The following is a 1153433-nucleotide window of genomic DNA, read 5'->3' as shown; positions in this document are numbered from 1 at the left end:
GGGGATCATGTTGAATCAAGCAGTTCTGCAGTGGTGGTCTGACCTGTGGCAGAAACTGAACCTCAGTTTCCTCATCTGTAAAATGGGGGAAATACCTGCTTCCTCACTATGGTCTCCTGAAGATTCAATGAGCCCATGAGTATCAAATGTGCAGTGACACACTGCAGCTGGGTGATAGATGTGAAGTGCCTTCTCTTCTTCTCCCGAGTTGACCTGATGCCCCTCTACTCAGGCTGTGGCTGAAATGGCTCCATTTGGCTCCATGACCCCACAACAGCCATATTCACACCTTTGTCTCTTCCTCAGCAACCCCCTACTCCCGTAGAAACCCTGTGGCAGTCCTTTTGGGGCTACCCGGACTCATTAGAGAACAGAATTTTGGTGTAGAATAGGGTTCTTTTCAAGCCTAACAGAGTCTTGCTGGAAGATGGAATTTTCAAGCCCACAAGAGCATTCATAGAAGAACAAACTACCACAGTTAAAGCTCTTTCCCCAACCATTCATCTCCATGTTGGGCAGGAGGCTCTGTGTCTGTATGTGAGGTGGAGCTATTGGACCCTACTCTACAGAGGAGCCTTCACTTGTGGACCCACATCACCTTTAGTAGAGAAGGCTAGCCCTAAGGGTCAGCAAATGGGTAGGTGCTCAGCTAGCCCAGAACAAGCAGAAATATCAAAGCAGTTTCTGCAATAGTATAACAGACCTGGTGCCCTCATCCACCCAGGAAGCCAAAAAACAACAACATGTTTTTGAGAAAAAAGTACATGAAATGTGTTTGAGTTATCTGGCTCCCACTCATTTAAGTGTCATTGCATTTGTCTTCTTGATCACAAAGAAGCTGTTCTTTGTTTGTCACTTTCCCTCATCAATCTCTTCTCTCTTGGACTTCAGAGAAGGAAATGACTACTTCCTATAAAGGGGTGATTTGCCAAGGCTTCATGGAAGTGACATGTGAGCCTATCTTAAAAAATGGGTCGGATTGGAAAATGTGAACATTTGGAAGCACATAGGCAGAACATTCTTTGACATAAATCGTAGCAATGTTTTTGTGGATCTATCTTTTAAGGCATAGGAGACGAAAAATAAACCAATGGGACCTAATTAAACTTAAAAGCTTTTGCACAGCAAAGGAAACCATCATCAAAATGAAAAGACAACCCACTGGTGAAAGAAAATATTTGCAAATGATATGACCAATAAGGAGTTAATACCCAAAATATAAAAACATCTCATACAACTCAATATTTTAAAAAACCAATTAAAAAATGGGCAGAATACGTGAATAGAAATTTTTTCCAAGATACACAGATGGCCAACAGGTACATGAAAAGATGCTGAGCATCACTAATCATCAGGGAAATGCAAATCAAAACCTCAATGAGATACTCCCTCACACCTGTCAGAATGGCTATTATCAAAAAAGCCACAAATAACAAATGTTGGTGAGGATATGGAGAAAAGGAAACCCTAGTACAGCATTGGCAGGAATGTAAATTGGTGCAGCCACTATGGAAAACTGTGTGGAGTTACCTCAAAAAACTAATAATAGAACTACCATATGATCCAGCAATTCCACTCCTGGGTATACATTGAAAGAATATGAAAACACTAATTTGAAAAGATACATGTAGTATTCATAGCAGCATTATTTATGATAGCCATGATATGGAACCAACCTAAGTGTCCATCAACAGATGACTGGATAAAGAAGATATGGTATATGTACAATAGAACACTCTACCCAGCCATAAAAAAGAATGACATTCTGCCACTTGCAACAGAATGGATGGATCTGGAGGGTATTATGCTTAATTAAATGAGTCAGACACAGAAAGACAAATACTCTATATTATCAGTTCCTTGTGGAATCTAAAAAATGAAACAAATGAATTACTATAAAAAAAAAAAGAAAGAGACAGGTACAGAGAACAAGCTAGTGGTTATCAGTGGGAAGAGGGAAGAGGGGAGGAGCGAGATGGGGGAGGGGATTAAGAGGTACAAACTACTACGTACAAAATAAGCTACAATGGTATATTGTACAGCACAGGGCATATAGCCAACATTTTATAATAACTTTAAGTGGAGTATAATCTATACAAATACTGAATCACTATGTTGTATATCTGAAACTAATATAATATCATTAATCAACTATACCTCAATAAAAAAAAGCATTTTTAAAAAATAAATAAATATTTGGAACTGGGCATTCCTGGCAGAAATAACAGTAGCAGTAAAATACAGAATTGGAACCTTGTAGTGGCATTCATGGAGAATAATAAGGGAAATAATAAGATATACAAAAGGGATAATAAAAATAGGTAACATTAATTAAACACTGTGGTAGGCATTCTCTAAAACAGCTCCCAATGACCCCCGCCTCCTTATCCTCAGATGCTGTGGAATCCTTCTCCTTGAATGTGGGCTGGATTTATCAACTCATTTCTGATGCTTGGGATATGTCAGAAGTAACGAGGTATTCCTTCTGAGATTAGGTTATAAAAAGACTGTGGCTCCCTCCTTGGGCTCTCTTGCTCTTATTCTGTCTTGGATTGTGTGCCCTGAGGAAATCCAGCTGCCATGTCATGAGGCACAGCGGGGGCTGAGGTTTGCCAGTGACCATGTGGTGAGCTTGCATGTGGCCCTTCCCACCGCTGGCCAAGCTCTCAGGGGCCTCTTGGCCAACCTCTTGACTGTAATCCCTGGGGAGACCTTGAGGTAGAAGCATCCAGCTAAGCTGTGCGTAGTTCCTGGCCCACAGCAGCTGGGAGATGATAAATGTTGTTTAAGCCACTAAGCCTGGAGGTGATTTGTTACGCAGCAATAAATAATACAAGCACTTTGTGTAATGTGCTGGACACTGCACTTAATCAACAATATTAGGTGGGTATTATTCTCCGAACTTTTTTCAGTTGAGAAAACTAAGGTTTTGACATCCGCCTGTTGCATATGTAGGAAGTGGAGGAGCTGGGCTTCAAGCCCAGGCAGTCTTACTCCCGGGCTTGTACTCTTCCCACGGACACCATGAATTCTACAAGGAGTCCCTGTAGGTTACAGCTTGACCCACTCCTGCTGCCCCACTGCTTGCCTCCACGTCCCCCAAGGCCTGTTGCTTACCCAGTCCTTGCATATCTGCAGGCCCTGGAAGGAGATTTGGAAAGTGTTCTTAAGTTTTTAAACAGAATCTCACTCTCTACACTCAATTTCCTTTACTGGACCGGGCCATCAACTTGAAAGTCCATCCCTGATGATAGCAGTGGCCCCTCCACCCCCAGGAACCCCAGCCTCCTGTTCCTGATCTCCTGGGCTCCCCTTGCTCTGAGCATTACCTGTGGTCTTGGAAGTCAAGGCTATTGGTGTTACTCTTGGGGTGACAAAGCGGGGTGGTGGTGGAGTAACGGCAATATTTCTTTTGCCCTGGGCTAGAGGTTGTTTACTTGGAGGCCACATCCAATTCTTTAGGACCCAACAAATACGATTTTTCCATTTACTCATATCATGGAGCTGGGAGAACCCAGATGGTCCTACACCCACCCCAGGGGATAGAGAAGTCTAACCCTAGGAACCCTTCCCTAGGCTCTGGTAAGAAAAATGGAAACCGCCCAGCCTTACTCTGCTTCCTCTACAGTTTAATTGGATGGTGGTTTGTTGCAGGGTATCCCCGGGGGATTTACACCTGCATCTGCTAGTCTGTCACTCGAGATGGTCCCTCCTTGGGCCTTCGCAGGGAGGCAGGGAGTGCAGATGTGTGGGTTGCCACATACTCGGTCTTGAGTGACCACGGCGTTCTTTCTGACCACAGTGCCTATGGGCAACTCAGTAAGACCTGTGACACATTGGCTGAGTCTCAGGAAGTCTATAGATGAATGAATATCTTTGGCTAATATTAAAAACAAACTAACTAATTAAATCTTTTGAGTTAGAAATGACCTTCCATGATTGATAAGACATTTTTCACTTTTGACCTAATATTACATTTTGCTGTAGTGTGTGTGTGTGTATGTGTGTGTGTAAACTCATAAGCTCAAAGGAAGTGACTGCTCAGAAAGTTAGCTCCAACCAACTGGACTTTGTACCTCAATTCCCTGTTAACCTTTGGTGGGAACGAACAGTGCCCTAAGATTGAGAAAGGATTTACAATAGATGAACCAAGGTCCAAAGGCAACCTCCCCCTGGTGGCAGAAGAACTGGGCTCCTGTGCCAGCTCCCCCTGCTCTCTGAATGAACCTGGGCCCTTGCCCTCAGCTCTGTGAATATGTGTCTTTGTATATTAAACCAGGAGGCTGGAGCAAGTCACTCCTAAGAACCCTCTTAGTCTTGACTGTGGTTTTACGGGACTTTGTAAATGTCTCTGGAGCTGGCCTCTGAGCACCCCCTGCCTTTGCGCTCTTTCCTTCTCCTCTGCTCACACCCGCTCCCTAGGCCCGCTGCCTCCTGCTGAAGCAGTGCTGGTTTATCTGAAAGTGGCTTTCACCTAGAAGCCCTCCGTGTGTCCAAGGCTGAAGCACTCCAGGCCCAGAACCCGCAAGGTTAAGGAAGAGTCTCTGGCCTCCTAGGTCAGTCCTAGCAAGCCCCAAGCTTCCTTTCAGAAGGGCAACGCCCTGGTCTCTAAACACCCACAACAGCCCATCGCACACTCTTTGGAAGATGAGGAAAGCGGGGCAGTGGCTAGCGTCTAGCCAGCTTGCTCCTTCCAGGAACTCGGCACTGGGCTGGAGACCCACACAGCAACCTTATAAATAGGCTTCGTTTCACAGAGACAGAAAATCAGCAAATGCTCGAATTGAAACTCAAACTCAAGTTCATGACAGAAGAGACATGAACGAACTCCATAAATATTTATTAGAGTGAAAGGGACCTCAGTAAATCATCTGCACTGGCTTCAAGGCAGTTTCTCAAGCAGAGAATTACAATGATTTACTCAAAGTTGTCCAGCTGGAGACTGCTTTTGATTTGCATTATACACCAAGACCCTTTTCTCCAGTGGAACTGACTGAGCGCCCCTTAAAAGTAAGCTCAAGGAAAAGTAAGTTGGGGGCAGTTACTCTGCCTTCCTTCTGGTTTCTAACAGGACTTCCTCCACTTTTCCAAAGGATGTTCTTTGGCCTCTACAGCAGTGGACCCGCCCAGTATTGAAGGGCCCTGTGTAAACACCCTTCCTTCTATCTTATCAAAATCCCTCCTGCCTGAGTTTATCAGGGTGACTCACTCCCTGGAGCCCTTTGTGAGGACCCGTCTGGAATTGCAGGGCTGAGCAGGAACAGGCCTCTCCACCCTCTTCAGGGAAGGACATCTGAAACCTCCCCGCTTCTCCCTCCCCGCCACTGCTGGGAGCTTGGCCACCCGCATCCAGGGAAGCTGGACTCCAGAAGGTGTGTCTGCCTTTCCCACAAGCCCCTTCCCTGTCGCTGGCCACAAGGGGCACATGATCCTGAGGAAATCAGACAGCTGGGGGACATGGGAAGGAGGGCCGGTGGGTGTGGGAAAGTGAGCAAATGCTCTGAAATGTAAGCCAGATGGCAGGTCCCCCCACCCCACCCCGCCCCTGCCCGCTGGAGGCAGGGCGCTCAAGGAAAACTTCCTTTCGTGCTAGAAGTATTAGCTGCTCCCACCTTCAAGAAATACAGTTTTGAGAGTAAGACAAATGATCACTTGGTTAAAGAGCCCAAAGCCCTTAATACTCAGAGTATTTTCCGGATGTTCATGCCCTCCGGTCAGATGGGGAACAGCAGGTCAGGAGAAATGTCACATTGCTTTCTGCCTCTCAGCTGGGGCAGGCAAGGAGCAGCGAGCATCAGCTATGTCCCCAGTCAGAACAAATGGATATGTTTCTCCCTCCCTCCCTCCTTCTCTTCCTTCCTATTGAGTGGCGGCCACCTGCCAGACACTGTGTAAGTTACAGGGAATCCAGAGGGGGCAGAGGTCCTCCTGGCCCTCCCAGTCAGTCGGAGGAGGGTCATCTCAGACCCAGACATGGAAGTTGTGAGAGATGCTGCAAAGAAGAGGTTCATGGGGGCCTCAGGATGAAGTGGCTGGTCTGAGAGGCCAAGACAGGCGTTCTGGACGGAGTGCTGTTCAGGCTGGTATCAGAAGGGGCAGAAGCCGGGGCAGGAGTGGGAACATCCCAGGTGGAGGGAAGGGCTTATGCAACAGCTCTGTGAGAACATTGCAGGGAACAGAAAGGTGGCCAGTGTGGCCGGAGCAGAGCATGAAGGGACCCAGGAAGGAGGCTTCCCCATGGAGAGGAAGCCCGGCGCAGAGCACAGGGCCCGGACGACCACTTTCAGACAGTCTTGTCTTTATGTCCGGAGTCCTGAGAGGCCTGCAAAGGGATGGGAGCAGGGAGTGACATTCAGGGAACACTAGATCTATATCCAGGCACCCAACCCAGGGAAAACGATCGGCCCAGAGCCTCCCTGCCCTCCCTATCAAGCACATCCCCAGGTGCAGCTTCCAAACAGGGAAGTGAACCAGGAAATGGTGGAGCTGGAGGCGGGGCGAGGACAGATGGTCGGAGAGTGGGCCCTCAGCATCGCCTTCTCAACCTTGTCCATGTGAAGCTCGGGTTCCCCAGGTCAGCCTTCTCTGCACACTTCACCCCCTCACCCTGCCACTGGAGCCCCGCTGAGCACCCTAGCAGGAGGCTTCTGTGTGCTGCCTCTGCCCTGGTTACACCACAGGTGCCGTGAGTCACCCACCTGCGTAGTGAGTCGGGGGAGAGGTGAGAATGGGAGTGCTGAGGAGGCTGGACAGGAAGGCGGGCGCTTGGCGGGTGCCCAGCTGCTGGAGGGTGGGCAGCAGCCCCTCCCCTGTGGCCCCACCCCCCAGGAGCCTCCTGTGGTCCCATCCCCTGCAGGATGCTTCTTCCCAGTCTCCCTCTCCCGTCTCTCCCCCACCCTCCCTCTCCCTGGCTGGCTGTCAGCAGACTGCCACCATCACCATGGCTACGCCTGCTCCTGCTGCAGCTCAGCTCCATGATCAGCAGGAGTCAGAGCTGGGAGGGGGCGGCTGGTCTCATTAGTCTGCCTATTGAACTGAGTTCTTTTAAAACTGGCTCATGGCTGCACACAGCAGATTCGAGGTCCAGCTACTCACCTAGAGGGCTCACCTCAAACAAACGCAGAATGAGAACAACTGAATAGAACATATATACCAAGAGGGCTTATTTGCACTGTGAACAGATGCACCGCAGTTCCCCTTTTAAGTGCTGATGCATAATTGGGACATGACTGATTATCCGAGATTTAAGGCCCACCACTGTGTGACTTGACGTAGACTTACAAGGTTTTGGTGGTTAGAGGCAATCTGGGGCCAGACAGATCTAAATTCAAATCCTGACCCTGCCACTTATCAGAGGGATGAGCTGGCACAAGTTATTGAAGCTTCCTGGGCCTCAGTTTCCTCATCTATAAAATGAGGCTAGTAATACCCACCTTTCAGGCTGTGGTGAGGATTAAAGATAATTTGTACTAAGTGTTTGGCACACGGTAGGTGCTAAAACGGTTAGCGTGTTGTGGCTGTTATCATTACCGAGTTCTGAGCCCTTTGAGATGGGCCACTTGTATTTGTTGATTTGAAGGTAACACAAAAGACCAACACTAACCTAAAGGCTGCCGGGACCATGAGTTTTAAGACGGCGGGTAGAGCAATTTCCACCCTCTCCTGAAAAGTCTCCTATGCGTTGGAGACCCTGCCCCACAGCGTATGAAGACTGTGGAAAGGTGAACGAATCAGCAGGGAGAAGGGAAGTCCAAACTGAGTGCCTGGGAGCAGGGGTGGCATAGGCCAGGGAGACGGCTATGGCCCGTAGAACCTTGGCAAGCATCAAAACTGGGGTGCCAGGTGCTGTGGAATGGGATGATGGAAGCCTGAAGTCAGAGGGACTATTTAGAAGTATTTATATGAGGCAGATAGACTTTTGCAGGTTCTGACCCCTACTCTGCCTTGTATAGAAGACAGGAGGCTTCTCTTCTAGGAAAACTGAACCAGAGGGACATCAGATACAGAGGGAGGCTGGGGGTGGGGGGGGGCAGTGAAAGTCTGCACGCTAAGTGAGCCCCTCCCCCACCTGGACTCAGAACAGCAGGGCAGGGGACTGAAGGATTCTTTTCTGCAGAAACTGACCCATTCTAGGAAAAAGACCTACACAGACTGACATTTGGAGGCTCCTGGTGAAAAAGCCCATTGTCTACCTGATCCCCCAGAATAAATCCCATCCGTGTCCACAGAACTTCCAGTCAGCTCTTTAGGGCCTCAGCCTTAAACCTGAGTGGCAGTCAAGGATCAAAGGTGAGGGAAGCATCCAACACGACAAAGAATAAAATAATCAAACAGGAAACAAAAGGATCTATGAAGGAAGCAGAAACAAAGAACGAGCAGCAGAAACTGAAAATAAATTAGAGTTGATCTCTTTAGAGGCAGAAGAGAAGACACTGTGTCCATAGGATGTGATGCAAAAGAAACAAGCAGAGCAAAAAAAGAGTTCCTGGACATCAAAACCATGAAGTAAAAATTTCAAAAATTCTGTAGCAGCGTTGGAAGATAGAGTTGAGGGAATTTCCATGAAAGCAAACAGAGCAAAAGACAATAGGAGAAAAAAAAAGATAAAAAAACTAAAGGAGTAATTCAGGAGGTTCAGAGGAAAATAAAGGTAAGGAAATTATCAAAGAAATAATACGAAGATGCCCTAGAACCAAAGGACAGAATTCTGGATGAAAATGCCCAACATAATGGTTGAAAATGGGCCTAGACCAAGAGACATCACTGTGGTCCTGTAGAACTCCAGGGGTAAAAGGAAGATTTTTAGAGTTTTCAGAGAGGAAACTAAAAAGTTTACATACAAAGGATCAACAATCAGGAAGGCGCTGGACTTCTCAATAGTAACATTGGAAGTTAGAAGACATTGCAAAAATGCTTTCACTATCCCAAAAGAAAGTAATTTTCAGCCTAAATTTCTATGCCTAACCACACAATAAAATAAGTGTGAGAGTAAAATAAAGATATTTTCAAACATGCAAAATGCAAAAAAAAAATTTTACTTCTACTGTGTCCTTCCTTGGGAAGCCACTGGAGGATGCTCCACCATGATGAGGGAGCAACCAAGAAAGAGGAAGTCTTGTGATCCCATGAAGGAGGGGCGCAAAGGGAATTTCTAGTGTTGGTGAAGGGAGGCCCCAGGAGGACAGCTACGAGGTGGGCTAGGGACCAACCGGTCTAGGTTACAAAAGAGCTTTGAGGAACTCCAGGAAGAATTTCTCCAGGAAATTCTGTTAATCAACAGGCTTGAGATGTTTAAAAAAAAAAAAAAAAGAGTAAAGAATTGGTCTGCAGAGTTGTTGGAAATATGGAAAGACTTAGATGTTTATAGAAAACAAAGCAAATGCAAAATATAAAGGAATGATCAACTCCAGGAAGAAGAAAATGTTGAGAAAAATAAATGGAATACTCTGCTGGGCTCAGTAGTGAATAAGGTTTAATGCACATAATAATGAAAACACACTGTGATGAACAATTATGTTAGAAGGATACAAAGCACAGGAGGGGGAGGAGTGAGTGATCTAAAATATTCACTTACTATAGTGGAAACTATGTAAAGTAAGTGACTCAATGACAGAAAGCTGTATATGCCTATTGTCTAAAAATATGTATGTAAAGACCAAAAAATAGAAGAAGAAGAAGTAGCAGGTATGACGGTTGCCTCTGGGGAACAAAAGGAAGATGAGGTAGGAAGGAGGTCAAAGGACTCTTACAGATGATATATTTTGATTAAATATAAACAAAATTAATTAAAATCCAATAAAGGAAAGAAGACTGGGTCTGCATTGGTCTAATGATGGTCTCACCTCCTCCAACACACACCGAGGGTGCTTTTCAAATTTCTCAACCGTAAAGCCAGCAGAGTCCAAGTGGCAGACATGGGCAAAGCATTAGGAGAATCTCTAGAACTGGGACTGCCACTCCCACTAACGGAAAACACTGATAGTAACAACTAGCGATGGTTGCCACAGGTTTTCAAGGCACCCTAGCAAGTTAGGTACCATGTTATTCCCTGCTTTCAAGGAAAATGCCGAAATTCACAGAGTCAGATTTAATGGAAGTCTTTGATGTAGTGAGTGGTAGAGACAGGACCTAAAGCCACATCCTCTGTAGTGGATTTTATTTCCTGTGATAGACTAAACCCTCATGCTCTTCTTCCACTTCTCCATCAAAAGATGGAGTCTGTTTCTTCACTCCATTGAATCTGGGCAGCCCTTGGGACAGCTCTGACCAGCACAAAACCATGTCAGTGATGCTGGGCGACTTCTACGGCCAAGTCATAAGAAGCCTTGCAGCTTTTACTTTGGCCTTGTGAGGTGTTCCTTCTGGAAAACCCCCTCTTGGAAAGCAGCTGCCATCTTGAGAGAAGCTTAAATGACATGTTGATGTCATCTAGGCGCTTTTGTCAACACGTCAGCCTAATCAGCGTCAACTGCCAACCGTCTGAGTGAGCCGCCAGCCTGGGCATCTAATCCAGCTGAGCCTTCACTGAACCCAGCCCCACTTACCACCTGACCACGAGCACATGAGAAGCCCCAGGTGGACGCACCCACCTGAGCTGTCAACCCACAGAACGGCGAGAGAGAATAATAGGAGTATTAATGGAAATTATTAAGTTTGAGGGGTGATTTGTTACATGGCAAAAGGAAATTGGAACATCTTCTGACACCAAGGTCCACATTGTTTCCTCAACATCAGCTTTAAGTGTCTCCTAGCAGAGACGTTATTGGAATTTGGATGGGAGGATTTTTTATTTTTCAGAATTTCCCTGCACACTGGGGGACCTTAGCACCCCTGGCTCTTGCCCACGAGTCTGATACCCTTCCCCCGATAGCATGCTGGTAACTAAAAATGCCCTCAAAGCCACCTTGAGATGGTTTAAACCTGAATTCCTCACGCACAAGTGGAAAAGCCGGGAGAGGACAGGAGGAGAAAGCGCACGGGGACTGGTTGCCAGGTCCCGCCGCCCAGCCGCCGCCGCCCTTCCTCCGCCCGTCGGAGGTGCTGGCGGGGAGCCCGTCCCCCCACCCCCCGGCCCCGCGCTCCCTGAGCCGCGCCGAGGCCGCCTGGCGGGGACGCGCCCGCAGCGGGGCCGTGCGGGACCGACAGCGCCGCCGGGCGGCGGCCTGGGAGGGACCCGGGAGAGCGCGTCCGACCCTCTCTCCTTACCCCAGAGACGGGACGTGCGCCAGGACCGCCCGCCGCAAGCCTCACGCTCCTTCTCCCCCCCAGACAAGAAGAGAGTTGCGGTTGGGGTTATTTAGAGCATAAAATGGGCACGTTCAGCGTGGCGCGCAGAATCCAGCCGTCCCGGTCAGCCGAACGTGACTGATGCTCATAGCCGTCGGCCAGGGCGCTTTCAACAAAGGACCGCAAACTAAGTGACTTATTGACAGAAACTGACGGTCTCACTGGAGGAGGCTGGAGGTTCAGGGTCAAGCTGTCGCCGGGCTCGGTTCCTTCTGAGGGCTATGTACTCTTCTGGCTTCTAGGGGCTGGCTGGCTGACATATTTTGCATTCCTCTCCTCCACCTCCACGTGACTTCCTCCCTGTGTACGTCTGTGTCCAAATCTCCCCTTTTTATAAAGATACCAGTCATATGGATTAGGGCCCACCCTAATGGAGTGTAACTCCATTTTAATCTAACTCACTTCTGTAAGGACTGTTTCTAAATATGGTCACATTCTGAGGTACTGGGGGTTCAACATATGAACTTGGAGTGAGGGTTGGGACAAAACCCAACCCATCAAAAAGGTGTTCCACAAATTCACATGCTTTCTGATTCCCATGTGAAGTGTCACATTAGATGTCCAAACTTTGCATATTGCTTTGACTCTTGGTTTAAAACTGTACAATGCCGTGAATTACCTTGACAAATCTTACTAAGCCAGACAAGCCTGGGGATCTGTCTCTTTTCCTGAGACAGCACGTTGCAACCTAAGATCTGCTTTGGCAACTCCCAAAAGTCTTTGATGGGGCTTCTAATCTGCTTCTATGGACACACCTGTGACAGCTGTGACCTAGGTCTGAGTCAGACTTTGCCTTCAGGGTCCCAAAGAATGGCATTAACTGGCTGAAAACACCTGGGAAACGCAGCCACCTGGGGGGTGAGGAGCCTTCCAGCTTTGAAAGCACAAGGTGTTTATGACCGACAATGGGACATGGGAGAATACGGGAGAAGCCTGATGTCATCGGAAGTCCAGGGAGAGGTATATAGTCATTTATTTATTCAGACATCCTTTCAACACGTTCTTAGTAAGCATCCAATGTGAGCCAGAAACTGCAACACTTAAAACCTAGTGGGGAAGAAATATAAACATACGAGCAATTTCTGATTGTGATAAATGGTATAAAGGAAGCTGTGTAATTATCAGGAACAATTAGGGTATCAACTTTTAAAGGCGGTCAAGATGTCCTCCCTGATGAGGTAACAATTAAGGTGAGACCTGAAGGATTCAGACCAGAGTGCTCCAGGGGGCAGGAACAGCTTGTGCAAAGGCCCAGAGTTGGTGATGAACTTGGTGTGTTGAGGGAACAGGGAAGAAGCAGATGTGCAGTGGGGGAGGCAAGAGGTGAGTCTGGGGAGTGGGATATGGGCCAGATCACACATGGTTCTGCGGGCCAGGACGAGGACATCGGGTTTCACACAGACACTCTGCAGAACCACTGAGAAGTTCTAAGCAAGAGAGTGAAGTAATTTGATTTCTGCTGGGGTTTAAAAAAAAAAATCTTTCTCCTTGCTCATCAGATGGGCAAAGAATAAAGTGTGAAAACACACGGTGCTGGCAAAGGTGTAGGAAAAAGACAAACTCATACATGGCTGGTGGAGATATCAATCCATATAAACCCTAAGGGGAGCAATTTGGCAGTACTTCTCAGCATCAGAAATGCACAATTTTGACCTAGTAACTTTATTTCCATGCATTTATTCTACACAGCTTTGCTTCAGAAATCAGCATATACTAGGTTATTCATCTCAGCGTTGTGCTGGTTGTCCACACACTGTACTGCTGGGCAGTGGCAGGGATGCGCGGGCAAGCTCAGTCTCTGGGGTATACGTGTAGCCAGTAACATTGAAAAAGCAAGTTCAGAGCCATGTGTATGGTGTATACAAAAATGATTTGCATAAGAAAGGGGTGCATGTCTGTGTGTGTACACATGTGTGAGTTGGGGTCCTCCAGAAAGCAGACACCAAAATGGTATTAAAAGTGCAAAAACATTTATTATGGGAAACAGTCTTAGAGTATAAAGGAGAGAAAAAGCAGGAGTGAGGTGGGAAGTACTTTCATACCCCAATGCCACACTGACATCTGTGAAAGGAGAGGTGGAGAGAGAAAGTCACTGCCGCAGAACAAAAACCAAGTTGCAGGAGTCTTGGGTCAGGCAGGAGGCCCTGCTTGAGCTCCCCGCCAGCTCCATCACTGACTGGGAGCCAGCCAGCACCTGGCCTGGGTGCTGCAGTGCAGCTCCAAGTGCGGTAGCCCAAAGCTGTGGGCTGCCGACACCCCCTGCAGTGAGTTCTCCTGGAAGACAGGTCTCAGCTGTGCACTTCCATGGCTGCCTTAGACTTATATGTGCGGAATATTCTGGAAGGAGGTAAAGAAACTGTGCAACACTGGTTCCCCCCTGAGGAAAGGGACGTTAGGGCCTTTCCACCATATATTCTTTTGCATCATTTGAATTTTCTCTTTTTCTTTTTTAACTTTTAATTCAGTGGCATGTAGTGTCTTCACAATGTCACACACCACCACCTCTCCCTAGTTCTAAAATGTCACCGCAAAAGGAAACCCTTGACCTGCGAAGCAGTTGCTCCCCATCTCTTCCCCTCTCTCCTCACCACTCCCCTCAGCCACAGACAACCACCCATCTGCTTCCCATCTCTCTGGATCTACCTATTCTGGATATTTCACGTAAATGGAAACATACAGCAGGTGACCTTTGGTGTTTGGCTCCTTTCACGGAGTGTAGTGTTTTCGAGGCTCCTCCACATTGTAGCAGGTGTCAGGACTTCACTCCTTTCTGGGGCTGAATAATATTCCATCATATGTCTGTGCCACAGTTTGTTTATCCATTCACCTGTTGATCGACATTTGGGTGGTTTCTACCTTCTGGCCTTTGTGATTAGTGCTACTATTAAACATGTATATATGCGTATTTCCTTGAATTTTCAGTTCTATGGGGTACATCGCTAGGAGGAGAATTGCTGGGTACTGTGATAACGTTTAACTCCATTTTCCACAGCGGCTGCACCATTTCACATTCCCATCGGCAGTGCACAAGGGCCCCAGTTTTCCCACGTCCTCACCAGCACATGTTACTTTCCAGTTGGGGGCAGTCCCCTCCCACTGGGAGGGAGGCGGTGTCTCACCGTCATTTTGGTTTGAGTTTCCCTAGCATTTGGTGACAATGAGCCTGTGCTCCTGTGCTTATTGATCATTTGTGTATCTTCTTTGGAGACATGTTGATTCAAGTTCTTTGCCCATTTTTCAACTGAGTTGTTTTGGGGGTTTTTTTGTTGTTGTTAGAGGTCTTTATATAATCTGGATACTAGATCTTTATCGCCATTTGAATTTTAATCTGTGTAAATATATTCTCTTCTCAAAAGAGATGTAAAATTAAAACTGTAAAGAGAGAAAGAGATCTTCGGCTGGTGTATGGATGACAACAGGTGAAGGGGGCGAGTGGAAGTAGCAGGAAGAGTTCAGAAGCTGCCTTGGTGCCAGGCTGGCTAGGATGCTGGTGGGCCAGCGGAGATGGGGAGATGTGGGCAAATGTGAGACGGGAAAGCTGAGCCGGGTATCAGGGTGTGAAGAAAGCAACAAGGGATGAAGGACAGCTCACAGGGTGTCTTGCTTGGATTTCTGGATGGGGATGCTACTCACCTGGAGGAGGGGCAGGCTTGGGTTGGGGTGCAGGAGTGAGGCACTGAGGATCTGGCTTTGGACACGTCAAGTCTGAAGTACCCATGAGTCATCTGAGTTGAGATGTTACACAGGAGCCATGATTGTGAGTCTGGAGTTTAGACTACCTGCTCTGTCCCTTCCCCTCAAAATACTCCTAGCATCTGTAAAGCACAACTGGCCATTTCCAGGTGACAAGAAGAGGCAAGAGCATTCCCGGGAGGGGAGACGTGAGTGTCAAGGCATGACAGACAGTCCTTGATTGAGATGCCACCAAGGGTTTCATCCTAAGAATGGCATGGCACGGTTTGCCTCGTAGCAGATCTCTCCAGTGGGGATAAGACAGACAGATCAGAGGGAGACAGCTAGGAAGTTATTGCTGGAGTGAAGCTGCTGAGCACAGGTAGGGCCGATGAGGATGCAGAAGAGGGTACCACTCGGATGTGGATGGGATGGAGGGGGATGAGCCAAGGTTAACTCTTCACTTTCTGGCTTGAGTGACCACATGGATGGAGGCAGGGAGGTTCCCTGAGAACAAAGAAGGGGGCAAATCCTAAATTAAATTCAGCTTGACTCTGTTCCAAGGCTCAGCCTGCCTCCCCCGCACCACACAGCAGCCCTGGGGGAGCTATCTCAGGGGCTCTTATCCTCTCCCCACCAACTTTGACTCTTCTGCTTCTTGGCCTCACATCAGCTCCATCACCAATGCCTCACAACTTTGTCTTCAAACTCTCTTGCTTCTGTCCTCGCCCTTCTGTTCTCACTGGGGCCTCAAATGGCAGGAGACAGCCCTTCTGGGCCTCGGGGGCCTGTTGCTGGCTTTCAGGAGGGATCATGCTGAAATAGAGGCTCCCAGGCCCAGGATGACGTCCTGCAAATGGCATGTCAAATCTACAGCCGTTCCGAGGAGCACGATGACAAGCCCACTGTTTCCTCTCACAGATAAGACTGGCTAAACCTGAGGTCAGGATTCAGGGGAAATTCTTAAGAAGCTTCGAAACTGGGAAAGTCCTTTGATCAGTGGCTGACCACAGTTCCCGCCACTGCCGCCCTGGGAGGGCCTGACCGCTGAGCACCGAGTGTCTGAGGAGGCGACGCGGCCTCAGCTCTGGACCACCTGCCGTGCTCTGTGGGTCACAGAGCCCAACTGGCCTGCAGATCCCTGTTCTGCAGTTAAGGATGCTGGGGGTCTGCACCACACTGGCCACATTCCTCGTGTCCAGAGCCCAGCTAGGAAAAGCAAAGCACGCATGCACGTGTGTGTGTGCAGGTATGTGTGCACGTATGTGTGCAGGTGTGTGCACGCAACCACGTACTCTGTGGTCATTGCTGGGGCGGCGGGAGCACTGGTTTGGGAATTAGGAGTCAGCTGGACCTGGGTCAAGGCCTGGCCAGGCCACATAGGCGTCATTTCATGTCTCCAAGCGCCACATTCATGGCTGTCAAATGAAGGGTTTGACCAGATGCTTCAGATGCTTCGTAGCCAAAAAAAAAGGGCACCAACTTCTAAAGTCTCAGTGATCCAAGGCTGCACTCAGACTGCTGCGTATTGTCTGCCAGGGATTTTCCACATCTCTTTGGCCCAGTTCAGTTGAGTACCCTCACTGTGTCTGGAGTGGAGGTTGTGTTTTGGTGACCCAGGGGTTGAAGGGGAACCTTCTCCCTTCCAGCTCACCCTGTCCGGGTCCACTTACCTCCCTGATCGTAGTTATGAAGTGAAAGGTGTGAGTGGGTGTGTGAGTGTGTGTGAGTCTATGTATGAATGTGTTGTGTGAGTGGGCATGCGTGTTAGGTGTGTGAGTGGGTATGTTGTGTGGGTGTGTTGTGTGTGTATGAGTGAGTGTGTGTGGCTGTGGATCGGGGCAGGATGGCAGAAAAGGTTCAGAAAAGAAGATGTCAGGTGGCCTGGGTTGGGGCAGGTGCCCTTAGGCTTTTCTTACTCAGAGGCCCTGCTCCTCATCTCAACTGGCCACGTTTGGAAGCTGGCCTGGCAGCCGGCAGCATTCTTGGGAGCTTCCCGGAATCCCAGCCAGGTGGTCAGGCAGATGAAGGGGAGAAGGGAATGGCTTTGCCTTCTCATCTGCTTGACTCATGCCTGTAACTTGTCAGCACGCTGACAGGTTTGCTGTTTTTCAGTCAAACGAAGCTTTTGTTGGATGTTTCAGGGAAAATCACGATACAGTCACATAATCAAAACCCTACTGTGGGGGAGAAATCAGTCTTCATTGTGTGAGCAATTGTATATTCCTGAAAACCAGAAAGTACAATTTCAAGCACAACATCTAAATAGACTTCTCTGTTTAAACTGACTGAATGCGTTTTATGCGTGTGTGTGCGTGTGTGTGCATGTGTGTGCATGGCGGGGGTGGTGAGGGGAGCTGCTTTTGCTCCGCCACCATGCTCGTCTCTGGAAGATGGCCGCTGGCTGGGAGGGGCAGTGCAGGCTCAGGATTTCCATGCTCCTCTGGGCCCCTGTCTCCGTCTTCATCCTTGACCCTGAGCGTCCAGAGCTGTGCAGGGCCCCTCCTGGGCCCTCGGGAGGTGCTCGGGAAGGAGTGACTCAGACAAGGCCTGGATGAGTGATGAGTACGTACATGTCTGGGCCCACAGTGAGCTTTGGGGGCAGCCGTGTGACTCTGGCCTGTCACCGCTGAGCTTTCTGATCCCTGGGCTTTATCCACCAGGGTCACCTACAAGACTTGTTGACCTTAGACCCTCAGGGTCAAAGCCCACGTCCTCTGACCACATCTAGGTGCAGTTGGGATCACTCCTCTCATTTTTGCAAGACTGAGCACTGGCCTCTCTGTGACCCTCTCAGCTTCCTCGACAGCTCTTGGGGACTTCAGCATCCACAGAGCTGGACCTTTTAACGTCCTGTCCTCTTGGTCTCCCCTCCCTCACAGGTGCCACACCTTCCCATTATTAAGAACTGCAAAGCCTGCAGAACCTCTTCTTCAGCCACCTCCTAATTTCTCAGCTCTGCTGGCTTCTTCCAGAACCCCAATCCCTGTCACTCCTCAACTGGATTGGGACCTAAAATCACCGATCCTACCACATTTGAAGCTTCCCCTGCTGGCCTCATCTTTTCTGTTTCCTCCTTATCCAACTTAAATTCCATGGCCAACCGTGACGATAACTCCCATGCGTGCATAATAACATAGGTAACTCCCTTACCTGCACGTTGATTCCCCTCCCCTTCTCTTCCTCACAAAATGGTAGCCCTGCTGGAATTCAACCATTTGTCAACACCACACCTGTCCCACTCCCCACCTCAGCTGCCCAGCCTCATGGTTGGACCTGGATGAAGAGACAGGTTATAAGCTGGCAGATGGGCGTTACTCTAAATCTAAGGGAGTCCTCCGTGCTTCCTGAAGCCAGCCGGGCACTGCTTGGTCCATCCTCGCTCCTGCACTCCTGGATGAGGACTTTCACTTCTGGCCTCCAGCCTCCAGCATCTCCAGCTTCACTCTCAGCTGATGAGATTGCTTCTGACTTCACTTAGGAAACAGTAAAATCAGAAGAGAATTTGAAGAGACCCCAGTTATCATATCTGCATTAATTTGCTAGAGCTGCCGTAACGAAAGATCACGGGCTTGGTAGCTTAACAGACACTTCTTTCCTCACAGTTCTGGAGGCTGGAGGTGCAAGATCAAGGCATCAGGGGCTGGGGCAGGGGGGGAGGTGGTCCATTTCTCCTGAGGCCTGTCTCCCTGCCTTGCAGATGGCCACCTCCTCCCTGTGTCCCCGCGCGGCCTTTCCTCTGTGTGTGCCCATTCCTGGCATCCTTTCCCCTTCTTATAAGGACACCGGTCCTGTTGGATCCAGGCCCACTCAGATGAGGCCATCCCCCCTGCTCCCACGGAGCAGCCCTTGCTCCTCCTGGGATGCCTGAGACCCTCAGTGAAGGTTTGAGGGGCAGGACAAACCCCCCTCACCCCCGGCAAAATTGCTTTATTTTACTTTTGAACAGGTTGGTTTTTTCAGTCACTTCCCTAAATGCTGGAAAAACTCAAAGAAACAATGGAAGGTCAAATGGTTTGCGATCAAATGTTTCCTTCACAAGGGAGGGTAGAGCTCAGTGGTAGAGCATGTGCTTAGCTTGCATGAGATCCTGGGTTCAGTCCCCAGCACCTCCACTAAAATAAATAAGTAAATAAGTAAACTTAATTACCTCCCCACAAATCAAAAGCAAACTAAAAAAGCAAGTGCTTCCTTCGTGTTTGGTGGTGGAAGCTTTGTAGTTGCCCCTTCTACTCTTGAGTAGAGGCCTTTCCACTCTGAGGGGGGCTGGGGGGGTGGCTGGTGTATCCTCCCCCTCTCTCCACTCTGCCTCAGCCTTCCTGGCGCGAACACCCTCCACAGCCCTGTCCAGGAAGGCCGGACCCGGCATTCAGGCCCGAAGGGGAGAAGACTGGGCAACCATGAAAGTTTATCGATAACCACATTAGGTCCATAAGTCCAGCTGAGCCCAGTAACCCAGGGCTCTGAAACTGGGGAGGACAGTGAGTTTGGAGGAAGAAAACAATGTCCTTGGACTCTTTAATAATTTCTAAATGTTCCCTAGTTTTCTGCTTCATTCTGGTGTTTGGAGAGAGTGAGGCAGAGAGAGACGATTTTATTTCCCATAATCTTAATGATGGAAGGAGTCTCCAGTGTTGGCGTATTTCTTTCTGAGACCTGTCAGCTTTCCCGGCTCCTGACTCAAACCGCCCTGAGGCCTCAGCCCGGAAGACTAATGATCAATTAAAGCGTGATGAAGCCGCAGCACTGACTGGAGTGTATTCAACTCGAGGGGACAGCAATGGTGACAGATCGTCTTCTCTTGGGCCTGAGGCTGCTTCTTGTCCTTCAGGCAGGCCTCAAAGACTCAATCACTTCTGCTTCCAAAGAGCAAGAGATTCCAGACTTTTCTTACTAACTCATTCCTCATTATGACAAAGGCCTTTCTCTTCACTCAGGAAATCTTTTCAGTGGCTACTTCAGCATCAGTATAAATTTGCTTTATACAGTTTTCTGTCTTCCAGAAAATTACAGCCAAACTGAAATTAATATCCTTGAAGAATTAGAAGACATTGCAACCATGAAATAGAATAAGACAAAAAGATGAAGAATAGGAGAGAAAAGTTAAAAGCAGAGAAATCCATCCAAGAAGTCCAACAACAAACTTACAGGAGTTCCAGAAAGAAAGGAGAGCAAAAAATAGAGAGGAGAAAATTATTCAAGAAATGATACAAAGTCTCTCTGTTACCTGATCAAAATTAATAGTAAAAGGTAATTTCAATATCAGCTATTTACTTGCCTTTTTTTTTTCCTTCATAAAACGAGCAGCTAGGATGGGAAAATGTCATCTCTCTGGGCCTTTTTTGCTCTTTGAACAGAATATACTCCTCCTTCCTCGTCTCAATTATTACAGAACAGAGCAGCAGTTTTAATCATCCCAAATAGCACATAACCCTCAAGCCAATATTTGACTTGGAAATTAATTTTACTGTTATATTTGACTACACTTAGGTCATAAAGTACATTGTGAAAAAGCAGCTCACAAAACGTTTAAAAGCTGGCCACCTTTCGCACTGGCCTCCCCGTCCAGGGTAAAGTTCTGCTTCACTGTTTCTCTGACGGAAGAAGGAATTACAGCCACGTGGTTCCTGCTCCCTAATTCTGCTCTCATTTGTGTTCCCACACCTTGCCTGGAACTGGCTGTCAAATTCAGAGGTCTGAACCCTCCCATGGCCTTTCGGACACCAACTCAGTAATGTTTCTAAAGCATTCCAGGAAGCTCCATGCTGTTTTAACTCTTTGGGGAAGAGAAAATACCAGAACCAGTCCCTGCCTTGAAGGAATTTAAAATCCAGTTGAGAGGGGGGCCGTGGCCAAAAAACCATCGTGAACAAAGCAGAATTAAGAGAGCAACGGTGAGATGCAGGAAGACGTGAGGTTCGCATCCTGAGCTGGGGAGGCAGAGGAAGGTGGGATGGCCAGACCCGGCTCCAGGGAGGAGGCAGAACTTGGCCTGTATGCTCAGAGGTCACGTCCTGCTTTAAAACTATCCTCCCGGACCCCCCTGAATTCACACCTTTCCCCCCACTCAGAGATAATCATGCTCTCCCCCGGGCTAATGCTGCAACCTGGACATGCTCTGGTGCTGTGATCATCACATGGCGTGATGACATGTGACTGTCTGCTCACCCTGCTCACCCGGGAGCTCCACCAGCTCCTGGGCTGTGTCTTGGCAGCCCCGGTGCCCATTGCAGCCCGAGGGCTCAAGAACTCGGACTGAATGAAAGAGTGAGTATTGAAGGAGGGAAATGACGGCTAGCCGTGGGTCTCATGTCCCCCGCCCCACCCTCAGCCCCCGTTTCCAACCCTGACAGGTTGGCCTCCACACGTGGGAAAAGGAAAGGGATGGGAGTTCTCCCTAAAGGTCGTCTAAGGGGAGAGGCCGAGCTCCATCTGTGTCCAGTCCTGGAATATTCACACACCGTCTCTCCAGGCCCGAGGACTTCCTCCTGTCCACCCTGTGAAGGCCCTGGGAGACTGAACTAACCTCTCTTGATTTTTTGAAAACACATAGCAAACCAGCACTCAGATGGCTTTGAAGGGGAGTGGCTCTGTGGGTGGACAGGTCCCTTGACCTCCCCAGATCTGTGGGTCTGGGGCCACCTGAGCAGGCTGCGAGCCTGCGGAGAGCAGGGAGAAGAGGCAAAAGTGAGCGGGGCAGATGGGGCCTGGTGGCTGCCAGCCCCCCCGGAGGTGCCACCAAGCAGAGCCATTCAGGCTGCCCCTGGGATTGGCAAAGCTGGTGCCAGTCTCACCCGCCTGGGCTACATCTGTCACAGTTATTTAACTCCGGCCTCTTCATTTGTCAAAGGGCCCTGATAATACCTCCTTCACAGGGTGACCACAGGCAGGCTGAGATAACGCAGGAACACAGCCCGCAAGGGGCCTGGCACCCTCACCGCCCTCAGCGTTCAAGGGTCTCATCTTGTGGGTGGTTTCCCACCCCCTCACCCACCGCCCTGCCAGTTCTCACACGTGGGAGACGCAGAGCGCAGCAGCGGCCCGAAAAATGACAGGAGTTCTAACCATGACTTGCATTTTTTTATAATTCTGTTTTTCTCTTGACCCAATTAAAAAAAGAAAAAAAAAGAAAGGAGGCTTTTTGCTCCTTTTCCTCTTGGGCCCAGGGGTTGTGCTAGTTAGCATGGCTGCGGGTGGACTGTGTCAGGCAGAGAGTGTGCGGGAGGGACCCTCTGAGCAGGCCTGAGAGGCAGTGCTGCGCCAAGGTCAGGGCGAAAGGCAGACTCCCTGGCCTCTGCTCAGCGGTCCTGGTTGGGGAGAGGGAGGTGTTGGGGAGGAGGAGAAGAGCAGACCCAAGAGAACAGCCTCTCTCCCCCATGCAGCCTCCAGGGCCCCTCCTGGCCAACTCTGGCCATCCTGAAATCACCTGAGATGCTTTCAGAAAACATTCGTGCCCAGGTCCCACCTGCCCCCGGGATTCTGATTCTGTTGGTCTAGGATGTGGCCCCTTCGGCCCTGTTGTTAAAAAGCTCCCCTCCTGACAATAAAGCACAGCCAGGGTTGAGATGCTCTGGTGGCTCGGCTGAGTTAACCCCTTCTTATAAAGTCGTCCTCAGTCGAGTCATTCTGCACGCAGAGGAGCCCGTGCTCAGAAGTCAGGTGACCCTGGTTTGCATCCTGGTTTTGCCAGTCTGGGCTGCATGTGACCTTGGCCAGGCCATCCAGCATCCCTGAACCTCTATGTCTTCATCTCTACAGTGGAGAAGATAACAGCAGTCCTCTCGCACAGTGTGCAGTGAGCATCAAATGAGATCCCGCATGTAAAGTGGCTAGAGCAAGAACTGACGTGTTAATTACTACCGATACTAATTATTATCAGCACTTGGAGAAAATACTTTTATTTCCTACCTAATTTTGCAAGTGCAGAACATCTTTTGATTATTCCAGGCCCTCATCTAATGGATTCTGCAAATTACCACGTGACACTACCTAGGCCATTTCTTTTCTCCCCACTCTACCCATAAGTCCCAGGGAAATCTTCCCAGATCATTTGTCTCCAATGGCAACATAGTTCTGTTTCGCAAGCATTTTTCAGGCGTTCTCTCACGAAACACTAGGCCCTGCCCTTGTGACAGCTCCACGGCTCCTTCCCAACCTGAGTGAAAGACTAAGCCTGGGCACAGCGGGCACGGACAAGCCACAAGAGGGGCAACTTGGGCACTAGCCCTGGCCTTGGGAGACATGAATCTCAGACGCGTGTGCACACACTGCCCAGTCGCTCTTGCCGACACCAAGCAGTGCATCGGTGCAGAAGCTGGACTTTTAAAAAGCAAACTCTCATTTCCTCTTTGGGGAAGGATGCTGTGCCCTGAGCTGCCGCCTGCCCTCCCGCTCCAGCAGGCGGTGACAGGGGACAGTGGCAGGGCACTGAGGACCCAGGTGTCGGCTCACAGGAGCAGAGAAACCATGGAGTCACCCAGCAGGCACGGAAACCCAGACCTGTCCCTTCTTACTGCTCCCCTCTTCCTAGGGGCTGCAACCCAGGATGCTACCTGGTGAGCAGACTGGACAGTTCTTGCTGGGGACTTCTCTTTCTTTCTCTCTCATGCAAAAGTGGGTGTGCACACAGGCACCTTGAGGAACCAGGAGAAGTCAGAGGTCACTTCCGGAAGAAGGAAGAGGTCCCTTGAAGAGCTGAAATGAGGCCATGGGGCTGTCATGAGAGAGCAGTGGGGGCCAGGGAGGTGAGTGGCATGATTGTGGGGACTTTCAGGCTGGGCTGGAGGCCTGTCTTTACTCCCAGACTGTGGGAAGCCACTGAGGGAGCTGGCAATGGGGTGCCACGACTGGGCTGTTGTTTTGTGCTGGCTTCAGTGCTACTTATAATCCCTGTATTTTTGCCAAGAGAAGCTCCACCTAACACAGCAGGCATCATAGGCCAGCATCACTTACTCTGTGTCAGGCCATGTGCTACGTACTCCCCCTGAATTAGCTCCTTCCTTCCCTGGGACCCATGGCAGGTCCAGCAGGATGCCAGGTCCCTGTTTATCCCTGGCGCATTCCAGGTCTCCTCCTGCTCCTTTGCAACAGAGTGAGGGGTTCCTTTTAGCTCCTGAGCTGTTAAAGAGTGTGGCCAGACTCACCTCCTTCTGATGCCACACCTGACATACTCAGCCTTGAGGCTCTCAGCACCAGAAGGACACCTGACATTGACCTGACATGTGTGCTCACGCGCTGCTTGAACTCACACTTCTGGGCATCAGGACGACAACAGAAAACATCCCTCTGGGTTGAGTGCTTAGACGTAGGGCCAGAGAAGCTTCCTAATCCTTCCCACCCCGTGTGAACTACCCCCCAAATGGCAGACCTCTGTCCCCTTGGGGGCGCTGTGGCTGCCTGGATAACCAACCTCAAGGGTTGAGGCCTCCTCAACAGAGGGCCTGGAGGGACCGAGCCAGAGATGTGCAAACTCATTAATTAGCCAAGTCATCACCTCAGACAGCAGTGAGGGGGGGTGAATTCACTCATTCATAAAGTCCAGAAGCACTTACTTCTGTGCCCAGGTAGGAATGAGGAAGGGCTGGTGTCCCAAAGCCACCACCACCAGTTGAGAAACCTGCAAGCACTTGACACGTGATAGACATTGTCCTTATCCTGACGACAATCTGTTTCATTAGATGAGGAAACTGAGGCTCAGAGTGGTTATCCAGTCTCAATCACATGCCTTTTAAGTGGCTAAGCTGGGGTTTGAACCCAGACCTGCACGGCTCTGTGACAATATCATCCCCTCTGTAGGTGCAGAGTGGCCTGAGCCTCTCTGGTGAGCAGGCACCTGAAAAGAGGCATTGCTTCTATTGTTCATACTAGTCTGGTCTCAGTCCAGCAGCTCAGCCCCAACTGGCTAAATACGTTCCAGCAGCTGACTGCTGAGACAGCACTGTGGGGGTGATGTCATGAGCGCTCAGAGCATTCCCTTTTCTGCTTACACCCCAGTACAAATAGCACCAGGAACCCCCAAGTCCTACAAAGGGAGGTAAGACAAGCCTTGCTAGTGCCAAGTTATAGGTTATCCAGGGCCCTAAATTGCATGCAGTCACAAAAATGACTTAACGATTTTTGACTTTCAAAATGTGATCCTGGGGGGGAGTAGAGCTCAGTGGTACAGCACATGCCTAGCATGAATAAGGTCCTGGGTTCAGTCCCCAGCACATCCATTTTTTTAAAAATTGAATAAATAAATAAATTCACCTAGTTACCTCCCCCACAACAACAACCACCACAAAAATATGATCCTGAAGTTGCTCTCGTAAAGTAGCAAGCTGCATGTCATTTGAGAGACTCCAACAGATACTGGATGTTGCCATAGATACTAGCTATGGTAGAGGTGCTTCCTGGACATACTGGACATCCAGGTAGGGCAGCCTAGATGGCATCTATAGTCTGAACAAAATTAATGTAGGAACCGGCCTGTGTGTGCCGGTGTACACTTGTGCATACATGTGTGTGCATGTGTTTTGAACTGGGGGAAGCCCTAACTGCCAATGTGACAGCATTTGGAGATTGGGCCTTTGGGAAGCTGTTAACGTCAGATGAGGCCGTGAGGGTGGGGCCCTGGTCTGGTGAGATTAGTGCCCTCGTAAGAGACAGCAGAGAGCTTGCTGCCTCTGTCCTCCCACTCAGAGGAAAGACCACATGAGGGCTTGGGGAAGAGACGGCCATCTGCACTCCAGGAGGACAGCCCTCACTAGAAACTCAATTACCAGATTTTGACCTTGGTCCTGCAGCCTCCAGAAATTCATTCAGTTTTAAGTGACCCAGTATTTGGTTATGGCAGCCCCAGAAAACTGAGACAAACACACAGGATGGCCCCCTCAACAAAAGTCTGTCTGGCCCGAATGGCAGTAGTGCTGGGGTTGACCAACCCCGATGTGGACTATCCTTTCAAGAAGGCAGGTTGAATGGGGAGGTAGAATGAAAATGTTGTGGTGAAGAAAGGGGGTGATGGTTACCAGGAATTTCACGGTTCTCTTCATTAAGTATCTCACACCCTCCCCCATGCCTGGGTGTTCAGAGCTGAGGACTTCTGTCCTGGTGTGACAGGTGTATAAACGGAATCATCCCAGGACACACAGCAAGCCCGCAGACCTTCCCTCCGTCTCTGGTGTCAGATCGGGGCTGCAGAAGGAATCTTCCCACTGCCCCCTGCCGCCCCCTCTCAGGGCCCAGGCCTCTTTTCATCCTGCGTTGCAGGTTTGCAGGGCGCAATCCTTTGATGAGCACTTGGAACGGAGAGGATGGCTTCATTGCCACCTGCTGCCTAGCTTAATTAGAGCTTAACTAGAGCCAAAGGGAGCCACGGGATGGGGAGAGAGAAGAAAGTGAGAAAAAAGGGGTGGGGAGTGAGAAGCAGCTGGGGACCCAAGTTGGCAGAGTTGGAACCAGACAGACGTGGGAAACGGGGAAAGGTGGGTGTTCCTGGCGCTTCAGCCACCTGGTTTCCAGGTGTGCACTCTTGGTCTCTTGGATTGGATGGAGCCCAGGTGACAGGAAGTGGGAGCCCAGGCCTGGGCAGAGCTGGGAGAAGGCAGGTCTGGGGATACCAGAAATAGGGTCGCCAGAGTGGGAACCTGTTTCAGAAGGAAGACTGGGTCAGCTGTCGCCACTGACTTATTTTGGGGCTGTAATTGGTGTCATAACAACAACGACGGCTCCCACTGGTGGAGCACCTACTCTGTGCCAGAACCATTACCGGCTGTAGTTTACTTCATCGTTAGCTGTGAGGTCGCTCTTAGGATCCCCACCGACAGATGAGGACACTGGGGCTCCCAGAAGCCACAGGCCCTGCCCAGGCCACACAGCAGTACACAGCGCAGCCACATGAAGCCAGCTCAGAGACTTCAGAGCCTGAGTCCCAGCCCCTGAGCCAGCATCGCCCCAGAACCCCCAGCTCACTGCTCCTCCATCCTCGTACACTGGGGTGACTTCTTCTCAGACGTAGGCCTCACCTAGCCATCCCAGTGGCCACAGCACACGACAGGTCACTGCCACTACCCCAGGGACGCTCTAAGGGGCATCCCAGACTAGAACTCGCAGGGGTGCATATTGACAGCAGGTTCACAGGCCCTGAAACTTAACAGAGAAAACATTTTGAACAAGGGGTTTTTGTGTCATTCTCTCCAGAGGCCATTAACTGATTGCTTCGTTAATTCATCCATCCTTCCCTCCATTATTTATTCATCAATTGTCACTACAATACAGTGGTTAAGAACAAGAACTCTGGAGTCAGACTGCCTGGTTCCAATCCTGACTCCCCATTCCTGAGCTTTGTGAATCTCATCTTTCTGTGTGTCAGTTTTTCTACCTGAAAAATGGGAACAGCACATTCTTGGGTGGAGCTGAGGGTTAGTGGGTTAAATCAGAACAGTGCTCAGCCTTAGTGAATGCTAATGTGGGCCAAGAGATACCAAGTCCAGTGGGACACAGTTCCTGCCCTTGAGACGTTCACAGTCCAGGGAGGGCGTCAGGGTTGTTCTGTCCACCCCACCTACTGGCCAGGACAGGGCAGGAGGAGGCCAGATGCCTTTGGCCTCTCCTCAGTGTCTCCAAGGGCCTTTCCCTCAGAGGCAGCTGCTGCAGCCTCACGCTGGGGCCCAGGGGGACAAAAGGCTACTTTTGAGCTGAGTCCGCACAAGGCCGGCTGCGGGAGTTGGCTCCAGTCCCCAGGTGTGCGGGCCTGTTTGACGCCGTGCCCCATGTGTGCGTTCCTCTGCTTACTTTCTTCTTCCCTGAATGCAGAGATGGCTGCCTGGTGGAGGCAGGAGAGGCTTTTAGGATGCCAGGGGCTAGCTCTAACAAGGGCTCGTCTCCCTGGGGCGGCTGGCTGATGAAGAAAAAGTCCCAGCACTCAGAATGCTGACCCCAGGCACCTCACAGCAGAAGGCAGAGACCAATAAGGGAAGTCACAGCCAAAAGTAGGGCACTGGCCTGGGCTTTGTCGCCCACTAAAGACATCCGCTGCCCCCAGCACTTTGTGCCTCAGATCCAGACTGCTGCTCCATCAAGGCGACAGCCTCTGATCTCTTCCTTTTGCTGGAGCTCCGGCAGAACAAGGCTGGCATCTCATTTATCTGTCGGAGATGGAGGCTTTCAGCGCCAGGCAGCTTGGGGAAACGAGATGACAAAAGAAGCCGGTCAGCAATTAGGTAATGCCAGCCTGCCTGCTGGGCAGCCCTGCACAGAGCCTGCCCCAGAGTCCACCGGGACCCCAGGTGAAAACAGACATGTGTATTCTGGGGTTGGAGGCGCACAGCCATGCATCAGAAGAACGGCCAGGATGTTCGAAGGATGGAGGGACACTGGGAAGTGGCCAGTGACCTAGCATCTCTGAGTCTCACCTATGTAATGAGGTGGAGAATTCTTCTCTCACTGGGAGGTTGGAGACCCTGACTTCATCCTATTGTGACCACAGGTGTCATGACAGGTGGTCTCTAGTGTGACCAGCATCTTCACACAGAGGGGCCAGCGCCAAGTGAGTGGTGCCCAGGCACAGGGCTTGGTTGTGACCCTCCTCAGGAGTCCTGAGCTGGGGCTGAGGGGCTGTGCTTGGAGCTGCTCAGAGCCCCAGCCCCAGGCTGCCCGGACCCCTAGAGATGGCAAAGTTTTCTCCCACACAACTGATTCTTCACCTTGGTTCCCTCTCAGCTTCTCCACTGTGGACAAACAAAATCCTTGCTTATTCATTTCTCTGAATTTTCTGCCGGGTTAGTCCTATTTAAAACAAAAACAAAACAAAACAAAACAAAAAAAACAACTTTACCCAAAACCTCGTTCTTCCTTTCTGCAAAATTCACTGCAACACTCTCCCCCTTGGGGGATCCTGGAGGGCCAGAAAAGGCCCAGGGTCTCTTTAAATATTTGAATCTTTCTGTCTCTAACCAGGTACTTATTCTGGTGTTTGTTTCTGTTTTTTAAGTATATGTAGGCCTGCATTCCTATATGGGAGCGGGGGGAGCCCAGAATTTCTTTGGTCTTGGCGTCACTATTTACAAGCTGTGTGACTGTGGGCAAGTCACTTAACCTCTCTGAACCTCAATTCCTTCCTCAAATAATAGTTTCTATAAATGTTTCCCTCAGGTATTGTCTCAGCAGCTCTTCAAAACAGCCTTATAACAAAGGCATTACTCAAAAGTCCTACCTGACCCATGAAGAAACAAAGGCTGTGAGAAGTTAAGCTTTTTTTAACACATTGCTGGTGACAGAATCTTGACTTGACCCGGGACTCCCCATTCTTTCTATGGAATCAGGGAAGAGAAAGACTTCTTTCCTGTTTACGTCTCAACGTTGTTACGAAGGTCAAAGGACATCATCTGTTCATTTATCTAACAGACATTTACTGAAAGCCACGGTGTGCCAGCCTTGGTCTCAGAGAGGAATGGTTTCCATAAGCTATAAGGAGCCAGGCAGAGGCAGGCGAGGGTGGGGCACCACCTCCCTGCCTGCCGAGGGTCTTGTAGAGCCCACCCCTAGCGTGGCACCTGGCCTAAGGGCAGGGGCACCCTTAGACCTCCACAATTGATTCCCTTCCCTCTCTGGGCCTCCCTGCCCAGGCCCTTCACATTGCGGCCTCACAACACCCTGTTTGGAAAATACCAATGAGGTGGGAAGCCCCATAAAAAAGACTACTAGGACCCCCAAGCAGGGCCAATACTCTCCTGCCAGCACCAACCTGTTCCCCGGCCAGCGGCTCTATCTCACTTTTTGCCTCTGAAACGGCTTCTAGGAAACTGGAACTTACCCCTAAAATTCTATTGGTTCCCTGAGCTAACTAATGATTGGTCCATTTATAGTACTTCATTTGCGTGGAGCTCACTCCTGATTGGTTATTTCTCTCACGTCTGATTGGTCCATTTCCCTCACTCCTGATTGGTCCATTTCTACAAAGCTTGTTCCTAATTAGTCAACTTTTGTTATACCTTATTTGCATATGATGTTGCAAAGTGTAAACTGGCAGCCAATAAAAGCCTGTGTAAACCTACAGATGGGGTTCCGAGCTTAGAGTGTTAACTGCTCTGGGCCTGCTGGCATAATAAACCTGAGTTCTCCAACTCTGGGAGTGCTGCTTGGTCTGTCACCGGGATCCAGGTTGCTGTAGCAACTGAGCTGTAACAAACTTTTCTGCAGCACTATGAACCCATTTAACAGATGAAAGTAATGAGAGTGCTGAGGGCGGTGGAGCTCAGGCCTGACTGCATGTTGGAATCACCTGAGAATTTAGAAAAGTGGACGCCTGGGCTCAATCCCAGGCAACAAAAGGAGGAACTCAGAGCTGGGCCTGGGCCTCAGTGTTTTTCCCAGAGCTGCAGGGCCATTCCCAGTGCAGCAGGGAAGAGAGCCGCCATCTTGGTGGACAAGCACCCACAGTCAATGCTGATGGCCTGGGAGCTGATTAGCTTCTGTTTATTCACATTTCCTCCAGAGTAAGCAAAACCCAAATCAGTTCCCCCTCTTCATGACAGTACTGCCCGAAGGCTGGAATGAGCTGGAATGGGCAGGGAGAATCCTGGAGAGGCGACTGCAGTCTGGGATTGGCAGATTCATCTCCATGCTTGGCACAAGTCTGGGCCTAGAGTGTTAAGTGACAGGAAACAGTCTGCTCTGGACCACATGCATCCTCCAAGCTCACTGCGTACAGCTGCTTCCTTCCTTCTCTGTCCTTGGAGGGAGGTTTGAGAAGCAAGGATTAAGGCCTGCCTGGAAGACTGGTTAGTTGGCCAACGGGCAGCCAGAATAACAGCTTCCCCTGGTATCTGTGGGCCAGGGCAGTGCCGCTCGGGGGTGGCGCTCAGCACAGTGCCTGGAGCTGGGTAGGAGCTCAGTCAGTCCCTGCCTTGAAATCATATTCTGTGTGTGTTCCATCCCTTTTCACCACCCCTGGGCCCCAGCTCTCTGTGCAGGACTTCTCCCCAAGTCTCTTACAGTTATTCTTGCTGCCTCAGGAGGTCTAGAGGTTTTATTGGAGAAATGTCCTAATGATCTTGGGCTGTTGTAACCAAATACCAGAGACCACCAGGTGGCTGAAACAACAGGACTTTCCTTCTTGGAGTTCTGGAGGCTTGAAGCTCAAGATCAAGGTGCCAGCAGGGCTGATGTCTGAGGAGAACCTCTTTCTGGCTTGCAGATCACACCTTCCCACACTGTCCTCACATCACGGGGAGAGGGTGAGAGTAAGTGAACAACCTGGTTTCTTCTTATCAGGACACTAACCAGTAATGGTGGGATCCTCATGACCTAATCTAAACCTAGCTGTGTCTCAGAGGCCCCATCTCCAAATACCACCACTTTGGGGGTTAGGGCTTCAGCATACGAATGGGGGGGGCATGATTCAGTCCATAGCATTCCATCCCTGCCCTCCAAAATTTGTGTCCTTCTCACACGCAAAATATATTCATTCCATCCCAATAACCCAACAGTCTCGTCTCCTTCCATCGTCAACTCTAAAGTCTATTAAAGTCCAAAGTCTCATATAAATTCCATCTAAATCAGATATTGGTGAGACTTGAGATACAATTTGTTCTGAGGCAAATTCCTCTCCAGCTATAAACCTGTGAAACCAGACAAATTATATGCTTCCAGAATACAATGGTGGGACAGGCAGAGGACAGGCATTCCTGTTCCAAAAGGGACAAATAGGAAAGCAAAAAGGGATGATAGGTCCCAAGCAAGTCCAAAACCTGGCAAGGCAAATTCCATTGGGTCTTAAGGCTTAAGAGTAATTCTCTCATTCAGTGCTCTGCCCTTCCAGACCCACTGGGACCATGGTCCCACCTCTGCAGCTCTCTCCCTTAAGGCTTTCTGGCCTGTTGAAACCTAAGTGGTGGCCTGATATTCTTGGAATTGCCTTCAGGGTTCTTCTTCCCTTTCCTTGAAGAACGGTGAAAGTTTGTAACCAAATAGCGCTATGGTCTGGTTTTGTAGACCCCAAGAAGTCTGACTGTCTTCTTTCATTCTGTCCTGCTTTCTCTGTCCCCTTTAGTTCAAACCAGCAGCATCTCTGCTAGAATGATTTCATCTCCTGGTTTCCCAAGCAGGACCGACTAGCTGTGGTCACCCCCACGATCTCTCTATGAGGTGGTTGCTCAGCCACCCCCTTAGTGTTCTATTCAGAACAAGTTTTCTCATTTTTTCCAATATGGCATACAGATTTTTCCAAATCTTCAAATTCTGGTTGCTTTTTGCTTAACAATTCTTTCTTCAATTCATCTCTGTCCTTTTGCATTTTACTCTAAGGATTCAGGAGAAACTAAGCTGCTCCCTCAACACTTTGCTTAGATATCTCCTCAGCTAAACATCCAACTTTATGGATCACAAGTTCTACCTTCTGCAAAACACTAAAACACAGTTCAGCCAAGTTCTTTGCCACTTTCTAGAAAGGATCACCTTTCCTCCAGTTACCCCTGAGACTTCACCAGAATTGCCCTTAATGTCCATATTTCCAGCTCAGTGTGACAAGAGGGACCACCCATGCAGGGGCCAGTGCCAGGCAACAGACCAGTCAATGTGTGAGGCTGAGTCTGCAGACCATTCCCTTGCAGGCTGGTGGCACTGCCAGCCCTGGGGTGGAGAGCCACATCGACACCCAGGCCTCACTCTCCATGGGCCTCTGTTGAAGGCTGCCTGCCTGTCACCAGTAGAGCAGATGCTTTCCAAAGCCCTTCTAAGTGTCCCACACATACATACCAATTTTCAAAGCCCCAGAAGAGTCACAATCTCTGACAGAAGGAAGCCTTTGCTCCCAGAGGCAGGGTGCCGATGGGAAGGAAAAATCTCAGTATCACTGCATTGATGAGTCAAGAGAATGGGGAGCCCCCGTCTCTTCTGTTGTACAAACACTGGCAGCACAGTGTAACAGGTTGGTGCCCAGGCCTGGGAGCCAGATGACCATGTTTAAGTTCTGGCTTTGCCCCTTCCTAGCAGTGTGATCCTGGGTTAAGTTGCTCAATATCTCTGTTTCAGTTTCTTCCCCTGAGAGATGTAGATGATACTAATTCTTATCTCATGGGGTGATAGTAAGAATTAAGTGAATTAATTCAAGTGAAGTGTTTACAGTAGGTCATGGCATAGTAACTGCTCAAAGCAGTGTTAGTCATTATGATACACTCATGAGAACACGCCTGGCTAACATCTGACAGCCAGTCAGGAGCCAGGAGACGATGAAGGAGCACCGTCAAGAGCCAGGGCTGGAGAGAACAAGCCTGGGTGGAGATGGGGCCACCTTGGTACCTAGCCTCCCTGAGTCTCAGTTTCCTCATCTGTAAAGTGGGTATTACATAAAATAATATTTGTAAATCTCTTCTTAAAATATCTGGCAGTAGTAAGTATAAAATAAATAACTACAACCACATTTTTCAGATATGGAAACTGAGGCACAAAAAGTTAAGAACTTGTCCAAGGTCACCAGCGAGTAAGTGGGAAAGCTGAGATCTGAGCTAGGGCCATCTGTCTTCAGAGTCATGTGTGCATACTTCAAATAAATTGTTGAAAATAGAGTTTATTCACTCATTTTTTTTTTTCATTAGGAGCAGTTAACAGGATAAGATGATATTTGCCAAGTAAAGGGATAGATTTGTTCTTAAACCTAATTTCCAGTGAATTCTTTCTCGATCCTCTTTGGATAGACTAGCAGCCTTTAGAGATTATATAAAATTCCATTTCAGTTGACATCTCGACATAATAGACTCTTCTGGAGGTTCAGGCCCATTAGTGGTGGATAGACTTAAGCCACAGTGCATATACCCAAATCTACATGCCACGCTGGACCGCCATCCTGAGAAAATCAACAGGTATGAAAGGGCCAGCTGATGCTGCTTATTTTGGGATATACTCAGTACCACCAAAGCAGAAAGGAAGAGTTTAGATGCTCCATCAGGATGGCGGCAGTGCAGGTTTGGCCTGTGCTCATAAATTAAACACAGGCATGGGGGCCTGGTGACCCTGGCTGGACCCCCACTTCTGGCGGCTGCCGGTTGTGCCTCCTTGCAAACTAAACTTACAATCATTCAGTGGCATCCACTTGTGGTTAACACATCTATGTTCAGGGGAACTTCCTCAAAATCAGTGATTCTCAAAGTGAAGTCTACCAAGCACCTGCTTAAAAAATACCAGGGCCCTTGTTAAAATGCAGATTCCACAGGTTTAGCCTTTTCTATTGACTCTCACATTCTATGAACAAGGCCAGGGTGTGTGCATTTCCGACAAGTCCTCCAGGTGACCCCAGGCCCACCCTCTAAGCCTGTACCTCATACCTCAGGCAGGTACGGGGACATAAGGAATCTTACTGGACCATGTCTCTACAGGTCTGTCAGGGATCTTTGTCTCAAGCTTCAGAATCGTGATCCCCTAGGAAGTGGCATCCTCGGGGATGGTGACTCTGCTCAGTGAGTGCTGTGGTGACCTTCGTGATGGGCCACGAGAAAAGAGCTTTGAAGAACAGAAGCCACCTCTCCCTGGCTTTTGTCCTCATGAGACAAGTCAGCTTCAGGAAAGGGATACATTATTCCGGGTGGGGGCCATGTGGCCACGCACCCAGCAGTGGGCCGTGACTCAGCTTCGGCAGCTCGCGCCCGGGCCTGGAACTCGGCCCGACGAGCAACAAAGAAGCGCTCGAATGCGCCCTCCCGGGGCCGCGCCGCACCTGCCGGGCCGCCGGGCCGCCGGGCCGCCGGGCCCCGCCCCTCCCGGAGGCGGCCCCGGGGGCGGCTGTTGCCGGGCAGGCCGGCGCGGGGCGGAGGCTGCGCTCTCGGGCCGCCCCCGCCCTCTGAGTCACCCCGCCCCCGCCGAGCGGAGCCCGCCGAGCGGAGCCCGCCGCCGCCCCGCCCCGCGTCTGCGCCTGCGCCTGCGCGCTGCGCCACTCGCCCCGCGGGGCGTCCCGGGCGGGCGGGATGCGAGGGCTCACCCGCCAGGCCTTCCTGGTACCCAGACAGAAGGGCCTGCGCAGAAGGCGCCCCCTCCCCCATGTCTCCCCGCAGCCGGTGTCTGTCTATCCTTCCGCGTGCACCGGCGGGCAGGAAACTCGGACTGTCACTGTCCTGTCACTGGGTCTGCCTCCCTGATGTCGTTCACACCGCCCTGCGTGGCTCTGCCTGGGGAGGCCTGGCAAGTCCCTAGTGGAATCCATTCCCCACAGCCGTCTGCTTTCCCGTTTCTCCTGCCGGTGGTTCTCAAAGGTTGCTGCCAGTGGAATTACCTGGGGAGCTTTAAAAAAAACAATGACCAATTAAATCAGAACCATGGATGTGGGACCCAGACATCAGCATTTTGCGAAGTTCCCCAGGTTATTCCATTGTGCAGCCTGGGCTGCCAACCACGGACCCAGACGCGGGCTTCCCAAACTCTAATAGACGTTGAAATCACCCGGAATCTTGTTAAAATGCAGGTTCCCTTTCAGGAGATCTGGGGAGGAGCCTGAGAGCCTGCATTTCTAGCAAACTCCCAGGTGATGCGGAAGCTGCTGATTTGAGGGCTACATCTGGAGCTGCAAGGCATGACCTGCTTCTTCTCCCTTTATCATTTCTCTTGCGCTGTGATAGAGAAGACATGGGCTTTGGAGCAGATGGACAGGGGTTTGAATCCTACCTCTGCCACTTCCTAGCTTGGTGAAATTGGACCTCGGTTCTTTGTGTGTAAAATGGGGGCTTGATACCCGTTTCACAAGTTTCTGGTGAGGATGATGTGAAATGATGTATGGAAGGCACCTGGAACTCAGTGAGTGCTCCTCAGAGGTCAGCTGTATTAGGCTGGCTTAGCTCTCCAGTTGCTGAATTTGAATTGTTCTTGATTTGGTTGTAATTCACTTTATTTTTCCTTCCCAGGTACACAGTCTGACACTTGACCTTGATTTTATGTTTCTCCTTACTCGGGTGGGTGGATGGGCTTTATACAATGGGTTTTATAAATGCCCTATTAGCTAAGGCCTGAAATTCCTTTCTCTTCTAACTTCCTTTTGCCCAGGCCATCTATCTGGTTTTTGTTAGAGGCACATTGGGCTGGTCATTTTAAGTTGATGGAGCTAGTTTTCTCCTCCCTACTCACCTTGGCAACTTTGGCCTATCCCCTCTGGGTTCAGTGGAACCAACACCCCCTGCCCCCTTTCCTTTGCCGGGGCTTTACTCGGCAGAGAGAAAGTGCTGACTGCCCAGATCAAGGGAGGTGCTGTCCGCTTTCCCCTAGTGTGTGATTCTGGCACTAGACCCAACCAGTCACACAGTACCCAAAGAACGTCACCACCCATGGGAATAGATGCATGACACCAGCCCCTATCACCTCTAAAATGCCTTTCACATTTACCTGTTGGGGCTGAGAGAGTCCAAATAGAATATAATTTCTAAGGGGGAGTCTTCTTCAGTAAAGCTGCCACAGTATGATTTTCTGTAATATTGGCCTCATGTTTAAATATCTGCCACTAACAAATCACTACGTGTGGTGCTGTCTGGCTGTGCCCAGGCCACCCCTGTTTGCACATGCTGCTCCTCTCATCAAAAGGTGGAATCAGTTTCCCTCACCTTGAATAAGGGGGACTGGCTTGGACCAGCAGAAGGAGCTAGAATGAGCACTGTTCCAGTCCTGGGATGAGGCCAGCCCAGAGCCACCTTGAGCCATCACATAAAGTCCAGGCTCTCCTGCTGGCAGAGAGCCAGCAGCCAATCTCGAGACCCCCCCAGATGTGTGAGAGAGGCCCTGTAGTCCAACCTGACCCACACCACCTGGAACAGTCCTGAGACAGCACTGCTGAGCTCTGCCCAAAGTCCTGGAGTGCAGAATCCGGAGCAAGAAAATGCTTTCATGGGTGAAGACATTAAGTTTTAGGCTGGTTTGTTACACAGCAATCGGTAACTGAAACACTACACTCTCTGGATCTTAATTTCTTCATGTGCAAAATGGTGGGTCTATCTTCCATCTCTGAGGGCAGGCCAATGCTTCTATCACTGGAGTCAGACATTCTCATCATAAATAAGACTTTTGACATCTGATCCCCATTCAAGGATTTGAAATCAGGAAAAATGCCCCTGAGTCCTAGAGACTACAACACTAAGGCAGCTGAAATTCATCAAAGAAAGGGAAAAGCCATACCATCTCAAAGCACTGGCTTTGGAAGGGGGCTCCCTGACTTTGAATCCCAGTTCTGCCGCTTCCTGGCCATCTGATCTTGGACAGGTTTCTTTCCCCAAGTCCCAGTCTCCTCATCTGTAAAATAGGGATAATGATAGTATCTACTTACAGGATTAGTTTGGGGATTAAATAAAATAATGTCCATATATTGCTGAGCATGGTGCCTGGATGTTGAAGGTATTCAGTAAATACTCTCTTTGTTGGCTCCAATATTTTTGGCTTTTAGATCTGTCTATAGAGGGAGTACAAATTAACCAAAACACGATAACCTTGCCCCAGCCAATAAGAAAATGAAGTTATACGTTACTGGGGCACTCATAGCACCAGCGGATATTGTCTTTGTAGGTTCAGAGAAAATTTAAAAGATTTTTTCTGTGTAAAGAAATACAGACTGCATGGGAGGGGCAGAGAGAAGAAGATGGGTAACGGTTTTTGTTTCAAAAATGATATTGCTCATTGAGTTTCTGACAAGAGAGGAAGGTCGGATGAAAACGACTTAAATTAATTTGTGGCTTTGTCGAAATAAAGCACAAGAAAGCGGCATGTTGGTTAGCACATTTTTAGAGAAAAACAACAGGAGAACAAGAGAAATTAAAACCTAACCTTCCACCATCTGCCACAGCTGATTTTGTAGCTCTCTACAAGAACCTCATTAGCATCTTCTGAGAGGCTGATTATGCCACCAGCAAAACAGTGATGGAAAAAGGGACAGTCACACCCACGCAGCGCACACTCACACAGCCTGAGCCTGCACGGCAGGGAGGTGGTCAGGCGGGAACTTGATCCTCTCCCCCAACTCCCTCCTTCCTACACAGGAATTCCACAGGCCCGCAGATGCTCTGGTTCAGCAAGGAGAGAGTTACCATTTAAAAAAGATCTGCTCCAGGCAGCACGCTCCGTGCAGCGAGGAGGAGTGACTGGCCTAGCGAAGACAAGAATAACACCGAGAACCCACACTGGCTTTTTGTTCTGGGCCTCCTGGGTCTCCAATCTCCTGGCTGCATTTTTGAGTGCTATGTTTTCTGGAGCTCTTTCCACCAGGGCCTGCCAGGTTTGTGGCGCAGGGAAAATGCCCTCCCCTCCCCAACTCCTGAAATCACTTGCCCACCTTCCTTCCCCAAGGAAAGGAAGATGACAGAAGACTGTTCTGGAAGGGCTCTCACCTACTTAGCAGCTGGGAAAAGAATTTAGAGCTTTGAGATGAAAAATGTCACAGAAGGAAAGGAGGCCAAGTCCAGGAGACGGTTCACAAGGAAGTTTTAAGGAAGCCGGAGGGTCTTGCGCATCTTTCTAATTCTTCCTTTCTGGGTGTGTATGTGCGTGTGTGAGCATATACATGCATATATACGCATGCACACACGTACGCACACACATATGAATGAAGCAAATATCACCTAGTGATTGACTCTCTCTAGGAAGATTGGAATCCATGAGATTCCAGAAATCCACTAAACCTTTTCGGGACTCCTGATACAACTGGACCATTTTACTGGGGCCAAAACTATAGAAACTCAAATCCAAAGGGTCACTTTGATACAGTCCAATGTGATTTCTATCCAGAGTCACCTGACTCCTTTGCCCCAGTCTCCTTATCCAGAGACGTCCTAGTTCCCCAAGCAAATATTGCCCAATTTAGTGTCCCCTTGTCTCCACTCTGAGCACATCAGCTGGGGGATCTTTTCTTTTGGGGGGTCCCCGAGGATTTCAGAGGCCACGTGGACAGTTTGGTCAGTCTATGGAGCGTGAAAAGTGAAAACAGACTGTATAAATGCTGGTGGTCAGTTCATTAAAATGCCGTGAGACTGGGGGCTGGAGCTCTTAACCTGCGAGGCCCATCATTCATGAAACTGAGTGACAACACTGTATTCCTCTCAGGAGAATCTCAGCTCAGGCTGTGAAAATTAGCACTAGTCAAACTTACTGTGAATCAGTAAGTCCTTTAAAGTTGTGAGGGACCCCAGCCCCAAATAGCCTGATCAAACAGAGCGGGTATGTTGACTCCTGTCACTGAGAAGGGCAGGAGAGGTGGGCTCAGGCAGAACAAAGCCACAAGAGCTCTTGTTTCTTCTTTGCCTCTCTCTGTTGGCTTTGTTCTCCCCATGGCTGATGCGCAAAGCAGGGGATGGATGCAGACAGTTCCTTTCTTATGGCATCACAACCTAGCAACCCCTGTGGAAAGAAAGGGTGTTCTCCCAGTGAATGTAAAATCGAAGGAAGCTTTCTGATTGGTGCAGCTCGGATCATGCATCCACTCTTTGGGCAACCCCTGAAGACAGGGGCATAGGGTCTATGAATGACACGGCTTAGGGGTGAGATGGTAACTTCAAGGAAGGGAGGGGATGCCATTACCAAAATAGGGGACAAGGGACACTGTCTTAAAAAAAAAAAAACAGGTATTTGCCCCACGTGCATAAAATACCTTCAATATTCACTAGCTCTTTCTCTTTTCTTGCTTTTATTCAGCTTTTACAGCATAGGTGCTGTAACTGAGGGGATCCTGAGTCGTGGTCTGATGTGTGCTTTCTAACAGTATCAACCAATTCTCAGTGGGCCCTGACTGGTGTCCTACAATGCAACTCAGTTCTGATGCTGTCTACCTGGAGAAAGCGTCAGATCCCACAGGTTAAGGGCTCAATCCCACAAGGCTGCCCCCACGTCAGACACAGTTATAAATCTAGGTTGTCACCTGGGCTCCTGACCAAATGGCTATAAGTCAGAGATTCCCACAACCCCATCCTCAGATGGGATTAATTTGGTAAAGCAGCTCACAGAACTCAGAGAAACACTTACTAATGCTTCCCAGTTTATTATAAAGGATACAGGTAAAAGCCAGGTGAAGAGGTATGTAGTGTGAGGTCTGGTAGTGTCCAGAGCACAGGGGCTTCTGACCCCAGAGAACTGGGGTGCACCACCCTCCCAGCACATGGATGCATTCACCAACCCAGATGCTCATCAAAATCTTGTTCAAGAGTTTTTATAGCAGCTAAATTGCAGCTCCCCCCTCCCCGTACCACCTACTTCTCCTTCCCAGAGGTCAGTGGGTAGGACTGAAAATTCCAACCTTGTAGCCACTTGGTCTTTCTGATGACCAGCCCCCTCCTGAGGCGCCCCACTTGAAGGCACTTCGTTTGCATAAACTCTGATGTACTCAAAGGGGCTCCTTATGAATAACAAAAGACACTCCTATCACTCAGGAAATTCCAAGGGTTTTAAGATTTTTGTGCCAGGAACTGGGGACAAAGATCAAATATATTTCTTATTATACCACACATGGTTAAACAATAAATACCAACAAGAGCAGAATAGAAGGCTTTAGCAGGGCTCCTGTGTACACTTCCACGGCTAAAGCCATCCCTTGCTCGGTTTTGCTCCTCTTCTGGGCCACGGTGCCCTCTGTCTGCAGCCCTGCTCTCACCCACTTATGTCCTGGGTCCAAAGGGCCAAGCCCACCTGCTGGGAGCTGGGGTGGCGGGGGTGGGATGCCCAAGATTCACCCGCACCCTGGGACCGGATGTTGGAACCAGAGTAAAAAGTTCCTGGCTGAGACAGACCTATCCTCCGCAGACCCAGGCTGACCCTCCCTGGTTTGGCGTCTCCCGCAGCTCGCCTGGCTGTGCGGATCTGGAACCTCTTCTCCCTGGGGCCGGCGTGTTCTCCACCTGGGGCTTACGTAACAGTGTTAGTTGACACCACTGTGTGCTGAGCCTTGTTCCGAGCACTTTAATTATATTAATTTATTTTATATTTCACACTGCCCTATGCAGTGTGTATAATTATTGTTACCCCTACTTAGTCGAAAACTGAGGCCCCGAGAAGCTAAGTAATTCATTTGAGGTCACGCAATGTCTGAATGGCAGAGCTGAGAAACCTACGCGTTAACGTGAGGCAGGTAAGTAGGCAGACCCTGAAGTAAGACTGACTGTCGCTCCACGGGACCTTGGGCAGTTTGCTCAGCTCAGCTTCTCTGAGCCTCGCTCGGTCTCCTCAGCTGTGAAGCTCTCAGTATAGTCTTAAGACCCTCCCTCAGCCCCCTTGTCGGCCTACGCTCTCCTCCCAGGTCATCCCATCCAGTCCTGGGGATTTAGAGTCATCTACCTGCTGACGATTCTAAAAGTCAGGCCTTCGGGCTGCCTCTCTCCCTGGAACTCCTGCCTCTTGAACATTCACAATGGAAGGCTCGTTTGCACCTCAAATTTAGCAAACTGGAACTTGCTTTCCCTCACCAAATTCCTTCCTCTCTCGGTCCTGATCTCAGTGCACAGAACCACCACTCATCCAGGAGCTCAGGCTGAAGCTCTGGGATCTGAATTGCATTCCTCTTTCATCCGCCCCAGAGCCAGTCCTCTGTTAAGTCCTATTGGCTCAACTTCCAAAATATATCCTCAATGCTGGTCATTTTTACTGTTTGTACGGCCACAGCTGTGGTCCCCACCTGGAGTCTCTGGCCCGGATCCCTACCCGGTCTTCTAATGGGTCTCCCTTACTCCACCCTTGCTCCGTCCCCATAAATAGATCGTTTTCACGTCCCTGCTTAAAACCCTCCTGTGGTTTCCCACATCTCCAGGACAAAACCCAAGCTCCTGTCCATGGTCTACACGATCCTACTTAACCTGGCCTCTGCTTCCTCCTCCAAACCGTCCTTCCTTCTTGTCCTGTGACAGCAGGCTGCTCACCTAATCTGTTCCCTGCTGGATCCCCAGAGCCTAGGACAGTGCCTGGCACACAGCAGGAGATTGCTCTACATTTACCTGTTGAAGGAATGAATGAATGACTGCGTCACTGACCTTTCTCTCCCCAAACCCCCCATGCTGCTTCCTGCCCCAGGGCAGTGGTACCTGTGTCCCTCTGCTTGTAGTACACTTCCCCACGCCCCCTGACCACCCCTCCCCAGCCTCCAGGAGATGACTGGTTTCAGCTTCTCAGAGATACCTCCAGGAAGCGCTGGGTGAATCAGCGCCCTTCTCCACAGATCTCCACCCCTGTTACATACTCAATTCTTCAGAGCCTGCATCAGCATCTGAAATTACCTTCTCTATTTGCTTAGATTTTATTGCCTGTCTCCTCCACGAGAATGTGTCTCAGTGATAAGGACTTTGTCCATCTCTTCACTGCTCCACCCCGGCACCTACATCAGGGCTTGACACGTAGTCCGCTCAGTTGTGAACTGACTGATGAACACTTAAGGTTGTTATGAGAATTAAACATGTATTAAAACAACCCCCTTTGGAAAGCTGGCAGTATCTTTTTTTTAATTTTTTTTTGGGGGGGGGAGGTAATTAGGGTTTTTTTGATTTATTTTTAATGGAGGTACTGGGGATTGAACCCAGGACCTTGTGCATGATAGGCACTCACTCTACCACTGAGCTATACTTCCCCACTGGGCAGTTTCTAATAAAGCTAAGCTTATACTTACAAGGACCAGCTGTTTGACCCTGAGGTGTATACTCAGGAGAAATGAGTCCATACATTCAGAAAACCCCTTGTGTGAAAATGCTCACAGCAGCCTTAATCACAATAGTCAGAACTGGAAATAACCTAAATATCCACCAATAAGGGAACTGACAAGCTGTGGTCTATTCATACAAAGAAATAAGAAGGGCTTAACATGGATGAATCTCACAGACAAAGCATTGATCAAAAGAAGCCACACACAAAAAGGACACACTGTGTGATTCTATTTATATGACATTCAAGAGCAGAGGAAACTAATCCGGTTGTGCCCAGTGACCCCTGTCCAGCGCTGCTCACGGGCCAGAGTGACGCATGCAGCTTTTTTCTGGGAGGAGGAAGTGAGGCAAACTCAGTAAGGACGGGGAGGGATTTGCTTTGACAAAGGTGCAGGGTCAGTGCCGATCCTGCGGGTGGAAAGAATGCCATCGGCCTCGGTCACTTTGGAAAGCCATGTGCAAGGCCACCCTGGCCAGCAAAGGTTTGTGGAACAGCTGGAAAAACACAGAACTTTCAAAGAACACCAAAGAGGATGCTGCCGATTCACACGGGAATCAAATCTCGAAATGTAAAACACACGAGGAGGGTGACCCCAGCAGTGACCGTTGCTGCGGAAGGTGGCTTCCTGCCCAGCTTGGGGGAGGGACGTGAGGGGGCTGGCCTGGGCGGGGTGGCAGCAGACTTTTTTCCTGAGCCTTGTCTGCAGGGCTGCACGGGAGGAGACGTCCTTCCATTTAGCAGTGGAGCAAAGCCTCTTCCGGGGCCCTTTTCCCTTCATCTGAAACTATGCGAAGTGTGAGCAAAACAGGAAGAGGCCAGCAAGACATTTACTTAATAACCAAAAGATCGACATTACGTTTGTCATAAAAGCCCCCAGAGGCGGCACACACAATGGCAAAGGCCGTCTGTCCATCCCTCCCCCGGCGTCCACCCTGCAGCCGATTCCCCCATCACTCATCTGTCGTCTGGCCGGAATGACTTCAGCTGGTTGGGAAACACCGAGACCAAAATTAACTGCTCAGTGTGTCACCAGAAACTTGTGAAACCTGAAGTGAGCTGAATTCAGAAAACATGCAATGACAGGGCCCCAGAAATAAACCCCAGAGCACGAGCTCCTCCAGGAACCGGATGTGCCGGGGACGAACTGCTGGATTTTGCCGTTCATTCCGTTCATGACACACAGGTATTTACTGTGGTTTGTCTCCTCAAATGCATTTTGTTCCAACTGACTTAAAAGATTCTTCACTTTCTGGAAGGTAGGGAATGGGTTTTATTGTTCTCAATAATGTCCAGTGTGAAAAAGGAATTTGGTGTGTACCATTCAGAACAGGTGGGTACGCATACTCTAGATTCCATGTGGAATTCTAATCATCTTTCGGTTTAGGAGAAAAAAAAATGCATTCCTCTGAGAGCTCCTTCAACCTTAAGATAAGCAAGTAAGGGAGATGAGACATCCAAAGTTCAAGGAAATGGAAACTTTGATTTCAGTTTGAATTGAAATGCTGTGTCGTCAATACTGAAGAGTGGCAGTAATGTTAGAAAATGACCCTGGAGCAGAAATCAGTCATCTGTGGGCGGGGCAAGGGGTCTGTGACTAAGCGGCTCCAGAGAATGAAGAACCTATAATTCCATCCAGACAGCCAAGGGACAGACCAAGGGACAGACCAGGCAGCACCTCAGCCAAGCAATCACCTCCTCACTTACAGTGGTTAAAAGACGTGAAGACAAGGCTCCATCAAGCCCAGATCTCACAGGTTATGAATAAATGGCTGAGGCAAATCACGCTGACAATAAATTATATCAACCAAGAGGAAGTGTAACTAGCCTTATTTAATTGAGGATGTATATAGATCTTTTTTTTCTGCTCAGTCCTCTTAGATCTTTGAGGGGCTTGCTCTGTCTCCCTGCCAAACGTTTCTGGGGAGTTGTCAATCAAGGTTTCTGCCACAGGGATAGGTCTGCACCCCAGCCCTCAGCAACAGTGGTCAGAATAAAAAGGATGAGGAGACCCAAGCAGGGCAGATCCATTGATATGTGGATGCTGGGCGAAAGAAGCTCTGTTATTTTAACATTATTTTCTGCTGAGATTGTTATGGAAGGATAGACATGGAAGCCATGGGGGGAATGGCTTTCTGTAGAATGAAACAGGCAGAGAGCAGCAAAAGTCAGTGAAGGGAGATCCCGGCAGTAGTTCTCAGCCGGGGCTGCCAGCTGACGTCACCTGCGGAGCTTTTGAAGCTACTGATGTCTGAGTCCAGCCCCAGGGATTTTTATTTGATTGGCCAGGGATGCAGCCTGGGCCTTGGAACTTTCAAAACTCCTCTGAATGATTCTGACGGGCCGCCAAGGATACGAACCGCTTGTGTAGAAGCACCACATCCGATCCCCGAGGTCTTGATCCCAGCAGCAACTTCTGATTCTGTGACCCACCCCAGTACCCTCCGCTGCCAAGGACTTTCCTTGCCTTGCTTAATTCAGTTTGAATTGAATTTCTGTCATTTGCAACCCAAAGAAATCTAATCAAAAATGGAAAAAGATTCTGTCATCATAGCTACTGTTCAGCATGGGTGATGTGCTAGGCACTGCTCCAAGTGCTTTCCTTACATTAACTCTGTAAACTCAGTCCTTACAACTAAACTATTACTGTCCCCATTTTACAGATGAGGAGATGAGTCATCAAAAGATGAAGGGACTTGCCAAAATGAACACAGCTTGTAAAAGCAGAGCTGGACTGTGAACCTAGAAACTTCTTTAACCATCTCACCTCAAGGTGGAACCAAGAAAAGACACCAGTTCTCTGAATGAAGCCCAGAAAGGGGGTCTCCAGTGTAAATATGAGTGGTTTTATTGGGAAGAAGCTTTTGGCTGTAATAACAGAAAACCCCAACCCCAGCGGCTTGCACAATCATTTAACACATCAGGAGGAAAGGCGATGGGGCAGTTCTGGGGTTGGCGGATTCAGTGGCTCATTTTAAGTTATAGGGTACCCCGCTCCTTTCCACGTTTCTGCTGTGCCTGCTCTGTGTACTGGCCTCTTCCTCAGGCTGGCTCTCCTGACGACAGCAAGACAGCTGCCGTCCCCAGATGACACACCCTCATAGAACCACCACAGGCAGAGGAAAGTACTGTTTATGCACCCGTGTTTCTTGTTATCACGTAGGAACACTGTGCCAAAGGCCATCACTAGAATTCCCCTTGTGTTTCATCACAGGACAGGGGGACGGGTGCACAAGGGATCATTTGGATCTGTGCTTTTCAACTGGGGCATTTTCCATTGTTTCCATGATTCAAGGAGGGCCATGACCATTGCTGGGTAGAGACGTCAAGATGGGAGATGGAGAAGGACCCACAATCTGTGGGGCTCCCATTCCTAGGACCTGCACGAGTTTGGAACATCTTCACACAGGTGAAGAAACGGTTCAAAATATCTGAGCTAAAACATAACTCTTTTTTGCTTTTAATCTATAAACCCAAAGCATTTGTTAAATGCACTGTATTTTTCAGGAAAGCAATTACTGCATACATCAAGAGAACATGGAGCTTTGTTTTGTTTAGAACTTTTCCAAGAATTTGTTCCCCATTTTGGAAAATCACATTAGGAATGTCAACACCAGTCATGGGGAGGAGGGTATAGCTCAGTCGCAGAGTGCATGCTTAGCATGCACTAGGTCCCGGGTTCAATGCCCGGTACCTCTGTTAAAATAAATAGATAAACCCAATTACCACCCTCTACAAAAACAAAGCAAAACAAAAAAAGCAACACTCATGGAATGTGTGTCTCCTGCACTGCTAGCAGCCCGTTCTCAGTGACTCTGGGTATAGACCTGAGCACCTGCAACGTTATTAATTTCTTCTAGTGTCGTCCTGCTGAGCATCTGAAAGTTGAAAGACTTTTGCATTGCAAATATTGCTATTGTATTGTAAATTATTATCCTTTTAATTCTACTATGTCTTACTTAGTCACTTCAGGCAGTTGGCTTATCAACAAGAGAAATTTATTTCTGCCTGTTCTAGAGGCTGGAAATCCAAGATAAGGGTACTGGCGTGATCAGATTCGCATGTGAGTGAATGGCTATTTTCTCTTTGTATCCTCACTTGATGTAGAAATAGAACTTGGGTGTCTCTTTTATAAGGGCACCTGTCCCATCCATAAGGGTTCCACCTTTAGGACCCAAGCACCCCACAAAGACCTCCACCTCCTAATACCAGCACTTTGGGGGTTAGGATTTCAACATATGATTTTAGGGGGGCACAAACATACTGTTCATAACACTTTACAAATTGGCTATGGAATTGTTTGAAATGATGTGTACAGATAGATTACATTATCTATAAAATTCATGTCAATGTAGTAAAAAAGATGTTATAAAAATACTCTAAACAGAGGGTGTTGGCGCTGTCAGGATGACAGCCACTGTTCCAAGTGCTTGAGACAGGCGTCACTGTCATCCAGGTGGGGGGGATGGACTTCAGCAAGGCCCTCTTCCAGGTGTGATATTTTCCTTTACACTTTTCTGGCTACAAATGGGCTTGTGTTACTTTTAAAGGTAGGGAAAAGGTTATTGAAGTAAGTTATTAGAAATAGTTTTTGAATAAATGTCCATGAAGGAAATAAAAATGTGAAAAGGAAATTAAAACAGCTACAAGAAGAGTTGACTTTGGCCCCTGACAAGGCCTTAGGAGGTGTGGTCAGAAAATCAACAACAGAAGGTTCTAGAAGAGTTGATCCTGAGCTGTTATTGGCAAAGGAATCCTAGGAGAAGAACCTTTGCTGTTAGTCAGGCTTTATTCATTTACTTAATTATTCATTCAAGTAACGTTTTTGTACTAGATTCTGGGAATCCTGAGATGAGTAAGTCACCAGCCTGTCCCTGCATTCCTGTCGAGAGGCAGATACCTTAACAGTTACAAACAGTGGGAATTCAAAGGTGCAGTGGGAGAATTTGTGCAAGGGGATAAATGGGACCCAGGGGAAGGCAGGCTCTGTATCCATTTGTCCACCATTTTATCTTGAGAGGAATGGTACCCGCCTGTCTACTCTTCCCCCACACCTATTTTTGTTCTTGGGATTAACTCCATTCTTATGTTCTAACACCTGGGGGGCTTGAAAGATTCTACAAAGAAAAGCCCAAATAAACCACTTGATGCTGTCTAGCAGAATTCATGTAATTATGCTAATGTATCGCTTGATTTCTCAGGCTTTGGGGTCCAATGTAGCTAGCTGGTATTTTCCATCATACTACCACCCACCTCTAATGAAGTAATTAATTTTCTTTGTGCTCCCAAAGGGTAGACCATTAGTTGTAATTTTCCATATGGAGCCAGTGAGGGCAGAAATGTAGGGGCCTCTGGCCAAACCACAGAGTATCAGCTGTCAGGATAGAAACAGTGTCCAAAAATCTGATCATGGGGTCTGAAATATTAAGAAACTGTCACATTTGAGGGGCGAGGGGAAGAATAAACTTGACTCCATGTCAGATTTATCAAAGTCTGTTTCAAGTCTCCAGCATCTGGGGTCCCAGTAAAAGTCCACTCTGATTTGCCAATCCCTTAGGTCTCTGGGTATAAGAAAAGAGAAGGCACAGATTTGTTCTGATTAATTTCCCTCATGAGCATCAACTCTCGGTTTTCAGGGAGAGAGCAGGGACAGAACGACATAGGTAATTAAAATCTATGGGGAGAACAAACACCCAAGTGAACCAGCAATTTCCAATCCTCTTCCACCAATTTTTTTTTTTTTTTAACATTAGAGGTGCCAAGTAGCAAGGCTCAGCCCACCTTTGGGGGCTGGATCTAAGAGAACATGAAGGAATCTGAAGGCAGGCTGCTGGGTACAAGAGGAACAAGGGGAGGTCGGGGGTTGTCGTCCTTTCCGAAACTGCACATGGGCCACTCTTGCTCTCTCTGTTGGCTTCACTTAGGAGAAGTCCCACAGCAGCACTGTTGGTTTAAACTAGGGGCTGCCAGGCAGGATTTTTGGAAAGGCCAGCTCACTTTTTGTTCGCCATTAAAAAGCAGCGCACATCCTGGTAGACAGAGGAGCCCCCTGTGTGAAATGGGTTTGCGGCGACTGCAGGCAGAAGGATGGGACGGGGCAGAAGCTGACCCCCCGGAGCAGAGGCCCTTCTCATTTGCCTCAAGTTCAGACTCGACCAGTTTGAGCTTTTGATATGACTCAGACTCAGCCCAACCTGCAACGGCCACCATTTGGACTTCCTTAGACCCAGCCCTTCCTAAAGGCCTTCCTATGGCTTCTCATTTGCCTGCTGTTCAAGGCTGTACATGACCTAAAACCCAAGTCAGCCTTTATTTCTCACCACTCCCCAAACCACACACGTCGGCCTCTGCCCAGGTTTACCCACTGGTGCTGGCATTTATCTGCGCTGCCCACCATCTTGCCTTTCGTCCTATGGTTTCTTAAACCCCCTTCTCTTGCTGAAAATGTGGCTGTTTTTTCCAAGGTCCAGCCCTTCCAGGAAAACTTTCCTGTTTCCCCAAACTCAAAGTGATCATTCTCTTACGACAGCACTTCCTCAGTACGTGTTTTATGACACTTACCACATTTTGCTTTCCATTATATCACAGCAGCTTATGTCCCTTATGACTTTACTGTTCTCCAAAATGTGGGTCAGGATCCACCAGTGAGTTTTGAAATCACTTTAGTGGGTCATGACCTGAATTTTTTAAAATGAAATAGAATAAAACAGAAGATTTTAGAGTGCATTGCATGTAAACATATTTCTCACTTTGGTTTATGGTCAAAAAGCTTGAAAGTCACTGCCTCACTTAGTAATGTTTTCAGTTTCTATGTACAGAAAGCCTCCATCCAAGCAGTTTAAATAACAAAGGATTCAGTATTTCTTATAATGAGAAGTCTGGAGGTAGGGGCAGCTCTAGGTCAGTTGATCAGTAACTTATCAACATCAAGAATGCAGATTTTTGCCATCTCTGTCATCCTTCCAGCTACCTCCCCTCATGTCTGCAAGATGGCTGCAGAAGTTCCTTGTATCACAACAAAGTCCAGAAGCAGAAAAAAAGGAGCTACTTATTCTTTGGATCTTTTTTTATCAGGGAAAAAAAAAAAGAGTTCCCAGAACTCCCCCACAACCCCCAGCAGATCTCCTTCCATTTCTCTTTGAAATAAACTGAAATGAAACAAGTGACACGCCTAGCCAAGAGTGGCAAGGAAAACCAGAATTAGTTTAGATGAGGATAAAAGCACCTTCCCTGAGCACTTGCCTGGTCAGAAAGATGGAGGAGACTGATGAACCTGAGGTAGGCAAGCAGAAGTCCCGGCCAGCCCCACACAAGCTGCAGCGGGGTAGGACCAGGGTCCCTTCCTCTTCATATTCTCTGCAAGGCTTACCGCGTAGCAAGTCTAGACAGCCACCTCAATTTCCAGTGATAAATTAAATCAATCACTTCGCCTCAAAATGTAAATATTCATGGGCTACATGGATCAAATATCCAATCTGAGATACTGGAGGCATTCTGCAGACATGATTTGCCAATATATCACTCACCAGAGGCTAGGATTTTTTCTGTCTTAATTTTTCTATTGAATTTTTAAACATGAAGGGCTAGACCAGCAACATTGTACATTGTAATATCATTTAAATAATAAAACACATATTTGTCACCATGCAGATGGCAACTGAAAATTCCACAGATGGAATTGTGGCTCTCCAGAGGAGACGTGTGACAGTGGGTGTGCAGAGACGGCTGCATCGGGGTGGAGAGACATTACGTCATCCCAGATATGGGCTTTCTTTGGGAACCTGGCAGAATTACTGCTGAATCACTCAGCTGGGCAAATTATTGGCGTGTTAGCTGTACAAAGGTCCCTGTAATTAAGCCCTTATTCCACCACTCTCCTTGGCATCTTTCTGCTTATGTTGCCATTTAAGGCCAGACGTGAAAATATGGATATGTAAAATAATCACATCTGCAAGAGTCAGTGGCTTAGAGCATGAAGCCAGTGCTGTTTCTCTTCTCTCATATGCATGCATATGTGTACATACACACACGTATCAGATAAACAACAGATTCAAAGGACTTTGACCTGCAGAAAGGCTTTTGTCTCTGAGATGGTTAGAATCTTCCTCTTTGCACACGTTAGTTAACAAATGCAAGATCCTTCCTTGATCCTGCTCAGTAGATAAGACCAGCCTTGTGAGTGCCTTGGAATTCCTGAAACTAACACAATATGGTAAATCAACTATACTTCAATTTAAAAAGAAAGAGCAACCCTTTTTTCACCTGCTGGTCCAGAGGATGCCGTGAGTGCATATGGCTGGTCTGGGGGCAGTGGGCTTGGGTTCTAACCCACTTGTTTCCTAGTTGTAAGGCTGCGTTGGGACCGGAGGGTGCTCTCTCTTCTCTGCCAGAGCCCGCCTGAAGTCCCATGTTCAGTCTCAGGGGCCTGGTTTTAGGAAGGTCCTTGGCTGGCCAGCTCAATGATGTGCTTGCAGCCAGAACACGAGGAGTCCAGAAACTACGGAGAAAGTCTGCAGAAATGGCAGTAGGAATAAATACCATCGCGTAGGGCTTTCACATACTGTGTCACGTTTGATTGGCTCCCTCTATCAAACTTATTAAGTATTTACACTCATTTTAAAGAGATTCTAGCGACCACAGACCAAAGAGATTGAGGTCGGTGTCCAGGAATATTCTTAAGTGTGTCATTTAACAGGTAGCTTGGGAAAACTTGGAGAGGAAGTGGTGATGACAGAGGACCGCGTGACTGCACCCTCGCTTCCTTTCTATAGCGTTACCTTGTAATTGATAAGAGCTAAGATGTATCGAGTGCTTTCTAGGTGTCCTGCACTATGCTAAGTGTTTCAGTGCATTTAAGCTTCAAAAAAGCCTCGAAGCGGGTGCTATTCTTATTTCAATTTACAGGTGAGGAAACTGAGCCTTCGGGAGAGAAGCAAATTTTTTCTGATTGTGGCTAGCTCCTGTTTTTCCTCCTGTTGTTTTCTTTTTTAAAGACTCAGTTCTTCAGGACTCAGCTCAAATTTTCCCAGGGAGCCTTTCCCTGTCTCCTCTCCTTCCTCTAAAGCTGTCCACTAAATAAATAAATAAATAAATAAATAAATAAATAAATAAATAAATAAATAAATAAAAAAAATAAAGTTGTCCACTGCCAACCTCATGTCCTCTGTCATACCCCCCCACCCCCGTTCAGTTCATTCACAGGACATATTAGAATCCGTAGATAGATAGCTTATTTACTTACTGATTTGCTTATTTATTTTCAGTCTCTACTATTCAGATATAAGCTTGTGAGGGCAGGGACCCTGTCCTGATCATCCAATGCTAGTGTCTAGCAGGGTGTCTGGAATGTAATGGGCATTCAATACAAATTTGGCTGAATGAATGAGTATAGTCCATCAGTGGGATTTGGACCTGAGTTTGCCTAATGACATAGACAGTGTTAGCCCCTCTGCTCATGCATTTACTCATCTTTTCAGCAAGCCTTTATTAAATTATCAGAAGTGCCAGGCACTGAGGTAGGTGCTGGAGAATTAAAAGAGTGAGATACAGTCTCTGCCCTGGAAATTCTCACCTGTGAGGAATGGAGGTGGTAGTTAGGAGTGATTAAGAGGGGCTTATAAAAAAGCACAAATAAAAGTATAATATGATATGTCTTAGAACAGAATTAAGTACAAAAGGACACAGCAAGAAAAGAAGGGACCTTGGTGCCCCTGCTGGACTCAGAAGACTTCTGCAGAGCAGGTGACTTTGAACTTGACCCTGACAGAGGACTCTGGACTGTGGAGGAGAAAAGAATGTGTGCAGAGGCAAGGAGGGGAGAACTCAGGGGTACATCTGGGGACAGTGTGGAGCCTGTCCCCTGTCTTGCATTGTTGACTCTCATTTTGGTCACAGTGCCCAGTTGTTAGAAGGGCCACTGATCAAACGACCTCTCAGTGGAAACATCACAGAGAGGAATCCTGCCGAAGGTTGGGATGAGAGGGCACTAGGAGGTGGGGCTGAGTGGTCTTTAGGTGTCCCCCAATATAAGAGTGACATGACTGGGAGGAGGACTGTTTCTCTGTGGAAAGCACCAAAAAAAACCATAACCAGAGTACAACATGGAAACAGCCATGTTCCTGTCCTAAATATAGAGAATTTCCTACGGAGAGGGCTGACTATAACCAAGTGTATATTGGCTTGTAGTTTTTAAAACGTTTTCTCAAGCATTATCTCACTTGATCCTCCAATAGCCTGCTGGATATTCTGAAGCTCAGTAAGACCATTTATTATTCATTTATTTAGCCAACATTTACTGAGTGCCGAGCTCCATCCAGATGTGAGCAATGCAAGGGGGCAGAGCACAACCTCTGGCCCCAAAGCACTTGAATGCAAAGATGCAACGAGGCCACCGTGCAAAATGCCGTGATCTGCTCAGCATGGAGGAAAGTGACTGAGCCCCGGGGACGCGCGAGCAGAGCGCTGAAGTGGGGGCTAACAGCACAGGCTCCTGAGTCAGGCAGTCTTGGGTTTAAATCCCTGTCCTGTACTCTCTTGCTGCGCCACCTTGGGTAATTAAATGAGATCATTAAAAATTAATGAAATGAAATAATACGTGTGTACTAGTTAGGTTATAGGCTGGCTGCTAAAATGAAGACTCAAACAGTCACTTATCCAAGGCGGAAGTTGATTTCTCTTTCTGCTCCAGGAAGTCATCCCATATCAGGCTCTTTCCACCTGGTGGCTCTGCCAGGTCTAGAGGGTTGACCTCATCTATCTGGTCCAAGATGGCTCCTCAGCACAATACATGCTCTGTTCGGAAGCAGCTTGATACAAGAGTTTGAAGGGTATCAGCAGGACCCGATCCTCTCATTGTGGCTCCCTTCTCTGGATGTTGGCTGTGTTCCCAGGTAAGCTTTCCTGTCGTGGTTGTAGGAGGGTTTGGGCAGCTCTCAACCTCATGTGCTCTTAGCTTTCTGTCCAGTATCACCCTTCTAAGAGTCACATCAGTAACCGGCACTAATCCCAGTCAAGGGGATGGGAGAAATTGGTTAGTTAAGACCAATTAGGGCACCCTCGCAGCTGCAAGGATGAAAGTAGGGGAGGGGTGAGTCTCCACACAGAATTCTTCATACCGTTTTACCAGGAGAAGGATGAATAGATGCCAGATGGTTAAAAAAAAAAAATCCCTGGAGGCGCCCTTCTAGTTGCTAGATGGGATGCTGCCCAAATCATGAATCCAGTAAAAGCAATTAGATCTTCAAATTTACTCAGTTGAAAGAAGAAAATCCCTTATTCCTTCCTTCAATCAATTATGTGCACTTCTGGAGTACTACAATCCATAGCAGTGGTCTTTAAACTTCCCCAAAAGCCTCAATGTAGATTATGCCCCCAACAAGCACACTTCTTTCTTTGTAAGTACACACATGTGCTATTCTACTAACATGTTACTGGGGTAAAAATTGCTAGTGGCACACCGTGTTCATCCTTACCCGCTTCTAGCATAGTGTTTCCTAATGGGCACACGGCATTCCAGAATAGACTACATTTCCCAGGATCCTTTGCAACTAGATGCAGTCGTATGACTAAATTCTAGGCAATGAATTGTCAGAAGCCGAAGATGCAATTTCCAGGAAGGGTCCTCAGTGGGAGGAACACGCAGTTCTTTCCTTCTTTCTCCTTCCCGCTGCCTAGAATGTGAACAGGATGGCTTGACCTTGAGCAACAGCATTGGACAATGGAATGGAAGCCACATGTTGAGGATGTTGGAGCGACCAGAAAAGACACCCCACCAGTCTGGGTGGCTTAACCTCCAGATTCTGCATGAGAGCGAAATAAACTTGTCTCTTGTTTAAGCCATTGCTGTTTTGGATATTGTCAATCTCAGCCAAATCTGATCCTACTTGATAAAATTTTATACATTATAATGCATTGCCAAAATACATATAAAAGAGAAGAGATAACAATAATTATAAATGGAAGTTCTAATATTTCTTGTACCAGACTATATACAGTCTCACACACCCCTGGGGGTGCCTCACTCCACCCCCCAGCCCCCCCACCAATACCACCTCTTCATTTTAGAGACCTCTGTTCTCCTGGCCCTTGCCTTGTGGTCCCCTATAAGGTTAGTTAACGTTTGTGAGGCTGTTTGCCTCTTCTCTCTGTGTTCTTTGAGGCAGGGGCCCTGAGGCCAGCCCTCTGCCAGCTGGGGCAGAGTCTCTCCCGGCCCTGCCTGTTGCTGTCTGCTGACTCTTCTGTGTCTGTGTCTGTCATCCAGACTTTGCTTTTGCAATGGGGAGAGCAGACCAGAAAATCTGATGGAATTGACAAGATGAGATTTGATCTGAACCCAAAGAGGTAGGCAGTCTGTTATTGCCAGGGGAAAAGACCCACCTTTCCAGCCTGAGGTGCTGCAGCACAGGACTTGAGCTAACTGGCCTGGTTCTGTAGGGAAGGAGAGGGGGAAGGGAGGAGGAAAAGAGCTTTGTCCTTCTACAGCATTCTCCGAGGCCACAGTTTCTCTTCCCTGGAGGGCGATGGCTGTGGGGCCATGCCCACTGCACCACATCGGACAAGCTCAGAGTGGACCCAGTTCCTCCACTGCGAGGCTGAGGGTCACAGACCCTCATCCAGGCTGGGCCTGGGAAAGCTGACCCTGCCTGCTCTCTTTAGGATCTGGGCGAGTTCATACTCCCTCTCTCCACCCCCTTGAGGCATCTATGTTCTGATTGTATCACGGCTTCAAAATTCCCTGACTCATGCCGTCCTCAGATTTTAAAGGAGCTTATTCGAGTGGTGTAGCCTGCATGCTCCACCCTCCACTCAACTTAGAGATTCAGTATAGCACCCGTGTGTGATTGTTTGTGCACATGTGTGTGTGCATGTGGGGCAAAGGAGCCAGGGAAGGAAGGGGCTGGAGAGAGGGAGAGGGACTCCTGAAAGCAGCAGGAGAAGCACTGAAGGAAAACTTGTGCTGATGTCATTATGAAAGCAATGAATTTGTGCCCCAAGAATGGCTGGACCTTACCCCTAAAGCGGGCAGGCCAGGATGAGGAAAACCACTGGGACACGCAGGTCTGCTCAGGAAAAGTGACTGAGCTGGGGAGGAAGGCATCTCTCCCGGGCACAGTGTGAGCCGGCTGTTCTCCTACACTTCTAGGGAGTGAGCGAGGGTGGCTATCATGTGATTTGCCAGTAACCATGGCAACGAATCCTGTTCCGTGAAGTGTATGGAGAGAAATCCCACAGAAAGAGATCGCAGCACAGGACGTTGTCCTGTACCCAAGGACAGCTTGCCTCCAGCTCAGTTTGTTCTCCATCACTGCTGTGGGAATTGTTGTTGCTTTGTTGTTGAGGAAATGTCAGTATTTGCTCTCTTCTGGGCAGGAGACAGTGGCTTTTTTGGATTCTTCTCCAGATACTTGCATCCCCTACTTTGGAATGAAAGACATCTCCTACTGGAGATGAAAGACAAAAATAGCTCTCTCCGAGGGAGAGGATGCTAATGCATTCTGTGTTTGCAGAGATGGGCTTCTCTTTGTAAAACGTGCACCTCCAGGAAGTGAAGCCTGGGGGCAAGTTCCGCTCACTCCTCTGGCCACAGAGAAAGCACTGGTGAAGCTAGGGGAGTGCACACACTGCTGTCTGCCAGGAGAGGCCAGATGGGTGGTTTGTGCTGCGGGAGAGCACCCAGCAGTGAGCTGCGGGCAGCCAACGAAGCTGCGGGGTGCCGGCCACTGCAGGCGCTGGCCACTCCTCTGCTCCCAGGCTTAGTGGGAGGAAGTGCCTCTGATATTCTTCGCTGCAAACGAAGGACATAGTTATAATTTGGGGAAACACCCATTGCTAAGTGATGAAGCACACAACAGCCCAAAGTCAGCTATAGAGTGATGGGAGCACACACGGTGGCCCCTTCTCAGCTGCAGATTCCATCTGCCTTTCTGGAAACCAGCTAGTGGGCGCAGCCTTTTTAGTGGGGTGCCATCATGGTTACTGCCTTGGTGACCTTGAACAAGTCACTTCAACTCTTTGGGTGTCAGTTTCTCCATCTTTAAAAGAGGCAGAGTAATAGTTCTGCAGCCTTTCTCACTGAGTTTTTGTAACAATCAGATTTGCTCATCTAAGGGAAAGTAGTTAAAAACTACAACTCCTATGTGGTCTCATTATCCTCCTCGGTTGTCGAAGTATCTGTTCTTAAAGGATTCTGAACATTGGAATGAATAAGTAATTAGATCCAAAAGTTACGATAGTGCACAGTTACAGATGTTAACCGAGATGGGGTTTTGAGCGAATGTTTAATGAGGGCAAGGCAAACTGCATACTGCACGTGATCCTCACGACGCACCCATTGGTATGATGACAATTCCCATTTCACAGATGAGGCCCGAATTCACCTAGCCAGTGACAAGAGTCAGGATTCAAGTCCTGGCTGATCTGATTCCCCAAGTCTAGGGTCCTAACTGCTGCTGGGTCCTTTGGGGTGAGTTCATCGAAACTCTCCACGCTGTCGGAATTAAGTTAGCAGGTGGTTTTCTGTCCATTCATAGAGCAGCATGGGGTGTCTGTGTGTTTGTAAAGAGGGAGCTGCCTTCCTTCCTTATCTGGGAGGTACCCGTTCATCCCACACTGCCATGACCGTCTCTCAGGCTCCTCGTGGAAGACTCCAAGTCAGCCCAGAGGGCCGCACCTGCCCTGGCTTCAGGGGCAGCCACAGAAGCCCGATAAGTGAGCGTGCAAAGCCGGAGAAACGGAGTGGCGTGACATGGTTGTAGGGTTGCAGAGTATGCAGGTAGTTAAAGGCTGGACTGCCTGGGTTCCCTCACTGCGTACTGTCTGACCTTCTGTCCTTGCCATGTTCACTCTTCCAGAGTCATTCTTGGCTTTTCTCACCCTGCTCATGGCCTCATGGCCGGAAGTCTCACCACTCTGGACCACGTGGTTGTGCTTGGCCACTGGGGAGCCCTGGCAGGTGAAGAGTGAGGCCAGGGTGCTAATGCTGCGCCTTCTTCCTCCTAGGTGGCTGCGGGCTGGGATAAGGACTCCTAGTTGTCAACAGCCCTGGGGAACTTAAACCTTGCTCGTACTTAAAAACGTCCCTTTATGAAACTCTCCTTGGTGACCCAGCTTGAATGAGTTAATCTGTCCTCTTCTGGGACCCTGCCTATACAGTAGGGAGACAGTTCCTCCCTCCTGGGAATATTATGGGAATGAAATGAGCTTGTACGTGTAAATGAGCACGCTTGTGCTCGGCAGGGGCCAGCAGGTGAAAGCCCAATGAAGGCCTGGCCCAGTGCACCTGCAGGCACGCTCTCCAGGGTGGAGTGTGGCCAGCAACCCGCCGACTGCCTGGCAGGCTGGCTTGTCCAGCAGCCCAGCCTCCATTCTCCCCCAAGCATTGGCTGGTGTGCAGTGGGAAACAGTGCTCACTACACAAGTCCAAGTCAGTGATTCATAGGATGGGAAAAAGGAAATGGGAACATTAAGTTCATTGAAGGTGAAAATGCAAAACCAAATAAGCACATACAGCAGTTATTCCTTTATCTTAAAAGATTTATTAAGCACCTGTCATAGGCAAAATACATAGCAACGAACAATACAGACCTGGCCCCATTTTCTCCTAGAGCTTGTGCTTCATGCAGTAGGAGAGACATACAGCTAAACAAAGGATGCTGAGAACTCTTTTCCTTTTTAATTAAAAATGTGGCAGGAGGAAGAAAGGTGGTAAGGAAGGTGACTTTCAGTTGGGTACTTACCATGTGCCAGGTACCGGGTAGGCATTTTGTTTGCATTATCCCATTTAATTTCACAACATGGGGTAGAGTTAGCCTCTTTCTGCAGTGAGGAAGCCGAAAGCCGGAGAGTCTATACGATTTACCAAGGTCAGTGACCGTTCAGAAAGCATTTGTAGAGCGCCTGCCAAACGCCTTGCCCTGTGCCTGCTTTCCAAGAATTTACAGGTAGCAGGAGAGACAGGTATGCTAATGGATGTTTATCAAATACATGGCATGTACTGTGATAGTGATATGTTCAAGGCAAAATGGGAGCACGGGTTGGGGGAGACTCTCAGCCTCGCATGAGATGTCAGGAAAGACTTAAGGAAGGCAAGGTCTCAAGTGAGTTCTAAAGCTGACTTGGTAATAGCCAAGTTGGGGGTAGGAGAGAGCAGGAGCCTCTCACTTGGAGGGGGCTGCAGAGCAGGAAGTGTGGACTGGGAGTGGTGGACAGGGGCCGGGCTCTGGCGGAATTTTATTTTGTATCAAGAAACACGGACTGCAAGTCCCACAGCTTACCTTCTAGGTAAAGAGTGCAAACAGGGGAGTCACATGGTCAGATCTGGGCTGAGACAGATCATGCTGGTTCTTATATGGAGCTCAAATCTGAAGTGGCCAAGAATGGGAGCAGAAAGAGTTTTCAGGAGGCTAAATAGTCATCAAGGCAAGAAAGGCCCCAAAGGTGGTCAGAGGTCCAAGTAATGGAGAGGAAACAACTGTTTGGAGAACTACTCTTAGAGGTAGAGTCTCAGGAAGTAATGATTGATTGGCTTTGTGATGAGAGAGAGGACAGAAACTGTGGATTTCTTGTGCCCACTTCCTGCCCAATTTCATTCTAGACGGGCTGAGAGAGAGAGAAACTTCTTCCCAGTCTAGGTGGTAGATGGACAGATGGATGGATGGGTGGAAGGAGGGAGGGATGGAGGGATGGAGGGATGGATGGGTGGGTGGCAGGGCCACTGATTGAAATGGAGAATGTAGAAGAAAGAGCAGATTTGGGAGGCAGAGACATGCTGGCTATTGTCTTGTGTGTCTGGACCCTTTGCATCACTTGTCCCATGTTATTATGATAACAGACCCTAGAAGTGGAGCCGGGATCCCAAGTGGCTGTGCCAGGCTCGCTCCTGGAAACTTGATTCTATGCAGTGACCTGGTTCTCGCCGCCAGACACCAGGCTGTTCAATGATTCCTTTGATTCTAGGAACTACCTTGCAATCCTTCCAATTAATCTTTTCAACGCATAGGCTAGTCAGGATCAGTCCCTGTTGCTTACAACCAAAGAGCACTAATGAGAGATGAATTCAGCTCTGGATATGGTGGGTTTCAGGCCCATGTGACAGCCAGGTGAAGACCAGCATGTCCAGGAAATATGAATCAGATGGGGAATGGTCTGGGCTGGCGTTATGGACATATGAATCGTGGTTGAAACTAAGAATGAATCAGACGGCTGAGAGAGTGCTGGGGCGAGGACACCAGTGGGCAGCGGGCGGCATCCAGGAGAATGACAAGTAAGGGCTGAAGGAGGAAGAAATAGGACTTCAATGTTCAGAGAGAGCCCAGGAGGACCAGGAGAGCATCGTTCTATAGAGACCAGAGGACTACGAGTTTAAAGAATGAATAACTGAAGATTTCACTTGCAGGCAGGAGCAAAAGTAAACGAGGGGCTGGCTGAACTTTGACTTGACAAGCAGATTGCTGATGATCCAGGGGGCAGTACCCCTAGAGGGAGGAGTAAGGCAGAAGCCAGGCTGTGTGAGGACACAAAGCACGTGGGGAGCGAGGAAGAGGAGGCAGTGGCTCTGGGGAGCTTTAAATGAGCCACTGGAGAGGAGAAACTAGAGACAGTGAGGGGAGGGAGCATGGCCCAGGGAGGGTTTATTTTAGTGGCTCCAATCAGGATTAGCTGACTCAAAGTCCCTGCTCCTTCCATTCAAAACCTGCTTTCCTGTGCCCAGAGAGAAGGGCCGTTTGACTGGTGAAGAGAAGCTCCCGGCACAAAGAGCATTCTTTTCGGGTCGCTGGTTTTGCCTGCTGTCAGCTGCCTCAGTGAGGCCCCCCCACCGAGTGTGAGAGGGGCTGGGAGCACCCTTTGAAAAGCTGATGGAAGGACAGAAATGGGTGGAGTTCTCGTGCCCACTTCCTGCCTGATTTCAGTCTAGGCGGGCTGAAAATCAAAACAACAACTAAGCGAAGAAAATGAGGGAAAACTCCATTTGTTCTTTTACAGTCAAATTGATAACCCCCGCCCCCTCCCCCACCAAATTCAAGGGGAAAACAAAACAACCAGGAGGAAAACAAAACAAAACAAATCTCAAACCATACTGATAATTTAATTCATACTGAAGGACAGTAACTGCCCTGTGTTAGCTGAGGAGTGTGTTCCTTCAAGGAAGGCATGGCTTGGCAGAGCCACGGTGCCAATGCTTCAGATAGACTTTTTCTTTGGATATTTATTGGCAAAGGACGGATGAAATAGAGCCAATGACAAGATTTTTTTTTTAATCATTTAAAAATTCCTTGACATTATAAAACCTTTGTATGCTCATTGAAGAAAGTTTGGAAAATACAGGAAGACCTAAAAGAGCCTGAAATCCCATCCCCAGGGATACCATCTTGGAATACTTGCTTCTTGTCTTTGAATGGAGGAGCAGGGCCAATCTGACAGCTGTTTTAATGGCCAATCCGCTAATGTCAGTTGCAAGGCTGTTCTCCGGAGCGACTCTACGGCGAGATCCTGCCCGATGTGTGAGGGGAAGGGAAAAGGATGAGAGATGAAGGGAGGAAAAGGTCTAGTTTTAACATCTGCGGCAGAAAATAGCAACAAGAGAAAGGCTGAGTATGCCCCAGAGTTACATCTGGACCCCAGATCTCCTGCCTGTAGTGTCAGGACTCTGCATCAGACAGATGGTTGTCCCATCACAGCTGTGCCGTGCTTTAAGAAACATGACATCCTACTCCCAATTTCCATGTCTGGGTAGCACTCGTATTTCAGCTGCTGCGGCAGTTTACATTCTTGCTCCTGAGTCTTTCCTTCTCCCATCGTGTGACCTTGAGTTGGCTCCTGGTAGCGCTGGCCTGGTGAACAAATGCTCAGTTCAAGGACGCTCCTGTGATTCTGCCCACATTCTGGATGCTCCTGCCTCAGGCACACAGGGGAGAGGGGGACCCTCGCTGGAGGCCTTTCCATTGATGCTTCCCTCTCTTCTCTGCAGGGGCTGCTGGAGAACATTCATCTATGGCTCTGACCCTTTAGACATGGCCCTGAACAACCATGAGGAGCTGCCAGCTTTGACTCCCTTGGTTTGGAATACAAACTGGCCACCAGTGGAATCTGCTTAGTGGGGGAAATGCTAGTATTTAACAGATGTGAAATACTGTTTTTGGACAGAACACAAAGTAACAACAGTTTCCACCAAACGAAACGATCTTTATTGTTACACAAAACATTTCCTATCGGAGCACATATAAATCCAGAGAACAGTTGCATTTTCAAAACAAACAGATGGAATACCTTTGATGAAGGGGGTGGAGGGGCAGGGGAAAACGAACCACATTATTTTAAAATTTGGTAATGCTTTTACTGAATCTAAACAGAAATGAAAATCAGGACAGAGTGAGAAAAACAAACAAACAAAAAAACACTTACCCATGAACAAAATGCCTTTTCAGGAGCAGAGCCTATTGTGATGCCCATTGCTTTAGGCAGAAAGGACTGGGTTCTAATTCATGGGCTCGGGAAGAAGGAGCAACGCCCATGCCTGGTACAGCAAAGTGACGGCTTCCTGGAGCCCGCCTTTCTGAGCCTCTAAGGTAGCCAAGCTCACGTGCTCCCCAGACCGGCCCCCGGCCCCAATGCCTTCTGCAAGGCACATCCGTGGACAGCCCAGCTCTGTTTATTCTCCCTTACATCTCTTCCTTCCAGTCCATTCTTACCGCTTCTGCCCTTACCTCCTCACGTCACGGCTAGTGCTGCTGTCTCGTGACAGTTTAGAGGCTGCCAGGCCTCCGGACTTCTCCTCTCCATCCCGGCTACAATCGCACAGCTACTGAGGTAAAAGCTGACCTTGTATCCATCCTCCCTCTGACTGTGAATTCTTCTTACCATTTCTCTTGACCATTTTCAGAGGTGGAGAACTCTCTCAAGACAGCCCGTTCCTTCTTTAATAGTTCTAATTTTTCCCTTCCAAATCCAAATCTATGTTTCTGACAACTTCCACTTGGCTGAGATAGAATTCATCAATCTCCTTCCTCTTTGAGAGTTTTTCTTCTCACATGGAATTCTTTTTCTCCTGCAGCTGACTGTTAATTGTCCTCCCAATATCTGTTTTCTCCTTCAAACGTCATAGTCTCATCTGGGCGTGAGGCTACCAGTGAAAACTACATTTCCCAAACTCCTTTTTGGCTGGGTGTGGTCATGTGACAAAGTGCCAGCCAATGTGCTATGAACAGAAGCCACATAAGCGACTTCCTGTTATGCCCTTAAGATGACTGAGTGCTACACGCTGGTCTCTATCTCCCTTCCTCTGGCTGGGAATGGTAAGGATTGGAGTGGTCACCTTGAAGACACCAAGCGGAAGCCTCGTTCGTGTTGAGGACAGGGCAACTTGGGTTGGACCACCTGCCAACTTCAACCATTGAGAGAGAAATGAACTGTCACTGTGGGAAAGCCTCTGTATTTGGGACTCTTTGTTACAGCAGCTTAGCCGGCACCTTAATCTCTTCATCTCCATTCAAGACAGTCCTACCCTGTAAGGTTTCACTCAGCCAGGAATGTGCCTCTACATCCTTTGACTCCAAAGCTTTCCGACCTACCTCTTGTGTTGGGCCTCACATTCCACCTTGTACTGCATTGGTCTCTGCTGAGTCTTATTTGCTCTCTGAAGCTTAAATAGGACCAAGGGACCAAATCCTAACCATCACTTAAATTACACAAAGCCTAGAACACTGCCTTATACCTGACTGGCTCTCAATAAAGGAATTGAATGAATGCATAGATTATTCTTCATTGTCTGTATACACGATGAATTATAACAAAATGAGCCACTAGACATATGTGGTTAAATAACCATATCCAAAGACTGCAAGAGAAGATGTCACTGTCAAGCTAGAGAAGGAGGTGCCAAGCTGGCAAGCTACTGGTCTTTCTCCTGTTCAACATTTGTATCAATGACTTCAGTGGAACAGTCAGCATACCCATCACCCCTGTGGCTAACACAGTGGGAAGCCAGTAAACCAGATAAGAGAATCAAGAGTCAAAAAAGACCTGTACAGACAAAAACCATGGATGAAAATTAAACTTTCGTAGATGAAGCCCTGAACATCAGTTCAAAAGTGGGTAAAAAGAAAGAATGGAAGAAAACGAGCTTTTTAATTAAAGAATATATTTGTAAAAGTCCTAAAGATCTTATCTGACGAGAAGCCCCAGCACAAGTCATGGATGTAATGTGACGGCCAAAACATTTTAGTGCAGTTCTGGGCTGAATAACTTGACTCAACAGCTACTTATTGAGTGCTTACTAAGCGCGAGGTGTTGCCTGGGAGACGGGGACTAAGAAGGGGGAGCTCTGGTTTGCAAGGAGCTTACAAAGATATGGCACGTGTCCCACCCACAGCACCAGGTAGAGAGCATCTGGTACTGCGAGAGCAGAGAGGTGGGAGCTTGGCACCAGGATGACGAAGAGGGAGTAGCTGAGTTTAGCTCGAGTGTGGGCTCGTGAAGAGCACGGAGCACCATGGTAGGAGAGCTCAGGACCAAGCTGCAGTGTTGCCTTAGTGCCAGGCTAAGAAGATTAGGATTTTTGTGAAAGGAGGGGGCAACTGAAGGATTTTGCAGAAGAAAAAAAAAAATCAGTGTTTTAAGAAGATTTCTTTGGAAGCAGTCTGTTCGGCAGACTAGAGCGGGGAGACACACTGCAGATTAGAAATGGACGCATCTCTTTAGAGATGATCTTGTTCAACATCTTCATTTTATAAGTGGAGAAACTGAGACCAAAGGGATAAATCACGTACCTAAAGCCACAGAGCTGGCAGCGGTGCAGCAGAGCCGGAATCCAGGACTGGGGGCTTCTGTGTCCTGGGGGTTACAAACCCATAGCAACTAGACCTTGTATAACTGTTGAACTAGAAGAACATATTTCTGGAGAGACTTGAGGCAAGGAAACCAGTTAAGGGACTATTTCCACAGTCCAGGAAAAAAGTTTGAGTAGTAGAAGTAGAAAGGGGGTGAGCTCTGGGAGAAATTGCTCAGATGCTGGGGTTGGAAGGGGAGGACGAGAAGGAATGGCCACTGAGTTGGTAGGGCGGCAGCACCGGAAGGACAGCCATGGGATCAGTGGACACTGGGAAGATAAGGATGAGGACAAGGTGGCATCCCATTTTGGGTGGGTACCATTTTAATAAAACTGTAATGTATCAGTGGAATGTGTCCAGAAGATGGTAACTAGAAAGCAAATCACAGGAAGGCGTGATAGCACTGCTTAATCTGGAGAAACCTAAGTTGATTGCAAGGAGCAGAGCTGAGAAGATTTCTGCAGAGATATGGTAGCTGGCTTCACATCTTCACACATCTGAAGGGCTTTTACAGGACGTTTGTGAAACTGCCTCCTAATTAGCATGACACCAATGGAGGGTATCCTTGAGTGGCAGCAGTGAGGGCTGTGGAAAGGGCATGGACCAAATAATCTCTCTGTGAAGCACTGCAGCAGCAGGAGCAAGGTCTTTGCAGTCACACAGATCTGAGTTCTAGGCTCAGCTGAGTGCTGTGTGACCCTGGGCAAGTTGCTGAGCCTCTCTGTGCCGTTTCCCCAGATCCAAAATAAAGAAGCTAGATTGAAAGACTTGAAAGAACCTGTCCAGATATAAAATTCCTTGATACTAAAAAAGTGGCTTGTGTGCATAAAATAAACAAATGGAAATGTTAAGTTTATCTTATTTGGATTTTGTTCCTGAACCTGTCCTGTTGGTGATGAGTAGGACTGGCCAGCCTGCTTCTGCCACACTCCCTGAAGGCGTGCCGTGACGGAAAAGAGCTGACACGTTCACAAAAGCACTTTTCTCTGTGGGTAGGAGTGGGAAATAGTCCCATTTAGCTGATATCACTAATTTTTAAAGAAAACCATATGAGCTAAAGAGAACTAGAGAGGAATGTGGGAGCTATGAGTCAATCTCTGAATTTCAACTGCATTAATTTTACATTATAAATGACACAGTCTTAAAGTTTCTTAGATTTTACTAAACTTGTGATTTCCCTTTTAAAAAGCCCATCTAGATACATGCCAGTACACATTAAAAAATACTGAATACGTACTCCCATCTGAAAGCATCTTTAAAACTGTGGCTCTGATTTAGCTATTTTCTATCTATAACGCATTAGCCATCTTACGAACTGAGAAGCATATTTTTGTGAAAACCAGCTTCTTCCTATAAAAAACAGTCTTTGTTATCCTTGTGCAATTTTTTTTCCTTTTCAGATTGTTTTGTAAGAGGTAATGTTGCTTAAAAACATCCAGCATTTCCATTAGAAATGAAATATTCAGAAGGCCTTTGGATAAACACATTTATATATAGTTCCTTTCATCTTAGATAGCCACTTTTAAATAGCAGAAATAAGAGATTGCTTTCCTTTACTGTGATAGAATCAAAGTGGTATTACAGGTTTTCAGGTAGAGAATTAAATACAAAACGGAGGGATTATGTAAGAAAAATCTATGCTCACCATCCTCACCTCAAAGCAAAACAAGGCCCAGAGGCAGAAAAGAATTTCTAAGCCTGACTTAGAGGGCTGTGGAAATTACTTCTATGAAATCAAACTTTAGGACAATGTTGGACTGTGGTAAGAAGAACAGAACATTGTTAAAAATAGATCTTCATTCTCTAAACCACAGACCGTTCTCCAACATCTTACATTAGCAGCACAGAGAGATTGGACCCAGTTTTCGTTCATTCCCAGCCTGGGTTCTTTTCATCACCCAATGGGGGCGATGTTATTTATTTACTGCCAGGGTCAGCGTGAGGCTGACCTGAGACTTGCACGTGAAATGCTCTGTAAACAAACCAGAGAGCCCTTCAAATACAGGGGAGGGGTGGAATCTGTCTGCTCACGGTGATGCTGACAACCTGGAAGGGACTAGTAGCTGTTGTGTAATAACACACACTGTCGGTATCAAAACTGCCATTCAATTGGAAATAGCTCGATTAAGGGGGAAAAATTCTGCTCTGCAGATAGTGACTGCGATATGGTGCCCCTTCTGGGCACAGACCTCTCATTCAAACTAATTAAAGAAAAAGATTCGCCACGTGGACTTGAAGGCCAAATTGTCTCTGGCTTTGGGTTTTTTTCTTTCTTTCTTTCTTTCTTTTTTGTAACAGCAAGCAGCATTCTCTTTGTTTAAAAAAGCAGGCGGGGAGGGGGGAGGGGAGTGTACGTGGGTCTGTCAACTGCTCGAGAAAATGGTTTTAAGCAGCTAGAGGAAGAAAGGGAGGAGCACCGAGGAAAGGATGTGCTAAGTCTAAAGGCAGAAGCAAAACGCGCAGGAATGGATTGAAAACGGTCTGGTGACAAGAAGGCAGAACGTGCGCACATTGAAGGGGCGCATGTGGAAACCCGGTTTCTTCTTTCAATTAGCTTTGCTGCCGGGAGTGGGGGGCGGGGTGGGCAGAATCTCCTCCTTCCAGTTTCTGACCATCCTTCCAGCCTAGAGTCCCGTCTGCGCTCCTGGCGAAGTCCCTAAGGAGGCTGTGGGTCGCCGCACTGGGGGCGGGTCAGTGACTGCAAGGCCACCTCACAGCTGGGGCCCAGAGTCCCCAGGAGGAAGGGCTTCTGTGACAGGGGGTGTCCCCTCAGCTCGACCGACGCCCTCTAAAGGAAAACCAGGGGGAGCACAGCCTTTCTGAGGGTGACTTCGTTCCTTTAAGCCAGATGTCATTCTTTGGATGAGGTAATGATTTCTCCCTCCCTGGCCCGCCCACTCTCTCTTCTGAAATGTTCTATTTTCCAGGAATATTCTGGAGAGACTACTTGTTGTTCTCCAATGTCTGTTCTCTCTCTCCCTCTTAATAGAATCTGTTTTTACTGATTGCCCAAAATAAAGCCAACATTTCCCAGCTTTCCCTGTGGCTGGCGTGTGCGTGCAGATGTGCTGGGTGCGTCTTCTGGGGAGGGGCGTGCCCTGCCTCTCTCTCCTGCCTGAGCCAAGGATGTGGCCCACTGGACTGTGCAGGGGAGGACCAGCCCCTAGGGATGGTGAAGCAGTAAGATGAGGGGAGCCTGGTGTCCCTGACACCACAAGGGTCCTAGGGGGTCAACCTTCAGACTGTTAGTAAGAGAGCAACGAACCTCCATATGCGGTAAGCCATTGATCCTGGAGGTCTCTGTTAGATGCAGCTGAGCCAACTGTCTAACAATTGCACCTTCTTGACTCAACTTCACCTTCTTACTCTGACAATGTATATTCAGAGAATTCATTTCATCTTGTCTACATCTGGGATAAAGACGTTTTTAAAGGACACAGCAGCTCTTTAATATATCTAGATTTCTCTCAAAATATTCCAGCAAATTCTCGTGATTGGAAAACTGGGCTACGTAGAAGAGATACAAACGGGGTTTTTCATAGGAGATTGGGAAGCAAACATCTCCAAAATGCAGTCTTCAGCCTTGTCTGCAGACTGTAAGCACTTAGAGCCTGTCCGCTCCATCACAAGGTGGTAAGCCTGCGCAGAGACAAGAGAAGGCGGACGCACACGCACGGCAGCAGGCTGGGCCTTGGACATCCACAGGGGATTAGAAATCAGCTCGGCCATGCGAAAACGGCTCTCCAGTCATCTGGATAAGAACTGAGCACAAGTGAGTCACCAAAGTTAAAGCTGAAAACAACAGCTGAGTTTGGACTAAGACACCAGTAAGCCAAAGCCATGTCTGTTATGTATTATTTTACAGTGTTTCAGGGAGAGGGAGAGGTTTTGGAAAGGAGCGATGTGGAAGAATCCGTGTTGGATTAAGCCTCCCACCCTCTGTATGTTCTGGGGTTAGAGTAGAACATCACTTTGGACAATGTTCTTTACATTAAAATCCAATTCCATAGTCAAGAGTTTAACAACTACTGCTTTCAAAGAATCTTAGAAGTAGGAAGAAGACTATAGATGCTTTTGGATATGGTCATTCAAGCAGCTGTAAATTCACACAAACTACGTAGTAACTCGGTCTACACTTCCCCATCGTGGAGCATGAGGGTGCTCTGAGTAATCTTGTCAGAGGTAGGGATAACCTCCATCAACAGCACCCCCTGATTTACCCCAATAGATTCCATTCAGTCTACCCTTCCTTAACTGATTCTGTTTTAAAGTTTCATGAATTGTCTTTTTAACTAAACTCTACAATTTTTCCAGGAAATAGATTCAAACTTACTGGCTTGCACTGTCCATGAGTCACCTTTTGGACAACCAGGTGGCCGTGTTCTTGATTCCCGTCTTCGGGCCACTCTCGTTTCTCGTGAGCTGTAAGAGCTTAAGGTTACTCAGTTACATCTGCAAGTGCCCTGAAAGCAAGTTTTTAGGGCCAAGAGACAAATATATTTTGTACAGCTGCTTACATGGAGTGCTGTCTCTAACACCGTGTTTGTTTCATCCTTTCTAATTCTGAGAGCACTATTTTTGATGGAGAAGACATAGAAAGGAGTTGTTTGTTGATGAAAAGAAACAAGTATTGTGTAGAATAGAGCCTTTAAAAGATTGCTAGACTTTTCTAACGTGGGTAAACAGCAGTGGTTCTCTCCCTTCTTTGGGAGAAGTAAATCTAGAGAGTTGACCCTCGTTTTTCTTGTATCTTCTCAAAGATGAAACTGACAACCTGGCCAAAATTTAGCAAAGGCAATTTTGGCCAAGTGAATGTTCTAGTAAAGGCTCAAAGAGCTGAAATGCATTCTAATCTTTACATCTTGCCCTTCTTTGGAGTCAGGATTAGGAAACATGGCCTCCAGGTGCTGGTAATGGCCTGTGGTCCCTAAGGTGTACATGGCCCCTTGGCGAAATCACTTCTGACCCTCTCCCCTTCCACCTCCACCCAATACTCTTCGTCATGCTTCTTCATGCGCGCTTCTGGCTTTCTGTGCACTTATATCATTTAGGGGCACTTACTGCCCCTCTACCACCCCACATTTCAGGGCTTCCATAGTCCAGCCTGAGCCCTCTGTTTTGGGGGCATCTGGGAAACACTGATTTCTTCCAGGTGTTAACATCTCGAGTTCCCCTTACTTTATATAATCTAACTTGAAACCAGATTTTCCCATTTTTTTCCATGTAAATTAAGGGATTCTTCAATTGCTGTCACACGTTTTCTGATGAATAACCAAGGGTTATAGTTTTGCCTGAGCAATTTTCCCACCTTCTCAAATTCCACCTTAAAGTCTTCTCAGTGAAGTTACGGCATCTCTGACGAGCACATGTTCCCCGATCTGTACAGGGCGAGCGCTGGCCGTTGCTAGGAGGCAGCCCCAAAACTGCCGCCCCTTTGTTGGAGCCACTGCTGTTTGATGCCGAGGCCAAGGCCTCCAGTGCTGCCCAAGCTGCCTGACGGCACAAGAGGGCAGAGTGCCGGCCCGCCCTGCCCTGCACAGGATTCCTCGCCTGGGCGACTTTGGGGGGCACCCCATCGGTCTGGCAGAAGCTTGCTCAGAACTGCACTGCAATCTGTTTTTCTACCCAATTCCTCCCTTCTCACCTTTCTCCCTTCACAGGGGTGAGAACTGCGTCGCGGCCTGGAGGCGTTCGTGGCCGATTCCCACTCTCCCCCTTTTATTCTTCACAGGCTCCCCCTCTAACCCCTTAAACTTCCAGCCCTGTTTTGGCATCAGTGTCCAGGGAGCCCCTTTGGAACCTTGAAATACTGATACTATACACCATGGTTCCGAAAAACAAACTCTTATTTGCCACTATGTTTAAAACCACCTGTTTGCTTCCCACGCCCCTTCCAGGCAGGCCTGACCTTCAACTAGAAGAGATTTTAAACCACCACCTGGGCCCCGGAGCCTTGGTTTACCACCCAGGGCTCCAGATCACTAGAGATACAGTCAAGTTCTCTGTGCCCGTGTCCCCACAGGAGTGAGCAGAGTGGGTCACCGCTCGCAGACACGACCAGTTCTGGCACAATTCAGGTCCACGTGCCAGAAAGGCAGCCTCCTGTTCATGCTCAGGAGACTTAGGTCGCCAGCTCCCGCCCCTGGCTTTCGTACTCGTGGCATGACCTTTGTAGCTGCTGGTGACTAGCAAGCGACATTAGTGCTGTGGGGAATAAAACCTGCTCTCTTCAGGAGGGAACGCCATATGCGATTTTATAACTTATATGTGGTATGTTTTTGCCTTCTCTGATTGAAAGTCCGTATTTATTTAGTCTTACTCTGTGTAAACTCCACAAAACCAGAATGGTCTGTGTTCACTCCTGTATCCCATAAAGGCACTCAGTCATTTGCTGAGCAAACTGCCCTACAGGTTCTTTCACATTATCTCATTTAAGCCTCAGAACAACCCTGGGAGGTAGGTATTATCTCCATTTTACTGAAACTTTCCCAAAGTCACTTGGTGCTCTCCAACCATTCAGATACCACATATTCAAGCAGCTTATCTGGGGTCAGATAATTAGGTTGCTTCTTGTGTTTCGCTTACATTTATTGAATACTCTGCTCTAAGCACTTAATACTTTTAGCTCAGTTAAGAGGTAGTTAACTGATTATCATCCCTGTTTTATGGATGATGAAACTGATGGCTGGCTAGGTCACACAGGTAAGTCAGGGGGCAGGGCTGAAACTCAAACACAGGTGAGTTCAGAGCCCATGTTCTCTCAACTTTCACACCATACTGCTTCATTCCGCATGACAAGAAACATCATTGCCCCCCAAACGATCAGAATTTAAAGGAACAGATTGCTACATCTTTGGGAGACTAATAAAAGGTCAATAAAACATCTGGTAAAAGCAGTAAACCACAGGGCAGAATTACATTTTATCTCCCCTTAAAAGAAAAATAAATGGATCTCAGTGTAAAAACAACAGCTTGGGAAGATTGACAGTGATCCTGTCACTGACAGTATTCTGCTGACAGACACTAAATGACTCAAGGTACCACGACGAAACCTAATGATAAAAGGACACCACAAAACGGACAGCGTCCTCTCAGGCTGCAGTGAGAAAAGTGCACACGTTGTGTGAGTGAGAGGGAAGGCAGGACAGCACAGGAGTTTGGGGACTGAGGCAAGCATGCAATGCTCCCCTGAGGTTTGGTGGTCACAGCAGGTTTGCATTTGACCATTTAAATCATACATCACACTCCTGCATTCAGTACTAAGGGAAAATGTGCCAAATGTAGGTCTTTGGAATATCCACTGACTGCTGTGCCACTCAGCCACCCTGCCACAGATGGGGACAAACATTCAAGATATGGTATTTAACAACGAGCAGGACGTGGGCCCATCAGACCAGACCCTGGGCCAGTGCTGCTACGTGGTCCAGCAAGCCCCTCTGCCAGTTGCCATCCCTTTCATTGCTGCATCAGGAGGTGGTAGGTGGGGGGCTGAGGGACAGGGTGGCTGAAGCAGTGGGTGTCACTTGTAGTCAGGCCAGTGGTTATTCCTAACTGGCTATTCGTACTTCATTTGGTAACTAGCAGGCCTATACAGATTGGCACAGCCAAAAATCAGCTCTTGACACACGTTCATCGGGCAATAACTAGTTCCAGCCCTTGAAGTGGAAGTGTTTGACACTGGACTTTTTATTTTAAGTTACTTTAACGAGTAATCAGGATATGAGAGCCAAATCTCTGTATTTGGAAGTCCACTTTACTGCCTTGATGCATTAAAAATATTTTCTCTGAAATGCGCTTTTCCTCTCTCTCCTCCAGGAATCTGATGGGGGTCACAACAACCCACAACAAGTAGATTTATTCTCTTGGCCTGTGGTCAGACTTTGAAGAACCAAGTAAGAAAACACTAGTTATCTTCATTTTCTATGATCACGCAGACATTCTTTACGGAAATGGAGCTGAAAGTTGAGCCGTGATGTGAAGCTGCAGGCCTCCCTCACACGGCGAGTCTTCACATACACCAGAGTCTGTGACATTTCCTTAAAGTAACACAAGCCAATTAAAATCTGGTTTTATCCTGAGTTGGTGAGCTTTGTAGTTAAAGCTTGTAAGCTATTTTAAACCACAGAGACCCAGTTTAGTTCAGGAGCACTGTTAGCAGGCTGAACACTGGTCATAGGAATTTCTACCTATAGGCAATGCAAACAATTGTTAAAAACTACTGGCATTTTGAATTTGAAAACCAAAACACAAACTAACCAACCCACCAGTCAACAAAAACAAAAGGAAAACCACTTGCATGGTATGAATGGAAAAACAAGGGATTTTACTTATTTTATATATGTTAGTATTGGTTAAATTGTTTACCACAAAGAGCTAAAAGTTAACGACCCCCAACAAGACTAATAAAAAACAAGATTAACTTTGAAGAAAAGTTCCAAAGCATTTTAAGACCTAAGATATTTCCACTGCTATTCATTCAAAATGTTACAATCATCAAGCATCTGGGACACTCACACCTATCCAGACTGGGCGCCCTGGTCCAGCAATATATTTGTACGACCACCTTTTCCAGGGAGTGCAACCTTTTGGATGGCTAACAAGAGCCTTATTTTGTGTCTTACTTTCTATCAGGTGCAGGAATAGAGCTAAATACTCACTACTCAGTAAAGCAGGTGGTTATCCCCATTTTAGACATGAGGACTATGAGATTCAGGGATGTGACTTGAATTTACTACTCAGTCACTCACATTCTAAATGGCAGTAATGGGTTTGAACCCAGGTCTACTTGGTTAAGAGAGAAGCCTATGCTTTTCCTCTACATCAGTGACTCTCAAATATTTTCCTCCTAATGAAAGACACACGCCATCGGACACTCACATGTCTGACACACAGACAGGTTTATCTAGGGTCGTATGATTCTTGACCGGGTGGCTGAGTTCTTTCTTTCCCTCTGGGGAGGGCAGGCTGAAATGTGACTATGCTGTGGTCTTGTGGGGGATAGCCTTGAATCCATTCTAGTCCATAAACAATCTACAAACTTTGGTACTTAAAACAATCATTAGTTAATAACGAGCTTTGCACAGCTGGAAACCACATCATTCCAGAACAACTGCACCATCCCTCAGAGCTTCACACTTTAACAAAAGCACATTAAAAAAAAAAAACAAAAAAACTCCTCAAAGTGCTGCCAAGAGCCTCCAATGGCTCCTCCACCACCTCCCCAGGCAGACGTTGGACACCCAGCCTTGCAACCTATGTCAAAGGACAGCCAGTGTGAGAGCTTCTGTGTATACCTTTAAACCAGAAACTCCACTTTGAGGAATTTTTCAATAACCACTATTACATTTTTTGATTTAAATAAATAAAATGTATCTCAGGGTTTAAACCGTTGCCAGAAAGGATATTACAAGGTCCGTATCTCCTTGTTCAACCAACAGTGAGTGACTCAAGGTTCGCTCTACTTTCAAGCTACCAATAAAGGTCAGTATATTTTATACACCCCTGAGCAACACCAAAGAGCACGGGTTAAAACGCTGTATTTAAATATGGCATACTTAATCATTTCTAAATATTTTACCTCAACATTGTAATTATAAATTAAGCTTATCGGGTCTAAAAAATAAATGCCCTCACGGTACCTTTTAAACTGTGAGCAATTTTTCTGCCAATTACAAACAGGTCTCCCCAGCCACCAGTGCTTTAGGTCTCTCAGAGAGAAGTCCTGACAGCCTGGACGGACACATCTGCCACGTGACACTGCCGTGCCTTCCCAGCCATGGTCTGCACCTGCTCCTTCCCTGCCGCTCAGTTTCCACTCATCCTAGTTTCTTGAAAGCACACTCCCCTGAGCTCAGAGAAGCACTTGGAGGCTGGCCGCTGCTGCTAAGAGCGTGTTTAATCCACACTGGTACTCAGCAGGCACTCACTGACGAGTGGGAGTTCAGGGCCCTGGCTCCCCAGCCTCTGGGCAAATTCAAACTCTTCTCTTCCGCAGGCCTGTTACCCTGGCACCCCCTCCCACCCCTACCTCTCCCACCCTTTCAACTGCTTCCTCTTACTCTTCCCAGCTCCTTCTCTACCCAGCCTCTAAAAGTGAGGGCTTTCCAAAGTTTTCTCTCAGCTGTCTGTTCTTTTGATTATGTACTGCCTTAGAGATACCTACTTCTATGGTTTCGAAGATCATCTTTATGCACATCAACGCAAATCTCTTAGTCCTGACTTAAGTCCCAGCATCATGCTCCAAACTACATGTGCTAAAAAATGTCGCCACACACCCTTTACCAGTCTACTTTTTCAAGGGCGTACTGTGTCTTACACTCTGGACATTTTATACACAGCATGGATCCTTTACACATTTCATATCCTTTTATTAATCTACATGGATCTATGCACCTGTTAAGTTGCTAGAACTCTTTTGCTTAAAAATAAATGGGAAAGCAAGATCCCAAGTTCTATGCCAAAGAACAATCACTTCCAAAGTGAGGTACATTATGTTCCAGGCTCTAATGAAAGATGATCTACTGGGATGTGGAAAGAAAAATGTTAGAATGTCCTTTCGTATTATCCTAATGTTTCCTTTTGTGAAGGCTTTATAATTACAACAAAAGTACATACATATAATTTATACTTACATTAGTAGTGTATAGAATTTTTTTTTTAATAACAGACTTGTAATTTAAGTGTGGAGTCCACAGACTTGAAGTCCTGACAAACTACATTTATATTATGATGGTACCATTTGCCAGGTGATAACACATCCCAAATCCAAATGTGATGAAGGCATCCTGATTCCTATCCTAACTCAACAGTCTCCCAGTGAAAATTTATAAGCATCAGAGAAAGATGAAGACAAAGAAAAAGCAGTTTGTTATGGTAAAATAGTAAGAGCAGCTGCTTGCCACTACTTTTTCTATCTTCCTCTTGACAAAATTTGATCAAAGCACAGAGCTATCCAAGCACCCCCAGCACTGTGAATTACCTGATACTACAGAACTGCTGAACAGAAAGGGATCTTGGTGTCTGTCTACTTTAACCCCCGCCAAGTGCTGGAAAACCCTGCTGCACTGTTCTAGACATAATCAGCAACCTTTCTGCTAGGAACTTTGGGAAGAGATGCTCATTCCACCAGGTAAGGTATTCTGCTACTGGGTAGCTCCAGACATCGTGATGATTTTTTCTAACAGTGAGGTTATTTCCACTCACGGCTTCAGATCTGCCCCTTAGAGCAGCAAAGAACTGCAAGGGAGACACCTGGAAAGTTGCTAACACAGTTTACAATCTATTCACTATCCTAGACTTCCTCCTCCACTGAATGGAGTCTAGCCAAGTAATGTTTCACTTAAAAACAACAAAGATACCCCAAATCAAACACCAGTTTCAAATGAGAACTGGCTATCAATGAAGGAAGATAGCTTTGTGTGATTAATGTGTTCTAAACCAAGGTTGCACTCCCACCTTTCAAGTAGAGAAATCATGTCTGACTCATAAGGCTACAATAAACTAACATACTAGCTCTCACATGAAGAAATGCCAAGACGATTCCTGCCCATATTCTGGACTTACGCAACGTGATTTCTATAAATCCTAACTAGATTTACATTTCTCCCACTTAAACTGCTTCTTGTTGGTTTTACTTGTGTTTCAGCCTAAAGTCTTTCTGAGTTTTAATCTCTTTTGGCTTCCCTCCGTACTGTGTCATCTGTAGACTGATCTAGCTCTCTCTCACACAAACACAATTTAACTGGAAAGGACAGCTTTATGCAACTTGACATGTTGTTACATATCTATTAAACATATCAATACAGAATTGCATAATTAAGATCCACTCAAATGTACTACTGCACTATGAAATCTTGCTATCACAGTTACAATAAATCACTCTGACTTGTTGAAATTAAGATACATCGTCAAGCTGTCTCTTGATTTCTTCACGTGTACCGTCACATGCATTTCAATGAACAACAAATACTTTGTAAACTATAATATTCTACATATACAGCACTGCCTGTAACAAGCACTCTTTATGACTTAAGTACTTAAAATAATCCACAAAAGCAGTGAGAAGGGTTTCTTGCAATTTAGGGGATACTCCATTTGAAGAAAATAGTTGCATGCTCCATCACAGACATTCAAGTAGGCACAAAAATAAGCCAATTACTGTTCTTAAGGATCCTAAAAAAAGAATGTTATATATGATGCTGAAAAGGTAAAAGACCTCCAGGTGGCCACGAGAGTTAGAATTGGAGAGTGTCAGGAAGTCAGACTTAGGCCTCAAAGGAATGGGAGAAGAAAGGTGGCACCCTAATTAAGAGGCAGAAAAATTGTGTAGAGGTGAGAGAAGTTACTCAGAAACAGCAAGTAATTCACCTTGGCAGGAGCACGGGATCAAACACGGTAGCGGAAGGGGTTGGCTGTAAGCACCTGCCTGGGCCAGATGTGGGGGACTGGTCAGTCGCAGCCCAAGGGTGTGTGTTCATCCGGTGGGCAATGGAGACACCTAACAGCTTCAGCAGAAGGGGATGTGACTAGAACTACACGTGAAATTAGTCCAAGTAAGGAAAAGGGAGGTGATACTTTTTATCACAGTAGAAAGACAGTGTATGTATTTACCTAGAGACTAAGAGCAAATTTACAAGCCTTATGGCACACATTTGAGAAAAGTTAAATAAATGTCCAACAAAGGAATTGTTAATAAACAAGAAAAACCTATAGCAAATTTACCCAATGGATCAATACACAGCCACAAAAATTCACTTACTCAAAGTTTATAACATGAAAAACACTCCCTTATGTTTTGTCAATGAAATGGCAGAGTACAAAAACATAATATGCAAAAAATGACTATATGAAAGTATAAATTAACTTAAAAAATATATTATATATATGCATGTGCATAGATGCAAGAAAGAGAATACTCCCCTAAAAGTCTCCATCCTGGTGAATTTGTAAAATTCAACTGTGATACGACATTCTCCAGAATTCAGTGTATAATGGAAATGTAACACTTATAATGAAGTAGAAGATAACAAATAGCACGAGGAGACACACTATAGTCTGGGACCGTTTACAGCAGGGGCAAACATCCCTAAATACAGCTCTTTGGGCCCCAGCAGAGCAAAATTCTGTCTGTTAACCTTCACTCTTAATGACCTTGAATAATCCAAAGTTAAATTATGGACAGTATACTCAGTTTAAAAACAAGGGAAGTACCAGAAGCTGTAAAAAGATCTCTTATCAAGACAGTACCAACAGAACGTTTCACTGTTAAATATTTAAATCGTCCTAACATCATGTCACTTCCCTGTCGCCAAACCCTGAAAAGGTCCCTGCAGTGTCAGGAGTAATTTGAACTATGCACTGCAGTGTGTGCCAACTGCACAATCTGGTCCCATTCCAGGGACTGCTCCCCACTCTCATGCACGGGCTCAAAGGCTCTCAGTCACAAGCCTTGTGCTGTGGCTGGCCTACTCACTGTCTCTCAAAGAAGCTCTATGTACTTGCCTGAGTTTTTTGCTCACTCAGCCACCCTCATTTTGATTTCCCTATTCACTCCTACTCCTCCCCTAGCCGACTCCCCATCCTTCCAGGCACAGACCAACCTCTCCAACCCACACGTCACCTCCTTCCTGTATGTTCCTGCAGTTACTGTCTATAAAACACACAAAGTACTTAACCATATAGCCTAAAATTATGTAAGTAAATATATTTTGTCTTAAAATGCGATTTCTAAAGACTAGTGATCTTTGTTATATTTCTTTAATAATAAATTGTTTTTATATAATGCTTTACAGCTTATAATGTGACTGCACATTATTATTCTCAATAAATATATTGGCAACTTACAAGAGAATGCTTTAGAAAAATAAAAATTTTTTAAATGACAAAAAAATTATTTTAAAGAGAATGCTTCAGCAATGATGTGCAGAAAACTTCTCATTCAGAAAGCCCATTACCTAAAGGTCTGGGAGGATACTTTTTGCCCCACAACCCACAAATAATATTAGCTAATGGTGGAAAAAAGTTCAATACTGCATAATTGAAACAAACAAACGAACGAACAAACAAAAAACCCAAACCCTCACACCCAGTGCTTAGATCTTGGTTTCTAAATACCATTCACCAACAAAAGGAAACAGGGCTCTTTGGAGAAATGGTTCATTCTAAAGCTGGGGTAGGGAAAACACGATTAGCCTTGAGCTTCTCACAGTAACAAAATGCTCAAAAAGGGATGGGGCGTGTCAAAGGGACACATGAGCCAATTTGAAAGAGCTTCCAATGGCCAAAGCCAGAATAATCTGAATAGGAAAATAAATAAAAGTACTGGATTATGAGTCCGTACAGATAAAAATGATTGAATAAATAAGTGTGGAGAAGAAACAGATCATCTTTATAGAATCATTCCAAATAATATACATAGATATTTCCCCTCCAGGAGGTGGAGCTAAATTCCCACTCCCCTTGGGTAAGAGCTGGACTTGTTTGAAAAGATGGCAATATGGAAAGAAAAAAATAGTACCTTTCCAGTGGAGAAACCTGGCAGCACCTTGACCAAGTGACAAAGGCTAACATCACCAGTGACGTCATGTGGGGATCACTCATCCCCAAGACGGTACAGTAAGAAGGGCACTTCACCTCTGTGCTTCTCTTCACCTGTTACCCGATACAATCATGAGAAAAACATCAGACAAATCCAAACCGAGAGACATTCTTAACAAGCCTCCTGCACCTCTAAATTGTGAAGGTTGTAAAAAATAAGGTGAAGACTAAGGAAAAATCAGACCACAAGAGACCAAGAAGAAATGATAAGTAAATGCAATGTGGCATTCTGGATTGGATCTTGGAACGCAACTATAGATAAACTAGAGTTAACTGTTAACATATCAGTGATGGTTTCCTAGTTTTGACCAAGTAATTTTAAGATTGTAACATTAGAGTCAACTGAAATTGGGTGAGGGGATACAAGAACTCTTTTGTACTACCTTTAGAACTTTTCTGTAGGTCTCCAAGTACTCCAAAATTAAGAGTTTATAAAATTTAGAGATCCAGATCAAATAATATGTAGAAACATCCTGTATCAAAATCAAGATTGCCCTCGGTTTTCAATACCACTAGCCCAGAGGATGTCTGACTTGCAGCCAATGCTGCAGACTGCCCTTCCCTATTTCATAAAAGTGTTCTAGACCAAAAGGCAGTAGCTCTAATCCCAACTGGCCATTTCCCCTAAGTCCTCTGGATGAAAAGACAAATAGGCAACAAAGTCTGAACAACATGGTACAAACAATATAAAGTTTATATGAATGCCTGTGAATAAAGGCATTTGTTTTAAAATCTAGTTAATTTTACCAGACATTTAAGCCTCAGTAGGATAATTTTTTTAAAAATTAAACAGATTCAAGGCCTTTAAAAGACAAACCTTGCCAGTACCCCATGTTCCCATTTAGTAAGAATTTCTGGGAATCACAGCCTTTTTTAAAACTACATATAAAAAAAGCACTTCATTTGTTTTATATAAGTGACTTTATAAACTGACTTGATGCATGTAAGGATGGGCAATATTAAGATTTATGAGACACTTCATATCTAATACTAACTTGATATTAAGTATCAATTAATATTAAATTAATATTTAAGCCAAGATGGTCTTTGGCAAACCAGGATGTATGGTCACCCAAGCTACAGACCTTATTTTAAGAGAAACTGCTACAGGGGAAACGCTATGATGGCCTATTTCTCAATTAAAATTTTAATAAAATAGAGTCCAAAGTGCAAGTCCCATTCTGAACTTCATAAGGTAGAGGTAGTGATAAAGTGAGGTACTTAAGTCTACAAAAACCTACACATTATTAATAACACGTGAAGAAACAATGATGCTGTACAAATAAAATGATTAGAAAGCAGTATGATTTTAGCATAATTACTTTACACTGTAGGTATGCCCATATGGAGATAAAATGACTGAAGTCTCTCTGTATATGTGCAGATTTTAAATGTGAAGCCATAATATGTACAAAAAATTAGAGCTAAAGAATGTCTGTACAAAAACAAACAACTCCAAAAAGATGGTAACTCAGTAAACAGCTTATCCAAAGAACATTTAAAATAGAAAACATTTAATTTTCAGTTTAATATGGTAATCCACAATTAATAAGGACAGATTGTACTTTTGTTAATAAAATATCTATTTTCTCAGCCAAGTAGATAGATGCTTTATTAAATCTACACATTGGAAGCACTTGGTTTTCCTGAAACTTTTACAACAGATAAAATTAAGCTGGCTTGAAAGATTTCAGAATGTAAAGTCACAGCAAACACAACCCCCTAGTGTTGATCTTCGTTGCTATACACTCTAAAAAATATGTATTTCCAAACAAAACTGAAGCAGACCAAACACTACCCCCAAAATGAAAAATCTAGCACAAATGAATTAATGCAGATTCACAAAATACAGTATTTCAGTTATAGTTTGGACTGTGCTTGATCACTGTATTATTAAAAAAGGCCTCTACATTATCCACATTTTAAAACATGTATTGTATATTCCACACATTTAAAAAAATGAAGAACAACGGTTTGAGGGGTAAAACAGTGCTGCTGGCGGTCTATCCTATTCATGCTACATACATTTCAAGTTTCAATTATCATGGGATTAATTAGCTAGACAGTAACCAAAAGTGTTATCTCAAATCTGAGTCAGTGTCTTTAAAGATTAATCTATCCAATTCAATTAACTGATCTAAGCATTTTTTGGTTAAGAGCCAATTATCCCCCCTTCCAAAAACTTCTATTTATTCAATATAGCAAGGTTTCAGAGCAAGTTTTTTCCTTTAATTCTTAGAGGATTCTATAGACCCAAAACAGACAGACTGAAGGGAAAACATGGAGAAAGTAAGAAATACCTTGCCACCCTTAGAACTACCAAGTTCTACACTCAAGAGACAATTCTAAGTTGAGAAATTAAAAACAAAAACAAAAACAAAAACAAAACAGGAAGAGGCAATATAAAAACCTCCTAAAATGTAGAAGAAATTAGACTAGTTTAGTTTTCTTTAATATCTTCTTTAATAAGACATTACAGCACACAACTGAGCCCCAAGTGTGTCAGTTAAACATGGGGATGTAGATTCATATGAAGGAGGATGGAAACAAGTTTAATCTTAACCCCATTCCTTTTGGCAACTAACGGAAATACAGAGTACAAACAGAGCAATTCTCTCTCTGTATTTTGTCAAGTCTTTGAAGACACCATAACAGTTTTATAACAAATTTTGCTGTGATCTGTTAAAGAATCTTCAAATTAAATAATGAGGATGTTTAAAAACAGTAATCTTCCCCTTACACCAGATTTAACCCAAACACAAAAAAGGGGATTGCACTAATAATCCTCACACGAAGTATGAGAATTAATGTCTTCTGCGAGAGCATTGCAGCTACTTCCCTACCACTGAGATCTAGAGTTAAATATGGTGTCTTCAGCTGCTTATAGAAAGAGGGTAAATACAAGAAAAAAGCTTTTATTCTGATTTACAGTAAAACAAATGAAAAAAATTAAAACTTGTGAAAGGTTTTTAAATGATTTGTTACTAACATAAACATACATATGCTCAAAGCACTTTTAAAAACCTTTAAATTGTAATTTAACCATAACTTCTGTAACACCCATTGTAAGTAAACAGGCAAATTCTAACGTTCTGGTAACCAACATACTGGGAATCAACAGATATTAATTCTGAAATTTAGGAAAATTAAATACATGAAAAAAATGACTATCTTAAAGCAAGAGTATAATAGGAGTTACTAAGAAACAGTCATCACTGAAGCCTTTCCTTGGGAATATCTTAAACTTACAGTGAAGACAAACAAGGTGGGCAGAAATGCACAGCTACAAAGACAAATGCAGTGGTGAGTTACAGCAGAAAGAGGGAAGGCATCTTGTAATCCACAGGATCAGATCTGCGGCTCTAAGTGATTACTGGCGAATACGAGTGTTCTTCCTAGTATATAAACTCTAAAATTTAAACTGAGTTACAGCAGTTTCACTTGTAGAGTTAATAGTCGGCAAGAGTAAATTAGAAGAACCCTAAAATTAGTCTTTTTTAACTGGGCAGGATTTACCTCATTCATTGGAACCAACCCACTTCCCCATCATCCTCAGAGACAAAAGAATGTGGATGTTGGCCTATTTTAATACTTTTCTAGTTCAGATGGAAGTCATACTGTCCACAGCCTTTGATTTTAGGAATCAGTACAAGGTAAACTCCTAAAATCAACTACTCACTTAAAAAGGAAAGGGAAGAGAAGGTTCTGGGAATTAACTCAGCCACAAGTCATTCCAATCTTTCTGTTAATACAAAATCCATTCATAAATTGGCCAACTTGTTAATAACTTCCAAAAACTCCTTTGAAAATTATGAATTTCAATTTCAAAATAAACTTGAAGAATTTTCAAAGAATGTAGTATAATTTATAAAAGATAGCTCTTCACCAGTTCACGTATGTTCCATCATATTTTCTATTAACAATAGGCTTACTGATTATTTCATTGTGGCATATACTTCAGAGCATAATTTTTCAGAAGGGCTCACTGAGAATCCAACCACTTTAAGGAATTTATCAGTTATCTCCAGGCTATACCTGGCTGGCAGGTATAGCCAAGTCACACAGCAAGTTGAAATGTTCCAACCTCAAACACAGGAAACAAGAAGAGGGGAAAATGACACATGACTGTAATATACTATACTAAGGCAGCAGGTAAGTCATTCTTCACCTAGGTCAGCAGCTGCCAGTAAAACTGTGTGCACAGATTTAATGCATGAGTCTACTCTAGTTTAACTAATGAACCTGCCACTGAGCTGAGAAAGGAAAATAAAAATTGCGCTTACAATCCTAGCTGATGAATTCATTAGATTTTTATAAGGCAAATAATGTAGAAAGTCAGAACAGAATTTCTAGAACCATTTATCCTGTGATGTTGTAAAATCAAAGTACTACTTTATTAAATGAGTTATTTTACACAATATGAACATCAATATAATTACAATTGTAAAAAAATTTTTTTATAACAAGGATGGACTGATTTTCAGATTTCCAAATCAGAGTCAACTGTACATTTACACAGAATTGTCTTTGCATGAAGCCCAAAAGGGAACAGCATAAAAATGAGTGTTTCTGTAGCCCCTTTATTTTTGCTGATCAACAGTTTGTTAGAAAAGCAGCTGCAGGTTTGTTACCTAAGGTCTGAGACAGTAGAAGAGTCAAAGGTGTCATGAATTCACCTATAAAAGCATAAGAAAAAATTTCAGTGAACTTATAAGCATTACATAAATGTGACTTAAATTCATTTCAAATGTCTAAAAAAGTACATGCCTAAGCTATGAAGTTAGTCTGACTGATCTGTCAACTAAATTTCGTAACAGATCTTTTGGTGAATTTACCTTAAAAAGGAGCAATTCTCACATACACCATCACCACCATTTAGGGAAAAAAAAATTCCAACCACACATAAAGTATAAGCTGATTATTTTCAAGAAACTATCAAGTTTACACAGTGTATGCCCACATTTTACCTTATATTTTATTTAATGTACTTAGAAGCTCTGCTAAGCACTGTAAGTAAAACATCTGCAAAAAAGCACTTACAAACTTTGGTCTGCAATTTTAGAAGCAAGACCCTCAAATACCCTTGAAATAGTAATTTTTTATTTAAGCTGAAAACTTTCTTCCATTCTTGGACCAGAGATGGCCAGCATTACCTCATCCCATTTTTGGCTACAGGGGTAAAAACTTGGATGTTTCAAAGGCATAGGAAAGTTATGGTCTGGGAAAATGGACTTTTAACAATTGTAAAGTTAAACATTAACTTAAAAAGGAGCAATGATGAAGTCTCAGCTATAAGACAGAAATCAATTTCACAATTACAGAAGATAATTCCGCTCTCGTATTCAACCCTGACATTAACAAATGAAAAGAAGAAAAGGTCAGTTACCCGTAAACAACTTCATGCCTGAACATCAGCTAATTCTGGAGGAAGTGGAGTCTTAGGATGCTTGCTCTCAAAGTGCTGCTTGAAGGTTTTAGGGTCTGGCATTTGTGTCTGATTTTTAAAATTGTGCAAAAAAAGAAGAGTTAGACCTGATTCATGAAATAAAAATGTGCTAACTTTAAAAACCCTGAGCCTGCTCACAATAGACAATTATCGCAAAACACTTTAAAACTCCTATAACGTAACGGCTGGCATAAGAAAAAGGACCTTGTAACAAAGAAATTTCTAACGTATTCCCTCATTTCACATACGAAGAAGGGGTGGGTCACGTGGAATGAAATATGACTTTTCTGATTAACAATAAACAATAGGTAGCATTTACTGAGCACACTGTTAAGCACGTTACCTAAATTCTCACAGAACCTTCCAGTAATCTTACATCACTTCCTACTATCCTCATTTTATATGCTAAGGAAACTAAAACCTAGAGTTTAACTTGGCCAAGACCAATGTTTTAACCTGGTACTCCAGCTCTCAAACACTACACTGTACTGACTTACCTAGGCAGGGGCCTTCAATTATTCATTCTTCAACACATTAAATTCAATAAAACAAACATTTTTTGCTGTTTTGAGTTTTCAAAGAGATGAACTACTGTAGTACTTCTAGGTCAAAGTATTTCCTCACTAGTCATTTAGTGAAATTTAGTTTTACCTTGTCTCTTTCCAAACAGAAACTGAAGCTGCTCAATTTCATCATATTGAGTATATCAAAGCTCAGTATGAACAAGTTACTTAATGTTAATAGACGTCCTCTCTTAGATTAATGAGAATTTTTATGTAGTTAGGAACTTCTCTTTTCTCAGTAATGACTTCAATAGATGATAAACTCTAGTCCAGGAATCCAGTCTTATCAAGATTCCTTTCCATCCATTCTACCAATCCTACCCAGGTACAGGGCTGGGGGTGGGGGAGTGTGTGGGTACTGGACCAACCTCACTACACATTTTTCCTTTGGCACTTTTATTCACTAACTTCAAGGGTGGTGAGTGTAAACAAACAGGCAAGAAAGAGACTCTGGCTTGGAATTTAAGACATACTTCCTTGAGGCAGTGTGGTATAGCGGTCGAGAGGGGGGACTCTGGAGCTGGGCTGCCTGGGTTCAGACCCCAGCTCTTCTACATACTGGCTGGGTGACCCTGTATAAGTTATTTAGTCCCCATGACTCAATTTATTCTTCCATAAAACGAGAAAAAAAATACTTTATATCATAGGGTTGTTGCGTGAATTAATGGGCTCGTACTTATAAAACACTTGGATCAGGGTCTGGCGCCTGGTAAGCACTTAAATCACTCTAATCTAATAAATATTAATATTAATATTTCATATTAATTCCAGTAAAAGCCCTCAGTGTGAATATACTCTATTTAGTTTTGCAGACATCTTAGCTATGAATTTAGTAAAGCAGAAAAAAAAGCCAATTATATAACCAGAGATATTTTACACAGCTCTAAATTAAGAACGTAGACCTGACTTTCTTACAAAGTTCAAAGTGTGTTATTTGCCCTTAAGAAAACATCTTTAAAAAAAAAAAAAAGACATCTTTATTCCGGATGAGGAAAGGGATTTTGTTTTGTTTACTCCTTTTCACGAACACCTAGAGAATTGGGCTTGGCCAGAGGAGCCATTCAAAAAATACATTTGTTGAATAGATGACTAGGGGTTCTTAAAACAACTAGCTCTCAAATCTACTATTTCAATAAAGTATTTATCTTGCCAGGTTTCCAAAATTTTAATGTATACAAACCAATCTCTAATGAAAGAACTGTGCACGAGAAAACTCTGTCTTTCGATCCCCTTACCCTACAGACAGTGCAGGTATATATTAAGGCAGCTTTGGCAGCAGCCTTTTGGTCATGTCCTTGTTTCTTCTTTTGTCCAGCTTGCTTTTTGGCATTTTTCTGCTGAGACTGAATCTTCTGCTGTCCACGAGCCATATCTAAAAACAGAAGTTGAGGCATTAGCGTGAAATCTCAGTATGACACTCTATCAGAGTTGAAGAGTTAAGTTTTATAGAAACAGTTGTCAATCAAAATGTATGGATTTTCGAATTCTCACATACAATGCTATTAGAGGATAAGTTGGTACAACCACTGTAAAAACTAGTCATCTGTTCCAAAACCTCACAATTCGATTCTTGGTATATATTCAACAAAAATGCAAACATATGAACAGCAAAAGATACAGTTCAAGAATGTTCCAAGCACCTGGTTCCAAAACTGGAAACAATCCAAATACCTATTAAGAGTAAGCTGGATACATAACCTGTGGCAGATTTATACAATGAATACTACACAACATTCAGAGAGAAGGAACTACTGTTACAAGTAACAACAAGGTTGTATCTCAGTGTTAAAGGAAAGAAGCCAGATACAAAGAACATATGCTGTATGAAGTTCAAAACAGGCAAAACTAATCCAGGAGGTAATGCTGGAAAGAAAGTGCATGAGGAGGATTTTTGCGTTGCTGACAATGTTCTGTATCTTGATCTAGGTAACAGTTATACAGGTATGCTCACTTGTAAAAAGTTACTGAGTTATCTACATACCTAAGATTTGTGCAGTTTCCTATATGGAATTACCAAAAAAATAGTTTAGCCCCTTCCTCAATCATTTGTTTGCTCTTTTGCAAAGGCAGTTTTCCCTCCCCATAGTCACTGTTGTAACTTGAGATTCTTACAACTTTTAACAGGAAAAAAAAAAAAAGCTATTATCTAACGCTTCTAAAGGAGCTCAGAGGAGTAACAGGAACTGTTCTCTTAAAAACTCAAGTTTCATAAAACTACTGTGCTATTTTCTCTAAAAAAACTGGTCTTTGTAGGATTGTTGGACAAATTATTAAATAAGATTAAGGGTACCTTTACAAACATGAAAGATACCACTTTTTACTGCTGATGATCTGAAATGAACCTAACTGGTCAAAAATTAAGGGGAAAAAAGCTACTTTTACTTTTCCATTAAAATTAAAGACTTCATTTAGACAACAAAAGTTAAACTATAAAAGGTCTATATAATGAGTCTCAGCTGCTTTTTAAATACTTTAAAATTGGGTCTAAGTGGAATTCCTATGTATAGTTTTGACTAGCACTGCAATTAAATTTTAAACTTTTAAATCATTGCAGGACATGAACACACAATGGATCTACAACTTCACCAGAAAACAAAGAGTGCTGCCCTTTTCTGACTAGAACCCTAACTAGTTAACAGATACGAGGTCAAAGCATTTCATTGAAATACATGAGCTTCTCCCAAAAAGAAAAAAGGAAACTGAAAAAAATAAATACACGGAGTGGACAAGTTCCCATTAGCATTAAACACTGAACCAACAGTCAAAATATAAAGGAGGATCAATCCTTTTCTAGGAAGCTGGCCGAATATTTTAACAAATTACAAAAGGGTTTAGTATGCTAGTTGAATATAAGACCACTAAATAATGGTAAATATTACCAGATGTGTTAGCCCTTTAAGACTAAACTTCCATTTTTGTTATTTTTTAAAAACCAAACCCTTATTAATTCCAAGCAAAATGGAATGATTTTTTTTTAAGTACACTTACAAACCTATTCCCATGGAAACAGGTTTGGATACTTTTCTATTACTTGGATGATGGTAGTCAGGTATTCAATCTTTAAGTACCTCAATGTCTGTAACGTTCTTAATGTCTCAATGCCTTAGTATCAGTACCTTATGTCAGAATACTTCAGTCTTCTCACGGATCTGAACTCTTCCACACAATGTATGCTATGTATGTTAATATACTGACTGTATGGGTAACCTCTTAATTGTTTAACATTAAAAAAAATTATAAAATGACAAACTACTAATTCTAGAAGCTTCTTTGATATCTAGAAGTTAGCTATTTTTATAACATTTTTGTGCAGCAATCTGTACAAAGCAATGCCATTAGATACACACTATTTTTAACTTTAACAGTTACCATTTCTCCTAATATAACATTACACAATAGATTTAACCAACTTTCACTGTCATCTAACAAAAGTAACAAAAACGTAATAAAAGCTTTAATAAATAAAAGACAGTGGTTGCTTATTTTTAAAACAAAACTAAACGTTAACTAAGTAAAGGAAATCGAATCAGTCTAAACGCGTGAGATAGCTCCCCCCCTACCCCCACCCCCAAGTTCTAACACCACGTTGCATTGATTTCCTTTCTGAAAGCAGAAATGCAAACGAACAAGCCACCTGCTTTTGGACAGCTCAACTTAGGACTTGCTCTCAAGCCAATCGAATTTTCTACAAAACCTTAAGCACAACTAAGCATAACTTGTCCTTCATTAAATGCAACAAACTGAGGGGCGAGAAGTCATTTACAAATACCTAAAAGCTAGCTTTTAATATAATTCTTACGGGGGCTTCAAAGAGGGAAGTAGTAGAGCGAACAGCGAGTTCTTCCAAAATGAGCTCTTATAGGAGGCAACAAGTAAGCACTGCCCCAAAGATCCTCTTAAAACCAAAACAAACGAGTAAGAGAGAAAAAAAGATTCTGGATCCAGGAAGTAGGATCCTTCTTCATAACTAAACGAAACGAAGAGGCCCAAGCAGCACCCTGACCCTGGCTTTTTAACTACATTCTTTCTGGAGAGGAGTAAGGGTGAAAGCACCAGCAGGAAGGTCTATTTCACCCAGCACTTCACTGACCCCAGCTGCAGCCCGGCGCGCCTTCCTTCCCAAACCGGCTTCTCCCGCCTCGAAGAGCCCGCTCCTCTTTTCCGCCACCCAGAGCCACACAGCTCCTACATACCCGCCACTCCTCACGGACCCCGGCCCAAGATGCGCCTCCAGGAGGCCTCGGCTGCCAGAAACCCGGCCCCTTGGGCCACGGGGTGCCCCGGCCTCGAGAGCAGCTGCTGTCGCCAGGGGGTAAGGTTACCGCTCCGCTGCCGCGGCCAGCCTGCGACCCGGCCACCTGCAGGGCCTGGCAGGCGCCCGAGCTAGCCCTCCTTCCGCGGCCCGCGCCGGGACAGGACGGGATCCACCGCAACCCGGGGAGGCGGGGCAGGCCGCCGGCCCCTCGCGACCCGCGGTGACCCCCCTACGGTCCCAGCCGACCTCGCCGGCGGGCCCCCACCCCGGCCCCCGGGCGTCCTGCGGCGTCAGCGCGGGCCCCCACAGCCGCTCACCCGGGCCGGGACAGTCTTGCGTCGGAGAGACCGCGCAGCGCGAAAGGGCTGGGGGAGGTGGCCGGAGGGAGAGGAAGGGGAGCGCGCCCAGCACTGCTTCGGCCTCCTCCACCCGCCAAGGAGGGGAAAGAGGAGAGCTGGGAGCACAACAGCCCGCGCCTCGCACCCGCCGCCGCCGCCGCTGCCGCCGCCGCGCGCTCCCGCCGCCGCCACTACGCCTCTCGCTCGCGCACGCCGCGCAGCTCTCCCAGTCGCCCCAGCGCCGCCGGCTCCTCGCAGCCCCCGCCCACTCGCCTTCCTGCCTTCTTCCTCCGCCCTGAGTCTCTTCCGGTCTCGCGGGCCAATGGCAGCGCACCCCTATTACATTAGTGTAAGGGGGCGGGGCCTGGCGGCGACGGCGGCCCCTCAGAGACGGGAACTGCAGGGAACGTCGCCCTGTGTCCTCGGTGCCCCTCCTGTCCCGCGTGCTCCATCTGGGCGGCTTCAGCCGGCCCTGGGAGCCGCGTGATCTGGATCCTGGAGAGTGACGGCCCGCAGTGTGATTCACGAGTTGCTAGCTCACTCACTCGGGCGGCGGCCCCAGCGGCCTGTCTCGAGAGCCTCCCATCTCTGCGGCCCCCGCCTTTGACCCGGACCGGGGAGGGTCCCGGCGAGGAGCGCCTACGCCGCGGCGGCGTGGGTCACCGACCCGGGAGCCGGCCACTCGGGCGCACCGCCGCCCCCGCCCGCAGGGAGGCCAGCAGGCCGGGCGGCCCTTAAACTGGGACACGCAGCCTTTGTTCTCTCACCAGCTGCCCTTTACGTCGTTCCCACGGAAACCCTGGTTATTTTACCAATCTGGGGGTTTTTGTGAGTTCAAGTGTCAGGCCTGACTGTCTCTCTGAAATTTGCCGGCTAGACTCTCCTGACCGCTTTAGGCTGACTATTTAAAAATATACTGAGTTGTTAACATTGGGAGGAATGGTTACATTGATATATATGTATTTTTTTTTCTCTTGATTTACCGACCACGATAGCTAATTTCCAGTATCTGAATCAAGAGCGATGGCGATTGTGACGATTTCCAAATCTGTTTATCTGGAAAGGTCAAGTTAGTCGTTGGCTTTATTCTGCACCTCCCCCTGCTCCCACCCCAACACACATTGGTTCCTAACTAGAGCTACAGCTACAACAACAAAGGGAGCTTTTGCATTTGATGTTCTCGCCTTTCCCATAGTTTGCACTCCCAAATTTGTATGTCAGTGCCCAGGGAATGTTGGTTGAACATAAATACATCCCAGGTTACCCGGTCTGGGATCTGTATATCACAGAATTGTTTAAAATAGCCAGGAAGGAGTTAACTGCTTATTGCATTTGGGTGGCATGCCATGATCTGGTTGTTCAGTCCTTCCTTTTCATCCTCATTTTGGTTCCTTTCGCCTTCACTTCTCACACCTGCCCTCCCATATTGCAGTTTTAAATTACGTTTTCAAATTTTATTAATATCTCTCCAGCACTCTATTGTAAGTTCATTTTCACCGCTATGTACATAGTGGTTAAGCAGTGGAAACATGGTAGGAACTGAATAAATGGCTATTGACCAAATGAACTGGATGTGTTTTAAGAAAGCAGGACTTTTATTGACATATCATGAAGCTATAGCTTAATTATTAATAATCACCATAACCTTAATAATTGTATCAACTTGGCTAATAGGAGGCAGTTGAGGTACCTGGAAGACCTAGAGACAGGAAATCTAAAGAGCTGTGTTTGTCTAGCCATGAATGAGAGTGGACAATGGAAAGGGACAGGGAAGTCTGGTTGGCAGAGATAAGTCTTCTAAACTAGAGAGGTGATTTCTGTTGTGAAATGTGGTTAATATGTCACTTGTTACCAAGGTCTAGATGAAATATCCATTACAACCAGTGTTTCTTAAAGTTTTGAGTTATACCACCTTCAAAAATTTGGTAAAAGCTATGGACCTTGCCCCTAGAAAGTTCAGGTACTTATAAACTTATCCCTATTGGTAGAATTTCTCACCTTTGGTACTAATGACACCTTGGGCTGGATAATTCTTTGTTATAGGGGCTGTCCTGGGGACTGTAGGATATTTAGCAACTCCCTGTCCTCAACCCTTTTGATGTTATCATCCCATCTCTAGTTGTGACAACTAGAAATGTCTCCAGATACTGCCAAATATCCTCTAGGTTCAAAATCTCCCCTGGTGGAGGACCACTACCCAGAAGATGTGATATTATGGTAACTTTATGTGATGGTTAGGACATTTGAAATACAAAGAGGAAAGAATGAAAAAAGGAATGAATAAGATTCAACGTCTGTGAAGTGACAAACAGTAAATGAAAGGCAGATGAATTGGCATTACTACCAGCTGGTGTCCTACTTATGTTATAGAAATGTGACAGCGAATGAGAGGCGAACTCCTTAGGAGAATTTTTATACATGATTCTGGTTTAATCGTGACTGCTATAGAACTTCTAGTGACTGCTTTTCCTCTTCTGCCTTTAGACCGTCACTCTAGTTAGTACGCAGTAAGCCTGGGCCTATTTTCTGCCTCAATCCCAATCAGATTAAAGTGCTTCTCCGAAGACCTGAAAGTCTTATTTATTTATTTGTATTCATGTCAGATTTTCAGGGTGGAAGAGCTGGTGGTTAATCAGTATATTATTTCTCAAATAAACATAGGTTATTGTGAATCATTTCCCACAATGTACCTGTGGTATGTGGGTTAATATCGAAATGTAGTAAAGCACTCAGCTCCAAGGTTCATTAGAGAACAAAAGGACCCTATAGGTCCTTCCATCTAGTGACAAATAATAACAAGTGCAATAATGACAATAATAGACTCAAAGCAAAAGTGTGTCCTTTGCTGACTCTTCTTCCTCTACTCAGCTTATCTGCTTGTTGAGATTTCCCAGGGCTGCAACCCGGATTCTCTCATCTCCTCTACACTCTTATTTAAAGTGGTGACTTTAAATAATGAACTTCAGATGACCCCACATTTCTATCTCCAGTTCAGGCCTCTCTGATTCCAAACTGATATACTCAAATGCGTATTTTTCATTTCCACTTCAATGTCTTACAGACATTTCACATTTAGTACTATATGGTATTGACTCTAAGAAGCAATTGATTGTAAGTCACATTTACCTCCACTAAGATAAAAAATATGACTGCTGGTTGAACGCATGATGCTAAAATACTCTTGATTGTAAGACCACATCTCAATTTCAGAGATGTTAAAATAGGTTTAAAAATAATATGATGTATTAGAATAGTGTCAAAAAGAATAAAATACTTAGGAATAAACTTACCAAGAGAAATGCAAAACTTGCATTCTAAACAGTAAAAAACATTGTTGAAAGAAATTAAAGAAGACCTAAATAAATGGAAAGGCATTCCATGTTCATGGGCCAAAAACACTATGAAGATGGCAATAGTCTCCAAATTGATCTGCAGATTCAGTCCGTCCCCTGTCAAAAATCTCAGCTGACACATCTTTGCATAAACCAACAAGCTTATTCTGAAGTTCATTTGGAAGTTCTAAGGGATGTGGTATAATAAATAATAAATGTATTTGCTCTTTGTCTGGATCCGATCTGGGCATAAAGTTCCTAAAACCCTTGGAATTTTTTGAGTGATAGGACTGATCCTATCATTTATAAGGAGCTCCTTTGAGCACACTTGAATTTATGCTAATGAAGTGATTTAGGGTGGGGCCCCTACATGGCTTGAGGGTGGGGCTGTCACTAGAAAAACCTGGCTATTAGAGGATTAGAACCTTCAGCCCCACCTACTGACCTCAGGGAAGGCAAAGGGGAGGAGTCTGGGGGTTAAGCATTACAAAACTTTTGAACAGGGTGTGGTGAATGGGGCATTCACATGCTGGATAGGTAGTGCACCCAGTTCCAGGCAGACAGAAGTTCCTGCGTCTGGAGCCCTTCCAGACCTCACTCTATGTGTCCTTTATAGTATTTTTTATAATAACAGTTTCAACTTGAGTAAATGTTTCTCTAAATTCTGTGAGCTGCTGTAGCAAATTAATCAAACCTAAGGAGAGAATCTCGGGAACCTTTGATTTATAGCTGGGCTGTCAGAAGCACATGTAACAATGTAGACATGCTATTGGCAGCTGAAGTGGGTGTGGGAGGCAGTCTTGTAAGACTAAATCCTTTCCCTGTGGGATCTGATGCTATCTCCAGGTAGACAGTGTCAGGGTTGAGTTAAATTGTAGGACATCTAGTTGGCGTTGCAAAATTTCTTGATGTTTGGAAAACCTGCATATCTGGTGTCAGAAGTGAAGTAGTGTTGTAGTGAAGAAAGTATTGAGGGTAGAGGAGATACGCAGAGAAAGAATGTGTTCTTCCTTACACCAAATTAGCCAAAACAATGTTAAAAAGAGGAACAAAGTTGGAGGGCTTGCACTTCCCAATTTCAAAATTTGCTACAAAGCTACAGTAATCAAGACTGTGCTCCTGGCATAAGAATAGACATGTAGGTCAATGGGATAGAACTGAAAATTCAGAAGTAAATCCCCCCATTGATTTCAAAATGGGGGCCAAGAAAAGTCAATGGGAAATAGTCCTTTCAATGAATGGTGCTGGGGCAACTGGTTATCCATATGCAAAATTATGAAATTGGACCCCTACCTTGTACCATATACAAAAATTAATCAAAAACAGATCACAGACCTGAATGTATATGCTACAACTATAAAATTCTTAGACAAAAATATAGAAGTAAATCTGCATGACTTGAGTTAAGCAGAACCTTCTTATATATGACACTTAAGGCATTGGTGACAAGAGAAATAATCCAGTTTAAAAATAGGCAACAGTCCTGATATTTCTTCAAAGCAGATATACAAATGGCCAATCTGTGGGAAAAGATGCTCACCATTATTAACCACCAGAAAAATGCAAATCAAAACATTAAGATAGTCCTTCACACCTATTAAAATGGCTATGATAAAAAAGCAGATAATAAGAGGGAAATAGGAAATGGAGAAACTGGAACCCTCACACACTGCTGGTGGTGGTGTAAAATAGTTTAGCCTCTTTGGAACACATTCTGGTAGTTTCTGAAAAAGTCAAACATAGAGTGACCATGTGACACAGCAATTTCAATCCTAGGTCTCTACCCAAGAGAAATGAAAACATACATCTACACTGAAACGTGTACATGAATGTTCTAAACAACATTTTGGCTATTCATAATGGCCCCTAAATAGAAATAAAACCCAAATGTTCACCAACTAACATATTGATAAATAAAATTTTGTATATCCATAAATGGAATATTATTCAGCCATAAAAAAAGAATGGAGTTCTTATATGTGTTACAACATGGATGAATCTTGAAAACATTATGCTGAGTGAAAGCAAATCACAAAAGATTAGCTTAGATATTGTGATCTAATTTATATGAAATGCCCAGAACAGGTAAGTCTATAGAGGCAAAGTGGATTAGTGGTTGCCTAGGGCTGGCAGAATTGAGGGAAAATGGGAAGTGACTGGTAATAGGTATGGATTTTCTTTTTGGGGATGATTAAAATGTCTTTAAAAATTGATTGTGGTGATGGTTGTCAACTCTGTGAATATATTGAAAACCACTGAATTGTACACTTTGAGTTATTTGTATGTGAATTATATCTCAATAAAGCTGTTATTTTTTTAAACTTGATTTAGAATAATGAAGAAGGTAATGTCCAATATTCTCTCCATTGCTATGCCCAAATCTCCTTCCTATCTATCTATCCTATCTCAATAGAGGCATTGCCACCCACTGGGATAATCATTTCAAAAGCCTCATTGTTAGCCCGGGTACCCCCCAATCCCTCAGCCCCGACTTCCAATCTATCATCAAGTCATGTTGATTCTACTCCAAAATCTACATTGACTCTGTCCACTGTTCACCATCTCCACTGCCACTATTCTAATCCAAATCACCATCTTTCATTTGGTTTGTCTCGGGCATTAACCTACCAGGAAGTGGAGGACTTCTGTAGCTCCCCTTTAAGACAATCACTTTTAGGCAATCAGAACAATCTTTCTAAAATGAAGATCTGCTCAAGATACCTCTATGCTTAAAACCCTTCACTGGTCGTCCCTGGCACACAGAATAAAATCCGCTACTCTTCCCTCTTGCTCTTGACGCCCTTCCCTCTTGCTGTGCTACAGCCTCAGTGGTCTTTCAGTTCCTCAAGGCGACCAGGCTCTTCCCTACCTTGGGGACTTGATACATGCTCTTCCCTCTCTTGTAACGACCCTTCTGCCCACTCTGTCTACTTTCTAGTCACTCCAATTCCCAGCAGAGATATCACGTTCTCAGAGAAGCCTTCCTTCCTGGAACCCCATCTAAATGATTCCTCTCTGGTTTAGTGCCCTCCAAACACCCTGTACTCTTCACTTCATCCTTAACACTTACATTATATAATTTATTGTAAATATATACGTCATAGATATGTCTATGTATATACATCTATGTAAACATACGTATATGTGTGTACAGGTATGTATGTAAATGTATGTATACTTGTGGAATAAATATAAAATGTCTCCTTTCTATTTGACTCCTAAAATAATAAAAAATATTTAATACTTACATAGTTCCTACTATCTGCCAGGCACTTGTTATATGTGCTTTACAGGTTTTGATTCATTTAATCCTCTCAGTAACTCTTAGGTAACTAAGGTACAAAATGGTTAAGTAAATGACCCAAGATTACATGGCTAGGGCGCAGAAAAGCTGTGATTTGACCCCCGGCAGTCTGGCTCCAGAGGTTGGGCCGCTGTTCTACATCGTAAGCGTAGGTTCTACGTGAGTTCTTTTCACCCCTGTGTGTAGCCAGCAACGGGCATAGTGCCTGGCATGCTGTAGGCATCTAATAAATGCTTGTTGAATGAATGTATGCCTGGATGATCCCGCCAACCTAGATTTAGCATCCTCCTAAGTATCCCAGGGCGTGCTATGAATCGCATTTACATTGTGATAATAATGTAAACATGGATCTAACCACAATTATAACTACAAATATACCCTTCCTGGGAGGATGGGGGAATGAGAAGACTGTATGTGTGGTGGGGCCAAGCAGGAGCAGGAGCTGAGAGAACGAAATTCTTCCTTAATGTAGAGGGAAGTCCCTAATAATGCCTAAGACCGGGAACGCCTTTCAAGAAATAGCAGTCAAAGAATATTATGTAAAGACATAGCGGTAACTACCAACAGAGTTGTCTAAGAGAATTGTAAGTAGCTGTGGTTGAAAAGAGAATTTGGCAAGTGGGAAACTGCTGTTTCCTGTCACTGGTCTTGTAGGACTAGTGGACTTTTTAAATTGTGTGCATGTATTACTGTGATAAAAATAAAGACTCAATTAATGAAGTGACTATTATTTTGAAGGATTTTCTAACCATGCCTGTTCTCAGGCAGTGTGCATGTCATCATAGTGCTTCAGAAAGAGAAATGAGTGCGCCCAGCTAGCTAAGCGCCCTGGACATCCCCCTGCAATCTGAGTCTGCATTTCTTCCCCCATGAGGACATGCCTCCAGTTACACCATTTCGTTTTTCTAGTTCTCTGCGTACCACCCTTATCGTTAGAATCCCAGGCAGCTGCATGAGCAAAGAAGTGTCCAAATTCAATGCTCCTGTCCTCCTGTCTTTCCATAATATTACTCTTAAGCAGGGGAGGAAACAAAACAAAACAGGAAAACCAAGACTGGAGTGATTCTTTCCTCTCCAGACAGGAATTCATACAGGTGTCTACCGGGTGAGGGTCTTTGCCTTGATTTTGACTGTAAAACTACCTTGGTCTGGTCAACAGTCTTGCTTTTGTCTGAAGGCTGCCGAGGGAGCTGGTGATGGTAGGGTGATCCCAAATGGAGACATCTGTCCTGAAAATGATGCTCATAGTTTTTCCTAACTTCTGATGATCTGCAGAGACTTTTTTCTAATGCCTCCACTTTGAACTATTACTTTAGAGGAGAGAAGACAAGAAAAGAAAAAAAGAGTTGAGTTTTGCTCTGTAATTTAACCACTTTTTGGCTGAATATGTTACTAATGCTTTTAATTACATGCTTAATTGTGGTCCATGTTTGATTTTTAATAGTAGGAAAGCCATTAAGGCTCAGAAGTATTTTTTAAGACTGATTCCCCACATATAAAATGAAAGAGTTCCTCTGAGTGATTTCCAAGACCCCTTCTAGCTTTTGAACTTCCGTGACTTAATGACTCAACATGGACTTCAGGGTCTTTTACAAGAACTCTATTCATGAAAGGCAGAATAAAAATCACCTCAAACTCCATCCGGATGAAAATTTGAAAGCAAGGCTGCTTACCATTTACATATAAAGTGAAAATGCAATTTCTATACACCGTGGGGGCACTAAGTGAGGGATGAGCAGAAAATAGCATGGAAGGGAAAATACTTGTTTGAAACTTCCATGGCTGTATTAGCCATGTTTTTTTTTTAAATTTTCTGCATCTTACGATGCTTTAATATTTGGGGGACCTTCCAGGCCCAGGGAGATACTGCATCTCCCAGGGCTAACTCATTCCGAAAGATAATAGCAACTTGCCTAGGCATATGCCTTTTGTATGCAAACCAGCCAATCTTGTGTCTCTAGCCCCCACCCCACCGCCTTATGTAACTCACACACCAAACTATCATTTCCCCAGACCTAAGTTATCCCAGGGCCAGGCACCAGGCAACTAGAGACCACCCCTATCACCCAAAGTCTGCCACAATCATTCACACCGGCTAGTCCCAAAATGTTCGCTCTGTGCTGCCTTGCCTTTCCCACACAAACCCCAATAAAGGCTCTGGTCTACACTTTCCCCGACTCCCACCCTGCCTGCTGACCAAAGCCAAGTGTCCCCAAGTGGCCCTGTGTGGTGTGGCCTGCCCTCTCCTCTCTGGAGATGTTAAGTCATAAATCCTTCTTTCAATGGCATTGACCTCTCTGTGTCCTCATTCAGTCACCTCTATAAATCAAAATCCCATGGGAACATTAAAATGGGGAAAAAAACCTAGTGTTTTAAGTACTAACTCTTTTTTTTTGTGGATGGCATGTTTTTTAATTGCAGCACAGTCAGTTATAATGTGGCAGTTTCCAATGTGCAGCACAACGTCCCAGTCACGCATATTAAAGTACTAGCTCTTGATTACTTTATTATAAAAGTAAGTATCTAGCATGGCATTCCCTGTCAGTGCATAATGGCTCCGATTTCCTTGTATGTTGGTTCAAAAAACTAAACACTAGCTTTTCTAGGTTGGCCAAATGTATTTATAAACATAGAATTCGCTTAGGTCAGAGGCTGAAATGAAGACATCAAAAAACAACAAATCCAAAGGAACTTAATGTTATGTGATTCAAAAAAAACCTCACGTATCAATTAAATAAAAAATCCCACAGATACAAGTGAGACAGTGACATATATTCAGCTTTGTTGTCTGTGTGAACTGGAGTGTTCCCAGTTCTCCCTGCTCCTTAGAGCTCTGGTTGGTTGGTTCACTTGCTTAGGACAACTTACAAAGGATCACCTGACTCCAAACTCAGGCCCTATGCAGGCCACGGAGCTTTGTTTCATGATCACACATCAAACCTAGACAAGGCCGAATTCTCAAAATAAATGCAGGGCAACAAAGGCATTTGGGGCTAGGGAGGAGAATGTCAGATAACCCCTGCAGCCAGGACTTGTTTTTTCTGGAACAAGCAGCCATAGAACATGCCCTACCAAAGCCGGGTCCTGAGTGTTATCTTCCCATATAAAACTGAAGTCACAGGCGGAGGGTACAGCTCAGTGGTAGAGTGCATGCCTAGCATGCATGAGGTCCCGGGTTCAATCCCCAGTGTCTCCATTAAATAAGCGAACAAACAAATCTAGTTACCTCCCCTAAAATAAACTAGTTGATTAAACAATAAAAGTAAAATATTAAAAAAAATGAATTCACTCTTGCTCAAAGCCTCCTAACAAAGAATAATCACAGCTATAATTTGGGCACGTATGGTGGGTCTCTAATCCTCACATCAGATGTTCACAGCACAGCTGATTGTCCCAATTTATCAGTGAAAAAACTGAGACCCCAAGAAATTAATTTTCTCATCGTCACCCAGAAGGACAACTGTTAAGTAAAAGAGCCAGGATGGAGAATCCAAATTCTACCTGATTCCAAACCCGGCCTTCTTTCCCCCACACCGCACTGCCTCAGAATGAATTCCAGTGTGGAGAATTCCTCTTCCATTTGGCTATGAACTGCTGATGCCCTGTGTCAGACTTACGGTGGCCCACCCGGGCACCAAGGTTTTTCTGCCGTCCTGACCAGGCCCTGCTACTCCTCTGGGTTGTCCAGGGAAATAAATCTCATATCATCTCTGGCACTCGTTTCTTAATCTGAAAAAATGAGGGACTTGGAGTAAGTGCCTTTTATGATAACAATTTGGATTCTTAAAATATGATGATAACTTTAAGTATACGATGTATGAGACAATTTATATTTTATACACTTCTATTTCCCAAAGTAGATTTGGAGTATCCAAATACCCAAGTGTGAGTTTTATTTAGCTGACATTTTTAACTTTTTTTCTTTTGTATAATTTCGGGAGGTCAGCAAGGCACACGAATTGGTTAACCTTAAAGAGAGCTATCTTTAGTGGCTCGGAATTTAAAGTACAAATAAGAAAAGGATGTCTTTAATAAACAAGGGATGTGTCATTTGGGACAAATGCAATCTGATGTGTGGGTTCATCCCTCATAGTCATCAGGATACCTCATCAGCCTTGGCAGAGTTAAAATTTCCAAGGTGTTACGTGTGTTCGTGTCAACCGTACTTCATATGTAACTTCACCAGTGCTTGGCCTCAGCGGGGCCTATGCTTTCAGCTGTCTTTCCATCAGTGGGGATGGATGGATAGACACAGATCCTTCTCTTTCCTCATCTGTCTTTTGACTTATGGCTTACTTGGATCAGATGTTTGGCTCACAAGAAACTGTGATCACAATAGCGTATTATCTGATACCGGGTGATTGGATGCAAGGCCTTATCCTGCCAGCCTTGGAATCTAGTCCACTATCCCTGTCTGTCACTCAGTTCAGGAGCTGGGAACTTCTTACGTCAGCTGGGCAAGTCATGCTACCTCATTGAGCCTTAGTTAACTACATTTTTTTTCACAGGAATAATAATACCTCTGTCTTACTTAATGGAAGCTGGTATTTGGCCTGATAGTACATGTTAACTGCAAGTAGTTGACTGGCTTATAAAATAACCCAATTAACTGGAGGGAAAGAGGTATACAATGTTAAAAACAGTTGTATTAATTAAAGCCTAAATATAACTAAGTTGAAAATTAGCTTTTTAATTAATTAAATTATTTTTAATTGGCTTTTTAAAAAAATAATGTTTTCAGTTTGGGAAAAAAGTTGATAAGGGTAAAAGAAAGAGAAAGAAATTGAGAGAAATAGGGAAATAAGCGTTCATATTTTGGGATCAAATGTTTTTGAGGAAATATACATATTCTAATCTCTGATTTTTCTTGCTGTTCAATAAAAATTGCTGTAGCATGATGATCCGGAGTTCTTTAATTGTCAGGCGTTACATCTTTTGCTGTTATATTATTATTGTAAATTAGAGTGTATTTTTCAGCAGACGCAGCATTTCTTTTTTTCATCACATAAATGCTTAGCCTGAACTGTGACCAAGAAGTGGCAGAGTTAAAGAACTTCAGATCTTAAACACGTATTGAAATGTGAATGATGGTGGCAGGTCCAAAATATTAGAAATGCAGCTGAATAAGCATTTAAAGCAGGGTGTGATTCTAATGACACCAATATATCTGGTTGCTGCCTAGTTAGGAAAGGGATGAGTCGACTTGCTAGACGAGTCAAACGGAGACTAACCGGAATTTCTGAAATTGGGAAAATGTTCTTATGTTCTCTTGCCGTAGGATGGCATTGTCAGGTTAAAACAATTTTTTTTTTCTATGCAATATACTTTCAAGAAACCATACAACAGGCTATAGGATTTTAATGCTAAAGCAGGGTTTTGGCTTCATTTTTGAGAGCGATCGGTTGATGTTTTTGCATCTTATAGATGAATACTTCACACACCGTATCACTGACTCCTTAATGCCAAAAATTTCTTGAGTGTCCCAGTAGCATGATGCATTTGCAGAATTAGTAAGGGGGGGGGGTCATTTTCCATCATCCAATAAGATGATCAGTCAATTTGCTAAACAGAATTCTGGCTCCACAAATTTGATTTTTATTTTCTTATTCATCCCCTTCTTCCTTTTAAACAAAAAATTAGGCAACTGTTGACATTTTCTTAACTCATCACTGCTTCATTACCATCATAAAGCACGTGTCAGAGAAGGGAAATGCAGAGGGATTGTATTAATTCAGCGTGCAGACTGATTAGGAATCACTCAGGAAAATTACAGGAGACAAATAGAGGCCTGCTCACATGGCATAATCAATCATAAAGTTGATCTTACGTATAAAGTGTATGTTGATTTCTATGAGTAACTCAAATTGTCTAGTCTACTTACTAATCTCTTTGTAATTATAAGTAGGGAATATTTTTTCTTTTTCTCTTTACATCATTTACTTCTACTGCTACTTCGAAATCATCATCACAGCAGGTAAAGCGTCTGGGAGGAGGAGTGCTTGAAGATTTGTTAACAGTGGTAAAGAATTTAGAAGCTCCCGGCTTCTGAGTTCCGGGGCAGGAGTGGGGAGGCTGAAATCCCTGTGAGACGAGTGAGGTGATGGATACGCTCGGTTCATCCTGTGAGCAGTGAGGAAGGATAACTGCATCGTCATTCTCTCACACGTAAATAGAAGGTAACCTCTGAAAGAGAGGGGCATTGTGCAAATGAGCATGGCAAATCTGAAGCATCATCATTTTTTTTAAAAAGCCAATATCCTCAGGCAGAGGTTGGTGTTCAGATTTAAAGTGCACATTTAGTTCTGTGCTCTGCATAGTGAATTTCATATTAAAAGCCTGCAAATCTTTTCTATTAACAGAAGTAATATTTTCCATTATTCATTTAAATTAGAAATGCGCACGTTTTCTGTGATTCCATATCTCTGCCACCTGGTGGATTTTACTTAAAACTGCAGTAGTAATGTCTGGGGTTGAGCCTGTCAGCTGTTGTTTATGTTTTATGATTTATTGCATTTGAATTTTTTTCAAATGACAGACAGACACTGTTAATAAACACTTTTAAAGCCCATCATAGGTTAATAATAAAAATCCCAAGGATACCTAGATATCTTTTAAGACTCTTAAAAATAATTTTTATTTTTAAATTATTTTTTACATAGGCCCATTTCTAAGCAGAAATAGAGTGGTCATAACTTTGGGCAAGGGTCTTGGTTAAGGTCTAATTTCTTGTGGATTTTTTAAAATACAGAAACTTTTCAAGCATACAGAAAAGCCGAGAGAATTTCCCAGTACATCACTCAGTACTCCCCACGGAGACTCTACCATTAACATTTTACTTTCCTTGGTTTGTCACATATCATGCATATATCTAACAATCTGTCCACCCTTATTGTTAAATGAATTTCAAGTTGTAGACATCAATACACTTTCCCCTAAATACACCTCATTAATGAGTGTTTATAGTATAGTTATTTTTCTTTCTTTTGAGGTAAAGCTTACTTACAGAAAGATGCACAAATCTTAAGAATATACTTGGATGTGCTTGGGTCCCTTTTAAACTCCTGTAGGATACAGAACCTTAGCATCACTTCATTTTCCCTTCCCTGTTGTAGTCCCTCCTTAACTGCATCCCACCAGAGATAACTGCATTCTGATTTTATCCACCAGAGATGGATGGATAAATGTTCTAGAGCTTCACAGAAATGAAATCATACAGTGTATACTGTTTTGGTAAGGCTTCTTTCACTCAGCATTATATTTTTGGTAACAAAACATAATAAATTTATTACATGATATTCTCTCAAGCTATATTTCTCTTTTCTCCCTCTTGCAAGCAGTATCTTTTTTTTGTTTTGACTACTAATAATATTACATTTGTACCACACTGATCTTTACCAAGAATTTTCAAATCAGGGTTAAATGAAAGGAAGCAAATTGCAGAAAGATACTTATGGGTAATCTACATGTAAAATGTTAAAATACAAAATAAAATCACATCCATGCTTATTTAATTCTCATAATCAGGGATTTTTAGTCCAACTTCCCTCATGACAAAACTGAGGCATTTTCCCTGGGCCATGGAGCTAGACAAAAATCCTTATCCTGACCCAACTCCAGCATGCTTTTAGGTTTTCACGTTATTTCCCTCTTCCACCAAATTTTTATCAGCATAACGTTTTTGAGATTCATTCACATTGTTGCTTGTATAAATTGTGCTTTTCTTTTTTTTGCTGAATAGAATTCCATTATATAGGTATATAGTTTATCTATTCTCCTATGGATGGGCACCTGAGCTTTTTCTGTTGTTTAATTATTATGATAAACTGGAAAAAGCCTGGGTGCTGCTATGAACATTCTTATGCAACTCCTTTGCAAAGGTATGTTTTTATTTATCTTGGTTAAATATATTGGACGGAAATTGCTGGGTCATATGATAGGCGGATGTTTCGTCTTTAAGAAACTGCCAGACTTTTTTCCCAAGTTGTTGTACAATTTTACATTCCCAACAACATGTGAGAATTCCAGTTGTTCCATATCCTCACCAACATTTGATGTTGTTCAGAATGTCTCATTTTGATAAAGGCATGCCAGGCCTATTTTCTGCTTAGAAGATTTTTCAGGAAATCAGTTTTCCTTTCATCAGTAACACGGGCAAAGGGCTTCTAGGTTCTTCCCCCCAAAAATTACCAAAATTTCCTACTTCTCAACTCATAAAAATTTATTCTTAAGAAATCATAATTAAGAAATAATTCCTTGAGTATATGCAATGCATTCATTCCTGTTAAAGATCTAAATTTCACCCCGGAGGCAGAGTGCTGAATCTTTGGGCATATTTGTCCCTTCTTATAATTGTTTGTTTTTGTTTTTGTTTTTTTGAGTTCCACTTTATGTTATGCCTTTAGCTTCCTTGGAGCAACAGTATAAGAAACAGCCACATGAAACTCAGTTTGTATTTACTATAAAGGAAGTTACTGAAGACACAGTCTATTACATTAAATGGTTCTCCTGACTTCTCTTGTAGTTCAATACTGGAAACAGTACTTATTCTCCTGAGCAACTGGTCACTTTTTGTTTGTCTATTTGCTTATCTTATAGACCTTATGACTCTTATGACTGATTCTTTCTTTGGTCACTAGGAAGCTTAGAAATTGTGATCTACCTACTTTGCAATAATTTCTGGTTTATTATACATTTTTGTGTATGTTGCTCCTGGCTTCCGTCTACAATGCCATCCTTGGTTTTCTCTAAATCTTCCTTTTTTTTTTTTTTTTTTTAACCTATTTTGATCCTTCTGTAGTTTGAAAACTGCCTCAAATAAATCCTGGACTAAGGTTAAAATAAAACCAGGCTAGTTTGGTATGCTGTTTAAAGCACTGATTATCCAAAGAGAATGTGGCTAGTGATTTCCATGTATATATTTACAAGAAATTGGAAATGTTTGTAACAGAGGTGAATCATAAGAACAGACTGAATACCATTCTTTTATAATTAGGGTAATCAGAGTTGTTAGGCATTTAATAGTAGCAGCATTATTCACAATAGCTGAAAAGTAGAAACAATCTAAGTGAACATGAACAGATGAATGGATAAACAAACTGTGGCAATATACATGTGATGAAATATTACTCAGCCATAAAAAATGAAATTCTGACATATGCTACAGCATGGATGAACCTTGAAAACATTATGCTAAGTGAAAGAAGCCAGATGTAAATAGGCAAGTATTGTATGTTTCCGCTTATATGAAGTATCTACAATAGACAAATTCACAGAAACAGAGAGCAGAATAGAAATTACTAGGGCTGGGGGACGGGAATCAGAAGTTATTGCTTAATGTTTATAGAGTTTCTGTTTGGAGTGGTGAAACAGTTTTGGAAATAGATGGTGGTGATGGTTACACAACATTGTGAATATACTTAATGCCACTGAATTTTATACTTAAATGTGACTAAAATGGTAAACTTCATGTTATATCTATTAATAAACATTTTGATAAGGGGGAGGTAATTAGGTTTCTTCACTGATTTCCGCTTGGAGGAGGTATTGGGGATTGAACCCCTGACCTCTTGGATGCTGAGCATGCGCTCTACCACTTGAGCTATACCCTCCCCCCCACGATTAAAAAAACAAAAACAAAAACAAAAACAAGTTAAAAGCCATTCTTTAAGTGATTAGGATAACTAGAGTTGCTGGTCTTTTAATGGGTTGTTAATAGTTGTCATGCGGTTTTTCCACAAGGCTTCCTAGAACTCATGTCATTCAGTGGATCATTATAAAGAAGATCATGTTTTATTAAAGCAACAACATTATAATTGAGAATTACATTTCAGAGTAAATGACCAAGGAAGCAGTATTATGTAAATTGCAGAGATGATCAGAAATATGCCATAAGAGCCAGGACACTACAATAATTGTCACAACTTGGGACTGTTGTGTGGGTTCACACACAAAGAGGGCAGTAGGGAAAGGCAGCCTGACTCGGGACACCTGCAAGGGCAGGAGTGACACTGTGCAATGTCTAATATGGTTCAGAAAAATGGTCTGCCCCAGGGGTCAGAGCTGGGGACAGGTAATCTGGAAAGGGAGCCATGATAGACAGATAGGCAGACAGGTCTACCTGTGACATACTTCTTTCTAACCAGGACAGGTAAAGACAGATGGGAAGTGGACACTTGGGAGGCGTACATATGAGGGGCAAGATCCCACCCACTGTGAGAGAAGCACAAGGCAGGACTCCAGTTCCAGGACAGAATTAAGGATGTACGTCGGGGAGGGTATAACTCAGTGGTAGAGGGCATGCTTAGCATACACAAGGTCCTGGGTTCAATCCCCAGTACCTCCATTAAAAGAAATAAATAAACCTATTTGTACCCACACACACACAAAAAATAATTAAGGATGTACTCAGTTTTACAGATCAAGAACATGGAAACATGGTGTCTGGGAAAGCTATCAAAAGCCTTGACAATCACTGTATCCTTCAATCTAAAAACTTACTGATAAGGAATTTATTCCAGAGAAGTAATTATTTAGCATAAAGACATAACTATTAATACAAACATTTTTATAGCAGTGCTTAAAATATTAAGAAATTATGATTATCTTAAATGCCCAACAATAAGGATAGCCATCCAGCAAAATAACCATAGCCATTAAAAATGCTGTTATGAAAGAATTCGCAAAGGCATGTAAGTAAAGATGCTTCCACTTTTATATCTACTTGAACTATTCTTTGGTTAGATATGTAAGTACTCAGCTGAACAAATCAAAGGAGATTACCTTGCCAACATTTTATGTCTGAAGCTCTCTATGTTGCTCAGAACTTCTTTCAGTAGCAGAGTAAGCTCATGGGATAAGAGAGGTTTGTCTTCCACTCCTTTCATCTAACGATGTTAAAGCAGTTTACTGCCTTTGTATATTTGACAAAAAGAACACTTTTATAAAGTTTTGCACAAACGCAGAAGCAAAAACTGTATTACAAAGTGTGCTTCTGTTATTGCAGAGAGGAGAGGGGCCCTGCTCAGTGATAAATACCACTTTCATGCATTCATTCATTGATTGAGCACCTGCACTGCACCAAATAGAACTCCTGGTTGTAGGCTGCTTACGTTACGAGGGAGAGGGCGGGGCAGACCACCAATAAGTAAACATACATGATTGTAGGCAGTGACTGACAGTATCAAAAAATTGAACAGGAGAGAGCGAGACTGGATGAGAAGCTGCTCAGACAGAGGGTTCAGGAAAGTCCTCTCTCTGAGAAGCAGACATGTGTCGGTGCCTGGAGAAAAGTATCCTGCCCTTGACACTTCTATAAAATAATAAACCGTCTCATCTCTCAGTCCATACTCACTTGCTCTGTGTTAAAGTGTGGTCCGACGCAGCTGGTGTGTAATTGAGAAGAAAATTTCAATAAATGTTATTCTTGACTCTGTCGTCATCTGCCATTAGATCACTTTGAACTCCACTAAAGTGCCAGAAGAGATCATTAATTCAGACTTTACAAAATGAGCATCAAAATTCTGCCCGGAAAGTTTCTAGGACCAGGCTGTAAGTGGACTCCACTCCAGAGCTGCTGGCCCCAGGTGCAAATGCCTGGCTTTGGCAGGGGAGATGGGCAGGGCATCATAGGTGCCCAGCCAGGGCCAAGATAGCGCCTCCCCTTCCTCACCCATCCCCCATCAGACCCTACGGGAGGCCAGGTTTGTGCCAGCTGCTCTGCTGGAGACTACAGAGTTTTTTTATTCACTTGTTCAGCGAGTGTCTAATGTGTGCCAGGCTCTGGGAATAAAATAGGAAGGAGACAGAAACACTCCCTGTGCACAGAGCTTGTAGCCTAGCAGGAGCGGCAGATGACTGACAGTCGGCGATCACAGCATACTGTAACAGTGCCATTGTATGGTGCCTGGGACCCTGCGCAGGGCCCCCGTGTGGTCTAGAGGTGTCAGGAAAGGCTTCCCAGGGAAAGTGCTGTTTGTTTAAGCTGGGCTTAGAGACTGAGTGGGAGTCAACAAGGACAAGGAGAGAAGGATGGAGAAAACAGCATTCTGAAAGGAAGGAGCATGTTGTTGTTATTATTACTATTATTATTACTGAAGTATAGTTGATTTACAAGGTTGTGTTAGTTTCTGGTGTACAGCATAGTGATTCAGTTATACATATATGTTATTTTTCATTATAGGTTATTACAAAATGTTGACTATAGTCCCCTATCCTATAGAGTAAGACATTGATGTTTATCTACTCTGTCTACAGTAGTATGTATCTGCTAATCCCAAACTCCTGCTTTATCCCTTTCCCCTTTAGTAACCATAAGTTTGTTTTCTATGTCTGTGGGTCTGTTTCTCTTTTGTGAATAAATTCATTTGTATTATTTTTTAGATTCCACATATAAGTGATGTCAGATGATATTTTTCTTTCTCTGTCTGACTTACTTCACTTAGTATGATAATCTCTAGGTCCATCTGTGTTGCTGCAGATGGCATTACTTCATTCTTTTTATGGCTGAGTAGTATTCCATTGTATCTGTATAGCACAACTTCTTTATCCTGTCATCTGTCAATGGACACTTTGGTTGCTGCTTCCATGCCTTGGCTACTGTAAATAGTGCTGCTGTGAACACTGGGGTGCATGTATCTTTTCAAGTTAGAGTTATCGGAAGGAGCACGTTACTGCCTGGAGGATCACTACTGGGCTCTGAGGGGCTGAACATTTCCTACATCTGGAGCATGGAGCCCATGGAGAGCAGGGAGAAAAAGGAAGCCAGGGACTTTTCAGTTCTCTGCACCCATCATAATTTTAACAGAAAAATTTCAAACCTATGCTGAAGTAAGTAGAGAGAATTACATAGTGAACCCCTAAACCCAGCACCCAGCTTCAACAGTTATTAACTCATGGCGATCATTTTCTCTGTACCTCTTCTGCTTTGCCAACTCTCCCTCCTCCACGCCTCAGGTTATTTTAAAGAAAATCTCAGACATTGTTTCATTTATAAATATTCTTGTATGTATTCTATATTAATTCTTCTCCAGCTCCGAGTACACTATCTGCTCATGATAGGTACTCAATAACTAAAGTGATTTGTTGGTTTAACCAACAAACAATTGAGCGGATGACAGAAAGGTGGGCAGAGCCACGTGGTGGAGCTTGGACACAGTTCTGTGGGCACTGGGATGGCCAGGAAGGGTCTTGAATTGGGGAGTGACATAAAGTGGTCACTCTGCTGAAAGTGGAGGAAGAATTGGAGGGGCAACTGCAGAGGGATTTTTAGGAGGCTGTTGTACAAATCCTGGCAACCAGATCACAGTGATGTGTGGGAGAGGGTAAGGAGCTGGAAGATGGGGAAGGGAAAGCAAGGCAGGAAAAAAAACAAAACCCAAACACCCAGAGATAGAAAAGAAAGAGGAAGGAAAGTAGACTGTGAGACAGAACAAAGAGAAGTGAGTCGGAGAAGATGAAGGGAAAGTACAAAAGAGGAGGATGCTGAGTAGTGCTGAGGGAGCAGGGCACAGAGGGCAAGGGGGCCGAGAGGGTCTTACCCCCGATCCTGTGCCCAGCCAGGCCGATGCCTGTGGGAAGGTGCCCACCCCCGGCCAGCTCTCTTCGCCACTGTGGGCAGAGGATGGACAGAATTGCAGCAGTGGCAGTTCTCAGGGTCTTGTGGGTATCCAAGGAGCATCCAGACAGTGTGGGGGAGCTAGGCAGGAAAAGAGCCCGCAGGAAGCAGGCGGAGGGGAGAGCACCTCCAGCCAACTGGGAACAGGTTCAGAGCCAGGTCCTCTTCCAGGGGGAGCTCGAGTGGTCACAGAGCACCCGGGCTCTGGGCAGATGACCAATGTCCCTAGCACAGCCAAGTGCTATTTAAGAGAATATCAGCAGCTCAAGGACCCTGCAGTGCTGGCGGCAGAAGAGGGGGCAGCCACCCTGTCCCCAGGCACACACAGGCGCGGGTGCTACCTGTTGTTTCCCGCCCCCACTGCCAGACCTTCGGCTCAAGCAAAGCGGATCTTGCAAGTGAACAGCCTCTAGAACCCAAAGCTTGGCAGGCAGGGGACCAATATTTGAGATACTCCTATTTTCTGAACTGGCAAGATTTAATAAGGTTTCCTAACTGTCATGAATATTCATCTGTTTTCGGGTTTGACAAACATGGGGGCTGCTTCCCCTCTCTGAGCCAGACAGTGCTCTGAAGGATGTCCCTCAATACAGCTGGCCTCTTACCCCACCCACCTTCTGTGGGTGTGTCCTTGGGTGGTGGGTGACAGTTGCTGGTCTGTGTTTGTTTTTGGGGGGGAGTGATCTTTCACAACTCCTTAGCATGGCTGAGTGGGGGCCTCCAGCAGAGGAAGAAGGTGTTCTGACTCCCTCGGGGACTTTGTCACTTCCTTAGGGCCCATGGTGAGATCCATGGACACTGCTTTTTTGGCTTATTTGTGATAAACATGGACAAGTTTCTCCCAAACTCTGTAAGGAGATATTTGGATCAAAAGAAATACTAACAGGAACAGTAAACCAAAGGGGCCCTAAGTAGGGGATTGGTGGACGTCATTTGAATTCCCTGAGTGCAAAACCACATGTACCTAACAGATAAGGGAACAGCGCCCTTAAGAATGTTGGTCACAATCTACTGTGAACTTTGTTCCTATAACGATGATCTGGGACATTGCAGATGCAGGAGCTTCAAGCTCCATTTGAGGGTTTTACTATTTTTCTCCCTGTCCCTCCGGATGGGGCTGGATCCATCAAACAGGACTCTGCCGCCTAGTCTGAACGTCTGTCCTCAAGCTGGCGCCCCTAGTGGTACAATACGGTAATAGCACATCATGCATTAGCAGAGAATATGCTAGACAGGGACTTTTTCTCTGTAACATGACCGTTTAATTCCTGAAATTCATAGTTCGTAGCCATTTTAAAAAGAAAGCTTTCAACAATATGTACTCATTACTCTTCCTTAGTCAACAGAGTGGGCTGGAGCATAACTGGAGCTTCTGTTAATTTGGGATATCCTTTGCTATCATTTTCCACCTGCGGAGAACATAGCCTGTCTTTTCCCTGAATTCCAACAGAAAAAACCTCCACAGTCAGAGAAGCACCCACCTTTGTCTTTGCTTCTGTTTTAGTAGTTTAAGTTTAATAATTTAACAGTTTACGAATAGTTAAGTTTAAGAATTTTGCACCGTTCTCTCTTCAGTGGGCTCTCTAAAGCCCCAGATATTCATAGATTGAGAATTTTTAGAGCTAGAAGGAAATGGGAGCCTCTAGTCTTTGGTTTTTACTGAGATCAGAACTGCAGGTTGCTAAGGAAACTGGAGAATCCAGTGTTGTTTATAATACGAAGTCAAAATTGTTCTCTGTGCAGCTGAGAGGATAAAGTAAAAAGACGTTGTGACAGTTGCCATTGCTGAGGTCACCGTCTTTTAAGCTAATTTGCAGCTTATTTTCATGGTCACTGTAACTCTGGAACCAGGCCCGAGGAGGAGAACATTGCTGCACCCAGATTCTATCCCATCCGCAGCAAAAGTGTCATAGGGTTTGAAACTCTCTCTGTTCCCAACTAAGGCTCACATGCCTCTGGAGTCAGTGTTACATGCAGCGTTAGGTAACGCTGGGTACTTAGGAGGCGTCCGAAATAGACCGAGTACAAGGTTCGTGGGTCATGATGGGAACAGAAGAGTGCCCTGGTTCACCAGATGTTCCAAAGTGAGAGCTGGCAGGTTTGGTGACTGGGTTCTGGGTAAAGCTGGGCAGGGCGGGTAGTCCCAGATAAGCCAGCAAGCAATCTAACTTGGCTGTGACACAAACCAAGATTTAGAGCACAAAAATAGGAGCGATGTTAAAAGTGTAGATAGCAGGTTTCTCTTTGTACACGGATTTGAGGGGACGTGCAGGAGAAATACAGTCATCCTGGCTCGACAAACATTCAGATTATAACTGTTCTGAAAGATATTTATGGAACTGCCCCAAATGTGCAGATCAGGTGGTGGAAAGAGGCAGGACGTTGGTTCTCTTGGGCCAGGTTCCTCCGCTAACCAGCTCCGTTCCTTTGAGCAGGTCGTACCTTTTTGGAACTTCCAGTTTTTAAGTGTCTAAAATGAGGCTATTTAAAAAATTTTTTTTTATTGAAGTGTAGTTGATTTACGATGTTAGTTTTGGGTGTACAGCAAAATGACTTGATTATGCATATGCTTATGTGTATTTATTTTCTTTTCAGATTCTTTTCCATTGTATGTTATTACAAGAAATTGAATACAGTTCCCTGTGCTGTACGGTAGGTCCTTGTTGTTTAGCTATAAAATGCGAACATCTTCAAGGTCTGTTTTGACTGTGACCTCTATGGCCAGATGTGCTTTGATTTGCTCTGTCTGCTTTTCCGGGGTGGTATACTGGACTGTTCTTTTCAGTCAATATGTTTGCGTATTGCCATGAAACGGCCATGTTCGTCAGCCTCGCAGCTTTCTCAGCCAAGTGTGTTAGAATCCTTGTGGCTGTGCCAGGGTATCTCTTGCCTGGTATGGATTGAACCTAGAGCACTATGTGATGGTTATTTTCTATTTCTTAATTTCCTTTTCTGATACTTCATTGTTACTGCATAGAAATGCAACAGATTTTTGTATATAAATTTTGTATCCTGCAACTTTATCAAACTCATTGATGAGCTCTAGTCATTTTCTGGTGGCATCTTCAGGATTTTGGTTACTTTCTAAAAATAGTGACAGGACTTAGACTTTGAGCAGTGTGTGAGTTCACTTGCTAAACATCTCTGGGACTCATTTGTCATTATGCAACCTTAGAAAGGGTTTCTCTTTTCTTTAAATTGCAGTTAAAAATCACATAAGTGGAAATACACCATTATAACCATTTTAAACTGTACAATTCAGTGGCTTTTGGTATGTTCACAATGTTGTGCAACGACCACCATTATCTAGTTTCAGAATGGTTTCATCATCCCAGAGGAAAATCTCTTGCTAAGCAGTCACTCTCCATTTCCCCTCTCCTGGTCCCTGGCAACCCCTCATCTGCTCTCTGTTTCTATGGATTTGCCTATTCTGAACATTTCATATAAATGGAATCATGCAATATGTATCATTTTGTGTCTGGCTTCTTTCACTTAATGTGTTTTCAAGGTTCACCTATGTTGTAACAGGTATCAGTGCTTCATTCCTTTTTATGGCTGAATAATATTCCATTGTGTGGATATATCACATTTTTTTTGTCCATGCATTTGTTGATGGGCATTTGAGTTGTTTCCACCTTTTGGCAATTGTGAATAGTGTTGTTATGAACATTTGTGTACAAGTTTTTGTTTGAACTCCTGTTTTCAATTCTTTTGGGTTTACAGCTAGGAGTGGAATTCCTGGGTCATATCATAATTCTGTTTAACTTTTCTAGGAACTGCCAAACTGTTTTTCCAGCAGCTGAACCATTTTGCATTCCCACCAGCAATGTGGGAGGGTTCCAATTTCTCTGTTTCCTCACTAATATTTATTTTTGCTGATGTTTTGATTATATCCATCCTACTTGGTTTGGTTTTGCATTTTCCCAGTGACTAATGATACTGGTTATCTTTCCATGTGCTTGTTAGCCATTTGTATATTGTCTCTTGAAATCTTTTGCTCATTTTTTTCATTGAATTATTTGTCTTTTTGTTGTTGAGTTGTAAAAGTTCTTTATATATTCTGGATACGAACCCTTACTAGATATATGATTTGCATGTATTTCTCCTATTCTGTTGGCTCTCTTTTCATCTACTTAATGGTGTCCTTTGATGTACAAAAGTTTTCAATTTTGATGAAGTCCAATTTATCTGTTTTTCTTGTGTTGCTTGTGTTTCTGGTGTCATATCTAAGAAATCATTGTCAAATCCAAGGTCATGAAAATTTACCTCTGTTTTCTCCTAAGGGTATTATAGCTTTAGTTCTTATATTTAGGTCTTTGATCTATTTTGAGTTAAGTTTTGCATATGGTCTGAGGTAGTGGTCCAGCTGCAGCTGATTACACCAGACGGAGTTTCTAAAGGGTCAAATCTGTCTTTTACCTGCATTTCAAGTAAGGGCACAACACCCGGTTCACAGCAAATATTCACAACGTGTTGGTTGAATTAATACACTTTGAGTGGGAGTTGTTCCAGTGCTCAACTAGAATTGGGACTAAACTGTGATAGGAAAAAGAAGAGCAGGTCTGGCAGCATGTGGCTTTCTGTCGTCTTGTTTTTTGGCTTCTCTTTCAGGGTCCTTTATACTGAACTGAATTTTTGCAGCACTGAAAACCTGGGTTTTTTTCCTCCCCACCGTTGCCAGTGAAACCGGAACTGCCTGAAAGAACAGCTGAGCAATTCATCAGGCTCTTGTGGCTTAGAAGGAGCTGCGAGCTTGCTCTGGATGAGATTTCTAATGACACACGGGCTCCAGTGGGGATGTTACGATTTCATGGTCACACGTTACGGGCATTGTTCTAAGCCTGCATGAAAGATTTTGCTAAGCCCAGCTGCCTGGAGCTTTGCATCAACCGCTTGGGCAAAGTGCCAGCCCCTCTGCCACATTCTTTCCAGACCAGAAAGATTGTTGAGTGGCCCTCACAGATTTTTCTCGAGTGAAATAACCCAGCAGATATAAGTATATGTGCCCTTGGACTGAGGCAAAGGCCAATGGGATCTTTGTTGTTAATTAAAAATTTTATTTTATTGAGATAAAATTTATATACAATGATACAGAGATCTTAAGTGTACAAGTGAATGAATTCTTTCAAATGTTCATACCTAACCAACCCCGCAGTCAAGAGGTAGATGTTTCTGTCACCCCAGAAAATTGTCTTCTGCCCCTTCCTTTCAATCCCTGCCCCAGCCAGGCAACAATTTTCTTGTCTTCTCTTGCCATAGATTGGTTTTGCTCTTTTCTAGAATCCATATACATGGAATCATACAATGTGTCCTTTTTTGGTCCACTTTTGTGTGCCTGGGTTCTTGTTTTTGAGACCTATCCTGTTGTTGTATGTATCCATAGCTCATTATATTTTTTCAAAGGCATAAAACAACATTTTAAACTTTTTTTTTTAATGAAGGGAGGTAATTAGATTTATTTATTTGGTAGAGGTACTGGGAATTGAACCCAGGACCTCATGCATGCTAGGCATGCACTCTACCACTGAGCTATACCCTCCCCTAAAACAACATTTTAAATAAACAACTTGTCTGAAATATATTCAAACAAATAGGGCAACAGTAATGAAATTTTTTTTCTTACAAATTGGAATAGTGTCTTCTATTTTATTTTTAAAAATGTTTTATTGTTTTATTTGTATGCAATTGTTAAAGGTTACTCTCCATTGACAATTACTACAAAATATTAGCTGTATTCTCCGTGTTGTACAGTACATGCTTGAGCCTGTCTTACCCCCAAAAGTTTGTACCTCCCATTCTCCCACCCTTGTAATGCACCCCCTTCCCCACACTGGGAACTACTAGTTTGTTCTCTATATCTGTGAGTCTGCTTCTTTTATGTCATAGCTCATGATTTTCTAATTGCTGACTAGCATTTCATTATATAAATATACCACAATTTGTCTGTAATGTTTTTGAGATTTATTCTTGTTTTTGTGTGTTTCAGTCTTTTGTTATGTTTTTTGTTGCTGAGTAACATTCCATTATGCAAAACACCATAATTTCTGCACCTTTGCTCATTTAGGGGGATCTGGATTGTTTCTAGTTTGGGGCTATTATGAACAAATCTGCTGTAAAGATTCTTGTAAAAGTCTTTTTGTGGAAGTATCTTTTACCTAGGAGTGCAATTGCTGAGCCACACATTCATAAGAAATTGTCAAACCTTTTCCCATCACAGTTGTACCATTTGGATTCTCAGCAACAGTGATGTCTGAAGTTCCAGTTGTTCCACATCCTCACTTATACTTGTCTTTCATTTAATCATTTTAGCAGAAGCGACATGGTTGGTATCTCATCAGGTCAGTGGGATTTTAATGGAATTTTCTATATTTGCTACACACAATTCTAGGCAGGACAGGTGAGCACAGTAGGAGGACCTTGGCAGCAGGCAGGTGTTCTGGTACTTTACACTTGCCTTCTCCCTACCCTTCACCAAGTTCTGCTATTTTTCCCTTTATAGTCTCCCCCGCCCTTTTCCATTTTCAGAGTTATCACTATGGGCAGTGCTCTGATGGTTTCTATTTGGAGTTTGAATCCCTGAACCTAGGCCAAATTCCACCTCCAGGTCCTTGAGGAGAAATGTTATCAAGAAAGGCCCCTTCCTCTTACATCCCCAACATATCAGCCTTTGTCCTCCGTCAGGATTATAATTTCACTGGAATATGCAAAATAGGGCAGACACCACTTCTGCTTTGTCATGTAGAACAGAAAGTTCTTTGGGTATTGAAGTTGATTTCCAGTAATCATAGAACTTAATCCAGCCGTCATCAGAGCTTCACCAAGAAAATGCAGTCAAGGATGACTGTAAGGTTTTGAGTCTAAATGGCTCTGGCTATAGACCCTTAGACTTTCCTCTTCAGAAAGCTGTTGGTTCATGGGAGCTCTCCAGGGTACTGGACTTCTGCCTGAAAACGTCTCTGATGCTGAAGACTAGTGTTCTATGTCTGCATCTAACTAATATTTCTCTGTGTTTTGAACGTTGTCCTCCTTATACCAGCTTTTAATTCAAATGCAAGTTCCGCCTGCCTGTGACTGTCTTGGAGAGATCCCCTCGACTCTTCTGTCTCTCCAGCTACTGCTGCGTTAGGCCAAGCTACCGTGGTCTTCCAACTAAGTGTGTCTCAAAATTTAACGTGCAAATGAATCACTTGGGTATCTTGTTGGGAGCAGATTCTGATTCCAGGCTTGGGGAGGGGCCAGTATTCTACATTTCCAACAAACTCCTAAGTCAGTTTCATGCTGCTGGTCTGTGGACCACACTGAATAGCAAGGCTCTGATCTTCTTACTTCCACCCTCACCTCTTGACAGTCGAGTTATCATTTTGGAAACATAAAACCTTTCAATGATTTCTAGTCATGCTTAGAATGAAATCTAGACTCCTTATAGTGGCCAGACAAACCTTGCTGTGTGGACTGGCCTCAGTTTACCTTTTTCATCGCGTTGGGTGAACCCTTCTCCCCATTCTCTGTCCTTCAGTCACACTGAACTTTGCACTTACAGAGAAGTGCATTCTTCCCACCTCCAGGGACTTGTGCATGCTTTGTCCTCTCCTTGGAACCTCCTCTTTTCTGTAGGACTGCCTCTTTCTAATTCTTCAGGATTCAGCTTAACTGTTCCCTTCTTAGAAATACTCAACCAAAAGCAAGCTCCATAAAGATAGAAATATGTCTATTTTATCCACTGTTGTACTCCTACCATATAGTACACATTCAATAAATATTTGAGTAAATAAGTATAAATCTACCCACACTGGTCTTCGTTAACATAGATTTTCATCAGTTACAAATCGGTAACTTGGTTTTATGGCTGGTACTGTAATCACTCATTACTGCATCACTGACAATTGCCCATAGCTTTCTTACTGTATCTCTAGGATTTCCTGCTTGTTAATCCATCTTATTCTCTATTATCAGTTAATGAACCTGAAACATCTAGATATATTTACATTCTAATGCCTAGAACCTGTTGCTGTGGTACCCTACATGGCAAAAGGGACATTGCAGATGTGACTAAGTTAAGGATCTCAAGATAAGAAGATTTTCCTGAATTATCTAGGAACAGAGCCAAAGAAAGGCGAAGATGAAGGTGAGAGAGAGGGAAAGAAATCTGAGGCTACGCTGCTGGTTTTGAAGATGGAGGAAAAGCGGTTATGAGCCAAGGAACAAAGATGGGCTTTCAAAGGCCTGAAAAGGCAAGGAAATGGATGATTCTCTACAGCCTCCAGAAGGAACACAGTCCCGGTGACCCATTTTAGACTTCCAATCTCCAGAACTGTAAGATAATAAATTAGTGTTGTTTAGGCCACTACATTTTGGACAATTTGTTATATTTACAATAGAAAATGAATACAGTTAATAAACACAGGGAATATTCCAAAAGCCAGGTATCCAGCCAAGGGTCAGCTCTGAGAGGTCTTTCTAAAGAGCAATGTCGGGCCTGCAATGTGAACTCTTTCCTGTACCAGCCTATGGCCAGTCAGTTACCAAACGTGTGAGAGGGGCCAGCCAGGATGAGCAGAGCTGCCCGCGCAGCCCGCGGCAGGCCGAGGAAGGTGAGTGAGCCCGGTCAAGACACATCGCACCTCTCAGCGCTATTGTTTTTGTAGGCAGTAATAAGTGCTTGTTGCTTTAAGCTGCTGAGTTTTGTGGTGGTTTGTTATGCGGCAATAACTAACCAAATCACAGGCAATTTGAGGCCTTTGAATAGGAATTCACGAGCCCAATCCGTACACCCCATCTTATCTCTTGTTTAGAGACAGTTTTATTTATGCTGGTCTATTTCATGACACCCAGACAATCCTTGCTCCTTCCTATCACTGTACTTTCCTCCATGTCATCGCTGTATCTGGAGAGCCTTTTCCATCACATCTTTGCCTCCTATTTCAGGATGTAATTGACAGGCATTTGGCACGTCCTTGTGTGAGCATCCAAGCTTCCAAGTCTTGTCAACTGATGCCATTTGGAATTTGGTTAGGATCATGTGCAGTGTGTTACTAGTGTTAAGGCTTTTAAGTCATTGCCATCTGTTAGCTCTCAAAAGAACAAATACTTCGGAAAACACTTTCCCCTTTGATGAGAAAGTAGGGGTGGTGAGAGAGCTGCCAAAGTTATTTTTTTCCATGAGTGAGGGAGGTTCATTGATTCTTTGAGTGCTTATGGAACTTCTGTTTCCTCGGTCCCATAGCTGAGCCCGCTGGTACTCTCACTGGCACTATATCATCATATTTATAAATGCTAAGAGCGTATCTGGCCCGAAGTTAGGCAACTTATTGTATTTCATTGCCATCCAAGAGTTCAACCAGCTACAGAGTCTTGAAACCTGCCAGTGTTCTGAGATAAGAGCTGCAAATCTTGTCAATAGTCACAAATGGCAAGTTGGCAAATGCTCTCAATGGGTTGTAAAAAAGAAACACAGCAGCTAATGTTTGTGGACTGCTTACTCGGTGCCAAGCTTGGGCTCACTTATGGGGACCCAGAGGTGAATAACACAGAAAAAGTCCTTAACCTTATGGAGTTTATAATAGAATGTAAAAACAATAATAAAGTCAGAAGTAAATAATTTCCCGAGGTTGGCAGTGAGATATAAAGGCATTTGAAGGTGGAAATTTAAAAAAAATCTGACGATCATGATGTAATTCCAAGAATATCCTGATCTCTTCTGTATACTATGACCTATTCATTTCTAACTTTTGTGTCAATATTCCATAACAGTCCCCCACACAACAAATATGTGTTGAGTGCTAATTACATCATAGGCACTGTGACACCAGGAAGACATGGGAAAGACCAGTACAATCCCTGCCCTCATGAATCGTGTGTTGCATCTAAACATTACCAGCAACAGGGACAAAATTTCTGGGACCATGAAAGTGTGGTTCATATCACAATATCTGTATATTTTGCATTATTGAAATGTGTATATTTTGTTAAATCATTCAGCACAGTCCTAAAAATTAGTTCTTTTTCTGGGCAAACTCTTTGTTATAGAGACATATAGATAAATCAGACGATCAGAGTTAGAATATAAATGAACTGCAAGAATAAAAGAACTGACCCTGGGACTTCGGGCAATATTTACAATAGACTCCCCACGTATCTCACTATTGGGCGAATGTCGTGAAAAGAGCACTGGACTTGAAATCAAGAGTTCTCGTGTCCATTCTGCCATGAAACACAGCTGTGTGATTTTGGGCAAATCGCTTCACCTCTTGTTTCCTGTAAAAACCGAAATTTCAGCTCTGCTCAGCTCCGAAGACCTGTAACTCTCTGATCTATTTTCCCCATACAGTTGTTATTTGTATTCCCCTGTGATTTCTAAAAGTGCAAGTTTGTACAGAGAACCAGCTCAATAGAGACAGACCTGTCCTGTAAGACTAACACTGTGTGTTACTGTCACTCATTTCAACAGCAAGAACACGAGGTAGCAAAGAGTAGTTGCTCGTTGAAGAAGGCTTCTTTGTATTTAGGCAAACAGGATTTGGGGCACAAGGCACAATCAGTGGTATCACTGCTTGTGAAAGCCCGTTCTAGCCACTGTTTCTGAAAGAACACTTGGCTTCAATTTCAGGATGTTAGCCCTGGCGTGGGGACCAGGACGGAGAGGAGGCGGGTCCAGGGCATGTGTGATTTTTGTTAACTCTGCACACCCCCAGCCTCATGGACTGAAAATAGTGCATGGATTTGCCCTTTTGTTTTTTCCACTGCAGAGCCTGAGTGGTTCTGCTTTAGCAGCTGAGGAACCTCTGGGGATTCAGGCTTTGCAACTCAGTCACATGAAAAGCCACCAGGGGCAGGTTAGGGAGATTTCTTCACTTGAAGATGTAAAGAAGAATCAAACAAAATGAAAAATATAATAATATTAGTAAAACCCCCTGAACAAATAGTGATGCTTTAAGAATTTCAGGAGACTGGTAGGAGGGGAGCCCATCTGATGGCTTCTCACTCAGGAATCTTACACATAAAATCCCTAACAGCACCAAATTGATGGCTGACGCCTTAAACAGTGGGTGACAGATGATGACAAGGGGAAGTAAATGTTCACGAGGCTATCTAGGGCATCAGCATTTATGAGGAAGCATTGATGTGTTAGCGTCAGAGGGCACAGGTGGCAGAGGGCGCACTCTACCATGGGCTGCCACCTGGCTGCAAAGGAATCCTTGCATCTCACTGGTGGCACCCCCCAGATCCTCATCCTCTCCCACCTCCCACCCCAATCATGGCCTCGTGATTTAGAGCCTCAACTTCTTGTTTTAATAAAAGGTGTGTTTTGATTATCCATGGTAGAATATACACACCTTCATGGCAAATATCTAATCCAAGTGTGGGAGCTCCTGTGCCCCAGTGGATTCTGGAGTCCTCTGCTCAGTGGGTGCAAGAACTTTTTAAAATGAGCCTGAGTAAAACCCACTGTGAAGGTGAGCCTGTTCTTTGCAAAGACGACTTTTTGACAAACAGGACACCAGAGTGGTGGGAGCTGGGTGTCTAGAGTGAGAGGGACTTGGGTGTGCAGGCCAGCTCCATCCAGCTGGCTGGGTGAGGTTGGGCCAATCTCTTAACCTAGCATCCTGTTTTTTCCATCTCTAAAGTGGAGACTCTAAAGAAATGCTACTTACATCACAGGGCTGTCATTAGGATTAAACAAACTAATTAATGTGTGTAAAGTTCTTAGCACAGCCTCAGGCATATGGGAGGCATTGATGCATTTCACCAGTGTAGCCGCCAGGGCCCTGGCAGGAGCCAAAGAGGGCATTCAAACTGTGTCATCTGTGGGGAGGGTTTAATAAAAGATCTCAAGATGTTTACAAAGGTATTGGCAGGGCTTAAAGGTTAAGGCCAAGAGCTACTGCAGTACAATGGGGCTACTGACAGTATAACCACCGAAGAGGTTAGGGGAGGGAGTGGTTCACAGAATGCAGAAAGTGGGGGGCAGGGCTGCATGGACAGGTCACCCTCACAGCCGTCACAGCTAGTCTGCGAGATCTGAAGTGGGGGAGCATCAGACCCTGGGGAATAAATGCTCCTCCTTCACTCTCCTCCTTTCTCCCTCCTTTGATTCCTGCCAGCAGCTCCTCTTTGCTCAACCCAACCAGAAGGGAACCTATTTTTATAGGCCACATGCGTCAGCCTGCCAGGGCTCAGAGTAGGATGGAGAGACAAGCAGAAAGTCCCCAGTGGAGCTAGTATTAAAATCTCACCTGTCCCAACTAGCTGAGGTGACAACTAGTCAATCTAGATCAGAGAGACATCTGAACCACCGACTAGCCACCGGAGACACAGAGGGGAAGCAGCAGACTTCCCTGGTGGTTCCCTCCACAAGTAAATAGGAAACCGCTTGGAACTAGTATCTCAGTTATATGTCAATAGTATTTCTAAACCAAATGAGAGTTTGAAAGCAATTTGTTCTCTTTAGTGATGTATGTTCTCTTCTATATTGTTTATTCAGCAAACACACAGATACTACAGGGGCAAATGCACTCAGGGATCTTTGGAACTCATCATAATTCCTGATCCAGCTGAACACAGTGAATAGAAATTCAGGTATATTTCACAGATCCAGGCAGATGACCCTGGGATGTCCAAATCTGGAATTTGTGTAAGTCTGCTAGGGCTGCCGTAACAAAGTATCACACACTGAGTGACTCAGCAGAAATTCATTCTCTCACGGTTGGAGGCTGGAGACATCTGAGACGGAGATGTCTGTAAGGTCACCCGCGCCCCCTACCCCGCCCCCCACCAGGGAGGCACAGGAAAGGATCTGGGCCAGACCACTCTCCCAGCTTCTGATAGTTCCTTGGCTTGTGACAGCGAAACTCCAGTCTTCACACGGCGTTCTTCCTAAGTGCTATATCTGTCTCTGTGTCCAAATTTTCCCTTTTTGTAACACCAGCCCTATTGGATTAGAGCCCATGCTGATGACCTCATTTTAGCTTGATTATCTCTGTAAAGACCCTATATCCCAATAAGGTCAAATTCTGAGGTATTGAGGGTTAGAACTCCAACATATATTTTATTTATTATTTATAAACAAATTTTTAATGGAGGTACTGGGGATTGAACCCAGGACCCCGTTCATGCTAAGCATGTGCTCTACCACTGAGCTATACCCTCCCCAACGTGTATTCTAATGGGAGAAGGCGAACAATTCAACCCATAGCAGAACTCTCAGGGCCACTGTTTCCCCTTCAGGGTACATAATGAGAGCTGCCTGTGGGCTCAGCTCTGTCCTGCTTTCATTGAGCTATAGAAGCATCTACCACGTGGAATGATGGGCTCTAGCCGGAGGTAGCTTCATGAAACGCTGGGCCCCAAGTGGGATGACTCCATGATACTCTTTAAGAAGCAAGGAATAAGGGCAAAATTAGTACAAACCAACCAGCTTAAAGGCAATGGAGATTGAGTGTGAGAAAACAAAGCACCCAAGCAAAGCACTCCGAGTTACAGTAGCAGCAGGACACAGAGCCCCTTACGGGCTTGAAGAATGAATGTCTCTTCTGGACACTCTTAGAGGCGGCCTTTGCCCAGGACAGCCCTCAGTGCCCACACTAGAGCTTCTGGGAGCCTGTGACACACCTCATGCCAAGCCAGACACCACCTGAAACAGCTTGGACTGTTTTAACTCCAAAACAACTTGAAAATGGTTAGCTAGTTACCTCCAAACCAACCTCTTGCCCCTCTAATCCTTGGTCAATGGCAAAAAACAACCCATTTCCTTTCCCTTTCCCAGGTGCCCTCTTTCCTCCTTCCCTCCCTCATCCTGGTATCACCTACCTTTTCTTGTATGCTGATCCCCTTACGGTTAAATACCCATTGAATGTTATCATTTCCTGGGATATTGTCCTTGGCCCATCCACTTTTCTCCCACTGTACACTCCAAAGATAACCATAGTCAGTGTCATGGTTTCAACCACAGTCTGTCCAGTTTCTGTCTTCCAAGCCCGTGTCAGACAGAGCCCTGCATTTTCTCTGCTAAACAAGTTGCCACAGTTAATGTTTTTGTGTCCTCCACTAAACTGTGTCTTGTTTATTGTTGTATTTCCTGGTCCTCCTCAGAATGATTGGCATATGGTTTTCACTCAGTAAACACATGCTGAATTGTGCAAGACAGAATGACTCTAGAGTATTTATCCTGACATCCCTCCCGAGCTTCAGACACAACTTACATCTGCCATCTTGTTGTTCTATAGGTGCCCATGTGTCCAAAACTGAGCAACTCTCAGTCTGGTTTGCCTGTCTCTGGACAACCCAACCATTGTCCTAATCTCCCACACAGGGTGTCTTGAGCAACCATTCTTTACTTCTCTCTCCTTCACTCTCCCTCCATCTCCAAACGATCAGGAGGCCCTTCCAAGTATATCTCCTAAATATCTCTCAAATCCATCCCCTCTGTCCAGTCCACTCCCTGACTAAAATATAAGCTCCACGTGGGCAGGAATCTTTATCCATTTTGCTCACTGCAATATCCCCAGTGCCCAGAATAAAGCCTACCACATAATAAATGCTCAAAAATATTTGTTGAATGAATGAATGCTACTAACACTCTAGTTCAGAGCACACACTATCTACCAGTTATCTGTGCTGCATAACAGACCTCTCTAAAACTTAGTGGCTTAAAACAATGCTAATTTATTATTTCCAATGGGTGGTTTGTAGGCTGGTCTTGCCTGGGCTCGCTTTTATAGTTGTAGTCACAGAGTTGCTGGGATGGCTGTCTGACTGGGGAGCCTCAGTTCTCCACATTGCCTCTCACCATTCAGTAGTCTCAACTGACTTCTCTGCAGTGTGGTGGCCTCAGAATTCCAAGAGGAAGAACACAAGAAGGCATGGTTCATTTGATGCCATTGTGATGACAATCAACATGCAATCCCTCTCCAGGTCCGGTTACTGGGCCTAGGGAATGGGATGCTCTGATTGGCTTAGGCCTAGGTCACATGCTCCACTATTCCAACCAGAGAACAAAGATGAGCATGGAGGAGGAGCTGATTTCCCAGAGAAAAACTGGTGCTCTATTTAATTACTAGAAAAAGATAAATGTCTGCTGGAGGGCACAAATGAGAGACGTCCACCATACTCAGCTTGAGAGGTCATTGAGTGCTATGGTCTGAGTGTGTGTGTTCCCCTAAAATTCGTATGTTGAAATCCTACCTCCCAAAGATGATAGTTTTGGGAGGTGGGGCCTTTGGGAGGTGCTTTAGTCATGAAGGTGCAGCTCTCGGGAATGGGGTTAGTGCTTTTATAAAAGAGCCTTCAGAGAGATCTGTGCCCTGACAGTGAGAAGTAGGCAGTCTGCAACCCGAGAGAAGGCTTTCCATCAGCAAATACAACCATGTTGGCACCATGATTTTGAATTTCTAGCCTCCAAAATTATGAGAGGTAAATTTCTGTTGCTTGTAATTCACCTTATCTGTGGCATTTTGCTAGAGCATCCCAGTGGATGAAGACACTTGGTGCACCATTTAGGGCCCCTGGTTTATGATGGTTTGAGGATTTTTTGACTTTGCAATGGTGTGAAAGTGACACATACTCAGTAGAAACTTTGCTTCAGATTTTGAGTTTTGATCTTTTCCCAGGTGAGTGATATGCAATAGGACCCTCTCTCGATACTGGGCAGTGGCAGGGAGCCAGAGCTCCCCGTCAGCCATTGGATCGCAAGGGTAAACACCTGGCATCCTCAGGACCATCCTCTACCCAGACAGCCACACCCATTTTCACTTTCAGTGTAGTATTCAATAAATTACATTGGATAGTCATCACTTTACTATGAAATAGGCTTTGTGTTAGATGATTTTCCCCAACTACAGGCTAATGTAAGTGTTCTGAGCACGTTTTTTGTTATTGTGGGGTTTTGTTTTGTTGGGGGTTTTTTTGTTGTTGTTGTTGTTGTTCTGAGCACTTTTAGGTAGGCTAGGCTAAGCCATGATGTTCAGCAGGTTAGGCGTATTAAATGTATTTTCAGCTTAGGATATTTTCAACTTACGATGGCTTTATCAGGACATAACCCCATCGTTTAAGTCGAGGAAGATCTGTAGTGGATAAAAACTCAGATTCCACAGCAGATCACCTATTTAGACCATGGCTCTGCCCTTTGCTATCTGAGTGGCAAGTGATTTAACCTCACTGTGCCTCAGTTGTCTCCCCTGACAAATGGAGACAGGGATAGTGTTTACCCCTTAGGATGGTTGGGAACTTTCTGTGAATTTCTATCTATGCACCCCTTTGAATTAGTATGTGCTGCCATGATGCTAGCGGTTACCTAGAAGATGCCCTGACTCCAAGACTTTCCTCTGAGACATCTGCACTCCCCTTACCTGGCTATTTCCTCACTCTTTTTAAACCATAAAGAACGAATCAGTAGGTGAGGGCTGGTGGTTTTGTGGCTCTGGGGCCTCCCCTTTCCCGGTCATGCAGGGCTTGAGGTAGCTTCAGCGTTGCCCATTTGATTTGGGAACCTCAGCAACTCTGAGTCAATAAACTCCAATAAGGTCTTCCATACAAATGCTCATCCAAGGTGGTCATTCATTAAGTTAACAAACACACACCGAGGAAACATTTATTGACTGTTCTATCTCAGCACTGAAGTTACAGGCTGAATGAACATGCACCTGCCTTCCAGAACCTCAGCAACTAGAGAGGAGGGCAGACACGAAAACAAGCAACTGCGATGAAACGGACTTATGATAGAAGTGTGTCCAAGGTGTCAGCTCTGTCTGCAGAACAAGGAATGGGCTAATTTTACAAAAGAAGAGGTGGTTAAACGTTAGGAGTTTAGGATTAGCAGATACTACTATATATAAAATAGATAAACAACAAGGTCCTACTGTTTAGCACAGGAAGCTACACTCAATATCTTGTAATAACCTGTAATGAAAAAGAATATATATGTATAACTGAATCACTATGCTGTACACCAAAAACTAACACAATGTAAATCAAATATACTTCAGTTAAAAAAGAGAGAGAGAGAGAAGATTAAGCTGAGTCTTAAAAAAAAATGTAGAAAGGCAGGGAGGAAAGAAGTCTTTCAAGGCAGAGAGATTGGCTTGAGTGAAGTTAAGAAAGCATGAAAGAACAATTTCAATAGATCTCCGAGCAGAACTGAGCTTGGGTGTCCAGGTTCAGACTTCAGTATCTAAGAGGAGGGCTGAAGATGGAAGGAAACAGAAGTTTGTTTGTTACCCTCGAAGAACAGCGAGTATTAGAATCAAGATTCTTTTAATCGCCAGCAACAAAGTCTACTGAAGCTAGCTCGGGTTAGGATGTTTATCACAGGCCTCATGGCTCTGGAAAGCTGCTGGCAACAAGACTACTCTCTTCCTTTCCATCTGGCCACAGTCTCTTGCTCGGGCCTCTCCCCCAGCCCCTGCTCCAGGTTCCCCTACAGACGGGCACCCTCTCACCCCCTTTCCCATGGCCTGGAGGCATCTTCTCAGCTCCAGGTTTCTACACGCACAGTCAGCTCCTAGACGCTGTCTCATTCCCAAGTTCTAAGAGAAGAATCTGATTGGCCTGGTTCACCCAATCCTCTTAGGCTGAAGAGGACTTATTTATTTGGGGTTTTCTTCCCTGTTGACTATAAACATCCAAAGGAAAGAGACTTGATGCTCTTGTTCACCACTGTATCCCCAGTACTTGTCACAGAGCTTGACACATGGTGGGTCCTCAGAAAATACTTGCTACACAAATGGATGGCCAGTTTATGGGGGGATTGCCTTCATCTTGCCGGCTATGGACGTAAGTGACAGTGGGCTCAGCAGGGCAACAGGGGCCCTGGGCTCAGGCAGTGTCCTCTACAGGGCCAGCAGGCGTAAGGCACAGTGATTGACATCTCTAGTTCCTGTAAGGTCATTAAAACATCACTGAGTTACTGGCTTAGACTTGGTGGTTCTAAAGGTCAGATCCAAATTTTGGGCTTAATTTTCGCAACTATCTTCGGCTTAGATGTTTCTAATACAAACATTCTTATCTGCTCCTTGGCTGACAGTCCCCTCCATCCAAAATTTTATGAATTTTTCAGTAATGATTATTTTAATGGCCCATTGCCTCAGTGTCTCTGTGAGCTTCCCTGTATCTTTAAAATCTTATAAATCTTAACAAATGATAGGATGGAGATAGATGGTTCAGGGCCATGAAGGACTGGCCCCGGGGCACTGCCTCATGGCTTTGAGGGTGCGTGAAGATGACTCTGCTGTCCAGGCCCTGAAGGAGAGCGAGAGCTGCTGCCTCCCTATGCCTGAAGACGGCATTGGGCTCTGCGGGTCAAATCCGATGGAAACAGAGCAAACGCAGGATCTCTGATCAAAGTCACAGCGGGGCAGAGGCAGGTAGTTTCTTGTCTTAATTCATTTGTCTCTCCTTCTACCTGATCTTTAGAACATTCTAAAACCTTCAGCTTTACCCTCCGACCATGCACTGGGGGCTCATTTTGGGACAGCCCAGGCTAACACACATCATGACTGGTGGGAATTTTGTGGCTGGGACTATGTCCTGGACGCTCTCATTCTGTGCCAGTAATGTTCTGGATCCTGGCTTCATCTCCTGAGGTGGCTCCCATCTCCCCTGCCCCAAACTCCCCAACTTAGCAGCATCCCTCTCCTTCATCCCACCTCTGCTCACCATCTGTGCCTCCCTCCGCCTCCCCTGTCTGCCCTGCACGAGTGTGTAATAGGGTCCCCCTTAGAGGTTCCCCAGCCATTGGTGCCGTGGGATAATTGCACTGTCCCTGTGGCCTTTTCAGATGAGGCCATGGAGACGTGGGCACCCCTATCCCTCCATCCCATTTCCTCCTGCGGGCAGCACAGCAGGTGGATGGCTCTGCTGGGCTCCCCACACCCACCTCTGTCCCGTTGCCTTAGCAACAACACTGAGAAAGTTGGGTTTCCTGGTATCCAAGGTTACACTCTGTTAGACAACTGCTACATGCTCCACGTACATATGGATCCACAGTTGGTTCAGTGAGATGAAGTTTTCATTGTATACAGGTGTATACAGGTGACACGTTGAATCTGGGTCTGATCATGAGAATACCTTTCATTTGTATCACCAGAGCTCAGGGTTATTACTAGGGACATTTTGTAATGTTTAATGTGACCTTCCTTGGTCAAGAGAGGGAGCTCCTCTCTGCCTCCTCAGGAGTAAGGGGAGTGGGTTCTTAAAAGCAGGGATGAGAACTGGGGAAACTGTGGATGGAACGAGAGGATGAATGTTATTACTTACTTTTTTTACAGTAATGTAAACTCACAAAAGAAGAAGAGGAGGCGGCATCTTAGTACTTTACAGTTCATAGCTCTGGGTGCTGTTTCTGGGCGTCCCATGGACGATCTCCCCCAAGATGGCCAAGGTCAAGCTTGGAGTTCAAGCTCACTCCAGATACTGGGATCTGAGACAGTGGTACCTCAGCCCATGGTCCTTCGGAGCTCAGCCCTGTGCTGCCCTCCCAGCTCGGTGCTGTCACCAGGAAGCTGCCCTGGGCCCAGGCTCTTCCCCGGCTCTGGCCTCTCAGACCAGCTCAGCTTTGCAGGTGTCTCACCTGGGCTCCTGCACAGGTTCTCAGGCCCTCAGGTCCAGGGCACCTGGCTTCCAGCTCAGTTCACAACACACAGGCCCTGGGGTTTCCAGAGAGGTTTTCCAGACATCACATATGATCTTGCAGAAACTCAGGGGGAAGGAAGGTGTTATCAGGCTCACTTGGAAGGTAAGGAAACAGGCAGCCCACTTGTTAGCTTGGAGCCTAGGCTGGCCCCTGCACCTCGGGTCCTTTCAGAGAAATTGGAAGGAATCAAAATGACCCATCGGCTCTAATGGTATATTTCTCAATAAAAAGTTCATAGCCTCAGTGACAATATCTAGACTAAAAAATAGGACAAATGGTTTCCCCAAGGATTCTTGCTAATTTCTCTGAATCTGGTTTTATGAAAAAGAAATCTGATAAAGTTTAAATCTCATTTAGCTATACATTTAACCAACTGCCCTCAGTGGAAAAAATTAAATGACTCGAATCAGGATTATCCCAGAAAGTCTGGGACAATTGTATTTACTGTGCTATGTGGTATGTAGCCATACTTACTTATTTTTTTTTAATTTCCAAAATATTAAAGAGATTTATAAACAATTTTAATTAATCCTTTGAGGAATTTTGAAATTCGGTTCAACAGAAGTTAATTACTGGGGGGAGGGTATAGCTCAAGTGGTAGAGCACATGCTTAGCATGCACAAGGTTGTGGGTTCAATCCCCAGTGCCTCCTCTAAAAATAAATAAATAGACCTAATTACCTTCCCTCACCCCCCAAGAAAAGTAAATAAAAATTTTAAAAAGCACATTAGAAAAAAAGAAAGAAGCTGATTACTTACTAGACTTCTTCAAAGAAAACTGGTAGAATTAATATTAAAGAGGAACTGTAGAATTCCAATTGTTAATTATATCTTTTTAAAAATTCAGATAGGAAATTAGTAATGTTAACCATTCAAACTTGAAAAAAAATATGACCTTTGATTTATGTCATGACCCATTTTCAAAGGCTTTTAAGGGAAATTTTATCTTAGTTTTCAGGGTTGGTTGGTTTTTTGGGGTTTTTTTGTTTTTTTTCTGGTTTCCTTCCAAGGAAGTTTGAGAAGGATTTAATAAACATTTAGGTCAGATGAATGCCTGGAATTTCTAGGAATGAGATTGTAAATTATTTGCTACCAGAGCTCTAACAAGGAAAGCTGGCAACAGCAATGTGCCAACAACTTTATTTTATGAGAATTAGAAATAGTGAGATTTTAGTATTAATTTGATTAAGCTCTGTTCCAGAAACACCAACACATTGCAGCCACATATTTCTTACAGGTTTTAAAATTAGTAAAAACCTAATTGCAGTATAATTTTATTACATTTCTATGTAGCTTATAAAATCATAATTATACAAAAATGAAAATAGGCTTCCATTATTTGAGTGTTCTCATTTCGTGCCACTCTTGGAACAGTTTATCCTCCAACATAACACTAAGCACTTGTAAGTTGCCTATTTTACAACAGCAACAAAATTAAGCTCCCTGTTTGTCTTAATCTAGAATATTTTGCAAGAGGATGTTCTTGAGATTTTAGTAAGTATTTTACAGTTTTAAAGGGAATGGAAGTCATATGGTATTTTTCTTTCTCCTTCTGGCTGACTTCACTTAGAATGACGATCTCCAGGTCCATCCATGTTGCAGCGAATGGCGTTACTTTATTCTTTTTTATGGCTGAGTAGTGTACACCAGAAATTGACACAACATTTTAAACTCATTATACTTCAATTTAAAAAAAAAGAAAAAAAGAGAAAGCACAAAAATTGTTTTACAAAAGGGAATGGAAGTAAGCAGTCATGTGATACTTCTTAAAAATGGGATTTGCATTCTCTCTGCAGGTGACTATAGAAAAATTAAAAAAAAAAAAAAGAAACCTCAGAACCTTAACAAGTGTTATGGATGCTAAAGCGCTACAGTGCTTTCCCACCTACATACACATATTTGTTCTCCTTAACCTTTAAAACTGTAAATTACCAACCACCATGTCCAGTGTCATTCATGGCTGCGTGTCCAGGAGCTTAATTTCCTTTCCCTTTGGAGATACCTTGTGTGAAGCTTATTTACATAGGCACGCAGAACTCACAAGGTGCACATGGCCACGTTTTACAAGGACAGTCGTGTTTTCTCTGCATCTAACTGGTGTTACGTGTTCTGACTTTGAACAGACGAGACACCCAATCTCCTCCAGGTCTCAGGTAGTGAAACCGAAGAAACTACACACCAGGGAGAAACTTGGTACCAAATGTATCCAGGTGGAATCGGATTATAAAAGAAGCCACCAGATTTGCCCAGATTCGACTCTGTGGCACACCCAACCACCGGCAGTTAACACGGGCTTGCGGTACAGAGGTGGCTGGCTTTGGGCACTGCACCAGCATCTTCCCTTTCTCTTTTCTTCTCCTCACTTTGTCTCTTGGCCACCACAAAGGCACCACACCAGCACAGCTGGACCTCTGTCTGGCTTCCCACCCAGCAGTCACTGGGGCTTCCTATTCTTGTGCTTTCCCTCCATCTGCACAAAAACAGCCCTCCTCCGAGCCTCTAAATCAAGATTCATGTTGTGGGCAGCAGCTTTTGCTAATAGAACTTGAACTTGAAGGATGAAGGAGAAAACAGAATTGAGTTGCCTTTGGGGGTTAATTAAAACGAATCCTAGATGGAAGGAACAGCTTGAATGTCACCTCTCTCCTCTTAACCCCAGCACTCTCCTGCCCCACACTCTGTCCTCAAGGCTGTGACGCCTGGCTCCTGCACACGGTCCTGATGCCAGCTTCTCAACAGAGCCTTTGCACAGCTCATCCGTTCTCTCCAGTCCATACTTCCCAGTTCAGCCAGTCATTTGTTCAACATCTTTACTGGTTTTTCCTATGGGCCAGGCTTTGAGCTTGGGATGCAAGGATCCATTCATTCAATCAATTATCATTGCTGTTAAATGACTCTTAGGTATTCTAGGTGCCAATTATATAGCAGAGAACAGAACAGCTTTCATGGAGGTTATAATTGATGGGGAGTGTGGTGGAGACAAAGGAACAAATTTCACACATAAATTTATACAATATTAGAGTAGTGCCTGAAGGAAAATACAGTTGGAAGAGGACAAGGAGTGTGCAGTGGGGCGTGGGGAGGGCTGAGCTATGATGACAACTTAAATAAAGATCTGTGGGAGGTGAGGAAGCATGCCATGTAGATGTGTGACACAGAGCCATTCAGACAGAAGAATGGCCGTGCAAAGGCCCTGAGGCAGAAGAGTGCTTGGTGAGATCAGTAAGGAGTCAGGAACGGGGCGGGGGTGTGTTTGTGAGGGGAGCAGTCATAGGAGATGCGATCAGAGAAATAAGGGGCTGGGGGCAGGTCACATAGGTCTTATAAGATATGAAAAGAACTTTGACTTCAACTCTGAGTGAAAGAGGGATGGTTGGGGGGGTCGGGGCAGAGGAGGGACAAGATCTGTTGTGGTGACAATCAGCCAGTTGGGGTGAGAGGAAGGGCAGAAGCAAGGCCACGGCAGGGAGGCAAGTGAGAGGTGATGGAGAAGGGGGTGTAGTGGTGAGAAGCATTAGAAGTCTGGGCATATTTTCAAGCTGGAGCTGACAGCATTTGCTGTGGATGGGATGTGGGGGAAAGAGAGGTGCTATGACTGAAACTTTAGGCCTGAAAGCTGAGAAAACAGTCACCACACCTACCCCAGCAGAGATCACTTGCTGCCGAAGAGGCTGTGCAGGACGCTGGGCAGGGGCCCAGGAGGACGCAGGGAAGAACTGAGCTGAGCTGTGAGGGAGGAGCAGGCATCTGCCAGGGTGGCGAGGCGTGGGAGGGGAGTCTGGGCTGAGACTGCACAGAAGGGCATGGGGTTTGGGGAGCCCTGGGCCAACCCCAGCACGCTGGGCAAGCGAGCAAGTGGCCTCCAGAGGCTCTGAAAAGCCAGTGTGGCTTCAGTGTTGCCAGAACAACCCACAAGTCCTTCCCACCTCCTCCTCCCCCGACAGCTTACCATGGCTGTAAACACTCCATCCACGTCTTCACCATGTGCTTTGCAGCCGGGAGTGACCAGGTGACACAGTTCTAGCCGATGACACGTAAGCTTACATCTGCTGGGGGTTTGCGGCAGAAACGTGCTCTGCTCTCCTAACAAGGGAGACAGCTGCGGCTGCAGGGCAGGACCTCTTGTTCCCGCAGCCCTGGCTTCTTGTCCTGTATTCCTCCAATACAGACGTGATGCGGAGTTGCAGCAAAGAGCCGGCACCCTGAGGCAGTAACCCACCTGCAGGACGGTAAAGTGGGAAGCTGGGAAGGGGGTGAGTGTTGATGAGGGCAAGCGCTGCTCCGGCTCTGATAGCCTGCTTCTTGTAGGTGAGATCACGAGGTGTCTTTGCTCACTTAGGCCTCTGTAAGTCAGACGTTCTTTACTCAAGCGTTCCTGAGTCATGGGGTCAGAGCCTTGCATGTCTTGCCAGGTTGTTCTGCCTTGTGGGTAGTGGGGAACCACTGAAGAGTTTATAGGGGAGTGATGTGATCTGATTTTTATTTTAGAAAAATCCTTCTGGTGGCAACATGGAGCTGGATTAGAGGCTGGAGGCAGGGAGGCCCAGGAGGAGGCTACCTTGCCAGATCAGCCGAACTTAAGGCGGGGGCAGCGACGATTACTTCCCATAGCCATGTTGGCTGTCCCCTCTGGCCCTCCTGCTCTCTCTGCTCTCCCTTGGTGCCGGGCCTTCCCTCAGGCTCCCTCAGGCTCCCTCAGGCTCCCTCCGGCTCCCACCGCAGCCAACCTAGCAGGAGACTGTGTCTGCCTTTGCTTTCTCCTCTGAGTCTTGTGACCCTTCCCACATTCTGGCCACATCCACCCACACTGGTGACTGTGCAGCTGTGTGGATCAGTAGCCCTGCTAAGGGGGCCAGAGCCAGATTCTAGACCAGGCCCTGCCTTTATTGTGCTCAGGAGCCTCGGACAGACAGCGTTAACCTCTGCAGGCTGATTCCTTTACTCCGAGTTCAGGTTGTAGAACTTGGGGGTCTTGTGCTGCCCTAACAGTCTCTAATCTGGGGACATCTGGCCCCAACAAGCAGTCAGACAGAGGACTGTCACGCGTGGGCTGGTGGGGGCAGCTCCTGCAAACTTACCATCCCCAGACAGTGTCCTCTACTCCCCGACACGGTGTCTGAAGAGCCACCAGGAGTCATTTCCTTCCTTTGGGTCCTGAAGACCTTAAGATGTTCCACGTGTTCCTACTGATGTGCACATCCCCCCGGAGAGGACTCCCCTTTATCTCTATCGGCTGGCTGGGGAGGTGGAGGAAAGAGAGGGACTAAAGAGTTTCTCAAACTTTCCTACTATGAGGGGAAGCTGGGGTCAGGAAGCATGGAGGGAACCGATTTGAAAGGTCCAGATCTAGACTATTCTTGCTTAGCAAACGACGTGTCCCCGAGTTGTGCCTCGGGCCCCACCCTCTCTCCATCACCGTCCGCCATCCCTCTGCACTTAACTCTGTGACTCAGTCCTCGTGTCCACTTCTTAGCACCACTTCCCTCCCAGCTGTGCTCTCCCCACAGGTGACATCTCACTCATTTCTTTTCAAGATCCTGGGACGTCTGCCGAATGTTTATTGATGTTGTTAAAGAGAGAGCTTGTATGTGCTAGAGGTAGAATTTTTTGTCCGAAATAATTCCATATGCTGTTCCCCCCAGGTCTCCCAGACCCGTCAGTTAGCGATGGGGTTACCTGTGGAAGAGCGAGCCCAGGTTAGTCCTCCACGGAGCCAGAGACGTGGAGGGCCTGTGTGCCTGAGGCTGGAACGCTGAACCCCAGGTGCCTCCTCTACGCCTCCTCTAAGCACCGTCTCTGTGCGGGGGGAAGCAGGAAGAGGCAAGAAGAAATTCTAATCTCTGCCCTTTCTCCCTAAAGTAGTTTCTAGGCTGCGTACCAAATTACCACAAACTTAGTCGTCGAAAACCATACCTGTCTATCATCCCGGAGTTTGTGCGGGTTAGGAGCCCAGGCACTGTGTGGCCCCGCTCTCTGCTTGGGGGCTCACCAGGCTGAGATGGCTGAGATCCAGGTGTCAGCAGGGACTGTGACCACCTGGAGCTGGGGATCCTCTTCCAGGTTTGTTCAGTTTGTTGGCAGAATTCAGTCCTTGGGGTTGTAGGACTGAGGTTTCTGCTTTCTTATGGCTGTGAGCCAGGGAGGCGCTCAGCTCCTAGTGACCTCCCACAGGTCGTGGGCATGTGGCCCCACAGGCAGTCCTCAACCTGGCCATGTGCTTCCCTCTTTGAGGCCAGAAGGACAAATCTGTCGTGCTGGTCGGCTAGGATGGAGTGGTATGCAGCCAAAGTAGCCCCAGGAGTGACTCTCCCACTCCCGTCCCAAGCCCTGCTCACAGGAGAGGAGGGGATTGGGCAGGGCATGCGTCCCGTGGGTGGAATCTTGAGGGGATTCTTTGAATTTTGACTCCTCTACCACTGTCCTCTTTCCTCCCCTTCCCTCATTCTCTGCACTTTTGGGACCGAGTCTCTATGTACTTCGTACCTCTAGAAACATGTGAGTCATATTCTAGTAGAGGAATTTACTGTCAAAAGGGAATATGAAGTGAATCAAAGGACTCTGAATATAACTGAACCTCCCCCATTGGCGAATCTGAAACCAGATTTATTTACCGACCATGGTGTTCACTGAGTAAATGCTTTACATACATATATGATTTTACTTAATCCCCTCAACATCTGTATGAGGGGCACATTGGTGGTGCCCCCACGTTACATGTGAGACTCCAGATGGACTCACTCAGGCTCTCACAGGCAGTAAGCAGAGGAGCATGTCTGTTCATACTGCCTTGGCTGTCACCTCGCCAGGGGCCCATGGGGGGGTGGGATGAGGGACCACAAAGGCGCCTCTCAAAATGACATTCCTCTTTGCATTAAACGGGAGACAACCGACTTCTGACGATGCGCACCTGGCACATCAAACAGCCGGCCCCCTGCGGCCTCTCTCTCCATGACTGATGGGGTCTGACATTTTCAAATTAGCCTTCCGTCATCTTCATTAGATAAATAAGAGAAGCATCATTTTAAACCTCAAGAATCAGAAAGAGGAGACGGCGTGTGAGTTAAACCCAAGGCAGAGTTCCGGTTTTGAGGACTTGCACACATTCTGGCTAGAAATCAATGGAGCATGAAATAGAAATGCTGAGTGGCCCCAAGCAAAGTGCACCCCTTCCCTGGGCCGATCGCCCAGGTCTCTGCACAGGCCGAGGATGTCTGGCATCGTTTCTTCAGGGTGTAGCTCTTGAATGGTTGCGACCAGGATTTTGACCAAGGCTTACAAAGGAGACAGGAAGCTATTGGCACAAAATGGCCTCATTACTTGGCTTTAGAATCTTTGTCCACATGCATGGAATGGGAAGTGGCCACGGAAAACCAGGAGAACATGTAAGGAAAGCCACTTAGCACAGCAGTAAAGACCACGGGCGTTGGTCCAAGTCCTGTGTTTAAGCCCTGCTTTCCCATTGGATAGTTGTTTGACTTAGAGAAGTGTTTGTTTTTCCTAATGGGACAACTTTATTTCATTCACTGTTATACTGATACAATTTAAATATAAATGAGTACTGATCTACTTTTATTGAGATAAAATTGGCATATAACATTGTATTAGTTTCAACATAGTGATTGGATGTTTGTCTATGTTGCAAAATGATCACCACAGTAGATCTTGTTAACATCCATCATACACATGGCAACAGATTTTTTTTTATCATGATGAGAACTTGTAGGATCTACTCTGTTAGCAACTGTCAAATATGCAGTATAGAATTAACTAGAGTCACCATGCTGTACGTTACATCCTCATTTAGGGAAGTTTTTTTTTTAACCCTCTTTGAGCCTCAGTTTTCTCATCTGTAAGCTGGGCACATGAATACCTGCCTCTGAGGGAATTTACATGAGCTGTTAAATCACCTAGCCCTTGGTGGAGCCCCTGCCCACAGTAACTGTTTGATAAGGGACAACTCTTGTTTTATTGTTTTTGCAGCCGATGCTCTCCTGATTCACACTGTCTGCCAGGTGTTAGCAGAGGTACCTCTGTGCCCCAGTGGCCGCTCAGTCAAATTGCAAGCAGGAAATTGTCTCATATCCTTTATTCTTTTAGGTGAAGCTCCCAACCAAACCTGGAAGTCAGAGAAGCTTTCAGTGTGAGAGAAGGCTTAGAGCTACACTAATGGCTGCACAGAGTGTAGACAAGGGCTCCTGGAAGAGCGAGCAGCACATGCAAAGGCCCGGAGGTGAGACACAGTGCATCCCCCACGCTCTGTGGTTTGTTATTGCTGGAACTTAAGTCCCTTGTGTTTTACCTGCCATGATGTCTAGAAGGGGGCAGGTGTCACCATCTATTATCACTTAGAGATTTAAGTGTTTAGAAAAGCCTTGCTCACATACACAGAGTTAAACACCACTACTTTAAGGCAACATTCTCCAAAAGCTCAGTGGTGATTCCAGTCTCAGGAATCAGAATCTATTTTACACTGTGACCTGGAGGACGCAAGCCCACTTTCTTTGATGTAGGTACTCTTGGGGACAAAATTTCTACTGTATTTTTAAAGTCACAAACCCAAGATGCAGGCCTGGTGGACAGCACTTTACCTGCGTGGTGTCAGCTACGTTCTTGTCTTTATCCGTTTCCCCTTCACTCAGCCTGCAGGCTGTTTCCTTTCCTGTGGACGCAGAACCTTTCATGGGAAAGATCATGCCTGACTTGACAACTGGAGTTTCTGCTTGTTTGTTACTGTCATTTTTGAAACCTGAATGGAGGCTTTTTGTACTCATGGCCTTGTGACCTGGAAGGGACAGTGACCAAAGGACGGTTCACACCAGTGAAGGGGGCAGGATGCTCTCAGCCATGGGACAGTGAAGCTATTCCTTTCCAGCTCTTTGACTTTACCCCCATATCGTATTCAGCTTTCTTTGCATCCTGTCTCTTTTGAACTATGCCACTGAATGACACCATCCGAAAACAGAAGTATCTTCCCCCAGATCTCCTGAAACAGAAAGAAGGAAAGAAAGAGGTAGAAAGTCTGGTCAATCAGATGAAAACCAGGGCACTGTCACTGTTCTTGGGCCTCCAGGTACTGTAACTTACAGGCAAACACAGCGGCAGACCACAGATCAACCCCCCCTCAGGGGTTGGCCACCGCATCAGTGCCAAGCCTGTGCCCTCTCTCCACGCTCCGTTCCAAGGCTTGGATTTCTCTGCATTTTCATTCCCTCCTCTCTGGAGTCTGCTGTTCACATGCAGGCGTTACTATGGTAATAGAAAATCCCTGTTGTGTTAGAAATTTTGTCGGAATATAATTAAGGAAGAAACTGATGTGTTTATCTTTTTATGGGAATAGGAGCCTGGATTCTGAGTTTCCAGGGGAGCTGGAGGAATTCTGGTCTGAGCACAATTGTCTAAACACCCCCGGAAGGGGGTCATCCCCTGGGCCACTGGACCAGATGGACTGCCAGGCCTCGGTGAACCAAAACGGCTCAGAGTGGGGACAACAGCCCTGGCCCTCACTCCTTTCATTAAACTGTCAGCCCGCGGGCATGCTCATCACCCCTGCACCTGAGAAATCTTTGACAGTGAATAAGTGAACACGGGCCTCGCTTTCTGTTTGTTGCCCACACTTTTTCTTTCTCTCCTTAAGAGTTGCATCTGGGGAGGGGAGGAGGCTGGACAGAGAGCCTCCTGCCACTGGAGCCTGAAACTTATTTGGGTTTTGCCCCCTCTTCCCCTGTTCCCCATCTGGCCCCCATTCTAGGCTCAGTGGACACTTGATAAATGCTTGTGTTGACTTACCTCACAGCAATGGAGAGCAGGAGAGAAGATTCCAGCAGTGCTGGGAAAGGAGAAGGGTAAATGGGCAGCCTCCTCTGCAGAGACCTGTCTGAGCCAAGTTCCTGGGACCAGAGGAGCTTTGGGTTATCACATGCGTCTGAAGACATCTCTCTACAGGGGTTGGGGAAGTGACTGATCTCTCCTCTCCCAGGCAACCCCGGGCAGTTCCAGACGACTCTCTTAACTCTATTATGCAAAACATTCCTGTGACTCATGACGGGAACCAGTGGCATATCTTCCCCACCCACAGCCCCCACCCCCCACCTTTCCCCTATTTTTAAGGCTAATTATCTTTGCCTTTGCTTTGCAGCACAAATCCTGGGGAGGTGACTTAGCTGTTCACACCAGCATTTTAGAGAAATCATAGTCTCAGGAAACGTAAGCACTGCCGTGGACCTTAAAGACCATCTGGAACGGTGGGTGAGTCACCGTCTTTTTTCCACCCAGCACTGTAAAGGGATGAGACACACTTCCACCAGCAGGAGAATCTTCTACAGCAGTGATTCAGCCCGGGGTGGGATGGGGGGTCACACTCGGAATCTTGGGGGTGGGGGTAGTACCTGTCAGTCTGGCTTTCTGCCATCTAGAAGGCAGAGGTGACATAGGACAGACACATTTTCATAAAGGTGATCAAGAATGGTCTGGACCACACAGTTAGAAGAAGTCCTGAACCCCCTACACCCCACGATTCCAATACCCCTTTGTCTATGTTGAAAACCACTGACCACGTTAACGGCTCTTTTTTTGAGATGTGGGAATCCAGGGAGACACAAAGAAGTGAAGCAACCAGAAACACACAGTAATAGACAATGCTGTGTGTGAAACCCAGGTTTCCCTCCTCCCACCCCGGGTTAGGATGTAGCACGAGCTGAGCTCTCTATAAAGGACACCGCTTCCTGAAGGAGAGGCATGAAGGACATTGATCTGTTCACTCATTTGTTTAAAATATGGGACAAAGGAGGAATCTAGGATGTTCTTGAAAAGAGACTGAAGAAGGCAGGGGACCCTGGGCATCAGCCAGAGGCAGGGACAGTGGGCACAGGAGCTCAGATGGGAGAAATCTACTCTGCAGGACCAGCAGGTTGAGGGTGAGGGTGCAGGTGTGCTGGGCAAGGCACGTGGGGGGCTGGCACGTCTCTCTCCCCGGCTCCCCAGTGTCAGTGGCATCATGCTGGTCACACACCAGCTCTGCCTCTTACCAGACAAGTGACTCTGGCAAGTTGCCTAATCTCTCTGTGCTTCAATTTCCTCATTTGTAAAAACAGAGAACATAATGAAAGTCCCCATCTCACAGGTTAATGTTAGTATTCAAACAAGCTAATAAAGGTAAAGTGTTTAGAAGAGTGTCAAGTAGGAAGCAATCAATTCTATTAACAATGACGATTGTGAGTATTACCCTCGCTGGCTTGCAGGTCTCCAGAAAGCCAAAAAAAAAAAAAAAAAAGGATTTCAGACTTATAAAATGTGAGCAGTTACTATAGAGAAAATGCAACAAGGTAAACTGGGGGTTAACCAGAGCCACCGGAGTCTGTCTCTGCCAAATCAATGAAGGAAGACTCGGTGTTGACGCCTGTGATGCGCCTGCCAAGCCTGGTGACAAATACTTTCCACTTGTGTTCTCCAAATCCTCCCTGCGTTTGGAGACTTCCTCCCACCTCCCTGGTGCCTGTTCACATCCTGCTCTCTGGCCGTGGGTCAACCCCTCCCCCACCCAGGGAGGGGGTCCTCCCCCATGCAGGCAGACTTGTATTTGCAACTTGACTGGGAGTGGCCAACACTCCTGTGCTCAGATCCCTGTCCCCTTCTAGGTGACAAAGAGCTACACTGATGAACGAATCCTAAACATTTACGGGACACTGCTTTCTGAGCACCAGGATAGCCCTCATAACCATTTCAAGCAATGGTCACAATTTTCAAAATGAGTATTCCGGAGAAATACATAGTTTTGGTAAATGGAAAACAGATTGGTCATCAGGAAGCATTCCTGATCACAGCAGGTCTAACTATTGCTTTCCCAGGATGCTCCCAACTACTCTCAGTTTCTTCTACCACCTGATAAAACCCCAGTGCTGCTCACACCTACCCATCCGTCCCGAAGACACCTTCCGTTCCATCTGTCGCAAACCGACCGCATCATCTCATCTTCAAACTCAGCTTCCCTTGTGCGCCTTTTCGCGGGTGATGGCAGCCCCTACATTAGCCAAGTCTGAAATAGGACATTCACTCTTGATCCTCCCCTCTTCCTTAATGCTCTGCCACCAGTCAAGTCTGCTGAATTTGGGGTGACCAGCTGCCATGGTCTGAAGGTTTCTGTTCCCTCCACATTCACATGTTGACACCCTAGTCCTCAATATAATGGTATTTGGAGGTGGGGTCTTTGGGAGGTGCTTCCGTCATGACAGCAGCGCCTCATGAGTGAAACTATTGCTCTTAGACCCCACAGAGCCCCCCTGGTCCTTGTGCTGTGGGAGAACATGACAAGAAGTCTGCGCCCTGGAAGAGGGCCCTGACCGAGCCCCGCTGGCCCCCGACATCGGACTCCCAGCCTCCAGAACTATAAGCAGTGCATTTCTGTTGTCAATATGCCGCTCAGGCTGTGGTCTTTGTTAGAGCAGCCTGGATGGACTAAGATGCCAACTGTCCCCATTTTCCTGGGACTGACGTATTTCCCAGGACGTGAGACTTTCAGGGCAAAAACTGGGAAAGTGTCGGGAAAACAGATGAATTAGTCACCCTAGATGAATTGCAACTCCAAAATTGTTCTTGACTCCATCTCGATTCCCATGTTCACGGCTGCCTTGCTAGTTGAGACGCTTTTGCTCACTCATCTGGCTGCTGCAACAGCCCCCTAATGTATCTTGCTGCCCCCAGTCCTGCCATCTCACGTCCACCCCCCAGACAGCTCCCAGCACCCAGATCACCTCCCTGTTTGATCAGGCTTGTAACCTCCATGGTACATCTGCAGCGCCCAGAATCAACACGCAAGGGTGGTGCACAACATCACTTTATTCTCCTCATCAACTGGCCTTTCGGACCATGTAGAATCAGTCTGTCTAAGCATCACTGAGTTCCTTTCTCTCTCCTTCCCCCTCCCTTGATATCACTCAGCACTTCCTGCCTTAGGGGTTTTGGACCACTCTTTACAGAGTGACACAAAATCAAGGTCATAGACATAATGTTCTAGGCAAAATTCTGGGAGACAGGTGACCTTTAAACACCTGTGTACCGCTCGGTGTTGTGCAGCATTCATATCTCTCAGGCTTTTGGGGGTGCTCTGGCCAACTTCCACTGCCAGTCTCTGCCTCTGAATCTGAGGCTTCTCCAGTCTACAGGAATGGTGTACACATACCCCAGCTCTCTCTCTCTGGGTGGGATAATTCTGTGTGTTTTACACCATCTCAGTTTCTGCACAGGTTTAAGCAGGTTATGAGCTGCCTGCCCTTTTCTGCATCACTTCCCTGATGGTGCACCCTGCATTTCTCAAAAGTATTTATTTCACATTTAAATCTGCCCCCAGATCTGCTCCAGGGAGAACCCAAACTAAAACAGCCACCATAGGAGGAGTCCTGGGCCTTTCAGATTCCTCAGGTTGGGGTTTGTAGATCAGTGCTGTCTAACAGAACTTCCTGCGTTGATGGAACTCTTCTAGATCTGTGCTGTGCATGTCAATAGCCACTAACCATAGGTGGCTATGGAGCACCTGAAATGTATCTCATGTGACCGACAGGCTGAATTTTCAATTTTATTTAATTTTAACTAATTTATATTTAAATAGCCACATCTGGTCTGTGACTGTGGTATCATGGGTCTAGACAATCCTACCTTTTTCTTGTCCACCCTTCATAGAATTAAAAAGTGTTTTGATTTGTTAAAAATCAAAGGTTGAAGGTTAATAAGGAGAAGGGGTAGGGTGAAAACCCTGGCTCTTGACAATTCCCTTTCACCTGTTTCTCCAGAAGAAAGTTGTGGGGTTGGAGGCTCATGATTCACTTAACACAGATGCGTTCATAAGAGAACCCCACCTGCAGGGCGTACAAATCATAGACCTGCCTGCAGTGAGCATAATGCTGGCACCACCCAGGATGCTTGTAAGTCTTTAATTAGTTCAAATAAAATTACTCGAGTGTTCTCTTGGTCAAGTCCTCCAAAATCCAAGCTAATTTAATACTTCTTGTTCTTCTTTTAGTCACATGTTCTTAGAGGCAATGTTTCCCATGACCTTGAGTTTATTAGATCTTCATGAGGGGTTGAGAGCCGTCTCCTTGGGAGGAACATTGGATGCATCTTTCTAGGAGAGGATGTTGGCTAATAACCATTTGTGGTGCGGAGAAAGAAATCAAAATCTCTTCTGCATCAAGGGTGACGTCAGACCATCCACATGGACTTGTTACCATGCAATGGTGTGTTGTGATGGGTCACATCTCTTGCTATTGCTGAGACAACAGGTAACAGCTTGAGCTTCGGGGTCACCCTGACCTGCGATGGACACCTGCATCTTCCTCTACGTGACCGTGAGACTTTGGGCTCATTATTTAATCTTCTCCCATCTGCAAAATAAGCATAATAATAATTACCTGCCCCATCGCAGTCATGTGGAGAGTGGATGAAGCAACAGTGGGACAGGTCAGCACACACGTGCACTTAGAAAACAGTCGGTAAATACTGTCATCCTCCCCACTGCTGTCAGACAGATCCAGGTCCCAGGCCAGCTCAGTCATTGGCTGATTGTGTGACCTTGGCCAAGCTGCTTAACCTGTGTTAGAATTTTCTCACTGTTACAATCGAGATAATATCTAGTTTGAAGGATTGTAAGGAATAAAAGTAACCTGTAGGCAGTAGTTGGTATACAAAAGGTACTAATTATGTCATTATTATTATATCTTTTTTTCCCTATAGTGATGGGCACATGGTAGGAATGTAACCAGTACTTTCTGACTTGGTTTTTTCCCCTTCCTGCTGAAAAATACTCAGCCTGTTTGAAATCACATTAGTGGAGTCCGAAATGTGAGTCATTTTCTATGCTTTATTACCATATGTCAGGGATATTCTCTCCTTTGACTTCTTGTTTTTACTGACTATAATCAGGGATACATTTTAATTAATTTAATGAATTTCAGCCATATTTTGAGAATACTCAAGTCCATTTCGGGAATGAGGAGTCTGGGCTAGGAATAAACAAACATTATCTGAGCACTCTGTGTCCAGCACTAGGACCAGATTTACCTGTACAATCTCATTTTTCCCTTCACAGCAATCCTTTGTTATTCCTCTAAGGGACTATTATCACAGCCATTTCACAGATAGAGAAATTGAGGCAAAGAGCCATTAAATAGGTGGTCCAGGGTCACACAGGGCAAAGGCCCAGCTCTGCCTCGCTCCACTACCTCCCCACACCCTGGGCTCTTATCTCTTCCTCGAGGATCTCTACTCTAGCGAAATCTTATCAAAATGAGTCTCAAAGACATACACCAAAGGGCCCTGGCAGACCAAAGAGGGTGAGTGGAGAGGAGCAGAGCTCCCTGGTGGTCAACCCCAGGGCCCGAGTGACGCCCGAGAAGACCTTGGCCACACCAGCCTCGGTCTTTCTTCGAGTTCCTCTGCTCTTTCCTCCCCTTGAGCCGCTGGGTCCCAGCAGCAGTTCAGCCCCGGCCCTCCCTCCCCTCAAGGTCTAGGCGGACAGCAGCTGTCCCCACTTTACCACACCATGGGGACAGCCCCTGCGCTGGCTTCTCTGCAGTTAAGGAGCTCAGGGAAGCGTATCATGTGATAATGGATTTCCAACTGCTTTAGGAACATCTTGGTAAATTGGTTTCCTGGTCTGCTTCCATCGCAGGCCTTTGCCATTCTGATGAAGCCCAGGTAGGTGAAGACTGGTGGGTAAGTGGGAATGCAGTGTGGAGGGGCGGCAGGGGGCGGGATGCAGGGAGCCAAAAGCAAGGTTGCTGGTTGGGTCTAATCTCTCTGTCTCTCTGTCTCTCTCTCCAGCAAACCGGATGAATGTTATTTCATAAACACACGTGTTGCAATATCCCCCCCCTTTTTTTTTTTAAAGCAACGTGTCCTCTTCTTTCCAGGCTTGCTGTGGTGGGTTGAACAATAACCACCCATGGACTAGACGTGGGCTGCACGTCACATAATTCACATTCTTGGCTTCCTGAGTCACTGTCATTATTGAACCTTTCTGGAGAGCCTACAGTGTGTGGGCATAGATGGACAGGAAATCAGATAAGCCCCATCTGTGTGCACATCTGCTCAGGGACCTGAATCTGGAGAAAGAGCTTTGCATTTAAAGTAATGCGACTGAGGAGGGGCGGGACAGGGTGTAGCTCAGTGTTAGAGCACGTGCTTAGTATGCATGAGGTCCTGGGTTCAATCCCCAGTATCTCCAATAAAAATTTTTTTAAGAATAAATAAACAAACCTAATTACCCCCCTCAAACAAACAAACAAAACCTCACAAACAAAAATAAAGTAACATGACTGAAAAATTCTTGTCTGAAGTTCTAAATCCCTGGCTGCAGCGGGCACTTCTGGCTGGAAAGGTACAGGGCTGCGGGGAAAGGCCGAGCCAGAAGGCAGGAGGCTGCTCTTTCAGGCCAAGACCTCTAGCTGCGGAGTGGGACGGTCTCCAAACACAGTCTCATTTCCAAACCTGCTCCTCTTCTCTTTCATTTCACAACTGCTGGGAGAGTCTTCTCGCACACTCCAGCCCTCTTCAAATAGGAGGCATCTTCAGAACCTGCTCTGGAGGTCATCCTGCCGTGTGGAAGGCGTCTCTGCCCCTCTCACCATCCGCGCACGTGCCTACTCCCTCCGCCTTTGCTCCCTGGTTGGTACAGAAAGCCTTAATCGGAAACCATCCTGGGAGGGTCTTCCGGGGTCTACAGTGAGGATGAGATGGGGGTGCCCGTTACACCCCACAGTGGTCACTCTGTGAGGTCCAAGATTGGGATCGGGACACCCATGTTCTCTTAAGGAGCTGGTTGGCTTCTATCCTGGGGACACTGTAAACTGATGGGGTCACAGAACCAAAGGCTGGTGGGACAGTGCAGGTAACAGATGAGCAGTGTGGGCTGCGAGGACCACAAGGAGTACCCATGAGCACGGTGTGCTTCAGAGGGGACAGCTGACCCCTGCCAGGTGGACGGGCAGGCCCAGTGCTGCTGTATCTTCTGATTTTTTTTCTTTTTTTTACTGCAAGCCAGGAATACTTTCATAGGTTTTTTTGGGGTTTTTTTGTTGTTGTTGTTGTTGCTGTTGTTGTTTCATCTTTCTTCTTTTTGTTCTCTTTTCTTATGGTTTGATGACTAGAGAAGTTCCTTTAACATTTGTTGTAAAGCTGGTTTGGTGGTGCTGAATTCTTTTAGCTTTTGTTTATCCATGAAGCTTTTGATTTCTCCATCAAGTCTGAAGGAGAGCCATACTGGGTAGAGTATTCTTAGCTGTAAGTTTTTCCCTTTCGTCACTTTAAATATATTGTGCCACTCCCTTCAGGCCTGGAGAGTTTCTGCTGAGAAATCAGCTGATAAGCTTATGGGAGTTCCCTTGTATGTTATTTGTTGCTTTTCTATTGCCAACTTTAACATTTTCTCCTTATCCTTAATTTTTGTCTATTTGATGACTATGTGCCTTGGTGTGCTCCTGTTTGGGATGATCTTGTGTGGAACTCTCTGTGCTTCCTGGACTTGGGTGACTGTTTCCTTTCCCAAGTTGGGGAAGTTTTCGGTTATTTACAGGAATACTACTTTCGAGCAGTATAAAATATCCCAATTTTTTAAGGTTCGCAAGCAACCAACTGAAAAATAAACAAACAGTCTTGGAAAAGCCCAAACAGAATATATCCATGGGCCACATTTGGCCCACAAGCTACTGTTTGCAGCTTCTGGCAAGACCTCTTTGCACTGACTACTAACCCCACGTTCGTAGCCTACCCTTGGCCACCCGAGAGGGGGTCACACTATGCACTTTTTGTATTTGATCGCATTTTGAGCTCCCTTTTGTGTGTCCTTAGGGTTTTTGTTTTGTTTTGTTTTTTTCTCCATCCTCATCACTTAATCCTTTTAAATATTATCCTGTTAAATTGCAAGTGTAAGTACAGGGGAGCTTTTTGGAATAAGAAAGGGAAGTCATCGATTACTTAATGCAGCGTGCCTTTCTTCCCTGTCCCCCCAGGCCCACCCCCATGGGCTAGTCTTCAGGGGAATGCTGATTAGTCTAAGACAATGGTGGTAATTCCACGCCCCTTGCGTGGTCATGTGACGTACTTGCATTGGGTTAGGCATGGTCATGTGACATAACTCTGGCCAATGAGATGGAAGATAAAATCTGGGGGCAGGGGATGCACTCTGGAAACATTTTCCTTGATGAAAAAGCCAGGAGGCTTGATGCCATCTTGCATCTCAGAGCTAACAACCCTGGGCCCCCCTCCCTCTGCCTTTGGTTAGGTAAGATAATCAATTTTCCTTCCTAGTCAAGCTAATTTTAGCCAGGTGTTTCTATTGTTTGTAGTCCAGAGCACCCAACTGACACAAAAAAAGAACATTTCTGGGTCACTAACCACGCTCCATGCACGAGATTGGATTACTCCCTCACAGTGGGCCACCCTGGCTGCCCCTTGAGGGCTGTTCTCTCAAGAAGACCAAATTGAAGACTGCCAGGTATGGAAACAGGTCACAGATGCACTCATTCCTTAACCACCCAGTGCCTACACAGGCAGCCCTCACCTCCTACCATCATGTGGCCACACGATGAGTATTTCGTGCCAGCCTCATGAGATTCCAGACGTGAAAGTGGAAGGGAGTGAGTGATCATGGAAAAGGTCGTACTTCCTTCTCACAATCTGTCAGGATTCCTAAGCTGTCAGGATCAGGCCGTTTTTCACGTACTTTCTTGTGTGAACATGGCAGCCATATTTGACCCTCTTACACCACGAGAGGCTAGGAAGGGTGATTTGTGACACCTGGCAGAGGCACTGGGGACTGAGACATCCTTGAAGGGTCTACAGTGAGGACGAAGTTGAGGGTGTTCATTGCACCCCAAGTGGCCACTGTGCCCAGATGTGCATTCTCTGGCCTGGGAGCCTCCACCCTAATTCTGGGTCCCTTCCAATGCTTATTTCCTGATCCCATCAAGGCTACGGAAAACAGTATTCATAAAGATGATGACAGTAGTAATGGCCAGTCCGTACTGAGGCTTTGTGTCAGATGCTGTTCTAAATGCTTTACATACATTAACTCATGAATTCTCACAACAAACCCATGAGGTAAATTATCCCTGTTTTACAGATGAGGAAACTGGGGCCAAAGTCACATTTCTGGTCCCCCAAGAAAGCTGGGATTCAATGCCAGACAGTCTAGCTCCAGGGTTTGTGCCAACACTGTCCTCCCCCGTGTTAACAATGTTTACTGCTGGGCCTGGGAAGAGGTGACAAGAGAAAGCTTGCCTCTCATTCTGCCTGATTTGGATTTTTAAAATCTTGAACATGTACTCCTTATTGCTGAGTTAAAATTATTAGACATGACAGCCAGCACTCACTCTCAGGAGTTTGTGTCTAAAGATTATTCACCCAACCTCTGATGTGCTGTGCTTCATAAAAGCCTACGTGTCTTATGCCTACAAACCACCACCATTGTCCCCACAGATGAGATGCTGGAAGAGGAGAGATGAAGGGTGGATTCCACAGTAAGAGTCTGGGGCCCTCATGTGGTCCCTGGATAACTTTAGCAAGAACACCTCTAACTTGGGGGAATGGAGGGAGGAATTAGTCAAGAAAAGACACAGGGAGGTGAGCTTGGGCTGGGTTTTTAGCACAAGGGTTGTGGTTCGTGATATGTTTTACAAAATGAACGTGTGGTTTTCTTGGATCGATGTCTTTCTTCATTTGATGTCACTGGGTTCACATGTTCCAATACCACGGCTGCGTAACAATCACCCCAAACTTAGCGGCATAAACAGCCAAGTATCAAGAGCATGGGTTCTGTGGGCCAGAAAGCCGGTCAGGGTGGAGTGAGGATGGCTCGCATGCGCCCGCTGCACAGGGTCTGAGTGTCAGCTGGAAGCCTTGAAGGCTAGGGGCTGGGCTCTCCTGAAGGCTTGTTCTCCCCCACGTCTGGCGGTGGACGCTGGCTTTGGCTGAGGCCTCGGTCCCCTCCACGTGGTCTCTCCACCTGAACTAGTTTGGGCTTCCTCACCGCGCAATGGCTGGGCTGCAAAGGTGAGCACTCAGAAGGTGGTGGGGAAGGGAAGAGGAGAGAGAACATCGTGAGCGTCGGCGGCGGGGAGCTATCACCTTCTTATGCTCTAGCCTCTGAAAGCCTGTTACCGAGTCCAAACTCATTTTGCTCGCCGCATGAAAGGCCATTATATCGGGAGATGAGGTACTGGGGCAAGAAGAAATGATTTATTCAGAAAGCAAGCAGACCGAGAAGGTGGTGGACTAATGTCCTAGAGAACCATCCTGCCCGAATCTGAACTCAGGCTTCTCTTATACTAAAAGGGGAAGGGGTAAAGTCCTGGCCCCGGCCAGACTCTAGAGGAAATGAGTTAATTTCTTCCTTCCTGCTGCCATTCACAGGTGGGCCTGGTCAGGATGTTTCCTGTGAGCTAAACCAAGGTGTTTTAGCTTAACACTCATTACTGGGAGGCAGGGTTCCCAGAGATGGGCCATTATGTATAATTTAGGCTTAGAGGCAACATCCCTTTAGCAATTAACAAGCAATATTAAAGGTTAAAGTAAAAGAGACAGATCCCATGTAGAGTCAGATTTGTTCTTCCCTATTACAGGCCCATAGGATCACCTCCACCATTCGCCAGCGGTCAGAGCAGTTTAGTCCTGTGTCAAGATTCAAGGAAGGGAAAACAGATACCACCTCTGAGTGGGCCTGGCGTGAGCAGAGCATGTGGGATGAGATCGCTGTATCTGTCTCTGGGGAGTACGGTCCGCCCCATCGGATGATGGTGGCCACAGTGGACATAGTGGCAGCAGCAGCAGAAGGAGCCTTGACCATCCTTCCCACACCCACTAGAGAGACCACCCACCCCGTTGTAGTTTCAGGAAGACCCCCAGAGTTAGTTATAACAGTTACCCATCCTATATCTCATTCCATCAGAGCCTTGTTCTGAGCCAGATAAACTCAGAAACTCATGACTTAATGGGTGTTAATGGGTGACTCATCCCGTGAGACCTAACTGCAGGTAACAGGGGTCTGCCTCCTGGAGACACGAATACTCAGCCTAGAAAGTGACTTAATAATGGCCCTAGAAGGACAGAGCGGGCCCAAATGGCTTTCTTTTGGTGCCACTTAGTTCATACTGTGTGGGCAGCCACCTGTCTCCTCAAATGCAGCCAGGATCTGTGTGACAGTTCGGTTAACACAAGACTGCCAAGAGCAAGTATCCTTACAATATGAGCTTAGAGAAGTCATTTATTTTCTGGGGCAAAAATTTCCCATTTAACCTCAAAACAATAGAATGATGTTAAAAACTATGGTGCTGGAGCGGTAGAACTAAAGGGGGGGGTTGTTCCCTAATTTTCTCCATTATCTAATTGTTTTCCATGAGTATGTATTACTTTTGTACTAAAAAATTTCAAAGTCATTATTTTAAAAAATTTCATCAGTAAGAGATGGGAAAACAGGAGACCTGGGCTTCAGCCCTCCTCTGTCACTGTCAGCTGGTGACATCCACCACCGTCCTAGACAGCTCTGCAACTTTGTTTCCACAAGTGTCAACATTGGCGCCATCATGAGCTCTGTAGAAACTTCACAGGGTTGTCATGATTATGATCCCACGAGTGAGCGCATGCAAAGCATTTGGAAAAAGGCATTGTTGCAAAGGTAAGCTTCATTATTATTTGCCCTTTGTCTTCTTGAGTAAACTAGACTTCATCATAACAAGAAAAGTGAGGCCAAGTTATTTACTTGTCCACCCTGACATGCGGGGCCATGGCAAAGTCTGAGGCTGAAATATAGGATTCACAGCATGTTTTGAAATTCTGTGAAGCTCTTGATGTCATAGACATGCACACACGCGCACACACACATACACACACACACACACAAGATGTGATATGTGGCTAATGGAGAGAAGGGTTTCAGAGACATCACACTCATGAACAGAAGTAAATTTCCTTTAGCATTTTCTTCTTGGGCCTTTCTAACGTCTCCCTTATAACTACCCACAGCACCTGTGCGCTAATAAATAATGTAGTCAAAGAATTCTGCAGATCCAGAAAGGTCACTGTTTGTGCCTTATCTGTCTGTCAAGAGAAATTTTTGGTTCAAAGCAAAACAGCCAGTTTATTTTGGGGACTGTGACTTGGAATAACAGCTGCAAAAAGAAATGGGAAATAAAGACCTGCTGCTTAATCATCTTTCTAAATATCAGAGTCCAACTGGGATGAAATTTGATTGGTCTTAATGGACAACATCTTGCCGAGGGGGACATGAAGACCAGGAAGTCAGCATGACCTGGAGCCCAGAATCACAGGCTTTGTACACGCGTTGGTTAAGAACTGAGGGTAAGCACAGCCTCGAGGGGTGTCAGCCCCTCTGACCTGCTGTCCCAGGCACTGCCTGCCTTGTCACAAGGCTGAGGAGATAAATGATGCTTCAGAGACCAGGACCACTCCCACCACCCCCACTTTGGGTCTCCGAGCACTCCTGACGGATGCTCTAAGATTTGTGCCGATCCCCCTCCTCACCCCCACACTGGGGTGACTTGTGCTGATCGACTTCAGCCCCACTGTTTCTTATGCGACCGCAGCTCCTCCCGCTGCCCGCCCCCACCGTTGCCCTGACCTGCAGCAGGCATCCTCCGCGTGGACTCGCCAGACCACCCCTGGAGGGCACGATGCTAGCCCACATCCCCACTCTCTCAGTGACAGAGGTCAGAGGGCTTGCCAAAGGCCTGCACAAGTGGCCGAGCCAAGTGTCCTTGTCCCCAGCTCCTCCCTTTCGATGTCTGTGCCGCCCTGCCTCCCTAGGCTTCTGTTGGGCCCCCGGTGGCAGTTTCGTGCCCACTGCCTTCTGCCCGCACAGGCTCCCCGCCGGCTGGCAGGTTAAAACCCGTGTCTTCCTCTGGGGCATTTAACTGCTGCCTTCTGCGCTCCGTGGCTTGGGCCTTTCAGGGGTATGATCATTGGGTGTCAGTGAATTTGGCCTTGGGAAATTGCACCTTTGTCGGGAGAAAGGAACCCTTCCATTCATTTCTTTCTCTGCCTGAACAAAGATCAAGGCCGGGGTTCACGGTGTCGGCAATTCCCCTTTCTCCCCAGGCGGGGGCGCTGGCTTGCAGCTCAGGCTCTGAGGACTTTAACAGCGGGCGCAGGGCCCAGCCCATTCCTCTCACAATATGGGGCCCTTCCTCGGAAGGTGGGAGACAGTGCTCCGGTCTTGGAAGAGCCGTGTTACCCACACTTACAGCAACTCCCAAGAGCGAGAAGGGGAAGCCTCACACGGAAAAGCTAACGCCCCAGGCGGCGCTGACCCCCGCCACCCGCTCCAGCCAGGCGTGATGGTCCCTCAGGGACGGAGCAGTGACAGGCCTGACTTGTACTGCTTCAAATGCCCAGATTTCATGTTTTCAGTCAGAGGCGGCTTGTCGACCACGAGCAAAGCCTTTGATGTGGCTAAAAGCACACGGAAATTCCAAACTGGTTTTTCAAATTCAAAATTGGACATTCAGCCCAGGAATCTTAACTCTGCAGGAGAGAAACATGTGCATTTGTGCATTCGTCTCAGTGCTTGAGAACAGACTCCCAGGGCTTGCAACCAAAGGCCTCAGGCCCCCGAGGCTGCTCTGGTCTGGCTCCCAACAGCCTGTGAAGCCAGCTTCTATCCTTCACAGGCCTCGCTGCGGGCAGACGGAAGTCCAAGCGTCTTCAAAGCGGCGCTGCGGCGTTGCACGTGGCGGCTGTTTTCTGGGCTCGAGTTCACTCTCCGATTGCAGGAATTGTCCTCCCCAGAGAGGCGGACTCACTCCACTCCAGCTCTTTAATCATTACTTGTATGAGGCTTGATCAAACTTTCCGAAAGGCAGTTGATTTTACATAAGCAGTCACAGGCTCCAGTGAACTCTACGACATACACTTTTATTCCCCCGCTGTGGACGAACATGTGTAAAAGCTGCTCAGGGATCGAAGAAAGCAAGAGAGAGGAGGGTCAGCTCAGGACAGGAAGAGAACATACTCGTCCACAAATTACATAATCCACAATTACGTACTGTATTAGCAAGGACACATGAGGTCCCAAACTCTTGGGGAGGAAAAAAAATTTGTTTTCCTTTTCTCTGATCCTTTTTTCCCCGTTTTGAATGAGTTATGATGCAAAATCAAATGGCTTTAAACCTGGTAATCAATATCCTCACTTGGAGACAATAAGAAAACACGCAGGGAATGACGATTCTCCATTTAATTTCTCTTGCAGTACGGTTACTATAACGACCGCTATGCTCTATGACATTGGAAGAGGTTTTCTCCAATTACAAAGCTCTTATTCCATTTGTCACCACAAACAACTCTGTGACTCCTCACTTCTACTGTCCCCACTTCAGAGATGAGTCAACTCATCAGTTTATCACTATGTAGAGAGAGAAGGTCCAAATCCATGCTAGCCAGTGATACCGTGGGTTGGGATTCGTGGATGGATGCCATCTAAATTTCCGCTCAGACCCAATGGGAAGTGACTAGTGCACAGTGGATGTGGGGGTCACCAAATTCTGGTTCGTTTAGATCCTACACTAAGTCTGGAAGGAGCAGATCTGGGATTGGGTCTGAGCCTGTGTCCTGCACATCTTCCCCTAAACCTCTCAGGTCAATGTCAAAGGGAAACGTTCCCATTCTAACTCACTGCTCCATGCCCAACAAGGAGGGTTGGGGAATTGAAGCAGGTTAAATGGAAAATCAATAAGATGTGTATCAAGTAACGATCTGATCTCAGTTTAAGAGAACTGACTTTTGAGACAACATGGAGACATGAGTATGACGTAGTACGGTATTAGATGATAATGGCCTGGCGCTTATGTTAAAAAAAAAGTTCTATCAGTTAAAGACATCCCTCTGACATGTTTATGAGTAAAACAATATGTTGTCTGAAACGTGCTGTAAATTCTCTACCCCTGTCTCCCCGTTAATGACAAGAGATGACATGAGATTGGTAACCTGTCACAGGTGGGTGATGGGGTCCATAGGGCCTCACTGTACTATTCTTTCCACTTTTGTGTATGTTTTGAATTTCCCATGATTAAAAGTAAAGAGAGAGGGTGGGAACGGACAGACTGGGATTTCAAAACGTAGAATAGATAAACAAGATTATACTGTATAGCACGGGGAAATATATACAAGATCTTGTGGTAGCTCACAGTGGAAAAAAATGTGACAATGAATATATGTATGTTCATGTATAACTGAAAAAATTTGCTCTACACTGGAATTTGACACAACATTGTAAAATGACTATAACTCAATAAAAAAAAGTTAAAAAAAAAAAAAAAAGTAAAGAGAGAACTGTGGTCTTCGGTCCCAGGACAAATACAACGGGGATCCCATTACAGAGCAGTCTCTCTTCTCTCAGCATGTCCGTCCTCAGCCTGGATCCCCAGACTGGCCTCCTTGAACATCTCAGTGCCTGTGTGCAAAGATCTTACCTGGAGCACGTGTCTGAGAAAGGTGGATGGAGTGAGCAGCTCCAGGCTGGCATTTCAAAGGAGGGAAAAGACAATTTCCAGCTTGTCTGGAAGAGAAACAAGGAAATGCTCACAGGGGCAGCCAGGCAGCACCTGTCACCACCTCTCTGTCAGGTCCAGTGGCGAGGGGATCCGAGGAAGGCAATATCAGGCTCAGCAGCTGAAGGCTGGCATCCATCAGGCTCCCGGAGCACAGCGGTGCCCATCATCAGTTCCAGAATTGAATTCAAACACCCCTTGCCCCTTGGGGGAGCATATAGCTCAGTGGTAGAGTGCTTGCCAAGCATGCACAAGGTCCTGGGTTCAATCCCCAGTACTGCCATCAAAACAAATAAATAAACTAATTACCTCCCCTGCCACAAGAAGAACAAACACCCCTTGCCCTCAAAGATAATTGACCTGTTTCAGAGCAGAAGGGGGAGAGGCAGGGAGTTCAGGTACAAGGTCAGAGGAGATGGAGGTGTGAGAGAAGCAGCTCAAGGGGGCCACCTGGGGAGAAAAGGGGTGCTTCCCACACTAAGAGAGATGGTGGGTCAGCCCTCTGCTCCCACACAGGCAGGTCTAGGGAACCCACATGGGGGCAGGAAAGGATGTGAGATGACGCATCAGCCCAGACGGCTGGCAGAGCATGACGCGTTCTCCGGCTTGCTGAGTGAGTTCTGCTGCCCGACACACCCGGATTCCAGGTAGCAGCCCTGGACCAGCTGTCCTGTATGCAGTCAGCTAGTCCCTGTGTCAGGCAGCAGCCAAAAGAGTCGCTTCTCATTTAGCTTCAGGATAATTCCCTGCCAAGGGGTATGATTTCCCGCTCAGACATTTAGAGGTAATGGTTCTCAGCCCTGGTTGTGCACTAGGATCACCTGAGAAACTTAAAACCCGCCAGTACCCGGACCCCACCCCTGACCACTTAAATCAGCCTGCTTCGGGGTGAGCTCTGACGACAGCGAGGTTAAAGCGCCCCAGGTGATTGCAAGGTGCGCCCGAGGCTGGAGTCATTCAGGCTTCTGCTCACCTGTTGCCCCCTCATCACCACCAGCAAAGTTTTTCTTAGCGCTGCCCACTAAAAGAGCCTTCTTATTTTCTCTTCTGAGCACCTGTTGATGACAGACATTACATGGTAGAGTTATTTGTGGCTTTATTGGACTTGATTTAATCATCGGTTTCGCTCAGCACTCTAGCCCCAAGAATTGTGTCTGGCACGTGGTGGCACGACTGAACGGTTGCTGAATGAATGAATTCATTAGTAGGAAGCCCTTATATATTTATGATCCACTCACAGGCTTGTTATAGATGAATAATGTCTGTAAGTTTGCAGAGGAGACTGAATCAGAGTGGAAACGGGTCCTCATACCAGGTTTTGGGGTGGGGGTCAAACCCTCTCATTTGGAGGTTGGTAGGGTCTCCTTTCGATGGCTCTGCAGAGCGCGGTGCACAGCGCCATCTGCTGGGTACAAGTAACACTGGGTTTATTCTTCTAAGACCCCGGAGGGTTACTTCAAAGCAACTCTCCCTGGAAAAGAGCAGCGGGTGAGCCTCATCCCGGACACAGTCACTAGCTTGGGTGCACACCATCGTGGATGTGAGTGTAAGTGGGAGTGTGTGTGTGTGTGTGTGTGTAAATGGAGACAGTGATCGAGATTTTACCTAAGGTGCAAATGCAAAACCAAATCCCACCCACTGCTTTAGGAATGATCCAGGCAGTGAAGAACCTCTGGGTCTGGGCCAGAAAAGTCAAACTTAAAAATCTTCAAGTAAAAATCTTCTAAAAAGCGAAAAGTGCCGAGCTGGAACTCCGTGGGAGACACAGCTTGCTTGCTCTCTCCTTAACATCTGTTGCTCTGAGGCCAGGCTGAGGTGACCACATGAAGGGCTAATTTGTGGTCTTTGATCAATTCCTGGAGCTAAAATGACAGAGGGCCCAGCTGTTAGAAGAGCTATTCCAAGTATTTAAGTGGGTTTCCAAATGCTTACCTTATGTTCATTAAACTTTAGACTGGGTTGGTTTTTTAATACTGTAACCTGATCTTTAGAACAAAACCTCCATAATCCCTCAGTCTCTCTCCCTCCGCACACACGCCCAGGCCCCACACCCCGCATGCCATGCACTCACACACACACAGGATTCAATGTATTTAGAAGCTTCTCTTAGACCCTTGCAAGAATATTGTTTTCAATTTCAGCTTGAAAGCATTGGACAAGGCCAGAAATAACCCCCAGGAGAACTGAGAGTATTCAACCCAGAGGGGAGAGAATTGACTTACTAGAATCTTCCAGTGAAGAGTGGGCCTTGATCAGGTAGAAATAGGGCTGAAACGTGAGGGGGCTAGTTACACCGTGGGGGCTTCTACTTTGTAGGGTTCTGTTCAGGGGTCTTCGTGTCTGATAGTAAATCATGTTGGGGCAGCATTCTAAGGTCTACCAGGAACTGCTATGCCAAATGTACAGAGGAGACCACAGAAACAGCAACAAAATCAGCTTATAACGTGGCTGGAGGAACTAAACTGAACATCAGGAAGAATTTCCCAACAATGAGTTATTAGAGTCCAGGCTAAGTCAGGAGAGAGGCTGTGAAATACAGTTTCCTGTGAATCTTTGCAAGATACGACAGATTCTCATTTGAGACTTCTGGGATCCAGGGGTCTAAGAAATTGGAGACAATAAAAAATAACTAAATAAACTCTGCCGTCATTCAGCAAATATTTGATGAGTATCTGGTGTGCGTCAGGCCCAGTCCTGGTCCCGAGGGGCACACCAGCACGTGCAGGACCGGTCCTGCCCCTCTGGGGCGAGGGCGGGAAGACCAGCGAGGATGATGCACATAGGCACTAACACCCCAGGGGAGGCCGCTTCTCTGGAAGTGACCGGGTTGCCCTTGACTTGAGCCTGGAAGGACAGCTGGGAGGGAGGTGGGCAGGCGCAGACAGGCCAAGGCGACGCTGGGAATGAAGACCCAGACCTGGGAATACACAAGTCAAATCTGAAGGATGGCTAGTGGGTCACGTGGGTTGGAGAAGAGGTGTGGAGGGAAGGGGTGACAGATGACTTGGGAAAGGCAGTTGTGGGTGGCCTCGAAGGCCACACTAAGGAATTTGGACCTTGTTCGTAACGGGATGTTTGTTATGACCCTCAGGATGCCCATGGTCAAAAGGAATGGTATGGCCCACATATGTTCCAGGTCTACATTTTACACAGCTGTGTGTGGGGACTCACCAGAGTCCTCTGTGTCCTGGCATCTCTGGAACAGGCAGAGGGGAGACGGCTGGGCTTCTTCAGCAGAAACAGCAGCTGTGACCCAGGAAGATGCTATGTTCCCCAAGCGTGAGCTGGGGCGAATCTGAGTTTGCAGATAACAGAAGCAAAGACCCAGATTTGAGGATGGAGCAGGAGGCAGTGTGGGCAGGGAGGGTCGCGGGATTCCGGGACAAGGGCGGTGTTGGAGAAACATGGGTCCCAGAGCCAGGACACACATGTCGTGTGCAGGTCAATAGCCAGGGGAGCACAGGGCTCCGGAGTAAGGGTTAGATGGGGAAGACCACCCACACATTCTTGGGCAAGGGACCCTCACGTGACTGTCTTATCCTGCTAGTTATTTGGTTCTTTCAATATAAGCCTTTAAGCATTATTTCTAGAATGAATAGCAAAGAAATAAACAAAATGCAAAGGAAAGAAGATGAATTGTGGACTCAGCAGACACCTGGGTGTGCATCCTGGCCCCACGACCTGCTAGTTCTGTGACTGGGGCGTGTTCCTTACCTTTTATGGCCTCAGTTTCCTCATCTGTGAATTGAGCTTGCTACATGCTTCATTTTTGAGGCCAGGTCAGTTTTCTTTAGGTATCATTTACATGCAATAAAAATTCACCAATTTTAAGTATTCAATTTGAAGAGCTTTACATTATATTTATAATTGTGTAACCACCACCCCAATAAAGCTACTGAACATTTTAATCACTCCCCCGAAGTTTTCTCAGGCCCTTTGGTCAGTCCCCCACCTCCACTCCTGGCCCCTCAAAACCAACGATCTGTTTTCTATTATAATTTTGCTGTTTCTAGAATTTCATACAGATGGAACCATACAGTATTCTGTCTCCTTTTTTTTTCACTTTACATAATACTTTGGAAATTTATCCATCATGTTGCTATTATCAGGAGTTTATTCCTTTTCATTGCTAAGTATTTTTTTAACTTCATGCATATTCCTCAATATAGTTGTCTGTTCACCAGTTGATGGACATTTAGGTTGCTTCCAGTTTGGGACTATTATGAATAAAGTTATTATTAGCATTTGTATGTAAGTCTTTGGGCAGACGTATGTTTTCATTTCTCTTGGGTAAGTATTTGGGAGTAAAAGTGCTGGGCATATGGCATGTTACATCTAACTTATTAAAAAACTGCCAATCTGTCTTCCAAAGTGGCTGTATCATTTTATATTCTTACCAGCAACATATGAGAGTGTCAGTAACATATGAGAGTGCCAGGTGTGCCACATCTTCACCAGCATTTTGTATTATGTGTCTTAAAAATTTTCTATTCTCATGTATTTGTAGTGATACTTTATTATAGTTTTAATTTTTCTTTTTTTCTGATAACACTTCTTATATGCTGGTGGCCATTCATGTGTCTTCTTAAGTGTAGTGTTTACTCAAATATTTTGCCCATTAAAAAACCAAGTGTTTTGTTCCATGATTGTTGAGTGGTAAGAGTTCTTTATATATTCTGGATATAGTCTTCTATCAGATATGTGATTTGCAAATATTTTCTCTCATTCTGTGGCTTGTCTTTTTATTTTTTAGTAGTGTCTTTTGAAGGACCAAAATCGTTAATTTTGATGAAGTCTCCAATTTATTAATTTCTTTTCTTTTGTAGTTGATGTTTCCTGTGTCCTATTTAAGCAATCTTTCCCCAACCCAAACCACTCAGATATTTTCCTGTGTTCTCTTCTAAAACTTCTATAGCTTTAGCTCTTACCATAGGTCTATGATCCATTCAGGGATGACCTTTATATATAGTATGCAATAAGGGTTAAGATTTATTTTCTTACATATGATAAGCAACTATTCCAGTCCCATTTGTTGAACAGATTATTCTTTCCTCATTAAATATCCTTGGCTTCTTTGTCAAAAACCAATTGGCTATATATGTGTGGGACAATCTCTGACCTCTCTAGTCTGTTCAATTGATCTATAGGCCTGTCTTTACACCAACAACACTATTGTTTTTACATTTAAATTTTTTTCTTAAGCTTTATTTTCCAAGCTAGAGCCTGACTTCCTTGAAGATACCTCTCTGACAATCAGTTGAGGACTACCATGAAGATTAAGTTAAATTGCACGTGACGATATCTAGGCCAGAGTGTGGTTGCATAGATGCACCACAGACGTCAATTGCTTGTTTACTAATTCATGCTTTCTTCTACTCATTTATAATGTTTACTTGCCTGGTGCCGTAAAAGGACTTGAAAGACAAGGTTCTCAGACAGATCTGACATCTAAGGCGCTAACTGAAGTATGTCACCAGCGTAGCTACATGAAATTATCATATTTTAAACTCTGTAGTTCTGCAGGAACGTGGTGGTATTTTTGCCACAGCCCACATCAAAGTCCAGATGGAGTGAGGGAGGGATGGAAATGGGCCCCATAACCCCCAGGGGCTCTTAAGATTTCATCTCCGAAGTATTATGGTCCATCTGTTCCTTAGCAACTTAACAAGTAGATCCTTAAATAGTAACTGTCAGCAACATTTCAGCTTTTTTTTTTTTTTTTCTATTTCTTATTAGGTACAAGGGCTTTGAAGGCTGACCTTTCTGACCACTACCACTGTTTGAGTTGTCTGTGGAGCTGTTCCTATCGACCCATATGCCCTTCCAATTTGTCTCTAAGGGGAGGTTTGTCCTTGGTCATAATGAGCCAACACTCACAAATTCCGTGTACACACATCCATCGTTTCTGCCAGTCCAGCTCCCAATGCCCCTTCTTGAGACAGCAGCTCCCTTACTTTCCTTGGGTCCCCTCCCAGTCTTAGGCCACACGGTTTGGATGAAACTGGTGTCCTTTGAATAATTATTTATTTAAAAAACTATTCTGAGAAGCCCATCTCCTTTTAAAAGATGTATGTAAAAATAATGTTTGTTCTGGCAACTTTGATCTCCTAGAGGGTTCTATCTTTGAAGAGTTTAAAAAAAAAAAAAAAACAGAGAAAACACTTTGTTATCCGCTGTGGTCTGATTGGAAGTCTGCTGGGCAGGCCTGGGGACACAATGAGTGCGTTCAGACATCAGACTGCTTGTCTCAGAGGATGTTTTTCAAATCAGAGCTTTTTGCTTTTATTTGATTATTGTTTTTAACATGACTCATGTTGCAGTCACCACCAGAGTGCTCAGTGCTGTGTATTGTTCAGACGCCCCATCAGCTGGAGACCAAAGCTCGGAAAGTGTGAGTGTCCCCACTTTGCCTGCCACCACGGAGTGACATCAGCTGCCGGGAACAGGAGCCTTCGGCTTCTTCAGCTTGGCTCTCAGGCTCTGCCATCTAGGTTCCCAGGACGTGTGAAGCTCAGATATGAAGACCAAAGACATTTTCAGATTTTCCAGCCCTGATTTTAAAAGCGTCCCTTTGTCCCCAACCGTGCTTGATCAGCCAGCTTCCTTGATGTTCGGACTGGGATCTAAAGACTGGGGTGCTTGGTTCATCACCTGAAGCCCCGGCTCCTCCCTCCCACTTCTCCTCCTCCTCTTCGGCTCCTGCTTGTTCTTCCTGCTTCTGGAATGTGGGGTTTTGGGCTTTGAGCCATTCTTTTGGCAAACTGATGGCCTTCTATCTTGCTGACCATTGTAATGGACATGCCATACTTTCCCTCCATCCCCTGGTGTCTCTTCAAAAAATTACTTGGGTGTGCTTTTTAGCCACACAAAGAGACACACGGCACTGGGAGGGCCTGAGAGTATCCGTCCCTCCTCCACAGCCCCAAGGCCATCAGCCACCGACTGTCAGCTCAGGAGCAGGAAAGGCCGGCTCAGGCTGGGCAACTCCGGCATGTCCCTGTGCTCGCAGTTCCTCTAAGGAGAAGGGCGAGGCTGAAGCAGCCCCTGGCAGACCCTTTGCCCTGGCTTGGCGTAGTGGCGTAAAATTCACATGTTGAAGTCCTAACCTCTGGTACCGCAGCATGTGACTTTGTTCGGCAGTAAGGTTATTACAGATGTAACTAACTAAGATGAGGTTATACTGGAGTCAGGTGAGCCCTGATCCACCATGGGCAGCATCCTTATAAAAAGTGGAAATTCAGACACACACACACACACACAGGATGCCATGGGAATGTTAAGGCAGAGATTGAGGGGAAGTGTCTATAAGCCAAGGAACCCAAAAGATTGCCACCAAACCACCAGAATTGCTAAGAGAGAGGCACGGACCCAACCTGGCTGGACCGTGATCTTGGACCTCCAGCCTCCAGAACTGTGAGATGACACACTTCCATCGTGCTTGTGGTGCTCTGTGATGGCAGCCCTGGGAAGCTAACCCACTTCGTAGCCTCTGTCCCACCCCCTCGACTGGTCTCCACTGGGAGCTCTGCCATGGGGACCCACTCGCACGTGGCTCCTCATCTCAGGGCCTGCTTCCTGGGACCCTTAGACAATGCCAGATGTCTCCTGCCAGCCTGGGTCGATCCTGAGCTACCAAAGCAGAGCCAGCTGCCTACTGAATCCCTCCACCCCAACACCCCTCAGCTATTTTAAATTCCGTGTGATAAAATCAGACTCCTGGCTTCCAGAGTCTCTGTGCACCCCAGCCCTGCTCTCTAAGGGGTCACGGTGCCATCAAGTTTCAAAGGTTCAGGTCGAAAACCTGAAAACTCCTCATGCCTCCTTCCCCTCCCTCCCTCCCCCAAGGCCCATCACTGTTCAAAGTCTGTCAGCTTCCCCCACCCCCGCCCCAAGTCTGCCGCCCGCCCCCCTCCCCCGCCTCCCCTCCTCCCAACCGCTGGCAGCGGGAGTGGGGCTGGGCCTTATTTGTCTGTCTTAGGCGATACATCAGCCTGCTCCTCTTTCTCTTAAAACTCGTCAGTGGCTCCCTAGCGCCAGTAGATGAGCTTCAGACCCCTCCGCATGGTGAGCCTCTTCCCTGCCCGGCGGGGTGTCTTCCTCACGGCCTCACTGAACCACCACGAGCTCCCCGGTCCCTACGCCAGGCTCTCTCCTGCCTCTGGCTCAACCGTCGCCTTCGAGCCTAGGACCCCTCCCCCTTTCACCCCCAGCTACCTAACTCTCACTTGCTCTCCAGATCTCTCCTGGGGCCTGACCCGCTCCGTGGAGCCTCCCAGCCACTCTGCGGCCAGCGCCCACGTGCGCACCGGCCACACCCTAGGCTGGCGGCCCTCCCTGTGGGTGGCGATCGTGCTCCTGCCACGGGGCTGCGAGCGCGGCGGGGAGAGCGGGGGGAGCCCTGCCTAAGCCTTGCTTTTAGTGTTGGCTGGACAACCTTCAGGAGAAGCCTGAACTCCACGTGGGTGCATCACATTTGCCCGAAGGGTCATATGATTATGGGTGTAGATTGTTTAAGTCTACCATCTGTTTTTTCATTTTCCCATTTTTTCCTTCTTCCCTTTCTCTTTCTCTGCGTCTTTCGGTTTCACTGAATATTTTTAATGATTCCACTCATGTCCGTTGTTGGCTTATTAACAATTACCCTTTATTTGGCTCTGTGAGTGGTTGTCTCAGGGTTGATAGTATACATTTTAACTCACCGCAGTCTGCCTTCTGATGCTATTCTACCACATTGCATACAGTACACAGGCCTCACAGAACAGCTGCATAGCCTGAGCACTGTGTAAGCCAGGCACGGGGGTAAGAACTTGACACATATTAGCTCATTCTCATTTGGAAACTTGTTTCATCTAAGGAATCTCAGGGTGGCATTTCCCCTATTACAAAACTTCTTTATATAAACAACACTTCTAGGCATTCTGTGCCCAGCTAATTGCATGCAAAGAGATTTCTATCAGCGGGGGAAGAAGAGAAGATGGCTTGTTGCAGAAAGCAGTTTCAGTGACTGGGAAAATGAACCACTTGTTCAGTTCATGGCCCAAGCCCATGGGCTCTTGAGCTCTGGAGGCAGACAGGCCTGGGTGCAAATCTCCACTGAGCTGTGTTACAAGAGCATCAGCTGGTTCCTCAAACTCCATTCATTTAACCTACTAGTAATAACCCCACAAGGGTGGCGGAGGAAATTTAGGTAGCTTGCTCAAGACTGGGATTTGAGCCTATTCGCCTGATTCTAGAATCCACCTTAACTGGCACACTGTTAGCAGGGAATGTACTAATCTATTAAATTAAAATAAATAAGGACAACACTTTGAGAAGGAGGCATTTCAGTCAGGGGAACAGATAAAGATAACTAGGAAAAGCCAATCTCTGTTTTCTGACTTTTGAAGACCCACGCACTCGTCCCTCTTTGAGGCTAGCTTGCTCTGACAGCTCATGGAGGTCAGGCACTCAGATCTCTTTAACCTTCTGCTTCCTCAGATACAAGTGTTGGATTCACTTTAAAAATAAAATGTATGTTTGTGAGAGCATAACCTTACTGCACTAAATTCTCTCCCTTTGATAAGTTTATTCAGTGAAAATCACTGTCCATGAGCCATTAATTAAAAAAAAAAAAAAAGAAACACCATCTGATTTCTACTTTTACTTTCAGAGTCTTGTATACGCTTTATGCTTTAAAACCATATTTCTCTGATGACAGTTCTAGAGGAAATTTGGTGGATGGGTGTGTATTTAGTAAACAGGATGATTGTTCCTTTAATGAAAGGAGACTAAATTGACATACTACACTATCTGTGCTGCGCACCATCTATGTTCTTTTTACTTTGCAGTTTGCCACAGGTGTTATTTCCATTTTATAGATGAAGAAACTGAGGTTCAGATTTACACAGCTAAGGGTGGTGGTGGGGATTGTGAAACCAGGTCTATCTTCTGCATACACCATGCTTTCTCTAGCTTTGTTTATCACCAAATAATGAACCATTATTATTTACTTTCTACAATTCTTATTTATTTACTGTCAAGGCTAAAACAAATTAAAAAATAAAAGGCAACTTTGTGATTTCTTATTTTAAACAGAAGTATGTATATTTCTGAAGAGCTCAATAAAGGAAATGTACTATGAAGTTGACTCTCGCCTGGGTGAAGTTGTGAACTATCATGGTTATTTTGGGTTGGAACACAAATTGCTGTAAGCTTTACTTAGTTTAAAGGTGGTAGCTAAACTGTAGTTCTGCACTATTTTACACACCCAATTGCACTGTAGTATTTTGGTCAGTAGGTGGCAATATTGTGTCGCAAGGGACATGGAACTTTTTTTAATTTATCAAATTTATTTTTTTATTATGGATATTGTTATAGAAGAATATAAAAATTAAATGATAAAAGTTTCTAATAAGAGTACAATTTAAATTCACCTTAAAAAGTTCGTCTTTTTTTTTTAACTATACATATACTCAGGTAAAAATGCTTTTTGACTTAAAATCATGACTTCAGAACTAAACTCTAGAAATAAATGCTATGGCCATCTAAAAGTTTATATCAACAAATTGCATACATTTTTAAATTATAATGCAATATTTGTACACAGAATAACTATATATACACTTCACTTACATTGCTGATATATAATAGTTACCCAAATTGTCTTGAGAAATGAGGCTTAATATGGATTCAAACTAAGTAGAAGATCAGTCTCAATTACATTTCTTTCACAACTAATAAGAGATAATTCAAACATTTACTAAATATAGAAAAAGTCCCATGCTTCATGGTGTGTTCTGTGAGTTCCAATGTATTTTAGTGAGAGATGTTGACCACAAAGGAGCTCACTGCTGTGCTCACTGGTACAGTTGGAGGAACTCTGGTCCAAAGGAGGGGACTGCTCTCCACCCACTGGCCTCCGTGCAGCTCAGGTGGAGATCTGGCTGAGTGAGTGAGTGCAGCCTGGCAGTCTGGGAGGCCTGAGTGGAGGGGAGGGAACAGCACAGCTTTAATACGAGGGCCCACCCCTGGGAAAGAGGCCATCAGGACTCGGTGCTTGGTCCCCTGGCTGGTTTGTAAAAGCCCCTTGTGATGTGCTGATTCTCATGACCTCTTCCAGGAACTTTAGCACTTTTAGCATCTCCGCAATCTCTTCTTGTACAGACTGTAAGGATCTCTCTTTCTTCAGTTCTTGGACAAGAAAATTGATTTCCTTCCTCAAACTCAGGTTGACCGTCATCAACTTTCTGTAAGTGTCAGCAAGGCTGGGTATGTTTGCTGGCTCCTTCTCTAGCCTGGCATTCTTAAGGTTGTCTCCATCTTGGCACACTCCTGTTTAGCCACACAAAGCTTGTTGATGAGGTGGCATTTCTCCCTGATCTGTGCAGCCAGTGTTTTTGCCAGTTGCTTTTCATGTCTTCCATTAACTTGACTTCTAACAGACTGAATAAGTCTGAAAGTAAATAAAACACCCAGGAATAAGGTGAGGACAGGCAGACTCAACACTGTCTCCCAGTGGAGGCTCTGGAACATGAGCTGAGAACACAGGCCACTGGGCAGCAGCAAAACCAGGACCGCACTCAGCGTCCTAAGGATCAGCCCAAAGCCAAGCTCCACACAGGACAGCAGCCCCTCCATGGCACTGACCCACCCAGGGCTCTGCCCAGTTACCGTGGATCCCCCAGCCACAACAAGCCCCAGGGGACACCCCAACATTCCATCTGGAACCCAGCCAGCAACTGACATCCCGGATTGGTCAGTTATCTGGTCAGTGTTGGTGGGGAGGAGTGGGGGTTGCCAGAGGAGAGGGTTGTAACTAAAATGTCATTTTCTCCATTATTGTCTAATGGTAATTTTTTCTTACCTCTTTCCTTTTGTGTTTATATCTGTATACAATAAAAATATAGTAAAATGTGTCAATGTAAAGTTTATGGTTTCACAAATCTTTCAAATTCCTAACCCTCGACAGTATCGGAAAAGTCAGTGTATGAACCACATGTTTGAATCATATCCATTAACACAGAATATATACCCTCTGTCATATTTCAACTGAAATACTCACACTCTCACGACAGCATCCATCAGTTTGATGGTGGTGAACTTGATAAAAGTGAAAAAAATCACGATGTATACTTTGATGTCTGTCTCTTTTGCTCTAAGTAATGTTTTTAGAGCTATGTTTTTATTTGAATATGCCATTCGTTCTGTTTGTAGGGCTGAATAATTGACCTTGTAAGATTATATCACAAAATATTAATCCATTCTCTTAATAATGGGCATTTGGGTTAGTTCAAGTGTGGGTTATCATGAATAAATATTTTTGTATATATATGCACGCATCTTTTTTCTAGATATCTGTTTTCATTTACCCTGTGAGACAAATAGTGGCTCTACTGGGTAGATCTGTGCTAAATACTCCTTCATTTTGAAAGAGACTTCTTGAGGTATAATTTACATGCTATAAATTCACTCATTTAAATACAAAATTATTTGATTTTTGTGTGTGTAAATGTGCAGAGTTGTGTCTCCCTCATGATCCTATTTTAGAACAATTCTGTCATAGGAAAAAAAGATTTCTCAATCCACACTTTCCTTTATCAGCTTCATTTGACACAGTCAGTCTCTCTTTCTCTTTGAAGTGCTGCCATGATAGAGGTTCCAGTTCAATACATTCTACCATTTTTATAATTGTTTTTGTTGTTGGTTTCTGTTTTTTTTTAATGAACTCACTGGCGTTTCCTTCTGTGACTCCACTGATGGTTTCTATCTTTTCTTCCAAACCCTTTAGCACTAGTGTGATTCAGGAATTAGTTGTTTGTTTGTTTGTTTCATAGTTCACATTAGGGTTTACTCTTGATGTTGTACATTCTATGGGTTTTGACAAACGCATAATGACATGTGGCCACTATAGTATCATACAGAGTAATTTCATTGCCCTAAAACACTCTCAGCAGATCAGGTAAGTGGTGATTTTATTTCATATCAATAACTGTATTTTAAAATAAAATGATGGGCTATGATTTGATTCCTTGAATCCTGCCTCTTCACAAAAACAAAGCGACATGGATATTTCAGGCAGCTTCTCGGGAGAAGTGTTCAGACACCAGGCTGCTCTCCCGCCCACTGGACCGCAGTGAGGACTGGGGCCGGCATCTCAAACTCCTGCAGTAGAGGCATTGCACACTGATGGGACTTCCTGGCTCCTGAAAGCAGGTGCTGGTCACAGGGCTCAGAGTCACCTACCAGGAAGGTGGGTTCTTAGAGAGATGATGGCTATTACAGCAACGGCTCAGTTCGGATATTCCCAACCCAATAATGTCGGCTGTTAAGATCCCACTCAAAAAGTGAAAAAAGATGAGGGGGGAAAAAGCAATTACAACAAAAAAATTGATTCACAGAGACAAATTCATGTCACTTATGCCTGAAAGAGACACAGCTTTTTACTTAGGGGCTGTGATTATTTTGGACACGATTCTAATCTGGCTATTTAGTTTTCTGGTATACATGGATTAAAAACCAGCTATTTGGAAGAGGGGGAAATTGTTAGAGACAAGGTGGACTTAGGTTCAGAAATCAGGGTGGTAAGACTGGGAACAGAAACATGAAAAGGACGAAAAGAGGACTAGAAGGTCTGGGACTGCAGTGCAGGGACAGAGCCCTGGGCCATCGCGCGGATGAGGCAATGCCTTCTTATAAAGAAGACCCCGGATCCATGGATCTGAGGGTGAGTAACACTTGTAACACTTGGTTTATAAGGCAACTAAGTGTGTAATGAGATGGAGCCAAAGAGATTTCTATCAGCGGGGGAAGAAGAGAAGATGGCTTGTTGCAGAAAGCAGTTTCAGTGACTGGGAAAATGAACCACTTGTTCAGTTCATGGCCCAAGCCCATGGGCTCTTGAGCTCTGGAGGCAGACAGGCCTGGGTGCAAATCTCCACTGAGCTGTGTTACAAGAGCATCAGCTGGTTCCTCAAACTCCCTAAGCCTCAGTTTCCTCATCTGTAAAATGGGTATTAAAGGGTTTCGATGAGCATGCACAGCGCTTAGCCCAGGCCAGGCATATGTTGATCCCTGGTAACACTTTTTATTTCTGGTAAACCAAAGTGTAAATGTGTGGTCATGACCTCCACCACTGTTGGGATCCTGAGACCACAGACACACCTTGGGTTTCTCCCTGTGACAGTTGTTGGGCTAGGCCCCAGCTCTGGGCGCAGGGTTTGGCTGTAGCCCGCAGCACACTGTTCTCTGTGCTTGCTGGCCAGGGGTCCCACCTCAGCTCTGTGGTGGGGGATCCCAGGCCACACGCCATTCCGTGCCCCCACATCCCTGGTCCCTCTGCTCCCACCTCGGCCACTCTTAGTGCTGCCTCCACCTTGTGCCTGGATACTGCTATTTCAGCCTGCCGGCAAGGTCCTCACTGAGGCCCCACGTCGCAGGGCCCCACACTTCCAGTTTCCAGCAGAGGCTCAGCAAAGCCAGCATCACCAGATCGCTGCTGGCCTCGTGGACCATGGAGATACTAACATCACACTGTAAACATCCACCTGGAGCCTCACCAGCCTCTGTACATCAGCCCAGCCCCATCAGTTTCAGTCCTATCAAAATTCCCTTAGCACCTAAAGGGTACCGATCTCTCTCTCTCTCTCTCTCTCTCTCTCTCTCACACATACACACACACACACACACACACACACACACACACATATCAATGCTTCAAGGTGGGGAACAGCACCATTAATCCCCCCAGATTATATACAAATTGCACTTTTGGAAATTGGCTTCTATTTTCCTATGGATTTTCAATATTGTAGCAATGATCCACATTTCCTTTCTCATTCCTGTTCTCATAATTTAAATGTTTCTGTGCAACTCCAAGTTGTGATCTGTACATACTTAAGTGAACAGTCAAAAGCCATGCAGGAGGGGGGATGATCCTTCATGTGGCGGGACTGGCCCACACACTGTAGAATGTCTCAGCCCCGCCCCACTTAAAACCAGCAGTGCCTCCCAGTCAGCGACATCCAAGGGCACCTGTAAAGAGCAGAAGGGCACAGGCAGAGGAGCCAAGGCCCTTCCCTGGGAGGGGAGCGGGCGAGCCAGCCTGCGTGGCGCTGCAGGCACAGTTCTCAGAGCACTGAGGCTTGTGTTGGCTTCTCTAAGCTTCCTTCTAAGCTCCATTTGTAAGAGGACGCCTTCTCATGAAAATAAATACAGACTGGTTCTCTGACATAAATCTTAATGCTTTTTGTTGGTTACACTGATGGATGCTAAATAGACTTTAGGTTTCAGTCTTACTAACATTCCACAATTTGAAGACCTAAGAGATCTTTATGTCTATATACAAAAATTTACCTATATGCAAATGACCACATCTGCCAAGCCCAAATGCAAAGCAAGCTCTCAGGTCTTTCACAGAATTGGGGCGTCTCTGGGAGTGTCAGATAAGCAAAATCTACAGATCTTTGCCTGGGGCGGGGAGGGGGTGTGGACTGCTGACTGCTCTTTCTAATGTCACAAATCAAAGTGTCTGGTGGGGACCTTCTAGTGAGGTCTCCGGCTTTGTACACTGTGCTTTCTAAAGTGCAATTCTTTTCACATCTGCTTCGCTAATGACCCACATTCCCAGTGGGCCTGTGTTCCCTTGGGGTTTGGAAGACCTTAGAATTTTTACTTATTTTATTTATTTCTGCTCTGGTTTTTGTGATTTCCTTCCTTCTGCTAACTTTGGGTTTTGTTTATTCTTCTTTTCCAGGTCCCTTAGGTGTAAGGTTGGAGTGTTTATTTGAGATATTTCTTGTTCCCTGAGTGGGTCTGTATCGCCGTGAAACCCCCCTTAGCACTGCTCTTGCTGGGTCCCCTGGATTTTTGGATCATTGTGTTTCCATTTTCATTTGTCTCCAGGTATTTTTCTGCTTATTTTTTGATCTGTTCCATGACCAACTGGCTGTTTAGTAGCATGTTTCGACTCCACGCGTTTGTATTTTTTGAAGTTTTTTCTTGTGCTTGATTTCTAGTGTCGGCCCACTGTAGTCAGAAAGGATGCCTGGTATGATTTCAGTCTCCTTAAATTTACTGAGACTTGTTCCGTGGCCTAGCACAAAATGTTTGATATGCACTTGGTGAGAGTGTGTATTCTGCTATTTTAGTTTATTTATTGGACTATAGTTGATTTTCAATGTCGCGTCAGTTTCTGATGTACAGCATGGTGATTCAGCTATACGCATATTATATATATATTCTTTTTCACTATAGATTATTACAAGATATTGAATATAGTTCCCTGTGCTATAGAGTAGGACCTGGTTGTTTATCTATTTCATGTATAGTTTATCCATTCTTCTCCTGAGTTTGGTAAGCATCTTCATAATCATTACTTTGAACTCTTTGTTGGGTAGATGGCTTATTTCTATTTTGTTTATTTCTTTTCCTGAGATTTTGTCATGTTCCTTCACTTGGAACCTATTCCTCTGTCTCCTCATTTTTCCTGATTCTCTGTATTTATTTCCATGTATTAGGTACATCTATTACATCTCCCAGTTTTGGAGAAGTGCTCTGGCCTTATGCTGGAGACATCCTATGGGGCCTAGCAGCATGCTCCCCCTGGCCACCAGAGCTGGCGGCTCCAGGGCTGTCCCCTGTGTGAGCTGTTTGTGCCCATCCGTCGTGAAAGGGCTGACATCTGTGGGTGTGCTGGTGGGAAGGGCTGGCCCCTGGCCCACCTGGCTGTGGCCTTCCCTCCTGTGGTTGCTGCAGGCCCCCGGGCGGGCAGGGCAGGCTCCCCGGGTGCCTGGCTGTGCAGCCTGGCAGGATGGGACCGCTGCAGGGGCCGGCTCCCTGCACGTTCACCGTGTGGCCCAGTGGTGTGAGACTGCTGTGGGCCTGCTGGTGGGTGGGACAAGCCCCTGGCACTAATAGGCTAGAGGGAGGATTTCAGAAATGGCACTTGCCAGCACCAGTGTCAGTACGGCAGAATGAGATCACACAAATGGCTGCTGCCAGCGTCTCTGTCCCCAGGGGGAGTCCCAGCTGCTACCTGCCTCTCTGGGAGGCTCTCCAAGATCAGCAGGTGGGTCTGACCCAGGCATCTTTGAACCTACTGCCTGTGCTCCGGGAGATTTTGCACATGCCCTTTAAGAGCCAAGTCTGTTTCCTATGGGCCTCAGGATCTCCCGAACATAAGCCCCATTGGTTTTCAAAGCCAGGCTTTCCCGGATCTCATCTTCCTGGTGCAAGGCCCCCAGGCTGGGGAGCCCAGTGTGGGGCTCAGACCCTTGCTCCTCAGGGAGACCCTCTGCAGTTGTGACAGCCCTCCTTTGGGTAGACCACCCTGGGGGTCTGGGCCCCTCAGACCTGTCTCACTGTGGCGCCTTATTTATGTCTTTCGTTATGGCAAATCTTTTCTGCTTGTCTTCACGTCATTCTCACAGACAGCTGCTGTGGAAGGAGGTATAATTTTGGGAGGCCCGAGGGAAGAGTTCAGGGTCTTCCCACTCCACCAACTTGAGCCTGCCTCCTCTCTATTCAGACATACTTTTATTATTCTTCAGTTGTGATTCACTGATATTATATTTTCTACAAATTGAAGGTTTGTGGCCACCCTGCATTAAGCAAGTCATTCAGCACCATTTTCCCAACAGGATTTGCTCACTTTGTGTCTTTGTCAAATTTTGGTTATTCTCTCAATTTTTCATATTTGTTATCTGATCAACAATCTTTTTTTTTTTTTTTTTTTGGTGGAGGGAGGTAATTGGGTTTATTTATTTGTTTATTTTTACTGGAGGTACTGGGGATAGAACCCAGGACCTACTGCATACTAAGCCTGGGCTCTTTTTTTTTTTTTTTTTTTAAGGGGAGAGGTAATTAGATTTATTTATTTATTTGTTTTTTTGAGGAGATACCAGGAGTTGAACCCAGGACCTCGTGCATGCTAAGCATGCACTCTGCCACTGAGCTATCCTCTCCCTGACACCCATCAGTGATCTTTAATGTTACTACTATGATTTGCTGAAGGCTCAGATAATAGTTAGCACTTTTTTGCAATAAAGAATTTTTAAATTAAGCCATGTGCTTTGTTTTCAGACAGAATGCTATTGCACACTTAATAGACTGCAGTATAATGTAAATATAACTTTTATATGCACTGGGAAACCAAAAGACTGTGACTCGCTTTCCTGCAGTATTTGCTTTGTTGTGGTGGTCTAGACCCAAGCCTGCAGTATCTCCGAGGTGTGCCTCTACTAGGTTTTAATGGCTGTCCTAGTTTTAAAATGGCACCTCATAAAGATGTGCAAAGCCAAGCACAGGAAGCCTGTCATAAACCGCACTTACTGCATCATGATGTTTGTTTTTCAATGTATTCATATTTTTCAACTTATAGACAAGAAAACAAAAGTTTCATAACTTCCCAAGGGCCCCCAGCTAGGACCAGGGCTGCTCTCCGGACTTCAGGACAGCGCTCCTGTATTCCAGGAAAAAATGTTTCCTCTCTGTTGACATTTTCAGTTTACAAATACTCTCAGGTCATTTCATGTGTATACAGTTGGGGTTGTGTCCTCCAAGTAACTGTAAGGCTTTCTCCAAGGCAAGGGCTGGGTCTTTATTATATTCCCCCAGTGCCTGGTGGACGGTGGGGATAAAGAGGAGAGAAAAAAGAATCTACTTCCTCATCTCCTGATGGAGCAGCTCCACTGGCTGAGGACCACCAGCACAGAGACGTTCTCCTCTCAAAGGGAAGGTGATGCCTACACTGCAGAAGCATTCCTTCTCTCTCAGCTCCTCCCATCTGAGACTGTCCAATTATTCCTGGCACCTTGGACCCAGGATATGATTATCAGGGATTAAGCTAACTTTATTTACCTTTTCAGTTGTAAATGTTGAGGTAGCTTTTTCCTTGTTTGTATTGGCTTATTAAATCACACACTGATTTATTATGCACCACATGGCTAAAAGTTTAGGTGGCAAATTTTAAAGTGACCGTCTATTGAAATAAAATCTCAGTAGTTATTTAAGTAGGACCTAGCATGCTACCGAGGAAAACCTGCAAACATCTTTGTGGGCTGCTTCTCCCATTTCCTGATTCTGTTTTTCTTCTTGGCCCTATGACACCCAGATTCCAAGAACATATGAAATCACACCACTGGCCTCTTGAAGGTGAGCTTCGTGAAAGGCCAAGGTGTCTCTGGAGACAGAAGGGGAGATGGGGCTTGCAGTTTCAATTCCATTTCAGTTCAGCAAAACTGAACTGGACCCATATAGTAGAAAAAAAAATTCTTTTGTTGGCTGAACATTCATGTTGGCTTCTAATAAATTCACACCCTCCTTCTTTCATCTCTTTTAGGGAATTAATCCTCCTCCCCTACTTCAACCGTGCAGTTCTAGCATGGCTACCAATCATTACATCCCACCCTCTGATCACACTGGGACCAGGGGTGCCCCAAGCCCTGCCAAGGGGACTGCTTCACTAACCTAAGAATACTTTTTAGGATTGGATGTCTTTCACGGTGATGACGATGGGTGTCCTGACTTCTCAGTTAACCAAGTTAGGAAGCTTTGACAGACAGCATCCAGCAGCCATGGCCCCTCTGGGTGGAAGCCATGGTCCCTCAGCCTTTGGAGGAAGAAAAGAAGATCTTATAAGTACAGAGAAGCAAAAATGAAAATGGAAAGACAGATCTTTTAGCTACAATCTTGGCCCTTCCTAGTTAGATGAAAGCTAAATTATCCCTTTTGCATAAACTGGTTTGAATTGAGCTTCTGTCCCTTACAATCAAAACCTCTCTGGTTAGGACAACGCACCCTTTATGAGTGCCTGGTCCCATTCCCAGCATTCTGAAAACAAAGATGAATATGATTCTATACCTGTTCTCAAGGAACCCAGAATCTATCAGGAGAGAAAGATATCTCAACAAATAAACACAAAGCCATGTGATGACTGCCATGATAGAGGAAATGAACACAGTGGTAGGGTTAGTGGGAAGCTAACCCCTAATGCTAAATGCGAAATGTCCAGGAAATGCTAAAACTGAAGATGAAAGTTCCAACCACACCTTCAAGTTTTTGGAGTTTAAGCAAATGTAGACTCATTAGGATGGGTATTTGTATCTTTCACCTACTAACTGGGCAGTTTTACTTTTTTCTCAGTGCCTCAGTTCCTTATGTGGAAAATGGTGATACTAATAGTATCTATCTCATAGGTTTTGGCAAATACTAAACAATATAATTATTGAAAAATTCTTGGCAGAGCAAAAGTTTGGTAAAACGTTAATGATTACAATCATCCCCGTCCCAAGGGCAAGGACCGCACCTGTTATATTTTGGGAGCTGTATCTCCCAGTCAGGGCGGAGCTGCTGGGGGAGAACACACCTTACACTTTGCCTGGTGGATACACTGCTTCTTCAAGAAGGATATTTACATCACCCCTCATATACACTCGGTCATGGCCTGTGGATGGTGTCTGGACCCTCAACTCTGGAGAGGAGAACCTCAGAAGGAAGGAGAGACCCCTGCTTGGAAGTTAGTGAGCTCAGGGCAACAGCTTACGGAATCTGAAAGGAAGACAAAAAACCCACTGACTTACAACCTTTTATGTAGGGTTTCATTCATCTCCTGCTTGCTGCTCTTCACCCATGGTGCTGGCTTGGTTTGTTCAGTTCTGCAAAGTAATAAACAATGAGCTAAAAAGCACAGGGAGGTGCAGTTCCAAAGTTGATTCTTTAATGGTTCCCCAAATTCTAAAACCAAAGGAGTCCTGATTTTATTTGGTAGATTCTCCTGGAAACTGGAACATGAAGAGATTCTAATGAGTCTAAATGATTGCGTGATTGAGACTCATTTGTTATGAAAATTCCATCACACATGTTGTGTGGCAAACTGATATGATTCAGCGGAAGGAGCATAAAACTGGAAGTCTGGCTCCAACAACACGATGGATTGAGCTAATGTGACTGTCCTCCTACTACAAACACACAGAAAGGCTGGAAAAAATAAAACCACCACTTCCTTTGATTTAAGTATTTAGTTGAACTTAGAGAGCGGGACCACACTTAGTTTAATGCTCTGCTGTCATGATTTAAAGTGCTTGATAATATTACCTTTGAAACTGCATTTTGGAAGTGAAGTCCAATGGGATGAAGGAACGTGCACCTGAGCAGAGCAGAACTAGGGAAGAAAGAAAAAAGCTTTATATTTTAGTACATTTTGTAACATTTTACTCCTGCTTTTTGAATAATGGGTAGCCAATCCTGGGGAAGGCTTTATGAATTAACCTGGGTAGTACGTATACAGATTTATTATTATTATTATTCCTTAAACAGTTTCTATTTGTTTTGTATTCTCCTGGATGTGTGCTACTTTTCACAAGAAAAAAAAAGGAGAAATAAAGAAAAAAAACAGTTAAAAATGCTTTCAGAAAAGGGTGGGGAATAGCTCAATGGTAGAGCACATGCCTAGCATGCACGAGGTCCTGGGTTCAATCCCTAGTGCCTCCATAAAAACTATAATTCAATTTAAAAAAAAAAAGTTAAATAAATAAATAAGTAAATAAATGAATAAATAAATCTTAAAAACTATTTTTTAAAAGGCTTTCACAACCTGAGAATCTCCTCTTTGGTCTTTCTCAGAGAAAATGGATTTTATTTTTGGGTGCAGCCAAAGTAATTTGGTGATGACTCTGGTTAACGACTTTGCTGGAAAATATCACTTTAACTTACACAAAATCATTACTATGACTGATTCTATCATATGACTTGTAAACTGGTTCTAAAGAAACTCTAAAAATGTTTTAAATTTCCTTTATACACATAAACATCACTATGTTGTTTAGATCCTTCCAATTTGACTCTTGATTGGATCAATGATCTGGCAGCATATGAGTCCTGATTTGGTCATTTAGAAAATAGGGTGGGGGGGGGCGGTGCTGCTGGGTAGAGCTCAGTGGTATAGTACATGCTTAGCATGCAGGGGGTCCTGAGTTCAATCCCCAGTACCTCCATACAGAGAGCTAGAAACAATGCAGAAAAAAATATGAAAATTAGACAAACTACTTTTAAGTCATTTCTCCACACAATTCTTGAACTCTATGAAAGCACAAGACAGATTTATTTCACAATTTGTTCTTCCAAGAAATATAGTGAAAATTCTCCATGGTAGGCAGCATATGTGTATCTTTAACTGATGAAAAAGTATATTTATTATTTAGCCATGATTCATGTGGAAAACATGAATATACGATGTTCAGGGTATCCTAAGTCTATACCACAGTTCATCTATAGGTTTGAGATAAGGTTTGAAGATAAAGTCTTGTACTTTTAATTAATCAAAACCTTTTCCTCTGCTTTGCTTGACACTTGGTAGGACTCTAGATCTTTTTCTTTCTTTTCTGTGATAGTTTAAATCATTCTTGCTTATTAATTTAGATCCAAATGGACAAGCCAGTTCCCATCCTGTCTGAACTCAAATGTAATTTCTACCACATTTAACCCTCAGACCATGCTCGGATAGTGACTTGGTGACACAGTGGACGTAATAACATGCTAATGATATTCATGGGCTACATCTTCCAGGATGCTGGTTTCTTATTTTCTCTGGGGGATGAGTAGGACAGAAGAGTCATTAAGGTTATAAAATAAGGCACCACAGCCCATGAGATTCGCCTTCTGTCTCAAGCACTTTCCTACTTGGCTAAGCCAGCAGTGAGCCTGACCCCTCCGCCTCCCAGCTCACTAAGAAGAGAAGGTAGAAAACTCCTGCCTCATCTCCAGGGAGCTGGTCAACAGGTGGAAAGCCAGAGGTGTGCTGGGGCCAGATCATGCCAGCTTGCTAGACCCAATTATGCACATCTCTTCCCAATTCTGTGTTCAGTGACCTTACGTGATAGCTTGAAATTGGCCGTGGTGGGTTTATTTACATTGAGGGAATTTTTTTTTTTTTTTTGGAGCGCCTGATGTTTAATATTTACAAGTACACCACTGGCTGACATCATGAGAGCTGAGACCAGAGCCTGTTAGGAGAGGAGGGGTGGCAGACCTCGGAAAGGCTGGGCTGACACCCTTTCAGCTGTGATTTCGCTGGTTACACTGCAGGAAAAAGTCCAACACGAGGACCAAGCTGGTAGGACTATTCTGGAGAGTACAAACCAGCAGCTTGGCTGGTCCTCACAGGCTGAGGGGGAACTGGGTTTGTTAATGGTCCTTCCATTTCCCTTCCAGCTGTTTTGGGAGAAGGGTTCATGCCAACCTTTGTTATTCCTTCCACCTTTTTACATAGAATTATTCCCATCACATGGTGATCTGGACCAGGATGGTCCGTCAGTCAATGCTTGTGCCTCCCATCAGTTGCAGGTAGAGGAGGCAGGCAGCACACCTGGGTCCTCACTTCAGCTCTTGCCAGAATGAGTGGACAGAACTGGTAAGTAGGTGGGTGCCTTCATGATGAGAATGAAGGAACAGCCAGGAGGGCCTCCCCAATGTGCACATTTCTTCCTGTAGTTTCTCAAAAGTCTTCACGTAGCTCTTTTCATGTGATTTAAAGGATTGCCAATAAGTAAGAACCCCTTTTAAAAGCCAGCTGATCCTGGAAGGTTAAATGTAGACTGTCAACCATTCAAATCATATTGTGAATTAGTTCAAATAGATACTTTTCAACAATAGAGCTGTGACGTTAGGACTTGAAAGCAGGGTGGTCAGCCTCAGCACTGGTGATGTCTTGGGCTGGAGAATCCTTTGATGTGCGCTGTCCTGTGCCTTGTAGGATGTTTAGCAGCATCTCCAGCCTTGACTTGCAAGAGATGCCAGCAGTGCTCCAGTCCCCAGCTGGAATCCTTACCAATGTCTCCAGATATTGACAAACGTCCCCTTGGGTGCAAAATCCCTTCCAGTTGAGACCGACTGTACTGAAAGGACGGGATTTTGATGGAAGAAGAAATTTTGCAAGATAGGAAGATTTAGAGGAGGCCAGACCTGGATAAGTTTAGGAGCGGGTGTTGATACCCTCTTACTTCTCATGATCCACTTGTGTCTCAGCCGCGGAAAGCCCTCCTCACTGTTCTGGGTGGGAGACAGGTCACCATGAGAAACAGGAAGGCACTGGAAACAAAGCCCACCTGTGTGAAACAGTGCCGGGCACCCGCATGGGCCCTGGTCCCGACGGTCTCCTCTCCACTTCCTTACTGCCTCCAAAACATGAAATGCTGTGAAATTACAGTTTATTCCAGGACCACCCTGCCTCACCCTCTCCCCTAAGAAATATTCCCAGCTTTTCATGATGACAAGGCTACCTCTTGTGAATCCCAGAAGCATGGTTCATTCATTGACACAACATCATGTCTTTTTTCACAGGTGAGCCCACAAATGCACATTCCCAAAGTTCTTTCGTTCTCCTCTGCCCAAGTTCTAAAGGACTCTGGGCTGCTGAGGGGGAGGTGTGGTTAAGTACACAGATGGGAGGTGGGGGGCGCACTGCTGGCTGAGGGGGAGGCTCTGCTCTCCAGAGTGACCCGGACCCTTGGAAAGCCACCCTTCTTTCCTCTCAGGTCTTTTCCTGGCCTTGGAGCACGAGTCTTAAAAGCTGTTTCCAAGACTGCCTCTCACTGACAGTGCGTGTTTTCCGCCTTTTGTCCTTCCTCTGTGCTCTTGTCACCTGCGGGCCGGGGAGCAGGCAGCCCCGTGGATGCAGACCCAGCCCCCTGGCTCAGCCTCCTCTGTGCCCGGCTCCACCCAGCTCAGCTTATGACCCTAATGGGGCGGCCATTTTGCCATGAAGGACGCTGAGCAAACAAAGCCTTGGCCCCGGGAGGTCGGCTCAGACTTAACAGAGGATGTGTGCCGGCTCTCAGTGCTCCGCGGCCCACAAGCTTTAACCACTGTTCAAACTGCTTGAGAACACTAAAACCCAGTTGTTTGCTCAGTGCCTCTGTTGGCTCAGTTCCTGCCTCCAAGCAGGTGGCCTCGCCAGCCACTCAGCCATTGTTCTGACTCAGTCCTCCTCAGTGACACCAGTGGCCTCCTTGTCAAGAGTTCCTTTCTTTACTTCACTTTCTGGTCCTCAAAGAGCCGGGCAATCAACTCACACTTACAGGTTTAGTATTTCATTTTTAAAGACACGTAATTCACTCCAGTCAGAATTTTCAGCTGTCAAGTTGGGTTTGTGGGATAAGAGGAACTTTTCCACTTTCCTCTTGGAAAGCAATGTGCCGATTTCCTGGTGATGGTGAGGAGTGTTGTCACTGTTCTGGTATATTAACTCTTTCCGACCCTGGGGCCTGATTTATGAATGGCTTCCCAAGTGCCCTAATATGTAATTAAGATGGACCAAAAAGTTTCCAGCAACTTCCAGTAGGGCCTGGCTCCACTGTGAAAGCTATGGTTGTGACCCAAGTGGCAACTTGGAAGAAAGAAATGATGATCTTTCTCATAGTTCACTGGAAAAATAATATCATTTCTTTATTGAGCATATACTTTGTGAAGTTGCTATGCCTGGTTTTTCTTCTTTTGTTTTTAAAGATGGATTGGCTCCTTTGATCTTCACTATAAACTTTTGTGCTGGGTATCATTGCTCTCCTTTATTAAATGGGGAAGCTGAGGACAGATGGGTGGAACAGTTTGCACCCAGTCCCTTAGTGTCCATCAGCAGAACAGGAATTTGAGCTCAAGTCTGACTCCAAAGCATGAGCTATTCCCCGTCTGGCACCTGAGCCCTTCTCTCCTCACCCACTTGGCTAGGAGAGAAGGAAACCCCACAAGACCTCAGACGGGGACGGCAGTCAGGGAAGCGGGGGCCCCAGTGGGTCTGCTATGCCCGCCTGTCAGCCCACTCCGCCCAGACCTGACCTGCCCCCTCGCCGTGCTCAGCACTGTCCTTGGACAGCTTCCTCAAGCTTTCTTGTCAGAGGGCAGGGCCCCGGTGTCATCTTCCTGCCAGCAAAGGAGGTTGGGAGCATTGCACAAACTCACACAACACGCACACTCACCTAGTGTCACTCAAACAGGCACTCACACACACACGTATGCCTTCAGACACACAGAGACCGTGCACTCACACCCACACATTTACCTACCTTTACACACCTGTATCCCACACACATACACATTTCTTCAGACACACTCACTCTTAACACTTTTACTCACTCATTCACATTGTCACTTACACACACACACACGCAAACACACCTTCACCTACATCAGCCTCACAAATGTACTCACACAGTCCCAACCCCTCCACTGACAAATTCATACCACACACATGCACATGACTCACACACACACTCACACACATGCACACTCCACATTCACCCCCACACTGGCAGACACACACTCCCGCGTGCACGCACGTGCACACCTCCCTCGTCCTGCAGAGAAGCTGAGGACACGCTGGGGTGCAAGGTCAGGAGGCCAACACCCAAGACAATAAACTGCCGGCGGGTGGAGTGTGCTGTGGGATTTGGCGACTCCAAAGCCACTTGAAATAACTGGAGAGCCTCCAGCGAGGAATCCGGATTTATTCTAAGGAAATGTTAGAATAACATTATAACATCTCTATCCTAACTTTAATTGATCTCAGTGGTCATGAGTCAGGTTTTTGGCACGAGGCCCTTTGCTCAGAATGTCTGCTTTGGAGCCTCACACACTAGCTCTGTGCCCTTGGGCAAGTGGCTTGATTTCTCTTGTGTTTGCTCCATCAAGAGCCAGTGAGAACTGTACCAAAGGCAGGCATCAGTTTGAGATTCTGATGAAAATGAGGTCCAAGGAAAGATTTACCAAGTTTTAAAGTCTTTTTGCCCTAATGGCTGTAATTTATAAGCACTTGCACTTGAAAAAGCCTGTGGGCAGGGGAGAACGATCCTTTTTCCTTCTCAATCTCAGTGTGTCCTTGACTCCTCAGGCCAGTGGGTGATAAATTCAGCTCCCTGGCTAGATGGGCAGCATCTCCGGCTGCTGGAAAGGCCGGATTTGCACCTAACTGTCCTCCCCTCCTGGCCCCTTCAGTTAAATTGACCCTCATCTTGCAAAAATTTTGCTAGACCCCACTGGAGAACAAATGAGAATTTTACTTTTGTGCTCAGTTGACTTGTAAACCGGTAGGATCCAAGAGTTAGCACATTTAATCTGCGATTCCAAGACAGCTCTTCTCAAAAATGAGAGAAGAAACTGAAATCATTTGAACTAAGAGCAGTTAGACCAGTGACACCCTGTTTTATTCTATTTCTTTTCTTTGAGCACATCCAGGATCATCTTTCAAAACCTACAACTCTTCATTATCTCAGTCATCTTACTTTTCCCTCAGGCCGCCTGGCAGTTTACTGCTCAGGCAGTAACTCTGAGCCACACCTCCTCTTTCCTTGGCTTGGCGACGCCCTACACCTTGGCTCCTTCTTTTCTACAGAAAGTTCCCAAGGGGAACTGAAGGCCATGCCCCTCCTTTCCATCCCCTCCTTTCCATCCCATCTCCCACCTCTGAGTTAGGACAACTATTTGATCAGAAAGACTATTTGCCTTAGAATTCCAACTATTTTCTTATCAGAGCGCTCATCTCACCAGAGGAACGTCCAGAAAGAGGCTATTTTACAGCCTCTAAAAACACAAGTACCCCTTGCTCCTCCCCCACAGAGGTGAATTTCCACAGAGATTTCCCAAGCAATGCTCTTTGTCGTTTGCTTCTTTAAGTTTGCACCCATGTTTACAAAATAATTCTTATCTATGCCTACAGACTTGTTGGAATGACAGTCATTTAATACTAATAATAGTTACTTGGGGAGGTGACATGGGAGGGTGGTTTTTATTTAATGTGTTGTTTTTTGCTTTGTACTATTCTGTATCAATTGACTTAAAAATGAACATGCATCTGGTACAAATTACTATGTTCAGAATAGATAAACAAGGTCCTACTGTATAGCATAGGGAACTGTTATCAATGGCTTGTAGTAACCTGTAATGAAGAAGAATATGAAAAAGAATATATATATATATATATCTGAATCATTATGCTGTACACCAGAAACTAATACAACATTGTAAATCTACTATACTTCAATAAAAAAAAATTAACAAGCATCATTTTTGTAAAAAGAAAACCATTGTGAGAAGGAATTTTTAAAAACGTATACACAACAGTATGGCAATACTTTTTTTAAAAGCTTTAAAATGCACTATTTTTTTTTTCCACGGTAGTTTCTGAACAGCTCCCCCTCAGCTGGCCACTTAAGCGGCACCTCTTTCTGAGCTCTGTTCAGGGCAGGTTTTGAGGTGAGAATAAAAATTACTCTGAATACAGAGCCAACATTTTCCTTCATCTTGGAAGGCACTGTTGAATTATCAACTCATACAGCTTTTGTAAAATTTGCCTGTGGGCTTTTCTTTCTTCAGGCTTTTTTTTTTTTTTTTTGGGGGTTAGATGTCTCTAAAGACAACAAAAAAGGTCAGTTGAGAAGAGTGTTCAGGGGTTACAGTGCACGGGCTCTTCCCAACGTATGGGCATCTCCAAAAAGAAAAGGGATCCTTTTATAAATAAATGTCAGTTTCCCTCCGTGAACAGCATCAGCTACACTTCAGATATACATCCTTGGGATTGATTTTAACTTTTCATTGAAGTCTAGCTTCTTTCATTCAAATTCATGAATCTAAAATTTGTCTAATTTCCCATGTAAATGTAGACAGTTCATTTTCTTGGCTGTATAGGATTCTGTTGTGTGAACATACTATGATTTATTTATCCATTCTACTGTGGATGGTCATTTGGGTAGTTCACAGTTTTCTGCTATTATGATCACTGAGACTATGACCATTCTAGTACATGTCTTTTGATAAATTTATGTTGCTTTTCTGTTTGGTATGTGTATAGGTGTGAAATAGGATATGCAAATGTTCAGCTTTACTAGATACCACTAAATAGTTTTCTGAAGTGGTTGGACCAGTTTGCATTCCCACCAGCCAAGTATGAGAATTTCAACAGACCAGTTTTTTTTTGTTTGTTTGATTTTTTCTTTTTAAAACAAGATTTGTGAGGTGGGGGGCAGGCATAGCTTAAGTGGTAGAGTGCATGCTTAGCATGCACAAGGTTCTGGGTTCAGTCCCCAGTACCTCCTCTAAAAATAAACCTAAACCTCCCCCTGCAAAAAGAAAATAAAAATTGTGATGGATGGTAACCTTGGAGAGAAATACTTGCCTGAACCAACAGATGATAACGCACGTGAGTCTTTCCAAGAAGTCCAAGGCGCCATTCACTTTTCACATTAATTTTCTGATCAAAACATCCCAGTGAAACAGATGGAGGTAGGTGTTAAGCCATTTCCTCCTGAAAGTGAGGAAATACTACAGAGGCAACTAAAATGCTTTTTCTAAGCCTTAATAGGCTGCATATCTCCCACTCTAGCCCCAGAGCTTTGATGTTAGCTCCAAATGCCTATCTGAATTTGTTACGGAAATTTCATGCTCATGCTAGTATTTCTACTATAATATTATTAGTTTCAAATAACAAAGTCTAATGCCGTGAACCCGCACAGCATTTTCCAGGCAATCAGCCAGTAAAAAAAAGGGTATATTTATAAGCTCTCAGCTTGACCTTGAAGGTCTTCTGACAGTTGTAAATGGAAAAAGAAGCCTGTCCAGGTTGCTTTCCTGGCCTGGTTGCTCCTTGGACCCACCAAGGAAGCTTTCCAAAATACAGAATTCCCATCCCCAACTCCAGGACAATTGAATGGAATTGCTCAGGGTTGGAACTTGGCAATTTGTATTTTACAAAGTTCTTAAGTGATTCTGGTTCAACTGGTCAATCTTTGGAATCACTGTTACCCCCAGATGGTTTTTTTTTAAAAAAATTGATAGCCATTCAATGCAAACACAATAGCAAAATCATGAAAATGAGAAGAAAAAAATGAATTAAAGATTAGACTTTTTCCCTTCCTTCAAAATACTCTCTCAAAGCACAGTGTTTGGCCAAATAAAACAAACGAGAGGGTTCAGTTGAAGATGGCTTCGATTCCAGGGTGATAATATTTATAAGTAACAATTATACGGCACTTAATAGTTTGCTGAATGGTGTTACGTCTATTATTTCACTTACTCACTCATGATTTCTTTAAGGTAGAAATGAAAATCCTCAGTTTACAGAAGGGGATATTGAGGCTTGGAGGTTAAGTGCCTCCTGTAATGACAAAATGACATATGATACACATGCATTAAATGGCAGAGCTGGCTCACACACCCAAGTTTCCTGACAGCAGGAGTTTAGTGCTTCAACCATTCTGCATGAGTTCCGCGAGTCTTCCTGGGCCCCCTTGCATTCTCCTTCCCCTCCTCCCTTTCCTCTTCTCCCTTCCTTCAATGTGCTTTTTTAAAATAGATTTATTTAATTAAATCTACTTTTTGGAGGATGGTTAATTAGGTTTCTTTGTTTATTTCTGTATTTAACAGAGGTACTGGGGATTGAACCCAGGACCTCGTGCATGCTAAACACGTGCTCTACCACTGAGCTGTACCCTCCCCATATCAATATGCTTTTAATGTCTACTATGCAACAGGTAATCTGCAATATGTTAGGGAATCAGAGATTAAAGAAACAGTCTTTACCCTCAAAAAGTTCATGCTTCAGTGGGGAGATTAGACAAATCATGGTGCGGTGATGTACCAAAGATCACAGTCATGTCTAGTAAAATGACAGACCACCACAGCCAGGTTGAAATGGGAAAGGGAGATTATGCTATGATCACCGATCCAGCTGGGCTTGTGGATTCATAATCTCCACTCAGACGGGAGGTCCAAATCCTTAAAGGTAAGAAGAACTTGCTTTGATGGGCTCTGCCTTCAAAGGGGGAATGTTTTGTTTTGAAACAATCCCATTGCCTCCAATATCCTGTTGGTACACCCTTCAAAATGTGTCTTCAGATCTCTCATCTATGCTCTATGTGTTCACCCTTTCCCGACTAAATTTAGAAGCACGCCTCTTATTAGTGGTTCATTTACAAAAGAGCTATAAAGACTTTAAATAAATGTAGGGAGGGGCTCAGGGATTCCCTTCCAGGGCTGGTGCAAAGGAAAAACAGCTTCTGATATACCAGGAAACAGCTTTGTTTATACTCAGCAACCGGGCTGGATAGATTGGGGTAGGTAGGTGTGTGTGTATGGCAGAGGTTGGTGGCAGACAGATTTTTCCAAAATACTATTTCATTAATGATAATGAACTACCAACTTTATTTTCAAGCACCTAGAATTATTCAATAATAATAAAAGGCTGTCTGGTGCCCAGTCGGGACCAGCAGCTTCTGGAGCACAGAGTCCACGGTGACCAAGGAGACAGATATGTTCCCGTCCACAATCCCTTCCTTCTGAGTAGACTTCTGAGGCCCCGTGGGTCATTGCTGGAAGAGTGAATGGGAGCGTCACTCTGGAATCTGACGTTTTCCATCATTGCTTAACCCACTGGGCATTTCTGAAGCAGCACACGCTGTCGATGTTCCCTTGTTGTGCACCTGTTCACCCCTTGGTTTCTGTGCCTCTGTTCCTTCCCAGTTCTCATTGCTCTGAGCGCTCGGTCTCCCTTTCTTCTTCATTATGTCTCCTCTGGACAACTGTGGATCCTCTTCCCTGCTCTCCCACTCCAGGGTCTCCAACTTTCAATCTAGTTCCATCTTTCACTTTTTTTTTATTGAAATATACTCGATTTACAATATTGTGTTAGTTTCTGGTGTACAGCAAGGTGATTCAGTTATATATATGTATTTTCAGATTCTGTTTCATTATAGGTTATTCTAAGATATTGAATATCGTTCCCTGTGCTACACAGTAAATCCTTATTGCTTATCAGTTTTATGTGTAGTACTTTGTATCTGTTAATCCCACACACTTAATTTATCCCTCTCTTCCTCTCCTTCCTTTGGTAACCATAAGTTTGTTTTCTATGTCTGTGAATCTGTTGCTGTTTTGTATATAGACTCATTCGTAATAGTTTTCAGATTACACATATAAGCCCATCTTTCACTATTTCATTGGAGTTATTTTATGTTTTTTCCCCTTTCTAAATCTAAATAATAATAATTGACAACTGTGCGGGTTTTAAGAACATGTACAGAGAAAGTTCCATCCACTGTCTGAATCAACAAGCACTTACTGAGAACCTTCTGTGTGACAGGCATGGTGCCTGGTACCAACCCCAGCAGGAAGTACTAAGTCTGGTCCAAGATAACATGGTCAGGATGGGACAGGCTCAGACACAGTCTTCTCATCCTCGATCCTAGGTCTTTTCATCTGCTACAAGGTGGTTCCCTAGGAAGCAGCCCCTGAGATGATGATTGGTGTGCAGGAGGAGGTTTATAAGGATCTCTTGAGACCAAAGCCTTTAGAGGGGGAGGAGAGGAAGCAGGATTGAGTTGAGAGAGAAGTCAAAGGACAAGGAAGTCAAAGGAAGTCTTAAGAGTTCTGAACATGGGATGGTGCCCCAGAACTGCCTGCTTTTGAAGTAAGACTGGTCACTGGAGGTTGTCTGCTGCTGGTCCTCATAGCCTCGGGGAGTGAGTCCTTCAGTCCTGCAGGGAGATGGGGAGGTGGGGTGTGTCTCAGCCATTCACCACGCCTCTCACCTCGCTCACATTCACTGGAGGTGACTGACCCGACTTGTTGCCTTGAGCCTTGGTATAAGAGCCAGAAGCTCATGGAGACAGACAGCTGAGTCCCTGCAGCAGCACCATCGCCCTTGGTGGTGGCAGAGCAGGAAGGTTCTGGAATGGGCCTGATCAAGTCCCACCAGATAAATGAGCAAAAGCCAAGGTCAGGCCAAGACAGGTAACCCTACTTCCTGCCTCAGCTCTTCCTTTACAGATGCTGTCTCTTTGGCCTGGAACGTTCTTCAGTCGTCAGGTCTCTGCTTACACATGACATCCTCTATGCTGTCTCCTTGGACCCAACCTAAATTAAAATCCTGGAGACACACTTGCTTAATATCCTGTACTTGACCTTTGTCACACTCATTACTCTATGGCCCAATCGGGGACTATTTATTCAATGTTTTCTTTCCTAGTGGGACTTGGGTTCTGGGCCATACCAAGCTGAAAAAACACACAGTGACTTCACACTTCACACCTTAAACCTTCTGCCAATCAGATTCAGGCAGCCCAGTTCCTCACCCCAAATAAGTATCTGTCCTGACCACAGGCCACTAGGGGAAATCTTTAGGTCTGCAGAGGATGCCATGCACCAAGAAAACTACACAAGAGCCAGGTTCCCGAATGAGTCCTGGCTGCCTAGAAGCATCAGAAAAGGCACCAAGGAGAATCCACTCCAGCCATGAGCAGGGAAGGCAACAAGAACTGTAAGGAGGCAAGGGTGGCAGCCTGAGAGTCAGGAGAGCCAAGCTCTTGTCCAAGCTCGGTAGGATCCAGCCATTACCATACTTCATGACTTCCTCACCAGCAAAAAGAAAAAGTGGGATGAAGTGATCCCACGGACCCCACAGGTTCACAGGAAGGAACTTATGAGCACGAGAACTTGAGTTCCATGTGTTACTTATTCCCCAACGGTCTCCCAGATGGGCACATGGAAAAGCAGAAGGAAAGACAAACCTTCCAATCTGGCTTATTTGGGAGAAGAGACCCTCAGTTCTTAAGAAATTGAGTGGGAGCAACACCCCAGCCTTACCACACCGTGTGCTCACTGGTACACCGCCGGCATCTATAACACATGTTCTTGTAACTCCTGATGTCAGTGGATAGGCTCCCTTCTGTTCATTGTGAAGGAGTTAGCAGAAGTGAAAGGGTGTGGGTAGCAAGAAATGGGAAAAGCAGGTTTGTCGAGCCCTGTCACTGTGAATGCCCAGTAATTTAAGCTGTGGAATATCAGATAAGCAAACAAATCTCTTAATGGTAGGAAATGACGTCTGGACTCGGCAAACTAAGAAGAGAGATTGCGCCAGCTATTAAAGAGCCCTTTCCTCTCCAGGGACCATCGCTTCTATCTTCTTGTTGATAAAGGAGATGAGTCAGGAGCTTAATTTTACCTGGAACACGAGGCGGTATTGTAGCCACAAGTTCCCAATGTGGAGAAGCCTGATGGAAACAAGAATAACGGAATTTGGCAGAAAGGAGGTGGGAAGACCAGAAGCAAGAATCTCAATGATTCAAGGGGAGAATCAAAGGAGTCAGAGCACACAGCGCTTCTGGGCTCAGCCTGGAGGGCGTTGGGGCGGGAGGAGGTCCCCAGCCAGTGGGGATGCCCATGGCAGCATCATCCACAGTCTCCCTTCAGCCTGCACCCTGTCTGTCCAGCTCAGGGGAGGAATCCCATGACAATCTGAACCCATTTTACCACCATTTGATCAAGTCATTTATGTGAAGATTCTTTGTATATGTATGCCAAGTACGCATCACTTATCAGGCTTACTGTTCCACAGCCTGTCTTCAGAACATTTTTGGGTGTTAGGGGACCAATGAATGATAATAATAAAGGTGATGATGATATCATAATCGTCAGCATAATAGCTAAGTACCGGAAACACTCCCAAGCACTTTAAGTATATTTTCTCACTTAAATCCTCACCATAGCCCCTTTAAGGTAAGTACTATTGTTACCACTATTTTACAAATAGGAAAACTGAAGCTCAGAGAGTTGAGGTAATCTGCTCAAGGTTTCAAGGCTACTCAGTGGTGAAGCTGGAAGTTCAACCCACAACTATTTGCACTCAGATCCATATTCTGAGTTAATATGCTCAACAATGAAGCCAATAGCAGGCATGGGGCATCAAATGAGTGCCCATGAATGCTCAGTTGTCCCAAGCACTGTCTATCAATAATCTCACTTAAATTCAGTAGCCCATAATGCAGGTACTATTATTATTGTTCTTTTAAAATTAGTGTTATTATTACAGAAGACAATGAGACCTGAGAGGTTCAGTAACTTGCCCAAGGAATTCAAGCGGTAGATTTTGGATGCAACCCCAGGCAGTCTGACTCACAAGCTCACGCTGTTAACCACGAGTTCAGTTTAGAGAGGGTCCTTCTTGCTCGCTGAATCAGTGAAATACTGACTGTGTGTTGGCAATAAACTGAATTCCCAGGGTAGATCCTTTCTGTTCAGCAAGTTCAATTTTATATTTTATCCACTTCAGCCCTTCCCAGGGGAGCAGAGCTTGGCACCCCGTTGATCATCAGCAGTGCGGATCTCGGGGCAATTTCTTCTCTCCCCTGTTCACGTTTGGGCTTGAAATATTATTTTTCATCATCAGTCATATTCCAGCAATGCTCCTACGTGAACTGAAGGGTGATGAACTTGTTTCCGCCTCCCTCACCCCATGAAACTGTCTAAACCTTCCTAAAATCGTTATGTGGCCGACTGCACGCTTACTTTGCTCCTGTATACCTGCTGGGATATGAGCCTTGTCACTAGTGAGGGCCAAGCTCTCAGAACAATGCTGGCTATTATAAGTCGAGTCTGTGACCTGAAGGGCTTTGGGATTTTCTGACATTAGACCTCCTTTGACTCAAAAGTTCTAATCCACCCCCAGCTCCCTTTCTCCAGTCACAGCATTGCCTCATCCCTTCCAGACCTCCCACACTTTTGAAAAGGCCCACTAAAGCGTTTCGAATGTCCACCTCCATTTCCTGCAGCGAGTTTGGGTGTAAGTTTCCTGGAGTCTTATCAGCATGAAGAATCTCAAGCTGCTTCTGACGTCATCTGCCCACCTCCCAAATCCTCCTCGGCAACCCATCATAATTTGATTCCAGATTAAGAAAATACCAGTTCTTCTGTGCAGACAATGCAGCATGTCCTGAGGGTTTCGCAAGGTCTTTGTCCTTATCTCTCGTATAACACATGATCCTTTGTCATGTAAGAAAGACATTCCTTTTGCGTCCTTACTCTTTTGTTTATTGTTAATTGTTTTTTTCCCTTTGGATGCTTCAAAATGGCCATTTGTCTCTCTCTATGCTTTGTCTTTTTGAGCTAAGACTTGGCCAAGCTTTAATTTCCTCATCTGTCAAGGAGTTGAACTAGATCAGGGCCAGAAACCTTTTTCAGCAAAGGACCAGACAGTAAGTATTTTAGGCTTCTGGGCCATACCATCTCCATGGCAACTACTCAACACCACCACTGCACTGGGAAAACAGCCACAGACAATACCTAAATAAGTGAGCATGGCTATGTGCCAATAAAACTTTATTTATGGGCCGCTGAAATTTAAATTTCATATAATTTTCACCTTTCATGGAATACTATTTTACCAACTGTATAAAAATGTAAAAGCCATCCCTAGCTTGCGAGATGTATAAAATCAGGCAGTGGGCCAGATTTAGCCTTGGTCTAGATGATTCTAAATTTCCTCCACAGAAGGAAAGAGTGGCTGAGAAAGACAAAGTGACCCATGCTTACACAGCTGGTGGGTGAGGGGCAGTTGGGGACCACAGCGTGAATCTGCTGGCTCACTGTCGGGGTCACCCCCACCACTGAGCACTGCCCCCAGCACGTAAACATACACAACTGGGCTCCATTTATTAGTAGAATGAGATCATTTAAATTTTTTTTTAATTTTATTTTTTTAAATTTAATTTTATTGGGGGGTGTGTGATTAGGTTTATTTATTTATTTATTTTAATAGATGTGCTGGGGATTGAACCCAGGACCTCGTGCATGCTAACCATGCTCTCTACCACTGAGCTACACCCACCCTCAACTAGAATGACATCATTTTAAAGAGTTACACGTTTGGGGACCACTCTTTACCTTTTGCCTGGAAATGTTGTATCTTAGTATTTAAGCAAAAATGTGACTATGAACACTTCACTTGAATGAACATATAAACTACTCGCTTCTACAAAACACTAAAGAATTTGTATAGAGTATACTGTGGTTATGATTAAGGTCAAATTCGACAATGGCTTAAATCAGCTCAGAGCAATTTACTGATGTTCAACATTTGTGACACTTGAATCAAAAAAATAAGGAAATAAAGTCAATGTCTAGAAAACTCTCCTGGGCGAACTGAATGGAGGTACTAAGTAGAATAATAACCCCACATGTACACGAACCACAGACACAAGCACACGAAAGGGAAATGTTTGGTGCGTCCCCTCAAAGGCTGGTGAGATCAGCACAAATATGTTCAAAACTCCCCCCATCAGCCGCATACAGGCTCTGCCACCTCTACCCTCCAAATACAAAGCGTTCATGACAAAAGGCCGAATCAATCACAGAGCAGCTAGCTTAAAATCTGAAAGCCTGTTTTAAAATCTGTCAGTCACACCATCCAAGCAGATTGATTAGGCAATAAGATAGATCCTGGCAAAAGTCTACATTTTCCTTTAACCTTTTTATCTGCTAAAAATGGGTGAAGTGTTTTAGAGATGTGTGTGTGTATGTGTGTGTGTGTGTGTGTGTGTGTTGGGGTGAGGACTGGGGGTGGCTGCTTTCAACATTCAGTGCTCCCTCTTCCCTTTTTGGTGCCCAGGAAAGTAGGAAGTGGAAATTGGGATAAGAAGGAATTTCATGAAAGACAGAACCTAAAACACGTTTTAGAATGGGAGAGGAGGGAAGAGGAGGAGGCCCAGAGAGAGGAAAGTCTTCCAGCAATTCCCATCTGCAGCGTGGCTTTTAGTTCCTGAATCTTCACAGTATTTCAGCAGTTTCTCAACTTCCAGGAGAGTCCTTGCCTTGGCAGCCAACTCTGGCAAGTGATCCAGGGAGAGAAATTACCGCAGAGAGGAGAGATGCCTCGAGTAGCTTTCCAGATGGCCCGCATCTTTCCCTTGTCATGCTGCTGTGGATTACTGGCTCCCTCGCCTTCCTGAACTCTTCCTGGAGCCTGTCTCCACTCACACCTGGGAAGAAGAAAAATTGGAAGTTCTAGCAGAGGCAGCCCCAGTGATGCAAACTCAAGTCTCTACCTACCGGACACAAAGCTGACCTCGTAACTAGTCAGCAAGCGGCACTAAAGCTCCCAGCCAACAGGCTGGAATCCACCCCTATGTGTGAACCCGACCTTGCAGGTGCCAAACCATTTCCCCCTGCTCTCCAGACTTTCGGGGAGTTCAAGGCTCCATCTCACAAAAGAAAAGGACCTGTGCTTTTTACTTTGCAGAGGAGGAAATGAGCGGTTTAACTTGTCTTCTGGGGTAAAGAGGCCCTTGGCCTTGGTTTATCATCTTGAGTGTGGTGGCTGGCCTCCCCCATGCCCTTAACCACGCACTTGGAAAGGAGGATGTGGGCGTCCCATGTCCACACAGTCAGAAGCCCTAGACGTTCTCACTTTGTGCTCCCCTGGTTCATTCTTGGGCATATTTGACTCCCAACCTCTCAGTTTTATCCCCCTTTCCCTGCCCATCTCTAGATCTGTGGACTTCTATTCATGTCTTTATTTCTGCCACCAACATTGGGTGCCACGATGTGCAGGCACTGTGCCAATGTTGGTGGGGAACAAGATAATGGAGGCCCTTGTGCACTTGGGACTTAAAGTTTAGCAATGAACAAGGCAGCAGAGAAATAATTACCTAAGTATTTGCATCCTTACTGTGTGGTGAGTGCTGTGAATATTTGTAGGCAACCTATTCATGCCAGGTTGAGGGTACAATGGTGATAAAGAGACACCCCCATTCCTATTTGCATGGAAACAGACCATCAATCACACAATCACACTCATGAGTGCTGCCGTTACAGTCTGAGAGTGTAACAGGGGAACCCAGAGTTCAGGGAGTCAGTGGCGGCTTCTGGGAGGCAAAGGTGTCAAAGCAGAGACCTGGGGCCTGGCTAATTGGTTTGGCTTTTCTGCTATATGCTCAGTGGTATATGTGGCCCCAGGAAGCCCTCCATGATGCAAGTTCTGCACCTGCCTTTTAGCTGTATCTGGTCTTGCCAGGGAACTACCTAGACAAGTCCAAACCTTTCCCTGGGACTACCCCAAGGTCCCTGACAGTGAGTTTCTGACTCGTGGACCATCCAACTGCTTCAGCTTCGCTCACCACCCAGCATAGGGCCTCCATGTGGTGGCCACTCACTAAATACTGATATTTAATGTACAGTAAGTAATTTCCACTTATTTGATAAGCAGCTCTGGTCCTTTGTGTGTGGGGGGCATGGGGGGGTCTCCTCTCACATTATTTGCACACTTCTTTTGCTCTCTGGGGAGAACTTGTTGCTAACTTGCTTCTTAATCTTTAGCTAATTACTGTTCATCCACACAAGGCCAACTGCTCATTCATATGTTAGCCCCTGGGGTGGGTGTCTCATGACTGATGAACGGAAACCCATGGCAGTCCACCCGTCCTGGACGCGGCTGCTTGCTCAGGGGGAGCTTGGGCCCCAGGTTCTCACCCCCCTTTACTACTTATTCTGTTCAGTCCTCGCTCACTGGGGGCATTGGCTGGGCTCAGTGAACTAAGAAGCATTCTGAGACCCAGGAACACAAAAGTTGTGGTTGCAGGTCTTCCCCTGAGGGGGTGTTTGAGCAAGCCTCTCAGTGACCTGTTGCACCTCGCCAACAGGAGGAGTCACAGGGCAGCCCTGAGCTGACCCCCCGGTGGGCAGGGAGAATCCTCATTAAGATAATTTGGAGGCATTTAACAGAGATGAAGTTCAGGGTCAGTGGGTAGCATGGTTCCTTGGAGCTTTGAGGAGGAGAGCTGCTGAGGAAGGGAGAGGTGCTCCAGAGCCCAGACAGGGAGGGGCTGAGAGAGGGCAGTGCCTGGCCAGGAGCTGGCCACCTGTGCTCACTGGGAAGACACTGCCCCGCCTCTTGGTTTACTTCACAGCTCTTTCACAGAAGTATTTCTGCAAGTAGTCACCCAGTTCTCCTCTTGGGCTTGATAGAAGGACTGTCATTCATGTCCCCAGCCGACAGGTGGGCATCCCCTTTGATGCCAACAACCACTTCCTAATTCTCAAGTTGAATTCAGTCCTTCCTTTTAGGCATATGATCTGTGATGACTCGAAGGACTCCCAGAAACTACCCAAACTGCTCAGGTTTGAGCTTTGGGAATAAGAACTGTTTTAAATCATCTACATAATAGAGCCACATTGTAGAAATAAAATAGAGAAAATTAAGGGAAAACACATATGATCTCGTTAACCTGACATTTTATTATTGTTGCCATTTTGGTGTACTTTCCTCCATCTTCTTCAAATACATTTCTTTTTTTTACAATGCTATAATAATGTGCATTAAAGTCAGCATCATATTTTGCTTTTTGTTTCTATCCAATCTTCACAATAATGAATTGGAATGGCTAGATATTATTCATTGAAAGAATAGCTCATATTTATCTTAATTGTTCCTTATGGCTTTACATTTTCTTGCATCCAATTTTTCCACTAGTGGAGTGGCACTGGAAGCAACATTTTTATACAAAATCAATGGTGCAGTCTTAGGAAAGAGCCTGAGTCGTGTGGCAGAGTAGCTCTCTCTGCTGAAGGCTGGCTTAAATCAAGGAAGCTTCCTGGGGTATCTGGAGTGAGGCAGTGCTCCGTATGGTGGATAAGACTTTGTCCTGGACCCTGAATTTGTAACCTGTCTCATTTCTCATCTCTACAAACACTTGCCTTATGCTCTCTCCACTTCCCTGGACTCACGGTAGATGGAACGTGGCCACTCTTGAGCTCCTGGGTTCAAATCACCATTCAGTGAGCACTGGAGTCAGAGAAAAGGTCTTTGCACGGCTAAAAACTCTCAGGAACTCATAGGAAAGGCAGAGTCACCCTCGGGCCAGCTCACAGCAGTTGTGCACAAAGATACTGACAAGATTGGAAGCTACCGAGAAATTCAGATGGCAGCAAGCAGTGCTAGAAGGAAAACTACCAATTAATGCACAGCTGGCTGGGGACATGGCATAGAACACCACATATATCATAGGGTCTGACTGAATTATGATGCATTTCCATAGAGGGCACACATAATGATGTTCTTGGATGACAAACAAAGGTTGAAGTTATTTTTGGTTAGGTAGCAAGTGCTTCTTAGAAGTTCCTGCTTATCTCTACCCACACACACTCCGCTCAGGTGGAAATGCAGCGGAGAAGGCTGAGCATGTGCTTTGGAGATCATATCTCACGCCACCTGACGTTAGGCAAATTCCTTCATCTTTTTGAGTCTCAGTGTCTCTGTCTATAAAATGAGAACAATGATAGGTATCCTGCAGAAGTTGCAGGGAAGATTCTGTATTAGAATCTTTATGAAACACTCAGCAAACACCTGGCACTCAGTGGATATGAAGGGTTCCGGGAGGTAACGGATGCACGTCTGACTGAGATTTGCATCCTGCTGCCTAGGTCACCCCTCCAGTGGCAGCACGTCAAGTCTCCCTCTCTGTTCTGTCTCCGAGCACAAGATGGACTGACAAGGGGCAGGTCAATACCTTCTGAAGTTCTAGTCAGAAACTTACAGGGTGAAGAGTGAAGAGGTTAGAAGCCAGCAACTTTGTGGTCTTGGCTGAATTTGTGTCACCTGCTCTCTACATTCTTTCTCCCCCGCAAGTTCCCATGAGGCTGGAGCTGCCATTACCCTCCAGCTCCAAGACGGTGGTGGGCTGCTCAGGCCAGCTCTGCTCTGAGCCTTAAGGAGAAGCACTCTTTCTGTAGATAGATTTTCTTTGGATTAACCATTCCTGACCCTTCCACCCTAAGAGTAATAAGAACCAGAAGGCCAAGATCAGGGGCCAAGGAGGCCATTAGCCTGGTTTTAATCCAGGCCAACTGGGCCTGCCCATTCTGGGAGAAGAGGCCTCCCTGCCCATGAGGTCTATCCTCATTCATCAGGGACGAAGGCTCCAGGTGGTCACTGGCACCAACGCTTTTCTTACCTGCAGAGCTCTCTCAGCATCCGCAGTGTAGGAAGCCAGCAGAGGGTCCTCTATGCCTAATAAGCCCCTGCAGCACCCCCTGCAGCCATTATCTGATTCCCTAGAGGGATGATCTTTTGCCTGCTCTGGTTTTTAGGACCAGTCCATATTCCTGGTCTGGGCTGGGCCCTGGCTTATCACTGCTCCCTTACTATGAGCTAAGCCTTGTCGGTGAGGACTTTTTGGTGATAGGTGAAGAATAAGAAACCAAGGCATTCATTATCCAACCAACATTTACAAAGTGGCTAGCTCGTCCCAAACACCTCCAGATGCTGCAGATTCAGTTGAGAACTAGCCAGTCCCCGCCCCACGTACACATACACAAATAGATGAATTGTTTATTTGCAAACAGTATTGCATGCTACAAAGAAAGTAAATGAAGACTGTGTCAGATAGAGGGGCTGGGGATTGGTCAAATAACCACAAGATGATTTGCTATTCAATTGTCCAGAGACTTAATCAAGCCAATTTCCTTATTTTAAGACTGAACAGTGAAATTTCATGTTCAGAATGATTGTCAGAAGGTCTGAAAGATTAAATTGTATCCCTTATACTTATTTTTAAGGAGGGAAGGAGAGAAAATAGGAGGGAGAGAGGAAGAAAGGGGGGAGGGAAGGATAAAACTATGGTCTAGAAGAGTTTCTCACAAGGTAGAGAGAATCCAGTTAACCCAAGCACACTATTCCCAAAGAATTCCAGCTAATCAAGGATCCGCTGCACCGAATAAAGCTGTATCTTTTTAATTTGACTAGTTAGATGGAAAATCTAGGAAATAGTGCTTGTATTTATATATTTTTTTGATTTTGAAAATCACCTTCTCTTTTTACTAGAGAAAATCCTGGCATGGTTTTTATAAATATTGTTTTGATCTCACATATATATCATTCTATAATAGTTCCTTTTGGATTTACAAATGACATCCTAGTCATCTGTGGTCTATATATAACTGCCAAAATGACACATTTGTAAAAGTTACAATATTTTTTAGATCAAAGTGAACCAATTTAATTAAAATTGATTCACAGCATGTTATCACTGACCTTGCAAATAGTTCGGGGTACATCCTGGACAGTACAAATTGCTTTTGTTTTTCTTGATTGACTAATAAAAGGCAGGGACATATTTCTCACAGTGAGTCCAATTAAACTGAGTGTGACATGGGCAGGGCCTGCATGGTTTAGATGTGAGTCCCTTACCGTCTATAAAAACAGCTTTTAAAGTCAAAGGATAAAGGACATGACCCTGAGCTTGGAGCAGAACTGAGATTTTCCAAAGCAGTTTTCTGTCATATTAAGATTCACGATTCAGATTAAGAGCCTGGTCAGAGTAGAGGCACTCTTTTGGGTGTGGCAGCCCCAACTTAGGCAGACAGAAAATCAGAACAGTGTAACTAGTAAGATCTGGAGTTTCAAAACGTGGTTCCAGGGGAGACACCTGAACATCGCCACTGGAGTTGGGAGTTGGTTCAACCTTTTCTCCACCATCAGACACTCACGTAATGATTGATAACCTTTGAGGGCCCAGGAGTGCTGTTTGTTATACTTAGTAGCTCATGCAACTACCTTGTCAAGTGTGTACCATTATAGGAACCATTTTGAAGATTGAGGCTTAGTCAGATATCTGGGCAATCTCACGTACTGGTAACTGAAGGGGTCAGGATTTCAACTGAGGCAAGTGGCTTGAGAAGCCACACATAAACATTCTGCTTTGAATCTATCTAAAATTTTTGTTATTTCTACCTGAATTTTTTATTATAAATTTTTGTTAAGAGAGAAAAAAAAAAGATTAGGTTGTTAAAACAAACCACCCACTCTCCAAACCAGGCTTAAAGACCACCCACTTAGAGTAATCAGAACATCTCTACCTAGTGCTGCTGTACCTGACAGAGAGGGGCAACTGTGATCTCCACAGAGAGGTGAAACCTTTGCCCTGGGAAGGGCCTTAGAGCCTTCTCACTGAGCTCAGGCGCCTGGGACAAGGATGAGAAGGAGGAGACAATGGCAGTAACGAATAACAACAGCCATCACTGATTGAGCGCTAGCTCTGTGCTGGGCATTAAGGCATTATGCTAAGTACATTAAATGGATTATCCCCATTGAGCCTTTCCCAAAACTTTTGAGTCAGGACTGTTACCATTCTGAATTTTAAAAGGAGGAAACTCAGACTTAAGCTATGTGCCCTGCCCAAGGTCATGCAGGATTCCTAAGTGACAGCTATTTGAACCCTCATCTATCTGATTGCAGAGCCTGAGTTCTTTGCCGCCTAAACTCTATGCAGCCCAAAGGTCACACCAAGCTGAATGTCATGTCATGAGGGATCAGGTCAACTGAGTCAGAAACAGTCCGCTAAGAAGAAAGTGGAAAGGATATAGCAGTTCAAACGTGTTCATCGAGCCACTGATTCATTCTATTATTCAACAAATATTTCTTGCACGCTCACTATTTGTTAAGCTCAGCTAGTTCCACTCATGAGCTCTTTAATTTGTTCAGCAAACATTTACTGAATGCTTCATCCTGGAGAGATAAAGATAAGTAAGTCCCTGTCCCTAGAAGCTCCTGCTTAGCGGAGAAGTTACGTTGACAAATCTCTAAGAAAAAAGTCACTAACCCAAACAAATCAAACCCCACTGACCCCGGGCTTGCTTTCTGGACTGCCCCCTTCCTACTTGCAGGACCTGGGGGCAGAGGGAGCTCACCGCAGCCTGAGGATGGGGGAAACTGGTTTCAGAGCTCCTGCTGTTGGGGTATGCTGCCCAGGGCGGGCAGATCTGCGAGAGGTAGCACTTTTAAAATTCATTTCTGAGTTTGGGATATCCAAAGACAAACCCAGATCTTAGTTAGGGGAGGGAATGCAGATTGAAATGACAGGAGAGGGGACTGGGGAGCAGAAAGATGGGCATGGATTGATGGGTGTCAGGGTGAGACAGGCCCTGTGTACAAGTGCAGACATCCCTGTGATGCTTAAAGAGCTCTCTGACATGACTGTAACCCCGCAAGCTGAATTTTACAGAACATCCCAGAACATGTCAGTCTAAGAAACACCTGCTATCCTCAGTTTTGAAGTACAACCTAGTGACTGTGCCACTGGTGATATGTTGAGCCTTTAAGCTGAACCCCACTACCGCTGCTCCCCAGAATCTTCTCTATCGACACATCCTTGACATCACCCAACACCCTGCAGCGATTTAAGTGTTTCCTAATTTTGCTTTTTATGATATACATATACAAATCTTGACCATACATGGATATTTTCCAAAAGATAAGAATATATTTTTAAATAATTAAATTTATACATCAGAGGCTTTATCAGACACATACTCTGAGCAGGTTAGGAAAGAAAGGCTGGGACTGTCCTTTCTTCCCAAATCCAACCCTGCAGGTTAACCTGGTTCCTTCTTCTAGGTTGGTGTGATATTTATTCTAACCTGTTTTATTTTTCCCTATCTTATGTGAATTATTTTTTCTTTTCTTTTTTTTTTTTAAATTTAGGTATAGTTGATTTTAACCTTATTTTATTGAAAAAAAAACTAGAGGGGAAAAATAGATGAATGAACAATCATATGGGATGGCGCTAAGGAATGATACCTTTTCCGAGTGCTCGGTGGTTGGCAGGCACTGGAAATAGACTCATTTAATCTTCACAAGTGCCCCACTGGGCAGCACCAGTAACCCTTACAAATGAGGGACCAAGGAGCAGAAAGGCTCGAAGACTTGTCTTCAGTCTCGTGATCAGGAAAATAGCAGAGATGGGATTTGAACCCAAATCTGTCTGGCTCTAAAGCCCTTGTCAAGGCCCAGCATATATTCTGATCTCCCACCTGCCATTTGTCCAGGTCCTGTCAGCAAGTCCTAGATCTAGACAGAACTGTGCTTGGGCCTTATGAGGCCCTGATGAGAGGTCACTGGGAAGGAATCCTCTCCCCAGCCGCCTCCCCCAGTCAGATTATTCAACCGCAGTTGAGGAAAGAGGAGGAGAGGGAGAGAGAGAAGGAAATCAGCGCAACCTGACACATTTACTCCCTGAGAGCTCCTAGGAATGAGGGCAGTGCTCACCCAGCAGGACACTGTGACTGTCATCAGGCCGGGAGACCCACGGAGGGCATCCGGATCAGGGCAGAGGTGACCTGTCCAGGCAGGTGACCTGCTAGCAGAAGTCGCTCCAGGAACTGGGAGGGGCCCCAGGGAGCGGTGGGGGAGGCTCTGCCACCACCGAGTCTTGCCATCCAGATCCAGCCTCACTCACTTGGTGAAGGAGTGGGGGAGGGGAGGGGTTTTCAGAGGCATTGAAATGACGCATGTGGCCAGCATTTGGGGAAATACTGAAAACCTGGGCTCCAAGACAATAGAACCTGTTCCTACGGCGCCTGTTCATGTCTTTCTTTCTTCTTCTTCTTTTTTTTTTTTATTGAAGTAAAGTTGATTTACAATGTTGTGTTAGTTTCTGGTGTACAGCATAGTGATTCAGTTATATATGTGGATATATATTCCTTTTCAGATTCTTTTCCATTACAGGTTATTACAGGATATTGAATATAGTTCCCCGTGCTGTACAGTAGGTCCTGTTGTTTATTTTATATATAGTACTGTGTGTATCTGCTAATCCCTAACTCACTTCTTTAACAAATATTTTTTGAGTGCCTCTGTGTGGCTGGCATTGAGACCACTGGTTGTGAATAAAACAGACACAGGCTTTTTGCCTTTATAGTTGGTAGTCTGGAGGAGGGGGCATAGATAATAAACAAATTCAAATGGTAAAATGACAAATTTTAAGCATTGCTCTGCAGGCACAGTGGCGTGGGCCCTCGGGAGTCCTCCATTCAGATCACAGTCTTTGGGAGGCCGTGAGCTGGAGCTGGGAGGTACCCTGACAGGCTTGCTCGACAAGACAGTTCTGTCTGAACTAGTTCATCCTGCCTGAGCAATAATACGTGACAGACTGTGCTAAGAGACAGTCTGCGCTTGCCCTGGAGGAAACTGAAGGTGGCCCGAGAAGACAGAATTTGGACCCTCAGAGGGTGGGGGGACATGCAGGTGGGGTAGATGGAGGTGGAAAGGGAACTTCCGGGCTCTTCTCACGCCGCTCTTGGGCAGCTGTGGGCGTAGGAGGAATGTCTGTGAGCACCAGAGCAGTAGATCAGATGGCTGCTTGTTCAAGACTATTCACTCCTTCCCTCCCGCTCTGCGGTGAGCGTGCAGTTCCCTGTCACTTGTCTTTGGGCTCAGCTGAGCGACTTGATGTGAGTCAGTGGGTTGGGAAGTGATGTCACAAAGGCCCAGACAGTTGGGACTGCCCTCCCGCTCCTCTGCCACGGCCACGAACAGAGCTTTCCCTGGACGGCGGCTACCCCTTCAGCCTGCGCTGCAGAGAGAACGCACAGACCGAAACCCAACCCTAGACCAGGAGCCCAGCCCAGCCGGAGCTCAGCGCCTTCACGTGACCCACAGGAGCCACGCGGACTCCTGAGCGTGAGAACGAGAGCTTGCTGTGGTAAGCCGTGAGGTTTGGGGTGGTTTGTTACACAACACGATGTGGCAATCGCTCATTGACACAACCGGTACCTGTGCCAAGAGGTGCTTGGGTGAATTAGCCCCCGCTTGCCCAAGCCACCCCAAAACAAACAAAGTGAAAACAATGGGTGTACTATGCAAATACAGCATCAAAAAAATTCCTTAGCGTTTGCCTTCCTACCATATTCCAACTCTCGGCTCCCACAGGAATTCAGGAGGTTCCACTCGTGAGCGCAGGCCCGCCTCTGCACGTGGGCGCGGCCGCCTCCAGGGACCAGCCGCCCCCTTCCCGCCAGTCCACGGCCGCTCGGAGGCTCTGATCTTCAGGGATAAACGCGGAAGCTTTCACCTCTCCTGTGCCTTGACTTGTCTGAATCCCTGTGGGGATATGAACCAAGGCAAGTCAAGTGTCTTCCCCTGGCCTCACGAGATGTCTGTCTACTAACAGCTCTGTGAGAACAGCAGGGCGGAGCACACGGGGTACGGACACACAGCAGCTGCTGAATGGCATCTGAGCACAGAGGGAGAGGAAAGGGGGTATTGCGGAGGCTTTGGTCCAAAGGGGCTGTCACCTCCTGCCAGCGTGCTGCTAACTTCCATCTCTCAAACACTGTCCCTGATGCAGGACTGGGAATCTGCTGTCAGAAGCATGGGGATAAGCAGTCTTTGTCTGGTTCTCTGTAAGTGTCCATTACATCCTTCTCACCCAGCACATCTGCCTTCTCTGGTGTGTATTGCATTTAGGTGGCAAAAGATTATCAAATAAATCTCTATTCTTTTTTCTTGGTCTCTATCTGACCACCTCTCTTGCCTCATTTCTGTTTCTTCCCTCTTCTATTTCTCCTCCTCCTTTTCTTCCTCCCCTTTGTCTTCTTCTCTCTCTTTCTCTCCTTTCCTTTTCTCCACCCTCGCACTTACTGTAACTAGACTCTGATTGGTTCTATGTGGATCAAATGAATATCTCTGGTCCAATCAATTGGGCCCAGGGTGCAAGATCATGTTGAACAAACATTTCTGCAGAGAGCCCGTTTTCTGTGAATGGGGAAGAACAGGAAGTTAAGGGGATACTGAAGGTGAGCGGAAAGCCCCGGAGCCATCTACCCTAGGCAGGACCACCTCTGTGATTCCTTTGTATCTACACATTTCATACAGTGCTGAGTACCAATATATAATTTGTGGAAGCTGCAGACTGACTGATTGACTGGTTAATTACAGGAATATTTTTATACTAGGAAAGAAAACCTACCTCAGTGGTGACAAGGGAGTATTAAGGGAACAAGATTCCTCAGCATCCCCAAGTAACACTGGACAAATAGCCAGTTAATAGGTGAACAGTCTCAACGCTGCCACCCCTTTATTTTCTCTTCTCTTTTCCTTGCTCCTCCTTTTTCCCTCTCTTTTTGCTTCCTGTATTTCAGAGTTTAATCTTCCACTTTTCACTAGCACTTTTGCCTTGGCTCTTCCAAGCTTCCCAAATCAGGGTTGTAAAGGGAAAAAAAAAGAATGTAAAACAGTGGGCAGAACACTAAAACCTTAATTAAGTTTTAGCACAATCTAGCTGCGTGACCTTGGGCAAATTACTTGATTACTCAGGGCTTTTATTTCCTCAAGCATTAAAGAAAGAAGGAAAGAAAGAAAAAGAGGACATGATGGTTTGCAGGCGATTTCCTTGGAGCCTTCGATGTCTGCAGAAGTGTTTCCGGGGCAGTCACGGGGTAGGAAGTCTGATGGGGGAGCCCAACCCCAACTCCAGCCAGCAGAGCACCTCAGGTTTAGCAACAGGTTAAAGATGTAGGATTCTACTCCAAATGGGACTAGCTGATCTCTAAGATTCTTTTCCATTTCAATTAAGAATTTTGTTAGGTGGCAAGGAAAGTGTTTACAGGAGCTTTAAAAAGAGAGTGCGTGGTCTGCATTTCTTTCGTGTGGAAGACTCTGGAGATCAAGGCCAGGGTGATTGCTCCAATATCGGCAATGACCCTCACCCTCATTCTTCCTGCTCTGCCATCCTTAGCATTGGCTGCTGGCTCCCGTCCTCACAGGTGCCAAATAATTACTGAGCACCTGTCTACATGTACATGAATGTTCACACGCATAAAAACGCGAAGACCACCAGGAGTTTCTCCAGGTACCCTGTGTGTGAAGTCTTCTACAGGCAGAGTTAGTAATTCCCACCTCTGGTGCCCACTCTACTTGGCTTATATGTGTCAAGTATTGTGTTTACCAAGTTGTATTTTATGTTATCTTTCTGTATGTTAGACAGACCTGGGCTCTTAACAATAGGCACCGTGTCTTACTCCTCTTTGGGCTCCTGATGCCAAATCCAGTGCCCAGCACCCAGTAGGAGCATGGCGCTTGGGGAATGGATGAGTAGGTGGATGAGCCAATGCATCGTTCTGTCCTCAGCTCCCATAGCCCATCTCTAACAGAGGGGGATCACACCCTTTGGTCATGTTTGTTTCCCCAGGGGAAAGGGAGAGGAGGAACAGGACACAGCTGATCACCTGCAGGTCTGGAGCTGCAGAAGAGTGCTGAGCTGGACATTTGAGGGACATCTGAGAATTCTCAGCATATATGTGAGGATTATAGGATAAGTTTAAATAAACTTGAAGTTTAAATGTATGGGATACAATGAGATCAGAGTGGGTCAATGGAGAAGAGAGAATAGGGAAGTCTAGGGAACACCCACATTAAAAAGTGGGTTAAAAAAAGAGGAGCCTGCAAAGGAGACAAGAAGGAATGTAAAAGTAGAAAGAGAACAGAGGTGGGGAGAGCTGCAGAAGGAAAACCTGGTCAGCAGTCAAATGATGCAGTGAAAACCTACTGCATATAAAACAGATACACAACAAGGTCCTACGGTGCAGCACAGGGAGCCGGGTTCAATATCTTGTAATAACCTATAATGAGAAAGAATATGAAAAAGTATATTTATATATATAACTGAATCACTATGCTGTACATCAGAAACTAACACAGCACTGTGAATCAACTGTATTTCAATTAAAAAAAAAGATACAGTGAGGACAAGAGATTCACCTGCTTGGTCCCCTTTTAACCAGTCTCTTGACTAGAGTTCCCCTCTTAACCAGAGTTCTAGAGAACCCAATCTCACTCTCAATCCCCTCCAAAAGAAGCACATTTTCCAGAAGATCAGAGGAATCTCTTCCTCATCTAACTATCACCACGGCACCTCCTTGGCTATATGGTAATTCTGTCTACAGCAAAAGCCACTTACAACTAAAATATATATTTAAGAAAAGAAAGCAGTTCTTGCTGTAGAGATTTTATGGCTGGATGGTCATAGCTTAGGTCTGTTGTGGGGTAACAAGGCCAAAATCAAACTAAGACGGGTTCAGAGGAGCAACCAGAAGCTGAGTCAGTTCTGCAGTGTTTCCCAAAGTGTATGCCAAGACACTGGTTATAGGGAGATGATGAGAAAAAACACCACCAGCAAAAGAATCTGGTGGTTAAATGAGAACCAGGAGATGAGAATCAGCTTGCTGAGCCAGAGACTGGGAGGTGGAAGCTCACAGTCAAGAGTGAGAGAGAAAGGTCCAGAGCTGGGGCTCAGAGGGCAGAAGAGAGTGACAGCCCAGCCATGTGAAACTCCAGCAGAGACAGACAGAGTGCCAAGCGAGCTCTGGGAAAGAAGAGGTGACTCACAGCAGGGACCCAAAGACCACTCCCAGATCAGGACCGGTGCCTCGCCTGTACAAGGTATTCATGCAGATTCAATGATTTAGGTAGGATTTGAGCTGCACTGGGAGTCACACAGAGAGGTGTGTGGGAAGGTCACTTAGGGCAGGGGCAACATTTGAACAATAAATAGCCTGGACGTGGGGTTAGCTCTTCCGCAGGTGACTGCACAGGGGAGTGAGGGGTGGTGAGGCCTTAGCTCTGTGTGTTCTCAGCATCTCCCCAGGGAATGGAGAGCTACTTTCAGCCTTGTGCTGTTTCAGGGCACAGCCCTAGAATGAAACAAGACCCACTGCCATCATCAATGCCAGCTTTTGACCGAGAGCGGCCAAAACCTGGGCCAGGCAGCCCAAATTCCCGCCTGGACAAAGCAGACACCCCGACTCTCCTGGCCTCGGCCACCTGTGTGGGGCCTGCTCAGCCAAGCTCAGATTCTCCATTACTCCGTGCTGCAGGCTCTCAGGCAGGGCCTCAGCTGCTTTGTTTTGTGGCTGTTCCTCTGAGCCAGGACAGCGATGCTGGAATCTCCTCCCCAACCCAGACTCTCACTTTGTTCTGCAGGACGGCGCCACCGTTGTGCGCTCAGTCATGCCCCAGAGTCTTCCTCTCTGTACACTCTCCAGGCCAAGGAAGCAGGAGTTGCCGTGTCCTGGGTTTAAAAGGCTTGAGAGCTCTTGGGTAGGAAGAAAGTGTGGAAAAAGATATGGAGTGAGAATGTCTATAGATGTTGCAAAAGCCCAGCACCGAGCCTTCTGGAAAGACTTCAAATGAATCCTCACATTCAAAATACAACATGAAACAAAAAATAGAAAGCTGTCCCTTTGTTCAATAGGCCCTTATGAGAAACTGATGAAGGCTGGGAGACGTTAATTAAAGAGTCAGCATCATTTTCTGGCCTCCCTCTGGTGGTTGATCTTTAATTTCTTGGTAGTTCCCTTAAGCGCCTAACAGTTCTTCCTGACTATAAAAAGGGTCCCCACAGTCTACAAGTCCGCATGCCGCTACTGCGACAAATAATAAAAGTGCTGATAAAGACACTCAGAGAAGATGAGTATGCCTGGTGAGGACTGTGGAAACAGGTGAGTGAATTCCTCTATCCCGACTGATCCTCGCAGCGAATGAACGAGAACTGCGTACAAGAGTGAACAGGTATTTCAGCAGAAAATCAGGGAGACATCCTGGGCTGCAGTCTCGGCTTGGCCATCTATCTGCTGGTCAAACTAGGTCAAAGTACTTAACTCCGTAAATGGAGATAATCACATCTACTTTGAGCATAGTTGTGAAGATTCAGTGAAATAATTATGAAGAATTTAACAGGAGTGTCTGGCACCTGGTAAGTGCTTGGTAAGAGTTAGCGCCTCAGTGTGAAAAATCTCTGCCCTCCTTGTAAGGCTGTCCCTTTACACAGAACAGGTGGGAACACGGGTTCAGAGCCTTTGATCAGTAATCCCCCTCCCAGGAATTCACCTTAAGAAACTATACAACCAAGAGGAAACAAGAGATACAGGCATCAGGATATTCTTCACAAAGTTAATAACAATACCAGTTATTAATTAAATGATGAAGTACATTTATTGTAAAACATCCATTTTATGAACTATTCTGCCACCGTTAAAAATTGTTACAAAGAGGGAGGAAGCTATAGCTCAGTGGTACAGTATGTGCTTAGGGTGCACGAGGTCCTAGGTTCAATCCTCAGTATCTCCATTAAACAAACAAACAAACAAACAAACAAACCTAATTACCCCCCCAAAAAAAACTTAAAAAAACTGTCACAAAGAGTAGCCAAAAGAATTCTTAAAAAGAAGAACAAAGTTAGAGGATTTATACAACCTGTTTTCAAGACTTACTACATCAGAAATCAAGACAGTATGGTATTGGCATAAGGATAAACGTGAATGAATCAAAACTGGGAGTCCAAAAATAAAGTGTTAGGCCTTTATGGTCAATTGACTTTTGATAAAGGTGTGAAGGCAATTCAATGGGGGAAAAGGATAGTCTTCAACAAATGGTTGTGGAACCACTGGATATCCACATGCAAAAAAAATGAAAGAACAAAACAAAAAAATTAGACCTTATAATATACCACACACAAAAATTAATTCAGAATGGATCACAGGCCTAAATATAAGAACTAACACTACAAAACTTTAGGCTACGACAGAGGAGAAAATCTTTGTGGCCTTGGGTTAGGCAAAGATTTCCTAGGTGATATGATTCCAAAAGCATGATCTATAAAAGAAAGAGGTTGATAAGTTGGACTTCATCAAAGTGAAAAACTTTTCCTCTTCAAAAAAATAGAATGAAAAGCCACAGACTGAGAGAAAATACTTGCAAATTATGTCTAACAAAGAACGTAAGTCCAGAGTATCTTTTAAAAAAAACTCCTATAACTCAGTAAAAAGAAGCAAACAACCTAGTTTCAAAACAGGCTAACACTCTGAATAGTCATTTCACCAAAGATATAAAAAAGGCTACTACACAGGAAAAGATGTCCCACATCGTCAGTTAGTAGGGAGATGCAGACTGAGATCAATGAAACACCACTTCCCACCCTCTTTAAAGGCTAGAATGAAAAAGAGAGACAGTAACAAGTATTGGCAAAGATGTGGAGAAATTGGAATCTTTATACATTGCTGATGGGAATGTAAAACAGTACAGTCACTTTGGAGCAGTTCAGTTATTTCTTTAAAAGTTAAACACAGAGTTACCAAATGACTCAGCAATTCCACTGCTAGCTATCCTAGCCAAGAAAAATGAAAACGTATGTTCACACAAACGTATGTTCATAGCAGCAGTATTCATAACAGCTAAAAATTGGAAACAATCCAAGTGTCCATTACCTGGTGAGTTGATAATGTGTGGTATAACCATTCAATAGAATATTATTCAGCGATAAAAAGGAGCGAACTACTGATACATCCTACACTGCTGATGGTCCTCAAAAACAGCTTGCTAAGTGAAATTAACTGGACACAAATTTACGTAAAATTTCTAAGAAATACAAAGCTATGACAGAAAGCTCTGTGGTTTCCAGGAACTAAAAATGGGCACAAGAAAATGTTGGTGCAGGTGATGGAAATGTTCTAAAACTGTGTTTTTAACAACTCTACAAATTTACTAAAAGTCCTTGGATCATACACTAAAATGGGTTAATTTTATGGTATATAAATTATATATCACCATAATACTTTAAAACCTGCTATGAAGATTGTGTAGTAACATGAACACATTGTATGATACCTTAAGGAAACACAAAAAAGCTAGTGCAAAATACATACGTATTTAAGATGCAAAGTAGGTCAATGACTACAACCATGGACTGATCAGAATAAAGATGAAGGAACTAGCAAAACGGGGAATTGTTTTTTGTCTTCTAACAAAGTGTTCTTTAATCACTTTTTTTGTTGTAGTAGAAAAGATAAAAAGCTGAGACAGACTGTTCTGTGTTTGGTCTTTTAGCTTTGCAGGGGGTGGGGGAGGAGACAGCAACACCTGCTAGCTTTCCAGTCCTTTTCTCCTGCTTTGCTAGAGAGCTTTACAGACATTAGCTCATTAATCCTCAACAATCCACGAAGCAGGCAGGGAATAATATTACCTCCCCCACCTTGCTGATTCTGGTTCACTTAAAGGTATAATTGTTTTGAATTTATGATGAGGGCTTTATGTGAGGCAAGTTCTAATCATATTTTATATGTTATAAATCCCCATATATGTACACAACAGAACAAGTGGATTACATTTTAACCACCTATTCGGAACTAGGTTATTTCTCCCCCACTCTCATTGTCCTCTTATCCGTTCTGAGCTAAAGCTGAGGTGTCACGTTACCTTAGCTTCCAAACAAAAAAACCACTAGGCCTGCTAAATGCTACCGGTTGGCCAAAATGGGAATTTCTCTTCCTGTGCTATCTTCATGCTATCTGGACAGGAGAAATGAATGTCCAGGCACCAGCTTATGCAGGTGAGTGATGGCGTCCCACTGTGTTTGAGGGAGGTCTTACTTTTTCTCCATCACAAACAGATAAGGTCTCATGTTACAGAACAAATGACTCCCAAAGAACAAATCCTGAAGAATGTCCTTGTCACTCATAAATTCCACTATATGTCCCCTTGCCTAAGATGCCCTGTCCCACTGTATTTATCAAGTGACTTTCCTTTATAACCTCTTTAAAAGTCCTATCTCCAAATACAGTCATATTCTGATGTACTGAGGGTTGAGACTTCAACATATAAATCCAGTGGGGGGACACAATTTAATCCATAACAACAGTGATGAAGAGGATCATAACTTTTTATTGAGTGCTCACTGTATTCTGGGCACCTGACTTTCCACCTGCTATCTCATTTAATTGTCAATAACCTTAATAATTACTATATGTTGTCATTCCTGGTTTCTAGGTGAAGGAATCAAGGCTTAAGGAGATTAAGTCACTTACCCAAGGTCATAGAGCTAATGTTTAGTGGAAATGGGATTCAATCCCAAATTATTTTGCCTCTAGAATTACACTCTTAGTCATATACCTGGTGCATAACAGGTGTGCAATGCATGTCTGAAGAAAGAATGACCAAGTAAATGAATGAAAAAACGAATAACATGGATATGGTGACATTTCAATTCGGTTGTACCAGAGACCATATCATAATTTTGAGAAAACTTACAAAAATTACACATAAATGACTGTCCCAAAGGTAATTTTATTCTTGTCTTCTAATGCCAGATTTTTTAAAGGGATTCTATCAAGTTTAAAATCTCCCACTTTTTTGTTTTAAAAATAAAATCTGAAGTCATACAATCGAAGAACTTCAGAGCTGGCAAAAGTTTCAAAAATTACCCGGTTCAAACACTGTCTTTTCTAAATGAGGAAATAAAGGCTCAGTGAGATCAGCCAATTTGCCATCACTTTATTAGACTGGTAGGTAACACGTTAGTAACTATGCACTATTGTTATTATTTATCATCGCTGAGCTCTTAGATGTGGAGGAATCAAATTAGGTTTTCCTTTTCCCCAGGATCATTCCCGAGTAGCTGGCGCATTAGACCTGGGAGGAGGCAATAGAAGGGGTCAAATCAGCAATCTTTCAAAGCCACCTTCGAAATTCCTTTTCCCCACTTGCCTGTTCTTCCCAGTGCAGCTCATCTAAACAAGAGGAAGGGCGATTTCGCTTCCATACCCTGGCTGGGAGGCGTATTCCCTCACCACTGCAGATGAAAGGAAAAGCAAAGTCTTGCAAAGTTCCCAGGAAAATTAAGCCTGTGTATGGGCTGGTGCCAGGGAACCAGCTCGTGCTCAGGGCCACACTGCTCTTGACAGCGTCTCCTGCCGGGGCACTGGGCCTGGCCACAGAATCTTGGAAAACCTCAGATCCTTAGAGAGGAACTCAGAGCCTATTGAGTCCAACTTCCTCAGATGAGAAAATGAAGCTGTAGGAGATGAGTGACTAACTCAGGATGAATCAACCAATTAAGGAGAGTATTGGACTCAATGGGCCTCTTCCAGGGATGAACTGGGCAGAGCATAAAGTTTCAGTCACACCTAGCATCTTCCTTATAGCCGAGCAGTATTTTCCAAAATGCAGTCTGCCAGTTATGGTTACACAAGACGTTTTCAGATGTTTAAATAAAGATTTTTTTTTTAAGAAATGGGCCAACACTTTTTTCTCTTAATCACTATACATTTGTTTCAATTGATACTAGAAAAATAGCCCATATAAGCTATGAATTCACAAGTAAAAATGATTTTGAAGACACTGACAATTTTATTCAACAATATTCTATTTAGATAAAATAAGTGAGTTGATTTAAAGGAAAAAAATCAGTAAATAATCTTACCGATGGCATGATGATAGAGCAACAATCATGAGACAGTGTCTGTTATTGAAGTGTGGGACACACCGAACCAAGATAATTCTCTCCTTTTTATAGATGCATTAACTGATGTGTGGAGAGGAGACAGGATCTGCTCATGAACAGGACGAAAATGTTTTTACTTAGAGGTGAGGGATCTGGCCTGGCCCTGCCCTTACGAGCAAGTACCAGGGCTGCTTATTTATGTTCGCAGGTCACGAGGGCTATCGTCAAACAGAGCCCCCCCGCCCCACTTCAGATAAGTATTATAAATACATTGTGAGAACAGCAACTGTCTTACACTTTAACTGATACACTCATATGTCTGGTGATGAAATGATGAACCAGAATCTCTCTGGATGCAAATGTTCTCAAGGTAATCTGTCACTTATCAGATCCCAGTCTTTTATCTGAAAAATTGGCAGATTGGACAGCAACCAGTCTACACTTGTCCACCATAGCTGCTGTTCTGACATGTTTACTGTGAACAAATACATTTGTTTTTATAGGGTGAATAATATCCTGAAAGGGCAACTTAGGTTTCTCATTGCCCAATTTAAGCTGGTCCCCGATATCCTTCACCTTTAAGTAGTTCGTTTCTTTATTTCAAATGCCTCATTAAATCCTCAAAATTCATAGAGTTGAGTAATGAGTGAGGGAAAGACTTTCTGTAGACTTTTGCTGTGGTTGTTTTTACTGTTCGCAAAGTTACCACCTTAAAGATTTGTATCTGGAACATTTGTAATCAACTGGCAGAGGCTTAATTCCCACTCAGAGGAGGATGAGGCATTAATCCTCAGATATGAAGTATGTGGGCCCTAAACTCTAGGCCCAGAATCCTCTTCTTAGCTCAGTCCCTGGAGGCCCCTGGGTAATCCATTAAACCTCCTCCTCCTACAGAGAGACTTGTACTAATGTCTTCCTGGAGACTCAAAGGAATATCCTAAAACAAACTGGAAAGATGCAAGTCCAGTCCTGGGGTGGGATCTCACAGGCACGTGAATGGTATGCAAGACTACAGCAAACCACAGGGCAATCCCTGGGCTGACCTTTCTAGAATGTTCCACTCTCCCTTGTGTTAAATGTGGTTTAAGACATTTTCCTGGTCTTAAAAACATCCTCCTTCTTACTCCCAAACCTCCCTTTATCAGGTCATGAGAATATGGTAGCTAAGAATTTACAAGTTTTGAAACTGAATACAAGTTGGCAATTAGAGTCTCATGAGATAAATACAGCTCCAAGCCTGAGAGAGATCTCACGTGCTTAGTACGTAGCTGGCACTCAACACAATCACTGGGGTCAAGCCCTCACCCAACTCAGCTCTCTCATTCTACCCGACACTCTGTACTTTTACTTTGCTTTTTTTTTTTTAAATTGAAGTATAGTTGATTTACAATATTGTGTTAGTTTCAGGTGTACAGCGTAGTGATTTTTTTTTGTTGCATTTTATATTCATTGTAGGTTTTGTAAGACACTGGTATAATTCCTTGTGCTATTAGTAGGTCCTTGTTGCTTATCTATTGTATGTTTAGTAGTTTGTATCTGTTAATCCCACACACCTAATTTGTCCCTCCCCCACCTCCAATCCCCTTTGGTGACCTAAATTTGTTTTCTATGTCTGTGAGTCTGCTTCTGTTTTGTATACAGATTCATTTGTATTATTTTTTACATTCCACAAATAAGTGATATCCTGTAGTATTTGTCCTTCTCTGATTTATTTCACTAAGCATAATATTCTCTAGGTCCATCCATGTTGCTCTGCACTTCTTCCAGTTTCACTCTAGATATTCTGTGACCCAAAGTGGAAGCCACAGTTCTTGTCTGGTCTCTGGTCTTGGCTGGCTTTCCTCCCACTCCAACCTGCAGCTCCCACCTGGCCTCTCATGTCTACCCAGCTCTTCCATGCAACTCCCTTTTCTTCTTATTGTCATCTTCAGGTGGAAACCAGAGCCTTTCCGATGAGACACTTTCATGTCAGCTCAAGAATCTGACACAGCACGTTGGAAGACCCACTTGCTTCAAGGCAACATTCTGCATCTGCCACAGACAGGACATTTCCGTGTTCTCATAGGAGATCTTCTTCAAGGGAAAACAACATCACAAAGAATTTAGGTTGGAGATACAACTGTTGGAGACCCTCTATAATGACTGGAAGGAAATGGTGAGAAAATATACTTTGAAGAGGATGTTTAATCTATACGAATGTATCTTGTATTTTGGTATCACCACAGGTAAAGTGTTTTCTACCCGATTTTGCTAATGTTACCTGATCTGTCCTCATGTCCTGGTGAGTGGGCAAAATCCAGGTGAGCCTGTCTCCCCAGACTCAGCTGGTTGCACTTGGTGAGGGCGCAGTTCTCAGAGATGGCCCATTGCAAGCCTGTGACACAGCCTGGCTCAATGGCTGAGCCAGTCAAATCTTCCTCTCGGGATTTAGGTGAAGATGCCCAGAAGGAAGATAGCTATGGTTGCTGAACCTGGAAGATCATGCATATTTGGGGACTGAAGGCCATTTGGGGCCATGTGTAGACAAATAACCAGAAATAATCAGCTGGCAAGGAAGAAGATAAAGGAGGCAACACACACAGACTTTCCTGTGAGGAGGGAAGTTGGAAAGCTGAAGAGAACATTTCCTAGAGCTGCCTTGATTCTTGCATTTCCTGGGGCTGGGCTTTTGGCTCTTCCAGGACTCCTACACACCCATATCCTTTCAATAAACCCGATTACGTCTGAAATAACTTGAGTGAGTGAGTATTCCTGATTAAGACAAAACCAAGGTGGAAGCACTGAGTTAGTTTTTATGAATATTAACCTAGGTGACCATCAGAGCCTTCTTCAAGAGCAGGTTGGTTAGTGACCCCTGCTCAGTGTTGGACTGAACATCAGCCCAGGGGATGCACCCATCCATGCTCAGTCCTCATATCAAGACACTTGCTTCTGCTATTTTGCTTTAAAGGATCTGCACATCCTCAAATCTTTCTCATGTAGAATCATAGACTCTCATGGTGGGAAAGAAATGAAGCCATCATGTCCAACTACCCATCCCATGGTTGCATCGCCCCACACATCCCTGGCCAATGATTTTCCAGTTTCGACTTGAATACTTCCAGGGGCACAGCATTATAATCAAATCATTTTCATGCTGCCATTTATTGATACCTACAAACTGTGTGCTAGGCACTGCTACTTTATCTCTCTTAATTTTTCAGAAAACAGAAAAGTTGCATTGTAAAGGAGAAATAGAAGAGAACCAGCATTTATTGAGCACCTACCATGTGTCTTTCTCTTCACGGATGCTCTCTCATGTTATACACAAAAACCCACTGAGATTACTTTCAAATGAGGAACTAGGGCTCAGTGAGGTCAAACTGTTTCCCACAGTCATAGCCATGCATAGAGATAATGGTTGTGCCAGTTAGAACTTTTTGCTCAGATTCAAAAAGCATTTCTATTACTCAAGCAAAAATAGAATTTATTGGGAAAATACAGGTAGCTCATGAAATTGAGAAAATGTTGAAGAATTGGATCAGGGATGATAATCCTGTTCTCCAACAGCATTGTAAGGAATTTAGATTGGAGATACAATCCTGAGAGATTCTCTTTAAAGACTGGAAGGAAATGGGGAAATTTAGCTTGAAGGAGATGTTTAATATACAAAAACGTGTCTTGTATTTTGGCATCCTCATTGGTCAGGGCAATGCTCGGCTTCAGTCATTTTTTTCACCATCATGTTACTCAGTTCAAGATAGAATGTCCTGCGAAAAAGAATCTGACTGGGCCAACTTGGATCACGTGCTCAGCTCTTGGCAAGGGGTGAATAGTATAACCTGACTGATTGTCCCAAGACTGCTCTCAATGGGGAAATGTTATTTCCCCGAAGGAAATCAGGTCATTGCTTTCGGAATAAGGAGGAATGGACTCTGGAAAGCAAAACCAACAAATGCTTACCACAGTGATGGAACTGGCATTCAGTCTTTCCACTGCTTTTTAGATGGAGGGATAGTGAACTCATCTTTAGATGGATCATAATCTTTTCCCTTCCAACTTCCTCTTACTGGTCTTGGCTTTCCAGCTTGGAGCTACACAACACCAGCATATTCTGACAGTCCTTCAATTATCTGAAGACAATTATCAGATTCTTTCCTCCCCAGCCCCCCAGCCCTAGTCTGCTCAACTCCTGGCTATAAATAAATTTGGTTCCTTAAACTCTCCTTCATATGACATGATTTGAGTATCTTTTCCCCTCTGGTTGTTCTTTTTAAAACCTATTTCAGATTGTTTACTTTCTCGCTTAAAGCATGGTGACCAGAGGAACCCGAGGTAACACTTCTGATACGCTTTGTTCAAAGCAGAGTAGAGCAGAACATCTCAGAATCACTAAACCTTAAAGACCAAATGGAAATTTACTTCCACATCCTGCTTGATGAAGGTCCTAGTGCCTGATGGGTCTAGTTCTGTATCTTAGCATTGCCATTTGTAAGCCGGATTTATGCTATGTAAGCAGGTTTCCTTCACTGTTACCTATAATCATGACACAGACTTACGGCCACTGTAATTATTAAATTAGAGACTGCATGTAGAATGTTTGGCACAGTCCTTGGCCCACAGCACGCTCTCAGCATATTTATTACTATTACCATTTGTCATTATTATTATGCTGCCCCAAGTAAGTGGCCATTCAGCCTTTCTGTGGCCACTGAAAGTCAGTCACTGCCAGAGAAACCATGTCTGTTTTTCAGGGTTTTCTCAAAGACACACAAGGGACAGCTTAGTCGAAGAGCACAAGGGTCAGGATTTATATACACTATCAGAAGGAAATAGCAGCTGGGAAATAAGAACGGGATTGCGGGAAACTGTGTAAAGCTACAGCATAAGGAGACCACTTTAAGGCGCTTCCCTTTGGGCAGGTAAAGCGCAGGTAAAAGCTAATTTGGCTTTGTGCTTTTTAGGATTCGCAGGAAGTAGTCATTATGTCTGAATCTGTGAAGATCAAGTTCAATTATCAAGTGGTGAAAACTACCATGCAAATATTTGTCATTGATAAGATACTTAGTAATCAGAGTGGCTTCTCACACCCATAGTAAGCTCTGCTCACAGATCTTTCAAATTTGAATTTACTACTCCCACACCAATTAGGCAAATAAAACAAAGCAGGCCTGGAGTATACCTGCAGTATATAGCCTAGAAAATGACCATTGTCCTTTGCTGCACAGCTACTGAGGCCGTCTCAGCATGGCTGGAGGGTGACAGAGGTGAGGGCCACGCTCTCTGGTGTGGCACTCAGTGGTGTCAGAGACAACAGCAGACTTTAAAGTGTGTGCACCACTAGGAGGGTGTCCAGAGACAGTTAAGGGAACTTCACTTATGATGGGGTTACATCCCAGTAAACGTGTTGTAAGTTGAAACTAATGTTAAGTGGATAAAGCATTTAACACCCCTAACCTACTGAACATCATAGCTTAGCCTAGTGTCCCTTAAACATGCTCAGAACACTGATATGAGCCTACAGTTGGGCAAAATCATCTAACATAAAGCCTATCTTGTAATAAAGTATTGAATATCTTATACAGTTTACTGGATACTGTCCTGAAGATGAAAAACAGAATGATTGTCAGCATACAGAATGATTGTAAGCATCTCGGTTGTCGGCCCTTGTTGGTGATCACGTGGCCGACTGCCCAGCAGCACGAGGGACTATCACACCACACATCACCAGCCAGGAGAAAGATCGAAATTCAAAATTCGAAGTATGGTTTCTACGGAACGAGTATTGCTTTTGCACCATCATAAAGCCAAAAAAAATCAAACACCGAAGCATCATTAAGTCAGGGATCGTCTGAAATCGAACTCTGTTGAGTCCAATTTGTCCATGAAGGACCAACTCATCATGCTCATCATGGTCTCGTGATCCCTGGCAATGTGCCTGTCTCAGGACAGGAGTTCAGAACAGTGAATAATGAATGGACTGCCTGGGTTCAGATCTTAGCTCTGCAGTACGATCTTTGGGAAGCTCTGGAACAAGTCTGGGTCTCCATCTCCTTATCTATGAAACAGAGATCATGATAGTACCTGTCTCAGGATTGCTGTGGAGGTGAAATGAGAACATGCAGCCAGTTTAGCACAGCCCATAGCACATAGTAAGAGCTCAAGAACTGTAACTTATTATTGTTCTGACTTTCCATTATTATCACTGACTTCTGATCAGTTCTGGGAAAAGGTCTATACCCCATCACCTTCACATTTACACACACACCTAAAGAGTTAAATTGCTACATTAGCAGCTGTTTTACCACCAGCAACAGTCAACAATGAGACAGCTCAGGTTTTGTTTGCTTGTTTGTTTCTGCCAATTGAATTTTAAGATCCTCTGCTTCCCTATAATTAACTCTTTGAAGTGGCAAGGCGCTTTCAGGGTAATTACCAGCTGTCCAATCTTCCTGGCCTCTCCCTGCCGCCACCACACTCCCAGGGCCTCCGGGATGCGCATCCAGGGACTCTGCCTTGAGACTGCAGTTTCTAGAGCACACAGAGCAATGGCAAGCACCTAGCATTCATTTGGAGGTGACTTAAATCATTTCTGCACTGTGAAAGAAGGGGTGACTTTACATTTTTTAGAAAACTAGCTTGGTAAATTAAAAAAAAATTAATTACTTGGAAATGTTCAAAGAGTGTTGAGTTTGTCTGAGCAATGTTTCCTGTAACATCGCAATTCTCAGGCCCCAATCTCCCTTGGCTTTGTCTTCCCCCTTCTCATCAGTGACGAATACGACACGGGAAGTGAAAGCGATACTTCGCAAAAATCCCTTTGAATCAAAAGGTTGTGGGGGGTGCAGAGCTCAGTGGTAGAGCTCGTGCTTAGCATGCATAAGGTTCTGGGTTCAATCCCCAGAACCTCCACAAATAAATAAGCAACCCAATTACCCCACCAAAAAAGAATTTTAAAAAAAGGGATGTAATGTATGTGGGTCTATATCTGCACAGACTTTCCATTATACTGTATATTATGTATATATTGTCTTAATGTCCTTCTTTTATTTTAAACACCAAACTACTTTCTTTAATTACATTTTATTGAAATAGGATTGTTAACTTTCAAAATATACAGATAATGTACAATTTATTGAGGAAAAAGCAAAAACTTCGCTTCTCTGGGTGTCTTCTGCAGCTGTATTAGGAAAGCTAGCAAACATTTCTAGACTGTCTTAAAACAGACGCTTCCCTTCAAGGAGCCCATCGTTTGCTCTCAATAGTATTATGACCCCTTTAAAAACAAAGAAGGGAAAAAACAATCAGGGGAGGGGCAGGACTTTTCAATTCTATTATCTTTGGCATTTTGTACCAGTCTGGGGTTTCTCAAGTCTCGAGACAAGAAACACATATTCATTTTAGACATTAAAAAAAAAGTTGTGAATGCCTTTGAGTTTCTTCCTTGAGCTGTCTAGAAGGAACTATTTATTTTGCTTCTTTACCTTGCAAATAGCTAACGGCTTCCAGCCAGGGCTCAACCCAACCCTTTTGTGCCCTGCAGTCATCGCTGTCTTTAAAAGAAAAGCGATTCTCTGGAATGCTGTGCGTGCACATGCCTGTCGGACTCAGCAGGCCCCACCTGCTGAGCAGGTAAACCAGATCCTCCGACCGGCCTCTGCGGCCACATTCCAGCCAGGCAAGCTCCTACTCTCTAATTGTTACCTGTCAAACAGGTCAACCAGGCACTTGGGTCGGGTCCAAACACGCGCATGTTCCCACGAAACCCTAAACCAGCAAACCTTTGACCTTTCCTTAGTTCCCAAGTTCCCTTGATTATTTTAACCGGGGCTGATTTAAACCGGAATGATGACTTCTCAACGGGCACACCGGTTCTTTTTTCTCCCGTCACCATGCTGATCATGCTCTGTTTGGGGTTTCTGGGGTAGCTCACCATGGTAATTCAAGACGACCGGAAGGTGCAGGTCGGGGTAGCAAGGGCTCCAGAAATGAAATCCACTCGTCCTAAATCACTCATGGGAATCACAGGCTGTCCACCCTCACCAAATGGAGAGTGAATTCCCTTGGGTGGATAAAAACGGAGGTGACACCCAGGTGAAAATTCCTTTCTGACATTGGGTTGGCAGTGGAGGCTGTGGCCTGTGGGCTCAGCCCCAAACCTACTACAGGTAAGACCTTGAGAAAGTCATGTGACCTGCCTGAGCCTCAGCTCCTCTCTCTAGTAAAGAGATGCGGCGGGCTGCATAGGCTGTAAGCCCTCTTCCACCTCCCCTTCTATTTTCTTTCCTTTCATTGATGCCACTCAAAGTAGGGAGATCATGTCACAGGCATGCTGATGCCTCTTCACCCTCGATATCTGGGGCTGGGTGGGCGGACTGGGCACTGCTAGATGGCCCTGGATTGGCTGAGGGCCCATTTTCAGTTAGATGACCAGGTCTAGGGAACTTCCCTCACATGTGGAAAAACGCTGGGCTTCCCCTCTTGGGACATCTGGATAGAATACAGACTATATACCTAAACCTCACTTTCCCCTCTTTATCTCATCTCGGGAGCTCTGTCATCTTTAACTGGGGGACGTGATTATTTCAGTGGTTTTGGTAGCCCAGACTACCCTTCTCATTCTACTGATAATGAATTCAGAATCAAAACCACAGGCTCTCTGAATCCACACACTTCATTCTATAGACAAAGTGCCTGAAGCCTAGGGAGGGGGTGTGAGTTGCCATATGTCCCTCAATGAGTCAGGCTCCTCACTTAGGGACCACGGGAGTTGGTGAACACTGTGGGCTAGCAAAACCGTTGCCAGAGTAATGACATCGGAAGACGCTCTCAAGACTGCTCCAGTGAAGATTCCAAAACTCCAGGCGAAGAACCCAAGCTCTGGAGCAGGTTTCTGAGATGGGCAAGGCTGTCAGGCCAGTTTCCTGGAGGCGGGGGCGTTCTCCTCTTGGGCTGGACAGGTTATTCCACAAAGAGCTCGGGGTCACTGTGTGCAGAGCAGGAACTGGCACTTCCTGCTCGGTCATCCAGCTCAGACTTGTCTGCCAGAGCCAAACCGGCAGGGCTGGCTCCCAAGAGAGAAACTTCCTCGGGGCTCTGGGACGGTGGAGTTGGGCATCCTTCTCACCAGTTGCTCATGGGCCTATGGAGGGAAAATTCAACCAGAAGGCCGCCTGGCTTGTTCTCTGGGGTGCTGCTAACTCATGAAAGCTGCCCTACGTTGTGGGTGCCATGACCCCCACCTCCACCAAGGGGCTGATGTCCCAAAGGGGCCTTCAGAGGTCAAACTGGATGAACAGGCCCTTCCTCTTGTGAAGCCCTCTGAGAACATGTAGCTTACTACCTGGTTGCTTGAAAATTAATATCAAACAGCATTTACACGCTGTATTTGGTTAACATTATTTTCTCATTACCAAGCACAAAATCTTTCACAAATAATAAACTATTTAGCTATCAGCTGCTGTTAAATGTCATGCTTTTCCCCTGGTTCATTCTACTATGTATTGGCTGTGGAACACTGAACAAGTTACATCAGTTTTCTGAGCCTCAACTTCCTTATCTGCAAAATGGGAACAATTGTCCTACTTTCCTTGTTGCATCACTGGGTAGGATAAATAAGATAAAGCTCCTCTCCTGGTATAGGACCTCACTCATAATATGCATTTAATATCAGCTATTTTTATTGCTGTTGTTGATAAAAAGCTTACTAAAATAGTGACCCACATGGTCTGGTTTCAGAATGGTATTCTGATAATCAAAAAGTGACTTCATTATAGGTTATTACAAGATATTGAATATAGTTCCCTGTGCTATACAGTAGGTCCTCGTTGTTTATCTATTTTATATATAGTAGTTTGTATCTGCTAATCCCAAACTCCTAATTTATCCCCCCCACGTTTCCCCTTTGGTAACCATAAGTTTGATTTCTATATCTATATTATAGGTAATAACCTATAATGAAGAAGAATATGAAAAAGAATATATGTGTAACTGAATCACTATGAAACTAACACAGCATTGTAAATCAACTATATGTCAATTTAAAAAAAGAAGTAACTTCAGAGTAACTCAGAGTTCTTGGCTTGTTTTCTCCAGCCCCACTGGGGAGGGGGTTCTGGGTCCTCACAATCACAGCTGTTGCCCCTCCATGTACTGCCCCTAAATTCTAGGCTCTTTCCCCTGCCATCCCTCACATTTCTCCACTTGCCATTTGTCAATAAGGGATCAAGAGTTTTACACAGATTTTAGCATCAAAGAATCCAAAGCATGATGAGAAAAGGTGCTCTGAAGGGGAGGGTGCTATTCAAATGGCCGCATGGCAGTAGCTGTGTTGGGAGACTGTCTCTCTCCGACCCTCTCCTTAGGCCACCATACCACGTACAAAGCAGGCTTTCAAAGAAAGCCGAGCCTAAAGACTGAGACACTACACTAACCGGTTGATCAACTCCCAAATCCTCAAGCGTTGACAGCTCTCTTTAAAGTCCTGGCTTTTCTAAAACAAGAGTGGCCCAGGGCAACCCCAAACACACCCCAGGCAAAAGCAACTGGTCTCTGGGGATGGGTGAGGATGGACAGGTCCAGTGGGGTCTGCTGAACATTTGGCCTGAGGGTTGATAAGGAAGTAAATCAGTCAAGGTCCTGCAGGGAACGGATGGTGTCCTCAACAAACAGTTGCGGAGTCTTGGCTGACTAAATCCAGGACCTCCAATGAATCACCAAATCCCGTCAATCCTACCTCCTAAATCTCTCTCAAATCCACATGTTGCTCCACATCCTCATGGCTTTGTCTTCCATTTAGAGCACCAAGGTTTTGCATTTGAATTAATAAAGCAGCCTCCTAACTGGTCTAAGGATGGTTATGTGGCCTTGATGATCTAGCGGAGATTTCTCTCTCCAGCCTCCACCTCTCTTTGCTCCAGGGCACACTGCACACGCTGTTCCCTCTGCCTGGAACAGCCTCCCTGCCCAGCTCTCCTCATGATTCAGGTATCTGCTTAGGCATCCATTTCTACAGCAATGCCTACAGTTTACCACCATGGGCCTGGAAACCCTCCCAGCCTCTAAGCAGCATGATGACAGGCATGACTTCTGTCCTGGTCACTGTGGCAGGCTGTTCAACGGTTCGATGTGTGTTTTCTCATTTCATCGGCATCACTGCCCTAGAACCCACGTGTGACCATGCCCATTTGACAGATGGAGAAACTGAGGTTTTGAGACATGAGATAACTCGGTCAGTCACCCAGCCAGGTGAGTCAGAGTCTATGTTTTAATCTAGGTTTGGGGAACTGAGGCCTATGCTTTTAAATTCTACAAGAAGCCGCCCCAGAATACTCAGTTCATTCTATAATTGAACAAATCAAGGGTCAGATAGTTAATGGGGTTCTGAGTCAGTAATGAAGCAGATCAAAGATTCTGGCTCCTCTCAAATTCAAATTCAAGCAAATCCGTGACCTCTCCAAGGAAAGTCTGCAGGCCCCTTGGGAACCGCTGCTGTCCGAGGCACACGAGATTAGCTGTTTTTACTCCCATAAGTATGTAAAAGACTCTGTTAAGGCTGCATTCTGAAAAACCTTTTTATAATGATTGAAAAAGAATTGTGGGGGCAGCTGCACATTTTTGCTTTTCGTTTAGACCCTTGCAGTTAGCAAGTTTTACAGAAGGGTGAGGTCTGACGGGCAGTCCTCCAAATGCAGAAAGGTAGGACATGGCCAGCGGGCCCTTCGAGAAGAGGCCACCTTGAGACTGGGAGGCAGAGCCCAAGGGAGGGTGACAGTGGGAGAGCTCTGAGAGGCATGGAGGGGATGCAGGAACACTCATACTCCCCTCTCCAGAGATCCCCAGAGCTCCTGACCTCGGAGAGAGAGAAACAAGACCGTCTGGGACTGGCCATGGTTTGAGACCTGGCAGAGGAAGCTTGAACTTGGGGTGTGTTAACCTCTTGGAAAGGATGTGGGAAGGAGCATGAAGCGAAGGCTTCCTAATGTCTCCCCCAGGAGCCCCTGAGAGGGCTTCAGGGTCAAACGTCTGAGCTAGAGCCGAGAAGGGCATGAGGACATCAGCGCATCTGGCTTCCCACCCTTGAAGAGAACGAATGAGCCAAAGGCTTTGGTGAGAAGTAAGTATGAACGGTGCCGATGATGAAGACTCTAAGCATAAAGCGAGCCACACTCACTCGCTCTGGCCCCTTCCCAGCCTGCCTCCTCTGTGTCCCACAGCCATCCCCTGCCAGCCCTCTGGTTTCTGCTCAAGAGAGGACAGCATTCAAGCCCCCGAGAGATGAATAAGATCATTGGTTAGAAACTTACAGAATGTAGCCGGATTTCCTAAACAAATGGTGAGAGAAAGGAACATTTTTCTTAAACTAGCCATCCTAAGTCCTTTCAGAGACAAGGTAAGGTACACAATAATGATATAAAATAAAATTTAATATTGAAAGTAGTTAGAGGGGAGGGTATAGCTCAGTGATAGAGTGTGTGCTTAGCATGCACGAGGTTCTGGGTTCAATTCCCAGTACCTCCGTTAAAAGAAAACAAACAAACAAAAACTAATTACCTCCCCAACTAAAAAAAAAATATATATATATATATATATATATATATATATATATATATATATATATATATATATATTTATATAAAATAAAAAGGGAGGGTGCTGATGGTGTTTATAAAAATTCCTTGACTATAGAAATATAGAATTAAAATCCACCAGGTCATCAGTAGCACCCACTGGATTAGCTAAAGAAACAAAATCATCTCAGAAGGGGGAACATTCTTTACAGAAAGAACAATGAGGATCTTCAGGAATCAGTTTGTGTTTTAAAGTAGTGATCATCTAAGAACATGCAGATCATATCCCCAAGTGGAAAGTATTGCTCCTGTTTATGGAAGCGATACGTTTAAACTTGAATGTCAGTAAACTGCGTGAACCAATTAGCAGCTGAATGAAGCAACTGAAATGCATCCAACTTCCTACCTGGAAAAGGCAATAACGTTTCATAATAATGAATGATAATAACTTGTGACGGTATGTGAACACTGGGAGGCTGAAAAACCAGTGTAAAAGGAAGTGTTTTTTAAAAATAGACACGTGCACACATACAGTCTCTCTCTCTCTCTCTGTCTCACACACACACACACACACACACACACACACAGAAGAGTTTGTGCTGCTCAGTTACTTCAACAGGAAGTCCCTCCATAGAAAAACTAACAGGACCGAAGACCCATCTGTGTCCAAAGCGAATCAAAGCTAAGCCTGATAGGAGTTTTGGAAAGAAAGGAACCAGATTGTGGAGTAATTGGCTAAACGCTAGCCTAACTTCTCTAGGGAAGGGGGAAGGAAATGTTATGCTCTTCGGGTTAATACATTTATAGAATCTATTAAGAAAGTAGATTCTTATGCTAGCAAAATTTCAAAGGGATTTTGCAGAAAGACACATTCAACCACTCTACTGTGTGTCCTTGAACTTGCCAAGGGCTTTCTGAAATAAAGGAAATAGAAAGACACTGTCACTTCCCTCCAGTTGTAATCTAGTTGGGTAGACAAGTCAAATGCATGCTGAAGTACAGGCTGTCTAAAGTAATGGATAAGTGAAGGAAATCTGGGGGTTTTGATTGCCTGGAGACACAGAGGGTCAGAGAACAGAAGAGCCTGGCCATGGGACTAGCCAAGAGAGTCCCATAAAGTCTGTGAATCTGAAGAGATTACTTGGACTTGACATGTCCCAGTTCTGACCAGAATGCCCAAATAAATCATCACAGGGATACTTACTGAATATCTCCAGGGCTGATTACATTGCAGGGCTTACTTATATGCAAAGTACTTCATGTGTGTCACCACTACCACCAAAAGGCAGGCCCTAACACCATCCTGTTTTTCAGATGAGGAAACTAAGGCACAGAAAGGATAATCACCTTGCCCTGAATGACAGAACTAGTGAGTGGCCTGCAATATTAACCACTACTCTCCACTAGCTAGACAGTCAAGGCTCAGGAACTCTTGAGGCCAAGCAGAAACATGATGGCAAGTCTCAGCTTTACCCTCCACACTTCTGCTACAGTAACAACTGCTTTAAAACACAGAAATTTGGTTTGGAAATCTCATGGATATCAGTGCATCACACAACATAGCTACTGTACAAAGGATTTTTAGTGAACTACTACAACTCATGACATTGGCCAATTAAATGTTGACGTCTTCCCTAAACATTCCATTCAGCTTATAAGGCTGATTATAACAAGCAGAGTTTTGGCAAAATTTCATTCTTTCCCAAACCAGAATGTCTGATTCTGCCTAGTTTTGTCAACAGAGCTTAGGTTCAATACACACAGCCTGACTGTGAAATGGAGTCGGCCCCCCTGGGGCCTTCCCAGAACAGACTCCCCAACCCCCATGCCCTCTGCCTGCCTCTTGTCTGTAGAAAAACTTCAGTCAAAGAATAAATTTAATCAGAGAAGCGAGAAAATGAAAAGGCAAAGAAAAGCAGTCAAACAAGACCAAATAATAGTAGTTTAGTCATTAAACAAAGTCAAGGACCTTTAGTTCCTTCTCAAGGGCTATAGATAATATTCTGAACCATATCCTTTGAGCTGTTTTGTAGACACTGAAAGCCCCACCAGGTGGAAGAAGTTAACTACATGATGACCAGACTATAGCCATGACATAAGCTGCCACAATTCTGAGAACTGCCCTCAAAGAAATGGGAACAAACCAACCCTGAAACTGAAGATTAACTGTACTTAACATAATCAAGATGACACTGATCAGACCACTGCATGACCAATTTCAAGATGATTGCCAGAGTTGACTGTGCTGGTTTGCATGTAGCCTGCTCCCTTTGCCTATACACCCCAGAACTCCCCTTTAAAAGCTGATTGGTGGGGGGAAGCGGCGGGGGAGTGGGAGGGAGTTGGCCTCTGAACATGAGTCCACCCTCTCTCCCAGTTGCTGGCCTCTGGAATAAAACAACTTTCCTTTCTACAAACACTGGCCTCTTGAACACTGGCTTTTGAGTGGTGAGCAGCCAGACCTGAGTTTTCACAACAAATTCTCAAACCAGATTTAGCCTTTGTTCCTTTTGAACCTGTAAGAGATTCAGCCAAGAGCCACAGGATTGGAAGTCTTACCCAATGACATTTTGAAACAAGCCAAGAAATGGTTCAGTTTCACTCAAGGTGATCCAGTGGTCCCTGCTGGAGACCACATCCTCTACTAAAATCCAGCCTGATAGAGTATAGGCACAGAATGACGCTGAGATTCCAAGATTCCCAGCTCTTTCTGTGGCATTAGAGCTAAATTAGATTATTTTCTTATAGTAACTTACACATATGGTTTGGGCATCATTATTAAAGTCAGTGTATTACATGAATCACTTGGACTCGTCTTTTTGGTGTGTATTGTTGTAAAAGTATCCATCATGCAAAAACACATAATTAATGAGACCTAAAGTATATAACTAATAGATCAGAGAGGGTACTTATCCCAGATAAGTTCTCATCCAGGTGCACAAGGAGACACCTGCGAGGATGGTTCTTACAGTGTGGTGGTGTTGAGCAGCTGGGAACAATGTGGGCGAATATCCCTGGGGGTGTGGATGGGGAAAATGTGGTGGAAGAACAGACTGGCATCATCTGAACAGTTAGGACATCAGACTGGAAGTACCCAGAGCACACGGATGGAGTGAAAAGTGAACAATCAGAATGCATCGAGAGCATGGCACATTCACAGAAAGTAAAGGCGCAGGCGTAAAAAGCAGCCACACACAGTTTTACAAGAATGCATATAAACACAAGTATATATTGTATATACAACAAGTATGTTAGGATTGTTGCCTGTAGTGGGGGGAAGACACTTGGAGGGAGAAAGGAGTCAAAGATAAGAAATAAATAAAACAAGAGAGGGCCTTGCATGGCCAACGAAGACAATGTGCTTGAACTGATGGATATGACAAACCCAACTCTGCGTCTGAGGGAAAAAAAAAAAAAACAGTGAAGAAAGACATTTCACCCAACAAGCTTTTCATCTTGGGTGCTCAGCCCTGTGGGTCCTGAACGAGGTGTTTAAGGGTGAGGTTAATGATTGCTAGGTGGATTTCTTAAGCTCCTTGGATGTGCTTGGATGCTCCTTAGGCCAGAGGCTCCCAACCTTCGCTGCACCTGAGAGACACTGCTGGGCCCCACCCCTGAAGATTCTGTTTAAACGACCCGTGGTGAGGCCCAGGCATCAGTATTTTTCCAGAGTCCCCCAGGTGAATCTAATGTGCATCCAGGATTGAGAACCACTGCTTTAGGCTTTTGCATTTTTTTTTTCTACTTGCAAATGTTGCATTCTTTGGCATTTGAAAAGAGAATACGAAATCAGATTATTTTCCTTTTGCCAAACATTAATTCACTGATTAACAGAGAGCACCAGGGAGAGCATAATTCACTTATTCATTTGATCATGCCATTAAAACTTTTGGCTGGGCCTCTCTGTGTGTTTAGAGTGGGCATTGCATAATTCTAGGGGATGTGTCCACAGTGTAGTTTCTGCAAATGAAGCCCCTTGTTGCTGATCAGTGCACAACCTGTATTGTGTTTAAAGCAGCCTGTTAGAGTGTCCACCACATGCCATGTGCTGGATGTAAGTGTCTTGGCTACACTGGTGATCAAGATGACATGGTCACTGCCCTGGTGGAACGTCTATCCTCCAGGGAAGGCAGTCACACATGTGGTTTCTATGAAGTGTGGCTGTGCTACGGTGGGAGGGGCACTTCAGGAGCTCAGATCAGGACACTTCCCTCAGTCTAGGGTTCAGGGAGGAAATGAAATTTGAGCCAAAACCTGAGGATAAGAACGTAGGGAGGTCTGGGGTATGGGAGAAGAACAGTCAGGCTTTCCACCCAGAAGGAAGGTTCCTGAAAGGGCAGAGAGATTCTGCCATGCTCATAACATAACACAGGAGCAGAAAGAAGCTCAGAGTGAGTGAATGTGGTGGATAGGGGTAAGAAATGGGGGCTTCAAAAGGAGGCAAGCGCTGGTTACAAAGGGTGTTGTGGGCGGACTTAAGGAGCCTCGACTTTATGACATGAGCAATGGGAAACAAAGTGAGCAAATACGAGACTTAGATCATTTGGGCAACAAGTGAAGCTGAAGCTGCAGGGAGCATGGCGGACTGGTTATGGCACTGTTGTGCAGACGGGGGTGAGTGATACGGGCGGCTTGGCTGAGGGTAGTGGCCTGGGGAGGAAGGAAAATGGACACGTATGAAAGATGTCCAGGAGACAGAGGACGTGGAGAGTGCCCGAGGGAGGGGAGGTGCTAGAGGAGGAGCCATTCACTGAGATAAGGCACAGAGAAGAGGGGGTGGGGAAGATGATGACTCTGTTTGGAACACGTTGGTTTTAGGTGACTAGTCTTACAAGTAAAGTTCCTGTGAAGTAGGCTCTGAGACACGATTTAGTGAGCAGGAGATTTCTTAAGGTGTGTTTTTGAAGGCGACGCTATCAGAAAGGAGGGGAAGGAGACAGGAATGGGCAGAGGGAAAGATGGAGATGCAGGGTCTACCTAATGATGGCTTTGGCTGTGGCAGATTATACTTTCCAAGGATGGCCACACCAACTTGTGACCCATTCTACATGTTCCTGTGTGTTGTCATCCTGTGTGATGCTGAAGCTCTTCCAGGGAGAGCTGGGACCTACACCCATGCTCTTGAACCTGGGTGGACTTCTGTAACTGCTTGACCGGAGCGAAGCTGCACAACTTCTGAGGCTGGGCCATTAAAGGCAATACGGCTTCTTCCTGGCTTTTTCTCTTGGGATGCGTCTTTTAGGAGCCTTGAGGCAACAAGTGAGAAGTCTGGTTCCCTTGGTGCCTTCATGTTGGAAAAAGCACACGGAGAGGCCACATGAGAGAGGCGCCCAGGAGGCGCAGCGGTTCCGGCCCCCGCGGTGCCAGCGTGTCCTGTTCATGCTCCCGACACCTGCCTGAGGGAGAGAGCTTTGGGAAGCATCCAGACCCAGCCTCCAAGCCAGCCCAGCAGACACTGAGTGGAGCAAAGACCAACAATTTCTTTGCCCCTTCTCCTACCCGGAGCCCGGCCCAGATTGCAGATTCATGAATAAAATAAACGTTGTCATTGTTTTAAGCCATTGCATTTGGGGTGGTTTGTCACATGTCAGTAGATAAATGGCACATTGGCTCACCTCTCCAGGGACTCTAGAGCTAGGATGGCCTTCCAGAGCTCTTCAAGTGGGGCCAAGACAGCTGAGCCTTAATATTCCTACACTGATTAGAAACTGGACACGGGCTGCCCCAAGAAAGGGCATGATCTTGGACAAGGAGGTTCTGTCCAGCTGAGGCTATCCCGGAAGGGGCGGGTGCAGACAGCACTCCCTGCAGCTGGGGCAGAAAGTGCTTCCCTGAAAGGACATCTGGGTGGCACACTGCGTGGCTGCTACAGCCAGGGAGACATCAAGCCAACTCCATGGTGGGGAGTTGGCTATTTCAGTCTAGAGCTTGGAAGAGCATGGTATTGAGAAATACGAACCTATGACACAGCATCACATCCTGTGGTCTGAGAACTGGGAACAGCCTGCACTGAGTCACCTGAATGCAGCCCCCTCCCCTGACCTGACAAATCAGCAGTCTGGGTTAGCCCCAGGCTCCCTCAGACCATCTGCATGCCTACTAACTTTGAGAGTCTCTGAGTAAAGATAATATCAAAGTCATGGGACAGTAGACAGGTGCCCCAGGGAGACTCCACAGGAAGAAATGGAAACCGTGCAACACCACCATGCGGGAAGAAGAGGCTGCAAAGGAGATGGGATGGGGGAGGATGGGGGAGGAGTGGGGAGCACAAGTGATTTCCAGCGGGAGCAGTCACTGGCAGCAGGTGCAGACTGAGCCCAAGTAGGGTGGGAACGCCGCGGGCCCTGATCTGGCTCCAGCCGGGGCGGTCAGGGTGGCTGTGAATTACCCGGCACAGCCCTGGTGATACTGACCCTGAGCTGCTTCTGGGCTGGGGTTTCTGGAGCAGAGGAAGGAACCACAGCTATGAAGGGCCCTGGAGGACCTAATGCGGTTGTCTTGGGGTGTGCCCTTGGCTCAGAGAAAAAAGAAAGGGATTGACCAGACAAAGGAAACACAAAATAAGACAGGAGAACGGAAATGAGAGAGAAGGTAAAAGGAGGGGCAACAGCCTATCAGGGAGACTTAGGGATCAGCTAAAGGAGTGAAACCCAGAAAAATGTTTATTAAACAAGAACCCTTCAGGGTTTCCACAACTCATACAGGGCAACCCAGGGGAGGCTCTCAGTCGAACCGTCAGTCACTTTAGAAATCAGGAAAGAAAATGTGTTTGAAATCAAGAGACTTGGGTTCGGTTCCCAGCACCACAGAGCAGTATCTCCTCAGAAAGCCATTTCACTTTTCTAAGCATCCATTTCCTTATCTGTGAAATGAGATAATAATGCCCAACTTGCTGCTTTGCTGCGGGGACTGTAGCTGGTTCATGCATTCATTCAAGGAGCATTTACTAAGCATTGCCAGGTGCCAGACACAAGGCAAGACACGGCCTTACAACAGCAAGCGGCACAGAGCCGGCCCATCCCCTCCTGGAGATAAACACTGAGTAGATTATAATAATAACGACATCTCTACAACTGAGATACGTGCTCGGAAGGGAGAAGGAAGACAAAGGTTATTAGATGTCAAATATGTAGTCCCAGGACACAGTAGGTGCTCAAGAAATGGTGCCTACAATCATCCTCACCACTGGGAAGATATTTAATGGGACCATGTTCAGCAAAATTGTGAAAAGAGATATTTTACATTCAGTGTCCACAGCTTCCCTCTCCTGTTTCCTTCTCCTGGGGAACTGTGGCATTTCCTGCTTTTCATATCAAAATGAGTACTTACTTGGCGCCATTAAATACTTCCAGGAAGAAGTGAGTAGACTGGGGAGAGAGCGTGTTGTTTCTGGACCTTCAAAAACTGCTCTTGAGGCAATGGTTTTACAGAACACTGGCAACCAATAATGTTGCTCATAATGTAAGCTCACTCTTGAACTTCTTACACATAAAAACAAAGGTCTTTAAAGCGTTTTCTCCTCGGGCATTCATTTATTAGAAGCAGCACAAAGGTGCTTTCTCCTGATGGGAATCTGTGCAGAATGTTGGCACCCCTTTTGTTTTTTACAAATTTTTGGAGGAACACTGACACAAAGCTGATTCATTTGGAAGCAAAGTTCACCCATATGAGTCTGGAGTGAGTAAGAGAGACATTTTACAACCTGTCAGTCCGAGGAGCCCCTGGTAGCAGCCCCTCCTGGGGAAGCGCGTCCCCACCGAGCGAGGGACATGGTCCTCCCCACGCCCCCTGAGTGTCACCTCCATCACGGCCGAGAACGCTGAGCCTCGGAGCGCCCCGCTCACCCAAGGTCCTGGAACTGTGGCTGGGCCCAAAGCCCAGTCCACCACAGCGACCTGTCTCCACAGGAGGAAGAAGCCAGGATGGGGCCAAGATGCTGGGCGGCCCCCGGGAGGGGTCAGCTCCAGGCTCCTGCCTTTCATCCCATCGCAGACTCTCAGCAGCGCCTGGTCTCACACACACGTGCTCGGAGTCAGGGACAGCGTGACCAGGCTCAGGGGTGGCGGGCGGGGGGCAGCGGGGCAGCTAAAGGGATCGTGGGCCTGGGAAAATGCTGACTGGGGCTGGGCCAGGAGAGAAACTCAGGCAGGTTAGTACAGCTGCGGCAGTTTTGCCAGAAGCATGCTGTGCATGTGAGAGAGAGAGACTGAGAGCGTGTGTGTGCGTGTGTGTGTAGGAATGTGTGTACGTGAGGGAGAAAGTATGTGTGCATGTGAAAGTATGAGTGTTACGTGAGCTGGTATGGTTTTGCACACGGAGAGCAAGTGTGTGTAAGACAGCGTGTGTTCATGGGTGTATGTATCTGACAGCGTGTGTGACTGTGGGTGTGAAAGGTGGGTTGTTTGTGAAATGTCTGGGAGTATATGTTTGCAGCATGTGTGTGTGTGCGTATGTGACTGTGCAAGTAAGACTTGCCCACCTGAAGATGTTCAGAGATAAAGGAGCTTTGGCTGCCCTGGTGATGCTCTGAGGCATCCTGGCTCCTGATGGACCATGACACTACAAATCGTTTTCAATTTTCATTAAGGGAAAATCTGAAGGAACAGAGTCCCAGAGTTACCTGAGCCACTAATCTCTGGGAATGAAATGCCTACACACCAGTGGGTATCATTTAGAGCCTTTCTCAATTAGCAATCATAACACCTGAAGCTTTGAACAGTTGTTGTATGTTTATCTTTCTCTTCAAGTTCACTCTGTTGGCTCTCATAACCAGCCAAGTTCAAACAACCTTCTGTCTGGCAGCCGCCAAGACCACGCCCCCAGCCCCCACCCCAAAGTGGTTATAACCAGACCGAGATGGAGCCGACTTCCATGATCTCTGTGTGTGTTCTGTTGCCTTTTTATTTGATTAAGCCTCATAACGTGCCCACTTCCATCAAGGATCTGTGCTGGCTTACGACATTAAGAACACACATCCAACAGAAACGCTTCAGAAACACAAAAAGCTCAGATCAAAACTCAAGCCATAGGAAGAGAAATATGCTCCAGGGTGTGTGTTCCTTTGCCTAATTTTCACATACGGTAACACAGAGCCAGTAGAAGTGCCATATTGAGTGATGGTTACGAATGTGTCTTTAAGAGTTATCCTGTCTGGATTTTAATTATTATGCTGTTTGCTTAAATTCTCCAAGCCTTGCTTTCTCCATCACTAAAAACAGGGACAACGGTGATACTGATCTCATAGGACTGAGAACAAAGGAAGATGGTGCACATAAACCGCTTAGCACAGTGCCTGGCCCACCGCAAGCAATCAGGGTGCTATGCTGTCGTTCGCACTGACATTGTGGGATTTCACTCACACCCTCACTGCATCTCCTCTGGGTTGTGTGCGTGGATCTAGATGGAATGTCCCCCTCTCTGGCCTGATGTGGAGAGAGAGGAAGGGAACATACCACTGCAGCCCCGTATTCCCGCAGCCCAAGAGTGGGTGCTGTGACCCCCTGCGCCTGGCAGCCAGATTCTTCAGGCCGTTCGGGAGACTGCATGACTTGGGATTGCTTTCATTTTCTTTTACAGATTTGGATTTGTTTGCAAGCTCTGTTGGACATTTGCATGGGCGGTTTTGGCTTGTGGGCTCCGTGATCACTAGGCGTGGAGCTGAGCTGAGTCGAGGTGATGGCCACGTGCTCAGCTGCAGGTCAGGCTGCGTTGAGACTGTTCCAGGGTCATGGCCCTGGAAGACCATGGGCCTCCTCTGGGCAGCCGATCTCAGAGAATGCTGGTGGCCTATCTGATGGACATGGTCTATAGCAGAAGCACCTCCAGGTGGCTCTCCACACATCCTGACATGTCTAGACATGGGATGCATCCATTTCTCATGTCTCCACTGGGCAGGTGACCCCAAATGTCATTAAATGCTCTTGAGAATCCCATCAAGCCCTTCTACCCATTCAAGAACCACTCCCTGCTTCCCAGCTTCCCCTTGGCATTGCCTCAGTATCCCTGGTTCCCAGACAAGCACCATCTGGACAGGAGTGTGTGTGGGACTCATCCCAAGAGCCATTAACCTAATTTCACCCAGTATTTGCTTTCCACGTGGATGTCTGTCACCCCTTCTCTCCCTCCGCCCAGCAAGATGGGGTCAACAGCTGCAGTGGCTCATTCTTTATTTCTGCGTCTCCCTCCCCATCTCTCACCCCAGGTCTGCTTGGTGCCTGCCACTCAGTAGGTGATTTGTTGAACCAGAGCGTGAGCATGAAAGCAAGTGAGCAAAGGAATAAAGCATTTCCCAGAATGAGAGAAAAGCTAAGGCAGAAATAAACCCCAGAGGCTGTTAGACTGAGCACCCGCAGGTGACAACCGTCAAGCAGACAGAGGCCGCGGCCCCCCCAGGAGGGGAGGGGCCTCACGGCAGGACTGGAGTCCAGGCGTGACCAGGTGCTGCCTGTTTTCTCCTGCAGTCTTCCTCTGTCATCCCTCTTGGAGAGAGACTCTGGACGTCTCCCCAGGTATCTGTCAGCCCCACCTCTTGCTGAATCACTAGTTCATTAACTAGGGTACAGCTTAGCCTGGCCTCATTACAAACCAAATCAATAAATATTGATCAAGTGCCTCCTGTGTTGACAGCCAGGTGAGAATGAGGGAAGGCAGGAAGCACAGAAGAGAGAAGCTGGGTGCAGCTTATCTGCCTTATTAATGGTCAGTCTGACACCCAGGTCACGTCCACAGCCCAGTCCAAGAAGGCAGCAGGCATGCTTGTGGGCTTCCAGCTAGGAAAGATAAGGTGGGGGGAGGGTCTCTGCTCGCTCCAGAGAGAGCCCCTTTCTCCCTCGGGCAAGAGGGAGAGGAGAGTGTTGTGTAAATAGAGTCCACACTACACCCTGTTCAGGTACAGGAATTCCAAGAATGACTAAACCTGGCTGTGGCTCCAGGATGAGCAGAAATTTAACGTTGCAATTGCCTAGTGCACTTTCTGTGTTGCATGTGTGCGCGCACACACACACACACTGTGCACATGGTAACTGGCTCATAAGGAAGGCAGTTTAGGCTGATGGAAAGGTTAACACTGGGAGCAATCAAAAGATGTGACCATTTTCCCTGCTCAGCCACTCATTCACTGTGATCCTGGGTTCATCAGTTAATCACTCCAGGCCTCTACTCGTCCATTTATAAAAAGTATGTTACTAATAACATTACTTGTCTGCTTTATAGGGAATCTGTGATTATATAACTTCATACATATAAACAATCCTTAGAAGCTGAATTACTGTATGCTTCACACAGCTGAAGTACTCTTCAAAGGTGGCTAAAGGATTCCACACCCCATTGACGATCACAAAGAAACAGCCCTGAACAAAACTATAAACCAATCAGACCAAACAGACATGTATAAAATACTCTCCTCAACTAAAGAATATACATCATCTCAAGTGCACATAGAACATTTTCACCTTTGTTGAGAGTTTTTACCAACAGGCACATGAGAAGATGCTCAACATCACTGACCATCAGGGAAATGCAAATCAAAGCCACAATGAGATATCACCTCACACCTGTCAGAAGGGCTATCATCAAAAAGACAACAAATAACCAGTGTTGGTGAGGATGTGAAGGGGAATCCTCATGCACTGTTGGTGGGAATGTAAATTAGTGAAGCCACTAAGAAAAACAGTATAGAGATTCCTCAAAAAATTAAAATAGATCTATGATATGATCCAGCAATTCCACTTTTGGATATTTATCTGGAGAAAACAAAAATACTAACCCGAAAAGATACATGCACCCCTATGTCCACTGAGAATTATTTACAATAGCCAAGATATGGAAGCAATCTAAGGGCCCACTGATGGATGGATGGATAAAGAAGATGCAGTAGATATATATACAATGGGGTATTACTCAGCTATTAAAAAAAGAATGAAATCTTGCCATTTGGGACAACATGAATGGACTTAGAGGGTGTTATGCTAAGTGAAAAAAGTCAGACAAATACCGTATGATTTCACATAGATGTGGAATCTAAAAAATGAAACAAATGAACAAATAACAAAACAGAAACAGAGTTATATATAGCTACAGAGAACAAACAGCTGGTTGCCAGAGGGGAAGAGAGTGGGGAGAGAAAAGAAATAGGTGAGTGAGATTAGGAGGTACAAACCTCCAGCTGCAAAATAAATGAATCATGGGTATGAAATGTACAGTGTGGGGAAGACAGTCAATACTTATGTAATATCTTTGTATGGTGACAGATTGTAACCAGACTTATGATGGTGATCATTTTGAAATGTATAGAAATGTCTAGAATGTACAAAAAACACTATGTTGTGTCTCAGGAACTAACATGTGTTGTAGGTCAATTATACATCAAAAACAAACAAACAAACAAACTCATAGAAAAAGGGATCAGATTTGTGGTTTCCAGAGCAGGGCGTGGGGGAAGGGGGAATTGGATGAAAGCAGTCAAAAGGTACAAACTTTCAGTTTTAAAATTAATAAGTACTAAAGATGTCATATACAACACGATAGATATAATTAACACTGCTGTGTGTTATACATAAAAATTGTTAAGAGAGTAAATACTGAGTCCTCATCACAAGAAGAAATTTTATTCTATTTCTTTAATGTTGTATGTATATGAGATGATGGATTTCGCTAAACTTATTGTGGTAATCATTTCATGATGTATGTAAGTCAGGTCATCATGCTGTACATGTTAGACTTGTACAGAGCTGTGTGTCAATTATACTTCACTAAAAGAAGAAGGAAAAAAGAAACAGCAGAGAGCTCGTGTTCTCTCACTCTACCATGTGAGGACACAGAGGGAAGGTGGCCATCTGTAAGCTTTGCTAAGAGGGCTCTCACCAGGAACCGAATAGGTCAGCACCTTGACCTTGGATCTCCCAGCCTCCAGAACCAAGAAAATAAATTCCTATTGTTTAAGTCACCCAGTCTCTGATATTTTGTTATGGCAGTCATGAAACAAATTAATACAGCCACAAAACAAAGCTCAATAAATTTAAAAGGAGGGAAATAATAAGAAGTATGGTCTCTGACCACAATGGAATGAAATTAGAACTCAACAGCAGGAAAAATTGAGAAAACCCAGAAACATGTGGGAATTAAACAACACACTCCTAAATAATCAATGAGTCAAAGGAGAGAGCAAAAGAAATCAGAAAATACTTTATAATGAATGAAAATGAACACACAACATACTGAAACGTACAGAATTCAGTTAAAGCAGTGCTTGAAGGGAAACGTATACCTGTGAATGCTTACGTTAAGAAAGGAGAAAAATCTCAACTCAATAACCTGAATTTCCATCGTAAGACACTGGAAAAAGAAGAACAAACTAAACCAAGCAAGCAGAAGGGAGGAAATAATAAAAAGTAGAGTGGAAATTGAATGAAACAGACAAGAAAACAAAGAGAAAAATCAATAAAACTGAAAGCTGGTACTTTGAAAAGACCAACAAAATAGACAAATATTTAGCTAGATCGACCCAAAGTCATCTCTAAACAGACCTCGCCGGGGACAGGGCCCTCAGCTTACTGCTCATCCTGCACAGTGGCCAAAGAGGCTGAAGCTTTAAGAGCTGGTGGTGCGGCCAAGGCTGGCAGAAGCCAAGTGCGCTGCCCTTGCCTGGGGCCTCTGACACTTGATCGCCTTCTCTAACATCAAACATCAAATCAATGCTGGTATATCAACTTGTATTGGAAAGGCAGTGGGAAAGCCAGTGAAGAGAATCTTACAAGGATGTAAGGTGAGAAATCCTCACGTGAATCAATCATTGCCTCCTACGTTGTCTTCCGCACAAATAAAAGTGTCCTATTTGGACTCACTTGAAGTAGGGACTATTCCCTCAAGCATTGGACCTATTTTCTCTGGTTGCTTAAAAACCACCCAAGGCTAAAATGCATATGGCAGCAGAGCATTTAAATCATGCTTCTATAAACAGTGACTCTCTTTCATGGTCACGGTGACCCTTTCAGAATTATGATCCTGGCCAGGAAAGAAATTGGGCAGTGGAAGAGCCAGGGCATGCCCTGTGTTAGAGAACATGGTCTAGGTTAGGGACTCAGAGTCCGCTAAACACTGCCTGGGTCTCTCATGGCATTACAGAAGCACTGAGCGAGCGGCAGAACCCGAGACCACCCCATTCTGTGTGATTTCAGAGAGAATGCTGGATTCTTTTCTGAGGAAAGATGGGCTGAGTACTTCTAAGAACACAATTAAAACCTTTGACTGATGCTCTGATGGGGGACCTTACAGCGTTCTCTGTCTGGAGCCAGTAGTTTACAGCAGCTCCTATAAGCCCATGTGGGGGCATGACTACTAAAACATCTAGATTTTGTCCCTTTTAGGTAAGATTTTCTCATAGGATTCCAGCGACTCATATGCCTTCACACCAGTTGAGCTAGCTCTTCTCCTGGATGTGAATTTTACTCAGCTAATGAGACAGTAAAACCTGAAGCTAGGGAGGGATTTTTAGCTGTCGTTAAATGAACTTGGGTCAAAGGAAGGAGTCTTGGAGTCATAATAATAACAGAAAGTATTTATTGAGTACTTGTAATATAGCCAAGTAGTGCTCAAAGTATTTGCACAGAATAACTCATGTAATCTTCTCAAAAATGTTATGATGCAGGTACTGTCTATTGACTCCATTTTATAGGTGAGAAAACTGAGGCAGAGAAGTTAAGTAATCTGTGCAAGGTCACAAGAGGCTGAGCTTCAATAAGTCTGTGTTCTTAACCATGTTTAAGATCTGGCTCCACAGAGCAGTGTTATTTATTATCTATCTATCTATCTATTGAACTATCTATTTGTTTGGCTCTACAGAGTACTACTACCAATCTATCTATTCAGCCTTTTCAAAGTTCCTACACAGTTCCTCCAGCTGTAATCCTCTTCAGGAATTTGAGCAATGAGCAGATTCAAAGTCATGAGATGGCAGAAAATCAGAACTGGGAGGGGCCTTTGAAACACATAATCTAAACGTCTATCTTACAGTTCAATTCTTCAAGAGACTGAGGTCTAGAGCCTCACATAGTGTTAAGAATAGAAGAATTATTTAGTTAAAGCACAATCAAATAATTCTAGTTTCTGTAGTTAGAGACCACCAAACAACAAAACTATTTTACAGATTCTTCTAAAATAATTCTGGATCTTTCTGAGAAAAGAGAGAGCCTTTCCCAAGGGTTCTAGACCCTGGCTACTCATTAAAATCACCTGGAGAACTTTCTAAACATAATTACACCTGGGCCCCTTGAATCAGCACACCCAGGGCAGGGTTTGGACAACCGCATGTTTTTGTAATCACCCCCAGGGGAACCCCATGCATCGTGAAGGCTGAAAATCATTTATTTGGTCACCGTTTGATATATTCTTGGTGATGGTGGAATCATTCTTCATTCCATAGGTAGTTCTTTCCAAACAGGTTCTGGGCATCTTAGAACAGCAAAGTCAGTGTGGCTGTTGGTGTCTTGAATTCTTTCTGTGAGGTAAGTATCACTCTCATAGCATGTAACACCTCCAGGTAACCATAGCATGGTGTTAAGTTTAAGGGGAAGCGTGCGCTGGAGAAAACGCAAGCTTTTGGAAATGAATTGGCTTGCGTCCATCTAATCCAGAAAGGTGGATACACACACACATACACACACACACACACACATCTCAGCCTTGGCCTTTCCCTTCCTTGGCATGCAAACGCCTGCGGGTCCCAGAGCAATGATCTGGCCCCAAGCTAAAAGTAGGCTAAAATCTTGGTTATTTAAAAAAAAAAAAAAAAAACTGTGGGCCAAATGAACAGCAGTCTGTCTCCTCACAGAAGTAATCAGCCTGCTTGCCCAGAGGGCAAGTACTCAGGTCTAATAGCAGAGGAATGAAGTGGGGAGGAGATAGAAAGCCCAGGCTCAAACCTGCCCCCCACCCGGCCCTCCTGCACCTAATAAATAAACAGCTATTTGAATCACTTTACTTCTCCTTTTGATCCTGTACAGAATAAAGACTATCCCTTTTGTGTTTGGGGGGCTACAGTTGTAAAAAACTGCATTTTGTCAGTTTGAATAAGTCAATTTGAATGACTCAGTTTTTTTTTAAAGCCTGAGCTCAAACAGAAGTGAAAGAAAGTGGGGGTGGGGGTGGGGGTTAAATGGTCCATTTGAGATGTTTGCCTTGGGTAACGACGTGAGAGCAAAAAGAGGGAAAGTAGACCGCGCACCACCGGGCAAGGCGGGCTCTCCCAGCCTCCTGCAGCACCTTATGGTGCGGGAGGCCCAGAGTTTAACACCAGCCCCTGAAGGACTCAAGGAAGCGTGTCAAATCCAACTGGTCTTCTAAGACAGAATTAGCTAGACGATGTGAGTTAATGAAAGCTCTCTGATGAGCAGGGATAAACAGTGACTAAAGCATCAGGGTCCAAAGAAAACAATTACAACTGGAAAAAAAACATAGGTGAAATTGTTTCTTATAAAGGAAAAGCAAAGTGTGCTGAGAACGGGGAGGTCTCAGTTGAGTTGGACCTGTGATCAGTGTGATATTGATGAGAGAGGGTATCAATAAAATGATCACAGTAATACGGGAATACGTTATTGATCTTGCTCGGATTCTTGAGGGGAGCAGCTCTGGATTCTGATGAACTGCCCTCTGTTTTTTGCACGTTTCCTAGCATGCAAGAGGACCAAGCTGCAATACCACCAGTCCCCGCCCCCTAACCCTTGCCCTTTCTTTTAAGCTTTGGCTCCAGTGCAAATGACAAAGGGAGCCCTGAGAGGGAGGACTTTCCACGCCAAACTCTTTTGGAGCCCAGCATGGGCTGGAGTCAGAGGAGGAGGGGGTTCACCCCCACTGGAGACAGCACGTCTCAGACAGGAGCCTCTGCTTTCTCCTAAGGTGGAAAGCCCTGGAGATAAGGCTGATCTTAAAGAGAGATAGGGATGCCACTGGCCAAGGTTTCTTAACCTTTCTTTATTTTTGGTTTGCATATTCACCAACAAAGATCCTCACTGTTAAGAAGGGATCTGAAACCTTCTATATGCATTTAAGCAAAGTGAATTTGCTTTCTCTAATCCCTAGGAGGAGGGAGGAGAATCAATATTTATTAAACTCTTCATGTGCACCAGGTCCCTTACAAACACCCTCATTTTAAATCCTGTACTTACCCAATAAGGTCAGCATTATTAGTTCCCTTTTATTCTTATCTGAAACTAAGGCTCAGAGAAGAGAGGTAACTTTTCCAAGGACACACAGTAAACCCCGCAGTGGGGCCAGGTTTCAAGGCTAAGTATCCTGGGCTCCAGGATCCTCGCTCCTGTTCTCAATACTAGGCAGCCTTCTTCCCGCCATGTTCTCCGGGCCCATCACGATCTTCCTACAATTCTCTTGCCTCCTGTCCTGAAGGGTGGTTTTAGCAGGAGCAGCATCCTTTCCCACACTCTCCTTATTCCTAGTGACAGGGCAGTTGTCCCCGAGGGCCTTACTGAGAGTGTGGAAATTTCTGAACAATCGCAAACTTGATGATGCTTTATGACAAGAAGACAGGATAAACGATAGACTCTTTTCTAATATTCCAACCGTGCATTTCTCTAGCGATTCTTAGGCTCCTTCTTGATGATATGATGATGTTTCCATCTTAGGTCTCTGAATAAGAGAGAGCCAAGTTAAAACGCCCCACGTGGCTTTGGATAAGTGACTTCAGTTTGTAACACGAGGATAATCATGGGCTTTTGTGAGCAGCACACGAAATAATAATGCAAGCAAAGATCTTGCATATGTGGTGACGGGCACATAGACGCCTCCGTAGTGTTTCTCCTCCTCATCCTTACTGTCTTCCTCCTCCTCCTCTTCTCCTCTTTATTACTGTTATTATTTCCCCTGGAAACCGGAGGCAGAGCAGGGGTGCAGAACTGTACGTCTGGTCTGCCAAGATGGCACCGTTCGGCCTGCCTGGTCTCAGCCGTCAGCGGGCTCTCAGGGAAGCTTTTTCATGTTCTTCTTCATTAGAAGTTATTACAGACATAGAAAATAAACTTATGGTTGTCAAAGGGGAAAGGACGGGGGAGGGATAAATTAGGAGTTTGAGCTTTGCAGATACAAACTACTATATATAAAATAGATAAACAAGGTCCTAATGTGTAGCACAGGGAATGACATTCAGTGTTTTGTAATAACCTATAGTGAAAGAGTATTTATATGTATAACTGAATCACTCTGCTGTACACCAGAAACTAACACATTGTAAATCACTATACTTCAACAAAATTAAAAAAAAAAATTCTAGTCTATTTTATGCCACTGCTTCACATCTATCTGTTTAGCAAATATCTACAAAGCCATACACTGTGCTGGGAATATGGCTACGATAGTGAACAAGGCAAGCACACTCCCTGCCCTCATGTGGTTTGTATTCTGGGGTAATTCAAGGCATGAGTGTGTTAGCATGCCCAGCACATAGTGCGTGTTCAGTAAATGTCAGTTCCTTCCTCCTTTGCCCTAATTCACCCCACTGTGCTCCAGAGTTCAACTATTCAGTTGAATCACATAAAATGGACGTTTTTAGAATTAAAAAAATGTTTAAAAAGTGGCAACTGTGTTCAATCCAACATAACACAGCAGGGAGAAGTTCCTCCTGGGCTAGAGCAGCTGCAAGCTCCCAGAGGAAGCACGAGCGGGATCGTTTTTCCCTTGACTCCCAGGACGGCAATTCCATCCTTGCTTTGCTAAACCCAGCTCTAAAAGCAAGGCATCAAAACAGACTGTTGAATGCTCACCGAGGTAGAAAACCAGAGTCCAGCAGCAGTGTCCATCACTGGGTGCCAAAGGCTGGAAACAAGGGAGCAAGTAGAGGAGGTGGGAGGCCGCCCTCCCACTGGACAGACTGACTGCAGCCACCAGCCTCAACCTGGAGCAGAGGCACACTGCCGGCCTCTCTCCTCCCCTGAAGCCAATCCAACCAAGAGACAAGCACCCAAGAGAAAATACACTCTCAGCTGGAACCCAGGCAAAGCACTGTCAAGGAGGACACGCAGAAAAAGTGTACTCTGTCCCAATGTAATGCTCCGTCTGCCAAAATTGGGCAGCTCAAGGAATTCGACTCTATTAACGTCTAAATGCCTCTAAATCACCATTTGATGATCACATCTTATCACTAGCTGCTCTCTGAGACAACTATCTATCCTTATCGACAACTGCTTTCCCTCTGTTCAATTGGATGATAATGTCTAGTGTAAATAAAGTCTTCTTTGCTAATTTCAGTTGTGTACCACGAAGAACATTTTTTTTTCTTTTTTTTTGTCTTTCCCCCTAGGGTTCTTTGGACTGAATTTAGTCTGGTTCCTGAAGTGTGGAAAAAGTAAACAAGGTTCTGTTTGAATTCTACCCTTCAGTTTTCCTGGACTAAAACACAGGAAAGTGCCAGCAAGTTATCCTAATGAAAATAGTTGTCCTGCGGTTTGATAACAGCTGCAGAAAATGTCACAGAACAAAAAAAGTCGGGGCGTGGTATAATTAAAAAGATTGATGGGGGGGCATTATTTAGCCTATTTCCGATTGCTTTGTATTTCCATACAAAGGTAGACAACTTTAAAATTCATGTTGAATGAACTCATGTAAATTTTCTCCAAACGGGTATTCAGGTCACTAAAAACAGGATCCCAAGTGGCAGATTAAATATCTCACATGCTTACATCAAATTCTGATCCAAGAACCTGAAGTAATCAATACACAGTGTCTGAAAGATGAGATGAAGCAAGTATCTTGTGTGTTCTTAAAACACACAAGAACACAAAGAACAAAAATCATCTAAATAAATGACCTTAGTCTTTCTTTGTGGCCCTTAGTGATCCCAGGGTACAGGTGTCCCTCAGGGACACAGCCAGCTTGTCTCCAGAGAAGCCTCTGGCCAAGCAGGCAAGAGTGGGCTCCGAACCTCGCTTACGGGAACAAGACCATCTCCCTGGCCTGTTCTGAATCCTGTTTTGAGACTAAAATGGGTAAGACTTATTAAATGGTCTGAAGGTCTAGGGCAGAAAATAACTTGAAATAAAAATGACAACAGTTAAGTGGTTAGATTATGAGTGATTATTGTAATCTATTTTCCAATAGGGATTACTGAAATGAGCTTCATTACTAAAAAGTAAAAAAAAAAAAGAAAAGAAATTAGAAAAATACTTGATGCTAAGGTAACTAAATAAGGTAGCTAAAACAATCCTATCTTAATTGGCCCGTTTAAGGGGGGTTTTATAAAGGTTAATTCTCATCCCAATTTCCATTTGTATGTAAAGGTTTGCTTAATGCAGGGTAGACTCTCTTCTATCAATCATTATCAAAAAATAAATTTTTGTCCCTTTGCCAAATCTCTTTTATTAGCAAAATCCTTGAAAATTCTCTCTTGTACCATTTTAATAAGTACCAAAAATATAGAGGGGGTGAATACAGACCCTTTGAAAACATATATTTTTCTTTGATTCTAAAAAGTCATATAAACTCATGCAAATGTCAGAAACTATAAAATAGTACCTAAAAAAAAATCACCCAAAACCCTATCAACTGAAATTATCCCTTGTCAATATTTCTGTGTAATCGGCAGGAAGCCCACCACAGCTGGGGGCTGTCCTCCAGGAGACCTGGGCCCCCTCAGCTGAGGGCTGAGCACGTCAGGGCAGGTTGTGTTTGTCATCAACCTGTTCATGCCTCTTGCAATGGGAGTGATTTACTTGAGCACTACATAAATTAAGGAAATATGAGTGAGGAAACAAAAAGAGTTGCTGTTTCTATGCAAACTAGACTGAATGCTTTGGAAAGATGCCATGAGGAAAGATTTTTTTAAAAAAACAAATAGGATTCTGCACTCAGGGGCCTTGCAGGGGTATGACTTGAGACTGAGATGGATCCGTCCCAAGCTAGGCATTCCTCGTTCTGGGACAGCGGTGGGCAGGGTGGGCACACGGGCTGAGGCAGCCACAGGGGTCATCACGGACTCCTGGACAGTTGCTTTAGTCCAATAAATCAGGATCTGGAATGAACAGTGTGTGACTTGACCTTTGTGCCCTTTGAGATAAGACCACCCAGCCAGCAATGTCCAAATCTAGAGGGCTGGAGAGACTCTCAAGGGCAACTGCTCGTTCCATACACTTCTGAGGATCTCCTCCAGGTCCTTCAGGTGAGTGACTTGCTGGTTAAATTGATGACAGCCTTAACTAAGCACCAGCTCAAGTTTTCCCCTGCTGACCCAGGAAAGGCATTTCTTTTTGGTTGTCATGATTTGGAAAGTGCCCCAGGATGTTTAAGGATGAGTCAAACTCATCCAAAGCTATGTTGGTCCAGATTCCCACCCAGAAGCCTGTTTAGAAATGTTGGAGAGCTTCCTGCAACATCATCAGGCAACATTCCTGGTTGGAGCCCAAGCTAGATGCCACGGCTGGGGGAGGCCTCTGTCTCTCCTAGGTGCCTGTGTAGGGAGCTTCCCAGAGACTTTTTGACAGTATGGACAGACCAGACAACAGCCAGCTTATTTCCACCCCCATCTCACCACATACAGCCCAGAGGGCTCCTGCAGTGGCCTCTGCTGTCTCTGTCTACTAGGCTACACCCCTCTTCCCCGTATTGCTGTGGGGACCCTGTCCTCGTCACATTGGATGCCATCTGGTGGGACTGTCAGTCAAGGCTCTGGGGTGGGAGGCAGGGGGCTGGGTGACCTGAGCTAGGCCAGTTAGATACCTTCTCCTTGGGATCTGAATTTTGAGCTAAGGGATGGAAAATGGTGTGACAGCATCCTAAGGAGACCATCAACTGAGAACCTGAAAGCAGCCCCAGTTTCTGTCCCTCCTGAGGCTGGATGTTCAGATTTCTCCTTGATTCTGTTGGTTACCCTTATGTTTCCATTGAAATTCTGATTACAGTAGGCAAAGCTAACTTCTTCTGATTGCAAATGAATCCTGAGGGCCATCACTCATAGTGGGGTGTGTGTGTGCGTGTTCTGCCCTGGAAGTACAGCCTGAGTCTGTGCATTTTCACAGTCAGTCATACAACAAACATATATTCAGTTTACCACACATATTTCTTTCACTAACATCTTGGCCACTGAGCTAGTCTGGAAAACAGAAACCGGAGTGAGTCAATAATTTGTTTCAGAGCTGTGCTGTGTATGTTTGTGTGTTTAGCCAGGGGGAAAATCTCACAAACTTACTACAGCATGTTTAGTGGACACCTTTTGGGTTATGAGCCCAGTCCTTCTAAACTGGTGGTGGTGGTTGGTGGGGGGCTGGGGGGGGGACCTGTTTCTCCTGCATGCTCCCGCCTGCCTGGCAACAACTGATTGGGCCACAGGGCAATGCTGATCTAGTTTAGGCCAATCATATATTTCTCCTTGGAACTTGGAATGGAGAGGGAACCTGAGGGGTGGGAGGGATGGAGAGAAGGAGGGAGGGAGAAGGGCTGGGAGAAAGGCTGAGAGAGAGAGTTGGTTTTTCCACATGGCTCAACCACAAACACTTGAGTGGAGTGGGAAGCAGTCTTCTGTCCACCCTGCAGGCGAGCGGCAGAGCGAGGCAGTTTGCCAAGAAAGAATGAAAGGACCATCAGAGAGAAACCATGAGGACAGGCAGTGAGAGGATGCTCTGGGCTCCGTGGCCACCCAGCTGCCGACTGCAGCCCTTTTTGGAGACCCAGCTGCATGCCTGTCTTGGGACTCTGTGAGAGCCCTGGGTCCTCCCGGATGCATTAGCTCAAATGGGCTTGCAATTCAAAATCCAACCAATGTAAGCTTAAGTTCCGCGTGCCGTGGGAACCCAACCTAGAGAATGAATTCTCGAGGGCTGAGAAGAGGCTTCCAGGCCCCCTGTACATAGAGGAGCTATTCATTCCTCTTTCATTAGAACCACAGAACGTTCACGGTTCCTTATGCACCAAAATGCTATCTCAGTTGTCCTCCCCACTGAGTCTTCTAAGGGAGATTACTTAAGTTCTATTTCATAACGAAAACAACTGTTTACAAATGGAGGTGCCTATTTTTATATTTAGGATAACTACTCCCAAGAGACTTACAGAGTTAGGTATTCCGACACTGGCACACACACCTGGGCTGCCTCATTGTACTGCAGTTCAACAGCTTCTATCTGCACGTTCCACGAACACAGAACATCTTACCACCACAGAGTGAGCTCAGAAGCAACCCTGACACTGCTCTGTCCCTCACAAGAACACCATCAGAGGTCACAGTGAGTTTCACCAGTGTAGGCGTACACCAGACAGCACATAAAACCAAATCTTTTCCTGTCACAGTTGTCACACCTAAGAATTCTTTGGTCCCATCTAAACTCTCATTATTGGGGGGAGGGTATAGCTCAGTGGTAGAGTGCATGCTTAGCAGGCACAAGGTCCTGGGTTCAATCCCCAGTACCTCCATTAAAATAATAAACAAACAAACAAATAAACCTAATTACCTCCCCCCTCCAAAAAGAATAAATTCTCATCATCATCATGCATTGGTAGAGCTAACTGGAAGGCACTGTTCAGACCTATGATCTCAGCCACAGGAGACACCTGTGGTGACTTTAGAGTGACTTACCTGATTTGAAAATTTGGGAAGATAAACTGGACATGTTTTGGCTTCTGGCTGTCTTTCATTCCCTTGAACAGAACCTGCCTGCAGGCAGCATGGGCTTTCCTTTGCTCTTTCATAGTGGCAGTTTGCTGGCCTGCGACCAGGTGGGGACTGGAACTCGATTCAGGCTGTAGGCTCAGTTTGGTTCCCCATTAAGTCACCACCTCAACTGTACCTCTGTCAGTCGGGAAGATGACATTTTGGACTCCATCTTTAATCTTTATTTTGTGTCTCATCTTGTTTAGAACCTAGGTGAAAAAAAGGAGTGAAATTTAATGGGAGCCTCTTTGGGGACCCCAACAAATTGTTCCTCTAATTTTGCAAGTCCTATCTTGTACAAGCTGAGCTCCAGTGTTTCTCAATTGCTAGTACAAAAAGATATCGTTTACTATGTTCAAGAGATGCTTTTATAAAGCCGTCATCTATAAAAGGTTTACATGCTCTGACATCAAATTCATAACCACATTTTGCAGCAATTTCATTGACTTGATTCACATGTAAAAACAAGCTCTTGAAGTGTCTAGCTTCTTTTCCAGTTTGATAACATTTTTATCCTGTATCATCTCATTTATCCCAGGTCTAATTATGTTTTTTTAATCACAATTATTAATTTGTATTCAACGGATAGTGTCATTTTTTCCCTCCAGTTTTATTGAGATATGATTGACATACAGTACTATTTAAATTTAAGGGATACAGCGTAATGATTTGACTCACATACATCATGAAATGATTATCACAGTAAGTTTAGTGAAATCCATCATCTCATATACATATAACATTAAAGAAATAGGAAAAATTTTTTTCCTTGTGATGGGAACTCAGAATTTACTCTCTTAATAATTTTCATATATAACACACAACAGTGTTAATTATATTTATCATGTACATTACATCCTGGTACTTATCTATAACCTATTTGTTCCAGGTTTATGGGCAGGCCCTGGAGGGAGAGATGAGAGAATGAGCATACGAGGCTTGGAGATAAAGGGGCCAGCCCACCGAGAATCACTTAGAACTCTGGATCCCCAACCTGGATGCCCACGGAATCTCTACAGGAGCCTGTCAAGAATGTACATTTCCTGGCCCAGCCTCTAACTTAGTGAATCAGAATCCCCAGGGGTGAGGTTCAGGAATCTGTATTTGTGACACACCCTTCCACCTGCACAGAGATTTTTATCAAACCAGGCAAGCACTGGTACCGAGACCTGAGGAACTACCAGCCCAGGCTGCCTTTTGGAATCCACTGCTTCCCTGGGCCAGCTGGGGCATGGCTCCTGCATCCTGGCACTGATGGCCAAGAGCATAAAGACATCAACTTGCTTTCCTCAGTCTGATCTCCTAACAATCCCCTCCATCGGCTCTAGGCCCCAGGCTCATCCAACAGATTTCATGATACAAGTAACCATCTATCTGCCACCTTAGAAACCCACTGCTGCTCCTGATGGTCGGCAAACGGGCAGGCCTCTAAGGGGTATCTGCCAAAGATATTCACTCCAATTCAATAGTTATGAAAGTTGTCGCCACATTGGCTTTATCTATTGCTCCCCTTCCCTCTGTTGAATTCTTTTACAGCCAGTTTCAGATAGCACGTTATTATGCCCAGATTCCCATACACATTTCTTAAACATGTTCCTTGTCCAAATCAAGATCCAGACCAGGCCCACAAGTTACATTCAGTTGTTGGTCTTTTACATCTATTTTAATGTGGATTTTTTTTCCCATTCCACGTTTTTGTTTGTTTTTTTTTTCATGCCATTGACTTGTTGCAGTAACTAAGCCCATTTCCTACGGGCTCCTCAACATTCTAGATGTGTCTGTTTGGCTCCTTGGAGTGTCCTTCAGCTTGTTTCCCTCCCTTCCTTGTTTCCAGAGGCTTGATTAGATTCAACTTCATTTTTTAGGTAACAGCACCCCAAAGGCGGTGCCACAGGCTTTGTCGTGAAACACCTCAGAAGACCCGCGGTATCTGGCTGTTCTGCTTTTAGTGATGCTACAGTTGATTGATGCATTTAGGTGATGACCACCTGATAGCTCATCCTGAAGTTTCCCATTAACCGTTCATTGAATGAGATCCATCTGTTGATAATCCCAGGTGAGTTCTGAAGAGGAATTTGTGCTGCCATAACACAACTGGTCCACTGGTTACAATTTACCCACCATTGTACATCTTTGCCCTGAATCCCCAGGAGATATGGCTTTCACTCATGGCTATATCTCCAAACCCTAGAAAACAGCTTCTTGTACCTTTAACGTGCATATCAATCTTGTTAAAATGTCGATCTACTTCAGGAGGCCCGAGAGTCTGTATTTCTAACAAGCTCCCTGGTTATTACAATATTACTGACCTGTGGCTACACTTTACAAAGCAAGGCCCTAGTGCATCGCTAACATCTAACATTTCATAGGAGCCAGAAGGAGCTATACACAGGCCGCTCAGATTCTGAAGACACTCTCTGATGACTAATGCCAACTGGCCCTAAGAAACAGGGAGGACATCTAAATTAGGCAACACTATAGGGCTCTCTTTCTGGCAAATTTTCTCTCTTCCAATCTGGAAAATTACTACTTGGAGACCAATCATGGCCTCCTTCACATGACCTCTGCATCCAGTGCCCGAGTCCACGACAATCCCCTTCCCACTGGGCTGGGTCACTTAGGCTTAGCCACCTCCTTCTCATGCACATCTCTGTCTGAAGTTCTACAACAGGAGATGGAAAAAGTACAGTGAAACACATACTGCTCTGGTTGTCTCTAAAACTTAGTTTACTGGGAAGTGGACCAGCACGTGACACAGAGGCCTGCCTGCTATCTCCCGAGTACCCTGGAAAAGGTCAGGGCATTCAGCCAGGTCCACCCAGGAAGAACTGACAACATGTGATGCAGGGGAAGAAGGGGGCTGTACCAAAACCAGGGTGGATAATAAAAGCAAACCATCCCCAGCAGCGAATGCCATAGATGACTGCCCTAGATTGTTTGCTGTCTGAATCTCAGTGCTCCCAACTGGCATCTACTCACTCATATTTCTTGGCTTGACATCCTATACCCATGGCCCACTTTTAATCTCTCCTTTGGCTCACTTAAGCATTAAGATCCCTCCAAATACCCTTTCCAGCATTTTCGATCCACTTCCCAATTTTCATTCATGTTTTATGGCATTGCTTATACTTGTCATTTGAGAGAGTCCCAAGCCTTGGACAGTAACAACTCCCTCCAGTCTGTAGCCCTGTAGACCCCACATCAGGCCACATTCAAATCTGGCCTTTTTATGCAGAAGAGCAGGAGATGGATTTAGGCAACTGGAGTTAGACTGAGGAACACCTCAGTTCATGGATTAGGTTGCCCTATGCGTCCTGAGGAATTGCTGAAGGTTATCAAACAGGGAAGGGGCAGTCTCACGATACTAGGTTATTTGAATATGTTTTTCCAGGTTGAGCCATTTTTAAGAGTACATCAAGGCATCAACAATGAGCATGCCTCATTAAAAATCTCAGAGAGAACATTCTGCTCTGCTGCAGCCCCGGCCCTGGTCTCTGGGCTTTCATTGTGGCATTTCCCCTTGGGTAAATGTCATCTCTCCTCAGTTTATTTACAGTTCATTTAGACCATCAAAGCAATAATAATCCCCAAAATAGAGGGAGATGCTCTGATGATCAATGGGATACATGAAAAGCACTTTTATACAAGAGTGAAAATGAAGAGGGTGGTGTTAATCTAACACCCCACAACCACCCTCCCATTCACTCCATCAACCCACTTTGTGTTATTTCCTTCAAGACCTTGCCTAAGGTATTTTTCTTCTGTGAAGCCATTCCTGACTAATCTACCACATCTTGATACAGGAAGAACTTCACATTTAAATAAGGAGGTGGCATGGGATAGACTTTGGAATAAGGCAGGTAAATATCTGAATCCCAGATCTGCTACTTACATTATGAAGATCAAATTTATCATCTGTATTACAAAGCTATTAATATGGTGGTATCACTAGTGACATTTTTTTAACCCAATGCCATTTTCTCACTACTTTCTTGTTAAGACAACCCAGATTTATTTAAATATTGAGTTAAATATTTATTCAAATATTAAGATTCCTTGATCTCATGGAAGGCGGATCCAGCTCCTTATCTATACTGGTCATGTGACCCCATTCTGGCCAATAAGATACAAGGGGAAGTCTGATCAGGGACCCTGGGAAAGATGTTCGTCCCTAAGGTGAATGCCCCGTCTACCTGCTTCCTGCTTTTAAACTTGGTTATGCAAGCACATGAAACGTTTCACTGTGAGAGGCAGACAACTGCAAAGACACTGACCCAGAGCTCAGAGTTACGAAGCTGCTGACCTAATACCAGCAATGGTGTTAAGCGCTGGGGAGACAGTGACGAGCCAGCATACATATCGTCTCTGCCCCTCTGGAACGTTGAGTCTGGTGGAGGGTAATGGTCAATGATCAAACACCACACAAGTAAGTATGAAATTACAACTGTGGTAAGTGTTCTCAGAAGAGGAGCATGTTACTACACTAATAAATCACGGAGAAATGTATCTTCCTAATATTCCTGTATCTAATCTGGGAGAGCCAAAGATGCTTCTCTGCAGGTGAGATGATGGATCACCAATCTGAAGGAAGGTTAGGAGATAGTTGGATGAGGGCCAAAGAGAGCAAGGGTTTTAGGGGGATAGAATAGCAAATGTGAAGACCTTGGGCAAGAGGGAACACATGTTTGCTATACACACTACTCCTTATAAAATAGATAAATAACAAGGACCTACTATACAGCACAGAGAACTACATTTGATGCCTTGTAATAACCTATAAAGGAAAAGAGTCTGAAAAAGAATATATATATCTCCGAATCATTTTGCTGTACACCTGAAACTAATACAACATTGAAAATCGACTATACTTTAATAAAATTAAATTTAGAAAAAAGAGGGAACATTGCAATTGTACTTTTATTTTCAAGATTACTTTTATTTGATCAAAATTGCAAATATATGTTTATATGTGTTTATAAGCCACATATGTGTATAAAACTATATATAGTTTTAAAAGTCAAATAATTACCTGGAGTACTAATATTGAAAATAATACTAGTTCATATTATTGAAAAATATCAATCCATGCCTCACTTCTCCCTACTTTCCAATCCCACTCCTAAGGGGTAACATTTTTTCATTATTGGAGCTTTCTTCTCCAAATTCTAGCATTTACCTCCATGTTTCTAAATAGTATGCTGACTGGCTAACCCAGAACACACTTCTGTGACCAATTTCTGGCCAATGAGATGAAGGCATGCAGGAGGCTCCCAAGTTAGTGCTGGCACTGCTTTCCCCATAAATGATTTGGGTGAAGCTAGCCTGACCCTCTCCCCCTTCTTACTGCCTTAAGCAGAGATGTAATGGCTAACATTGAAGGGATTATCTTGTGTCCACCTGAAAAAGGCCAAGAGAATCTAAGAGATGCCAGAACTGAGTGTCAGGACCAAAGCAAGTGGCTGCCAACTTTCAGACCATTTTTTTTAAATGAGAGAAAACTAAATCTTATTTTTCTAAACTACTGTTAATCAGCCTTGACATTATTGGCCGCCCAAAGCATTCCTAACTGATGTTTAGTTGCTAGTTCCTGATCCATGAGTTTTCAGAAACTGCTATAGACTTTCTGTTACAATAGATGATGACTTAACTCTTTCACAATCTTGCACATCCTCCTCACCCACACAATCCCAGTATCCTCCTCCTTCCATCTTTCCAGTTTTAAGTCAATTATCATTCAGTAATTCTACTATTATGATCATATGAACATCATTCACTGTTGAGCCAATTATGTAGTAAGATTAATTTGATAATACTTCCATTCTTATACAATCTTCCCTTCTGCCCCCTGGAGCCATTGAATGCTAAATATTTGCTTAGTTTTCTCTGTACCTATTCCTAACACTTTCCACATCCTTAACGAGTGTCTCAATATAATTTTCCACAGTGTTAAAATTAATAGTAGGATTCAACCTCCCACCACCACCCCCCATAACCCAGAGACTTCTGCTGAAAGACAGAGTTTAGTTATTCTCTAAACTAGCAAAAAAGTCATCATTTCTCTGACATCCCTCAAACTTTCTCCTCTGTTGCCTCCTCTCTTTTCTGAATCTTAAGACTATCTCTCTCTTGGTTCTTTCTGTTCCTCCAAGTCTTAATGGAGCACATTGTCTAATATCTTTCTGAGAAAGGGTGCAAGAGAGGCAGTTTTTAGAACTTGCATTTCTGGAATTGATTTTTATTCTACTTTTATACTTCAACAATAACTTTTCTAGGCATATAATTCAGTATATAAAGGCATTTTCCCCCACCAACATCTTCAAGCTGGCAGTGTTGTTGAGTGAGCTAACACATTCTGATTCTTGATCTTTTGCATCTCAGCAATTTCATCTTTGTTTGCTTCATTTTATTTTCATCTCTTTCATCTAGACCGGAAAGATCAGCCCAGAAATCCTATGATAATTGCTTCAATTTTTAGAATCCACTGTGCTGATCAGAAGATTTAATAATACTTGAATTCTTAAATACCACATTTAATTTTTTTCTCTGATAATTCTCTTCCCAACATTCTTTCCATTCTCTTTCTCTGAAACACCTCTTAGTCACATATTAGACCTTCTTAACTGATCCTGCAATTCTCTTTTTTTTTTTTTCCCTTTTACTCTCTATTTTGGTGGTGGTTTTTGTTTGTTTGTTTGTTTGTTTGTTTGTTCTACTTTCTGGGAGGTTTCCTAGATTCTATCTTCAAAAGTACACCATGAAAGGCTCTATTTCAGCTTTTATATTTTAATGTCCACAAGCCCTTTTTGATTCTCTGATAGTTGCTTTATTGCTTTTAAATGGTATGCTGTTCCTGTTTCATGAATGCAATATCTTCTTATATTTTAATTATAGAATCTTTAGCCCATCCTTGGACCCTCTGTTTTCCTCAAAATCACTCTTTTAGTTACATTTTTGTCCCGCTCTTTATATTTTATTTTGGAGGCTTTTCTCAAGTGTCTGGTGACCCCTGACCTCATATCTATATTTAAGACTATGGCATAAAAAGCTTCTTAGAAGCTCTATGTGTGAGGGTGGGACTTGTTGACTGATGGACTTTGTTGAAAGGAGATTTGGTAGAGAATAGGCTTCTTTCTTCCTTCCTTCCCTCCCGCTCTTCCTTTTTTCTCTCTTACTGCTCTCTCTTTTTGATTGGGAAACACCCACATGGGTATCTGTAGATCTTTTCTCTAGAATCTTATAATTTAGCCAAAGAAAGATCCTCTGATCTCTACCTTAAGGAGAGGCATGGGTGGTGGTGGTACCCATGATTCCTGGCTCCCTGAGCTGGGTGGAGGAAGCCAGGAGATGGTATCTCACTGATTAGCATATGGCATTCACTTACTCTCCTTGTTATAGGTCCAGTGCCTCACTCCTGATGGTTTGATGATTCCCTCGATGTGCCCCAGCCTGCAGTCTTCCTGGTTCAATCTGACTAGCATGTACTTCTGTCTGCTGCCAGCATAGACGAGGGATGGTGTTATGTGCTGAATGGTGCCTCCCCTAAATTCAGAGGCGTATCTCGTTTTACAGCACTTTGCTTTATCGTGCTTTGCACGGATTGTGTTTTTCACAAATTGAAGGTTTGTGGCAAACTTGCATCAAACAAGTCTGTCGGCACAATTTTTCCAACATTTGTTCACTTCATGTCTCTGTGTCACATTTTGATAATTTTCCTATTATTTCAAATTGTTTCATTATTAATATATTTGTTATAGTAATCTGTGGTAAGTGAGCTTTGATGTTACTATTGTAATTGTTTTGGGGCATCATGAACTGTGCCCACATATGACAGCAAACTAAATTGATAAATGTTGTGTGCATTCTGACTATTCCACTGACTGGCCGTGCCCTCATCTCTCCCCCTCTCCTCAGCCCGCCCCTCTCCCTGCTATCCCCTGAGACACAACAATATTGCTATTAAGCCAGTTAATAGCCCTGTAACGGCCTCTAAGTGTTCAAGTGAAAGGAATAGTCACACTTCTCTCACTCTGAATCAAAAGCTAAAAACAATTAAGCTCAGTGAGGAAGGCATGTAGAAAGCCGAGTAGGGCCAAAAGCTAGGCCTCTTATGCCAACGAGTTAGCCAAGCTGTTAATGCAAAGAGAAAGTTCTTGAAGGAAATGAAACAGTGTGATTCCAGTGAACACATAAATGATAAGAAAGTGAAACAAACTTATTGCTGATACGGAGAACATTTTAGTGGTCTGGATAAAAGATCAAACCAGCCACAACATTCTCTTAAAACAAAGCTTAATCCAGAGCAAGGTCCTAACTTTCTTCAATTCTATGAAGGCTGAGGGAGGTGAGTAAGCTGCAGAAGGAAAGTTTGAAGCTAGCAGAGTTGGTTCATGAGGTTTAAGGAAAGAAGCCATCTCCATAACATACACGTGCAGGGTGAAGCGGCAACTGCTGATGCACAAACTGGAGTAAGTCATCCAGAAGAAGATTGGGCTCAGATCATGAACGAAGGTGGCTGCGCTAAACATCAGATTTTCAATGTAGACAAAAAGGTCTTATATTGGAAGAAGATGCCATCTAGAACTTTTGTAACTAGAGAGGAGAAGCCAATGCCTGACTTCAAAGCTTCAAAGGACAGCCTGACTCTCTTGTTAGGGGCTGATGCAGCTGGTGATTTGAAGTTGAAGCCAATGTATTACCATTCGAAAAATCCTAAGGCCCTTAAGAATTACACTAAATCTACTCTGCCTGTGCTCTATAAATGGAACAACAAAGCCTGGATGACAGCACTTGTGTTTAAAACATGGTTTACTGAATGTTTTAAATCCACTGTTGAGACCTACTGCTCAGAAAAAAAGATTCCTTTCAAAATATTGAAGCTCATTGACAATGTACCTGGTCACCCAAGAGCTCTGATAGAGATGGACAATGAGATGAATGTTATTTTCATACCTGCTAACACAACATCCCAGGGATCAAGAAGTTATTTCAACTTTCAAGTCTTACTATGTAAGAAAGAGATTTCATAAGGCTGTAGCTGCCACAGATAGTGATTCATCTGATGGATCTGGGCAAACTAAATGATAAACCTTCAGGAAAGGATTCATCATTCTAGACGCCATTAAGAACATTTGTGATTCATGGGAAGAGGTCAAAATATCAACATTAACAGGATCTCTGAAGAAGTTGATTCCAATCCTTATGGATGATTTGGAGGGGGTTAAGATTTCAGTGGAGGAAGTAACTGCAGATATAGCGAGGGAACTAGAATTAGAAGTGGAGCCTGGTGATGTGACTGAATTGCTGCGATCTCATCTCATGATAAAACTGTCATGAATGCGGAGTTGCTTCTTAAGGATGGGCAAAGAAAGGGTTTTCTTGAGGTGGAATCTGCTCCTGGTGAAGATGCTGTGAAGACTGTTTAAATGACAATAAAGGATTTAGAATACGACATACACTTAGTTGATAAAGCAGTGTCAGGGTTTGAGAGATTGACTCCAATTCTGAAAGAAGTTCTACTGTGGGTAAAATGCTATCACACAGCATTGCATGCTATACAGAAATTGTTCATGAATGGAAGAGTCACTGATGTGGCAAACTTCATTGTTGTTTTATTTTAAGAAATTGTCATAGCCATCCCAGCCTTTAAGAACCACTACCCTGATCAGTTAGCAGCCATCAACATTCAGGCAAGACTCTCTGCCAGCAAAAGGATTACTGCTTGATGAAGGCTCAGATGATAGTTAGCATATTTTAGCAATAAAGTATTTTTTAATTAGGGTATGCACATTGTTTTTTCAGACACAATGCTGTTGCACACTTAATAGACTATAGTGTAGTGTAAACATAGCTTTTATATGTGCTGGGAAACCAAAAAATTTGTATGACTCACTTTATTGAAATACTAGCTTTATTGAGGTGATCTGGAACTGAACCCACAATATCTCTGAGGCATGCTTTACTTCTGAATGGGACTGTATTTGGAGATAGGGCTTTTAAAGAGGCAGTTAAGACAACATGAGGTCATATGGGTGGGCCCTAATCCAATATCACTAGTGCCCCTTTAAGAAGAGAAGATTAGGACATAGATGAGCATGCTTACTGTGGAAAGGCTATGTGAGGGTATAGCCAGTGACTGCCACCTGTAAGCCAAGCAGAGAGGCCTCAGAATGAAAACAACCCCGCCGAAACCTTGATCTTGGACTTTTAGCCTCCAGAACTGTGAGAAAATACACTTCTGTTGTTTAATCCACACAATCCGTGGTACTTTGTTACAGCAGCCCTAGCAAAATAATACAGATAGGAGCTTGGTTATGCTGGGTGGGTGTGGGGAGCTACGGGGTCTGAAAGCTTTGAAGCAAGATTTTGACTCATTCTCTCTGGTTTCAGCCCTACCACTCACTCCCACCCTCAATGATAAATTGGAAACTCAATTTTCTGTGCCTTTATGAGGTTGTCTAGGCTAAGCAGACTCCATCCTCAGAGCCTACAGATGCTCACGTTCATCCTTCTCAGCTCAACAGAATCAGTTTCTACTCCTTTAGTCACTTTCCACTTTTTCCCCCACTTTCCAAATTTTATTGTCATTTTTAACCTTCTCATCTCCTCTCTTATTCTTCCATCAGTGGGACTTTAGGAAGAAGTGGAGATAAAGATATGTATTCAATGCACTATGTTTTAACAAGACCATGCTTTCTGTTGAAGAGTTGCCAATAGCTAGCCCAAGAAACAGAAACTTTCACTACCCTGAAGGAGATATGCAAACCTCAGGCTACTAGCTGAATTCCACATTGCTAGTTCCAGAACTTTCAGGAAAACACCAAGTATCAACGCAAATACACATATGCATGCAACTATGAAAAACAGAAGCAGCCCCAAACTGGAAGAGACGTCCCATTTAATGCTTAGTTGGTTAAGTTACATGTCTCTATGTTGATTTCAAATTCAGGCATCCAGGTACATTTCATTCTTCTCCAGGTTTCTTCTTGGGGATAACAGCCGAGTCGAACAACTTAGTGTTTTTATGGGGCAAAACAACCGAGGAGGTGTTACCTGCCATTGGCTCCACAGTAGATTCAATGACAGACCTGCGTTAGTGGCCTTGTGTATAACATATAGTGGGTGAACAAGCAGCAGGGAGACTCACCTGATCGATGTGTAGCCCTATAAAACTTGGTATTTCTGCCCGGATGCCACAAAAGTGGCATTCTTCTCCCCCAGTCTCATTATAAAAGACTTACCATAATAAACTGACAATTCAGCATCAAACCCTCAAGTTTTACTTTAGGAAAATGGGATTGACCATCATAATAGATGCTAAAGACCACCACTAAAATGATAATAGAAATAAACAATACTATTTTTCTTTTCTGGGAATTGAACTAAAACTTTAATCTCATAAATGAAATAATTCAGTCTAAAAATAGTACTCTCTTATCACTAGCTTTTTATATGACATTTTACTTTGTTGCTGCCACCTAAAATAACCATCAAACTCTAAACTGTGCTGAAACTCCTATATCTATGATGAATACTGTAGCAGATCACAGGCTTTTTTTTTTTTTTTTTTTTAAACACTAACTGCTCCAATGGAGGACAGTGGTCAACCATTATAAAAGCAATCACAAGGTTGGGAATGAAATAATTCAGACAGGTAAAATCCATTACTTATCCCATGGTTGTTGAAAGTTGTTGGAAAACTCCACGTACAGTACAATTTAACATGATGGCTTTCAATGGCTAAAGATGTGCTACTTCCTCCTACAGTCAGAAGGCTGTACTGGTGTGTTTCAAACTCGAATGTGCATCAGAAACACCTGGAAGGCTTGTTAGAAACACAGACTGCTGTCTACTTTTTTGAGTTTCTTGAGGCCAGGGGTGAGTTGATGAATTTGCGTTCCCACAAGTTCCCAGGTGACCTGATGTTGACGGTCCACTCAGGACCACACTTTGGGAACCAATGCTGCACTTAAGTGTTTATGGAGAAAGACGTTTGGAGAGAGAGTACATTCTCATGATGGGTGTGGAAGAGTTTTCATATTCATTTACAACTCTTTGCCAAAAGAATCAAAGCAATGGGGTAATGGAGGTAATTTCCTGGTTGACAATATAAAATTATCCATGAGGGTCTTCTCCTTCACAATCCAACCAATCAATTTAGAAGTAGGTAGCCAATCAGGGGATACTATGGGATGCAATCAAAGCTGAGTTGTTAGGTATTGGAGAAGAAGAAAGGATTCTTGGCCACCACTGATCAAAAAAAAAAAAAAAAAGAAAAAGAAAGGTGTTCCCATAAATTGTGGTTTTGTTTGCACAAACAAATTTGGGATAGTTTGGTAAAAGTTTCTGGATAATTTTGGAAATGGCTTCAGATTAAAGATGGCAGATTGACCCAAATTTGTTTATCTTCATTGTCTCCTGAAAAGCACAGTAAAGGGACATAAAAGGATAAATTCACAGGGACAAAGAAGATGCAGGAGGGATCATTGGCAAAAGATATATTTCGACATAATGCTGGAAGATGGGACGGATGAAAGTGTGGAAACAAGTTTAATAGAACAAGAGAAGCTACACTCTAACGTTGTCCTAGGGGTCAGTACAGAAACAGCCCAAGAGATTATTCTGTAAAATCCCGGATTGGCCTGTGTCATTGAAATGCCAGAGATCATCAGAGAGAGATGCTGATGAAAGGCTCAGGATTCCAGAAGTGAGGGAGAGGAGAGAGGCCTGGAGCTGAGCAAATGTGGGTATCTAGAATTGTTAGATCCTTGGGTCCTCTGTCCCACTTCCCGCAGCCAAGTAATTACCACTCCAGCAGGAGAAACAAGAGAGAGGCTTGTGCAGGAGGCACAAAGGAGGTCAGGAGTAAGGCACCTACAGGAAAGAAAAGAATGAAAAATTCTGCATACTAAGCAGTGACTTCTCTGGACCCCTTCTCTTGAACTGCCTCCAGAATACTGGCAGGCAGGTGAATGTTCCCTCAGGCAAGAGGTTGTAGATTTTTCTCTTGAGAAGCTGAAGAGCCTGGTAGAAAAGACCTCTAGTTTCTGACCTTTGGGGGAATTTCCTAAGGAAAGATGAACTTTTAACCTGATAACCACACAGCAAGCCCACCAATGAGCAAGCCCACACCCTCCCACCCCGATACGTAGTTTTCAGTGGGGTTTTATGAGCTCATTCTTAAGTATGAACGGAGAGTCAAAAGTCTGCAAGCATTTGAAGAAAGCCTCCAACATGATTAAATCTCAGAATATTAGAAATAAAGAGATTATTCTATGCTTCCAAAAGAAAGATTCCAGGTCACAAAAGAATGGGGATCAGGATGGCATTAGAATTCTCAGCAGCAATGCTGGACTCTAGAAGATAAAAGCGCAATTTTTATGAACTTATGAATGAAAAAATTTCAACTTAGAATTCTAAACTTGGTCAAGCTCTTTTTAAAAGTAAGAGTTGAAAAGAAAGTTAGAGTTGAATGAAGACATTTTAAGTTTTACATTCTGTATTCATTCTTGGGCTATTACTGGAACATATGCCATGGAAAATGAAGCAGCAAATCAAGAAAGAAGGCACAGGACAGAAACGAGGTTCATATTCTCGAGATGAAGGACGGTCCCAGGATGGCAACTGAGTAGCAGGTGCAGAGAGGAGCTCATCTCCATTGGAAAGGAAGGGCAGTGGACTTTTGGACGGATGTTTCCAGAGGGGAGAAAATGGAACTGACTGATCATTTGGAAGATAAATGTGATAGTCATTTAATAGATATGTTGTAGAAAAAATACCACGTCAGAAACATCACAAACTAAGTAAACAGATAAAAGATTTTTATAAGTAAGAAAGCTACCACAGTACACTTGTTTGGCTCTGTTTTGACTAGTATTTGCACAGACACTGACTACTGGCTACTCCTAACCTGTGAAAGAGTTATGCTGCAAAATGGTGGAAGATGAAACTGGAGGGAGTTTGAATGAGTTAAATCTTTACCTAAGGCAACAGGTGGTTAAAGCACAACATCTAAACTGATAAATCAAGAGACAGTGGTGTAAATTATTTAGAAAGAGGAAGGTAAATGACAGAATAGACAGCTAAAAGTGGAATGTCGTAGCCTCTAGACATGAGGTTAAGAAGGCAGAAGAGGTGGGTACTGCATTATCTTATATAGTATTGTATGAGCTTTAAAAGTAAGTGTGTAGAGGGGAGGCTATAGCTTAAGTGGTAAAGCACATGCTTAGCATGCACAAGGTCCTGAGTTCAATCCCAAGTATGTCCATTAAAAGAAAAACAAACCTAATAGTAAATAAATAAACAAATAGACCTAATGACCTCTCCCCAAAATAAAAAAAAATAAATTTTAAAAAAGTGTGTGTTTACGTTGTCTTTAAAAAAGTGAAAAAAAATTTGAAACTCACTTGTTAAGAATAGTACATGAACTAGCCAAACTTTGTCTCATAATGTAATTTTCAGGAAATATCTGATCCCTACAGATTAAAATAGGAGTTCTATGATCTCTGTCAATGTAGTATTAACTTGAAATAAATTATGATAAACTTTCCATGCCCTCCGTGTTTCTACAATTCACATTCATGGGCTAGATTCCTGTCAGAACTTCCACAAATACTGGTTGGGAGCAGTAGTTATAAATTATACGTTTGCAATTTGTGTTGTTTCCATCCAGGAGAAATTAAACTACAAAAAAAGTCAGTTTCATCCTGAATTGTTTCCGTAGCAACCATATTAAGCTGGAAGGATAAAGCACCTTTGTAGTTGCTGCTTCTATTGAATTACAGTGTAAATGTTGATGCCTGCCTGGAAACGTCAAATGACAAGAGGTTTATGGGAGGGATTCAGCGGTTTGAGGATTCCAGCCTCTGGAATCCCAGGCTGCAGAACTGGGATGGAAGAGGTACACCTGAGCCATTTTAGTGTCTGTTCAACTAAATTTCTTCACTCCATCAAAACCACAGCACTCCCCATCCGCCCAGCTCACAAAAAGGATGCTGACTTATTTGTAAAAGTAGCAATCTACCAGCTCTTTTACACATCTGGATGCGAAAAGTATTTGTTGTGGACAAGGATGTTAAAAATGCAATTATATAATAGATTCGGCGATCTCTGTGTTTCCCTCTCTCTGAGCACAACGTAAACTTCAGTCCCCTACTCTTCTGACACCGTCAAGCTGTCCTCCTAATGTGGGTATTAAAAGCCTTGGGCATGTGCTGCGATTTGATTCCGGTTGGCTTGGGATACCCGAATTCAGTTTTCCCTAGTCCTTCCGTTCGACCCACAATCCCTAGTGGTTAGACGTGCTGCTTTTTTTCCTGGTTAACTTCTGTCTCTCCATGCCCCTCAGCTCCCAACCCCCGGCCCGAGCCGGCCTCCGGGAAGAAAGGAAATGTAGCATGCAGTCTGCTCGAAGCACTGACCCTCAGCTCCCACGGGCTGCCGCAGGGCTGCAGACGTGCGGCCGCTCCACTCAGGTAAACTTCGGAGTGAGTTACCTGCACTTGGAGAAGGGCCTTACCTGAGCGCGCCTCTGCCAATGGCAGCTCACCTGAGGGAGCCCTGCAGCCAATCACCGCGCAGCTCGTCCCTCGGGCTTGTACCCTTTAGTGAAAGAATTCAGCTCCTTGCGAGAAAGTTACCTGTGGCCGCCCAAGTCCGCCACTTTCTGCTCTGTGGCTGCCCATTGCCACGATCCGGGAGGACTCCGCGCCGCCCGGCCGCCTCCGAGCTCGGGCCCCATGTGAGGGGCCCCCCCTTATCCCACCTTTCCGGCTAGGTGAGGGCGCGAGCGGGCGAGCGAGCGAGAGTGGTGAGGGGGGACGGAAAAGCAGAATTACCTGTAGCTCTTGTTCTGCCATCTCGGGCGCTCTCACACACCTTCACCTGCACAGACTTGAAAGTCCAGTTTCACCAGAGGCTGAGGCTCCAGGAAAAGGGGAGCGAGTTCATTGGATCAAACATGTCACAAGAGTCGGACAAGTAAGTGGATCACACGCGCCGGCTGCTGCTACTACCACTTTGGGCTGATGGCAACTGGTTTGTTATGTTTTTTTTTTTTTAAGTTGCTATTGTTGGTATTTTTTTTTCTTTCTCTTTTTGGTGTATCCAGACTTTTCCATATTATGTTTCTCCCCTGGTTAAGGGGAGAAACCCTGCAAGAATGTTAATGTTTAATACCCCCGTGGGCCTTGATAGTAAAAGTAGGTCTTCTTCCTTCCTCCCTTACGAATGATCTCAGCCCCGGTCTCCCAGGACGAATTCTTGGCTATTCACAGAGGTTTTGGTAGATGAGGGCGGGGGGCCTGTTATTCCCCTTCTCGTTTAGTTGCTCCCACCGCTTCAGACTGCTAGGACCATTTGGAAATTCAGCTGACTTCCTTCGATTTGTCCAGAGGGCCTGCTGGATAAGCGGGTCTTGGCGGCTTTTGTGTGAGCGCAACAAAGAGCCTTTATCCTGAAGCAGAAACGGCCATCTTCCCGCACTTGGGCCGGAGGGTGTGCGTGTGCGTGGCCGCGTGTGCTCCCCCGACGCGAGGCGAGGCGTCGGGGTCTCGGGGGCCGCCGCCGTCCCCACGCAAGCCTGTCCCCGGTCTCTCCGCCCCCAAGCCCCCTCCCGCCTGCCCCCGCATTGTTTGGCCACTCTAAGCAGGTGCGAGAGGACAGGGCCTTTTGGAAGTTAGGGGGTTGGTTGGAGGCCAGAGTCTGCGCCTTGGTGGGGCGCGAAGGGGCGCCTGCAACTTAACGAGTCACCCCCGACCGGACGGCCTCCGCGGCCCGGCTGGCCCAGGCGCCCAGCGTTGGAGGCCGCCACCTCGGGCGTGGCCAGCGGGACGGCGCGGGTGCGCCAGGCCTCCCCGGGGTGTGTGGGAGGGGGGACTCTCGCCTGGAAAGGCGGGGGCCCGGCTTCCCGCGCCTCGAAGGGCCAGCCGGGGGACGCGTCCGCCCCATCCGGGACGGAAACTCCAGACTCTCCGGGGCTCGGTGGCCAGCGCGGCCGGAGCCGCGGGGCGCCGGGCCTGGGTCCAGTCTTGTCCGGGCGGCCTCCCAGCAGGCCTGACCCCCGCCTCCGGGCGGGCTTTGTGCCGGCGGGGGGAGGTGGGGCCGAGGGCGGGAGCGAGGGGGAGCCGGAGGTGGGTCCCGCGGCCTTTCCTGGGATTCGGTGGCGACACTCCCTTCCCCCTCCTGTCGGGCACGTCCTGGGCTGGGAACGGGCTGTGTCCTGTTGGAAGTGCGTAGGGGCCACCTTTCCGCTTTCCCGGGCGGCTTTACCCTGACGGTGTGGCCACCCCAAGGAGACCTGCCTCCGGGCGTCTCCGCGGGGCACGGGCGGGACGCCTGGAGGCCGAGCGCCGCCGGCGCTTCTCCTGGGGAAGTGGCCCGGGACCCGTCCCAAACTGAGGGGCCCTGAGGGGGCAGCGGGAAGGCCCTGCGGACCTGTCCAGGGGCAGAGGGGACCGTCCTCAAAGTAAAGCGGCGGGTAGGGTAGGCGTAGCTAACAGCACAGGCTGTCACACTTGAAAAAAAATTCTACCAGTTCTTAGTACCACTGTACCCACTAACGCAAGTTAACTGCGAGCTGCACTCAGGAGGGCAGGAACTAGTGTTACAAACACGGGAAGAGGGCGGGAGCAGGGGTAGGGCTGGGGAAGTGTGATTGTGAGTCTTGTGAGTGTGAGTCTACTCCACTCCCGCCCCAGATTCTTTCTGTAACTTTTAAGAACTCACTACTCGAATTTGAAATTTTCAGTAACCAGAAGTCGGGATAGTAGCCTTTTTTTTTTTGATTTGTTTTTATCTTCGTGTCAAAAATGGTTGCAAATCTAGTGAATATTGGATATGACTTATTGTAATCCTTTAATGAAATAACACAATTAGCGTTTGGTTGCACCACTAGTTTTGTAATACAACAGGAGTCAAATGAATTCAGAATGAGAACGGATCGGTTTTTATTTTAACCAGCTATATTTAGCATCAAGAAACAGTTTCTTTAGTATTGAAAATTCGTTGTAATATAGTCAGTAATATTGTATTAACTTTGGTGGCAGATGCTAACTAGATTTATTGTGCAGACCATTTCATAATGTGTATACATCAAATCACTATGTTGTACACTTGAAACTGATATAATATTGAATGTGAATTGTCCTTCAATTAAAAATACATTTAAGGAAAGTAAGTAAGTTCTGAACACTAGCAGTCTAGTTTCAATGCAATGCATTGCCTGATTTTCATGGGTAATAACTGTCTGGGGTTACGTATACTTACATTTAGTGAAAGTAATTTTTATCCATGCTTCCCAAGACTTCATTTTGTATCCTGGGAAAAGTAATACTAACAATACCCAAAGAGACCATTGGAATCAATTTGCTTCTCTTTGTTGAGACTCTTGAGGAACGCTTGAAATTAATAAATGATTTTTGGATCGTTTTGCAAATTCTAGCCTAGTGTTCTTAGTGTTAATATTCTAATGGAGGACTGACGGGGTGGTTCCGGGTTTTATGAGCTGAAGCTTATGCAGTTGTGCGTGTGTTAGGTGGAGGGAGGGTGAGGGCTCTATGAAAAAGAACACGTGAGCCCGTTTCTGGGGCTTCCTGCCAGAGCACACTGGGTCCAGAAGCTTGAGCTTTATCAGCTTCACGGTAAATCCCCGTAGGAGGTCTGTCTGTATTTTCTGAAGCTAACCTAAAAGAATACACACAGGATTTTTTTTTTTAATTGTATAAACCCATCAAAGTGTAGGTGAGCTTTTGGATAGCATACGAAGATAATTCCAGTTAGCAAGTCTGGACTAAAGTAGCATCATCTTTTTTATGGCTATGAACTTTTCATATTGAAATGATCTGCTTTTTATGTTCTGCAGTGTCGATGCTATCACTCTTTAACACAAAGTGTTTTTAGGACAGTTTGTCTTTATACATAATTAAAATTTTTCTACCCCCCCTTTCTAACATTTTATGAAGTTTTATGATCTTTGTCAACAAGCATGTGTATTCTAGCAGCACAATGATGGATTTAGAAACTCTTATTTTACTGCCAGAATATTCAGAATATATGTATATATGATTTATTTGAAACCCACAGGTGTTTTCCATTACATATATGTGTTTTCGGATTACCTACCATTTGCAACACATTAAGACAGATATTATAGGAGAATAAAAAGATGCAGAAGATGGGCTACGTCCTCAAGGGGCTTACAGTCTAGTGGAAGAGGAGACATCAACAGGCATTATATCAAGCCCCCTTCTCCCTGCCCACCCCACTTTTGCCTAAGAACAATAATCTTTAGTCATTCTGTGTGTTTTATCTAAAGGAGTCCAGCCATTATTCTAGAAAGGAAACAGGAAATACCCAAAGTTACAGGTCTCTCTTGTGGATAGCCTTTAAAGTAATGGGATGAAACATTTTAATTAAGCTTTCAACTCTTTAGTTTTATAAATGTATATGTTTCCATTTGGCTAAATAAAGTAAGATCACAAATACTGAGTTGATCATATCTTCCTTAAACCACTAAAAAAATTCACTCATTTATTCAACAAATATGTCTTGAATGCTCCTCTTACTGAGCATCGATCCTAGTGTTGAGATTTATTAGCAAATAGAACAAACTCCCTGCCATTGTGGTGCTACTGTTGTAGTATCAGGAAACAGAGTGGATAATAAAGTAAATACATAACAAGTTAGACGGTGATAAACACTACAAAGGAAAGCAAAGCAGGCTAAAGGAGTTGAGAATAATGGGGAATTAGTTTATGTAAGATGGTCAGGGATGGCCTCTTTGATAAGATGACATTTGAACAGAAACCTGAAGTGAGAGATCAAGACTTGGTACTTGGGATTCTTGGGATAAGAATGTTACAGGCAGATGGAAGAGCAGGTGCGAAGGCCCTGCTCTTTGGGAAGAGTGCTTAGCATATTCCAAAGTCAGGAAGGAGCCCAGTGTGGATGAATCAGAGAGGTAGAGAAATAGTGGTCCCTTTAAGTAAACTAACATAGTCAATTCTCTACACAATAGTCCAGACATTTGTACACTCAAAAACAGACATTATACTTATAAATTGTCTTGGTATCAAGAGGTGAGTAAATAAAGAATCAGCTAATAGTGTCAGTCTTGTCCTTCCCCGAGTATCACCAGTTTAAATGGCTAGGGTCTAGTGTTCTCTTCCCAACAATGGATTAAATCTTGCACGCTTCTTAATTTAGAGGTGAAAAAAAATGCACACATAATCGATGACCCTTGAGAATTAGAACTGAAGGAGAGGGACCAAGTACCCATGGTGTTTGCTCTGACACTCCCACCTCTCTGAGCCTCTGAATTTAACTTGCCACCCTCCGTGGCTATCTTTAGATTAGTCTCCAGCAAAATAAGGCTTGCTCTTCCTTTCTCTGGCCCTCATTCAATTTCTGCAAACTTGTATTCATCAGAAAACAGACCAGTCCGCTGTTTTATGAAAGTGAGACACTGCAAACAGTGTGCTTTGCTTAGTTTTTCATCATCAATGAAGTAAACTAATTTATAGGCAAAGTTAACCTACTGAAAAATAAGACAAGACTATGAAAGTCTATGTTGATTAAATTAAACGTTGAAGATAATTATGTATATACTTAGTAATAGGAATCTTCATAGGAATTCGTTAAATCGCTGCAAAGCAAACTCATCTGATTACAAAAATGTCACCTGAGGCACTTGGTAAAACTACAAATCCCTGGGCTCCACCCTAGAGCTGTGGGATCAAGATTCTCTCTGGAGAGGGGTCGGGCATCTGCACCGGGTTAGTTAGTGAAGTAACGCTTTGAGTGAGTACTTCACATAATAAATTCAATTTATATGCAGCTTCCCAGGTGTATATCCAGCGTGTAAGTGAAATGAAACCTGTGGGCTTTATTCTACGTTCGTTACGCGGCCTCTGGATGAGCAGCTTTGGATATTATTTTAACTTGGGTTCAAGAATTCTTAGACCTTCTCCCAGTATCATTTCCTTTTATTGTTTTGCCCCTTCTAGAAGAATGGGGTCCTTTTAACAGGCCATATATTTCCAGAGCTGCTAAACACCTGATTTGGAGTGATGTCACCCACGTGGGCTTCTGTCAGGCCCAGAGCTAAAAGGTCAAGCTCAGATTTTCGGCCAGATTCCACTCACTAGGGAGCTGGGTTGGAGTTAGAAGGCCAGCCTTGTCCCTCTAGAGTTTCACAATAGATCATAAAATTAGTGTTCGTTTTTCTGGGCACAGTTATTTCACTGAATTTAGATTCTATGTTGTAGCACAAAGTCAAAGATAAAGAGCGCCGATCTGTCCGATATGATGTTGGTCCTTGGTGAAATATTTAATGGGATGATGGTCACAGCTTCATTTCTAGGGCTGATGGTAGCTTTAAGCATTACCTTGAGAAGATGGTACTGGACCATCTGTTGGTCTGTGACTAGATCCTGTTTTAAACTGACTGCAGAGACTAGGCCACCCAAAAGGACCCGGTGCCGTCTGATTTAAGGAAGATTAAAAGCAGTAGTGCTGGAGCAGTGACGAAGAGCTGTATCTAGCAATTTCTGCCAAACTCTGAAAAGTCAAAAGGAGAATTTACACATACAGCCAAGAAAGTCAAACATAGAAACATTTAAGCAACAACACCCAATAACCCCAAGAAGTATTTGTTTGAAATCTGTAGATAATTTAAAGTGAATGCTTTGATTCCTTTGACTTTGATACAACTAGACATACATTTCAGGTTAAAAAATAAACAATTTGATTAAATAGTATTTCTCTCTCTTATTTCCTTCTTAGTTTGATGCATTGCCCCCCCCCCTTTCCTTCCTGTGTCCTGATGCTACTTTCCTGATTTTTTCCCCTTCACTTGGTGGGAACTGACTAATGCACATCTTCTTTGCAGAGAGATAAATGTGAATCTGATTCTAGGTGTTCTTTCAGTCAGTGAACTGTGCTGTGTTCTCTTAGCCTTACAATATCAGCAGCCCACCCTTGTGACCTGAACCGACTTAAGATGATGATAGCAGATGCTACCCCATCTAATTCAAGTCAACTTGTCTCACCTTGAAAAGTGTTTACTGTTAAGTTCCTCTTGGCATAAGGCAAGTCGCATCCTAAATTAGAGTTATCACTCATGATCCCGGGCATTCACTTTGGGGTGCGACACTCTCTTCCTTTACAAAAGGTATTCAAGGATTGCTGCTCAATTATCAAGAAGTACGTCCAAGCTGAAATCGTACAGTGATTAGTTTGGCAGACTTGTCCAGGAAAAATTCCTTAGCGAGCAGCAACAGGCTGAACAGGAATTTCTGTTTTGGCTCAGGAAGACAAGTGGGTTGCTTAGTAACAACAACATATACCTGGGAGTCCCTCAGACAGCTTCACAGGTCAAATTTAGGCCTCAAATTTAGATCCACTCTACCCTCCAACTGCCCTGCATATTTCCATCCATTAGAGAAGTCCTGGTTCCTCGGTTCCATTTTATTTATCCATCCATCCATGCATCCATCACCAGAAAATTACATTCTGTGCTGTAAGTGGTATATGGTAAAAAGGACTGGACTATAATGGGGTAAGTGGGATAGAATCAAGAAAGCATCTCTTTAAAAATCTCCCACCCCCATTTATATAGGGGAGACAAGTAAGTGTTTTAGATTGATGTGTTTTGGTTGAGTAGCAGGATTAAAGTAATATTATTTTTAAAAACAGCACATTTTGATTTGCTATATAAAATATCCACCAAGTACATAGAGTTCTACGGAAAGTGGTAAAAAAGCTGGTACGTTCCAGGGGGTTTCAATGTACATTTTGACAGTATGTCGGGGCTATGGAGATCGACTGTGCATTTGAATGGGCATTCAGTGGAAGGCAATCGCTGCCTGTGGCGATGAAGAGCCTTATTTTACTTTGTAATGAACAAGGCAGTGAACTTTGAGGGGAGCACTTTTAAAGGGATCTGGCTTCACATTCACTCCCAAGGAAATGCTTTTTTACAAGTGTGAATGCAGACACCCTCCAGAGCAGAAAAGGAAAGCAAGATTCGCTTGTTGGTTCTTTGTATTTTCGTGCCTGCCTTTCGTCCAAATCCTGGCTGTACACGTATAACTCACCCCCCAGGGTCAGAGTCTCTGTTTTTTAAGGCTCCTGAATTTAGATCGAGGTCTTAGAAAAGGGGGGAAGGTTGGAGTGAAGGGGAGAAGAATGGAGAAAAGAGAGGAAGAAAAAAGGAGCAGGAAGAATCTCTGCTTTGCCACTGTTGAGTTGCCAGCATTTTCTCAGTAGTAGAAGCACCGTGTCTGCCTGCAGGGCTGGAGTCAGGGGAGGACGATGTGAGCTATTTCTCCTCCTGGGGAATTGATTCTGATTTTAACTTGAAGCTTTGGATCCTAGAGCTAGGACAAGCCTTAGGGATCACATACGGTCTATGAGTAACCGTGTAGGATTTGGAGCTAAAGGTGGGGTTTGAGGAAAAAAAGTGCTTTTATATTCTTTCTTGTCTATTGCATATTGGCATTCTAAGTACAAATTGAAAATCTTAGGTTTTGATTAGTTAGAAAAATATACTGCCTTTTTTTGGTAGGGAGATTGGGAACAGGGGAGACATTACTTATTTGCTTCTTAAAATATGAGCATGACTATATGAAATACTTGGTTAAGATTCCTACAGCCTTTCCTTTAGTTAGAACAGACTCTCCTTCCCACATTCACTCCAAATCATTGGTTTTAGTTCTCAGTTCAGTGAGCCTCAGAAAATAACTGCTTTCTGTACTTCTTGGATCTAACTTTTCAAAGAAGCAAGGAACAAAGGTAGCTTTTGCCTCTTTCCTGTATTGCCAATGAGATAATTAACATAAGATCAGAGGGTTCTTCTTGCATTATTTTTCATCTGTAAAGTAAAATTGAACTAAATGATCTCTGAGGATAACCACCTGCCCCAGCATTCTGTCTCATTTTCTCCCTCCAGAGGGGTCTAGGCTGGTGGCCGCTCACAGAAAGAGTGATGATGTTAACAAGGTAGGAAGGTACAGGGCACAGTGGGACCCGCTTCTGCTCCCCTGCCCACTCCCACCCCCAACCCCCCTGCAATCATTTTATTTTAGCAAAATAAAAGGCAGTTTAAGATGACAAAGAAACAAACGTCAGGTGGGTGGGAGAAATTGTCAGGTGAGTGGGAGAAATTTGGAGGGCAACACAGAATTTAGAAGGGCAGCTAGGCAGTAAAACCAATGGTTTACCTAGTGGACGTCTGCACAGGCTCCCTGGGCTTGTACAAAAAGGTTCAAGAAAATCAGATAAAAAGGACTGGCAAGAACTCTGAGCACTTGCTTCCCAGAGAGAGCCCAGGAAGTGGTTTACTCCATGCAGGCTCATGGAGTGGCAGTGGGGCAATATCGGAATGGATGGGATCTTGAATAAAATTTAGTGAGCTGAAACCATCAGCATCTCTTCATCCCCTTTCCTCTCCTCCTCCCCTCCATTCTCCTCCTCCCCCTGCTCCCCCTCCTCGTTTCTCTGTCCTCCTCGCCTTGTCCTCCCCGCCTTTCCTTCTTCTTTTTTCTTCTCCTTCTTCTCCTCCACTTCCCTCTTCTTAATAAAACATAATTCAGGGACATCCATTTTCAAACAATATTGCCAAACCAGTGGTTTAATTAGTGTTCGGAAAAGGTATTAAATAATACACAGCTAAGAACAGCCCCTGCAGTTCCACCTTAGTTATAAGGCAATATATTCTTTCACTTCAGGGAACACAAATGACTATTCATTTCAGTCAGGAATAAAATCTCCTTCTCTGGCATCCTATTGTGTTGTAAGGTTTAGAGTCTCTGAAGTCCATTTTCCCTGAAGCCAGTATGTAGCCCCAGGAAGGTTCTCAAATGCCCCTGGTGGGCTTTTGATAGGTTACAACCCCTTTAAGCACATTTATACTTCCTGTGTGCAGACAACAATTTTGTAGCTGCCTTGGAATCTTGGTGGCTACTTTTAAAAATATGTCTATCTTCCACAGTTTTGAAAACATTTTAAAAAAGGACAAATGTCTCAATAGAAATATGGCCCACAAACAGGAGTAGACACTTCACAAAAGCTATACGTAAGTGGTTAAAAAAATATACAATAACATTTAATTCATTAATAATCCAAGAAATACAGGTTATAGAACAGGGAGGCTCCAGGTTTCCCTGTCAAATTGACCAAGATGAACAAAACTGAGTTTGGGTAAAATATATTTCTAGGAGGATTTATAAGTTATTACAAACTTTCCAGAAGGCAGTTTGACAAAACTGATTGAAATGGGCCTACCCTCTGACACCTGAATTCCAGTTTTAGAGCTCTATCTTCAGGAAGTAATCAAGGACGTTAATTGTAGGAATATTTTTCAAAGGGAAAGATCAGGAAAGCACCAAGTGCCCAGTTATAGAGGACTGGTTTAGTAAATCACAGCTCAGTGAGATGGTTGGATACTAGGCAAGCATTATAGATCATATTATGGAAAAATATTTATGATAGGAAAAATGTTCATGATGTGTGTGATGTTGGAATGTTCACAGCCACAGAAAATAAAGTAAAAGAATAAAGCCACAATAGGTTAACGATGGTTTGCTCTTTGCGTGGAGAAATTGTAGGCACTTTTGTCCCTTATTTGTGCCTCTGTGTTTTTCTGGTTTGCTAAAGTGAGCTTGTACTGCTTTTGTAATTAGAGAGAAAAATTTAAAGGTTTTTATAAAAATAGTTATTCTGCCATGGAGACATTTAAAAATAACACACACATACCCTAAATAAAATGGAAAAGCCCGCCTGTGTGCTTGTTCCAGGTAGAAATTATCTGCTCCCCTCCTCCTGGTCCAGGCATGCTGCCATGCGCTTCGCTGTGGGATGCCACGGGTGTCTTCTGCATTATGCTGCACTCACCTGTATAGATTTGGGTCAGTAACACAACCACCGTGTCTCTTTAGATTTGCCCAATTAGGAAGTCCAACTATTTTTCAAAATAGCACAAATAGGTGTGGGAGTTTCCAACCTTTGTATAACTTGAAGCTTCTGGCGGGGGTTGGGGGGGGAAGGGGTGGGGAGGGGGGGTGACTGACTAAGAAGAAGAGAACCTGTTCCATCCACCCAGTATGCTGCAAGTGCCTGCGCAGTTTCCCTTGGAGAACATTCTGTGTAGGCGGAGCTGCCTTGCCTACCGTCTCAGATTCCACAAGCATCTTCTTGGGAGAGACTTGGTGGTGGGTCCTGCTGTGTTTAATCTTTTGGAGGAATAGGGAGAGCCCAGAACATGACTTCCTTTAAAAACAAAAAGTAGTTGTAGGCAGGGTTGAGTTGTTGTTATTATTATTATTATTATTATTATTATTATTATTATTATTATTATTATTATTATTTTAAACAATAATGTATGTTTTCCATAACGTAGACTTGCATTTCCCTGGAGGGCCGAGTGTGTGATTCATCTACCTGCTGCTACAAGCTGGTACATAGATCATGCCAGACACGAGCTGGAGTCTGTTAGTTAAGCTGGAGGAGATTGCATCACTGGATTTCCTGCAGGCGTCTCTAATGGAGGCTTTGTCGCAAACGTGAAGTTATTTACTTATCAACATATCCAAGGAGCATCCACAGCAGGGAACAAAAAGTACATGATGTGGACTTGAGGGAGAAAGTGGCCTCACAGAATCACTTAAGGTGCCAAAAATATGTCAGGGGAAAAAAAGTGTGTGTGTGTTGAGGGGGTGGTGGTAAAAAAATGGAAATGAACTTTGTTAACGTGAGCAAAACCGAAGCAACAGCTGTGGGACTCAATGCAGAGTTTGTGAAACAGGAACTCACAGGTATACTTTTTGGTTGTGGATTCAAAAGTGAAATTTGGAATTGTCCCCTTCTCTCCCACCACCTGGCTCCCCTTCCCCCATACTTTTCTTCTCATTGTGCAGAAATTCATCAGATCTCAAATACTGTACCTTACATTTTCAAAAATCTTTATCTTCTTTGGACATTTGAAGTCTAAATAAAGGCGCACATCCTTATAGGGCTTGTGGGAGGGAGATGAGGAAGGGCTATGGTTTGTCTTTTTATTCTGTGTTTCTGTTCAATTTCAATAAACAGCCTAAAAGGTGTGGCTTGTATTATATTCAACCACACAAAACCACAAATTTGCTTTTTGAATTTGCCCACAAATCTTGGGACACAGTTCATTTATCACTTCTTTTACCCTGCAGTTGAACTGGCTAGCGGTGGCTGCTGGTTCTCTTCTCTTTTCCTCGTTTAAAAGACCCACATGCTTTTTTTTTTTTTTTTTTAGCTTTCTGATCCTTCCTAAACAATGAAATACCTATGCAGTCAATACCTAGGACACGTTTAATTACAAGTTGGCTGTTTTTCTATTGCAGCATAACCCACGCTTGGCCAGGTGAACCAAACTGAACACACTATTCTGAGCTTTCAGGACTAACCAGATTTTGTTGTTGTACCAAATATTCCTGGACTATGGAAGAATTGGAAAATGTTTTTATGATTCTGAGATTTTTATTGTACTTAGTATTTGATGGATTATTTTATAAATCACAGTTTTGAAACATTTGTGAATAACCTACCTCACTGCTTTCAGTGCGTGGGGTGGGTAGGCTGATTTTTATTTTAATTATTTTATGATACAGTTTTGCATTTGCATGTTTTCTTTTTAAAGCACCATTTCTTGGGAAGACTTTTTTTCTAATTATGAAAATAACATAGGTTAATGAGGAAAGACTGGAAACTAGAGAAAGGTATATAGAAGCAAAGTCACTCACGATTCCAGGACCCTAACACTTCATGTATTTTCTCACAGTATTGTACTTGTGCACGCATATGAATGTGGTTATAAAAGAAGTGGTTATAGATAAAAATTATGACCTCCCCTTTTTACATCATTCACGCCATTCTGCATTTTCCACTTAATGCTCTATTACTGCATTTTACTAGTCTCGTAAGTATTCTTCTACATAGCATTTAAAGATGAAATCTCCCATCTCCAGTTTTGTAAGGTATTTTTTGCTTTTTCATTACTCTAAATGCTTTTACATAAATCTTTGTATCTCTGATTATTACTTTAGAATATGTTTCTGGAAGTACAAGAACAAAAGACATAAATATTTTTAGGTTCTTAATACATACTTTGAAAATGATTTCTAGGAAGATTGTAAAACTTTATGTTTTTTCCCAGCAGTGTTTGAGAGTGTCTTTCTCACATCTTGTCACCAGTATATGAGAATTACAATTTTGGGGTCAATTTGAAAGGCAAAAAAGAGTATATTTTTGTCTTAATTTGCAGTCTGATTATTAGTGAGGTTAAACATTTTCTCAAATGTTGATTGATTATTTATATTTCTTTTTTACCCAAAGATTTTGCTCTTGCCTTGGTTATTACATATGGTTGTTTTTGGGATTGCTTTAGCTTAAGCGGTTACTCCATCCCGTTGGACTTCTATATGTGGTTGTGTTACTGTGCCCTGGCCGAGGGGACCTTGGGGCTGAGGCCTCTGATCAGGGAAAAGGGCGCCTTCTCACTCTGCACAAGTGTACCATATGGGTTAACGGTGGTCTGTTCTCACTTTTCATTCTTTTTTTTTTTTTGAATCGGATGATATTTTTATTATTGATTTGTGTGAGCTTTTTACACACCTTTTGTCAAAATTCTAGCTATAATTTCCTTAATTTTTGGTTATCATTTAATTTTGTGATTTAAAAAATGTTCAGAGCTTTAAATTTTTTGACGTCAAATATATTGTTTTTATGTGTGTGAGTACTTTCATTGCTTTCAAAGGTGGAAAGTTTGAGATCAACCTTTATGGATTTAACTCATTAAAATTTTTTCCTTTATTGTAGCTTTATTTTTAAAATTATTTAAAAGGCCCTTAAAAGATGATTAATTCACACTTACTTGTAAAAACATTAGAGAATGCAATTACTCTCAATACTACTCGAAGATGTTAATAGTGCTAACACTTTGATATCTAGATTTTTACTTTTTCTATGCCTGTGCATACATACTATGTCTATAGAGATGAGATAGTAATTTATATACTGTTTAGTAACTTATTTTTAAAATTAATATTGAGCATAGATAGCTTTTCATGGGAGTAAATGTTTTTAATGGCCCATAGTTTTAAGTCAAATTAATTTAACCAGTTAATTTAACCAGTTCCCTGTTGTACACTTATATTTTTCTTGTTTTTTACTATTAAAATCAATATTTGAATGGTTATCCTTATAGCTAAATCTTAACACACTTTTTCATTACTTCCTTGGAATACATTTCAGTGAATAGACATTCCTGATCAAAAGGCATCCTCTTTTTAAAGATATTTGGTTTGTTTTTCCAAATTGCATTCCAAAAATGTTCTCCTCATTAACACTCCCACCAGCAATGCATCTGAGGGAAAAAGATCTCACCTTCCTTCTCCAGCTATGTATATTATCCTCTTTTTAGTCTTTGCCAATTTGATAGGGTGAAAATGGTAACTTGTCTTGAATTGCATTCCTTTCCATTTACTTAAATTGTACTTCCTATCTCAGGAGAACTTTATGTTTTGTTTTGTTTTTCATATGTGTATATGTAGCTTTTTGATATGTTAAAAGCTTAGGTTTTATAGAGAGTTCAGCGTTAGTAAAAGGAATTGATCAGCAGAAGGTCCAGCCATGGTCTCCTCTCTCAGTACAAGTCACTGGGTCTGAGAAACATCTCTAATTCACAGCTCTCACCCTCTGCCAATGAAAGCAATGACCCAGGCCTTCACTCAGGACCCCTAGTCAAAGACCACAAGTTCAGGGAACTTAGTCAAGGGGTAGGGAGCTCATCTCTCCAAGCCAACTGGGAATGACTAAGCCCAGGGTGAACATGTCCAAACAACAGATGAACGGTCCCCACGCAAATCTCTTCCACTTCATGATTTACTGAGTGCCTGTAGCCAGGCACGGAGCTGGGCGCTATGCCAGGCACTGAGACCACAAAGATTAGACAGACTACTAGTTTAAGGTCTGAGAACCTTAAACAATATAATTAGAAAAAACATAATTTAGGGGAAAAAAAATGCACATTTGCCTTCCATTCTTGACGTAATTAGTTGTGGGAAAAGTGGAGGCAGGCAGGTCCAAAATAAGACAAAATTATGTGAGTCTTCCAATTCTTTGCTTTACTTTGATTTGAAAAGATCTGCCACTATTTTTCATTTCTCATGGTAAGGCTTGCATCCATTTATTTATTTTATTTTGGTCTGTTATTAGTTAAAAAACACTTTGGTTTATCTAAATTGTAGGGCTATTCAAAATGGAGTCACCTTTCAAAGGTAAATCTCTCTGGCTCTGTAATTAAACTTTATATTAACAATCTTGTCTAGAGCTAAGGGTTAAAATATCTGTTTATGTTCTCTGCCACGTGTATGTTGCTCGTAGCATTAAAGGTAACATCTGTGGAAGCTGGCAATTTGTGGAAGTAATTCGGTACTTTTCTAAACTGAGATATAACATTAAAACATCTAGGACAATTAGAAATTTATTTTAAAAGTGCTGGGGGCCTTAGAGCCCACCGCTTTAATCAGGAGCTCATTCTCTGGCCTGTGAGTTATCCAGGCTTTTTTCTTCACTCTTCCGCCTATGATTAGCCTTTTGGGGGTATTTCTTTGGGTATAATTTGGGTATATTTCTCCCTACAGATCTAACAGAGAGGGTGTGAAAAGGAAAATTCAGCTTAATTAATCTGGCTACTGATTAAAAGAAAAAAAAACACTTAATTCCAGTAGAAGGTTGAACTCATTATTTTAAATATATTCTTTGATTATGTAGGATTTCATGTGACACACGTTACATTTTCTCCTGTTTTTTAAAACATTCTTGAAGCTGTAAATTTAAGAATTGTTTGATTAGGAAGTCTACAATTTGCAAGCTATAAATAATGACCTTCCCCCATGAAACCTCTAAAGCCCTATGCCAGTGAAGGGAAATTTTGAAGTAATTGGTCATATTATATAGTTTTCTCTTTTTTCCAAACTAACTCTATAATGTAAGTATTTGTCCATGATTTTTTTATGTTTTTTTTTCTAAGTGTCTTAATGGCTTGCAGAGCATTATGTGCTGCGGACTTACTGTTATCAACTTACAGGTCGGTTACATATGGGTTGTTGCCATGGTTTCACTGTTATAAAATCACACTTATGAAAGTCCTCAGACGTAAAACCTTTCAAGATTTTAGAGCATTTCCTAGAATAAGTTTCTACAAGTGAAATTTACTGGATTACAAACATTAAAAAATATATTTCATTACCCAATAAATGTAGGGAGAAGAAATTAAATGCCACTTTTGTAATTCTTTTTCTCCTACCATTTTCCACAGAATTTTGACAGTTTGTTGGATAGCCTTCTAGATAAGTCACTAGACACTATATCCCTTATGAATGCATATGTATTTTAGAATCTGAAATTTTTTCACAGATAAATGATTTTATACATTACTGGTTTATAATTTTGATTGTTCCATGTCAATAATACAGAAACCTTTTGGGGTGTACAGTATTCCACGGTGTGATATATGAGTGACTAATGGATAAATTCATAGAAGTGGAGCATCTGGGCAGAGGTTTTGCATGTTGAAATCAGGTAGATGGTTCTCCCAAAATGCTACTTTAATTTGTACTGCAATCAATAATGTTAGAATGTGCCCGTTTCTGCCTACCCTCTATCAATGGACCTTAGTAGTCTTCAACATTTTTGCTAATGTGAAAAATTATTCTCATAATTTATATTTCTTAAATTTTTTCCTATATTTAAAAGCCATTTGTATTTCCCCCCCCCTCCCCAGTACAGTACTGTGCACTTCAAAATTTAAGAAGGTAAATCTCATGTTACGAGTTGTTAACGCCGCCCCCCCCCCCCCCCCCCCCCCCCCCCGCTTCCGACACAAGGAAACTCTGAAAGATGTTGCACGTATCTATTATCTTGATTATGGTGATGGTATCACAGGGGTTTGCATGTGTCCAAACTTACTGATTGTACACATTAGTTACGTACAATCTTTGTATATCAATTATACCTTAATAAAACTGTTTTGTTTTATTTTTTTTTAAAAGGCTGACAACAAAATAGAAAAATAGGCAAAGAACATTAACAGACAGTCCACAGAGAGGAAAACTTTGATCCACTTGAAATTTATTTCATGAAAAATAAGGTCAGAGCCTTAACTGTTTTTCTAGGTGCCCCTCTATTTTGCCCAGAGTGTTTATTGAATAATACTTTCCATACTATAATAGTATTTCCCCCACTTGTTTGAAATCCAGCCTTTATTATATATTAGATATATGTATTAGAGACTGTTTCTTAGCCCTTTATTCTATTACATTGATCTACCTATTTATGTTTCACAGGCAGGTATATACCTATTTCTTTATTTTTATAAAATGGTTTAATATCTGAAAGTGTTGCACCATCCCATTACTCCTCTTCTAAAAAATATTCCTGGTTATTTTTGTATTTTATTAAATATAAACTTTAGCATTAGTCCTGTAAGCTCTCAAGAAGTCCTGATTTGGGGGTTAGGAGGAAAGGAGAGAACACATTACATTTTATGAGTAACTTTGGTATAGAGTTGATATATTAATATTGTACCTTCCTATTTAAGAATGGAGTATGTTTTGCTGTATTTATTTAAATCTTCTTTGATGTTCCTCAGTATCGTTAAAACATTTTCTTCATATTGATCTTGCACTTTTATTGTTAAGTTTATTCAAAAAGTTTAAGTTTATTTAAAAGTATGTTAACTTTTTGGTACTATTTTAAATGGGATCTTTTCTTCTTTTATGTATTTTAGTTTAATTGATTTTAAATATTATTTTATATTTATATATGTTGATTTTAAAATATTATTTTGTATCCAGCCACCTTTTTTTGGTAATAGTTGTTCAGCTGATTCTCTTGGGTATCAGTCATGCTGTTATATTGTGTGCAAATGCTGTTTATTCATCTCTTCCAATTTTTATACCTTTTATTTCATTCTCATCTCTAAGTGTATCAACCTATCACTATAGAACAATGTTCACTAATACTAATAGGTGTCAGAGTAGACATCCTTGTCTAATGTCCTTAGGATTTCAGCATTAAATATGATCTGGTCTTTGAAAAGCTCTTGGTTTTATATGATCTTATATCTGACCACCCAATTGAACTCCTCTATTCTAGTATCTATCTATCCATCCGTCTCCCCTGCCCCATCTCTGTTTTACTGAATAGCAAATTGTCCTTTATAAATAATTATGTTGTCTACAAATAATGATTATTTTTTCTCCTTATTTCCAGTATTTAGATTTCTTAGATCTTTCTCTTTCATTATATTGCTCAAGATGTCAAGTCCAATGTTGAAAAGTAGGATGGCAGAGAGTGTCCTGTAAAGGAAATGGTTTTAAGGTCTCACTTTTAAGCATGACGGTACTGCAGGTTTCTTGGCTATCAAGAATAATTTTTGTATTGGGATTTTTCTTATTTTTTTAAACTTTTTTTTATTGAGTTGTAGTCATTCTACAATGTTGTGTCAAATTCTAGTGTACAGCACAATTTTTCAGTTGTACATGAACATACATACATTCATTGTCACATTCTCTTTCGCTGTGAGCCACCACAAGATCCTGTATATATTTCCCTGTGCTACACAGTACAATCTTGTTTATCTATTCTGAAATAGATATTTTGAAATCCCAGTCTGTCCCTTCCCACCCTCCATTTTGAAATCCCAGTCTGTCCCTTCCCACCCTCCATCCCCCTGGCAACCACAAGTTTGTATTCTACGTCTGTGAGTCTGTTTCTGTTTTGTATTTATGTTTTTTTTTTTTTCAGATTCCACATATGAGCGATCTCATATGGTATTTTTCTTTCTCTTTCTGGCTTACTTCACTTAGAATGACATTCTCCAGGGATATCCATGTTGCTGCAAATGGTGTTATGTTGTCGGTTTTTATGGCTGAATAGTATTCCATTGTGTAAATACACCACATCTTCTTTATCCAGTCATCTGTCAATAGACATTTAGGCTGTTTCCATGTCTTGGCTACTGTAATAGTGCTGCTATGAACACTGGAGTGCAGGTGTCATCCTGAGGTAGGGTTCCTTCTGGATGTATGCCCAGGAATGGGATTCCTGGGTGAGCTTTTTCTTTTTTTATTCTCTTAATGTAATGATATCCATAAATAAATTTCCTAATTTGGAGGGGAGCAGTCTTATATCCCTGGGATAAGTCTTATGTGGTCGGGATGTAAAAACATACCAATAGGCTCAGCTCATCAATATTATTTTGAGGACTTTATATCTGTCTTCATCCCAGTCAGTCCCAGTGCTTACTGGCAATGTGACCTTGGGTAAATTACTTAATACCTCTGTGCCACAGTTTCTTCTCTATAAAACGGAGATAATAGTAAGAGATTGGGCTTCCCAGCGTTGGGGTGAGATCCGTAACTTTTAGAACAGTCTGGTGTACAGTGAACACTCAGTAAATGTTAGCTATCATCATTACTGCCGTCATAACTGACCTGGTCCTTTGTTTCCTGGCGGGGGTTGTGTGTTGGGTGTGTGTGTGGGGAGGTGTACATGTGTGCGTGCTCTCTTTGTTGTGTTTTGATAGCCATGTTTTGCCAGCTGATTAGAATGAGTTGGGAAACTTTCCATGTCTTATTACGCTCTGCAATAATTCAGTGTTGGAATAATCTATTCCTTGAAGGTCGCCTGCACCCAGTGAAGGTTCTTGACTAACCTTTCAGTTTCTCCTGTGCTTCCTTTGTGGAGTCAGGGTTTCTACTCCAGGCCAAGTTTGAGCACTTATATTTTCCAGGAAATCATCAGTTTCAGATTTCCTTTTTATCAGTGTTATGTCTCCCCACTCTTTCTTTGTCTGATTTTACCTCTCCTACCATCACCTTCACTCCAGCCCCACCTTTACACATGCACAGAGGACAGCTCATCTCTGCCTTTATGAATATTGGTTACAAGAAAAATCATAGGAAGTCATATTATTTTCACAGGAAAGTGATCCTGTGAGATCGGGCCAGGGAGCCTGGATCTCTCCTGTGCCTCCTGCTGTTGTGGTCCTTTGGGGTCGCTGTTGAAAACCAAGACGTGTTGTTTGTTGATCTCTAAATGTTCAGGTTTCAGGCGAGGCAGTTTAAGTGTTCTCACGAACAACGTCTTTGCCCTGAGGCGTGCCCATAGTGCTGGAGGCTGGGGCACAGAGATTGCCAGCATCCACTCAGGAAAACCTAGGAACTGCATCTAAACCATCAGCCTGAACAACCTGTCCTTCAGGTAAGGCTCCCATGAGAAAACCCTGGCACTTCTTGGCAGCTGACTGGCGTTGGGACCACTTTAGTCCACCAGAGACGGCTTAATACTATTGAGCCTTAAAATAATGTTCTTAGTTAATACAGACATCATGCTTACTGTGCCATGGGTACTAGTCTAAGTATTTCACATGTATTAACTCAGTTATTTCTCAACCAAACCTCTGAGGGCTGATGAGAAAATGGGGGACACAAAGAGGTTAAGTGATGTACCCAGGGTACCCAGAACTGACAGGCAGCAGAGCTGGGCTTGGAACCCCTGTGGTTGCACTCACCGTCTGAATTTAGCCATCATGCTTCCTTGCCCATTGAAAGGGGACGGATAGGGGTCCTGATCACCTTTTCAGGAGATTCCTGTGTCCACTCGCCTACTTTTTCTCGCCAGAAGCTTGGTACTTTAGTGGGTGAAACGCAATCGTGGACTGCCTCTGGGCTGCAGATGTGTTTCATAGGACCCACATAATGTTTTCTTCACATTTATTTTGTATTTTTATCAAAGAAATATATTTAGTTTAAAACGTTGAATAATAATAAAAGGGTTTGTGAAAAAGAGCAGATTCCTGATACCTGCTTTGCTGCTTGGTTTCCGGGTCCAGAGGCAGCTCTGCTCCACTCTTTCCCTTTGTACTTGGCCCACACGTCTCGGTAATGAATACAGCCATTTCTCTGTCTTCTATTTAAGTGATTACCTATTGACTTCCAAGCATGAAGATAAAAGTTTTTTTCTTTTGCTGACCAAAATCAATAGTAGGTTATTAATTCTGGTGTCTCTGAAACACAAATAAAAAAAAGAAGGAAAGAAAGAAAAAAAGAAAAGAAAAGAAAGACAGAAAGAAAGGAAGGAAGGAAAGAAGAAAGAAAAAAGAAAGAAAGAAAGAAAGAAAGAAAGGGAGGAAGGGAGGAAGGAAGGAGGAAGGGAGGAAGGAAGGAAGGAAGGAGGAAGGAAGGAAGGAAGGAGGAAGGGAGGAAGGAAAGGAAGGAAGGAAAGGAAGGGAAGGAAAGGAAGGAAGGAAAGGAAGGAAGAAAGAAAGAAGGAAACTACCCTTCTCACATTTCAGTCCCAGGTCCAGGTCAAGAGGCTGACCCTGCAGGCAGAGCAGTCCTAGAGGCCAGGTCAGTCCTGGGCAGGGCTGCGAACAAGTCCATGGCTTTGGCTCTTAGGCCTGGATGGGAGGTTGCCTGCCTCCATCTGGGGAGCCCAGGGCCTAGACTAGGGATGAGATGGGGGGCAGTGTTAAGAGGTCTGGGCCACTCGGTTCTGGTGCTGTGGCTAAGGCAGCCAGAGGTCAGGGTTCATATGTGGGAGCCAAAGCCACTCAGTTCTGTGGTTCTCCAGAGAGGGCCAGAGGCCAGAGTCGGAGCTACTGAATCCTGGGCTGGGATCCAGAGGGCACCAGGACGCTTGGTACTGATGCTCCAGCAGGGGCTGGGCAGCTGGGCTTTCCTGCCTCTCAGCAAGGGCGGGCCAGTCTCAGCAGCACTGTCCAAGCAAGGAATGTCCTGCACTGTTCTGGATGGGGGTGAGACAGGGGTGTGGAGGGGGCTACGAGGTGGCAGTGCTGAATTTGGGCTGAGGCTGGGTTCTAGGGGCACCTGACATTTGGGGGTGCCTCTTTGGGGCTCCTTGAGGCTGGCTCTCCCTTGGTTCCTTTCCAGTCCCCAGCCTCCTCTTCCCACGGGGACCCTCAGAACAGAGGAGAGCAGGACCAGGAGGCCTTGAGTGCTGGGGACCCTCAGGGGGACTAGGAGAAGCAGAGGAGGGGTGGCCAGGGAGTCCAGGGGATGCCACTGCAGCAGAGGAGGGGGCACCCCTCACTCCAGGCGCCCAGGGAGGGCCCCAGGCACCAACCAGGGCCTGGCGGGAGGGGTCGGTCGCCACTGCCTGCTGCGTTCTCAGGGTGGGGCGTTACTGCTGAGGGGAGTGGAACTGCTGCCTCCCCCACTGTACGAGTGGTCCACATGCCCGCCGCTGTTTCTGCCGGCTCCACGGATCCCTTAGGAAGCCAGCAGCTGTGCAGAGGGCACCACCAGCGCCTGTAGCCCGGGGTGGCTGCCCGCAGGCCGCGCTCAGGCTCGCCCGTCACCCTGGAGTTTAGAACCTGGTGGAGCAGGATGATCCTTGCCCAGCGCTGCCTCCACTAGCTTCCGAAGAAAGGGTAAATGAATGGGAGGCGATGTTTTCGAGTCCTTGCATGTCTTAAAATGTAAAAAGAAAGTAAAGTAATACAAAATGTAAAAAGAAATGTAGAAAGAAAAATGTAAAAGAAACAAATTTTTTTTTCTACCATCATCCTTTATCAATAGTTTGGCTAGAATTCTGAGTTGCAATTCACTTTTCCTTAGAATTTCAAAGGTATTGCTTCAGTTGTTTCTAGATTCCAAAGAGGCTGATCCTTTCTATGAGACTTTTTTCTCTCTGGAAGTTTTTAAAACCATCTCCATATCCTTGGTTTTTTTAAATTTCATGATAAGTTTTATGCATCAGTTATTTATTTTTTCTCTTTCACTTTTTGTACTTGGTACTCTATGGACTTTCTGATCTGGACATTCAGGTCTTTCTGTTCTGGGGAATTTTATAATATTATTTCTGTAATAATTACCTCCCATTAAGCCCTCTCTCCTCTCATTACAAAGTTCGTGTTATTCTCGTGTCGGGCCTCTTGGACTGACCCTCCTGTTGTCCAACTCTCTTTTATGTGTTCCGTTTTCTGGAGCTGAACCTGCCTCTATCACCCAACCCTTCTGTAGAATTTTTGCCATTTCAGTCATACCTTTGTTAATTTACAAGATTCTAGCGCTCTTTTTTTTCAAACGCCTTTTCTTTTTGCCATGGAGACGCAGTAGCTCCTTTTTATCTCTGAGGGGCATATCTCTGTCTGTCCATCTAAGTGATGGTTTTCTCTGTCCTCCGCATTGTCTGCTACCTGAAGGTTCTTGTTTGTGTTTGGTAGTGTGTGTTTGTTTTAACCTTCGTGACCTTTGCCTCTCCACTGGGCTCTTCCATAGCTTGATATGTTCAATAGCTGAACATAACAGCTCCTCAGCAGGTGACTGGGAGCTTCGTGTGCTAAGTGGCGGGGAGGGCAGGCTTGTTGGTTGCAGGCCTATTTCTCCGGGTGGTGATCGGCGGGTGACTTTTTCTTTGGGTTACCCCCAAATGTCAGTATCTGTCTGACTTTTCTCCAGGGCTAATGATTGTCTTCAGGGAAGCCCCTCAGGTCGTAAGTACGGGGTGGGATTTTGGAAACTGGTGGGGAAAGGGGAGTCTCATGGTGTATGATGTCCTCTCACTCAGTCCCTCTCTCTGCAGTCCAGGGCTCTACCTTCTCCTTCTGCTGCTCTTGACGCTCCCCAAACCGCAGCCTTTTGAGTTCAGTGTTACTGTAGAATTAACCTCCCTTCCGCCATAGGGTATGGGAGAGGTACAAGCCTGGCTACGTGGGGTGAGAAAAGAGATCTGGCGGACGGGGTGTTTCTCCTTTTCTGTACTTACAACGAATCCTGTTTCCAGCCACTCCCCACACTCCCACAGTCCAAGACTCCCAGTGCTTCCAAGTGCTCAGCCCTTCCTGCTTGTCTAGCCCTCTGCACGTGCTTAAGCGGCTTCCCATGTCACTCTGTGGGGCAGCTGCCACTCTTCTAAAGTACATCTACCTGCCCCCATTTAACTGACGAAGCTGGTAGGCTTTCGTCTCCTCTCCGAAATCCTTTGGCTTCTTTAACGATCATTTTACTGGGGTTTCAGAAAATGTGTTCAACCTACTACTTTTAACCAGCATTCTTGGTACTATAACTGAATATTGTTTGTCTTTTCTTTGTTTGGTGTTCCACTTCAGGGACATTTTATTATCTCCATAGTTGTTCCTCCTTGTGCCTGATTATCTACTATCTAATGCCTCTGATTTCTCTCTTCTGTATTCACTGTGATTATCTCAAACCTTTCCTCCGTCATTAATTCCATTTTCCATTCTCTTGGTATGATTTGTTCTCTGATGTTGTTTTGGTCTCTTTTATTAGCTCGGCAATTTCCCTTTGAACTTAATCCTTTTGTGCCATCAACTTTGTACTTTTGTTGAATTCATGTTCTTATTATGTGTTATAGTATAAAGCAATATCTGGGAATTTTATTTTTGGGGGCGGGCAGTTAATTTAGTTTTCTTATGCATGTGATGTTCTTTCATCCTTTGATTTCCTGTAGTATTTTTTGCCCTATTGCTATGCCATTTCTTTTTGACTTGTTCATGCTTGATACGTTCTAGTCAAACCTTCTTTTGTTATGATATAGTCAAAATGAACAATTTCTTTACTGTCTCTCTGCTATTTGAGACGGGCTTGCATGCCCTTTCTAGGCCTGCTTGGAGCCTGGGCATTTGAAGGTGGGGCAGGGTGGAAAAGCTCAGCTCGGCCCTGCGTAGCCTGTGAGTGGCTTGGTTAAACGTTCTGTGTCGCGTTCCCCTCACATCTGCAGAAAGGCATTTTCTTTTGCCTTTGAGTTTTAGGTCTGTCCTCCACTTGACCTGGGGCTCCTGCTTCTGCTGGAGACAGTTGCCTTGGCTCCTGACCTCTCTCCTTTCCGTTCTCATGACTGTCAGTCACTAGGGTTAAAAGGAAAAGGTACCTGAGAGTGCTGGCGCCATTGTTAAGACTTCTGTTGTCATGAAACTTCATCTGGAGCTTTCGACAGGCTTCTCCCTGCCCCTTCCCCAGTTTTCTCTCCTTCAAAGGGTCTTGCCACGTTTATCTAACATTTTGTTTCCAGATCTGTTTTTTTCTCCACCGGTGGGGATATTTAGTGCTGGCTCCTTCTTCTGCTCACCCTCACTCCTCGGGCTCACCAGGTGACCAGGACAACAGAGATGGCAGGGAGTGTCCAGACAGCTGCCACTCTAACCCCAACAAGTCACAAAAGCCACCGGGACAAAGGTGATGCCTCTTTTGGTGAAAGAAATCAGGCTACCAGCTGTGTTTGATTGAGCTTTGCAGGAAAGTTTGGACAATATTCTAACATTTGTTGGGGCTTTTGTGTAATTTGAAAAAATGCTCACTTTCTTCAGAGGCTAGGCAGCCAAATCAGGCGAGGTTCGAAGAGGTTAAATAATATAAAAAGCACAACTGATATTTGTCCTTTCTTCAGACTTGCAAGTACATTTGAAGTCGTCTGATACAAGCTTCACAAGCACCGCAGTGAAGCAGCAACAATCCCTGGGAAGCTTTCCGCCTTTTGCAGCCCCTCCTGTTCATCTAACAGGCTTGGCACCAGCCCGGCTCATATCCGCTAGGTGGGACTGGGCTTGGGAAGCAGACCTGCGTGTTTTGGTGCAGCAGTGATACGAGGTGGGAGAGGCAAGGCCACGTGGGCTCACCAGCATCCTGTGACTCTGGCACATGGCCAGCAGGAGAGGGGATGTGTCTGTAGAGTCCTAAATGTTCTGAGCTTCTAGAACATCACATATTGCCCTGTTCCTGGTTGTTACTTATTATACCAATATGTGACTTTTCCCACCATAAAACTATACATATGGTTTTTTAAGGGGACCCGTTGCACACACAGAACCTCCTTGTCACATGGTTCCGTCTCTCCTCGTGTGTTTGATCACGAGAACATAACCCTTCTGCAGGCTCCTGGTCCTTTCTGAGACATTTCTGCCAGTGCCTCCCTGCTAGTCCCTGAAATAACATACCACCCCTCTGCCAATGTCCCTTCAGTACAGACTGATTCACTCTCAGCCGATGACAGCCACCTCTACATGGCTGAGATCATTTTGTCTTCCTTCTCCTCTTTTCTCCCAGACTAGAAAGATCCCAAGTTCTTGTCACTTCTAAAGTCTGATTTACCTCCAAGGGTTTTCCCAAGCTGTTATTCAGGCTGTTTTGGTGTAGGTGGTTGAATACTAAATGAAACAATTTCTTGGGATTTATCTTAAAGGTTGCAAGTAAGGGTCTAATTTAAATAAGTAAACACACAAAGGAAATCAAACCCCTCAACTACTTGCTCCAGTGTCATTTATTAGAAGTCCTTTTGATTCCCTTCTTTCCTTCTTCCCTCCCGCCATCCCTCTCTCCTTTTCTTCTTTCCTTTCTTCTTAATTCCTTTACAATTTCTTTCCATGTACATGATTTTCCGTACACACATGATTTGTATAAATGCGTGAATGTGATCACATTACACCCAGCGTGTTTTTGTGCCTTCCTCTCTTTCCTTTTCTTGCCTCTTTTCTCCACCCTCCTCCCCGTACTCCCCTCTCACACACCCCACCCCAATCCTAAGTACGTATAGATAAAGATTTGTGTATGTATACGTACTCATATACATTCACATAACATTAATTTTTAATTTCAAGCACAGATCTAAGGCCAGAGGAATAATTCTGAGTGCTTCTGATTATTGTCTAGAAGAGGAAAAACAAGTACATAATTGATTCTTATTTTCCTGATAGTGTTCTCAGAAGCCCGTCTAAATTCTGATTAAGACAAATTCAAGTTTAACTTTTAAAAAAATTATTTCAAAAAAAAATAAATAAATAAATTATTTCCAGCATTTTTGTTTTACATGGTTTATCACATAGTAAAGCCCATTCATTTGCCCTGCTTTGTTTTATAGAAGGGACATCTTGTGTAATCAGTGTGTTTTGTATGGACTTTGTATGGCCTTTCCCATTACTTCCTTGTGTAACCTTTGTGGGTCTCTGATTTATTTCCTCATCTGTTAAAGATGGAGTTGGATTCTGCTTTTTACCATTGAATATTTCTGTTAATTTTGGAGAAAATATGTGAGATTACAAATTGAATAAGACATAATATCCACTTGCATAAAGATAGTAAAAATTAAGACTTGTACCTAAATAAAGAAGGCGTAAAATATTGGATGCCTTTTGATAAATGTTAACATGTTTCATGATACATGAGCAAAAAATCACATCCACTAACATCTCCATCTATCTCATCAGAAAATCTTAAAGGATTAAGAAGTTATCATTAGTGGTCCAAATAGATTTTCAAAAATTCTTAAAAGCTGAAATTCTATCGTTGACACCAAAACTGTCAGTTGTTTTCCTTGACGTGGTAGACTCACGCTTGGTTTATATTTGAGAAAATGTCGGCCAAACAGCCAAGTCTGAAATCATAGTTTGTTGATCTGTCATTCTTTCTATGAAGAAAGCAGCCAGTTTGGTTTCAACTTAAACAATTGCACAGGTGCTTCTCTCAAGGCGATCGTTGTTCAGTGTGCCGCAAAAGTGTTTTCTGTGTACTGCCCACTTTGTCACACAGAATATTAGAAAGATACCCAAAGTTTGTGTACCCAAAGTTTGAGATTAATCAAATTAATATTTTGTACTACTTCATTCAGGACATTCTCAAATGAGACTAGCATCTTTTGTTTTTTTGTTTGCTTGTTGTATTTTTCTTGTGAATGTGTGTTGATGAGAACACAAGCACTCAAGGACACCTTGATGTCACTGCCTTGATTCATGTCAGTAACCAAAACTTTTACCCGCCATTAGGTTTGTACCATCAGTGCAAATGTCAATATAAAGGAAAGGCAAATATCTTAGTATCATTATGAAAGGAATGTTTTTTTTTCAGCTCTTCTCTATTCAACTCTCATACAAAATTTTATTTTCATTTCAGAAATTGGGCATCTTGTTTTGTGATGATTTCTTTTTCACAGCCTTTTTGTACATGGCAGTATCTTCTTTTAACATTATCTTTTGTATCCAGCATGAATTATTTTCCTCATCAATAAGACATTTTGTTCATCATGGGCCTTCTCTTTCATTTATGTTAAGTTTCCTTAAACATCTGCTGATTCTTAGTTCTTCTATTAAAAATAAGCATTTAGACTGCTCATCTTTCAGAGCTGGCAGGGTTTGTTAGCAGAACGGAGCACACTCTTCCTAAGGCAGGCTGTGCCCTTAAGTGGAGGGAGTGGTCACAGGTGTTGAGGGTACCTGGAGGTTCCCTTTTGCACATGTACAAGTGAGGTCCAAGGGGGCAGACTGGGGGTAGGACACATTGGAAGGCTTTCCTATTGTTTTAAGTTGAGTTTTTTGTTTGTTTGTTTGTTTCCATTTGGTAGTTTGAAGTTACTCTAGGCATTTTACCAAGTTATTTCTCTCTTTGGCCCCCCTAAACGTTGATTCCTTCTGTATTTAAGAAATGAATGCTGTAGCTGTTGCCAACGACTGGCTTGGTTATAGATGCTGAAGACTCTGAGTTAGAGTTTTCCAGGCTCAGTGGGAAAATCAGTTCTCACTAATGCATTAACCCCTCCTGTACCAGCATGTGGAGGCAGCCTCTTGACTTTGTTTTCTCCTCTATTCCAATCTTCCGTTTTCTATCTTCTAGAATTGCATACAATTGACTACACATTATTATCTCTCTCACTTCATGGAAATCTTTGAGGGAGAAGTAAACACATGGAATGGTCTTGAGATGGAAGTCTGTCCTGCAGCCTTTTAAGAGGCTTTTGTGGGTTTTTTTCTGCTAGAGATTTGATCATAAGTTCCTCCAAAGAACTGATTCTCTTTTAAATTTTTAAAGCTAATTTGGCTTTAAAACAATTCTTTTCTTTACAAGTTGTATGTTTGGTCCCTGTCAAAATATAATGTTTCTAATATTTCCTAATTATTTAATGTGTATTTCTATTATGTTACTTATTTAATATTTTCCCACAGAGTGTTTAAAAACAGATGGACTCTAATTGAGTCACACTAAAGATGGGTAAGGAGTAGTAGCTCCTCCTCCCACACAGTTTATTTGCGTTGCCTCCCTAATGTGTCCCCTGCACAGTGTCTCAGCACCTTGGAATTCTACAAATAACCCAAACACGTCATCTTTGTCCTTAAGAAGCTTATAGACTTCCCCTTTGCACAATTTCTCTAGAACTTTGAATTTGGACATTATCTCATTTATTTCCATGTAAGAAATCCCCTGTCATATTGGTCTCTTGCATCCAATCTGTTTTCTAGTTCCCTCTTTTCAAGTGACATTTTTTTTTCTGATTATGAAAATAGAGTATAGTCAAGAATTGGCAACAGAGAAGGATGCTTAAGAGCTCAGGCTCTGGGATGCAGTCCTGGTCTAAGCTGCCCGCTGTGTGACCCTGGGCAAGTAACTTAGCATTCTCTGCTCAGTGTCCCTGTCAGTGTAAAAGGCATGATTACCTTGCCTGACTTTAAGGCTACAGTAAGGAATAAATGTGTTCACCTGTGTCCGGGGCTTAGAACACCATCTAGCATATGGCAGGTGCTCTATAACTATGTGTGACTTATTATTGAAGACTATTTGAAAGGTGACAAAGTAATAAGAAGCAAATAAAAATTCATCTATAATCACTGCTAACATTTTGGATTTTGGTTTACATACACACACGTTAACCAGCTTTAGTTACTTCATAGATTGTGAGCTCTACAAATTCTCTCCATTTAAAAAATTCTTTTTTTGTCCTCTTCCTTTTATTTCCCATTATATCTTCTCCTCATGGTTGTTTCTAGTGCTGATAATGTGCTTTTCCTGCAGCTTCTTAATTATACCCCTCATCCTCTCAGTCCTTGATTACTTAATAGGGAGACGAAGGACACTTAGGGCACTAGCAAAACAGGGCACCGATGAGACAGAGAGAGAGAGACATAGATGTATTATACTTCAATCAATGGGTCAGTATACTTTGCAGTTAATACATTTAAAATGGAACTATCTTAATTCCAGTAGACATAAGTTTTTGTTTTAAAATTGATTATTTTAAAAAACTGCATTTTATATGGTGGAGAGCATCATAACATTTTCACTGAGTTAATCAAATTCTCTCTTTCTCAAACATAACCATCTTCAACATAAGATTATCAGTGTCACCCTAGGCTTGTGGATTCATTTCGTTTCCTTTGAATCTTACATGGATTAGGTCAAGGGCAAAAGGTTAGAGTCATTAAGGATAAGTGCTCACAGTAGAAATTTCCTGATCAATTTCAACCCTTGTTGTAACATGGAAAGTGTCTGTTATCTTTTGTGATTTGCCTCTAGCAAGCACCAAAAAGAGGGATATTATTGAAAGTAGCTACCAGTGAAATGACTAACATTGTTGGCATTTAAATTGTGACGTTAACCCTGGTTAGGATGATTGCTTCATTAGTTTCTGTTTGAAGGTCAGATTCTATTAAAGGAGAAAATGCCAAGATTCCTAAAGAAAGAATAATTGTCAGTCCTTGAAACCTTGCTCTTAAATTTAAGTTCTGAATAGAGTCTTTTTTTTTCCCCCCTCTGGGAAGCTGAAGTGATTGCATGTCAGTAATGAGCTACAGCTACAGTACATCAGCTACAAGAAAGTGAAGTGGACGGAGACTAAACCTCAAGTGCTGAAGACTCTGCATAAGATGAGATATTCTATTTAGAAAACAGAATTCATGCAGTCTCAAGACAGGTTGTGCACGTTTGAGCGTGTGTGTGTGTGTGATTGGGGACGGGGTGGAGATTGGTGCTTTTAGGAGAAAGCCTATGGCAAAGCTGGAGAAGAGGGGTTCTCGGATCTTTGAATGAAGCCAGGCAGGTTGGGAATCCTAGGCAGGGCAGGAAAGTGGTGCAGGATGAAGACTGTGGCCCGTGTATGGGAACTGCTGGGTTTTTGGTTTAATGAATGCCACTTTCTTGGTGTAATTGGTGGATCTGACAGCTGAATGACAGTTTTCTTTTCAAAGACAGTATCTTTTGCATAGTAAAAATTAAATGGTGGAATATATAGTAAGTAATATACATGCTGCAGGAGTTCCTAGAACAGGGAGGTCCTGAAGAGCCTAAATAGGGACAATCAGGGAGCATTTTCTAGCAGATGGGATGGGATGTTGCAGCTGGACTTTGATAAGACTAGATTTAGATGGAGAGAATCAGGAAGAGTATTTCAGGCAAGGAAACAGTCTGAGCAAGGCACGGAAGGAGGAATGAGGCTTCTTTGGCAACTGCTAATAAATGGTTTCATTCCTTCTATTAAGCAAGTAGAAAGAAAGAAATTTTGAGAAGTAGATAGGGGCCTAATAATGAAGAATCTTATGTATCAGACAGGATTTTGGATTTGATAGTATAGGTGGTAAAGAATCATAGTACACTTTTGAAAACAGTTATCCATGAAGATGATTCCATAGGGCTTCATTATGGATCGAAGTGGGGAAAGTCGAAGGATAAAGAGACTAGTTGGAGGCATGAGGAGAGAAGACCAAAGCTGTGATCATGGGTATGGTGACTGACTCCATGTAAGGACAGAGAGAAAGAATAATAGCTAACACATTTGAGGCTTTTACACTGTGTCAGTTTTAGTTCTGACGAGATGCTAGAGAGTGGATATTATTATTTTACCTCGTTTAGGGTGCATCTCAAATTTACAGGTGAGGAAACTGATGCCTAGAAAGGTTAATGATCTTGTCCAGGGTTACACAGCTGGGAAGTGGTGCAGCCAGGATATGCACCCAAGCCCTCTGGCTCCTGAGTCTACATTTTAAACCAGTCCATACTATTTGGCTCTGGATGACTGGGGACAGATGAAGGAGAGGAGTGTCCAACTGAGAAACAATGATTAGCTTAGTTTTGGATTGAGTTTAAGGTGCCAACAGGACATCTAAGGAGAAGGCAGAACTGGCTCTCAGGCGATGCACATCTGTCAGTCATTAATGCAGAGAATCAGTGAAACCATATGAATCAACAATGGAGAGAAAAGAACAAAGGGCCTAGGAATGATCAGAGTTAGAGGAATAAGAGGAGAGTTCAGATGGGGCAGAAATTAGAGAAGAATGATTGGCTACAGAGGAGAACCACCCTTGCTTGGACAGTGTTTTGGAAGTCAGGTAAGGCAAGACTTTTCGGAAGTAAGAAATGGTGAGGAAAATCCAAGAAGATTAAGAACTGCAGTCTATTGGATTTTGAGCACAGGTCATTAATAGAATCAGTTCTAAAGAGAAGTAATAGTTCTAACTATTATTATTGAAGCTCTGTAATGTACCAGGCTCTTCATGTATAAATAGCTCAGTTATTCCTTTAGAACAAGGAATTCCTTTAGAACAGCCTTATACTGTAAGATTGATAACACAATACAAAGGAAGCTCAAAGAAGTAAAGTAACTCATCTAAATTCAGTCATTGACAGAGCTGAGGTTAAAACTGAGGTTTATTCAACTCTAAAACCATTCTCCCCCTAGATTAAGACAAAACCCCACAAAAAACCCCCAAAACAACACTCCCACAAAACAGAAACCAATGCCCTTCTAGGAATTATAGAAAAGAAATGAATGATGACAAATGGATTTCAAGTGATAACTTGAAGGCAAAATGTCACTGTCCTAGCTTTTGTTCTGTGAAATGGATTTATGCCTGGATTTGTTGACTGTTACTACACATACTTTTAGGAGGCGAAGGCTGAGTTTCGTATGCTTCTCCCCAGCCAAGCGTTCCCTCCGCTAGATTCTTGTTAATGCCTGAGGGGATGTCAGTTGTCTGTGCTAGAGTGATCTGGAACTTTTCTTGACTTGTCGGTTATGATTTCAGTTACGTGACTGCTCCACCCCTTTCACTACTTCAGCTGATGACTCATCTCTTAATTTTTCTCTCAACATCAACAAGATGAAGTAGTGGATTAAAGAAACAAATGAAAGAAAAAAAAGTTACATGTATGATCTAACTGGGCCTTAGCCTTGCTGTGAATACTCAGGTGCTAATCTAAACTTGCCTCCAGAGAAGAACCAGGGATCCAGTTTATAGAGTTGCTGTTTACAGTTCTGTGTTTGCGGCAACGCAGAACATTACATCCCTAAAGCAATAGAAAGGACATTTAAAAAGCCGCCCAGAGTAGATTAGAACTGCCATTCCAAAAGAAAGAACAATGATGAAACTCAACTTCAGAAAGTGTTTCGAACTTTGGTAAAAGCTGTTCTGTGAAACTTTCCTTTCTTTACAAGTCTACATGTTTGCTCAGTGTACCAGAGAGATTATTCTGTTTTTATTCAACCAAGCTTTATTCAACAGTGCTCTGTACCGGAGAGATTATATCTATGAAAAATACTAAAGTCATTATGCGGTTAAAAGGAAGCGCATAAAAATCCTGTCGCCATCAAAAAAATGAACAGAAACAGCTAGTAAGGTTGTGCTTTCCCAGAATGTTTTTTTCCATTGATCACATAAGGATTCATCAGCCATTTCATCAGAGGGGAGAGGCTGATGAATCTAGATTTATGAGTGAACGCTTGTCCTGGGAACAGATGAAATCAGCAATCTAGGAGACTTAGCAGGAGAGAGTAGGGACTCTAAGAAGAAAGAGTCAAGGAAAAAATCTCTCCAGTGAATCAGGACACTACTTATTGTAAATCAAGAGTTGGCTCTCACTCTTCAGCTTGGCACTTCCTCGTACACTTTTGGAAATTAGCCAGTGTTGTAATTAACACCCCTCTGCTCCCCAAGCTTCTCTCAGGCAAGAGAGTAAAATCATCTTTTTCAATGGTGAGGTCGCTGCAAATAACCTGAAGCTCTTCTTTCCTATGGGACTGAGCATTTTAGGAAGTGTCTGTGGTGCCAGAACCTCGTGGGCCACGATTAAGGTGCAGAATCCTGTTTCACCCTTCAAGTAAAAGTGCCCCCAGGCACCCAGGGTGGCCCCTGTTAAATGCTTGTGGTAGGGATGGTGGTGACACTGACACAATGTGGACCCACCCCCTCTGCCTTCTTGGTCCTCCCAGAGACCTCATTTCTTCCACTTATAGACTCTTAGGAGTCCACCAAAATTCTGTGTCCAAATCCAACCCTGTCCTATATGACTAGTAATTTCCACAACATAGAAATGCTATTTTCCTGTTAAATCAGAATAAGTAAATTTCTTTAGTCGACTCTCCCAAATGAATACACATGTGCTCCTTTTGTCGGAAAATTCCATTTGCATTCCCAGAAGTAGTCTTCACATTAAAAATGGTTCCCACATCTGCCTATCTTGACATTTTCCAGCACACTCCTGCCTTTCCTTCAGGTCTTTGTGAAAATGTTGCTTCCTCCTTGGTATATATATATATACACACACACCATATATAGACCATATATTACTCATGACACTCCATTTCTCACACTCATCACTCTTGTAATAGCAGTACTTTCTTTCGGAAAGCTGGACTGCAAGCTACGAGGGCTGTGGGAAATTGTCTGCATCGTTTGCTATTGCATCTTTTACAGCTAGCATAATGCCTGGACCCAATGGGCTTCCAATCAGTACTTATGGAAAATGGCTAAATGAACAACTTCAGTTTCCCTTTAATTAGTGATTATCTTGAGCACGTTTACATTATAATCAATTTTACCAAAAATTGCTAAATGCACAGACTTCACAGGAACGTAGAGCTGTGCGGTGACAGTGACACCTGTTATTGTGTAGCATCGTGTAGTTTACAGAACTCCGGCTTATCCATTACTTCATTTGCTTCTTACAGTGACGTGTGAGGTAAGTGAGATGGACAGTGCTGTCCTTATTTAAGGCACAGAGAAACGGAACCTCGCACAGTTTTCCTCCACTGTAAGTGATGAGCAGGGACTCACTTCCAGGGCCTCTGCTGCTTCCTGTCACCACACTGCTTGATGGTTAGAAAGCCCTTCCACCAAGGGTTTTTTCGTTTACTTCCAGAAACTTGATTATACCCTTTGAATCCAGTTCATTTGCAATTGGGTCATTATTTTCTCTTCCTTCTCAATCAGTTCCGCCAAACCCCTGGCACAAGGAGTTCAAATCAGGGGCTTGGAGATCATCTAGCCTAGAGTTCCACTCTGCTAAATGTGGATTCCCCTCCCTCATCCCCAAAGTTATCTCACTAAGGTCAATGTCATTTTCTGACCACACACCAATGCAAAGTGCCAGCCTCCACATAAGGGCTTCAGCACAGCCTTTGCTGAAGGTTCCCGCCAGTGCTCCACCACTCAGGGAGCTAAGACACCATCTGCCATTGGAAGGCCTTGCAAGAATCAGCAAGAAGAGATGTCTTTGAGAACCACATGATCCCCAGAAGGCTCTTGGCTGAATTTCCACTGGGCGGTGTGGCTGTTGCCTTTGCAGTCCGGTCACTTGTCTACTAGGAGGAGACACAGTCACTTGTCATGTTACTATTAGGAGACATAGGTATTACTGAAACACAATGTCTCATTGTTACTTTTTGGTTTCACTTCAATGATCAAGCCTGGGGAGCTGCTGAGGACTGTCATGATTTGGGGATATTTGAGTTATTATCACATCGTCCTTAAGAGATTGCTTTGACACTATTTACAATAGCCAAGACATGAAAGCAATCTAAGTGTCCATAGACAGATGATGGGTAAAGATGTGGTGTGTAAACACACACACACACACACACACACACACACAATATGGAATACTACTCAGCCATAAAAAAGAATGAAATGATGCCATTTACAGCAACATGGATGGAACTAGAGTTATCATACTAAGTGAAGTAAGTCAGAGAAAGACAAATATCATATCACTTATGTGTGGAATCTAAAAAATGATACAAATGAACTTATTTACAAAACAGAAACAGACTCACAGACATAGAAAACAAACTTAAGGTTACCAGGAGGGGAAAGTGGTAGGGGAGGGATAAATTAGGAGTTTGGGATTAACACATACAAACTACTACATAGAAAACAGATAAACAACAAGGACCTACTGTCTGGCACAGGGAACTACATTCAATATCTTGTAATAACCTATAATGGAAAAGAATGAATATATGTATAAATGAATCCCTATGCTGATGCTGTACCTTAGAAACTAATGCAACAGTGTAAATCAACCATATTTCAATAAAAAACAGAATTAAAAAAAAAAACTTGCTTTGATTGTTAATTGCTGCTCTCCCCAAGTTTGGCTTGGTTAGGACTGACAAACGACTCCAACCCCTTTTGTCTCTACAGAAGATTTTCCAGGTGCTCTCCTCACTCCCTATGGTGATTTTTAATAACCTGTAGCTTCCTTATCCCTTAGCTAGAGGAGGATCCTGTGGCAACACAGGATTCACATGCAGAGTCTGTCTCATTCCTGTTGCTTCACATCCCTGTTACTCAGCATAACTGCAGCATGTCTTGTTGCAAAGTGGCTTCTACTGCCTTTTTTAATTAAAGGACTTAGATTGGTCTATAATTTTCTAGCAACTATAGTGGAAATTAACCTAGAGAAAAGAACTTTTAGTAATCATTAACTTATTGGTTACATTTACTGTATGGCACATATACATACATCAGATTTCAATGAAATCTGCTTCCTCCCAGCGTTTCATTCTAACATTCGTTAATAAAGAATAATCAGATAAAACGATTTGTCTCCTGAGATGACTGGATATGAAAACCAAGTGTGAAGGGAACTGACTTACACTATGTATATATACTGCCTTGTAAAGGCCATTTTCTTCTCACGGACAGTAAAGGAAAAATCAGTGGCTTCAGCAGCAATGTGGCTGTCACTTTAGGCTTAATCTTTCCTTCTCTTCCATCCTCGGAAAGTACAGCTTCCCGAGGATGGAAGAGAAATAACATGTATATTTTTACTGGGAAAAGGAACACTTCCCTGCTAATGAGCCTCACCCTTCTCTTGCCTTCACAGTAATAAACGTCTGGTGGCCTTGGTGCCCATGCCCGGTGACCCTCCGTTTAATACCCGAAGAGCCTACACCAGTGAGGATGAGGCCTGGAAGTCGTATTTGGAGAACCCCCTGACGGCGGCCACCAAGGCGATGATGAGCATTAACGGCGACGAGGACAGCGCCGCCGCCCTGGGCCTGCTGTACGACTACTACAAGGTAGACCCCAAGCCCAGCCCCCGCCCCCTGCCCGGGCGCCTCCGCTCTCGGGGGCAGAGGGGGCAGCTGGTCCGTCCCAGCCCCGAGGACCAATGCTGTTCCCGCGCGGGCTGTGCATTTCTGCCTCTTCCTGCTCTCACTGCCTCTCTGCCAACGTTCCCCTGACTCCACCGCCCGAGGGTGTTTCCATTTGGGGACCATCATTTCTGTGTCCTCTGTTCACAAGCATACCTATTACCTACATATAATTCCTACTTCATATCATATTGCAAACATTTCCTTGCTGTCGTTTTTACCTTATGACGATGATTTTTGGCACATAAAGAATTTTATGTTCTGTGGCTGTACCATAATTTAGTCCTTCCTCAGTTTGGGGGCATTTAGGTTGCTTCTATTTATTTTATTTATTTCTATTTTTCCCTTTGGAGGAGAGGAAGGTTTATTGCAGGGCCAAGCAAGGAAGACAGGCGGCTTATGCTCGGAAACCCTGGGCTCCTGGATGGTTTTGGGGGAAAAGTTTTTATAGGCAAAATTTGGGGTGAGGGCTGCAGGGTGTGTGACTTTATTCTGATTGGTTGGTGGTGAGGTAACAGGGTGGAGTTCCAGGAACGCTGTGCTCATCCTGAAGTTGCCATCCTCCACCTGGAGGGGGACCCTAGTTCCTAGAACTCAACGATGTTGTTATGTTCATTCCTTGGGGAGAACCCTGCCTAGGTTGCCTTTGGATTTTTCATTTTCCCAGAAACATCAGGGTCTCTAAATTTTTCAGTTTTGTAAGGGATATTCCGATGAATGCTTTTGTGGTAGATTTTGCAGCAATTCCAAAACCTAATTTTGTGTCCACTTGTTTCAATGGGAGCTAAATATTTATTTTGAGAAATCTGTAAAACAAAATGAATGTCATTCACTGGCATTACAAACATACCTGCCATACAGTACCTTCAAAATAGGAGTATTTCAGGAAGTCAAACAACAAACGATGTCTGTCTCAACTATAAAGGACTATGTCTGGTGTGACTTGTTCCCTTAGAACCAGTGATGTGTGAAAAATCAACAAGTATTTACAGAGTGAGGATATTTATTGCCTGATTTGATTGTAAAGGCCCTCAGCTTAGGCTGGGATTGGCACAAAGGTGAGAATGGCTTGTTTATTTTGCTGGTTGGGCACAGTGAACTCTTTACTTTAGAATAAGCATTGATTCCCCACCTCCCCCGCTCCCTCCAGCAGGAGAAAATCACCTGAGAGGAATCTTGGCTTCCTGTTTCAGTCCTGATTCCCAATTCCTGTGTCCTTTCCACAGTCTCCACTTTTGCAAGTTGCAGTGTCTCCTGTGTCTCTCCTAAACCAGTTTTCATGATTCCAACTCTGGCCCTGCCCCCATGCCCACTCTTTCACCCAAGTTCTCTAAAATCACTCGTTCTTTTTCCAGCTTCTTCCCCTTTTCCCTAGGAGGGCTCCCTCTATGGGAAGAGGCATAAAAGCCAAGTCAAGTTGCACTATCTAAGATGAAGAACGAGGCATGAGTAACTGGCAGGTTGGCCCATCCAGGGTATTTTAAGTGAGGATATTAACCCAAGTAAGTGCATCTCTTGTGGTTAGAATGTGCTGGAGAAATACAGGAAAGGCATCCCACTGGTACCCGTGTCCATCTAGGCTGACGTTTCCCCCTTACCAAGAGAGCCGGAGTTGGCAGTTTCCAACAGCCCTCTTGTGAAGGTGTACAGCTCTCAGCGTATCAAGAAGGGCCTTTAGCTCTGGGGGACTTGGGGTCCAGACGAAAGGATGTTTTAGGGTCTAAACTCCATTTCATGTAAGTAGAACAGTTTTCTACAATGAATAGGAAGTGCCTGAAAAAAGGGAGCCTGAGAAACAAAGATGGTTTCTTGGCAGGCTTTCCTTTCTTCTTTTCTTTGTTTGTGGTTGTTTTATATTTTTAATCCTTTTTGACTGAGGAGCTCTTTTGAAAAACACAAGGGTGAATTCTAAACGTTTTGGAGTGAAATTTTCCAGAACGTATTGAGGACGGTACAGAGAAGCCCATGTTAGAGCGCTGCACATTCTAGGCCATTTCTTGAGGGTTCAGCTGTGTTCAACTTTTGTGTTAATACACAATTTTCAGAAATGATCCCATCCTTAGAAAGGAATACTTTATTATAAAAAACAGTTAAAACTTGACAGTTTTATCAGTCTCTAATACCTAGTAGCCTATCATTCAAATGACACCCTGATGTAATCGCTTGGATCATTACAGGGTTTTTGGTAACTTATATAAGTTTATTAAACAAATATGTTAGTTAACAGTTTTATAAGGCTTTGAATAAATATATTAAGATATATTTTGAAGAAATATATTATTCTTATTTTTAAAAAATGGATTCTATCCCATTACTGTGAAATGGACATAATTTCATATATCTGCATTAGATGACAATTCTTTTGTATTAGATGATGATTCTTTTGTATTGATGAAAAAGAGAAATGTACCTTGGAACAAAAATCCTTAGTAATTTAGAAAAGCAACTTATTTTATTTCCCATAGGTTCAGAGGATAATAAAGTATTAGTAAATATGGTACCTGTATTATGTCACCTCTTGCATGTTATATTAAATGTATTTAAAGGAAAGTTGAATATTGTTTTCTGTAAATATTTTGAGATGCAGAATAGGGAGTTCACATAAAACTCAAATATGAGAATGTGGAGAAGATGGAACCCTCATACACTGCTGGTGGGAATGTAAATTGGTGCAGCCACTGTGGCAAGCAGTATGGAGGCTTTTCAAAAAACTAAAAATAGAACTACCATATGACCCAGCAATTCCACTCCTAGGTTTATGTCCAAAAACCCCGAAAACACTAATTTGAAAAGATACATGTACCCCAACAGCAGTATTATTTACAGTTGTCAAAATATGGAAGCACCCTAACTGTCTATTAACAAATGACAGGATAAAGAAAATGTGGTATATAATACACACACACACACACACTCTCATACACACTATGGAAAACTACTTAGCCATAAAAAATGAAATTTTGTCATTTGCAGCAACATGGATGGACTTGGAGGGTATTATGCTAAGTGAAATAAATTAGACAGAGAAAGACAAACTGTATGATATCATTTACATGTGGAATCTAGAAAATAAAAACAAACTAGTGAGTGTAACAAAAAAGAAACAGACTCACACATACAGAGAACAAACTAGTGGTTACTAGTGGGGAGAATGAAGGGGGAGGGGCAAGATAGGGATGGGGATTAAGAGGTACAAACTACTTTGTATAAAATAAATAAGCTACAAGGATATAGAGTACAACACAGGGAATACAGCCAACATTTTATAATAATATAAATGGAGTATAATCTTTAAAAATTGGGAATCACTATGTTGTACACCTGAAACTTATATTACATTCTACATCAGCCATACTTCAAAATAAATAAATAAATAAATAGCCATCACCCACACCTGTCCCCCACAAACTCCTCCAAACTCAATTTGTAACCAAGTCTATGACTCTTACTGTTGAATTAATAATATATTAATTTAGGATATAAAATATTTAAATAAAATAGTTTCTAAGACCGTCTGGACTAGCAGAGTTACATGGCTAATTTGTTTCTCACAAGCTTTACTGTATTTTTGCTTGAAATTTTAAACATTAAGGAATTATTCTTAATTCCAAAAACTCTGTGCCCAAATGATCATTTTCAGGCCTTAACCCACTCTTTTTCAGAGCTTATATATGCTGGAATTAAAGTTATAACAAAGTCAAATCCTCTTTGAGGATAGACTCTCTTTCTGTAGTAAAGTGAAATGATAATAGAAAAAAATAAAGATTCTATTTTTTGAGTCTAAACTTTGGGAAGTCAAATTACTTTAACAATTGCTGCCACGTTATCACCTAAATTGTTTAGAATTTTTGTACCTCTTTGTAAGTGGTAATTGATTCTTTTCATAAAGTAAACCATTTTCTTTTGCTCCTAAGGTTGGAGTACATCTCCCCTCAGGGGCCAGTAGAGGGGGGATGGTGTGTGACACACAGCAGACACTCAAGAAATGATGGTCCCTGTCCTTGAAAATTGCAAAGGCTTGTGTTGGTAGAATATTTCATGCATTTCAAAGTCTTTCACCTACATTCTGAAACTTCAGGGAGTCCCATCAGGTTTTGTATTTCACAGGTCAGGCAGCTAAGCAGGATTTACTCAAGGTCACAAGGCAATTCTGGACATTTCTTAATGTCTGTTCTGTTACACTGTCTGTGTTAGTCTGCTTGGGCTGCCATGAAGAAATACCACAGACTGGGGGACTTAAACAATAGAAATTTTTTTTCTCACAGTTCTGGGGGCTGGAAGTCCAAGGTCAAGGTGCTGACAGGGATGGTTTCTGATGAGGCTTCTCTTCCTTCTTGACTTGAAGGTGGCCACCTTCTTACTGTGTCTTCACATAGCATTTCCTCTGTGCACACACATACCTGGTGTCTCTTCCTCCTCTTATAAGGCACCAGTCCTGTTGGATTAGGGACCCACCCTTGTAAACTTATTTAACCTTAATCACCTCCTTTAAAGTCCCTATCTCCAAATACACTCACACTGGGGATTAGGGTTTTAACACATGAACTTTGAGGACACACAGTTCATTCTATAGCGCTGCCCACCATTTAAAAAATAGCTTCTTTGTATCCATTTGAAAATGGGTTCAAATTTTAAAGATACACATTTGAAGCTATTTAGATGGCATTTATTATAAAAATAACTAAATTGCTAGGATCTGTCATAATTTAGGGACTCATATTAGCCTAGTTTTCTGTTCAGTTCAAGCTACTTACTGGTAGCAGCTCCAAAGTCAAGTATGACCTTTTTATTAATTTCAGGCATGACAGAAAAGTGTGACAGATTGCATTAGTTAGTTCTTCTTATAAGTGGTTTGATTTACTTTAGCTCACTTTGTTTTTCCACAGAACTAGCCTTGCTGAATTGTGGGAGGTGAGTGGGGGTGGGGGTGGGGGTGGGCAGTCAAGTTCGGTCAGGAAGGCAGTGACTCCTTCTGGAAGAGACCAGGCTGGTGGGCTGGGCTTTATTCTCCCAAAAGGGAGTACAGGGCTAAGTGCATGGCCTTGCTTTTTGCTGGATGAATGAGTGAATACATGATTTAATAAATATTCATAAGCTGTTGAAATTTTTAAAAGAAATTAGCTTTTCATTTTAAGCTTATACATACATATTCTAGAAAATACAGGGAATCTTAAAGAAGAAACTGAAATGTCCTGTATTTCTTCTGTCGTGCTATTTGCCATCATTTCCTCCATTCCTGAAGGACTGTGAGCACAGGCCTGGCAGACTGAAGAAATGATTTACACACATTACAGCAGCAGCAGGGAGGTGGGTTGTGGGCAGAGAGTCCAGTGAAGAGTCCGTTGCCATCCATACTTTATCATGTATCAGAATTTCATTTTTAAGGCCAAGTAATATTCCATTGTATGTGGCTATGGTGAATAATGGTGCTATGAACACGGGTGTGCTGGGTACTGAACTTTTATGTTTGCCTGTCATCCTGAGTAGGTGACAGGCACTGTTTTATTCATCTCATTTCTGTCTAGCACTCACTTAGAATGCCTGCTACCTTGTAGACACTCAACACTGACGTGTGAGTGAAGGACTTACAACGGACTGACTTTATCTTTATTTAACAAATAAAGTCCCAGACACTCTAAGTGCTTTTTAAGAAATTAACTCATTTAATTTTCCTAAACACCCTGTGAGGTATAGGACTCTCATTATGCCTGCTTTACAGCTGAGGAAAGTGAGGCAAAGTTAGTTAGTGGTAGAGCGGAGCTTTGACCCAGCCAGTCAAGTGCAGGTCTGGACTCTCAGCCGCTCTGCTGTGTTGCCTCCCTCGTCCAGCTGACTGAGCTTGCACACATATTCAGGTGAGTGGAAACCAGGAGCATTGCTGGAGGAAGCCAGAAGGGAGATGCTTCTTATAAACACTCTTTCATGTCAAAATAGTGAAGGCTGTGTTTTGAGTGCAAAGATATTTGGCTAGAAAGGAGATCTGGAGATTTAGGAAAAAACAAAATAACCAAAACATTCAACCAGCCAAACAAATCTAGACCCACTATTCATGTGTTCAGACTATGGCAGAGATATGCGCTCGATCCTTAATGCAGTAGCGCCATCAGATGATGCTTAGAGACGTGGCTGGTGAGGGTGTCCCTTCTCTCAGGTAGCACTTTTTCAGTCATCTTTTAGGTAATGTGTTGGCATTGTGGTTGTGAAGACAACAGTAAAAGTGCACTTAAAGAATGATGGAAGGCAGTCCATGAACTATGTAGGGAGGGTGGGTAAAGGCTGGTCCCAGTATTAGGTGCTGCTCCCCCAGTGGACAGTGCGGCCCCCTGCCCAATTTGCTCCCCTCCACGTCAGCCCCTGGAGTCCCTCGTCAGAGCGGAGAGTCAGTCCCTGTTCCTTAGCAGGATGCTCATCGTAGGTCCGAGATGTTTTCAATCTGCTCCAGGGCACAGATGCCCAGATTCATCCTCCACTCATAATGCCCCTTTCCTCTCATCCACTCCCAAAGTGGGGAGACCTCGGGAGGCGCTCAGGTCCAGGGAGAGTGGTCTGTGTCAGCAGTGCCCCGCAGAATCAGGCTTGCTGTGGCCCTACGTTTATCATCACCCTTTTGTGTCTGATCCACTGTCATTGCCACTCAGGCTACTCACCTTTAACCATCTCCTGGCTATCGCAGAGTTGCCACCTTTTCCTGGAGAATGTCCCATTTCATGTTCTTTACTTGTGCTGGTGTCTAGCTCTGCACAAGGTCACAGTTGCCTCCATGTAAGTCTGACTGACGCTCGGTGATGTTTGCAGGTTCCTCGAGACAAGAGGCTGCTGTCTGTAAGCAAAGCAAGCGACAGCCAAGAAGACCAGGATAAAAGGTATGATAATCTACAAAAGATATGGCTGGCTCCCCGAATAACTCTTTTTCTACATTTTTTGAAAACAACAGTATTAAACTATAACTTTTGTTCTTGAGAGGCGTTCTCGAGAAGCTTAACCTCCCCACCTGTCTTTTGGAGTCTGGACCAAAACTGGATCTCTCAGCGAGGAAAGCAAATTGCAGTTTTTGGTTTTACATTCAAAGTGTCATCAACGGGCTCTTGATATCCTCCCTCCTAAGGAGGCTGTAAATCCCAAGAGTTAGAAGTGATACTCTGGCAAGACAGCCCACCGCTGGTGGGAGCTTTGCTGAAAATCCTATGGCTGTATGACTGTGATGAGGCCCTTGAGGGGTGAGACACCTGCAGATCACCTTTGTGAGGGAAGAGGAAGGAGGCAAGGCTGATCTCAGTCCAGGAAGGAGCTGGTAGAGAGCCATGGGTGGCAGAGGGCGGTTTCTGGGTGCTGGGCTACGAAAGATGTCTGGAGAGCAAATGTCATACTGCTTTTCTGCAACCCTGAATTAAGAACCAGCTGAAAAATAAGACACAGACAGATTGAAATTTAAAAAGAAAAAGAAAATCAGTTTTGTTTCTGCTGAAGCTAATGAGAGCATGTAATTTTGAATCAGCAGTTTGTAACATGTCAGTCCTGCCCTAGATATGTCTACTCATCTAGTCCTAAGCAGGGCTTCAGTCCTCCCTGGAGGGACAGGCCACCTGCGGCATGGCCGTGGTGACTGGAGTATCCCCTCTGAGACTCCCTAGGATGATCCAGACATATGGAGGGAGCCAGAAGGGTCTGGACCAGCTTGTTCAGCTGCTTCTCCCAAGCTCACCAATCAGATACACCTCTTCCCCGGTAAAGCGGTGGAGAAGCCGCGGTGCTTCCCTGCTGGAGGGGTTTCCCCTTGGCAACATGAAGCCAGGAGAAGTGAAGTCTCCTGCTAACAACACATATGCCAGGATCTTACCTGGCCTTGGTAGCAGCTACTTGTGACATTGCGATCTTGTTAGATGACTAGCAGTGGGCGCCCCCCCCCCCCGCCCCCGCAACCGGCAGCCCTGTGCTGCGCGTCACCTCTCAAGGCATTCCCCGCCCCGCCCTCCAGCAGGGGGTCACTGCTGTCTGCATCCGATGTGCAGTTCCGCAGGGATCTTCTGATGCTCCACGCTGCTCTGGGGACGTGGGCACTAGTTGGTAGCATTGAGGACAGGGAGAGAGATGCTGATACTCTTCAGATCCTGTAACTTTTCCTCCATCCAGCCAGTATTTATTAAGCTAAGCATTGCTGTCTGCTGTCTGCTCAGTCCTATACCAGTAATCACAGAAAGGTGGTGGTGGAGGGTGTGTGAAGGAATCTAAGATGCGTACTCTGTATGCATCATAATAGATAAAAGAGGCCACGCTTTGGTAAAGCATCTTTTAGAACAACGTTAAAGACTGACAGCCTCTCATTGTATTTTAATGGCCATTTTTGTGATTTCAATGAAGCACCTTAAAAAAAAAACCTGGCAGGGAGGCATAGACAACCACCTTGTATAGGACTAATTATGACTTAGTAGACTTCTGGTTGAATGTAATTTAGAAGGATATCATTTAGTCTGCAGTGTGTTCATGAATTAAGGTGCCATGTGCTAACGTATCATTACAAATGTTTATATACAGAAGTCACTACTTTGAAAAGTAACTGAGAATCTTAACGACATGACTCAAAATTTTTTTTTTAAAAGCACCATTTCATGCACCATTCTTAGCATTGCATTTTTTCTCATATTATTATGCTTGGTTTAATATTAAATTCTATTGCTCATGAATCAGTATCACAGTAATTCTTACTTCTGATCTGATCTGGTTTTTTTGGATGTCTTCCAAGGTTCTCTGGCATCAGCTTTTAAAGCCAATGCTATTGTATGGAAGTTACAGTTACATCTTTTAGGATGGTGCTGACTCTTATTTCCTTGTCATGTGGTACTAACAACTTGACTAGGTCTGTACCCCTGTTATTAGTTTGCTTATTTATTTGTTTGTTTATAAGAACATACAGAATATTTTGGCTTGTGTTTCTTGTTTAGAATTCAGGTGTTTTGCATGAATTAAAAGTTTAAGAAATTTGGACTGAAATGGACTCTAACTAGAGAGGAGTTGATTAATTTTGAATATTTTGGCAAAGCCAGTAAGACCATGCTTGTGCAAAGCCCAGAAGAGTGGAAAATGGATAATGGCTTTGGTAACTAATCAACGGAGACCAACCCTTCTGCACCCTACTTGCAGGACACTGTCCCCTAGTATTAACAGTTACTCATCCACAAAAGGGCCCTGGGCAAAATGAGTTTGGGAAATTCTGGGTTACAATTAAACAAATGAAGGAACCCCTGGGGGCCTTTACTGTGTTCACGGTGTTTGTGACCCACCAGGGTGGTCTCATTTTGGCAATTTTTTTTTCTTAAATACTGATTTTATCAGGGACTCCTTTCTTTGAGGAACATCTATTAACATTCCGTGCAATGTTCTAAACACTGAGGTTTAGGAAAGGCTGCTATAAATGGGTGGTCTGGATTTTGGCATCATCAGCTCACTGGATTCAGATTAAACATTCTTTCTGCATTTTCACTGTGTCTTAGATACAGATTCATTGTATTGATTTGGCCACGAAAGCAGGTTATTACTTAAAGCCAGAATGTTTGGAGACTTGCGATTTTGTTCTTTAAAGGATTCTTTTTTCGAATGATTTCTACGAGTCTGTGACTGATGCACAGAAGTTCCGATATTTTTCTGTTGGCTTTGTTCACGTGGAGCCAGTCTTTCCTCAAGCTTCACTTTGAAGTTTTATCTGAAAAATCAAAGCTAAAAATACCAAGTCCTGCTTGAGAGTTAGGCAGACTCCAAAGCGAGCAGACTTCCGTTACAGAGAGGAGCCAGGAGAGCTCAATTCTTGGAAGAACCAATTTTCTTCAAATATTTTTCTTGATGAGAGATACCTGTAAGTCCCAGAAAGCACATGCTAGTTTCAAAAAAGCAGACACTGGAGATGGGGCCCGATGTAAATATGCATTTTCTCTCTATGTCATTCAGAATAATCCATAAATAAGTAAGAGGTGGCCTCAAATCTTACTGAATGCAAGGACTTTGTTAGTAAAATCATTTTGCTTTCAACAACAGTCTCTTGTAAAGAAGTTTCTCTTTGCGTCTGCTCTCTCCCAGAATTCTATAGCATAGATGAAAGTATTTCATCCTGTCCTGGCAAGAATTAATTTTCTAAATCCTTTCCTCTCTCTTTGTACCAGCCAGGAGGTCTGCGATCTGAGAGATCTTGTCTTACATAAGCCCAGTTAACACCCCTTCCTTAAGCCCTGAAAGTAATTTAATGCTAAGGATATCAATGAGCTCATGTTATTTCTCAATTTAGTGCAAATATTTTAATGATAAATTCTCATTATCTTATTTTTCCTGTAAGGAGTTTAGCCCACAGAACAGTGAAAAATATTCTCCCACTCTCCCTCTTCAAGTTATTGTCTTGTCCCTGCCTTTTTTTTTTTTTTTTTTTTTTAGCTATTTTATTTTTTTGTTCTTTTGGTCTTTAATTCTTATTTTTTACTGAAGTGTAGTCGATTTACAATGTTAGTTTCAGGTATACAGCAGAGAGATTCAGTTATACATATACATACATACATACATACATATTTTTTCAGATTCTTTTCCATTACAGCTCATTATAAGAAGTTGAATATAGTTCCCTTTGCTGTACAGTAGGTCCTTGTTTATCCGTTTTATACGTGGTAATATATGTTTGTTAAACCCCAAATCCTAATTTATCCCTCCCCCACTTCTCCCTAAAGCTATTTTAAATTCTTTTCTTTAGAAAGCTTTCAGACATATCCATAAGTAAACAGTATAATGAACCCACAAATACCCATCCCATCCCCCAGTTTCAGCAATGATAACTTTTTGTTACACTTGCTTAATTTCCACCTTCCCTCTCCTTTCCCCCTGCCTTTTTTTTTTTTTTTTTTTTTTTTAATTGCAATAGTGTTTAAAGTAAGTCCCCAGCTTACGGCTTACTTTATGTCATTTCACCTCTAACAACTTCTGATTTGTATCTTTAAATACACAAGGACATTTTATTGCATAATCTCAAAATCATTATCACATCTCACTAAAGTAGCAATACTTCTTAACATCAGCTAACTCCCAGTTCATATTCGATTGCCTCAAAAATCTCATTGCCTCATGAATGCCTCTGGTTTCTCAGATCAGGATCAAAACAAGATCTGCTCATCATACATGACTGTGTTCTCCTTTAAATCTCTTAATCTACAGCAAGGTTCCCACCTTTCTTTTTTTTTTTTATATATGCCTCTGACTTATTGAAGAAACCAGGTCAACAAGATGTTCAATATTCTGGCTTGTTTGACTGTTTCTTTTGATGTTGTTTGAGTCATTCTTCTGCTCCTATATTTCCCAAGAACTGGACGTTGGATATAAAGGATTACTTTGATTTAGGGTCAACTTTTTTTTTTTTTTTTGGCAATAGCACTTTTTAGGTGGAGCTGATTGCATGATACCAGGAGGCACACACATGGGTAGTTTCCCTGCCTCTAGTGATGCAAAGATCCATTGCATTCCATTGTAAAGTTCGCTGTCAATTTTTCCCCTAACACATTTGCATCTACTGATTATTGCTTGCATCAGTAATTTTATTAAGAGTTGCAAATGGTGATTTTTCTAATTCTGTCATGTTGTGGGGGGTGGGTGGGTTTAACCACACAGAAACTGTCTTGGCACCAGTGAAGCCCAGAGTAATTTGAGTGGAGGAGAAAACCGAGTGCAGGTCCTAAAGACTGTTCCAGTGAACCTTTCCCTAAATCAAGACCACTTGGAGAATTCAAAACGGGAACAGTACAGCACGAACGTCCCCGAGAGCCCAGCCATCATCCCCGTGTCAGGAATCACAGTGGTGAAGGCTGAAGATTTCACGCCGGTTTTCATGGCCCCACCTGTGCACTACGCCCGGGGAGACGGTGAGGAGCAGCGCGTGGTTATCTTTGAACAGGCTCAGTACGGCGTGCCCTCCATGGCCAGCCACGGCACCTACCTCAAGGATGACCAGCGCAGCACCCCGGACAGCACTTACAGCGAGAGCTTCAAAGACGGAACCACAGAGGTGAGTCCCTCGCTCTTACGTTAACAGCTGGAACCGAAACCCAGAACCCTCACCTAATTTTTTTTTTTCTACTTGCTTTCGAAATGGAATAAATGAATTAAACTGTGAGTTTAGGATTTTTTTTTTTAATGTGTTGGCATCTTTCTTTATAAACATTTTATTAAACCATTTGATCTATGTGTGTGTAGGAATAGTCTTTTTTTTCTGACTCTTAGATGACAGATTCCTTTATTGGTGTTAGTTTTAGTCTTAAAATTAAATATTTATGAAGAATGAAGAGCTGTTTGTGTGGAAACTTCCTACTTTGTAAAGCTTTCACCTTGACCTCTTCCAAATGGCAGCTAAAGATGTTGCCTGTCCCTCCCTTTTTAAAAACAATTATCGGGGGAGGGTATATCTCAAGTGGTAGAGTTCATACTCAGCATTCATGAGGTCCTGGGTTCAATCCCCAGTACCTCCTCCGAAGAATAAATAAGCCTAATTACCTCCTCCCACCAAAACAAAACAAAACAAACAAAAAAAACCCCTACAAAAAAAGTCAAAAAAACAATACCAGTCTTTAAAGACCTTGTTTGATTGAATACTGAAGAAAGAACTGGTGTTATCAATAAGCAAGTGTGTGCGTGTGCACTTTGCACCTTATAAACAGGGGCTACGTGTTCTCGTGTGCCCATAGAACTTAACAAAAACAATGAGCATTGCTTGCTTGTTTTAAATTCACACGTTTTAAGGGCACAGTTTGAAAATTTTGGTGATTGTACACAACTGTGTACATCAGAATAAATAGAAAGTTTCCTCATTTTAAAAGTTTGAACTTGAAGCCCTCTCCTCTTTCTTCATTTGCTCATGGCAAGCACTAATCTGTCTTCTGTTGTGATAGTTTTGCTTTTTCTAAAATTTCATATAAATGGGATGACAGATTATAGAGTCTTATATGTTGTCTTTCATTTAGCATAATATTTTTGAGATTCAACTGTTATTTTTATTTGTATTCAATAATTTGTTTCTTAAATTGCTGTGTAGTATTTCATGGTAAGCATGTATCGCAATTTATTCACCAGTTGGTGGTCACTGGTTGCTTCTAGAGTTTGGCTATTATTAATAATGCTGCTGTGAACATTCAGGTTTATGTGTTTATGCTGACATACCCTCGCATTTCTCTTGGGTAAATACCTAGGACTGGGCTTGCTGGGTCACGTGGTAAATGTATGTGTAGCTTTATAAGGTACTACTGTACAGTGTTTCAGAGTGGCTGTAACATTTTCATTCCCACCCGCAATACTGAGGATTCCCATTTTCCACATCCTTGCCCAGACTTGGTATTGTATATGTATATGTACATATATACATATATACATATATATATATATATATGTATTCTTTTTTATTACAGGTTACTGCAAGTCATTGAATATAGTTCCCTGAGCTATACAGTAGGACCTTTTTGTTTATCTATTCTGTACATAGTAGTGTGTATCTGCAAATCCCAAACTCTCAATTTATCCCTCCCTCCCTCCTTCTCTCCCCTGGTAACCGTAAGTTTGTTTTCTGTCTGTGAGTCTTTTTCTGTTTTGTAAATAAGTTCATTTGTGTCATTTTTTTAGATTCCACATATAAGTGATATCATATGATATTTGTCTTTCTCTGTCTGACTTCACTTAGTATGATCATCTCTAGGTCCACCCATGTTGCTGCAAGTCAGATAATTTGCCCAATTTTAAAACTGGGTTATTTGTCTCCCTTTTATTAAGCTGTAAGAGTTTCTGGAATAACATGAATTTAGCCCTTGTTCAGTTATATGCTTTGCAGTTTGGTAGCTTCTTTATTTTCTCAATTGTGTTTTTTCAAGGATGTAGAGATTGCCAGCTGGAGCCTGACAGCTTGTGGCTTAAATATTGTTGCAAACAGTATTTAATCTTGATGAAGTCCAATTGATCAGTATTTTTCTTTTATAGCTTATGCTTTTGATGTGCTGTTTAAGAAGTCTTGGCCTACAAAGATTTTCTCTCTTTTTTTTAAAGATGTATAATAGTTTTACCTCTTATATATAGCTCTATGATCCACAATGAGATAATTTTTATATCTGGTATAAGAGAAGGGTTGAGTCCCATTTCTTTTCATATTGATACCCAATGTTCCAGAACCATTTGCTGAAAAGACATTTAATTGCCTTGGGGTCTTTGCAGAAGAACATCAGCTGATGATATAATTGTGGCTAACCTCTCCAACTTGATCCAGAACACATTATGCATTTTTTTTTTAATTATCTCAGGTCAGCTTCTGCCACATTTAGGGGCAGTGCCTTTGCATTCGAGATGATGGTCATTGACATCACATTTTTCAGTCGGCTGGGTCAATGCAAGACAATGGCAGAAGGGGAAAGCTTGAGGTTTCTAATTTCTTAAAGAGGAGTGAGTGTGGTGGCAGCATACCAAATATTTGCAGCCTGTGCCCATTTAAGTTGCCATTTGGGACAAAATTCAGCCACCTGAGGTTAAATTGCAGCCCTAAATAATAATATTTTTAAAGAATAAGCATTTGATGAGCACATACCATGTGCTGGACATCATTCTAAGTGACATATACTCATTTAATCCTCACAAAAACCCTGTGAGGAAGATACTGTTATTGTCATCTGTATTTTCCAAATGAGGATACAAAGACACAGAGAGTGTAAGAATGCCGGTGGCCCCCTCGCAGTAAGTGGCAGAGATGGGACTGGCCACAACCTGTCGAGCCCCAGGACCTGTATCCTTACCATCACCTCTGCACTCAGAGACGGTGAGGCCTTCTAGTTCTCAGGAGGTCCACTGCGTAACACAGTGACTTGCCCAAACGTGTTTGTTTTTTTAAATCTAAGTGTTCTTTATCTATGTCATTAGCTATTTCTCATCTTTCATATGAGAATAAGAGGGGCAGAAGGGACCAGCTCTCTACAGCGTTGGTAGGAGGTCAGGGGAGACAAGTCACATGAACAGTCCTTTCTCTCTGGCCCCCATCATCCCCAAGTACCTGCTGGATCCTGCGAAATCGAGGAATGAGCAGAGCAGGACACGATAAATTCCCTGCCCTTAACAGACTTCTGTGCTTCTTGGGTTCTGGTGGCCTTATATCAAACTTTCAGTGTCCTTGTAATAAAAATAGTGTCTTAAAGTTTGATTCTTTAGCTTCTTGTGCTGTGTTGCTTAAAATAGTTAACAAGCTTTTTTTAAAAAAAACAAAAAAACAAAAAACTGAGCGAGGGATCTTGTAGAATTTTTGGTATTGTTGAATATTTGATTTGCCCTCGAGCAGTCAGGGGTGCTTCTACAGGAAAAGCACATCCACGCAGGAATGTGCGGTGCATATTTTTTCACTACAGGGTTGCTCCTGGTGTTTTTCTCACACGGAGCAGAAATATTCCATTAGTCCCAGAGGAGTCCGTGGACGTGGTCCAATGTCAGCGGAACCATCGTGCTCTTTGGAGGATGTGTTATCAGCTGTGTTTGTGTTGCAGATAAAGAGGCTTATGAAAGGAAGCTATTGTCTTTTATTTTGAAGTGGATGAGAAAGCAACTTAGCAGAAACTCAATGGGAAAAATATTTCCACTGGATTTGCTTTAGCTGCTCTCCGAGTCTTGGGAATCAGTGTTTACGTTGCATATTGGATTTCAGTCTGATGTGAATCAAATGGAAGGATCTATTATGAACTTTAGCCATGGCATTGTCAACTGGTTATGAGGTTAGGCGAGCTCAGAGTAATTTCACCAAGTAAATTTTACTAAGGAAAATTTAAAACCTAGTACTTCTTTTAGGCAAACTATTAAAACGTTTACTACTTGTTGAATTAGCAAGTTTCATTTGTTATTAGAGATGGCTTCTTTCTGTGTGTGTGTGTGTGTGTGTTTATACCAGAGAAGGGAGCAGTCTGGTTCAACTTAGGTTGGGAGTTTTTTTAGGACCAGTGGTAGCATTAAAAAGTTCATTAATGAATTTATTTTAGCTAAGTTGATTTATATTTTATTCTATATCTTCTTTGTAATAGCATTTGGTAAATATTTATACTGGGTATTAGACATTGTGCTAGATGTGGAAGTAGAGGGCAGAGGAGGCATGCCTTGGTTTCTGTGCTTTAGAAGTTTACTATCTGTCTATATCTGTGAAGAGAAATAAAAATAGCTGCTATTTATTGAGTACAACTGGGTGCCAGGCACTGTGGCTTACACAGTTTATTTCTAATATTGACTAAATCACCATTCTGCAGGGAAGATATTATTTTTCACACTTTACAGATAAAGAAAACAGATTCAGAGAGGTTATGAACTTGCCAAAGGTCACACAGCTAATAAGCAAAGAGTATAGTTGATAAATATAAATCAGGGCAGTACTAACACCTAGAACATATAAAACTTGAGAGATGGAAGAAAGAGCTTTCACAGAAAAATCTTATGTATTGTCATCATAAGGCTCAAAGGAAAGAATTTGCTTATTCTATACTACAATTTTGTATAAGTCAGTTAACATAAGTTTATCTAGCTGAAGGAATCAAGGAAAAGATCTCAGTGACTTGATACACTGAAAATTTATTTCTTGCTAATAATAATCTTGATACATGTCTGCAGACCTGTCTTCTGATCAGTGACTCAGGAGTCAAGGTTCCCTTTATCTTGTGACATTACCATCTCTACAAGGGGCTTCCAGGATCACCCCAGGTGGGGAAGAGAGACCATGGAGGTGGTACGCTGACTTGTAAATACTTTGACCTGGAAGTGACACCATTACCCCTGTTCACATTTCATTGGCTAGAATTAGTCACGTGGGCCTAACTAACTGCAAGAGGGCTGAGAACTTTAGTTTTCCCGTTTAGTCCTCCCACGTGTTCAGGAATAATTATCAATGGGTGAGCACTCAATGTTTCTACCATGTATTTCATTATTTAAGCCCTGGTATATTATTTGTCAAATTAACACAGTTTGCAGAGAATCCTGAAATGAAATAGAAGAATGATTATTTGTCATGCCCAATAGACACATGATGGTTAGTTGAGTGATTTTATATTCATCTGTGGACTGATACTGTAGGTTATCTTGGATCTAAGCCCTGGCTAACGTGATTAATTTTTAACTGGTAGCTCATCTATCCCCACAAATTTGAAGAATAAAATCTTAAAAATGTTGAGTCAGGTACTAAAATGGAACATGACTTCATTTCTGATGAGTGCAGCCAATTTTATTATATTAATTTTAAATACATGATACAGTGTATATCGTACTACCAAACTTCTGTCATTTTGTTATTTTGTTTTTGCATCAAGCAGAATTTTTGGAAAATCCTTAGCATACACATTTTTATACTTTGGGAGGATTTAGGTTTCTCTACATGTAATCAAAGTTGACACAATTAGACGGTCCATTATTCAGGTTCATAGTAGACATCTCCCTGCCTCTTGAATAGAATGGCTCTGGAAACCCCTCTTCTGTTAAAGCTGTTACTTTTCAGCACTATTTGATACTTTGATCATGCTTGCCTCTTGAAAATGCTCTTGGCTTTATGTCCACCGCTTCAGTTATCATCTCTGTCTTGAATACTTTTCCTTTTTTTTTTTCCAGCCCAGTCTTCTTCTCTGAGCTCCAAACCTTTATGTCCAACCACCTATTTGACTCTCCACGTGTTCAGAATTTAATTTACAATCTTCACTCATGTTCTCCCCCCTAGTGGAGTGGCACCACCATCCTTCTGGTTTCTCAAGCAACCAGGATATTTTTCTTGATACTTTGCTCTCTGCTTATCCTTGTCTAAGTCATTATCAGTTCATCAATTCCACTTTCTTAAATGTCTCCGAAATCTATCCATTGTCTCCATCCTGCTTCCACCATACTGGCTTGTGCTATCATTGTCTCTGGCCTATAATACTGTCCACTTTTGTACACTGTACCTGTGACGGTCTTTTCAAAATGCTGATCTGATCATGGCATCCTATCACTTAAATCCCTCTGTTTTTAGGATTAAGATCTAAATCTTTAACAGGTTTACAAGGCCTTCCTTGCACATTCTGTTTCTTCTCTGCCTTTCCCACCTCATCTTGCACATCTTCCCCCATTGTGCTCTCTGCTCTGGGCTTCATTCAGTTCTGTGAACCTGATATGCTCCCTCCCGCCCCAGGACCTTTGTGCATGCTACTCTATCTCTTAGAACTGTGCTGTACAGTCCTGTAGCCATTAGCCACATATGGCTGTTAAAATTAAATAAAATTAAAAGTTCAATTCCTCAGTTCCACTAACTCCATGTTAGGTCTCACCTTCTACAAGTGGCCAGTGGCTACCATATTTGATAGTGAAGATATAGAACACTTCCATCTTCACATGAAATTCTATTGGACAGTGCTATTCTAGAATATTCTTTACTTCCTTCTATACTCTTCCTTCTGTGACTTCTTCGGAGAAGCCCTCCCTGTCCTGTCCCTTTAGTTCCTAGTAAAGTCAGTTTTCTTTGTATCTAAGTCCACTGGCCAAAGACTACCATGAACACATCTGTAGTCAAAGTTATATTTATTTAGCCCGCTTCTGCAGGGGATCCCTAGGGGCAACTCAGTAAGAGAGAATTGGGAGGAGCTCTTTATCATGTTTGGGTTGTCCTTGACCTCATGAATGCACCACCTTTGTACCCATCATTTGTCTTGACTTATGGTGGTTCTCTCTTACTTGGATTACTTTCCCTCAATTTCTTCAATTAATCCAGGTTCTCCTTAGCTTCAAAGGGTCAGAGCAAAGTTCACAATATCCATAAAATCTTTCTATAATTTTGCTGATCTTGTCTTCCTGGTAATATTCATTCTGTACTTTTTTTAGTCAGAACACCTGAATAAATGAATGAATGAATGTTTCAACACAGACTTTCATATCTAGTTATTTTCTGTATTTCAGTTTCTCTGGTGCTGCCACATGAATTTACTCACCTCCTCAACCAATTTTTATATCTTTGAGGCAGGGAAAGTGTCTTACACACTTTTTGTATTTCTTGCAGCACCAATCAGTGGTGAAGCTCCAGAATATTTCCACTGGATGTCTTGCTGATTGGTTGACTGATTGCAGAAGGAATACAAATCTGTACTTTAATTCTCTGCCATGATTAATGAACCAGTTAACAAACATTTGTCAAAGGTTCTTGCACTGCATTTGGGTAAAGTTGGAAAGGCAAACTGCCTTCTTGGATCCAAGGAATTTATAAGACTGGATAAAAAGAAAGATTCTATGTGTGTGCATGTAAACTGTGGTGTAAGGGTACACTGCATTCTAGAGATGGTGGTTAGAGATTGTGAAGAAAGTTTGAAAAATAGCTGTGAGAAACCCTTCCTGAGTAGGAAATCTTTGAATTACTTGTCAAAAAGTAGAAAGTTATTGCAGAGAAATGAGAGGCAGGAAAGTTGTTTCTTAGGAAGAGATGCTAGAAAAAAGGCCATAGTGGAAGGTCCAGATATGTGTGGCCACCGAGTGCTTTTTCATCAATATTGTTTTTTTTAAGCCTTTTAAATTTTATCTATCTATCTATCTATCTATCTATCTATCTATCTATCTATCTATCTATGTAATCTATCTATCTATTGAAACATAGTTGTTTCATCAGTATTCTGTTATATTCACTTTAGGATCAAGAGTTAGGGCTTTTGTGCAACTACTTTTGAAAAGATTCTAAAATGTAGCAAAATACATTCTACTTGTACTAAGTATATAACAATAAACTTCTATGGACTGAAGCCTCTTCACGTATAATACTGAGAGTTAAAGTTTCTCCCAAAAACCTACTCTTACAACGTTGTGATAATGAAGTTCTTAGAGAAGGGCACCGAGTGCGATCAAGTGATTACTACAGAACAGAATTTCATACACACAGACAGAGCGCCCGAGGAACCAGGAACTGGTCTTAGTACTTTACCTCTACCAATGCATTTAATTCTTCTAATCACTGTAAGCAGGCATTTTACAGACGAAGAAAGTCTGGCATGTGCCTCAGTCTGCACAGACAGCAGGGGTAAGAGTTAGAACTTGACTCGAGACAGTCTTGTCCCAGAAGCTACACTCCTAAAACTCTACATACTGCTTGTGATGTTCTCTGTGGCCTCTGTGTAATCAGTGTTCCATTAACTCAGAATCTGTGACTTTCGGAATAAGTGTTGGAGATAAGAAAATGGAACAGATATTTAGATGTTTGTGGAAACAGTTTCCAGTACCTAAAACACCTTAGGAACCCCTGTGGACATGTGAATATGGACATGTGAATAATGTACAAAGCACAAATGCATTTTCTGTTGCATGTAATTCTGTGTAATTCAGGTCACATGCGAGTTCTGTACACAAATGGTAACCATTTTCACTGTAGTTCAAAACATAATACCAAAAAATGGATAATTTTCCTTTTTAAAATGAGGATAAAACAGTTTGGATCCATTTGACACTTTTTTTTTTCATTTTGCATAATGACTCCCCTACTTGTTTTCATTTTGATGACCTTTACATTTTGCAGAAATTTCGGAGTGCTTCAGTTGGGGCTGAGGAGTACATGTACGACCAGACAGCAAGGTAGGTCACCAGGAGATGCCCCTAGAAGCTGATGAACTGATGGCTGCTTAAATGTATCCCCAAGTTATACTTTTAAACCTTTAAGAGAAAATTCTTTTCTCCACACAATGACTTCTAAATGACTAATTCCAGTCCTGATCAACTTTTTGAGGCCTGTACCCTTTCTTTGTCCTTTCGTTGGCCAGACAGCCTTTCTTAGGTGTTCTTCTGAGCCTCAAACATGTGGGTCTCCAAAACAGCATGTGCAAAACAGAACTCTCTCTTTTTTTCCCTCTTCTTTGCTTCCTTCTTTACTTCTTTCACATGTGTTCTTCCATGTTTATTTCTTCTTGTGCCTAATAATGTAGCCATCCTCCCAGCTACCCACTCAAGAGGTGTGAAGGTCTGCCTACCCTCCTGCTACGTTCCCAGCACCTGCCAAGTGCTGAATGTCCACCTGTCCTATTCCTTTCCCTCACTCTTGCTCGTGTTCTCCTGAGCTATTGGCATATAACTGATCGCCCTGCCAACAATTTCCTTTGGGCATATCTACCTTTTACTGTCCTACAATGGTGCCTCCCATGTGCCAGCAATGCAATAGGGATTGGGGATAAGATATAACCCCTCTTTACAAGAGGCCCATAAACGTTTGGAGGAGTTTGTGATGTCAGACAGGCTGCAGTATGTTTGGTAAGTGATGAGTCCTGCTACAGAGATACATTAATCGACAGCTGAAATGACCAACAGGCCTGGGTGGGGGGATCTGAGTGGGACGGGGCAGAGCGTCACAGGAAGTGGCATTTGAGCTGAATCTTGAAGGATTATCAAGAGCTCTCCAGGGAAAGAAGGAGGATTAAAGAATATTCTAGGTTAAGAGGCCAGATGTTCAAAGGCCACGGTGGTGATCAGGCCTGAAGACAGAACGGCAGGGATGTACTGCCCCCTCTCACTGACACAACTGATGAGTGATTTCACCATCTCAGACAGAATGAAACAAAAATTCCTTATGAAAGTAGTCGGGGGCCCTTTATGTGCTGGTCCCTTGTTACTTTCACTTTGTCCCCCGTTGCATTTCTTGCCACTTTACTTTTACACGTGTGGCCTTCTTCTCTTCTGATCCTACAGGGTCTTGCTTCAACCTCAGGCTCCCCGGTCATCCTCCCCGGATCATCCTAGGCAGAGCTGGGGCGTTCGGAGGCAGTAAAGGGGAGGGGAGAGGCAGGAAAGATAGAGTTCCAAGTCACCTTCTAAAATGTGGAAAAACATCTACAATTTGCATGCTATCAATCCACCGTGTCACCAGCTATTGGGCCAACGAAAAGGGCATCGACCTACCAGCCCTTGACCCGATTTCTCTCTCTGCTGTTGTACTTGTTTCCCGGAGTGAGCAAGTTTCTCAGCCCCTCCTCGGCTGAGAAATGAGGAAGGTGCTTCTTATCTTGCGTTGCGGATAAGCTTGGGGGATGTGAATCCCCTGACGTTATAGTAAAAGTCATTTGTGTTCATATGCGCTTTTATCTGGGAAGAGGGCTCACAGCTTTCTTCATGTTTTTCAAGCAGCCTGTGCCCTAGTCAAGCTCTGAGTTTAGGCAATTCCTAATATCCTGTTCAGGTCTCAGATTTTATGACTCACTGGTTATCTTGAAATTGCTTTCTCCAGGCAAAATGACAGTGGAATTGGTTCTGTCTTGAATGATTTATTTCCCACCTTATCCAAAGACACATATTCTGGAATTTGTTTTGTTTATCAGCTTAAGCCTAAGATTTTTATCATGTCGGGGGAATATGATTTTGTCCCTCAAATTTCTTTCTCATTATGAAAGTTAAAAAAGAATCAAATGTTGCAGAAATATTTAACATAGAAGGCAAAAGTCACCCATAATCTTGTAAGCAGATCATTTTAAGAAGCAAATTCTGAGACATTTTTGCATCAGAAACCTTTCAAACAGACCCAGTGAAGGGCTTCTGATGATTCAGAAAACACTCAAAGCATTTGTAATTAGATCATCACTCTGTGCCATCCTGAAGTGTAGTAGAAGTAAATATTCTGAATGAACATCTTAAACAGAAGACTGTGGTTCATACCCGTTGTTCATTTGGAACAATTGATATATTCTTCAAAGTTGGGAAAAAATCAGTGTTTTTTCCCTTGTATTAATTAAATTGTATTTTAAAAAATAATAGGGAAATTATTAAGAGCAGGGATCTGCAAACTTTTTTTCAGCAATGGGCTAGATAGTAAATATTTGGGATTTGGTGGCCCTATACAGTCTCTCTCACTACTACTCAACTCTCCTGTTGTAGCACAAGAGCAGCCACAGGTGAGATATAAGCAAATGAGTGTAGCCGTGTTCCAATAAAACTTTATTTACAGCAACAGGCAGTGAGCTGGATTTGGCCCATGGACCATTGTCTGTAAATTCCTGATTTAGAGCAGCAACCCTGTCCTGAGTTCTTTTGCAGGCTTAAGGAACAAAAGTAAAAAAAAAACTTCCTGGTATGGAACTAGATTCTTAATGAATATTTGAATTTTAGATTCTTACATTTTGAAATGTTTTAAAGTGGGAAGTAGCTATTTGAAACATGTTGGTTAGACAAAAGAAGTTTAGGTATGTATATGAATTGAACAAAAGCATTCACACGTTTGGCTTGTTCCTAAGACGAACGTAGCAAATTCTATCGATTCTTGAGTTCAGGCATTACAGAGTGCCATCTATGCCCTAGCAGAGGCTCCCTGGCCCAGCCTCGCACAATTGGACAGGCCCATCATGGACTTTCTCCCCTTCGAAACCATCTGGTTTATGGTCTGCTGTTAGAAGTGTTAGTTGTGTGCATTGTACCAGAGTGACCTTTGGTCTGGTCTCATCTCTTCTGCCATATGCTGTGTTTTGTCTCTAAAACAGAGTAAATATTGGTTAACATTCATCCAAAATGCTATTGATGTGAAATTGATCAGCAAGTCAGAGATGTCCAAGTGAGTGAATCTGACCAGTGTTTGTTTTCTGTTCACAGTGGCACCTTTCAGTACACCCTGGAAGCCACCAAATCTCTCCGTCAGAAGCAGGGGGAGGGCCCCATGACCTACCTCAACAAGGGACAGTTCTACGCCATAACACTCAGCGAGACGGGGGACAACAAGTGCTTCCGACACCCAATCAGCAAAGTCAGGGTAGGGACCTCGTCTCTCAAATAAAGCACGGGGAGGGCAGATGAAAGCAGCTGCTACCTGCCAGCCTTGTGGAAGGGCAGGGAAAAAACTCCAAAATAAATAATTCTAGAACAAACGTCAGAGGGTTGGGGCAAGAGAACTTACTGGTTTACAGTTTATCATTTTAATCAGTAACCAATAAACCCCAGGAAGGGACGTGGTAGGAACATGCCTTCTGACTGTATCCAAGGAATTTTCCCGGCTTCATTCATCACCTGTGTGCTACCTAGTTGTTACTGTTGTTGTTTTCAATCAAATGATCTTCATTTTTCAAGTAAGTAGCTGTGAGTCAGAGCATCTTTATGGGCGGGAAGGAACTGAGCTTTCTAACATAGAGGAGGGTGCAATTCATTCTGTGTCCCTGAGCCCTTTACAGCTTTGTTTAAAAACCATCTATAGCCCAGTTCTTACTCAGGAGTCAAGGGGGAGGCATGCTATGGTCCCTCCCAGGAGTGGCTTGGAGGAATTTTCACATTCATGAGTGTTAGTTCTATTTGTGGGAAATAAAACTGCCCTGGAAGGCTGCCAGCTTCTGGCATTCTCGCTCCTGCCAAGAAGGGAGGGAACTGGTAATCCCTCTCTACTGAAAAGGAAAATTATAGCAGAGCTCTGAAAAGAGGTTGAAGGACTTTCCTGCCCTGCTGTAAAATGATTTATGCTGCTGTGTGCATGGTGCCCACCCCTCCTTATTTTATCCAGAGCTCCCTCCTCCTAAGCTCTTTCTCCAGCACATTGAGCAAGGAACGCTGTGCTGTGCCGGGGCAGTGAGTCTACCCCATCCCCGACCCCCATGCAAAGGTAATAGATGAGGTAGAAGAGAGAGGAGTCACTGGGCACTTGCTGGCCAGCTTGCCTGTTACTAGCTTTAGGTAAAATCATTGCAATGGCAGTCTCTTGAATCAACCAGGTTTTGTGGCTTTGTTTCCACGAGAAAGACACAAAGAATTGCTGCTTATTTGTCCAGCAAGACTTCCTCCCTCAGAGGTTGTCCCAGTGGCAGACTGGAGCTGTAGAAGGCAGGGCAGCTGAGAGGAGAAAGATGGGGGAGATGTGGGGCTAATGTCCAACCAAGGCTGAGCCCGTGGCAGGTGGAAGGTGCTCAGTGTGCTGTGTGCCCTCCAGGGGAGTTAGTATGTCCCAGCCCTGTGGTCCAGGATACAGTGGAAGGATGCCCTCATCATCTTTATCACCATCATCACAACAATACAGCTAGTATTTATTGAGTGTATCTTCTATGTGCCAAGCTCTGTGCTAAATAACACACATCTCATAACTCATTTTAAACTAACAACAACCCTATGAAATAGACATTATTTTTATAATGTTACAGATGAACAAACTTGGACTTTGAGAAGCTAGCAACTGGCCAAGTTTCCATAGCTAAAATGTGAGGAAACCAGGCTACATATCCCAAGCAGTCAACTCCTCACCTATTCTCTTGACCACCACTAAGTGTACTGTGCTGAGTAGCATGGAGGCCTGAAAGGCAGGCGGATGTTAGCCTGGGATCCATCTCCAGAAATACATCCTAGAATTTGCATCCTACACGCTCATATGTGGATGCCTGGTAAGAAGACACTGGATAAATTTTCTTTTTAAAAAAATCTTCTAAATTACAAGTGTATAATCATATACACCCTTGTACTAACACCATTATTATCACCGTGAAAAGATGATGCATGGTTAGTAATCTAAGGCCATGACAACAGCTTGGAGTACAGGGACTGTTCCAAGAATTCTACTTCATTGAAATCATGGGAATAATTTAATATAGAAACGTTATTTCCTTCTATTCCATTTTGCCTGAAGCAAGGAGCCTTCCTTCTCTTAAGGACTTCCGTCTAACAGCTTTGGAGAGTAGGATGGCCCTTCTCAAAGCAGATCCTTCTTACTCCTCGGCTCTGGGAGAGTGAGTGGTCCGGAGGGAGGAGCGATGCGCTTGGAACCTCCTGGTGCTGGTTTCTGAGAACAGTGTTGCATCCGAGTCGAAGCACGTAGCCTGGACAATGGCAGTTTCAAACTGCCTTCTTCTTTACCGCTGAAGACATACAGTTCCAAACCGAGAACATGCCGTTATTTATGCTGTTAGTCATTTGCTAGAAAAAGTTACCTTAAGTGTTATTTTTATTTCAGTGACTGGGGGGCGGGGGCCCACACAGTAAACTCTTAAATACAAGTGGAAAAGCCTGAGGAAGGATGGAGAGCAGGCTGAGCGCCAGCAGGTCCTTCTCTCCTCACCTCTCCTCCATGCTTTTGAAGGTCATGCTGCTTGTGAAGCAAATAACATGGATATGTATTTCTAAACTAGATTTTCTAACAGACACCTGCTTTCCTGTATAACAAATGTTCACATAGACACTGGGAATAAGCCAGCTTTTGACTTGGCAGTACGGCCACAAGCATATATCTGGTGTCTATTATTTGTCAGTTTGTCAGTAACCAGGGCCCCCGGGGTGACACTGTCCTGCCCTTGCTGAGTGATAAGTTAGTGGAAGACCTGGCCATGGACTGAGTAATTAAAAATAACTAAGTAGATGGCTGTGAGTGTGTAAAATGCTACAAAGGAGACATTATTGAGGAATGAGAGTCAATGAAATATTCTTCTGGAATAGCAGAAAAAAAATGTCTAAGAAGTATTTTAGATATGGAATGAAAGGGGGAGTGTATTCCTGGGTACAGTATTCCTGATGCTGTAATTAAAGGAGCTTTTTTTGGTTTGTTTATTTATTTTTATGTTTTTGGTACCTTCTCCATCTCATAAATGACAATGAATTAACATATGTTTTGTTTAACAAGGCTACTTGTAACTTAGACTTAAAAGTGGTTTGGGATTCTTATTTCTACAAGGTGTAATTAGTTTCTTAAGCTCATTTTAAAAGTACATCCACTATTTAAATAAATAACATAGTTGACTTTGTATCTTGTGGTCTAACAAAATATCTGTAGCTTAGATCTGTGTTCATCAACATCATCTCATCTTTTAGGATTTCTCTCATTACCTCCACTGATCCAGCCAGAGGCATTTAATGAGGTCAGAGACAGATATTTGCTCCTTTACAAATGTGCCAAACTCTATGCTTAAGGATGTGAAATTTCAAAAATGTGCTTGTTTCCAATATAAGAAAAAAATCTCTTTTGGTATTCCCACTCAACCTCCCAAAACAATAAATTTGCTGATAAATTGGTTAATCTGATTGTTTATGACTCCTGGTAAAAATGAGGTAAAATTCTTTTTTCTATGAGCTGTTTTCCTGTCTGCATCACGTTTTAAGGTAGGCCCATTTAACACAATACAAACCTTACAACTGAGCATCTCTAAAGCAAGTTTACAGAAATGACAGGAAACACAGCTGTGGTGGGACTCCCAGCACTGGAGGCTGTGTGAAGCAGGAGGTGCTGAGCAGAAAGTAAGCTCCGTGGTTGTCCCCTCTGCAGAGCGTGGTGATGGTGGTCTTCAGCGAAGACAAGAACCGGGACGAGCAGCTGAAATACTGGAAGTACTGGCACTCTCGGCAGCACACGGCGAAGCAGAGGGTCCTCGACATCGGTGAGTCCACGTTGACCTCCCTGCGTGGTCTCTGATAAACTGACATGTGGTCATGGTGCAGAGGAGAACCCAGCGCAGAAGTCACAGCTGGGACCCACATTGCCCCCTAGGCGCTAGTCTCTGCACTTTTCCTAGGTATTAGTTCATTTAGGACAAACCAGACTTAAAAATCGAAATCAGCCTAAGTGGAGAGCAAAGCGCTTTTTGCCCCATGAAAGTCAGTTGTGTCTCATGTAATAACAGATTTAGGTTTGCAGCGGCCAGGATAATTTCTAAAGCAGACTTTCACACCCTTTTGCATTTGAGCCTAGTAGGCAGGCATGCCAGGGGAACTCTTAGCCCTCTGTGACGTGAATAACCTCTCTTGTTTGGTTCTAAGGCACTGGTGAAGGTCACATGACTAGGTAGAGAGCTCTAGTTCTCTGATTCTCCATCCAGTGTTCCTCCCACTGGAGCACACGTCTTGTGCAAACAAGCCTAGGTGGTCAGGCAATTGCAGTGTTTGAGAGCTTTCCTGGCAGTAGAAGGAATGTGTCCACCAAGTGCATTTGCTGGGGGCTTTATCCTCCTAAACATGGTGTCTGCTCTCCAGAGAACTGGAGCCCCCGAAAGGGTCTCAGAGCCCAGACCAAGTGGTCGGGTGGAGGGAACTTACTGCAGTTTGGGAGGGCTGAAGGCACCATGAGGCAATCAAGAGAGGAGCGCCAGCAGGAATCTTCTGCTGTCAGTGGGAGGGCTGGAGGACTGAGGAAGGAGGTGTTGGGTGTCATGGGAACCACAGCAGGAACTGGAACAGAGGCTGGGGCTGCCTTAGCAGGAGGTGGGGCCACAGAAGGAGCAGCCTTCCCGGAACAGATAGAGCCACAGAAGGATCGCTGCTGAGGACATCTCTCAACACCAAGAGGAGGAGGAGAGGCGATGCCCTGCCTCCTCCCTGCCTCCCAGTCTCCCCTCGTGCTTCCCATTGGCCACGTTTACCCTGAAGCCAGAGGGCACATGCCCCTGGCACATGCAGCTTGCAGGAATCAACCTCTGAGCCACAGAGCAAAGCAGGGGGAGTCAGGGCTTGGATCTTACGGTGTCTAGAAATTATTTAAAAACACTAACAGTAATATATGTGTTTCTCAGTAATTTTAACACTTTATCTATGTGTTGCTTCCATAAGAAACAAGTCATTTCTCATTTATAGGCTTTGTTACCATGTTTTGCAGACCAAGAGCATACAGTCCCCCTGAGCTCAGGTAAAGTGAAGGTTTCCACTGCATTGGGTACCAGAGGAATTAATTAGCCACGGAAAGGATGTTTACTTTGATTTATTTCATATTGTGACGACATTGTTTAGACCTTCCATCGCACACTTGCTAGGACCCCTTGACCAACGGCAAAGAAGTTAGTAACTAGGTTAAGGTTAGACGCTCATCGTAGAATATATTGAAACTATTGCTGGTTTGTTCTGCAAAATGGCTGTGCCATTCCTTGCCCACACCACACACACACACACACACACACACACACACACACACGTCTCCTATTAACTAATCAAACATTTTTAACTAATAAACAAGGAAACTGAGGCCTAGAGAGGCTCATTGACCCACCTTTCCAAATGACTTGTCTTCAAATAATCAGTGCAAGAATTAGTGCCAGAGCCAGGGTGAAAAACAGCCTTCCTTCCTGGGGTCACACACTGAACCCCCAAGACCAACTAGGATGACAGGTTTGGGGATACTTGCCGTAACCTGCTTTATAGTCAATCTGCATAGAGCAGAGGAACAATTTTATTTTATTTGAAAAGCTAGCCTTATAATTATTGCCCAAGAAAATGAGAGGAGCAATTAAATAGAAAATATGGACTAGGTCCAAATAAGGCAAATAATAAAAGCGTTTTACTGGCATACCTGTTGGTTCAACTTTGATGTTGTTACAAGGTTTACCTTTCTTAGACCAGAATGATCTCTCAGATCTCATAGAACTTCAAGTTTTATCTCTCTTCTTTATCATCTCTTGCCTGCCTTCAGACTTTTCCCCCGCTTGTGACCCTTTACACATGCGTGTGTGCACACACGCACATACGTAATTTATGGCTGAGATTTGTGACTTTTACTCAGTGGCTTCATGGCGACTTGGGCTACTTGCCCTGAACCTGAGACCAAGGCACTGAATCGGCCTCTTAGCTTCAAACGGAAAATCGATTTTGGTCTCTGCTCCTGAACTCAACCTGACAGCTACTCCCGCAGGAGGGGGAAGTATGTAAAAAAAAATCTCATCTAATTCATTCTTCTAGATTAAAAAAAAAATAAAATCAAGCCATTTGTTCCTCTTCCAGTGGGTGGTCAACGCCGTTTCCACTGGGGAGGCCCGAGGCCGCTGCGGCGGACACGTCTGTGCGCTGCGGCCACGCCGGCGGTACCGCGGTGGTGCGGCGTTCGGGGTGTCGGTGCGGCCCCGCCGGGGGCTCCCGGGGCCCGCTGAGGGGGAGGGAGGCCCAAGGGTGCGTGTGCCATGCCTTTGTCAGTTTGAAATGAGAACCTTCTAGGAGCCTCAAAAAGAAAAAGAAGGATCCAAAGCAATTTAATGTATTACCCTTTCCTAACTTCCATGAAACTGGGCTCCAAAGTTGCAGTTCCCTCATCCCCGCCGGCCCTGGGCCCGCCGGGTCGGCTGAGGCCTCGGGGTGGTGACCGGAAGCCGGAGTCAGAGACCGAGGTGAGGCCCCTTTCGCTAAAACAAGCATTTGTAGCTTCGGCCCTTGGGGTCTGTGGGTAGAATCTGGGTGCAGCTTTAGGGGAACCTCAGTCTCTTCAAATTATGCACAACACGATTTTGTGTGCATGAGTGTGCCAATCCTTTCATCCCATTTTCCTGGGGTGCCCGGGACAACCAGCCCTCCCTCCGGCACGCTGTCTCCAAGCAAAGCCCACTGGAGCCTTCACCTCTCTGTGTCTTTCCTTATCTGGCTTCCCCTCGGCGCCCCTGGTGTCTCTGGTAGCTGTGGTAACCATGCCTGGTGGGCATTCTGCGTCTTTCCTGACATAGATTTGTCTGTTGGTTGTTGGATTATTGGTTGCTCTTGGTGGCTGCTCCTCATTGCCCACATCCTTCGACGTGCCCCTCTGTGCCAGCTGCCTGATAGGAGAGGACAGTGTCCCCGATGGAGCCCTGTCTGTGTGTCCATGAGCAGGAGAGTGGGAACCTGAGGGCCAGGGAAGGAACTGGTGAGCACGTGGCGCCTCAGAGCACGTGGCGCCCAGCTCCCAGCATCCTCGTGTCCTCAGTGGGGCTCTCGGTGAGGCTGTTAACTGCGTCACACCAGACAAGTTCCCTCCTTAAGTAGATATGTCACCCGGCTTGGTCCTCACTTCTTGCAGGCCTTTGCTTGTTGTCATCTTATCAGAGTCCTTCCCTGTCATTGTACCCGAATGTCACAGACTGTTCCCTCTCGAGCTCCCTTACCTTTACTGCAGTGCTTATCACCCCCAACATCTCATTCTGTACATATATTTCTGTTTTTATTGTGTCCCCCTCTTGCTAGAAGGCAAGTCCTTCTAAGGACACACACCTAAGGGCAGACACTGGTCTGTTTTGCTCCCACTCTAGCCCCAGTGCTCAGCACAGGGCCTGAGTCTTCGTAAGTTTCCAGTAAGTATTTCCTGAAGGAATGAATGAGTGAGTGAATGAATGAATGAATGAATGAACGAACGTGTGGGTGAAAACTCTTATTACACTGACAGGAGGCGGGCCCCTGGAAGGAGTGAGCTGTGTCTTAACAACAACTCCCACGTGTCCGATGCCGTCTACATACCAGGCTCTTCCTGTGCATCAGGCACATGCATTTTGTCCTTCATCCTGAAAACAGCTCATCGTATTGTTTAAGAACTGAGATGGTGAGGGGCAAAGGATTTACCCAAGTTCCAACCCCTGGTATGTGGTGGAGGTGGGATGGAAACTCAGGAGTGCTGGAGTTTGCAACCCTCGTATTTTTTTTCTTCTCTGTCCTCACTCCACCATCTGTCATCTTTGTATCCCAACGTCTAGATGGTTCTCGGCCTCCACCAGGCCCTGACTACCTGCATACTCTCCCGGGTTGAGGTCCTGCTTTTCCCTCCAGGCACTGAGAGTGGCTTGCACTCTGGGTGGCGGGTTTCTTGGCGGATGCTAGTTCTGGCGTTTCTGAAAGCTGGTGATTCTGGTGCATTAGGCCGTAAACTCTGTTGGTGGTGGGGAAGGAAACATGCCATGAGCTCTTACTGGATAGAAGTAAAACGAACCAACCCCAGCCCAAGTGCAGCCTGCTGCTTTGCAGAGACACAAGCAGAGTTCTCCAGGTCTCACAAGTCCCTTCTTGTGAGCTGCGTGGATAACAACAGAAATTCCAGGTCGCGAGTAGGCTGACGCTCCGCAGCCCAGGGAGCGCCCCTGTGCCGGTTGTACCTTCCGCAGGGAATCACCACCTGATGATGCCTGTTGTTTGCTCATCTCTGAGTGTGAAAGCCCCTTTCTAAGGGGACGTGGAGTTGGTGCTGGTGCCATGTTAGTTACCACCAGCTTCCAGAAAGCCAGAGTAATTCCACGTTCACTCAGCAAACGGACCCTGTGTTAGGACTGGCAATTCAGATAAATAAGGCAGAGCCCCATCCTCAGATTGCTCAGATCTGGAGGCCGAAAGATGAATGGCTGAGATACCACGTGGAGGGGGAAGTCAGAGGAGCGCTTCCCTGAGATGTTTCTAGGACCCCTCTGGAAAAGTGGCGAGAACATCTGAGGGTGGGTGAGGGGGCTGTGAGCCAAGGAAACAGTAGAGGGACAGGGATCAAGGCAGAAAAGCCAAAATGAGATCGGCACCTTATTCTAAGGGATGGACAAGCTCATGTGTGAGCGTGTTTCACTGGTGGGCATGTCATTGCTTCAACTAGCGCAGGGAGTGGGGTGAAGGAAGGCAGTCCCCAGTAAATTGGGTTGAGAAAAGGAAAGAGAAGGGTTTGGTAGTCGTGGAAAGGCTTGCTTTTTTAAGTGGATCTTAGGGCAACAGGGATATGAAGGGTAGATGGAATTTGCTGGCCTCAAACTCTAAAAGGAGCCCCATGTAAAGCTGTTTCCATGAGGTTCAGCCTGAAGTTCTGAGTCCCCTGTGGAGGCTGAATGAGCCCAGCAGGGTGTCTAGGGGCCCAGGACTCCGAAGGTTCCAGGTATTAGAGGGCCATTGACTCTTACCACGTGTCCTGTTGGTAAACCTCAGAGCTGCAGGTAGAATTTTGGGAAAATGCTATCTCGGGTCCTCTGCAAAGACCCTGGGGTGGGCACGTCACCACGCCAGATGCTGAAGGGACTACGCTCAGAGTCTCTCGTCCTCTGCCGCTTTGACACCATCTTGGCTCCACAAGTCTGGTTTTGGAGTTGTGCCAGGGGGAGACTGAAGCTTCTGTGTGTGTGTGTTTATACTTTTTTATACTGAGGTGTGATATATGCATACTTGGTTTTTAGCTAATCCATGTTTTCCTACTGTTGGAAGGAGTTTTAGAGATCAGGAATAGCAAGTGAGGGCTGGGAAGAGTTGTCCTGCATACTGTCCTCATCCAGGCGGGCTTGTTCCGTTCACACACCGGTCCTCCCAGACTTCTGACAAGGAGGGGACTGGGCAGAAACCGCAGGCAGCTGGGATATGTGAGGAGGGGACATTTCTCTGTGACACGTTGCAGCGCTTGATTTTGGAGGCTTTGGATGCCCATTGACGTTTAGCAGGACTGTGACGCAGTGATGATGTATGTGTTTCAGAGAGGTGATTCTGGGCTAGCGTAGGGGTGGGATGCAGTGAGGGAGAGACTGGTTATAGCTGGGAACTCAGAGAAGTGAACTATAAAGGACTGATACAAAGTTAGCCCAGGAATGAGAGATGAATTCGGGAACTGGTGAACCTTCCAGACTGACTGGCTGTAGTGATGAAAAAGATCCTAGAAGAAAAGCTCAGCTTAACTAGCGAGGTGGATACCCTGCCCCGAGGTAGGGGGTCCAGAGGAGCAGCGGGGCCAGCTGTCAGGTGGGTGGAGGTTGGCCAGGTATTGAGCACAGCCAGGGACGCGATGAGTTTAAGCGCCATCTATACATAGAGCCAGGTGGGAGTTCCCTGGGGCTTGCCCAGTGGAGGGATGCTGTTTTGCACAGTGTGAACCACTTAAAAAATATTTGAAGTGAACTGCAAATCACAAAGTGACCTGGACTGCATACCCAGTCTACTCAAACAGTGGGTAATTCCAAACCACTTCCTTGGGAACGGATATTTTTATCTTTGTTTCCTTTCAAGCAGGGAAGGAAAATTAGAAGAGATTCAACAGCTAATATTGACTTATAGAATGAAAAATTGGAAGCTACAGCAGAGAAATTGAAACTCATTCAAATATAATTTCTCTCTACTGCACAGAATTGAGAATTAATTTACAGCTTTACAATGCAGATACTTCAAAATAACGAACGTCACAGTTTTTGCCCTTTCAGAATGAGTGGTATGTACCACAATGTAATGAGACTGATTCCACAACACATCCAAGTAAGCATCCTTATCTTACAGTCACATCCAGCATAATCATTGTTGATACGATTTTGTAGTTGATTGTGAAACCAACCATTTGCTCTTTATTCAATTTGTCTTTAATTTTGGTTCACAGTAAGTAGTCTTCCCTTGTATGAGGATGTGTTAGTTATATTGTTACTATTAATCCTGTAGTCTTCCATGATAATTGGCAGGCAATTATGGTACCTTTTCGTTATTAGCGTGTGATCATAGGATTTTCATCTGTGCCCTAATACAAATCTGTTTGTTTATTTTTAAATCATGCTGTTGATGGCAGTCTTATATTAAGGTAAAGCTGTGCATGAAAACTTAAGTTCCCACAGAATCAGAACATTTCTTTAAGTTTAGTTTTAAATAGTTTTCTTTGAGAGTCAAAGAGAAGCCTTTCAGAAGACTCTGGAACACAGAATCTCGCTGACCCCGTGACTTACTCAGCTTGGCTCATCTGTCCAGGGCTAGGCGCTCTCTTCTGCCTGGAGTCATATACCACTTTCAAATAGGAATTGTGGGTGAAATTAAGTAACACTTGTTTTGTTTTGAGTTTTCCTAAAGGAGGCTGGCTTTGGATGTGCCCTATAAGTACTTTCTTGTAGTTTTTATAGTCAATCCTGGCTTGGGCTACGCAAGGCTGTGCAGAAAAGTGGGAGGCTGGAGATTGGTGGGTTAGGGAGAGGGGAGGCAGCTGTGGCCTGTCAAGAGGTCAGGTAGCCAGGTAGTCAGTGAACCTGGGGCCCAAATAGGCCTGGGAGACAAGTGCACCTACCACTCGCCTCTCTGTTCCCCAGAGTTTTGTTCTGTGGAGAGCTCGCCTGCCCCAGAATTAAACAAACCTGCTCTCTCCCTGCAGTCGGGAAAGAATGGCTCTTCCCTCCTTTAAAAATAACTCAAGCAAATGGAATTTGGATTTTTGATGTTTTCCTAGACTCTTTCCACACTTCTGAGTAGATATGAAAAGTAAATTTGATTCAAAACAAAACAAGACAAAACCTCTTGAGAACCCTCAACTTAAAAAAAAAAAAAAAAAGCCAGCCAGGGCCGGTTGGTGAGCATCCAGGCAGTGAGTCAGAGCTCAGCTCAGAGAGCTGCCTTGGGCCCTGCTCCCTCCACAGGGCCGAGGGTGGGGCGCAGCCAGGCATGGCCTGACTGCTGCTCGGGTGTGGGCATCCTTGCTCCAGCTGCTCCCATGGTCACAGGCAGTGGAAGGCAGCCTCTCTTGTATAGAGAATGCTGTGGCCAGAGTTACTGGAAAGTTTTTTTCTATCTTCAATTTTGGTTAGAAAACATTTATTTGAGAAAAGTGGTGGGCTATTAAGGTTGTATATTTAAAAGTTATAAACTGCAAGCATTCTTTTAATTTAATCTTAGTTCAGGCAGAACATACTAATTTCCAATAAAAATTGAGTCCCTGTGGGTTTTTGTTTGCTGCATTCATGGCTCAATGTGCATCCTAGAAGCTCATTCTGCTGGGGACAGCACCTCCCGGGAGAGTCATTTCCGTGGTGCAGGGCTCCCCCGTCCTTCCCCAGGGAAGGGGCCGGGACTGGACCAGAGTTCACAAACCGCCCCCACGTCTAGGCCCTGGGTCCACAGCCTCCCTCCCACACTGCTTCCGGGTCATCTTTCCTTCCAATCCATGTATCTTAAAAGAGGAATCACCTCCTACCCCGCATCCTAAACTGCTACTTATGTCAGAATCCAGCATAATCTGCCTTTTATTAAAATTTCTTAATGCCAAATCCACAGGTCTATTTTTCACGCCTCCAGTTTTTCCAGTTACTTGCAGCCTCTCCTTTGTTGCTTCCCTAGGGCTCTCCGTGCCCAGAACGGCCCTCCCTCCCTCCTTCACCTGACAGACATCTCGCCCCTAAAACCCTGCTCCCTGTTCCCACGCAGGTGCCTCGCCTTTCAGGCGGAGTCGGCTGCTCCCTCCCTGGCTTTAGTTTATACCTAGACAGTAATGCTCTGCGGCGTTGCACGTGGTTTGTCAGTTTACATTCCGTCCACTCCTCTAGGTGCCTTGCTTCTTGAGTGGAGAGAAAATTTTTCTTTAACTTTTATAACCAACAACTGGTACAGAGCCTGGCCCAGAATAGATGCTCAGCTAGTGTTGACTGGTTGATGAGCAAGCCACCACGTACGGTTCTGTATGTGTAGGTAACACTTAACGGTGAGCAGGCATGGTCTAGTTAACTGGGGGGTCAGGGTGGGGTCGGGCTCTGTCCTCTTCCATGATGAAAGGACCAATTTTGGTAATGTTTTTCTGGATGCCAGGGGCTAAATGTGCATTTGGTACTTTGATTTCTTTACATTTTAAATACTATTGTATTATACTATAGATTTTGTGGTAAAACTTGGTTAACGACTCTAAGACTTAATTGCTAACGTAGAAATATAATATCTACACTAATAAACCAAGGGGATAGTTCTCCTTTTTAACTTAACTAGAAATTATCATTGTTTCCCTGAAGCAAATAAATAGAAAATAGTTTTAAGGCAAGCTTGCCCCTTGAAAGGTAGCTAGATTTGGAAATTAAAAATTATAATTAATGTGGTCTTTAATTTGGGGTAATATTTCTTCACTGCTCCTGGGAGGTGTGTTTGTCTGGTTCTAGGCATTATTATTTAATAAGTCTATCCTGGAAAGGTATTTCCCTACTACTGGCATTCTACAGCCCAGAGTGGTAAACCAGAAGAAAGGTTACAGAGAGGATTAAAGCATGGAATGGATGCTTCAAGACCCCTCTGAGATTCTGTTTTAATGAAAGGTTAAAGCTGTCACATTAAGAGATACTGTTTTAGATTATGAGCTTTCAAAATTAACACACACACAAACACACACACAGTTAACTAAAACCACTGAATAGACCCACCATACTTAATACCATAAGATGCTATAATTTCTTGTCTTCCATCTTTTCTTTTTCATGGCTACCAGGTACCACATTATTTTCCCCTACTTGGTTGGACCTTCTCTATACCTTTAGCTGTGTAAGACCACGCTTTCATCTCAAACATATAATCTGTGCTTTTATTTCATTTCATGTTTTTTGCTTGGGGTCTGATTATTTTCTCTTTAGAAATGCATTTAATGAATCCTCAGATAACCTGATAGTCTCACATCTAAAAAAAAAAATTGATTGGCTTAAGAATTAAAAAACAAAACAAAACAAAACAAACCCTGGCAGTACAGTCTGATAGTTTCATGAGACTCATCTACTTACTGAACGAAACCACAGAGCTGGTCTTCTCAGCCGTCCCTCAGCACTGGCTGGAAGCCTCTCTCTCACCTGCCTTTCAGCAGAAACAAGTGTATGTTTTTGCAGCACCCGCCAGAGTGAAATGAGGCAGATCTCAAGTTTTCCTTCCCTGTTGACAAAGCCTAAAACTTGCCGAGAGAAAGTTTTTTCCAAAATTAAATTAAGCTCTTTGAGGTCGGAGAACCCAAAGTAAGGTGGAGCTAACCTGAAGAGAACTCTTTCAACAGGCTCCAGAAGTGGGGGCTGCCGCGTTTTTTTCTGCTAAAAGGCAAGTATTGAAATAACCAGGCGCTGAATAAACGAGCATCTCGTCGTTGCTCAGAGGTCCTGCAAGGCAGGTCACAGCTGGGGAAGCCAGCTTCTCTCCGGTGGCCGCTCATCCCATTGTCCTCACACCTACGGTCCCCTCAGCAGGAACTGCAGTCCTCCTGTGAAGGACATACCTTCTTGAAGAAATAGATTTAAGAGAATTGGAATTTCAATTTTGAAGTAATATCTAAATCCTGTAATCACTGATGGAAAATAAGTAAACAGGAATGGCAGCATGAGTAGTTAACACAAGTAGCAATTAAGGCAAAAATCATTCATACAGCAAACAACCCCCACCCCCAAACAGGCCTCCATAACACCTGACCTTCCTCTGTGTGGTAAGCAGTTTGATAAGAGTGTTTGGGTGGCCAGGGGTTCTGGGGGAGGTTGAAGATGAAGGTTAATCTTGATGGATCTTAAGCAGTTGAAGGAATTGGATTTATAATTCCAATTTATCAAGAGATGATCCATGTGAGCATTTACAGCTCTTGTCATATGTCTGTGTCCTGCACCACCAATTACCAAAAAGTCACTTTTTTGTTTGAATCTATTCAGTCTGCAGTTCAAAAGGACAATGATAGATATTGGAAAATTGCATCTGACATTCAGGGCTGCTCGACACTAGAATGGATCTTTGAGAGAGACTGTGGAATGCCTTATCATAGAGCAGTAATTCTCAAGACTCTTTTTATACACACACACACATTTATTAAAGAATGGTCAGTTCACAATGTTGTGTCAATTTCTGGTGTACAGTGTAATGTTTCAGTCATACATGAACATACATACATTCGTTTTCATATTCTTTTTATTCTTCTTATGGGTTACTACAAGATATTGAATATGGTTCCCTGTGCTGTACAGAAGAAACTTGTTTACTTATTTTATATACATTAGTTAGTATCTGCAAATCTCAAACTCCCAATTTATCCCTTCTCACCCCCTTTACCCACTGGTAACCATAAGTTTGTTTTCTATGTCTGTGAGTCTGTTTCTGTTTCATAAATAAGTTCATTTGTCCTTTTTTTAGATTCCATGTATAGGTGATATTATATGGTATTTTTCATTCTCCTTCTGGCTTACTTCATTTAGAATGTACAATCTCCAGGTCCATCCATGTTGCTGCAAATGGCATTATTTTATTCAAGACTCTTGCTAATAGTAAAGGACTCTCATTTGAGAAAGAATTCGATTTTCTCTTAGAAATTCCAGTTGGTTTAACTGGGATGTGTTATTATGTCTGAAAATATCAACTTGGGTGGGGAAAGTAGGGGACTTTGCTAGAGGGAAGGAGTCCTCTCTGAGGATCTGAGATGATTTTTCGCTGTTTAACCACTTTGGGTAGTAATTTACAATCTTACATGGCTATAACTTCTTGTCCCCTACTTACTCTTAAAAGTGTTAGTATATTAAGTAATGAAATGAGGAATGGAAAACTGGGATAAAATATGGGTAGTCTGTGCAGCGTACAAGAATGAATTACTAAAATACCACCCATGTCTTTATTCATTCAGTAAACTGTCAGAATGTGTCAGGCACTGTTGTGCTTTCACAAATTTAAAAGACAAATAGTTTGAAGAGATGAAATAGATAGATTGAAGTAAAATCTCACTGAATAACAGACTAATGAGAAGAGTTTCATTTTAAGCCCATCCAGGTTGATTCAGACCCAGAGCTAGAAGCTGTGGTGCACGTACCGGCACATAAGCATGGGTGTTTATATGCCTGCACATGGAACATGACCTACTTTCAGTTTGAAGTCAGGTTTATGGGTCAGGACCAGAATTCTTAGACAATGCAATCAAGTAGAACAGAAAAAAAAATACTAGCATATCTGGAACACAGTAATGGGTTACAATGTAAAATGCTTTTCTTTCTCTAAGTTTATGGTCAATGTAGTTGAAAGCTTATTGTTGGCCTGTATAATTCCTTCTCTAGAAACAGAAGGAAGTCAAACACAAATACAACATTAAGTTTAGCCTAAGGGAGAAGTTCCAAGAAAGAGTCCATGTTAGGTGGTGTTTGTGAGGGTATTGTAATATTAAATCATGGAGAGCAAATATCAATAATATTATTAATAATTTCAGCTTTAATGGTGTTATCAAAGAATCACTCTATTCCAGTCAGATTCTATGAGTCACAAGTTATGTTTTCATAATGCCAGTCCCCTTGGTTTGGGAATCATGTATGGGAAGGTGCTCATGGGAAAGGCCATAGACACAGAAAGCAGAAGGCTCTGGCTGTGTGTGTAGACAGCTTGGCCCTTTCGAAACTAAGCAACTGCTGGGGAGGGGAGGTACTTGACACGTTTGCCTGTTCTGCAAAGTAGAAATAATTTAAAAAGCTACTGATCAGAATTGTCTGAGGTAGTGCTTGTGAAGTATGTATATTTAGCACACACTCGGCTCTCAAAAACTGGTGACGGTTCCTACTATTTGCACAGGGGCCAGGCCCAAATGATGGAAATACATTTAGTGCTCCTGAAAATGGGCTCAAGTGTCAACACACTTGAGGAAACCTGGGTTACCTCTGTCTTTGTTAAAGTTTTATAAAGGAAATTGTGAACTTATTAGAGTTCTTGTGAGTCACTCAGGTTTTAAGAAGCTGCTGCTTTGATTTTGAAAAACAGGGGAAAAAAATCTCAGAACCTACTTGGACTAGGGTTTATTTACTCCACCTATTTCAAGTCAGAGCGAATACTCCTAGAATGACTCTCGTCTGTTTCCTGAATTTGAGCTGATCCTATTTGGTCATTGCAGACAGAGGGAAGCAAATGTTTGAGGACAGGAGGGCTGAGGGGAAGAAGGGACCAGTGGGGAAAGTGTAGCCTTGTCTGTGTTCTTTTTTTTTCTCTTTTGTAGATGAGGAAATGCAAGTACAGAGAGGCTCAGTAACTCACTGGAGGTCTCAGGGCTTGGTGAGAGGAGGACCAAGATTAAATGCAGGTCTGGGTGTCTCCCCCACCAATGTCCTTTCTCTCTGTGCTTTGGGCACCACCCTGTAAATGGACTCCTTGTAGCATCCTGACCCCAAATGTATAAACTACCCCTAAGTCCTTGGCTTTTCAAAACAAACCTTCCTCTTAGGCTGTGGTGTATTGTACACTGAGTTGGCAGCAGTGCCCTGAGCCATTTGCAGCATTCCAGCTTCATTATTCCACTAGTCCAGACAGAATCCACACCTTTCAAAAGAGAAGCAATTTTTACATTAATTACACCACTCCCTTTAATCTCCAACAATATATACAAAAAATGATTAAAAGGGGTAGTTGTAATTTACCAAGCACGTGAAGCTTAATTAAGGTGAAAGAATTAATTGTTCCTTTGACGGCATTCCAGAATCACCCTTACACATACAATCAGTTTGAAGAAAACTCAATCTACAAGAGTCTGAATTTAAACACCTATTAACAGACCACTAATTATATGCAAAAAAAAGAAAAAAAAAGACAACAAAAGGATTCACCGTCATGCTTTCCATAACAATTAAAATAATATGAGTCCCATAATTTTGGCACAGAATACGATTTACCAAAAGCATGTGGAAAGTATTGCACATCTACGCATGCCTAGCATAGCATTTGAGAAGCGCTGTTACAGAACATTCACACAAGCCTGTAAGCTACGAGAATCCAGAAACTATCAGCCTGCATCTCTGGGGGGCATCCTAGAAGGCCCCAGAGAATCTCCATGGTGGATTCCCATACGCCTCACTCTGACATTCTGAGGACACGCCCAGCCTGAGCACAGACCCTGGAAAGTCTGGCTCCATCACCAGCAACAGGACATTAACAGTGAGATCAGCTTCACTCATTGCATTACACAGACTCTCATTTCTTCCTCCCATAGTTTCATCCTTTTTGTTGCTTTGAGCCGGCTGTGGACTTGTGGGTGATTCCTTTGTGTGTAAATCACTAAGGTTAAGAAGAAGTACCTGCTTAATTCAGATTCAACTGACATACATTTTTTCAGAAACCGGTCTCAGCCAATTGTAATTTTGCTCCATCATGCCAGTTTTTGGAAACATCTAAGCCATATTTCTATTTATCACCCTGTGCTCACCAAGTGGATGTTAGTATTCTATAGCTATTCACAAACCAGTGGACAAAATATGTAGTTTTTATGGTTTCTCAGTTTTTTTAAGGAAAAAGAAAAGTCCATTCAAAAGGTAATATGAAGAGTTGTGTTGGGCTTTGCCTTATTGCACTCCTCAGATACTATTGTTTTGAAAGTTGAATATTGTGACAACCCTGCACAGAGCAAGTCTATTAATGCCATTTTTCCAACAGCGTTTGCTCACTGCATGTCTCTGTGTCACATTTTGGTAATTCTCACAATATTTCAAACTTTCATTATTATTGTATTTATTCTGTTGATCTGTGATCAGTAATCTTTGATGCTACTATTGTAACTGTTTTGGGGGCACCATGAACCACACCCATAAAAGATGGCAAACTTAACTGGTAAATACTGTGTGTGTTCTGACTTCTACGCCGTCCGGCCACTCCCCTATCTCCAGGCTTCCCTATTCCCTGAGACTCAACAAAATTGAAATTAGGCCAATTAATAACCCTACAGTGGCCTCTAAGTGTTCAAGTGAAAGGAAGAGTCACATGTATCTCACTGTAAATCAAAAGCTAGAAATTATTAACCTCAGTGAGGAAGGCACGTTGAAAGCCAAGACAGTGGAAAGCTGGGTCCTTGCTCCAAACAGCCAAGTTGTGAATGCAAAGGAAAAGTTCTTTTTTGTTTGTTTTATTTTGTCTTTTTTGAGGGGAGGGCAGGTAATTAGGTTTATTTATTTTGACAGAGGTACTGGGGCTTGAACCCACGACCTTGTGCATTCTAAGCACACACCCCACCACCGAGCTATACCCTCCCCCTGGACAAGTTCTTGAAGAAAATGAAAAGTGTTACTTCAGGGAACACATAAACGATAAGAAAGTGAAATAAACTTACTGCTGATATGGAGAAAGTTTTACTGGTCTAGGTAGAAGATCAAATTAACCACAGCTTTCCCTTAAGCCAAAGCTGAATCCAGAGCAAGCTGCAGAAGAAAAGTTTGAAGCTAGGAGAGGTTGGTGCATGAGGTTTAAGGAGAGGCACCGTCTCCATATGCAAAAGTACAAGGTGAAGCGGCAACTGCTGATGTAGAAGCTGCAGCAAGTCATCCAGAAGACCTGGCTCAGATCATTCATGAAGGAGGCTGCACTAAATAACAGATTTTCAGCGTAGACAGAACAGCCTTATATTGGAAGAAGATGCCATCTAGGACTTGCATAGCTAGAGAGGAGAAGTCAGTGCCTGGCTCCAAAGCTTCAAAGGACAGGGTGACTCTCTTGTTAGGGGCTAATGCAGCTCGTTACTTGAAGTTGAAGCCAATGCTCATTTAGCATCTGCGACTCCTAGGGCTCTTAAGCATTACGCTAAATCTACTCTGCCTGTGCTCTGTAAATGTAACAGCAAAGCTGGGATGAGAGCACACGTGTCTACATGTTTTCCTGAATATTTTAAGCCCACTGTTGAGACCTTCTGCTAAGAAAAAAAAGATTCCTTTCAAAATATTACAACTGCCCAATGATAATGTGCCTGGTCACCCAAGAGCTCCGACAGAGATGTCCGACGAGATTAGTGTTATTTTCATGCCTGTAACATCCATCCATTTTGTAGCCCATGGATCAAGGAGTAATTTTGACTTTCAAGTTTTATTATTTAAGAAATACATTCCGTAAGGCTCTAGCTGCCATAGACAATGATTCCTCTGATGGATCTGGGCAAAGTAAATGGAAAACCTTCTGGAAAGTATTTGCCATTCTAGGTGCCATTAAGAACATTTGTGATTCATGCGAAGAGGTCAAAATATCAACATTCACAGGAGTTTGGAAGAAGTTGATTCCAACCCTCATGGATGGCTTTGAGGGATTCAAGACTTGAGTGAATAAAGTAACTGCAGATGCGGTGGAAGTAGCAAGAGAACTAGAATTAGAAGTGGAGCCTGAAGATGGGGCTGAATTGCTGCCATCTCGTGATAAAACTGTCATGAATGTGGACTTCCTTCTTATGGGTGAGCAAAGAAAGCGGTTTCTTGCAGTGGAAACTACTCCTGGTGAAGATGCTGTCGAAATTGTTGAAATGACAACAAAGGATTTAGAATATGACATAAACTTGACTCTAATTTTGGAAGAAGTTGTACTGTGGCTAAAATGCTTTCAACAGCATTGCATGCTACAGAGGAATTGTTCGTGTAAAGAAAAATCAATTGATGTGGCAAACTTTATTGTTGTCTTATTTTAAGAAATTGCCACAGCCGCCCCAGCCTTCAGCAACCACCTCTGATCAGCCAGCAGCCATCGGCATCAAGGCAGGACCCTCCACCTGCAAAAAGATTAGGACTCACTGAAAGCCCAGGTGATAGTCTTTTTAGCAATATTTTAAAATTAAGGTATGTGCATTGTTTGTTAGACATAGTGCTATTGCATACTCAGAAAAGTACAATACAGAGTAAATATAAATATTACATGCACTAGGAAAAGAATTAGTGTGACTCATTTTATTTCAATATTCACTTTACTGGCCTGGAAGCAAGCTCCACAGTATCTCTAAAGCGTGCCAATTAAATGCTTTAAAATTCTCTTAAAGTAGGGTGCTTGCTTTTTAGCTCCGGTGGCTGTCATACAAGAACAAGCCAGACACTCAAATCATGTGGCTTCCAATCATAGGAGGGAATCTTTGTTGCAGGGGTTGAATGATAACCCTCAAAAATTTTATGTTCATATCCTAAGCCCCAGATCTGGTACACGTGACCTTATTTAGGAAAAAGGTCTTTGCAGACACAATGAGAAGGATCTCAAGATGAGGTCATTCTGGATTAGGGTGGGCCTTAAATCCAATGACACGTGCTTGGAAGAGAAGAAAAGGGGGGAACAGAGACACAGGAGAGCACCGTGTGCAGACAGAGGCAGAGGTTACAGCGCTTGTCTGCAGGTCCAGGGGTGCCAAGCATTAGCAGCAGCCACCAGAAGCTAGGAGGGGCACGGAGCCCACTTCCCTGAGAGCTTCCGGAACAAACCAGCCCTGCCAACGCCTTGATTTGGAACTTCTGGCCTCCAGAACTGTGAGAGAATACATTTCTGTGGCTTTTAAATCCCCACATTTGTGGCATTTGTTACAGCAGCTCTGGGAAACTAAAGTCACTGCATCAAGTCATGACAATACTTGTACTGGTGGCAGCTGTCAACACCTAACAAAATTTGGGTTTGAGAAACTTTCTTGAGGGAATAAGTTCAGGAAGACTTAACAGGTTGCTGAGTTTTTACTCCTGCACCATGGGCCATGAACCCTTAAGCAAACAAGACTTATCAAAGGACGTTAAGACAGTTTTCAGAAACGGGAGACGCATCTGTTAGCATTTTTTACTGGACAAAAAAGCACGTGTACAAAGCAATATCAATGTGTCTAAGGTGTGCAGAAAACTTTGACAGTCTCCACGTGACAGCAGAGCTGTTTTACCGTCTATCGGTGAATGGCTTAGAGGATAAGAACAACGGGGTAGAGCGGAACAGGTATTTCTTGTATAAGGTTAAATAGGAATGCTTGACATGTCTCTTAGTTATATTTTCTGTGTATTCCTGTGTGTCCATTTTACATTCATTTACTCATTTATTCATCGAGTTTAGGGGGTACGTCTTGTCTGGATAATGTTAAACACTGGGAAAGTAGCACTATTTAAGAGAAGTCCCTTGCCTTCGTGTAGTGGAGCTAATGGAAAATGCTGGTGATAAATAAATAAGCAAATAAATAAAATACTGAGATGCAGTGTGAAGGAAATAAACAAGGTAACATAACCACCCAATAAAAAGTAATCCAGCTAGTCTTGTTTTTTGCTTGTTTGTTTTTGGCATAAAAAAAGCATATTAAACATAATCGTGTTGTTCTTTATTTGTCTCCTTATCAGTATTCTGTCTCCTTCTGAACTGTAAGCACCGACAGATTAGGGACCTAAGATTTTTGCTGTTCCTCAAGCGTGGGGATGCCGCCTAGTATATAGGAGACACACAGTAAACATTTTTCAATACATTTGTTGATGGAGTATGTGAATATGATGGAGAGAAACTGATAGAGACCCTGTGCAAGAGTGGGGGAACCAGAAAGCATTTTATTTGTATTTGTTTTTAAAATCCTTTCCTTTTCTAAGCTAAGGCATTTTTAGGGGAGAAATTTTTCATCTGGAGAAGGTATGGAAAAATAAAACCTTATAATGCAAAAACTTGGCCGATCTAGGCTCAGCGTTTGACCAGACCACTTTGGTTTCTCTTTATTGCTAGATATGGCATTTGCGTTTAACATTTATGATTGATTTTTGAGTTTTAAAAATGCTTATTAAAAACTTCAAAACAAAATCACAAGACTATCTTTTAAAACATAGCTCTGAAGCATCAGGAAACTCAGTTTCTTTGGATTCAGTGATCTGCTTTCTTTTCAGAATTTTAAGAGATTGGCTGGCCTGCTAAAAGCACAGGTTTGCTTTTAAAACCGCCCCAAGTATAGTCATAAAGCCTTATTCTAAATTTGTAGAATATAAAATGGTTTTCTTTTGCTTTCTATTTTATTTCTTAGCTTTCAATATTTACTTTAAAGTCAATGAGAAAATTTGAATTACCTAAGAGAAAAATGAGCAAAAGACAGAACAGTAAACTGTTATAATAAGTGAATACATTTTAAAGACGAAGAGAAAGAATATAAAGAAACACAAAGAGCCAGAAAGCAAATGGAAGACTGTTCTATTCTTTAGCAATCAAAGAATTGCAAATTAAAATAATGTTAACTTGTTTTGCATACCAATTTGGAAAGAGACATTTTGAGGAAACTGGAAGTCATACACTGTTGTTGTGAAAATAAATTGTTTCAACCTTTCCGGAAGCAATTTGACAAAATGAATTAAAAGTTTTAGAATATTTATTTGTCTCTGACCTATTAATTTCACTTCTGAGATATATGTTAATGAAATAATGAAGTATATGACTATATTGCCATAAAGATAATTAGGTTAAGTGCTATTTAAGGTATCAAAATATTGGACTTCATTTAAGTTACCAACAAGAACAAAATAAAGTTATAGCGTTTTATTTTAATCTAATATAAAGTATCTGGCCATTAGAACTATTTTTCCACAGGTTTATTTATTGACATGGAAAGATGCTGAAGATATATTAAAGGAAAAAAAGTAAATTAAAAATTAATTGTTGCAATATTATGTAAAAATATTTACATATTTTGGAGAAAGAGAGACAGAGACTGAGACAGGAAAAATGAATTATACCCAGATGTGTTTTGAGGGGTTGTTCATGGGTGAGTAGATTGTGGCTGCTTTTAAATATTTTTCTTATTTGTTTATGACTTTCCTATGGTGAACACACAAGCTTCTATATTCAAGTGTGTATGCTTTATTTACAAAGTAAAAATATATAGTTTTGCTTTAAAGTTTCCCTGGGGAAACCAATAGAATCATGGACAAAGGACATAAAGAGACAGTTTGTATAAAGAGACATTTGGGTGGCTGTCCTGGATGTGAAGGGATGTTTGAATTCATCGAAAAAATGCAAATATAACATCATTAAGATACCACTTTGAACCAAATGGATTGGCCCCAAACGTAGAAATTTGGTGAGAAAGAGGGGAAATAGAATTCTGGTCAGAGTCTAGACTGACACGAACCATTCTAGAAAGTGAATCTGAGGAAGCACATTTAAGTAGATTTTTCTGCAATTAACCATCATTCCAGGTCCCAGAAATAAGGAGTTTTTTTTTTTTTTAAACAAAATCAAACTGACTCTGTTTTATTACAGATTAGTATAAACTTATTATGGACTTTGTTTTATTATTATTTGTATTTTGGACAGAAAAAGCAAATAGGAGTCCTGCTCCACCTAATTCACATGAAATGAGTTGTATTAATAAGAGAAGGCAATTAAAATCTTGGTAAATCACATGAACTTAGATTTTGTGATAAATGAGGAGGAGACGGCTCAAAAAGGTCAGCTATGTGAATTTTAGGAAAGCAGACTTCAAAATTTTACAGCATTAATAGAACTTGTTGAAGCCTCAGGAAGCCACCAGCCCTGGAGTGATAGGGGCCACTTAGAACACAGGATGAGGAAGTGACCGTTTGGTCAGAAACTTGTCAGATTTGGCAGACAATGAACACCTCATGTATCCTGGGAGTCAGTCATAGTACCTCACTCCTAACTCAAAAAAATATTTTTAAAAATTTTATAAACAAAAAGACCTCCAATATCATTGGCATTGAGGCTTCCTCTGACCCCTGTTGTGGGACTGGTGTGTGATGATGTGGACAGGCGTGCAGGACGTGTTAGACCATGGAGTAAATTTTAGCCTTATAAAAACTCATTAAAAGCACATGATCAAAGATTTTGTTTTCCAAAAATAATTATAGAAGCTTAGGAAGAAAGAACACATGTGATCTGGTGATCAAGCTGCGAAGGAACCAGCCCTCAAAGAAAAGCAGAGGGGCCTCAGCATGATGCCAGCCAAGCAGGACAGGACCGGTGTGTGTTTAGTACACGAGGGATGCAGTTAAGGTCGGAGGTCTTGTCAAAGGAGGCTGAGAGTAGGGGAGAGAGTCGGGATGGTAGGCATAAGCTCAAGACCTCACGAAAGAGTGAGGATGAAGACTAGGAATATCATGTCTGGACCTGAAGGCCAACTAAGGCAGTGACAGTGGAGACAGGAATAAGGAATTTTATCACAGTGTTGTCTCTGGTACCAAAGAGCTGGAGACCACTGAAAGGTCCATGTCTGGGGAGAGGGGGTAATTGTGGTTGACGGTCACCATGGAAGTTTACACAGCCACCGCTGGAATTAGGCATGCAACCAGCAATGTGGTTCTATGTGGAAAGGTGCAGAGTTAGGGTTGCCAGATAAAATGCAGGGTACCCAGTTCAATTTGAATTTCTGGTCAACAAATACTTTTTAGGATAAGTATGTGCCAAATATTTGCTAACCCTGGCAACCCTAGTTATCAGAGCACAGCACAGTTTGTGAAAATGAAAGCCATGTACACAGGCAAATCAACCCAGCATAGTTCCTAAGAATACAGAGCAAACACACTGATAGCTATTGTTTTGGTGGGGAGGATAGTGGGGATAAAGAAATAAATAGCTATTACATTAAAAAAGAAAGAAGAGAGGGCCTTGAATAGACAGGTGGGGAGAGTGAGCTGAGTGTGATTAACTCAACTCTGTGCCCAAGTCCAAAAAAAAGTTAAAAAAAAAAGTTTTTTTGCATTCTCCTGGAATTTCTTCACTGAAGTCCTGGCTAAGAAACAGATACTCTGTTCTATGGAACAGTCCCCAGGGATGGCTCAGGCACTGCCAGCACAATTAAGTGGCAGGAAAGTGAGCAGGAGAGGGAGTGGGTAGGTGACAAGGGACTCAGGAGGGAAAAAAATGAATAATTTTAAAAACCTACTCAAACATGAAATTAATGAACAAATCCGTTGGGAACATCGCTTCACCCAGACTTACTCTTTTATTAGAGGAACGTGCTTACATTCTTAAAGAGTAAATGTTAGTGGAAGGCTACCAGTGAGCGCAAATCCTGCACTGTTGCCATAGAGACAGGCAGACGACTAGGCAAAGCTGCAGTCTCCCCATTGGAAAATGATGGTTCAAGACATGTCACCCAGTAACTTTTACTCTTTTAAGACCTTTCTCTTTTTTCACGTCACAGCTGATTACAAGGAGAGCTTTAATACAATTGGAAACATTGAAGAGATCGCGTACAATGCTGTTTCCTTCACCTGGGACGTGAATGAAGAAGCGAAGGTGAGTGAGAAAGTAGCACTGATTCGTTGTTCATACCTTTTTTTTAAGTTTTAAATTTTTTTAGCATCTTTATGGTGGTGTAATTCCTGTACAGTAAATTACACATATTTCGGATGCACAGTTTGATGCATTTTGATAGATACATACATTTAAATAACACCCTTTCTCTGCAGATTATTCTTCTACAAACGCCTCTGTAAGTAGGGAAAGGTCTGTTAGCTTGAGCCAGAAAAGAGGGAAACCAACCTATTATCTTGCTTTAGAAGTCACACATACTCAACTATGGCCCCTAAGTTGCCTTTTAGGGAGCAAAGGAGAATGGGGGTGTACCTGTTTCTCTGTGGCCTCCCACTGACTGGGCCAGACACCTTGTCCCTCCCACATCCTGCAGGCCCCCAGGCTTTATTTTAGCACTTGGGGCTGCAGGACTGGGCTGGAAAACCTTTTCTACCTGCACTGCAGCTTTCTCAAACACCTCTCCTAACTGCCGCCTTCTTCAGAGGCAGGAAGGTGTTGGGAGCTGACATCTGCCCAGGTAAGTGGCTGGGCGTGCCTCCTGCACCCCGGCTCCTTCCAGGCTGCACCCAGGCTAGGGAGGGAACAGAAAGCAGGGCTGCAGGTCTCTGAAGTTCACCGCCTGAGGTCAAGCCAGCACTGTGACCTTGAGCCATTTCTTTCTTGTTGACCTTAAGCTTCAGCTTTTCTTATTTCCGCCTGGTGCAGGCACGGTTACGAAGGGCAGTGGGAAAATCTTGGCCAGGTGTGTCCTGAGGATAGACGTCTACCACTGCACTGGTTTGGGTAAAATGTAAGACTTGCTGATACTCAGATTTGCTGGAAAACTCCAAGCTTCTCTGCTATGCCCACTCTCCTTTCTGTGTTCTGTAGTTTTTGATTCTTGATCCTTAATTGGCACAAAAGGGAAGGTTCCAGATGAACCCCCAGCTTATTCCCTCCTTCAGTTCTGCACCATCTAGGAGGGCGTTAGAAGACTTTGTCTTCGAATTAATGGAAAGGTCAATGTAAACAAGTCCTTTCAATGCTCCATTGTCTGCGAGCCGGGAAGGCTGGGTGAGAAAGGAAACTGGATGGAGTTTGTGGGCATGACTTAGAGAAGGAGATGAATTGCTCAGTGTCTCCTTTCACTCGTGTGTAAAACAAAATAAATGAAATTGGCTTGAGGCCCGAGAAAGGTGACCTAAATGGGCAAGAAGAAACAGAACGCCAGAGCAGCCAGGAGAATGTTCCAGTGGCTCAGTGCCTCTGAGGGAAGGAGGGAGGCCTTGCGAGCCATGGGAGCTCAGGTCCCACAAGACCTGAAGGAAAGTTTCCTCCTGGAGGCTCCGCTCTGCCTCCACTTGAAGTTCCTCACGTGAGCCCCCTGCTTTCTCCTCGGCCCCCTTCTCCCAGGGGCCAGATGACTGTTCTGGGGAAGGAAAAGGCTGTCTCTGCAATGGCACAAGGGGCCAGGGGTAGAATCCTTGGCAAGTGGTCCGACTTCCTCTGGGCCTCAGTTCCCTCACACAAAACACAACAAAACAAAACAAATGTTTCTGATTGTCTCTGCTGAACCAAGTACATGTTAGGGGAATGATGTGTAAAAATCCAGTCTCTGAGGGAGAGAGGGGGACCAGTAACCATGTAGCCATGTCCTCCACTGGGGAGACAGTGGGATCCTATCCCTGGAAGTGCCTGTAAGTGTGAGCTGGAACTGCAGCCCTGATTTTATCATCATGCAATCTGACAACGAGTGCTAGAGGGTGAATGTGTTACCTTTACCTCTCAATAAGGACCTTTAAAGAGAATGCCTAAACCAGAAGGGATGTCTTGAATGATGGAGGCTCTGTGGTCAATCAGTGAGGTAGCTAACTTGGGGCTGAGTTGACTTTCCTTTCATTTCCCGTAGGTAGGGCTCACTTTTCTTGTTCAAATGTGTGTGTTTGTGCACATGTGTTGTTCCAGGCTGACAAATTTAAGCTCATATGCTTTGACAAACGGCAATACTTGCTTGTTGTAGTAAAACTTGTGTCTTTAATACAGATTTTCAATAACTATTATTTGATAGTTGTAACTGTATGCAGTCTGAGTTTCTTTGATAAGTAGTAAAAATAGTTCCAAATGATTTTGTCAAACTACTGGAAGGGCTTTAAAAGAAAAACCATAAAAGTTAAATCCATTTCCTCAGGTAGACTGAGATTTTTTTTTTCTATCCACAGAGTATAAGGTTTTTCTCTAAAATATCACTGATTTTATAATAAGCAGACTGCAAAAACCAAAATGCCATGGCTGAGAAAGGGTTTTCAATAAAGGCGTAAAGGGTGTCCCTCTCGCAGTGGGATTTTTAGTAATTTCCATGCTGTGGACTTCTCAGGAGCAGTTGTGTTTGCTTTTGAGTTCCTGTTGATAACATCCACACAGAAATCTTTTTTTTTTTTTTTTCACTTTTCTAAAAATTTTTTAATTGAAGCGCAGTTGATTTACACTGTTAGTTTCAGGTGCACTGCAAAGTGATTCAGTTATACATATACATACACATACATATTTTCTTTTCAGATTCTTGTCCATTATAAGTTATTACAAGAAATTGAATATAGTTCCCTGTGCTGTACAGTAGGTTCTTATTGTTTATCTATTTTATACGTAGTAACCACACAGAAATCTTTTGTAGGCTTCAGGATTGGGCCCCGTTCAAGGTCACATGGTGTTTTGGTGTATGTGGCCAGAGGACACAAATTTGTGACCTGCAGCCTTCACACGGTCCACAGAATCTATATATGTATGTGTATAGCTGGCATTTATGTACTTATATTTCAATTTTTTAAATATTTTGCTCATATTTAATAATTAAGAAATTAAAATAAAAACAAACACAAGGTTTCCAGATTCTTTTGGATAACTGAAGACTCTGGCAACCATGAGCCTGAGCGTCTGCGAGGCTGCGAGTGGCTCTTGTGACGTACTGGCTGCTCTCTTTAGTGCTTTCTCTGGGCTTCTCCATTCTGGAACTTTCCCTGCCTGGCCCTCATGGACATTTGAGTTTTCATGCCCCATTCACACCTCCTCAGACAACTGAACATGCAGTTTACATCCTTATTGGCTTTCAGTGTTGGGGAAGGCAGTGACACAGGGGAGTGTGATACAGTGTGGCTGAAAGGATGCAGGCCGTCAGGAACCCACCCGCACTCCCGGCTTCCTTTGGTGACAGGCAGACTGACGCGGACGTGTGTCGGCACTGCCAGGCCGGTGCCTTCCTTTGGAACATCCACAATGGTGGTAAATCTTAATCTTTGAAGATTAAAAAAAAAAATCAGAAATCACTTGGGTCCAAATGTAAATATATACCAACAAGTTGGATAATACTTCAAGGGTAAAAATGAGATTTTTTTTTTTTGGCTCAAGACCAGCTTTGAAGTAGCCAATATCCGAAGAGACACTACAACTATACTCTGAGCCACAGCAGCAGCATTTGAGAAAAGTGTGTGTCTCCCTGAAACAGCTTCTTTTGGGATATTTGGTCTTGGTACTTTTACTAAAACAAATAAATAAAACAGCTTCGGATCTGGCAGTCTTCCCACATGCACATCATCAGGACCTAATGATAAGGTTCATGGATTTTTCCAGAACACGACTTTTTCCTTTGATGCTGACCTGCATTTTCTTCTTCCCTCTCATTTAGGATAAACAGAAGAAAGGAAAGAAAGTGAAGCTCTACTCATTTAGTTTAATTTAATTACAGGAAAAAGTTTAGCCAGGGAAGGCGTTAAAACTATTAGTTAAAACGAGGTTGGGGGATTAGCCCCAGACTGCCAGCCGCAACCCAGCAGGGTTCTGGCGGAGCGGCTTGGGGTGCTTTCACCCAGAACCGGTTTCGCTGGCTTTGCCGCAGCATCTCTGCACAGTGACACCTGCCGCTGCCACCGCAGAAAGTGTCTCCAGCAGGATGTTTGTTTCCCCCGAGGGTCTGTGCAGCCTGGAAGCTCATGTCATGTGAACCAGTGTCCCTGGGTCTCTAGGAATGACTCAGGTGGCATCCAGGAGGGTAAGGCTCTGAGCATCCTTGCTGTCACAGCCTGGAAATTGACAGAGGCTGGGGCACAGGGTGATAGAGAGGAAAAAGCACTGAAGTGGGGTTCAGGCATGGGACTAGCCAGCAGGCTTTGTGGCTTCCTCCTTCTGAGCTTCAGTTTCTCAGCTGCAAACTGGCGGGAAGGGGAACAGAGAGGGGTTGACAGAGTAAGGTCACAACCGTATGATTCTAAGGAGAGGACCACCGGGCTACATTCTTTCACATGGCTCCCATTTTCAAGGTCATTTCCATTTTTCTTTCTCCCCCTTAGCCAAATGCTGGTACCTACACAGTAGATTTGTTGGTCACTAATCCTCTAGATGAGAAATTCCCACGCGAAACCCTATTGAATTACTGAAGAGCGGTGAGCTCAGATTCTTGGCACCGAGTGCCGTCTTTCTCTAGGTGATGACATCACCCCCAGAGCAGGAGCACACAAACCCTAATTACAGGCTCCTCTTTCTCCCCGATTTCTAAGGAGATTCTTGAAACTAGGCCCTTTATTTTTGTCTGGGGCAGTTTTCTCTGTTCACAGTGATTTCAGCAGTAAACCCACCTCGATGTGCTACAAAGGCCTCTCTCATGTGACCACAGAGAATCACTTGAGCATTAAGATGCTGCTCAGTGCCTTGAGGAACAAGTTTCCTTTTTTGTGTCTTTTCACCAGAACACTATACCCATTTCCTCCCGTTTCTGTGCCTCATCCTTCTCATGGTTCATGAACTATCTGAGATGAAGGAGGCTTCTTTCCATGAACCCTTTTTTAATCCCTCTGCAGCCAAGCTTTTTGGAATGATCTTGAGCCTGTGAAATCTTCCTCTTCCCTCGCCACCACTAAATAATCAAGCAAACAAGTAAACCCACTACGAGCTCACCCCCCAGTCTCTGTGATTTAAAAAGAAAATCTACTGTAAACTCAGTAGTATGGAATTCTATCTGCCCCGGGTTACCATCTGCAGCCTTTGAGCCCAGCACCTCTGTCTGCAGTAGAGAGACTGCCTTCTGGAGTGACACCCACCCCACCCTGCCTCCCACCCTTTCTCTGGAGTTACAGGAGGGGACTCTGCTTTGCGAGGGGAAGGTTCTTCCTGAATTTTGGTGTTTGGGAGGAACTTGACAGGAAGTCCTATATCGAAGACATAGATAAGGCATATGTTTTCATCCTTGTTAACAGATTTTTGTGGTGAGATTGGGGATGGGCAGGGCCGAAAACTGGTTGGGGTAGGGTGGGGAGCAGAGAGGCTGAGAGAGATCATGGATCATTTTCCTGTGCATCTCAGATTCTGATCCTTCCAAATGTCAACTTTCTTCATAGCAGGCACTGCTAGATTGGGCAAGTGGAAAAGGTGGACTTTGAACTGACATCCCTCTGAATCCAGAGTCCATTTCTTCAGCCATCCCAACAGGGGGATAGCTATAATTTTTTTTTAAAACCAAAGAAGTTTATAAATTTCCTTCCCGAAGAAATTTATAGGGTACAACCTAGGAAGGTCCAGAAAGAAAGAGATCAAAGGAGCAGCCTCATTTCCTTGAGGAAAGCAGTTCAATCAAGTCCCTCTGCTTTTGCCATTCTCTATCCCCCACACCTGCCAACAAAGACGGGCCACTGGTCCAATGCTTCTAGCAACAGGTCTTTCCTAGCCATGCCTTTAGTTGTCCTGGTTCATCACCTGTTGATGTCACATACGTACTGGCCAGAATGAATATGGGAGTGAGGACTATTTGGACTCCTTGTTCTCCTCGACTGAGCGCGTGTGTATGTGTGTGTGTTAGCCTGACATCAGTGACCTCATCTGTGCCGTCACTGCCTCGCTCACTCTGTATTAATTGAAGATCATACTGTGCTTTCTAATATTGCAGTTCTGAGGTGTACCAGTGTTTTCGTCTCCATACCTTACACGTTCATGCTCCATTTTCCCCACTTCTCTCTCCTTTCCCTGGGACCCTGAACTTCAGTTTCATACTCATTTATGTTATTTCTGTACACTTTTCTTCTTTGCTTTTTTTTTTTCACTGTTATGAACAGTGAAGACTGTTCCTTACTCTTTTTTGCAATACCATGCAGGAAGCACAGCATGAAAAAATCCAAAGCAAGAATGACAGTTGTTATTAGAGCAAATGAAGGTTGCAGAAGGCACACAGTGGCTATCTGCTTTCTGTTTGCAACTTAAGAAATATAGTAAACGGAAACCCACGTTTACCAAGCTGGTAAATTGGATCAGTATTTACACATGAGCAGTATTTTATAGATAGATTCCTCTCACTTTGGATTCCTTTGGATGCTTCAAATGAATGGCATTTACCAAAGAGATTGACATGTAATTTTTGAAATCAAGAAAAGATGCAAGCTGAGAGGGTGCATGTTGATATTCCCTCTGGGCCCTATTTCCCTGAATATCTTTGCCTTATTTATTGCATTTGCATCTGACTTTGCGCTAATACCAGGGAGATGTCACATGAGAACGGAGACCCAGTCTGATGCGCTGAGATGAGTTAGCTGGCTGAGCAGGGAAATACACATGACAGTTGGGAATAAAAGGTTCTCTTCCAGATTTGTAATTCCATGCTTGAGGAAGAAAATGAAGTTGATTTAATGCCCCAGCACTGCTCTGCAGCTGCCCTGGACCCTCTTGCCTTTATGCATTTGATGCGGCGCGTGTCAGGAATTGCTTCACCTTGTGAGACATAAACAAAGCCCTCATATCAGGTGACTTTCTTTTTTTTTTTTTTTTTTTTTTAATGAAGTCCAGGCTTCTTCCTTTTCTCCCTGCGTGGTCAACTTTTTCTCTTGCCAGTGCTGTCTTTTCAAGGTATAACCAGCGGTCAGCAAGCCCAGCCTCGCTTTTTACTCTATCAGCTACTGGTGGACAGGCAAACAGTGCATTGGTCCACGTAATCTCAGTTTTAGTAGCTCAGAAGACAGGCCGCCTGGTGCCAGCGGCAGTGCTCTGATCCCAGCCTACGTACAGGCAGTAAACTGGAGAAAATCTAAACATTCGAACCTTCTTGTACCCTGCAAACTATTCAGTCTCTTTTCACTAATTGAAAGACTGGCTTGAAATTTTAGTACCAAATCATGATGCATCCATTAAAATTGTCCCAATTTATTATTTCTCACCCTCCTTCCTTTTCTCTCTCTCTCAGCACTTCTTTTTTGGTCTAAAAGATCTGATCAGTATTTATGGGGTCCCCACTGTGTGTCAAGCAGAGCACTTTACAATGTTAATGTTTTTAATAGTTGTGATGAATCATGCCTTCCAACCTGGACTGTGTTCTCTTTCTGCCAAACTCCAGTACTGGACGCCAGGGAGAAGAGAAGGTGTGTAAATACTGATTTTTTTTTTTACTATACAATGATATCTTTCTAAAATTTTATTTTTTATTGAAGTATAGTTGATTTACAATGTTAGTTTCAGGTGTACAGCAAAGCAATTCAGTTATACATATACATACATATATATTTTTTCAGCTTCTTTTCCATTATATATTTTTACAATGAATTGGATATAGTTCCCTGTGCTATACAGTAGGCCCTTATTGTTTCTTTGTTTTATTAAATACTGATTTTTAGAATGAAAAGAGGACCCAAAGGACTGGCCAAAGAGGCCATACTGCTGAGTGCCCCATGGATTCGTGACCTATTTGGTTCCCCTGACCCCCGTCTCCTCTTTCTGCTTACAAGACAGTCCAGGATGAAATGGAGTTGATAAATATTAAGAAAAAGTTACATCTCAATGCTTTGCCTAAATAGGGCCCAGGTTTCAACAGGTCATCACATGGAAGATTAGAGAATGTAATAGGGCATCTTCTATGGTCTCCAAAGTGAAGAAGGGGTTGGGGAGGGGTCTTAAAAGGTTGAGACACACACTGCAAAGCAGGGCAAATGGCTTTTTTATGTGTTAGCTAGGGCGTGGTGTGGGTGAGGGAAGTTTTAAAAGAGAAAGGTAAACATTTGCTGGAGTCTTTGGTATTGAACTTAAACAAAGTCATGCCTTTGTTCCAGTTTTATAAGGTAATGGATGGCAGCAAAAGCTATAAAGCTGGAGTTAATTCATTTATAGAAGGAATAATCTTTGGAAAGCATCTCACCAGATATATCCATGGCCTGATCTGTTGTTAGAATGTGGAGTATCCATGGTTTCTGGCCCGAATCTGCTGAGGGCTCCATAACTCACATGCGTGAACTGTTGTGTGTATGCAGAGAATTAGATGACAGAGTCAGATTACATAGACTGTGTGTGTGTGTGTGTGTGTGTGTGCGCGCGCGCGTGTGTGCACGTGTGCTGTGCACACACCATGGCTAATATTTATTCAGTGATTACCATATACCAGGCACTCTGCCAGGTGCTTTCTATACATTATGCAATATTCATATTTTAAGTGGATATCATTTTTCATTTAAATGATGAAGAGTTTAAAGCCCAGAGAGGTTAGCCAGCTTCCCTAAGCTTGCACAGCAAGTGCACAGGAGAGCTGGGATTCCTATCCCGGGAATGTGTGTTTGCAGCACATGCTTTTTCCACACCGAGGTTTTGTCCAGGGAGGGGCCCGCCATAGTATCTTCTACATTAGCCCCGGGGAAGGGGCCGTCATTCCCTCGAAGCAGCTCGCCTGCTGGACGTCATGGGCGAGGCCAGGCAGTGGGAATTCACAGACAGACAAGCCAAGCAGAGTGTCTGCTCTCGGAGGACATTCTAGGGGCTGAGAACTCAGACATAACTGTAAATGACTCTACTGTGAGGCAGACAGTGACAAAGATGCTAATGAAAACAGAATTACAATGCCAGGAGAGTTCTGGAGAGGGAGACAGCCCTGCTTTTGATTTTAAATTTTTTTCCCAATTTTTTATTTTAAAAATTGCAAATGAAAAGCTGAAAGAATAAGACAATTATGACCACATACGCTTCACCTAGATTGACTCGTTGTTAGGCTTTTGCCAGATTTGCTTTCCCTTTCCTCTCTCCCTCTCCCTCACACTCACCTACACTTCTCGTCTGAAGATGTCAGCACATCGAGAGGGCGCTATTCTGTGGGGTCCGGGGCACGTGAGGGAGGGTGTGGCCCGTGAGCAGGTGGAATTGAGGAGTGTGGACCTGGGAAGGGGGCCCAGGTGGAAGGGCGGGGCGCTGAAAGGTGCAGAGACTGGGAAGCACAGGAGGACGGGAGGAGGTAGGAGTGGGCTGTGAAGAGGATGAGAGACGCCACGGGAGGGGATGAGATGTGAAGGGAGAGCTCAGGGTGGGCAAGAGGGGCAAGGTGGGAACTTTAGAGCTCCCCATTTAGGGGATGTGGAGGAAGAGGAACCCGAGAAGGAAGGGGTGGTTGTAAGGAGAGAACAGGAGAAGGAAGAGGGAGAGGAGGACAGAAGGAGGAAGTGGCAATGAAGTGGATGCTGCAGGCAGTGGTTTCTCACAGCCCGGGCCTCTGCAAACAGCAGCAGCATCACCTGGGGAAATCGCTAGGAATGCAGGTACTTGGACCTCCCACCTCAGACCAACTGAACTGGAAACTCTAGTGGGGCAGAATCTTAACATGTTTTAACATGGCCTCCTGGATGCCCATTACATTTGAAAACCCCTGCTTATCAGGATGCTACTGAGAAGGCTGACTTTGAAAAAAGCAATTTCTTCAAGTAGCAGAGTGAAGTCCAAAGTCAGATAAAAAAATAGTGACACGGCCTTGACTTACAGACAGTAACTTACATGTGCATGTGTTGAAAGGCGTGCGTCGCAGCATTGGTTACAAGGTGAAAAGACAGGAAACAGCTTCATATTAGAGAAATTGTTACTCCCTATACATGGCTCTTTAGAAAAAGAAACAGCTGCTTGTGTTAGCTCACAGCGAAAAAAAATGCGACAATGAATATATGTATGTTCATGTATAAACTGAAAAATTGTGCTCTTCACTGGAATCTGACACAACATTGTAAAATGACTATAACTTAATAAAAAATGTTTAAAAAAAAAAGAAAAAGAAAAAGCTGCCTTCCAAATGTACCATCAAGCGAGAAAAGGAGGCGGCAGAACCGTGTGTTTACTTCGCCACCATTTGTACAGAAAAGAAAAGGCTATGAATTTGCATAGCATGTTTCTAGAAGGAGACACGAGAACATGTAGGCCACTCAAGGAACTCTTGGTTGGGGGGCAGTGCTGGTGGGGGGCGGGGTGTATGGTTTCCACGGTTGACTCTTTTGAACTTTGTGCTAGATTCAGGTATGACAAACTCAAAACAAGTTTCAAGTATTAAACAAGAACAGGAAAGGTTTAAAATAATAACAAATGGTCAGAAATGTGAGTGAGTGACTCAGTCTTGGCTTAAATTCTTCCTCTGACTGGGAGCTCATTATGTATGAAACAGCCCCACCCACTGTTACCCAATGTCCAAATTCTTCCTTTTCCTGAGGTGCTGTTTCACAAGACCCGTCCAGGTGACAGAGCAGCGTGGCAGAGGCCAGCCACCTGCAGAGCAAGGGAGGCCCTGCCTGAGAGAGTTCGCCCTTCTTCTCGCCCCGACCAAGCCTGGGACTCTGCTCCTCCTAGAGTGTCACACAGAGATAGTGTCTGTGTTTTTTGAATCAATTCACCTTCATTAAATACCTCTTTATTCAGATTAATGTGAATATAACTAATCTACTTTTTAAAATTTATTTTTATTGAAGTACAATCAGTTTACAGTGTTGAGTCAGTTTCTGGGTACAGCTCAGTACTTCAGACACACAGGAACATGCATATATTCATTTTCATATTCTTTTTCACTGTAAGTTACTACAAGATATTGAATATAGTTCCCTGTGCCGCACAGTATGAACTTATTTGTCAGATTTTGTGAGAATCCTCCTGTATTTCGAAATGAGAGACACGCTGCCAGAGTTCAGTAGGTGTTCTGTGAGATTCAGTGAGTTTGTAGATGTAATTCTTGGTGTATTTGTGGGAGAGGGTGAGCTGTGAGTCTCTCTACTCTGCCATCTTGGCTCCTGGACCCTAACCTACTTTTGAATCATTTGGAAAGAGCATCACAAAATGCCTTGGGAGAGAATCTGATAGGAAGCTACTGGAAGGAGGGCTTGAATTGGGGGACCAGGGATGAGCAGGAAGCCAGCCTTGTGGCATCACTGGGGAGGTAATAAGTATGGGGCTTTATTGACTGTGCAGTGGGGGCAAGGAGGAGCTTGGAGTCAGAGACTAGGCTGGCCGGGCGACCAGGCATCGGAGATACCTGAAGATGAGACCATGGCGATGCTAGTCAGCTGCTTTAGATTTTCATGCCACTTTACGCCTTAAAAACATATTCTCACTTTAAAGTGTCACGGTGCCAAGGTAAGGATTATTACACTCATAACAGATTAGGTGAATGAGGCCCAGAAAGGTTTAACAATTAGTCCAAGGCCATAGTGTCAGGATTTGCACCAGGGACATGCTTTCGAGCCTCCTGCACACTTTTTTCCTCGCTGCGCTTTCCTCTCATTTCACCCTCCAGCTTCAGAGAAAGCTCTGTCTTTCGTCTTACAAAGCTTCCCTTGTGAGTTGATCCCATTTAATCCCTGCTTCCTGGGCTCTTACCTCTCACAAGTCCTCCTCTCTGCAGCCTGGCGTGCATCCTCTCTTGCTGCGTGAACACCTCCTGCATCTTGGAAGAACACCTCTGCATGTGCTGCCCATGGGCCGCCTTCCTGCCCACCCCTCCTTCCTCTGCCAGACTGCCCAGCCGAGGTGCCCCCTCTCCACCTTCCTGTCCTGGCTCACTCGCCCCAGCAATCGGACTTCCCGTCCTTCCCTCCATGAGTCTGGCATCTGGAAGGGGCACAGACCCTCTACTTCTGATCCTGGTGGCCGTTGCTCAGTCTTCACTCTGTCCTCTCTGTAACCTGGATGTTGGGTACTGTGGTCACCATTCTCTCTGCCCTTGGCCTCAGGAATATACCCTTAACCTCATCAAGGGTTCGTTCCTTGATCACAGTGATAGAAGCATCTTGGTTGGCCTCTTCTGTCACCAACTGCCTTTTTTCTGGCTCTTTCTGAACCTCCCCAGCACGAATCCTCCTCTCCCATTAGGCTGGTCTCTTCACTCTTTTGAGAGCCAGCATACACTTTCTTCTCTTCCATGTCTCTTTCTTCTAGATCAGGACTTCTATGGGAAATCTTCCCTTGTTGAACTCTGTCCTTTTTTCCAAGTTCTTACAAGACATAGCCTGAGCTATTTGACTTAGTAACTACTCACGTCTACCCCACCACAGTGAGAGATGTTCTATCTCCCCTCTTCCTTGAGGGCAGGGCTCTACCATGGACTTCTGTATCTCCCATGACATCTCCATACAGCATCTTCGGTAGCATATATACATACACGTACATACATACATTCATCCTGATTAGATAGTTGGTGCTCAATTTGTGTGTGTTGATATAGAGATAGATAACATTTTTTGAGGATAATCTGGCTAGAGCAGCTAACTCTGCTGTATCATCTTGACAACTTCAGCTACTAAAAAAAGCAATCTTGGCTCATAGGAGGTTTTGTTTATGAAAGCAAGAACATGGCTAAAGAGGAAAATGTGTATGTAGAAAAGTAATTTTCTCTTCATTCACTGGGCAAACATTTGTTGAGTATGTCCTGTGGGCCTGGCCCTGAGACTAGAGTGAGCTTGAGGCAGCCAAAGGCCCTCCTCTTACGGGCTTACGTTCACTTGGAGCAGACACATGATTAAGCACTCAACAATAAACAGGACAAATCCAAATACTGTTGAGGACTATGAAGAAACTTGAGCAGAGCAGTGTGGTGGAATGTGATGCTGATCGTGGGCTGAGGTGGGAGGAGGAGGAGAAGCCAGCTCTAGACAGGTGGTTAAGGCAGGGATTCCTGAAGAGCGGACCCTGGACTGAAATCTGAGTGAGCAGAGGGAGCTAGTGTGTGACGATCAGCAGGAACAGCCTTGGAGGTGGAGGGCACAGCACAGAGCAAAGGCTGTCCACTGGGGACAAGCTTGGTATATTCTGGAAATGGAGAATACTGAGAACTAAAAGAATATGGAAAACTGTGGTAGGATGTGTGAGTAAACCAGACGTGTATCTGTGCATACCCACAGTATCTGTAGGAGAAAATACAGGAATATATTATCAGGTTTTAAATTGCTCCCTTCTGGTGCCATATAAATGGAAGTGTCAGAAAATCCAGAAGTTTCTGAGATCTTCAGCAAAATAGCAAGCTTTCTGAGGGCAGGGAATCTGTCTCAGCATTCTTGTGTCCCACCTTGTCACATAATACCAGGCACAGAGAGAGGCTACTTGATAAATATTTGATGAATTAGTATATGGAGGAAATAAGTAATTGCTCACGACTGAGATTTCACATGTTAATATTTACTTTTAGTCTATCTTTCTGTCTCAATTTGGCTTTATCTCTGCACCAAATGCAATCATAGAAATGGGAAAAAAATGCTGAAAGGTAAGAAAACCATCTATAAAAAGGTCTTTAATAATTCTAAGAACCAAGAAGAAAACAGAGTATGGAAACTGTAAGAGACACTTACATATTTGTGCATTGTTTGCGTTTTACAGTGAAAGTGCTGATTTCTTGATATATGCCTGTCCCTGTAATTTGGAGGCTAATGTGTGTGCAGTTTCTTGTAGAAGAGCTCTTTAGAGTATCAACCTTAGGAAATAAGTAGCTTTTTTAGTCTTTAATCATAGGATCTTCTTGAAGATGCAAATACAATTGTTTAAAGAGGAAAATAAATACTCCCCATCAAATTATGGACATTATGATTTTTCAAATCCCAAATTGCTTTGTGAATGAAGATTGGCCCATTTACTTTAATGGCAAGCTGTCAGAAAAATCTTAGGAGTTCATAATCAAGTTAATGTAGCAATTCTAAGCCCATTGATCTGTGTTTATTTTAATAAATCTTACTACACACATAATGTTCAACTGAGAGATATTATATAACCTGGGCAAAGTTGCTTTTCTTGTGTAAGGACTACAAAATGGGAATTGCAATTCATGTGTCAAAAAATGATTTTATTAAAAATTGTCAGTTACCACAAGACAGCCTCTACTTCTGGAAAGTTCTTGGTACCTTTACAAATGATCAATTTGAATCAATCTTTGAACGATGACAAAATTAAAATGGTATCTATTATCTGCCTGGATACACCTGATTCAACTAAATTTTTTTAAAATAAATTATGTACTGTAAGAATTATAGGAAAACAGCATTCATAGCTCTCGGTTGACAGACCAATTGTTCACGGCATTTCTTTACATAACCAGGGCTCCTACTGAAGTTAAAAAGAACATTCTGTGCTTGACATTTGGATGAACACTTGGTAAGGTAAAGCATACCTTTTCCCTAAGTTTCTGTAATACACATTTACAAACAGTGCTTTGTAGATAAACTTCCAAGAAATTTGCTCTCACATTAGCCTGCTGTGCATAGAGCTGGGACATGGTTGGGTTTGCAAGATGAAACAAATGAATGCTTATCAGTCCCAAGCCAAGGTTTTAGTTAATGTGCTTGCATGCCTCCCAACCCCCCAGCTGCAGTTAAAGTTCAACCATTTTGGTTTTAAGTGCAGTACAGCGAGACTATGATACCATCAAGCACATAGACTGTGCTTTGCAATTGGAGCAGATATCCAGGCAAGAAGAAAGCAGTGCTAATCCCATTATAAAATCTCTGCTTGTTGGGATAACGCTGGGAGCTGGCAACACGATGTAGCAGAGAAGGCAGGTTCTCATGTTTGCTTTTTATAGGATCAGGATGTCATGAATCAAAGAGGGTCCACTAGCTCTTCTATGAAGGACCTTTCTCCACTAAGAGGACCTACGTCTAAGTGTCCGCTGGTAGAGTCCAGTGTGTTGTAGCTCATTTGACCTTTAAGCCCTTGTTTACTGGCGGGGGGGTTGCTGAGTGTTATGCTCCCCCATGGAGGATTTAGTCTGTACTGTTGGATATTGCCAGTAAAAATCTGTTATTTCAGTGGCTCTGTCCCACTCTAGTGGCCCTTATAAATACACATGTTTCGGTAGGTAAGCTTTCTTAGTTGAGACTTGGATCTGACCAGGACACATTTAATACTGCCTCCTGCCTGTCTGGGTGGATGCCCACTGTGAGTCATGTGTGGGGGATCAGTGAGCCAACCAGGAATCCTAACAGCTTAGGAAATACAGGGCACTGTTCTCGCCTGGCTTCTGCAGCACTAGGCAGGCTTTGTGAGGGAGAGGAACGAACCAGTCTGGGTCGAGGCCCCTGTGGCTTACAGCCACCAGCAGGAAGATTTCTACTTGAAATATATAGCCAAAAATATACACAACCGCATGGCTCATCAGAGTGATCGTCTGATTTGCTGGCATAAAGCTGTGCTGATTTACACATTCTGGCCAAGATAACCCTTTTGCCAGTAATGACAGTAACAATAAAAGAAGTCAAGTGTCCCTAGGAAAGTATGCTTTTATTTTTTGACCTGAAGATCAGCATTTGACGAAGCTGTTGTAATCTTCAGAGCACCACTGTGTTGTCTTTCCTTCCCCAGCCGTCCTCCGATTTCTGTGACTGCAGGGGCCGTAACTGGTGCCTCTGAGCGGGCACCTAGTGCGGTCTCGGGGGCGTGGTGAGTATGTCTGTGGCACAAATGACCGTCCTTTGCAGTGAGGGCATCTCCAGGAGCAGCGGGCAGCACATTCTGTTTATTTCCCCTTGGACGCTAGGTAGGAGAAACAGGCACGGCAGTCTTTCCTACTGACCTTCGTCACTCGGCAGCCCTAAACCACTTGACATCTGCGTCTTGAGTCACTCTGTCTTCACGACTCCTAAATAATAAACAAGTATTTGTGAAATCCCTGGTCGTATCCCTGTGTCTCTGTGGGCTTTGCGTTTCACTTTGTCCTCCAAGTTCAGGGCTCCGTGTTCTCGCCGCCTCTGCACACACATCACTCTCCGTGGAGAGCCCTCACCGCTGTGTGCTGGTCATCGCTGGATTGCCCTGTCTGTCCTCCCCTTGGACTGGCAGCTCCGTGAGGCTGGAGTCTGGCTTTCTTCTGTATCCCCAGTGCCTAACACTGTGTTTGACCTACTGTGGACTGTACGTTGATGTTTATAGAATGAATGAATGACTGAATGGATAAAAGGGATGAATGTGCGAAATGACCATATTTGTGGTGAGATCATCTTTAGGCATTTGTTTTCAGACATGGCTGGAGAAGTGAGGTCCTGTGGCCTGGGGTGCAGGGTGGTTGTAATTGGCATGTCGCTGAGACCTGTCATCTGGCCTTGACCACTGTCAATGTGGTGCCTTGCTAATGTGTTTCTCATCACCAAGTAAGACGCTCAGAAATAAAGAATGATCCTTGTGTGGATATAGCACTAAAAATGAGAGATCCGAAGGCTTGCAGGCATAGGGCTTGAAATGAATTAGGTCAGGCCTGGTAGTTACGTCAAAAATTCAAAAAATGGCTTTTAAGATGCAGCTCCTGGCAGTGGTGCCTTGCTTTCTGCAGGGCTGTTCTCTGTGGTGTGAAAGGCTTCAGGTCCCAGGTTTGAAGGTGAATGAAAACGTCAAGGGGATCAAATCAAACAAGAGTCAGATAATACATCAGATGAAACGGTTTTCAGAATACCTAGCTGTACAATTTAAGAACAGTGGGTTTAAAGTTTTCTGTTACATAAAAACAACACTTAGGGTATTGAATGAAAATAGCACTGAGAGTATAATACAGTGTGCTTCCTTTTCCCCCAGAGACCTCCTACTCATGTGGTTTCCACAAGTCTAGGTGCTGCCTTCAAACCCCTGGTCCACGATAACTCACCTTAAAACGGTGTATATTGACGTCACCACACTATATAAAAGGAGGCTAAACTTCGTCACTTATTCTCCTCCCTTTATTCCTCCCAAGATTTTATAATAAAATTACCGTTTTCAGTTCTCTTGAGCAGTGCTATCGTCTTTCGTCGTTTGCTTGATTTTCCACGTTTTCAGAGTCACGTCATTTTTGTTGTGTCTCTTGACACCTCATGCTGTGAGAGGAAGATGCCGGTGTCCTTACCGCCCTGCGTCCCTCCTGTCTCCTGTCTCACCGTTGCCAGCTCTTCTTTTACTTTTTCACTGAGTGAAAGCGTGTTCGTATTGATATTCTGTTCTGCAGGGAGGGATTTAACAATGGTTCAAAGGGAAAATTGAAAACCAAAGACAAGAAGTGACTTTCCTGAGGTCTTTTAGCTGGTTAGTGCTAGAGCTGGGACTAAAGCCTGGGGCTCTGGACTCTCAATCTAGTGGGCTTTCCAGGTGAACTCACTGACCTCATTCATCAGATGTTTACTGAATGCTTATTCCCTGCCAGGCACTACATTAGGTACGAGTAATGCAAAAATAATTAGAAGTTGTCTCAACTCTCATAATCTCACTCAGGTAGGAGAGACAGATGTGTAAACAAATAACTATGTTCCAGTGCAATAAGGCACAGAGGAAGGGGTTGCATGGCTTAATTTTTTATTCCACGGGTTAGAGGTGAGAGAAATTGACATAATTATTAGAAGTGACAGTTTTAACACGTTGAGGAGACAGTATTTCACCCAGTTAACTTATGCATGTTTGAAAACTAAGTGAGACTTTGCTGATGCCATTAAAGGGAAGTAGTTTAAATTGTCTGTTTTAAAATTGAATATAAAAGCAAAATTTTTATCAATTTATAATTATAAGTTATATAAGAAATCATGTTTTATGCATTCAACACTTTTTCTGTGAGAAGATCCAAATATTCTTCAGTTATCCTTATCGGTTTGTTTAGTATTTTGATTTTTAAGTCTAAGGCTTATGCTTTTTTTATAGATCTTCTTTATGGTGACCTGTGAAATTTTCCTTTTTTTTTCTTTTTCCTTCCTCTCTCAGATTTTCATCACCGTGAATTGCCTGAGCACAGATTTCTCCTCCCAAAAAGGGGTGAAAGGACTTCCTCTGATGATTCAGATTGACACATACAGTTATAATAATCGTAGCAATAAACCCATTCATAGAGCTTATTGCCAGATCAAGGTCTTCTGCGACAAAGTGAGTAAAAATGACAGTTTGTCATAAAGGTATTTTTGTTATTAGATATTACTTTGAATGACATTTCCCCCTTGTCACCTTCTCTTGTCTAGTGGTGTCAAAATAATCACTTACCGACCACAGCGGGAGTGGTAATCTTTCATCCTCATTCCGATTAGATAGCAAGGGAGCCATCAGTCACCTGCGTTATGTTTTCTTTGTAGTCAGTCATTCTACCACTAATATAATGACTGATTGACGTTGCACTGTGCTGTGAGTCTGACTCACTTAGATAACTGAAATAAGGGATTAACAGTTTTTAGTAGGTATATAGATCCTGTCCCAGAACATATCAGTATAACCCTTATTATTTTATGAGTTAAATGGGTTCTCATCTAGAGCCTTTTGGAATGGAAATGGTACCAATAAAATAAGTTCATTCCTCAGGAGATTAGTTTTTGAATCTTCCTGAACTCCCCCATAAGAGACAGAACAATTAGAACAGCCAAGATTAAAATCCCATGATGATGTGACAGGAGACCCTTACAAACCCCAGATGTGAATGGGACCAAGCATCGACAATTTCAAGACCTGTGTGATGTCAGCGTCGTGAGGGAAAGTAGCGGGACCACTTGATGACCAAAGAACAGGGAACCTACAAAACTGATCCAGGGTACTGGAGAGTGAAGTGGACCACCTGAGGGCAGTACGTGAAACTGGGGTGGGAGGGTGTGAACTGTGCAGACTCCAGTTTACTGGTCGGTGCAAGGGGACAGAACATTGATGTGTTTGAAGGGTTTGGGGCTCTATAAACTCTGGAAAGGTATAAATGGAAGCTCTCTTCTAGGATAAAGTCCTGCTCTGAGAAAAGCCTCCTGAGAGTAGAATCCAAGTTAAATTGGACCAAAAAAAAAAAAAAAAAGTTCAAAGGAAAGAGAAGTTTCAAATAAAAAGGAAGAGGGGAAAGGATACAGAGTAGGCAGATATCAGGAAATACAAGACTATTTTTTTTTATCACTTTGTGAATACAGTTGAACAGGAACATGAGAGTCACGAAGCTAGACTACCCTAGCCCTCTCATTTCACTTAGAAATGACTAGCAGAAACAAAAGCAGTTGAATTCCATACAATGTCTCATGAAACAAAGATGAAAAACTGACTTCTGGTGGACAATGCTTGCCAGAAAGACTTGCCCACAAAACAGGTGAACTCTGTAGCCTAATGTTCCAAAATGAGCCAAATGAAACTGAGAAAAGTCATAGGAATGATGAAGAACAACATAAGTCACAATTTGAAAAACTCAGACATGGGATGTTCGGAGAACAGAATGACTTGAAAAGAGATCTGATAGAATCAGGAAAAAATTTAAAGCAAAAAATTAAAATATTTCAGAAGTAAAGACTACACTGCGAGCAACACAAGAGTGAATAAATATAGAAGATAATGCCTTAAGAGAAACACAGGTTGAAAAATAGCAGAATTTTAAAAATCAGAAGAAATGAAGAAACATGTAAGAGGAAATAATAGATACAGGAGCCATGTAAAGAAGAGCCAATAGACATACAATATGAATCTTTGAGGAAGTAACAGTGGAAAAGAAGAAATGCCAAAAGTGATAAACCAGGAAAACTTAAAATTAAAAGTGTATATATTTAAATGGCATACACGCTCTTGGGAAATTTGATTCAGGGTAGCCATATCAAATTGTTAAGCTGTTGGACTTTAAAAATATCCTTTGGGCATCTAAGAAATTTAAAATAAAGAATAAGTCATTTATAAGGAAACTTTTAATATCAAAGTTCTCAACAGCAACACCTTGCCAGAAGACAACGCTATTTAAAGTAATCAAGTAAAGAAAATGTAAGCCAAGGATTTTATGTCTAGCCAAGCTGATTTTCAAGTATAAAGACTACAGGCAAAAGCAAAACAAAATAAAACAAACACAAAACTACCAATGAACAAACAAGCAAAAATCCAGGGAATATGCTTCTTGGGGAATCTAGTAAAGAGCAAACTTTAGACAACCAATATGGTGGTAAAGGCACGGATAAAAGGACTGATGGTGCACATTAAGTGTAGATTTACTTACAGAGCTAATTTTAAATGATGCGGGAGACAGTCATGGCAGTCTATGTTCTGACAATGTAGACATAGTGCAATTATTTAAAAATTAGGGAGGATGGGAAGAGACTATGAAAAGTAGAATAAGGTGGTAACTGCCATAAGCGTTAACTGGACATAAAAGGGGAATTCAGATTAAATCCTGGGGAGAGGAGAAGAAGGGAAGAAAGAGGTTAGTGGCTAAATCGGAATTTCCCAGCATTCTTTTTTTTTTTTTAATTGAAGTATACTTGATTTACAATGTTGTGTTAGTTTCTGGTATATAGCAGAGTGATTCAATTATACATATAAATATTCTTTTTCCTATTCTTTCATACTTTTAAAGGTGCTGCAGTCAGGTGTATCAAAGATAGACCATGCCATTAGGATGTCTGAGTTGTAGTTTAGCAGTGAAAGAGAGTAGGAAGAGGTGGGCGTTTGTGAACAGAAGGCAGAGACGGTCAGGAGAAGAGAGAAGGGAAACCATCGACTGGAACTGCACTGGGCTTAAAGACATGCATGCAGCCTGGCAGCAAATAGCTCTGAAACCCTGACAGCCTTTCAGGTTGTGATGATCTCAGTTAGTGCTAATCGTCAGAGTGGCACAGCCCTCTCAGGGACAGTCAGGTGGCCTCTATGTGGCCTCTACAGAGGCCATTTAAGTCGACAGACACAGTTGCGCGGATAAGAACACTGCCCGCGAGCACAAGTAACTCCCCAGAGTCACTTGGTGAGAAAGTCAAGGAGCTGGATGTAAATCCAGTTATGATTCCAGACTCATACTCCTTATATCTTTATTTTTTATTTTTTTATTTTTTTAACCTTTTTAAATTGAAGTACAGTCAGTTACAATGTGTCAATTTCTGGTATACAATACAATGTCCCAGTCATGCAGATACATATATATATTTTTCATATTCTTTTTCATTAAAGTTTATTACAAGATATTGAATATAGTTCCCTGTGCTATACAGAAGAAACTTTTTTTAAAAATCTATTTTTATGTATAGTGGTTAACATTTGTAAATCTCAAACATATGTCTTTAATTCAGCATATTAAACATTATGAATGCATTTTCAAATGATGTACAACATGGAATTTTTAAAGTACAAATGGGAGCACATTTAAGCAATTTGAATTCCCTTACTTTATCCCAAAAATTTCAAGGGAGATGGTACAATCCCCCTCCATGACTTTCCTTCTTGAAAGTGAGGAGTAAGATTAAGAGCAAGGAGAAAGGGAGGGAAGGATGGAACAGAAGCCCCGGGCTGTCCATTTACCTTTATGTCATAGTTGGAATTGAAAGTAGGAAAGAGAGGGCTTAAGGCACACTCATATAATTATTTTTTTCAACAGAGTTGTTCCAATAAATAGTAAAAATTAAAACAAAACAAGAATGCAGAGTGAATAGAGATTGTTGTATTATTGCATTGTTGCTCATTTATGTTCTAGAATGAGAGGGACTCTAAGAAGTTAGTGATGTAAAGAGTTGCTAGTGGGTAGTATTTACTTCACACGTCCTGATGTGGAGAGAAAACCCATAAGGAAGAAATCTCACGGGACAAGCAGGGTGTATTAAGCTTAACCGTTATTAATTTTTCTGATAAGCTAGACATAAAATCTTTTATTATAATTTGTTATCATATTTCCAGCTCTAATCTCAAAATCCAGACAAAATTCACTCCTAGGAGGTTGAAAAGAGAAACAGTTTAATTCTTGCACTTTGAACTTTCTTCTAAAGCAAAAAAATTAAGAGCTATTCCGTTTTAAATTTCCCAATCACAGTCCAAAGTTTTAAACAGATGGACTTCTGTACTATTTTTAGTTCCCAAGCTTGATTTCTAATTAATGCACCTGTGAAATTGCAGATGAAATTAAAGGCTTTCTCTAACTTTTTTTTTGATATTATGATACTTCTATTGAAATACATATGTTTGGGAATTTAAAAAAATTCAGGATCTGTCTATTAGCTTTGCCTACATCAATACTTATATGCATATCTGTATATTTAATTACTTCCATTATCTCTCATGAAAAACAAGAATTTCATTACTGCAAACAACTATATATTGTTCAGAACTTGAGAATAAAGCCGCATTCTCTTTAATTTTTTTCTCTTTATTAATTCTTGTTTAGAATGATCTTGGAGGCAATGGCTGTTAAAGATTATGAAGAGCTAAGGAATCCGCCCCTTGGTGTTTTCTTGGTACTTGGCCAACTTTAGGTTGACGCCACAGTCTTAAAATAAATTTAAGAGAAACAATTTAAGAGTCAAATAAAAAAACAAAGATCACCTCTCAAGAGGTGGCAAAAGTGATCACAAGATAATCAGGAACTACTCAGGCATATTTTTCAAATTTAACCCTCCGTAGTGAACATATAGGTGGGGGAAATTATTCCAAATGATAAATTTGGTGTTTGTAGCAAATTATACTCTTCTGGAAGAACTAGATTTCTTTGCACTTTAGTAAGAGTGGAAAGAATGTTTTCTAGAAGCTGTGGGTCACAGATAATCACAGGAAAGAAAGGAATTCTTGGAAGGTCATGTTCAAGGACACTTTCTCCATTTTAATTGAATGTATCAAAGCCTCCCCGGGTCATCGTGAAGTCAAAGCTTCATTTTAGAAATGAGAACTGTGGTTCTCCTAAATTTGAAAACTATCAGAATTATTTTCTAGTGCTGATATCTGGGCCTTCTGGGCAGGAAATTTCTTACATAGATGTGGCTCCAAGACTAGGCTCTACGGAGATCTACTCTTTTGTTTTAATCCTTTGGGTTTGGCTTATCAAAAAATACCTGTAAAAAAGTAAGCTGGTGACTCTATTTTCTAAAAATTGACGTTGAACATACATAAATCCAGAAACAGATTAGTTCTAGACGTTTTCCTCATAGAAATAGCACAAAACAAAACACTAATTTAGAAACAAAATTGTTTGACAAATCTTGGGGTGTATCTTGGGTGAGCTGTAATTTATATAGGTAAAGTTCCACATTTCTACTTACACTGAATACTATATTTACAGAACCTCAAATATGTAGAAAAAAATGTCTTACATGGACACAACAGAAAAATGAAAAATAGGGGCCTTTTGCTTATATTTCACACCCACTTGAACAAGGTAATGTCTGTGCATTTAACCCTCTATTTTTTGAAAATATTATGTTATCTGGCCAAAAAAAAAAAAAAAAAAAAAACTCTACAAAACCTTAGTATATCTTGAAGAGACTTCCAGAGGAAATATTTCTATATTTTAGCTCTTTCTTTGTATGAATTTCCACGGTTTATAAATATCAGTGACAATTCAAAACTTAAAAGTGAAGCACTGTGAGATAATTATTCCCTTTTGGTAGTAAGAAGTTTTTTGACAAAAAAATGCATATTTAAAATATCTGGTTAAAATATTTTAACTATCCAAATCTTACCTATGTAAAGCTATTAGAACTCACCGGGCACAGGGTAAGTGCCACGTAAGGGATTGGCTGTAATCACTCATTCTTCAAGAATCAGCTCTAAAGCCATGTCCTTTATGATGCCACAAATTCCCGTGGTGTCATGGCCTTACTTTGGCCAGAATTGGGAGTCTGCTTTTTTAAAAGTTTGATAAGCAAAACATATATTTCAATGTTTCAATTCAAACCATTTGTGTGTCCTTTTCTGGGAATTGCCTCTTTCACGACTCTTGTTCATTTTTTTATTGGCATGGTAGTTGCTTTTTACATTTGAATCATTATTTACATATTAATGAGGTAATTTACATGATATTTTATTGCAAGTTTTATCACCAATTTGTCCTTTGCTTTTTAATTGATTTGCGTGTGTGTGTAACAGAAGGATTAAATTTTTATACTCTCAAATCCATCTCTTTTATACTTGGTAAGTTGGGGGCAGTTTCTAGAGGTAGAGTTGCTGGCCAGTCCACACTTTACTAGTTTTGAAATACGCTGCCACAAAGGGCAGGAACAGGAAATGCACATGTCAAATCTAGGGGAGGAGTTTCGGCTGGGAGGTGTCTACCTGGGTGTCACCTGTCTAGAATGTCGTAGAAAAATAAGTGAAGATCAATTCTTCTGCCGCAAGAATGGAGAGAGAGAAAGGAAAAGGCAACTGTGTTGGAACGTCTGTATTTGGGGAGTCAGAAGAGGAAGATGAGTTAGCAAAGCTGACATAGAAGAATGACCAGAAAGAGAAGAGGCTAACTGAAAAATCATCGTAGGCCAGGAAGGCAAGAGACATAACGTGATGGTCAACTGGTTAAGTCAGATGGATTTGGCAAGAGAAGCCAATGAAAAAGTCAGATTACAAGGAACAGAGGGGCAAAAAGGAGGTGAACAGACCAAACTCTTCTCTATTTGGTTGAATGAGCACCATCTCCAACAGCATATGAACATAGTAAAGCAAAACCCAAAATCATACTCGTATGGACCAAGTGATCTTACATCCTGTGCAGTTTCCTTACGCCCTCCTTCATTTCACTACCGTGATGATTTTTGAAAGTTCCATACCAGCGAGCAAAGGAAAAGCTGTATAGGGAATTCACGCTCAAGTCTAATGCCCTCTCCGTGCCTAGGAATGAGGTTGACGGGCCAATGCTTCGTCCTATGACGTTTTATTACAATCACTAAAGGTACTGAAGCGGCTTCACTGGGATAGGGAACTGGGTCTGGTCTTTCTGTAGGGAGTGAAAACTAGAGTTGTTTAAATAGGCAAGATACCAAAAAGGGGGGGAAACCTGGGGGAAGTGGCTCCCTTGGAAGCCAGCAATGTAGGGTAGACGAAGGGCCGGTCTCCACCTTCAGAGCCGAGGCCTGGCCTCACCAGAGGGAAGGGGATGGAGCCACCTGCTCTCCTGCCCGCGTGTGGTTTCTCGCCCCTGTGACTTGTGCGCAGAAGGTCTTTTTTGCATGCTCTGGTCACATGTGCGGCTTTGTCTGCATTTGTTTTTCCCTGTCAGGGAGCAGAAAGAAAAATCCGAGATGAAGAGAGAAAGCAGAACAGGAAGAAGGGGAAAGGCCAGGCCTCCCAAACCCAGTGCAACAACTGTGAGTGTGGCTGCCGAGGGGTGGGCCTCGCTGCCCTGGGTCCCTGGGGAACGGGTGGAAAGGAGGGGGTTGCAAGTAAAACGCAGACATGCGAGGGCCGGCTTTCTTCTCCCTAGCAGTGGAGGCTGGGTGAGCCATCCCTGTGAGAAGCAGACAGAATCACATGATCACAGTGTTTGAGCAAGGAGGGGCTTTTCTAATATGGAGAGACCAACCCCCTCCTTCTGCAGACAAGGAATCTAGGGCTCAGAGAGGGACAGGGGGGCGAGGGAACCGGAGCTCCCCGTCGGGAGAGCTCACTCGAAGTCCCGCTCTTTCTGTTAGTTTGGTGGTAGGAGAGGAGAGGCTTTTAAGCTGTGTTCACATCTTGGCATTTGGGAAACTTCAGAGGAGACAATCAGGAATTCTGGCTAAGACTAGAGCTTACAGGTGAGAGCTCTCAGTCGTTCGTAGCCCGCTCATGTGTGGGTTTTGTGATCGTGTCCAGCCTCTGATGGGAAGTTGGCAGCGATACCCTTACAGAAGAAGAGCGACATCACCTACTTCAAAACGATGCCCGATCTGCACTCCCAGCCAGTCCTCTTCATACCCGACGTTCACTTTGCAAACCTGCAGAGGACAGGACAGGTATGGCCTTACCTGCTAACATCCACTTGCCGTCCATCCGTGGGGCTAGCAGAGCCTTCAGATAGCATCACTTCAGGCACTGTTGACTTTAAAAATAAAACCTCCACTCCATGCATTGGGCAAAAAGTCAGTCATTTCCTACAGAAAATGGAATTTTTATAGAAAGGAACATCTCAGGGGAGGAAACCGACTTAGTAAGGGGAAGAAGACAGTGAGCTGTTATCTGTGAAGTGTTGACAAAGAAGTGAAAGAGGAAGAAAGTAAGGAGGCTGGTAACCTTTAAGAAAAGTTTTCTTTTGTTATTTTTGTCATGTGGGATCCGCCTGATGCAATGGAGCTCCATCTACTGGTGGGAAGTTGTACCTGTAACTTTTAACAGTGGCACAAGAGGAAGAATTCTTTGATTAAATAAAACTCTATCAACAAATTTTCCCTTAGTAAATTAACAGTTACTCTTGAATAGGTAAGTTATTCTACACCAAAAGAAAAGTGAGATTGTAGACAAGACTTTAAAAAAATAGTTTCTGTCTTCTAGGTATATGTACAAGTGAAATTATGGAGATAATATTATAATAACATAAATGCCCAATAGGTACTCCTTTGGTAGCTCAAGTTGGTGAAATATTATGCAGCCACTAAAATTATAATTATGGAAAGGATGTAGCAACACAGGAACCAGTTATGATAGTGTTTAGTGGGGATAAAAAATAGAATACCCATTTGTGTCTATACTGTGATTCCAAATACGTACCTGAAATTCATCAGGAAAAATTGTGATACCTGATGAGTAGGGTTATGAGATGGGTGATTGTTTTTCTTTTAGTAATATTGTTAGTGTTATTTATTTTATGTGATAAATTAAAATTGTGTGGGAAAAAAAACTACTTCCCTAGCATTAGGCAGAGTTGCCTTTCACCAAACCAGTAGGTTTAGTGACTCTAGCGTTGATTAGTTTTTGTTTAAAAGCCAAGTCCTCTGAGGAAAGGTCCATTTCAAGAAATAGGTGCTTCCTGACACATTCAAGTTTTTCTTCCATTCAAAGACACTCGCTGGAATTCTCCTCTTAGTCTGAGAGGAGAAATCATTATTGGCTTAACTTTCTCTTGAGGAAGTTTGTCCCCTGTGTCACTTCATTATATGTATGAGACAAAGCTGTTACACAACCAGGACTTTTCTGTCGCTGTTCTTGACACAACATGGTAACAAAATACCTATAGATTTTTTCTTAGAGCACATTCCACTAAAATTTAACTTTCCCATCTTGTCTTACTTGTTTGATAGGAAAAGGACCCAAAGAAGAAAGGAAGATGTTATGATTTATTAAGATATGCGTGCTGGCACCTAATTTTATTTATTTCAAATTCCCCATAACATGGTGGTGACTTGTGTGTTTACAGTCTTTGCCTGTGGGATTTTTTTTGAAGCTAGGTGTCCACACTTTCCAGAAGAGAGGAGAGAATTGAGTTAAATTGCTCTTATTGTTTACTGTCATGATTCTGGCTTCAGCCCCGTGTCAAAGCTGACAGCCTGACCTGTTTTCTTGGCAAGATTCCCCTGAAATACACAAAGCTGTAAATGAGTCTTCAGAGAAAATGTGACCAAATCTGGCTGCTCGGGACTGTCAGTCCTCTGGCCTCATTTGCCCCCTCCGTGTCCTGAACTGGGCTCCTAGACTGTGGCTGAATCAGAAAGAAGGCGTAGTCTTCACAGTTTGTTGGTTTCAGTGGTCTGTAAGGCAGCCCAGTTAGAGTCCTCTGGGGCATCGGCAAAGGGTCCTGCTGTCTGGGCACCACCCTTGAAGAGCCTCAGGCTTTGCCTGTGGCCTTGGAGTCAGAGTTAAGGGGGTCAGTGAGGGAGCCTGCCAGAGCCGGGCCACAAAGGAACACACTCTTTTGTGCCCTGGAACAACACGTGACTATCCTCTGGTTGATCAGCTTTCTTGGTCAAAAGACAGGAGCACCTATGGAGGCTGGCTGGGACTTTGAAGGTTGCCTTTTCTTAGAAGCGCTGGGAGCCTTGGGAGACGGGTCCAGGGGCAGGAGGGAAGAGGGCAGTGCCGTGGCGCTGGAAGTAGCAGGGGGCAGGGGTTGGCTAGCTTTAACGTGCAAAGCAAGAGCCAGCCATGGCTGGTCAAAGGCTGGGCCAGCTTTACCATGAGGGAGCAGGGTGGGCAGGAAAGGAAGGCAGGTGATAGTGGGCAGCTCAGGAACCACCGCAAGCGTGAGCCTGGTAAAATCAGCCCAGGGCAGCTCTGCACAACTTCAGAGCACGCAGCCGTCTAGCTTTCATGGTCAGTGAGCACCCCAAGCCATGTGGAAGGCCCATCAGCTGTGGTCACCCAAAGACACGGGCTGGGGAGCAGGTATTTTCACTGTCGGCCCGCATGTCCTCTCCGTCCTCATTACCTCATTGATGCACTAGTAGGTTGGAATAGTCATCAGACGGTTATCAAAACCTTGTACGAGGGCGTGAGCCCAACGTGCAGGCACAGTGGAGATCCTGTCTCCCACTCCTTGCACTGAAGCCCTGATAGTCATGTGGCCTTCGTTGGGAATGCCTTTAAAAGCAAGTGATATGGGGAGCTTGGGAGAAACTGTGGGATGCAGAGGCATCACGCTGCTGGGTAATGGGTACTTTGCAGGTATCAGCCTTCCTTTAGGCATCTGAACCCCAGGAGGACCTCATTCCCCCACACACACTCTCAAGAACCATCTCCCCACTCATGGCTGGTAAACCATCCTCCCCCAAATCACGGGCACTCTTGATGAGAATTCAGGTTCCCACGTTCCATTCCAGGTCTTTGAAATTAAAATCCGCCCCCTCCGGGGGGGGGGGGGCTCATGGAATTTGCATTTATGACAAAGTCTCCAGATAGTTCTTATGCACTCGAAAGTTTGAGAAACACTGTTTAGAAATTAAATTCGTGCAAGAAGCCCTGCAAGTGACCAAGGAGAAACTAGGTCATTACGTGCGGCGGGGAGGAATGACAGTGCGAGGGTGTTGATAGGAGGGGCCGTTCAGGAGCCAGGAAGATGCTTAAGAGGAGGCCGCTTCCAGCTTGGGGTCCCTAGTCACCTTTGCAGAGAGCCGTCCTTTACCCTGATACCCAGTTGTGTGTGCAGTGCCATGGCCCAGACTCTCTCGCTCACATGGGTCACTCAGTGTGCATTGCGGTGGTCCCGTTACTAGCACATCCCAACGACAGGTGCTCCGATGCCACACTGAGACTTAGGGTGGTGAGGAGGAAGCTTCTTATCTTCACTGTTTTCTGTTTAAGAAGAAACGACATGCTGAATGCATAGCTGAAGTTGAAAGAAAACAGGGGAAATCCCCAAGGACTAAACCAAAAAAAAATTTTTTTTAAAAAGAAACAAAGTATACAGTACAATAGACACTAAGAAAATTTAAGAGGAAGAAGTTCCCGGTGGAAATCCAGGCTAGTGACTAGCATGACTCATTCCCAAAAAGTTCCAGGTAACTAGCTTTGTTATATAACTAAGTCTGGGCTTGGCAGCATCGCGGGGACTGCCGAGAGCCTTTGAGGAAGTTTGCACAGAGGTTGTCAGTCTAGGCACGGCTGTTCCACTCCCAGGTGGCTGTGGCAGGGACAGCGATGAAATGTCCTAGAACCAGAGGTGACTTTCAAAGGTCGTGTGTGAATGTGGGATACTAGAGTGTTGTTCTTCACCCAAACAAAAATATTCCTGAAGCACACAGTTGAAGCTCACAAAAGGCTACCCACAATTAATTTTCATAAATAACTGAGTCAAGAGGACTTAACATACGTAGCAGATTCCCTCTGGATTTCTTGAGTCGCATCAAATAATAAGGATGCTTCATTATTTGTTCAAATCTGATTCTGCCTGCCTCCATGCTGACCACCTAAAGAAGTCTCTTTTCTGAGGTCTGCCTTCTGATCAGAATACCTCTTAGAGTGAAATGACCTTCCCCAGCCTGAAGATAGCTGACTCCTGGATTTTTGTGGTTATGGGATGCCAGGGTAACCGAGGACCCTTTGGGGAATAAACAGAGATCTGGGGTTACTGCCGGGGGACCCTCTTGCTCCCCTCCCCTCGCCAAAGCGCACTGCCTGGAGTCAGTTCCCCTGCGGGCCGGATGGGATCGGTTACTCACAGGCCCTGCTCCAAGACCTTTCTAAACAGTGATTTTTAGATCTTCCTTAAATATTTCCTCATTGTCAAACCCAAGATCTGGCTTAGGGGCTATAGGGAGTTGATTAAAATCTAAGAATTAACCCCAGGGAGGCTATGAGAAGGTTAAATTTGTATTAGACACACATGCACAGCATCATTAAACAGGTTTGTCTTTTGTCTTTTTCAAGAGACAGTGTAATGCACAGGAAGGCCTGTGCGTCATGGAATGTATTTCCCTTTCTGGTGTGTGACCGGCAGTAAGCCTGTTGTTTTGTTCCACAGGTGTATTACAACACGGATGATGAACGAGAAGGGTAAGACACTCAGCCCTTTCACTAAAACACCCGAAGTCAGTCTGTGTCAGTAGAAATGGGTTTCCAGGCACAGGGGAACGGGGGCGGGGAGGGGGAACTCCTTCTCAGCTCTGGACGCAGAGCTAAGAAAGGCTTGATTCTGGTCAACGTCTGGGAGGAAGCTGGGCGAGACCATTCTCCTTCCCAGTCTCTCTTACCCTCTCTCCTTCCTATGATCTGCCTTTGAATAGCTAGCTATGTTTTGAAGTCATACATCCCTCCAGTTCCACCCTTTTGTTGATAATCCAGTTACTGCAATCTTTGGCCCCAACACAAGATCAAGCCGAGCTCGAGGCAGAAGCCAGGGAGACAGGCTGTCCTACCCTGTGCTCCCTGGGCCCCCTGCACGCACCTCCTGGAGCCCTTCCTTGGGGACGTGAGCTGGGTGGTCTCGGGTGAGGCTAGTTTGGATGGGAGCCGAGAAGGCTGAAGATCATGTCACTGTCCTTAGGACTGTAGGTAAGAGAGGGGCTACGCAGGGCACTAAAGCCTCCCAGCATCTTGCACATCAAGTCTCTGCCTCGTGCCTTTCTATGCACTAGTTCACTGTGTAGACTCCTAGATCCAAAAAGGAACCTTCGAGGTCATTTAGCTGAGCTCGTCTCCTCAGCAGTGTGACACCATGCACCGCATCCTTAGTAGGTGGTCAGCCAGCTTCCAGTCGAATGTCCCCAGTGGTGGGAATAATCTGGGTGGTCTCACCCTGTATGTGAGGCGAGAGTCTCGCCCTGTGTACAAGGTGGCTCACTGCACTGCGGTACAGCTCCAGCTCCGGAGAGTCTGTCTGTTGAACTGACGTCTGCCTTCTTTTGACTGATACCCAGTGGCTCTGGTTCTGCTCTCTGGATAAGTGTCATCCTTGCCTTCTCACTCGGACACAGTTACCTCTCAAGGTCTTAATTCCCTCTCTGGGGGAACCACCAGATTCGTTAATGGTCTCCTTACAGTTGGCTCTCAGAAATACATGTGTTCTGAACCACATATTGGGATAATTTTTTCATATGGCCTGAATGCTTTTTTGTCTCTTCATGCAATCTAGAACTACATTCATTTTTCAATACCTACATTACGCTACATATGTACAACTAAAATCGTGGCTTGCATTCATTACATATGCATAACTAAAATTTCTAGATCATTTTTTTTTCAAACTATAGTCAAACCAGGGCTTCCCTGTGCTTATATAACTAACCTATTTACTTATAAAACGTTTCAAAGTGAAGCGAGGGGACCAGCTAGTCCTGAGTCCCTTTTCCAGAGCAGAGCTCGGCAAATGGCAGGCCAGTGACACACCAAGGCCCACTACTTGTTTTGTTCTGTCTGCAAACATTTTTAAATTGTTGAAAAAAATCCAAAAGAATATTGCATGGCACTTGAAAATGATGAGATTCAAGTGCCTGTAAGTAAAGTTTAACTGGCACACAGCCACATTAGTGCCTTTGTGACTTGTCAAGGGCTGCCATGGTGCCACAGCAGCAGAACTGAGTGCAAAGATTCTGCCATAGTTTCGGCAGAGTCCGTCCAGCATGGAAAGCCTAAATATTTGCTTTGCAGAAAACACGTGCCATCCTCTGTCCTAAAGGACAGGGAATCACAAAAAAGTCAAGTAATTCCCTAGTTGGTTAGGAGCAGAACCTTATTCAGGATCTGACCTCTGTGTTCTGAATTTCCTAAATACCTTATTAGATTGTTCTTTTCCTCTTAGTCCGTAGATAACATATTCCAGTGGCTGGGATGAACAGAGATGATCAGCGCCATCAATTGTAATCTGTTATTCACATGTCTTACAAGGGACGCTGTGGCGCCATGGAAGGGACGTTGACTCTGGGCTGGGGAAGCCTACGCTCCACGCCTGGGCTGCACTCACCTGTGGGAAAGTTGGGGCCGCCCCCCTGACCTCTGGGCTCTGTTTTCCTCCATTGTAACATGGAGATTTTGTATAAGATGGTCTCTAAGATCTCTTGTGAAAAAATTGAGCATTATGAGGGAGAACTGTCTGGGACCTAAATGTTCCTACGTGTGCACTTGGAAATCTATCTCAGCTTAACTGTCCTGCCTTGCAAGTTGGCAACATTTAGGTGGCCAGTTGACCTACTTTTAACTCTTTTGGCTTGTCTTCTCTGGAAAAATTACCCTCTGTTATTGCATAATCACGAGGCCAGAGGCCCAACTCTCTTACTCTTACCCGTCTTCTAATTAGAGTTCGATTGAGCACTCTTGGTAGCCTTGGGGCCTCAGTGTTAACACATAGTAGGTACTTGGCGATCGATCGTCATGTGTGAAAGTGACCATTAACATTCACTGGCTACCTTGGCTGGACACTATACTCGGTGCTTTATATGCATTATTTTATTGAATTCTTCCAAAATTCCCATGGGGAAGTACTATAATTACTTCCACTTTATAATAAGGAAACTGAAACTTCAAGAGATTAAGAAACCTGTTCTAAGCTGCACAGCTGGTAAGTGGTAGAGACAGGACTTGACCCCAAGTCCAGCCGCACTCCCATCGCCGGCCTTTACCCATCATGCCCTATCACCTAACCCTCTTAATTCTCCATCTGTGGCAGCCGTGGAGAGACGGGTCTTCATTGTGATGGCTCCCTCGCCTTGACAAAGGCACATCGTTTGGATTTTGGGACCCAGATTGTGACAAGCCCAGATGAGAGTACCTGGCAGAGGGGGTCAGTTCACCCAGCCCTGAGGAGTGCCAGCTCTGCTGGTGTTCACACAGTCTTCGTCAGGACTGCCTGGCCGGGTCTCCTCACTCCCTGCCAGGAGTGAGTCAGCTAGCGTTAGAGCATCTAACTGCGTGTTGGAGACCCTCATTCACACAGCGCCAGCTGGAGGACACAGCCCGCCGAGGCACACCAGAGCCCTCTCCCAGCAAGTCCGAAGCGAGCGAGGTGGCCAGGCACAGACTTGTCCACAAGGAGGAGAGCTTTTCAGCCAGAAGTGCCAGCAAACCTGCATGCAATTAAAGAGACAAACTGGAGAAAATTCGGGTGGGGTGGGCTCAGGAGGCTTCATCAGCCAAGTACCTAAACTAAACAGAAAGAGCAACTCCTGTTTGTTCCTACCTCTCTGTCTAAAGATAAGTGAGTTTTGAGGGTGACTTTTAGTGCTGAATTCGGAGGTCACAGACCCCGTGCAGGCTTGCTTCCTAGGGAGGGGCTACAACAGTTAGATACAGAGGCTTTTGGACACCAGCTCTTGGCAACAGGTCTCTTGCAGATCGGAATCAACCCGGGGAGTTAAAAAATACTCATGTCCAGGGTCCGCCCCCAGGAATATTGATTTAATTAGCGATGGGGTGCAGTTCAGGCACGGGGACCTTTTTAAAACCCCCAGATGATTCTAACGTGTGGCAGTGTTTGAGAACCACTGCTCTAGAGCCAGCCAGCCATGACTTGAGTCTTACCTTGATCTTACAAGCTCTGTAACTTACAATAACAACCTTTTGGGGCCTAATTTCCCTCATCTAAAAATAGCAAATATTAATACCTACCTGCTAGAGTTATCAGAAGCATCAATATGTAAAATGCCCTGATACACAGAAGGTGCTTTCATAAAAACATAGCTATTATTATTGTTAAGGTTCCTTTTCAGGCTTTGAATAAATGATGCTTAATTGAGAAATGGAAGAAAGGAATATGAAGAATAATAGCAAGAACAAGCCGGACAAAAAGAATATTCTGTAGAGCTGGGCTCTTAACCAGGGATTCATGAATGGCTTTCATGGGGAAGAGAGAACGGCTTCTTCCTTCCCAAAATAATATGGAAATTGATATGCAAGTATCATGCACAGAGAGAAATGCTATTTCCCTTGTTTCTGGGGGTCTGGTCTCCATCTCCATCAGATCTCTAGTTCCTGGAAAGCCCTTCTTGCCTTGATCCTCACTGGTCCCCACTGAGGTGCCCCCTGATCCAGCCTGCATTGAGGTCCCCTCAAGTCTAGCAGCTCTGTGGCTTCGCACTGCATTTGGGGCACAGGGATCCTTGGGAAATCTGGGCATCCCTGTGTCTGGAAGACAGTGGTCTCCCTCCCAGAACTTGCCATTGTCATGATGCTGCTTGGGACACTCAGACTGTAATCTTCTCCAAGAATCTCTCATTTCCTTGCTTTGTCTCAAAGACACGCCACTATCTCCCTTGTATAATCTCAAAGCCTGAGGCTTTAGCAAAACAAAAGCCAGAAGAAGCAAATGCGGGGCAGAGCAACCCTGCAGTTTGGTTCCACCCCGGCTCTCAGCTCCTCAAAGTGACTTCACTCATTGGTTTCTAAGTGACTCCAGCAGAGGTTCCTGCCTTTCCTCTTGCACGCGGGAGGGCCCTGTAGATGCTGCCAGACCAAACCATGAGCTTGATTGCAGTGTTGCTGAGAAAGAGGCAATTCTGGGTGGCCATCTTCCATGGAAGCAAACACTTTGGCTAAAATTCAATACCCTCCAGGGAAGTTAGCGATAATCATCCAATCACCAGGGAGTGCACTTAATCAGCATAATATCAGACCTGAGAAGTCATCACCCCGTGTTCATCAGCACAAAATAAAATTCTAGAATTCTGCACCATTTCCCTTAAAGGAGCAGTTTCCCAGGTAACCAAGCACTTTTCTTCAATAAGATTCTCAGGGATGCTAAGCAAATCATGAAATTTAAGTTATGATGGCCTGTGTTTTGCCACCTATATACATAGATATAAGATGATTACAAATATAGAGCAATTTCTCCAATTTCCCAAGGTGAAGATGAAAACATAAATTAAATCTTTTGGGCCAACTTGACTAGGTAAACTTACAGACATAGCCAAAAGAATCAATGATTACTGATACTTACTTTATTAATTTAATTGCACGTATCTTTGGGTTCTTCCCCAAAGAGTGATTTTAGTGTTGAATAAATTAATTGAGAGTCTACTCCATCATTTGAGAGACTTTTGAGGACTTGAACAGAAGAAGACCTCTTTTCTGAGGCTAACAAGGTGGGAGGAGCATTAATTTCCTTAGGGCAGAATTGGTGATTGGCTTAACATAGGCCATAAGCAGAGTTGCATCCGTGGTCCCTGCAGCTACTTTCTGTGCTTTATTTTGGCACCTCCTCACTAGGCATCGATGCCTTGTGTAGTTCAGTCTGGCAGGTAGGGCTCAACACTGCCAAGTATAAGCAGAGACTCAGGCAGAGACTCAGGCTTCAGACCCAAGCAACTTCCCAGTTTTCTTCTGATGCAACTTAGCAGTCCTTTGTTTATAACTCAGGGACTTGCTTTCCCTGAGATTGACCGCACAAGGCAATGGCCTCATATGTTGCCGGACCTGGAGTCACTCCACGTGTTATCCACACATTGTGCCAGTAGGATGGAGAGTGATACCAGAGAAAGCACCTACTCCTTGTGCTCGTCTTTATGTGTACAGTCCAGTGTGACTGGACAGGGCACCAGGAGACCTGGAATCTGTGCTCTTGTCATCTATCCGTTGGGGCAGACATATCTGCCCATCTTTTCTCATCTTGCTTTGAAAAGAAATGAAACAGTTGAATTCAGACCACATAAGCTTATCGACCCCTACTGGGTTTATAGGCTTGAAAGTGTGAAAAAGCATTTCTGAACCCCCAGGAGAAATGTGGTTTATCCAAGATGTTATTTTAATGGCAAAGTTTGTCATGGCTCAGAATGGGGTGCTGTCAAAGCTCAACAAGAACTAGAAAAATATAAATAAATCTTTCTTGGTGAGAAAAAGAAAACCACTACTTTAGGAACCCTGGCACAGCATGAGTGCCTGGTGATATTTCAGGCTATTTACCCATTGTTCACCTACTGGTCACTCATAGCCATATGAATGGATTTTTAATCTGCTCCCGAGGTCATGGTCAGTTTGGTTCCAGGACATGACAGAATAATATTACCTGCTTTTATGATTTAAAAAAAAGTGAGGGGAAGATAGGGGGATTATTACCACCTTCAGCTGGGACTTGAGATTGAGTTTTTCTTCTAGTTGTTTCCATAGTTTGACTTTATTAAGGAATAAAATAAAATGCTGACCCTTAATATCATTTCTCATGCCCTCACTCATCAGCATCTCAGGTTACTGAGTGGGTGCTTTGTCTTGTAGTTGTCCCTCAGCGCTGGGTTCTCTCACTTTTTAGCTGCATTGCTCTGCATAAGACACATAATACCCTGAGCCTTAGCTTGGTTGTCCCTGAACTAGGGATAAGATTGGTCCCTGCCCCGCTGGCTCACAGAGTGCTCATGAGACCTAACTGACCAAGGAGATGAAAAGCACTTTGTAAAATGTGGTCTTATTAAAGCTGATAAACATAACTTTGGACCATCTAGGGTATGAGGTGGTAAACTAAAGCATTGTTGGTTTAATACTTCACACTATTAGAATGAATAGAAATACTTGTTGGACTGTCCACAGTTTCATACCATGTGCTCTTTCTACCACTAGACCCTACTATTAGCTCGACCTGAGAACTGATAAGAAGCTTCTTTTATTTATTTATTTTTTACTTACTTACTTATTTATATTGAAGTATATTTGATTTACAGTGTTGTGTTATTTTCTGGCATACAGCATGGTGATTCAGTTATACAAACATATATTCCTTTTCATATTCTTTTTCATTATAGGTTACTACAAGATATGGAATATAGTTCCTTGGGCTGTACAGTAGGACCTTGCTGTTTATCTGTGTTATATATAGTAGTGTGTATCTGCAAATCCCGAACTCCCAATTTATCCCTCCCTCATTCCTCCCTAGTAACCACAAGTTTGTTTTCAATGTCTGTGAGTCTGTCTCTGTTTTGTAATAAGGTCATTTGGGTCTCTCTTTTTTTTTTTTTAGATTCCACATATGAGTGATATCATATGGTATTTTTCTTTCTCTTTCTGACTTCACTTAGAATGACAATCTCCTGGTCCATCCATGTTGCTGCAAATGGCATTATTTCATTCTTATTTATGGCTGAGTAGTATTCCATTGTATAGATACACCACAACTTGATAAGAAACTTCTTAATGACAGTGATGCCAACAGGGATTTGGCTTTGGGGCAGGGTTTTGTATTATCTTGGAAGCTTGGGATTGATGGAATGTCAGTATCCCATGCAGGAAGCTTTTCCGGCCCCAGCCCTTAAATTGGACCAAAGTGGTAGTTTGGACTATTTGCTACCTGATGGTGAATGGAAACTTGGAGCTCTTTCAAATTATTTGCCTTATGTGGTCTTCCCATATCTCTCTTGCTCAAATCTCTCCAGCTTTAATTACCAGCATCGCTATCATCGTCATCTCGAACTAGCCCTTCAGCAGCACTTACAGTGCATCAGGCAGCTCTGAGTGCTTTACATCTGTTGAATTCATCTAATTCTTTCAACAGCCTCCTTCTAAAGACAAGGAGACCGAGGCTCAGGGCAGTTGAAGAACTTGTCCATGTTTCCATAATTAGTAAATTGCAAAGCAATGGTTTAAGCGAAGGTAGTCTGGACCCAGAGTCCATGTCTTAACAATTCTGCTGAGCTGTGTATCTAGTGTCGCTTCATGTGCCTGCTTCCAGGAATCTCCAGCGAGATAAAAATTTCTAAAAATCTGTACCTACTCTCTTGAGGGCCTAAAGGACAGTAAACTCCACGCAGAAGCATTTTCTTGGTGTTTTAGTCAGCTTGGGTTGCTGTAACAAAATGCCATAAACTGAGTGGTTTAAGTAACAGAAATTTATTTCTCACAGTTCTGGAGGCTGGAAGGCTGAGATAAGGGTTCCAGTATGGTAGGTGTCTGGTGAGGACCCTCCTCTGGCCCGCAGACCCCCATCTTGCTGTGTCTTCATGTGGCAGGAAGAAGGAGAGCTTCCCATTCTTATAAAGACTCTCCCATCATGGGGGCTTCACCCTCATGGCCTAATTACCTCTCAAAGCCCCCACCCCCGGATACCATCCTACTGGGGGTTAGGGCTTCAACACGTGAGTTTGAGGGGACACGTGCAGTCCATGACACTCAGCATCAATGACCTCTCTTCGATGACAGTCTGTTTTTCCAGTTCCTTCCTCTTGGACGGCCCTTCCTTCCTCAGAGTGCCCAGAAAGGACACGAATGTTGGGAAGAAATGCAGAATCATCAGAACTGGCCATTTGGGGACATGTGCGCCCTCAGGAAGGGGGACCGAAACCTCCCAAGAGGAGGGAAGGGCCGGGCAGTGAGGCCTGAGTCTCTAGGGAGCCAACCTAATGGCGCCGCAGAGCAGCGGGAAGAGAGGGAGCCTCGCCTGACCTCCAGTGCCATATCCAGAGGTCACACCGAGCCCTCGGGGCTGGCGAGAGAATGCAGGACACCCAGGCCCTAGCTGGAAGGGTGTGGGTGCTGCACAACTTGGAGACGACACAAACACCAGGGCTCTCACCTGCATCCCTAGCCCAAATCTTTGGAGCAGGAAGGGGAGTTAGGTGTGGAATGGAATGGCTAAAACCCACAGGTCTCACCTTCGTGGATCTATGTTCAGCAACAGGAAGGATGTCTTTTAGGGCCGCGCTTCAAAGGTGTTGGCGTATGTGCTCTGCTCAGACAGGGATGACAAGGAGGTTGGTGAGTGGATCCAGCTGTGACTAGGGATGGTGTAAACAAAGGGAAGAGACAGGGACGGGCCCACCCGGGGACTGTGTTTTGGCACCCTTCCTGCCGTACCTAACACACTGCTCATCTCTTCCAGCAGCAGTGTCCTTGTGAAACGGATGTTCAGGCCCATGGAAGAGGAGTTTGGTCCAGCACCTTCGAAGCAGATGAAAGAAGAAGGGATGAAGCGAGGTACCACTCCTGTTGTTCCCCACCCCCACCGAGGGCACTGCTGTGGGAACCCATCCTCCATTATGATCAGTGGGGGCCGTTTCACCCTGGAGAGCGGAGAGCATGCAGCCCAGCCCGGGCCCCTGTGGTTCGGCGCTTGCCTGGAGATGTTTTTGACACAGGAAGTCCGCAGTCTCCTCCTTTGCTTTAAACCTTATCTTTTAAATATCCTAAGCAAACGTTTATTCTTTCTGGGCACTGGTTCTTTCCTTCGCCTTGAGGGAGATGTAATGGATACACTGACTCATCGGGAGTGAGATATAAGGCTAAACAAGAAACTCTTGCCGTGTATGACAGTAGGGCTGAGATAAGGGCTGAGAATCGCTCAGTAGGGGTGCCAGCAATTCATCGCCTACAAATAAATGAACCTGTTTTCTTTGACATCACAACTTAGTCATTTTCTCTCAGTCAAGGATCTTACTCCACTTCACCCAGAGAGTGAGAAACGAAGCACCAGCGTGTCAATGTCTTGCTCAGCTTTTCAGTGCTGTGCTGACTCCCTGTCCGTCCACGTGCGAGAGGGAAGTGCGGGGTGGCCGCTGGCTGCACACCCTGCGGTAGCCAACACCCAGAGCTTCCAGAGACCTTTGGCTTGCGCAGCCCTGGGCTGTCAGTGAGTCAGGTGACCGTGTTCAACACGTACACCATCTGCACAGGCTTGAGTTTTTTGTTATTGAGGAATTTTTTCCTATTTGTTGAAATGGAATTTGCATAATGGCCAAGAACAGCCTCTCTGCAGCCTCGCTCAGCCACCTAGAGTCCTATGACCTTGGGAAGGTCCTCTGATCCTTAGAGTTCTCATTTGTGAAATGGGGGTGACGAGAGGACCTACATATACAGAGTGAGGATGGATGAGTTAACGTACGTGCAACACTGAACTCAAGTGCCCAGGACATAGTAAGCCTCCGTGCTCACTAATATAATTATTAGTTTCATTTTTAGGCCTGGATCTAGTTAAGGTGTATTATCATAAACATCAGTGAGTAATTAGCATTTCAGAATTCAAAGAGCATAAATTCCTGAGTAGTGTCTCTAACATTTGTAACATATAAACCTTTAAAGGATTTTCCGACGTCCCAGGCTCACCGTCAAATACTCGAGCGCACTTTGACTTTGAGCTCCGCTCCCGTCTGCCTCTTCTAGCTCCTCCTTTCCAGTGAGGCAGCATCATATGGAAATCAAGAGCACACGGGCCAAAGCAGTTGTAGCTTACATCCATGTTTAGTGCGTGCTGGCCGGTGCAAAGTTTGTGTTTGTCAGATTATTTTGAGGTTGTGAGGTCTGCACAGAAATTGCCACCAGGAATTGTGCTGGGCTGTGAGGAAGAGCAGTTATGGCCTTTGCGGCACCTGCCCCACAGGGACACACGGGGGCGCTGCAAGCTTCCAGCAGTAGAGACCTGGTTCTCCTAGGAGTGGCTTTTCTTTGGCAAAGGACAGTGGAGTTACTGCGCCCCTGGCCTGGAGCCCCTGCTCTGAGCTGGGCTTGGACAAGCACGAGGAGTCAGGGTCCCTGATGGCGCCTGCTGTTTGTGTGTTAGGAGTTCTCCCGGAGAGAGAAGGATCACAGCGATCACCAATGCTGTCATCTGCTGTTTTGCCTTTGCAGCCACTCCTCAGGGTGGCCCCGTTGCAGTCACTGGGGGCCGCCCCCGGTGGCTGGCTGCTTTTGTCCGAACAATATCTGGCATATATGGTGGTGGTTACTGCTGCCCCTAGTGGAGTGATCGTTACCCACTGATACGACCTGAATGAGAGCTGCCTCCCTGGGCAAGCCATGAGGGTGAGCTGTAAGCCCAGCGGGTGGGTGTGGCTGTCAGCCAGCCCAGCGGGAGCGAGGGGGCCCTGCCCACTCCGTGCCTTTCTCTAGCCCCTCCACCTGCCTCCAGGCCACTGTTAACTCTTCCCAGGGCCCCCTGCAGCAGGAGTAGCAGCCATGCTATTTCAAAGACAAGGCTTTTCAAAGACGAGATCAGGAAACACAATGGAAGCTGTACTCATTAGAACATGGTTTGGGGTTTCCTTAGGGTCAGCCTACTGGAAATGACAGTGTTCTGCTGGGGGCTATGGGAAGAAGTTATAGAATGTTCACCTGTAACAGCCACCGAGGGGGTTTTGTTCTGTTGTTTTTCACTTTAATTTTCCTCATCTAGTCGTAATGAGGTCCTGCAGTCTAATTATGTCTCTTCATCCTGCTGAGATTGAGTCCGCTGATAGTGCCACCAGGCCCCTAGATCATTTTTAGCTGAAATGGGGGCTACAAATACAAATACAAAATACAAAATACAAAATATTACTTCTAAAGGCCCAAACTGGGAAATCTTTGGAGACATTTTCAATCTATTTATTTAATTGATATTTAATTTTTATACGTGGTTCTTTTCTTCGGCTGTACACAAATGGAACATCTGGCTGTAGAAAGAAAATGATGCAGGCAGACCCCATGTGCACGCATAGACTTTGCCATTATAAAGCAGCAGCGCTAACGAAGCCCCTGGGGATTGGACAGGAGGGGAGAAGGGGTTAGAGCTGATTTCACTTCCCAGCTCCAGCTTCACTCTTTCAGGTTGGTGGTGACCGGGGCTCAGTAGGTATCTGACCGTAGTCGGGATCCAGGCTCAGCAGGGTTTTGGCTTGTGCTTTCTTCCTATAGTGGCCAAGTGCATGGGGCTTCAGCCTTGGCCCTCTTCCTTCCCTCTGAAGGAAGAACCAGAGGTCACACCCCTGGGAGGAGGGAGAGGGCAGCCAGCTCACTGGGGCTGGAGGGTAGCCTCTGAATGGCATCTCCCAGTTCTTCCTGGGAGCTAAGCCTGGAGCAGTTGCCGCGAGGCTGGGTTGGCAGTGGCAGGGTGTCACCGTGTCACCTGGGGTCCCTACCATCTCTCCTATTCTGTGCATGGTGAAATTCAGAATTATAGAGAAATGAACAGAAAGCTGCCTGCACCTTTGCTGAGGGCCCTAGAACCACTGCAGCTGCCTCCCAGCAGCACCTACTGAGGGAGGGACGGGTTCCGCGCGCCAGGCGCTGTGCTAACATCCCATGTGGATGTCATTTCACTGGACCCTCTCAGCAACCCTTTGAGGTTGGCATTATCTCCACCCGTTTACAGAGGAGACCTCAGCTCGGAGAGGTGAAATGCCCCGGCGCAGGCTGGACGGTTCTCCAGACCCTATGCCTCTCCCTCCACTTGCCTCTGACGCGCACCGTCTCCCTCCCGGTCCGCTGGTCTGTCTGCCTGGAGTTTGCTCTCCCCGGCCTCTCTCTCCCACCCTCCCCGCCCCTCTTGCCTGTGTTGAAGCCTACACACCCTCCATAACTCAGATCCCTCCTTCAAGTTAACCTTCCAGGGGGCCCCCCCAACCCCCGAAAAACTCAGGCCCCGTGAGCCCTCTCCTGTGTCTTTTGCCTTCATAACTCCTACGACTCTGTGCAGCTGTCTGCTTGTTGAGGACTGCCTGCCTCTCTAAGTGGACCATGGACACCTTAAGGGCAGGCCGTGCCTTAACTCAGGGCTGCAACCCCAGATCCTCGCACACAGCCTGGGACCTCAGGGCCCAGACAGGTATTCAGCATTGCTGAATGACCAAATAAATAAATGGAAGACAGAGGTCACAGAAAAATGGGTCCTAAAGAGATCATGTGTCCACCTGGGGAAATTCAAGTGTGAATGATGTGTGAGAGCATCTCACAGCGTGTTTGGTGTTACCCAGTTGTCAGTTTCTGTCATCAGATCCTCCTTAACAGCCCTTAGCTGCAGGTGCCTGTCACCCTTGGAGGATGTGGTCTGGGTCGGGGTCCGAGACTTAACAGATAACGTGTGCCTCTAACCCCTGTGTGAGGGACGGGGGCTCCTGGGGCAGCTGCATGGGCTCCGCGGTCACAGCTCCCCCCTTCTCTTTCAGTGCTTCTGTACGTGAGGAAGGAGACGGACGACGTGTTTGATGCCTTGATGTTGAAATCTCCCACAGTGAAGGGCCTGATGGAAGCGGTAAGCAATGACCCTCCTCTGGCCTCCAAGAAACCGGCTTGTAGTCTCCTGAGCTGGAATCCATTTATTAAATGCAGCCTTCAAGACGGCTCTGGAATGAGCTGTATAAAAGCAAAAGCAAAAGCAGAGATTGGCGGGGACACGGATTTCCATCCTATTGTGGCTTATTAGCATCTTCAGGAGAAGGAAACTGAAAAACTGCCAGTTCCCTGTCAATTTCAGGCTAATCAGAGTGAGACGCCATCGAGGAAGGTTAAATTGTGAGTTTCCATTTGTCTCATGGCTCAAAACCAAATTAGATATGGTTAACTTCCAAATATGTACGAACAAAAACAATCAGAAAGCGTCTTGCCAGCTGTGATAGTGCAATCCAAAAGAAAATATGACTTCTTGGTTAAGGAAAAAATATATATATTGCAGAGTTATAATGATTAGGTTAAGATTCTGAAGTCCCCCCCTCCCTTCTCATTCCCAGTTCAGCCTAGCATTCCCCAGCCTGGGCTCAGGAAGTTATTTTATGTTTTATCTATGCATTACCCATCTGACTATGACTTAAATGTGACTCTGCTTTGAATATGATTTTTAACTCCCCTGCATGGCTATGTTGTAGAAGATCAAGGGTTTTGTAGTGGTGGAGACAACGAGACTGCCAAGGGACAGTCCAGACTTGTTGGTCTGGAAAACTGCTGCACTGGAGCAGGCCATTGGGCTGTGGAGTAATATGTTAAAAATGTATAGGACAGTGCCTCGAAGTGGAATCATCCCTATGTGGGGTGTGGGGGAGAGTAATGTATTGTATCCTTTGATCTTGTAAGCCACGAAGAGATTGGGTTCCCTAGGCTGGCTCTGGGCAGACTCCATAGGGCAATTCTGACTTCATCATTCCTTTATTAGACCTGGAAAGGAAAAGATTTATTAAAGCACCAACACAAGCTTTCTCCTTGCTTCCTAAGTTGTGCAAATGGGAAAGCAGGGCCAGAGAAGCTCTTCCAGGGTCCCCAGGGGATGCAGTCTGGTGGGGAACTCCAAAGGAACGATCCTGGCGGCCCCTGCAATGTGGGGGCGGCCGCGAAGGACAGCAGGTTCTATTTACGTGACGACCTGAGCACAACATGGAGTGAGAGGCAGAATTTTGAAGATCACTGGATCCTGCTCACTGCACTGGTACCCTACGTTTCTGTGGGACCTAGTTGGGTAAGACAGGGCTGTCTCCAGGGTAGGGGTCCCCTGCAGACCAGCACCTGGCTAGTGTCTGGCATTTTACCACCCTGACACCTACCAACACCCACGGAGAGGCAGTGTAGCCTAGTGAGCCAGCATATGAGCTTCGGGCTCAGAAACCCGTGTTCAAATTCTGGCTGCTTCTCTCATGGCTGGGAAGGTTTCTTAACCTCTTCATCTTTGCAATGGAAGTAACAGTAGTACCTGCCTCACAGGGTTGTTGCAAGGGTGAAAGGAGATGCTTCAGATACCAAACTCTTCACCGGATTCCTGGTCTATATTAAGTACCCGATAAAGGTTAGCTTTTGCTACTGAACCATTGGGTTGAGTAAGAATCAGAGATACAGGGTGCAGACTTCCTCCTTTGCCTCGGGTTTTGGATTTCTCAAATAATCAGCTACTTGTAGGCCTTGTCCAAAAGATGGAAAGTGATTTTGGCTCGTGATTCTATGATGGAATTTTCCACTAACTTGACACTTCAGAGGAGGCGTGGAGCTGTGCAAATGGCGCAGGTAACCTTGGAAGCCGTGTCAGGGGCTCCCCTCCTGAGCCCAGAGGCAGAAGGCTGCTCCTGAGAAGCCATATTGTTTGCCTCAAAACGAGAAAGCACTGTGACCCTGGCCCCCATGCTTTGTTTTGACTTTTAATTTTAAAATAATACCACATGTGGGTTTTAAATTCTTTAACAACTAAAAGCTGCATTTGTAAAAAAAAAAAAAAAAAAAAATCCCTAACTTTAAAGGAAATCTGTTTAATTGAGAGATACTATACTTGACCTCAAGCCATCACTTGGAATCCTGCCCCTGGTTGAAAAATGGTTTCTCATAAAAACAGTCTCCCGCTCATCATGGACCCGGCATGTACTGTGGGCCTGGGGTGTTTCTTCTCTAAGTGGGCGAGTCCCTTGGAATTTCCTAGGGTACCCACACCTGACCTTCAGAATCAGGTTCTCTGGGGGTTGTCCCAGGAATCAGCATTGCTCACACTCTCCCCAGTGGACACTGAAGCAAATCAAAGTTTGGGAGCCACTACCTGGTATTAGGGTCGAATTCTGCCCTAGGTCCTAAGTGCATATCTACTCAGATGAGAATAAGCCCCCTCATTATATTCTTTTGGGGCCAACATTCCTGCTGAAGGAGTTTTGATCAGTAGTTTTGAACCCTGCAGGCTATTTCATGTGCAGAGCCCCGCCCCTGTGGCTCTGGGGAACTGGTCCGGGGGAAGGCTCCCTCCTTCACCCTTCATCAGTGGTGTGGGAAGATCAAACGCTTTCTTTGTGGAGAAGGAGGCTCACAGTCTTCCAGGGACAGCAGAGCTCACAACTCCACATGGAAGGTGTGTCTTGTGCAAAGTGTGTGCGTGTCCTGCAGCTGCTTTGGAGAGAGAAACACCTGCTTCGTGTCGGCACCCCCGCTCTCCCGCTCCCTTCGTGAACTCGTTATTGAAGGGCTGGTCGTGCTCTAACCTCCTCACCTGTAACGTGGAGTCATCGGGAGCAATAAATGAACTAACAGAAGCCCCGTGGCCGCCAGCTGAGCACACGATGGCCGTGACTTTGATGGTGGTGCAGCTGCTTCCTCAGCAGAAAGCTTTGGATTGCTTTCCAGAGGAGAACGTTCTCTCATCTCTCCTGATAAACCCCCAATTCCCGACCCTCAGCCAGGCACTAGTTAGATGGGGAAGAAAGTCTGTCCTGGAGGATAAAGAGCCAGAAAAAAAGTTTTGCATTTTTTTTTCCCTTTAAAAAAAGTATCGGCAGCCAGTGGAGAAATGTCGATGTGTCGTGGAGACAGGACAGAACAGCACTGCCGCCCTTCCTTCAGACGGGAACCGAGGTCTGAGTCGGAAGGAGCCGCATCAGGCAGGCTTGTTGAGCATCTGGAGACGGTGACGGTGTCGCTGCAGCCTGTGCACATGTCGGCCAGGCAGGTCACTGAATAGAATGAGTAGTTCCGCTGTCTAGAAACTGAGTTGTTTTTATGCTCAGCAGATGCTATGCTCTCCCTTGCGATGATGTTACTAGCTTGCCTTAATTAATGAAGTCCCCATGAGACCAAGGTCACAGTCCCCCCGAGAGCACGCCTGCGTCAGCTCCGGCAAAGGAAGGCGGGCTGGGACACGACTGACTGGGGCTCAGATCATGGCTGTGCAGCCTCAGGCATGTCCACCGCGGCATCTTTGGTTTCCTCCCCTGCAGAGCGTGGACGGTGCCCACCTTGAGGAATTGCTTTGTTTGTACAGCCCTCAACCTCTCGCTGTCTTAGAAAGAACTCTTTGGCCACCACGAAAAGGAATGGATTCAGGGTAGTCTGTACTGAACTCGGTCACTTTTCTGTAAGACAGACTAGACGATTCTCTTATTTATGGGTCCTGAGCCTCCCAGACCCTTACTTCACATGTCAGGAAGGCATTATCCATACACATCTAGATACTTACATAGAAAAAGGTAAAAAGTCCTCTCTCAGCCAGATCTTATTGAAAATTCCCATACCCGGTGTCACTTGGATCAAGTAGAATGTTTCTCTTTCATCTGCATGTTTCGTATCCTGTCAGTCAAGCCTTCCACGTAACTTCGATGATCCACATTGGCTTCTTTATTCTTATAATTAGATTTTAAACTTGATTATACATAAGGATTTGGTGATGGTGATGATGATGATAGTGGAGGTGACGTGAGATTTCAATTTTTTTTTTTTTTTGGCATTTTTGGGTGAACTTACCTAGTAATCCACTAACAAAGAGCCCTAAAAAATAAAAAAAAAAAAAGATAAAGAAGCTCTAGTTCTTGTAGCCCCCTTGCTATCCTTGAGCCCACCAAGGCAACTCATACCTCAGGGTCTTTGCATTTGTTGTCCATCCCGCAAGGAGTGCTCTTCTCCATGTCTGCAAGGCCCACTCCCTTCCTTCTGACCTCTGCTCACATGTCCCTTTCTCAGATGGCCTTCCCAGACCACTTGCACCAAGGGCATCCTTGTCACTAGTCCCTCATCCTGCCTTGTTTTCCCTTGTAGCATTTATCACCACCTGACATATTTAACACTTGCTGGATGTTCATTGTTTCTCTCTTCCCCGATAGAATGGAAAGTTCATGAGCGCGGGGGCTTTGTCTCTTGCTGTCTGCCGCGCACCATCAGGTCTTTGAGCATAACTCTTTGACTGCGTCAAGCACACACTGTGTATGCGTCACCACTCTGAGCGCTATGGGTGACACCTGTTTCACATGCATTGCTTCCTTTGACCCTCACAATATCTCTGTGAACTTGGCAGGTCAGATGTCATCATCATCACTTACAGGTGACAGGACGGAGGCTCAGAGTGGGGGTTACAGAATGGCAGAGCCAACTTAAGCCCCTGAACAGCTTAAGTCCACTTAGAGAGATGTCCACACATGAAAAGTTATTACAAGAAGAGCAAACACTCCAAGTCACAGCTCACAACAATGAAAGGAGAGAAGCTTAGGCAACGGTCAGCCATCAGGCAAGAAGCAGTGTGTGTAGTGGTTGATCCCACACGGTCGGTGTTCAAATCCTGGCTCTGACACTTCAGAGTAGTGTGACCCTGGGCACGTTACTCAGCCTCTCTATACGCCAGGCACATCATTTCTGAAATGAGAAGAATAATAATCTGGGTATTATTATGAAGATAATGATAAAATAATATGTAGGGTTGTTGCGAGGATTAAATTAAATTCATATACAAGGTGCTTAAAGTAGCACATAGAAGCACTCCCTGAATGGCTGTGCGTATAGTAGACGACTGTAAGAGCCATGGGGTGGGGAGGCAGACTGAGCTTCCTCCGAGCCAGAGGGGCTAGAGAAAGGGTATTCTCTCCGGCGAGGCTGGCAGAGGTGCGCCGGGAAAGGCGGCTCACGGCCCGGGTAGCACTCTCTCTGTGCAGCTGAGCCGTCCACACAAGGAGATGAAGGGAGATGAAGGCCTGTCCTTCTGATGCTGTTGGCAGGTCATGGGCAGCCACCTAGGAAGTATTTGCAAGCACGAGTCCCCTCCTTTTTTCAAATGTGCATCTTGGAGCCCACGCTGAACAGTTTGTAACTCCAGATCCAAGTCACTGGCGTGCAGAGCCAGCAATTCAGTTGGATGCCTCTAGATCAGGCAGACAGAGTCCTGCATTGGTGGAAACCAGTGGGAAACTCTGAGTTCTGCCTGTCACATACCTGAGGCTTCTGGGCAGAGAGAATTCCCCACATAGTAAAAGTGTAAAAGTCTAAAAGCTGCTGATCATCAGGCAACCAGTAACACCTTGATGAGATATGTCCAAGACCTAGGGTCCTCTTGGCTGTCAAGGAGGCCTTTGGGGTCCTTCAAAATATTAGTCATGGGCTTTTAAAAATGATGTAAGTGTACAGTCAGTTCAGACAACTTAAGAAACACAAAGGAAAAAACAAGCACTCCTATCGCACCCGTTCTGAGAACTGTCACGTGGCACGTGCTTTCCACGCATGTGGGAGCGGAGGGCTGTCTGGGTGTTATCATCCAGCTCCCGGGCAGAAGTGTTGCTTCTGTAACCCCCGACAGACGGGCAGCTTCCTCCACATGACATCCTGCACTTCTTTCCAGGCTTCTGAATTTGGCAAAGCACACTTCCTTGCCTGGCATGGAGGCAGAGGACGCCGTGTCAGGGTGGCATATTATCGAGCTGCCTTTGCCTTTGATGATTGCACTGAGGGCAGGACTTTGCCCTCCTGGAAACTTGCCTGCGACAGCCAGGTGCACAGGTGTCAACTTTGCCAGTTGCTTCTTGGTCCTGGATGGAGTCCATGAGCCCCACTCCAAACAGTCCCAACGTGTGCCCATTTTCTCTCAGGCTTCAGAATCCGAAACCAGACTGCCAGGCTGTGATCTTTCAAATCCTGTCTCTGCCTCCTCCTAGCTGAAGAACCCTGGGCAAGTTACTTAATGACTATAAGCCCAAGTTTCCTCGCCTGAGAAACAGGTTTCATGAAAGCACCTGTTCCGTTGTAATGATGCAAGGATTCAGCAGCTTAATAGATCCAAAGCTCCCTTTGCCGATACGTGAAGCTCTTAGTAAGCAGTCAGCAAATGCTGGCTGCTGCCTGGGCTCCCAGCGGACCCAAGTCAAAAGTGGAATTATGCAGGGTTATGCAAATCTCCCAGTTCTGACTGTTACCAGCTGAGTTGTGAGCCAGCCGTGCGTTCATGCCTTGGGAAACTGGGAATCACACCCCTGAAAGGAGAAGCTCCCAGAATCAGACTTCCTTCTCTTTCAGAAAAGGGGAACTAACAGATAGGAGCTGGCTGATGTTGAGTGGAAAAAAGGAACGTATTTTATTTTATTTTTCCATTTCATTTTAAAAAGAAGTTCCAAATGACACTCAAGTTCAAAACCCAACTCTTGCAAGCCAAGCAATTCACAACGATAAACTCTTCATTACTTTTTTCACTTTGTGCTTTCCTCTTTCGCTTTGGTGTTGCAGTGTGTCTCTGTTTTTCACCTTTTCTTCAGAGTCATTCTTTACTTTTCCTAAATTGTTTCAGTCTCCTCTTAGTGCTCTGTGATTTGAAAATACAGTTCCAGCCACCTTCCCCACCAGTACACTCTAGCTCCCCTCACCCCCCAGGTAAGAAGAGACTTTTTGAGCTTCCGGTTCTCCTCTCCCCTCCTGCGCTTGCTAGGGTGAGGCCACCGTAACATTTACCCCACACTGTCCCCACAACTCCAGGCTTCTGGATGCTACCGAAATAGTTTAATATGCTCTTTCTAGGAAATGATTAGATTTTCCTTCCGTTACGTTCTTTTTACTTCAAGAATCCTTATTTAGCACTTATTTCACATTCCCAGTCCATTTAACCGTACATAGTTACAGACACCTATATGTGTCTATAGATAGACCATCTATGTCTGTGTATATAGAGAGAGGAAGCATTGTATGTAGCTATATAACTATAGGCGTGTATAGGTTTTACAGGGAAACTTTTTGCAAAAACAACCTGCTTTTACCATGTGTGTATTGATAGTGATGCTAAAGTGACTTGGAGGAATAAAGCATTTTCTGATCTGGAAATGAATATGGACTCATAGCTCCTGGTTGTGTGAGACTTCAGTAACCCTGAAAACGCAGACTCTTGTGGGAAGGAGTATGCTGGCGGACATAGCTGGGTTATGGTAGTCATACTTTTAAAGCTGAAGTATTAGAGGAATGTGACTACCTCTGTCTGTCACCTGTGTGGCCTGTGGCTTGTTAATAAACCAGGAGATGAAACAACCAAAAAATGTATCTAGATATATATGAAGAGCGTATAGGTAGTGTCTCTCTCTCTGTGTGTGTGTGTGTGTGTGTGTGTGTGTGTTTATGCCGCAAAGCTGGTTCTTGTTTCCCCCACGCCTTGCCTAGCTGGAGTCTTTGTTCTGATGCATCTTCTCTTTAGCTAGAGTTCTTCTGTGAGTATTTTCCTCAAATGGGACGGTTGGGTGAAAAGCATTTCTCAGATGCCATTCTTCTTCGTTTTTTTTTTTTTTTTTTTAATTGAAGCACAGTCAGTTACTGGTGCACAGCATGATGCTTCCGCCACACCTGCAATTATTTTCATGTCCATTTTCACTATAGGTTACTTCACGATGCTGTACGGAAGAAGTCTGTTTTTTACCTGTTTTATACATAGTTGTTAGTATTTGCACATCTCAAACTCCCAATTTATCCCTTTTCACTCCTTTTCCCCCCACCAGTAACCATAAGTTCGGTTTATTATGTTTGTGAGTCTGTTTCTGTTTTGTAAATAAATTCATTTATATTTAAAAATGTGGAATTCACGAATCTGCATGTCATCCACGTGCAGGGCCCGCACTGCGCTTCTCTGCAGCGCCCCAGTGTTAGTGTGCGTGCTGCAGACGCGAGCACGTGCGTCTCCTTCTTGATCTGTAGGAGTTTTTCTCTAACTTAAGGAAGTTAGTTCCATGTCTGTCTTTTGTGTTCCAAAACAGTTTCCCAGTGCATTATTTGTCTTCAGATTTTTGGGGGTTGTTTTTGCTCTTCTGCTCTTTTAAATTCTGTACTGTTTTATCCACCTTTTGACCTTTTTTCTTCAGGTTTCAGATCTTGCTTGGAAAGAGCCTCCATACTGAAAGATGATATCGATACAAAGAATTGACCCACAGCTTCCTCTTGTGTGGTTTCATCTTTCACATGTAAACCTTTGATGTGATTTATTCTGATGTAAGGAGTGGGGCAGGGACCCGGCTTAACGTGTTACTTTCTGTATGACCACCTATTTAATCCAACGTCATGATCAGAGTCCATTGTTTCCTGGCTGAAATGACAGCTTCCTCATAGATTAAATTCCCGTGTGGCTGAATCTTCTGTTGACTGATTTATGGTTTGTCCAAAGGGAGAGCCATTTTGAGAGTCTGACTCCTGAGTGAAGGCCGCTGGCACGCCGGAGAATCTTCAGGACAGTGAACTTAGAACTTTCTCTCTTGCCTCTGCTTGGCTCCCCTTCCACTCTCATCTGCCTTTTTGTTGTTGGTTGCAGATATCTGAGAAATATGGACTCCCTGTGGAGAAGATAACAAAGCTTTACAAGAAAAGCAAAAAAGGGTAAGAAAGAAACCAGATTTAAATGGACTTCCAAATCAGATATGTCTACATAGTGCTTTAAAAAAAAACGAGATGGTGCCCATCTTTTGTTGCTTCTGATGTCCACTTTCATAAAAATTGTGTGTCATCCTTCCAAAGGAGTGCTGAGCAGCTTACATATGCCGTGCATTTTGAAGACCTTTAATGAGAAAGGGAGGGATTGGAGAGTCATGACATCAGCTGACATGCCCCACTGCAATGATGGGATTAGCGGGTAGGATAGAGGGGTCTAGAAGTGGCGAGGGCGGCACTGGGAGCGTGGCAACATCGCCCTTCTGCACAGGGTGGAGTTTATAGGGACTTACATGCTGCTCTTGGGGCTGGTTTCAGGGCAGCACAGTAGGAACAAAGGATTCAGGGCATAGGGGATATTTCTGCGGTCATTATTAACAAAATGATCAAAATGACTGCCGGACCTGCTTGCTCTCAGTGTTAAGAACAGTAGCTCTCATTTATTTGGGGTTCAGGAGGTTCTGGGTCCCCTGCTAAGTGCTTTATTATTCCTTACCATTCAATGAGGGAGATTCTCAACCCAATTTAGTGCTGAGGAAACTAAGCCAGATGAAGGCCGAGCATCTTGCCCAAAGTCTCATGTTTAGCAGGTGAAATGCAGATTTGAACCCAGGTCTGTGGCCCCAAAGCCCAAGTATTTAGCTCCCACCTTCTGCTGCCTGCTGCCCCCAGCCCTCCCGGGGCTTCCTGTGTATGAGGTTCTAAGCGTGGTGGCCACAAGAGCTGAGTTTAGTGACAGGAGAGGGTCTTCATCGAGTCAGCTTCTGGAGCTATTTTCATACAAAAAGCAGAAAATGGGTCTTTAAACTCTTCTGTGGGCCTCTTTCATAGAGGAAATTGTCTGGGATCCACAGGCTTTCCTAGTGATGGAGTCTCTTGGCTGGAGTCAAGCCGGAAACCTTTCCCCTTGAACCCCGGTTGAAGAGCTCACTAAAATGCTTGTTACAGTTCTTTCCAAGGTCAGTGCGGGAGGCTGAGTGTATTCCTTTGATGGTGAGATTTGAGTGGTGTCTGAAGGCCTTATGCTGAGCAGAAACCCTCAGTGCCGGTGGACATGCCAATGGTAGCATCTCTCATCCGCTGAGTGCTGTGTCAGGCCCGGGGCTAAGTACTCTAATCCTAACAACGACCCTCTAAAGCAGGGTTGTTATTCTTATTTTTGCAGAAGAATAAACTGAGGCTCGGAAAGGCTAAACAACTTGCCCAATGACTCATAGCTGTAAAATGACAGTCAGTCCTCAGACTGAGGTCTGTCTGGCTTCAAAGAAGGGGATCGGCTCAAGGGCTTCTGAATCATGGACGGGCCCTGGAAGCTGCTGGGTTTCCTAACAACTAAACCCACCAGGGATGGATAACCAAGGAGCAGGTCATGTGTGGTAAAGTACGAACTTCAGAGCGAGGCAAAGCTAGTTCCAAAAGCCAGCTTAGCTGTAAACTAGCTGAGTGGGCTCGGGGACAGGCTGGAACCTCACTGAGCTCAGGCTTCTCATGTGCGACATGGCGAGGACCGTGCCTGCCTTCAGGGTTGCCGTGAGGATGGAACGCGAGGTCTCAGGGACACTGGGGCGTGCCACGTGCTCCACAAAGGGTAGCTGCAGCTCCTGTTTATTTTCTTTTTCCTCCTAAATGTATTTTAAATGTATTTTCAAGAGGCAGTATAGTTTAATGAAGAGTTAGGGGAACTGACTTTTTAGGTCCTCGCCCTGTCAATAGTCAACTCTGTGATTTCAGGTTCTGTTAACTTCTCTGGGCTTCAGAGTCCAGATCGAGAAAGCGAAAGTTTTGGGTTGAAAGGTCTCTCCAATCCTGTTTCATCAGGAGCTGGTTCTGAGAAATCCAGCCTTTGCTTTCCTCAAACTGGTTTCTGGGGAGAGAGAAATACAGTGATGGCTTCTCTCCCTGCCTGTCTCCTCTCCCCTGCCCCGAGCGCCTGGGTCACGGCATCTCTGTTTCCTTCCCCACCTGACCCCGGCAGCATCCTGGTGAACATGGACGACAACATCATTGAGCACTACTCGAATGAGGACACCTTCATCCTCAACATGGAGAGCATGGTGGAAGGCTTCAAGATCACGCTCATGGAGATCTGAGCCCTGCTCTCGGCAGCGGCCCTCAGTGCCTTCCTCCCGGGGAGAGCCACAGGCCCTGGCCCCAGAACCCGCAGACCCACCTTGCCCATCTCACACCTGCTGTTACACGACTGCGCTGGGGAGGGGGCGAGGCCCGAAGCCCCACCTTCTGTCCGAGCATTTGGCCCACCCACCGGCTCCTGCTGGGGAGCCAAAGCCCCAGCCCCTGGGGAAACGGCCTTGCGCCTGTCACATCCTTATTTATTGTCCACCTTTTATTGAGAGAGCAGGGGCCCAGGCCTGCCAGGACTCTGCAGGTCACGGCTAGCTCCAGGTAACACCGTCCAGTGCCCTCCCCTTCAAGGGAAACACCGCCAACCCGGTCATCCTGAAGAGCCCGGCAAGGCTCACTCCTGGCGGCTCCCATCTCCATGGCTGCAGATTGTCTGGACAGAATGAGCTGCTGCTCAGGACGCCCCCTTACAGGCCAGAAACCTCCAGGTTGTTCTTGGAAGGTCGTCTTGCTGATCCCTCCAGGGGCTCCCAGCGAGTGGCCACCAGGCCTTGGACAGGACGATGTTCAGCTTCCATGTAATTAGTAAGCAACACAGAAGGCGTGCCCAGCTCTCATGTATATAGTGTTGATAATATTGCAATAATATATTTTACCTGTGGTACGTGGGCATGTTTACTGCCACTGGCCTAGGGGAGGCACATCCCTGGAAACTCTGCTTTCTACAAGAGGTTTCTGCCTCTGTTTAGGAGATGTGCTGAGCGAAGGGAAGTGGCCTTTAGGGTGTCAGGTGGCTGCAGTGGGTGCCAAGACAGCTGCCCCAGTGGGCACACCCAGGGCCTCAGTCCCGGTCCATGGAGGGGCCCCTGCATGGGCACCACCCGCCCTGGAGGCCGCTGAGTTTCTCTCCGGTGATGTGCTTCGCCTGACTCTCCCTCCCAGCTGTCTCGTGGGAAAGGTCAGATTGTCTGAGGCCCCAGCCCCTCCGCCTTTGGCGTTGGCATCGCCTGAGTTCTCCGGAGAGCCGGCAGAGGGTTGCCATCAGGGCCTGCGCGGGGCCGCTGCAGAATTCCTTGACTGTCATGAGGACCCTGGCCACCGTGTGGGGCCTCGCAGTTTACAAGCCCATTCTTCATCTCAAGTGGCCCCTTCAAAGCCCGACTGCGCTTCTGAGAGTGGTGCCAGCAGCTCAGCTTGGAACCGACAGGCCAGGGCTGCCTCCCAGGGCTCGGCCGGCACCGGAGAGGCGGGGATCAGCCGCGTCTGCTCCCAGCTGCTGGATGTGGAGGGAGGGAGGGAGCAAGAATGCCTCAACAGCCCTGGCTCTTCTGAAACCAGCGTCCGGCGGACGACTGGGAGAGAGAAGGTCTTGTCCTCCTGCTGGGTGCCCTGGCAGACGAAGAGAAGAAACACTTCCCTGAACAATCACAAGATCACAAGCCGTCCTGGGCCACTGCTCTCTTTGAGGGGACAGGAACGTGGTCTCGGGGTCTGTGTTCACCCTGTGGGTTGAAGCACTAGCTTTTTTGGTAGCCAGACATCCCCCACCTCCCACACCAAACCAAGGTCCTGGATCAAAGACAGCTGTTATGTAAGGGCCAGATTTGCCTGTAAAGCACTTTGATGTCTTACCTGGGGGCTTTCTGTCCAAGGGCTCCGGGCCCTCCCATCCCATCTGCCCCTGAGGCCCAGAGCAGGAAGGAAGGGCCACTCCCACCCAGCTGTTCCTCCTTGAGGCTGCAGCAGATTTGCATGGAATGGAGGGCAGGTGCAGAGCCTGGGACAATCTCCAGGTGTGGGGAGGGGCACCTCACTGTGTGTCTTCTGGACACATTACCCTTCCTTGTGGTGCCTAAGGTTCACACCCTAGATTCAGCTCTGCTCCAATCAATCCTCTCCTCCTCCACTCTGACTGCCATGCCCTGGACCAGAATCGTGGGGACTCTCCTGGGTAACCAAGGAGCCCTGCTCCAAGATGGACAGATGCAGTGTTGGAAAAATACATGATGTACGATGCACTCCCCATGGTCCTCACCTAAGGGGTGGCTGCAAACATGACTGGCAGGCATAATGGCGAATACTGTTGGGCTGGGGCATAGGACTCCAGAGTAGGAAAAGAGACAATTTCCGGCAATCTGACACAGGTTCCCGAGCCTTCTCTCTCCAGCCTGTGTGGGAAGAATGTTTGCTGGGCCTGCCCTAGGCAGAGGCTGAATTGGAGATGCTTTTGCCTCTGTCCCCAGTCCCTGGACAATCATTGTGGTGACCACTGCCAGAACAAAGCATATGAGGTCAGTGGGGCAGACTGTCCCCTCCCAGATCTGTCCCCATCTTATCACGTGCCCTCTGCATTCTCGGTATGCCCATGGCTTGTCCTTCACTATGTATGCGAGCAGAGCTTTGATGAGCAAAGTTGTCCAAGCAAGAACACTCCAGAGAGACAGGAAAACTTGCCTTTTCTTCTTTTTTCTGTCCCTCAATTACACTCAAATAAGTAGGCTTAAAAAAAATCCATGTAAGATGAGGAACATGTGAAACAAGTGTGTTCCTTTCTTTACTTACCCAAATTGCTTAGACTTTGTTTGGAAATTGGGACCAACAGAAAAATGCAGTCAGATGTCATCTTGGAATTGGATCTTAAAAGACTGAGGCACGTCCCAGCCCAGAAACTTAAGAAGCATGAACTGAATCAAACATTTATTTTCCTTCTAATTTAAAATTATGAAAATGCAACAGAAGCAAAGGGTTTGTGCCAAATTCTATGAACAGCCCTCTTTTAAAGACAAGTGAGGGAGATAGATAGATGGACAATTTGCTCTCGTGTTAAAAAAAGAAAAAAGACAAATGTAACTTAATAGTTTTGTAAATGGGAGAGGGGGAATCTATAAACTATAAATACAGTTATTTTATTTTTTGTACATTTTTAAGAAGAAAAAAAAATAAATATTCATAACGTAAGAGTAAACTCGAATGTCTGGTGTTTTCCGTGAGGTGGATGTTGGGGCTCTTAGCCTGACTGGAAAGAGGCCTCGGTGTGAGCTGGAAGATTCTGGCTCTGCTTGGGCACCTCAGGCCCTGGGCTCCAACACAGCGGGCATTTCCTCTTCTGGTTGCTTTGCTGGGCCCCACCTCAACGTCAAATGAGAAGCAGGCTGGAGACAGCAGAGGCCTTGGGTGAGACCATGACAGGCCCGCAGGGTGGTTCTCCTTCTGAAGCTCCTCAGGGCAGGGCACAGGTTCTGTCCAGTGCTCACCTCCTCACTCCTGGCTCCCTCACCCCGACCTGAATTACCCCAAGAGCCCGCCGGTTCCCCAGCTCATCTGTACCCACCTATACTCAGAGGCTAAAACCACAAAGCTGACACTCCAGCTTCATCATGACAATCTCTTGCCCTGGAACCCACAGGCTCACTGGGATCTGGCAGCTCAAACCCCAGGATTTATTAGCGTTTCCTCAGTGACCACCTCTCCCCCCTTCAGAGCCACCCACACTCCTTCAACCTCCTTGATTATCGCCTGAGAGCCTCTCTGTTCCAAACAAGCAGCGCTTCTGTGTTCTTCCACACCTTACCTTCTGTCTGTCTATTCATGCCCACAGCCTTCAAATCTTAGCTAGAAATTTGCCTTGGGAAAGGCTTCTCTGACCAACTTCGACCCTGGCAGCATCCTTATCAGCCTTTATGCCTGGACTAGTGGGCAGGGAAGGGGAGGTCGGGGGATGTGCTCATTGAGGAGGTTTCTGGAGAGATGATTGGATTAGAAATGAGCCAAAGACCTCTTTGCCGCGATCTGTGTCCCACAGTCTCAGCAGGAGGTCTGAACGGGTTCCCTGCCCATGAAGCTGGCCTCCACCTCTCCCCTGAGGCAGTTGGCCCTTGACCCACTGCAGCCATGGTCCTGCTTTCAGTGACCTTTGCTCCCTATGTGTGTGCCACCCCAGCCCCCACCTCCCTGTACTGGGACTCTGGATGGGTGAAGATGACCAGCTGTCAGGGCTACAGGGTCCAGTGCTAGCTCCTGCTCAGTTACTGGACCCAGCACTGGGCCCCGTGCTGGGGACCAAGGGGCAGATGAGAAGCAGTCCACCGTCAGAGGCAGTGATGTGCCAAGTGAGAATGGCTGGCATCACCAGCACCAAAACAGGGCTTGGCAACCCCAGTCCTAAGGCTCCCCTCTTACCCTTAGACTTTCACAATGTGATGAGAGGTCACCGAACACTAACCTCACTTTGAGAAGGCTGCCAGCTCGAGTGTCTGAGCCCACGTACCTGAGGATCAACAGGAGTGGGGAAGGAGTTGGTCAGTGTGTCATCCAGGTCCTCCAAGAAGCAGACACCAAGGTGGGATTCAATGTTCAAGAGACTCATTAGGAAATGTCATGTGAAGGATGAAGGGGAAATGAGCAGGAAGTGAGTGTGCAGACTGACCCCTGCCAAAGGAGAGGGAAGAGGGGGAAGCTTGGGCAGGCGGAACCCCAGACTGCAGCACAGTTCTGAGAAAGTCTCAGCCAGGCCCACGGGCATCTCTGAGCAAAGGTCACCCGCTGGAGTTCTGGTAAATCCCTCCATGTGCAGTCATGGACTGTGAGCAGCCCTGCAGAGTGAGGCCTCAGGGTGAATGCTGGGATGGATCCAGAGGTTGCAGCAGGGGCCTGTAAAGCAGCTGTGCTTCCAGCAGCAGATTCTTGTCAGGGAAGATCCAAACTGGGCACCTCTGTGGTCATCACAGCCAACCCCCTTCTGAAAAGATCTCCAATAGATTCACTGAGGCTCTACTTTTATATGTAAACATTCCCCGAATGAGTCTTCTGGTCTACCTCCATGGTATGACACACTGTCCTCAGGATCCTTCATCCCTACGCTTCTCTGCTAATCAGGTACACAGGTTAATTTTGGAGACAAAGAAATTCTAGGGAACACAGTGGGGGCCTCTGATTGGCCAGAAGCAGCAAAAGAGAAGAAAAGGATGTTGAAAGGGCACTAAAGGCAAAGGTCACCTACTTGTTCCCTGGGTTGCACACCTGTCTCACAGCCCTCAGTATAAGACCTTGATTTCTGCTCTGCCATCAGGCATTGGTGTAAGCTATTTTGTAATTGTCTTCAAGGTTCTGGACAGAACTCACCAGCTGATCTGTGAGCTTGGCCTGCTACTTTTTCACTAATAAATCCTAACCACCACCCTCTCCCAGCTTCTCCTGAACATAAACACACTTCCAAGACTACAGTGCTTGGTAACGTGTTGGAGCACCACTGAATGTTCAATACGAGCCCAGTGAAGCGCTTAAATACTGGTATTGGAAAGATACGTTTTGAGAGAGAGAGAGAGAGTTTGTCCATCTGTCTGTCTACATGTGTATGGCGTACTGGTGGCAGAACTGTTAGTATCTGATAAGGGTCGGCAGGCTGAGCTGCCCTCAAGTTTGAAGTCTTTTCACCATCTCTTTTAAGAGAACTATTAAAATGGAGTGCAAAATTTGTAGATGCTGACAGGCATATGCAGAACAGATAAACAAGATTATACTGTATAGCACAGGGAAATATATACAAGATCTTGTGGTAGCTCACAGCAAAAACGAATGTAACAATGAATATATGTATGTTCATGTATAACTGCAAAATTGTGCTCTACACTGGAATTTGACACAACATTGTAAAATGACTACAACTCAGTAAAAAAAAAAAAAAAATGCTATGCACTTCCTGGAATAATGCAGAGGCAAGAAGTCACCAAATTAGCCTCCCTGAGGCCCTGACCCCTCTTGCTGCCCTAGTGGGCAGTGTGCCTTAGCGCCACACTGTGCAATGTTCTCAGCATGATGGTTGTTTGCATCCCCAGGGATGTCTGGGATCATGCGTGGCACATTGATACCCAGTGCAGCAAGTGCCCAGGAGCGGTCTTAGTTCTGGACACGTGGCCATCATTCTAGTGTAGAGAAGCCTGTTTGACATGAACATACCATTGGTCATACCCTTGGCCTGGACTTTTTTCACTCTGTCACCATCTTTCTATTTTTGGTGGATTTGACTGACACTCTACTGCCCTGGCAAATACAGGGCTCAATGTTCTTTCTCTTGTTTCTTCAGCCTCCTTAAAAAACAGAAAATTTTCAGGAGAGTGTGAGCATACTCCTGACACAGATAAGAGAGGCATCTCCATTTCTTCCAAAGAAAGCTCTTGTGATCTCCTCCCTGCCGTGACTGGAGCCTCCTCCTCACCTGGCCTGTGCCTCCAGATCCTGACTAGGCTGATCAGGGGGTCCAGTTAGGTTGGTGTGTTTTAGGGCCAGTACCCTAAAAATAAGAGCCTCAGGCTCGAAAATTTGTTGGAAAATAACAGGTTGGTCTCCAACAGGTGTGTGAGTGCAGGCTCCTGGTCAGGTTGGAGGGTCCCAGCCACCTTCTCACCATCATGGCCATGACTGACATGGGGTCACTCATGCTCAATTCTCATGGGCATCAGGGCCATTGCCAGTCCATAGAAAGCAAGTGTGTGAAGTACAAAAAGCCTCTTCTCCAGGCCAACTGAGCTCCTACATGAGGTCTAGTTGGCCCATGAGACACCTACTAGAGCTGACCTTCAGCCCCTTTCTCCCGCATCGATGGCCTCTGTGCTGTAGGCAGGACCAATGACAGCAGCAACAAGCAAACACCTAGGTCTGAACTGGCTTTGAGGCTGTGGCCTTTGAGGCTTTTCTATCGACTCTTCTCCAGACTGAGAGGCCCAGAGAGGGGGAGGAGGATGCTAATTCCCAGTGAGGAGGAAGCTGCCTCAGTTTCTTCTTCCACTGCACCTCAGGCTGAGACTGAGTTTGCAGCATCGGTCGTGAGGAAGGAGAGAAGGTGAAAAGAAAGTGAAGGCCATGAGTGGGGGAAGTGAGGAAGCCCACGTGTAGAGCAAGGAAGCTTTGGGGCAGGACCTTGAGCCCAGCAGCCCCTCCCATCCCCTCCTTCACAAAGCCTGTTTCCTTGCATCTCTATGGCAGAAACCATACCCAGGAGGAGGCCAGCATAGCATCTGGGCCCTCATCCAGGCACAGATGCAGCTGCAGCCGCAGTTTGGGCAAGGAACCCTCATGTCCCAGACAATCATATTAAAAAATTAACATTCTTGAATGCCAAGCTAGATGACACAATCCACTCAACTAGGACCCACTCCATAGGAAGGGGTTTATATACAAAATTAAATATACTGTGGAAGGTGCCCTCGGGGCACATCGATGGGATGGGACGGCACCCTTAGCACCCCTTCCCCACCCTAAACAAGGGTAAGAACAGTTGACCACACTGTTGCATCCTTCAAGTCATAAGCCACTTTATTCCAGTCCCTTGAACAGCACAGGCTGGCTTGATTTCAGACAGAACGGACTCCATTTCCAGAGGTCCCTCAACACAGCAATGACAATGAACAGCCCAGTACAGGAGTGACGTAAGCCTTCAGGCATTCAGCCTTCTGGGTGCTGCAGAGTCCCGTGGCCACACTCGAGCGCACTGGGTTAGACATACAAAGGCCTTCTTGGGAAGGAAAAGAATGAGAAAAACAACCCTCAAGAAAATACAGACAGGGTCAATGGCAGGCCAGGCAAGGACGATTTTCCATCTATCCCTGGTGTGTCGGTGTTCGTTAGCCATGCGTCTGCTCTGGTTTTTTAACAGCTGGAGACACGCTTCCCTGCTGCTCACTCCCTAGATCTAGGCTCTAGGGAACAAAGTGAGTCTGGATCAATAAGATGTCATGACCGAGGGCAGAGCCCCGGCTGGCTTTCCCCAACATTAACTGACTCCACCATCTAAGCACTAAAGGGAGAACGAGGTCTTTACTCAAGAGCACGAGAAAGTGGGGCGCGTCTCCTGAACGCTTCCCGCAGAGGTGCCGGCTTCCTGGCCACTCTGCACGCCATGCCTTGGGCGGACGCTCTGTTTTTCAAAACGAGATTTTGCCACTTGGCCCATGGGGAAACTCGGCAAGTCTCACAGTCTGGAACCACTATGAGAAACTGACACTCAGAGGAAGATGAAGATTATTTTACTGAGTCCAGGTCTCAAAATTTCACCCTGCAAATTTGGTTCACTTTGGTCAACCGTACAAATTTGGAATTTTCTATCAGTTAAAATGGACTGCAGTGATACATAGGAATCTGGAGGTTGGAATGGACACTGTGTCATTTTCTTCATGGTTATGAGCTTCTCCTTCTGCGGTTAATGGTCTATGGGAAGTAGCTTGGCAGCAGACAGACCCAGTGGGGACCCCTCTGCCTTCCCTTGAGACAGGTTCTCCCCATCTACATCCTATAGTGTTTGGGCTTCCCCATGCCTAGTGCTTGTGAAAATATGACTTACCTGTGGCCAGCAACTTTTATTCTTACCTTCCAATTCAAATTAGGGTGTATGAGGTCATCAGACCACACAACAACTCAAATTTGTGTTATCACTTCTGGAAATAGAAATCTGCATTCAAAGAACACGATGATGGAAATACTTTTGGATTCCCCATAGATGGCCTTGGAAATCACAGACACACTTCAAGATGAACCAGATGACTGCTCAACCTCTGACTCTTTTAAGGGCCTCTAGGAGCATGGAAAAGTCAACATTCCAGCTATGGCTTCCTAACCATACAGGTGGACTCGAGCACTGGGAAGTCCTGAGCGTTTATGCTCTTTGGAGGAGGGGGAGTGTCTACAGAATATTGATCTGCTCAGAAAAGCACCACACCTCCAATCCAATACTATCAATCAGCTGTTGGGCTGGGAGGGCGAACCATCACCTCACATCTCTAATAAATATGAAGCTTCTGGTGCTCCAACTGACATGTCCGACTTAAACCTGCCCCACTTAAGTTCTCTAGGCACTACCACTGGAAAAGCATTCAAAATTCAGGCTGGGCCCTAGTCGTGGTTACTTTGTACTCTTCTGGAATATATAAAATATATATACCTGTTGATTGGTGCATTTGTGCAAAGACGGATATGACCTGAAAACAAGACATAGACATTCTTTATAATTGGCTTACTTCACAATAAGCTACTGCAGTCTTCTGTAATAAGATTGTATTAGTGCTCACTAAACATGCATTTCATTTAAACAAGGCAAAACACTTAATTTGGTCAGCAATACCCAATATTTTATATACAACAATCTTTTTTTTTTTTTTAAACCACAATAGTAGGCAACAAGATGGATCTGGTTTGGGAATAGAAGTTACCATTTGCTTTTAATTTCCAAAGACACTCATCTTAGTTCAACTAGTGTAAACCTGGGAAGAAATGGCTGAGCCATCTTTTTCCTCTATTAATTGACCTTAAAATGTTCACAGCTTAGAAACTACAGCCTGCTGGGGAGAGAGTGGGGTGGGCCTCTAGGGGGATCCCCCAGGTCCCTTTAAGAGCCTGGCCCCAGAGGATTCTTCATCCTTGGGGAATCCAGCATCTTCCCTAGGGCATGTGTGACTCCAGACCCAGGTGGGGAGTTTTGTTTTTCAAACAAGCCCCTCAAGCTTGCACTAGAATCACTGGACTGGATTGGTTTTCCCTTGGCTTGCCTCCCCGAGTCTTCACTTTTAGAACACAGACTCTCGAATCAAAGGAAAAATAATAACAATGAAACATCTTCAGAACAACGAACACCACAAAGTCTGTGCGTGACAGCACTGTCCATGCTCTCCACAAGCGAGCGGGGGCTGCAGACACTCCCACGAAGCGTCCATGACAAAAGAAGCTGAAGGCGGCATGGAGAAAGGTGCATCCGACCACACGGGGAACAGCATCACCGTCAATATTGTTTGGCAAAAAAAAAAAAAGTTGTAAAGAAAAATCCAAAGGGAACACAAGCAGCTCTACCGTTCGTGGGACGCCGGGCTTAGAACTGGCCAGCGCTGCTGGGGTCGCACTGCAGGAGGCGCACTATGGACGGGTCGCTCTTGGCCCCTCGGATGAATTCTTCCAGGGAGAGTTTTCCTAGAAAGTAAGAGGACCGGTGAGCGGTGGCTGCCGGCAGCTGCACGATCGTACAGTCTTCCCGCAGCACCTTGCGGCAGCAGCGGCTCGCCTCCTCCCGCCTTCTCCCGCCGTGTGAGACCCACCGTGTGTCTTTCCGGGCGGAGACCCCGGGGCAGGGTCTGGTACAGCAGCGCACCGCCGCCCCCCGGGCACAGCACACGGCGTCCCGGGAGCTCACAGTGTGCCCGGCCCTGGCGTTGCGGGTCGGGGTGCTGGGTGGCCCTAACTAATATGGTACCTGCCCTCGTGGCCCTTCCAGCTGCAGGCGCCCTGGGGGGCTCCTTCGGGTCACTCGGGTAGGTTTGCTGGAAGAGTCCCTCACCCAGCATGTGGGCAGAGGGGCCAGAACAGACATCCAGGGGAAGGGTTCCTTCTTTTGGACGAGGTGTGAGAACAGCTGTCCTTCCATCTGAGGTAAGGGGGATAGAGAGGGATGTGCTCCAAGCAGAGGGCACCTGCTGGGTCCCTCCTGTAAATCTGGGCACTTTCTTCCTACCCCGAAGGGCTGGAGGAGGGAGAATGCCTAGGATTCCACTCCTACCTCGTGTCCTTGTGCTTCCTGCCTAAGCTAGAGTTGGTTTTAAATTCCCTTCTAGAAATTTCCTCATGCTGGTCGGGAGGCAAAGCTCCTCCCCCTTCCCTGGCATGGTGGGCAAACCCTGCATTTGGCATCTACATCTGCTCACTGGCTCCCACTAACCACCTGCGTGCGTCGGGGCTGGCTCCCAGACTGGGGGCCAGATTCTTCTCTCCAAGCCAGCGGCCAGGGGTTAGATGCAAAGAACTCCTACCAAGAAGAGTCTGATGGCAGGAGATTCCAGATGAGGCCTCTATTCCGGCGCCCCGCCTTGGGGTCCAGAAGCCCTGAGTGGAAGCACCAAGTGTCCTGGTTGGGCAGAGTCTGACCCCTTGCAGACTTAAAGCCCCTCCCTGTACGGTTCCCACTCTTTTTTTTTTTTTTTCAACCCAAGGTTTTCCCTTAGGAAAGTACAGGGCTTTCACAGGCAGGGCCCAGTGACCCCAGTGCGGCCAAGTCCCAGCGGGCAGGCTCTGATCTCTCCCAGTGGGGGTTTCATCATGCGGTGTCTGGGTCTTCTCCCTTCCTTCACACCTGTTCTAAAGAGGATGCAGGCCTGGGCAGGATACAAGTCTACCTGCGCTCTTCTGGAGCATCAGCAAATCATGCAGTTTAATGTTAGCAAGTTTATTAGTCCATTAAAAGAATACAGTTTATTTAGTCTTTGCAAAACAAACTATTCGCTGTGACTCAAGGCACAAAAAGAAATGGGATGTAATGGCACCTTTGTCAAGGAACAAAACAAACAGACTGGCCTGTACCCTGCAAACCCGGATACTCTAGCAGCTGGTGCCCCAGAGGGCACAGGGATAGAAACGGAGGCTCACTCTGCAACAAAGCCTTCCGTCGGGGGTATACCGGTGCATCCACTCATCACTGACAAGAATTGCTGGGGAAGCCCAGCAGAACAGGGGAGCCAGAAATAACAGCAAGAGCAACAGATGACTGGGGCTTATTATGGGCTGGGCTCTGTGTGAACACTTTAAACTCAGGTATTACGTCTCCATAGGGCTGCCAGGATTGGCAAATAAAATACAGAATGCCCAGTTAACTTTCAATTTCAAATAAACAATTTCTTCAGTATGTCCTAAATATTGCATAGGGCATACTTACATTAAAAATTCATTTGTTATTTATCAAAAAGTCAAAGTTAATTGGGCCTCCTGTGTTCTATCTGGCAATCCGACATCTAAAACCCACTGTTCTTGAGCTTGAAATCCATCCCTCCTTTCATTTTGGCTTGCTCTGCATCCCCTTGTTGGGTTTGAATTGTGGGTGGCTCCCTCAGAGTGGAACCTGCTGGCCACCTAAGCCCCCAGCAGCTGAGGAGCCCTGCTTGGCTCCAGGAAACCCGACACTTTGGAGCATGTGCAGGAGACCCCAACAAAACCCCTTGGACAGGCTGAGAGGAAGGCTACCAGGGTCAGGATGGACACCAAGCCCCTCCCCACTTTCTGACTAGCTGGCCTGCAGGATCCAGCCTGCTGTGGACCACGCTGGTCCTCCTCCATCCTCCTCTGGCAGGTAACATGCAGGATGAGCCACTTTCACAAAGGGCCTTGAGCCAGGTCCTCACGGTCTATATTTTGTCCTCGAGTGGCATCTCCCAGTGGCACACCCCAGCCCCTCCAGCAGCCCCCACTCTGAGCAAAGCAAAGCAGCCATGGCCTCCTACCGTCTCTGTTGGTGTCCATCTGGCGGAAGATCTTTTCTGTCCTCTTCTCTGGGGTTGACTCATCTTCAGGCATTTTCATTACGGAGGAAACCATCTTATAGATCGCCTGGGGACAGAAGCAGCACCGTGGTAAGATGGACACATGCTTTGGTTTGGCACACAATTAAGCCCCCCAAATACAGGGGTGAAAAGCACGCCGCCCCTTCACACAGAGAGCCAGCTCGGTTCCTGCCAATCTGCTTTAAAAAGAGACACGCAGTTGCTGGTGAGAGCAGCCAGGCCAGCGGAGCTTATCCAGCGCTAAGACCCTTCAGGAACAACAGCTGACAGGGAGATCCACTCGACCCCCAGTGTCTAACTTTAATGTGCACGTGAATCCCCTGGGAATCTTGTGAAAATACGGAATCTGACTGAGAAGGGTGGGCTGGGGAGATGGGGAGCTTGAGACACTGCATTTCAAACGAGGTCCTTGTGTGTTGCTGCCGCTGTTCTGACGTCCCTGCTCTCGGGTTATAGACGACATTCCTCAGGACAGAGAGGTAGGTCGGTGTCTACGTGGTCTCTCCCTGCATCCCTCAAGGATGATAAACACTGACCTCAGTAAGGGCCTGCCCTCCTCTTCTCTCAGACAGACATTACCAATCCATCCCAGTGCTCTTTCCCCTTGTATGTGGCAGTCATTTTGCATTCCTTCTCAGCAAGCTGTCAGGTGTCCCCAAGATGGGAACAATCTGCCATCTAAGTTCGGGATTAGGTAAGTCTACAGTCTTAGGCTTGAGAGCAACTGAGTACATCTGAAATCTGATGGGCAAAAGAGGATTCCACTGAAAAGGTTTTGTAAGTGGTACTAAAACTATCTCCCCTACCGCCTGTGGACCCCCCATGGTATTCATAGTAAAGGCCTGGAAGGACTCGGTTGTCAAATGCTGTTTTTATTTTGGAAGAATAATGTAAAGTCATTGTTTTCATCCCCAGTCCATGGTTTTGCTACTCAGTTTTAACCCCTAGACAGAGTTTTAGAAAAAGTAGATTTTGCCAGAAGGTGGGCAGAGAGCTCTGGGAAGTTCTGGAGTTTTCTGGGAAGTTCTGGAGTTTGGAAAAGAAGGGCAGGCAGTGGAGGGGAAGGAGCCTCCAAAGGGGAAATGCAGGAGCCAACGGGCTGCAAAAAGAGATAGTGGCTGAACTTCTCTGCTGTACAGACTTGCTCAGGATCAATCTTGTCTCAATCCCTAAAGTGTTCTGGAGAAATGCAGGTAAATATTATGATCTCAGGAGATAAGACAGGCATGAAGAGTGGACTCACCCAGTATGCTGACCCTTGGGCTGATCCCGCCCCATTGGGACCCCTCAGGCCAGGCCCCCTGAGTCTGACTTTAACCCACCCAAAGCCCTCACTGAATTGTAGTGAATCTTTCTGGGAGGAGGGCCAGCTGGGAGTCCTGGCCCCGCCTGGGGGGATGGGTGTCCCTGGGTAAGGAAGCTTGACCACAGTCAGCTTTCCCAAGAGACATTCACTGAAGTGTGTTCCAGAGGTGAGGGGCAGGCCATGCTCTGGCTTCCTCCTCGTCCCCCATTGCTGTCCCCTAGCCCAGGTCCACCTGCCATCTGTGCTGGGGTTAGAGTGCCACGTGCCAAGCCAGTGGGGCACCTGACTCCTTGGTGGGGCTACAAGAGGCTGTAGAGGTAGAGACTGTTTTACAAATGGGGAAACAGAGGTGCTGGGCTTCCAGGGCCAGGCGACTATTTAGAATCAGGAGTAGAAAGCAGGGGTCTCTCCACACCAGCTGGGTCTTGAGGTCCTGGTGCCCTCTGCTCAGGTTTCTTTGCTCTTGCATGGAAGTTTTTCTGTAATTCTTAATCCAAAGAGGAATCGGTGACACTAACCGATGAACACACATACACACACACACACACACCCCCCCCCAGATGTCAGACTTACACAGTCTAAATATTTTGTGAATTTGTAAGCTCAGGAATCTTAGAACAACGAGAAAACAGTGTCCGGAAATCAGCCCCCGACTAGACCACCAGCACATCTCTTTAGAGGTGCAAGAGATGACACATTTCAGGAGCTGTAGAGCGGATATGGGCGGGGCATCTATGGGCACATAATAAGTTGGCTTTTTGCTGGGTCTTAAGGATGCTGTGTAATCAAGCTTCCTTCCAAGTCTGTTCTGGCCTCAGTAAGGTCCCAGTGTAGCAAGTAAACCCACCAGACTGGAACACTTCTTGGAGCTCTCAGTCTCTAAGAGTTGAAGCTCATGAAATTCTCCTTCTTTGCATTCTGAAGGGAAGTCAACTGTATAATAATCTAGAGATTTTTCTCTTACTACTCTGGTTGAACCAATGAGTGAAAGAGTAAAAAGCCAGATGAATGTGTGATAGAAAACAAGGCTCTCACACCCAAAAGAAAGTCTTCAAGAATTTAGTCTTCAGCTGTTAGGCTAAAGGAATTGGGTGGGAGCAGAGAAATGAGGACAGTTCACACAAAAACAAAAACAAAACAAAAATGAAGGAGGCAGGGTGCCCTTATGTGAGTGTATTTGCAAACGAGGCTGCTGGGATTGTGCAGGAGGTGCATGGCTGAGTGTGCTGTGGGGTTGAGGAGGGAGTGAAGGCACGTTTAGGAGGCTAACGTTTCCGGATGGCTGTCATAGCACTCAGACGAGATTTTTTTTTAAATGTGCATCAGCTCACAGAAAGGGATTAGTGGATTATTCACAAAACCAGGTCTAGGACATGGGTGAGCAAAGAAGAGAGGTGACAAGTCCTAGAGGTCCCAAGAGTGAGTAAGTGGGTGACAGCCTTGCAAAACCTCGCTGGGGAATGTGTCCCTCTGCCCCTCTTCCACGGCACCAACAGCCCAGCACTGGCTGTTGTTAGGACTTCAAAATCTAGGCGGCCACAGCGCGGGGAGGGAACAGACACAGCCCCAGACAGAATCTGAAACAAGTCATGCCTTTTCTTAGCTCCAGCTTCCCCCCACCCCCTCAATTTAATGGGATTAAGCCATTAAGAGGCCAGGCTACTTCCCTACTTTATTTTTAGCAATGTCAATGAGAGACCCAGCAGGGACATCCTGTTTTTAATTAAACTTGAAGAGCCCTATTCTTGTCTCTGGGTAAATATGTCTATGGGACACCCAGGAGCCCAGCTGTGCTCTGCCCTGTGCAGACTTAGAACAGTGCCATCCATGGCCAGGGGTCTTACTAGCCTCCTCATGGCCTCTGTGTGTGTGTGTGTGTATGTGTGTGTTTTTTTTTCCCTCTGAATGAACCACCTCTAGGGATGCTGGAAAGGAAGGACTTGTATCTGAAACGATTAGAAGTTGGGGGATTAACTGAGGGCAGGCACAATTCCAAGAGCTAAAGTTCAGTCTTCTCTCTGAAGGAAACCAGACTGACTTTTCATCAGATGATGCAGGGTTTCTAACAGGACACACCAGGCCCCAGGACAACCCGCCAAGGGCAAAGGAAGTGAGGCAGTTCAAGGTTGTTTTAGACTATGCATAGAGAGCAGCCCCCTGCCTGGGAGGCTACACCACGCCAGGAAGGGCGGGAGAGACAGGCCCTGAGGACCCCTCTTGGAAACACTTTTAAAATGGGATCAGTGTCTATGTATCTAGAATGGCACAAGCATTTTCCTGTTCAGAGATAGAGGGATACACTGAGTAACTTCCACAACGTTCTACCAAAGTTCTGGAGCTGCCTTCACAGACGGGGGGAGGCCGAGGGGAGAATATGGGGCCTACGCCTTTTTTCAACCAAAGCAGCTCCATTCTTCTATTAGGTTTCATGTAAGATTTTACTTGAAAAAACTAGCTCATTTTTGCCCAGTCCCATTCCCCCAACTTTTATATGTGTGTGTGTTTCTAAGTAGTCCTACCATCCATCCTGTAATTAAGTCAAAGACATCTTCGGTACCTCTCTCCCGTCTATCTCCACATCCAGGCAGTTGACTAGACCTATCAAATCTGTATCCTTTAATAGTTTCCTAAATTTATCATTCTTGCACATCCCTCCTGCCACCGTCTTGTTTCAAGTCAGTGGTGGTGCCCATCATTTTTAGATACGGGTGACGAATTTTTTTTTCAGTCTTATGTAAAGTGCTCTGCAAAGGCTGCTTCAAAAAACCTCTTGCAAAGATCCCATTTACTTTCCTAAACAGACATTCTGGAGCTGCTGTGTTTTAGGACTTCACATTTGAGGGGGGGAGGTGAGTAATACAGAGTTTAGTTCTGGAATGTCTGACTGAGGTACCAGTGCAGTGTCTTAGTGGAGAAGTCCAGTAACAGCTGGACAGAGTAGAGGTGAAGATCTGGAAGTGATGCGTTTCTTCATCCATAAAACATTGTTAATAAAGCTGTTTCAAGGTTGAAATGAGATAATGCACGTGTACAAGGTTGACTAGTGTCGGGCAAAAATTCATGTCCACCCAGTACCTATGAACGGGACCTTATTTGGAAATAGGGTCTTCACAGATGTAATCAAGTTAAAATGAGATCATACTGGATTGGGGTGGGCCCTAATCCAATGATGTGTCTTTATAAGAAGAAGGAAATTTGGACACAGACACAAGGGAAAATGTCATGTGGCGACTGGACAGATGCAGCTGCAGTCTGAAAACCACCAAAGCTCGCCAGCCATCACCAGAAGCCAGGACAGAGGCATGGAGCAGACTCCCCGCCAGGAGTCTCTGGAATGGAACCAGCCATGCCCACGCCTTGGTTTTGGATTTCTGGCTTCCGGAACTGTGATGGGAAAAATTTCTGTTGTTTGAAACTGCCGAGTTTATGGTAATTTGTTACAGCAACCTAGGAAACTAATACAGCGCGGAAAACACTTAACACAACGCCTGGCCCATGACAAGCACTGAGAAGAGGGGACTTCCCGGAGGGAGAGAAAGGAAAAGAGAGTGAGGCTGCAATGCTGCTGGGGAATATCCACGTTTAGGGAATGGAAGGAGGAAGGAGTCCACAAAGGGCCCCTGGAGGGCACGGCGGAGAGGGGCCTTTGGGTGGCGGCGCTCACTCATGGCGCCAGATGCGTAACTCAAACTCTATAATGTGCCTTGTCATTTTAAGATTAATCTCCTCATAAGAAAGGGATAAGCCAGACACAGCTGATAGCAAACACTCAGGTTAGTTCTTAGAGAAAGTCACTAGCCTAAGCAACTGCTGTAAGGAATTTTCTCCAGGAAAGAAACTGAAGTTGGATTCCAGAGTGACATCTGTGGGCCACTCATCCTGGAGAATTAGGCAAGAGTTTGGAGCTGAATTCCCAGAGGCCATGTCAAGATGGACTAGAAGCTCTCACCCCCATGCCTTTTTTCCCCCCTACAATCAGAAGAGCACAGTGTTTCAGATCTCAAATTAAAAGTGACAGTATCTCTGGCACCAATTTAGAAAGATTTGGAAGAAAAAAAATGCTACTCCAGACGTGGTTCTAGAAAGAATGTAACAAAGTCTTTCTGGTCCTGATTTTGATCATTTGTGGCACAAATGCTCACAAGCTGGTTGGCTGAATTGGTCACAGTGGTGCTCTGGAGACAAGGTCAGGTTAATTTGTGCATCTGTTTGGTGTTTGTGGACAGCCAACCTTGGCATGGCCAGCACCATAAGCTCCCTTCCTCTTGCTTCATCTGGTTGCTGTATACATACTTATGCCTTATTCTGATGAGTGAATCAGAAAAAAAATTCCCATACAGCTAAAAGAAACCCAAAAAATACAACCTTTTATGATGGGCTGTCAGTATAAGCCCAACCTCCTTTCTTTAGGTTTCATTCATTCAAAAGGTACGACAATGTAGACTAAGGGTGATAGGAAGTTCGAACTGCTCATCAAAAGTTCCAATTAACCTTGAAGCACAACTAGGAGGGGGATCTGATTCTAAGACAACACTTATTTGAACACCAAGTATTTTCAAAGCAATCATTAACATCCAAGTGATGAGTATGCTAATTAGAAATTATTCCAACCTGGTCATTAAAGTGAGTTCCCTGAGAACTGCTAAGGCTGACACTGAGTTAGCTCAGATATTCCTTTCAGGAAAATCTCACTGGAATTTGAGAACAAATTCAGACAGGCCATCCTCCCAACAGTCCCAGTGCACAAAGGGCACCTCTGGGCTCAGGTCAACAGTTCGGACTTGGGGAATTCCTGGTGCCAACCACATTCTCTCTTGGAAAGGTGATCTTTCTGTTACCTGAATCCTGTGTGCTTCAGAGCAGCCCAGAAGTTTTAGCTTATTCCCAGCTGGGCTGGTGTTAGGTAGAAAAGACAACAGCTGAATAAGACTGGGAACTCCCAAAATTATCAGTACACGAATATCTCTTCTGTGAATTCCACCAGTCAGCGGTCTTGTTGGGTTACCTCCCTTTGTTTTGTGAACATATAGTTTATAACTAGGTGTATGTAATGTAAAACCTAATGGAAGATTCGATTACCTTGTCCTTTGAATGGGAAATGACCTCCCTTTATTTTGCAGGGAAACATCCCGTCCCAGCTCTGGGAATGCTGTAGGATAACAGCAGCCTGCATTTACTGAGTGATGCCCCTTGAGAGGCACTGTTCTAGGTGCTCGACTTGTAATAACCGTTTAAGTCTTACAATTACTCATGAGGCAGGTGCTGCGATTAGTTCCAGTTCACAAATTATGAGAACAATGCACAGAAAGGTTAAATTACTTCCTTGATGAAGAGAAGGTAAAGAAGATGGGAAAACGAGAGGTAAGGGGATACGAACCGCTTCGCCCAAGACGCCACCTCTCACACGCCAAACCTTCCCTTGGCCTCCTCTTCATCTTTGTTTTGGATACAGGTGGTCAATTTTTGTCAAAGCTTGTGATTTTCACTCAATCATATGAGTAAAGAACACAGCTTATGTACTCCTACCTGAGGACAGTCCTGTAGTTAAAAACGTGTTCTTTCAAGGGTCCTAGTTACTTTCAAGAGAACAGAAAGGGGGCCAGTTTCCCTCCACGTTCTTCCTGCATTCTTCCCTGGGAGTGCTGTGGTCCTGCTGCTGGACCCCTAAGTTTATGTTCCCTCGTCCCCGAGACCCCAGAGGGCACCCAAGCATTCATGGTTCGGTGGGCAATGCCACTCACGTGCTCACTGGCCGCTTCCTCAGACACGGCCTGTGCTGGGCTGGGTGTGGGTGCTCAGACCTGCCTCTGGCTGGGCTGAGGGACAGGGAACTGTGCAGGGCAGGAAGGATTCTCCTTCCTCTTGCAGTGGGGGGCTGACACTGGCCCCTCTGGAGAGGATCTGCTATAACAAGAGAAAGGTCAGAGTTGTGATCTGGCTTAAGACTTGTGAGAGGTGGGTTTGAAGCAATAATAAAATACTGGGCTTAAATCATGTTCCTAAGTTTGTCACTTAAAAAAACAAACACATGAATGTGAAGACATTCGTCTGAGACTCTAAAAATAATCTGCATATGGTTTTGCTTATTCACCCAGATGCTGATATAGCATAAAATGATTTTTTTTTAAAAAAGAAACATAACTGCAGTTTGATATATGTAGTAGACTGAATAATGGCCCTCCAAAGATGTGCATGTCATAATCCCTGAAACCTGTGAATATGTTACCTTACATAGTAAAAGGGACTTTGCAGATATGATTAAGTCAAGGATCTTGAGATGGGGGGTAATTCTGAGTTATCTGGGTGGTCCCAGTGTACTCACAGTGTACTCACATAAGCAGAAGAGAGAAGCAGAGTGAGACACCCAGAGGAATGACAGCGTGAGAAGAACTCAATCCACTGTTGCTGGCTTTGAAGATGGATAAAAAGAGCTACAAGCCAAGGAATGTTCCAGAAAGTAGGAAAGAGATTTTTCCCCTAAAAAATCTCCAGAAGGAAAACAAGCTGTGGACACTTTGGTTTTAGTCCAGTGAAACTGATTTCAGACCTCTGACCACCAGAACTGTAAGATAATAAATTTGTGTTGTTTTAAGTGCTCAGTTTATAGCATTTTGTTACAGCAGCAAGAGGAAACTAATACAGTGTATTTCAGCATTACACAGTCCACGGTAGAGTCCTTCCTACCAATGTCAGGAAAAACAAAAGGATTCCAGCTTGTTACCACCAATGATATTCTGTGGATACAAAAATTAAACCATAGGAAGCAATGCTAGGTAAGAAAAACTGGAAAATTTATGGAGTCCTACCCTGCATTTGTTGTCAAGTCTCACTGTAAACGTGCTTGGACTCCAGTCTTCACCCTGACCAGTTATTAGCATTTGTAGGTGAACATCATGAACTTGCATTTTGCATTAAATGGCTTGAATTTCTGAGTCTTGGAGGGACAGGCATTCAGCCAAGAGTTTATGTGCTGACCCTTGTAATCAAGCTGCAGTTTGACTCACTTTAACAAATACAGCCTTAATTTATGTGTGCTTCTGCCAGCCCAGAGCTTGCCTCCATCTCATCACTTTCTAACTGATATCTTCCCAGGCACAAAGCAGACACCTAACAGACAGTGACTCCTCTGAAGTAATTGTAGCATGTAGCAGATAAGCGTTTTCCTAAGTGGTGCTAACCAGTTAGAATCGAAAAAAGAGAAACCCCACAGAGGCACACAGCTTCTTGGCACAGTGACGAGGCCTGGAGTGTGGACTTCCAAAGAAGAGGGGGTTGATGAAAGGAAAAGAAATCGAGTCGTAAGTTTAGTAACATCCTACAGCAAATTCCTGATCATCCAGAATCACCGAAAAGCGGGGATTAGCATAAGAATGAGACAGAATACATGAATTGTCTGTTTGCAAAGTAGCAGAATAGAATAAAATAGCCCCTAATAGGAAAATGGTTCTAAATTTAATTTAGTCTCACTGACAATTTGGAAGGTGCCTCAGGGTGCTGCAAGATTTCCTCTCTCCGGTCATGAATATTAACCATCGGGGTGCAGTGCTGTAGAAAACAAGGTAGGAACCTTGAGCCTTCCATCTGCAGGCATCTTAAAGAACCCCGAGTCTATAAGCTTTATTAAGGAATCTGTGCCCTTCCAGTTATAACCTGAAAACTGACTGTGGACCTGCGAGTGGACAGAGCTGTGTCGTAGTCAAGAAAGTGCCTTGTTAAGGTGAACGCATCTTCATTCTGGGGATCAATTTTTACATCTGGTGCTGAACCTGGAGCGAGTCAGCAAGGGCTCAGCACCTTCGGCACATTCTCGGCAACGTTTCACTCTCCCTTGCAAACTGGATGCCACAGCACAGGAACGTGTCTGTTTTCCTCCCTGTGCTGTTTATTCTCAGCTACTTAGTGGGTGCTTAACCACCGGTGCGGAAGCAGTATGTGAATGATTCTTGATGTCCATAAACCCACGTAATCGGGACAGTCCTCCACGCCTGAGGATCTACATCTTTCAAAACTGGCCATCGCACCTGGACTAGGGGTAGCCAGAAGAACTATGCAAAAGGAATATACCCGTCCCTTTCTCTGCAGTGAGGCCGAGGAACAAAGGGGCAGTGCACAGCACCCCCAGATAAAAAGGAGAGATAAAAGAAAACTAATTAAAATGAAAAACCACCTTTTAAATCTTCATGTGTAAAGATTCAGAACAACTCAAGAAGTGCAAAGATAGAGGGCACCCTTGGCTCACTTCAGGGGTACATTTGGAAAAACAATTTGGCAGACTCCATCAAGAGCCTTAGAAATAAATGCTCATTCCTTTTGGCCCAGTAACTGCACTTCTGGGAATCCATTCTAAGGAAATAATCCTAAATATAGAAAAAGCTTCATGCACAAGAATTACGTGTTTGTTATTTCATTTTAAATGTTACAGTATTATGTATAATAACAAAGACTGGAAACAACCTAAATACCCAATAATAAGGGGCAATTAGGTAAATTATGATATGTTGTATGACTATTATGCAGTCATTAAAATATCTGTGTTGAATGTTTCAGTAGCATGAGAAATGCTTGTGTTATGATGTTAAGTGAAAATGGCAAGACACAAAATTTCGTATACATTATGAAATCAATTAGATATTTTTAAGTGCATGGAAATAGGACCAGGAGGATATATTACAAAATTATTAGCAGTGATTCCCTTTGTGGGTGAACTGAAGAATTTGTCTATTTTTCTTTTATTTTTTTCTATAGTCCCCACATTTTTTTGTAGATATTATATTTTTCATATATTTATCTTTGGGGGAGGGGATAAGCTTTTTATTTTTGTTAAAGATCCTTCTCTCTGAGGGATTCATTCAACACAGCTTATTCAGATAGTTACTATTCCAGGCGAAGGAAAAGCCACTGGTGGCCCAGGGAGAAAGGAAGAGGGGCTGATGGACCCGGGGGTCTCCTCGCAGGAGTGCTCATTTGGATTCCCGTTCCTGCAGTGTGGGCAGCTGTCACTCTAACTGCCCATGGGCTTCAGTCCCCCGGGCCCAGGAGCAGACCCCGGGCCTCAGTCACAAGGCTCAATAGCAGGTGAACAGTGTTGCTCTCTTTCAGGCTCTGTCCTTAATTTCTGTTACCACATTATCTACAGATCTTTGAAAGCAAGTGTCAACACCTCCACCTGTGTCCTCATTAGCTGAATCCTTTTTGTCTCCTTGTGTTACACCCTCTCCCCTGCTTCCAGCACCCCACGAAGTCTCCCAGGGGCTGCAGCCCTACCTCTGCACCCAAATGTCCTGGGATAAGCATTGGCCTCTGAGATGAGCCCTCCAGGAAGCCGAATGCTCACTTTTTTGGACCAGCCATTTGCTGCCAGGTGTGTCCCCCTTGTGTCCCACTCACCTACTAAGATGGTGAGTGACTTCCAGCCCTACATGGGCTACCCCCCCCTCCCCGGTCCTTCTTTACTGAAGCTGAGGCTTTCCTTACCCCCCCCCCCAAGCTGTGTCCCAGTCTCCTTAGCTTGGTCCTGTCCCACCCCTGCAGACGAAGCTGTCACTGCCATAACTATAGCTCCTTATGCCCCCTCCCCACCTCCCCAAAGTCTGCTGGGATCTCACAGGAAAATGTGGCCAACACTAGAGCCCCTTCTCTTGTTCCCTGTAGGAAATTTACTCTGGGTAAGTGATTTGGGGAAATAAAATGGAGAGCTTCCTATTAAAATGATGAAGGTCTCGATTCTGCACTGTTTGTATCTCTGATTAGACAGAAGCTAGGCTAGAGATCCCTACTTTTATTCGAGTCTAATAAAGTTGGAAATTAATGATGAGGATGATGATGAACTTTCCTATGTAGCTGGCACTGTGCTAAGCATTGAACAAGGAGAGTCAATCTAGTCTTTAAAAAAAAAAACTCCACAGCAGGGGGCACTGTTGGTAGTTCCATTTTACAGATGAGGACACTGAGGCTCACTTAGGTTAACTGGCTTCGTTAAAGTCACAGAGGTAGTGGCTGAAAGGGGCAGGATTTAAGCCCAGGTCAGTTTGGTCAATAAATATCACTGCAGGCTGGGCCCTTGCAGTGAATGGATGGAGTGGCCTTGGTGAGCATGACCAGCTGAAGAGTGCATGTCCATCTGTGTGTGTCGGGGGGTGTCACCACAAAGCACCAGGTGACCTATTCCAGGTAAGAATGTGGGCCCGGTGTTGCCAGAGCTCCTGAGTTTCCAAGAGAGGCCACGCAATCTGCATTTTGATATGCGATCACCCTCTTTTGTATACAGGTTCGACATTTTCAGAAACACTGGCTAGGCCAAATCAGTGCCCAGGTGGGCCACCAGTTTGCAATCTCTCCACTAAGCTCTCCCGTGGGCCTTCCAGCTCTTCTTTGTGACCCACGCTCTTCTCTTTGGAAGGCTGAGGGCTACGTACCTGCACGATCTCCAGCATCTCTGCCTTGCTGATGTAGCCATTCCCGTCCAGGTCATACATGCTGAAGGCCCATTTCAGCTTCTGCTCCAGCTTCCCCCTCGATGTCACACTCAGGGCTATGATAAATTCTCTAAAGTCTATTGTCCCATCTCCGTTAGCATCAAAGGTGCGGAAAACGTGCTCTGCAAATTTGGAAGCATCCCCGTAAGGGAAAAAGTTCCCGTAAATTTTCTTAAACTCCTCCATTGACAAATGTCCACTGGGGCAGTCTCTCAAGAAGCCTTTGTACCATTCCTGGATCTCGTGCTCCGTGAAGTCTGTGCTTTCCAGCAAGTCCTGCATGACCTCTGGGCGCAGCTTGCTGTTCTGTTTCCCCATCTTGGCAGCAAGAATTCAGCTGCAGATAGAAAAGAATAGAGTATATATAATTTTTAAACTGTTTCTTTAGAGGCACATGTTATAATCTGTGATTGTTCCTCTGGGAAAAAGAAAGAAATTGCATTTCAGTCCAACAACACTGTCTAGGGTTTTCCAACACTGTGGTCAGCCAAACAACATGCAGAAAGATAGGCAGGCAGAGATGCAGAGCAGAAATGTCATTGACCAGAAAACTGACACTTCTTTTACACAGAGCCAACCTAAAAACAGGAGATTCGTAATGAAAGAGAGAGAGAGAGAGAGAGAATTAATTGGTTACTTAGTTCTGCCTTATCTATTTGCAAGAGGTTGAGCGGGACTTGAAGAAGACTGGGGCTCTAACCCCCAATCCAAGTACCAGCAGGGAGAATTAAAGGGGAATTGCTTTGCAAATAAAGTGCTTGGGCTACTTCTGAATATTATAAATGTGGGCATAAGTAAAGAAAATAGAAACCTATCTAATTCCATTAAATGCTACCAAGCTAGGTCATTTATTTAGATCCACAACAGCAAATCACTGTCAACACTGGGTTTAGATAGTAAAGATGATGCTTCATGAAGTTGTTTATGTCCTATGATTGTGGCTTATGAAATTGGCCAAACATTCCTTTTCTTTCTTTTTTTTTTTTAACATTTTTTATTGATTTATAATCATTTTACAATGTTGTGTCAAATTCCAGTGTTCAGCACAATTTTTCAGTCATACATGGACATATACACACTCATTGTCACATTTTTTTCTGTTAGCTACCATAACGTTTTGTGTAAATTTCCCTGTGCTATACAGTATAATCTTGTTTATCCATTCTACAATTTTGAAATCCCAGTCTATCCCTTCCCACCCTCCACCCCCCTGGCAACCACAAGTCTGTATTCTCTGTCTATGAGTCTATTTCTGTCCTGTATTTACGCTTTGTTTTTGTTTGTTTGTTTTTTAGATTCCACATATGAGCGATCTCATATGGTATTTTTCTTTCTCTTTCTGGCTTACTTCGCTTAGAATGACCAAACTTTCCTTTTCAAAATACAAATGACTTCATATTTTCTTACCATAATAGCAGCACATCCATAGCAAACTGGTAAAACACAGTGATGCATGAAGAGGAAGTCAGCATCATTTCAAATCTTAACACCTAAGAGAGAACCACTGCTAGCATTTTGGGGTGTGTCCTTCTAGATTTTTTTATATGCACCCTTATCTAAATATGCTATTAATGTATGTTTTTAATACATTTACATTTCAAAAAATAAGAATATGTACCCTTTTGTTATCTATTTTAAAACAATATGAGGAATAAAGGCGCCTTTTATTAGATGGGAAAAATCCTGTAATTACCATCTTCCCAGTCACAGGGCGATTCAACATTAATTGAGCGCTATACACCAGGCACATTTCTGGCGCTGTGGATGCAAAGAGTCAGATGAGCCCTCTCCTCCTTAAGGGGCACCCAGTTGTGTATGTGTGGGGGTGATGGTGGCATTGAGAGGGCAACACAGTAAACATTCAAAACGTGGTATCAGGAGACTGGACATGGTGCTGTGAGAGTACATACAAAGGACACCCAAGCCAAAAGGGGACATGGGTGCTATCAGGGAAGCCTTCTTGGAGGAGGTGACATCTGAGCTTAGTTCCCCTGTCTACAGTCTTTATGATTTAAGCATGGTCAAGATAAATCCCTTTTCATAAAGGAGCTCTGCACTTATATTTTACATTTTTCTTGTATTGGAAAATTATAGAATTATAAAAGATAACACATCCCCATTTTAACAATGATTCCCACTTCCCTTTGAGATTTTCACTTTGTGGTGTTTATGTCTGCCTTCCTCCCACTTCGGGGTGAGCTCCTTGAGAAGGAACCTCCGTTGAAGTTACTTTGTCTCTGTAGGGCCCACCATAGATAACACTGGGTGAGTTAGTGAACGAAGGAATGACTGATAGATAAACAATTACAACATGGAAATGTGGAATGATCTTCTTGAAAAAGGAGTCTTTCCGCACTAGCTTTCAGAACATTGAGACACAACTAGTTGGTAGTTAAGACTTGGTCTAAGGATCTCTTTTTTACCCCTAATTTTATTGAGATATAATTAACATAGAACATTGCGCACATTTGAGGTATACAACATAATGACCTGATATATGCATATATTGGGAAATGATCACCACAGTAAGTTTAGTTAACATCCGTCATCTCACACAGTTACAGTTTTTTTTTTTTCTTCTGTTAAGAACTTTTAAGTCTACTCTCATAGCAACTTTCAAATATACAACACAGCATCGTGAACTGTAGTCACCACGCTGCACGTTACACCTCCAGAACTCACTTATCTCATAACCTGAAGTTTGTGCCTTCTGGCCGCCGTCACTCTGTTCTCCCTCCCTCCCCTCACTGTTGGGATCTCAGACTGAATTGCCTGTATATCTGCCTGAGGCTCCCACTAAAAATAAACTCCTTGAGGGCAGTGTTTGCATCTCACATGCTCAGACGTCTTTGGCTACATCCACAGTTCAGGAAACAACACGCAATCCTTATTAATTGCCAAGTTGATTGATTTTGGCTCTTAGATAGGCATTCCCAAAGGGTAGAGCAACAGAGTGAGCTTTCTTCCCAGTAGCAGGATCAACAGCTGCTAGAAGGAACTTATTTTCAAAGGTCCTCCTGCACTCGGAATCAGGCAGGTACTGTTTTGTGCAAGAGAAAAATTAAACTACGACTCCAAACTGAGCACCAACAGAGTTTATGAATTGAAACTTTCCATAACTTTCACTTCCTTTCTGTGTCCCCACCTCTTTCTTTTTCCTCCAGAAAAAAAGTTGGAAAGGCTGGTTTGTATTAGAATTTTCAAACTGTCATTTAATTGCTAACTTGGCAATTTGCCTGAGGCCAGAATTCAGAAACATGAGGTCATACATAATACATGGATTTACAGAGCTTTGAAACACTTTATGGAATTTACAAGTAAGTTTGAGTTTTCCTTTTGGGGAGTTCTTTAGAGTATAGCCCTTTGGTGTGGTGTTCAACCAAACCACTGTTATTACACTTGGTTCTATACAAATCACCATGTGCAAGGCCTTGGGAAAAAAAAATGCCACTTTGATATTTAAATCTGCTCTCTTAAAGAGTGATTTATTTCCCAGGATATATAAAGCACTGTTTCCGCAAAACCGAACTTATGTTCCTTCCCCAATGTTTAAAAAGTGCTTCTCATTATTAGCTGTTTTTGCAGTAGAAACAAATTGCCTCAACATTTTGGCTAAGTCTCCCGCTGAGACGGATCTGTGTGCAGCTATTTTTCCGGTAAACAGTAATTAAACCACATTTACAAATTCATTAGCACAGTAAGGCCATAACACAAACCAGGCAGAAGAGCATTGAATAAGTTATCTGGGAAGCGGGTGTTTGCAATTTAGTCCAGAATTTGTTTCAGGAGAAGACTACAAATACTTCACGAAGTATGATGTCTGAGCTTGAGAAGAGCATCTGGCCTTGGTTAGGCGGGATGACAGAAATCTCAGGGGATCTATGACGGAGTTGCAGTCTTGGAGGGAGGACGGAAAAGACAGGAAAATGCCTGAGATACCTTTTCCTTTTGGAAGACAGGAACTTCTGCTGTTGGAGTTGAAGAGGGGGAAAGACAACAGCAGGGAAATGCTACATTAATTAGCAGTCAGGAAAACACATCGTCTAGAGACAAAAGTTGCACCTCCGGTTAAATCCTTTTACTTACTCCATTCAGTCATTAGGACATTTATTTTGTGCCAGTTGAACATAATGGGGAAAAACTCAGGCCGTGGAATAAAAATGCTTGGGTTTAAAGTCTGGCTCTATCGTTGAGCAGCTCAGGTAATTCACTTAACTTCCTGGGGCACCTCAGTTTTCTCATCTGCAAAGTGAGTTCAGTTGTATGTGGTCCTATCTCACTGATTTGATGTGAGAATTAAGTGAGACAGTCATGTATGCAGAGCTCTGGCACTGAGCTGGGGCCAAATGCTGCGGTCAGTGAAAATGACATCTTACTCTTGACAGCGCTTCATACATCATTCTATTGCACCTTCAAAGCAACCCTGAGTGATAGGCAGGGCAGCTTTCTCCATTTTATAAGGAAAAAAAGAAAGAAAGAAAGAAGAAAGAAAAAAGAAAAAAAAAGAGAAAGAAAGAAAAAAGAGAAAAAAGAGAAAGAAAACTCAGAGAGGCAAAGTGACTTGTTCCAAGTCACACAGCTTGTGAAGGGTCAAAAGGTAAACTTGATTTGAAAGTGGCTATCGAATGATTTTACCACTACACCCTACTAGCTTTGCAGACAAGCACATACAGAAATTAAGGCAACAGTTCCATAAAAAGCCAGAAAGAAGCAGTTAAGAGGGAAGAGACCACCTCCTATTAGAACTCATTCATGTCACAAATATGTGCCAAGTGTCTACCAGGAGGGAGGTGTGGCTCCGGGCACTAGGGATTCAGCAGGGAACAAACAGGCAAAACTCCTGTTCTCAGGGAGCTTACAGCCTAGTGGCATGAGACAGACAATAAATAAGATAAATAAGTGATATGTTAGCAGGAGAGGAGCTGTGGAGAAAAGTAAGGGGGTTGGGGAATGCCAGGAGTGGTTGTTAAAATTTTACATAAAAAGCCAGGGAAGGCCCCATTAAGAAAATGTTTGAAAAAGACCAGAGAGGGAAGGAGGTAGCCATGGAGATGACTGGGAGAGGACTATTCCAGGCAGAGAAAACAGCAGCTGACAAGGGTCTGCATAGAGAGCACGCTGAGCACACTCAAGGACAGGGCTGGAGCAGGGCGGGAGGAAACCAGGAGATGAGATCCGGATAGTTATGAGGACCAGATGATGTGGGACCAAGAGGTAACCATGAGGACTCTGGCTTGCACTCTGAGTGAGATGCAGCCACTGCAGGATTTTTAGCAAAGAAGTGATCAGAGTGATTTCTATTCTAACAGGATCACCCTGGCTGCTGTGTTGAGAGTAAGCTAAAGAAGCGTAAGGGCCGAGGCGGGAGGCCAGACAGGAGGCCACTGCAGTGACCCAGGCAAGAGATGATGGTGGGTGGAGCCTGGAGAGCAGCAGAGGAGGTGAAAATTGGTGGGATTCTGGACACAGCTAAAAGGCAGAGTCAACAGGATTAGTTGATGGTTGAGCTGCAGGGTGTAAAAAAAGAGAACTGGAAGGATGAAGTTGACATTTACTGAAATAAGACAAATGCAGGAGAAGCAGGGCTTTGGGGTGAGGCAGAGGGCATGACTATTGATGCTTAGCTGCGCATGTTTTAATTCTGACATGCTTATACATCTGACTGGAGATGTCGAGCAGACAGTTGGATATAAAAGGTCCAGGGAGGTGATATAAATTTGGGAGTCATCAGTTTATAGATAGTGTTTATAGCCAAAGCCTGGATGAGGCACCAAGGAAGGGAATGTGGAAAGAAAAGAAAAGGGGATAAGGACTAAGCCCCGGCTGGCACTGATGTTTAGAATCTAAGACAGGAGAAGGAATCAGCACAGGAGAATGAGGAGGAATGGCAGCGAGGAGGTAGGAAAACCCAGAGGCTGGAGTTATGCCCTCTCCATCATCCTGTGCCCTGCCCTTTGTGCCCACTCAAGGTGGCCCATGGGAAGTGCCCAGTATGGGAGAGGGAACTGGAGATCTTGGTTTCCTGTCTGAATCTTGTGCTCTCCCCTGACCCCAGCCCGTCCCGTTCCAGCAAAGGACATCATCTTCCACCCAATTGTTCGCTCCAAACCCCTAGGGCTCATCTGTGATTCCATCAGCAGGTGCTGTTGATTCTGTCTCTAAGATTTGTCTCAGACCCACTCAACTCTCATCATCTCCATTGTCACCACCTCAGCCTGAACTACCATCACCTCCTTCCCGAACGTCCACAACACCCTCCTCGCTGGAACCTCGCTCTTCACTCTGGCCCTCTGTCTCCCTACCCTGCCCCCCATCTGCTCTCCACTCGGCTCCACTCCCCAGAGTGACCTGTGAAAAACACAAAATAGACCAGTTCACTCCTCTGCTAAAAGCTCTACACCAGCTTCGTAACACACGTAGAAGAAAATCCAAATGCCCTCCTCTGGCCCACAGGGAGGGCTGTGCAAGCTGGCCCTGGGCCATCCCGGACTCCCTCTCAGCGCCCCCACGCCCAGGTGCCCGGGCTCCCACGTGCTCTGCCTTTTACCTCTTAAGGGCTTTTGCTTCAGGGCCTTGAAGAATATTTTTCAATAGCAAATGACTCTTCAACCCTTTAGTTTACATACCGTGTAAGATCTATCGATCGATTGATCGATCGCCCTATCTATCTATCAATCTATCTATCTACTATAAGATATATAATATATATTAATTATTGCTGCATTTCTACTGCATTTTATTAAATGAAATACACACGTATTCTATTAAACATCAGCATTCTGTTTTTCAGTAGTTTACTCTGAGATGGGTAATGTGAAATTTCCCAACTTATTTTGGCTCACATCCAGTCACCAGGGCCCAAAAAAATAAACCTAGGGTGAATACTGACCACAGATGAGAAAAGAAAAATATACCAGAGAAGGCCCCAAACCACCAACAAAGAACCACGAACAGGAATCTCAAATATGAAGTTGACTTTCCATCTAAAAAAAAAAGCTAAAAAAGGAAAAGCTCCTAAAAAATGACACTGCGGGGAAAGAAACGGGCAAGCAGGGCCAGCCCTTCGCAGTGCATGTGCACCCTTCTTAATATTTTGTATCCGTGGAGTGAAAAGAAGTGCGGCGTTTCATTTCTGTGATTCCTCAAAAAGCTCTAAAACTCCGCGAGCTAATTCCTCAGAGCCCAGAGTTAGATTTTCCAGGGGAAAGTCCGTAACTTACCCTGGACAGCCTGGGTAACCTCAGAGGAAGTCTCAATGCAAACTGCACTCAGGTCTTCTGAAATGGAATTTACAAGAAGCTAGCAGCTAAGGTCACGTTTAGCTGCAGCAAGGAACACAGAACCCACAGTGGTTTCCGAAAGAGGCCAGGTTAATTAAAATGTTTGCCGGTTTGGAACATGTTACCTTGTCCTCTAAGAGCTGCTTTGAATTTTCAACCAATGGAATGTCTAAATTATAAAAACACAACTAAAAAAAGGTCCCTAAAATGTACGGAAGGAAATGATAAAAGTTATAGGTTAATGGGAGGAAGCATTCATTTACCATGACTGAGACATCCAATGTTTTGGCCATCTGAATTTTACAGGCGGCTAAAATCCAGCAAATTCATTTCAAGGTCAGTTGTCCTTAATTCTCACTGGGAAAAAAAAATGACTAAATAAAAATCTGAGGAACACATTGCTTCAGAAATTTCTCTTCAGTGGAACTTGCCTCTCAGTGAGAGTTTGAAAGGTGACCGTAGATATAAATTGGCATATTTCTATCAAGTGGGCAAATTAGGAAATCAAATGCAGTGGTGCATAAAGGAAAACAATTAAACTATTTCAGAGGGAGAACTGAAGTTCCGCAACAGTCTCGCTAACTTTTCTCTCCTCTGGTCTCTGGTAGGATTAGCTTATACAAGGAAGCGAGACCTACTGCCGAACCCTCACGTAGATCGCAAAATGGCTTCGCAGGAATTGCCTGAAATTCGTCACAAAGGCAGGGCAGTCTTCCTCCCAATGAGGATGGGGCATCTGGACCATCTCCTGACTGAGGGGTCATACCTGTGACGCCTGGTCACACACCTGGCACTTGCTCCCCGGGCAGAGAGGTGATGGGTTTGAGATGAGAACTTAACTGGTACAAAATACATAGTGAGCAGGAGGCTCACTAGAAGCAAATCCACTCTTCCCTCCACCTTCCTCATGCTCTGAGATAAAGCCTGGAAATGCACTTGGTCTCCTCCCCAGGGTGAGCAGGGCTTACGGTCTCTGCCACATCTGGGCCCTTGTTCCACCGAGCCTGAGTCCCAGACTGGGGAGAGCCTGGCCTTGGGCTCTTTTCCAAGTTTTATTTTCTATAAAAATAAAGTAAACCACGTTACTACCAAAAAACACATATTTCTGATAGACTCTGAATAGAATGCTATCTAACAATGACCTTTGCCCTCGTCCCCCAAAGTGGAAATATTTTTGGTTTTACCGACTACCAAAGTGGTACATTATTATTGTAAAAAAGATGTAAGTGATAAAAGGATATCAAAACTAGAAGGTGAATACCCTTGCTCTGACCCAAGAGTACTCTGTAAGAAACAGCCACTATGGACAGTTTTACATATATCATGCTAGACGTTTACATGCGTATATATGAAATCTGTACATTCTAACCATAAAAGGGATCATTTTCACTTAAGAGTATATTGTGGACATTCTTCCATGTTATACATACAGACGTATCTCTTCTTTTTAAATTGCTGAATTTTGATGCACTGATTCAACAGACAGTACTGAGCACTGACCTGGGGCCAAGCATCGACTTGGCAGCTGACAGAATAGTCAGCAGCATGAGGCTTACAGGCCACTGCGTGGAATTTATTTAGCTACCCCCCCCCCCCCCCGATGGTCGTTTAGGTTGATTCCACTTTTATTCCCTCGGCATTTACCTTAGTCATGGTTCCTGGGCTCCTTGGGCAGTATTTATGACAAAGAGGTTCTCGATGCCTTTGACAAGTGCTGTGCTCTCTAGACCCTCCCTTAAAATTCTCCAACCAGCCACTTCCCCCAGAGCCTTTACATGCTAACCGTGCATTTGGTAAGAGTTTATACACTAGCTAGGATTAGAACTGAATTCGGAGTGGAATTGGGTTTGGAATTCCACACCATCCCCACTGCCCGTGTTACAGGCACATATGTGCAAGTTTGGCGTTAGCTATTTCTAGCACTTACGAGGCCATGTCCACCCTGTTTACTAAAGTACACTGGTGTCACCATGCAAATGCCCCCTCTTTCATTTCAGCCTAAAGACATATTTCACCCAAACAGCACCCTAAATCCTCTATCGCTTAATACTCAACTCCTGACTTTTCATGCCCACTCCTTTCCCTTCTACTTCAAGTCTAGCTAATGGTTGACTCCCGTTCCACTCCCTCCTAGACTGCCAGCCATTGGAGATGAACGTACATTGCAAGCTTAAGGTGCCCTTAAGTAAGTAGCCATAAGTAAGGGGACGGGGGCCATAATAAACGGTCATCTTCCAGGCCTGCAGAAACCACAAACCTGTCCCAAAGAAAGAAATCGTTGGAGCACTGAAGTCAAGGGCTTCAGATGGAGTGAACATGTCCCCTTCCATCTGCACACCTGGCCATCAGACCACTGCATCAGAGCTGCTTGTCTGGGCCGCCAGGGGCAGACGCCAGGTCAATGTCAGCTGCAGGAGGGAAAGAGAGAGATGCTCTGAGGGCCCTCAACCATTCTCCAGGGCTGCAACAGACTAAGACCCAACCTTGGCTGACTTCCACGGAACTCCTATTGTGATCAATGTCTGCTTGGCTAAACCTACTAAATATTTTCTTATTTTAAAGATAAGAATTACTACTTTGGGTTTTGACAAAACCATGAAGCAGAACGGTCAGCTGGCATGGACTGAGGAGGGCAAAACAGACAGCTGGGCCTCATCTTGTAACGAGCAGCCAGAGGTACAAGAGGAGCTCAAGTCTCCATTTTTAGACATTCTCTAGGGGCTGCAAATGCATTTAGTTAATTGATGCAAGCCCCTCCATGGAGTCTAAGAATAGTTCATAACTCTCTTGTATTATTTATTCAGCAAACATGTGTTTAACATCTACTGTTTCCTGGCTTAAAATGAATATTCCTACAAAAATAGTATCCCACATAAGACAGGGAAAGGAAGGGGGCCTGGGATTCTTCTTGCAGCTCAGAGCATTTTCATTAATATTTCATTCCTACAACTTTGCCATAGAGTTGGTGAGAGGGATATTATATCTTGGCCTTACTCCAAGGGGCTTAGAGGGGCTTAGAGAAGCTCACCATCATGGCAAATTCATGTAGCTCGTGGTCCCAGGGGAGTAAGGTGGGAACGACCCTCCACACTCCCACCCCTTCCACATCTCTGGCTGGATCACTTTTGGTATTTGAATGCTTCTGTTGGAAGGTACTGATTGATCAATCTCTATCCTGGCCAACGTGGCTGAAATACTAATGTTTATCCATCAAATTTCTGTACAAGAAGCCCAATAATTGGCTAACAAGGAGGGACTATGAAGTGACTTCTTTTAGCCTCTTACACCCTTTGTGTCTTCCAGCAAGGTGTGCAGGAAGAGAATTGGACTTGGTAGCAGAGGAACTAAACTGAAGTTCTTATAAGAGTGCTGTGTTATGTGATCTTGGAAAAGCCATTCAACTTCTCTAAGGGTCTCATTCTTCTACAGTAAAATAGGCATAGTAGTGCCTCTCTCATGGAGCTGTTTGGTGAGAAAACAGGAAATGAGAACAAGGGATTCCAATGAGTGCGGGAATCTAAATATTGTGCCTGGCACCTAGCAAGTCCTCAACAAACACTGACTTTTTTTTTTTTTTGGATATTCAAGTAATTTTTTATTTAAATGGCTTCTTCATTGAATAATACTTGGTAAGAACCTTTTCTTCCACTTCCTTTTTTTATTGAAGTATAGTTGATTTACAATGGTGTGTTAGTTTCTGGTGTACAGCATAGTAGAATGTAAAAAAAAATGATACGAATGAACTTATTTACAAAACAGATAGAGACTCAAAGACAAAAAACAAACTTATGGTTACCAAAGGGGAAAGGGAGGGATAAATTAGGAGCTTGGGATTGGCAGATACAAATTACTATATATAAAATAAGTAAAGAAGGTCCAGTAGGATAGCACAAGGAACTACATTCAATATCTTGTAATAACCTATAATAAAAAAGAATATATATAGTATAACTGAAATATTGACTCTAAATATGAGTGAGGTAAGGATTCAGTTTGGTGGGTTGTTACCAAGAGAAATCCTGCAGAGTTGGGGACACTGTCCCCTTTGCTTTAGCTCCATGGAGAATTAGAAAGAACAAATAGCCAAGACATGGAAACAACCTAAATGTCCATTGATAGAGGTCTGGATAAAGAAGTTGTGGTATGTATATACAATGTAATAATACTCGGCCATAAAAATAATAAAATAATGCCATTTGCAGCAATGTGGATTGACCTAGAGATCATCATACTAAGTGAAGTCAGTCAGACAGAGAAAGACATACCATACAATGTCACTTATGTGGAATCAAAAAAAAGACAAATGAACTTATTTACAAAACAGAAACTCACAGATATAGGAAATAAACTTTTAGTTACCAGGAGGGGAAAGGGAGTGGGAAGGGATAAATTGGGAGTTCAAGATTTTTAGATACTAATTACTATATATAAAATAGATAAACAAGGTAATACTGTATAGCACAGGGAGCTATATTCAGTATTTTGTAATAAACTATAATGAAAAAGAATATGAAAAGGAATACATGTATGTATATGTATGACTGAAACATGATGCTGGACACCAGAAATTGACACAACACTGTACACTGACAAGGCCCAGCACATGGTAATTACTCAGTAAGATCTGTTGATGGAATGAGTGGATAATTAAATTCAATTTGGTCTCAGTTCTAACAACCTATTTTCCCTTTGCTTCTAATCTCACCACACAGATTATAAAAGCTTAGAATAAAACAGAGGACACTGCTTTTGAAATCATGTGCAGTGTGTCTTTTAAACCCACTCACCCTTCCTACTAATATTTACGGAACTCCAAGTGTACACAGGGCACTACACCAGTGGCCGGATGCCACAAACTAAAATAAAGCACGGTTCCTTCTTGCCTGTTTACAGGGCTTTCACATAATCTATTTCAGCAGGTTCTTGAAATCTGGGAGAAAGGAAGGGGCCAGATCAATTACTTATATTAAAGAAATCGAGGGTGATGGTTTCAGGGTTTTCCCACGGTTACATGGCTGATAAGTTTCAAAGGTGAAGCAGAACATGGATCTTCCCCCGTCCATTCAGCACAGCACCTCGTGGTAGAAAACAGAACAAAGCCTCAGGGAGGACGTTGCCAAGTGTTTGAGGATGTGTGCACGTTTTCCTAAGCACGTTTTTGTGCTCAGGAAAAGCCTTCCTGTCTGGCTATTTACACTCTGGTTACTATTTCCGTTTCTTGTTAAGGGAAAATGAAAATGGAAGCCTCATCTGAAAAGAGGGAAGGGGAAAACAGATCCACAAAGTGATTAAAAGGCAACAAACCCAAACCAAGAATCCCCTGCATCTCTGAAAGAGGTTCTGCGTCCATCTAGGCAAGCCCTTCCTCGTTTAGACTGTGTGCACCTGGGTGGGTTTCCTAACTTACCCTGCACACCCACCTGCCCCCTTCCCAGCAAGGACCAGCTAATATTTTCCCTATTTCTAAATTCCGCTAGGAGTGGCTCACTTCTACTAAGCTACCTTATTTTCTCTACATTCTCTTACATTACAGCAAACACTGCAAAAAACACTGTACAATCAGTGTGAAAAAAATAAATGTTCTCAAAATATTTTAACGTTGTTCAAAAAAGCTGGTGGCATTTTCCAGGCGTGTCACTCCCTGGGGAGGGTCAGTGGAAGCAGAATCAAGTAGCCCCCGTGCCGCCTGATGCGGCAAGGACAGCAGAGGCGGCGTCCTGCCCCGTATCCCTCACACACACCGAAGCCCACTTCACGGTTCCCGTGCTGCCAAACCACAGAATGGCCCGACTTCATCAGAAGAAATTGTAAAGAAAACGACATTCTGCCTTTTCCTAAGTAACGTGACTTCTGCCCTTTTCTACTTAATCTTGCAGCACCAAAGGGCTTATTAGTACACACAGCTTAGTCGTTATGACGACGGCAAATACAGCTTCCATGGGAAGCTGCAGAGATGAACTGAAGAGCGGAGACTCCTGGGCTGTGTATTTATCATGTGCCACTAGCCAGACACCTTACATTTATGAAGCAGGCAAGCAGCGCTGACTCAGAAGCACCCATATAATTGTATTACCAATGGTTGGAACTGACAACCTAAATCGTTCTCATTGATCCAAAGATTCAAATGCTTACTCCTGCAGTAAAACTTGGGCTTTGTGGATCAGTTTGGAACAAAAAATGATGAAAGAAAGAAAGAAAGAGAGAAAGAGAGAAAGAGAGAGAAAGAGAGAAAGAGAGAAAGAGAGAAAGAGAGAAAGAGAGAAAGAGAGAAAGAGAGAAAGAAAGAAAGAAGAAAAAAGAAAGAAAGAAAGAAAGAAAGAAAGAAAGAAAAAGGAAGGAAGGAAGGAAGGAAGGAAGGAAGGAAGGAAGGAAGGAAGAAAGAAAGAAAGAAAGAAAGAAAGAAAGAAAGAAAGAAAGAAAGAAAGAAAATCTGCACCTTTACCTAAAGAATTTTATTGAAGGAGAAAGCAATAATGGAAGAGTGTTGTATTGTATGTAACTATTCTATCTGAATAATGATGAAGATAAATTTGCCAGCACTCCTCTTCCCCTTCATTAATGAACTATGATGCGCAAAAATGTATAAAATGATTCAGAACATTATTCCAGTCCTCTGAGTTGACTGCTTGTTTCTTTAAGAGCAGCATTTTCCATTATAAGAAAATTATGCAAAATTAGGATTTGATTGAAGTCATACAGAAAGTGGTAACACAAGAATGTAGAATTGAGGTAAAAGCACTGGAATTCATACACTTCAGCGATCAAAACTGAGCTGGATCCATTTTTAAATAAAAGCCAAAAACAAAGATTTAAAAATCTAAATGTTAACAGTGGTATGCATGTAGTTTAAATCACTTTTTTCATTTAGATTACAAGAATTTTAAATATGCATTAAAAGGTGTATTTTTCAAAGTTTAAATTTATTTCCAGTAGATCAAATAATTCAACTGGAAAGTTAGAATGAACACTGTTCCTTCCTAGAATAAAGTTGTGAGCTATGTACATAGGAGAAGCTCAGAGTAATGTCTTCATTCAAGAAGATCCCATTTCCTTTTGAATTACTTCACAAGAATTTCCTGAGAAATTGTGAGCCTGAGGGCTGTGCAAGATATTACGGTAGATTCAAAGAATTATACAGAATGAAATGGCAGGGAGGCTGGTCAGCTGGTAAACCAGATGGACTATTATTTCACATAAAAGACCTGGTCTCTCTACTCAAGGAGCATAATCTGGGCAAAGCGATAACACACCACACGTGATGGGTAGGTGTTCTTTTCACTGAGTGACTGGGTTAAGAAGTCGTTAGAATGACTGGATTTTCCCTATAACTCTACCTATTAAAAGAGGTAAAGGCGGCCCTCTGGTCACATGAAGAGGGCAGTGCACACAGGTGGGAAAAAGAGATGCGATGCTTTTCTCTTGAACCTTCCCTGCCCCTCAGTCCTTAGACTCCCACAAAAAGCACTGTGCTGTGAGTGATGCTACAAATTCTGAGGCTGTTTTCATGAGTCATAGACACCACAAGAAATAGGATGACAACAAACTAATCTCTTCATGGATTTATGAGGACATTGTATCAGATTTGAATTGTAAAGTCACACTGAACACACTAAAGCTCGCAGTAAAGCTCTGCATATGGCATCTCAAGACCCAGTTCTGTGTGAAATCTGCCCCTCTGCCCTTGGGTGGGAATGTAAATGCGGCGAACAAAGGCTCCCCCCAACTGCTTGGAGTCACAACAGTAAGTGCGGAGGAGCCCTTGGGCCAGGCTGCTGGATGGGAAGTCACAGGGCTGGCCTGGAGTGCGTCTGCTCACTTAACACCTGAGGGGAGGTGGCAAAACACCGAAACTCAAAGAGCACGTGGCGCTGATGTGGAGAAGTATCTGTCTGACTTCCAGGGAAAATCCAGTTTGTTGGCGGAGGAACCGTAGACCCATCAAGGCTCAGTCCCCAGGCCACCGCTCCATTTCCATCTCCCCTTTCTCCTTTCCTCTGTTCCCACCATCCTTGGCGTTCAGGACCCTCAAGATCCTCCTCTGTCCCAACCCCTGCTCCTCCATCCAACCTTCCTTCTGCCATCCTCACCTCATTCCACCAGTGCTCACCTATTGGAGGCAGTGTGGCATGGCAGTTGTGAGCTTGGTCTTTTTGGATAGACCTAGATTGGAATCCTAGCTCTGCTCTGCCAGCAGAATATCCTCTACCTTCCCTCTTCCCAAAGCAAAAAGAAGAGAAAGTTAGCTTTTTGAAACCAGAGCATTTTAAACAACTCCATTTCCAAAGAGCATCATGGCTTTATACTTGCCTAATTCAAACTTCCTTGGGTGTTTTTCATAATCAAAGAAATAACCCCAAAGTAATAGGGAAGTCGCTATCTGTAGCAAGACAGATTGTGCTTGCAGATTTTTAAGTGACTTTTTTTTTTAAAGCTTCTCCCTATCAAGGTTTAAAAATCTTAGGACCAAAGTTTCAGGCTGAGCAGGGATCCTGTTTCACTACTAGTTTATTTAATACATGTCTTCATTGTTAAGGGCAAGCTTAGTAAAGAAATTACCTGTGGGAAGTTCTACTAATCATGTGTTCCCGGCATGGTGGCAGGCCATGGCAGTGTGTCCTGGCCTTTAAGTCTCTCAGCACACATAGAGGACGCCACTGGGCATGCAGCGCCCCGGGGTGGGTGGATGAGGGTGCCGGAGGCTCTGGGAGGCCTGGGTGCTCGTGCCACCTGGAGGGCTGAGGGGTCAATACCACCCCATCCACAGCTCACCCGGGGGGTCCCACACTGGGGCTGAGAAGTCCTGACTTAAACAATCAAAATAAAATCTAGTAATTGTAGCAAAGAGGACATCTCATGCTTCTATTATGAACGCCCCACGATAGAGTAACTGTCACTTTCCATCTGCTTGGATCCACTTCACCACTTCAGCCTGTCGGCTCTCATTGTATAAAATGCATGTAAATCCAAACTCCTGACACTCCCTCATCATCTAGCAGACAGGGGTTCCAATTATGTAGGAATGGGCTTTGAAGGGGAGGGGACAGCTCAGCGGTAGAGCACATGCTTAGCATGCATGAGGTCCTGGGTTCAATCCCCACTACCTCTGTTAAAAAAAATTAAATGAAAAAAATTTTTTTTAAAAAGAAAGAAATGGGCTTTGAAACCTGGCCACTGAAATTTAGGGTAAGACAGTCAGTCAGCAGAATATTTTCTTTTCATCTCACAGCCTGACTCATAAGAGTCAAGTTTTCTTTCAACACACAAAATCAGACACACGGAAAGCGGGGAACACAGCACAGCAGTGCTTCCGAGTACTCTGCAGGGGCGAGAGTTAATTAAACCTTTTCTAGATGGGACTCGGTTAAAAGAATTTTTCTTTAGGGAGTGACTTAATTACAAAGTGCTATCACAGTGTAGTGAGTGAGTTGGCCCTGTTTCCTCAAGTCTGTTCTTTGCTTGCTGTTTGGCCTCACCACAATCACCTGCTATGTGATCGGTCGCTAACCCATCGAGGGCCTCAGTAGTGTCCCCAGGCCCAGCGGTCACTCCCACTTCATTATTCATCCCATGCCCAGAATGCGCTAAACATTTTGCACGTGTAACTTCATTTAATCCCTGTAACAACCCCATAAAGAAAGTATAATGGCCATCTCAGAGACGAGGGCACTGAGGTTAAAGGAGATTCGATCGTTTCTCCCAGATCAGGCAGGTAGTAAGTGGTGGAGCCTGATTTGAATCCCCAGGCTCCCAGAACCTGCCTTTATCATTACGCGGGGCCGCATCACATTTAAAGAACAGCAGCTAGTGATGAAGAGCAGCACTCACTTGTGTAACACATGACAGTTTTCCAAAGTGCTTTCACATCCGTTTTCTTACTTAATCCTCTGCAATAACTCTGCAAGCTATTATTATCCCCACTTTATAGGTAAGGACATTGACGCTAAGAGAAAGTCATTGAGCCAGAAATCCAGAGAAACTTCAGGTCTCCTGTGACAAGATAAAATTTAGAAAGACTAACATGCAACATGGACTTTGAAGTCAAAGATTAGAATCTGATTTCCTGTTCTGTCCCTTTCCAGTGAAGTGACCCTGGGCAAGGCATGTAACCTGCTGAGCTTCCATTTTGCTTGTGTGAAATGGGCATAACGATAATACCTTATATGGCTGGATCCAGGGAGGTACTGTGTTTGAAAGCACTGTGTACATTATCCAGCGCAGTATGAACGTTAGTAACATCAACAGCAACGATAATAAAAGTCTCAATGCCTGCATGTTAGTGTTATTGTTCATTTCAGCCTCTGTAGGATGCAAACATAGGGACAGAATCAAGGCAGACCTTCAAGAGTTCATGCTGATTCAGATGCTTGTGATGAGAGTTGAAAGTCAGGTCTTCAAATGCAAGGCACAGTATTTTTCTGAACCTCTGCTAGGTGAATGTGTTTGTCTTCTTTTCATCCACCAAAGCCAATACCCAAATTGTCATCAGCATGCACCTCCTTAATGGAATTTTCACATTACATTGCATTTATATCTTAAAAAAAATGTTTAATGAAGTTACTGGGGATTGAATCCAGGACCCTGTGCATGCTAAGCATGTGCTCTACCACTGAGCTACACCCACCCTCCCCACATTAATATCTTTAATTTATTTATTTAGATAAATTAGCTATTGATTTAATTTAATTAGATAAATCTGCACAGTAATAATGACCACCTGGTTGTTAGCTACAATTCATTTCTCACTTGATCTTTCATAAAATCCCACTCCAAACATGCCACATCTGAGATGCTGTGACGCCCCGATGGAATTCCAACCTGGTGGTAGACTAGCTCCCGTCATTCCTGTGAGTGTTAATAGGAGACAAGAGCCATTCGAAGATAATGAATATGTGCTGACGAACAGATAAGACCCAATCTCAGTCAAGTCAAGACTAACATAGCACTCAAAGCCGTCAACTCTACAATAATCCAACTGAAGAGGTTCCAACAGGATCCAGAACAAGGCCCAGTTTAGACACCCCTACTTTTGCAAGTCACTGAGGCACATACTGCTGGGTGCATACCCAGCAGCTCCTTCCCTGTCCCACACCAGGAGCCTTCAAGTGGTTCTGATGCCTTCTCCTCCTCCCCACTGTCACGTGGGCAAATTCTGATTAGTCTAAGCCAACGACGGCAGTTGTGTTCCTCAGTTCTGGTCAATGAAATGTGAGTGGAAGGTTGCCAGAGGCCTTGGAGAGAGCTTTCCTCACTGATAAAACGGGAGCACAGGAAAAGACACAGCCTCCTCCCACAGGTCAGTGTGATGGTGGACCTGCTGTGGTCATCTCGTGACCAAAAACATTAAGATGATGTGAGGACGGGAGAAATGAGAAAAGTTCTTGATGACCCTATTGAGCCGCTAACTGGGCTGCCACCAGTAACTTTCAGTGTGTGAGATAGTAGATTTTCCCTGTGGCAGGCCAGGGCTGGAGTTTTTGAGACCCACCTGGAGGTGTCCTCACTGGGACACATGGAAACGACCACAGTTCTAGATCCTCGCGGATCGTTGCCTCCTTTAGTCTGTGTTCCAGGGGGTCCCTTTGCAGGCTGAGCTCGGGGGAAAATGGATAGACACTAACAGTCATATGAAAAAAGCTCTGATTTGAATGACTTGCCACTGGGAACTCAGACCTTTCTCCTCCAATGAAATGAAACGTTCATTTCATGAAATATCCCAAAGGCATGGGTTTGATCCCAGAGTGAGAAGGAGATCTGTCCAATTTCCTTTTTTTGTGTCCCAATGGCTTATAAAAAAGTGAAGAAATGCTGAAACAGACTTCCAAAAAATTGTGACATACTCTAAGTATTTGTTTTAGCAAAGGTATGCTTTTATAACACATACAAATCAAAGCACTATAACATTTAGAAGTGAATTACAGGACTCAGAAGGAATATTAAGTCATAGTACACCATACATGCTGTGGTCCAGGGACCCAACCAAAGTGGCACGATGAACGTCCCATCCATCAACCTTGTCAGCGTAACTCGGTGAGTTAATGTGCAAACTTGAGTGGAGATAATAATGACCAAAGTCTGAATGTGTGGCCTTTGTGAATATGAGGCCCACGGTATAAAAACAAACAAATAAGAAAATAAACAAACACCTTTCCCCACCTGCCTCTTGTCTCACCCGTGGCGGGCGCTGGCTGGCTGCTTTGATTTTTTTGTCACTTACCGTGTTTCTATAAAGCACTCCTGACGAACCAGTGTCTTACACACTAACTTATCTGACCCTCATACCACCTCTGAGGAAGGTCCTACCATCACCCCCATTTTATAGGTGAAGAAACTGAAGCACAGAGAGGTTAAGTGAGTTATTCAAGACCACACAGCTAGTAAGTGGTGGAGCCAGGAGTAAAATGTGGGGCTACAGCTCTAGGACTCATACTCCTAACCAGTCCATCATGCAGTCGGACCATGAAACCATGGGGGTTAAGAGAAGTGAACCTGGAGGACAGAACCGGGTAAGGCGCTCTCAAGGCCAAGGTGAGACAAGTTGGTGCCACAGTGTAATCACTGTGCAACGTGGTGTGGTCTCTTCTGCTCCTCTCGCCCTGGAGTGTGCACACGTGTGTGCCTGTGTGGGTTTTGCACACCAGGCGTCAATGCCGTGTGTCGCAGCAGCGCATCAGCTGTGCGGGGTTGACTCCTCCAGCCTCTTCGCTGAAGCTTTTCAAGGCCACTGCTCGGCTCTCTAACAATTATTTTTAATCAGGCTTTGACGGCTGAGTAGAAAGAAGCCCTTAAAATAATTCCATTATCTTGAAATAAGGTCATTTGTCTTTTTCTTTTAAAACAATGTTCATGTTATAATCACTTCAACTGTTTCTAAATTAAGACTCGTAAGTGGCTGTGCAGAATGGATGGTCTCCGTGGTCAGAAATGCTTCCCCAAAGAACCAAAGCTTACGACTGGCACTGCCCCGTCACAGAAGTCCCCTGCTGCCCACGGAACAGGACCGAGAAGGGGGCTGGCGGAGGCGAGTATTGTGGGGCCTTGAGGAATCCTCTCTGGGGTCAAGTTTGCCAAAAGGAATATTATGGAATAACTGTTAGCTCGCAGATTGTGGTGTCCAACAGATCTGGGTCCCAGTCCTGCTCTGCCGCTCAGGGCCATGGCAAGCTCTTTATGTACATTCTCAGAGCCTCAGTTTTGTCTCCGGCCAAAGAGTGACAGTCCTGAGTGTGTGGTCCACACGGCTGTTATAGAAGGAGTGAAGGGCCTTCACAGACACAAGGGAGGAGGAAAGTTTGCCTCCCCTCTGCCTCTATTCAGCCCCTCCTCACGAAGCACTAATGACACTGGGTAAGTTACCAGGCTACGACTTTGCCAAAAGCAAGGACTGCAGTTTGCTGAAGTCCAATGCATTTCCTCGGCTTCTTGCTCTCCCCAGGCAGAAATCTCTGGCACTTTCTCCCGCATCCCCTCTGCTGACTCGTAGTATACTGACTACTCCTCCTGGCTTAGCAGCTGAATGGTGGTAACACTGAGCTTTGAGTTGAGAAGGTGGAGGAGGCCTCACCTGGGCCTTGAGCCTAAGTCATCCACTCCAACCTGATCACTAGAGATGATCTTACCCAACTAATGATAAGAGGCACTTTGATTTCCCAATTTCCTGTGTATTTACAGCCCCCAGGGAAACCCCAAAGGAGAGAAGACAGGATTGGCAGAATTGGATTTGGATATTTCCGGGTCTCTGGTTACAACACCAGCTAACACTGCCTCATGGAATAGAATGGCAGCCAACACACTGAAAAGACGCCCCACTCTCCTGGACAAAGCCACACGCAATCCTCCTCCGAGCTGCTTTAACTCCAGAGGCAGGGACACTTCCCCGCTCCCTTGAAAAGTCCTCTTTTCTACAACAGCAGCGAGACAGCACTTGTCTGGAGCTTCCTGACAGACCCTCAGAAGCCCCTCCTGCCTAGGAGTGGAGGGTGGGATGTGAGCAGCCCCCACATCCCGTCTCTGCCCGGTGAGGAGGCAGAGATGTTTGCACTTGGCTCAGAGAAACATGAACTGTAAAGAGGTCCCCACTCCACGACAGCCTTCCGCACTAGCAGGCTCTCTTTTTCAACAGGGCACTTAGACATTTTTAGGGTGATAACATCTGGGTTTCTTTTTTTCATCAGAAACGAATCCAAATGCAGAAATGGCTGGAGTGTCATCACATGTTTTTCATGCTCTATTAAAAACTAGACATAGCCCAAACATGGAAACAATGTAAATGTCTGTCATCAGATCAACGGATAAAGAAAATGCACTGGAATATTATTCAGCCTTAAAAAGGAAGGAAATTCTGAAACATGCTATCCCAGGGATGAACCTTGAAGACATTATGCTAAATGAAAGCCAGACGCAAAAGGGCAAATACTGCATGATTCCACTGACGTGAGGTACCCAGAACAACCGAATTTCCAGAGACAGAAAGTAGAATAGAGGTTGCCAGGCTAGGAGAAAGGAGGTGAATGAGGAATGAGTGTTTCCTGCTTGGGGCAATGAAGAAGTTCTGGAGGTGGACAGTGGCCATGGATACACAATGCTGTCAGCGTGCTTAATATCGCTGAGTTGTGCGCCTAAAAAGGGTTAAACTGGTGAATCTGATGTTACATATATTTTACCACAATAAAAAAAAGAAAGAAAGGACCCCCAGGCAGTCCTGAGGTACCGATTCTGTGGAAGGGGAGGGCCCCAGAATTCTGCCCGGCTTCCCGGCATCTGCATGTCACTGGGGCAGAGCTTTTCCAAGGGACCGAGAAGAGATGAAAGCCAGAGGAAACAGCTCTTCACAAGACCCGGCAAAGAGCACTTGTTAAAGCCGTCCTGCTGACAAAATAATGGACCCCACGATTGTTTTTGTTCATTCAGGGGGATCAGCGCGCCCAGAGGCAGGGAGGGGCAGGCGGGACTCCGCTTTCAAAGGCTGCTCAGCCCTTTGACCAGACAGTAACCAAGTAAGCCTGCTGCAGCCTCCAGCACGTAATTTATGGCCGTAGATATTACTCACTTCCAAATTAGAACTACAAATTTCCAGATGTTTCTTAAAAAGATAATTTTCCTCAAATAACGGCATTTTGGGGCTACTGTAACTATTCAGTTCAACTCCCTCATTTCTGCTCATGAAATTTAAAAACGTTTCTGACCTCTTTGTGCCATTATAAACAAATTTCCTCCTAAATGTTTTTTGGAATATGTTCATTTTCTTGGCCTTCTAAATAATCCTGGCTTAAGCATATAATACATGATAAATAAATAAATATATATATAATTCTTTTATTCATGAAAAAAAGGAACTGCCAGCTGTAATTCAGTGGAGTTGAACAGAAAGAGCATAATTTACACCTGCATCTTTTTTCCTAATGATTGTAAAAATAACTAAAATATTCTGGAGGTTGTAGTCATGGAGACACCACTACCTATAAAGTGTAAGAGAGAATTCGCTGAGGAATGTCTGAAAAGGCGGGATGAAAACTAACAAAGGTGAGCAAGCCTGATCAGAATCTTTTAGTTCCAGTCTCTCCTCTTTTAATTTGGATGATTTCATAGAAACTCAGTGCCCAGAAGTGGCCACAAGAAACAGAGATTTCCAAACCTGACAAAATTAAAAAGCAGCTTCAGACTAGATAGAACCCAGAAAAGAAACCCAGGCGTCAGCAAATCAGAGGCGGTGGTCACATAAACCATCCATCTTACACTTTCTTTCAACCAAGTCAAGTGTTTTGACTGGATTCCAACTCTGACCGACCCTGGGGTGGGGAAAAGGAGTGAAGTGATGAATAATAGATAAAGAGGATGCAACCCCTGCTCCGGAACAGCTGCCAGTCTAGTGCACAGACATGCAGTGTGAGCTCCACATGGGAGCCACGCAGGGCATTTTAAAAAATTCCAGTCATCACGTTAAAAATGAAGAGGACACAGGTGGAATATACACTGTAATATTTCACTTAACCAAAATGTACTCAAAACATTTGAAACGGTCATTTCAACATGTAATCAACTTTAAAATTATTAGTGAAATATTTTCCATTCCTCCTTTTATTTGTCCTAAATCTTTGAAATTCAAAGTGTATTTTGTACTAACAACACATCTCATTGGGCCAGCCACGTTTCAGGTGTTCAGTAGTCTCGTGTGGCCCAGGCTACATGGGCCACACATGGAGGGGAGGGTGGGAGGCATAGAAAATACACACATAGCTCAAAAGCAAGACTGTCCCTCAGCAGGGCTGTAAAAGAGCCATAAATAAAACATCTGGGGCATCTTCACAGAGGTGGCTGCACTTGAAATGAGTCTTGAGATTCTTTAAGTTAAGAAATACTGTACTCAGACTTGTATCAGATGAAGAGCTGACTGGCAGCTGATTGGGTGGTTGGGAAAAGGACAGAAGGAATCAGGTGTCCAGGCAAGAGAGCTGGACCCTGGGCAAAGGCCAGGGTGGAGTTAAGAGACGTTCTGGAGGTGGAGTTAGGCGATGTAGTGGCTGGCTGGAAACAGAGTAGAAGACGCTGTAGGTGGTGACCCAGCAACCATTTCTCTTTCCTTCTCTGTGAAAAAAATGACTCTGTTCAGGTGTTCTGCATCTCTGCAATGCCCTATTTTTATGGGGGAAGATGATAGGATTCTCAGCCCCAGCAGGGTGGGTCTTCATTAGCATAAGCCAATTATAGTAACTTTATCTTGACTGGCTTAGGTGGGGACAAGGAATCCAGTTTTGGCCAATGAGACTTACTGGTTAGTCTGCAAGGTGGGAGTCTGAGAAGAGTTTCATAGATACTAAGAAAAAATACAAGAAAGAGAGAGTCTCGTTCTGCCTCTAGGGTGTGGTGATGTGAGGTTGTAATGCCTGGACGACAGCAGCCAGTGTCATCCTGCAGTGAGCCCACCAACACCTGAGAACGGCAGAGTGGAAATATGGACTCTTGATGACATCATCAAACCACAGAATTAACCAGTCCTGGAAACACTGCACCTCTGGACTTCGTGTTTTGTGAGAGAATGTTTGTATGGATTATTTAAGACACGTGGGGTTGTCTCTCATTTGTAGGTGACAGCATCCTAGCGGAGAGGAAAAGGGAAGAACCTAGACCATGACCTACCCCCTGGTAACAACCTTTCCTTTGTTCTGCCCGTTTCATGGTATGTGAAGCTCGTTCACCTGACGTCCCCATGGAACCTCCTACAGCCCAGGAAGCTGCTTGGGCAGATGCTCTTGTCTGGTGTCTCCTGCCCAGCATTCCTCTCCCCCATTCTCCTTTGTATTCCCAGCACCAAGTACCTGGAATAATAGTAACTGCTATTATTTCTTGAGCTCTTGTTATGTGTCAGAAAGTGTCCAATGTTTTGTATACAAAATCTGACTTTATTTCCTCACTTACAGCAGTTCCGTGGGTTGGTATGATTATCACCATGTAATAGATGAGGAAACTGAAGCTCAGAGGGGTTAAATGATAAGTTCAAGGCCTGAAAGTTAGTGACAGAGCTGCAATTTGACCCCTCGTATGTCTCTCTGTAAAGGTTATGTTTATCACCATGATACAATGACACAGAGCAAGTCCCTATGTTTACTTAATGAATGAATGACTCAATTCAACAAAATAAATGGATGCTCAAAGAGATTAAGTACTTTGCATAAGGTCATCCAGTTAAAGACAGATCCATGGCTTGACACAAGCCTTCTACCCCCAAGGCCATTGCCTTTCCTACCACATCCCATGACTATCACTTTTTCCAGCTTTACTGAGGTGTACTTGACAATCCAGGACTATCAGACTATCTTTTATTTGGCACTTGGCTGGGCACGACCTTGAATAATTCCTGGCAAGTTCTTTGTGTCTAAGTTTTTTCTCTTCAACCAGACTGTCAATTCCTTCAGGTGGCACAGCTTTTTTTTTGTAGCTCCCACAGTAATTGGAACAATGTATTTTTCATAGTTAATAGTTCAGTTTTAAAATATAGTATCTTCAAAAGACAGATCCATCATGGTTAGGATGACCACAATTCCTAATGTGCCTGCAATAGTTGCCCTGGCTTTATTATTAATAGAGTAATATTAATACTCTCCAAAGTATTCCTGTTTGGACAATAAATTGTATGGTCACCTTAATCATGGTAAACAAGAGCTCAGTTTGGCTTGTTCAGCTATGCTCCATCAACCACGCCCAGCACAGCAGCCTTTGGATAAAGATGGATCCAACAGCCGTCAAAGTTCATATTTAATGCTGGAACACAGAGAGCTTCCCGGCACAGCACCTACCGCACCTCACCACCTCTTTCGTCTACTACTCATCCCAGACTCTTTCTCTCAAAACCTCCTTTTCTTTGTTTTACTGGTTTCCCTTCCAGAGGCCCCTTTCCAGTCTGCATCTCACATCCTTTGCTGGCACAAATGAGGTAATAGGTTTTGAAAAGTTAGGGAAATACATTACTGTTTAGCTGCTATTCTTGGCTGAAATCACTTTCAACTAAAGAGCAACACCCCCTTGTAAATAGCAAAATAGGAAAAAACAAGCCTTTCGTAGCTAACACCTACATTTTGGCTCTATGTCTTATGCAAATATGTGTGTGTTTTGGGAATGTGAGGCTACATGGTAAACCGGATTATTTTTTAACCAGCAAAAACATACAGTGGTGGCAAGAAGAGATTCCCAGCAGGTTAATGCCATTATGAGCTCAGCTTGAACTAGTTTGAGTTCTGGAATTATGGCTGATGTGGGGAGAATAAAAAGCACAATAATTCTTAAACACACTGTGTAGACTGAGACATCTTATCAGTGGGGACTTACCAGAGATTAAATTTTGGCTCCTCTTTTTTATTAAGACAAATGACAAAAATCAGATCACAAATGGCCCCATTTAGAAGTATAAATGCAGAACTGGAGGCCCTACTGTCTATGGAGAGAAGTGTTTCAAGATCCTTCATTCTGAGAATTTAATAGAAATCTGGCCCACTGTTTGGATGAAGAATCTTGGGGGAAAAGATGCCATGAAGTGGCAGATGCTTAAGAGGCCTTGACTCTGCTCAGCTGGGGCTGACTGTTGTTACAAGAAGTGGCTGTACAGGTGAACCTTCTTGCTTGGAATATACCCTTGGCCTGTGTGGTCAACAGGACCAGCTAGGAGCCCCGGCAGCAGTGGGCAAGCAATGACTGTCAGACCGCCTGGGGCCAGTGCTCAGCACCACCCTTGTGTGACAGCGAGAAGCAAGTACATGGCAGGCCAGTGAGACACCAGCAATAGAGGCGAGGCATGTGGCGGTCAGGGGCTGTTTTTGAACTGAGTAAGTCTTGGAGAATGCTAAACAAGTAAGGGAAGGGATGAGAACGAGAGAGAGACATTGACTGGCCTGCTAATAGGGTACATGAGAGTTCCAAAGATTTAAGTAATTATTAGGAGGAATGCAACTTCACTTGTAACCCGGTTTGTAGAATAATTCTCACTAGTTACAAATGCATCTGACAAGAGAATCTGGCCGGATGAGATTATCCTGGTAAGAATCTGGCTCAAACACACATACTGTGTTTTCCTTCATGATTATTAAGTGTATCCTATTAGAATCTCTACTATTTAATATGTAAGTTATTGACTTTATTCACTCTTGGCAGTAAGTTATGCCACACTACCCATGGCCATCTTTCCAATAAGAGTGTTGCTAGTAACTTCTGGAAGGATGAACACAGTCAAAGACAATGGCCTCATACGTCTCTGTCTTCCTTTTAAGATTTTGTTATTTCTTCATGAACATCACTAAGCATGCTGTAATTCTTTTTCCTCTCCTTGTTTCCTCTTGGGTTCCAAGTAAATATTTACACATCACCAGTCATTCCTACTGTTTATCTAAGATGCCTTCAGATCCTGTCCGCAACCTCTCATTAGATAACCTCCTGTTTTCCATTATCTAACATTGCCTCTCAAAACATTTCTACTTTGATGGGAAAAACAACTTTCCAAAGTCAAGTGTTGGTCTCTCTCTCTTAAAAAGAAAATGAGCTGAACGTTCAAGGTGCCATGAAGATACTGTCCAAAGCTGTTCATTACGTTCTTACTGTTCACTCAAGTTTCATTCTCTCTCGGGAAGATAATACAGAACTTGATTTCACCCCAGAAGGCTGCTGGACCAGCTGCTCGGAGAGGGCTTGCCGTTACTGGCCCCCGTGATTTCTTTTCCCAAAGATTAAGAGGGAGGGGAGGAGAAAGGCAAGAAGAGAAGTGGCTGTCTTTCGCCCTTTCCTATCGCTGAGGAAGTATTTTGAATTCCAATGGCCCAAAAGATCTCATTTTCCCATGAAATTATTTTTCACTTGTCATTCTCCATCACCTCCGCTTCTAGACAGTCACCAGGCTTTATCAATTCTATCTCAGTAAAATGTCCTGCATTGTTCCCTCTTTCTCCATCCCTCGCCTACACTCTGCCTTCATCAGTTCCCAGCAAAATGCCCAGACGCACAGGCCATCGCCAGGTCCTGACAGAGCGAAAGTGAACATAACCCCTTGCTTGCCCTCATTTGCTCATCTCCTAACTAGTCTCCCCTCCAGACTATCCCCACGCAGCTATCAGAAAGGCTACTTTTTAAAACTCACGTCGCTCTCTGTCGCTTTCTTGCTGGCAAACACCAGTCACCCCACACTGTCTTTAATGTCAAGTCTAATACTCAGGCTGGCATTACAGATTGCTTCACAGTCTGGCCCTGACTTCGCTTTTCTAAAGCTCTTGGCTCCCTCTCTCCACTCACTCCTGCCCCCACCGCAGAGACGGGCCGGCTCCTATATGCCGGGGAGCTCTCCTGTCTCCCCAGGGGTCTCCTGCTGAGGTCTCAGCCCTCACCCTTCCTCAGACCACCCAGAATTTCACCCAGTAAAGCCTGAATCAGCTGCCCACTCTCCAGTTACAAACGATCATTCATGGAGCACGTTCTCGGTGTCAGATGCTTTCCTGGGCACATTATACACCATTCCAGGATTTCTTTTAATCCTGGTAGTAACAATGAAAGTTAGCTATTAATTTGTTTACTAACTTGCTTACCTAGTTAATAATGGCAGATCCAGGATGTAACCCCATTTGTCTGCTACCAGAGACCAGGTGTTCTCACCCACCAGGTATATGACATCCCACCCAACCCCACCACGTGTCTCTAGCACACACCTTTGCCATAGTGCTCACCACCTCACAAGAGAGTCACTGTTGACAGATGAAAGGTCCCTGGAGGGATTATGAACACCTCAGTAACAAGGCTGGTCCTTACGTATCTGTGTATCTCTAGTGCTCAGCACAATGCTGGCAGATGGGGTGTGCAAAACACATTTTTTTGGGGGGTAATTGGATTTGAATCTTTGCATCCAATACTAGGAAAAAGCTCTGTCCCAAATGAATCAGTTGAGCCACATGTAGAGGGAAAGAATAAATCCAGGGACTCAATTGGGTAATAAGGAAGCTGAAACTCTACTTTTATCTCCAACTGACTTCATAAATATTTTTAACTCACCTATAGGAAGCTGGCATTGTAATACTCATGGCAACCATCTGCAGTTGAAGCAGCCAAGCAGAAACCGCCCACATTTTCAATAACAGCACAGCTTAATCTGAAACGCTTTTTTATAAGACAAAGAAGCATTCATAAAATGAAACAGCAGTGAATGTTGATAACAAGAAAGTTTTACAACAAAGTGTCTTGCTGATTTATACAGTGCTTCCATGCCAATGGCTAGAAGAAATTTTTACAAAGATTCACTCTCCTAAGCCTAGGCAACATGCCAGAAAGGTTGTCAGTGTCTTTAAAGACAAGGAAAGTGAGGGAGAGAGAAGAGGAGAAGGGAAGGAGGAGGAAACGAGGGAGTGGGGCAGAGACAGGGACTTGCCTTCCACCCCTGGGTGCACAGGGGAAACTGTAAGCAGTAAAATGAAGAAAGCGTGCCATTTTTTTTTCCACTACAAGGAGCTCTCATCTGAATTCCAGGTAGGTCTTGAGAAGATACCAGGGACCTGCCTAATCTCAGTGAGAGAAGAGTAATATTTCCTTTCCTACTCTTATTTCATTTCAACCATAAAACAAAGAATTCTGGAGAGTAAGGAGCAGGGAGCCACAAAGCTAGACACACATCCTCAAAAAGACCAGAAAAAGTCACCAAAGCTTCAGGTTACTCAACTGAATTTCCAGTCACTACTTTTTTTTCCCCTTGTATAAAAAAATATGAAAATGTACAGCTACACCCAAAGCTTGACTTGGGTAGCAATATCCAATGCTCAGAGTGTTGGATAAAAATGGATCATCAGGAGGGCACATCAAAGGAGAGGCCCTGATCAAGCAGTTCCCAATACTTCCTCTCTCTTAGTAATTCAATAAAGGGCAACCACTCCTGCATTCTGAGGCTGAGTTTCCAAGACCACACCAGTCCCCAGAAGGTTAGTCAAGTCAAGATGGGGGCCAGCAAACAAGCTGACCCAAGGTTATGGCTCCAGTTCCGTTCGTCTGGTCTTGACATGATCCTCCAAGAGCTACCGACTGATAAGACACAGACTAGGCCTAAGTAGAGAACATTGCATCCCAGTTCTCCCAGTGGAACGTCTCAGAGGCTGACGATTTGTCATGCCAAGAACACGTAGCCTGGATTTTCCACTCCTCCCACGCTGCTTGGCGGGCCTGGCTAGCAACGGACTTTATTTTTACAATGCTTATCACTGTGGCTTTACCTCCCGGCCAGTGGGCTCTGAAGCAGCTGGAAACAAGAGCCAGCTGGGGGCCCAGCTGAGCAGCAAGCCACTTGGAGCCTTCTACACCAGCAGAAGAAAAGAACTGGCCAAAGGCCATACTGCTAAATATCCTGGGAAGGAAAGATGGTGACACAAGGGGGAAGGGACCTCCATTCACCCAAAAACAAATGCAAACTGACATCTGGATTAAAGGTAACTGAGGTTCCAGGAGAGTGTCTGGTTAACTTAACCAGAGGCAGTCAACTCCTTGCTAATTCAGATAAATGAAGACAGACCAGTGCACATTAGTGAAATTCCAAAACCATTGAGCATGGGCTGTTTCTTGTTTTCAAGTCCATAGAGCAACTCAACTTTATCCTAACTGTAAGTTTCAAAGTGAGGTGTGGTTGTTCCCTCTGCTACTGAATCTAACCTCGTCTGGCATAAGCAGCAGTCATTTAAATCCAATTGTTCATGCAGTTAAGTCCTGCAAAAGTCTGCTCTCATGAATATGATCAACATCACCCCTTATTCTCTTGTTTACCATATTTATTTACCCAGGTTGGCCTTCCTTCCAAGGCATCATAGAGATAAACCCAGCCCAGTTCAGGTCAAACAAGCATAAATTGTTAGCAGAGTGCAAGTGGATGAGGTTTTCCCTTTAGAGCCTGAAGCCTTGTGTTCTGTCCCCGTCCTCGTGGGAGCTGTGGAAAGTCTGAACAGATGTTCAGATTCAGGGAGAGGGCTGCTTTACTGCTGCTCTACTTATTTCCTCCTGCAGGATCCGTTTTCATTTCCTTATGGACTAGAGAGAACAATTCTACCAGCTTAACTGCTACCTGCGGGAGGGGAAGCCTGAGACCCTGGTTCCCACGAAGCATGATGCAGTAAGAAAGGAATGCAGCAAGCTGTGGCACCACACTTACCTCTGGCTCTTTGTTCCCAAAATTAGGTCAGCAAATTTGCCAGGGCAGTAGCTTGATCTCTGGGTGCATTAATGAAGCAGCCTCTCAGCTGGAACATGAATCCTTTTTAGTCCGAGTCTATCTTTTGCATCTGTTTTACAACAAGCAGTCTCTCTAGCTTAGCGTGAAGGGGTGTGGACAGTACAGGGAACCGATCTGTGACCACGTTGTCTTTTGACATATATTTTCCTGCAGTATTTACCCTGGGATTGAACAGTGTTTGTTTTGGGCATTATAATAAAAACACTCCACAAAATCTCTTGGATAAAAGTGCATTAACTACATCACCCAATCAGCAAACATTTATTGAATCCTCACAATATGCAAAGTTCTGAGAATGTAAGATTCGGCCCTGCCCTTTAATACCTTATTATTTAGTTGGTGACAGAAATATTTACAGATATGTCCAAGCAGGGACTTCTATTTGTCTCCCAGTAGTCACTCCTTCTTCCTTTTAGTAACAGAATCCCCCAAGCTGGGCACATGGTTACCCTACAGACTAGGTTTCTTGGGTTGTCTTAAGTATGGTCATTTGACTAGGTTCTGTCCAAAGGGATATGACTAGAAGTGAGATGTACAACTTCTGGGTTATATCCTTAAAAATAATCCATTTGCTCATATTTCCCACTCCCCTCTTCCCAGGGCCTAAAATGTACATGTAGGGGTGTAAGCCAGTCTGCCATTATGAGAACAACACAGTAGGGGATGGTGGGGCAACAGCGTGGAAGGAAGTGGGCTCCAGATGACCATGGGAGGCAATCTCCTCTCCCTTGATTGCTTACCAGCTGGTGGGGTAGAGAGAGAGATGGGCAAGGGGAGAGTGGCGAAATGGAATCTTTCTGTCTTGTTTAAGCCACTGTTATTTAGTCTCTGTTAAAGCAGCCTGAATCAATATCCCAACTAACATATACATATTTCCCCTAATAGACCAGAATTTTCTGGAAGCCTCTTTAGTTCCCTAACCCCATCATGAAGTCATAAAGAATAAGTGCTCACCTCATATTTGTGGATGATGAGACAAAGATACAGTTAATAAACACTCCATTTTGCTCTTGTGAAATAATTTAATACCATTATAATTATTATAAGAAGATAAAAGGATTAACTTATAAGGAAAGCTCAAAGTGATGTCTGGCTTGGCTTCTTAAGAGTTCTAAAAAAAGGCAGAAGGGACATAATGTTAATCTATTAGTGTCTGAAAAGCGGAAATATTTCACAACAAGGAGATTTAACAGGACTGAAAGGCAATGAGATAAGAATAAGAATAAACCTTTTCTTGTGGTCAAGTATAATCATGAAAATTAGCACTGCTTTACAGACACTGCTTACTGGATAAGGTCTATTTTTAATAAAAAATGGAAAATAGATGCCCAACAACCACAACCATTTGCAGAAACGTACCTAACCTCAGTGCTTCTTGCCTGTGACTCGGATAAGTACTGTTTTAGAATAGCTTTACTACTTACTGACTGTGTCACCCTCATAAATTACTCAGTCCCCTTAAGGCTCAGTTTCCTCATCTCTATAGTGGTAATTCAACTAAAAACATTTTTTGCATGTACTCTACATCTCAGGCACTGTTCTAGGCATTCTACCTGAGGCAGACAGAAAAATGACAATCAGTAAATGAGGAAGTTACGTGGTATATAAAAGGTGAGAAGTACTTATGGATAAAATTAGAGGAAAGGAGAGCAAGAGAGCTGGTGGTAGGAATTTCAAACATGGTGTTCACCACAGGTCTCCATGAGCAATGACTGTGGCCCAGATTAGGGCATTAGCAATGGAAGGGGTCAGCTATGGTTGTGTTCTGGATATGTTTTGAAGGTAGAATAAAGGGAATTTTCTGACAGGTTGTAATGTGAGATGTAGGAGGAAGAGAGGAGTCAAGAATAACTCCAAGGCACTATATGCCGACGACATGTTACTATATATAGAAAACCCTAAAGGGTCCACACAAAAACTATAAACCATTGATGAAGGAAATTAAAGAAGACTTTAAAAAATGGAAAGATATCCCATGCTCCTGGATTGGAAGAATCAGTATTGTTAAAATGGTCATATTGCCCAAGGCAATCTATAAATTTAATGCAATCCCTATCAAATTACCCAGGACATATTTCACAGAACTAGAACAAATCATAATAAAATTTATATGGAACCATCAAAGACCTAGAATTGCCAAAGCATTACTGAAGAGAAAGAAAGAGGCTGGAGGAATAACTCTCCCAGACTTCAGACAATACTATAGAGCTACAGTCATCAAGACAGCATGATATTGGTACAAAAACAGACGTATAGACCAATGGAAAAGAATAGAGAGCCCAGAATGAACCCACAAACTTTTGGTCAACTAATCTTCGACAAAGGAGGCAAGAATATACAATGGAATAAAGACAGTCTCTTCAGCAAATGCTGTTGGGAAAACTAGACAGCAGCATGTAAAACAATGAAGCTAGAATACTCCCTTACACCATACACAAAAATCAACTCAAAATGGATCAAAGACTTAAACATAAGACAAGATACAATAAACCTCCCTGAAGAAAATATAGGCAAAACATTATCTGACATACATCTCAAAAATGTTCTCCTAAAACAGTCTACTCAAGCAATAGAAATAAAAGCAAGAATAAACAAATGGGACCTAATGAAACTTATAAGCTTCTACACAGCAAAGGAAACCATAAGTAAAACAAAAAGACAACCCACAGAATGGGAGAAAATTTTTGCAAATGAAACCAACAAAGTCCTGATCTCCATAAAATATAAGCAGCTCATATGACTCAATAAGAAGAAAATAAACAACGCAATCCAAAAATGGGCAGATGACCTAAACAAGCAATTCTCCAAGGAAGACATACAAATGATCAATAGGCACATGAAGAAATGCTCAATATCACTAATTATTAGAGAAACGCAAATCAAAACTACAATGAGGTATCACCTCACACCAGTCAGAATGGCCATCATTCAAAAATCCACAAATGACAAATGCTGGAGAGGCTGTGGAGAAAAGGGAACACTCCTACACTGCTGGTGGGAATGCAGTTTGGTGTAGCCACTATGGAAAACAGTGTGGAGATTCCTCAAAAGACTAGGAATAGACTTACCATATGACCCAGGAATCCCACTCCTGGGCTTGTATCCAGAAGGAAATCTACTTCAGGATGACACCTGCACCCCAGTGTTCATAGCAGCACTATTTACAATAGCCAAGACATGGAAACAGCCTAAATGTCCATCAACAGATGACTGGATAAAGAAGAGGTGGTATATTTATACAGCAGAATACTACTCAGCCATAAAAACCGACAACATAACGCCATTTGCAGCAACATGGATGCTCCTGGAGAATGTCATTCTAAGTGAAGTAAGCCAGAAAGAGAAAGAAAAATACCATATGAGATCGCTCATATGTGGAATCTAAAAAAAAAAAAAAACAAACAAACAAAGCATAAATACAAAACAGAAATAGCCTCATAGACATAGAATATAAACTTGTGGTTGCCAAGGGGGCTGAGGGTGGGAAGGGATAGACAGGATTTCAAAATTGTAGAATAGATAAACAAGATTATACTGTATAGCTCAGGGAAATATACACAAGATCTTATGGTAGCTCACAGAGAAAAAAATGTGACAATGAATATATGTATGCTCATGTATAACTGAAAAATTGTGCTCTACACTGGAATTTGACACAACATTGAAAAATGATTATAAATCAATAAAAAATGTTAAAAAAGAAAAAGAATAACTCCAAGGTTTCGGGCTTGAGACAAACTGGAAGGATGCTGTTGACAACCAATGGTAGGGGAAGATGTAGGTAGAGTAACTTTTGTCCCAGTGATCAGGAGTCCAATTTTTGGACATGCTGTGTGGGATGGTTAATTTTATGTCAGTTTGGCTGGCCACAGAGTGCCCAGGTATTTGGTCAAACACCATTCTGAGGGTGCTTTGGGATGAAATTAACATTTGAATTGGTAGACGGAATAAAGCAGACTGCTCTCCCCAATGTGGGTGGGTCTTCTGCACTCAGCTGAAGGCCTGAGTAGAAGCCAGAACAAAAAGCTGACTCTTCCTCGAGTAAGAGAGAATTCTTCCTGTTTCAATACCTTCAAACTAGGACGTGGGCTTTTTTTTTTCTGCTTTTAAACTCAGACTTAAACATCATCTCTTCTGAGGTGTTGAGCCTACTGGCCTTCAGACAAGAACTAAATCATTGGTACTCCTGGTCCTCAGGCCTTTAGCCTTGGCCTGGAGCCAGGCCATCAGCTTCCTGGGTCTCCAGTTTGCTGATTCACTCTGCAGATATTTTGGGACTTGCCTGTATCCATAATCCATATAGTACATATAATATATATATACACCTTGTTGGTTCTGATTCTCTGGAAAACCCTAACTACTACACAATGCTTGAGGTGCCTACTAGATATTCAAGTGGAAAGTCCGGTAGATAGTTAGATATGAGCCTGGAATTTAGGATTGAATTTAGGGTTGGAAATATATATTTGGGAATCACTGGCAAAGATAGTATTCAAGGCCAGAATACTGGATGGAACCATTGAGGGAACTAATATTGATTCAAAAGAGGTTACTGAGTCCTGGGTCCCTGCGATGTCTAAAGATCAGGGACCTCAGCCACAGAGACTGACACACTGAGACAGAAGGAAACCAAGGAAATGTGTTGTCCTGAAGCCAAGGGGAAAATCACGTCAAGGAGGAAGGAGAGACATCCATCAAATGCTGCTGATTATCACTACCGTTGGTAAATGCTGTGGTCATGGGTGACCTTGACAAGAAAAGTAGCACAGGAGAGATGGGCCAAAGCCTGTTGCAGTGGGTTTAGGAGCAAATGTAAGGAGAGAAGTTGGAGCTGTTAAGTATGGGCCCTCTTTGGAAGAGCTTTGCTCACGGAAACAGACAGCTGTTGGCAGGAGAAGTGAGGTAAAAGAAGGATTTTTTTAATGAGTGAGCTAACAGCACGTTAACAATTTCATTAGCTGTCATTTGTGGAGCAGTGCACTGTGTGACATTAGGTGCTTTATACACAACCCTCCCAATGGTTCTGCAGGGTAGGTATCACTACTTCTATCTTTCATGCAAGGAAACATGTTAAGAGAAAGTGAGAAACTTTACAAAACCAGTTAATAAGTGGCTGTGTCAAGATTTAAACCCAAGGGACTCTTTACTCCTCTAGTAGAATTACTGTCTCCCACAATGGAGCCTGCCACTCAGAGCCCACCTCCTGCAGGGAGAGCAGGCCTGCAAAGGCACCAGGCCAGTGTCAACTGTCAGGATTCCTGTCAGGGCTGGGGGCAGAGAGATTCGTATGTATCCTTCTCTGGTCCCAACTTTTAGGAAGGAGGTTATAATATGATACCCTCACACAGACTGCTCTATGCAAGTGGTACTTACATAAAAGGATAGGAACAAACAGTAGTGTGCGAATTCTGTTTTTGGACTGGGCAGGGCGGTAAGGTCCTGCCCTTTCTTACCTAGCACCCTGGTATGGATCTAAGGAGCTTCGTAAATATTAGCTATTCCTACAGTGCTACGTTAAGCTGAGGGGCACCCTTTTCTGAAGGTGGGATGAGCAGAGGTGCATTGCTATCCTTGGCAGTGAGAACTACTGGGGTCTCCGAGCATGGTCAAACTCTGACACGTACAGCAATCTGTCATACCAAGACTACATCAGGTTGCTTATTACAGACTCCTTTTCAAAAATGCATGATGAAAGAAACATCTCCTTAGTGAAAAAGGCTCCTGGAATCTTTGTTTGCACTGAGTTTTGGTTATTAAGCTGTATGGAAATTCCCTGCTCTGAAGAGATGCAGTGCATGTGGGGGGAGGGGTAAGAATGAGGACAGTGTCTTCTAAACCCGGCGTTTCTATGGAAAATGATGATCCTGACACCCCAACTCAAAGGAACAGCAAGCGTGAGCAGGTGAAGAGCTTAAGAAAAACTCCCACGGTTAAGCACAGGGCGTCCTGGAAACAGCCATTTCAATTAGTGCCAGACTGACTTGAAATGAGGATTAAGAGGTCATTTCAAATGATAGATGAAGGAGAATTTGCTTAGCATACAGATCTGTACTACAATATCCTTCGCTCTTTCCTCTGCACCGTAGCATTAACCTCGTTTACTGTTCAGTCCTTACAGAGCACACGTTACTAGCCCTACAGACCCCGTTAATTCTCACATCAAGAACTCCACCTAACGTCTCACACACACGTCTCATTCACAGAACACAGATGATGCTTTCAGAAATGCTCAGAAATGCTTCCTCCCCACGTACCTCCTTATTTTCAGTTATTCTTAACTTGTAGGGAAGGTTACTTTTTGGACAAAGTCACCCATATTGAGTGCTTTCATGAAGGCATTCTTTGAATTTTTCAGAGGTCTATCAATCATCCCTGGGTTATGACACAGGAAAACATTAGAAGCCTGGTCATCAGGAGAGAAATAAGCAGTAAATCCCATTTTAAATTGGAAACATTTTGACTTCATTTATCATCTTACATTTTTTCTTGATTATAGAGATAATGCACGCTTACTGAAAACAAATTCAACCAATACAAAAAAACATAAAGGATAACATGAAAAATATCTTACAATTCCATCTGTCAAAGAGTATGGTTAACAATTTGGTGTATATCCTTCCAGATTTTTCTTAACTTATAATACAAATACATATACAATAGAGATCCCTAACCTAGACTTGCTGAAGCTGTGTGTGAAATTTTGTGTGCACGCATGTGTATGCATTTTAAAGGAAAAGGGCCATAAATTTCATCAGTTTCCAAAAGAGTTAAAAAATATATATTTATGTATGTATATAACTATATATAACATACAAAGTGTAACATATATAACTATATGTATATACACATTCCTATGTATACATACATTCCTTTAGTTTACAAAAATCTGTCATAATCTACATAAACTGCTACCCATTTTTTTCCATTTATGGACATTTCTCCATTTTAGAAGTAGTTGTTGTTCCTGATATTACTTTATTATCACTTGGTTTTTCTCCTCTTTAAGTGCCAGAACCTGGGCTTGGAGACAGAAAGATCTGGATGGGACTCCTGGCTCCACCTCTTACCAGTTCCGCAAGTTTGGCAAGTTACTCAGACTTCAGAAGTCTGCTCTGTCATCTGTAAAACTGACTGGAGTTATAATAGAGTTATTGCAAGGGGCAAACAATAAAACATATGCTAGGCAGTTGGCACTTGCAGTGACGGCACAAGAGTAAATATTCAATAAACACTAGTGCTTTTTCTAGGTAGAATGTGCTTGGTCCAAATTCATATATATGACAACATCTGGAGAAGGTTTTTAAAATCAGGATTTAGGATGACAATAAAGTGGATTATTGAGAATAAAGCTGAAGCCACAGTCTGGGATAAGATGGCATTATCCATTACTTAAAAGTAAGTCAGCAAGCAAATGATGATTTGTACAGCTGTAAATGCTACAGAGGATCGGGTGTCAGTCCTAACCAGCATGGCTGAGGAAATCACTTATGGACTGAGCCAAGCAGAACTCATATCCTCCGGATCCCAATCCTCCTCTCATGATACTGAGAAGGTCACGATTTATACCATTCCTTGGTGGGGTTTGCCTTCCCATTCTGGGTCTTATCACTAAGTTCTCAGACTTTGCATCTGCAAATAGTGCAAGTTCCATCAATGTAAGTGCAGAATTCCACTTCCTTTGATGATGTGGTGGCCTGCCCCATTTATGAACACAGGAATGGCTGTGGTCCCTGGCTCGACCTGCAGCTCTCTCCACTCCAGTGCTCTCTGCCCTGCCTGTGTCCACTCTTTCTCTCTGGGGTCCCGGGCAGCCAGAGCAAGGGCAGGTCTGGGGTAAGGCCCTCCCCTGGCCACCACTCCCTGGGCAACAACTATATGCCAGGCATGTGCTAAGTCCTTTGTACATTTTAATTTTCATAATCTCACAGCAATTCCAGAAGTTATCATCTCTGTTTTTCAGAACAGAAATTCAGGTTTAATTAAAATGAGAAATTTGTGCAACATCACATACTTAGTAAGGAGCAGATTTGGTATTTGAACTGAGCCCTGACACTTATGAATGCTCCCCAAACAGCTTTCGATCCTGTGTAGTAAGCTATATGTTACACTTGGAAGACTTTGGTGGAAAAGGAAAAAATATCAATTTGGTGCCCACTGAAAGTTCCCCTTGGACGGAGCAGGTTCCAAAGCACCAGCAGGCCTTCTCAGTAGGAGGTCTTGCCGCAGGATGGCAAGTTCAAATTCACCGTCCACATCTGCAAATCTTGGCTGTAATTAACTCCTTCAGCTTTGCAGGAAGACCAACGAGAAAACTGATCGAAGAGGATAAATTAAATTATCGGTGGTAGGCAGGATAATGGCCCCCCAAAACGTCCACAACCTCATCCTTGAAACTTGTGAATATGTTAGCTTACATGGCAAACAAGACTTTGCAAATATTGGATTAAGAATCTTGAGACGGGAAGGTTAACCTGGATCACCCAGGTGGGCCCAGTGTTATCACAAGAGGGAGGCAGGTGTGCTAGAGTCAGAGGAGGAGACGTGACAACAGAAGCAGAGGGCGGAGAGATGCGGCGACTGCCAGGAGCTAGAAAAGGTAAAGAAACAGATTCCCCCTCAAAGTCTCCAGAGGGAACTTTGCCTTGCTGACCTATTTTAGGCTTCTGACCTCCAGAACTGTAAGATAATAAATTTGTTGTTTCAGGTGCAAAATTTGCAATGGCTTGTCACAGCAGGAACAGGAAACTAATACGGTATCTATATCCCAAGTATCGCAAAACAACACTGTCTGCATTAATCTTCAAGCCCTATACCCAACTTCTTTAAATTCCTAAGATTAATGTTTCCCGGTATTTCAAACAGCCCACTAGTGATGTTCTGATTGACCTCGTTCCCCTCTTCATAGAGAAAGTGAATTATAATACACTACCTGTGAGTTCTTAAGTGCACTGAATACTCCAGATATTTCCAAAACCTAAGAGAGGACGGCCGTCCTCCTTTCCCCTGGAAAACAACCTAGGCATGCTGTCCTCTGACTGCCGCGCGTTCACACGCTGACCACGGTGTTACAAATCTAAGACAGGCAGACGCGATGAGACACGAATGTGAACTCCCTCTCCTGCCGAGAGGCTTGTGAGCATCTTTCATTGGCTCAACTGGACAAAGGTTAAAACCTCTTCCTAATTTTGATTCTAATACATGACTTGAAGAAAAGCGTGTCCCTATTTGTTTACATCTATAAATTTAGAAGCACTGTGAAATCTCAAACAAAATTAGCCACCAGGGAGAAAAAAAAATCAGGTAACCTAATTAACCAAGGCTGAGCCATTTACACTCACAGGACTATGGGTACCGCTGGCCAGCCGGACAGAAGGGAGAGCAGATAAGCATCGATGGAGAGCCAGAGGCCCAGGAACAGAATTCAAACAATAGGAGGGAAGGTCATTAGCCGATGATAAGGCTTTTGTCATCCTTGTCACTGAGCATGAAGAAGAATCCTTTAGCCCTGGAAGGTTCTTAACATCATCCTTGGTATTTGAATAAGGCAGGAAACAGCAAATCCCAGAAATGCATCCTTTGTAGCCATACATTCAGAGAGAAAGCTTTGGGCTTTGGAAACCTGCTGTGTACCCCTATGCTCCTCAGCTGGACGCCACAATCGCCGATGTTTCTGTGCAGACCCTGGACTGCTCTGGAATAGCCAAAGGGGCATTAGTTGGTTCTCTTGTATTATTTATTTCTCCAATTGAGTGCCCCAAACAGCGGAATGTGCCTAGCATCCTAGACTACTTCCCTCAAAGAAATCTCATCTAGAGCTGGTGTTATACTCATTAGTCAAAATTATCACAATTTTTTTTTCCTGAATTTTCCCCATTACCTACAGTCTCCTTGTAAACAGGCTCCTTCTTACTCTCTCATAGTAACAATTTACACTGAAGAAATGATTAAAAATGCCAGAATCACTATGCAAATGCCTTGTTGCCTTCCTGCAAAGAAGCAGGCTGGCAAATATAGTTGCTATTTCTTCACCAGGAAAGTTAGAGCGAGTGGCGTGTCTGTGTGTGCCAGCTGTCATCTGGGACAACGGGGACTCTTGACCCACTTGGCAAATGGCATGATCTTCCAAGTCTCTTTTTCTCTCCCAGGGCACAGGGCAGAGTCGGCTGCAGTCCAGATTTCCCCAAAGCCCTGATTTCAAGTAATTTCATTTTCAACACAGTGATTTGTTTCAATCTAAATGTGGTTTAATCCTTATGCTGGTTGAAGACTGCCCATATAAATGCTTAAAAGAGGATAAACATCTTTAGAGCACTTTATGACTCAGGGTTAAGAAAATAAGGTCACTATGTTTTTATACATCATATGTAGTAATGAGATTTAACTTCCCCCAAATCAAACGTAACTTACAATGCACAGAGTTCAGACAAATGAGCTCTCTTTCTTAGTCATTGCAGCTGTGGATCTGATGTGAGTTCCAATATTTCCCCATCAAAGTGGCTTGCTTTCCTTCTACCCACCTGCTCCAAAAAGTAAAAATAAAAAGCGAAGTGCTGTAGGGTAGTTGTAGATGGGTGCGGCCCATAAGCAGTAACAAGCCCCAGCTCTTTTCCTGGAGGTACTTTGGTTAAGCTGTAATCTGATGGGGCCTCTGCAGAGTTTTAGCAGAAACCACTCAAGCAACATATGCACCTCCAGATGAGCAAGTCCAGGGTAAGGATCGGTGGTGGGGTGGGGGGTGGGTGATACAAAAATGCATCATTCCCGGGGTGCAGTAGTGTAGAAGAAATACTTTACGTACTTGGGAACCTGCTTAAAATAAACACTACCCACTATAAGAATCGAAGAAATAACCCATTCTCATGTCCCTTCTCCCTTTAAACTTGCAATGTCTGTGGTTACAAAACGTACTTGGGGGCAGCCTTTAGTGTCGTAGGACTAGATTTTCAGAGAGGATCACACTAGATACTGAAGCGTCCAGCAGACTGTTAATAGCTGGGACTAATTCCTAATGGAATCATTAAGATCATGTATTTGCAGAGAGTTTAATTTTTGCAAACTGTTTTTCTCCCTGACTGCTCTGAGGTGAGATGGGCGGATTATTCTGAGGCCATTTTGGATAGGTGAAACAGACAGGCACCAAGTTAGGACTATCACTCCCATCTTCTGACTCCTAGTGCTGCAAAGCAGCCTCAGAAAGCACTTCCCCCCAACAAGATGGGCCAGTTGAGTATTTAATCCTGAACAACCAAAGTGCCAGATGTGGTAGCAATTGGGAGTTTGACATAATTATATATCATTCATTCCCTCAATGAATAATCATTCCACAAATTGGCAGTATTTGGGTCCCGACTGTGTGGCAGAGAGATAAAGAACAAGACAGGCAGGGCCCTGCCCTCACACAGTTTACAGCCTCATCTTATGCCCCGACCTGAGGAGTAGGGACCTGGGAATGAGGTCACATCCCACAGAGGGTTCTACACACCCCTGAGAGGTGAGAAAGCGGCCTAAAGGCAGAAGGTGCAGGAGTTAAGAAGGCAAAAGAGCCACAGGAGTCGGGGATTCTGCCCAAGAAGAAAGGGGCCCATGGTCAAATTAGCTTGGGAAACCCATCTTACCATATTTTCCTCTTAGACATTTACAAGCAAATTGAAAGTACTGAGAAGTTCTCCAGGTAAAACACATGCTCACTTTCACTGGCCCAGCAAATGCGTTTGCCGGCCTTCCGTGGGTCCTGCTGCGAGAAGTGCTGATTCGCCCACAGTCTCAGAGCAGAGGCAAGGGGCTCTGACACAGAAGCCATGCTCCCAGCAGCGCACACGCTTGTCCAGACGGCCTGCAGAGGTACTCACTGCTGGGACCTCCCAGGCTTAAGCAGCTCTTAAAGGAGAAAGAGAACAAGGTCCTCCTGGTTCCCAACAGTGAGCTCTAGAAGGCTATTCCTGAGACCAAGTCCTTCAACCCTGGGCACCTTTCCTGGTTTCTGGGTCATGGATTTTCCTGGGACCTGGCCCCATAGCCTCTGACTTGGGTAGCTCTCTATGCTCTTTGAGGCAAGTCTTGACACAACCCCATTTGGCTTCCTGGTACCTGTTTCATTCTTTGATTCAAGGACATAGCCTGACCCTGGGCCCCACAACTTTACAACTCTGAGGCCAAGGGGCTCCCTTGTCAGGTTTTGTCCACACTTGTTTTTCGAGTCAACATATTAAGTCACCACCTTAAACCTAACCTTGTGTTTCCTTGTGAGAATTAGTTACCTTGAAGGAGAGGGTAACAGTCCATCCTTATTTTAATCAAGAGAACTCAACAGTGATCCGGTGACCCTGGATAGGCCAGGGGTCCCTGATGTACTATATCACATATTATCTCATTTCATTGTCCCAACAAATGATAAGTGGTTGCAATTTTTACCTCTGTTTTTCAAATTAGGAAACTGATCATTTGAAAGGTAGTAACTTGCCCAAGGTCACAAAGCTTAAGTGATAGAGCCAGGATTTGAACCCAGGCAGTCTGACCTCAGAGTACATGCTGCTCTGAGCCAATAAACTTCCCTTGATCCTACCTCTTATCAAAGTCTGCCTATCACCTTCCAGAATCACTGCCCGGGAGCACGGCACTCCTCTGCAGTTGGGACCCCGGGCAGCCCCGGGTTCCCAGCACCACCCCTCCCTCACCAGTCTGGTCAGCACACCAGACCCTAGGTTTGTTCTCCTCTCCCCGTCCCTCTGTCAGAGGGGTGTATTTCTACTAGAATTAACTCTGTGCCAATGTTTCCTTTCTGGTAACAAAATGCTTTAACCCAAGGCCAAACGTAGGTGTCTCTAGAGGCTCCATATGCAGGGGCTTTAATGGTAAGACAGTGGAAACCTACAGGGGGAGACTGCTGGGTCAGGATTGGAACCTCAACATCCCATGAACCTCTGCTTACTTTGCCTGGACCAGCATTCTCAACTCTCCCTGCACAGGAGCATCATGGTAGCTTGCTCTGTCTATCAATCAATAAATCTATCTATCTATCTATCTATCTATCTATCTATCTATCTATCTATCTATCTATCAAACCAAAAACCTATGTCTAGGCCACACCCCAAACCAAACGACTCAGAATCCCCAGGAGTGGGACCCTAGCACTGGCATGCTATTAAAGCTCTCTAGGTGATTTTACATGAGACTAGAGTTGAATACTCCTTTCCTAAATAAACACAGAGCTAGCGTGTAAATGAAGACACGTTGTCTAAATTTGGGTTTTTGTGCATCCCATTGAGGCTGGTAAAAGATGACAAATGTGCTTACTCAGAGGATGGAAGAGGTTTAAGAATCATAAACCAGACTCTGATTACCATGTGCTCTTGGGCAAGAATCAGCTTCTTTGAGGTTTGGTTTTCCTAACCCAGTAATGAGGGGTTAATAGTAACTTACCTCAAGGGTGGGTAATGAGAAATGACTAATTCAGATGGCCATGGAGTACTACTTAGACAAAGTTAAAATGCTTCTGTGACAATTTGAGTTATTTGCCTCTTAAATATTGTCAGGAAAGTCCCGATAATTCTAAATAAGGAGCCAGAGTGGAATGCAATGAAGCAGACAGCATAGACTCACTAATTTCCTGCAGATGGCTGCTACTCTCTCCTTCCATTAATATCTTTCCTCTGGATAGCAGTTTGAAAATAAATCAAAAGAAAAGAATATAATATCTTGAAGCTTCCTTGGCACTCCCACAAAGCTAATACTGTCTTGCTGACAGACTGTTTCCTGAAAGCAGGTGTGTCCCAACTTAGAGAACATGGACCTACAATGAACAAGATAACCGAAGTGTTCTTTCACTTTATGAAGCTTTCTTGAAATAGGAACTTTCCTTTCATTAACTTATTATCCTTGGGAGAAAAAAAAATTCAAAATAGAGAGGTAACTCTGAAATGATCAGGATAACCAGTGGGGAAATGTGCTTTAATTTGTGAAACCTTTGTAGGAACTCATGATATTTGAAGTGTGGTTTACTTCTATGAAGCTATAAAGAGCTACAAAGAGAAAAAGACATATTTAGACTTACAGTGTTCAGTACTTGTCAACCACGAGCTCATCTCACAGGTGATGGAGAGCATGGTCAGTGAGTCAGGGTGGAGGCTCATCACTGCTGGGGGTGTGAGGAGGTCTACCATGCTGCGTCAGTTCTGCCAGGCAGGCTCTCCCCTTCTACAACTCCCAAGTGGCACTGAGGTTAGCCTCCTTTGAATAAGAACCATTTAACCTGACCCCTGTGTATCTATTATAAGCTGAGTGCTACACTAGGCTTGCTAAGGAAGATGAAGGTAATAGGGCATGCTGCCTGCCCTCTACTCTTATCAACTTATGGTGACCAGATACCCAAATTTGACAGCATCCATCTTTTAGGGAGTGTCCCTAAATAAGCTTAGGGATAGGGCTGCCAGATAAAATACAGGATGCTTAGTTAAATCTGAATTTTGGATAAACAACCAACAATGTTTTAGTGTAAGTACATCCCAAATACTTCATGGGATATACTTATACTAAAGAAAAAATATTGAGTTTTAGAAAATTCTAATTTAACTTGGTATCTTGTATTTTTATTTGCTAAATTTGACAATCCTACTTAAGGAATCTGTAGGGCCTGTTATGAGCTTCGTGAATTAGCTCCCTCCTTAGACTACTCTTTACACACAGGGAATTTGGAGTTGTTTTTTAATTGTGGGAGCGATTCCTGGGCTGATGACTTCCTGTTTGCATCAGATCCCTTTGTGACCAATGGCCTCTAGCCACAAAAGGAGGTTTTAGTGATGCCAGGTGGTCGTGCTGGGTTGAGGGTACGGGTTTTGACTTCATACCTTACTAACCCCTGATGGTAAGAATTGCCTTTGAGGCCGAAAGTAGTGCCTGTGTTCTAGAATCACTTGTCAAATGCAAGGGCACAGAGCTTGCCTCCTCATGTCATGTGCTGACCAGCCACATGCTTATCTGCAGTTCCTGGTGCTGGACAGTCTGTCCACAGCAAGAGATCCTTGTAGAGTGAGAAGACTGAGATCTAAGCAGCTCTCAGGGTTCAGTTGGTGTGAGTTAAGAATCACCTAGTAAGTTCTGTAAAGAGGCAGACCTGAAAGTCCTGATTTCAGCCTCAGGAATCCGCATCTCTTAAACACAGGGCTGTGATTCTGACTCCAGGGGCCGAGGGGCCTGTGTTCAGACCTTGAATCTCTCCTCTCAGGCTCCGGGGAAGAGTTGAGCCAAGCGCCCTCAGGGGTCACACTGGGCTGATGCTCTTCACTGACCAGGCAGCTCAGATCCAGCTGGGACTTAGAAGAGTGAGAAAACTCACTCACAAGAGTGAGTTCTCTTCTTGTGTCATCTTCATGTGTCATTTCTCTCCTGATGTCTCCAGCCCTGACTACGGCAAGGGTTGCCAAAAATGTGCCCCTTTTTGCCAGTCACTTTACAGTGTTAGCATTCCCAGACCTCATTTTCCAATTAACACGACCTGGCGATTCACTGATGGCTGCCAGGGCAGCTCCTGAGTCATACAACTAGGAACGTCCTGCTCTATACACCTCGCATGTAACACCGGACCGCTGAGGGGCCACACGGCTGTAGTCTTAGAAACAAAGCCAAATCGATACTGAGAAGTTGGTGTGTGATTGACGTGCCCTTTGAGTCAGGGTCTCTGCCACAGGGAACAGCACACCCCCCAGACCATCCTGTGTTCTGGACAAATAAAAGGACCCTGCTGAGATGTCTTTGGTGACATTCTAAGTCCTGGAAGGAATTATCCTCAAAGACAAGAGATGGATCATGTGCGCAGCCTGTGATGGAACTGAAAATGGCTTAAATGGAAAGACTAAGCGGCCTGTAATCAAAAGCAGATCCTTGTGCTTATCAGGGATAATTTCCTGCAAATGTTTTCCTTGACTCTAATTTCAGAAAAGGCAAGCCCAATCTCCTTTCAATGTTTTATTCATTCTTCCACGCTTTTGACAAATATTTATGGAGCACCTGCTACATGGGTAGAATAACACATCTCAAAATTGAAAGACTCATTTTAACTAACCAGGAATTGAGAGCCTACTTGCCTCTGACAATTAGTAGTTTTTAATTAAATAACCAGAGGTAAGGCCCTCAGAGCTCTGAGGAGGACTTCCAGGTGGCGAGCAAGGAAGTTCTGCCAGGAAATCATGTGAGCGGCATAGCTGGTAGCTTCAGCTTCGTACTTCACCAGTTCCCAGCCGGCTGCAGGGGCCCAAGGACGATTGGAAAGCTTCATTCTAAGCCATCTGGGGTTTCATACTGTTGCAATGAAGTGAAGGCTCGACACAATTCATGATATTTAATACAGATGTAAACAGATCCTTTAATAGAAACATGCAAAGAATATTGGCGCAGGTTTTAAGATGTGATTATAAAGTACCACAATGGAGGCTTTATTTACACCTATGGAATTGAGGCACCAGTGTTTCTGCTAAAACACAATGGTTCTAATTAGACCTGTACTTACTGAACTGGCAAAAATGGAAGAACCCTGTAATCTGATTGCCATCAGCACAAAAGGACGCAGCAGAGATTAGAGGTTGAATTTGGATGAACTGATAATCTACAGCTCTCTGGGAACAAACTCCATCATTCCTCCCCAAAGCCATGCCCCAGTTTGTCTTTGAGCCGTTCCTGCTGAAACAACCTTCCAGAGCTTCTCTTGACTAAGAGCAGGTCAGTGCTCATTTTCAGCAAGGAAAGACAACACACGTGTTTCCTAGGTCAGCATCAAGTTCATTCATTCCCTTGTTCATTCATTCAGTTACTTGGTTATTCAGTCTGTATTCTTAATGCATGCCAGCCCCCATGGGGTGCACTGAGGATGCAGACATGAAATAAGGCACCTCATTTACCTTCAGAGGGCTTAGACCTTAGGGGAAGAGATAAATACGAAATTGTACAACTGTGTGGTTACTGTTATAATCAGAGTTTGTATTATGCAGGAGTACTGGGGAAGTTAGGAAGGTTTCCTAGAAGAGATAAGGCCTGAATTGAGTTCTGAAGGATGAGGGAATACCTGTTGGAGGCAGATATTATGAGTCTGATGGAATCTGCTCATGTGATCCATCCTCTCACACTCTGCTCTCTTTGTGTAAATGATCCATGTTGATCACATGGCCGGCCAGGGTGGGGAGTGCTGTCTAGGGTCATGAAAGAAGGAGAAATGACCTTGTGGTGAGTAAGACATGTGCCATGGCCTCATGTCAATCATGGACCAACACACTGGGACAACTACTCGGAATGTTAATACAATCTCACTTTAAGATGGCAGACTAAATCATGTTACTATCAGTTTAATAAAAACAGTTATAGTAATGGGTTGATAGATTTACAGAAAAGGGTAACCACAAGCCAAAAATTTACAAAGGAGTCACAAAAATTAAATAAAATCCATGATAATACAAAGGAAAATTACCAAACCACAAAAAGAAGAAGAAAGGAACAAAGAGGATATACCAATTCAACTGCAAAGATAAGTTCAAAATGGCAATAAACACACATCTATCATTAATTACTGTAAATGTTAATGGACTAAATGCTCCAGTCAAAAGACACAGAGTGGCAGACTGGATAATAAAGCAAGAACCTTCAATATGCTGCATACAAGAGACCCACTTTAGGGAGAAGGACACATATAGATTGAGAGTGAAAGGATGGAAAAGGATATTCCATGCAAATGGAAAAGCCAAAAAAGCAGGTGTTGCAGTACTGATTTCAGACAAAATAGACTTTAAAACAAAGGCCATAAAGAAAGATAAAGAAGGACATTTTATAATGATTAAAGGAATGATACATGATGAGGATATTACACTCATTAATATATATGCACCCAATATAGGAGCACCTAAGTACATACAAGAATTACTAACAGAGATAAAGGGGGATATTGATGGGAATACAATCATAGTTGGAGATTTTAACACTGCATTAACATCACTAGACAGATCTTCCAGACAGAAAATAAACAAGGCAACAGAGAAATTAAATACTACAATAGAAAAACTAGATTTGGTGGATATTTTCAGAGCATTACACCCCCAAAAAATAGGATATACATTCTTTTCAAGTGCACATGGAACATTTTCCAGGATCGATCATGTACTTGGGCACAAAAGAAACCTCAACAATTTTAAGAAGATAGAAGTTATCTCAAGCATCTTTACTGACCACAATGCCATGAAACTGGAAATCAACAACAGAGAAACAAAGGAGAAAAAAAGGAAAGCATGGAGATTAAACAATATGTTATTGAAAAAACAATGGATCAATGAGGAAATCAAAGCTGAAATTAAAAAAAACCTTGAGACAAATGATAATGAAAGCACAACCACTCAAAACCTATGGGACACAGCAAAGGCAGTGCTAAGAGGGAAGTTTATAGCGATACAGGCCTTCCTCAAAAAAGAAGAATAATCTCAAATAAACAATTTAACCAACCACCTGAATGAATTAGAAAAAGAAGAACAAAAAGCCCCAAAAAGCAGCAGAAGGAAGGAAATAATAAAGATCAGAGAGGAATTAAATACAATAGAGATTAACAAGACCATAGAAAAAATCAACCAAACCAAAAGCTGGTTTTTTGAAAAAGTAAATAAAATCGACAAACCTCTGGCCAAACTCACAAAGAAGGAAAAAGAGAGAGCACAAATTAGCAAAATAAGAAAGGAAAATGGAGAAATTACAACAAACAAAATAGAAATACAGAATATCATACGAGAATATTATGAAAAACTATATGGAACCAAACTGGATAACCTAGAGGAGATGGACAAGTTTCTGGAAACATACTGTCCACCGAAACTGAATCAAGAAGAATCTGAACACTTGAACAATCCGATCACTAGAAAGGAAATAGAAATAGCAATTAAAAACCTCCCTACAAATAAAAGTCCAGGACTGGACGGCTTCACCGGGGAATTCTACCAAACATACAAAGAAGAACTCATACCAGTCCTTCTCAAACTCTTCCAGATGATTGAAAAGGAGGGATTACTCCCAAACTCATTCTATGAAGCCACCATCACCCTGATACCAAAACCAAGCAAAGACACTACAAAAAAAGAGAATTATAGGCCAATATCACTGATGAACATAGACGCCAAAATCCTCACCAAAATTTTAGCAAATAGAATCCAACAACACATAAAAAAGATTATACATCATGACCAAGTGGGGTTCATCCCAGGGACACAAGGCTGGTTCAACATACGCAAATCAATCAGTGTAATACATCACATCAACAAGAGAAAGGACAAAAACCACATGATCATCTCAATCGATGCAGAAAAAGCATTTGATAAAATTCAACACCCATTTATGATAAAAACTCTCGCCAAAGTGGGTATAGAGGGAACATATCTCAACATAATAAAAGCTATATATGACAAACCTACAGCCAGCATAGTACTCAACAGTGAAAAACTCAAAAGCTTCCCACTAAAATCTGGGACAAGACAAGGATGCCCACTATCACCACTCCTATTCAACATAGTCCTGGAAGTCCTAGCCACAGCAGTCAGGCAAGAGAAAGAAATAAAAGGGATCCAAATTGGAAAAGAAGAGGTAAAAGTGTCATTATATGCTGATGACATGTTACTATATGTAGAAAACCCTAAAAGGTCCACAACAAAAGCTACTAGAGCTGATTGAAGAATTCAGCAAGGTAGCAGGTTACAAAATTAACGTTCAAAAATCAGTTGCATTTCTTTACACTAACGATAAATCAACAGAAGAAGAAAGTAAAGAAACAATCCCCTTTAAAATAGCACCCAAAGTAATAAAATATCTGGGAATAAATCTAACCAAGGAGGTGAAAGAATTATACACAGAAAACTATAAACCATTGATGAAGGAAATTAAAGAAGACTTTAAAAAATGGAAAGATTTTCCATGCTCTTGGATTGGAAGAATCAATATTGTTAAAATGGTCACACTGCCCAAGGCAATCTACAGATTTAATGCAATCCCTTTCCAATTACCCAGGACATATTTCACAGAACTAGAAAAAATCATAATAAAATTCATATGGAACCATCAAAGACCTAGAATTGCCAAAGCATTACTGAAGAGAAAGAAAGAGGCTGGAGGAATAACTCTCCCAGACTTCAGACAATACTATAGAGCTACAGTCATCAAGACAGCATGGTATTGGTACCAAAACAGACATATAGACCAATGGAACAGAATAGAGAGCCCAGAAATGAACCCACAAACTTTTGGTCAACTCATCTTTGACAAAGGAGGCAAGAATATACATTGGAATAAAGACAGTCTCTTCAGCAAATGGTGTTGGGAAAACTGGACAGCAGCATGTAAAACAATGAAGCTAGAACACTCCCTTACACCATATACAAAAATCAACTCAAAATGGATTAAAGACTTAAACATAAGACAAGATACAATAAACCTCCTAGAGGAAAACATAGGCAAAACATTATCTGACATACATTTAAAAAATTATCTCCTAGAAGAAATAAAAGCAAGAATAAACAAATGGGACCTAATGAAACTTACAAGCTTCTGCACAGCAAAGGAAACCAGAAATAAAACAAGAAGAAAACCTACGGAATGGGAGAAAATTTTTGCAAGTGAAACCGACAAAGGCTTGATCTCCAGAATATATAAGCAGCTCATACGACTCAGTAAGAAAAAAATAAACAACCCAATCCAAAAATGGGCAGAAGACCTAAACAAGCAATTCTCCAAGGAAGACATACAAATGATCAAAAAGCACATGAAAAAATGCTCAATATCACTAATTATCAGAGAAATGCAAATCAAAACTACAATGAGGTATCACCTCACACCAGTCAGAATGGCCATCATTCAAAAATCCACAAATGACAAATGCTGGAGAGGCTGTGGAGAAAGGGGAACCCTCCTACACTGCTGGTGGGAATGCAGTTTGGTGCAGCCACTATGGAAAACAGTGTGGAGATTCCTCAAAAGACTAGGAATAGACTTACCATATGACCCAGGAATCCCACTCCTGGACTCCTGGGCTTGTATCCAGAAGGAAATCTACTTCAGGATGACACCTGCACCCCAATGTTCATAGCAGCACTATTTACAATAGCCAAAACATGGAAACAGCCTAAATGTCCATCAACAGGTGACTGGATAAAGAAGAGGTGGTATATTTATACAATGGAATACTACTCAGCCATAAAAACTGACAACATAGTGCCATTTGCAGCAACATGGATGCTCCTGGAGAATGTCATTCTAAGTGAAGTAAGCCAGAAAGAGAAAGAAAAATACCATATGAGATTGCTCATATGTGGAATCTAAAAAACAAAAACAAAAACAAACAAACAAACAAAAACAAAGCGTAAATAAAGGACAGAAATAGACTCACAGACAGAGAATACAGACTTGTGATTACCAGGGGGGTGGAGGGTGGGAAGGGATAGACTGGGATTTCAAAATTGTAGAATAGACTACACTGTATAGCACAGGGAAATATACACAAAATGTTATGATAACTCACAGAGAAAAAAATGTGACAATGAGTGTGTATATGTCCATGAATAACTGAAAAATTGTGCTGAACACTGGAATTTGACACAACATTGTAAAATGATTATAAATCAAAAAATGTTAAAAAAAAAAAAAAAAAAGATGGCAGACTAAGCTTATGAATTACCTACCCTACCTCTGTTTTTCAATTTTGAAGGCAAAATGAAGATGTATCAGGACTTAGCCCTTCTTCTTACATTTTGAAAAAAATAATTTAAAAACATACACTAGCAAAATTGAAAATGAATCCAAGAAATAGGCAGACCTGGAAACAATGGAAATAATGTAGTTCAGATGAAAAGAAAGCCTAGTGGAACAGCGTGTATTTAGTCCAAATGAGAATCGCAGGACAGAGTGCTTGGTGAAGAACACCTTCAACAGAACAAAAGATTATCATGACCCAACTGGATGCTTAAGAACCAAGAAATAAACTAAAACATGCCATGTATGTACTGAAGATTCATGGTTCTCCAGGTCAACTAGAGAAGGAAAAGATAATTAGGAACTCTAGAAAGATAAATCATGAAAGGAAATCATGGTCTAAATATGAAGCAAACTAAAATACAGGTTGTATCTGAACAATTAAAGGGATATAGAAACCACTGGTGTCTGAAGCAAATGAAGTTAACCCTCTATGGCAAAGGAGAGGGTCAGTTAACATGGTGAATGCCTCTAAATTCTCCGTGAGTTCCAGGGCCCTGGGTAAAACAACTGCTTCCCTATTGTATGGTTTATTTTTCCTTTTGAAAGTGGTTTGTGACTTTATGGACTATGTTCCTTACAGATTATCCTTTTTATCTACTTTTTTTTCCCCAGGAGAATATTTCTAAGGCAATCTCTGGTTAAAAACCTTTTATTTCCCCAAGGTAGTTTTGTTTGATTATTCTTGGTCTTTGCTGATCTCCATAAGATAGCTAACTAAGCTCTACTAATTGAAAATACAAAGCTATACCCATTAAGAAGCAATTCGTTTTTAAGAAACATTAATTCCCCAATCTCTTAATGTTTGATTGAATTTCAATTTTTAATTGGCAATTCAGTTTAGTTAAAAACCATTAATTTCTGCTTTAAAGACACAGATACCTGAAGTTCAAATGCTCAGGTTCATTTCAGAGTTCTTTTTCTTCTGCTGAAGTAAAGTAAGATGAACTATAAACTTAAAATATACCGCTTTTTAATTTTAAGCTATTAATTGTGGTTACTTTAGGCAGTAGAATATTAAAAGTTAGGTTTATTTTCTTCCTTACATTCTTCTGTATTTTCCATATGTTCTATCATAAACATACATTGATTCTATACTTAAGTTACTTGGAATACAAGTAACTATACAAGACTATTTGAGTGTGTTACTAGGACCAGAAATTCTCAGGTTCCATGGCTTTTTTTTGACAAGCAAGGTGGCAAGCTGAGTAATTATATAAAAATTGTATTGAATACGATTTAAGTAGGTGGTTTGGAACACATGTTTCAAGCCATCACCTCTGTTGTATATCTGAAATCTCTACATCATGGAACGCTGTGTAAACATTGCCCACTGTGTAAACCTAAGAAATTTCCAATTATTTTGGGACTTTTAACAGGGACTTTATTAATTGAAGACTTTAAGCAAGACAAAGAGGAACAGTAGGTTTTAAATTTCCTTAAAATGTCCCTGTCAAAAGAAAGTAGAATGACAGTTACAGGGCCTGGGAGGGGAGGAGAGAATGTGGAGTTAGCGTGTGATGGATACAGAGTCTCACTTTGGGAAGATGAAAAAGTTCTGGAGGTGGATGGTAGTGATGGTTGCACAAGAACGTGAATGCACTTAACGCCACTGAATTGTACACTTAAAAATGGTTAAAATGGTTAATTTTATGTTATGTATATTTTACCACAATTAAATCTAGACATGATTTAACATGATTTCAGTGAGACCTTTTCTTTTTTTATAGTATCCCTGACTCAGTATCTTTTTGTCGTCCTATAGCATAACGAAGTTTGTGCCTGTAAGAAAGCAATCCTCCTGACGAGGACACCGATGAAGCAGTCAGGCCTCTTGGTCAGGCTTGGTATTAATCCCTAGGCTGTTTAGAGGGCCAGAGGAGGAAGATAATTTTTTCCAAAGATCAATGGATTGGGCTTTTAAAACTGGAAGTTGGTCAAAATGTTTAGAAGTGACCAGAGCATATATAATGACAATTACTTTTACAAAGTAGAATTTGGACCAGAGGTTCCATCTTAAGTGGCTTGCATTTTGTGAAAGCATTTTTATGATACGCCAGAAAAAAATGTCATGAAACCTATAATTTCCACTTAAATTTCTGTTCAAGTTCCTTATTAAGAAAGCTCCCCTGAGAGTGGATGGTTTGCCTTAACAGCCCCCAGCAGCTGGCCCTGTAAAAGAGCTCTGGCTCACGGAGGGTCACTGCTGAATGGCCAGGAGGTTACAAGCATGAGTGGGCGATGGCTCAGGAAACAGAAATGATCTCCAAACATCCACATCTGCCAGCAGCAAAGGCGAGTGATAGTCTGCAAGTGTAACGCATACTTTTTACTCTCCATTACAGACTGAGATAATGTACTCTCTGTCCTCAACTGGCTTAAAATCTTTATGTGATTAGAAATTTTAAAAGTACATCACAGATTCAATTTCCACGAGGCAGTGGACTTTAGATACAGTGCTAGCCTGCATGGCGCTGTGGTGAAGGCACCATCAATGTCAGTGTGCGGACTTCCACTTCACAAGAACAATTAACAAATATTATTTGTTTTATTTTTATGACATACATTTTCTAATATTCTTTATACTGTACATAAATATACACACTTTTGCGTGTATAATTGACAGTATTTTTCTTGAGAATGGTATGCTTTAAGAACATCCTGACAGTTGCCAAACACGTATAATTGACAGCCAGTTTTCAAAGACTTCAGATATGAAATGTACTAACAACTTAAAACTAAAACTTCACTGAACATAATTAAATCTTTAATTGATGACTTAATCAACAGATTTATCAGAATAATGGTGTGATGTCCCAGGGGTTTCATTATGTATATACAATTGAATATACAAATGAATAACAATTATCACCATAGTATAGTTCTATAGAAAATGTTATGGAGGTTTGAATTTTCAGTTGGTTTGAGTTTTATGTGAATGTGACTTTGCTAAATAGCAGATTATATTTTTTAAACTATGAAGTTGACATAGTTCTCCCTACATATATCACCCAGCTAAAGTTAAAAGAGCCACTTACACAGTATTGAAGGCAAAGAAGAATTCACATTTTTTTAAAATTCACAAAGTTAGAACTTTTCTATGAGAAAAACAGAAAAAAAGGAAATACTTAATACATATTCATAATTAAAATAAGTTGTCTAAAGCAAAAGGAAGCATGGATATTAAAATATTATCACACCCCTTGACACAGATATCACTTACCCGCGCCCTGCCTGTCCCTAGCTTCCTGCCGTCTATCAGGTCAAATCCAGCTTGTTTTACACTGATAATTCTACGTCCTCTACATACCCACCTGTGGACTGTATGTCTTTTCTTTCCCCAGCCATTTTCCTGATTCCAGACGGGTGAGTCTATTTCTGCTACCGGGATGTACTTATGATGTTTCTTACTCATGGGCAATCCTTTCGCTTCCAGGTCATGCCAAATATTCTCCATCCTTTGAGGCCTAATTCAAAGTTCACTTCCTCTCTGAAGTCATCTCAAAGCCATAGATCCTTCTAGAGTTAATCTACTCATTAATCACCTACCAGAGATTTAACGAGTGGTTACTGTGTGTCCAGCACTACACTAGGCACTAGGAGAAGTTGTGACCAACATGGAAGACATAGCTCTGGACCTTAGTTGCATATGCTGTCTGGCCTCTTCAACTGGACTGTAACCCTTTCAAAGAGTGGCGGGTCCTATGTTACCCTTGTAGTATCCTGCTTCGCTGAGGCATCTTGAGTGAGGTGGGACATGTGCTGGTCATTGAAACGGTTGGGTTGACTGGACCACATCTGTCTGCTGTCAGTGGTAAGCAAATTAGAGGCAATTAGAGGAACCTTACCAGTCCTTAGACACAAAATTTTTTCATAGGTGCTCAACAAGAGGGCCCACTATATGGGGCTAATAAATGTTGAATGCATACATCAAGAGTGAACAAACCAATTAGCCTTCTAAAGGGAAGATGGACAGAGCCTCAGAATGGGATGATGTTTAAGTGAGTGAGAAGAGGGTCAGGGGTGTTCATTTCTCTCTAGTAGAAGACACAGAGATGCCTCTTTGAGTCAGGACATAAGAAATACATTTCTGAGCATTTCCAGTACTAGGTTTGACCAACACATGCAGCCGCAAGCCAGTGGATGCATGCCATTTTGGCAGCTTTATCAAGAGAAAAAAAAGACTTTGCTGAATGAGCTAAATCTTACCTGGCCAAGAGGAAATCCCCAGCTTTACTATAAACCACTGGAGGAGAAAAACAGGCTTAGAAGCATTGGAAATGGGCCAAAAGAGAGTGTCGAGACAGCAGGGTCTAACAATAGAAAACTCGGCAGCAAATTAGACAAGAGTAGCTGTGAGAAAGAGAGATAAAAACAGATAAGGAGGACTAAGCGGTGACGAAGGGAAAATGGCAGAACTGCTGTCCACGTGGGACTCTCCTACAGAGAGGGTCCCAGCCAGGAGGGAGCAATGAGGGAGACTTTACTAATGCACACAATCCAGTCTCAGTGTAGCCCGAATCCTCCTCTAGAACCAGCAATAGAAAATGTAGGGACACTCTTCTAAGTTTATGAACAGGATGGGTACCTAAAGTCCACTTTAAATTTAATTGGTAACTGAAATATAATTTCCCCCAGAAATTATTTTAACTAGGTTAGCTACCCATGCCAAATCCCCAAAACCTACTTAATCTATATGTCTCTAAAGTTCAGTCCTCTACACAGGTATTTCAGTCATTTCTAACTACCCCATACATTCCACTTACTCTGGTTGCCTAAGAAATAATTCCCAAACTTATGAAGCTAGAACAACAATAGTTTTTATCTTATAAATGAACCTGCAGTTTAGAAGAGTGCTCACCAGGGATAGCTCATCTCCGGTTCCCCTGGCGTCAGGAGGGGTGAGGGGGACCCAAGGGCTGGGGCCCGGGATGCTCTGAAGGCTTGCCCACTCACATATCTGGCAGTTAATGCTGGCTGTTGGCTGAGATCTTAGCGGAGGTGTTGACTGAAACCTACATGCAGCCTCTCTCTATGGTCTAAGCTTCCTCATAACATGGCAGCTGGTTTCCAGGGTCAAATGTCACATGTAAGAGAAAGAAAGGACAGCTGAGAGAAAAAGAAACTGTATTCGTCTTGTAATCCAACCTTGGAAGTCGCATTGCATTGTTTCCACTGTGCTCTCTCAGTGGGACCAATCACAAGTCCACGGGGGTTCCAGGGGAAGGCAATACTTCTCTTGAGGGAGAGTAGCAATATCCTAGAAGGCTTTTAGCGATACAATCTGCCACAACATATTACTTCTAGGGAAAGTGCAAATGTACCAGCTTAAAAGCTTATACAGCATAGAGTCCAGATCTCAGTACACAGAGCTCCATTATACACTTGGGTGGTGTGGGGCAATTTGCTCAAGCTCTCTGTTGCTTAGTTTCCTCATTTATAAAATTGGGATGCTGTGAAGAAAAAAATAGTTATTTTGAAAGGAGCCTAGAAGACTATCTAGCTCCCTAAGTGTTAGCTGTCATCATGACACTAGGGACACATCCCCTCTGACTATGGCCGTGGTACTTCCTGGTTCCTGGGGAGATGGTGGTGGTGGCAGCACTACCAGAAGCAGAAAATTAATGATAACAGTTTAATACCTGCCAAGTAAGCTGACTTAAAAATGTATGAGGTAGGTACTAATACTATCCAGGTAAGAAAGCCATGACTTTGGTAACTTGCCCAAAGTGACACCTGCAAGTGATAGAGACAGAATTTGTCCCCAGATCAGTCTAAGTAGATGGAAGGGCCTGAACCTTGGATTATTGTGCGGAGAAGAGCCCTTTTCCCAAATCTGATTTGGGCGTGAGTGAAAAATGAACAGCACTGTATTATGCCACTGGGGCCTGGGGCTATTTAACAGGGCAGTGAACCTATCTTGACTGGGTTCAAATAGGGAAGATGGGGTCGGTATTCTTGGGCACAACTAACTTAAGGATTCCTTTCATAAGATGAAATAGCTCTCATCATTTGCACAAGGCAGGGTATATGCATAAAGGAAAATTATCCTCTAGGTCAGTCCCTACTAGTCCCATATGTCTTCTGAACTAGAGGACAGAGAGCCTTTGGAAATAGGGCTGGGCGTACTGATCTGGAACCCTTGACACTGATATGAATGGATTAGGCTAGCTGTTCACCAGCTGAAGAATGCCTCTTTCAAGTTTTCACTCTGGTGTAAAATCTAATGGGTTCTCAGGTTATTTACTTGCCTCTTTCATTTTGATTTTTTTTTCCCTTATAGAGAAGATTCTCTTTTTGACTACACTGGCCAGCACGGCTGTAAGAGAAAAAAATCCTTGGTTGCTGTTACACTTAGGTCTCTGGGCAGGTCCCCTGGATAGTTAGACTGAAAGTCCCACGATGGCAGGGATCTTGTCTGTCTTGTTCACCACCACAGCATCCCTAGTATCTAGTGTACCGCCTGGCACACAGTAGGTGCTCAAATTTTACTGAATGCATGAAAGACCAGATGTTTGAACAAAAGCAAACAAAAGCTGGAAGTCTATAAAGTAACTCGGGCTCTTTATGCCAGTGGCATTTTATCACTCAAGGACATCATGAGGGAATCCAAAATGCCTACTACAGTACTGTGGATGCAGCAGCCACTTAATAATGCTTGCTGACGGAGTGACGCTGCCTCACGCTGCGCCTGATCCACAGCAGAAGCAGGAATGCTTAGGCTCAGCTAGCTTTTGTGGGATGCTATTTTTTAATTTATCTCCAAGGATGTTGTAAATATGGTCGTCACAAAATTGATTGTGGATTTAGTTGTATGAATCATATGAAATCTGTGGGAGTCAGCTAAAGAAGACAACGCTTTTCTTGACATTTACCTCTAATGGGAAGGCTTAGAACTCATAGAAGTAAAGAAATTCTAGAATCATTCTTAAAAAATTCATCCTTGCATAAAAGCAATATGCAGCCTTTGGTCCTCCTGTACACACTGGGACAGAATTCAGAAAATAGGGAAAATTCTCCCATTAGGACAGGTAGCAGCTGTGGTATCTTTTAGACTACAGATTTCTTCCTTGAAAATCAAATGTAGAACTTTAATGTGATGTAAGTATACTATGTTTTACATTGGTGTAAACTAAAATTTAAAGGGATGCTATGTCTCTAATTAAAGGCATTTATAGAAATATGTACCCCAAACCCTGAATTTCACTGCAGAGATAAAAAGAACAGACGGTTTTTAGTTTGGAGTACATGGCTCCAGTGAATTTAAATATTTATCATATAATTTTTAATCAAAGTCTTAATGAGCACTAACTTTTAATGGCCTCACTTCTGGAAACAATTAAAAATACTGTATTTTGGAATGCTATTTCTAGTTGGATTTCTATCACAGGGCACCATTTAAATAACAGTTGATTTCGTAAAAAAATAATGGCACATTCCTTTCTGAACTTCAGATTTCAACACCTGCCATCAAAGAAGCAAACAGTACTGCCTGGAATCAGAGATTTTTGACTTTTTCCAAGTTTCTTTATCAAGTTGCCACAGAGACTCAAAGCCCCCAAAGCAGGTGTTCTTTTCTAGTCCAAAGAATAAGAAATGTTTGAGAAAATCCTCTTTCGTAATTCCCCCAAGAACACATGAAGAAAAATAGCTAAGCTTCCATTTCAAATGTTAGGGATTTGGATTGTGTTTAAACACCAGCTTGTGCATAATGTCATAGCTCCAATTTTCCTATGCTGTGATGGTGGGTGCTGATGTAATAGAAAGGGTGGCTAGGACTAAATGCAGGGCTGGTATGGCAGTGATACCTGATATCTGCTAACTGACTGCAGAGTACCTACTTAGATGGAGAGGAAAATTAGGCAATATCTTCTGCAAATTGAGAATGACATTGGGAATGAGACAACTCTCGTGTAAATCAGAAAACAATAATATTAATATCCCCTGTATTGGTCTTGAATATCCAGGAAGTCAAATAGGATTCTGCATTCAGATTACTTGGGAAATGTCTCCGCTCCCCCATTTCGTTCTGAATGTGTCCTGTTCTAGGGACCTCTGACAGGTGAACCAGCAGGCTCTATTCAGAGTAACTGGAATCTACATTATAACTGATCAATTTACACATGTATGTGCTTTACCTTAAAATGAAAAGTTATGTAAGTTTTTTAATGCTCATTTCAATTGCTGTGAGCACACAAAGTACCGTCTAGAATATTCCTTCAGCTATGATCTCATATAACATCCTGCATTCTTCATCTAAGTACAAGCTTATTTTCTTTACAAAGGGATAAAGGTCCCTTTGTAAATAGCTATAGTCTTACTTCTACGGTCCATGGTTTTAACTTGCATAACTTGCATTAACACTAGAGTTTTTCCTCTTAACCCCTATCTAACCAAGTATGAGTTTCTCAGTCCAAGGACACAAGACTACTTATGAATTTCAAGAAGGAAAATAAAACAAAGTTACAGTTTGCTAGCTATGTGGATAAATCATCCCTTTTCACACAGAAATTAAAGAGAGAATACTGTGAAATTCACACATACAGAGAAAACAAATCAGAGGTAGAAGAACTGAATGTGGAAGCAGTGGTGTGGATTTTGTCCAGTGCAGTCCCAAGCCTTTTAGCATCACCAGCTTACATATCATTTAACTCAGGAGTGGACAGAATTCACAGGATCGGGGAACTTGGACGAGAAAAATTTTACATCTTTAGTTTCACTAACCTCAAACTAAAATTTAGTATCTTTCAATTAAAATGAGGCCACAAACCACAGTACCTGTGACTTTGTTGCCCAGAGAAATCACAGATATTCTACATCACATCACAGTCATCGCAGCCATCTCGAAATATCTTCCATGCTCGTCACTACTTCAAAATTATGGTAGTTATTACAACTGCTGTTAATTTTATTTTATGTAATAATGAATTATTAACATACATACCATAATTTTTTAAAATTTGGTTAATGTATTTCAATAAAAGTGGTTTCCTTTGTAATCCTGCATACTTTATCACACATTTAAAAACATCATTCTAAGAAGAACCTATAGGCATCAACAGCCTGCCAAAGAGCTCCGTGACACCCAAAACATTAAAAATCCCTGAAACTGTACATAAAGCATTTAATAATGCAACATCCAGGTTTCTAGAGTAACTCATTCTTTGCTAATATCTTTTGAAGTTGAAACAAACTTGACCTTGAAGTCAACACAGTCTCATTGCTGTAAATGGATGACTCTAATAAGCGTCTTTCCTCCCCTTATTTTGCCATAAGAAAAGACCTGTAGATTCCAGAGTATCTCTGCTGTCACAGCATAGGTTGTTTTCTTCTCATGATAAACTTTATCATTAACATTTTGCCAATCAACACTGAGTTGTTTGCTGAAGTCCAGTCTGTTTCATTAGAGCATTGAATACAATCATTTTATAACTTTAATTTAAAACACCATAGAGAGAGCATCAAGAAAATCTCTGCTACCTGGAAAAACTATAATGATAATTCCTTATTTTGAGAAAAAGAAACAACAAAGTACTCCATCAAAGACACTGCTTTTAAATGACAGTGCTTCTGGCTGTTGGTCCTACTTATGCTCAGTTGAAATGCTGTAAATCAATTAACATAGTTCTAGGAGGCTTAAGAATATGGCCTCTGAGTTATTATAATTATGAGATAAATTGAATGACGAGATAATGCCTCAGTGGATGTTCCTTGAGTATAAGTACATTAGACTTTTTGGAAAATCCTCCATGGAGACTCTGGCCAAAAATAGACATATCAAATGGCAGCAAGTCAAATGAATATTCACTCAGTGAAAACTATTGAGAAATTATTGATGTACTCACAATTATTCACTTGTTACTGAAGCTAAACACTGTTCAAAATCCCCATCTCCAAAAGTAAAATAAAGGCTATCAGAACAATGTATTCTGGCATTAAGCTGATACTTAACTCATATACCATAAAATGTGTATTCTTCATATACATAGTTAAACCATTATTTTCTATTCATCAAAATAACAGGTATATTACATGTGCTGCTCTAAAATGTACCTTTTTTTCCAATTAAATTTGTAAGATTCAGACACCTGGTTATAAATCTAGGCTCCAATTAACTTCAATACCAGAGGTTTTCTTTGAATTACAAGCTATAAAAATGATCCAACTTGTGTGCAATGATAGAAAATTCAAAATCACTAAACTTGACAAGGAAAGAAACTACAACAATGCAAAACACCACACCCAATTTGCAGTGCATAGTGTTATAGAAATCGAGATGAAAGGCTCTACTAATCAGTTATCAAATTACTCATTTGAGATCTGGAGCAATTTTTAGTGACTATTCATATCCGTGTTTGAATTAAAGTAGATCTACCAATGATAATTTGGTTTTAAGGCTATTGTTTTCTTCTCTAGGTCATTATTTCAATCTTTAAATATAAAAACCAGCTTACATGACTCCTCAGTGAAGACCATCCAATGCTATTCTCTTCACAACTGAATTTTCAGAGGAAGATGCTGAAAATATGCACTTCGCTCTAACAACCAAAAAGCAACTGCATGCACACATGTAAGAGGTTCCACCCCAGATTCTTTGGCATATTCCAGATTATTTTCTCTAAACAGGAAGCTGTTGACAGTTTTCCCCAGTATTTGCAGAATACTTCGTTTACCAGAAAAACCCCAACTTTTGTTTCAAAGTGTAATGTTCTTTCCCACTGTGCCTATTGTTGCTAATTATGAATGCTGCAAACAAGACAGAAACCGAATTCCAAACTATTCTAGGCTGATTCAGAACAGGGTAGCAAGTGTACAAAAAAGCAAAGTTAGCAACATACTGCAAGACTATGCTGGAGTCTTTAAACCCAAAACAATACAGAAGGGAGGATTCCTGGAATTCAACGGGGAATATTTAGCTCAAGCTGCAAAATCCTATCTCTAAATAATGTCATGTTAGCAAGTGTTGAATAAGAAAGGCGATTACATTTTAACCTACTTCACAGAACATTAATCCAAATTTAACCAAATTCCAGAGATTCCGCCCCAAATTAACAACTAGAAGCTGCTTCACATTTTTCTCCTGGTACAACAATAACTGTTCATGAAGACAAACTTGTAAGAGGTAAGAGAGAGGGGAGAACCACAATGATCTATAAACACATCAGCTATTGTACCTAAAGCAAACTAATTACCTCGCACAGAAGAAGGGCAAGGTTTAACAGTCCATGCTCTGCAGCCCCTGGGAAGCAGCGGCAGCAGCGTTAAGAGCAGCGGCAGCGGCAGCCAGCATCCACCAGATTCTCACAGGCCTTTGACTGTGTGGACTCAGCCACAGACTCTGCCTCCAGCTGACGTCAAAGTCCCTGTCACATGGCCAGATGAAAGCCAAGAGAGCATTGGTTGTCGTAGCAACCACAGAACAGCTCTGAAATTATTTCAATAGGTCATCTGTCACTGTGGTGTGTAAATGTGTGTGAGTGAGTATGTGTGTGTACACTCACCCCACAACCATCACGGACAGCTCCCCGACAACCTCAGCCCTTGAAGTTGTGACTCAAGAGCGCCTACAACTTTCCTCTTTGAGGCTTTGGTGTCTTTTACAGTTACTGGCAGGAAAATGCGTGCCCCTCTGATGTTCCCACTGGTCTCGCTGTCACCAGCATGAAGCTTGTGTCTCTCTGTAGCACAGAGGGAAAGAAGCTGAGAAATTTGGGGGCAGTATTCTAAGCTAATTAAATCTATTTGTAAGCAAATGGATAAAAACAGAAGCTCAAGGAGAGATGGAAGAAAAGCTATTTTTAAAATGATAGAGGAATCCACATCTATGTACTGAGATGGAAAGAAAGAGAAGAAACTTGGGGCGGGTGGCCCCGCATCAGATGAGAGTCTAATGACCCTCACATCAAACAGGATGGGGAATCAGCTGACATGAATTCAGGATCCCTGCACTGGAAAGTGTCTATGAAAGAATGATGACCAAAAGAGTTTCAAAACAGTACTCCTTTAAAATACTTTATATTTTGACCTTTTTTGACTTTTATTTTGGGGGTCACCATACAGGTGCCAAATCCTCCCCTACGTGCTCTTGTCCACATCCCTCTGGGGCTCAGCATGGAGTAAATGGTAAGTGTCCCCAAACACACACTTCAGTGAAAGTCTAGGGCAGCAGAATAAAAGGACAGTCCTGCACGTTTTCTAACTTGAGCTTCATTTCCTTTAGGACCAGCCTAGCTTACTTCTAACTCCTCACACGTGCTTATTTCCTAGTTCATTCTCCCTCTTAATTAACAGGAAGTCCATTAAACAAAATGAAATGAAACCCAGAGGAAGGTACTCTGAAAAAACACATTCAGAGAATGTTTACCCATTCAAAGGGCAAAGGGGTTAAACGGCGGCAGAGGAGTGACTGCTCTCAAAACCCTAAGGATCTTTCCATGCTAGAGTTATCAGGATTTCTATTTTGGCTTCTTTTAAAAAAGGTAGCTCTGGGGTTTTACCAAATATAAGTGGAAGCTAAGCCAGCTGAACAGATTACATTTATGTCCCTGTAAAAGAATGCAATTTCTTCAGTTAGAGTCAGGATTTGCTCTAGAACAGTAAGACTAATGTTCAAACTGTTTCGCCATAGACTCCTCCTAGTCCATCTTTCTCTTCCTTTACTTCTGTCTCAGTCGCAACTGGGAGAAAAGATACACTTTCATTTGAAAAGTTATTTTCCTTACGCGATTGGCTATAGCACTGCAAAAGTAAAATTGAAGTGTAATGCTGCAGTGAAGGCTCCCCCTTTAATTTCAGATTAATGATGGCTAGGAATTTATCTGTTTGCACAAGCACAATTAGCTCATTGAGTCCAATGTCTATCTAAATGGGCCAGGATGTCTCGCCAGTGGCAGATTTCAGTAACAGCTACAATTCACAAATTTGTAATTGGTTCCAGTGATAGTTCTGGTTTCCTGCTCAGAAATGCACATCATAGTAATGAGAGGGGTGGGAAGAGAGGAGAGAAAGCATATCCTTCTAGACTTCCAGGGCCCCACGTTCTCTGACTCCAGATCCATGGCTGCCTGATCAACTCTTCCTCTCTGTGCAGTGTCAACATCTAAAAGAGAAAGCTGCAGTACCATGGTTTGCCAGTAGGTGATGTCCTCTGAAACAAGGAGTTAGCTGTTCTAAACATTCTGGCCTTTCATTAGTTTAAAATTTAACAAATAATAATATCTTTTTATTTTGAATTTTCTTTTTTTTTTTTTAAAGATTTAAGTATACTTTACTGTATACTTATGTGCTTAAACTCATTATAAGTTAAAATCAGTGGACTGGCCTTCAAAGTGAAAAGTGGATACATGTAATTCTTTTTTCTATAGCCTGCTTCCAACATGCCATCAAGTCACTTCCCTTTGCAAACTACCTAGAATTAGAGGTCCCTCTTACAGCTAAGAAAGCCACTGGCCTCCTGCAGAGTTGAAATTGTGAGGACGATCTCTTTGGAGCTCAGGTTTCTACCAGTTTGGCTAATTAATCCAAATGTAGTTGAAAATATCATAGGAAAAACATGAAGGTCTTCTCTAATCAGAGCCCACAACATTAAAAAGAATATGTGTCATTTTCTTTTTTAAATCATAACTCACTTTTTTAGGTGAGAATGATTCATTGAATTTAAAAATACCCATTCGAAAATAGTTCTGCACCATAGCTTTCACTTGCCGTATGAATGTCAAAGCTGCCTATTCTTAGTTTGACCACTTTGCCGGAAATAAACGCCACTAAATTTATTTATGGCAATTTATGGTAAATGCCACAAAACAAGCAGCCTGACTCGGGTTCACACAATTAAATTAACAGGTGGCTTAGGCCATAAGTAGACAGTGATAATCAACCTTTTCTTTGCTGTTGCTAGCTAGTGGTGCTGTGTCCCCACCTTAACATTAGTGGGAAGGCCATGGACCTATGTTTTGTAAGCACTGGGTTCAAATCTCATTTAGGAAAGTTACTTAAGTCCTCTGAGCCTCAGTGCTTACATCTTAAGGTTGTTATGAGGACTATAAAGCTAAGGTTTTCTAAAACTCTGACACCCTGCCACAGAATAGCTGGCTCATTGTGTGTGTCATTTCATGTTTATGTCTGACTCTGGTGAGTCTATAGAGACTTTCAGGGAAAGGACGGGATCTTAGTCATCTCTACAGCTCTGTGGTTAGCACAGGGCCCAGAACACAAGTGCTTGATAAATAGACTCCACTACCGGGAAATAAATGCTGAGCAACAGAAAGAAATGCTTCCTTTTTCTTCCTGCTAACAGAGAAGAGAGAGCCTCCCCTCAAGCTCCCAAAAAGACAAAAGAAGGAAAAAGAAGAACAAAAATGTTGAGTTATCACAAAATGTTCTAGCAATGGATGGGTTCAAGTAAATTGGCCAAGTAAATCAAACTTATCTCTACTAAATCATAAGTATTTATTATGTGTGTACATAAGTTATATGCTGGTGTATTTTACAGCTACTGCTGTTGATGTTGGATAATCTTTTACATTAACTGACATTAACTGAGCACTTACATCCGGAGCATTGTTCTAAGTGCTATAGATATATTAAATTCTTTACTATAATAACCCTATGAGACAGGTATTATTCTTTTCCACAATCATATGATCCAGCAGTCCCACTCCTGGGCACATATCTGTAGGGAACTCTAATTTGAAAAGATACATGCACTCCAATGTTCATAGCAGCATTATATACAATAGCCAAGACATGAAAGCAACCTAAAGTCCATCAACAGATGACTGGATAAAGAAGTTGTGGTGTATTTATACAATGGAATACTACTCAGCCATAAAAAGAATAAAATAATACCATTTGCAGCAACATGGATGGACCTAGAAATCATCATTCTAAGTGAAGTAAACCAGAAAGAGAAAGAAAAAAACACCGTATGATATCACTCATATGTGAAATCTAAAAAAAGAGGACACTAATGAACTTATCTACAAACAGAATCACAGACATAGTAAACAATCTTATGGTTACTAACAGAAACAGGGTAGGAAGGGATAAATTTGGGAGTCTGAGATTTGCAAATGTGGGCCACTATATACAAAAATAGATTAAAAACAAATTTCTTCTGTAGAGCACAGGGAACTATATTCAATATCTTGTAATAATATTTAATGAAAAAGAATATGAAGATGAATATATGTATGTATATGCATGACTGGGACATTGTGCTGTACACCAGAAATTGACACATTGTAACTGACTACACTTCAATTAAAAAAAAAAAAAAAACGAGAAAAAAAAAGAGAAACTTAAGCAAAGAAAGATTGAATAACTTGCCTACTGAGTACATGCAGAGCCAGGATCTATACCCAGGAAGCCTGGCTCCACTAATTTTTGGAAATAATTTACATTTGATGTATTTTTAGAAAGAATTGAATTATTTTTAACGGTTATTTTATACTTGAGGGTTATTTTTATTTTTAATTCCTTATGAGAGTGAGAAGGCCAACTTACCCTTTCTGCATTTGGGAACTCTGATGATCTTAATCTAGCTTTGGCTTAAGGAGTAATATGGCAAGAAAAATCTAATCAGGAAGATTTGAATCAAAGAAAACAGGCAAAATAAAACAGTAAAAATAAAATAAAATAAAACTGCCCAAATTATTATAGTCTTTTTTTTTTTTTAGGGGGAGGGAGGCAATTAGGTTTATTTATTTATTTTTTACTGATTTATTTAATGGAGGTTGAACCCAGAACCTTGTGCATGCTAAGGTTATTATAGTCTTAACTGAAGCAAATATTTGGATCACACAGGCTTGAGTAACTTCTATTTCCCAGTATGATGGAATTTTTTTTTTTTTGTCTTCAAATTAATACTCTCACTGAGATAATAATAGCTGGATTTTTAAAAAGTGGTTGGAAGGCATCAAAGAGTAGCAAAGGCATCAAGACCTTCAAGCGCCAAGATCTCAGATAAAAGGGAACTATAATGATGCAAGCCCCAGCATTCTCCATATTATCTGTTACTTCTCTCCTCAAATTATTATTTTTTAATTCTTAAGTGGTGTGAGGCTTTTGGCATTCTCAGAGACTGGAGAGAAAAAAAAAATGGGGGTACAAATACTCAAAAACATTCAGGACTTTGGGGATTGAGATCCTAGTTTAAAAAAAAAAAACGAAAAAGGAAGCACAGAGAAGAGATCCCAATATTCTGAACTATTTTGCCCTTGAAGCATTTGCCAACTCCTAGATGGTGTTAGACAAGAGAAAAAGAAGTGAAGCATTAAAATGTAGCAAACAGGATAAAAACAAGAAGGGTGCGTGTAGCAGTCTTGCAGGCTTGGGAGTTCAGGATCTTCTGAGGAGCTGGAGCTTGTAAACACCCTTAGTTTTTAGGTCTCATAACTGAAAGGCTATGACCTAGAAGTAATGGAAAATGGGAAATAGATGCATCCTCACAAAAACCAGGACCCATCCTAGAATCACTACAATACTTAGTTGGATCCAGGTAATTTGCCCCTATTACTACTTTCCAGAGAAAATTAACCCTCTCTAAAGGACGATGACGTCAGACAGACCCTTGGCTGCTCTGCATACGCCACTTCCAGTTCACTCAAGAATCATTAATTGTGCGAGAAAACTGGTATAACTAAGCAAAATCCAAGAGGAAGAAATAGACCACAGACAGATCCATGGGTAGTTATCACAGATCCATCTTCTGCAGTTATCAGACAGGACTTTAAAGTAACCATAGTTGATCCCTGAATAATGTGAAATTTAGGGAAGCCGACTATCCACATAGTTGAAAATCTGCGTATAGCTTTACAGTTGGCCCTCCGTATCCGCACATCCACATCCACAGATTCAACCAACCGTAGAGCTGTGTGTAGCACTGTAGTACATGTTTAGTGAAAAAAATCCACATATAAGTGGACTCATGCAGTTCAAACCTACGTTATTCAAAGGTCCACAGTATAATGAATATGTTCAAGGAAATAGACAGCAGGGTGGAGAGTTCCACAAGCAGAATAATAAAATCTGCTTAAGAAGAGCATATTAAAATTAACTGAAACATACAACTGCAATTAAGAGCACAACAGATGGGTTCAAGAGCATAGGAGATACAGCAAAAGAGAAAAATGGTGAAATGAATGATTAGTAGATAATATCTAGACTGAAGTATGAGAAGAAAAAATGAATGGAAAATACAGAAAAGAATGTAAGAGACTTTTGGGACATATGAAAAGGCTAACATGTTGGGGAGAGGAGAGAGAGAGAGGACAGAAGCAATATTTCAAGACAATAGGCCGAGAGAGTCCTAAAACTTACAAAAGATATAAAATAACAGATTTAAGAAGCCCTATATACCCCAAACAGGATAACCACAAAGAAAATCACACATACACACATCATGACCAACTTGCTGAGAACTAAAGACAAAGATAAATTATTAAAAGCAGCAAGACAAAAAATTATATTCACTTGCAAGGAGCAACAAAAGACTTCTTAACAGTAAAAATCAACAGTAAAACAATCCAATTTCCCCCAAGACATTTTCCCCAGGAATATATACAGATAACAAATACGCACACAAAACAATTTTCCGATATCATTAGCTATTAGGGAAAAGCAAGTTAAAACAATAATGAGATATTACTACACACCTCTCAAAATGACTAAAATAAAAAATAGCAACAATATCAAATACTGGCAGAGAAACTGAATCACTCATACATTGCTAGTAGAAATGTAAAATGGTACAGCCATTATAGAAAACAGTTTGACAATTTAAAAACAAAATTAAACATGCAAATACTGTATGACTTGGCAATTATGCTCTTGGTATTTCAGAGAAATGAAGATGTATGCTAACAGAAAAGCTTGTACACAAATGCTTATTGCAGCTCTCTTTGTGCTGGCCAACAGCTGGAAACAGCTCAGGTGCTTTCAATGAGTGAATGGGTGAACACATTTTAGTACATCCACACTATGGAATAGCACTCGGTAGTAAAATGGAACAAACTACTGATGCACACAAAACCCTGCATGAACATCCAGAGAATTTTGCTGCGTGAAAACACTAACCTCAAAGGTCACATACTGTACAATTCCATTTATATAAACATTATTGATATGACAAAATTATAGACATGAAAAACAGATCAGTGGTTGCCAAAGATTAAGGAGGGAATGGGAGGAAGTGCCTACGGTTGTAAATGCGCTATGTGAGGGACTCTTGTGGTGTGATGGAAACATTCTGTATTTTGACTGTGCTAATGTCAATATCCTGGTTGTAACATTGTATGACAGCTTTGCAAAATGTTACTTTTAGGGGAAAGTGGGTAAAGGGTATTTGGGTTCTCGCTATATTGTTTCTCACAACTGCATGTGAATCTCTACTTATCTCAAATTAAAAGTTTAATTTAAAAAATTTAAATGATGATGACACAAGACACTTCAGTCAAAAACCGAGGGAAGTTGTTCCAACAGAATTACATAAATTTCTGAAGTTATTTAAGCAGAAGAAAAATGATCCCAGATGGAAACAGAGAGATACAGAAAGGACAAACATACAGATGAATCTAAATGAATACCAATTTTATAAAATGATAATGTCTTGTAGGGTTTAAAATGTGTGTAGATGCAAAATATAGGGCAACATTAGTACAAAAGGTAAAAGAAGGTGGATAGAATTAAAGTGTTCTAAGATTCCTGTTTTCTGGTCAAAGTACTAATTAAAAATACTCTCTAACGGGGAAGGATGCACAACTACTAATCCTTGTGGTATCCATAAAAGAGTAACAGAAGAATGAATAGCTTATAAACTAACACAGCAGGAAAATAATTTAAAAATTGCTTGATTCCCAAAAGAGGCAAAAAAAAAAGGAGGGGGAATAAAAGAAAAGAAAATGATTCTTCCTAGAATACATAGGAAGAAATAGTAACATTGAAGATTTAATCCCAAACGTGTCCATGGTTACTGTAACATAAACTGGCCAAATATTCCAATTAAAAGACAACAAATATCAGACTGTATTAATAAGAAAATTCTAACTCTTTACTTCATGTAAGAGATGAAAAGTGATATATCAACTAACGTGTAAAAGCTGGTGTAGTGGTATTATTATCAAGAAATAGTATTTAATAGTACTATAAGCAAGAAATCCCACTAGAGACATAGAAGGACACTTCATTGCAATGTAGAAATATTTTGAACTGATATCAAAATTTACATGCACCTAAAGCCCTATTTAATGGAAACACATATATCTGTTAAAAAAAAAAAGCAAAAACAGAGTTCCACTTTTAGCATGGCACTTTGAAGAGCTCCGGGGATCTGTACTCCAGTGAAACAAGCATAACTTATGAAAATACTGTTAAGTGTTCTATAAAGTCTCTGAGAATCATCCTTAGGGCATACTGCCAATGAATAAATATTTATTCAAGAAAATATACTAAAACTTGATAAGAACATCGAGAATCTGTGGCACTTCTGAGTCATGACCTACCTCCTCCCCAACCCCTCCGCGCAGTTTGATGGAAGCTCCACTCTGGGAAGGTGGCACCAATAAGACTGGGCGTCTTCTCCCCTTGGCTCTTGATAAAGGGACACAGTATCTCACTGGGAAAGGCAGACCATCAGTGTTTCTCCAGCTCTGGTGTTAAATTCCTGGTAAGCACAGCCAGGAGGTGGGGAGCTCCTTTCCTCCACCCAGCCCCCACCCACAGGGCAGAGGCTCTACTCCAGGAATGGCAGGACAAAAATCCTAGTGCCCTTATTGCCCTCAATCCAGCTCACTTGCAGGGCAGAGGTTCTGTGCCAGAGGCTGTCTGAGACTAGAGGTTACCACCACTGTCTGGTGTCCAGAGCACTCACTCAGAGATTTTTTTCTAGAGGGAGAGGCAGTCTGTAAGAGCAGATGGCTCTGAAGATCTTCACAAAGAAACTGACTTTATTTGAAATAGAATGCGGGTAAGCTCAAGTTGAAGGTTGCTCTTGAAAATAATGGAGACTTTCGTGGTAAACAATTGAGAGGAGGCTGAAAGAAGGACAAAAGCTAACCTGTAGACCAGCTAGTTTACCAGAGAGAACCAGGGGAAGAGACAGCTAGAAAAGAGCCCTTCTAGGGTCAGAACAAGCCTCAAAGATTGGCCTCAAAAACTACCCCTAATGAATTTAATTGGATCAGACTGTGGAGATATTTATGCCCGAGAGCACTGTAAGAAATACTAGAGTCATAAGCCAAAAATTAGTGAAGCCTAACAGCTGGGTGTGATACCAAATGTGGCAGATAGTGTGGCAGATAGCATAGCAGAGATCAGGGAACAAGACAGACAAAGAGAGCCATGTTAAATTTAGTCATCACAGCGTGACTGGGCACAGTCGTTCAAACAGTGGTAAGAAACTGCCCTGACCACTTACATTGTGCTTTGTGATTTACACAGCATTTTCATGATTCTATTTCATTTGACCCTAAATCAATAAAAAAAAAAATGTCATTTTTTAAGAGGTTTGAAATCTATGATCTAAGTTTCTACCTCAAGTAGTTGGGCAAAGAAGAGCAAAATAAAACCCAAGAAGGTAAAAGGAAGGAAATTATAAAGAGAGCAGAAATTATTAAACTGAAAACAATGTACCATACAGAAAATGAGAAAGCCAGGGTTGGCTCTTGAAACAAATTACTAGAATTAATAAACACCTAAAATAATGAGCAAGGAAAAAGAGAGAGAAAGAGAGAGAGAGAGAGAGAGAGAGAGGTCTCAAATCACCAATATCTGAAATAAAAAAGGGGACATTATTACAGATTCTTCAGATGTTAAGAAATAATCGTTTTCACAGGCTCTTAGGAGGAAATACCTTAGTGGTCACCCAGTGGCATCTTCCCCCTAGAGGAGGAATCCTCTCTGTACCTGAGAGATAGGAAACACCTTTTGCTTGAATACTTTCCAATAAGGGGGACTCTCCACTATAACATGTCAAGTCATCCATGTGGGAATGTTCTTCCTTATGATGAGCCAAATGTCCCCTCCCTACCACTTCAGTATCACACTCATATTTTGCTCCTTGATGCTACAAAGAGCAAATTGAGTCCTTTGGTTCACATGGTGCCCTTCAGAACTCTAAAGGAGCAGCTATTATGTCCGTGGCAGCAGCTAGTTGTCCCCTCAATACTCATTTTCTCCTTCTTGCATAGAAATAGAATCTTTAGCTGGGAAATAGCTGCCTAGAATAAAGACATTTTCCAGCCTCCCCTGTAGCTCTGTGGCTTTGTGATTAAGACAAGGCCAACTGGATGTAAACTGATGTCATGTGTACATTCCAGAACCTTCCTTAAAAACAAACTCGTCTAAGCCCTTTGACCTTTTCTTTGTTTCAGTCTGTTTACCATCCTACTGCTTGGGAGCATGGAGGTGATGGCCACCGCCATGGACCATGAGGAAGTGGGCTATGTACCCGAGAGATGGATGGTGGTGCTGTGGGAAGAAGCCTGGGTTCCTGAAGACTTAATGGAGAAAAGCTGTCTTTCCAGTCCTGCATTTCTTCCCTACCTTATTTAAGGCACACTTATTATACATCAAACTTATTCCCAAGTGTTAGAGTTTCCACCATTAAAAAAAAAATTGGTAATTTTGTGGAAGTGAAATGTCACATAGTAAATAAGCTTATGGAATTTCATGAAATTCCCTGGAATCCGTCTAGAAGAAAATAGAGTGTACTGCATTCAAAAGCATTGCAGAAGAGATACTAGAAAACTTCATTTCTCCAAGTAATTAAACTAGTAACATTTAATTAATATTTGGAAATAATTATGCAAAGGCTCTTTAAAGTCTTTCTGGACACTGAGGAGTTACATAGATTGAAGATATAGAAAAAGGAGAAAAGAAACAAAATTATTCAAGAAGTAAAAACGGCCTCTCCTTTCACCCTGCCTGCCTTTTCATAGATTGAATGAGAGAAATAAATTCTTTTCTCAAAGAGATAATTTCTCACATGAAACTGAGGATTTTGTAGGAAAACAGTCCACAGACCATCTCTTTATATTTAATTTTTCATACAAAGGGAAAGCTGCAAATGTCACTTTTCCATCAGCAACATCCAGTACAATCAGAGCAAATATTGATCTTTTTTTTTTTTTGTTTTTTTCTTTTTAAAGATTGGTTTAGAACCGTAACTCTCTCTTTGCATTCAGACACTGTTGCACATTTATGAACTTGATTTTTACAAATCATCAAGGATTCTATTCCTTCCTACTTCCAAGAGATAAAGAAATAGGCTGAAAAACATGAAGAATCTAGATGCTTTCCTGTGGTGTCTGCGTTGAAATGGAACTCCTACAAATAAGAATGGAAAATCAGTCCTGAGACGTATTTGCAGCCCAAAGTCATACATTTTGTTGAGTTTCTGTACAAAATGTTGACATCAAGGATTCTTGCTGTATTATACTGGAAAGAGTATGACGAACTTTGGAATTGGGTACACCCAGATTTAAATGTGGGCTCCGCAAGTATGACTTTTCATCTCTATGACTTTAGACTATTTACTTAACTTGAGTCTTGATTTTATTATCTGTGAAATGGAAATACTAATTACCTTGCAGGGTAACGATAAGAGTGATGCTCAAATTTAGTGGTACATCTGGTACAGCTGAAAAGACAGAGCTAAACTTCACAATTAGTAAGAATAATTAAGAAATATGATGATTAGGGTCCAGTTTATCCTAAATTTATGCTTCCTAAAGAATGAACTTACATGAAACGTGATTTCTTGTTTTCATTGAATTCCTCAGTAAATAGATAATAGTTCTTAATATCAGAACTATGAATTTATATTTTCATAGTCGATATTTTCACTTAACAGCATTTAATGACAGTTAAAACCACAGCATAGAATCACATTTAGCTTATTAAATTATTTATTCTATATAAAAGAGGGAAAATAGGGCATTATTCATTTGCTGATACTAGCTTCTCTTCTAAAAAAGTCATCCCCCACATCAATACTTCAAGAACAGTGAATGCCTAGTTATTTTATTTATGCAAAAACTTTTCCATAATAACCTTCGCATAGGTTTATATAAAACAAATGTGTTCACATGATAAAAGATGTGAATCTTGCTTTAATAAAGTCAAATATATATAAATCTTAATGTAGTAAAATAATTAATTAGGACATTTAAAGCATAATTACTTCCCTGATGAATATAAAATGCAGTTCAATGATAGGAAAAACTATCACAACTTTTCAGAAAGACATTTGACTAAAGGACGTAGTTATCTTCCTGACTTGTTCTAATAGACTACTGATTTCAGTTACTGTGTTTGGACAATGTGAGAGGCAGATGAACACTCTGCTCACCCTTCATTTCCCTGCCCACTCCCACCTCCTGAGATGCCCCTGTTCTAATTCCAGGAACCTGTGAATTTGCTATCTTATGTGTTAAAGGTGAATCAAGGTTGCCAATCAGCTCACCGTAAAATACGGAGATTATTTTGGATTATCTGATGACCCCAATGTAATCACGAAGGTTCTTAAAAGTGGAAGAGGAAAGCAGAAAGACAGCAGCATGAAGAGGTTTTGGCCTAATGTTGCTGGCTTTGAAGATGGAGAAAGGGCCATGAATCAAGGATGCAGGCAAACTCTAGAAGCTGGAAAAGAAAAAGAAATTGCCTCAGTCTGAATGTTTATGTCCCCCTAAAATCTATATGTTGGGAACCTAACCTCCAATGCAATAGTATTGGGAGGTAGGGCCTTGTGGGGTGCTTAGGTCATGAAGGTGGAGCCTTCGTGAATGGGATTAGGCCCTTATGAAATCATGAGATGCCAGAGAGCTTGCTTGCCCCTTCCACCATGTGAGGACACAATGAGGAGTCTGTGACCCGGAAGAAGACCCTCGCCTGACCATATGGCAACCTGGTCTTAGACTTCCAATCTCCAGAACTGTGAGCAATCAATTTCTGTTGTTTATCAGCCACCCAGTCTGTGGTATTTTTGTTATAACAGCCTGAATGAACTAAGATGGAAGTGGACCAACCCCCAGAGCCTATGAAAGGGAACCCAGCCCTACCTACATTTTGAGTACAGCCCAGCGAGACCCATTTCAGATTTCTGACCTCCAGAACTGTTAGATAATAAATGTGTCGTTTTAAGTCAAAATTTAAGTCTTAAGTTTAAAGATTGGGATAATTTTTTATGGCAGCAATAGGAAACTAATACAGACAACAAACGTGTACCGTGCATGCCTCTTAAGCATAACTTTGCAAAGGAAATTAAGGTGAGTCCAGCCTTAAGGAGCTAGCAAAACAGAGAGGGGAGATATCACATATCCCAAGAGAAGCACAGCAAAGTACTACAGTGCTTCGGGGAGGGAGATGTCCTTCCCAGCTGGGAAAGGAATATATATATACACACATACATAACATATATGTATATATAACTGAATCACTATACTATACACCAGAAATTAACACATTATAAACTGACTATATTTCAATTAAAAAAAAAGATAAAAGGAAGATTTCTGGTCTATTAAGCCTGTCCCCTTGGGAATGAGTTAACATAGAACCTTCTATGAAAGGAAGATTTCTTTCTGGTCCGTTAAGGTCGTGCACGTGGAAATGAGTAACAATGGAATCTTCTATAAAATGATGATGGGCTTGGAGTCCGAGTCCCCAGTTACAACTCTGAGCTCCACAGGGCCTCTCCAGTTCCTACAGTTACTCCTTAATGTCTACGAGCCACATCAACATCATATCAATAACCTCTTTCTGTCTAGCCAGCTTAAGTGGGCATTCCATCAACTGAAGCAAGTGAACTCTAATACAAACACAGTCAGCACATTGTTGTCCTCAACTGAATCAGTGTTACTGATTCCGTGAAACTGAAAAGACCTTGATTATCTAAATCATTTTGCTCATTCATTCACTTGTTCACCTAATAATCTTCAGAGAATGCTTTCTCTGTGTATTGGGGACATAGCAATGCCTAAGAAAGACACAGACTTTGGCTTCATGGAGTTTATAGTTATTGAACAATTACAACATTTAGTAACCAGTGAGTGATACAGAAGGAGAGCTACCCAGTGCTAGCCCAGGAGGACCTAATTCAGTCTGGGATTTCAGAGACTCGCTCTCAGAAGACATGGCCCTTGCATGAAGAAGAAAGAGGAGGAGTGAGCCAGTTGAGGAGTTGGCAGATGTGTTGAACAGAGAAAACAGTGGGTTGAGAACCTCAAAGTTGAGAGGCATGGCCTGTTAGAGGAACAGAAAAAGGCCAGGATGGCAGAAGGCTAAGAAGAGTAAGTACAGTATGAGCAGGCTGGTTGTGGGGCAGCTCCTGGAGGACTCTGTAAACTGACGTAACCGGGTAACTGAGCCACTTCAGGACACACAGCTAGCAGGTGGCGGATTGGACCCTAGGTCGTCTGAGCTCTAATACAAAGACCAATTAAAATTCTTTAAAGTAATGTTCTTTTAAAATTATTTCCTGGTTCTAAAGGTAACACATGCTGATTACAGAGAAAACGTATCTTCTATTGGCATAAAGACCACTATGCAAATAGCCCCAAGGTACACAGTACACACTTTGCGTGATGTACAGCATCACCTGATCACCTTCAGCAAATCCATTATCCCCAGACACTAGAATGCCTTTAATTATAGGATTTGTCCAGATTAGGCCATGGAAGTCTCAGGATTAGGGTTCATGATGAAAATCTGTCCATTACACAAAGGCCCTTCCCTGAATGTCAGCTGCTTGCCTATTTTTACTGCATGAAAATGCAAACTTGAAGATAATTGAGTGATTATACTCAGAAAAATATCTGATAAATTATATTTGCACATCTCCTGGACTCTTTATGGTCAGAAGGTCTCTTTCCCTTTCAAAATCGGAAGACGGTGTTTTCCTTGCTCAATCGCAGAAGTCATTTAGGATGTCCTGCCTCTCTCCGCGCTGCTGGCAGCTCAGATTCCTCGGTCAAACCTGAGCTGAGCACTTGTAATAAGGATTCATGTGCCAGAATAGAAGCCCCTTGTTCTCCCTCCTGGGAAGGCGCTCTGCAAGCCTAATGGAATCCACTCTCCCCTCCTGGTTGGAGGGGAAGCTGACGAGCCCTGGGAAGCCTGGGCAGCAGATAAAGTGCTAGATTAAGACGCCATCCTCTTCACAGTTAATTGGCAGATCGCTTTTAGAGTTCATGCCTTAGAATTGGTTCTTTCTGGATCGTCATTTTATTTCCCTGCCACCCACATTAAAAGAAAGTCTCTTTTGCCTGTCTTTGCAGTTCCCAAGCCCAATAATAATCACGGTTTCAGCCTCTTGCCTGGAGTTTCTGACAGTGTAAACAACACAGGTGCACAGATAGAATGTAGCTAGGCTGGCTCTTGCTTCTTTAGCCAAGCAGCTACCAAAAAAAAAAAAAAGTAAATAAACTGAATTGACAGAAAGATGCATTTTACTGTCCAGCAGCCAAGAGGGCATTGCTGACAATGAGCATTTCAGAATAATAACCCTAAAGAGAGGAGGTTCAGAGCGTCCCATTCATGGTGGCCACAGCCTGAAAGACACATTGTTCCCGACAGGTCAGGTGGAAGACCCCTCCCGTGAATGCAGCATTCTGAGGAAATGCTAAGCCATCCATTTTTCAAAAGACCCTCTGACACCAGAAATTTCAAACATGATTTGGTTCTCAGAGAGCGATGCTATGTCCTCACAGGTGTGGGATAATCAGGCATCTAAGAACAGCAGCTTCTCCAAAAACAGCTGCGGGAAGGATAAGGATACAATTGGTCCATTTAAAATCTGTGCGGGGGACTCCCCAGCTCAGTGTTTGCTTTCTGAGAGCTGGGAGGGTTGTGAAATGGGGCTTCCCGACTGCTGGAAAGAGGAGGGGCCCCGACATGAGGGCTTTGCTCTGGGAGGAGTCTGGACTTAGAAATGTATTTTTTAGAATACCAACATGCAAAACATTGTAAAGGGAAATGCTCAGAACTAAAATATTCACCCATTCCATTATCCTGCACAAAACTTTTCTCCCATTTTTTTTTCTCATGCTCTCTTCTAAACTTTAATTTTGACAGAGGAAAAAAATAAACATAGTTACAATAATAATATTTAGGTATGCTTCTTTTTTTGGCTGGTTTTGCACTTGGCACTGTGCTGAGTGCCTCATGTGAGTTACCTCATTTGATCTTCACAATAGTCCTGTGAGGTAAGTACTGTTACTACAGACCTGAGAAAACTCAGGTCACTTCTAATCAACCAGTTCCTTTTTCCCCTAGAAAGCTTCCAGATAGTCAACATCTAAATGAGCTAAGTCTTGTTTATATTTAGGTGATTTCTCATTCATAAATCTCTTTTTTAATCACTTGGTGCATTTTTTATTGAGTTCTGATGAAATTGATTGCTATAGCTATTAACCAATAAAAAATTATACAACGGTAAGCAGGTATTTATTAAGGACTTAGCACAGGCTAGTTACTGTGCCAGGAACTTCATACACATTAAGCAACGTGTTCTTACAATGACCCTTGAAAGGTAGGTATTATTTCCATTTTACAGAAGAGAGCACAGAAAAATTAATAACCGTTTCAGGTCACATGGCTGGTAAGTAGTGAAGACGAGCCATGAACTGAGTTGTCTCTGAAGACTGTGGTTCCCGGGGTCTGGTCTGCACAGCCCACGAAGGAGGCCAGGCCTTCCAACACCCACAGCTCAACAGCCACACACTTCTTCAGCCCCATCTAGGTGCTAGCTCTCTGCCAGGCCCCGTGTGGGGTTCAGAGATGAACATGACCACCACGGTGGTCCTTGAGGTGCTTACAGTTTACTGGGAGGAAATGACAGAGAAGCAAATGAATTCTATAAAAGACATACTGAGACCTGTATTATAAAGAGATTCAAGCAAAGAGCTCTGAAGTTCAAGCTGGGCACGGGTATGCCCTGGAATGTACACTGTGTCTTTGAGCTCACAGTAGCGTTACAATAGGAAAAAACAAAAAAGCTTTGGCAAACTATTTACAAATCCTATTTTTCCCACATCAAGGTCTCTTTTGGGTTGCAAGTAAAAAATTGCCATTTTTTCCCAAGCTACAAGGCCACCACATGCTGGCTGGAAAGTGTTAGGCAGAGTTCTTGCCCCAGTTCTGGAAATGAAGAGCTTTGAAGCTTTTTCTGAGACTCTGCTTCCTTGGGGGTGGGGGGTTGAGGATAAAAGTAATTACTACATCTTAGGTTGCCATATGTATTAAATGAGAAATATTTACACGTCACCTAGCATTTTGTGGAAGCATAAGCCAAAAGTGCCTTCCTCCAAAACTTTCTAAAGAAACAAATCACAAAAGATAAACAATAAAATGTATTGCTTGATTTTTTTCATTCACACTCCCATCTTTAAATTTTTTTTTTAAAAATGGAAGCTATCTAAAATTTAAAGTATCTGGGAAAGTGCAAAGAAAACCAAGGGAACATCATTCATTCATTATTCATTCGCTATTCATTCACGAAGCTGGAAAGAAGGATGTGACACACTGTGTGGCACAGCTTCCCTCGGTAGGAAGGACAGACATGAGCTGTCATTTGCCTGTTTGCTCTCAGTTCCACTTCCTTCCCTTCTACGCTCAGCTCTGTTTTGCAGGGAGCTGGACTCTGCAAGCTACATCCTCCAGAATCCTGCCAACCGACTATCAATGAGCTCCAAGCAGTGGGAGCCACTGGCGTGTGTCTGGAAGATGGGAGGAGGAGAGAAGCCACTGATGGTCCTCCCTCTCCTCCCGGCCATGTGCCCAGCCTTGGTGGCAGCTGGCTACTCTGGGCCCCAAAGGGGCTGCCTATTCCAGGAGAGGCAGCAGCAGCCATGAGTGGCTGTGGCTCCAGTGTCCTTTGCAATTCCCCAAGTAGCATCAGGAGGTTCAGAGGCAGGTGCCGACCCAGACGGTTCCCGGGAGTGCACATCCTGGCTCTTCCGTTCTGCCGGCAGCAGCAGTTTGACAGTCTAATCTCTGCATGATCCCACCTTCCCTTTTTCGTTCCTTCAGGCCTTACTTTTAGAATCAGTCCCCTGTTTTAAATCTCCTTTGTTTGACATACCTAACATGGTTTCTATTTTCCTGACTAAACCTTTACTGATATAATTAGTCCAAAAAAAAAAAAAATGACAAATCCTTTCAACCAACCCAAACAAAGCTCATAAAATGCAGTCTAATTGTTTTTATGAGCCTTGTCAGAATATAAAAATGTCCTTTGATATTCTGCATTTATGTAGAGTTCAAAAGTTTTCTGATGACAAATGGCGTTGCTTCAGAGAATGCCAGAATAGTTCTGGCAAGTAGTTACCAGTATTAGAAAATTAAAAATATAGTGAGCATGGAGAATGTGAAAAAACTTTTTTCCTGCTGTTAGCAAGGCTGTGAAATGTTCTGCTTAATAAAAAGAGAAGAAAAAGAGAGATCTCAGAACTGGCTGAAAAACCAGGTCCTGGAAACTATATAAAAAGCTGCAATTGTAAGAGGCACCCACATGAAAGACAAGAAAGATTCTTCAATGTTCTTTTTTCAAATTTAAGTTTCTATACATATAAGGGCTCCTCCTTGATGAAAATAAATCCCACCAACATTCTGAGTTTGGCTTGCCTTGGAATTTCACAGTGCTCTTTAGGACAAAGGTATTAGAACAATATTTTTGGCCCATCTTGGCAAGGCTTTCAGGAAACAAAAACGCAAATACCATCAGTCTCCAGGCTTCTTAAGGTCAGTAGCATGGGGAAAAAATCATTTCTAGAAAAAGGGAAGCAGCCAATGAATGTTTACAAGCTGAATGGCTTCTCAAAATACTAGAAAATTCAAGGCTGTACTCAAATTATACTGTTCTTTAACTGGGGGTTAAGATCAGAACCCAGGAAGGCCCTAGAGAGCAGCCATAAAATCCTCTGAGTATGGTGGGAGTTGACAACAACCCGCTGGCAGCATCAGTGGAGCAATTATATATATGGCAGTGCCAACTGAGGCAATGGAGAAGGCAAATTCTGGAAAGATCCCTCAGTTTGCCTTCCAAAGTCCTGGGAAGAAAATTAAAAGTAGCAGCTTACTTATTGATCTACATGGGGGCAGTGATCAACTGTCAAAAGGAAACAATGTAAATCCTACAATTATTGTGAACAAAATGTCATTTAACTGTCATGAAACTTCTATATCCAATCAATAGTTTCTTTGCTCTGATCTCAAAAAATAAGGAAAGAAAAAAATATCTCTATAAGTGGCACACAGGACCTATGCTCTATTCTGTCATCTTGGCCCATTCCCTGCCTCTACATAGAAGCTGGAACATGTTAGTATTACTGGCAGTATTTGTTACTGATCAGCATCAACCTCCCTATTTATTGAGCCCTCCCAGTTTCTACTGGCCTTTTGTACCATGGTCCTGCTGGGACCCAAAGCTGTGTCCATTAACTATTGCGGTTCTCACAGGCTGACAGCAGCTTCCAAATTACAAATAAAACCACCATACTGGGGTACAAATAAGCACAGACCCTACTTTCCCTTAATAACTCACTACAGATTTATCTTCTTATATAAATTTCTTGTAATTTTTTTTGGCTGGACCACTACTCCTACCACCACTTCAGATGATGAGCTAACTCATTAAACTTGCTGTAGGCATACCTTAGAGATATTGGAGGTTGAGCCCCAGACCACCACAACAAAGTGAATATTGTAGTAAATCAAGTCACACGAGTTTTTTTGTTTCCCAGTGCATGTAAAAGTTATGTTTACACTATACTACAATCTATTCAGTATGCAACAATACCATGTCTCAAAAGCAATGTACATACCTTAATTAAAAATACTTTATTGTGAAAAAATGCTAGCCATCATCTGAGCCTTTAGCAAGCTGTTACCTTTTTGCCAATGGTTGGTCTTGCCCTGAAGCTGATGGCTGCTGACTGATCAGAATGGTGGTTGCTGAAGGCTGGGGTGGCTGTGGCAATTTCTTAAAACAAGACAATAATAAAGTTTGCCACATCAATTGACTCTTCTTTTCACAAACAACTTCTCATTAGCATGCAATGCTGTTTGATGGCATTTGACCCACAGTACAACTTCTTTCAAAATTGGAGTCAATTCTGCTACTGCTTTATCAACAAAGTTTATGTCATATTCTAAATCTTCTGTTGTCTTTTCAATAATCTTCAAGAAACCTTAACAAACCTCAAGAAATCTCAAGAAACCACTTTCTTTGCTCACCCATAAGAAGCAACTTCTCATCCATTTAAGTTTTATCATGAGATCACAGCAATTCAGTCCCACCCTCAGGCTCTACGTCTAATTCTAGTTCTCTTGCTGTTTTTACCACATCTGCAGTTACTTCCTCCACTGAATCTTGAACCCCTCAAAGTCATCCATGAATCAACTTCTTCCAAACTCCTGTGAATGTTGATATTCTGACCTCTTCCCATGAATCACAAATGTTCTTAATGGCATCTAGAGTGGAGAATCCTTTCCAGGAGGTTTTCAATTTACTTTGCCCATATTCATTAGAGGACTCATTGTCTATGGCAGCTACAGCCTTATGAAATGTATTTCTCAAATAGTAAGACTTGAAAGTAAAAATTACTCCTTGATCCATGGGCTGCAGAATGGATGTTGTGCTTTTAGGCATGAAAACAACATTAATCTCATCATACATCCCTGACAGAGCTCTTGTGTGATCAGGTACATTGTCAACGGGCAGTAACACTTTGAAAGAGATCTTTTTTCTCTGAACAGTAGTTGTCTAGAGTCAGCTTAAAATACTCAGTAAACCACGTTGTAAACATGTGTGCTGTCATCCAGGCTTTGCTGTTCTATTTAGAGAGCACAGGCAGAGTACATTTAGCATAACTCCTAAGGGCCCTAGCATTTTCAGAATGAGCATTGCCTTCAACTTAAAGGCATTAGCTGCCTTAGCCCCTAATAAGAGAGTCAGCCTGTCCCCTAAAGCTTTGAACCCAGGCGTTGATTTCTCCTATTTAACTACAAAAGTCCTAGACGGCATCTTCTTCCAATATAAGGCTGTTTTGTCTACACTGAAAATCTGATGTTTAGTGCAGCCTCCTTCATGAATGATCTGAGCCAGATCTTCTGGATGATCTGCTGCGGCTTCTTGCATCAGCACTTGCTGCTTCGCCCTGCACTTTGATGTCATGGAGACGGCTTCTTTCCTTAAACCACATAAACCAACCGCCACTAGCTTCAAACTTTCCTTCTGCAGCTTCCTCACCTCTCTCAGCCTCTCTAGAATTGAAGAGAGTTAGGGCCCTGCTCTGGCTTAGGCTTTGGTTTAAAGGAATGTTGTTGCTGGTCGGATTTTCTATCCAGACCAGTAAAACTTTCTCCATGTCAACAATAAGGCTGCTCTGCTTTCTTATCATTTGTGTGTTCACTGGAGGAGCACTTTTAATTTCCTTCGAGAACTTTTCCTTCGCATTCACAACTTGGCTAACTGAGCAGGAGACCTAGCTTTTGACCTGTCTTGGCTTTCTACCTGCCTTCCTCACTAAGCTTAATCATTTCTAGCTTTTGACTTAAAAGTGAGAGATGTGTGACTCTTCCTTTCACTTGAACCCTTGGAAGCCACTGTAGGGTTGTTATTATTTTTTTTTTTACTTTTTTTATTGAGTTATAGTCATTTCACTGCAGGGTTATTAATTGCTTTAATTTCAGTATTGTTGTGCCTCAGAGAATAGGGGGGCCCAAGGAGAGGGAAAGAGACAGGGAAGAGCAGGTCACTGGAGCAGTCAGAACACACACATTTATCAATTAAGTTTGCCAACTTACATGGGCAAAGTTCATGGCACACCAAAACAATTAAAATAGTAACATCCAAGATCACTGATCACAGGTCACCACAGCAAATACAATAATAATGAAAAAGTTTGAAATATTGTGAGAATTACCAAAATGTGACACAGAGACATGAAGTGAAAAAACGCTGTTGGAAAAATGGGGCCAATAGACTTGCTCAAAGAAGGGTTGCCACAAACCTTCAATGTGCAAAGAATGCAATGCCTTTGAAGTGCAGTAAAGCAAAGCACAATAAACTGAGGTATGCCTGACACTCTCCTTGTGAAGTTTCTTTAGCTCAACAATAAGACCAGCTGAAAAGGGCAAAGATTTGAATGACTACTATCTGCCCAGCAGGGTGGAAATCTTTATATTAACTCTTTTACTTCATGTTGACATGAATACTGTGAGTCAAAAGTATTATTGCCATCTTATAGGTTATAAAACTGAACACACAGTATTCAAGATCACAACTGCTGCTTCGTTTCTGTGACTCTCTAAATTTGTGACACCACTCTCCACCCCCACCCTCCCGCCTGGGCAATGGCTGGAGACTTCTCAAAAATACAGATAGCTACATATCCATAAATCACCACCACACTGCACCACTTCAAGGATCCATGTTCCATTATGTGGGAAAAGCACATCCTGGAATTGTGCAATGCAGTGGTTCCAAGTATTACATCAGACTGAAACAGTTTTGTGTCTGACCCAAACTCCCAGAGTTGTGCTGGGAAAGAAAGGATTTCCTTAAAATCAGCCTCTGTGACCAAGAATGTACTCCCGCAAGTATCCTCTTTCTCATAATAACCCAGTATCAATCACTTATTTTTCTTTTAATCCTTAAATAAATTATCTTTCTACCTTACTTCCCTCTTATCCACAAGCTAAGACAATTAGCTTTATACTACCTTCAAAATAAGCAAACTTCATTTCCAAAAAGGAGATACTTCATGATTTTTATGAGTGAGGCACTGTGACAGGTGCTGGAAATGCAGTATACAGATGGAGGAAACCAAAAAAAAGATCACTTCAACACAACATGTGGATTGAAAATCCAACCACCTCTCACTACCTCTGGTCCAAGCCACCTTGGACCACTTCTCATGTTGATCATTGCAGTATCTCCTGAAGGCCTCTACTTTTGCCCTTGCCCCATGTTATAGACTGAACAGTTGTGCCCCCCCCCAACCCCTCAATTGCTATGTAGAAACCCTACCCCATAATGTGATGGTATTAAGAGGAGGGAGCTTTGGGTAGTAATTAGGATGAGATGAGGTCATGAGGGTGAAGCCCTCATGACGGGATTAGTGTCCTTAGAAGACTCATGAGAGCACTTGCTCCCTCTCTCTGCTCTCCGCATGCCAGGATACAACACGAAGCTGGTGGTCTGCTAACTGGAAAGGAGTTCTCACCAGAACCTGACCGTGCTGGCACCCTGATCTCAAACTTTCAGCCTCCAGAACGGTGAGAAACAAATGTTTATTGTTTATAAGCCACCAAGTCTATGACACTTTGTTAGAGCAGCCTGAACAGACTAAGATGCCCCCACTCAGTCTACTCTCCATAACACAGCCAAAACAACCCTGTTAGAACAGCAGTCAGACCAAGTCATGTCCTTTGCACAGAGCCCTTCAGGGACTTCCCAATGCACTTGAAATAGAAGCCAAAATATTTGAAAGGCCCCCAAGACTCTGCACAGTCTGTCTCTGCCCCTCTCCCCTGACACGTCACCTCTCTGACCTCAGCTGCTTCCTTTCTCCCTCACTTACTCAGCTCCAACTAAAACGGGAAGCACAGTCCTTCCTCGGGGTTTTTGTCTTTACTGTTCCCTCTGCTCAGCAAACTCCCCAGGTATCTGCAGGACTCAGCTTCTCCCCTCCCTGGTGTCTTTACTCAAATGTGGTATTCCCAGTGATGCTCTGATTACTGAATTAAAATTGCAGCGTGTTCCCTGGCACAATCCAGTCTCCTTCTCTCCTTTGTTTCTCTTTTGTTTTTCTATATCTTATTCATTTTTCAAATGATCTGTTTCTCCTCCTTAAGATGTACGTTCATGACAGTTGGGATTATTGATAGTTTTGTTCACTGTTTTGTATACCCACCGTCTAGAATATTGACATCCAGTAATTGATCAGTACATATTTGTTAGATGGATGAGTGATGAATGGATGGTGGATGAATAGATGGATGGACTGAGGAAGGATGAGTAGATGGAAAGGTGAATGGATGGGTAGGTTGATCTGTACACAGGGTATTATGGGAATGCAAAGAAGAGAATACCTAACGTAGCCTGAGCTGATGGGCTGTGGGAAGGCAAAGCCTTCAGTCCACCTGGTCACACCCCCTTCATGGGTCAATTATACAATGAATATGCCTTCTTCCCCACCTCACTCTTCATGACAGTTCTACACTGTTTATTTTTATTTTTTTCAAGGACTATTTTCTAGGTAGCATAATTGTCATCACAGAAAAGGTCAGTCTCTTTGGGCTCATCTCTTTATAAAAGAAAAATAAATAAACTCATCTAAGTTCAACAATTCCTTTAATATCTTGACAGAAGATAATTTAAAAGGACTTAACAAGGAACCTCTATGTATTACAGAAGATTTTCACGGTCACTATCCAATTCATTATACAGCGTTATAAAGACTCCACTATATTATAAAGGTCTTGTTTTTATAAAGTTAACCCATATGGATGACATCCTGTAACATTCTGTGCACTTCTGACATTAACTGCTTTGTTATAAAAGCTTTCCTGTGTACAATTCTGGGAGTGATTTTCATCTTGGCCCTATCTCTATCTCAGCAATCATATATTGAAACAGAATCTAGCAAACATTCTAAGCTGAAGCATATTGACAGAATACATGCTTTTATACAACCACAATGCAAACACCCTACACTGCATCACCTGTTCTAATCCTCGCTTCTTCAGACATTTGAAGGTATTTTCTATTTCTATTTCAACAAATTTTCTATTTCTATTCTTACCTAGGACTACATGTGACTATTTCATTAATAAGTAAGAAATGTCAAAAGAAGATTTTAACATCTATCAGTAAGTTTGGCAAATATTAAAACTGCTGTTGAGAATCACATCTTTAACCCCCAATGGTGGGGGATGGGAGGGACTGTGGAGGTTTGTCTTCAAGTCCTGGATGTACAACTTTCAAAAGAACTGCTGATCATGATGGCTTCCTAATGTCCTTGAACTTATATTAAGGTGCAGCGGACACCAGGGTGGCATTCACCATCAAGGATAATGAAAGTGAGTCACATTCCTAATCATCTTCTTGAAAAATTTTTGGCAACTTGTTGGCTCGCAAGAGACTGTGTTTTCAGTATCATATTGTGGCTGCCAGTGAGCGCATACCAGGAGTAACAGAAACATTGGCTCTGCTGTTTTCTGGGCTTGGTGTATGCTGACATAATTAGTATTACCCTATTCATATTTCTTTGCAAGAATCATTCTAAGTTACTTGTCCTCTCTATCAGAGGACAGAAGACCATGAACTCCAGAAATTCACTTCACTACAGATGAACAAGAGGCAACATGAGGCAACGTGTGGAAAGTAAACAAGCAAGTCGGGGGTCACTCTGCCCCTCTGAGACATGGGAAGCCCCTCGATCCTCAGGAGACCTCAACGTGGTCATTGTCACGGGGCTGTCTGACAAAAAACTGACAAAATGCTCAATCCATACTTTCGGTATTGGTAAAGCTTAATTTCTTTCTGATTTTTAGAGGAAAAAACTCTAAATAGTTTCCTTTTGCAAGCAGTGGACTATCTTGGGCACCCTCCAGGGTGTAGCAGACTGTCCACTGGTCTAGTAGGAGTGGCACTAGACTTAGACGGAAATTCCTCAGAAAATCACCATGAGAACAGTCCACAGACTGAAATCCACGCTAGTCTGAGAAATGATTATTATTGCTCAGGAGGGCCTACCTGTGTCATTTGGATTATTATAACCTGAGTCCATAACCTCGTGTGGACCCACTGTCAAATTCATCTCCAGTTCTCTAATGAAACAGAATGGTGATAATCTGAGAGGAGAAACGGACCCAAGTGTATCTGAAACTAGATAGATCACGGCCCCTCTCCCCTCTCCCCTCTCCCCACTTCTACAGCTTTATATTTTCCTTGAAAGAAAAAACTGGGATGCATAAGACAGACTGGTGTTCCCCTAAAACGTTGTGGGCTCATTGACCTTTTCCCATGAAGCCGGAGAGCCCCCTCCTGGGTGCGCCCTGCCTGGGGTCCGGCACCTCCTCCTCTGCCCCGGAGTCTCGGCACAGGGGCCTGGGTCAGAAGTGCCATGTGCTCCCTGTGACTTCATCTGGAATATTCTAAATCTAGACAGCCAACCACAGATCGTGGTTGGCTCCACTCCCATCCTTTCAAGCTAAATCCACAGGAACCCTAGTCCTTGTCAGGAAATCCAAACTTCTCCCGGCCCCAGAGGCACAGAGATTCTGCTTCTGCTGCTACTGTTCTCACGCAGCAGCCGGGATTCACACAGCTGTTCTTTTATGGATGGAAACATTCTCCTTTATGTTTTGCTACTACAGATAAAGAGAGTCCTCTTGAGCAAACCAGATCTACCTCTGGGTCTTGCCAGGGCCGTGTCATCAGCCTGACTCTCCCCAGGAAAGAGACGCGGGTGAAGAAAGAACACACGTTGCCCGGTCTCCACGGGCCAGACTTCGTGACCCGGGCTGCGTTTTCAGGTACGTTATCGCTCATTTACATGCATCCAACCCTCCAAAAGCAAAGGAGTGCAAATCCTCCTTTCTCTGCCTCCTCCAGGGGAAAGAAACACTCCTTCTCTCCCTTCCTCTCTCCCTGTCTCCAGGCCCACAAACCCACGGGACCTGTTGTCAGGCCTCTAACAGCCTGACCCTTCTGCTCAAAGCACGGAGCTCAGACCTGTACATGTGACAGGGCATGTCAGCTCCTTTCCCATCAGAAACACATGGTATTCTATTCTCTCCATCTTGGTTTCTAAAATAATTGTTTTCACGGCTTCCCCGCACACAGCCAGGTTTCACAATCAGAAACGATTTCTTTTTCATAATGACAGCACAATGTTAGACTCAATACATGAGTGACCAACCTGGTGAATTTATAGCCCTGTTTACAGTGAAAACTGTAGCTACAAAGCACTAGGCTGCCTTAGGTAGTCATTGCATCAAACCTGAAATACGAGAAATGGTTGTTTATTATTTTAAACGAACACCTGACTTTAGGGACCTACCCAGTAAGAGACATGCTTGGGATTAATGAGGATGTTTCCTCACATAAACAGTGAAAATTCTGACATAAACACTGTGGGCTCTGACCTGGCAGAGTGGGCTGTGCTCCCGCCACCACCGGGAAACTGCTCGCAGCAGGCCTGAATGGATGCTGACTCACTGTTTACCTGGCGGGTCTGAAATGGCTGGGTCAGCTCATATCGGTCCCACTGGGGTGTCTTTCACACTTATTTTTAGAAACGTACCCACCATAGAAACAGCTCTGGAACATTCCCTTACTTCGTGGTCACGTGGAAGTATGGTGGAAAGTGGGTATCACAGAGCCTTCAGCCACCCTGCAAGCCTGCACCCCGAGAGACGCCGAGGTCTGTGGACTTGCTTTTACGATGCAGCCCTGTTCCTGTGCCATAGCCTCCCCTGTGCTCTGAGACTCTGAAACTGCCCGGGCCTCCGTTTCCTCACATGTCAGACAAAGGAGTCAGACAAGACAGGTGTGTCTCTAATTGAACGCGCATACAAATCACCTGGGGGTCTTGCTGAACTGCAGATTCTAATTCAGTAGGTTTGGGGTGGGGCCTAAAATTCTGCATTTCTAGGAAGCTCTCAGGGGGTGAAAATGCTGTTAGTCTATGGACACGCTTTGAGTAGCAAGGAGTTAAAGGACTTCTAAAGAGATTTTTCTTGCTGCAGTTTTTTTCCCATTCAAAATGATGCAAAAGGCTAAGCAACAAATGTTGCAGCATAATAATAATAATAATAAAGCTGAACATCTAAAGATTGAAGTCTCTTAACAATAACCCAGTTCAGCAAACTGCCCAAGCACTTTGGCCAGGACTATTAATAGTTCAGTTCGACACAGCACATAGGACCCCAAATGTCTACACATTTCTTCACTTTTTTCCCCCATGAGAAATTAAGATGAAATTAGTTTTTTTTTTTACAATGTTATTGACCGAGGACAAATCAACAATTAACTCCCAGTTCAGATATCCTGAGGCCTGAAGTTTAATTCCAAGAATTGTTATCCAAACTTGGGGGAAAAAGAGAGAGAGAGAAGTGTTTAAAACTGTGTCAGAATACCAATTTAAAATTTGCAATTCTCAGAGTGAGGATAATTGTTCCCCTTCTCCCAATGTAAGTTTCGTCTGGAAGGAATAGTTAGCGGAGGAGAGAAACAGCAGATCCGGGTGAGGCTGGCAGCGGCGAGGCAGACCCGCAGCCGCCCTCGGTGAGTGAGAGCCTTGCTCCTGCTGCTTGTGAGAATGTGCAGAAGATTATCCACCAAGACACATGATCATTGTTTTGTAATCACCTCAGGGAAAGTAAGTCCCTTCTTCTCTCCATAATTGGTCAGAGTTAGAAAGGGACCAAATTACGGGCGCCTTCTAGGAGGGAATTTGTAAATCCGTAAGCAGTCCCAGGACCCCCGGCGTCAGAACTGGCTCGCGGGATAAAGGAAGTTTTGACTAGAGGAAGGAGGGCATAACCATGTGTGCAGGGCGCATTAAGTGGTGCACTTATCTTACAGCTTCCTCCAAAGGACACCTCTCTCACATGTGACGAGGTGCCAATGCCTCCTGCCAGGACTAGCCTCCCCCAGATGCCCCAGGAATGACCTGCGGGCTTAGCACCGGCAGGCCCTGAGCCAAGGAGAACCAGGCTTCAAGTTCTGCTAGAAACATCCTTCCCACTAGCAACTGGGCTTGTTTCTCACGCAGAGCACGCACCGGGGGTGGCTGGGCCACCCGGAGGGCCTTTAGTTTCCCTGGTTTCCTGGCCCCTCAGTCCTCCTCTCATCCCAATTGGAACTCCATGCTGGCCCTGTTTGGGGGCACTGGACTGCTCGGGACCCCACTTTAGGGACCTCCTTGTTCTTCTGGGCTAGCTGACGAATCTCATAAAGGCATCTACACAGATGGGTAGCACATGGAAGCATCATTCCCCCAAGGAACAGCATCTTTAAAGAGTGAGGCAATGTCTTATCCCCAAATAATGACTCAGATGATATAACACAATGAACAGGTAGAAGAAACACAATTGAGGGGTTGATGCAAGAATGAAACAAAAGTGCTTTATCCACCCATCCTGGACTAGGCCAACATCAGCCCAAGTTTTGGCCAAGTTAAACTATACCAAGTTCTTGAGAGAGTGTTACTTTTCAAATGTAGCTGATTTTTATCACTTCCATCTGTTGACTATAAAGGGTTAGAGACGGGTGACTTCCGGTTAAGGCACTGGACAAAGCCTCTGGAGGCCTGAGTCCTGGGCCTGCCTCTGCAGCTCACTAGCTGTGTGACTGTGGACAAGTCAATGCTTTGTACCCAAATCCTCATCTGTAAAGGGAAGAGACTGAGCTGGCTCCAAAGTTTCCAAAGGTTTTGTTCATTTTATTCTTTTTGAGTGAAATCCTTTATTTAAAAGGAATCTCACGCAGAAGTCCAATTTGCAAAGCAGATCAAAGCAGTGTGTTTGGTTAGGTAGCACCATGTCCTGTAACAAACCTCAAATTTTCACAGCTGATAATCCGATGCAGTACTTCCTGATTGGCTTTCTATTCCATGATAATACAGAGACCCATGTTCCTTCCATCCGTGACTCTGCAACACTCCAGGCAGTGGCTCTCAGTCAGTGCTCATTTTGTCTGCCCTCTCGCCCTCAAACCAGAGGACACTTGGTCATGTCTGAAGACAATTTTGGTCGCTACAACTGGGGGGAGGGACTGCTGGCATCACGTGGCAAGAGGCTAGGGATGCTGCTAAACATCCCCCGGTGCACAGGACAGGCTCTCACTACCAAGAACTGTTCAGCCCCAAATGCTAACAGTGCTGAGCTTAAGAAATGCTGAGCTAGGTCCTGAAATTCTGCATATCCAGCCAGTAGAAAGGGAAGAGCACAGAGGACTGCCACACGGGAGTCGGGTAGACCAGGGCTAGAAGTGACGCGTATCGCTCCCACTCACGTTTCATGAGCTCCACTTGCTTATGTAACCATCCCTAAATCCGTGTGTGTGTGTGTGTGTCTGTGTGTCTGTGTGGTAGGGGTGGAGGTGGCGTGGGAGAGATGTGATTTCTGACCGAGTGGCTACTTCCTAGAAGCAAATCTGTGCTACACAAGGAGGCCCATGAAGAGCTGGTGGACAGCCAGCTGTCTGCCACCCCGTCTCCTCAGCTGAACACACCTAATAACAAAGATTACAAATGACGGCTACCTAACAGGGATAAGGCAGAATCACGCAGGGCCTTGTTCCCCAAAGTGTGGCAACATCTGGGAGTCTACCAAAGACCCCCAGTGCTCATAAAAGGCATGGTGAGAGCCAGGCCCCTGGATGCCAGGATCACACACGAGATGCGCATGGAAATGTACCATTTTCAGACAAACTGCACTTCCCACTGCAGGGGGGGGCTGGGCTGCGCTTCATGGAAGGGTCTCTTGTCTATCTGAAGAGTGAAGATGAATACAGTCAAATGTAATAAGGGGATTAAAAACGACACAGTGGATTTACCCTCTTCGCTTCTCAGTCCGGGACAGGGCAGTCATTCATTTCCTCAGTTACTATCACTAATCAGACAGTGGCCCAGTTTCAAAGGACATGGACAGTAGGAAACACAAATGAAAAGACATGAAAATAGTGTTAGGTTTTCAGAAGAAAGGCCAATGAAATAAGTCAAAATGTCTGCACCCGGACCCCTTTCTGCTCCGGACAAGCAGTGCTACAGGAGGGTACACTTGCCCTTGCCTGGGCCTTGGCACTCTCCTTGGCAAAATGTGGAGACTGGCCTGGAGCAGCAGTTTGCAGACTGTGTCCTGGGGAAGCCCTTGGAGATGTAAATGGAGCAAGTGAATGGGCATCGGTCCCCACATCCAACTCCACTTTGTCTGACACACCACACGTCCGTGTAAAGTTTTGTTTACAACATCTGAAAACCCCCGACAGAGACCATCGCTCATGTCCAATTCTAACAGTCTGTGATTAGTGCACATGACAAGGACAATCTCAGTAAAAATCTCTATTTATTCCACAATAAGACAATTTCTTTAATCTCTGAATTTTAAATTACCATTGAAAAGGCAAAATTAATTTGGCCCAACCCTTTAGTTCTCTGTATACGTTAAAGTTAGTCTCATGTAGAAGAATACAAAATGAAACCCATCATGGCCTGAAGAGAATCTTGTAGATTCTAAATATCAGTCAAATGGAATTTTTACATATCAAATATGGGTAACTCTGAACAAAAATCTATAATAAATTCGATTTTAGTGTGACCTTTCACAGCTGTCCTCAAACTCAGCACCTGCTATTATCAGCCACACTGCTTTGACAGGGTTAAGGGACCTTCCTTCTTCCTGCACCGAGACCCGGGGAAGCTCTCCATTCCTGATCACTCCACAGCGATGAGCTTTTAAGACACCCAACACAACAGTACTCTCATTTTCCCACTAGGAACCAAGACCTACTTCCGCTCGCAGGTGGCATTCTCTCTGTGACCTGGAGCCAGCAGGCCCCGTGTCTTGCTTGATGTCATTCCTGAGCTGTAAACCCACCGAGAACAAAACGGAGCCCCCCAGTGCCTAGCGTGGTACTTTGCACACACAACAGAGACCCAGCAAATAACTAAACACTGGTGTAAAGTACACGTGACAAAGACCAGAAGATGTAAATCAAACAGCTTAATTCTCTTACCTACTAACATTTGGATGTCTATGCGATTCAATCAGATTTTGCTGAATAAACAAAATGTGCTTCTAGAAACTCCCCAAGTTGGAACTTTTGCTCCAACTTTCAGAAGCAGCAATTACTTCCCACTTCCTTTACTTGAAAACAATCACTGCCACTGGGGCTGCCCTTGGTGACCACCCCCTCCCATGACTGACAGGCATCGCTATTCTCCACAGGCAAACCACTGAGATTGTAAATACAAATCTTGTTCCCCTTAACTAGCCCCCCAGCCCTACCACAAAAGCCCCAAGAATAACCAAGTTCAGAGAGACATTGTGGACCCTCAATTAAACCCTGATCCCCACCAGCAGAGCAATAAAACTGGCCCTTGTATGGGTTACAATGGTCTCTTAAACCAGTGATGGACAAGTGACCCGGCAGAGGTGGACAATGTTTTATGGGCTGGTGAGGTTCTTAGAATTGAAATACATTCTCTATTGCAATTCTGTTTGTTGCTCTGTCTCCTCTCTAAACTTTAAGACCTTGAGACAAGAGTTCATCTACCCTTTCACTCTTAGGTCCCAAGCCCTAGCACAACGCCTAGCACATGGCACCTGTTGAATGACTGGATGGACAAAAGCAGACAGAGTCATTTGATGAGCCATTATTAATACAGTGTATAGCCATTTTTTGGTGTATGACCACAACCTGATTCTCTTAAGGAAGTGAAAAAACGTAATATAATTCAAGTTCTTATAGTCTTCTGTAGTCACTGAGTATTCAAAAGTTTCCTTCCTGAAAATTAATACTTTTCAGGAACAGGAAGATTTTTGGAGAAGTTCATACTAAATGATCTAGGGACAGATGACTGTATTCCAGATGTTTTGTAAGCTACCTCAATCTGTATTCATTCATTCAAATCAAAATCTGACAGTCTAACATTTGGTGCTTCACTGGAGGGTCACTGGCTAGACCACTGCTTTGTTTTGTTAATATGTATGTTTTATTTAAAGAACATTGATTGACACCATTATTTCAAGGCACCTGCACAGGTTGTGGAACACTGCTAATATCAGAGTTCAATGAGAGAACCGACACTCACAGCAAGATCCCCAAGTCATGAAGCAAAGCATATGTTAGGCCTTTTTCCCAAAGCAGGGAAATCATAAAAGATTCTTCACACTAAGAAAATAATTCAGCGTTTATAGGGTTATGTTTTAGCCACCTGTTCCCCATTCCTTTGGGGAACACCTCCTTCTCATTGCTGCCAATAAAAACAGATACCATAGTAGCAACAAGGGGTTAACGCAACATACCTTTCCTGAGCCCCAGCCAAATGTCAGAAACTGTCTGGGCACTGGTCATACCAAAGTGAGTAAGATATGGTCCCTGCCTTCAAGTTGCTTCCAATCCAATGCGGAGGAAAGCTGTGCACTGGACAACTAGAATTCCCCGCCAGCCCTGGCGGGACCAGTAGTGAGGAGGAAGCACTGTCAGCATAGGTGAGAGAGAGACTGTGACTAATTCTGTCCGGCGAAGGTTCAAGATAGTTTCTCAGAAGTAGGGTTTACACAGAGATAACACCTCATACCTGTTAGAATGACCCTCAACAAAAAGACAAGAGATAACAAATGCTAGCAAAGGCATGAGGAAAGGGAACCCCTGTGCACTGCTGGCGGGAATGTAAATCGGTGCAGCCACTATGGAAACAGTATGGAGGATCCTCAGAAATTAAAAATAGAACTACCATATGATCCAGGAATTCTACTTCTGGGAATATAGCCAAAGAAAACTAAAACACTAACTCAAAAAAATATCTGAACCCCTATGTTTACAGCAGCATTATTTACAATAGCCAAGACATAGAAACAACCTAAGTGCCCACTGATGGATGAATGGGTAAAGAAGTTGTGATGTATAAACAATGAAATTTTATTCAACCATAAAAAAAAAGAGAAAATCCTACCATTTGCAACAACATGGATGAAACTAGAGGGCATTACGCTAAGTGAAATAAGTCAGACAGAGAAAGACAAATACTGTATGATCTTACTTATATGTGGAATCTAAAAACAAAACAAAACAAACAAAAACCCAAACTCATAGAAAAAGGGATCGGATCTGTGCTTACCAGAGGCAGGGGTGAGGAGAGGAGGAATAGGAGGAAGACGGTCAAAAGATACAAACTTCAGTTATAAGAAAGTAAGTACTAGGCGTGTAATGTACAACACAAGGACTACAGTAACACTGCTGTGTGACGCATGTGAAAGCGGTTGAGAGTAAATCCTGAGTTCTCATCAGGAGAAACAATCTTTCTTTTTTCACTTTTTCTTTTTATTGTATCTATATGAGCTGATGGATGCTAACTAAACTTACTGCAGTAATAATTTCACAATACATGTAAGTCAGATCATTATGCTGTACACCTTAAACTTATACAGAGATGTATGTCAATTATATCTCAATAAAACCGGAAAAAAGAGAAGAGGTAGGGTTTAAATTGGGTTTCGGTAGAGAGCATAGGTAGTAGGGGAGGGGAGAGAGTCTAGGCCTTGGGGACACTAAAAACTAAGGAGAGAAAAAGAGAAAGCTGGGTGTCCAGTTCCTGGAACAGTCACAAGCCCTGTGTAGCTGCCACTTGGCTGAGTAGAAGGCTCAGGGGGGCAAGCTGGTGGAATATAAGAGAGACAGTGTGAAATTATACTCCAGAAAGCCACACAAAGAGTGTCAGCCCTCAGTGGTGCCACTAAGAGGGACTTTCTGTGAGGGGAATGACCAGTGGCTCTGCCAAAGGTGACTCAGGGGACTTTACACTCCCCTCCCCACCAAATATCTATCAGTTTCTGCACAGCTGCCTCAAAAAGAAAAAACACAATTAAAACGAAACAAAACATGTTTGTCCTGCACACACTCAGTCAAGGTAAGTCCCCTAGCCTTCTGCTATATTGCTACCCATAAATATGTAAAAATTCAGGAGCTGCCCCTGAGGGCTTCCACAGTCCATCAGGGGGGTTTGGATAAAGTCAAAACAGTCTAGAATAAAGTTGAACCTACGAGGTGGTCTGCCTTCCTTTTTCAGTGGTGGCACCACACCAGACGTAGCTGGGGTAATGAAGGATGCTGAGGTCACTGAGGGGAAACTATCTGAGAAGCTTGTCTTGGATTCGGCTTCCGAGGGCAGGGATCTCATCAATTAGCTGCAGGCTCCCTGTGGCGTAAGCTGCACGTATTGGCAGTAAAACAACTGAAAACCAACTGTGTCACCCCAGGCGGCGCTAAATTAGATGTACAGTGTCTCTTCCACAGCTATTAATAGCAAGGAGCCTGGAGCCAATTAGAAATACGTCCATGTAATAAGGAGCTGGAGGGCTCTTAAATACGTAAAACATCATTGTCTGTCATCCACAGGCAGCCAAACAGAAAAGCACAGGCTGAAGAGCATCTTCAGACAGAAGGAATATACCTGGGGAGACTCTAGGTCTATAATAGGACTAACTGAAAGATGATGATTCTGGCTTCTAGACACTGGCTAAAGAAAAGAAGTGAATGCAGAAACTGTATGTGAACGCACAGGAACACACAGAAGTGAGTATGTCAGTGGCCATTCTTTAAAAAACGAAGTCCAAGGCAAACTCCTTGTGAACTGATGAAAGAATGTTTAAGGAAAAGTGCCGCCAGGGAGGCCCTGCATAGTTCAGCCTATAAAACAGAACACACTTCACAGTTTAAGCTAACTGTGCTTTTTGCTATATCCAAAGCTGATACATTATGATACATACAAAAAGTAAGTTCGTGATCGGCTGGTAACAAAACTGGACACCGTGAAACTGTTAGCGAATCTGGCCAAAGTCTTCTGTCACTTCTTTCATTTTCATCTGAGAGGAAAATGTGATCTTACAAACAGAAGCCATAAAGCAAACAGAACAAATTCTATTTGCAAAGGAAACTGCAGGGCATGGCATTGATTTTTTCAAAAAAATCCAGCTACCTTTGTAGAAAGAAGTGTGCCTATCATTCACAGTTATAAACCATATGTAAGAAAAGTTTGCAAAGAAGTTTAAGAACAGTTTAAACCATTACATCACTTCTTACTTATGGCAAAATGTCAAGACAGATGGAAATAAAAAACCTCGTCATTGATTCTAATGCTTAAAAGAGCTACTCTTAGAAATTATGAAAGTAATTTAAATATATACCAATAATACACCAAAATTAAGTTATTAATATATTTTAAATATTAAAAAGCATTAATTTTACATGGTGATTAAGGCATTATTAAACTTGGAGCTAGTGAAAGCTAGTGATTAGAGTGAGAGGGCACCATATGTTTATATTTTTAGTCCTATTTATGTGTCAGACTGCAGTCTCAGAGGAACTAAATAGGCCTATTCAAATTTATTTCCAAATCGTCATTTATGTTCTCCTTTCTAATTTTAGCCTGCACAGTTCTTTCTGACTCACTCGGGGCCCTGACACAGAGTTGCGGATGAAGGGCCGGCTGGCCAGTGTGATCAGATCAGCTCCGTCACTCAGGCTAGGGCAGTGCAGCCCGCAGCCACTGGGCTAACAGGCAGGCGCCACACATGCAGTTCCCCCCGTGGCAGGTCTGGGGGCAACTGCTTGCCACCTCCTCCTTCCTTCCATCACAGGGATCCTTCATCTGGCACTGTTGACATCTGGGTTGGACACTTCTTTGTTTCAGGGACTGTCCTGCGCGCTGCAGAATGTTTAGCACCATCCCTGGTCTCTATGAAATAAATGCCAAGGACAACAGTCTCCCCTTTGTTGTGACAACCAAAAACGTCTCCAGACACGACCAAAGGCCCCTGGAGTTGGAGGCAGGGGGCAAAATCATCCCTGGATGATAACCACTCTACTCACAGAACCCTGTTTTAAATCTTGTCCCCATAGAATTCTGTGAGCATTTATGAGCTGTAAGAAAGGCAGTTTCTACTCCCAGCCAAAAGGGGTGAATTTTGACTGGTCTAGATCAATTACGGTGGACCCACTCCTCTTCTCTGCTGTTGGCTTACACAGCGCATGTGCCACAGTTCTGGCCAAGAAGACATAAGGAGTCGGCTGAGGGGCCCAATGAAAGGATTCCTCACTCTTGGGTGTCTTTTGGGTATAACACACACACACACACACACACACACACACACACACACTCACTCACTCACACTATAGACAACAAAGGAAAAGAAAGAATAGTGAGAAAAGGGAGGAAGACATGTATTAGTCCGCTAGGGCTGCTGTAACAAAGCAGCACACACTAAGTGGCTTAAACAGCAGAAATGTGTTGGCTCACAATCTGGAGACCAGAAGTGTAAGATCAGGGTGCCATAAGGGTGAGCTTCTTCTGAGGTCTCTCTCCTTGGCTAATAAATGGCCACCTTCTCCCTGTGTCTTTACACGGTCTTTTCTCTGTGCATCCTTTGTACAAATTTCCTCTTCTTTTAAGGACATCAGTCATATTGGATTAGGACCCACTCTAACAGCTTCACTTTAACGTAATTACATCTTTAAAGCCCTTATCTCTAAATACAGTCACATTCTGAGGTACTGGAGGTTAGAATTTCAACATATGAATTTGGTGGGCGAGGAGCCCACAATTAATCCCACAATAAGGAAAGAAGAAAAAAGAGAAGAGAACAAAAAAGGAGTAAGAAGTAGGAGGTTAGTAATCTGTGTTTAAAACCCCCTACGGGGGATGCTAATGCATGCTGAAGCTCCTGAACACACCACACACACACACACACACACACACACACACACCACTAAGCTCTCTGTGTCCTTCATAATTTTAGGGCCATGAGTATTTTATTTACTGCAATTTCTCTTCTGTGTTACATTGATCATTTGAAGACACTATTCTGTTCTAAGGATATTGCTTGACTTTTGTAAATGTTAAGTTACAAAATATTAAAATGTAAAGAAAAGTAGAGAGAAAAATATAAACCAGCCACGTACACACTCCTAGAATTTTACAAATGTTAACATTTGCCAGAGTTGCCTGCATGTCTTTTTAGAGTTGCTAGGTCCAGCACTGATTTCTCCCATCCTTCCAGTCCTCTCTGACAGCTCGTCTCTATTCCTAAGCATTCTGACCTTTTCCTGCTGCTTCCTAAATCCCTAGGCTGAGACCCCAAGCATGTGATGAAGGTGCATAGTCTCACTAGCGCCCCCACAGGGTGAGTTAATAGCAATTTTCATCAACAGAGCTTCATTACCCCTTCACTTGGGTCTGATCTCATCTGCTGAGATTGGCTTTATGTTCAGACATCTGGGAGGGAGGTTGGCAGTGAATGGAATTGTTAATATCATATGTTTCCCATCTAAAATGCAACTCTAAATTCTTTTTCCTCTTCTTAAAATTCAGGAACAATGTTCTTTGCGATGAGACCCACCACAGAGAGAAAAGAATGAAGCAAGTTCAGCAGGGATGCCGGGGAGTGGGGGCTTTTAATTCTGCCAGTATTACCTTCTTGTTCTCTTTGTATCTTTGATTCAGCTAATGGAGGAGAGAGAATACCTGATCCTGAAACATAATTAGGTTTATACAGCACCTCCACACATACTTGCCCATTTGATAATACCAGTGGATGGCAACTGATACCCTCAAGACTGTCCTGTGGCCCACTGTGTCACCAGCACAGTACTTGGCACACTGTGGGCCCCAACTAAATGTTTGTTAAAGAAATGAAGGACAGAGGGATGCCTAAAGTGGCAGATCCAGAATTTCCAGGAAGGCAGGGCCAGGGCAGCTGTCTTGCTGGAAGGGAGCTATTAGAGCAGTGCTTCTCAAAGGAGCAGGTCCTCAAACCATTTGTTTCTCTACTGCACTGATTTCCTCTTCAAGAAAATTTTAGTATTAAAAACATGTCTGTTGAACTAAACAGTGATCTTAGTAACATACGGTTGGCCCTTTTCATCCATGGTTGGTTGAATCAGCAGATGCGGAACCCACAGATGAGGAGGACTGACTGTACTGAGCCATTTTATGCAGGAGACTTGAGCATCTGTGGATTTTGGTATCTGTGGGGATCCAGAACCAATCACCCGCGATACAGAAGGATGATTGTACTCGATTTACATGAGTTCAAGTTCTTATCTCCTTGCAGACCAGTAACAAAGACTTCTCTAATTGGATCAGCCTATGAACCAAGCTTTGGGGAAGCTTGGGCCATAAGACCTAACTGAAGGCTGTGTGTGCTCTGTGAGTACATTTCACTTAATTGCATTAGTTAGTTTTGGGTTATTTGGAGGAGGTGTACATGGATATCATGGGATAGCCAAAACCTCCTCTGTACAAACTACATTTTAGTGGCCCCACTGAAGCTTAAGAATTATAAATTTTTTTTTAAAATTTTTATTGAAATATAGTCAATTTACAATGTGTAATTTCTGGTGTATGGTGTAGTGATTCGGTTATATGTGTATATATATGTGTGTGTATATATATATATTCCTTTTCATATTCTCTTTCATTATAGGCTATTACAAGACGTTGACTATAGTTCCCTGTGCTGTACAGTAGGGCATAGTTGTTTATCCACTTTATATATAGTAGTTAGTATCTGCAAATCCTGAACTCCCAATTTCTCTCTCCACCTCCCCTCCTCCACCCCCTGCTAGCTATAAGTTTGTTTTCTATGTCTGTGAGTCTGTTTCTGTTTTGTAAATAAGTTCACTCATGTCATTTTTCAGATTCCATATATGTGATATCCTATATTTTTCTTTCTATCTGATTTACTTCACTTAGTATGACAATCTCCAGGTCCATCCATGTTGCTGAAAATGGCACTGTTTTATTCTTTTTTTATGGCTCAGTAATAAGAATTATAAATTTCAAATAATCTTTATTGACAAAACCCTAGAGTAATGCTTTCTGTTTTGCTTCTGCACAAGATAGAAGCCCTTCAACTGAATGGGAAGGAAGATGGACATTTGAAAGGAAAAGGCCTTTGGAATTTGCTGGCAGGCTGAAGTTCATCCGTGGCCTGGTTCTTTCACACAGGTTTTCCTTCAAGTTCCTCCTGAACTCAACACCATCAAGGCTCTGGATCACTCTAGCCCTGTTTGGGTGAGCTTGAATTGTTTCACAAAGTCTTTCTAGTGCCTAACTTGGTCACTAATCCATCCCAGCCGTACTGGTGATGTCAGGACAGGACGAGCCTGGGAGGCGGGGACTCCGTGCATGTCGTCTTAGTCCAGCGGTCCTCAGACTCTAGCATGCATCAGAACCCTCTGTAAGGGATTTAAACCACAAACTACTGACTCCACCTTCTTATGATTCAGTAGGTCTTGGGTAAGGCCTGAGAATTTGCATTTCTAACAAGGTCCCAGGTAATGCTGTTGCAGCTGGTCTGGGGACTGCACTTGGACAGCCACTCTTCTGGGTACCCAGCACATCCATTTGGCAGTGGGAGCCTCCCATTCCATCCATGAGCAGTATTTCTGCAAACTTACCCTAGTAGAGAACTTAGACTGCTACCAAATCTCTCTTCTTTCCCAACGGAACCTCAATTTTATCAAGAGCAACAACATACACAGTTTCGAGAACACTGCATTTTCAGGCTCCTTTCAGCTACAGGTGTCCATATGACACAGTTTTACCAATGAAAGGTAAGTGGACTCCCTGGAAGTCACTTCTGGGAAAACTCTTTAAAGGGGGTTGGCTGATTGTTGCTTTGTTGGTGTCTTCCATCAACAAGTTTGAGTATCACAAATTTCCCATTTTCTTTCCCTTTCTTTTCTGGAATGTGGGCATGATGCTTGAGGAGGTTTGGCCATCAGGGGACCACAAGTGACAAGCAGATGCTAAGGATGCTTGAATGGACAAAGGTGCCTGGGTCCCTGATAACATAACAGGCAGTCATGCCAGCTCTGGACTGCCCCCTCCAGACCTCTGATTATGTGAAAATAGGAAAACCCCTAATTTGGAGCCAATGAAATTCTTAACTAATACACCTGCCACATTAAAGACCAATGCGAGGTGAGGTGCAAGGTTGACTTTGGGGATCTTGAGATGAGAGTGTTTAACTCCAGGCATTAAAGCTCATGAGAAATGGTGATGTTAAGTGAAAAGAGGATGCTGGGAAATGCTCAGGTCTGTCATAGGGATGGGAAACGGTAAAGAACTATCTATAGTGCAAAAGGGACATGAGGAGGAACAAACATTACAAATGAAGTCTGAGAAAGGCAATGTCTGAAGAAAGAAGAGAAATGATCCAAAGTTGGCACACAGAGGCTTTGGAAGTTGTGAGGCTAATACCAGGCACAACAAGCCTGTGGTTTTGATGCGGGAGAGAAGGAGTTTGCAGACATTTTAAAGGCATGGAGCCCTTAGTTCAGGAAAGCTTTGTAAGAAAAACAGCCAAGAACGAGCTATTCTGGTTAAAAAAGTCATAAGAGAATCTTAGTCAGTAACTTTTCCTTTCCTATTGCATCTCAGGATCTCCACAGAGCAGCCAGGGCCACGGGGACTGAATTATGAAGAAGAAGTTGAAGGTAGAGGTGAGACGTGGAGTGGCTTGGATACCACGAAATGATTCAGAGGGGAAGGAGCAAGAGAAGACTTGAAAAAACTATTGTCTGGGGATTCAAGACCTCTTGAACATGTTCCAGGTCTGTGGAGCTATTAACTCTCAGACTGATGCTAAGAATGATGTTGGACCTCTGAGAAGTTTGATGTTCAAGGTGCTTTCCAAAACCTAAAAATATCCTAAGTTTGGGGAAATTTTGTTTAGAAAAGAAGAGGACATGTTTTTCAGTCTTTTACACAAAGAGTCACATTGAAATGGTCCAAGATTTTTAATGTTCAGTTGTTCTTCACTCTAGAAAGTTTTTTTTTAAAAACTGAATCCCTTCTCTACTTTCTGTTTTAAAGGAGTAAAGTCTGTGATATTAACTTTGAATTTTTATACAAATCAGATAGTAACAAATAAAAGAGAAAGATAAAATCTAGCCTGGAAAATGCTGTTCTACAATATTGCTTCATAAAATTTTAAGATAAATCAATCAAATTTGCATCTGATTCCAAGTATGCTGAGAATTTGTGACTACCTTGTTTTTTTAATAAGATAAAAATTGAATGTTGATACTTAGCACGAATATGGAGCTGTTCATTTGTAAAGTGCCCTATAATAAATGTTTCGTCAGTTATTCACAATGTCACACTGTGAAAGGTCTTTATTTCCCTGCCCACTTTCCATATAGGAAACCAGAAAACCCAGCAAGGTAAAATTCACTCAATACAGCTTGAGGATGGTTGCAACCTGCCTGGCTGCACTAGCATAGGAATGGAAGCCTCCTGCATCCTAATCTGTCTAAAATCAGACAACGCAGACACTATGATGGAAATAATCATTCATTTTATAAACCTGTCTTGGACAGAATTATAAGCAAGCAGAGACAAGCTAGTGCCAACTTTCATCTTTGCCGCTGTGACAGACATAGAATTTGAAAGGGCTCCAAGCCAGGCAACGTGGTACGTTCACATTAAAGACAGACACCCTTTCTTGTGGCTCCCCAGCTGCTCACACGATTCAGGAAGTTCTTCCAAATTCAATAAAGCTGGTACATTTTTTAAGTTGGTTTTTTTTTTTTCAGACAATATGAATTGAAAGTACTTTCCACCTCTGGTGTGGAAGTACCCCTGTCACAGCCGATGAGGTCCCTGGACCAAAGACGTACACAATCCAGCTCAGGTGTTACTCAGAGAGACCTGGTACTGCCCCTGGGAGTGCCTGTCACTAAAGACGCCCTAGTCTTTGAAAGACTCAGAGGAGTGTCACAGGCCCTGGCACCAGCCCCCTGCCCTGCAGAGGAAGCCTCTTTCTGTAGCTGGAGTCCTAGCTCCTCTGGTCTAACAGCGTAAAGCAATTCTTCTGTGGAGCATAACCCAGATGCACGCTGAATCAAGGCACTTCCAAAACACAGGGGGATGGCTGCCCGCACACATGGCCAGGACACACCCACTGACCTGCGGGGTAAATGAATCTAACATAGAATACACTGCTTTCTGATAGATTGTATTTTCTGTCGTAAGTAAGTGATGAGAGAGAAGTGCAAATGTATACAGAGCCTGTAAGGGAAAACAACGCTACACACCCGTGTTAAAGAACGTGTGCGGGGTTAATGTTTCCCTTGGATGCGAGTCCTCCTGGAAGAAGAGGAATATGCAGATCTGTGGGTTATTGGAGCACTCTTAGATGTTCTGACAAAACAAAACTAAACAGAATCTTGACCCATAATAAGATACAAGATAAAATGTTGGAAGGCTTAGAATGACTTTTCTGTACATTGTACATGAGCCTTCTCGTTATGGCGCCTTATACCTTCAAATATGCGTGAAGCAGAGGGTAGAAAATGTGTTCTTCCAATTTTCTTTCTTAAGTCTCTGGGACTTAGAGAAATCTATAAATATAGACCATAACACCTGCAATGAAAGCAGCAGCAACAATCATCAGCCCAGTTCTAGAGTTAGAAAGTCATTTAATGAGTGGAGCTGGATCAACAGTTCTCTGAGAGTATCCAGCAGGGTGTTAATAGGATTTACCTGGGAGAGGAAAAGTTCCATGGTACATTGTATTTGAGAAATATTGGATTTAAAGAGGTTTTTCTTTTTTCTTTTTTTCAATTTGAAGGCAACTCAAAGCCTTGTGTGTGTTTTCACAGGCATAGCACATCTCAGAGCAGGAGATAAAACATGACGCATTTCCTAAACTTACTTGACCACAAACCTCTTTTCTGAAGAATCTGTTTGGATTACTGTTCCTTGGCTTACATTTGGGGGAAATGCTGAATTAGACAAAAATTTGTGAACTGCTATAAAGAAAGAAGGGAGTGGAGAAAAGGGGTGGAAAGAAATGTCAAAATGCAAGGTGAGGTGATCTGAAGTCGCATGCATCTTATGGAATAATTTTCCGTGCAATATTTCAAGATGTGAAGAGAGAGGGAAGTGTATGTCGTTGGAACTAACCTTTCCTTAAAGATACAAATAGAAGATGTGATAAAAACACTTAACATCATAACCCACAGGTCTAGCCTAGCTCTCCCTTCTGTTTCATTTACTTCTGAAAATAAAAATAAACTGAATACAAATAAATACCCTAAAATAAAAATACAATAAATAATGGCAACACAATGTTAAGGTTATGAATAATCGATCTCTGTCTTGGATTAGCCCCTGAAAACCGGTTAGAGCCACTCCCCAAGCACGCCCGCTGCACAGAGGCAAACCGCACACACCACTCAGTACTCTCAGCGGTCACTCAGGGTTCCCGGGGACTCTGGGTTAGCATGGGTCACAGCAGGCACTATGCTAAGCACTCAGAGAACACTGTCTCCTGTAATCCCTACACCTCTGTGAGGCTGGGACACTGCTTTCATTATATGGAGCAGGAAGTGTAGAGTCAGTGAACACAAGTAACTCTTCCAAGGGAGTCATAACTGCCTAACTTGAGTTCCCCTCTGCTGCTACATGCATTGTGCTTTTTCCACTTCCTCACTCTCCTAACACCTTCTGTGCCCACCTCTGACCTTCTAGCCTCTATGATGCCCTTGGTCTTCCAGATCCTGGAACATTACTTTTCATGACTGGATGAAAAGTTCAAGTTATCCTGTGATCCAGCTCACCGTGGGGAACCAACTCATGCCATCCGACACTGAACTAGAACCTTCTCCAGAACAGTGGGGCTGTGGCTCCAGGCCAGATGGAGTGATGCACCCCATTCAGTCTTTTATCTCTGGGGCAAGATCACTCATTAGACATAACTTACCACAAACCCAGTTATTGGGAAAAGTGAGGAAATGAGGTGTCTCGAAGGTCAAGGAATGCATCTTGGACTCGGCCCTTGCTGTCTGCACACAAAGCAGCTAGACTAGAGGTCACAGGCTCACAGCTTGGAAGGGTCAGACAGGAAATTTAACTGGATGCTGTGGTCTGCTGTGATGGGGGCTGTGGCGAGCTGGAGTGTGCGAGACTTGTCCAAAGAGCTGGTTGTTCTCAGCTTCTGTATGAGTTGGGACTGTAAACCTAATGATGCCTGGTATCCCCCTTTTCAAAAGAAGTCAGCAAATCCAGATTTCTATGTAAATTTTCTGAAATTCTGTATTATGAATGGGCCATGCAAAACATGTTTGTGGGCCAGTCTACACCCTCTGATCTAGAATATTGACTGGGAAGGAAAGTTGCTTGAGAGGCTGCAGAGTATGGTAGACAGCATGAACTTCAGTGCCACTGCCCACGTCCGAATCCTGCTCCATCACACATGAGCTGAACTGTAACCTCTCTCTGCCTCAGTTTCCTCATCTATACAATGAGTACCTACTAATAAAGTTCAATGAGCATTGAATAAATTAACATCTATAAAGTGTTTCAATGGAATCAGGTACTTAGTTAAGTGCTAAATAAGTGTTTATTTTTAAAGGTTTAAAAAATAAATCCCAAGGACAGGCCAGCTTTGGAACTTCCTGGATGACAGACATATTAAATTTTAAGTATTAAAATCTCTCACTCACTAAAAATAGATGGGGAAAAGGGAAGAAACTGCAGAATGATATTTTTGGTGGCATAGCCTAAAAGACAGAGGGACTTAAACATCCCAGCACTACGATCTGATGGTTCTACATGGACACGAGATTTGAGCTGATCCGGATGTATTTCTTTCTGGACTTGACAACCATCCACAAGACCTGTGCAATTTAGAAAGAGAGAAAGCAAATGGTTCCCCCATACACAGGAAGAAATGAAGACGTGTTTAATTTTTCAATTTGTACTGAACTAAGTTGACCTGTAGGTTTTGGGTTGGGGACACAATGGCTGGGGAGCTGACGCCTGTTCTCTGCTAACCGGCAGAACAGGGGCAGCTGACTGTGATGGAAGCGCAACAGCTCCCTCTCTTCTCAGGACACAATTAACTTCCATCTGCTGAAACCTCCCCACTTAACCTCCTTCCACCAACCCAGTGTGAAGTTAAGAAAACCAAACCCATTAGTAATGCAAGCCCTTACACATCAAAAGCCATGGGAGAGGACTGGCTGACCTCCAGGTCACCACATGAGACACAAAAAGGCAAAAAGGGACTTTGAGGAACAACTGCTGTTTCGAGGATTATAAGTCAGAGACAACATCTGCTTTGGGCCAAGAGCCAGCTTGAGCCGCATAAGACGAGGGATATAAAGTACATTAAAAAAAAATGAAATCTCAAAAAAAAAAAAAAGAAACCTCTAGTTCTACTTGCTGTTTACTCAGAAAGATGAAAGCATCCCCTTGCGCCAAAGAGGTCTCTCTGAGTGGCTTGAAACAGGGTAGCAGGTGCTGCTTGGCACCCCTCTGAGGGTCCGGACCCAGAGTGGACACCAGCTGCTGGCCCCCAGACCAGGGTTAGTGCCTGGAGACTAGCGGCCTCCTTTAGATAGATCAAATGATTCTCCTGATGACAAGGCTGGAGACACTCTACTTTCAATTTGGTTTCGACAGTTTGGTTACTTGCACCCCAAGACATAGGAGAGCACTGGCGTGTCAGGGGGAGGGGCGGGATGGCAGGACTGCAGTCCTGAAGTGTGTGGGACAGGAAGCCCCTGCACTTGTTTTTCTATTGCCCGCTGACCTCTGCCCACTCACTGCCTCCCAACTTCCCCTCCTGTCCTGCACTTTATTATTCCCATTTCCCTGGTCTCTCTGGTGAGACTTTTCTTACTCGTGATGCTTCATTCCTTATAGCACAAGACCAGCAATTGATCAATAGTTTATTTAAATTCAAAGCTATATTTTATTGCTGAACAAACATATGGTTTTTCCAGTCTGCCATGAAAGAAGATATGGGCCTCATGCTTAAACGCAGGGCTAGCGCAGCCATTCTCCTGGAGTATGAGAGCGTGTTTTGATACAGCATCATATGGCATTTTTTTTTTAATTTCAAAAGACAACAGACTGAGGCTGAGCACCTGAATCACTCTTTCAGGAATTTACAACACTCATTCATTCCCCTCGTACAGCAAACTTTGCTGAGGACTCACACGTACCAAGCACCATCAGTACAAGGGCCAGCAAGATCAGTGAGGCAGCCACTGAGCTGGTACGACCAGGAGCCTGGCGTGCCCCACACGAGTAGAGCGGTGGGATGGCTGGGGCACAGGGAAGCACAGAGTGCCTTGGCAGCAGGGGTCACGGATTCCCCAGGAGGTTGCTGGGGACAAGCAGGAGTAAAGAAACCTGGAGGTGACGCAGGAAGGGTGAGCATCAGGTAAAATCACGGGGGACTGGCATCCCTAAGAGAGAGAACAGCAGATGCAAAGTGAAGGAGGGGGAGCCCTCACAGCTTCTCGCAAGACCTTCTAGTGACTGCGTCTGGCCAGAGCATGGGAGAAAGTGACGAGAAATGAAGCCCGGCAGGTAAGCCTTCCTGAGTCAGCTCATGAAAGGTCACAGTCAGGGAACAGAGGGTCTAATAAAGGAGACAGGAGCCACTCAAACAGTCCACGTCTCTCTGGAGGCAGGCCGAGGGTGAATGAGAAAAGAGCCAGACGGAAGGTAATCACTGTTGTGGCATAGGTGAAACCTAGTAAGGGTCAAAATGAAGACAGCGGTAATGGAGATGGAATAGAGGGATGGCTGGAGGAGGTATTCAGAGGGAATGAGCAACAGTGACAATGGGCTAAATGACTGATTATATGCGGCAAGTGAAAGAGGAATTCAGGACAGCCCCAGGTATCTGCCTGTAGTATAGTAGGGACGACTGCGTTCTCCTGTGTCTGCTTCTCTTCTCTTGGCGCACAGGAGGCTAATACTCCATTCTCATGCCTTTGGGTAGAACCACATGACTAACTCTAGTCAACGGACTGTGAGCAGAAGTGCTGTGGGTCATTTCTGGGCCACATCATTTGATTGCTAACGTGAGATCCTCCAGCTTTATCTTTCCCCGGAAGCATATGCTGTAAGAAGTTTCCATAAAATGAGAAGCAGTCTGGAATGCTGAGAGCCATTTGCACCCATCATGGATTGTATGTGGGTGAGAAATAAATGTCAACTGTGTTAATTCAGAAATTTGAGGCTTTTTTTTGTTTTTATAGTTGCATAATAATAGTCTGTCCTGACAGAAACGACCAGTTATACTTAGAGAAGTGGATACATTCAATAAATGAAGGCTCAAATTTATTTATTTTTTTACCTTTTTCTTTTAATTTAAAGTTTATTTCTTGGTGTTACTTCTATTCTTACTTCACATTTGTTTCAAGTTTTAACTTGTACGAATCGCTCACAAAACAGCTGCCTTTTATAAATGCACAGATTAAGTGTAGCTCATTCCTGCACTCGCCGAACGAAAACTCACTCTGGGCACTTTCTGGCCACTCAGAGATTGAATTTCCACTTCAACGTCCTTATAGCTTTATCTATTAAGTTATATTCTCTTACCTCAAAGCTCTCTCCCAGGGAGGATTTCGTGTCAGTGTGGGGGAAAGGGAAAGACCACACAACTTTCAAAGCACCAATATCTACCCTTATCACCGAGTCATCTATTTCACCAGAATGAGAATGTATACAATTATAAGACCTGCTTCCACAAAGCATGATCTCAATACATTGTAAATTTTATCTTTATTTTTTTCAATTTTATTAAGGTATAACTGAAAAAAATTATACTGTATTTAAAGTGTACATGACAATTTGATATACATATACACTGTGAAAGGATTCCACTCTCGATTAACACATCCATCACCTCGTGTATTTACCATTTTTTTTTCTGGTGAGAACACAAGTTCTACTCTCTCGGCAAATTTCAGTAATAGAATACAGTATAATCACTATGTTATACATTAGATCCTCAGACCATATTCATTTTATAACTGAAAATTTGTGCATTTTAATAGTATGGAGGTTCCTTAAAAAACTAAAAGTAGAGTTACCATATGATCCAGGAACTCCTTGTACATAACAAATTGCTTTTCTTTTGCTGCTTTTAAGAATCTCTCTTGTCTTTACCTTTTGGCAGCTTAATTATAATGTGTCTTGGTGTGGGTCTTTTTAAATTTATCTTTTTTGGCGCTTTTTAGGCTCCCTGGATCTGGATGTCTATTTCTTTTCCCAAGTTAGGGAAGTTTTCAGCCATCCTTTCTCTAAGTTAGCTTTCTACCCCTTTCTCTGTCTCTCCTTCTGAGAGGTCTATAAAGCATATATTGGTCCACTTGATAATGTCCTATTGGTCCCTTAAATTATCTTGACTCTTTTCCATTCTTTTTAAAAATTTGCTGCTCTGATTAGATGAATCCCACTGCCCTGTATTTGAGTTTGCTGATCCATACTTCTTCTTAATCTCATCTACTTTTGAACCCATTACTGAATTCTTAGCTCAGTTATTGTATTCTTCAGTTCTATGATTTCTGTTTGGTATTTCTTAATATTTTCGATCTCTTTGTTGAAAGTATCATTTTGTTCATGCATTGCCCTCCCAACCTCAGTGAGTATCTTTATGACCATTATTTTGAACTCTCTCTCCAGTAAATCACTCATCTCCCTTTCACTAAGTTCAGTTTCTGGAGATTTATCTTGTTCTTTTGTTTGGAACATAGTCCGTTGTTTCTTTATTTCCCTTGACTCTGTGTTTCTTTCTGCACATTAGATAAAGCAACCACCTCTTCTGGTTTTCATCTCACGTAGGAGATGAACCTCATCAGTCAGCCCAGCCCAAGCCCCCAGCTGCCTCCCAAACCTCTGTAACTGTCTAAGCTGCTCTCTTTGTTTAGTAGCTCCCAGTAGTTGAGGGTATGTTAAGACCCGTCAGTGTCCCAAAGGAAAGGACTGTAGTCAGCACCTAGAAACAGGGAGAGGTGGGAACGCATACAATCAGACCCCTTCCAGGGAGAAACTGGAAGCTAGGCATTTTTGCCTGCTTCTTCTGCACTGTAGCTGCTCAAGTTTAGAAAGGAAGATAAAGAGAAAGTGTTTGACAAGTTAGTTTGGGATGACTATGGCATGTCTAGACAGAGATGTGTCAGGGGCTCAGGTGAGATGTGTGGGCTAATTTGAGAGTCACCAGTGGAAAGGTGGAAAATGAACCATGAGAGTAGAAAAAACATGAAATATAAGAAATAGATTAGAGGGTAAAAGAGAAGATCCCCACAATGGAAAATCTGGGGGGCCAGAAAGATGGAAATAAAAAAAGACAGTGGTGTCGTAGAAGCTCAATGCTCTTAAACGTCCATTGCTTTGTTGACGCCACATTGCTTGTTTCTAATTATAAGATCTTAGCAGTAATTTTCACTTCTTTCCTTTGAAGCCCATACATGATCAAATGTTAATATCTTCAGGAACACTCACACATCTGACTGTGACATTCTTAGGGCTTCATTTCAGGCTGAGTCGCTGCACTTCAAGTAGTCTTTGCAGGACACTAGAGGCTGCTTAAAGGCACCCTGAGGACAGGAAACGGTAAAGAATGGGCTGTAAGCCCTGTCCCTGCAACGTACACTACAGCAGCTCTGATTTCACTTGTTTCTTTATTGGGCTTATGTGTCAGTTTTTATTTGAAAAAAGGTTCTGCTATTAAGAAAATAAGACAAAGAAAACTACTGGTCTAGATGAATTAAAATATCACAATTTATTTATATAAATATGAAATCTTATGAGATAATTAATGAGTCAAAAAAATTATCCTCTGGGGTAGAAAATCCTCCTTGTTACCAAGGTGTAAGGAGCCCCTGGAATCCGGGTCTTCCTACTTTCCTAGCCCTGCGCCTTGCCACTTTCCACCAAGCCCGGCACACTCCCCAGGCAGAGCATAGTCTCTCAAAGTACTGTGCCACGACACACACGGATTTTTTTTTTTTAATAAATGATGTTCTGATTCCTTCATCTGCTGGCAAATTCCTGCATTCCCTTTAAGAAGCCAGTTCAGATGTCTGCTTTAGTGAGGCCTTCCTTAACTCCCTCCCACTCCTCATGTAAGTTATTCCTTCCAGTCTGCTTATAACTACAGCACTTCACTAACATCTCTGTTATACTCTGTTTTACATGCTTTTGACTCTCTTGTGAGCCCTCTCACCTCTGGGTCTGAATGTCTACTGGTTTAATAAATGAAGACAATATCAAAACTGCTCATGAGCCAAGTATTGCTACCATACAGCTGTGACACAGCAAAATACTGAATAAACAGCAGGATGCCAGGGTTTGTTTTAATTTTTAACTTACCCTTATTACACAATGTCCATCTTCCTCCTCTAACTTTATGTCCTTTTTGATTCATAGTTCTTTTGATGAATACAGATGCAGTAAGATCTATGTGGAGGCACGACGACTCATTTTCTCTTCGGCATGGTGAATTTCCAACACGGCTCACACCCCAAACACCGTCTAATGCAGACACAGCCGCGACCATGCATATGCACGACGTGTCTACTCACGCAAGACACTCTGACTCCTCTTTCCCACCGAACTCTGAGCTCTGGTCCTCAAGGACAAGGCCGGGGGAAATAACTTAACACCAGCTTCAGGCTTTTCCACTAATGCCATTGATCTATTACACTTCCCACACACCTCTAATTTGCTCCTCTGTTTCCAAAGGAAAAAGGGGAAGAGAAGAAGAGGATAGGGAGTCAAATTCTGGTTTTTGCTGAGAAGATGGAGACGTGGCGGACATGGAGGTAAAAGAGGGAGGACAAGGTATAGTCCTGGGTTCAGTAACTATCTCTGCTTTAGAAAGGATGGGGAAATCATGATAAGCCAACTAAAAATCAATTAGTAGGGTAACGAATTCATTTTGGTTTTGTTAGTTTTAGCACTGGATATTCCACATCCCAGAAGACCCCCTTTGTATATATTTAAATTTTTCTACAATAAAACATCATGTATAATTAAATTATTCAATAAAACAAGTTTTTGGGTTTTTTTTTAAGGTAAGCTAACTGCTTGAATACAATGATTGTCAGCTCTAGAGAGTATAATAATCACCAGAGAGACTTGTAAAAATTTAGTCCTGGGCTCTGCTCCCAGACAGTCTGATTCTTTTGGCTTTCACAGGGCCCAGCATTCTTCATTTTAACCAGCACTGACATTCCCTCCACCTCCACTCAGTGATTCCAGCGCAGCTGTTCTGAAGGTCACACCTTGAGGATGACTTCTCTGGGGGGGCTGCGGTGGGCAGAGCAACACCCCTCCCCACTGCACAAAGTGCCGACTTCCTAATCCCAGAACCTGTGCTATGTTAGGTCATATGACAAAGGGGAATTAAGGTTACACATGGAATTAAGGTTGCTAATCAGCTGATTAAAATAGGAAAGTATTTTGGATTGTCTGGGTAATGCAATCACAAGTGCAAGAGGGAAGCAGAGTAAAAATCACAGAAGCAGCTGTAATGACAGAAGCAAGGCCAGAACAATGTGATATGAGAAGGACTCAACCCGCTGCTGCTGGCTTTGGAGATGGTGGGAGGGAGCCATGAGACAAGGAATTTGGTAGCCTTCAGAAGTGGAAAAACGAGGAAGCAGACTTTCCCTAGAGCCTCCACAGGGAACCAGCCCTGCCAACACCTGGATGTTAGCCCAGTGAAATGCACTTTGGACTTCTGACCTCCAGATCTGTAAGATAATAAAATTGTGTTGTTTTAAGTCATTAAGTTTGTAGTAATTTGTTACAGCAGCAAAAGGAAACTAATACAGGAGGCTTTGTTTCTCTTGGCTTTAGCTGGTTATCAGGGCTGAGGAGCCTGGAGACTGGGATAGCCCTGTCCAAGGAGGAAATTTCTTAGGAGTCCATTAAACCTTGGCCCTCCCCTGTGGGCCACTGGGGTTTTCAGCACCCACTGGGGTAGTCCCACTGTGGTCCTTGCTGTCAGAGCACAACATAACACAACATAACTAAAAGCAGAGGTTGAATGTATGGACAGGAGGAGCAGAAGGAACCAAGAACTCATAAAGAAACCTGAAGACATAGCCTGAACAATGCAAAATAAGGATTTTAAGACCACACATGTGATATTAAAAAAAAAAGAAAAAAAAACTTGCCAAAATACATAAATGCTGTACTTCAAGAAGAGTAAACATGAAATTTGCAATGCAAATACCTTAAATGCTGATGAATCATGGGACAACTGAGTATTGAGTAACTGCTACAAAGATAACGTTAGATTCCTACTGTGTTCCCACATGTTTGATTGCATTTCTCACATGTATGACACCACGTGAGGCTCTCTGGTTTCAAGAAAGGGAGATGAGAAAATTAGTGTTCATCTAAAGTGGGAGACTTACCCACAGCAAGTTACTTCTCAAGGCTGCATGTGTACCCAGATCATGGCTTCATGAACACGTGTTTTTGTTTCTATTTTTCACTGTAGGATGTGTGATAGAAGATATAATCCTTGCCCTCAAAGAACTTATAATCACCTATTAGGTCATAATTTATATAACTGTCTTTACAAAAAATTCTTCAAATTTGCAAGAGTTCATTATGAGGCTGCACTTAAATATTAAAGAAGACTGTGACTTTCCCTGATACCACTAGGTATTCATTTATAGGCTTTTAACTGCTACACCTAACAAAGAATTAGAAGTTACTATGAATTAAAATCAATTGGAGAAGTTAGTGTAGCGGTTCCCCTGGGGGTGGGAAAGAATCAAGATTGTGCAAATAGATGATGTGTGGAATTTCTCATATACTTGAATAAAAATTCCTAGAATGAGGTCTCTGAGGTATGTGAATTTGATACTGTTGACTGGTGGGTACCCAGCCCTCCATTGTTATTTCTGTTTTTCTTTCTGGAATAATTCATAATAGGTTTATTTTTATTATGGATTATTCCTGGGGGACTCCTATATATATATATATTTCAGATTTTTTCATGCTGTAGACTTTTTGTCATATATATTTTTAATAAATTTTCATTATTAGTATTGATTCAAAAAAATAAAAATAAAATCAATTGGAAACAAAGACAGCCTTTCATAGATGTAATGTAAGTTAGTGGGGAAATGAATCAATTATAAAAATTTGTTTCAGGCACAGTTGTGCAGGAATATAGTTATTACATAAACTAACGTACATCTGAATAGTAATTAATGAGCTGCTACACAATTGTGACCTTCTGGAACATAGTGGATTTCCCCTAACTAAATTGTCCTTTTGAGGCCATAGATACAAAGCCTATAATGTAGGAGCTGGTTTCAAATAAATAACGTTTTCTTAATTACAACCCACAAAGCCCTTTTTCAGCTTGATCTTTCTGAGTCTTGGACAAAAGTTGCAAAGTGCTTAGCATGTGCTTTTTCTAAAAGTAAACTAATCAAATTTCAAGCAAATATTAACTAGTGATTAATTTCTAATACCATAATAAAGAGGACCATAATTTGGATAAACATTTTTTAATCACAAATACCCAAGTACAGCTTTGCCCATTTCTCGTAACTTTGACTGCTGTCACTTAGCATTTAAATCTAACACTAGTTTTCCCTAACAGGGACCACAGAAAGCCCTTCCAGTATTTTGGGAAGAGTCAAAGTCTGGCCTCATTGACTTGCTCCTGGCTCCCGGGGATTAATGCCATGTGACTAAACAACAACTTTTTCCAGCTTTCTCTGATAGTTTATACTTTTTAAAAAACATTATTAATAATAGACATTTCTAAGTATTTGCTATTTCCCCAGGGCTCTGCTGCAAACTTTTCTATACTATTTCCTTTAACTTTCCAACAACCCAGTGAGACAGGAGCTCCTGTCATTCTCTCCTTACAGGTGAGGACGTGAAGGCCCACGAAGGGAAGTCAAGTCTGTGCGTCTCACAGCTGCTCAGCGGTGGGCCTGGGTTCAAGTCCACGCAGGCTGACCCTGGAGCCTGCTCCTCCCCGCCGGTGCTTGCCTCCTCAGAACACCCCTCAAGCTCCCACCCCCTCACTCCACAGCCTCCTCTTGTCTTTCATCAGGTGTGAGGTGTGGCAGGGACGGATGCGGCATCTCTGTCGCTTGTGACCATTTTTCTCAGCTCTGAGGTGTTTCTTTGACCAGCCAGATTTTCTCCCTCAACCTGGATACTGGTTCTCTAACTGCGGGGATGAGGTTTCTTGCCACTTGTCAGCTTGGCTTCTGCCAAAGACTTGCTTTCAATTTTTAGAAAGATTGGATCTCCTCCCTTTTCTTTTTGGAGTGTCTTAAAACCACGTTTCTCCCCCCCCCCCCTTTTTTTTTTTTTCAATCCCGGGCTTCCTCTATCAGCTGCTTTTCCCCAGCAGCCAGGGGGGTGTAGGCTAGCATCCCATCTGCGGTCGATATTCTTTTACAACAGGGGATTGGAAATTTAAGGGTGATGCCTGCTCCTCCAAGGAAATGGAATTCAATTCCTTATCATCCCACATATATTAACATCATGTCAGGTAGTCATTAAGTGCTTGGAAAAACACAAAAGCACTTTGGGGAGACCCGTGACTTTAACGCACAACAGGACAGAGAACAGTGTTAATCAGCAATCGGAACACCGCCTGACCATCAGAGAGTACTGCAGACTTTTGGAAGCATTTTCACATACTTCATAGAATCTCAATTAACCTCCATCAACCTTATAAGACACATGAAGCAAGACTACTTACTGCTATATGGTGGTTCAGGAAACATTTTCAGGAAGCTTTTTGCATCAAATCACTCCTGAAGGGAACTCTGAGCTCCGGTATCTTTCCAAGAGGCTAACAGTGAGTGAAAATGCATCTACTTGCTATGCGTGGGTATCAACAACATACAAGAAAAGAGGCCTATGACCACCCAGAGCCACCCTGCATGTTAGGGCGCTGGAATGCCAGTGCTGACTAAGGCCGGGGGATTAGTGATGGACACCTGCATGGGAGACTGGAAGCAGATGCTGATGGCAGAAAAGGGAGCAACCAGGAGACAGGGCTGAGCTAGACACACTAAGGTAACAAGAAACAGCTTCTTATAAAGATTTGACCAAAAAAGCCTGGATATGACCTGATAGGATGTTCTAATTTCCTAGAAGGACAAAGCGTACTTGTACTCTTTATCTATTTTGAACGAAGGACTCAAAATAGAATTGTTGATTGGTTAATCACAAAGACTGGTCAGAATGATTTACATCACTTAATTGCTCCCATCTGCAGGTGGGACTCAAGGACTCAGAAAGGAGAAGTCAGGGGCTTCTAGTTTCTCCCCGATCATAGACCTGTATACATATACACCTAAGATTGTGTCTTTAAATACTCTAAACCGGGCTCTTGATTTCCCAGAATAAGAGAGATTTTGAATAATGAAAACTCATCTGTTGCTAATTTCATTTTAACCAATGAAATTTTATCATTATTGCCAATCAAACTTATACCAAAGAATCAACCAAATACAATGGTTTGAATTTCCTTCCCCTTTGTGTTTATTGGCAGTTGGGGGGCATGGAAGTCAAATCCCTTTTCCTCTTGATGTTGTGTTTATGTGAGAACTCTTGGACGGACATTCCTAGCCTCCTCCTCCCTGCCTCACTGTCCCAGCGAGAAGCAGTGTTTTCTCGAATCAGAGCTTTGGGGATAGGAACTGGGCTGTTTTTCCCCTTTTTGTGGTGCTGACTACCTGCAGGAAGCATGAACTCCTGTAAGCCCTCCGTATATGCTTAGGGCTGCAGCGCTATTTGCTGTGCGGGTCTCTCTCTCCCTCCCCTTTCTGATGATGGTGATGGGTGTGGCTGTGTATTTCTCCCACTCAGTTTGAGTTCACAAGTCTTGGTCTCCAGTTTTGTTGACTTACTGGATTCTGATGAAGCAGAAATCAAGATTTTTTTCCAGCTACCCTCCTTCACCAATGCCATTGGATTTCTGCTGTTCTATCTGGCAATACCAAATACTTGGCTTGGGGAATACCCTTGTGCCTGAAGTAACTCCTTAGAAGTCATGGACTATCTTGTTTTTTAATTTCATGTGTCTGGGGCCAGTGCTATTATATTCTTTAGTGTCCTATCAACTCTTCAGATCTACTAAAAAGCAATCCACTTGGATGATTCTGTGTCTGAGTCTACTTCTTAGTACATTAATCCTTGAAGAAACAGCATCCATGGAAGGCAGCCAGCCTACAACTGCCAAAAGGGGTTCAGCCCTCCCCAGGCACAAGAATGTCCATCAGTCTGGCTGGGTCTACGCTTATTAAAGTCTCTCTTAACTACCATGTCACTAAATCCAAAGGTCAATTCCCAGCCTTTCCCCTCCAACCTCTCAGCAGCTTTTGACATGGTTGTTTAGTCCCTTCTCCCTTAAACAATTTCTTCACTTGGTTGGTTTCCTTCCCACCTTCCCAGATGCCTGTACTCATTCTCCTTTGCTGGTTCCCCCTCATCTTCCTGATCACTGGGTTGGAGTCCCCCAAGGCGTAGGTCCTGAAATTCTTCTCTTTTCTGTCCACACGCATTTCCCAGGTGACCTCATGCAGCTTCACGGCTTTGAATAAAATCTATGTGCTGATAATCACCAAAGTTGTACCTCCATTGAGGACCCCCTCCCCTGAAGTCCTGACCCCTCTATTCAAATGCCTGCTCATCTACTTTTGCATGTTTAGTCAGCATCTAGGACTTAATGTATACAAAGCTGGCCACTTGGTCTTTTCTTCAAAACCTATCTTCTTCCCAGTCTTTCCCAGTCTGCTAATGGTAACTCCACTCTAGTGGGTCAAACCAAAAACCATGTTGTCATCCTCAGCTTTTTTTGTATCTCATACCTGAGACAAATGAGGAAATTCTATCATCTGGACCATCAAAATACCTCCAGAATCTGAACACTTCTCATCACCCACTTTTCCACCACTGAGTTTAAACACCACAAACTATGGCCAGGAGTACTGCAATGGCCTCCTAACTGGTGTCACTGCGTCTGTCCTGAATCTCCTTCAGCCTCTTCATAACACAGTGGCCAGAGGGGTCTGACTTACATTTTAAGTCAGATGATGTCACTTCTCTCCTCAACATCTTCCAGTGCCTCCACTGTGCTCAGAGTAAATACCCAAATCCTTCTCCTCAGGGCCCCAAGTGCCATTTCCTCTCTGACCACCACCTCCTCCCCTCTCCCACCTCTCTCTCCGCTCCAGCCACTCTGGACTTCCACTGGTCCTCAGGTGCTCCAGGCCCAGACCTGCTGCTGGCCCTTTGCCTTTTGCTCCTCCAGCCTGGCATGGCCTTCCTCCAAACCTCTGCCTGGGTACCTCCCTCCTTCTCCATGAGACCATCCTTGGCCATTCTATCTAAAATCCCAAACTGTCTCCACTCCCAGTTTCCCTACTTTTTTTCCTCCTTAGCTACCATCACTAAAATGCTATATATTTTACTTAATTATGTTATCTTAAATGTAAACTCGTAAGAGCATGACGTGCTGTGTTTTGCTCACTGCTCTATCCCAGGTACCTAATACAGGGCCTGGCGTGTAGTAGAAGCTCAATCATTATTTACTGAATGACTAAATGACTGTGACATGATTTCTTAGAAATTTCTAAAATAATGTTAAACTTTGCCTTAATGATTGGAGCTTTGATTCCTTTGGGTTTTTAACTCATAAGAGCAAAAGCTTTGGATTTTGGACCTTAATTCCTTTGGGTTTTAATTTTGAAGTTTAATTTGTAGACTTTACTTTTCCTCTGTGAAACTCATAATGTGAAAAAAGTTTATACCAAACTGAAGGCATCTCCATATTGTTGGCATTTCATTAACATTTATCTTAATATTGTCATATAATCTATCTCCCAATGTGGCATCATTAGGGATGAATTTTTCAGCTTTGGGTAATTTAATGAATGTACCATCTCCGAACTTAGCATCAACATTCATTGTTCACTTATTCAATATAGTGTTGTCTATTCCTAGGGATTCTGTGCTTTTTCTTTTAAACCAGATGTCAGTCGCAAATTGGAGAGTTGAATAGTCCTTTTTTTTTTTTGCTTTGTTTTGTGTTTTTGTTTTTGCTCACATGGTGTTTAAAATAAAACAAAAACAGATTTCTAGTTTTGTTCAAAAAACTGACAATATGTAGCAATACTGGGGCTCCTTCCTCTGGGACAGCATATCTGCTGCCTCCTTTACAAGGGCAGACAGTCTGTTTTCCCACAGTCTATTTCCAGGCATTCATTTCTGTCACCTGCATGGCTGCTGGAGGCAACGCTGCTTCTGGGCATGAGCATCGGGCCCTGTTCTGAGCCTCTGGCTCTAGAGGGCCCTATTCAGCCTTCTTTTGGCTGCACTCTTCCTTATGGATGGAGGGGCCTGATAGACAAGAGCATGTGCCCACACTGAGTTTACAATGACCTTCTCCTAAACCTAGACTACATTCCAAGTGCCCAGGATCCCAGAATGTCCTGCCCAATTGGACCAAGCCAACTCTAGGACCCATGTGAACCCTTGCCTGGGTCGGCCCTCCCAGGGGCAGACAGGCAGTACTGTTGCTATTCCCTTGTATATTGGGGCAGGGGGAGGGAAAAGGGGGCCAGGATGGGTAGAGGATGGAGTTGAAAATGCAGGACTGAAGACTTCACATACATGGTAGGCCTCCCAAAGATATTTACCTCCAAGTCCCCAGATTCTGTAAATGTTACCTTACATGGTAAAAGGGCTTTACAGACATGATGAAGTTAAGGATTTAGAAAAGAAAGATTATCCTGGATTAACTGGGTGGGCCCAATGTAATCATAAGAGCTCTTATATGAGGGGGGCCAGAGGATCAGAGTTTGTAGTAGGAAATAACGACAGAAGCAAGAGGTCGGGATAATGAGAGAAAGGGGCCATGAGCCAAAGAACATAGGCAGCTTTGAAAAACTAAAATAGATGAGGGAGTAGATTCTTCCATCCAGGCCTCCAGAAGGAATGCAGCCCTGCTGAGACCCTTACTTCAGACTTCTGACCTTCAGAATGGCAAGATAATAAACTGGCCTTGTTTAAAGCCACTAAGCTTGAGGTAAGTTGTTACAGCAGCTACAGAAAACTAATACAGCCTGCTTGCATGGAAGGCCTCTCGAGAGGCCAGGAGAAGGGCTGCAGGCTGAGGCTTCCATCTGTACTCTTGTCTCAGACAGCCTCAAATATTAATCTACAATAATATAGGTTCAAGAGATATTGTTTCAATGGAAGATAAACCAAAGTCTATACCTACAGCCTAAGCTTTATGGGTCACTTCTGTGCAGTGGCCAAAATGCCAGGTACTGTTACCACAACAGTGTTTAAGTAATCTGTCCACTTATGTGTTAGCCATAAAATTATTCAGGAGTGGGCTACAGAGAAGATTTTCATCAAATCATGATGAACCAGATGCGAGGAAGAATGGTATTTTACTGGGGCTTGATTTCATGCATCTTTTTGACAAGCTTCAAACCAAATTTCCTTGTATCAAATTTCACAAATATTTACTTGTGTTTTCTGTTCCCAGGAAACAGACACCATAATATGTTATTCTACAGTTCAAAAATTGAGGAAATTAAAAACAGAAAATACACCAGGCCAACGGCATGGGCACAATGCTAATTCACGAAGAGAAGGGAGGACTGAATTCATGTTGTGATCATTTCATCTCAGACTCCCACAACTCTCCTCATTTAAAACAAATTTTCCCCATCAGAAATGTGATTGCTTCGGTGTTTCAGAGCTACAGAACAATGACTCTTTACCCAGCTAGAAAGAAGTACTAAAAATGAGTATTTGGAGGATGGGCAAAACAAATGTCTAACCAAAAAAAAAAAATCCCCCCCCCCCAGTTTCTATTTTACCTTAGGGGATTCTCTTAAATTTTGATTTGGTTGTATATACATACTCACCACAAATCACTTAGTTCACATAAAGTTCATATGAAACAAACAAACAAGAATCAAAATCACAAGAAAGACTCTGCCTTTTTTTTTTTTTCTGTCCAATAATCTAAGCTGTTATTTTGCTTGAATCATTCCAAGAGCCAGCCAAGGGCAGTGAGCTAAGCTGTCAGATGCACATGAACTCAGTGGCCCACACTATGTGATGGATGTTCTTCTGGAAGACGCCAACTCACCATGGCTGCTGCTGGGATTCATGGCCTCTATACAAAGGTTAGACTGGGTCACAGCTTTAACATGACTTGAAAATTCTGAAAAGTCAAGGCATATACAAAAAAGGTTTTTTTTTTTTTTTTTTTTTTTTTTTTTTTTGGAGGGAACAGTCCTGGGGAAATAAGATTTTATCCATGGGTGAAAGAAAAGCGAAGAAGGAAAAAAGTTGTCATAATTTATCTAAAGTACATCTGGCAGAAACTGACCTGAAAATGTAATTTCGGATGAGTATTCTCTCAAGTCTGGAAAGAAACCAAAACCTTATTATAAATATCCCAGTTGAGGTTTTGGAAGAACAATATATGAGACTACATGTCATGTGCTTTGAGTGCAATTTAATTCTTGGGCTTCTCTTAAATCCATCTCAGGAAGGGGGTTAATCAATAGCATCTTGGTGGAGCTTGACAAAGAGCTTCCTGTCTTTTGGTTGAATCTGTCCTCCTGGATGTATAGACCACACCAAGTCTCCACAGAACCTCCCAGTTCCTGTCTTTTTTCGAAAAGGATGGAAACCATATCAGCACTCCCTCTTAGCACTATTTTTAAATAGAAAAATCTGGAAAAAATACAAAACAACAGGGTAATTCTTCCTAATTGGCCCTTGTGCAGCTGACTTGGCTCCTAACATGCCCCTCTCCCCCACCTCCACCCCTAATTAAAATTCTATGGTATCTATGGTGGGACTCATCAGCATCCACCAGAGTCCAGTCCAGTGCAGGCTGTACCCCAATACCATGCCTCAGCCCTACAGGGCCGTGACCATCTGCAGGCATTTACTTCAGCTGTGTGCCCGGGAAGATGTTTCCAAACAGAGATATTTTAATCCTCTGGAATTCAGATTTTCAAAAAAAAAAACTTACTCTTTAAATCTGACTGACCCTTGCAGATGTGTGGGTTTGAATCAATCAGATCTGTATTGTGATAAAGGCTAAGGTCCTTTCCTTTCTTTATTAAGTATGAAAGGATGCCAGAGAAAAATCTAGACTCTTCTAACTCCTTCTGTCTGATAGTATTAAGTCTATCTTTTATGCCATGGTCATGTGTCAAGCAGGGGCTAACCTGTTCAGAGCGTGACTCCATTAGCAGGAAGTTTCTTGGAGAACACTGTCCCTTTGGCCCTTCAAGCTGGCCCTCGGGTGTGTGTAATCAGTTCTCACACCATAAATGAGAGTCCATCAGTCAAAAAGGAGGAGGAGGAGGCTACGAGCACCTCTGTAGGCTCCCATCCTTCATTTCACACTCTGCCTCTCTGAGCAGCTGCCTTTCCCTCCAGTGTTTTCCACCCCCCCACACCTCCTTGTTTTCCTGCCACTTTGTCCTACTCCAGTTAATTGCTTTTTCGCTCCAGCCCTTCTCTGCCATGAACTCCTGTTTTTTAAGTCAGAAAAATGCCTTTTTTCCCTCCTTCCAGCTTCTTTTGGGCCTTTCCCTCTAAGGGAAGTCTTAGTCACTTCCGCACGTCATTCTAAACCAAAATAAAGCAAAGAGTTCCCACTGTCCTAGAATGGGATCCCCAATATTTTCACTGATAGAAATGGCTTTTTATATCCTCAAAAACTCTGAGATCACTGGGGGAGAGGCACGGATGGCACTGAGACCTCTAGGGCGCTGTCCCTCACCTTCGTGGAGGGGTTTCCCAGAGCGTGGAGTGCATACCACTAGCATCATGTGAGATGGTTTTAGGCAGTGCATAGTTATGGTGGATTTTGGTTGTGTATTTGTTGTAATGTGCATCAGGAAGTATAGCTGGCATATCAAATTGTGATTTCACGGCTATTGCAGTTTATGACAAATTTAAGTTCAAATATAAAGAGAGAGTGGTTTAAAGAGAGGATATTAAGTGAAAAATAGTATTAATGTGGTAAAAATCATGAAGATAGAACATGAATGATTAACACTTGGGAAGCACCACTTGATGGAAACAACCTGAAATTAGGAAGACTGGGCATGAGGTCAGCTTCTGGCCATACTTCCTCCTCCCTTGCAAAGCCCTGAGTTTGGAGCAGAGAGTGGGAACGCAGCTGTTATCCAGGAGGGGACTCACAATTTCACACTAGGGACCAAAACATGTAGAAATTTTTCTGAATGGATAAATCAAATTCATATCCTGCTGTAACCAAGGATAACACTGCCATTGAATTTACAATTAGAAACATTCTGGTCCAAATCTTTCAGCTTATAGGCTAAAAACCCAGAAAGATACATGAGTTGGCCAGTATCTCCCTAATGAATTGCAGCAGAACTAGAATTCAAACCCCAAAGTTTGCTCATTCTAAATCTTCCTACTGTGTTACTGCTGCCAGGTGAGTCTTTCTGATGGCCAGCGAGTCATCTATTGCTGATTCTATCGAGCTGTATTTAAGAGAGCAGCAGGAGAGAAAATCAGAGAGGTAACATGAAGTGTGGGAGGGAGATGATGTCAGGACTTCAGGCCAGTATGAGGACTGTGGGGGGGTCCAGCCCGAAGGTGGAGCTGAGAGTTGCGTGTCACCTTGGCAAGAGAGCCAGAGTACGGTGACGTGAGAACAGTCACTGGGACAATCTGATAATGTTGTTATACAGTCCTCTTCTCAGAGCCTTCTTTTTTAACCTTTTATTTTAGAATAATTTTAGATATACAGAAAAGTTGCAAAGGTAGTACAGAGAGTTTCCCAACTTCCCCTATTGCTAACATCTTATAAGCCGTGGTGTATTTATCAAAACTAAGAAATCCGCATTGGTACAATTCTATTGAGCAAACTGCAGGCTTTATTTGGATTTCCCCAGTTTTTCTGTTATTTTGCTGTTGTTTCAGGACGCAGCCTAGGGTATCACACTGCATCTGTCACCACATCTCCTTCGTCTCCTCCAGCCTGTGACAGTTTCTAGACTTTTCCTTGTTTTTCATGACTTTGACACTTTCAAATAGGTCAGGTGTTGTGGAAACTCTGTCAGTTTGAGTTTGTCTGTTATTTTCTCATGATTAGGTTTGGGGAATGGGCAGAAGAATATCACCAAGATAAAGTGCCCTTCTCATTGCATCGTTTCGGGGGACAGATGACTGTCAACAGTGATATTAACTTTGATCCCTTGCTTAAGGTAGTGTCTGTGAAGTTTACCACTGAAAAGTTCCTTTTCCTTTCCATACTGTATTTGTTAGAAGCATGCCACTAAGCCCAGCCTACACCCAATGAAAATTAAGCTCCACTTCCTGGATGGAGAACTATCAAAGAATCTGTGACATAGGTTAAAACTACCACAATCATTTAGTGAATATTTGGGGAAATGAAAGGCTATGAAAATATCCTTTTTCTCCTCAAAGGTTTGCCTACTAGTCTTCGGCTTCACCAGTGGATCCCGCCTGCAGCAATGATTGCTGCAATGTTCTAAGGATGACTTTTTATTGCCCTCATTTCTACTACATTTACAGTTTGGAATTCTTCTGTAAGAGTTGCTCCTTCAATCCTATTTATTTATTTATGTATTTATTTACTTATTCTATCATTTATTTATGTTAGAATAAACACATGGATATTTATTTCATTCTTTTGGTTTTCTTGCTTGAATTGCTCCAGCTTTGGCTATAGGGAGCTTTCAGGTTGACTCCTGTATCCTTTGACATGCTCTATATTTAAAAAAAAATAGCATTTTCAAACTTTCTAGCACTCCAAGGTGTTCCAAATTCGTCTTGTAGTTTCCCTGCCTCAGCTCTACAAGCAGTCATTCCTCCAAAGAGCGTTGGTTTCTTTTGATTGGAGAATGGTATTTAGAAACCAAGACGTGGGAGCTGGGTGTGCATTGTTACTGGGTGTCACTGTTTCCAGGCTCTCTCAATAGACAGAACTAGAAAATACATGTATGTACATGAACCCGTCAATACACACCTCAGTATCAATTTCTGTATCTATTTATTTGAACATGTATACAAAATATGTGCATATATAGTGTGTGTTATACATACACACATATACGTGTATGCATGTATTTGTGTAAATATTCATACACATATGTCTGTCTGTCTATCAGTATAAACATAAGATTATACTGATAGCCTCAGTGTTACTTTGAATCAGCTGGCCTAATACTGATACCCAGCACCATTTTAAAGGCTCAGCCTTGCATCTAAAATCCTAGTCAGCAACTACTGTGGGTTGAATTGTGTCTCCTCAAAAAGATACGCTGAAGTCCTAACCCTCAGTACCTCAGAATGATCCGAATGGAAGATAGAGCGGTTGCAGATTTAGTTAACAGTATGTCATACTGGCGTAGAATGAATCTTTAATCCAATATGACTGAAGTCCTTATAAAAAGAGAAGAAGACAGAAACACCAAAGGAAGACTGCCATGTGAAGACAGAAGCAGAGATTGGAGTGATGCTGCCACAAACCAAGTAGCTGGTACTTGGGGCTACCAGGAGCTGGCAGAGACAAGGAAGGATTCTTCCTTAGAGCCTCTGGCGGGAATGTGGTCCTGCCAATACCTTGAGTGCAAAGATTTAGCCTTCAGAACTGTGAGAGAATAACTTTCTGTTGTTTTAAGCCACCCAGATTGTGATACTTTGTTATGGCAGCTCTAGGAAACTAACACAGCACCTAACTATTTGATACCATGTTTTTGTTCTGTGTAATCTGATAACACACAAATTATCTACTTTACTCCAAAAGATACCTACCGCAGTTATATCTCATTTAAGACTGTCTGGATCCCTCCTAGACCTCTGTCCTTGGTGGCAAAGATAGTACCTTATTTTTTGTTACATCCTTACTACCTGGTACAGTGTTGGGTACAGAGTAGGTGCTCACTAAATGTTTGTTGTTTTGAATACCTATAGGTCTTCTATTAGACTCTCTTTTCTAAGACTTTATTTTTTTTGGCCTCAAGCTCTGCTAGGTGAATTTCATCTGTCCTTCCTTCCTTCCTTTCTTCCTTCCTTCCTTCCCTCCTCCCTCCAACAAATATCAATTGGACACATACATGTGCAAGGCATAGTTCTAAACACTAGAGAAATAGCAGTGAACAAAAGAGACAAAAATCCTTGCCATCTTGGAGACTTACATTCTAATGGGGGAGAAAACTCTAGAATCTGAAGCTGCAAGCCACTTATGTCTAAAAGACATTAAGTAGCAGCACAGGATGATAGAATGCACTTTGGGAATGGTTTCCATGGGTTATTTGGCCAGCTGTGGTCTGGCAGCCTCCTTCTTGATAACCAAAGGCCCCAGATGAACAGCTGCACTTTTCTTATCCAGTTTTAAATTCCTCTCCTCTCTTAAGAGAAAGAGTGAAGAGGGAGGATGGAATAAGGGAAGAAAACAAACTGACCAGAAAGAGAATAGAGAAGACAAAATGGGAATAATGATTCTTCTACAATGTATTTTAAAGCCAATCCTTCTGAGCTGTGTCAGGCTAGGTACCTTACCTGTTGTTAATATCTTTATTGCTATTAAATCACTAAGTTGACAATGTAACTGCATAATAATAATAATAATAATAATAATAATAATAATAATAATAATAATAATAATAATAATAATAATAATATCTAAGCCAGTACTGAGAATTTTTCATATGCCAGGAAGTGGTCTAGACACTCACCAATTTGATCCCATTTACTCCTCACCACAATTCTGAGACAAGTACTGCTATTTTTCATCTCACAGATGAAGAGCTGGATGCTCAGAGAGGTAAAGTCATTTGCTCCAAATTCCACAGTTAGTAAATGGCAGAGTCCAGACACAGATGTCAGGATGTTGGACTCCTAAGTCCTGGCTCTTCCCCTGTTCTCAGGGAACTTCCCCCCTCCACCTCCCCCCCTGAGGCTTTGGCTAGCTAGAGCTTTCCAGCATATACAGTCTTCAAGCAGGATTTCCTTCCACATAAATGGTCTTCCCAACAATGGACCCTCTTACTGACCCTGTCTTTTTTTTTTTTATCACTTTACTGTGAACATTTTTTCTAACCCCACTGCCCCATTGCTCTGTCTCCCCTGGTTACTGGGGCAACAGATATCTTGGGTAATATCTGCTGGATTTCCAATGGTCATGGTCTATCTTTCCCAGGACTTCTCAGCCTTTTAATTTTCTCCTCATTATTTAAGGCAGCATGGAGCAGTTTTTTTCAAAACATCCAATTAGCAATGCACAGAAGGAACTGGGTTCATAATTAATTAGTGATTCTAGGACACAACAAAGTAAAAGCAAAGCCAAGGGTGTGAAAAGCACTGAAAACTGAAACTGCAAGAGGAAGATTTACACATTCCAGGACCCTTCCCTAAGAGGGACAAAGAATCGAACAATCTGCTCACTCAAATCCCAAAAGCTTCACCATATATCCTGGAATTGAAAAGACATTAATCACTGGATGACAATCCCAAGTGGAACATCTCCCCCTCCAGGATGAACAGCTGCCTCTGTTCTAGGGTGAATTGATTCTTTGCCCGTTGTTTTCATGCAAGAAGGTTAATCCTTCTTTCCTCCCACAATTGTTTAAGCCTTTTTAGATGGTCTTCCCTTTAAGATGGCCCCAACCTCTGGGATTTCTAGCTCTTCATCAGAGCAGAAGTCAAGTTACAACATCATAATTTAAGACACCAAGCTGGAATGACTTTGGATACAGAGAAAGGGAAGAATGCGAAAGAATGCCAGGATTCTCAGATGCACAGTTTCTATTTTAATTTGGAGAAGAAAGAAGGGTTTGGGTAAAAGTCAATCCAGATCAAATTCTCCCCAGACACAAACTCATTCTCCAACACACATGGTGAAGTGCAAATGACAGGGTAGTGTTAGCAATGTTATTAGGGAAAGTACTAAATTTTCACTGGGAGGAAGTAGGGATTATGTCTGCTTTCAGTGATTATGGACTCTGTTACTACCTGAAAGACCAGAGCCAACAAAACAAGAAGTCTGAAAAGTATTACAGCAAGTTCCCACATCTTACAGGGGTAACATCACCACCACTGCACACTTGCCAGCAGTGAAAATTAGGAGCCTTATACAGAACATTAGAGTTGCAGGTATCTTTTACTACTTTTTCTTACTTGCAGCTTACTTTTTCTTCTGGTTCTACACTGGACTAATGCCAGCTTTCAGGGCCAATCTCTGTATGTAAGGGAATATATCTAAACCAACCCCCACCAAGGCACTTGGCTAATACTATGACAATGGAAACAAACAATGTTAGTTGAAAGGAAAATGAAAATACCTGCCAGGACATACTTGTTGCTGCTGCTCCTCCTGCTCAGAAGATGCATGTTGCTAAGCAGTGTCACATTTTCAGTCCTTAATGAATCTATTAGTAACACAGGATGCCTGACTTCTGTGAATAATCGGCCTCAGCAACCATGGCTTCCAACACAAAGCAAAAGTGCTTACTACAAATATTATTCCTTCTGATTCAAAGATGACACTGCTTTTAGGGATCCTGCTTGAGAGTGACTGACTCTGTAGGACAGTCCCAGATCTTGTATTAATAACAACAACCCTTTGGTTTACAGATGCTAGAAAGTTGTTCAGAGTAAGCTGCCAACTAATGGCTTCTCACCCTTTTCCCCCAGGTACCCAGCATTCCCTGATTACCCAGGATTCCTTGGTTACCCAGGATTCCTTGGTTACCCAGCATTCTCTAGTTACCCAGGATTCCTTGGTTACCCAGCATTCTCTAGTTACCCAGAATTACCAGTTACCCACCACTTGTTGTTATCTAATATTCCCCAGTTGCTCAGCATTTCCTACCTAGTATTAGGCAGAAACAGTCTGCAAGAAAATAACCTCTTCTGCAGGATTATACCAATGGAATCTCTACTTAGGGGAGCAAAGCAGCATAAGACACTAAGGGATGAGAGCTAGAGCACAGAATCTGGAGCCGAACTTCCTAAGGTGAATCTCAACTACACAGTTTCCCTCCCATTGAAGTGACTTTGGCAAATTAATGTCTTCATGCCTCTGTTATCTCACCCGTCATTGCAATGATTACACTGATATATGTAAAGTTCTTACAACAGTGCCTCCTTCTGGCACCTTCTGGGTCTGGGGCAGAGTTATGAAAGTATTCACAAGAGTCTTGAAACACCTCCTCAATTAAAACACAAGTTGTAAAGGAGGAAAAGCTGACTCCAGTGAACCCATAGGATCTGTATTCACTGCTTTTATATTTCAGAGGAAGAAGCTAGAAATTGCCGAAATTCAAATTCCTATAACATCAAACTGTTACTAATTATGGTTCTGGTCATATGCCATATGTTTCCCAGAAAGAACAAATGTTCCATAGAAAAGTAAGTGGCTAACAAGGGTGGGAAAAACATATAATAAATGTTCTTGTTTTTCTTGGCTGTTTAATATAATGAAATATTCAATGAAAAATATGAACATTCAACTGCAACTACTTCTTACCACTTCAGAAAGACACTCTTGAACTTCTGAAAGTTAGAAATCTATGTTCCAATAGCATTATCAAGTAATTTATTCTAAATTTCTTACATTTAAAATTTTGAACAATGTTACTCATATCCCAGGTGTTTTTCCCAGTAGAAATTTAGCTAGTTAGTAGAAAGTTAAACATCTAACTCCATGTAAGTCTCATTTTCAAAAAATACGATGTTAGACTGCTTAAGAGTTTCAGCGTATCCCCTTGAGCTGCATAAAAGAAAGCCATTTTGGTTTAAAATACAGTTTTGTTTCTGTGGGGTTTCCTATTAGGAGTACATTTCTCTCAGACAACTTCTCAATATTGCTATTTAACATGCTAAATTTTTAGATTTCTTCTAAGCTCCCTTTATTTTACTTAAATAAAGTTAATTACAGTGAGTTTTTGCAACTATCTAGGGAAAGAAAATCAAATTATAGATCAAATGATCATTTATTTAATTAACTTTTTTTTTGTTGAGTTATGGTCAGTTTACAATGTTGTGTCAATTTCCATTGTAGGGCACAATTTTTCAGTTATACATGAACATACATATATTCCTTGTCACATTCTTTTTTGCTGTGAGCTACCACAAGATCTTGTATATATTTCCCTGTGCTATACAGTATAATCTCGTTTACCTATTCTACATACACCTGTCAGTGTCTACAAATTTTGAACTCCCAGTCTGTCCCTTTCCACCCCCTGCCCCCTTGGCAACAATAAATTTGTGTTCTATGTCTATGAGTCTGTTTCTGTTTTGTATTTATGTTCTTTTTTTTTTTTTTTTAAGATTCCACATATGAGCAGTCTCATATGGTATTTTTCTTTCTCTTTCTGGCTTACTTCACTTAGAATGACATTTTCCAGGGACATCCATGTTGCTGCAAATGGCATTATGTTGTTGTTTTTCAAGGCTGAATAGTATTCCATTGTATAAATATACCACATCTTCTTTACCCAGTCATCTGTCAATGGACATTTAGGCTGTTTCCATGTCTTGGCTATTGTAAATAGTGCTGCTATGAACATTGGGGTGCAGGTGTCATCCTGAAGTAGGGTTCACTCTGCATCTTCATTTATAAAGGCTATACCAGGACTAGCAGGCCGAGTGTATGTTTTATTTCAGCAGATTTTATACTAAAGAGCATTATTTATACTAAAGAGAGTATATTTTTAAAATAAATCAGTCTGATATTCTCATTCATTCCTATTTTCAGTCTGATATTTCTCATACAGGTTAGGCACGATAATCCTATAGGTGCTAAAAAGTGATCAAGATTCGATCCAAGATATCTTGGTGCTGTTAGGTGCTGTTATCTGTAGTAGGATACTTCTGCGTTGAATACATGTGCTTACTATGTGACAAGCAATGCCAAGTGCTAGAAGTATGATGAAAAAAGCAGACCTAGCTCCTGTCCTCATGGAGTCTAGGGCAGTGCTTGTTAAAGTGTGGTCTGTGGACCAGTGTCCCCTCATGAACTATTTCTTACCAGACAACAACAGGACAGGTACAGAGATTGCAAGTAACTGCTAGACACTTTTAGAGCATTGGACATAGCTGCAATATCCAAATGTGTGATCAAGTGGAGTCGGTTCACTGAATGGGGTCTAGACCACTTTGGATGTGTGAATTTCACAGTGTGAGATCTAAGTACTCGTTATGGACAGGACACATATTGGCCCTAATGAATTGGAAATAGTAATAAAAAAAAATCTAGTCCTTCCCATAGATAGTTTGAAAAGTACTAGTGTAGCGCTTTCCAAACATTATAGGAGAGAAGGAGAGAGAGAGCGAGAAAGAGAGAGATTAATTCCAACTGAGAAAATTTGGGGAAATTTCAGGGAAAAAAAATGATTCTTAAGCATGGATTGGAATCTGAGGGGCAGAGATCACAGAGCTATGGGGCAGAGAGAAGAGCTATGAAGGCAGAAAAGTGCAAGGATGCCCCAGGCCACCTAGTTCATTGCAGCTGGAGTGTGCTATGGGGACAGGGGCAAATGGAGGTAAAGGTGATAAATCTGAAAAGATGGGTTGCAGCCCAGTTAGTCCAAGGCTTTGAGTGCCATGAAAAAGAATTAGAACATTATTCTTGAGACGACTGGAAGTTCTTAAATATTCCCGAACATAATAGTGACATGAAAGAGAGCTCTATTTTATAATGTAATATTGGTCCATTTGAACTACATGCAACACTTTGAGGCAGGAGGCCTTTAAGCAAAGTAAGTAACAGTAAAAAGGAATTTTAAATATAGTTCTCTTAATGGTATCATATACTAGTCATATGTCTAAGCAAATTTATGCCATCTTAAGCCTCCCGAGGCACCACAGCAGAGTAAAATACCGCTTTAGAAGATTTAATCGTGTACGATTAAAATGACTTTGAAATGCCATTTCTTAGCTTAACAGTGACAGAAAGAACACACATTCTTCCCTTTTTCAGAAACTTAGAGTAAACCACGGAAACATTAAACCACTACACTTTCTAATAACTTATGCTAAATGTCAAGTACCATCACCAAAGGATACCGAGTGGCACTTTTCTCTCTCTGCTGTTCTCAGCTTCCTCTACAACCAGAAATGAACTCGCTGAATGTGCCTCCTTTAAGTTTCTATATGTCACCAAAAGGCTATTAGTTATTGCAGCTGACTGAGCTGGAGTCCTTTGTGGCATGAAGATTCCCATAAATGTATCTTTAAACAAACAGTTGAGCGGCTAAGTAAGTTTTAAACTTTGAGGATAAAATCTTGTAAGGTTTTAACCAATAAAATAAGGCCCTCAAAGTGCAAACCATCCCTGTCCCCCGGGCCCCAAAACATATTACCATGTCAGAATTTCACACATTTGGCTGAATAAAAATCTAATTATTTAGACTTCGGGTTTCATAATAGCATTTTTAATTGTGATGTAAGAACTATAGAATTATAAAGATACCATCCTGTTAAACTAAAAGCTATGCATTTAGAATTGGACATGTTTGCAATACAACTATAATACAAAGCTAACACAGCACTGAGCCCTGATTATGATATACTAAAGAAGTCGTTCTCAACTGAGAGCACTTTTACCTGCCCCAGAGCACATGTGACAATGTCTAGAGAGGACTGTCATGACGGGGGAGATATGGCTGGCATCAGGACACTACCAAATATGCTACACTTCATAGGACAGCCCTTCACAACAGAATTATCTGGTCCAAAACATTAACAGAGCTGCAGTTAAGAACTCTTGTACTAAAGGATCACACTAACAACATTTCTATTATTCCTCTTGGATTATATGGAAATAATCGCTTTGATTCATACAACTTGGAAATTAGAAACAAGGATGTTCCTGAAGATTAAAACAGATAATTATTATGCCTCCCTTTGATACAATGAACTACTTTCTGATTTTTGCAAGCAGGACCTGAAGGTGACCCTCACAAGTGCTCTGGTTTAATTCCGTCAACGGTAATACTTTATAGGTAGATATGCAGACACTGCCATCAGGAAATCTTCAAGCAGAAAAGACAGGCATGACTGAAAATTCAAACAAGGGTCCAGATAAGTATTACTTTCTGAATTGTAAGTCACTGATGCTTTTAAGATGCACCATCAATTAAATGACAGCTTTGGGGAATGTGGCAAAGAAATGTCTCTCCTTAAATGTACACATTGATTGTAAGATGCGAACCTTTTATAGAGATAGCAAATGTGCAAAATCTATACAGTATTTTAAGTGTATCATAAGACATACTAAGCTCTTTTTATCAAAAGAAATAGACTCTGGAATATTCTCCCTCTTGGATCCTTTTCCATCAGCGTTAGCCTCTGTTGTTTTCACTTGAGTCTTTTTGTTGCTCCCCTCCTCCTGCCCCCACCATTCCAAGAAGAGATGGTAAGGACCTGGAGGGTAGGTGCGGGGGCAGTGGAATCAATTTTCTCCTCAGAAACAAGAACAAATAAAAATCTCACAACTTCCCTCTCTTATTTCTTCTCTTGGAATTTATCCAAAGTCTTTGTGAACTGAGTACTGTGAAGAACACGTGCTGAGCATGGTCCTAGCTCTGGTAGAAGATGTAACTTTATTTAACTAAACAGAGGAATAACCACACTTAAATGCAATACAATAAATATTTGAAATGATTTAAAAAATTCCATTTAAGACCACTCACATCATTTATTCACAAACAAAAAGTTACTATAAAATCTGCATATTTGTTTACTGGCATATTATCTGCTTGGTCCACTAGAATTTAAGATCCATGTGAACGGGGATTTTGTCTTTTATTTACTGGCTGAATGAGTGAATGAATGAATAATAAATACCTTCTCCAAAACAGCAGAGTAATTATACAATTGCAAACTCCTTTTAGGAGACAATAGGACTCACTCCATGTTATAAACTACCCATGTTCGTTCACGTATTCATTCGTTCATTCATTCATTCACTTATTGTCTACTAAGTCTTTCATGATCTGCCCCGCCACCTTTCTAGCTTTCCCCCACATCGTGCCCCACTTGCTCTCCAGCAACACTGGCCTTGGTTCAGTTCCCAGTAAGCTCCATGCTCTCTTCTACCTCAGGGTTTCTGCCCAGGACACTCTCCTCCCCATTCCCAACCTCTTCAGATTTCTTTAGGGAAGTCTTCCCTGATCACCACTTACACTAGACGTAGTACCTGTATTTTATAGTCTTGGTTTCCTATGTTTCTTTCCCCACCTACCCCCATCATAGTAATGATCACATTTGTAAAATATATTTGTGTAACTACTTGATTAATATTTCCCCCCAACCTCGCATCACTCAACTGTAGGCAGAAATCATGCCTGCCTTGTTCCCCACAAATATCCCCACCATTTAACACACTCAGTAAATATTTATTGAATGAATAAATGAATTAGGCTTCTAGTAACATGATCTGTTATCAAATATGTAAGTCCATGTTATACTACATCATTCTCCACTAGGGCTCCGGTTAGTAGCTGCTTTATCAATACTTTTTGGTTAACTGGAATTATCATTTATCTACTACAAACTACATTCTCTTAAGTCTACATGACACTAAAGGAACTTGTTGCAAAATTGCTGGGAAGTCAATTACTCTCTTTCTATTCTTTTTTCTACATACTAATAAAAAGCAGTTTGGGTTTTTTTTTTTTCTTTGAACTTATTAGCTGTTATGGCATTAAGAACGTGACTGAATGGAAAATAGTTGTCAGTGAATCAATTATTTGGATGATCAGTATTTGTCTCTATTTGAAAACATCTGAAAAACAAATCTGGAAGGGCACCCTAATTATCCCCTAGATATTTGGTGTCTTGTGCTCTCAGCCTCTGAAATAATCTCTCCCCATTACTGCTCCTGAACAAAAGCTATGCTGTTGACAAAGGAGGTTTTTTAACAGAAGAGGATTTCTGAGACATTGAAAATATAGAGAGCTCCAAGGCTAAGAAGATTAAAATAGCATTTTTTTTAAGAGGAGGAGGAAAGAGATCTTTAGTGCAGAAAACTGTAGAAAAATATAATTCCATGTAACAGCATGTAACTGAGAAGCTAGTCACACAGGAAGCCTTGGGGAAGAGTATGGATTTCTTGGGGATCCAGACAAAATAATTCTAGCCTAAGGGGCTAAAGAGAGATACCCAGACAACAGGAAGTCAGAAATAATCGTAAACCTAGAGTCCATTCACACACTTCACTTTAAAATGGTTTCCTTACATGTACCTTTCCTATCTATTGTTGTCAGGAACTCTGTCACTAGGCAATTTTTACAAGAGAGTCTGGAATTCTTGAACAAAATTCCAGAAAGCCCAGGAAACTGGGGCAGTGTTTGCTAACTTCGGCCATTCTTTTGGAAAGCCCTGGTTAGACAGCTTAGTCTCTGTGACAGGGTCATCTCACCCCTGCCCTTGCCCACTCCTCTCTCAAGCCAACAGTAGTTGAGCAGGAAGTGGCTTCTTCACGCCTCAAGAGCTTTTCAGTCAATTTTTTATCCAAATTATCCTCCTTTGGGTGTGGCAGATGCTCAAATCTGCAGCATGAATTCCTGTAGCCCCTCCTTGCTCCGCATGAACCAGAGATGAAGTAGAGTGTGTCTGGGGCTCACTCAAGAAGGGAACCTGCAGTGAGGAATCACCTGTCCCTGAGATCACAGACACAGAAGAGAGACCTGGATGCCTGAGGAGGGGCAGAAACGGCCGGAAACCAATGGCAAACACATTGATTCCCTATATCTTCCTGTCAAGGGAAAGGGTTCTTATGCTGGATCATACTCATGCTTTACTGTCTTTAGGGCAAAAATGCACATTTTTCTATTATTCTTTAGTTTGATATCAGAAAGATCCAAGGAACGAAGCCAATGGCTACTATCATGTTTAGGGTTGTGATATCCATTAAGTACTTCAGTCAGAGTATCAGAAGAAGAAAGATCCTCTTAAGTTTGCCTGATCACTAACCAACTTAAATGCACAATTCTTTCTTGGCCTCCAGGAGAAATGCAGTGGGACTGAGGCTTAGTTCTCAATGTCATGAGGAAAAAACCAACAACAACAATATATTTTGGTTAGCTTGACTTCAAATACGTTCTCTACTGTCCTATATAGATCTTATCAAAAGGACTAGCCTACCCAGTTTGGAATAAAGGCTCTTCACTTTCACTTTCTTGTTACATCCTGTTGAGCCATGTTTCTCATCTAATAATCAAGCCACAGAGACTTAATGGGGATGAAGGTAGTGGGATGAAGAAAAGCTAAGCACATTTAAGTTTTATTTTATATAATTTCTCTTCCCTCCAATATCAGCAAAATACAAACTAAGGTTTTGTTTTTGCCCAAATTTATTTTAATATTTTATCCAGTTGTCCTTATACAAAACTATCTGACCAAGTAAATATTAGACTAATATTCATGCCTTGTTTACCAACAGCCACAAAAAGTATTACCAGGGCTAAAGCCGTATTACCTTGCCTACAAATCTTGGTTGGCTCTCATCTGAGGCCATTAACATATTTTGAAAAATTTCCAAGACATTCATAAATCAGTAGATTTCCCTTCCTGAAAAGCCAATTTCCTAAACATTCAATAAGACGGCTTTTGAAACCCACATCAACAAATTAGGAAAGTACTAATGTCCCTACCTTAAGAGCAAATTCACTATTGCAGGTGCTGCTGTCCTGACTATACTATAGTAGAATTTCAAAAGAACCTTTTCTGAATTACAAAACATTCCATCTGCTTGCTGCACAATATCCTCTTCAATTTTCCATACCAAATGAGTAGATTTGGGAAGTAAGGAGGGGCACATAATTACTGCCCTTTTTTCTAGGAAGCAAGTCAGGTTTTTACTTCATTATCACTTCTATATGGTTTTTTGTTTTTTTTTTTTTGAGTAAATTTCTTTAGGTTTCTATTTAATCAGAAGAGAACAGAATTTTTTAAAAAATTAGACTGGGTGCATAGTTTTCGGTCAAACACAAATTCATCTAGAGTTGAAAATGGAAATGTATACTCATAGCAAAGCTTTCATGCAGGTACAAACCAGCATTTTCTATATGAAACACTAAACACACAACAACCTAGGATGCAACATCTCTGCATTCTGAACCATAATTTATACAATTTAAAACCAAGGCACATGAGAGGTTAAAAAAGTAACTCACGCTATGCAGTGGTGCAGCGCCTGGGACCCGAGAGCCTCCGCAGCTATCCCGGCAGATCTCACCAGCAGCTGTGTGGCCCTGCGACTGAGAGCACTCATAATTAATGAATAATTTACTTGAACATTTGACAGCTCAGTAAGTGGTTTATGCAAGGCTGTTACTTTTATTTCTTCTGTAGCTGCCTTTGCAAACAGGAAACAGGAAACACACCTACAAGAACACTGACATATCTCAGCCTAATTGGTCTTTAGCTCAAAGTACTCAGGGCTGAGTCTTGTACCACAGGGTTGTAATAAGTTCAGTCCCTAAAGAGCAAGACTCAGGTCCTAGCATTACACATTCTAAAATCCTTTAGACAGAAGTTATGCAGGCAATTTTTACAGGGAAAAACAAGCATTCTTAAGAATATTCACTAAGAATATCAATATTCTTAATAATAATAATATTCTATTATTAAGAATGCTTATTTTTCTATAAAGGACTATAAACTTCAGAATATATATAAATATATAATATATTAAGATGTTGTTTAAAATATATACATTATTTAAATAATAAATAATGTATTAAAATAATACATACAATTTTTTCCTGGAATATACATAGAAACTATCATTCAGGAATCTTTTGGCTACAAATAATGGAAAACCCAACTCAAACTCACTTATACAAATAAATAACAAAACAAGGAAATATTTTGGTTCATTGAGCTGGGGGAAAAATGCTGGACGTAGGGTTGGTTTGGGGGAAACAGAGGTTCACTATGTATATCATTTGATTCTTTGCAGTTCTCTGAGCATGCATATTCTCTGTAGATTGACTTCACCTTCTGGCTGCCTCTCCTTATGGTGCAAAAAAAATCTTCAGCAGGTCAAGACCACAAGAGGATAGTGTTAGCATGCTGGCCGTCCCAAGTTCTGAAGTCACTCTGATTACCCATCACTGAATCAGTCACTAGACTTTGCTGAATGGCTTTAAACTAATCAAGGCTTATCCTTAGAGGTGAGGGGATCATTCCAAAGAAAAATCATATGGAAAGACATTCCACCTACTAAGAGGGAGGGAAAAGGAATACTGGAGGAAATGAACAGATGTCCACCACAACAATGTTTGATAATAACATGGATCTGAAGATTGGTATTTAAGGCTGTGTACTGATGAAAACCCTGGATCTTGGCTTATCTGAAGATGTCTGAAAGAGAATGAGCTAAGGTTCAAGTGATATTGATTACCCAAGTCTTCGCATTTAGTAAGACTTGCTATTAACATTCGATTTGCTCTCTGAGAAAACAGTTCATAATATTTCCACTTTGTTTATGAAATGCCTTTTATCGTGTATGAAGTGATCTTGCATGTGACCTTCCATTTTGTCATCCAGACAACCCTGCCATGGGGGTAGGCATTCCCACCAGAAGCTTAAGAGAGTGGAGCAGACACTGCTGGGAACCTGTCCGACACCCACTCTGCCCTTTGTCCTAACTGCACTTTGATTCTGTTCAGGGCAGCAATTTGCCCAGTTTAAACTGCAGCTAAGGATGGGCAGTAGAGCAGTTTGGGCCCTGGGGGTGTGAGCTGGAGGCCCCAGGCGGAGCTGGTAGAAGAGCTCCTGTAAAGGGCTCTGGGATTTGGTTTTTGCTCTTTGCCCTTCTTCCTCCTAGGCCTGAAGCTAGTAAAATGCCAGATGTAGAGCCATATTTTGTAGTCACTGAGTGACAGCATGAGGACAAAGGCCACATACTGTGAAGACTAAATAGGAAGGAGGAGCCCCTACACTGGGCCTAGTTTGCCTCCTCCTGGGCTGTTAGATGAGAAGAAAAATCTGGCTAAGCCACTTTAGGAGGTTCTTGTTACATGCGGCCGAGCACACTCCTGATACAAAGAGGTTTCACAAGCAGGTAATGGCAAACCAAGGCTTAAAGCCAGGTCTCCTGACTCCCCGTCCAGCAATGCTTCCAGTAAACTGTGTTGCCTCACAAAACCGGAACCCACACTCAGAATACTATACAAACAGGCATTAAAATGTATGCTTTCTTTCTCAACAAATAGCTCATTTAAAGGATCTGAGCCATAGTTAAAATGCTGAGAGGGGATTCTCTCACTATTCCTCTGTTTTTGGTTTCTTTAGCTTTTTAACACATAATACTCAAGCACTTGAAAAATTGCTAAAGCAAAGATGCCTTGGCTACAGCGAAAGACACTTAGGTCAAGTGACCAAAATTTCCTTCAAAGATGCCTAGGGGAGAATTGGCCATCTTCCCAAATTGTGCCATGGATGAGTTTACTACCTAGATTTTCTCATTCATTTAGTTTTTAAAAGACAACAGAGGACTTCCGGTGTCAGGCTCCGCATGTAAGGAGCCTGGAAGTCATCACTCTGTCCTAAGAACAAGTACACATCAACAACTCTTCTTGGATTCGGAAACCACTGCCCCCAAAATTGGAGAGACCAACAGGGGAATACAGGATGTCTCGGCTTCCCTGAGCAGAGCCTTGCCAGTGGAACCGTCACAGGAAGCAGGGCTAGGATAGGGAAACCTGAACTGTAACTGAAGATTGCTGGAGTCTCTGCGGGGACAACTCTGAGAGTTAATACTCCAGGGGGATGCAGTCATGGGGGCCCTCACAACACTGTGAGCCCTACCAGATTCTCACAGTAAATATTACAGAAAAATCCCCTCAGGCTTCAGGAAGGGGAAGAGGAAAAAGCCATTTTGAAGTAAGTCTGAGCACTCTGTAACAAAGCCTGCCCTCAGGTGATACTAGTTAACCAGAGCCTAACTGACCTGAGGAAAGAGGACATTCAACTCCAGGCTCCTCTGCCTTCCACTGTGGGAGGAGGGGAATACTCGACCGCAGCCCACCTAGCCATCCTGTCCCACTTAAGTGGGGAGAAAAAAACTGACAAATACTTGTGAAGTCCACAGTCCTGAGACACAGGCTTACTAAAGACTAAGGCCTAATCATGGGATGCAGACAATGCTTCCTGTCCCTGAAAACTCCCACCACAACTCTGAAGATCTATTTATAGCAGTTCCTTTTACCTGGTACATCATGTCTGGCTATGAAGAAAAAAATTACAAGGCACACCGAGAGAAAGAAAAAACCCACACAATTTTTAGAGACAGAGCATTAGAACCAGCATGGCAGGGAAGTTGGAATTAAAAGATAACAGAGCGCTCACAAAGGCTGGAATAATTTACTGAGCCAAAGTTAAGAAGGAGCCATACCCAAAGGTCAATTCCAGAGGGATTAAGGACTTAGCTGTGAAAAGTGAAGTGTTAAAACTTGTAGAAGAAAATACAGGAGAACATCTTTCTGACCTCCAAATGGGAAAAGAGTTCTTAAGGCACAAAACTGCCAATCACAAAAGGAAAGGTCGATACATTTGCCTACTCTACTATTAAGTTCTTCTGTTTATCAAAGGTTACAGTAAAGAAAGTGAAAGATATGCCAGTATCTGAGACACGTTTGCCACAGGTGAAACAACAAAAGACCAGTATTCAGATTATACAAAGAAATGTTACAAATCAGTAAGAAAAAGACAACACAATAGAAAAATGAGCAATAGATCTGACACATTATCCCAGAGGAGAAAAATATGAATGGTGAATGAACATATGAAAAGATGAGCAACCTGATTTGTAATCAGGAAAATGCAAATTAAACTGATGGTGGGAGTATAAGTTGATAAGCACTTGGGTACAATTTTACCTTATCTTATGGAACGAAATGTTCACATACCCTTCAGTTGAGCAAATTCACTCCTACCTATATTTGCTAGAGTAACTCCTGTGTAAATTTGCACTGGGAGACATGCACAAAGTGTTTATAATAGCTTTATTCAAAACAACAAAAAGCTTTACTGCTTATCTTGTATCACTATAACCTAGCTGAACTCACTTATTGGTTCTAGGAGGCTTTTGTTTGTTTGCTTTTGGTAGGTTCCACTGGATTTTTCTAGTAGATCATCATGTCATTTGTAAATAAGAGCAATTTCCTCTTCATTCCTGAAGGATATTTTCACTGGGTATAGAATTCTGAGTTGATGGGTCTTTTCTTCCAGCATTTGAAAAATATTCTGCCACTTCCGTTTGGCCTCTATTCTTTCTGATGATAAATCCACTGTCATTCTTTTTTTTTTTTTTAACATTTTTTATTGATTTATAATCATTTTACAATGTTATGTCAAATTCCAGTGTAGAACACAATTTTTCAATTATACATGAACATATATATATATTCATTGTCACATTCCTTTCTCTGTGAGCTACCATAAGATCTTGTGTATATTTCCCTGTGCTATACAGTATAATCTTGTTTATCTATTCTACAATTTTGAAATCCCAGTCTATCTCTTCCCACCCCCCACCCCCTTGGCAACCACAAGTCTGTATTCTATGTTTAAGAGTCTATCTCTGTTTTGTATTTATGCTTTTTTTTTTTTTTTTAAGATTCCACATATGAGTGATCTCATATGGTATTTTTCTTTCTCTTTCTGGCTTACTTCACTTAGAATGACATTCTCCAGGAGCATCCATGTTGCTGCAAATGGCATTATGTTGCTGGTTTTTGTGACTGAGTAGTATTCCATTGTATAAATATACCACCTCTTCTTTATCCAGTCATCTGTTGATGGACATTTAGGCTGTTTCCATGTCTTGGCTATTGAAAATAATGCTGCTATGAACATTGGGGTGCAGGTGTCATCCTGATGCAGGGTTCCTTCTGGATATAAGCCCAGGAGTGGGATTCCTGGGTCATATGGTAAGTCTATTCCTAGTCTTTTGAGGAATCACCATACTGTTTTCCACAGTGGCTGCACCAAACTGCATTCCCACCAGCAATCCACTGTCATTCTAATTGTTTTCTCCTTATAGATAAGGTTTCATTTCTCTCTTGCTGTTTTCAAATTTTTTTCCCTTGACTTTATTTTTCAGAAGTCTGAATGTGATGTGTCTTAGTGTTGACTTCTTTGGGTTAATCTTGCTGGGATTTCACTCAGCTTCTTGACACTGTAGGTCTATGTCTTTGGCCAAATTTGGAAAACTTTCAGCCATTGTTTCTTTGAATACTTTCTGGCCTTGTCCTCCTTCTTTTCTTCCAGGATGCTGAAGGTATATTTGCCAAACAATTTCTATATCCCCATAGGTCCCTGAGGCCCTACATTTTTTTTGCAGTATATTTTCTGTTTTTTTAATTAATAATTTCTGTTATCTTTATCTGTAAGTTCACTGATTCTTTTCTCTGTCCACTCCATTCTACTGTTGAGACTATTCATTAAATTTTTCACTTTGTTTCTGTTATTTTTCAGTTTCTAGGAAACTGAAAGATGATAAAATTTTTATTTATTTTATTTTATTTTTTACTGAAGTATAGTTGATTTACAATGTTGTGAAGTTTTTTTTAAAAAGAACATAAAAAGCAAGCTAAAACATTTTTTTTTAATTGCAAAAGGAAATAGATCTTTCCTGCTTCCTGAGAAATGTATACCTTGACAAGCAGGGCTCTGTGGACTGATGTGGCTCACATTTAGAATGCTCTTGCTTCCATTCAACAGTCCTCTGTAGAACGTGTTCTGAGAGTTTTTCTCCAGAGCAATGGTTACTTCGGGCATGACTGACTGCCTCCAGGAGACAGGACAGGTAGATGAGATGGGAACAGGCAGTATTTCAGCATTAAGCCATTACTTACTATGGTGCTTCTGGCCTTTTCAGCCCCACCCCACCTCATGTTACTTCAGCCCTTCAGCTCCCTCAGATCCCAGACTCTTTGCATGAATTTTTATAGTTTTTTCCCCTCTGGTACAATTTTCCTCTGGCATTCTGCTTGTTTATTAGTCTCTTGCCCCTTTTTGCCTGCACTGTGACATTTCACGCATGTGCGGGCTCCCTGACCCAGCTCCCTGACTGGGGCCCTTGACCTAGCTAAACACCACCTACACATTTTAATGGGTTTGCTTTTATCAACACTTGTGTTGCTCTCCAAAGCTAATGGAATACAGATATTTCTTTCTTCTCTTCAAGGTGGGGTTGGGGGAGACTGATTTTAAAGTCCATAGTCTCCTCTCTCTATGAGATGTTTCTCTGAGGTCACCAGCTGCTTCTGATATGTGCTCCTTTCATCCTAAGCCCCACAACTAGAGGCAGGAAGATAAATGGGTGGGAGGACAAATTAACACTGAAAAGCTTGATAAATACTAACAACAAATACTAAAAATAACTAGGCAGAAGTAGTCTACTTTTAGGAATTTCATTTGTGCCTTTGTGTTGGGGGTGAGGAGGAGGGAGGGAGAGAGGGCTGTGGAGAAAGGGCTGAAAATGTTAATGTTCTCTGGAGGTGGAGGCACTAAGAGCTTCCCCAGGCAGACAGCACCACCCAATCCCCTCCCTGAAAAAGCTCTTTCTCTTTCTCAGCTTTCTCAGGCTTCTGCAGCTCTGCAAATGACTCCCTCCCTGTGCTGCAAACAGCATCCCTGCTTTTGCCAGCAGAGAGGAAAAGCAACTAAGAGACTGCAGGCTGCTTTGCTCTGCAACCCCATCCTCTCCTATTTGCAGAATATCCTGGCCGTTTTCTGACCTCTGTTCTTGGAGATCAGATGTTGGTTGGGATCGGTGTGTGTTGCCTGCATGTCGTGAATCCCTGGTATGCTGGGTGTGACATGGCAAATTAACCCCGCGTGACACAATCTGCATGGGGAAACAGGACATCACAGACTAGAATTTCACATGTTCCCCAAAAAGATTTCTAGGACTGGCAGCCCTGTTGCCCACTTCCAGGATTGCGACGTGGATAGGTAACCCTGACCGTTTCATGGCCAGGATGTCCTGATTTAACAAAATGGAGGAGAACAGGCCTGTTCAGTTCTGTTCCTGTCGTTTTCCTTTCCCTAGTGAGCAATTCAATTATGTTCTGAATCGATATGAATCACTAGAGCTGAGGGAAGATACACCATGAAGGAAATAAATGGCTCCCACTTGGATGAATCATATGCACTTTTGAGCTCTTCATCATACCTGTCCTGGGCAACCAGGAAAAAGGGAGCACCTCAAGCCCAAGTCTTCCCCTCCTGCTCCCCTAATCCCTCTTCCATAACACACACTTTCAATAGCACGGTTGGACAGTAAAAAGAAATAAAAAGTGTTCCTTCCTCTTCCCTACTCTCAGAATCTCCATATCTTTATCCATCTCCCCCTCCTTCTTTCAAGACTTGGATGCAGAAGGAGCATCCTCCATGCAAAGGTTAATCCCTCTACTTGTGCCAGATTCTCCCCTCCAGCGTCATCCCCAGTTTGCTCCAACCCTTATCCCCATCACTCCTCTTACATCTTTAGGATACAACTTCCCTCATCTCCTGCTCTGAAGCTAGAAAAAGCTTCAGCCACTCGAATCCTGCAAATTTGCCTATTTTGTTACCCTTTACCATCCCATCTCTCTCCTCTTTTTAAATCACATTTCCTAAAATAAGGGTCTTCACTGATTATTTCCATCTCCCGTCCTGCATTTACTCCTTATCCCACACAACCAGACCCTACTCTGCTCTCTCCAAGGTCCCTAACAATTTCCAGGTTGCCAAATGCAATGCCCTTGACCCTTCTGCTTAGCTCTCCTGAATCCCAGTCTGCCCTATGATGCCATGATGGTACAACATCCTAGCTTTCCTGGGACCTATCTGTCCATTTCCAGGCCCTTCCACTACCTCTTCCTCTCCTGACCATCCCATAAATATGGGAAATCACTATAATCTAGAGTTGCCAGATTTGGCAACAAAAAATACAGAATGCCCAGTTAAATATGAATTTCAGATCAATAATGAATAAACTTTTTTAACATAAATATGTCCTAAATATTGCATGGGACATTCTTATACTAAAATATTATTCTCTGTTGATCTGAAATTCAATTTTAATCAAGCATCCTGTATTTTACTGACAACTTTACCATAATTGTTTCTTTAATGCTCATCTCCTCTGATTTCTTCCTTTATTGATGTTTTCTATGCCCTTGGCTTCAGTGTTTATCTTTTCTCAGATAATTCCTAAATCTTCATCTCTAGCAACAATTCCCACCCCCTCTCCCTCTCCCCCTCCCCCTCGCTCTCTCCTTCTGATGCATCTCTCTGTTCTACCTCAGATATTTTATAGCATCTTCAATTCATTATATATAAAACTGAAGTTACTCTTTTAGACCCTCAAACTTACTTCTCTTCCTGGCTTCTCTATCTCTAGTATTATCCTCCCAGCCTCCCAATCACCTTAACACCAAATCCAGGAGCCTCCCTATTTGAGTGGCTGAATCTTGGTTGATTTTACCCTCACCGGCATTCTCAGATCTTTCTTCCCATTTCCATGCGTACTGCTAACTTGAAGCCCTTGTCATTTCTGTATGACTACAAACCACACCCGGCTATCCAGGCTATTGAAATCGCCTTCGGATTAGTCCCCTTACTTTTCTTCTCAACCATCCTCCACCCCTCACAAGCTATCATTCAGTTAACAACCTAATTAAAGCACAAGTATGAATATGTCACTTTCTTAATCAAGAAAGCTTCCTACTAGTTCCTGGTTGAAGTTCAAGCTCCCTAGCCAGCACTGATGGCCATCCATGAGTTGACCTTTCTCCTCTTATCTCCCTGTGGCTTCCTCTATGCACCCCAAACACAAGGCACATAAGAACACATTGTTGGGGCCTTCCTAACTCTGTTTGCTCACACTTAGACTTAGTAGACTACTTTGAGGGTGACTCTTGGAGTTTCTGAATAAATAAATATATGCTCACTAAAGGCTTGCTGAATTTGTGAAGTCAGTTCTAAATTATCCACATTAACAGGATGAAGTAATTAAATCTAAAATCACTTATGTGATAATGCAAGTGGATGCACTTTTTCCAAAAACAAATCCATTGTTTGCCTGCTGCTAAATATAGACGATGTCAAGTTCTCATAAGCATCTCATATCCTGTGACGTCAAGTCACAGCTGGACTGTGATAGGAATCCCAGGGTCAGAGACAGGCACAGACTCCACCCACTCTCACTCTCAGCTGCCTCTCTTGATTTATCTTTTTTTTAAAATTTTTTTATTGAAGTATAGTTGACTTATAATGTTTCAGGTGTACAGCAAAATGATTCAGTTATACATATAGGTATCTATTCTTTTTCAGAGTCTTTTCATTATAGCATATTACAAGATAGTGAATATAGTTCCCTGTGCTATACATACAGCAAATCCCTGTTGTTTATCTATTTTATATATAGTAGTGTGAAAATTTCAAGTTTATCCCTTCCACCTTCCCCTTTTAGTAACCCTAAGTTTGTTTTCTATGTCTGTGAGTCTATTTCTGTTTTGTAAATAAGTTCATTTGTAGCATTTTTTTTAGATTCTACATATAAGTGATATCAAATGGTATTTGTCTTTGACTAACTTCACTTAGTATGATAAACTCTAGATCATTCATTCTTTTTTTTTTTTCAGGTCATTCATTCTTGACTTACCTTTTAAACTCTGATTTCTTACCCCCCCCCTTGCACTTGGAAAATAACAATATTCTCTGTAAATGTCCCTGAATTCTCTGTTATGTAGATCTCCAAATAACTATATATCCTAAAAATGCTGCCAACCCACATGCCGATCCAAAAATATCTGAGTGTTTTGATCATCTCAATTAGAGGTCTGCTACAGGCCAGAAAGTCAATATTTTCAGCTTCACAGACCACATGGTCCCTGCTGCACTACCCAATTCCACCATTATGTCACAAAGGAGCCTAGATGACACCAAAGAAAGTGAGCAGGCCTGTGTGCCAATTAAACCTCACCTACAAAAGCAGGCAGCAGGCGTGCAGTCATCGTCTGCCAAGCCCCAAACCTACATCAAGCTCCTAATGAGCAAATGAATTCATGTTTTCTTTCCAAACTCCATCTTTCACTGCGGTCACTTGAATAGAAAGAACACCAGACCGTGATTTGAGATGGGCATTTCTGTTTTCACAAGATTATAATTAAACCAAACTCAAGACCCCAGAGTGGGTGAGGGGAAACATGGGCCAGGGCCTGGAAGCCCTCTCTGGGTCTTCCCTCCTGCCCAGTGGACATCACCCCAGGACATGGGCAGGGCAAGGCCAACGGGGTAAGGCATGCACTCTCTTTGGGCACAGATTTTAAGGGGACACCAAAAAACTCAGTAAGCAGAATAAATATTTTACTGCAATACTTTCACAAATCAAAAGCCATGAAGCATTTATGTCACTTCTCAGCATTCTAAGTAGAGACAGGGTCACTAGTACCGGTTTTTTTTTTTCTTTCGCTTTGGGCTCCCACAGGGCTCTGCACAGCACTGTTACTGATCTGATCTTTATCTGAAATGTTAATATTTTGTTCATCATGGATTGTTTTGCATTAATTTTGATTTTTAAAAAATTCTGCATTAAGCATAATTTCTCTTGATTATGGAGTTTTATGGTGCCTTCTTTAATTTTGTGCCAAAGTGAGTGCCCCACTCCCCTCCCTCCCCATTCCTTAGAACCAGCTCCACACTGCCCCCTGCATTATCAGCGTCTATCCTCCTTTCAGAGAATGATGCACACATCCTTAACATTCCCTTTGGACCAGATCGTTCCCCTGGGCTGCTTTGATCCCATTTTGGTTACTGGATCTGCCTACAGATTTGAAGCCTAAGGAAACTCTTATACCAGACTTTCTAGAGTCACTTTTGAGAGACATGTTAAGATGAGAAGGGATTTAACAATTTATAAAACACGCACTAAGTCCCAAGCGACACTAGGGCAAGAGACTTTCTAACCATCATTTCATTTAATGCTCATGACAAGCCAATGAGCTTTGAGTACATTCTTTTGTATGAATGAGGACATGAAAGCTCAACAAAACGAGATTATAGAAAACATTAAAGCCAGGTGGAAGCTTTCTGCTACATCACATATCTGTCAAGAAGCTAACACTGTGCACACGGTTAAGGCACTGTCTTGCCTTCCTACCTTACATTTGCACAGATGCATCCTCTTGTGTACAAAGAGCTTTCAAATGCTTCTTCTCATTTGAGCTTCATGATTATCATGGGAGGTGAAAGTCTCATATTTAAGACGCGCTAGCACAGACTCATCAATTCCATTATTTGGGTAAGGACATACTCAGAAAGGTTAAGCAACATAACCCAAGGTCACCAGCTAATAAGTGGAAAAAAACTAGCATTATAAACCCAGGTCACCTGGGGCTTAATGAGCTGTGCTTTTCACTACGTCCTTCCCACCCTAGAGGCGCACACCTGCACAGTTATCTTCAACCCAGTACCACCTATGTTTACATGGTAGCAAATACCCCAAAGAAATAATATCTGGGACTAGGAATTTTGCTAGAAGGAAACTGATGCATAAGGGGAGGAGCCTGAAGTATTGAGCGCTATCTACCCTGCTGAGGAAGACCTGAGGTAAACAAGGGGGTGGGGGCTGGAGCGGGGTGTCGGGAGCCCCTGGAAGGATAGAGGCAAGAAGAGGCTCCGAATGACAAGGCCAGCCTTGGCCTCCCTCACCACTTTGCTAAGGGTTATCCCTCTTGGTGTTGGGAGCCACTGTGATTGTAATTAAAGCAACTGTAATCAAAGCAACTTCTGCTCAAACCACCCACCTTTCTGCACCCCATGCTCCAAGAAGCAAAGGAACAATTTCCAGCTTCCAGTTCCTATTTGTTCCAGGTGCCACCATGATTTTGTGATCAGAAGGAACATCATCACAGGGCACAGGGGAGACCATTCAGATGGGGGAGAAGGATCAGACCAAAGTGAGGACAGGATGCAGGAGGGGAGGAGATGGACAGGAGGCATTAGGACATCATTTCCAACCCAGCACTGGGGAGAAAATGGCAGGTGCTCCGTTTTAGAAGGAATCACATTTCATGTAATTCCAGGCGACTTCCAAGCAGCATCTGGCATTATATCTCCACAATGAGATGCACAATAGGCACTTTCAAGTGTTTAAAATACTTGGATGTGCAAAATTTCACAGCTGGTCACAAGTTCATAACAGCTACGTGCCTCTTCCATTGGGGAGCCTCCGTGCCATGCTGGGATTCCACAGGGCAGCGTGGCTTCCTCATTCTTCAAAACAGAGCTGCTCAAAGAATCCTCTGGCAATTTTAACTACACAAGAATAGAAAACACCCCAGGCAGAGTGTGAGAGACCAATCTTGTAAACTGCAGGATGGCAAGGTATAAACAAAAATGGAAAGAAATCATACAGCCTTTTAAAAAAAGTCATTGCTTTTTACAAGGACAATAAGAAGGAAATATATTCAGCCCCAAACATCACGGAGCAAAAGCTCAGAGAAGTGTTAAATCACAAGGCCGGTGGCTGCAGGAATTTGCAATGATCCATTCCAATCTGCCACTCGTCCCTGCTGGCATCACGCTTGACTTTACAGACTCCTCTTTCAGTTTTACATGCTTGGGTTTTTCTTGGTTTGTTTTTTTTGCTTTTTCTTTCATGCACCACAGCCATCATTTTCAAGGTTGTTGCAACTTTCCTAAGTCACATCTTTCTTCTTCTCTGACCCTACAAACAATGTTGCTTCAGAGAAAGGACCGCAAAACACAATTATTTCTGTCTCTCATTTGACTGAATCATGCTCTTGCATGCAGGGAGAATGTTCACATACTTGTACTGAGTCTTCATGAATCCTTTATATGATCACTTGTGTTGTTAGAAGTGGTAGTTCCAGCAAAACTCCAGAATCTTCTACCCTTTTAATCATTCTACCAATAATTGAGCACTGAGCGTGTACTCCTGACAGTGGTCTGGAGAAAACAGGGATAAACTGTCAGCCCTAGCTTTGAGGACCACACAGTCCAGTAGAGGAGAGAGGCTCGGAAACAATTCTGAGAGAGGGTCAAGCTACACTCACTCCTCTGCTCTAAGGTAACAATGTGTATGTATGTCACACTTTTCCCACTCCCTGGCAGACTGCTTCCACGCCAGAAATGCCCCTGCAGGCCAGCCGATCAGGGGACTCGGTACCCTTGGCTAAGCAAGCACAGATAATGGTTGCCGTGCATGTTCTCCTATGAGGCGAGGAGGTCCTTTCTAGGAAGGTCTCCCACCCTCCTCCACCGCCACCGCAATTGCCTTGCTCTGCGTACCTTCTCTCGGCCTCGGACCTCAAACTGCCGTGCTTGGACTTACAAGCCTCCCTTGCTCCAGTTATTGTTACTGAGGTCACACATGTCATGCGTATCTACTATGGGCCAAGAATGACCCACACATTAGCTCACTGAATTTTCATGACATCCTTAGGCTTTGTTATCCCGGGGTCATAGATGAAGGAAATGAGGCCCAGAAAATTTCAGAAATGTATGCAAAGCCACACAGCTGATAAGTAGAAAAACTGAGACTGGAAGCCAGGACCATGTGATTAGAGACGCTCTTAAATGGCACACGTGCTCCAGCTCCCTGGCCAGGCTATTTACACTACAAGGACAGACATCAACGTTTCCACTCTTTTCATAGTCCCTAGGGAGGGCACACCTATGAGCAAGCAGAGTAGGCATTCTCCTGTGCGGTGTCACTTAGCAGAGGACAGGCAAGGATGGGTTAAAAATATGTCCACTGTTGTTTCTCACAGCGCCAAGAATTTCACCACTGGAGGTGCATTACTTCAGACCTCGAAGTCATTCTGATTTTTAGGATTTCTCTATTAGAACATGGTTTCCCTAGAAGGGATCATACTGCTACCAAACTTGGGTCTGCTCGCCCGTGCGCAGTAAAGCCAATCTGCTGACACCAGGCTGCGGTGAAGGAAAGTGCAGTGTGTACTGTAAGGTACCATACAAGGAGTCCAGGACAGCTAGTGCTCAAAAAAGCCCAAACTCCCTGATGGGTTTCAGCAAAGCATTTGGAAAGGCCAGGTGAGGGAGGGGCTTCCTGGGGTACGTGATCAGCTCGTGCACAGTTCTCTGACTGGTTGATGGTGAGCTAACAGGGCGGTGTCACATAAATTAACATTATCAATCCTTAGGTTCCAGTAGCCCTGGGGGCCATGTGCTCATGATCGTCAAGTAGTTAATGTCTTCCATTGGGTCGGGGTTTTAGCATGCGTAAAACAACTCAGGAAATGTGCATCAGATACTGTTACCTGGGTACGTTGGGGAGGAACTAAAGTGGAGGATATGGGGGAGGGGTCTGTCCCTGGAAGGCCCCATAGGGTTCTGCTTGGTTATAATACTCAACTGAGATCAGGGTCTTGGAGAATGAGTCACAGGAGAGATGCCTAGAAAGGAGCCTGAGACCTGAGAATGGCACAGTGGTCCTGAGAGGAGGATGGGAGGTCCTGAAGACAGGGGTGATGGTTTTGTTTGGCTGACTCCCTCTGTGGCCCTCAGCACAGGGTGAGGCAAATGGAAGGTACATAATTCTCTTGATATGAGGAAACACTGTTTTGATCAAGCATAAGACTTGGGAGGCACAGGGCACGGAGGCAGGTGGGCACTGAGTGCTAATGACCCTGAGCGTTGTGAAGGCACAAGAGACAAGAGAGCAGAATTCTTGCTCTCAAAGAGCTAACAGCCTCTTTGGAGAGAAAAAGTATCAATAGCAAACAATGGGTGAATAAGGCAAGACAGGAATGACCAAGCTCGGAATACATGTGTAATAGGAAACTCAGGAGGAGAGCTCAGTGTGGGAGGAGGTGATGCCGGCATCACTGGGGCTTGAGGTACCAAGAACAGTAGCAAAGGAAGCAAGATGATGAATGTCTGTCTTATGCCAAAAGAAGACCCAGAGGACCTCAACCAGCTGCCACCTCAGTACTCCCAAACAAGGAAAATCAGCTTGGATTTGATCACCATGATGCAAAATGATGTTAGGATGGCCTAGAAATGAAATCTGAAGACAGATAAAATGTACAGAGATACTCTTTAGAAAATATACTTCTTCAAATTAAACCCAGATCTTTTGATAAAAGGATCTAATGGTTGCTCTAAACTTATTATAAATAAATCTAGAATTTCAGTAATAGGAGAAATGATCAGATTTATATATTAAGACACATGGAGAATAAATCTGATGGAACCATTAGGCAAGTCTAACCCCCTCTAACACCAGAGAAGAGATCTGATGATGATCACCACAGGCCAACAACACTGGCAGATTCTCAGACCTTCCCCTGGAGTCAGCTCTCATAAAGAATCGCTTTATCCTGTGACCTTCCAGCCACAAATGGCTTTCACTTAATACTTCCTTCACAAGCAGGAAAGGTTACTTCTGTTTACTCTAACTCATTTTAAATTTTAAAAAAGATCCCTTTATTAATTCCTACAAAGAAAACAACCCCAAGGAAGAAAGGAAGGAAGAAAGCAAGCAAGCTCTGACCTTTGTTTGCTAAATGAGTTATTTCACCAATGGCTACATGTGATTATGTTCTCACCATTCTGAGTCACAACCCGCTGTACCCCTTGGCATAAGAGGAACAGCTACAGCTTAAGGCTTAGTTGTGAGTGAGCAGAAAAAGAAAAATACAGGTAGAGAGAGAGACTTGAAAAAAGAGTGAAGGGTGGGGGAGGAGGATCCACAAGAAATCATTTCTCCTTTGAGAAAGAATGAATTGAATTACTGCAATATATTTTTTCTTTTCATGTCAACTTGGCTGCTAATGAGCTTTGTTGCCATAAGTTACCTGTTTTCTTCAAGGTGGCGGCATATCTGAGGCGTAAACAGCAAAAGGTCTCTGGTTCAATCTGCTAATAGGTTCGCATTAACCTCCATGGAGACGCAGAGACAGTGATCACATTATCCAAACCCACAACTTAGATGCAGGGTCTAACAAAGGATGCTGTGCCTTGTTTCCAGGTGCAAGCAGCAACTTGGCAAATGTTGTTCCAATGACTAAATGGTAGAATTTCTGGGACATTTTGGTGTTACAAGGAGCAATCAGAAAAAAGAAAATTGAGTTTCTGAAAATCCAGGTGGTGATTACAATCCTGGAGTAAAATAACAATAGCAGAATTTCCACATTTTATATTTTATAAGAAAATGATTCAAAATCCATAAAAAGAAATCAGTGGAAATAGATATTTAATACATTTAAAATATACAAATTTCTAAGGACCATGTAAAATGTAAAAATTATAACTTGAACTGTATCATCCTATTATTATTAGCAGACAAAATTTTAAAACATAAATATTAAAGAACTTAAGTCTCAAAAATGAAAAAAATTATCATGAATGTTGAAAGTGAGATCTTATTATGTGAACATTATTAAATGAGAGTTCTTAAAGTACATAAATGCTGTTGCCACTGAGTTGAGAATATATTTTCGTGCAAATTTCTTCACTGCTTAAAAAAATAAAAAAGACCCTAATCAGAAAAATGGTGATATATTTAGGAGCTATCTCCAAATATTTCATTCCTCAAAGTTTAAAGATATTCCTCAAAGTCAAACATAATATTGTGTATTTGTGTGTGGGTGAGGGGATGAAACTTTCTTAGTTACCTCGAGCTGTAGTTTGCTTGAAGGCAAGAAGCAAGCATTTCTGATTTGTTCTTCTCTTCCTTAGTTTGCTCCTATACGCCCAGCTGCTTGTGTCTGTTTCAAAACTCTCCTGTTGCAGTGGACATACCCTGAGGTGACTGCCCAGTGAGTCGTGCCCTCCCCTGAGTGCAGGCACAGACTGTGACTTGCTCCTAGCCAATGGAGCAGAGCAAAGCCATAGGGGAGAGTCACTTCCTTGATTAGGTTACAGTATGTAAGACTCTGTCCTAGCAGACTGGACCCAGAGATTCTCCTACTGGCTTTGAAGTCAGCCACCATGTTGTGACAGAGACTATGAGAGACAAACAGCCACATGACAAGGAACCATGAGTGGTACTTGGGAGATAAGAGCAGCCCAGGTGACAGTCAGCAAGAAAACAAGGGGACCTCAGTCCTACAACCTCAAGTGAATTCCGACAACCTCATGAACTTAGAAGGAAAAAACCCGACCTCCAGAAAGGAACACAGCCCAGCAAACATCTTGATTATGCCATTATGAGACCTGAAGCAGAAGACCCAGCTAAGTTACACCCAGACTCCTGAGCCACAGAAACTGTGGGATAATCATTAAATGTTGTTTTAAGCCACTAGATTTGTAGTAATTTGTTATGCTGCAATATGTAACTAATGCACATGTGATAATCCACTTTGAACTCCAATAACAATTATTCTTGCAAAAACCGTTTGTGCTGCCAGTTCCATTTTCTTCCTCCATTTGAGGACAGCAGAAACATAGCAGAATGCTTTACAGACGTGTACACCTTTATCCAATTCAAAACCTTAATGCAGAACGTAATTATCTACATAAGAGTCTCAAAACATAAATTAATTCAGTTCAACATTTTCAAAATACTATTATTTTGGTACTTGAAAATTAGCATACCTTCAAACCATTTTTTATTGTGCACATACTTCATTACTCTTTTAAATAAATTTTTTATTTTTGAACAGTTTCAGATTTGCAGAACTATTGGGAAACTAGTACAGAGTTCTTGTATACCCCACTCCGATTTTCCACCATTATTATATCTTATATTAGGATGGTACCTTTTTCACAACTAATTAACAAATACTGACACATTGTTATTAACCAGACTCCATACTTTATTCAGATTTCCTTAAGTCTTTACATAATGTCCTTTTTCTGTTCCAGGATCCCATCCAAGTTATCACCTCACAGTTAGTCATCAAGTGTCTGTAGGCTTCTCTTGGTTGTGACACTTTCTCAGACTTCCCTTGTTTTTGATAATCTTGACAGTTGTGAAGAGGACTGGTCAGGATGCACCTCTACTGAAATTTATCTTATGCTTTTCTCATGATTAGACTAGGGTAATATGTTTGGGAGGAAGACCACAGAGGTCAAGTGCCATCCTCATCACATTATGTGAAGGATGCCTACCATCAATACGACATACCACTGTGGAGGTTAACCTCGATTACTCAGCTTGAGGTAATGTTGTCAGGTTTCTCTGTTGTAAATTCCTTTTTTTTTTTTTTTAATTTACACCCATTCCATACTGTACCCTTTGGAAGAAAAAAATCTGTGCAGCCCCCATCTGGAATCATGCTTTACTGCCTGAAAAGTGGAGTATCTACATACATTATTTGGAATTCTTCTGCATAAGAGATTTGTCAATTTTCCTCATGTATTTATCCAATCATATACTTATATTAGAATAGATACTTATTTTCTCAGATTTGTGTTAATCTCAATACTGTATTTTATTGCTCGAATGGTTCCAGCTTTGTCAGTGGGAAGCATTTTCAGTTGGCTCCTGCATCCTCTCTACACACATGATGTCACACTCACCATTATGAGATTATTTGTTTTAAGTTTTATCTTTTTTCTTCTAGTAGTTCCTTATTTTCCGGCACTGTGAGATATTCCAGGTTCATTTTGCATATTTCTTGTCCCCATCCTCAATCAGCCATTTCTCTGGTAGTTTTTATTGAGAAACAGTATTGAAACCAAGATTTGGATGCTAGGTGCATGTATTGCTACTGGAGAGTCACTGCTTCTAGACCAAACCAGTTTTTCAGTCTCTAATATGGGACCTTGGAATATCCCTACATGCTTAATATATTTTAATTTATTCAACAAACATTTTACAGAGATTACTATGTACCAGTCATTATTTCAAGTATTTTGTAAACACTCACTTAATGCCTGTAATCACCTCATAACAACAACAACATAGGTAGTGTTACTAAACCCATTTTATGGACAGAAAAACTGAGACACTGAAAGGTTTGGACCTGTGCCCAAAGTCATGTAGCTAGTAAGTGGCAGAGCCAGGCACTGAACACAAGCATCTGGCTCCAGATTTCGGGCACTAACCAGTGTACCATATTGCCTCACACTGGTGAGGGCCTCACAGAGCATAAAATTGATTAATTAATTAATCCACCCATTCATTCTCCAACAAATTTCTATTAAGTGCCCATTAGGTGCTAAAGTCTGCTAGATGTTAATTGGTGCTTAATGTCATTTGAGATACATCTTGGGCTATGGCCCAATTTAAAAGGGAAGAAGAAGCTGTTGTAACGTGCCCCTTGAGAGGACTCTGGCAGCTGCCTGGGATGAAGATAGTACATAAAAACCACTCCACTCGGTGGCTGCAAATATACTTCTCTGTGCTACAGGTGATAGTCAAGAGTGCCAGGCAGTGCCTTATTTATTTCATTTCTATTTTCCTTTTCACAAATTTTAGAGAGGGAGCTATTATCTTTCCTATATATGAAACTCCCATTTATTACACTACTATTCACTGATAAAATATTTGAATGAAACTGTCTCTGGTGAAAACCATTGTGCAAAACTGAGATTTCCATTTACAGATGACTGAAAAGAGAATTTAAAATGTATGCTTACTTTATGAGTATCTCCAGTGGGTGGTTCCAAAGGACCAAAGCTGAGATGATCTAAAAGAAAACAGGCAAAATAACCATGCTGAAAGCAAATGTCTTACAGGATGCTTTCAAGGTCACGTATCCCCACGTATTTCAGTGGCAGAGCTCTGTGAGGCTCCCCATGACTTGGCTTTACTTGTCAATAACACATTTTGAGAAAGGGAGTACAGGTGGGGTAGAGGCGGGACTCTCCAAAAAGGACAGGCCTAGAGAAGAAGGCAGGGCTGACACGACAGGCAGTCTGACGTTGACTCTGACTGATATTTATAAACTCCTTGGAAGAGGATACAGATCCAAGGGAAGGGATAGTCAAAAACACGGGTCTTCATTTTTTAGTTCAGAGCAAGCACCAAATTAACCTCTTTTTAGATACACCAAACTTTAGGTATTTTCCAAAAAGAATGAGCAGACACAGTGCCATAATGCAACAATAAGAAACCATAAAAAAATAGGTGAATAAGTGGGAATGATGTATTGGTTATAGTCACAGTTCAGAAGAAAGGAATGATCAAAGGGATCAGCCTGGGAGTGGGCTGTATCAGAGGTAGCCTGAGAGGAGCCTGGCTCCGAGGGTCTGATTGAGAAGGCTTGGAGGACGGGGGTGTGATCTACTGAATCCCACGGCCAATGGACACAGAGAGGGGCGTGGTCTCTCAGATTTTGCTTCTGGCTTTTATAACCTCTCTTTGAGAACATGTGTATTTTAGAACCTCTGGGAGCACTAGTCTAGACGATCTAATTAGCCTATCTAATACAGTTTCAAAACTATCAACAGGGTCAAAGCCCTCTTGGGAGATCTGTTTAAAACAAAATTCCAACTCACATCATTTAACTCTTAAATATCAGAGTGTTACTGTTACTAGGAATAAAAACCAAGAAGTTTTCAATTGAGTTTCTAAAAATCTTCCTTTTTTTCTAAAAAAATTCAATTGTTATAATTCAAGAAGAAAATGTGTTCCAACTGACATGTTAGGAAAAAAAATGTAATTTTCCGCCAATTTCTATGTATTTGATGATGTACAATCATTGTAAAATGTATCTCAGTTAATATACCAAAGACTCATATTCCTCCAAGCATTTAACAGAGAACTGAATACAGTTAAAGATGAACTCGGAACTTTACCAGTTAATAAATTTGTCCTTTTGAACATAGATAGAAGCAGTATATTTCAGTGGTAAGGACCTCGGCAATACTGAAATTTTGGATGTTCCACAAATAACTGTTATACTATTTTTAATTCTGGCAATATGAGAATTCTGATCTAAGACAGAGTCTCAGTTTTTTTCTTACTCATAATAACTTGCACATTTTAATAATACAGATATTTAAAAGATATTTTGGCTTATAAAATGTAATCTTTCAAGTATGATTTTTTTAACTAGAAGAAAATCTGTGAAATGGTTTTTGTACATTTTCCTTTATATCACACTTTGTTGACATACAAGCACATTGCAATTTGAAAATTGATAATGTCATTTGCAGCAACATGGATGGACCTGGAGATTGTCATTCTAAGTGAAGCAAGCCAGAAGGAGAAAGACAAATATCATATGATATCACTTATATGTGGAAACCAAAAAAAAAAAAAAAAAAAAAAAAAGACACAAATGAACTATTTGCAAAACAGAAACAGGCTCACAGACACAGAAAACAAACTTATGGTTACCAGTGGGGAAAGGGGGCGGGGAGGATAAATTAGGAGTTTGGGATTTGCAGATACTAACTACTATATATAAAATAGATAAACAACCAGGTCCTACTGTATAGCACAGGGAACTATATTCAATATCTTTGAGTAACCTATGATAAAAAAGAATGTGAAAAAGAGTATGTATATATATGTGTGTATAACTGAATCACTATGCTGTACACCAGAGATGAAGTAACACTGTAAACCAACTATACGTCAATAAAAAAAAAGAAAAGAAAATTTGAAAAGTGATATTTTAGGCTTTTTCATTGTTAAGATGTAGAATTAAGTCAAAGTGGATTCAGTGCTTTACATTTTAAAATACATATAGTTAACTCTGTTTCAAACTTTCAGATTTTACTGAAAACAAAACACAGATGTTTGGTTAAAATGGCAAGGTGAATACATAAGCAGTTTACCAGAGCTGACCCAACGCAGGGCTCCAGAGGCTTTCTCTAGTGTCAGAGCAGACAAGTCATTAAAAAGCGAGCCTGCCACTGGCATCTAAGCAGCGTGAGACCAGGAGAAGAGGACATCACACGAGAGGCGTCAGAGTTCTGTCTGTTCTCTGTGCCATTTCATTGATCTGCTCACAGAAGAACATTGAAACAGCCTATCTTATCTATTTTTTCTCAGAGATTGATAAGAAAATGATGGAGGTGGGGTGGGAGGGGCAAGGACATTTGGGAGGGCAGGCGTAAATAATCCATAAAGTGTATACGCTGTTGTCTCTGCTTTCATTGAAACAGACACATAAGAGAAAGTTTGTAGACTACAGGTATATCTTGCTAATTCAAACGATCATTTCCAGGAGAAGAGGGGATAAGGCAGAAAGAACACAGGAGTGGAAGTCAGGATTCTGGGTCTGACCCCAGTGTGACCGTTAGTTAGCAGTGGGCTAACTCTGGGGCAGTCTGTTACCAACGCTAGGTCTCTACCCACAGAGACATTGTGTGAGCCCTCTAAAGCCCCTTTGACATCCATTTCAAGTTGGTTCTCACTTTTGCTTTAAGATCTCCATCAGGAAGTTTAGGTTTATGAACAAATAAATACAGCTAGCCAAATTAGCTCTTTCAGAATGCTGAAGTGAATGCTTTTTTAATGGTGATAGTGTTTAAAATAGTCACTGCGTATATTTTGATTTGCATACACAAATTTCAAGGTTTATGATATGAAAGTCTGAGAACATTTGGATAAAAACTGCTTTGAAAAGTTTAAACGTATGAAGACACTGTACAGTTACCAACATCATTTAACCTTCATTTCTAACTGCCCTACAGGTCAGCAATACTATCCCTTCATGCTAACAATGAATGAATTGGTTTCTGATCTCAGTGTTGGTGTCTAATTTTTTATCCCAAACATGGCATTTTCACTGAGCAGTATATTCTGAAAGTACTTGTAAATAGAATCAAAGAGCTTTTTACATTTCATTTTAATCTGATTCATTTAGTCTGGTCATTTGAATTTCAGAATCCAAGCCTATCTTTACTCTAGAAGTGGAAAAGGCTTAAAATTTATTCATCTGGAAAAAACTGTGCCTCGCTCCAAAACACAATCAGACTGGAAACAGATGACATTCATGTTCTCAGGGGCATTTAGCATAAGCTAAATATATTCACAGCACAGCTGACCATTTATAAACACAGCTACCATCACAACCAGAGAGCTGTGTCCATGGCCATCCATTCATCGGTCCAAAGTAAAAAAGCCATGAATCCTGCCGGGGTGAAGGCCAGGTCTGAATATCATTGCAGTCAACACGACTCTATTTTACACAATTGTTTAATACAAATATTTTAAAGCACTCCATTGTCTTATTTCCTACTTTTAGACTGAGTACTTAAGTAAGAATTAATCTAGTTCTTTCCACTTTGGGAAACATGGATGTTAAGAACAGAGGAAGCAGATTTAAAAGGATTCTGGTTTCCCTAAAAGGACCACTGCATTGCCCCGGCTACTCACAGCATAGCACAGCACAGCCTCACCTGGGCTCGGTGCTCCTCCTGAGCTTCCTTCACATGCTATAATCGCTCTGATGCCACGATTCTGAGACTCTAGTTGTGAGGAATAGATATTTTTCTCACTTCTTTCTCAGAGCTGGTCTTAAATTCAGAAAGCATGTTATGACAAAATAAAAAACAATAACCCCTGTGTCATGCAAGGAAATTAGGACAGTTGGGTTCCCACTGAGAATTGCTGAGATGGGCTCCTAGAACTATGTGGTTCCAAAGTCTCTCCCCTCGGAACAGACATTTCCCTGTCCTCCCCTCTGGCTTCCTCTTTCCTCCTGACTATTGCTAGTTTGCAGAAACTGCCCACCAAGTGCCAGATCCCAGCCAGTTTATTTACCCTCAACTATTGGTCCTCACCCTGCCATCCTGTCACACACCACTTCTTTCTACCACCTCATTTTACCTTTCCACAATTTATTCATTATCAGTCACTCAGAAAATATGCGAGGACCTGAATGTGCCAGGCTCCGTGCAGGACACAAAGAGTGTGGAGCAAGTAAGGCAAAGCTCCTGCCCTCACGGAGCAGCCAGTGTAAAGGGGGAAACGGACGGAACACAGGTTAACATAAGCATCAGTACAAGTGTGCACTGCGCACGGGTGATGGTCAGAGAAGCTGCATCCAAGTCAGAGCCTAACAGAGAAGGGCCCACGTCAGGTGACAGACTCAGGGGAGCTGTCTTCTAAGCGAAGAAAAGTGAAGGGTTTCAGAGGAGGGCAGTCTAAGCAGAGGGCACAGCTCATGCAAAGGCCGAGAGCTGGAAAAGGGTCTGGGTAGTGAGTATGGAGACAGCGGGGCACCAGTGAGCCGACGGAGGTGGGCAGGGCTGGATGGGAGTTTGGGCTTTATTCTGGGTGTAATTTTATTTTCCCATTACTTCCATAAGTACAATTTTTTTCTCTTATTACTCTCAAAGAAAGCAAATCTAAAAACAAAACAAGAAGGAAAACATTTTAACAATTATTTTCATGTCTATTTAATGCCAAAACAGCTGACAAAGAGCTGTACTCTTCCAACACTGGAGACCTGCCTGGGCTGCAAACAGAAGGACAAGCCACGAACCAACTGGAAAATGATTCTGCAAAAAGCTTCACACAACAACTGCTCTATGAATCCCTGACAGAAATAAACTAAGAAATGGACAACGGCTCCAAGATCTTACGAGGTGGAGATGAGGACCCTCATTTTATATGAGGAAAATGAAGCTCCGAAGGTCTCATAGTTAGTTAATCAAGTGGAAGAACCAGGATTTATCACCAGGCTTGTCAGACTCCAAAACTTACCCACCTTGCTACACTTCCCCCAAATTCCATCAATTTAATAAAATACCATCTTGTTTGATCAACATTCCTGGAGAATGAGGTGAGCCTCCTGTAGCACAGAGACCCTGTAAAAAGGAAAACTTTATATAACTCGTGGGATGAGAATTTTTCAAATTTTCAGCACTTTGTATCAAGTGCCCACGCTAAGTACATGAACATCGGTGATTCCACAATGCTGCCCTCAGGCACTGTGAGATGTAAGCACCTGTTTGCCCCTAAAGGAAATGGGCCTGTATTGCAGACTCAGGATTATTACTGTTACATATTAACAATTTCTCTATTATTATTTTAGTTTTCTGTGCTTCATTCTTTTCCTGTCTATTCACTTTCAGGAGGAGTTTTTTGTTATTTCTACCTGTCTCTTTGTTTACTTTCCAGACTTTATTTCTTGCAATTTTCACTGTGGCTGTCTCTTGCAACTTATCCCCAAATATTAACACGCAACTTTTATTTACTTGGGCTTGAGAGACCTGACAACTTAGTTTGTTAGCATTCTTAGTAAAAGAAGAATAAAGAGGAACCAAGCAAGGAGTATTAAATTCAAACACCCAGTGCTGTGGGAAAAAATGTGTCCTGAAGGCCTGAGTTCAAAAGACAGGCGTGCAGGGTGTCCTCAGAGGAGGGTAGAGAATGAGCTAGAACAGAGAGCAGAATTCAGACCGTTCAGGAGACAGATTATCCAGAAGGTGCGTCTGAGTTGGCAGTTTAGGACTCAGGACACACTCTTTCATGGGAATAGCATTTCACATGGTGTTTGGGTTGTCAAGCCACTCTATAAAATCTTCTTTAATCTGTCATTACATGAAATGCTTCCCTTTGATTCTATGAGACTGTGAAATAGGAACAAGAAATCAGAAAGTCAGGTAAATATTGTAAAAACCATAGCCTCTAAAAGAAGGAGGAGAGGAAGAAGAAAAAAAGAAGGAAGGGAAGGAAGGAAGAAGGGAGGGGGGCGGAAGAAGTATTTTCCTGGGGGTTGGAGAGCAGATCCAGATTTACGGTGTCTGGGCTTATGAAATTAGAGGCCTCTTTTAAAAAAAATACAAATTATGAATACAGAAGTAAATATAAATGGGAATATTTTTAGAATGAAAAGAGAACTATAGAAATTACAAATTTTAATAACTGAAAAATAGCTTAGCATAATAATATTTTTAGTAATTAACTTCCAGATGACATGTATACATGGGAGTGACTGGAAATCACATAAATATATCTTATTAAACCCAAACAATATCAACCCCGACTCATCTTTCCCTTAGACTGATCCCCTCAAATGCCTCTGGCTGTGCCAACACCCCTCCATGTGAGGGTAAAGGCAATCGCAGTGGAGGGAGATGGTGCTCTTAACCAACTGTAGTCAAAATCTCTTTCTTTTGAAAATCTTACAAAAACACGCTCATGTGAGCCCCACAGTAAGGCCTTAAGCATCCAAGTTCGGTGGATCCTGTGCTTTCCCCTCCTCCAAGTCTGCCCTGTTCTCCTGATCAGAGGCTCCTCTTCCTCCCACGTCACCCCAAACAGGAGGCAGAAAAGAGCCCATGCTCCTGATTTAATAAGTCAGGAGAGCTCGGGTCTCTTGATCCCGACTCATCAAAACGTGCTCCCTCCCACAGGGAAGACAGGGAGCTAGGACGAGTTAGCAACGGGCACCCACTGGAGTTTTATAGAGTCTTGGCTCCACAACATCTCCCTGAAATAGTCATCAAAACAGCCGCGTCCAAATAAATCATCCTTCATCAGCACCAGCAAGTGTGCGTCAGGGTGTGGGAGATGGTGTCCCTCTGCAGTCACGACCTCAACTTCTCCTCTTTAGGAAAGTGGTGACATGGCTGCTCTGGCAGCTTTTGTTTCTATTGCAAAGCTTGTACAACTCCTTTTTTGGGGGTTTTGCCAGTGACCTTGCCTTCAGAACTAGAAGCTCCTTATCAGTGTCAGATAATCAGAAGGCTGTATCCCCAGCACCGCTGAGCCTGAAGTCAGCCTGGATCACCCCACTGACTTCCTTTACGGGCCTCGGGGTAGCTGGCCCACAGCAGATTCAGTACTATCTGTAGGCCAGGGATCAGTGAGCAAGCGAAGGTCCACCCCAAGGTGCAAAGGCCGTTTGCTGCCCAATGGTTATTTGGACTTTACATGAGAATCCGGTGGATGACCTGGAGCAACTCTGTTACTAGAGGTCTGAGTAAGAAGCCAAGCTCCTCCCTTAGATGTGGGCCAGGCCCTCAGGCCCTTGTCCACCAGGCTGGCTGGGTCATGCTGGTGGCCCTAAAGCACCCCGAATGGGTGTATGCATCTGAAGTCAGAAACTCTACCAGAGAAATGCCAAGGGGCTGGAGCAGAGGAGCAGAAAGAGCTCGAGGCGGGGGCTCAAGTGAACCGTGTGTGACTCTATGTCCTGATCTGTAGAATAGTCACAAACACTATATGGCAAGAAACAGGAACGTGCGTGACCACATCTGGTAACAGATGCCTCCAGTGACGATTAATAGCCTTCCTTTTCCCCCTATTTCTTTTTCCTCCTCTTTCTTTCTTTCCTTTTTTGTTTGTCTGTTGCCATCTCTTTCATTTTCCTTGTCGCAGGCTCCTGTCATTTGTGGGGCCAGCAGGTCCCAGTCCCCATGCAGAGCACTTCACATACATTATCCCTTTACTTACATGCCAGCCCTAAAAAGGAGGCACTGTGGTTCTTATTTTACATAGGAGGGAACCGAGGCTGGGGAGCAGACAGCTGCAGCCATGGGTGTGAACTCCTATCTGTCACTCGCCACAGCCCAAGCCTCTTCTACTGAGAGCACATAGCATCTTTTTCTTGATAAACATTTGCCATGAGAGGATCCTTGCTGCACCCTACCTACCATTTGATCAGGAGGTTTCCAGAGTTCCTGCCTCTGGCACCCTGCACCACATCCTGCTTCCAGCTGCAGCTGGAAGCAGATGGAAGGGGTGCAGCCCGTAGCCAAGGAACACAGGCAGCCTCTAGAAGCTGAAAATGGCAAGGAAACAGATCCTCCCCTCTGAGCCTCTGCAAGGACCTGGCCTTGCTGACACTTTGACTTTAGCCCACTGAACCTGATTTCAGACTTCAGACCTTCAAAATTGCAAGAGAATAAATTTGTGTGGCTTGAAGTCTCCAGGCTTGTGGTGTTTCGTTACAGCACCTATAGGAAACTGATACAACCACCTTTTCATTCTGCCACTTCTTTTCTACGCTCACCTTACCAGTACCCCTTTGCTCCCCTCCCCCAACCTACACACCACATCCAAATGAGGAGTTAGAAAGTAGCTCTCGCTGCATCAGCCCTGAACGACATGTCCTGGGGGTTGGAGACCTCAAGGCGCTAGAAATCCTGTACCAGGAGGACAAGAAACACTTGCACACAAGGGGTAGGATGCGCAGAGACAATCAGTGCAGGACGGCAGCAGGGGCTACAGGAAGCGAGTCAGGCGTCATGGGCATGTAGGTGATGGCTGAAGTCAAACCACAGTTTGGCCACATAAATGTATGCAGTGGCCTTGACAGAACCAGGCAGTGGGACACGGGGATTAGTTTGCAAATGGTAGGCCTGTCAGAGATCCACAGAAAGTTCATGAGAGAAAATGTGATCTGAAGTATCATTTTTACAAATTTTTCTTGAGCTGAAATGCAATCTCAGTTAGTTGATAAAGAGGATTATGTCTCATTCAGAGACAGGCCTCAAAGAAAGCTCCTGAGTTCTGGATTAGGCACAAGGATACAAAAATAGTCACCATTCCTCCCCTTCAGGAGATCACAGATAACTTCATTACACTGTGCTAGAGGTATGATCGTGGTGCCAACAAGGGCTACGGCGGCGGGGGGAGTGGGAGGAGGGGAGGGTGGTCCAGCACTAGGACTGAAAAAAGCCCTACTGGAGGGCGGAATAACTAAGATGGGTTTTGAGGGATGAAAAGGAGAGGGCAAGAAAGGGGAACATTTAAGGCAGAGGAAACAGCACAAAATCGTGGCTGTAGTTAAAGGAATATGAGTAGGCGAGGTCCCCCAGGAAGACTATGCATAATGAAGAGCCAGAGGGGCAAGGGCAGGACCCTGGGGAGGCAGAAGGACCAGAGTGGATGCAGAGGAGGAGAAGCCCACAGATCAGTCCAAAAGGGGAAAGAGGAGCAGGAGAGAAAAGGGAGCCGTGGAACTGGTGAGGGCAGAGAGCTGGGGGAGGCAGGGGTGAGGAAGCCAAGTGCTACAAGGACAAGCGGATGCCTGGAGGGAGCTTTCTCAGAGTGGGTTCCCTAGGTGATGAGAGAGAGCATCATGACACAGGGCTGAGAGGCAAAGGGGAGTAAAGAAGAGGCACAATCAGATGGCGGTCTCCAATGTCTTGGTTGAGACAGGAATGAGAATCATGCCTGCTTGTCAGGTTTTTAAACTTCAGAGACCAAAATAGGCTTTATAAGCTGCCGCTAAAAAGAAGAGATAAGATTTAAATACACAAGGAGAAGATAAGAATCAACTTGGCCCATCCTCCTGAGACTTAGGCAAAGCTAAAATAAGTGGGGCTCTCACCGCAAGAACAGTGGGGCAAGCTGGCTGGGGAGAAGGAAAACATTTTAAAAGTAAGAGACTACGTATTTAAAAAAAAAACATGTCCAAGAAGTCTCAACTTAAAGATCCCAAGAAGAAACAAGGAGATATGGAAGCAGATGAACTAGAGAAATAAGCGGGAATAGTTAAAGACGGTTAAGACAAAGGAGTGGATTCTACATCAAAGAGAAAAAACTAATAATGAAACAAAAGGTTATGAAAACTACAAGGTAAAAATATTAAAATAGATAAAGAAGGAAAGCACATCTTAATTGATGAGATGCCTGGAATACAGATGAGTTTTAACAAGGCAGGCCTTTGTAAATCACCAAACCAGTGGTGAGCGTTAATAAATAGGCACTTAGTTCTGAAGAATTAAGACATAATGATAAAGTAGAGGATAGAAGAATATTCCAAAAACCCAGTTTCCACAGTCACTTTCAAATTCAGCAAACATTTCTTGAGGATCGACATAGGGGGACAGAGTTATATTTACACAATAGCATCACTTAATAAACAAAAGACAGAAAATTAAGTTTAACTATGATGTTAAAATGTTCTTTTCATGAAACCATGTGGTTCGATAACATCTTGATGGATCCAGCATAAAAGTAGAGTTTAAAATCCACAACAGAAAACAAGTGATTAAAATGGTAAAGAAAAATAAAGAACAAGAGGAAAGGAATGATTGATGGCATCAAATGCTGTTGAGAAGCCCAGCAGGATGAGCACTGAGAACTGATTGTCCAAGTTAGCAGCACGAAGGTCACTGGTGACCTTGACGACAGGCCTTGGTAGCTTTAATGTTACACGTATTTGGATAATATTGTGAAGATCAAAATTGTAGCAACAGGATGGGCAGGCAAATAATCCAGCTCAGCCTTGTCATTTCTAACTATTTCTTCATAGTAATTTCTTTGCTGAACAAGTAAAGAAATAATGGTAAAATGTGCAAGTGGCAATAAAAACATGCAACAAGTAATTGCATCCTGAAAATGTCTAAATAACAATAATGACCTACGGTGCATCCTCAAGCCTGAAGCTGAAGTCAGATCGACTTGTGCTGAGCACATGCACACGCCCCCACAGACCCCCGGTGATTACCTGTGATCACCAGCGTCTGTCTGGCCTTGCCAAAGGGCTGGGTCATCTCTGTCTTCACTACTAGAAGTCAAGTGATAAACTCTTGCCTTGTCCTTATTCATTCAAAAGATGGAGTATTAACGTGCAAGCAATGACATTATTGTACACCTAGTTAAACCTGGTATCTACCAGGGGGTCTGACTGGGATGCCCATGTAGCACGAGAAAGCACGTTTTCATCATTAGAGAAGGCAAGCTTTATCTCTGTACCCTGAGGCCAGACAGAAAATTCTTCTGCAATTGCATGCCTGATCACTGACCGGCTGTTAATAATTGTTCAATGAATGAATGAAGGGCTAGGGGAGAGGAGTGCAGCCGAGGTGTAAATTATAAATGAGTATAAGCCAATGAAGGTCTTTCCCACAGGCTTGGTGATGATGGACAGCTATTTACCTGGACTCAGTGTTCCATATTTCAGTATTAGAGAGATCCAGTGGATTCAAAGGAAAGCACATCTTAACTGAGGAGATGTCTGAACTGCAGATCAGTTTTAACCAGACCCGCCTTTGTAAGTCACACAGAAGATAATCGCACACGAACCAGTGGCAGGCGTTACTAAGCAGATTGTCTCCCCAACCCTTTCAGTGACTTAGATAATGACTGTTTTTAACTAATTCTTTCTCTTTATTTGCAAATAGGAGTTTCTAAAAGCTTTAAGTAGCTTAACTTTTCTCCTCATCGCCATTCTGGTTGACAGAAAAATTTGCTTAAGCGAATCCCTTCTTCTTCGTAGTTAAAAAAAAAAAAAAACAACTTCTGCTCAGCCCTGTCTGAGCAACTCCAAAGTCTGATTTAATTAATGACATTTTGTAATAATTACATTTAGTATATTTACCAACCTATAACATGACCGTCTCATTGCACTGACGAACCTGGCAGAGAGAAACCAACCTTGCAGAGTCCCTGCCATTCTCCAGGCAGTTTCCATTTGATAATGCCACTGGATTTTACTGATGCTGAAACTGAGATTCAGAAAAGTGAAATAACGACCTCATGATCAGACTGATAGTAAGTGACAGCGGCCGGTACAATCCCAGGTCAGTTTTACTTTAAAACCTGTGGGTACTTTCCTCATCGTACTGTAAAATAAGATCCAATTCTCTGGGAGCCGACCCAGTGCATCGAAGAAGCTTTCAGGAGAGTGGTGGTCAGCATGCAATTATTGCTATTTTTTCATCTCTTAACATTCTTTTCAAGGCTGAAGTTGTGCTCTTTGAACACTTAACACACATCTTGGGCACAGCAGATTTTGTTTCATTTGTAATTTTGAGAGGAGTACCTGGAAGAATGTTCTGGACTCGGCACATTGAGATGAATCTCAAATACTTTTAGAAAATTAATTATTAAGGCGGAGATCCGGGGAAAGTCAGTTGCCTTGGGTGGGTAGCAATAGGAGGGGACTGGGTTAGATATCAAGAAGAACTTCCTGCCGATAAGACAGGATAAGCGTTGAAATGAACCCAGGAAATTTAGTGACACGTCTGGATGGAAACGTATCACAATCAGTGATCCGTCATCTGTCAGAGGAAATGCGTTTGGAAGCAGAAGGATGATCCGTTTTAAATGACCTGACACGCCCTCATCAAAACACAAACTGTGTCCTTCTGTGTGATGGTCAGTCAGGTGTGGCCACAAAAGGAGACATCAGAGAGGCTCCGGAAAACAAACATTTATTATAGTCTCTGGTCCTAGAAACAGGAGGGGCACAGGCCCTGTAGCGCCACCTGGGGAAGCCAGGGCGGTCGGAGGCAGGAAGCAGGAGTGAGGGGGAAGTCCAGGCCAGAGCCTTTACCGAGGTTTCCATGGGAAGGGCAGGGCAATGCAGAGTAACCAGTTTTAAGACTGGCTAGTTCGAATAATTCCCGCAGGCAGGGCTTTGGGCCATAGGGGTGGTCTCGTTGCATGGCAGCAGGCCCTGGGGTGATTGAGGGCAGAGAAAATACTGGCGTGGTGTGAATGTGCCAGATGGAGGAGGAGGAAAGGCTCTGGGCTGATTAGTTTTCACATCAGAAGTATGATCCCGCTGAGCGCTTTGCTATCTGAGAACCGGCTAACCGGGCGGGGCAACCTCTCCCCTGCCAGAAGGGTTTTAAGGTGTCAAAACGTCATAATGTACAGAAATCAAAAATATAAACCAAACACAAACATACTAAACAGCACTCGATGGTGAGCCCCAGCGTCTGTTCCACCTTCAGCGTGACAGCCTTTGTCTCCCACCGAGCCTGAGCAACCAGCAGTAGGCACAGCTGGTCTGGGGCAAACAGGACGATGAACACAGCTGCGAAGCCAACAGGCCATCCACACCCAGAAGGAGACAAGCTCTAGGTTTGGACAAGAGCTACTGTAAAGCATTACAATACACTGGATAAAATTCACGAACCCAGTTGGTCGGCTGCTGGATGGAAAACAGGGAAGAAAGCAGAAAGGTCTTTAAGTTAAAGGCACATCACACAGAACAGCCCAATCCCTACTGCTACAGAGAACACATTTGGATGGATCCCGAGGCTTCTGAACAGAGCCCACTTCCAACACTGTAATATATTTTAAGATAAAATATCACAAATCTTATTTACAGATGCTTAAAAGTGTTTTTTTAAGAAGAGGGGAAATACCAAATTTTCACCAACAAAAACAACACCTTTAAGATTTTAACCTACTCTCATATAACAAATATAATAGAGCAATTTGATTAGATAAATTTCCCTCTGCAGTCTGGGTTATAATACACTTTAAACCTCAAAAGCAGTTTATGCTTCTCTTTTATTAGAAATCTAACATAACATTCATTCATTCCGTTATCCATACAAGCTAATGTTTATGATTATTCTGATGCATAACAAAAACTTCTGACTCAGACTGCAAAAATGACATCTGTGCATCCTTCCAGCTAATATGACAAGCAGATGCTCACACGGGGCATTTCATGGTGCACTTGTCATGTGCGTGCACCTGCACAGATATTTACAAGGGAGCAGGATGACAGGTTGACGCAGGGTGTTGACTGAAAGCACACTGTCAGCCGTAACTACAGCAGTTTCTGCAGTAAATCACTGTTTGATGTCACCCTTTTACAGTCATCAGTACATCACAAATACAAGTCAAATGGCTTCAAGTTAGAAAAGGATATATTTCTTTGTACTTAAGGGAAACCAAAAACAGGAAGTGATAAATCGTTATGTATTTTCTTTTTCTTTTATCCCATAAACATCTCAAGTCACAAGCTTGGGGAGGGAATGTACTCAGCCATCACCTGAATGAGTCATCTGTTGGATGAGGCTGCTTTTCACAGCAAACAATGCTTCATGGTGGTAGAATTCCACTTTGAGTCAAAGGTATGAAAGCTCCATTTGAAACCAGGCAAATGTTTTGCATAAAGGGGAGAGAAAAGGGGAGGCCCCAAGTCTCACTTAATATCATTCATTTCAAACATTGTATAGAGCTTACATATGGAACAGGGGAAGACCCATCTCGGCACTAGAATTCACGGTCTGATTCTGCACTTGCTAAATCACGTGAGCTGATGAGGGGAGGCAGGTGCACCCAAAACCAGAAGTCTTGGTTTTTTGGGGTTTTTTTTGAGCAGTTCCAGGTACCAATTTACTTTTAAATTTTTTTTTATTGAAGTATAGTCGGTTTACAATGTTGTGTTAATTTCTGGTTTACAGTATAGTGATTCAGTTATACATATATATATATTCTTTTTCATATTCTTTTTCATTATAGACCATTACAAGGTATCCCTGTGCTACACAGCAGGACCTTGTTGTTTATCTATTTTATGCATAGTAGTTAGTATCCTCAAATCCTGAACTGCCACTTATCCCTCCCCTCAGCCTTCCCCTCTGGTAACCATAAGTTTGTTTTCTACGTCTGTGAGTCTGTTTTTGCCAAAACCAGAAGTTTAAACCGATCTGCTTTAGACCTCTTATTGAACAAAGACCGTCACTAACAAGCTATCAGCATCAATCTTGGGGTCAAAAACCTTGCTGAGCTAAGATAGTTTTTTATTTTAACCAATCTCAAACATTTATTCATCACCTACTCATATCTATAAAAACCTCAAAGCCCAACACATAAGACAGAATCCAAACAATGACAATACAGTGTAAAAAACACTACTAGAGGTACAATCATCATACTATGGGAACACGGGGGATGGACAAGCTCTCCCTGGCATGTTGGAGAATAACAAGAAAATGTACCGTAACGACTACCATCATCATTTACTGAGAACTGACTTTGGGTCAGCCATAATTTCAGTGCTTTACAAGTCTTACCTAACTTATCCTTACAACTCAATGAGATAGAAAATAATAAAGTCCAACAGTCAGTCAAGGTTAACATGGATGGGGCATTGTTCTAAGAGCTTTTTCTTTAATGCATTCATTTAATCCTCACAACAAATCTGTACAGATCTTATCACTTCCATCTTACAGATGAAGAAACTGAGGCCCTGAGAGGCTCATTAACTTTCTCAAGGTCTGACAGCTGGTAGGTGGCTGAGCCAGCATTTGCAACCAGGCAATCTGGCACTGGTGAATAGACACTGAACCCCTGTAATATGCAACCTCACCCATTTACCAGCCCAGTTTACAAAGGAAGAAAGCAGGATCCCTGATAAGAGGCTGGACTAGATATAAGTGCAAGTAGCCTGACTGCAGAGCACTGTCTCATGGGAAGGGGCATTTGAGCAGAAACTTGAAAGAATTTCTCAGGGGTAGGAAAGGGTGCGTGCAGAGAACCAGCACCGTGGAGAGTTCTGACACTGAGAAACGGTCTGGAATGGACAGGTAGCTGGGTTGCCCCGCTGGTTCTGTTCTTGAACAGGGTGGCTCGGAAGAGACTCCACACGAGGGAGGAATAAGCACTCAAAGGGAGGAGCGCCCCGGCCACCAATCAAGGCTGCCATCCTGGAACTTCATTGACAAACAACTGCTGCCATTTTTCATAAATTCAACTTTCAACATAATCCAAAATGCTAGAAAACACTCATTTCCTATTTGCGGGAGGTTTTGCAGCGCTGATTATGGCTAAAAAGCATTACGCCCTGTCCCTCTTATCAGGAACCTCACTGACAGAATCACTCACTCTGTATGAAGACAAATGAATAGTTATTCTGATTAAGAAGCAGAACAACATCAGCTCATGAACCAGACTCTGAGCACAGCATCTGGGGCACAACAGCTGCCCCGGCTGATCCCGGAGCAGGGGAGGGGGCTGAAGCGGCCTCACACGGGAGGAGACACCAACACTAGGCACACTTGGTGAATCCAGTTGACAGACGCAGCTCATCCTGTGCTTGCAGATTCTGACAGTGAGCATTAGTGGTCCCTCCCAGCAGCCCAACGTCGATATTATTAGCCTTCATTCGGGAGGATGGTCACCTTGGCAGTGACGATGTACTAGACATGAAAGGTGGCTTCCAGTCAGACTGCTTCCTCTAAGGAATCTGCAACCCATAACGATTTTTGAGAGATTTTTCTATCACAGGCCATCCTGCTTTGCAGCTAATTGAAGCAGAGACAGGTGTGTGACCCAGGGACAGTCTTCACAGGCTGCCCTGTGAGCACCCCACCCAATACCAGAGGACAACACCATCAGTTTTCTCTGGAAGAGTTTAAATGCAAGACATATAAAGAATAGTAGACAGCAGAGTATCAGAGAAGCAGAAAGACAAACAGATGCAGTAAAGTGAAGTCAAGAAACATTGGGTGCCATAATAGATTGGAGTGGGAGTGGGCAGAATAAAGATGATCACAAGCAACCTCTCTCTATTTAAAGAGAGAATCACTTACCAAAAATAATGGCACACACTAGCTTCTCTCCTGTCCCCCACCCCCAGGTCCAACCCCTGCCTTCTGCACCCCGGGAGGCTGACTCTGCAGATCACATCACTGAGATCCCTTGCTTCCTGGCTTCCCGTTGGGCTGTGCTGACTGGAGGCTCAGCAGGAGGTCAAAAGGAAGGAGGAGAGAACGTGGGTATTTCTTCCTCTTGCCCTCCCTGCCTCACACTGTGCTTCTGACAGTGCCTGCATCCCTCCGCAAGCACTCCCCTGCCCATTTCCACGCCGCCAGGGCTCGCCAGCTCCAGCAGTCACCTTCAGGCCCCAGAGTGAGCTGGGCCTGGGGTGCTCCAGCAGCCTGCTGGTTCCCCCGTCCTGCCCACACCTCTATAAACAATCCCTTCGTTAAATTTTCTTTCAAATCCCAGGCTTGGAGCCTTTTCTTTCAGTGGGGGCTGAGGTGTGGGAACAACTGAGACACAACAAGTGAAATGCCTGTGGGACCATCAGGGCGAGGTCCATGCTCAGCGTGAGGTCTGCTGAGAGGCCTTCCTACCCTTCCTCACTCCTCTGACGGGAAACCTTTCCACCCGAGGTCAGCTGAGCGGGACTCTCTGGAGAGCCTCAGTGATCCAGGGAGTTGCCCACGAGCCTTCCTATTGTGACGTTCACTCAGCCAGAGATGTTCTACACGAGCATCTGAGCCTTTACTATGTGCCAGGCATCACGCTAGGCTCTGGGAATCAAGTGGCAAACAGAACAGACAGTCTTTGTCCTCATGAACCTTACAATGGTGGAGGGTGGGCGAGGCAGGGGTTAAAGCAGGGAACAGAGCAGATTGCAAACAAAGAGTCACATAAATAAGTGTATAATTACAAGCCATGACAAGTGATTCAAAGGAACATGAGAAGAAGTTAACAGAGTAACAGAGATCTCACTGAGAACGTCAACTCTGTAATGACGGCAGCAGCCACTGCTGGCCCCTGGCCACTGTGGGTGGTCGACCAAACTATCCCCGTGTGGATGAAGAGGTTGATAAAAAGGAAACTAAAGCGCAGGGACTGTGGAGAAGAACGTGAGCTAAGCACGTTTACGTAAAAATGCCCGAGCTGACACCATGAAGCCGGCACCTCCATCAGTGCATCTACTGCTGCCGCTGAAAACAGATGCTGGTGGGTTTTGATGTGGAGGACAAGTTCTATGATGGCCAAGGTTAGTCCACTGCCTTCAATCCCTGCTTGCAAAGCTGCCCATCTCCAGAGAACCTGTCTCCAAGGAGGCAACAATTTTACTGTTTGAAGAGGTGTGAACAGAGGCCAAAGGGTATGGCAGCCACTTCCTTCGTTCAGTTTGGAAAAAAGGTTCATTCTCCTTTTTCTAAGGGCACAAAGCACTTAGAAACACCCTCTATAACCCCTCCTACCTCATCCACTGTTGTCTCCTCAGCACCTCTGATCCACACCCGCCTAGAGGTACGAGTGACCGAGGTAATAGGGCATCAGAATTTCTGGAAAAGAGAGGATCAAAGTCTTCTTTTCATTTTCATTTATTCCCCAATGTCTTGAATACTAGTAGCAAAGATATATCTCCAGTTTACCTTCTTACACGGTGATCCATTAAGGACAAAAGAGCATTGAATTCTGGAGGGGTCTTATTTTGGGAATGGGGCAATTTGTAACCTATGATGCTTTATACAATATTCACTTAATATTTAATAAATAGTTACTGAGTTCCCATTATGTGCCAGTGATCATGCTGGTCTCAGGGGATGCAGTTTATGAGCTAGACCTACATGGTCCTTGCCCTTAAGAGATATCTAGTATAGGCAGAGAGACAGACAATTAAACAAACAATAGCAATACATTGCTGCAAGCATTAGGTAGGATATATGTATAAGGCATTTTAAAAAGACTAGTAAAGTCAAAGAAGGCTTCCCAGACAACATTCTCAGTTTAATACCTGAAGAATGAAAAGGAGCTGGACAGAAAAGTGTAGAAGAACGGAGGCTGTGCAAAGGCACTGAGGTGCAAAGGCACTGAGGTGCACACGAGGTGGGCAGAGATGCTGAAAGACCTTCACTATGGCTATAGAAAATGACATAAGAAAAAAAGAGATGGAACTGAGGCTGAAACTGTAGGACCTGACCAGGTAACAATCAATCTTGGAAACCAAGTTAAGAATGCTGGCCTTTATCTTGCGATCATCAGGAGTCCTTTGAAGAGTTCTAAGCTGGAAAATATATGATTATGTTTTAGAAAGATCATATCAACTGTAATGTGAGTTAAGTGCTGGAGGACTGCAAAACTGAAGACAAGGAGACTATTAAGGGAAGATGTTTAGAGAGGTCTGGTTGGACACAGAATGGAAGTCTTTAGCAGACAGATGGAAATTAAAGCCATGGATACATAGTGACTGTTCAGGGAGAGGGTAGTAAGTGAGATAAAAATAGAGCCTAAGAGAGAACCCTGAGAACGTTTAGTGGCCACCAGAGGAAGAAGAGCCCAGAAAGGAATGGCTAGAGCGAGTAGGAAGTGTGCCTGGAGGCCACTCCCCACCGAGCGCCATGCAGCCCACCCTGCCGACTCTGGAGCCAGGCTGCCTGGGGGCAGGTCCTGGCTCCACTAGTAAATGACATGATCTTCAGCAACTTAACTTCTCTGGGCTTCCATTTCTCCTATTTTAAAATGGTGATAATACTACCTACAGAATCCACTTTATAGGGTTGATCTGAGGGTTAGATGATTTGCTATGTATTAAGTGCTTAGAGCAGGGCATGGCGTTTACCAGTGCCCACCAGGTGTTCTCATTAACTGTGCCTTACAGTGAACAATCTGCAGAGTTCACTCAGCTGGCTAGGACTAACGTGTTCCAAGTAATGGAAGGTACATAAAAATGGATTTCTTTTACCTACCCACCTTGTATAAACTACTTATGTTCATAACTATCCCCCAATAAAACTTGCATTTGAATAGAACTTCTATTCAACAACGAGCTTTCATTGTCTCCTTTCATTGTTCCAACAACTCTATAAGCAAGGAGACTATTTTTCTCATCTAAAAAATCAAGAAAATTGCCCAAGGTCATAATGAAAGAAGCAGAATCAGGGCTGGCACCCAGCTGTCTGACTCAGGGATCACTAATTGTCACGGATCAGTCTCCTTTCTCCCCTTGCTTGGAAATGCATTCGAAGGCCCCTGTCCCAACAGCACTCCAAAATATCTCCATTTGGTTTCCAGATGATTCTGACCTGTAATAACTTTTTCTGCTGCACACACCCAGTGCTGTTAGAGAGGCTGTGGGTCAAACAATTTAGGATGTAAGTGTTACTGTCACTGCAGCACTCCTGTCAGTCTTCCCATCCGTCAGATGGGAAGCTCTAGTGGTCAACCAGCATTTGGAAAATATGAAAGAGCTGATCAAACTATGAGTTATAGAGGATCTTTTCCACCCCCATTATTTCCAATGAAAAGGATGAAGGCAGTCAGAAGAAGAATGAAGGCGGTAAGCTGTGACACCACCTGCCAGAACCTGTCCCCTCTACAGGGATTCACTGTTCCCCTCAGAGCCTCTCAAGAGTCCTGTGCGGCCAGCAGAGCAGGGTGGCTGGCCCCATTTTACAGGTGGGGAAACTGAGTTCCAGACAGGTCTGGTATTTGTATTCTTTTGCATTTCATCTTGGTATAAGAAAGTCCAGCTTCTTATTATGTGTTATGCATGTGTGTGTGTGGTCAACTGAATGATTCTCATGCCTCAGATTCAGATAAAAAATAATGATGTTATATAGTTAAGGACACTAAAGAGGTAGACAATTTTTTAAAAAGTATTTGTGTTTATGGACACAACATTCAGTCAGAAAGGGTTATTCTGCAACCGACACTGTGTTCCAACAACGAGCCAGACTGAGAAGTGAGTCACCACCCCATCAGGCATTTCATCAAAGTTCTGCTACTTGGCTGTCTCCGGGCAACAAAGGGCTCTGAGCGGCACGTCATTAAAGCCAGAGTAGCTGGAGAGGGAATGAAGGCTGATCATTAAGGTGTCAAGAAGAAGCCAGGTGGCAATGATGATGGATTGAAAACATGCATTTAGCCTTACTCTCTCCCCGAACCCTGTCGAAATGGCAGTAAAAGGATTTTATTACAGACATAAACCTACAAGGACAAAGAGATGTGAAAAGAGACAAAAACAAAGAAATTCTGGAAGCCAGGAAGCAGATGGGCAAGCGGTAGCTGACTTAACAAACCTGAAAATGTGAATCCTAAGGCGGTAGGGGGAAAAACAAGAAGCAACCAGAAGCACATCACATGACCCCCAATGGCTCAGGAATTGGCAGGACCAGGGGTTTCTGCAGGAAGGGGTTCATGCTGGGGCTAATAGCAAGAGGATTCACTGAAAGTCCCCTTAAAAGACTGTCAGATGTGTAGACGTCCCTCCTGTGCAGCAGGAGAGCTAGAGCAGATCTCACTATTTCCTTGATTCTTCGTCCCTCCCTCTGCCACGTGGTTTTGCAGTTGCTACCACTAGAAAGAGGGCACGCATCTCTGCCTCACTGATGTTGTGTTTGGCCAATGGACTGAGGGCAGAAGTGACAGTGAACAAGTTCTGAGCTGAGGCCTTAAAAGACACTGTGTGTTTCCACTTGTCTCTGCCACAGTTCTGACGTGGCTGTGAGAAGCCTATGCCCCCAGGAACCTGCTGGTCCAAGAAGAATGAGAAACGTGGAATGGAACAGAGCTGATCTAGGTGCACAGGCTGGATCCCAGCCCAGCCCAGCCCAGCTGACTGGCAGCCACACGATCTAGAAACAGAGCTTGTTGCCGTGGTTATCTGTTCCTCAGCGTAGCTGGCTGAGCTGGTAATAGGTCCGTACAAATAGATGCTGCTGTAATAAAACTGAAGTATGTGGTACTGGCTTTGGGAACAGGTCACAGGGGGTGAGATATACACATTTTATATGCTGTAATATACATATATTTCATATCTTGCAATGTATATTTTATATACTGCAATATATATGTATATATATTTTACATATTGCAACACATGTTTTTATAAATTGCAATGTATATATTTTGAGAGCTAAAAATGATAAGGGTAATATTATAGGAGTTGGAAAAATGGTGCCCCATGTTTTGTAATGACAAAATACTTGGTACAATTGTTACCTAAAGTGACTTGGAAGATAGAAAAAATATCTAATGAACTCAAAGCCTGGAGCAAGGAGGTTTCTAGGCAGAATGTTGACACAGGTGACTGGAGTATCCTCAGCAATCTTAGGCCAGAGCATGTAAGGAGTGGGTAAATGTGCAAGGACTCAGATGGGAGACCACGCTCCATGGACAGGTGGGAGGGCGTCTGTGGATGGAGGGAGGCTGGACTCAGGGCAAAAGACTGGGCACAGACCCCAAACCCCCACTTCCGTGGGGCTCCGATGATGTTTCCAGCTCGATATGGAGGCATCTGGGTTTGAAAAGGCTCCTGTGCCCGAAGCTAGGCATGGCCAGAGCATGCTGGAGCTGGTGACTCCAGAACACTTTACTCGTCTCAGATTTTAACATGCCTGCCAGTGCCTAGTGCTCAGCAAATACTTCTTGAACAAATAAATGAATGATCTTAAGTCACTTCCCTGACTTTATTCTCCTTGGTTTCTTCTCGCTTAGCTCCCCTGACTAGTTTCCTTGGTCTCTTCCAATGTTAAGTTCCCTGGGGGATATTTGTTCCAACCATCCCGCTATCGGGGGGCCCAGGGACATCGCAGAGCTGTCGGTCAGCTTCACCTGCTGGGAGGAACCAAGTGGTCAGTCCCCTCCACGCTGAGCCCCTGGTTCTCCCAAGTCAGGGTGCCGAAGCCAAGCGTGAGAAAACTGGAGAGAAGAGAAGGGTAATTTGGTTTGTGTATGGTTTGAAGCCCTTGGTTCTATTCCAGCTACCCAGAATTTTTTTTTTTGTCATTTCAGCAAAAAGGAGCAAGTTCCTCAAGTTCCTCAGAGGGCAGTGTGAGATCCAAGCACTTCTTAGTGTCTCTGGAAGATGCCAGGCAGGAGGAAGTGGGAACTGGCGGCTGCAGGGACCTGGGAGAAAGCCCCAGACAGCTGCCCGCACCGTCCTCTACTTCCGAGGCAGCTGGGAGTGTCAAATCTTGTCCATGCAAAGAATGCAAATGTAAGATCCTCGGGACTCTGGGTCTCTGTACAATGAAACCACTAAGCAGCTCACATCTTCACGGGCTCATCTCTTATGCTCCCTGTGCTCTCCTCACACCAGACCAGCTGAAAATTGATCAGGCTCACCCACTGCCTCTCTTTTGCCGAGCTCTGGCATCTCCTTCTAAGTCCAGCATCTCCCTCGCCCCGTGACCTCATCTTCCACAGGGTCTGGGCAGGCAGAGCCTCACTTCCTCTCACCTGCTGGTTCCCTGGCTGCAGGTACCAGGCAAGGCCACGCAAGCAATGCCAATTAGACACACTTCAGCCCTCGTTCCGGGAGAAATGTTCCTAGTGACACCCTGGGCACCCCCGGAGTGTCTCTGATCACAGCAGCAGAGCACACTTGCTATCAGTGGGCTTGCAATGGAGGCTCTTCATCAGGTCCAAAAGCACAAAGAGGCTGAAGGCAGAGCTTAACACTCACATACCCAGGCTCAGGAAAGGCCAGAAGGAAGCCGGGGAGATGCTGGGCTCACGTGTTGTGTTGCCGACAGATATGTAAACGTGGATGGCACCAAGAGGTCTCCTGGGGCTAGGTTCTTCCAGGGTACTAAGGGAGCAAAGAGCTCTCCACCTTGTCAAGATAAGAGACCAGCTCTCCATGTGGGGTTGCCACCTGCTAGCCGGGCAGACGTGTCTGCCGTCAGGAGGCAACAGCAAGGCTCTTCTTTTTAGAAATCACACCTTCTCTTTCCCAGTTTCCCTTCTGTCTTCTCTCTCTCCTCCATCCCCACAATTTTTGAGGAGTTTGGGTGGCTGCACATGCTGGTATCTCTCTAATGAGCCTGGGTTTCTTTCAGGAACCCTTCCCCTGCTGGCCCAGGACACTGATTTCTCACTAAGTGGACGGGAGCTGTCAGGACAATCACACATTCGCATTTGGAAGAATGACAGCATCTCTTCTAACCTGAGGTAGATGTAGGGCAGCAGCCACCCATCTGTCACCCACTTCATCTGCCACCAGGTGAAGAATAGCCACCGATGGTGACAAGGTCCTCAATCTGGGAGTATCCGACTGCTGGCTCTCTCCCCAAGTTAAAGAACACCATAAAAAGCACACGGTGGCCACAGACCCTCTGAAGTTTTCATGATGTAAACTAAGGGTCAGCTGATGGCTATCAGGAGCCCTGCCTTAATCCAGCCATCTCTGACAGCCTCTCTCTTTTCTCCAATTTGGAGAGAGACTGAAAGCCAAAGATCTGCATTGCACAAGATGATTTATGAAACAAAGATGTCAGGGCAGCTATCACTCCGCCCTCTTCAAGAGCTGAAGAAATCTTGCTGTTTGGAAATGAAGGAACAGAGACCTCAAGGAGTTCCTGCAATAAAAACCATATAAAAACACCCCTCATGTAGAGAAACAGAGCTTGGTCCAGACCTCTGTTCCTGACAGGCACTAGAAAAACTCACACTGTATTCGATGAGATAGGAAGAAGGTAACTCAGTTTGTGGTGCTTTTTATGAAATGACTATGTGGGTTTTAGAGGGCACAGCCAGCTTTGTCTTTTAGCATTGTGGCTGGCTTACCTTCTGTTTTGATGTAGAGAGTCTTGGAATAATCACACCTGGAAGACCATCTGTTAGACACTTGCCTTGTGCCTGTGCTTCTGGTCAGACACCTTCAATGGCTCCCTCCTGCCACTGGATTTAAGTACTGTCTACTCCAGTCTGTCCATCATCTGATTCCATTGGCTTTTGGCTGCCTGTCTCCTTCCATTCCCTTCTCTCCCTCACGCTTAGAGTCACATTAAGGGGCAGGTTAGCCAGACATCCAATCCATAAAAGGTATATAGCAAAAAGAACGTAAACAAATGCAAGCAACATCTCCATTCTCAGCATAAAGCTTTGGCATTCAACAGGACAGGGTTCAGCAGAGAATGGGGGTCTACAGGCTTGGAGTAAAGGATTGAGAGGCTCAGGGAGGGACAATCTGAGAAGGGAAGGCAGGGAATAGGAAGGCTGAGTGCGGGAAGGGAAAAAAATGGAGCGGTAACCCGGCAGCTGCAAGGTGGAGAAGCAAGGCTTGAGAGCACAGCCAGATGATTTCAAATGAAAGCATTTAAACTTTTCCCTCCTTCTCCTCTTTGAAATGGTAAGTAATGATGATACCAGATAACGATGCATCACATAGCCAGGCACTGTTGTGATTTTACCTATATAAGCTTGTTCAATTCACAAAACAAAGCTATCAGGTAGGTACTATTATTATACCCACTTCACCAATGAAGAAAGGCGGGTGAGCGGCTTGTACAAGGTCACACAACTAGCAAATAATGTTCCAGCTCTAGACTCTCCAAGGCTCCCTGCCCAGCACCAACCTGTTCTGCCTTTTCTGTCCACCCTGCATTGCTCTCATGTTGCTACAGATTGTGGAGGTGGGATTTTGGAGAAGACCAGAGAAAGAGAGAAGGGTCAGCTGACATATGGACTAAAACATAAGGGAAGGGTAAAGAGCTGTTATTAAAAGGAAATCAATGATAAATTCTGGAGAGGGTGTAGAGAAAACGGAACCCTCCTACACTGCTGGTGGAAATGTAGTTTGGTGCAGCCACTATGGAAAACATTATGGAAATTCCTCAAAAAACTAAAAATAGACTTATCATATGATCCAGAAATCCCATTCCTGGGCATATATCCAGAGGGAACTTTAATTCAAAAAGATACATGCACCCCAATGTTCATAGTAGCACTATTCACAACAGCCAAGACATGGAAGCAACCTAAATGTCGATCAACAAATTACTAGACAAAGAAGTTGTGATATATTGATATAATGGAATACTACTCAGTCATAAAAAAGGATAAAATAATGCCATTTGCAGCAACATGGATGGACCTGAAGACTGTCATTCTAAATGAAGTAAGCCAGAAAAAGAAAAAATATATATACCATATGATATCACTTATATGTGGAATTAAAAAAAAAGTGAAATGAACTTATTTACAAAACAGAAAAGACTCACAAACAGAAAACAAACTTATGGTTACCAGTGGAGGAAGGGGGTGGGAAGGAAAAATTAGGAGTTCAAGATTTGCAGATACTAACTACTATATATAAAGTAGATAAAAAACATGTTTATACCATATAGCAAGGGGAACTATATTCAATATCTTGTAGTAACCCATAATGAAAAAGAATATATATATATATATACACACACACACATGGCTGAACTATTATGCTGTACACCAGAAATCAACACAACATTGTAAACTGACTATACTTCAATTAAAAAAATAAAGTAATTATTGATAGATTTAAAAAAATAGGAAATCAAATCATGCCCTCACTAAAGCTGTGTTGGAAAAATATCCACACTAAGTTCATCAAGTTGAATATGTTAAATATGCACAGCTTTTGTATGTCTATCATACCTCCATAAAGTGTTTTTTTTTTTTTTTAAATAGAATGAAGGAAGAATGAGCTGCCTCAACTGATGAGACTGAGAAAATGAACCGTGGCTTTTAGTTCAGTGCTGTGCAGCACAACCCCAGGCCCCCGTGCCCACCTGTGGGTAAGATACTTGCGTTTATCGATCTAGATAAAAGCAGGATTTCATTGCATTGCTTCACACTTAGCTTTTGTTTGAGACTTAGTTTCACATCATCAACGTTTATGTGTAACCGAAACTTCTGAGTTTCAAAACTGAGTATCACATAATCAACAATATGAAGTAACTTTGCTTAGAGGAAGACACAATTTAAAAAAAAGCCCTAGTGGAAGCCTTTTGTATTTCTTCCATGAGTGCTCTCCCATCTGATACGGTGCTACAGTTCCATTTAAAATTCTTGTGTCTGATAACCATGAGTGAAGAGACCATCCATCTATAGAGCTAAAACAGGAAAAAGAAAAAATATCTACATAATATTTTTGAAAGGAAACCAAAAAGTAGAACTACCCTATGATTTAGCAATCCCTCTCCTGGGTGTATACTCAAAAGAACTCAGATCAGTACCTTGAAGAGAGTTCTGTACTCCCATGTTCACTGCATTACTCACAGTATGTTCACAAAATGTTCAAGCATGATTCACCATAGCCAAGATGCGGAAATAACCGCAGTGTCCATCAGTGGATGAATAGATCAAGATATTGTGGTATATAGATAATGGAATAACAAAATGAATGGACCTGGAGGACATTATACTAAGTGAAATAAGCACTTTCTGTGTCTACAGAAAGAAAAACACTGCATGACTTCATTTATACGTGGGATCTTCTAAAGTCAAATACATTAAAGCAGAGAGTAGAAGGTAGTTTCCGGGGCAGGAGCTGGGGAAAGTGGGGAGATGCTGGTCAAAGAGGGCAAGGTTGCGGTAATATAAGACAAATATATCTGGAGACCTAATGTACAGTGTGATGATAATAGTTAACACTGCTGAATACTGGAAATTCGCTAATAAAGTAGATTTCAGATCCACGCATCACACACAAAAAATGGTCACTATGTGAGGAGATATGTTAATTAGGCTGACTGCAGTAATTGCTTCACTATGTATATGCATATCAAATAATCATGTTGTACCCCTTAAATATATACAATTTTTTTTTTAATGGGCCAGAGCAGCCACATGTTTGGAGCTACTCATTGTGCTTCCAGCCCCTGTTCCCTGAAAACATGCACTGAGCTTTCCCACCCTGGGAACTTACTGTCCTCCCTCCCACCCTCTCTTTCCCTGTCCCCTGTCCACATTTTGCCTGTCAAAACCCTCTGTTTATCTCAGCTCACTCAGATGCCAGTGTGAACACAAAGTGGTCACCTTCAGGCATAGCATTTTGTTTATTAACTCATTTTATTTTTTCCTTTAGAATAAACAAAGCTTTCTTGAGCACTCCCACTCTATAATAAAGAATTTGGCCTTTGTCCCTCATTGCTAGGAGGGAGCCTCTCAAAGCTTGGAAGTTCCCAAGTGATAGGAGTATCTTTGTCACTTTGATGGCTTCTCAAACCATGCATGAGTTTATGCTGACCAGGTGGCTCATGGTGAGCCCTTAGGTGGTTTCAGGATGGGGTTGGCCGGGCTGGAAAGACCAACCATGTGATCAGAGGGTTGGGATGTTGAGCCATGCAAAATTAACCTGACCTCCAGGGCGGGGACGGAGGTTGGAGACAGAGTTTGTTCACATGACTAATAATTCAATCAATCACGCTTGCATAACAAAACACCAATAAAAACTCTGGCCACCAAAGCTCAGCGGAGTCTCCTGGTTGTGACACACACTGATGTGCTGAGAGGGTGATGCATCCTGGGGACAAGGAAGCCTTGTTTTCGGAAACCTCCCAGACCTTTCCCTGTGCATTGCTTCACTGGGCTTTTCCTGCTTTGTGTCCTTAACAATAAAACTGTGATCATAAATATGGTGCCTTCCTGAGTCCCATGACTCATTCTAGCAAATTATTGAAGCTCAGGGCACAGTGGAAAGCCCTGAATTTGCAGCCAGTTGGTCAAAAGTGCAGGTAGCCTGGGAACCCCAGAGCTGGTGGCTAGTATACGAAGTGAGGGGAGTCTTAACTCCAGGTTGTGTCAGAATCGCATCACAACTCTGTAGACACATGGTGAGAAAGACTGACACAGACTCTGGCCTTCATGGGGCTCACAGCCATGGCAGACACGGACTAAGCAATCCATGTGGGGACAACTCTGTTTGAAGTGAATTATAGGGCACAGTGGGGCCTATGGCAGAAGCAGCTCCGGGCACCCAGAGACATGGGCAGGGGGCCTGGCTTGTATTCATTTATATTTGCAACAATTAGAATGATGGCTTGGCCATCACAGGTACTCAGTGAATTATTCCTAATTGAAGTTGATGGAATAACACAACACTTTGTTCAGACCAGAACATTTTCCAGCTTAAAAATTCCTAGATGAGTGAACCCCTTCTCAATTGCCCAGATGGGTCATGCCACGTGGAAACCAGAAATATCCCCATCCCTGAGGCCCTCCTCATTTCCTTTGACCTCTCCTGGCTTGTCTGCCATCTGCTTTTCTTTTCCTTCTCGACCCATCCCTCTCACCTCCCCCTTTCCGTCAGTCATTCTCTCTCCCTCTCCCTCGTATCAGAGGAAAACAGTCTCACTTAGGGAAGGAACAATCATCTTCCTCCTTCGGTGTAAAGGATGGCTAAGCTGTTCTGCACTAACCATCAACAGTGATCTCGATATGAAAGGAGAAGAAGAGAGGACAGAGGGAGAGAAGAGAGAACTGGGGCCAGATTTCTCCTCCCGTAGAGCTCCAGGCAGGGTCCACAATGTGATCCCATCAGCACCTGAAACGAAACCTGCCTGCCGCTCCCGGCAGTGCGAGTAGACTAGAGGACCAGAACTTTGCTGAAGGTGATAAAGAAATCAGACCCGTCATCATCACTACACATCTAAACACTGATCCCTGACGATGTGCCAGGCATGGTTCTAGAGTAACAATTCATGTTTTCATAAATTATCATCCCAGGAAGGTTAGTTAACCATAGCTCCAGTGAGTGGCAGATCTAGAACAAGGAGTCTTGTCCCTGAAATAGTCTATCTACAACTTCGTTCAAGTCCTTGATCCTCTCTGAGCCTCAGGTCTTTAAATCTGCAAAATGAAGCTTGGATCCATATTCCAAGGTCATGCAACAGCCAGTAAAGGAGCCAGGACTTGGCTCCAATCATGTGACTCTGAGCCCAGAGACCTTTCATCCACCCTGCAGCTCCCTCTGTCCTCTTCCAAATTACTGCTGTCTTTTGCCAAGTGACTAACTGGCAGAAGCAGTAAATGCCATGAGAGAGAAGAAAAACTTCAAAGAAAAGGTATCACCAAATGCCTCAATGGGTGATTAAATGGGAATTTAGAGATGGGACATTAAAGTCCCTAGACCTAGTTTTATGTTTTTAATGGGAAGGAAGATATGGTTGCGGGGAAACAGAAAGGAGGTGATTTCCGTGGACCCCAACCTACTCCCTTTTGTGGAGAAGGTGAACGTAAGAACAAAGAACCACACAAAAAGTTTAGACATCCTGGGGCTACGTAAGAGGCCACACAGAACAAGAGGTAAGCTGAAGCACAAGGAGGGACCCTGACGGGAGAAAAAGTGGTGACAGTGATTAATACTTAGAAAGCTGAGGTCTAAAACCGGGCTTTGATCCATTTGTTCATTTAGCTGATACACGCAGTGAGGTAAGGGCTCTGGAAGATACAAAGTTTAGCAACACAACAGGCTCTGCCCTTATGAAACCTGGGCTCACAAACTTAAAAAACTTCCAGTAAAACATGAAGCAGTGCCTTAGCAACCAAACAATTCTCAGTATAGTTTCAGTTCAATGAAATGTGATCATGAGTGGGGAAATGGCCAAACACAGGGGAAGCAAAGTCAAAAGCCTGTGTTTTAAAACACAATTGGTTTTAAAAATAGTTGGAGAAGATACTGGGACAACTGACAAAATGTGTATTTGGACTGTGGATTAGATAGTAATCCAGTATTAATGTTAAATTTCCTAGTTTTGTAATGTGGTTATGAAAGAGAATGTGCTTGATCTCAGAAAATATGCACTCGGGTATTTAAGGGTAATGGGTGTGATGTCTCCAAGTTATTGTCAAATAGTTTAGAGAAACACACACACACACACACACACACACACACACACACACACGGGGTGCGGGAAGGTGGGGAGAAAGAGAATGAGAGAGCAGAGAAGCCCAAATGAAAACATATGTAGAATCTAGGTAATGGAATTAGAACTATTTGTACTAGAAATTTTTCAATAAGTTTAAAATTACATTACAATTTAAAAGTGCCCCCCAGACACCCACAACTGATACAATGGATAAACCACAGATGCTAATGGAACATCGTCTAACCCCAGAGAGGCTCTTTCTGGCTAGGGCTCTGCCTGGTCATGGTTTTTCCCATCTTCTGCAACCAAAACATAGGAAAATCTCAGGCTGGTTGCATGCCAAGCATGGAAAGGTGACATGTTTTAGACTGTGAGTCAAATGGCGATGTTTAAATTAACCAACTCAAACCAGTTTCTTGAAGAATTTATCCAAACACAGCTGTTAGAAAGAGACACCTTAATCAGAGTGAGACTGTTCAAGTCACAAAAATCACTAACCCTCAACTGTCCTTAAGCTACAGCTGCTGCAGCAAACGTACACAAAGGCAGTGTCCCTGAAATTTTGTAGAAATACAAGTATGTGTATGCATACATGTATACGTATGTTGTGAGGAGGGAAAAGAGAAAGAAAACAGAGAGAAGGAAGAATATCTGCTACTATGGACTGTAAGACAGTGTTTACTTAGATGACAGCCAAGAAATAATACGGACAAACAGTTCAACTCTCTAGCCCCCTACTTAACTTCACAGGACTAAACAAGAAAAATGATTGAAAGAACATTCGCTTTAAGCGAAAACACGTCTGCCTAACCCACACCATCATGCCCAGCTGGAAGGATATAATCATGTAACATCAACAATTACACTTCATTTTCATTTCATCTTCAAAACACATTTCACCCAGAGTTCATTGTGCAGCTTAATAAAATACAGAAATAGCAATCAGAGAAAAGTTAAATTCTGAATAAACCATATTTAAATAAAAATGTAATGCTTTTTCCCCTAAAGAAAAGAAATGAAAACAGAAAAGGTTTCTTCCTTAATGAACCTCAGAAATAAACACAAACATTATTGTTAACCTACTGGGATCTATGAAAGTAATTTTGATTCTTGCGTTACTGAAAGAGATCTAGTTCTCGTATGCTCTAAATTCTAATTAAACAAACGAGGAAAAAAGTTTTACAATGAACAATGCAGTCAAATGTAGACATTCTATTCAGAAGCAGTAATGTTAGCATAACAAGTGAGTTAAAAAAAGAAAAAGGAAAGAAATTATTAAAGAGACGGGTCGTGAAAAGAAAAGTTGGGTTTTTTTTTAATGCATAAAGCCTTAATCTGAAGCCAAGCAGAGATGAAGATAAACAAGTTGCCCTCCACAGCCAAAGAGCATAATACCCAGGAAATCAAGTGAAATCAGTCTAAAATACTAACTACAGTTAATATGAGCTTAGTATCCTGATGCCAAATGAAATATTAAAGCAAGTTCCCTATTTCCAGGGCTTTGTATCTTGGTGGCTGTATGATGAATCAGGATGTGTCTTGGCAAACTCACTGGCAGCCTGGAGGATATTTGTTTTCCTACCAAAAATAGTTGGAGTCTCCTAAACTGTGGAATGGACATAAAGTGATCAGAGCACTTGAGGAATCTGACTCAACCGTTGAATCAGGAAGATCACTCAGGGGCTCGGGCTAAGGGCCTGACACTTTGCATGTACAGGAACCTGCTGGAACACGGTGACGGCAACCAAAAGATTAGGCAGCACTTGGTCTGCAGTCTGCAAGGCACATAACACAGACTCACTGAGAAACACATTCCAGAGCTGATACCTCACTAGGCTGTCAGAATGGATTCCTCCAGGCTGGAACCTAGCAGGTCAGGGTACCCTCGGCCCCCAGCAGAGGTCCCCACTTGGAATCAATTCCTCTGCTATCACCTGAAAGACGTGCAATTCTCTACCAAAAACCCTCTCCTCCTTCTGTCCTGGGACCTCAGCATCACCCAGACTATTCTACCTCTGTGTCAGGATACCTCCAAACCCCACTGGTATATCCTATGTGTGGCAAATTTCACCTCTCTGGGCCTCCATCCCCTTACCTACAAAATGAGAGGGTTGGACCAAAGGATCTCCAAAGGCCTTTGCGGTTCTGAAAATGGAATTACAATGAGCAATTCTGGATTCCAAACCCAGAGAAATTAATTCTTGACCCTCCACAGTCTTGGCCATGGGTGCTAGCCATCAACATATTTTTATCTGGCCAAATCTTACAAGTATGTCTAGTTGGCCAAAGATGGACCAAGAGCCTCCCCAACAGCTCTTAGGAAGTCTATAACCCTGTCACCATACCCTCAGAAGGCTTGCGGGTGTTTCCTTTTAGAGCAGAGTTGGTCTTATAAACTGGGGCTTAGTTATGACACCCCTGAACATAGGGAGCAGCTCAGTACAAGGAGGGACCTTCTTGGAACTCTTTCGAGGGATTGTGCTATTAAAGGACTGATAAAGATAAATTACACAGGTGTTTTACCAGCTTAAGGAATGATAAGAATAGTAGCTAGTATTTGTTGACTGTTTACCATGTGCCAGGACCTACTGTAGGATTTTGCATGATTATCTCACTAAAATCTCTTTTCAACCTTTTAAAATTGTTATCCCTCATGTGCTCAAATAGAAGATGAAAATGGGCCCAGAAAAGATAAATAATTCACCCAAGGACACTCAGAACTAGAATTTGAACCCAGGCAGTCTGGTTTCAGAGTCATCATGCTTTAAAAAAAGGTTTCCTTTTAAATACAGCTGTACAGCATAGGAGAGACATTAGTCTTTTGACCTTCTAGTTGGCTTTTATTTTTTTTTTTAATTTTTTATTTGGAAACAATTCTGATCATATCGAAAAGTTGTAAAAAAACAGTACATTTGAACCGTTTAAGAGTAAGCTGCTGGCATTCTGCCCCATCACCTCCAGAAATGCTCTAGTGCATTTATTCTGTAACCGCAATGCAACCATCAAAATCTGGAAATTAATACTGAAACACTGCTGTCAGACCAGCCTCAGACCCCATCTAGGTTCACCCAATCACGTGTTTTCTAGCAAAGGAGACAGTTCAGAATCACAGGTTGCATTTAATTGTCACAGCTCTTCAGTCTCCTTCAATGTGCAACAGCTTCTGATCTATTCCTTCACTCTCATGACCTGAGCATTTTTTTTTTTAAGTTACAGTAGAGTTATTTTACAGAATGGTCCTTTGATTGGAGGTTTTCTCCTGTAACCTCACAGTGAGAGCTGGGTTGCACAGCTTTGGCAGGAACATCCCAGAAGTGACACTGTGCTCCTCTGCCTGGCTCACCAGGTGGCACATCATTTTGCTTTGGTTCCATTACTGATAACGTTCACTGAGAAACCTGGCAGACCCACCAGTCTCAATCACTAAGTATTTCATAAGAAGGCACCATGAGACCATGTAAATATCCTGTTCCTTAAGAAACTTTCAAGTTATTTGTTTGTATGTTTATGCTAATATGGAGTCATTGATTCCTGTTTTATTTATTAGATTACAATCTGTTGCCATTTTTTTTATTCTCAAAGTATCTCAGATTTGGCCAGGGGGAGACCTTTTAAACCAGCTTCTATGTTCTTCAGACATGCCCATCATTCTTTGAGTACCTTCTTACTTTTTGGCACAATGTGGTGTTCCAGGTTCATCTTGTACTTTCCCTGCCATAGCTCTGGAATCAGCCAGTTCTCCAAGAAGCCCTGGTTTCTTTTAGAGGAAAATGGTATTTAGAAAACAATATCTGGACACTAATGTGCTCACAGCTATTGTTCATGGCTGCCACTGACCTCTCTGCCCCTGGTGTAGACATCCTCTACACCCCTCTGCAGCTTCAAAACCTTGTGACCCAACTTGGGCTCCAACATCCTTCCTGAGCCACCTCCACATCCTTCCTTTATTCTCATGATGCCCACCCCCAAGCCCCAACCCCTGAAGACTGAATGAACACCTCCCTTGCTCAGCCCTATCTACTGGCTTTTGGACTGGATTGTTCAAGAGGACAGAGAAAGAGGAATCAGCCAGACTTCAGATCACTATGTTTGCTAATTCTTCCAGGTTCACAGGAAGGAACACTAAAGAGCCCCCACATGATTCATTTCCATTTTTCTGTACATTTTCATTGAGATCAAGATGCACTGGTACCTACCACGCTGTTCTGTTTGCATTAGCATGGCCAGTGCCCCAAAACAATGGCAACACCAGATAGAACAGGATTTACTGAAGTAACTGCTAGAAGACCTTTAAACTTCAAAATCAGAGTTCTTTCACTCTTTTAAGAGCAGAATACAGTGAAGCAAACTGGCCCTGACCCATTTTTCAGGGGGAAAACATTAATTCAAGAGTATAAAGTAAAAATAATCATTTAATGTACTAGTATAACTGCTTTAAATGTGAGGATAATATGAGTACAGGGGGAAAAAAAGGAAACAGCACAGCATGGGATCTGGAGCTATTCAATTCAGAACTGATGCCAACCTCTGCCACTTACTAGCTGAATGACCTTGGGCAAGTCAAAGGACTTCTGTGTACTTTGACTTCTCATGTGTAAAATGAGGAAGTGTTAGAAAAGGAACAGTAATAATCATAAATTGGATCATTCCACATCCCTGCTTTTTAGACACCCTCCCCAAAACGTTTCACTTTTCCAAACTCTCTATCTTAGCCTTGAGGACCCTTCATGGTTCTTATTTTACTTTTACCTTCATTAATATGGCCTGACCATCCTTGCATTTTTGATTCCTATTCTCCTTCTCTCCTTGGGGCTTTGCACTTGCTGTTTCCTCTAACTGAAACACTCCCTTTGTCACTTAGGCCTCAGCCCGAACATCACCTCTTCAATTTAAAGCCATTCTCTTCCACCCCAAGCACCCTCCATTACACTAGCCTGTTTCATTTTCACCACGGCACTCATCACTGTCTGAAATGATCATATTTGTTGGTTTATGTCATCACTATCTACTGCTCCCACTAGAACATGAGAACATGAAAGCAATTATTCTGGTTGCATCTAGGACAGTGGCTGACACATAGCAGGTATGTCATAGTAAGTGTGAATGGCATAAATAAATGAATGAATGGTACTTTTTATGTGTCTTTATGAGTATTAAATGAGATAATAAAAGTAAAATATTTATCACAGAACCTGGTACATAGTAAATCAACAATCTGTGGTATAATAAAAAATATCAAGGTACCCAAGTTCTAGCCTTGGGTCTTTCTTCAGCTGGTAGGATGATTTCTGGCAAGCCATAAATTCTCTGAGCCTTAACTTTCTCATTTTAAATCCTGCCAGATCATCTCTGAGGTCTCTTCCGGGATTAAAGTTCCATGGTTTTTCATATCTCACAGTCAGTTTCCAAGTTGCCTAATGGTAACTGAACTACTGCTGCCTTAGGGGCAACTCTAGATAAACAACAAGTTTCTACTGTGCAGCACAGGGAACTGTATTCAGTATCTTGTAGTGACCTATAGTGAAAAAGAATATGAAAAGAAATAGATGTATGTATATGTATGACTGAAACATTATACTGTACACCAGGAATTGAGACAACATTGTAAACTGACTATACTTCAATAAAAAAATGAAAAGAACAGAAGCAACTCAAAAAGGCTAATTGTGGTATTGCTTGACTATTACAGTTTCCATTTGCTAACTACACTTTCAGCTCAAGTTTACAAGGGGTTTCCAAGCAACTCTGAAGAGTTCCTCTGTTTTCCACTGCACCTCAACTCTTTCCCCTACCATAATTTCCAGGCACAAAACAGAGGCTGGCTTGATCTTAACATCATCTGGCCTGGACTATATTGAAATATTTATCAAAACAAAACTCAGGAAAATTTCAGAAAGCAGTTAAAGGTTGGTGTTTCACTCAGATATCTTAGTGAAATTTTTGGACCCTGGATAGAAATCTACAATCCTGGGGACATCAGATTATCTCCAAAGAGAGAGTTTCTAGAAACACTATTAAAACAGAGAACCAAATGGTGGCTCGTTCATTTTGTTATTTCCAAGAAACAATGCAGTAGCCTACACTGTCCACTCAAAAGTCCAGGATGATCCTCTCAGTGACACTGAAGTCAGTGATTTAGTAATCATCCAGCCTTGAAAAATGATTCTAGGTTAAAAACAAAGCAATGTGTCTCATAGACAAAGCTGTGTCGTGGCTGATGCTGCCAAACTAAGTTGGAAGCGTGCATTCATCGTTTATCTTGATTGTCCAACAGAACAAAAAATGAACACAAAAGAAAAAGGATAAACATCTCTTTTCATTCAGCTTGCCCTCATTCCTAGATAGCTTATGCCAATCAAGCCAATTCTGCTGCTGGTTTGGTAACTAGCTTCAGTCAACCACTTTTAGTGCTTCCAACAGTCTTTTCCCTGACTAGTACCTGGAAAATCTCCTTACATTTAACTGACTTAATCAGTTTCCCCAGCAAGGCCAGACAAGGGAAGGGTGGTTCCCTGTCACCACTGCCAAATGTCACCAGGAGAAAGGAATCATCTGATTTAGCATTTCTGTTGTATAACAGCAGTCTCACCCTCACCCCTTCCTCCTGCAACATATTACAAAAATCAAGGGTTGAAGCCTTGTTACCCAAAGTCCTTAGACTGGCAGCAATGGCAACACCTTCGAGCTTGCTAGAAACTTGAAATCTCAGACACTTCTCCAGACCTAGTGAATTTGAATTTGCATTTACAGGATCCCCAGGTAATTAACACGTACATTAAAGTTTGAAAAGCATCAAGGTAGAATAATCTCTTTGAGGTATTCATTTCAAATGAAATAAACTTATTCCCATTCAGCTCCTATTCATTTGGAAAGAAGGGAAATAGATTATTAGGCTTGTTTGTCTTAAAGCAATAACTGATAATTAACTCTATGGGGACTTTTTGTAGTATTATTTTTTGTCTTGGAATTTATTCTCCCTTTTTATGCAATAAGATTCTCATAATCCTAGAGCAAGTTAAGAAAATGAGATGTATTTACCACTAGTATACTAGTAAATTGGTTTTCTGGAGGCAGAAGTCCTGATTTGTACCATTTGCCAATTTCCATGGCGTAAATGCTCATTCATGATCAATTTAAAGCTGCCATGTAAAATTCCAGAAAATTTGAGAGTTGACTTTCACTAACTGTTCCAATTCTGAAAGACCCTCAAAAAGGAAACCTCTTTTCAAGTCATGGCCACTCCTTGCTCAAATCTATTCAAAATGAGATGACATCAGACTTCCTAAACATCCTTTTCGTTACGTCACTCATGCCTCTGCTCCCAAACCTAAGAAGCTTCCCTATTAATCGTTTAGTGCACACACCTAATCTCCTTTCCCTATTTTTCAAAACTCCCTCTCCTTCCTCATGCTCCACTTATCCCACTTCATTTTCTAGTTCTCCTTAACATACTCCATATGCCCCACTTCTGTTTCCTGCAGCTCATCAGTTCTTGAGTCATAACTGAGGAAGCACATTACTCCAGTTGCTGCTGGCATCTAACTCCCAACATTGAAGGACAGGACTGCAAAGGGCAGAACAAACACAGCAAATGGCAGATGGAGAAATGGAAAGAATGTGAGTGCTGATAACATTTCTGAGTGGCTGAATCAACCTTCCCTGAACTCGCCCTTCTTATGGACTTTCCATTATAGAAGGCAATAGACATCTAGATTTTATACCTGCAACCGAAAGCAAAACCAACAGTGGGTCTATAGCAAAAGTTCACTGATAGAATAATAAGCCATGCCATTGCAAACCCAAATGAGGCTGTCACCAACATGGCCTGCAATGGTTCCCCCAGTCCTGTAATCGAGGGAGAGAGGAACTATCTGGGAAGATACCAGTGAGGAGTTGATATTGACAACAGTGCATTACAGTAGTTCATAATCTCATAGACTCTTAGATAGGGAAGAGATCTTAATGGTCTTATAATTTTACTTCCCACCAAAAGCATCCATGATGGGTAATTACCAGCCTCTTAAAATGAATGGGAATTGATATTCTTCTAAGGCAGTACATTCTATTTTATTATTTACTCTATTTATTGTTTTAAATTCTTTGTGACAAGCTAACATATGTTTTTTCATAATTTCTAGTCATTGGTCATAATTCTCCTGCCTTGAATCACACATAAAAAGACCTTGATAGGAAAATAGGAAAATATTGATCATGGATTGTCCTTTCTAAGTACATTATTCCCCATTTCCCAGACCTCTCACCAGCTCTCATCTCTGGATAGAAGGACAGGGCCACATGGCATGCCTCTAGACAGATCTCTACACACTAACATCAGCCCACATCAGTCTACTTTCTTTGCACACAATGTTTCAATCTGCTGAAAGTCTGAACTTTCTCTAATTTGACCACAAGAAGATAGTATTAGTCAAGGTAACACCAGTTGCTGTAATCAGATTTCAGTGGCTTAATCCAATAGATTTCTTTCTTTCTTATTTCTCCTTTACAAAGATGCAAAAGCAAAGTTCTGACTGGTTATGACTTAGGGTCTCAGGAGCTTTCTGTCTTGTGGCTCCACCAACTTCAATGCCTGGCTTCTAAAGCTACCAGAGAAACAGAAAGAGCACAAGGATCTGGTAAAAGGCGTAGTTACGGGCCAAGTCTGGATGTGGTGCACATCACTTCCACTCACATTCCATTGGCCAAAACCCAGTGAGATGCCACATGTGACTGAAAACATATGCCTGAGAAATACATTTAGCTGTGTGACCAGGAGGAAGAGGACACAAGCTTGATGAACAGCCAGTAAATTTCTGCCACAAACACCATTTAAAAACATCTATCTAAATATCTAAATGTATACAGAAATCCAAATTATCCAGGAGGACAGACAAGGACTTGCCCAACTTTGAAAGACAAAAGGTGGAGTCCCACAGGAAAATAGGTGTGACAGCACACTCTGTGTATTTCATAAAAATAGAAAATACTTTGGCACAAAATGGGAAATACCTAAAAAAGAATGCTTCCAAAAGGTTTCCTAAAGAGTGCATTAGGAAAACTCACTTCCTCCGAAGCATAATAAAAAAAGCAATAGTAAGTCAAAAGTAAAAACACTTATTTTTAGAAAATATTTTCTGCTGCCTAAATTATTTAAAAGGAACAGCAATGCTGTGCTACGTTATTCTCACAATATTATTCAAATCTATTCATTATTTAACGATATGAAACAGGAGATCATAAAGAGTAAACTGATATGTAAACTTCTGCTGGCATAAGAAGCTAGATGTTTCAGGACAAAGCTCAGGAGGACTTTTAAATTTCTTCCAATATGAAGCTTCACCCTTGATAACTACCACCAGATAATGGATGATATTTCATTACATTTTGTGACACATCTAGAATTTACCAAGCCCTTTCACATATTAGATTAAATAGTATGAAATTGCCAATATTTGGCTGTTTTTGACTTACAAAACCAGTTTTATATGATTTGACCTGATACTTTACAACTTTCAACCTTCTGTAGAATAAATAGGTCCAAGCTTTTAGGTTTGTTTCATTCCGGGAAATGTAAACAGCAGGAATAAATCTAATTACATGTATGTGTATATACGTAACAAAGCATTAATCATTTGGCTTAGCCATTTAGGTACCACTCCCAAAATGCTCTCAGAATATAAATAAATAGACAAACAAATAATAAACTATGAACATTAAGTATCTTGCCTCATATTTGCCTCTTATTAACTTCATTTTTCTAATCAATGGATTATCTCTGCAGGGACTTAGCCAACACAAACCTTTTCCAAGCCCACCTCCAGACACTCAGGATGCAACCTCCTTTATGCTTTTTATATCTTATTCACTAACAAGGAAATTACGGAGGTTTATTCATTTACTTAAGCTGCTTTTTCCTATTTCTACTTTTCCTTCCAACCTCTTTGTAGCCATGTGGACATTTTAATTGCATTATATACTGCAATGCAAGTGTTGTTAATAACAAAATCATCCCATTCTAACCTCCCATCGCTGCTCCCACCTGCCCCCTCATGGAGGGCAGATTTCTACCATTCAAAGAGTCTGAACATTTTGAGAATTTTTGTGGCCCCAACCAATAAAGCTCCATCTGCCCCCAAAAAATAATTTTATAAACTGTGAAATAACCACATTCTAGCAGCATGTTTCTCTATGTACTTGTTAACGTTTCGAGGCTCAAATCTGACATGTGGTTTAACAAAAACTAGGCAGCTCTTCAGGAGCACATTACAGATCTCTACTTCTACCAGCATCGTCTCAGACTTCATTTTAAAAAACAATTCAGAAGAAACCCACAAACCCACTGAACTGGATCAACTGTGCCTGTTACAATGTTGTTTAAATTTCTCCCCATGCAGAGATCATTCACCCGAAGGGTTCTAAGGATACAAAGCATAAGACTGCAGAGTCTATCATGGTCTTCAAATTAACTTCTGCTGTCTTGGCAACATCATCCCTTCCCTCAGAGCGCAAAGGTTAAGTGATGGCTCAAAGAGGTACTGGACTCACAGTAGACACCAATCAGTCTTGCCTCTGTTGTTTACTGAAATGGCTTAATAAAAGACAGAGACCTCAGGAGGACTGACCCAACCTCCTGACTCTATTGTTTTCCACCTGGCTGCCCTCCTGACCCCAATCCTGCTCCCTCTTCCCTTCATCTTGTAGCTTCCATCTATGAGAAAGCTGGAAAAGGTATGAGAAAATATGTAATGGGTCAGAAGAAAGCCCTGTCATCTTCTGCACCAGGGAAGAGGGCCCTTAGAGAATCAGGTCCAAGTAGCTTTTCCATGTGTTTTTACCAAATTTCCAGCAGGGGCATATGAGGAGGAAGTGAACGATCATGCTGATGAGGACGGAAAATGCTGTGCAAATAAGAGTTTCTACCTCTGAAATGCACTGGCAACAAATCAAAGCACAAGCCAAAGACCTGGACAAAATCCAGTGCTTCCAATGGCAGAGAAAGCACCTGCTGGAGGGGCTGGGTGAGGAAGCAGCCCCGGGAGAAGTATGTCGGCTTGAGGGGCAGGTGGAGCTGGGCTCTAGACTTGGATGGGACACTCATAGGTTGACCCAGCACACAAGCTCATTCACCTCAGTGTCCAGGTCTAAAGGTGGGACAAAAATGTTGACTTTAAAATACTGTAGAGATTAAGTGAGATCATCTGTGCACTGCTCCTGTAAAGTGTGAGGGAATGTCCTTCCCCCTTTGCCTCCTTCTTTTTCTTAGAATGGCTGTGAAGAGACTAACAAAACCCCCTTTGCAACCTGAGGAGAATGTCTACAGGAATGATGAAGTTTGGAAGCTAATATGAAATCTACTACTCAGTGAACAAAACTTATCTCTGGAGAGTTCATCACCAAGCACATTTTTCAAGCGTCCCCAGTGTCTGACACTGCATTGAAAATTACTTTTTCCCAATCTGCCTACATAGTTTAGAAATATTTCAGTGTGAACTTTGTGGGTTGGGAGAATCATGTAATTAATTGAGATAAAGTCTTGAAAAAGAGCAAACCCTTCTCTCCACAATGAACATTGCTCCCCTTGTCCAATTCAGGTGTCCAGAGTGAGGTCACACTGACAGACCGTGACCCCAGAATCCCCAAGAACTGGGTAGTATAAGCCGGATCTGGGCTAGCAAACAGCTCTCAACAAACAGAGTCAATATGTTTGTTCATCTGTAGTGGGAAGAAACAGTAATTATAACTTCAAGAGTATCTGGATGAGCTACAGTGAAACAAAGAACTCCTAAAGCGCTCTGGCAGAGAAATTAATGAGGATCAGTGAGGGAGGTGTATTTAGAGATGCCCCAAAGCAGGAGAGGCATGAGGAGGAGAAGGGCAGGGACGTGGCTGGACAGGACGCTGGGATGGCACCTAGACAGGGAATGTGAGGAAAATTGGCAGAGAGAAATTTACTGTTTTAAGTATATGACCAGGGGACCTTTTTAAACTAATAAATTTTATTTTCCATAAAAATTGTAGATTTATGTGAAAATTAAGAAGATGGTAAAAAGAGTTCCATATACCACATCCCCTCCCTATATAGCTTCCCATTATTAATATTTTACATTCACATGGTATCTTTGTTATAACTAAAAAGCCAGTATCGATACATTGTTATTAACTAAAGTCCATAGTTTATTCAGATTTCCTTAGTTTTTACCTAATATCCTTTTTCTGTTTCAGGTATCACATTACATTTAGCTGCTACACCTCCTTAGGCTCTTCTTGTCTGTGACTATATTTCAGACTTTCCATGGTTTGGTGACCTTGAGAGTTTTGAGGAGTACTGGTCAGGTACATTATAGGATGGCCCTCTGCTGGGACTTGTATGATGTTTTTCTCATAATTGGACTGGGGTTTTGAGGTTTGGGAGGATGATCATAGAGATAAAAATGTATCACATCATATCAAGGGTGCATACTATCAACGTTTTAAGGCAACTGATGATGACCTTGAACACCTCTTAGATTTCACCACTGTGAAGTTATTCTTTCCCCATCTTTTTCATGCTGTCCTCTTTAGAAGGAAATCACAGTGTGAAATGAAAAAAATTGAAGTTATGGTCCTCAGGAGAATTTTTTAGAACAAAACTAATACTTAATCCTAAATTATATCCACTCTGCTATCCCCTAACTAGTATCTCTAAATAGTTAGAATAAGTCTACTTGCACACAAATGCCACACTTAAGAATTATTTAGGGGAAACCAAAGAGAGGGAGCTGGTAACTTCACACAGGGCAGAGAGAGGAGAACAGCCACAGATGAGTCACACACGTGACCAAGAGCTCAGGAGCAATCAGAAATCGGGTCCTGAGACCATAAGCCACCAAGATTTTAGAGCACCTAGGATGGAGTTCAAGTCCATTTTATGTACATTTCAAAGAATAAGGTGACTTATGTAACATCTGAGTTACACATTTACCTGCACTGTAAGTATTTATTTAATAGCTACCAAAAGACAGGCACTGCACTAGGTGCAGAGAAGCTGGGGGAGGACACAAAGATGAAGTGAACATTGCTTCTTCTCTAAAGAAACTTCTCTAAAGAAATAATATTAGACAAAAATACCAAAAGAAAGAAAGGAAGGAAGGAAGGAAGAAAAGAAGGAAGGAAGGAAGGAAGGAAGGAAGGAAGGGAGGGAGGGAGGGAGGGAGGGAGGTTGGGTAAAATAGGTGAAGGGGATTAAGAAGTACTAACTTCCAGTTATAAAACAAGTAAGTCACGGAATGTGATATATAGCATAAGAAGTATGGTCAATAATATTGTAATAACTTTGTATGGAGATAGATGGTTACTAGACTTACGGTGATCATTTTGTAGTGTATTTAATTGTCAAATAATTATATTGTACACCTGAAACTAACATAATATTGTACATCAACTATATTCAATAAAAAGAAGTGGCTGGGGGCAAGAACTTTACTCCTTCCTACACCAATAATTTCTCCCTAAAAGCCAATCTAATTTTTTTAAAGAATATTATTTGATATAATTAATCACCATTTTACTAATTTTCCATATAGTGTATATTTTTGGAAAATTTTTAATTTTATAAATTTTTTAAACATTTTTATTGAGTTATAGTCATTTTACAATGTTGTATCAAATTCCAGTGTAGAGCACAATTTTTCAGTTATACATGAACATACATATATTCATTGTTACATTCGTTTTTGCTGTGAGCTACCACAAGATCTTGTATATATTTGCCTGTGCTATACAGTATAATCTTGTTTATCTATTCAGCATATGCTTGTCAGTATCAACAAATTTTGAAATCCCAGTCTGTCCCTTACCACCCCCCCACCCCCTTGGCAACCACAAGTTTATATTCTACGTCTATGAGTCTATTTCTGTTTTGTATTTATGCTTTGTTTGTTTGTTTGTTTGTTTTTTAGATTCCACATATGAGTGATCTCATATGGTATTTTTCTTTCTCTTTCTGGCTTACTTCACTTAGAATGACATTCTCCAGGAGCATCCATGTTGCTGCAAATGGCATTATGTTGTCGGTTTTATGGCTGAATAGTATTCCATTGTATAAATACACCACCTCTTCTTTATCTGGTCATCTGTTGATGGACATTTAGGCTGTTTCCATGTCTTGGTTATTGTAAATAGTGCTGCTATGAACATTGGGGTGTAGGTGTCTTTTTGAAGTATGGTTCCTTTTGGATATAAGCCCAGGAGTGGGATTGCTGGGTCATATGGTAAGTCTATTCCTAGTCTTTGGAGGAATCTCCATACTGTTTTCCACAGTGGCTGCACCAAACTGCATTCCCACCAGCAGTGTAGGAGGGTTCCCTTTTCTCCACAGCCTCTCCAGCATTTGTCATTTGTGGACTTTTGAATGATGGACATTCTGGCTGGTGTGAGGTGATACCTCATTGTAGTTTCAATTTGCATTTCTCTGATAATTGGTGATATTGAGCATTTTTTCATGTGCCTATTGATCATTTGTATTTCTTCCTTGGAGAATTGCTTGTTTAGGTCTTTTGCCCATTTTTGGATTGGGTTATTTGTTTTTCTCTTATTATGTCGTATGAGCTGTTTATATATTATGGAGACCATATATTTGTCGGTTTCATCATTTGCAAAAATTTCCTCCCATTCTGTAGGTTGTCTTTTTGTTTTACTTATGGTTTCCTTTGCTGTGCAGAAGCTGGTAAGTTTCATTAGGTCCCATTTGTTTATTCTTGCTTTTATCTCTATTGCTTGGGTAGACTGCCCTAGGAGAACATTTTTGAGATGTATGTCAGATAATATTTTGCCTATATTTTCTTTTAGGAGGTTTATTGTATCTTGTCTTATGTTTAAGTCTTTGATCCATTTTGAGTTGATTTTTGTATATGGTGTAAGGGAGTGTTCTAGCTTCATTGATTTACATGCTGCTGTCCAGTTTTCCCAACAGCATTTGCTGAAGAGACTGTCTTTATTCCATTGTATATTCTTGCCTCCTTTGTCGAAGATTAGTTGACCAAAAGTTTGTGGGTTCATTTCTGGGCTCTCTATTCTGTTCCATTGGTCTATATGTCTGTTTTTGTACCAATACCATGCTGTCTTGATGACTGTAGCTCTACAGTATTGTCTGAAGTCTGGGAGAATTATTCCTCCAGCTTCTTTCTTTCTCTTCAGTAATGCTTTGGCAATTCTAGATCTTTGATGGTTCCATATAAATTTTATTATGATTTGTTCTAGTTCTGTGAAATATGTCCTGGGTAATTTGATAGGGATTGCATTAAATTTGTAGATTGCCTTGGGCAATATGACCATTTTAACAATACTGATTCTTCCAATCCAGGAGCATGGGATATAAATTTTGATATACACACTAAGAAAGATAATGTGTGCTTGCTTTTTAAATTTACGTTCAAGACAAGTGAGTCCCTATTCCATTCCCCACCCCCAACAACAAGGTGACTGCCCCCAACACTCTTCTATGTAGAAATTCTGGAGCCACCACATGTAATACAGGCAGGCAGTATACTATGATGGCTTTGTGACAAATAAGAAAATGCAAGCACAGAAATGATGGGTGATCGCCCAAGCTTTTGGATTTGTAAGCCAAATAAAGAACCAGGATTAGAGCATCTCCGAGTCTGCCTGCTGAACCATACTGCTTTCCATCTTTAAATGTTTAATAGCCTAGCGCTTACATGGACAGCTCAGACACACGAGTTGATGCAAGCAGAAAGGCAGTGACACTTTCTGCAAATTTTTTGTGTTCAAAACAGCAATAAGAGATAAAACAACTAAGGACATGCTGCCAAGAAGTAACTGCCATTCTGGAAATCACACATGCATTCAGGGTAGAAAGGTTTATGGTCGCACCCCTTTAGCTGCACCACAAAGGGCAGGAAATGGAAAAACAGCACCCCTGGTCATAAGTCAGTGCTAATATTTTGAAGTAAAACAAAGTATACATCTGTGTAAGCTACAAATATAGATTCCATACATACTAAGTCAATGCAATTGACCCGTGTAGACAGCACCCTAGAACATTTGATCAAGAGGGAATCTTAGATCACCGCAAACAGGGATTTTCAGTGCTTCTTAAGTCCTAGAACCCTGTGTCTAAATGGAACATTATTTAGTTGAGTGGACTGGCCCAGTGATCCCCCTTGGCTCTGAAGGGGATCAAATAAATAGTTTGAAAACCACTTCTGTAATCCAATTTCCTTATTTTACAGGACTATTTGAAAATACGTGAAGATTAAGATACAATTGCATGAACTACAGTTGTGTATGTGTGTGTGCGTGTTACAGCCCTGAGCTTTTTCTTCAGTTTCCAAAAGTTTGTAATATCTGCTAAAGCTTCTCAAGTTTAAGCCTGCATAGGAATCACCCGGAGAGCTGCTAAACACAGTTTTCTGAACCGCAATCCAGAGATGCAGACTCCGAAGGACAGAGTGTAGTCATGAATTTGTACTGCTAACCAGCCCCAAGGTGCTGCTGCTGGTCTGGGAGCCCTACTCTAAGTACCTGCCCTAAAGGACGACCTATAGATAAAGTCTCGCACTATTGGAAAATGAGGGCACTTAAACGCTCTTCTGTCCAACACAGCACGGTGCTTGCAAATGCTTGCTGAACAATGACCGATTAATGGGAGCTTTAGGATGTAAGGTCAGCCGCTGCACTGAGCAGCTCTGTGACATTGGATATGACACTCCTTCTCATGGGATCAGTACCCAGGTTGACACTCACATAAGTAGCCTCATTCCATTAGAAGACTTCCACACTTTCCAGGCTTTCTGTGTCCTCCAGTGGGTTTCAGCAAGGAGAACGTGGCCATGTCTTTCATCTCCTCTGCCTCGCATCTTCTCTTCGCACCTCACATTCATTCTCCAAACAGCCCCACCCTGCTCTGGGCCCCACATGGCTGACCCTTATGGACTCAATCAGTGGGTCCCCTTATCCCCTGACTTCCAGTTGGGTTGTATCCATAGAAGGCACTGGCAGGAGATGCAGAGGTGGGAGACGATTGAGGATGCTGTTTGCATTGTCCCAGCTTCCTCCCTGCCAAGATGCCATGGGCTGGCCGTGCTCCCACCAAAGGGCACAGCTCCTGTCGGGGCCTTTCCTTTCAGCCACCCTCTATGACTTCTGGTAACTCTCCATCCCCTGACCTTCCAGGGCTAGTGGGAGTAAAGGCTCCCAGCTGGAGCCAGCTCTGGGGCACGGCACTACCTTGTAATGGTTTCTATAAACCCTAGCCTCACTTTCATTTTTCAAAATTTCGCTCGAAATGTCAGTTCAAGGGTGCCTTCACTTCCTGCTGGGACCCTGACTGGTATATAAGGATGTGTCTTTGACTGCTCTCACGAAAGGCACCCCCTACCCATGTCTTACTCTCCCTACGCTGGTTCTAATTTGGTAAAACTACCTACCCCTTCTCTATCTCACACAGGGCTGAGAAGATAAAATAATTTATTGGAAATCAATTCACACTGTCAGAAATGCAAATGTTCATATCCAACTCAGTTGTAGCATTTGAGATACATCATGGCTTAAAAATTCAAAGCAATATACAAAATAAGTCTTAAGTGGATTTTTTCAGACTTTGCAGTTTAATAGTTGCAAGGATTTTGAAGGCTGATTCCTTCATTAGCAGGATGCCTGTTATTCAATAAGTGTTAGCTATTATTCAGAATATAAACAGCTTCCACAATGTGCCAGGCACTGGGCCAGGCCCAGTGTACACCAAGGTGAACAGCGCAGTTCCCTCTCCTGCCCTCATGGAGATTCCAGTCTGGCAAAAAGGCGAGAGATTTCAAAATGAATTACAAAATTTATTTTTAGATTATCACTATGAAGAGTGCTATGCAGGAGAAACACCAATGCTGTAAGTCCCCAAGGCTAAGGGGCAGGATGGGGGAGTGGAACGTGGGGAGAGGAGGGTTGGGAAGCTGGGCCAGGGTAGCCTGACTACGCGGGGGGAACAGCAGGTTCACATGGACAGACACACTTCATCTCATTACAGTCTTTTCTGAATCTTCTCCTAATGGAAATTTACATGTAAAGGAGAAACAAATGCACACAGAAATGGAAGCCCTCTGAAAAGCTGAGAGAGGGAGTTAGAAGATGGAGAGGAGAAACAACTGCTTGCCCAGCATGGCTTCTTATTCAGAAATGGTTAAGACGGAAAAAAAGAAAAATATTGTGATTGTTACACGTGTTTTCACACCAGGAGAACAAGCCTCTATTCTCTATTTTTGTCCTAAACTATTTTTATTCAGTATTCACACTCTACTATGTTTAGACACCTCTGCTGAAAAACAAGCATTCTAAGAGAATCAAGAGGCTTTCTTCTTTCCGTTAGGACATTTTTGCTGGAATTGTTGTTAAGTTTCCCAAACAGTCATTCTAAGCACTCAAAATGCTAAAAGGCACTAAAAAAAAATGAACAAATTTCCATAGAAGCTGAATTTTTCAAGCAACAAACTTGGTGTTAAAGAGGGGATTTCAACATGGCCCTTGGACATGTAACCAATTTCAAGCAGAAAACCAGTTAAAGGCCTCACAGGTGAACACTCACAGCAACCCCGGTCCCTGCAGGGGCACAGGTACCTGCCCTCCCTTCTCAGCAGTGAGCTCCCTCTTTATCACCAGCGGCGTCCTCTCAGAGTGTGATACACAGAACTGCCATCCTAGTTCAGCACAGGGCCACAGGGTACATTACTCACTTTCGTGTCATTTATGGAAGGTTCTGGCACTTAAGATTGTCTTCAATTATTTAAGACGAGGCTATAAAAGCTACAGACAAGTCATCGTAAATAGAGCAGGAAATGAGAAAGCCCACAGGCTTTGTCCTCTCTTCCTTCTCTCCCCACTCTGTGTCCCTCCCCGGCAAACCCCTTGTCTCTTCTCAGCAGCTTTTTTGTTACAGATGTGTGGCCGACGTACACAGTGACCAGTGACCCAGATACACATCCTCTGCCCTTTCCCCAGAGAAGTGCATATGCATGCTTGTCAGACTACATGTGCTGAGCTTCTGAGTTCAGAAAATAAGATTACTATACTCATATATAACCCAACTATGTTTACCTTGTTTTCCTTATTGTTAATTTAAACAGATTCTATTATCTTGGGCAAGAAACTAAAGCATGTGTATCATAGCCAAGGTCAAACTATTTCCACCTAAGCTCCCAGGTATTCTCACCATGTTCGTTCTCGTTACCATCACTTATTACGAGTCAGGTTCTATCCTAAGTGCTTTAAAGCAAATGTATTTCATTTCCCCTTCCAATGAATTCTATAAAGTGAAAGCTAGTATTCTCCCCATTTTACCAATGAGAAAGCTGAAAACGTTGGTTACCTGGGCAGGATCATCTGGGGAATAAACGGAAGACCTGGGATGTCAGCCCAGGCCTGTATGATTCCACAACTCTACACCATAATGATGTTTGTTAAACTAGAACTTAACCCTTCAACCGAAGCCTGTATTGTGTGCGTGTGTGTGTGTGTGTGTGTGTGTGGTGGGGCGGGGGCAGGGGATGAGGGGAGCATTGTTTTTAGAGCAATCTTTAATAAGCCTTCATGGCTGTAAGCTCTGAGCGGGCAGGCATCCTGCTTGTCTGTTTCCCATGGCACCCCGGAACTTAACACAGGACTTCTTGGTAGGTATTCAACAAATGCTTGCTGAAGAAAAGAAGGGAGGGAGGGAGGAAAGAAAAAAAGCAAGAAAGGAAAAAAGGAAGGAAGAAAGGAAAAAAGGAAGGAAGGAAGGAAAGGCAGAAGGGAGGAAGGAAGGAAAGGCAGAAGGGAGGAAGGAAGGAAAGAAGGAAGGCAGACTGACTCTCGAAGAAAACAGCATGTTTGGTAAAGAAGTAGATTAAAAATGTACAATGGTCTGTAGCTCAGCTCCCGCATCTGAATGTTGTGGCCCCTTAAGAAATAAGGAGGCAGTTTTTTGGCTATTCAGGGAGATAAAGGAGTAATGAACAAGACTGGCAGAAAAATATTTGTCGTATGGTAAATAGGGTACTCAGATCAATCTCTTCAGGCTACATATAAATGGGCAAAAAATATTCAGAGAGCAAAACTGCAGGGAAGTTATAATGATGTGGGTAGCTATTCATTCCTGAAGAATCCAGTGGGGGTGGGCAGATGACCATTGGTACTGGGACACTGGGAGCAGCCATAAGGGACTAGCAAGTAACCAAAAGAGGGCATCTTTCGGATAGCACTCATTCTGGAAATTTTTCTCATTTTGCTAAAACCTAGTAAGGCTCAGAAGTCCACCCCCACTCCACCGTATGGAGATGTATGCATCTTACGCCACTAGTGATGTAACATTCATTCCCCAAATATTCACCGCATGTGCGTATGCAGGACACGGGACAGAGAAATGAACAAAGACAGGGTTCATACTCTCGTGCAGCTCACAACAAATCAGCAAATAAACATGAGAAGTACCAGGAAGTGATAAGTGCTCTGCAGAGAATTAAAATGGAGTGCTGGAGGCTGTCCTGGAGCCCAGAGCAAATCAATAGCCGAATATGAGAACTATCAGGATGAGTGGGATAAGGGGGCTGCAGAGAAACCATGCTATCAGCTTTCAAATGACACAGGATAAAAACAAGAAGGCATTCTGCGGTTTCTCAATAAAGCCAAAAGGGACACTCTCCTCTTCTCTGACATTACAGGAAGGCTCCTCCTTTCAGAATGCTGCAGTAAGGGTACTGAGCTGGACTATAACAGCTCAAATTCTTATAAGACAGACTGAAATCAGCAAATAGAAAGAAGTAAACGAAACTCAATCTATATACAGTGTTAGGGATGCATTCTGCAGGCCTCAGTCATCTTTCTGGGAACTAACCTATTTTCTCAGCCAGTTTAAATGCCACAAGAGACCCCATAAGCTTCGAGGAGTGGTGAAAATCAGAAACTCAGCCAGCAGAGTCCCTGTGTTACCTCAGGGCTTAAGGGACCTCATGAGCTCACGCTCAGGACAGCGGTGGTGGTGGGCACCGCCTTGGTCAAAGGCTTGGCCGCTGTGAGGAGCAAGACCCGGCACTGGGCTGAGGCCAGAGCAGAAGGCCCGGCAGTCCCACAGCGGCCTGGGCATCCCTGGAAGCCATGATGCAACGGCCAGGACAACAAAAGTGCGGTCCTTACAGCTCTCAGGCCACGGCCTTGCTCCTTCACCAAAGGGAAAAATCCCACAATGACAAAACCTCACTCCCCTCCTTCTCCTTCCCCTACCAAGAACCTTGACCAGGCTTAGCCAAATGTATTCACAGAAGCGGAGGTGGGGGACCCATTAGATGTTGCATCATAGTTATGCTGCGTCTTCCAGTTAAGGTGGTATTTTCCAGAAGAGGGGAACATGGTACAAACATTTTTGGTTCCCAGTGGGAACTATGTCACAGCTGCCGGGTAAACTGCATTCATTCTGTGGAGACTGGACAGCCACTGAAAGTTTTCAATAGTGGAGAGATCAGATCTGTGCTTTACAGGAGAGAGATGTATTGGTGAAGGAAGTGTCTCGAGATACACAGAAAAAAAGTAACCAGGATGGCAAAGTATTTGGAAACAATGAAAAATGAGAAACAGCTGAGAGAACTGGAGGGAAAAAGACTTAGGGGACATAAAATAGTTCTCTTTACTACTTCAAGGGCTCTCATGTGGAAGAGGGATTCGGATTTCTCCGAGAGAACTCAAAGGAGAGGTAAAGTTGGAATGGGGAAGAGATACAGATTTCACCTGAAGACCAAACAGAAGAACTTTCTGATGACTAACGCTAAGCAAAAATAGAGCAGGTTACCTGTGAAGGATGTGACTCACTGGTGATGTTCAAGTACGGTCCAGATTACGTGACCATGGAGATCCCTGTCCATTTAAGCTCTATTATTTCATTATCTCCTCCTTTAATGCCCAAGGCTTTTCTAAGTCTATCAGTTCATACCTGCCCTGAAAAAGCCAACTCAAGTTCCACCTCCAAGTCACCCCAGGCCTTTCCATCATCATCTCTCCCTTTTTTGAATAAGACACTTATTACCTGTACCATTTACCTGGGGGATAAGCATATTCAGCTTTGTGGCATTGTTTTGATTGAACAGTTATTTATTTCTTGTATCCCAATTACTTTTCATGGGTTTTCTCTCTACAGTTACACAATAGATTCTTGAAGGCAATAACCTCATCTTATATTCCTAGAACTAGCCCCGTGTCTTGCACACAGCAAATGCCCAACTTGTTCGTTTATTACCAAGACTCCTCAGTGCCTGCCCTTGTAAAACTGCGGGTCTGAGGATAAATGTTTCGTGTGCATCTGTACAAGAAGCCATGTGGGTGCCTTCCGATGTCTGATCCTGATTATTCCGTTTCCTGATTATACTCAGTTGTACTTCAGTTTTACTGAGCTGGATGTTTCTTCCAATTAAAATAGTACTCTTCCACAGCATATTTTTAGAGAAGGGGAAAAAAAGATTGAAACTTTTAATTGAAAACATTTTAAACCTTTCTTTCCATCACAAAATAAAATGGATGGTTCTGCAGCAGAAAATGTCATCCAGAAAACCAGCCACTTATGAAACAATTAATTTTTCTCATGGTTGAACTAAACAAGTGCAATGAACACTACTGACTTACTCTCCCACACAGAGGTTGCCTTTGTGAATATTTGAATTCAAGACCAATAACAAATTCAGGTGACTTTCAAATTGAATGACTGTAAGGAACTTTTCAGCCCCTTTGGGTCTTTATATGGCTATACTTGCTGAATATGTCTCTTTCCATAACCTACTTATGTGACCATTTCTTTTTTTTTAAATGCAGCCTTCAATGTATACATATTCCAGTATCAAAAGGCAATTCAAATCTGTATTTTTTGGAGAAAGAGCCACCTTGATTCCAAAACCTAAGAAGCTAGAATTGCCCTAAAATGCTGCTTTTGAGCAAGCACCGTGAGCTTGCCATATACTAAGTCCTTTTGGTACTTTGAGATTGGGGCAGATTGAATGGGAATCTCTACTGACCCACTTTATATGATGAAAGCCACTGTGATGCAGTTAGGCTTCTTATAAAACCCTTACAGCCTTGGAAATCCCTATGAGTTCTTACACAGAAAAAACTGCACGTACTGTTTTCATGTAATGGATTTTCCATGACATCACATAAATCAGCATCTGTTGGAAACTACAGGGCTCTTTTCCTCTATTTTGGGCTGCTTCCACACTAAAAGACACGACCCCAGTGGGTCTGCAGAGTTAGACAATTCTATTTTTAAAGGAGAAATAAACCATGGTGTGAACACTTCTAACCCCCCCCCCCCCCGCCGCCGCCAAATGGCCATAAATGCTACCAGATAAACACACTTCTGAGACAGAGGCTGAGCACTTCTTGGAACTCGCTCTCCTTTTTGAACACACTGACCACAGTTCACCCACCTCTGAGGTCCTGTCCCTCCGCTGCCAGACAGTGAAGGGCTTGCAAACCTAACTGGTGGGCATGTTTTCTCCTCACCTCCATCCCTGGCCCTCTCAGGAGCTCTGCCAAGGGTTTACTTCCTGGTATAGAACCAGGATCTCCTTCTTTTCAGGGAAAGTTAGTTCCAAATACCTTAGCCCACCTCTGCTATCCACCCTTAGGACTCCACGCTACACTGCGGCCAGAAGAAAACCAAAAATAGGAAGCCTCAAATTCCCTCTGTCCCCAAGCTAATAACACTGGGTGGGTGGATGGGGGTGGGGGATTTTCATTTTTATTCTATTAGAGGGAAACTTGTATTAAATTCATTATGCAACTAGGCCCACCCAGTGAGCTTGTTTTTGTGGTGGAAAAAAAAACCCCAACAAACCAACACTGTAGGGTTGTGTTTATTTGCTGTGATGGTTCCTTTCCATTCCATTGGCCTTCGAATCCACTCTCTACACTTCTCCACCCTGCTCGGAACTCCAGAAGGCTAAATGCTCTGGAATGTACCAATGGGCTTCTTGCCATCCCACCGGGGTTTGGTTGGGATCTGTCAGTGGAAGGTCTCGGCAGGTGATGAGAAGGAAGAAGAGAGGCTGGAGGGTTTATTTTTCCCGGCTTCTTCCTGGTGGCTGGATGTGTCCCTCCACTCAAAGCACAGCCCTATCCAGTGGCCTCTCCGACCTGTAAGTTTGGTTCCCTCCCTCTGTCCTTTCAGGCCCAGTGGTGGTGATGGGCCCCCAGGGTGTTTTCATTGGCCTTTTTTGGTTTCCCTTAGCCATGCCTACATTTTTGTAAATAGGTCTTTTCCTTAAACTCTCCCAAACTGCCTGTTTGAGTGTGCCCTCTGTTTCCTGTCTGGATGCTACAGTACTATTTTAATCCAGCATTATCCAGAAATGCCTCCACCTGAGGTTTCTATAAACCATGAGCATCCACCTAAGAAACCGAGTGAGAGGTGAGTGGATAGAAACCAACTGGTTATACGTCATTTATAAAAATGACTCATTCCTTGGACAGTTCTTTGTTCCTAAGTCTTTACCCTTTCTAAAGGTTTTAATGCAAAAAAAAAAAAAAAAAAACCCAGACTGCATCAAATAGAACAAACTTCTGCTTCCAAAATTAATGGTATAGACATGGCCTTCTTCCAACATATGGTTTCATGACAAAAATAGTTTTAATAAATATCAGTATAAGAAAATATATCAGTATGACATCAGACAGTATTTATAGAAGAAATGGGCAAAGCCTTACAGAGTAAGAGTAAAAACCTGCTCTATAGGACAGCTGACTAACTGCAGGAGCTCTTAAGTGAAAGGAGTTTGCAATTTAATACCAAAATTGTTCAGCTATTTCTAAACGACTCAAAAACAACTCTTGGAAACCTAGGAGATCAACAAGCACTGAAGCATGTTTTTTCCATCAGTGGAAAGAGCTTAAAGGACTCTCCAAATAACATCCTCTCTCTCCCATATTTGAAATTAAAGGCAAGCCAGAAGCTATCAAGTAACTTCAGCCATGCAGAACCCACCTGAAGGAAAAAGAATACAGTCACACTCTCTGAAGTTGCTTTGAAAGCAAGGGTAAAGGAGTGCTGAAAAACCACCACTTGACTTTCAGATCTCAGAGAAAGGTATTTTAATACTGCCTCTGTGACTCTCTGAGAACACTCTCCCCGGGGAGTTTCCACCATTGTCTCAGATCACATCTTTGCAGCTCAGCCTCTCATCTCTGCCGAGAGCTCCAGGATCCCACACACTTTGGGGGCTGGAGCACCTCAAATAGACCTTCTCAGCGACCTGTGACTGCAGACACCAGAGCCAGGGACATGGTTTTTATGGAGCCACGTAGCTGCAGGGCCTATCCCAAAGACTATCTACACTATTAGAGCATCAAATACCTAAACAACGTCAGTCCCAGGCTCCCTTTAACCCAGCATTCTGCCCCTTGCTGAGAACTGTCATTCAAACACCAGCTCCAAGGATGAAGGACATCCTCTAAAAGCACGTTTCCACTTCTGACCCATATGGATTATATCCTGCCCTTAAAAATAATCAAGAAGACTAACTGAACAACAACAAACAAGAGTTGAGAGGGACAGCGGTGAGGTTTGCTTCTACTTCTCCACCTAGCCAGAAACTCCAGGCTGGTGGCTTGGGAGGTTGGGTCTATCTGCTTTAGGTGAGGGGAGCTCTCTCCTTTACATCACCATCCCCACACCCGCTTCACTCACATCCGTGACCTGTCTGGCCCTGTCCTAGACAGTGTCCCAGGTTCAGTCCTATGAACATTTCAAGACACAATTCAAGAGAGGGGAAGATGAACTGGTGGAGGCAGTGGGGCAGGGGTGGAGAATGCTACGGATGCTGTGGCAGTTTTAAAACATGTTGGCAAATGCTATGGTATTTTTCCCATCAAGAGGTAGACTCAAACTTCCCTCCTCTTGAAGTTGGGATGGCTTAGTCACATCTACCAAATAAAAAGTGGTGGAAACTGGGCTGATAATCTACAAATTAGGTCAGAAGGGCAATAGAGCTTCTAGCTGGTGCTCTTTCTCTCTCTCATTCAGGATTTTCACTTTTGGAACTCAGACACATCAAGCCACATGGAAGCCAGGCAGCCCTGGAGAGGCTTATGTGAAAAAAAGGAACTACAGTTCCCCACCCTGTCCTTCCAGCAAGCCCCCCGATACCAAGCTCCCAGCCAACAACCAGAACCAACTTGCCGGCCATGAGAGTGCGCCATCTTGACAGTAGATCCTCCAGCCTCTAGTTGACCTGTCCCAACTGACGCCATGTGGAACAGAGATGAGCCTTCCAACCCAGCTGGGCTCTGATTAGAGTTTCGTAAGGCACACAAGCGATTGCTGTGCCCCTAGGTTTTGGGGTCATTTGTTATGCAGCAGTACCAGAAAAGATCCTTAGACACAGAAACTTTACCATTAATTCCAATACGGAAACTGTTAAATACATCCTCATCCAGGGAGAGGGCAGAGAAACGAAGAAGGAGGCAGATTCTATAGCTTTTATACTTTTTAAAACTATGAGAACCTACATATAACCCAAAAAAGCACCTGTGGCCTTTTACAGTTTGACATTTTACTCACTTTGAAGGGCTAGAAAAATTGGAAGAGGAAAGAGGATGAATACTGATGATGCTAGAGCTGGACGTGAGTGGGCATGCCTGTCTCTGTCCCTTCACTTTAAAATCCCTCAAATACTTCCTTTTTCTTCCCAAGCTGCTTATTTTTGCTGGCAAGATTATTTATAGTCAACCCTTCTTCCTAGAAGGACATCAGATCGAATTCCAAAAACACTCATTCAATAACATTCAAGGGGTGAGGGCTGAAGCTCTGAAGCCTTAGGGGCTATTTTTTCCTGAAAACTATTCTGCACACTCCATCACATGGAGTTCCTGATATTTGCCCATCAGCATATCACTCTCTCGTTCAAGAACAAATGATCAAGGTGGGAGGGTATAGCAGTGGCAGAATGCATGCTTAGCATGCATGAGGTCCTGGGTTCAATCCCCAGTACCTCCATTAAAAAGAAATAAATAAACCTAACTACCTCTCCCACAAAAAAAATAAACTTAAAAAACCAACTTTTTTTTTTTAATTTAAAAAAAGAGAACAAATGGTCACTCCTTTTACTTACTGCAAAAAATCTGACTTTCTTTGTCCATCTTTACAGTACCATGGCTTCACCTTACAGGTTGAACTGTACTTCCTAATTTGCTTGGGTAATTTCTACCTCTAAGCTTTGACTCATGTCAAGCCATAGCCCCTTATCTATGTCTCTTTTTAATCTGCCAGCTGTCTTTCAAAGCCATATTCCATATTCAAGCCTGATCTCAATTTTTAAAAAAACCTCCCTGACCATTGCAGCTGACAGCAATCCATCTCTCCATTTGAATTCTTACGGCACTCACAATCCAGGCTCATCTGATATTTATACAGACCTTCACATTCTGCACCACTCATTACAGGTCCTTCAAGTGCAGGACCATATGTTATTCATCTTTACATTCCTTCCCACAACCCCAAATATGCCCTCAGCCCCACTCAGTATCTTGAATATCTTATGTGCTTAATTACCGCTTATTGGATTAGTTAAATGAACTAAATAATATGGAAAATAGCTTATGAAGTTCCATCTAGTAATATTTTAATTTTAACCAGTGCCTAATCTTAAGGAATGAATCTTTAACAGGGCAATTCTGAGGCCAAGCCAGCCAGTTGGGGTTAGTATTTGGGAGGTTGGGGGACACTCAAATGAGGAGGTGGCTGCCTGTATTAAACATACCCAGGTAAATCTGTCATGTGTTTATTACACATAAAGAAAGGTTATTTCATGTAGAAATTATTTAGTGTAAACCATCATTTAACAGATGAAGACAGCAGGACTCTGAGAGGTAAATAACTAAGTCGAAGACAACAGGACTCTGAGAGGTAAATAACTAAGTCCCAAAGCAGCTGGTTATCAGCAGAAATGGCCTTGACCTCAGGTCTCCTGACTCCTATTTCAGCATCTTTCCACTACAAAAAACTGGAGGACTGTTGCCTTTCCGCAATAAGCCCTCCTTTTTGAAGAGCAGTCTGTAGGCAGTGTTTCAAACTGAACATTTAAATGATCTTTTTAAAGTCAATTCTGACTGTGAAGAGTGACCTAAATTGCTAGACACTGTTTTCTCAAACAAACAAACAAAAAAATCCATTTTCTCCCATATGGCTGAGAAAGATACATTCATGTATCTAACTTGCAAGCAATTTTTCCAAAGGAGAAGGGGATTCTTATCTGTGTACTGCATCATACACCGTCTCTGGGCTGAAAACAATAAACCAGACCAAGTAATTGACATATCCAAAAGAAAAATATAAAAGATGAAAGCCAATGCATTAAAAACAAATCCAGAACATAGGCCGGATGTGTGTATTTACTTGAGAAATTGATAAAAAGCAACTTAAATTACAAACTCTTCTTCAAGAGACTCGGCAATCACTCCCTGATAATATACCAGCAAATCTTTTTTCCCCAGATTTATCTTCAGTTCTAAGATGGATTAAATCTTTCCACTGCCCTTGTCAAAATAGGCCTTTCTCATAACAAGAAGTAATAAAAGCAACGCCATGCCCTAGATCAGTGAGATCAGACAGTGGACTGACAAAGACAGCAGCACGGAGCCCTCGAGCGATTTTTAATTTAAAAAAGTAACTCTTAAGAAATGAGTACTCCACTTTGTTTTCAAGTTCTTGCTCTGTATTTTGATTAAATAAGGAAAAGTTATTTATCTATAGATGTATATCTCTAAGGCACGCATATTTGTTGATCTACATGTTAAAGCAGGAATTTAAGGAGCATAGTATAGTAGGTAAGAACCCATCCTCTAAAGTGACCACCTAGTTCAAATCCCAGCTCCATCACTTACTGTGTGACATTGAGAAAGTTACTTAAAATGTTTTCTAGTTCAGTGTCTTCATCTAAAACATGAAATTGGTATTATTAGTTAACTCAGAAGGCGGTTACGAGGACTCAGTGACAGTAGACGTAAGGTACTCAGAAGAGTGCCTAGAGAACACTTAACAAACATTAGCCATTATTATTATCCAAGACACAGACAAAATGATGAAAACATGACTCGGCATGGCCTGCCCCTATGCCCTCCTGCTGGTCAGGCCAGCTCCAGGGTTTTCTCTTGTTGCACGAAGTCTGAGTCCGGGTGTGAGAAAATCCACCAGGGAACATTCAGACTACATTTCCCAGGGGAGATTCCACATAGGAAAGAGGGAGCAGGGTATGTGGGCCTGGGGGAAGATGGCTAAATTTAGGAGCTGGACGGTGTGTGAGCAGAAGAGGAAAAGAGCAGCCAGTTAGCACTGAGATAGCCACATAAAGAGAGGAGACGCTTCAAGCAACTGCAGTGTGAAACAGAATTGAAAAAAAGAGAAAACGTAGTTTTAAGAAATTTCATTGCATGTTCTTTGAGAGTTACAATAAGGATAGGAATTAATTTTTTGCCATTGCTTTGGACTACTGGACATTGTTCCCTTGGATGTACTGAGACCAAACCTCACAGGAGCCTCAAATTTACATGCGGGCATAATAAGTTAGAGAGGCAGCAATTTGCAGTACGTGGCTTCAGATTTATAACAAGAACAGATTATCATAAAGTGGTGAATGTCACTGAGCAGAGCACACAGCTTTCAAAAGAAGCTAAAATATTCCCTAGATGTATTCACTACAGCCCTTTGAAAAATATTTTGGCAACAGGTATCCAGAGCCATAAAAACATTGATCCCATTGGTGCAGTACTAATTCATCCTAAAGGCGAAAAAAGAAACGTTGTACACAAGAAGATGCTCATGGCAACATTATCTATAATAGTTAAGGGGAGGGGCAGTATGGGGGGAAGCAACCAACCAAAACAGGGAGTGTTGATTTAATAGAATGATATGACATTGTTTAAAATGATAATGTTGAAAGCTGGGAACATTTTTTTAAACTCAGAATACTGATGCTGACCATGGAGTGGTCCACTTCCAGCTTAAGGGACACAGAAAGTATCACTGCCCTTAGAATGATGGGCTATAGACCTGTTTGCTGATGCTTTGTGGCTAATCCAGGCTCCTTCAGGCTTTCAAAAACTCCTTTACTTTCCTCAGACTAAATGACTTCATGAGATTAACCCTCACCCAACGAACCTAGTATCTGCAGCTGCCCACCCAGTTTAAGGAGATCTGGGCCTGGCCCCTCTAATTCTCCCTAGTTCTAGTAAAAGCTTTCCCATTTATTCCTCTGCTTTTGAAGCTTTTTAAATTTCACGTTCCCTGACGATTGGATTCGGAGGGTTAATAAAGCCTTTCACAATACATTTCTCTCAGTAACAGCCCCAGCATGCCTGGGACAGTAAGCAGAGTCCTGGGAACAGTGCTCTTGTCTAGAGCCTGTGTGATCTCTGCCACATAACCTATGGAATCGGAGCTGGTTTTTCACTTAAGGAACTTGCAGAAAAGAAGAGAAACATAACATCTTAACACCATCCACTGATTCATTCCACAAATGACCGCCAGCTATGTGCCAGACACCATTTGGGGCACAGGTATTATGTCACAGTCCTGACTTGCAAAAGATGTCAATATATAAATATATATATATATATATGTATAACTGAATCACTTTGCTGTACACCTGAAACTAACACAACATTGTAAATCAACTATACTTCAATTTTTAAAAAAAATTTAAAAAGGTGCATGGAACAGGTAATCCTCATAAAATGTGATGAGTGCCTTGCAAGAAAATGTCTGGGGAGACTGAGGAGACACAACTAACCCAGCTCTGGGTAAGTCAGAGAAGAGGAGATAACATTCTCCCTTAATTCAATCCTAAAGAATTCAAATTAACCATATAGGAAAAATGGAAGAAATAGGCCCAATTTGGACTCTGAATTCTCATTTCTAAGCCATATTCTCTCAGACTGGCCTGTCTTTAGGGCAAGTAATTCTCCTAAATATCGCCTCCAACCACCATTTCACTAACAGACCCCATAAACGTAATCTGAGGGCCAGGTCCTCTCAGCATCCAGCAGACGAGCTAACCTTCCTCGCCTGCCCGCTGCGAGCCAGGCCCTCGTGCCAACCGCCAGTCTCGCCTTTTTCATCCTAGATGAAACGTTCTCTCTCCCTCTTGGTTAGGGTTTTAGTTTAGCTCTGTGAATGACAGTAGTCAGAAGTTTATTTTGGTTTTAAGAAGAAAGGAAGACATACTTTGTTATTTTTTAAGGGTGGCAAAGGGCACGCTGAATCATCTTTTGCCTGGCATTGTATAGACAATGTGCTATTTTTACAGAAAAGATTCATCTTCTCTACTTGTGATGGTGTCTTGAGAAGCCGCAGTGCGACGAGTTGGAGAAACCACACGTTGACACAGGGCTTGTCACAGCCACCATAAATCATCAGGCGCCCCTCACCCCTCCTGGAAAAACTCCCAGCACTGCTTGCTCCCATGGGGCTGCGACCCTTGCAGCTTCACATCGGATGGGAATTTGAGAAGAAAGGAGTCAACACTGATCCTTCACAATGTAATCCCACCAATACAAAAACCCTAACCCTCAACTCTTATTTTAGCCTCTCCAATAAAATCTCAGGAGAAAAACAATTTTGAAATATGCAGAAGCTTTCAAAAGTTATCTCCTTGACGTAAACGGTACTAAGTTGTATGCCTGAGTTCTCCCCCCAAGGCAGCTGGGAGCCAAAGGAGCTCAGGGACAGCCAAGAGGGGAAGAGATTTTGATGCCAACAGAGATAGAGAGAAGGCAGGGCTGAGAAGATGGAAAGAAAAGAGTCCAGCCAACCATCAAATGCTAAGGAGCTAGGTAAAGAGGGCAGGACTGTGGAGGGCCCAGAACCAACTCAGAAGGCACAGCCAGGACAGTGAAATCCCCACTGTGCTCCTCCTGATGGCCCACTGCCCACCATCCCTGTCTATCGAAGAAGCAGTCCCCCTTGAAAATCCCTCAGGAAGGTGTCTCACCGGGGCCTGGCCATGCCATTTACCGAAAATTCTGGCACAGTTCCTTTTGGTTCTGGCACTGGTGTGAATTCCTGTTTCTCTGGTTGAGCACAAGCTGAACTAGCTGGCTTCATTTATGGGCCATGTTGTATGAAAAGTGCCTTATTAAAGCTCCATGTGGCAAGATGCTCACACCATGGAAGTCACGTGAGAAATGAAGCCATCCGAGCCAGGAGCGTGGGTGGGTGACCTGTCCTGATGGAAGAGCAGTTAGAAATACTGGCATTATTCATTTGTTCAGTGGGCTTGTTCTTTCTCTCCCCCACTTCCTCCTTCCCTCCCTGGACCCTAACCACATAGAGCTCAATTATGGTAGGGAAAGCTGTGTCACCTTTTCCGAAGGTTAGAATTCAGGAATTTCCACTACTAAGCTAAAATGTACGTATAATCTATAAAGGCTGAGACTATAAACCACTTCAAAAACATTAAAATATGTAAAGACAACAAATGTATTAGGGGCTGATAAAGAACATCAAACTATTAAGGAGATCTTTCCTGTTTTGTGATTGACAGGAAGGGCCAACATCCCAGCTCTGACTCTGACCAGCCGGCTGAACTTGGGCAAGGTAGTTAACAGCTGTGTCTTCTTTATAAGCAGAACTAATAATGGACTGTTGTGAGGATTAAGGAGTGAAAACACATGAAGCACTAAGAGCACTTCCTGGCACCGGGCCACTGCACTGCACGACTCCTGGGTGACATTCCCAGGGCTGTCTTTGCGGAAGGTGCCCCCGGGAGCCGTGTAGCGCACAGCCCAGGCCCAGGCCTGGTCCAGAACAAGTGCTCACTCAGCGTTTGCTATTCTTATCACTTTAGGTGTCCTTACTATGTGCTGAGCAATGTGCTAAGCAATTTTAAAGAATTTTCTTGCTGAATCTTCAGAATAACCCTTCAAGGTGGGTACTTTTATTATTCCCATTTTAGAAATGAAGAAACTGAGGTGCAGAAAGTCTAAGTAACTTGCTCAGTATAAGCCAAAGCATCAAGATTCAGACACTGGTGGCCACATTACCTACCACTGCAAACAAACACAGTGCAGGGAAAGGGACACTGTCATTCTTAGATCAAGCCAACTAGTTTATGCAGTTAATCCACAAGCATGCTCTATAGGGAAAAAAAATGATAACAAATCACTCCCTTCCTCTCCAGAAGGTGTAGTCTAGGGCTCACTGGCTGCTGCCACCACCCTTGCCCTGACGCCTGAAGAACTGGAGCACTGTGCCCCAAATTAACAAAGACAACCACTTGTCCAGTGTCAACAAAGATCTTTCTGGGCCCACAGCTCCTAACAAGGGCACATGCCATTAGTTAAAAAAGCAGACCACTAGGTTGATAACAGAAAGGTCAAGACAAATACATCTGCTCATCAGCTGATGCACCCCTATCCCAGCAAAGCTGAGGCACGTTCACTGCCCAAGGGGGATCAGAGTCTCAGGACTTAGCTTAACGGACTCCTGCTATCCAAGAAGTAATCCTGGGCAAGAATACCATTTCAAACTGGTAAATTTCAATGATATGTGAGAAGGACGGGTCTGACACAGAACAGGGGAGGGAGATGTGAAGCTTGGGCAAGTCCAGTCCTCTTGGCCCCGCCACTGCCCTCCCCTCTCCTGACTATCAGCTCCTCATGGCATTTGACTGCCTGCTGTGTTTGGGACAATCTGCACTTTCTCCAACTAAAATTTGGACAGACCCCTGGCGATGTATGACAGAACAGGCTCTGGAATCAGACAAACCAGGCTGAAATCTTGGCTCCACCACCCCACTGTGTGACATCAGAATTCTGGGTCCTCTGAGCCTTGGTTTCCTCATCTATGCATTTGGAACATGAATAGTACCTACCTAGTGGGACTGATTAAAGATTAAACCCATATCAGCTCCCAGAACTCCACAAATAAAAGCTGCTATTCAAGACTCTGGATTGATTAAAAGTGGTGACATATTTCTTCTTTCATTTACAAGAACATAGATATTCAAATAAGCGTTACGTTCTTCAAAACAATCACCTTAAAAATAACTCTAGGCAACATTTTTCCCCTAAAGCTTCCTTTGCTTAACACATTTCTGTAACGTCTCCTTTGGAGTTGCCTCTAGCGTGTGTATCTTAGGTGACGGCAAATCTCTTTCCTCTGGGGATGCATTATGACCAAGAATGACCGTTCAGAACTAAGCACAGTATCAAGAAGAGGAGCATCTTTCCAGTCAAATGTGAGGGGCAATGTGGTCCCACTCTGGTCCCACTACTGGTGTCTAGCTCTATCGGCTGCCACTGCTCCCCATCCTACACTAGAGTTTGCAACCTCACCATTCCCTGACCGAACAGAGCCGTTCCTGCCTTAGGACTCAGTGCAAGCTATTCCTCCTGAATGGAAAGGCACAACCTTTTGCCCTGATCCATCCAAAAATATCCTACTTATCTGCCATGCCCCGGCCCATATTTAGCCCTTCTGTAAAGTTTCTCTTCTGCCAGTGGGGTCCAATAGAATAGAAGTTACGAACACAGACACGAGAGTCCAACAACAGGGCTCAAGAGGAGCAGCAGACAAGATGGTGATGTACATGGACCACAGAGCCAGGCTGCCTGGGTCTGAATCCTGTGTCTACAATATGGCCATGAAAGCTCTGTGGTCTTAGTTGAATTATTTCACTTCCCCTTGTCTCGTTTTCCCTAATAGTGAAATAGGACAAAGTAGTAGCTACTTCAAAGGTCTATTTTAGAGATTATATACAGCACCTAGAAAAGTGCCCTGCAAATGTTTGTTTAATAAAGTCTTAGACTTGTCATCTCCTAGCTAGGTGACTTTTGGTGGGTTACTCAACCTCTTTGCATCTCAATTTAACTTTGTATGATTGTTGAGGACTAAATTAATATACGTGTGTAATTTGTCTAGTACTTAATGTAAGTAGTAAGATTTTGTAAATGGTAAGATTTCAATGTAATTGAATGTAAATGGTAAGATTTCAACAAAACAGTAGTTTTTTTTTTTAAAGTTAGTTGTTTCTTCTGAATTCCATAACATCTTATTTGTATCTCTATTATAGCACATATCAAATGATAATAACCTAGACTGGAAACTCCTTGAGGACAGGAACAGCTATTATTATTCTGATAAAGGAAAACCTGTTCAGCTGGCAACTAGGATGTTGGGGGAAACTGAACGTTCAAACAGAAACCGCCACTTGCAAAACTCTGTTACGACTCACAAAATTTTAAAAATTGTACCAAACCGTGACATGCAAAACAAAGTCCAGACTCTTAAGAGCAGCTCAATCACACCCACGGTATTCTAAACAAGACCGCAGACAAACTAACCTAACAACGACTCCACACAAAGTTACATGTCCCAAAGATAAGACCACAGTCTGTTTCAGCAACTTCCTATATTTCAAATTCTGACCATCTCTGCTAAGGCCACCCTACGACTAACTCCAGTCCTGCAAACTCTACATTCTTCCCTAACTGCCACCTGCTGGAACGCCCCACAGCCCCCCATGACATGTGCTCTGTCTTGCTGCAGCAAGCTAATAAACCCACGTTTGTCTAACGATGGTGTAGCCCTGGTAGTCTTTGTTTGGTGGACATTAACCCATATTGGTATGCCAAGGATTCGGCACAGCACCTGGTACAAAGCAATCCTTCTATAAACTGCATCTTTTTTTTTTTTTTAACATTTTTTATTGATTTATAATCATTTTACAATGTTGTGTCAAATTCCAGTGTTCAGCACAATTTTTCAGTCATTCATGGACATATACACACTCATTGTCACATTTTTTTCTCTGTGAGTTATCATAACATTTTGTGTATATTTCCCTGTGCTATACAGTGTAATCTTGTTTATCTATTCTACAATTTTGAAATCCCAGTCTATCCCTTCCCACCCTCCACCCCCCTGGTAACCACAAGTCTGTATTCTCTGTCTGTGAGTCTATTTCTGTCCTGTATTTACACTTTGTTTTTGTTTGTTTGTTTTTGTTTTTGTTTTTTAGATTCCACATATGAGCGATCTCATATGGTATTTTTCTTTCTCTTTCTGGCTTACTTCACTTAGAATGACATTCTCCAGGAGCATCCTTGTTGCTGCAAATGGCATTATGTTGTCAGTTTTTATGGCTGAGTAGTATTCCATTGTATAAATATACCACATCTTCTTTATCCAGTCACCTGTTGATGGACATTTAGGCTGTCTCCATGTTTTGGCTATTGTAAATAGTGCTGCTATGAACATTGGGGTGCAGGTGTCATCCTGAAGTAGATTTCCTTCTGGATACAAGCCCAGGAGTGGGATTCCTGGGTCATATGGTAAGTCTATTCCTAGTCTTTGGAGGAATCTCCACACTGTTTTCCATAGTGGCTGCACCAAACCTCATTCCCACCAGCAGTGTAGGAGGGTTCCCCTTTCTCCACAGCATCTCCAGCATTTGTCATTTGTGGATTTTTGAATGACGGCCATTCTGACTGGTGTGAGGTGATACCTCATTGTAGTTTTGATTTGCATTTCTCTGATAATTAGTGATATTGAGCACTTCTTCATGTGCTTTTTGATCATTTGTATGTCTTCCTTGGAGAATTGCTTATTTAGGTCGTCTGCCCATTTTTGGATTGGGTTGTTTATTTTTTTCTTATTGAGTCGTATGAGCTGCTTAGATATTCTGGAGATCAAGCCTTTGTCGGTTTCACTTGCAAAAATTTTCTCCCATTCCATAGATTTTCTTCTTGTTTTACTTCTGGTTTCCTTTGCTGTGCAGAAGCTTGTAAGTTTCATTAGGTCCCATTTGTTTATTCTTGCTTTTATTTCTTCTAGGAGAAAATTTTTGAAATGTATGTCAGATAATGTTTTGCCTACGTTTTCCTCTAGGAGGTTTATTGTATCTTGTCTTGTGTTTAAGTCTTTAATCCATTTTGAGTTGATTTTTGTATATGGTGTAAGGGAGTGTTCTAGCTTCATTGTTTTACATGCTTAAACTGAACTTGAACAAAAGAATGGAGTAAGCTGACTCTTTTGTTTTCATAACTTATGAGCTCTGAAGATAATTCCACATAGAGAGTTTCAAAAATATTAAGAGCCCATCAAGCAGCCTTCAAAGGACTATATGTGTAATTTTTCCTTAAAGAGCTATTCTCAACTGCAAATATGTAATCGAGAACGTTGATCAACAACCAGCCTTGTTGCTGTGCACTTGTACATTTCATGCATAATTCCTGATCTACCAGAAATCGAGGACACAGATAAACAAGCTAGTGGACATGGTCTGTGTTCCCACAGCACCTAGCAGAGGGCCTTGCCCATAGCAGCTGCTCACAGAAATTTATTCATTCATTACTGACAGGGATTTCACTCTGTCGGTAATAACTGGCTAAGAGGTTTTGAGCAGAGGCAGATCCTGATAAGTATGATGGTCTAGGAAGCATATGTAGCAAGAGCAAGGAAATTCTATGAGCAGGCAGGCTTGCGAGAGGTTATCTCAATAACCAGACCATTAGGAAGGTCCTTGCCTATGGCGGGAACAGTGGGGAAGGAAATAGATCTCTCTTGCAGAGCTAGAAAAGACAGCCACGGTGACTAACTGAGCTGGAGGGAGCCAGGAGGGCACCAGAGTTAAAAACGCATCAGTGTTTACCACCACAGAGATTTGGAAAATGATCCTGACACAGACAGGAAGAGAAGCAAAGGACAGAGATGGTCTTTTCATCAGTTCCAATGCTGATTATCCTGGAGTTCAGGTTCTTAACTCAGGTTGAAGCAAGCTAGCCCGGCCTTGCAGTAATCACCCACCTGCTCTAACACCGGGCACAGGTCAGATCAATAAGCGGGAAAAGGTCTTTGTATCCATTCAGAGTCACTAACTATAAGCAGCTTATTGATTCTAGCTACTCAAAGCCATGACAATCCTTCATAATGCACGATCGACAGATTTTTTTTTCCTTTAGCTTTGCTCAAAATTGTGATTAAACTCATTTAAGCTATGAGAGTCAAAGACCTTTGGATTTTAAGCCAATTGACCACTAGAATGAATAGCTTAGGTTAATATTTTTTAATCTTTTGACTTAACGTTTTCATCATATAAAGAGAACAGCCAAGATAGCTGAAGACAAAGCCAGGCCAGGCATTTTTCCAAGCTAGGGAAAAAGGACATACAGTCAAGGCTAATGACGGTGAAAAATAACTGACTGACTGACATAAACAAAGAAATAATACTTTTTAAAAGCATAAGTTTTATTTTTCTGGAGCCTTTTAGATGAAGGTAGCTTTGCCCAATAATCCATCACATATATGGGAAGGAAAAGTGGGGTCAAAAGGACAAAAACATCACAGCACATAGGAGACTGACAAGCTTCCACTGAATCACAGTTAAAGTTTTGGTGTAAGGTATTTCGGAGGGATTGACCACCAGGAAAAGGAAATCAAATACGAACTTCTTTTCCCAAGAATGCAATCTTCTGAGAGCCGCCAATTTGTCGCTCACTCAAAACCTTAGGCTGAAGAAAACATTCTCAGGCCCCTCTGCTGAAATTGCTGCAACTGATCTATTTTCAACTCTGCATCTCAGAGCCTCGCAGCAGAAGGTCTTAAATGATCCTGGGGCCAGGTTTGGTTAGAGCTGCCAGAAGCATTTAAAATTGTTTTGTTGCTCTATTTTTATTTTCAAATCATCTGCTACTGGGGGGTATGGGCTCCAGTGAATGTTTCTCCCAGAAACGGGCCTTCAACCACTTGGTCATCTGGGTCTATTCTCATTAAATAATTTATGCACAAATAATCAATGAACAACTGGAAATGATTATTTGGTAATTACATTTAGCTCCAACAGAAACAAGCCATTAAGGCAATAAGAGCATACACGTTATGATGGCCATTTTTAACTCTGGAAATGTCATCTGGGGCAACCAGTAACACAAACTATGCTGGTTCCCCCTCCTCCTTCAGGGGCCTTGGAGGTCAGATTCAGACTTCACATCATGTTAAAGGTCAATAATACCTTTCTCACCACACAGCGAGGCTAAGAAAACTCAAGAAAGCAGGGGGTGGTGGGGTGGGTATAGCTCAGTGGTAGAGTACATAGTTCCTGGGTTCAATACCCAGTACCTCCAATGAAAAAAAATGCAATTAAAAAAATGTAAAAATTATAAGAAAATTTTAAAGAAGGAAACTTGAGAAAACAGGTCTCTCTGCACTAAACTGTCAGAACGGGCTAGTGAGTAGGAGGTCTTTAAAACAACACAACTTGCTCTATGGAAAATGGACATGCACCTTAACTTAATGCTCTGCTTTGCATTTCCCCCAAACATGATGCCACAAGTAATCATTTGGGGAGCTCGAATAGCAACAAAACATTTTGCTGGTTATTTCCCACCTCCCCCACAACACCCTGGGTCATGTTCTGCCTGCGCCCATGTCATCTATACTGTTGGCTTCCTGTTGGTTTTGACCAAAGGGGCCACCAGACAAAGATGGGGAGGTTAGAGGAGGGCTCCGGGGAGCTGTTCTCCCTGCTCTCTCCCCGCTTCCCTGCAGCATCTGAAAGCAGCTATGTCCCTTCATGGCCATGGCTCCTGTCCAGTGGCCCTTCCTCCATGATTGCAACCCTCACCGGGCTCCACTATTTGCTCCTCTTGTCCCTCGGCCTGGGGGTGGCAATGGCTTCCCATTGCTGCTAGTTCCTGGGTGCTGGACCACCCCTTGTTTGTTCCTGTCACCCTGCCCACAGGTCTGCAACAGTCCCTTCATTAAACGTTCTTCATTCAAACCGTCCGAGGTAAATTGTTTCCTGCCAAGATCCCAATGCAACCGCTTTGCAAAATAAATATAGAAATGTTTGTTTCCTGGCTGAGGACAGTGAACAAACACAAAAGACCAATATCTAAGAAAAACATTCATGGGCAAAACAAACCTCCACCGTGTTTTGCCAAATTTGATGTATTTAATGTCACATAACATCAAAAACAGCAAAATATAGCTAATATTCCTCCTTGCTAACTTTTACTCCTTCTTTGAAATGAAGGGGAAAAAATTCTCACCTATTCTACCACCATCAAAAAAACAAAAACAAAAAACAAAACCTCCATTGAATAAACCCCAGGAAAAACAAAGTCTAAAGACTGGTGATTCACCATAAGTCCCACAGATGCTTGAGGAAGATGAGCTTTTTTCCCTGTTTTATCCTTTTTCAATTACAAAAAGAAGAACATTTTCTGAATCTTTTTTTCCTTGGTGCCCAGAATTTAAGTCACTATGCAGAATGGGTGACAACATTGCCTTTCAAAACCTAGAGCCAAGAAACAAAATAGGGGAAAAAAATAAAAGCACTGTTGTATCCAAACTGTATAAGGTGGTATGTGACACTCTTAAAACTTGTTATCAATTCTAAAACTGTATCTCAGACGAGGGCATTTCTTTTTCTTCAAAGAAGAAGTCTGGATATTTATTTATGTAGCTGGAGGTTACAGTTCTTTTAATATCATTAACTCACCAAAAAGATATTTGTTGAATTTGCAACCAGTTGATAAACTGTATAGTTTCCAAGTCTAAATGTAATGTTTTTATTGGATTCTCTTTTTTTTAAATCAAGCCATGAGCCCCTAATAACATAGCAGCTATGAATTAATAACCAGAGCACAGGTTTTAACCCAGGCATGATTAACTAATCAGGCTATCTCTCCTGCGTCCTGCCTTCACACAGGGCTGGTTATTCTCACCTCAAGCCCTCTCTAAATCCATTCTCCAGATCCACTCTCCACCCTTCTTTTCTTCCTCTGTGCCCAGCAACCGTATCATCCATTCCCTGCTCTCTGGCTTCTTGTTAAGTCTCACCAGTGGGAGGCACCAACAAGAGATCCAAGGTAGAGGAGACAAAGACCCGTGTCCTCCACACACTGGAGCCTGAGAGTTCTGGCAGTGGCTGGTTCTCCAGCCACACATCCCTGACGACTGCTGCACTGGTGGCTCATCTCAAAGGGAGTAAAAGCTTCTCACTGCTCAAAGTTCCTGGTTACCTTACTATCCCTTATTGGTTTCTTCTGCCCTGCCTACATCTCTGAAAATAGTACTTTTGCTAAGTTCTCTCCAGACTCCTCCAGAGCGTGCCTTCTGTTTCCTGCTGGCCCCTGACTGACAGGAGAATGACTTGGGATGAAAAGCACAAGAGACAGCTCAGAAACCTGTCCCCCAGGCACTTGTCAGGTGTGCCCACGGTGTGTCCCTGACTTTGAAATTGCATGGGTTTTGAGTTCCAGTGTCTGAGAACCACCTGAAGAGCTTATTAAAAACAAAGATTCAAGAAAACCCTAAGAAACTATCACAGATCAGAGGAGACTAAGGAAACATGACGACTACATGTAATGTGATGTCCTGGATTGAACAAAAGAAGGACATGAGTGCAAAAGCTAGTGAAATTTGAATAAAGTCTGTAACTTAGCACTACTGCACCAATATTAATTTGTTAATTTTGACAAATATATTCTGGTTATATAAGAAGTTAACATTAGGGAAAGCCAGGTGAAGGAAATATAGGAACTTTCTATACCACTCTGCAACTTTCCTTTAAATATAAAATAATTCCAAAATAAAATGTTTATTAAAAAAAAAAAAAAAGCAGAATCCAAGACCGTGCACCAGACCTCTTGAATCAGAATTTCAGCTGTGGATACTTTAGCAGGTGGTTTGAGGACTAAACCTTAAAAAAGTACTGTCCCTAACAGACTTGGAAACCATTACCTAGAGTTGAGGTGAGGATGGAAACAACTGTTTACTGATGCCAAATTGCAGCATAACTACTTGACTATTTAAAGAAAAGAACCAACCAAAGCTTTGTCAAAGTTCACCTTCTATGCCAGTTAATTAGAGTGATTCATCCCTCGACCAGTCTCTGTATTTAGTTTCCTGCACAGAAACACTTGAAAAGGTACAGGTAATTATAGAAGCAAACAAAGAAAGTGACAGTAAAGTTCTTCCACTTCCTCCTCCCCCTGAGATCAAGGTTTCTGTGCAGTGCATGTCCTCTTTGGGTCCCCCACCTTTGAGTTTCCAAGAGAGCAGGGCCAACCAAACAGACGGATGGATAGTGATTTCCCTCATCTTTTCCGTGCTGGGTACCCTGTTTCTCTGAGTCTGCTTTAAGCTCCCCGAAGGCAGGAGCTCTATTTTCGGTTTCAGTGTTTTTCTACAGCTCCATTCAGTGTTCTTCACCCATTACTTTGATGGACTAACAACCTGCACTTCTTCATTAAGCCCAGATCTCTGCCTGTTTATTTCAGACATAATGCTTATACTCAGCATTTTCTATGCCACTGGGATGTGTAAGAAAGGGCTGGATAAAGGTGAAAATGCTGGCATTATTAGCACTGCTTTAGCAACGTAAGTGTTAACTGAGCATCTGCTGCATGCCAGGAAATATTCCAGGCAGTGGGGCTCTAACAGTGAATAAAACAATCCCCACCCCAGGGAACTTAAAGTCGAGTGAGGGAGATAGATGGACTAAGCAGATAGTTAACAAACAAGATATAGGCTCTCCCTTACCATCCTCACACTTTGTTCACCATCACAGGGCAACTTAAAAAGGAATTAGGAACAGGAAGGGTAGATTCTAGTCCCTGGTCTAACTCTGGTAAGAACTGATTTTAAAGGAGGCATAATCTTTCTGACCCTCGATGCTCTCATAATTTAAAAAAAAATCTGTTTTTCTGCTTTACAGGGGTTGTTACATAGCTCAGCTAACAATGGATATGAAAGTGCTTTGAATACTGCGAAGTGTTACACAAATGCCAAGCGATAGAAATTAATGACTTAAACAGTCTTTGCCTATTAACTCTAAAGTAAAAAACCAGTGTTTCAGTGGTCTTCCCATGAAGCAGAAATTTCAGACAATAAGATTTTAAAAATAGCAATCCTTTCAAAGATCTTAGCTCTGTTGCTTTGGAGTTAGCAATTAACGAGAATTAGATTGACATCAAAGAACCGTGTTGGAGGGGAGAGGCTGCCCGTGAAGAAAGCAGGCCTGCCATTTTATTCACAGCAGACCCATTTTTGCTTCACTCTCCTTGAATAACCAGGAAGACTCAGCTATTTCAACTCTTGTCTGAAATTGAAAGCGATTTCTTAGCCAGAGCCATTCAACATTTCTATTTTATTCAAAAAGAAGCTTCCAGATCAGAGATGAAAGAAAAGTTTCTACAAGTCAGTGCTGGAGCAGATAAACCTGTGAGCAGTTTTCAGCAAATGTCTTATAAAAGATTATGCTTGAGAGAAGTTTTGAAAATCAGCTTTGCTGTTGCAGATAAATACAGCATCTATTCTCAGCGTCTAAGGTAGAAAATGTTCTATCAGAGCAGTTTGCCATCTTTGTGTCTGGAGAAGTGGATGAGCTTCTGAAGAGCTCTCTTCGGATGCCATGGTAACCGCATGATTCTGGTCAAGTCTGTTGTGTCTGGGGTACAGCTTAAGGAACCTTAAAACGCTACCTAAGAAAACATGCATTAGAGGCACTTCCGGTATGACTGAGCTGGACGGACGACAGTCTCTTCATGTGCACGTACACGTGTAAGTCTCAGCTGTGTCCCTGCACTGGCCAGCACTAGGGTAGCCAAGTGAATGTCAGACACCATCATAAAGAACTCATAGTGGGTGTGGTTCCCAGGGAGCCACAAGAATATATAGGAATGCTATTGTAACGTTTTAGCTTTTATGCCAAAATCTAAATTTCATTCTCTAGTTTCTGCTGTTACTTCAATTGTGGAAGTCTTTCATGAAGATTACTTCAGCTAAATAAAGGCGTGAGAAAACGCTGAATGCCAAGCACGGGAATGGTAATAGGATCGGAAGGAAGTTTAGGTTGTTCACTGGGTCTTCAAATGCACTGAGCCTGCAAAATCACGAAGAGTGGAAGGAGACCTCTACTGGCCTAGGGCACGGAGCGGCATGTTGGGCTTCACTGGTAAGGCAGGATCACATCCCGCACGTGGGACTCTCGGAGGTCTCCTCAGCCTTCCTCTTCGCTCTAGTTAGCACACACACGTGCATGTTTGCACCCCTGTCGGGTTCCAGCAGGAGTCACTTTGGAGCTCACCATTTCCAGGAACCAAAGACCACCTCAGTCATTTCTACATCTGTGAAAGGAATTTGATATGACCCCAAACGGTCTTGACAAAGCCCATGAGTGGGCTGACTTTCTGCAGGAAATATTTAGGAAGCACATGCTGTGAGCAACATGCTGAACCAGGAGCTGAAGGAGAAACAAAAGAAACATATCTGGCCCTTTTTTAACCCTTTGGTGGAGGAGACAAGACAGACCCACCAGAAACAGGTAGCATTTTGTTCTGTTTTTCTTGTCTCTTACCTGCTCTCCATTTCTTTGTTGACCTAATAGAGTCCTCCTGTCCTTGGCCTCTACCCATCCACCATGTCCATTAACTACTTCCTCCACCTGTGCAATACCCCCACACAACTGTACCCCTACACACACACACACGCACATGCACACGCACACTGGCCTCCCTTCCTTCTGTGCCCAATATGAGATGATTATGGTCTCTCCACCAAAGCCTCCGTATCTTTATTTTCTTTTCTTCCCAACCCTGGATAATCCTGTATTCTGTGTTCTCTGCTCTAACAATGAATACTCTTGAAGTAAAACCATGTCACTGTGAAGATGCCTTCAACCAAACCATGAAGAAAGAACCCCTGGAGAATGTTGATTTCCTAATTAGGATATAAGTTCCTGGAAGGCAGAGACTGTGTCTCATGCTGCTTTCTTAAGCACAAGGGCACTCCAGCAGGCTCCATAAATCCTTGTTGCAATGAGTTAACACCAAAAATAAAAAATTAGAAAAGAAGGGTCCATACTCATGGGACAAATAAACTGATTTTTTTAAACATTCACACATAGTTTATATGCAAATAGTTATTCCAAAATAAAGGATTCAATAAAAGAGCCTGAGAACAGACTAGTACTTAAAAAACAGCTGGCATAAGTTAGTCTGTGGATTTCAGAGTTGTAGATCTCTTTGAACTTATTTTATAATTTAGAATATAACTTAAGATGGTTCTTCCTGGTAATTAAAGCAATGCAGTGAGATCTCACCATACTACACGGCAACCACCTCCAAAGCTTCACCAGACAGAAGCCATCCTCAGGTCGTATCAGTGTTTCTCCCAGGGAAAAATGAAGGGGTCTCTCCATGTTAACCAGAAAGACAAAGACCAGAGGAGTCCTGAAATACCACACTTCAAAGAGAAGAAAGCCAGCATCCTATCAGGGCAACAGCCACGGCGAGGTGCAAACTTTCAGTGCGATGCTGCCGCCTGAGCAGGGGCCCCTGATGGGCTCTGGGTACTGAGGCCACACTGGGAATGTGGATGGCTCTCCCCTCACGCCAGGGGCTAACCTGCCTCAGAGCTGGGTGGGGGCTACGGCTCTGCCAGGGCAACCGCACCCCGCCATCCTCATACCAGCTTGGCAGGAACAAGCCCAAATGTCACCTGATTATCCTACAAATGTAGTCATATCTGACAAGGGGCTGATTGGAAAGCGCACAGTGTCATTTCCTCTAATTAAAGAATGCTCAAGAAAAACCAAAATGGCCACAAAGCACTGTCAGCACAACAATCAGCTGTACTCAGTCCCAAGCTGAGCCCTATGCAGGAAGCAGGGCCGGCTGTTCTGGTTTCCAATCAGCGTGACAACAGGCGTTAAGGAAGACAAGGCTAAGAAGAGGGGCTGGAGCCTGCTGCACACCCAGAGTGCTGGCCTCCGACCCCCGAGTTGAGGGCAGAGGCAGCAGTTTGTTTGTTTGTTTCTGTGCAGCCATGGAGGGGGATGTTAGAAAGAACCCTGCAGCCAGCTTCCGAAGCAGCTGGAAGTCTACTGGCTGCAGCCCAAGCTGTCACTTGCCCTGAATGACCCTTCTTCTTCTCAACCTGAAACAATTCTACAAATCTTTCAAATCTACGAGCAGTTCATCGCCATCTCTTTTGTGAGGGTTTCACAACTTCAACACATGTGAATTCCCCCTTTTCTCAACTCTCATAAGAAATTACCATCTAAATTACAAAGGTCATTAACAGTAGGAGTTGGAAAAATACATAAATAGACATAACACAACTGTCACAATAAGTCATAATGTGTGTATGTGTGTGTGTGTGTGTGTGAGAGAGACAGACATGTCTACATAACAATTATAAGGAGCGTCATTCTCTCCTTCCCAGCATGTCTGCCTAAACATATACAACAAACTGTTTTTCTTCCTAAAACTGATGGAAAGTGATCTCTACCCTTCACTAAATCCCTTCACTCCTCCTCAAGGGAGGAGTATTCAGACTTGAATTGCTCAGACTGAGTGAGGGAAAGTGCATGGAGGTCTGGACACTGTCCCTTCTCTCTGTTTCTGTCCACAGCAGCATGTATTTTTCTTTTCCATGAAAGAAAACTTCAGCAGTAAAAGTAATAGCATGCCTGATTCTAGCTGATCCTGTCCATAATTTAAGCTCATTCTCCAATCCAAGATCACTGTGAATAAAGCTGATACTTACCTCTGTGTCTATCTGACACCTGTATTTAGTTGTCCATCCACAGCAAACCCAACCCTGATTTCTTTTGCCTGACTCAGAGATACATTTCCCAGACTGCCTTGCAGCTAAGGGTAATCACTGAGACTAAAATATAATTCACTGGCCCTGAGAAACCAGGATAAGTCTTCACCTGGACTGATGCAGCTACAAGGCATGACTTTGCGCCCTTCTCTGCCTACCTGCTTGGAACATATCCACGATGGCCCCAAGCTGATAAGCTTTGTTAAAACAATTTAGTGATATTGCCAGAACTCTTTAAATGAATGTCTCTTACTAAGGCACAGGGGATGTTGGGGGCAGGGTTCACAGTACCTGGGGACAAAAGCAAGGGTAGAGACAAAAGGACAGCAGGCACGATAACCCAGCAATCATGGCCAGCACTTTTTTATGAAATTAAAGGAAAGAGGACAACTTAAGAATTGGGATAAATGTAAAATTAACCTTTATTGAAAGCTGAAAAAATAAGAGAAAACTAGAATTCTAGCAGCACAGTTCTATCACTGCATCACAAGATACAAAGCTTGGAAGATTCAAAAGCTGAAGATCTCTTGGCAAAAACCTTGACAGAGGGATGGGTCCTCACTAGAACCCTTTAGACCAGGTTTTGAAGCATCAGTAGAAACTTCACGCAGGGACTTGTTGCTTGAGCTGGAACCAAAGTGAGGAGGAAGACAACTGCCCCTAGGAGGCAGGCTTCAAAGGTCTAAGAAATCCCTTTATAAGAGGAAGCAACAGAAAAATCCCTGTTACAAGAAAGATTCAGGGTTTTTGAGTGCTAGGAGCAATTCAGAGAAGAATTGGAAATTAAGAAGCTTTAAATATGCATATAAATGATAATTATTCAGTTAAATTCAATAATTTAGCTAACAAATGCATTTAAATGTCTTAATTTGTGCACTATAACCCAGTTTATTCTTAAAGTAGGATTACCATCACAATATTTGGACTTTGAAGGATTTCAATTTCATTATTAAAAGCACAGTTGGCAAAAAAAAAGAAGAAAGAACGAAAAGAAACAGTGATTGTGAAAAACATGATTTTTCAAAGTGCACAAGAATTCCTCAGGGGCCTTGTTAAAATGCAGATTCTGATTCATCAGGTCTGAGCACGGGACCTGTGATTCTGCGTTTCTGACAAGCTCTCAGGCGAAGCCAATGCTGCTGGTCCTGCCCTTACGGAAGAACAAGGGACTCTCAGGCCCAGGATCCTGCACTGACACAAAGAAGAGGTCTGAGGGAGGAAGGGGCAGGAAACTCTCTCCCACTCAAGCCACCCAAAAAATTCAATGCAGAAATTAGATGCCATGAAGAGAAGCAGAAACACGGACAATGCCCCAATCCTAGACACACAAGGCCTGCCCAAGACTGAGTCTGGACCAGAAGAACACAGGGCCCCACCGCCACAGCTGCAGCTCTGCACTGAGCAATGAGGAGGGCAGTCCACCAAGAGGAGAGGAGCAGGTGGAGAACATGGACAGAGATTCCCTCAGTGGAACGAGTGCGGAGGGTCTGCTGAAAGCTGAGGATGGAGTCTGCATGTGAGAAAAACCTTCTGGTACACCAGGCCATGCTAAGCATAAGGTAAATGCAGCCCACCACTGGAAAACTTTGGAGTCTTGGGGGCTGAAAGTAACTACATCAAAAAGGGGTCCAACCCCACCCAAACTCCCTACTGACTACGAATCTTATTAACTGCTAACCAGATGGACTAAACCATCCTCACATCAGCAGCCTTGCAAAGAAGTCTGCCCATTTCTGGGCAGGAATATTATTTACTTTATTGTCTCCTACTTTTCTACTAACAATGTCCAACATTCAGTCAAAATTACAATACATTCAAAAAAATCAAGGAGAAAAAACCCATTGTCAAGTTAAAGCAACCAACAGAACTAGACAGAGAGATGCCCCAGGTACTGGAACAACTGAAGACTTTAAAATAGTTATGATTATTATGTAAAAGGCTCACATGGGAAAAAAGGATACAATCCAAGAAGAGATGGAGAATTTCAGCAGAGACATGGAGACTATAGGAAAGAATTAAACAGAAATTCTAGAAATAAAAATACAATATCAGAAGTGAAGAATTTCTTTGATTGGCTGATGATGAGAGACAGGACACAGTTAAAGAAAAGAATCAGCAAACTTAGAATTTCAATAGAAATTATCCAAAGAGAAATGATAATTTTTTAAAAGTATCCAAGAGCTGTAGAACAATATCAAGCAGTCCAATATGCACATAATTAGGGTACCAGAGGGAGGGGGGAGAGAGAGGTGCCATGGTAATTAAAAGGGGAAAGGAATAGTTTTTTTTAACATATGGCCCTGGAAAATGTGGACATCCATATAAAAAAAAATTGAACCTTGACCTTTATCTTACACCAGATTCAAAAATTACCTTGAAATGTATCATATAACTAAATGTAAAGCTTGAAGCTATAAAATTTCTAGAAAAAATTAACATCTTTGTATTCCTAGTTTTAGCAAGGATTTCTTAGGACACAAAACTGCTATCCATAGAAGAAAAAAACTGATAAACTGAACTTCATGAAAATTAAAAATTCTACTCTTTGAGTGACACTTTTAAGAGTATGAAAAAACAAGCCATAGACTGGGAAAAGGTGTTTGCAAAGCACACATTTGATAAAGGGTTTGTATCTGGAATATATTCTGTTACAGCACAGTGATGAAAATATAGATAACTTAATTTTTCAAATGGGTGACTAATTTGAATAGATACTCCAACAGAAATGTGTATATATAACCAAAACCAAAACTTACCAAAACTGACTCAAGAAGAAATTAGAAAACCTAAATTAATTAATTAAATAAATTCACAGGTAAAAATTCCTCCCTCAAAGAAAATAACAGTTCTCAACTGTTTTACTCTCATATTCCACCTTACATTCAAGTAGCAAGTAATTCCAATATTTTGAAAACCATTCCTGAGAAGGAAAGTACCAGAAAAGAAAATTGTATTCAATCTGAGGACTAAAACTAAATCTTAGCTAAATACCAAAAGGATAATGCATCATAACCAGGTTGGTTTTATCTCAGCAATGCAAAGTAATTTAACATTAGAAAATCAATTAATACAAATTACCATGAACAGATGAAGAACAAAAATCATTTGATCATCTCAATAGTTTAGAAAAGCATTCAAAAAAATTCAACACCCAGGGCAACCAACTTACTTTCAGCAAACTAGGAATAGAAGAGAAACTTCTTAATCTGATGTAGACTATTAGTAAAGTACCTCCATCAAATGATGTTCCATAACTGATTGAATACACTTTGCCTACTCTCAGATATTTGGATTCTCTCCTCTTTGTTTTATGCGGCAATTATAATTTATGCTGTGATGAACATCTTTGGGCATGTTGATGAAGTTGCCTAACCTCTCTGTGTCTCAAATGCCTCATGTATAAGATTGAAATAAAGTACACCTAACTTACAGGGCTGTTACAAGGATTAAATAAGATACTGGATTTGAGTCTTAGGGAGGCATGGGAGAAAAGCATGGTTCATAAATCTGAGGAAATTTGTTCTGTATTTACCTGACGGAGGACCTCTTAAAGCACACTGCAGGCTCAAGTCAGAAGAAGTCACTCTGTCAAAAATAAAGAAAGTTATTGTCTTAGGTTGTCAGGAACAAAGGACATAATATCCCAGAAATGCAGTCAGTGATGGGGACTATTGCTTGCTGCAGGATTCCCTTGCATCATTGCTATCTTCCACCCACTCTGGTTTCCACTTCCCTAATCAAGTGAGGACGACTCCTTCACCTGCCCTTGATCTACAGCCTTCTGTTCTCACACAGCACCCAGAGTGATAATTCCCATATTGGAGCAGGACACACCACATCCTCCCTGAAACGCCTTCCACAACCCCTTCTCATTCATGAGCTAAAGGCCAAGCTCCTTATGAGACCCATTGTCGGAAGTCTGCCTACTTCTCTAGCCTTGTCTCTCAGCCTGTACCACTGTCTGGGCTCCAGCTACACTGGACTTCCTTCAGCCCCTCACCCCTTGTCACGTCCCAGCTTTCACACACACCACCCAGACTCCCTTCCCCTTCCCCACTCACCTCTGCCTAACTGACTCCTACTTGTCTTTCCATTCTCCACTTGAGTGGCACTTCCTCACTCAGGCCATCTGCTCCCCCTGACCATCTTAAGCTCCCCTATTTACACGTCCGAAGAAGCCTGCAAGTCTTCTTTTGTAATATCATACACGCAACTACTCTGCTGATTCAATATGCCTTGTCTTTCCTGTGAGCCCAGGGACACACCTGCTTTGTTCATGGCTGTATCCTCATGTCTACCCCAGCACTGGTCTCACAGTAGATACTTAATATTTACTGAGTAAAAGAATTACTAAATTCATTCCTCAGTTCTTAGCTTTCCAACTCGTCTTTTGATTCACACTGATAATTTAATAGACTTCCTACTTTATTACCATACATCATTGATTAAGATTCACTGATTGTAAAAGACAAGCTATTTTATATAACAATAGGAAAGGAAAATGGTTGCAAGTTAAATTGTGAAATAATATTAAGATTTACAATTTTTATCTTGTACTTATTGAAAGAGCTCTGTTAGACATCCTTAGGCATGGGTTTTATTATATTCCTAAAAAAGGAAAATTTTAAAATATGAGTGAAATAAATTGGTTAGATACTTCAATTTAATTTGCTTTAGGTTTCACACTCAAAACCCACTCTTCTGAACCACTTTGCCACAGGGTCCAATGACTGTGTTTTTCCACACAGTATTGTCCTCCATGCCACCAAGAGCATCAGTGATGCAGCATTTCTTAAAAGAGTGCTCAATCCCAAATATCTGGGATTTCCTCCTAAGCTTCTGATGCCTTTCCACATCTGACACTGGCTATTAGTAAGAAAATCTTACTAACAGCTGTCAGCAGAAGATTTCAGTCAACACCTTGGACCACATTCCTTCCTCAGCTGGTCATGGACTGAATCATTGCTGAAACAATAAGGGGTTTCCCTCGTCTTGTCTTGCAGTCAGAACCACCAAGTTCACACACACACACACACACACACACACACACACACACACACACACACACACAGAGGCAAGGCAGCTATAGCACAACCAGCACCTGACCAACTGCAATAAAAGATGCTTTCCATTGTATGATACGTCCTGGTATCAGAGTATTAAAATGTGAAGAAAATAAAACATGTCCTAGAGTCAATAAAACACGAGAGGTTGGGGGCAGGGCATAGCTCAAGTGGTAGAGCGCATGGTCAGTACACAGGAGGTCCTGGGTTCAATCCCCGGTACCTCCTCTAAAAATAAACAGACCTAATTACCTACCCCACTAAATAAGTAAGTAAGTAAATAAATAAATAATACTTTAAAAATAAATAAAATACAAGAGGTCAAAAAAGACTCTTCAAGAGAACTTGGGAAAGTTAATAAAAGGAAGAATGCAAATTCATTCTCTCCCTCTCCCTCCCTCCCCAACTCTCTCTCTCTCTCTCTCTCTCACCTACACACACTCAGTCACTCCCTTGTGGTTCCTCACATGTAGGAGTGGGGAGGTGGGTGCACGCAGCACAGAGCTGAGAGAAGGGTGGGGGATAAATCCAGCCCGCATTGCTCTAGCCACGCCCCACACCAGGTGCTTCCACCCTCGAGGAAGAAGGCATTTCCTGACTTTCCACCAGCCCAGCCACCTCCCATGAACAGTGTCCTCCCAGAAGAGACTCCTTTAACTACTTTTTGAGCTATTAAAATACTTTTTTTTGCTTCTCTTTTTGTGGCAAAAAAAAATAAATGAGATCTACCTTCCTAAATTTTTAACTGTATAATGGAGTGTTGTTAGCTATCAGCACGATTCTAGTAGCAGGTCTCTAGAACGTATTCATCTTGCATAACTGAAACTTCACAACCAGTGTACAGCAACTCTCCTTTTCCCCCTCCCACCAGCCCCTGGCAACCATTGTTCTGCTTTCTGCCTCTAGGAGCTGGACTACTTAGATTCCTCATGTAAGTGGAACCATGGAGTAGGGCTGATTTCACTTAGCATAACACCCTCAAGGGTCATCCATGTTGTTGCATATGACAGGATCACCTTTTTAAAGGCTGAATAATATTCCATTGTATGTACATACCACATAAAATAACATTTTTAAGGACCCAGTTATTAAATAAATGGGCATTTCTTAGAAATGTGTCATCACATTAGAGCAGACCCAGTGCCAGAGGTTCTCATCCCCAGTCAGCATGCCAGGGCCCTGAGGGCTCAGCTTGTGAATACTCAACCACGGCTGGGAAAGGCGGAGGACAGGGATGCTGCTGGAAAAGACAGTGGGTCTCTCTGTGCCTCAGATTCCTCATCTGTGAAATGGTCATAAAGGATTATATGATGTATCAGTTCAGGGTCACAGCAAGAAAGAGATTACACACTCAAATGGGAGTTTTATGAAGGGGATTATTTACAAGGTGTAAACAGGATTTAAGAAACCATCAAGGGATGATAAGCAAGTGCCCCCCATTGACCAAATCCAAACAGGAGCCAAAGGGCAGAGAAGTGATTGATGTGGTCCATGGACACTAGCCTCCCAGGACCCAGAACAGTGTGGAGAAGTGGGGAGAAGGGATCTGGAAGGACAGAGTATGTCCCTCTCAGATCGTCCCTGAGTCCCCCTACAGCTGCAGCTTTCTACGACCATTCTGGAACAGAATGAAGTTCACTACAGCAAGAAAAAGAATCTATTTACTCTAAAGATCGGAGGAAAATCCACTAGGATGCATTTTCTCATCATCCTGTGCTTAACTCAGAGAGCAGCACTTGTTTGCTGCTTTTGGAAACAGCTCAGATTGAGAACCCCACACTCAACGGTCCCTGTTTTTCTTTAACTGAGCTCTTACACGTGTGGTGGGATTCTGTTTTGAGCTAGTAATTGATGTTTCACCCTCCTCGTCTTATCCCCTGACACCCTTCCCTTTTTCCAGAAGGAGGATCCTGCAGTGTCCACTGCCTCACAGACGAGACGTTCCAGCAGGAGCAGAATAAAGGCTTTTGGATTTCTAAACCCAGGCTCTTAAAGTCGCAGAGCACAGACAACAGAGCAATGCTTACCATCTGCTCCTGCCCACACTCCACACCCAGGCTGGGAAGCAGGGAGAGAAAGAAAGTGAGGACTGAGTAGACAGTGCAGTTTCTGAGAAAAGGGCCCCGATCCTTCCCCACCACATGAAGACAGCGAATGGTCGGCACCACGTGACCTCTTTTTTCTCTTCTCACTCAGGAGTCACCCTCAGTCTGCCCTCTTCCCCTTGGCTGTGCCGTGCTCCTACGCACAAGCACAGGGGCTCGGGGCTCACAGGGGTGCTCAGTCCTAGGACGGAGCTGCGGGCTTTTTAATTTCAAGAATCAAGGATCTTTTTGAGAATTTGATAAGTGGTTGCTTCTAAGGAAGCTCCTAGTATCACTCGCCCTAAAGACCAGGTGCTGACCGGAGTCCAACATCTGTCCTTTCCTGAGTGTAGAGGTCCTCCTGGGCTCCAAAACGCTTGGGGTTTTGCTGTGACTGTGACTGTGACACAGATGTCCACCCGGGCAGCACCGGCCATTAGAGAGACGTCACAGCTCTCTCAGAACAGAAGGGAGTCACACTGCGTTAGAACAAAACCCCATTCGGAAAAAAAGTAAAAATGAGTTTTCTGAGTAAACATGTCTTTTCTTCTTTCAAAGGAGTTAGATGAATTCCAAGAGGCTTTAAAAAGTGAAGGGAGACTCTAAGTTCTGACAATTGACCCGTTAAAAGGAGGAGGGGAGCTGCCAGCCTGCCCATTCTGAAAGAGGAGTCTAGCTGGGCCCGAGGCTACAATAACTAGCTGGATGACTGTGGCTAAATCACTTAACCTCTCTGTGTCTCGTTTCTCTCATCTGCAAAAATGCCCGGGGTTTGGATTAAAAGCAGGATCCAGGTCCTTCCCAACTCTAAAAATATATGACTTTCAACCTAGGAAAGGGACTTTCCAGTTCAGAGTCCAAGGATTTGCCATTGAAAAATGAAGCAGAGAAGGAGGAACCGCCATCATCAGCCAGCAGGGCTGCAGCCTGACAAACAGCAGAGAAGAAGCGCTTGGAGGACTCTGTCGTCCTGGTGCCTTGATACGTTAGGGCTGCGTTCCCATCTCAGAAGATGCGGTCCAAATGGCTATTCCATGCATCTCAAGAATGCCCCAACCATATTAGGAATTCTCCTAAGTGGGTCCTCCGTAACATTACACAGCCTTGCTCCTGACATGGACATTTCAGGCAGCTTTGACCTCAACTCTAGACAAAAATATTACAACTGGATGATTTGTCAAGTGCTAAGTCTAATCCTTGCTGTTCTTTTTCCAGAGCCCTTAAAAAGAAGAGTGCCAGATGTTAGGCTTGTATGTCTAATGGGAAACTGAACGGGCGGAAAACAAAATGCAGCTAGCCTAATTGTAATATTTAGCTGTTTCTGAAAACCCACCATCTAAACATATCAGAAATAACATATTTTCAGAACTGTGACAAAGTCAAAGTCAAGTCTCTCAAACCCCCCAAAATTAGTCTGTCACGAGTAATTCAGAATAAAGCAATCTGTCAGTTGTTAAATTCAAGCACCCTTTTATAAGTAGTTTGAATGCTTCCAACTCAATAAATACCATGTTAACATATCAAAAATATTCAGAGAGAATTTTATCAACTTCAGAAAACATTAACTAATCAGTTATTTGGGTAACATCAGGCTGGATCTCCCACAAGCACTCAGCACTTACCAGGGACAAATCTAACACATGGTCTGTTGCCCAAGCGAGTCTGCCTCTTGCTATCCCTTTCCACTTGTCACACAAGCCTGGAGCCTGAACACCAATTCATACCCCTCCACTTCCTCCTCTCGCCAGTAACCAATTCTATAGATTGTGCTTACCGAGCATCTTTGTCTCCTGTTCTCTCTCTTTGCTGCCCCTGCCTTAGGTCAAACCTTCGTCCCCTCTCTACTGGACAATTACAAAGTCTTCCAGGCTTCGATGTCTTCAATTAATTCATCCACCCTTGAGATTTCCCTTTCTCAAATACACACCTGACGTGTCATTCCCCTGCTCCTACCCATTCTTCAATGGCTCCCTGTTTACAGGAATAACTCAAAATTCAACGTGGAGTTCTCTTTCACACGCCCCACTCCAGCCTTGTCAAGTTGCCTACTGTTTTTCACTGATCCATTTCCATGGTGACATTCAGGTCTCTGGGTCCTTAATGACCAATCTCTCCCCACCCCACCTCCAAAACGATCCATCTAACAATTCTACTTCTTTCAAGATGAAAACTCCTTATCCTGGGCTTGCATAGCCTGTCACCTGCCTCTCTCCTCACCTGGCACCACCCTCCTCCTCCACTGCTCTGCTCCAGCTGGACCGGCCCTCTGCAGGGTCTGCTGTCCTCCTGGGGGTGGCCACCTGCACATACTGGAGGCCCTGTCCCCACTACTCCTCACCTGCCTAACTTGATTACATCACAGGTTCAGGGTAATTCCCTCAGAGAGACCTTCCCTGACCCCACAGAAGAAATGTGGTCCTTCCTCTACCTAGTCTGCAGCCTGCTGCCCTCTTCCTTTATTACACTTATCACAACTGATAGTTATTCTGTTATTAATTCAAATAATAAACAAATTCTTGGGTTATCATTGTGGTTGTTAATTCAAAGCCCACTGCCCTCAATGGACACTAACCTCTGTGAAGTAGGGATGGATCAGGTCCAAAGTTAATCCCCAGAGGCTAGCACACTGCTTAGCACTCAATAAAAATGTTTAAGCCAATGCATGGATGGTATCTCCAGCCTCACTGCATCTATGAATAATCTTCTGCTCGGTCTCACCAAGCAGGTAAGGACTACCTCCTCCCTTGTGGCTCAGCTGTGCCCTGAACAGACTTAAATCAGAGCACACCGGACGCCTAATGCACTTCCGTATCATTCTTCCACGACACTATATGCTCCTTGGAGTGCTCCTTGCAAAAATCATGTCATGTCTCTGAGCCATGTGAATCCTTAAGGCACAATAAAAAGGGTACAGAGAGGGACATATGTCCTCAGATATCAATTTGCGAGGGTGCCACAAGAATGGCAGCAAGATAATTCTGGACTTCAATTTGCACAGTAGGTTTTTTTCAACATCACATAACAAACATAAACCTACTATGCTTACTTATCTATGTTCAATTCTAGCTGCACTGTAATATATTATATTGCTTTTGGGGACTGGGTGCCCCCTCTGTGCCACTGATCTATCCCCAGCTTCTAACATAGTGCCTGCATGTTACAGGTGCTCAGTAAATGTTTAATGAATAAATGAACAAGAAATAAGTAATAGCGTGAAAACTGAACAATTCTTACCCTCAAAGAATTTACTACTTAAAGAAATAAACAGCAGACACACCAAATTTTGAAACCACTGTAGATGAAATTGCTCATGAAACTGCTGCTTTTGTAAGGCAGTTTCATGTGGTTTAATCTAATACTCATGTGCAGGAGTGTACCTGCGTACACTGTTCACCATGTTTATTTATAACTTTCATCCATTTGTGCAAGGTAAATTGTGGTGCAAACAACAGGCATGTGTAACCAGAGTAATCATACATTTTGGTTTGCCTGACACCATTAAGCCCATGGCCCGGAAACAGTTATTTCACTGTCAATAATTATTTCATATTCACTACAAATATTTCACTGTTAAACATGTCCCAGTTTGGATGATTAAAACTCTCCGATCTGCTAAAATCCTCTTAAGACACTCTAAAGGCCATAGCCATAAGAAAGCTTTCTCTCTCCATGAACGTGAATGCTTTCTCCTTTGAAGAGAAAAGACGTGTGTGAGCAGAATGAATGCGGGTTTCCCATGAAGCTCATCTGGACAGAATGGCACGTGCAGGGAAACACAGGCCAACGGTAACTAATCAGCAGCATAATCTTTGCTGGTTCTGGAAGAAGACTAGAGAGAATCCAATACGTAACTCACAGCAATACTTCTTCAAAGTTCCTTCCCTCCTCTCCAAGCCCCACATCTCAGAGTTCCTGGGATGGGTGGGTCATAGGAGAGGAACCTGGGTTTTTCCAAAGCCTCGGGACCAACTTCCAAAGCACACTTCTCCTCCCACTTCTCTTTTACTCCAGCCCAGGAACTCCTCTCCAGATTTTTCATCACCAAATTACAAGAAGCAGACAGCAGACCTGGCAGTGATGGAACTTTCTTTAGAAGAGAGAGGAGGAGGAAGAATCTAAGTGGTTAAAGGCAAAATTCTTTAAGGGGTGAGAGGGAAAGAATCTCAAACACTGCACATTAACAATATGTGCTGCGTGCACACGCACACACACACACCAAAAACAGGCAGAGAGACTGCAAGTTTAAAAGAGATGACAGGGGAAGGGGGAGGGTATAGCTTAAGTGGTAGAGTACATGCTTGGCATGCACCAAGTCCTGGGTTCACTCCCCAGTACCTCCTCTAAAAATAAGTAATAAACGTAGTTACCTCCCCAATAAAACAAACAAACAAACAAAAAGATGAAAGAGACATAATGAATCAAGTGGATTCTGAATCCAAAAACTGTTTGAGGACATGTGAATATGGACTGCATACTAGATGATTTTGTGGAATTACTGTCAATTGTCTTGGATGTAACAATGATACTGTGTTTATATAGAAGATTGTCTCTATTCTTAGGAGAAGTATGTGGAAATATTTAGGGGTAAAGTGTCAGGATGCCTTTAAACCAATATTCAAGGGGTTCAGAAAAAGAATGTGAATACATACATCTTACTTAAAAACAAACCTAATCCAATGTGCATACATTGGAGCAAGAGAGGAAAAGTATGTGTAGCAAAATGAAGGGTCTATGACCATGTACTATTCTGTTGACTTTTCTGTAGGCTCCTCTTAAAAATAAAAAGGAATGGAAAATAAATAAATAATAAGTAAACAAAGTCCCTTTCACATGTGTACTAAACATTCCACACAACGCCCAGCTATTCTCTGAAGCTCTAACTGCACTGCCCCCAGGGGGAAACAATGCCTCCAGCCCTTCATGTTGGGAGAGATTGTTTATTAGACCCTCAGGGAATCTAACTTTCTGATGGGAAAGTAATCGCTTCTGGGCAGTGCCATTAGGAGAACTAGCTCTCCGAGGAATCAAAACTAATCTCTTAAGCATTTCCTCATGGCCTCTGCAATGTAGTCCCTGCCCCAGCACAAGGCAGTCTCCTTTTTCTGACCTTCTTTGCCCACCATATGTGGGTGACGCCACCCCTCCTGATAAATGACCAGGATTCAAGCATGAGTATGATGCAGCCTCAATCCCTCAGTTTCTTATTGCAAGGATGACCATTTAATTTATCATTCTAATCAAGATACTTTTGAGAATGCAAGGGGGCGCTAACCAGACAGAGTGCCGGGACAGTGCATATACTGTCCCTGAGACTGTCCCAGGAAAATTGGAACTGTTTCAAGTACAGACATATGTTCACCCTATTTATACCCCATGAGCAGGTGTATTAGACAAATACATAAATGATGGCAACAGCATATAACAAAATAATACAAAGCAACTGCATAAACAAATTACTTGAGAGTTCAAAGGAGGAATAAAGTAATTTATTTGGAGGAGTTAGGAAGAATCTCCTGGAGGAGGAGGAATTTCAAGTTGGTTTTAATAATAGGATTTCCACAGGTAGAAATGGGAGGCAAGGTCATTCCAAATGGAAGGAATTATGTGAGCAAAAGCCAAAGTAGGAAAACAAGAGGTATACTAGGGAAATGGAAGCAATCCACTATAGCTGATCTAATGTGATACACACACACACACACGGAATATTACTCAGCCATAAAGAGAATGAAATAATTCCATTTGCAGCAACATGGATGGACCTAGAACTTATCATATTAAGTGAAGTAAGTCAGACAAAGACAAATATCATGTAATATCACTTATATGTGGAATCTTTAAAAAAAAAAAAAAGATACAAATCTTATTTACAAACCAAAGATAGACTCATGGACATAGAAAACAAACCATGGTTACCAAAGGGGAAAGGGTAAGGGGGGGATAAATTTAGGAGTTTAAGATTAATAGATACACATTACTATATATAAAGCAGATAAACAACAAGGACCTATTGTATAGCATGGGGAATTATATTCAATTTCCTGAAATAACATTTCATAGAAAAGAATCTGAAAAAGAATATATATGTATATGCATAACTGAGTCGCTTTGCTGTACACCTGAAACTAACATTGTAAATCAACTATCCTTCAGTGAAAAAGCAAAATTTTAAAAAATTAAAAATTAAAAAAATAAATTTTAAAAAAAGATTCCAAAATGAGATTGAAAATGGGGATGGAAGTGAGAAATAGAAAACAGTGAGTTTTGTTAAAAAAAAAAATCCAACATAGCTGACCTAAAGAGGTGTCCACAGGAAAGGCAAGGAGACGAGTCTAGAGAGGTGAGTTGGAACCTCAGTAAAAGTGCACCCTCAGTCCAGCAGGCAATAGGGAGTCACTGAGGGGTTTTGAGGAGGACAGTTATAAGACTGGAGGGCCTTGAATATCAGGCTAAAGACTCAAAGCTAGAGAATCAGACAGATCTTTTACAGAAGAGTCCTCCACAATAAGCCGCACCCCCCACCAGGGTAAATCCATATTACCCCGCCTGAAAACATGAGTGATGTAAACCAAACGAAAACTGGTACAGACACCGAAGCCGGAAGCACCTCAAAACCACCCTTGTTCTCTCCTATGGGGGGTTCTGTTTCATGTGCTGGGTCAAGTATTACTTCTTCTGTCAAGTTTTCATCATAAACATTTTCACAGGAGCCCTATTGCCAGAAAGTCGCTGTCACAGAAACAGAAATGAGAGAGTTAAAATGTTCAGACTTGTCCAAGCAAGAGAAGATGAAAACAGAAAACAGCATTTGAGCTGAAGGGAAAGCAAGTTACCCAGAGGGGAGGGATGTGATAAATTTCCTTTGACGATAGGAAATTACATTTTCAAGGCACAGCTCATTTTAAATGCAAGTCCTTCTACCCCACACAAAGAAGCTTGAGGCAATCTCACATTTAATAACATTAATCTATTTTTCCCGAACGTTAATTTATAGATATTTAGTGGATTACATAGAGAATTTCTGGGGCAGAGTAAAATACAGTGTTTTGGCTGTTTTCAATTTTATTCCAGATATTTGACCAAGTAAGAGCACATGCCTCCTAGAAGAATAAGTCATTTTAGAGCAAACTATTAATATCAACTCTTTCCGGAAAAGGTGGACAACACTGGCAAAGCAATCTCCTTTCCAGAGGAGAATGGCCCAACAGGAAGCCAGAGCTCTGGTCTCTAAACACAAAGCCAGGAATATTTGTAAACAGAAAGCACATATTCCCTTTCTATAGAGGGTGTGTCCTGCTCTTCAAACATATTCCCTGGTCAGTTAAGGCCATACATGGATGGGAAAAAAAGGCTGACCTAGAGAAGTAGTTCTTGAGTTTTCAGTCCATAGAGTTTTGTATCTACAAAGGACATCCAGGAAAAATAAACAGGAGCCAACTTTAAATGGCTTCCACTAGGCTTTGAGCTTTCAAAAAGGTAACTGCAATTATATGGAACTCATCAAATATGCCTAAGTCCACAAATTCATGCATATGTATGAATGTGTGTGTGTGTGTGTGTGTGTGTATACACACCTTTGCAGGATGAAAGGGGACCAGATTTATGATTTTGAAACTTAGTAAATGAAGGAAAAGAGTCAAATATTGCCCTTGTCTCTCTTATGTGAACTGTACCATTGGGTGATCAAAAAGTAGATGAGCGGAAGTAATTCTTTATAAAAGTACTCCATCTGATAAATGAACAAGTCTAAATCAGAATATCACCATTTTACCAGCCCCAATAAATAGATGAATCTAAGCACTGAGCATCAACAATGGTCAACATTATAAAAAAGAGACAACATCTGTCGATATTACATGCTTCCTGATGGAAGAACACTCTCATAGTGTTACCAAAGGAATGGTATCTGAGTCTGATCAAGCCTCTAAATCCAGCTACTACATTACAGGAATACAGAAGATAGAGGAACACAGTGCAGTGTACCATGACTATGAGAAACTCTACAGGTCAGAAGACTAGATTCATCCACAAATAAACTATAAGGAAAAGAAAGGGATGGAGCAGGAATCTATAGGTTAAGAGAATGGTGTATCAGTTTTTTTTTAAATGAGGAAACTCATTTTTTAAAAACTGTTAACCTATACTATCTAAGGATGCCCATGTGGGTGATTACTATTAAAAGCTGGACAATGGTTATTTATAAAGGGAACTCAGAGATTGCAACTGAGATGCACCACATGGAAGGGGCTTCTGGAGTTAGTGGCAAATTTTTATTTCCTGACCTGGGTGGTAGTTACAAATACTTTTGCCTCATGATAATTTACTAAGTTATATATTTGATTTGGAAGAGGGGGTTCTACCTGTGTTTTGTTTTACAGTAAAGTAGCTTGATTTAAAGAAAAGAAAGAAAAGATACTTCCAGTGAACTCCTCAGAAGCATGAAAAAGGACCTAAAGAAGCATCTATTATTTTACAAACTGAAGGCAAGTGTGATATGTAAGTAAGGCAATAATGATTCATATTTGGGGAAAGTGAGTTAGAAATATTCTCAATACACTTCTATAATCAATACCAGGAAAAAGTCAGCTAGGAAGGAATATAATTCAACTAAGGAAAGTTAAAAGGAAAGATGTTGATCAATATGCAGGGCTCTGTGGCCACCATTCCCAGCAAATCCCCCCGTGATCCCCAAAAGCGCTGCAGCTCATCTCCCACGTACAAAAGGGGGTGGTTTAGCAATCTTCGGGCAAGACCTACATTAAAATCACAACTCAGAACACTAGTGTTTCGGAACAAAACCAGCCTCTTCTGCTAATTTTCGTCCTCTGAGAAACAGCAGCCACTTTCTCCCCTTGAAAGCCTGTTTCTGGGCTCCTGTGGAAACAGGACTCCTGGCCTTGGGCACCTGATGACCACGTGACCTGTGCTGACCACCATAAACTAAATGTGTCATTTGACCTACCAAGCCATAAAATCAGTTAAGTGCAGTCACACTCTGTTGTCGAGTGGAAGTGATATCTAAGACAGCTCTGCAGCAGGTCCTAAAGGTGCAGTAAGTTGCACAATTAAGTGACTCAGACTCCGTGGCCACCTACTTCTGCTACATTGCTTCCTCTCTCATAACCCGCACCAATGACCTCATGAGGAGTTCCTTGTGCCCAGGTGATGGTGGAAAAAAGACTCAGGTATGTTTTATAGATAATTCTCCATTACAAACCAGCACTAGCTGGAAATAGTGTTGCCTGTGCACAACAGTGGAGAAATAAAATTCTCCCCTTTGGTAGAACTTCACAGTACATCTGGGTATCCACTTTGTCTAGACTGAAAGATGACCAGAAATACAAATCCATACTAACTCATAAGTAGTAGTTAATGACTTAGCCAGATGGTCAGAGACTTGGAAAGAATAGAATTGAAAAACTAGTTTAAAAATAAAAAAAAAAAAAAGAGGACTGGAGAATATATGGATGACCTTTTGGGAAAGGTAAAGAATATGAACTATTTGTACCTCATGTAAATACTCACTAAAGAACACCCACTGCAGAGGAGGCTCTGAGTGGTCAGGTGGACAAGATAGCACATTCTGAGGATGTCAGTCTGCCTTTTTCCCTCCTGGCTACCCTAGTGCTTTCTCCAAGGACTTATACTCAGAGTGTCTGTGGCAGCAATCAAGCAGCCTATGCATAAGCAAATCTTGCCACCGCCATTACTGAGTGCTCAGCCTCCCAGCAGCAGGAGCCAACAATGAGCCCAGGTGGACCAGCTAGCCATCTAATGGGGGTTGATTACAACTGGTCCCCTTCCAGCACGGAGCGGGCAGATTTGTCCTCACTGGAATAAACACATTCTGGATATAGATTTGCCTTTTTCAAGTACAACCATCCACATACTTTGACAATGTGCCATTTACCATCATAGGACCCTACCCCTCACAACATTTCTTCTGACCAAGGCACTAATTTCTCAGCAAAATTAGTGCAACAACTAGCTTATGACCATGAGATTCTCTGGTCTTGCTACCTACTCCATCATCCAGAAGCAGCTGGCCCTAAAGAATGGTGGAATCACCTACTGAAGGCTCAGTTATGTCAAGAGCTGGGAGATAAATTTTGAAAGTTGATGGCCCAGTCTTACAGGATGCAGTATGTGCTTTGAATCGACAACCCATAAAGGGCGCTGTTTCTTTCATAACCAGAATACATGGGCCTAGGAACCAAGGGTTAAAGCTAGAGGGTCTGCTTTTATTATTACACCTAATAACTTAATTGCAAAATCTTGCTTCCTGTCCCTGAGATTTGGGGCTCTGCTGGCTTCGAGTTATTAGTTCCCAAGGAAAAACATTTCCACTACAGGCACAAAAACGTTTCCACTGAACGTAAATTTGAGACTGCCCCCTGGTCACTTTAGACTCCTCACGTCACTGAACCAATGGACGTAATTACAGTTGTAGAATCTCAGAGCTGGAAAAAATCCTTAAAAGTAATCTAGCCCAGGGTCTTACCCAGTGCATGGATCCCGGCTTTTTCATCTTAAATCCAGTGACCTCTACGTTTTGATCACCTGACCTCTGCTGGACAAATCCCAGCAACTGCCTCAAAAAGGTGAGCCATGTATGAGCAGACACTTCTCATGATTGAAAAAAAAAGTCCTTCCTTTCATTAACCTAAACTGTAGAACTTCTGCCCATTGATTTCAGTCTATTTTCTAGAATAGAACACATTTCCTTTCATCTTCCAAGTTTACATGCTTTGTGCTATTTTAAAAACACATTTTTATCACGTGTGTTTTAGTCTGCCATGAGACAGCAAGGTTTGCATGGAGAAAACCCGGAGCACAAATTAAGGCTATCAACTACTGTTCATATTCAACACCCAGCAAGAGTGTACCATGTGGCCAGAGGTCTCCATAGCCAAAGGGAAGGCAGCAGAATTCAGAAACTAATTAAAACAGTGAATCAGTGCTTGTTCCTGAGGCCTGTCGCACATCCAGGCCTTTAAAAATAAATATTCATCCACATGTTCACAAGATTACTAACAGTTTCTCATTAGGTGACTACTTAGCTCTTTAATAAACCAAGAGATTCTCTCCCAGGTAGTCACAATATTTACCACTATGCAAAGACGAAAACTGTCGCTAATGAAATCTCATTCACAAAAGCCCATCGCTTCAAAATGACCTCTGAAGTCACAGAGGCTGGATGTGACCTTGTTTTTGCAGTGTTTCTAGCAGCACTTGTGGCAACCCCTCCCCCCAAATAACTGCATGATATGTTCTTTATACCATAAATTTGTACTGTTGCTATAGAAATAAAACCAAAAAAATAATAATAATAATGAAGTTGAAGACAAAAGAGTCTGACAGAATGTCTCTCATGGAAGATCAGAGGCTGGGCCAGCCTTGCATGACAGCTATAGGAGGCCGCTGCCTCTGTCGGGTGTGATACATACCTTCGGCAACTACCTTCGTCATCTTCATCGTCATCGTGGTTAAACGCACTCAAATGCCTCTGATACAGAAGAGGCAATGTCAATTTCAAAGAGAAACATAAAAATAGCAAAGGCCAGGAAGCAATCATTATACAGAATAAATGTAAAAAAATAAACGTATGGAAAAATATCTCTGTAACTTGTAATCAAAGAAATGCCAATCAAAACAACGTGCGATACTACTTTTGTCTCAAACTCAGAACAAGAGGAAACAGACATTCTCAGTACTGCAGATGGAAGTGTAAATTGGTAAAACTTTTCAGAGGATTAATTTGCCAATATATAACAGAAACCTTTAAAATATTAACATATTTTGGTCCAGAAATTTTATTTCCTGAAATATAGGCTAAAGAAACGATGGAAAAAATGGGCACACAAGAAGTATGTACAAGGGTTTCATAATTTGTAATAATCAAAAATCAGAAACATCCAAATAGGAAGCAATGGATGATAAATAAATCATGGCTCACCCAGAAGATGGAATCCTATGCAACCATCAATAAAAGCAAATATTATAATATATATAGCACTTACCATACAGCAGACTCTATTCTAAGCAATTTGTAAACACATTAACTCATTTAATCTTTACTATAATTCTGTGATGTAGGTACTATACTGCCCCCCCTTTACAGAGAAAACTAAGGCAAAGAAGTTAAGAAACTTGCCCGAGGCCACCAAACTAGATACCGCTGAGACAGTGTTCAAACTCAGGCGGTTTGATCTGATCCCTGACTCTGTGCACTCACACCATTATACAGCAGAATATTTAATGTCATGTTGGAAATCTCAAATATACATGTAAAAATGTTTTAAATGAAACTACCAAATTGGTGTAGTGTGTGTGTAATATAAAATATTATCCATACATATGCCAAAATACCAACAACCATTATTGGAATTATAAGCATTTTTTAACTTTGTTCCATTTGTCTAATTTTTTTTTTTTTTTTGCAATTAGCATATACAGTTGGCCTTCTGGATCCATGGGTTGTGTAATTGCAGATTCAACCACAGATGTGGAACAGAGAATACAGAGAGTCCACTATATTAGGGACTTGAGCATCCATGGATTTTGGTATCTGCAGGGGTTCTGGAATTAATCTCCCACAGATGCCAAGGACGACTGCATTACATTGATAATTTTAAAAATACAAGAATGCTGTCAGTACCATCACTTAAATATTCCTGACAGGCCCCCTTCAGCCTAGAGCTGGAAGGGACCCAATTCTTAGCATGACTATTTGGGCAAACTGAAGTGCTTCACATCAGTTTACCTCCTTCTTGACCATAAGATGCACTAGTTGCTGTAGTTTTTAAATCTTCTTGAAAACTAAAGAATAAAGGATCTGGACCTGAACTGATAGCACTTTGTATATAAAACCTCTTATATAAATAAAATCTTTTTAGTTTTTCAATACCTGAAGTTTCAAAGCACTCAAACCTGTATTTGAATAAAGTCTCTTTATTCTCAGCCTTCACTCCTAAGTCATCTGAGTTTCTGAGTGTGCAAATATTTAACTTCAGAAACAAAATTCCCAGTCTGGTGAGGATTGTGCTGCTTCTAATAGGCACTTTCAGCGCCCCTGACTCACTGGGATGTCCCGATGGCCATCACTTTATTGTACTAAACTGACCCTGGAGCTCCTCCATGGTAATTCTCAACTGAACCAACTAGAGGATTTAAACTGCCCTCAGGAAAAGGGCAAGTGAAATTAAGCCAGCACCTTCCCACAAGGCTCTGTCTACACCATGCAGAAAGAAAACGATTGCTTATGGGTCAATGGGACAGAGGCAAAATTATATTCTCTCAAAGAACAATCTTTGCTCGGATGAGAAATGTTTATCACACAGTTCTCTGCATGGGCTCACAGAGTACGTAAGAAGTACGGTAAGCTGCGAGCCTGAAGAGGATGCCGCGTCAGCTTTCGTCAGGGTCACACTTCCTTGGCAATTCTCACCACCTGGCATCTGGTGGCCTTGATTATCCCCATGGCAGCAAAGCCCTTAGAGGCCCTAAGTGGAAGGCTCCAGATTCTGCAGCATTTACCAGAATAAGCACATAAATAAATAGCACATTTGGGTGGCGTATCCACATTCATCAGTAAACCATTGCACAGTTTTTTCACATTCACTTTAGCAATGCTGCTGGGACTCCTCTGGGCCCCAAAGCTGCAATGACTGTAGTGGGCAGAAGTCTAAGGTGTCCCACCAGACTCCCTCACCCAGGTGTCCACACCTGTATAACCCCCTCCCCTCACGTGAGGCTGGAACCTGTGAATATGGTGGGATGATGACACCTCAGTCAGGTTACATTATGTGGCTAATGGTGATGGATAGGCACTGCTTCTTAGCCAACTAAAGAGAGATCAGAAGTCAGAGAGGTACACTCCTACCGGCCTGGAAGAAAGTAGATATCTACGGTGCAAACTGCCGATGAGAGCCAATTGGTAAGGACCTGCAGTGACCTCCAGGAGCTGAGAGGGGTCCCAGCCAACTGCTGGCAACGTCAGTCTTACAGCTTCAAGGAAATGAATCCTGTCAACAACCAGTGAGCTGGGAAAACAACCCTGAGCCTCGGATGAGATCACAGCCCCTGCTACCACCTTGATTTCAGCCTGGGGAGACCCTGAGCAGGACCCAGTTAGCCTGCGCTGGACTCCTGACCCACAGGAACTGCGAGATAATAAATCTGTGTTGTTTGAAGCCCAAGCTCCTCAGTTGTGGTAATTTGTTACCCAGTAATAGAAAACTAACACACTGACCGTGCTGGTGACACCGTCAGAACATGTGCCGTGACGCTGTTTCTCACGCTTACTGTCTTCAGAAGGAACTCCGGTCTACAGCATTCACCCCTAAGGAACCCAAATGAGAGTGCTAATTGATATCTGTGTAATAGTCTGGAGTTTATTCAACTTTCAAATACAATCTCATTTGAATTCTGCATCATTAATCTAAGCAAATCTGGGCAGTGATGATTAGAAAGGAGGATTCAGGAGCCAAGCTGCCTGGATTCAGCTTCTTCCTTCTGCCACTTACTAGATGAGCTCAAGTCAGTTCCTCGACCTTTCTGTGCCTCACTTTCCTCACCTGTAAAATAGGGATGTGATCATCTCTACCTCCTAGAGGGCTGTGAGGATTAAATGACTTTAAATAAAGCCTAGCACCTAGTAAGCACTGGATACGTGTTTATTGTTTTTGTGATCAGCTGGATCAATAGTAGTACTTAAACACACCAGCTAGCTTTGTTTACTTCCCACTATAAAATGCTCCAAGAATTAAGGCCCAAGGTTTTAACAGGTTCTACAACACTGAACTTGTACGTTATCCTGGAGAAAGGTAATCCACAGCCCCCACCCTCTAGCTGTTATCCTAAACAAAGTGGGGAGAACACAGGCAAAAAAGAATGAGCTCTCTGCACCCCCTAGAAAGGACCACAGATCCAGGGGAGAGCAGGAGTGTGATGGCTTCCTTAAGTGGCCTTATAAATAAAACCCAGGTTTCAACAGAATTCTGGTTTTGAGACGAGAACACAGACACAGGTGGGCTTCTGCTGCTATAATTAGACTCATGCAGCCCACATCACATGCATTCTGGAGCACAGATGGGCTGCCACGCTGTCTAGCTCCAACAGGTGTTCCTTCCAGGTGGACGTAGTAATAGTGAATCCATTAAAAGCCATTCGGGGTGGGCAGGGGAGGGTTGGCACTGCCTCCTTTTGGGCTGCCAGATCCCTATGTGACAAAGACAATAGTGGTCTTGTCATTGGGATTCTTCAAGGTGAGCTGCTGGTGCACTCACCTCATAACACAGAGACAGGTGCATAAAAGGACACTTTCCAGTTCAGAGAGTGCCCCACCAAGCTGGCCCACCTGTCAGGGCTGCTATGGACAACGGTGGTGTTTCAGCTCGTGGGCACCGCTGTGGTTATGCTCTGTTAAAGTTTAAGTAGCTCAAGGTATATTTTCCCAGTTTGATTTTGGTCCCAGTGAAGTGTCATTGACCAAAGACCTACTTAGTCCTCCCTCATCTGTTTTACTCATTTCTCAGTTTAAGTTTTAAAGAACTCTTGGTGGTGGCAGGTAAAATGTAAGCATTTGTATGTGTCTGTGTGTAATAAATGTCCCTCTTTTGTCTCCAGCCCTTACTGTGCAGCCTTCATGCCACATAGAGAGACAGGCCCAATGTCCCCTTTCTATCTTTTGGGGTCTTTCCCATTACTTCTCTTCCCTCAAAACAAATCAATAGCTGATAAAGGAAGTGGAAAATTACAGTGGAAAGTGCTTTACCTTATCTCCCAATTACTCAAAGGTATATTGGCTTGTTTCAGAGAGTTTCCCTTAATTAACACTGGAAGATATCCTAAAAGATCCAAACAGAGGTAGTCAAGCTTGATTGGCTACAGGCGTGCGCAGTTAGCAACAGGAACTGTGTGATCTAGGTTGAAAGGAACCAGGCCAGAAGACTTGCCTTTTAAAACTGCAAATCTAATAAAACAGCCAAACAAAAATCTCACCAGTGGGCCATGTATGGCTCGGGGCCACAATCTGTAAAGACCCTTGATTTAGAGCATAGAAGGTTTTTTCAAAAACCAATCTGATACAAGGAATGTGACCCCCAGGCAAAGGCATGAGGCTCTCTGAGAAGGTTGAAGCAACCTGAACTGCTCTCTGAAAACTGCCAAACTAGCTAATTTGTGAGCTCAGAACTCTCCACTTGGCATGGCCTGGAAGTCCAAAGGAAGGCTGCAATGACACACAGTCTAAACACAAAAGGCCACCATCAAGAGGAAATGCCTCAGCTGCTGGCACCCAATTACCTCTGAGATCTTGATCAAAGGAAAATGTTTCCTCTTTCTAATCACAAAATCCAGTCACCTACTATGGTAAGGTGGGTTTCAAGCCATTTAGCAGCAAGCTCCAGTAATCAGGGACCCATTGAGTAGAGGTCTTTTTCCTGGGAGGAATTCCCTGCTAAAATCCCTTAAGAGCAGAGCTCGGTCTAAGCCTAATAGTACATACAGTCCTCAGTGAGTTTGGTCTGTTTATTTCACGTGTAACAGGATGTGCCAAAATGGAACATTTTCTGTCAGTTTAGAAATAATAAACCCAAGGCAGAATTTTAAAGTAGGTGTCCAAGAACTAGTTAGAAGAAGCAGACTCCTCACCTACAATAAGCATATCAAGGGCAGACAGCAGAGCAACTGAGAAAAGATTCTGTGAGGAGGATTTACTTGGAGAGAGCTGTACTTTAATCCCTGAGAAAGGGGTGGGGGGTGTCTTGTTCCCTCTCTGAGCCTGCTGGAGGGCAGTTCAATGGGACCCCTCAAAGAGCTTCACATGTGATGCCTGCAGTATGGACTGTGGCCTGAAAACCCTACAGGGCAAAAGGGAGACTTGAGCGACCAACATGAGCTCATGGACTGTGTTGGAATCGGACCGGCCTGTACCCCCAGAGCTCATCGGCGAAAAGGATGCCTGCATTTTTCCCATGACGAGATGGAGAGGGGGCCGCTCACTCACAAGAGAGCTGGTGGGAGGTCATGTGAGGTCCTGTCTTGTAGGGTCTCCCACATGCTGGATGAAAGCTGGGAGTGACTCCAGATTCCTCAGGATGAAGAAGAAATAAATGAAGAACCAGAGGAGAGAGAGAGTAACTCATCTGCAACAAGAGAGCTGCAGGTGAAAGGGTCCCAATGATTAGGGTAGCAAATGGCGGAGGGCGGGGGGAGGGAGGCGAGGGAGTGGGTAGTCTCTGAAAAATCCATAAAAACACCCAGGAGAAAAAAGCTAGCCTTAAACACCTGCCATCTAATAGCAATGGTATCAAGTCAAAACCTCCCGGTTCCCCTCATCTTTCCACCCCAACACGGAGGACTTGGACAGCCACAGCAATGGGAGGAATAAGGGAACACAAGTGAGAGCCACCACACCCCTTCTCTGTGTGCACTAGCAGCATGCCAACCACAAACAAGATGCTGCCACAACAGAGACATCTCCTGAGACTTAGATTTGTTGTCATCAAGGTATTAAAGGTAATACACTCACCTCTCACACAAGGAAGTCACTTTCGTCCTACCTGCTTATTCTTATTTTAATTTTCCATTACATAATTATGGACATTTAACTGGATTTCTCAAATAGTATATGGCCCATGTGAGTCCTGTACTCATTTCCGTTTGAGGATAATATTTTGCTGAAGTTAAAGCTTTGGAAACTTCTTTAATGAGAAAGAGTTTAGAGGATTTTCTTTTTTCCCTTTTTTCTGGTTTTGTTTTGTTTTTTTGATGTTCTTCCTGCTGCTTTCTGTAATTATTCCCATAGAGCTGACAGCTGTCTTGTCCTTAATCCAGCAGCAAGTATCTGAATTTTTGATTAAACATTAATAGGCTGTCACAGGTTGAAAATCTGGATGCTGACAAAATGCTATGAAAATAGTTAAAGGTTGAGAACCGGGGAACTGGACAAGGACAAGTCAAAGGAGTTGAGACTCTTAAGAAGTGACCTGAAATCAGAATTAGTGTAAAAGGCAAAATGTTAGGAGGTTAAAAAACAGCTGTTCTCTATTTCTATTATAGACAGAAAAAAGTTGTAAATGAAAAATAAGGCTACCGATGTTGCACTAAATCAGGCTGGAGTTATAAGGAGGGGTTGGAAGGGGAATATTCTGTAACTGCTCGTGTTCTTTGCTTCCTTGTCCCCACCTGAAAGGCCAAGCCAGAAAGAAGACACCTGGCCGCCCCTCCTGAGCTCTAGGACTCTGGTTGCACCTCCACTGGGAGGAAAAATTTCCATCATTGGTTCAAAAAGTCCAGTGTGCCTCAAATGACTGGTGTTAAAATATTACCAGAATCTGAGCATCAACACAAGGAAATATGTTAGAATTTCAACATATTTTCAGTTACTTGCAGCCAGTTATGGCCTTTATTTTAAGCAGGACATGTTATAACAACATATGGAAAATTGCTGCAAGAGTTATTTTTAAATAGTTCTTTTTTAAGAATTTAAGTCTGATAAAATACTAGAAGAGACAGAGAAGAGGAATTTGAGAAGATAGTTGGAGAGGCTGCAAAGTTATTATTTACAACTTTAAATAATGAATAAACTAACAAAAAAATAGTTACTCCTTGCTAGGGAATTTGAGGACTCACAGAAGTGGGTTCAGAAAGAGAGGAACATTTGGGAAACTCCTCCTCTGAGTGGAGGAAAAGGCGTAACTTCCCCAGGCATGGGAAGGAAAGGGCTTCATCCCACGAATGGGGTGAGCTGGGAGAAGAGCTGACAGTACCGAATGGATGTTTCTGTAAGTTGGAAAGAACATTCACGGCCACTCAGAAGGGACTCAGAAAGGTGTCCAAAGAGTTGAATGGGGAATATTTGAGAGGGACTCTAATGTGGAGAAACTTTAGTGTCATGATAAGAGCATAGCTATGGAGCAGGTCTGCGGGGGAAGAATTCCAGCAATGTCACTTAGTAGCTGTGTGAGTCTGAGCAAGTTACTGGTCCTCTCAAGCCTTCAGTTTCGACACCTGTAAAACAGGGATGTTAACCAGGTCTACTAGGTGGGGTTCTGTGGGAATTCAGTGTATTAATACATGAGAAGTACTTAGTGCCTGGCACAGAGTAGGTGCACTTAAGTGCATGGGTTCAGTAGACAACACTACAAGAAAGGATGAAGAAAACAGAGGAGAAATCCAAGGCCCACAAAGGTTAGCAACTCTTTGACATCACACTCAACTCAAATCTCTATTTCTAAACTCAAGGCTTCCTATCACAATACACTGTTGCCATGAAACCAAGGAACAATAATTAAAAAGGATTAAAGTCTAGTTTCACCTCCTTTTGCTTCTATGGGCTGTACTTTGATGGCAAGGTCACTGAGTAACTTTCAAAAGGTTGAGAACTACCTTGTTCAAAGGTGTCTTGAAAGAAAACATGGTGCTTCTAGTCCGTTGACCCTGGAGACAAGAGTCTTGGTTCAAATTTCAGCTCAACTTATGCAGCAGCTTGTGACCCAGGGAAGGCACTTCAGTGTCACTGAAACATAGACCAGGAGTACTAACATGCCCATCTTGGTGGGTGTTTGTGAGGATGAGATGACAAAATCCTTACGTTTTATTCTTTGTTACACAGCTGAACTACATATAGTGTTTTCCAAATAAAATGTGATTCGTATAAAAGAGTAAAAGCACTAGTACATGGTAAACATTCAAATTTTAGCTGTTCTTGTCATCATCATCGACACCACCAGTGTTCAATTACCCAACTGATACCTGAATTTCCTCTACACCACTGGCTTTTAAACGTTTCTCACCACGACCCTTGGAGGATAAAAAAAATTCATTGATATTCAGTATGCCCATACACACATATTTGAAAGAAACATTTTACAGCACATTTACCCTTAATACATGCAACATCTCTGGTATTTTAGTTCTGTTTCATTCTATTTCATTTTTTAAATGCTGGCTGTGACTCACTAAACTGAGTCTATGATCACGAATTGGTCACTATGCACAGTTTAAACAATGCTCATTGCACCGTTTCTGCCAGCCATTTCTAGGAACCCACAAAGATACTAGGTTTAGTTTACCACTGTTCACTGAGGCTAAGTTTAGATAACTTAGAGATTTTGCATAGCAAAAGACAACATAAACAAAATGAAAAGAACCTACAAACTGGGAGAAAATACTTGCAAATGATGCAACTAACAAGGGCTTAATTTCCAAAAATATAGAAACAGCTGTTAAAACTCAATAACAACAACAACAACAAAAACAAAATAAACAACCCAATCAAAAAATGAACAGAAGACCTAAATATATATTTCTCCAAAGAAGACATACAGATGGCTAACAGGCACATGAAACGATGTTCAACATTGCTAATTATTAGAGAAATGTGAGTCAAAATTACCATGAGGTATCATCTCACACTGGTCAGAATGACCATTATCAAAAAGTCTATAAATAATAAATGCTGGAGAGGGTGTGGAGAAAAGGGAACCCTCTCACTCTTGGTGGGAATGTAATTTTGTGCAGCAATTATGGAAATCAGTATGAAGGTTCCTTAAAAATCAAAAAATAGAATTACCATATGATCCAGCAATCCTATTCCTGGGCATATAACCAGAAAAAAACCCTAATTCGAAAAGATACATGCACCCCAATGTTCATAGCAGCACTGTTTACAATAGCCAAGACATGGAAGCAACCTATATGTCCATGTACATCAACAGATGAATGGATAAATAAAATGTGGTGCATATATATATACATGGTATACACGCACGCGCACGCACACACACACACACACACACACAGTGGAATACTACTCATCCATAAAACAGAATGAAATAATGCCATTTGCAGCAACATGGATGGACCTAGAGATTATCATACTAAATGAGGTAAGTCAGAATGAAGTAAGTCGGAGAAAGACTAATATTCTATGATACCACTTATATGTGGAATCTTAAAAAAAATGACACAAGTGAACTTATTTACAAAGCAGAAGCAGACATAAAAAAACAAACATACAGTTACCAAAGGGAAAAGGTGGGGGAGGATAAATTAGGAGATGGGGATTAGCAGTTACACAGTACTATATATAAAATAGATAAACAACAAGGTCCTACCCTATAGCACAGGGGACTATATTCAATATCTTGTAATAAACTATAATGTAAAGACTATGAAAAAGTGTGTATAATAATAACTGAATCACTTTGCTCTACACCTGAAAGTAACATGACATTGTAAATCAATACTTCAATTTGAAAACTTTCAAATTATATAATCCACTCCCCAAAATAATTTAGCCTAAGTGATAAAAATTATTCCTGATAGTTCATAAATAAGCAGTGCTGCTGTTAATTTTGCTTTTATAGATCATAGTTTACTTTGGATCCTGTCCACCAAATACTTTAATTCACTGTTGGGTTGATGTTCCCTGATGCTGCACCAAGAATCTAGGAGCCCCACTTCACTACTTGAGAACAATGTATGATAAATCCTCCCAGAAACTTAGAGGATCCTTCTAAAAGACACAGACTCAACCCTTTACCGAGACATCAGTCTTTCCTTTACTGTATCTGACCGCCCCGTATCTGTTTAAGCTTCTCCGTCAGAATCATATACTCATAAGCACTTCCCTTACATGTTCTTGGACAATATTTACAAACTAGGAGAGTGGCTGTAATGCATTCCACTGCCTAAAAAGTTTTACCAGATAAATAAATGTTGAATCCTCTGGCCACTTTTTATCATTATTATTATCATCATCATCATCATTATTATTATTATTATTATTATTATTATTATTATTATTATTATTATTATTATAGCTTTATTCTAATTCATCTCATAATGTTATAGAGGTCATGTCTGACATAGTGTTAAATCACCAACTAGCTGATATTTGAAAAACATGTCTTGGCTTATGAGTTTATAGTGCCATTGGGTACACGCCACAGCAGCAAAGTCCAATAGAACTGACTTTGATGATGAAAAGGTTCTAAGTCTGCACTATCCAGTGTGGCAGCCACTAGACACATGTGGCATTGAGTCCTTGACATGGGGCTAATGTAATTGAGGAACTGAGTTTTTACTTTTATTTTATTTTAATTAATTTAAATCTAAATAGTCACATGTGGTTAGTAGCTACTATATTAGTGCAGCCCTAGAATATTTATCATGGTACACACTAATGATCCTGGTGATAAAGGAAATGATAAATAAAAGGTGCCATTTATTGAGCATTTATCTGGGGCCAGGTGTTAGCCTAAGCCCTTTTCATACACATTATGTAACTTACGCCTCACAACAGTTTTACCTGGTGAGTACTATCATTACTCTTCCCAGTTTTCAGTTAAAGAAACAGATCACACAGCCAGTAAGTACAGCATGGAGCTGAGGAGCTGAGGTTCCCACCCCAGAGCACAGAGCTGAACTGTTCTTCCCACAATGTGCCCTGGCCATGTGTGTGTCTGGTTTTTTGTTTGTTTGTTTTTTTCTTTTAACATTTTTTATTGATTTATAATCATTTTACAATGTTGTGTCAAATTCCAGTGTAGAGCACAATTTTTCAGTTATACATGAATATATATATATATTCATTGTCACATTTTTTTCTCTGTGAGCTACCATATATTTCCCTGTGCTATACAGTATAATCCTGTTTATCTATTCTACAATTTTGAAATCCCGTCTGTCCCTTCCCACCCTCCACCCCCTTGGCAACCACAAGTTTGTATTCTATGTCTGTGAGTCTATTTCTGTTTTGTATTTATGCTTTGCTTTTTTTTGTTACCATATGACCCAGGAATCCCACTCCTGGGCTTATATCCAGAAGGAACGATACTTCAGGATGACACCTGCACCCCAATGTTCATACCAGCACTATTTACAATAGCCAAGACATGGAAACAGCCTAAATGTCCATCAACAGATGACTGGATAAAGAAGAGGTGGTATATTTATACAATGGAATACTACTCAGTCACAAAAACCAACAACATAATGCCATTTGCAGCAACATGGATGCTCCTGGAGAATGTCATTCTAAGTGAAGTAAGCCAGAAAGAGAAAGAAAAATACCATATGAGATCACTCATATGTAGAATCTAAAAACAAAAACAAAAACAAAAACAAAAACACAAAGTGTGTGTCTGTTTTTAATTTCAATGGAGAGAAAAAAAGACCTGTACGAAAGGCTTGGGAATAAATGAACTTTTTCTCAATTCTTTTAATAATCTCCTCCACTTAGTGTCCCAGACTGGCCTCTAAAGGAAGGAAAATTCTATGAGTGAGGACTCTTCTAGTTTGAAAAACAAAATGTCTACAATTTAAATAAAAGGGTTGAGAACAACAGGTGAATTAGAATTCAACTTGTATTTATGGCTTGGAGAATCTCTACCCACTCAAGGATATGATACTATTTTTACATTTACTTAAGATTTTTTTTCTTGCCTGCTTCTGAAGATGTGGGGGGCTTAAGGATCATAAAGAGCAGAGATCACCTGGAAAAAAATTAATAGGTAAAAATTTTTAAGCACCCAATTTCTGAGACAGAGGATTAACTAAAGCTTTCCAGCTAGGTCAGAATAATAATTATTATTATTATTAACTAAGTAACAAAAACGTGGAGGCATTAGATTATACACAGAATCTGTTGTTCTCTGTTTTTTTTTAGACAATGAAATTAATCAAATTGGTGTGCAGTTTTCTCTAAAGACATGGATTGCTCACGTTGTAATTTTCATTTTTTCTCCTCCACAAAAGCAGACCATATTGCAGGAAAATGTAACTCAGAAAAGGCAATTCTCTAAGGAGAAAAGCCACGTAGCCCAGGTCCTCATTTTTTGAGATCATCTAAGTGTTCTTCTGCCCATCCAGCACTAATTCAGATATGTGTTCCCTGCCTGGTCCTCTCTGAATGGATTCTTCTGTCCATTATTACTGCTGATCACTCAGAGGCTGCACTGCGGGGTTAGTGGCTCCTCCACCACCAGAAAGGAGAAGACCAGTTAAGAAAAGTGGTCACTTGGCTCTACAAGTATGCTCCTTCATATCAATGTAGGAAATCTTTATAAGCGAAGAAATGCCTGTTGTCACTTACTTGCAGTTGATCTGAATTTGTACTGTGTGTGTTTGTGTGTGCACGCGTCAGAGGTTTCAGTAAGTGTTTTGAATTTGTTTGTGGGTTTTGTCTTCTTATGTACTTTCTTCTCCCCAGTTGAAGAAAAGAAATAATCACACACACATACACTTTTTCTACTCTGAAACAGTAACTTCTCTGGGGATTTTCTAAGGAGTGATGTTTTGTCTTTATCAGATCAGACAGTTAAAGGACTTGGTTGCCTTTTACCCTTCAGTTCACGGCTGCCTCTAACCCTCTTTTCCCTTACTATGTTCCTTGAGCTGGTGGCAGAGGGAGTTAGGTTAAGAGGATAAAGGAATGCAGAGCCTTTGACAGCCTTACTGTGCCTCCAATTCCACAAGGAGATAGAAGGAAAATTTTGTCTATAATCTGTATGCTTTGTATGCCTAAATTTAGTCCTCACAAATCTGTCAATGGTAGGTATGATCCTTACCACCATTTTAGAGATGAAAATCACTGAGATAAATCGCCTAAGATTTCACAGCCTACAGGTGTCAAAGCTGGAATCAGAACCAAGATTGTCCATCCCCAATATCATAATCAAAGTCACTGAACTGTCAGTCCTTGACAGGAGGGACCATGTCTACATGGAATACCTGTGTACCTGGGCCTAGCACACAGCAGCATTCAATAAATACTGGCTCAAAGCCAAGAGCTGATTTTTGGAAAAGATGAACAAAATTGACAAACCTCTGGCCCAGTTCACCAAGAAGAAAAGAGAGAGGACACAAACAAATGAAATAAGAAATGAAGGAGGAGAAATAACAACCAATACTGCAGAAATACAAAACACCCAAAGAGAGTACTATGAACAATCATATGCCAACATATGGGACAACCTAGGAGAAACAGACATGTTTCTATAAACATACAGCCCACCAACACTGAATCAAGAAGGAAAAAGGTAATTTGAACATTCCTATCACTAGAAGTGAAATAGAATCTATAATAATAATTTTTAAAACTCCCTGCAAATAAAAGTCCAGGACCAGATGACTTCCCTAGGGAATTCTACCAAACTGACAAAGAACTTACACCGATACTTCTCAAGCTCTTCCAAAAGACTGAAGAGGAGAGAACACTCACAAAGTCATTCTGTGAAGCCATCATCACCCTGATACCAAGACCAGACAAAGATACTACCAAAGAGAAAATTATAGGCTAACGTCTTTGTTAAATATAGACGTAAAAATTCTTAACAAAAAATTAGAAAACAGAATCCAAAAATACATAAAAAAGATCATACACTATGATTAAGTTCCCAGGGTCACAAAGATGGTTTAACATATGCAAACCATCCAATGTGATATAACACATCAACAAAAGAAAGCACAAAAACCACATGATCATCTCAAAAGATGCAGAAAAACCATCTGATAAAATTCAACAACCATTTATGATAAAAATTCTTACCAAAGTGCATATACCAAGAACTTACCTCAAAGTAATAAAAGCTACTTATGACAAACCTACAGCCAACGTACTACTCAACAGTGGAAAGCTGAAAGCCTTCCTGATAAAATGTGGAACAAGACAAGGATGCCCACTCTCACCACTTCTATTCAACATAGAATTGGAAGTCCTCGCCAGAGAAATCAGACAAGAGAAAGGAATAAAAGGGATCCACATTGGAAGGGAAGAGGTAAAACTGTCATTATATGCAGATGACATGATACTATATATAGAAAACCCTAAAGATTCCATATAAAATCTACTAGAACCGATAAACAAATTCAGCAAGGTAGCAGGATACGAAATTAACATACAGAAATCTGTGGCATTTCTTTTCACTAACAATAAAACATCAGAAAGGAAAAGTAAAATAACAATCCCTTTTAAAATTGCATCAAAAAATCAAATACTTAGAAATAAAACTGACCCAGGAGGTGCAAGACTTATATGTTGAGAACCATAAAACACTGATAAAAAGAAACTGAAGATGATCTAAGGAAATGGAAAGATATCCCATACTCTTGGATTGGAAGAACTAATATTGTTTAAATGGCCATACTACCCAAAGCAATCTACAGATTTAATGAGATCCCTATCAAATTACCCATGACATTTTTCACAGAACTACAACAGATAATCCTGAAATTTAGATGGGATCATAAAAGACCCAGGATTGCCAAAGCAATCCTGAGGAAAAAGAACAAAGCTGGAGGCATAACCCTCCCAACTGCATACAATATTACAAAGCTACAGTAATCAAAACAGCGTGGTATTGGCACAAACACAGACTATGAATCAGCAAATACTGGCTGACTGACTAGCTGAGTGTTCTTTACCCCTGCTTCCTTTTGGTAATGCCACAACTGTGCTTTAAATTGGAAAGTTGAAAGCAATAGAAATTCAAAAAAAATTTTTCCAATTATTGCTAACTTATCACTTCCTCCCTCAGAACACTTTACAAAACTTCAACAATCTTCTTTGTTCTAAGGAAAAAGGGACCCATCAGTCTACTCCCTTCATTCTTCTATCCCATTCTTATCCATTCAACTCAACAATTATTTCTGTACAATGTGAGCAACAGTGAAAATACATATTCTAAAAATTATGTCTCTTGGTTATAGAAGAGTGGCTGAAATGCTGTTCTTCTATGAATGGGGTTGAGAGTTTTGAAAATTAATCAATGTTAACAAGAAGGGAAATAGACTAAGACCTAGATGCTGCTATTATACAATGTTTATTTGTTTTTAGTTAATAGATTTCATTTTTAGAGCAGTGTTAGATTTACTGAAAAACTGAGCAGAAAGTATAGAGTTCTCATATACATCCCCTCTCCTGCACCCACCCTCATACACAATTTCCCCCTATTAACTTCCAACATAGTATGGTACATTTGTTAAAATTGATGTGTAACTATCAATAAATTATTTTTAACTAAAGCTCATAGTTTACATAGGGTTGACTTTTTGTGTTATACATTCTATGGATTTTGACAAATGTGTAATGACATATATCCACCAGTATAGTTATAGTATCATACAGAACAGTTTTACTGCCCTGAAGGTCCTTTGTGCTTCACCTTTTCACCTCTCTCTCCTCATCTCTGGAAACCACTGATTTTTTTACTGCCTCCATAGTTTGGCCTTTTCCAGAGTGTCATATAGTTGGAATCATACAGTATATAGCCTTTTCAGATTGGCTTCTTTCATTTAGCAATATGCATTTCAGGCTCCTCTATGTCTTTTGGTGGCTTGATAGCTCATTTCTTTTTATTATTGAATAGTGTTTCATTGTATGAATGTACCACAGTTTATCCATTTACCGTTTGAAGAACATCTTGGTTGCTTTCAAGTTTGGGCAGTTATAAATAAAGCTGCTATAAATATTCATCTTAAGGTTTTTGGGTGGACATATGTTTTCAATTAATTTGGGTGAATACCAAGGAATGTGATTGCTGGATCCTATGACAAGAGTATGCTTGGATTTATAAAAACCTGCCAAACTGTCTTCCAAAGTGGCTATACCATTTTGCATTCCCAAGAGCAAAGAATGAGAGTTCCTGTTGCTCCACATCCTTGCCAACATTTGATACTGTTAGGGTTTTGGATTTTAGGTATGTAGTGGTGAATCTCGTTGTTTTAACTTGCAATCCCTAATGGCATATGATGTAGAACATACGCTTATTTGCCATCTATATATCTTTTTCAGTAAAGTTTCTGTTAGCTCTTTCATCCATTTTTTCTTGTTTGTTTTATTGTTGAGTTTTAAGAACTTAATGCTCACTTTTTTCATTGTTATAAAAACACAGAGCCTTCCTTCTGCTCTATAATTTTCTTCCTCCTTTTGTCAACTAGGTGCTATAACTCAACTGCTGCTTTTCCAGTGCTGCTGAGCTCCACGCTGACATCGGATTAACATGTTTATTCAGTCACACTGTACTCCAAAGGGCTAAAGGAATAGGACAACTGGGAGAAACAGGGTAATCATTGAACAAAGCCTTGAACAGTCTCAGCCCACCACCAAGGCCTCAGAACACAGAAACCATAAACTAGTATGTCAAGCAGAATCCAAACTACAGTGTATCAGGTTAACACAATGCCCCATTATTTCAATATTTTTAAAACATGAGACCTTCCTGAAGGTACCATTCCTCTAGAGTGTTCATTCCAAACAACAATGAGGAGCTCTGTCAAAAAAGAGGTTTCAACAAAAATTCAAATAAAGTAGGTCTTCAAATGAGCAGAAGAATAAACTTTCTAAACTGTAACTTGCTGCAGAGAATTATATCCACCAGAATTTTTCCATCTAGAAAGAAACTGAATTAATGTTCTTTGGATTTCTATCAGCACAAGGTAAACAGGAAGAATCTCTCAGAATCACTTTTATGAAGTTATACAAAGTATTTTTCAAGCATTTCATGGTTGGCAGCTGAAGATAATTTTATTATTTGTAAGGAAAGGGTTTCTTAGTTCTTTTGACGTGGTGATAACATGTACCACAGATCTCAGTAATTACAGCAAATAAACCATGATGAAGCAGTTGAGAAGATTACAGCCTAAGAATATCGGAAAAGAAAAGGAAGAACACTCCCACTGGGTTGCGCCCTTTTTATCTAATGCATTTGAGCCTAAAAAAAATTACAAATGACAGACCTCTATTCACAGGCTCCCCTTGGCTGCCTCAGTAGCAGGCCCCCCTGCCACGACAGTCTTTTGATACGAACTCTGAAGGCATTTACCTTTCTCGCACCCAGCGCCGCACTGTCTCTAAATGTTCTCACTTGCGTTACCTCGGAAGGTAAGGGCAACTTAAAGTAGTTAAACCCACACGTAATCCAGGAAGTTTATTTTACTTAAAAACTTCCGTCTCTGACCTCACTTGCAAACAGGTTCCAAAAAGGACAAATATGAATCTGACCTCTTTTTTTCAGTTGTTACCACTCTGGAACTGGACAAGCTCCGGCACACGCCTCGCATAATGGGCCGGGTAGTTAGTACCTGGGGCTTTGCAGGCCGCACATCCTCTGTCACCACTCCTCAGCCCGCAGCTGTGACACGACGTAGACACGGCGCAAAGGAGCCGGTCTGGCTGTGTTCCAGTAAAGTTCTATTCGTGGACACTGAAATTCGAATTTTACATAAACTCTCATGTCATGAAATATTATCCTTCTTTTGAATTTTTTTCAGCTATTTAAAAAATGTAAAAACCATTCTTAGCTCAAGGGCCATAGAAAAACAAGCATCAGGCCAGATTTAGCCTGCAAGTCATAGTTTATCTTAGAAGAAATCTCAAAACATTTGATAGTCACAATAGAAACAGGAGCCAGACGCTTTGATTAAAATGATTTATGGAATCCTATAAGGAGACAAGCTTCCAACCTACAAATATAAAGAACAATATTCCCCAGAAATCTTTGGTATGTATGTTTAAAAAGTCACCATATGTGTTATAATCTCATTTCGTATGTGCTATGAAATTCAACCACAATGACAAAATCTTAATTTCTTTAAAATCTAATTTAACACATCCTCTCAAAAATTGGTAAAGTTTAAAATATTCAAATACTAAGTATTAATATAACATTTTTTATATCATTGTAAATACTGAATACTTAAAATTGTGATATTTAAGCATATTATCCCTACTCTTTTATCATTTTTATTGAGTTATAGTCATCTTACAATGTTGTGTCAAATTCCAGTGTAGAGCACAATTTTTCAATTATACATGAACATACATATATTTACTGTCACTTTTTTTTCGCTGTGAGCTACCACAAGATCTTGTATATATCTCCCTGTGCTATACAGTATAATCTTGTTTATCTATTCTGCATGTGCTTGTTATTATCCCTACTCTTAACTGGCTATCAAAAGCAGCATATTAAAAGTTAAATATGAAGACAGCGCTGAGTAACACTGCTTGATCACTTACTATACACCAGGCACTGGATTAAGCATTTTCTGCATGTAATTCATTTAATCCTCACAGCAACTCTAGAGGCTGATCACTGTTACCCCTGTTTTACAGTGGGGGAAACTGAAGTTCAAAATTAATGAACAGTGGAGCCAAGATCCAAACCGGGGAGTCTTACTACAAAGCTGGCATCAAGAACCACCTGGCAATACCAACACATGTCAGACTGGTTAGATGTCATTTCTCTTTGACTCAGTAATCTCATAGGGTTTAAATGGCTTCTCATTCCTTTAGGTATTCATGTTTTAATTTTTTTGACACATGAATGACTGTTTTTTAAAGGACCCTCAGTCTTAAAGTTACGGATTCATCACTTAAGATAAAATAGATGAAAGGACCCAACCAATCATCCATGGAAGTTTAACTTTTTATTCACATACAAATTGTATCCTTTCCAATTCCATCAGTATGCAATTCTTATACAAAATGAGAGTAACATCTTTCTTTCCAAGATATTAGAACATGCTAACTGCCATTTTCTCACCAGTTCTCATTTTATCTCTTATAGGTAATAAACTAAGACATTAGCAGAGTCACGTTTTTCTTCCAGTCATTCATTCACACGTTCATTCATAAACACTTGCACTAAACATGCTTACTATGTGGAAGTCAGTGTCCCAGGGGCAGGAATGTTTAAAAAGTGAGTAACATCCTTCAATGGCTAATTTTATGTGTCAACTTGGTTAGGACATGGTGCCCAGATATGTGGAAAAACGCCAGTCTAAATGTCACTGTGAAAGTACTTTTTAGATGAGATTAACATTCCAATCAGGTAGAGCAACATTTCAATCTAAGTAAAGCAGATCACCCTCCAAAATGTGGGTGGGCCTCATCCAATCAGTTGAAGGTCTTAAGAGAAAAAGACTGAGATCCTCCTAGAAAGGGGGAATTCTGCCTCCAGACTGCCTTTGGACTTTAGATGCAACATCAACTCTTCTATGGGTCTCCAGCCCGCCAGCCTGCCATGCAAATTTCCAACTTGCCAACCTCTACAAATACATGAGCCAGTTCCTTAAAATAAAGCAATCCTCTCAATAGATAGATAGATAGATAGATAGATAGATAGATAGGTAGATATAGTAAACACATATACATATGAATATGTATATATACATACTATTGGTTCTGTTTCTCTGGAGAACTCTGACTAATACGTATCCCCTCAGATCCATCAGATTAAGGGAAAAAAACCTAAAATTCACCAAGGGTCGATGAGATGTGGAAAAAAGGAACCCTCCCATACTGCTAGTGGAAATATCAAGTGTACATCCATTGTAGGGTGCAATCAGCTCACATCTAGCAAAGATAAATGTGCCCTCATCCTGTGACCCAGCCCCAGAAGAACAACCACACAGCACTACATAGCCAACCCTCCTGGGAATCGCTGCTGAGTTGACAAATTTCCAAGTTCATAAAGAAAAACTGTACATAGTGTGATTATTTTCAAAACTATCTCAAATCATTCAAGAGAGACCTAAGTCACATTCATTCACAATAAGCTGAAAGAAGCCAATGGAACCGTGTCTAACACTTTTGGGTCCCACTGCCTCCCCAGACAGTGGCAGCAGCCGCTCAACTTGCCAGCCACCTACAAATGGCCTGTTGTTCCCACATCCCACAGTGAAAGCTGACATTAATGACACAAAGGGAAGAAAAGGCCCTAGAGCAGTGTCTGCATATAACAAGTGCTTGCTAAACATTAGCTGTTATTAAGGATATAAAAATATGCATTTCATTGTTTTCCTTTTAAGTGACTTGCTAAATAAAATGCCTGCCTTCTCCCTGGCACTTCTGCTCCGAATATGGTGATACCAGATGAGCACTTTTCATAGAATCACCCTTTTCTGTTGAATAGTCAGTTTACCCAGATATGGTTGGATTGATTCTTTTTTTCACCAAATTAATGAAGAGAGGGAAAGTAATCGTCAGTTAGTCAGCTGGTATGGACTACATCATCTTAGTCTTAAACACACAACACACCATTGTCTGAAAATTCACAATAAACAGTTGCTAGAACAAAAGTAAACTAAAATCAAATTTCTCTTTCAGCTTTCCTGTTGCTCTCTTTTTATTTCCTAGTGGATCTTGGTAACCTAATCTATTATTAGAACCTCATTTTTCCCACCTCCTATTGCTGTAGATCAAAACAGGGCCCCTCATCACAGTGAGCACATGGGAGGCACAGAGCATACACTCAGAGGTGAGTTTCATTACATCCTTAGCTATCTTTTGGATACAGGTTTGTATGAAGAACATACATTTTTGGAAAGTAACTCAGTACCCTTCTGGGAGATCAGCAAGCCAGATACATTTTTTTAAAGCCTTAACATTTTGTGTACCATTTAACTAAGCAATTACACTTCTCAAAAATTATCTAAAAGGAAAAGTAACATCATAAAAGATGTGGAAAGATGTAACTGCATTATTTTCTAAACTTTTTATGAAGAACTTGTGTCACTTCCTTAGTAAGAACAATGGGGCTTATGCTTGTTTTGTTTAAGAGCATGAGTTTTGGGATGAAACGATTCTGAGTCAGAACTTGGAAGCTGCCCCCTTCTATTAGCTACATGACCTTGAGGAAGTCACCTGGCTTCTTTGGGCATCAGTTTTGAGGTCTGTGAAATGCGGATAATATACACCTCCCTCAAAGAGGACTTTGTATCAATCCAGAGAGACAAAGCTTATTACAGAGCCCTGCACACTTATATTTCAGCATCAATAAATGCAGTGAATGTATTTTAAAAAAAAAAGGAGGAGGACAAGAGAGTAAACAATTGAACAAACAATCCCAGAGGCTCTATGTGGCACTGCTCAGTGCTGGTGAGAACAGATCAGCAGGGAATAGTGAGAATTATCACAAACTCTAAATCAACACTATCAGGGTATAAGTGCACCTTGTCTTGAAAATACTCATCAGTGAGCTTGAGCCTGACCACTCATATTTCAGGGCCACCTCAGCAGATCAAATCAAAGACTGATCCCAAGTGTCCTTGAGATCTGGCCATACAGTTAACCAGCCTCCAAGATGGCCCCCAGCAACCCTATCTCCCTGTATTCACACCTCCGTGTAATTCCCGCCCGCATTAGACCAGGGTTGGTCTCATTTTGTCTCTGGGACCAACAGGATATGACAGAAGTGAAGGTGTGTCCCTCCTGAGATTAGATCATGAAGGATTGCAGCTCCCAACTGGGGCTGTCTCCTCTTGGCTCACTCATTCTGGAGGAAGCCATATTATAAGCAGCCCCATGGAGAGGCTCATCAGAGGAGGAACAGAAGCCTCCAGACAGTGGCAATGTAAGTGAGCTTGGAATTGGATCCTCCAAACCTAGTTAAGACTTCAGCCTCAGTCAACAAATTAACTGCAACTTCATGGGAGACCCTGAGCCAGAGTCACCTAGCTGAGCCACTCCTGTGTGAGAGAACTCATAAATTTTGTTGTATTAAGCATCTAACTTTGGGGGTACTTTGTTACACAGCAGCAAATAACTGATACACCATCCCAAGAAGAACAAGTCTTCTGATTTCAGTATATATTATTATTGGACCCATTTTACAGATAATGACACTGAGGTACAATGAGGTTAATTGACCTTCCTAAAGGGTACCAACTAAAAAGGGGTAAAACCAAGATTTAAACATAGCTTCATCTGAGTCCAGAGCCAGTGCTTTTTAACCACAACCTTATACACTGCTTCCATCCCCTCCTTACCATCCCTAAGTCTGGGATAGTAGCCATGCCTATGTGCTCCCATAGCACTTCGTATTTCCTGTCATAGATAGCATTTACCACATCATATTTTAATTTTTTTGTTTAAGAGACAGTCTTCCTCCCACCAAACTGTAAATTCCTGTTTGTTCATTCATTTGTCTTTGTTCATTCAACCACTTGAGAAATGTTTCTTGAGAGCCTACGCTGTACTGGGCACTGGGAATATGACGTGCACCCTCAGATAGCTTACATTCTAGTGGAGGATACAGGCATCCCTCAAATCAATATAAAACTACAACCACATAGTGCCGCACAGGGCATCTGGGACCTGCGACCTAGTCAGGAAGAGCCATAAAGACTTCCTGAGAGGCGGTCACTCAGAATGAGGATAAAGTGGCAACTGCAGCTGTAATTTCAGGGAAAAGGAGAAGCAGGAGTGCCCCAGCAGAGAAACCACACACCTCAAGTTCTCAAGATGGAGGGAGACAGCTGTGATCGAAAAACTGAGAGGAGGCCAGTGGGAGGAGCACAGAAGCCCAGCGTCAGGAGCCTGGAGTGAGAAGCCTGGCAGGAGAGAGGCAGGAAGAAGTACACCAGGTAAACGTGGGTTGTCACCTGCAGACCTTAGTCAGGAACCTAACTTGCCCCTAGAAGCAGAGGGAGCAGGGGAAAGAGGTGCGACTGCAGGGGTGACAAGATCATCATTGCGGCTTAAAACAGTCACTCCCGCAGCACTGCAGGGGACAGCCTGGAAGAAGGCTGGAGGGAAAGGGGCAGATCATCAGAGGCAGCTGCAGCAGGCAGCTGAGAAGTGACGGGAGCTCTTCTGCTGGAGCCCTGATGCCTTGTGTAGGGTCCTGCACAGAGTCAGCCCTCCACTGCAGTAACTGAAATGAAGTGCTTGTTCAATGCATGCACGGTAACCTACTGCAAGGACAAGAGAGAGAACAGGACATAAGAGCTCTGAGAACTCCAACACCTTGGGGGCTCACAGGGCTCTCCTCAGCCTCAGAAGGGAAGGAACAACGTGGTTCAAAATGCTCAGGAGGAAAAGCCTATCCAGCTCACCTGGACCATGTCAGCCCTGGTGTGTCAATGTCTTCTTCCAAAACTCATTGTATGCAAGTCATCCCTCCTGATTACACTTAAAATAAGAAACACATAAGGATTGTCTGAGACATGAGGCATAGCCTGGGCAGTATATGAGTCACTCCAGGATCCCATGAACGCCTGCCATTAAGTCAGGAGCACCCGGGACAACACTTTTTTACATGAAACCAGGTGATGCTGGGCAACTCTGCACCTTATAGAGCTTTATGACTGCTTCACAAGTTTTATCCAAACCACAGCAAAATGAAGGTAAGCTTTAGAAGCTTTAATTTTATGTTTTTCCCTTTAAAATTTAACACATCTGAAAAAATTATTTGTTGTCTATAAATCTCTACCAGATTTAAATAATCAATGAGTCTTGACCCTTAAAGGCTTTCTTGTCTGCTGAGTAGGGTGAAGTGTATGAATTTACAGGTTTAAAGAAGGTTGGATTAAGCAAACCTACTTTGCATAGAAAAGGGAAAGATTGAGAGATGGAGAGATCTGGAAGTGGAGGGAAGAACGATGGAAGGAATGGGAAGTTTCGGTCACTGATGAGCTAAAATCAGAGACTGGGGGGAAATGTCTAATGGGGATTTTCTGAGTGGAAAAAACCTATAGGGTATGTGATGTAATTTCCCACCCCATCCACCAACTGCATTGTGAAACCGTCTATGAAATCTAAGTGGGTTCTGTGGAAGGAATGCAAAGAAATGCCAAGTGCAGCTTCATGGGCAGCATGAGGCAAGACAGGGCTGCCCTGGGACAGCAGCAGGAGGGCTTACTCTTTGCTGAAGAAGCAGTGAACTATCTGACTGACAGCTGGCAGCAGAGGCCAGCAGGCTCCACTCTCTCCGCTCTGCAGATGTGCCAATCCACCAAGGGCACGTCCCCCAGTCCTCTTCTCTCTGCCTTTGAGGTGGACACGTTCTCATTCTAGCACTGCCTGCAGTGGATTCAGGGGAAGGAATCCACAAACCCACCTAGCCTCATGTTTAAAGCCTGATCAAAACTAGATTGAAGAATCTGGCTTTAGACTGAGGCAAGTGGGTTTCAATGTGAGGCTTTTTTTTTTTTTTTTTCCATCTGTCTGCCTCCTGTGTCTCTTTCTTAATTAGCTCCAAACTCAAGCAGGGAAAAAGAATGTTATTTCTAGAATTCCTTGATTTCTGACCTCAACATCTGTGAGCATTCTGAAGAAGGTTTGCAAGAAAGTACAACTAGATATTTAATAGGAATTATCTCTGCATAAGTTTGACTATATGCTATGGTTTTCCTGTTAGAGACAAGTATTGCTAAAATTTTCAAACTCCATTTATTAAAAAAGTTGTTAAAAAATGTTTCATTTTACATTTCCACCTGTCTTGAGGAGCTAGGATTTAAATTCAAGTCAGAGTGCCCCCCAAGCCCACACTCGTGTATTAATGAGTTTCTGACCTACTGTTCTTCCCAGTTTGGGTGAAAATTACTTCTTTTGATAATCACATCCTCTACATTTATTCCCCAGATCCATTTACCTTTCACTGTCTGATTTTCTTCTCTCTCATTTCTTCCCAGTAGTGAAGTATTAAGGGAAGACATTTTTTAATAATAATGAATTACTTACATTCAGGATAGTTCTGCAGCAGGAAGTGTTTGAAGATCAAGCTTTTAAAATCTGAGCTTTAATACAATAAACTTTTGGTGGAGATTGGATCGGAAGAGGGTGTGTAGTTTATGGCTAACCTAAAGTCCTTATTGCTCATAAGAATTTAATAAACAATGGCCAACGACTATTTGAAAATGCATTACAGAGTACAATCCAGAGTACAATCCAGAGTACACTAAAGATGATTTCCCAGCTCAGGGACATAAATGTTAGGGACTTCAATACAGTCAGCATGGTCTCCTTTTATGATAATGCCAATCTTTACCCGGGAAAACAACTAAAAGAATGAGGACACAGGTCAAATGCGGTTAGAAAGAAAGTTGAGCAAGATTTACTGTAATTTCACTGCAGAGAGACACTCTCCATCCTGGATGTACCCCTCAGGTACTGTGTATATAAAGTTTTTTTTTTTCCCCACTATAGATAGCAATACAATGCTAGTCTTTACTGAAGCGCAAGTCGATTGTACCAAAACTCCTGTGATTCACAATGGCTTACCAAATAAATTTCTGGTGGGTGAAAAAGATAAGTAAGAAAAACTAGAAAAAGAAATTGCATTTTTCTACCTACTTGTATCTGTCTCTGTTGCCAATATCCATTTTTTTCCCCTGGAATTACTTCTCTAAAATAGTGGTCAACTGAATTAATTCAGCCACAAAAAGTTTTAAACTTGGGCCTCTGCTGAAAGCATTTCTGTTCCACTTTGCCATATACACATTTCCATTTCTCAGCAGCACTTTATCCTCCCTCCTGGCCATAGCACAGCTACACTGGGCTTTCCTATTCTTTCTAAAGCAGTCACCACACTCAGGCATCCATGCTGTCCCCATGGTAGGCAGAATAACAGCCCCTGAAGATGCTCTAAGCCTCAGAACACGTAACTGTGATACTTGACATGACAAAGGGATCTTACAGATTTAATAAGGTTAACAACCTTGTGATGGGTAGATTATATTCTATATTTTTCAGGTATGTCCAATCTAACCATAAGAGTCCACACAACCAGATAGGTGGCTGCATGAGAAGGATACGGTTCATCACTTCCAGCTTGGAAGAGGGAGGAAGGACGCTGCACACCAAGGAATGCAGGCAGCCTCTTTTAGCTGGAAAAGGCACAGAAATATGTTGTCCTTTAGAGCCTCCAGTGAGAAATGGACTCTGCCAACACCTTGATTTTACCCCTTGTCAGAGTTCTGATCTACAGAATAATAAATAATTTCGTGATTAAGCTACCAAGTTTGTGGTAATTTCCTATAGCAAATACAGTCCCATATGTATCCTCTCCACCTAGGACATTCTTCCTACCTGTACTACCTGGTAAATGCTTTGTTCCTAGGTCTCTGTTCAAATATCACCTTTTCCATTAAAGCTTCCCAAAGGCCATTCTCCTTTCAGGTCCTCTGGGTCACTCCATCCTCTTTGCTCCCAAATCTCTTTGTATGCACCTCAGTTGGGCATGTTGTGATTATCGTTATAAACAGAACTCCATCATCTCCCCTACATCACCTACCCTTGACAGCAGAGCTCATATCTTTTCAACTAAGCACAGGGTCTAGTACATAACAGGTGCTCCATGGCATTTGAATGAATGAATGAATGAATGAACAGATGTTCAAAAAACTCAAGTCACAGGCTTGAGTTCTAAAAGAAGTTAGGGCATGCAAATAAATCAATGAAGTTAGAACATCCTCTCACACCATATCCAAAAATAAATAAAATGGCTTGAAGATTTAAATATAAGACAGGGCACCATAAAAATCCTAGAAGAGAACATAGGCAAAACATTCTCTGACATAAATCGCAGCACTGTTTTCTTAGGTCAGACTCCCAAGGCAAAAGATCTAAAAGCAAAAATATACAAATGGGTCCTAATCAAACTTATAAGCTTTTGCACAGCAAAGGAATCCATAAAGAAAACGAAAAGACAACCCACAGAATGGGAGAAAATATTTGCAAATGATGTAACCAACAAGGGCTTAATTTCCAAAATAAGCAAACAGCTCATACAACTCAATATCAAAAAAAAAAAGAACCAAATAACCTAATCAAAAAATGGGCGGAAGACCTAAATACACATTTCTCAAAAAAAGACATACAAATGACCAACACGCACATGAAAAGATGCTCAGCATTGCTAATTATTCGAGAAATGCAAATCAGAACTACAATGAATTATCACCTCATACCGGACAGAATGGCCATTATCAAAAAGTCTACAAATAATAAATGCTGGAGAGGCTGTGGGGAAAAGGGAGCCCTCCTATACTGCAGGTGGGAATATAATCAGTGTAGCCACCGTGGAGAACTGTATGAAGGTTCCTTAAAAAATTAAAAATAGAGTTACCATGTGATCCAGCAATCCCACCCCTAGGCATATACCTGGAAAAGAAGAAAACTCTAATTCAAAAAGATACATGCACCCCAGTGTTCATAGAAGCACTATTTACAATAGCCAAGACATGGAATTAACCTAAGTGTTCATGGACAGATGATGGATGGATAAAGAAGATGTGGTATATATACACAATGGAATATTACTCAGCCATAAAAGGCATAAAATAATACCACTTGCAGCAACCTAGAGATGGACCTAGAGATTATCATACTAAGCGAAGTAAGTCATACAAAGAAAGAGAAATACCATATGATATCACTTATATGTGGAATCCAAAAAAATGATACAAAGGAACTTATTTACAAAACAGAAACAGACTCACAGACATTGCAAACAATCTTACGGTTACCAAAGTTCGGAATTAATAGATATAAAGTACTATATATAAAATAGATAAACAACAAGGTCCTACTGTAGAGCACAGGGAACTATATTCAATATCTTGTAATAACCTATAATGGAAAAGAATATGAAAAAGAATTTATATGTATGTATATGTGTATGTATAACTGAATCACTTATCTGTACACCTGAAACTAACACATTGTAAATCAACTATACTTCAATAAAAAAATTTACTGATATTTAAAAAATGAAGTCGGGGCAAACATGAAAGAAATCAGGCTATAGAAATATATAACTATTAGTAAAATATCAAAATATGATCTAAGCACCATTTTTCTAAGTTTGCAATATGTGGTGAATCACTACCCTGCTGGTATAACACTTAGGGGGAATAAATGAATGAGTAGTGATCTCTTAAAAGTATCATCTTATTAAATGTGTTAACTATTGAGTAGGAGGGAAAAATCTTTTTCATGATGAGCCCTGGACACCACTCCTTCAGTCCTAGGTGACAGGTCCCCTGGTGCCCTTTAGCTCTTTCTAAGGCTATGTTTCTCCAACTTCAGATCCCCAGAGAGCTTTCAGAACAAACTGTTTAGAGCTTAACCTGTCTAGAGCTCCACACTCAGTGTGTCTGATGCAGCAGGTCTGGAGTGGACCTGGGAAGCTGCATTTCTAACAAGTTCTAAGCAATACAGAAGACGCTGGTCAGAGAACACACTTTGAGAACCACTGCTCTATGACAGGGCTCACCAGGCTTCCGATTCTGATCTCTTCCCTGGACAGTCAGTCTAAGGAGACCTCACTTCCAAGTCCAGGTATTGTCCAAAATCACTTGGCCCAGGTCCGTTGGAGAGAGGAGACTAGGTAAATAATGACTTCCTCCCTGCACCGCTTCCCCAAGCATTTGGAGGTCTTTCTTACAGAACAAGACCCCCAGTTCAGCTTCAGTTTCTTCAGGCTTAATTCCTTCCTGCTAACATTGTGACACCTTGACTGAGACTCAGAGCCTGATCATTAAAACAGACCAGCCAAAATGTTCTGGCCCTGGGAAGCTGCCAGAGCCCGGGAAATTCAACAGTCTTGAGGGCAGACCCTACCAAATCATATTTTTACAATTGGGCATCTTTGCCCTGAGTACTTTGGGCTTCACTCAATCAGAAAGGAGCCATTAACTTCTTAAACTAGAAATAAAACTTTGTTTCTAAATGGCTGAAACAGCATATGCCAACAACACACCCCACGGGCTTGCAAACCATTCCCTCTTCACTTCCCCAAAAAGAAAACACAGCGAGACAAAGCAAAGGTCTAAGAAAAAACTGGAAACGTCATCCCAAAGGTTAAAGGGGGTCAAGTCTAGCCAAGAGTGACAGTATCTTGAGAGTGGGCAAAGGGGGAAGCCAGATTCTCTCTGAGAACGAGATTCCACTGACCAATGGATCTCCAGGGTGGACAGAGAAAGACCTTTCATGGCCCTAATGGACATCCCAGTGCTTCACGACTATCAGTAGGGTTATCCTCCCCGCCCTGGACCACTGACATTTGAGACCTAGACGAAAGAGAGTTGGACATCAAAGCAAAAACAAAAAAACAAAAACAAAAACAAAAAAATTTCACTGTATTCCAAAGTGTAATAAATTATTTTTCAAACTACTTGTTATTTGTTGTCATCTAGGACTAACCTGGACAAGCAAGCCTTACTTCCTTCAATTTAAACCTGAAATGGGCTTTGCAGCCGAAGGCCTCTGAGAACTGGGTAGACACAGCTGGATCGCAGCCCTGCTGTCCAGGAAACAAGAAATGTGAATTTTTGCTGCTGATTCCCAATCGTCCTCAAAGTCATGAAACTGAACTTTTCCATCATTTGAATAATATTTTTAAATGTATTCAACATTACATTCAAATTCCCTTCCCAGGATGATGTTTTCATTCCAGACCAGCCGCCACAGACCTCCACAGCCAGCAGGATTCTCAGACATGCATAATTATAAGCACACACGCACAGCCATTTACCCTGGTGAAGTTTCACGTGCACAGGGAGATTATTTTTAGTTATGGAACCTAGTCAAAACTTTGTACAAAGCAAAATCAAGCAAGAGCAAAATTGGTAGACAAAGTCATGGTGTTTTTTTCTTTTCCTTCTATTTTTATATATTTTTTCTAGACATTTCTGGACATGAGAGGAATGCCTTAACCTTCATTAACCAGTTTTGCTGATAATGGTGATAACATCAATAGTTAAGTTATTCCCTGACTTCTTTGTTCAATATATGACATATATCTATAGATAAGGTAACATACTAGACAAGATCACATCTACCCAGATAACTGGCACTTTCCAAACACGTCAGTGCAAAGTTAGTTTGCCTTTTTGGGAAAGGGAAAAAACAAGCATTCATCAGATTCTTAAATAGCCAAGCAAAAATTATTGAACATCCACTAGAATGTGCACGCTCCAAGGGCTGAGACTTGGTCTGCCTTGCTGGCTGCTGTGGCCCCAGAACTTACAGCAATCACTGGCGCATAGTAAGTGCTCATTAAATCCAACCTTACACACTCCAGTGTGTGGCTAACTAATCAATGTGCTAGACGATGTCAGTCAGTTATTGCTACAGTAATGCTGGGTGGCAACTCATCAATGGAATCTCAATATCATACAACAATAAGTCTTCCTTTCTTGCTCACTCACCTGTTGGTTGGCTAGAGGTCAGCTAATTTAGGTTAGGCTCAGCTGGATTTAGGTCAGCTCTACATATCTGTCATCTTCTTTGTACCAACAGCACCTGAGCCATCACCTTCTCCCAGAGAATGAGAGGAATACAAGAGGCGAAGCCAAACCACAAGCTCCTTTCAAGCCTCTGCTTTTGGGTCTGCTAATACCCCCCTGGCCGAAGCAAGTCACATGACCATGCCAAGCATGCTTGGGGTGGGGAAGTCTACTCCTGTGGCGGTGGGATGTGTGGGGAAGCAAGTGTCTCCTACAGACCAGCATTTCCAAAACCTGGAAACTTTCCTTTTAAAGAAAAAATTCCTCAAGGACTTCCAGGGTTGACCAAAGTTATTTTTATTATAATTCATATATATATATGAGACATACATATGTATACACACACATATATACTTACCATATATACATACATATCTCTTGTGCTGGTAGTTTCATACCACTATAAATCTACAAATTAAATTCAGACAAAACTATAAAGCCAATAAAGCTCAAAATACCATTAGTGCATGTAAAGGATTATGTTGTTTTGTTGAAACTAAATGCCTGCTTTCAATCTGCCCATGGTGCTGACTGCTACGGCTCGATTTCCCTTGCATTCATCATGCCAGTGCTACCATATGAAAACCCCATTTTCCAAACATTTCTCTCTGTTCTAAAAACAGCCCTCTCTGGTATCATTTGGTCTGCACTTGACGCAAACATTATTTTTACATTAAGCCTGCTTCTATTTTTCTCTCGTTAGACCGTGACAGTTAATGAATTTCTATTCAGAACCAATGCTGCAGAAAAACCAATGAATGAAGAGAGGGCTCAGTGCTTATGATGTTAAGTATCATCAGATGATGCAGAATAAGCAGATAAAGGGACCTAATTTTAAGATTATTATTTAAATAAAACTTTAAAATTTTGAAGTTCTCATTGAGAAACCCCCAGAGAAATGCAGACCTCCGCTAGAGAAACACTGAGGTAGCCCGCCATCTCCAATCCAGGGCTTCCTAACCATAGTTTATTATGAAGCCACTCTGAGCATACGTAGTCTCATGTTCTGGGATCCACAGCTCCACCTGTTACCTCCTTGCTGCTCACTCTGAGTTACTAACATGGCCACTGCAACCTCAAGCCATGCTCCAAAAGCTCAAAAGTACTCTTGATAGACTACCTACAACTAAACAGGCCAGAAAGTTTAGGAAGAAAGAAGTCTGAGATATACACCCTCATTTCACGGTCAGGGTGGCCATCTGTCAGTGTCTGTCATTCCAGCATCCACCTGGACAACCCTCCTTGGCAGCTTGCAACCTTGGCCCTCTGGTAAGGGGATATGCAGAGTGACCCCGCCAACGTGCTCTTTCAGGAATTTGAGTCTCCAGGGAAAGAATGCCAGGTTGGAAAACGACTGCTGCTGATTCATCCTGATGTGAGTCTGGAAAAGACCATCCTTCAGTTCCCCGGTATTTAGAACCCTAGAACTGTCCAACCTCCTTTCTGAGGCCAGGTCATGAACCATTCATTCTTTTCTTTCAATTCTGGGAACTGCCCAATATCCTTCCAGTGGAATCCTTTTTGGCTTAAGTAGCCAGAGTTGGTTTCTGTACCTCGACTGATAAATATTCCAACATGAATTTCTAAACATAAACAACCTCAAACAAGACCATGATTACACGAACAAATGCAACTGTGTTTGCCTTTAGATTCCCAAAACAGAAGTGATCTCATCCCCAAATGTTGTTTATGCTGTATATTCAGCTGCTGCAACCCCGGGATTAACCCTCCCTCTTCCATCCTCTGGCCCCAGAGCTCTAAGAATCTCCCACCAAGAGGAGAGAAAACTGACAAGGGTCACTCCCCCACAGTGCCAGGGTTTGGGACAAGAATCATTGGCTGCTCCTGTGAGATAGGTTTTTGCTCCTCTAACCCACCCCGAGATGCCTCATACATGTGCTTCTGGTGCAAGGACAGATGGATGGCGCCCCGTATCACCACGGCACAACTAGGTTCAAGTCTTCCAAATACTATCCGCTGAATCATTTTATATTCTTTAATTCTTTGTATGAACATTGTTCCCTCCCCTCCTGACACATCTTCAGCTGATGCAAATCAAAAACAAACAGCATTCCCCAGACAGAGAGCCCCTCAGGGACAGGGACTAAAACCTTTTCCTTGAGCTAGATGACTGAATCAGTTACTCCACCAATCCCAGGATGCACATAGGCGCTTCTGGAGCATCATCGCCATCATCACCACCACCATCATGGCAAACACTCATATAGCAACTCCTCCATGCCAGGCACGGTTCTAAGCATCTGTCACTGAGAGACACTTACTGAAATGCAAAACATATTTAACCAAAGCTGAATTTCCTCTCTTATTTTTGGGTGACATGAGAATATTTCTTATTTTCAATTTTACATCTAAAAATAGATGAAAGGAAGAATCTATAAACACCCTCCTATGAGATGATGATTTTGAAGGAAAAAAAGAGCTTTTCATTAATTGTGGCTTGAAGATGGGAACTGAAACAGAAACTTCAATGTCACTTAATGTCATTAACACTGTAACTACCCAATTAAAGGAAAAAATTAAAAAGAACTCAGTACAAGTTAGTAGACAGATACATTTAAGAGGATAACCCTTGGGTATTTTATCTTAGCAAAGTTAGTAAAGTTGTCCCATAAAAGCAAAAGGAAAGAAAAAAATGAAAAGATAAGGAGTTTTGAAATTTTAGTGTTCCTTAAAAATAAAATATCAAAATTAAAAACAATTCTAAGTATCTTATTTCTTTACCTTGCTTGAAATATTAGAAAGAGCCAGTACTTCATTGCTCATGAAATACAATTCAACCATTTTTGAGTTTTATTTCTGTCAGTTGTCCCACCCTGGCTAAACACTTGTACAACTGCTCAAGTCAACAGAGGCCCAGAGATGGGAAAAAAACAAAAATATATATGCCTTAGCCAGGCAACCATTGTCTATAGCAACTAAACTGATTTTCTGCTGTACTGATGATACAAAATGTACAAAAATGACATACTGCACAGGAGCAGAAACTTTCTGCCGTGGAAGTTTGAGTCAGTGTGCAAAATTAAGGGGTATTAGTGGGAAGTGTTCTTGCAAAGTGCCCAGGACTGAATGAGTCTCTTGATAGAATGAGTCTCTTCATAGAATTTCATGCTATATTCTTTGGGGCTTTGGTCTTCTGTGTGTGTGTCCTCATCTGTTCATGCACTCACTCATTCAACTAGTGTTTACAGAGGACCCAGGCCTTCTTCAATCTGAGACTTCTTCAGTGGAGTCCAGCCCATGGTAAACTGTCAGATTCAACAATATTCTCACCCCAGCAAACAACTGAGAAACTCCAGGCAAGGGACTCCACAGCACTGGAAAAGTAAAATAGCTAAAAGTAGAAGGGGCTTTGAGACCTGAAGGGGGAGTGGAAAAAAGAACGAAACAGTTGGAGTGATGGTCTCCACACCCAAAATAGACATGCTGAGCGGCAGGAACAGATTTCAATCTGCTAATCTGAAAAGTCACATTACTTTGTCCCGATGTGAATCAGTGAGACTTTTTTTTTTCATATCCGCCCCTGTACTTCCACTGCCCCATACACAGACACCACCTCCCAGAGGAGCCCATCTGCAGGCAGCCTGTTTCCTCTGGGACGTGAAGGAGTAGAGACAGAGTGACAGTGGGTGGGGTGGGTGGGGATGTGAACAGTTCCAGGAACCACTCAAGCTCCTGTCCCAGCTACTGGCAGATCTCCAAGGAATGTTCACTTCAAACCTTTGGGAGATTATTCCTCCATTTTCAAAGGCATAAATATAAAATGAGGCGTCTACTATCATCAAATGCGAAACACCAAGGGCGGGGCAGTGAGTGTTAGAGAATTCAGTTCTTTATCCCGCCACCAGCTTCCTCCCTTCCTGATCTCATCTCCAATTTTAAACTCCTGAGCTATAGGAGTTCACTACTAGAGCACTGTTATAAATATGACCACTACCCTTTCCCCCTTAAAAAAATCTAGCATATTTCTACTCCACTACACTTCCAAGTAGATAGGGTTGTGGGGTTCTTCTTGGCAATTTTTAAATAATTTTACAACTATATACAATTTTATAACTATACATGACTCTCAATTGTTCAAGGGAAGACAATTTTTAGAAAACCCACCAGGATTCTTTGAGCCATTAGTTTTACCTTCGTGGAGCCAACATACGGTTGCTAACAAATAGTAAAATGAGTCATTTTTCTTTACACTCCCTTTTCCTAACAGTGTGGCTAATAAATACTGAGATTAAAATACAGGCAGCCCAGAGAAGTCTGAAAAGACACACGGCAGGTCATGTGTTCTGGAATTACCATGAGGGCATTGAACCAGAAATAATGCTTGCCCCAGGAAGGACAGCTCCCTCCTCATTTACTCTTCCTAAAATGTGTTTTTATATTGGATTGTGGTGTCCTAGGTCCTTATTCATTTGCTATGAAGGTCAATTTAAGCTTTTTTGCCCAACATAAGAGAAAGTTCCTATCTCTAATGTCACCTTGCAGTTAATGAGAGCTTTGTTCAGTAGTTCCAGAATCTTTACTGAACCCCTACTCTGAGTCGTGTGGTGCCGGGCCTGGAGGACACACCACAAACAAGACAGAGTTCTGCCCTGTGGGGCTTGGGGCATAGCCTGGGAGGCAGCCATCAATTACATAAATTGCCATTTAATTATAACTGTGAAATGGTTTTATAAGAACACAACTAGTGAAAGCCATTTCCTTTCAAGACGTGAGGTTAGAGGGAAGAGCAAGGTTCAGCAGTGAGGCAGGCGTACACCCACAGGTCAATGTCTGACTGTGGGGCGTGTCTGAAAAGGAACCTTCCACCTAATTCTTTCTTGTATTTGGGGAAAGCAACACGAGCTTTGAACCCCAAGTCATCTGTGCAAGATGCAGAAGCTTTTGTAAAATTAAAATATTGGAGGAAAGCCTTTAACCTAAGCACAACATTTCAGAGTCAAAATACGAAGGAGGCATTAGGTCTAATGTCCTTCCATAGCTCCTGTCAGCACCTTGTTCTGTCCTGCTCTGACCTCCTCCAGCCTTTACCCCTCTCCATCTGCCACTGGACACCTACCTTCAAGCTTGTTTCTACTTATTTCAGCAGAAACATTAACTGACAATGTGAGTGTTGGTTGATTATGGCCTGGCTCTGAATTATTTGCATTTTTAAAGGGAGATTCCTGAAGACTAAAAGAAATCTTGCTGATTCTAGAAATTAAAATAAAATGATGTTCTCTGCCTGAGCCCTCAAACTCCACTTTAGATGCAGAGTCTCTCCATAACCCATGCTGAGAAATGGGTCCACCCCATAAGTTCTCCCTCCCATTGTGCAAACCCTAGATGGTTCCCTTATTTCCATTTCTGCTTATTTCCAGCACACTGGCTTCTGGAGCACCTAAAATAACAGGGAAACATGTGAAGCCATTTTAAAACAAAAACTGGACCTAAATCTGCAGCCTGTGTCAGGTCAGCAAACTCAGATCAGATATCACTATTTTTTCAGATATCACTGGGAATAAAACATAATTCAACCATTTAACTCTGCTGTGGCTCTCTTCTCGTCCTTCAACTGTGTACTTTTAAGTGATACAGAATCAATCTTGTTCCCAAACACACACACACACACACCCCAATTGTTCTCATATGACCTTGACATCATTTCGTTTTAACAAGGACTTTCCAGGAAGAGAATCGAGTGATGTACCAGTAGGAGTTATCTTTCTGAATCACCATAACTGCCTCCTGATGCCATAGAACATTAGTATTTTTGAATTCTGAAACAATACAAACCAGGTTCAAAAAGTTAGACATACACCTTTCAGGCAGCATAAACAGTATCATTCGTACCCTCCCCACAGAGAAATCTGGAGCTCAAGACCGCGTTCCAGATACTGTTACATTAACACACCTCCCAGCCCTGCAGCAGGACGCAGGGGCCCAATGAAAGCCTGAGCAGGAATACAGAATAGAGACCTAAACTGAATCACGGCTGGCAAGCATTTCATATGATACTGGAGACTGTTTTTCCTGCCCTCCTATCTTTCCTAGTCTAATAACATTATTTTGCAACTGGTTCCCCAGTGCCAGAATCCTCTTCATCGCATGCCCAAATTTGCTCCTTTCTGTTGAATTAACATTTACATTTCCTGTCCTCCAGTTTTATCACTCTAGTTCTACACAATTGGCTTTATCTTCCAGTGTTTCATCCACAGACCACACGAGAACTAATTTTGTGGTCTACTGTGATCCAAAGCCTCAAATGTCTATCGGACAGAGGGATGACACCCTGCATTCTGGTGCCGGGCACGCTCTGTAGGGGTGGGTCAAGTTCATCAGGAGGCTGGACCCCCACTGACAGATGCCAGACCGGGAGTGATCAGGGATCTCATGCCCCAGCTTGAACCCTCTTGAGGCTGCCCACTGCACCCAGAAAAGTTCCACTCCTCCCACGGCCTACAGGGCCCTGCCCACCTGCCTTTATCCTCATCTCCAGGCTTACTTCACATCAGGCACCATTCCTCCCCTCATGTTCAAGCCACTCTGGCCTCCCTTCTATTCCCCTCATAAACGAAGCTGCATTCCACCCAGGGCCTTTGCACTCGCTGTTTTCCCTGCCTAGAATGTTCTTCCCACTGCTTTTCACAAGGCTAGGGCTGCTCTTGTCTTAGATCTCAGCCTGTAAGTCATCTTCCAGTCCCCAGAGAGGCCTCCCCTGGCTACCCACTCTAAAGTTCCCCCCTCACCCCGGCCCATTCACTCTCAATTCCATCACCTTGCTGACTTCCTTCATTCCATGTTTATTTCTGAAATAATCTAGTTTTTTTCACATAGCTGTCTTGATCACTGTTATATGTCCATGTCTAGTTAATAGTAGCAGCTCAATAAATATTTGTATGACAAGATAATTAAGAATTTAAGTTGTGTTTCTTATCTTTGTATTTCTCTCTCCCGTTTCATGAAAGTAGCCAAGTCAAGTTCTCTTGCTTTTCAGAGTTCAAAGTGAAATTGTTAGCAAGGTATTTCCTTCCTGAAACTTTTCCCTAAAGCTTGAGTTCACTGAAGGTATTAGCTAAGGGCCCTTAAAGACAACAAAGAGACATGGGGAAAAAATTACTGACATTGGCAAAAAGAGATGGGATGTGGCAGAGAGAGCTGACCTACCACCAAGGATTTATGGCCCCTTCTGCAGTGTAGACTTGCTGCTGGGAAGCCAGCTACCCCCTGGCACCTAGGTGAGGCCATGTGACTAGTTCTCACCAATATAAAGTGAGAGGAAGTGATGTGTGTCCCTCCACATTCTGGACGGCAAAGGATTCTGAGGGCCAGGAAGATGGTTAACTCATAAGATGAAAACAACTTGAGTCCCTGAGTCAGCACCAAAAGAAAAATAAGGTACATCCATTATGTTAAGTACTGAGGTTCACTGGTTACTTGTTTCAACAGTTGTCCACCATGGCTAGCACAAGGTGGGCAGGGCTGGGAGACACAGAGACCACCTTCTTGTGACAATGCCCTGAGGATGTGGCAGGTGGATGTGTGGTAGACCTAAGAAGTCTGGACCCTGTGCCCAGGCCCAGGTCCCACTGCTTATGATCAGGCCTTTTATCTGTATTCCAAGGACCTTAACCATAAGCCTCTTTGATTCTGGTGCAACCCTGATAAGGAAAGGAGCCTCCAGATTTCACTCTCAGCAGTCTGGAAGATGAGAGCTCCAAGTCAAATTTAAACTAATTTTTAAAATAAACATAATATTTCTTACATGCCTAAATTTTTAGATTGAAATTTCTACCTGCTATATTAGTTGAACAGATAAATTAATAGAGAATAGCAACCCCACAGTCACAAAGATCAGAAAACAAAAACAAACAAAACCCGTATGTTGGGGGAGGCTGTCTGAGGTGGCGAAGTAGGGAAGATCCTGAACTCACCTCCTCCCACAGTCACACTGAATCTACAGCTACACATGGAAAAATTTCCTCTGAAAATGACCCGACAACTAGCTGTGCAGCTGCTCCTTATCTACAAACTGGAAAAGAGCCCCATCGAGGCGGGCAGGACAGGCTGAGCCGTGATATTGCCATGAACCCCACCCCAAGGGCAGCGACCCATAGTCAGGAGGGAACTTACAAACCCAGAGCATCTCCGTGAGGAGAGAGGGGTTCACACCCCACATCAAGCACCCCAGCATGTAAGACCTGCCCCTGAGAGATGAGCTTCCCAAACATCTGGCTTTGAAGACCAATGGGGCTCACGTCCACGAGGCCAAAAGTGCTGCAACGAGCTGAAAAACAGCTCTGTAGGGGCAGGCTCCCTCTCCAGGGTCCAGCGCAGAAGCAGCTGTTTGAGAAGCACCCAGGCTTTATGTCAGAGATTCGTTTGCTAACCTTGAAGCATCAGCCTGAGGGGCCACGGCTTGTTGGGATCCTCTCCAGGGATGGAGGTGCTGGGACATCATTTTAGCTCTCCCCTACTCCCTTGCTAAAGGCAGCCAGCACCATTTTTTTTTCCTTTTTCCTTGGAGGGTGTCAACTTTGCACACTCCCTCAGCCACACTCCACAGCATCAATGTCTCCCAAAAGGGAGCTCTTACACATGTCTGGTGCCCTGGTTTTTATGTCCAGTGCCCCACTTTTTGCATCTGGTATCCTGGTTTTTTGCAGCTGCCACCCAAGGGACATCCCTTAATAACTGGCTCCAGGGGCCAGGAAGGCTTCCCTTTCTGGGTCCCCAGGGACTGGAACACTTGAAGACCATTCCCTGAAGGCTACTGCCCCAGGGCACTGCACAGACAGCTGGCTGAAACACACCCCCAGCCTTTGTGAAAAAGACCTATTTGCTTGTCCTGAAGCTTCAGCCTGGCAGGCAGGTTTCAGGCTGGCACACACCTGGAGGCTACAGAGGGGCTCTCAGGGAGCGCAGTCCGGGGGACACCATCCTTTCACTCTCCCTCTGCCTCACTACAGCTCACCAGTATCTTCCAGAAAGGACATTATATGCTCGTCTGGAGCACTGATTTCCGTGACTGTCACCCATGGAACACTTCCAAATCCCCTGGTCTGGTGGCCAACAGGGCTTACGCTTGTGGTCCCACAGCACCAGATATGTTTGCATACTTTAAAGCCACTGCCTGCGCGTCTGGTTTCCAATCAGGTGCTGACTGCAAGCTCAAAGGCAGTAATCATAAAGATGCTCATCAAATTGGAAGAAGAATGGATGGAGCAGTATGTTGATGTCTTTCAGACACCTTTATCTGTATTCCTGACACACACTATTCAATTAGTGGACCCTTGAACAGCATAAGTTTCAACTGCGTGGGTCCACTTACATGCAGATCTTTTTTCACTAAATATGTCCTACAAGACCCACAGTTGGTTAAATCCATGGATGTGCAACCATGGATTGGAAAGGCCAACTGTAAAGTCATCCAGAAGATCAGTGCCCCAGTCCCCACATCATTCAAGGGTCAACTATATTGAACAAATGTTTACTGAGCACCTACTATGTGCCAGACATTTTTCTACAAGCTTGAGGTACATCAGTGTGCAAAGCTAACAAGAATACCTCCCTCATGGAGCTTAAACTCATAAGGTAGTAAATATATATAGAGAGAGAGCTTGTTATTTTTAGAATTAACTGAGTTGATCTACAGAACTGATAAGATGATGACTTGGTTAGATCAGCAGTGACTTTCTAATACTACATAAAATTCATCCATATTATCTTCTAATTGTTAAGTAAAAGCTCAAATTGCCAAGTGAAATGTACCATTTTTGATTAAATGTACAAATACAAGCCAAACAGGACCCTTAGAAGAAGTAAAAACTAAGAAAACTTGACATAGAGAATATAAATTGTTGCTGTTGCTGTACAGGTAAAATAAAAATAACATATATAAAGGGCATCACATTCTGAGGGCAAAAAGCAAACAAATGAAAGATCTATATTATAAAAAGTCAGCTTAGAAATGCAGTTTTGAGGGAGGCTGAGACTTCAGTTTCAGTTAAGAATGTTAAAAGCAAAGTGTCTACAACCACTCAAAAGGTTCAAAGGAAAATAAACCATCCTTTCCAGTAGGCCCAGTGTCATGGGTCAGGGTCTTCTCCACAAGAGACCACTCCCAAGGGAAGAAGGAAAATTTAAGTCAGATCGGAAGAACAGAGCAACCCCCAAATTAAGAATGTGTCTGGTTAAGGAGGGAGTGATTCGCTCCAGGTCTGAGGTTTGAAGTAAACATTTCTTGCCATCCTGCCCACACTCACTTCATTTCTACTCCCATCGGACAGGCCCCTTTCCTCTTTTCTCTCTTTAAGTCCTCATCTCATTCACTCAGGTGGTTACAATTAGAGTCTATCAAACATTAAAGACCCACCAAGCCTGGATCTCCCTCAGCTGTTTCTTATCAGTGGCCTCACTGTCCACCCAGAAACTTGGAGTCAACCTTGACACTTTCCTCCTTTCATTCCCACTTGCATAAAATCAATCGCCAATTCAAACAATTTTTCCTCTGAAATTCCTTTAACATCTGCCCACTTCTCTTCATCTCCACAGCCGACACTTATTCAAGAGGCCAAAATTGCTCCACCCCAACTACACCTCAGGTTCCCAGTGCTCTGGGGACTAAAGTCCAAAATCATTTCCTTAAGCCTGTACTGCCCTACCTTTCTCTGGCTTCGTCATGTTCCACCCCTAGCCGTCTTCTGGTTCCTGGAAGGCACCCATCTTCTTCTCATCTCAGCTTTCACATATGAGGCTCCTGCTGCACTGACTTCTCCTTTGACCTTCCTCCCAACTGGCCAACTCCTCCTCATTCTTAGTTCTCAGCTCCCTGCCTTGTCAACACACATCAGGTGAGGCCCTGGTGCCATTCTCTACTGCACACTGCACTTTTCCTTCCTAGCATTTATTATAATAAATATAATTAATTAGTTGTGTGATTATTTGTTTAGTGTTAGACTTCCCTCTAGATAATACCTTTCAAAATGGAAGAGACTGTGTCTGTCTCGATCTCTGTCTGACACACAGTAGGAAACTGATAGTTACTTGGAGAATGAATGGACATGCAACCTCACTGTCATGCACACTTGGTAGAATTTTCTCCCTCTTACCTTCAGGTCTTGGCTCAGCCTGACCCCTGTGACGGCAGCAGTCCAATCTCAGCAGTCCATTAGTAACAAACAGAAACAGATCCCTCATCAATTCTTACCAAATTAACTCGGAATCATTCACCAACCCCACAGAATCCCAGATCATGAGCCTGCTCCCTCATCTGGGTGCCCACCTCCTGGAAGGTGATTTGCACATAAGCCATGCACACGAGGTCAGTGTTATGGTAAGATGAACCTCCTAACTCACAATAATGCCTGATAACTATGTGGTATTATATCCATTTTAATGCATTACCCACATCATTTAGCTTATTATCCATAAAGACGCTTAGCAAAGTGGTTAAATGGCTTGTTCTAGATCTCAGATGACAGTGAAGCTGGGACTGGAGTCCAGTTTCCTAGACTCCCTGCCCAGGGCTGCCACAACTGGTTGGTCAGCCCTATGCTGAGGCATAGGGGAAAGAAATTTACCCTAGAAACACCCTACAGAGGGAGGCCATGGTCATATCTATCACCATTACTCAAATTTTAGAATATCTAAAGAAGGGGGGTTAGGGATAGAAGACGTGGGTAAAGAGAATTCCTTCCCTACATCACCATCTTCTCCTTGTCCTTCAACACCAAGTTCAAATGTAACTTCTCTTCTGAACACTCCCGGGACTGACTATGTTGCCCGCTTCACAAATAAACACTGACTGGGCAGCAGGCCCTGTGCTAGAACCCAAGGAAGCAAAGACAGTAAGATTCCTGGCCCTTCCAGAACCTATGGTTTCCCCTGGTGCTTGTCTAATTCTGCTCCAGCACATACTGAGTGTAAATATTCGTTCATCTCCCTCACTAAACTGAAAGGATTTCAAGGGTAGAGACTTACTCATCTCTGTCCCCTCATTCCAAGTTCAGAGGGAGCATCACAAAAGGAGAGAGGTGAAGGGGGAAGGGTAACAGTCAAAGGTAAGTCACATGGTTTCACATCAAACCACAGAGTCCAGGACACAGACCACGAGTTTCTCCTTGGTAGGTGTGACGTTGTCCATAGGCATTTTAAACTAGCACTTTGTCCTCACTCTCCACTCCTTGGTAAGATCCCTTGGGGCAGGAGTCACTTCTGATCTGATTGCTGGAACCACAGTTTGTCTGCTAAGACAGTACAAATGTTCCATGTATTTTGCAGAACTTAATAAAATTCGAACAAATACATTAGGAACAAGTCACTAGCATATTATGTGTCCATGGGATATGAAATTACAGCAGGAAGCCCACGAGGCCACAAAAATGAGCTGCTGGACTAAGCAAGATCAGCTGTTCCTGCACATTAATGTTCAAAGATGTTGCAACTTCTCGTCCACTCATTTTGTCATCTGCTAGTACCTGCTGGTAGAATAAGCAACAGTAGCCACCAAACTTAATTCCATTAATTAAGCTAACTTCTTTCTTTAACATTTGGAAAATATCAGTCTTTGATTCGGGCTGGGAAACAGTCCAGTTCATGAAATCAACATTCTAAGGAAGCTTTGTTTGGGATTCACTGCTGTGAAAAATCTGGCAATTCATTCATCACAGCCATTCTGTGAGTGTCGAACAAAGCCTTCTGAATACTGTGGAAGCCAGTGGGCAGTCAGAGCATGCTGTATTACATTTGCCTGGATCCACTGAGGGAACTCTAAAAAGAAGACAGGCCCTTACATCCCAGAGTCAAATCCTAACCGATAAACAACCAATAAGAAATAAGTCTGAAGTTGTTGACCAAATAGTTTCCATCCACTTAAGATGATAACCTCAGTTCGTTCACCTCAGTTGAAAAATCTCTTTCTTGCTTATAGGATAAGTGATTTCCCAACCATAGGAAAGTTTAGAATTAAAGATAGAGATGAAATAACTCCATCTTACATTTATATGTTAAATTTAGGAATAAGTTTTGTAATCATCAGTACACTTTGCATGTATTTGGTATTTAACTATTTGCAAAATTTAAGAATGTCTGACAGATTTTTTTTTAAATTTCAATTTAAAACGTATAGTGACTTTAAATTTAAGAGCCTGAAGATGAATGTGCATTATTTAATTTAGCATTTATTCACTTACTAACAATTGTTAAGCACATTCTTTGTACCCAAAACTAGAAGAATGCAAAGGAATTAATATAGCATTTTAGAGTTGAAAGGGCCCTGGTCTAAAAAAGTTTATATACTGGCATTTGGGGTTGAATTGTGTGCCCCCAAACTTCATATGTTGAAGTCCTAATGCCCAGTGCCTCAGAATGCAAACTTATCTGGAAGTAAGTCATTGCAGATATAATTAGTTAAATTAAGATAAGGTCATACTGAAAACATGGTGGGCCCCTAATCCAATATAGCTGGTAAGAAATACCTTAACCTCCGATGTCTAGGCTCCAGAACTGTGAGACAATACACTTCTGCTGTTCAAAGCCACTCAGTTCATGGTCATTTGATACGGCAGCCCCAACAAGCTAATGCAACTGGCTGTGTACTTACTGCCTCTTAACTCCCGGCCCAGTGTTCTCTTTTCTGCTCTGTGATGCTGAGGATGGAGCTCTGCAAAACTGACTTCACTGACTCCCTTGTCAGCTGGCTTCCTGGAAGCTTTTGCCAATACGAGAGGCACTAGAGAGAGACTGAAAAGTGAGAGGAGAAAAAAGAGACTTCCTTCTGGTTTCCAGCAACAACAGCACATGGCGGGCTCAGTCCCCAGTTCCTCTTACAGCTCCAACACCAGCCAGCCCGTGCCTCCCTGGACGTGCTGGCAGCTGGGCCACACCCTCCTAGCAGTCAGAATGCCAGCGGCTGCACAACCTCATGGGCCAGGCCGCACCCCAGCCCAGGTCCAGCCCGGCCCCTGAAGGCCCCTCCCCAGAGCTCCTGGGTCTCCTCATCATACCTCTCCCTGCTCCAGCTTCTTGCAGCTACTACCTCTGACTTCAACATTTCCTTCTTGCATTTTCACATTTCCAGTACATGTGGAACTAGTCCCCAGTATGAAATCTTTGCTATTTAAAACACTGAGTGCACTTTTGGGTTTTCTGACTGGATCCTGACTGATTTAGCTTACAACTCCCATGAAGAGTCAAGATTCATAATAAATAATATTTGCAATGGTGTAGGTAAAGACTCCCAATTTGATGTTGATATGGATAAAATTTAACTCAAATTCTCTGCAGGGAAGTTTGGCAAAATGAATCTATAGATAGAATATACACAGACTGAGCCCTAGAATTCTACTGCCAAAATTGTCTCCTAAGGAACTAATTAGATTTATTTACAAGTATTCCCCAATGCAATGTTGTTTATAATAGTAAAAAAATTTTTTAACAAAAATATCCATCAATAAATAACTGATTAGTTAAATTATTTTACACACACACACACAAATTCTAAGCTATTAAAATAATGTAGCTCTGTATTATCAATTATATGTGAATCTAAAAAATAAAACAAGCAAGCAAACAAAGTAAAATGAAAACAGGGAACAAACAGATGTTTGCCAGAGGGGAGGGTGTGAAAGGGGGCAAAATAGGTGAAGGGGATTAAGAGGTACAAACCCCCAGTTATGAAACAAGTAAGCCATGGGGATATAATATACAGCATAAGGAATATGGTTAATACTATCATAATAACTTTGCATGGTGACAGATGGTTACTAGACTTATCGTGGTGATCATTTCCTAATGTATGCAAATGTCAAATCACTATGTAGTACAGCAAAACTAACATAATATTGTCTGTCAACATTTCAAATGAATAAATAAATATCACCAAAATACTTCCAGAACACTGTTTTAATGTCAGTATGTAAATGCTTAAGAGAACCAAATATATAAAATCATTGAAAAATTCAAGTATTTGAAAAAATAATCACCCTGTATTTATATCATTAAATCCAAACTTAACAAGCATACGCATTCTTTTATTTTGCTCTTTTCTATTACTTCTGTCACTCATTTTTTCCAAGGAGATACATATTTATTCAACAGCAAAAACTTAATTAGCTCATTCATATGCTAGCTTTTTACTGATGCATGAGCCTAATCTGATAGTAAAATGTCAACCAATGTGGATAAGACGACCAGGGAGCAGTCCCTGAAGCCTCAACTCAAAACTACCTTAAATATTTTACCAATCTCCTGCTTAAACTGCTAACAAAGAAACAATGGAATTGCCTCCTTAGAAACAAACTCATCATGCATGGAAGAAAACATCCTTTTCCATCCGCGTGGACAACAGAGTCTATGAAAGAGAAATGACTACCGCAACCAAAAATGCAAAAATGGACATCAAAGCCCAATCAGTGCTCTCCTCCGGCCCTAGGAGTCGTCTGCAGCTCGCAGGCTGCCACGGTGCAGCCCCGTGGAGCTTCAGAATGGGCAGGAGCAGCCACGTACAGGGAAAAGACCACCGCCCATTCACATGAACCCTCGTCCTCACTCCTTAACACAATCTCACTCACAAACTCCCAGTGCATACTAGAAATCTAAAAATAACATTGCTCTTGGAATTCAGAGGCTCAAAACTGAAAATTTCCCAGGCTTCACTCCAGTAGTATTAAAAATGCAGTTTTTTTTCCTACACCAACAGAAGCCTAGGGAATTGGGACTGAAGGCAATGAAGTCCAGGGATCCATCTGCTTTGTGATATCCTGGGGAAAAGTAGTCACTGCTATTTTGGAAGTCTCAGAATGCTCAGCAAGAGTTGTATAGAACATAAATAACACGAACATAACACCAGAGAAGCATCCTGCAACTGGAACCACAAACCAGGCAGAATGACCTGGAGAATCTTCCACCTGCAGCAACTCTTGCAAATCAAGATGTACCAACCCACAAAAGTGGGCTTTAACCAGCATCCTTTTTCTTGGTGGTGGTTCACTTATCATACAGAATAGTAAATGACAGCATTAATTTCCTTATTTTCCCCATCATCATTTAAATAGTCAACCAAAATTCTCTTATATCTTCCATGTTTCAAGCACCATGATAGGACGTTGCCTCAAAGGATCTTGCCTCAAGTAGCTTACAGTCTGGTGGGGAAAGAAAAAATTATACAGAAATTGTGCAATACAACAAGAAAGTTTTAAAAAATAAGAGGCATAAATATTAGAAAGGAAGAAGTGAATCTTCTTTTTTAGCAGATGACATAAGTATGTATCTTAAAAATCCAAGGTAAAGTATAACAACTATAACAACTAATATGTGGGTTAAGGAAGGAAACAAGATACAAAGTTCGTATATAAAAACCAGCTGCATTTCTATATACTAGAAATCAACAATCAAAAAATAAAATTTAAAAAGTAATACCACTTGCAATGGCATAAAAAATCAGATACGTAAGAAGAAATTTAACAAAAGATGTGCAAGAATCCTACACTGAAAACACATGCTGAGATAATGAAAGAAGACTTGAGTAAACAGACTGTTAAATGATCAATCCTGCCAAATTGACCTATAGGTTCAATAAAGTCCCAATCAAAATCCCAGCAGGCATTTTTATTTTAGAAATTGACAAGCCTATTCTGAAATTTATATGAGAATTCAAAGGATCTAAAATAGCCAAGACAATTTTGAAAAACCAAAAGTTGGAGGGCTTAAACCTTCAGATTTTAAGATTTACCATAAAACTACAGGAATTCAGACACTGGGCAAAAACTTAAACAGACACTTTGCAAGAGATGATATCCACATAGACAATAAGCATACAAAAATGTGCTCAACATCATTATACACTGTGGAATTAAAACCACATGCATCATTAAAATCACAACAAGACACCACTACACATACAACAGAATGAAAAAGATGTACACCATCAAATGATGGGAAGGATGTAGATCTCATATATTTCTGTTAAAAATGTAAAATAAAATAACCTCTTTGGAAAACTGTTCACTGGTTTCTCGTAGTGTTAAACATATACTTACCCTATGATCTAGCAATCCACTCCTAGCTATATGTGCATGAGAAAGAAGACTTAGTTCAAGAATATTTAGAGTACCTTTATTTATAATTGTGAAAAACTGGAAACAACCCAAGTTCACCAACAGGGGAATGTATAAACAAATTGTTACACAGTGGAATTCTACACAGCAATAAAAAAGGAACAAAACAACTGATGGACAAAATAGCATGGATAAAATTCAAAAGCATTATGTTGAGCAAAAGTAGCCAGACACAAAAGAGTACATGTTGCATGATGCCATTTATTTGAAGTTCAGGTACATGAAAACCAACCTATGATGACAGAAATAAGAACGGTCATTACCTTTGGGCCCTGGCAGCAGTTATTAACTGGGAAGGAACGTAAGGGAAATTTCTGAGGTGATGGAAATGTTCTGAGTGGCTATTACATAGGAATTTGCATTTCTAAAAATTCATTATGTTGTACAATTAAGATTTTTTCATTTACTATACATAAATAATATCTGAACATAAAACAAAATATAGAAATAACCAGATGCTAGGAGGAGAAAAAGTTCCAGAAAAGATGTGCATATAAAGAGGGACTGGATGGTGAAATTTCTATCTGAGGTGGTAGTGAAGGATGGGGAGCAGGGGGCTATGATCAGTACAAGTACTGCATTTAAAATGATCCTTTAAAGAGGGAGAAGATTTTAAATCTAAGGAAATGTAGGTGAAGGTGAAAGAAGGAAGAGAATATTGTAGGAGAGAAAACATTACTCATTGCTGTGGTCTGAGTGTTTATGTTCCCCTCAAATTCATACGCTGAAATCCTAACCCCTGGGTGAGTATTGGGAGCTCGGGCCTTTGGAAGATCTTAGGTCATGAAGGTGAAGTCTAATGAATGGGATTGGAGCCCTCATAAGAGAGACCCCAGAGGGCTAGCTTGCCCCTTTCATCATGTGAGGACACAGTGAGAAGGCACCATCTGTGAGGAGTCGGCCCTCAGCAGACACTGACCTGCTGGTGCCATGACCTTGGACTACCAGCCTCCAAACCTGTGAGAAGTGAAATATCTGTCGCTTATGAGCCATCCAGTTTATGTGTTTTTGTTACAGCAGCCCAAACACACTAAGACACACGTTAAATGACGAGAACCTGAACTGAGGTAGGTACAACAGGAAAAGAGAAGATGGGAAGAATATCACAGAGCCACAGCGTGCGTGACTTGCCAGCTCATAAAACATAGAAACTGGAGCTCAAGAGAAAGGTCAGAGCTGAAGATGGTGAGGGTGTCATTCTTAGAGGACGACGTACAATTGATAATAAATATTTGTTGGCTGGGTGGATGGAAAGACGATGGACAGTTAGAGAGAAGGAAATTGAATTAGTGTCAAGAGAAATACAGCAGGTTTAACCATATAAAACTACTGGTATTTGACCATTTTTCAACCTTCTAAAAACTGTATGTTCATATGGCTCAGTCTAAAGGATAAAGAAAAATATGGGTCTAGGGTAGCTCTTGGGAACACTCCTTTCTTTAGGAAGAGAAAGAAAAGACAGAGAAAGACCAGAAGGAGAAAATGCAAAATAATAATGATAATAATAATCTCTATGAATTTGGGGAAATGCATTGCCTTAATTAAAAATTACTTAATTAAAAACTCTTGCCTAAGGACATGAACTGACAATTCACAGAAGATACACAAAGCGAAAATGCATATAAGAAGTATTTAGCATCACAATATTAAAAGAATAAGCATTAAAACCATGGGATACTATTCCAATTTTTTTTAATCACAGTACATGTTTCTGTCAAGAGTTTAGGAAAACATTCTCACACATTTCTTTAAAAAGCATAAATTCATACAGACTTTCTGGAGAGCAACTTATGTGTATGCATAAAATTCTTTAAATTTTTGACATCTTGTGACTCAGTAATTTCACTACTAGGAATTTATTATGAGCACAGTAAAAATGTACATACAGATATATGTAGAAAGATGTTTATCACACCTTATTTATAATTTAAAACATATTCAAATAATAACCTAAGTGTCCGATAATAGGGACTTTCAGAATATTATACAGTTATTTTTAAAAGTCACCCTTCTATAAGAATGTTTAATAACAAAAGAGGAAGCTCACCATATATCTAATCTTCAAAATAACATTTTGAAGTTGTCCCTTTTTTGCAGATGAGGAAATAGAAACATACATATATTCAATAAAAAGAACATCTAAAAGAAAATACACCAAAATCACCACACAGTAGGATTATAGTAATTTTTTTACATTTTCTTTTTTTTTTTTTAACAACATCATGGATCACTCAATTTTAAAACAAACTAAGTATTATTTATTTTAAAAAAAACTATAACTCTCAAAGCAACAGGCAGCATACAAAACAGTCCAAAGGGTGTGCACATTTCTCTTTAAGGAGATGTACAGAGATGGATTTACAATAAAGCTAAAGAAGCTTCAGCTTCAGGACCTTTTCTGAGGGCACAGGTCTTTCTGCTCTAAGAGGGTCCTAGCATTGTGCCTACATGGTCATATATTTGTTTAGTTTTGCATGAGTAAGCTATCTCGACAGCAATTGGTTAAAACCATCGTCTCCACCACAATTTCTCCTCCATCATACTTTGTCTCCCTTTAGGTGCCATAGGAATTGCCCTGGGCATCTTTGAGTCTGAATAAAAGGAAGCTGAGTTGGGATCCATTTGGTTTGGGACTTCAGAGGACATATTAATAAGGTTTATGATCATTTCTAAGTATAGCTAAGTTACCAATGGCTGTCCCAGGGTACATATGGCTTTCAGGAATATTCCCGCCACCCCCTGTGCTGACTCACCCAGTGTCATTTAACAAAGGTGCAAGATCAGAAGATATGAATATGTCTTAGGACCTTATGTACCCAGGATGCCCAGGACTGGAAGTATGTGGGCTGGAGGAGAAACAACTTTTGAAATATATAGTCAGAAGGTAGCCTATGGGGGAAAAAAAAAACTTCCAATCACTAGAGGAGTCACAGAAGTTCCGGCTCTCCTTGACATCTCCTGTCATTTTCCAGGACTCCGTGGGACTCCAGATGTGCTAAGGCAGAGGACAAGCTAGCAGACAGATTCAGGTGGAGCAAATGGCACCAGAAGCCCAGCCTAGTGTCCATGGGTTGCCTCTCTAGTGTTGATCCACTTATCTGGACAAATTCCTGTTCTAATCTGTGATGTTCTCCATCTTTAACTTCTACCTCAGAAGTTCCTGACCTTGGTGTACCAGCTGATTCTGAACTTTGACAAGTCTGACCTAACTTCCTGTTTGTCGCATTTACTTCCTCTGAGATTTTAATCTTTGTGCCCCTAAGCCAGACTGGTGACCTGTATCCTTCCTCATTGGTCTCTGGGTCTCAGGAATTAGACTTCGTGGTCTTCAACCGTGACTGAACTCAGATCAGCAACTGTCATGTCTGTTCCACAGGAAATCCTAAGGCTCTGGCTACGGGCATATTGACTTAACACAAAATATTGTTTGTGTGTACTTAGATTTATACCTACCTCTTTCTACAAAGGACTTGAAATAGCTATAATATATATGCATAAACCAGAATTTTTTTAATCAGTTGTGGGCATTTCCCCTATGGTTACATTCAGCTGTGAATTTCCTATTACTGCTGCTCCACATTCCTTATGTAGGGCTTCCTTCCACAGGTCAAAAGATGGCTGCTGTACCTCTAAGCATCACAGGTGTATCCCAGGCAACAGGAAAGAGGGAAGGGGTACCACAGGCTTCTGCTTAACCTCTTTTTGCTCAGAACTGAGTCCCATGGCCACATTTATGGGTAAAGAATTGAGTTTTTAACAAGGTCCACTGCTGCCCTGAACAAAATCAGGGTTCTGTTAGTGAGAAAAAAGGGGACCACACAGCAAGTGGCCAACCAACAGCAAGTGCCACCTCAAGGAAAGTGTAAACCACATAGATGTTATCAGTCTGTATGGTCCAAAAAAAAATCTTCCCTATGTGTCTATGAATATTCATATGATGTTATATGTTTATGTGATTATGTAAATCTGCTAAAAATTAAAAGTTAATAACCTAGATAAGTACTTATAAAACATCTTAGCTTTCCCCCTTTCTCCTTTATGTTTCTCCCTTTTGAAAATGTCCCCTCCTTATTTAAATCAACAATAAGATCTTGACGATAAACTTGAGAAGTCTGACAACGTGTATCAGAACTCACAAAAATGTTCCGACATTGTGCCTCATAATTTAGGTTGCCAGATTGAGCAAATAAAAATACTGGATCCCCAGTTAAATTTGAATTTTAAATACAAACGCTTTTCAGTTTAAGTATGTACTGAATATTACATGGGATATACCTATACTGAAAAAACCACTTACAGTCTATTTGAAATTCAAATTTAACTGGGTGTCCCATGTCTTATGCGGCAACCCTGCCCATATTACTGCCCGTGAGACTTTATCTGAGGGAAAGAATAACAGAAGGAAGGAAGGGAGCCCTACAGTGACAGAAAATAGTGAAAAACTGAAAGCAAAGTCAATGCCCTCAAAGAATAGAACAGTAAATAAACTGTGGTCATTCTAATCTATGGAACAGTACTCAGAAAAATAAAGCCAATAGATTGTTTTTTAAAAGTACAGGAGCAAATGCAAGTTTTGTGTATGATATAACTAAAACACTAAAAATACATATAAATAATAGAAAGACCAATAAGGAATAAGAAAAAAGTTGTTTATTAGGAAAGATTTGAAGTTTTCTCCTCTGCTCAACTTTTGAGATATCTTTATAACCTTTGTAAAGTGCTCTGCTAAGAGAACACTGTGAGTTATGGTGAGTAACCAAGTTGAGCTGAGTGACCACAGGGGCTTGCAGATGAGGGAAGTCAGGGTCACCCACCAAAGGTGCTGAGCCACCTGCCTTCATGATCATGGCTTTGCCGGTTCTAACAGAAGCCCCCCTGAAAATGAGACCGAGGGTAGGGAGCAGAGAAACAGAATAAGATTTTAGCAGGCATGTAGCGTTTGCCACGTGCCAAGGGCATTAAACTCAACATCTGCGAAAGGTCAACTCTGTTATCACACTTGATACATAGAAACAGAAGGTCAAAATGACATGCCAGTCACACTTTGAGCTGCTTTTCTAATGGTGATGGTGGATTTGTACAATTACCTCCACTCTTCAGCCTGCTGTACCTGTGGCCCATTTATGACCCACATCTGCACAGCAATCTGCTGGCCAGGATGGAGAATTCAGGGAATGGAGTAAAGCTATGCTAAGCCAGCTTCCCCAAACACCCACTTCCCTTGGAGGACGCATCTGAAATCAGGTCAAGTCTCCTAATCGACATCAGCTCGTAGCATTCCCAGACTTAAGCCGTGCTCTCTGTTCCTTTCCTGTCCCTCTTCTGAGGAGGACTTGGAACTGCCTCAGCACCACTTGGGTGAAAGATTTATTCTGACAGATCCTGTATGACATTGAGAGGATCAGCTCACTGCTGCCTGGAGAAGTGCTGGCTACGGTGGCAGGTGGCCCCATTGTATGGTTCCCCAAAAGGGTACAAGATACTTGGGGTTATGGATACTGGATTGTGTCTACAGATGTGAATGTGGGAAGGAATTTTAAGGCTGGACCTAGAAAGGAAAGAAGACAAAAAGGTGAGAAGAAATTCAGATACTGGTGGTACAAAAGGCCTCTAAGATCCTTTGGAAAGTAAAGGGTAAGACAGAATTGGTAAAAAGTCTGTAAAAGTGAGGTAAATTAAAATAAAGCTATGATGAGAGAGAGAGAGAAGACAGAAGCAAAGGTGCAAAGAAGCCAGACCATCCCTTAGGGCGAGAGACCACAGCTTCAAACTCTAGTCTTTTTCCAGGTGCAGCCCCTACATGGCCTGGCTGCTCCAGCACCTAGGTTTGGGAATTTGTCTGTTGCATCCTCCTTTCCTTTACTTGCGCCAGCTTCAGTGGGCATCTGTTTCATCCACACTAACAGCACTGAATACTAGCTCAGAGCAGAGACTGCAAAGCTACCAGCTGCCTGCCTTTTGTTCCTTTTCTAACCCCCACAAAGCTAAATCCTCCTGAGGCAGAGAGCAAGGCAAAGAAGATACTCTGCACAACCACAGCATCCCTCCATTCTACAGAGAGAGAAACTGAGACCATAAGTGTACGTGTCTTTCCCATGACGGCCAGCAAAGCTGGAATTTGAAGATAGGAAGGACTAATTCTTCTCATGAAACATGATCTCTATACCAAGGACGTGTAACCCACTATTTTGAAGGCACGATAGCCTTCACTTTCCAAAAAAAGAGGGAAATATAAAGAACTCTACCACCCAGAACACAATTTTCATTAAATAAGGCTTTAAAGTGAAAACTGTGCATTTCTTTAAAAGGTTCCGGGCGGAACAGGAGCGAGCCCTATGCATAGCAACCACCGCTGCCGTTTGAACAGTCCTTTTCTCACGCACTCCTACAGCTAATCACTTGATAGCTTTAAATGAATATTAACAGCAATGCATAATTAATAAATTGGATTGCTTTCCCTTCACACATCCGAACATACAAAGCAATCTGCCAACAATTATGGAAATCCCATCATGCTACGAGGTGTTAAATAATACTTAAAGATGTGAGAAATTAAGACACAAGGATAATGGCAAACTTGCCTAAATATTAGAAAGCACACCCAGCGAAGTGCCACAGCAGTGAGGCACTTGTCAAATAATGGGAAAGACCTGATTGCAAACACATAGCCATTTCATTGTGCTTCTCAAACTTTTTTAATAAAAATAGATCCCTGCTGCCACCCACCTCCTTTTAAAAAAAAAAAACTCCACCCAGGAAACATAATTCATCTCTCTTCCAGCGGCTTCACATGAAAGGTTCAAGGCACGGCGTGCCTCAGCAGCCAGCAGTGTTGGCTATTTTGACCTCTCACTTAAGTTCCATTATCCCGAACAATCCCAAGCAAATACCATTATTTAAACTACCCCCAACCGACATTTACAGCCTAATACTAGGTTCATCTTGACAGCTTCCTATAAGCATTCACTTCAGGACTAGCCTGCAGAATTATCCAAGAACAACCTACCATGGCTTTTCAGAGAGCACCAGGGCGAGGGAGGCGGGCCCAACGCTTCACTGAGGATTTTAAGGGCTGTCTCGGGAGTATATCATTGATCTGTTCCTGTCAGAGCTGGTCATGGAACTTCAAGGGACCTCAACCCAAATGGATTAAAGCTTTCTTGTCAGAGGCTCTACAGGGTGGGGGATTTAGCAGGTACTTCCACTAATCAAAGGGAACGCCTTGGGAGTTTTATTCCACTGGGAAGGAAGGCTCTCAGATAAAAGCATGGGCTTCAGGGAGCCTCCGGGGGGCACTGAAAGTCTGTGCCCACCCAGCGCTGTGGGCACAGAGGGCTTGAGGACTGGTGTGTGTCACCCAACCAATGGTTCTCAAATTACACCCCACTGGTGGGCTGGGGGGGCTCTAGCGCAGACTCAGCCTCCAGCCCGAGCACTAGGCGTGAAGGCAGAGCTTCTAAGAGCCTGCAAATGTTTAAGGGTTTGAGATACGTACAAGTTTTGATGTTAGAGAGGGTTTGGTTTTTTTTTCCCCCTTTCTTTTTATTATTTATTTATTTATTTATTTACTTTTGGTTTGGTTCTTTTTCCCCCAAGTTTGACGTTCAGACTATCTCCATCATAGTCACCTGTGGTATCTGTTAAATATTTAGGCTCATGGGCCCCTCTCTTTATGTTCTGAACCTAAATCTCAGGGTGGGGGCCAGGTATCTGCACTTCATGCACACCCTGCAAGGGTGAGAACCATTCCCTTCAGAGCAGAAACAATCAAGGGGCTCTCTGATGATCCCTTCTCTTGGTAGTTCATCCCTTATTGTCAAACAAAAAAAGGTAGAACAAAATAGTGTTTTAATAATGTTAGAAAATGTACTGTTTACCACAATTTCAAGAAATCACTCAAATACAATATGACGAGCCTAGACCAGGTCTGCTTAGAATCTAAACGCATTAGCACATTATTTCTGAGGCTGAATCTCTGATGAGTCATTTGGCTTTCACTGTCTCAACAAAGCCCCTTTCATACAGAAAATTGCTCTTTAATATTGTTGATATCACACTGATGAAAAGAGGCCTATACTGTGACACAAACAGTCCCTGGGCTTCAAAGTAGTTTAGCCCATTTGGGCCTATTATTGATTTAATGTTGAGGAGCTTTCGGATAACAAGAAGGTAAAAGTCCACCTGTTTTCCACACAAGCACACTCTCCTCTTCCGAATTCCCATTTCTCTTCTATTCATCCTCCCATCGGTTTAGTCAGCTGAAGCACTGCGCCCATATTCTAGGCCAGATGTCATGCTGACGTGTGAAGATAACTCCCTCTTCATCGTTAGAAGATAAACATTGTTATGGACTGAATGTTATGTCTCCCTAAAGTTCATGTGTTGAAACCCTAACCTCCAGTATGATGGTATTAGGAGGTAGGGCCTTCGGGAGGTAATTAGGTTTCAATGAGGTCATAAGGGTGGAGCCCCTATGATGAGATTAATGCCCTTATTAAGAAGAGGGCGAGAATTCTCTCTCCATGTGCACACACCACGCACACACAGAGAAAAGGCCATGTGAGCACACGGCAAGGCGGCAGCCACCTGCAGGCCCGGAAGTGGCCCTCACCAGACAGTGAGTCTGCCAGCACTTTGATCTTGGAATTAGCCTCCAACACTGTGAGAAATAAATGTCCATTGTTTAAGTCACCCAGTCTATGGCGTTTTATTATAGTAGCCCCAGCTAACTAACACAGAAATTGTTTGGTAAACGTAACAATCACACAAACGTAAAAGCTCAGCTGCAAGCCCTTTACAAGGCACTAGGGAAACCCTTCGCTAGGCATGGCTGGCGCCTTCTCCAACACCAAGCCTAGCGGAACCCACCGGGTCCAGCTGCTGGACCAGTCCGGGAGGAAACAGTCTGGTCTATGGGTGGGAATGTGAGCTAGTAGTGGCTGCTGGTCACTGAGTAAGTGTCGTATTTAAATTGCCTTCGTAACCCAACACTCCCACCCCCTCTTTGAAGATACCCACTAATACTGCCACAGACAAGCTAGCTGTTGGTTGTCTACCTCTAAGGGTACAAAAAGAAAAAAAAAGACATCAACATTGCCCTAAGACACCTTCTCTTGGTGCTTATTATTTCCAAATAATAGCCTTTTAGATGGGCAGTTATTTGAGAAATAAAGCTCTCTTTGGAGATATGATTGACACATGAGCTCTCTGTCCCTACCAGAAATTGATGCAAATTAAAAGTTCTCTTCAAATTGCAGCTTCTCTCCAAATCCCTCTCCAACTAAAATAGGTATGGAGCATCCACCCCTCCAGCTCCCATTCCAAATGGTCTAAACAGGCAACCTCCATAAACGCACCACAAAGAATACTTATCCCTCTGTCTTGTTTAATTTTTTAAATTACTATTTCCTCAGTCACTGCTGGAACCATTGTTTTTCTTTATGTTGGAGGCATCAGTAAAGACATCACCAGCTTTAAAAAAAAAAAATGAGAAAAAGGAGTCTTCAAGATAACATATGGTTGAATAGAAGCCTATTCAGCTCAGAAGACTTCCTGGCAAGAAGAAAGTGAGCGCTCCCTCCCGGCAGGGTGCATCTGTAGCAGAGCTGCAAATTCAGTGAACATTTGGCCTGCTTCTCAATCCCTAGCCAAAGCCGTTCCTACTATGGCTCTGATTCAAGTCATTCTGCAGCCCATGGGAGAAGAATGCAATAGAGAGCTTGCTAAAAAACCAAGAATTACTACCGAGATGTGAACATCTCCTGGCTGTACTTCCAAAAGAAAATTCAATGTATTTCACCGTTTGTGTTTATTAACAATGTTTTTTTTTTTCTCTTGGTGCATAAGGAACAAAAAATAACTTCAGGAGGCAACACTCACAAAAGAGAAATACCACCTGAGTGTCTCCCCCACCGATGAGTTCACCAAGTCTGATTCAACCCTCAAGTGGCAACCAGCCCCACAAGTGTAACACTCAAATTGCCTAATTAAGTCTACACCCAAGCCAAGAAGACACTTTACTTAATTGAAATAATCCATGAATAGCAGACCAGTAGTTCAAATTGGCTCAGCATGATTTGGGCTTATCTTTGGCAATAAACAAACCATTCCAGAATCCTTTGTAAGCCTTCTCATAGCCAGTCACAGTGTGATGGCTGCAGTCATGAGTATAAAAGAAAGGTGTGGTGCCTCTGTGGATGGGGACAGTGACCCTTTCCTGTGCAGCAGTTCAGAGTCCAGCTGGGTGACCCAACATAAGGCTAAATGATTCCTTTATTCTTTCTCTTTAATTTGTATTTTAAATCAAAGTAGCATTTGTGTATCATCTTAAAAAGTCAGATCGCACTACAAGGCTAAGAGGAAAAGAGAACAGCTTGTTACCCCACCTCTATCCACTCCCCAGTCCCATTCCCCACAGGTAACCACTCTCAACAATTTTTAACTATTTCCTACGATCATAACCTCCATAATTTTATCTTAAATTCTTCCTTGCTATTTCTTGTTTCCTTTTTCTATTTGAACATTACCTACTACTTACTACTATCAGAGATTAGAATTTAGCAGTTAAATTACTTCCTCCCATTACTCTACCCCACCATCATCTTTATATAGTAATATCACTATTTTGATTAAAGCAATATGGTATTTACATTGTTATGACTATGAACCCAGACTGCCTTGGTTCAAATCCTTGGTTCAAATCCAGCAGGCACCAGCTAAACGACCTTGTGTATTACTTTCCATATTTGTAAAATGAAAACACTATTACATCCACACCCACATCATGGGGTTGCTGTGAGGGTTAAATGAGGAACTGTGCGCAAACACTTAAAACAGTGTCTAATATAAAACGAGTGCTTTCTAAATGCACAATCAGGATAGATTTCCTTTCTTGTCCATCCTCTTTCCTTTGTTTTAGCCTCCGTTTTCATTTTCCATTTCACTGCTTCTTTTTACTTAATTTTCTACCTAACTTTCACTAATGTTATCTTGAAAACTCTTAACAAAACTAAAATTCCTCTCTTTGCAGATATTACATTATGTAGTATCTGACTGCTTTCCTTAAAGACATCCTTCTTGGAGTGCGCCATCCTCCTGTTACCATCTGTCCAAACTCCGTGTGCCTGATGCACACTTAGATGGGGCATTCCCTTCTCCTTTTACTATGTTATGTCCTTGACATGATCCCATGTCCCAGGTCATTCTCCCTCTTGATTTACATTACTTTTTGATGGAGCACATCCTGCAGCATATTCTTAAGACAAGGTATATAGGATGTAAATTCCTATCGTCAGGTAACTTAGAAAATGTCTTTATTCTACCTTTACATTTGCTTGAATTTTGCAGAGTATGGAATTCAAGGTGGAAATAATTTTCCCTCAAAATGTTGAGAGCAAGGCTCCATCATCTCACTTTCAGTGTTTCTGTTAAAAAGTCTAGTGCCCCTCTGATAACTGATGTCTTTTTCTTTCTGGTAGCTCATAAGATTTTTCTTTATTGCTGGTATAAAATTTCATTATGATACGCATCTCTGGTACTGGGCACCCAGCAGGTCCTTATTCTGGAAACTCATACCCCTGGGGGAATTTTCTTGTATTTTTTTCTCCTCTGATTTCCTTCCTTTCATGTTCTTTTTAGAATCCCTATTAGCTGAATGTTGACCTCTTGGATTTTCCTCCATTGTTATCTTTTTTCCCATTTCTTGGTCTTTCTGTTCTACTTTCTAAGCTTTCCTCAACTGTACTTTTCAACACTTCATTTTTATTTCCATTCTCATATTTTAAATTTCCAATCGTTTCTCCTGTTTTCTCAATGTCTCTTTCTTCTTACTAGCATACTGTTCTCGTTTAAGAAGTGCAATAGCATCTCTTCTCTTTCTAAAGATATTATAATCAAGTTATTTTTGTTTTCCTCTGTTTCTTGCATTCTTTATTTTCCTCCTAAATTCCTTTTATTTTTCTCTTCATTTTTCTCTCTATTTTTCATTATGAGGCTCTCCTCAGCTATTTGGTGAGTCATGGCTCTCTGTTTATATTTAAGAAAGTCTCAAAAAATCAATGAAAGTTCTTGGAGAGTGTGTAGCGCTCACAGTGGGTGACCAGCAGGGACCTGCTGTTGGGAGATTTACAGATATCAGTATCTTTCTCTTTACTGGCCAACTTTCTAACAGAAGTAGTCTCAGGTCTCCTGCAGTGCCTGTGCCTGCATGGGTCTGCGCTGGGTGGGGAGGCAGGGAGTCTCACCCTAGATCTGCACTTAACTCAGAATTTGTCAAGCTCAGCACTGTTGACATTTTGGGCCAGAAAGTTCTTTGTTGTGGCGGTTGCCTGTGTCCTGCGTGTTGTGAAACATTTAGCAGAATCTACCCACTAGATGCCAGTAGCAAACTCCTGACAAGTTGTGACAACAAAAAAATGTCTCCAAGTATTGCCAGGTATCTGTGGACTTGTCCCACAGGCTGGGAGCTCTCCTGTTCCTCCTCTTTAGGCAGGAAACCCCTACTATGCAGTGCAAAGGGAGGGTACCTGCCTAGCATCACGCCTGGAGGGAGGGTGTTCTTTTAAACTCCTCCTCCTATCAGCTCCACCTTCAGGGGCATCCAGTGCCACCAATATCTGAGTCTGCCTGGGGTTTTCTGGCACAAATCAGCTTGCTTATTGTTGGCTATAGGATTTAACCAAGCAGAAAAAAACTAAAACCCAAATCAGTTATCACTCATCCATCCACTTTCCATACCTCAAAATTTTGCTGGCCTCTTTTGTGTGCAGCCATCTCCTTCCCTATCCTCTTTGTCCCCATGGGTTACTGCTACTTAACCCTTTTGCTAACATTTAGTGACGCTAAGGATGAGGGAGAGTCAACAATAAACACTGCATTTGGGCAGCATGTTTAACCTGAAACCTCTCAATTCCTTAATTCTCAAATTCTGCTCAATGAAAAAGCTAACAAATTTCACAGAGGTAAGGAAAACATCACCTAGGCATCTTTCATCTCAGTGTACGAGAACCTGCAGGTCTATGGTGTACATTTCATCAAAATATCAGAGTTTAGGATTGGAAAACTAGATGAAATCATGAATAGTTCACTAAGACCAAACCAGGACCAAGCCTCACCCCAACCCAGCTTTGGTGAAGCCTGCGTTATTCTGAGTTTGAACAAACTTCTAGAACAGAATCCTGTTTTAACCAATAAATTTAATGTAACCATTTCCTCTTCCGTATTAATGCTTTCTACTTGGAGCACGTATCTCAGAAAGGCACACGTGGACCACCATCAGCCCTCAAGTCAAGGGGCTCTAAGAACTACATTTGTCCTCCTGAATCCATCTACTTCCTTCCTTGCCTACAGTTACCATCATTCTGGACCACATTACCATTATGCCTTACCGAGACTCCTTTCTGGTCTGTCTGCCACTATTTAATCCAGTCCAGTCCATTCTCTATAGGAATAATCTTTTCAAAGAGCAAATATGATCATTTAACAAGCTCCTAACACCCACCGCTACCTTAAAACTCAGCAGCTTCCCATTGCTCTTGGGAGAAAGACTGAAATCATTATAACATGCCTAACACATCCCCACATGGCTGGTCCTTGTCCACCTCTCTAGTCTCATTTCTTAATGTGCTTCTTCTTATTTCTTGTGCTCCAGCAACACTGACTAGCCTTTTTCCCATGGTCCTCTCACCACTGGCCTTCATCTGTACTATTCCTTCTTTCCAGAATGCCTGGAATTCCTGGAATGCTATTTACCCACACATCCCCTTCAACTAGGTATTTCCTACTCATCCATCAAATTTCAACTCGTCTATGCAGTCAGGAGCCTTCCCTAACTCTATGACCAAGAGAGCTTTTCTTATTGTACCTAAGGCATATCATTCTTTGTCATCTCGATAGGAATTCTTCGTGTCTTTATGTGATTCTTTGATTCATGTCTCCTCCTCCACTGAACTGTAACTAGGAGAGAAGGGATGGTGCCTGTCTTACTCATTGCTCTATCCTCAGGCTTCATACCTTGCCAGACATTTAGGAAACAAACAAACATACTATTTGTTGTATAAATGAATGACTTCACTAATTCCCATGAGTTAACGAACTGTCCGAGGTACTCTAGAAAGAACCTCTCTTTAGTTCTTTAGGAGTGACTCTTTGCATTATGACTGACAATTTTGGTTGGATAGTAGGAAGTGAGTTTTAATCATGAAGCAGGTGATCAACTGAGCTGAGGGAGTTGAGTCAGAGATTGCTAGCTGCACTAAAGATGGAACAGAAAACTGGAAGAATGCTGGGTCCAAGGACTGAGTTGCAGCCACACTCTTCCTGAACTGACTACCTCTAGGTATTTTTTATATAATAAAATAATAAGTCAGTTCTATTCCCAGCAGCCTAGCACAATTCCTAACTGACGTGATGGTTAATGAAAAGAAACAAATTCCGCCCCTAAGTAGCTGACGAATTCCTGAGGATCAGGTAAATGGGCCCAGAGCCACAAAACATCATCAGGATTAACCAGCTCCAACCAAGTCCCTCAGGTAGTTGTTGCCAAGAGGGCCAGATACTTGATGATCCATAAAGTTACCAGTGATGGGCATTCTACTACCCTCTTCATGATGAAAAGGCACTTCCTGCTGCATTTCCAACATTATCAATTACACCCAAAAAGAGTCACTTAAAATACATAATTTGAGCAATGCTCAGATTGGCTAATAATCTTAACACTAGCCATATAATTCTTACCGTTGACCCTTGAACAATATGTGGGTTTTGAATGCTCAGGTCCACTTACACATGGATTTTTTCAGTAGTAAATATTGCAGTACTACACGATCTGTGGTTGGTCAAATCTGCAGACGCAGAGGCTCTAAGATGGAAGAACAGCCTACATGGAGGGCTGATGGTAGGTTACATGTGGCTTTGGGAGGACTGGCATCCTTAATCTCTAGCATTGTTCAAGGGTCAACTGTACTTCTGAATTCTATGAACAACTCAAAGAAATCTGCAAACTCATTTACATGAAGTCAGCTTGATTTCAAAAGGAAGTGACAGATGATATTAGTTGAACACTCAGTCTGTGCCAGGCACTGTGCTTTGTGGGAACCGTCTTTTATGACCCTCACAACTGCGAGGCATGACAGCTATTGTACTCATTACATAAATAAGAAACTGCGGATCAGAAAAGGGACTTATCCAGGCTTCTCAGAAACAAGTACTGGGGCTAGGATTTTAAAACATGTCTCTGTATCCTGTACTGCTTTCACTACCCCATTCTACCTTGTGATACTGTGATTTGTAATAATAAATAAATATTTGGCCTTCATCCCAGTTCCTGGCACAGAGGTCCTAAAACTCTTGGAATTTCCTAAGTGATGAGAACAAAGAGGTGTCTTCTGTTACATTAATGAGGTAACTTTTGGAAAGTGCCTAGGTCACCTAAGGATGGGGGCTGGTCACACAGAGGAGCCAACCATGTGATTAGAGGGTTAGAACATTCAGTCCCACTGTGAACCTCTGGGGACTGGAAAGGGACTGGAGATCGACTTCAGCCGCCAAAGACCAATGATATACTCAATCATTGCTCTGTGTTGAAGCCTCCATAAAGCTCAGAAGGATAGGATTCAGGGAGCTTTTGGTTAATGAACACATAGAGATGCAGGGAGAGTGGTGCCCAGAAAGCATGGAATCTCTGAGCCTCTAGGCAAATCTTCCATCTAATTGTTCCTGAGTCATACCCTTTTAAAATAAACTGGTAAGCTAGTACATAAAAAGTTTCTCTGAGTTCTGTGAGCCTCTCTAGCAAATTACCTGAACCCAAGAAGGGGGTCATGGAAACCTCTGCTCTATAGCTGGTCGGTCAGAAGCACAGGTGAACTTGTACTCTGGAGGGAGGGGACTCTTTTAGGACTAAGCTGTTAACCTGCGGCATCAGCCACTACCTCCAGGTAAGGAGTATCAGAACTGAGTTAATTGCTTGGTGGTGTGGAAAAAACACACACACATTGGAGCTGGTGTCAGAAATGGAGCCTCAAAGCCAGCAGGTTTACTATCTTAAGTGTGGCTGACTTCGCCAAGTCCTGTTAACAAGCAAATGTTGTTTTTCATAGGATTTATCAGCAAGAAGTTCTTGTGGGCTGAAGTGAGTCCCCCCCACCAAAAAAAAAATACAAAGTCCAAACCTCCAGTACCTGTGAATGTGATCCTATTTGGAAAGAGGGACTTTGCAGATGTAATCAATTTAAGGTCAAGTCATACTGAACAAGGGAAGGTCCTAATTTAATGACTGGTATCCTCAGAAGATGGAAATCTGGACACAAGGTACACAGAGAGGAGAACATCATATGAAGATGGAGACCCAGATTGGAGAGATGTGTCCAAAAGCCAAGAATGCAAAGAACTGCCAGCAATCACCAGAAGCTGGGAAGAGACAAGGAAGAATTCTCCCCTGCGACCTTCAGAGGGAGTAGGACACTGCTGACACCTTGATCTCAGACTTCCAACCTCCAGAACTGTAAGGAAATAAAATTCTATTATTTTAAGCCACCCTGTTCATGGTGACTCATTAGGATAGCCTTAGAAAACTAACACAAAAGTTAACCCTGACTTAGGGCAGTTTTTGCCTTAGCAGTAACCTGTTGGGTTGAGTGTGAAGTTATGCCCATAATGTTTGATGTGGGGGTGGTACACTGGTCAGATGGAGCTGAGAATGTGTCCAATACTCACTCCTGCCCAGTCCACGAAGGCATGGAGAAGGATGAGAGAGATGGCGGGTGGCAGATGGAGCGAGAAAGGCAGAACTGGGTGTGGTAGGCGGCTTGGGCTTAAGAACCGAGCTGGGCCAGTGAGATGTGAGCAAATAACAAGTGTTCAGGATGGCAATGCAAGGGCTTCATCATCCCTGCATCTAAAGACCTGAAGGATCTCGTGTTCTCCACTCACCCAGAATAAGGGCCATGAAAGGTGGCCCACTTTAGCCCCATGTTTAGATTTTAATCATCTGTCGGGTTTGAACCAGCTAAAACCCACTGAACAACAGCTGGCTCCGATTTTGTATTTTACACAATGCCAAGATACTGTTAGCGGGCTCACTAAAGGGTTCAATTAGCTGAAGCAAATGCTTAGAATCATTTGGGAGATAATTACTTAAAATGTACACCCTGAAATGTATGAAATTTTTAATAATACAAACCCAAGCCAAGAAAATATCCTTGTTAAAATGAAACTAATAGGAGATGATGGAATTGAAAGGTGTGTCTTAAACTGACTTGCTTTTCATAATTAGGCCAGTTTCACAGTGGAAGCACCCATTTCTAGGTAGTTTCTAGGGAGAAAAAAAGAGCATTTCTAAGATGATAATACCAACAATTGTTATGACATTCTCTTTGACCAGCCACCTTTCAATGAAACCAATGAAATAAATAAATCTTGACAAAGCTTCCCTCTTATTAGAGTGCCTAACCTACCCCAGTTTGCCTGGGAATGTTCCAGTTTTAGCACTGAAGATCCCACATCCCAGAAGCCCCTCAGCCCTGGGCAAACCAGCACAGTTTGCCACCTTTCTTTAATCCCTTACAAAAGTACGTTTACATCCTATTTTCCCAAAGAGGTTCTCCCTGATCATTCAACACCACCTTCATTCTACTCTATGTGAGTGGTCGTATAATTCTGCTTTAATTAGAATTCTACCTCCAATTCTCTTTAATTCTACTTTAATTCTATCTATTTTCTTGAGGGTAAAACTCTTGTCTGTCCTTGGCACCCCTCTACTCCTAGTGCCTGGGAGAGTGAATGGCACAGCGCAGATGCTTGCTAAGTGTTTGCTGTTTCAATTGAAACAAATTAGCTACATCTCCAGGGCAGGGGCACCACCATCTTTTCTCCAGTGTGATTTAGGGAAAAGACATACCAGACACAATGGACTGGTTCTCTGGTGACTTCTGAGAAACACAATCACAGACCTGCAAACACTGGCACAGCCAGAAGTCATGGATGTGCAGGGATTTGAGAAAACTGGCGATTCCCACCTACCTAAGCTCCACAGTCTTAGGTTACCTGAGTCACAGCTTACCTAAGTCCCACAGACTAAGGCATTACAAAAAGGTAAGACTAAGTATTAGCGGCCAAAAAGGAACTAGCGCAGGAGGAAAAAATGGGGAAAGGCAAGAAAACGGATCCGTTCACTGCATCTAACATTCATTCCACACTTGCCAGTCTGCATTTTCCACCTATTAGTTCACTCACCCACACAACAAGCCTGTAAGCCAAAGTTCTTAGTCACAACGAGGGGGCCCCAAACCAGTTCCATCCTCACGAGTGACTAAGTGCAAGATGGCTTTTTTATCTATCGCCATTGTATCTGTGCCCTCTCTTGCACAGTATCACAAGATGTTTATCTCAGATCCCTTACTCCTGATAAGACTGACACACAGAGATGCCACTTCAAGGCCAGGAGCTCAGGATGCCTGCATGAGGCTGGATACCGCTTATCTGTTAGCACCCTCTGTCTGGCAACAGCCAATAATCTTCTTTCAAAGTACCTCCTTATTTCAGATTCTCATCAATTTATCCCATTATTTTTACTACTGAAACCTCAGTCCTCTTGCTCTCTGCCCAATACAGCATCTGTCTGATAACCTGAGAAAACAGAATCTGTCGGTCTGACAGGTACATAGGTCACTGTTTCCAAATTTGAAATTATGGCATAATAAAGATTCATGCTGCCGTGACTCTTTTTTTTTTTTCTTTTTTTCTTTTCTTTTTCTTGTATATATTTTTACCGAAGAATAGTCAGTTTGCAATGTTCTGTCAATTTCTGTATCAACTCTCTTCTTTCCCTGGGCCTTACACCCAGTCTCGCCCCAAGACAACACAATCCAGAATGCACTGCCAAGGCAGGGCCAGAGAACAGGCCGTGCACTGCATGATTTCAGAGGATGCCATTCACATGATGTGAATGGTGCTTCCCGCACAGACATCTGCTGTACCCCTGGCAAAGGCACGTGGTGCAAGACAACAAAGTAAGTATAGTCTCTGCTTGAAGTATGAGTTATAGCAGCAGGCTAAATACATCTAAGAAGATTTGCATTAAGATGAGGCTAGAAGCAGACTGAGAGTGAGAAAGAAGACTGAGATGACCTCTATTTGTCCTTCCAGGTGCCTGGAGACTGATCGTCGGGTAATACATCAACTGGGCTTCTAGATGGTTTCAGGCCAGGGGAAGCACAGCAGACTAGAAGTCAGGATGAGAGAGAGAGTTGGGGTATTTATCCTCCCCATTTCTTCCCTACCAGGCCATAGTTTGACAGTGGTGAGTTCCTCTAACCAAGGCCTTGGCTCCTATCAGGCCTCCCTCTCCTACACATACTGCTCTCTCTGATTCCAGGAGCTATGCCTCCCATTACTTCTCTAGGTCAGCTTTCTAACAGCTTCCAGCAGTTTCTGGTCCTGAGGTGCCTTGCCATTCCTCAATGGTTTCCCTTAACCTTGTTGACATCCTATAAATAATTCCTTAATTAAACTTTCACCACTCATCAATTGAGCAACTCTGTTAAAGCATGTGTCATCTAAAAGAAACAAAGATGAATAAAACTGGTCCTTTCTTATAAAGAGATTTCAGGACAACTAAATGATGTCCTGGGTATCTTCTTCTTCTGACATCACACCCTGTCCTTCCAATGAGAAACCCATCTCAAATACTTGGAATTCAATGAACCCTTCCCCAACCCCTGACACAGTGATGGCCACATGACTCAGACTTGGCCAATCATGGTATTCACCTCCCCACCACAGTGATTAGTTCAGGGACAGCCATATGACCCAGGTCTGGCCAATCATTCATTACTCCTCCACCACATCAATTGGCGCAGAGATGAGCACATGACCCTAAACTGAGTTCATCCCTCTCTTGTAATTTTGTCAGAGCTTCTGTAGAAGAAGTTTTCTCTTTTGTCTAGGATTGCTAACTGTAAAGGTGATGTATGCCTGGACACCATCTTGGCTTCCACATGGAGAGAGCTTGTTGAGAATTAGATCAACATAAATGAAAGCAGACATTAGAGGGAGAAAGTGTGAGAAAGACAAATTCCTCATATTCTTTGAACATCTTAAGTGGGTCTCAATGCCAACCCTGGAATTTTCAATTATTTGAGCTATTTTGCCCAAACAATTTGAGTTAGGTATCTGTTACTTGCAAATAAAACAGCCCTGAGTAGTAAAAATGGCCTCCGTTGCTAACCCATGCTCTCCAATAATCCAGGGCACCCAAAATTTATCATAGGAAAGTCAATTCCTTAGAACTATTACAAACAATATCTTTGGTGAATGGGGTTGGGCCAGGTGGAAAGAGCACTTCAAACTATAAACACTTAGATGAGACAAGAATCTTGCATCTTATCTTTTAAGGGATTTCTCCTACATGTCTTAAAATTTAAATGCATTTGTTTTAAAATAAGTAAATAAGAAGAGATAGGTCCTTATCAAGAGATAATGGGTCTATATTAGATACCAAATTGGTCCTTGAAATGTGACTTAATGGTTAAGCCAATTTGAAATTAAAAATGTGCCCACACACATTAAGACTGGCATGTTTTCTTAAAACTGCAAGCATACTGAAAAATAATAAAAAATAATTATAGCAAAAATTCAGTAATTCGGATGAAGGTTTGTTGTATTAGTTTAAAAGTCTAGGTTATAAAACACTTTTAAAGAAATGCAATCATGAAACTTTTAAGAAAACATTAAAATGAGCCAGGCTCTTAAAACAAATCTTATGTAGTAGGAAAGGAAATATGAGGCTTCCAGCTTTAATGAAGAGAAGGATTTGTGATCTGATGTCAAATTGTTTGTAAACTCATACTTTTCATTTTCTGAAAGTACTTGAAAATAATTTATTTTCCTAAAGAGTTTAATGTTCTCTGTGCAATATTAGTTGTACTCTCAATTTCAAAAAGTTATGTCCACAACTGGATTAGTCTAAAATGCTAAGTAAATATCAGCAATGCAAATTCTGGCCCAGTGCCTACCTAAATAACCAAACTTCCAAGTTAATATCAAGATTTTGTTCACATAATAATAAGGTGGAATTGCCATGTACCTATGTCAGATAATGACATTTAGGCTGATGTTGTCATTAACAAAGAACAGATCAGAAACAGTACTCTCTGAAAGAGAAAAGCAAAAACTCATCTTGACCTTTCCATTTGGCACTCAGTGAGAAAAAAAATTATACTTTTCCTAGCTTAATGCAACCTGAAAATTCAGAAATAAAATCTAAATCATTTTTATACTTCTCATTTATCAGCACCTCCCCGAGAAAGGTCTCATTACCATACATAGCACACTGAACACGCTTCATTCAGATCAAGAAAATCAAATACACTGCAAATTTCTTCTTCAAACAAGAGTTTTTATAACTAAACTCAAGATTGTATAGATCACAAAATGTTAGTTCCAGATATTTTTATTAATGTGGCATTAAATTTTGAAAATTCCTCAGAAGCTATCATTTACAATTTTAAAGGATCTAAGTCAGTTTTCATGAGATGTCTTGAAGATTTTTCAGTGCTTCTCAAAGAAGTTAATCCATTAAGCTGAAGCCAGTCCCTATCCTTTTGGAAGACCGGTGGAAGAAAGGAAGGCTGGAGCTACAAAAGCATAGCAAGGAAATGATCAAGAAAATTGTCAATAAACACAAATGTTCAAGGGGCTCAAACAGATACGTGAACAACCATGTTCACAGCAGCACTACTCACAATAGCCAAAAGGTGGAAGCAACCCACATGTCTACTAACAGATGAATGGATAAACATACTATAGTGCACATACACTCCAGTATATTATTCAGCCTTAAAAAAGGAAGGAAATTCTGACACCTGCTACAACATGGATGAACCTTGAAGACATTATGTTAAATGAAAGAAGTCAACCACAAAAGGGCAAAGATTGTATAATTCCATTTATATTAAGTACCTACAGTAGTCAAATTCACAGAGACAGAAAATAGAATGGTGGCTGTCAGGAGCTGCAGGGAGAGGGAAATGAGAAGTTGTTGTTTAATGAGTAACAGAGTTCCAGTTGGGAAAGTTGAAAAAGTTCTGGATATGGATGGTGGTGACAGTTGCACAATAACGTGAATGTACTTGGTATCACTAAACTACACACTTAACAATAGTTAAAATAGTAAATTTTACATTGTGTATATTTTACCATTAAAAAAATGCAAATGTGTATAAGGGCAGGTGGGCCTGTGGCTGAGTGGCGCAGGTCAGGGTTTGTGATGGTAGCGAGCGCGGAGATTTCGATCAATGAGTGCGCATGTGTCCTCTCTAAAGCGAGCAGGCCCAGGCCCTGCTCTGCCCGCAGATCGCGCCAATGTGCCATCTTCCTGGCAGATATTATGGTTTCTCAAGAGACGCCTGAAATCCACATTTGTATGAGACATCATCTATTTTCTTTTTTAAATTGGCAACAAAGTTTAAGTTTTAAAAACACTACGGGGGGAAAAAATAAAGCATGTCTCCAGGCCTCTAGCATGTATCTTTCGATTTAGAGAGTGAATTAACAGCATTCTTTCCATGAACGAAGGCCACATTTGATTCAGGGGAGCAAGCCAAGTCCTGAACAGCATCAGCTTGAGCAGAGGAATCACTTCCAGCCTGTGCTGCCAGCCAGTGCTTTCAGGGAGGGAGACATACAAGTTTATCACAACTGTAACCTCATTCTAGGAAGCTACAAACAAGTGGAAAATGGGTATCTTACGTGTGATTAGTTTTGCTGTTATGAATCTACAATGAGAGCCTTTAGAATTCTTGCATATATGAGAATAGGCTTCCACTTATTGGCCAGTTTTAATAGAGTCCCACATTAGTCTCAGACAAGAAAGGAACCCTCTACTGAAGAATAAAGATGTGAGGAGCATTCATCCAAATCACGTGAAGGACAACTTGGCAGTATTAACAGCCCTAACTCTTGCACATAAGGCTGTGGGAGCCTGAATTTTAAAACAAAACTAATGTTTTAATTTTATATTTCATGAAGTTGGGGGTAGGAGGGAGTAATTTCAAAATAATAAAACATCTTAGAATAAACTAACATGAGTCATTATTAAATGAGTGCAATTCTGGAGCAGAACTAAAGCCCTCATAAAGCGTCCTCAGTTCTTCAAAATAACCAGCTTTATTTTTTACTTGTGTTTATCGTGTTATCACTATGCTGTAGATGAGGTGAATAACGTCTTTAGTATAAGAATGCAATTTGAATTCATACTCAATTCAACTTAACAAGTGTTTATTGATCTCCTTTTATACATTCAGTGCTGTGATGGGCATAGTGGATAATACACAAGAATTGTGTTCACCCTTGTTCCCAACCACTAACACCCCACCCACACAACCTTGCTTCATTTCAAGTGGGGCAACCAGAAAAGCCAACGTGAAACAATCAGAGGGCAGGAGAGGGCAGAAGCCACCTGTAGCTCACCTTGGATTCCAGATGGTAGAAAATTTTGTGCCATAACATCCCCAACCCTTCTTGGCAGTCATCTTGTTAGGGTGTAACTGTTAGAGCTGGGAGAGAAACCAAGAGGGCATTCAGCCTTCAGTAGGGAAAGATTTTATCTCGTTGCACAAATAAGGCGTGTGAAGATCAGTTAAAGGATCTCTCTAAAGGCACACATTAAGTGGGAGAAGGGACCAGAATTCAGACTCCTGCTGCCAGAGCATGACTCCTCCTGCCCCAGGCCACTGCCCATTCTATCACCAGCAGCGAAGACCCTTCATTAGTTCAACAAGCATTTAATGGGCACTTCCTTCTGCATGCCGCTGCTCTGCCCAATCCCATCAGATATTTGAGGTTCATCTTGTCACACTGTTTAAAAGTGTAAAGGCTGGAGCAAGAAGGAGGAGAAAAAGAGGTGGGCGGGTTCTCTGTTTGGAGCGGGGCCTCTCAGTGCCTGCGCCTCCAAGGGGTCACTGCAGGTCCAAGGCCTGGTCTTCAGCTCTGCATTCAGGAATTTGATTTTATCAGTTCCCTCAGGGGTGATGAGACTCTGGGGGACTGACTCACGCCAACCAAATGCTCAAGACACTGATTGATAAACCAGAAGGCCAGTTTGCTCGTGTACAATGAGAAACACATGGTTAGGCAGGCCAGGATATGCTTCTATGCTGCTTTGAAGCCCCTTTCAGGAAACTTCTTCCAGGAGGTGACTTGGAAAACACAGAAGAGAGAAAGGGAGCCTTGGTGACCCGAACTCCGGACAAACCAGACAGCCGTTCACAGATGCAAGCCATGTCCTCCATCCGTCGTCCACACACGTCGTCAGCCTGCAACCACCACGTCTCTTCTCCCCAGGCACACTCTACCCCATCCTCTGCTCGTTAAAATATTGATAACTAATGTTAATAATTTACTGAATGCTTACAACACACTAAGCACAGCTCTGAGAGCTTCACATGCATTTTCTCATTTAATCTCCCCAACATTGTGAGACAGGTACTGCCATTATCCTCCTTTTAAAAACAACAAAGGCTCAGAGGGTTGAGTAACTTGCCCACAGTCACAAACCTAGCAAGACACCACGAGGATTCAGACCAGGAAGTCAGACCCCAAAGCCCACATGCCTAACCATTAAACTGCCCTGCCTGCGAGGTGCCCCCGCTCCCTCCACGCGCTGCCTCTGGTGAAGCCTTCAATGATCCCTGACCATGCTCTCGCCCTTCCTCCAAGCCCCACTGCTCCTCTAGCTTTTGCTGCGTATCCAACTACGATCCCTACCTCCCTCTTTGGGATTTAAGGCAAATCAATCCATATCCGTCTGCTCAGGCTGCTGATCACTTGTTCCAAAGGGCATCTGGGACCGCAGTAGGTACAGTAAGCAAAGAGATACGGAAGTTCTGTCAGCACAAAGCTGTATCTACACACACACACACACACACACACACACACACACACACAGATAGATAGACACACACACACACACACACACTACTCCTCAAGATTCGAGGTTACACAGATTCAACCTGTATCTGCAAGCATGAGGACTTGCTAATTTAACCTCCCCTGGCCTTGAAGTTCCTGATTTATGAGACAGTTAAAAACCAAGCAATTACTTCCCAGTAGGTATTAAGATTATGGACATATAAACAGGACAATTTAATCATTACCTAGATAAACTAGATCTTAAATCCTAGGCACTGCTAAAGGTTTACGCAAAGCCTTTATGTAATTCACCAAAGTCATTTCAATGCCAGAACAGCTTAGACTTTAAATAGAGGGCACCTAACAAGAGTTATCCTCCTACTTAATCAAAAAATGGAGACAAGACCATCCGGTGACTGGCTCTCTCAAAAAGATGCAAGTCTTAAAAACAAGTTTGTTTGATACAATAGCATCATCTTTCAGGATTAACGACTAAAAACCACAGATCTAGGCCTTTCCAAACGCTTATAATTTCTTTGGTCTTTGGATTTGTCACATACAAATAAGATAAAGTGACCCAAACTGCTTACCCTGAGCCCCCAAACCTTGATAATGGATGTCCAATTACTTGTGATATACCTGAAAATGTTCCAAAGCGGACATGGGTCATTTTTGTGGGGACAGCATCCTTCCTCATTCCTCTGGGTACTAATATCCCAGTTGTCACTGGAGACTATGCCCCCCCATTCCTAGTCCCTGTGTTTTAATAAAGGGGTGATTTAACCCCTTCCCAAGGGTGGGCAGTGACCCAGGCCTGACCAATTCGCCTGGCTGCCATGTTTGGTTGAGAAACTGGCATGGAACCAATCCAGACAATGAGAATCAAACCTGGGAATCTTGCTAGAACTCCAAAGAAAGAGAAACTCCCCACTGGAGTGGCTTAGCTAACAGACAAGCCTGGAGCTTCCAATTATGTCTTGATGTCATGAAGGGAGGGCCTGCCTCAGGATGAAACCAATTCAGGTGAATGTCAAGTCAAGTGATGGCAAGAGACAGATTTCTGATGTCATTGTCTGAGACCTGAATCCAGCCAAGGCTTTAAGCCTTCACAGTTACAAGAATGAATTAAATGTGATATTTTTCCAAGCCCCTTTGAATCAGGTTTCTATCAACCTGAAGAGTCTTAACAGATAACAGATTCTTTTAACCTGAAACTTTATATAAGGATAGCAAATGCGTTATTTAACTTTAAAAGTATTAAACTATAAAATGAGCTTATACCAGATGTTAATTTCCTACTCCAAACAACTTCTCATGCCTTACCCACAATCCCCTGCTTGCAGAAATGGTGCTGGAGAAGTCAGTGCACGAGGCAGCCACCAGTGGACCTGGGATGAACAGCCAACCCAAAGGCAGATAATTATTTTCCTGGCCAGGCTGCAATAGCTGTGTGGTCTGAACCAATGAGCTGGGCCAATAGGAAACTCTCCCTTATGAACTGAGCCAGAAGATACTGAGGTCCCAGGCTGTAGCCTTATGGCTGACCATTCAGGGGCCATATGTAAAATGAAGCAACAGAGGAAGATAGGAGAGAAAACGGGAGGGGCCAAATGAGGAGAAACCACACAAACTCTGAGAAAGATTATGACTCCATTCTCAATTTTCCAGCCCTTTGTCTCGGTCCCCAGGACACCCAGCTATTCTTTGTTTCACAGGCTCAGAATCCTTTCAAAGGGCAGAGCAGTACCGTGGTGAGAGACTATGGTTTTTTCAAGTGACCACCTGGGTGTGAGTCCAGGTTCCCACCCACCAGCCACATGCCTTAGGGCACATTCCTGAAGCCTGCACCTCCTCAGTAGAATGAGGATGGTAAGACTCTACTCCCCAGGGCAGGGGGGAAGAGTTCGTGTGATCATGTACTCAGAACAATGTCATGATGGTCGTTGTCACTGTTACAATAAGCCCATTGGCCTTAAGCTCATTTGAGTGACATCCTAGTCCTTGACAACTGAGAGGGCCCAAAACACTAATTTATTGATTAACTTAAACATAAATATATTTTTACACAATACATATGGAACCGTCAATATGGGTATAACTACAAGTAAAATCCACTTCAACGGGGGAAGATCTGAGCCATGGGTGGCATGTGAAAGTGGACACTCCCCATCCCTGTCCCCATTCTGTATTGTGCCCTGTTCCTCTTGGGTCCTGCTCTGACTCCTCGGGACTAATTATTCCATATACCAGGGCTGATAGGCCAACTTTCAAGACTTCTCCTCTGCCTGCAACTGTTTGAAGCTCAGCCTCCTCTTCCATTGCATCCTCCAGCTCTAGCCGTCTCCTCGGCTCCTCATTCTTATGGGGCAGGTGTCCGCGTGCAGTACGTGTGCCCAGGAAGATGCAGATGTTGCAGAAGAAGGGTTGCGTCTGTAGCCTGCCCTGGCTTTCGGCATGAAGAAAACAGCTAAACCCAATCCAGAAGCGGTCTCTCGTTACTCAAACCGCTGACCCGCGATTACTTCCTGTTCCGAGTGGGCCCACCCCTTCCGAGATTGGGAGAAAAATTCATTTAGAAGCTGGGGGATTTTACTCTTTAACTGTTTTGTCCCTTCTGTGAAAATTACACAAGCAACTGTATAGACTTGGTTCCTGTCCAGGTAAGTATCGTTTAATCGCTCTGAACTGCTGATCTATACTTTCCAGCCTTCAAAAAAACAAAACGGATTTTGCTAAAGAAAGGTGACATAAATCACCTTTAGAAAAACCTCTTTATTTAGAAAAAAGAAATCCTCTATTTCCCCGGAAAAAGAAAACATTCACAGATATATTCTTCAAATCTGTTCCCCAAAATGCATTAAGAATGAGACGTATATAGGAATCCTGAGAAAGGAACAGAAGTTTTTATTTCTCAAGGGAAAAACTAAGACCTTCCGCAAAGGCCATGGTGTATTTGGTTTTGTATTCTTTGCTAAAAGGCAATAATCGAGGAACTAAACCTATATTCCCAGGGTCTTTCTTCCTGCTTTCTTTTGGTAGAGTCAAGATGCGAGCCTTTTTAGTACATTCGCTACTCTAAAAATCAGAGAATTCATATTTTCTGACAGCTTCAGAAGAGGGCTGGGTGAGAAAAGAACTGACACACTCCAGTGTCTCAAACAACAGGGCACTTCCATGCAGGAAAAAACCACTTTTGAGTTTACATGCAGTCCCTCAACTTACAAGCTGATCATGTTCTAAGGTTCTTCCTAACCTGGAATGCTTAGAATCTCGAAAGCATTCTCCCCTGAGAACAACATTCTCAGCACAGACTGATGTTACCCTAAGAGTCATCCTAACCTCAGATTTTCTGAAGAATCACGTAGTTTTGTCCTGTGGGCCCTGCACAGTCCAGTCACAACTTGTACCGTTCTTTATGGAAATGCATTCAGAGCTCCAAATAAGACATAGTGCTTCTGACCCTACCACACTGTCACCAGAGCCAAGATGTCAGTGGTGACCAGGGCCTGCACTCCAGGGGTGAGGCAGCTCACCCCACCCACACTGACCAACCAAGGGAACCGAGAGGGGTAAGGGTAGGGCCGGCGGGGTCCTTCCTGTTCCTCCTTCTGGCCCCCATTTGGCCACCAGCAGAGAATGAAAAAGCAGGAACTTGATGCCAGCAACGCAGACCCCAGGGCCACAGAGTGCAGGAATGGGGGAGGGTAGGAGAATTCTCTGAGGCTTTGGCCAGCTGGTTCCTCCAGCTCGGCCTGGACTGCCTGTGCTCTTAACTTTCATTTCCACTGTTGGTTGCTAAGTGCTATACATAATGCAAAAGTAAACAGTAACACAGCGCAGTTTGGGAGACACGAAAACACACATCAATCAGCCAAGGAAAAAGACACTCTCAAAGTTTCTAGGTTTATTTTTAGATCCTGGTTGACCAAATGAGTAACCTAAATGTCCAAAGGAAGAGAAGCTGGGACCAAAAGTGTAACACAGCTACCGCAGATCTCCAGGTCCATCTTAGCTTATAAAATATGCATCGGTCAAGTCCTCAGGTGTTTAAAGTGCCTCATAGTAGCACTTTGAAAAGGATACAGCAGCCAATGCACTCTACGCACAAGACTTGCTCAACAGAAAACATCATCCCCTGGGGTTTCAAGACCATGGAGTAAGCGCAACCCAAAATGCTGGTATCCTTCAGTAGAGAACACAATTTAACAAAAGGAACTAAAACTATGCTAAAGAAATGTATGTAAATCCACTGAGGAAAGGAAAAGTGTTTTATTCACTTTGTATTCTCACAACATTTGGCATAGTGCCTTGTACAGAGCAGACATGCAATAAATGTTTGTTTAATAATAGTAATAATAATAATAATAATCCTGGAAGAGCCCTCATTTCTAAGCAAAACTATCATTATGACCTTCTTGAAATTCCCTACATGGTGAAATCAAACCAGCCAAACAGACTTGAAATTTCAAAAATAAACTTAGCACTATAAAAGGGAACCAGAAGAAAGAGCATAACAGACAGATTATAAAAGACTGAACTATTGGATTGGAAAGCAGGAATAACCCTGAGTGAGCCTTTGAGATTTGCTTGGCTTCTTCACCTGTGAGATGAGATGATATTCGTGGCCCTACCACCTCATGGCAATGCAGTAGAGACAGATGAGAAATTGTTAGCGGGAGCACTGCTCAGACTACACCCACAAGCTGCATCATGACAGTCAAGTTACAAGGCAAAGATCTGGGACCCGAGGGAACCAAGTTATTATTCTCAGTGTATCTACCTAATTCCCGGTAAATGCAAAAATCTGTTTTCCCTTAGAAAAGACCCTTCTGATTATAATACCACTATTTTAAGTTGAAAAAAAATGCACAAATAAGAGAAGACACTTGTTTACGGAAAGTTAAAACAATAAAAAAAAAGCACTTAATAAAAAGTGCTGGGACATCTTTTATTTTTAAATGTTCAAAACTTCAATTGATTAAATCCACTGGAAATATATCCTTATTAAATATGTCTTTATATAATCTTACATAAGGTAAAAGTTACTATATTAAAATGATAATAGCAAAAAAATTATTTAGATTTTTTATCAAATGACCAAGAACAGAATGGCTAAGCAACCTGGGGTATAGCCATTCAACAGAATATTATATGCTCAATTAAGTATTATCTACGAAGAGTATATAATAAAATGTAGAGTTCCTGTAAAAAGTGAAAACTTCTATTTCTTTTATTCTCAGTCCTTCACTTCTGACACCAGTGTGTGAAGGTTTTTTCCACACCAACCAATACTCTAACTCTCTGAGCACCAACTGGGTGTCCTATAATTCAATTCTTCCTACTAACTACTTGAAGTTAATGCAGACCCCTCAGGTTAAGGGCTCAGTCCCACAAGACTGCTCCCCACTTCAAAGACCAGTTGCAAGTCCTACGTTGTCACCTGTGCTTCTGACCAACCAGCTATAAATCAGGAGTTCCTAAGACCCCCCTCCTCAGGTTCAGTGATTTTCTAGAACAGCTCACAGAACTCAAGAAAACAGTTTCCTTACTAGAGTACCAATTTGCTATAAAGGGATACAACTCAGGAACAGGCAGATGGAAGAGATGCATACAGTGAGGTATGGGGGAAGGGGCTTAGAGCTTCCATGCTCTCTCCAAGCATGCCACCCTCCCAGCACTTGCTATGTTTTGCAACCTGGAAGGTCTCCAAACCCCATTACAAAGGATTTTTATGGAGGTTCCATCATAATGGCATGGTTGATTAAATTACTGGCCATTAGTGACTGAATTCAATCTCCAGCCCCTTTTCCCTCCCTGGAGGTTGGGGGTAGGGGAGTGGCAGAGGGGAGGAGCTAAAATTCCAACCCTCTATCTTCAAGAGTCACCTCATTAGCATAAATTCAGATATGGTTGAAAGAGGCATACTGTGAGTAACAAAAGACATTCCTCTTATCCCCATCCCTCAGAAACTCCAAGGGTTTTAGGAGCTCTGTGCCGGCAAATGAAGACAAAGACCAAATATATATTTCTTATTATATCACAGTATCAGAGCTTAGGGTAGATGGTTAAATTTTAAAATATTTTTTAAGTTATATCTAAATATGACTGTATAACTAAAGAAAAAAATCTATGAAAATAATGAAATGTTCCAAATATTAACCCTGTTTGCCTTTGAATATTTAGATTATTACTTTTTTCTTCTTTCCAATGTTCTCTACTGTGCAGACTTTATTTCACGACAATGCCTTACTTTTACAATGGTAGGGATGAGGGTATGAAGGAAACAGCACCCAGGCTCTGGCGAACATAATCTGTAAGAGTCTAGATTAAAAAAATACAAGGCACAGTTTTCCTGTTGCTTTCCCAAGAAACATCAGAGGCCAGAACTGACTTATGATTCTCACTGCCTGCCTTTCGGTCTCACGTGGAAATAGCCGTCACGTCTTCCAAAGGGTGAGGTGGTGGGAATTCAACAACCCAGATTTCCCACATCCCATTCCTCCCCTTCTGACAAGTCACAGAGCAAAATCCCATCAAAGGGCTCTTACTTTAAATATCCTATTAGAAATTCCAGGTCACATGTCTAAAGAGAAGTGTGTATGTGTCTTTTAGTCTGTCTGTACATCTGCTTCCTCCCCCTTCCTCTGTCCCCAAGGGCAGCAAGACAAACTCCAGGGCCATGATGCAGCAATCTGCCTCAGCTGTCAAATCTGATCAATCTGAATGATAAATGATAAATCTATTTATCAAAATAGAATAGCAATGCACAAAAAGTGAGAACCAAAGGAACCTCAGCCAGGATAACACTCCAATATTAAACAATTTTAAATAACAAAGTTTGAAGTCCATCACTCCTCTCAAACTTGCCATAAAATCCAAATTAATAGTCTCAGATCCCTATCATCAGTATTTCAAGCCCTAATACTGAATTAGGCTAAATATTTCACCTTCAAGTACATACAACTATCAGATAAACGTTCAAAATCCCTTGCATAGCACTACAGAGATATATATCATATACACCTTTACATAAAAATAATGAAGGAAAGCACCCCAAATATTAACACCCGCTGCCTTTAAATTAAGGGTAATAATACTACAGTTACGTTCCTGAAAGTATGGGGGTAAATTAGAGATTTTTAATTTCAATACTACTAAAAGTATACCCAATGGTTTGTTCACCATTAAAAGAAATTTTCTGAAATGCTTATTAAAACAAAAGACATTTTAGTAAAGAAAATAATAATCCCCCTAATTTATCTCTTTAGTAAATTCAAGTATGTGCAATATCTTGTATGAAATTATCTTCTGAAAGGTGGTATCCTTGCACCATGGACAGTAAAGAGCAGCCACAGCAGCGGCAGGAGTCCCCTGTGTGAGATGCTGCTCCCCGTGCTCACAGGTGCTGCCCACTCACCCTCTCAACCTTCACAGCAGCCCCATGAAGCAGGTATGACTGACTCATTGCCCAGTTGCCACCTGAAGATACAAGCTTCCGGAGGTCGCTCGGCTGGTAAGTAGCAGCACTAAGACTGAAGCCGGGTTAATCCAGCTGCAGAGGAGGTGCACTCTCTCCCCGACAGATCTACAGATTGTGTCTGCATCCCTTTTCGCTTCTACCAAAAATATCCTTGCCCAAGCTTGGCTTGGACAACCTGCAGGAAAAACAACTGGCATCAACTAACCAAACAAACAAACAATCAGTATAGATTTAGCAACGCTGAACGGAGTAGGTCCCGAATTACTATGCCAGTTTTCAAAAAGTTAACCAATCCTCAAATTAGAACTAGAGGGAGGAAGCTATACATGGCTTTCCAGTAATGGAAACAGAAAAAATTAAATCAATTACATGGTCTAGTGGAGAAAAAGAAAGGTATAGAAGGGCCTAAAAATAGTTGCTATGTTATCTCTGCTTTAATAATAGCAGATTAGCACACATTCTCTTGGAAATGTCACCTAGGCAACCAGAAATACAAAGACAAAGATGTTCGGAAAAATATATGTATATGGATCTATTTTTGCCATCTTTTGAACATAAATGATCACTATTGCAAGAAGGACAATAATTAGGAGACTAAGTAGGGGAAAGAGGTAGGTGCAGTAGAAAGTTTTGTAAGTAGGTGCCCCATATAAGTAGGGTAATAAAGTATAAAAGCAGGTCTCTATTTGTGTAAGAAGCCTTGACCTATTGTCTCAGATTTGGGCCAAGAATCTAGTAAGAGTGTTAAACATATTTTTTCTATGTTGTTGAAATCTCATTTTTTATCTCATAAACCAAAGGCAGACTAATACAAAGGAGGGTAGCCTGACAAACTTTAAAACACATTTGGAAAACTCTTAAGTCCCACTTAACTGGGGTGACCTTATGTCCCTGTTCGCCTGGATTGCCTAGGACATCCCTACTTGGGCCTGTTTTTTGTTATAATCATTGAAAAGCTCTCCTCCTTCACACTCAAAAGTGTCCTGGTGTGAACAATGAATTATATGGTCACTTTATATTTAGCCACAACGTATTTCTTGACCACTTACTGATGTGCTGGATACTAGGTTGGGAACTTAGATCCGTACCAAAACAATTCTGAAATAGAATCCCTGACCTCCAGAACACTATAGTCTCACTGAATAGACAGAAATACCATCTGAGACAACAGTGAAACAGTGACAACTTGATAATCATTGTGTAGTCTAGGCTGGAAGTGCCTTGGTTCAGAGACAAGGGGGACAGTCTCCTTTGAGTGGGACACTCCAGAGAACTAATGGTAAAAGTTCTCCATGAGCACTTATTGCATACCCAGCCCTGCTGTAAGCTCGGTGCCCGCATGACGTCACTTCATGCTCAAAACAACCCTAGAAGCAAAGAACGATCACTATGCTTGTTTTGCAGATGAGATGACTCACCCAGACTCATGCCAGAGAATTCAAATGCCCCAATCCAAGCACGTGTTCTCCCCTGCGGTGTGGACCCCCTGCTTCCTGCCTACCCCGCTTTTCCAGGAGCCGAGGCAGCAGTCAAGTGTTATCAGAGTCCTCAGCTGCCCTTTTGGCTCTGTAGCAGCGCAAGCTGCGGTCAAGCCCCGACAGAAGGTTGTCACATCCACCAGGGCCCAGGTGGGCCCCTGAGGGCTCTGTGATCCTACTGAGGAGTCCTGCTGAGGAGGCTGTTGAGAAAACAGCAAGGAGAGGCTCAGTTAAGCAGTGAAGGTTTGTGACAGCAAGCAGTGTCACCATCCTAGGCCTGCATGCAGAGTGGCTAAAGGAACCCAAAAAGGATGGCTGTAGGGAGAGGATGCCTGGCAGGAGCTGTGGCCTTTAGGGACAGACAAGTCAACCTGCAGCACGCAACCCAGTAGGAGGGAACGGAGGAAATAAATGCCCTACCTCACTCTCCTCCCACCCACCCAACAGTAGGCTGGACCCACCATTGGCTGAACTATACTAGAAATCAGAAGACAAAGATGGAAATTGATGGTGATGGTAGAGATCCAGCTCTCAGGGCACAGAGCCAGGTAGACAAGGGAGGACAGAGGATATGGAGGGGGCAATAAGAGATGGCCAGCCTGTCTGCTGTCCTTGTCCCTGCAGAAAAGTGTGCTTCAACTGAAGGAGAGTAAACTGGCCTGGTCACTCTTGAGGGGTCAAGATGGTGCTAATAAGCCAGAAGATGCCATCCTTACCATCTACGTGACGCCAGAGCCAACTTCATGGGCAAGTGACCTGTGCAGTTACACAAGGCACCATGCTCAGGAGGGCCCCATGCTTGGTCTAATGCTCTGCCACACCATCTTGAAATTCTTAATAACTTCCTAACAAGGGCCCCACATTTTCACTTTGCACTGGGCCTCATAAATCATATAGCTGGTCTTGTGCAAGGCAAGCCATTTTCTTCAGCAGGTGAGACTAAATTCTCTAAGTATCAGAGTATTCCAGGAATACTATTCAAAGCAAATAGATCCAAAGTTAATACTAACCAGAGGAACAACTGTTATAGCAGAATATATAACACAATAAAGTGAAGGGATATTTTACCTTTTTTTCCTTTCCTCTTTCTCTTTTGAAGTCAAACTGCCAAGTGGCTGAGAAACCAAAATTAGCTGCCCCCTGGAGAGAAACCAACCTTAATTACAACTGCCTCTCCATAGCACAGAGGGAGTAGATTTTGGCTCAGTTAATGTGATCAATACAGACAAACAGAATAATTTACGCCCTGGGGTGGACTCTCTCGATGTATTCCACTTGATGAGTTAGTCATCAAATTAGCCAGGTAATTGCCAAAGCTACTCTTGACCTTGTCTTTTGTGCCTGGTGTCCACAGGCCCCAGTTTGAGACTCAGTATTGAAAATACACGCATAAAAGGCTTGTTAATGGGCTGGCAAGATTTACAGCTCATATTTCTAAGCCACTGCTTTCTGAAAGACTAGAAACTTGAGCTTTTACTGCTTCTGCCTCATTTTCCTGGAAGACTCAACATTCTGAGGCTTCCTCTAAGTAACTGCAGTTTTAAAATCTGGCAATCCCAGGTGAGAAGCCAGAACAGGACCAGTGGCTACCCTTCTCCCATTCATTTCCTCTAAGGCCACTGGGCAAAGCAAAGCACAGAAAACTTCCATCCAAGTTAGGGATCAAACTGGTTTTTGTGAGCTTCTTTCAGTCACCCCTTCATTTCAGAAATAAGGATGGCAGATTCTAAGAATTTTGTTTTGTCATTTAAAGTAAAAATAAAATTTCAATAGATCAAATTAAAAGCATCTGCAAGATCTGTACTATGTTAAGGAACCTATAGTCCAGGTAGTAAATCAAATCTATAGGCATTGTGACAGAATTGGAGGATCAAGGGTTGCAAGGTACACTCATGAGCCCTGTTGTGGGGTGAATGCTGCCCCCCAAAAGATATGTCCACATCCAAACCCCAGGAACAGGTGAATGTGCTCTTATTTTTAAAAGGGTCTTTGCAGATGTAATTAAGTTAAGGATCTTGAAATAAGATCATCCTGTAAAATGCAAATTAAAACCACAATGAGAAAGCAACTCATCCTCATTAGAATGGTCATTACTAAAAAGACAAGAGATCACAAATATTGGTGTGGATGTGAAGAAAAGGGAACTCTTGTGCACTATTGGTGGGATTGTAAATTGGTGCAGCCACTATGACAAACAGTATGGAAGATCCTCAAAAAATTAAAAATAGAACTATACCATATGACCCAGCCATTCTATTTCTGGGAATATGTCTAAAGGAAATGAAAACACTAACTCAAAAATATTATCTGCAACCCCCTGTTCATAGCAGCATTATTTACAATAGCCAAGACATGTAAGTGTTCACTGACAATGAATAGATAAAGAAGTTGTGGCTTATATACACAATGGAATATTATTCAGCTGTTAAAATGAGAAAATACTATCATTTGCAGCAACATGGATGGACCTCGAAGGCATTATGCTAAATGAAGTAAGTCAGACCAAGAAAGAAATTATTATATGATATCACTTACATGTGAAATCTAAAAACAAACAAATTTTAAAAACCTACCAAACTCACAGAAAAAAAGATCAGACCTGTGGTTACCAGAGGCAGCAGGTGGGAGAAGAAAGAATTGGAGGAAGATGGTCAAAAGGTATAAACTTTGAGTTATAAGATAAGTAGCAGAGATGGAATGTAGAATGTGATGACTATAGTTAGCGCTGCTGTGTGATGTATGGGAAAGATGTTAAGAGAATAAACCCTAAGAATTCTCGTGACAAGGGGAAAACAATTTTTTATCTTTTCTTTTTTCTTTTCTTTTTATTGTATCTATGTAAGACGATGGTTGGTAGCTGAACCTTTGTGGTAATCATTTCACACTATATGTAAATTAAACCATCATGCTGTACATCTTACATTTACAGTGATGTATGTCAGCCTTTCACAATAAAACTGGGGGGGAGGGGGTGGAAATCACCTGGAATTATTATACAGGTGAGCCCTAAATCCAATGACAAGTGTCCTTATAAGAGACACACAGAGGTGAAGAGGACTCCATGTGACCAGAGGCAGAGACGGGAGTAATGCAGCCTCAAGCCCAGAAATGCTGATGGCCACCAGCCTAGAAGCAAGGAGGGTCTTCTCCTCCAGAGCCTCTGGAAAAAGCTTGGCCCTGCTGATAACTTGATTTCCGACTTCTGCCTTCAAAATGGTGAGAAAATAACTTTCTGTTATTTTAAGTCACCCAGCTTGTGGTGATTTGTTGGAGGCCACAGGAAACTAATACAAGCCCTCAGCCACATCTCTCACCTGTGGCCTCCTCTTCGCAACCTCCGGTAATGGAAAATATGAGGCCTTCCAAAAGCAGCCTGTTCTGTTTTCACAGTGACCCAGTTCTGGCCCCAGAATAGGTCTTTTCCCCAACACAGTACTTCACGTATTTGGAGACCATAATAATCGGGCTCCCACAGAACTTTTTCTGGCTAGAGAGCCCCTCAGTCATGCCTCAGGGGAGGGGGGCTCCACCCCCCACCACACTAGACACTGCCCTCTGCATTCCCTCCGCCAGAACAGCACCATCTCCCTTGTCCTCAACACTCTTCTAACGCAGCCCAAGGTCTCATTAATGTTTAAGCAGCCAGGTTACACTGTCAACTCCTTTGGGGTTTTCAGCTGAAAGCAAAACAAAACAAACTTACATCTTTTTCACTTATGTTTCAAGGACATATTGTCAACCCCATCAAGTATATGGAAAAGACTTTTTAATGGAAATACAACGATCAGCTATGAAACATATCTACAAAATACATGCTGTTATTTAGAAAAGAAAGGGGGAGAGGGGGTGAATTCTGAGCAGTACCTTACTCTACATTTTGACAGCCAAGCTGAGTTTGTACAAATCAGATTATTACGAAAGAATCAAAACACACAGTTTTCAGGAAAAACTAACGTTCCAGATCCAACTGGATGTACAGAGGAAATGTCCGTGGGTTAAATCCCAGCTCCACAACTTCCAAGTTACTGATGTAGGATAGGTCGCTCAACCTCTTGATGCTTTAGTTCCCTTACCTGTAAAGATAACTGTAATGCTCTCTAGGGCTGGGTTCTCTCTGCTTGTTGCCCCTCCAGATCCACCCTCCTCCCTCCCTTACTCTGGTCTCAGCACTGGAAGGCTGATTTCTCAGCACAAGGTAGTCTCTGCATTTCTTGCCCTCCAGCTTCTGGTTGGTTTGGCTAATTGGAAGGCACCAACAGAAGACCAGAGAGGGGGAAAAAAGACTGGTCAGGAACTTATTCACCGGGTGCCTCCCAGCCAGGCCACAGCTTGGCAGCTGTGTTTTTCTACTGAAGAGCAATCACCCTTTCAGGGAAGGGATGTAAAGGCTTGCACACTTGGCTAGCTAGCCGGTGGTGTCTTCCCTTAACTTTGCCCACATCTTTCTGAATACAGTGGTCCCCGTTCATCCATGGGACATATTGTCAACCCCATATACGTTCCAAGAGCCCCAGTAGTTGCCAGAAACCACGGATAGTACCGAGCCCTGTAAAATTTTTCCTATACTTACGTACCTATAGTAAAGTTTAATTTATAAATTAGGTACATAAGAGATTGACAACAGTAATTATAATAATATAGAATTATAACAATATACTGAAATCGAACTTACGTGAATGTGGTCAGTCTTCCTCAGAATATCTTATGGTACAAATTTAATGCCTTTTCCATCACAATTAAGCATTTTTCGTGCACTGGGGCTGTTACATTAGCAGTCTGAGGTATGACAGCAAAACTAGCATGAATTTCTTTTTCCTTTTTCACAATTTCACGGATAGAAGATTCGATTCGTTCTTACCGTAAATCTTAGCAAACTCAGCGTTAAGGTTTTATCTTCTTTCCTTAAGTCGAGAATTTTCACCATTTCACTTAAAGGAAGCACTTTATAGCTTCTCTTTGGTGTATCCGAATTGTCAGCAGCACTCCTCTTGCGCTTTGGGGCCATTATTAAGTAAAAGTAGGATGAACACAAGCGCTGAGACACCCGGACAGCGGCTCTGCCACGAGACTACGAGGCGGGATTCACGGGACCAAGCGCCCAGGCTCGCGTGGGGCGAACGGAGCAGATTACGCGAGATTTCACCACACTGCGCAGAATGGCGGCAGTTTCGAACTTACGATTGTTTATTTCTAGAATTTTCCACGTTACATTTTCAGACCACGGTTCACCTCGGGTAACTGAAACCTCAGAAAGCAAAATCAAGGATAAGCAGGGACTACTAATAGTCCCTTCATTAAGCTTACTTCAGTGATCTTTTGAGCGTGTCATCTGCCTCCCTGTGAGACCCTGTTCACAGCGGCATTGCTCAAAACAGCCAGAAGATGGAAGCAACCCAAGCATCCATCTACAGGTAAATGGGTAAACACATGTGGTATAGTCTATCCATACACTGTAATATTATTCAGCTTTAAAAAGAAAGGAAATTCCAACACATGCTACAATCTGAATGAACCTTGAAAACAAGCACTATGCTAAGTGAAATAAGCTAGTCACAAAAAGACAAATATTCTATGATTCCACTTATAGAGGTACTTAGAATAGTCAGATCCATAAAGACATAAAGTAGAATGAACGGTGGTGGCCATGGGCTAGGGGGCAGGGGGAAATGAAAAGTTTTTGTATAACGGGTATGGAGTTTTAGTTTGGGAAGATGAAAACGTTCTGGGGATGGATGGTGGTGATAGATGCACAACAGTGTGAATGTACTTAATGCCATAAAGCTATGCACTCAAAAAATGGTTAAAATAGTAAAAATTTATGTTATGTGTATTTAACCACAATTTTAAAATGTATTTAAGAAATATTTATTACTCATCTATTGCACAAAGCACCACACTGGGGATAAACAAACTGGAAGGTCACTGTCTCTGTCAAGGGGGCTCAGTTCCTGCACTTCCCCCCAACATACCCCTCATTCCAGCAGTCTGTTCCCTAATTATGTCTTGCACTTTCATGTTGGGATACAAATTCCTTCAAGACAAGGGACTAGATCATATTCATCCAAATCCCTAGAATTTAACAAAATGTTGAGCACGTAGAAACTTCTCAAAAATATTGGTTGAATACGTAAGTAAAGGTCTAGTCGAAGAAATCTACGTTCTCTTTTTTCTCACATCTTCTGGTCAGTATTTAGCATTTCTTGAAGTTAGTTATGTATATTTTCAGAAATGAAAAGAATAGAGCTGCATACAAAATTCACTTTAAATTGTTCTGTTCACAAATAATTTTACCAAGTGCATAAATTGCAGAGTTCTGCAAGTCAGAACTCTTTCATTTGCAAGCCATGTGTCCTAGGGAGTTATTGAGTGCCCCTTAGCCTGTTTCCCTCATCTGTTAGGTGGGAATGCTGACTCTACTATATTGGATGTCCATTGCTTTGTAATCCAAAATCCATTGGCCAGTCTCCTAGTAAGAGTATAACAGTGTTCTGCTGGAGAAATACCCTTGCTCCTACTTCTTAGCCTATGACTCAGGGATGAAACCTGTAACCAAGCCCAAGCCCTAGACTAGTGTGGAATTCTGGTCAGAGGAACAGGCATGGGACCCAATGAAAGCCAATGACTACAGCCAGCCACTGTGGGTAGTGCTGGGATAGAGGCTCCCACTTTCTAGCTGGACTTAAATCCCAGCTTACATAAGGCCTAGAGCTCTTACAGCCATCCTGCCATGAACCAGCATCTAAAAATGGTGCCAACTCCAAGAAAGCAACCAAGAACTGGGAAGATAGAAATCAGGTACAAGTAATGATGCTTGAGCCCCAAATCAAGCCATACCTGAAGTTTCTTCCTCTGGACTGAGGAGGAAGCCAAAATAATATTCCTTTTTTTTCCCTCAAAATAGTTTGAGCTTTGGGGTTTCTGATCCTTGCAGCAGAATTGAGTCCTAATTAAGATAAGTATTTCCTCAAAAAGTTATTACACAGATGAAACGTGATCCTCATGTACATACATAGTGCACACTTGATAAATGGAAACTACTCATGTTAACTGTGGCCATAGTTTATGGTTGTGGTGGAAAATTCCTGGCTTCTTCTAGGAATCATTTCTAATCTATGGGCTCTGTCCCTGATTTTTGCCTTCACTCTTCTTCAGTGATATTCTATCATAGTGACAGAGATAGAGGGATGGTGACAACCAAGCCTGGCTGTCATTACTTCCTAATCCCACACACTGACAGTCATCACTAACTGACCACAGCACTCTTTCCTACTGAGCCTGGTCCCAGCCTTGAATTCCTCTTCAACCCAGCTCTCCAGGCAGCCACTACCAATCAATCAAAGATGACACACAAAATGAAGCCAATTGCCTCAGCTCCAGAACAGTGGTAGGCAGTTTTTCTGTAAAGAACTAGGTATTAAGTATTTTTAGACATGCTCTCCATTACATATTCTTCTTTGTGTTGATTTGTTTTGTTTACAACCCTTTAAAAATGTAAGAAGCATTTTTTGATCTTTTAGCTTATAAAACCCCCTGCTCTGGAGCCTTGAAATCAGACTCTGGGGCTGTCCCAGAAATCCAGACACCGTCTTATCTCCCTCTGCAGGGCTCCTGGAGGCTCAGCTGTGGAGCGCTTGGAAATGCCACCTCAGTTAAGAGTGTACCCACAGAACATACTGAATTGCCTGAGAAGTACAGAGGAGCTTTGATGATGGGAGAGTTCCTGTTCTCATCATACCAATCCGAGGGCAAGCTGAAACCCACACTCTGGGGGAAGCTACAATCCAAGGAAGAGCTACAAAGCCCACACATGCGATGACCTTCACCTCTGCCTCCAGAAACAGATTTACTGCACAACCCCTCAAAGAGCCGAACCTCCATTCCCCACGGCCAGTCTGTGATGTTCAACATTTTTATGAGGAAAGTAAGGTAAGAGTTCAGAGCACTACATTTCTCCACTGTTAGTCTGACACCTCACCACTTTAAAAAAAACCCTCAGAAACTGTTCCAAGACAGTGTGTCACATTTCTATCGACCAACCCTTGATTCCTTAATATTTCCCATAGCTTTTTTTATTGCAGTGTATATATAAAGATTGGTTTGGTCCTCTTCTCTATTATTGTCCATGTTTGTTTCCAGTTTTAGTGAAAAGGAATGAACTTTGCTTGACTAATGTTCATTTATTCATCCAACTCTAATTACTGATAATCACAATCCACCTCTCCAGGCACTTGCAGGCAGGGAAGATACATGGAGATGATGATGCAGCGTGATGAGAGGAGTATGTGCAGGGTAACATTCCAGCACGAAGCAAGGTGGTGGGGGGAGGGGGAGATACCGAGAAATTTGCTGGAAGGCAGAGTCGCTGCCACTGAGTAGGGAAGAATGCCCAGGAGTTGATCAGACAAGGAAGGGTGGGAAGATGACAGGTGCTAAGACTCAGTGGCTTGGGCCAAGGCTGCACATAGGGAGGCTTGGGAGCTGACGCTGGCAAGGAGACAAGGGTAGGGTCATGAAGGTCCTGGGGTCCAAACTATCCTGAAAGCCATAGTAAACCCCTGAAGGAAATGAAGCTGAATGACTGGCTTAGATTTTTGTTTTCAAAACAAGCCTTCTAGCTGCAGTTTGGAGAACAGACTGGAGCAAGAGTGTCCTGATTTGGAGCAAGGAGCCTGGTGTGAAGGCAACTGGAGCAAGAAGTGATGAGGTTATGAACTAAACTGGTGACAGTAGGGCCAGAGGAGGCAGACATCAACAAGAATAATAATAAGAGCTCACCCGTGTGCAACACTTGCAAATGACAAGACACTGCACGAAGTGCTTTCTGGTTATTAATTCACTTTATCTTCACAACAAGCCTGAGATAGGTTTGGTACCGATTATCAACCTCATGCCACAGATCAGGAAACAGAGAAAGATTAAGCAAGGAGCCCCTGGTCTGGGAGCAATTTGTGTCCCAACTAGAACCCAAACCCAGCAGCCTGGCTGCAGAGCCCATGCTCCTCACAGCCCATAGCCCAGCAAACTTGCAGGGAGTGGATATTCAGGATGGCCACTGAGTGGTTTTAATGGGGGAGACTCTAGGGCAATTTCCAGGGGTCTGGCTTGGATAACTGAACATTTGGGTTTCAGCTTCTGAAGCCGTCTCTTCTGAAGGAAGCCCCACCCCCAAGTCTGTATTTAGCCTTCAACCAGCACTCCCCATACACCCACAGTCTCCCCAGCACACCAGCACCCCTTTCTCGTCTGCGGTCCCTGATGCTGCATTTGACCCTAAAATACAGGCATCTCCCAGCTGGAATGAAAAACCTCACAATCATTACCAATTAAGTCTGAGAAATCCAGACAGTGAAGCCTGCTCTTGGTAATACAGAGGCTTGGCTCTATTATTTTCAAATCAGTCAGAACTGGGAAAACTTTGAGCAAGCTTGTGTGGTTTCCTTCTCAGCGAGACCTTGGCAGCCCTACTTCTGCGTTCACACTCGTTGCCCTACGGAGCAGAACGTGTACCATTATTTGGGGCTAAGCGCTGAACAACTGAAGCACTCGCCTGGCCAGCGGTCTCCGACAGACCCCGCAGGAAGAAAGTAGCCCTGGTGGGGAGACCTTCAGAGAGCCAAATGGCTTTCTTTCTCCAGGCATGAAAGTTAAAGCAAGCATCTGCTGCAAGAAACTTGTGCATTTCCTGCGGACAGGGAGACCTCCTGCCCCTCCCGGGCTGATACAACCCACTTTGCACATCCTGCTTCTCTGGGAGCTAAAAATAAATCGGTATGCACTGAAAAACACTCAAACACATCTCCCCAGCACACCCCTTCCGAGTCTCTGGGGGCAAGAGACACAAATCTTTAAGATCCTGAGTCTAAAATGCAGACCACTTCCTCCTATGGGTTCAACTGGCGCCTTTCGGTGGTTCCCTAAGCCCCCTCCCCAGACACCCACCCAACGCACTCGCCTGCTGCGGCCTCTCGGAGCCGACTTAGAAGACCCAGGAACCGGCGAGTGCCCTGGACCCCAACCTCCTCCCCCGACCCCAGGAGGGGTGCTTCTGGTGTCCCTGGCCACCAGGCGCACGAACGCCCCCTTCCGACCCGGCGCGCCCCCATCCTGCCTGCCCCGCGCGCCTCTGCGCGTCCCTCTGCAAAGTTGCTCTCTCCTTTCCTGCCACCCATCCTCAGCGTCTTTGGCTTTGTTTTATTTTACCTCAGAGGCACTCAGGGAAGGGCAGGGGAATTGACAGGAGGAGCTGCACCTGGGAAGGGCTGCGGGAACCAGGTCCTCAGGACCGCGCGCTCCTGGCGCCCACCCCCACGCCCGCCGCGCCCCTAGCGTGCCGGTTCCCCCAGCAGCCGCTCCCGGCGCCGCCGCCCCCGCTGCATCCTCCCGAGCTACAATTCCCACTCGGCGCTGGCTCGGCAGAAGCGGAGGGAAGACGCTGCGACTCACCGCCTCGGCTGCTCCCGGCGTCTGTGCTGCCGCGGGTGAGGCGGCGGCAGCGCCTTCCCTCCGCCCGCCTCCCCCTGGCCAGCACCGCCGCCTGCCGCGCCCCCCTCCCCAGCCTCGCTCGCCGCCTCCCTCCCCGCGGCCGCCGACCCCTCCTCCCCACCGCGGCCCCGCAGGCAGCCTCTCCAGGTTGGGCCGACGCCCGGGGTGCAGAGCGCCAAGCTGAGGCGCGGGGTTTGCAGGTGCAGTGAACACCCCCATCTTGCCCGGGTGCAGCCACCACGCTTATTACCCCTGTTGAGCCTCCGAGTCCTAGCCCACTGCCAGGCTTCTAGCGAGGCTACACTGGTGCTTTGCAAGGGTGCCATCCGTTTGCCTGTTAAGGTCGTGGGAAGGTCAGAGCCAACATAGAGCACCTTCTAGGTTTCCACTGGGAGACCCCCGGGGTCCCTGCTACGCAGCAGTGAAGTTCAAGGGCCTTGGAAGGACAGGCCCACAAGGGTGAGATGGGCTGCTTTGCCTGATCAGTGTTTTCTCTACCCAGAGCTTAACGAAAAACTGGAAAAGGGGGCCATCTAAGGAATCTCTTCCCCTCCTCCCTCCGCCAACCCTCCCCCCACCTCCGGTCGTCCACCACGTAATGTCTCCAAATCTTCCATCTCCACTGGAGATGATGAGAAGCAAATGTCTTGTCAATTCATTCAACCAGTATTTATCAGTTGGTTGCCAGTGTATGTCCCTGCCCTGCTGTGTTAGCCACTAGGGACCTCTCAAAAAGCCACCAAAACTTCCCATACTTGTCAAACTCAACGACATTTCCAGAACCCACAGAAGGTCTCCATAGCAAGTCACATTTGTTGATTTAAAAAGTTGCTGGTTAAAAATAACAAAAAGGCACCATGTAAAGCTGTGAAGGCACCATGACTTGTCCATGCATGTTGTAATGATTACAGAATCTTTCAACATGACAAGTGTTACAGAAATGGCAGTTACATTTGGGTCCAAACATCTGCCAACTCCGATTTGAAAATCAAGTCAAAGGTTCACAAAACCATCCTCTTTGTTCTGCCTTCCATTTCCACATAATTTACTCCTCAAGGTGAAGCTTAAAAAGCAGAAGTTGTCCAAGAAGCCATTAAACCATTATTGAATGCTAAATTTGTTCTTGAATTGGATTAGCAGTTAGCCCAGTGGCTTCCCCGATACACTTTGGAATCACCTAAGGAGCTGTGTTTCTGTTCTGTTTTTCAATAGTAGGCCTGGGCCTCACCCTGATAAATTCTGATTTACCTGCTTGGGATGCAGCCTTGTTTAGGGACTTTTTGCAAGAGCCCCAGGAGGTTCTGATGTGCAGCCAGGGTTGGAAACCCCAGGATTAGCCAATCATCAAACAGAACCTGAGACAATGAGATGATGAACAAGGAAATTTTGATGCAGGGAAAGGTCTAAGCAGGTATTGCAAACTCAAATGTCCCTAAGGGCTTTAAAAGAAGTAACAAAGTGACTTAGGCTGGTGTACAGGGGCAAACTGGGAAGGGCATCATGTCCTAAAAAGGACAGTCTCACTTTTCCACGTTGGAAACGCAGGTCCATTGTGGCCATCAAGTTGAGGGTTTTCTTCACTTTGTTTTTGTTTTGTTTTTCCCACCTCCTCCAACCCCAGAAGCCAAAAATCCACATTTAATGTGAACTCTTCTAATTTTAAAATGTTGGTAATTAATTTTTTTTAGTATTTTAAGTGCTCTGTAGGCTAAAAAAAGAAGAGGCCACATGGTGTCCCAAAGTCATTTTGTAACCTGTGGTCTGGACAATTTAGGCCTGATCATTGCTTACAGATTCTGCAGGAAGAGCCCTGCAGGTGGGCAGAAGGCAGTAGTAGGAAGGCGGCAGTGCTAGGGGTAGGGGTGTCTCTGAGCCAGAATGATTTAAAAACTCAGTTTATTTTTAAATTTTGTTTAATGATCTCTGCTTTTTAAAAAAGCTTTGTTAAAATATAACTCATATAGCATGCAACTCACCCATTTATAGTATACAATTTGATGTTTTTAGTATATTCACAGAGTTGTACAACCATCACCACAGTCAATTTTAGAACTGACTTCGATCACCCCAAAAAGAAATGCTGTGCTCATTAGTGCTCATTCCCTCTTTTCTCCCAACCTGCAGCCCATGGCAATCTCTAATCTACTTTTTTCTCTATATTTGACTTTTGTGGACATTTCTTTTAAATAAAGTCTTCATACAACATGAAGTCTTTTGTGGCTGCTTTCTTTCACTTAGCATAGTGTTCTCAAGGTTCATCCATGTGGTCAATACTTCATTCTTTTTATAAACAAACAATATCCCACGGTAGGGATATATCATATTTTATTAATTTGTTTTTCATTTGATGGACATTTGGGTTGTTTCCACTTTGGGGCTATTGTAAATAATGCTGCTACAAACATTTGTGGATAGGTTTTTGTGTGGATGTATGTTTTCATCTCTCTTGGGTGTATGTCTAGGAGTGGGATTGCTGGGTCACATGGTAACTCTATGTTTAACATTTGAGGAAATGCCACACTGGTTTCCAAAGCAGCTGCACCATTTTACATTCTCGCCAGCAGTGTGTGAACGTTCCAATTTCTCCACATCCTTGCCAACACTTGTTATTTGCCATGTGTTAAATTTATACCATCCTACTGGGCATGAAGTGGTATTTCATGGTTCTGTTTTGCAGTTTCCTAACAGCTAATGATGTTAATCATCCTCTCGTGTGCTTATCTTCTTTGGAGAATTATCTATTCAGATCCTTTACCCATTTTTTAAACTCGGTTATTTGTCTTTTTAATTTATTATTTATTATTCAGGTGTAAGTGTTCTTTATATATTCTGGGCATAAGTACCTTATTGGACATACAATTTGAAAATCTTTCCTCCCATTCTGTGGGTTCTCTTTTTGCTGTCTTGGTGGTGTCCTTTGAAACAACAAAGTTTTTCTTTTTTTTTTCTTTTTTAAAAATTTTTTATTTTTTTAATTGAAGTACAATTGATTTACAATGTTGTGTTACTTTCAGATGTACAGCAAAGTGATTCAGTTATATATACATATACATTCTTCTTCAGATAAAAGTTTTTCATTTTGATGAAGCATAAATTATCTGTTTTCTTTTGTTGCTTGTACTTTTGGTGTTGTATCTAAAGGGTTTTGCCTAATTCAAGGGCACAAAGGCTTATACCTTAATGTTGGGCCCTACTTTTTGAAACGCTCTTTAATGGTGTGATATTGGAAACCAGGAACACTGAAACCACTGGCCTTGAGCCCGTAGTCAGAGTCTCCCACTTCCAGAGGTCTAATGTGCTGGGACAGCTCTTACCATAGTATTTGGTCAACTTTGGTCACTGAGTTGCAAGTTTTTGTCAAGGAAGCAATCGAGTGTATAATTTTGGGGCCAGCTAGATCAACAATGGCATGCATTCATTCATCTGCTCCACAAATACTTCCTAAGGGCTTCCTATGTGCTTTGAACTATTCTAAGTTCTCAGGATATATCACTAAACAAGGCAGACAAGATTCATGTTCTGGTGGGGCTTCTAGTTTAATGAGAGAGAAGACAGATGATAGGTGATGGATGGATAGATGGATGGATGGATGGATAGATAGATAGATGATAGATAGATAGATGGAACACATTAAGATCCATATCAAATGAGTGCTATGTCAAGAATTCACACAGAGTACACCAGAAACTAATACAACATTGTAAATCAACTATACTTCAATTTAAAAAAAGAATTCACATAGAGTGATATGCTGGAACAACTAAGGAAAGAGCCAGGCAGAGGAAACACCGTGCAAAAGCTCTCATTTGAAGGGGGAAATACCCAGTTTATTCTGGGAACCCAAAGAAATCTAGTGTGGCTGAACTTATTGGGTGCCTTTGGCCGAACTCCCTAGAAAGTCAAGCCCAAGCACAAGGTTAGGTGAAAAGACTATAGGGAAGTGAAGCCTCAGGGAAGGACTGTGAGAAAAGAGGAATGAGTCAGGGAGAGGAGAGCGACTGCAGGGAAGTGTGGTTCCCCGCTGGTGGCTGCTGCTGAGTCTGCAGGAAGCACCATGGCTTTGTCTGAGGCAACATGGAGGCATCAGTGGATGGGCTGAAGGATTCCAGAGGAGGGTGCTGTTTTCTGGTCTGTGGAGAAGCAATGGAATGCTTCTGAAGATTCAAACATCTGATGGAGGTCAGGGGAAGGAGTACTGGTGTGGTAGAAAGAGAGAAAATTCATTTTCAGGCTCCTTTCTCTAATTGGTCGGTGTTAACTGGTTGAGACTCCTGGTTGCATGTGAGTGGTCACCAAACAGGTGTTTGAGCATGACTAGGGAAGTCCCTAGGTGGAAGACAAAAGGCCTATGGTGGGAGGTGAGGCGCCACTGGGCTGTATTCAAGAGCAACTTGAAAGACTGAGAGCAGCAGCCACAGTGAGCTCCTCCCTGTGACAGAAGTGACAGCAACCTGGCTCTATGACCACAGTAATAGCACAAACCTTTGCTAGATTTACTCTAGCAAATTGGTGCCTTATCATCAATTGAGTTAGTGCGTAAAGTGAGTTCAGTACAGTGGGTAAGGGGCAGAGTGAAAGACGATGTGGCCACAGAGCAGCAGGGCCAGGCCAGGCATTGTTTCACACACAAGTCAGGATAAAGAACATAAAATTTATTCTGGTGTGGAATTTATTCTAAGAACAACACAAAGCCACTGAAAGCTCCTTTTAAATTTCTCTTTTAAATTTGTGTACAGGAAAATTCACCTTTTAAAGGAACATTGCTGCAAATTTCAATAAATCCATCATCACCATCAAGATTCAGAATGGTACCATCACTCCAGAAATGTTGCTGCCCCTTGTAGTCAAGCCCTCTCCCTAACCCTGGAAACCACTGATGGGTTTTTTGCCTCTACAGTGTTGTCTGTTCAAGAATGTCTTATCAGTGGAATCATGCAGTGTGTAGCCTTTCAAGAATGGCTTCTTTCACTGATTATAATGCATGTGAGATTCATCTGTGTGGTTGAGTCCGTCAGTGGTTTATTCCTTTTAACTGTATGAATGTACTACAAGATACTTATCCACTCATCAGTTGAAAGAAGTTGAGGTTATTTCTAATTTAGGTCAATTATGAATAAAGCAACTGTAAATATTGGCCTGTGAATGTAAATTAAGTTTCTGTGTGAATAGAAGTTATCATTTCACTTGAGTAAATACACAGGATTGGGTTTGCTGGCTCCCACAGTGAGCATATGTTTACCTATATAAGAAACTGCCAAACTGCTTTTGAAATCACATTCCCAGCAGCAATATAGGAGTGTTCTGGCTGTTCTGCATTCACTCCAGGACTTGATATGGCTAAGTTTTTATTGTTTTGTTTTGTTTTAACCCATTTTATTTATTTGTTTGTTTGTTTATTGAAGTATAGTTAGTTATAATGTGTCAATTTCTGGTATACAGTATAATGTCCCAGTCATACATATATATATATTCACTTTCATATTATTTTTCATTAAAAGTTATTACAGGATATTGAATATAGTTTCCTGTGCTATACAGAAGAAATTTTTTAATCTACTTTGTGTATATAGTAGTTAATATTTGCAAATCTTGAACTCCCAAGAGTTTTAACCCATTTTAAATGGTGTGTTGTAGTTTTAATGTGTATCTCTCTAATAACTCATGATGTCGAGCATTTTTTCATGTGCTTATTTCATTCCATTGAAGTATCTTTTCAAAAAGTTTTCTGTTTCTTGCTTATTGATGAGTTTTAAGTAGCCTTTATATACACTGAATACAAATCCTCTGTCATTTAGGTGATTTGCAAATATTTTTTTCCCAGTGGGCAGAGTGTCTTTTCATTCTTTTACCGTGGTCCTTCACAGAACAAAAAAATTCAGTTTGGTAGAGTCTAACTTATCAATTTTTCCTTTATGTATCATACTTAATGGTATCATATCTAGTAACTCTTTGTTTATTTCTGACTCACAATTCTGTTCCAATGATCTATATGTCTATCCTTTGCCAGAATCACAATGTCTTGATTACTGTGGGTTTTTAGTCAGTCTTGAAATCATGTGGTGCAATTTTGTTCTTTTGCAAAACTGTCTTGGCTGTCTTATTTCTTTTGCCTTTTCACATAATCTTCGGAATCATCTTGTCAATGTCTACTAAGTCCCTACTCATATTTTTACTGTGATTGCATTAAATCTATAGCTCAATTTGGGTAGAATCAACATCTTAAAAATGTTCAGACTTATAATCCATGAACATGATAAATATCTCTAACTCTTCTTTGATTTCTTTCATTATTGTTTTTTAGTTTTGAACATAAATATTCTGCACATTTTTGTTAGTCTTATAACTGTATTTCTTTTCCTGTGTGCTGTTGAACATGTAAGCTTCAATCTCAATTGTTTATGGCTTATATATAGAAATATGATTAGTTTTTGTATATTGACCTTGTATCCTATGGCCTTGATAAACTCACTAGTGCTATGAACTTCTTTGTAGACTTCTTTCGCTTTCCTATGAAGACAATCATGGCACTGGTGATTTTCCAATCTCTGTGGCTTTTATTTTTTTTTCTTATCCTACTGTACTTGCTAGAACTTTCAGTTCTTTGTCAGATGGAAGTGGCAAGAGCAGACATCCTTGCCTGGCTACTGATCGTAGGGGGAAAGTATTCAGTCTGATTAGGAGGGCACTTTGGGTTGTGTCCAAGGAGAGAGTAGTGGTGTATCTTCTGTGCATTCCAGAATCAGTATTCTTAAAAAGAACCCATATACACTCCACAGGTGATTCTGATGTCCAGATAGATTTGGAGACCACCAGTCTAGAGACCACTAGACTCTTTCCTCCCTTCTGGCTTTTAAATTCTGTGAAACCAGCTCTTTTGTTCAACAACAAACATTCATTCAGTGTTTTCTCTATGCCAGATACGGAAATTAAAACTCAGTATGTGCCCTTAAGTCTAGTGGGGACGACTCACCCATCAGCCTGTGTTACAATGCAGTGTAAATGCTCTAATGGAGATGCGTTGCCTGCTCGCCTTGCTCTTAATTTCTTAGATCCTTGAAGAATGAGGATCTTTCCGCCTGCTGAAATCTAACTGAAGCCACTACACATTAGAGCAAAGCCACCTCGTAGCCACCTAAAAGCCAGTCTTTTCTGGATTCTGCCCACAGAGTCTTCCTCTTGGTTATGAAGCTTCAGAATTTGTGGACTCCCTTTGAGATAATTTGAGCCTGTCATCTTAATTAAGACTTCTTAATTTCCCCTCAGATCTCTGTTTTCATCTTCAACAAACTCTATAAAAGGATCCTTTTTCTTTTAAGTGTCTCTTCCTTCATCTCCAATCACAGCTGATAAGATCTTCACACCCTATATCTAGATCATGTTTTTAAACTCCTACATGTGTATTTAATGATACATCTTCATTTAATTATAGCTCATGCCCACTAGCTAAGGATATGCTGACATACCCCACCAAAATCACAATGTCATGGAGAGGAGGGAGGGTATAAAAGTTTTTATTAAAATGGATTATTCCCTGCTGCCAACACAGTATTACTTCAATACTACTCTTCATCTCCAAAGTACCTATGTGAAAATGTAGACCATTTTCAGTTATTCAGTTATTCGGATCAGATATTTTCTAAATGTTCTCATTGATGACTTTCTAAAATACATAATTTTCATCAATTAATACATTTATTAATAGTACTTTTGCTTAATCTGAAAGTGTTCCATAGGAGACACATGGTAGGACATCCCAAAAGTTTAAAGAAAGTGTTACGGGAAAAAATTATGCAGTTGAGAAAACTTTATCTACAAACTTTTATTTTCTGTATGATTTTTTTTTAAATGATTAGACTCATTTTTCACTCTTAATGGTAACACACTTCAACCCAGTCTTTTATTGGGAAGCCTCTTCTGTGCCAGGCATGAGGGAGTTACAAAGATCCATCAGCGAGTCCCCATGTAGTCAGGGAACTCTGCTGAAGAGAGGAAAGAGACACATAAACAGATAGTGACATTACAATGTAGGGTGTGCTGCGGTTAGGGAAGGACAGGGTTCTGTGGGAGTTCAAAGAAAGGTCTCTAATCCTGAGCCAAGGTGAGCAAGCATACTTAAGGTTAAAAGTAAAACTTGCTAGCATTCACTGAGTGCTTGGCATGTGCCAGGCACCCTTTTAAGTCCGTGGGACATGTAAGCACATCTAATCTTCATCAAAAGCCATGAGGAAGCTATTACTATTACTACTATTACCACTATCAAATGGGGTTTTTTAAAAGATTAGTGACTTGCCCCAGACTACCTAGCTCTGAAGATAGTGGGTTGGAATCCAGAATAAGGTCATTAAGCATAATAACAGCCCTTCAAAGATGTCCATGTCCTACTCTTCAGGACCTATAAATATGTTACCCTACAGGGCAAAGGGGAATTAAAGATATGATGGAGTGAAGATTACTAATCCATTGGCTTTAAATAGGGAGATTATCCTAGATTATCCAGGTGGGTGAATACAACCACAAGAGTCCTTAAAAATAGAAGGAAGCAGAAGAAGAGGCAGAAGAAGAGCAGAAGAGATGCAGCTCTGCCGGCTTTGAAGATGGAGGAGGAGATCCGAGAGCCTAGGAATGTGGGTGGCCTCTAAAAGCAGGAAAGGGCAAGGAAAGTTTTTTCCCTAGAGCCTTCAGAAAGGAAAACAGCCATGCCAACACCTTGATTTCAGCCCACTGAGTCCCATTCCAGACTCCTAAACTCCAGAACTATAAGATAATAAATTTGTGATGTTTTAAGCCACCAAGTTCATGGTAATTTGTTACAGCAGCAACAGGGAACTAATACACAGATCCAGGTCTTTCTCATTTAAGAGTGCAAGGCTTTGACTCCAGAATTCTTTTCTCGAGTTTTACCTTAGGAGAATGTAAGCCACTATTTTTGCATGTGTACCTTGGAATATTTGGCCCTAAAACTGCTTACCTCATTCTTATCCACTGTGAAAGGTAGCACCAGACTTTCAACCTCCATTCATCTCCCAGAGACCCTCCCTGTACTTTCTCCATATTCCCTTGGCATTTCTCAGAGCATCTTTAATTCATCTGCAAACTATGAGGACTCATCCTGGAACATTGCCCAAAATGCCAAAGAAGAACCATCCACACAGAGCCATGATCAGAGGGGAGCAATGTTTCCACCAAGCACCATGATGAATCCTATCGGCCAGGCTGTCACTGCTGCACCCATCATGCCTGATCCTGCAACTTTTATATAGGGTGGAGGAAAGCCTAAGAAGTGCCTAGTAACCTCGACAGGAGGATCCATTTATGCCTCGAAACATTCTTGGTTTGGTTCAAGGCAAGGCATTCTAAAGAAAGAAGAAAACAGCTTCCTTCCCTGATGTCCAGGTGGCTGCCTTGCCTGCAACTCTTCAGGAATGAGTGAAGAGGAGAATCCAGCTCAAGGTGGAGGAGACTACGTTTGCTGGCCCTCTGTTGGCTGCAGAGCTGCGGACACCGTGAAAGCAAGTGAAGGCGGAGGCTCTCTCCTGCCTCACTCCTCTCTCACTGCCTCAGGCACCAGCTGCTTGTTATTTCCTCATCTTCACAGTTCATCTCACAGCCTTCAACACGTTCTCTGGGTCTCTTGTCAAGGGGCAACCGGAATGAAGCGCCCTTCTCTAGGAAGAGCCTTCTGACAGGCAGCCAAAGGTGACGGGCATCAACCTTGAGGCCGTGGCTATGGGCTGGGGTCCAGAAAACTGATGGTTGAATAGGAATTTTTCAAGCCAGTGGAAGTAGTTACACAACAGAAATAGACAAAGGCCACCAGTCAGGATGTCTCCCCTCCTCACTCCTGCCCTGGCACTGGCAGGCTTCAGGACACCACTGAGTATGTATGCAGTTTGTGACAAGGGGTCTATTTACTTGTTTTTGAAAACCAGCACCAGAGGTGAGACTGTTGTTCAGCTTGTAGGCCATGAAGACAGAAAACACAGGACAGTCAGTCACCAAGAAAAATACAGCTTCTAAGCCCAAGCACCGCTCTTCAACAATTCGTTAAACCTCCACGACAGCGAGAGTTCATGTACCAAGTATCTGTGACAGAATTAAGATAAAAACCCAGTGTTTTCCACTGGTAGGGCAGAAGCTCTCACTGGGGTTCAGGGGAAAGAGAGGATATTTGGTTGAAATCAGAGCTAAGTTTTGACGAAGGAATTAGTTAGGGATTTATTCCTTGCTTTACCAATAATTACAGAGCGTGGCTCACATGCAAAACGCTGCTCTAGGTCCTTTGGGGTCACAAAGATGAATCTGGATATAGGTCCTCTCCTACAAAAGCTTGCAGCTTTAAGGAACCTCCAGGAAGGACCCCTGAGCATCGAGACTCTCATTTGGGAGTTAGGCCAAGATTGTTTTCCTCCATCCCTGCTTCTCCTCCGTCTTCAGTTTTACTGCTCCTTGCCCCCCTAATCTGACCTGTTCCTTGGCTTCTGTTTTCTGTTTCTCAGACTTTGGTACTTCATATCACATGTTCAAGGCCCTCCATGCCTCTCAGCTCATGTGCCGGCCCCTCAGACAGGCCTTCCTCACAACACCCGAACGCAGACCCCGTTCACACCATTCACGTGTGCACACAGAGGACCAGGTGCTCTGTATCGTATCATTCAATTTCTTTCTTTTGTGGCAGTTATATCATAATCTGTACTTAGGTCATTTACTTGTTTACTTTTTCCTTGCCTGTTCTACCACCACCACCTGCCACTAGGTAAGTTCTCTAAAGGGCAGGAACCTTACCTGTCTCATTCACCATGGTATTTGTGATACCTACTGCCATGCCTGGACATTCAACAATAAATACTTAATTAATACAAGTATAAATGAAGGGCAATGGTTGGACCTCAGAGGAGGGTGTGGTTACATCCAACTGGAAAGATTTTATAGAAGAGGTAGTCTTCTTTTTGAGCTGAACCTGGAAGGATGGGTAGGATTTGGGAGGCAGACGGTACAAAGTGAGAAACAACATGCAGGAGTAAACACAGTGCAGAAACCAGCACAGAGAGAGAAGATTGCTCCAAAAAAACTGGACACATCGCCATTGCCATCAGTTCAGCCATATATTCAAAACCTATGATTCTGGAAAGAGAAACATTTTATAATTTTTCTTTTCTTAAGACATTTCAACATTGAGCTCTGCAGAATCCTCTTCTCACACAGCTTGACTGGGAGTGGAGTGCAGGGGTGATTATTTGGTCTTATCTTCCCCACCTTCCCCCACCACCATTGTCCCCGTCCTCACCCTCAGACAACCAGAACAACCCTGCTTCAATACATTGTATCTGTTTGTGCTTTTAAGTATTAAGTAAGGTTTGACTTGGGAAAACATACCATCTTTCTTTCTTTATCTTTTCTATACAATGAAAATATTTCAGCATGTATCTTCTGATTTTGATTTCAACTCTCATGGAAAAATAGACACTTCTTTTTTTTCCTTCTTAAATAAGATTTTTTTTTCAGAGATTTAGATCCCTTACCATATATAGATTTTTCAGAGTAAAGATTCACTCTTGTAAGTTAACACTTTTGAAATATAGATTCTTTCTCCTTTTCTATAGATCCTATGAGCTATACATAGATATATTTGCAAAGTGTGTTTATGACTGTGTTGAAAGACAGGACTGTATCATGGACATGTTTAAAGATAAGGAAATAGATAAAATATATTTAAATATCTAGGTAGGAAAAAACTGCCTTCTGGGTACTGGGACAGTACGCCGAATTTTAAGAGTTAATTGAAATAAATGGAGTAGCTGTAAAATATTCTGAACTGCATTAAAAAGATAATTATTAAAATTCAAAGTACGCTTATCAGCTCTGACATTTTTATGTTGCATTCTGCTTCTGACAGGGTTGGGTCTGTCAGTGATTTATTTCAAATCCAAAAGAGAATCAATGCCCCCCTCCTTCTTACCCTGTGATACGAATACCACTTTCTTCACAGATCACATCTTCTATTTCCACTTAAAAAGCACCCCTACGTAAAACTTTATCTGTCATGGCCTGATCAAGGAACGTGTCATTTTATCTTGACTGATATTGAGAATTTTTACATCCAAAAAGATTCAGAAGTACTTTGATTAATTAATCTTCACATGGTGTTAGAGGTTGAATCCCTGTTACAGCAAATTCCAGGGTAATTAAAATTGCATAGCGATAAGTCTTATACATCTAGGATCCCATTTATTTCAAGAAATTCTAATAAACAAAATAATTTGGGGTTCAATTACAATGAGATTTGGTCAACATTTTTAATACCTTGGTGGAAAGTAATGGGAGCAAAACTGATGGTGTGACATAGAGATACAAAATTTAGGATTAAAGATCATGATATTTCCAGGATTCCCTTGTCCCATCAGGTTATACAACCTCCACTGCTGGTGCTGTCATGCAATGTCAGAATCCTTAGTTTTTGGTTCTAGTACACTAAGAAGTGCAGCAGTGGATTCATGCCCAGGAAATCCACACACCACCCCCCAGAAGCAGCTGGCTTAGTAGAATGGTGGGATGGCCTGCTGAAGACTCAATTATAGCACCAGTTGGAAGATAAAACTCTGAATAGATAAGACATGATGGAGTTATGCTTTAAGTTAAAAACCAAGATGAAGCAACATTTCCTCAGTAAGCAAAATGTACAGATCCAGGCAGCAGAGAATAACATTTTGCCATTTGCAACCATGTGGCTGGACTTGGAGAGTATTATGCTAAGTGAAATAAGTCAGACAGAGGAAGACAAATACTGTAGATATCACTTATATGTGGAATTAAAAATACAACAAACTAGTGAATATAACCAAAAAAAAAAAAAAAAAAAAGAATCAGGCTCACAGATATAGAGAACAAACTAGTGGTTACCAGAGGGAAAAGGGAAGAAGGGAGGGGCAATATAAGGGTGGAGGAGTGAGAGGTACAAACTATTAGGTATAAAATAAGCTACAAGGACATATTGTACAAAACAAGGAATATAGGCAATATTTTATAATAACTATAAATGGAATATAATCTTTAAAGTTGTGAATCACTATGTTGAACACTTGAAACTTATATAATATTGTAAATCAACTATACTTCAACAAAAAATTATTTTAAAAAAATTGATTCAATGACTTTTGGAAATTTTTATTTCTTCATTTTGGGAAAAGAGTAAGGAATGTTTCTGGTTGTACAAAATTATTTGTATTTAGTTAGGTGAAAGTATAAAGAAGTTTTTCCTTGTTGCATTGAAGTTTGAACATGTATAGAAAGGTAGTTATAAATGTTGAATAGCCAAAGGGATGAGCTATGTCAGTTATTAAACTATTGGCTCTCAGTTCAACCCACTCTCTATACTCTACTGCTGGGGACTACAATACTCCTTTCTCAGTAGTTAATAAAACAAAATAGTAGGCAGAAATTCATCAAGAATATAGATGTCCTAAAAATAATACTATCAACTTGACCTAACTGACGTAAAACACTCTACCCAACAACAGCAGAACACATTTTATTCAAGCATATATGAACCATTAATCATGATAGGCCATATTTTTTTACCATAAGACAAACTTTAGCAACTTTAAAAGAACTGAAATCTTACAAAGTGTGTTCTCTGATCATAGAAGAATTAAACTAGAAATCAACAGTAGAAAGATATCTGGAAGATCCCCAGGTATTTAGAAATTAAGCCACCAAACATGTGAAAATGAAATAACACATTTCTAAATTGCATATTGGTTAAAAAGGAAGTTTCAAGGAACGTTAGAAATATTTTGAGAGGAGCGTTGGCATCTCTTACTATAATTGTGGATTTGTCTGTTTGTCCTAAGAGTTATCTTGGTTTTTTGCTGCATGTATTTTGAAGCTCTGTTAGTAGGTGCACGAATGTTTAGGATGTTTATGTCCAGGTAATTGACCATTTTATAGTGATGAAATGATTCTTGGTATCTCTGGTAATAGTCTTTGCTCTGAAACCTACTTTGTCTGATATTAATGTAGCTGCTCCAGTTTTCTTTTATTAATAATAGCATGGTATATTTCTTTCTTTTTTTAAATTTTTAACCTACTTGTATCTTTACACTTAAAGTTAGTTTCTTGTAAGCAAGATAGAATTGGGTTCTGCCTTTTATCCAATCTGACAATTGCTGCCTTTTGATTAGAGTGTTTAGGCCATTTACTTTTAATGTGATTACAGGTATGTTTGAGTTTAGAACTTAGAAGCAGGAGTTATGCAGTCCTCTTACCCCTATTCAGAGAGAGCCAAGTAGAGAATGAAGCCTACATAGCAGAAGTCAGAGTTATGAGATAGAGAGAAACCAAGTCCTGGTGACATTACCTGAGCCACTGAATGTGGCTGTCCCTGTGGCTGGACCAACCCTAGATCTTCAGCAATTTCCATAAATTCCCTCTTTAGTTACGTCAGTTAGGGATGAGTGACCTAGTCAACCTCAACTTCTACCTGAAAAAGTCCTAACTGAAATAAGAAGTTTTCTCTCTCTGGATAGGAATGACTTGAACACATTTGTAGGTTAAGAGGAGGCTAGTTGAGTAGAAAATTATTTAGGAGATAATAACATAAGAAAAGAGAAAAATACACCTTTATTTATTTGTGTAGCCAGGGTAATACAATATTATCTGACATTTTATTTTTGTCATTTGTGTATTCCTATTACCATCCAGAGAAAGGGCCTCCAAGGAAAAGAGCTCAACATCCAAAGAATGATTATATGCCACGTTCTACTCACTACAGGCAAAACTCCCTTTAGAACACCTTTTAATTCCTAGAACTCCCTCGTCCCTCATTTACTTACATGGCTAGGTCCTACTTAGCCTTCAAGAATTAGTTCAATGGTGTCAAACTCTGGAAGGGTGTCCCCTTAATTTTTCCTCAACCTTGTCCCACTCCTAAACTAAATTAGGGCCCTCTCTTTGATGTCCCATAATGTTTCCTGCAAATGGGGATCGGAGCCCTTTTAACCACCACGTGGCCACTTGATTGCCAGAACCATGAGGGCACCTCCTGACTGTGGTGAGCTCCATTAAACCATAGGGAAGCACAACAAATGCAGGGAAATGAGAGTTGGGGGGAAGCTAGGTAACTGCTACTCTCTCAGACCCCCTTTCTTCAACTCTACATATGCTGATGAAAGAGTCTGTAATTTGCTGCTCTGAAATAATGAAAAGCATTAGAAGAGATTCCCTTTTTCTTGATGTCTAGGGCCTGCTTTTATTAACAGTGTTTTTGGTCTGGCTACACTTACCAAGCTTTGAGGCTAAAGGGAAAATAAATTGCTTTAATTTACATGAAGTTAGAGGCTTCAGGAGAACCGCTTTCATCTGACTGCATGCAGTATTGTGGAAGGGAAGAAACAGGCACGTACGTGCAATTATTTTTCTTCTAGGCTCCCATTAATTTAAGGGTAAAAAAAACCCTGGCACATTTCCGAGTTCTTACTTCTACCTGGTGTGCTGCTGAAAATCAGAACTGATGAGAGAAGGAACGAATCTGTGCCTTTCTTTGTCTGTGGGTCGCCCTTTCAACAAATCCCATGACATTTTCACTGGCCTGACTAGAGATGGCTCAAATTGCAAATCACCATGGCAGGATGGTGAGATGGGATGCAGGCAAAGCTTTTCCTGGACCACAACAGAATTTCACTCAGTAAGTGTGAAAATTGTCCATTTTTTAAAAGTACCTTAGCTCCCTCCAGCCAGTTAATATGGACAAAAAACAGCACACCGCCAGCTCTGTGTTCAGTCAGGTTTCCTTCAGACTGGTTCTTTCCTTAGTCAGTCAATTTTAACATCGTTTGCCTTTAGCATAGAGTTTGAGGAGCTGGGGGAGGGTGTTCAATACATGACAGAATATGACACAAGACAGTATGTGAAACTGGCTATGTGAATTATCAAAGGCGAGTCATGGTTCTGTTTGTTATGCTAAAGTATAGTCCTCAGAAATTGTTCATTGAGATGGACACTAAAAGCAAAGTTAAACTGTGAGTGCCATCTCTCTTAGCCCAGGCTCACTAGGAAGATGAGCCTGCTGAGGCAAGGACAGAGGTAGAGATACTTTCTTTGAGAGGTGCAAGCCCAGGAGGAAGTGAGAGTGGAGGAGAGGGGAACTGAGACAAAGGAAGATGTAGAGCAATGCTGTGTGATCATTGCTGTGCTGGTTAGTCCTTCATAATGAGTCACAAAGAGATGTAGCAAGTCACTCAGCAGGTTCATTTGTTGGCGCTGTAGGACTTTTCTAGAAGGGCTGTAAAGAGGAACTGTACCTCAGAGAACTGTATAGAGGGAAGAAAGGAAGTGGGATTTATCTGCCCAGCTCACTCCCATCTCCCATTTCCTGTAAGTTAAGGTTTACCCCATGAAGTACTAATCCCCCTGCATTGCCAGATTGTGTCATCCAGCCCCCTAGTGGCCAATGGGAAAACCAGATTCCACACCTGCAGGAAAGCACTCCATTCAGGTCTTGAAGTAGGAGTGGCTTGGTGTAGATGAGCTCTAAGTGTGTGTGGTGTGTATAGTCCATGAACTTCTGGGGCTTCAATTTGGGGAGTCCCGCAAAAAGATTCCTATTTACCATTGAGATGCACCCCTGATCAAGGCTGCATCAAGGGAAGTTCAGTTTGGAGAGCATGGAATCAGTAAATACCAAAGGAACATTTATTGGAAATCTGGTATTCAGTTAGGCTCTCTGGAGGATACAAAGAAGTTTATATCTCTGTTCTTGCTCTTAAAATATCCAAACATACACATAGATCTGAGTTCTGGGGTACTAAATCCACTGGGATTTCCAGGGCAGGGTACCTAAGAAGAGAGAGAAGCACAGAGGAGGTCCTTGGAGGTATATACAAACATTCACTGTACCTCCTTGGCCAAGGGTTGGTATATTAGTTATCTACTGCTGCTTAACCCTAAAACTTAGCAGCTTAAGACAGCATACGTTTATCATCTTGCAGTTTCTGCTTCATTCCTTTGTTGGCTGTTGGCCAGAGGTTACCCTCAGTTTCTTGCCACATGGGCCTCTCCAATATGGCAGCTTGCTCATCAAAGCCAGCAAGTCTGCTCACAAGACAGAAGTCATGACATGTTACAGCCTAGTCACAGAAGTGATATGCCATCATTTTTGCTGTATTCTGTAGGCTAGAAGCAAGTCATTAGGTCCAGCCCACACTCAAGGGGAGAGGATTATGGAAGGGCATGAATAGTAGAAGGTGGGGGACCACTGAAGACCATTTTAGAAGTCAGCCTACCATAGTTGAACTGCACCTGTGCAAGACGAGATCTACAGGGTCCTGCAGAGGTTGAATATTAATGATCTGACAACTGGGAAAGCTAGAATGGAGAGACTTCACTGAGAGCTAAAAAAGCCCCAGATATTAGGAAATTAAACAACACACTTGTAAATAGCCCATGGGAAAAAATCACAAGGAAAATTAGAAAATATTTTAAGCAGAGTGGCAATGAAAATACAACATATAAAAATCTGTGGGCTGAAACTGAAGCCATAATTAAAGGGAACACTTAACCTAAATATATGAGAGAACAAGAAAGATTTAAAATCAATGATACAACCTGACACCTAAATAGAAAAAGATAAGCAAATTAAACCTAAAATAAGTAGGAAGATAAACTGATAAAGATACAACAGAAATCAGTGAAACAGGAAAACAGACAATACAGAAAATTACTAAAACCAAAAATTGATTCTTTGAAGAGATCACAACTGATAAACTCCTAGCAAACCTAATCAAGAGAAAAACAGAGAAAACACAAATTACCAATATCAGGATTGGAAGAGTGACTAGCACTACAGAAACCACCACACTGAAAGCACAGTAAGGGAGTAATGTCAGCTCTACATCAATCAATTCAATAACAGATGAAATGGAAAAATCCCTTGAAAAATCCATCCTTATCAAGTAACGGAGTGGGTACATGACAGAAGCATTCTTGGCCCCTGTTTGCTGCAAGATCTTAAACAGCAAAGGGAAAATTACAAGAAATGCTAAAGGAAGCTCTTCAGAATAAAAGGAAATGACACCATATGGTAACTCAGATCTACAGGAAAGAGTGAAAAGCACCAAAAATGGTAGTACATGGATGAATATTAAAACTATAGAATTTTATTTCTCTTCTCTTAATTTTTATGAGTCATATTTGACTGTTTAAAATAAAAATTATAACACAGTATTGTTAGGTTTAAAATGTATACAGATATTATATTATTCCATGTATAAAAAATCTCTAGAATAGGAAATCCATAGAGACAAAAAGTATGTAAGGGATTGCCAGAGGCTGTGGGGAGAAGGGAAAGAAGAGAAGCTCCTAATGGGTATAGAGTTTCTTTCTGGATGAAATGTTCTGGAATTAAACAGATTTTTGAATATACTTTTTAAAAACACTGAATTGTATAAATTAAAAAGGTAAATTTCATGGTATGTGAATTACATCTCAAAAAAGGTATGTAGATATAATATATATGATAAAAATATCAAAAAAGGGGGTAATGCAACCATACTATTGCAAGATTTCTATAACTTTCTTAAAGTAATTCAGTCTAACATCTAAGAAGATCGTGATAAATTAAAGATGCACAGTGTAATTCCTAGAGCAACCAATGAAAAATACATAAAAACTAGGGGGGTTGTATAGCTCAGTGATAGGCCGCGTGCTTAGCATGTCCACTCAGTGGACATCCTGGGTTCAATGTCCACTACACCTCCATTATAATTAAATAAATAAACCTAAATACCCCCAAAAAACTGATAAATAAATAAATAAAAGCTATATTTAAAAAGCCAAAGGAAGAAGCTTCTACTTCCAGTCATGATGGTGTAACAAGGAAAAGCCTTAATCTTCCTTGGTCAGGAAACAAGAATATACAGGAAACAACTGTTTTCAGACATTGGGCTACAAGTAGCGCAGGGCAGTGGCCCATGAGAGAAGACAAACTAACCACTGGGCCCTATGGGTATCCCAGCTTTTCGCCTAGAGGCGATTTCATAGTCACCGGTATAGCCAAGGGGAATCAGACAGAATCTTGTGGTCTCGCTGAAAAAGATATGGAGATGAGAGTTTGGAGAGACTGAGGCAGCTGGAAGTTGTGGGCCTGGGAAGTGGACTGAAGGGAGCAAGGCAAGAAATTTTGGTAATTTGCTTATGGGTCTGCTTGCGTCTTTGATGAGTGCTGGATTAGGTGTGCATGGAGTGGAATTTCACAGAGAGGCAAAAAATAACCAGAGAGTGGTAAATATAAAATTCCCCAAATATAGCCAATATTTTGTAATAACTGTAAGTAGAGTGTAATCTTTAAAAACTGTGTTATTAAATAAAGAGTTAATTAAATTCCCCAAAGCTCACATCTGGTGGAAAGACAAGAGCTCTGACCAGCCATGGTAGAAGGTCTTCAGTGATCAACCAGGGAATTCCCAAACATGACAAAATATGATCTCAACTACACTCCCTTGCTTAATGGGTAACCCTAGACATACAGCAAAAGAATTAATATCAGTGCAATTTCCACCTTAGGAAACTAGATCTCTCTTCTTTTCTAATATATAGAAACTCTCATACATTGCTGGTGGGAATGTAAAATGGTATGGCCACTTTAGAAGACAGTTTGGTGGTTTCTTACAAAACCAAATATATTCTTATCATACAGTCTGGCAGTCATACTTTTTGGTATTTACCAAAAGGATTGAAAACTTAGGTCTCCACAGAAGCCTACACACAGATGTTTAGAGTGGCTTTATTCATAACTGCCAAAACTTGGAAGCAACGAAGATGTCCTTCAGTAAGTGAATGAATAAATAAACTGTGGTACATCCAAACAATAGAATATTAATCAGCAGTAAAAAAAAAATGAGCTATAAAGCCATGAAAAGACATGGAGGAAACTTAATAATGTTAATATTATTAAACAAAAGAAGCCAATATGAAAAGGCTATATAATGTATTATTCTAACTATATGACATTCTAGAAAAGGCAAAACTATGGAAACAGTAACAAGATCAGTGGTTGCCAGGGGTTGCAAGGATGGGAGGGATGAATAGGCAGAGCTCAGAGGAGTTCTAGGGCAATGAAAATACTCTGTATAGTACTATCTGGTTGATACAGGTCATTATACTTTTGTCCAAATCCGTAGAATGTGCAGTGCCAAGTGTGAACCCTAATGTAAACTCTGGATTTGGGGTGATTATGATATGTCAATGTAGGTTCATCAATTGTAACAAATGTCCTACTCTGGTGGGGGACATTGATAATGGAGGAGGCTGTGTGTGTATAGGGGCAGAGGATACATGAGAAATGTCTGTATCCTCTGTTCCGTTTTGCTATGAACCTAAAACTGGTTTAAAATATAAAATCTATTTTTTAAAAGTTCATTTATTCTCTGACCAACAATTATATCCAGAATTTATCTCATAGATATACCTCTCTATGTGCACAAACAAAAATTTCCAAGGAATTTTATTGCAATATTTTTATGGCAAGAGCCTGGAAACATTCTTAATATCCATCAGTATAAGATTGGTTAAATAAATTATAGTACATCCACACATAGAATATAAAGCAGTCATTAAGAGAACAAGGCATTGTGGAATGTTATGGCAGTTCCTCAAAAGTGAAACATAAATCTATCTAGCCACATGATGTACCCAGAAGAATTGAAGCAGGGACTTAAACCAATACTTGCACACTTATGTTTATAGCAGCATTATTCATGATAGCCAAAAAGTAGAAGCAATCCAAGTGTCCACAGTCAGATGAATGGATAAACAAAATGTGGACAGTGTATACATACAATGAAATATAATTCAGCCTTAAAAAGGGTGGAGATTCTTATATATGCTATAACATAAATGAACCTTGAAGACATTATGCTAAGTGAAATGGCAGCCACAAAAGGACAAATACTATGTGATTCCAGTTATATGCGGTATGAAGAGTAGCTAATTCTTAGAGACAGAAAGCGGAATGGTGACTGCCAGGGGCCATGGGGAGGGGAACATTGGGGGTTAGTGTTTAATGAGTGTGGAGTTTCAATTTGGGAAGATGAAAAATCTGGAGATGGATGGTGGTGATGGTTGCACAACAATGTGACTGCTTAATACCACTGAACTGGACACTTAAAAATAGTTAAAATGTAAATTTTAGATTATGTATATTTGCCACAGTTTAAAAAAAAAATTCTACCCCAAACTGAAATCATTTGATACAACAAAAATAAATAAAAGCTTAAGTTCAGAAACAGAAAAAAAAAAAGTCAGTTCTGTGAGTACTGTGACCAGCTGTGGTGCAAGGTCTTCAATGATCATCCAGGGATGATATGGAACAATGATGAGTATTTTAAATGAAAAAAATGGCGGAAGAACAATGTGGATAATATGCTACTATTAGTTTTAAAAGAAAAAGAAAAGAATATTCTTGTGTGTATCTATAAGAATGAGATACTTATAAATGCAAGATATAAACACATATGTTGACTGTATATGATAGGAAGGTGCACAGGGAGCTGGTGGAATCAAGCTTCTGGGGTGGAAAATCAGTTGGTTGGTGGTTGGGGGTATCAGGAAAGTCATTTTAAAATATATATCAATTTCTAATCCTTTGGATTTTGAACATGTGCACTCTTTAACCATGGAAGCATTTTAAAAATATGTTTTCATTAAGAACTTGTGCAGTGCCTTTGCAGGGTGCATAGGATTTGGTAAGGCAGAAAGGAAAAAGATCAGCCCAGGGGATGGAATAAATTGTATGAAAAAGGAAGCAGAAATGGGAAATTCCATGCTGTTTCTGAAGCAAGGCAAATAAATCATTTAGTCCCCCTGAGGATGACTTTGGGCAGACACAATGGGATGATCCCACAGGTGGGATGATTGATTGGGACCAGACTGTAAGGGGCTGGCAGGTTGGACTTTATCCAGGAGGCAGAGCAGAATCATGAGAAAGATTCTGGCAGGGAAATGACAAAAAGAAAGAAAAGGGCATGGGGGAAGATAAATCCAGCAGCAGTGTGGGTTCAGCCTCCAGGGTGTGCGTGGGCAGCTGCCTGGGGTTTGGCAGGTTGAGAAGAACAGAAAATAACCAGAGAGGACAGAAAAGAAAAACAATGGGGGCAGCTGAGCTAGGCAGAAGAGGCCTGAGGCAGAGGCCCTGAGCTAGAGGTGGAAGTCAGAGAAGAGCAGGCAGAGAGGTCCAAGGGAGGACCTCTGAGGAAAGGAGGGTTTGCTTTCTCATCCAGATTCACCGGTTTGGAAACCTGACCATGCCTCCAGTTCACTTAGAGAACTTTTTTTTAAAAATATCGACCCTCCCTAGTTCCCATCCTAAATCTTCTGAATTGAAAGTGGAGGGGTGGGAGAGGCAGTAAAAATGTAGATATTCACACCATCTCCACCACTAGCCATCATCTCCCACCAGAAATATGGAAGGCCTGGACTGTTCTCCTGCCTCTATCCTGGCCCCCCTCTCATAGTCTGTGCTCTTCTGCAGGACAACCAGAGTGATCCTTTAAAAACCAAAGACAGATCTTATAGCTCATCTGTTCAAAACTTTCAGTGCCTTCCTATCTCATTCAGTGTGTAAAATCTTACATCCTTTCAATGGCCTCCAAATCAGCACCCAGCCTCCAGCTCCCTGCTCTCATTCCTAAGTCTGCCTCTACCCCAACTTGCTCATCTTCAGTTGCTGGCCTCATTGCTATTGCTTAAACAGAAAAAAAAACAAACAAACAAGTATTCACTTCCCTTAGGACCTTTGCGCATGCTATTCCTTCTGCAGAATGACTCTAAGTCCAAACATCCCCCTCAATATACACATGCCTTTTCTCTCACTCCCTTCAGGCCTCGCTCGTATGTCACCTTATCAGAGAGGCGTTCTCCTACCACCTGTCTGAAATAGCATCCCCATCCCCTCTATGATCCAATGGAATATTATTCAGTACTAAAAAGAAATCAGCTGTCAAGCCATGAAAAGACATAGAGGAACCTTAAATATATACTACTATGTGAAAGAAGCCAATCTGAAAAGGCTACATACTATATGATTCCAATTATATGACATGCTGGAAAACGCAAAACTATGGAAACAGTAATAATAATAAAAAAAGATCAGTGTTGCCAAGAGTTAGAGGTCAGGGAAATAGAGGAACAGGCAGATCACAGAGGATTTTTAGGGCAGTGAAAATTCTCTATGATACTATAATGATATATACACGTTATTATACATTTCTCCAAACCTATAGAATGTACAACACCAAAAGAATCCTAATGTAAATTATAAACTGGGTGATTATGATGTGTCAATGTAGGTACGTCATTTGTCATAAATGTACCACTCTGCTGGGGGATGTTGATAAGGGGGTGGGGGTGGGAGGCTATGCATGTGTAGGGGCGGGGGCATATGGCAAGTCTCTGTACCTTCCTCATAGATTTGCTGTGAACCTAAACCTACTTTAAAAACATTAGGTTTTTTTTAAAAAACTGAGTAAAAAGAAAAAAAAGTTAGCTGTCTTTTCTGAAATGACACTGCCAGTGATGATACTATTGAAACTCAGACCATTCTGTTTCCAAATCCCAAGCTGTTTCCACTACACCATTTAATAATATTGAGAAGAATGAACTTGACTCTAAGTCTCACACCATTTACTATAATATTATTACCATCATCATCACCATATCTAGTATCTGTGGGGCTCTTTGTGCTAAGCTCGTGCTAAGTGCTTTATATGCATTATCCAATGTAAACCCCACAAAAACCTAAAAATGGGACATCATTATTAATTTAATTTTCAAAGAGGAATTTTAGGCCAAGAAGTTGAGGAACTCTTGCACTGGTAACAAAATAAGGTGGAGGAAAAACTAGATTTTAAACTTAATTCTATATAATTGGAGAGCCAAGCTTTTAACCACAATCTCATATTTCCTCTACTAAAAAGTTAGTGTCGGGGGGAGGATATAGCTCAGTGGTAGAGTGCATGCCTAGCATATATAAGGTCCTAGGTTCAATCCCTAGTACCTGCACTAAAAAGATAAATAAATAAACCTAATTACCTACCCCCCAAAAAAAAGTTAGTGTCATAAAGATATCACCAAGGTTCATGTCCTCATCTTCTCTTTACTGTAAGAAAAATCTCTTCCAAACTTTTTATGTATGAAATCTTGACTACCTCCCCTTCCCCAATTTTTTCTCCATACTAAAATTCAAGTAATATTCCCAAAAGACAACTGGACAGGGAAAATCCCCTATTTGAAAATCGCCACTGATTCCAAATCACTTCCGTGACAAAGGCTAACCTCTGTATCATCTCATTATGTGAACCCCGTACATGAATGTGTCCTAACCTGCTCTTCGAGGCTCATTCTTGCAGCTTTGCTCCACTCAGGCTATGTTGCACCCCTACCGTGATGTCACCAGACTTCTCTGTGCCTTTTTACATAATGCTCTCTCTGCATGAGATACTCTTACCTGTCTTCTCCATCTGGCAGACTTGTACTCACATGTACCAGTAGGTACAGGTTAGGTTGTGTTGTAGGAACAAGCAATGAACTCTAGGTGATATAGACTAAAGTGACTTCTCAGTGATATCACACTACATGCCCGTGATTAATAGAACTGCGGGCTCTACTTTGATCTCTCCTACTCTAGTACCCAGACTAACAGAGCAGCCTCCATTTGGAGGGTTGTCAGGCACTAGGGCAGAAAAAGAAAAAAGAAAAAGTGATGAACTGTGCATTGGTTTTTAAAACTGTCATTCAGAAATAATACACATCAATTCCAATCACTTTCATTGACCAAAACAAGTTAGTCACATGCCTGGATTCAGGCATGGAATAGAGTCAGCAGATAGTTGGATTTCATTAGGTTTGTGATATGCCAGGAGAGTGTGATGGAAGAAGAGAGACAAGGTAGGAGTGTTTGAATTGATGGACTTTGGAGTCTGACCTGGATAAGAAAAGAAGAGAGGCCATGACAGTGGTGGTGGTGGGGGGGGGGGGGGGTCAATGAATTGAAGATCTCTATAAGACTGAAGATGAATGGTCTCAAGAGGAACTCCATGTTTACTGAGAAAGAAGCATGTGAACAGGTTTTTGGAGGGGCACAAGTCAACCCTCAACAACCAACTGTCTACTGTTTTTCTTATTCACTTAAATATATATATGTATATAATATCTATTTATTTATTTTCCTCCAACTAGAGTATAAGCTGCACCAGAGCAGGGACTTTGTCTTATTCACCATTATATCCACAATGGCTGGAACACAGCCCAGCACAGAGTAGATGCTCAGTAAAAAGCTGATAGTGAGTGAGTAGATGAATAAATGAGTAAGTAGTGGGTGTCCTCTACTTCCACAGCACTCCTGAGAAAAGCTGATAAATGGCCTGGTCACCGTGGCATGATAGACTGACTCCAAAGATGATACCATTACTTTCTTCCCTCCCTGGCCTTTCTTCCATTAAGAAATGGAGTTTATTTTTTCCTTTTTTCAAATCTAAGCACAACCTAGGACTTCTCTGATCAACAGAATGCAGCAGAAATACATTCTGGGACTGTTCAGCCCAGGCCTTAAGACTAGAATCTTCTATTTCCTTCCTTTCAGAATTCAGTTCCCATATTATACAAACAAGCCACATGGAAAGGCTGTCTGGAGGAGAACCAGGTCCTCTGTTTGGCAGCTACAGCTGAGCTGTCTGCTGATGGACAGCCAGCACCAACTACCAGTCATATGAATGAACCATCTTGGACATTCCAGGCCAGTCTAGCCTCTGCAGCCCCAATAACAGCCCATGGAAGAAAGCAACCTTCCAGCTAAGACCAGCCAACCACCAAATTCACAAAAAATCATACAAAGTTGGTTATCTTAAACCACTAAGTTTGGGGGTGATTTTTTACACAGCGATAGATAACTGAGACAGAAATTGGCACCTAGTAATGCATTGCTGGTGTAAGAAAAGCCTAAAACATGCAGGATTGGCTTTGGGAGCAGAAGGTGGATAGAGGCCTGAAGACTTTCAACAAGACTCTAGTGAAGGCTGGCGGAGCAGTGAGGAGACTGTTACTGATTGCTAGAGTGAGGGGGATGCAATTTACATACCAGAAGAAATTTTATTGGAACTGTTGCCTGTGGTAACATCACAAATAGAAATGGTGCCTCATGAACTTGTGGATCTGGCTAATAAGATTTCCAGGCAAATTGTTGAAAGTGCTAACTGGCTTCTTTTAGCTTCCTATACTATGATAAAATACAAGAAGAAAGGAATGAGCTAAATAAAGAACTATTTGAGCAGAATTTAGAGAAAATATAGAGGGTCCAGGGAAATCTTCAAGGTGGCAAAAGTTTCTCAAAGTGAGAAATGGCCTTAAGGCAAAGACCAAATCTAGGGTGCTGTCAGTAAAACATAGCTCCAGTGTGAAATTCAGATCAAAGGTGCACCTCCAAGATCTTTTGCAAAGACCTTAGAAAGATTTAAGTTGTGCCTGAGAGGCCTTAAAGCCAGACAAAAATACTTCTAAAAATCTTCAGGACATGACTGGTAGAGCCTCAATGGTAGAGCTTCTAAGAATGTTAGGACTGTTATTCCACAGCACCTCAAAGCAACTTTGATGCCACTGTATATCTAGTAAACTAGCAAAAATAAATAATAATGTTAACAATCCAATGTGGATGTGGCTTCAGGGAAACATACTGTTGATAATGCTGTAAAATTGCTTCAATCTTTCTAAAAAGCAGTCTGGCGACAGTTAACAAAATGTTCATGTCTTTTTTTTCCAAGTAATTCATCTTTAGGAATATTGACCTAAGGAAATGACCCCAAAGAGATAATTTTAAAAGCCATTGGTCTAAACAAGCCTTCACAGTCACATTATTTATAATAGAAAGAAACTGGAAACAGCCCAAATGTCCAAAAATAGAGATATGGATGAGCAAACTTGGCATATTTACATGATGAATGGTTCTATAACCATTAAAAAGACAAGTTTATGGATTGTGTTGACTCAATGTTATGTGGGCTTGAAATATTATTAATAAAGAGCAAAGTACAAAATGGGAAGTGCAAAGCTATTTTAACTCCATAGAAATAAGCACTGTCTATATATTTTTAATAAAATAAAGGAATATGCATGTAACAATTTAATGTTTAGTATGTTTTAAACTTGAAGTGCTTGATATCTTAGTTTGAACGAGTGAAGAGGATACTGTTGGTAACTACTGGAAAAACAGTTAAGGGAAGTTAGGACATATATATATTTATGTTTAGGGGATATGTTTAATTAAGAAACATTGACACGGACCTACATTATACTCAGCCCTTAGTTAGACACAGCAATAGAACAAAAAAAAAGAATTAGATATGATACCTGGGCTCAATAAACATTCAATAAACAAACAAAAGACCCAATAGATTATAATGTAGATGAATTTTTTTGGTTCAATTCTGTGGAAAAGGCCAAAAGGTTTTTAAAATTGTGTTTTTAGAGACTCTAAGTTTTATTTTAAAAACTTGCCAGAGTTCTGTGAACATTTTGTAAATGGAATTAGGCTTTTGGGTAATTTTGTGTAATTGTAGATTTTTAGCTATTATTTTTATTTTTTTAAAAGCTGATTTTAACTATTGTTTTTGTTTAAAAATGTTCTTTTAAAACATTTGAACACTATGAGAAAAAAAAAATAGAGAAAGTAAACAAACATAGCACCTAAAATCAATCCCATCCCTGAGAAATAATCATTGTTAACATTTTGTAAGCACTGTTTTAGCCAGATTCATTTAGTCAGTGTTCAAATAGTAAAGCAGAACAAGTAGGAGATATATTTTCATAGATTTATTGCAGGAACTGGTTTACACAATTGTGGGGGTTGGCTAGACAAGTCTGAAATCAATAGAACAGACCATCAGGAAGGACAGGATGAAACACTGGGGCACAGGCTGAAGCAGTTGTACACACGCAGAATTTCCTCCTCCTCAGGCACACCTCAGCTCTGCTCTTAAAGGCCTTTCAGCTGAATCAGGCCTGCCCAGATTATCTAGGAAAAAATCCCCAACGTAAAGCCAACTGATCATGGATTTTAATCAAATCTTAAAAATACCTTCACAGTAACACCTAGATTAGCGTTTTATTGAATAACTGAAAAATTTGGCCTAGTCAGTTTGACATGTCAAAAGAACCACCACAGTCCACCCCTTGTCAAGTTGACACCCATGCACATCTCCTTAAACCATACTTAATCTCCAAATAAAGACAATAAAAGTCATACTTCTGCTTAACATAATACAACCACCTTGTGTGCAACCAAAATCACACTAGTCCTTGGGTGTTGTCCACTCTCCTTTGATATTCTATAACTTAAATACTGTAATATAAAGTTAACTTTTTTTTGATACACCTTAATGTTTGGTGATATGGGCATAAGAGAGGGAAGAAAACAAAATATTTGCTTAACATATATACAAACATATTCATAAAAATTAAAGAAGAAATACTTATAACAATTAGTCCTCATTTCTGCAACTGGTCACCTGGTCATAGTATGTATAACTACATTCTTCTACTTCCCATTCTATATTCTCTTTGCCCTTAGATAGTACCTAACCAGCTTCTGTACCTCGTAGGATGACCCAGGCCTTCTTTCCTAAAGGGCCTGGGGCATTAGCAGTCCAGCCTGAATTGGGTTATTGTAGTTTTCCATTGACTTTAATCACAGAGCATGGTACTACAAAGAGACAGCCTTAAGGGATCTGCTGTATTCCAGGCATACTCTTCCTTACTGCCATTGTGTAATGGATGCCCAGTTTCTCCAGGGTAATCAGGGTCAATCATCCTCCTTTGCTTACTGATTTGGATACATCATGACCCCAAAGTGACCACGTGACAGTCTTAACTTCCAGTTCAATGCAATCATTGTTGTGTCTCTTGATAGAACGATTCCTCCCTTTGGAATTTGCATCTCTAGGCCAGCAAAGCCTAAGGACACAGGGATGAGAAGAAAAAATTTTGCTAGTAGACTATCAGTCACTCACATTTGTACCCTTTGATAGACTCTAGAATCCTGGCTATGGGAGACATAGCCTCATATATTGGACACTGATTTAAAGCATACACGGAAACCTAGAGGTCATTTCCTAGCACTGCAAGGTATTGCCACCTACCTGGTGCTGCAACTGAGTCTTCAAAGGGCCATTTCACTATTCTATCAAGCCAGCTGCTTCAGGATGATGGATATTGACAGCAAAATGGTGGCACTTATTCTCCAAAGGCAAGGTGGACATGGTTACCATGATGGACAAAGGAGTCAAAGCAGTAGTGGGTATAATCTGACTCACAGAGACCTACAGCTTTGATTACTTCATCATGGGGTCCTATATACCAGACTAGTAGTTGCCAGAGGCTGGGGGAGTGGGGAGTGACTGTTAATGGGTATAGGGTTTCTTTTAAGGAATGGCAAAAATGTTTCTGGGATTATATAGTGGAGATGGTTGCAAAACTACATACAAAAACCCCTAAACTGCACTTTAAAAGGGAGAATTTTATGGGATGGAATTTATGATATGTGATAAAATAAAACATGTGATAAAAAATGTGATAAAAATAATTTACAATGTCTTTACTTTTTTCAAAAAAGCTGGATTTAATATTGGGTCATTTTAGAAAATTAGAAAGTAGAAATAACACAAAGAAGAAAATGAAATCACTTGAAAGTCAGAACAAAGGAATCAAAGAATGAGATATAATTTCAACTTTCAAGGAACTTGTATTTTGGTACTCAATATCTTAAAATCCAAGCTACATACAGTGTGATATAAAAATTGCTATTACAGCTATGACCTGTATACCACAGGGATTAAGTATTTCTGGTGTTCTTCCCTCAGATATGCACAGATAGGATAAATTGTCTGCTAGCTCCCCTCCCACCCAGCTTACAACCATCCATTATAATTAATGGAGAAGATGCCAACAGTTGGTTCTGCCTTGGGAAGAAAAGCAGACCCACCCTCTGGCAATGGCCCATGCCTTAAGTCAGCTCCTGGAGCAGTTGTTAAATTGTAGGTGATCTGGCAGAGAAGACTGAGCCAAGAAACATCGATGAATCTAACTCTAATCAAAGGACTTTGCTAAGGCATTTTTGCCTTTTGCCATTTTTGTTACTTAATGTATGGTGTTCAGCAATGCCCATTGCCTGTGTTTGCTGCTGATACCCATGCTCTGGGGGAAGCTCAAAGAACAAAGTGTGAAGCTCAACAAGACCTCCTCCACCTTCCCAGGTGTTCACAGTCCATCATGGCCCACCTAGCAGCTCTTCTACTTGAAGGCACTTCAGCAAAGGCTTCTCCAAGAGTATCTCCAAGAAATCTAATGACACCTTTCATGGTTGGAGTCAAGTCAAATGTCCTGCTAGGTCACTTGAGGCTGTTGTGAAGTCTTTCTCTAATATCAAAATGGGATGTTCTGGAGCTTCAGAGACTTTCTCTCCAGAGAAGCTGAGAAGTGATTATCTGGACTCTCTTTCCTCTCTTCTCTCCCAGGGCCCTCTGCTCACTTTCCCCAGCCCGCCAGCACTATGTCTGCCAGCAGCTACATCAAGTCTCCCACATGGGAGGCTGTCTGGAAGCCATTCTCTGCAGAGAACCTGACTAATTGCTTATTTGTGCACTTTCAATAGAGGAGGCTATGCTCACAATTTTGTTTTCTGATTCATCTCACTATCACTTTTGTGGTATAAAAATGTGGTACAAGACTGAATCCCTTCCCCTGTTCCTTTAAACAGTGTTTTGGTTCTGATGGGTCAGCTAAGTGCAGGAAAAGGCAACTGGCTTTCCATCATAAGAAACTACATTACAAAATATTAACAAAGTATTATTTGGTGGAAAGAAAGAAAGAAAAGAGAATAGGTGTGGCAACACATGGGAGAGGGAGGGAAGGGGCCACACCTCTAGGCTTCAAAGCCCCATTTGCTACTGTTCACTTCCCACTCTTTGCTTTAAATATCTATTCCTTTGTTTTCACAACCTTGTAATGATTTTTTGTCAGTAGGAATTGTATAGTGAATTCACACCTTTAGTTCCTTAGTTCTATGGCTAGACAAATTCGTAGACCCCAAAAGATCAACCTGAATACTGTCCTAAGAGGAGAGATGGGGATAAAAGGGAGGTGAGAGACCGCGGGGTGCTTCTCCCCAAGGAAAGGAAAGCTGAAACAACTTAGTACCACCAAAGGCCTAGGAGAGGGTTGAGTGTTTAATACTCTGAATAAATTAGCCTATAGGCCAGTAGCATCTGTTGGGGCCTCAATTACACGCTGATCCCATAGAATTAACAAGGTATTATGTTCAGGGTAGGGCTACAGGCAGCAGAATCAGTCCAAGGAGTCCAGTGATTGGACTAGTTTGCATCAGAATCCCTGGGGCAGGGCTATTGAAGTTTTCACACACATACACATACTCCAAGTGATTCTAGAATGGGTCCTGGTACAGAAGGAAATGTGGTTTGCAAAGCCCCCTGAGTTATTCTGCTATATGACCTTACCCATGACCCAGCCATTTCTCTGGCTTAACACAAAGTCACAGGAAACTCTTTTCCTCCTCACCCACAAATGCTGCTTCCCTTGATGTGCCATTTACCACAGTGAGCACAGCTCTCAGTGGCTTAAGGAAGGCTCACTTTAGTTTGTGGCTCAGGTGCAACCTGATCTAGGACTCGAAAGATGTCAGGACATGGTTCCCATTCCCTCCATTTCTTCTCCACTTCCTTCGTCCTGATTCCAACTTCTAACCCCAGGTGGTCCCAGATGGCTGCAGCAGTTCCAGCAGCTGCATCTTTTTTCTTTCGTGGCTAGAAAGAAGAGAGTAAGAGTCTCTTTTCCAGGATTCTTAGTGACTGTATCACTGTATGTAATTAGCTCACTTCTGAGCTAATGTCTGTGACCAAGAGAATGTACATGCTGATTAGCCAATCAGGGCCCACCCCTAGACATGGGCTTTGAAATCAATTCCATCCAGACCTCAAACCTGGAGAGGTAATTTCCCTAAGGAAATTCAGGATGCTTTTGTCAGGAGAGATGGGTGCTGGGCATCAAACCACTGGCAGCCACTCCCTTCCACTCCACTCTACTCCACTCTGAGTGTGCAGTTAACCAAAGCCGGCTCCCAGGAATCCCACAAAGCGTTGCTAGGATGACCTCATCTGGTTGTTTTGTATGATGCACCATTCCTCTGACACATCCATCTAAGGCTGACAGAAGACAAACATAAAAGAGACTTGGTCCCTGGTCTCAAGTGGCTTACAATCTAGTCAACACATATGTTTTCACTATAGAAAGAAAAAAAGAAGAAAAGCTGGCCCATCTAACTGGATATCCCCTTTCTTGAAATTCAATTCTTAATGACCCAGTAAAGTTCTGAAAGTAAAAAAATGTCTAAGGGATTCATTGTCTTCAACCAGGCATTTAACCTCATTCATTTCAAATCTTCCTCTGGGATGACCACCTGTTAAGGCTGTGTGGGCCGTCTCCACAGCGCCACCTACGCACTCACTTTCACTGAGGACATCTGGTGAGGGGAGCAAAGAGCAATGAGTTAGGAGGCGGAAGACCTGGGTTCTACCCACTTCTCAGCCATCACTAGTGATCGGCTACTGGGTAAGTGGCTTTGTCCCCTGACTAGGAAAGGGCTTTTAAACCTTTACAACAACATGGAAATCAAGAGCATATTGTTCTTCTGAAGTAACTAACCTTTTCCAGTTCACATTTAAAAGAGCTACCACGAGAGGAGAACTCCCACTTTCAGGAGTAGAAAGATACTTGTCCTCATATAACTATTGCGCACCCACTAGGTGCAGGCGCAGTGCTGGGCTCTGAGAATAGAAAGATACAAAAGGCCTGGCTGCTGTGCTGGGTCAACGCCCATGTTGCTCATGGAGACAGGTGGGTAAATAAACATTTATAATGCAATGTGTTCCACGAGACAATTGAAATTTGCACAGGCTGTTTTCAATTTCAACTGAAAGGCCGGACATGAGGCTTGATAGTTGATGATGAGTTTATTATGTGAACAAGGGACAGGAAAGGGGATGGGGTGAGATGAGCCTTTCAAGCAGAAGGAAAAGCAGATGCAGAGGCCTGGTGAAATGGAGTGTATATGCTCATATTGTTGGCCTCTCCAGGGCCATTCTCATCTCTATCTACTCTGCTCTGTGCCCCGGGACTGGCCTCTGATGAATGCATCTTAGAGGTTCCCCTGCCTTCTGGCTTATAATTGAGTTCAGCCAAATGGGGTACACCAGGTGCAGAATGGAGGGAAGAGGGAGCCAAAGTTCTGATATACAGCCCCTCAGCTGCCTCCCTGCAGAGCAGCAGGGGGGCCACAGCTCCAGCCCACTAGGCTGACCCATCTCATTCTAGGTCCTGGGAACAGCTCCTTCACATTGCCCGTTCAGGCCCAGAAGTGTAATGACCTTCCATTCTTGTTTCCCTTAACTCTGTCCACACCTTTGTAAACAGTCTAGTAAACTCTTCAGTTACCCCTTTTGTGTGTATCATCTATTTCCGGCCAGTACCCCGACTGATTAGAGTGTGGATTATGTGGAAATTGCAAGGCTAGGACACAGCATCTCTGTCTGCACGTGGTGAGAGTGATGAGGGCAGAAAGTTGGCAGGAGCTGGGTCTTTAAGGGCCTTGGGTTCTCTGTAGGGACTAAGTAAAGTTGTTCTGAATCATTAAATTTCATTTTTAAAAAGTCATTTTTCATCATTCTGGGTAATACACACACTATGCCCAATTCAAAGTAGCTACCTGCATGCTCCTAGGACTTAGTAAGTACAGAGTTATCTCACTTTTGGAGCACAGACCATCAAGTGACCACATAGCCAGAGCTGCCTGTCAAGAAATCAGCTGAACAATCCATCATAAGGTGGAAGGATCAGGCAAAGCAGGGCCAGAGGGTACAAGTAAGCAGCAGAAGTAGAAGGCCCAGAATCCCTCCACTTCAGCTCGTGTTTATGGCTACATGGAGGAAGAGGGGAGGCTTATCACCAGCTGAAAGAGGAGGAAAAGGCTGATTTGGGTTCACAGATGGGCTGGTTTGTGCTATGGACTGAATCGTGCCCCTACCCTAAATTCATATGTTGAAGCCCTACCCCTCAATGTGATGGTATTTAGAGATGAAGCCTTTGAGAAGTAATTAGATTTAGATGAGATTGTGAGTGTGGGGCCCCATGATGGGATTCGTGCCCTTATAAGAAGAGACACCAGAGAACTTGCTTCCTCTCCCTCTCTCCACCATGTGAGGAGGCGAGAAGGCAACTGTCTGCAAGCGAGGAAAAGAGCCTTCACCAGAACTTGACCATGCTGGTACCCTGGTCTTAGACTTCCAGCCCCTGAAACTAGGAAAACAGTTTTCAGTTGCTCAAGCTACCCAGTTTGTGGCATTTTGCTATGGCAGCCTGAGCAGACTAACACGGCTTGGTGTGTTGATGTGAGTCTGCTGCTGATTTAGGACACCACTTAGTAATGGGCTCTGGAAGAGAGGAAAGTCCTCCCATTGTGCAGCATTCCAGACTAGGTACTTAGTCACCCTCTGTGTATGGAGAAAGAAGGGACCTGAGACATGAATATATGCAAATTCATAGGAAGCAGCAACAGCTTGGCTGTTTGGTCAGGGAACTGGGAAGAGAAAGATTGGAATAGCAGGGTCAAAAGATCTCAGAAGAGACACATGGGCTTATGAAAATGGATAAGAGCAGCAATGTATCATATGCTAACACCTGACAGAGATCATCTACAATGGAAGAGGAGCTGAACAACAAAGTCGACAGAATTACTAGCCATCAGCCAGCCTCCAGCATCACCCATCCCAGTGCTGACACAATGGGCTCATGAATGACATCCATGGTGCCAGGGGTGAGAGTATTCCCAAAGATATGGACTTCCACTCACCAGAGCTGATCTAGCTACTGCCTCTGATGAGTGCCCAACTCCCCAGCAGCACAGCTAAGCCCCCTGAACTGACATCATCTCTCAGAGAATAGCCACAGGCCTATTTTCACCCTGAAAGAGGTAGCAATTTCTGTTGCCTAAGACCAACACATATTTTGAAGTTTGTCTTTCCTTCCTGCAGAGCCCTGGTCCAGAATCACCAGCCAAGGACTTGCACAGCATTTGATCCACCTATGTGGAATACCACATAGCACTGCCTCAGAATGCGGGACTCACCCTCCAGGAATGAAGGTAAAGCAATGGGAGCATGACCACAGCATCCACTGGTCTTATCACATTGTACACCACTAGACACCATCAGCCTGAGTAACAAAATTGTCTCTTAAAGACATAGCTGGGATGTCACTCCAAGTCAATGCATGAAGCTATGTCCCAAATGGTAGAAGACATGGGTTCAGGAGAACAAGGGATAGAAGCAGAAGTAGACCTGCTTATCCTCTCTCAGAATATAAGACCAACCAGAATCCCATGAAACCTGTTCTGATGTGGGGAAAACTTACTATAAGAAGTCAGTCAGTATGAATGGTGCAAGGGTTGGCAGCAATGGACTCCACCCAGACCTCCTCTTATGGGCCATTCCCCCAAGCACTTTGTGTATTTACTCCCCCATATGCTAATATCTGCCACTGGCAATACACAGTTGTGTCCCTCACTGAACACTGTCCTCAGCCACAGGGCCATGCCTTGCTCAAGGCTATGCCCCTCCCAGAGGGCAGCCCACAGCCATGACTGGTTGTTGTTATGAAGGCCAGACCCTTTGTCTCCATGTGAGACAATTGTGAAGGGCTTTCCCACCGCCAGGCTTCCTCAAAGGATGAGCTGAAGCTTCAGTCGCATCCATGTTGCTGATTAGCTTCTCACTCTAACCAATCCTGCCTTCTTCATGTGCTTACAAGCATATGTCCCAGGAGCACGCCCCTCCACACACAATTCTGCATACAACTCTCTCTCAGAATTTGTTTCCAAAGGAACCCAATATAAGATCTGAAACTTCCATTCAATCTAACAAAGTAAACACAATGGAAAAGAAAACAAGGAATTACTTTAATTTTAGGTTAATACGAGGTGCAATTAGACTTTCATTTTGAATTCAGGCAACTTTTGTTATTTTTTAAAGAGAAATTTTGTGCCTGGTGACTAAAATTTTCAAAGCTACCTCCACTAGCTCTTCCTTGGCATGTTAAGCATCCATTAATATTATAAGCCACCAAATTGATGGCATTTTGTTACGGCGGCCCACACAAAGAAATACAAGCAGCCCACAAACTGGCCTGAAGGGCTATCAGAAATATCCCAGCAAGGAAAAGAGGGCTTCATTCCAGCAAGCAGGAGAGAAAAGAAGGTTGAGAGTTTGTAATCCATATGGGTTTATTACATCAAATTCAAAGCCTACTGTTTATCACCACTAGAAATTTATTTTGTGGCTGCCTCTTCCTTAGAGAGTTTCACAGTGGCAAATGGGAGTGGATGAATATTAGTCATAATAGGCTAGATTATACTGTGGCAGTAAATGGCTTTAAACAACAACAAAGGTAGGTTTCTCCCTTATTCTACTTGTCCATTGAGGGTCACCTACTGTTTTGACCCAATTAACTTTACTTTGGGACTCAGTCCAATGGAGAAGTTTCACTGTGTCACTGGGAACCACACATGCTGGCTTTCACAGCCTCTGCTCAGAAGTGTCCCATATTAGATTGGCCAAAGCAAGTCACATGGCCGCTTCAGAGTTCAACAGGGCAGGGATGTATAATCTTCCCATAGAAAAAACTACCATACGGAGGAGCACCAAAATTATGAGTAAAAAGTAATATGGTCTACCACAGTGAGGTAGGTCTTTTGTTCCTTAAAGAGTGGTCCATATACACAGATATCCAACCTAAGTAGGGCTGTAACTATAATGTTCTATATTCCTGGGATTTAAAGATTAACAGTACAGACATTTAATCTAAGTATACCAAATTTTTTGGATGTGTGGTAGATATCCTATAATCTTTCTCCTAAAATAGCATTCTTTTATTGTCTTAGCATGTGATAAACAAATTTTTATTTCTAATCATCAGAAAATTAGAATCTCAAAATTTTAAATGTAAGGGGACAAGTTAGATAGAGATATATATTTTTCCAGTAACATCTCTCTAATTCATAAACACAAAATGGGAGGAAGGAGAAGAGACAGAGGGCGGAAAGGAGGAAAAAGAAAGAGAAAGAGAGAGAGAGGCCCAGCTAGAAAGTCAGCACTATGTCTAACACTGGAAATTCCTAATATGGCTTAGGAGTTCTACAAGGAACCACCATGGACAGTTCCCACGATGGCTTCAGCTGCAGAGAAAGTGACCATATTTGTAATTGAGGGGTGTGGAGTTCTGGGGTAAACTAAGCATATCATCTTTCCCAGTCGGTTTACTAGGTTTACAGCTTGGCTTATCATCTTTCCAAGTAAGAAGACCATTTGAGTCATGGAAAATCACCTGCAGTATCTAACAATCCAAATGTACTTGGGATAGAAACAGGGTATCTCTCCAAGTCATAAGGATGTTGGCAAGGTTACAAATACCTCTGTATCTTCAAGTGTCAGAGAAATCCCTGAAAGGTGATCCTGAAGGCAGAGGAAAATTAAAAGGTCTTTGGCAGTGATACTGTCTTGGCTGTGTCCTTGGAATCAAGATGTGAGATTTAATCCTTGTGAGTAGCTCAAAAACTAGTACAAGCTTTGTGTAGTTGCATGGCTTGGTCTAGCAAAGACTTTGAAGTCAAGCATACCTGAGTCTGAATCCTGTCTTTGCCGCTCATAAGCCATGTGACTTTGAACAAACTAACCTCTCTGAATCTTGGATTCCTCATCTGTAAAATGGAGATATTAATAGCTCTTATTCATAGGGTTATGGTGAAGATTAAATGAGATAGTACTCCTGGTACATGGTAAACCCTTAATAAAGTATAGCTATCACTGTCAATCATCACCATCAGTTTCTTCATCTTCATCATCATCATGATGAGCCAATCTACAGAAGAATTAGAGAGGTGCAAAGGTAGCTCAATCCTGAAACATTCACAGGTGGGGGAGGTAATGTTTGTTTTCACAAATATGTCCACACTGTAATTACACACATTGGATTTCTGATTTCAGAAACATTGTGCCATCAGGGAGGAAATAAATAAAATAGAGATTAAAAATAGTAGAAAAATCAATCAAACCAAGAGCTTTTAGCAAGATTTTTAGGAAAAGTAAACAAAATTGACAAACCTCTGACCAGGCTTCCCAAGAAAAGAGAGAGGACACAAATAAACAAAATAAGAAATGAAAATGGAGAAATTACAACCAATACCACAGAAATTCAAAACATCATAAGAGAATACTATGAACAACTATATGACAATACATTGGACAACTTAGAAGAAATGGACAAGTTTCTAGAAACATACAGTCCACCAAAACTGAATCAAGAAGAAATAGATCATTTGAACAGACCTAACACTAGAAGTGATATAGAATCAGCAATAAAAAAAAAAAAACCTGCCTGCAAACAAAAGTCCAGGACCAGATAGCTTCACTGGGCAATTCTATCAAACATACAAAGAAGAGCTCATACTAATCCTTCTCAAACGCTTTCAAAAGGCTGACAAGGAGGGAATACTCCCAAACTCATTCTATGATGCCACCATCACCCTGATACCAAAGCCAGACAAAGACATTACCAAAAAAGAAAACTATAGACCAATATTGTTGATGAACATAGATGCAAAAATCCTCAACAAAATATTAGCAAATGAATCCAACAGCACACAGAAAAGACTGTACACCATTATCAAGTTGGGTTCATCCCAGGGACACAAGGATGGTTCAACATATGTAAATCAATCAATGTGATAAACACATCAACAAGAAAAAGGACAAAAATCACATGATCATCTCAATAGATGCAGAAAAAGCATTTGATAAAATTCAACACCCATTTATGATAAAAATTCTAATCAAAGTGGGTATAGAGGGAACATATCTCAACATAATAAAAGCTATTTATGACAAACCTACAGCCAGCATAACACTCAATGGTGAAAAGTTGAAAGCTTTCCTGTTAAAATCCCAAAAAACACAATGATGCCCACTCTCATCACTTCTGTTCAATACAGTCAAGACATACAAAGACATACAAAAGGCCAAGAGGCACATTAAAAAATGCTCAATATTGCTAATTATCAGAGAAATGCAAATCAAAACTACAATGAGGTCAATGAGATACCACCTCACACCAGTCAGAATGGCCATCATTAAAAAGTCCACAAATGATAAATGATGGAGAGGATGTGGAGAAAAGGAAACCCGGTGGGAATGTAGTTTGGTGCAGTCATTATGGAAAACAGTATGGAGATTCCTCAAAAGACTAAAAATAGACTTACCATATGATCTAGCAATCCCACTCCTGGGCACATATCCAGAAGGAAACTTAATTTAAAAAGATACATGTACCCCAATGTTCATAGCAGCACTATTTACAATAGCCAAGACACGGAAGCAACCTAAATGTCCATCAACAGATGACTGCACGAAGAAGTTGTGGTATATTTATACAATGGACTACTACTCAGCCATAAAAAGAATAGAATACTGCCATTTGCAGCAACATGGATGGACCTGGAGATTATCTTTCTAAGTGAAGTAAGCCAGAAAGAGAAAGAAAAATATCATATATCACTTATACGTGGAATCTAAAAAAAAAAAAAAAAAAGACAAACAAACTTATTTACAAAACAGAAACAGACTCACAGATATAGAAAACAAACTTATGGTTACCGGGAGGGGGTGAGATGGGATAAATTGGGAGTTCAAGATTTGCAGATACTAATATATACAAAATAAATGAACAAGTTCATACTGTATAGCACAGGGAACTCTATTCAATATCTTACAACAACTTATGGTGAAAAAGAATGTGAAAACGAATATATGTATGTTCATGTATGACTGAAGCATTGTGCTGTACACCAGAAATTGATACAACATTATAAACTGACTGTACTTCAATAAAAATATATATATATATGCAAAAAAGAACATTGTGCTAAATCTCATTAATTAACTGATTAATGATTAAAAGCTCTATTTAAAAGAGTTTAGAAAAATGGGGGGACTGGGTAATAGCTCAGTGGTAGAACATGTGCTTAGCATGCACAAGGTCCTGGGTTCAATCCCCAGTACTTCCATTAAAAAGAAAGAAGAAAAATCTGAGTGTTATAATCCTAATTGTTTTTCCCATTAAATTTAGCATCATCTACTGTGCCACAAAAATAAGTATCTTCATAACCAAACTATGTCCATTCTCATTAAGAAGCGTCTGAAATTTGTGATTTCATGAACTGAAATGATTTCTTTGCCCTCATTCAGAAAGAGAAAGCCCCTGCTCTCTAATAATACTGCCATGGGAGAAATTACCACAGAAATCAGTCATTGTACTTCCTCCTTGCAAAACTTCATAACTTTGTAGAGTTCCCTCAAGGGAAAAGACAAATTTAAAATCATCAAAAATATCGCCTTCTAAATTTAATTGTTACTAAGCTATTTTATTTGCATATTCAAATTGTTACTGGGTAAAGCACAATTTGTGGAATGGTGTTTTTCAGAAAACCACAGTGGAGAAAAATTAATTACAGAGCTCCAGAGTTCATTCACCCAAGTGCAGAGAAAATATACATTAATAAGTGACTAACTAGAATCCATCGGAGTATGAGTATTTCCCTTCTTGAGAGAGGAATGAGTTTTTCTTAGGTGCTTTGATAGTCAGGGGCTGTGTAATCGGGATATAATCCATAAACGAACAGGTTGTTTAGACTTCAAAATGCCATTCTATGCCAGTTCTCCCTGTGGCCATTTCACTAAGAGTTTAATTTAAAACTTAGTTTCTCACTTGAAAAAACAAAAATTGGAGAGGCTTTCTTCATTAGCTCTCCTCTCTTTATCATAATATCCCAAGAGAGTATTATCTACAAATAGACTGCTCTTGAAAGAGAAAATATAGCTAGGAAACAAAAAAATCTGAGGATATATTCAAAGAAAAGCAAATTTTAGAAATTGTGATTTTACTTACTTGTAAATTTATTGTTTTTAAAACAAATAACCAGTACTGGCAAGAATATTGAGAAATAGGTATCTTACCCACTGTTGGTAAAACTGTAAACCAATATAAACTTTATGAAAGATCAGTACTGTATCTCCAGAACAAAGAATCTGGAATTCTTCTCAAAGGCAGGTTATGACCATGGGCTCTAGAGTTGGAAGCCTGCCTTCAAATTCCTACTCATTACCTGCTGTGTGACTCTGGGCAAGTTTCTCAGCTTCTCTGAACATCAGAATCCTCATTTATAAAGATAGGAACAGTATAATTAACTTCTTAAGGCTGTTGAGAAAATCAATTGAGATAGTATCTGCAAAGTTATTTATTACAGAGAATATTCACTTTCTCTTGCTGCATAACGAATCATCACAGATTGTACAACCTTAAACAGTATATATTTCTTATCTCAGTTTCTGTGCATTGAGAGTCTAGGCATGGTTTAGCTGGGTCCTCTGCAAGACTCACCCAGGTGTCAGTCAGAGCTGGATTCTCATCCAGAGGCTCGGCTGGAGAAGGGTCTCTTGTTGGCTCCTGAATGGAGTCGCTCTCATCTCCTAAAGGCTTCCCTTAGCTCCGTGCTGCATGGACCTCCTAATATAGCCACCTACTCTTTCAAATCCAGCAAGGGGAAAAGTCTCTAGAATGAGTCTGTTAGCAAGACTGAGTTTTATACAGGGTGGGGTGGGTATAGCTCAATGGTAGAGTGCATGCTTAGCAAGTGCAAGGTCATGGGTTCTATCCCCAGTACTGCCATTAAAAAAAAAAAAAGACAGTTTTATATTATGTAACATAATCACATACCATCACCTTTGTCATATTCTATTGGTTAGAAGTAAGTCATAGGTCCTGCTCACACTCAAGGTGAGGAAATTATACAAAACCATAAATACTAGGATGGGGGGTTATGGGTGCTGTCTTAGAGTTCATCCACCACACAGAGCCTGATAATAAATGTTAGTCATGTCCCATATATATGAAGAAGTTCAGTACAGAATTGTTTATGACACTGAAAAATATGAAACAACTTAAATGGCCACCATTTAAGAAACGCAAGCTCAAATCACTTTGCTGTACACCTGAAACGAACAATGTATATCAATTATACTTCAATTTAAAAAAAAAGAAAGAAAAGAAATGCAAGCTCAATGTGGCTGGAGCACACTGTATGAAAGGCATGAGGGTGATGGAACCACTAAGCCAGAAGGAGCAGGTCAGAATTCTCTGAGCTCCCCACTAATGCTTTCAGACCACAAGACACATACCATTATCTGAAAGTTGGCCTGAGTATAACAGCAGCATACTCTTCATAGTAGTAACAGTAGTAGTGAGAGTAGAAGCAATTATAGTAATATAAAAATAGCCCTTCGCATACTCCAGTCATCTAGCTATACCTGTCTCCTCTCTTCTCATCACTGACATCAGATCTCGTCATTCCATCCCTTCATTTCTTGAAGACAATGTCAGATGCCAAAGTTCCACTCTCCAGTTCTGTGCTATTCTTATCCTCAATTCCATAAAGATCTAGGAAAACCACCCATGCGACATCCTGGCTTCACAACCCCTTTGATTCTCACAACCCACTTCAGCTATGCTTACTTATGGCCATGCTCTCAATTCTGACAGCATCTTATAAATCCTAGATTCCATCTTCCTCCCTAAGCATACTGTCTGATCCTTCCAGCTCCCTCAGTTTTTCACTGTCATTTCATCAACCTTCTCACTAAGGCTTCCAGAGCCTGGACCTCTACTTTATCTCCTATTGCATTAGATTCTTTCTATCTCTGTATCTTTCCCAATCCCACCAAATTCAGTGGCCCATCCCATCAGTCACTCTCTCAACTTTTGACTTTCTTGTCTTATTCTATTTTTACCTTCATATTGTTATTATAAAAATATGCATATGTGTGCTGGTTATTCTCCATTACTCCACCTGCACTTCCAACCTTCCACACCCCAACCTTCTCTGCTCTGCTCTTGTCCTGGGAGGCTGACCTCTGTGGATTGTGTCTGCCAGGTTCCCTTGTCACCTGGCTTCTGGCTGGGTTCGGCCAATAGGAAGCGCCAGCAAAAGATTGGTCAGGGAAGGAAAGAGAGGTCAGAGTGACAGTCTCCTAACACCCACCTTGGCTCTGACACTGTGACTCTAGCAAGAAAAACAAAACCCTACAAAGACTTTCTTCCCTCCAAACAAAAGCTTTAAGTGACTAAGTGTGGGACAACAAACTCTGTTGTCCCCGGGGAACATACGGAGAACCACAGTAGTTGGGGAAAGCACACACACAAAAGAACTCATTCCCCAAGAGAAGGGCAGGAAAGAGTCTTGGGCCCAGGACACTCAATCAGTACAACTGAAAGTCTCCTCTCACTGCTGGAGGGTGGGAGACTCTCTCCCACACAAGATCTGCCAGACATATCAGAGTTTGGCTTCTGTGGGGAGAAGAGCAGGATGACTGAGTCTCCAACCTGAATTACTGGCACAGAAGATCTAAAAGTAGGACAAGTCCAGGGTAACAGAGGAAAACTCCTGACCCCCACCATCCACTAGCAAGCACCAAGTAAGAAGCAATGGTTATCTACCACTAGGAGAGGGACAGGAGCGTGGAGAGAGACCCTTTGTGGCACAGGTGCACAAGGAAAGCAGAAAGATAAAAGTTAGAGCAGGAACTTTGAGGAAAACTCTCTGGCACTACAGCTCCCACTCAGTACTTTACGCCCCTTATCTTCTTTAATCTTCACAGCAGCCTTGCTTTCATCCCGTTTAACAAACGAGGCAGGAAGTTCACATAATAATCTCCGTGTTACATAGTCAGTGGTAGAACTAAGATCCCAAGCCAGATGTTTGGCCCAAACTCCTTCTTCCCCCTACTATACCTTATTACTTCCAAAGAAGGTAGGAAAAAAGAATCACTGTATCCACAGTCACTCATCCCTCAATCTTAATGGAAGTCTAAAACCTAAAGGAGCAATCATGCGCCAACTTCTTTTAGAGACTGACAAAGGTTCCAGATGGAGGGTTTGCAGCATTGACTTTTCCATGAGATACAGGCACTCATGTGCACTGAGGGTGTCCAACCCAGACCCGGCTCCACATCTGGTTTCCTTCTAAATGACCATGCTGGTCTTGAGGTCATGTTTCCTCATTCAGCAGCATCCTGGTACATAGCTATAGAATTCCCCTTACAGAGTAGTACCAGTAACCAAGGAGGATGGGATTATTTACAGTTTTACAAAAAAATCTAAGGTACTTCTTTAGCCATAAATATAATTTCTATCAGTCACAGGGAGCAGAATTTGGCTCTAAAACACTGGGTCTGAACAGACAGGGGAGAAAGTTTATAAAGGGAAACAGTAAAATATAATAAATTAAGGGTCTGTTTGGTGACAGGAGGGACAGTCTTCTTAACAATGCTCTGTCTCAGAGATATTTTTTCCTGCCAAAAATGATAGGATCAGTGTGCTGAGAGTGTAGAACTAAAGAATAAACAGAGCTTTGTGTTTTGATTTTATTTTAACCACTACACGAGGGGACACAGGGAACTAGTGTTTCACATGCCAGAAATTAGAACCTGGTTTTTAGAGTGTTAGGACAGGGAACTTAGCTTTTGGCAGGAATGGAATTGAAAACTCTCGGGAAGGTTTACTTTAAATTCAGTTATATCTGAATTGACTAACAAATACAGTTACCCATTATTACCTCCTCTGCCAGTCATGTTTTGTGGCTTCTCATAATTTTCTAAAACATTCTTCATGGTCCTTGCGGGGCTTGGTAAGTTTACATATCAGGTGGGTAAAAATGTAACATCAAGAGAGTCCTTACCACACTGCTTTACACTGAATGGCGAAGAACTTTACCACCTAGAATAGCAAAACCAAGTTTATTCAAGACCTTGTCTCCATCTGATTAATGAGTAAATATTTAGATCCTGAAGGTCAAAAATATACTGTATCCTCTGGCTCTTCTTATCAGCAAACACAAAAGAGAGCAATTCACTAGTGGCGCTGGAATAAATGGTTCCAGTGTTTCCTTCAGAATTTTCCTGTTAAAACTGATTTCCTTCTTAAAGGAAGACTCATATTCCTGTTCTCTATTTTTCTTTCTCAAAGACAAGACTTGTATTACTCTATTTCCAGAGAAGATAAACATGCCAACAGACAGATGGGGAGAGGCAGTTAGAATAAACTGTAGGTTTATGACCACAGGGGTAGGAACAAGAATACAGATTCCCAGTCAGCAGGTCTGTATATGACCTGAGATTCTGCATGGCAAGCAAGCTCCCAGGTGGTGTTACAGTGGTGGTCCAACGACCACACTCAGAGTAGCGGGGGTAGAGGCGGTGTGAGGCCAGAGCGGGCTGAGAGGCTAGGCTGAACTGCGTGGGACAGCAGACAGCTCCCACTGCAGTCAGGGAGCAAATCCAGCCCAGCACCTGGTCTTAATCTTGATGTCTTATGTTAGGACTCCCCTTAACTAGGTTAGCCACATACCCAGTATTTACAAGGGACCTCAGTTTCTAGTTGCCAGCACCAAAGGAAGTAAGTGCTGGCAGTTACAATCTCCTTTCAGACCTTCACCAAACAGGATCCTATCAACCCATCAGTTCCCACACTGAAGATGGCAGCCCTGAGCCATCATCTACCTTTGTGATGTTTAGTGTGACCATTCCATTCCCTAGGGAACCTCATCTTCACTCTCCCAGCAACATCAACTGGGCTTTTTCCAGGGGTTCAAATTTGTCTTCCTTTATTGCCTTACCTGGAATCCCCCTTGATTGCTTGTAACTCTACATGAATTAAACCTGTTGCTGTTTTTTTCCAATACAGACAATTGTTCAAACCTGTAAGCTAAATTCATTCAATTCAACCCACTTAACATTACAGTCTCTCCTTTTCTCCTTCATATGTTAGTCACAAATTGAGTTGCAATCAAAATGCAACTTATTTTTGTCACCCAATGACCTTTTAAAATTAATTCCACGAGTATACTATTTTATTGCCCATGGATAAAACTTATCACCTTTTCTATTCCTTCTTGGATTATAGACTCTCCTAAGGCCCCAAAATTAACAAATACAAATCAATTGAATGATTTGAATGTTCAGTCCAAGATATTGATTAAAACTTCTAGTATGATTTAGTATTAAACACACCAAGTACCACCCCAACCTCCAAGCCCTGCCCCAGTTCAAATCTGTTTTCTTACTGTAGCAAAAGCGATGTGATTGGTTTTGTCTCAGGCTCATCACTTACAGCTGGCAAACTGGGCGCTGAACAACGCGGGATAGGGGCCAGAGGCCACCACACAAATTCATAGACTTTCCCGTAATATTCACAAAGAAGTTATTGGGTGAGGGCACTTCTGGCTTCTCCTCTACCTCTCCGCTGGCCCCCCGCCCCAGAACAGGAAGAAGGAGAGGTGATAACAAACAGGAAATCACTTCCTGAAACTGGTTCCTCCCTCAGCTAGGTCGGCAGCTGGTTAACGCAGGCTCTTTCCTCTGGGAGTCTTCTGAAGACTTGCGAAGGGTCCTCCACTGGCCACTCCAGTTGCAAATCCATAAGGTAGGCGATGCCACTTTTCTCCATCAGGCAACTTTCAGTCCGCCTCGACTTCTGCTTTCCTAGAGTCCACCTCACACATACCCTCACTGTTGGAGTGCCCTTCCTTCTGGCAAAAGCCTCTTGGTTAGGACTCAAGCAGGTCCGGCCCTTTCTCCTTGGTCCATGGGAATTCCTGCAAGTTCACCGCAGCACAACCACCTCAGTTCCGGGCTGCACCGTTTGAGTTTTCTCCCTTGTGATCACAGATCCCTCCCGGTGTTTCTCAAGTGCAGGAAGAACGTGTCAAGTGCACCAGGGGGTCCCATGGAAGCTCCCTCACTGTACTTGAAATGGGGGTACCTTCGCCTCTCCCTACAAAGGATTGGGGCTTACAGCAGAATAGCATTTTTCGCCAAAGAAATCCATCCATCCCCATTGCCTTCTCATTCCACTCCAGCCCCTATTTATATCCTTAGACTAAACGGCTCAAGCATCATGTAACAGTTCTGCACAATTTCTCATGTCAATTTTGCACATGGGGAGTTTGTCTTAACATTCATTTTGGCATCTGATGGCCATTGTATTGTGTGACCTTTTGAAATTAATCCCCAGTTACATTCATTTCAGAGTCACTCCACTCTTCTCTTCCTAGTGTTAAAAGCATTGAGACTAAACTTTCAGAGAAAACCACGATTCTCCATCTAGATGCAATGGGAGAGCCAACATCAGAATTCATTGTGTAATAAACTTTGTCCAGATCTCTACCCGACCTGCTGGGCAGCCAGTCTGAAGGTCAGCATGGGATTCTCTCAGACACCAGCTCCTCGAGAGGCAGGCTGCCTTTTGGTTCAGTCTATGATGGTGCAATTCTTCCTATCAAGGTGGTAATTGTTCCAGGGATAAGGAACCAAGTGTTACTACATTAGGTTTGGGGTGGGGGGGAACAGACCCTATGAGTGAGAGATACATACTCCAAGGCATTTGGCTATGAGATGAAAGTGAATTCTTATAATTACATTTTAAAATATTTTATTTAACGTTTTTAAAAGTCCCTCTCAGACTCTCCCTGCTAGCCACGGAACTATCTCCAAAAAGTATCTCTAAACTTCAGCATCAAAGGGCTCCAAAGATGCCACCTGTGCTCAGAGCCCCAAGATCAGCCTTCTTGGGTGGAACTGGGTTTGCAGAGCAAAATTACCAGCTGTTCTTTTTTTAAAAAAATTTTTTTTAATTGACGTATAGTTGGCTTACAATGTTGTGTTAATTTCTGATGTATAGCATAGTGATTCAGTTATACATATATATTCCTTTTCATATTCTTTTTCATTACATTATAGGCCATTACAAGGTATTGAATACAGTCCCCTGTGCTGTGCAGTAGGACCATGCTGTTTATTACCAGCTACTCTGAATTACAAGGGGGCTGCATGGGAAGGAGGGGGATCTCTGTGGCTACTGGAGTCCTGGCTACACCACTGGACAAAAGACTGGAAAATCTAAAGTCAATGTCTTTGCATTCTTGCCCTGAGGGGCTCTTCCCCCCACCCCCCCCCCAATTAACTTAGTGTCCAGCATGTAGTTAAATACCAAGATGTCCTAGTTCAGTCCAGGCTGGAATCTAGAGTCTGGATCCTTGAAGAACTCATAGGCTAAGGACTCTGAGGTGTTTATTTGCACGGGCTGGTGGACCTAAGGGGCACTTGTGTGTGTGTGTGAATGTGTATGGTTACCCAACCCCCTGGACTATTTTTAAACCCCTTTTTAAAAAATTTGAGGTAGATGCTGGAGGAACTCTTTACATGAGGGCATTTGTAAGACACTGCACATACGGAGAACTGCTTTGGGACCCTGGTGATGAATAAGGTGCACAGTTGGAGATGGAACCATTCTCCCCACCTCTGCACTAAGTCCACAGTCAGGAGGTGACACCTGCACACAGACACTGCTGTTCTCACACGGGGCCCCACTGGAGTCTCTCGGTGAACGGAGGGCAGTGTCAGGAACACCCCTGTGGCGGCTGTGCCTGGATCACCACGAGAGGCAACCTTTGCTAGCCTCTCAAAATACATTGGCCTGGGGGGTTTCACAGGAACAGGTGAGGGCAAGAACAAGAAATCTGGAAACCCGACTTTAGTGGGGCTTCATTTGTGCCCACAAACTGACTCAGCCTTGACTTCCTGACGGCCAAGAAGCAGCCATTTACAGACTGGGGGGATTCACAGCAACAGCTGAGCCTGGTCACAACATGACTCATATTGTGCGGCTTATTCTGGGGCAAATTCTGGCTGGAAATAAATCTGCAACCTATTCAAACCTCGGGGTGTGTAAGAATCACTTCCAGATTCTCGCTAAGCATGTGAAGTCTGGGTCCTCCCGCAGAAAGTCTAATTGAGCCAGTCTGATGTGGGGCTCAAGAAACTTCTATCAAGTCCCTCAGGCACTTCCCAAGCCAGTGAACTAAAGCCCAAGCTTTAACAAATGCTGGCTCACAGTGATCCACCTCCAGGCTTGCACATAGAGCCAAAAGTTGGGACATTTTAACTTCTCCACTAAAAATAAATCTGCACCCCATGACTGCCAAGGCTCACTATCCAGGTCCCTCTCCTCACACAAGGGGCCTCTGGTGGCAGGAATAACCTCTGAAGGAAAGCCTGCTGCTGTGAGTCACGAAGATGACACAGTTCCACCTGGCTTCCAGGTGGAGGGCCGGCCTTTCTCGACAGCATCTTCTCATCCAAGGGCCTGCGCAACAACCCATGTAGTTGCATTTTGACTAGAATGAGATACGTAGTGAAAGGGTCCTTGAACGAATGACGTAGGCAGACAAGCAAGGAGACACTACTTTGCGCTGAGGGTTGGATGAAGAAAATCTAAGTCGCCCATGACAGGGAAGACACAAAGGAACCATCTCCAGTGATGGGAACTTCTGTGCAAGTTCCTTGCACGATGACCTTGTACGAGAGAACTAAATGTTCAAAATGCTGAGCCGCCAAGGTTTCAGAGACCCAGAACCCGAATATGGGATGGTGTTAGAGGGCGGTGGGCGGGAGGAGGCTCTCTAGAAAACAGGGCTACCAAACTGAGGGGGCTGGTTCCCGTCTCAGGGTAGGAAATAAGCAGAGGGAATGAAAGGTCAGGAAGAGGAAGGGGCTGAAGAGTGAGCCAGGCGGAGGCCCAGGAGCACCGGGGGGCAGGGCCCTGACTGGAGCCAGGCATCCCGGCAGCAGCTGTTGCCAAGATGCCAGGCTAAGCCGGGGTTGGCATTCTACATGCAACATGACTGACTATATTGCTGCTGACTTATTTCCTGCCATTATTTAGCTAGTATTCCAACATTCTCTGACAGGCATAAATGTCTGGTTTAACTCCATTCCATACTCCAGTGGCTCTTAGACTTGGGTGTGCATCAGAACACCCGGAGGGCTTGTTAAAACACAGACCTGTGGGCCCCAACTCAGGCTTTCAGACTCAGTCAGCCTGGGCACGGCCAGAGAATTTATGTTCTCAGAAGTTCCCAGGTGAGGGCGATGCTGCTAGTCCAGCTACCACACTACAGAACCACTGTAGAGTCCATTCTTCCATCAAACAGGTGACAAGAGGAGGATGGAAGGGAACTGGAGAAAGAAAGACGAGAAAGGGGCCTGAGAAGAGGCACTACGTGACAATGTGAGTAGGGCACGTTGTGCTCCGTGGTTGCTGTGATTTCAGTGGCCATGGAAAAGTTAAGAACTAAAAAAATTTGTACCAGCTGATTGACACAATAATTTTCATGTACAGAATTTACTGCACTGATTTGATAGTGAATACTTCTGAGAGAAAATACTCAGGTTATCAATCTTTTTCACTTTATCCTGAACAAGCAAAACTTCATATCTACATGTAAAGTTGTCAACTGTGAAAGAGATCATTTTACTTCCTCCTTTCCAATTTGGATGCATTTTGTTTCTTTTTCTTGCCTGATTACTCTGGTGAGAACTTCCAGTACTACGGTGAATGGCAGTGGTGAGAGTGGGCCTGACCTTGTTCCTGAGTTTGCGGGGAAGATTTCTATCAAGTGTGAGGTTAGCTGTGGGTAAATTCACAACTGAGAAAGTTCAGAGGGTGAGGGGAGGTGAAAGGTCACCGAGGGTGGAGATGGTCTGTAATTTATTCATTTTAACCATATTTGGCCCTTGGCTGACCTGAGGCTGAAAGTTTTCAAAGCCAAGTTATCAAGCAAGATTTAAAGTTAAAACTGACTGCGTGGGGCTACTTCCAGTCATACTGTTCTAACCTGCAATAGCTGTGGGACCTTGGGCGAGGGTCTTGACCTTTCTGAACCTTAGTCTCCATCTCTATAAAATAAACCTGCAAGCAGCACTAGGTTATCCTGAGAGGAACGTAGCTTTAAGGAGGGCCTGGCCTGACCACAGGAGAGTCAGCTACAACTTTAAACTATTTAACCATTAAAACCCACCAGGACCAGCTCAGGCACAAACTGAGACTTGACTCCCTCCCTCCCTTCTCATCCAGCGCTTTTCCCTTTCTACACTCAGCTCAGATCTGGGCTCCTTATTTTACTGCAGTGCCCTGCTTACCCCATACCACAACTCCTTTAAACCTCATATCAAAAGGCACCCCCATTTTACACATAGGAAGACAGGTTCACAGGGGTTTAAGCCACTCACCGAAGGGCACATGGCTAGTAAAGGGTAGAACAGGTGTTTTTCTCAACTGTCTGACCACAGTAGTTCATCTTTGCCCTTTACTGCTCTCTGTGACTCCCAGCCCAGCACTGGTTTCACTGCACCACATACTGGGAACGTTGGTCTCTGCCGAGGGTACTTGCAACATCTCCACCTGAGCCTCTGCCCCTCCTTCCACTCTTTCCTCAGGTATCGAAACCTAAGCCAGGAAGGGGGCATTTCTAACCTGCCTGCCCCTTCCCACCCCAGCCACTCAGCATGAGCACACACCTCCCACTAGGCTGTTGGTGAGAGGTGTAGGCGACTGGATAGAAGAAACCCTGTAATTCATTCCTGTCACAGGAAGCTTGAATATTAGCTAAATCACAACAGAAACCCAGCTATTTCAGAGGTAATACAATCAAACATTTCTCTCCATCCAAAGATACCTGCAGAAGGGAAAACGATTCCAGCTGTCTTTGAATCTGGAAGAAATTCTGAGTTCTTTGTATTCCAGGCACAAACACCTCATGTACTATTTTCAGGATGAAGGTTCTGGTTTGAACATTGAGCCTTTCTAACATGGTCTTAGTTAAAAGGCAGTAGCACAGAGATCCTATCACTGTGACCTCCTCCTCAGGAAGGACGGGTGCTGGGGCTCAGTCCTGAAATGAGAAGCAGGCAGGGCAGCACCATAGCGGAACCCAGGAGTGCGTTGGACACCTTCTCTGACCTTGCTGCTGCTGAAGGTGGGGAGTTGAGGGGACGGCAGGGTGAAGGCACAAGAAAGGCAGCTGACTGCTCAGCTTGTGTCCTTTGCCAAAACGTGGGAAAGCCAGGCTGAACCAGGGCTGGGTGGAAATGAACATTAGTGATGGATACCAGAATTGCTGAGAAATGGACCTGCGTGTCTTAACATTTTTAAATGTTTTGTAAAGAATGTAATCATAGTGGGAGTATTGAAACCACCCTGTGGGTGAGGGATGCAGAATGAGAGGAGAGGGATAATAATCTCATTTTGAATTATTTAAAAAGGGGGAGCTTGTTTCAATTAAGATGTGTTTGTTATAAGTAATAGAAGCCACGAGTAAGAATAGCCCAGGTAACCTTGTTACTTATTGTCTTACAGAACAGAAAATGGGAGGTAGGCGTTTCCAAGGCTGGTCCAGCCATGTAACAGTATCTTCAAAACCCAGGCATCTTTTATCTTTTACCTCTTCCATCATCAATATCTTGCTTTTTTTGTTTTTCCTCATACTTGTTGCCTCATGGTCACAAGGTGGCTGCCACTGTTGCAAGGATTCATCCTCACACAATTCTTTAAAGGCAGGGCACATAGGATATTTTTGGCAGAGGTTTTCTTTTCACAAGCCTCACTTTCAGCAGAGAAGAAAAATTATTTCTTGGTAAGACCCCAACAGGCTTTCCTTCATGTTTTATTAGCCAAACTGGGCCACTTAGCCTCTTCTAGCTACAAGGGAGTCTGGGAAAGCAAATATGTGGCTTTCCCAACTTCTATCATTAGAAATGGGTATGGGTTGGGAGTGGCTTTGGAGTAGACAGCTCAGAGTATTTGCCATAGGGGTAAATAGAAGTATGGCCAAAATAAAAATTAAAGATTTTAGAATATGTCTATAGTTTTAGTAAAAAGAAAGTTTTGTATATAAACATCTCTATTATTTTAAAGAAAAGAAAAAAAGACCTGTCCATGTATGCATATTTTACTTCCAGACAGGATTTTTTTTTAAGTGGGATATCTTCAGAATTCTGCATTCCTCTGACCCAATTTATCCTAGGGTTGTATATGGACATGTATATGTATAAATTTGTTGATGTGTTTGTTTACAATAGCACGAAGTTGGACCAACCGAGCACCCCTACTTTATGCTGCTCTGCCAGGCACAAAGTTGATTACAAGTTGTCCTAGAAAGGCAAATAGACCTTATCCTCAGTGTGGTTTGTATCCCAACATGGGCAAGGTTCTATAAAACCACTTGTTCAAGCTCTACCTTCACCCTTGTCCTACCTGGGAGGTTTGCATAATGGCCTCTGTCCAACATTCAGAATCTCTGCCGCATCCCATCACTTGGGCAAACCTATCAGATCTGCCTCCTCCTTGCCCCAGGGCTGATTCTCTCCCAGGAGACCCCATGCAAAGAAATTTCAGTTGAGCCCCCAAACCAGTTCCTCTACCCACCCAGCTGTATCCGAATCCCGGTGGTGGGGCCTAGGCTCAAAGGGAGCTCCCTACTGCAAATAGAAATCAGTCTGAATCCCACCTGGTGCAAGGAGGGGCTTTAAAGGCAGAGGAAGCAAATCTGGGCCCTCAAGCTCTCGGTCCAATTGAGGGAACAACAGGATGAGATCTGCTGGGACTGAAGTTTCCCCTGAGAGCAGTGATACATCATGGCTCTAAAGCTACTTGACTTTGCTACTTGTAGAACGAAATGGGGATTATTCCTTATGAGGGCTTGTGATTTGTTCATTAGCCTTAAAAGGGGATGTTCATTAGAAACAGCAACAAGGGATGTTAAACGTGTATGGATAACTAAAGTGAACTGAATTTCACTTGTTCCTCGTGTTGTAGTCAGAACAAAGCTATCTGATGTGTCAGGGAAATGCAAGAACCTACTTCCCAGCCAACTAAAATGCAGATGCTGAAACCATTTAGAAACATATCCTAAAAAATGGAACAGTCAGTCTGCAAAATGGAAATGAAACTTACATAATGATGAAACTATTAAAGGTGACATAGCAAGAGGCCCATAGCTCAGCCTTGGAGGAACTGTTGATTTTAAGGTCTCTTTAAGCGAACGGGAATGTTCCAGGCGTAGAGTTAGAATTTCAGGGCTAGACAGAAGCTTTGAGATAATACTGTCAATTACTGAGTACCTACTATGTGCTGGGTGCTATTTTAAGTTTCTGCATATTTCTACAACAACACAAAAAAGTCCACACTGTTTTTCTTCAGAGTCTTACGGATAATGACTTGCCAAAGTCCAGCCAGTAAATGGTAGAGCCAGGACTTTGAATCAGGCGGTCTGGCTCTGAAGCCCGTGCCCCTCCACACCTCACAATAGCAGTGCCCCACAACTGGAGGTGCTTTCTGTGGGTTGCTAGTGAGTTAACTGGGTCGGGGTAGATTTAGGCTCAAGGAAGGATCCTGCAATGATGCTCGCCCGTGCCAGTGTCCACGTGGTGGTGGTGGGCTCCCAGGGTGGCTGCTGCTGGTTTCTGTGCCCCCAGGGTGAGCTGCAGTTGCCTCCTGCCTCTCCAGGAGACACTCCAAGACCAGCAGATACAACCCACAAGTGGAATTTCCAAACTGAAATTATTGAGCTTATGCATGCAAGTGAATCAGACACTCTGAGGCTCAGCACTCTGTGTGTTAACAAGCCTGTAACCGTGCAGCAGGTGTAGAGGGTTGCCCGGGGGGCCCTGCTCCTCACAGGGAATAAGATAGTACTGGACGCTGACTCATTCCCAAGTAATAGACCTAAAGCCTCAAAAATTAAGGAATTGTTAAGGAAAAAGAAAAGACTTAGTCTTCATAGGATGAAGCATCATTTAATGGACCCAGGAAACTTGCTTCCAATACCTGAATTGTGAAAATACCCACTTCCTGCCCCGACCATGGGTAGTACCCTTCCCAGACTGAGGTGGAGGGGAGCTTCAGGTTTCCAGGACCAGAGGAACTCATGTGACCCCTTCAGGTGGAGCAAACAAGGGCCAGTATGTCCCCTCCATCCCCAGAGCTTCCGAGAATGGGTCAGAGAGTAAGTGCCATTTCTGACCATCCTTCCAACTGACGGATAAGCAGACACCAAAGCCACAGATGACTGCAGCTAGTCCGGGGCTGCCACTGCCTCACAAGGAGGCATGGCTTTGGCAGTTGTTTCATGACTGCTTGGCATCCGTTCATGGAATAAGGTTTTTCCTGTTTCATTTGGTATCAAAATGCAGGGCTTCCCCTGTGGCACTGTCCCCTAGACTTTCATCTCTGTGAAAGCCAGCCGGGGGTGACATTCCCCAAGGGCTCCTGCTGGGAGTTTGCCCTTCTAAAGGGCTAGTGTTGAGCATGGATTTCTTCTACGTTTCTGGTGACCTCACTCTGGCCAAGAAGCCCAAGCTCAAGCTCAACTGGAAACAGAATCGTCCTTTCTCTAAAATCTACCTCCTCGGCCCCCAAGTGAAAGAGCAGCCTCCAAGCTGAGAAGCCAGTGGCTCGAGGGCTCCACCGTGAGGCAGTCAGGAAATGAGACCTCAGACAAAGTTTTGGGGCTTCCAGGGCAGGTGCCACCAGCAGGAAGCCTACGGCAGGAGATGGGGAACCAGGGGCCAGTGGAGCAGCCAGGCCATAGCTTTCTGACTCAGAAGAGAACTTGGCACCGTGTACCCCTACATCCCCTCATCCCAGCCTCTCCTACTTTACCCGGGTCCAGGCAGGGCAGGGGGCACAGCAGCTTCCTTTGACTTTCTCAGCTCCACGCGAGGCATGTGGCAGCTGGCGATGCTGAGCTCTCCGTTGGCAGCGGCTGGCAAGATGCTGAAGCTATTCTTCCCTTTTGGAGAACTAGATGGAATTAGTTTTGCTAAATTCTACCATCAGCCCTGCCCACCAAATCCTCCCAGTTACAGCAGGGCTGCCTGCCAGTTGCTGGCAATTGCAGCCACGTCTGGCCCTCACCTCCCCAGCTCCCCCCATGGGGCCTGAGCACACCTGCGGTGGCTGGCTCTCGCCTTCCTCGCCCCCGGCACAGCCCTTGGGGGCAGGTTGAGACCACTGCCTCTGGGGCCCGGGACTCTGTGCCTCTCACAGCTGCAGTCACATCTTGACTGGGAATTTCCCAGGAGAGCAGGCGCTTTGGTATTAAGCAGAACTGGGACAGAGTTTGGCCTCTATCTGTACCCCTTTAATAAAGCAAGGAGCAGACAAGGGGTAGAGCCTCTCTGAAAGTCATCTCAGAAATGGAGGAAATAACATATTCTTTGCTTTTGTCTATTATGCATCTACCCCACTGCTGTCCACGAGGCAGGCATGTCTGTCCTCGGGTTTGGTCTTCAGCAACTAGCATAGTACCTGGCACTTATGATACACTCAATAAATATTTTTGGAAGAAGGAGGGAAAAAATAACTTCCTAATAGGATTTTTTAAGAGCATTAATTGAGATGACATATATAAAGCCTGTGGGTCACATGTTCTCTGTAAATGACAGTTTCTAGCTACCAGCTTATTCTGATTACATGAAACCAGGCTTTATGATTTGACTAATTATGACTGTCATTCACTCATTTGTTGAGGAAATACTGAGCACCTACTATATGTCACTCGGACAAGAGTAATGAGCACTGTCCTTTTCTGAAAGTGGCTCAGCTACCACTGTAATACACCGAGTACTGGAGACAGAGGACAGAGAGCTATGAGCGCACAAAGACAGGGAGCTTCCTGGAGGACAAGTAGGGACTAGCCGGTAAAGAAGGCATGAGCAGGTGGAAAACCTGGAAAGGAAAAAATTTTGTGTCAAACTCTGTAGCCTATTGACAAAGCTGAGTCCCTGCAGATAAGTAGATGATCAATTGATGTATCACACCCAGGAAATATCTTGGAAGAGATTTTTACTTATGTGTTTTCTCCGAGATGTAAAGGCTGACTGTATCTGGATGTCACCTTCGGTGGGTTACACTCTCTTTTGGAGAACTGTGCAAAGGAGGGTGCAAGCCCCCTGAGATTTTAGGCTCTAATCCTAGAGACCTAAACCAACAGATGGCAGGAATTAGAGGCAGGTGCTGCCTTGTGGCCTGAAATTTAAACAAATTGAAGCCATCCTACCTTTATTTATATCACTTTATAACCCTCTGTTCTGGGCAGGAGTTCTTGGGAAACTCCAACCCAGACAGCCTGTAACATTTTAGACAGTGATGGTGTGGTTTAGAGTTTCCAAAATTTGTCGTATGTAACCACTGTCAGGATATGCCATTCTGAATTCCACCTGTACTATTACTTTACCAATTTATTACTTTAAATTACTTAAAGAAACCACCCCTGTCAGGCCCCCGTAGAAGAGCCCTCTCCACCGCCACCCCCGTGAAGTTACACTCTAGCACAATTCCCAGCAAGCTGTGGGGCAGGACCTGAAGATGGACGAATGCAATTCTCAATAAATGGACACCTGCCAATGGAGTGCATTAGGGAGAGTAGGTCAAGGGGATCATATCCCATAAAAAATAGCCTCTTGAATACCACCAGGAGTGGGAATAGACATTTGGGTGCAAAAAAAATGATGAAAAAAATGATGGCATCTCAAGCCATGACACCTGGGTTGGGGTCCTGCCTCTAACTTCTACCAGCTGTGTGGCCTTGGGCAAGTAACTTACTTGTCTGAGCCTCCGGCCCTCTTATCAACAATATTATTAGGGCACAGCAGTGCCTCATAAGATGAGCAAACCAATGAAATGACTAAAATAACATGATTGCAAAATTACCTTAGAAACTCTAAAGTACGTACAGATAATATTTTATCGGAAATTAATGTTAAAGGTACAGTGAAGCACATGTTTCTCCTCTCAGAACTCGGACACAATCATTACTGGTGAGGCAGTATCAAGAGCATCCTCCTTGACTGTTACTCAGACAAACCGGAAATTCTTTGTTTCTTATGACGTGAAAGCATGCCAACCCGAAGAAACAGAACAGAGAGCAGATGTGGCTGTGAGAGGGCCCTGGGCGCAGAAAGCCCAGATGCACGAGTCACCCAAAAAGGTCATGTAAAACAAGGTCAGCTGCTTTTTCATCGCAGGATTAACAGGCAGACCACGGACACCACATTCTTTTGTAACAACGCTGCTCTTCTGAGACTCACAACTTAGCTATCCCTCCCTCTCCTCCTCTTCACCTTGTCCTCCGAGGTACTTCAGTTTCACTGCAGACTCAAACACCAGCTCTCAGGGCCCACTCAGGGTGCCAACTCTGGGCTCTCAGCTCCTGGACTGATACACACGTGAACACCCTGGTTCTTTCCAATCACTTTTTTTGTTTGTGTTGTTTCCAGGAACCAATTTCTGTTTTAAATAGGGTCCTTTTGGTTGCAAAACAAGAAATTTAACTTGAACTATCTTAGGCAAAATGTAGGCATTTATTACCTTGACAATGAAAGGTTGCAAAGAATTGGGATAAGGTTTGGCCTCGGGGGAGGTAGAACTAGGCCTCTTTCTCTAGTTTTGTCATTAGAACAAAAATGATCCTTTTCCTTTAGTTTCAATAAAAAAGAGCTTAGGTAAGGACCTGGCCATGCCTGGATCACATGCCTAACACTGGGCCCAGATGAAGCACGTGTTGTACAGATGGAACAGTACTGGCAGCCCTGCGAGAAGCACCTGGTGGGAGTGGGAGCAGCAGCTCCCAGGACTGAGTGGTGTTTATTCCCAGATATTCCCAGATATCCTCCTTCATCACCTTCTGGTTGTAATGACTGCACAGAACAGAAATCGTGCATAGAAACTTGTACCATCAATTCTACTGCCCACTTCTTCGGTTCTAGATTTAGAGCTCCTATATTGTCAAAAATGTCTGCTGACTGAGAGCATCTCTTGTGCCCATAGTCCAAAAAGAAAAAAAAGACAATAAAGGTATCTCTTTGGGGAGTGAGGGTAGGAGCAGAGAGTGGAAACAGCATGAAAAAAGCAATTGTGGAGGACGGAGAACAAGTTTATCAGGAAACTAGTATGACTGTCAGACAGGGCTGGGGTAGGTGCTATAAATCGAGTGTCTGCGTCCCACCAAAATTCATGGGGAAACCTAAACCCCAGTATGATGGCATTTGTGGGTGGGGCCTTTGGGAGGTGATTGGCAGGGCCCCCATGAGAGGGATTAGTGCCTTTGTGGAAGAGCCCTCAGAGAGCTCCCTCCACGTGAGGACACACGGAGGGACAGCTGTCGACAGTTGTCTATAAACCAGGAAACAAGGCTCACCAGACACTGAATCTGTCAGCACCTTCATCTTGGACTTCCCAGCCTCTAAAACTGTGAGAAATGTCTTGTTTGAGCCAGCCAGTCTATAGTAGTTTTTTAATAGCAGCCCAAATGGACTAAGACAGTAGACAGTCACGAACATACAGTAGATCCAGTTTGTCTTACATGACTTTTTCTCTAGCAGTATTTGGCTGCAGGGGTGCAAACATGGATGTAACAGGGTGAAGAAATTTCTCTGAATTTTCTATGTAAGGTAGAAATGCAGATGAAGAACAGAGTTCAGGGTATTGATAAAGAATGTTACTCTTAGTAATATGATAGATTGTGGAATCTTAGCTGAATACAAAGAGATACGAAAAAAGGTTCAGGGATTGGGAGAAAGATAAGAGAGAACTAGGGGGTCCCACTTAGGTCAGAGTGGGAGGAGGAATGGTTGAACAAAGTGAACAATATGTATTTATCTGTATACATGAATAGAAAATATATATATTCCTTGATTGGGGTAGCCTCTGCACTTATAAAGAAACATTCTTACTCAGAAAGGACATACACAAAATGATGTAGCTATGATACAGTTTATTTCAACATACTAAACCAAAAAATAACGAAACAACTCATTTCTTTAAAAAAAAAAAAAGCCCAAATTTTATATATGCAGCTTGGCTTGATTGACTGTAATATATTTTATCAAAAAAGTACTTAAGTACACCACACTTAATAAAGCTTTCAGAATACACAGTAGATAGTAACTGTGCTAAATGACTAGACATTTGGAAAAATCAAAACACCATTGTAAAACAGAGTCAAATGCACAAGTTAAGATTCTTGTAAACTTAGAAAAAGACTGAGTTGTTATATTTTTACCTGTACACACAAAAAATTATTCTTCAGCCTTTCATTTTTACCTATATTTTCTGTAACGGAATTAAGCCCCAAACTTGAAGGCTTAAATTCGTTCATCCTAATGCCTCAGGAGTATCAGATTTCTCCTTCAGTCCTGTGGCTGTCTAAAAAGGAGCAGACCCTTTAAATGGCGGGGAGAATGAAGACATACAGACTTGACTTCCGTGCCACTCGCGCAGATCCTGCTGCGGAAGAGTTCCTGAGTTGGCTAACAATTCACCCAGCTTAGTTAAAACACATAATAACTGATGAAAGGACTAAACTGGCATTCATGCAGCCGATCAGCAGATTTTCTTTATCCCCGAAAATCAGGTAGTGACATTCAGCCCTTAATCTGCACAGATGTAATCTGGGAATTCTATGACATGATGTTAATATATTTAAATGTAAAATGCAAAATTCTGAATATTAAATAATTAATTTTTTTAATATATAGGCTGCCATGTTTTCTCAATAATCACCTTTTCTATGAACAAGTGAAAGTCAAAATGGTGAAAGAAGCAGAAAAATTTGGATATTCCAAAATGAGAGAACTGGAAAAATTTCATGTATAAAGACATGATTGAGGTAAGTTTATATTGTAAGAATAACTTTATTATTGCATGTAATCAGACAGCGGAACAGCCCTGTTGAGAGCACTGGATCAAACGGTCTTCCTGAGTCCTTCCAAGCCATGATTCTATGCTACAATGAAACATTTTTAATAAATGCAATTTGTCATAGGATAACTAGTTTTCACATTCTTAAATATCAACTTAACTTTACTATGGCAATGATTTATATACATGTGCTGTTAAAACGAAAAAGTTATAAACATACTCTGAATTTTTTTCTTTGCCTGTGAGATAATAGTAAAAAGAGATTCCACAACTTCTTGATTCCTTAAGAACTAAGAACCAAAATATTAAACATAATAAATAAATATGCAACCTGGAAGCCAGGAAAAGGGAATAGAATACTTAATATAATAAACCAGTGTATTAAAAATCCAGTATTTCAGTATTAAAACTTCATCTCAATACAGTTAGGTTTATTGCTACTATAAATAAGCATCATATTAAGGCACCTGTCATTACCTATGAGAAAAAAGATTTGGATTCAAAACAAAGGGAATATGCAATATAAAACTTTTTTTCTTTCATTCTGATGTCACCACTGATACTTTATCAGTTTTAAATGTAAGTTTTTGTATGGCAGTAGATAAATATCTTTGAACACATTACCCAAATATAGTTAAAATGTTTATAATACTATGATATTTTAATTAATGTATATGACACCCTAATTAAGGTATGTGATTCTTTAATGGGAAAATAGGCAAAATCAAATCAAGATGGATGGCAGGGGACTAAATATAAGAAATATGATAACCTCTGAGAAAAGAAATATATTGTAGGGACAGTGACTATGAGCAGATCTTGGTCAAGTTATTGAACGTCTCTGAGCCTCACTCTCTCCATCTGTAAAATTTCAAGCTCATAAGGCTGTTGTGAGATCAAATCAGGTGATGTAAAAACACTTCCCAAACTACGAAGTGTTGAACAAGTAAATGGTATCATCATAGGCCAAAACAGCTCAAGTTTCTGATATACTCCAATAGAAAACGTTATGGCCTGTCCTTTCACATCACTTGAAAACTCCAAGTTTTAACCAATTAGATAGTTGTATAATGAATGGAATCAAAATGTATGCAAAGAGAAAAATCTCTAAACCTTATTCCAGAATTATATAAAGTAGTTTGTTGTGAGTGAGGAGCCCCACTGCTTGCCGGAGCTCAGGCTACCTTGACATTTCCCTATGATAGAGGGCGCAGACTTCTCAGAGACCTTGGCTGCTGGTCCTTCCTCAGTTTCCCTCACCATCTGCTATCGTGCAGCGTGCATAGTTGCAGAAAAGAACCAAATCTTATAATAGCATAGAAGAGTTTTAGGAGTATAAGAAACATAGCTGAGGTCAATCACAGGTACATTACTCAGCTTGGCACAAAGTTGAAATGGTTCACTAATCCTTACCATGTTCTCCCTTGCTTGGTCCACAAGGTTTTTCCAACTATGTTCTGAGGAGCGTCAGTTAGGTGAAATATTAACAAGTGAAACACAGACCTCTGCTAAGTAGGTTTGGAATATGCAGGGGGAAGTAAGTTTATGTACTGCAGAAATTCTTAGTCTTTGATGTACTGACTATACTTTCTAAAAAGGAATGGAGTGTGCAATATTTCCCAAACTCATTTGACCACAGAATCTTCTTTTTCTTCCTCCCACAAAATATTTAGAGGGGCTAACAGCTCTTACAGTACTCTTCAGGAAATGCTATTCTAGATAATTCACCCTAGTTTTAAACATTCCAGGGCTATGTCTGGCAAAAATTACCCTTTTAATTTCTGAAGGAGCAGAATCATTTTGCTTACAAGGTCAACTACCATGATAACTTCCTGAATTCCACTCCATACGTATCCTGCCCAAAGCAACTAAATACTCAGTTTCCTTAACTACATACTGAGAAGTTCGAAGAGGTTATTCTCATGTTTCTTTTTAAGGAAATCTTTATGTTCTTCCTCCATTAAAAATACAAAGATCTAATTTTAGATCTTAGGACCTAGAATCACAATGACTTTGAGGAGATGGAAGTATTTTATCACAACATCACTGCAATTAACATTATTAATAATAATAAAAATAGGAGAGGAGTGGGGAGGAGGACGAGGAGGCGGCAACAGTAGCATTGGCTAAGAACTTATTTTGCGTCTTAATCCTCATGCACACTCTGAATTTAGGACCAACTATTACATTCATTTTAAAGGTAAGTACACTGAGGTTTAGAGAGATTAACTGACTTATCATGGGTCACACAAAGACAGACAGACTTGCAAACTCATATCTGACCCCTCGCCCCATGCTCTCAACAACTACGTGACGCCGTCTTATATTTTAGTGACAAAACAAGAGCATTTAGGTCATACTCCTGCTGTTAAACAGGAAAATTAAAGCATATTTATATAAATCCAACTTGACTGAAATTTAGTTTTAGATTTCCTTTTGAGCAAACTCCTATGCCCTAAAGGAGATAGTATAAGTTCTTTTTTTTTTTAAAGCAGAGAAAAAAAGACTGCTATTTACCAATGATAAGTTTAGATATTGGGAGCATTTTAAAAGTCTGCATCTAAGGTGAAGACATTATCTGTAGTTTCCGCCATAACTGCAAAGCGCTGATACTCTGAAACTCGTTTCTCAAAGAAATTTGTTTTCCCCTCTAAAGAAATGTTTTCCATAAAATCAAAGGGATTTTCTGCCTGAAAAACCTGGAAAGAAAAGAAATATTGTTAGATACTCTGAAGAAGCCAAATTATACCCCACAAGAAGAGTAACAGATAAATAAAAGAGACCTCAGGTCTCCCAACACCTGTCTAGTCACCTGCAAGATCACACTGTTCCCTAGGGTCCTGGGGACACTCAACGCTGATAAATTCTAAGATGACTAAGATCACCTACTCACCTCCTAAAGAAACTATACTAGCATCTCTGGTATTCGAAGAAGTAGACAGAAAAAGATTGTTTCAGGAAATGAAAGATTCAATACCAAACTAAAATATTTTCACAACTTGAGAAATCTAAAACACCACAGACATTACAGGCATTTTTCACAGGTATTACCACTAAGTACTCACATATACATGATACTACAAACTGTGACGTTACCAACAATGTACTGTGGGCATAAATATGTCTCCTAGTTTGTAAGAGAACATATAATCAACAAATCGATGTTCAGGGACCATGATCAGGGAAGGCAGAATAAATGCTATCCATAGTAGCCCCAAACAAGAAGAGGGACATGTATTGACAAGAAGCTTTTTTTTTTTTTTTTAACTACTTCTGAATTCAAGAAACAGGCTTGGAGATACAGCTTGATGGAAACAGACATTTCAGTGATTCATGAGGAACAGTAAAAGAGGATTTTAAAAATTAGTAATACTCCAGCAGGAATTATGACTACCATAGATAAGAATATATTCAAATAACTCAAAAATGGGCAAAGGATCTGAATGGATACACAAACATTTCTCAAAAGAAGATATACAAAAGGCCAATAAGCACATGAAAAGATGCTCCAAATCATTATCCAGAGGGAAATGCAAATCAATACCATAATGAGATACCATTTCACACCTACTAGGATGGCTGTAACAAAAAAGACAGATAACAAGTGTTAGTGAGGATGTGGAGAAAGTGGAACCCTCACATTCTGATGGTGTTAATGTAAAATGGTGCAATGGCTCTGGAAAACAGTCTGATAGTTCCTCTAATGATTAGAAATAGAATTACTATATGACCCAGTAATTTCACTTCTAGTTATATACCCAAAAGAAATAAAAACATATGTCTACACAAAAACTTAACATGAATGTTTACAGCAGCATTAGTCATAAAAGCCAAAAAATGCAAACCACCCAAATGCCCATTAACCAATAAATGGATAAATAAAATTTCGTATAACCACACAATGGAATATTATTTGGCCATAGTAAAGAATAAAGAACTGATACATCTAACGTGAATGAAACTTGAAAACATTATACTGGAGCTGCATATACCATATACTGGTATACTGTATATATCATACACTGATACATGGTGTATACCATATATGATTCCATTTATATGAAATGGGATACACAGAACAGGCAAATCTAAGGAGACAAAAATCATATTAGTAATGCCTAGGGTTAAGGTAGGGGTGGAGGAAAGAAAGGTAAATGATTGCTAATGGGTACACAGTTTCTTTGTGGGGTGATAAAATGTTCTCAAATAGACTGTTGTGATAGTTATACAACTCTGCAAATATACTAAAAACTATTGAATTGTACATTTCTTAGTAGGTGAACTGCATGCTCTGTGATTTATATCTTGATAAAGCTATTTTTTTTCTAAAAAAAATTCATATACTGGGTGTGGCTGAACTGTGGAACTGCCTGTTGGAAACAGTTTTAAGAGGGAGTGAATGTGAGTTATCACACACAGCAGGATACAGTGGAAAGAACATTGGACAACAGTCATAGATTCACTGGATTTTAAAACTGGGTATCTTCCCAAAAATCTGATCCAAATCATTCACAGCATGGACAAAGTAACTAAGACCAGCCTAAATTAAGTGACTTATTTTGACACATAGAAGTACTCAAATATTTATTGACTAATCCAAAACTAAAAGAGAAGCTGAGAACAGCATTAATGTGGCTCCTACTTAGAATTCTGTATAAATAACAACCATTTGCTAATTTAAATAATCTCTTATTTTACCCAAAACTATCATTATAAGAATAATTCTTCTTCTAGCTCCTTGAAATCACACTTCATGTATTTTAAATTGTCTTGCTTTCTTAATATACACACTCAAGGGTCCAAATTTTCTTCTGAGGATCTATGTGGCTGCATTCTATAAGTTGTGATATATAGTAATCTTATTGTCATTTAGTTTATATTTTCTATTAGTTTATATTTTCATTTTTAACCTTATTTCAAAGGGTGTGGTTTCAATTTCTAAGTATATGGAACTTCTTGGCAATCTTGTATTGTTAATTTCTAATCTTATTGCATTGAAATCTAAGAGGTCAGTATAATTTCTGCTTTCTGGAATTTACTGAGATATTTTGAAGGCCTGTGGAGAAATGATGTTTTAACTACATTCAGATTTTCTTCTTAGGAGGCATGTTTTGTATACCTACAGTTAGCAAGTTCCCCAAAAGAAAATTAGACCTGGGGGTCTGTAGGTTTCAAATGAGCAGAACATGGATATGTAGGTGTGAGGATAGCGGGGTGGGTTAAAGGATAGTGCGTTCACTTTAAGGCTTAAGTAAGCAAATTAATTTTCCCGTAACAAATATATTATATAACATAAGAACAAAAATGATTTATTATAATATATGGTTTATAAATTTCAGAGATCATGTTAATATAATTACAATCTTTATTTCTCTCAATGATCTGTAAAAAGAGAGGCTCTTGTAACTAAAATACTAAGATATAAAGAATTTATACTTTACAATATATAGTTACAAAAAAATCTTTACCGCATCTGACTCTTTCATTACAGTATTTCTGTCGTTACCAGAAAATAAATGCATTACCAAGAGAGGTAATGATTACCCTAGCATCGTGGATTTCATAAGGCTTCTCATTAATTTAAACTTCCATTTCCATACAAAGAAATCAAAACATAATTTCTAATGAACATGGTATAGTACATAGTAAATTTCTGTGAATGTTCTACTTATGACGAATACAATATGACCATTTAGTACAATTTACACTGACACTGTTTCAAGTGCTTTAAGTATACCAACGCATCAACAATTATTTGCGGTAAGCAGTATTATTATTATCTCCATTTTACAGGTGAGGAGACTGAGACAGAGATAAGCAACTCGCCTAAGGTCACAGTGCTAGACAGTGGTGGAACCAGGATTCAAACCCAGGTAGTCTGGCTGCAGCCTTCTTTTAAATCACGTGAAAAGTGCACCTTTTTATGAAATTGAGGTACACTGTCTCTGATAAGCAAAATGACATAAATAACTGAAAGACAACTGAGTTCAAAGAGTCAAATATGACAGTTAATGTCTTTCTATTATTAGGAGTATTCCTATATTATAATTTTCTATTTAAAAGTATTAACCCCAAAATTACAACATAGACACATGAGGATTTCTCGGAAGGTAAACATACATTGGCATATTAAATCCAATTACTTAAAGACAGTTCTATTAAACACATACCTACAATTATCACAAAGTAATTTACTGAGCTTATTAGTTCTAAGATTTATCAGCCTCCTACTTCAGTTATGAATTTCATTTTGAGTTTCATTTAAGAATTTTGCAAAATCAATTTGTTCATACAAAAGAAGGTTCTGTCACGGACAATTTAAAAACCTGACTAGTCTCGGGGGAAGGGTACAGCTCAGTGGTATAGCTCATGCTTAGCAAGCACAAGGCCCTGGGTTCAATCCCTAGTACCTCTGTTAAAAAAATAAGTAAATAAGTAACCTGAATTACCTCCCCCCCACAAAAAAAATCTAAAAACAAATAAATCCATTTAAAAAATAAAAAATAGACTAGTCTGTTACAAAAACTTTCAGTGAAATATAGTATGTGTTTTAGAGGACTTACCTGACTGTAACATTTTAGCTAGTAGTAATAAATTTTTAAACACCTTACCTTTGAGAATCCAAGTTCTGTAAGCAACCTGTCAGCTACAAATTCAATATACTGTTTCATCAAAACACAATTCATTCCAATGAGGCCAACTGGCAAAGCTTCTGTTAAAAACTCCTGAGACATAAACAAAAACAGAATAAAATTGAAAGAAAGAACAATAAACAGTATGTATTTTCCAAATAAAAAGAAGGTTTTAGTTTTATCAGTCTTCTAAGTCACTGGTCTTGTTCCAGGAGAGTACACTAGGATAAATTCTTTCAACATGGCAAACAGTGCCCATTTGTTTTAAAATTTTGGGGGTATTACTATTTACATAACTTCACATTTTCAAGTAGCCAAAAGAAATGGAAACTATTAAATTACTGGTATTTTTTAAAGTACACTTGTATGCCCTGAATGTATATGCTTTTTCAATAGAAAAAGGGATATAATTTGTTCTGAAATATCCAAAAAAAGTTTCACCTAAGATGATTATTGTGGGGAACATCACTATGAAACGGAGTTGGGAAAGAGAGAAAACCTTAACAAAGAAAATGAGAAAGACATAGAAATGGATCTGGGGAGATAAACTGAACTTTAATTTTATTGAAAGACAGTGGTAAAGTGTTAATAGAGGAAAAAGTAAAAACATATTAACCATTTGGATTTAGTTCTCAAAATGATTCAAGATATAAAAATGCATTTTATACCTTTTCCCCTTCCCAGTATGAAAACGATGGCTATTAAAGTATGTACTATTAACATTTTTTTAAATTTATTTTACTTTTAAACTAGTTCTTTCAAATGATAAAAATACATTCTAAGTATCAGGTCTTTCTAGTCAGAGATCTTTACAAGCCATGAATTACAGTTTATTATTCACAAATTCATTGATTTATTCATTCTATAAACATTTGACACACACTTCAAGCTAGATACTCTGCTAGTTTTTTGAAACCATCACTGCCCTTTAGGAGCTAAAATTTTAAAAATACAAAATAAGATAATTAAAACAGTCTGTTATGGCATGAAATTTGACAGATAGGTCAATGAGACCAAAAAATAGTCCTGAAACAAGTTTTAGTACACATAAAATCTTAATATATAATAAAGACTGACTTATAAACCGAATGATAAGATGACATAATAATTGCAATACATCATTTATTGGTATTGGTATTTGGTTCACCATATAATATTGCTGACATCTGTTTTGACCTACGAAATGGCAATTTCATATGAATCAACCTAATACAATAATGGTACAAACACCAAAGAAAGAGAAATGTGCTAATTATATAAGCTTCCCTGCTTACCTGCTCAATTTCAACAGCATTAACAATGATCTCCCTAACCCTTTCTTCTGAAGGCTTATTTACTAAGTACCGAAACATCAGGCAAGCAAAGTCACAGTGAAGACCCTAAAATAGAAGAAAAATACCACTGTCAAAGGATGTTTAATCAGCTATTTTTACACAATGATGTGTCAGGCGTTACAAATAAAGTGGGTTCTAGGAATGCAACATTGAACTTCTGGAAGATAGAAGGACTATTAGGGCCAGAAACTTCTCTTCAAATCTTATTAAACTGTCAATTATAAAACCTATAAGGAAAATTTTTCAATACCAGCAGATTTCAGTTCATTAACATGAAAGAAGAATTAATTAACAACAACAACAACAACAAATCTGCAACCAAAAACATTTTGGAAAGGAAAACAATGCAAGAAGAACCAAAATGAAAATTCATTAATTTTCAATGTCTTTAAAAAAAAATCAAGAAGTGACTGAAAAACAATAACTATTGAAAGAACAGATAAAACTCACTTAGAGACTTCAAAAATACAACAGTTACATTAAACAAGAATGGGGGGAGGGTATAGCTCAGTGGTAGAGTGCATGCTTAGCATTCAGCAGGTCCTAGGTTCAATCCCCATTAGCTCCATTAAAAAAAATAAACAAAAAATTAAACAAGAATGGCTCAAGATAAAAATGAATTTAGTGCAATGAAAATGGAAAGTGAATATACCATCTGAAGCTGTATAAACCAGAGATGATACTGCAGATAACTCAACCAAAGAAGATGATAAACTTGTGAAATACCTTGAGAACAGAATGGTTATGCAAATATATAAAATGGTACAGAATCTTAAATAACTGGAGAACAGAGCAAGGAGATTCAACATACAATAATCAGGATCTCAACACAGAACAAGCAGTATAAAGTTGAAAACAACGGAAGAAAATTTCAAAAAGTCAAAACAAAAAAAGAGAAAAAGGCCAGAGGTATAGAAAGATGGCGTTCTAAACAAAATTAACAATTAGAGACTGAAAACAAGGCAGAGTCAATTAACATTTCTAAACTACAAAGAAAAAAAATAATTCTGTAAGCCAACAAGGGAGAAGAGGGAGGGAGGAAGGAACGTGCACTTTAGAGGATCACAAATCAGAGTTGCTTAGATTTTTCTAAATGAATCAACAAAAACCCAAAATCAATCAAAAGACTCAAATCAAAGGTTGTATTCCAAGGATTATTTACCTAGTTAAATTGTCATTCCCAGAAGAAACCATTAGGAAAAAAAAAAACAACCTTTGAATAGCTAATCTTAGAAAAAATTTACTAGTGAAACACACTCCACCTCACTTGGCTCAAGAGAATACTTCAAATTACCAAAGGCTGAATTTCAAGTAAACTGCTGAAAGGTGAGGAAGTGTTGATTGGAACCTACAGCTAGCTACCTATTACAGAGATGAGTAAATCAAAGGTAGGCATTTATAATTGGTAGATCAATAAGGGAAAAAAATTAATTTTGAGGTTTAAAGTGACTCAAAATAAAATCCCAGTGGGATTGTTTTTAGTTAAAAAAATTAATCTGAAAGAATAAATGGGCAGAATCTTAATTTTAAGCATACTTTAAAAAGGAAAGTTGTGAGATTTATCCTACTAATTATCAGAACATAAAAAACTGTAAGAATTACAATAGTTTGTTATGGCATGAAATTTGACACGTTAATGAAAAAGAAAAAGCCCTGAAACAGATTTTAGTATACTTGAAAACTTAATATATAATACAGACATCATAAGTGAATGGAGAAGGAAGGGTTAGTTAACAAAGAGAACTGGAAAAATTTCCCAAAAGTGTGTGAAATAAAATTAAGTTAAATTCTAACTTATCCTATACCATATTTACACTAAATTCCATACTTGTACTAAACCAATTCCAATTGCCTTTGAGAGTTAAATGTTAAAAAGCCAAAAAGAAAATATATGTGACTATTTAACTCGTCTCTAGAAGTAGATCACACAAATTTCAGGTCTCTGTACATTAAAAAGAACAAAGTTTAAAAGAAAAGGACAAACTAGGAAAATATCTGCAATAAATAAAACAAAATTTATATTTTATATTATAGTTATGTGATAAATATAACAAATACTATAACAAATTCAATAAACAAATACTTAATGAAAGAGCCCAGTTACTGTGCATCGGGAAAGTATATCTACAGAAATAAAGGCAAAAGACAAGAATAGGTAAGTACAGAAAAAAAGACAAATGACTGGTATCATTATGAAAACAGTGTTCAATCTAAGTAGTAATCAAACAAATGAGAATAAAACCAATAATGAGAGACTAGCTATATCTATCAAATTTGTCCAATACTTAACAAGTAAATTCAAATTCTGGTGAGGGTGTGGTAAGGAAAGACACATTCATACATTATTCGGTGGGGCTGCAAATTGTTACTAGATTTCTGGAAAAAAATCTGCAACTACGAAGGCCTTTAAAATGTCCATACTTTATACTCTAGTAATTTTATTTCTAGGGAATCTATCTTAGGAAAATAATGTGAAATTGGAACAAAGCTTGTATACAGAGATACTCATTTTGCATTTTAGCAAATAAACAAACAAATAAACAAAAAGCCTGCAGACAACCTAAATTTCTAATTATAGAAGAGTCAAAGACATGATATACGCATTAATTAGTATATATATATATTATATTTCAAAAAATGCTTAATATCATAGAAAAATACAATATTCTGCTAAGTGAAATAAGAATAGCTTAGCTTGTAAAAATATGAAAAAAGCAAGATATCTCAAATTATAAAAATATGATGTTGGAATATAGCTGCATAGATTTAAATGTAGGAAACTGTCCAGAAGGAAATAAATGAAATCTGAAAGGTGGCTATCCCTGTGTATTGAGATTGAATGATTTCTTTCTCTTAATTCTCTGTAATAATCTTATGTGACATTAATAATAAAAATTGTTAGAAGTTTAAAGAAATGAAACAACAAAAAGTAATTATATGAAGCATTTTATGGCACTTAAAAAGTACATTCATACATACTGTTTCACTGCATTTTAACAAAACCCTGTTTAAGGTGTATAGTTAAAGAAACTGAGGCTCAGAGAAATTAAGTAACTCGACAAGGTCACTAGAAATAGGGTGAGGGAAAAAATAAATAAATAAATAAAAAGAGATAGGTTGAGGAGCCAGGATTAGTCAATAATTGTGACCTGAATGGCTGTAATGGGCTAAATACTGAGAACAGAAAGATAAATAACAAACTTTCTGCACTCAAGGAGCTTAGAGTCCAGCAGAGAGATACAAGAAGTGCAATGCATGTTGTAGACTCTAAGATAGGGACAAGTTCAAGTTTCAAAGGGATATGTAGAGGAAAGAGTGGTCAATTCTACATAACTGGGTCAGGAAAGTTTTAAGTGGCAATTTGTGAGAAGGTAATCAACAGACGGAAAAAAACTGGTAGGAAAGACAGAAAGAGTGTTGCAGACAGAAGGAGACAAGATTTAGTTACTGATTGGATGTGGCTGGAAAAGATAAGCAATCTGAAATGACTACCAGGTTTCAAATTTGGATGACCAGGTAGAAAGTCGTACCACACAACAAGTTAGGGAAAACAGAAGGAAGAAAACCTTTTGGGAGAAGGATGATGAGTTTGATTTCTGAACTATTAGGTATGAGATACCTGTGGGGCTTCCAGCAGAAAATCTCTAACATGCACATGAATATATGGGCTTGGAGCTCAGGAAAGAATAACCAGGGTAAAGATAAAATTTTAGTTGCTATGAGCATGTAGGTGGTGACTGATTCCACGGGAATAAATACAGTCAGGAGGTCACGATTAGGGAAAAAGAGAGGTCAAGATGGGAACCCAGGAGTACAATGCCATTTAAGGGTGAGAAGAGATTGAGGAAGAACAGTAAGAGGAAGGTGGGAAATATGGACTCTTAAAATTCAAGGAAGAAGTGACTTCCTATTTTATTTTAATTACCAGGATACTTGTGTCACCATAAGCACTTTCAGGAGAAAGAAAAATAAATGAACACCAAACATGAATACAAACATAATCAGAAGAATACGTCATTCCTTACTTCATCTCTGCTGATGAGTTCATTGGAAAAAGTGAGGCCAGGCATAAGACCTCTCTTCTTCAGCCAAAATATAGCAGCAAAAGAGCCTGAGAAGAAAATTCCTTCCACAGCAGCAAAGGCCACCACCCTTTCCCCTGGGAGACATAAAATAGTTTCACTTTCTGAAATATCATATACTACAGATGTTTTCAAGCTTAGATATCTATTTTATATATATTTTACATATATATATATAAATATTTTACATATATATATAAATATTTTACATATATATATATATATATATATTAATAACAATACCATAGCTGTTTTGCTAAGATACAAAATCAACAAGTTAGTGCTATGGCCAAAAGTCTCCAGAGGAGGAAATTTACCACCTCTACCAACTAGAGCAGAAAGTTCTGTCTACTTCAATTCCTATATCTGACAGTGGACTCCTGTAGAATATGGGCAAAGCAGAGCCTTCCACACCCAGAAAAAAAGGCGATTTATCTGTGTACCATACATGCCTGTGAGCTCAGGTGCGTGTGTGAATGTAGCATGTATATACACATGGGTTTGTGCACTATGCTCTGTTGACCCTCCTGAAAATAAAAGTGGCTCTTCAGACTAGTGAGTTATATTTTTTTTAGGATGGAGATTTATCATTAATTTAACATATATTTTCATCTTACCGTTAATAAGCTAATGGGTAGTTATAATTGATACATTTTAACTGACATAAGGGTGATGCAGAACATTTATCTCCAAAGGACCTAGACAATAATTTAATACAAAGTGTTAATAAGAGGAATACTGTTGCTGTAACTATTCTATGCATTCATGTGAATGCTGAAGAATGAACATTGTAACAGAAATAGTTATAGAAGGCTATTCTTTTGGAGAAGATTAAAGGATTATGAAGAATAAATTTTACAAATTTTGAAGAATAGATGTGAACTAAAAAGAGACTTCCAAAACATTAATTCTAAAGCCATAATGAATTGTAAAGGCCTCATGGTTTATTTTATTGACAGGAAAGTAGTACATATTTTTAAAATATGGCTAATCTCTATGATGCGGAGTACTAAGATTGTATAACTAATAATTTTTTTGATATTTGAAATGTAATTTCATTACATATATTAAAGTTGAGTCAATATATTTAATGTTTAAAGTTCTTTACATATATTTTTAAAACCAAGCAGATTGTTGCAGGATGACTGCCACCCTCCTCTGTTTCCTCTGTCTCTAGGTTACCTCTTTCATAGTGTCATGAAATACGTGCTTTCTGTGAACCTGTCCATCATTTCCATCATTATCTATCCACACTAATCTTTTCAGTGCATATTAAACACCCTGACAGTTGTCTTTGTTTTTCTCTAAAGCCAGTGTTTCTGAAGATTGGGCGTCTCAAACCGCTTGTGAGAGAACCAGCTGGGTACAAAATGCAGGTTCCTCAAGCTCACCTGGGCCTCCTAAATCACTCTCTGGGGAGGACCAACAAGCTGCAGGATTTTTCCACAAATTCTCCAGGTGATTTTTATGCACATTGAGAACCACTGCTTTTCTCATTCTCGAAATGAACTAAGGCAATGCTGAAATGTGTGTTTCTTCCCTGACATACATGCTTGCCTGTATCTTATGCTACATCTCTGGTTCTCAATGTGTGGTCCAGGGATCCCTGGAGATCCACAGACTCAGGAGGTCTGTGAGGTCAAGCTATTTTCATAATAATACTAAAATACTATTTATCTCTTTTACTACCATTCGCTCATGAGTGTACACTGGTGTTTTCCAGAGACTGCACAACATATTCACAACAATCTGAAAAATTTAGTAAAATACTCCACCCTTTACTAACTACGTATGTACGGGGCTGGATTTTTTTCATGTACTTCAATTAGAACAACATACTGCGATAAATTGAATGCAGAAGCAGATACAATATGGCTATCTTCTATTAAGTCAGGTATTAAAGAGATTTCCAAAATTTAAAAACTATGCCATTCTCACCAAATTTTTTTTTTTTTTTGGAAAATACAGTGTTTCTTTTCATAAATATATGTTATTTATTTTAAAATATAATGGGTTATTACTGTTAATTTAAAATGCATTTATAAGTAACTATTTTTAAAGTTTCTTGGTCTTAATTTCTATTACAGAGATAGATATCAATATATACAATCAATCAATATGATATATCAATAGATATAACCTCATAAATAAAATCACTTTGGAGTCCTCAATAATTTTCAAGAGTACAAAGGAATAATAAGACCAAGAATTTTGAGACCTGCTTCCCCACATAATGAATAAAACCAGAAAGTGAAGAAAACCAATTGTGAAATAGGTAAGAATAAGACAGTTACTTAGCACTATTCAAATTATTCTCTTTCTTTTTCTTTTTATTTTATTTTTTGAATTTTTATACAATTTTGAAAGATTACTTTCCATTTACAGTTCTCGTGAAATATTGGCTATATTCCCCACGTTGTACAGTATGTCCTTGAGCCTGTCCTACACCCAACAGTACCTCCCACTTTCTCACCTCTATATTGCCCCCCTCATTAACCACTAGTTTGTTCTCTATATCTGTGAGTCTGCTTCTTTTTGTTAGACTCACTAGTTTGTTGTATTTTTCAGATTCCATATATAAGTGATATCATACAGTATTTGCCTTTCTCTATTTGATTTATTTTACTTTGCATAATGCCTTCTAAATACATCCATGTTGCTGCAAATGACAAAATTTTGTTCTTTTTATGGCTTAGTAGTATTCCATTCAAATTAAATATATGACTATTTTAATTAAATGTAATAAATATTTATTGAGCAACTACTATGTGTAAGATACAATATTAATGGCTTCCTTAAAAAAATGTTATTGGATCTCAACTCATCCAAAAGGGTGTTTGCATTTAACTTATCTGTGAAAAATAAGTCTGTTATTGCAAACTGTTTATTGCCTTAGTTGAATGCACTAATCTACATATTTGTTCTCTGAAAAATGTTAAGACTTTAACTTGCTTTATTATTTAGGGACAATAAATATTCCTGAAAGCAAATACAAACTGAGGATTTCTCTAATATTCTTGTCAGTCTATGTGACTGACTCGTATTTACCTATAATTATCACTGACATTTTAACCTTTCAATTTCCAAATTAATAAACAGAATAGATAACAGCTTTAGATTATTTTTTCACCAGTTTCTAGTTAATTATTAGGAAATGTAATTCTACATCACAAAAAATAGTACTGTATAACCCATGGCAAATTTGATCATATATAAATTAAAGCTACATACCAAAAGTAGATTTTCTATCTGCTATCCATCTCAAGGCCCAATCTGCTTTTTTCTTAACATATGGCATTGTTTCAATTGCATTAAACAAAAACTCCCTGTAAAAACAAAATAATTAATAGCAAAGTTACTCACTTGATTTTAATCAGAATATATTTGATTCTATGTAATTCTATGGTATGTAACAGACTTGTAGTTTTTCTGTATTTTTGCATGTTTATAAAATCCAGAACTGAAAGTGAAACTCAAATTAGCAGTTTGGATATGGTCTAATACAAAACTGACTAAATTAGAACATTTAATTTCTAAACAGACTGTGCTGGTGAATAGTTTTTTAAGATACAATATCCAAAGATTAACTGGTCCTATACAAGTTTTTTTTAACCCAACACAACATTAAGCAATAGAAAATATTGTACTCCCAAACTTCCATATTTGAATAATGTTTCCCTAATATTTACATAATCAAGCAATAGGATAAACCCTTGTAAATAAAATCCCAGCATAATACCTTTTCTTGGGATCTCTGATGTAAGTGTCTATTAGCAAACTGTACATCTCTGAGTGAACATTCTCGATGAGAATTTGAAAGCCGTAGAAACAGCGAGCCTCTGGAACCTGCACCTCCTGACTAAAGCGCTCCACCTAAGAAAATAAGGGAAACATACATCCAATCCTATGGGCTCTCAGTAAACACTACAAATTTAGAATCTGGACATCAGAATTATCACTTAAAAATTGCTTGTCATGCTACAAACAAGTCAGAAAGAACTTAGGAATTATTTTAAGCAGTACTGTTTATCCATCAACCCTCCAAAATTTAGTTGCAGTCTATATTCTTAAGCAATTAAATAAATTGACCTGTTAGATGGAGATACTGCCTATAAAGCCAAATACATTTTAGAACATCTACCAAAAATAATCATTTCACTTTGTGGAACTGACCTTACTAAGTAGATCTATTGAAGCCCCTACCAGTTCATGATGGAAGCTTGTATCTTCCCACTCTGTTTAATAAGAAAGCGTGCCTTTTGACAAACCAGAATACAAGTTTAAAAACCAGACCCAGCGCTCTATTACAGAGCTCAGAAGGGTATTAAGGTGCAGGTTCCCTATTAGGATTACCATCCAAGGGGGAAATTAAACTCACATTCATGCCTTGTAAGCAGTTTTGATTGGTACAATATACTTGATTTCATGGTATTTGGGGGGTCAAATTATAGAAATGTATTCTTTCCTCTGACGCTTCGTCAAAAAAATTGTTTTCAAGAGTTAAGCTTCATCTAATTCATTTCTTAGACATCATATTTTAGGCTCAGTCTAACTATCTTACTGCCATTATCAACATTTAACTACTGAATGGAAACAAAAGTAACATAAAACAAAAAATCTTACCAAATTTTCATTCACAATTCCATCACTGGCTGCAAAGAAGGCTAAGATGTGGGAGATAAAATACTTCTCATCTGATTTAAGCTTGTTCCAGTGAGGGAGATCCTTTGATAAGTCAACCTGAAATAAAAAGATTTTCAAAAAATTTAACTTTGAGTTAAATTATTCTCAATGAATGGAAAACTAACTTCCATCTCCAAGTTAAGGTGGGATATCTCAGCAGTAAAATGTGAAAAAGTAAAAATGCTATCTTTATTGCTATAGACTGAATGTTTGTGTCCTCCCCCGCTACCCCGAATTTATATTGAAAAACCTAGTATTCAATGTGATGGTATCTGGAGGTGGAGCCCTTAGGAAATGATTAGGTCATCCTCGTGAAGGGGAGTAGTGCCCTTACAAAAGAGACCTCAGAGAGTTCCTTTGCGCCTATGCCATGTGAGGACATAGCAACAATACAGAGGTCTATGAACAGGAAGCAAGCCCTCCCCAGACACCGTATCTGCAGGAGCCTTCATCTTACAATCCCTGGGCTCCAAAGCTGTGAGAAATAAACTTCTGTTATTTGTAAGCCAGCCACTCTATGATTATTATTATAGCAGCTAAAATGAAGACAATTACAAAGGAACACAACAAAAAAATATTATGAAGGAATCTATCGTTCCGTTAATTGAGAAGATGGAGAGGAGATACTTTCAAAATATTAAAATTAACCCAACCTATTCTCACCACAAAAAAGAAATGGTAATTATGGAATGGGATACAGGTATTAGCTAATGATATGGTGGTAATATCTGGGGATACTAACTGTATCAAAGTGGTATGTTGTATACTTTATACCCTTACACAGTGTTATATGTCAACTCAGGTGAATAAACTAATGACTTTCGGCAGTCATTGCTTTAACATTTTATACAATATTTTCCATTGTGTTAGATAATTAGGCAGCTGTTAAACAACTGTAGCTGTTACTTTACTGCTGGCTAATCTACTTTTACCACCCACTAGTAATGTCAGGCAGGTAGCAACCTGGGTTATAAGACAATTTGTAAGTATGATTTCCTCTAGGAATAGACATGTTTTTGAAAATGTTTATTAGAACAAGTCCTTGGGATTAATAGAAATGCATTCTAGAGTTTGGTGAAATCAACAATTTAAAAGTAGTCTTTAAATGTACCTTGTAGATATCATTTTGTCTCAGGAAGATCTCTTAACTGTGTTTCACAATAACCTCATAAACATTGAAAGATGTAATTATCTTTTGTCCTTTTATTTATTCTAATAAAGCCCTAATCTCTTTGGTCACTCCAAAAAAGACCAAAGTTTCAGCTTTTCAATCATTTGTGTTCTTCCCTAAAAGCCTTTTTTCATTATTTTACTTTTTAAATGTTTACTGAGCACCTACTACATGCCAGACACTGTGCTAAATGTTGGGGAGAGATACAATGGGGCAAAGAAGAGGAAATATTTATATACATCTTTTAAAATATGCAAGCTAAAAGTAAGGTCCTATTCTATTAAGAGTTCACTCAGGTTTAACTGACATCTTCCTGGTTTTTGTGTAACATAAAATAATAAATTTCTGATATTAGATTTTAATATTATAATGTGCTTGCTCCCAAACACTGAAATTACCTCTTTGAACACTCAGTTTCAAAAGGTCTTAGGAATTTTATTTATACTACACTGGTCATTTTCCATTCCTAGGAGGTACACCTTTCTTTCTATCCAGCTTTATCTCATTTGAATAATCCTCTATTTCACAATCTAAATATTGATTATAAACTATTAATTAACAGAATTGCCTGGGTAGCTTCAGGAAAAAAAAAAAAACCACCAGAACTGTCTTCTGAATCAAGGTTTCGATGATCAGCCATATTTATGAATAAAGCTAAGTCACTGATAAAACAATAAAATCTACAGCTGATTAAATTGTAATTTACATAATTTGTTTAAATGAAAATATATGTGGAACTAAAAATGTGTTTGAGTTCCCTCAATTATGTATTTGAATCTTCCTATAAGCTGCCTACAAAATACATACCAACCTGTATATTTTAATTTTTAAAAATTAGTGTGTAAGTCATAGTACAACACATAATATGTTTCCTAAAGGATGCAAGAAATTTTCAAATGAATTTCAAAAACCCAAGTACCACAAGTGCCTTTTTTAACATGATGAATTAAAAAGCTACCTATGTACTCCATTTGTTCTTACAACCATAGCTAACAAAACACTCTAAAAACCACAGATAGTTAGGGACAGCCAGGTGTGCCTAGCACTATGGTCCAATTTGAAAATACTGGGTTTTCGGTTTGGTTGGTTTTTTTTCTTTTTCTATATATATGTTAACTACACTATAGCAAAGATATTAATAATGTAACAATACAAAATGACAAAGATGGGTAGGTGGTAGAATTAGCGTAACAGAGGCTTCAAAAATTGGTGCCTTCTGATTTCTAGTATAAATCTCCCCCATTCTGTGTAAAATAATAGCTTACATTCATTTAGTGCTTATTAAGTGCCAAGTAACGTTTCACACTTCTAACTAATTCTCACAACGACCCAATGAAACAGGTGACCGTTAGCCCAGTTGACTGATGAGAATACACAGAGAGGTTCCACAGAGCAGCTCTCCAAGTTGCACAGCTAGTCCCCGGGAGAGCCAGGATTTGTACCCAGGCAGCCTGGCTCCATAGTCTGCATTCTTCACAGCGGATGTGACGAACCAATTTCTCACAAAATAGGTAAATAGACAGATAGATAGATCCAAATATAGCTACACAAATAGATGTATCTATCTATATAGATAAATACACACACAGAGACAGCAAGAGTGCTGTGTAGGTATCATCCACCATGCTCAAAGATGAAGACAATGACTAGTGGTGTGTTCAGTTTACATCACGTAGCAATAGCTCACATGACCGACTGTCCTCACCAGACCTACAAGCATTTTCTTATTTGCTGTGTTCCACTCATTCCCTAGGTGGAAAAGGCCACACTAACCAAAAGCATACTCCAGCTGTCCTGTCTGCTGGGGCAGCTGTCCCAGGTTTGATGTGGCTGAGGACAAGGCCAGGCTGGGAGGAGCACTGTGAACGCAGGCCAGCAGCTGAGAAGCGAGTGCATTGCCCGGGCAAACTCCCCGTGTGACAGCTCCTTCTGCACAATCACATAAAGCCTCAAAATTGAAAGCAGGGTCCCTGAGGCTTTTACTTGTTCATATTTTAGCGATAGCTGCAATTTTATTCATTCTGCTGACCAGAAGTAAAGACTAGTCTTACATGATCATAGCAAATCAAAAGTCTGTTTAAAAATAGAAAATACTCTAAAATATATTGGAGGTAAAAATCTGGCAAACTGAGATGCCATTTTTGCAGCAGGAAACGTATAGTCTAAACACAAAACACTGGAAAACCCTGTACCTACTCTCGGAAATTTCAAACATTATCTTTTATAACTGATCCTGTTCAATGTATCTTACAATGTGAGTTAAAAAAATTTTTAATGTCTTGGAACAAAAAATGTGAACACCGCACTAGAGAATATGTTTGCTGATGAAGGCGACACCACTTACCTCTTCTGCTGTCCAGAAGGAGGCCTGTGCCTGTTTATACATTTTCCAAATATCAGGGTACTGGATTGGAAAGATGACAAATCGGCGAGAACTCCTTCTTAGGAGTGGCTCTTCATTTGACTTTGCTTCGTTTTCGTTGGTATCTGAAGATAACCTCTTGAAAAATAAAGTACAAACACTCATTTTATGTAGGCATTTCTTCTTTATTCATATCTGAACACACATTAGGGAGACAGCACAGTTTTGGGAGCCAGTCTCCGCAGGTTGAATCCTTATTGTTTATCTGGTAGCTGTTCAATTGTGTTTAGCTAGTTGTGTGGCTATAGGAAGTTTCTTAACTTCTCCGAGCCTTGGTTTCCCATCAGTAAAATAATACCCACCTCAGGTTAATTTTGATAATTAAAAGTGCCTTAAACGGAGCCTGGCAAATAATAAGCACTCAAAAAACTTGTCATTATTGTCGCTTTAAGAATATGTATAAAACTAGACCCATAAATATATTGATGGGCAAATTTCTATGTTTGTGAACAAAATGTCCATTCAGTGCCTCTCTCAGAGATAGAATGCTGCAACCAATAGGCTATTATCATAAGCTACTTTTTTATTTTAATGTTTTCTTTTCTAATCTTAATCTAAATACTGTAATACTTATCTAAAAACTCCTTACCAACAGCTTTGCAGCCTTTGTTTGTCTGAACCTTCCCATATACCAATTTGTTATTGCTATTTACGTGTTAACATTCCTTTACTGCACGTGGGCTCACTGTGGGCTGTCTCAAAGTTCTGTGGCATAAAAAAAGCAGCACATACCTAAATATACACTGCTTGGAAAAAGGATGGCACTCTAAAAGGGGGCAGTGCCACATGTGTATTTTTTTAAAAAGTCAGCAAGAGTCTCAGAAGAGTTGTGCGTTCTTGAGAATGAGTTATACACAAAGTGCATACAAATGGCCTAAAGGGTATAAATCAAAATGATTGGAATATGTCTAAATTCTGGACTTCTAACTCAAACTGTCTGTCTCTTTCTCTCCTGTGCCAGGCCCATCTATCACGTCCCTTCATCCTTACCATTGCCTCGACCAATCCCATTACCTCTCTGAAACAAGCGTGATAACTCAGGTGAGGCTAATGCAAGACAAGATGAGAGGAAGCCCAAAATCAAAGCGTGAGGCCATACAGGTGGGGCTCGCACACTCACACGGACTGCCATTAGAGAACAGACTGTCTTATTTTGTAACTACCTCTTTGAAGGTGTGAGCCTCCCCAGATGGAGCACTTGAGCCCCAGAGGCCAGAGACAGGTTTTACATATTGTGCTGTTCCCAGAGTACTATGTCACGCGTAACATCAATAAACATGAGCTAAGTAAGTGAATGGGCTGCTAATTTCTCTTTATTCTGTGCTCAGATTACTGGATACCTTTAGATTTTTGAAAAATTTAATATAAGACTACAATACATCAGTGAAATAAGTTCACAACCACTAAAATCAAGCCTTCTCGGAATGTCCTCGTACCTCCCCTGCCCCCTCCACACCAGAAGGCTGGATTAGGTCCCTAACAGCACATAGCTCTCTGCAATTTACTTGCCTGTTACTTGTCTACAGTCTCCTCTGAACTGTGCTTCTAAACAGTAAAAACCAACTCTACACTTGTGGAATCCCTAGAGCCCAGCACAATACCTGGCACTTAGTCAATATTCATTCCAGAATATTGAAGCAGATTTTTAAAAACAGATGTTGTCAAGTTTTTTGTTTGTTTGTGTTGCCATTGAGGGCTTTGCAATCTCAAAAGAGCCACAAGATCTTGAGACACTGCAGTTCCAAGTTCTAGAACAGGAGGCATACATAAGAGCGTGTCTTCTGGGTCTGGCATTGAGGCTGCTTTTGAATTGTCACTGCACAGATGCTTTATATACATTATTCTGCTTAATCTGTACAACAATTTGGTCAAATAGTAATAGTATTCCCATTTTACAGACGGGGAAATTAAATCTTGAAGGATATAAATAACATAGTCAGGATCCCACAACTGGTAAGTGGCAGAAATTAGAACCGAGGTATGTCTGCTTGTTTTGTTTGTTTTACGAGGGGGTGGTAACTGGGTTTATTCATTTAGTTTGATTTGGAGGAGGTACTGGGGACTGAACCTGGGACCCAGTGCATGTCAAGCATGCGCTCTACTACTTGAGCTATACCCTCCCCCTCCGAGAACTGAGATAGGTCTGAACTCAAGCCTTGCCTTAAACTACATCTCTGTATGTATGGATGGCAGCTAGAGTAGAGGCAGCCTACATCTAAAAACCAGGATTCAAAACAGTGAGATGAACTAAAGTTAAGAAGAGTGTCCACCCTTGAACAACACAGGTTTGAACTGCACAGGTCCACTCACAGGAAGATTTTTTTCCAATAAAAACGACAGGACTGTATCATCCACTGTTGGTTGAATCAGTGGATACAGGACCATAGATACGGAGGGCCAGCTGTAAAGTTATGTGAGGCGTTTCAACTGCACCAATGGTGTTTAAGGGCCAACTGTACTATCTAGTGATGGTAGTGATGTAACCAGTGAAATGACAGGGGGAGGAAATCACCAAATTTGATTCTAGGAAAAAGTAAGATAAATAACAATGATTTTCTTGTAAACAAAGTTGAAAGAACCAAAGCTATGTGAAGTTGGTGAAAAACAGCCAAACTGATGAGGTTTAAATCAGTGATTTTAACTGGTGCAAATTTTAAAATCTCAGAATAATACTTTCTCAAAACGCATTAGCTTTCCCTTTTATCAGGTTAAAATCACGATAGGTAACGAGATCATGAAGCATGTTGTTGATGGGGATGTGTTCAGAGGTATATGATAAAATATAAAAATAAGATTGAAAATCAACATTTTTGAAATTGCCACCTCTACAGAAGAATGTAACATGAACCAAATGACCATATTTTATTCCACGTGGTTCATTATAGTACAAAATTGTGTTCACTTACAATATGCACATAGTATTACTCATGTTTTCAGGCAAGTCATTTAATTTGATCATCATCACGTGTAAATTAATGACAGTAACATATTTAAAAAGAATGTTATAAAGATCAGAGGAACTAATATAAATAAAAGTACTTTGCACATTCTCAAGTGCTACACACTTTAAACTATCATTGTGTTGTTATTGGCTGTTGAGATGTTTCTGGTTGGCCTTAGAAAGGCTGTCCCTATAATTCAAATAATTAATAAAAGAATGATTACTGTGGTTAATTAATAGTTCTTTAATTTGGTTTTTGGTTTTTTGTTTGTTTGTTTTTTGGGGGAGAAATAATTAGGTTTATGTATTTCTTTACTTTTTAGAGGAGGTATTGAGGACTGAACCCAGGACCTTGTGCATACTAAGCACTTGCTCCACCACTTTGAGCTATAACTTCCCCCTCCAGTGGTTAATTATTTGATCAATCAATACCTTCTAAGACTGCCCTCAGGGAACTGTCATGAGGGCTTAAAAAATGAGATATTCAAATCCCAATTTAAAAAGCTGAGGTTTGCAGTCAACAAATATTTCAAACTTGTCTTGGCCCAAACTGTTCTTCATTTATTTCTTCTAGAATGTTCTTGCTTTTATGATCACTATGTAGAATTTTAATGATTCTGTATTTTTCTTTTTGTTATATATTTTGTCCCTGGGGTACAGGTATATATTCAGAGTTAGAATTCTTTACTTTCACTGTATTTGCTATGTGGGCCACCCTGAAAGTTGAAGAGGACCTCAGAAGCAGTATCCCCTTGGCACCAAGCACTCTAGCCCTGAATGGAGTTTTTAAATGCTGACAAATACTCAAAGTCAGGATCCATGAAAACTGCTGAAAATGACTATCTCTAAATTAGGATGAAAGTCACATTTGTGTATACATCCTGATAATATGTGGACTGTTAACAGAAGAAGCTGGCTTAGGAAGGTATTATGAAAGATTCTGCTATGTAAAGAGAAGGGCTTTCACAAACCCAGACCTTTGAACTGGGCTAGAGATGATATACTGCTTATTTTCCTGATGCTTAGAAAAATCCACACACATTTTAAAACAATATGAGGAGGTCATACATCCCAAATTTCTAGGCTCTCTAGGGTATGTATCCTCTGTGGATGCTAAGAACCCATATTTTAGGAGGAAAAACAATATGAAAAAAGACATGATGGCATGTGACATTTTTAAGAATTGGAAGTAACTTTCTAAATCTGGATTTTATGGTATTTGGGGGGCAAGAGAAGAAAATATGTGTATGTGTGTGCATCAGAGAGCAGCCTACTAGCCACGTGCATTCTGATGCTATAGGTATCCACATGTTTTACAGGGTGGGAAAATCCACAAAATTGGCCAGTAGTGAATTGATTAAGAGAACTTCTGATAAATTTGTGAAGAAATTGTTTGCTAAGTCTCATATAAATCTTCAGCTATCATCTATACCCCAATTTAAAATGATGTGTTCATCAAAACATCCTCACTGTTCCAGTGAGTATAAGTAATGCTATATATATAAACTTTAAAAATTATACTAATAGGCAAAAGTCAATTTTATCAATTAGTTTTGCACTTATGATTTTGTTTGGAAAATGGGCTCAGGTATTAAAGCCCTGGAAGGGCCTTGAATGTAAATAGATATGAATTTTGCCATGGCTATTTTCCTATCACCATTCTGATACAACTATTTTGACACTTTGTTTTTTACCTCAGTGTCATCATTTTGATGGGAAAAAAATTAAAATTTTTAAAAATTTCACCTTTAAAAAATGTACTCCATCTCCAAGCTTTACCTGAGGTTAAAGGGGATGTGTCTAATTTGCATATTAAATGGATATTAAGAGGTTGACTTTTTTAAAAATGTTGGAGCAGGTCAAAGTGGTCTGCTTTGATATATAACACTTTGGCATCTGGTCTTACCGTGCAGACTATTGGGAGTCAAGTTTTTAATCAGGTAAGAAACATAATCAGGTCTATGTTTTAAGATCATTTTTGTAGAAATGTGGCTAGATTAGAAGAGAAATTGGAGGTGGAAATAACAAAAGACTATTACATTGTCATCTCTTACCTGAACTAGGAATATCAGCAGTAGAAACACAAAAGACTGACTTAAGAGATATTAAAAAATAGATTTAATAATTCTTGCTAAAATTTGGATTTTAGACAGCTAGGTAAGGAAAAGTTGAAGATGCCCTTGAGGTTTCCAGCTCCAGCAACTAGATGATCAAAACAAGAAGTAAGAGACTCAGAAAGTGCTCAGTACCTGGAGAATAACGGAATAAATCAGACAAAAACTCTTGCTTCTCACATCAGATATTTGACAAAACTTAATTTGAATTAACTCCCCCACCAACCCAAGCCACAACAATAAAGGTTACAAACACAAACGCCTTTTAAAAATCAGTTTAGTCAATAAAAAAGATAATGGGTTCAGTTTCCAGATACCCAGTAGGCAGCTGAAAATATAACACTATGGTAGGAGAGGCACTATCTCCACTCCTTCCTAATGGGGTGGAGATCTTATTAGTAGTCACCAAGGGGCGATGGATGTGATCATCTGGGGAGAACATACAGAGCAGCAGCACAACTGAGGATGCAAGACGAGAGAATGCAGGTATTTCTCTTCATGGAGAAAGGATGGAGGGAAGAAGAGCCAGCTGGGATTAAAACTGACTGATACAGATATAAAGCAAAGACAGAAGTGATCTGATTTGGCTAAAGCAAAGGGTAACAGATGAGACAGAGAGGAATTCTGTAAAGGATTCACACACTGGATATCAACTGGGCTAAGTGGTTAGGAATTTTCAGGACCAAAGATTTCCAAGCATCCGGGGGGCTGGGAGGATCAGACTCCAACTCTCCCCACTTACCCTAACCCCCAGGTGTTGGCATTCATTGTAAGGCACAGTTTAAAGTCATTCCTATGGATAATCATGGAGAGTTTGTGTAGGAATTAACATAAATAGGGATGCCATTGGAAAGAAACTGGATATCCATGTGTAGGTTGAATTAGAAAAAAAAAACAAAACCCTAGATTTTAGCAGCAATTATAGTGTCAATTTCAGAGGTGGAAATGGCAGCCTGAATTAAGTAACTAAGAATTACTATGAAAAAGCTGCTTGAACAGGACTTTGCCAGCCTGGGGAGCTGGGCATTTTTTGGTGGGAATTGAGATCCTTTTGGGAGTATTTGTGGGGAGTGACAGGGAGGCACTGGTTTAATGATGGATTAATTTGGCAGTGGTAAACAGGATTGGACAGCAGGTAACACTGGAAGTAGACAGATAACTAATTTGTAGCTGCCTACAGTTGAGGAGAACGTGAAGTAGTTTCTCATAGGCATTCCTTGGCAACAGTTCACTCTTTTACAGAATGGTGCTTCCTGTGCTTGGTCACCTGGTCCCACAAGGTGCCCAGACATGCTAAAGTACCCATCTAGGCCAAGACTCCCCCGCTAGCACTCACCAGGCCCTGATCTAGGCTGGCATTCTACAAGGCCCCGCCCTCCCATCCACCCCCAACCCTATCACTTCATTTGCTCCCCTTCACCTCTTTCATAATCCTCAGGTGAAGTAGAATATTTGGATGCTGTCAGACCTATTTGTAGGTATTTTCATTTTCATTCTTCTATTCCCACCAAATCTGACAAAACAGATGGAATACTGGCCCAGGAGCGAGAAGTTGGTTTTAAACCTAGCTCTACTAAGTTGTGTGGTCCTGGGTATGTCATTTAATCTTTCCTGGCCTTAACTTTCTTATCTTGAAAATAGGGATTATCAATTAGATTAATGATAGTTAATTTTGGGAAACTGATGAAAGCTATGGACCCCCTGTCTCAGGAGATTGACATCTGCACATACAAAGTCTACAAACTTCAGGAGCCTCATAAACCACATTCAAGCCCATCTATAAACCTTTAAGGCAGTGTTCTTAAAGTATGTATACCAGAATCACCTGAAGTGCTTGTTAAAAAAAAAAAAAAATACAGTCCATCCCAAGAGATTTTGGTTTACTATATCTGGGGTAATAGGGCCAGTAATTTACATTTTTTACAACATGTTCCAGGTGCTTCTGATGCAGGTGGCTCATGTGCACCATTATATCTAGAGAAACAAAGTACTTACGGCATCCTTACATCTCAAATTAAAAACGTGTGGGACAGGTGCTCACTATAATTCATTCTAGATCTGAAGTTCTGCCTCTGTCTTTGTGGGTCTGTATCCAGATAGGGATAATAAATAAAACTGGACTTCCAGGTGTTAAGTCTGAATAACTGCTGGTGCTACTAGCACAAACAAAAATATCTAAGTTGTCCCATTAGAATGGGGAAATTGGTACTAATTGTATTTGTTTCAAAAGAGGAAGAAAAAGCTGGAGGGGCAGTTGCAATCTGTTAATTAGATACTAAATGTTTACAAAATCAAATAAAAGATAATCTCAAATCTGGAATCTACAACTTTAAGAAATATAGGGCTAAGCAAGAGTCTCTGTGAGCTGAAACTATTAAATCAAAGATACTACACACAACAGGTGTAGAAGTATTTGCAAAATAACAGGCATGAAAATTATAGAGCAACGATCTGAACTACTCTCCAGTCTAATGAATCCTGGCTTATTTACTGTTGTCATGTTCCTCCACTAATATAGAAGCAGAGATGACGTGCATGTTAACTTAGGTTTTATTAAGCAACCGCAACTTCCGTAGCACTTTGCATAAAGCATTTTACTTAACCCTATGTGAGGGAAGTATCACTTCTGTATAAATGAAGAAAGTAATACCCCCAAAGATTCACAGCTAGTTTAGCTAGGTCTGAGCAAAACTGGCCTCTTAATTTTCTTTCGTTCTTATGAGGATTTCCCGTCACCTTTCTACCTGTCATCTCCACCTCATCCACCTGTGTCAACTGCCACAGGTGTCCGTCTCCTTTTAACAGTACCAAAGATGGCATGCATTTCCCCAGCAGACCCACCAGTCCTCGGCCCCTGCCTCGGTGTCCCCAACCAAGGCTCCAGAACAGAAAGCACAGGAGATAAGGGGGCGCCCCTCTTCCCAGTCCGACGTTTCTGAGCGTTGCCCTTGGGTAGCCCCGAGCAGAGCAGTGGAGCAAAAACCCAGCTCCCTCCTCACCCCTCCCTGGGGACGGCCTCCCGGGCGCTTGAAAAGACAAGACGAAACTAGGTTGTGGCTACGGCTCGAAGCTGGGCCTACACCCGGTTTACGCTGGCAATGGGTAAAACTTCCCCCAGCGGTCCTGCACCTTGCAGGTCCCTGTCGCAACCCTCAAACTAGAGGCCAGCGTGACTGTGGGGCGGGGGAGGAAGCGGCAGCAATGTTTACCTCCTCCTGCTCGGGCCTGGCCGCTTCCGGCCTTCCCGGGTCTCCCATCGCGCAGACTCCGCCAGAGCTACGGGAGCTGAGGGAACTGAGCGCTTCAGGCCACCTCTGCCTAGAACAGAACCAGGTGGCGGGCGGGTCTTCCGAGTCAGCCCCGCCCCCAGATGCAGGGACCTCTCCGACTCCTGCTGGCTCCGCCCGGCTCCACTGAGTGGACCCCGCTTTCTCGCCTGCCCATTGAGGGTCTGTTCCAGCTCTGGCATGGCCCCGCCTCCCCTGCCTCAGGGACCCACCTACTCCTGTCGGCCCCGCCTCCCGCCTGCCCAGTGCGGGTCTCTCCCCGCCTGCAGGCCCCGCCTCCTCGGGCAGACCCCGCCCCACTACGCGGGCCCCGGTTCACGACTGCTTCCCGAGTTGCTCGCCCAGAGCCGGCCCCGCCTCGCTTCCTAGCCAGCAGCACGAGAGACTTCGGCCTTGGGCCCCGCCCGCGTCGCCGGCGTCCCGCTCTAGTCGCCCGTGCGGGAGGTGCCCGGACGTGCCAGGTCACCCCTCCAGGTGGAGACTCGCCAGCCAGCTCCCGCCGTGCGTCAGGAACGCGGTATGTCGCGCTAACTCGGGCGGTCGGACCAGGAGAGAGAGAGGAACAAGCGCTCTTCGTGTGGGGAGCGGTGGTGGGGAAAAGCCGCGCTCCCAGTGAAAAAGGAGGCTCAGCGTCGCACAAGTGAGAAGTAAAGGCTGCCCAGCTTTGTCCTTAAGCGACCGGGAGGGAAGAGGCTGAGGGCAAAGCGTGTGGGAGCGGGCAGGTGGGGCGCGAGTGAGGAGGGGGAAAGGACGCGAGGCGGGGAACGGGTCTGAGGGCCCTGGAACTGCTTCAGCAAAGTGAGCTCCAAGTAGTACCGAGCCCTCCGCAAGTGCCAGGCGCCGCCCTGCTCTGTGAACCGACGCCGCTCGGGTTCCAGAGCCGAAACTCGGTCTTAGGATAAACGACTAAGATTATCCAGCCCGAAAGGAGGAGACTCCCCACCCACCCTGCGAAACGCCCTTTTCAAGGCCCATAGTCGGCGTGTGGAGGGAGGACGGACTCCCCCGGGCTGGCGGTGCCCAGTGGCTGCGGGCAGTCCCGGTAATTCGATTGAGTTCCTCACACCCGTTTCTCAGAGGAACACTCAGAAGATAAGGTGAAAGAAATTTGGTTCAGTCGTTTGAAGCTGAAATATTGAAGGAACCTTGTCAGGTCTTGAACGGCATGCACCTGTTCGTGGCTGGCTAGGTGAAGTAGGGTAAAACGGGGCCGAAAATTCAGCTTTGAAAACACTTGAGAGTCGTTCTCAACCCTGCCCTAGAGTGGGGGATGAGAGAGCCTTAGGCAGCTCCTGGGGGCCAAGTGCTGAGTAAAAAGTTTTACATGTATTAACTTTAAACTTAGACTTGCCCAGCAATTAATATTTTAATATTTTATAAGTGACACAGATAGTTCTCTTTGTTTAACTTAGTTTCAAGTTTCAGGTACCAAAATCCGGAGAGACAATTTTAGGTAGATAGTCTCAAAACTTTTTTTTATAGAGTTTACCCAAAAGCTCTTATTTTGTTTACTTTTCTTGAAAGTTCTTTTTTTCCACATTGAGTTACTTTCTGTGTTGACAAATTTGTAACAGGCATAAGGTCTTATTTGACCTCTGGTAAGCCTAGGTACAACAGAAGTATTATACTTAACGTTGATGACTCTAAAGACATGTTTATATTAATTAAACCAACAAGCTTAAGCTAGCTTTAATACCAATACCAGTTCTGAACACTTTTAGATAACGTGAACCTGAAATTCATTTTGGCCAGTTTTCTTTATATTTTTGAGTATTCATATAAGCACTTAATTTCCTTTAAGCCAATTAAATTGAAATCTTTCACCATTTAATTTTGCCAATACCATACATCTATGACATGCAAACATACAAAACAGAGACCTCATAGTTTTTACTTCAAAATTTAGCCATGATTTGGGTACAACAATGTAAAACCCATTAGTTATAAAAGAGATTGGATTTAAACTGGATTTTTGGCAGACGGAACAAATTAAAGTTGCCTGTCTAGGTGGCTAAACCTTTTTACTAATATTTATGAAAAAGAGACAATTTCTATTCTTAAGTTCCAAATTACTTAATCCCTTTTTTAAATTTTGCATTTTAAAAAGATGGTGAAATTAGAGTTCCTAGAGAAGAAGGTAGAATATTTGTATCTAAAGGCATAGGAAGACAAGTTGTTCCTAGAATTTTTTCCCTTAAGGCCAGGAAAAAAAATAAAATCTTACCTCAATGCTTGTAATTATCTTAAGATAAGTAGGAGAGGTTTTGGGAGTGGTAAAGGGATTGGTGTGCTTTGTATTATTTCTGGAGCCACATCTCTGGTCCTGTAAAGACTAGATTTGTAAAACAGAGGCAGTTTTTTCCCCTCATTTAACTTAGGGGAGAAGACTTTCCCAAGAAATTTCTGTCAGGCTCCTAATATCAGCTATGGTCAGTTTAGTCCGACTGATGGCCTCCCATTTGGCAATCTACTTACAGACACGTTTGAGGATCCTTTCTGGGTTTGAGAATTTTTTAGATTATGGCTCTCTTTTTGGCCTTTGATCTGAAGAGGCTTGCCTATAGCCTCACGTGGTCCCATTTCTAATGGGAGCCTGACAATAGTAGCTCTGTCAGGGACCTCAGTTTCCCAGATGGCCGAGTTCACTTGAGAAACAATACGAAGTAGAAGGGAGACCTCTTCTGGCTTGGGACTGAGTCAGGCTCCCAAAGCCAGGAGTAGTCATTTTTCTTGGTGGGTGTCTTTCATGTAAGGATCTCCGAACTGGATTATTGCCTGGAATTTAGTGAGCAAGTCCCTTCAAACAAGGGGATGGGGCACTCAGGCACCAGCAAAAACTGATGTGCAAAAGCAGATTTCCTAGCAAGCGTTTGGTTTGGGACCTTTTATTGATCTCCATTATTATACAGGACGGGGAGGACAAGGGTCCAGGGAAATCAGCACAGAGTAGGCAGCCCCTGTATTTCATAAGAAAATAACTTTCTTGTCTGCCATGTCAGGGGTTACCTGAGGCTCCTTCAGGAAAATGACCAGGTGTACTTTTGGGTCCCAGGCCCTGTCATCTTGGCCATCATTGGTTTGGGGGCCTCAAGCCCCTTCGGGACCTGGGGCAACCTCACTTCCAGTGGCCTTTTCATTTGCATATGGGGCAGGGTCCCGGTGGACTTTTCCCATACATGGGGCATTTGTCCTTCCATCGACCCTCCTGGCTACACTTAAATAGATCCCTTCTTGGTGAGACAGTGGCTCTGATCCAGGTGTCCTGAATCCTGTCCTTGCCATGGGTCTTCACAAGTGAGGATAACTCTGAGGTGGTGCAGAGGTTAGGGCTGCCATTAAGAATTGTACCTTTTGCTCTTGTCCCTGAATCCTTTTTGCCTCTTTTACCCTGTCTCTACTGTTAAACGCTCCAAATACCAGATCCATGAGCTGATTTGTGGGGGTCTAAGGTCCCCAGCTGCCAGAAGGGGCATTAGAGGTAGATGGTCTGGAAGACTATCCTCCCTCAGAATCGGAGGAGATGAAAGTTCCCAGCTGTGGACCTCAGGGAGGTGGACCCATAAGGGATCATCTAAAACATTGAGCTCCTGTGGGGGAAGATGTCTGAAGGTGCGTGAGCCAGGCACAGCCAGCAGGAGTTCCTTAAACCTGGGTCTTGGAAATCAGGTTGGGAACACTTGGACATATGGAATCCCCCCTTCCTGCCCTTTACCTTCCTTTTGTAATCCAGTGACACAGTGGGAGGAAAAGTGATGATAGTCCCAGGGCCTAATCCTTCAGAGAGGGAGGGGGGAGACCTAGGCCCTGAGTCAACTAAGTGACTTCTGCAAAAGAAGGGGAAACAAATAGAGCTGAAAGGTAAGGGGTAGAGAGAGACAAGGTAGTGATAACGAGTCTCAGGTATCAATATAGACAATCTAAGGAGTCAGGACAGAGGAGGATATAAGAGAAATCCAGGGCAAAGAGGAAAGGTATACAGCCATGACACTTCCTAAACCAGAGATCTCTAGGCCCACTGAGGGAGTGCCCACCTGTGACTGTCTCTCAGGAGTGTAATGAAACCACAACCCCACCCAGAGGTGCAAGAAACTATGATCTGCAAAGGGAGTGCCCTGCCTGCAACTCCTGCCTACGGATGCAATGAGGCCATAGGACCTGAGGGCACTCGGGGAGGGCCGGGCCACAAATTTTTAAAGCGGAATTCATACAGTCCCCGAATTTGAGCCCCCTTACATAGTTCCAGCATCCTGGAACCAAACTGAGACTAAGACCGCGTAGAGAAGAGGAAATAGTCTCGAAGAGCGGAGGAGGGGAAGCGCACCCAATCAGGTTGCCAGTTACTTGCCACGTGGTCTTAATTTGGATGTCCAGATGGTCACCTTGGTGGATCTTGAGTCCGAAGAGGTAGAGTGATAGAGGAGAATGAGAAAAGATTGAGGGGAGAAAAACCTTGGGCTCAGTGGGCCCCTTCACAGCTCGAGGGCTGGTTTCTGCCAGATCCTGCAGGCAGTGTCAGCTGCGACCTGAAAGGGCCGCTAGAATCTGCATGGAGCTGGAGAAACCCCCTGCTACCCTCCAAAGAGAGGGGAGCCGTAGCCCAATAGGCAGATCGAGATTATGCCCTTTGAGCCCTGTTTCTTTATTTAAACGCCCCACGTTGGGTGCCAGAAAGATGATACAGGAAAAAATGAATGTCGGAATGAGAGGATGGCTGTGTCCTAGGCCTCGGTCGAGTCCCTGGGACGTGCCCTGCCAAGTGTGAGTCCTTGGCTTTGCTCATGAAAGAATTCAAGAGCAAGCCACAGTTAAGTAAAGGTATATTTATTTAGACAGATACATACTTCATAGAGTGCAGGCTGTTTCAGAAGGCAAGAGGAAGGTCACGAGGTGTGGGGGTTGGGTGCTTAGTAGAAGTAAGATACACACTCCATTGAAAGAGTGTGGTCCATCTCAGAAGGGAGAGCAGCTTACACATATCAACTTTAAATAATGGTTAAGTAAGTTCTCTGAGGAAACTGAGTCTTAAAGAAGTTAGATGATTTCTCATAGGCCACATGGCAAATAAACTAAGAGCAAGGGTTCTACCATGTTACAAGTCATCAAACGGTATGTGTACTGTATGTCAGGCATCATATTCCATATTGAAGATAGAAAAATGAATGAGCCTAGTGAAAATGAATGTGCATCCTGGAGCCATATCAACATGGGTGTGAATTCTAGCTCCCTTGTTTATTAGCTGTGCTACTTTGGACAAGTTATTTAGCCTTTCTGAGACTCTGTTTCCTCATCTGTAATATAAGAGTAATAATTCTTTCCTCATAAGATTGTTGTGTGGATTTACTAATCTGTTACTTGTAAAGCCCTTACTAGGGTGAGAAATTACAGTGGTAGCTTCCAGGTACACTACTAATCAGCCCATCCTAGAGGTCATGGAACGAAAGGCTCAATTGAGTTGCTTGAATCACCTAGTTTATTAAATTAATTTAAAACATATGTCAAGGGGAAAGAGAGGAGGTAGCTAACTTATTTAAGATAGGATGTGGGGGAGTGGAGGGAGTGGAAGGATCATACTATTCAAATGTTAATGTTTCTCAGTATTCATACATCCTGTCTTTGCTGCATCAGCCTTCCTGGCTGGTGGTGTAGTTACAAAAGCTGGAGTTGAGGATGAGCCTGAGGGTCTCAGCAGACAGAGGGTGGAACCAACATACACTTGCTCTTTTGGAGAGATGCGGGAGCAACTAGGCCTGGTCATAGATGTAACTTGCCATTAGTTAGCCTGCTGTGGAGCGATGAGTTTTATGTGTGTTTCTTGAGAAGAGCACATGTGGGGCCAGAATGGATGTCACCAATGTGTGGTTGATTCACGGATGATATAGTTGTCAATATGGAACTGAGATGATCCTTACCTTATGAATATTTAAGCATTACTTGGTCCTTCCAGGCCTTTGTGACATTCTCATTTGTTTCATTATTTTTATCTATGTTCAGCACATTTATGTTTCATTTATTCTAACTTTAGCATGCCTTGCAGGTTAATAAGTTACTAACTATTTATGCTTAACATGTCTTATGAATCTCCTTATGTCTTATAGGTATTTGCTTCCAAACTTAGTTTCGATTTTTGTATCAAAATTGAATAATCTTCAATAATATAGCAAAAACACATTTCAATGCTCGTTACAGTGTGTGAAGCATAATAGGCAGTATGTATTAGTTTCCCTCAAGATGTTTAAAGTTTATAGAAGAGGAAATGTAAAAATTAAATGTGTAACTGAAAGATCTCTGGGAGTAGGAGGATTCTACATCTTCATAGACTCTGGCATACTTTATTTTCCTAGTATTTTGGAAACAATATTTCTAATCACATGCTGTCCCAGAACCTTGATGGTCTTCTCATCAGAAGGTAGAGTCTGATTCCCCTTCTACCGAGGTCTGAATGCTTGTGTCCCCCCAAATTCTTATTTTGAAAATCTAATGCCCAAGATGATGATATTTAGGTAGTAAGGCCTTTAAAAGGTGACTAGGTCATAAGGGTGGAGCGTTCATGAATGAGATTAGTGCCCTTATATTGGATTGTTTGTTTTTTCACTATTGAGTTTATGTGGGTTCTTCATATATTTTGGATATATATCCAGTATATGATTTGCAAATATTTTCTCCCATTCAGTAAGTTGCATTTTCATTTTGTTGATGAATTTCTTTGCTGTGCAGAAACTTTTTAGTTTGATGTAGTCCCACTTGTTTGTTTTTGCTCTTGTTGCCTTTGCTTTTGGTGTGAAATATAAAGTCATTGCCAAGACCAATGTTAAAGAGCTTGCTGCCCATGTTTTTTACGGTATGAAGTCTTGTGTTCAAGTCTTTAGTACATCTTGAGTTAATTTTTGTGTGTGGTGTAAGGTAGTAGTTCAGTTTCTTTCTTTTGCATGTGGCTGTTCAGTTTTCCCAACACTATTTATTGAAGTTACTATTGTTTCTCCATTATATATTCTTGGCTCCTTTGTCATAAATTAATTGACGAGATAAGTGTAGGTTGATTTCTGGGCTCTCTGTTCTGTTCCATTGATCTATGTGTCTGTCTTTATGCCAGTACCACCATGCTTTGATTACCATAGTTTGGTAACATAGCTTGAAATCAGGAACCATGATGCCTCCAGCTTTGTTGTTTCTCAAGATTACTTTGGCTATTTGGGGTATTTTGTGGTTTCATACAAATTTTAGTATTGTTCATTCTATTTCTGTGAAAAAGACTACTGGAATTTAAGTAGGGATTGCACTGAATCTGTAGATTGCTCTGGAGAGTATGGACATTTTAACAATAGTAACTTTTCTAATCTATGAGCATGGAATATCTTTCCACTTATTTGTGTTCTCTTCCGTTTCTCTCATTAATGTACAGTTTTTAGTGTACAGGTCTTTCACCTCCTTTGTTAAATTCATTCCTATGTATTTTTTTATTTTTGGTGAAGTTGTAAATGGGATTGTTTTCTTAATTTCTCTTTCTGATAGTTCATTTTTAGTGTATAGAAACATGACAGATTTTGGTATACTGACTTTGTATCCTACAACTTCATTGAACTTGTTTATTCTAACGGTTTTTTGGTGGATTTTCAATAAATAGTATCATGTTGTCTGCAAATAGTGGCAATTTTACTTCTTCCTTTCCAATTTGAATGCCGTTTATTTCTTTTTTACGGCCTAATTGCTCTTGCTAGGAATTCCCATACTGTATTGCATAAAAGTGGTGAGACTGGGAATCCTTGTCTTGTTCCTGATCTTAGACATTAAGCTTTCAGCTTTTCACTGTTGAGTATGATGTTAGCTGTGGGCTGGTTGTATACGGCCTTTATTATGTTGAGGGACATGCCCTCTATACCCATTTTGTGAGAGTCTTTATCATAAATGGATGTTGAATTTTGTCAGATTCATTTTCTGCATCTATTGAAATGATTATGTGGTTTTTATACTTCATTTTGTTAACGTGGTGTATCCCATTGATTGATTTGCAGATGTTAAGCCATTCTTGCAATTCTGGAATTGATCCCACTTGATCATTATGTATATCTTTTTAATATATTGTTGAACTTGGTTTGCTTATATTTTGTTGAGGATTTTTACACCTATGTTCATCAGTGATATTGGCCTGTAATTTTCTTTTCTTGTGGCATCCTTGACTGGTTTTGGTATCAAGGTAATTCTGGCCTCATAAAATGATTTTGGAAATGTTCCCTCCGTTTCTATTTTTTGGAAGAGTTTTAGAAGGATTGGTATTAATTCTTTGAAGGTAGGGAAGAATTCACCAGTGAAGCCATCTGGTACTGGACTTTTGTTTTTTCGGGAGGTATTTGATTACTGATTCAATCTCCTTACTAGTAATCAGAAATAGATTTTCTATTTCTTCATGATTAAGTCTTGGTAGGTTGTGTGTTTCTAGGAATTTATACATTTCTTCTAGATTGTCAGATTTGTTGGCATATAATTGTAGCAGTCTCATGATTCTTTGTGTTTCTGTAGTATCAGTTGTAATGCCTCCTCTTTCATTTCTGAGTTTGAATACTCTTTTTTCCTTGGTAAGCCTAGCTTTAAGGTTTGTCAGTTTTATCTTTTCAAAGAACCAGCTCTTAGTTCCTTTGATCTTTCCTCTTGTTTTTTTAGTCTCTTTCACTTATTTCTACTCTGATCTTTGTTATTTCGTTCCTTCAGCTAACTTTAGGCTTTATGTATTCCTCTTTTTCTAGTTCCTTGAGGTGTAAAGTTAGGTTGTTTGCTTCATATTTTTCTTGTGCTATGATGTAGGCATTTATTGCTATGAACTTCCCTTTTAGAACTGCTTTTTGCTGCATCCTGTAAGTTTTGGTATTTACATTTTCATTTGTCCCAAAGTAAATTTTTTCGATTTCTCTTTTGATTTCTTCTTTGAGTCAATCTCATTGGTCAGTTACTATTGGTTGTTCAGTAGCATGTTGTTTAATCTCATATTTGTGAATTTTTACTTTTTCTACTTGTAATTGATTTCTATTTTCATACCACTGTGGTCAGAAAAAAATGCTTATTATAATTTCAGTCTTCTTAAATTTGTTAAGACTTGTTTTGTGGCCTAATACATGATCCATCCTGGAGATTGTTCCATGTACACTTGAGAAGAATGTATTCTGTTGCTTTTAGATGGAATCATACATATATGTGTATGTATGTATAGATATGTATACATATAGATATATAAAATCTCCATATCCATCTGTATGATCTAACATGTTATTCAAGGCCAGTGTTTCCTTATTAATTTTTCTGTTTGGGTGATCTATCCATTGATGTAAGCAAGGTATTAAAATCCCCTACTATTATTGTATTGCCTTCTATTTCGCTCTTTAGGTCTGTTAATATTTGCTTTGTATATTTAGGTGCTCCTAGGTTGGGTGCATAAAAATTGACAAATGTTGTATCTTCTTGTGGAGTGAGTCTTTTATCATTATGTAATGCCCTTTATTGTCTCTTATTACAGTCCTTGTTTTAAAGTCTATTTTGTCTGGTGTAATTATAGCTATTCCAGCTTTCTTTTGGTTTCCATTTGCTTGGAATCCTTTTCCATTTCTTCTTTTTCTGTCTGTGTGTGTTCTTACATCTGAAGTGAGTCTTCTGTAGGCCACATATAGATAGGTTTTTTTTTTTTTAAATCCATTTAACCTCTCTTGTCTTCTGATAAGAAAATATAGCATATTTGTGCCCTCATAAAAGGCTAAAAAAGCTTCCTAACCCGTTCTGCCATGTGAGAATATAATATGAAGTCTGTGACCAAGAAGAGGGCCTCACTGGATCATGTTGGGACCCTGATCTTAGATTTCCAGCCTCCAGAACTGTGAGAAATAAATGTTTATTGTTTATAAGCTACCCAGTCTATGGTAATTTGCTATAGCAGTTGTAATGGACTGAAATATCTCCCTTTGAATGTGAACTGTCCTTAGTGACTCTCTCCCACCAGTTTTGTCGAGACATAATAGACATAAAACACAGTATAAGTGTAAGGTACACAGCAAAGTGATTTGACTTACCCAAATTGTGAAATGATTACCTCAAGTTTAGTTAACATTTTCATCTCACATAGATACCAAAAAAAGAAAAAGAGAAAATTTTTTTTTCTTTGTCATGAGAACTCTTAGGATTTACTCTCAACCTTCATATATGTCATATGGTAATGTGCATCCCTGGTATTTATCTGTCTTAAAACTAGAAGCTTGTACCTTTTGACTGTCTTCATTCAATTCTCCCTTCCACTCCCCTGCCTTGGGGAACCACACATCTGATCTCTTTTTCTGCGAGTTTGGTGGTGTTTGGTTTAGGGTTTTTTTGGTTTTGTTTTGGATTTTGTTTTGTTTTGTTTTGTTTTGATTCCACATGTAAGTGAGATCATACAGTATTTGTCTTACTCTGTCTGACTTGATATTTCGCTTAGCATAATGCATTCAAGGTCCATTCATGTTATCGCAAAAGGTAGGATTTCTTCATTTTTTTAATAGCTGAATAATTCTATGCCACAAATTCTTTATCCATTTATCTCATAATGGATACTTAGGTTATTTACATGTCTTAGCTATTGTAAATAACGCTGCTATGAACATGGGGTGCAGATACCTCTTCAACATAATGTTTTCATTGGTTTCACTTATATTCTCAAGTGAAATTGTTACTGAATCAAACTTGGTTCGATTCACTTGATGCACAGCAAAGCCAATCTCCTGACACCAGGTTGTGATGAAGGAAAGTACAGTGTTCATGCAGGGCACCAAGTGAGGAGAACAGGCATCTTGTGCTCAAAAGACCCAAGCTTCTTGATGGATTTTGAGAAAGAGTTTTAAAGACAGTGTGAGGGTGAGGGTCATGGAGTGCATTATCAGTTTGTGCACAATTCTCTGATTGGTTGATAGTGAGGTAACAAAGGTGGTATTTCAGGAATCTCAGTTATCAGTTTTCTGGCTCCAGCCAGGCTGGGGTCTAGAGCTGGTGGTCAGCATGTGCAGTTAACTTCTTCCACTTGGTAGGAATTTTTCTATTTGCAGAACAACTCAAGGATATGGCTTAGGACACTACCTAGGGATCAGTAGCTTTTGAGGAGAAATTAAAGGTCCTTGACTTTGTTTTATGGCCAAATTATTATTTTTGTCTTGCTTGACTGCTTTCCTTTGTTTCTGCATTTTCTCACTTTTCTGATTAAATTTGCTCTTTAGAACTTGGAAAGCCTAGGAGGCTAAAACTTTTCTATAAACAAGAGTCAGGGGACAGGGGGGTTCTCTGTTCCTTGGAAGGCCCTGCAGGGTCCTGCTTGGTTTCAGAATTGCTGTATTGTACAGTAGATCTATTTTTAATTTTTTGAGGAACATCCATACTGTTTTCCACAGTGGCAATATCAATTTACAATCCCTCCAATAGTGTACAAAGGTTCTCTTTTCACATCATTGCCAGTGTTTCTCTCTTGTCTTTTTGATGCTAATCATTTTAACAGGTGTGAGTTGATATCGCATTGTGGTTTTGATTTGCATTTCCCTAATGATTAATGATGTTGAGCATCTTTTCATGTATTGTTGGCCATTGTCTATTTGGAACCATTTAAAAATTGGTTTATTTGCTTTTTTTGCTGTTGAGTTACATGAGTTCTTCATATAGTTTGGGTACCCCTTCTCAGATACACAGTTTGCAAATATTTTTTTCCCTTTCTGTAGATTGTCTTTTCATTTTGTTGATTGCTTGTTTGCTATGCAGAAGCTTTTTAGTTTGATGTAGTCCCACTTGTTTATTTTTTTGCTTGTGCTTTAGGTGTCCTATCCAAAAAATCATTGCCAAGATCCTTATCAAGGAGTTTTTTTCCCTATGTTTTCTTTTAGGAGTTTGATGGTGTCAGGCCTCATTTTTAAGTCTTCAGTCCATTTTGAGTTAATTTTTGTGAGTGCTGTAAGATAGGGATGTAATTTCATTCTTTTATATGTGAATATCCAGCTTTCCTAGCACCGTTTATTGAAGAGACTCTGTCTTTTCTCCATTGAGTATTCTCGGCTCCCTTGTCAAATATTAGTTGACTGTATATGCACGGGTTTTTTTCTGGGTTCTCATTCTGTTCCACTGGAATGACTTACTGTTAATGAGTAAAATACGTAAGTTTCAAGTAGTTCATAAAGGACAGCATGGACAGCTTTTGTCTGGTTTTCCTTCTCTCTTTTGGGAAGCTTGCCCTTAGAACTTAGGTGCCCTTCCTCAGGAAGCCAAAAGCTCGTCCACAAAGAAAGATGACATGGAGAAGCCTATGTGGGAAGGAACTGAGGCACTCAATCAACAGATAGTATCAACTTCTAGATGTGTGAATGAACAAACCATCAGAGGATTCTGCCTACCAGCTGTCAGTTCTTCCTTCCACTTGAAACCCCAGACATCATGGAGCAGAGATAAGCCATCATGACTGTGTCCTGTCCAAATTCCTAACCCACAGAATCCATGACCATAACGAATGATTATTTTATACCACTAAGTTTGGAGATAATTTGTTATGCAGCCACAGTAACTGGAACAGACTCCATTCCACTTAGAGATTTGTGTGGTAATGACCTCAGACAACAGTTTAACCTATGGTACAGAAAATGTATACTTTCAAGCTACTGCTGGCTTATTGTGTACCAGTAAGATGGATAGGTCCTCATTTCTCAAACCTGAATGATGTCTCCAACTCTTTTAAAGAAAAAAATTCTCACAGCCATTTAGTATTGACTTAAATTGTATATATTGTTACTTAAGTATGTACAAACATAGATCAGTTATATTCTCCTTATTTTTAGAGCTTTATACAACTAAAAAATAAAAATAAAGAGAAATAAGACTATAGAAGGGTTAATATGAAAATTTATGACATTAAGCAATGGATGAGGGGGAGGGAAATAGCTCAGTGGTAGAGCACATGCTTAGCATGCATGAGGTCCTGGGTTCAATCCCCAGTACCTCTATTAAAAAAAAGATTACTAAGCAGTGGATGATGTTTTGCAGAAACCGTATTACATCAGCATGGATTTTATAATGACCATTAATGAAGCATGTCTATGCATTCCAGTGATGGGACAGGTGACTCTATTTTCCTACAACAACAACTCCTATGTGTATATCACTTGCCTTTAATGAGGAACAAATGCATCATTTATATATTAAGTTTGCCTTTTTAGCATTCAGTCATTAAAAGGAGTAGTAACTTGACATCTGGACCATCATAAATGGTCATCCTGATAAACCAAAATATATTTATTAAAAATAAAAATAAAACCCTTGCACATAATTGACAGATCCTGAACCCTAGTTCAGATATCACTAGAGTGCATAGTTCTGTATTTAATGATACATTCATTTATCATGCAGGAAGACTGTCCGATGTTGGAGGGAAAAGGTGAATTTGGAGACAGATTAGTTCAAGGCCAATGGAAATAGGACAAGTATAAGATAACACAAGCTCAAAATGAGGCAGTGGCAGTGGGGAATACAAGTGAGTTAAGGTGACTTGATCAGTGATTGGATGTATGGAGTATTTGGTAGAGGAAGGATTCTAGGATGACCACATGTTTCTAGTTGAGAGAGATTAGGCAGTTAGCAGTGCCTTTTGCCAGTGAAAGTTTAGTAGGAAGTTTTTCTTGTCAGTTCAGACATGTTGAGATCATGGTGCCTGTGACAAATCCAACTGAAGGTATCTGGTAATGTGGCCCAGAAGTGACCAGCTCAGCCATAGATCTGTTCTAGCTCTGCCAACCTCAAAGCCATACTTAAGCTTCACATTCACCGTAAATAAAGCATTTGCCTCAAAAGAATTAGCAAGCAATGCAGTATTTTTTTTAAGTTTCAAATAGCGGACAAAAAAACTTTTTTGCCTCTTAACTATCTCAGAGTGAGTTGCTGACATGTCTAGGATAAATACAAAATAAAGGAAACAAGGCTGCTTTTACTCATTATAATAAGCGTGAGAATACTGGAATAGAAGTTCAGTAGTTTTTGGTCACAGAGGAAATAGTAAGACTTAATATTTCAGAAGTGCATAGCTCCAGGTGATATACTGAGGTTACAACAGTATGTTCCTAAATTGGATTGAAGTTGGTCACTGGAATTCATTCATTCATTCGTTCAATAAATATAAACATATTAGGCACTGGACAGGCAAAGGTAAATGAGCCATGATTCTTACTCTTAAGGAACTTACATACTAGAGGGGGAAATCAAGCAAGCATACACTGTTCTGGGAGTACAAAGGAGGAGCATCTAAACCGGCGATGTCCAGATGGAGGGAGAGCTTCTTGGGGAGGCGGCTAACCATTCCAAGATGAAGGGCCATGAAGAAAGAACAGTAAGGTCAAGCAGATGGGCCTCAGGGTGACAGAGGACATACTAGCAGGGAACTGCAAGACTTTTATAACAAGGGAATAAGTAGAGGTAAGGCTGTGGAGCAGGATGTAATCATGAAGGGCCTTATATGTTGTGTTAAGGAGTCCTGGACTTCACCTTAAGGGCCACGAAATCAATATATTTTAAACAGGTGAACCAGTGACATGATTAATACACATTTTAGAAAGATTGTTCTATCTACATACTGAAGGGGAGCAAAACAGCAGAGAAACCAGCCAGGAAGTTGTTGAAGTAATGTAGGCAAGATGATGGTAACTTAAAGTTAGATCATAATAGCGGATCTAGAGAGAAGTAGATGAATTCAAGACATAAGGTTTTAATAACTATAGGGCTTGATGGTTAAATTGAATGTGGGGATAAAGAAGAAATAAAGTATGGTTGCATGTTTCTAACTTGGGAACTAGATAATTTATTGATTCATAAATCTTTTTCAACCCTTTTAAGCACTGACCTTAAAAAAAGTAAACAAGGATAGAGTTTTTGGTGATCTCTGCTGTTGAGGTCACTGGAGAAGTTAGACAGCCAGCAAGGGAACTAGTTTCAGATAATGCATGGACCAATAATTGAGGGGTTGTGCCTGTGCCTCGGAAGCTTTAAAGGTGAAGTCATAGCTGTGGGGAAGCAGTGGCTACCAGTCTTTTGTTACTCTTGTGAACTTTCAGAAGTCTGAGGCATGGTGGTAGGGGAAAAGTGCAGAATCACAAGAATTACATGAAAATCTTGGTTCTCCTCTTTTGGCCTTCCCAAATCACTTCAACCTTCAGCTGCTGTACCTTAAAGTAATATTGGGAGGGTTTTTCTTCCCTTATTTAATGTTCCAGAATAGTTCTGCTAAATTTTATTTAAAAATTAAGAAAATGGATCTGTTTTACAATATTTAGGATGGTTCCCAAAAGTTCATATGATCTAGAAAATTCACACTACTTATCCAAGACAAGGACCATAGCTTTTCTCTGTTGTGCTTTACTACTTCATTAATTGTAAATAATACAGTAATTCCTTATCTATTAGAAACCTTTAAGGAATAAATTATTTCTTTCATTCAACACACATGTGAGTGCTTGCTTTGTTCAAGGCCCTGTATTTCAGGTGACAGAATTTCTTTTAACATCCTAATCATTACCAACTTTGAATGTATCTTTTAAAATGCAATGCATAGCTCAAGTGGTAGAGCACATGCTCAGCATGCACAAGGTCCTAGGTTCAATCCCCAGTACCACTTCTAAAAATAAATAAAATTCATTACCTCCCCCATCCCCCCATAAAAAAACCTTAAAAACTAAGTGCCTAGAAAATGTAAAGAAAACATAAGTATAAAAAAATAATAAAATACAATGCATGCTTCTCTGCCTTCTTCCAGTGTGCACAAAAGTTTTTTAGTCAAATGAATAGTTATCCTGAGCTAAAGTAAATGTTAATTAGTCTTAGGTGCTGTTTTTGAATTGGGTAGGTCTGCTACCATGTCATCCTGGTGTAGCAGACACATTAATGTTTGCAATATTCATATTTTTAGACTTGTACTACCAAATTTTTCTATTAAATGGTTCCATTCTTCTGTGCTTTTTGAATGTTTGCTAGCTTCCTTGATCTTAATTTGCTACTTCTAATCCATCATGTAGTAGAAACCTGGTGATCAAACATTCTAGGAACCAAAGCCTCTGCTTTCATTATTGTACTTAGATTTAGGTGCCTGTTTTTTGAGACAGCTATCATGACTACTCTGTTTATGTATTTGAGTAAAAGTAACTTTATTTAGAGAGACGTACATGGGGGTTAGGGGGGAGGGCTAATTAGTTAAAGGTAGATACTCCATAGACAGAGTGCTGGCATCTTGGAAGGCAAGAGAACGTGCGACCTCGAGGTGCGGTGTTGCTAGTTTTTATATGCTCAAGACTACTCTGTACTCATTCTTCCCAACCCCAGTCCATTTCTTGGTAATTGAGAGGATTTGTAAGGTTTTTATGTGGGCAGAATTCTTAAGGAAACATAACACAAATTTAATTTGTAACTTAAAGGTACTACATGAATGCGTAAAAAATCATCACATAAGCCTTCCACTCTAAGTAGTTAATAGTATCATTACACAATCTGAAACTTTTAAAATATAGTTGGCTCCTGAGAGCTGGAGGCACTTTGTTTACAAAGTTATTTTTCTAGGGGTAATCCATAATGCTCACAACACATGTAATCAGAATCATGCTATAACTTTGTAATAGAATGACAGTGCATTTGCTCTTCATAAATAGCCAAGTTTTATCTTCCCTTTGAAGAAAGCATTTCCAACAGAAATACTTGGCCTGGTATTTTCCTGCTGAAGAGTTCTACCATATGTAAAAATGCAAACTATTGAATCAAAGAATCCAATTCAGCAACTAAAAATAATCAAAAATACATTCTGAAAGATTCAGAAAATTTATTTTACCCATGAAAGACATTTACTCTTTTAGAGCAAGCAGCTCTTTATAACTTAAGAGAAAACCTAAAAATAAAAAATCAGTTTTCCATTGTTTAGTGCTTTTGATTTTAAGATATTTGAACTTAAAAGTAGGTACCATGGTTGATTTTAGACAATTCCTAGATCTTCAGAGTTCTTATCCTCAGGGAAAGTTACTGAATGATAATGTTTTTTTTAGAAATTTTTAGCAAAAAAATTTATTAATTACTGTCTTTTCATAATAATACAGCTAGACCCTCATTGGAGTATTTCATTGTTCTGTGACTGTGATATTACGGTTTATACTAACAAATATATATTTGGTCTTTGTCCCTTTTTCTGGGACAGAGCTCTCAAAACCCTCAGAATTTCCAAAGTGATGAGAACAATAATGTTGTCTTTTGTTATCTTGATGAGGTGACTTTTGGACCTCTCCTAAGGATGGGGGCTGGTTGCCAGGGGAACCAACCTTGATTGGGTTGGAACTTTCAGTCCCACCCCAGACCTCTGCAAAGGGGAGAGGGACTGGGGGTTGATAATCAGTCACCAGTGATTTAATCAATTATGTCTATGTAATAAGGCCAACGTAAAAACCTGGAAGTGTTCAGAGAGTTTCTGGGTTGGTGAACTCATGGAGATGCAGGGAGAGTGGCACACTTGGAGCGGGCACGGAAGCCCCACACTCTTTCCCCATGCTTTGCCCAGTGTTTTATCTTCCATCTGGTTGTTCCTGAGTTACTAATAAACCAGTGATCTAGTAAGTAAAATGTCTAAGTTCTGTGTGCCGCTTCAGCAGATTAGTCAAGTGGGGGTCATGGGAACCTCTGACCTATGTAGCCAGTCAGTCATCAAGTGTTGTGTGACACAACAGGGCAGCTGGTTGGTGAGCCAGTGACATGCGGGTTGGTAATTTACCAGAATTTACCAGATTAAGCGTAAGAATAGAAAGTTTATTAGGGTATGCTGTCGTAGACAACAGCGGGCCACACAGACGAGAGGTGCCTGTGTGAGCACCGAGGCGAAGGACAGGACTAGGGAAACGTTTTATAGTTAACGCTGCTATAGGCAACAGCGAGCCACACAGACGACACCAGGGGCCGGTTGTTGAAGTCTTTTATAAGGTCTGGTGACAAGGTGCCTGATTGGCTTGTGTGCAAGTCTGTGATTGTAGGTGAGGTAAGAGGTTTTGGGGTTTTATAAGGTAAGCATTACCTGTGTCTACTAGTTTGTTAGGGGAAACACATCCAGTAAAGAATTTCAGACATCTGGGAGCCCCGGAATGCGGGTTGTTGGACTTTGAAGGAGAGTTGGCCCAATAATAAATACAGGTAACAACCTAGCCTTGCAGTTGGCTTCTGAGGTGAAAAGTGGGTCTTGTGGGATTGAGCCCTTTACCTGTGGAGTCTGACGCTACCTCCAGGTAGATGGATTGAGAACTGTTAGGACACCCCAGCTAGTGTCAGTGCATTGTTTGGTGGTATGGGGACCCCCCCCCCACCAAACACCCACACGTTGGAATTAGGTGATCAGGACCTTTAATGACCAAATCACTTGTTTATAATCACACCTTCCACAAAATAGTGTAGCCCAATGTTTAGGAAGCTCCAGGATGCCTGGAGTCATCTCTCATTTCAGCACTTACCAGCTGAGTAACCTTGAGCAAGTTATTCAATCTGTGTCTAGTTCCCTATCTGTGAGGATAATAGTGCCTATCTCATAGGATAAAACAAGCTACTACGTGTAAAGCTCTGACAAAGTGCCTGGCACAATACTGAGTTCTCAGTAAAAGTAATTAAGAGAAGCTTCAAGTTTACAGTCAAAAATCCTTTTTTTGTTTTTTTGTATTTCATGAAGTAACATTCTTTTGCTTATATGTAATCCAGGGTATCTTGACATGAATAAACAAACCACATTTTAGATACAATTCTATATTAATCAAATGATGTTTAGAGAAGAATCTCTATGTTCATGCCTACCTACTTAGGTTAATGTAAACGTTGAAAATGCTTTCATTCACTACCCAGGTATAGGAGAAAGAGCCTAATCTAGGAGCAGATGATTAACAGAAGTACTTTTCCATAGGTTATAAGTAGGTAAAGTTTGGCTCTAGGGAGTTTACCAGCAGGGGATTTATATTCATGAATAAAAAGGAATGCTCTTTGGGCAGTTTTAGAATCACCTGGGATGCTGTTAAGAATAAAGATTTGTCCTCCACTTCAGAGGTACTGAATCAGAATGTGATTGATAGGATGAGCAGAGCTTAGAAGTCTGCATTAACAAGCTCCGCAAGAGAACCATGCACACAGAAGCCTAAGAACTGCTGCCTCAAGGGAAGATCTCAGTTTGAGTTTAGACCTAGATATTGCTGACTACCTCTAAACACACAAAAACAATCTTATCTTTAGGTGAGAAATCATGTCTTCAGGAGCAAGTACTAAATAGTGAAACCACGTACTATTTAAAAATCCTCTCAAGTCTGCCTCAGGAATTCGTTTATACTGGACAGTCTTGACATTCAGATAATTTAGGGAGGGGGAATGTAGCAAAACTTTGAAAACCTTTAGTAAAGTTCATTCTTGGTCTTCTCTTCCTAAATTTGTTTTCAAGTCATTAGGTTTAATCACTAAACAAGACCAAAAGAGAACTTTATTTTACATGACTTTATTTTACATTTAGAACCATTTTATGCTTTATTTAAAAAAAAAAAAAAACTTACTCTGCTTTTAATATTCCTAAAAGCATCTTAACCAAAATCTTGATTTAGGAAGACTTAAGACATTGTGCATTATTTTAAATATTTTCATTCTTTTAATAACTATTAAAAAATAAAAGTAAGTTCACAATTAGGGTTTCAAATGTCCTAATCATATCTAGTTTGTTCTCATTTAATATTTTATCAGCTCCATCATGTGCATACAAGTTTTTATCTTTCAGACACATTGATGAAAATCAGCTCTTAATCTAATAATTATTTCATTTATTCAGAAATGGCATTTAGACATTAAAAACCAATGTCTCACTTTGTAAAATAACCTTTGGTTAATTTACACATGTGATACATCATATGTTGTGTAAGTTGTAAGTACTACAGTTTCACTACTATCTCAAGTTTCTGTTGTCTCAGGGATGAGAATATCACGTTCAGTTTTATGAAGGAAGTTTAATATATATATATGAGATATATATATATCATAAAGCATAGTGAGTGCCTTTGAACGTGAAAAACATCCCAAAGGCCAGGAGTCCTATAAAGGAACTGTAAGGAAAGATTCCAGAGGATATCTTGCCTCATTTTCAATGTGTAAAGTGACTGATTTAAGTCACTTTACTGAAGACATGGTAAAGAAAACAGTGTTCAGTGTTCCTTATTATGTCATTGAATAAAGCTACTAAAACCACAAGAATTTAGAGTTATTGGTCCTAAGCTACATAATTAATGGGTCATCAAAAAAGAACCTGTCGGTTTTTAAATTTAAGTGCGTTAACTTCCTATGCCAAATAAGGGTCACACTTGACTGTCCTCATTTATAAAAAGAAAAGGTGGCCTGGCTAGTGCCATTCAGGATTCTCTGCTAACTGTAAAATGTGGACTGATTTTCTTCTGTTTCTTATAGTCCATGGCTATATAAACAAACATTTAGTTCTTTAAATCAAAAAGTTTATGCACATAACCGTGTCGGTGTATTGCCCTTAGTTTAAAAATGTACAGTTACATAAATAAAAACTATTGTTTCTTCAGTATTACTTGACATTTCTTCTGTAATTTATTTAAAAAAGTAAATGTAACAAGATACTTAAAAAAGGCTAGATACAAAAGTAGTTAAGCTGCTCACGAACATTTAAAATTTTCCAAAATGTATCTTCAATAATCATGATCTTATAAAACATTTTACAGTTATCAGAAAGTGCCCAGGCTGAGTTTACATAACTGAAATACCTTAGTACAAATGTCTAGTTAGAAGTGAAGTGCAGTACTTCTGACTGACTGCTCACTGAAATAGGGATACAAAGAAAAAAAGTTGATTGTGATAAAGTATTGTGCATTGGCCCCATCATATGTACAAAAAAGTGCCCTCACTCAAATGAACAAATTACATGCAAAAAATTAGTGATATCATTTAATATCCTAGAGCTCAATGCAGTCAAAGTAAACTGCAATAAAAGTGGTTTTTATAGGTAAAAGTGATTTCATCTCTAAGATCTGAATGTCCAGAACTTATTTTTTTTTTACAAGTTCCATATACATGATACACAACTGCAGCCAACCACAAATTAAACACCATAAAAAAAGTTAAAATGAAAACACAGAACATACTTAATTTTTTATTTTGAAATTCCCTATTCCCTCTATACAAGAACCTTTGCTGAAACACTTCCACAAAGGCAGCAGTGAATTTTCAGAACATTTTACATTTTTTTCCCCTCAGCAAAAAGATAAATCACAGTGTAAATTATGTTGTTCTGCTGTCATCTTTGGCTGGGGTTAGACCCACAAGTTGTTGACTAGCAAACCATTAAGGTCAAATGTTGCTAGTGCTCCTCAGGCCTTTAAGCTACAAACTCAGCAAGGAATGTTTGCATTTAATCTCTTTAAGGTACCACCAGGGGGTGTGACAGCATTAACTTTCATAAACTTTTATAGACAAATGGAAAAAAAATCTACAAAATTAGCTAGTAATATTACACAGCAATACACACTTTTTATACTCTACACAAAACCAAAATTCTTGGTCTTAATGGCGAGTAGCAATTTCTGTTTGAGAATCTGTTTAGAGGAATAGAGTGGGACGTAAAGTCGAGAAATGCACGTATTTGCAGTAGGGAGATGTTGGTCATCTGGTGGTCTTATTGTGATTGAGGGCATAGGCTGAAATCCTTCTTCACTGGCTGGTAATGATGGGCTTGATGTCCAAAAGTAAACCTAAACAGGAGTATAATGATTACAATTTTGGCTTTTAACAGATTAACATTCAACCCTGAATTCTGGCAATATATACAGAGAGTCCCATTCTTTTGTTAAAACCTGCAATGGGGTATTTCTTTGACCTGGGTATTAAATTTATTTCTTGTGCTGAAAAGGAAAGGTTCAGGGTCAGAAGGGAAAAAAGTGCCAGATATGTAGAAAAGTGACTATTTCAGTGACTCAGTTTCCCATCTGTAACATGAGGCTGTTGGACCCAATGCTAAGGGCCTTTCCAGTTGCTAAATTCCAGAGTATCTCTTAGTAGGAATAAAGCACAAAGTCTCCAGAAAAGGTTCAAACTTCACAGAAGTTAGAGGTTATAAAAAAGTTATTTTGCATTTTATCTACTAGCAAAACCCAGTATTTTCAGTGGTGCACTGTGATACAAAATAACTTTATAATAGTAATTAAGTGCTGGACAGCATCTACTGTACATCAAAATTCATGCAATAAGCCATGTTAATAGAGTGCCCAGGCTGATTTGTGCAGCATAGCATCAATTACTTTTTACTTAAATATAACCAAGGATATATTTTCCTGAAATATTATTAATACATACCATTTCTTATTGACAGTTAAGACAGTGCCTATCTATCTTTTAAGGTAAAGCTTTTAAAATCTTGCATTTTTAGTGCACAAGACAAATATATACAATATCCCAGAGTGCCTAGGAAACCTAAAGGAACCAATCTATTTTCTGCAGCATTGTTTTTTGAGAAATCCCACCTAAAATTCTATAGAAGGGGACAGAAAAAGAAACTGCTAAGTGTAAGGGTCTACAAAATCTTTAAAGAACTGTAAAAAGGCTGGAAGGTACTCTAGAGATAAAGCTGACCCAATCTACTCATTTTACAGGTAAAAACCAGGCTTAATATTTCTCTGAGGATGAATGTGGTTAACCATAGTAAATGACTACATGACTAGACCTCCAAAAAGTTGAAGAGGTACTTCTCAGAACTTTTACTAGTGAACTGTGTGACTCTCCAAGAGGGTATTAAACTATGTAGTCTTGCCCAATAACCCTAGGACTAATAATTCAAGGGAGAACAGTTTAGGAAGCCTGTCCCTGAGTTCTTCTGCTCAGACGCATCAGGATAAAACAACAATATGTGAAGGATAACCTCCCAAAAGAGGAAGGATCAAAGAAGATGGGGGTAAAAGATACCTTGATATACGCTAAGTCCAAAGAACAGATATTTTTATAGGAGATTAAAGAGTGAAGCTCACAAATTAAAGCTATTGATAGGAAATTATGGAGCCCCTACAGAGGGAGATTTTTTGTCTTTTTTTATAAAAGACTGAATAGTTAACAAATTTCTCTTCTAGTGGAAGACAAAAATGAAGTGAGATTTAACTTGACAGAAATGGCAGAAAATTATAACTAGAGAATAGATAACCTTAGAACTCATAGCAAATAGTCAGTTATTCCTCTTTCTGTTTTTGGTAGGTCTTCTAGAATTAATATGGTTCCTTTCTTAAGGAAATATTGACTAGGAACACAAATCCAAATATTGACTTAAAGGAACCCTAAAAGCTATTCAGGTGCTCCTAAAACCAACAGGGACAGATATGGTATTAGCACTGGCAGGGGTTTAGGGTCGGATCACAAGATTGGGGAAGTCAGATTACATGGAATTACACGGAATCTACTAGGGAACAACCTAGGAAACCACCAGATGGCTAAGCCAAGAGCAGAGTCAGCCGACAGCTAGGACTGCTGGACAACCTGTCTCACGATAGTGGAGAAATACAGGAAGGCTTTTGGGGCGGTGTAAAGATGAAGGAGTGCTAAACGCAGGACCCCTCCCCACAAGAAAATAAGTTACTGCCTAAGTTAAAGGTAAATAGGAAACTGCAAGTTGTGTCCTTCCGTGACCATTTCCCCCTCTCTCAAGTGAAACTGGGGGTTATATCTAGAAACTGAATCATTTTAATGCATTCCATAAGTAGTCTGGTTTAGAGTTCTGAGAACTAAGGCTGGTTCAACAGGGGAAATATAATAGGGAACTATGAGGAATATGAATAAAAAGGATCTCAGATTCTCTGGGTAAGGAATGTCCCTGAAATTTCTACAAGAAAGTCTAGAGGAGACTGCCTTTCAAGATAATGAAAGGATAATGATTTGGATATATACTAATGGTTGGACCCAGATTCCATAGACTTGATGGACTTTTTCAGTATGATCAAAGTTTACATGAGCTAATTTATGATTCTAATAGTAATAATAAGATTAAAATCAGACTTATTACTCATAATTAAGCTATTCTATTCATAGTGTACAAGTAGGAATTAAGATACTATTCAAAAATTTTGCAAAGGCTTGCCACTAGTCAAAAGGACTAAGGACTGCATATTAATCGCTGAGATGTATTTCACTCTGCTTACAATTTTACTAGAACTTCAGATGTTCTGTTCTGGAGTCGAAAAACAAAACTGCCTTTTAGTTTTGACCTTTGGTAATTTCCTTAGCCAGAATTAAAAATGATCAACCATTACAAACTTTAAATACTGTGTATGACAGCCTTTTACGTTTTTACATTTTCTTCTACAAATTTTGTGAAACTTTTAACTTACAAGATCTTGTCGTTCTGTCATGCTCATCTTCTCTACAATTGACCAGAACCAACGCTTGAACTGCAAGAGCTTCTCAGCATTTTCTCCTACAAATAAATATAAATTCAATAATACTGTATCAGTTTCTCTTCTAATAATAGTTATAAAATTAAAATATGATGGGGGGGCTAATTCTTAATATAGGAAATTAGGACCATTTGCATAATGTGAAACCTCTATAGTTCATTAGTCCATCCTAATGACCAACATACGACCAATAGAAGAAAATGAATCACTTGACTTTAATCCCATCTGTAAGTCATTCTTCTCGTGATCTTAAACCAGTGCTTCTCAAAGTGAGTTTACGAATCACTTGGTGGATCTTTTTAAAGTGCAGATTCTCATTCACTAGGCATGCGGGAAGAGAGGGGAAGAACCAGAGACTGTGCATTTGTAAAAAACTTCCGGATGATGCTGATGTGAGGATCATACTTGGAGTGTCTTTAGAGATTTTTTCCCCTCCTAGGTTTCTGGTTTGTAATGGGCCAAATTATTATCTCACAAGTACTGAAAACTGTATTAAAAAGCACAAAAACTATTATGCAGGGATCTATATGTTGGCAAGCACGAAAACCAAAATTTACCCAAATTTAACCTACTATAATTAGGTTGAAGCTGGTCTGCAAACTATGAAAAATACTGGGGGAAAAACTGGTACCTTCATATATACAATAATCTTGGACTAGAGGTATAATCCTCTCATGAATTTCTTGGCGTTTCCAGTGTTTTATTGTATTGACACAGCTAAAGTCTATTCCTAGAATATGAGACTTTAAAAAGAGCTGCAACAAATCAAGCACTAAAGATAAATGTTATTCTAGGATTATCACTATGTCTTGATATTCTTTCTAGCTTCTCCATGTGTTTGTGTGCTGTTATGTCTTTCTAAGTGTGCAGTAGGTCGAGCTCTACAAAGCAAACATCATGCAATCAAATTCTTTTAACTAGCAAGTTTAAGAACCATGAATTGGGAAAGGTCTATAGAATTGTCACATGGGTTATTTTTTTCTTAATTAGTAATAAAAATCCTTTTTACACAACTGCTCACCACAAAGAATTTTTACTTGTATTCATACATTCTTTAAAACCTAGAAAAATTAAGCAATAAAAGAATTAAGCCCTGTAAATTTATCAAAACTAGAAACTAAGAAAATGCTGACTGACCAAACTATCTCTATAGCTTATTCCTTAAATAAACATTTAAAAAATCCCATACCTGATTCATCATTGAAAGAGGTGAAACTGATCAGCATTTGCACATTAACTTCGCCACAGCCATTTACCAAAAGCCTAAAATCTTCTGCTGTTAAATCTTCTAATGAATTTTTTGGAAGCACATCCAGTAGACCTTTCCTCATTGCCTAGAGGATTTCAAAAATTTTCTTTTTATTACTATCCATGCTTTATTTTCCACATTTGTTGTTGTTACAGCCCAATAACTAATTTAGGAATACTAGTTCTCATTTTAAACCCGAGAGAAAAAATTAAGTTCTGTATTTTGAGTTTCTTAACAGATTCAAGAAAAGCAAAGGAAAAAGGGCATTGTGAAAAGGCTACAGGTTCAAAAGTGAAGGAGTATTATTATGTAATAGGAGTTAACATAATTAAAAAAATTATTTTAGTTAATAACAGGCTAGTCATTAAGCAAGAATGAGTAGCTTCAATATGTCAAATGTGCTATCCTATCAGCATTCTAGAAAGGGTATGATAATGACAAAAACAAACATCCCTGACACAAACTGAAAATCTAGTGGCTTAACTGAGAAATTACCGTATGCCAAGAACTGTTCTAAGTACCTTACATAAATTAATTAATTCATTTAATCCTATCCTCATTTTGCAGAGGAGGGAACCAAAGCACAAAGTACTTAAGTGGTTTGCTAATGTCAGGCAGCTAGAGGGGGCTGCTGCAGCCATGATTTGAACCCTGACAGTATGATTCCAGACCCTGGACAGCTATTCCCAGTACAGGGATCAGAAACACTTGATAAAACATTTTTACATTAATGGAGAAAGAGTTAATGTAGCAGCCTGATGGTGTTCTTTAGAAGAGCCTGATTAAAGGCATGGTCCTTGGCTGGCATCTGGAAACTTAGTTTTTGGAGTGTTCCCTACATTACTAACTGATATGGCTATTTCTGAATACCTGGGGCAAGAAACCCTGCTGAACCAGCTTGCTTAAACTATCTGTGCAAACAAGGTGATTTATGATGAACATGTGCATTTCCTCTGGGAGTGTGAACTGCTTACGGGACTGGCCTTCAACAAAAACCCTGGCTGGGCTCTGGCTCTTAAGCAGGCTTCCCTAAGCACAAACAATGCACACGTTGCTGTAATTCACTGCTAGAGGAAGAAATATGTTCTTTGTGACAACCTACACCCCAGAGACAGAACTCTGGAGCCTGTACCTGGATTCCTCCAGACTCCATCTGATGTATTTTTCCCCCTGTGAGAGTTCTTTCACCGTAATAAACCATACCTGTGAGTACCAGTGCCTCTGAGTCCCAGGAGTCCTTCTAGGGGGTCACCAGAGCTGTGGGCAGGCATTTGTAGGACCCTAAAACAGTAGTCATTCCAGTCCCACAGCATCCTTTCCAAATTTTTACTCACCAAATCTACTTTCTGATGACTACATGGTTTTTCCAAGTAGTTTTACCCCAAAAGAAAGTTGGTCTGAATACAGGTGTAATTTACATTGTACATAATTTCATTTTGGTTCAAAAATTTTGATCTTTTATAGGCAAGTGAATACACTTGTGAGCTAGTTTAAAACAGAAGACACAAGTCACCTCAGCAGATCAAGTAACATTTTCTAGAAGGAAACACTTACATGTAATGGCTGTTCTGCAACTACCAACATTCTGTGCTCGGCATATTTCCGCACATACTCATACACATTCTGGGGAGTGACTGGTATATTTACACCATTAGGAATAAGTTCAACCTGTGAAAAATTTAGTAGTGCCATTTAAAAACAACTTTGTCAAAGCAGTAGTAAGTTAACAGTTCACAAAACAACGTCTCTCTAAAATTTTAAAATCTAAAAATCTGTATCTGAGAAGTATCTAAGAGATGCAGACATTTTAGGCCCAGGTCAACTATAAACTCTTCTACCTCTCATTCTCTCCATCCATTCCTCTTCCTCTTCCTCTCTCAATCTCCTGTGTCTTTTCTGTGTGTGTTCTCTTTCTTGGTCCCTATATATCTAAACTGTTTTTCTATATGACAAGCAAAACAGACTAACCAAGTTCTCTTGCCAGAAACAGAAAATTATACATTTGTTTTACCTGTCCTCCACCCTCTTCTTTACACAGGTCAATTGCAAATGCCAAATCCATCGCTGAGAAAACAGCATCAGCATCTGAACTCTGAGAAGCAAGGATAAGTTGCCGCAAACTCTCATACATCACAGGGTCAAAAAAAGCAAAATCATGCCAATTGACCTAAGAAAGTAATCATATGAAACTCAGTTATGAAAGAAACATCTTTAGTGAATTAAAAGCTGTAATAAAGAATTTTATCTAATTTGAAGATATACTGATAAAGAATAATCTTCCACTAAATATATAACTGATTGAAAGAGGTAAAGTTTTAATAAATACATTTAATTTCAAAGTATATCAAGTATAATATACATTTTGAAAAAATTTAAAGCCAGTAGTGTAATAGTTTTTTTTTTCAGTCCTAAAATAATTTATTTGCAGAAACCAGGACTAATTATTAAAAGGTGATCATGCTGAGCAGCTGGTCCTAAACACACTAAACCTATTTAGTCTTGACAATAACCATAAATACAGATTATTAATGCCAGAGGATGAATCTGATGCTTAAAGGAATTCAGTAACATGCTGAAGGTCATATCACTGGTTAAACTTGCATCTATTTGATTCTGTGATCTTTTCTATAAACCTTGTTAAAGGCTCAACATTTTGATGTTGCTGAGCTTGAAGTCCAGTTCTTTCTCTGCACAAGAATATTTTAGTCGAGGAGAGAAGCAAGATGGCGGAGTAGAAGGATGATTGTAGCTCTCCCTCTCCCACAAATACACCAAAACTCACATCTACGGACCTACTTAGCCAACCAGAGCACGTGCCGAACTCTGACAGAACATCACCCTCTTCGAAACACAAAGACACCAAACCTCTAGTAGAAGAAAAGGAAAAAAGAAAGAAGAAAAAGCAAAACACTGAGGGACCAATCCCTCAGGGAGGGAGTGGCAAAGGAGGATTGGTGCTGGTTCGCTGGGTCTCCCCTCTCCAACTGAGACGCCAGCGGGACCGAGGGGGAGCCCCTGAGGCTCAGATCTGCCCCGAGCACCCCTTGACTGACAGAACTGAGTTAAACGGGCACTTAGGGTCCCCACAACACCCAGCCTGAGATGTGAGCTGGCAGCTGGGGCCAGGACAGGCCGCCTGAGCCGGGCGGAGGACGGGGGCGGCTGCACTGAGGCAGCCCTGGGGACTGCAAGGGGCTATGTGCCGTGGCTGGGAGGGGATACGGAGCAGAACAACCTCAGTCCCCCATAAATTGTGAAAAAAGCAAAGCAACAAGGCTGGTGTGCCTGGGGGGAGGGGCGCCGTAGCCTTTGTATCCTCAGACCTGTGCCGCCATTACTGGCACTTCTCGTGAGAAGAGAGGCAGGGCGCAGCCACAGCTGCCATCTCCTGTGTGCAGCGCCCAGGCAGGGGTAGGGCCAAGACCTGAATCTGCAACCAGGGGCTCTGCAACCTCCTAGGCAGGACTGAGACTTGTTTACAGCCCGAGGCAGATAGGATCTTTCTGCCCTGGCACCTCAGAGAACTCGTGCTGCCAAGACAAGCAAGGAGCAGAGATTTGGCATGGAGCAGGGGTGGGGCCGTTCCGCAGTCTTCCCCAAGCCCACCTTTGGAGCACTGACCCGAGGCGGAGCGGGCAGCTGCATAGAGCAGCAGAGCAACCGGCGCTGGGAGAGGGTGGGCGGCCACCCGCCTTCCTGGCAGGAATGCAGCGCCTGACCATGTGCTGGGAGGGGGCGTGATCCACCCACCTGCCTCCCCCAAAGCACAGCATCTGATTGCAGAATCGGGAGGGGGAGGGGGAATGACCCACCCACCCACTGGGTAAGAGCTCAGCTCCTGACCCAGTGTTGGGGGGGGTACGATCTGCTAACTGACAGCCACTGCTGGGAGCAGCACAGACGAGGGCGCCAACAGAGGGCCTCTGGAAACAGCAAGCTGAGTTCACGAAACAGGGCAAAAATACAAAGACCTCTCGATAATATCATTAAGAGCACACTGTCTCCAGGAGAACTAGATAACTGATACTCCTTAAGCCACACTGCCAGAGATACGAGCAATATGAAGAAGCAGAGGAACCACCCCCAATTAAAACATCAAGAGAAATCCCCTGAAAGCACGATCAAGGAAATAGACATCGATGGCCTACTAGAGCCAAGATTTCAAAAAAGGAGTGATCAAAGTACTGAAGGAACTAAAAGAAACAGTGTTTAGAGATATAAAATATGTCAAAAATGAAATAGAAGCTATAAAGAACCAAGTAGAATTAGTAAACTCATTTGCTGAGATGAGAGCTGACCTAAAGGGTGTACAAAGCAGGCTAGATGATGCAGAGGAACGAGTAAGTGACCTAGAAGACAGGACAAGAGAAAGCACCCAATCAGAACAGCTGAGAGAAAAACAAATAAAAAACAATGAAAGCAATATAAGGGACCTATGGGATAATATAAAGCGTGCCAATCTACTCATAATAGGGGTTCCAGAAGGGGAAGAAAGAACAAAGGGGATTGAAAAGGTATTTGAAGAAATCATGACTGAGAACTTCCCAAAGCTAAAGGAATCAGATGTCCAAGTACAGGAGGCTCAGAGGGTCCCAAACAGGAAGAACCCAAACAGACCCACACCAAGACACCACCCTACTTCAAAATGACCCCTGCACCCCAGTGTTCATAGCAGCACTATTTACAATAGCCAAGACATGGAAACAGCCTAAAATCCATCAACAGATGACTGAATAATGATGTGGTATATTTATACAATGGAATACTATTCAGCCACAAAACCCAACAACATAACACCATTTGCAGCAACACGGATGTTCCTGGAGAATGTCATTCTAAGTGAAGTAAAGCCAGAAAGAGAAAGAAAAATACCATATGAGATCGCTTATATGAGGAATATAAACAAACAAATACAAAACAGAAACAGACTCATAGACATAGAATACAAACTTGTGGTTGCCAAGGGGGCGGGGGGTGGGAAGGGACAGACTGGGATTTTAAAATGCAGAATAGATAAACAAGATTATACTGTATAGCACAGGGAAAAATATACAAGATCTTGTGGTAGCTCATAGCGGGGGAAAAAATGTGACAATGAATATATATATGTTCATGTATGACTGAAAAATTGTGCTCTACACTAGAATTTGACACAACATTGTAAAATGACTAATACTCAATAAAAAAAGTTAAAAGGAATATTTTAGTTGGAATACTCAAAAGTCAAGAGAGTCAGAGTTAATAAAAAGGGAAAAATATATCAAAATGTGATATGCTGTAATAATAGAAAACAATATTCATCAGTGGGTTTGAGTAAAGAAAATTATTAACAGGCCACAGCTTTAACAATGCTAATTCATATCAGATGTGTGATATGCATCACTAAAAAGGACTGTAAAATATTTCATTGTTTTCTGTATTATAATTAGTATTATACGTTAATTTTAAAGAATGTGGTTTTCCCCTCCCCATCATAAAGGAATGTATAAGCTGTCAAATTATCAAAACACATACAACAAACTGTCACCCAGAAATAATTATCAAGCATGCTGTGCTATGTTTTCTTAGTCTTTTGTCCCTTCTACCCATGTACATCTTATATGTATATTTGAAACTGAGAATGCCCTTTACAATACAGTACTACTTATACCTCCACTACTATTTGCTACAACTAATAATAATAGTTAAAAATCTACTGAGCACTTACTATGTACCAGGCACTATACATACTGTTTTCTTTACCATTTTATAAATGGAGAACTATGCCGTAAATGTCAGAGGATTTGTCTACAAGAGGACCCAGGTCTGTCAGACCCTCCAAACCCACCTGTGTGTCACCTACTCTGCTATGCTCTCTCCTCCATGTATTCAGATTTCCTCTAATGTCACTAAATGTTTGTAAACGATTTGTAAAAGAAAGTTTCTGCAAATGTAAAAGCAGTCAGGTTCATTAAAATCACTTACTTTCCTACCAAGCAACACTTTAATCACATGTCTGTTCAATGTGATAGGACATAGTTCATTCTGTAACAGACAAAGTCCAAGAATCCTAAAAATAAAAACAAGGAAATAGTATTTAAATTCAAAAATAATTCTAGAACACATAATCGCATGCACACATAATATACATACAATGTTCAGAAATTCTAACAGCCTCATTTCTAATCATTATGAAGTAGAGCATATACACATTTTTAAAAACTAATATATTTTAGAAAGTCTCATAAACTGAAATTTTTTTAAAATTCAAATACAAGATAAGAGTTATTATTTTACCTGCCAATGTTTCTGAAACAGTTCAACCTTGCTTCTGTGTTTTTGCCCGGCCTTGGAGTATAAAATCCTCTTTTTCCAGGTTGGTAAAACAAAGGGGCGTTGTCATCACCGTCATCCGTATCATCTAAATCCATATCTACTACACTTCGACTAGAGCCATGACGCTTGCGATTTTCCTGATAATAAAATATCAGAGATTAAGCCCCAAGATTGACTTTTAACAACAAAACATGAACTGGTTCTCTAAAAATCACTCAAAAAGTAAAGTCTGGTAAGTAAAGTAACATTCATCTTTAAATGTAAATAAACTTTCAAATTCATCCTTTCACAATTGTTATGTATAAAACCTGGTGCCTGTTAAGTCTTTAACTTCTCTATTTGAATAAAATCACTTAATGAAACTCTGGTAGCTTCTTTCACCTCAAGTCCTCAAATATATTTTCCCTGGATATGGAATTCTGGACTGACAGTTCTTAAGGATGATGCTCTGTTGTCTTCTAGCCTTCACAGTTTCTGATGAGAAATCTACTGCCTTTCAAATCACTGTTTCCCTGTGTGTAAGGCACTATTCTTTGCTAGTTTCATCAGTTTTACGGCAGCTTGATTATGTGTCTAGACATAGCTTTCTTTCAGTTTATCCTGTTTAGGATTCACTGACCTTCTTGAATCTGTAAACCTATGTCTTGTACCAAATTTGGAAAGTTTTATCTATTATTTCTTCAAATATTTTCCTGTAGCAATCTCATTCTTCTCTTCTGGGGACTCCAATGACATGAATGTTTGACCTTTTGATACGGTCCAAGAGGTCTCTGAAACAGTTCCTTTGTTTGACATCTTTTTCTCTTTCTGTTATTCAGAATGGATAAATCTTTAAACTGAATGATACTTTCCTGTGTTATCCTCATTCTGCTATTGACCTATCCAGTGAATTTTGTTCTTTAAGACATTGTAGTTTTAATTCTAAAAATTTCCCTTGATTCTCTTTTAAAGTTTCTGTTTCTCTGTTGTGAACCTCTGCTTTTCCACTCATCAGTGTTTACCTTTATTTCACAGAACATGAGATAAAATCTTTGATAATTCCAATAAGTGGGTCATTTCGAGTTTGGCATATACTGATTCTTTTCCCAAAACAACTGGTGAGTCTCTGATGGTACTTTCTATGTTGAATAACTTTGGAGTGTATCCTGGACATATTGAGTATTAAACTGAAACTCCTGGGTCTTGTTAAAATTATATGGAAAATGTTGATGTTTTTTGGCTTTGGTCTGAACCTGGTTAGGCTCAGACTGGAAGTGTCACCTTTTGTGTGCAGTGGTTCTACTAAAATTAAGTTTTCAAAGCCTTTTAATTATATTGTTTGGGTCTGTCCTGCATATGTACCATTTGGGATAGCCTGGGACTTGGACATTGGTTTATACTATATTTTGTTTCTTAAAGCCTTTGCTATCTTCCAGGTAAGATGGAGTAACAGGGGTCAGCTCTACTCTCCTGCCTGAAACAATGCCATACCAGTTGTTTTTCAAGTTTTGACTTCCCTCTACTCTGTGTGCTGCTGTTTACTTTTCAGAACATTCAAGCAGTTCCTTTTGGGATTTTGTCCAGAGTTTTAAGTTGTAATTAGTGAGATAAGATTATATGCTGGCTTGCACTGAAGTTCTCAGAACTGTTACAGAGCCTCATCTGATGAATGAAATACATCATGCACTTAAAAAAGCCTTCCTCACTGCTATACCGTATGTCACATTTTCTCTCGATCTTTGGTACTCATTACTTCCTAGAGGAACAAGCCCAAGAATCCATAGTGCCTCTCTCCTTCTCTGCTATTAATTTAAGACATCTCTACATTAAAGCTTAATTCAGGCTGTGCTCAATTGGAGGCAGCCAGTGAGTGGGGTTACACTGAGCCTTAACCAAAACAATCCTGTTACTTGATTCTGTATATGAGACCTTTATAGTTATTTTTACTTTTTCTTCTACTGTAATCAAGCAAGACATAGTTTAAAGAACATACGGCTTTCCTCACTTTTGTGCAATTTAAATTCCAAGTGCTTATTATTAGTACATGTACAAAACATCCCTTACCTGTACCTTTTCTGAGGAGTCTAATAATCCAAGATCCAGGATACTATCAGCTCCATTTTCCCTAAAAGCAAACAAAATCTTTTGCATTCCACATAATCGAAATTTCTATCATTTAGTGTGGAGAAAACCATATGAATTTAAGCTTATAAGAATTTATAAATGCATTTAAGTTGTGAAGTAAATAAATACCTAGGATACTTACTAGTCTTAATGCAGTTCTAGGAGCAGAAATGTTAATAATATACAGAGAAAAAATGCTACATGTATGAACCAAGATAATGAACTAAATAAAGGCTACCTGACTTAAAATAAATGCAGTCTTCACAGGGGTAGTGAAACTTAAGCTCAGGGGCAGCCTTATAAAAGAACACAAAAATGTCCAGAAAGCAACTACAACAGGAATCAAATTCTCCAGTGTATTTAATTATTCTAGAATACTAATAAATCCACTGTCCATTCTATGAAGCTAGGTGACAGTAGTCAATATTATATATTATTGCATTCAATAGAAAATACTACCAAATTAGCAACACTTACAAATTAGCAACACTTACATATATTTATAAAAATCTTTTTATCAAAAATGCACATTAACTCACAACTTTTTCTGTAATGGGCTAAGCTGTATCAGTGTGCTGCCAGAAACAGGGAAGAAGAATAAAGATACGGTACATAAAAGAGGAGAAAAATGGTAACATCAGCAAAGAAAATAAACTTCTAGCAACAGTCTCTGGCTTAGACCATTCAAAGGCTCTGTAAAAGGTAAATGGGTGGAACACATAAGTGGCTGTTTGGTTTCAAGGCTACCCTCTTATCCATCTCTAGGACTGTATCTAATCTTATCTCAGTCAAATCATGACTAGTAGGGAAAAAAACAGACATTTTCATCTCAAATAACATTTCAGAGCCTCAAAATGGATATCAGAGTAGCCCCAGGATAGAAGGGCACAGAATAAGTATGGCATATCTTACTGTCACTTCTACCTGTCACCTGAGGAAAAGAAAGATAATTAACTGTTAGATTTTTTTTAAAGTTTTATATTAAAACAAATATATTACACAATATAAAGCAAAAATTTGCATGACTTTTAAGATATATCAGGAGGCCTAAAAGAAATTTCATGTTTTTGGAAGAACTTGGGGATTACACCCAATTCCTTGAAGATCTGGCCTCTGACATTAGGGGTATTCAGGTGGAGAATAGATGTACTTCTTGTAAGTAATTTCTAAATAAGGTTCATAAAAGATCTTTAGAACCTAAAGTGGCTGCTAAAATTCTGTCCTTCAAATACATGTGAAACTTGGCTATCTCACTCATGGATTTTAAGCCATTTCTTAAAAAACCACTTAAAGTCTTTTACTTTTTAGTATACACACTGAGATATGGTGACACCCACATCCTACAAAATGAAGTAGCTGATGTTTTAAACTAAAATGTCTTCCCAACTGTACACATTACCGTCCATGTGCAATAATGAGTTCCATGGCTTCGTCCACTCTTGCTCTCAGAGAATCTTCACTTGCTAGAAGCAGCAGCAGCTGAGCTGGGGATAATTCCAACAGCATGCCAGTGATTTTACTTGCAAATGCCTGTAAATGATGAACAAATGTTACTTGACTCTACTCTCTGAAACCTCTTGTCTAAATTAGTAGTCTTTTATTTAAAAAAAAAAAAAAAAGAACCTTGAGTAACAAATAGGAAAACTCCTGACCCAATAAAATACTTTATTAAACTGTAAGCTTGAGAACTCTGGTAGGGAACAGTCTGTGCACTAGCAGGCTTATTAACAAGGAGAAAGAAAAAGATGCCTATATTTAAGGCGAAGGATTTACTGAAAGAAATAGAATAGGTTTTCTCTGTTGTATTATTCTTTTGCTATAACATGAACATATAGCTATGTATAAAGACAAACAAAAACATAACTAGGTTATATGTTCACATTAAAGAAACCTCTCACAGAACATTCAAAATAAAATCTTCCTGTGATACCTATCAACAGTACACTATTTACAGTGAGTTCTAGCTACCACCTGGTAACAGATACAAAGTTGGCTTTAAAAAGTAACAATCTGTACAAATAGGGTACAAATAAATACACAGCACAGGTGAATTCTCTAGCACACAAGGAACTTTATTATAGGGAGGATGCCAACCTGGCATAGGTAGTAAAGACAAACCTCGAACTATATATAATTACTCTCTGATAAATGTTGCTTCTTTCCTTCCTAAGCTTTTTTTTATTACTGTAGTCCTAAACCACATGGCCTTCCAGTAGTGGACAACTTTTTAAAATATCAGCCTTAATTAAAAAACAAAAAGGGCACAGCCAGTTAAGAGGTGGCTAAATGCCCCGTACGTACTGGCTGCATGGCTTGTACACGGGGGTAAAGTCTCTCTCCGAGTGCCTGACGATGTGCCGGCAAAGGATCAGGATCATCACTAGGATTCCCTTCAGAGGCTGGTCTGAAGGGCCTCGTGTCGATGGAAAGCTGTCTTCTAAAATCTCTGAAACATGAATAAAGCTATTATGACTTCATTTCTCTTGTCTGCAGAATGAAAATACAACACAACTAGTAGCTGTGTTCCAACAACAAAGTTGGAAAACCAGCACTTAATGGTAGCTTCGGTTATGGTTACCAGGGTGGTACAATGCCTTAAAAATGGTGGTTGGGAAATAAAGATTATCTAGATTTTGTCACTTGAAAAATATCTAAATCTGAAATGTATATTTGCAGATCTGATTCTAATAGGACCTTAAAATACCAGAAATCAAGAGCCCACCCATAATTCCTGGAAATTTTAGTCAAAAGTAAAATGCCACCCATTCTAACAGGTGAAAAATTAAAAGGTTTAAATAACATAATTGCCACAATTAAAATTTTAAAACAAATCTGGGAAAGCATGATATGAAGTTAATAAAATTTTCAAAAAATTAGGAACTTGAGTGGGATAAATAAAAAGCCAACATAATTTCAACTGCCCCTGGGTTTTTAAAGCAGAACATTTTACTAACAGTTGGCTAGGATATTTTAGTTACTATACATATTAAATATATATTATTAAAACTTTCATCTTCTAAAAATCCACAGTTGAGATTCTTTTTTACAGGCCTATCTCCAATTCATCCAAAAAGGTGGTATTCGATAAAAGATACAAAATGGTCTCACCTGTCCCGGTCTCTCCGAGACCCTGCTCGCAAGCCGCTGCTCCTCCTCATCTCCCTTTCTCTCTCCCTTTCTCGATCCCTCTCTCCTCTGTTCCTTAATCTCTGCATTAAACCTGGAAAAAATTATGAAACACACTTTGTTTAGATGAACGTAAACACAACTGTTTTAAAGTCAATATGAAGACATAAGAAAAACGTAAGAACATGACAGCTGAAGATCATCTTCCTTAGTATCCGTGTTAGTGCCTTTCTGTCACTCTCCCCATCGTTTTGAGGGTTGGGAGTGACTGTAGAACGTACCTGAATAGAATATTCACTCAGTATTTATTTAATGAATTTACCCCCTTGTCATGTCAAAGCTGTGAAATAATGTGTTGCAACTGAGGCTTAGTTTCACCATAAAAAATGCTGAAATTTCTTACTTGTTTAGGGTCATATTTAAATATACTCTCTATTCCTAGTTTTTGGCATTAAGCATTATAGGCCACCCAGCTGTTATTACATTTAAAACCTTAAACATAAACCAAGGTATGGTTTCCTAAAGAGTATGCAGAAAAGTTATTTTGACATGTCATACTTCTCAGGTTTCCTCATTCACATCTGCCGATTTCTTTTTATCACAGGACTATAGAAAGTCAAATGGTGAAACTAGGTACTCGCCCTATTTTTTCAGCTTCAATTCTTTTGAGCTCATTCATCTTTTATGATGGCAGTTTACAGAACCCCAGGAAGATACACCTACAGCCTAGGTAAAACACAGGGTTTTGTTAGTAACTCCTATCTCAATTACCATATCCATCCGCCTGCAAAACTGACAGTCTTCTGCCCCTACCTGACATGAATCCCGAGTTTCATCTACTTAAGGCTATTGTTGTTTTCACAGATTTTTAAAATATGCTAATTATTATCTTAAAAATTAGGTAATAATACTAATCCCAAAGTGCTAATCCTCAAGGAAATAAAGCTTGCACCAGGATGTTAGCATAGAAAATCTTACTATCAAAAAAGCCTTGCTAAATTAAACAGTGAGGTTAGCAACAGCCAATTTACATATGGTTGCAAGCTCCATCTCACTGGGTAGCAACTCTGGAAATCTTACTTTGAAAAGCACTGCTCTAGATAACAGCATTTTTAGTATCTTACTAATTAAATACAGGGATTGGGGAAATACTGTAGTTTACTCTTTGAATTTTTATACTACCATAGATCTTAAACCCCTCACTCCCAAAACATGTAATAATTGAGACGATAAACTCAGTATTACAATCACAACCATTTATGAAAATAAATGTGGCAGTAAAAGAGCAAACTGCTGAACTGTCAATTAGAATAGTTTAAGCAAGATTAAATCATTAATCTAGAATAAAATTGCATAAAAATGTAAATATACTTTAAAGTCCTCCCACTATAAACACACATAACCATGATTATCATTGTTTTGATCAAGGAAAGAATCTGTACGTGCCTGTTATCTGCAGAGTACTTACTTGTGTGAGTGCCTTTGTTGGCATTTTGGATACAATCCAGATTAGGCAGTTTTTCATTTGACAAAAAAGCTTGTGCAATGGCTGTATAAAAACTTCGTGCCACACCACTGCCCTCTCCTGGTTCATCCTTAAATGTAACTTTTACTCTATGTACAGCCATAGGTGTAGTAGCACATCTTCGACCAAAGTGATTGTTAAGTTGCCTCATGGTCTGCTGAATAAGAAGATCTCGATCTCGATCAACCTATTAAAACACACCAACAAGAAGTATATTCAGTGTTGGAAACCACCTTGAAATTTTTCTATGTAAAATCTGAATGTCTAAGTTTAGGTTTTCCTTGACAGCTGAAATAGCTACACAGTGCCCTGGGTTCTCAAAACCGTCTATATTCCACATAAACAGCATTCTAAGTCATACAAGAATGTCCTACATTAAGTCAGGATAATGGAATTTAACTAAATTCTAACACTTTCTTAAGAGCTCTACTCAAAAACAGCAATTCATCCAATTTTAGAATATAGGATAAATTACAAGTAGATCAAGGAGTAAATTTAAAAACCAACAAAAAAAGCAAATCCTAGAAGAAATCACAGGATATTCCTTTGGTGACCATAGCAAAGTAAATACCACAGCAAAGTAAAACAAAAATGACAAAGTGGAAAAAATATTTGTACCTTTTGTTACCAACAAAGCTTTATGAATGGTGTATATATCACCTAGTGTTTCTTAAAAAAAAAAAAAGAAAAAAACAATGTAATAGGAAAAATGGTCAAGATATATCAGCAGTTCCAAGAAAAATATCCATAATATATGAATTATATGAAACAATGTTTAACTTTGCTCATAATAAGAGAAATGCAAGTGAAAACTGTACTGAGATGCCATTTCTTGCCTGTCAGATGTGGGAAAAAAACCTCAAAATCTGACAATGCTGGCAAGACTTTGGAGAAGCAAGAATTCTCATGTTGATGTTGCAAGTGCAAAAACATACAACCATTATGTAGAGGTATTTGCAATATTCGGCAAAATTATATGCACATAGCCTCAGACCTTGTGTCTGGGTTCCATGTCTAAGAATCTGTCTCAAAGACATGCTAGCCAAACAGAGAAACACAAGAGGCTATTCATCACACCACTATTTTTAACAGCAAAAGAGTGGAAACACATCCAAATGTCTACCAATAGGAAACTGGTCAAAAAAATTGATACAACCATAAAATGTAGTACTAAAATTAGGCAGCTGGAAAAAAGGCGGCAGAATACCTCTATATATAACCATGGCTTTCTCTCTGGGAGATACTGGTAACTGGGAAAAACAAGATGTAGTAAAATGTGTAATAGCACGCTAAGTGTCAGGGAGAGAGGTAATGAATGAACACACATGATTGTATTTTTTTGAAAGAGGGGAGGAAAATAAGCTAAAAATAGAAAACTTGAAAGGAGGCAGGGGGTACACACAGTAAAAGAGACAGGAATGGAAACTAGATTTCTCTGAATACAACTTTCTTCTATACAGAGTTGACCTTGCAACACTGTGGATATTTTACATTAATTATGAAACAAAATTTTAAAGGGGGTGAGCAATCCCTGAAAAAACAAAAGCAAAATGAAACAAAAGGCCCTAATTATGTGGAGATGAGAAAGCAAAATCTCACTTAGAGGAATTATTTCAAGTAACTTTAAAACAATGTAATCTGACTCTACATCTCCAACTGGATATGCTCTAATAACAAAAAACTGCAAATGAATCTAAGCTATCTTCAGTCATTTTGTTGACAGTAGTGTTGATGCTGGGACTCTAAGGCTGCTGTGTGCATGCTGTGGGACAGAAGCAAATGAGTGATCTTATCAGTGTTGCTGGGAAGCTGGATATTATTCAGTTCAGAAGAAAGACAATAAAGACTAAAAGGTGAAAATAAAACAATTTTGTGGTCCTAAATCATTTTGAGTCAGGAGTATCAGTATGAACTCATGACAGAATTTTCTTTTTTTAAAGGGGCATTTCCTAGTTCTTTCCACTAAAAGGCCTAGAGACAATGACCAACCCAATAGGCAGTGAGCAACCTAGAACCCAGATTATAATCTCAAAATTCAGTTTTCTGCTAAAGGAAACCAGGGCTTCTTGAAGAAATGGCTGATTTAAGGTCTGTGACAGAAAATACACAAAATGAGACGTACCAAAAAGTAAGGAAGTTATCAAAGATTATTGGAGTCATATCAAAAGGACTCATAAGCCAAAGACCCAGGACTCCCACTAGCCAAAGACAATTTGAGTATCAGTGGAATGAAGCGTATCAAAAGTTTAAATCCGTGTGTTCATGATACTTAAACAAACCCATTGCTCATCATTATAGGATGTTAGGAAGCCAACTGCCAGAGATAGCCACTACTCTAAATTTGGTGATTACCGTTTATTTCCTTTAAAATTTTAATTACACAGTATGTACCCCTAAATAAAATAGTTATTTTTTGGTTTTTAAACTTTATATAAATGGCATACTATATGTATAGTATAAGAAAATCTAAATACCTTTACCTCTAGTGATAAATCTCTTGACTGCTGATTTCTCAGTTTTTCCATTTCTCTACGGAATTTTGATTCTTTTACCTCAAAACCACCCAATTCAGTTAGGATCTTTAAAAAAAAATGCATGACAGAATTATTCTCTGAAATATGTTCTTATCAGGCAGAACAGAATGTAAAGTTCTCAAAATACATACTGATCCAGGTTCTGCTCCAACATCCTCCATGAAAACCCTGCCGAACAGTTCCAAAGAAAGGCGCCAGCGTCCTAGCAGCATGTCATGGGAAATGACCATTCCCATGAAGCTACACTGTGGCCTGTAAGAAGTTTAAGGGGAGAAAGGGAAGCAATTTAGCCAATGCTAATAATTTCCTGGGTTTTGGTCAATAACAGTAACTTACCTGGTCTTTTAATATTCTGTTCTCTTAAGTACTTCAGAACCACACCTCTCTAATGCAGAACTTTTCTACAGAGACTCATTCCTTGCAGAACTTCCCATTTTTACTCCATTATTCCTTCTGTCCTTTACATAAGGATTCATCCCCAGGATGCTGCCTCTGTTGTCATGTTTCATTTTACCTCCTCAAAACTTTCACACTGGACCAGAATTCCATTGTGTTAAATATATCAACTTCAATTATACTCAACTCAAACTCAACCTGGTGAAGCTGAGTATGGCCTCTTCACTACCATGACACTGCACCCTGAGTTCCTTCAGTAGTACCACTTGTTTTCGAAAGAAATTTAAATTTGTTCTTCCCCTAGTTCCTCCAGAGTGATGAAGTCCTTTGTGAGTTTCTCTTCCTATCCATGGCTTCCTTTCCATCACCAAAGGCAATATTCTACTTTATCCCCTCCTTTATTTTACCACTAGCCAGAAAGAATAAACAGCTTGTCCCTCTACCACTAATTCTTCTCTCCTTCAATCTATCTGTGTCTACACATTCTAATCATCTCAGCTCAGACCATGTTGTCTCTAGGAAGCTTGGGCCATCCCAGTCCACAACTATTCCTCGCTTTTTATGGTTGTTAGACAAGATACATTTAGTTTCTTAAACTAGCTTAACTCTTCTTAAGCAAAAAACAAACAAACAAAAAAACCAAAAACGACCAAAAACCATGGAGCATAAAGCAGATACTCAATAATTCATTAGGTGATTAGCCATACTGAACCACAGTATACACTAGCAAATTTTTATTGGGAAAGCAAAGAACCTACCTCTTGCAACAGAATGACTGAATGGGAACTTGACAAAGGAGCAGGCCCAAGCGAGTGTGAAAGTCATAAATCTAGAAAGCTCTTTTATTCCCATGTTTCCCCCTGCCCCCTTAGCTAAGCTGCTGGTAACAAATGTGTAACTGGCAGTTTGACATGGATATATACTTTAACTCAGTACTGAACGTTAAAAACAGTCAGAATTTCCTCGATAAAGTGAGGAGAAAATCAGAATGTCAATGACAAAATAGTCACAAAAAACCCCCCAAATCTAATCTAACAACAGCAAAAAAAATCCCCATCTAATTTAATATTTAAATATCTGATTATAAACTAGGAAAACACAAATAATAGCATTTCATTCTATTAGTCATATACAAATGAAATACAAAGTAAATTATAAATTTTCTAAATAAAAATTCTTACAAAAATTATAGCAGCCATAAAGGAATGGAAAGGAAAAACTGTCTTCACTTAGCAAGTACCTGAAAGATGTAAGAGGTGGTCCTTCACTTTCAGTCAGTCCTATTTCTGCTAGTAAACTGCTTTTCAACTGTGCAGCGAGATCATGAGCAGATGGCCCTGGTTTTGAACTCTCAGCTTCTTCTGGTACCACATTCTGTTCCTCCCCTTCCTTTTTCTGTCGATTTTGCATGTTCATTACATTTTTCAAATTGGCAGCATAAGACATTTTAGTTGGAAGAACCTATGAATTTTTACATTTAAAAGTCAGATATTAAAAAAATAAACTGAATAGACTTCCTTTTCAACTTAGTCCACAGAAATCACATGGAAGTTAAATAATTCCTTTCTGGCACTTCAATTACAAAGATGCAACCTATTTTTTGTCTGTCTGATTCCCCTAGAATCAATTCCAGTGCATTTACCACAGCAGCCTCAGAGAACTTTTAAAGGTATCTTTATAGTATCTGTGGTTACTTAAGTGACTTATGTACACAAGATTCTCTTTTATCATTTAGGTAATAAAGAAAATTCTATTGTAGTTGAATACAGTGTCTCCCATGTCTGTTCTTAAATGTAGTATTACTTCTTCATTGTAGAAACAGTACAGTATTCTTTTAGGCTCTCAAATCAGACTTTTACCTAAAACTAGATCTGTCACTTAACTAGCTGTCTAATAATAGACATTCTCACATGAAATTTATATAATCTCTCCAAGCCTTACCCATGAAATCAGGACAACAATGTTTTCTACCCAACATGGTTATAAAGAGTAATTGAGACTGCCCAGGAGACAGAATTTTATTCAACAAATGTTAGGTATCATTATTAATATTACTTTATTTATTCACATTCTAGACTAAAAAAGAAAAGTTATATATTTATAAATTTAAACTTTCTGCATTACAATAGTTAACTGAAACAAGCAAAGCATATCATGAAACTGCCATTTTATAGGTGAAGTAACCTGACATACAGCAAGTTAGTCTCAAAGCAGACTAATGACATCACAGACTAATTCCTTTAATTATGTCATAAGAATTCCTGCTACTTCCATTATTTGGGGAAATACAATATTCTGAATTAATGCATTTCCAAAATTCTGGATGCTGGTGTTAAGTGTTCAGTTTTTCACTATCTTACCTCAAGGCAGTTTCTGTCCACTGTAACCTCCATGAAGCATTTCCCACTACTGGCAGATGAAGAATAAAGACCCTGACTTGGACGGCCAAAAAGATCCTCCTTTCTAGCATTTGGCTGGAATTGTAACAGAAATATTACAGTTACATTCAACACTTTAAAAAAGTAAAGTCAACCAAAAAGAAACCTCAAGACTAGTTTATTTAAATCACCTGCAACAGATGTGGCTGATCAGCCAAAGGGATGGCTTCAGCCAGAGGCACTTCAAATGGATTTGGGGGTATACACCCAAGAAATGTCATTGAGTCTGAGCGTCGGAAAAATGGATGGTTTTGGCCAGTTTCTGCAGGAAGAGAGTCATCATCCTTATCATTCAAAGTAGCACCTAAACAAAAAGAGAGATGTTTTCTTAGAAAAAATAATTATTGGGGAAGGGTAAAAGAATCTTCATCTGCTCAATCCAAAATTCCTTTTATCTCTATAAAATTTTAATGCCACTCAAAATCAACAGTCCAAACTTTTGGTAATATTTTAAAATGACAACTTAAAATACTACTTTAAAGTGGTTAAAATGATAAAGTTTATTTATGTGTATTTTAACATAATAAAAACTTGCAAAAAAAAATTAGCAGTAACAAATACTATTCTATTTTGTTTTGGACAGATGTTATCCACATCCACCTCTTCTTCACTCTAGAGATTCAGACCAGAACACAGTCAGTTTCCTGAGCATATTTAGGACCTGGCTTACTAATGACTCCAAAAGGAGGAGATGGTAAGTAGCTGAAATTTGAGCACTTGTTTACTTATAAATTGTTTCCTTTATAAGAAGATAAACAGAGAAATGTCTAAGCAACTCATGCGTCCCAACAGGCAAACAGCACAGCAACACCAACCCCTTTAACAGAATAAAACTTTTGGCAGTGCTTTACAGCTTGCTGTGAAAATAGTGAGCTATGGCTGGGTTCACAAGAAAGGGTAGTTAAGTCAGTTGTCTTTCCCAGAGGTGAATAAAAGTACTAGCTGATAATAAGGAACAGGCAAGTGGACTATTTGACCCCACTATAAAAATATTTTAATTCTACTTGAAATAGTATCTGAAAACTACAAAAAAAGAGTGGAGAAGATCCCAAAATTTCTTGAGTTTGGAGTATTTCCTTTTTTTATTGCATTAACTGCTGAGTTTTGATAAAATTTGGAAGTTATAATTGGTATTTTCCATTTTCTTGAATAAATCTTACATCAATATTAACAAAGGTTCTGGCTTTATCTAAACATACGTAACACCTACACACTTAAGAGAAAAGGTAAACATTAACACTAAGAAATGCAAAGGAGGGATACAAAATAAAAATAGAAAAAAAAAATCAACTACTGAAAAGTTCATAGTATTTCTATAATTCATCCTTATTTATGAAGTAACTAATGCAAGGATGTAAAAGGAAAAATGGACAGAAAGTGTAAGAAATGGGACATAGAGAAGAAAAGAGAAATCCCCACCCAGACAGAAAACAATGAAGTTAAAAAGCTTGAAGGGGAAATACTGAGGCAGCCATTTCTTGAAGTAGATTAGCAGATTTTCTGTACACTAACTTTGATTGGTGTCATCATCATTTTCATGTTCTGAATCTTCATTATCAATACCCAGTTCCAAGAGTTCTCGTGTCCTTTAAAAAGACAAGTGAGTCATTTTACATGAAGTACTCATGCTATATGAACAGGAGCAAAGGTGGTGGGAACTATAAGCAAAACGTACTTAAAAGGTCTGTTTAGGATCTAGCCAATTTGAAACACTGTGTCAAGTTTAGACTTTGGGAATGGTGGATTCATCAGCCAAATGTACTACAATTCCTAAACAGGCTCAAAAGAAGCAAAAGGCTAATCATACCAAGAAATAGTGAGTACGATAAACAATCAGGATAAACTATCTCAACCATAAAGATTAAATGGATTCTTAGGTTTCATGTATTAAGTTAGGAGTAGTTATGGAGAAAGGCTGGACAGACTCAAGCCCACCTTCCCACTATTTCTCTTTTGGAATGTTGTTCTCCTTCTCCAAAAATCAGAAAATGTACTGAGGTACTAATGGAGACCCTACTGAGCAAGTACTTCTTAAATCAATCTCATGGCAAGTACGGATACCTTTTGCGTTCCAGTTGAGGTGTATCCAAGGTTGTCTGCTGATTCATTGCTTTAATCCAATATATAAGGGCTTGAAAAACATATGCCACATGCTTCAGTGAGCAAACATCCAAAACTGGAAGAACATCGGAATGCTCATCATTATGAGACCTCATTAAAGACAGGGCATAATTTAGGAAGTCCCCTCGAGCAGACATCATTCCTTGTCGGGCACTAAGCAATGTGGCACGTCTGTAGGAGTGAAAAGATATGAAAATGTTTACAAAAAGAACACAAATGTGAAATTTACCAATTTTATAAATATGCAAAATTAGAAACTGAGACTATCCATAAATAAAAATTCATTAAGCCTGGGCTCTGCTTTAGAAATATAACCATTGTGTATGATTTACAGTACTGTACATTTATAAAGGGAAGAAATTCAAATGTCCTTTGGAATGGCAGAAGGTACTCCTTCCCTAAAGACAACGATTCTAAAACTTCAGTGTCCGTCCATCAAAATCACCTGGAGAGCTTGTTGAAACATGTAGTTGGACCCACCATTTGTATTTCTAACAAGCTCTTAGATGATCTTGATGCAGCTATTTTGGGAACTACACTTTGAGAACCACTGCCTAAAATGACGCCAAAAGCAAAAAAAAAAAAAAAAAAAAAAAAAAAGATATAGCACTGGACTTTATCTAAATTAAAAAACGTATGTCCTTCAAAGACACCTTCAAGAAACTGAAAAGACAACCCACAGAATGGGACATAATTTCTGCAAATCATATCTGTTAAGGAACTTGTATCCAGAATACAGAAAAGAACTCATACAATTCAATAGTAAAAAGACAAGCCAATTAAAAATGGACAAAGCTTCTAAATAGATATTTCTTCAAAGAAACACAAATGGCCAATAAGCACACGAAAAAGATGCTCAACATTATTAGCCATTAGGGAAACATAAATCAAAACCACAATGAGATCCCACTTCACACCTGCTAGGATGCCTATAATCCAAAAGACAGATACTAACAAGTGTTGACAAGGATGTAGAGAAACTGGAACCCTTATACACTGCTACTGGGAATGTAAAAATGGTGCAGTCACTCTAGAAAATAGTCTGGCAGTTCCTCAAAAGGTTAAACAAAGAAAATTACCATATATTCTAGCAATTCCACAACTAGGTATATACCCAAGATAACTGAGAAGACGTATCTACACAAAAACCTGTACACAAATGTTCATAGCAGCATTATTCATAATAGTCAAAAGGTATAAACAACCCAAATGTCTGTCAACTTATGAATGGAAAAACAAAATGTGGCATATCCATACAATGGAAATAATGTATTGATACATGCTAAACAAGGGTAAACCTTAAAACTATTATGCCAGGTAAAAGAAACCAGGCATGAAAGACCACGAGTCCATCTATATGAAATGCCCACAGGAGGCAAATCCATAGAGACAGAGAGTAGATCAGTGTGGTGGCTTAGGGTTAGAAAGCAGGGGAAAATGGGAGGTGACTCCAAATGGGTATCGGGTTTCTTGTGGAAATGAATATAGTATTCCAATATGAATTGTGATGATGGTTGCACAGCTCTGAATATTCTCAAAACCACAGAACTGTATACTTTAAATGGGTGAACTATATGGTATATGAACTACATCTCAATAAAGCTATTATATTAGAGTAAGAGCAAGAGAAAAAGGGGAACCCTATCACCAATTAAGTTCTATTAAAAATCCATCTTCTTTGGGGTAGTGACTAGCCTAATGAAGACAAGGCTTATGCTTATTGGTGAAGCAGGCTTCGAAGGACGGGAAAGCTGCTGCCTCTCAAATCTTTACTCTAATTCAGATCTCTCTGCCAAGCATTCAATTTTGCATACTAGACACTTCCACTAAATTCTCTCCCAGTTCTCAACATGTTCAAAAGCAAGTATGTCTACTCCACTCCTCTAGATTTTTCTCTTAATTTTCTTACTAGTTATTCAGAATCAAAATCTAAATGTAAATTCTGCCTCCTCCTGCTCCATCCCCCAACAAGGTCCTAAAATCTGTTTGTATGATTTCAATGCTTCTCTCTCCTCATCACTGGCCTTCACTGACCTACTTTAGTAACTGTTATTTCTCTTCTGAACTCCAACTGTAGTCTTGTTAAATTTCCAAAGCAGCCTCCTGGACCCTTGTCTTTCCCCCATTTACGATCCACTCAAAGCAGTAAGGTGGTTTAGCCTGAGGCAACGCTAGAACCAAATCCTAGAACTTTGCCTTTTGGTATGGGACACTCACTATACAGCACTGCCACTAGTCTAGCGTTCAATGTTTGGGTTAATTTCTAGTTCTGAAAAAGGTCATCTTATAATTGAATAGAACAAAACAAATACATAAAGAAACACGTCAATTCTGATTCAATAGGCTGGGGGAGGTAGAAAAAGAAGTTTGATTTGAGAAACGAAAAGAGCAGCCTGGGTAATTACACAGACTTTCCTCTTCCCAAGCACAAAGTACATTCATATTCAATCATAGTCAAAATAAGTCTTTCAATGAATATATGCCTTCCGAGGATGAGACAAGGATGTAGACCAACTACTTCAAAAATGGAAAGTATTTAGTGTCAGATTCCTACAGTATGAATGAATTTTTAAAAAACAGCTTGGATTATAACTTATTTTGCTTCAACGACACAATTTAAAAGAAGTAATGATGAAAGGCACTTATTTCCTCCTTTATAACAGAATGAGGTCTTATGTAATAGAAATCAAAAAGCTCTAAATTTCTAGGATATAAGGGTTCTGTCTAAACAAATAAGCATATACAAAGAATTTCATACCGTCTGCCTTCAAGGGTTCGTAAACTAGCCTCTTCTCGTGCAGTCATCCTTTCCCTTCGAGCTGAATTCTGAGAAGCATGAAGAGGATGATTTGGATGTCCCGGATCACCAGCAGATGCTAATGCAGAACCATAACGTAATTGAGCTTCAGTAGAATCCATAATACTGACCATCCAGTTCCAAGTGGGAATAAGCTTTTCTTCTACATAGTTCTACGAAGACCAAACTAAAATAGTTAAAACTATCCAGATAAAGTCAAATTTGATAGAGTAGTATGATACAAACATTTAACTCCTAACATTATTTCCCATCATACTGGAATTCTCATGACAGACAGCCAAAAAATATATTTGAATGGGTAACTTTTCAATGGTTCATACCTGTAAGTTTACTGCATCTTGGTAAGTCAGTTTCACAGCTGCTGGAATCTGAGAGTATACTAGGTGATTATACTTAGGAATAAGGCCCATCAAGTCCGAGATTTGCCTGATGACAATGCTATAAGCCCTGGCTAAACTGCTTGCAGATGTTAAGTAGCTGCTGGCATTGCTAGCTTCCAAAGCAGCTGCTGCAGCGGCAGCACTCGTGCTGATGGTACCACTCCGGCGTAAGTTTGAAGGATCAATGTAAATCAACCCCGCTGAACTTGCTGTAAGGAAAAGAAGGACAACCACAATAAACTAATGTCAGTCGCTAACTGTGTTTCTGTAACACTGTATATATTTAAATAAGCTAAAAGATCAATTACATTAGCAAATATGGTAAATGAGCATTTTCTCAAACCACACTAATTTAGGGAGGGGAATGATAAAGGGGACAAAAATTACTATGTTCTCAACCAGAGGCAGTTTTGCCACTGTATCCCCAAAAGGGGACACTGGCAATGTCTGCAGACATTTTTGGTTGTCACAACTGGTGGGGGGTACTACTGGCATCTAGTGGGTAAAGGTCAAGGATACTGCTAAACATCCTACAGTGCAGGGTCACAAAGAATTATTCAGCCCAAGGTAGCAATGGTACAGAGACTGAGAAACACCGCTATAAGCATATGCAAATAATTTTTCTATTTGAACTCAGCAAAACAATGAAGAACTATTATGAAACCACTTAATTTGTTCTCTAGAAGAATATGCCTAATTTTTAAACCCATCTAAGCACACTTAGGATTACCAAGTTTTCAGACTTGCCTGCTGGCGTGGATGTACTGGAAGGGGCTGTGCTAGCTGCCCGCTGATGCTGGGTGTTGCGGACAGCCCACTGCATGGAACGGGGAGCTTGGGCAGCACCGTTGGCATGGGAGCTATTTGTGGTTCTCTCTAATGGCTCATCAAGCATAAAGGTCTCCTGTTCTATGTCATCACTCTGACTACTGCTGCTGTCAGAATCACTTGAGTCATTTGATTGCGAATCGTCTTCAGAAAAGAAGGCAGGAACACTGCTTGCACCTAAATTTTTCATTTTTAAAACCAAAATCATTGTGAGTTTGTTGATACTTAAAATTACCGTGTACCCCCCCTCATTCAGGCAAATACACATATAAAACAGAATGCTAGACTGTATTCAATAGTCCACAAAACCCATTATTAAAACAGTTTAACTAGAATACTTTCAAATGAACGTTAAAAATAATTCATTATTTAAAAACCAGATATGCAAAAACAAAAAACAAAAAACCCCCCAAAAACTCAAAAGTCATTGAAATCATTGTCTTCTTCACTAACACCTACAGAGGGATAAAGTTATAAAAGGGGTTAGCCACCTTTGTGCATATTCTACTGAGCAGTTTAACCAATTCTACATACATAGCCTTACTATAAGCAAGAAAGTTGCTAAGATAAGGTAACATACCTGCTTCTGAGCCAGCAGTTGCTGCAGTGACAACACTTCTACGCCCACTAGCATTATCTTGGTTGCTATGGTTACTTTCACTGTCACTTTCTGTTTCAGCAGCTGCTAGCAAGTCCAGCTCCATGTCACTCCCTAGCAAAAATATTTAAATAATAAGGAAAAAAAATACAAATTCACTGTGGATCAAGACAGGGTCTGATAAGCCAGAATATCATAAGGGTGGGAACTAAGAGGAGTTGGGGGGAGGGTTGAGGGGGTGCCAGAGAAGTGATAACTACTAGAGAATGCATAACTGCCTGCTTAGCAGAAGAATGACTAGGTAAATCATTGTACTCAGTGGACACTGTGATTCAAAATCTGTCCTGCACAGCCTCAGGTAAAAAATGTTAGGTAGGAGGACTTCAGACAGTGGGCAAGCTCTGGGTTACATCCACTGCTCCATTTTCATGTTTTACATATTGGGATTCCAAGAGGGGAAGGAGGTCAAAAATGTGTATCCTTTGTATTTCAAAATATATACACATGTCAAAACATATAAACTTATAAATTGTCAACATGTGTAGCTTATTATGTCAATTACACGCCAATAAAGCTGATCCCCAAAAGTCTATCCTACAGCACTAATAAGAATGGTTATGGTCACTATGAAGCAAAAACCCAAAATGATTATTGTAAGTGAAAAAAACAGTCACAAAATTTACGCATACAATACCCCAAAGACATGATGGGATGGGGACAGTACGGGGGAGACGGAAAGTAAAAATACAAACTGTTAACATCTAGGTGGGATTATGAGTATATGGGTCATTTTCCTGTTCTCTAATTTTCAAATGTTATGTAGTTATGATCATTTTAGTTTCTAAAAGCCTTTTAAGAAAATAGAAAGTATAAACCAAAAGGTAAAGAGAGAAGAAAACAAAATATGTTGAACATTTCACTAAACATCAAATATGGCTTTTCTCTGAAATAATCTCTCTTAAAGGGACCATATTTACTCATACTGAATAATTTCTCAAATAACCTGCATACCGTCCTCATCATGCTCATCATGTTGTCCCTCTGCTTCAGCATTTTCTTCCCCATGTTCCTCCTGTTCGTCATGATGATCCTCTTCTCCAGCCACACCCTCCACCACCTCAACCTAAATCCAGATCTTATTTGTAGACAATCAAGATACATAATAAACCCACATCTCTACCAGTATTCCTCAACAGCAATTAGAATTTTCATTTACTAGTGATCAACTTGCTATAAAAAATTATGCAAACATACTCCAATGTTTAAAATTAGGTCCATACACAGAACCTTAAAACCTGAAGTGTAACAACTGTGTGGGGAGTCTAAGTTTTTTTTAAAGTTCTGCAATTATAAAGTTTACCTAATTAATATGCAGTATCCTCTCTATCTTCAAATACATTGCACAAAACTACTAAAACTTTTTTTTAACACTGAGAATATCTTTTTCATGAACCCTCAAGTGGAACAAGTTTGTTTCCAGTTTCTTATTATTGAGCAAATCAAGGATTATTAAAATATTTTAAGATGTATAACCATAAATGAAAACATGTAACCAAAGTCTTACACGCTGGACACATATACATGTAATAGTAGTAAGCCACTAGTAATAAAACTTCTAGTGACTACTTTCCCCTTCCTTCTTAAATACAAGCCTCTCATCTACCACAGTTATAACAATTAAAACCACCTCTTCCACATCTGCTGAAACAATGTCATCCTGTTCTTCATCTCTGCCCCGAACAGGCTGCGACTGGCTGATGCGCCTCTGCTGTGGGTTCCGGATGATGTAGGATGACTGGGACTGGCTGGAGCTGTTAAGGAATCAGATTATGAGCACACTGCTGCCGCCCCCCTGACAGACAGCACAGACTCTCATGCTTCTCAGTGTTACTCAATGTGATTCACTTGTTAGGATGTTATTTTAAATCCGACGTAAAATTTCTTGGAAACTGGTAATAATTAACCTATAGTATATCGGAAAATATGAACCTCAAAGAAATAATTTTACCATAGAGACTTAATTTATAAATCTTAGAATTGTTTTTACTTTTTAGTAAGTCATTTCAAATCTATGGTAATGCATATACTTTCATGAGTCCTTCCCACTGAAATATTTCTACATGAAAGATTTTTCCTTTTCTATTGCTTTTGATACGAGCAGCCTTCAATTTCCAAATGCTCTGATAGCAGCACTCATCCACTAACAGAAGTGCGCTTATTACAAGTGACCAACTCTTTAAGATACCTAATTAACATGACCTGCTTTGCATCAGCTTATTAACCATGACTTCCTGATGAGTATGGGAGAGAAGTTCAAAAGTAAGATTTTTTAAATAGAATCACCAACTTCTAAGTATATATCTGAAGGGAACTCTAATTCGAAAAGATACATGCACCCCAATGTTCATAGCAGCGCTATTTACAATAGCCAAGACATGGAAGCAACCTAAATGTCCATCAACAGATGACTGGATAAAGAAGTTGTGGTATATTCATACAACGGAATACTACTCAGCCATAAAAAAGAAGAACATAATGCCATTTGCAGCAACATGGATGGACCTAGAGATCGTCATTCTAAGTAAGCCAGAAAGAGAAAGAAAAATACCATATGGTATCACTCATATGTGGAATCTAAAAATAAAAGACAAATGAAATTTTATATAAAAGAGAAACAGACTTACAGACATAGAATACTGACTTGTGGTTGCCAGCAGGGACAGGGATGGAAAGGGATAAACTGGGAGTTCGAGATTTGCAGATACTGACTGGTATATATAAAATAAACAAGTTTATACTGTATAGCACAGGGAACTATATTCAATATCTTGTAGTAGCTTACAGTGAAAAAGAATATGAAAATGAATATATGTACAATCATGTATGACTGAAGCATTGTGCTGTACACCAGAAATTGACACAACATTGTAAACTGACTGTGCCTCAATAAAACAAAGTACATCTATGTGTTTGTGTGTGTGTGTGTATATATAAAATAGAATATATCATATATAGAATGGAATATCACACAGCCATAAAAAAGAATGAAATGCCATTTGCAGCAACATGGATGTACCTACAGATTATCATACTAAGTGAAGTAAGTCAGAAAAAGGCAAATATGATATCACTTATATGTGGAATCTAAAACAATGATACAAACTAACAAAAATAGAGTCAAAGACACAGAAAACACACTTACGGTTACCAAAGGGGAAAGCGGGAGAGGGATAAATTAGGAGTTTGGGATTAGCAGATACACACTACTATATATAAAATAGGTAAACAACAAGATCCTACTCTTTAGCACAGGGAACTATATTCAATATCTTGTAACAAACTATAATGGAAAAAAATCTGAAAAATATACATATAACTAAATCACTTTACTGTGTACCAGATACTAACACAACACTATAAACCAACTATACTTCAATAAAAAATTTTTTTCATTAAAAAAAAAAACACATCTAAAAGAGGTTAAAGGACCTTTAAGTGTTAACACAGTGTTTTCCTCACCTCAGCTGCTCTGAGAAATGAGAATCAAACCAGAGACATGTGAAAACTCATCTTAGACACTCTGCTTTCAATAAATAGACTAGTCTCACTATGCTATTTAATACTAGAAATTTAAGTAACTGGTAATTCACAGAGACAGTGAATTATAAGGCATGTGGAGAGGCCAAAAGAAAATCTGAAGAGATAACACATGCTAACTGGTCTTATTTTGGTACTCATTTTATAATGTATAAACATTATCAAGTCACTGTGTGGTACACCCAAAACTAATGTAATATTGTATGTTAATTATACCTCAATTTTTTAAAAAAGAAAATATAAAAAGATGATAAGGGTATTTCCAACCAGTAAGATTTCAACATTTTCAATATTAAAATGTAAAAGTCAACATTATGTCAAGCCACAATTAATGATTCTTTTTAAAAAACATTCTGGAACAAACATCCACAAGACCAGCAGTACTCTCAAAGTAGTTACTTTAAGAGGTCATGCACTTAGTAGGTATGATGCCACCAATACACAAAACAGACTGCAACTCCCCATTAAGAAATGGAGCTTCATGGCTCTTCACACCATGATTCCATTTTTTCCCCACTAGACTTCCTGGCACAATGAAGCCCCACAGTCCTGAAATCCAGTCCAACAGTTGTTAAAATACTTTTTTTTTAAGTTTTGGGGACTTCTGTTCCCAGCAATTTGCGAGACTGTGCAGAGAAATCCCTCTTAGTATAGAACACTGAAAAATACTAAATAAAATATTTAAACAAAAACAGAGCACAACTATCCTAGTGAGAAAAGAAAACAATCATACTGAACAAGCTTGAGGGCAGCAGTGCCACCATTTACTCTAGAGGCAGCCGCTGATGTCTCTTAGCCTAGAGCTCTAAGGAGCTGCACGTTTCACAGGAGAAAGTCTGGGGTCTAAGCAAAATAGGAAATTACTTCACAGAAATCCCTTGTTTTTCCCTCACATACATAAAGCCAAACATAAATCATGAAAGGGCGAAAGATTTCAAGAGACTTACCTATATCAGCTATGGCTAGATGGGGGACAAGAAAGAAGTCTCTTCAGAGAACTTCTAATTACAAGCCTGCACCCACGAGAGTTTAGGACTGCAGTTCGTGCTGTGCGGTAGGGTGGGCCTCAGGGCTGGTTAACCCAATGCATCAGCACTATCAGCGAGCACCAAGCAGCAATTTCTCTCTCTGTTCTGCCATCCCATATACAGGGGTATCGGAAAAAGGAAAATATCCATCTAGAATTCTCTCTAAATGTCTCTTACCTTAATAGCTGTGTGACTTTGAACAAGTTACCTAACTGCTCTGAGCCTCAATTTCCTCACTTTAAAATTAAGATGATAATAGGTATCTGACTTACTGGGAAGGTTAAAACAGGTTTTAGATTAAATACATCTGTGATGTTTAGGAAAGTTCACAGTTCATACTATAATTTCAGTAACAGCTGTTATTATATGAGACATGGTTCTCTTTTTCTTATAAACTGTTTCTTTACAGTAAAAACAGATTAATTAATAAGGACAGAAGGGTTTTAAAGAGGTGGAAGGAAGCAATATAAAAAGCAAAGCTATTAAACTCAAGACTTTACACTCAATGGAGCAATAATACACCATTTACCATCCAAGATATGGGAAACCCCACAGACTGGTTAAGTGAGTACTTTTTATTTAAGACATGTTTGGAACGCTAGTCAGAATACACCCTATGAGAAGGAGTGACTGTACTTTATTATAATGAAGGACTTCTAGATCAACAGTTGTAGAAAACATCAGCCCTATTATCTCTTAATTATCATGAGATCTTCTGGGAAGACATGAGAGCCTGGCCAAAGAACCAACCAAGACGAATGGAGTGAAGAAAAGCTTTAGAGTGCACAATACTTTAATAAATTTATTAAAGACTAAGAAGCAGGGCAAGGGGACACAAAATCTTGAAACTTAGCAGGCTCATAGGAAATATTTAGAGACGAGATGATCGTAAAATCTATTCAACAGATAAAAATTTTTTATGTTTTTGGACAAAACAAAATGAAGGGTACAAAGAATTCGCAAGTTAATACCACGTAAGTAATTGGGTGGTTTCTCACGGGATCAGGGGCATCGCATGGAGCCTGCACAGATTTTGCTGGCAGAAGCACCGCAAAATGGGGTCTATCTGGCAAGTCTGAAAACATATAGCTTGATTTATAATGGTTCTCAGCAAATCCTGGAAGTGTATCAGTGACAAAGCTTCCACAGGAAAGCTTTTATAGACAAACCTGGATTCAGATTCCAGGGTACCCTATGAGACCTTGACAATAAAGGAAAAGTTGGGACACACACTGGCGTATGGAGTAATAATGAGAGTAACAAGAGAGCAGATACTCAACATCAACCCAGATGAAACCCAGAGATAAACTTTTAGGAACTGGCCCAAATACTAAAGCAAGCCATCCTTACTAACACAGAGATGTTTTCCAGAAAAGAGAAATAAGGGTCTCTAGGTCCAAAGATCCTTATTAAAACATTACACCTGCACATTAAAACATTACAAATGCATTACACATTTTAGTTTCTAAACATTCTGACTCAACAAACTTATAGCCTAGTTAGGGAAACTATCAAACAAATGGAAAAGATAAATGAGCTTTAAGAATAGATAATCGTAAAACTAGAAACTTTTTATTGTTGAATTGTTTTAGCTCTGTCCTAAATAATATGGCTGGAGAATATTTTAAAATGCCAGCATTCCGCTTGCTATTTAGATTGTGCAATAACAAACCGTCCCCCAGCCCAAAGCTGTGGACACAGAGAAAGTCACAGGTCTTTGCATTCTTTAGCATGGCCTGACAGTAGGCTACATTCAAAGGTAAGAAAATACAGAAAGTAATGATGTCTACAGAAGACTAAAGTAAACTTTCTTCCCAGATTACTTTATTGGCATAATAAAAATGATGCCTTTCCAAACAGAAAATGAAACTCAAGACTATACATCTATTGCTTTGCGTGTGTAGACACTTGTAATTTTCGAAGCGCTTTCATACGTTCCAAATGAAGTAAAATCTTTATCCTCTGTAGGCAAATGATCATGTACACCACCTGAGTGCTTATGCAAAGGTTTTAGTAAACCAACTGTGGCATTTCCAGAGGAAGAATGAATCAGAAGCTGTTACCAGGTAGAAATTTACCTGCTAGACTGATCAGATGATGGTCGTGGTGGCAGTGGTTCCACTGAAAATAACTCCTCGCTGCCCTGCATGGCATCTATGCTGGTACTCGCCAGAGTAAAAGGTGCGGTCGGACGAGCGATCCCCATTCTGACAGGAACAATCAGTGACTCTGCTACATTGCACAATTCTTCTACCGCGTAAGGCAGCAGTGCTTGGAATACACGCTTGCATTTTCCAATTGGCTGTGGAATGAAGTTGCTAGAGCAAAAAAAGAAATACAAGACTCTTTTGAATCCTTTAATATACAGAATTTTATCATCACAAAAAAAGTGTGCAAAATGATATAAAAACCAAAATCAAAAAGTATGCCTTACTTTTTCTTTTTAGATGAAGCCATTTCCACACTAAGAATGACAAAAACTCTTGCCACTGATCGCAAAAACCTCATTGTCACAGCAATAGCTTCTTCTCTGCGTCCAGGTGTGTACTTGTTTTGCAGTTCTTTCACTAGTGTACCTAATAGAGTATCTAGAAGCTTCAAATACAGTAATCACTCTATTAATGTTGAGATAAGATGCTTAGAAACATTCATGAAGTACAAAGTTCTAACGTGTTTTCAGTATTAACATTTCATAATAAAAAATAAAATACCGAAATATTTACAATGCCAGTGATTAATTTATGCCACGTGCCCATCACTACACTTGGCCAACAGTGGGTCTTAAATGCTTGATTTTTTTGTTTGTAGCCTCATAGTCCTATGTGTATCAATTAATATTTAGAAGAACAATACTCAATTTATCAAATCAGAGGAAGAATATATTTCACTCACTATAAGGTACTTCCCAAAACAGCAAAGCAGACTCAAATATTTATATTAATAAATCCATAATCCCACCCCTCTCACTTAACCATTATTATTACTTTCTAGTCTCACGTCTACACATGGTCTATAAGATAGTTGTTAATTACAAAGAACACCCAATTTCCGTTGTTTTCCCTGTTGTTGTTTTTCAAATGTTACTTAAAATAACCTTTATTTTTAAATTGCTGCATTACATTTCAGTAAGTGGCTGGACTGTAATTTGATTCAACAGTCCTCTATTATTAGCTCCATAAAGTATTTCTATTTTTTAATTTTACATTCTTCTGTGACACAAGTTTGTTCTTTCCCACCTTGTAAATTATTTCTTTATGACAACTTTTAAGGGCAATGATAGTTCTATGGTTCTTGACACTGCCAAGGTGTTTGCCAAAAGAGCACCAAATGCAGCACCACCTCGTTAGTGTCTTTCTGCCATAACCTCATCAGCACTGGGTTCTGTGGTTTATATTATTTTCTAATTTCACAGCAAAAAAGGGTATTTTAAAAAATTTTGCACTGAGTTGCTAATAATTTTGAACACTGCTTCATACATTCTTATAGTGTTGTATTTTTAATACATTCTAGGACTTTTACTTGGAATGAAAGAAGTTTCCATTGATTGATTTATTGATTTAAACGAGAAATTTAAATCAACCCCAATATTCCACTCCCCTTAATGTACTATTTAATTAGAGCTTACCAGAACTTTGCGGAGTTTTGGGAAGCTATGTAAAAACACATCTTTTTCATGTGCATGTAAATAACCATCCGAAGGACTTACCAAAATATCTGCTGTACACTTGACTATAAGGCAATGAGTGAAACAGTCCAACCGAATTGTGCCGCTCTGCTGATTGAGGTATACTTGCTCTTCTGGCAAAAGATGGCCTATCCGGCTGCTGGCACTGAGACTTGAGGGGGAAAGAAGGACAGAATGCACTGTAATCACCTACACTAACAATGGGAAATATATTTATCTTACAAAATTTTAATGAACACATACGGGTCTTTATTCTCCTGTGACCCAAACATAATCATAGATTTCAAAGCATTCCAGTCCTGTAGAACACGCTCCAAGGCAAGCTGGGCAAATCTTGGGGGCTCTAAATCATGATCGGGCATATCCGAATCTATAAAGAAAAAGATACAGGGGGTAAGACGGAAATAAACATACTGCGTTTCCTGTGTGTCATAAATGCCAAATTAACCCACCTTCAGGATTAGCTGTTTTTCGGTTGCGGTCTTCCCTGATGCGAGGAGGCCTGTACTGGCAATGCTCTACAGTCTGCCTCGCAACCGTCTGCACTAAAAACAGTAAGAGGTGCTCTCCCCTGCAAAACAGCACGTTGGTGTGAGGGGGGAAGGGTGCTCAGATGTGCTGTGCTTTTGCGACTTATGTCCTAAAAATCCTACTACTTGCCTGCTGTTTGGCAAAGTGACCAAATTAGTAGCAGTGAGCAGGCGATAAAGTAGATCAAGACGAGCAGATTTCTGTCCAGCAATTAGAGTTTTACATTTACATTTCTCCCAACAATCACAATAGGCTGTAGGTGACGTCCGTTTAAGTCTAGAAAGAATTCATACACAAGGACAAAAACTGAAATTAAAAAATACAAGGTCTATACTGAAATTATAGAGGCATAACTCTTTAAAACTCGACAGAAGCCTTGTTGACTTGTAACTGCAAAGTGTTAACTGTCAATGCATACATAACAAGACAGATTACTTCCGTGGTATGAAGTCTATAAAGCAACACGTGAGAAGAGATATCTTGACTCTTGTCCACACCACCCTAGCATCCAGCAGTGAGTACACTTAGTAAGCAATGGATCCATAAGTAGGCTATCACTTTTAGATGTTTAAAATAAGGGAGACAAACATTAGCCAAAATTCTTTTAATAAAAGTCATAAATATCAGTGCTGTATCTATAGAAACTGCCCACTTGTCCTATATAATTATTTATTTTAAAGCACAAAAGATGATTTTTACAAATCAATTCTCAACCATCACATCTACACATCTGTAGCACAGCTACAGCTCACGTCCCCACTGAGACTCCAAGGCACTGCAAATGTGTGCTGGGTATCTTACCGCTTCTGAGGCCTAACAAACTGGCCATGGTAACTCTATTACTAGACGAAGGTTATTATGTTTAGCTTAAGAAGTAAACAAGGCACAGACCACACATTCACCATGATTCTCTTGATATCTGCAGTGATTTCCTGCTAACAAACCCTCTCCAGGGGTCCTGTGCCTTTGGCTGGAGAATACAGACAAAACATTCTGCAGATGTGTTTCTCAAAAGACTAATCTGATCCTGGTCACAATGTGTGATCACATATTTCCTGCATGTTAGGCTACTGTATTTAAACAGTGCCACCTAGAACTAGCAAACAAACATTTCAAAGTACATTTTAAATTAAGAAAGTGAGCAACTTTAGGAAATCTTATGCTTTCTGAATTATGAAACAATTAAAGCATGACTTGTTACAGATGACTTTAATATGGCAACATGAACCTAGGTAGTTTACAGTATTAAGTAAAACTAGAATCACACTTACTTGCAATCATGACCTTTATGACAAACCCTTGCACATTCTGTACAACAACAGAGTGACTCCAGCAAGCCACAAGTTCGACACTCAAAAATATCCTACAATTAAAAGGGTATACTTTTTAAAAGAATACTGATATGTATATCTCATCACACTAATTATTTCTGTATTTTCTAAAACAATCATAATAACAATATAGAAAAATGAATGTGTTCTGGAAACAGGCACAGATGGGTATACAAATAGGAATTAAATTATTACCAAAAGAGCAAAAATAATTTGTATCATTAAGAAAAAGTATTACAGTTATTAAAAAAAAGTCTATATCAAGAGCTGTGAATCAGATTACACTTGCCAGTAAATATTTCTAATCTTTATGAGAGCCTATAACTAATTTAACAATCAACTCCTTTGCCTCATTTATTTAGGAGTTAAATACAAATTAATTTTCTTTGGAGAATTTTATAACTCAAGAGTAAAAGGACGTATCAGACTTGCAATTTCAAAGCTAGGAACTGTAACTCCAGTGATGATGAAAGGGAAAAAAGAAAACCTGAAGACAGCATAAATATAGGGAAATATAAAATAACTTACCTGGTTAATGTGCTCTGCTCCAGTCCACGTAAAACTGCAGGTGTCATTACAACATAAGACATACAAGGGAGAGTCATCAGGATTGGTACCTGATGGGCAAACCATTCCCATAAATACATCTTCCTCTTTTTCACTTGAGGATACTTCAGCTAAAAAGATGGAAAACAGTAGCTCATACATCAAGAAACGACTTAATTACAGCCATCCTACTTTCCTCAAAAGGAAAAGCTGTAACATTTACACAGTATATATCAGTAACTACTACATATAAATAAAATAAATTGATACACAAAGTCAACACTGAAAGGAAATCCAGTCAATTCCAGTGCAAAGTAAAGCAAAGTGTAACTGCACCATAACCACATATAAGGACAATACAAACACACCACACATCAGCCATCCAAGGCCTCAGCTCTGTGTTATGCAGTTACGTTTCAAGTTCTAGCTCTATTTAACAAATTACAGACAATCACATAAATTATTTATAGCTAGTATTTTTTAAAAGACAACTTAAATATTTTAAAGACTGGATGGCTGGAACTGGTATTCCTTAATGCTTCCTGTTAAGCAGTAAATCCAAGTCAGAAAAAACAATGGCATTTGGCCTATTCTTCCTATAAAATTTTATCACTACCACCAGTTCACTGCTGACAGGTTGGTAAGTAAGCCATCTTGGCTTTCAAAAGATTAATCATTACACAATCCATTACGGAATTTTTTTTTTAATTAAAAAAATCTGTAACAGCTGCTTTTTGATGGAAAGTTAGAAGATACAATATACTTTAAAAAAAGGATAAACATGAACTTTATATACATATGCAAAGGAATTATCTTGAGAGTTTCTAATCAATTACATCACTTCCATATAGAAATTAAGGCCTGAATAATTACAGAAGAAAATCTATTCAAATTAAAAAATAAGCAACTCATTTAGAACTTGAAATAAATTACCTTTTGCAATTTTCTGGGCGGTTTCTAAGATGGTAATTGCAGCGGGATAAGCTCGGCCACTGACAGCTGACATAAATGGGGTCATACCTCTTGCATCCCTAAGATGAGAAAAATTGAACATAAAAATATTAATAATCAATTATTTTCCTTCCTGATTTAAAAAAAAGTTCATGATGAAACAAAAAACTAGTTTTATTTTATTAAATAATATCTCACCATTCAAAGATAATCATCAGTGGTATTTTCTGGTCTCAAGCTGTATCATTTAAGAAAGCTACCTCTGTGAAATTCTTTTCCCTCTAAACCAAGCTGTCCTGTCCTGGCTTTAGTGACGCTAAAGACTAAACTAAACCAGCAAGCGCTCTGGAGTAAGCACCTTGTAGCTGCGGGCACAGTAAGAGGCCCTACCTCCCACACTGTGATGAAGACTGAAGAAATTACTACTTAAAAGGTTTGAGCACAACTCCTAGTAAAAAGCCTGTATTCAAAAAAAGTTAGCTATTATTATTAAGAATTTCCTCTTAAAAACGTACCTTAAATGTTCTACACTGAAATTCTCTTTCCTCCCAGATCCTTCGCATATCCCAAAAGTCGGTCCTCAGCCATTTGCATCTCTCTCTTCCACCACAGCAACTACCACTTCTCTGGCAATTCACTACAGTTCCAACATCTACACTGTCTACTTGTACGTCCACTTGGGACTTCCTGGTGACACTTAACAGTCAGCACGTCTAAAATTCAAATCATCTTTCTCCCCAGACCTGCTCTCTACCTGACTTATCTACGTTCTCCAACAGTATCCCTGTCCCAAGTAACTAACACAAAAATTGTAGGTTCTTCATGAAGTCTTTCTTCTAAGCAGTATTTTTTACTTTTGCACCTTTTTTTTTCATTTTCAATAACTCACTAGTTCAGTTTATTGCAACACATATTAAAGGCTATAACAGACATATAAAACAGCCTTGACTCTAGTCTCTACTCTTGCCTATTTTAATCCCTTTTTTATGCCACCATCTCATTTCTATTCCAATAATCCCACTTTGATACTGTTACAGTCTAACCAAGGCTATTATTCAGAGGATTTAAGCCAAGGATGGGGACCACAGTGGTGACGGTAATCTACTCTCTCCAGATCCACCAGCTGTTCCTCTCTTCTAATCCTCCACTTGTAATTGGATGAGTTACTGTTTCTTAAAATATTCATACTTCTCCAGTTCTATGTTACTGTTTCCTCTTCTCCCTCTATCTCGTGGTTCTACTCAAACTTTATCTTTATGATGCTTCTGACTACAAAATAAACATTTCTCCCTTCTGTTTACTCCAAAATACACTTATGTGTCCCTCCTATCCCCAAATAACATACATGCTACAAATGTCTAATATCCCAGTTTGATTATGGGCCACCAGATGACAGCAATAAAGCTGTGTTCTGCAATGCAATGTTTTCCAATTTTTAAAAAACAAAACAACCAACCAAGAAAATTTTCATACTACTTCTCTCTTCAGCTAAGTATGATCTGGTTAAAAATAACAGAATCCTCTGCATCTTCACTAAACAGGATAAGTTTATCAAAATTTACATTGTTTAGCTGATATTATAAAAGAAAATCCAACCACCTACACTTGGGATTAGAGATGACTTCAATTGAAAATAATAAACATTCTTTTTTAAAACTCCTCATCTTAACCACACACACACGCATGCACACACGTATGCACGTGCATCCCCATCACTGTGATGCTCAAACTGAGTGAGGTTCAACGATGTACTCTCCTAGCACTTAATATACAGCCAAAAACAGTCCAGTAAAAACGATTCAGACTGTGGCCAAGATGACAAAATTGGAAGAGCCTGAGCTCACCTCCTCCCACGGGCACACCAAAATTACAACTACTTACAGAGCAACGAACTGAAGACTAGCAGAAAGATTTTCCACAATTAAAGATAAAATGAAGGAACCACGATGAGATCAGCAGGAGTGGCAGAGATGCAGTGTAGTCGATACCCACCCCCCAGGACAGGGGACCCATAAACAGGAATATATCACAGCTGGAGGGGTTCTCTCTGAGGGGCATCACGCTTTCCAGCCCAGAGGTCCTGCACTGGGAAGACAAGACCCCAGAGGTGTGGCTTTGAAGGTCAACAGGGTTTGCAAACAGCAGAGCCAGAGGGCTGTAGAAAACAAAGACTCTGCTCGTAAACAGTACATACAAAATCTCACACAGGAATCTCAAAGGAGCCTAGGTTATGCCTACTTGCTGACCTTGTAGAGCCTCTGCCTGGGAACACAGATCTTGGTGGTAGTCATTTTGGTGACACTGGTTCTGACAAGTGCCATAATGATACTTAATAGGCTACCTCTAGCCTATTAGCGCCTGGGGCTCACCTGCCCGAGCAGCGTGCTGGTACTATACCCAGGCTCCTTTGGCCCTACCTACCAGCAGGCCAGGGCCAGCACCAGCCCTGGGACCCCTTAGATTGCACAGCCAGCCTTGCTGGGACCCAACCCCACTAGCCAGCAGGCTGGCACCAGCCCCAGGATCCCGAGTTGCACAGCCAGTCATGCCAGGAACCAACACCGCCTAGCAGCATGGCCACAGCAGAAAGGCCACGCGGCCCACGTAAGAGGCACTGTTAGAGCAATCAGCTCTGGTGACCCGAGAGGACTGTGCTGCTGGACCCATAGGATGTCTCCTACATAGGAGCACTTCTCCAAGATCAGGAAATGTAAGTGAGCTACCTAATACACAGAAATAAACAAAGAGAATTAGGCAAAATGAGGAGACAGAGGAATATGTTCCAAACAAAGGAATATGACAAAACCCCAGAACAAGAATTATATGAAGTGAATTAACCGGAATACTTGATCCAGCAAGGCTAACATTCAGGTACAGAGGAGAGAGTTTTACAGATAAGCAAAAGCTAAAATAGTTCAGCACCACGAAACTGGCCTTACAAGAAATGTTAAAGGGACTTCTTTAAGAGGAAAAGAAGAGACTACAACCAGAAATATAAAAATTACACACACAAAAGTCTTGAATCTCACTGGTTAAGGCAAACATACAGTAAAGACAGTAGACCAACCATGTACGAAAGCTAGAAGGAAAGCTAAAACACAAAAGCAGTAAAACCAGCTAGGTGCACAGTAAGCGGTTAAGGGACACACAAGACAGAAAGACGTAAAATAGCACGTCAGAACCATGCACGTGTGTGTAAGAGAGGCAGTTTTAAAAATGCAGGGTTGTTAGAATGTGTTCAACTTAAGAGATAAGCAACTTAAAACAATCACACATATATAGGTTGCTATATATAAACTTCATGGTAACCACAAACCAAAAACATTTAATATATACATTTTGAAAAAAGAAATCCAAACATAACACTTAAGACAGTCATCAAATCACAAGAGAAGAGAGCAAAATAAGAAGGGAACAAAAAAGAACTATAAAAACAACCAGAAACAATGAACAAAATGGCAGTAAGTACATATTGATCAATAATTACTTCAAATGTAAATGGACTAAATGCTCCAATCAAAAGACAGAGTGGTTGAATGAATTAAAAAAAAACTCATATATAAGCTGCCTATAAGAAACTTACTTCAGATCTCAACGTAAAAAAGGCCATTTATTATAATAGGCCCACAGCCAACATCATAATAAAAGGTGAAAAGTTGAAAGCATTTCCTTTCAGATCAGGAAGCCCATCTCACCACTTGCTTTCAACAAAGTATTCTAAGTCCTAGCCACAGTAATTAGACAAGAGAAAGAAAGAAGGGGCATCCAAATTGGAAAGAAAGAAGTAACACTATCAGTACTTACAGGTGACATGATACCACAGATAGAAAATCCTTAAGACGCCACCCAGGAAGCAATTAGAACCAATAAATGACTTGAGTAAAGGGCTGGAATTCCAGCCATGCCACTCACTTGTTTTGTGACCCTGGACAAATTAATTAACCTCTATTCCCGTTGCTTCAAATGTAAAGTGCGGATAATACTACCTACTCCAGACAGTTACATCCAGAGTAAGAGTTAACACAAGCAGAGCTGGGCACAGATTAAAAACTGTAATAAAAATGCACATCACTATGAGTTTGTACAGGAAGATAAACAATCATGCTGAAAGTAGAGATGCAATCTATTAACGGTTAATGAGCATTTACAACAGAGCACTTATCAAAAATTCTCTATGATCTCATAGTGATTCTGCTAGCCAAAAAGATTTCCAAAGAAACCATCAGAATCAGGAGTTTCAAATTACAGATTCCAGGCCTCATCCCAGACCTGCTGAGTCATACTTCTAGTAAAGAACCTGGGGAATAATCTGTAAAATTTTCAACTTCTCCAGGTGACAAATATAACTAATTTATGGATTCAAGATTTGAGACTAAGTATACTGTGCTCTTCTTGACATAAAAGTGCACACCCTGAACGAGCTAACATAAAATCTGTATCATCCTGAGAAGGCCTCACTGAGAGCTTAGTAACACAGAGAACACAATGCTAGATGCTGAAAAATTATTTTAAACTCAATTAAGATAACTGTCCATATATTAACAATAAAAGGAGCTAAGCTAAATCTTCCTATCAAAAGTACATTCAACTGCTTACTTGGCAGAAAGGAGTTCTCGAAGATAGGGCTGCAGGACAACACTGTCACACAACAGTTTTAGTATAAAATGAGCGTTGGCCTTTCGATCCTTGGATTCTACTACAGATGGCTCTGTGGAAGGACCTATAATGAAGCAGATCCACGTGGTAACAAAACAGGAGTAAACAAGACAGAGTGGAAGAATATTCTTGGATAATATACCAAGTATCTATTAAATAAATCCCCAGAAAAATACTCTAGTATTAGTAATAAATTAATAACTTCATTACAGAGAATGTAAACACATTTTAACACATTTTATAAATTTCAATTGATGAAATTTATGTACATATACAACACAATTTCACTGATATATGGAAGATAATTTAGAGAATTCAATACTTTTCAAGCCATGAAAAGTTTCCTTGAGATAAAGTGTAGATCTGTAGAAACCTACATAACACAGGGTGTACTTTTATCTTCCAAATGCTTAGGCAAATAAAACTACAGATTCTCACCTGGAATGGTGGAGGTGCTTGGTCCTTGACCGGTGCCAGTCGCTGCTGTGGTAAGAGATCCCACAGCAGGGGCCAGGATAAAATCAATGTCACCATCTTTCAGTAAACAGAACAGCAGGATGTACATCATTATAAGCAACATATCCCTAATATGTTCTCTTAACTGGCCTTAAGGCTTTTCTCTGCAAGCCTGAAGTCAAATTGGACAGAGGTTTAAGTGGAAACTTCTTTTCCGAACTATAATAGAAGGAAGCCACCTGGCAAATTATTAACTTATCTATGTATCACTCGCTGGCTTCTTACCCGTATAGGCATATATATTTCGTAGAAAAGGAATATCTAACAAGACTTTCTAGAATTCTGATTTTTAAGTTACAAACCCCTTAAACCAAATCTTTACAAACTAGTCATAGTATTATGTTAATTTTAATTATTTCAGATTTCTAAATATCCCATTGAAATGTTTATTTCTTTTCTTTCATGACTTTGTCTTTTTGTTAAAAGCTAATAAAATGTCAGATCTTACCAGGATCCATTGCAGGAGGGTCAGGAACCCAACTAGGGGGAGCTATGGGGGGTGAAACTGGATCTTGGTGGTCACTGGATGAAGCTCCAGCTTCATGTCTACCCAAACCAGCTGCTCTCAACGAACGTCTCATCATTTCCCGTAATCTCAAACTAGAAGAACACGGACAAAATCAGAGCTCACTACCACGTTTAAATGTAATGACAAGGTGCACAGAACTTCTCATCTGAGATCAGTTTGTTCTATAAGCAAATACTCCAGGCAGGAAAATGAAGTACAAATGCCAATTCTGGAATCACAGAGTAAGTCAATACCCAGTTCAGCACTAAAACCACTACATTAAGCTCCCACACAAACTTAAGCACAGGGAACAAAAGTTGCAGTGAAGTAAGATTAGAAAATAATCTTTCATACAATTAAGATAAATGAACAGCTGAACATTAAAACAAAAAAATTCTGTCCCCTGTTTATCATCAGTAAGAATTAGGTTTAATAGTAGACATTAGCGAACATATTGATTAGCACAAAACCAATACTATTAGCCTACTAAACCCCTTTTCTGTGATCTCAATAGCGAATGAATATCCACACAGTAAGTAGTTTTAAACAAAGACCAATTTAGATTTATTTTTATACAAAAAAAATTTATTTTAACAGTACAACTTTATCCCAAGGAAATTAATGAATGGAACTGGAGCTTATAAACTGTGTCATCAGATTAATGTCTGGGTGTGATTTATTTTTTCTCCTGCTATACAAAAAAAAAAACAAAACAAAAAAAACCCAAAAAACTGCACAGGTGTGCACATCACTAAAAAGATAAATAAATCATCACAAACACAGATCTCATTAGGGGAACTGGTAAACTACCTGTACAAAAATCTATACCTCTGAATGAAAGCTTACAAAGGCTACGAAATTAACACATTAAGAACTAGCAGCAATTAAGAGAAAGCACATAAGGCAAATCCCTTCACTTGGCCACAATTTTAGAGCTTCTAAATGAATAAAGAGTAAAAATTCAATTTTAAGGGCCAGGCAACACATAGGGGACTTCTTTCTCCCAGGCAGATTTAATCCCAAAGACATGACATTTCTGATGTGAAAGACCTAACACCTTACCAGGTACATTATACGTCTGCAAGTAAGTAACTCAGAAAGATTTGTATTGATGTTTGAATCTCTAATTCTAAGTATTATTTAATCCAAGGGTAAACGTGGTTCTTCCATACCAATACATTTTCAATTTTATAAGGAAAATTTGTTAAAAGACATTTACAAGATTTTCTTTTAGAGGCTACTTTCAGGAACACATTTATTTTATAAGGCTTGTGTAAGATGATGTACCTTTGGGGAGAGAAACATTCTTTGGAAGATTCTGCAAAGTAAATTTTAATGTCTCAAAAATATATTAGTTATTATAGTATGCACTATTAAAAATACCTATAGTTAATTCTTTTATGGTATCAGTGTCTTCTCTCTCCCAATTTAGAAATCTGAGTTCAAGAGTTTTTATAATATGACAGGGAGCAGGGTACAGTGATTATAGTGATTATTTCAGTCAAGGTCACTTCCCTGTCCAAAGATATCACCCACAGAGAATGGCAGGCTCCTTACCGGTAACAGCACACACCAGGGTGACTGTTCACACTGTGATGCTCCTATACAATTTAATTAAGCTCAATATAGACACTCGGTATCCTAATGTGTCTTACTCAAAACAGAGAGAAGAAAATCAGCAGTAACAGGGAGGCACTGCAAATAACCTGAAAACAAATGCATGTTTTGGGCTTATCAAGAAGAATGCTTACACTTACACCAGGGTCACAAACGCAATGCCTACTGGGCCTAGAAGGTAAAATAAATTGAGGAAAGGGCAGTCAGGTTTAAGAAGTAGGGAGTAATGGCAAACTAGAGGCATAGATGCTCATCTAAAGGCATTCAAATTAAAAAAAAAAAAAAAAAGTAACATAGCACAGGCCAAACAAAACATATATGGGCTATTCTCCAACCTCTAGCTTAGAGAAGATTAAGAATAAATGAAGATAAAGTGAGACCATAGCCTCATCTTGAACTTGCAAACTCCCAACTTTGTTGTAGTGATGTAGTCAATTCAATATTAAATGAGGGGGTCATTCTTTGTCATTTAAAAAAATTGTCCTTAACCTTTTTTCTTCAATAGTTCTTGGGAACATTTTTAAGTACAATGCCCAGCTCCTCATACAGATTCTTTAAGAACAAAAAACAAAAACAAAAAAAAAGAAAATTATTCTTCAAGATGTTGTACACAATTCATGAAGATTCACCTGTATCCTCAGTGGCTGAGGACAATACTGAGGAGATACCACCTTGGCTGCTAAGATTCAGAGTTTTGACATTTCTTCGTATAGGCTTGCCTGGAGTCATCGTATTTTCTGACAATATGGAAGAATTCAAGGATGATGTAATTTCCTCTTTGTAAGCACGTTATATCCATGCTACAGAAGCCTTAGAATCCAGTCATGTTCAAACATACCACTGTGACAAAAAAGCGAAGGTCATGTGTCTTCCAGATTAATAATCTCTAGAGTACATACACCTGCAATCAGATGCATCAATCAAGCTTTCCACTAAATCTGCCCTTTGTACTCAGGCACTATTGAGTCACATAACAAAACTTCTGAGTCAAATCATCATCTGAAGGCATTTAACAGTACTCCATTCAATATTGAAATTGCATCAGTTTTGAGCTTACAGCTCATGAATCCCAGCCTGCATACTCATCAAGGGGCATCGCCTAGAAAATCCATTGTAGGCTAGAGGAGGGTTTCACTTCAATGAAGCAGAGTCTGTGGACTTCCTACTGCCCGGCGTGGATAATAAGACTCCTGTGCTTTCATCTGTTCAACCGGCAGCCCTGAGTTTGAACTGGGTAAGAGCACTGCAGTGAAATCTTCGGCAAATGCCTCAAAGGAGCTTACTCTGCAAATTATTTCTGTGAGCAACACATCACCCACTCTTGAAGCTCCTTTTAGTCTTTGCCTTCAAAATAATCCTTACATGAAAAAAAGATGGCAGCACTGGCATTGGACCAACCATATCAGAGTCCAACTTGATTTGCACCTGTATTTTCCCTGAGGAAATGAAATACCTGAAATAATTCAGACACTAGTTTCTTCACGAAGAATTTAAGTTGCTTTCCATTTTAGACCAAACACTTTGCCTAGAATAGTCCTAAACAAATAAGCTGATGATAATTTCCATTTTGCATAGTCTACACATAATGTTTCTATACTGTCATTATAATTTGGTCACCCATAAATAGTTTTTGATAAATCTTACTTCAGGATGTTTTTGAACCTGGGAAGCTATCAAGTTGGAATCAATTTTAGAAGAATCATTTTTAAAGGGAAAGTTGAATATAGAACAGAAAATAGGCAAAGAGTGTCTTCATTTTAAGTAGACTTTACAACCTATCCCATTAGCACAGTAAGCAGTGCTTCTAATGATCTGTCAAGTAACCAAGAGTTTTGGCTCTCACGTCTAATATAAATGTGCTTTTTTTCCTTCAGGACAAAGAAACAAACAAACCTATACCCTGAGTTCTTTATATTCTTCATCTATTCAAACAGCTAGCAATTTTTAATATGTTATAAAGTTTTGTCCATCTCATAACTAGGAAGCCTGGAAATTTTAAATACCAAACATTCATAATATACAACAGTCTTTCATTTTCTCCCAGATGGTTAGGACATCGGTGAAACTGAGCTAAATAAGCAATCTGAAAATAAAAGATGGAGGTTCTTTCAATTATTATATTACTTGTTCTCCAACTAAAGAAAGTAACTTCCTAGGAAACAAGAATAATGAATTTAAAAGCACAAAGAATCAAGTTTGAACTACTTGTCTAAATTATCTCAATTTTTTTTTAAGGATCCTTGGTCCTACTGCTCTACACTTAAACTATAATTAGATATTATCAGATATTTTTCCCAGGGTGATATTGGGAAGAACAAAAAGAAAATAAAAAGACCCACCAATTCATGCACATCATAGGTAAGAGATACATTTCTTTCTGTACTTGGATTATGTTTCCGCCAATTAAACTTTCCTGGTAAAAATCACATTACCTTCGGCTACTTGATGATCCGGCCCGATTACCTGGGCCATTACTTGAAACAACCGATATTGCATTTGCAATGGCCTCAACAGCAGAAAGCCTTTCTGCAAATGTATTTCTTTCAGAGCGCTCTGCTTCTGGAACATAACAGAAAAAATTAGGATCAGTTTAAACTTCGAAAATAACTAAGAGATTAAGTATGAAAAGACCATGAATGTTGACTGCTATGTATTTTAGTGTTCTAAATCACATACTACTGATAATTAATAGCTTAATTTTTCCTCCTTAGAGCAACAAACACTTAAGCCAGATTGAACTAAAACCTTTAATATGTGAATTATTTCCTTATTCTGCTTTACTTTTCAACCCCCAAAGATAAGAATTTCAACCTTAGAGATAAAAATAAGGTTATCTGTAAGCAGGCTGAAATGTACCTTTCACTACCGACGAAGAAAAGACCCACGTACTAGTACCTCATCTTATTTATACACTACTTATAATCCTTTAGTGAGTCAATGATAATGAGACAAAGGTCAGAAACTTGCAAACCACTATTCAAAAATGTAGCTATCAGCATATATCGGCAGAATTCAAAATAAGGGAAACCATTGTGAATTACACAGCTGCATTTTAGGTTTTCAGTTTCCCCTTCACTACATCAATTAATAACTTCATACCACAAAAGGCTTATTTACTTTTCCAAAAACACCTAACAATTCACTCTGAAAATTGGGATAAAGGCTGCCCCAATATAATTTAACTTGCTAAATTAAGTCCTATGGTAAAAATAGTCATCTGCAAGTATAAAACCAGGAAAGCTCTTTAAGTATTATACATACAGTTTGTATGTAACAGAAAGAATAGAATTTAAGATGACAGAAACACATTGATAAAAATTTTATTTACTCATGTTACATACATCATCATATAAACAAGAAAACAGGTGTTTTTACCTTCTGAGAATGTCAAAACTCCTGCATTTTACAGAGAAAAGTAAAAGTACAGACTATTTATAGTGAGTTATTTCCTTTTCTTTTAATAATTTTTATATTTCCAAAATTCTTCTTAAAGAATGTTATAGTTCTTAATCTCACCCTCTTCTTCTTTAGTTTCCTTATTGCTCGTTGGAAAGCAAACTGATACACAAGCATGCAAAATATTGCGATTTCCATCACATCTGTGGCTGATGAATGTCTGTAGCATCTGTAGATTCTGCTCTAAAACAACCGCTTGCTCCAGATTCATAAGATATTGTCGACAGGCCTCATAGTCACAGCGTAGGATGTGCTGCATTAAGGTTTGTTTCTGTGCTCAGACAATTTAGGAAAAAAACTTCAATGAATTCGAATAGCACACTTCACATGTCAAAAAATTCTCACGGCCAACAAATAAGCAGAGACAATTTAAAGTGGTCTGGCAGAAGAAGCCGAACTTAAGGGTACCCTTAAGCAGAGAATACAACTGACAGGAATGGAAGAATGGGTAAAACTTTCTGTAAGGGACCAGTAAATATGTTCAGCTTCTGCAACTAACTCAACTCTGACTGCAGAGGGAAAACAGCCATATACAACGCATAAACCAACAGAAGTGGCTGGATCAGACCTACAGATCAGTTTACAGACCCCCGGTTTATGTCATATATAACCATTAAATTGGAACTCTGTTAGTACTGTTAACCAATTAAGCACAGGATATACATTTTATTCGAAGCTTATTCTCAGTCTCTCATGCTCTTTAAGGTTACATCACACCATGATACATGAAAACAAAAACTCTCAACTCCCTCCTGGAAATCATGACGGATGTAATCCCCCAAAGGTGACAACTAAAGTACTTCACTTCATTGTCAAAGACAGCAGTCCTGATAAAGTACTTACAGAACATAACATTTTTCTACCTACTAAGAAGTAGTATGCTATGGACTGAATATCTGCATTCCACCCCTCTCCCCACCACCGAATTCATGTTGAAGCCTAACCCCCAGTGCGATGGTATCTGGAGGTAAGGCCTTGGGGCGGTGATTAGGTCATGAGGATGTGAATGTGATCTGTGTCCTTAAAGGGGGCTGAAGGGACCAGAATTCTCCCCTTCCACTGTGTGAGGACACACTGACGTCTATGAATCAGTAAAGGGGCCCTCACCAGACACAGAATCTGCCCATGCCTTGATCTTGAATTTCCCACCTTCCTTAACTGTGTGAAGTAAATTTCAGTTGTTTACAAGCCACTCTGTCTGTAGCAGCCTAAACAGACTAAGACAAAGCACGAACATACCAAAGAGCTCAAATGTACTCTTTTCAGAAAGTAAACTACAGTTATGGAATATTTAATGGACTGAATGTAAAGCATTAGTTATGGAAAACAAGTCTATTTGTTCATTTTTAACTAGAATTAGAAACTGGAAGAAAGCAGGTGGGAAAAGAATGGGTGGGAATGCAAAGGAAGGAAGAAAGACGCTTTTGAACTTGCCAGGTCCCCCTAAACTGCCTAAATTACCTACCCCTTCCCTCAATCCTGAGGGACAAGAGGAGGTTAACAATGAGGGAAAGAGGGCACAATGAAGTACAGCTAAAAAACTATTTTCGGTACCTGACACATGTGAGATAGGCCATTCTAACCGTGGAACTAACTATGGTTCTGAGGTGACCCCATAAATTGCAAGCTCCAGTTCAAGAATATGAGGTGGGCCACAGAAGACTAAATTTGCCAAAGTCTAGCGACATATATGCAAAACCACTATGTTGAGAGAATATGTCAAAGTTTCTTCAAAGAACAAAAAGCCCAGGACTTTAAAAAAAAATTACTAAAATCAGTATTTTTTCTTGCACACTGCTGTGATACAGAATGCTTTCAGGCAATCGGCTAGTCTCTTGGCTGGAAGCAGCTACTCTACAGGGAGCTCTCATCTCCAACCTGCTGGCCAGTACATGGGCTCTCATGCTAGAAGTATCAATACCATACTTACCATGTTATTGCAAAGAAGTTTACTCTGCATCACTATGTTGTATTTGTCACTTATTCTCATAACAAAAGGCAGAGAGTTCAGTAAAAATTTCTTCTATGTTTATTGGGCATCAAGCCCTAGTAAATGAGGCACAAAGATAAATGATGACACATTTTGTCTTTACCCTTGAGATGCTGACAAAGTGCAGGGGTCACAGAATCAAATGCCTACAGAAGCATCTGAAATAGTATAAATGAATGGAGGAGGCTGTGTGTAAAAAAGATCACACGAACCGTGTAATAAATAAATGACAACTAACATTTGGACTCAGAGCAACAAATTTTAAGTAGTGGGAACTGCAATAAATTGGACAGCCTATGTATATAGCCTTTAACAGGAACAGACTAATGTTTTTATGACGGCCCAGTGTTAGCAGATCTCATTTTTTTAGAAGCAACTGAAAAATCTGGATTTTAAATATAAATCCTGTGATTTTAAATGCTGGCGACCAATCCAGAATTTTTAAATGAAGTGAAGCCTATCTCTAGGAGCCAAGTTCAGGCCACAGCCATCAACTTTAAACCCCACGCCCCTACCAATTTGGAACCACTATCTAGTAGGTTACAATTAAAGCTAAACTAAAAACAGGAGCACCGTGTCTCTAAACAAAAGCTCACAGGTAGCTCTCAGGAGCACCTGCATTCAGACTACTCTAGGTGCAAGTCTAACAGAAGTCTGCTTATCACCTCTAACCTGATGGAGGGTAAATGAGCTCCCATACTAAGCTCCATATCCATCCTTTGTAGAAAGACTTCTCAAAAGAGTTGTATTTATCTCCAGTTCCTCAACTCCCATTTTCTCCTTAGCTCACTCTAATCAGGCTCTAATTCCCACTGTCAACAATGACCTAGATGAAGCCAAACCCAAAAGTCAGTATTCAGAACATGCCTTACTGGCCTACAGCATCATTTGACACAGCTGATCAACACATCCTGCTTGACAACACGCGCTTCACTTGGTTTCCAAGACAACACTCATTCTAGTTTTCCTCCAACCCTTCTCAGTCACTTATGCAGGTTCCTCTTTATCTCCTGGTATTTAAATGCTGAGACTATTCTCATGGCTCAGTCTTTAGGCCTATTTTCTTCTCCAAGATTTTAGTAACCTCATTCAGTATAATCCCTTTAAATATCACAGACATACTAACAACTCCTAAGTGTATTTCTACAACTTAGGTCTCTCCTGGTCTTCAAAAGTCCACATCTAACTCTCTATTCACCATCTCCTCTTGGACATCTGACAGGAATCTTAAACTTGACATGTCTAAAACCAAACTCCTGAACCTGCTTCATCCCTACGATCTTCATCTCGATAAACGGCAATCTCATTCTTCAAAACCTCCCGCCCTCTTGCTTCTCCTATCTGACACTCTATATTTAGCCATTTAGCCACAAGCAAATCCTGCTGGCTCTACTTTAAAACATATCTAGTATATCTAGACTCATATCACTCATAACTCTACCTCCCGGGCCAAGCCAACATCACCTTCCACCTGAATTCTTCTAAGAGCCTCCTAACTGGTCCCCCTACTTCCAACCTATTCCCCTAGTGTTCTCAATGTGTCAGCAATGATCTTTTGAAAATGTAAGTCAAATCACATCAATTTCTGTTCAAATTGTTCCAGTAACTTCCAGTGGTGCTGCCTCCACATCTAGCAAATACATAAAACTCAACCACAGTATGTTCAAAACTAAACTCATCCTCTTCCCTATCCCATTTGTCTCTCCTCCTCTTTCTCATCTCCCTATCAACCACACCTAAATCAGAAGCTTTATAACCCCTTCCTTTCATTTACTGCAGACATTCTGTGACTAAGCTTTAGAGCTTCTACTTCTTTAACATCTCTTAAATCTATCCCCTCTCCCTCATTTCCAAGAATTCAAGCTTACTTTATTTCTAACACAATTACATTAGTTTTTAAAATCTGGTTTCTAAACTTCTATTCTGCATCCACTGCTCATCTTCTTTAAAACGAAACAAAAAATAGCTTAAAACCCTTCTCTGCTTAGCTTTCAGGGGAACGGCTACATCCTTAGGTTAATGTACAAGGTACCACAGCGCCTTTCTCCTACCTTCTCGGTTGCTACTCACTGGCCCATAGGAGCCATACCTTCTAGTTATAGCAGAAGGTACATATTCTCCCAACATGTTAATGAGATTCACAAACACCGTTCTTCATGCCTGGGGTAACACCTCCCACCTTTATTTTGCATCTAGGAGACCCCTATCTGACTATTTAAAGGTTATGTCCAGGCTTTACCTCCTCAGAGAAGCCTCTACAGCCACAGTTTGATTTATATCCCTTCCTTCTGTGCGTCTACAGCTGATGCATGCCTTACTCAAACACTTAAATCACACTGTAACCAACAGTGCTCAGTCATCCCTCTTGTCCTAACAGGCTATTAGCTCCTATAGGGAAGGGGCAATAAATGAGCTATTCCAGACTGTTTCCCTTGACTCTAGCAGTGTGTTCTGAATTGAAATGCCAAGTAGTTTCAGAAGTCAGATTACCTCTACAGCCATGATGATAATAGCAGCTTTCTTTTTGATTGTTGAATTGGCAGGAAGATTTATTAAAGAATGTACACCCATTCCAAGACTACTAATAGGTGGAAGATCAAGCCAATCAGGATCCCTTATTCCTCCCATGCAATCTTTGGCCATTGGGTAGATGGTACCATTTCCATCTCGAAGAATAATAGGAGACTCCTATAATAGAGGGGAAAATAAAAGTTTGGCTCATGATCAAAAATGTATGTCTGATTTTTACAATAGATATGTTTATTTTCAAATTAGTTATATATGTGTGTGTGTATATATAAAATATATATTAGTTTGTAATAATGATAGAATAAGAAACTTACTATTAAAATGTGCTGAATATTTTAATACTTCAGTAGTTTAATAACAAGCAAACTAGAGCCAAATCCTAAGCTTCACAAAAATCTCAATGTTGTGATAACATTTCAAAAGCTAAAATAAGCCTCTGTACCTGTCCAGCAGTGAAAATGGCTACATTCCTCTCGTTCTGACCAAGAAAAGCAATGCTGCTTGTAGGAAAATTATTTTCCTGTTCTGCTTTTCCTGTAGCAAGATCAAAGATACAGTACCGTACCCAATTTCCAGTCTTCAAAACAGCATGCACACCTTCAGAAACACATGAAGTTTTAAAAAAAAAAATTATTATACAGCTTTAGTAAACTCTAGTACATACCTACCAAATTTTAAATCTCTGGCCACATTTGAAATATAGATATATTTCCTTCCATAATGTTACACACAGGGGCAAAAACTCCCCAACGCCCCGAAACACTTTATCCTGTTCCCGTTTACTGCACAAGTATTAACAGGATAGAGAGTATACCAGCTGAAAAAGTTACAGAATCTTTACCTTTGGAATCCACATTCACTGCTAATATTTCTGTTTTTTCAGGTATACAAAGCTTTTTAGGAGTCCTTTGGAAACAGTCAGGAACTTTTGGTGTTCCACCAGTTTTGACAACCTGCATGACACAAAAGGAATTCAGCTCTCAAATCTATGACATACTCAAGGAGCCAGTCCCAACATTCGCCTGCTGAGGGATTCCACCACACTCACCTGCAGTTCATCAATTCTAAGTAACCTACAATCCTGCAGGAGAGAAGAAGGGTCAGCATCTGAACCAGAGCTGCTCTGACAGTTTGTATTACTGGACGTCCCTGGAAATTTTACAGCAACATAGGCACCATCCACTTTTAGCACCTAGAAACAGGTACATATGATAAATTTAACATTAACTCACATGAAATCAATATGCAAATTATATTCCCTGAACAAATTTAACACTGAAGACATCGAATTCCTTAGGAGTACGCTTCTTCAATGATCAGCAAGTTACAAAACTGACCTGAATACCCTCACACCAAAGCTTTGTTGTTGACGTCTATATTCAAGACATACTTTCTATAGAAAGACTGACCTATGCAGCCAGTGCTTAATCTGTGGATGTTCAACAATCAATTGAAAACACTAAGTATAACCCACAAAATCCTCCCATCCTCCTCCTTTGTTAGTTTAGAGCCTCACTGTGCAAAAGAACTTCGGCAGTGACAGTAACATTCTGTACCTGCGCCGTCCAGTATTGACAGCCGTCAGCCATGAGTGGCTACTGAGTGCCTGAAATGGAGGCTAACACGACTGGGGGACTGGCTTCTTAATGTTAATTTTAATAAACCTAATTAGCCCATATATGGCTAGTGGCTACAAAGCTGGACAACACAGGTATAGTCAGTAATGCACAGAAAGCCAAGCACGGAACTTGAAACCAGAATACTTGAGTCCCACCTCTGCTACTTACTGCTTTTGACTTTAAGCCAATGTGATCTTCTCAGAAAAAAATAGCTGCCCATAAACTACAGTTCTATTTGAAAATCAAACAGAATAGTGTATGAGAAAGGCCTTTGCAAATTGTAGGACATAATGTATCTACTCTGTCCTGTAAGTACAAGTGAAAGACCATCACATTTCAGAAACAAAAGAGCAATCAGGAAAACCTTTACTTTGCAGATATTCTACAGCTATGGACCCATTTTGTTTTTAACAATATATTAAGAGAAAGATGAAATTAATGGCCTTCCAGCTGATGGATTCCACTCACTTGGTTTCTTAGAAGGCAAGACCCTCTCCAGAAGAAGGGAAGAGAAGGTAGAAGCTTAAAGACAGAAGTAAGATTTTTCAAATGTTATGGAAGACAATCTCCATTAGAACTGTCTACTAGTTCCAAGGAATGGACTATATGTATCAAAGAGTAACGTTATCTCTTCACAACTTTTCTGTAAATTTAACGTCATTCCAAAATAAAAAAAATTTTTAAAGCCGCGTATCACCATGAATGCTCAAGGAGAGGCATAATAGTCATCAGCTCATCCGTCAGGGACAGAGGAGACGTGTGCATCAGATTAGGGGATTGGACTAAAGAGATCATCAGACACCATAAATAAAGCAGCCTCACAGGAAGGGCTGAATACTCACCAACCATAAATTCTTCAATAATCAGTACCATTAAAGTTAGTAATTAATTCTTAGCTATTCTGAACAAACCTTTCCAACAGGAACATTCTTAACATCTTCCACAAAAACGACTTCCCGAAGAGACCACTGCTCTTCGTTCACCTTCTCCTCCTCTTTCGGGGCAGGGGTGGACCGTCGTCGTTCTTAGACAACAACAAAATGGTAAGTACCAAAAAGAAAATGTGAAAGAGACTTTATAGATTTCATCTAAATAGATGAAAAAAGATCATTTGTAAAGGGATACATCATTGAGACATTTAAATAAGAACTTCATGAACTACTGCTTTACAAACTGAGTTTTTATGACCAACTTCCAGTTCAAATGAATTCATAGTGAAAGATACCTATATCCGTTAATGCCTAATGATATCACTATAAACAACTGCAAAGAAGAAACTGGAAACTTATTTTGGACCCTCAAAATTAGGCTATCTGACCAAGGTTTAAAAAGGAAGAACCGCTGGGCTATTTATAAAACTATTACATGGCTTAGTATACTAACTTTCAACTTCCTTGGGTACAAAGCAACTCCAACTATAAAATTTATTTTGGAAAGCTTAAAAAAAAAAAAAAAGAAACTCTTTAACTCCAAGGTGCAGTAGTAAATATAGGTTTATAAATTCTACAAATTCTGAGCAAAAGTTGAGACTAAGCCAAAACCGATTTACAGTAATGACAGCCTTAACCAAGGCAGGCAGTTCTCCAGCCAAGTGGCAGTTACTTCCTTCTATGACTGCAACACGTTTTATGTATTGTAGATTATAACTCTCCAAAACAGCAAGAATAGTTAACACTGTAAATACTGTTCTTCCATTTAAATAAAGTTGCACATTTCAAAATAAAAATCAAACTAGTAGGAGCACAATTTATATTGAGATGTTTAAAATGGTCTGAGTTGCTTCAAAGCAGAAACAAACTAAACACAGCCATCTGCCCTGGACCTCATTTTGACTGCTGTGCACTTCACATAAAACTTACTATATGGCATTGATGCACTGCTGGCGATCGAGGACGCATCACTGCATGTGGATGCTGGAGACGGTGGAGGACCCATTTCCGTTTTCACTGGTTCCTGCTTACTTTCAGGCCTGAGATTAGAAATAAGATTCTCTTTATAATTAGGAAAATGAAATATTAGGAACTCACCAAATCATTTAAGACTCAAGTTTATTCTCATAGGGGAATGAAACAGTAAAAAAAATGTACACAATGGTAGTATTCTTTAGGACGCAAGGTACTGAAAAAGATACACAGTGCGTACTCCAAGTTTTTAATAATGTTTTAAAATAGGAAAAGAAACATGTACCATGTGAAGCTATTAACAACTTGAAATAATGGTTCAGGGAAGTTTTATCTAGGAATAACAAAAAGAGCTACCCTCAATTTATCAACACAGCTTTATCATAGGCCTCTTGAGCAAACAAGTTTCATACTTTAGTGAACACCCTGACTTGGACACAGCAATTTAACCTAAAAGATGGTAAAGGCAAATAAACAAAAAGCCTACTAGATCATTAATTTTCTAGGGGTCAAAGGAGGAACTCTACTTGCAATGGTTTATAAAACTTTGTTTACCACAGGTGGTTTAAGAATAATCACCTGCTATAACTGAAATGAGAAATTACAGCATTAACAAACTATCTCGCCCTCTCCCTTATTTCATTAATGCTATACTTGAGATGGTAACTACAGAAACTATAGAATATTCTACAGATGGTAAAAATATATTATCTTATTAATTAAAAGGCAGAAGTCAATTTTTAGACAAAGAAGTCATGTATCACTCAGAAATCTGTCCTCTATACACCATTCTGGCATATGTTACGATCAGGGCCATCATCTTAACCCCCTCATCTGCTAGGAATTTCACTACCAGGAATTTCACTTGAGTTTAGAAACAGTCCACAGAAAAACAGTGCTATTTCACCAGCATCTTAGCAAGGTGCTAGGCACAAGCACACATGAACACTTAATGGCTGCTCTACAAATCTTGTGATGGTGGAAGCAAGCCAGCACTGACTCATCACCGGCATGTGTTTAAAGTCAACACATTTCCATGGCTAGAAAAGACGCCTATTGATATGAAAAGGATTATCTTCATAACATTTAATTTCACCTAGCTCTTTTACTAAGTTTATTAATATAGATGTGAAATTTCAAGGAAGATTTTTAAAAACTTCATAAATCACAGGATATAGATAGCATTTCTATTTTAATTTTGCTTTCTATTTATGCACATCAAAAAGATTTCAAACGCTTTACAAAGTTTCATAAACAATGAAAATGTATTTTGCTACTTTTATTTTTAGGATAAAAATCAATGTAAGAGGGAAAACCTATAAATCTACTTTTTAAAACAAGACAGAGAAAATACTAAAAGCAAAAAAAGAAAAACCTTAAGCATAAATTACAATAGCTTTTGTTTAGTAAAGAATATTTTTAACTTATTTTAACAGTAATCCTTGTACAATCAACATTTGAGCAAACTAAAGAATTTCAAAAATTTAAAACACTGTAAGTATAGTACAGTCCCAATCATTTCTTTTTAATGCCTGTATATATTTAGAAAAAAAGAAAATAGTACATCAAAATATATAAAACATTATTTCTGGAATGTGACATTGTATTACTCTTCCACGTTTCTATAATGGTCACGTATTTTTATAAGATTAAGAAAAAAGTTATTTTGAAATTTTATTAAAGTTTTTAAGTTCATGTGCCAAATAACCAAATTATAATACATGTAAATATTTTTAAAGATGAGTAGATGTTTCTAAAAGTACAGAGTTAAGATCTGTGCACCTGGCTCCCGAACAATAACACAGCTGCAGAACGTGGGTGATACACAATTCAGTGGTATTTCTGTTCACATATCCCTGCAATGGACAAGTTTACAAATCCTTTACAGAACTTCCCTCCCCAGCATGTCTATAAAATCCTTCCAATGGTCAAGATGCAGGCAGGACGTTAAGTAGAAATTAAGATGATCACATATGGAGAGAGGAGGAAAAAGTCGGCCTAACGTAATGTAGTAAAGCCGAATGCACCATCACTGCTATACAACACCTGCAAAGGACATCAAAGGGAACTCTACACTGCCACTCTGGCCACTAAATATTAAGGACAACTATAATATACAAATATTAACTAAGCTGCAAACAGTAAATTTTACCAGTTCCTTTCAAAACTTGTGGGGACCTTAACGAGACCCCCCATGTTAGCATTTTTCTATGTCACTGTGTGCTTCCAAGTCTCACTTGGTTACCTCCCTTCATCTATAAAGCAAACTAGACACTGGTGTAAAATCAAGAACAGTCAGGGCATAGTACTTACTTAGCTTCAGTAGTTTTGCTAGCTTTATCCATGCTTTTTAAGCTCTCAGGAGATCTAAGTTGAAATCTACAGCTATCATTCATATTCCAAACTGACTCCATTAAGACACCAACTTTAGGAATCCCAGCGCTAATTGAAAATGCAACTGCTCCAGCATGATAAAGAGGATTATTTCGTAAGCATACCTAGCAAACAAAAGAAAAATCACCATCAAGATGACATAATTTTAAAACAAACTAGAAGACGTATTTCAAATGTATGAAAATATAAGCTGTAAAAGGTCTGCTTTCTAGGTTTTCCAAATACAAGCTTACACAATCAATAAGGTTAATAAAGCATTGACTTAAAAGTCTCCACCAAGAAAGTATGTTCCCCAAACCATAAAGCAAGAATAGTTTTAGCACATTTGCTGAAAATTAGCTTTAAAATTTCATGCAGCAAATATCCTGACCATCCTGCTACAAAAACACAGATTAGAAACAGCAGAAAAGAAACTAGAAAGGCTGTCCTTAAAAAAGTGAGATGTGAACAAAACATTTATACTTCTATCTGTTTCAGTCTGTTCAGTCATCCAGTAACTAATGATTATGTTATACTTGACAGTGGCATATATGAAGACATGTTTTTTGATGGTTTATAATGAAATGTAACTCACAAGGAGAAAGGTGGTATATCTAAGAAGCACAGAAGCTGGAAATACTGACATGGAGTAGTAGTTCTGTCAAAGAATAGTTCTGTGTCACCCAATACAGTTCTCTGGCATAAAATGAATAGTTCATAAGAACCAACTTCTTGAAAAGGGTATATCCTGCTTAGCTTGGCTTTTAAGAGATGTTTCATCCATTAAATTTCAAAATAGACTGGTGAAGGCTTAAAAGCCTAAAAGTGGATCAGTAAGAAGGCTATAATTGAAAAAGAAATGTGGCGCATTATATAAGTTATTTATTAATGCCTTATTTAAAAAATGCACCTTAAAGGAAAAGTACATCCAGCACATAACAAGACACGTAATGAATATTTGCTAAATATATTACTCAACAATTATGATCTGAGAGTGCAGGTTTAGCTGAAAATTCTAATTAACAAATCTTTCTGATGCTAGCATATGAATGTTTTTCCTCTTCTGTGGCTGTGACTGTCTTAAATCTCCAGTTTTCTACACTTTAAAAACAAAATCTTAGTTCTATACGAAGTACCATACATGCTGCTATTTTTCAGCAATTTAGTGCCAAGCTATTTTTGCTTAAAGTTTTTCTTCAGTGCAACTTTAATTTTTTCTGCCCTCCCTGACTATAGTAATGTCATCCTACATGCTAATAAGGCACCTGCTACAATAACCTGCTATCATGTGAGTCCAGTGAATAAGTAACCTTGAGAACATCAGAAATCAGTATGTGAACTAAATAAGAAAACAGGGGCTCCTAGAAGAGAGATCTGTCCCAAGAGTCTGACGTAAGTAATGAAGTGGGTAATCAATCACTAAAACCTCCTAGTTCGAAGGTCAACAAAAGAGTCAGAACAAGACAATTGTGAATAGGACAAAAAAAAAATAGACCCCCAAACAGAGAGAACAAGTACATTTAAGTTGAGTTTTGGAGAAAAGTAACAGCTAAAGTAGTGACTACTTTTTAAGACATCAGTGAAATGTAACTGATACCACCTTGCAAGTGATGAGATGCTACCACCCTGTAGTGATCAGAAAAAACTGAACTGAAAAAAAGTACTAGATCAGGAAATCAGTACCATGTTATATAATAAAACCCACCATGTGTCTCAGTGTTAAGTCCTTAAAACACAGAACTTGCTGCAGTGAACATAAGCATCCACTTTTATCTCAAAGATAAATTTCTCGGAGAATCTGAAGAACTAGAAGGATAACAGCAGTTCTCAAACTCTTTCGGTCTCAGGCCCCTCTTTCCCTATCACTGTGGGCACAAATATCTTTTGTTTATGTGGGTCGTATCTAGTTGGTATTTAACATATTAGGAATTAAAACTGAAAATTTAAAATATTTATTTAATACTAATAAATCCCATGTTAATATAAACAATTTATAAAATAACTTAAAAAAAAAAAACAGCGGGAAAAGTGGCATTGCTTACATTATTGCAAATCTCTTAATGTCTGATTTAATGGAAGACAGCCAGATTCCCGTGTGTGCTTCTGCATTCAATCTGTTGTGATGTTACTTTAACTAAAGTATATGAAGACAACTCAGCCTTACACAGATGTGTAACTGGAAAAAGAAGGCCTCTGCAGATCCTTGGAAAGGGCTGAGAAGCCATCAGGAGTCCTTGGACCACATTTTGAGAACCACTGGGCAATTAGAAAAATCACCTTCCGTAAAATATCTATAGGAGCCTCAAACCATCTCAGAGTCAAAAAACAGAAGCTAGCAGAAACGGGGGTACTTGACAAAGCCTCCTGCCTCATGCCGACAAGACCCCCAGAGAATGGTATCTTTCAAACTGCTGGGTAGAGAGAATCATCTGGGATGTGTGTTAAACACGATGAAGCCTGGGCCCTAACACCAACCAACTGAAGGGAAGTTTCAGGTAAGGAGCTCCAGACCCCACATTTAAGTACCAAATGATTCTTAAAACCAGGCAAGTCTGGGATCCCTGCCCCACAGAGAAACCAGGCAACATCAGGGCAGACTCTATGTGTGACTCAGCTACTGGATAAAGAGCAGTGTGGCACCTCCATACTACTGGAACCTGGTCCTTCAAATGGCATTCATGTATAAAAGTGCCTACAGGGGAATTACTTACAGGGGAAGAAAGTGATTTTGAAGAGAGACAATGTCCATTAGGACAGACTTAATTCTAATCACCTACCTGGGTACCAACAGTGATGTTCGGCATTGAAGAAATACCAGCGCTAGATTTTGGCTTTTTGTTTTTTGCTCTAGCTTTCTCTAACATTTTTTTCCTTTGACTAAAAGGGACTACACCCCTGAAAAAGGAAAGCAAAATTTGGACAAATAAGCAGCAAAGAAGCCCATTAAATAAATCTATAATTACACATATTATATTTAAGCATTTCTGGAATATTCCTTCTCCAATATTTTTGCCAGTATAATGTATAACATGTATAACTTATTCATAAGTATAACTTGATCATAGGCTTAATATCTAACTGGATTCATTTTTATTAAACTTTTAAAATTAAAATTTACAGGAAATCCATCATTTTGGTATCTTCTTCCAAATAATTCTATTTCATTAGTAGATTCCTCTATATATTATTTCTGCCAATGCAAAGTTACCGATAATTCCTTAAAACACAACAGAAAGTGCGTTTAAACTCCCTTTATAACATTAAAGGACTAAATGAGGCATAGAATATTCATACAATGAAAGACTTCAGTAACCTTTAAAATTAAATTTTAAGTAACTGTTCAATGAAAAAAAAAAAATCTATGCTTTCAATTAAGTAAAAGCAAAGGACATGTTTATGTACAGGAAAAGAAGATAAATAAAACACCCCCAAATGCTATAATAGTAGTTATATTTGGGTTGTAAGAGTAAGTTTGATTTTTATTTCTACTTTATACTTTTTAAAAATTTCATAGAGTCACTAAGTAGGTTTTTTTACAAGCTTTTTTAAAGGTTTTTTTCAATGTTATTTTGCTCCAAAGTGAAATTTCCCTCTCTGTAAAGCCTCATCTTGTGACTGAGCTTCTCTACTGGCATTCCATTACTCAAAGCACCCATCTATGTGCATAAAAGCGTTCCCTGAGAAGAAAACACCCCCACGCCATACTCACCACCAATACAAATTGTTCTCTAGCTGCGCACAAGTATAAAGGGCACAGCAATGTAAAGAAACAATCCGTTCGCCCTGAAGTTCCGAGTAAGTCTGTGCAGTATGCTCTAATTTAGAAGCCACAGAACTTAAAGTTTCATCCACCCATGTAGCAACCTAAAGAATAAAACATCAGAGGTTTAAATAAAAATAAGTTATCTATCTTTTCAAAAGGATTGTGGTCAAGGGAGGGTATAGCTCAGCTGTAGAGCGCATGCTTAGCATGCACGAGGTCCTGGGCTCAATCCTCAGTGCCTCCATTAAAAGCAAATAAATAAACCTAATTTATTCCCTCCCCCCTGCCAGGAAAGGATTGTGGTCAAAATAAGGGCAAGGAATACCTACTCCGCGGACCAGAATTCTAAATGTGTTTTGAGCTAAAGGCTAGAACAAAAAACAATTCAGAAAAAGTGTTAATAAGACTAAAAACTAAAGTATTTTCTTCAAACAAATCAATTAAAATTGCAGTTACTGAAATAAATGTCTAAAGCCATCTCTAAGGCATTAATCAAATGTAAGTATCTGCTCCAGTAATTTTTAAAAGAATTAAGTGACTCTAAAGTCAAACTGATAATCTGAGGTATAATAAGCATACTTCCTCAGTCTATCTTTTCATTACCACCTGTTTTGTCAGCACACAGCTTGATTATTTTTTCCTTCCCTTAAAGCAGAAAGCTACCTCTGAAGCTGGATTATAACATAGAGATAAATGAGCAACAAAAAGATTATACACTGGGTTACTCTACTAAGGCTTACTTACAAAGTATTACAACATGCTGCTATTTTCAGCAATTTAGTGCCAAGCTATTTTGCTTAAAGCTTTTCTTCAGTGCATCATTAAAGTATTTTTTCTGACCTCCCTGTCTATAGTAATGTCATCCTACATGCTAATAAGGAAGGCATCTGCTACAATATCCTGCTATCATGTGAGTCCAGTGAACAAGGAACCTTGAGAACATCAGAAATCAGTATGTGAACTAAATAAGAAAACAGGAGATTCTCGAAGAGAGATCTGTCCAAAGCAACTGATATAAGTAATGAAGACTGAACCACAATATTCAAAATAGTGGGTAATTAGATGGAAAGATACAAATGTAAAGATAGAAAAGGAGCAAGAGAGGAAGAAAATCAAGAATTTAAGTAATGTTTATCAATCAACACATAGTGTTTCATACCTTGTTATTTTCTGTAGCTACAGTTGCTCTTATGCTATTTGCAGACAGGAGAACTATCTTTTCATTGGTTAGCCCCAAAAATGTTGCTCGTGGATGATGTAAGGACGGATTCTTTGAAAGCATAAGAAAAGAATAGATAAACAAGATTACACTGTATAGCACAGGGAAATATACACAAAGTGTTACGATAACTCAGAAAAAAATGTGACAATGTGTATATGTCCATGAATGACTGAAAAATTGTGCTGAACACTGGAATTTGACACAACATTGTAAAATGATTATAAATCAATAAAAAATGTTAAAAAAAAAAAAAAAGAAAGCATAAGAAAACAGATTACCATTTTGCATGTTTGGTTGGAAAGCTATTTAATGCAATATTTTATATAACAAAATACCTGTGCGTTTCTGTAAGGCTCAGATTCACTCCACTTCCATTGATAAAGTTCTCCTTTACTGCTGACAGCCAAAAGCTCAGAATATAAAGCCCCAATACAGATGAATTTTGTTCCATCCTATGAAGTAAAAGTAATACAACAGTCTAAATATAACAACTGCCAAACTTAGTGATCTGGATACAACACCTGAATTATGGCATCAAATCTAGATTAACTACGTGTTCACAGAGCTTAGCACAGCCCATAAGGCCCTCCTTAATGTGGCCCCTCCTGAAACTCACTCTCCCGCCATCAGTCACACTGGCCTTCTTCCAGCTCCTTCCAGAATACCACCACATCCTTATTGTTTGCTTGCCTTGTATCTCAGCTGACTCACTCCCTCTCCTCAATCAAGTCTGCTCAAATGAGACCGTCCCTGACCACACTAACTATAAAATCAGCATTCTAATACTCCATCTCCTTACTCTGCTTTCTTTTTAGTACACAGTTTACAACTTGACATACTACTGTGTTTACACACTTACAGTCTATTTCACTCAAACATAAGCTTTGTCTTGTTCACTACTGTATTCCCCATTCTTAGAACATTGCACAGACTAGATGCTCAGTAAATGTGCTGAGTAAATGGAGAAGAAAATAGACTAAAGAGTTGAAGCAGGGAAAGTCAAGTGTCAAAACAGAAGATTCCTTCCTGGGAGGGTATTTCAAGCTGCTAAAACAAGGATTTCGGTCATTTTTTAAGGTAAAAGCTCACTTAGTTTTAAAGCAATTCACATGCAATGAGAGCTGGAATGCAATTAAATTATAAAAAGCTTCAATATAAATGAACAATAAATGTAAATAATGTAATTAAACAATACCAGTGATAAAATGATAATTTTTTTTAACATAAGAGCAGTATGATTAGCGTCATGAATTTACCCAGAAATCTCAGAGCGAAACTTGCCAACAGATTTCAGGTCTTATTTTTGCTACTACAAAACTTATCTGCTCTCTTTGAAATTCTGGCTCTAGAGTATGCTAAACTAATGGCATCTTTTTAGTTCTCTGTCAAATTCCATTTCTCTGGTCAGATGGGTTATGGTGCTCAGCTGAAGTCTGAAGCCTGCCAAGACTTACAGTAACAACAGGGTATGCCTTGGAGCTGCACAGAAAGAAGACGAACTTTTATCTTCTCTTTTACCAGTGCCAGTCAGCCCTATTTTCAAGTCACATCTATGAAGGGATGGGAAAGAGATCAAATCTGAAATTTTCCAACTTAACAATTCTTCTCTTCCCTTCACCATATCTATCTGAAAAACACTGCTTTCTCCAGGCCGGCCACATCAAGTCTTAACAGGTCTACTTCATACTTCCTTCTCAACCTCCTGGTGAAAATGATGATGGAATCAGACCAAGTGAGCCCCAAACCTGGATCCAACACTTACTTATTAAGTAGGTAACTTCAGACAGGTTATGTAATTTCTCTGAACTCTTTTCTTCACCTCTAAAATGGGCATAATAATAATAATACATTGCAGAAGGGAAGGTAAAAACCAAATAAAGTAACATATATTAAAATACCTGGCACAAATAAATGATCAAATTCAACTGGTTATTCTGCTGTCCTGACTTCATCTCCTCCTCACCCCAAAAGCACAAGCTTCTTGAATATTCCTATCTCCAGATTTACTTAATGAAAAACACAATTCTCCACCACATAATCTCTGAGAAAGAAGTGCCCCTCTCTACTACTTAACGATAACCCACAAACACGTGGATACAACCCCCTCTCACTGCCCCAACAACTATCCAAACTAATCTTTCCTTCAGTCTTACTCACAGTAAAATGAATTATTACTTGGCAGTATGTTTAACCTCACCAGCTTTCACTGACAGCTGTAGTCGCTCCTCCTACAGTCATATTAGTGTCCCACACATTTAATCAATCATCTTCTCTTTAAACTCTCTGAACCATCTGACCTTGTTCATCACCAGTTCTAGAACCTCTCCTCCCTTGTTCACAGGTCACGACTCTACTGGCCTCCTACCTTACCGTTTTCTCCATCTCCCTTGTACCACCATGTACTCCCTGATCCAGATTCTGTCCTTTTCCCTTTTTTTCAATTATGCTCCACCCTCAGCCTGACTGTGACCACTAGGGCACCAAGCTTTTAAACACGTACATCTCCTATCTCCAGACTAACCTGCAGACTGACTACCTGGAGACCTTAACAGCACCATAACATCTCCAAAATGGATTCATCACCTCCTCCAAAGCTGCATGTCCCCTGCAGTCCTACCTCCAAGAGTAACACCCACCAACCACCCATCTCGTAGCAGGAGAGCACACGGGCGCCCGAGCACTCTCCTCAACTCCTCCTCGTTTCCTCTCAACTACATAGTGACTAGTAAACCAGTGCTGTTCTTGTCTCAAATGCCTCTCAGATTCCTCCTTCCTCGGTCCGCACTGTCACTGCCTCGGCTGAGATCCTCACAGTCCTTTCTATAATGACTCTACTAGTGTCTTCACTGGCTCTAGCCTTTTCCCAGTCCTGTCTTTCTCCCACCATGCCAGTAGTCTCCTTAAGAGCACACAAAACAAAGCCCACCTACCTCCCTGTCACTCCTCTAAGAATGTTGCAGGCAGAACACCCCCCTAACTCTTGGGCAGGCTGCCTCGGGCCCTTTACAGTCTTGCTGCATCTGCCTTTTCTCCTACTCCCCACCACAGGGCGGCAGTTCTGAATTTCTCATTGTTTCGCAAACACACCCTGACCTTTCGTGATTTTAGGCCCATACTTGATATGTCTGGAATGTCTTTGCAACTTAGTTAACACCTACTTATCCTTAAAAATGCTATTTAAATGTCATCTCCTCTGTGAAGTCTTTGCCATTTCTCTCAGGTGGCATTAGTCATTCCCACCCTGAACCCCTAAGCCCCACAGCCACACCTTCAGTCCAGCACTGATCACACTGTGGACACATTTCATTGTATGTGAATGCTTGCCTTCCCCACTGAGTTCCCCATGGGAAGGTCCACGACGCATTCACCCCTACATTCCCATAGGCCAGCTCAGCGCCTGCCACACAGTAGGAGCACACTGACAACTGAATGAACAAATGCATCTTAAATCTTAACTCAAATTTCTTTGAGTATAAGCCCTGCCAGAGCAGTACGATCCTGTACAGATCATCCCTATAGCAAAACCACGGCGTTTGAGGCCCTCTCAGCACTGACTTACCTTTATCCTTCAACGATGGGCCACTGTTCTCCAGTTTATTAGTCCTGAATGAGCTAAGTGAACCCTGAAAGCCCTGAACATCCATTATGGGCAAATGTGGGTAGATGGCACAATTACCAACCAAAGGAAGATGATAGAAAAATCACTTACTGCTTCTTGCTCAAAGCAATTAGTATGCAGAGAAATACAAATCAAATACACACAAAGGAACAGTATTTCAGCTCACACATTTCATGTCACAGAAAACAATGCTTTTATTGTTTTAATGAAATACTAATGGCTGCTTCTGAGCAAGTTGGGGCCTGCTTCAACCCAACTGGAAAAAGTGGATACGCATGTTTCCTTAAAGGTCAGTAGTATGCAGCACTATTTTTTTTAAACAAAAACAAATCACTTCGAGGCTGAATCTAATCAGTAAATTTGCAACTGTCTGAACAATAAACAAGTCATCGACTAAATAAGAAATTCCTAAGGGAGATGGAAAATATTAAAAAAGATAAAAATTACCTGGTGATCAAAGCTTAAAAAAAATATCACTCAGCCCAGCAACTCAAGCCCTTATTAACCTCATCTACATGTAGTGACTTGGTATTTTGAAAAAGCTGGTCTTTTTATTCCTAAATTTCTCCCCACAAAACTTGGTTTTCATAAAAAAAAAAAAAAAAACTTTTTCCTACTATCAGCAAACACTAGTTCTGCCATCAAGCAGCAGCTCCAACAGTGACGTGCCGCGTGCTGTGGCTGAAACGGACACTACGCAGCTGCAGGCTGCACGCGCAACTGGTGAGGGGCCCTGTTCTCACCTCATCTCTCCTGCCCGTCCACATTTCTGTTTTCTCCTTATGCCTGGCTTCTCTTCCTTTGGATGACTACCTCTCCTTTTGTTCCTACTTCATTATTAAATTGCATTTGTGACATACCTAGCTAACTTTTAACAAATACTTCCTGAAAGCCTCCATGAGTTGATTTAAAAAAAAAAAAAAAAAAAAAAGACCTCCCTACCCAACTTCCACTTCTAGAACCTTAAAGGCAAAGGAGTCTGACCAACAAGTTTGATCAACTGGTCCCAACAGTGAAGCTGCTCCGTAACTTAAGGAGACAAATGTTAAGGGACTACTTCCTCTCAACACTGTTCAAAGAAACTTGAGAAAAACACACAATTCTACAATTCAAAAGGCTCGTGGGGAATGAATTGTCTTATTTCCCCTAGACTAGACGAAAATAGACCCAGAGCAGTAAGGGACGTGACTGTAAATTCATAGCACTGCCCTGCTGAATCAGTTTTGATTCTTCATCACCCACCATACAACTTCCATCAAGTTCTTCTCTGAGAGCTTATGAAAATAAAGGATGTGTGTCTCTTCTAAAATGAAAGAGTTGTAACAGGGCACAAAGCAAAGTTTTTATGTTCAACTTCAGCTGATTTACTGAGCATGGACTTCTGTGTAATTTCTCTCCCTCCTTTCCCTTCAACATGTATGACTTAGCTCTCATCTTTACATTCTACCTTTAACAGACTTTGTTACTACCATAGCTGCATTTTTTCCCCTACAAGTTACTTTAGATTCTTGTTGGAAGTAGGTTGGTATAAAAAGAAAATATATATATAAATATATATATACATGCACACAAATTACATATATTTGTAATTTAAATGAAGACGTTCAGCAACATGGAACTAAATTTCTAATCTGAGCAAAGTAAATTCCAAAAATGACTGTGAAGTGAAAAAGGAACCCTGTTAGATAATCACCTAATTGAAAGACTATACCTTCTCATCCAAGTAACTAAATTATCACAGCTTTTTCCAGAAGCACGAAGTATAAGCAGAGAGAGAGGGGGACAGGAAGAGGGGAGGAGTTTTTATTTGAGAGGAGGAGAGGAAAGAAGGATTGGGGGGGGGGGTAATAAATTGGTATTCTGGGGTAAAACTACTTAGAAACCAGAGTAAACTCGACCAGTTCAGCTGTGAACATCAGGGACTTCGAGGCCTGGACTCAGGCACTCCCTCCGCGTCTTACTCTGGTGCATAGAGATTACCTGTTAAGTTCTTATTATGCCAATTGTTACTATAATGAAATGCTTTCATTACGTGCATTCTAGCCCAGTCCGACAAGGGGCATCGCCTGTATCTCCCGGCAGAGAACCTGACACCAAGCACTGCTGCCGCACGGCCTACCGCGCACCCACCCCCCGGGTTCTTGCCGGCCCCGACCTGCGGGAACGGCCTTTCTCTTTGTAAAATGGGCATCTGCTTCTCCCTGCTCTTTATGCTTCACATACATTAACTCATTTAATTCTCATGACAATCCCATAAAGTAAAAAATATTATTATCCCCATTTTATGGACGAGAAAACCACGGCCCAGAGAAGTTAAAGGCTTTGCCCAAGGCTACACAGCCAGGAAGAGGCAGGGCCAGGACAGGGCCTTCAGCCGCCCGGCTCCAGAGTCCACGCCCTTGGTCATCATAACTCTGGCCTCCTTTGATTCCCCAAAGCCTCTTGCACCCAATGTTATCACGGTACTGACGCCAGAGCATTAACAACATTATTCTGCCTTCCTACAAAACTCTCAACCCAACACCTGAACAAAAGGCCTAACACCCAGCATGCATTCATTCAAGGGCTACTCCACCACTGACTGAATGACTCACTTGTCTTCAGAGCTTTCAACATCCCTAATTATCAACTATGCTTTTTTAAAAAAGATGCTGAAAAGTTAATGGGGAGGGGGGAAGGTGTCATAGTTTTCTTTCTTTTTACCATTTGATCCCCACCCCCTTTACCCACTTCTCCCACGCCCCTCCTCTGGCAACGGACTATTCTGTTTACTGTATCTACAAGCTTTGTTTTGGTTGTTTTTTCAGATTCCACATTTAAGTGAGATTATATGGTATTTGTCTTTCTCTGTCTGATTTATTTGTCTTTAACTTATTTCACTTAGCATAATGCCTTTGGGGTCCATCCATGTTGTTGAAAATGGCGAGATTTCGTTCTATTTTACGGCTGTCTAGTATTCCTCTGCGTGTCTGTGTGTTATGTGTGTGTGTCCATCCACTGGTGGACACTTAGGTTGCTTCAGTATCTTAACTGTTGTAAATAATGCTGCAACGGACATGGGAGTACGTGTATCTTTTCTAGTTAATTATTTTCATTTTTTTCAGATAAGCACCCAGAAGTGGAATTTCTGGATCATACAGTAGTTCTATTTTTAATTTTTTAAGGAACCTCCATACTATTTTCCACAGTGGCTGCACCAATTTACTTTTACATTCCCACCAACAGTGCACAAGGGTTCCCAATTATGCTTTTATACTACTTTGACATTGAAATCAAATAATTTATGGAAATAATCAAAAGTTTAAGGTTACTTCAAATATTTTCAGTTTAAGATTATACTGCAAAGGCTTAAAGAAAAGAGATCATTCATTCCACCACTGAAAGAAACTTATTAGCCAACAAACTGGTGAAATTCTGAAGAAGTAGCTGTTACTCTAAACAGGTGGTAGTAAAGTCAGGACTAACCCAGATAATTTACCCGTGGAATTTCTCATGTACCCTAACAAAAGGAGAATGAAAAAGGCCATGGATACTAACCAAACTTAAATTCAAAAATAATGGATTAGGTCATTTCTGAAATTAAGCTGGGATGCGTATTCTGCCCACCCCCGACATACACAAAAAGAGAGAAAGAGACTACTTTCCAAATAGTGCTTGCCGACATCCTCCATCTCCCTGCACTCTTCACCTACCACTCTATCCTCTGTCACGCTTTCCCCAAAACCCTTGTAACTCTGCAGGGATCATTACCCCCAAGTGGAGGACCAAATGGTCCCATATATTGCCCATTTCTTCATGTGGAATTTATCTTAATGCCCCTGCATGATAATTCTGCATCTTGTTCTAAAGGCAAGATCTTTTCTTCCCTTTAATAACTCTCTGCATTCTCTGACTGCAGCACTCAGCCTTGCAAACAGGCATCTAACATATGTATCTGTTGGTAACTGCGATGATGCTTAAAGCTCAATTAGGCTTAAGCTGTTTTCTTTCCCTGAACCAAAATTTTTGCTGTCTAAATTTCAAGAGTAAGCTAATAAAAGTGGTTCTTTTTCAATGACATTTAAACATTTCTTTAATAGGAAAATAAAGCATAGGTAGGATATCTTTTTGTTGCACAATACAGCTATTTCTCCTTCATTCAATGTCTAAATAAATCAAGGAAATAACACACTAAGTTAAGGCCAGTACAGTGTCAAGATTTTATGACGCAGCCAGTAACAGTCTCTGAAAACAAGCTGTATCTAAAAACGTGCCTATCAGTGTAAGCCAATAAAGACTGGCTAACTCTAACACAAGGTGCACTGGCCAGGGGAAAAAGCTTGCTAAACTCATACAGCTCAAAACATTTTCATTAATCAAAAAGAATACAAGATAGAGAAGCCTATGCTAATGCATGTGCGGTGGCACTATTAAAACAAGCCTCATGAGTCCTCCACTACTTCCTGTCAGTGTGAAGTAGACAGCCCTAACACGAGCCCGGCAAGAGAAACAAAAAACAAAGATCAGTATACGAAAAAAGAAAAGAAAAAGCACAATGGTTTAAATCATCTTCTACCATATGAAGTAAAAGTAGAGACTAGAACATTTCTAGTTCTATGGAAATAAGTAAGAGAATGCAATTCAGGGAGAGTTTGCTGCCAAAGAAAACAGAATAACCTTTTGCTTACAAAGAGACTGATTAAAATTCATGTTCCTTCTTGCATTCAAGCTTTCCACATGAGCTGAATGCAGAGGAAAATAAATGAAGTACATCAAGATTCACAATAACTATGAAAAGTAAACAAATTCAGGAAGTTAAATAATATTTTTCCTTTAATATCCCGAATTCAACTTCAAAGAAAGAAATCTGTATCGGAATCTCCTTATCTGCTAGAGATAACCTTCAAGTTCTTATCTTCTTTTACTTCTACTTAAGAAAATTTCCTATCCAACTGGATCTGGAAATTTTTATTTCATTGTAACAGGCACTCCAAAAAACAGGTGAAAAACATGGCTTCCTGTAAGAGCCTTTGAAGATGAATTACCAATCACTTAAGACAATGAAACCTACACACCATCAATACGTGTCGACTCTTTCAACTAGAGCAGTGATGGATTTTTAAAGATTCAAATCAACTTAAACCCTGGATGCTTTCTAGAAACCAGTCATTGTACTACTCCTCAGGATGCAGAGCATAACTCCCACAGTCCATTCCTGCTTTGTCTCCCACAGCATTTAGAGCAAAGGGGCCGTCAGAATTCACTGCCATCAAACGGGAAAGCTAACTAACCAAAGAAACAGAGATCCCTAATCTCGCCCTGACATGCATGCTTGTATCAATGACCAGAAACCTGCCCTGCAGAAACTGGGGTCCACTTGACATTACAAAAGAAATTTCTATCAAGAAAGATACTAGTTTCCGGTATATTTATCATCAGAAAAGAAATCCTGAAATAGAATGCTGGTGTTACCTGGAACTACTATCCCAATTTCTCTGATTTATTTCATGAAGTAGAGAAAGAAATAGCACCAACTGATGAAATCTCATTAAAATGACTCCTATAGAGTCAAATAAAGATGATCTATTTACATTTAAAAACAAAAAAAAATACCACTTTATGCCTGCATTTTAAATGATAGTACAAAACTCTGAAATAAAACGGAAACCTTTTTGTTCGGGGTGGGGGGTGGGGGTGAAACTGCCAGGAATCTATTTAAAATGTAAGGGGGTGGGATTGTTTTCAAATACCTTATCAGGCCACCACTGCAAATCTTCTCCTAGAGATACTGGGCTTTGCACAGGCGTATTCTTCTTATCCAAGTTTGGCTCTCCTTCCTTGCTAGTAGAGCCCCTTTCATTATCAAATGAGGCTCCATCAAGCCACCTTCGTTCACGTAAACGTAAAACGGATTCACGTTCACGCAACAGCTCAGAGTCTCTCTCTAAGGGAAGAAGGAGAACTGGTATGCAATTGGGTCACACCAGTGGGATAAAAGTAAGCCACTCTCTAGTAAAGACCCTTCAGGATGCAACTAACAGCAGTTTATCTACTCACAAGAATTTAATATAAATGTATATCTAATAAGCCTGACATGCAACATTCAAAACATTAACTCTTTCAAGTGAATGTATGAAAATTACAAACTAGTATTGTTAAGCACTATGTTGAGACAGACTTTTCTGGAATCCAACTATATGCTTTTAGAGCAGAACTGCTTTATTTTAAAGTGGATTCTGGATTTTTTAATGGAGTTTTAAATTTTGGGCTCTCATTAAAAATGCTTAACATAACTTTTTTTATTTATCTATTAGAAAAGACGACAACTTAGAAGTTCAACATGTTAGATGCATACATAAACCAAAAAAAAAGAGTATTTGTTAAAGAGTCTACACATAAAGCAAAAAAACTTGAAAGGGGCAAAATATTAATCCATTGACTATAAACCTGTGATGATCCAAGCCCTTGTTTAGAGTAATTTTATAGGTTGCACTTTTATGAATGTCTTATTTTAAAATTTTTGAGAAATCAGATATGGTTTTTTTAAAAAAAACTTTATAGAAAGATTATTTTATAAAAATGCTTCCCCTGCAAGACACTGGCCTACAAACTTTTTAAAACCAGTGGTTTTTCTCCCCAGTTTGCTCACACATTACTTCTTTAAATAGGCAGCCAAAATAAACTTTCCAATATGGGGATAGTAAGGATTAAAAACAATATTAAGTTGAACCATATAAAATTGCCATCCATGCAGGTCAAACATGATCAAGTACCAGCAATTTCATGTGGTTCAAACTAAAAGTGATGCCCACATAGAATGACCTAAAGAAAAGCAAAAGGGAGAAATTTAGGAGTTATTTGTGTTAAAGATATTGAATATTTGAAATGTAATACTTGAATAGAAAGCAGTAAAATATGCTTTTAAGATTTTAAGCTATTACACAATAGGTTCAATATATTAAAAGATCATCGTGGGTCTGTTATTTTAAAACTGCTTTTAAGTGCTAAGTATTCGTAGCAAGGTCTTAATATAACATCGCATCTCTTTCAGTTTATAAATGATAGTAAATAATATAGCTGATTCTTGCCTGTTGTTTGAATCAAGCAGTTTTATATTCTGGAAAGTAAAAATATTGGCTTAAAAAAGTTAAAATGCAAGTTAAATCTATATCAACATATACAGAGGAAGGCTCCTATTTGTTTGATTTCAAAACTTTCTTTCTAACCTCTACTATGTACTATAACTTTTAAAGATTTCAAACTTCTGAAAATACCATTTTAATAAGCTAAACATTTCTATATATTCATTACTGATCAATCCTATTCTAATAATCTGTTTCACTCTTCCATCTAACAAGGATTTTAAGTGAATGAAATAATCACTTTATTTTAATCAAATAAACTAAAGAGGCTTGTTTTCTGAATGCTGCATGTCACTATAAAGTAGAGTTCTGCTTTTAGTTCAGAATCCATGTTCCTAATTAAACATATAGTTAGGTAAGGCATAACCCTTTACATGTATTCCACAACATAGTTAAGATTATCTCTAAAGTACTATTGTGGCTCTTCAAAATCAAAAGAACTATTTTAATGCCAATGCATCCAAAAACACTAATAAGTAATGATTTCTTCTACTGTAATATTACAAGTTCAAATACACTGAATTCTACCACTATCTCTCTGTACAGCCAACCAATAATCACAAAGAAATAAATGCAAAATTACCTCGAGATGAGCCTAGCCTGGAGAGTGACGAACGACGGAAAGAAGGGTAACCAAAATAGCTAATGTCTTCAGAAAACATGGCGTCTGCATCGATAATGACACTTGGGTGGGCAGAATGAATGTCAGCATCAAGAAGAGACATAAGATCCTCTATAAGCAGAAACAAATATAAATGAAGTAGATATAGAGAAAAAAATCTATAGACCACTAAAAAATTCCCTGAAAAGTAAAACATTAAAACCAAGGACTGACTACCAACATAACCTGAGGAGAAAAGCAGTAACTACCCAGAAATAAAATTAACATTATTAATATAGATTTTAAGTAACATCAATTGAATGACTGTTGCTTGGGCTACCTACTATAATCCTACTATACCCAAAAAAATCCCTATTTAAGATTCTTGTGCATCACAGAGATAATGGAGTCAAAATCAAAATGCAGTTCAATTCTTATATATTCAGTAATAAGGGGATCGAAATACAACATCCCAGAGTCATCTGTCAGCCAGTGATAAAGCCATTCACATGCTCTTTACTGGGACCAAACACAAGTCCACTGAACAAAAACTCTCCCTCATTTGCCCTTAAAAAGAATTTTACAATCAAATCAAACACTACAGTGAGAAATATCTACCACCGTGGAAAGAACTGTCAGAAAATCCATTGCACTTTAAAATTCCACTCCCCAGTCAGAAAAATCTCTCCCTTCAGAGCTGAGAAAACCATGACTGTGACCCACAAACCTCCAGGCAAATAAGATTCACTGGCTGTATCATCCCCATCATCTCCATCTTCATCATCCCGGCTAAGTAAATTATTTACAGCAAGGTTTACATCGAGATTTGTTCGCTGAAGTTCTCGAATAATGACACTTCTGGATTTGCCTTGTAAAACAACTTGGGCCTGAAATTAAACATAAAGGTGAGTGCTATGCTTATTTTCTTTCCATAACTTCTTTATCAAAATCAGCTTTCTAGGATCAATACAAAAAAGCAGTTTTCACAATTCGTGAGTCACCACTACAGTCCACTACATCTAAACCTCATTTTGTCCTGCTGTCTTACACTGAGTGTCCTCTAAGATCCATACCTGTGAAATCAGCTCCTCTGGAATTACAGACGCTGGAATAACTGGCTGGGGCTGGCTGCCCAGAAGCCCAGACCCTCGATCCCGTCCCGTCCGAATTACTCGAGTCTGTCGGCGGGAATCTCGAGCTCCAGCTGATGACCGTCCAGAGGACCCTCCTCCACTTCCACCCACTCCAGAACTCCAGCGACTCCTAAATATTGGAGAATTTATATAATTAGCATTTTAAACAATCATTCTAAAAGATCGCTTTGGGTCTCATTTTCATTCTCTTAGGCTGCAATAAAGCTATTTTTCTACCTGACATATGTTAGAGTAGTATTGTGATAGAACACGGTTAACAGAACTGAGCTTTAACATAATACTGTTCTAATTTTTAAATGCTTAAGTATAAACTCACTTTTTAGAAAGATAAATATCACACTTTTGCATCTTTCAAAACAATTTTTAAAAAGAGCCACATACTAAGTATTTCTAGTCATAACTATAAAATGCATGCCTCTGCATGAAAGACATATCAGATGTAGCTATCAATATTCTGTAACACAAAAAGTAAAATATAAAGTTTAAAGACATAAATTAATGGAAAGACACCCGTGTTTGTGGGTTGGAAGACTTAGTATTGAATATTGTTAAGATGTCCATACTGCTCAAAGCAATCTACAGATTCATCACAATCCCTGTCAAAATCCCAATGGATTTTGTGTCTCAAAGGACATAATCAACAGAGTGAGGAGGTAACCTACAGAAGAATATAAGAAAACATTTGTAAATCATATATATATATCTAATAAGAGGTTAATATCCAGATATATACAGCTCCTATTTCAACAACAAAAAAATCAGATAACTTGATTTTAAAATGGGCAAAGAATATGAACAGACATTTCTCTGAAGATAATACACAAATGGCCAAATAAGCATATGAAAAGATGTTCAACATCACTAATCATGAGAGAAATGCAAATCAAAACCATGATTACATATTACCTCACACTCATGAGGAATGGCTCCCATCAAAAAAATAGAAAATTACAAGTGTTGGTAAGGATGTACAGAAATTAGAATCCTCATGCACCATTGGTAGGATTGTAAAATTGTAAAGTGCTATGAAAAAAAGTATGAACATTTCTCAAAAATTGAAATCAGAACCACCATATATAACTCAGCAATCATACATCTAGGTATATATCCAAAATTGAAAGCAGAATATCAGAGAGATATTTACATACTCATGTTCATGGCAGCACTATTCACAAGTGCCAAGGGGTGGAAGCAACCAAATATCCATCAAAGGGATAAATGCAATGGATAAATGAAATATGGCATATACATACATTATAATATTATTCAGCCTTAAAAAGGAAAGAAATCCTGACACATGCTACAACACAGATGAACCTTGAAGACAGTAGTATGCTAAATGAAATAAGCCAGTCACAAAAAGGCAAATACCATATGATTCCAAATATACACAGTACCTAAGTAGTCAAATTCCTAGAAACAGAAAGTAAAATGGTAGCTGCCAGGGGTTAGGGAGAGAGGTAAAGGGAGCTATTTAATAGACATGAAGTTTCATTTTTACAAGATGAAGAAGTTCTGGAGATCTCTTTCACAACAGTATGAATATACTTAACACTACTAAAATGTGCAGTTAAAAATAGTTAAGATAGTAAATTTCTTGTCATATGTTTGTGCCATGATTTTTAAAAAATAAAGTCATGTGTTATCAAAGAAAACAAAATTCTATCATACAGACATGTTTTCTTTTCAAGTTATATGCACTGTGACAATTACGCAACAGAAAATATTGTAGGATCAATGAAACATACAAATAGGTATTCAAATCTAACAGAAAATCAGCATTTCTAGTTAATTTTGACAACTTATAAGAAACTATTAAGTCAGTAGGAACTACTTTTTCAAAAGTTTTGAACAGTCAAAAAGCTGAATATATTATTTCAACTTGAAAACAGGAGGAACTAAAGAGTCTTTAAAAAATATATTTAGGGTGACTACACGTCCCACTTTGCCTGAGATAATGTTGGTGTAAGCCTATTATCTGAGCCTAATCAATTTCACTCCAAAATGTCCCAGTTTGGACAATAAATTGCACTGCCAACATAAATGTAAGGAATGACTTGATATTTCCACCAAGAAATGCATACCATCCCCCCAAGCCCAGGCAAATAATGCTAGAAACCTGATCAGATATACTATCCAAGTACACATATTCCTGGTAGATGCTACAGGTATCACAAACTCAAATCTCCACGAGGGGTAGATAGGTTACTTATAAGTAAAGTCAAGATAACAGGGAAAGTAAAGAATATCTGTGTATCTAAAACATTCAAATTCTTTTCCTTAAGCACTGACAGATTAATCCATAAAACACTACCTGCTGCCACTCTGCAATCTCTGCCACACAAACCCTCAACTGAGGTTAGCTGAAGGACAAAGGTCAAAGTATCTCTGGCTTGCCTACAAACCTGACCAGTGACCATGGACAACACGTTTTCCCACCCACACCCACTGTACACGGTTTCTTCTATCAGAATCCAAAGAACCTACCAGCCTCCCTACCTCAATTGCTCCTGAACATTCCTCTAACCAGCATGCTATCTAGAGAAAGCAATGTGTTAGACTAAGTACACACTAACAGAGGTCTATCAGTGGTCACCGAAGACAGTACTGAAATCCTCTTTTTATTTGTAATTACAGTGAGCTATGTAATGTTTAACATTAACCTCAAAAATAATGGAAAAACCAGTTTCTACTATCTATACTTTGCTCATCAAAATAATACTACAATTTAACCCAATTAAATAATACTCAAGATACACAAAGTGACTCAAATCACCTAAGAAAATCACCTCTAGTATAGAACTAGCCCACAGCTTGCAAACTTAAAGCTCATGGATCAAGTCTTGTCCATGTGGCTGGTTGGTTAAAAAATATGTACAGCATTAAAAATAAGAAACGCCTGATAAACTGTCAGAGTCAAGACGAGACGGAGGAGAAATGCTGACTAAATGCACTGTGGTGCCCTGGATGGGATCCTGGAACAGAAAAAGGACATTAAGGGGAAAAACAAAGGGAATGTGAATAACCTACGGCCTTCAGTTGATACTAACGTATCAATATACAGTAATTGTAAAAAGTGTGCTGTTACATGTTACTAGTGAAAACTGGGTATGAAGTATGTAAGAATTCTCAGTACTATCTTTGTCATTTTTCTGTCACCCTAAAACTTTGTTCTAAAATACAAAGTTTATTTAAAGGAATATATATACACGTGCATACAAACACACCACGTATGTATGACTGGTATCTGTGTATATTTATTTCCTTGGAAATACTGATTAGTTTCAACATTTAACTCAGGAGATTTCACATGAAAAACCCAGATTTGCAGCTTTTCTTCAGATAAAAGGGGGTGGAATGGAGTTTGCATTTGGCAACAACGGCCCTATATTTTCCTATGGTAATATCAGCTGATGAGCTGCCTCCTTTAAAAATGGGGCATCCACTTAGTTTATCAGAGCCCTATGATCTACTATCTTACCCACCTTGCCAGCTTCAGCTGTTTACAATTACAATGAACTGTTTGGCTATTACATTCCAAATCCTGTACTATTAGCTCAAATTAAACTCCAAAGCAAACATGGAAGCGCAAACCAATGCAAGGCACCTGATACTTACCACCTATTATGGCCAGTGGTAACAAACAACTGAATAAAGAGATTTTAGATACTAGTATCTCCATTTTAAACATCTTATTAAACACAAACTCTCTCTCCTCTCCAAATAAAGCTGGTGGTTCTTGCCCTTCACCTAGTCTGAAATGAGTTTAACAAAAATATCCAAGAGATTTTTGAAATACCTCCCAGGATAAATCTGAGTAATTATGAAAGGGAAAAAAACAGCAGCAGCTAGAAACCTTTAGCACATCAACCTGCCAACTGGTGAGAACACCAAAGGGGAAAATATTAAAGGTCCCTTAAATTGTGACTGCCACGTATTCCTAAGAATGACCAGCCGAAATAAATGGTCAATTGTCAATTATATACGTTGATGGAAAAGAACAGTTCCAATTATCCAAAATCTTTCAAATGCAGCTCTCAAATACAGAGGCCACTCTCTCCCTGATGGACATCACCTCTCTGAACCCAAAGGGAGCCAGCCAGGACTCTGAAGGAAGGGGTGGGGGCCAAGCTCTGTGGAGACAGTCTCTTTCATATACAACTGCATTTGGTAAATTTGCAGACAAGCATCCCCTTTGGGGATTCAAGATCTGTCTGTCCTAGATTCTCTATTACATGTAATAAATTGCAAATTTCTTTAAAATTTACTGTAAACACAGAAATAGGGAGAAAAACTATACAAGGGAAAAAATTATAAAGGATTACATTTTTGAGTCTAAATTTCTTAATTTACAGAATAAGTGATCACAATTTCACCATCAAACAGAGAAAAATTTTCATAAAGGCCAAAAGAAACAATCAGCTTTCAACTGCTTAGTCTGTGGAGATCTGCAAGACCAAACAAAGGTTAACAAATGGCTTAGCCAGTGGGAACTGTGACATTTTTCAAAATTGCAATTCATGAACCCAATGCTAAAGAAAGCTCACACAGAATCTGTTTTGGGGTGCATGTGTGTGGAGGGAGGGAGGGTAAAAGGGAGACAGAAAAACATGGTTCAAAAAGTAGTATGAGGAAGGATGTGTAAGGGGGACCCAAAAACTAATGATTCTCCCTGCATTTTAAAGTTTTCAAGTTAGCCCTGATCTTCTTTGGAGGAGGTCTACTGAAGTTTTATTCAAGCTAAAATGTACTGCTTTATTATTATATTTCTTGCATATTTTATTAGCAAAGTCACAAAATTCCACTGTTCTTTTTCAGTGAGCAACATAATGATATAAGTAACTCAATAGAAACAGAATAGATAAAAAAAAGGGTGAGGAGGGAAAGTTCTTCCTTACAGTCGAATTTCAGTTAATGAGTACAAAACAAATAATGAAATGTTTAAACAAATCACTATTTGTCCAATACCACAGTAATAATTAAAGCGAAGAATCATCAATGGATGCTAAAATCAATGAGCAAAAGTATGGTGAACAGGAAATTTACATACTCATGAAGCATCTCCCCACAAAATACGTATTAATTACAAAGGGGAAAATGGTAACTTTATAGTTGAGAAGCCTGGCAAACATCACCTTAACTAAGTGATCAGAGGTAACCACCACCAGTAAGAATCAAGATATAAAATGAATAAAATCATCTGGCTTGGAATGTGTATATGATTTATTTAGTTTGACAGCATATCAACTCTAGACAAAATGGAAGAAGAGTAGTTTAAAAAGTAAAAATTTTACAAATGATTTTAAAAGTGAAAATAAGTTACAAACTTCCAGTTATAAAATAAGTAAGTCATGGAGATATAATGTACAGCATGATGACTATAGTTAATACTATTCACATATTTGAAGTTGGTAAGAGAATTGATCTTAAAAGTCCTCATCACAAGGAAAAAACTTTGTAACTATGTATGGTGATGAATGCTAACTAAGTTTACTGTGGTGATCATTTCACAATACAGTTGAGTCTTGAACAACACAGACTTGAACTATGTGGATCCACTTACATACAAATTTTTTCAATACATATATATTGGAAATTTTTTTGGAGATTTGCAGTAATGTGAAAAAAACTCACAGACAAACCCCATAGCCTAGAAGTATTAAAAGAATTTAAGAAAAAATTAGGTATGTCATGAATGCATAAAATATTTGTAGATACTACTCCATGCTTACCTAGGCATAAAGTGACTGATATGTAATATGAAATTAATAATGCATAATAACTATGCATTATTAATTAAATTAAAACAATTCCTTACTGTTTTAACACTCTGCTTTCACAGAAGTACATTGCCATATAGTATGCAGTCTCTCAACTAGAGAACTGCATATCAGCCTATCACCACAGGTGTTTTTTTAATGTAACAATGTTTCTAATACTGTATTATGAATATGACTATAACACTGCATGCCATAAAATTTTAATAACAATTCACTCATTAATGTACAGGTTAGGCTACCGCGAAATAATCTTATTGCTGCTTCTTTGCTATTAATGCATAAATCACTATTACCTCTAAATAAATATAAATTTCTTTTCCACGTTATCTTTTCATTTTTGCTGTCTAGTGTTAGTTATACGTATAACATCTACAGTTCTGTATCATACAGGACAATACTGCTGTAGGTAATGACAGGCAATTCATCTTGTAAACAGATGATGTAAACTTACAGTATCAATAAACACAGTACAGTGTAAATGTATTGTCTCTTCATGATTTTCTTAATAACATTTTGTTTTCTCTAGCTTACTTTAAGAATACAGTATATAATATATATAATATACAAAATATGTACTAATCAACTGTATGTCACCTGTAAGGCTTCCAGAGGGCTATTAGCAGTTAAGCTTTTGGAGAGTCAAAAGTTACAAGTAGATTTTTGACTGTGAGGGGGATCAGTGCCCCTAATCCCTGCACTATTCAAGGGTCCAGTGTATATACAAATATCAAACTGTTGTGCTGTACACTTGAAATTAATATAATGTTACATGTCAATTATACCACAATAATTTAAAAAGTAAAAATAACTATTAAAGGCTGTAAGCTTTAGTTCCAGGATAGTTTCAAGCCTCACTAAATTAATTCAGAAAGAGCTGCCAGATTTAAACATCAGAAATAAATGCTATATTTTTTTTACCCAAGAATTAGTCATAAATAAGACCAAAGACAATAGCACTGAAAATTTTTAAATAACATAAATAATATGATAAACACATATAACCATTACACATTTTAAAAACGTTTCAAAAACCTAGGGTAACTGAAATGAGCCTGATGGGCTTTCTATCATGGTGGCTCACCATGAGCAACACGAACCGCCCAGGGTTCAGCAGTTTCCTCATTCCATCGCTAGACAACACTGAAACGGCCACTCACAGGGACAGCACTCACAGAGCAACAACCCAAACCAGAGGATGCCATCATCTGGCCACAACTTACCCCAGGGTGTTGCCTGCCAGCCTGCCCAGAGTCTCAGAACCCGAGAGAAACCACGGGGAGTCACTTGTCCTACCAGGCCTTGATGTCCTCCCTGCCCCCGAGTTGCTATTCAACTTTGACCTGGGAAAAAATGAGAGGTGGAAATATCACAGAACAGTCCCAAATCACCTAGGAACAAGCCTAGAATTCCAGGCCTCACCACTCTGGGACTCACTGTGGAAAAAAGCCAGCTTAACAATTCTCTGACGACTCCTACTGAAATGTATACTTTAATTAAAAGAGTAAACCCAACAATTTGTAGCCTCATAATAATCTAGTTTCTGTTTGAAATGGTTTTCATGGTTTAGCTGCAAATGAATTGTTTCTTAGATTTTTAAAAGTAATCATACATTCCTTAGAAGCAGTCAATTCAAAGTCATCATATATTATCTAAAAACCATTTTTATAAGTCATCGTTAATAAAGACGAAATTTTAAAGACTGTCATTTTCAAATAGAGTTACTTAATTTGGGAATATTAATAGGGGAAAAACATGATCTGAAAAGTCAGTTCACTCAAAGAGCAGATAAGACTTGGGATCTACCAAATACATATCATTCTCCTGGTAACCTATTTCTGTGAAATGACCACCGTTTCCTCTGCTACTTTTAATGTGAATATTTTAGCTACAAATCACTACCTGCATAAAAATTAAAATCAAACTACAAAGTAACCATTTCACTCTATTTTAAGCATCTCATTTTCTACATTGCTTTTTTTTTTTAACTTGAGGGTTCCCAAAAATCAAAACACACATTTAATATAATACCTCTAAGAGCTAGTTATTAAACAGAAAGGACATACTGTCTTACCCATCATTATTGTCAGGTTTACCCAATTCCAATCGGTCTGGTTGTACTGAAAAACCGATCCTGCAAACTCTACCATCCTGGAAGCAAAGAAAATACAAGATATTTCCAAAGTAAAAATGTGTATTAAAATTTGAATTTATTCAACAGATTATGAACCTATCACTGCCAATTCAGAAAGCAACAAATAAGCTCCCTTCCAGAAGGCACTCACCTCAGCTGGGGAAGTATATTTTATATACGTTGTCAAGAAACCAGTACAAATAATTTAAAATATCTCAATGTAACAGAATTCAGAGCAAGGAAATGACTGGATATCAGGAACTTCTCTATTCTCTTACTAACGAGTTTCAAGCTCTAGTAAATCATTTAAGCTTTCTGTGGGCCAGAGAATTTATATACTACAGAAATGAAACTAGGTGATCGCTGAAATAACTCTTGCAAGAAATTGCTTCCATGGTTAAAAAGAAAGACACATGATGAGGTACAGCTGTACTTTAATGTTCATCTTCATTTCTCTACCTTAGCGTAAACAATTTACCTCAAGAAGAAAGGCAGCATGATTTGGTCCCACCACACACTGTTTAATAGTAGCCTGTTCCAATACATTCAAAGGGGGATGGCTAGAAAAGAAAAAAAGTATGCAAATAAAATTATTTTTTAAGTAGCAAATACATCTCAGGTTTTCCTTTAAAATCCAATTAACAATAACAACAACAAAAACTGCTGGTAAAACGTGCTTTTAAAAACTAATACTTACGTATTTTAAAGCAACAATTGAAAGATAGTAATTATGATATCTATGTAGTCATTATAGTTTCTCGTTATGCCAGAGTTTTTAAAAATCAGTATGAACACAAACTATAATTCAAATGAACCCAATTCATAAAAAGTTGATAGATTAAAATATTAAGAGCTACTGCCTAAAAAAGGGGATTTTTGCCTAATTAAAGAAAAATCATTCTTTGCAGGAAACTTAAAACATCTTAAAACCCTTACCTGTTTAAATTGTACTTGTTCAGTTTCTCTGAAACTTCCCGTAACCTTTAAAAACAAAACAAAACATGAATAACCACATGTACAGATCCTTTGTTTTAAGAAAAAAAAAAAACGATAGTTCTGATTTGGTGATTTCTGACAGTAGTATACAAAAAATGTACTGAGGCAACAATGTTTTTTATATTATCTTTGATTTTCCCCCCTGAAAAGATCACAAGTCAACCCTGCAATTCCCTTCCCTCACCACCTTATCATCTGCAACCAAAATCGCCATCATAATCCAACTTTACAGATGAGGAAACTGGAGCTTCTAGCATTTATATAACAAAAAGTAGCAGCAGAGCTGGTACTTGAACCAACACCTAATGGAAAGCCAATTTTTAAACACTGTACTATAAACGCCAAAAGAGATTCTTGAATGTACATGTATATCATGAAATAAAAATATTTGGGAAGCACATATCTATTAAGAATTTAATATAATGGGGCAGAAACAATCCAAAAGCCAAAATGACTTAAGGTGAGAATAGTCTTAAGTTCTTGAAGGGCACTGTGACACATAATTGTACAAATTAAAACCTCAGTGCCCATATTCATAAAACAAGAATAACACCTCCCACTTTTAAAAGAGTGTTGAATATGCTTAGAAAAATCTCAAAGGGCTGCCTAACAAGAAGATATTAACTCACGTTATCTGTTAAGATTTTGCCATTTCCCTCAAAGAAACAGTCTTGAATTAATATAACATGTTGTAACATTCATTTAAGGCACTTTTGTCAACTTAAGGAAGTCATTTTGTAATATAAGGATGTAATCAAATGTAGAGATTTTTAAGAGTTCAATTATATTAAGTTACCAAAACAACTGCCTCATCTTTGAAAACTTTTTCAAAAATGATTCTCTTAAAAATAAACTGAGGATGGCATCACAGGTAAATTCTACCAAACATTTAAAGAGTTAACACCTATCCTTCTGAAACTATTCCAAAAAACTGCAGAGAAAGGAACACTTCCGAACTCAACTCTATGAAGCCACCATCACCCTGATACCAAAATCAGACAAAGATACCACACACAAAAAAGAAAATTACAGGCTAATATCACTGATGAACACAGATGCAAAAATCCTCAACAAAATACTAGCAAATTGACTGCAACAATATATTAAAACTAAAAACAGAGTTGCCATATGATCCAGCAATCCCACTCCTGGCCATATATCTGGAGGAAACTCTAATTCAAAAAGATACATGCACCCCAATGTTCATAGCAGCACTATTTACAATAGCCAAGACATGGAAGCAACCTAAATGTCTATCGACAGATAAATGGATGTGTGCATGTATATATATGGAATATTATGGTGGAATATTACTCAGCCATAAAAAAGAATGAAACAATGCCATATGCAACAATCTTGAGGATGGAACTAGAGATTATCATCCTAAGTGAAGTCAGACAGAGAAAACAAATATCATATGATACCACTTTTACATGGAATCTTTAAAAAAAAAAAAGACACAAATCAACTTATTTACAAAACAGAAAGATTTACAGATATAGAAAACAAACTTTTAGTTACCAAAGGGGAAAGGGGAGGAAGCAATAAATTTGGAATTTGAGACTATATATAAAATAGATAAACAACATAGTTCTGTATATAGGTACAGCACAGGGAACTATATTCAGTATCTTGTAATAACCTATAATGGAAAATAATCTGAAAAAGAATACATATATATATATATATATATATATATATATATATATATATATATATATAAAAAACTGAATCACTTAGCTGTCTACCTGAAACACTGTAAATCAACTATACTTCAATTTAAAAAAAAACTTTAAAAAATAATAAACAGAATCTCAGAAAATGGGGAAAAATTAAAATAGTAAATCAACGGGAAATTCCATGAATTTTGCTTTCTAAAGAATGACAAAAATACATGAAATCAAATTTCTATCATTCCTACTAACAGATGAAAGTGGTATACAAACTCAAAATTAATCACACCTTAAAGCCAGCTTAGGATTTAAAGCTGCCACAAATCATACAATATATGGGCAAATAACCTAATTGTTTCAATAAGAGATTCTAGTAGGAGCCAGTTGTCCCTCAACTGTACTTTATCCATTAAAGTTCTACCTTCTGTTCAACTTTTGATAAGGAGCATCTTTCAGACACTGAAATATGTATAAGCAAATGTCCAATACCAAATCATACTCCAAAGCAAGAATAACTTTCAAATGATGCCACACTTAAGTCTACCAAAAAAGGAGATATCACTAGTGACTTCATTCTCACTCCCAAAAAATAGCATCTGATCACGTGTGACTTAGCCTCCAATAAAATACATTTTCATTTTTGTAGCCTAGGGTTCACTTACTTTCATTACCAAAAATGTGTTTTCATTGGTCCTGTAACATCAAGCTTTTTGACCAAGTCCCAGTTTGCTCATTTACAAGGCACACACCTGTGTTCCAGGACAAGATAAAATGCCCTAAGAGTAAGGCAACGTCGAACTCATGAGTTCTGAGAGAAGACTGACTAGAAAATGGGGAGAAGAAAATAAACTGGGAGGCTCCGTTCTGGGCAATAACACCAGCCTTGAGAAGTCCGGGAGCAGAGGCAGGCACTCTCACTCTCCTCAGCCCACATTCACCAGGAGTAATTCATAAAACTCTTCACCACACTACAGACTAGAGCCAGACTGTGAGAAAAGACTAAGAAAGGTTTTATTTCCCAAAAACCATAGCAGTGACACTTTCAAAAGATACTTGTCCACTGGCAACTAAACCCATTCATTTCCATTCCTTTTTTCCTTAGCCCAACACTGTCTTTGGAGCTTTCACAAAGCATACGAGGTGGGGGGAGGGGGGCGGATAAAATTTGTCAAAGCGTTTTCAAAGCTGGACAATAACTGAGATTAAGAATTTAATGCTGCTTTCAGGCTCCAAATATCTATAAAAATAGAGATATTAAAATGCTAGAAAATAACAAATCAAGAACTCAAAAGCAAATTTCAGGTTAGGAAGGATATAGAGGAAATGGTTACTGCCATCAAATTTTCTAATCTTAAAAATCAAGGTGGACTCCTAACTGTATCTGAAATGTACCCCCATTGAAACAATACCCACTGGATATCAAGGAATCTGGGGTTTACCCCCAGCTCTTCTACTACTAACGGGTTCATTTCAACCTATTACATCTAAATTCTCATCTACATAAAGAAAGACTAATAGTCCTCTCTGGATCTTTTCAGTCTTGAAACCATTGTGAATGTATGAAAAGCAAATATATCAGTGGAAGTTACATATGTAATGTTTATATGGAAATAGCACTTACTAATTATCATATTCAGTTTCATCTTACTCATCTGAAACTTCCACATGCAAATTGATTTTATATGGATACTAAGAATATTTTCCCAAATAGCAAATTTTAATTTCTTAAATTCAGTCCCCAAAATTTACAGAAAATGTTTCATTCTTCCAAACCTCAAGACAGTTGGCCCCATACACATTAGTTTACACATTCCAGATAATAGTAACAAAGAAACTTTCAAGCAAAAAAACAGTGCTGGCTCTAAAATAAGGAGTACTTAGTTCCCCTTTATTTTATACATAATCCTCAACAGACTTGCAAATCCCAGAATCACTGCGGGCCAATGATCACATTCATTCAAATTTACTAAGTTACTGAATGTCTCTACATAATTATTAGGCATTCATCTACTTTAAAGGATCTTCCTCCAAAAGCTTACAGTGCTTAAAGTTACTAACTACATTTCCTCTCATAGCAATATTAACAAAAGTTTTCCCTGTTTTTAAAATATAAGGAAAACCACCCTAGAGCTCACCAAATTCAGTTTCAGAATAAATCTTTACATGCGGCTGTGATGGAAAACGGTTTTAAGAGCACAGAATAACATTACAAAATAACCTCATAATTCAACATTTAATCTCATTCAGAGACAGGCAGGCAAGCCTTTGTGAGGTGGCTGTAACACACAATGGATTATGTTAGCAATGTTAGCAATGGGCTTCTGACAATCCTTAGTACTTCGACATCAAAGATTTATTCTACGTTCCGATTCAATAATCTATTTATTCCTTCAAGTTTATAGACATTTTACAAATCCAGAGACAGGTAATTTTTTTTAAGCACCAAGGTAAGGTAACAGCAAACTGATGTTAATAGAGAAATCAATATAACAGTACTTGCTAGAAGCTAACGTTATTTCATAGCCGCCCTTGAAATTCCCTACGATTTCAGTCTCATTTCTCCCACCTTTAACATTATAATTTCAGAGATTATTTATCTTCTCTCTGATCCTCAATTGTTGGTAGCATTTAGTGTGGGTTCTTCAGTTTTATAATTCTCTGCCCAAACCCTAATATCCCCTCCCACCTGTTCAGACACACATACCTCCCTAAAATGAATCAAACCTGCTAGATTCCTAGATCAGTTTTTTAAAAGTAAAAAAATTAGGTATATTTTGATCCCTAAAAAGCTTCGATTCCCCAGGACATTAAGATATTTCTGATACTCCACCTTCTACATTATTTTCATATATCTGGATGATATGTTTTGGTTTGATGGTTTCCACATGTCTGGACTGTAAGACCAGGTAGACCCACTGCATTTCATCTATAATCACGCTAATGGTAGAAAGTGAATAATCTGCCACCAACATATTTCCTCTAGTCTCATTCTAATTTATTTCAGGCCCAGCTCAAATGCCACCTCCCTCATGAACTTCTCCTGGTAGCTCTAATTTTCTTCCTACATAAATCCACAGCTTCTTCCTCATATAGGGCCTTCATTGTCTACTTTACATTCTATAGTCATCTGTGTTTCTATTTGAACTGGCTTCAGGCTTTAAGCAAAGAAGAGATAAAACTTACCAAGTATCTCCCACCCTTCCACTTCTTTAGATACAGTTCCAACAGTGAAAAATGTACCATAATACTTGTTACAATGCATTTTCAGAGGCAGCAAAGATTCCTGATCCTAAACTCAACGAACTACTCCCCAGGTCTTCCACCACAAATTAAAGTTTGGAGCAAGCAAGCAAAAGTGTGAATATACAGATTTCTTTTAGGATACCTGCCCACGTAACTCAGAAGCACACCAGTTATAACAAAAACATTTACGAACTCACAACTTATCCAATAATCATATTAGCAAACTACCTTTAAAGTGACCTCACTCCAATTTCTCGATAACCATCCATGGAATAAAACTTTTACATATCCACAGAATTTTATTCTGGAGTATAGGGTTAATAATCCATACAGAGAAACAACAGCCAACAGTCAGTAAAGGTTACCTACAACACTAAATCACAGACTCCTGAAGAAAATCTCTTAGCGATCACCTCTTGTCATCCACGTCAGAGAAGGAGGGTAGTGCCAAAACGCAAATGCACCCAGATTATCTTCTTGTAGAAGAAGAAATACTGTAGGAATATTTCTGGCATTTCTCCAAAAGCAAACTCTCTAAAGCTTAAAGCTTAAAACTCAAGAAGCAATAAACGTGCGCATTTTTTCTTTTGGAGCAACAACCATGTTATTAGACAGACAGAGATAGGAGTCAAACCCACCTCTAACCACAGAACGTGGTCTTTCCACTGTATCATCAATGCACTTTCCAGTCCTCGATTTCTACAACATGGTTCTTTTACACAACTACTGCACCATACTGTATACACTGCCACCGCTGGAAAGCTTCTTTGTATGCCAAAGAATGCAAAGTAATAACAACAGTAAATTCAAGCAATCACATGGTGGTCCTGCCTGGCAGTCGCTGATGTAACTGGGAGAAAAGGATGTACTTCAGGCAAAGTTGCAGAGGGCATTCTGAGATGGTCATTTCCTCCTGCCAGCATCTAGTGGGCACATTCCCACCCCCCTCAGCAAACTGAAAGTCTGGAACTAGATTATTCAATCCAGTACAGAGGCATCCCAGCCCCAAATCCCTTTTTAAACAGCCTGAGAGCAAGCCACCTAAGCTGTGCTCCAAGGGGAGCTCCTTGAGGGAGTCTTGGTGTAAGACTGGGGGCGGGAAGAGGGAGCAACTAAGCCTTCTCCTCATGCTGCATTACGGATTTGTTTGTGTGAAGGAGATAAAGCCTTTCTGCCTACCCACCCACTCTGTGCTGTGACTTAAATATTAAGAGCTACTTTGACCTGTGGGGCTGAGGATGGCTGGAAAGGGCCTGGAAGAATTAGGGTTGCCTCGGCCCAAGCAAGAGCATCAGCACGTAAGGGATGAGTCCCTTTATCTCTGTGGTCATGACTCGCTCATTGCGGATATGAAATTTGACTTCAAGAAATCCAACTTCCAGATAAATTTTTTAAACCCACTTTGTACTGCTTCTATCTGAACCCTGATGATGGGTTCCCCAACTTCAGGATTTCTCAGGAATGGGGAATGGGTGGATAATGAGAGAAGCAATATTGCTATTCAGACAACACACATAGAGAAGGAAGAAAAAATCACTACACCTCATTTTCTCAGAGAAAAATGTAACAAGGCCACAATCTTAGAAGCATAAATGAAATAAATTTAGCTATATTAAAAATTCCCTATTTTGTCCTTAATTTTGCTCACATCACAGGTGACCACAGAAAACTTCAAAGTTTAACACTAAGGAACCAAGGAGTAAGTAATATTATTGTAACAGCCAAACAGAAACTAAAAATGTTACCAGAAACAAAAGATTTTAGGCCTCAGGAAATCAGCCAAGACCATAGCGTATTTCTTTCTATGTCCTATAAAAGGATTTTCTCTGAAAGCAAATCAGAATCTCTGGATGCTTATTTTTCACCTCTTCAAACATTCTTAACAGCCTCCCTTCCCAATCTCTCTTAATGTTCTCTAATAATTCTCAAACTTTTTGATCTCAAGCCTCACTACCAATCTACAGTCTCAAACTCAGTGATGGATAAGAGTTTCCCAAAACACTAATTTTTGCTTAAAAGCTCAATTTTTTTTTTTTACTGGCAACAAACAGCTTCAGTTGTTTTCCTTCAAGTGACAGGCTCACTTCATTCATTTTCAAGAAAAGGTGTGAGAAATACTCAAGTCTGAACAACCAGCTTGTTGGTCAGTTCACTCTCTCAAGTAAAAATGGTGTTCCATGAAGAAGGCAGCTAGTTCAGCTTGACTAAAACACCTGCAAGGTAGCTCTTCCTCAGGACCACCAAGTTCTTCTCATTCTGTCACACTGAATGGCACATTCACAAAAGGCTAGACTTAATCATCATTTTTTACTGCTTCATCAAGGGCACTCAAGTCAAACTGCTTTCCTTTCCCTTAAGTGCAAAAAAATGGATAATAAAATACTAATTTTCAGTACAGTTTGGTGCCACTACTTTGATTTGTGCTAAGAAGCCAGTATTTTACCCACTATTGCTTTTGAACAATAGCACAAATGTCAAAACAGTAAAAAAGACAAAGTCTCAGTGTTAACTGTGAAGGCAGTTCTGGCTCTCAGAGCCCCTAAAAGGGTCTCAGGGGTCTCTAGGGCCACAGACCACACCTAGAACCGCTGTGGTCTAAATGCGAGCTAGTGCCACTAAAGGAACCAATTACTAAATCAATTAAGGAAAAAAAAATTACTTGTTCATCCTTAGTAAAACAGCCACAAACTCCTAATTATGTACTTTCAAAATACTTTTAAAACAATGGATATTCTTTGATACTACACCAAAACTCAACAAGTGATGGTTTCTTAAAGGTTGGTTACAATGTGAATCTAAAATCCTATTATCGAACTCTTCATGCTGTTAATACTAAAATTCATAGGTCTATCTTGCATTCTGAATAAATCACTTACCCATGTATGAGTCTCTTTAGATACAAAATGGTATAGCAATGCAGCATAAAACAGCATAAAGCATATTAAAATGTTTAATCCTGACTTCCTAATGGTATTAAACTTCTCATGAGGCACTAAATGGTATCATTTCAGGCCTCTCTTGCTCCCTCATCTTCGGAGACAGCCCACACTCTTAGTGTGGAGTGTGTATCTACCTTTACTTTAACCTAAGCACCCAACCCCTACACATCTCGTGGCCTTTCTCTCACCTTCTGAGATAGCCTACACTCTGTATAGTATGTATCGCTCTAAATAAATCTACCTTTACTCAGAAAAAAAGAAGTTATCATTTCAATAGGGGAGGGGAAGGTAGTAGAGGCAAGGATACAAAAGAACCTCTTTAGAATTTATGCAAAAGCGATAGTCAGCTACTAAAAGGGGTGGAGGGGGTGATGCTTAAGAAGTCACAAGCTGCCAGCCCACAGATAGACACCATACTGAATCACATGGCATTTTAAATTTTTTAAAGACTGTTAAAGATTCTTGGCCAACATTTAAAACTGGAAAAGTTCACACAGAATTTCAGACTTCTAGCTTCTCCTGAAAAATGAGATCTAGCAACAGAGCTTGTGTTGCCTAGTGATGACGAGAGGTGCCCTCACCTGCCTTACCTATAGGCACTTGGGTTGGAGACCACTGACACAGAAGGATTATTCCTCCCTCCTTCTGAAAAAGGGTACTTCCTTGGTGAAGAGTAATCTGTTCAGTTTTATAATGTTAATCTCAGCTTATACATTGATCCCTAATATATCTTTGCTCAGACATAAGTCTCAACCACATTTTATTTCTTTATATTTGACTTGACATCTTCTAAAAAGGCAGCTGGGTTTTTCTTATTTTTTGCCTACCCAAAGTCAAGCAGTAAACATCTGACTTTACTTTTAAAAGACCCCAAAGCAAACAAATGATGGCTTTTGTAGAGAGAAAATCTATCAGCTTCCTGAATAACCTGGATATAAGGTAGGACTTGGACATACTTGGTGTTTACAGAGATAACAAATGCCAGTTTATATGACAGTGTTCATTTTACCCTGAATAAATGACATAGGATATTCAGTTTCAAGGTACATTCAAGACCAAAAAGAAAAGTTTTAAAATAAATACTGTGAATTCATAAATTGATAGAAATTTTAAATGGGAAGTTCTTTTAACTCTTTCACCTAGAATGGTTTTCAGCTGAAACTACTCAAGATTTCTGTAAAGCTAATATGAGAAAATTCATGTTATAGAAACACCCTGCAAACGATCACAGAAAAAAATGACCCTATGCTTACAAATAATTTCTTCCCTTAATGTACAAAATATTCTGGTTAGAAATTCCTATATAGTGTCATAAATAACATTTTTCCTAATAAAAATGAAAAGGAGACCGAAATCCTGAATACCGTGCCATTTGACAGATAAACACATCTCTGAGAAACTAAATGCTGAACACAAGAAAATGAGTCATTTTCCTTTAAAGCAAAACCAACCATGTTATTTTCAGCTCCATTCAAAACAGGAAAAGGGAAATACATATGCCAAGTGGACAAGAATTTGGTAGGAAAAGATAAAAGACATGGCCTTCATACATTAATTCTTCTTGACAATTTCTTAAGCCCTTTTCTCCCATCTAACTTCATTTTGTTAACAATAAGACTATACATACATACAAGAGATAAACTGTGCTAACAAGATAAGAAGACTTCTTTAGTGCTCCTGTCCAAAAAGTGTAGCATCCAGCCAAAATTTCAGGAGAAAAGTCTTGGTTTTCTTCACCCTTAGGCCATATCCACATTCTGAATAGCTGCAAAGCATTCATTATGATCTGCCAAATGCAGATAATGTATTCAAATCAAACCCAATTTTAACTCTACATACAAATCAAATGTCTCATGAGATAACTGGTGCACTTTGTAATATAAATACTGCCATTTGGAAAATTATTCAGTCCTTGAGAGAACTGTAAACTGAAATATAATACCTGTAATGAAATCTGATTTTTCCATAAACCAAGACAATTAGGAGGTTATGTTCCTGACCAAGAATCTTGATGCCATTAGATGCAGGGAAGCTTCTTTAACTACAGCTCCTGGGATTGCTTCTTGTTGCCCTTTTAACATCGAAGATGAAACAGCAGTTTTACTGCCTCTGAAATGGTCATTTTACATTCCTGAGCTGCCACTCCATCTGCCCCAGGAGCCAGCCTGCAGCCTTGTGAGGGGCAGCATGGTGGGCTGGGAAAGGAGGAGCTGTGGTGTCAGACAAACCAACCTGGGTTCGATTCCATCTTCACCGTTAACTGACTCTGTAACCTTGGGCAAGCTTACTTTAACCTCCCAGAGCCTGGAAGGTTTCTTGGTCTGTTAAATGGAGATAAAACCACTTGTCTGGTAGTGCTGCTATAAGGATTAAAGGTAATTCTGTAATGTACCTTAGAAAGAGCCAAGCACTTAAATGCTCAATAAATGGCAGCCATTATCATTATTACTCAACTCTATTTTTCATCCTTGGATAGCTTGCTATATATATTGCTGCTTCAAATCAGCCAAGTTCTGGCTTGAACTGGTTGCCAAACTAAATAGAGCCCAACTTGAATTCTGAGATCTGGTAGGAACCTGAGGAACTAGGGAATGACAGCTAAGTCTGGGAATTCTTGGAACCAGAAATCTGTAGATGCACTGTAACTCTCTGTACCTTGTGCGTGGGTTTTTATTTCAAGAGTGAGCGATGCCTTCTCTTCTTGCCCACAAGACCTTCAATCTCATCTCCTCACTCTTCCAGAGCACTCTATACTCCAAGTATCACTATATCAAGTCCTGAACAAGATCATACTCACAAACTACTCTTTTATTTTTTTGTGCATCCCTAATCCTTCAGCCTGGACTAAACCACATCCCACTCCACCTAGACATCTAGCCACTAGTCCCTCAACGGTACAGCTGAAAGAACCTGTGGGAAACCTTACCTCACCTTTCACTCCAGGCAAACCCAGGCATTTCTCTGATTCCCCAGAGGCATACTTCCTCCACCGTACTTATGCTGTAACTACTTGTTTGATGAAATATTTGTTTCTTTCACAGCCTGACAAACTCTACGAAGGCAAGAACCATGTTTTACTGATTTCTATATCCCCAGCATCTGACACATCATAAACTGTGCCGGCGGACAGGTGGCCGAACAAATGAAAGGATATTCATGCCCCTGCTCTGAAATGCTGGATTCACAGCTTTTTTTATTCTTCTCATAATCATTCTTAAAGACTTTCAGCTTTAAGATTGTTCTTCTATGAGATCAATATTGTAAGACTAGGTTTTTAAAAACACACCAAAGAAATATGGTCCTACAAAATAACCCCATAGAGGCTCTACCCTAATTCAAATGGTCCTGCAGGACTATGAAGAATTTTTTCAACTCTTTCTTTGAGAATCACCCTCCGAAGGAATTTACCGGACAGAAAGGAAAATCACTCGTTACTTTACAGCTGGGGATACTCTCCCAGCTCCTTCCATTTAGAGGACATTCTTCTTTCTCCCTCCACTCCTCCCTCCTCTGTGACTTAATCAGGGTTGGTGTTAAGGAAATGTGCTGAAGGGGCCAAAAGGAAGCTGGAAGCAAAGGCAAGAGAGGAGAGCTCATCGGGAAGCAAAATTACAGATAGAAGTCTGTGTGCAGCCTGCCTGTTTAAGTGCCTAAAATTGATACTGTGAGTCTGACTGGCCAAGTATCTTAAAACGCAAACTAGGGAAAGTCTAATCACTGGATATCTACTGGCAAGTAATGCAATAAAATATTCTAACATTTAATGCAGTGCCAAAATAGGAAGAACTGGATATAAATAACCACATTAATTTATTTGTTTGGGCTTTTTGTTGTTGTTTAGCCAGTCATCAGCACTGCAGCCCTGAAAAGGCAGAGTTAGTGTTAGCCTAGTTCTACCCAGAAACCCACAAAAATCTCTGGGTTTTGAGTCTCAGCTCCACCATTAAAAGATGGAGGAGTACAACCTTGAGAAGGTCATTTAACATCTCCAGCTCTCATGTTTCCACCTCTGCCAAAAAGGGTGCTTACCATATCTGTTTCACAAAATTGTTTTAAGAACTGGATAACACGCCACATACAAAAGTAGTATGTACCATCTAAAATAAACAGTGTCTAAACCTGGCTAATTATCCAATTTCTAAGGAACATTTTAAAAAACATATTACCAGACCCCACCCAAAGCTACTAAATTAGAAATCTCCAAATACAAGGCTCAGTAATTTATATCCTGGCTAAATAAATTATGACACATTCATAAAATACCTCTAGAAGGAATACCACTAGTCACCTATGAGGAAAGGAAGTATGCAGTTAGGAAACAGAGCGGAGAGTAAGCTTTTCACTGAGTAACAATGTATACTTTTTCAATTTTAAGTCACATAAACATATTACCAACTCAAAATTAAAATAAAAATTTCTAAGCAACCCAAAGTAATACCGATGATCAACTAAGTTTGAAAATCACTACTCTAAAATACCACAAATACATGTAAGGATTGCTTAAAATAGTCACAAGATTAGTAGTCCATTTAGAGAGATATTAATAATCCTACTGTTTCAAGTTTTGGAAATGTTGCTTAGTCCAGTCCCCTCTTAGAAACTCACACTCCACATATCTCTACTAGACTCTAAGTCCTAAAATAAAGAAACTTTTCAGCTATGCTTAATCCTGTATCTTCCAAACTGACATGAACACTGTTTGGCAAACACTAAACAAGGAACCCTGTTCAGGTCATTCTTTCTAGTAAGGTCCTGGGGAACCAGAGGACTACTGACTGGAAGTCTAAACTCCCAGAGGTAGAGACCCTGTCTTCTTCAACTCTGCCCCCGAACGCTGGAGAGCACCTTGCACAAAGAAAACCTCTCCAAAAGGTAGAGCTCAACAGAGACAAACTGTCTTTCCTGCTTTTTCCTCTTTATCTAAACAAAAATCATTTCCCAATTTCCTGTCTAGTAACTTCAAGGATTAAAAAGGTAAACAGCATAAGCAAACAATTCTACTCTGCCTAAAATTATATTGTTAATATATATATACAGCAGATAATTTTTTATATCCAAATACTATGGCAATAGGCATTTTTATTCCTTTAAGTGGAAAAATTAAAGATCTTTATGTTTCAAAATCATCTACTTTTAAGAGACAGCAATAGATTTCAGTATTTCCCTTCTACAGTACAAGCAGACTTTGCTGGGCATCTTTAGTCCCATGACGCCAGACTGATCACATGAGCTTTACAATCAAACTGCCCAACAACCTCCCTTATTACCTGGAGCATGATCATCAGTGTACCCAGAGGGGGTCTGAAAGCTGTATCAAACCACTTCTCTGAAGTCTGCACCTATACTAGGGTTCATAACATTGGGGTCTCTAATCCAGAAAGCCTTCCTTTAAGTACAATTCAGAGATCCAAACCGAAATAGTCAAACATGTGAAAACTACAAACCACCAAAGTCAAACTGAAGGGCTCTTACCAGATCCCTTCTGTTTTCCTACCATGGAGCACAAATGAACACAGATTTCTCCTCTCTGGCAAAACAGCAACCATAGCAAAGGGCTGGCTTCTCCGTCTGGCCTTCAGGGATCCAACAATGTTTCCAATTCTCCCTCTTACAATAAATACTCAACCCAATGTAAGCTAACTCAACAGGCAGTCTCTGATTTACAGACTGACATTACTGATAGACGCGCTCTCATCCCATCTTGGTCTCCACTCTTCATCTCCCAACCACTTAAAAAACAAAACACATCAAAAAAAAGTGGTGCTTTTACATAGCGTGAGGATAATGGCAGTTAGAGAGCTAACCCTGAGAAAGATCAGGGAGATCAGCCTGTCTCCCAACCCCTAATCGTCATCCCCAGACTGCTAGCTTTTTCCCCCATGCTGTTGTTTTAAGCCTGAAAATCACTTAGTGGTCACTGATGCTATGTTCTCAGCACTGCAGCATCAAGCGCTAAAAAGTGTATTGGTTTTATCAGCCACCTCCTCTCTTCATAACTAACTTCCACCTCCTGAAAGAGTGGTGAGTGGGAGTGAGGTAGAGCCAAACACTGACCTGATCTCCAGCCCGGCACCCTTGTAACTGCCACCATCACAGACTGTCCAAGCAAACACTAGTCCAGAACAGGAGTGCTTGCAAAATTCAGTCCCCATCATCACTGCTACAACATACAGTATAGCTCTCCTGTTTCCCACAAAAATAACTGGCATCTGTAGTGTTCACAGAGCAAAACAGTTAACAAACGAACCAGCCTACAATGAGATTACTATTAATAAATATTATCAATTCACACTAGGACTCTATAGTTGCTCTGTCCCAGACCAAATTCTCTACACCTTTCTTCTCCTAACACTGAGCACCCCACCACGCCTGACGTGGATAATCAGGGAAAAGGCCTTCCACAGGCTTGGGTGGGCCTATTCCTTCCACTTTCTCTCCTTTCCATGCAGAGCTGAAAAAAGTAAAGTGAGTAAAACTAAAACAAAACAGAAGGAACAAAATGTGTAAGACACGTATCAATTAACAAATATTGACTGAGTATGATGTACAGGTATGCAAGCCAGCGAGACAGAAGAATGCCTGGATAAAGACGGCGCAGTGTGTTCACTCTGGAAAACCTCCCCTACTCTTAATATACAGCCATGAAAGACAACTGTAAAAAAAGAGAGAGAGAGAGGGAGGGAGGGCAGGTGGGAGGGAGAGAGAGAGAGACAGAAGACAAGGCTGAGATTGAATAAAAGATAAACATCTCCACAGAAGGGAAATAAAGCTAGTCAGAGACTAGGTATCTGAGCTTAGGTTCCTTCATCGTGGAAGGTAGAATTTGATGATTTATTAGAAACATTGTGGCTGAAAATTTTAATAGTAACCAATCTATGGCTTCCAATCAAAGGGGTTGGGGGATACAGAAAACTAGGAATCTAACAGAAGGGGGAAAAAGAGCAGCAAAATAAAAGTCAGAAAGTATGAAATTCAGACACTAGAAATAAACCTACTTATTCAAATGATTCATCATACATATTAACACATTAAAAGTCAAAGATTATCAGAGTGAAGGAAAAGGAAGTATTAATAGGGATAGAGACACTGTATAAGACTAAAAGGAATAATCCACCAAGAACATTTAACATGCATGAATTTGAATGCTTCTAACACCATAACTTCAAAAATATACCTAGTAAAAACTGACCATTTGAGAAAAGTCTACTGCAATGAGAACTGAATACGTTTCTATCAGAAATTAACAGCTCAAGCAGACAAAATATCAGCAACAATAAAAACTTTGAAAAGAAATATTAGCAAGTTAGTCTAACAAATATATAGAAACCTGTCCCCAAACCGGGTGTCATGGATTTTAAGGCATAAAGCACATTCTGACTTTTAGATTTAACAGATAAATGAAATCTCCCTCAAGTTTAAAGAACAAACATAAGGTTGCCAACTTTTCATCTTGCCAAGATCTAGAAAACGAACCCACTACTACTATCAAGATTCATTAACAGATGAACTTTAAAAGTAGGAAAGATGATCTGAAATAAAAAAATTTTCTCACTAACCCATGGACTGTGAAAACTTTCTTAGAAACTGGCACCAGCACAGAATTGTACTTAATTTAATATTTCTTAACTTTTATTTGATCTCAGGAAAACAAACATACAGTTTTTCTCATTTAATATCAAGTCCTTGGTGTAACAGTCTCTTCGTCCTCCATGAGAATACAAAAGACTAAGAGGTTGATTTACATGTAATTACTCAATTAAGAGGTGAGACAGAACCTCTAGAAGTCTCCATTCTTGACATCATACCACACCTGCCATGGGTCCAATTCAATCCACAAACACCTCCTGAACACCCGGAGTAGAAGGCCTGATGTTAAGTATGACAGGAAATAAGCTGCACTATGAAATACACGGGGATCAGGGGAGGCGAACAGGGGCTGTCTACATACTTGGGAAAACCACCCCTAACCGTGAGCCACCACCGCAGAAAAGTCATCTACCACTTGGGAAGCCTGAGGAAGAAAGGAAAGTTGAAAACCACTGATTCACAACCCACACATCTCAGGTAGTGTACAATTTACTTGTAAAAACAAGATATACACAGCAAAACAAACAAAAAATAAAACACTAGGCCAGGTGCCAAGATGACTGCTATAACCAAAATGACTAAGAGAAGTCAGAACTCATTTTGGGTTAGAAGAGTCAGCGAGGGCCAGGGCTCCAGGAGAGTCAGGACTTTTAAACAGGTCTTGAGGCGCTGGGATCCATCATCTCAGAAAAGGGGGTCTACCCGAGTGAAAACAGTTGTAATGGTTTATCTACTAAACAAAACAATGGCTCTTCTACAACTAAAAAAGCTCAAGAAACCAAGAAGATAAATTCCAAGATTTGAAATTATTTTTCTTACAGATCATCTAAACAGTCAACAGTGCTACAACAGCCTGCTAGTCAAAACACAACTGCAAAAGTAAACTATCCACCACCTTCCTGCAATCAACAACTGTTCCTTTTGGAACTGAAATCTCCCTTCCAATAAGGGTGAATAAATATAAAAATAGACCATTTAAAGGCAGATGATACAAAAACAGTAAAAAGGAAAGTCCAACATACTTCACAGACGCAGATCTCATTAACTGGACAGCAGGTAACAGATCCGCCCATCTTTCCACTTTGCTACCTACCTGTCGTGGACACGAAAGTGTACAAAATGAACGCTACACAGAAGAACCCGAGTGCTTTGAAGAGAACCTTAGCATACGGGAAAGTGTATGCCCCTCAACAGATGAAGAAAATGAAGGCGAAAACATTTCAAAATGGCAATAAAAGAAAAAACAAGCCCTAATAATAGTAAGATTTAAAGAACTTTCTTCATGCCTGAAGACTAACAGGAGCCTCCCAAAATTAAACTGAGGCAGGCTTGAGTACATTGTGAAAAGTTATTAAACCTGCACATCCTGGGATCCCCATTTTCAGGAGGAAAATGTAGGATTACTGCAAAGCCAAAAGCAAGCTTCAAGCCTTTCCTGAGAGTAAAGAGTCATGGCCAAAAACCAGTTACATGAGCAGAGATTACAGGGACAGTGTGCAAGCTAAAGAGAGAGTCACACAGAGATTACACTGGGAGCTACAAACTGAAGGCTTGTGTCAGCACCCACCTTCGTACCCCTCTCTGCACCAGTTCATATGCTGAAACCCTAATCCCCAATGTGATGGTGTTGGGAGATGGGGGTTTTGGGAGGTAATCAGATCCTGAAGGTGGAGCCCTTAAGATGGTACTGGTACCCATATAAGAGATACAACCAGAGCTTGCTTCGTCCCTCTCTCTCTCTGCTCACGGCCATGTGAAAATAGAAGAAGAAAACAGTCATCTACGAGCCAAGAAGCAGGCTTGCACCAGAACCCAACCATTACGGCATCCTGATCTTAGACTTCCAGCCTCCAGAATCATGAAAAATAAACAGTATTTTGTTACAGCAGCCCAAGCAGACCAAGACAATGGGTACGGAGAACTAGTATATTCAGAATAAAGAGAAATAATGTTCTTGTGTAGGCCTCTAGTGAAATATGTGTTTACCTCCACTACCTCCTGCAACCCCAATAAAATGACAACAAATGAATCTTAAAGTTACAAGAACAAAAAGAAAGAAGGCTAGAGTGCTCAAGCAAGAGATGCCAACAAAATTTTTGGAAGCTAGAAAGCAGATAGAGAAGGGCAAGCGATTTAGCCAACAAGAGAAACAGAGGGGGAAGCCAAAAAAGGACCAGACCAACCCTTAGGAACTGGAGGTACCAGGTACCTCTGCAGTCTGGGGCTGACTGGGAACAGGAAGTTTGCATAAGGAGCAATTAAGACCCCCACCCTACAGGCAGAAGACTGTCCTTCCCAGACTCTGACAGAACTGTTCCCTATTTACAGAAATTCAACCAGAATAACAGTCTAGGGATACGTGGCTAGGCAGTTATGGGCACACTGAAGTCATGAAAGCTGTTTACTGAAATGAGGTGTTGGCCAGCCCCCATCCCAGAATGCTCACAGCCACACTCTTATCTTCTAGGATTCGTTTCTGGAGAAACTGGCCAAACAGGAGGAGAAAAAAAAAAAGTCAACATAAAACAAAAAGGAAGAGCGATGGACAATACAGGAGAAAAGATAAGTACATCAGAGTAGCAACAGAAGAGGTGTCAAACATCCAACTACTAGGAATTCCTCCCCCTCCAAAAAAAAAAAAGAAAGAAAAGGAAGGAAATGAGAGAATAAAATGTAATAAAATTTCCTGGAACTGGATGATATGAGCTTCCAGAATAGACACCTACCAAGTGTTTGGGGCCCAAAATAAAATGAATGAGAAAAGGACCTACTACACTACATAAAGGCATGTCAACATGAACTTTCTCAGCACCACAGGCTAAATAAGGGAAGACTAAAAGCTTTGGGGGGAGTGGAGGGAGGTCAAGAAAAAGGATCAATAGTCAAAGGGCACTGAACTCCCCAAAAGAAATACTGGAAGCTATGTGACAATGGTGCAATGCCTTCAAAATTTTGAGGAAAAATTATTCCCAGAAATGTTACACCTAGCAAATGACAGTAAGGACAAAAATTAAGTTTATTTTTAACTAAATAAAGTAACAAAATGGCACACTAAAGACAGAAAAGGGACATGCTTTTAAAAAAAACTTTAAAAATAAACTATCAAAACTAGATCCAAAATTCCTTAAAATGTCACGAGGACAGCTAACTAAGAAACAAAAACAAAGGAACTTCCATCCTCCTGCCATTTGGGATACAGAAAATATGCAGACTCTCTTGTCCAATCAACCTCAGAGCAGTGACTGAGGTCTCATCTAAAAGAGTACAGAAAAGTAAAGGTGATACTTGTCTTTAAAATGTATACATGCAATTTTAAACATCTTTAAATACTCTGAAGCTTGCTGGATCTCCACAAAGCCAAGAGCTTGGAATAAGAGAAAAGAGCAAGTAATAAAGACCAAAATCAAACAAAAGGAAAAAAAAAAATCTAGGAACAAAAATTTCTTAAAAAACTAAAGGAAGCTCTACTGAAACCAGCAAGTCTAAAGGGCCTTGACCCTATTTCTTTAAACTCTCTCAATAATGTCTCAAGTTATTGGCTTTACCAGAATCTATAAAGTAGACAAGCCAGAAAAACTAACCACAACAATGAGAACTTAAAAGCCTGACCTTCGACCTGAATCAAGATTTTTGATCTGAAATACCTGGAATGGACAGATTAGTCCCTCAGCATATCCAAGAAATAATTCAGACCATAAATTCACTTCTATAGTGGCAAAGTTTACTTACCCATTGAACTAATGGAGTCCTGTACTTGTAGCTTACAATATGCCTAGTGCAGAGCCTGGTACAAAGTATTAGCTGCTCCTGCTATTACTGTCATTACCATTTCTGACCACTTCTGTTACTGATGGGCAGCACCACTTTGGATGAAGACAGTAAAGAATGACTCCAAATATGTACCATTATACCCCATTTAAACACAAGCACTGAACATTGTCCTAGGGCAGTCTACCCAGGTAATAGAAGAGCAAAAATAAACAAATGGGACCTGATTAAACTTATAAGCTTTGCACAGCAAAAGAAACTATAAACAAAACAAAAAGACAACCTATGGAATGGGAGAAAATATTTGCAAATAATGCAACCGACTAGGGCTTAATTTCCAGAATATACGAATAGCTCATACAACTCAGTAACAACAATTAAAAATACTCAATCAAAAAATGGGCAGAAGACTCAAACAAGCATTTCTCCAATGAAGACATACAAATGGCCAATAGGCACATGAAAAAATGCTCAATATGGCTAATTATCAGAGAAATGCAAATCAAAACTACAATGAAGTATCACCTCACACCAGTCAGAATGGCCATCATTCAAAAGTCCACAAAAGATAAATGCTGGAGAGGTTGTGGAGAAAAGGAAACCCTCTGTGTAGGTAGGAGTGTAGTTTGGTGCAGTCATTATAGAACAGTATGGAGATTTCTTAAAAGACTGAAAAACACACCTCCCGTATGATCCAGCAAACCCACTCCTGGGCATAAATCTGGAGCAAACTCTAATTCGAAAAGACACACGCACTCCCAATGTTCACAGAAGCACTATATACAGTAGCCAAGACATGGAAGCAACCTAAATGTCTACTGACAGATGAATGGATAAAGAAGTGTGTGTATAAACACACACACACACACACATACACACAGAGAGAGGAATACTACTCAGCAATAAAAAAGGATAAAATAATGCCATTTGCAGCAACATGGATGACCTGGAGATTGTCATACTAAGTGAAGTAAGCCAGAGAGAGAGAAAAATACCGTATGATACTACTTACATGTAGAATCTGAAAAAACGAAACAAGTGAACTTATTTACAAAACAGAAATAGATTCACAGACAGAAAACAAACTTACGGTTATCAGGGGGAAAAGCAAGGTGGGGTGGAGGGATAAATTGGGAGTTCGGGATTTGCAGATACTGCTATTTATAAAATAGATAAACAACAAGGTTCTACTGTATAGCACAGGGAACTATATTCAGTATCTTGTAATAACCTATGATGAAAAAGAACATGAAAAGGAGTATATAAATATATATATATGTATATAACTGAAACAGTATGCTGTACACCAGAAATTAACACATTATAAATCAACTATACTTTAATTTTTTTAAAAAAAGCACTGAAAGACATCTGAAATAGATCTCATAAGACCAACCAGACAGACAATACTGAAGTTCATGGGTAAAACTGTACCTCTTAGCTCATATGTACTGCAAAAATAATGAAAAGACAACACCTATTAAAACTCTGGTTATCTCAACTTCTCCAAATTACATTTAGAATTACCTGCATATCAATACATACATATTATATATACATACATATACAGAAAGTCTAATTAAGACATGAAGGTCCAGGGGGCATTTTCTCTTTTGACTTCCTCCAGAATTTCTCATGAATTCTATTCAATTCTGCAATTAATCATTTACTGAGTTTCTAATACTGCTATACTACTTTTAATATTTCTATTTTATTTCCCTAACTACACAGTAAGCTCCTTAAGGATAAAACCTGTGACTTGACTTTTTGATCATCGGAGCATTTAGTACATTGCAGGTACTACATAGACTGACCAAAGATACTGGAATATTATACCAAAGCAAGAAACTAACTGCTCAGCCTTTCTCACGCAAATAACACATAAAGGATGGAAACGATGGTAATGATCCCAATGCATCCCCAGCCCACCATCTCACACCCTCGCATGTCCAGAAGGAGAGCTTAATAAAAATAGGTACCAGCATACTGACTTTTGACATGAACAATTGTCCCAGTTTCCACACTCAACTAAGCATGGAGATTGTCACTTTATGGTCCCCATTCCCCCATCAAACCCTAGGCAAGAGGAAAGAAAAAGACACATGATCATGACCTGTCCTCTGCAAACAGATGAAATTTTAAAGCAATTTAAAACATGCCTTCATGTAGACACAAGGTAATAGTTAATGTATGGCTTTTAAAGGCTGGAGCACAGTCATTTACTGTGACATTTTGTTTTTACCTACAAATGTTTAAAACTTCAGTTCACGTAAAAGTACATCACACAGCTCCCCTAGCAGCTCCTCAGCCTACCTCCTCTTCAGAATCCTGGTTCTCCTTTTAAACATTTCTTCTTCCCGTAGGTTTGCCTTCTTCGCAAGACAGGGCTATGTGCCTCTGGTGAAGAATTCTGAACTTCCTTTTTCCCTGTACTTATACTGCCCTGTAATGGCCTGTCTTCCCACAGACTAAGCTCTACCACCACACACCCAAGACTGGAACCGACATTTAGCAGAAGCCCCACAAAATTTGCTGAATTACAGAATGAGATTATATTTAATGGCATACACGTGCACACAGTGTGTGTACTATCAATATTTGATTGCATGCGTATGCGTGCGTGTGTGTGTGTGTGTATCAGAAAAGCAAGTTACTTCCCATGCCCATTACAAAAAGAAAAGGAAAAGCAGTAAGCTGAGTTAATGCAAAGTCTCATCTTCGCCACTTCACTAAGTGGGCACTCTAGTCCTCAATTTCCTCAGCCATAAAATATGAAAATCCTAAAATCCTCCTTGGTGTAAAATTTTCAACATCTCAAAAATGAGTTTCTACTCAGCAGTCAAAGTCAAGTAGACTTGCAGTCTACTCAAGTCAAAAGGTAGTATCAATTATCACGGCCACCATACAGAGTAACAGGTGTCCCGGAACACAGGAGACGAACTCCCACTGAGCACTGCACAGCACTGGGACTGCCTAAACAGCCTTCCAAAAGCGACCAGACTCACAGTCACAACCCAATACAAATCAAAGGTGAGCAACACTCCAAAGCCCAGGAGGTGATAAGCTACCAATGTGCTTTCACTTTATCACACATTATTTCAAATAAGCTTTTGCTACCCGGAACCTTCTTCCATTAAACTTATATGGAGAGTATAATGAAGATAATATAACTGTACTAAATTCATTCGTGACAAATTAAATACATGAGCCCTAGCAGTTCAAAAATTAAAAAAAAAAAAATACAGAGGAGGTGGGCTAGTTTTGAAGAGCTTCCCTCCAGCTAAACAAACAAGGTGTTCGGAGTTTAGAATGCTCACTGCTTCTACACACCTGGCAGAACGTGTACAAAAGGGTAGATGAGCAAGTCTGAGGCAGGAAATAAAAATCAGATCTTAAAATGGCATAGCTGACCAACATATATTAAATATAAGTCATAAAAGAGTACCTATAGGCCTAAGTCCCACAGATTCAAAGCTGAAATGAACTTTCAGACATCGCACACCCCCCCGCATCTTACAAATGAGTAAACCAAGACTCACTGAAAGGATATGACTTGCCCATGATGACACGACTAATTAGTTGAAGGACAAGTTTCTTGACTCCAAATCCAGTATCGTTCCAGTTCTCAGCTCTCTCCCCATCAGGGCCTGCCTACACAAAATCTTTCAGATTCACAGTAACACTTAAATCCGGTAAAAAATTCTCTACCCACTAAAACAGATCTATCACATGAATATCTATAACCATAAATAATCTTAAAATATTTATTGGCAGTGCACTACATGAAATTTTTATTTTAAACACAGAGAATAACAATGAAAGAGTCAGAGGACACTTGGTCTCACTTCTAAGTGTCTCTGTGCTAGGACACCTCTCTCCTAGCAGCATTCAGGCGGCCAGAGCCCAGCCTGTGCACGAGTGAACAGAAAGGAGCACAGAGCCCCCACATAAGCTCTTCAAGTATCCCCCCGACTCTCTTTGCCAAATCACAGTACTGTCTCCTACAGCACGAAGTCCAAGCATTAGGGTGAAGCACCTTGTGTTCACACCCCGACAGGCCATTATCTTCTGTGTTCTTACCCCTAAATAGATCCTCTGCAAACAAAAAGCAAAGGAACAACAACCAAAAACACCCCACAATACTGTCTATGTGTAAACTGTTCTCTAAAACTGCAAGAGTTCTAGACTATTATTAACACTCTGATTATCAACGTCAAATATAAGCAACTATGATGAACCCCTAGTTGCTGACAGTATCTTCAATGCCTATAAATGAAAATTCATTAGGCCCAAGAGAACGGAAGTAAGAGGATGAACCAGTCCCCACACCCTGAAACCTTGTCTTCAAAGCCCTTTGTGAGCCCCAGGTTTAATCATCAGATCCTTCTTTCCTGTCACTTATATTATCTCTTAGTACTTAATTCTTTATTCACATGTATGTCTCCCCCTTAACCTGAAAGCTTCATGAGGTCAGAGGCCATCATCTTTGCATCCCAATGTATGTAATTTAATTGACAAAATACTCATTGAATTGAGCAAAGGAGTAAAATTTATTTTCTCACTTGGCTTGTTCATTTTTTTTCATTTATCAACAAAATTTAAGTGAAACAATGGACAACCATAAATAGACACAGTTCTTTCTCCTTCTGAGCCATTCTACAGTACAAAAACCCTTTACCCTACCACAACCGTCCAAGCACAGAAACTGAAGCAGAAAAAAACCTACATGATCTGGTCCAGCTCTCTCATGTTACAGATGAGTGTTATATCATTGATGCATAGTCACAGGGCCAGTTAGTATCAGACACAAATAAAAACAAATAAATCCCCAGTTTTCTTCCAACTTATATTCCATAACCATCACATCAAAGACAGACTGACTGAAAACTTAAATCACTGCCTACTATACACCCCATCAATTCAAAATCATCTAAGAATACCAAGTTTTCTTTAAATTGTGTCTTCTATGTAATCTTGTAGAGAAATAAACAATTTTCAAAAATGCATATGGAGAAATGCTCCTTTCCGTCTCTAGTACTTTGACAAGGATGTGAATAAGACATTACCACTGGGGGAAGCTGAGTACATGGGACTTCTCTGCATTATTTCCACAACTACTTATGAGTCTAATTATTTCCAAGTAAAAAGCTTAAAAAAAAAAAAAAGGCACACCCACCTGATGCCACTCACTGGGCCCACTAATTTATCACCTCACTCTTCTCCAAACCCTCCCAATGCACCAGAGAGGTTCCGACTACCCAACCCAAGTTCCAGGAGGGGCTGGGACAGCCGCCAGGGGCCCAGCACAATGTCTGAGAAGCACACAAACATTTACTGAACAAGGAAAACTAATCTAACACTGTTCTCAAACTCTGTGCAGGCAACATAGAGCAAATATTTACACAGGTCTAACTCAACTACCTCTGTCCCCAGTCTTTCCTAGTTTGCTACTGGTCTGTGGATCAGCTTCACTCTCCCAGATAACACTGTAACCCTATGAACAGACATCTATTTTTAAAACGCTATCCTCAGTGTCTTAGAGTTCTGGGGAAGACCTAATATTCATGCAACAACGTAGATTTTTAAAATTTCATTTGTAAAACCAGAAAAGCAAACAAAAACAAATTACTGTAGTCTCAAAGGGCAGGAAAATACCCCATTCTTCAACAGCTCTAGAACCTGTAGTCTGAGGGGAAAGGCCAGCTGTGGGCAGTGAGGGGCTGGCAAGCTCGGCCCTGTTTGCTGTCCTCAGTTACTTTTAAGACAAAGAAATGCGGGCAGGAGCCTTTCGCACAGTGCTCCTCAAGCTTTCGTGTTCCTGATGCTGGTAGTGGTCCATTTAGACACTACTTTAAATTAAAGAAACTCTTCATCAGAAAAAGTCACCATAAAAAATGTTTTTACTACAATTTGGTTAGATTATGTTACTCTTGTAAAACTTTAACACTGTTGCCAGAAAAACTTTCCATTTCCAAAAAGGGGGGGGGGGGGGTGCGGTTTAAACACATCATGTTCAAAAACAAATGCTATCACCCCTCAAGAATGTCCTAGAATTTACTGAAGAAAAGACTGAATCTTCATGTCAAATGAAAAAGCTTTTTACAATTCTAAACAGTCTTCTGAGGACTCAAGAGGTCCTGGAGAAGAAAAGCAAAAGACCAACTGCCCTAGAGTCAGCGCCCCTCAACAAAGCTTCGTGAAACCAGAAACCTTCTGGATGGTATGGGATGGCTGCTAACTGCATACTGATACCTGTTTCTGGACGCGGGTGTTTTATTTATTTCTTTCAGTGTCTCTCGGCTCTCAGAAGTGGCAGAAAGATGAGCAGCTGCCAATGAAATCAGCCCACACGTCATCTCTGACCTGCAGACCATAGGCTGCCAACCACCCCTGCAGAAGACACCCATTCGTTCCTGGTTCTGCATCCCTCAGCAGTGACAGAAACCTAACAGGGAACCAGTAGGAACATGTGGCAGCAATTTGTATTCACCCCTGCTGGCAGCTGCAGGAAGTAAAGAAAAAGTAGTTCCTACACTTCCCCAAGGAACAGCCATAGAAGGCAAAGGATGCACTGTCCACAGCATCCAAGGACTCCCTCCCCCTCATTTTCTCAATCTATAATCATCAGAACACCTGACAAGCAGAAAAACGCAATCACTGAAGAAAACATCAAGGTATTTCTGGGAGATAAAGACAAGTTTAAACACCACTAGAAATATAAGAACACTAAGAAAATGAATGTTCAAACTAGATTTGCATGCAACCTAAGAAAAATAACTTAATTGGTGCTTCCTTTAAAGATAAAGCAGAGTTTCCACATGCAGATGATGACACAGAGCAACAACTGAACTAGTTCAAATTCCCTTTGGACCCAAGACAAAGTCACTTCCACAACATTAGAAAATAAATGATGAACAGTACAAACCCAATATATACCCCCTTTCCAAAGCTTTTCTTATTTTTTTCATCATTTAGACATCCAAATAACCCTACCATATTGTCTGTTTTTCTGACTTTCTTCATCAAGTTAACTTCCCAATCTCAAATCTGGCTTTTTCTTAAAGCTTAAAAAACCCATTCTCCCCTACTTTTCACATCACAGCAAGTGGACTGGCACAGAAAAACACTCAGATGAATTTCCACCAAGCCCCTAAGTAAGAGGGTCTTGGAGCCACTCATACAAAAGCCATTTCTGGAGTCCGTAGGGAAAACCTCGTATTTGAGTTCAAGTAAAAAGATGGAACACCTTGCCATCTGCATTCTGGAACAGGAAATTCATGCTGACAGAGCCAATTTCTTGAAATGGCAGGTTCTCAAAATTTTTTTTCTTTTGTACTACCAAAATGGGGCCCAAACTGATGAGAAAGAAAATAAACATCTGTCTATTGATTCATTCTATTCACAGTGCTAAGGCTGGACACTGTCATAACCTTTATAACTAGCAATTCAGAATACCACTACTACTAATGAAATTCCAAAATATAACCTCTTTATCTGTATCAGTATTTTAATTAACATGGAGATGTGCTATCAAGAAAAATGTAAATTTTTTGGAGTAACTTTTTCCTATGAAAAATAATACAACATGTTTAAGTCAAGAAAAATTTCAAATACATAAGATTATACCCAGCATGATTACAACCATATACACATACATATTTTTTTAAAAATCCATGTATATAGAAAGAGACCAGAAAGTCACCAAAATATTACCAATGATGGTACTCTTACCAGAAGTGCTAAATTGATCTTCTTTGTTTTCTAGATCTTCTATAAGAATGCTTTTTAATAGCAAAATATTAAAAAAAAAAAAAAGACTAGGAAACAGCCAGAAAATGAAAATAATCCAAATTTCTATCAGCTAGAATACAGATTCAAAAACTGTTATACCCTTTAATGAAAAAAAAATGACAATGAATACATGACTGAGACATTATGCTGTACACCAGAAACTGACACACTGTAACTGAATATACTTCAATTAAAAAGAAAAAGAAAAAAAATTGTGTTATATCCAAACAATGAAATACTACTACCACAGATACAAAAGAAAAACTGCTACCTGTGCTAATGAAAAGACACCAGACACATGATTCTATCTCCATGAAATTCTAAAAAAGGCAAAATTACAGCAAGAAAAAGTAAAATAACTTGTTTTCAGGGGCAGGTGCTAAAGGGGAAAGGACTGAGAATGCAAATTCTCAGGGCACCAGGGAACTTTTTGGGGTCATAAAAAATATCTTGATGGTGGTGGTTACACAATTGCATACATTTGTCAAAACTCATCAAACTATACACTTAAAATGGTGAATTTTATTGTATGTAAACTATACTTCAATAAAGCTGAGTTACAAAATAAGCAGAGAAAACTGAAAACATTTTATTAAGATGAATAATATCATTGGAAATGGAACAAATAACATAACTTTCGCTATTTTGGTATTGTATAGTTACATGTCAAATAACAATTTTTAACACTTGTTCAGTATCCAGACAAAAATGAGAATGTTACAAGTCACAATTATCTAGAAATTTATCATATTTCTCATTTTGAAGGGGTTTATTACATTACAGTAATCTATCAAGAAAATAATATAAGACATGATCTCATTAGAGAATAATTTCTAATATCCAAGTTCAATTTAACAGTAGTCTAACCTCTACATATTAACTCAGAAAAATGTTACAAACTTTTTGAGTGACTTATTTTCTTATTCCTCAATGTGCCCCACAGAAAATCACTTAATTTCAAGAATCCTGTCTTACCATCATGACATAACCACTATAAGGAACTTGCTGATAAAAAGCTATCACACTGCAGGTAAGAAGTGATAGCATCAGCCAACCTATGAGGAACTTGCAGACTTCCAGTGCAATGCTGCCTGTCTTTCTAAGGCTATTATCCAAAATTTTCTCTTATATTTGTAAGAATGTCAAATTTTGCAACATGTTAAAATCTAATTAGTTTTATCATGTAAAACTTCAAAACTGTCAATTATCAAAAATAAGCATTTATGTAACAATAGGAAAATCTAACAGACAATTTTGAGATTAAGGTAATTCTTTTAAAAGTCTTCATCTTCAAGATAATAATGAAGGTATATTAATTAAATGATCTGAGGGAAAGGTATAAGTAGGGAAGACGCTTTGAAATTAGACTGGCCCTAAGTCGATAACTGCTGAAATCAGTAACAACTGTTGTACATAGATGTTCATTATACTATCCTCTCTATTTTTGTATATGTTTGAAATTTCCCGTAACAAAAAACTAAAATAATTTTCAGAGTGAAACTTATTATAGAAACAAATCAACAATTCACAATTACAGTGAGCCAGGAGGGCAGGCTGTTACTTGCTCAGAATGCCACGGCATCAAAATGACAGAAACTCAGAGTATAACTGGAATGTGGGTTTTCTTTTGGGGGGGGAGTAATTAGGTTTGTTTGTTTATTTACTTGTTTATTGATTTATGGAGGTACCGGGGATTGAACCCATGTAATTTGTTTTCTTAATCAGAAGTAGTCACCCCTGTCTCCACTGGGAATTGGTTCCAGGAGCCCCACAGATGCCAAAATCCACGAATGCTGACATCCCTTATATAAAATAACTAGTATAATGAACAGTCAGCACTTGGTATCCACACATGCTAAACCCGTGGATACCAAGGGCCAACTGTATGTATGATAAAAACCAAGCAAAAAGACAGGAGCACATCCTCCTGCAAAATAAAATTACTCCTTTCAACACACCTTACAAGATCTACTTAAGTGTAATTTGACACAGCCTTCAGTGATTAAACTTTCCTTTAGAGACGACTTCCTAAATAACCTAATTGTTAGGGAAAAATTCTGACCTTTCTAAAGTTCATCCCATTATCCCTAGTTGTACTCCTGTGTACTATGTAATTTCCTTCCCAAGGGTCTGTTTACTTCTGAACCTACAATTTAGTCACTGATTTCTTGATTTATAAAACCGACCTGCCCTTGTTTTGATTTTCAATTTTTTTGTTTGGCTATTTCACACCCTATCTTAAATCTTACTTTCCTTAATCAACTTCATCTCATCATTTTAGTGAAGCTCACCTGTACTTTCCCAGAACAGTCACTCTAGTACCATTTTTCCTAGGTAACAATCTCAACTATCAAATAGTGAGATTTTCCACTGGCTTGTGATGTGATGCTCACCCCACCCTAGTACTTGTGTTTTTTGGGGTAGCACAATGAAATCTCAGGCAGCTTTCAACAATTATAACCTCTACTGACCACAACCTTTGTTCAGCTCCACATATTCCCTGGCATATTTTCTGCCCCCAACTGAGAAGATGAGGATATGCCTGAGTCTTTAAAACCCAACAGTTCCTAATAAACATAAGGAGCACTTACTAAATGCCATGACTTGTGCAAAAAAAAAAAAAGCACTTTCTATGTCAAAGCTGTCCAACAGAATTTGCAATGCTCATGGCACTGTTCTGTATCCACACTGTCCAATCCGAGGCCACCCGCTACATGTGGGTACAGAGCACTTGAAATGTGGCTACTGTTACTAAGGAACTGACTTGTTAATTTTATTTCATGTTAATTAATTTAAATTTAAATAAATTTTACTTCATTTTAATTAATTTCAACTTAAATAAGTCATGTTTTGACATTAAACTTACACTGCTTGAAGTTTTCTTCAAAAATTCCCATTTAGTTTTACATCTAGATACATTCAAGATAATCCAGGACGGAGTTTCTCAACCTCAGCTTAATTGACATTTTAGACAGGTGCATACTTTGTTGTGGGGCTGACCTCTGCATTGCAGGATGTTTAGCAGCATCTCTGGCCTCCACCCACCAGAGGCCAGTATCAATGCCCCAACAGAGACAATCAAAAATGTCTCCAAACCCAGCCAAATATCTCCTGGGGAGCAAAACTGCACCCAGTTGCAAACCACTGATCTAAGACTAAGTCTGAATTCTGCACTGAATGCTAAGGATATTCTAAGGCAATGTCTTTGAGTTCCTGCTTGTCTATGTGGAAACCAAACAACACATAAAAGCAGTTAAAAAAAAAAAAATTAACCATCTCTTTATAATATTTTCCACAGAACCTACATTATCATGTTGTGTTCCCCACCCACTATCTCAACTGTTCTTCACCGACACTGAGGTAGGGACTTATGCCTGATTTTGAGACTGAGGTGTGTAGGGGGTGGGGAGGAGAAAACAAGGAGCAAGGCTGTAAGTGCTTAAATGACTCGCCTACCATACCATAGTTATTAACAAGTAGTAGGGCTGAGACAAACCCAGATTTAGGAATTCCAAATTTCAAATTCCTCTCTACACTATCTTACTGTGTAGCCTTACAGCACCTAAGGCAGGAGCTCCTTAGAGAAAAACCTTTTTGATATGACAATCTCATCCAAGAATGTTTATGATCGCACAACACATTATAAGGCCAAAAAGCAAAGCTCACAGGAAAATTTCACATACAGGCCAAAAACGAGATTTGGTTTGTATTGTAGCCAACCTGTATCCAGAGGAGTAATTCAGGAGAGGGACAAGTCACACGGACACACTCACATCACCTCCTAACCAGTACTAGGAAAGGGTTAAGAGGGCCCGCCCCTGGACAAATGGCCTCAGTCAGTTTGGAGCGCTGGAGGGAGGAGCAGAGGGGAAGGGGAAATCAAGACAGGTGGCTGCTCTAAGGCCGGGATGCCTCAGAGAGCAGAAATTTCCCAGAATATAGGCCATGTGGAATAGTGGAAAGAGCCCTGGACTTTAAAAATCAGAAGACCCATCATGTGGACCGCATCTGCCAGTACCTTGGATAAAATCTGTAAACTCGGGGCCTGTTTTTCCAGTGCATCAGTGAAAAACTGGTCTCCATGACTTCTCCGGCACTTTCCAGGGCTTGGAGAGCCGGCACTTCCAGCTCAATCTCAACATGCAGAACCATGTTCTTGGTGTTGTTTCTGCTATTTCTCTGAGACAATGTGTTAAGCAGGAACATACCACTAACTCACAAAACTCACTAGAAAGAAAATCAAAATGCCACAAAAGTATCTGAGCACTGAATGGTTTCAATTCCACACAATGAATATTTGCTGAGGGCCAGCGCCCTGCACCAGGGACCTTGTAACCACTCTGGAAAGCCATGACCAACATCCTAGGCTCTCTGAATTCCTCTCCTCTGGCCTAGCCATCCCCACCTATATTCATCCACTGCATTATCTGGTCTTCCGGCACCAGTAATTAAAGATTTCAACCCAATATACAGCCTATCACAAAAATTGCAAGTTTGAGAAAACAAAGAAAAAAATCAGATACAACTGTCTTTTTATTAATGCTGAGTACACTATAGGTGTTTGAGACATCACACTATTACACTAAACAAAATACGACTTTTAACAGGGTGTGGCTATTTAAAAAAGAAAACTTACTCGGAGAAGAAAATATTGATGTTTGGAGGCCTGTACATTTTCTTTAACTGAGCAGTTTACTTGCAGTACCATACTGCCTGTCCGATCTTACTGCCTTTCAGGTAAAGACTAAAGTCAACCTATTCATAGCCTTTTTCATTCAAAATTATCATTTATCATTTCATTTGTGACTATAGCAGATATACTTTTCATATAAAAATCAAGCCTTAGTAGCACACTCTTTTCTATTACCAAAACTGACTAAACCTCGGTAGATTTTTATCTGAAGGCAAAAATACTCTGGGCTTGCTTATTCTAGTAAGTTAAAAGGGTCCAGAAAACCAACCCCTTTTGGAAACATTTTGCTTAAGCAATGCAGCAATAGGTTGATCCTATTACTGTGCAGCCAGGTATGCAAACCCCATCTTTCTTCTGAAGAGGAGACAGAAGAGCTCCACCACTAGTCAACTACTTCAAAACTGAAGGAGCATGACTAACTCAAATGCTACCTTCATAAATCTTAACAGGTCAGACATTTTTACTGCTACTACACGGATACAACCATAGCTTCCTAAAATTTTACCTACAGCCCTTTCCTATTTTTTTCAAATTATCTGCCCCCTTGACGCACACATTCTATGGTCTCAAGCAACTCTGTATTTTATGAAATGAAAATTGAAGATGATCTAAATATTCTTAATATTGTGTATGACACTACAGGAATCAAAAACAAAGCTGATTATTTGTTTATCCTAGGGGTAAAAAAAAAGAACAGGTCACTTTTACTTTTCACTTTATACATTACTTGTAAATTTCTCAGACTAGCAGAAGCAAAAGGAATGCTTAAAAATTACTCAAAGTGCCAACAAGCTGCAAAAGAGGCTTTAGCATGCATAGTCAACTGAGAAGGCTAGTCAGGATTCTTGGTATATAAAGTCAGGACTAATACAGAAAACATGCCCTACTTCTCTCCTGCTGCAGTTTTCTAAGTTACAAGTTGCACCACCAACTCCGTTCTATAAATGACAGTACAGTCATCCTCACTTTTAGCCTAGTTCAAAAATTTACAAAAAAACTTACGTGAAATCTTAAAAAAAAAAAACTAATGAAATAAAGTCAGAGCAAGGATTGCATAACAAAATGTTAAAAATAAATGACTTAAAACTTATTTCAGTCTTTAAAGGAACTATGTGACAATTGTAAATGTTTGATATTTTCATAAAGTATTCTAAAAGTTTTACAAACATGTTAAATACAACATGGCTACAACAAAGATTAGACAAATCCGAACCAATGCAGAAACCAAATCACCAGCTTCCCGGATTGAAAAGCTGTTCGCCCCACCTGAAGCAGTTAGATACTCCGAGACAGGGGCCAATATCTTAGCATCAAGTTAGGCCTCTTCCTCCCTCCGGGAAGCGCATGACAAACAGGGCGTCATGCAATTTATGTCACCCGGTCACTTAGCAAAAATTATATCTAAACTTAGGTTCAGATGACCTTCAGTACTCAAAAGAAACAGCAGCGAAAGTGCTGGGGTAGAGAGAAGCTTAAAATGCCCCACTTTCTGACCCTGTAAACACTTAGCCCATCATTAGGTCTGAGTCCTAGATTCTAAGACTAGCTTTAATGGAGGCTTCCCTCAACCTTCTCGGAGTCTCTGTTTTGTAACAGTGAAGGAACTTTTCCTGCTTTATCTCAGTTTCCCGAGAGCATGCGGCCCTGCAATTCAATATCCTAAACTGGCAGGGAACGGTGGAGGGAAGGGGTGGAATCCAGGGCCAAAAGAGTCTTCTTATAAAAGACCAAAAAAAAAAAAATCATAATTCCTCCCTCGCCCATGCAAAACCCATCCCAGAAATTTACAGCGTGTTAAGAAAAGCAGCAGTGTGAACTGCAAACGTAAGAGTTTTCCTTTGACTCTACGCATGGTTTTCAGCTGTCAAATTACAACTCAGGAAAACACTATCATTAGAATAAAAAAGGAAACAAAAAAGCTCGCACCGTAGGGGCCGGGAGCAGGAGCCGCCAGCACCATTTCGGGAAAAGCAGAGCAAAGGGAATCCAATCCACTTCCCCACCCCCGCCTGAATTCATCCCCTCCCCGGACTGGCAAACCTCACTGCAGGAGCTCAAATTTAATAATAATAACAATAATCATGGCGCTTCCTCCCTCCCCCGAGCCGCGATCTGCCGGGAATCGGCTTCTCTCCCCCACCCCCACCCCCGCCCCGGGACCTCCAGGCCCAGCAGGTCCAGACCACCCCACCGGACACAGTTCCCGGGGGCCCCGGAGAGCCCAGCCAACCCCGGGGCCCCTCGCCCGGCTTCTCCTCTTCCCTCTCTTTTTACCTCCACCATCCCCCATCCGCATTGTCTGTCTCAATTCAACTTTGACTAATATGGATTCCTCGGGCCTGGGCCGGGCAGTAATTACAGCCCGCCCCCCCCCCCGGGAGCCGAATTCCCCCCCTCCTTCCCGTCTCCGCGGAGTTCAACGCGGCTCCTCCGGGGAAGGGGGACGAGGGTGTTGGAGGTGCAGCGCGCTTTCGCGTCTACACCCCGCTCCCCTCCGCGGCCCCCGGTCCCCGGGACCAGAAGTTTGCCCCGGAAGGGGCCTAGCCGGGGGCAGCGAGGAACCCCCCCACCCCGCCCGCGGGCGCGTAAACACCGGCGCCCGCCCCGGAGCGGCCCCATGGGGGAGGGGAGGGCGAGGAGGCGCCCCTCCCCCCGCCCGCCCGCCGGCCCTATTACCTGTCATTGAGCTGGTCCTCGGTGCCCGGCAGCGGGTGAACCACGAAATGGATGGACGTCATGGTGCTTCCTTCTCGTCCTCCTCCCGAGGACAGCCCCCTCCCGCTCTGCACCCCCCCCCGACCCCTTCCCCTCCCAAAACCCACAGCCGCCGCCGCCGCCTCCCAGTCCCCAAATGGAGAGAAGCAAATGCGCAGGGGCCGCCGCCGCCTCCCTGCCGGGCGTGTGTCCGCCGCACGGCTGTCCGGCGGGGCGGGCAGGAAGGCGGATCAACGCGCCACCCGCTCCCCCGGCGACAGCGCGCAGGAGTGCGAGGCCGGCGGCCGGGACCCGGGGCGCGCCGCCGCCAGCGGCAGCCAGGCGTCGGGAGAAGGGCCGACTGGGGAGGGAGGAGCGGAACCGGCTGCGGGCTGCGGGGCCGGGGTGGTCCCGGCGGCGGACGAGGTCGGGACCAGGGAGTAGGGAGGGAGATAAGCCCGCACCGCGCGTCACTGGCGAGAAGCCGCCGCCGCCGCCGCCAGCACCACCGCCGCCGCCATCTTCACTTCTGCCCCAGTTTCTCCGTCTCGCAGGCTCCGCTCCCGAGCGGCGGGGGAGGGGCGAACGGGAGGAGGAGGAGGAGGAGGAGGAGGGAGGAGACCGGCGGGCGGGGGCACGGCTGCGAGGGGGCGGGGCTCCGGGAAACGGGCGGTAAAGCCCTTTCGATTGGGCGGCTCAACGTTGTCGGGCCACGGTGCTGTAAGGCGCGTGCAGATTGGTCCGTTCGGCTCCCGAGCCCAGCCCCCCGGGGGGTGGGATAGCTCCCGAGTGAGTGTTCCGGAGAGCACGTGTTAGGAAAAGAGGAGGCGGAGGGGGCAAGCCGGCCCGGGCGGGGAGGCGGGGAGGGAGGCTAAGTGTGCGCCCCAGGGGAGGTGGGAAGGAAGAGGGGCTCCTGCGTTCTCCTGCTCTGATTTCCCTCGGGGCAGCCCTAATTATTTTGCGGACCCTTGAGGGTTTTGTTGTTTCTCGTCCTTCATCCTCAGTTATATTTAAAGTGGAAGTGTAAAATCAGTTAAGGGGCGAGAAATACACAGCCTTTCATTGGAGAAGGTATTATGTAAGGACCTTTCCAGAAGGTCCAATTTTAGGATTATAAAGCTGCCTTTGCAGCAACTTCTTTTATCACCCAGACTCCCGTTTCCCCAACACCATCATCACATACCTGGACGAAGACAAAATGTGGAAATTTCCATCAATTCTCTGATTTAAATGATTCCTGATTTTCTTCACTACTACTTTTAAATGAATGATTATATGTCTACAAAAGTTCTACAAAAGTGTATATTGTATATTCTACAAAAGTGTTTAGTTCTTAAGCTTACGATCAGTGGAATCGTAACAGCTAATTCTTGAATAGATGTGGCCCCTTCAAAAAATCGAGTACCTCTCTCAAGAGCAAAAAGTGAAAGCATGAAGCCTCTTCTCCAATATATGTGGATGTTCCTTAAACCAGGGATCCTGGTGAAGTGTTCTTAATTTTAAATATCACTTTTCTTCTGTTAATGTGCGCGCGCACACACAGACTCTTTTGCTTAGGAAGTTCTTTTGAACAAAATATATGAAAATTTATTTATATATCAGGATAGAGTAGGTACCCCTTGAGACAGATAATGGAACACTTTTGTAGGTCACCAGCTCCAAAATGGCCCAGATTAGTTTAGACTAAAAAGTGATTTCAAGGCCATTACCTATTAGAAATCCGTGAGAGCCTTGAGGATGCAAGATAGACCAGTGGACACTGCTAGTTTTGGAGCCAGGCAGAGCTGAATTTGTGTTCTGCTTCTGCTACTTAATTATGTGACTCTGATTACATCATTTAACCTGTTAGGGCATCTTTTTTCTCATTTTTGAAATATTCCATCCTAACAGATCTATGTAGGGTTTTAGTGAGGTCTAAATAAGATAATGTATGTCAAGCACCAAGAGCACTTCATAACTCTTAGTAGTCTCCGCAGTTGGAAGCTTTTATTTGTCAAGTCACTCACTCTGTACCACTTGACAATGGACCACATGACTACGTATCACTTTATACACTTAACAGCTTTTAACACTCAAATCGCACTATTGAGTAAATAATATTAGGCCCATTGTGTAGATGAGGACACTGAGGCTCAAACACCTTAGGTAAGTGCTGAAGTTGAGACTTAAACCCAGTTCATCTAACTCTGATCCCACTGCTCTTTCCACTCTACCACAGCTGCCATCTACTTAATAATTTAGAAGGAACAGACTATGCAAAGCCAGTAGGAAAAAATGTGATATGATAAATGGAACAAGAGTGCTATGAAAGTTAAAGGAGGATGTGGTTCCAGCCAAGAGAAATAAGAAAAGTCATTTAAGCTGAGCTTTGAAGAATGTTCTGGGGAAAGAGAACACCTAGCTTTAACTCAGTCACTTTAGATGAGCCCTGGACAAACTCCAAACTCCACGCCCAGATTTTTCTACATTTCTCTTTCTTCCCCATCTGTCTGTCTTCATCTTTTCATTGTGCTTCCACCCTGTGTCCAACTTGATTTACCCACTCCTAGTTTCCTAGAACTGAGACCTTCTCTCCTGGTTAAGGCCGGTCTCCTCCCTCTTGGCAGTTCATTCACACTGCCCACTTGGGCTTTGACGGACAGCCACCTTGGCTTTGCCCAGACTGGCATGTTAGGAGAACTTTCCTCTCCCAGGGCCCCAACACTTTGGTGGGTCATACTTTGAACAGGGAAAAACAAGAGTAAAGGCATGGAGTTGTGCAAGGTCATCACACGGAGAGAGGAGGAGGGAATATAGATAGGGAACAGAGATAAGCAGGGTTCAAGCAGCAGCTTTTTGAAGAGTCAAAGTGCAATACAACCTAAAAATGGGGCTGTAGTGGGCTTCTTTTCTAACAATTTGGACTAATTCTCCCTTTGAGGACAACTAAAAAGTTAATCAAAATATTTCTTTAAATCTGCTTAAAGGCACAAGAGAGTTACCAAAATAATGAGGAATTACCAAACCAAGATCCAAAGGATGAGTAAGACCCAAGGAAGTGAGTCCTGTGTTTAGAGCCACTTTTCCCCCTGGGATGAATGCCAATTCCAGAAAGACCAAGTGAGAAGCCAAGAAGCTGAGCAGTTCTGACAAACACTCAGAGCTAAGGCAACAGGAACTGATGTTCAAAGTTCCCCAATGCAGTGGCAAGGGCTAATGAATCCCTCTTACTTTGGGTTGAGCCCTGAAGGGCTGCACCTCTTAAATAGGCCATATCTTGGATTTGGTTTCCCCAAAGACATACCTCAAGACAAGGATTTGGCTATAAATAGTTTATTTAGAAAGTGATTGCAGGAGCACGTAATAGAAATGGAGAAATGAGACAAGGAAGGGAGAAAACCCAGTAAAAGATGGGCTGATGAGTGTTTTGCCACTGTGGGCAACTGGAATTCAATCCAACTGGGGACCATTTGAGAGACTGTAGGACACACCGTAGAATTAGCCCACTGAGCAGGGAGGAAGCTGGAGGTATTTATCCATCAATTTCATCCCTCTGTAGTTGAGGATTGCTTCTGGGTTGCTAATTCCCTGACACTTCAAGCTTTCCCCACTTGTGGGCAAAGCATACTCCTAGTGCCAAAAATTGCCTCAACAGTGACAGAAAAATAAAGATACTCCAAAAGAGAAAGAGAGAGAGAGAGAGAAAGAAAGAAAAAGAAATGTGAGAAATGTTTAGCAGTCAACCCATACTAAAGGATATTCTTCAAGTAAAAGGAAAATGATTCCCCAGTGTAAACTAAGAGAGGCATAAAAGAATGAAGAATGAAAAGGGAAAATAATATATAGGTATCTGAATGTTGACTGAATGAAACAATGGGGCTTAAAAATCCAAAACACTGACAGTATCAAATGCTGACAAAGATGCAGAACAGCAAGAACTCTCATCCTTTGCTAGTGGGAATGCAAAATGGTACAGCCACCATAGAAGACAATTCAGTGGTTTCTTACAAAACTAAACATACTCCTAACATATGATCCAGCAGTCGTGCTCCTTGGTATTTACCCAAGGGAGTTGAAAATTTATGTCCACACAAAAACCTGCACACACATGTTCATAGCAGCTTTACTCATAATTGCTAAAACTTGGAAGCAACCAAAATGGCCTTCTGTAGGTTAATGTGTAAATAAACTGTAGTACATCCACACAATGGAATATTATTCAGCACTAAAAGGGAATGAGCTATCAAGAATGAAAAGAAACAAAGGAACCTTAAATGCATATTATTAAATGAAGGCAGCCAAAAAGGCTACATACTGTATGATGCCAACTATATGACATTCTGGAAAAGGCAAAACTATGGGGATGGTAAAAAGATCAATGGTTGCCAGAGGTTAATAGAGAGAGGAAGGTGAACAGGCAGAGCACAGAGGATTTTTAGGGCAGTGAAACTATTTTGTATGATGCTATAAAGGTAAATACTTGTCATTATAAATTTGTCCAAACCCATAGGATGTTTGACACCTAGAGTGAATCCTAATGTGAGCTATGAACTCTGGGTGATAATGATGTGTCAGCATAGGTTAACCATCTAACAAATGGACCACTTTGGTGGGGGATGTTGATAATGGACAAGGCTATGCTGATGTGGGGACAAGGAGTGTATGGGGAAATCTCTGTACCTTCCTCTCAATTTTGCTGTGAATCTAAAACTGCTCTAAAAAATAAAGTCTGTTAAAAAAAAATCTTAAATATTAGCAAAACAAATTTAACGGGATATAACAAGGATAGTAGATCACAAACAAATTGGACGATCTGTCATATGAAAACCAACAAATGTAATTCACCATATGAACAGAATAAAGGAGAAAAATTATTATATCATTTTAATATATCATGGTAATCAATGGTTGAAACCATCTCCAGGGCTACCTGGAGGCCAGAGTGGCCAGGCAGGTACTGCTGGGCGGTCATGCACTGTGAGGACATTAACATTTCTTATAACATCTACAGAATTAAATAGAGATACCAAGCCTTGGCCCTTGTCCACAGAACATAGATACCAAGCCATCCCATGGTCCCCACCACATCTTTAGGTAAACTGTGCAAGGCCTGCTGCCCTACCAGATCAATCATGACCAGGCTACTTTAGAGTATCTCAAAGTGTCTGACAAAAAAAAGCAGATGATCACTTCTGCTCATATTTGTGTTCCTTAAGCCCACACATAAGTTTGCTTATCTGAGGCACCTGACATGAGGCTGGCTTGAAGTACCAGGTAGTGACAACCACTCTGGAGAAGAAGAGGTAGAATGATGCCAGGATTCACAACAGGAAGCGTAGCTCAAATGGGCCAAGAAGAACATAGGGAACAAAACCAACAAAGAAAGGTCCTCAAGATTCATAGACTCCTAATCTCAGTCTAGTAAAAACTATTTACCCCTCAAATATATATATGTTTTATAAAGGAAGATATAAAAACATCATTATCACATATTTTAATATATACAAATTAGAATTAGTAAGCCTCTACACAGAGAACTTTAAAACATTTTTGAGAGAAATCAAAGATGATCTAAATAAATGGAGGAATATAACATGCTCATGGGCTAGCACAACTAATGTTGTGAAGTTGTAGAGTCTCCCTAAACTGATCTATAGATTTAGTACCATCTCAATCAAAATTCCAACACTCTCCTCCACCCCAGAGAACTTCAAAGTTATTTTTCAAACTTATATGGAAATATAAGAAGAAACAAAGAGGTCAATGAAATAGAATAAAGAGCTCAGACATAGACCAAAGGTTAGTGAACACATGATTTTGATAATACAGGCACTTAAGGGCAGCTTGGAAAGAAAGTGTTTGCAATTAGTTGTGCTGGGATGATTGGATATCATTATTTTTAAAAATTAAACTTAATCCTTCCCCACATCATACACAAGGATCCAGGTAGTTTGTAGATATAAATGTAGAAGACAAATAATAAAATCTCTAAGAAGATAATATAAAATGATATCTATATGACTTAGGATGTAGTAAACGTCCTAACTTGGACATAAAAGCTCTAATCATAAAGAAAAGGGATCATTATGTTAGACTATATTATAAATAAGAATTTCTGTTCATCAAAAAGATATTAAGAGATTGAAAAAAATAAGTCACAGAATGGAAGAAGATATTTGTGATACTACTGACAAAGGACTCACATCAGAATGTATTTTTAAATTCCTAGAAATTACATATTAAAGAAAAATAAAATCTATTTTTTTGCATTTAAAAAATTGAAGTATAGTTGACATGCAATACTATATAAGTTATAGGTGTACAATATAGTGATTCATAATTTTTTAAGTTTATACTTCATTTACAGTTATTATAAAATATTGGCTATATTCCCCATGATGTATATATCCTTATAGTTTATTTTATACCTAATAGTTTGTACCTCTAAATTTCCTACCCCTATCTTGCCTCTCCCTCTTTTTCTCTCCCCAGTGGTAACCACTAGTTTGTTCTCTGTATCTGTGAGTCTGTTTCTTTTATGTTATATTCACTAGTTTGTTGTATTTCTTATATTCCACATATAAGTGATATCACACAGTATTTGTCTTTCTCTTTCTGACTTATTTCACTTAGCATAATGCCCTCCAAGTCCATCCATGTTGCTGCAAATGGCAAATTTTCGTTCTTTTTTATGGCTGAGTAGTATTCCATTACACACACACACACACACACACACACACACACACACACACACACCACATTTTCTTTATCCATTCATATGTTAATGGACACTTAGGTTGTCTCCATATCTTAGCAATTGTACATAATGCTGCTAGGAACATTGGGGGTGTGTATCTTTGCAAGTTAGTGTTTTTGTTTTTTTCAGATATATACCCACGAGTGGAATTACTGGGTCATATGGTAGTTCTATTTTTAGTTTTTTGAGAAACCTTCATACTGTTTTCCACAGTGGCTGCACCAATTTACATTCTCACCAACAGTGTAGGAGGGTTCCCTTTTCTCCACATTCCCACCAACATTTTTTATTTGTATTCTTTTTGGTGACAGCCATTCTGACAGGTGTGAGGTGATACCTCACTGTGGTTTTGATTTGCATTTCCCTGATAATTAGCAATGTTAAGCATCTTTCATGTGGGCATTTGCATGTTTTCTTTGGAAAAAATGTCTATTCAGTTCTGCCCATTTTTCCATCGGTCTGTTTTTTTTTAACTGAACCCAGGACCTCATGCATGCTAACTATGTGGTCTACCACTGAGCTATGCCCACCCCCACTGTTTGTTTTTTTGATGTTGAGTTGTATGAGCTCTTTCTATATGTTGGAATATTAATCCCTATTGGTCACATAATTTGCAAGTATTTTTCTCCCATTCAGTAGATTATCTTTTCATTTTGTCATTGGTTTCCTTTGCTGTGCAAAAGCTTTTATGTTTAATTAGGTCCCATTTGTTTACTTTTGCTCTTGTTTCCTTTACTTTAGGAGACAGAGCCAAAAAAATATTGCTGTGATTTATCTCAAAGAGTGTTATGCCTATGCTTTCTTCTAGGAGTTTTATGGTATCTAGTTTTACATTTAGGTATTTAATCCATTTTGAGTTTATTTTTTTATATAGTGTTAGAGAATGTTCTAATTTCATTCTTTTATATGTAGCTGTCCAGTTTTCCCAGCACCACTTACTAAAGAAACTGTCTTTTCTCCATTGTGTATTCTTACCTCCTTTGTCATAATTAATTGACCATAAGTGCATGGGTTTATTTCTGGGCTTTCTATCCTATTGATCTGTGTGTCTGTTTTTGTGCCAGTATCATACTGTTTTGATTACTGTAGCTTTATAGTATAGTCTGAAGTCAGGGAGCATGATTCCTCCAACTCTGTTCTTTCTCAAGATTGTTTTGGCTATTTGGGTCTTTTGTGTTTCCATATAAATTTAAAATTATTTGTTTTAGTTCTGTGAAAAGTGCCCTTGGTATTTTGGTAGGAATTGCATTGAATCTGTAGATTGCCCTGGGCAGCATGGTCATTTGAACAATATTGATTGTTGTCTTAAATGAAGTCAAGCCTCCAGACCCAGATAAACTATATGCCAATGTGCCATATGAAGTTTTAAAAAAAATCCTGCTGGGAAAAATAGGCAAAGGATTTGAATGATATTCCTACAAAGAAGATAGACAAATGGCCAACAAGCACATGAAAAGATGCACAACATCATTAGGGAAATGCAAATCAAACCCACAGTGAGATATTACTTCTCATGCACTCAGATGACTGAAATAAAAAACACAGACAATAACGAAAGTTGGACAGGTTGTGGAGAAATTAAAACCCTCATAGGTTGTTGATAGGATTGTAAAATGAAGCAACCAATACAGAAGAGTTCCCCAAAAGTCAAACATTGAGTTACTGTAAGACCATGCCTAGTTATGTACCCAAGAGAATGGAAAATTTATATCCATACAGAAACTGGTATATTAATGTTCATAGTAGCATTATTCACAATAGAGGAAAAAGTGGAAACAACCAAAATGTCTATAAACTGATACATGGCTAAATAAAATGGAATACTATTTGCCATAAAAAAGAATGAAGTACTAATACACACTTTGGCATAGATGAACCTTAAAAAACTATGATAAGTGAAGGAAGGCAGACACCAAAGGCCAAATATTATATGTTTCCATTTATATGAAATGTCCAGAATAGGCAAATCCATAGACAGAAAATGGATTAGCAGGTGCCAGAGGATGGAAGGACAAGGGAATGGGAAGTGATTGCCAATGGGCGTGGTGTGTTTTGGGGGGATGAGGAGTACAAGTTGATATATACAAGTTTTAATTAGCTAAGCTAGCTTCTACCTTCTCATTGCATTTTTTAAAATGGCTCTATCATTTATCCAAAGAATGACTGATTGAGTGACCTCTGTTTGCCAAGCACTAAGTATTACAGATAGATGTAATGGGACAGACAAAGTCTCTGCTCTCATGGAGTTCACAATCCAGTGTCGCAGACACTTTAACAAAAAGTAAGCCATTTGCCCAAAGTCATACAGTTAGTGGAGTCATTCTGGAAAGCAAGATCAAGTCTGATAGGGCCTTAGTGGTCCCTAATCCCATGCCTTCATTTCACAGGATCTGAGGCTCAGAGAGGTTACATTGCCTAGTGACACGAATTTGGAAGCCCAGAGGGACCTGAGAAAACCCTCAAGGTCAATCCATCTAAGATCTCTTTCAGCTAACCTAATCACCCTCAGCAGCTTAAGATGCCCCTCAGAAATGGGAAAGCCTCTCACAGGCATTCAACAACTGCTCATTGCTGTTTGCCACCTGCGAGCCATTATGCCACATACTGGGAGCCTGGCAGTAAGCAAGACAGATGCCATCCTTTCCCTGTGGCCTCATGAAGTCTGGCAGCTCCCAAGTGCAAGTTGACGGCTCTTTCAGTGGCTACCTGAGAGTCATCATGAGAGGCGAAGATACCTACAGACTTGAGGCCCCTCCCAGGTAGTGATTCCACTGTTGATTCCATGGGTCTGGAGTGGGTCCTGGAATCTGTATTTTTAACACTCTCAGAAGGCGACTCTGATGAGCAGCCAGGTTTGGGGACCACTGACCTACTGTACCCACAACTTGGCTTTTAGAGCTGAGTTAAGTGAGACCTGAAGAGACTCACCCAGTCCCACAAGCAGAGAAAAATCTGTTTAATGCCCGTCCCTGGGGCAAACCACTTACTCATTCTCAGGCTAATATTGAGCATCTACCAGGTACCACACAGTATGCTAGGAGCTAGGGATACAGCAAAGATAAGCCAGTGCCCTTCCTGCTCTAATGGGCTTTCACTTGTGGGGTGGGGGTTGGAAGCAGGGAGAAAGCCAAGAAAGAAAGAAACCAGATCATTTAAACTGTTAATGAGAAGTGAGACCAAGTGAGTGCCAAGTGAGTGCCAAGTCAGCAGAAGACAATATGTTCAGTTGAAATTGTCCATGAAATTTGGTAAAATTGTCCATGTTTGACAATTTTTGATCTATAGAAACAATTTCATGTGGTTCAGCTTTATAAATAGGAGTTAGAGAGAGGAGTTGAGCTCTTGTTCCCCCAGGGAAAAAAGGAAAGGAGGTCTCTCAAGATAGATATGATCTGAACATGAGAATGACAGATAAGAGCCTAGAGGAAAGGTTTTGTTAGAACAGAGTCTCTGAGGAGAAACTGTGAAAGAGAAGCTGGAGAGAAGGGACATTCAATCCGTAGCTGAGTGGGGAACACTTTGGAGAAACGGCACAGTCATCAAAGAAGTGTCATACCTGGTCGCTATTCTTAACAGTTATTTACACACTGATTACAGACACAATCAATAAAAACCGTGAATACTAAAAAATCAAATACTTCCATAGAGTCATGCCATATCCACTGCTGCAAACAAACATCCTGCTCTGAGCTGCCTGTCCTCGGGCCCTGACCAAATGCCACTTCCTCTGAGATGCTGCTGTCCGTCACCTTCACATTCAGAGCAGATTGCACCCTCCGCCGAGCCTCCATGGTTCACCTGTGTCACTTTTAGTAGGTCTCCTCCTTCCATCTACTGTCACCTCCATCCACCCCAGTCATTTACAGGCTTAACTTCCTTTCTTCCACTCAGTCCTTAGGTGAAGGACCATATCACATTGATCTGGGTTCTCCTGCCAGTGCGTAACTGTCACTAGGACAATGGGGAAGAAGTGAATGAAAGAATGAATGATGACTATCTCTGAATTGTTTGTTTGTTTGTTTATTTTTTAAATGGAGGTACTGGGGTTAGAACCCAGGACCTTGTGCATGCTAAGCACATGCTCTACCATTGAGCTCTCACCCCACCCCACTCCACCCTAAATTTTGTCTATCTTTAAGATTATATAAGTCTGCAGAAAATTGTCCCAAGTGACTATGGTAGGTCTGGGGTGAGCTACTTGGCAAAGCAAGGTCCCAGTCCCATGGGCACCTTTAAGCTCCATCTCACAAAGATAAACCTTTCAGCGATAGGAATTAGCCCAAGTTTGTTCAAAGTGATTAAATTCCATGACAGCATCTGGCCCCCCCACCCCTGGCTGGGTCTGGGAGTGGCAGTCTGGCTGACTACATAACCAGGTCACAGCCCCTTTGGTGCTGGCTTTGATCTGCCCCATTGCCCTATGGACAGAAATCTCCCATCCTGCTGACCCCAACAGATCCTCAGCCCAGCCACCTGCAAGTCCCGTTTTCTGGGGAAACAGCTCACGGCTGCTTGCCACGTTTCTCACAGTTGTCCTATGGGTACTTGGAAGCCATTAGCATCCCTCCCATGTATCTTTTCAGCTTTTCCTCATAGGCCTCATTTTCCAGCCACTAAAGTTGCCCCCAGGGCTCCATATTGGACCCGGCCTAGCCAAGTCTATATGATTCAGAGGCTGGTTATTCCAGTTGGTGAATTACCCAGGATTTTTTCTTTTTCTTTTTTCCTTTTTTTCTTTCTTCTTCTGCTATTTATGTGTGAGGAAATTTTACTGCTCAGTATCATCTCCCTCAGTGTCTGGGAAGAATACTTGTACTCACATTTGTTTACTGCTTTGCCGTCAACAAAATGCCATTACATATATAAACTTACTTTAGCCTCCTAACAGTCCTGCAAAGTAGATTTCATTATTCTCTTTTTCCAGCTAAGCAATGATAAGTGACTTGTCTGCAATCACAGAGCCAGAAAGTACAACAATTGGGTCTTGAACCTCAGCTTCTGATTCTCTGTCCAGTGTTGTCAGTGTTAAACCCTTCAGGGGATCCAGGTTTCCCACTCTGCCGTCCATTAGAAGGCTTGGAAAGGGGTGGATGGGAGAGTGATTTCCTGACACTACCATTAGGAGTTATCCACAGATTTAATTCTGTCGGCCACACAGGCTGGAACTTTCCACTTTGGCTGCAAGGCTGTGGCATCCACCTTTGAGTGGCCCACAGCTTCAACAACCATATGGCCTTGGCCCCCAGTGGATACGCTTTCTGAGAAGTGTATATCTTCAAATGTATTATCACTCCTGGAGGTAACCGTACATGCCCTGTTGACATTCTATCCACTGGATCATGGTGTTCTAACCACTCAAACAAACAAAACCCAATGCTTGTGTTATGCTTTACAACTTTCAAAGCATTTTGCAGCAAGCTATGTATGGGAGGAAAATAGCAATATTAATATCCCCACTTTAAAGATGAGAAGACTAAGGCTCAAAGAACAACTCTGAGCAACTTTCCAAGGTCACACAACTGAAGGTATCTTCTGACTCTAAATCTTATGTTTCTTTCCAGGAAGACTAGTTATCCACAATATCTATGTATAGTGATAATAACTAACATGTGTGTGGGGCTTAAAGGTTTTACCAGGCATTTTCACATATAATAGTTCATTTCGTCTTCACAAATCCCTGTAAGATGATACTGTTATTAATTACCCCAATATTGCTTTTAAATTCTCAGCCTTGTTATCATCATACCCCTTTCATCTCAGAGTAGTCAATGCAGCCCTGAAGAACATTCATTTGTTCTTTCAACATCTGTTTTTGAGCACCCACGTGTAAGACCCTGCACTGGTTGCTGTGGTCAGAGCCTGTGATTTCTGTGATTTCTGCACTCCTGAGTCTCCAGAATTCTGTTAGCAGAATTGGGATACCATAGCTGTGATTAGAGGTGAAATGACAGGGGTAGTTGGAACAACCAGAAACGGAGTGAATGGAAGTGACCCACCACAGGGCAAAAGAGGCAGCCTCTCAAACTGCCCCAGATGCTTCAATTAGTGGCTGTTCCACCAACCAGAAAATAGATTTTATATGAGCAGCCTAAAAAGGAACATCGGCCTAGCCTTCGTCTCTAAGCCATGGTCACACACAAAGATTCCATCGTCAAATGCTGAGAACATTACAGGCCATGGTTATTGAATCAACGAATGATGCAAGGTTGGCTTTGGAGCCCTCCACAGCCCGGTTCAAGTGCTCATGGTCCCGTGCATGGGGCGATCAGGAGTGCATCACTGCGGTAGATTAGGAGAGGAAGAGGATGAGGGCACACACTATCTGTTCTTCACTTCTTCCTTTTCTCCATAGCTACCAGCCAAGGAAAGATCACTGATTAAATGAAGATGCAGAGACTAATTGGAGAGGGTGTACTAGCCATGGGTGGCCTGGGGAGACAGGATTCTGTGGTCAGGGCCTCTGATTTCTGCACTCCTGAGTCTCCTGGACACTGGGCAAGTGAGCAGGTTGGTGGGGCTCTAGATTTGCCCTGATATTTTAACCCCTATGAGGGCAATTCACCATGGTTCCTATTGTTCAGTGCCACTCTGATGTCACCAGGATGCTGAACACCCAGGGGACGGCTTGATTTTTGTCAACTTACCATGAAAAGTGTGGCTGGGAGAGGCACATGGGGAACAGAGAAAACAGTTATATCCTCCAAAGACAGTCTCTAAAAATGGGGCCTTTTCACCAGTCTTTAAGATACTATTTTGACATCAAAAGGCACGAGCAGAAGCAGTGTGAAAGCAAGACTTTAAAAAATGAAAAGGAGGACATCAAGGAGTGCCCAGCCCCCACGCTAACCCACCAGCCCTCCAACCAGTGGTGCAGCCCCACCGGTGCTGGACAGTCTACCTTCTTCTCCAGAGCCACGGTCCGCCCTCTTCCATGGCGCTCTTGCCCTGGGAGGCAGACCTTCTTTGACTGCATCAACGGGGCTCCCCTGCCCTTGGTCTCTGGTTGTGTTAGGCCACTGAGTGGCACTAGCAGGAGATCGAAGGGTTGGAGGAGAGAGATCAGGCATGTATTCCCCCAGGGATTGCATTCCTGACACAAGGCCTTTCCTATAGCTGTGGCTCTCCCCAGATCCCAGGAACTGTCCCCTCCCCTTCCCTCTTCAGGGTGGCGCTAAAACAGCTTTTAGCTCTACCTCACCCCCGGCTGCTTCACCAAGCTTTGTTGGTTTTTCTAAATAGTCCCGCCTTTAAATGCTATTCAGTTGCTCTTTTGAGAGAGCCATCTGATTGCAGGCAGGCCCCTAACTATTACACATCCCAAAGCCTGCCACTCCTAAGGTTTCAGCCTGTCTGTCCATTTACCATCCGCTGCTCTGAGATCCCACCTCATTTCCCTCCATCTTTCCTCTATTCCTCACCCTAAAATTCAAAGCTCCTTATCTTTTTCCTTGCCTTTAATGCTCATCTGGGTCATTCCAATTAATCTACATGAAAGTAATACATCCTAAGATAATGTTTCTTGATCTTACCTCCCTCCCTCACCCCCCCAAAATCTTCTCTAACAAACAGGACTGTCAAGCTCTCTTTTAAAGTGAATTTCACCCAAAATTAATGTAAGCAAATCAAAGCAGTGTGTCAAAGGGCAACTTTGTGAATTAGGCCCTTCCACTTATTTTAATATGCCTTCCCACCTCCTGGGACTCTCTAAAATATAGACGAGACTTAACCTTAATAGGGGTTATTTAAATTAAAAAAAAAATTTTTATGCTAAATGAACTTGCAAAAATTAGAATAAAAGGGAAATTCCTGGGGTATCTTCCCTGGACTCTGCTCCCTGGGGTGGCTCCTGGTGCCCTATGGTTAGCTGGCGTAAAATATTTAATCCAGAAGATCTGAGGTAGGATTTATTGTGTGGGAACGATGCCAAACCACGTTTGGAATTTCTCTCCATATTCTAGATGCGGGAGTCTTTGGTATGAAAGATCCAGTGGAGAAAGAGAAGAAGAAGGAAGAGTAGGAAAACTGCATGGAATTCCATTTCCTGAACTATCGAGGAGGTTAGATAACATACAGACCCTACTGCCACAAACTCCTTTAAGTGCTGGATTAAGTGCCACAAACATCTGTTTAAATGTGTAGCTGAGCTACTGAGAAAGCAAGAGAAATCTCCAAAGACCCAATGGAAAGATGGAGCTGGTACCTGGAAAGGGAAGGGCCAGGGCAGCTGCTGCAGTAGTTTGATGGAGGTGTTTGCCCCCATGTAGGGGCACTTGGGATCTTGTGGCCACAAGGGGACAGTAAAGTAGGCAGAGAACTGGAACTGAGAGCTTGGCCTGTAGCTACAACCCTTATGTCCTTGGGGAAGGAAAGAACTAGAAATTATCCCCCTACCGGCCCAGGGAGATGACAGACAGCTTGTATGTTTCACCCAGGTTCTGGGCGAGGATAAAAAGAGTCAGAGCTGATAATTTCTCACCGTGGCTTGCCTCACCATGGAGTGTGGGGCTCCAGTGTATTCTGCTTCTATGATTTGCAAATCTCTAAGCTAAGATGTTACCATAGAATGTGATTCTAGGCCAACGATACACCTAGGACTCCAGCAGAAGAATGCACATGCACACGCGCGTGCGTGCACACACACACACACACACACTTCCAAAAACACATCTCTGAAAAATACACTTTCAACCTAGGTTGCACAGGGGCTCTCCTGGTAAAAGCCTGCTGAAGATGAGATTATAACAGAAAATTCAATATTCATACTAAGTCCGAAGCAGAATAAATAAAATTAAATCCACATCTTGACATGTTGCAGAAAATTTCAAAACACCAAAGAGAGTGACAGAGAGAACAGTTTACCTACAAAAGAACAACACTTAGGCTGGCAGCAAAAGCAGCAAGAGAAACTAGAAACTAACAGAATCTCATGTTCAAAGTGCTGAGAGAAAATTACTGCCAACCTGGTTTACATGTCATGGTAGAGAAATGGTGAAATGTAGATATTCTCAGGCATAAGAGAGAGCTCCCCATCAAGAGAGCATTACCGAAGGGACTACTAAAGATTATCTTTAGGACACTAAACTCAGAAGGAGGGAGTCATACTCAAAAAGCAATAGTGAACAAACAAATCAGTAAACGTTGGGGAAAATCCAAGCAAGTGAAATAAGAACAATAATAGCAATAATAACAATGAATTTGGTACTTGGGGAGTATCAAAAAACTGAGATGAAGACAGGGTGTACAATGTGAGCCAGAATGATCACAATGAAGACCGTCTACCATCTTTATCCAGTTAGGACTTTGCCAAATTACATATGCTTAATTACAAATTTAAGAGTAACCAGGAAATAATAGAAATTGAATGAATGAGTCTTAAACCAGAAGAGCAGAAAACAGATGGTGATCTCAGAGAGGAGGCAGGCAATTGCACCAGGGCGGATCTAGAAGGAATGTCCCACCCACGTGGGAAGCACCTGTGGAGAAATCCAGGTCCAAGATGAGAGGAAACTTGTTCTTAGATGGCAATGCGCTAGAGCAGGGCTACCAGGAGACCAAGGTCAATGGGATTCGGGAAAGCTGAGATGCTCAGGAGCTAAAAGTGGGATAAATGAACATTTAGTGACCAGGTTGTCCGGGAAAGCTGTTTCTCTAAGCTGTTTACATACTTAATGCTTAACATATATGCACTATGTGCTATTTTCTGTCAGTTGAACTTCAAAAAATAGCATTTATTTCAGATTTTCAAATAATATATGTTTACAAGATCAAGGAAAGAGGATGCTTAAAAAAAAACGAGGGAATAAACCTCAGGATTAAATTTTTAAAATAGATGTTTAAAATTCAGAAAGTAAAGAATTCAATTTCTTGATGCAATGATACAGTTAGAACATCGCTACTGTATTTCAAGTGTTATATATACCAACTCAGCCGCAGGTCCTAGAAAAACTCCACCTTTTTGGAACTTTGTATTCAAAGGCGCTATGAGAGGAGATTCTGCTGGAAGTCACATTACCTTTGAAGGCCCACTCCCCCTCTCGTCCACTGTGAGTGCGAACACAGAAGAAAAAATGGTTAATAACTCAGAGAAAGGGGCTGGAGCCATCTCATAAAACCCAAGTATTCTGAACAGGAAATCAAATCCACAAATGCAGAGAGCCCTTTCCATGTTCAAATTGCCCAAGGAAGGCTAAGTAAAAACATGACCTTATTCACACAGTCTTCACTATGCCTGTGTCTTGCTAAACATACCAGTCTCATGCTTGATTCCCCCCCCATTACTGTTAAACAAAGTTATATACTAGGTCATTTGTGATCCGTTTATCACTTGATTTGTTCATTTTTCCTATTAGACATTTTGCTACCCATGGGGGTGATTATCAATAACATCCCTAACTTCTGCAAGCCTCAGTTTCCTCACCATGTTACACAGATGATTATACCTGCTATACTAAGTTACTTGAGAGAGAAATAAACTTCTTTTATGTCTATTAACTGGCCTATGTAGGTGTTCAACAAATATTAATGTCATCTCTCTTCTGGTAATATAGAGATGGTTGGCAGGCTGAGTCCAGACAGTGTATGAGTTTTGTTTGACTCATACATTTGGTGTTTTTTTAAAATCAAATTATATACTGAATTAGACACCAAGAGATGTCACATAAAATCCAGATATCCAAAATCACTTAAAAATTCTGGATGACCCCCTTCACCCATATTCCCATATGTCAACGGCTGCCTTTGCAGACGGAATGCACACCCCTAGTTGGTCCCCGTCTCCAATCTTCTTGTTCTCACCCCAGGCCACCTTCATTTCCCGTGTCCTCTGCCCTAGCCCCTATAGGCATGTGACGTTGACACGACTGTAATCTTTTATTTCCTGTTCTGACTTATGGCCTAAAATAATTCCTTAACAACCCAAAACTTATTGTAAAACAGTCTTATTTAAGCACATACAAATCATAAAATGTCAAAAACTGAAGTCCCCCACTAGGGGTAACATTTCATTTTCACCTAGTTACCAGGGTTACACTATCAAATATTTTTATCCTCAGTATTGGCAATCAATCCAAGAATTGTACAAGTTGTTGATTTGCAATTATCCTAAATTTTCTTGCTAGTTATTCCTGCCTCTGTTTCCTATTCATGAAAAGAATCCCTTCTAATCACATCCTGCTTCAAACTATGTAACATCCGAAGACAGCGTCTGAAATTGTAACTGTTCCAATATCCTTAATCTTCAGCAACTTTAATAACTCTCCAAAATAGAATGTAATAAAGGAATTAACTTCTATATATTTTGGTTATTGTTTGCTTTGAACAATGAAGCTGATCTCCTTCTGGGCTTTTGATTCTTGTACATTTCAGAAAGTTAGTTTTAAATTTCTTATCACTACTACAACTCTGAAATTTTCTTATACAATTACACGATAGGTTTCATGAAAAAAGACTTGTAACTAGTATCTAATTTTATACCGTGGCCTATTTGCTTTGTTTTAGTCAGAGTTTGGCAGACTTTGTAGAACAAAATGAAGCCTCACCCTAAAATTTTTAACAGTTAAATGGTCGAAACACAGTAGATTTTTGCTCTGCCCCAAATCTCTGTGCTGATGTTCTAATAAGCTGAGGAAAAGAATATACACAATTTTTTCTCAAAGGGATTCTGAAGTCATTTAAAATTAATTTCTCACCAATGATTAGAGAAGAATCTCTCACAAAGAATTCCTCAAAAGCACATGGTACCAGAGACTGACACATTGTAAACTGACTAAACTTCAATTAAAAAAAAAATATATATATATATATACACATACATACATACACACACACACACACACAAAGGCATATGGAAAATTTTTCATGACCCTCTGCAGGGTACAAAACAGTATTTAAAAAGTCATTGAATATAATGTGAACTTACTTTTGAGGAGGCTGTGTACCTACAATCTAGAAAACTGTATTTTCCAAGTTAGTGATGACACATTTCAAAGATCTTTTCCTATTGCCTCTCAAAATTCTTTGCTCTTCCTTCTTAGTTTTTATTTCTACCTTCTTTAACTTCCCCTTATCTTTCCTCTCAACTTTCTCTCTGTAGTGTATAGGTCCTCTCAGACCCTCTGGTTCCTTCTCATTGTATGACAATACACTATAATGACAAAGTAGTTTTATCAGGTATTCACTAAAATGTTCTGTTATATTACAAAACACAACTTTACTTTAGGCAACTACTTGTAATTAATATATCTTTTAGTCATTAATAAAATTGTACGCATTTTTGTCAGTTTGTAAAGTGGTCATTAAAAATGAATATTAAAAAGGAGATCTAAAACATAGGTGGTAGTGGACATGAGATTAGCATCAGAGATCACTAACAAGCACTTTATTCTTCTGTTGGCAGGCACTCTGGTTTGTCACTGGACTTACCACGCCCTGTTACTTACACCAGCCCATGTCATCCCCTTTCTCCTGCTTTTCTCATTCAGGTTACCTGCCTCACTCAAAAAGCATTTCAGTTTGCAACCCAAGAGACAGTAAAAACCTGAAATGCTGAAGCCAGAAATGTATCATCTCAGCAATTCAAGGACTGTGCCGTGGGGAAATTACTTCAGGTCCTATCCAACTTGAAAACTGAAAATTCTGGGGACAATTCATGGCATCCAATGAAACCGCCTCTCATTTACAACATAAGGAGCTGCAGACGGAGAGTCACAGGAAAGGAAAGCACTCTCCCACCGTCCACCACCCTCAGGATAACAGGCATGGTTCTGCAGAGAGCTTAGAGTGAAAGACAGCATTGCACGGACCTAGTATAGCCAGTAACAACGGAGCCTAGAACTTCAGGAAAGCAGTTGATGATTCACTGGTTTAGAGGAGAAGCTCTCAAATCAGAGGCAATCAGGATTGATAATTTGTCTGTTAATCAAAAAACTTGCTTAGAGCATGGAATCTTTAAAAAATGACACACAGATACCTCATATATTTTATTTTAACTTAAAACATATAAACCAGTCTTTAAATGTAGGCCCAAATTTATATGGCTAACTTAAAACTATATATGTATTTACCACCAGTCTTTAAATGTAGAGATCAGCTCTTTTCTTTTAGTATAGATCAATGGATTTCTGAGTCGCCTTTCCTGCATAAGCCATTCCCATAATGTATTGCCCTTAATTTCTAGTTTGGGCACTTTTAAAGTAGAACAAAGCCTCAAGGGCATTTGTGAAGCAGATGGAATGTATTTTTCTGCAAGATTTTTACAATCTTCTTTCCAATCTTTTACAATTTTACAATTGTCATGTTCATATCAAATTCAAAAGCAATTTTTTTCAGCAACCCATCTTCTCAAGTCTTTTTCAGAGTAATACATTTAGTTTTCAATGGTGCATTCGTCTCCTGCTGCTGCTGGAACAACTTACCACAACCTGCGTTGCTCAACACAATACCCATTTACTATCTCATAGGTTTTTGGTCAGAGTTCCATGAGCTCTGCTGAGGGTCCCACCAGGCTGAAATCAAGGTGTTGGCAGAGCTTCATTCCTTACTGCTTTGGGAGAATTGCTTGCAGAATCATTTGGGTTATTGGCAGAATTTAGTTCTGTGAGGTTGTAGGACTGAAGTCTCTGATCCTGGTGGTGGCTGGTCAGGGTCATTCCCTTCTTCCAGAGGCCGCCCACATTCCCTGGCTGTTGACCTCCTTCCTTAGTCTTCAGAGCCAGCGATGGTGGAGGAGTTCTCACACTTCTAATCCTTCTGCCCTTCCCTTATGCCTCATCTCCGCGGCTTTTAAAGGTTCATGTGATTACTTTGCACCGGTCTGGAAAATCCAGGATAAATGTCCCCATTTTAAGGCCAGTTGATTAATAATCTTAATTCCACCTGTGAAGTCTCTACAAAGAAGTACCTAGATTAGTGTTTCAATAACCAGGGGACAAGAATCTTGGCATAAACCTTTAGAAGTTTGCCTACTCCAAACAGAATCAACAGTTCTTTGGCTTCACATTCGCATTTTGCCAAATTAAGAAATATTTGATTAAATCAAATATTTAAAATAACAAGCACAACTGGCAAAAAGCAATTTGGGGACAAAAAAACGACCAAACAGCTCAACCTGTAGGAACAGAGGTATGTGATTATACTAGACAGTAGCCTACTAGCCACGAGCGCCGTATACCATAAACATTCACCAGTAAGATTTCCCCGAAAGGTGGTGAGGTGTTGGTCAGTTAAATGTAAGTTGGTTAAAAGAGTTCTACTGTAACAAATGAAAGGAGAAAAGCCATGAGATCATTTTGATAGATACTGATTAGAAGCTCTGAGTAGATGGGGATTGTTCTAATGGTATTTTCTGAAGGATAATTGGATGGGGTCCCAGCCTCTTTTTGGCAATCCTCCCAGATTAAAGTGTCTGCAGTTTCTTCTTTGTGGCCGATCATTTTCTCTGGTGTGTGTGTGTGGGGGGGTAACCCCCCCAAACTGTGTGAGGTGGAGCTGGTGATAAGAAAAAGCCCAACTTCCAGTGCTATGAGAGCCACGCCTGGGAATGGGGCCAGTGGTTCAGAATGTAGACTTTTACATTTTTTTCTGTCATTGTTTGCAGCGTGTACTTCACCCTTCTGTCCAGTTTCTTGAGTTCTGCTGGTTTGTGCTGTGTGTCCTGCCTGAAATCACCGAGGTTTCAGCTCCCTCCTCTCTGCTAGATCCTACACTCCACCATATGCTTTGCAGCTTTGAAAATTTTGTTTCTTCTTGTCTCTGTTTCTGCAACATCTGGAATACATGTCCCCTTACTTGGCACTTAGTGCACTTTTCAAAATGTCTACACATGACTTGGACATTTCACCACTTTGACTGGGAATGTAACATGACACTTCCTTCATGTAGTATTGTTAAAAATATTGTACTGGATTTGGGGAATGTAAATACAATTTTTTTTTCCTAGGTAAACATCAGCCTCCAGAGTCTTGTATTGTTATGCACTTATGTACTATGGCATTTTGATATTAAAAATCAAGAAGCATTTTATTGATAAAATATTGCCTAGGGAGGCATTCTATAGGATATACTTTCTTCATGAGAAGAAAATTTCTTCTACTCAAAAGAAAGCAGGAAAGAAGAAAGATTAAAAACTAAAAGTAGACATGCCAGGTAAGAAACAAATCCTAATACAACGTTAATTAAAATAGGTGTAAATGTTAAAGTTACCAGATTAGGCAGAGATCATCAGAGAAACAGAACCAATAGATAGAGAGGAGGGTAGAGCTCAGTGGTAGAATGTGTGCTTAGCATGCATGAGGTCCTGGGTTCAATCCCTAGTGCCTCCATTTAAAAAAAATAAAAGAAAGGAAGATAGACAGATGGATAGAAAGATGATAGATAGATTGTAAGGAACTGACTCATGTGATTATGGAGACTGACAAGTCCCTAGATCTGCGGTCAGCAATCTAGAGACCCAGGAGAGCTGATGATGCAGTCTGAGTACAAATCCAGTACTTATGAGACCCAGAAACAGCCAATGTTTTGTTTCAAGCCCAAAGGCAGGGAAAAAAACCAATAACACATCTCAAGACAGGCAGAAGGAAATTCCCTCTTTCTAGAAGGCTGCCTGAATGAGACCCACTCACAGAGGGCAATCTGCTTGAGTCAAATGTTAATCTCATCTGAAAAAACCCTCACAGACACATCCAGAAGAATGTCTGATCAGTACCTGGACACCCTGTGGCCTAGTCAAATTGACACATAATCAACCATCACAGTTACTAATGAAAATCCCTGTGGGATTAAAAGAAGGACATCGGATACAAAATACACATTTAAAACTGAAGGACACAGAAAAGTCAGAAACAGAAGGATAGAAAAAGGTATGCCTAGCAAAAATAAAAAGCTAAAAGAAAGCTGAGGTGGCAATTTTAATATCTGACAAAATAAAATTCAAGTAAAAAATAGAATAAGTTAGTAAGGGATAGTATACGCTAATAAATACAAAACGATACAACCATGCACACATAAGCACTTAATCAAACCGTCTCAAACATATATTAAAACAAGTGACAGATATAGATACATAAATAATTATAGTTGGAGATTTTAACTGATCAAGCAGATAAAAATAATAGAGCTGTGGGACTTTCTAAAGATGTAGTTAACAAGCTTGGACTGACTGAGAAAAGCAAAAAGGAGAATGAGATCTTTAGCCTGATATCATTTGTATAGACTGAAAATAAGTTTGCCAAGAATAATGATACGTATTTTACTGGGATACATGCAATAGCAAGATGTGTGCCACCCCACAGTAAAACAGTTGCCCAGTGGAAGGAGAAGAGGAGAGAGGAATGGGGGAAAAACACACTTAAAAAGACAAGAGAGAGGCCTCACATGAACCAATAATTACAGAAATATTAGCTTAGTTCTTTTTCAAAAATTATGACAACAACACCCCCATACCCATAACTCTTCTTACTCCTCCCAAAGGAAACACCTCCTGTGTTTGAAGTCCCAGAGAGTGTTAAAAATGAGTTGAGCTTTCTGTTTTAAGTTAGTGAACCATGAAGGAGGCTAGCAACTCATGAGAATTTCCAAGAATTTCTGGAGACAAAAAAACAGAAAATGGAGTGGTAACTCATGAAGCAGGCTGTAGGCAACTATTTCTTGACATACATAAGAGGTGGCCTGCAGCAAGGAGGGTGCTGACTTGCCTGTAGAAACTCAGAGAGGTTCGGGACTCAGAGACTCAACCATGGCAGGTACCACAGAGGGCAGAAATGAAACGTGGCAGGAAACAGGAGGCTGCGAATGGAAGTCAACTTGCCTACTCCAGGTCACAGAACTAGGCTGCCTCATGTTTACCCCCAAGGTTAGAATAGCTACCTCTCTAAGGAAATGGACCAACCTGCTTGGAGATGACTCGGTAACCATTCAGGACCCATGCATTTTGGAGTCCCTGCGCAAACTGTCTGATCCTCAACTGCTCACCAGTACACAAAGCCTGCCATTCAACAAGCCCATCCACACAGCCACATGGCCACTCTCCCAAGGAATAAGCTTTTCTGTTGCCTCATTTTAAATATACATGAGCAACCAAGGGTCGCTAAACATTGGAGGAAAGACTGCAACAAGAAAAAAGAAGGACCAAATTAAACAGAGACATCAATCCTATAAGAGACAAATAATTCAGAGAATGGTGGATACGTTTTAAAAAATACCCCCTTGTATGTTCAGAAATATCTGAAAAATTAAAATCGCACCTCTGAAATAAGAAATGGATGCTGTAAAAATGGTAGAACTAGGGAACAAGGGAGAAATCTTGGAAATTTAAAATGATTATCAAAAAAAAAAAAGAAGAATGTGAAGAAAGCCAAAAAATAAAATAAAACACAACAATTATCAAATTTAAAAATTGAATAGAAAGAAGATAAAGTTGAAGAAATCTCTTAGAAAGTAAAACAAATAAACAGAGGTGGAAAATATGAAATTAATGGCATCTCATCTTTAATGTAATTAATTAGAATTACAGAAAAAGAGAACAGAAACAAAGGGGTGGAAGTGAAGAAATCATGAGAAAAAATAGATTTTTGCTTAATTCTTATACCAATAGACAATCTAACTTTGCAACTAATGACTATAATTCCAACATGAAAGTTGGTTAATATTCTTCTTTACATTAATCAGTAAGACAAAATAGAAATAATGAAGAGATATGTCTGAACTTCACTTATTGGACAATGATGTGAGAAACTCTACTGAACTGGACAATAAGTTTTAAATATTGGAAGAATATATGCTCATATTTCTGTTCTATTTACAATGTGATGGCTACAGATGTGATGTAGTTTTAAGTTCAATTTGAATTATTAATATTTTCTCTACTACTTTCCTAAGCCTAGAAAAATCAATAAAACTCAAGCCTTGACTTGTAACATTTGTTGATTTCTGTGCTGCAAATGAAATCAGCCACCATGGCCCATTTCATACTATCAAGATGACATCACTGAGTGCAGAGTTGGGAAGAGACGTGTAGTAACATACGTCTATACGTGTTGCATATTCCCATCACACAGATACAATGCACATAACAACCTTAGGAGCAGGGATAATAGTTAAACGTAGTCAAATAATTAGGAAGTGTTGAGTACCCTTTCTAGGATAATTTATTTAATCATAATTTTCCATAATGTAACTTTTAATGATGGGTGTGTTTAACAACCAGGTCACAAGCTCCTGCAAATTAAAATAATCAGCTCTCAGACAAAATAATCGGTTTGCAGACTCCAGCACACGGCTGGAACACAACCATGCAACCAATCCCAGGGGCACCAGACCTTACCAGTACCCCAGCTGGCCCCTCCTGACCTTTCCAGGCACTGCCACCCTTAAAGATAACCACTATTCTGACTTCACAGGGTGTAATTTTGAGGAGAAGAACTTTATTTGGGTAAGTTCTAAATATGATTTGAATGTTTTTCAGTGTTTCTAAATGCTATAGCAACAACAAAAAAAACCCAACCATAACAATCAATGAACATTTTATATTCATTTAAAATTGTATTTAATTTTTTTATGGCTTCTAATTACATTTCACAGAATATCTTGATTCTTTTTCTCTTTTGCATCTTTTTTTTTTTTAAAGTTTGTTTTCATCTTTTTCCAACATGAATCCTTGGTCTATATTTGAGAGCTCTGCTTTTCATTTTGGTTTCTACATACATTAGCTATTGGTTAGACTCAGAGCACAATTCTTGTGCAAGGAATGAGTGTCCAGGCCCAAAGAGCCATTGAGACTTTACGAAGCAAGGAACACCATCTGGTGGGGAGCTCTTTCTCAGAACCTGGGAACATAAGCCCCAGTGGATGCTGCTGTGTTCCCAGTCCTCACTTACACGCACGATGTTTTCCAAAGTGTCATTAGCAGACAACAGTGGCCATTTAAGCTGGTCACATTGCCATGACTACTCAGTTTTCCCATGAGGGTAAACACACTATCAGTTTCATCAGCTTTGAACCCTTGATTTGCACGTGGAATGGTTCATGCTGTCTCAAGCCCATCTCTGAAAGTTCTTAACTCTGCAAGGAGTACTTCAGTTGCTTGGGAAACCATCCTCTGGACCCCTGTGATATCCCCACCACTTATCTGCAGATCTGTGGCAAATAAGGACACTTGATATTTTGCTGCCAAGCTTTGCTTTCTTTCTAGCTCCTTTTATCCTGCCATTTCTTCTCTGAAATCACTGTCAAATGCACTTGAAAACACACTTTAAAATCCTACTGATTAATGACCTCAAAAGAGAACACCATGGCCTCCTCCTCTTACCAGGGAATAATAAAATCCTTAAGCTTTTTTTTTTTTTTTTAGTACTTCAGCTTTTATTAAAAAAAAAAAAAACATAAACTAAAAAGCAGGCTTATGCTTAAGTGGATATTATTTGGTTCCTGGAAGAACTGTGTAAATTTGATGGAAGGCGAGTGGTGGAGATGGGGGAGCAGTGGAGATGGGCCTACCCTACATTCCAGAGGGAACAATAATTATATCTCTCAAGCCAGCTGTGTCAATTATAAAATGTAAGTCATGGTTCTATTTGACTTGAGAAGATGTAAAAATATTCAGTTTTTCATGGAGACAAAAAAAAAATCAGAGAAAAACTAGGGACAGCTTATGGACTGAATGTTTGTGTCCATCAAAAACTAACATGTTGAAACTCTGCCTCCCAACGTGATGGTATTAGGAGGTGGCGCCTTTGGGAGGTAAGTAAGGTTAGAAGGGGTCGTGAGGGGAAGGTCTCATGAACGGCACTAGTGCCCCTGTAAGAGTCACAAGGGAGCTTGCTTCCCCTCTCAGCTCTGCCGCGTGAGCATCCAAAGAGAAATTAGCTATTGATGAACCAAGAAGCATGTTCTCACCAGACACTGAATCTAATGTGCCTTGACCTTAGACTTCTGGCCTTCAGAACTGTGAGAAATAAATTTCTGTTGATTATAGGCATCTATGATATTTTTGTTATAGCAGCCTGAATGGACTAAGACGGGACACCACTGAGCATCTCAAACGATGGTGAGTCCTGCCATCATTCTGCAGCTGATGTTTTAACTGTGTCCTCACGTGGACTTATCTGTTCCTGTCGACACTTGTACAGTTTGCCAGGCTTGGTTTGCACATTTTGTTGTTGTTCTTCTTCTTTAGCAGTGTGATTATTTCAACTGGGGTCAGTTGTGTTTGTTTTGTGTATGCCTCTGTGGTTATTTTAAAACGTTGTCAGAACAAAAGTCTGTTATTATCATTAACAAAAGATGCTAATATTCCACCATAAATTGAAGAAGATGCTAATGATAGCAACATGCAATAAATGGCTTTATCTTCGCCAATAATTAGAGTTCATCTACTGGCCAGAAAAGGATTCAGCTTCCACTTTGGATCCTACACATAGTTTGAAATTCATGAAATTGACTTCAACACAGATTTACCCAAAGATTAAAAAACATCTCAGGTACACTGTAAAGCTTTAAGAAGCTTGTTTCACTGGTTGGAGTATGGTGTTTCAAAGAATGCAATCGTCTGTTACTTACACTTACTGGTCTACCTCCACTTAAAAAAAAAAAAAAAAAAAAAAAAAAAAAAAAAAAAACTAGTCAGGGCGAAAAAAAACCAGGAAGAATTTCAGGTGGAAAACAGCTTTGAAAATTTTTAGGAAGCATTGAAAATTTTCAGAAAGCATGAAAAATTTGAAGGACATTTGAAAACATTGCAACTCAAGAGTGAATAATGATTTTTGTGGTAAAACCACTGATAATAGATTACCTTCAAGAGGTAATCTTACTCATTCAAGAGAAGCTGAAAAGATTATAAGGTACCTGACATTCTTAAGTGAAAATATTTTATTTTTCTTGGAAAATAGCATTTACTTTTAGGAGTTTATTTTATCTGTATATTAAAGCAATTTTTTTTAGCACTCAAGAGTTGATTTCTGTAAGTGTACAAACTCACACTGGAATGATAAAGACAGGAATATTTGCAGGATGTGACAGAAATACCACTTTCCTCAGCTTACTCCAATGGTGTTTTACAAGAAGACTGTTGGTGCAAAGGAAAAAAAACAACAACTATTGGTTTATGCAAGATGATCTCAGAAAACATCAAAGTCTATGCTTTGAGAGTTTCATTGCTGATAAAGACATGGCCAAGACTAGCTCTCCATGGTTATCAAGTTACTTGCAGTAAATCAGAGTCAATATGAATAAAATGCAAGATGATGCCTATGATACTGTATATGGAATGTTAACAGAATGGGAAGTGAACAGAGAGTTGCAGTGAAGTGTAAGCAGGAACAGCCAAGACTGCTTTCCCACGTGCCCATGCCATGCTCTCATCCTCTAAATTAGTCATATGAGTCTGGAGGGAAATGAAGGAACATCACAGTTCCCTCAACACTGTCAACTCTTTGTTTTCTGCTACTCATGTATCTGTGAAAATACTGGCAATATTAAAACATGTAGAAATGGAATTGAAAGTAACACACTGGAAGCAATGTGATTCTTTTGCAACCTGTAGAACTGGACATGTTCATTATCAGCAGTGAGGAACTTCCGGAGATTTTTTGGAAAACTCAAAAAACTTTTGAAATTGGCTCTTTAATTACACAGGTAATTAGTGAATGGAGCAGTTTGCTGGCATAAATTTCCAAATTTGAGTTTTTCCGCTTGTTTAAATTGTCCTTATCACATGTTAAGTAAGTATGTGGTTGGCTAATATACAATTGTCACTGTCGCCATTTTAAGGTTTCTAAAATAGTTTACTACTGATGAGAATTAAATAAAATTCACTCCATTATTTTTAATACAAACCTGCCTTTGCTCTTGTTAGATCTAACTTAAATTGGAAATATTGAAGGAAAGAAAGTACAGTATGACCAACATTTGTGCTTTTGGGGTCTACTTTCACTGCTGAATGCAATAAGATACCAAGCCTTAGTGCTTTGGAGGAGGCAAGATTCTGTCAATGTAAACCTGAGGCCAATGAAGCTGAAGGAGCACCTGACAATTCTACATCCTAAAATATATCTCAGACAGGGTGGATTCATGAGAAGAACACAGTTTTGGAAATACTAGAATCTTATCTTCATCTCAAATCAGGAGGCTTATTTTGAAGTACCCTGCAAAATAAGCCTTGCTCATGCCAAACCATGTGTTTGGAGAGACCTTGGTAAAGCCACATGCCTTGAAATTGGTCCATCTGGGCGCTTGAAACTGAGGTGGGATATGTCAGCTGATGACCACACTCCAAAATGTGTAGTCTTCCTTCTTGTATTTTGAAGCAGATCTTCAAATAATTGAAAGTAATAACATTTCTCTTTGGCATGGAAAAGAACGGAACTACAAACATTTCTCTGTGACTTTCTGGGTTTTGTTCACTATTATTGACCAGTGAGTGCCATTAGAGTTAAAAACAAAAACATGTTTTCTGAGCCAATATTTGAAAATACAGATACCACTAACTTCTTTAAAATTGTGGAAAGTCCTTGCCAAGCAAACACTGATGAAAAGGCAAGTCCCAGCTCAGATTCTAGGAGGTGCCCCTGGAAGGTCAGCTGCCCGTCGGGTCACAATGCCGTTTAGAAGAAAGGAACAGGGCACGTTGGCCAGCAGGCATCAGTGCCGAAGACCCTGCGAACAGCTCTGCCTCAGCTCTGAATAGCTTCATCTTCCTCCACAGCAGGGCCTTGAATCACCCTCTTTACTAGAGATTTTGTCAAATAATAGTAGTACGATATTACCAACCACACAGAATAAGACAGGTCATGAAGCACTTACTGAACTTGAAGCAGAAGTTATGTGCATGCTTAAGAGAAAAAGAAAAGGAAAGCCAATTCTCTAAGCAATTCTACTGGAAGGAGTTCGCTCACAGTTTGGCTTATTAGGCACATAGTTTTGGTCAGAGTGGATGAGGTAAATCTTCCACTTCAAGGTCCTGGAGTCACCAACCTCATTTTGCTGAAAAACAAACAAAACAAAACAAAAAAATACAAGCTCTTTTGTCCAAGCCTGTATACTTTGAAGAATAACTTGGAGGGATGAAACTTCAAAGTTTTGATCACTGAAGCAAATGCTTCTACAGGCTGGAATTGAGAGTGACAAAGAAGAGAAGCAGCTTTTTCAAACACTTTAGTCAGAAAACTGCTGTGACCTGAAAGCCCTCGGAATACTTTTGAGCGTTACTTCTGCTCAAATCATCTTCAAGTGGAAAGTAGACCTGTAATACTTCCCTTGCTGACTGACGGCAGTAGTGAGGTACACTTTGTCAAAGATGACTTCAGTGACTTGAGAACAAAGGAAATGAAGTAACACGAATTCATCTTGCAAAGTTGTAGAGAATCTGGTGTTCTAGGTCCCAGCCCACCTTTAACTGGCCACGGTTCCATTTGCTACCACAGAGTGGTGTGAGTCATGGTTTCAACCTTGATGTCCATCAAAGCGAAAGTTGAAGTCAATTGTATGATAATGCTTGTCTTTTCAAAAACCACACAACTTCTTATTAAACCAAAGGGACCTCCCTGAAGGCAGGGGTGGGAAAGTAGCTGTGGTAGGCAGAGTTCTAAGATGACCCCACGTCTCCCAGCCCCTGGTGTGTACACCGTTTGTATAATCTCCTCGCCTTGAGTGCAGGCAGAACCTGTGACTGTGACGAGATATCACTCCTGTGGTAAGGTTTCTGGTCAGTTCTTTTTAAGTTAATCCAAAGGGAGATGATCCAGCTGGGTCAGACCTAATCAGGAGAGTATTTAAAAGTGACTGGGGCCTTCAGAAAGTCAGAGACATGTGCTCCTGTTAACCTGGAAGCAAGGAACTGCCTATGAAGGCCACGTGGCAAGGAACTTTGGGCATCATTGGTATCCAGGAGCCGAGAGTGGTCTCCAGCCAACAGTCAGTTAGCAAGTAAACAGGAACCTCAATCCTATACCTGGAATTCTGCCAACAATCTGAAGGGTCTCAAAGGGACCCGAAGTCCTACATGACTATGCAGCATTATCAGCTTTACTGCACCCAGACTTCTGACTAACAGAAACTTTGAAATAAGAAATAGGGGCTGTTTTTAAAAAAAAAATAAATAAACAAAGATCAAAACAAACAAACAAACAAAATAAACCAAAGGAGCAGCAACCTTCTCATTAAAATTACTTTTGAGCAGAATTAACTTATTTTTGTTCTATGTGTGCACAACTTTTATTTATTGTAAGTTTTTTTTCAAGAGGGTATTAGTTTTACTTGAAAACCCAAATTAGAATGCTTAACTTTTTTTGTAATTCTCTAAGGGAAGGAAAAGCATTTCCAAGGCAATAAAGTTAATTATATGGAAGTCTTCTGGGGCTGTTTACATGCATTTTTCTGGGAGTGAAGTCTGTCGCTCTCATTAGATTTCAGAGTGGTCCATGATTCAAAAAAATGTTTCAAACCATAGACATAACTAGAAATCACATCCCAGTTTTCAAGATCTAAGAATCAAGATCGATTTTTTTGGATTCTTTCAGTGTGAACACATATAGTTCATACTTTCCCCAACTCCAAACCTTATTCCATTTCTTCTCCTGGCACCGGATTTTAATGTTTGGTTTTAGTTTTTATCAGTGATTGGGAAATACAGGCCAATTTTATTTAGATGATTTTAGGTTTCCGTCATCTTTTTTATTTAAACGAGTGAGTAGTATTAAGGATAATTTTTAAATGAAAGTAAAGACATATAAGATATATAGCTCTATTCACGTTCTGATGTATTTTTAATGAGAGAGATGGACAGAGAGAAAGATTTCCAAAAAAGTATTTGTAAGGCACATGTATTACACAATGACCACACATTTCCCACTTAGATATTATTGAAGCAAGTTCAATAAAAAATTATTTCTGTGACTCATCTACTATTCATTGAAAAAATTTTATTATGCAAAACAGTCATATATGAGGGCACCACTACCACAAACCATCAACAGTACATGTGCTTTGAGGTATTATTTTAATAGTAGGAGAGACACTTTAGTGTTGATCTATCAACAGCTACCAGCCTATGGTCTGTACAGGCAGGAGTAATCTGTGGCTTGGAACAGGAAACCCAACTGGCCCACAGGAAGATTTCTTTCATGATCACAGCCTCAATTGCATAGCCCTGCCCAACTGAGAGAACAAATCTGAAACTACCATTTGTGACAATGACAAAATTTTAGTTTTCTTAGTTCTCCTACTCTTTCTTAGTTTCCTTAGCTGTCTGCCCCCAACAACTCATCCCAGACATCACTTTTTACAACACTGCATTTCACAGATGTATCACTTCTAACAGTGTAGATTTTTTTTAAGACCTTATATTTTAAGAGTAGTTTATGGTTCACAACAATGTTAAAAGGTACAGAGATTTCCCACATATCCTCTTCCCATACACATGCATGGCCTCCCCCATTAACAACATCACTCACCAGTGTGGTACCTTTGTTACCAAGGATGAAGTTACATGGACCAATCATCATCTCCCAAAGTCCATCAGGGTTCTCTCTTGGTGATGTACAGCCTATGGGTTTGGAGAAGGGTATAATGACATATACCCATTAATATAATGCCATACAGGATATTTTCATTGCCTTAAAAATCCTCCATGCTCCACCTAATCATGCCTCCCTCTTCTGTAACCCCTGACAACCATTGATCTTCTACTGTCCATCGTTTTCCCTTTTCTAGAATGTTATACAGTTGGAATCAAACAATATGTAGCCTTTCCAGACTGGCTACTTTCACTTTGTAATACATGTTTAAGGTTCTTCCATGTGTTTTCATGGCTTGATAGCTGATTTCTTTTTAGTGCTGAATAATATTCCATACTTTGGATGTACTACAGTTTACCTGTTTACCTACTGAAGTACATCTTGGTTGCTTCCAAATTTTGGCAATTATGAATAAAGTTTCTATAAACATCCATGTACAGGTTTTTGTGTATAAATAAGTTTTCAACTCCTTTGGGTAAAAACCAAGGAGTGTGATTGCTGGGTTGTATGGTAAGAGTATGTTTAGTTTTGTAAGAAACTGACAAACTGTCTTTCAAAGTGGCTGTACCATTTTGCATTTCCACCAGCAGTGTATGAGAGTTCTGGTTGCTCATATCGCCCCCAGCATTTGGTGGTGTCAGTGTTCCAGATTTTGGCAATTTCTATAGGTATGTAGTGGTATCTCATTGTTGTTTTAATTTGCACTTCCTGGTGGCATGACATGGAGCACGTTTTCATACACTTATTTGCCGTATATATATCTTCTTTGGTGAAGTGTCTGTCAAGATAACTTATTAATTGGGTTGCCTGTTTCCTTATTTTTGAGTTCTAAGCATTCTTTTTATATTTTGGATAACAGTCCTTTATCAGATATATCTTTTGCAAACATTTTCTCCAAGTCTGTGGCTGGTCTTTTCATTCTCTTCAAAGTGTCTTTTGCAGAGCAGAAGTTTTTAATTTTAATGAAGTCCAGCTTATCAATTATTCCTTTCATGGGTGGTGCCTTTGGTGTTTATCTAAAAAGTCATCACCACATCCAAGGTCATCCAGATTTCTCCTACGTTATTTTCCAGAAATTTTATAGTTTTCCACTTTATAATTTGTCTGTGATCCATTTTAAGTTAGTTTTTGTGAACTGTGTAAGACCTGTGTCTAGATTCATTTTTTTGCACATGGATGTCCAATTTCAACCATCTGTTGAAAAGACTCTCTTTGCTTCATTGTATTGCCTTTGCTCCTTTGTCAAAGGTCAGTTATCTACATTTATGGGGGTTTATTTCTGTGCCCTCTACTCTTCTATTGATCTATTTGTCTATTCTTTCACCAACAGTACACTGTCTTTTTTCTCCTTCCAGTTTTATTAAGATATAATTGACATTCAGCACTGTAAAGCTTCGCTGTACAGCACAGTTATTTTTAGTAAGAGAAAACTTTGCACAAGCATGAAGAGAAACGTAAGTGTGAATGTACAGCACAATTATTTGACTAACATACATCATGAAATGATTACTACAGTAAGTTTAGGGAACATTCATCATCTCCTTAGACACAAAATTGAAGAAATGAAAAAAAAATTTTTTTTCCCTGTGATGAGAACTCTTAGGATTTACTTTCTCAACAGTTTTCATATATGAAGCAGTGTTATCTTTATCATGTTATACACTAACTCCCTAGTACTTATTTATTTTATAACTGGTATAGTTGGAAGTTTGTACCTTTTGACTGCCTTCATCCAATTACCCCTTCCCTCACTGTCCACCACCAGTACCCTGCCTTGATTACTGTAGCTTTATAGTAAATCTTGAAGTCTGATAGCATCATCCTTCAACTTTGTTCTTCCCCTTCAATATTGTGTTGGCTATTTTGGGTCTTCTGCCTTTCTGTATGACCTTTAGAATCAGTTTATTGAGCTCCACAAAGTAATTTGTTGGGATTTCTATTGGGATTGCACTGAATCTATAGATCAAGTGAGGAAAAACTGACATCTTGACAATATTGTCTTCCTATCCATAAACGTAGAATATCTCTCCATTTATTTCATTTTATTTGATTTCATTCATCAGAGTTTTGTAGTTTTTTTCATATAGATTTTGTACATATTTTGTTAGATTTATACCTAAATATTTGATTTTGCGGATGATAACATAAATGGTATTTAATTCCAAATTCCATTTGTTTATCATTGACATACAGGAAAGCAACTGACTTCTGTGTATTAACCTTGTGTCCTGCAGCCTTGCTATAATGCCTTATTAGTTTCAATCAGTTCTTTCAGATTTTCTATATAGACAATTGTGTAATCTGCAAGCCGTTTTTTAAACTGCAATAGAAAAACAGTTTAATAAATAAAGTTTACACTGTACAGCACAGGAAACTATATTTAATATCTATAGCAACCTATAATGAAAAAGAATATGAAAATTAATATATGTATGTATATGTATGACTGAAACACTATGCTGTACACTAGAAATTGACACACCATTGTAAACGGACTATATTTCAATTCAAAAAAAGAAAGAGAAAGAAAAAGATAAACTGTTTAATGTCTTCTTTCCCCATCTGTATACTTTACATTTTATTTTCTTGCCTAATTGCATAGCAAGGACTTTCAGTACAATGTTGAAAAGGAGTGGTGAGTGGACATCCTTGCCTTGTACCTGATGTTAGTTGGAAACCTTAGGGTTTCTCACCATTAGGTATGATGTTATCTTTTTTTGAGGTTTTTTTTTTTATAGATAGGTTTTTTTTAAATCAAGTTGAGAAAGTTTCCCTCTATTTCTAGCTTACTGAAATTTTTTTTTTAATCGTGAATAGGTGTTAGATTTTGTCAAATGCTTTTTCTGCACCCATTGATATGATCACGTGGGTTTTTTTCTTTAATTTACTGATGTGATAGATTACATTAGTTGATTTTTAAATGCTCAACCAGACTAGCATGCCTGGGATAAAAGCTGCTTGGCTGTGGCATATAATTCCTCTAATACTTTTTAAAATTGATTTGCTCATATTTCGTTGAGGATTTCGGCATCTATGTTCATGAGAGATATTGGAGCGTAGCTGTCTTTTCTTGTGATGTCTCTGTCTGGTTTTGGTACGAGGGCAATACCGGCCTCATGGAATGAGTTAGAAAGTATTCCCTCTGCTTCTATCTCCTAAAAGATATTGTAGAGAATTGGTGTAATTTCTTCCTTAAATGTTTGGTAGAATTCACCAGTGAATGCATATGGGCCTGGTGCTTTCTGTTTTGAAAGGTTATTAATTACTGATTCAATTTTGTTAATAGACATAGGTCTATTTAGATTCCGCATTTCTTCTTGTGTACGTTTTGGCAGATTGTGTCTTTCCAAGGAATTAGTCCATTTCATCTAGGTTATCAAATTTGTGGGTAGGAGTCGTTCATAATATTCCTTTATTATCCTTTTACTTTCCGTGGGACCTATAGTGATGGCCCCTCTTTCATTTCTGATAGTAGTAATTTGTGCCCTCTTTTTTTTTTTCATAGTTAGCCTGGCTAAAGGCTTATTGATTTTAATATTTTCAAAGAACAGCTTTTGGTTTCATTGATTTCCTCCACTGATTTCCTATTTTCAATTTCACTGATTTCTGTTCTGATTCTTATTATTTCTTTCCTCTCCTGACTTTGGATTTAATTTGCTCTTCTTTTTCTAGTTTCCTAAGACAGAAATTTAAAGATTATTGATTTTAGGTTTTTCTTTTCTAATCTATGTATTCAATGCTATCAGTTTTCTTCTAAGTACTGTTTTTTTCTGTATCCCACAAGTTTTAGTAAATTGTGTTTTAATTTTCATTTAGTTTAAAATATTTTAAAATTTCTCTTGAGATTTCTTCTTTGACCATGTGCTATTTAGAAGCATATTATTTTCTCTTTGCATATTTGAGGATTTTCCTGTTATCTTTCTAGTTTAAGTCCACCATGGTCTGGTAGCAGACATTGTATGATTTCTACTCTTTTAAATTTAAGTTGTGTTTTTTGGCTCAGAATGTAGTCTATCTTGGTGAATGTTCCATGTGAGCTTGAGGGAAATGTGTATTCTGCTGATAAGGTCAATTTTAAGGCTCCTTTTGTCCTGTGGTTCTGCCCCCTTTTAGGGCCCGGGAGCCATCCTTTGCATTATTTGCATCTGGTAGCAGATGATAATTGCAGCAGAGGTTTTGGGGATCAGGCCTAAAGTTGCATACTATTCTACTGGGCAGCACACATTCTATTGGACATAACAGTCACACGGCCCCATGCAGATGCAAAGGAACAAGAAAATGTGGTCTACTGATGTGCCAAGGAAGAAAGAGCACTGATACTGGGGAATGCCTTACCAAGTTCTGCCAAAGTCCATGCTTCTGGTAACCACATGTCTGTTTCATCCTTCCTCCCACACACAGAACACTGCCTCTTCTCCCTGCAAGGAGGAACAATCCAAAGTTTCAGCCAGTTACTACCTTCAGCTTAAAAACAGGATCCGCAGATAATTCAATGATGTGCAGTCCTCTCCATCAGGTCTGGATATGGCTCCTTGTGTGCACAGTCTGCACTGGCACCTCCCTAAATTTTGCACTCTAAGCATCTCACTTGCCTCACCTTGGTCCCAGCCCTGCTTTCTGCACATACTAATGTAAAATGGTAAAACACATGCTGCATCGATCACTCACATTTGGAAGAGAACATAGAAGACACACAGCAATCACTGGTCAATAAAAATCTGAAAGCTTCTAAGTGTTCATACCCAAGAATAAGCTCTAATTCTTCTCGCAGGGAGGAACTGTCTGTTGTTCTCAGAGGCTCCTGGACCCACCCTCTGGCATGGTCTTCAATGCGCATCATTTTCTTTAGCCACAACTGAAGTGTGTATTTGAGATGATGTCCTCCTTGGAAACAAGATTAAATTATGGATTTTCTCTGTTCCCTTTCACTTCTGCTTGCAAGTTGGCCATTTTCTTTTCCGGTGCTCATCTCTTTCTTGTAATAGCCTGTCAGATGCCGCCAGCAACAACCAACAGACACTATTAATGTTCGTTTTCTGATTTCTTCGCACAGAGCTGCAAGTTTAATGGGCACATCGTCTGCCTCCAAGATATCACAGGTGACATTTTACCAAAATTTTTGCCACTGTATGTGCACGGATTTCTAGACATCAGCATGCTATATCTATTGCTGCCTGCCATGCAATGCCATAAGTTTTGGTGTTTTTATTTAATGGCATTTCCAATATGAATCTCTATATATTACCAGGGGTGAGAAATTCTGGTTACTGTAACAAACAACCCCCAAAACTCAGTGACTTGACCCAACAAAATAGTTCAAGCTGACATCATACTCCAACGAGGGTCAGTAGAGGTTCTCTGAACCATACAGTCACTCAGGGACCAGGCTCCTTCTATCTGGGGCTCCGACATCTTTGAGGGCCTCACACTCCATCCCTGAACCCTCTCATTTGGGGACATATAAGAGAATGAGAGTTTGAAGTATTTTACAAGAAATTTTAAAGACCATATCTGAACACAGCACAGAGCACTTCAGTCTACATTCCATCAGTCAGAAATCATTCCCTGATGCAAGGTACACTGATGCAAGGTAACAGAGTAAGCATTCCACTGATGTTTGTTGAGGGAAGACATGGACCTTTAACCAGGGCTTGCGAAAATACATGGCTCTTTGTCCTCCCATTAAATGTTTGTGGAACCCAGATTTATTGGAGTTCCTTTCTATCTTCTGTAGGTTTTTGTCTCCTCTCTTGCTGGTAGGTCGACACTCATCACTTCCTGTTGCTGCTCACGTGCCTGTCTGCACAGCCCTCTCCCTGCTTCTACGTAGCGTATCTTGTTTTATTGTGCTTCACTTTACTGTACGTCACAGATACTACATTTCTTACAAATTGAAGGTTTGTAGCAGCCCTGCTTTGTCAGATGATGATTGGAATTGTTTAGCAATATTTTAAATTAAAGTATGTATTTTAAAAAAGCACAATGCTATTACACACAAAACAGACTACAATGCAGTGTAAACATAACTTTTATATGCATTGGGAAACCAAAGAGTGTGTGTGACTTGCTTTATTGCGATAGTCACTTTATTGCCATGGTCTGGAGCCAAACCCACAATATCTCTGACATATGCCTGTAGTTCCAATATGCTTGGAAAGTAGAAGCCAGATAACACGCTTATGAGAACTGTGTATAGTGCAGGATTATGTGTGCTGTGAGTCAGGACTCAGTGGATAATCTTGACTTCCTTAGGGAAAAAAATACATGAATTCTTACAGCAACTATTTTATTTTGTCATAGACACATGTTTCTTAGCTGTGTTCCTAAGAGGCTGTAGATCGCTGAGCTCTAGAGAAGTGAGAAGTTGAAAGCAGGTAAAAATTTTTATTTTAAAGTAGAGCCATATCAGCAGATCGTTTTTGGTTTTGATAAATTCAGACGCGGTTACTCAGTTCTGAGTCTCAGGGGCCCACAAGCGGGTACTCTGAAAGTATAAAACTTTAAACATTGGCTTTGCAGGTGGATTTCCACATTATATGCTTACAACTGGCCAGACTTTATAATGAATCCCCTCATATTCATGGATTTATCTCTCCATATTTTGGGAGGAAACTAAGAGAAGGGTGGGTTGGTCACTTGAAGCTCTGCTGGCTTCACAGAGACTGAAGCTTCCTACAGTTCTGATCTGACTGGCAAACTGGGTGCGACTTAACATTTATATTTCCCCTGCCAAGGGCATGCTGTTTGCTCAGACTTGTGATCTCTTTGCCATAATATTTATTCTGTATTATTCCACAGACTCCATGGATGAATTGATCATTCTTGGAACCTGAACATTAAGCCTGCTGGTGCGTCAGATCACACTCATTTGGAGCTGCCGGAGAAGAGGAGGGTTGCTTCCTTATGGACCCTACTCTTAACGGCAGATGCAATCATCAAATGGAAAAATCCTCTACTACTTAGAAACGACAGCATGTGAAGGTCAGTCAGGAGTTGGGGTGGTCTCCCATAATTAGCATTATAGATTTTTTTTATCGTTAGCCCCAGTGACAGAACCTACTATTAGCCTCCCCACCAATATTCATTCTCCCCTTCTTTCTCAGCAGTAGAACCAATGATTATGTGGGCACTTGGCCACCCAGAATAAGCACTACCTTAGCCAGCCTTCCTTGCAACTAACAGTAGCCCTGTGACTTAGGTCAGGTCAGGGGAAGGGGTAGTCACGGTTTCAAGGAAGCCTCACTATGGGGAAAGGGTGTGTCCCATATCTCTCTGAACCACAGTGTGAAAGCCGTGTGTTGAGAATGAAAAAGTAAGAAGACGAAAGGGGTGCAGGTCCCTGCTCAATGCAGAGCCCCCATGCCAGTGCTGGATGGCCCTCCCAGGCTGCTATGTAAGGGAGAAGTAAATTACTACCTTGTTCAAGCTACTGTCACTGTGACTTTCCTGTCACTTGCCACTGAGTCTAATCCTGATAAAGTCACCATCTTTAGAATGAATATTCCAGATCTGGTGGAAAATGATCTTTTCTCTCTCTTTCTAATGGAGAGTCTTGGCTGCACATGAGATCAGATTAGGGAGGTTAGATCCAAGGCCTTTCAATGCAACTGGTGACCTATTACTGGCTAGGATCTACTTAAAATTCTGCCTCTGAAGGTGAAATTTCTTCTCTTACCAATTATCAAGGAATTACCAAAAATCAGTTCTACCTTCAGAGTGTTCTGATAAACGTGGCAGACACTCTCCAAACACCTGCATTGACAAAGACTGGGGATTTAGACATGATTAAGATATCATCAGATCTGAAGCTTATTATAAATTTCTCATCACCTAAAAAAAGCAGAAATGATAAATCCCAGTAGGAGGAGATGAGCCTGGCTGTCAGAGACAGTAAGGAGGGGAGATTCTGGGGACAGTTAGCAAAGACAGAAACTTGGTGACTGAGGTCCTGAAGGCAAAGCCCCCTCTAGAGATAAGGGTGGCTCCCACTCGTTTACACAAGGGCAACTGCTCAGAGCCTTCTCTGACTGCAGCCTGGTCTCTGGGCCTCATTTTTGAAAGTTGGTCAAAAATTCCAAGTGGAATAAACACTCAGAGGAGATTCCTAGCCCCGAAAGTTACTTTGGAGGACCACCCAGAACAGTGGGCTCAGATGATTACCAACCTAGTCACCTTTATGAATCCCAGGGGTATGACGCCCTCTGGTTTGACCCAGAGTGTGGGTTTTGAAAATTTCTCAAAATGGCCAGCTAGGAACTTTGGCTGCTGGGAAGATGGAACGGGTGTACTTTTTCCTACTCTTCCCACTAAGTACAATGAAAAACCGTGAATATTTTATGTAAAACAAACATAAGAAGATGGAGAGATGGAGAGAAGGTAGACCAGCTAGGGACATCGAGACCCAAGGAACAGCACAGTGGTGAGTTTCCTGAGCTTTTCTTAGCCTTGTAAATCTCAGACTTGGAGCTAAAAAAGCCAGCAACATAAAAATGCCAACAAGCTGAAGGGAGAAAAAAGCCCCAACAAAAGCCTGCTCTCTCCAGCCAAAGGACCAGAAAAGAGGCAGCCTGGCAAGAAGAGAAAGAACAGTGTCCCCACCCCGACCCATGATAGCAAAGGTGGAGTGAGGAGCCTGTATGTCTACCCTCATGAGGTTGTAATGTAAATTGTGAATATAAAACATAACACTCACCACCAGGGTGGTGTGAGAGAGGGCAGAATAGGGGGCCGAGAATTTTATCCACAATAGGAGTAATGAGCCCCCCCCCCCACTTCATGGAATCAATGGAGACCACGTGGGGAGCCTGGACTTACACCCCTACCCACAGTAATGCGGCGCCCCTTTCCTTCCCACTGGAGTGATGTCAGGGCCAGTGGAGAGTCAGGACTGTAACCAGGCCACTCCCCACCCTTGGTGTCAGTGGAGGCCACATGCGGAGCAATATGGAGGTACCCCTATCTCCCCCAGCCAGAGAGGTACCAGTACGGGCCTGGTGCAAAGCTGGAACTCCTACCTCCTCCCAGCAGAAATGAGAAGCACCTCCCCCAATCAGGTGTCAACAGGGCTGCGTGGGAAATCTGGATTTCTACCCCAACTTGGCAGTAATGAGGCAGCACCCTCTACTTCCCCTGCCAGAACAATGTCAGAGAAAGCCAGATAAAACAGAAGGTTTCAGTAAGGATCCAAAGTCTCATAATAGCCAAACATTCCAGGATTAAACAAACAAACAAAAAAACACTTATCATACAAAAACACATGAAGATCACAAACTGAATGGAAAAACACAATCAACAGATGCGAACATCAATAGATGCGAACATCAAGAGATGTTAGAATTATCTGACAAAGACTTTAAAGCAGTCAAATAAAAATGCTTCAATAAGCAATGAAGAAGAGTCTTGAAACAAAACAAAATAAAACAAAATAGACTCAGCAAAGAAATAGAAAGTCTCATAAAAAAATTGAAGATACAAAGAAGAACTAAATAGAAAACTTTAGAATTGAAAAACACAATAACAGAAATTAAAAACTCAGCGGATGGGGGGACCAAGGAACAAATCAGTGAACTTGAAGATGGAGAAACAGAAATCACTCAATCTGAATAAGAGGGAGAAAAATAGATGAGAGAAAAATGAACAGAGCCTCAGGGACCTGTGGGACTATAACAAAGGATTTATATCATTGGATTCCTAGAAGGAGAGGAGGAAGAGGACAGCACTGAAAAAGTATTGGATTTTTCGATAAACAAAACCTCACCACACCCAGTATGAAATAAATCATCTGAATAACCTTGCAACTTTCAAACAAATTGAATTTTTAATTAAAAGATTTCTCAAAGAAATCTCCAGACACAGAGTTTCACTGGAGAGTTCTACCAAACACTCAAGGAAAAATGAACATCAATTCTACATGATCTCTTTTAGAAAACAGAACACTCCCCAATTCATTTTATGATGCTAGTATTATTCTGATGTCTGTAGGGGATCTGAAGGATTTGGAAGATGATCAAGAAAAAATACATAACCACAAAGGAAGTAACACACAAGCTTTATTGAGCTGTGCTTGGACAAGGTTGCATGTAAGGGGAAGTCGCTCATAGTATGAGACCGACCAGAGGCTTAAGGCAAGAGGGCTACCATCCAGAAGGGGTGGAAGGCAGAGGAACTCCCAGAGGAGAGGGTGATCAGAGGGGGGCCTCTAGGTGATGTCAATGAGCAGTATGGTGGGGAGTCTCTGGGTCAGAAAACTCTGAAGGGCAGCAGCATGGGATCTTACAACCACAGGGCTCTACCTTATCAAAGGCCAACAGATGCTCAGTGAGATTTCGTGGGATATGCAAAGCAGGTGAGCCCTAAATGGCTAAATGGTTTGCTTATTGGGACTATTTTTAAGATGAATGTTGGATGTGTAAAATTTTGAATTTGGTGCCAGTGGACTTTTGAGCTAATGGGTCTTAGCCTGCAGTGAAGAAATAAACAAACTAGGCTCCAATACACAGAGGCCATATTTGATTCATTTATATAACAGTAGAAAACTAAACAAAGACAGTACAAAAAAAGAGAGAAAACTACAGTTCAAAATTCTTCATGAATATGGACACAAAAGCTCTTAACAAAATATTAGCAGAGTATCCAGCAATATGTACAAAATTTATACACCATGATCATATGGGGTTATACCAGGAATGCAGGGCTTGTTCAATATTCAGAAATTAATCAGTGTAATCTATACTAATGGGCTAAAGAATAAAAATCACATGATCATATCAACTCATTCAAAAAAAGCATCTGACAAAATTCAACATCCTTCATGGTAAAAGCTCTAAGAAAAAAAAAAGATAGGAATAGAGGGGAACTTCCTCAAACTGATAAACAGCATCAACAAAATACCTACAACTAACATACTTAATGGTAAAAGACTGAATGCTTTCACCCTAAGACAAGGAGCAAGGCAAGGATATCTAATTTCACCACTTTTATTCAACATAATGCTGGAAGTTCTAGCCAGTGCAATAAGTCAAGAAAAGGAAATAAAAGGCATACAGATGATTGAAAAGGAGAAAACAAAACTATTTGTGGATAACATAATCATTTATATAAGAAATCCTGAGTTTATCCCCACCCCTGAAAAAACTTCTAGAAATAATGAGTTCATCAAGATAGCCAGATGCAAGATAAATATATAAAAATCAATTGTATACACGGTAATGAACTTGTGAACACCAAAATTTAAAAATATAATACCTTTTAAAATCATTTTTAAAAAGTGAAAGTCTCAGGTATAAATCTGACAAAACATGTACAGGACTTGAATGCTTGAATGATTAAAGCTAAAAAATGCTAATGAAAGAAATCAAAGATCTAATAAATGGAGACCTAGTGTATTCATGGATTGGAAGATTCAACTTATTAAAGATGTCAGTTCTCAGCAAATTGATATACAGGTTTAATGCAATTCCCACCAAAATCTTAGAAAGATTTTATAGATTTTACTAGATTATTATAAAATGTATATGGAAAGGCAGAGGAATTAAAATAGCTAAAGCAATTTTGATTTAAAAGAATCAAGTGGGAAAATCAGTCTACACAACTTCAGGACTTACTGTACAACAGCAGTAATAAAAATTGTGTAGCACTGCAGAGGAATAGACTTAGATCAATGGAAGAGTAAAGAACCAACAAACAGTACCACACAGAAAAGGAATTCAATAGAAGAAAGATTTTAAACAAATGGTGCCAGAGTGATTGGACATCCTAGGCAAAAAAAAATAGGCCTCAACCTAAATATCACACCTTATACCAAAAAAATTACTCAAAGTGGACCACAGACAAATGTAAGCCATAAAACTAAAACTTTAAGGATGAAAATATGAGAAAATCTTCAGAATCTAAAATTAGATAAGAGTATTTAGACTTGAGAGAAAAACCAAGATCCATAAAAGGGAAAATTAATAATTGGATTTCATCAAAAATAACATTTTGATCTGTGAAATATGAGGGTGAAAAGATAAGCTACAAACTAGGAGAAAATATTTGCAAACCACATATCTGATGCAGGATTAGGATGTAGAACATATAAAGAACCCTCAAAATATGGCAGTAAAGAAGACCAAACAATCCAACTAGTAAAAGGGCTAAAGATAGGAAGACACACTTCATTCAAGAGGATAAAAAAATGGCGAATAATCACCTGAAAAGATGTTCAATATCATTACCCATCAGAGAAATGCAAATTAAAGCCACAATAATATATCACCAATACCTATCAAAATGTCTAACAAGAAATAGTGACCAAACTAAATGCTGGCAAAGATGTGGAGAAACTGGGTCACTGCTGTTGCGAGTACAAAATGGTACAGCCACTCTACAAAACATTTTGGCAGTTTATTAAAAAACTAAACATGCAACTACCATATGAGCCAGAAATTGCACTCCTGGGCATTTACCCCAGAGAAATGAAAACTTATGCTCACATAAAAACCTACAAACAAATATTTGTAGCAGCTTTATTCATAACAGTCCAGAATTGGAAGCAACCCTTTTGTTCTTGAATGGGTAAATAGTTCAGCAAACTGTGGTACATCCATACCACAGAATACTATTCAGCAATAAAAAGGAACCAACTGTTGATAGATGCAACAACGTAGATGAATCTCCAGAGGAATATACTGAGTGAAAAAAAAAAATCCCCTAAGGTTACACACTGTATGACTATTTACATAACACTCTTGAAATGACAAAATTATAGAAATGAAGACTAGATTACTGGTTACCAGCAGTTAAGGAGTGATGGGAGTGGGAGGAAAGTGCGGGTGGTGGCTATGAAGAGGCTTCTTGACTGTATCAATGTCAATATCCAGGTTGTGATTTGTACTATAGTTTTACAACATGTTACCATTGGGAGAAATTGGGTAAAAGGGACACAAGATCCCTCTCTATTTTTTTCTTAAAACTGGATATAAATCTACAGTTTCAAAACAAAAAGTTTAATTTTAAAAAAATGGAAAACTCTTTTCTTTGCCTGATTACAGATATATTATAATTTGTTAGATGTTCCAGACAAAAATGTGGCCAGTTTTTCACTTTATAAAATGTAAGCCTGGGTTTTTCAGGCCAGTACTTAACATGAGGAGTCAAGGGTTTTTAGGTATAACTCTTCTATTGTAAGCCACTATTAGATTCCTTGCTATCTTGAAGAGAAATCTGTCCATAACAACATAAATGGTGGTTCTTCAATCCTTTTCTTTTGGCTGTGACTTTATGGGCCCCAACTGTGTCCAGGCTAATTTGAAAGATCAGTTAATAACCTCTGATGAGATAAAACTACAATTTGTTTTGGCCTCTCCTTTAGATTTAGTCCACAATAATATTTTTACTACTTTTGGGTCAGCTGGATGTTTCCATAACTTGCTGATTGGTGAGAGAAAGACACATATTCCCTTATATGCAGACTACACACGTGGATTTATCATGATCTAGGAGTGGTCTTAACAGGTATTTGGTACTAATGGCTAATTACTGCTAAAGAGATCAGCTTCAAGTCAATTATTCAAAAGCCAAATTCACTGTTTTGAATAGCTATCCCTTAACTTTTTACTAGTTTATCTCAAGTAATCCCATAAGACCAGTAAGCTCATTTATGGTCTAAGATTTATGTGGAAAAGGAAGAGGCGGGATCTGCGTCCCCAACCCCCGCCCAGAGACAAGCGGGTGTGCTTTTCCAGGGAAACCAATTAGACCGTTTCTCAGGAGGCCTAGGTGACACCTGTTACTTCTGGCGATTTTCCATGGTCTTTTGGCTGGTCTTTGGTCTTACAGGCTTAGAAACCAAATTTTGTTAGTCACTTATCTTAACCAGGTATATGACATTAGATCTGAAAGCAAAACACCAATGCATTGATTCACTGAGAGGTGTGTTCCATACATGCTTTCATCAATGCTTTGAGGCTACAAAAATGGTATTTTCTAAGAACTAGGAAATGAAGGTGCCCACTGAGACTTAAGCTACAAAATCAAAGCATGATGGGAACTGTAGACCAGAACACCTAAGTGGGGCATGGGCAGCCCATTTTCTCCCTGTAGTCAAGTTGTATGAGAAGCCAAATCATAAAATGAGTAACAGTTCATTCACAATAGCAAAAAAAAAAAATTGTTATGATGTGAATACATGATGCCCATATTCTCCGTACAAAATTTCTCCTTAGGGTCCCTGACATGGGAAACCAGAGTAAGCAAGAGACTGATGCTAAACATGGAATAAGAACAAGAGGCATGGGGTTAACTGAATGTTTCCTGGTATCAGGCACACATAGCATGATACATCCTGCTCTCATTAGGGAGGTTCTTATCTCGGAATCTGAACATTTATAGTCACTTGGTGACAATCTTTTGCTTCTATCCCCACTGGGGAATGGCCTTTCCAGGCAAAAAAGCCATCAAGATTCAAAAGTTGTTGGCTGAGATTTCTGTTCCTCTAGGCAGTGCCCTTTGGCTGGATACTGTCCACATTTCCCTCCATCCTTTTTCTAGGGTAGCAAAGCCCTGCTGGGTAGCCATGTGAATATTTCTACTTCAACCCATCAGAATTCGACATTATAGTTTAGCTTTCAGAGGACCATCTTATTCTAAACTACTGGGATTCGGCTCAGCAGCCCTCAAATACTGACAAGCAAATATTCTGCAACTTGTTTATCCTGGAATCCACCCCAAGAAGCTGTGTGGCTCAAATCAATAAAGGTTTTTCTTTTATTGATGCAGGTAGTCATTGGTATAACTGCTCTAAAACCCTTCAAGGTCAAAATAATTTCTGTAGTGCTATGGGGGTGGCGGCTTGGGGCTTTTTTCCATGGTCTATATTAGACCACGTTCCAAATTATTTTCTAAGCAATCACTTCTATCCTCAGTATGGTGTAAATAAAGAAAATAACATAACACACATGCAAGACACTAAGTTAAGTGCCACTTCAAAATATTTGTATTTAGTCTTTATAAGAACTGATACATGTATACAAAAATAATGTTTTATCTCCCCTTGTGAAGCATCTGTACTTGTCCATTTTCTACCAGTGGCTCAGACATCTTACTTTTGTCACAGGGTGACACTGGGTAACAAAGCAATTCATCTGCCAGAAACAAGTACGAACATCCTTCTTGCGGCTGGGTTCATATTTATGCTGCTCAATAATTCCTGTTTTCAGCCATGACATGGCTAGTGAAAAGTGCTTACATTTACTGCGGAATTTTAAGCACAGAATTCCTCTAAGTGGAATGATAATGGACCTTGCTGTGGTACATCCTTAATGGGCAGGAAGCTTTGTTTGGTTTATCACTGGCGATGATAAGGACACACACTGGTTTCTTCCTCTGGTCCCCTGGTTCAAATCAGCTTGAATGATGACATACTTTTGCTGCCACATCCTCTATCAGTTCTTACCAGACTCAAGTCTAGGCAACCGCATCGCCGCAAGGCCAGAGCCAGAGGCATCTGAACCAGGAACTGAAGTAGGGAGCGCTTCAGAGCAAGCATTTCAGGTTTAGGCTCCATGCACCCAACCACACAGAGAGCCTGGTGCCCTGACCTGTGCACACTTACAAACCACAACTTCCTAGGCCTTTTGTAACATACACATGCCAGGCAGAGCCCCCTCACCCACTGCAAATAAAAACCCAAGGAGTTATACACAATATCACCTCACCATCCCTCCCAGATTCTTATTTAAGGATCTGTGTTGGTGAAACAGGCTGAGTTGCTGCAGGTAACCTATGTTGTAAAGGCATCATACAGAAGCTCTTGTCTCATTATGACTTTCATACATTTCCTCAAAGTTCATCAACCTAAAAATCACTAAAAGATAACTTTTCCTGGAAAGTTATCTCAGAAAGTTACCTGACAGTTGTACTAATGTATTAAGCCACCTGGTTCTCAGTGGAAATGCGTCAGTGCAACTACTGTCTCTCTTTTTAACTATTACTAATCTGTCTCAGGGCCTTGCAAAAATAATTTAGCTCTCTGGTCACGGTAATTTCTGTCCTGCTGATGTCACTGCATAATGTGGGGTTAAAATAATAAAGCTAACACCAGCCACCACTGCCACCAAAACAGTAACATTGAGCATTTCAATGTTTTGAGCACTTTTCTAAGTATTTTACATATAGTAAAACATTCCCTCCTCACAATCTGATGAAGAAGCAACTATCATTACCTTCATTTTATGATGAAGGAAACTAAGGCAGAGAGACGTTAGCTAACTTGCCTAAGGTTACACTCATATCAAAAGAGATGTGTGTAATTGCTCTGTAGAAAAATGATTTTTCTGTTTTTAGTCAATAAAAATGATGCAGACTTAGGTTTAAAAAACAAGTTCTTATAAGACAGAATTACAATTTAAAAAGTAAAAAAAAAACCCAAAAACAAAAACAATTGCACCATATTCTACTACCAGAGATAACCACCAATTATTTATAAGTGAATTTCCTCCAAATACCTCTTTATAGATTTAGGATCATATCGATTTGTGATTATCACAGCATAAATGGGATCAAGCACACAAAACTTTTCTGTGATTTGCTTTTTCTGCCCCACTATATGGACGTCAATAGCCCTTTATAGACGTCTAAGTGCTACGTAAATCTCTCTGGCTCTTAGAATGATGAGGGCAGAGGGGAGTCTCCCAGCCCACTCAGAAGAGAGGACTCGAGATCAGAGTGTTTTCCAGTCCCTTCGTAGCAGATTTTACTTCAGTCTGACGTTTAACATAGTCATCCGTGATAATGCTACAAAATTCCTTTCCAGAATGCAAGCCAAAAAGCTCTGCTGGCCACTGACCTGGACCTGAAGGCCTGACCCCCAGCTCTCCAGAGAATTAGCCGGGCTCTGGGCTGAGGATGTTTAATGCCCGAGTCATGTGCCAGCTGGCACAAGGGGAGCCCAACATGCAGACACATACCCCAAGTGGGGCAGAGGAGCTGAGAGCTGTCACTGGGTTGTTATTGTAGCAATCTGCTGACAAGTGACGGGCTAGTGAGGGGAGAAGTCCAAACCTCTCCAGGAAACCAGACAGGGCTTATGATGAGGGCTGTTCCCACGCACCTCACCAGGAGATCAATCCCCATGAATGACACCCTTGAGTTGTGCAGTGCGCAATGTGTGCAGCCTTATGTGATGGCTACTGTGGGTCAGCTGAGGCTGTGCCTGCAGGACACAGTTACATCGTGCGGCCAGTTGAAAGAGAATAATCCTAAGAGAGTTCAAAGATGATGGCTGATACCTCACAGAGTACCCTCACACCTCTGGTTCTCCTTTGAAAAAGTCCTGTTGGGGAAACAAGACAAGAAAGTGGCAGTTTAAGGGTAGGAGTGCCTACATGTGAACATGGATTCCCGGGCTGACTTGTGAAGGCGAGAAATCTCTGGGGCACACACACTCATCTCACCACCAGCATCTCTCTGGGGCAAGCAGTGTCTGTCAGTGTGGGGATGGAGCCAGTTCACCAGAAACAGTTCTAGCACATTTTAAGAAAGGTTTAAAATTCAATCTTTGAGCTCAAAAGAAACAAGAAAAGTGTGAAAAAAAAAAAAAAAGAAAATCAACATCATCCATAATTCTTTCACTCTCACCCAAAATAATCATGGTTAATATTTAGGTCTAGTTCCTTCTAGCTTTTTCTATTCAGCATTGTTTTCAAAGAGAGCCACATATCTCTCTCTCCAAGTTCACTTAATATTTTATATTTCCCATTATCATAGAGAAATTCCACATGAATACAAAGTGTCATGCATAATATTTCACTATCTAAAGTTCTATCCAAAGTTATGGAGTCCTTCAAAGCAACTGTCTTTGTTAACGAAGTTGTCTAGGAACCAACACTGAGCTCATTTCCCCCCAGATTCCTCACGCACCTCTGTAGCATGTTATCCAAGGAGCCCCTGTAATCTGTGGGGATGCCATTAGTATCCTCTTGCTTTCATTTTTAATTGCAATATTTTAAATGAATTCCTACATATGGTAAACAAACTAACTCCCACAAACTTCAAAGTTTTAAAGGAGTATATACTAAAGACTCAACTCCCTGTCCCCAAATCCTCCTCCCCAGAAGTGACACTGTTGTCAGTTTCTTGGGCATTCTTCCAAAAATATACCATGTATACGTAAGCAAGTATGTAATAGTCATCCCCATTTTTTTTTCATACAAATAACCGCATGCTCTATGCTTTGCTCTCACCTTGCTTTGTGCATTTAATGTTGAGAGAGAGAGAGAGTGTGGTCTCGTGGCTAAAAGCACAGGATTTAGAAGCCAGATTTCCAGTACCATCATGTATTCTTGACCAAATTACCTAATCTCTTTGTGCTCCAGTTTCGTCAACTGCAAAGAGGTGCTAATAATGGTACCCACCTCACTGGGTCCTTACATGGTGATGTAGTTTGAACTGTGTTCCCCCAAAAAAGGTATGTTGAAGTCCTATCTTCCCCAGTACCTCAGGATGGGACCTTAGTTGGAAATAGGGTATTTACAGAGATAATCAAATTAAAAGGAGGTCATTGGGGTGGATCCTAATCTAACATGACCAGTGATCTTATAAAAAAGGGGGAGTTTGGGCACAGACACAGACATGCACAGAGGGAGATCGCCACGTGAGGGTAGGAGTTATGCTGCCACATGTGCTCCTGGAACTGCCGGAAGCTGGAGGGGCAAGGAAGCACCCTTCCCCACAGGTTTCAATGGGAGCCCAAGCCTGCTGACACCTTGACTTCTGACTTCTGGCTGCAGACAATAAATAACTGTTGCTCTAAGCCACCTGGTTTGCTGCACTTTGTTATGGCAGCCCTAGCAAACAAATACACACATGCCCAGAATTTAGCCCATGGTGAGTAACAGAGGAGAAGTAGATCTTTTCTGACATTGGTGTTGGGAAGCTTAGATTTCTCTCTACGTCCTGTTGTATCCTCAAATCCTACAGCATCATGCTGCAGATCTGCCTCATTCTTCTCATTGACTGCATAGTTTTTTGTGGTTTTGGCAAATTTTGTTATTTAAATATTCCTCATTATTATCAAAGTAATACATTTGTTTAAAAAAATTAGTACTAAAAAGCACATAATGAGAAAATAGCAGTATTTGTCTCTACGTATCCTCAGACCCCTGGTCTGACTCCCCGAAGGCGGGCATTTCCAGCTACTTGGATCTTCTTCCTGGTACTTATCTCCGTATTTCTAAGCCATGTGCTATGCTGTTACTTCTCGTTACTTCTAAACTTATCAGTTTTAGACACTGTCTTTTGCCTTCCTGTTACGATAAATGAGGATAATGAGGATAATGAGGATTTGGGTTTATGACAACCCTTTACCCCTACACACACACACACACACACACACACCCCTTTCCCTCTCATCTTTACCATGTAATTATATAACTATTTTAAGTTATGTAATAGATTGTTAAAATAGATTTCTTAAGTCGCTGAAATTCAATAGAGACTTCAAAGCTGAGAACAATAGGTACAAAAAGCCCCCACACTGTAAATAGAGGTTCTAGAAATCCACACGGGGCTTGCAAATGGGGTGGCCCCAAAGTGATTCTTCCAGCCTTTGCTACTATCTCCAGTCTCAAGAATTAACTGGGGAGCTGAAGGAGCCTGTGCTGGGCATTGCTCTGGAGAGTCAGCAGAGCAATTGTATTTCCCACCCCACCCCCAGTGCAAGATGGAAGGAGGACTTCTCCCACCCACCCTAAACTCAGTGAGGGGGACCTCAAGAGAATCCTCAGAGAGACTGATAGTTTGGGGGCAACAGCCACATACTTGGTGACTGACACCCCTGGAAAAAAAAAATTCTGAAGCCAGAAGCTGGCTAGAGCAGCCTGCCTGGTAGCAGGACAAAGAGTCAAGGTTGGCCCGCATTTCCAGGGATTGCTGGGCAAAGATCTGGTTTGCTGTGGGCTAGATTCGAATCTGTTGAAGAGAGCTGCCAATAGGTAGCTTTCAAAAGTTCCCAACCCAACAGTACCATCTAGAAGGATGAAAAATGACTCCAACAAAGAGTGGCCAGGCAGGAGCCAGGTGCCGAGTGGACAGCTGTCAGTGCCAGCCAAAGGACACATCTTCTAGGTCAAGGAAAGTATGGCAAAAACATCCCTCATGATGGAAGTTCTCCCAGGAACCAACCTTGGGTACATGACAGACAAAGAGGGCACTTGTGGCAGATGACAACTCTGCAGGTCAAGATCTTTTCTTCCTCTTAATTCCACCCTTCCTGTGCCTGACCCTAGAGGAGCCAGAGGCAGCAGAGTGAGCGAGATGGAATAAAGTGACACTGACCTCCTACCTACAGTGCCAGATTTAGCCAACAAAAGTACAGGGTGACCAGAATTTTAGATAAACAATGAATGCGTTTTTTAGTGTAAGTACCTCCTATGCAATATTTGGGACGTAATTTTACTAAAAGCCTGTACTGCTTTCTGGAACTCACACTGAACTGGGCGTCCTTATTTTATCTGGCAATCCTGCCCATCCTCTTTGCCCACTGCAAACTTCAGGCCTGTGTCAGACCCAAGCGGCAGGAGAGGAGAGATGGAAACTGGATAAGAGCTTGGTGTTCTGATATCAGATGACACTGGACTTTGGATAACTTAAAAAAAACAGACTATTCATTAATAGCCTAAAAGTGCTTAGAAACATGGTACAAATTGTCTGGCAGTTCAGCTGACAGGAGTTTTGCAGCTGGAACCTTCCAAGTCCCTCTTGTTCAATAAACTACTTACAGGTATATTAGGTTCAGCATGTAGGTTATTATTTGTTGCTGAGCCAAGCTGTAAACTAAGATTGCATCTCTTACATGACTTTCTATTTTTAATTTGACTTAATAATTGCCTAGTTAAAGCAATTTTCTTATTTAAAAGTCATTTATGTTTCTTTCTCTATGAACTGCCTATTTATGTACTCTGTTGGGTTGTTGAGCTTTCTCTTAATGATTTATTCAAGTTTATTTGTATATTAAGAAAATTAACCTAAAATAACATTCTTCTATGGGGAAGTTTGAAATGGTGAGTAACAGAGGAGAAGTAGATCTTTTCTGACATTGGTGTTGGGAAGCTTAGATTTCTCTCTATGTCTTGTTGTATCTAGTCATGCTCTTCCCAAATTTTCTTAAATCAACAGTTTCCTTAAATATTCCTTTAATGCTTACATGCTCAATTCTTGGTTAAAAATTTCCCAAGAAGATGTGCATGATTAAGATACAGCCTATCAGCATCCTTCCCCTTTAGACACGATCATTCATCCTTGGGATTTGTTTCCATGAAATTAACCCATATCAGGAAAACAGCTGCAAATATCATCTCAAAGGAATTATGACAAATTTCTCTTGAGATACTATTATTACCTAGTTGGAATATGTGACACAAAGATTAAAATCTCAAATTTGTTTCTTTCTCTGTTCATGATTTTATGATTCTAATCTGATAACAAATCTCATTATTATTTTCAGTTTTTCATTAGAAAATCAGAGCCTTGCTCCTTATCTGTCTCATGAGATTTAGTCTCCACGGTTATCACCACAGTAATGGGGATTGTATGATAAGGTAAAGATTACACTCGAGACTACTACCACTGCATATAAATTTCCACTGTAAATGGTTGCAGGCCACAAGGCTAATTTTTGCATATAATTCTTTTCAAAGAATCCTTTTGTTCTTGAGGGAAATAAAACATTCCAAAAACAAATACATTGAAATATGAATTTAAAAATTATTTTAAGAACAATAGGCAGAAAAATTGCATTTCAGATGAGCTGTCAATGGAGTCCCACATTTGTCAATAATTTCTCAGAAGAGCCCAGGATGTGCTTCGGCTTCTGATTTTTATTTATAAATTCAGTTTTAAGACTGCAATGAGGCATGCTGATTCTCCTGTTTCACTGCCTAATTCATTTATTTCTCTAGAATGAATGACAAGTAGGAAGGGCTGGATTCCAGAATCCCTTGGCCCTGGAATGAAAAAAACCTTGCGTGTCTTGCAGATGCAGGGCTCTGTTTAGTCTCAGCGATATCATCTTCAGCATATGTAATATTGCACATTCCTGTTCAGCTTTATCTCTCTATTCAGTGGAGAACTAGCTTCTTGGGAACCTCTGTCTTAGAAATCAACAAATGTTTCCTTGCTTTGTCCATCTGCAGCACACAAGTTTATCTATCGGGTTTTGTGCTTATCTGACAAGAGTGATGACAGAAATCTGATCAGTGCCCAGATCAATCAATCAATCAATCAATCAAACATACTAGGGGATAGCCAAAGCACTGTGGAGGAAGAAAATGAGTATTGCCGAGGGATGGTCATGTTCCTGGCACAATGCTTGGTGTCTCCATTTGTGCAGACTTATTAAACTCTTGCAACAGCTTCTTCAAGGTAAATGAGAAAACTGCAGGTCAGAAAGTCAGAGTTACTTGCTGATGGTAAATGTCAGGCTTTTCCCATTGCTTCCTGCCTCATACCCAGCACTCCAGCCGTGCTGAACTGTAGGCAGTTCTTCTTAAGCACATAATCATTATCCAAATGTGTCTGGTTAGTTTGGGACACAAAAATCATCATAATATGAATAACCCTGATGCAGGCTTTCATGAAACTGATGGAGATGATGTTGAAGAAATGCTAGACTCACAAGCAAACGCTAATAATTAAGGGTCTTCCAGAGTTAGACCAGTTAACGATTAAAGTGAAAAAAAAAATAGACATTAATAAGATCTTCAAAAGAGAAATATTTGAAAATCATAGATTAAGGTAGGGGCAGCAGAAAAAAATGGAGGACTTCAATGTATCTGTCAAATGTGTTACTAAACACTCTTTTTTAAAAAGTAGATCCCCAAACCCTAAATCAACACTTGTTTTTTTGTTCCAAAAATTAGTGAAGACTTACAATTATTACCTAACTTTTGTTAAATGTAAGTAACAATATAGATTATTTTTATAATTCTTCTTTTCATTTTCCAAGATCAAATTCTAATCAATGTTTCCCATATCTTACATAGAATGTTTATGTTGGGTTCCCTCTATGTCTTCCTTAGACATTCACTGCTTTCACTGGGAGACCTCCTGTGCTTCGTCCTGCTGTTCATGCTTCTGAACCTTTGTCCATGGTATTCCATCTGCCTTCGCGACCTGTCTCTGTTGTTCTGCAGGGAAAAACCTCTTCACTCTTCTCAACCTCCTCCAATATCACCTCTTGTGTAAAAGTTTCCTCTAACTTTCCCTGGCTCTCTTAGCCAAATGGATGGAAATAGGAAGAAATACACAACTTAACAGAAAAATGTAAGTTACAAAGGAAGCAACGAATGAATTGGTGTCAGGAGGCAGTTTTCCATGCCCAAGCACAGGCCTCAAGCAACAGATTTCTTGGATTAAAACCCAAGCACAAATAAAGAACATTTTCACAATCATGGAAAGTTCTATTGGACAGCACTGGAACTTGCTTGAGAAAACACAAGCAATAGATTTAAAAAAAAGAAGAAGCACTAAGAAAGGAATTCTGGGCTTGTTTTCTTTCTAGGTAATGGCAGTACTGCTGGAATGACTATGTGTTCTGGATGCACATTGGAGGAGTCCTTACCAGTGTGGGAGGCTGGATGAGGAAATGATCTTTCAGCTAAGATTTGAGTAGGAATTAACTAGGAATGTGTTGGCGAGGGGAGGAGGGATGGGGGGCTGTGGATTGGTTTGAAAGAGAGTCCCAAGGAGATGGAACTATGGGCGGGGGAGCCTAAAGAAAGAGGACACAGGATGCCTTTGCAAGAAGTACAACATATCCATCAGGCTCTAGTTCTGCAAACAAATTCGTGGTTGACATTGTGCCTGTAATGAAAAATAAAAGAATATGACCTAAATGTGAATTAAGTGCCAGAGGAAATAAACTCCTCTGGTTATACCAGGTCAGGATGATCAGAAGTGATGATGTATCAAGAGGTTTCTTACTAATTCCTTATTTTCAGTATTTGTTCATTTCACACTTATCACATGTCAAATGGTGGAAAGAATTCTATTAGGAAACTCATTGAGGGCCTCAAATAGACTGGAGATGTTACATAATAAATGGAAGCTCATGATCTTTCCATCTTCAGAAGATTTTTGTTCCAACTGAACTCACATCTTACTAATAGACATGGTAATTACGAACAGAATATCAAATTTTGGTTTCCAGTGCAGTATGTCCAAAAGGTGGCATTTCAGGAGCCCTTGTAGCACTTATTTAAAATGCAATCCCAAGACCAGAAATAAATGCATAAACCTATGGTCAGTTAACCTTTGACAAAGGAGGCAAGAGTATACAATGGAGAAAAGACAGTCTCTTCAGCAAGTGGTGCTGGGAAAACTGGACAGTTGTGTGTAAATCAGTGGAATTAGAACACTCCCTCCCACCATATACAAAAGTAAACTCAAAATGGTTTAAAGACCTAAATATAAGATATGACACCATAAAACTCCTAGAAGAAAACATAGGGAAACATTCTCGAACATAAATCACAGCAATATTTTCTTAGATCACTCACCCAAGACAAAACAAAAAAGCAAAAATGAATAAATGGGACCTAATCAAACTTAAAAGCTTTTGCACAGCAAAGGAAACCATCAACAAAATGAAAAGACATCTATGGAATGGGAGAAAATATTTGTAAATGATGTGACTGACAAGGGATTGATATACAAAATATACAAACAGCTCATACAACTCAATATTAAAAAAACAAACAACCCAATCAAAAAATGTGCAGAAGACCTGTATAGACATTTCTCCAAAGAAGATATACAGATGGCCAACAGGCACATTAAAAAATGCCCAACATCACTAATTATTAGAGAAAAGAAAGTAAAAACCACAGTATCTCACAATGGTCAGAATAGCCATCATCAAAAAGTCTGCAAATAACAAATGCTGGAGAGGGTGTGGAGAAAATGGAGCATAAACTGGTGCAGCCACTATGGAAAATAACATGGAGGTTCCTCTAAAAACTAAAAACAGAGCTACCATATGATCCAGCAATCTCACTCCTAAAGCAAATATCTGGAAAAAGTAAAAACTTTCATTCAAAAAGATATATGCGCCCCAATGTTCACAGCAGCACTATTTACAATAGCCAAGACATGAAAACAACCCAAGTGCCCATCAACAGACAACTGACTTAAGAAGATGTCATATATATACATACACAATGGGATACTACTCAGCCATGAAAAAGAATGAAATATTGTCATTTGTAGCAACATGGATGGACCTAGAGATTATCATACCTAGTGAAGTAAGTCAGACAATGACAAATATGATATCACTTATATGTAGAATCTAAAAAATAATACAAATGAATCTATATACAAAACAGAAACAGACTCATTGACTTAGAAAACGAATTTATAGTTACTAAATGGGAAGTGGGCAGAGAGGGATTAAATTAGGATTATGGGAATTAACAGATACAAACTACTATCATAAAATAGGTAAGCAACAGGGATTTACTATACAGCATAGGGAACTATATTCAATATCTTATAATAACCTAAAATGGAAAATAATCTAAAAAAAAATATATATATATATATCTGGATCACTTTGCTGTACACCTGAAACTAATACAATATTGTAAATCAATTATACTTAAATAAAAAATAATTAAAATGCATATCCCCTCTTTTCCTGCCATCAGTGAGCTGGGCAGAGGCAGGGTTCAGGGGCATTCAAGATTTGGCTCCATTACCTACTGCCATAGCATCGTTGTGGAGGTGTAATAGATGTTAACACTACTTTACAAGAGGTACCAAAGACTGCCTTCTCCTCACAATGACCCAGCACGTGGAATTTGTGAAGCTGCCAATGTCTCAGTGCCAAGCCCATTTTGAGTGCCTGCCTCCAACTGTGATGAGTTGTCAAGTTGGTGGAGGCCCTTTGTGCTGAACAACAAATCAATCTAATTGATGTTCATGACAATAAGAAACTAGGGGAATGAGAAGGCCTCTGGAATACTGACAGAGAAGGAAAAGCCTGTAGAAAGGTTCGTTGCAGCTGTGTGGTTTTAGTAAAGGACTATGCAAAGAATCCCAAGGATGTCATCAAAGAGTACTTCAAATGCAAAAAATGAACAAAAAACTTGGCTTTTGCTTTTAAAAAATGCATACGCCCAAGCCCACCATGGACCTACTTAATCAGAATTGCTGGGCTCTACAGGGCTAACAAATTCCCCGGGTAATTCTACTACACACCAAAGTTTGAGAACTTCTACTCTACGGAAGTGACTCTGAAGTGTGTAGTGGCAGCCCGGAGCCAAGCTGGTTACATAAGAACCATGTAGAATTTTGGTTTTGTTTTTAATTATTACCTCTATACTTATTGGATTTCACTAGTTGCTCCTCTTCCTGTCCCAGGATCCTATCCAGGACACCACATTACATTTAATCATCATGTCTCTTTAGTCTCCCCTGGTCTATGTCAGTTTTTTAGAGTTTCTTTGTTTTTCTCATGACCTTGAGAGCTTTGAAGAGTCCTGGCCAGGTACCTTGTAGAATGTTCCTCAATTTGGGTTTGTCTGATGTCTTCCTCATGGTTAGACTGGGGCTATGGGTTATAGGGAAGAAAACCACAGAGGTGAAGTACCACTCTTACTGTACCTTATCAAAGGTACATACTGTCAACAAGATTTACCACTGTTGATGCTAATCTGGATTATTCTGCCTAGAGGTAGTGTTTGCTGGTTTCCTTCACTGTCAATTTCTCCCCCAGCCCAACGCTACACTCTATACTATATTCTTTATACTTTTTGGAAAAGAATCACAAAGCACAACTCACAGTCAAGGGGGAGGTGGAAATTAAGCTTCACTTCCTGGAGTGGCAGGTATCTACATAAATTATTTGGAATTCTTCTGTAAGGCAGATGGGTTTCCTTTTCCATTTATGTATTTACTTAATCATTTATGTATATCCATATGGGTGCGTTGATATTTGTACTCTGGGTTATAATCCAATATTATGTTATTTATTTTATTGCCCACATTTTTCAGCTTTGGCCATTGGGAGCTTTTGATATGCCCCTGTGTTGTTACTTTAGGCACTCCAAGATGCCCCAGGCTCATCTTGTGTCTTCCCTATCCCAGACCTAGAATCAGGCATGTCTTGCAGTAGAGTTCTTTTCTAAAATGTACAATTTCTGCCTCCTAACCTTGGAGACGCAAATCCAGTTGGTCTAGAAAGGAAGCCCAAGAATATGTTTTTTTTTTTTAATTAAATGAAACAGAACACACTCATAGGAAAAATAAATTCAAACAATGCAAAAGGAATATATATATTAAAAGTGAGGGTCTATCAGTCCCTGCCCAAAGACAACCTACTGCCAGCTTTTTAGAAATCCTTTCAGAAATCATCTATATGTATTTCTGAGTATGCACATATGTATATATCACCTGTATTTTTATGGAAACAACAGTATACTACAACATTCTTGCACCTTGCTGTTTTCACTTAACACATCTTAGAGATTGTTACATGAACACAGATTGACATTATCCTTTTCTATGTGGCAGAGAGCTTCAGTGGACAGCCACAATGTAAGTTTTTTACCCGTTGTTTATTAATAAACATTAAGGATGTCTCTGAGTTTTGCCATTACAAGCAATGCTACCATGAACTTTCTGCACATACTTTTTCATACATGTCTTAAGACATCACTGTGCTAAACTCACAGCAGTGAAATCACTGGGTCAAAGGTATATGCCTGTAACATTTTGGTAGATACTGACAAACTGCAATTCAAAAACTTACAGCAACATATACTCTCACCAACAATGTATGAGAATGTCTTTTCTCCACATAATTCACAATAAAGTGTAGTGCTAAAGTTTTTTATTTTTGCCAATCTGATAGGTGAGAAATGGTACCTCATGGTTTAAATGTTCATGACTTTAATTATGAGTCATACCGATTATATTTTTATATATTTATAAGTATTCAGAATTTTTGTATGTGTACGAGCTGCCTATTCACACCTTTTGTCCTTTCTTTTCTATTGGATTATCAACATTTTTCTTATTGGTTTGTAAGAGCTCTTTATATATTAAGGAAACAAGTACATGCTTGCTTTCTGTGTTGTATGTACTTTTTTAGAATACATTTTTGAAAGTCTCCCAGGTGATTCTGATGACAGCCAGGCTAGGGACCCACTGCTAGATAATTGTATATAGTCAGGGTTAATATGTCCCACATGGGTGACACCCCCAGTCACAGGTAAGGGTAATTGCTGCCCTACCAGCTGTGATCTGAGGGTAACAAAATTCCTGTGGAAATCACCTCAGCTACTGAGAGTAGAGATTCTAGGGACTGAACCTACCCTTTGAGGCACTGTTACCAGGGAGCTGAGCATCCCACTGACCCATTATTATGCAACAGCAAGACTGCCACTTCCCCAACATGTCCTGTATCCTGGGATTGGATGCAGATCCGACAAGGATAATAGAGGGAGACTCTTTTAGCCTAATACCACAGGACACAGCCATGGCGTTGGTAATCAGGCAATATGAAAGCCCTGATTATCTTGCACACGACACATCACATCTTGAGGGCAGGTAAGATGGAAGGCCTCTTCTCCCCTTTCCACCTCCCGCTCCCCAGGTGCTGAAGCCTTAAAAGCAAGATGGAAATGAACAATGCACAGCCCGGCAGAGGAAAAGGACCAAAAGAGGGGCTGTGTGAGGAAGGAGAGATAGGATATCCGGGGGAAAGGCTCTTCTTCCAAAGAGAGGGAGCTGCCACCTGGGTGCCTGAGGGTCACTGTGAGGCCCCCTTTAGTGACAGAACCCCAAGAAAGGCAAGCATGTGGCAAGGAGCAGAGGAGCATCTCCAGAGCCCCTGGCCCCTTAGTGGCCATTAGAATGGACTGGAATGTTCTGCTGAACATAAAATGAAAGGGCTGTTTAATACACAACTGTGGACCCTGTGTCTGGATAACTATGTCTGCACCACCCGCTCCCATCCAAGATGTTTGTGCAAGGTGGCGTTGAGGGCTACATTCTGGGATTGGGCCCAAGCTGAGGAAGTAGGGGCACCTTAGATTAAAAGCACAGACCAGTGGTTCTCAAAGTGCAGCTCTAGGACCAGAAGCATCAGCTTCACTGGTAGCTCGTCAGAAATGCCAATTCTGGGATCTCACCCAAGACCCACTAAATCAGAAACTCTGGGGATGGGGCCTAAGAGTCTATGTTTTAGTAAGCCCTGCAGGTGATTCTGAAGCTAAAGTTTGAGAACCACTGCTATCTGCCATGGCATCCAAGATAGCAGAGTGGAGCCCGTAAGCAAAAAGCCGGCACCAAGTGCAGTGGTGGCACTCAGACATTCTCTCTGGGGCAGCGGCACACCGTGTACAACTGCCATTGGGCCCTACAACTTCCAGATGTGTGTTTGCTGGGGATCAATGCTTTCCCCAGAGAGCTGGCACCAGAGTGCCATGCACATTTCCCAGATGGGCTTCTGAACAAGAACCCCCAGCAGGAGGTCCCAGGGGAGGATAATTCTTCTTGATTGAAGGTAGGCAGGGTGTGGGCTCTGTGTGAACTCCCCCAGGTCACTTCACTTCTTTGGATTTTAGGGTTGAGCATATGGGGCTTTATTCACCCAATTCAAAAACAGTTCATCTTGGCAAAAGTAAAGAAAAAAAAAATCTTTTTTTTTTGATAGATTTTTTTTTAATGGCTCCAAGATAATTTGGGTTCTGGATCATTATTTCAGTTGTTTCTGTCAGCAAGTAACCTTACTGAGTACTGTCTTACAGGGGGAGGGTATAGCTCAAACAGTAGAGCACGCATGAGGTCCTGGGTTCAATCCCCAGTACCTCCATCAAATATAAATTAATAAATAAACCCAATCACCTCCCCCTCATAAAACAAAAGAAAAAAAAAAGAGTACTGTCTTGTAATTTATTGCCAAGTCACATTTTTTGGCAAATATTTTCCTATAAAATATTTAAGGCTCTATCTGACTTTGGGTCTTTGGAAGAGATTACATTTCCTCTAAATGTCTGATGCATCCTCTGGGGTTTTGGCCACAGCGCCACCAATGTGAATGCTGCTGACGGGAAGCTCGTCACCCCCCACTAAACAGACCTTTTTGCCCACTGGAAAAGATGCGCGGACTGAAAATTTTTCAGAATTATTTTTCAATTAATTTCCTCTATTTTTTTTCTCTTTGCTAGAAGTCAAATACCAAATGATTGCTTTAGAAAATGTTTAGTTTAAAAGGAATCTTAGTTCTGGCTTGAGCTCATGGGGCAAAAGGGAGCTGTTTGGGCCCTGCGTGGAAAGGCTCTGTCCCATCAGGAAACCCAGATGGTCTTCCAGGAAGAGGCGACAGAGGCTGGCCACGCAGCACTCCAGACAACTTGTGGTCCTGGGGGTGTAGGTGGGGAGGGATCTGACACCACAGTCCTGCAAGACTAAGTGGGTTTCTCTAAATTTTCTGCTCCAGGCTGAGGGAGGCTGAATGCGAGGACTGGGATGCTGGCATTTACACTGGCAGGAGCTGGGCTTCCTCAGTCTCAAGTTTCCCAGAATGACCTGACTTATTGACATTACACTTCAGGATGCAAACTGAGAGCTCTTGAGAAGCAGTGCTTGTTTTTTTAGGGTTTCAACAGCTTTTACACACAGTCACACATATGCACACATTTCTGCAAAGACAGCGTTGTATTTCTATGTTTTAACAAGTCTCCCTGGTCTCTCAGCCGTGCATTTTTAACTTAGCTGTTCTGGAGGTCAACAAAAGTCAGCCTCTGGATAACCCACAAGCTGTGCAGACTCTGATCCCAGGCTACAAAGCCCCTGAAATTATATGCCAAATTGTGTGTGTGTGCATTTTCCTCCCTAGAGTCAAGAGGACATAGCTTGTGTCAGAGGGTCAAAGAGGTCCCTAGGTGTTTAAGAACCTCAGCAGGTTGTTGAAATTCACATGCCACGGCAATGATTAATTTCTGTTGCCTGCAAGTGACTATTCCTGAAGGACCACAGTCAAGGTTATTCACCAATGCCTCCCCTCCAAGCACAATACAGCAGATACGTATATCCAAAATCAGACTCACAAGCCATATTTTTGTTTTCTGAGAAAAAAAGAATCTCTGCAATATAGAACAGTGTTCTTATACCCCAATCATCATCCTAAATTCAGTTGTTAATATTCTTCCTTTAACGCTTTAGGTTGAGGGGTTTTTTTTTTCTAATTAAAAGAGAAAAAAATATTAGAGATAAAACTTGGTTCCCAAATTCCTCTTTCGAAAAGTAACTATAATGATGAATTTAGCATGTGTCCCTTCAGTGCATTGTTTGAAGCTTGTGCATAGATGTGGCCCAGAACAATAAATAGTATTCCTTTTATATTTTAAACAGTATCATCCTGAATGCATCAGCCTGCAACTTATTTTCTTCCCTTAAAATTATACTTTGAAATCTATCCTGATTGACATACAAAATCTAGTTCCTGCCTTTGCTATTTTGTATTTTAATATTTAAATGCACCACATTTTATTTATTCATCACTGATGGATTCTCAGGTTGTTTTTAATTTCTTGGTCTTATAAACAATGCAGCAATGCATCTCCTTGAACAAATCTCCTGTGCGAGTGTCCTTCTAGGGAGGAGACCTAGAAGAAGAACTGCTGGACCACAGGGTATGTGCATCTTGGATTTAATAAATACGCCCAGTGGGTCTCCAAAGTGCAGTACAGCAATTTTCACTTCTCCAGCAGCCTCTGAGATTGCATGAATATAAAATGTAAAAGGAACACTATTTATATTTTTCCACTGGGGCTCAGATGGGAATGCACCTGGTCTGGGACCTCCTACCTCTTTCCACCTTTCTGTGTGCAGGCAGCTACTTCTCCGAGCATGGAGATGAGAGCGCTCCAAATAAAACCTTTTTGAGGGGAATCTTTCTCAAATTGTTTTCGATCCATGAGGCACTGCTAACTTGCCATGACCTACACCATAGGGTTGTGCCCCAGCCTGTTTGTTTAGACTCAGCTTTTATTTCCCCTGACTTGATAAAACAAGTGGAAACTCTTTATCTGCTCATACTTGTGCCCTAAACTGACCCAGCCCAGGGGCTTGACACTGACCAGGGAGGAGTACCACACTGGCTTGCCTTCAGATTGCCTAAGGTCAGTCCTGCTGCTTGGTTTGCCTTGTCCATTCCTTAAGCCAGTGTGTGAGCACCTGGGTGAAAGGGTGCAAAGATACACAAGACAATAGTCCACAGTCTAGCTGTCACCTGCAGAGGCCATGCACTAGCAGTTTAGAGTCGTATCTCAACAAGTCCTTCCAGCAGGCTTATGAAGTCAGTACTATTATTATCTCCAACTTACAGAGCAGGAAACTGAGGCTTGGCATTCGGGATGACCTCACTTGCCCCAGCAAAGCTAGGATTCCAGCCCACATCTCTTTGTGTCCAGACTAAGTAATGTCTAAGTCAAACAGTAGGAGGAGCTCTCTGTGAGGCTGGAGTGAGAGGACACTTTGGTTAAGGGGAGAAGAGGAGATGGTAGAAAGGGAGTGACATTGGAATGGGCTTAGAAGGCTGGTTCACATGTTAATGGGAAATGATGCTGGGAAGGATAGAAGATGTACAAACACACGAGGTGAGAAAGGGAAGAATGCATTTGGGGAATGTGGAATGGCTGGAGCAGAGGAAACCTGTAGGAGTGGAGCAGAATGTAAACCAGGAAAGCAAGCTGGGATCTGCTCACAGCAGAGAGGCTGAGTCACTGGAGGCCTGAGCTGCGGAGTGATGTGATCAGAGCCAGAAGCAATACAGAGAATGGAGTTGTGGGAAGTGTAGGGTCGCTGGGAGACTAGCTAGGAGGGGAGGACACTGAGGACTGGCATGCTCACATCCGTTCTAACTGGTACTACTCAAGGTTGGAAAGCTAGAAACTACAACTCACACACTTCTTTGTAACTAGACAGGGGACCCACTTTGCTGACATGGATGATACAGAGGCAACATGGTGCTGGGGTCACTTGCTTCCTGATTGGAGGACTTCTGCAGTGACAGAATTCACTTTCCAATTTTCAGCAGAGACAGTAGGATTCCAAGTGTTGGGTGTTGCTCCTGGAAGCTCTGTTTCAAATGTCTTCTCCAGATTTTTCAACAACTTGTTAGCCACTGAAACCTGAGTTCTGCTCAAACTAGCCTGAGTGGCTTCTATTTCTGCAAATAAACCCTAAACAAGAAGGCAATAACTTGGGTGGAAGCCATAAAGCTGGAAAGAAGAGGGAGTGGGAATGTACATTTTGGAGGCAGAAATGGCAGGACGAGGTTGTCCTGGTCAGAGATGTTGGATGGAGGACCTGGCCAGAGGCAATGCTGAGGTCGTATGCTGCAGTGATATGGGGAGTGATGGGGGCATTAATGGCCACAAATATTGGATTTTGAGAAGCTGACTTTAATCTAGAACTTTGAGGAAGACCTAAATTTTGGGAAGTGGGAAGAAGAGTCAGTTACGACACAATTATGTGTTTAGAAGCCTCTTTCCACTGGAGGCTGGAATCCCATGAGGTCAGAAACCTCGCTGGCTTATTCACCATCACAAACTCTAGGCCTGGCTCAGTGCTTGGCATAGTGTGCATTCTCACAAAATATGTGTTGAGTAGCGAAGTTAGGGGTCCAAGGTGCAAGAGGAATTATGAAAGGAACGCATTTTTAGAGCCAGAGGGTAGGAAAGAATGTAGGAGGGATAAAAGAAGTTGAGAAGTAAGAAAAAGACCACCAGATGTGACAACTGGTGATGGATAAAACAGGACGTTTTAAAAGCTTTTCTAAAAATAAGCTTTTTTAAAAAAAAATTGAAGGAAAATATATATACAGAAAGCATATGAAATACATGTATAGCTCAAAGAATTATCACAGATGGTAACTACCTTCCAGATCAAAAACCAAAATATTCCCAGCGTATCCAAAGCCTCCCTCATAACCCCTCAGTCATTAATCTTCACTACCTGAAGGAAACCACAACCCTGACTCCTAGCATCATAGATTAGTTTTGCCCATTTTGAGCTTTATATAGGGTCATGCATTGTATATTCACTTGTGTCTGGCTTCTTTTGCTCAAAATTGTTTGTAAAACTCATCTGCGTTGTTGCACGTGGCAGTAGTTTGTTCATTTTCATTGCTGTACAGAATTCCATAGTGTGCATGTCCCAGACGGTTTAACTGCTCAACTGTTGAGGGACATTTAGCTTGCTTCCTCATTTTGACTATGAATAAAGCAACTATAAACATTCTTATATAAGTCTTTCAGAATACCTATCTATACATTTGTATTGATTTGGTACATATCTAGAAGTGAAATTGCTGGTATATAGGGTCTCAATATATTCAACTTCAGTAAATACCAGCAAACAGTCTTCCAAAGTGGCTGAACTAATTTATACAGTCGGCCCTCTGTATACACAGATTTTGGTATCCACGGGGTTCCTGGAACCAATACCCCATGGATACTGAGGGACTACTACACTCCATCAACAATTGTACTTTATAATTGTTCTGTATTTTCTTCAAATAGATTAGTGCTTTTTATGGTCTATTTAAGACATCTTACCTGACTTCAAAGTCTTGGAGAGACTCTCCCATTTTATCTTTTAGAAGATTATTGTTTTATCTTTCACATTTAGCTCTATTATACGCTTTGTGTTGATGTTTATGTATGCTGTGAAGTGGGGGGGCAAGATTAATGTGTATTCCATTCAGACATCCAGTTGGCCCAGCATCATTTATTTGAGAAGACTTCCTTCCCCCTTGTTCTGCAGAACCATCTCTATCATACATGTATGTGTGTGAATCTGACTATGGGCTATCTGTTCTAAAAATTTGACCTTGCCATTTACCCAGCTCCTGTGACTCCTGTGACTTTTCTCTCTTAATATTTTTCATTTTCTGTTCCAAGAAGTAGATATTAGTGATCAGTCATTTTTCCAATTTGCAATGAAAACTGAGGTTCACAATAAATGTTGGCCTGGACTGTGCTACTGGGAATTGTTTCCTAGAATTCCTTCCCTATATGATTCTGGGTTGAGTTAGCCAAAAGTGAAGTTGTGAGAGATTTAGGAAGCAGAAACGAAGCAGGCACCATTATGGTCTAAAGGCTGTCGATGGTGAGATGCCGCTAGAGACAGACTGAACACACCAGCGGGTTCCAGCATGCCCTCACTGGTCCCTGACCCTGCACCCAGCTCCCATGACAGCACCGCCAGGCCTGCCAGCGGATGCTGTGCTGTAAACACAGAGGCTTCGTCATGAAGACCCAACAACCCTCCCTAGACTTCATCTCCAGCCCCTCTCCCCATCCTGCTCCAGCAGCTAGACGGCGCCTGGGCTCCAGATTTCCCTGTGAGCCGGGGCTGATTAGTGATTTCCTCTGATTCTTCCTTTCCAGACCTTTACTTCCCCAGCTCCTCCCAAAACTGTATAAAATCCATTTCCTGTAATAAACTCCTTATCTCGTAACTCATAGTGATTTTGCTTCCCTGATAGAACCCTGACTGATCCACACACGCGTCAATCATCAATGCAACAAGACAGTGGCAAGCCCGAAATTGGCACTCAGTAAAATCTACAACTGATGAAGAACTGAAGAAGTGTATGACGGGATGCCTGGCTGACAACACGCAACGAGCTCACATTGATGATTTCAGTTAAGACCATGAAGCTGGCTAAGTGACCTCTTTGCGCATCCTTCCTCCACACCATCCCTAGCTGCCTCGAAGCATTGCTTTTCTATATGCCCACCTCTATCTTTCCCTCCCTGGTAAACTCATGCAGGGGCTTGTCATAATCCTCCTTGTCTGAAGGGAAGTGTAAACCCAGTGCCACAAGGATGTCAGGAGGGAGTGACTGGAAGGAGTGATCAGCTCTGGCTGGGGGAGCCCAGAATTTCCATGCGGGCGCTGGCCCTCAACTTGGATCTAAAAGTCTGAACCTTGATGGGCAGGAAGAGAGGGAACAAGTAAGACTAGGTAACATTTGTCTGTGGATTAAGTGCCAAGCACTGTGCTAGTAAGACTTTACGCATTAACTTACTTGTTCTCACATCACTTGTATGAAGCAAGTGCTATCATATCTCATCTTATAGATGGGGAAGCTGGGAGTCAGGATAACTAGAAAACGAACGGATTACCACATTCCCCCACTAACAGCCAGACAAAAACTAGGGACGGGGTTGATTTGTCCTAGAATTTAAGAAGAGCCCTTCTGCAGGGGTGGTAATTGCAAAACTCTGGTGTGGTCCTTGAATATATATCACGGAGTCCTGGAAAACGGGAAGCGAGAGGGAGAGAGTGTGGTGGGCTTTGTGTTGTTTTGTTTCTCCTGAGACAAAGGAAACAAAGAGAAAAGAAAAGAAGAAGGAGAGGTTACATAACCTGGCACAAAGCAGCAGAAATGGCTGAGGAGTGTCTTTAAGAACTTGACCAAGAAGGCCATCAAGGATGGCTAACATTTACTTTTAACTTGCCCAATTTTCTATGCTATAGATCCATTTTCCTGAATTTTTAATAGAAATAAAGTCTGCAATACACACAAAGACGTGTCAGCATGAATCTATGGGAAATAAGGAAATGGATGAGTCCCAGGTCTGGGGTCTGGATTATACGAAACAGCGAGATGAGCCCTAAACTGAACTGTAGTTCATGGAAGCAGAAGGTCAGAACAAGAGGTAATTCAGGACTCAGGTCCCCCAGGAACTTGTAGAAATCTTAGAGGAGGCCCTGGGCTTTCCAAGACCTATTGAATTTTGTTTTTTAACTTTCCAATGACAGACAATCAACAGCAAAATTAACCCCAAAGACCTAATACCCATCCCTCTATGGCAGTATCGGCCCCTCGCCTGAAGGCTGCTTTTGGAAATGAGGGCAGGCTCTACCCCTCCCATGTGAGGCACTTGTGCTTAGCACCAGCTCCATGGCAGGGACCACCAGCTGGGCTCTATTTCTTAAGATTGCCTCCCTTCCCAAGCTCAGGGAAATTCACTGCCTTTTCCAAGATTTCTGAGAATTCACAGGGGCCTCATGGTCTCCAGCATCTGCTTCTGTAACAGGGTAAATTCACAGGTCCGCCTGCTGCCCTCATGCGGGGTCCCTGCTTAGACTATCAACCAGACCTGACACTGCCTCCTTCCACAAGCCCCTCACACGTGTGTGTGTGTGTGTGTGTGTGTGTGTGTGTCCCTGGAAAAACGGAGGGGGTCTAACTCCAACACTCCAGCCACACGACTTCAGACATCACCTCAGGGAGACCTGTTCCCACAAGTCTGCCAGGAGCCCCACACGCCAGGCTCACGCTCCCTCTCCTCTCTCACTTCCCTTCTTTCCTTCGTCCCTTCTTTTGACAGAAAGTTCAAATTCCTCCCATTTGTTTACATAGAATAAATTCACTCTCTTTAGCCCCAGCCCCTAAACTCAGCGCCAGGCCTCCCTCTGCAGAGCTGAGGACTTGGTTTCAACAGCGGGATTAAGGGCTTAAACAAAGGCATCTGCACCCCATGGAGAAGTGAAGTCGTTACTAAGGACACCCTCAGACTCTCCGAGACTGCTCCTTTCAAAGGCTGGCACCGAGCGCTCCTCCCCGTTAGTGAGAGCTGAACTTGGTGACTCACTTCCCACGAATGAAGGGACGAGACTTCCCAGGTGGGCGCACAGTAGGCACCATGACTTCTTCCTCTCAGACCACTCACCCTGGGACAAGCCAGCTGCCCTGTCACAGGACACTCCAGAGTGTGGAAACCCAGGGAACCTTCTCTCTTCTCTTCCTCCACTGCTAACTCTTCCCATCAAACACAGCCAGAGTGCAAAGTGTGGTGGGGGGCGGGGTTAGGCTTGGGGGGAAGGTGCTGGGTCACAGCAGAGGAGTCGAAAGACATTTGATGCCCGGTGGCCAAGCGCAGGCTGTGGAGTCACAAAACCTGCGTTTAATCCCCAGCCCCTTTCAGCCCCTGAAGTGTCAGTCTGCTCATCTGTAAGGTGGCTCACGTGGCGGTAGTAATGACGGCCAAGAGGGCTGGCCAAGCCCCTGCAGTGCGCGCACCAGGCTCTGGGCAGCTGCGCTACATACATTATCATATTATTAATATGACCTTTTAATCCTCACACACCACCTCAACAAGGTTACTCTGTTGTAGTGGTTGAATAGTGTCCCCCCCAAAAAAGATATGTCCAAATCAGAATCCCAGATACCTGTGAACTGTGAGCTTCTTTGAAAACAGGGTCTTTGCAGATACAATTAAGAATCTTGGGATGAGATCATTTTAACTTTCAAGAAGGCCCTAAAAACAATAATGGGCGTCCTCATAAGAGAGAGGAGAAAGAGGTTTGACACACAGAGGAGAGACACAGGGAAGAAGGCCACGTGAAGAAGGAGACAGAGATGGCAGCTACCACAGACCCAGGAAGGCCAGAGCTGGAAGGATTCTCCCCTGGGGCCCTTGGAGGGAGCACCGCCTTGCTGACACCTCAAGTCTGTGCTTCTGGTCTCTAGAATTATGAAGAGAATACATTCCTATTGTTTTCGGCCACCAAGTTTGTGGTCATTTGTTAACAGCAGCCTTGGGAAACTAATATATATGTTTTCATCTCCACGTCACAGATGAGGAAATGAAAGTGAACGAACCCGCTTACGGTCGGTTTTTATGCAAAGCACTGATTTACGCTAGAGAAACACGAAGCTGCTGAGTGCCTGTAAGACAAATGATGAGGAACCAAAACAGGAAAATGAGGACAAGTGTGTAGTGCCAGGTCTCCACTGGAGGAAAGGAAAAGGAGCCCACATCATTTCCCTTAATGTGCTACTTCTCCCAAATACCAGAGCCCATTTAATTAGGTCAGGAAAACCCTCTCGGAAGGAGAAAGCCAGCAAAACAGAACTCGGGGTAACATGCAAAACAGCTCAGCACAACTCTGTGGAAGAGACCAGACCAGCCAGAACCAGTCGTGAAGACAGGATTAGACTCTTGGGAGGCTTTGAGCAGATTAAATTAATAGAGCAATTAGGGACAAGAAAGCAGGGTAAGCCTCTTAAAATCTAGGAATCGAAGGGGAAATTTTCAGAACAATTTGGCCTGTAGGAAGGACACAGTTCGCGAACTTTAATTTCTCTTTGGTTTCTTTTTAAGATGCTGAAATGGCAGGTCTGAAGAGCAGGAAATAATTAGACATTTCTTCTTAAATGCAAACAGCGGAAAATCATTAATTTTTAAGGTCCACTCATTTCCAAAGGAGCCAGGTAGCCGTGCCTGGTCTTGAGGGTTTAATTCACTTACATACAGGGGAAAGATTTCTCCTAACCTACACCATTATCATTCCAAGAGGCTTCTCTTGCCTTTTAGGAAAAACAAAACCAAAAACAACTGCATTTTCCATAGTTGCAAAAATAATAAATGCTCAATGTACAAAACTTGGAAAACTTGAAAAGGCACAAAGAAAATAAAAAGAAAAAAATAAACACCACAATCCCACCTTTAATACATTAAAATATTTCCTCTGGTATTTTAGATATAGTCATAGATATAAATATGTAATTCAGAACAAACGGACGATAGCTGCTCCTGCATATTCATGGAAGGGGTGAGGGCATAATGCATACTTACGAAGAAAAAATAGTTAACATTTAATAGTATTTACTTTGTGCCAAACATTGTAAGCACTTCAAAATATTAACGCTAAGAAACTTCTGCCTACTACCAAGTCCAAAGATATTCATCTGCATCCAACTCATTTAATTCTCAGCAACCGTCTTAAATGTTAGTCCCACCCCCATTTTGTAGATTAGGAAACTGAGGCACTTGGAGACCCGCTCCCCAAACCACACAGCGGGTAAGCAGCAAAGCGGACTTCGCCCCAGCCTCCTCGGGAAGCGAGGGAGGCCGTGCCAGCTCCATTCACTGCGTCCTCCCCCTTAGAGGCCGGCAGGTGGGAGGGACTCACGGTTCAGAGAGTCCCCTCGTTGGTCTCTTCTGTCCCAGACTGACCTCTGTCAGAGTCACCGGGGAGTCTAGGTAAACTTGGGCTCGAGAGCACGCGGTAAAGAGGGGGTGGGGGAAACTGAAGCAAGGAGCGCCTGGAGTGGGGGCGGGCCTGCCCTGGTGCCGCCCTACGCCCAACGGGCCTGTTGCACGGGCCACGCCCACGGCCACTCCCCCACCCTCGCCCGTGGTCCAGACCCTCCTCTGCAGTCAGAGCCTAGGGAGTGGGGGCGCCTGAGACGCTGGCAATAGGAAAGTCAGCAAACGTTGAGAAAAAGTTTCACACACATTTGCCTAGTTTTGGGGAAATTCAGGGAAGTGGCTGAATCCCACGTCCGAGCTGAGGCAGCGAAGAGGGAAAGGGGGAAAAGAAGACTTAGTGGGCTGAGAGTGAGAGGCCAGAGGCAGCAGTGAGCCCCTGGGAATCTGGATAAATTTTGAGCAGGACGTTGTACATTGTACTTCCCACAAACACAGGCTAGAGGACACAACCACTTCTCTCTCAAGCCCAAAGGACTGAATGATCTCAGCCGACTGTTGGAAGAGAGATATACATTCATACATCCATATTCATACATGCTCTCTGTAATATGTGTGTTGTGTGTTTTGTCTCATATATACGTAACATATATATGACACAAAATATGTACAAGTAGACATGTAAATAATTCTTTACAAAAGTGACATCATATATAATAAATCTATGTAATAAACAGTATATATTATATAAATATGATACATGATTGCATAATATAATATATACATATGTGTCAGCTATACAACAAAACACACATTTTATATGTAGGATATACAAGATTGATATAGATTTTATTAAAATGTACTATTACATATGATTTTCATCTTTCCCATTAAAATGTTTTTACAAAAATGGGATATTATATATAAAATTTTGTGAGTTTAGTTAGGAATATACTATGACCATTTTACTATTTTAGTTATTTTCTTTTACAACATGATTGCTAATTTTTATATTCTATGCTGAGGCATCATAATTTGCTTAATCAGTCTCCAATTTGGTTATTTGGACTGTTTTGAGTTTTCATTATTATAAATAATGATGCTAATGAACTTTCTTATAAATAGATCTCTGATTTGACACATAGTGCCGGGCACCAGTCAAGGCCTGACAGGACACAGGTGGCATGCTAAAACTGGGTAATTGAGGGATGTCTAATTAAAGGACAATGTACAAATGTGTGAAACCAGCCAGGGATGGTGCAGAGCTGGGGGATACCACCACCGATAGACTGCAGGGGGCAGGGAGGGAGATGTTACTAGAACCCGCAGAGGGTGGTGTTTGGAGCGGATCACCTGATAGGAAGTATGCCTGTTGGTGCAGAGATGCAACAAACCCAGCAGCAGGGTCAAAGAAACTGTATCCTCACCCTTTCCCCATCCTCCCAGCTCCTTCCCATGCCTCTCACTAGCAGGACCCAGCCAGGAGCCAGAGGTCAGTCCATGCAGGTGAGCCACACAGAAGGATGGAGAAGAGTAGACAGTGGATCTGGAGAAGCAAACTGAGGTTAATGTGCCATAAAGAATGATGTTAACAACTTCATACCCAATGGCGATGTAAAAAGTCACCTTTTTCTCTAGAGTACCCATGTAGATACCAGGCATTACCACTTGAAGGGGGCTGAGTAATGTCTCTCAACAATATCTGGTCCAAGTCCCTGAAACTTCCAAGTGTTACCTTATATAGAAGAAAGGTCTTTGCAGAGGTGTTTACGTTAAGGATCTTGAGATGGGGAGATTATCCTGGATTAGCCAAATGGGCCCTACATGCAATCCTAAGTGTCCTTATAAGAGAAAGGCAGAGGGAGATTTGACACAGAGCAGAGATTGGAGGTCATGTGGCCACAAACAAAGGAATGACAATGGCCACCAAAAGCTGGAAGAGGCACGGAGAGAATTCTCCACCAGAGCCTCCAGAGTGAGTGTGGCCCTGCTGGCACCTTGATTTCAGCCCACCGAGTACACTGTGTTTGTGATAATTTGTTACAGCAGTCACAGAAAAATAATACACCACTCTTTTCAATCTGTGTTAGTCATGGCGTTAGGGAGTAGGAGAGTATTTCGTTATTGCATCATTTTCTGTTTCTTTTGTGAGGTCTAATACTCTTCATATATTTAGTTTTCTTTTGTAGAATTGCCTTTGCTTGTCAGGGGAGAGTCATCTTTTTCTGCTTGGTTTGTGAAGTGTTTTATATCATAAGCATATCAACTGTTGGTTTGTTTCCCAAACATTTCAGTAGGTTTATTATTTTTTACAGGTGGCTTTGGTGTTTTGATAGAATGAAGCTAAACATTTTTATGTGGTCATATCTTTTAATCTTTGTCTGTATGTTTTAGAATGATGCCAATTTCAATAGGATTACATAAATAGAATGTACAGTCTATTTTAGTTTCTTTTTAACCTCTAGTTCTTATCTTTTTTTTTTAATTCTTATCTTCTTAACCAGGGCTATAGTTGAGTCATTGTCAATTAACCATTTACCCTAACCCGACAGAAATGAGTATGATTCCTCTCCCTGTAAAAAATACTTAAAATCTTTCCAAACACCAGTATCATTATGAATCATTGTATTCACTGAGTTTGTAGTCTTCCATTTTAGTTTCAAAGCATGGAAGAGTAAATTTGCTTTCTTTCTTTCCTTTTTTTTTTCTTCATCTTCTAGGTGCTGCAAAAATAATAAACTCTCCGTCCTGCAGAGACTACTTGCCTGAGCCTTAGCAGACAAGCCCTGACTTAACACATCTAAGTAAAGCTAGAGCATTTTTTTCAAGAATCATCTTTAAGGTGACTATAGTTAACAGTATGATATTGTATACTTGAAAGTTGCTGAGAGTAGATCTTAAGCATTCTCACCACACACAAAAAATCACCTATGTTAACTATGTGAGGTGATAGATATGTTAATTATCTTGATCTTGGTCATCATTCTACAATGTATATCAAATCATCATGTGGTAGGTACACTTTCAATAGAGTTATATTCATCAGTTATTCCTCAATAAAGTTTTTAAAAAGCATCATCTTTAAAATGTTCAAGACAGATTAAATGGGGGAAAAGAAGATTTTTAAAAATAAAATCAGTTTGTAGAATAAAATACAAAAATATAAAACAATATATAAGCACAGGCTTGGGCCAATAAATCTGCACTTGAACCACTTACAAGCTGTGTGACCTTGGACAAGTTCCTTTACCTAAGCTTTAGATACCCTTTGTAAAGTGATAATAATATCTCCTAACTAATTGTGTTCATAACAGGATTAGATGAAATAATAAAACCTTTGTGCTACCCACAGTGCCTAGACTTCCCCTCTTCCCTGATCTAGCAGGTATCAGCAAACTTTCTATAAAGGGTCAAATTGTTAATATTTTAGGCTTTGCAGGCCAAATGGTCTCTGTTGCAACTACTTAACTATGTTGTTGCAACACCAAAGCAGATTTAGGCAATACAAAAATGAATGAACATGGCTGTGTTCCAATAAAACTTTATTTATGAAAATAGGCAGTGTGCATGATTTGGCCCATGGGCTGCAGTTTGCCAATCCTTAATCCAGATGAGCAAGGAGTCAGCAAACTACAGACTATGACCAAATCTGGTTTGCTTCCCATTTTTATGGCTTGCAAGCTAAGAATGATTTTTACATTTTTTAAATTGGTTGCAAAACAAAGAATATTTTATGACACACAAGAATCACATGAAATTCAAATTTCAGTGTTTATAAATAAAGTTTTATTGAAACACACTCATTTGTTTATGTATCAGCAGTGGCTGCTCTCATGCTAAAAGGCAAAGTTGAATAGCTGCAACAGAGACTGTATGTGGCACCCTAATTGGTCTGCACTGCTACTCAGTGGCTGTTTTATAATAAAGAATTTGACTGGCTTTTGTTCCTGGTTTCTGAGAGGTACCATCTAAATTCTTGGAATTTTCCAAGTGATAGGATTGTCTTTTTTATTTTTGGTAGGTCCCTGGATAATTGATGCTGATAAGATGATGCAGAAGGGAACAGAAAGACCATGCCAGAAAGACCAACCACATGATTAGAACCATTTGAGCCATATCAACCTGACCTCTGGGGTGGGTAGAGGATAATGACCATTCACTTGGTCATTGATTCAATCAATCATATCTACATAATGAAACTCCAGTAAAAATTCTAGCCATGAACGTTGGGTAAGCTTCCCCGATTGGTGATACACTTCAATGTGCTGGGAGACTGACACATCCTGAAGTCATGGAAAGCTTCACATATGGAACCCTCCAAACATTTCCCTATGCATCTCTTCACTTGTCTAGTCCTGATTTGTATCCTTTATAATGTTAAAGAGCAAAAGCCCCTCGAGTAAATTTTAAAGATCTTATTGGCTATATTCAACAATTCATGAACAGGGCAGCATCCCATCTAGCAGATAGCAAGGAGCTACAAGGAGCTGTACAGAATGGAAGACTTTTATAGGTAGAAGGGAGCAGGAGCAAGAAAGTTATCATAGCAAAAAGTGGATTATTTGTGGCAAGGTTACTTTCCTTTAGGGGAAGACAGGGGTCTATCAGGCAGATTACCTAACTAGTACTGATTAGGTGACTCCTGATTGACTGGTTTAAAATTCTATTTCTGGAAGAGAACCAAAACTGTAATTAAGTCTCAGTTTGGTACATGGGCTTAGCATATGTGATTCCATTTTGGGCCTGTTGTCTTGTTTTTAACAATAATAAAACTGTAATCATAAGTATTGCACTTTTCTGAGTTCTGTGAGTTGTTCTAGTGAATTATTGAACCCTGAGGGTCTGGTGGGAATCCCCAAATCTATAGATAGTCAGTCAGAAGTATGGATGGCCTGGAAACTGGAGCTTAAGACTGGTGTCTGAAGAGAGAGGAGTCTTGTGGAAAACTGTGCCCTTAACTGTGGGACTTGACCTAACTCCAGGTAGTTAGCATCAGAATTGCATTGCAAATTGGAGTGGCACAGTTATAACTTGACAGTATTTTGAGTGTTAACCATATTACTATGTGGTGGCTTTATAGGTATTTTATTATTTTATATGTATATAATGTGTATATATATATGTATATCCCTCATTTCAAAACAAAAAAAGAGAAGTTGGTTCTGAATGCCACATTTTTAAGGCACAGTGGACTGTGGATTATTTTGTTACTGAATCTGATGGCAAAGCATGCAATGACACTATTGCTATGCTAAATGAATACAATATATATCAATAATACTAGATTAAGTATTCATCACAATAGTCCCAACTCACAGGAAAGCAACAATCAGAAAAATTAGAAAACTTAAATTGGCATATCTCATGACAGCAGAATTTCTTCACAAAAATAGAAAATGAAAGTGAGGCTGTGACCAAAGTGGCTCATGTTTAAGTGGCCAATTATTAGCCAAGCAAGGAAAGCCATTTATCAATGAGTAAATTAAATCATGTTTAAAGAACTAGGCCCAGGGAAGATAAATGTGTCTAAGACTATTAGATTTTCTTCAATTTCTTGAAGAGTCGAGGACTTTGGAAGCAGCATCAATAGTCAATTAAAAAAAAAGCAAATGATTTTGAATGGTTTTCTTATGCCCTTGAGGAATTGATAGATGTTACTGATACTGCACAATTGTCATTTACTTGAGAAGTCAATGCCAAGTGTGAAGTGGCTGAAGAGTTAGCCTCTATGAATAGTCTGCATGGAACAATTAGAGGTGAGAATATTTTCCAAGAAGTTGAGAAAACTAATTCAATACAACCTGAAGTGGAATCTGCTAAGATGTGTCACACCTGATGGTGGTAAAAAAAAAAAAAAAATGTGTGGAGCAGAAAAAGAAAGTATTAGAAAAATTTAGAAAGCTTGTGAAAATGTAGGGTATTAAAAACCTGTGGTTCTTCACTGTATTATGCAGCAGCAGGTACCTGGTAGAAAATACTTGATCTATCATGTATTATTGAACCAGTACTGTCACTTGTTGCTTTGGACTTAATGGTTGTCAGTTCTGTGAATTTTTGTCATAAGTAGCAGCTAAATATCTTGGCTTTCACTACTACACAATTCTGTGGCTTAGCAGTGATAAACCTCTACCACAATTTTTGGACTTGGGCCTGAGATTGAAATTTTTCTAAATGAGAAAAACTTCCCTTTATTATTTATTTGCTTATTTATTTATTTAGTAAGCAATTATTATTGGACACTGAATGGCTTTAGAAGAAAATTAACTTCTGTTGCAGACTTGATAAGGCTTCTTAGTGAGTTCAATCTAAAATTAAAAGACAAAACAGTATTTATGTGCAAAACTTATGTACTGCAGTGAAGTCATTTTGATGATAAATAAAATTGCTTGAACTGCAAGTAATGTCATGCTTCTTTATATACTTTCTATGCCTTCAAAAATTAAAATGAGAAAGTGAGCTCTCTGTTCCCACACACATTTTCTGTGGATAAATTTATATATTCAGCTCAAACTATAGTCCCAGCAGCATTTTTTGAACCTCTATGCAAGTTTAAAGGGAATTTCCATATTTTAAAATCCATTTAACTGTAATTGAGGAGCTTCCACATAATCTTCAGTTGGAAGTGATTAATCCACATTATAATGACATACTCAAAGGCAAATAAGGAGGAACTAATAGAATTCTAAAAATGCCTTCCAAACAATGAATATGTTCAATTAAAATTGTATGCTTGAAGATCGATATCAGTATTCAGCAGCACCTAGCTGTGTGAAAAGACATTTTCAAAGATGAAATACATAAAATTACACTACAGATCTGTGGTAACAGACAAACATTTGCAATACATTTAGATGTCCACCAGTGGGAACACCAACTTTGAACTCCAATTAAGCAAAATGTTAGCCTCTCTCTCCTAAAAAAGAATTCTATTCTTACCATTAGTAGACCTATATTAAAAAAAAAAAGTCCTCATTTATTATTATTATTATTATATTTAAAATTATGTCAGTAAGAATTTTGTAGCTGTATTCTCTCTTGCTGTTTAAGTGCCTATACAATATCAATCATACATCTTGGCCTACAATGCCTATAATATTTACTATCCAGTCCTTACCAGGAAAAGTTCACTGACCTTGGATTTAGAGAATGTACACCAAAATGTAACAGTGGTTTTCCCCAAGTATTTAGATTATGAATATTTTAATTTATTTTTTGTTTTTGCTATTTGTATTTCCTCATTTATCACTGATGAACATGTATTAACCATGTAATAAAGAAAAAAGCTATTTATAAAAATCAGTTCTATAAAAGGAAATTATTTCTCCAATCAAGCTGATAAATATGTCACTGGTAGAATCCTCTGTTCTGTTCTTGCCAGGTAAGTAGGCTCACTTCTAGGGAATTCACTGTCTTTCTCATCAGGAGTGGAAAACTGCATTGAAACTGAGGACTTCCTATGAAGAGACGCCCTTGTGGCTTGCTTAGAACCACCCCAGAGCAGAGAATTTCCAGGAGGACACTTTCATCTGCCACAAGGCTGAATCGGACTTTTCAGAAGCCCAGCTCAGCCTTACGGGGAGCAGGCAGAATGGGGGAGCTGGCAGAATGGGGGAGCCTGCGCAGTCTCCTCCCATCACAGCGTCTGACATCCTGACACTTGAGATGCTCTATAGTAGAGTGCACATTTGACTGGAAGTAACTATCCCGAGACTGATCCACGATCACACGTTCGAAAGGATCAGGGCAGTGGAAGGGATGGAAAAGGAGCTCTGACCATTTCGCCCAGTAACGATCTGTGCCAGTGGCGGTCTGGTATGGTGGGTCGCAAACCTATTATCTGTTTTCAAAAGAAACTTGACACTAAATCCCAATATATATAAATCCATTTTTATCTGTATAAACTTATTTTATAATTTCAAGTGGCAATATTTACCGCTTACGATAATCAAACAAGGGAAATCAGGCTGCCCAGATAAAAATTTAAATTAGATCTGGACTGCCCTCAGCATCAAGTTTGTCCTTCTACATTACATTTCTGTTGCATGAGATGAATAAAATCCCAATTCCCACATGCATGTGATTGCAAGTAGTAACAGCTTTCAGCCTCTTGCTTTGCAACCTCAGGATATCCTTTAATTAAACTGATCTAAAAGCTTGAAACAAAAGTAGTAGAAAATTTTTGTCTCAAAAATGGAATCACCAACATTCTCTTCCAACTGCCAATATTTCTTATCATGAGTATAAAAGTCAATCAAATAGCATCCAAAACTATAATAAATATGAAAATGATTAATATGGTATGTTTACCACCGGCAGTGCCAATTATTACACAGCTCACCCTTGTGTTGGGTTCAGTTTTAAGTGAATGGATAGGCACAGATCTGAATATTTTGGAAAAAAGGAGAGTCGAGTTGTGCTCTTCTTAATCAACATAGTTACAGAAAGGTCACAGAAGCATATAGTACATACTCAACAAACATTTGTCAACTGAATGAATGAATGAGGTTTTCTCAACAAAAGGGTTAGTCTGGCAGCACCAATTTGGGCTAAGATGGCCTCTACCATGCTGAAATCTGATATGGAACATCTGCGTGTGCATGTTTGCATGTGTTTTTATAGTTTTTAGAGACCATATTATAAAGTATACAGTTACGAACGACATCTCTGGAATCAGATTCCCTGCATTCAAATCCCAGCTCTACCCTTACTAACTATAGGGACTCAGGAAAACTGCTTAACTTCTCTGTGCCCTAGTTTTCTCATCTGTAAAACCAGGATAAGACAGCATCCACTTCGTAGGGTAGCTGTGAGGATTAAGTGAGCTATTCACGGAAATAACTCCATTTGTAGGTTTGCTATTTAAAGCCAGTAAAATAATTATATATACAAAAGAAATGTAAATTGAAAGCAAATGTTTTTTCAGAATTCTCCAAGGAATCCTAAGATTTCAGGGAACATAGTTTGAGAAACAGCTGTTTAGGAGAGAATGAGTGTTTGTACATCTCAAAGCCAAACGTTCTCCTCCTTTCAGTTTGGTTGCTTAATTTATCCCAAAGGAACCCCCTGGTGGGTTTCCACAGCCCTCCTTTGACCTCGTTCCCAAATTGTCATTTCTATCTGATGCACAACCAAGTTTCCTGTGTAAGAAGGATGGTGTGATTGATTCCTAGGGCTGCTCTATCAAAGCACAAGCTACATGGCTTAAAACAACAGAAATGTGTTCTCTCACAGTTCTGAAGGCAGAAGTTCGAAATCAAGGTTTGGCAGGGAATCTTTCCTTGCCTCTTCCTAGCTTCCGGTGGTTTCCCAGCAATCACGGTCGTTCCTTGGTTTGTGGTTGCATCGCTCAATCCTCCTGATCTCACATGTGTTCCCCTGTGTACCTTCGCGCCCTGTGTTCAAATTTCCCCTTTTTATCAGGACACTGGTCTGATTGGATTAGGGCCCACCCAAATGGCCTCATTTTAACTTGATTACCTCTGTAAAGAACCAATTGGCAGTTAAGGTCACATTCTGAAGTACAGGGGGTAGGACTTCAATATATCTTTTAGGGAGGCATGACCCATAACTGATGGCAACAAAGAATGTCCAAGCTGCTAGGATTTGGATGACTGCTAAACAACCTAGGTGTCCCCAAGGGATTGAACAGGTCTAAGGGCCAGGGAGGGGTCTGAATCCCTGCACCCAGTTGGAGGAGGGTCCTCTCAAGTGCCAAGTGCTGTCAGTGCTTTACACACCTTGCAAACACTACCTGTTAAATTCACATCGTCCCCTGGTGATGCAGGTGTTACTGTGACCATTTTACAGGTGAGGAAACTGAGGCCTGGTGAGGTCTATTTGGGACTCTAGCTGTGATCTACTAGAGAAAGTAGGGTTTGCTGGTGACTATGTCACTTCCATGCCCACTTCATTCCTGGACTCAGTGGATTTAGAATCTAGTCAATGATTATGGTAAGTCAGTACCCTCTCCTAGTTTTAGATATGACTCGCTGGGTCACATCTCTTATCCAGATTTAACCACAAGCATCATGTGAAAGCAGAAGTGAAACATTTTGCCCTTTTTCCCAAAGGTGTCACAACTGCCAGAGATTTATGACTAGGCATTGAATTGAAACGCTGACTTCTGAGTGCTGAGCATGTGCTGAAAGGTGTTTTTAATTGAAGAATAACCTGGAAACTCCATGTCACTGAGACATGTGTCAGAGATAGTGCCAAGAATCATCCAGGCCTTACCCTGTGCCAGGCCCCGAGTCTCACCATGCACGTAAATTTTCTCCTTTGATTATCAGAAAATGCCCTTCCATAGTGTAATGGTGAGCACTCTGTACTCTGATTATCAGAAAATGCCCCATGAGCGTGGTATTTCAGCTCCATTTCCACATGAAAAAAATGGTCCAACTGAATCTCTTGTAAATAAATGGAAGAGGCGGGATTTGTCTGATTTGAAAGCCCATGCTCTGAATCATGACTGCCCCCACTTACACACACACACACACACACACACAACAACACAACGACCTAAAACTCAGCAAAGTTCAAGTTCAAGGGAATGCAAAGACCTCCCCTGGAGAGTGTTCACACCCTCTTTCCAGAACCGAGAAGGGGCCTTCCCCCCTCCCACGTGGTACTACAGGAATGGCTCACCAGCCAGGGGCCCTCTCCCCGGCTGGACCAGGTGGCTGCAGAATACACAGGCTGAGGTTTCTCTGCTGCATTTCCTCTGTCCTCCCCCATCCACACCCACCCTCTCGCCTTGTGCTTATTAACACGGCAGGCTCACCCAGCACCTTTTATTTTTAGAATATCAAAATGTTCGAACAAGACATTTGTATGACGCTCATGTGCTCATGACTGGGAAAATCAGAATCACAAAGACTCTTATGATCCGTGGTGACTTGGATGGTTATGCAACAGACAGTTCAAGATAAAAGGGGGTGGGGGGAGGGGCTGCCGCTGACCCGTCCCCGGGACTCAGGGCTTGTTGATCTGGGTGGAAACGGCTCCCTCCTTCCAGGGCCGGTCTGCCTCTGCTGCAAGGACGTTACTGACAGGCAGGGAGGCTGACAGCTGGGCTGCCTCAAAGTCGTGCTCACCGCGTTAGCCATTTTAACAGGAATTTAAAATTCATTTCCAATACTAGAAATAGCAGTTTGTCACTTTCTCTGCTGTTGTTTTTTTCTGCAGACATATTAATATGGATGTGGCTAGCAGGTTCCAAGCTCTGAATTGAGCTCATTAAGTCACAGCTGGCTGGGAATACGTGTCAATCTATGCCTTTATTTCTCCAGCCGGTTTTATAATGAAATTAAAATGGACTCCTCCAGACACCCTCTTCCCTGCAAGCAAAGCCGCTTTACCCTCTGGGGAGTGGATGCTGCGTTCTGATGATGCGCTTTTCTCGGAAGAAATGCATATGTAATTTCGGTAATTAAAACACTTAATCTGGTGATTACCCTCACAAAAAGAAACCACTCTGAATTAACCCTGGTGGGGGAACATTTCATCCAGCTGTTACAACCTCGGATTTCTGCCCCCTCATCCCTCCTCCTTTCCTTTGAAGGAACAGCCCACATGCTTGGGGATGTTCTCTTGTCACTCACCATTTACCAGTCTCCTGGGTGGAAGTGTGGCTGGCCAGATGGCCCCCAGCGTTACTCAGTCTCCTCTGCTGAGATGCATGGTTGGATTTCTGAAACTCAGTATTTATTTTTCAAAAGAGCTAAGGAAAAAGCTGATTCACTGTTTCTCCAGAGGAATTCCTTAAGGGAAGATAATACTCTAAAGACCAGACATTTCATGAAAACCTTTCTGGTTTAAATAAAACGAGCTGCTGTATCAAATAAATTCACCTGGGGAGCTTGTTAAACCAGGGGATTCCCAGGTCTGCCCTGGGCCTCCCGAAACAGGAACCCAGGCAGGGGCCCAGAATCGGGCTTTTTAACGAGCTCCCAGGGTGATTCACTTGCATCCTAAAGTTTGGGAGCCACTGTCGGGGGAACACCCACTCACCAGCAGAGCTGGGGTCGGGTGTAACAGTGAGTCACTGAGGCAATGAAGTGCCTGCCCTCCCCAGGCAGCCTCTGTGCTTCCTTTGGAAATGACAAATTAGCAAATGATGTGCAATTAAGCTTTTCACGAGGCAGTTCATCAGTTCACCCCCTCTTGTCCCTCAGAGCCAGGCTTTGTGTCCCTGGGTAATCAGGAACGTCACCAAGACCCCCTGTGTTGTGTGGGCTGGAAGATGATGGGGCAGAAGCCCTCAGATGTTGCCTGTAAACCCGGAAAACAGAACAGGTGGAGTGAGTCCTGCAGCCTCACCCACACTGGGTTCTAACCCTCAGAAGCTGCTAACGAGGAGCCCAGCACACCCGCAGAGGTTTCTGTAGTGGTTCCCAAATGTCAGCCTAACCCAGGGTCTGGACCTGGACTATCCAGAGAGCTTATTAAAAATACAGATTTTTGGGCCCCAGCCCAGAGCCACTGATGGAGGCTGGACCCTGAAATCTGTATTCAGGACCATCTTTCCTGGGGGTCAGAAACCACTGTGAACAGAGTACTGCCTGTTGCATCATGAGGTTATTAGAAATAAGCCCACAGAGAAGTTGATGTAAAGAAGAGACTAGACATCAGACGACAGGGCCCCATGACCCTGCAGCCAAAGAGTTTAACCAACGTCCTAATTAGGGAAAAGCAATCGATAAGGACTGAAAATGTCCCTTCAAAGAGAGTTGTGTAATTCAGGTTTGTTTTGCTCCCATTTAGCACCAGGAGCTTCCAGAATGATGGGGAGGGAGGGATGGAGAAGATTCTAGTTGCACAGGCTGCTAGCTCCTGAGGAGATTTCTTTTTTTTTAAAGGGAGGTATTTCCAGTAATGAAGTGGGTGCTCGTGGGGACGGGGAGAAAAATCCCTGATTTGTAATGCTTGCTGAATCCTCCCTCTGCAGCCTATTTCAAGCTACCAACATGCTGTCACCAAGCATGAATTTGGGAAGAGATACATACAATTGGCTCTCTCTGCGGGCAGGAGCCCCCCTCCAGCACCTCAGGATAGTCACCAAATTCAAGGCAGACCTTCTTGAAAAAAATCCAGCAGTACCTACAGTAACATCACTATGCTGGAATCCCCATGGGACAGAGACGAGCAGAGTAACAGGAAGGCAGAGTAACACCGACCATGCAGTTGAGAGCCAGCTTCTCCTCTCCAGGTGTGCAGACATCAGTGGGTACCACATACCACACCGGGAGCCATGCTCAACACCCAAGGGCAAACTCTCCCAACAAAAAGCCAGAAGCCCACCTAAGGCAGAGCTCAGTTTCCTAAGGAAGTGGGGACACGCAGCAAAAACAAGAACTAAGAACTTTAGGTGGGGGAAGGGGTTATTTCTTTTTGAATTCTGCTTGTCATCACTGACTAAGGACTGAAAGTTCATGAAATAGGAAATGGAGATATTGCCCACAGCCCTGGTATACAGACAAGCAGCTTCTGCAACATTAGCTGCAGCCAAAGACTGATGGGGAAGAGCTTGGGATAACGTATTCTGCACAATCTGAATTGGAGTGGAATGGAAACTAATCAATTAATCATTCAAATTTGTGTCTAAGGAACCTGATGTTCAGTGATGAATTTCAAGTACTTTTAAAAACTGCTCTGGGGAGAGAGATGGGAAACCCATGATGGATATAGAATTAGCACATATTTCCCCAAGTAGGACTCAGGGAGAGCTAGTTGGTCCTGAAACAAAGGCCAGCAACAGGATACATCTCTTTTCTTCTCCATCAGTGTGTCGGGTAGATCCAGAGTGAAAGACAAGGCATAGATGGCAGAATACAGGGATCACTTACAAGATTAACACACAAATCAGTTGCATTTCTTTACACTAACAATGAAATATCAGAAAAGGAAAGTAAAGAAATAATCCCTTTTTAAACTGCATCCAAAAAAAAAAAAATTATGAATAAACCTGAGCAAGGAAGTGAAAGACTTATACATGGAGAACTACAAAACACTGACTAAGGAAATTAAAGATGACTTAAAGAAATGGAAAGATATTCTATGTTCTTGGATTAGAAGAATTAATATTGTTCAAATGGCCATACTACCCAAAGCAATCTGCAGATTTAATGTGATCCCTATCAAATTACCCAGGACATTTTTCACAGAACTAGAACAAATAATCCTAAAATTTATATGCAATCACAAAAGACCCAGAATTGCCAAAGCAATACTGAAGAAAAAGAATGAAACTGGAGGAATAATCCTCCCAGACTTCAGACAATACTACAGAGCTACAGTAATCAAAACAGCATGGTATTGGTACAAAAACAGACATGTGGATCAATGGAATAGAAGAGAGAGCCCAGAAATAAACCCACAAACTTTTGGTCAACTAATCTTTGACAAAGGAGGCAAGAATATACAATGGAGAAAAGACAGTCTCTTCAGCAAATGATGTTGCTGATAACTGGACAGCTGCATGTAAATCAATGAAGTTAGAACACTCCCTCACACCAATAAACTCAAAATGGCTTAAAGACTTAAACATGAGACAAGACACTATAAACCTCTTGGAATAAAACATAGGCAGAACATTATCTGACATAAATCTTAGCAATATTCTCCTAGGAAAGTCTACCCATGCAATAGAAATAAAAGCAAAAATAAACAAATGGGACCTAATTAAACTTATAAGCTTTTGCACAGCAAAGGAAACCATAAGCAAACAAAAGGGCAACCTACAGAATGGGAGAAAATATTTGCAAAAGATGAGACTGACAAGAGCTAACTTTCCAGAATACATAAACAGCTCATACAACTTAACAACAAAAAATAAACAACTCAATTCAAAAATGGGCAGGAGACCTAAACAAGCAATTCTCCAATGAAGACATACAAATGGCCAATAGGCATATAAAAAAATGCTCAATATTGCTAATTATCAGAGAAATGCAAATCAAAACTACAATAAGGTATCATCTCACACCAGTCAGAATGGCCATCATTCAAAAGTCCACAAAGGATAAATGCTGGAGAGGGTGTAGAGAAAAGGGACCCCTCCTATGCTGTTGGTGGGAATGTAGTTTGGTGCAACCATTATGGAAGACAGTATAGAGATTCCTCAAAAGACTAAAAATAGACTTACTATATGATCCAGCAATCCCATTCCTGGGCATATATCCAGAGGGAACCTTAATTCAAAAAGATACATGCACCCCAAAGTTCATTGCAGCATTATTTACAATAGCGAAGACATAGAAACAACCTAAATGTCCATTGACAAATGACAGGATAAAGAAATTGTGGTCTATTTACACAATGGAATACTATGCGGCCATAAAAAATAATAATATAATGCCATTTGCAGCAACATAGATGGACCTGGAGAGTGTCATCCTAAGTGAAGTAAGCCAGAAAGAGAAATAAAAATACCATATATCATTTACATGTGGAATCTGAAAAAAAAAAGATAAACTAACTTATTTACAAAACAGAAACAGACTCTCAGACATAGAAAACAAATTTATGGTTACCAGAGAGAGGAGGGGGTGGGAAGGGATAAACTGGGAGTTCGAGATTTGCAGATACTAACTAATATATATAAAATAGATAAACAACAAATTTATACTGTATAACACAGGGAACTATATTCAATATCTTGTAGAAATTTATGGTGAAAAAGAATATGAAAATGAATATATGCATGTTCAGGTATGACCAAAGCATTATGCTGTACACCAGAAATTGACACAGCATTGTAAACTGACTACACTTCAATAATACATACATATTCAATAATATATATATATTATATATAAGAATACAGGTTTCACTTTATTTTCAAACCACTTCCTGCTCTGGAAACTCTGGCCTAGAGCGTGTGGGTGTCCTTGTGTGTTTGTGTTTGAGGTGGGAGTAAGGGAAAGCTAGTAAAATCCCATTTTACTAAAAACCTAGCAAGAGAGATCCTGCCGTACAATGAGCTGCTATAAATATGGTGCGATCGGCCAACATGATGGGCTGGAGCCAGCGGGGATGCTGGCTGGTGAAAGCAAAGGATGCTCGTTACTTCCCAACTTAGTATCAGTGACAGGACACTGACAGCTTGAAATCGGCCAGAGCAGGAGTATTTACACTGTAGTAATTAGCAAATCCTATGAATCAGGCCGTTTGTCCCTGGAGAGCCGGTTTTTACAGGTCTACCACCACACCACTGTGGGCAAGGCTTCTAATGAGAGATGGGATCATAACCTGGGCAGACTGTCCATAGCCTGCTCGGGCTGCCACCACAAAATACCACAGGCTGAGTGGTGAGACAACAAACATTTATTTCCTCTTTCCCCTGGAGTCAAGGTGTCGGCAGGGTTGGATTCCCTGAGGCCTCTGTTCGTGGTTTGCAGATGGCCACCCTCTCCCTGCGTCCTCACATGGCCTTTTCATTGTGTGTCCACAGCCCTGGTGTCTCTTCCACTTCTTGTAAGGACGCCAGTCAGACTGAATTAGGCCTGCTCACATGACCTCATTTGACCTTAACTGCCTCTTTAAAAGCCCCATGTCCAAATACAATCACGCTGCCGGTGAGAGCTGCAATATGCGAATCTCAGGGGAAGACACCATGCGACAGGCCCCTTGGGAGGATGCATTTTATCCACAGAGCAGTGCAGGTGTGGGGATTTCAAGCCCGCTAGCATGGTGGAGCCTGGGACGGGGTAATGATTCTGGGGAGTCACGGAGTTGTCATCTGGCATTGGTATGGTTGGCCACAGAACTGTCAGGAAACAGCTATCGTCTCCCAGCGAGCCCTGGGAAGCCCTGGTGCCAGATCCTGCATCATTTACAACTTTGTGAAAGAGAATAAAGAGGACAGCAGCCAACAGCCTTGTTCTTAGAGATGGAATCATAGGGAAGCACAGACTTTGAAATTTCCAATTCCATTATTCACCCAGCACCTGCTAAGCACGACAACAACAGTAATGACCTTTCACAGCAGTACGGAGTGGGCACGTGACATCAGCTGGCACAATGAGAATGAAGCCCAAGACTTGTTGCAGTTGCAGGTCTAACCCAGGAAACGGGTACCCTTGGTTACTACTATTAGCCATCTCGTGAGCAGGTGGGAAGCAAGCCTGAGCATAAAGTCAGTATTCTGAGGAGGGCAGAGAGGGAAGATGCACAGAGAAATGCAGCTACAGTCTTGATCAAACCATGCCTGCAGCCCTGGAGTACACACATGCAGATCCTGTGTGTTAATTATATAAGTTATTAAATTCCTTTAATTCCTAGTCCAGCTTTCATTGGGATTTCTGTTATTTACAACAGAAATAATCTCCTTAGGGGTGATAACATGAGAGTGTTCTGTGTGTGAGGGGCTGGGGGTGGCGGGTGGTTCATGTAACCTGTAAGCACCAGTTCAAATAGCTTGCTGTCCCTATCTGACCAACAAACAGTTCACAAGGCCCCGTGAATAGAGGAGCGGTGTGGGTGCAGCAAGCAGGGGAAGTCCCGCAGGGCAGCGGCTGTGGCAAGAGAACTGGAGGAAGTCCTCTTCAGCAGTCCCCTTAAAGCTGCTAGCAATGGGAGAAACCTCAGAAACCTCCGAAAGGATTCACCGCCTGCTCAGAATCAGAGGAGGAAACGCTAGTCTCTTTCTGTGGCTGAACTCTGACAGCTCCAGGCGGAGGCAGCTGTCAACAGCACAGGGGCAGGAGACGGGCCGGGGGAGTGGGGAGGTGCTTCTGTACCTGAGGCGATGGCTTGAGGTGCCTCTTGTCTGGTCAGAGCGTCCAGGAGTGTGAGTCTTCCTTTCTGACCCAAACAGATACCCCAGCCTGCCTCAGCCCTGCCACATCACCCTCTGCTTCTCCATCAGCTACAGCCTCTTGCCTGTTCTCCATCAGTCCTTTCGTCCCATCAATACTTGCTGTGTCCACTGTGTGACAGGCACTGTGCTCAGCGCTGTGGGCACAGCAGCACACGTGGCTGGCTGAGCCCTTGGACACGTACACAAGCCATTACAACAGTGGTGTGTGCTTCTGACAATGTGCACAGAGGACAGGGTAGGCTGACACGGGGGAAGAGCTATTTGAGCTGAGATCTGAACCATGAGTAGAGCTTGCTGACTAGAGAGGGGGTTAAGCATGGTGGACACAGAGCAGGCAGCTTTGCAAAGGCACCGGGGTAGAAAGAGCAAGCTGTGTTCTGCCTTCTCAGGCAGTGCTCCCTCCTCCTTGGGAACTTCTCCTGCTCCCCCAACCCTGTCCTGCTTGGTAGGGCAGTGGCAAGAGGCCAGGAAGAGTTCATAGACTGGGAGAAGGTGGAGTGAGGGCCAAGGCGGGGGTGTTGTTAAGAGAGTCCTCTGAAAGTTTTTTAAAATCTTCACTGTTTATTAAGAAAATGAGAAAGCTGGAGGGTAAGAGACTGAGCAGAAAGCAGAACTTTCAGACTCAAGATACGCGAGTGAAGCAGGAGGTGATGGAGGCTGGAGGGACCTGCAGGGTGGGTGCTGACGTGAAGGTAATCGAAGGCAAGCAATTTAAGAAACTGAAAGCCTGGATAGATGCCAGCCTGGGGGTCAACAGGAGTTAGAGGGAGAGAGTGACAACCACCTGGCAGAGGAGAGGGTGGAAGAGATGGATGGAAAGACCAAGTCCAGGACCACAGACCCTCCTGCTGCTGCTGTCACCAGCCAAGAGCATGGGAAAGTTCTAAAGGAGGTTCTCCTGGTGCCTGGATCATGCTCCTTCCCTGGTCTCTCTGCCTCTAATGATGGACCGCGTTGCTGTGTGGGGTAGGGTAACAAGGACCGTGGTCAAGCTGGAGGTTGGGGACAGAACTTTGAGAAACATCAGGAAAAGGACACTCCAGTTTTATTTATGTAAGAGATAAACATTTGTTTGCAAAACAAGAAATAAATGAAATTTAAAAAGAGAAATACAAACTCAGGCATTAGTAGCATGGACTGCATCCTAGTTTCCTGGCACCCCAGAGGCGTAATTTAAACAGTGAGAAACCACACGTCTTTGGCTGGCGCCTACCGGTGACTGAGCACCCCAGCCTCACCCGAGCCTTCCGCCGGGTCTTTCCCAGGTATTTCTGGGAGCTCTGCATGAGGGTTTCTAGAAGCTCCCAACAGCCCTCTCCAGCCCCACTGGGGGTTCACCACTCTGCCCGTGTCCTGCTCCAGCTCACTCTGGAGGGTCCTGGTCCCCTAGCCTGGAAGTCACTCTCCCTGGGGCAGGTTGGGCTTGAGGACTCTGACATACTTGCCAAGGGTGCCATCTCCTGGGGCTTCCAGCACTGGTGCTGCATCTAGCAGCTTCCTGGAAGAGCAGCTCAAGGATGCCTCTGTGTGTCCTGCAGGGACTTCCTCCTGGTTGGCTCTGGGCACAGCTGCTAATATGGGGAAGGGTGGAAGGTATTAGTGTTGCTCTGTGTTCTGGAGCCTTTGACACGCCAAAGCCATCCCCTGCTTCAGGTCAGAGTGGGGACACTGGATTTCCCCCTCTTTTGTGTATGATCTGAAAGTCAGCCAGGGTCCCTCTGGCCCTGAACCCTCTGTGCATCCCAGGGCATTCCTAGATGCCTAGAGGAGCCTGGCGTTATCAGCAGTCACCTTGGGGCCAAAGCTCCTGGCGTCACAGTTAGTGCAGCTCGTTGGTCCCTCACCATTCACACAAGCCATTTTCTGCTTCACACCAGCTTGGCCCTGCCATAAACCTCAGCTCATTCTTTGATTTTTATACCAAAAAACAAAAACAGACAATCAAGCAAAAAAACAACAAAAAAACCCCAAAACTGCCATTCATACACGTGATTGGTGAGATGTACTGAACGCTTAGGAGGGGATGGAGGTTTATATCATAGCAGCAGAAATTCATAAAGAGATTGGGCTCTCCTCAGTCTTAAAAATAACCCACTAGCAATTGTATATGCGGCATACAATTTGCAAAGCTGTTTAGCGATGTCTAGCAGAGTTGAACGCATGCATATGCTACACGCTGACCCAGCAATTCCATCCCACAAACATGCTATGAATGTTTACCAAGATGTGTACAAGAATGACCACATGGCCAGAGTCCCAACAACAGCCTCAAGTGAAAATGCCCAAACGCCCATCTATAAATGTCCATCCACAGAGAGAGCGTAAGTAGGTCGTGGTGCATTCACACAAGGGAACGTCATACAATGAGAAGGAGAGAAATACAAATACTGGCAACAGGGAGGCTCACAGCTAGTGTGTTGACTGGGAGGAGTGAGACATGAAAGAGCAGATAGTTTTTAATATATTTCCATTTACATAAAGTTCAATACCAGGCAAAACGAGTTTTGGGTGTTAGAAAGCAGAGGGGAGGCCAATGCTGGAAGCAGGGGCTTCAGGGCTGCCCAGAACGTTCTGCCTCTTGATGGAGGTGCTGGCTACCTACAGGTTCACCTGGTGAAAAGTCACCAGGCTGTACATTTGATTGCTCACTTTTCTATATGTATGCTATTCTTCAATAAAATTTACATTAAATGAAAGAAAGCCCGCCTGTCACTAAGGGATCTCCCACCAGCTGTGTGGTCTTGCTCCTCCCCTCCCCGCCCCGCTCACCTCCTTTAGGCGCCAGGATGCGAGCTGTCTCGCTGCCCTAGCTCCTCTCCCCTCAGGGTTCACTCTCTTGGGCGCCCGTCCTTCACTTACCCTTTTTGACTAAAGAGAATTTCCTCCCCAAAGACAAGCTCTTGCACCCGCTTCTAAGAATGTAATTTTCCCACCTGGAAGGGTTCGGCGGCCTCAGGGAGGGGCCGGCGGCCCGGCAGCGCCGCGTGGTGGTAACGCCTGGAGTTGCAGGGTCATCGTCGGTGCGCCTTCTGCCTCTGGGACTCGCCAGCCAGCCAGACAGCCAAGAAAAGTGACTTGGCTGCTCTGTGCTGCAGATGCCTCTCCTGTGAAAAAGCGACGACATTAGCACGGACCTCAAAGGGCTGGCTGAGAAGATCAAATGGACAAACACAAACACGTGACCAGCACCTAGAATGTCACCTGGACGTGTAGCTATCTCTACTGCTTTGAACCCCTCATCTTAAAGAATCTCTAAGGAGAAGAGCTCCGTTTTTGTTTTCTCTATTACTGTCATGCATCCAGGCCGTCAGTAAGACTCCAATGTGAGTCCATGCAGGGGAGGGGCCGGATGTAGTAGAGACCTAGAACAGAACCCGGCCATAGGCGCCACGCCGCACTCACAGTCCAGCCTTCCCTCCAATCTGAACTTCATACCCCCTCCTCCTCTAGGTGAGTTCTTCCTCAAGAAGCAGATAGACGCTAGCTGGACCCAGCATTCCAGTCCACAAGCTGGGCCAGACCCAACTAAATCCCTAAAAGGGGCCCCAACTTAGCTGAAGCCAGGACCCTGCTACATAGATTTTTAAAATTTCACCTGTAACTAATACATTTCTCTCCATCTTTCTTTTACACACCCACATGCGTGCACACACACATTAGTCACAGCTGGATTTTGAACTTTTAACTTGTCCTACTCTTTTGAGATCCACAGGTGCTATTGACGGTTGGATGTTTACTAGAACAACAAATGAAGGAGGTAATCGGTTCACAGCCCAATAAGACAGAAGCCTCCCCACCTGAGAGACTCGAAGCAGGACCTGGAAGCCATGAAGAACCCAGGGCCCCACAGCCAAGGAGGCTGCCCCACAACGGCCACCTCGATCTCTGAGTTCAAGCTCCCTTAGTCCGGGTCCCCCAGTACCAAAGTCCCAGAAAAGAGAACCTGGCTGCCCAGCCATGCTGGGGTCCTCCCTGTGCAGAAATTTACACCCAGGATGGCAGGCGGGCCTTGTCTTAGTAGGATTTCTGCCAGAGCTTCCCCAGTCTTCCCTTTGATGGGTGGTGTTGAGTCCTTAGAGAAGAGGATCAATGGATGGGCAGACTCCTCAAAAGCTTTATAACAGAGCTCTGAATTGTGAGATGAAGGCGCTGTTTCATGAAAAGCTTAGCTGTTGTGGCTTTGAGGTGCCATGCACTGTGTAACTTCCAGAAGATGAATCAAAGCAGCGATTCTTGACGTATGAGCCCTATGACCTTTTCAGGGGTCCAAGAGGTCCTTCCTTTCCCAGCTATATATTGGTGTAAAGCTGGATTCTCTTTTCTACTTAAAACAAATATATCGCAACAGAAGCTACATCGCAGCAGATTGGAGGCAGAAGGAGATACTTCAGCTATCCTCCATGAAGCTGGACATCAGAAAGACTTGTAAAAATGTAACACAGTGTCCCTGTTCTCAATTTTTTGCTGTTGTTTTGGAAAACACAGTTCCCATAAAAAATGTTACTCTTTAATGGGAAATGTAATGGTTTTACTGTTGTTATTTTAAAATGATTATGTATTCTATAAATGTCTCAGTTTTAATTTCTAGTGTGGTGAGTCTTGATAGACAAAACCCACATAACCAAAGCTCTTTGGGAACCCCAATCATTGAGAGCATAAAGTGGTCCTGAGGCCAAGAAGTTGGGGAACCATGAATGAGAACCAGAAGACGGTCCCACATTCCCTCTCCCTCTGGTCTTCTGTTTCTCCCTCCTCCCTGGGCCTCCTGGCCCACAGCTCAAAGGGGCACTGCGTCTTGGTCTCTCTCCAGCTTCTCCATGGGGAGTCCCACCTTGCTGTCTCTCTGCTGGGCTTCTGCAGGGACTCGAGAAAGAGTCAGGGATCTGAATGTACCTCAGGTCCTGAGAGCTCTCCCTGGAGACCTGAGTCAGACTGAACACTAGGTAAAAAGATGATTTTGCATTTCACGTTCTCTGGTTACGAGCAACCCCCGCTGGGGTGAAAGAACCCACCCACTGGGCCAGGAGCCCAGGCAGGAAGACTTGGGTCTCTTCGAGGGTGTGTTTTGCTTTGAATGCATCTTCTTTGATAACAATTGACAAAAAAAGTTCTGGCTTCTCTGCAAAATGAGCCGTCCATGCTATGGGAAAGAATTCTTGGTAAGAAATATGACTTTGGGAGAGAGGAAGACTTCTCTGGCTGAAGGAAGCAAGAGGGTTTCAATCAGTCACTGAAGATGCACTCAGGAAGCAGCCCCACGCACTACAAGGCGGGGCTCGGGGTGCCCCAGGGAGGGAAAGCGCACTACTCCACTTGAACAACAAAATATGCAGCAGATCAAGCGACGCGTGTGTGGATAATGACCGAAGCAGGAAACCCGGAAGTCCTAATGTTCAGATCCAATTCTTCCTTCATCTTTAAGGCAAGAATAAAGAGAAATTTCCTTCTCAAGAAACCCTGACGGGGTAAGTAAAGAAAAGCAGGAATTTCTTGGAAGGATATGGAGGAACTGAGAGACCCAAGGGAAAGCTGAAGAACCAACTTGCAAACAACAGAACAAGGCAGTAATTAAGGTGCAGGGTCTTCAGGGCCCACTGTCAGGATGAATCATCTTCAGTCTCTGAAGAAAGATTAAATTCCCAGAAGAGAGTCAGACTGGCCAGCTTTGGATACCTGCCTGCCTCTTGCCTGGGCAACTTTATTGAGAGTGCCTAATGGCGGAGGGCATGGTAGGAGGGTAGATGGTTATTTTACCAAAAGAGGGTGCCAGGAATGATGGTAGGACAAACATTAGACGTCCATTACAGGAAGACTCCCCCAGTGGCAAGCCTGCCCAGAGAGATGGCCCTGAAGCCCACCTGGATTTCAGAGGCAGAGGCCGGAGGTGGGCTTAGCTGTTCGGTGCAAAGCTGACAGTGTGGCAGAGAGCACATTGCCAAAAGTGTTTCATTATAAAATTGATGATATCCTCATTGAAAAGACTAAGAAATCACAGAAAAGTCTAGAAAAGAGAATTTCAAAAGTCACCTACAATTCATTCCACTCCTGAGAGTAACCACAGTTAACATCTGAAGGTGTTTTTCTCCTTCTGTGGATTCTTGTTAACATATTTGAGGACCCATCGTGTGTCTGGCTCTGGATTCAATGTTTAAGCAACACCTATTAATCCAACAGGTGCTGGAGGAGTATCTTTGTAGCATTGGCCTAGTAAATGACTTGCCCCATAGCTAGCCTACCTGGTGGAAAAGGCAGAGACCCTTTCGGGCTCATTGTTCCACCCACAATGGGGACCACGCATCCACTTTGCCCAGGTTGGCAAGTTGCCCTCCATCCCATAGGAGGTTCTATCTGGGCACCAGCCAAGGTGGGTGGGAGCTTCCGCAGACATGGTTCTATGTGAAGAAGGGCCCCCATCTCCACTTTAGAGCCCATGGAAGCTCCTTGTGTTTATGCTTCAGGGAACTGTGACTGTAGATCATTCCTGTGGGTTTCTGCAGGTTCTGTGAATTCTACATTGTCCTTCTGACATGAATAGATCAAATTTCCGCCTGATCTTTAAAGATGACACTACCTTTGTTAAGTCATTTGAAATGATGTCAAGAATATTCTTCATAAGTAAGCCAGAAAGAAAAAGAAAAATACCATATGATATCATTTATATGTGGAATCTAAAAAAAAAAGACAAACAACTTATTTGCAAAACAGAAACAGACTCTCAGACATACAGAACAAACTTGTGGTTAGGCGGACGGGGTGGGAGAGGATAAACTGGGAGTTAGAGATGTGCAGATACTAATTGATACATATAGAATACATAAACAACAAGTTCATGCTGTATGGTGCAGGGAATGATATTCTATGTGTTATGGTAACTTACGGTGAAAAAGAATATGAAAACGAATATATGTATGTTCCCGTATGACTGAAGCATTGTGCTGTACACCAGAAATTGACACAACATTGTAAACTGACTATGATTCAATTAAAAAAAATATATATATATACACACAAAAAAAGAGAACATGTTTCATGATAAAGAGTGAAATTCCTAGGAGGAGGGGATTGTGGGAGGATCCGAGTTAAAATGAAGCCATAACCACCTTCATAAAGTGCCATGTAATACAGATGTTGTGTACTTAAATTCCTGAACTTGTATATTTAAGAATCTAAAACTGAGAGCTTGCTTGTTTTAACCTTTCCTGACATTTGCTAAGGGATGGAATTTATGGTGATGAAGAGTTCAGAAGTCCATCACCTGGAGCTGGAGAAATCTCTACAACTCGGGCAGTGAAGCCTCAGGAAGAGCTAGCCACATTCCTATTCACAGAGTCTGCTCTTAGGATTGGATGCACTCACTCTTGAAAGACTCGAGCATTTGTCCGTAGAGAAGTATTATTCATCTTTGTTTTTTAACTCATCCCATGTGACTCAGCTTCCAGCCTCCCATTCTCACATCTCCAGGGAAATCTGTTTTCTCTACTAAAACCCTTTATCTGCAAGGAAAGGGGATCCCGAGGCCAAGACTGGGGGGCGCTGGGCTTGGTCTAGTGATACACAAGCGGCCACAGCGCAGGGGGCTCATACCACTCTGATTATTCCTTCCACGAGCTCCTGCTCTTCCCTCATGTCTTGTTATGGCTTCTCAGGGGTCTGCCTCAGCCCACTTCTTTTTTCAGTCTATTCCTCCTCCTGAATGATCTTGCCTGCTCCAGGGTTCCAACTCTCTAGGGAATTGTGGCTCCTGAATTCATATCTCTAGCCCAGCTTTCTCTCAAGTTCCAGACCCCCTTATCCACAGGCTATTCCCCATTTCTACCTTAAAACTGTCACTAGCACCTCAAGCCCAGCATGTCCTCCAAACTTGGTCTTCTTCCTGTATTTCTTATCTCGGTCAATGGCACCATGACGCTGTCAAGCTAGAGACCTACAAGTGATCACAGGCTCCTCCCTCACACCAGCCTCATTCTGTTCACTAAATTCTGTTTAGTTTACTCATTTGGTCACTCAGTGAATCAATGTTAAGCTCTTACTCTGTGCCAGGCATTGTGTTGGGTATCTAATGCTGAGCAAAAATGGGTCTCTGACCTCACGGGGCTTATGGTCTAGGTGGGGAAACAGACAAACAATGTTATGAAAGAAATAGGCAGCGTTATGAGTGTTTAGTCTGGGAGACAGGGAAGGCCTTGAAGGAGGGACACTGAAGAGGGGATCTAGAGAACACCTTAGGAGTTACCTAGATAAAGGGCTGGGGTGGGGGGTTCAGGTTCTAAGAACAACGTGCGCACAAGTCCTGAGTGAGGTGGGATGAGAGAGCCAAGGAAGCCTCCGTGGCTCAAGTGTAATGATTACGGGAACAATGATGAGAGAGGAAACTGGAGAGGTGGGCAGAGGCCCTGCTGTTCTGCACCTTGTAAGGATGTTGCCCTTCTTCTAAGAGGACAGAGAAGGCTGAAGACTTCTAGCAGGGGGCTGGGGGCGGGGTAGAGTTGAGGGGTAACAGATGTCTATGTGAAAATCACTCTGGCTACAACATGGAGAATGGACTGGGTGGGGCCTGAGTGGACTGGCTTCTTTCTTGCCCTCATATAGCCACGGTCCACAGTCCAGAATCTGGCTGTCTCTTGCCTTCCAGCAGAAGACACTGCTACTATTGTCCCCTTACACTGTACCTTCAGTGTGGCTGTTGGACTTACTTTTCAATGTCTCAACAGAAAAGACAATCAGTGATTCTTCACTGTGCTCAGAATAAAGTTCAAACTCCTTAGCTGGCCCACAAGTCCAGACAAACCTGGCCCCTGTCTCCCTCCCCAGTGTCACATCCAACCATTTGTCCTCAGGTGCCCTATGCCTTAGTCCACTAACAGGGGACTCGAGGGGTGGAGAGCAGTCTGAGGGGGAAGGCCCAAGGCAACAGCAGTATCCGAGCCAGGGCTGAGGCTGAGCCCCAGGTCCAGCGTGGTGAGCTGGCTGAGAGCACAGAAAACTGGCCCAAGTCGGGGTTGCACACACTTGGCTTCAACTTCAGGCAGTGACTGTAAGAGCATCAAGGACCAGCCCTTGGGAAGCACTTGGGGACAAGGCATCCGGAGGCTTAGATGTAAGACCAGACGTGTAGTTTCTGGGAGGTGGGGACTGAGGACAGGACCGTGAGCATTGAGAGAAGGGAACTTAAGAGTAGGACCCCGGCTGCTGGAGAACTGAGGTTTCAGGATAGCCAGGATGCCAGCTAATAAGGAAGGAGCTCAGAAGGTCAAGAACAAAGGCTGACTTGAGGATGGCCTGGTCAGGAGAACCATGGGAAAGCTCTTTACATTCTACCCATCAGGGGAAGAGGAGCCAGAACAAACCCTTGAGTATGAGGGACAAGGGTCTAGGTGTGTCAAAGCAAGGCTGGAGCTGGAAGGACCCAGGGAAAGGGGCCAGGTGGCGCCTCCTGTCCCCGACTCTAAGATCTTCATGGCTGTGGCTGGTCCCCGGGGCCTGCACTCGTGGAGAACAATCAGTTTCAACCCAGTGAACCCCAAAGAGCTGTGATGGCTTGGGGGACCCACCCCACCTCACAGTGAATGAAATCTCAGCATGAGTATGGCTCTGAGAGCAGCTCTGCAACTCTGAGGAGGGTCTCTGGAGACCATGACTGTGCCCAGTTCACACGGCAACCAAAAGACTATGACATACTTAGAGGGCGGTGAGGTCACAGAGCACAAGCTTTAAAGTAGGCGAATCATGTGTGCCTCATTTATTTTTAAAAGAAACTTCTGAGAAGAGCTCAGAACAATTTTTTCCCCTGAGTGCCATTTCCCAAAGGTACTCACAGCACAATAAGGTGTGACCGTAATGGCTGCACTGAGTTGTCTTCTGGACAGTGTGAGAAGGGACATAAAGAAGGTGGACAGGGAGCTGCGGCAGCTGAGATGCATCGACGAGCTGGGCGCGCGCTGCCTGTGCGACCTGTACATGCACCCCTACTGCTGCTGCGACCTGCACCCCTACCCGTACTGCCTGTGCTACTCGAAGCGGGCGCGCTCCTGCGGCCTGTGCGACCTCTACCCGTGCTGCCTGTGCGATGTCAAGCTGTACTGCCTTCGGCCATCTCTGAGAAGCCTGGAGAGGAAAGCCATTCGAGCCATAGAAGATGAAAAGAGAGAGCTTGCCAAGTAAGAGAACGTCCCGAGAGGTTTACAGCCAGGGTACCAGCCTCCTCAGTTGGAAGGGGGTTGCGGGGGGTGTGTGACAATCAACAGCTGAACAAAGTTGTAGTGGGTTGAAGGTAACGACCCTGGTGACTTAGCAAAGATGTAAGAAAAGAAGAGTAAACAGGTTCATGATGGGAACTGTGAGATTCTCTAAAGACAATGTAATGATCTCGATTGGCAAGGCTGTTTTTGGCTTATAGCAGGAGTGCCAACATGATAAATAATGTGGCTCTAATGAGGGAAAGAAACAGGGTGTGTCATTAAAAAGCTATTGGAAGCAGCAAACTAAACATTTTTTCTGGTTATGAGGAAAGTGATTTGAGTATATTTTGGCTTACAGAAATGACTACAGGAGAAGTAATAATAATTGATCAAATCCTTAATGTTTGCCAGAGGCTTTAACAGGGGAGCAAATTGAACAACAGAGGCATTTCTTTGGTTTTGTAGGAAATCCTTTCTCCTATTCCCCAACTCCAGACGACTTAACATTCATCTGGAATTGGGTTTATTATCTGCCTCCCGCTTCAACTGTAGTAAAGATTGTGCAAATAAACGACAGAACTGAGAGTCGTAGTTTTCAGAATAGAGTTGAAAAGTTTTTAATTGAATTGGGTAATTTTAAATGCACTTTAATATTTTTTGGTTTTGATCGCATTTTATTTTTTGCCTGAGAAAGCTTTCTTTTTCTAACTTCCTACATATGCCATTTAGTCTGTTACTATGATGGAAAAAAAAATGGTTGAAAGCACTGTCCCCTGGTTAAATAAAATATGGTACATCTATACATTGGGATGATACATAGATGTAAAAAGAACCAATAAAGCATTTTAAGTATTGATATATTAAGTGAAAAAAAGCAAGGTGCAGAAAAATTACTTAAAATGCTACTATTTTCTAACAGACACAAATAGATGATCTTTTTCATTGAAATTTATTTGACATATAACATTGTGTAAATTTAAGGTGTATAATGTTAATTTGATACATTTTATATATTGCAATGATTGCTGTTGTAGCAATAATTAGCACCTCTATTGTGTTACATAATTATCATTTTTTTAGTGGTTGTAATAATTAAGTTCTAGTCTCTTAGCAAGTTTGATGATTATAATACAATATTTGTTGTCTATATTCACTACACTGTGTATTAGATCTCTAAGACTTACTAGTTATTGCCAGTTTGTATCCTTAAAGAACATGCTTCCTATCCCAATGATAGATTAATAGATTAGATGACAGATAAATAGATGAGAGAAAGAATAGATGATGGATGGATGAATGGATGGATGGATGGCGGGGAGAGAGAGGGAGAGAATGAGGTCCTTGACAACAGTGACAGTGACATTTCACTGGAAAGAGCAACAGGGCAATTATTGTCCACGTCATTAGTCACCAAAGGTCAGGAATGGACCTCCCTAAATACTCTGAGATGTGGTATTACCAGTGAACTCATCTACACTCAGTCTGAATGAATTTTAACTTTTATTCCTTCGAGTATCAAGTTACATAAATGTCACACACTGTGAGTCAGGTATTCTTTTTCAAACACTTGGTTTAAATGAAGGGTTACTTGTGAGCAGATCTGTGTCCATTCCCCCTGTGCCTCTGAAACTCAAATACCCTTGATCCAAGTCCACTCAGCTTGGTCTCCTGGCTGTCCCCACTCTCTGGACTCTCCAGGTGAGCTCTTGACCACCTGAGGGCCCTCTGCCTGCTCCAGGAATCCCTACTTAATGACATGCTGCAGAAACAACTTCAAGCTTAATTCTTGACAGTGTGGTTTGTACAAGAGGTAATGTTTTCTATGGTTTGTGATGCTTTTCCTGACAACGTCTAGATTTTTGCTGATTTTTTTTTCTGTGCCTGCAAGCAGTTTATGAACCTGGTGACGTCTTTACATTAATTCCCGGATCTCTGAACTGATAACTCTGAGACCATTCTAGAAACGACCTCAGGCTTGCCCTCTCGTGCCTCCCCCCAGCCACTTTTCCTCCCATTCACACCACCTCAGGAAACCCTCCTGTGCTCTGTTTCTGGCAGTTTGACATTTCACTAGCCTTAAAAGCTTAGTGTCACCTGCAAACCTAAATATACAAATTTCTGAATATGGATGAAAATGTTAAATCCTGATCCAGCTCCAACCCTAGATGACTCTCACAATTAATTTTTTTTCCAGCAAAATGCCTCTTTTTTTCCCCTTATCTCTCGGCTAGCTCCTAATCCCTGACTAAATAGAGCCAGAAATATCACATTGGTTTAATTTTTTTAAAACAATCTTTGGCATGAAATCTTGCCCAAGGCTTTCAGAGTTTAGAAATCATATTCACATGACCTTTTACTCCTTAAAGACAAAGCTAGCAGTTTGGTTAGGCTATGACATGTCCTTTCAGATGCCAGCCTATGTTGTCCAGAAGGCTTTTTACCAAAGATTCCCTGGTCTGTAGTTGCCATGGTCCCATTGGAATTGTTTTTCTATGTGAGAATCTATCCCCTCTGACTTTGGGTGTTCCTTTAATAACTGGTCAGAAGGTTTGGCTGACTGTATAATTCCTCCCGAGAGTTTCTAGAGCCTTGCTAAGTGTAAGTTATTTGATTGGGGTCTGTGTGTGTGTGTGTGTGTGTGTGTGTGTGTGTGTGTGTGTGTGTGTATGAACGCTTGTGTGTGTTGTGTTTTTTTAGACCAGATACAAAAGGTCCAATTCATTTCCATTGTTTACTGAGCAGCTGCTTCAAAAGATACCTTAGCAGTATCTTCATTACTAGAAACTCAAGTAAGTATTTTTGTTTCTTGAGCTTTTTTGTTATTTTTTTCCCTCCCCAAATTGCCTTTTGCACTCCAAGCACTAGGCTTGTCCCTGACTCTCCCTTCCTTTTCTGGATTGAGAGAGACTGAGGGGACTGAATCTGGTTTCCTTTGTAAGAAGCCATGTGACCAGCCTGATGGAAGTTTGCACCTAACTGACCACCATACCATGGGCTTGCGGGCCTCAGTACTCCAGTGGCAGAGGCAAAGCCAGCCCCTCCTCAACCCTGCCCTCGGGAGCTGATTATCTGATTACCCGGCCTGCGTCAGAGCGGCTCTGACACCTGGCCCCAGTCCTTGTGGGCAAATGAACCCTGGTGGGCCATTGGCGCCTAGGAACGCCCCGGGCACCACCCCCGCACCCTTGCTGGTGCCCGAATCTCCTCCTGAGACTGCGTCCGTCCAATCATCTGAGGACCCGTGGTTGGCCTGCGGCTCAAGGAGGAATTTCCTCCTCAACCCCCACACAAGGGGCACCATCTCCTGAAAAGTTAAAAAATCTGCCCTCTCATTTCTTGCTTCTGCGTCACGCTCTGAATCACTCTCAGGGGGAGGCCGGTGACCATCAGCCCTCAGGGTGAGTTCTTTGTGGCTTAGCAGTGCCTCCCCAGGCCTTTAGCCCTCAGGGAACTCCATCCAGCTTCCATCCTCTGACCCACAGGTGGGGGCATAGTGACACCGAGGGAAGCCCACAGAGAGGAGGAACCTGGGGGCTTTCCCCTGGTGGAAGGCTGGCTTTCCCACCGAGAGGGAGTCGCTGTTGCCCTCTTTGTCCCTAAGCCCTGGGAGCGAGTTGGCTCCTCACAGGTGTTCAGGTGCACCTGTGTTGTGCTGCGCTGCTCCTGCTGAGTGACATCTTTCTCCGGCCTCATCCAAAAGTCAGGAGGAGAGAGACAAGACAAGAGGAAAAGGGAAGAGAAGAAAGGAGAGAGTGGGAAAGATTCAACCGAGTTGGATGGGTCTTTGGCAGGGTCTAGATTAGGGGAAAAAGTAAAGTACTCCAAGGATAACTAGAGGAAAGCCTGCCTCCTTTTGCGGCAGAGTAGAGACGGGCAGTTTCGTCATACTCGTTATTTGTCACCTGGCTGAAACTGATTCGTACCTTTGTGAAGACAGCTGGCGATCTCGCTCACCTTTGCTTCGGCAGAAGCACATGCAGAAGCCTGGTTGTCCGTTCGGGTGAAATTCAGCTCCCTCGGGAGAAGAGGTGACAGCCTGCGAGGCAGATGGACAGCGCTGCCCACTCGCTTTCCCAGCTTTCCCAAGAGGCTTCTGCCACCAACCAAAGGGGCTGACTTGCCTGTTCACTGTGACCGAACTCCACCCTCTTGATAACAAGAATAGCAGTCCATCTCCCTTTGCCCAGAACCCCACAAGCCAGGGAAAACCGCATGTGGGGTGACAGGTACATTGATGGGCAGGAGTTAGGCTGTGAGTTCAAAGTTAAATCTGACAGGTAAAACACGGCGCCTGCAGTTTCTCCTAAACCCATGCATCCCTACCAATAACCCCTGAACTGGAAGCAAAAGGAAGAAGAAACCTGACCTGGCCAAGACTTTGTGGGCGACTTCCTAAAGACCCACATTTATGAGACCTCCGTGCAGCTGCTGCAGGGACAAGGTGGCCAGAGTGACAGAAATAGAGGAAGAGGAGGCATCTAAGCAAAACGAAGACAAAAACAAAGAACACATGAAATTATACTCCAAGACTCAGATTGCTAAGAGGAGGAGATGCATCTGGGAGTGGCGTGGCTTGTAGGTCTGGCTCCCAGATCCATCTCCTTCAGAAGACAAGGGGGCTCTGTTGGGACCAGCCACAGCAGAAATCATGGTCTCTAGCATCCCGCTGGGGATCCTCGGCTCTTCTTGGTGAGGCCCAGCCTCATCTCCTGTTGGAGGGTCTGAGCTGAACAGAACTTGGACTCTCAGCCCACACCCACCACATGGGAGGTTCACGAGAGACCCGGGAGCACCCGTTCTGCTTTGTGCTTCACTCTTGGCTTTGGCTGTTCAGGCTTCACGCCTGCAGTCCATCCAGAGAAGGCACAGTGCGTCTCTGTAAGCTGATCTCTGCCCATCCAGGGAGATAGGGTGCTTTTTCTTCTGTTTCTTGTGCAGAGGTAAAGATTTTAGAGAAAGTCCAGTTTTCTTCCTTTCTTCTTAGCATGGCCCACAGGTACCCTGGCACCTGTACCAGGGCATGAAAGATGTCTGGGCCTCACTTCACTGGAGGAACCTGGGGTAGAAATGGGGCTGAATGACCCTCACAGTCATCTGGGGCCCTTGGTATCCTCCAGGACAGCGTTCTAGTTGATTATTCTTAATTAGCCACTAAAAGCCTTGGTTTGTAACCTTCTGTACAAGGGCTCATGCTGTTGTTAAACCAATCATGTTAGGTGTTATCGAGTGAAAAACACAATTCAAAGCAACAAGTATAGCATGATTTTATAGGAATACACACAAAACTCTATATATGTGTGTGGAAATACACACACACACAAGAAAGTCTAACACCAAATGTTAAATGTTATATAGGATTTACAGGTATTTTTTAAAAATATCCCATCTTTTTGATTATTTATATTTTCTGAGTTTTCTGTAATTAACTTGTATAACTTATGTAACAAAAAGAAGAAATTACATAAACAAAATTCCGCATAGAAAGCAAGAATTAAAAATGTATCTCAGACCCATCATCCAATCAGAGTCCAGACTCCTCAAACTGGGAAGCACACAGGCCAAGACCTCCCTTTGGAGGCCAAGAGATGCAAGATTTGCCAGGAGTGTCTCTTAGAAAACAGATTTTTGTTTAAATTTTGTTTAGGAAGAAAGTGGGCCCCAAGCAGGCCCCGGGCACGCAGGGCTGAAGCCAGGCCACCGAGGCTGAGTCCACCAAGAGCTCAGGCCTCCAGCAGCCCTGTGATGTAGATACTGTTACCTATCTCCATTTTACAAATGAGGAAACTGAGGCACGGAGAGGTTAAGGGGCCTGCCCAAGGTTCCACAACTAATAAGACGAGGAGCTGGGATTTAAATGCAAGAGAAAGTGGTGATCATTTTGTAATGCATAGAAATATCAAATCACTATGTCGTGTGCCAGGAACTAACATACTGTTGTAGGTCAATTGTATTTCAAAAAAACCCAATCAAACTACCAAACAAACTGACAGAAAAAGAGATGAGACTTGCGGTTATCACAGGTTGGGATGGGGCAGGGATGATTGGTTGGAGGTGGTCAAAATGTTCAAACGTCCCGTCATAAGAAAAATGAGTACTAGGGATGCAACATAGGTGAATAATTCGCGGTGCTGTAGGTTATATAGGAAAGTTAAGAGAATACATCCTACGCATTCTCATCACAAAGAAAAAATAATTTTTTATTTAATTTTGTATCTGTGTGCGATGGTGGATGTTCACTAAACTTAACTGCAATGATCATTTCATGAGGTATGTAAGTCAAATCATCATGCTGTACACCTTACACTTATACAGTGCAGTCAATCATATCTCAGTAAAACTGGAGGGAAAAAGGAAAAATTAAATTAAAAATTAATAAACAAAAGAGAAAGATCTGGAAGGCCAAGCAGCCATCCGTTGTTAGCAGGGGTTTACCCGTGGGAGTGTGATTTACAGGGGAGGATGCTCATGTTCCACTTTACACACCTCTGTAAGGTTTAACTTTTCACAATGACTAGTGTTTACTCTTGCTCTTTAGGAAAAAAAAAAAAAAAAACAGGGGTCAAAATATTGCCTGTCAAGCTGTGTCTGAGTTCTGAGGTCTGAGCTTCTTCCTCCCACCCTTTCCTCTTCCTAAACTCCAGATTGAGAAGAACAACAAATAGAATTCTGGCCTCCTCATGCTGTAGCAGTAACATTTTAGGATCGGTGAACGTGTGTGGCTTTGAACCTGATCAAGTCAAGGTTCGAGTGAAGGACGGAAAGGTGTGTGTGTCAGCCGAGCGCGAGAACAGATACGACTGCCTGGGATCAAAAAAGTACAGCTACATGAACATCTGCAAGGAGTTCAGCTTGCCCCCGTGTGTGGACGAGAAGGACGTGACCTACTCCTACGGGCTGGGCAGCTGCGTCAAGATCGAGTCTCCCTGCTACCCTTGCACTTCCCCCTGCAACCCCTGCAACCCCTGCAGCCCCTGCAACCCCTGCAGCCCCTGTAGCCCCTGCAACCCGTGTGACCCCTGCAACCCATGCTACCCCTGTGGGAGCCGGTTTTCCTGTAGGAAGATGATTTTGTAAAGTGTAGGAACCCAGGACTTAGGAGAATTCAATTAACCAGCCAGGCAGCTCTTCTAGTGTTTCTCTCCCCCTGCCCATGACCCGTGTTATTCAAGAACGTAGGAAACTGAATACATAACTGCAATCCACTGGTGATGTGTGCAAGTCTTTTGGTTCAACCCCCTGCAGAGCCTCTGCCTGGTTAGGGGGCATTGGAAGAATGACTGGATGGGAACCAGAAGATGAATGGTGAGACCTGGCCTCCCATGTGCTCCTCCTCCCGTGTCCACACCCCGCGACCGCCAAATCCTGGGAAAAGATACTTTTGAGGAGGGCATCTCTAGATATTTTTTCCAAATGATTCCATGACATGACCTAGCCCAGAAACCAGACAGTCAAAGCAGAAACTGAGACTAGCTGGGGTTGAAGGCAAGTGTTTTTGCAAAGCTTTGGCAATGGGGACAACTGGAGAGAAATGCCTCCGCAAGTGACATGTGGTTGGGGTTTGACTGGGGCAACGATCAGAGTACAGAAGTACATGGCAGGGAGCATGCTCCCTGACGGAGGGCGGGGTGGCCATCCAGCCTGTCATGTCTCAACATTCTTGTGATCTGGGGAAGTGGCCAGCTCTGGGTCAGGGCGGTTTGCCACCTCCTCAGGATTTATTTTAACTGTTGGCTTTTCTCAATTCCTAAAACTACTTTTAGGCACAGAAGTTCAGTTCAAAGTTCCTGAATGGCAAAGTACAGCTTTCACAAAGTGATAGCGTGGTTCACATGCACTTGGAATCCTCGTGGACACGACCCATGAGTCATCCTCGACCACCAAGACAGAAATAAGTGCAAAGGAAGCAGGTGATGATGGGGAGGGGCCAGAAGGAGGACACGGGCTGGTTTCAGCTCTGACTCTTAACAGGGAACGTAAAACCCTCATGTTTGCGCAGTAAGTCTTTTCATTAGTCTCAGCTGCACGTGGGTTAAAACAGTGGTTCAGCTTTAACTGCACATGGGAATCACTTGGGGACCTTTAAAAACATGGGTGCCAAACCATAAAAGATAGAACAAAACATACACAAGAAACAAACAAAAAAAAGAAAGAAAGAAAGAAAAAAATTTAAAAGAAAAAAGTTTTAAAAAAGAAAAAGAAAAAAATACCAAGGCTTGTGTCCCATCTCCAGAGATTCTAATGTGAGAGATTTGAGATGCAGCCTGGGGATCAAGATTTTAAAAAGTCTTCCCCAGTAATTCAATCACACAGCTAAAGTTGAGATGGGATCTTAAAGCTACCCCAGCCTTTTTTCTTTAAAAGCTTCAAGTTCAAGGCTAAAGAATATTGATGGTGATAGCAAACATATTTTGCTTTCAGCTGAGGGAAGTAATGGCCTGCTAATACAACTGGTGAAAAAAAACATTGAGCATGTCAAGAATCTATTACCTAGCAACTAGGCTTAAAGGAATGTTTGTGTGTACCAAATGGTAGCATTCCCTTTATATGCCTTGCCATATTTTGATTACGTGTTCATAAATATTCTAGTCACATATTTTTGAAATGAATTTTGAAAAAATTCATGCTGTGGAGTCAGTGGAATCCCATTGGGGTCTTAAACCAGTAGGAATCCCTGTCCTATGGAGGGCATCATTCTCGGGCACGCCTGGCAGGAGTTCATTCTTTTTTTCACCCACCCGCCTGCTCACCCTCCTGTTCGTCCAAATTCATTCATTCATTCATCCAATCTGCCCGCCAGACTTTATCAGTGTAAATGCCAGATACTGTGCTCTACAGCAGGGATGGAGAGAAAGAAATGCCCTTTTCACAAATGCCTCAAATTAAATTCAAGGAGGTGCTTGGCGGCATGGGAAGAGGACTGAGTTCCAAAGAAAAGGAACTTACAAGGTCTGGGAGAGGCCTGAGGGGCATTCCCGAGGGGCCTTGGGCATTTCCTTGGAATGCATTGGTGACATCACTGCCTCACGAGAAGCTTCAGTGAAGCCAGAGGCCCCTCAGCTTGGAGCCTGGCCTGAGGCTGCTCACCCTCCTCACAGGGAAAGGCTTGATATAAAAGCAAGTGTTTATCTACTGGGTAACTGCTATGACAGTGCCAGGAGCTGTTGTCAGTGAGAAGGACCTTTCTGGGAGCTTCTCACAGTGAAGGCAAGACCAACACCGTGATAGAATTGTCAAGACACTTGACAGTGTGTAATCAAGAACCAGATTACACGGTGTGGATGTGAAGTGCCCTCCAAATCAGAAAATGGGCGGGGAGGTGCGGCAGGCCCGGGGGGAGGCGTTGCTGGGGCGTGGGCCTTGTCTGAGTCCTCGAGGAAAGGTGCAAGAGGGGCTTCTTCCCCAGATTAAGCGGGTTCCTGAGGACGAGGAGGCAGTGGGTACGAGAGAGGAGAGAGAAGAAACATTTGCTGTTTCCAAAACTGACTGTCACTGGTTGGATGGACCGTGGGGCTTGGACAGCTGTGCGGTGGCCTTTAATGTACTTTTAGATCAGAGTCCAGCTACAACACCCCGCTCCACCTACCAGGGCGGAGACAGGAATGGGAGGGACCCTGGACCAGCAGAAGCACGAGATTGGCCCAGAGGGCAAGACGAGGGTGGCTCTGAGCTTCTTCCCTGTCCAGTGTGTTACAATGAATAAACATACAATTAAGTAAAAATACCACCTTCTAATAAACATCCTTGGTACATACTGTAGGATTAGGGTCACAGCTGAAGATGACTGCACTTCTTAGCGAACACAGAATACATTCCAGAGCTGAAGACCTGTTTTAATCGTATCAGAAAGTTTCTCAGGTGCATCCATACCCAGTGGATTGTTTGCGTGATTTCTTTCAAAACTCATGCAGTAAAAAGCAAACTCATGGTAAATCACTTTATGAAATGATAGTAAAGATCCTCAGTTGATTGTCTTCAGTTATTGCAATTTTATTTAGTGAATTGTTCATGTCCCCAGAACTAGTTTTATCTCAACTTCCCTTCCCTACCCAGACATTCCTTATTCTTTCTCTGAGTCTGTCTCTCTGTCTCTCTGTCTCTCTCTCTCCCACATAAATCCTGTAAGAGACACAGACTGGAAAAGGTAGGGCCACTCTGATTTAGCCTTTTGGCTGAGAACATTATGCTGAAATTTGAGGTAAAATTGATCTTGAAACAAGAAGACTGTGGGTCTGCAAGCAGAGTAAAGCGGGAGGGTGTTTTTGGATAACCCAGATGGATTCAAGTGAAGTTCGTAGGGTTTTTGGCATTTATCATAGCAGAGTTCTCATCAGACTCCTGGATGAGTCACAAGATTGCGACTGTGGGTGAAAGGTCCACTTAGACGTTACCCTCAGGGAGCACCTGCTTTTGATATTGACCCAGTAGCTCATCTTTCCAGTCCGCAGATGTACGCTAAGTATTGGTTCCTAGCTCTAAAGGTAAGAAACAAAACCAAAGTACAACAACCGCTTAGGACTCTGGATCCTGATGAACACGTAGAACTTGACAACCAGACTTCAGCACTCTTCTCCCTAACCAGTCCCCAGCCCCGATACCTGTGTTAATCACACAAAGGTCAGCAAACCTGGCAGATGGAGCACCACACCCCGAAGGCTCATAAACCTGGCCTTTGACAGAGGCTGAAGCCTGTGATTCCAGGCCCTGGGGTGCTGCCGACAGTGTGTCAGTAACAGGAAGAATCCTGGAGCCAGGATGCCAGAATAGGTACTTGAAATGAAGCAGTCACGGTCCCTGAGGCAACTGGTCCACCACTGAGAATCCCTTCCTGTAGGTCATCTTTCTCTTTGCACCATAGAGAGCCTCCCCAGGGAGCATGGGTCTGACCCTCTGTGGCTGGAATAACCTCTGCTCTTAGTGGAATGGGGACCACCAAGCATCAGAATAACTGAAATTTCCAGTCTGGAAGGTTCTGGGGGAAGATGCCCCTTTTCTTCAACTAAAACTTTAATGATAACTACATTTTCATACACTAAGGGAAATGGTCTGAGAAGAGTTTGACTCCAGTTTATGAATTTTTTGTATAAATTATCATTTTTTTTAATACTCACAAACTTGTAGGGCAGAAATTCTGGCAGGGCGTGGTGGGATGGTTCATCCTTGCTCCATTTGGGAGAAACGAATGGCTGGAGTCTTCTGGAGGCTTCTTCATTCACTATCTGGCACGTGGACTGGGGTCACTCCTGGTCTGGCCTGTGGTTTTAGATGAAAAATCTTACCATGGTGCAGAAAAGGTCACACTTTATTACACACATAAAGAACTGCTTTCATTGAAAACAATACAACAACATAAAAAGAATCATAATATTCAGCATTAAAAATGTTTCCACTAATGGAACATGTGACATGAATCCTGCATTAGAAAATTACAGGAATATGGTCACCACGCCTATGAAAACTACAGACACAATTAAGCTTTGTTCACTGTTTTTGTCCCCCCATGTGTTTGTGGTCATTAGAACCATTTAAATTGAGAATGGCTCAAGGTTCAGTGTTTGTTCTAGACATATAATGAGTTTATATCCGGGGCTTTCCAGGACAGCCCAGATTTCAACTGACTATATCCTGGTGTGGGGATGGGAGGCTGTGCTCCCCACATGTTGCCTTTGTGTGCTGAGGATCTCCTGATCCAGGTGTCAGAGGGTTAGGACAGATCATTTGGATAGCATCTGAGGCAGCCATGGAACAGCAGGGTACAAGAACAAAAATGCTACTTGAGCCAAGCTGGCAGGCCTCGAAGGGGTGGGCAGGGGTGGCAGGCGAGCATGAGGCCCGGATGTGTCTGGGCGAAGGACTTGACAATAGGTTAGGCAAGCACCTGGGAAGAGGAAGCTGGCTTAGTCACCTTCCAGGAGCAGCAGTGTCAAACAAGTTTTAGCCTTCGGGGCCAGGCCACGGGCTTCTGAGGTGGTTCCACCAGCTGGGAATTGAGTGGGTTCTAGGAGGGGGGCCTACAGGGTTCATTTGTGGGAGAAATCTTCCTTCCTTCTTCAAGTGAACCTGTTCGAGGACCTCCTCTGTGCCTGGCGGCCTGGGAGAAGCTGGGCAGGGGATGCAGAAATGGTCCAAACCCAAATCTTTGCCTTGGAGGAGTTTTCAGTCCAGTGTGGGGGACAGACCAATGAAGAGGTAATTATATTTCCCCCTTATCAAGGATTCCTATCCACAAAGGACTACTAAGCACGGAGGGGCCCACGGAGGGCAGAGCCACTAACTGCCGGGGTGACTCAGGCAGGCCACCGTGTGCTGGGCCTCACACAGTCCCTTCCAAGGCCTCTCCCCTCAGTGCACGAACAGGGGGAATAGGGGAACTGCCCCCCACCAAAGCTCCCTTACCCTTCCAGGCTCCTGGGGCTTCTTTCCCTATTTCCCCCATTTAGGGACCTGTCAGAGTCCGGGTAGGAAACAGTACGCTCAGCTGGGATTTTTTTTTTTCAATGGAGGTACTGGGGATTGAACCCAGGACCTGTGCATGCCAAGCATGCGCTCTACCCATGAGCTACTACTGCCCCCCTCAACCCCAACACACATACCCGGCTGGGATTTTTGAAAGGCTTTCTAGTGCAGTGACTACAGAGGTGTGGGAAGCTTCCCCTAAGTAATAAGAGACGCTAATGCCTACAGCAACTGCCAGCAGAGGGAAGCCGCTCACACACTTGGCCCACAGAGGCAGGGGAAGGGATGGCGTTACTGGTGCCCTGGTGACAGCTGGAGTCCAGGGTGAGGGGCTGATGGGCGGGAGCTGCGGCTGTAGAAGCAAGTAGCCGCTGCCAGAAGGACTGCCCTACAGGTGGGAAGTGGGAGGAATAAACACCCCACCTCTCTTTCCTTCCAACCCCTAACCCCACTGGCTGATCCCAGGGCAAGACCCGAAAGCAGGGGAGCCTGTGATGTGGTTCAGTTCGGTTAGTCACCTCGGGCCTACAGCAGAACAGAGAAGAACTTAATATGGAACTTTTGTTTTTAATAGTTATTTTTTAAATTGAGGCATGGTTGGTTTACAGTATTATATAAGTTTCAGATGTACAACATAGTGATTCCCAATTTTTAAAGATTATATTCCACTATAGAGATTACAAAATGTGGGCTAAATTCCCTGCACTGTACAATATATCCTTGTAGCTTATTTATTTTATGCATAATAGTACCTCTTAACCCCCTACCCCTTCCTTACCCCTCCCGGCTCCCTTCTCCCCACTGCTAACCACTAGTTGGCTTTCTGTATCTGTAAGTCTGTTTCTTTTTTGTTATATTCACTTTGTTTTATTTTTTGGATTTCACATGTAAGTGATAACCTACAGTGTTTTTCTTTCTTTGTCTGACTTATTTAACATGGAATTTTAGAGTTAATAGAAAATAACCCACACTCCTTCCTTCCTCCCTCCCTCCCTTTCTCTCTTCCTCCTTCCTCACCTGCTTTCCTGCTTGCCCACAGGGCATCATGCCAGGCATTGAGGAATTAGGGATCAATAAGCCAGACCCAGTCCTCAACTGTAGGGAGCTTACAGTCTAGGAAGGAGACAAATAAAGAGATATAGAGAGGGATGGATGAGCTCAGTCAACAACCCTGGGGTCTGGTTTCTCATCTCCAAATTCAGGCTATATAGCTCCTTCCTTCTAAAACTACAGAATCTGAAGGAACCCAATGAAAATCCTTAGTCATAGTTGATTCTAGAAAGCCCGGGTGATGGACCACTTGGAATTTAGAGGCAAAATGCTTCTCAGCCCCACGTCACTATCCCCCATTCTCTCTGCTATTCTTCAGCATTTCTATCCCTTTCCCTTAAACCTAGGCAATCTTCCTTAAAGTGTAATAGGGGATAAATTCAGAAGAACATCTTTTAATTTTGGGATGAAGAAAAACAATCTGAGCAAGACAGGATACGCAGAAGCTGTAACAGAAAATACAGATATATTCAGTTACACTTTTAAATACTGTGAGGCAAAAATCATAAAGTCAACAGAGAAATAATAGGCTAGGAAAAAAATAGTTGAAACCTGGCAAAGTTTACATTCTTAGTAGACAATTTGAAAAGCAAAGGACAATTTAAAAATGGGCAAGAAGAATATTTATAGCAGCTTTATTCATAATCTCTAAAAACAGAAAGCAGCAAGATGTACTTTAATAGGACATGGAGTGGATAAACAAACCGTGGTACATCCACACAATAGGATATTATTCTGTGATTTTAAAAATAAGCTATCAGGTCACAAAATGACGTGGATGAACCTTAAAAACATATTGTTAAATGAAAGAAGCCAATCTGAAAAAGGCTACATACTGTATAGTTCCAACAATATGAGATTCTGGAAAAGTCAAAACTATAGAGACAGTAAAAAGATCAGTGATTGGCAAGGATTTGGTAGGAGTGGGGTGGAGAGTTGAATAGAAGAGTGCAATTGTTTCAGGGAGGTGAAACTATTCTGAATTAGACCATGATCATTTACACAAGACACTATGTATCTGTCAAAACCCATAGAACTTTACAGCACAAAGAGTGAACCAAGTATATATTAAATCATTTAGGAGGTCAAGGGATCCCAGGATTGGATGCAGACTGTGATGAAATAATCTGTATTACCAATGTAATAAAACAGCTCCCTGAAGAGGGTTAGGGGAAAGGTGCTGACTTAAATAGCTTTGGCAATGGGTGGAACCATAAGGCTATAGGCGAAAAGAACTGCACATAAAACTGAACTCTACTTGATGAAATCGTTTCCCATCAGGACACGGGTTAATAATTCTGATACTGGCGTACATGTGTCCTGGAAATGAACAACTCAGTAAATACTGGTGGATGGTGGAAGCCAGGCTTCTCAAGGGTGGAGTGGGCAGTTGCAAATAAGCATGGGAAGTAGTAGACTATTCCACTTAGTAATGGATTCAAGTTGCAGACATAGGAATGAACTCATGTTTATATAAAAATATTTGTAGATATGTATCAATACAAAGATGCATATAGGTTAGTAGGTTCATGTATATTTCCTTGCTCTGTCAGCTGAGAGGACATAGAGGCAATAAACCCCAGCAACAATGAGCATACCTCGTACCCAGACCATGGTTTCTGATTCCATTGTCTCATAAAAGAAACAAGGACTCAGAGTAAAAGCTGATTCAAGGATAGAGCAGGAAATACAAAAGAAGCACCTTGAATTACCAGAAAGTAAGAATGTGCTAAAAAAAAAAAAAAAAAAAAAACCACATTGATAGCGGTATGTCTAAAGGTCACGAGAACTATCTGAAGGAGATCCCAAAGCTGGGACAATTTGAGCAGGAAAATAAGTAAGATCGTTTTGGATTATAACCCGAAGTATAAAGTAAATATCCATTCATCCAAATGGATATGTATAAATGAATGACTGAGTGAACAATTAAATGAGGGAAACAGACAAATCTCTCATGCAGAACAATTCCAAATAATTTACCTAGATACCTTATACTCATAATGCCCGCTCCTTAGGTGGGGGCCGCACCTAGTCATTTCCTCCTAAACAGTACAGTATGGAAAAAAGGGGAGAATCTAACAAACACTGCCTCAGCCAGGTGCTCAAGGTCAACGTCCACAGTGGTAAGTCATGTTGATAGTAGGTACCTATCCCCAGTATAGTCCTGAGAAGGAGATCAGACAAGTCTCAGGGACATACTACAAAATGTCTGACCAGCACTATTCAAAAGGTCAAGGTCATCTTTCAATAAGGAGCATCTGAGAAGCTGTCAAGGCCAAGAGAAGCCTAAGGAGCTGAAATAACTAAATGTAAAATGGGGCCTAGATGGGATCCTGGGACAGAAAAGGGACGTTAGGTAAAAACTAAGGATGTCTGAAGAAAGTGTGGATTTCAATGAATAGTAATGTATCAATATTGGTCCATTAATCATAACAAATGTGCCATAGTGATGTAAGATGTTATTAATGGGGGAAACTGGGTCTGCAGACGGAACACAGCCCTGCCAACACCTCCATTTGGGAACTTCCGACCTCCAGAATTATAAGACATTAGATTTGTGTTGTTTTAAGTCACTGAGGTTGTGGTACTTTCTTACAGTGACAACAGGAAACAAACACAGGGTCACATTTAAGATGTGATTCATCACTGTTACTTGAGCATTTCTGAGTTCCTGAAGGGCGATTTTTTTCACGGGATAAAAGAAGTAGCTTGAATAGCTCAGATTTCGGCTGCGGAGGGGTCAGCCCCATGGGAGAGAAGTGTGAAGAAAACCTTAAAAGATTACAAAACTTGTTGAAGGAGGGCCTGGGTCCTCAGCCCGGCTGTACATCAGAATCAGCTGAGGATGCTAGAACACTCCTTCCAGAGGGACTCTCACATGGGCCCACAAGAGGACATGCACAGGGATGCTCAGCACAGAGCTGCCAGGGCTGGAGGACCACGTCAGTGTTCTCCCAGGGAGGCCTGGGAAAATGGAAAGTAAGGTGAGAGCAACACTGTGCAGAGATGAGAAGCCAGGAATCAGACATTCATACATCAATAAAGACAGAACTTTAAAGCATAGTATTATGGGGGAATAAATAAGAAACAATCAACAAATGTACATTCAAAACACATACATGCAAATAATGCTATATATTTTATAATACATGCATGTTTAAAAACATATATCAAATCTGTGGGGTACTCTCAGCAGAAGGGATCAGGGATGAAGAGGTCAAATAAGAAATAAGATAATACAAAAAAATTAAAAGAGAGGGACTATGAATGCACTGTGATGGTAAGTGGAATACATTGAGGAGTCTGATCAATTCAGTTCTGTGCCTGGGCTCCAAAAAGGAAGAAGGAAAGGTTCAGGTTAATGAGATCCAGCTCAGGGCTGGATCTGTGTCATTTTTAGAAGCTTCAGAGATGATTCCAATGTGCCCCAGAGCTGGGAACCTGAAGCCCACACTGCAAACAGGCAGTTCTGTGGATAACCCTCTAGAGAAGACGTGGCCCTGGGGACAGCAGGAGGCGGCGGTGGGGACATGGGGCCCCTACAGTGGCACTACTGTGATAGAGCCATAGTAACATGGCTACTTCTCTTCCAGTATTTTCTAAATTACTTTGAAAGTCATCATATTGCATATATATGGAATATATTTACCTTTATTATATATATTTACCTTTATTATATATATTTACTAAATATATTTTTTAATGCCATTGACTTTAAAAAAAAAAAAAAGTAGTTCTGAGTTTCTGGGGAGAGTTAAGAGCCTGGAGGGAACTCAACAGCCACTTGAGATTTTAAAGAGATTTTTGAACAGCAGCAGGTGCCAAATTCAGCAAAAATAAATGTTAAGCTGCAGTTGAAACGAGTTAACACTTTAAGGTAAGAAGAAGTCTTAGCAGTTATATTTAAAACATGTCCTTATATGTTGTATTTCATAATTTCAACACAGGAAGTGCATTTAACTAATATTCGCTATCTAAATAAATGATATGCTTAGGAAAGTAAGTGAAGGAACCGAACGGGTAGAACATGTTAAGCTGGGTCCTCTGAGAAGCAAGTACAAGATAAGACAAAATGAGCAAGAACTTTATTAGGGGAAACATCTGTGGGAGGAAACTGGGCGGGGAGCTAGAAGAGGCTGGGAGAGCCTGGCTTCAGAGCACAAAGCCGGCCTGATGCTGAGTGAAGCAGAGAGGGAAGGAAGACAGGCTTGGTGGACGGTACTAAGATTGCCCTGCCGTCTAAGGAAGGATTGGCGTGGCTGCCAGGGAGCTCCCTAGCCAAAATCACCTTTAGAGGAGGCCACACCCCCCCAGCAACAGGCCCGCCTTCATATCTTTGCCACACTCCCTCATTGGCTGGAAAATCCTTGGGAGGTGTGGCCTCCGTGTGAACGGGTGATGATTTCAGAGCTGGGCTGCCGGGGCTTTCGGTCACTTAGGCTCCCTGCAGTGGGAGATGAGTGACACATTCTCACGGAAGGCACAGAGAGCCTCAGTTTTCTCAGGTTTGTGAACTAAGCCCAGTGTCTGTGCTTGGACTCCTACCACGTGGCGGGCGGAGGACTTGCTCCATGCCGGCCCTATGCTGGCTGCTTTTCTCTTTTCTCATCCTCGCAGTAGCCCTAAGAGACTCATGCTGGAACCAAACTGTGGTTCTCTCTGAATTTCAGACCCCTCACCCTTTTACCTCCAGATAGGTTTGTGTTGCTGGATTAGAAAACAGTAGCTGTGTCGGGGAGGGTAGAGCTCAGTGGTGGAGTGTCTGCTTAGCATGCAGGAGGTCCTGACTCCAACCCCAGTACCTCCATTAAAAAAAAAATAAACCTACTTACCCCCTTTACCCCAAAGAAAGAAAAGAAAACAGAAGCCGCCATGGCTAACCTGCCTTTCTGCCTTTTGCTTTTCTGAAGTGTGAGTTGTCCGCGAAGGCGGGGGGGGGGGGGGGGGGGGGGTGTCAGGGAGAAAGATGGGGTCCTGGCCCTGTTCTTAGAAATGCCCAGGGAATATAGCAGGACCGCAGAGTAACCCCGTGCTCCCTTAAAAACATCAGCACCAATCATCCTGAAGATAATAGGCCTTCCCTTGCTTGGAAACACTGTGTTGCCTCCTGGACACAATGCATGATTAGGGAGAAGGCAGCGCACCAGTAATGCCTGGAACTGACCTTCCCCCTGCTTGGCAGGATGAAGGCTTGGAGACTAAATTTGATTTAAAGAAAGTAACACTGTGTGATGTTTCTGGCATACCCATATTTTTGGGGTACGAGTTAACAGCCATCTCGTGTGCCTTTAGTGAACGTAAGGTGGGAAGCACAATTTCAGTCATTTTTTTCAGGGCACCCTCCTCTTAGGGTTTGTTGACCTAAAACAAATAATCGGCCAGATTATTTCTCCAGCAAAGATGGGTTTATTTGGGATCACAGAGAATTGCAGTTCAGGGTCTGTAACCATGGTGAGCCATAAGCAAGTGTCCGCACTGCAAGGGAAGAACTCTTTTACAGAGGGGAAAAAAGTCAAGGGGGCTTGTAGTAAACAGAGTCCAGGGCTTTTCACTGACTAAGTCCTTGCCAGGAAAGAAGAGTCTTCTTCCTGTTGGGCTCTGCTATTGTTGTAGGGTGTAAGAACTCCCCTTTCTGGTCTCCCAGCTCTATTTAATTGAGGTTTCTATTTACTAAATTTTTTTTTTTTCTACAGGTTGTACAATGGTCCTGGGGCATACGGGAGTAGTCTTTTGACTTGCAGTCATGGTTGAGCAGGTCTACCTCTCCTTGGCCCATCTCTGGCTACAGAGCTACGTCTGCATTTTCACCCTTGTCCTGTGTCCTGTCCAGGCCAGTGAGGCTCTTCAGGTGGTGGGCTGCACTGGCGGTAGCACCTGCTCCCTCTGTGCCCACTCGCTGGGACACGTGTTTCATACTGCTTCTCAAACCTACTACTCCTGGATTAGTTAGGGTAATAATATCTGTTGCAACACTCAAACCTCAAATTTTCAGTGGCCTAAAAAATAAAAGTTTATTTCTTGCTCACACAAAAGCTCAGGACAGGTATTCATGGCTGGCAGGTAGCTTTCAGGAATCCAGGTATCTTTCATCTTGGGGCTCCTTCCTTCTCATTCCTCCTTTGGATTTCTCTGTACCCACCCAACAGCTTGTGTGCAAGTAAGAGAAAATGGGGAAAGGTGTACCTGCTTCTCAACCTCTTTAGCCGGGAAGTGCCGCTATTGCTTCTACTCATAGTCAATTGGCAAGCACTAGTCACATGGTCCCACCTGGAAGAAGGGGCATCTGGGAAATATAGTTCCTGGTTGGGCAACTGTATAACATGAAAGGGGAACACGAGGGAGTGTGAATCTTTGATGTACGATTCGTGATCTTTGTCACACCCTCCACAGTCCCAGTTCTAGCTAACAACCACACTCCACTGGAAAATGAAACCATTCAGACATTCCCTTATCTTCCTACCATGAAATCCACCAGGAGATGTACCTACACTCTCCGCCTTCTCCCTTGTCACTGGTGTAATGGGAAGGTACACGATCCTTTCCTTGTTGTCTCCATTTTGGTTGAAGACAAAGAGCAATGCCACAGGGACTAAGTACTCCTAATTCCTGCGTGGAGTGCAAGCCCACAGTGGGAGGCAGCCCCTGGGAGAGCTCCCGGCGAGCCTCATCTCCTGGCATTCGTGCATCTGTGTAATTCCCTCCCTCTGAGTGTGGGCTGGGCCTAATGTCTAACTGTGGAGCAGTGTCTCACTGCTAATGTCAACTGAAGAAAAGGCACAACCTAGAAGTTGAGAATTATGTTTTATTTGGTGGACAAAATCTGAAGCTTAAGCCCGGGAGACAGGCTCTCAGATAGCTCTGAGGGGCAGCTCTGAAGAGGTAGGGGAGGAGCCAGGATATATAGGAGTTTTTGCAACAAAAACCAAGTAGTTGGAACATCAAAAGATTACTGTTAATTAAAGAAAACAAGACATCTCCAGTTAATGAATTTAGTGCTTTTCTATTTATGGGAAGATGCAAGAGTCTAGGCTGATTGAAATCACTTCCTTTGATATGCACCTTAGCTATCAAGGGCCAGTATCCTCTTCTTCCCCATCCTGAGTCCCCTCAGGGTGCACCATTGGAGGTAGCTGCAATGGCTGACAGCTTGGCAGCAGGCAGCCCATTTGTCTGCATCCTGAGTTCCTTCAGGGCTCACTGTGGGGATGGCAGTAGTAGCTGATGGCTTGATGGCCACAGCATCCTGTTTGCTGATGTGGCAGGGGACATTCTTCATCTACACTAACAAATTGAATACTGCAAAACTGATTCACAATGAGATTAGGTTATAAAAAGACTGTGGCTTCTCTAGGGCTCCCTCTCTCACTTGAGGGGAATCCAGCTGCCATGTTGGGAACTACTCTAAGGAGAAGACTATATGGCAAAAACCTGGTGTCTCCAGCCAAAAGTCAGTGAGGACCTGAGGCCTGCCCACAGACACGAGAGTGAGCTCACAAGTGGATCCTTCTCAGTTGAGCTTTGAGATGATGGCAGCCCCAGGAGACATCTTAATTGTAGACTTAGGAGAGAGCCTGAGCACGAGGTACCCAGCTAAGCTGCCCCTGACTCACTGTGCTGACCCACAATGTGTTTGTTTGCTAGGGCAGCCATGACCAAGTACCACAGACTGGCAGCTTAAACAGCAGACATTTCCTCACAGTTCTAGGGGCTGGAAGTCCAAGATCAAGGTGTTGGCAGGTTTGGGTTCTGCTGAAGACTCACTCCTGGGCTTTTACATGGTCATTCTCTCACGTGTCCTCACATGGCCTTTCCTCTGTGCACACCTGTCCCTGGTGCCTCTCCCCTTTTTCATAAGGACACCAGTCATATGGGATCCAGGCCCACCCTTAAGATCTCATTTAGCAATAATTACCTCTGTAAAGGCTCTATCTCAAATGCAGTCACATTCTAAAGTGCTGGGGGTTGGGGCTTCAACATATGAAGTTTGGAGGGACATGATTCAACCCATAACACATAGAAACTGTGACATAATAAATGTTTTAAGCACACAGACTGGGAGTAACTTGGTACACAGCAACAGAAAACAAATGCAAGCATCTTGGTGAGACCTTCCAAGAGACCTCAAAACTGTCTCTGCCCATAATCCCCCTCCAAATGTCTCCAAAGAGGCTGGGGGCTCCCTGGGCCTGGAAGTGGCTGGTAGTGAGGATTTCCTTGGAGAGGGATGTCAGTGCACCCACCCCTCCCACCCACACACTGGCAGAGAAGGAAGGAGTCTACCTCACCTCAGCCAGGGCGGGGGGTGATGGGGTTCAGGACATGCCACCCCAAAAGGTGGCCACCTTAGCATAGTGAATATTTTAAGCTGAAGGAAACCGAGGAAACAGCAGAAGCAGAAAGTTCATTTGGACCTTCCTCCTCCACCCACTCCTCTGAAACAGGTCATAAAACCCTCAGGCAAGAGGAAAGGAGGATGCTAATCTCCTAAGACAAAGGGATACCCAGAAGAATTCTAATTAACAGGCTGTGGTAAATTCCCCCATTTTCCCACACTTACCACATAGTCTTTAATCCATCGCATTTCTACACTACTGCTCACTCTTCACCAAACCTAGCACAAAAGTACTCAGATTTAACTGTTTCTTTGGTCTTCATTTCTTTATGAAGCCTCCCATGTCATGTAAACTTATATTAAATAAGTCTGTATGCTTTTCTCCTATTAATCTTTGTCAGCTTAATTTTCAGATCCAGCCAGAGACTTTTTCCTCCCCACACTCAGAGAGTCTGAAGTGTGTCTCTTGGAATTTGGGGAACAGGGGCTGGTACCTGACCCCCTCCACTCTGGGAACTTTAAAAGGGAGAGACTCTGCTTGAGGGTGACTCCACCAGGCATCAGAGCTGAGAGAGAGTGTAAGAGGCAAGCATGTAAGAAAAATAAATAAAAGGAATTCAGATGGAAAAGGAAGGAGTCAAACTGTCGCCATTTGCAGATGACATGATACTATGCATAGAAAATCCTAAAGATGCTACCAACAAACCACTAGAGCTCATCAATGAATTTGGTAAACTTGCAGAACACAAAATTAACATAAGGAGGTCTGCTGCATGTCTATACACTAACAATGAACTATCAGAAGGAGAAAGTAAGAAAATAATCCCACTTACAATTGCATCAAAAAGAATAAAACAGAAATAAACTTACCTAAGGAGGGAAAAGACCTGCATTTGGAAAACTAGAAGACACTGATGAAAGAGACTGAAGAGAACACAAACAGATGGAAAAATACACTGTGTTCATGGATTGGAAGAATAAATATTGTTAAAATGACACATTACCCAAGGCAATCTACAGATTCAATACAATCCCTATTAAAATACCAAGGGCACTTTTCACAGAACTAGAACAAATAATTTTAAAATTTGTATGGAAACATGAAAGACCCCAAATAGCCAAAACCACCTTGAGAAAGAAGACTAGAGCTGGACTCCTTGACTTCAGCCTCAAGTACAAAACTACAGTAATCAAAACAGTATGGTACTGGCATAAAAACAGACAATTAAATCAACGGAACAGAACCAGAGAGCCCAGAAATAAATCCACAGACCTATGGTCAATTAATCTTCAACAAAGGAGGCAAGAATATACAGTGGAGAAAAGACAGTGTCTCCAATAAGTGGTGCTGGGAAAACTGGACAGCTACATGTAAGAGAATGAAATCAGAACATTCTCTAACATCATCTACAAAATAAACTCAAATTTCATTAAGGACCTAAATGTAAGACTGGGAACCATACAGCTCCTAGAGGAAAACATAGGCAGAACATTCTTTGACATAAACTGTAGTAATATATATATTTTTTGATCTGTCTCCTAAAGCAAAGGAAATAAAAGCAAACATGAACAATTGAGATCTAATTAAAGCTTTTGCACAGCAAAGGAAACCACTGACAAGATGAAAAGACAATCTACTGAATGGGAGAAAATATTTGCAAATGATATGAACAATAAGGTATTAATACCCAACATATATAAACAGCTCATACAACTCAACATCAAAAAAACAAACATATTGAAAAATAGGCAGAAGACCCAAATAGACATTTTTTTAAATAGACATTTTTTCAAAGAGGAAATGCAGATGGCCAACAGGCATGTGGAAAGATGTGCAACATTGCTAATCACCAGGGAGAGGCAAATCAAAACCACAATGAGATATCACCTCTCACCTGTCAGAATGGCTGTCATCAAAAATAACGCAAATAACAAATGTTGGTGAGGCTGGGGAGAAAAGGGAACTTTCATGCACTGTTGGTGGGCATGTAAATTGGCGCAGCCACTGAAGAAAACAGTATGGAGGTTTCTCAAAAACCTAAAAAAGTAAAAAACAGAACTATCATATGACCCAGCAATTCTACTTCTGGGTATATATCTGAAAAAACAAAAACAGTAATTTGAAAATACACATGCACCCCCAATGTTCATAGCAGCAAATAGCCAAGATATGGAAGCAACCTAACTGTCCATCAACAGATGAATGGATAAAGAAGATGGCATAAAAACAGATATTGGCATATTGTTAAAATGACCACATTACCCAAGGCAATCTATAGATTCAGTGCACACACATAGTGGAATACTAGTCAGCCATAAAAAAGAATGAATTCTTCCCATTTGCAGCAACATGGATGGACTTGGACAGTATAATGCTAAGTAAAATAAGTCAGAAAAAGACAAATACTGTATATCACTTATATATGGTATCTAAAAAATACAACAAACTAGTGAATATAACAAAAAAGAGGCAGACTCACAGATAATAGAGAACAAGTAAGTGGATACCAGTGGAGAGAGGGAAGGGGGTGGGCAAGGTAGGGGTAAGAGATTAAGAGGTACAAACTATATGGAAGGAACTGCCCACAAAGTGGGTGAAAAAGGCAGTTGGGAGAAAAAATAAGTGGCTTCCTGCCTGCACCCTGCTGAGCCCAGCTGGTTCCACACTCTGGGAGCAAACCCTTCCCAGGCACCTCAGTTCTGTCCCCTCTCCAGTCCCTGGGCCATGGCCCCAACCTGCTCTCCATCTGCTATATCCTCAGTTCCTCTCTTCCAGTTAGCAGTGCACTCACGGGAGGCTCTCTCCTATTTAACAACATCAAACCAAATCTTCCCTCCACCCCTTGCTTCATCTGGCAACAGAATGTCCACAAATTACACATTTAAATAAAACAGATGTATAAAAAAAGGTTTAAAAAAGTTTTCCTGCTCCTTGGACAAGTAACTAGCTTCTCTGAGGCTTCCTTTTCTTACTGTAACAAGGATACAGTCTTGCTAGGTTTTGAGAGCACTAAATAAAATAACCCTGCCAAGTACCAGAGACATCAACCAAGTCCTCAGTAAATGTTGGTTCTGGCTGAAGATGAGAAAACCCTGTGCCTCCAGGTCTGGCGGGGCTGGCATCTGCTGGGATGTAGCCAGGCAAGTCCTGACAAGTCCCAGCAACTCCCTGGACTTCCTTCACCTCCCTCCCTGCCCACACAGGTCCCATCACCACATAACCTTCATTCTCTGAGGCTTGGGCCAAGCTGAGAATTGCAAAATGATGTCAGCCACGGAAGGGGCAGAGATGAGGCCAGCAGACCACCCATTCCACCCACCAGCCCCCAGTGCACTCATCAAAGCACACAGTCCTGCTGGCCCTGAGTCCGGTGATTTCCGATCTCTCTCTGATTCCGCACTGGCCACACCCTTTTCTTACTCTGCGTGCTCTGAAGGCCTAGGAGGTACCAGCTGCGGGGCCAGGTGTCGTGGGTTTCAGGGATTCTGAACCAAACCACTTCCTTCCTCCAAGGACTTCATCCCAGTGGAGAGCAAAGCAATCAGGTTTCAAACCCAGACAACACTGGGGAATAGCTGGGTGGCCTTGGCCGGGACACTCCCAGGGCACCCATTCCCCCATTGACAAAAGAGAGAGAATACTAAATACCTTCAGGGCTCTTTTGAAAATCACATGGTGCAATCTCAGGATTGTTAATAATAAATATTCAACCAGTAAATTTGAAGGTCTGATTGGCTTTATTCAACGATGGGACAGCATCCTATCTAGTAAATAGAACGGCTCTCTGAGGGGATGTACAAAACGGGAGGTTTTTAGAAGAAGCGGGGTGGGGCGAGGAAGTATTGGCAAAAGGAAAGAAAGGATTGTTTCAGGCCTGGTCACCTTCTTCTGGGAGAAGGGCAGGGTCTACCTGCAGACTACCTCTCCTTTGAGGTGGGGTGTGGGGAGCGGTGGAGAGGGCTCAGGTGAGAGCATCCCTCAGTGGTATGGACCAGAAAGTTCCAGACTGGCATATTAAGGCTACATTTCCGGGGAAGGTCGAAGCTGCAGTGGGGTGAGGTATTAAATCTAGGTTTGGTATCATGGGCTTTAGCACAAGTGACGCCATTTTGGGTTTTCTCTTTAACAGTTACACAACAAGAATTTTTCTCTCTTGTTTTGCTTTCAAGAAAAAAAGGGAACAGCTTCATAAGTCGAGGAACTTACTTCTCTTTAAAGATCACACAATGGAGATTAAAAATAATACATAGAGATACATGGTATAATCTGAAAGACAGAAAAGCAGCTGGGGGGATGTTTCACTTCTAGTGATTAAAAAAACCCCAACTTTGCCAGGTGAAAGGTTCAAGGTTACATCAACAGCCAGGCTTTGGTGTCGCCACTAGGGGGCATCGGTTTGCAGACGCTTTCCCTGCGGAAGTTCCAAGGGAAAGAACAGAGCTAATGGTCAAGAACTAGGTTGAGGCAGGCTTTGAATTCTCATTTTTATTTCATTTCTAAATTTGGTTCTTAAACCATGTGACAAATAAAAGAGACTGCTGAATGCCTAGAGAGAGAAAGAAACCTGCATGTTGGTCTTTCCCTTGTAAAATACCTCCCAAGAACACGCAGTATTATATTGCAACGTAATTGGATGGGCAGGGCTTTGGAGAACACATCATTAGAGGAATTTATCAATATAGATCCCACAGTAATACGTGGAAAAGGAACAACTTGCCTTGGGAGGTTTCTTTTATTTGATTCCTGAGGGATTTCTTTTGATTCAGGTCTACCAGGATAGTCATGTAAAACATGAATTTTTTTTTTCCTTAAATGTTTTTTGTTTTATTTTCTCTTCTGCGGGACTAAGAAGCAATGAATGCCCCGGGAGCTGTCTTCACTCACAGAATTCAGAATTAAAAAGAGGGGTTTGGATACCCTCTAGTGGCCAGCTCTAGTCCCCTTGCCCCGTAGACGCCGCCAAGGAGCAGAGCAGGCAGGCGTCTACCGGGAGGAGAGCAGAAGAAGGTGCCCAGCCGGGCAGGAGAGGGAGAGAGAACAGTGCCTCTTCTGCTCCCCTCCCCACTCCCAGGCAGGAAAACCTGGAGGCCCAGAGACCTGCTGAGGATGCGAGGGCTGTGCAGGCGAGGCGGGAAATGTGGAAACCACTGCTGCCCGGTGGTTCTGCGCTGGGAGTGGAAGGAAGGGGGCGCTGTGGCCTGAGGGCACCCCTCACTTTGCTGTGCCCACATGACCGTGGAAAGCACCGTGGAAAGCCGTCTGTGATCCTGTGTCCCAAGTTCACTGTGTCACCCAGCTGGGATCCTGGCATGCCCTCCATTCATGAGTCTATGTCTGCTGCCCATCGTGTTGGGAGGACAGAAGACTGGGGAGACTCCAAGCAGAGACTCCTGTTGTGTGAGCTTCCCCGGGGACCCCGGAAACCTTCCACCCCACCCCTACCCACCCCCTTCTTGGACCGCATATAGCTGTCTGTGACTGGGCGGTGTGTTGGAATCAAGAGGAGGACACTGTAGTCTCTTTACTCTTTCACACTTTCTCAGGTCTTTGAGATTGTAATTAATTTAAATTTTAAACAGATTATTGGCTACCATAATTGATAATGCAATTCTAGAGTGACCATGGAAGGAGGACTTTGTAACCCCAGTGCTGTGCCTGAAAAGGGTGGTCTCAGGATTGAATGCATGATGAATTCTGCACGTTTTGAAGTGAAGGTAGGTATCAGATGGGGTGCAGTCAGAGGCACACATCCATTCAGCCAGCCATCCAACAAACCTCTTCTACCACTTTACTAACAATGTTCAAATATGATTTATTGGGTCATACAGTTGGCTCCCCTCCCAGACAGACAGCTGAGACGATGCCTGATTCACCCTATTCATCTTGGTATCCCCAGCACCAAACAGTACCTGACATATAGTAGAATCTCAAAAATTGTTTGCACTGGAGCGATAACGCTGTGCTAGGCCTTTGGGAGATGCCCATATTAATCAGACACAGATCCTGCCTCCAACAACGTATAACCCAACGATTGATGATCAATACTTAAAATACTAGATACGACTCCTGGTGAAGGCACTGGCATTGTGCCTAACACAAAGTAGGCTCACAATAAATATTAGTTTCTTTCCTTCTCTCCTCTCTTTAATTTTCTCTACAGCCCACCCTCAAAGATTTCCAAGAAACGGATGAAGTGCTCAAGGGTTTGGAAGAGGCAAAGATCAATGTGTCTGGGAGAATCAAGGAAAGCTTCCTGGAAGAGGTGGCATTTGATCTGGCACAAGCAGCATGAACCAAAATGTAGAGGTGTGCAGGAAATGGGAACGTGTGGAGGAATGTGGAAAAGTTCAGTTTAGCTTGTGGAAAGTGGAAAACAGGGTAAGAGAGTCCCTTGTATCCTAGGTTATGGGAGCCTCGAAAGCATGGTGGTAAAGACCTGGATTTCATCACGAGAGACCAGACAGTCCTGGGCCTGGCCCAGACTCTGTTATCTAACTACTGACTATATGATGACTGTGGGCAAGCTACCTAACTCTTCTGAACCTCACTTTATTTTTCTGTAAAATGGGGATGATGCTACTTACTCTTTAAAACCCAAATGAGAGTACACTATAAATACACAGTTCCAATTTTTTTCCACTTTGGGAAATTTTCCATATTAGCACATATAGGGCTGAGCCTGTATCCACTTATAAGTGAATGCCCTGTACTCACTTATCATAATTTAATCAACCATTCTTCTATTGGTGGATATTTAGATTAAATTCATAAAGTGGTATTGCTAAATCAAAGGGTATGTGAAATTTAAATTTTGACAGAATTACCAAATTACTCTCCATAAAGCATGAATCGGTTTCCATTCCCACCAGCAATATGTATATAAAAGTCTGTTTCCTTATGCTGTCACTAAAGGTGTTATCATGTTTTTTGATCTTTGCCAATCTAGAAGTTTTTAAATTGGTATCTAACTGTAGTTCTAATTTATATTTATTTTATTATGAGTGAGGCTGGGCATCTTTTCAATGTTTAAAGGGATTTGCATTTTCTTCTCTGGGAACTGTTTGTAGCCTTTTACCATTTTGATTGCTAGGATTTGTTGTTTTTTTTTCTTATTGAATTATAGGAGTTCTTTATTTATTAAGGAAATTAGCTCTTTGGGATGTAGTTGCAAATGTTTTTCACAATTTGTCATTTCTCTTTCACTAAGTCTGTTTTTTGCCCCATGTAGATATTTATTATCTTTATGTCATCAGATTGACCATCCTTTTCCTTTGTGGTTTCTGGGTTTTAAATCACGCTCAGACAGGTCCTCCCTACTCCAAGGTAATAAGAAAAATCTTTAACCTATCTAGATTTATTTGGTGGTGAGGAAAGAGGCAGGGAATTCTGCTCAACTCTTTTTCCAGCTGGCAGTCACCCTAACACCACTTCTCAGGATCCCTGTAATCAGAAAGAGCCATTCAAGAACCAGTCAAGGAGTTATTTCATGGTCATTAGTTTTGAAATCAACTTTAAAGCAATAAAAGCCCCATAAATATTGCTTGTCCCATTACAAAAAACAAAATAAAAAAAAGTCAGGGAATCCTTAGAGGAAGAATGTGTATTGATCCAGATGACTCATGTGCACTGAATGCTGTTTTATTTAATCCTCACAACAATGGTGTGAGGTGTTAGCACCCTTGTTGCTCAAATGGGGGAGCCAAGGTTCAGAGAGACTGAGAAAATTGCCCACAACTGCACAGCCAGGAAGGGGCAGAGCTGACATTTGAACACAGATCTGTCTGACTACTCACTCCACTCACTAGAATTAGGATTCAGAATAGGAGGCAGGATTTATATACAGGGCTTTACAGAAGCATTGAAGGACAGGTTTTCAGTCTTAGCCTCTTCATTCCTTCCCACCAAAGACCTCCTATACCGTGCAGCCAAAGCTCGCTGTGGCCAGCAAACCGAGTGATCTGTCCCAGCAAAACTGCCCACTAGTCAGGAACACTGGCAAGGAACTGTTACAGGAGCAAGAAGTAAACTCTGCATGTATTCACTGAAACTTTGCGGTCCATCAGTAGCAGCAGCTGGCATTAACCTAAATATTACAATTGTTCCCAAGGAATGGATCCCAAGGAAATCATGCTTGAGGGCAGTTCTCCAAGATCGTTTCCTTATGTCCACGGGTCCTGGAGGCAGTGGGTCCTTCTCACTCACACTCCTCTCAAAAGCACCAGCGCCTCATCCCTTGCTTTCCTTCCCTTCCTCTTCTCTTTTCCCACAGCCCTGGTTTTAACCAGTCACTGAGAGCTGAAAGCTCACTTGGCAAGCAGGCGTCTGATTATACTGTCTCACGCTCAGGTCAGAGGTTATTGAAAATCTTTATTTCTATTTTGGAGTGGGCAGCGAGAGGAACTGGGGCAGGGGAGAGAGGGGGTGTGTGTGTGTGTGTGTGTGTGTGTGTGTGTGTGTGTGTGTGTGTGTGTGTAAGTGTGTGTGTAGTTTACAGGAAACACACACTAGCACTCCAAGGTAAGCCCTTCCACCTGTATGGTCCTTGTGTGGACCTGCCGTGGATCATATGTGACTAAGTCCCCACTAGTCTCTAAGCAGAACAGAGGCCCACCAGGGAGCTTGTCTTGGCCTGGTTATGATATCCAGCTTTCATTACTGTTCTTTCTATATCTTATCAATGGGGAAAGGGGCTTTGGGGGTGTGTCCAAAGACATAAGCCAGCCTCACAGCAGCTCTCTGTGGCCCAAAGTGCGTAAATTATGCTCTAGGAGGTTAAGTTTAGCAACAGAGAGGTTAGGTTGTCTTGTAGATGGCGGTGGCAGCAGTGCTGGTGGTAGCAGGGGCTACAGAGAAAGATACTGGAAGGGTTATCAGCAAGGTTGTAACAGGGAAGAACCAATCTGACTCCATATTAGATCTGTTCCTTTAGCCCTAACCCTGTGCTCTGTTTCCTGTGCTTAGTCATGCTGGTTCTGCACCTTTTGTAAAAGAATGTTGCCTACAGCCTGAAATATACAGAATAGCCCATTCTCAAGGCTCTGACCTTTAAGAGTGTAACACTTTTTCATTCGCATAGAGATAAAAAGTTGCAGAACAGAGGATAACATTTGTCTCGTTGGAGGTTTACAGGAACATCATGACCTGACCTACTGACCTACGTGGACAGCGGGAAGAACAAAGGATTCTGATACCAAGAAGTTTGCAACAACCAATCACACCTCCTCCCCTTTTTAGTATAAAAGGAGCCTGAATTCTAACTTGGGTAAGATGGTTCTTTAGGACATTCATCTGTCATTTCTCGGTCTGTAGTCTTTCCGAATAAAGTCATTATTCCTTGCCCCAACACCTTGTCTCCTGATTTATTGTATTGGCCTGTCATACGGTGAGCAGAATGAGTCTGGACTCAGTAACAAGGTGAAGACACCAAAGGCCACTGGGAGGCAGTCCTGGTAGGAAATTTAAAAAATGCCCCCCGTGGGAAAAGTAAAGGCTCACAGTTAAAAATCAGACTGTTTCCTTCCTGTTAATAGTGTCCCCTCTCCTTCCCAATGTTGAGGGCATCACAGTGGGTGCCATGAGCTGCTCAGCATAGCTATCCACTGGCCTTCTTTTTTCTAACTTGAGGTACAGTTAATTCACCATATTACGTGTCAGGTGTACAACATAGTAATTCCCAATTTTAAAGATTATGCTCCAGTTATAGTTATCATAAAATATGGCAATATTCCCTGTGCTGTACACTAAATCTTTGTCGCTTATTTATTTTATACATAGTAGTTTGTACCTCTTCATCCCCTACACCTATCTTTCCCCTCCCCGCCTTTCCTCTCCCCACTGATAACTATTGATTTCTTCCTATATCTGTGACTGTTTTGTTATATTCACTAGTTTGTTTTATTTTTTAGATTCTACATATAAGTGATAACATACAATATTTGTCTTTCCCTGTCTGACTTATTTCACTTCACATAATACCCTACAAGTCTATCCATGTTGTCACAAATGGCAACATTTCTTTCTTTTTTATGGTTGACTTGTATTCCATTGTGTATATATACCACATCTTTATCCATTCATCTGTTGATGGACACTTAGGTTGTATCTATATCTTGGCTATTGTAAATAATGCTGCTATGAACATTGGGGAACATGTATCTTTTTGAATTAGTGTTCTTGTTTTATTTGGATATATACCCGGGAGTGATTTGCTAGATCATATGATAACTCTATTTTTAGTTTTTTGAGAAACTGCTGTACTGTTTTCCACAGTGGCTGCACCAATTTACATTGCCACCAACAATGTACAAGGGTTCTCTTTTCTCCACATCTTCCCCAACATTTGTTATTTGTGGTCAGAGTGGCCTTCTTGAGGAACCACTAGAAAGCCTTTTTGCCTCAAATTTCTTAAATGTTTAAACCGATCATTCTCACTCCGTAAGCACTGCCAGTGTGCCGCTAGGATGAAGGTCATTTGTACCCTCCCCGTCTGGATACCTTGTTTTTTCTTTAAAACTCAGCTTGAGTGTCATCTCTTCCAGGAGAACATCTCTGATTCCCCTGACTCTCCAAACCCAGGACTGGTCAAAACTCCCATCTCTTCTCTCAGCTCTCTGAGTACTTTGATAGCTCCCCCTAGTGGTTCATACCTGTCTCTCTCGTTAAATAGTAACACCTTGAAAGCAGGGATGGTTCCTTCCCAACTCTCTGTGTCTAATTCATCCCAGCAAGTGTATTCGATGAATTTAACCTCCTCAGCCAAAGTGGAATATTTTCAACAGATGGTATTAGAAAAACAAGTATTAAATTATACGAAATTAAATCTTAGGACTTTAACACTGTATGGACCTAAACTTCAAAAGGGGAAACTGAGGCCTTGAGGAGGAAATGGCTTGCCCAGAACAAAGCATGTCAGCAGCCAGGCTGAGACAACAGCACCTTTACTGGTGGAAAAAAACCTGTTAATGACAGCTGAAACCATCCCCGGGCTGAGGTACGTTCATATGAGGTAGCCCAGAACGTGCTCATCAGCTGGTGTGGCCTTCAGCCCCTAAAGTTTAAAAAACTCGTTGGCCTCTATATTTTCTGTTTCTTTTATTTTTACGATGTATTTTTCTTTTTAAAAATTTACCTTTTTGATATAATTTTGATTATAAAAGTATGCATGCTTATGATAGAGATTTGGGAATATGTTGACTAGTAAAATAAAGAAAGAAAATTACAAATTTTCCGAATTCTACCAGCCAGAGACAGCCTGTATTGTTATAGGATAGTGCCACAAATAAATGCACGTGAGTGAGATCAAGCTGTGGCTTGAATTTTTTGTTTTCCTTTTTTCCATTTTTCCATTTGAATTGTGAGCATTTCTCCAAGTCCTTTAAAAAATGGGTTTTTTTCTTTGCAACTTTTCTGCTGTGAAACTTTCCAATCAGCACACTTTGTACTGGGTTAACTTATTAAAAAGGGGGCTATTAATGAAAATAAAAAGGAAAAATGCTACATAATCCATTTTTTGCATCAGCTACACTTTAGTCTATGTAGATTGACATTTTCCTAACATCTAGGTGGCTTGCAAATTTTCATTGTACTTAATGAAAAATATGTTTATTCCATCATCTCACTGTGATGAAACAATGTATATGAATGAAACTTCTACCTATATTTTAAATTATTGCTCTAGGAGTCACATATTGTTTATATCCTCAACTTTGAGGAAAGATTTTTTTTAAAAGGTACCTTATTTCAAAATTCAGGATTAACTCAGGAGATAGTGCTGTTTTTCAAGTTCTCTTAAAAGCACTGGCTACATTTCAATCAGAAAAAGGAAAGGTTATTTTTTAATAAACAGCAAAAAATACAATATATTGAAATGGTGTTACGTCTAGCCCGCAATGTAAGAGAGACCTGGCTCTAATATTTGAGGGAGGAATTGATCTCTTTCTCTACCTAGAGCTGTAAACTAGATGTTAATTGCTGTTATGTAATGCTAAAGAAGAGGTGTTGCTTTTGAACTATTTTTTCCATTTGTAGAAAAGTTAAATCATTTGAGTTCAAAAATAAAGAAACTAGCAAGAATATTCTGGTTCTTAGAACATGGATGCCAGCCACTAGATTTAAGTTCATGGCCATAGAAAATGCCAACGTGAAATAAGCTGTTTCCCTAGTGATCTGCTCCCAGCAAAGACTTCCACCTTAAGCCTCAAAATAGGAATTTAAAAAATCTGTAGCATTATATGCTCAATATCACTAATTATCAGAGAAATGCGAATCAAAACTACAATAAGGTATCACCTCACACCAGTCAGAATGGCCATCATTCAAAAGTCCACAAATGACAAATGCTGGAGAGGGTGTGGAGAAAAGGGACCCTTCTACACTGTTGGTGGGAATGCAGTTTGGTGCAGCCATTATGGAAAACAGTATGGAGATTCCTCATAGGACTAAAAATAGACTTACACATGCTCCAGCAATCCCATTCCTAGGCATATACCCAGAAGGAACCCTAATTCAAAAAGACACCTGCACCCTAATGTTCATAGTAGCACTATTTACAATGGCCAAGACATCGAAACAACCTAAATGTCCATCAACAGATGACTGGATAAAGAAGTTGTGGTATATTCACACAATGGAATATTACTTAGCCATAAAAATGATTGCCATTTGCAGCAATATGGATGTCCCTGAAGAATGTCATTCTAAGTAAAGTAAGCCAGAAAGAGAAAGAAAAATACCATATAAGTCATATTTGGAATCGAAAAAAAAGGACAAATGAACTTATATATGAAATAAAAACATACTCACAGACAGAATAAAGACTTGTGGTTGCCAGGGGGGAGGGGGTGGGAAGGAATAAACTGGGAGTTTGAGATTTGCAGATACTGACTGGTGTATATGAAACAGATTAAAAAGTTTATACTGCATAGCACAGGGAAATATATTGAGTATCTTGTAGTAGCTCACGGTGAAAAAGAATATGGAAATGAATATATATATATATATTCATGTATAACTGAAGAATTGTGCTGTATACCAGAAATTGACACAACACTGTAAACTGACTATAACTCAATTAAATAAATAAATTAGTAAGTAAGTAAGTAAGTAAGTACTTCTGGGGAAAAAAATCTGTAGCATTATAAAATACATCTTAAACAACGTAAAAGCTAAAATAAATCTGGGTTTGACAGATTAAAAATGAAAGCAAGTAATAAAATAGCCTGCTAAATGTTTCTATTTTTAGGTTCTAAATGTATTTGTGTTATGGAAATTATTCTAGATTATGGTGATTATACTTTTTATTTCACAGACATAGAAATGAGTTTTTATTATTAAAATGGCCCAGCTATCAAATCTTTGCTTATCATGAAATGAACAATAAAAATATTTTTAAAGAAGAAATGCTATACCTTAATATATTTAGTGGAGCATGTATTTTCCAATTTGCTCTTGCATCATTTTGCTTCTTTAATCACTAGAGGAAATCGCTTAAAAAACAGGATTAATGATGTGCAAGCAAGATTGCCCTGGAAGTGATTTGGAGGCTCCAGAACAATTGTGAGCTCACATGGGGACTAAACCGCTGAGACTTTCTTTAAAACAAAAACTCATGTTTCGGGAGAGAGCTCCCCAGTGAGGACCAGGGGCAGGACTGTAACAAGGAGGAGCCCTCCATGAGAATCACTCACAGACTTCCAGGAAATAAAACAATCGCCTATATTTACTGACTAATCACTATGTACCGGTGACTGTGTGGTGCACTTTGCAAACATTGTTTCATCTATCCACCCCCTGCACAGCCCCATGAAGTAGCAACTGCTGTTACCATCCCCATTTTACAAATAGGGAAGTTGATGTCCAAAGAGTCTCTCCAAAAAGTTTCTCCCCAAAGTCCCATGGTAGTGGCTGAGATTTAGTCCGGGTCTATGTGATGGCAAAGCCCTGGCATTTAGCTTCCCACCCCTCTGCCCCATGAGGCAAGTTTTAACACTACAAGAAAAGAGAAAACGGTAAGAATACAACTAGGAAGGAGGATGGAGTCCTCCAAATTGGATTTCTAAACCAAAATGCACGAAAGATGCAATGCTTCGGCCAAAGGATAATCTATGTTCTCCAAGGACTCTCCAGGGGTATGTGGCTTAAGGAGACAAGAACCATAAATACAGCAGTGAGTGGGACGCTTGAGTCAGCAAACTCAGACCGTATCTTCCTTTCCCTCGGCTCCCCTTGGAGAAGAGGGGCTGCTCTGACTGCTCCCCAGTCCTGCGATCACACTGTTCCTGGTTCCAGCCTTGCCTCTGAATCCAGACAAGCCTACCTGCCCCTGCCCTGGAGCCATGGACCCACCTGCAGCATCCACTTTGGGGGTCGGGGGGGGAGGGGTGGAGAAGCCGTTTCTACCCCAAGTGTCCTCTGAGTTCTTTGGTCTAACTTCACCAGTAATGAAACGGACGCTCCAATTTGCCATCTGTGGTTCCTCCTGTTTGTCTGCCAAAGCCCAGAGGTGGGAGAAGGAGAGGAGGGGGCAGTCAGAGATCAGGACCACCACCCCAATAAACCCTCCTACCACCTATTAAATCCCTTGCCTTCAAGGCCTGAAGGAGCAGAGCTGGCAGTGAACCCTTAGATTTCTTTGGGCCCTAAAATCCTATGAAATCGATTTAAAGAAGCAACTAGACCATAAAAAGGAATAAGGGCAGGTCACTCACAAAAGAAAAAAACAAAAAAAAAAACACTTTGGGCTTTGGGCTATTTAAAACCTAATCCCAAACATTTATATTTAGAACCTAGGGTATTAAAACCCAACATTCTTTGAACATACCAAATTTTAGAACATAATTTTGAAATTTTAGAACAAAGTTCAGCCCAACTGAGTTGATAAAGGTTTCCAGGGATTGTCGCAGATAAATCTGGGTAACCTGGCCATATAGCTGTCTACCTTCCACCTTGACCTTGTAACCTGACACATACCCACCCTCAGATCCTCTTCATCATGGAATTGCAACATCACTGAGGCCTCCAACCACCTTTTGACCATAATCGGCTATCCTCCTCCCTCAACGACCCTTCCACCTCATCCATCCATGAGTTTTCCCACTCCTGTCTTTCCAGCCCTCCAGAGAACCTGGGTCTCTCGCCTACCTTGGATCCATTTCCCCCTTGTCCATACCTGTCATTCCTCCCACACACAGTCAATTGGTCTAAGGAGGTGGCCATGGCGGACTTGTGACTCGGGCCTGGTCAACCTATCTGTTCAACAAACGTATAAGGTACGAACCCTGAGGGAGGCCCTGTTCTAAGCACTTTATAAACATGAATTTATGTAAGCCTCCTAATGATTCTATCAGATAGGTACTATTATTCCCACTTTATAAACAAGAAAACTCTAGGACCCAGAAGTTAAGGGACTTGCCCAAGGCACACAGCTAATGAGCTTTGCTTTCCTCTGATCTGTACATGGCTCAGGGATGGACATGTGACCAAATAAGAGCGAACACGATGCAATTGCAGAGGCTTCTCAGAAAGAGATTTGTTCTTCTCCCCTGTGCTTGGCCACCTAGTGACCAGAGGGGGAAGATTCTTTGAGGTTGGAGCCATTATCATAGAACTGAGGGCAAGAAAGAGGGAAACTGAGTCCCACTGACACATTGGGAGCCCCTGAGCAAACAGTGCCTGAAGCCAGACCTACTCCTGGCCTTTTCAGTTTGATGAGCTAGTGAATTACCTTTCTGCTTTGGCAAGGTTGGGTTATCTTTCCCTTGCAATCAAAAGATTCCTAACTGGTACAGCTCAGCTCATCAACCTCATAATGCAGCCTTTATCACAAAGTCAATTGAAGAGAAAAAGTTCTTTGATGAATATAAACACTTAAGTACTTGAAAGTTTTGTTTTGGTGGCATATTATACCAGAAAAATCATGATTCATACAAATAAGCCCCAGTAAACATACTTGTATAATTTCATGAGCATAAGCATTGATGGCCCTGATTTTTTTTAATCTAAAGGCCAGCGCAGAACTCTAAATGTCCAGATAAATGACACATCTACAAAAAATCTTCAGGGAGATGACAGAAACATTATTCTCACCACCATCCTGGTATAATCTGTTGTGCTTAAATTAAGCCCCTATCAATCTGCTGAAGTACTTGCCAGATCAGAGCCTCCTGATGCCCCTGGCTTTTGTGGACTCTCTGCTACACAGAACTCAGTTTGCCCTCTTGCTTCTTTCCTCTCTTCCTTTGGATTCTATGATCATTCACTTCTTTGGTTTTTCTTTTATTTTTGTCTCCACTTATCCCACTTGTATGCTTCAAGTGTGGACATCCCTCAAGCTTTTATTTGCATCAGAATTATCAGTATTAATAGTACTTAGGATACAGGCTTAGCTGCTGTAACAGAAGATACTACCCACCCCCAACCCCATCTCCATAAGTTAACCAACAACAGTGGCTCCACCAAGAGGGACATTATTTTTCCTTCACTTGGTAGCGTCCTAGCTGGTCTCTCTGTATCCAGACTCTCCCCTTCCAGCCCAGCCTTACCCAAAGCCATCCAAGAAACATTTTAAAAGTCTATCTCAGATCACATTACTCCCTGTTCAAAATCTTTCTTTGACTGTTTGCCTATAGCTTAAATTCCTGGAAAGGAAGGTACAATTTACCCTTCCAGCATTTTCTCCAGGACTCTCTTAAACAATGGGTACAGGAACATCTCACCATCCCCCAATGTGGCCTGATCCCTCCTATTTCTGGCTCAGGCTGTTTTTTCTGCGGTTCTCCCTGCTCACTCTCCAACTGCCTGGCAAATCCTACCCATCCTCCAAAGTCCAGCTGTCATGCCACCGCTTCCAGCCACAAGTCCCAGCACACCCGGCCCCACCCCCACCCCACTTCTCTGTTTTCGCAGCCCTTTTCTTATAAACTCTTTCAATTCTTGACCGGTCTGCCTAGATGTGCCCAGATGCCTTCTCCAGGGAGGACCTGAGATCGGCCCTGGTGCACACCCTGCCCTACACTGAAGGGTTGGTGTTGTAAGATGTCTGCTCCTTCCTCCTTCGTATTACAGCAGATCTAACCCTCTGATCCCGTTCTTATTAAGTGCGAAAATTCCTAAGAGCAAAGGGGACCCCTTGGAAGGGGCTGATCCTTTCCTGAAGTTCGCACTTGGTGGTATTTGCACTGTAGCCGGCGGCGCTGGCTGCTCTCGGCGAGTCAGCGTGACCTGAGCATCAGCTGCTACGCCCTCTCCCGCCAGCTCCGCCCCGCACAGCTGTCTGCCCGCCGCAGAAGGTGGGGCAAATACTGTCTGTAACCTGATCCAGGGTTAAAAATAACCCAAAGGTCTGACCCACAAAGAGCCCGCTCGGGACCTTCCAGGTGGGGTAAGCTTTTCCTGGCGGCGCCTGTGCCTGCTTTAAAACGACCCCCGACTCCACCCTTCTTCCACCTAAGCTGCCTGGAGCCGTTCCTCTCCTGGCCTACGTTTGGGGCTGGCCGGTGCCCTGGCTCCCACCCCTCCCGGGTGGAACTGCTGAGGTCACAGCCAGACGCGCTTCTGCTAACGGACACCGGGCAGACCGCAGTCCCTGCGCGCCGGCTTGGCTGAGCGCCCCTCGCGCCCCCCGCACCCCCAGCCCGCCAGAGGCCCCCAGCCAGCAGCCACGACGACGGGGAGAGCTGAGGGCAGCTGCTTCGAACTCCTGTCAATCGGGGAGACAGCGATCACCTCTAGTCCCCCAGCCTTCCTTCCTCCCGAAGTCAGGACCAGGGTGGAAAGTTCCAGCTAAAGTTTTTCTTTGGGAGGCTGCCAAGGCGGGATAGTAACAGGACAGAGATGAGGCTTTCTCTTCCTGCCCAGGGCAAGGGTGAAACTTCAAGCCACTGCCATTTGGAACATGGCTCCAGGCAGCAGGTGACACCTGCAGCTCTAAGACCCGGCACCCAAGTGCCCCAGGCCTCAGTGCTCTGGGGTGGCGGGGGCGGGGGTTGTGTAGAAGAAAGCAGGAGGAGAAAGGAGAAGCCTATTTAAAGGCTGGTCACCAAAACGCAGGACTTTTTTTGGGTGCCTTTATTCCAGACTTGTCCCCTCTGGTGGAATCCTAAAGAATTCTGTGCTTTCTTTAACACAACCCCACCTCCCCCTATTCATTCCCTGCCCCCGCACCCACATGTATGTCAATACCACCACCATCACCACCACCACAAGCCAGAAAGAAGAGGCTGGAATGAGGGTGGGGTCAGATCCCAGGGCACAACCTGAAATAAGTGGACCTTGTATTCCGGGCTCTCCCTTGCCCTCCTTCCTTTAGGTTCTCCTTGACCGAGGTCCTCTTGGGGTCCCATCTGGGCTGGCTCTTTTCTCAATCACTCAGCAAAGAATTGATCAGACTCTGTTAGGTACCAGGTTCTGGGGTCACAAATGTTGTGGAAACAAATCTCAGTCCTTAAATCCAAAGGAACAAGAACTGTAACTTTAATTTTTTAAAGCATGAAACTATTGAATTAATTTCTATTTCGAGTCCCCATTTAGCTAGGCAAGTTTGCAATGACTCGTGGGGAAGCAGCTCATTTTTCTCCATCTCAGGGCTTTGTGCTCTTTCTTGGGCTTGAGTGGAAGAAGGGTGGCCGCACAGCTGGAGGAGAGGGCTCCAGTCTCCAAGTTTCCAGGCTCCAAGATGCACAGAAGATGAACCAGGGATGCAGGCCCAGAGGCGACTCCAGCTTTCAGCTACTGATGGGACAGCTAGCTCCTAGATCCAGCTGCAGACAGGTCAGCAACTGAGGATTCTGAAAGTCTCCTGGGTTCGCCTTTTCTCCTCCCTCCCAGAGCCCCTCAGTTTGAGTACACCTCACATTTTGCCTGCACTATAACAGTAAGTTATATTTATAGTAATGAACAACTAGTTTTCTGACTCTAAAACAAAGCTGTTTCCCTTCTTCTGGGAATTTCTCCTTCCCCATCTCTGATCATGTGTCTTGAGGGGAAACCGCCATTGCCTTGAGATCTTATTATCTGGCCACTGTTGATTGGACCAGGGATGAACATCTGGCCCAAGGTTGGCCATTGGGATCCTTTCCCTGGGATATTTGATCTTGGACCAGAGGCAGTCATCCTGTATAATGTATGTACAGATATTGTGAGACTGAGGCTCAGGACCTGAGAGCAGCATATGCCATGTAGAGTGAGTCCACCTGAGAGACTGAAGGCAACACACAGAGAGGATCAGAGTTGGCCTCAGAACAGGGGAGGCCTGGCAGTGACCCACACCCAGGTTCTAGGTGATCCTGAAGCCCAGCCGTGCCTCTGCTCTTCTTGTGGTCAGTGAGCTAATCCATTCCACTTTTAGCCAATCAAATTGGATTTTTGCTAATTGCAACAAAAAGGACTAGATAAGTATATCTCCTGATTGGTCTCCTTGTCTCCAGGCTAGACAGCCTCTAATCCATCTTCCAAATAGCTTCCAGATGGATCTTTCTAAATTGCTGATCCAGACACACCATTTTCTTGCCCAGAACTCTTCAGTGACTTCCAACCATTAAAGAAAAAGATCCAAATTCTTTAGAAGGGCATTCCTATAGACTGGCATCTGAACCAACATTTCCAACCTCATCTCCTGCCTTTTCCATTTCTCCCACTTAGATACGCCTACTCCCCGATGCCAGGACCGTGCCATCCACGCTCACAGCTCTAGGGGTTGCTCAGACTCTCCCTTCTGCCTGAAATACCATTTCCCACCGGATGAACTCTCACTGTCCTTCAGGAGCCATCTCTGGTGATGATGGTGGTGATGACTTTCCCAACACTCAAACTCATATCAGCAATTGCCTTAGTTTCAATTTCAAAGTGCTTCATTTGTTCACCATCCAACAAATACTTGTTGAGCAACTCCTACATGCCAGGCCCTGTGCCAAGAGCTGATGAACTTGAATGACACAGTTTTTGCTCTCATGAAACTTAAGAGTCTAGGTGGGGATGGGTGGGAGGCAGAAGGGAAGTATAGACTTTTTTGATAGGGTGTGTTTGGCCCCAAGTAGCAGAATAATTTACTCAAAATGGCTTAAGCAGTAAGTGCTATATTATAGCACATGCGAAGGTAGGAGGTAGGCAGAATTAAGATTTGGAAAATTCAGTGGCTCAGTGATATCTGGGTCTGAGGATACCAGGGAGGATAAGGGACCAACTCTACAGGACTGTCCACACCATGCTATCTCATTTAGCCACTAGAAAGAATGCGCTAGAGCCATATGTCTTACTTTAGAAAGATCTCGAAGACATACTGTTATATGAAAATAAATAAGTCATAGGATGGCATTATAGTGTGATTCTGTTTATCAATTATCAAATGATATGTCTCTGTGAATAAGTTTATAAATGCACTAAAAGTTGCCTGGAAACCCAACTAACTGTTGAGAAGGGTTACTTCAGGGGAGACATGAGAGGTGAAAGCGGCTTTGTACTTGTTTCTTTTTATGCTGAAGTATTGTTGAAACATTTATAGTAAGAATTTACCCAGGAGATGCAACTTAAAGTAAAAATAAGATATCTATTTATATATGAGGATTGGCAAAATTTGGGAAAAGTGTAAAACCTGTTGCTGGTGGGGATTTGGGGAAAGGATATTCTCATTCAGTGCTGGTAGAAATAGGAACAGCTGTAGCCTTTTTGGAAACTAGTCTGGTGGCATCTATTAAAATAAAAACACATATACAGTCTCATTCTTTTCTTATAACAACTCTATTGAGTTATAATCCATATGCCATACAACTGACCCATGTAAGGTGTACAGTCCAATGGCATTTAGTATATCGAGTTATGTAACCATCACCACAACCATTCTCAGAACATTTCCATCACTCCAGAAAGAACCCCCACACTGCCTGCATCCAGATATTAGCAATCACTCCCAGTTCCTTACAGGCACTCCCCCAACCCAGCCCTAGCCAACCACCACCAAGCTACATTTCATCTCTTTGGATTTGTCTATTCTGGACATTTCATGTAAACTGAATCACACATGTGGTCCTTCATGACCAGCTTCTTTCACTTACCATGATGTTTTCAAGGTTCAACCATATCACAGTAATTTTATTCTTGGGAATCCATTCCATAGCAATAAAAATATTTGTGCCTCAGGACAGATGTATAAGAAGGTCTATGGCAGAAATTTTGATAACATTAAAAAAAAAAAAAAAAAGAGAAAAAAGAAGGGACAAAAAAAGGAGAAACTGGAAATACTGTGGATGCTCATTAATAGGAATAGAACACGCACACCATGGACTATTTTGCAGTAGCTACAAGAGGATGCATGTGCACCGTGCCAGTTGACTCGGAGGCAATTCCTTAAGTGAGAAAAAGGAAGATACAGAAGAAGGCACATAATACTTTAATCCAATTTTTGACATACAACTAATTTCAAAAGTACTCCTCACTATTTGGGCCTTACGCCTGAATCTGAGACCTGACCTGGGTCCAAAGGTGTCAGAATGGAGTCCTTGAATACTGCTCAGTCCTACTCACCAGCTCCACTGAGCCTAAAAGTATATGAGAGCAGTCCAGACAAAGGCGACACATGAGAGGGGCTAGTTTTCTCAGGGTCGCCTTCCGTTCCTCCTGCAGAGGGAACTAGCCAGGTGAGGAGGCTGCCCTTCTAGGCTTTTGCCTTCTACCCTCTTAAGTGCCTGCCAGCATCTGTTTCACACACACACACACACACTCACAGTCAGTCAGCAATTCTGCTCCTCCGCAAACCCTGTCCGCCAGGCCCACTGCTCAGTGCCTGGGAGCTGAAACTTGCAGGTCCACAATGACTGTGTGAGCAACCCTTTTTGGTGCCTGAGTCTCAGGTTGTGTGCTTTCCTGCATTTGCAGCATCCAGGCCTTTACCATTTACATCTGCTCAGGAGCTTTCTGTGAACAGGCCTGGCTATGGCTGCCCACAGTATGTGTAGATGGCAAAAGATGTGAACAGGCACGTACCTGACTGTAATCATGTCTACTGCAGAAATTGGCTCCAGGGGTGAATAGGTAGGAGATGGAAACCCAGTGGTAAAGGGAAAACCAGAGAGATAAGGGGGAGCCAATAATAAAAGGGGAAAAAAAAACCCCACATATGCTTGCATTTATGCATCTGGAAAAGATTTTACACATTTTGAGACATATATAAAGAAATTAAATTAAAAAATTAAAAAGACAAAGAGAATATAT

The 1153433-nt window shown here is 42.1% G+C and overlaps 6 protein-coding genes, 7 long non-coding RNA genes, 1 other non-coding gene and 1 pseudogene across 39 annotated transcripts in view; 7 read left to right on the top strand and 8 right to left on the bottom strand.

Moving 5' to 3' along the window:
* Positions 1 to 42424: 42424 nt before the first annotated feature.
* TRNAD-AUC lies at positions 42425 to 42496 on the bottom strand. The gene has a single exon. It is a non-coding gene; the product is annotated as a tRNA-Asp (tRNA).
* Positions 42497 to 42952: 456 nt separating this feature from the next.
* Positions 42953 to 54401, top strand: LOC116659851. Its single transcript, XR_004315207.1, has 3 exons — positions 42953 to 43753; positions 53255 to 53456; positions 54241 to 54401. It is a non-coding gene; the product is annotated as an uncharacterized LOC116659851 (long non-coding RNA).
* Positions 54402 to 72056: 17655 nt separating this feature from the next.
* Positions 72057 to 78892, bottom strand: LOC116659906. The gene is made up of 2 exons (XR_004315281.1): positions 74027 to 78892; positions 72057 to 72424 (listed from the first exon to the last, which is right to left on the bottom strand). It is a non-coding gene; the product is annotated as an uncharacterized LOC116659906 (long non-coding RNA).
* A 1588-nt stretch (positions 78893 to 80480) lies between these two features.
* Positions 80481 to 89868, bottom strand: ZNF706 (zinc finger protein 706). 3 transcript variants are annotated; one of them, XM_032468258.1, is made up of 4 exons: positions 89731 to 89868; positions 86228 to 86364; positions 84370 to 84477; positions 80481 to 83659 (listed from the first exon to the last, which is right to left on the bottom strand). In XM_032468258.1, the coding sequence occupies exons 2-3, from the start codon at positions 86360 to 86362 to the stop codon at positions 84382 to 84384; spliced, it is 231 nt and encodes a 76-aa protein (XP_032324149.1). In that variant the 5' UTR covers positions 86363 to 86364; positions 89731 to 89868; the 3' UTR covers positions 80481 to 83659; positions 84370 to 84381. The 3 variants fall into 3 exon arrangements, with proteins under 3 accessions (XP_032324149.1, XP_032324151.1, XP_032324150.1); XM_032468260.1 differs by having other exon boundaries at positions 89565 to 89834; XM_032468259.1 differs by lacking the exon at positions 89731 to 89868 and adding an exon at positions 89186 to 89536.
* Positions 89869 to 186850: 96982 nt separating this feature from the next.
* Positions 186851 to 263987, bottom strand: LOC116659881. 5 transcript variants are annotated; one of them, XR_004315253.1, is made up of 5 exons: positions 263532 to 263666; positions 247943 to 248226; positions 211811 to 211937; positions 202463 to 202659; positions 186851 to 192766 (listed from the first exon to the last, which is right to left on the bottom strand). It is a non-coding gene; the product is annotated as an uncharacterized LOC116659881 (long non-coding RNA). The 5 variants fall into 5 exon arrangements; XR_004315254.1 differs by lacking the exons at positions 211811 to 211937; positions 263532 to 263666 and adding an exon at positions 263851 to 263987; XR_004315251.1 differs by lacking the exon at positions 211811 to 211937 and having other exon boundaries at positions 263653 to 263788.
* GRHL2 (grainyhead like transcription factor 2) lies at positions 263660 to 406574 on the top strand. 5 transcript variants are annotated; one of them, XM_032468105.1, is made up of 16 exons: positions 263660 to 263789; positions 299947 to 300142; positions 307013 to 307080; positions 311852 to 312245; positions 320745 to 320800; positions 323792 to 323948; positions 327423 to 327534; positions 349413 to 349507; positions 367451 to 367609; positions 374643 to 374730; positions 375218 to 375357; positions 379794 to 379825; positions 388560 to 388654; positions 392596 to 392681; positions 401412 to 401476; positions 403503 to 403617. In XM_032468105.1, the coding sequence occupies exons 2-16, from the start codon at positions 299975 to 299977 to the stop codon at positions 403615 to 403617; spliced, it is 1830 nt and encodes a 609-aa protein (XP_032323996.1). In that variant the 5' UTR covers positions 263660 to 263789; positions 299947 to 299974. The 5 variants fall into 5 exon arrangements, with proteins under 5 accessions (XP_032323996.1, XP_032323994.1, XP_014421596.1 ...); XM_032468103.1 differs by lacking the exon at positions 263660 to 263789 and adding an exon at positions 263878 to 263992 and having other exon boundaries at positions 388563 to 388654; positions 403503 to 406574; XM_014566110.2 differs by lacking the exon at positions 263660 to 263789 and adding an exon at positions 263878 to 263992 and having other exon boundaries at positions 403503 to 406574.
* A 4325-nt stretch (positions 406575 to 410899) lies between these two features.
* NCALD (neurocalcin delta) lies at positions 410900 to 686066 on the bottom strand. 6 transcript variants are annotated; one of them, XM_014566111.2, is made up of 7 exons: positions 685977 to 686066; positions 668114 to 668166; positions 587631 to 587680; positions 568232 to 568315; positions 427636 to 428032; positions 415855 to 415960; positions 412640 to 413560 (listed from the first exon to the last, which is right to left on the bottom strand). In XM_014566111.2, the coding sequence occupies exons 5-7, from the start codon at positions 428011 to 428013 to the stop codon at positions 413463 to 413465; spliced, it is 582 nt and encodes a 193-aa protein (XP_014421597.1). In that variant the 5' UTR covers positions 428014 to 428032; positions 568232 to 568315; positions 587631 to 587680; positions 668114 to 668166; positions 685977 to 686066; the 3' UTR covers positions 412640 to 413462. The 6 variants fall into 6 exon arrangements, with proteins under 6 accessions (XP_032324039.1, XP_014421597.1, XP_032324040.1 ...); XM_032468149.1 differs by lacking the exon at positions 568232 to 568315; XM_014566112.2 differs by lacking the exon at positions 587631 to 587680.
* Positions 686067 to 752295: 66229 nt separating this feature from the next.
* LOC116659890 lies at positions 752296 to 775205 on the bottom strand. Of its 2 annotated transcripts, XR_004315266.1 has the most exons (3): positions 775171 to 775205; positions 754330 to 754415; positions 752296 to 752495 (listed from the first exon to the last, which is right to left on the bottom strand). It is a non-coding gene; the product is annotated as an uncharacterized LOC116659890 (long non-coding RNA). The 2 variants fall into 2 exon arrangements; XR_004315265.1 differs by lacking the exon at positions 775171 to 775205 and having other exon boundaries at positions 754330 to 759256.
* Positions 775206 to 835072: 59867 nt separating this feature from the next.
* On the bottom strand, positions 835073 to 864898 carry RRM2B (ribonucleotide reductase regulatory TP53 inducible subunit M2B). 2 transcript variants are annotated; one of them, XM_014566105.2, is made up of 10 exons: positions 864596 to 864898; positions 856254 to 856407; positions 852679 to 852795; positions 851795 to 851928; positions 851287 to 851381; positions 847999 to 848132; positions 843914 to 844018; positions 842619 to 842732; positions 838525 to 838706; positions 835073 to 836092 (listed from the first exon to the last, which is right to left on the bottom strand). In XM_014566105.2, exons 1-9 carry the CDS (start codon positions 864853 to 864855, stop codon positions 838554 to 838556), a joined length of 1266 nt encoding a protein of 421 aa, XP_014421591.2. In that variant the 5' UTR covers positions 864856 to 864898; the 3' UTR covers positions 835073 to 836092; positions 838525 to 838553. The 2 variants fall into 2 exon arrangements, with proteins under 2 accessions (XP_014421591.2, XP_032323624.1); XM_032467733.1 differs by having other exon boundaries at positions 835073 to 838706.
* On the top strand, positions 854968 to 880287 carry LOC116659771. The gene is made up of 3 exons (XR_004315112.1): positions 854968 to 854979; positions 871201 to 871209; positions 876019 to 880287. It is a non-coding gene; the product is annotated as an uncharacterized LOC116659771 (long non-coding RNA).
* Positions 880288 to 885816: 5529 nt separating this feature from the next.
* UBR5 (ubiquitin protein ligase E3 component n-recognin 5) lies at positions 885817 to 1009753 on the bottom strand. Of its 8 annotated transcripts, none has more exons than XM_032467730.1 (59): positions 1009151 to 1009753; positions 974721 to 974765; positions 974263 to 974344; positions 973725 to 973801; positions 972874 to 972993; positions 965793 to 965982; positions 965447 to 965606; positions 964702 to 964851; positions 962727 to 962920; positions 953714 to 953830; positions 953316 to 953426; positions 952103 to 952257; positions 951171 to 951288; positions 948334 to 948518; positions 945979 to 946088; positions 945031 to 945143; positions 943549 to 943692; positions 943342 to 943453; positions 942943 to 943097; positions 942462 to 942659; positions 938042 to 938252; positions 936958 to 937084; positions 932849 to 933000; positions 932323 to 932418; positions 931825 to 931948; positions 927211 to 927308; positions 926260 to 926408; positions 925672 to 925763; positions 924530 to 924676; positions 924322 to 924440; positions 924113 to 924239; positions 923891 to 924020; positions 922619 to 922779; positions 922263 to 922502; positions 917247 to 917370; positions 916571 to 916682; positions 915542 to 915673; positions 914881 to 915138; positions 914074 to 914342; positions 913694 to 913905; positions 910876 to 911106; positions 910327 to 910400; positions 908946 to 909118; positions 908737 to 908850; positions 907617 to 907837; positions 906112 to 906232; positions 905921 to 906025; positions 903390 to 903633; positions 901904 to 902015; positions 901097 to 901241; positions 900195 to 900325; positions 898736 to 898796; positions 896654 to 896829; positions 896342 to 896426; positions 892389 to 892544; positions 891932 to 892045; positions 890318 to 890462; positions 889063 to 889148; positions 885817 to 886446 (listed from the first exon to the last, which is right to left on the bottom strand). In XM_032467730.1, the coding sequence occupies exons 1-59, from the start codon at positions 1009210 to 1009212 to the stop codon at positions 886234 to 886236; spliced, it is 8385 nt and encodes a 2794-aa protein (XP_032323621.1). In that variant the 5' UTR covers positions 1009213 to 1009753; the 3' UTR covers positions 885817 to 886233. The 8 variants fall into 8 exon arrangements, with proteins under 8 accessions (XP_032323621.1, XP_032323623.1, XP_032323619.1 ...); XM_032467732.1 differs by having other exon boundaries at positions 905927 to 906025; XM_032467728.1 differs by having other exon boundaries at positions 962727 to 962938; positions 1009151 to 1009338.
* Positions 896788 to 917991, top strand: LOC106730704. Of its 2 annotated transcripts, none has more exons than XR_001367169.2 (4): positions 896788 to 896924; positions 897707 to 897789; positions 909398 to 909508; positions 917303 to 917991. It is a non-coding gene; the product is annotated as an uncharacterized LOC106730704 (long non-coding RNA). The 2 variants fall into 2 exon arrangements; XR_004315111.1 differs by lacking the exon at positions 917303 to 917991 and adding an exon at positions 913737 to 913872.
* A 47046-nt stretch (positions 1009754 to 1056799) lies between the features above and the next one.
* Positions 1056800 to 1067520, top strand: LOC116659735 (annotated as a pseudogene).
* Positions 1067521 to 1108917: 41397 nt separating this feature from the next.
* On the top strand, positions 1108918 to 1116599 carry ODF1 (outer dense fiber of sperm tails 1). The gene is made up of 2 exons (XM_006192824.2): positions 1108918 to 1109376; positions 1116039 to 1116599. The coding sequence occupies exons 1-2, from the start codon at positions 1109057 to 1109059 to the stop codon at positions 1116469 to 1116471; spliced, it is 753 nt and encodes a 250-aa protein (XP_006192886.1). The 5' UTR covers positions 1108918 to 1109056; the 3' UTR covers positions 1116472 to 1116599.
* Positions 1116600 to 1148572: 31973 nt separating this feature from the next.
* The window catches only part of LOC116659765, a 7552-nt gene continuing 2691 nt past the window's right edge, over positions 1148573 to 1153433 (top strand). The window contains exons 1-2 of the long non-coding RNA XR_004315104.1: positions 1148573 to 1148610; positions 1149813 to 1149998. This is a non-coding gene — a long non-coding RNA (uncharacterized LOC116659765). The remainder of the gene's footprint in view (positions 1148611 to 1149812; positions 1149999 to 1153433) is intronic.

Source organism: Camelus ferus, chromosome 25, assembly GCF_009834535.1.
Source record: "Camelus ferus isolate YT-003-E chromosome 25, BCGSAC_Cfer_1.0, whole genome shotgun sequence".
Lineage (NCBI taxonomy): Eukaryota > Metazoa > Chordata > Mammalia > Artiodactyla > Camelidae > Camelus > Camelus ferus.
The sequence above is the reverse complement of the archived record's forward strand: the minus strand, read 5'-3'. Positions and strand labels throughout refer to the sequence as shown.

Coding starts and splice junctions, on each gene's coding strand:
- ZNF706 (XM_032468258.1), bottom strand. CDS start 86,362: ATGGCTCGTGGACAGCAGAAGATTCAGTCTCAGCAGAAAAATGCCAAA. Junction 84,478..86,227: donor ATACCTGCACTGTCTGTAGG/GTAAGGGGATCG, acceptor TTTAAAAATCAG/ACACAAATGCCAGACCCTAA.
- GRHL2 (XM_014566110.2), top strand. CDS start 263,973: ATGTCACAAGAGTCGGACAA. Junction 320,801..323,791: donor ATGTACGACCAGACAGCAAG/GTAGGTCACCAG, acceptor TTCTGTTCACAG/TGGCACCTTTCAGTACACCC. Junction 367,610..374,642: donor TCAAGGTCTTCTGCGACAAA/GTGAGTAAAAAT, acceptor TTTCCCTGTCAG/GGAGCAGAAAGAAAAATCCG.
- NCALD (XM_014566111.2), bottom strand. CDS start 428,013: ATGGGGAAACAGAACAGCAAGCTGCGCCCAGAGGTCATGCAGGACTTG. Junction 415,961..427,635: donor AGATGCTGGAGATCGTGCAG/GTACGTAGCCCT, acceptor TTCTGTCCCCAG/GCGATCTATAAGATGGTTTC. Junction 413,561..415,854: donor GATGGACACCAACAGAGACG/GTAGGAGGCCAT, acceptor CTTACTTTCTAG/GAAAACTCTCCCTGGAAGAA.
- RRM2B (XM_032467733.1), bottom strand. CDS start 864,855: ATGCCAGAGCTGGAACAGACCCTCAATGGGCAGGCGAGAAAGCGGGGT. Junction 856,408..864,595: donor CCAGGCCCGAGCAGGAGGAG/GTAAACATTGCT, acceptor ATTTTTCAAGAG/GTTATCTTCAGATACCAACG. Junction 851,929..852,678: donor GAATTGTGAATGAAAATTTG/GTAAGATTTTTT, acceptor TTATTTTCTTAG/GTGGAGCGCTTTAGTCAGGA.
- UBR5 (XM_032467726.1), bottom strand. CDS start 1,005,987: ATGTTCCTGCTTAACACATTGTCTCAGAGAAATAGCAGAAACAACACC. Junction 962,939..964,701: donor CAGGCTAGGCTCATCTCGAG/GTAATTTTGCAT, acceptor ATTGCATACCAG/TTCTCCTTCTTCCCTTAGAG. Junction 908,851..908,945: donor ATCAGCCACATCTGTTGCAG/GTGATTTAAATA, acceptor TTACAATTCCAG/CCAAATGCTAGAAAGGAGGA.
- ODF1 (XM_006192824.2), top strand. CDS start 1,109,057: ATGGCTGCACTGAGTTGTCTTCTGGACAGTGTGAGAAGGGACATAAAG. Junction 1,109,377..1,116,038: donor GAAAAGAGAGAGCTTGCCAA/GTAAGAGAACGT, acceptor CCTAAACTCCAG/ATTGAGAAGAACAACAAATA.